Source organism: Stegodyphus dumicola, chromosome 5 (genome assembly GCF_044657685.1).
Source record: "Stegodyphus dumicola isolate Sdum_Otavi_A_Nest chromosome 5, ASM4465768v1".
In the NCBI taxonomy this organism is placed as follows: Eukaryota; Metazoa; Arthropoda; class Arachnida; order Araneae; family Eresidae; genus Stegodyphus; species Stegodyphus dumicola.
The window spans coordinates 158,805,565-159,958,997 of NC_140772.1; the positions used below are offsets into that span (position 1 = coordinate 158,805,565).

At 32.7% G+C, this 1,153,433-nt stretch overlaps 1 protein-coding gene across 4 annotated transcripts; it reads left to right on the forward strand.

The window, feature by feature from the left end:
- Positions 1 to 94,024: 94,024 nt before the first annotated feature.
- On the forward strand, positions 94,025 to 835,114 carry LOC118184990 (carboxypeptidase D-like). Of its 4 annotated transcripts, none has more exons than XM_085817300.1 (10): positions 94,025 to 94,215; positions 651,079 to 651,294; positions 787,210 to 787,307; positions 794,540 to 794,712; positions 802,331 to 802,518; positions 806,356 to 806,529; positions 811,186 to 811,338; positions 811,498 to 811,640; positions 812,994 to 813,089; positions 833,848 to 835,114. In XM_085817300.1, the coding sequence occupies exons 1-10, from the start codon at positions 94,206 to 94,208 to the stop codon at positions 833,983 to 833,985; spliced, it is 1,389 nt and encodes a 462-aa protein (XP_085673426.1). In that variant the 5' UTR covers positions 94,025 to 94,205; the 3' UTR covers positions 833,986 to 835,114. The 4 variants fall into 4 exon arrangements, with proteins under 4 accessions (XP_085673426.1, XP_085673423.1, XP_085673425.1 ...); XM_085817299.1 differs by lacking the exons at positions 94,025 to 94,215; positions 833,848 to 835,114 and adding exons at positions 389,417 to 389,522; positions 431,334 to 431,373 and having other exon boundaries at positions 812,994 to 822,000; XM_085817297.1 differs by lacking the exon at positions 833,848 to 835,114 and having other exon boundaries at positions 812,994 to 822,000.
- The last annotated feature ends 318,319 nt before the right edge of the window (positions 835,115 to 1,153,433 follow it).

Genomic DNA, 1,153,433 nt, shown 5'->3' on the forward strand with positions numbered 1-1,153,433 from the left:
TTGAAAAGCTTAGCCTTCCCGGCAACTGTAAGCATTCGCACAATTGTAGAACCCATCTTATGGCCTCTGAACTTGTATTGGGAAACATCACGGGGTCATACCTACCACCGAAGTAAAATCTATTACACAAATGAAACACTTTATATTAGAAGACTTCATACCTTGACAGTATGGATGATTTCAAAGCAAAAATTGACTAAATATAGTTAAACTATGAATAAATTTATTTATTAATAAGTCTGACTCGTTAAATATATTTGCAGAGTTATTAAATGCAATTTTTTTTCATTTCTCAGTTCATTCAAAGACGCTAAAAATTGTTTGCGGTATTATTGTACAGTTTTGGCCCGATAATCTGGTATAATTGAAGATTCGGCATCTCCAAAGGCCCAAATGCGCCAGATTATCGGACTTTTGTTGCATATCTTAACTGTTAAAATGTTAAATTTACAGTATACTATTAAGTTATAAAAATAAAGCTAAACTAAACACATAACTTGTTAAATATCTACATGTTTAATATGTTATGTATTAACTAGCAGCTACGCAGCCAGCCTTCGTCTGACTTTTAAATGTACCGAAAAAATGCCTGAAGAGAACATCAAACGTTAAATTGCGCAGAATTTTACTCTGCAAAACAACTTCATAAAAAAAAACACAAATTTAAAAAAATTGAATTTAACAAACATTCTCTATTCGTAAAAAGCAAATTTAAAGCTTATTTTAAATGAAATTGAATTACAAATAAAACAAATTAAATAAAACAAATCTTTTGAGACAAATTTTAAAAATGTATTACGTATAACAAAATTGCAATGAAATAAGCAATATCCCTTAATACAAATGTTAATTATCCTAATAAATAAATTAAAACTTCCCGTTGCCTTCTCTTGACAAGCGTCCAGCATCCAAGAGAAATATTAAATTTAAAACTGCACAGAAGGACAGCCCTCATTTTTTCTAAGTAGCAACAGTGCTGATTTTCAACAGTTAGCAGTTTAGTATACAACTGAATGAAAAACTGTTGCCCGAACCACATTTCTAAAAGAATGAAAGTATTCAAAATGATGCAATAAAATCGAAAAGATAAAATAAAAAAAAATCTGATTCGAATTTTGAAAAAATCGCTTCGAGGTGCACTGGCTCCTGTCTAGATGCACCTATACCAAATTTTGTAGCCCTGGGTCTATTAGCTTACGCGCAGCACGAACGAAAGACACACAGACCCTTTCTTTTATTATATGTAGAGATTACCTACTTATCTGAATTTAATTTTGTTTTCCTATTCAGAGATTTTATACTGCGACTGAGTATTCTTAAAACTGCTGCAAAATTAGAAGCAAACATGTATTTAAAATCACTATTAACTCCATTTTATTTATTTATTTATTTTTGTGGCTTGCGTTTGTCATGCGAATTTTATTGAAATAAGAAAAATACAATAAAATAAATAGTATTTAAGGAAAATTTTCTTCTTGGAAGCAATATGTCTTTTGAAAGAAGCTTGGAATAATTTGCACAGATTTGAAACAAAAATTGCACCTTTAGAGCATTTTATTTTAATTAGCAAAAATTTCATTCAGTTTTCTCTTTTATACTTTTAAACTTTAGAACACGGAACTGTTTGTTAGTTTGCTGTTGAAGGTGAATAACAAAGACTATTCCTTTAGTTTGATTCTTTGGTGCGTACTTTTCATGTCAGAGGCAGGTAAAGGGTAACCCTAACTTACATTTTTAAATGTAAGCCGCTGTTATACGCAGACTGCAAAATTTTATTAGTATATATATCGTTCTTACTAATCTATAGATCAAAATACGTACTGAATTTATGTCATGAACAACAATATTATAACAAAAACATAAATAAAAAAAAATCTGAAAGTTTCAGATTTTAAATTAAAAAAATTAGAGGAGTTTTTTTAACCTTTTATTTATTAAATATCATGTTCTTTGCATTTAAACATAAAATTCAGTTCAATAGCTATGTTGCAAAATAATTTTAAAATGAGCCTATCTTTAGAATTTCCGATACACAGTTCCGCGCGCTGGAGATAAAAAAAGGTTTCCCCCCCGTAGAGTGTTGCCATTGCTCGCTTTGAAATCCTTGAGTTTGTTAATCAAAAATGCGTTAAAGTTTTACAAAATATGAAATCGATAATAAAACAAATTCCAGATTCCAAATTTTGTCTTCCACATGCCCATATTCGTAGGAGGATTATGTCATTCAAAATTCTATGGCTCTATGTACCGTTGTTTTATCACAATGCGAGAAATATACATATATTTATGCAGATTTTTCATTATTTAATTTCTTCAAATATAATGCAGGACTCTAACATTTGGAGGCAACAGTTCGAAAAGTGAAACGGACATTTATAGTGATTCAACCATGGAGGTAGGAAGTAAGATGGAGTCGCCCTAAACAAGTTTCTCCCGTACCCTTCTCTGAAGCACTGACGATCCCTACGTGGTGACCAAAACATTGGGTCAATTACCATTGAGTTCTATGGGATTTGACGCGTTCGGATGTAAATATTTTGTAATTACGTCGTAAATATACATATAAATGTATATATTTTCTTTTTCTACAGCACTTCAGAGTCCTAAGTATGTGAAAACAACATATTTTTAAACAACATTTTATTCTGAACGGAATTAAATGCTATACTTTTCACAGGACAGTTTTCTCAGAATGGTTTAATTTGAATGAAATATTTTCACAAGTTTTCGTTAATTACATTAGAAAAAAAATTAAGGTAATTCGATTTTATTCGGTTAAGGTACAAAAATTAAGATCAAAGTTTATTGTATTATTAATATTAAAATTATGCATTATTTCTTTTCTATTTATAGAGCTTCTTCCTAAAATACTTTCTTAAATATGACATGATTTTTTGGCTTCTGAGGTATCTTTTAAATCGAAAAATGTAAGTCAATTTATAATTAATGCTCTATTCGGTTCATTTTAAATTAGAGAATTATTAGGAATTAACGAAATACTTTAAATAGTACTTGACTTTCTCTGAACATTTCTGAAAGGGAATAAAATAAGTTTTTTTTTAAAGTATTATTTAAAACTTGTAACTGAGTTATTATAAAATGTAAGGGGAATAATTCTTTTAATTATACTTATCAGATTTTTTTTTTACCCTTCATTTCAACAATACATTTTCCAAAACTCTTTATTACGTTCTTAAGTGCGCATCTCATAGCATTTGCTTTACAATACCTTTTAACAGATTGCTTTCCAATACGAATAATTCTTGCTTAAATAGTTTTATAACGTATTTGTCAACAGGATTTCAATTTATGTTTACAATGCAATATTAAGGTTATTATATATTTAGATAACATTTATAATCATTATAAATTAGATACATTTAATAATTAAATTTCTTCACAGTACTTTCACAGTTGTTTATAAGTGAATAAATTCTTCATTTCAAATACATTTATAAATAATTTAATGAATATTTAAGTATTTTGTCATAGGCAGATACATGCTTTTTGCAAGCACATGTATAAATACCCATACATATTTCCTATTTTTCATTTCCGGCATGTGCAAATCTTTAATTTCTGTGCATTCACTATATTTTTCGTATATTTTCGAAGTAATTTACACTAATTTAGCATACACCCGAAAGTTTTACATAAAAATATATATGAATATAATTTGAATGAAAATTATAAGTATTATTTTTAAATTATAAGTATTCTTTAAGCATAACATTTTTCTTAAAATCTATATTTTTGTAGTGCAACAGCTTAGAATTTTATAAAACAAATTCATAATCAAAATCGCTGTTGTTAGTTATCGAAAAATAACCAAGATGTGATTTTTGCGTAAATGTCACTAAACTATACAAATTGCTATTATCCATCACACTATAAATGTTTCTTTCATGCGAAAGTGTCCCTTTTTCGATTTCTATGGAACTTTCGTGTGTCGAAATACTATCAGAATCTTGTCAAGCGATCTTCTGAATGTAAACAAAGAACACCCCATCTGGTGACCCAAGCTTCAAAGCAGTGCTTCACTTTTAGCGCGGGTTGGCCCCTCCTGCCTTTCCTACCTCCATGGATTCAACGCAAAATCGCAAAACTAAACCTATAGTCCTTTAGGGAAAAATCCCCTTTGGACTAAAAATTTCAGGGCACGTTAAGCAGCAACTGACGAAAGAAACTAATTTTTGCTTTCTAAATAAGTATTATTATGAAATTTTTTAATGGAATGAAGATTATAAATCTAAGCACTAGAAAGCCAAATATAAATGGAGAAAATAATAATTAAGCGAATATGGATAATTAATTTTAATAAAAATATTTTGGGTAAGAACTATATATTCGGTAAATTAGGTATGTATTCAGTGACAATTTATTTTGAAAGTATGTATTAAAAGGAAATTTTTTTAATTCATACGTCATTCTCAAAAATGCTATGAACCTTTATTATTTTTCCTAAAATATTTCAAATGATTCAGTCAAATGTTCATGGTGTTTTCCTCTCCCATATTAAAAGGAGTTAGGTGAAATGAAAACGATAAGTACTTATGCTTATATTTAAGAATAATAAAACATTTAAATCAAACAAAAACGAGAATAAAGTATTCACGTTCAGTTACATACGTTTTTAAGTTACAGCTGATTGAGCACTGACGTTTGTGCCTTGACAAGGAAGAGAGTGAAAGTGCACGTTCGGAAGATTTCAAGGTCCGTGAAAGGTATTTCGCTTTTACTGCAATAGCTCTCTATTTTTAATTGCTATTATTAAACTCACATTGTTACGCTTAATTAAATTCACTTTAATTTCCTTATAAAATCGGGGGGGGGCGGAAAATGGCTATTAAAATAGTTTATGACACAAAAATGTTGAGCGTAAAGTGATTTTTGACTAGAACCACTAGAATTTCCAGCTCATGCAATTTGTATTTTTCAGACGATTTTTTCCAACAGTTCTAATCTTTTAGTATCCATGAACATTGGCAATCACACGGGAAAACTTCGCTTTCACAAATGAACTCATTCATAATAATTCAAAGTAATAATTCCTACAACGGGAATTCGGTATGTAAGGGGTCGAAAGGTAAAGTCGAAAGGTCAGGGGTCGAAAGGTAAAGTCGCTGAACGCTGGTAGTTCGGTGCGAGGCTCGAATCCCGGCGAACGGGACGGCTGCATAGGCTCGTTCATGATTTTTCCCATATGCTACGTGTATACGAGCCAGTTGCCCTTAAAAAGTCCTCCACGAAGGTATCCCTTCCCTTTAGATAGATAGCTCGCGTGTGCTTTGCCATACCCAAATAAATCAAACCAAACGTTATACAAGGTAATAATTATTAATTGAAATGTTGCCTTAGATGATGTTGCCTTGGCAGACGAATATTTTATATTAGGGGAAAAAGTTGTAAGATTTTACTTTTTCTTTAAACTAAATTTATTTTTTATTTTGGAAACACGAATCCGTAAGTTGGAGTCGGTAAAGTAGGAGTTTGTAAGGAAACTATGACTGTGCTTTCCCTACGTAAACTGAAACTGGAAATTGCGCGCTTTTGTTTCATCTCTAGTTTGATTTGAATGATTTGAGGAATATGAATTCTTTTTTATCACCATCGTTCAGTGTTCTTTTCTTCTCATAAACGTTTTCAGTCGGATCCAAAAAAACAACGAATTAATGTGAAATGAAAATTTAAAAGAATACTCAGTATTAACGTGCGGTAATAAAAAAGAACAGATAATAAAAACTAGCTGAATGGAAAGCTGCAGCTTCTAAAGCTCTTATTTCTGTGATGATCCGTGAATTTTGTCAGTACGCAGTTTCTCCTTTCTTAATATCTCGATAAAGCGCATGTCAGGCGCATGTGCAGAAAGATGAAGAATATCACAATTTGATTGAAGGGCAATGATCGACTAGCGTTTAATTTTTGAAATAAAAGAATACAAAATAAGATTTTTATTAAAATAGCAGAATATGAGTAAGAAGACGAAATTGTACTTTAATAAAAAAAGGAACATAAGATCAACTTCTGTTTCAAACTATGTTCAACTCTCTATTAAAAAAATCAGTTTTCCTTGTGCATTTTTTACTCTCCATCAAGCTCCTTCCATACAACGGCGAATCGTTTAAGAGATACATATTTAATATCTTCGTATTAAGCAGCTTCAGAAAGAATAATTTTCATGAGAATTTGGATTACCTTTTAATATGCTAAAATGTACAATACTGTACTATAAATTCTTCAACTATTTTGGGTATCGATGACAGCTTGATGACATTCAATGTTTCTTAGTTTTATTTCTTTTAATGAAAAAAAAAAATATTGATGGATAGTATCTAACGAAAACTTCTCGTTTATATTTTCTATAAACTAAATCATTCGTACTGTATATTTAGAAGAATATCATACTTTCACGTTACTAATAAGAAAGTAAAATATAATCATTCTTGCTTCAAGTACTAAATACGTACGGTGTTAACGCAATTTTAGAACGATTTCGGACCGTTTAATTAACATTTAAAACGTGAAGAGTATTTTTTAAATATTTGATTTGCTACATAAAAACTCCGAAGGTTTTGATTGCCATTCCTCTTCGACTACTTTCCAAAGGCCATCAATCATGGTTGGTTTACGCTTAGAAAGAGCTCTTTTCAAGAGATCAAAGGTATACTAATCCATAAGTTAAACGAAAGGGGACTTTATAGGAATATGCTGAAAAGGTATATACGCAATACCTATATTCATATATGCAGGCATGAATGTGCTGGAAAGGTATATATGCAGTACCTTTACTTTTTTTCAAGAAATGCAATGATACTTTTTTGAAGTGTGACTTGCCGCTTCTTGATCAAGTTTCACTCTTTGAAAGACACTGGAATAAATAAATGGAATTTCTTCGGTAAATATGGGACATAAAACGTTTTTTGATAGTACGTTGAGTTGATTTTAATATTTTTTTCTGCTCATCTTATTTTTAATTTCCCACTGAAGAGAATTCTACCATAATTGTAAAACCTTACTGAAACTTTCGTTGGAGGCAGGATTGTACACATTTTCTCTTCGTTTGCGATAATAAATAGACATTTTTTTTTTTTTTTTTTTTTTTTGTTGCAGTCGTTTAGGTAAATCTATATATATTTAGCTAAATATTTTGCAATCGATATCTTCGTCGGTGGATTTTCTTTTGTTACCAACGATTTAACTTTAGAAACATTAGAAACAGTACGTATCTTTTTCGAGTGTTCGTTTGCAGTTTTCTTTCCATATAAGTAATGACTGACAGTTTTTCTCTTTCAGATTAATAATTTTGCTTATTTTGCAATTAGAAGTTTTATTACCATGCACTTCACAACGTTTTTGAATTAAGGAGCCGGAATATTTCTCATCGGAAAGCGAAAAAACATATATTTCAATATACAGCCTGTTTCCTTGCGATATTTTCAAAGAATAAATTTAAAAGTAACAGATGATATTTCTCATGATAGTTGTTGCCAGAAATTTTTATACCGAAACATATGCTTTTTTAACAATACTTTTAAACTTTGCTTTTTTAAGTATACTTTTTAACTTTGCTTTTTAAACAATGTTTTTTAAAGGTTCTAAAAATGTATAAACACCCTCTGTATAAAATTCATTGTATGTTTTTTTAAGGGATTTTGAATAGTTGTTCTTATTACACAAATGACGGACAGTTGTAGTTGTAGGCCATTTGTAATCTGAGATATCACTTAAAAATTTAAGTGTTACCAAAAGGAAAAAAGCTTCTGTTTTTAATATTATTTGCTTAGTACGACTTTAGGCTATGGTATAAAACAGGATTTATATTTAATAAATAAGCTTTTCAATATTATAAACCTGCATTCTAGTTTCAGATATTTCATCATTTTTCTTGTTTAAAATTTAAATTTTAATTATGTTGAACAAAATTTTATTTCATTCCTACCATAAAAAGTGACTTACAACATTTTTCTCTGCAGTGATTTTTTGGAAACTTTCATCGACAGTTATAGTTTAAGCACGGCAATAACAGAAATATTCTAAAAAATTTCCTCACTTTCATTTCTGAACTGCAGATTTAATTTATTATATTTTTTCATATTCTTCAGAAAAGACCAAGGTATAGTAAACATAGTAAATCCCGTTGTAAAAAAAAGCTACGATTTCCTTTACGATATGAAATAATAATTCAGGGAACGTGTTTCTCCGTCCTTGACCTGACCCCATCATAAATACGGCTGCGAAAAGCGCGGGATCTTAAAAATGCCCCAAACATGTTTTCGTGACACGCAGAGGTGAGCTTATAGACGGCTCGCCATGAGGGTAACTTAAAATCTAAACTGGTGCTGAAAAATGCCATCTATTTTTAACATATTTCTTGTTAGATTTCAAACTGTCCAACATCAAGATGATGAAATGAAATTCTGTTACTTATTTCCGTAATAATGTATAAAATTAAAACATTTATTTAGAATAAGATATCTTTCTTTTATAAGACAAAATGCGAACTCTTTTTTAAATTTCCGTAGCGGCTTTTACGCACCCAAGATTTAAAAAAGACAATTTGAAAGATTCAATAATTATCAGTTAACGACGACTCATATTCGCGTTAGTACCTCAGTGTTTAAATATTAAATTAATATTGCCTGGTGAATGAATAGCTTTATAATTCTTTCAGAAGTTAATTTTGTTTTCCTTCTTTATTCGCCTGCAGTGAAATTTACTATTCATTAATCTTGGCCAAAAAGCTGAGAAAAAGAACGAAATCTATTATCATATAATTTCTGTCTTATCTATTATCACATCAGGGTTCTAAAAAAGTATTGAGTTTAGTATTATCTAGCTACAGTAATATTTAATGTGATCGCGTTAAATGTGAAACTTTTAAATATTTCAGAAATTTGCTGTGGTGACTTAAAGTATATCATTTAATTTTGAAGATTGTTCATGAACTAGTTTCTACTTCATTGTTTAATTTACAGTTAGTGTGAATACTGAATGTTGGTTTTCTTACATAAGGACAAGGAAGCGGATTTTAAATTCTCACTACACATTCCAAGAACTTTGTTATTATATATTAATTTTTATTAGTAAATATTTATTTATAATTATTAATTGTCCAGTATTACTTTATTACGAATAGTTTATTTAATCAATTATCAAGTAAAATTTACTTGAATTGCCTATTAATACAGCCAGCTAATATTCTAACAGTTTCGCCATTTAAGAAACTATTATTATTTCTATAACACTAAAACACTCGACAGAAAAATTAAAATGTTATAAAATAATAAAATAAAATTTAAGTATGGACGGCGGAATTAAGTGAATAGTAATTAAGAATCATGTGGAAAAATTATAGGAAAAATGATGGAATATAAGAGAAATTATAATGATGGAATATAAGAGAAATTATAAACATGTGAAAGAAGCTAAAAAGTCTGTGTAAAATTAAATAATGTAATACTATAGAGATAACCTTCCGATGGCTAGCCAAATGTGTTTTCCAGTTACACCACGAAAGCACGCAGTAAGGAAGGAGATTAAGTTATTTGAATACAGCATATACACCATGACTATCTACCTAACAGGAGGGATGTCTTCGTGGAGGATTTTCGGAGGAAAACTGGCTTGTATTCATGCTTCACATGAGGAAAGCCACAAAAACGCCCATGCAGCCAGCCTGTACGCCTGGTATCGAACCCAAATCAAATCGAACTACCAATATTCAGGTACTCATCGATCTTAACCACTCGACCACTACTAAAAAAAGACAATGACTTTACATTCTCCACCACTTAAAGGACGAGTGGGAAGAAGGAAAAAAATATCGCAAAATCCTGGTGGTAACGAATTATTGTCTACAACGTTTTAGTCCGGGTGCCACTTGTACAGAAATTAAGTTTGTTTAAGCAGGATACCTGAAAAAATTTCAATGCCCTTACCGGGATTCGAACTCTGGACGTTCCGATTGCTAGCTGAACATGTTTTCCATTTGCACCACGAAGGCATGCTGTAAAGAGGGAGAGAAACCTTACAATATAACAAAACTTAAATATGAAAAGTTTAGTAAAATGAATAAAGATGAACACATAAAATGAACAATTCAAGCAATAAACTATCAGATATAAATTCAAAATTATAAGTTACAACTATTAAAATCTATCAAAAGAAATTTTAAATTACGCTTAAAAATTAAGCAAAAATCTTGGGAATGAAATGACAAATTAGGACCAAGAACTGAAAGAAATAATTAAGAATGGGGGGGGGGGTATTATTAGCTAAATAAAGTGAGGCAATAAAATTAGATTAAGAATTAGCAATTAAAGATGAAAATAAATAGCTATGTTAAGTCGAAATGTGAATATATTTAGATTCAAAATACGAAATAACTTAAAAATTAATAGAGCTAATAATTTGGGGAATTATATTACATCCGAAAAAAAGCTCTAAATTTTTAATGACTAATCGTTTTCTAAATTGTGACTTCATCTTACCAATGAATTAGAAAATTAAAAATAACTCTTTTTTTTTATGCCTGCCTTATCTCGTTCCTCTGATTCTGCTAGCTCCTGCTGAGAATTTCTGCTGTGCATGTAAGTTTGCCATCCCCTGTTGATGAATCCCCCTTTTCATACAACTGTCGCGAGTACCTTAAAAGCTTCAAATTTCTACCCTTTGCGGAATGCGCTGCATTTTTGATTTAAAGTCGTTATTCTAGTGGTATGATTATTCTAGTCAATATTCTAGTGGTATTAATTTGGATCGAGATTATTTTCTGTATCTATCTCCATAATTTGCTACTCATTTGTAAAGTTTATAAAGATTTTAGGTCTCGTAGACTTCGAGAATTTCTGCACGGCGTTGGATATCGGAACTGACACTTAAATTTTGACGTTTAACAGAAAAAATAGAAAATTACAACTAAAAAGTTCCGTACAGATGCAAAATACTTTTCTTGAGAAAATAAAAAAATTCTCTTTCGGAATATTGGCGTGAGCTGCTATTATGTTATATAAATGATCTCGTTTTGCTGACTAGAAAATTTTTGATCTCAAGTATTTATTTTAAAAGCATTCTAAATCTTTTTTCCACCAGACGAAAAACATCCATCTTATTTCTGTAATAATTCTGTAAGAAAATAGTCTGTTCTTCTGATCTTTATTCTGAAATATAGTTATGTAATTCTGCAAACAAAAACATGGAAAACAAAAGGTACTTCATTTTCTGATGTAAAAAAACCCCATTACTTTGCTATACTATCTCGTATTTACCTAAACACGTTAAGTAAATGTATTAAGCTTTCTCCAAACTTGTGGCAAGATATATCCACCTGCGCATGAAATCCGGCACTTGAATTAGCTTTGCACTCTAATTCCTTCTAATCCGAGCATCGCGATGGATACTCTAATCTTCCAGAATGTCGCTTCCGAAATCAAACTCACGTGAAACATGGCGACATTAATTGGGCGAACGGCTTAAGTAAACGGGGAGAAGATTATTTTCCGAAAATTCTATTGCCATTCCTGATAACTGTTGCATTTGCACCAAGCCATGATACTTTAAGTATGTAACAGAAACGTTTGGGCTAATCATTGATTCGATGTATTTGATACTTATTTTAAAATGAATTAATTTAAAATTCGGTTTAAATTATACTGATTTGGAGGAATAAACTATGTAATGTATATATGAATAATTTGTTTATTCGATTGGTGCATCCAAATACACTATAAGATTTGAGGATTGGATATTTTAATACCCAAATTCCTCTTACCGGATCAAATCAGAAATCCGACGTATGTCTTTTGTATTTTCTCAATACAAAGCATAATTTTAACATTTAACAATGCTAGAATAGTTGCATTCCTAGTCTAGCATTGTCAAATGTAAAAATTTTCATTGTAAATGCTAAAAATGTCAAGCTAAAATTTTGCTAACATTTTCATTGTAATGGTCACAAATCTTTTTTGATTATAACCTATTGAAAACCTCAATTTAAATTGATATTGAGGTTTTACTTTGATTTGTTAAATATCTTCTGATGTTACTGTTTTGATTTAAATATTCTCTAGACTGCTTTTTTGAAACCTATAAGTACGTACAACGTTTTGTGTTATAAGCATATACATCATATTCAAGAATCTGCTTTTTCATTTTCTGTCATAAAGATTGAATTTGTTTAAGCTGATTTTCCTTTATTTGTGAGTGTATGATTTTGATTATGGCAAAGCACGCATGGGGTATGTACCGAAAAACAGTGCTGCCTTCGTGGAAGACTTTCTAAGAGAAAATGGCTCGTATCCCTATTACGTAAGGGGAAAATTACGTAAACGTCCATGCAGCCAGTCCGTGAAGTGAACTCTAATTTCTAATAATTCTTTACATTTATTTTTAATTCATTAAATTATAATGCTTCTGTTCTCTGTTCATTTAATTGCAATGCTTCTGTTCTCTGTTCTAAAAAAACTCTTTCAATAAATATTTTACTTTAGTGTCATTAACGTTAAGTAAATAACGTTAATGACACAATACTTACAAAACAACAAAATGAAAGTAAAATCTTTTACCCAATTGCAGTCAAACCGAAATTTTTGTGCACTAATAAAGTGATATAACGTCTCCTTGTTAAAAATTAAAGTAACTTCTACATTCGCAAACTAACGCCATCAAGGGAGTCTGACATTTTCGGCTAGCAAGCATGTAGTTGATTGTCTCTCTTCTAGACTATGACTATGACTTGCAGACTATGATAGTGGATGAGAATCCACTAGTCATACTGTTACGATATGGGGAACCCACACGTGTAATTGTGAAATCCAGATATGAACTCATTGCTGAATTTATATTAGTTGGCTGCGTCGCAAAAGTTCTTAACCTGTCTTGTTTTCCCAACCGTTGGGTACCTCCAGTAACAGAAATGTTTTAAGTTACGCAAAGCTTCATGCTTTTAGTATTTTTAAATAGAAAGGACCTAAATTTGGGCCCTATACTGATATTTAGGAACATTTTACACTATTAATAAAAAATAAAATAAAATAAGATTGATTTCCGTACGATAAAAGTGGGCAAAGTTATTTTATATTAAAACTTGGAATCATATTCAGGGTCTGTACGAGATTTGAAAAGCGAAATGTTTGCATTTGTACGCTGCTAAAAATAAGATATCATTTACAAAAAATGTCCTGATGATGTTAAGAGATTGCATGACGAATGTATTATTTCTATGCAGATTATTGTAAAAAATATGGATCTATCTATCTAACTAAATATTTATATATTTAATAGAGATACTGCGATACTGTGAAGAGTTGTACGACGGATTTTGTGGAAAGTGCCAGAAAGTGCCGAACTGTCTCTTTTGATAAAATAAATTTTATCAAGCTAGCATCGGTTCTGTGCTCATTCATTTTTTACGAACCCATACCCACTCAGCAATATAACTGCTCAGTAATCATATTACTAATAAATAGCAATATCTTTGAAAAACGTACAATTGTATTTAGCAAATTACCTGAAATGCAATTAATTTAATCTGTATGTCAGAATAAGAACATTCTAAATCTAGGAATGAATAATCATAGATAACACATTATAAATTTTCATCATTATCTTACAGAGGTTAATAAATTTGGTCAAACTAATGCAGAGTTGGAACATTTTCAACCGCATGACTTCAATAACATTAAAATTTCAATTTTGGATTTAGCTCCCACTTTAAAGGAGAGACTTTTCAGAAAATCAATCTATATTTTTTCAAAATAAAACACTCTTCCTATGGGCTAAATACTTGTGTACAAGGTTCTACAAATTCTAATAACTTTGCAACTTACAGCAAATTTAAGCCTTTCATTATTAAAACTGAAAGAGGTTTACATTTAACACAATGTTCAAACTAGCTTTGAACAAATTATCTAATTCTGCATTTTGCGCTCAAAATATTTTAAATCTGCTTCACACCTTTAATAAAAAATATTTCTTCAAATTCAAAATTTTGTGATTTTTTTTAAAGTCACAAAGGCGAAAAGTCTGCAATGATCTCGCCGTGAATCTTTCAATGCTGGCTGTAAGTGCCAGGCATTACACTCACAAGACATACGGTGAAGAGGCAGAAAATTCCTTATTTTATCTCCATTTAAAGGACGACCACATTTTAGTTGAGCACCACTGTAGATTTATATGTTCTTTTGGAGCGAGAAACGTGAGATATTCAGCCATGCCCTCCCGGAATTCGAACGTCGGTTCTTTGGATTGCCAGCCGGACATGCTACCCCTTATATTACGACTGCATGCAATGGGGAAGGTGAACGTTCTTTACAACTTTGATAATTTAAATATTAATTTAAAAAATATTTTTGATTTTAAATATTAAGGTATATATTGATATCGTTTTGAAATAAGAAACATACTTACTGTACTTCTGGAGTTTCAGGTGGATTAAGAAATTTAAAGACCCTATTTTCAGATATCAATAGTCATAAAAGTTTTCTTTCAAAATAGCCTCTCCTAAAACTTCCTTTTTAAAACTTTCAGAACTTCAGAATGCTTCCGTACTATAAACGATGTTTGCAATTTAAAATATCAAAATTCGTTAAAAAACTCATGAAATTTATTTAATATATTTTTAGCTTTAATATCGGATTAAAATGTGTTTATAAAAGAGTTGCGATTTCAGTTTAGTGAAACTAAAATGACTTTCTGTGATGAAATAATAAACGAATAAAAAAAAATAACGTTATAATACAAGTAAAATTACATAAAATGTCATCAGTAAAATACAAGTTCTGTAATTGGCAAAAAGTCATCAAGCTTAAATATTTTTTTTAAAGTGTGAAAAGAAGTATGGGTTGTTTCATTTATTATAAGCTCTTGCCTTTTTCAAGCATAGAAATTTCACGAATGCAGTATCTTTAAAAATGTAAAAATGATGCCATTCGTCCTGTAATTTTCACCAATGATCATTTCAAAACGTATGCAAGAGTTCAGCACTATACAACTAATAAGGTTTTGAGCAATTCTCACGCATCTGTGTTTGAGAAGGAAAGAATTAATAGCAAAGCAGGGGAATACTTGTAACTAAACTTTATTTCAAGTAATAATCCGCTAGGAAATGAAGCACGAATAGGAGAAAATAATGAGATAAAAATGATTCAGGGATGAAGACGACGAGAGAATGAGAACTGCAAGATCGATATTTTCGCCATTTTTGACCTAGTCACAAATGCAAGAAATTCCATTACGATTCTTTAACAAAAGCTAGTAGAAATGTACAAACAAAATTATTAAACTAATATTTGAGAAACTGTGATGAGATTAATATGTGAGAGAAGTTGTTTTGCAATGTAAAATTATATATATACACATCAGAAATTTTAATCGTTTTAATTATAATATAGTAGTATTGTAGGTTTTGTATATATTTTGCAAAATATCGTTTAATCTGTACTTAACATAGATCAGTGCTTCTTTATCTTTCAAAAGTTAAAAGCGCAATATTTCCTCACATTAAATTCGATGTTTATGCAGATATGAAAAGTATATGATATTTGTACACATGAGAGACCAATCCCACACAATTCAGAATTCCCATTTATTTAAGAAGAAATAAATAACTTTGCTAATCGTTACGTAAGAAGTAAAATCTCATCTAAGGGATTTTATTCGCTCCCTTAGTTTAGCTGATTGGACCCTTAGTTTAGCAATGCGTCTTTGCTATTTGGTAACACGTTCATATATCCATCGTGTTGAAATAGCTCTGCAGATATAACTGCTACAGGTCAGGCCATCGAACATTGTTTGCCTGATATGCAGAAATGCTAGGAAGAAGATACATATAAGCACAACTTAATACAATGTAGGATTCTCCACTGTGTAATTCTAAGTTACCGTTGAAAGTGAAGAATCTTAAGAACTGATAAGCGAATAATCGCTTGAGTTCGCGTGACAGGAAACAACAAGATAGAAGGGTAAAATAACCATTTATTATTCCAATTTATTTAGTTTAACAAAACTCCGTCTTGGAATTGTACAATAAAGCCGACACTCGGGCTTCAACTTAGGAAACTAAGAATTAAACTAAACTAATGTTAACTAAAGAGATATAGCCGAAGCTATCAAGATTCTAACAGAGTTGGCCCCTTAACTCTAATTGACTGCGAAGCTATCCAGGGCCTAAAGTACGGCCGAGCCTAATAATAGCTTACGAGAGAGTAGCCTAAAAAGGCGGACGCGTGCAGCCAGAATATCTGGTATCTCTCTCTCTAAGACAGTAGAACTCCGCGGTTAAATACCGCTCTTCCTCGTTAGCGTTCAGACGTGATTCTAAAACTACGTTCTGGCCGAAAGTGGTAATTTGAAATTAAGAATTGATAGCAAAGGAAGTTTAAATTTAACTGTTGATAAAATTAACATAATCCTTACACTATGAATGACAATAATCTGTTAGCCAAAGAAATGGTAAGCAGGAACTCACTCCTAAATGCATATTTTTTCATCACGAGCCTTTAGCTGGGACTGAAATTGAGCTGAGAAAGCTAATGAATGAAAAGTTAAGTAAGTTTTCTTAACTTTTTTCAAGTGGTGAATAATGTTCAAGTAAACCATAAAATAATTATTTCTTATCTCAGTTCGATCAGTACAGAATAATGCTATATTTGTTTTCAATAAAAGTGCCTTTTCGAATAATTATATTTCCTTAAAATTGAATAATATGCAGATATTGGCATAAATCAAAATACAGCCATGAATTTGCCAGGTTTTTAACATAATACTTTTGTTGATTTATATTCTCGTTTTTAATTCCTTGTGCGATGTAAAGAAAGTATTTTAATCGCGAGTGTTGTATTTCAGCGAAAATGTCCATTTTGAATTACATGCAATTTTTTTTTCCTTTGCGTGACATTTGTACCTACAAACAGAATAAAGGACTCTTTTTTTAAAAAAGGGATTATTAAATGGATTTAAAACGGAATCTTTACATTTGTCTGTACCTATGTATCTCGCTTAACGTATGCATGAAAAACGTAATGTATGCATCCAAAACGATTACGTACGTGTGCAAAAAAACATAACGTATGTGTCCAAAAACTATTGGTCTTAGAGCGTTGAAATTTTGTATATGGGACTGCTATAACATGCAGTTGTGCACATCCCATTTTTGTTGCAATAGGCAGTATATATATATGTATATATATATATATTAATTTATTTACTAAAGAAATATTGATTATATTATCTCCTAATATAAATTTAATCAATATTTCTTTAGCAAATAAATTATAATTATCTTACTTTGCAGCTATTGTGCAAGTATTAGAAAGCTTGTTTTCGAATTCAATGAATTTTAGATCATTCAATATATATTATATATATAAATTAAACTTAAAGGAGCCAACATTAAAATTAAATTGAAATCAAAACAAGGCATTTCCCTAACAATATTAATAACTGCAACTGTGGATAAAAGGTCTAACATTGTAGCTAAACGTAATCAAAATTAATATAAGAACTCATCAGCATAATAAACCCGAAAAAGTAAAAATGTAAATTGGCAAAAGAAATAAAATTAAAATTTCGGTTTTTTTTTTTTTTTTTTTTTTTTTTTTTTTTTTAAATTTTTGTTTTAGGTTTCACATAATTACAATTTTTAATGAAGATTTTTGAGTTTTTATATATTTTTGCCTTGCCGCAAAATGAGATCTGAAATAATTGAATGACAAATATATGTCTAATGAAATTCGAGGAAATAAGTTTATATTAAGTGCAACAAAAAGTCATGAGTGTCCACATTAGATTTTTTTTTTAAGTCCAAAGGGGTCTATTAGCCTCGAAATGGGATTTTACATCGAATAACTATAAATGCCTCGTTTCAATTTCGATTTGAGTCTGTTGGCATTTAGCAAAATGTGATATTTGTCTTTCGATTTGAATCTACTTATTGTCGATTAACAAACTAAGCTATTTGAAAGCAATATATGCAGCTTTTAAAAGTATTTGTTTCTTACTTTTGAATTAGATTGATTTAAATAGTAAACATGCATTTAATTCATTACCTATCTAATTAAAAATATTCAATTTTTTTATAGAATGACGTTATATAATTTGTAAAATTTTAATGAATTTTTTATTAACAAACTTAACAAATGGAAAGACAGCAGTGGCAACAGTGTACGGGATAAAAAAAATTATCTCAGCGGGAGAGACTGTCTATCAGAAATTTTAAAGATATGCTGTTTTTAAAAATTTTGTTATATTGTAGTTGAAACGAATTTTATGTGGCGTAAGTGCGAAGAACGTGATATTTAATCAATAAAGTTAACACACAAAACGTTAATAATAAAAAGACAAAATAAAGCCTTTTAACCCATCTTACTAAGAAAACTAATCACTGATATTATAAACTGAGGAACGACTGAAAATAATTGAAAAATGCATGCCAACACGTAATATTGCATAAGAAATTTTAAAAATATGTTGTTTTAAAATTTTTGTGATTTTGCTGTTGAATTGTATATGGCGTAAGTGCGAAGTAAACGATGCTTAATAATAAAGCTAAAAAGACTTTAAAATTACCAAGAATGAGTGCAATCACAGTCTAATAGACTGCTAGCTCAACGAGAGCGTAAAAACCTTAAACCTTTTTGGGCGACCATTAAAATCTGAAACCTTTCAGACCTTGTTTTCAAGAGATTCATTTTTTCTAAGAGATACTAGCAAAGGTTAATGAAATTAGTCAAAAAAATACAACCTTTATTTGGATTTGCTATTAATTTATTGATTTCGAAAAGAATCAAACAATGAAGATTTTTCTTTTACAAGAATAAAAGATGGTTTAGCTCTTTGAAGAAGTGGGATCTTTGTTGTTTGACTCACTTGAAATTGGAACATTTTCAATAAACCACCATCAATTTGAAGTTAGGCTTTTACCTAGTTTTATCTTGAAATGTTTTAAAACACTAAACATTTAGAGATAATTACGTAGATTACAGAACAATTTAAGTTATAATGTAATTTAAAATATGCAATAGTTACAGTATAAACATACATGATTTTTCTTTTATGATGTAATGCGTATTAGTTTTGTTTCATTTAAATATAATGTGATTAAAATAATTCTCTTCATAAGCCTGATTTCAGTTACTGTGATGCAATACGTACATAACCGTTTTTATTACACTATACATGGGCATTATCTATATATGTAATTCATCTGATATTTTAATTGTTAGTTTAAAGGTATTATTTTCCATAGTTTAACAAGCCAGAAATAATTAAAAGGTTTCAGTAGACTGATATTATTTAATATCTGGAAGAAGCTGTTATTGTTTCACTACTCGTGTCTTGCAGAAAATAAACTGTTGCCACCTTACTTACGGAAAATATATGTTGCTAGTCTTATGAGTAAGCGACGATCTTATGGGGGAAAAACGCATAGTTTACATCTTGCACAATTAATCCTTCTTTTTTTGCCACCTAAGTGCATACTATGGGGCATCAATTTTTGATGGAATATCAGCAAGCTGTTTTTTTTAATCTGCTACTCGACATTATTATTTGAATCACTGGAATTAATCATATTATTTTAAAGCCTCTATCTTGAATTTCTGAGAATTAAATCTTGAAGTAGTTAGATTATTCTGTTTACTTTAAAACAGTTCACTTCTTAAAATAGAATTTTAATACGGAGATTGGATTGTAATTTATGCATTAGGGCATTTTTTATTTGTTGTAAAACCAGAAAAACTGAGAAAATGATTATCGCATAGAATACCCAGGAATTCTCTACAGATGCCAAATTTGGAATTGTATAGAATAGCTTGGTTTTGAGTACCATATCGGCATAAAATACTCGATCCTCGCACAATACAAATAACACATTCAAAGATTACCTTATTTTAATCTAACGTGCACCATGTGAAACCAAAAATGGAGGATCGCTGAGTTGGTTTTCTAAGAGACGACTTGAGAGAGAAGTGAAAAAAACATTACAACAAAGAGCTCGTTATACGTAGTCATTTTTTAACCAAAATCTTTTCAATTCCTTTTGTCTTAGACATTGGATGAAGTAATTTGAAAGCAGAGAAGAAATAGGAATACTCTTTAGTTTTTTTTTTTTTTTTTTTTTTTTTTTTTGTCGTTTCAATTAAGTATTAATTGAAGGGCGATACTGAAATTAAATTTCGGGAAATTATTTTTCTATTCTTTGCAAATTTTTGTAAAACTGTGGTATCACGATCTGGCATCTATGATGTATGTTTTACTGACAGTTAGCTTTATATTAATTTCTTTCCTATATATTTTATCTTTTCACGTTCAGACCACAGGATTAGGAAAATTTCACGGTAGATGGCATATTTTAAATCTTGGATTTAATCTTAACAAGAAGTTCATCGGAATTCGTTCCGCAGTCTGTTATCCTACTGAAAGAAGTCGCTTGCATATTAGGACTTTAAAGACTAATTAAAAATTTAGCTGAGCTTGGCAAGTGTTAGAAAGCTAGCCAGTTTTCTTCCGAACCAAGAAATATTGTAGATCTGTAGATTTTGTCACTGTAATTACGGTGAAACTTTAGCTTACTAGCGATATGCTGCTGTTGGCAGTCGAAGAGACGTCACATAAAATTAATTTGTTATTATTTCTAGTTGTATTGTCAAAAGTCGTGGCTAAAAGCGTTTTTGTGTTAGTTTTGAATTTGAAGTTTATCTTGTCTCAATTATTAAACATAGCTCGTCAATTATAAATAAATAATAAATATAGCTTCGAGTCAGTCATTAGGTTAGAGGAAAAACAGTTTCCAGTTAGTTTAATTCCTCAGAAGTTATAATTATATCGAAAGCTATATTGCATCAGAAAAGGATCATGTTATCAATTTGGTGGGATTACAAAGGTATTGCGTATTTTGAGATGCTTCCAAGTAGCCATATGATCAGTTAATGTTTATTGCCAACAGCTTATGAAATTGGAGGAAGCAATCAAGGAGAAAAGGCCAGAATTGGCAAATCGTTAAGGAATCGTATTCCACCACCATCACAATGCGAGATCTCACACAATTTTAGCAACATGTATGAAATTATTGGAGCTTGGTTGGGACGTGATGTAACATTCCCCATATAAGCCCGACCTTGCACTATCGGATTATAATTTATTTTGAAGTTTAGAAACCTTCTTATATGGTAAAAATTTCAATATTAATGATGACCTGAAATCTCACTTAGTTGAGATTTTTGCCGATAAAGACCAGAAATTCTATAAGTGAGGAATCATGAATTTACTATAATATGTCAAAAAATCATCGACCAGAAAGGAAGATATTTGATTAATTAAAGTTCATTTTTTGTAAAGAAAAAATTAAGTTTTATTCTCCACAAAAAAATCAAAATTACTTTGTTGCCAACACGATAGTTTTATTATTCTGAAGCGATATAGATTAACAGCCTACAAGAGATTTATATCAATATCTCATATTTTAGGAGACTAAAATAAAAATATAATTTAGTTTCTAAAAAGAAACGAATCCGTGAAATAAATTATAAAGTTTCATGAATATTTAATTCTCAGAATTTAAATTTGCTAAATATCGCTTATTTAGAGCTTTAGTTTTGTAGAACAGTTTTGTTTGTCGCTGCACTTTGTTCTTTTTGGATAATAGAATCTAATAACATTATGGAAAATTTATAAAACTACCTTATTTGACATTCCCTAAGGAAAAGCAAAACTTTCTGGATATTAATGCAGCAAATGGAGTATAATAAGTCTCCCCTTGATGTAAGAAGAAGTAATATACTTAAAAGCTCTTGTTTTGTTTAAGGAAAGATGATATATTATAGTGTTTGTATTGCATTTAAGTGGAGTTAAGTGCTACTAAAATGATTCTAGGGTTCGATAACACAGAACATCGTTATCCTTTTAATTGCTTTTCTGTTTAAAGTCCTTCTGTTTTAAAAAAAAGTATATATAGAGATTTCAAGCTCATACTTAAGTGTAGATATCATTTTACTTACCGCTTAATTAATACGCTGATTGTCGGTAATATCGGTTCGGTTTTATTTGACAACTGAGATTTTGCGCTCTTAAATTTGCATCACTGGGCGTTATCATTATCAGCATTTATTTTATAGAATGAAAATTCAAATTTCTTTTAATTCTGAAATTAAACTGATTAAATACTCACAAACAGATACATTAAAACTGGTGAAATTAAATCGGAAAAGGTGCTAGGCTAAAATGGCATACAAACGAGCTTCCAAATTACTAAACGTTGATTAACAATGAGCTTCCTGACTCCCTTTATCTTAACAGACATGGTCAAAATGGTAGAACTGTGATTTACTTTCTTTACACCCTGCTGGCTTTAAAATTACAGCACTATGAAAGAAGTAGTCAATTGGCGTGAAATAATATTTGTATAACAGGTACAGGAGCATTGGAGGCCATATATATTATTGAACACTAAGGCCAGATGTACACCTTTGCAAAAGTAGAGTTAAGGAGGGAGGGAAATTCTGGCTAGTGCAGATTTTTAAAATTAGCGTAAGTGTTTTAAAATTAGCAGATTTTTAAAATTAGCGTAAGTGTTTTAAAATTAGCAGATTTTTAAAATTAACGTAGTGCAGATTTTTAAAATTAGCGTTTATTTAAGTTTTGCATAAAATCTACACCAAAATAATAATTTTCCTTTTTCCTTGAGTTTACGTATATAATTGATATAATGTGCTGTACATTTAATTTACAATATATCTGTTTCATAAGCTTTATGAGCATACATAACCTAAGTGGGATTAAAAATGATCTTTCTGACGCTACATGTTACATACCTGGGTACAGAATTGTTTGGTTTATAATTTAAATGCATTTTGAATTTTATCAATAAGAATACCCAAATGTTATTGATAAATAATTAAATATTTAATATACTACTAGAATTGCGTTTAAATCGCTCAGGTTTTTTAATGCTGATACTACTTATTCTGTTCAAGTACAGCTGAAGAAATAAATTCTATATTTAGATTGTTAAAGTTATGTTTAAGGAATACAATGCCTGAATAAATGGACTTGTTTTAATATCCGCTTTCGAATTACCTTCTATGTAAATGGCGAAGAAATTTTTGATGAATTTTCTAGTGTCCCGTGTTGCCTTGAATATGTTCTGTAAGGGGAAAAAAATCACTAACACAAATAAGTGAATAATGAAATAAATAGCGTATTTTCTCGTGTATTTTTCTCTCTAGCTACCCCTGCGTAGCTTCTTAATTCATTATCAATATTTTATTCATAAATACTTTCCTTTTATAAGTGCAGTAAGAAAATGACAAGTAAAATATATTTATAAATAAACTCTGGTTACTATCAAGCTAAGGGAGGGAAACCAGTAGGAAAAACGCGCGAAGAAAAACTGTAATTATTTCGAAAACAATAAACTGTTTTCAAGTGATCTAGTTTCAGAGCCTTAGTTCAATAAATTACTGATCAGTAATTTCCAGTTTATTTTACTTAATAGTTTAGTAAATTAAACTTCTTTGGAGCTTTGTAATTAATAATAATAAAAATAACGTAATAATAGTAAATAATAATTAACTATAATAAATCTAATAATAAGGTGAATTAATTAAAAAACTGAAAGCTTTTAGATTTTATATGTTTTTTTTTTTTTTTTTTTTTTTTTTTTTTTCATTTACGCATTATACGATTCGAGAATGTTTGGGTTGACGCCTCTTTGGTTTTAAAATATTTACAATCAACATATCTATAGAATTTTCGACAGACAGTATCGTGCTTTGGAGATAATTATTTTCTCCGTACAATGTTGCCATCGCTCGCTTTAAAACCGTTGTTAATAAACAAATTCGTTAACGTTTTACAAAATGTGAAATAGATAATAAAACAAATTCGAAATTCAAAATTCGACGTTCCAGGTGCCTCATATTCGGATGGAAGACTACGTTACTCAAAATTCGGAGCCTCTAACGTATCGTTGTTTTTTCACAGTGCTAGAAACATATATACATATATGCAGATTCTTCATCATTTAATTTTTTTAATATAATATAGGGTGATAATATTTGGTAACAATAATTTAAAAGTGATACAGCCGTGATACAGTTAAATTTTAACGATCGCCCAAAGAGATTTGCTAAGGTTTTTTACGTTCTCACTGAGCTCGCAGTCCACCAGCCTGTTGTCGCACTCACTCCTGCTAACGCACTTCCTTTTGTCTTTTTAGCTGTATTAACAAGTATCATTTTCTTCGCATTCATTCTATATAGACTTCAACAACAAAATTAAAAATATTTTAAAAGCAACATAGCAGCATATGTTTAGAATTTCCGATGAAATCAGTGTTAAATGTTGGCACACCTTTTTAAAAATTTTTTTTAGGTTTTCTTCAGTTGATCATATTAATATTTTGTTATTAAGATGCCTTGCAAAACTTTTTTTAGCCCAAAACGGACGTTATAACCAGTGCAGATTCTGGATAGTGTGGACACTGATGTAAATTCATTCTCACTTGGGGACTGGACAGCAAATTAAACTGGAAAAAGCACATTTCCTACATTTCTAATAAATGTGAGATGTGTGTAATTATTTCACATTTCTAATAATGTGAATGTGCATTTCTAATAATGTGAGATGATTCTAATAATGTGAGATTTATAATAATTTTCTACATTTCTAATAATGTGAGATGTGTCTAATAAATGTGCGTTTCTAATAATTGTGTTGTATACGGATGGTAATAGGACTGATGATAAAGTTGCTTTTGCTTATGTTATTTTTGAAGATAGTATTGAAATGAAGCGCCACCAATTTCGCATTAGAAATGAATGTACTGTATATATTTCTGAGCTTCTGTGTATTAATTTTGCAATTAAGTTGATAATTAGCCATGGCTCCAGCTACTTAATCTGAACGGATTCACTCTGTTCCCTGCAGTCCCTTAAAAATACCTATTTATGTAATGATATTATTGTTAATATACAGCAGTCTGTAGGAGATCTGGAGCAGAAGGGTATTTTAGTGTTTTTTAATTTGTCCGTGGTCATTCGGGTAATTATGGAAACGAGAGAGCTGATGGCTTGCTAAGAATACAAATAAAAATGATATTAATGTTAATGTAAATAATTCCAAAATCTTATTTAAAAAAAAAAACATTCAAATCTAAAATGATTGAACAGGGGAACTGGGATTATATCTCTTCTGATAAGGGATCTGTTACAAAAGCATTCTTCCGAACTATTTTTGAAAGACTGAATAGTAAGGACTTGCTGCTCAGTTTTAAAGTTACGCAATTTTTGTCTGAAAATGGTAAGTTTAATGCTTATCTTAAACGGTTTAAGCTGACGTCTTCCAATTTGTGTTATTGCAATCTTAGCATTCAGCAAAGTGTTTATCACATGCTTTTTGATTGCCCGTTGCTTGATAAAGCAACTATTGAATGAATTCAATAGATTCATTGGCATCCATTGGCTGCCGAAATGTTATGATTTTGTAGCTTCAGCTTCGGCCTACCGAGCTTTTAACGAATTTGTTGACTTTTATTTTAAACATTATAAATGATTTCTTTACACATTTTATACTTTTGTATTTACTTTTTGTTTTGTGTTTTTTTCCTTTGTGTATGATTTCATTGTATTATTGAAAACTGATGTAACGGTATTTTACGATTAAACACTTAAATGCGTCATATCAGTTATATCAGTTTTCAAATTGCTGCCACCAAAAAATATTGCCCTGTATTATTTTAAAAGAAATTAAATAACGAAGAAATTGCATCAATGTATGTATATTTCTCGCGCTGAGGAAAAACAATTGCCCCTAGAGCCATGAAATTTTGAATTACGCTATACTCCAGTCTATTGGGAATTCTAAAGTCATCTGTTTTTAAATATTTCGGGATTTTGCAGTTGAATTGAAATTTTATGTGGCGTAAACCAAGAAGGTAATATTTAATAAACGAAGTAAACGCCCAAACGTTAATAATAAAAAGACAAATAAATAAATAAATAAATAAATAAATAAAAATTGTGGAGCCATCTCAGTAAGAAAACTGAACATTGATATGTTATGCCAAACCTTAAAGCTGCATCGGGTATTTTAAGCGCATACTACTATGCTGCTTTTAAAATTTTTGTAAGTTTGCTGTTGAATTGTGTATGGCGTAAGTGCGAAGAAAATTATGCTTAAGTAAAGCTGAAAGAAAGGGGGGTAATAAGAATGAATGTAACAGCAATCTGGTAGACTTGAAGCTCAGCGAGAGCGTAAAAAACCTTAATAAACCCATCTGAGCGACCCTTAAAATCTGAAACTTTTTAAAAAATTTTTTGATCATTAACGTTTAAATATCAGGTTCCTGGCAGTTACCTACATAAATTTCAATTCATCAAGAAATAGAGAACCTCGCGCGCTGGAGATAAAAATGTTTTATTCCGTCCAGTGTTGCCACTGCTCGCTTTCAAATCGTTGATTTTATTAATAAAAATTATTAAAGTTTTACAAAATATGAAATATAAAATTTGAAATTCAAAATTCGGCCTTCCAAGTGCCCATGTTTAGGTGGAGGACTGCGTTATTCAGAAGTTGGCGGATCTAGATTCGTAGTTTTCTCACAGCGCGAGGAACATGCATACATATATGCAGATTTCATGGGAATAATTTGAAAAATGATTCGCCATTTATAGTAAACCAGCGCGAAATGGCAATTCCAGACTAGACCTTTTTGGGCTAATAATAAAACTCATTTTAAAAGTTAATTTAAAAAAATCATATTAATCAATTAAGCAGCATTACCACGCAAGTTTCTATCAAGCGTTCAAGGAGTATTTTATTTTTGATAATATGTGAATGCATATTAAAGTTTTATTCATATAATTTTAGTCAAACTCGCGCATCACCATCTGCGAGGTTTTTCATCGTTTCGTTTCCTTACCGGGAAAGAACCCTGTATCGATGAACGACACTTAGATAAGATATTAACTCTGTCCGATGTTAATATTTAAAGTAAAAATAAACATTTCATTTTTATGTATAAAATATGAAATTGTAAGGCATATTTATTATTATATGACATCTTAAATAAAATTCTCATATTATGAAACACATAACTAAAACGTAAAATATTATCTTCTAGCACTTAACCTTTAGTACTAGAAGACGACAATAGATGGCGACACACAAAATGCTTATCTGATTTTCTGGAGAAGCTTCAAAAACTGGGTCAAAGTAATATTTCAAGCTCGCACTTGAAGACAATGATTTCAACACTATTACAATTCTTTTTCTGTCGAGCTGTAAGACAAAGAACGTGCTATAAATTTCCCAATTTTTCTTTTCCTTTTTCTTTTCTAAAATTCGGCATTTTTCCAAGCCATGGCATTGAATTTTCTATGAGAAGAAAAAGAAATAAAAAAGGCATCCTCAGATAACTTCTCAAAAAATGGAAAACTGAGTAAATCTGTTAGGAAATAAAAGATATATTTTACGGGGATGGATTTTTGCGTACCCGGTAAATCATCGGGACATTTTTTTACGTTGAAGTTCTTACCTCGGTGTCAATTTACAGAGCTGTTTATTTTATGTTTTGTGATTTTTCTTCTTAAGTAGAATGTGCATTGGAGCTGGATTGCTGGATATATCTTACACTCGCACTTCACCATCTTATATCTAAAGACATTTTTATTTTTCATATCTTTTGCTTTTGGGTGATCAATCAGTATATATTATACTTCTACCTAGATGACAATTTTTCAGTTAACTGCTTCCTTAAGCAGCAGACACCAGTACGTTTGTAAGAAAAAAAACTAATAGAAGATCAAGTATATAAGTTTTAGCCGAAGAACATTTTAGAAAGAAAAAAAAAATATTCGTGATATTAAATAACATATAAACAACATATAATACGAAATATGAATAGATTATTTTTTAATCCACTATTTTAAGAAAAGAATTTTTCTTATTAGAAAGTGCAATTTCTTGTTAAACGACTGCAATAATTTTTTGATTAGAAAATTTATTATTAGTGGCAAAGTATTTAAACCACGTTGCAATTTAAGAACACTTAAAATAAAATTATAAATAAAATAACAATAAATAAAACTACAATGAGAAGCAGCATGAAAACAATATGGCATACTAAGTACATTCTATTTCGTTATGAAGAGCTAGAACTGTTAACTACTATTACATTCCTACATCTGTTTATGTAAATTACATCTATTTTAGGAAATATTCTGTTGAACAAAAACAGTGTGTATGGAAGAGAAAGAAATACTGCATTCGGTATAAAACCTGTATAAATTTCTGAATGAGTAAGTTGCACAAAGACATTAGATGGCTCTGGTCGACATTAGATGGCGCTGTGAGACTGCTTATGCATTTTTTAAAGATACTTTCATTTATGAATCGCTTGCAGAGGTTGTAGGATGACTGAGTTTATAAATGTGGAGATTGCTGATATGCACTCTACATACCGAGAAGCGGATTAAAGAGATGGGATTCTGTGACTGTACCAGGAACGGTATCCGGTGAGACATGCCAAGACAGCAGGCATTTTCACGACGGTACACGAGCGTCACTGACTGGCGTAAAGGGCCCGAGTTCGAAACCCGGAGAAGGCATGGATGTTTGTAAATGTATAGTGTCCGTGCGGCATGGGGACACTCTAAATATGCGGCGAGCCGAAAGTCCTTTCGAGAAACTGATAGTAGGAGAAGAGGGGTGGGAGACCCTCGGACCCTTCTCTTCCCAGGCTGCTCTCTATCAGAATTGGGGGTAGAACTGAGAAAAGTCGCAATGTCACCTGTATGATGCTCAAGGCTGTTGCCAACGACAAGCGGTATCCTGCGTTCCTTACTACGAGGAATTTCGTGGTCAGACAAGTGAGCATGAGTCAACAACAACTACAACGACAGTACAGGAGGTTATACGAAATACTGCTTAAGCAAAAGATAAAGAATGTGCATCATTTTAAGATAAGCATACCTTGTTATACGAAATACTAGCCTGGCAGGAGTCGGGAACAGTGGGCATGAACTAATTATATCGTATTAGAAATGCCGAAGAGGAAAAAAAAATATGTATGGCTCTAATGCACTTAGCTGATTCCCCGTGTTAGGATTGCAGCATGGTTTGGCGCATATGCACTTTGCTCCTTATGTCAACAAATCCCAAATTTTGTCAATTGGCGTTAACGGAAATATGACCTATCACATATTAGAAAAGGCGAAAAGGAAAAATGTATGCGGCGTGGACGCATTCAGCTGATCAGTGTTTACTAATGTTTAACAATATTCACGATATTTTTTACCCGAAATATTGTGTGCAGTGAAGTTTTTATTTTCATGGGTGAATTATTTTCGTCGGTTAATTTATTTTGATAACTTTACTGCTCATTGTTACGCAAAGTTTCAATTATGTTGTAAAATAAAGCAATAAAATAATTTATCCACCTTCGTTTAATCTTTACTCAATGTTATTTATTTATTAATTATTTTCGTTTAATTCTATCACCAAGTCTCAAAATGTACATACGACTTTAAAGTTGGATTTATTCTCTACTCTTTAGTTCTGCCATACTCTTCTGCGTACAATTCAGACCGTAGCGAGTTTAGGCGTTTGCTTATTCAATTCTTCAGAGACTAAGGAGTTTACTAGTATCGAAGAAAATGTACGCCATTTTGAACACTAATACATGAAGATGGTGTTTCTGATCCTGCATTGCAGTACAATTCCAGCTGGTCTTTATAATCTCCGCTCCTCCAAGAAGCTTGTACAGTCTTAATTGAACCATCGCGTATAATGAATGTGTTAGCGTAATTGTATTCAACGTTTACTGAAGTGAAAAGTGTGTTCCATTTTTATGAAAGGGATACATTAATATATCCAAACAAAAATCTATGTCGACATTTGTGATGCTCTTATACTTAGCTCTGTAAATGACAGAGTAGATAGAATACTTAAGCAATGATAGTTGATTCCAGATTCCTATTTCGGCTTTTGGACAGGCTGACTACACGAGACTTTCATGGATTTTTATCACGTACTTAGTGTAAATGTGAGCCAGTTTCTCTTAAAGATTCCATTACAAAGATATTCCTTCTAAAGCAGTATCGCTTTGCCCAAGAGTAAATTAAGAACTATAAAGGCCATTACGAGTTCTGCATGTCATAACAGTAGCAGCAGTAGTTATTATAATAACGAAAATACTCACAGTTCAGAAAGCACTCTCACTTCAGAATTTTCTCACAGCACTAAAATTACTGATTTGTCTTATATTAATTTAATTCTCATACAAAAATGTTTCAATGTTTAAAGAATGTAAAACTGTGAATCATTCGACCTGAAGTCATTACCTGCCGAAACATCATTTGCAGTACTTAAAACTAAGGTAATTTGAAAGTGGGTTTTATCACGCTATTTTTCAGATTATAGTTTATAAATTTTAGTTTTGAAACCGAACGTTCCTGAAATTACACTTAGGTCACAAACATTGAGTTAATATTCTCATTGCAATTTCAATTCTAAGAAATCAGTTTAAAGAAAGTGCGGCAAAAATGCGCATCATTTAATAGACCATACAAAGAAGTCGTGTGGTGTCCACATCAGATTTCTACTTCCTCGTACGAAGTAAAGGAAGCATCGTAATTGTGAAAAATTTCGGGTATCATATTTTAACGGGATCAATTTTGATCCATTTGGACGATTTTTTTTTTGTGTGACGTTTGTACGTTCGAGAAGAAAAAAGTATCCTTTTTCCAAAGTAGATTGTAAAATGGATTTTAAAGGGATTTTTTTCCTTGGCGTCTCTACGTACGGGCGTATATATATATGTATCTCACAAAACTCAAAAACGATTAGCCGTAGAACGTCGAAATTTTGAATTTTGTATAATGCTGTAGCATATAGTTATCCACCTTCTTTTTTATTGCAATCGGCAGTACCAAACGTGTTTATATATATATATATATATATATATATATAATGTTGTATGATCTTAAATCCATTTAGTGCGAATACAAGTTATTATACAATACAAGTACTTTAATTAAACTTAGGAGATAATATAATCAATTAATCAATACTGTTTAGGAAATAAATTATATATATATATATATATATATACACACACACATACACCTTTTTGCCCGGTTTGAAAGTCCTTATCCGGTCTTTAATTTTTCAATCGTTGGTCGTAGTCATATATTTCCGATTATAGAAGTGTTTTAAATGACGAAAATTTCATTGGCAATGTCAGATTTAAAACAAATTAATTTTCGACGAATAACGAAATATGACGACATGTATAATAACAGTTTATGTATGTAGTTAGTCTAACAATAACTGTTCAACAATATTTACTGTCGCTTTATTGTTGTTCAGAAAAGAATATTTAATAGGCCGTACAAGGAAGTCATGGGGTGTTTACGTGAGAATTTTTTTATTTATGCATTCATGTAGTGGATGTTATTAGCTTTACCCCTTTTTATCTTCCGTAGATTGTTTAAAGATTTTTAATAGTTATTAATAATGCTGAAGGGGGACAAGGAAATGCATTTTCCCTCAAAGCACCGATTGGCCTTCCTCTTCCGCACTGCTTGCGGAATACCGTACTCTGCTTTCACTTTCGAACCTATTTTTCACTTTAGCGCTAAAAAAGTTATTATCTAATTTATCTCAGCCGGTTATATTTGGGATACTCTAAAAAGCATCACGTATACAGAAGCGACTATTTGTTGTTTGTGAGCTCAATTAAAAGAGTCTGAGGGTGAAGGTGCAGCTTTCTAATGTTAGTTACCTAATGTCCATTGGAATATAGGGACGGATATGAAATATATGGAGTGATATATGGACTGCATAACAAGATCTTCGTGTCAACTTATGCATTGACAGTTCGGCTTGGTTTATTTCATTACGGCGAAGTACGCGCAAGCTATTTGCCTAAGGGAAAGGATACCTTCGTGGAGAACTTTCTAAGAGAAACTGGTCGTTTCCACGTTACATAGTGGGAAAACCACGAAAACCTCCAAGCAGCCAGACCATTCGCCTGGTATCGAACCCAGGTCTAACTATGTTCAACGACTATGTTCAGTGTTCAACGACTTTACCACTGTGCCACTGGTGGGATATACGTTAGCGGAAACCGAAACTATTTTTTTAAATTTCCTGTAGGAGTAATGTAAATTGCCGTTAAATAGCCTTGGAAACTGAAATCGGGAACTGAATCGGGACAAACCACAAATATTGTTTTGCATTAGCCTTCGCATACTGGGAAACAGGCTTGAGATAAGACGTTCATGAAATAACATGAGATAGTTTATTTTAATCATCTATATATCGTGCAAAGACAAATTTATTCTCCAAACAAAATTTTCTGCAGGCTTCAGATATTGGTCAAATATCCTCTATTGCAAATGAGCTTTCTTCGTAAATCTATTTTATTAGACATCCTCTTACACTGACCAAAACTAAGTAATTGTAGTAGTTATAGAATATTTAGAGGCAGGTTAGGCGGCTGCGGCCGCCAGGGGTCCCCATGATCTCACCTTCGTCTGGAAATGCAAGGTTTTTCTAATAAAGAATAATAATCAATTAAAATTAATTATTAAAAATTAGCTCAATAAAATAATACATACATTAATCCATTTTACAAAACAGATTGAAACAAAAGGGAATAAAATAAAAAACGATAGTGGCGTTTAAAATTTTCTCATATTTTCCTATCTATTTATCTTTTCGGGTTCTTAAAAATTATGTATTGAAACCTCCTGAAAACAGCCACCTCTGATTTCAACCAGTTTTGCCATATCGTAGAGGCGACTGCCTTAGGAAAATTACTACAATTGCTGAGCTTAATTTGTTCGTTTTTTAATAATTACTGGTTAGTTCTCGGATGCAGTAGGGAAGTGGCCGCTGTGAAGCGTATTTAAATGTTTTTTTGACAGCATCATCGAAAATCTTTTATTGACAGCTGTCGATGAGCCATTAAGCAGTATATCAGCTTCCTAATTAACTAAGTTTAGTGGCATTACGATTCAACGATTATTGTAAATCGTCCTACTTCATATTTTAGCACTTCTGTAGCATTTTAGACACGTTTGCTTTCTTCAGAATTCGGATCTACGGCTCCAAAAGAAGTAGAATGTGAGTCATATATGACTTTATTAATGTTTATTTTCTTTAAAATAGTTATACTGTTCCGCATTTGTTCGATTGGTAAGTATGAGCATTTATAATAAATAATGTTTGAACACATTTCTCGAATAAGATACAATTTGAATTTAGAAAAAAATTAAAATTTATTACTGCATAAAAATTAATTTTAATTTGAAAATTATTATATTTTTCAAGACAATAAATATTTTCCAATTCTTAAATCGAAACGTTTCTTCAGTTGGGTTCCAACTGATATTTCTCAACAATTCGTTATGGGATTAACAGTTTCATTTTGGATAAAATCCAGCCGCTAACACAAAAATGAAATTGTTGCCTAGTTATGCGGCATACCATCTTTTAGTTGGCTCTCATATTACAAAAGGGAGATCCTTGCCAAAGTGACACGCATGAAAACAATATCTATTTCTTCATAATATTTTGCAGTAAGTTTATTAACGTTTAAACCATTCATATAGTTAATAAAGTGTTTTGGAAAGGGATATATTACTTCCCTTCCCAAAACAGTATTTAATATAAAACTGCTACAAATTTCTTTTCCGTATGTACACTAACACTTGCATCAAAAATAAAATGTAACGATGACGATAAAATTAGATTTATTAAAGACTTTTCTTATTTTGAACAACATAACAGAGCACATTAAATGTTTTTAATATAGCATATAAAAGAAACTCATTGTACGGCAGAAATTCTTGTGGTTCCGTGTCAAACGGTATTTAAATTGGATATTTAATATTTTCGGAGAAAATTCAACTATCATTTTATCCTTTTTCATGCCACATATTAATACAATCGATTTGTATATCAAACTAAACAAATAATTTTATCACATTATAAAGTTGGAATTAGATTCTTTATTTCTTGTGTCCTTAAAAGGAATAGAAAAATCTAAGGCACACTTTAAGAAGCTGAGTGTAAGCCCACTCTCCTTTTTCTTCCATCTGATAAAACTCTAATCAATCACTTCGACGCGTCGTTTCATAGTACTTTGGGGAAGACAAGAATACTAATATATAGTTGGAATACAAGGCGTTTTAAATTCTGCAATATAAAGACATTTTAGTACACATGGCATGAATGTAGTAAAAGCATCTCTAGCGTAATATTGTTCTAGTCACTAGGTATGAACATAAGTATAAATATTTTAACTTTAATTTGTTAAAGGGTCTTCAAACCTGTGATATTAGTACAAAACTAAACTGGAATTTTCTAATTTATATACTTCTACTTCCTTGTACGAAGTAAAAAGGAAGTATTGTAATCGCGAAAAATTTCGAGTATCATATTGCAACGAAAAAATATATTTTGACAGCTATCGAATGCAATTTAACGATGTTTTTGCGTGACATCTGTACGTAAGAACAGTACGTAAGACTATTTTTTCCCAAACGAATTATAAAACTGATTTAAAATGGATTCAGAAGATATTTTTTGTGTATGTATGTATGTATCTCGCATAACTCAAAAACGAATAGCCTCAGAAAGTTGAAATCTTGTATGCAGGACTGCTATAACATGTAGATCTGCACCTCCCATTTTGATTACAATCGGCCTCAGAAAAGTATATAAATATATGTTTATATATATATATATATATCCACTCTGTTACTTGGTTCAGTGAGCTCAGTTTCTTTATTGTTATATGTTTGTATAAAAGAAAGTGTTTTATTAAAAATCTTTGGAAAATTTCATTGCAAGATTCCGCCAAACATAAAAAAGAAGGAAATGCTACGACATCTTTGAGACTTGAAAAGTGGAATTGCTGGTCACAAAAGGGGATTTTTTTAAATGAAAGTTAATAGAAACTCTCTAAATCGCTTTCAACGCTCAAATATTATTAATTCTTTTAACACTATGTATGACAATATAAAAGCAAATTTGTTCACAGAAATAAAGTGAATAAAATAATGCAGAACATTAAAAATTTTTAAATTTGTTTTTAATTTAGAAAAAAATAATTGTGTAGAAAAGTTGAAACAGATTAAGAAAAATCATATAGATATTATGTGTTTTGGTGTGAATGATGAAGATAAATTTAGTTCATAGACTAGACATAGTTTAGACATTTTGATGATCCCAAAATCATGAAGACGAATTTAGTTCTACCAAAAAATATCTTTTTTTAAAACCTACTCCTAATTTAGAAATTATTTAATTGTAACTGGAAACTAAATTTATATCCTGCCTTACTAGACCTTACTAGACAAGAAAGGGAGCTATCTCTACGTCTTAAATACTCACAAAGTACCGAAGAAGGTTTAAAATAACACTTTTTATTTTAATCTAAGTTGAACATAAAGGCACAACTTGTGCTACAGACAAAACTATCACCTGTGAGTATTTAAATTAAGTAGTAACAGACAATTAAATCAAAACTTTGATACATAATTTAAAACAACACACAAGATAGCATAAGAAATAAGCTGGCGCAAAGTATTTTGACGGCGTGCAAGTTTAAAGCATTGGCTACCAAGAATGCCAAAGCCGGAATATAACCTTTAAGCAGAGCTGGTGAAATTATTAATAGCTGATGTGACTGCCAGAAGATTTTTCAACTAGAGACTCAAAACCCTCAGCTTAAATACTAATAACTCAGCTCATCAAAGCTAATTTTCATTCTGGTGAGGAATACGGAAAAGAGAATTTGTAGAAAATATCAAAATCAAAATAACTGGTTCATTAATATAAAATACCTTATGAAGTATGATATCAAAAGAAATATTAAATTTTATGGTCTATTTATTATACAGAATGTACCAATAAAATGTATACACTCTTTAAATGACAATAACAACAATTATTATGATATAGAGAAGCTCAAAAAATGAAAATAAAATGAACAAATGTAGAAACCAGGCAATTATCGAAAGTGTTCAAACTGCTTGGCTATTGTGGTCCATGCCCGACTGATAACGCTCACAGATTGAACCCAAAACATTCCTAATAATTTCAGTTGGCATTTTGGCACATTCTCTTTCAATGGCTGCTCTCAACTCATTCATTGTAGCTGGTCTTGCGCTGTAACATTGTGTTTAATATGCCCCCAGAGGAAAAAATCCATGGGGGTCAAATCCGGCGAGTGTGGACGGTACTCGATGCTTCCTCTTCGTCCTACCCATCTGTTTGGCAGATGTCCGTCGAGATAGGCCAGTACGTCCCGATCATAGTAAGAAGGTGTTCCATCCTGCTGGAAGTACCATTCTTCATTCCTAAACATCTCTTGGATGCGTGGTATAGCGGATTCTAGTAGCAAGATGAGGTAATTTGCACCATTCACTGTAGCATCAAAAAAGAAAGGTCCAATTAAATCAAATGCTAACAAACCACAGCACAATGTAATCTCTGGTAAGTTCACATGATGTTCCACTCTCAAATGAGGATTATTAGGGGCCCAGTAAGTGCAATTGAGATGATTAACTGAATCATTCAACTTGAACGTAGTCTCATCACTCCGAATAATATTGTACAGTAATTGATTGTCCTCTGCATGTTTTTCTTGGTACCACTCGCAAAATTCAAGTCTTCTGTCAAAATCATCTTCATTGAGAGCATGTACTAATCTAGGAATAAAACTCATCCATTGAGCACGCTTCAAAATGCGATGGACGCTCGATTTTGGAATTCCTTTCTCACGAGCCGCTTGCCGAACAGATTGGCGATTACTGAAATCTTTCAATGACTTCTCTTTCTCTTGTGAGGCTCGTGGATGATCGTAGTCTTCCGGAGCGGTTCTTATGAACATCCTTAACAGTTCCTTCTTACTCAGACTTATCCCTCAAACGAGTGAGTCTTGTTGGTGCATCTAGTTGAATCTCCATTCTAAAGCGTCTTTGCACTTCACTTATATTCTCTGTCTTCCAGTAGCATTTCAGAATGAATTTTCTTTCCTCAAAGTTTAATCTGACTCCAACCATTACTTTAAGCAGTCACACCTGAAATAAGAACAAAAAATGTGGTTGTTATGAACTGCCAAAGAGTGTATACATTTTATTGGGACACTTCATACATGAAGCAAGAAAGGTTAAATAATTTCGATATTCGAAAATAATTGTTGAATTTGCTAGGAAAAAGTCAACGAAAAATTCATTAAATTTTCTACTTAAGAATTCCTCTAATTTAATAATAAATTGTGTTAATTTTAAAATATTTCACAAAATGCATATTAATTTGATGTTCTACTTTTCTTTCCCACATAATATTTAATTTTTTTGTTATATTTTAGTCTTGATGCGCAGAGAAAATAATATAAAAATTTTTAGAAATACAAATAATATAAGTCATAATTCTATTAAAATGTTTATAACATTAAGCAATTATGTGTATTTAATTATTTATTATACTTCCGCACTAATTGAGCTTCCAGCCTATAGGTATGAAAATATTTTCTTAGGGAAATAAAACATTTTACCGCCAGGGGCCTCTAACTAGTTTAACCTGTCTCAAGGAATACTGGAATAAAGCTAAGTACTTATTTTTTCATGTTTGACAGACACGTATGACAGAAATCAACGTCATTCTGAAATACTCGCGTTTCAGTTTAATATAAAATGAGGCGATTGACTGCAATGATCGGTAAGCCTCTCATGTATAAGTAATAGCTGAGTGAATCCAACAGTGTCACTTTATTTAAATTATTGCATAGTGACAACACTGAATACTTCGGAATTCTCTTAAAGAAAGAGTTTAAATTCTCAGCTCCCATTGTCTGTTTTTTTTCCCTTTGTGAAACAGTATAACTGACTAGAAAGAAACTGCATAAAAAACATTATATTTTACATTTTGTGCACTTGAATATTTTATGTATTTATTATAACAGTAAATTAACATCTCTCTTTCTCTTAAAAATATGCATTAAATATTAAAGGGCTTTTCCTAACTCTTCAAAAGTACTGTTCTAAATCAAATGAGCTCGATATTCACGCTTCATATTTTGAACACTGGAGGCAAAATATGTCTAAGTAAATCTGCTCTTTAAAATAAAAAATAGCGTAAGGTCTAAATGTATTTTTAATACTTTCAGTTTTACCAAAATTTTTATTTAAGCAGGTTTTGGTAAAATTTTCTCTGAATTTATATTATTTCAATAAAAAGGAAAATTTTTATATTTAAAAGAAATATAATAAATTAATTTTCTTCAAGCAATGAGCTTTCCTTCGATTTAAAGTTTTGGTTTATGAAACGAACGACCATGCTTTAGTAGATTAATTATGTCTACTACTAAAATTTTTTTTCTTGTTTTAATCTGGCTTTTAATGCATAGTGACAACAGTTATTTTAATATACATTTACTTGTAATTTATTTTAATTTGCGTTTTATGCATTAATTTGTTGCAATATTTATAAATTAAAGTTATTAGTTCTTTAGATGTATACATTGAAGTTATTAGTTCTTTAGATGAACGGGGAATATTTAATTTAATAGTACTTCATCGCTTTGTTAATGCTCATAAAATAAATTCAAAATAAATGAATCTTTAATTTATATTTCAACTCATGCATCCAAATTTCAGATGTCATCATCATTCTCAGGGCTATTAAAGTTTGACTAGGTCCATAAAAGGTTTTTAGGGTCCCAAGAATCACCCTATCATTTCTCATAATCATTTTTACTTCTCGTGAAAACAAGGAAAACGCACACGAAGCGTTTTCTTTGCTTATTTCCATAGACGATATTTTTTAACAAAGCACCTAGCCGTCCATTGTTTTATCCATAATCCATATAGATAAATATATACATTCCAACTACTATGCTGATTGCTGAAGCACTTGGAACTCTGTCATCAAAATTAATTTGAGCTCTCTCTTTTCTCATCCCCACATGACTCTCTGTTCATTCATCAGTGAGAAGATATGGTCTCCTCTTACAAAGTCGCTTTCTCAAACCAAGCTTGTAATGAAAAATAGAGTTAATGTTCTTTGATGTGGTCTTCAATATGTACACAAATGATTTATACACAGATGACATGACAGAGATGATCTGATAAATTTAGTGGCGAGATTTTCTACAATAGCAACTTACTTTATTGTGATTGAGGTGGATGACTGCCTTAGCATGTATCATCATCCTGAGATTTATTCTTCAGTTTAAAATAAGCGCAACATTTAAATACTCCGGCGCATAAGGGGGCGTTATCCTCGAAACATAATTTATTATTTATGCTACACCTCTCGATGTTAAAAATACGCAAAGCCTGAAAATTTTCCTATATCACATCTTTCTCGGGATTTTGAGTGTCCTTGGCACTAGTTGCGGCATCTGATTAAAACCGTTTTCGAGATAGGAGGTTCGATATATCGCGCAATGTATTTAATATGTTAAACTGAAAGAATATGGAAACATTAAATATTTAAATGTCAAAAGTACTGAGCATCTCAAAACATTTTAGAGTCTTAACGAAAAGTAAACTCATTACTCAGTTTTTTTTAAAAATAGGTTCGTTATATTTTTTTATGGAAATAATAATATTTTGCTTTCTTAAAACTGAATAATATGTTTTCATACAAAAAATTAAAGAAAAACTCCTCATTTGCATTAAAATGAATACATATTTAACCTCCAGAAAGGAAACAACTCAAATATCCGGACATTTTGGATATTCAAACGATTCCATTTAGTGTGACATATCTGAAGTTATACGGCATGTGAATTTTCCCCCTTTGATTTAATTTACACAGAACTGTTCTAAAATTTACAATAGCAAGAATTCTGCGGAAAAGTCTCATGCAAATTAATGACATTTCTAGAAAACACAGCTATAATTTTGCATAAGTTTTTGTAAACAAATACATTTTGACGTTTAAGAGAATTGTTTTGTTGATTCAGAAGTTATTATTGAAAATAGAAAGATATAAAGTAAAAGTTCTGTTTTTCTTGCTACTGCCATGCAAGCCTTTAATAAAATAAATTTAATTTTTTAAGAAATCTATTTTTTCGTCAAATGGAAAAAAAAATTATTTTCTAGTGCTTAATAAAATTCTGGTTTTAGCATTTTATTGCTTACGCCAAACATTTTATTGCTTATTCCAAATGTCAAGACAGTTAACGGAAAACGATGAAACTTTGGAAATTATTCATAAGAATTTTTAAGTGTTTAACATAATGTGCCACTGGAATCTTTATTTTGTGCAAAAGGCTGATAAGTCAACTAAATTATAAAATATGTTTGTCAAAAAATTAAATTTAATCAACCCTTACACTCGATTTTTAACTAAATGCATTAAACGGACTATTGAAGAACATGTAAATGAAGAACAGAATTCGATAAGGAAAAGAAAAAAAAATAATTAATCTATTCTCTAATAAAAAACTTTTATTCCTTTGTGTATTGAAGAAAAGAATTTCCGTTTTTTTTGCTCTGTTCTCAGATGGGTTTAAAAAATAAATAAAATTGTTTGTTTTCCCATAGAAAAGATAATTTTTTACATCTTATTGACACATCTAAGGAGAACTGAATTCGAAATTTTGCAAAATAGCTATCGCAATTTAAAAATTAATATTTGCTTTTATTGTTACACAGTATAACATTTTCTCGCACTTTGCGTTTTACTTTAAAAGAATTCTTATGTTGTGTTGTGGTATCTCACTGATCTGATAGTAAACATCAGAACAACCCTACGAAAAGCCTACGAATACGTGGCAAGGGGAGCAAGATTGCGCCTGTCGTTAGCTAGAGCCTTGAGCACCATACAGGCGACACTACGACCGTTCCGCCCCAATTTTGATACAGACCACCCCGGGGGAGGGACTCTTCCTCTACCACCAATCTTACGAGAGGATTTTCGGCTGGCCATGCCGTGCCTCCATGCCAGAAAGACATATTTACAAATATCCATGTCTTCTTGGGGATTCGAACCTGGGCCCTTCGGTCTCGCAGTAGGCTCCCTTAACCACTATACCGTCTGGCGAACTTCTGGTTAAGTTTAACAACTTATTGTTGAAATTTTTCTGCTAAATTTTACTATTATTATTACTAGTAATATAATCCGTGGTAAAATTTACGGATGTATTTTATTCGGTTAAACTCATGAACTGCACGATTAGTTTAGTTTGTCCTGCACTTTTATACATGTTTCCTGTATGCAATGGATTTTAATATTCTCCATTCATTAATTTTCATTAAATAATAAAATTTTTCATTTGTTCATTTCAAATGGAATAAATAAGGAATATTGTAATAAACTAATGTCTGTTCGAAATTCGATTCTAGAAAAAGATTCTTCTTGACCGTAACGACTTACACGATTCAGTTCCTAGAATATATCAAATAAAATCCTCATTTTCAATTGGATAGTCTTAATATGGATTAACCTTACGTCTTGGTTTGGATAGTTGAAAATGTTCATCTGATTTAAAAATTTTTATTTCTTAATTTGAAGGAACATATTGAAATTTTGGAATAACTCAGAAGGCTGGCTATAAATGTGTTATAAAATGATGCCACTAAAGCAATAAATCTAAATTAAATGTGAAAGAAAAATGCGGATACCTTGAAAACTTGCCATGCAGCACAAAGGTTCTGCAGAATTCATTTTAAGTATAGTTATTTACAGTAGCACTGTAAAACAGTTAAACGATTTCAGTCGAATTTGAGGATTTAATTTTGAACGAATGAAGAAGAATATTTGCCTCCAAAACTGATGCGCTTAGTTCAACGAAAAAAAATTTTGGATTTATCCAAAATTATCCAAAATCTTATATTCCAGCTGGAGAGGATTATCAGGTAAAAATAATGTGTATTTTATAAACAGAAACAGAAGATAAGATTAAGCGGTAATAATATATCGCTTAATTTTTTTAAGCGGTAATAATATATCCATATTAATCTGAAATACTTTGATTTACAAAAAACCTCACTTAGTGCGGTTTTGTTGACTCGATTCAGTGAAATGATACTCTTTCCCACTTTAGGGAATGGATTAATCAGTTAGTAGGATTTTTTTTCAGTGTTATATAATTTTTTTACTGACAAACTGCAGCAATGAATATATTTAAAATCCAGCAGGATTGCCAAATTGGAGAAAAAAGATAATTATTTCTCTGAGGGAACAGATATCATACCTTGATATTCATGATACAAGAATTATTCAGATTGAATAAAAATTTAATTAATTAAATAACTTGCATTTAAGGATTAATGCATTTTATTAGTAAGATCTGTTAAACATTTTATCAAATTTTAATAAACGGCAAAATTTTCTGTTTCCGAGATAGCTATAATTATAAACGGAAGTAAAAATATTAAATGAAATGTCTGGGAATTATCATTTGAAAGAAGTATTATTCTCATTTAAGTTTTCTGGTTTAGTTTCAAACCTGCATTTAGATCAGAGACTGAGAAGCTAAAACTACTTGAACAAGGTTTTTTAATCATCCTGAGTATGCTTTAGAAAATTCATGTTATTATTATTTATTTTTAATGGTAATTCAGCTGTAAAACGAAGATTAGGAATCCGCTGAAATCTTGATAAAGCTATCTCTGTTTGTAGTAAATTTTTAGACAAAATGAAAATGTCAAATATTTTTGCTTAATCTGTTTTTCTTAAAAATTAATTAACCGAATGTTTCGATACTAAGTAAAAATTAAAGCAATTTATTTTTATAATTGATAATTTCATCATCTATATAGCTCACAGTTTTTTTATACTTTACGTTAACTCGTGGATAAATTATTATTATTATTATTTATTATTTTTATTTAACGCCTATTAATTAATAGATTAATTGCACTGAAGAAGTTTTTTTTATATAGTTAAGCGATGAAGGTATTTCGTAATGATATACGGATGAAGATATACCATAATTCTTCACGGAAGAGTATTTTGACAACCATTTACATGTGGTCTATAAGAATGTAATAATTTGTCTCCGAAGATACTAGAATGGTAGGATTCTATGTACTAAAGATTACTTTTATCTATGTTACTAGATTTCTTTTCAATGCCTGCTGCTATGTTTTCCTCAATACAATTTTTAAAGGAATTTTGAACATTTAATACATTAGAGATTAATGCATATTAAGTAACTAGTAACTAGTGTTTATGATTTTTTGTGTCCTTAAAAGGAATAGAAAAATCTAAGGCACACTTTAAGAAGCTGAGTGTAAGCCCACTCTCCTTTTTCTTCCATCTGATAAAACTCTAATCAATCACTTCGACGCGTCGTTTCATAGTACTTTGGGGAAGACAAGAATACTAATATATAGTTGGAATACAAGGCGTGTTAAATTCTGCAATATAAAGACATTTTAGTACACATGGCATGAATGTAGTAAAAGCATCTCTAGCGTAATATTGTTCTAGTCACTAGGTATGAACATAAGTATAAATATTTTAACTTTAATTTGTTAAAGGGTCTTCAAACCTGTGATATTAGTACAAAACTAAACTGGAATTTTCTAATTTATATACTTCTACTTCCTTGTACGAAGTAAAAAGGAAGTATTGTAATCGCGAAAAATTTCGAGTATCATATTGCAACGAAAAAATATATTTTGACAGCTATCGAATGCAATTTAACGATGTTTTTGCGTGACATCTGTACGTAAGAACAGTACGTAAGACTATTTTTTCCCAAACGAATTATAAAACTGATTTAAAATGGATTCAGAAGATATTTTTTTGTGTATGTATGTATGTATCTCGCATAACTCAAAAACGAATAGCCTCAGAAAGTTGAAATCTTGTATGCAGGACTGCTATAACATGTAGATCTGCACCTCCCATTTTGATTACAATCGGCCTCAGAAAAGTATATAAATATATGTTTATATATATATATATATATCCACTCTGTTACTTGGTTCAGTGAGCTCAGTTTCTTTATTGTTATATGTTTGTTTAAAAGAAAGTGTTTTATTAAAAATCTTTGGAAAATTTCATTGTAAGATTCCGCCAAACATAAAAAAGAAGGAAATGCTACGACATCTTTGAGACTTGAAAAGTGGAATTGCTGGTCACAAAAGGGGATTTTTTAAAATGAAAGTTAATAGAAACTCTCTAAATCGCTTTCAACGCTCAAATATTATTAATTCTTTTAACACTATGTATGACAATATAAAAGCAAATTTGCTCACAGAAATAAAGTGAATAAAATAATGCAGAACATTAAAAATTTGCAAGTGCATTTCTTAGAGGTTTCAATCTAGCAAACAAAAGTTTTCTTCCTCATACGGTCAGAGTTACTGGTGATATCATTAATTAATTTTAGGAGGTTTATACAAATGAACAAAGGGAGTTATGGAAATAAGTATTGGAATGCAAAAATAAAAGATAATGCATCTTTGAAATCAGACAAGCGTGAAAATATAACTATAAATTTCAAAATTATTCTTAATTATTCGCAGTTACTAGCAATTATAAAATTTTACCTTACATTGCTTAATTTAGTTGCTTAGTTTTTAAACTGCTCTTTAAAATGGAAATTTGGAAATTCATTGCATTGTTTCCGTTAAAGGATTTAAATTATGTATTGTACAGGTCTGAAATTTTTTTCAGAGGTAAATTTGTTTATTATTAACGAAATTTTTTCAAGAAAATCTTTAATAAGATAAAGAACAAAATCCTGTAAAATTTCAAATCTGGTGTATTTTTTTTAACACTAAAAAGAATCATATGACTAAAATTATCGTAATTTGGAAGTCTGCCTTTTTGACGCATGCTTTAGACCGGCATCATTTGCTTAAAACCAACGTAAAGAGATACTCAGTCCTTCAGCTTTACGAGAAACCCTGCATACGCAAATATGTGTGATGTGTCTTTAAAATAGAAGTCTACATTTTCTTGATATCATTTCCTCCGCTTATGATGTAACTATATGTAAGCAAAAAGTTCAAAAATTGTTGCTTAGTAAATTGCAAATTAGGATCATTAATTATAACTTTTAAAGTTTTCTATTCAGGTTCTTAATTAATGACTGTCGCGAACGTGCATTTTTCTAACTAGTAATAAGATTATCATCGAACTGTTGAAGTAAGAATGATGCGTTAATTGATTGGGAACAACAACGGAAACTTTTTTGGACTTAAAACGTTTCTCTTGAAAAATTGAAAAAATTCTCTGTTATCGACTTCCAATAAAACCTGAAGAGCATTTTCTCTAACAAAACTTTGTTAACTAATAAATTTCTCTAATTACTCTGTTGCTCAAGAGGCAGCGTTATGCGCGTAGCGGTCGCTGTTTAACAAGCAATTAAAGTCAGGTCTTCCTACAGCAGACTGTAAAAGCCTTTTCGATGTCAAGTAACAGCATCAGCATTTGGTTAGTTCCAGCTACTAATGGCGTTCCTGAAAAGGAGTATTTAACTATGTTGTTAATGCGCGCTTCGTGTTTCTAGGTCACTTAATTATTTAGCAATGCGCTTTGCCTGCCAAAGTTTCCTTATTCAATTTTGTTGAGTGAAACGCTGGAGTGTGTAGTTTATTCCCCGCAAACAAGGACTTTTAGATAGGCAAAGATATGTTTTGAATAAAATCTCTAAATTATTTATATTCCAAATTTAAAGAAATAAATAAGACAAGCACAAAATATTCTCTATGTCAATTAAATTACTTTTATAATAAATCGAAGAATTAAATAAATAATATATATATGTATGCAACAGGATGACTCGGAGAAAGCTGCAACGGACTGGCAATGATTCTCTGCGTTAGGACGTTTTACTGCGTAGTTAGGAAAATGACCCTCGACGACAAACGTAGCCGTTAATTCCGCGCATAATTTTATTCCTGGATAATGAGTTCTGAGAACACATATTCTTTTTCATTTCACATCATCATTGTGGGTCCGCTATATGCATCCCACAATTTTATGCAAATTATATTTTTAGAATAATGCACAATAGCTGGCAGGAGCTAAGCGAGCGAAATGGCGTCTTAAAGAAAACAGGAAGCAGAAGCAAAAGTGCACAATTATCTAATATGGAGGCTCAACAAGAGAAAGTTTTAATTTCGGTTGATTACTAAGAGAAAAGTTTCAGTTTTCGAAGTTTTGAGTTCAGATTCCGAATTAGCTATGTCATCAGCGTTGTGCAAACCATATGATGTTGGCTGATCTAGAAATGACGCAGTCCAGAAAAGTTATGTCTATTTTTAGAATACAGTAGACAAGGGGAATTAAGAACTATTACTAGTTTAAACTGTACTTTTCAGACTTACTATGTTTTATTGAGATCTACATAATTTTTTTACCTTACATATGTATATATGTATATAATTTAAGAAAGGAGAACAAACTAAAAAAGACCTTTGTGGTCAAGAATTTTGCGCATTCAGCTGCAAAAATTAGAAAATAAGGTATAAAGAATATTTTTCATGCTTTTGCTTTAAAGCAGATTTGATATTGTGGTTCCGGTGAATAATTTTAACCCAAGTTAAAGCGAATTTAAAACTCAAATCAAATTGGAAGTAATATGTTGATTAAAGTTAAAACTATCTTAAAACATCTGAATAGAAATACAAAAGTTATATAACACATAAGCAAAAATACAAAAAGCGGTAAATGGTAAATTAGCCTAATTCGAATCTCATTATGGACTCTTCAGGGAAAATGCACAATGGTTTTCAAATCCAGCTAATTCCATATCGCGTTTCGTCAAAACAGAAGAATCGAGACTGTACACGATACTTTTGATTAATTAACTGATAAAATAACCTAGATAATAACTTTAGTCTCAAGTTTTCTGCTTCATTTCCCGACGCGTCCACTTATTAAAAGTAAATGATAAACACATTAATGGTGTAAGAAAAACTATACAAACTGGCCTAGTTAGGCAAATGTACAAAATAAAATAAATAGCGAATTGCTATTAGTCAATAATATAGGATTTTTAGGGAGGACCTACTATGTTGCTATATATAATCTAATGTTATACGCTCTGTTGCTTTTGATGTCTTAGAATGTCTTCTGTGACGCTTTCTTCTTTGAAGGCATATAGCGCTCACATGGTTTGATATAATCAGTCACGTAACCTGACCTAATCCTTTTTTATATAAAATTATTTTTTTGTATAAATTTCAGTCATTTACTTATATTTAAAATAGGCCTGAAATTGAGAGTATAGTAAGCCGATGTTAACATTAAGGATCGGACAATCCTTAATGTTAATTAAGGTTAATGTGATTAAGGTTATTAACATTAGGTATCGGAATGTGGCAAAGCACACAAGGGATTTTAGCTCATCTGCAACGAATGAGAAATATGGTAAAAATAAGAATTTTCTTTTTCTAAATAAGCTATGAAAACGAAATACATTTAATGACCTTGGAATGAATGCAGGGAGATTGCTAGAAGCAGGTGCAAATAAATTTTAATACAGAAGTGTGGATACGGAAAGAAGGATGAGTCAAATAATCTCTGATTACTGTTAAACAAGATCCTTTGCCATCAAACAGAGTATGAGTGAACCTGTAAGCTGAAAACGTACACATAATATTCCTCTTTGACAATTGTTATACCCATGTTTTTGTTATATTAGCCCAAAAACAGCCTGTAGCTGCTCGTGATCATAATTACTGTAGAAAACTGAAAAATAATATAAGTCACGTTTGAGTTGCTTGTTTTATTACGTTAAGCTCCCTTGTCAGTTAGTATGCATTTAGGAACTAAAGCAGCATTTTCCCTTCTCTATGGTTCCTTTGAAACGGGGTTTTCTACTGAGGTTGCTAATGACCCTCCGGGGATCGATGAAATTTTAAAAAGGATCAGTGATGATCAAGGCCCGATACTCAAATATGCACCTGTAACTGATTGTCGTGATCAAGATCCCAATGATTGGAAAAAAAAAATTATTGATAATTAATTGTTTATATCAAGCTATATTATAGTATAAATGAAGAAATAATATAAAATAAATATAAAGGGAAAATATATACAAAAATTACTTCATATACTTTAAAAATAAAAAAAGGCATTTAAAAATATATAACTTTTTTACGCAATAAATGCAATATAAAAATAGCAAAACTCAAGGCCACAGGAAAACACAAACGGAAAAATACGGAGAAGCAAATTTCCTTACAATATGCTGTTATATAAAAAAATAATATTATATTACACTAAAGAAATAAACGAGATTCTCGCATGAAGACGATGTTGTTCAAGTTTTTCTGATTTTAATTCATAACACATCTGATATATAGACATATTAGACTGAATTATAAACCAAGTATAATTAATCATGTAATCCGAGAAAAAGAATAAAGAATAAATTAAACCTAGTAAGCAAAAAATATGTACGTTACATTCAGAATTCTAAAGATTTTTACATAAACTTTTCTCGCAAGGCCTGCCGGGGAAAAGATATCAGACGTTTGAAAACGCACGATCGCCAAAGAATCACATGATCATTTTGTTTTCAACATAATGTCCAAGCCACTGCAATATTAAAAAGATGATTTTAATTATTTTTGCATTAAAGACGTTGAAAATTTGGATGATCAATCATGGCTCATTAGAATCGTCGAATTGCAATATGTCTGAGCTTGAAATTAAGATACAAGAAGAGTCGACTGCATTGAGAAAGGATATTCATGCGCATTACTCAAAATGCATGTGGGTGCTAAATTTTAGAATTTAAAATTCATTCTAAAGAATTATTTCAAAATAAAAGTTTTTACCAAGATTGAAGTTTTTTTCCTTTTTCTTAGCTTGCAGAAGTAGGCTTCAGCCATGTCAGTAACTATAGCTACGTAAAAGGCGAAACAGGCTGAATATCTTTGTACGAAGTGATTTCAGGATTAAGTTAAGCAATTTTATGCCAAATATTTAAAAACAGATGCACAAATACAACAAGCGCAACCATTACATTAATTAAAATGGAGTTTTTGTGCAAATTAGAGCTTGGGATTTTGCTTCTGAAAGCTTGTTCATGTTTGTAAAATTAAAAATAATAATAATACAAAAGTCTAATTATTATTTTTAAATTTATTTATGTGCAATTATTTTTATTATTATGATGTTGTATGCGGTTTATTACAATATTATGCAAAAAAAAATGTAAGAGGGTTGATGAAGAAACCGTACTTTTAAAAGAGGTCGATGCAAGAAAAGAGGTAGGAATCCCTGTTTTAAAATACTGTACTAGCAGGTACGGAGTCACAAACACTCTTTCCTCTTCTCTCTGTGTATATACATATCCATATAAACAGAAACAGATTAAAATACAGGAATTTAAATAATATTAAGTATTATTATCTTATTTTTTTCATTATTTTATAGAGTTTGGTTTGCTTTGGTTTATTGGATTATGACAAAGCACTCGAAATGCTATCTGCCTAAAAGGACGAATGCCTTCTTTGAGTATTTTCTAAGCGAAACTGGCTCTTATACACGTTACACATGGGGAAAACCATGTAAACGTTCATGCAGATAATCAGTTGACGGGATTCGAATCACAGACCGAATTGTATAGTTCAGCGACTTTACCAATCGGCCGCTAGTTGGCCGTTTTGTAGAGTCATTAGGTTAGTTTGAAGTAGGAGACATGAAAAATGAGCAATGCCCTCTCTGAGACTCGAACACTGCACCTCTCAAGTACGCGTCGAGTATGCATTCAATTACACCACGAAAGAAAAGAGTGAGAAAATACGTTATAATTTATTTATTTATTTGGCTTCTAGCCCATTCCACAATCGTTTCTTAGAATGAAAACTCACAGTTATGCAAGTTTTTACATTATTTTCTTAGAAAAATACGAAGATATTTAGACGATACTGAAGATCAGGTTTAGGAATAACATTAATTTAGTGTTACCTAATTGCAGTAGGGAACTTCACAAAAAAGAGGACCGTCATAGGAAATTTTAAACTCTGTTTTAAGTTTGTTTGCGGAATACATGCATTTAAATGTCATTAAACAATGGTTTAAAATATATCCGGGCCATAAATAAAATAATCCGCTGTTATTTTTCAATACCGCAAACAAGGGTTTTAATACTGTGTCTTGTAAAGAAAATTCTTCTACTCATTTTGTTTTTTATATTTTGAAGTCTCAAACGTATATTAATATCGATTGAACACTTGAAGAGGGAGAAAAAGTTCCCCGTAGTTTATAACTAATTTATTGGACAAATAATTTTACACCAAACATATTCGCAGCAAACATTCAATTTGCACAGCATATTTTCGCATGAGAAAATATATGTAGTGTTGAAAAAGCTTTCAACAAGTTTACACTAACTTCGGACTTTGTATCATTTTAAATGTTATTTCGTTGGTTTCAACGAAGAAATTGTTCGTACGAGAAAGCAAGAATTGTTCGTACTGAGAAACAATCTATTAAAAGGCGTTCTAAAACACTGTCTATGAGATGCATATTTAAGTAGTGAAGGAAAAAATTTAGAATGTGTATTGATGAAATCAAGGGTAAAAAAAATAAGTATTAAAAGCATTATTTCCTTAATAATTCAGTGACATGTTTTAAATAATATTAACAACCCTCCTTCCTTCTCAGAAATACACATAAGAAATTAAGTACATGGAAAGTAAAAATCAGCAACAATATTTAACGTATTTAACTATTAAAATAAAAGGTGCTGTAATTTAAAATAAACCAAAGAGAGCATTCATTATAGAGTGGCTATGACTTTTGATTTGATGACTCAGAAGTTGAAAGTCATCTCATATTTCATAAAGTATTTCAGGAAGAAACTTTGTAAATAGAAAGGAAACGTTGTGTGAATTTTAATATTAATGATTCATAAATTTTGATTTTAATTTTTGTAATCGTTAGACGAATAAAATCGAATTATCTTAAAATTTCTTTCTAATATAATTATCGAAAACTTGTGAAAACATTTTATTCAAATTAAAACTGTTCCGTGAAAAGTACAGAATTTAACTCCGTTCAGAATACTGTATACTCTGTTTCAGTTCTGCTGTACTATACTCAATTTTTTCATATACTTAGGACTCTGAAATATTGTAGAAAAGAAAAATATATTCATTTATACTTATGTTTACGACGTATTTGCCGGTCATTTTGAAACCCATTGATCATTAATGGCAAGTTATGAATGTTTTGGTCTCCATGAAAAGCGTCCCATTTCTTCAAGGGAGTGATTGGGAAAAACCATTTTAGAGGTGTCTTCTCTTTCCTTCCTCCACGACGATTCTTCCAAACAGTCAAGCGACAATCTGGTCTGATACATTTGTCACACAAGTTGGACGAATCTAGCTCATGGAAAACAGTTTTTTTCTAATTTTACTTCATTCTTTGTGGGTTTATATAAAATATTATTCACTATATGTAAAGGACTCCAATATCGATACCGCTGCACAACTCTTTAAATCAACTAACTACCCTTATGTACTCTTCAGAAGCGGGATTTTCTAAATGATATCCCAGACAGAATTTCAAATTCTGTAATCACTCAGTTTCTACGACAATAACGAATATGAAAAACCAAAATATATATGCGATTTGGGCAAGTGCATTTATTAAAGTTGAGTAGACCGCTATGAATTCTGCTGTATACTCTTTTATATTTTGGTTATAAACAAGTTTATACTTCCAAAGCCAGTCAAACTCCCTAACGTAACAAAAATAAAATTCATTTCTAGGGAAAATTTGAGAATGAGAGGCTTGATTGAACTTATTAATTTGGTTTTTAAAATTAAATATCTTGGTATTTAATCTCTGGTCTTGAAATCGGGCGTCTTGACAAAATTTATAGCATTTTATTTGTTCTTATAATTATGAGTACAAAATTAAATTCAGAATGGAAAATTTAAAATATGAATCGACCATTTTTAACTAACCACGAGTTAATTTTACAAAAAGGAATTGAAAAATTACCACATTTCATAATCGTTTGAGTACAAAGCTTAAACACCTGGCTTAAAAGATTATGCTACAAAATACTTTCTTATCTTCAAATTTACGTAAAAATGTTTCATTGTAACTATCCCAAGTTAACGCTTGCTAGTTGTAAGTTCTTACGGTAAATTTCTTTTAACGAAGAATTTCGAAAGAAAAATTCCTAAACTATCTAGATAAAAACTGAGGTATCTCTGTCTTTTTATAAGTAAAAAGGAGCCACAATAAGCTTGAAAGGAAAATTCGCTATCACCCCAATTAATCCTTCTTAATTTCAACGCAAAGAAATCTCCCGAAATTCCACAGTAAACAGTGTCTGTAACTGCCTTGCGCTGAGAACTTACACTGGAGGGTTAAAAATTCTTTGTAGGAAAACAAAGGCGGAGGTTTAATTGTTTGGAAGGGCTAAGAAGGCAAACGCAGTGTGGGTTACGGTTTCCGTTAACGAAGGTGATTTGAAGTTTTTATTTGTTTTAAAACTTTTAGGGCTTGTTCACTGCCATCCGAGAAGATAATATTGTGTTCTTATGTACACAAGGGGCTGTTTAATTAACAGTTGCTTCTTTGCATTGGACTATTAGGCTCATTTGAAAATCTTGCAGTTTATAGCTTAGTTTCCAAAATTATGTGAACTTCACAAAAGAAGGAAACTCAGTCTTTCAACTTTCGAGTTTTTACTAATAGATGCAGTCACTGTATTATAAGCTGGGAGTTTATCTGACATGAATTGGTAACTAACTATAAGACAACACTCCTTATGAATTTTGGAAAGTTAATTTAGTCAAAGTTATGTCCCTGTTTAGTTTATGCTAACAGAATAGGAATTCTGCAATTTAAAAATGTACTGAATAACTATGATGTTAATTGGAAACATGTCTGAAGAAGAATTGTTGGAAAAGTTGGTTAAATAGGGCGATTGTTCTCAAGAAACTAGAAACAATTCATATTTGCAAATAAGATGACAGTTTTCTAAAAGTTTAAACAGTGTAATTCTGGGATGAGGTTTCCTAAAAATAACAGAAGTTTTTGTAATTATTATTTAAATATTTTAATGTGCATGAGAAAACATCAGAGCAATAGAAGGAAACTTAAGTAACACTGCAGCATGAGAGTAAATAAATTTGCATGTCATGTCACAATTAAAAATCTAACATTTACATTACCTGAAATTAAATACTAGGTTTCCGCTTTACGAGAAAGATTAAATAATCAAGCTTAAAAAAAGTGACTCAATTATTATGCTAACAGTTTTGCCCTCTCTGTAGGTATATTAATTTACTTTACAAACTTTTCTTGCATGAAAACGTGCTTGGTATTAATATACTGTGTGCTTCGGTGGAACTCTGGGATTTTGCTGAAGTCTCATTGTCCTCTGGAATTACTGAAATTTCATGTCACATCATCACTAAATAGTCGATTTATGAAATTTCTTAAAAACTCATTCATTAGTTATAATTGCCTCTGCTTTAGTTGCCCAGTTAGAATAATGCCTTTATCTAGTTCATGACTTATCTCCCCAAATAAAAAATGTCACTGCAGCACTTACAGACTTTTTAGCTATCGACATTCATTGAAATATGTACCATTTTAGCACTTCGATTCCTCTGGTTATGCTCGCAGTTGTATATAATAACCTTTAATAATGAAAACTGCTAGGCATCTGAATACACTTTTTTTACGTTGATCCATTCGCTTTTGAGCAGTTTTAAAATTGCCGTGAAAAAATACCGATATAATAAATGCATTCTTATATCTAATATAATGTATATTAAAGCAAATGTTTTCGTACTGGAAAAGATTTCACCACTTTGTGTAGTTTCCTTATACTTTCTTTCATCATAAGAGTTATCAGGGGACAGCAAATTTTCATCCCAAATTTTTAAAGGATTTTTATTATTAATGTCTGATGACTGAACTTTGTCCTTCTATATAAAGTAATGTTAAATTTGAAGGATAAAAATATATAGCAGTTTTATTGTGATTCTGAATCTTGAAATTTGGTCTAAATGGTAAGTTGGTCTTAATTTAGATTAGGTTGTTCAGCCTAAGATTTTGTAACCTTGAGTAGAAGTACTTGTACTGTATCCAACTGAGTTTTAAGTTCCAGCTAATTGCTGCACCATCAAAGAGATTTATTTACTGTTTTGTATTATTTTAATTTAGCTCTCACAAGTTGTGAGACCGAATAATATTAAGTTAAGCTTTTACTTGCTTCTGTTTTCCAGCTAGTTTAAGCTACAGAAGCTAACTCACTTCATAGCTCACTACTGATAATACTGAGCAACTAGAGTCTGATTTATGTGAGTTAGAAATACCGCTCAAATGTTACAAATTCTGTGATGAATTTTTCAAACTATTGTGGATCAGCAATAGTGACAATCCTTCATTAACATATAAAAATAATATTAGCTTCTTTTCAGCTTTGTTTCTTATGCACAAGCATGTGACAGGTTTACCTATTTTGAAACCGAGTTGAAAGCAAAATCCCTAAAATATTTATCTCAGCAATAAACATAATCCTTCTTCTAGTCTAACGCAAGCTATATTTGGGCTTATACATATTGTCGGAATTAGAACTACCTTTTAGGTATTTTAGGTGTATGAATTCCTCAATTGCTCTCTCCAAAGATGCTAAACAGACATCACATCAAGCAAGATAGATAAAAGATAAGAAAATATACTAGATAAGATCGTTAGGTGCAATATAAGAATTAAGCGGTTAGATTTTAGCAAAGCGCAATCAGAAAAATACCAGTAAGCGCAAAAGTTAAGCTTTATAATTCTGATTAGATGATGCCTTTTATTGTAATTTTGCAAGAAAGTTTTGAGTTGGTTTAGCTTATGTGATTACCGTAAAGACTCGACGGCTATACGCCTAAGAGGAGGCATGCCTTCGTGGAGGACTCTATAAGGCAAACTGGCTCGTATACACATTACACATGAGGAAAACCACGAAACCGCCCATGCAGCCAGCCCGTTCGCGGAATTCGAACCTCGGACCGAACTACCAGTGTTCAGCGATTTTACCGCTCAGCCGCTGGTAGGTTCTTTTGCAAAAAAGCCAGTAAGAATAACAAGCGACTTCATTAATCCATTGTTGCTGCTTTGAATTTGCATTTCATTGAAATCCAATGCGTCGTAGTAATATTACTTCGTATGAGAATAAATTCAAAGAATTTGCCCATACGCTGTATTACAGTGCTGCAAAACTGAGCAGAAATGTTTAAGGAAGTTGAAGCACTTCTAAAACAAAAATTAAGATATTGTACTTTAAAACCATTTTTGCATTGCCAAAAATGGCTTTAGTGCTGAAAATATATTGTCATACAAAGAAGGTTTTGGATGCATAAAAAAGATTTTGTTTTCTAAAATAAGTATAATTTTGTGCCCAAATAAAATAAAGAAGCTACTATTAGTCCACGGCATACATGATCTTCCATTAATCTCCTACATTTTAACAACTCATTGCTTATAAGCATATATAATTTATTTAAAAACGATGTACTTTCAGCAATATTTTGTTTTTCAATGCCAGAGAGAACTACTGATGGATATTTGTTATATGGCTGCAAATTCTATGCATAAAACAAAGCTCATCAATCATCTTAATTTTTAAAAATAAGCCTCCCATGAAAACAAATGGAAAACTTTTACAAGGCGATAGGAAACAGCAAACTGGAAATGTCAGGAAACAAATCTGCTCATCCCAAAGTAAGTGATTCAGAAACGAAAGTTCCTAAGCAATGATTTTCTGAGCTGTGTACTCACTGCAATAATTATAAATGTCTCGTAACATGGCAATAAATATGATACAGTTAAAAACTACCAACCCTTGTTGAACGAATCAATTGATCATGATTCAATTTTTGCAACCTCTTACTCATGGTTGGAACTACTAAACTATACAGAACAGTATGAACATTCATATCATAGTTGCACGTCAAAGAATGGGAATAGATGTAAGTTACGCCAATTACAAAAGTGCATATCAATTCCAAAAGTTTCCATGGCAGAACGTAAAATGTAGCAGTAGTAAGTAAAAAACGTAGTTTGTCATGCTGAAAGTAGGTGAACAAATTTCCTTTTAGACAAGAATCTGAATAACTAGACACTGCAATTACTTTTTATCTGTTGCAAGAATTTTCTACAGAAACAGCATTTAACAGCTAAAAAGCAAAGAAATATGCATCGTAGAAGAAATCCCCGATGTCTAGCTATTAGGATTAATTGGATTCACATTATTATTAAATTAGTATCTTTTAAGCTCTTACGGATGTGAGATGATGCCAAACGTACCCACAAAAAATTTATTCGGACGGCTTTTACAAATTTCTTCATTTCATTTCTAAGCCCGCCGATCCCTTCATTGCTTTTTGCTCTTCTGCAAAAATCAATTAATGTATTTGAAAAGGAAGGAAATTCATCTGGTGCGTTTTAAAAATGATCAAATTTAATAGCGAACAAATTAAGCAAATTGCCTGGTTAAGGCAATTTTATGAAACGATTTTGCTGTACTCGTATACGTATTTATAACTTAAATTTAAAAATGTGATTGCCAAAGTAACTTGTTGCATCTCAGTGTGCAAGCGATGTTGCATAAACTTACATTGTAGTAATAAATATAATGCTTAATGTACATAAAACATGAATATAATTCTATAGTAAACAAAATCAAAAGTTTGCATAGATATAATCATTATCATCACAAAATTGTAGAAATACCCTCAATAATGGTTTTGGTTATAACCACTAATGAGGACACAATTAATACAGCTTTAATTAATTACACAATAATACAGATTTTAGAAATTAATTAATTTTTGTAAAGGCTTTATTACATAGTACCCAGAAAAGTGATTATATTATTTATTTCCATATGTATTGACCATAGTTAATTGACACATTTAATTATAAAAAATTAAATAACGTAAAGTGAAAAAATGAGTAAAAACACATCCAGTTTTTTTGAATCAAGAAAAATTCGTAAAAGAAAATAAAGCATTTTATATGGGTTCTAAAATGTTTTATTGTTATAAAATGTTTTATTTACTTAAGAATATATAAAAATTAATTTTTAATAACGATAATCTGAATTATTAAAATTACTATCTAGGGTAACTACTCAAATTAATAAACAATTATTATTAATTTAATAAATTAAGATTTAAATGTTTCTTCCTTTTACCTACAAAATTTGGGAGATATACATATAAAGAATTAAGCAAAATATAAATAAAACATCTAATGTTGTTCCCTTCAAGAAGAGTATTTAAGTGTCTTGGTTCTACCGTTACACAAACAATGGTCACTTTGGCACAAATAAGACAAATAGCTCCATTTAGCTAAATATGTAATCTTTATTTTCACATATCTTTGTAACATTCTGTAGTACTACAGCAGCCAATCACACCACCGTTAACTGCATTGTACCATAGTTTATGACTATGCTGTACTGTTCTCGTTTATTGCATCATACAAAAAATATTTACAATGCCCAAAGGGCGTTAGCCCAGAAAGGCTATTAATTTCGTTTCGGAATTTTCTTTGATTCACTTTCTGCATTGATTTACTTTTCAAACTGTTGCCACCAAATATTACGGACCTGTATTATATTTAAAGAAAAAAAAATAATGAAGAATCTGCATAAATATATCTATCTTTCTCGCATTGCGATAAAACAACGGTACCTAGAGCCATCAAATTTTGAATTGCGTAATCCTTCTTGGGCATCTGGAAGCCCTAATTTGGAATTTGGAATTTTTTTTATTATTTATTTCATATTTTGTTAGACATTAAAGAATTTTTGATAAACAAACTCAACGATTTCAAAGCGATAAATGGCAACACTGTAAAAAAAAAAAAAAAATTCCAGCGCGAGACTGTGTATCGGAAATTCTAAAGATATGATCAGTTTAAAATTATTTTGCGGTGTTGCTGTTGAATTGAATTTTATGGTTTAAGTGCGAAGAACATGATATTTAATAAATAAAAGTAACACACAAAACGTTAAAAAAAACCGGCCCTTTGGGCGTAATGTAAAATCTGAAAGCTTTCAGATTTTTATTTATTATTTTTCATCATTTCGTGATATCATCTCGCGCTAGGTTGAGACTGGCTCACGCAGTGTTACCAAGAACAATTTTATAAGCATTGCTAAATGGATATAGAACATCCTCCGCCGCGAAGAACGATAGTTCATACAAATCTGGTATGCCAAAAATAAAGTATGAAATTTTAAAATTAAACTGAGAATAATGCTCATTTAAAAAACAAAACTTTAAAAATGCTACGATCCTAAGGAATCCGACAAAAAATCTAAAATATGTAAATAAATACTATAGCTTGATTGCGATAAACAAAGAGCAATGGAGATAGTTTCGTAATAGAGAAAATATTTAGTCTCCAGTGAAAACTTTTAACTTTTCCACACGAACATTCCTATTGGCCACATGGATGGACATCAGTATTTCTCATATGTTCATTGCTGTCATTGTACACTGATTGAAATGACGTTCCCATTTGTAAAAGAAGGACTGTAATTCATTTTTACTTCCTTGTACGAAGTAAAGGAAGTATTGTGATAAGAAAAATTCCAAGTTCCATATTTCAACAAAAATATCCATTCTGACCTCTATCGAATGCAATTTAATGGTGTTTTTCGTGACATCTATACGTAAGGACAGAATAAGGAATTCTTTTTTCCAAAACGAATTATAAAACTGATCTAAAATGGATTCAAAAGAGATTTTTTCGTGGCATCTGTACGTACATATATATGTATCTCGCATAACTCAGAACAATAGCCTCAGAACCTTGAAATTTTTTATATAGGACTGCGGCCGTACCAAAAGTGCATATATATATTACATATGTATACCTACTCTGTTACTCGGCTCAGTGAGCTTAGTTTTCTTATTCTTATATGTTGTTAAATTGTGCATTTTTGGCTTTAAAAACGATTGATTTATGTTGTTCTTATCTTCTGGCTAAGGTTTTTATGCCTTTATTTAATCTGCATGCAATATTTGTAGAATTATCAACAATTTAAAGTTGTTTCAGTGCGGCTAAGCCTAATATTTGTTTACTATAGCAGCCATATTTGTTTACGTTCGAAACTTACCAGAATAGTGAATTAATTCTTTCTGCAACTTTAGTGTGTTTTTGCCGAGTGAAACTGAAAGGAAACTTTTAGTCTTGTTCACTGAAAAATCTGCCTTTTTGCCCGCTGGCTGAATTGCTTGTTTTTGCGTAGAAACTGTAATTTTAATTGTAAAAAGTGTTTTCTTAATTGTTTCAACTATATTTCGTGTTTTATGTTTTTCTATATTTTTCAATTTTTAATGAAAATATTTTGAGCTTTTATGTATTTGCCGCGAAGCGAAAACTGAATTAATTGAATGAGAAACATATCTCTAATGAAATTCGAGGAAATGAGTTTAAATGAAGTGCTGGAAAAAATATGTATAATTTAATATTCCGTACAAGGAAGTCATGTGGTGTACACATCGGCTTTTTGTAATGCTGTTGAGTACTTGTTTCGCATTTTGTTAAATATCATTTATCATCGTTCCTTCAACACACTTTAAAGTTGGGAGATAGTAAGAATAAGTAGGTTAAAGGACTCATGGATAGGAACACTTACATCGTCATGGATAGGAACACTTACATCGATGGTGTCACTAAACTCTTAAACGAAGGACCATATAATCCGATCCCTAAAGATCCTTCACCTTCGGACTTGTCAAAAATAAAAACTGCGATCAAATCTTCGCAAATCATTTCAGGCAAGTTAAAACATTCACTTATCCCATCTGTTGCGAATTGTGCCTGATTATATGCTCTTCCCAAAATTCATAAAAGTGGTATTCCTTTCCGCCCTATTGTATCAAATTTAGGTACTGCCTCGTATCCATTAGCTAAATATTTAGTTTCTAGATTTTCAACTCTATTAGACAATAACATTTACACCATAAAAAATTCAATAGAGTTTGTAAAAAAAGTTAAAAACATTTCTCCTAGTAATTTACTCATGGTTTCTTTTGATGTAAAATCATTATTCACCAATGTCCCAGTGGAAGGTGCATTAAGATGTCTAGAAACCAGACTTCACGAATTTCATTTCTCTTGCATCGAAATTGATGAGCTAATTTCTCTCACTCAACTCTGTTTGAAACAAATACATTTTGTTTTCCAAAATAAATGTTACAAGCAAACTGAGGGATTAGCCATGGGAAGCCCCCTCAGTCCCATCCTGGCTGATATCTACATGCATTATTTTGAATCAAATTGTTTGAAACTTTAAAGTTCCCGGCATGGTTCCGCTACGTAGACGATACTTTTACTCTGTTTGAAGGTAATAAACATGATTTAAATAAAGTTCTTTCAACAATGAATTCTATTGATCCTGCTATTCAGTTCACTTTTGAACTTGAGACTTGCAATTCTCTTCCGTTTCTCGACATTCTGGTCACACGTAACACATCCAACTTCAGTACTACGGTTTACCGTAAACCTTCATCGGTTTGCTTTCCACCACACTTTAAATCATGTCATCCGACTAAACAAAAGTTAGCTTCATTTTATTCCTATGTTTTCCGTGCTCTTCAAGTTTGCTCCTCCAAACTAGCCCTTGATGAAGAACTAAATTATTTAAAAGCAATAGCTATTGACAGGGGCTTTCCACCTAACATTATTAATCAAGCAGTTAAAAAAATTCTCATCTCAACACACTAAAAGGCACACTCTTGTTTTAGGAGATTATAAAAATTCTGTTGTCATTCCCTTCTTTCCATCAATTAGCTATAAAGTTGCACATATTTTGCAGAAATTTAACTTTCGGGTTCTTTATTCTCCCATCAATAAAATTCCGAGTTCCATACTCAAGGACCCCATTCCGGATATGAATTCCTGGGGTATTTATAGGATTCCTTGCCAGTGTGGTTTAATTTACATTGGCCAAACTAAGGGAGCCTTAAAATTTCGCGTCAAGGAACATGAGGCATATGTTAGAAAAAAGGAAACACAAAAGTCATCTGTTGCTCAACATTGTTGGTCCGAAAACCAAACTTTCAGTTTTTCTGCTACCAAAATTATTCAAAAAACATCTTCCATTGGAGAACTGGATTTTCTAGAGGCATTTCACATTCATAAAAAATCTTTCTGTTCTAGTTAACGATCCTAATTGCAATCCAAACTTGCCTTCGGCCTTTAAAGAAATTATGTTTTAGTTCTGGTTTCACCAACAGATGGCGCCACTTGCTTATTCTTGTCCAGGCTTTCTTATCTTATCTAATCATTATAACCTATCTGGTTCATTTGCAGTTTTGCAGCTGAGGATGGTGGTTCGGTAAAACCATCGAAACTAGTCCTGTGAAAATTTTGTAAATATAACGCTGATTTTTGTTGTTTGACTTCTGAATTAGGTTAAAGGAGTTGAAAAGGCAAAATGATCTAACTGAGTCTTTGCTATTTTAGCTGGATAGTCTCTCGCAAGGAACATACTGAAAGACTCAATCTTAGCAGAAATCTTTTATATACCAAGTGTCAGGACAAAATCAGTCTGCTTCTTTATTAACTTGAATTATTAGTTCTTACAATTAATCTCTTTTTGTACCGTGCCTAAGCTCGTATTCTGTGGATAATAACATTCCTCTCTGTTGCTTTTTGGCAGTCATCCATGGTATTCTTAGGCACATCACTGAATCTCAACTATTCAAACACATTTTACGTTTTTACGGCATCTTCATCATGAGCCATTTTCAATAATCCTAAAATTTCAATAGCACTTTTTTCAAATTTTGCGTAAAAGTTAATGTTAGTATGCGTTCTTAAAATTTGATTGCCCATTTTTTCAAATGAATCACACACACAGATATATGTTGTTTTCCCAATGTTTAAATAACACCTACCTCTAATAACTTGTTATTTATGTACATATCAGAGAGAAGATGTTTAAAAACAAAAACAAAAACAAAAAAAAAAAAAAAAAATCACATGATTTTGACAGAATTATGTACCGACGATGGTACGCTGTTATTTCGAGAATTAAATTATCACATCTGGTAATTTGTTCGCGTGATTTTTATTCAATATAAATTAAATTAAATTGAAGGAATAAATACTTTGTTATAAAGTTTGCCTTTATATTTCATTTTAGGTAACTGTCTTAACAAAATAATTCTTCATTTGATGCTTCTAACAGAAATTATAGTAACATTTTGCAACTTCCGCATATTTCAACTTCGTCTATTCAGTAAAAGATTAAGTAGGAAAAGAATATGAGCACGATTATTGAGGCGGACAACTTTAGTATGGAATATTTGGCTCCAATTCATGTCTTTGGCAGCTTTACAAAATGCCTCCTTCGCTCAGAGAAAAAGAAGTAGAATAGGATTATGTCATATCTTTCCGAAACAATTAATTATAGTGCTTCTAGACTAACTTTTTTGACAAAATATTAAGAATAACGAAAGATGAAAAGCTAAAATAAGTAAACAAATAAATCATTAACTTCAAAGTAAATCAAGAAGGCTCTAAATCCATAAGTTTGTATTTATATTTTCCAGAACTTCATTTTTGATACCGATCAAAAAAAAAGTCAGATTAAGATGATACGAAAAGCATTTGTAATAAAAATTTTGTAATCAGTTATTTTTCACTAAACTGAACTTTATTATACTTCGTATTCTTTATTAACATTTAAATCTTGTTGTGAAAGTAATACAGCTGCTTACTAATTATATATTTTAAGTTCCTCCTACATTTTTCTCTTTAATAGCTTTCTCAACATAGAATCCAAAGACACTTTGGGGATTCAGGAATGACTCTTAAGAGATCTTTAGGGGAGGATCTATAACAGCTTTGTTTATGAATGCAAGAAATAAAGTATTTTTTCGTCCAGTATTGTGCCATTTATTCTTTATTTATAAATTAATTTTTTTAAATTAAGTTTGAGGAATTTATTTTCCTTGATGATATATCAACTATTCTTTTTTGTTTAGAAAACACAGCTGAAAAATAAAATAATCTCAAACAGTTTAAGAAACTTATTGATTCAAGGATCAATAACTTGCCGAAAAAAGAGTAATTCAGAAGAATTCTGGTGCCCTTTGAGAGAAGACCATCTTTGATTACCGCTAAAAGACTAATGGAAAGTTTAATTTCATTGCAGCATTGCATTTTTATGAGCTAGGAAATTTAAACATTTGAAAAATAAAAAGGAAAAATGGGTCTAGATACCTTACGTAATTTACTTTTTATTTTAGTTGAAATATATTGTAACTGAAAGTGTTGATTGAATCTAAGAACAATTTTGGCATCTTAGCTGTGAATTCGTCTTATAAATAAATAAATATATGTATTGTATGTATATTATATTTTTATTTCAATATCGTTTTATCCATAGAGTTAATGTTCCTTATTATTAATAAATTTGTTTTATTTGTTATACTCCAGATTTTAAACATATTTCATTGCTTAGGTTTACGGGGTTTCCATGTTTCTCAGAAGCTTTAGAACAACTGAGGTTTTTATAAATACATTATCGATGGATAAATATGACAGAAAGTATATTTATTATACATTTTCACATATTATTGTAAATCCAATATATAATATACTTCAGGAACACATCAAGTTATGTAAGGACATGGGAAGCAATTTACTATGGGTGTAGAAGAGTTACAGATTTAGAATTAATGGGCTGTAATTACAGATAAGGTCGTAGCCGTATAGTTCCTTGATTTATAATTTTGAACAACTGTTCTCTTTATGATCAGCAACGCTGAAATATTTCTTGTTCAAAGGAAATAATACTTCAAAATTTTCCAGTTAATGATTTTCTGAGCTAGTTATATGCATTAGATATGACACTTGCAGGATGTACGCGCAAGGTCGCTGACAGACTACTACATGATACATCTGCTTGTTATAGAGAAATGAAAATCCAAAAGAGGAAACAAACTGTGCTATCGAAATTTGATGCATTCGTAATAGTTAAATATTGTGTTTTATTTGCAAATGTCGAGTTAGCAAGTGTCGATGTCTACTGCCTTCTGTGAATTCACGAAGCCCACCAGTGGCCGGGATTTAAAGTCGCTGAACACTGGTAGTTCGTGTAAGTTCGATTCCAGCCGAATGAGCTGGCTGCAAGGGTGTTTTGGAGGTCTGCTAGGCCCCTATGTAACATGGATACGAGACAGTTTCTCTTAAAACGTCCTTATTTGATTAGGCAATCCTTTTCCCTAATCAAATAGCTCTCTCTATTCCAATTAAATCTTATAAACAAAATCCTTTATCAAATCGTATAAACAAATGATCTACTTATGAATTTACGTGCCTAGCTAGAAGAAAGTAAAATTAATGATCTACCCTAGTGTACAAAATTAAGAAAATTTGCAAATTATATCTGATTTTACGAAAAGTATTGAACCAAAGATACTAATTATGAAGCCGAAGAATTATGCAAATATTTAGAAACGAATAAGAAAGCGTACACATGCGTGTCTGCAGAGCTGTGATTGTGGACAGGATATAATCGCACGAGGGGTTTTCGGCAATTTGTATACTCGTACTCATTAACGACATTAGCCGTGTTATTCGCAAGAGTTGGGAAAATTTAATAAGATGTCACGTCAAATGAGTAGCCACGGACGTATGAATAGATGGAACGACTTGGAGAATTGTTGGTAGACTGGAGGCAGGCCGATCGCAAGCGCAAGTGGCTGCAGAGCTCAGTGTAACGCACAGTGTCCTCTGCGGTTTTTGGAACAGTATTAGGACACTGAGTCTATATTGAGGAGGCCTGGACAAGGTCAACAGAGATATACAGTGACAAATGAAGGTCCTTATTTGGTACTTTCAGCGGCGATGCAAGATTGTTACAGCTTCACAGCTCTCACATAAACTGTAAGCTGCCACTGGAACCCTAGTTTCACTCTCTACAGTTCCCCGAAGACTTCATAAGATAGCTCTATCCCGGAAGACTCGTTGTTTGCGCCCCACTTAAGCACAGAAGAGAGCGCATTTAGCATGGTACAAACAACCTGCGCCTTGGGCCAGTCTTCAGTGGAGCATTCTGCTTCTTACAGATGAGTCCAGATTCAGCCTTGGCACTAATTCTTGGTGTACCTGTACCTGGAGAGAATCTGGAACACGATACCAGTCCTCCTTCATTAGAGAAAAGGATCATTACGATAGTGGAGGCTTGATCAGATATTGTGCTGGATGGCTGCACGTCTTTGACAAAGGTTCCTTGACTGCTATGAGGGTACAGAGAGAAGAGGCCTGTATTCTACTTGTCTTGTGTGCAGTTAGTCCTGACTTCCTGTTAATGGACGACAACGTTCGTCCACATAGTCCTCAGCTAGTCGACAATTACATGGAAAGGGAGAATATTCGCCGCATGGATTGGCCAGCCGAAATCTCCCGACCTTAATCCTATAGAACATGTTTGGAAAACTCTTTAGACGGCAATTTCAAGTCGTTTCACCTCCGAGAATCAGCCCGGAAATGAAAATACCTTGTTGCAGGAGTAGGGTAGAATAATATAAGGGCTCCTCAAATGCGTTCTGTCTAGAATACCATCACGCTGCACGATGTGTCTGGCTGTGAAAGGGGACTTTATCCCATATTAGACTAATTTTTAGACATATTAGACATCTATTTTGGACATGCCTGCACTATGAGCTTTACTGATAATAATGCAAATATAAAAAGACTTTTGAATGGTACATCTCGTTCTTTATTATTAATGTATGTTCATATCAAATTTCATTAAAATTTGTCCATTTAAGTTTTAGAAATTCGCCATACTGTGCAAATTCTCTTAATTTTGCGCACGAATGTAGTTTGCCACAGCATTCCACCATGGAACAATTGAATTCAATTCTTTAAGTTCGGTAGTCTTCAATTATGTACATTAATATTAAATTTCATTTTCGCTTTCAAATCTCTATCGTAAAATCGGTACTGAATGAAACAGTTTTGCCTATTTAAATATTCTGAGCATATTATAGTATAGTAGACAAAGTATGATGCTTGATTACTTAGGAGCTTCAGATACACATCAGGAGGTAACTCCATTGTAAATCGAGAAGCTCCTTACTTAGATTCACACTCTACACTTAGATTCATCATATTCTGTCTCAGGCTGCATATTTCATCAAACCAATTTTATAGAACTTGTAAGACTTGAATAGCAATGGCATTTTAATAATCAAAGACGATTTTATTGATCAATCATTTTTATTTATAACCCAAAGTTTAAAAACACAATGGAAGTAAATTTCACATCTGCTAACACTAACATAAAGTCTAAAGCAATTAAAAAAAATTCAGATTTTAAAAATTAAAGAATAATAAATGTTGGAATAAAAAATTTGAGATGAAAGCGTTTTTAATCGGAAATTTTGGGAATCAAGTGCTACGTTTGAAATTGACTTAAATCTATCTCCTAGCTACTTACACCTAAAAGATGAGAAGATAGGTAAAAGAGAAAATCCGGTGAACAATGTCTGAAAAACTACTACGTCCTTTGACTGCTTTTTATTTCTTCTGCTGAAGAAGAGTAAAAAAGCAAGATTTACTTCTTTTTCAGAAAAGGAACTTTAGTTCGGGTAACATCGATGACATGATAGTTGCAGTTTTTCAGAATTTTTTTAAATGTTCTACCTTAACTAATTTTTACCAGGAGCAGATAATTCCAGCAAGGCTACCATCAAGCAGTCATATACGAGTAGTATTTCTAGGCGATTTTTCTGATTTCATTTTTATTTCTTCATTTTTCATTTCTTTCTTTCATTTTTCTGACTTTCTAGCAAAGTTATTTATTTAACACTAGTTTGGAGTCTATTTAAAGAATTGCTATCACTTTGAAAGTATATTAGCAAACTAATTTTCAGTAAAATATTTGTTACTTGAAACAAATAGGTACCATTTTTCGAGCGAATTAATGTCTTTCCTACAGGTGTTTTCTATAAAGGATGTTATAAGATGATTTTTATTACTCAGATTTTTGAGTTTATTTAAATAATATCCTTTAGTTACTGCCAATTATGATTTGGTGCACCATTTCAGTGCGTAAGACCACTAAAAACGAATAGTTAGTACTAAGTTCTACTATGGGGCAAGTGAAATAGTGATTTTCGTTCTTTTTTTCATGAATACGGCTCAGTTTATCTTCGAAATTAATATCCATCAGCGACTGAATATATAAGACAACTAAATATTGGCAAATCGATCCGGACTCAAATCCCAGCGAAGAGACTGGTTGTTTGGAAATTTTAGTAGTTTTCTTCATGTATAATATAAAGGGAGATCCTTTATAAAATCCTCTATAAAAGTGTCTTCTCTTTAGGCAGATAGCTCTTACGCTTTTGCCTTAATCAACCTACTTAATCTAACTTTTTAACAACTGAAACGAAACCATCTCTAACGCTTATAGCCTTTGCGTATTTAATCGTACAGAATGGTTCGGTTGTGTTGTTTTTAGTATTTTACATAAAACACAATAATTTGTGTACGTATCTGATATACTACAAATATTTCAGTAAAATAAATTAGCACGAAAAATCTTTTGCAGAAGAAATATACTGGTTTTGAACTTTCTTAGGGTTATATTTTTATGAATATTTTTATTAGAAAACATCTTGGAAACGGAAATTCTTGTTTGAAGCCTTTAAACTCAGTAAGAGATTATTGAACTGAAAGACTGCGTTTGTAAAGGATGCCTTAAGAGACAATGATTTGTATTACATTACAAAGAAGAAATATTTTTGCTTAACATGAATCTACATAATGTTATCACTTACTTTTTATTTTGGGAACTGAAACTCGGACGAAAGTAAAGTTCAGAAGTTTTAGCTACTCGGGCCATAAATTTATGATTTCTAAAAGGAAATCTACATTTATACAAGGTAACTAAGAAAATCATAAATCAAGAGCATCCTTCGAGAATTATTATTTATTGTGGAGGGAACTTCTATGACACTAATACACAGTCAGTAAATTTTAGTGGTTTTATCCCCCTTTTAGTGTTTGAGGGACATTTCACTTCTTGTTAGATACAGAGAGGAAATTGTCAGTTGCACAATAGAAAGCTTTAAAGAGCTTTGAAAATTATGGTTAATCATTTTTGTTCTATGCCAAAAACTATAATTTAATTCTCCTAATCGAGGTTTTCAAAGTACGAGTTGCAACGCAATAAATGTCGCGAACTATTTTAAAGCGTTATTTGTTTTGTTATGTAATATATAAGTTAATTATATATACATTTATATTTTATTAGTTAATTATTGCATTACTTTAGTGAAAGCCATTTCTGTCATTTTTACGTACAATGACTCGTGCTAAACTGATATGACTTGTGCTAAACGGAATATGACTCGTGATAAACTGAAGCTAGCATGTGGGTTGCGATACTAAAATAAAAGAAAAAAAAACTGCTCTAAACAGGGATTTTAAATTGCAGCAGACTATTTTATTAATGTTTTAAGATATTTTCTCCCTCCTTTCTGCATGCTTCGTAGTGTAATTGGAAGCGTATTCGAGAGCTCCAGGTTCGAGTCCTGGCGAGGGAATTACATGTTTTTCATGTCTCCTGCTTCAAAATAACCTAATTAACTCTACAATGTGTTACATGATACGCATAATAGTAACACATTAATATTATTATATGTAACTTTATGTTCTTTTATTCTATTTTTAGGATGCTTTTCACATTTAATGATAGTTTCTTTTTATTTATCTCATCTTTTCTTACTACGTTCTTTAAATTCCTTCAGTTTTTAATCTGTATATCAGCATAATTTAAAATGTAATAAACATTATGTAAGACGACCACTCACGATTCCTGGTGACTTCAGTCGTCTTTGGACGTGGTCATATTAGGGAATGTTATTTATTACTGATGTTAATTAATGTTGTCAGAAATACTGATCATTTTCAGCGTAATCATCTTTAAAGGTACTTGTCGTAAAAGGGTTCACGAGTGAGCGGTAATTAACCACGAAACTTAGAATGGCATTCTATTGCCATTATAATGCATATATTTAAGTTGCGAAAACGTAGGGTTGGAATGAAATAACATTTACATTTTTCATTTTTCTGTACACAGTTTCAACTTTAAAGATGGGCGTTTTCATCAGTGCATTGAGATTTAATATTTAATTACAGAGATGCACCACATCTGTTTGGTATTCAGAGTAGCATCACGTAAATCATGTTATGATGAGTGAGTGCTTCACATTTCGCTACTGAGTTTTATTTCTTCTCATTAGGGAAAGAGAGGGTTAAAGAGAAATGTTAGGTCCTAATCTCATTGTTTAGCTTCACACGAAATTTTCATGCCCTTATAAAATATCAAAATAAATAAATAAGTAATCTGCATAATATTTCTCCAACTATTACTCTAATGCATTGCATTCCTTAATACTCTTTAAGTTATGTTTATAAGACTTTTTTCCCCTTCTTTTATAAGCTCTAAACTTTATGGGTTCCTTAAGTAAAGCTCATTTCCTAAACAAACCTATCTAATTGTCTTGAACTGAATCAACTTATCGTAATGAAGAACAACATTTTTCACAGTGAATTTCCTGTATTCAAATCCAGAACTGAAACAAAAAAATTGGTCTTTTGCTAAATGTATCGAGAATAAGAATAAGTTACGTCATACCTGAATACAGTTTTAAAACACAGTACTGAGTTATTTATTTTTTTTCAAACAGAAGGCCAAAGCTTGAAATATTCATGATTTCAACTATTAAATAAATCTACTGCTGAAATAACTTAAACTTCTTTCATGTTACTTTCGAGATCCAATAATTGTAAAGTATTAAAAAAAATTGAAACATTTCATACCCATTAAAACTACGTATTGCGTTTACGGAACAACCTTCGATTGAATTTTAGCACCAACATTATTCGATATTTAGATACTAATTTTTAAATCTTAGGAATCTTCTTTCAGTTTTGTTTATTTCTGAGGAGCAAAAGACGAAATGATAAAGTACATTTTAAGTATATATAATTATTATTCAAAATGCTCATTTAAAATGTCTTTACCTTTTATTTTTTATGCTACGTAATACTTGCGTGTTACGTTTGTTATTGATATAACATGCTCGAAAGCGTTGTGGTATGATATGGTTGAGTTAAATGGCTAAGCTGGATACAATGGTTTTAGCAAATGATTCTGCAAAATTGTAAAGGCAATGAGTATAGAAAAAAATAAAAAAGACTACGCGTAATTTAATTCAGGAACGGGGTTAAAAAAAAGAAACGGATTAAATCTCTTTAATTATTGATCATAGATACGTATTTCGAATTTAAATGAATTTCTTAAAATAAGGTATGCAGTTTTATGAAAATTCTCTGTATGGAAAAATCATATTTTAATTTTGATATGAATTATGCATTAAAAATTCTGAGTAAAAATTCCAAGTTATTCTTAAGTTGAATATTGTTTATGCTTTAATTAAAAACAAGACGTTCCACATTTTTACAAGCAAAAAAATTCTGAGATCCACTTATAACATTTTTCATAGGCCCACTACATATTTAAAACTCGATGCTCATTCTCAAACATGAAATAATTGTTAAAAGGAAATACGGTTTTCTGAGGAACTGTTCTTTAAATTTTTATGTCAAGATTCTGGAATTTTTTGGTAATAAGCATGCGAAAATAACATAAGTCAGAAAATTTATCCTGGAATGTTTTCGAAAATTTTGTATCGTTACAAAATTTCTACTTTTACTACGTAAAAGGAATATTTTGCTAACTATAGATTTTACCCTAGCATTTTAGTGAAAAGAATTTGTTTATTCAAATAAGTATTCTTCCACAGCTTTGAGATTAATTTTTTTAACATTTCCTAACATTTGTTTAAGATTCAAGATCTTTATATGTCTAAAACCAGTACTTGAGAAAATAAAACACATGCGTCTATCTTTTTATAATATAATGGATATATAGAATGAAGCCATGGTCCTGAAAAGTAGCATCCTAAATGTAAGCAGTAATTTTTTTCCTATATTTTTTAAATTGTTAACAGCATTTGGGGGAATTATAAATAATTTGTCTAGTTTACTCATAGAATATATTAGTTGCAATTTTGAGATATCTAAAGTAATTATTACGTGTCTCATATTATCTATACTGTTTCTTGAAAATTTAGAATTAAATTAATTTTATTAATAATATGAAATTAACAAATTGAAATAGTCGAATTTAACAGCTTTCTGTTTATTTCCTTATTAAATCCTTAAGTTCTAGTTCACGAGAGAAAGCACAGAATTAGATTACATTCTTTTATGTTGTATCCTTTAACTGATTATGATTTAAAATTGTTATTATTAGATGCTTGAGAATTACTTATAGGGTATTTTCTCCTTTCTTTCCGCATGCCTTCGTTTTTTAATTGGAAGCATACTCGACGCGTTTTCAAGAGCTCCAGGGTTCGAGTCTCGATGAAGGCACTGCACATTTTTCACGTCTCCTGCTTAAAAAATTAAATAAATAAACCTAATGACTTTACGCATTATCTGATAATCATAGGAAGCATTAGACAGTTTTAAAAGACAATGAAGTATTTGCTTCAGACGAGATTTGTTTCCAATTCTTCTGAAATCAGAGATAATACGTGTAAATGATATAAAGAAGGATTTCAGAGAACATCTCTTGAAAACCTGCAGTCAAAAAAGCATGTGATCGGAAATATAAACAGTAAAACTGACAAGTGATGGTACAGATAAAACTATAAAATTATTAAAATTACTCTTTTCGAATAAGTAAATGCTCTTTTAAAGGTAATTAATCACTTAAGAAAAAAATAATGTAACTTTGTTCAATTTTATTCCTCATGTACATAAAGAATAAATAGGACATATGGTGATGTATTAATCTAAAGTATATCAGACTGTTTTAATACCATTTCGGATGATGATGTTATTATAAATTATGCTAGCAATTTAAATTATTAATTCCGAAGTTGTAGTGATCTCTTAACCTTACAGAGCCATGCGTTATTGAAATGAACGTGATTAGTTTTTATAAGTACAAAGATACGATGTTCGGCAATTTATTAAGATAAATAAATAGCCGAAATGAGGGATGTTTAATGTAGGACGAAAGCTTAGACAGAAGGCTGTATAGCAGTCAAACCTTTTATTTTATATTTGTCAAACTATGAAATACGGATGCGCATTTTTCTTCCTTTCTTTTACGTTACTGAATTAATATCATCAAATTGTTCACTCATTAAACAATAACTTAACTGTTAATGGGATTAATTAGAAATATATTACAAGACTAACTGCAAATATCTAAGTTTTCGGTTGACAGAGAGCTTCTATTTTTATTCTCTCGTTGCAGTTGGGCAATTAAATCTTACAAACACTCGAGATGATTTAGAGAAGTTTTCAAAGATCGATTCGTCAGAGCCGCATAATAACCCTAAAAATCGATTTTTAGGACATCGATGTCAACCTTGGCAAAATGAAGTTTACAGTATCAGATATTTTTTTGTTCGAAGCTTCTTTTTTTTTCTCCTGTAATATGTCTTACATATATTTTATTTTTTTTAAATCTATTACCACGAAATGTTTTTGTATCTCACAAGTGTTTAAATTTGTATAGTTTTGTTTTAAAACATTCAAACTTTTAAATTGCTAGCCTTTACAATTATAAGTACGCTAAAATTTATTTTAAAGAGGAAGAAATTTTATAATTTCGTTTAAGAGATATTATTTTAAGTTAAAATGAAATTTTACTTTCGATTTGTTAAAATATTGTTTAGTTTCCTTTTAACAGAGGAAAATATTGGGACCATCATGAAGTAATTATTTAAAGAAAGAGGCACTGCTTTAAATATTTCTGTAGAAGCTGGGTGTGATACTGGAAGCAGTAATGTCATTGCAAAGGCATAAAATAAAAAGTTGATATTGTATGTATTCTATGTAATTCAAGGAAGAATGGTTGACAGAGCCTCAAGAAGGTTGGGCTTCTACTTCCACCCCAACGTTGAGGAAGAGTACCCCGGGGGGGGGGGTCCGAGGGCATCCTGTCCTTCTCCCCTAGCGCCAAGCCTCACGATAGGACTTTTGGCTCGCCATGTACCTATTTGGCCTCATGCCGCAAAAGCACTATACATTTACAAACATTCATGCTTTCTCTGGTATTCGACCCCGAGCCCTTCCGAGCCGAAGTAGGCTTCCCTAAGCACTATACTGTTTGGCCGGCAAAACAAAAGTAGATAAGTTAAATAAAATGTAATTAAATAGTAAGTTATCGCGAATATAATTTTTCATTTGCTTAATAGGACGTGACTGCGAGGCAAATTTCGTTAGAAAATCTTGAAGGCATCCCTACCCTATGGCCTTTGTGTGCTTTGCTGTATTTAAATTACTTAACCTATAACCTGTTTAAAAGTATTGAACATTATGACAAAATATCATTCATGTTTTTTAATTCTTTGAGAGAAAAAATTCTTGGAAATCTTACTTTGCTGGTTCCTTCAAGTTATGAATAAATACAAAAGGCATGAAAAGTTGTTGTTTTCTTTAAATCAATATACAGACAGTACTGGTGAATAAGGCAGTCTTTAAATAGAATGCAGAAAATGATGAGGGTATCTTTGATTATTTGCGACAGCACGCCATTTGAATGGATGCCCACCTGAAAAAAGCCTTCAAAGGGAATCTAGTGTCTCTAATGCGTAATTTTTTTTAACATTTAAGGAAAGTAAATATTTATATTAGCAAAAATTTAACAAAAGCTTTCGGAAATTTCATCCACGAATTTAATTGACCACGATTTTAGAGTCCAAAAGCATCTGCCTTTTTCGACATCTAGTACAGATATTTCTATGGAAATTGATTATGCTCTGCATTTTATCAGCTTCTCCTGGCATTTAAAGCAGGCTGCAGCAAATATTGACTTTTGTATGTCTTAATCACTGTTTACATAAGTTAAACACTCAAATTGCTCAGCTTTCGGAGCAAGTTAATCCATATGACACGAGAGCCATGCCTACTAGGAAAGATTCTCCATTACAGTTTAGGTTGGCATACGCTCCTTAATAGAACCGTGCAGTCTAATGGCTTGAATGGCTACACATCTTTCTATGTGAACATATTGCCAGAACTTATTTCCGAATTTCTTCCACTTATTCTTACATGAATATGTTGCAACACGGTGAAGCTCCAGCTCATTTTAATTGCAACATCAGAAATTAGCTCGACGCTACAAATGAATCTTACTGGACCAGAAGGGTGGTTACAGTTTCTTGGCCGAAACGGGAATTAAATTTGAAATGCATTGATTTTTCTTCCGGGAACACATTAGCAGCATGATCTACAAAAAGAATGAGTCCAAGGACCTAGTGGCCAAACTGTCTGCTGCTAGAAATATGCCTGTGAATGTTTGTTAATATGTTTACCAACCCATGCGCCGCTGCTGGGTACCTTGTATTTACTGTTGGTGGATTCACTTTACAGCACCTGAAGCTGAATTATTAAAATGCTTGCTTCTTTTTAATTTACCTGTTTTTCTACTTGTCTGTTACCCATATTTTCTTTACTTGCCAACACTTACACTACCACCAGCAAAATGGAAAACAGTGGTAGTTCGACCAGAGTTCGAATTCTGGTGAATGGCCTGGCTACAGAAAAAATTGTTTTATTGTTTTTCCACTTGCAAAGGGTATTAGAGCTATAAGTCCTTCATGAAGGCATTCCTTCCTTATGGAGATGATCGTCCCATGCTCTGCCATAATAAAATTAAGAAAGAGCGACTTATGCAGATTTGTACTGGAATGTTTCTGTGTTAATCGTGAAACAGCTATAAAATCAGTATGCGTATTTTAATCTCTCATACTATTTCCGCATACAATATTCTATTACCAAATCTGCTTATTTCATTCCTTTCTACTCGTTTTTACAGTTTTACAAAATGTTTTAGAATCAACCTGTACATTGTGGTAAGGATTCAAGGGGATACAGGTTTGATTTCTTAGGTTTGATTTCTAACAAACAACTTAGGTTCAGAGGAATTTCATTTTTTTCCTGAATGTAAAGTAAGTTCAAGCCAGTTTTCCATAGAATTAATTCCATTTGTTAGAAAGTTGTCTTTAAATTCAGCCCTCCTAAGGTGAATAGCCTTCGCTTGCATTCACTAATTTGTTAACCATTGCTGATCCAGAATATTTTAAAGAGGGATTTGATTCACAGTAACATAGAGAAAAGCATGAATATTTCAAGCAACCATCTCGTTCAGCTTACGGGACGAGTTATTAATGCTTCTTTGCTTTATCTTCACGGCTAATGTGCTGTTTAATAAATATTGGTACTAAAGAGATATTAAATAAAAACATTTTATGTAATGTTAAATGCTATTAAATGCATATTTTTATTCTTCTTTGTTTACACAATTTTTTAAAGAAATTATTTAGTGCTTTATGAAAAATGCAGAACGGATTTTTAAGAACTTCTCAAACTTTGAATAATTAGGAAGTCATTTAATTGGGACAAAACATTTCGATCCGGAATGTACCCATTAACAAAAATCGATTGCCTTACCAGTGTTCATTTCAAAAAAGAAAAAAAGATTAAATGCGTCTCGAGAGTTTTAAATGACTTTCTTTCTAAGTAGGAAAGGAAGGAAGCGATTTTTATTACAAATTCATTTAATGCTAGCTAATATATATATTAGGATTTTTCACTTTTTTCATATAAATTTTTGAGCTAAATTTGTTCACTAATTAATAAATCAGGTAAAAAGTATATTGCCTGCATCTTGAATTTTTATTTCTACAAGCTTAGAGCTGGCCATGCATTGCCTATAGATTCATCTAAGTATTAACTCATTAAAGAACCTGTTGCAAAAACACTGCTTTAACACTTTAAAAGTAATGAGTATAATTTCGGCAACAGTTTGTTATATGTAAGGGGAAGACTTCTGATGAACTTTTTACTTTACATGGAAGCAAATAAATCTAAAATAAATAAATGATAAAAAAAATCTGAAAGCTTTCAGATTTTATATTACGCCAAAAGGGGCTTTTTTTAAACATTTTGTGTGTTACATTTATTTATTAAATATCGTCATGCTCTTTGCACTTAAACCATAAAATTCAGTTCAACAGCGATATCGCAAAATAATTTTTAAATGAGCATATCTTTAGAATTTCTGATACACAGTCTCGCGCGCTGGAGATAAAAAAATTCCCCCCCCCCCCGAACAATTCTGCCATTGCTTGCTTTGAAATCTTTGATATTGTTAATGAAAAATTCATAACACTTTTACAAAATATGAAATAGGTAATAAAACAAATTCTAAATTCCAAAATTGGCTTCCAGATGCCCATATTCGAGTGGAGGACTATGTTATTCAAGATTTGATATCTCTAGGTACTGCTGTTTTTTCACAGCGCAGGAAACATACATACATTCATTCAGATTCTTCAGTAATTAATTTCTTTCATGCAGGGCTCTAATATTTGGTAGCAACAATTTGAAAAGTGAAACGCCGTTTATAGTCAACTAACGCAAAATGCCAAAATGAAATTAATAGCCCTTTCGGGTAAATTGCCTCTTTGGGCTAAAAATGATAATTCTCAGGTTTCAATAAATGGCATATTTCATGCAATATTAGGCAATCGAAGGAGACAAATTGTTTCTGTTCAAAAAAAAGTAATGCACTTTTTATTTGGCAGCAGTGCTTTAAACGAAACACAATTATTTTTGTAAAAACGTTTGAATGGGTGAAATATGACTAAAGAGAATATAATTCAGATTTAAATGACTTCAACGAGATTTTAGCTAAAATTTTTTTTTCACCTTCATAAATTATTTCAAATGAAACTTAATACAACAGATGGTTGAATGAACATATTTAGTAATTTAAGGAGTATATGTAGAATAAATAACTTTTGACTAGATTAGGAAAACTATAAAATATTCATCTGTTCATTCAAATAACATACTTAGAAAGTTGAGTCGTTCACTCATGCATTTTTGCTGCTGGTAAATTATTTTTCTAAAGACACTTTTTGTATATTAGGCACTAACATGCCATGAATAATTTCAGATTTTACCCATTTTTATCATAAAATTACCTGCATATGCCTTTTATTATTATATATAAGATAGACGTAGGAGTAAATCACAAATTTTAATTTGCAGTAGTCTCTTAACTCACAGTTTAAATTTGGTTAGTTCCTCCTTGTATCCTAAAAGTAGTAAGCTGCTTATAATAACTCTTTTTTAAACCGTGTCAGTTTGAAGCAAATTCAGGTCGTATGATTCTTACAAAATGCTAATGGCGCAGTACTTATATAACTTCTCAGTCAATTAGAATATTAAAATTAAACTTAAATAAACCAACAGTACTAAATTGAAACCATAACTGAAACATTCTTAGTCTGATTTTTGAGGTTTACTACGCATGTTAGTTATTATAGTCTGCTGTTGTCGCTTTTCTTGTTCACTTCAAAAATGTGAAAATTTGTTAAAGAATGGGAGCTCTTTTTGCGCTGATTTAGCAGTGCACATCTGGATCAAAAATGTTGATTTACAGTATAAGCATTCTTTTGTGAAGAGAAAAATGAATGAATTCTGTTACATCTTTATGTTTCATGTCATCAGTATCTAAATTATTACATATATATATAGTAATATATATATACTACTAACTTTAGTTTCGCAACAGTCCCTTTTATTCTTAATTTTAATTTGGGCACATACCCTTTTTGTCCTAAAAATAGAGCTATTCATAACATATAAGTTGCATCATTTCAAAATTAATCCTGAGATCTTACGTTAGGCGCAATGCAGACACCGCTTGTCCAATCACTCAATAAGATATTTTTAATACTTTCCTCAGTATACCGGCTTACAGGAGGAGATATTTTTCCCTGTTCTTACCAGGTCCTTAGAGATTCTCGTTTATAACCTGACCTTTGTGAAATCCGCAACTAAATATGTCCTCTAGGATAAGGTGACTTTGCCGGGGAAGAAGTTTGGAGCACTTTGTCTCTTGAAAGCAGACCGGAGGCTTGGGAGCTGGTCAGCTGGATTCCTTCGACGAATCCTGAGATGTGGGGAGTATTTGCAAACTATATACAACGACTACTCAAAATGTACAGAAAATTATACGTTCCATGGTTGGACCCAGTGAAGTCCTTATTTAAGGTGACCCCCAACTAATTAGCAGTACTAACTCTGGGAACCTGGGTTTCGAAGAGCTTCAATTCTTTACTAATAGCGTCCCTTTAGCGGAATTTTTTGATTAGGAGAATTTTTTATTTTTTAGGTTGGATGGCAATTTTCCACTTGCTGCACCAGCACTCGATGATAGGATTTTTTCTCTGAATTTTGACCCATGCATGATTTGGATTCCTGGACTTGGAAATTATCGCAGTATCATCAGCAAACCAGGCAATTAGCAAGTTGGTATCCTCATTAAAATTAGGTAAATCATTCACATAGAGGACACAAAATATTGGTCCCATGATTGACCCTTGGAGGATTCCTGCTAGGATATTTTTCACACTAGAAAGTGCTTTCTAGTCTAACCGTGAAGGTACGGTTATCCAAAAAAATTTGGTCATCAGTATCAAATGTCTACGTAGGTCCAATTTGATTAGCTTGTAGACAAGATCGGAATGCCAGACGCGGTCAAATGCCAATAAGATTTCTATTGAAATCGAAACTTCTGACTCGCATTCTTTCTGAAAGCATAGCCAACCTTTTCCGTTTCGCTTTGATCTGGCTATGAAGCGTCGTTCCTCATTTCTCTATATCACCACTGTCGGGAAATGTAAGCTTCCAAAAATGTGGGAGCATATTGCACCCATGATGATATGTGTATCAAATATTGCGTCTTTAGAATTGCTTTATCCAATAATAAAATTATGTTGAATTTAGCTATGTAGCAACATTTTAGAGCCGTCTACTATATCTATTACATATAGCTATCCATCTATCTATATCTACGTATATATCCACACACACGGTAGTGCAAAAGCGTTCTTTTATGAGCAACAAACTCATCATGAGATTTTTTCTGTTATAGGACACACGCCATCAACGGCCGAGCAATATAGTTGCTGAACGCTGATAGTTTGGTTTGAGGTACGAATGGCAGCAAACATGTTTGTTAACGCAAGAGCTATCTGCCTAAGAAGAGGAATACCTTCGCGGAGAACGTTCATGCAGTCAGCCCGTACGCGTAATGGCAAACCGCACATTGAGTCGACCAATGTTAACGAGTTTCGCTTACTGCGCGTGCTTAATGGTCTACCGTTGGCATGGGAGAAAATGCTGGTGACTAAGCATAAGCAACCTTACACAAGCCTGTTCATTATGTAGGTCTTATCGACTGTTTACAATCGCAATACTACCGAAATTTGTTTGTGCTCAATGCATTTGCTTCTGTTTCATTTCATTTTGGTTTATTTTGTTTATAAGCGTTATATTTGGTATCAGTTGTTTATAATAATTTCCTTGACTTTAATTTATAATTTTTCCATGACTTAATTTAAACTGAATTTATTCTTTAATTTGTTAAAGTATATACGAATGGAACATTTGGTAAATACGCAATTACTTTTATTCCTCAAAAGTATGATCAATAAAGATTCAACTAATTATACCCTATCATGTTTCCTATTTTGTAATCATTCTTAAACGAAAATTTGCTTATTTTACAATCGATATTTACACTCTAAGTAATGAAGCAACTTACAACCTAACAAGTTTTAAAACTCCGAACTGTTTACGCCCAGATAATAGAATATCAACTACACATCGTATTTGTAATTTTTTTTTTTAAATCGTACCAAAGCCATAATTGAGACAAATTCTCTTCTGGGCATGCGCAGTATGCGAAATTCGTTTAGCATTGATCAATGTGCAGTTTGCCATTACGCAGCCCGTACTCCTGGAGTTGAGCCCAGATCGGAACTACCAGTGTTCAGCGATGTTACCTCTCGGCCGCAAGTGGACCTTAATTGAATGAATAAAATTCTTTATTTGAAGCTCAGTACAGGGCTTTCATTATGCAGTTTGCTTTCCAGTCTCTCTCAGAAATATTTAATTCATATTCATCAATAAACATTATCGAATTCCAAAAATCTTGAGGCTTAATTCGCTTTGCAGAGAAATGATTTTCTTCTAATTATTTAGCTGTGAAATTTACACTTTGTTAAAATATTTCTAACAGTTTCTTCATTAGCAGACCTGCTGAATATTTATTGGGCTTCTAAAGTCATTTGACCTGACTAGTTTTATTATTACAAGTGATATTTCTAACGATCAACCTTTCTTCCAGTTTAATGATATGGTTTGGACGCCCCGTTCGTGATAAGTTATCAAAAAAATTTGTGTTGTGGTATTTAGAAATTATATTATGAATAGTAAATCTGCTTTCATTTAACAGTTCACTGATTTTTCTTTCAGGTTTTCCACAACTCTAGGGAACATCACAACTTTTCTCATGTCAGAGAATGGTAGAATGTTTTCCACCTTTGTTAACAAAGTATCAGTATCCCTTCAGCTTTCATATTTTTCAGGTCTAAAATTCTTCTTCCAGGGCGTTTTACAAAAAACATTTATCAGAATTATACCTTTATTTTATTATCGTATATTTATATCTTTATTACGTCAGTGACCCCCGTTTTTTAATTTAAATTTCGTATTTAAAGTCAAGATATTAAAAACATCCAATTTATATATTAGTCTAAGTTTATTCATTTAAATAGATTTAGTAGGCATTCAGACACAGGAACTAATGAAAAGTAATTTTCTGAAAATAACTGAGATTTTATCATTGAAAGTTTGAGAGTTTCTTTGGCCCAATAGGTTTTTGAATCACTACATAACTTTCTAGAGAAATTATTTGGCGCACGTTGACCAATAATCTATGAGACCAGAACCGGATTCACTATTAAGCAAAATAAGTGTGTGCTTAGGACATCAGGGAAAGGGGTCATCATGAAAGAACGTGTAGGGTTTCAAGGAAAGGGCGTACCACAAAACTTTCTCATTACTGATTTTACCATGGATTGCATGGTGATGCTAAACGAAGACAAAATAGATCAATGAGGAGGAATTGGAGAATAGGTTCGTATGTGTATGAAGAAACATCAAAATCTTATATGTACTTAGGGCTTCTAAAGGTTTCAATCTGGCCCTGAAAAAGACACTGAATATATCATATTCTGAATTTTGTATCCTTTTACACGATATTAGAATAATAAAATTGAAGGGTTTAAAGTTTTTTTTTTTTTTTTTTTTTTTTTTTGCCAATGTAGTAACAATTCTGTGATAAGTCGTTTGACGCAGTAACCCTCTAGGCTTTCGTTCAGATTTCTTTTAGAGTTGAACTTTATACTTATCATTTTTAAGCCAAATGTATTAAAATATTTGCTTTGTGTTTGGATTTACAAGGTCTTATATTCCGACCGTAGTCTGAAGACCTTCAGATCATGGCGCTCAGCTTATGAAACTCAGCTGCATGATGACCTTGGATTGCTTCAAACTCTGTGTTTAAATACTATTGTACTATCTAATATTTAAAATCATGTCATTTATGAAACAGATTTTATTTTAAAGGAAGCACCTGAAAATCAGTTTTCTACTAAATAGTGGCGGAATATTTTCGCCCTTTTTATTTGTTATAATCAAATTTATAATTAATTGCAGTAGTATCATTCATTGTAGTAGTGGGCACCCTTTATTTCTGGTACGCCCTTTATCCAGGAAATGAAATTTATATTTAATTTCATTTTCTGGATTTTTGTAATGATCCAAAAATATTTTTGTATTATATGATTAGTAACTGTGTAAATATTTTAAGTTGATTTGATTGTAAAAAAAATCTTGAAAGGCAGTTCTCTAATTACGCACATTAGCATAAGCACATATAGAGAGAGCTAATTAATATTATTAATTCAGCAGAAGGGGGGATAAGCCAATGATAGTAGCATTGTTCTTTTACTTATTTTGCTTTCTACCTCTAAAGAAATTCTATCGAGACTTTGTAAATAGGTATCTAATTTTTCTCAGATTTATTTCAACTTTATGCTCCTGCATTAAAATCATCTTTTTTGATTGGGTTAATAATGATAATTATATTCAAAGGAGTTATTAATTAAACTGATATAAAAATATTTGTTAAAGCAAGAAAACTAGTCAAAAAGTCAACTGACGCAGAGTTTCAACAAAACTCTATCGGTTTCGAAGGCAAGACTTGGCTCTCTTCTACGGAAAAGAAAATTATTTTTTTGCTTTAGATGAAATTTAATTCCGAAATAAAATATAAGCACATTTGAAAAATGAGTGAGTATACCTTGAAATGAGACTCGCCAGTAACCGAGCAGCCAAAAACCACTGAATACTGGTAGTTCGACCTGGGTTTGTACGCCGACGAACGGGCTGACTATATGGTTGTTGTTTGTGATTAACGCGAATGCGAACTAGTTTATCTTAGTCTTTTCAATATAAAAAAATGCGATAAATTCAGAAGTAGAAAATATGTTGAAAAAAAATGTGTAAGTTGATTATTTTTTAGTTTATAGCATTTATCCCTGTGTTAATTAATGTAGTAAACAAAGTTGCTAAAAGCAATTTGAGCTTAATAATAAAACACAATAATAATTATGGTTAGCAATAAAGCGAGCAAAAAGTAAAATAGATTACGGAAAAGTATTTTCGGTCATTTCTTTTATGTTTCATAAAGACATGAAAGCGTGCTTTTAAATATAATTAAAGAATGCTAAAAACAATATATAAATATAAAACAATGGAAAAATAAAAAATATGATGAAAACAGAGAGGAAGTATTTATTGGAAAGGTTTAGATTAGGTTTAAATAAGGCAAAGCCACGAGTATCTGCGTAGCAGAAGAAATGGCTTCGTAAAGATCTATATGAAGAAACTAGCCCAATTCATGTTACATAAGGAAAACCCAACCCGTTCCTTTGAGGTCCAACTATCATTATTCGGTGGTCTTAACTACTTGACCACTTCTGGGGCTAAATATCGGGAAGGGAGTACAGTAAGACCCCGCTTAACGCTGTTTCGTTTAGCGCTGTTTCGGTTTAGCGCTCTTTTATTTCAACCCGGGGATTCCACGAAATCGCTCGCAGCATAAGGGGATTCCCCGAAATATTATGCAGCGATAGGTTTCAAATACATATCCGAAAGAGTGTACTTGTATTTCTTGTTTGGTGCGGTATTGTACAGACATATTTTTATTATTGGAAACATTTGTTGACATTATTGTAAGTAGGTATTTATTTACATATTTAATACTATATTACAGTGTCAAATATTTTGATCTTTAGTTTTTTACTATGGGTGATAATGAAAAAGAAAAGAAAGCAACCAGAAAAAGGATTTCACTCAAAACTAAAATGGAAGTGATTAGAAGATTAGATTCTGGTGAACGTCAAACTCTAATTAGTGCTTCATTGAATTTGCCAACTTCAATAATAAGGACCATCATGAAGAATAAAGAAAAAATACTGTCATCGGCAACTGCAACTACGTCAAGCTCTGCAACTAGAATTACCCATTCTAGAAATAATATCATAGAGGAAATGGGAAAACGACTGTATATGGATTGACGACGAAATTGACCGCAATATGCCATTAAGCCAATCTATCATAATGGAAAAAGCTAGGAGAATTTTCAGTTACATTCAGGCTGAGACAATTGACAAAAGTGAAACTTTCGTTGCTAGTCGAGGATGGTTTAATAGATTTAAACATCGAAATAAGCTTCACAACATAAAGATTACAGGAGAAGCAGCAAGTGGTGATACAAAAGCGGCGGCTGAACGGCGGCTAGCCATCTTCCCCTAACCCCAATATTTACATGTAAAGATAGCCTCGTTTAGCGCTGTTTCGCATTACGCTCTACTTTGATGGAACGTATCCCCCGCGTTAAGTGGGGTCTTACTGTATAGTGAAACTATTGCTGCCTTTAAGAAGTTGGGTTTATCAAAATTTAGCAATATCTAAATTACTTGCGATAAATTTCCTCCTCTTTCGGTATTGAAAAAGCTACGGTTTGTCTGGTTATTAACTTAATAATCATTCTCAAATTTTATCAAATGTCACCAATTTCGTACCCCTAACTGAAGATTAATTAAGAATCCATATTTTCTACACTAAAAAAGTTATCTTCCTGTACATTTTTTCTGCATTTTAAGTTTAAATCTTTCAAGAAAATTGAAGAAGTGGCCAACAAAAGTTTCTCTTGGCCAATGTATTTTTACACAAAGGACTTGTGACTCAGCAAAAAACTGCTAGTCAGCAAAAAATGTCGGTTAATCTTTATTTCGGGTATGGAGGCAGGCTGCCATATTTTAGGAAATAATCGCTTTTGTAATTATTGTCAAATAAATATTTCGCTAAAAATAGCCAACTTCTTGCTCCATCGGAATGTTAAATAAAATAGCATTTTTGAAACATTTTAAATCTATCACAGTAATGCGTACTGGCATAAAGAATGACAATCAAAAAGAAAAACTTCGGAAAATTATGCCATAAAAACCTTCCGATAATTCAGTGTTTGCTGGCAATCAGAATCAATTTTAGAAGAATCTAAAGAAAAAGTTTTAAACTTCAACAAAAGAGAGGTAAATGAAAACATAATAATGAAGCAAGTGCTCGCTGTTTCTATTTTTTTTTCTGTCTTTGTCTTACATTGTAGTTAAAGTTAATGCGCTTTACTTTAGCAATCAAAATAGCGGGCTGAAATTTGGCTAACTCATTTCAAATGTGACTATTATCATAAATTAAGCTGCCCACCAGCGGCCGAGCGGTAAAATCGCTGAACACTGGTAGTTCGGTCCGAGGTTCGAATCCCCCGAACGGGCTGGCTGCATGAGCGTTTTCATGATTTTCCCCATGTGTAACGTGTATACGAGCCATTTTCCCTTAGAAAGTCCCCCACGAAAGGCATCCCTCCCCTTAGGCAGATAGCCCTAGTGTGCTTTGCCGTATTCTCAATACACCAACACCATAAATTAAGCTTTATTCTTTAGATTAGATGATTCTAATCTAAAGATTATTAGATTCTTCAGATTCTTAGAGGATGATTGCAGAAAAGCATTGGAATTAAAAATTAATTTATAAAACTAGGAGACTAGTTTTATAAACTTCAGGATGTTAAAAAAATCCTTTTTGTAGAACACTTTTAAAAGACTGTAATTTGGTAACGGCAGTTTTAAAAAGTGAACTTTTGCCAAATATGAACTTACGTTTCACATATAAATACGAATGATTAGAACGATATCTCTGCTGGGATACAAATTCTTAACTTCATTATTATAAAATTATCTTATCAACTTCGAAATCGAAGCATTCTTTTGAGTCCAATTATTTTAGAGGAAAACCTTTAATAAAACATTAAAGCTCTTTTCGGAACCAAGTCTGATTCTTAGCTGAGTGAGTTACTGTAATTAAGCTAGACGTATTCTGATTTAAATTGATTAAACAATTTTGAAAGAATGTAGTTATATTGTCTCGGCTTTAGTAACATTTGGAAGATCGCTTATGAAAAAAATCTTCGTCTGCTTACTTTAATTCAGAGTCAAAATAAAAGAGTTTTGAAGATACGGACTTAATTTATTAACTCACTTTCACCCTGAAAAACAAAATTCAACAAACTGTCTCTTTATAATAACTGTCTCTTTATAAATTTAAATTTAACTGTGTTACTTCCTTAAACAAAGGGGAAGTACAAAAGGTTATTGGAAAAATTTAAGACACGAAATGTCTTTTAAATTACTGCTGTGCTAAGTTTTACTTTATTGTATTAGAGTTTTAAGTTTAGGATATTTCGGAAATTAAATAATATTTATTAGTGCTAGAAATTAATAGTTATTTATGTTAGAGGGTTCATGGTTTCATAAAAATAAATTTTTATCATCAGCTTTCAAAGGTTTGTTTATAAAAATACAAAAGAACGGTACTATCCCTTCAATTCGATTTTTTAACTTTATTCAAAACTAAAATAAAAAGCAGAAAAATTAATAGCTTAATTAATATATGCAAAAGTTAATTATCTTGTTAGCTTTTCCAAGCTTTACTTTAAGTAACGGCGTTATTATTTTCTCAATGAAAAGTCGATTGTAATTTATCTTAATTTCATTTTTTATTTAAATGAGTTAAATTTTAACAGTTAACTTTGAAAGGAAGGTTTTTCTTTTGTTGTTATTGGGGAAAAAAGGTAATGCGTTGTTTTTTTTAAAGCAAAGTTGACATCTTATAACAAATTAATCCTCTAGGGGCAATAAACACCGTCTAGTTTCAGATTTCATAAATCTGATGAGATTATTTCTACTTAATAATTCAATTGAAAAGATATAAAACTGGGTGCATATTTACTTTACTCTGTCTTCAAAATACCATTTAAATTTTCCCTCAGCATAACGGTTTTTAATTACCATTAGTAACAGCCACTGTTTTGGTTTCATTTGTTAAAAGCGAATTATTGTTGCTCAGTAAAGGCTTCTTTTTTTTTTTCAAGGATTCTTTTTTTGGCGATACACTACTTCAGCCCTATTTAGTTTGCAACCTAAATCTATTAGTTAGCTCGTGATTTGGTCTCTTTTGGCTAGTTTGGACATTTTGTAAATTAAAGATAAGTTTCTTTTTACATTTTATTGTATTCTGTATGCATAAATTATGTTAGATAGCTTCCGAATGCATTTTTGAACAACATAAATATAGTCCGTTCTTTATTGAACTTTGGTTTACCAAAATACATTTCGAATCTAAAAGGTCTTGGCTAGCATTTCAATAATGTCTCGCTTTTGATAAATAATCCTTAACCTCTTCAATATTGCGAGACGCGTAATATTAAAAATTTTCATTCTGGAAAGTTAAAATATAATAAACGCAAATGAATTGAAAATAATCGATCTCGGAAAATGTGCGTAATTTTAAATGTTATAAGAGACTGATTTTCTCGAAATTTACTACTGTACAGCAATGAAAATCTTCTGCCGGCGATTATAAACATGCTCATTTAACTTTCACGGTGGTCAATCACAACACCCAATTCTGAAGTATTATATTTAAATACTAATTTCTTTTTAAAAGAAATTCATTTTACCAAGCAGTCTGTTATAGTTTCAGTTGTAGGATATTCAGTTCTTTTATTCCTGTTGGCGTCCACACACTTTCAAGAAGTTCATCCGTGGTATTCTTATGGCGCCTTTGGTACTTAATTAGGTACTGTCCTTAATGTTATTGGCGCTTTAGAGGCTTGAGAAAGTATCGCTTAAAGAATACAGTAGGCAATTTTACCTGTCGCTATTCAGTACCAACTGTGTATTTTCGGCGCTCTGTATTGAGCTGGACACCAGAGAAATGGTACTCTCTGGGGATTATTCTATTAAGAAATTCCCATAATGTTGTGACTCTTATATAACAGGTATAGACTCATTAACATGCTCCTAAGTAAAGTGTTTACTACTTTTAGAAGACGAAAGACAGATTACGTCCTTCAAAGAATGCCTTATCAGTTAACAACTTCCGAAACCAATGAGCCACGCATTGAAGGGAAAGGAGAAAGTTGTACAGAAATTCAAATCAGAGACTGAGGTGTCTAGTTATTTCCTAGCACAGGCCTTTAAAGCAATTTTAATATGAAACTGTTTAATAAGTATTTACGTATGCATGTTGATACAAAATTTCTAATTATTGTAACCATCTTGTCTATTTGGAGAATAAACAGGAAAAAATTGTTCCATCCTGTTGGAATAGAACCGGGAGAAAATATAACATTCTAAAACGATGGTACCGGGAAAGGGGAAAGGTTGTATGAGAACGTTGGATAAGTATTCCTCACAGTACTTTTCATCAAAACTGAAAAGTTGTTTATTGCATAAAAATTGCAGTTTATAGGTATTGGTACTTATTACCAAAAATATATAGAAAAAAACTTCAACATATGGGAATATTTTTCTTTTGTCTTCCTTCAGTTCAAGCCAATAAATACTGCCACTGAAAGTTCTAGTTCTTGAGAAGTTAATGATAGTTATTACCAAGGGTATGATGAAAGAAAATACAGTATTCATGTTATTGCAGAAAGTCTCGAATTCAAATAGGGCACATGCCACTAAACCTTGCTCTCCAGGTGAGTTCAACATATCAATCACCATGGCTAATTTGAATTTTGGGGCATAAATTAAAAGATTTTAGATTACATTTGGGTATTTTTGTAACAAAAAGATAATTTCTGTAAGACATTATCAAATATACAGAGCATGTTTAGAAAATTTTAGATCTGAGTTCATAAAATGCAGAAAACTCTCAAAGTTTAATTTTCTACATATGTTTCCCCTTTTGCTATATGTCTTTCGGCAAGTTCATGAGACTTCTGAATTATTTCATAGAAGTCAGTTCTCGGAACACTCTTTCGTCTCGTTGTTACGGAGTTTGGAGTTTTTGATGAATCACTGCATAACAATGATGTCGTTTTTATGAAACCAGCCACTTAGCCAGGTGTATAAGCCTCACAACAGTGCCTTATTAGAAAGGTTCCAGCACTACTATGAAAAGAAGTTTCATCCAATTAAACTTAGTGCAAATTACTGCACTCATATAACGGTGTCGGTATGCAAAACGAAAATCTGCACCTTTACTCTGCCGTCGACTTCTTTTTGAAAACATAATTTTACGTTTGGTTCCGGCACGGTTTTGCAAGGGAATGTTAAGCATAACACTACCGGCTGGCTCAAAGCAGATCAAAATTTAAGTTCCAATGTGCTTGAATAAGCTCAGTGTTTTCGTTTTCCTAATCGGTTCATTCTAGATACTTAGGGTTCATCTTCTGTCAGTCAAGCCCTCACTCGAATGGATAATATTGTCGAAAACTAATGGTACAAGTTCGGATGAAATCCCTGTCTGGCATTTCCATGAATTTCCCAATATATGTATATAAAGTAGATAGGAACCAGTTTCTTTCAGAATGTCCTCTACGAAGGTATCTCTCTTTCTTAGGAAAGTAGGCGTTGTGTGTTTTGTCTTATTTTATTAAAATCCACTTCTGTGAACATGGAAAGGCAATAATGTCTTTGAACTACAATCATGTCCATAAATTAAGGATAATTCGGAGTCACGCGGAAATCGAACTCTAAAATAAATATATCACCTGTAAAATCACTACACACATCTTCAAGAATCATATGCAAATTTCAGGAAGTAACCAGATGACACCGATGGTACGTCACAATGACGAGAGTGTAAGAGAGTGAAATATAAGGAATACAGGCAAAGAAGTAAAATTGTTCACAGGCTCTTTATAAGCATTTCAGTGCAATAACCGAATAGTTATGACACAAAGGACGCATATGGATGATTTTATACTTGGTAGAATTATCGGAAGTCTGGAATGTGGGCGTACCCAACTGGAAGTATCAGACGAACTTGGAATTGCCCAGAGTGTCATCTGCAGGCTTTGGCAACGATTCCAAGATGATGGTAATGTGAGTAAACGTTACAGCACATGTCGCCCCAGAGTTACAACGCCGAATGAGGACCAGTATTTGGCAGTTACTGCCAAAAGAAGCAGGCGGAGCACAGCCTCAGACCTGTCTCGTCAGCCCTCTTCAGCCACTGGTACGACGATTTCAAGGCAGACTGTGTACAGACGCTTAGGGCATATTGGTCTATATGCTCGTAGACCTGTCAGATGCGTTCCACTTACTGCAACTCACTGTCGCCTGCGGTTAGCCTGGAGTAGAGAGCATGCATTGTGGACACCGCAAAAGTGGGCTTGTGTGCTGTTTTCCGACAAGTCCAGGTTTAGCTTGCAGTCTGATTCTCGCCGGACTTTCATATAGAGAGCTCCAGGTACCCGTTACCACCAAGAAAACATCATTGAACGACACCGTTACGGTGGTGCAGGAGTGCTCGTTTGGGGTGGAATTATTCTGTGTTCCAGAACTGACCTGTATGTTCAAATTGGAACCATGACAAACCAAATCTATCGGGACGTCATTCTGGAACAACATGTACGTTTGTTTCGGGGCGCCATGGGCGCACAATTTGTGTTTATGGATGACAACGCCCGTCCTCACCGTGCAAACATCGTAAGCGAATGCCTTCAATCGGAGGATATCACCCGTATGGACTGGCCAGCATTCTCACCGGACTTGAATCCAGTAGAGCACGGGTGGGACATGCTTGGCCGACGAGTTGCAGCCCGTCAACTTTCTCCTACATGTCTACCGGAACTTCGGAGAGCATTGCTTTTTAAGTGGTGTAATATCCCCCAAGATTAGATCGATAATTTGATACTCAGCATGCCCAGGCGTTGTACGGACTGTATTGCATCGTCTGGGAGACATACAATGTATTAACAATCATACCAACCATGTAATATTGGTTTTTTGTAAATAGGTTTTTATTTGTAATTTGCTCCAGGGAGACAAAATCGCTAATTTTTTTAATAATATCAAACATATAGCATCTTTTTTTTTGCACTTTACCTTTTGTTTAATAAATAAGCTTTACAAATAAGTCAAATTTGTTTTGCTTCTAACTCTTCCTTTGCCTTATTTTGCATTATCCTTAATTTATGGACGTGAGTGTATTAGAATTTTTGAAACAACAAGTATTCTATGAATTCCCTTGCATTTCAGGCACTTTTTTGAAATGCAGACTGACAACTTCGCATTGATTTTGAAAAACGAAATTTTTAGTCCCTGAAAATAGGCACGAAGTAATAAGGTCCATTTACGGTTACAATAGATGTATCAAGCAAAATCTGTATTACGCATTTCGACTGAAAGCATTGTATTTGTTAGCTCAGTTATAAGTGTCTCATAAGTGGGACAAAAGAATTAATGCAACAATCATTAAATAAAATATGTCCTATAGATAAGCCACGGAGTGTAAAGGATAAATAGTTATCTTGCCAATGAAAAGGAGGAAAATATAATTTAAAATATATTGCTTTTAAGTAGCCATTTTTTCGAATGACTAGTATTTATAATATTGTAACTTAAAAGGTATGAAGCCATTATATTGTATGAATTACATTAGCAAGGCTTGTAGGCTCAAATAGCCCAATTAACATTTCTGAAAAGAGATTATTTTATTGGCAATAATGTAAAAAGCTTTGCCAATGAATAACATTTAACTAAAGAAGCATTAATGATATTATATTTGTTTTTAACTGATACTTACATTTATATATCAGTGAAATTATGGTAATATTGTCACATGAGACGTACGCCGTTGCATGAGATCAAGGTTTATGTTTAAATGTACCTTATTTTTAGGCTCTTCATTGCACTAGCATACCTTTTCTTGGTTAATCTTTGGATTATGGTAACGTGGCGATTTTTTGGCGAAAATCTGGCGACCAACTCTGCTACAGCAACCCTCTATTTTTTTTTTCGCTGCCATTTTGTCTTCACAAAGTAAAGACATGTTTCTTTTCTTTTTATTTACTGAACACTTTTTCCAACAATCTGCTATCCGAATTACACTTATGCTAGAAATTTTATGGAACAAAACTGCTTAATCATGACAAATATTAACTGCCAAATTGGGAAAAAGTGCAGAATCGCAAACTCCTTGCCGCGTTTTTCAAAATCCCATATACACATAAACCATGTACACGTCGGCTTATTTTTACTTAAAAAAACATCCCAGAATTGCACAACAATGGCATTGCACACACTCTTAACTTTATCCATCTACACTGCTATTTTCTCATAAATTACAAAAATTTGCACGAAAATGCAGGAAAATTTTGTGAATCTTTAAACTCGGTAAAAAGCACATATATGAAATTACCTGATCGCGAAAAAGTATATACCCTTTCCAAGGATGAACATTTCCACGTATAAAATAAATAAAATATCCAAAAACTTTTACCTCTAAATTATCTATTATATTATAAAAGTCACCAACGAATTTATACCGCAAACATTAAAAATGGTTACAAATACTTAGTGTCAAATATTTAAATTATTTCCATGCACGTTTACTTCAACTGAAACGTATACCAAATTGCTACAAACATAAAATTCACAAAATAACTATCATTTAATTAAAATATAACTAAACCATGTACACGTTGACTTATTTTTACTTAAAAAACATCCCAGAATTGTACAAAAATAGCATTGTGCACACTCTTCACTATATCCATGTACACTGCTTTTTTTCTCATAAATTAGAAAATTTCACGAAAATGCATGAAAATTTTGTGAATCTTTAAATCCGGTAACATAGAACCGGTAACATAGAATAGAACATATATAAAATTACCTGATCGCGAAAAAGTATATACCCTTTTCAAGGATGAACATTTGCACGTATAAAATAAATAAAATATCCAAAACATTTTACCTCTAAATTATTTATTATAAACGTCACCAACAAATTCATGACGCAAACATTAAAAATGGTTGCAAATACTTAGTGTCAAATACTTAAATTATTGCCATGCACGTTTACTTCCACTGAAACGTATACCAAATTCCTACAAACATATAATTCACAAAATAACTATCATTTAATTAAAATATAATTAAATTAAAAAACACTACTTAAAATATAAATAAGCACATACATTAAATTAATAAAAATTAACTTACAATCCTAATTACTTTAAACTAAATCATTGCTAATAACAATTTTTCAATAATACCATATTACTTTACTTACTCCTTACATTTAGAACAATGCATAAAAATAATATCCTCAAATAATTAAAAATACTAACTTACCTAATCTTCTTCAGAATCTTGATTACGGGGCGGATAAATTTTTCTTATAGATTAAATAATCCAGTAGTCAACTGGCATTCTATTCACCCACTAATAAGAAATTAATAAAATTTCCCCCATACTCAAATGACTTTCAGCAAATCACGTACCCTTCCTTACACTCCGTTTCACAAAATGTCCATTTTCACCAGATTTCTTGCACGGCCATTCAAACTTATCTGTAATATCTTTCCTTTCACACAATCTCATTTCATTCCCACATCATTCATAACTATCGGCAATAAATCCTACACTCATACACCATTCATAACTATCGGCAATTAATCCTACACTCATACACCATTCAACCAATTCTTTTGAATTATCAGATAAACGCATTAAAAATTTAGAATTCACTTTAGATAGCGCCATGCAATCCAAAAATTAATCAACACTCTTTCACACAACACACAATGAAGCTTAATACAAAATAATATAGTACTACAGATATTTTTCCAAATTTACCCCCTTTTCCGATTAAAGAACTGTAATTCGTCCATTAATGTCACATGACATATCTCATGATCTCTCATTTCCCTCACACAAAATAATGCGTAATCGGAACTGAGTACTTCCCACATTATTCCCAAAGTCCTAGGTAGTAACCATTATCGCCTCCAAAATGTCGCCAAACTAACTGTTACCATATTCCAAAGATTAGCCCTTTTTTTCTTTAGTGTCAGCTTTCCAGTGATCGAGACTGTAAAACTGCTAAACACTAGTAGTTCGACTCAGGTTTAGATCTTAACAAATGGACTTAACAAATGGTCTTAATGGAGTTATCACGTTGTTCTAGATAGATATGTAGCAATAATAGGAGTCAAGTTTCTCTTCAACAAATCCTTCATGGACGCATTCCTCCGTTAGCAAATAGCCTTCGCGTATAAGAGGAAGCCCAAAATTTATGAATTTATTTGATATTTGTTTTGAAAATTCTCCTTAAATTTTCGGAAATGATAGTAGAAATTCACGCCATGATAAAATGACTGTTCTAACCATAAAACATTTCTCGAACCTTTTGAGCATAAGGAATTTTTATGTTCGATACACGCACAAATTTAAAGTCCTTCTTCGTCTATATTTTTCATCATTCCTCTCAAAAGTTTCTTTTCTGCACTTCAAGCCGCATTTAGAATGGCCGGAAAGTTTCATCTGCTATAATATTGTTGGATGTAAGGTAGAAATGCGATTCCTTTCACCTTTTCTCTAAAGATGGCGCTCCGCTCGCAGGCCCGTCTCCACAGCTAACTGTGCGCCGTCAGTTGATGAAACCAGAGCGGCGTGGTCGGTGAAAAGTATCCGTCTCTGTTCGGAAAAGCGTTGAAAATTTTCCATTCAGCTGACTGCTTTGCGTTGAACCTGGATTTTTAGTTCGTTAAAAAAATTTCCTCTCCCCAAACTATTTTTTTTTCTCTTATACTTCCGAAACCTGCGACTGTCGACATGGCAAAAGGTAAGTTCTACATAAGATTAATAAAAAATATGAAATATAATTGTAGGGCGATTCGTGCATTGGAAGTTAAAAGCGCTTCTGTGCAAGTTTTTCTTTTTGAATTTACTTAAAAAAATTTAGTGCGATGAAAATTTCGTAATATTTTGAGAGTAAATACAAATCTTTGTTTCTTTTTGTTGTCATATACATAAAATATATCAGAATATGAGAATTAATTTTAATAATTCCACCTGTTACATCATAAAAGTTTCTTAGATTCGCGTTACGCGAGTTGGAAAAGTTTTGATTCTTTAAATTTTTCTTTATATGCATTTTGAAAAAAGTTCTCCGGCGTTTTGTATTTGAATGTCTTCCTAGTGTGCGTAGATGGCACAATAATTAATTACTGAAATCATTTTATAATAAGCATTCTGAAAATTTTTTGATGTAAAAAGTTTTTCCTTTATTAATTAATTAATTTTTTATACCGTGTAACTTAAAATGGTTTCTAAACTGTTTACTGCACACTAAAAAAGAAAGAAAAGGAATATTAAAATACCGATTTCTTTAATAAAAATAAGGAAATTAATGTTTATAATATTTTATGTTTTTAAACTCAAAATGATTGTAGATACTACAGAATATTAAATATTACAAAATGATCAGTTTTACTATGACACTGTAATTTTTCGAAAAAGCTTCTAGTTTAAACATATTGTTTGTTTATGTAAATTATATGTATTAAGCTTTTAATTTTCAGTCGCACAATCATACGTAAATTTTCTCTTACACGAAATGTATTTTCTTAAATTTTATTTAGAATTCGCATTTCGAATGACAAAGCTTCTAGAAGTTTCTTAAAGAAGAAAGCAAAGCACAATTGTAGAAACTTGAAAAACATTTTAAGCATTTGTTTTTTAAAAATATTTATGTGCAGTAGTAAAATATTGCTTGTTTTTATTGAAATAATAATAAAGTATGTCAAATAGAAGAGAAGCGCGCCAATGTAAAATTTAAAATCGGGCAAAAAAGCAATTTTAGTTTGGCTCAGATTTTGAGTGTAACGCTATCGATTTCCAGAACGCTCAGAGACAAGGAATCAGTCCGTCTTCCTCAGGAGAGAGAGAGAAAAAAATGTTCAAACATGTTTCCTTCTCCTGATGAAGAGGGACTTCTGACATAGTGCCCTCGAAATAGGTAGTTAAAAATTCTACGTGAAACTAAAGACAATTTTTTTGGGTTCAATTTTAAATAATAAAATATAATTAAGAATCAAAGGAAATATATGCAATTAGAATTGAATTAAAATAAAGGGTATTAAAAACTTTATATGCTGTGAAATATTCTGTGACTGATTTTACACTAAATGAGTATTTAATGTAAATTTTGAATACGTAAAGCAAATAAAAACAATACAAATTATTTACATAAGCAAACCGATTGAAAAAAAAAAAAAAGGAATATAAAACATAAATACATTTCGTAAACCCTAGAAGGCTGATATATTTTTAAAATTGAAATACGATACTGACCGAATTTAAAACAACCTGATATATGAGATGACATTATATTTTTGAAGGACTTTTACCAGAAAGGGCTATATATGACATAATCTCGGGCTGAGCTTGATAATTTGAAATTATTTTGCAAGAAAGATGGTTAAATGGTCTAAATATTTTGAGTAGAACTAAATATGTTTCATTTTTAGCGTATAATTTAAGAGGTAAGTAGTATTGCTCATATAATATGGGAACATTTTCAGAAGGTCATTTCAAGGGGGTAAATGCACAGTCTTTGTATTCGGTCAGTATAGTACAGTTTATGAAAAAAGCTTAACTCTTTGATGCGCTAAATCCAAATAATGCACTCATTTTCAAAACGCATTAATTAATGATGCGTTTATCAGTAAATATTTTAAATCATCTGTGAGCCTTAAGCGATAAGATTAATTCTGAATAATAAGCTGTTCTTTGCTTTGTCATATTTAGAGAATAAATCAGACTGAAAATTTCCAATACCCGGAGAGGCGTGTAATGTGTTTTTTAACGCTAAAGATATTCCCTTTCCATCATTTCCCGTAAAAATAATTTGCTGTGAGAATTGATGCAGTTTTTTTTGTTACCTTTGATAGTAAATGTATTTTTTAGATAACGAGAATGCTTGCCGTTTACAACAGAATAGACATGGTATAAAGATATTTCTTCGCATTTATTTATTCGATTTTTTGAAGTATTCAAAACATAATAGCTTAACTTAGTTAATAAGATCATATTTAATTACAGGATTTTTTACATTATGTGTCTAGTTTAGTATAATTTTATCAGAAAATAAACCCATGTTATAATTTAGTTCTTCCTTTGCTTAAATAAACTTTTTTCCTTTGAAAGCAACATTCATGCAGCCTTTCTTCACCATTATAGTTAGGAGATTTGCGCATTAAAAACCGCGTTAAATAAATCACAGTTGCTAATTTTTTTTTCATCCTTCTGTTCCTCGATCGAAGTCTTTAATCATGAATGTAAATTCCTCCTTTTATTTTTTATGTCCGTAAATAATATCTCAAAGCTAAGAGTTTTGAATCGAAAACTTTCAAAATGATATTCATGCAATTGAGATTAGTATAAAACTGCAAGTATGGGGCGGTAAGTTTTGTAATCTGAAAATTTTTGTGATTATCATACATTAGAAGTAAGTGAAAATGGAAAACTGTAAAATGCTAGTAGTAAATTTAGCACAGAAACCGGATAGCGCTTTTCTAGAAATCCCAGAAAGGTGTTGAATGATCTTAACTTGTACGATCTAGGGCATGAATATTTAAATAACTCGAAATAAGTAGCCGCTTCAAGAGCACGGAGCTCATTTATAATGAATAATAGGAGTTGGGGTTTCTTTCCATAAAGCATGGAGTTTCTTACTTTGACAATTCTTTATTGGGCGCGATAGTAACTCTTTACGTTAGTAGTAAAATGCATTAGGGACTTTTTGAAAAATAAATTATTTTCTGTCTGTGCACCTATTTCAGAAAAGAGAAATAATAATAAAAAAAAAAAAAATAGATTAAATTTGAATAACTCTCAGTTAATGAAGTTTTATTTGCCAATAATTTAATAATACAGTGAATAATAACAATAAAGAAAAAACAATAACTATCCAATGCAGAAAAATAGCGAAAGAAATTTTGAATTAGAATACATTAAACCCCCTGGGTTAATCTTTAGATTATGGTAACTTGGCGATTCTTTGGCGAAAATTTGGCGACCAACCCTGCTACAGCAGCCTGCTAGTTTTTGTTTGTACGCCATTTTGTTTTCACGAAGTAAAGGCATTTACTTCTAGAAAATTACTTCTAGTCGATTCTAGAAATTTTATGATGGAGACCATATCCACTTTTGTGATATTTCATGAATATTTATCGAGTAACAATATTAATTATCAAATTATGTATTTATAACTAATTAAACATTTCGGTAACTGTTTTTCCAACAATCTGCGAGCCGAATTACGCTTATGCTAGAACTTTTATGGAAAAAAATGTGCTTAATCATGACAAAGATTAGGTGCGAAAATGGGAGAAAGTGCAGAATCGCAAACTGCTTGCCGCGTTTTTAAGAATTACACATACACGGTATTCATGTACACGTCGACCTATTTTCACTTAAAAAAAATCCCAGAATTGCACAAAAATGGCATTGCGCACACTCTTGACTTTATCCATGTACACTGCTAAGTAACCTTTGTCGCCTTACCAAAATGTCGCCAAACTACCTGTTACCATATTCCAAAGATTAGCCCCACCCTGTACCAATTGTCTTTTATGTATAAATAAATAGGCCCAATACAGACAAACTTGTTTTAGAAAGTATCATGCAATCTAGAACCAAAGAACTACTGTAATTCGAAATTATGGAAGTAGAAGAGAATGCACAGGGCATGTTACATTCATAATATGCCGTAAATAAGCCTCTGTTGAGCACTGCTAGATTGTTCTGATGGAAAATACAATTGATTTAAGCAAATAATTAAAAATCTGAATCATGGTAGCCATACGACTTATTATTATAACAGCCATACGTCTTGGAAATCGTGGTAGTCATAAGACTTATTAGAAAAGTTTGAGATCAAAGTTTTTTCCTCGATTTCAGTCCTTTCTTTGAGAAAGGAAGCCACGATTTGACGGAATGGGTGGAGTAGCCTTGTCTTGTTAACTTTAGAAAAAAGTCTATTCTGTGTTGTACGAACTAAAAAAGGGGACGTGATTGGATGTATTTTAGTACTGCAGTGCGCTTATGATTTTATTGTTGGTGACAGGAGCAAAGTATTCCAAGACATTCTTCTAGAGCTCCATTCCACACATGTAACCCTTCCGAAAAGAGTACTGCTTAGAAGCAGGTAACTTTTAGAAAAGGTAAATATGTGGATGGAGACGATATGCTATTTTCGTTTAGCAAAATAATGCCCCATTGCGATATTGTTCGGACTGCTTGAGAAATCCCTTCAGTTGGCCATCTGTGGGATTGGCATCCATTAAATAAGACAAAAAATTTCGAAAATTATGATGCAGATCATGGAATGTGACAGAACAGAAATATGCCCAAACTAATGAAATATTCATGCATACAATCAACAGGATCCTCTATAAAACGAATAAAAAATACACATACGAAAAACGAAATATAAATACACACCCAAAGTATTATCAAAATATCAGTTGGTATTTCAAAATAAAACAATTAGAATTGTATATAAAGAAACACAAAATGCATGACGGAGACCGGAAATATGGAGGGGGCCACCCAGTAGGAGAAAGGTTGAGAACGCTGCACATTGTGCAGTTGATTCCTGGCCGAGCTGAATTCCGAGGCGAGCCGCAGTATAATCTGTGATGGATGTTATGGTAGAACAGTAGTGCAATGGAGCAAAACCTGCAAATCCACAGTCGAAGTTCCGGCGCTTCGTCCACTTTTTCTGTCCTTGTAATGTTTTATAAAATTAGATTACTGTAGGGCACATTTAAATACTACATTGCAGTTACCCTATTTTATCTCATAAAGCGTTCATTTGAGGTGCTGGGGAATGCGTTGAGTCATAAGACTTCTGCCGTTTCGATTCTAGAAATTTTATGATGGGGACCATATCCACTTTTGAGATATTTCATGAATATTTATCGGGTAACAGTATTAATTATCAAATTATGTATTTATAATTAATTAAACATTTCGGTAACTGTTTACAGAATAATTTATAACTCAGAAAAATAACTTTTCTTTTTAATTTTTAGAAATATTTTATATCTCGTGCAGGTTTACATCCTTTTTAGCAAAAGAAACAGTAATTGGTACTCCTCTGTTATCGGGATAGGTTTCAAAAATTCATGTATATGTGTGCGTCTATATTCATACATACGCACGTACGTATATATATGCATACAATTAAAATATATGATTTGGTATTAATTGCTGAAAATAAATTAATAATTAAAACAATCCGAACTCTATATGTAATGTATACATAACAAAAAAGGCAATGATGTATAATATGAGAAGTAATAATTGCACACTACTCATCTATTTACGCTAATATTTAAAGAGTTAATTATAATATCACTCATAGTTAATTATCATAGTACTCATAATTTACATAGGCAAGAAATGTAAAAAATAACACCCATTATTTCAACAGCAATCAGTGTCGAAAAATTCTATTGCTTGAGTAATACAATTTTAACGGTTTTTTTTTTTTTTTTTTTGTATAACTATAGCTTATTCGTGTATAATTTGAGCGCAGTGTTATTGAAATGAATTCACATATATGAATGCCTTTTGGGTAAACTTAAGTTATAATATATCTGTAATGCAAGAAATACGAATGTTTATGCCTGGTTCATATGATGGAAAGGTGAAAATATTTGAGCCTCATAGTGAAAGGGGCGTTTAGCCTGCTGTTTCTTATTATGATTTCTCTACAATATTACCTTTTATGTCAGTGCGCTTACGCATGGTGTACTATAGTGTTTACTATCTTATAGAATGATTTGACCTGACTCTTATGCCACTTATCATCGTCTGTTTGCAGTGATCCCTTGAAGTAAATTCTTCATAGAAATGAATTCTGTCTGGGAATTCGCTGAGTCGACACATTTGTTAATGAATATTATTAATAGATCATAGGTTGCACACGTTTGGTCGAGATATGCAAACATTCAGACACTATTTTCGCAGTAACACGACTCATTCGTGATCATATGTAGCATACTATAGATGTTTTTCATTTCTGTCCTCACTGGACGTTCTTCTCATAATTCATCCTAAATGCTTTCGTGTCCATGTCTAAATTCAGATACCCACAATTTAATAGTTCACGCCAATGCCAAGCACTTCGTTCATTTTGTACCTAAACTAAGCAGTGAAGAAACCAAGTGAATTTCGTATTATTTCGCTTAGTGCATCACAAACAATGTAACCTAAAATCCTACAAAATTTTAATTTCCTAGCACCACTTCTTTGTCTCTAAAGAAGTGGTGCTAGGAAATGTTCTAAATGTTTCACTCTCTTTTACGTATACTTTAAGAAGTTGATTACTTGGATTGTTTTCGAATTAAGGTACTCAGAATTTTCTGCTTCATAATATCAAAAACCAGTGCCAGATTAAGAGACATTACACTGCGGGTTGTCTAAAGTGCTAGACTCGGTGTCGGGAAAAGTTCGGGTTTTCTCACAAAAATTAATTTTCGCCAAGGAGTAAGTAGACTTTTTTTTTTTTGTTTTCATAATATTGAAACTCCCCGCCGATGTTTACGCTGTGAAAATATTTTTGTCAAGCTCTGTTAGGTACAAGACCCGAATAGTCTTAGTAAGCCGCACGGGTGTCCAGATTCTGCTCTCAACTCTGTTAGGTATACCTTCTGTTTAAGCGCAGGATCACTAGCGATCGAATTGTGAAGGCCATTTCAAGCTGGTAGTTCTTTCTGCTTTACATTTGGTTAGAAATCAAGAAAGCTACGTACGCACTCAATCTTTTTTTCCTTTGTACAACATACAGAAGACGTAGTTTATTATAATGAAGTCTTTTATGAGAGCTTCTCTTTAAGACAAAGTTGGCAAGTTAACTGAAGACAAATGTTTTGGAGGAAATCCAATAAAGGGTAGGAATACTTTATCGGGGAACTTTCTAAGGGAAACTTTCTCGTATTAAGCTTTAAATTTCACATGCACTTTTGATACACAAAGGAAATTGGCATTTGTAATATTGCTGTTTTTAAATATCTCCAAAAAAGGAATACGTACTTAATTTGTTACACTTGGCCATAAACTGAAATTAAATAGTTATTCTTTGTTGTTGACACATTAAAGGATACAGAAGATTTATAAATTGAACTCCCTGAAAAAAAAACTGGTTAAGAATTAACGTTACAGAATAAAAGAGTTATCAGAAAGAATACTCTTCTATTCTGAAACTAAGGAAGGAAGAAAGCTACGAAAACGAATGGAACCACATGGTCAGTTTTCGGAATTCAAAACGAAAGATGTTTAAGATTTTACCGGGGAAAAGATTTTAATTTATCGGGATATACAAAATAAAGAAATTCTTAATAGTACTTCTAACAAAATTTGTGAAGACTTAATATTTTCTTTTCTTTTGCTTCCAAGAAGTAAGAAATCAAAGTAGGTATTAATATAGTAGTAAATACGTAAAATGTAATTATTCAAGTATATAAGAATTTGCAAAACAATTATATATCAAAAAAAATTATTACCGCTCCCTTTCCCCCCCTTCCCAAAAAAAAAATATTCCGAACTCTGATAAGCAGTTCCACTCTAGATATGCTTTTTAAACAAATTCTTTTGAATTAAATAAAATAAAAACATGAAGTATTCGATTTGCTGTGGACGAATTTAGTACTTGTACATATTCAGTTTTTATTAACGTTACAAGGTTTAAAGTTAAAAAATACAGACAATTTTTATTACTTTTATGCAGCCTGTCAATGATAGAGTGAATAAGACTGTTAAACTCAAGTAGTTCGACCCGGATTTGAATCCTGGCGTATATACGGGCTGCATAGGTATTTTTGTGCTTTTTCCGTGGCTGGAAATCAATTACTTTTAAAACGTTCTCGATGAAAGCAACCCTTTTCTGAGGCAGATAGGGTGTTTTACCATATTAAAAAAAATCTGATGCAGACACTACATGACTTCCTTGTACGGCCTATTAAATTATACGCATTGTTTTGCACATTTCATTTAAACTTATTTCCTCGAATTTCATTAGCGATACATTTATCATTCAATTAATTCAGTTCTCGCTTTGCGGCAAGGTAAAAGTACATAAAACTTCAAAACATCTTCATTAAAAATTGAAAAAATATAGAAAAACATAAATACAGACAAAACAATTTTTACATTTAAAATTGAAGTTTCTACGCAAAAACAAGCAATTCGCGGAAAAGGCAGATTTTTCAGTGCATGAAACTAAAAGTTTATTATTTAGTCCTACTCGGGAAAAAGAGACTGAAGGTGCGGAAACTGTCTTAATTCACTATTCTGCTAAGTTTCAAATTTGAACAAATATGGCTGCTAAGTTAGGCTTAGCCGTACTTAAACAACATTTAAATTATTTATAATTCTACAACTATTGCATGCAGATTAATTAAAGGTATAAAAACCTTATTTGGAAGATAGAAACAAGATAATTGAATCATTTTTAACACAAAAAATGCACAATTTACTGATATATATAAGAATAAAAAACTGAGCTCATCGAGCTGAGTAACAGAGTGGTGATTCTAAATTGTTTTTATAAATTCAGAGGGGTGATAGTACTCATCCAGATGAGCAATAATTACCACAGAACATAGGTTCGCATTTCACTCTGAGAAGCAGAACAGAGGAATATTAGAATTCCAACCTGAACTTTCAACACTGTTGGGAGAGCGAATGAACGAGACCAAAAGTTGCACAATCAGTTTAGTGAAAAATTCACAAAGAGTAACAAAACAGATAAAACCGAAAACTAGGCATTCCCGTGTTAATTCGAGTTCAGACTTTGATGGCAAACACTCAGATGCACATCTTATGTTGGCAAGGTCTCAACCTCGCAAACGATTGCGACAAGTTAATTATCTAATCAAGGGCTGAATATTATCAACTAACTCCAACTTCCGTTGTATGCCGAGATTAGAATGAAAAGTTCATGCTGTGTTCCGGCTGTCAGAACTTCGTGTCCCATAGAAGGGCGCTCCAAGTAGAATGAGCGCAGCTCAGTAAGTCCAGGAGGACAGGATAGAATATGGCGAAGGGGGGAAAAACTGCTACCTTGATACTTGATATCAAGGTAGCAGTCCCCTCCTAATAATTTAGATAATTAACTTGTTGCAATTGTGTGCGAGGTTGAGGCCTTGCCAACCAAATATGTGCATTTCAGTATTTGCTATCAAAGTCTGAGCTCGAATTAACACTCGAACGCCAAGTTTTCTGTTTTATCTATTTTGTGCACTCTCTGTGAGTTTTTCACTAAACTGATTGTGCAACTTTTGGTCTCGTTCATTCGCTTTCCCAACACTAGTTCAAGTTGGAATTCTAATATTTCTCTTTTTTGCCTCTCAGAGTGGAATGTTCTATGCTAATTATTGCTCATCTGGATGAGTACTATCACCTCTCTTAATTTAGAAAAGGAATTTATAATCACCCTGCATATATACGTATATATGCACCCACTCTCCAAATGTTTAACTATATATATATATATGTACCTTTGGGGCCTTCGATTGCAATCAAAAAGAGAGGTGCTCAACTACATGTTATAGCAATCCTCTATACAAAATTTCAACGCTCTGAGGCTACTCCTTGTTGAGTTATGGGAGATACATACGTACGTGCAGATGTCATGAAAAAATTTCTTCTGTATCTATTTTAAATTCTCTGCAATCCGTCTTGGGAAAAAGAGTTCTTTATTCTGTCCTTACGTGTACAGACGTGAGGCAAAAACATCGTTAAATTGCATTCGATAGCGATCAAACTGAATACTTTCGTTGAAATGTAATACCTGAAATTTTTCGCAATTACATTATTTTCTTTACTTCGTAGATGGGAGCAAAACGTGATACACACATAATATTAAGACAGTCGAAAGTCAGTTTTGCTACAAATTTTATATTTGCTTTTTGTATAAAATTTCTTGTTATATGTAAGATTTTATATATATAAGTATGAAATATTGAAAAAATATGTATGTGTAACAGCAGTTTTTCATTTAAGTGATTAAAGGAGGACATGAAATCGATATCATCTCATTTAGTATTCATTTGCAAAAAAATCGAAATTCGGTTTAAATACATATACATTTCTATGGAATTTTGGAGAAATACAGAATAAACTTATTTTCTTGGTAAAGAGAAAAATTGAGCAATATTAACTGCTTAAAAACCATTCAGGATGAACTGAGAAGGATCTAGAAATTCAGCCTTTTCGCTGTTGATGAATCTCCTGCCCTTTTACCGTATCACAATAAATTATCTACTACTTGTCTTCTCTTTAATTTAATTCATGTACTTTTGGAGCATTCTTTAATCCGATGCATTTTCCCCACATGTTTTGGGGATTTACGTTAAATGTACCATTTCTGGATTCATCTGTTTATCTAGCATTCATTTATTTACAGTAAATGTGCTGATAATAAGAATCTGGTCTTGTGTTCATAATGTATGCACCACGAAAAAGCTATGCATTTTTCAATATTTGTTGTTTTACCGTATATGCTCATGTAATGTCTGCACCCCAACTTTACAGATCAAATTTACGTAAAAAAAGTGACCCGCACAATGTCCGCATCCCCAAAACTAAAGAATTTCTCATTTTAAAATATGTTTTTTTAACATCGCCCTTTCTCCCCTTAGTCAATAACATTAGTCAACAAACATCTTTAAAGAAAAAATATGCATTTGTTTCGTCTTTGGTTGGCGCCAGGATCGAAAGCAGATACTTTTCTTGCATTCTGGTGCAGCTGTTATTCAGTCATAGCCTCGGCGCAGGCAATCCACTCGGCAGACACGATAATAAGCGAAGGCAGTCCAAACAGGTTTTTCACCACACTGGCTTCCAGGAAGTGCAGTTTTGTAGTGAAATTACTTTTCCCTCCTTCCTCCTTGGAGCATTCGCATATTTCAAGTTTTCTCTTTTCATTCATAGTATCATTTGGTGGTAGTAAGCAATTAGCGTGCTCGAAACGGGAAAATACAGCGGCTTTTAAACTGAAAGTAGTAGAACTTGCGCAGGAAAATGGACAAAGAGCAGCAGAAAGAGTATATAAGGTGGACAAAAAGTGCGCGCGCAATTGGAGCAAATAGTGTGATTAGCTGGCGGCAACGAACAAAACAAGACGTGCGTTTCGTGGTTCGAAATGTTAAGTCTACAAACTTAGAAAAAAAGGAGTCACATCTGTTCGTGATATGCGCGCTCAAGGGTACGCAGTAACACGGAAAATGTGCCAAAATAAGAGCGCATGCTGCGGCACGAGAAAAAGACATTTCACTACATCGGAATTCAAGGCGAGTGAAGACTGGTTGCGGGACGAAACGAATCTGTATTTCATTCAGTGGGTCAGAACAGATTTTTTTAAAATAATATATGCAGGATATTAAAAGAACCAACTTTTATTTAATTTTTGTAAAAGTAAATATTAACATTGCAGGTGTTGGTTAATTTGGGCCTTTATATTTTGCTCCTGTGCGAACTAATACGAGCCGAGTGCTGATAACGTAAACGGGGTAATTTATGTTATATATGTGGATAGAAAGTGAGTTTGTAAATTTCAGGTAGCTATTAGACAACTTGAAATTTGATACTTTTATTACTTATGCCATTTTCTTACACCTAGAACTTAACTTGACTATTTGAAATGAAATTTACACCCAAAATTACTAGAAAAAGCACGACATTTGAACGACCGGTGTAATGTCCGCACCTGTATTTTAGTGATGTAATTTTAGTAAAAAAAGTGCGGACATTACGCTAGCGTATACAGTAACCTTTGTTTTTCTAGATTTTTACGCTCTAGCCAAGATTTATACGTAGCAAAGGGATGTAACGTTTTCTGTCCAAAAATTCAATAGGCAATTTTCAATGAACAAGCCCGAATCAGGGTCCTGTGGGTTTTTTTTCCCCTACAATAACTCTTGCATCAAACTTGAAAAAATTTCTCTTCTTCATATTTAAGCTTTTGCATACATATAAGGAGTTGACTAGGTTTTGGGTAAAATTAGACAACTAGAAGTGGGATTTTGCTTGAAGCTGGTAACAAGGCTATTTCTGTTACATCTAACCATGATACTAATTTATATCAAGTTATGGAAGATAATGCCTTTCGTAACAGCTCTTAACAATCTATTTCCATTACATCTAAATATGATACTTATTTATATCAAGTCATAGACGATAATGATTTTCGTAACAATGTTTCGTTTGCAGAACTTCAAATCCCGTGTAATATAGGCATGTTGCCAAAAATAACACTTCTTATTCTCTTGCATGGTTGATAAGAACAACGCAGTTGAGCAGATAGCTAATTCGAAAACGCCCCTTTCTTTACTTCTTACTGATCCCGGAACACACGGTATTCACTATTAAAAGCTGTAATAAAAAAATAATGAGCATTGTTTACCGATACCTAAATATCACGTGGATATTCCGTACAGAACCAAATGAATTTATATTTGTTGGTACTATAAGAGTAGAATAGAAGAAAATTAAATTATGATATTCGTTCGTAAAGCATTTATTTTAAATATAGTATAACTTTAGTTAACTTTCTTTAAATTAAAACTAGTTAATTCGTATGTTATTCAACTTCCCAATAAAATGCAATTTTTAATTAAAAATAAAAGGGCAGACATTTGATTACGTTGGCATAAATTTAGAAAAACCAGTTTACCATATGGTCAGTTCAGTTATACCTAATAAAATATAATGAAAACTTTCGTACGACTTTCTGTTTAATGAAACAAAAAAATTATATTTTGTTTACAAACAATCTACCGAAAAGCAATCTGAATGTCAAAGAAACAGATGTATATAAAAGAATTATGTAAAATGCAAGTTCAAGGTTTTCTAATTTAAATGCTTTTTCTCGAAGCATTGATCCCCGCGCTCTTTTGCATACAACCGACGATAGGTATCTGAATAATTATTTAAATTTCGGGTGCTTTTTAACATCTCAAAGGAGAATTATTTCTTTTAATATAGTTTCTCGCACATAATGATTGGAATTCGGTGCCAACTAACTACGCCTAAAATCTTTCGTTTATTTTTTATATTATAAAAGTGCTTCAATCTTTGGTTAAAAAAATGAGCAGCTTAAAAATTAATTTTATGTGCATTTCTTAATATTTTCTACCAACTGTTATTTTATTACATAAGAGTAGTGTAATGAATTTTATTCATTAAACTACTTATTGATTAGTTTCCGGGATTAAAACCTAAATAAAATTTAAAGCATGTGTGCAGTAGTAGTAGTATATATACATGCAATTAAATTGTTTCTTTCAATTATTAAGCCTCGTGATTTTGTTTTCTGTAAAAAACCGCTTAACTGCGCTAAGGTGGTTGCATTAACACGTTAAGTATCGAATAAAATAAATTTTAACCTGATATAATAGACTGAATGTAAAATTTATAGCTTCAGTAAGTTGTTTGCGTCATTCAAATAGGAATTTTTTAAAGCAGTAACATATTTTTTAACATACGGTATTTTCCTTTTCATGAAACATTTTACGCTAGGGTAAAAAGATCACAGAAAGAAATCCCTCATCTTTCACAGTTTAAATTCTTTGGATTTAATTTTATGTAACAATAACGATTTAGTTTTATCTGTTGGCAATAGTATGATTTATTAGTCCAAAGGGGCTTTGTCCCTGAAGGACTATTGTTTTCGTTTTGCGATTTTGTTTTGGTTCACTATAAATGTCCGTTTCACTTTTCAAACTGCTGTCACCAAATGTTCCTGCATTAAATTTGAAGAAATTAAATAATGAAAAATCTCCATTAAATGTATGTATATTTCTCGCATTGTGATAAAACAACGGTACATAGAACCATCGAATTTTGAATGACGTAATTGTTCTACGAATATGGGCATGTGGAAGTCCAAATTTGAAATTTGGAATTTGTTTTATTATCGCTTTCCTATTTTGTAAAACTTTAACGAATTTTTGATTAACAAACTCAAGGATTTCAAAGCGAGCAATGGCAACGTTGTACAGAAAAAAAATTTTTATCTCCAGCGCGCGAGACACTGTATCGGAAATTCTAAAGATATGCTCATTTTAAAATTAATTATCGACATTGCTATTGAATTGAATTTTATGGTTTAAGTGTGAAGAACGTGATATTTAATAAATATAGGTAAAAGACAAAATGTTAGAAAAACGCCCCTTTGGACGCAATTTAAAATCTGAATCCTTTCAGATTTTTATTTTTTATTCTTTTTTTTATATTTAATTTAATTAATAATAAAATGCCCACTGAGATGTTAGATTGCTTCAAGCTTTCAGAATGAGCTTTAGATTAAACATTTTAAAACGAATGTTTATTCTATATTTATCAAGAAAGGAGGCAGAATAAACTTATTTAATTTCATATTAATGATATAATAATGTGTATACACATAAGATGTTAATAAACTGCAAGCGGTGCTGAATCATAAACCAATGTCCTATGAAACGAAAGTAAATACATATATTTATATACCATGTTTATCCCGTTTGAAAGAAGAACTATTCATTTGAAGATGTAAATGAGAAAGATAAAATCAGAAGGATACGTGGAGTAATTAAGTTGTCTGTTAATTGCAACTCAGAAACTGTTGAGAAATCTTTCCAGGAATGTTGCTAACAGCATTACAATAGCAGATTTGGTATTCGTGTGAACGATTTAGTTCTCAAACCACTCAACATTTCCAGAGAGAAAACATTTATAATAATTCGGTAATTTTCTGTAATTGGTTGCCATTTGTGTTGTGCAGCGATTACTCCGATTGAATTAGTCGATACTGCAAGTTCTGCAAAGTGGCACATAAATTACTTTAATTACTGTTTGCCCGCCTTGGGGGGGATTTGCATTCTCCTATTTGTTATATATTCAGATATGCAGAATGTTGAACATTTAAAAAAATAATATTCTATTTACAATAGTTAGTTGTAAACGATGCTACTTACCTTTATTGATAAGGGTTATTGCTGTACTTTCTTTTATGATAATGACGTCAATTATAGTTTTAAATAAAACGTATTTAAGAGCATTTTCTATTATGAAGCAGGTGAAATATTTTTGTCGTTAAGCTGCTTTATTTAACATTCAAAAATAATAAACACGCAAATGAGTTTTAGAATAAGTTATTCATCGTTTAACGAAGAAATATTAAGATAGCTTAAAATATTCCAAAGCACAGTTGCTTCCGATTAAATTTTCTTCTTTTTGAATGTTATTCCTGCATTATTCTTTGACCGAATGAATCAGTAACTTTCAGTAAAAGATAAAACTATAGGTTATTTAAGTTCTTAACGCACGCTTAGCTCCCGATTAACTAAACTGTGTTTGATGGTTAAGTTTGTTTTTTGAGGAACGACGGAACAATTGCTGTCAGTGTAAAGCAAAACTATCTGCGAAAATCCTAATCATTACGTGAATTTTAACTCGATGAAATTGGTTTAGTTCCATTGCAAATATTTACAACTAACTTTCTTCATTCCTAATGATGTTCATTCTTCCGTTATTTACAGTACATTGTTTTTGTTATAAATACTGCTTTAGTGATTTTCAGAGCCAAAAGAACTTTTCTCCAGATTAAACTGCTTGAAAATACATGTAAATTGTTAACGGTATTTTTGTGTTAATTAGGATATTGTGTACTTTTCATTCTTGTATTTTAAATAAATTGCTTTCGGATTAACCGTGATTTAGAGTTAACTGTTGATGTATTCGCCGCAATTACCCGGTTACTGAGGAGTTAACTCTAGTATAATAATTATTTGAAAACTAAAAGTGCATTTGTACACATTTAGTGCAGTGATAATATTTGCAATTTATAGCGGGTAGCTGAATTAGATGAATGCATTTAGAATATGATTCCTGATTCAATTTACTGAATGACTAAAATTTCCATTTGTGAATGGTATATATTTTGAATTTATAATATTTAAGTATTTCACATAATAAAATGGCATTTATACGAATATGCTCTGTAGAATTTCGGGAATATTATTGTGGAATTTGAGATTTTCAACTATAGGCGAATTCGTGAAACTGAACGGGATGATAAAAGTTTTCTTAAAACTGATGCTTTCGAAATCATACACGAATGATTTCTTATTTGGAAAATTACAGATACTTATTTTCAAGTTGAAGAATGAAATAACTCATTAGCACGAATTTCATGTGTTAAAGGATCGACAGAAAGTACGATTGCAAATGAAATATATTAATGAAATTTAACTTTTATTTATTGCTGACGAAAGCTCACTGTATTTAAAATTCAAGCACATTAACATAAAAAATTCATACTGAAAGTATTTTATGCGAATAAATCAAATAAATATATTTCATACTGGAACTGTGCCTCATTGAAAGAAAATTTAACCCAGCTGTTTTAAAGAATGATGATGGAATTCCTTTCTATTAGGAGTGTAGACTTATTTTTAGACCTAGAATTTTATCTAGATTTGTTACTTTTAAATTTGAATATGAGAATCTAGAGTAATATATAAATTGATTTCGATTTGTATCTAGATTTATTTAAAAATTGAGGTAAAACTCAATATGATTGTTTAAAAATTATATTGTCTTAATTAAGATGCCGATAAAGAAAATTATATATTCTTTGCAGTATTTGCTACACATGTTTTAAGTGAATTTTATACTGCCAAAAACTTTAAAGGGCTTTACTTAAATAAAAAAGGGCAGCAAATTAATCGAGATAAACTGTAATATTGAATATGATCAAATTTCGTTTGTCTGTGACTACTTTTAATTAAAAAAACAAAACAAGTTATTTTTCGCAGATTTAAAGAAAAGAATAATAACAAAGATGTAATAAAGGAAATGGCTTTGTTTTGTTAATTTGTCAGAAAATTTAAATTTATTTAGCAAATCCTCCTATATTCGAGTCGGATCTTTATCAAGAGTGACTTTATCCAGAAATGCGCGGGATTTTCGTGATTTAAACAAAACCAAATTTACCTTTTAGAAGTCACCGCGAACCCATCTCTATCTTAAACAGACAGCCCTCGCTTTCCTTTGCTTTCATAAATTAATATCTTCCATTTCAAGGTATTGATTTTACGTGGCGTAAACGGTGTATCAGAATATTTGTTTGCATAGCAATTTCTTTTACAGGACATAAATGGGAAATTGTTCTTTACATACAGTTAGTCAATAAAGTCTGCGTACATCAAGAAAAGATTAACATCAAATCCAAATTTTAAGGAGCAACAAGGGTAGTTTCTTAAAGTTTTATTTTTAAATATTTAGTTTCAATAAAGGACTTTGAAATTATTTAACTGTAATATTTTCATATCTAACAATTTATGCACACTAATTTTTGAAGGATAAGTGGACAGAAATGAAAGCCAATAAAGTTTGCATACAACGCGAAGGAGGCGGGGGATTTCTTGTCAAACTTTAAAACTTCAAACTTGAGAATGCGAAGAAGGTTACACTTTCAAGGTCATTGACTTTCGAAGCAAATTTCACGTTAATTTAAAGTTGTTATTTCTATTTTCTTTGACGAAAATGACAACCAATAAAGAAATTCCTTTAGTTACGAGACAACTAATTATAAAATTGAGAAATGAAGGTAAAACTCTTCGTTATATTGGTAAAACCATTTTCTAGTGTGCAAAGAGTTATTCAAAACTATCTTGACACTGGTAGTCTTGCTGTAAAACCAAGATGTGGGAGACCGAAGAAACTAACGCAGAGAGAAGAAAGAAAAATTCTTTTACGAATTAAGCAAAATCCTAAACTTTCTGCTGCAAGCATTGCAAAAGACATTTTTTTAACTAGCAACAAGGAAATTTCTCTTGAAACTGTGCGAAAAGGGCTGCGAAAGGCCGATTATCATGGACGCAAACCTAGGTCTAAGCCATACATTTCCGAAACAAATAGAAGAAAAGAATTGCTTTTTCCAAAACATATTTAAACTCTTCGTAGGACTTCTGGAATAATGTAATTTGGTCATATGAAAGTAAATTTACAATATTTAAAGTTAATGGCCACTCTATTGTGGAGTGTGATAGAGTAAACCAGGGATGGAGAAAACCAGGAACAGAACTGAATCTGAGAAATTTAAATCCAACTGTCAAACATGGAGCTGGCGGTGTGATGGTATGGGGGTGTATGTCGTCGAAAGGAGTTGGAAATTTTCACAATTATTGATAAAGTCATGGATAAGTATGTTTATCTGGATATTCTGAAGAAAACTCTACGAGACAGTGCCCGAAATTTGAACCTTTCTAATACCTTTATTTTCCAACAAGACAACGACCCGGAACATACAACTAAAATTGTGAAGGAATATCTCCTCTATCACACTCCAAGACAGTTGCGTACTCCTCCACAGTCACCAGACATCAATCCAATCGAACTTTTGTGGGCAGAATTGGAAAAACGGATTCGAAAACGCAATATTACTAGCTAATGAGCTAATTAGTAAATTGCATTAAGAATGAGCGAAATTTACGTCGGATGACACTGAAAAACTAGTTCAGTCAATGCCCAGACGTCTGCAAGCTGTTTTGAAGAATAAAGGATATCCTACAAAGTATTGAAGTAATGTAAAAAACTTATATTTTGCTTTTTTTTTTTTTTTTTTTTTTTTTTTTTTGAAAATGTACGCAGACTTATTGGAGGGAATTTCTGAGTTTTTTTTGACAAAATATATTTTTGAAAAAATGTAAAAAGTATTACACTGATATTATTTACTTTTTATTTAAGCTTACAATTTTAGCTAATAGAAGGAAAAAATGCAATGATTAAAATACATTTTTCTATGCTTCAAGTGTTTTTTTTAATTTAAAATTTAGTCTGTACGCAGACTTTTGTGGCTAACTGTATGTGACAAAATTAGTAATAAAAAATCAAGACCTTTCAAGGTCATATTGTCATGTATGGTGGTCGGTAGATAAGGAAACCCAATTAAACGACTGCTTGAACCCAGCTGCGATTTATTTTCTTAATTGGCGGATTTCCTTACACAGCCAGATATCTTCCGGAAATTTACTGATAACTGAATCTGTAGCATTTTCCCAAATTGTGTGTACCATTTTTATTCTGATTTGCAACTTATCTGAATGCTATAAAACACTATGTATTGCTATAAAAGGATCACAGCATATATTGATGAAACTGATAGTATATTAGCTCTAGTATGTATTTAATGTACATAAATTTTTCGCTCACTAAATATTCGGTTAGTGAATGCGATTCCTGTGTATGAATTTCACAAGGTCATATTGTCATGTATGGTGGTCGGTAGATAAGGAAACCCAATTAAACGACTGCTTGAACCCAGCTGCGATTTATTTTCTTAATTGGCGGATTTCCTTACACAGCCAGATATCTTCCAGAAATTTACTGATAACTGAATCTGTAGCATTTTCCCAAATTGTGTGTACCATTTTTATTCTGATTTGCAACTTATCTGAATGCTATAAAACACTATGTATTGCTATAAAAGGATCACAGCATATATTGATGAAACTGATAGTATATTAGCTCTAGTATGTATTTAATGTACATAAATTTTTCGCTCACTAAATATTCGGTTAGTGAATGCGATTCCTGTGTATGAATTTCAGTAGATTTTCTATCCAAAGCAACCTAAGTTTCAGTTTTGTCTCGTATAATATTTCATGCCGTATACAATCATTCGGATATTGCATTTATAAGCGCTTATTTATCAAACGCATAATTTTTTGAAATATTAATTTCTAAAATTTGGAACTTTCTTACCAATATACCAAAATTAACAGAAATGATCAGTCAGTCAAAAAACTTAACTATTACACAATGACATGATTAAATTTATTTGATGTATATGAAACATTTTAGTATAATTTATTATTAGATTGCAGTTAACACTAAAAAGAAGAAAAATATTAACCGATGTAAATAGTTTAATGGAAGTATTCTTCATTAAAAGTATTCATAAATCTTTTTCATGCTATTATGTCAAAGAAATGATTATTTATCGTAGGAATTATTACTAGCAGAGAAACGTTGTTCCTTTTATGCTCATAATAGTTGAGTTCGACTGTAATTCTGTAATAAAAATATGATTATTTTTATATAGGGATGAAAAGCTGTGGGGAAAAGAGACAAAAAATATTGGTTAGTAGGAGGTGCATGGTACATTGATACCCGGGTACATTTTTAATGAGAACTGAAATGATGTGCTGAATGAACTCCCTCAAAAGGTGATATGCTCTCCCGTGGATAGGTTTACCTGTAGTTTTCACTGAAACCATACTAAGTACTTCCGGCTCACTATGGCGGTAAGAATTGGCCATTGTTACTTTGTGATGCATGCTCAGCAAGGTTCTGGCGAACTGGGATCCGCTTCGACTCGGTTAACGTGTGCTAGAGGTGCTTAAGGGGAGCAAAAGCACACTGAGAGCGTTTTGACAATACTGCCTCATTCCTTACCCCAATCGTTTAAATAAGAGAGTCTCAAGTTTGCTGGAATTAATTTATTACGGACCTTTATGGGATGGCACCCTTATGATTCCCTCGTCATTAGGATTCTTGGGAATTGCTTTGCTATTTTTGTCATGCATCTTTAGAATGAAACGGCAGCAGTGGTTACGGGTCTATAAAATTCAAGGTGATTGAAAATGACAGAATCGATTTCTAATGATTTTATTTATGCAGGAAATGGAAAAAGGAATCTGGGGATGAAAAGGGAAAAGACGAAATGACACTAACCCCAATCAAGAATTGGCTACTGATGAAGTGATGGGGGTTAACAGCGGATGAATTAGGGAAAATTTCATCGATAGGGGCTGGGAGGAATGGGAGATAGTAGCGGATGAATCGGCATCATTTTGGCTATAGAATGAAACAAGAAAAAAAGAATCTGGAAATGCACTATTTAATCTGACTTATATTAAATTAAAAAGGGAATTTTACATGTCATCAAAACGTTAGTAGTGTTTTCTGAACGAAGTGACTTCTGCTGCGTTGGAGTAACGCAGTAAAACCTGATGGTTAATTTTTCCTTATTAGAACTATTGGATTTTACATCATACAACTTATTCATTTAGAGATATCCCAAGATGTTATGTCCGTCTTTGCGAAAACTGCCAACAAACGTAATTGATCATACAACTCCAACTGCTGTTGCTACGGAAACGATAACAAGGATACAGTAGAACAAATATAGTAACAATATGATTATCTTTCTTTCTTTTATTTGTGTAACCAAACAAAATCACATAAGACAGATATAACCTTGAACTTTCATTTTCTGTATTACTTATCCCATCTGTATTCGTAAATTTCAATATAATGCAATTAAGAAAAGTTTTTTTTATATAGTTAGATTTTATTTACAATAGATGTGCTAATCAATGAACTGAAAACAGAAAAATAATTTATCATATACGTTTTATGGAACCAGAAATTTAAACAATTCTACAGAATTCACCTACAATTTTATGTCACGAATAATAACAACATGAGGCAGCCTTCATAATAACTCACAGATACTAATTACTTATTACAAATGCACTTAATTTATTTATTAATATCAAGGGCGACCTACTTTTTATTATTCGTGATATAAAACTGTAGATAAATTTTGTAAATAGAATTGTTTAATGTCCTGAATATGTCGGATAAGTTATTTTTCTAATTTGAGTTCATTAATTATCATAATCCATTTAAATAAAAGGTTATTGTAACCTTTCTTAATTCTATTTTATTTTCTGATTTTTAGTCTCAATTACACATCATCAATAAAAATTTAATTAATCTCTAATTAATATTTAAACTGTGTTGACTTTGAGATAGTGAATGCAAATATATCTGGATAAAAGTTAATAAGAACCCTTGAGAAGAATCATTATAAACTTTGACAGTAATATGTCTACAAAGCGATGCAATGGTCGGAAGAACCAATTTTCCCCTCTTCCCTTCTGTTTGAACCGCAACACATTTTTTTTAAATTTAAAAAATCGCTCAAATGATTTTTTTTACAATTTTTCTCTTAAAAGACGGTAAAGCGTTTGTTTTAAAATTTGTGCAGATTTTAAAACTTTATATCCAAAGCATTTTTAGATGTTAAAATTTTGAAATCATAGACGTTAAATAATAGAAAAAAGTTGAGCGATTTTCAAAACTTCTCCCAAAAGTCAGAAATTAAGTTACAATTTTTATGCAAGTTTCATTTAATAGATTTTTTCCTCTATTCGTTGATGTAAACAATAAAATTCTGATATTTTAGCTTGAATATATATACGGAAATTCATTTAAACATTAAATTAAAAAAATCTAAATCGAATTTTGAAAAACTCGATCTCGCTTCACCACATTCTATAGTAATCATCGATAAACTGTGTATGAAATCAAGTCGATAACTTATCAGGAAGTAAATTACACATCGATGACAAAAATCTGACCTGGGTTGGTCATTTTGAATCGATTATGTATTTCCATTGTCGTTATCAATTATTAGTTTCTCTACACACTGGCTCTTTAATATATAATAATACTCTTTGATATATCACAACCTTTAAAAAATGAAAATATTTTATTGTTTAAAAATTACTAAAAGCAAAACTTTAGCAAAAGTTTATGTAAAGTATTTAAAAAAATAATAGAAAATTATTTAAATTTTGTAAGCATGAATTTTAATTTAGGATGAAAAATAGAGAACAATTTTTTTCCTCCCTAGAGGATTTACTGTAACTAACAAATTTAATGATTCTGAACTAGTTGACACTCAGTTTACGTGCTCAAGAAGAAATTCCTTAAAGGGCGGGGCTATGGTAGATAGTAAGTGTTTAAAAAACTCTTTTTGCTGAAAATTCATAATTACGGATTTTTACCGACATAACCAGATCGAAGTGTAATAGTTAAGAGTAGTTAAGTGCTTGCGAGAATGTATAGTTTTATTCTCTTTTAGGTTTGAAAATTAAGAAGCCGTAATTACGACAGCATTAGAAGTTTTTTAAGGCTTTTGAAATTAAAGGGGAAAAACTAAAATCTTTTTGTAAAGGAAGGTGAATTATTGATTCGCCTATAAAATTAATTTTCTGTCTATCGTTTAAAAAAGAACTTTCATGTTTAAGCATCTGCATCTTTTTTTTTTTTCAAATTTATAGTTGAATTTAATATTGGTATTTTTGAGCATATGAGTTAAGTTCATTACATGTTTAAAGTTTGGCTTCTATGTTTTTATGAAATTGATATGATCACATTCAAGATGTGTTCAACAGAATTAATTTAGTGAGGTTTACTGCATAGTTAAAAAATAACGACAAAAACAAGTATTAAATATAAAATATGAAAACAAGCAATGTAATTCTTAGTTACTGAAAAGCCACACGTTGTTTTCTCTATTTTGTAATAATGAAGAACCTGAGAATTTGTAAACTCAATTTTTTGGTTGCTGATGCCAACAGTAGTACATCTTTTAATTATTACAAATTTTCATTTTTGCTGAAAGTACTTTTTTAACTCATGATTTTTTTAAAATCTAATATTTGTACAGATTTCATCTTTACATCTGTACTTGTATCTATACCCTGTCCTTATTATATATGTATGTCTAATATAAACCATAATAGAGAAAAAGCAATTTAAATATATACTGAATTAGTAGAAGTACGGTACCATGTTACCAGTTTGCAAAACTCTTGGTAATGTTGCATCCACAGCATCAATTTTTTATGTCTTTAATTTAATTGTGTAACTGTCAGTAAGCATTACAACTATGAACACATTGTACTCGATAGTAACATTTTACTTGCAAGCAACAGCAACCTTGCACTGCTTAAGATAATTGGTCGTCAGCATTTTCTACTTAGTCTCAACAGTCTCCACCACGCACTTTCTTTCCATATTCTGGTTTTTCTTTCAGTATTCCTCACTTAACGTAGTCAATTGCCGTAGGACACAGTACTAAGCTCAATTTTTTTAATCCAACTGACTAAAGAGCACCTAACCCAGTGGGTCATCTGTTCTATCGATAGAGAAAAGACAAAGAAATAATATGATAACTATATATCACGTAATGTAACGCAGTGTAACTTTTCAGTTTTTGGGAAAACATTACAAAGAGGTTCCTAATGTAAAAATCAACTTAGAGAAATAAGAGTTTAAAAATTATCATCGTTCCATGTATCCTTTTTTGTAATATTATTAACTTTAGTGATCTAAATTTCAAATTTTCTCATGGAAAGACAAACTTTATTTGGATGTACTACAAAAACGTTTATGTAATTTGTTAGAATTTTTGACATCTTCATTTTTTATGGCATAGCATTCTTAAGCAACTTACCTTGAAGCACATGAATTTTTTAATTTTATGCTATCATCAACGAATGCAAATATACTAAAGTATCTCCTGAACGCATATTTAAATGTTTCAGTTTTGGCATATAAGATATAGAGGCACTGTTTTAACTATAAAACATTCACTTAACTCCACGGAATGAATGATTAAAAATTACTTTTCTGCACCATTATTGTTAAATAGGGTTTTATTATATACATGATGTTCATAAAGTCGGGAAATATTGTCTACAAAAACTAACCATTTTCATGATACGTAGAAACCGAAATACTTTATAGGGTATTTTAGAAAATTAACAATAAAAAGGAGGCCTAACCGTTTCCATATTGGAGACATTATTAAATTTCTGCAGATTATTTAACTAATTATTTTCTTTTGTTCGTCTTTTCTGACTTTTTGACTTATATATTTTTGTTTACCTTACATACTGCTCTGTGTACTCATTTTCTTTCCTGTGACAACAGCATTCATTATTTTTCATGCAGATAATTTTCAGTATCTTTTTTAGAGAAAATATTTGTTGGGGAGGATCCGGCGAATTAATTTTTCCTTGAGGGGAAATGTTAAAGAAATATAGCTACAATTTTCTTTTGCATGGATTTTTGTTGATTAATTTCGTCTGGATCTTGATTAAATTTTCTGTGTCGTAAGAGCAAGTTTACTTTGATAACAAACTGCAGACATTTTTTTATAAAGCATAAAAAATTGTAAATTTATTTTTATTTGTTGTGTAACTATAATTGCTGCTATTAATTATTTATTTAGAAATATTACTGTTGGGAAACTTATTATTTTAAGAAGCTATGTGTTTTTACTATCTGTATTAGAAAGAGTATGAAACAAATACACCGAATTCGAGTTGCTGGATAGTCTAATTTCAATTTTATGCTTTAATGGTTTTAATATTCGTAAATGGGTTTACTAATAATTAATGAAAAATCATTAGATGGTGTTTGTGTTTCGTCTGGATCATAATGCTGTCTGAAACCAGACTTAAGTAAAGAATGAATATTGTAATTAACATGTTTAAGAGAAAGCATTTTCTATAAAATTACGCATTTTAAAAACTATACAATATTGTCGAAGTCAATGTAGTATTCGTTTTTGACAATGCTTGAATCTGATGTAGAAAAAGGGGAATTCTGAAAGCGATTACCTGTGTTGCAAATTATGCATATATCGTCTCCTCCCTCAAAATACGTTATAAATAATATGCCAAATTAATTTAAGGAACGCTACTCATTCTCTTCTCATTTATGAACTAGTGATTTTTTATGAGTGAAAGAGAGAGATGGGATGAATCTTTCTTTTTGGAATATTTTATGTAATAGATGGTTAAATATCATGTCACTCAACAATAAATATTCATTTGTGCATTGGGTGTTCAATTCCATATAGAGCATGTTTTCATGGAAATGGTGATAAGAGTATTACACTGATTTGAAGTGACAAATGTTGTACTGTGTGTACACTGATTTGAAGTGACAAATGTTGTACTGTCGTTTATAAATTTCATCTTAAACAGTTAATACAAGATGGACCCTCTTTACAGTTCGGAACTAAATTATCATGCGTATGAGCGCAGTGAGAGCAAAATAAAGAATTTGTACAATTTCGAATATGGTGGCCAAAAGCCTGGCAACTATAGCATCTTAAAATTCGAAAATATTTACGAACACTACAAAAATTGAATCCGACATAAACGCCACCCTTATGACCCATTTGTCACATTTCTAATTCTTATGCTTGCCCCCTTTTTAGAAAAGAGTTACGTTCTCAGTTAAAGGCTATGTCTTAAAATAGCAAACTAAATGTTATTGCTATATTATTTGTTTGTATTTATTTTCTTAGTTTTTGAAAATAATTGTAATTCAAACTGGAATATGTTACATAGGAGGGCATTTATTCTACAATTAAGATAAATTATTGCCTAGATAAGAATTGTTTTAGATAAAAATCATTATAAATAGATAATGTTCTTTGAATTAAATTTTACTGCTCTGTTTTTCGTACTAACTATGAATAATGAAATTTGATAATTTTTTTATTATTGTTTTGGTTTTTACACATGAGAATTTATGAAAAATGAATTTAAATATTGACTACATTTTTCATGTAATTATGATCTAATTGCCTTGACTGGGATTCAGTTGTGTGGCCGTTCCCAACTAGCTAAGAACAAAATAAGATTTGAAACAAAATATGAATTCAAGACTTCATGATTTTAAGAGGTTTCTAATAACTTTCAGACTTGTATTTTTTTTATAAATATGGTTGAAGGCAGCAGATGGAACTGCTTAGCTCTCGTACGCAAATTTTGATTATGTAATATATCATTTGCACATATGTCGCACAAAGTGCAAAGATGTCATTGATACATATTCTTTAATTTTTGTAACAATTTACTTTGGCTGATACAAAATAAGCATCGCTGATCTGGCAGTCCACTTAGTTATCGTGGCTGCTGGTTGTGCAAGTAGATTTTACCTCCGCTGATCAGGTATTAATTTCGATTGGTTTCTCCTTAGGACGGAATCCTGGTTGGCGGCGAATGAACATTGATTTGAAAATTTCTTTGAGTTGGGCGTTCAATCCGATATAGAGCATGTTTTCATGGAAATGCTGATAAGCGTGATATTTGGATTCGACGATTTCTTTGAGTAAAAAATCTGTCTAAGCTTGTTTATTGTTACTTCATTCATTAATTTAAATTCTTAAAATAATTTGTTTTATAGTGTATCGAGGTGTGTTCGTCTCATCCATTTTTCCCGTATAGTCCTGTGTATGAAGTAGGATAAATAATTGGGAGTTCGATGCTTTTCATTAAAATACATTTTAATGAGACATTGTGAAAAAAAATCTGAATTCTCCAACTTAACTCAGAGGAATAAATCTACGTTTATACCCCTTAGAATTTTTAAGGGGACTCATACACCTTAAACCCCTCCTGATCTTCGAATATGTGACTGTTGCAAGAATTGGGATATTTTATTTATTTTAAAAACAATTACTTCCAATTTTTTACAGCTGACTTCATGATATAGCTGCTTTGGAAACTAGTAACCAGAAAGTCTGTGTTGCCTCAAATATTTTTTTAATTTAATCCTCTTTGTGACAAAATATTTCGCCATGTTTCCACCTTGCGCGCATGATATTTTAAAAATGGCTAATGGTACATACTTGAAATTGGATGGAATTCTTTATATGGGCACTATTTTCTAACTGAACCAACAATCTGATGAATGTTTTACTATTGAAAAATTTTATGGACGAAAACATTAAAATTTTTTTAATAAAATACATTTTATAAAACCTCAAAATAAAATAAACATTTAACATGAAATTTTTAGAATTTTAGGTTCACAGTAGTTTCCAGACGTTATAGAAGCTATATATTAAATATGGAATTAAATTGGGAAACAGAATGTTTTAAACTGTGCGCGCAATGACGAAAAATGTTGTCACAAAGCGGATTAAATTATAAAAATATTTGTGGCAAAATAAACTTTCTGATGACTATTTCAGAAAGCAGCTATATTATGTAGTCAGCTGTAAAAAATGTTGGTAGTAATTGCTTTTAAAATAAGTTATCCCAATTCTTGCAACAGTCACCTATTCGAACATCTTATGGGTTTTAAGGTGTATGAGTCCCCTTAAGTTGGTTTGATTTATTTGATTACAGAAACGTACAGATGTTTTTACTAGAACTACTATGTTTAAAAAAAGATAAGAGTTACAGGTCTTGTTTTTGTTAATTTTAAAGCTTGTCATTACATTGAGCTTTTTTAGCGAAGAAACGAATATCACAGATTTTTATGAATGGCCGTAATAAAAAAATGTGTAAAGTAAATAAAAAAAATCCAATCCGAAAACTTTACAATACAATCTATGAATCTTACCTTTAAAGTTTTAAAAAGTTAAAAAAATATTAAAAAATTAAAAATATGAGAACCGCAGAAGATTTCAGTTTAATTCTCAGACACTTTTAATTAGTTAATCGTCCAGAAACTGGAAAAACATAAAAATCTTATATTTAAGACGAGTGTTTCAAAATTATAAGGCCAGATGTTGGGCAAAAAAGTTCGCTATAATGATATGCATTGTAAATTGACTCCATAGGGAGATTTTGTACATTTATTTAATGAAGATAAGAATTATTCAGAATGTAGTTATGTATATAGTTTGCTGAACCACTGACTCGCAATAAGCATTAATAAAACAATAAAGCAATAAACATTTTGTTTTAAGTTACAAAATTTATTTTGCCAGGATGCGAAATCTACAAGCTAAAGACAATAAACACCTCGAAGAGAAACACTTTGAAGAAATCCCTCCCTAAATCTTCCAGTTAAGCAACATTAATGGGCGAGAAGTTTAAACAAACCTTTTTATCAGTTCTTCGTTCTAACGAACTTAACACAGCTTACGTAAAAGCAGATCTCTGCTGTTTGTAAAATTAACAGAACATTAAAGTAAGAGACTGCTAAATCAAAATTAAGTATTTTTTAAATGTAAAACTTTACCATATAACCTGCACCTAAACCTAATGCTCTCCACGCTTGCAAACAAACACGGCTGGTAAAGATCGATTCAAGTGAATTTAGAAGCTGAGTGAAAATATTAGTGCCAAGGTGAACAGTTGCTGTCTAAAGCTCTCTGTTCAATTCAAGAAGACATTCTTATATACATTACTAATTAGCATCCTGGTGGGAGCTGACTAAAGCAGAAGTGATAGTACAGGCAAAATAATATGGTAATGTATTAATAAACACAAAACCCTACTCTACAGCACTACTTTCGTTCTGACAAAAAAGCACTGCTACTTTATCTCTTTACCTGTTTAATCAGATCGAGGTCATTAAAACTGTCATCATCAATAAAATTATGGATATTTTGAAACAGAGAAAAATAAATGATTGAAAAATTTATTTTATCTTGTAAGTCTGAATAATGTTTCGCAAACGATGCTATTCTGTTTCGCCGCATGCTCGATATGAAAGCAGCTGACGAGCCAGAACACGTTTCTCAACAAAATTTAAAAACCTTGTTAATAAAGCCAAAAATAATCAAACAGATAAATAAAATAAATATAAATTTTAATTTCCACTATTTGAACATTTATCACAACGTACATAAACAATTATAATGACCAATGAGAAAAAAGTTCAAATTTACATTTTACCTAAGTTTAAAGACTGGTGCTTGCGTGAAATTTCTACTGCTTGCATTTTGTAATTAAAAATACCTTGACAGTTAAATATTAAATAGGCCTTTATTCCATTATTCCAATATGTTGAATCCACCACTAAATAACTTACTTTTAACATGAACCGGCCAATCAAAAGTTTCTGAATGCTGAAGCACCATCAGCAGTGGGCTGGCAAATTAAATTAACTGATTGCACCAACGTGAGATATTCCCTCTTATTATCCTATCCTAGTCACGTGGTCTAACTTACATGTATCCAGTGACAAAGACAAAGCCGTATTGTATGTATTTATTTTCTTTTGTCCTTCAGTAGCCCTCGAGTGCATAAGCTCAGTCTTATCTTTATGTCCCTAAAACTATAAACACCATATGTGCAGGAGATACATAATTGAAATGCACTCGCGAACCTCGAGTTTGAGACCACTGACCTAAGCTACAGAAAAACTAATAGGGAATTTTAATACCTTAAGATTTTTTTTTCGTCTCAGAAGAAGGAGTAAGGGGAAGAAAGAAACTACCATTTCCTTCTAAGAAAGCAATAGACAGGTGTCCTTGTATAGATCCTGATTGAAGTAGCAACCTATTATTTAGCTTTTATTCTGTGATCTTTGCATTTTTACTAGTTCTAATCTTTCCTCTTTTCATGCCACATTACATCACCTCCCACATCATTTTCTACTTCTCCTCAGCTTACCTTCATTAACTATAAGCTGACAAATTGTCAAACAACAAAGGCAAGATGTACACTCTGCACAAAAAAAGCGGAGGGGGTAGTTCTATATCTCACTTTATACTGGGCAGATTGACGAAATTTAATATACGTTTTTCATGTCTCGAAAGCGCGACTTAAAATATATATTAAATTTATATATAGCGTTGTTCTAACATAGATATTTTGGCACAAAATCGGACCTTTTCTGAAATGGCATACCGATTGTTTTCCGCATTTCGATTTTACGACTCAAATTACTCCCAAATATTATATTTTTTAAAATGTCTTTGAAGACTTACCAAGAAATTTAAAAGTTTATCTTCGTACACTTTTTCTAGTTTGTGAAGACCAACTCACTAGGTGAAATTCCTAACTTAGTTACTTTTAACTGGTAACTTATTTACCTTTCCCTTTCATTGTACATAAGCGGGGGAAAAAGGTGCATCGTTCATTTTTTTCAAATAATTTTAACAAAATACGTAAAACCACATTTTGCGTTATTATCGTTTATAACAGGTATAATAAAATTCAAAATGCGCCGACATATAAATACACGTATATCTTGGAGAAATTTTGAATAAAGACCACTAATTTTTTGCTGGTTTGCATAGAAATACATCTATTTTAAGGAGATGGTAAACATTTAATAATTTATAATTCAAAAACGTTTTCTGTGCTTACGGAAAATCCCGTCAACCATTTTTGCCTATAAGTCTTCTTCAAACACGCTGGGTTTGGTGTAACCTTGATTACACGTGTTAGCTACTATTCTTGAGTAAAGACTCCTTTTTTTCCCTGTATCACGCATTTTCGAGGAAAAAAAAAAGATTAAATTTTGGGACCTGCCTACTACAGAAGAGCATGCTGTTGAATATTTCCAAAGCTACGGAATCTTACCGGCGATTAAATTAAAACCTAGCGAAAATAATTGCTTTTACAGTATATCTACTTAATAACAAATAATGGAAATTTTTAATGAAAAATTAAATATAAATAAATGATAGTATAATAAATTTGAAAGAAGAATAAGAATAGAGCGTTTTTTCTTGCATTTAGTAAATGTTTTGTTTTTTGTTTGGCGCGATTGGCGCCGTCTCTTGTGGTCGACGGGATTATCCGTAAGTACTACGTTTTCAAAAAATTTATAAAGGTTATTTAAAAATTAAATTTAAAAAATAAATCAGAAAAATAACTTCTAATTTTATTTGTATTGAACTTAAGTTTTAAACTGCGAAAGAAGGAATCAAGCAAGTTTGATTAAAAAAGAGATATTAGTAAATACACTCTTTTACAAAAAAAATCGAAGCACCAAGAAGGACGTTTGCGATCGTGACGAAATTTGGTATGCAAAAACATATTGATCGAACATGCAAGTTTCAAGACAAATGAAGAGGAATTGCGATTATAGAGCACATTTCTAGTGCGCAATTCTCAAAGTATAAAACCAGTAACAGGCGGAATTTTTTTTTTTTTTTTTTGTTGCTGCCATTGTAATTCAGTAAAGAAGCCATTACGACGATATCGAAGACCTTATATGCTGTATAAAAATCTAATATGTATCCTAAGTCGCGCTTTCGAGGCATGAAAAACGCAAGTTAAATTTCGTTAATCGGCCTACTAGAACGGAAGATATGTCTTTTTTTGTGTGTGTGCCGAATGTACTTCTTGACAGTATTTTGATACTTTTTGATAATAAGAAGCTCTTATTAACAGTAATATTATTAGTAGAACTAAGGCGAGGTGCCGGGCTATAGGATTTACATTTTTATTGTTGTATGCTTTCCCAGAATTTCTTAATATGGAATTGATGTAATTATGGAAAGACATCTAAGAATATAATCTCGTTTCTCGAACTGCGTGACTTGACTCACTGGGCCATATTTTTTCTGATAAACCGACGAACACGCTGAGAGTTTCACACCAGTTCAGAATGTAAAATACCGTATCCAACGAACCGGGAATATTCTGATTTTGAAACATGCAAGTCAAGAATTGAAAAAGCCACCCACCTTTTGACTGAATAGGGAGGAATTCCAATAAGAATCCGGTGTTTGAATTTCGAAGACTCATAAAAATCCATCCAGAGGAAGAAAAGGAATTCAAATAGTGTTACGTGTGAGGGTTGTGTATCCTCGGGTGTTTCTTTTTCTTCGTGCGTTTATTCATGAATCGTGACTTAATCAGGTTTTCATACTTCGAATGTGTCGGCAGCATATAAATTTAATACCACGTGCACAGAACTGATAAAATGTCATATTTTGGCAATACTGGTTTTCAGATAGAAAAGGCACTAATACTTTTATAAACTGAATAATAACTATTCCATGAAATATAACTTTCAGATATCTCAGACTTTTTTTTTATTGTGTTAGCTTCTTTATATTGCTCAGTCTTTTACTTTTTCTTAGATGTCATAGGATAAATATTAGAGTCATAATTTCCAAGACTTGTATAGTTTAAACCTATCAGAATTCGGTTTTACATCATTTTGGAGTATAAGTATAGATATTTATGGATGATGTTGCGTATGAATAGAAATAACCTGTTTTCTGTGCAGTTCTATTCAGCTTATATTATTTTGAATTACATCATTATCTGACTATTTCTTTTGTGAACATCTGAATATTTCTTTTGTGTTCTGTATTTTAAATCTCTGTTTACTGTACTTTAATCTCTGTATTCTCTACTTTAAGTTCTGTCTACCTTGCCGTTAAAATTTTTTAACCCTTTCCCGTGCCATTTACCTCGGCGAAACTTGGGCCCAAGTGTTATGGGTCAACGCATAGTAAATAAGCCAGACTGATGCTTGAGAACAGTCACAATAAGAGTCGATACGTAAATGCCTGTGTTACAGTCAGTTTTGCGTAATACTGCTGGCGTAGAAGTAAACTTTAATTCTTCTGACTTTCATAGATGTTATAAATATATTATATTTTGTAATAAATAACAGTTTAAAAATTATATTTCATAAATAAGCAACACTTCAAGTAAGTAAACTCTAATCCTTAGTGGAAGTAAATTTTAATCCTTCTGCATTTTGCAGATATTATAAATATATTATATTTTTAATACATAACTTTAATAAATATTATATAATTTATATGATAAAGAATCGTGACTAACTATTGTGGTGTACTGATAGGAACTAACGTTCGATTACGACCGTGAAATTAGGATGTTAATGTTTACGAGCCCGGCTCGTGATGTTTAGCTTTGGCCCAGCTTTCTTTTCACGAGCCTGGCTCGTGATGTTTGTTTGGGACAAAATCTTCATCACGAGTCATACTCGTTAAATCACGGGAAGGGGTTAAGTAGCTTCGGAAGAGCCGGGCATACCATTGACAAAAATATGTTGTGCTATATTAGTAATTAGTGAAATGTTTCCAAACTGAACTATATCTAGAAGGATTCAAATCGTCTAACTTTTAAATTTTGATTTAAGCTGGAGTGAGTTAAAATTCAGAAATCCCTTTTCCCTCCAAAGAGAAGATGTTAATATATAGTCATGGAGTTTGAAAAAATAGTACAGTTGTCAAGTTTTAGTGATAGCCTTTTGGCTTGTTTTTGCCAAAGTTGGATTGTCTGCCATTTTCAAAGCCAGCAGTTTCATAATTACCGTACACAGCGTTTACTCAAAACAGTATATTATAAGCAATTACACTGCTGACCACCGTAAATGCAACACGCTGAAGGAAGCATGCAAATAACATGAAATTTACAACATGCATTAGCGGAAGTGAGATATGCAAATGATTAGAATATCAGTGCAGACGCGCATCACGCGCGTCTGTGGCGTCACTTCAAAGCGCTATTTAATGCTCGGAATTTTCGACGATTTCAAGTTTGGTAATTGTGTTTTTCTTGTGTTTTTTTTCAAAAAAAAATCAATTATGCCTCGAAGTGAACAGCGATCATCGTTTGATCAAGTATCCGAGTTCGACAGAGGAAGGATAGTGGCTTATCGAGAGTGTGGATTATCTTTCAGGGACATTGGTAGTGTTAGACGAAACCAGACAACTGTAATGCGGATATGTGACCGTTGGATGCAGGAGGGTACGACGGACCGACGTGTTCGATCGCATCCACCTCAGTGCACCACTTCACGTGATGACAGGAACATTGTGCGCATGGCAGTGACGGATCGCTCAATCACAACACGAACCATGGCATAGCACATTCAATCTGTAACGCATCATCCAGTGTCTGCGCGTACCATTCGGCGCCGTTTACAGCAGAGTGGTCTGTCCACAAGACGTACATTGCTTCATCTACCCTTGACGCAGAACCACAGACGCCTCCGCGCCAATGGTGCAATGAAAGAAGGATGTGGACGGCAGAATGAAATGTCTTTGCTGACGAGTTACCCTTCTGACTTAAGTCTCTTTTAGTTTTAAGTTAGCTCTTATTTCTTATTTTGATTTCAAGCCGGAGTAGAGGCTTTGTTGTAAGCCCGAATAAGGGGTTAGCTGTTCATCTTATTTTGAATGAAATAAAAGGTAGTTAATCCTTCTTGAGTTTACGATTCCTGTTATTTGAACTAAGCGATACGTCACTTAACAGTTCACTAGGTTCCTCGGCATTTACTTGACCTTTTGCCTCGTGCGGTTGCTCAAAAGTGTCACAATAACTGGTAACATTTAAATTAGCTTATGCGGAAATCACAGCAGCGAGCCTTGACAATCGCATAATTTTTTTCATAGAGGGAACTGATTTGAATTCTGTAAGATGGAATAACGATGGGTATTTCCATGACATGGTTGCTTGGTTTATCTCAGGTGTCACATTCACCCGCGTTTCATCCCATGTAACAATACAGTGCAGGAATAGAATGCCTTCCTCATTAAACCATGCCAAGTGTACTAGGGACAATCCCATTCATTCGGCTTTGCTATGATCCTATCCATTCGGCTTTGCTTGTTATGAGTTGCTTAAGCATCTAACATCAGCATGTCTTCCAGTAGCGAAGTTACTCATGAACGATACTGTGCACACTGTCCGCTGAGATGTTGATTTCCTTGGCAATATTTATAATTCGAAGGCGAATACTGTCTTGAATCAGAAATTCAAAAAAGCAAACTTTTTCATTTGTGGCGGAATATCTTCATCGTTCCTGTTATTATCACAGTCGATGCACCAAAAAACATAACATTAACACCGTAGACTTCCACAAACTTATAACGAATTTTTGTTAGTGAGACCACTTGAGATGCATAAATCTTATAGAAATTTACCGTTAAATATTCTGCTACTTTTCCGTTTGTGGAGTCGCCTTAGAACTGAGATTCCGTCGCGCTGATACCATATCTGCATATGTACCCATGGCAGAATGCTGCGGCTGTTTGCTTCTTTCCAAGCAGAAAATGACAGGGAGATTATTACAGTTGTATGAGATGGCTCTTGTCTTTTTATTTTTGAATTGTCCTCCTTTAAAGAGTATTTTAATTTCATGAATCCTTCGTTGTTTAGAAAATGGAAGCTCAGAAATGCATATAGGAATAGTTTTAGGAAGGATAGAGGATGAAACCTTGTTTCCGATGAGAAGAAAAGGCCCGAGATTGGTCTATTTTATTTCAGCACCCAGAGTTCAGCCCATCAAGATTTTCCCGAGATTAAACTTTTACAACCTATTGATGTAGCTTTAATGTTTTTTTCCTTTGTGCGTTACTTGATTTCAGAGTTCCTAATTTTCACTAAATATTTTCCAACGTACCAGAGAGGATTTATCTCCACGACTGTTTGCCAATGATTACTTGCGATGTTTTCGACAACAGTGCAGTTTTAATCCATTGTATTTTGATGAGAATTAATAGGAGCCACAACCAGATATTTAGTTGTGAACAGTTTTTTACCTCCTTTAACCATGTTATATAGCAAAAGTAAAATACTTCCTGCTGTTTTACTCATCCAGTCCTGAAAAGTTTTATGGTAAATACAACATTAAGCTGTAAAATATAATTGGAATAGGTCACAAATTTCTGGTATTAAGTAGACTCATGTTTCATATTTATTAATATATATATACAAATAAAATTAATGCCTTTAAAGTGCTAAACTTAGCTCATTTCATTCACAACAGTCATGATGCATATATTATCTCTTTACTGTAGCTGCTGAAGATAAGAATAAGCGCATAAAGTATTTTAAATATACAATGTACAATAATTTGTTTCATTGACAGAGAAATGGCAAAAACACTTAGGACTACATTCCAAAAGAAAGCGATGCCTTCTTGGAGAACGTTTTAAAGGAAATTAGCTTATGTATACATTAAAACATGGAAAAGCAACGAAATGTCCATGCAGCTGTGATTTAAACTCAGATCGAAAAATCAGTATTTAGTAGTCTTATTCACTCAACCGCTAGCGAGCCTGATACACTGTAGAGAAAGCGAGCGTATAGATACATTCCTTAACACGTCTATATTTTTTCACATCGGAGGGAAAAAAGGAGATTTTTGAAGATTTTTGGTTCCTCGATGGCTTTCTTCAAAGAAAATTTCGTAAGCAAATAATACGTAAATATTTTTAAAAATTTGCTGAGTAACTAATGCAAAAAAGTGTTATGTTGCTTATTTTTGCTATGATCTACAATATATTTTCATTACTGTATCAGATAATTTTTGTTTTATTTATTTAGTTTGTTTAAAGTCAGTGTGTCTTGAATAACTTGATTGAACGCTTATGAATTTGTAAAGAATCCAGATAAAATTACAACCGAATGAGTTTTTATCTTCATTGTGCAGTCTTTGTCATAATTAGGTTTTAAAAAATACGCTTTTTTAAAACGCTTAAGTGTCGTATTATTGTTATTTTCCACTTCGAAGTCGAAAGCTATGCATTTCACCCTTCACGTTTTTTTTTTCTGTATACTACGTGTCGTCGGTGGATCTGACAAATGTAATTAATTGCTTGTAATTGGAAACATCTGTTTCATCAAATTACAATAGAAACTGCTTCTTCTGAACAATTTTTCAGTGTGTTCTTTAATTTTATTTTTAATATGTTCTTTGACGTCACTTTCTGGAAATGTAGAAACTTTTATTTTGGCTATCTGTCTTTATTTATGACAGATTTTTCCTCTTTAATCTCAGTAATGGAACAAATATTTACTTACCATTCCTATTTTCATTCGAAGTTGCCGTATTTTGCACTCAAGAATTTTATGCATTCTATACCAGAAGCGCAAATATTTTCATGTTTGTTTATTTTTTAATGAAATATTAACCAGTTTTTTAGAGTTTCGAAGTTCAGCGTTTTATGTTACGGTGTATGTTTTTAAAATACTTCGCAGTTTTTTCTTATAAATATATTTATATAAAGCTCTTAAAGATTATGCGAAATTATGAAGGGTGAGATAAAGAACACTTATAGGCTTATTCCGAGCTTTATTGTTAATATATTCTAAAATAACTGCATGCTTTATTTCCTTTTACTTTCGCATTTTCGATAACAACGTGGAACATTCTGCATGTTTTCGCATAAATGCTTTTCACATGGCTACGGTAAATCTAATTTATCGGTTTACCCAAGCCCATTTTTTACTTTCAGCGTAATAGACAGAGGATGTGCTTGCAATGGGGTCAGCAATATGATTTGTAACAATATAGTGATTACTTAAATAAAAAATTAAATGAAAACCCTTCCATTAAGACTTGCAATCAGATTTAAGGTTAACATTTAACATGAACACGAGACTGTTTTCCTTAAAAAGTCCTCCAAGGAGGCATATCTTCCTCCACTCAAAGTCTGAATTTGCTTTAATGCATTCGATTAAAATATTCGCGGTGCGAAAAAGAGAGTCAGTCAAAAGTCGTAAAGGTAAGTTGGTGCATGCCTCTCGTCCTCCACTATCCAGAGTTTATTGAAGAATTTAAGAACTGAGGTGCATTACAGGGGCTAGATAGCGATACAATGGCTACATTTCTAAAGACAAAGGATGCAAAAATTATACTTTAATGCCAGAATTGAAAAAGAGAATTTAAAATATAAAACACGTATGTAAATAAATATAATATAAATACATATAAAGCATATATAAAACGTAAATAGTAAAATATACACAAAACACTCTATATGAAATACATAAACAATACTAAGCAACTATGTACAGAAAACCAAAGTTTGTTCCTGAATTAAATTTCAACATACCTATAATATGTAAACGAAACAGGGACGATAAAATTTCCAATTTTACGGAAAGGAAAAAACGCAGCCTTATGTAGCCACAGGCCAAGATTAAGAACTTTGAAAATTGGTAATTCGATAGAAGTTGAAGTCTCGGCTAATGGGTTGGCAGCTTGAGAGATTTTCCCCATGTGCAATGTAATTACGAATTAGTCTTCCATAAAAGGTCCTCTTCGCAGGCACCTCTTTCCTTAGGTGAAGAGCCTTAATGTAATTCTTTGCTATTCTCGAATACATTAATAATTCAATCCTGTTTAATACAAGCCAACGAGAAATCGTACAAAAATTCCACTTCTCTTCTTACTTGTACGAAGTAAAGGAAGTGTTGTAATTGCGAAAAACTTCGGATATCATATTTCAACCGTCCTCGAAACCATTTGAATGACGTTTTTGCGTGACATCTGTACGTACGAACAGAATAACGAACTGTTTTTGCCATAAAAGTTGTAAAATGAATTTAAAATTGATTCAGAAAATATTTTTGTCTTGACATGCGTACGTAACTCAAGAACTAGCAGCCGTAGAAAGCTCAAATTTTGTATACGGGACTGCTGTAACATGTAGTTGTACACCTCCCATTTACGTGGCAATCGGCTGCACCAATCGTATATAAATGTATTGTGATAAGGTTACATAAAAGAAGAGACTGAAGATTTATATGGACAAGGATGTCTCGTGAGCATAAGCTGAAAATTATTATTTTTTTTAACTTACAAATACGTTTTCAATAGTTATTAAAATAAACTTTATTAAAATAATTAAATCGTTGGCAATGTTAAAAACGCAAGCTCGAGAGCCACGAATTGCTCTCGCACGTAAAATGTATAAAATTTGATTTTTGAAATAGATAGGTTTTCCTCTGTCGAATTGTACGTAGCCATTTTTTTTTTTTGCGTTCAATAAAATTTTTATGCTGTGTTTTGTTTTGAACCTGATGTCACAACCCAGGGTTTGCATAGCGGTTTCGGCCACTACACCACAGCAGTAAATATTAAAAGTTGGTGGCAGCTTTTAGGGATTGTTCCTGAGAGTAAATTTAGGAACGGACTTTAAAACGGAACAGTAAAGACTTTCTTCTCTTCAAGAACGATCTAATTTTGCGTGCAAGGACAGTTCGCGTGGTGAAGCCTCTTCAGTGACAAGTGACAGTGTGTCAGAAGGGAACGCCGGAGGAAGCGTGATCTAGTGCCGCAAAATAGTGAAATTTCCCGGAAAAATATCCAAGTAGTGTGCCAGGAGAGTCAATCGAAGGCGTCTTCAAAATTGGTGAGTACCATTTTTTGTTATTTTGGAGAGGTTATGCCAGTTATTCGAGACTAGGCTTATTTTGGATATAGAGCAGGAAAAGGTTGCCTCTTAATTAGCATTTTTTTATATACGCTTTGTTTGTAGGCATAGGTATTATCATTAAGTGTTGTAAGGCAATTTGTGTTCAAAATTGTTAGGGAATTATTCAATTTTGGAGAGATAGACCTGTTGTTGTTTTTGTGTTATTGTATTTCGGGGTAGGTTATTTTTCTTTAATTTTCCATTGTTACGCCATCCATTGCTCGCCGAAAGAACGCGCTTCCGATATTCATATAAAGCTAAAAAATGAATGAAGTTTTGTGTTTCAGAGATGTGGCAACACGCGATTATTTTTATTGTAATTGTGTTCTAGAGATATAAGTGAATTGTGTTTCAAGTTTGTACGTTGAGCAAGAGTAAAATATTTATGATATTTATTGTGTAGAGTTTTGACTTCCAGCCCATTCCACAAAGAGGTGAACATAACATTTTTGGTGTCAGGAAGTGGAGTTAGGTGACAATGTGATAGTAATAATGTGTTGATATGGGAATATGTGTTACAGGGAAATTAACAGTGAAGATGATGGTTTCCTTGATTATGGTGAGTAGTTATTTGGTTTGATGTAATAATGTTTAGCGTTAAATTCTGTTTATTAGTGTTGTGTATTGAGGTGTTCCTACTTAATAATTTGAGTTGATAGAGTCTGTGTTGCGTTTCATTGTGTTCGTTTTTGTACTCATTGTGTTCTTAGTTGTCAATTCAAGGTAGTATTTTTCTTTGAATTAAGATGAGTCTGAAGTCGCTTAAGTCATTAAAAAAAGACGAGTTGACGCTCGTCGCGGAGGAATTAGGATTAGTAATTCCGAGCGGGGCGAAAATTGTTACTTTGAAAACTTTAATAGAAAGTTCAGAAGTTTGTGCAAATGATGCTGAATTTGTGCAAAATGTTATTGATAATATTCTAGAGGAAAAGAAAATACAAATTGAGAAAGAAAAATCGGAAAACGAAATTAGATTAGAGTTAGAGAAAATAAAACTTTCTCAGTTAGAGGCGGAATTAGCTTTAGCTAACACTAGAAAAGACTTGCTACAAAATCCAAATGTTGAGACGGACAACTCAAATCGAAATATGGGAAATTTAATTAAAAGTATAAAAACATTAACAATTTCTGTACCTACTAAAGCTGAATCATTTAATCTCTTTTTTTCAATCAATTGAAAGGGCTTTTAGGACAAAACAAGTACCTGAAGATTTAAAAGCAGAAATCCTATTAAATATTTTTGGAGAGAAGGTCACTAATTTAATGGTATATGTGAAGGAAGAAGATATTAATAATTACGATAAACTAAAGTCCACGATTTTAAAGGAATTTCAACCAACCCCTCAAGAGTGCTTAAGCAAAAATTGTCATCTGAGAACTTTGTACAGTTTGCATCAAGGTTAAATGCAAATTTTGAATATTATTGTCAGTTGAGAAATGTAAATGATTTTAAATCGTTATGTGATCTTATGGTTTCGGATAAAATATTCAGTGAACTTGATCGTGAATTAAAAACCCATATAGCAGTTAAACAGGGAGAGATATGGTTCGAACCCCAAAGTTTAGGTCGTGAATGCGATATTTATTTGTCATCAAAAGGTAAACAAAAACCAGAATCCCTTTTTGCAAAATCATTTATAGGTAACGATAATAAAAGAGGCGATGGGAATAATGTTAATAAACTTCTTAATTATAATTACAAAAATATTTCTAATGTATATGTATCTGGAGCAAAAGATCAAACATGTATTTTGTGTAAAACTAATCAAAACCACCCGTTACAAAATTGTCCTAATTTTAAAAGGCTTTCAGTAAACGAGCGTGTTGAAATTACTAAGCAAAATAACCTTTGTTTTAAATGTTTTTCTTCCCAGTGTAATGCGAAAACGTGTAGAGCCAGATTTTGTTTCTGTGGGAAAGCTCATCATTCTATGATTCATTTTATAAACAAAATAAACCTCTTTCCAAAGTAGAGAACGGTGGCGCCGAACAAACTGAACAGTAGAGAATTAGAAAAATTGTGGGTAGAAAATGGACTTAGTGACAGTGAGATAGTGGGAGTTCGACAACTGAAAGTCCTAGGGTTGAATTGGAATCCTGATAGAGATGAGTTGTCGTTGGAGGTGAAGGGTTTGGTGGATTCGTGGAAAACGCTGCGACGCACTAAAAGATGTGTTTTACAAACAGCTGTAGACAGCTGAGATGTGGCAACACGCGATTATTTTTATTGTAATTGTGTTCTAAAGATATAAGTGAATTGTGTTTCAAGTTTGTACGTTGAGCAAGAGTAAAATATTTATGATATTTATTGTGTAGAGTTTTGATTTCCAGCCCATTCCACAAAGAGGTGAACATAACATCCATAATGGGTGAGTTTATGAGGAAATTTACTAAAGCTCTGCTATTGGAGTTAGTGGAGGAGTTTGAAACAAGTGTGTCTCAGGCAAATAGAGTAAGAGAAATTAGGCAGGCTATTCTAAATGCCGAGGACTATGAAGAAGAAGCTGCGAAAGAATATGCGGCAGGAATTTGGGCTGCGGCTGGCTTATTCATAAAGCCTACAGACCGTTTCTGCTGCTGTTTGCTCCGATTGGTTAAAACAGGAAACGTAGGGTTACAGAATCTAGTGCTTGGCTGGCGACTTTTGGTTCATCGCCTTTACAATTTGTATTTGAGCGTCGTGTACCAAAAAGGTGGGCATAATCCATCGGAGGAACCGCAGCTCAGCAGTAACGAGCGCGGGGAAAAAATCTCAGGCTTCTAGATTGCCTGTTCTATCCCTGCTCGTAGCTTTCATAAACTCTGCTTTGCACGGATTTATTTTTATTTTAACTTTATTGAATGACTTTGTCTTTTCGCCTTCGGGTGTGGTATTAAAAATTAAACACCTTTATTTTTTCTATTTTTGTTAATTTAAATTTTTCTTATTTTTATTTACTGGTTTGTACTGTGTAGTAAGTACCAGTAGCAAGATTACTATCCAAGATCCCGAAAAGCATTTCAATAGAAATAGCGCATAATAGAATAAAATATCCTTTTTGTTATAGTTACTCATAATTTAGGTAAAAAGAATAGGTATCCGACGTCTTTAAATGTTTACTGAATGTTTTCCTTTGGTTAATTTTTTAATATTCCTTTATTTGTATAAATTAATGCCTTATTGAAATTTACACAACAGAAAAGACGAAAAAGTGCTTATACTATCTCCATGTAAACACCTTTTTCTTGTAAAACAATTACGTACTTTTAAAAGTTTAAATTCAAATACAAATAAACTATTAATAAGATCAGTAGGTTATTTAAAATATATTCCACACAATTCCTCTAAGCTTTCATTCATAAATTAAAAAAATATCGAATGAAATAACGTTTGTAAATATTGTTTTGCGTTAATTACCACGCCTACAGGGCGATAACTCGCCATTCCAAATATGACCGCCAAGCAGATGTTTCCTCCAATGAGAGCAGCCCGTAGAGAAATGGTTTGTAGGCTTTGTGAATATGCCTGCGGCTGAGCAGAGAAAAGCAGAAGAAATAGCCGAACAAGAGAGAGCAGAATGGGAACGTGAACAAGAGAGAGCAGAACTGGAGCGGGAGCGAGTTTTTGAATTGGAAAGGTTAAAACTGATGAATGTGGTTCAGACTAATAGCCTAGCTTCCAAGGTTTCGAAAGTTGATCAATCTAGAGAAAAAAGGTTAATTTGAAAGATCTAGTACCGCGTTTTGAACCGAGTAATATAGATATTTCATTATTCTTTATGCTATTTGAGAAACAAGCTCAAAAAGAGAACGTTAATGAGATTGATTGGGTCTCACAATTAATTCCTTTATTACCTTACGATGTAGCCCAGTTAATAGTGAAAGAACCAGCGGATAAAGGGGATGATTATCAGCATGTTAAGAAATTACTCATGCAGAGGTTCAAGCTTAGTTCTTGGGCACTAAAAACAAAATTTGAAGCACATTCTAGAAAAAACGGAATGTTATGGGTGGATTTAGTGTATGAATTGAGAGTGTATTTAGAGAATTGGTTGGATTCAGTAGAAGTTCAAGATTTTGAAAGTCTTAAGGAACTTATGCTCACTGAGCAAATTAAGCGGCGAGTCCCTCTAGAAATAAGAGAGCACTACTTAGACAATTGGGAAGAATTTAAAACAGCTTCCATTTTAGCAGAGAAATGCTACAAGTATGAGGCTTTGCGAAGAGATAGGAAGAAGTTAGAACAGAGAGCGAGGTTAAAGAAAACATTTGAGAAAGATAGAGAGCGGTATGTAAATTCTAACTCTCGTTATAATCAGAAAAGTAGTGGTCATCAAAGAATTAAATCAGAGGAGCATAGAAAAGTGGAGGCTCCTAAAAAAAGCAAGTTTTCAATGAAGCAGGTTTCGAGAAACAGCGGAAAATAAGGTGTTACCAATGTGGAAAGGACGGACATATCCGACCTAACTGTCCATCGCTGGAAAAGAATAAGGCTAATCTGGTGAATAATCTAGGAACGGAGAGTTTAGGAAAATGTTTTGAGCCGTATTTCAAGAAAGCAGTAATTAATGGGATAGAGAGAGAATATCTGAGAGATACTGGAGCTGGTATAGATCTGTGTAATAGTACTTGGATTAATACTAGTGACTTATTAGGGGAAACTGTATGGGTGAAACAGCCTTTGGACACAGAATGTAAATGTTTACCTTTGGCGAAAATCACCATTGAAGGTGATTTTGGTGCGGTCATCACAAAGGCAGCGGTTACTCCGGTAGAGTTAAAGAGTACTATTTGTTAGGGAATAAAGCTGCACAGTTGATTGAGGAAATTAGGGAACGACCGGTTCTCTTGAATGTTGTGGAGACTCGTAGTCAGGTGCATGCGCGCAGGAGTTTAGAAAGAGTGTGTGCAGAAGACTTTGATTCCAGATTAGAAGAACAGAAAGAGATAGAAATTGAAAGGGCCGTCAATAATGAGCATTCGGAAGAAAGGAAGTTAGCCAGTAATACGGAGGAGAACATTAAAATTCCAGACATCACTTTAGAGGAAAGGGCTGTCCTTGCGGATGTTTCGCCAGCAGAATTCTCGGAAGCACAAGCAACAGAAACTCATGATAATGTTCAACACGAAACAAAATTTATTATATCGCATACTGAAGGAACACAAGATCTGCAGAATTCGATATTCGAAAAACCCACTTCTATCAAGACGTTTTCTTCTGAGAAATTGCTTCCAAATAACCTTGCTGTAAAAATGATGTTCAGTTATAATGCTGAATCAAATACATGTGCTATATGGCGTGCAATGTATAAGGAGACGTTACCAGCCGTTGGCGAGTTTTCTTTGGATGAACTGACAAATCATAAAGTCAGGAAAAAGAAATTGGGAAGTCCAAATATAGTTGTAAATGTTGAAGAGTGCCCTATCTCAGTGACTGATTATTCGAGATCAGATCTAAGGACAGCAGGAACTTTAGCATATGAAGTATATGGAGGAGCCAATCCTTTTTGTACTGTAAACTGTTGTTTGAAAAATGATTTTTGTAGCGTTTTGGAATTATATTTTTGTAGATTTAAATTTGTTTGCATAGTGTGTTTCATTTTCAAAATGGTTAGAATCAAATGTTTAAGTATTAACATTTTGTAAACTGAAAAGGTACTTTGTGTAGATTCAAAATTTAAATCTTTTTGTTGTATTTTTGCATTTATGTTATTAAGTGCAGGGTAATGTAACTGGCTTCTCTATTATCGCTTAAATGGTTACCACTTGTGTTTTGAAAGCAGTGAAATGTATTTAGAATTTTTCTTTCCATAGTCAAGAAAAATTTCTTTATGAGGGGAGGAGCTGTGATAAGGTTACATAAAAGAAGAAGAGACTGAAGATTTATATGGACAAGGATGTCTCGTGAGCATAAGCTGAAAATTATTATTTTTTTTAAACTTACAAATACGTTTTCAATAGTTATTAAAATAGTCTTTATTAAAATAATTAAATCGTTGGCAATGTTAAAAACGCAAGCTCGAGAGCCACGAATTGCTCTCGCACGTAAAATGTATAGAATTTGATTTTTGAAATAGATAGGTTTTTCTCTGTCGAATTGTATGTAGCCATTTTTTTTTTGCGTTCAATAAAATTTTTATGCTGTTTTGTTTTGAACCTGATGTCACAACCCAGGGTTTGCATAGCGGTTTTCGGCCACTACACCGCAGTATGTATATTCCCATTCAGTACCTGGCTCGGTGAGTTTAGCTTTTCTTTAATCTTATATGTTGCTAAATTGTGCATATTTTGCTTTGAAAGTGATTTAATTATGTGGTTTTTATGTTCTGGTTAAAGTTCTTATGCCTTTAGTTAATCTGCATGCAGCAGTTGTAGAATTATCAGCAATTTAAAAGTTTTAAGTAGTGAGTTAAGCCTAACGAACCGCCATTTGTTTACATTTGAAACTCTGGGACAGTGAATTAAGTCATTTTCTGCATTTTCAATTTCTTTAGAGTTGGACGAAGACTAAACTTTTAGTTTTGTGCACCGAAAACTCTGCCTTCTTGCCGCTGGCCGAATTACTTGTTTTTGTATGGAAACTGTAATTTTAATTGTAAAAGCTGTTTTATTTTTTTTTTTTTGTATCAATTTTTAATGAGGATGTTTTGACTTTTTATGTACTTTTACTTTGCCGCGAAGTGAGAACTGAATTCATTGAATGAGAAATATATCTCTAATGAAATTCAAGGAAATACGTTTAAATGAAATGCAGCAAAAATTGCGTATGATTTAATAGGAAACATCAGTGATTCGGTTCGAATTCTGTACCTGTGTTTGATGGATTCTAAGTGAAGTAATTCTGTACCTGTGTTTGATGGGGTTTGCTAAGTGAAGTAATTCTTTACCAGTGTAAAATGTTTCAGTGGCTAATTTTAATATGCCCTTTGAAATTACTTCTTTCGTTTCTGGAAATGTGAAGGTTTATAACTGGCAATCAATCCATATTTATGGTAGCATTTTGATCTTTAATCTCGGTAATGGAGCATATATTTGCTTACAATTCCTATTGTTATGCGAAGCTAGTGCATTTTGCGAGTAAGTATTTTCCCCATTCTGTAACATAATTTGTTATAGATTTAACTCATTTATATTCTAAACTCATAGGTACATTTTCTGACCTGAAAAATTTCAGAATGATTTAATAAATAACTTTAATACTGAACATAAATGCAATTCTAATTTTATTGCGTTCAAAATAGAAGCTTGGTGATTAACGCAACGATACCAGCATTGCTGCCACTTTTTGTAGCAGTGAAGAAGTTTTCGCTTGAGATGTTGTCAGTTTTCAGCTGTTCCCGAATCATGGTTTTTGAATTTGAGAAATAAAACTATCGCCTGGAGCCAAGTTAGAGCTGCATGGAAGTTGTAATAACCTTTAAATAATTTGAGCCATAAATTACCTTACGAGCACTTCGCCAAACCAATATGTGGGCATGACCTATGGTTTGGTGAAGAATTCGTGTACCTGCAAGTTTACGATAGCAAAAACACAACTGTTTTTCTTGAACGCTCGAATATCTAGGTACCCGTCAGTTTTTGAAACTAAAAGGACATCCTGTGCACATCTTTATACTTTCCCTTCCGTTTGTGAACTAGTGTCGCTTGAACTATACTGGATGGCAGACAAAATGGCATCCCTATAAGCTGTCTCTCACTGCAGTAGCATTTCAGAATTTTTGACTTTCACGCAGAATTTTATCGCGTAAGATTGCCCAAGACTCACCAACATTTTAACTTATGACAAGATATAAAATCATTTTTCTATCGTACAGATTGCTACAAGGTTTATATTAAACTGAAGAAAATCTAACTGTATTATATGGGTTCCCGCTTTTCATCTACCTCGACACTCACTTTTATTTCCCGCCCTTCTGTGCTGTTGAAGAAGTCATTCTTATTACTTTGGGGACAGACTATGTAGAAAGACCTGATATGTAAGCGGATATTTCTTATTTTAAGGATGTTCTATAAGAAAGATAGAAAGGTATTCATCAGAAGTTTCATTATTTTTTCGTCTTAAGAAATTGACGCCAAAATTCTAAATAGATAAAAATAATAAACAAATAGATTAGTAAAGCTTATATCTGTTCATTTTCCATAATTTCTTTATTAAATTTTAATTTAAAGCCATTTAATTACTTAAACTGATTCAGAAGCAGATAGGTTCCTGAAGCAAACCTAGAAACGCTTTTGCAGCATTTTTTGGCACATGTCTTAATCTTGATCCTTGGAGCACTTTTAGTCTAATTTTTTTAAAATCTGTTTGAAACTGAAACAAAGCATAACAACTTGGAACTAGTATGATGTGTATAGATCGCATTTATTTGTCTTTTACTCGTATACACAGAGGATAGAGGTAAGCGGTTATTATAAAGCAATGAAAAAAAATTGCTCTGGAAGTTATTCTCCGAAGTGATTAAAATAGCAATGAATGTCCAAATGTTCTACGTCGATTTTTAAAATAAATGCTTAGTCCAAAAAATACCTGAAGAGAAATGTAAAACGGTCGCTTGATCTCTCTTAATGTTCGCAAGTTACTGCATTTCGCCCGACTCTAGATTTGCTATATAATGCTCACCTGAACTTAAGCAAAGCATAAAACAATAGAAAACAGGTACTGTATATTTATTAATGAACTGACACCTCTGGAACTTACAAACTAACGACTGATAGTAGAAATGAGGAAATATTAACAAACTAGTATCAGAATAATTGCAATATTAATTCTTTATTTATTACAGTAGTCTGAATTTGATATTCAGTACGTATTAAGGAATTTCTTATTTTAAATTATATTTAATGCATGAGCTTATCATATCTCTTCCCTATTTTCGTAGACTATACCGCAAATCTGTGGCATTTAAAATATTAATAAACATCAGACAGTTTATTTATTTAGCAAATTTCTAACAAATTGCCTAGAACGAATTCAGTAATCTACAGAAACTTAAGAAATTGTGCACAAATAATTTTATTTTATAGCTTCCACTGAACATTTAGGAAATAGCCACATCCATGCCGATAGGTTTTAAGAATTGTCCAAAATTGTTCTTCCTAAACACCTTTCTCCCCATTTTCACATTACTATATAATTTACTGTATTTTAATTTTAAGTGAGGTTGCACTTCTGCTCGGCTTTGATTGCGCCTAGTATTTCATATAATGGCGATTTCTCCCTTTACTGATTAGATGCAAGATATTCAAATCATATTCATCAGAATAGCTTTTTCAATCTTTTTCCAATGACTAACGATTCTTAGCAAATAAAATACATTAATCTTGTTAGTAACGATGGGAACATGGAAATACTTAGTGGTATGTCCTTCAGGAAACTTCATTTAACGGTGTATCTTACGCCCATTCAAAGAATGATTGATGATCATGTAGTTACCATAGCGATAATTCGTGGAAATAATATCACTTAAGTAATTACTCTGCATATGCATAATTAGCAATTACCTCTGTACAATCACGGTAGCCACTGGGGAATCACTGGACAACCGCTATCTTCCAAATGCAGACTTGATGACGCAGCAGCCTCATCGGTGCGCGCTCAGCGGAACATATCCGAGTTAGTTTCTCTAAACGATGATTTACCTGCGAAAATTCTGTTTGTTTCAAATCACTGAGGTTTCGTTATTAACCAGTGTGTGGAAGTATAGGTTGATTACTGCTTAAGTGTGCCTTCGAAACATTATAAGGACTACTAAGATTTTTAAATTGTCCAGCGTATCGTTGCCATTTATTTGGTTAAAGTGTCTGTAAGCTGTCGATAAAGCAGTAAAACCAATTAGAGCATTAACGAACAAAACCCCTTTTTTAAGAGAGTGTTAACATTTTCAAAATAATAATGTTACAAATGATGATTTAGGTAGTTAATTGACTGATTAACTAATTTCGCGTTGGTTATTTAACTCAGAAGAGGTGCCATCGTAAAAGACTTATTTATCAAAGCACTTTTATTTACGATGAAAAGGGAATTAATAATTAATGTATGTAATACATGCCATGCTAATTAATGTATAAAAAACAGGATGGTATCTTAAGACTACACATGGGAAGATCATAGAAGCTCGATTTAACCAACCGAATTGCTCGGAACCGGATTCGGCGCAAAGTATCAGTGTTGAATAATCTTATCCCATCCACTACGCTGGTTATGATTTAAATTGTCGATAGGAAAATGTACACTCCTTGGGTTAGAAATGGATTTAATCCTAAAAGAGTTTTTTTGGAATGTTTTTTGGGAATGTTGAAAAATGCTTTCTTTATACTTATCTTTTTTCTATTTTGTAGTTTTCTTTTAATCTTTATGTATTTATCTAATACTTCATATGTATAAGATAACCATTTGTAGAATCATACTTCGTATGCGTTGATTGAGGTAAAGTCCTCTTCCAGAATTACTATTTTAAACCAGAAGAATAAATTATCTTAGCATATGAAAGAGACACAAGTCAACTTTGAAACTGGGCAAAATTCGCTCTTAGATTAATTTTGTAGGAACGCTTGCATGAATTTTGAGAGAATCAGACTAGGTATCTCTTAAGGCAGCAATATTCTGCATCACTTCGCAAGGTATATATATATTTATGTAAGAAAAATAAAGAATATGTAAAAGATTAAATTAGCAGCGTAAATTAATTTCCCTTCTCTATTCTAAAAATAGTAATCTCTCTCTGCATTGCGTCATTTCGAGAAAAATTTGTCATATGATTCTTACGTAATTCTGGTGATGACGTGGTGATGTAAATAGAACTAAAACTCAAGCAGCCAATGGTAATTTTACAGCAATATTAACTGTTCAATCAAAAATTCATTGAGAACCAAAACTAACTCAGTTTGACTTGAGATTTAATCCTGAACATTATGCACTTTCTTTCTACGTTTTGCCTTAGCTGCACTGCTGTCTCTGCTGCTGCTTTCTTGCTACAAAGTTATCAAAAATGTAAGCCGTTTGGAACAGTCAAATTTAATCTGCCGACTTGTATGTAGCCGTAACATGTTGCTGAAAATAAAACTGAAAATTTAATCTGCCTTCGCTTCCAATTTCCTAGTCATTACGGATCAACACTTCTACACTATCAAAATTCCTGCTCCTGAATATATTACAACTTAGAAGTGTTGATCCGTAATGACTAGGAAATTGGAGGCGAAGGCAGATTAAATCTTCAGTTTTATTTTCAGCAACATGTTACGGCTACACATAAGTCGGCAGATTAAATTTGACTGTTCCAAACGGCTTACATTTTTGATAACTTTGTAGCGAGAAAGCAGCAGCAGACAGACAGCAGTGCAGCTAAGGCAAAACGTAGAAAGAAAGTGCATAATATTCAGGATGAAATCTTAAGTCAAACTGAGTTAGTTTTTGTTCTCAAAGCATTTTGATTGGACAGTTAATATTGCTGTACAATTACCATTGGCTGCTTGAGTTTTAGTTCAATTTACATAACCAGAATTACGTAAGAATCATATGACATAAATTTTTCTCGAAATGACGCAGTGCAGAGAGAGATTACTATTTTTAGAATAGAGAAGGGAAATTAATTTACGCTGCTAATTTAATATTTTACATATTCCTTATTTTTCTTACATATATATATGAATTACTTAAATAGACAGAATTTCGTTTTCGTATCTAAGCCGTATTTCTGGCAAAATGACGCGTAATATTTTGGCGATTCTTGAAGAACAGGGACCTCTTAACTTAAAAGTGCTCGAACTTTTGTATAAAAGTTATATTATTATAAAGTTAAAGTTTGGGGAATTTAAAAAATAGTCTACTTAAACAAAATCATGTTTCTCGAGTCATTAAACAACTCTATTCTTTCTTTCAAAATCGTAGAATGCCTTAATTCTAGAGCTGATGAAATCGTTAAAGTGTCACCGATTTAGTCGAGGTCTTGGTTATGATGTTCTTTTATTTTATAACTGCCATAAATTTTGTTTATTTGACCTTCAAATAACCTTAGAAAGATGTTCAACAAATCGGTTTTATTCTCCGTTTGATAGCTGTTAGAAATATTTCGTTCTCCAGTGTTTTAAAGAATGGCTCAGAGCTTCGATCCAAGAATGTGTTTTCATTTATTCTTTTTATTGCAAAATATATAATCGTGCGAGCTTAAAATGTCTTTAACATAATTCTTCCCTGAACTAATAAAATTTGAACTCCAATCAGTGTAAAAAACATGAAAATAAACAACATTTCGGGGGAATATGACTCCGTTCACATTAAAAAGTATAACATCTCCGTCACAATCATGGCATTTATTTATGAGTTACTCACAAATTCTAGCTCAAACTCTAAATGAAGTTTTCAGCAATATTTTCTGTAAGCTTAAAATTAATGAAAAATAACATAAGCGTATAAAATGAGTGAAAATCTATCCGATTATTTTCTGTTTTTATACATATTTTATTGTCCTTTTAGTAAATAAACATATTTCTGCAATAGATCCTTATATATTAGTTTTCTGAGCATTGAAAGAATTGATGTAGTAGAAAAGTGACAAACTAGAACTGCGTAAGCAGAAAAAAATTTTAATATAGCGTATTGATGAAAAGGATTGAATACTTGTTTTAAAATTCAAATTCAGCTTTTCATCGCAAGTGTAAATACACTATTTCATTTTAATTTCCTTTTACCTGCAGAAAAATTTAATAATGAAGACTAATAACCATGCTTAGATAATAGCGGAATTTTGTTTGAAAAGTTCTGGGTTCTCTAGCTTAATGCAATAAGGTTAAAATATTAGGTAATTAAGAAGTATATTCAGATCAGTTATTTTACACTATAATAGATAAATTAAATACGATTATAAGGTGTTGAATCTGAAACGACTATACGAATAACCTCTTTTTCTGACATATACTATATAGTTAACTCTGCTGTTCTCAGAATTAGGCGTTTGTTATGAGAAATACTGTTTCAAGTAATTTGCTTTGAGAATAATTTTGATGCGTTCCCAAGGCCGATCCAAGTTTGCGAAACATATTTACGGAATGTTAAAAATTTAATGGCGACCTTATGTTGGCAATCATTGAATGTTAGAAATACAACCAATTTTTGAAGTACTAGGAATTTACTATTTATTAGTTATATAAATTATTCACGTACACTCTGTATGGACACAGTCTCGCAGTTTTTCAGTTTAGCTTGTGTTTTCTTTATAGACTAAGCTGTCTTTGTAATTCTCGTCTTTGGTTTTTTAGAAGTCTCGTTCAAAAAGTTGTCTGAGGCAGTTAAGCTTTTTCTCTTTTCTTCAGAGCGGTCTTGAAAGTACTTCGTGGCATTATATTGGAACATGTCTGCTACTCTGATGTGAGCTTGATTAGGATGCCACTACATGGATGTGACGTGGACCTCTTCCCACTTCTTTAGAACATTCTTTAATGGCTGCTCAGATGTGGACTCTATCTTCTTTTTTCATCAGAAGAAAATTTCCTCTGGGTTTCTTCGGGAAAGTTTGCAGTTCTTTAGACTAATATATGAATAAGAAATATGTACATTTGCCGCTCTCTTGCTCGTTGCCTAAAATTTTGTGCAAGTACTTTCTCTGCGTTTACAGGCAGCCGAAATAGAGAGTAAAATAAATTTAGCTGTAGATTTAATATGTTGGTAATCAACAGTATTTACTTGTTCGTAATATGGTACATATATTATGTCCTTGTTCATTAAGGGAGACAATCGCTGTGCAAAGCTTTGATTATGCGAGGCACCTTTGTACATTCACTTAGCAAATTACTACAATCTGTTATTTTCTTATAATACAGTGTTACTACAAACGTTTCATCCGGCTTTAAATGTCTTTCAGTAAACTGATCGTACTTCAACTTGCAAAATTTTCATGACTTCAAGACGCATTTAAATTTACTGAGAAAAGATAAGCGAGTGCGGACTGATGTATAAATTACGTATAAAGAACTTTTTTCATTAACATTGCAGAATTAAAACAATGGGTTTCGCAGACAAATTTAGTACACGCTCTCCATCGCTTCTGTGTACCAAATTTGTATTTTTCACGCTGTGTGCCATAACTATTCTTGTACCTGCGATTTAAAGAAATAGATCGCAGTTTGTGTATTTAGCGTGACTAAACACATTATTATGAAATATTGCTTTATAAGCTTGTCTTGATATAATATGAATATCGATCAAACCAAAATCTCTGGTTGACCCACGCATATTTTATAACATATTATAAGTTTATCAGTTTCATAATATAAATGTATTTCGACTCTTTTATTTATCCTCTTTCCCTCATAAAAGTGGTAAAATAATATACCATGTTAACAGAAGTCCTTATTTGACTTTTATTTTCATAACAGTTGGCCATATTTCCAGTTAGTAAAATGTTTTTAAAGGACACAAAGATTTGCGTTCTCGCATTTTTAAATTAGAAAACAATTTGTACAGAATACGAAACGTAATTCTGCAGACGTTCTTTCGGTCCCTATGCTTATATATTTAAGAAACTTTAGTACTCGTTATAAAAAATAAAACATTAAGCGTTTGACTAATTTACAAGACAAGCCATTCATTTAAAAATAATATTCTTATTCTTAAAACTGTTTTACATATTATTAGATCTATTATAATTGATCTGCCACAAAATTTAGGAAAATATGTATTTTCTTCATTTTAAAATAAAATTAATTTCATTTAACCCTTTGACTACGAATTAAAAAAATTATCCTGTTTTGGTAATGGTGGAATGTCCCACACATAGTGATCGACTTATTATAAGTAGACCTATTATTCTGGAAAACTTTATCATATGAAATAGATTTTACATCGTATGGTACAGGGTAAAGCATTCTCGGCATAACCCAACATTACACATTGGCCAACTCGTATTTGTTCTTTTCTCTATGTTCATTTGTGAACAGCGAGCACAGCGGCATCTTCATTTTCTAACTATTGGAAGATGATCCCCAGCATTCAGGAGATTCTAAGTACTTTTTAACCCAGCAATAATTTTTAAATTTTAATGGGACATATACTATGTATCGTTAGTAGTCAAAGGGTTAAATCTGGAGCCTAATGGTGGACAAAGGGATAAGATTCTTGAATTTTGCTGGTTCGTCCCGAGTTTAGTTTCTGGTGAACGGACTGTTGCGCGTGATATTCATGGTTTCCACTAATACAACATGAATGTGACTCAGATTCCTTCAGACAGTCCTCCACAGTGGTATTCCTTCTAAAGTAACAGATAGCCTTCACGTGTTTTGCTCTAATTAATTAACCAAGCAACCATTATAATATGAAAGGAGGCTTAAATTTTGACGAATATGTTTTACTCGAGGTATTTATAATCTTCAGTTTTGAGTTTTTAGTTTCATATACTATCCTATTAATTTCAACTACTTTAGATCAGAACACTATCTCCGCAGGCATCATTGCGCTTGCTAACGGTTTTACGTGTGCCCGCTGCTGTGCAACGATGGTAAAAAATATTTACGTTTTCAATAAAATGTTATGTAAGATGTTTATAGTTAGTAATAAATTAGGGGGTTTAATAAGAGTATTTGTTTAAAAAATTACTTGTATATAGTTGTGTTTATAATTTTAAATAGGCTTAGTTCGCCGTTTGATCGGGACTTAAGCCCATTTAAAATTTACTAAAGGTGCCGGTTTGATTGGGATTGCCACAATTTCAAGGTATGGTTCCAGCGTCTTAGCCAAGCTATCATTTTGACCAGGTTGTTAAAAATTCAAAAATGCCAAATATGCCAAATCTTCAGCAATGACTATCACAAAATCAAAGTACTGATCTCGATGTACAGATAAACATCTTGATGATTGTTCACGAGCAGGAATATCATTGTACTTTCTTAATCATAAACCAATGGCCTTTGAAATGCAATGCTAAGTATCATAAACTTTTGTTTTTACTGTTTATATTTGTATACATGGGAAATATAAAATATGAAATAAGATGATTAAATGTAATTGGAATCAACTGGCAGTAGACCTTTAAATTCATAATCTTTAATTAAATTCATCGCTCATCCTAGGATGCACAATTTTTCGCCAGTCTGAAGCATGTTACGACACACTTTCTCTGGAATTTTTCTGCACTTCGAAAACCTTTGTCCAATCGCTGCTCAGGATTAAAACAAAGACTTTTCCGAGCTTACAAATACTACTGCAGTATTACGTATCACTCGTTTGCCCACTTGCTCTGCCAAGGAAAGCCGCAGCTTCTTCGCAAATCTTTCTCTGTTATCTAAAATGTAAACTGCGTATATAGAAATTGTAGGGCGCGAGTAGCATCCTTCGGGTTGTACCATTTTAAAGAAAAATGTATCTCTGAAGAATTTTTCCTGTTAAAAATAAAAATGATGTTTTAAAAAAGACCAAGCCAATTGGGATTTTCCCTCCAGTCATATCTACGCAGCAGTTTTCTTTGCCATGACTAAAAACAGTGATAGGTTTCATCTTCTGTCAGCTTTGTGATAAATTCTATCAACATACCACGACTGAGAACCTCTCAAATATCACTCATTATATAGCAGCCGAGGAATATTAAATTTCATTTTTATTTCAATAACTCAGCAGCCGATCATTTTATTTCAACTGACATTTGCAGCCAGAATTTACTTAGCTCTCTAATTGTGCCCATCCGAGAATACATTTTTGATACTGCTGTGATAGGAAGAGAGCAGAGTGAGATAACTTCCAAGCGGCAACAGAGGTAGAAGCAAAAGTGCGCAATTAATCCAATATGGAGTTCTTCAAGAGTAGGGTTTGGTTTAAGTTGCTTATTAAGAGAAAAGTTTCAGTTCTCGAAATTTTGAGTTCAGTATCCGAATTAGTTACATCATGAGCGCTACGCAAGCCGTGTAACATAGATTGATCTATAAATGAAGAAGTCCAGAAAAGTTGTTACTATTTTTATAATGGACAGGAAACAGCCAAATTAAAAATAAGGATTAAAGAAGCTGTTATTGCTAAATTAAATTATATAATTTACATATTTTTTATTTTACATGTATAATGTCTGTACTATTTTGTATGTACTGTTTGTTTTACATAAGAATGCAACCAATAATTTTTATCTCTTAAAATTATAATTTTGGAATATACTTTAGTATATTATGTATGTTATTAACTATGTCAACCTATAATTTACCTTGAAAGAATAAGTGTGCTCGGCATCCCACCAATATTCTAAAATATGCTCTAGAATGCAAAAAGTTAGTATATCTGCCTTAGGTAATCGAGATTGAGCTTATTAGACCGATCACAACCAAAAATTAAGATAAAATCTAATGGCGAGATAAGTAATAAAGTTTCAGTATGAAATAAAGCCTTTGCTATGTTACAGAATAATGTGCTGGTAACTAATTAGCCAACTTGGCTTAAGCTTTAACAAACAAAAGTCCAGTTCAGTAATTATTAATTAAAGTAAATATTAAGCAATTGTTATCAATTCAATATAATAAATTATTCGAGAGCTAGGCCTGCCCCTTCAGGTTTAGAAAACCGAAAACTTAATGGGCCCCCTTTTCCTGGCCTTTTGATACTCGACTATTGAGGAGTGTTATGTGTTCTTCAAGAAAAGTCTTTTGATTATAGTAAAAATTATTAATTGTTGTGACTATACAGATTTTTAACAAATGGTAGTTAAAATTCTAAAAAAGTAAGTAAAAAACTTTGAATTTGGAAGAAAGAGAATAGTAATGAAAAGTAAAGTTTTTAAATTAATTAAAATATTTTGCTTAGCATTTGCTCAAGTATAGCATTAAATATAATACTACATTTCGTCAAATTACACCTGAAAATGCTTCCCACATTTGATACTTCCAATAGCTGCCAGTTGTGACACTCTTCATTTCAGGTGAAGGAGCCTGCAAGATAAAACATTTATTTAGCCATCCAATTGGAAATTATGAAAAAACGCTGAGGAATGTGCTAAAAATGCAGATGCAGGGGGAAAAAATCCCCTTTTTGCCTCGCTTTAAAAATTGATTTTCGACAAGGTGGTGGGGTTAAAAAAATCTTTACAACGCAAGGAACCAATCCTGGGGTTAAACCAAGCGTTCTAATAGGCCCATTTCAGCAAAGCAGTTCAGGCGAAAATCGGCCGCCGGCGAAGTGAATTTTCTGAAATATTTTCCTTAATTGGTTCTGCCTTCGCATTTGCTTTTTTTCGAGAATTTCCAAATTACATATGAACGGCTGTCAGATAGCCTCTCTTTGTACTTTTTACTCAAATTATTAAAAAAAACCTATCTATAGAAGAGGGAACCATTTCTTAGTAGCACTTGTCTGTTATTTCTCTGGAAATTGTTTTTCACTTCGAGATTAACATTCAGAAAGGAGAAGCAAAAGTGATTTCTGAAGTGCGTTTCTGGTACCGAATGAATCGCTCATTAAATCGGGATTCTCAACAGAGGAAATGACGAATGATAAGAGTAGTACTTTTAGGGAGCTATAAAGAGGGCATAGAAAATAAGCTGTTTTGAAGCGTCACGAATTTCAGTTGGTCCGCATAAAGTTGATTCTAGTTAATTGGGACACATAGGGATTATAACATTTTAGACTAACTAAACAATTTCTCGAATTGAGTTCTGTTCTGCAAGGTATTTGTATAATATTTTACATGCACTATTTTATACAAATTAATTATGCAACAAAGAAGAAAGCACAGAATAAGAAAGAAATATGGGTACATGTTTAATCGCATCGTATAATGTCAGATTACAGATCAGATGTCAGCGTATGGTTATAGAAAGTGTGATATAGCTGTTGAAAAACACGTCCGTAGAAAAATACACAGGCATATCACAATTGAACAATCATTATCTATGTAGTTGTACTACTGCGTGTCTTTCTATTATTCTGGATGTTTTCTGTTATTAAGCAATCATTTTATCCATTTTCCAGTAGGAGGCAACAAAAATGTTGTATATCTCACTAATCCTATGGCCTGATGATCATTTCAGTATGTTATCGTTCACGCTACCATTAGCTACTTCATGGTCATTACCATCTTGGTTAATAACATAAGTTTGAACATGTGATTTATATCCAAAATGAAATTTCAAATTTTAATATATACCATTTACCATTATCGTCTACAATATATAGTAGTAATATACTACATTTATATCGAATTGTGTAGACGTATTTCTGATTCGCCCCGTAAGTGCATAAAGCGAAAGTACGTCAGTTTTAAGAAATTGTTTTCTGTAGTAATGCCTCGAAACCGTATTTGTGTAGATTACTTTGAGTAGAGATACCTCGTTCGTTATTCCAGTTTAAAGCAGTAACGTGAATATCGTAATAAACAGAGATGTTTGGTTTCTCGACACATAGAAAATAATTTATGCGTTTACTACAAATATAGTCGATAAAGTATGTTTTTAAAGCAGTTTGATTTCTGATCATTTGTGTGTTCGTTGAAGTGGCACTTTCAAGTTTCTACAAGAACGTTTTTCCTCATTAGCAATCTCGTGGAGTCTGTCGATCGAAATCCAAACAGAAATAGTCCACGTACGCCTTGCAAAAATTAAGTAAGTTGATCGTTTGTTTTAGAAGTTTAATCAACTCTTTGGCGCCAGGAGGTCTGCTTTTTAAATGTTTAGTTGCCTGTCATGTGTTATTTATTCTCCACGATTAATTAATGCTACAGATAAGTTTTGCGAGATCCCTAAAAACTAAGAAATATTTCGAAACGGGGACGAGAAATTGAGAAGATGACCCGTTTTAACCGCACACAATGAAATAAAGGGCGTTTGAAGATCAAAATTTTGAAGGGCTAAATTATGATTATATTATAGAACAGGGGTGGCCAAAGTGCGGCTCGCGAGCCTGGTACGGCTCTCCTAGGCAATTTGTGCGGCTCATTATGCATATAAAATATATATATGAAATATGGTAAACTAAAACTATTCAGTGTCCAAAAAGAAGTAATTAATTAGTTTAGATTCTTTTTGCCAATTTATCAGGGATTTCTTTCTATTTAAAACCTCCTCTACTACTTCTATAATGATGTAAATATGAACTTGTGGCTTTTAGAAAGTCTAGATGGCGGCTATCGAACATTCCTGAATTCAAACGTGAGGCTCTTACTGACACGAAGTTTGGCCAACCCTGTTACAGAACACATAGAGGTCACCGTGCAGCTGTTATTTTCTGGATTAATTTTACAGATCTTTGAAACTTGTTTCAAACTTATACGCAATTAATAACAGTATTGCAGAAATACAAATAGAGCAATATGCTTATGAAATGACACTAATGAATTGGCTGAAAGTCTTAAATGCTACAACGTTCAGTGCATAAATAAACGCAAAAATCTGTGAATGAAATATTTAAAGTATGTCGCAAACACGTGTATACATATTTAAGTCGTTTTTAAGAATTCTTGTTGAAAGAATCTATGGGCATTAACTTCTGTGCCCTGTATTTCTGGCTGTATGTAATCGAATAGCGGGAATGAAATCTAATAAACAAGATAAATTGCCTTTTCACATGCAATATTGTCTAATTAGAATAACACAAGACTCTTCGGACTTCTGAAAGTAACCATTTGAGGAAAACTATTTAAGAGAATAAAAGTTCGAGAAATAATGTTTTTATTAGCTATTCTAGAAATGTTGATTGTTTTTTTTCTTTGATCTTCCTTTGATTTGTTTCCTTTGATCTATGGAAGACTATGAAATATCGAAGGCTTATTAAAAATGCCTTCGATATCTCTCTACCTAAGCAAGATCAGTAGAAAACAAGGTTGCTCTTTCCAACGCTCATTTCATCGATTTACTTTGTCTTTGTACGGTTAGTATTTAAATTAACGTGTTATTTATAATTTCAGGTTTTTCTAATCTCATCCTATCCGACGCCTTCCAGGAAGTAAATGAGTTTAGCTAGTATTTAAACTGAGGAAGACAGAGCGTTTATGCGAGCGTTAGTTAATGCCAGCTCTGATAAGCTGTAATTTGTGTTATATTGATGCTGACAGTTGAATGTGATACGCCTGAGCTTTGGCTACTATTCCACGTTTTAATTTTGAATTTCTCTGTTCCTTGATTTGCATCACCATGAGTTGTGGTTGATTTTGGTAGCACAAGAACATGCATTTTGTATGTTCCAAGTTCTGTTTTAAAATGTTTATTTAAATCTTCCCTAACTTTTTAGTTATTTTCAGACATAGCGATTATTCGCTTCACGTCTATTAGGTGTTTTAGACTAAATATCTTTTTACCAGATCAAGAAAAATCTCATAACTTGACGTATAAAAGTGGGAGAAACGAAGACACAAAGTGAGTAGGGAATAGTTAGCAGACTCAATGACGTCGCAGAAAAGCCAACCTTGTAGTATAGTAACCTTAATTAAAGGAATGATCTTTAAGAGATTATCGTCCCAAACAGATGACTGATTTATGGCTTTATCGTCCATTAATTTATGGCTTTATTAATTATAACTGAATGACTATGATACCAGACTTGTTCTCATTTTATGACCAATATATTTTACATAGTTTCTTGTATATTGGTCACACAGAAGTCAAGCATTACTTATTACTAAGCTTTTAGTATGTAGTCGGTTGCATTAAAACTGATTTTGTAGTTTTCGGTGAAACATTTTATGTAGTTCTGCTTATTATGCGTTGTTAATGGAAGTTTTGAAGTACTTCTGATTTCTGTTAAAATTCTTGGTGGGAAAACGAGAAAAATTTGGGTTAATTTGAAATTCAAAATAACATTACTCGTGTAATTTCTTAATGATACTACAGAGGCCTGCATAAACTCATTAATCGAAATTTTAAAGGAGAATCACATGCAGATATTGGAGCATGCTAATAAAAATTGTATAGAATATTTCTTCTCCGCAATAGTTACATTGCTAGTCCTATTGTCTGGTAGTATAATAAAATAAGTAATTGAGTTACACGGGGAAATAATAAAACTTTTTTTTAATTTTCTAATAGTTATTTTTATTTTGGAACAAGCCTTTCCTTTAATTTCTCATTTTCTATTTAGTCCCTCTATCAGAATGAGATTTCAGGATTATGTTTTATGTAAATGAGGTAGAAACAAGTATTTAAACTGAAGTCTAGGTCATTTCTCTAGAAGAGCTTAGTTAGAGAGTAAGGAGATTGTGCTTGCCTTTCGGCCCTGTTGTTGCTGCTAGTATAACTTGCTACTACTATTCGGCCGTATTGTTACGTGCCTGCTAGTATTCGCCAGTGATCTTAAATAAGAGCCATCTCTGTTATTAATTATGTGCAACTTCGGCTGGTTTTAGTTTAGTTAATATTATACTAGTTTCTTATTTTATACTTTGAGTTAAAGCCCAAGTGGAGGCTTCTAAGCCCGAGAAGGGGGTCATCAGTCATTCATTTTGAGTTAGAGTAAAGGGTAATTTAACCCTTTTTTTGTACTGTTTCCTGAACTGCGATAAGTCATTACACAGTTCTTAAGTATTCTAGCTAAGGACTACTAATTTAGTTAGGATATTACAAGCTTCTATTCATCAGCGACTGATGACATTATTTAATAAATATGTTACCTGAATGCGTATAATGTAACTAACATGCTTTTCTTCCTGTTACTGAAATGTAAGATTTAGATTTGACTATTATGAAAGCTATTTAGTATGCACATTATTGCTGGAATTCTTAAAAAGGTAATTTTCTAGAAGCTGTCAAAAAGTATATAAAAAATCGAGATGATTGAAATAAAACCAGCTATACATCTATCTTTCTTAAAAAAGACATTTTTTCACTAAAATTTCTGCTAATATACATATTAATAGTATATTAGAAGAAATTTTAGTGAAAAAATGCTTTACAGTCTAGACTAGGAAATCGAATCGTTCAATAAAAGGAAACGAATTATCAGTGATTCTGATATTTTTCTGAATATTATGAATTTATCTCATTAAATGATTTCTTTTTATAAATTTTTGCAGTAATTTAAATTTCATATTTAATATTTGCAGTTATTTAAAAATTTTTTCCCGTTACCAAGTCATCAAAACTGTCTGTTCCAGAAATTCATCTAAGTCAACAAACTAAGAGAGATTAAATTGAATTCGACAGCAATCCCGTTAATATATGGCATTAGACTGAATTAAAATAAACAAGCTCGCAAAAAAGTTTTTTTGAACAATTTTTCACCATTCTTGTTATTTTGTGAAATAATTAATGATGCTGTTAGTCGACGCTAAAAGCACTCGGTAACCATTAATTATTTAGTTGTTTGCATAAACAGATAGCAGAGTTGTATAATTGATAGTCCGGGATTTTTATCAAGAAAAATAAAAAAAAAATTAAATTAAGAAAAAGAGAAGCTCGAAGGATTTTAATACATATTCTTGTGAGTTTGTAATATATTACAATGACGACCATGGATTAGAATTAAACAGCTCGTAATTATTTATGTAAAGAGGACGTATCGAAAAATAACGCTCGCCGTTCTCCCTCCCTCCATAGAAAGTTTAATTGAAGTACAAAGGGAAGCAAACTCTGTAGATATATTTATCTGTTTTTTCACTATATAACCCGAGATTGTTGAGATATTTCTTCTATCAGTTGTACTAGTATTAGGATATTTTATTCATCCAGACGTCTGGTTTCGATTTAGCCTCTCAAAGGTAATCAGTCCAACACATGTAGTCAGTTCGCCTGAACCTAATTACTGTCTTCCCACGATTTTTTTCAGGATATCAAACGCATGAAATTTCATACATTTGTAGATTTCAATGGATTTCCTCGTTTAGCTGCAGAGGACTAATTGTTGCAATGCTCTTCAGTTGTTGAAGATATTAACAAAGCGCAATATATTTTTGCGCAGTTTTTTTAATTTACCGGAGAATTTTGTTTCATAGCAACGTGTTGATTCGTCTAAAGAAAGCTAGCTAATCAATTTTTTGCAAGCGGCAGTATGTTCAGAAAATGAATATTAACGACAAATGGGTACTGAAAATGATGCTACAATGGAAAAAAATTCTCAAACGGCATGGTTCTTGAAAAATACATTAAGGCGACTAAATCTATTTTGTACACACACACACACACACACACACACACACACACACACACACACACACATATATATATATATATATATATATAAAGTTCTGACGAAAAATAGCCTTTCTTACTTTCAATCCTCTCATACTTATGGCTTTCAGTAACATTTGGAATGTAGAGGTAAGTGCTTTTGAGATTTTCAAATCTTCTTGTACCCAATAGGATTAGGAAAGCCAAATAATCAGATTAAGATATTTTTAAAAGCAAATTCCAGTAATCTCTCTGTACGTAACATTTTTTAAAATTATGTTGGTTTAAAATTTCCTTTAGGTTTTTATGTAGGCTTTACCACATATTAAAATTACATGCATCTTTCCTTAAAAAATCAGTTTTTGCTTACTTCCAAATATAATTCATCCTTGCATCTAATACTCGTATAAATTATTGCGAATTCGTTATTTTTATTTCGCTATTTTTGCTCTTTATATCGTTAATTAAAAAAAAGAAGGGAAAAAAAAAAAGGGAAAAAGGTTAAACAAAAACAAACCTTGCCCCCCCCCAAAAAAAACTGAAAGGCTTCAGATTTTAATGGCCGCCAAAAAGGGTTTGTTAAGGTTTTTTTCCACGCTGTCGCTGAGATATCAGTCTGCTGTTGCACCGACTCCTGTCATTCATTTTTATTTGTCTCTTTAGCTTTATTATTAAGTATCGTTAATTATCGCACTTAAACGATATACAGTTGATCATCAAATTAAAAAAAATAAATAATTCAAGCAACTCTTTTTTAGAATCCCCGATGCAGTGTTAAGTGTTGGCATAAACTTCTCTACTTGTTTTCAGCCTTTTCTCACTTCATCAATTCAATGTTCAGCTTTTTTAAAAGATGGCTTACAGAATTATTTTTTTGTCTTTTAACGTTTTGTGTGTTAACTTAATTTAATAAATATCATATTCTTAGCGCTTACGCCGTATAAAATTCGATTCAACAGCAAAAATCATAAAATGTTTAAGAACAACATATCTATAATAATATCTTTAGAATTTCTGACAGGCACTCTCTCGCGCTGGAGATAAAAATGCTTTATTTTATACAAAAAAAAAAATGCTTTAATTTATTTTATACTTTGAAATCGATGAGTTTTTAATCAAAATTTCCTTAAAGTTTTACAAAAATGAAATAGATAATAAAAAAAACTCGAAATTCAAAATTCGGGCTTCCATGTGCCCATATTCGGGTGGAGGACTGTGTTATTCAAAATTTGATGGCTCTAGGCACCGTTGGGTTTTCACAATGCGAGAAACATACATACTTTCATGCATATTATTCATCATTTAATTTCTTTAAAGAGAATACAGGGCGATAATATTTGGTGGCAAAAATTTGCAAAGTGATTGCTGTTTATAGTGAACAAACGCACAATCGCATTTAGAGATAGTCCCTTTATTTGGGCTAAAAGAAAGTCAAAATTCAAGAGTTCGTACTTTTTTTCACTATAATTTGTGGCTACCTAGGTGCTAAGTATCTAATATAACGAAATCCTTTCCCTCCCTTCATTTTTAGCACGCGAAAATACTTTTAAAAGTGGAAGTCATGCATTCAGAAAACATTAATCGTCCGGATATATGCGCTTTCTCTGAAAACAGAACACCTAATAAAACACCGGTTCGAATATACCGGAATTTTCATAAGCGCATAAATTCTACGTAGTAGATTTCGACAGTAGTGCCATTTAAAAAATACTTTTTTCTGTGAATATTAAAACTGATTACCTCACCCATATCTGTTTAGAAATTTAGCCCTTCTTCCGGTACATTACATTCTGAAATTCTTAAATGCATAATACGTGTAGCCTCAATATATTGAAAACGTAGCATACATAAATTAACTCGATGTTCAGATTAAATTGGTAATCTGCCACGAAAGCGTTAATATGTGACACAATCAAACAGTTTTCTCATTACTTTAGCAGCATGGGCTTGTTATACCTTGGGTCACTAGAAGGCTTGAATGTTTCCAATGAAGCCCAAGTATGATACTACTCGATTTTTTACTTAAGAATAGCATAAAGATTTTGGTTTAGTCCAAGATTACACGTATAAAAACATTTAATAAAGCATTAAAGTTACAAGTACATTTTACAGCATTTTTCAAAATAAAATACGCCCTCAAAATCCACGCAGCTACAATTCGAAATCGAAATTTGGTCGTTACAGTCACAGTTACAGATGTAAGAGAAAGTTCGCGATAGTTTTAATACCTTTCGAGGCACTTAAACTAACTTATACGAAACATAATTTACAAATCCTTTCATATTTTGTGAATTTCATCGAAGAGTAGCAAAATTGTATTCAATTGTATTTCTGAATCAATATCTCTCATTAAATTAAATAAATAAATAAATTATTTTCTTACATTAGTGGCAATAGTCATACTAATGCAGCCTAAAAATTTGTTAAGACTGGGGTAGTTAAACACTTTTAAAACTTAGAAATTAAAAGCTGCTTAACATTTACTAAGGCTACTTCTTTAACATATTCATCTTAATTCTTTAATGCAAATTACTTTCTAACTTAACTGTAATTTTATCTCTGTCAGTAGCAGATTTTCATGACAAGTCTTCGAGAATATTATTCTGGAGACATTTTGTTTAACTTTCCATGCCAACAGATTATTTATCCCCCTTGGGGCATGGGAAGCAATCACAGGTGACGTATTAGGAAGCAAGTTTCATAGACACATAATATTATTATGAGATTATAACGTCTTAAAAGAAAAGGTAGAATTAATTTTACGTCAGCTGATTCTAAGCAAGAAGATGATAGAATAAGTGGATAATTTTAAACTTGAAGGAAAATGATTAATTGAATAAATGTTTAAAAATAATTAATGCGCTTTTAAGAATTTCATGTGATATAATAATAATGCATGACAAATTTATATATTTAGTGAAAGGATATTATTTAAAATTAATTTTTCTCTTGGTTAAATAATAGTAATAATTTAAATTTACTTTACGATGCGAACACATATAAGTTCATAGAAATTTACGTAATAGTAAATCCTTTTGCTGTTTGTTTGGATGGGCAGAAATATTTTCTTTCCTATTAGATACATTATTCTTATGTATATCAACTTACTGAGAGTTGAAAGAATTCATCTCCGTTACTTTTTAAATATTTTAATCTCCAGTTAAAAAAATTGGAACTACATAATTTAAGTTTTGGGAATATATAAAATTAAGTAATGTAATAAATTCAATAAAGTAGCCATCGTATGCTTTGCCGTAAACCAGTAACCTGGCCCTTATCCTAGTGTAAGCAACTCTTCAAAAGTAATAAATGTATAAAAATGTTTTGGAAAGATATCTTGAATTCACTATTAGGATGCTTCACTGTTTCAGTAACATCGCGGGACAATACCTATATTCCCATGTCGTATAAAGCCTTGGTGTTTCATATGTCTACTCGTGTCCTATTCTTCTTACAGTTTAACAATTATCCTTAAAAGCGGCTCCCATTTATTTAAGAGTGGAAGAGATTTTGTCGCTTTCGATCAAATCTCATGAAAAAGTTATCGCGCCCTGTTTTCGTTACGTGATTTCTCTGATGAGCTTCCCATTTTTCGCAGCCTAGGAGTTAATTTACATGACACTGCTAAAAGAGAAGAGTCCAATATGCGTTGATTGGTGGTGGTAATTCTCTTATTTTCTCTAAATACCAGTATATTAAAGATAGTTTTGAATGTCCGTAAATCGAATTTTGTTATTGCGTAAATAGGAAGTATACGGTGTGTGATTTATAAATATATGTTATGTGATCAATATACTATTGCTCGAATTTGCAAATATATATTCGAATTGTGTACGCTAATAGTATAATTACAGTATATATAATTAACTTTGGGACCCAAACTGAATGTGAGTGGATTATTTTTTAACAGCATAAAGTACGTTCTGTTGCTTGAAATGCAAGTGGATGACTTAAAATTTCCTTTAAGTCTGTTTCGATTCCATTCTGATCGTGAAAGGGATGTTTATATCGTTAGCTTTCCAACATTTTATTGCGAAAAAGATCTTAATCTTAATCTTAATCTTGTCTTTTATTTGTGAATATTGCCTTGCTTAATCATCAAGGCAATATTCACAAATAAAAGACAAGAATTATACCTAATACTGTATATGTACATAACGTGATATAATGCAAATACATTTAGATTGCTTTTTTTCAGTATGCGAAGCGTTGAAGTTCCCAGTGATGTAAAGTGATATTGCTTGCAATAGATTATATTTTTTCATTATACGAAGCGTTGAAGTTTTCAGTGATATAAAGTAAGTAATACTGCTTCAAAATTCTTAAAGAATTTTTTATTTAAACGAAAATGACAGAACGTTCGAGAGATATATGCCTAAGAAGAAGTATGCTATCGGGGAGGTATTGGTTCTAAGGAGAAATTCATGTTTTGCATTGCTATAGATTGAAGTCATAAAAGTAAATTTCGAGATCATGGTATATTTGCTTGCTTTGACGGTTTTTTTGTATGATTTATAAGAATTAACTTTCTTAAAAAAGTCCGACACGGAAGTGCACTATTAGGAATGTAGATATCAAATGTTTCATTACAAATATTTAGCCAATCTATCATCTTGTTAAAGTCATAATACAACTGCAATACCAAGTTATAGATACCATGTTCTAAATATCTCGATTTAATTTAAAAACCTGAACGTATGCATTGTACATACGAACTAACCGAAGACCTCAGCGCACTTATAAAATATTTAAAATGTGGATGAAATTACAAATAAAATCTAAAACATATTATGGTTTGTAACTTTTTTATTTTCGTGCAAGATTTATATCTGTTTTACGGAAAAAAAAATTAAATAACACTTTCATTAGTATCCGAGCAAAAATGTTATTTAAATATATATGAGTTCTTTCTAAACCGTAAACATTTAAAATGGATAAATATTATTTCTACATGTGCGTATCAGCTTATTTAAGACCTTTTATCCTAGTAATTCTTGCAATATATAGTAATATATAGTTTAGTATATTTTCGTGTGTACTACTATCTCTTGAAACAAGTTTAACTTTGTTTTAAGTAGATGCAGTCCAAATCTAGCCGTGGGACAGGCCTGAGAATAAGAACTTTCCTAGGAACCACTTTCTTCGTACTATTTGTTGGTAAAACAACAAACAGTGTCTCAGCTTTGTTTCCATTAGGAGGAAGTTAGGAGGGAGAGGCGAAGTGGGACTCTTGCCCCGAAAGAGTAATTACTTCCGGATGATAATTTCCAGAGGGGCAAGTCTGGGAATACTCTGGAAATCTTTCCGGGAAGTGCATCCCGTGAGTATCGGAAAAGGCCTTACAAATTTCGAGGATCCAACGTTAATGCGACACCGGAACGCTTCTTATTTATCACCCTCTGTTTCAGTAAGGAATAAGAGTACTGCACCTTACTGAACCTTATTGTGCCTTAGGATCTTTTATTTAAGCTAGGAAGTTAAGGAAGGTAGTGAACATTTAAAAGTGTTTGTAAAGGAAGAACATAATTGAAGTATCTCAGTGAGGGGGAAATGTAACGTCTTTTAATGAATGAAAAGGCTGTATTTGCGATTATGACATGACTGTTAAATTTCCATATTGCTGGAAAAGCTGACATAGTAGGAAACTGACCAAAACATTATGAATTTTTAATTTTCTTGAATTCTTGCTTCTTCAATTAAAGATGTTAGCATAGTATCTCGAGATAATGTTTTAAGTCTGTAGATAATATAAAAACTGCACTAATTATGCTATTGGGGAAGGAAATAAAAGGCCTTGTATTACAAAACATTTATTTCAGGAGTTAAGAAAAACTTTCAGAAACGAAATTATTTTACAGTAAAGAAAGAAGAGATAATAAATAAGAGTTATGTCTATCTCTCTGATAGTTGGAAGAATTTAAGTATTAACTCCCTACTTGCGACTGCTTTGGTTGTTATTTAATCGAATAAGGCGAAGCAGACTCTTACTATGTATAATACACATACCGTGTTGGGCCCATGTGAGCGGTCAGTCACATGTAGGCAACAATATATCTGGGTTTTAACATCAAATATATTTATATCGGTCACATTTCTCACGCACTATTGCATGAAAGATGACCGACGTTATATTAAATATGAATTGTCACATGCGATTAATGCTAGGTTGAGTGCATCGGCTATCTGGCAGTGACATTTTTTCACTCTTATTACTGTTTTTATGGACAGTATATAAAGCATTACAATAGCAGTTTCTAAGCGTTGACGATCATAACATCTAGTTTACATATTTTTAATGTTTTGCTATTATAGCCATATGTTAGTGTGTCAATATATGTGGTGAAAAGAGGAATGCATTTGCGGAGGACATTTTAAGAGAAACTAATCTACACATGGAGGAAACCATGAACACGCTTGTTGGTGCAATTCTGTTTTATTCGAAGTTTTTAACTTTACGCTAGTTTCCTTGAAGTTAAAATTAAAAAAAAAAATTATTATTATTATAGATAAATGTTTTCTTGTAAAAAAATAACGCTAGTCCTGTATTTTAGTCTGTGGGGGGCCATATTAAAAGCTAGACTTTACATTTAGGGAACCCTTCTACCCGTATTGTTGAAAACTGTTTTCATAAATTTGTTTGCGTTATTTTAAGAAACTTTCTATCTGGGTCTATTTGTGCATTTTCAGTATTTAAGGTATTAAAGCTACACTTTCTTTGAATCTTGTACATTTTCCTATATTATATATATATATACAGGATTTTAATTTAGGAAAAGAGAGGTGCAAGTGAAATGTATTTTTTTAACGAAATAAAACTAACTCTGATGGATGTTTGAAATTTTAGGCAGCGTTAATTGTAAAGTAATTGCCTGAAGTAACTGAATAAAAGTTTGAAAGAATTCCCGAAGAAAATACTTTCGTGCCTCCAATACTCTCGCTAACCAATGTGAATGTAAAAACTGTCATCGCAAATTTTCTGTTACAGTGTTTACTGGATTAGGAAACTTTGTACAACATTCCATGAGATTAATTAAAGCAGCCTGTTAAACAAACATCCCTGGTGTTTTGCTTCCCCTGGGCTATTCAGGGTGATCGATGGCGACATGAATACTTTGTCGTCGTCTTTGTATTTGAAGGTATGTATAATGAAGCTTCAAGGCAAATGTGATGTTATTTTTCATTAACATCGGAAAAATAAAAATGTGACCTTTTTTTCCACTATGCACAGCATAGCTTAAAAATATTCAGAAGAAATTTTAAGACATTACCCATTTTTAGTAAATTTTTAGCTCAGGAATATATTATGTAAGTCGACATCATAACAAGAGGACACGAAGTTAACATATGCGTTAAGTGTTATAAGTCTGCTGAGTTAGCTCTCTTCTTTTAAAGGAACACAAAAATTGAGAGTTTCTTTGCGGTTCATATATTAAATCATTCTGTAATAAAATTGCAGCTGAAAGTATTGCGTCCGAATTAAAGAAAAACATTTTAAAATCCAAAAAGCTTCATATTTGTCTACAATAATATTCCTAAGTTTCATAAAAATTCATTCCTAGGGCGAGAAATGAAATCAACCCGATTATTCAATTCACGCATTGTTATAATAAGAAAGGTCATATTGCGCTTTAAATTTTCATTAACAATTAAATTTATTTGTGTTTAATATTACACTTATTTAGTAATAATTACTATTATATTTATTTTGAACTTGAACAAAATTTGACAATTGTATGCAATTCAAAAGTTAGTAATATTCATAAAATCGCATAATTTGCACCGCAGTTATAGTATAGACTTCTACCTCTCTTAGAAACTCATTATAATAGGTGAGGCCCACCAGCGGTCGAGCGGTAAAGACGCTGAACACTGGTAGTTCGGTCTGAGGTTCGAATCCCGCGAACGGGCTGGCTGCATGGGCGTTTTCGTGGTTTTCCCCATGTGTAACGTGTATACGAGCCAGTTTCCCTTAGAAAGTCCTCCACGAAAGGCATCCCTCCCTTTAGGCAGATAGCCCTCGTGTGCTTTGCCATAATTAAATACACACACACACATACACACATTATAATAGGTGAGAATACTTTTATTCCTTCTTATTCTGGGGCCCACCAGCAGCCGAGCGGTAAAGTCGCTGAACACTGGTAGTTCGGTGCGAAGTTCGAATCCCGCGGACGGGCTGGCTGCATGGGTGTTTTCGTGGCTTTCCCCATGTGTAACGTGTATACGACCCATGTTTCCCTTAAAACCACCTCCACGAAAGCATCCCTCTCCTTAGGCAGATAGCTCTCGAGGCTTTGCCGTAATTAAATAACTTATCCTTCCTATTCTGTGCGCTGTTTTCGCTATTCGCCGCAATCAACGTCTTCAAGGATTTCCACATTTAATTTTCATTTAATATAAGAATCACCAAAGATAAATGCTGGGCATAGTATATTTTCTTTGTCTTTATTACCTTTTTATCCATGGATTGCAAAAGACTGGTAGTGTTCGAGGAACAATTTTCACTCATGGGTCAAAATGCAAAATTCCAGGTGTAGGATCAAGAAGAGTATTTTCTACGATTAACGCCATAAGATTTGAAACTACGAGTAACTATAGTGCACTTCTGCTGTAAACAATGATCAAGAACAGAAGCAGTACCAAAAATGCATTGCGAAAAATTTCCTCCAGGCATATCTAAACTTTATCCTGCAGTTTGGATCGGGTGACGTAAGTGCTAATGGTTAATCGATTGGCAAAGCACATGACTACCTAAGCATACCTAGCAAGAGTATGTATGTTGTGACAACTTAAGTAAGAGTTTTATTGTACTTCAGGCTCTAATTGCAAGTAAAACTAAAAGATAGATGTAGATAGAGCTAAAGATAGCAACGGAAAAGGATACATATATTATTCAAAAGAATTTACATGAATGTGTCTTGTGTGACTACGGATAAGACATGACTGTTGTTCATCTTGTATAGGTAAAAAGTAAGGGAGAACTCGTCGCTTAATGACCTGATGGTCAATAGCCTGGCATCTATTTAATAATAATTATTCAAACAATGTTTGCTTAATCCTATAAAAATGTGACTTTATTTTCCCTATAGTACTGTCGACTTAAACTATCAAATCTGATATTATTCGCTGTTAGTAAATCAGAATCTTTCATCCTTTTTATTTAGCTAACACGAAATGGTTATCTTTTTTTAAATGTAATTAACAATAAACTGAGTATGATTTTGAAATCCAAAACAGAACTTTGTTTTGGAATCAAAAGGACATTAACGTCCTTATTTTTCCTTGCTAGAGCTGTAACAATCTAGTAACCAAATAATTGTACTTGTATAAATTACGTTTCATAAGAGATGTTCTTATGGGATGCATTTATATAGGTGTCACATGATAAAAGTCCTGGAAACTTTTATGAAAGTCAATTATAACTGAAAATATTAACTTTCATGAGGGTATTGCGGCATCGACTGGCAAGTAAGCTTATAGTTTTTAACTCTGACCAATAAAACAAAACGAAAATAACGGTGGTCAGTACTAGTATATTCAATACTAGTGTAACAGAGTTGACGAGAGATGAGGAGTTACTGTCTTCAAGTTATAAATTGACATTTACTTTTGCTTTGGCGAAAAAGTCGTAGACCAGCATAAAGTTGTTCGCACGTTTATGACAAGGTACTACTATGCAGCAGTCTCTTTCTTATGTAGTTTTCTGGAAAAAAATAGTAATTTTCTTGCTGTTGATAACAAACCATAACCAACAGTAAATGTACCTAGACATGTTGGAGCTTTGGGTTTCCGGAAATCAAGGATTCGAAATAAGAACATTTATAACCGAAAATGGGCTTCAGAATAGTTAAATTTTTGAAGACATAATTTTCCCTGAACTTGTCAGGTGTATTTAACTTTGATATATGATAAAAATTTATACCTGCAGGCCTGTGATCCTTCCTGATCCAAATATACCATATCTCCTTCGCTGCTGGGCTTGATGTGAAAGATTCTAGCCATTTGGCACATTTTACCGGACTGATATGCGTTAACCTTTCTCTGACTCGACAGAATATATTGAACGAAGCTTGAAAAAAGCTCCCCGGAGAAAAATGCATCAGAAAATAGGTCTCGGGTGGAAAGAAAATGAATTAATTTGTCCTTTTCCTGAAACTCCTTTAAACCCGGATCTTGCCCAAAGTGCATTACTTCTTTAGGAATCATGTGAAACCAAAACTGTGGTTTGGAGTGAAAATATCTGTCTAAAATCATTCATTGAAAAAATTTCAAAAGATTCAGATTTTTAAGTGTTGCCCAAAGGGGCTCTTTTATAGTATGATTTAACAAAAGAAATTACCAATACAGACGGCCCATGGGAAACAGCGAAACATTTTGCAGGATAATAGATATACATTTAAAACTAATTTAGAAACGTTATATATCTTCTATATATTTATCTTCTGTATATTTAAAAGGTGAAAAAATATATAACGTAATTTTGTAAAAATATTTAATGTTTTTAATTAGGTAGGTGTTTTTATTGGTTATCAATCAGATTAAAAAGTAAAAAAAAATATTCTTAAGACTTGCATATATTTCTTTTAACTAACTTAATGAATAACAGACAGATTAAATTTGAACGATAAAATAGCAATAGACTCAAGTGAAAAGTGAAATAGCGCATTGACAGAGGGTACATTTAAAGTGAAACGCAAAATCCGGTTTCGAAATTAATATATAGCCCTTTGTGCTTAAAATATAAAAAATTAAATAATGCCACACGTTTCTTTCTACTAGAGTGTAACATGAGCATCTTTTAATGCCACACTTCTCTTTTTATTGTAGCATAAGTATCTTTTGATTTTTGTATGTTTAACAGCGAATACATGAGAAAATTATACTATAAAACTAACTACAAGAACTAGTAAACTAACTATGAAAGCCGCAGCATTCGTTTTCAAACACACAGTATTAAGTAGTGAACAGTACTCCTTCTAATTTTTGACAACTGATGAGCAGTTTTATTTTGATCTCTGGATTATTTTTTACTGAAAAGCAAGTTTGTGCGGCTTTTATTTTTTACTCTTTTATATATAAATAAAGTCTATTTTAATAACATTCATTATTTTCAAAAACACATGCATTTAAAAAATGTTTATGAATTGTAAAATTTAAAGCATTAATGTAGAAATTGAAAAAAATTAAATAATCGGCTTAGCAATAAATCAGATTAATATATATTTTTATTATATTTAGAGTTATTAAGAATACTTTCTTAGGGTTGGCTACAAGAAATAAAATTCAATACTATGTATAAGACGTCAGCCATTTTCTATTAATATCTTATATTTTTTGTGCCTTATGTGTATGTGGTGGACCTTTTGGTCAAATGAAATGTCTTTCTAAATCAAGAAGCCCCTTAGATTTAACTTCTACCGCCCACGTAGACCCTACATTAATATACATGTAAACATAACAAAACTGTTTACTAAAATATAGCTTAACTCTAATAGTAATTATGTTCAGATTTGCTACGTTTATACAAGTATGTATTAAATCCTTTCTCTTCTTTCTTTAGAATTTAACCATTCAACATATATGCTATTCAAACTTATATTGTTTCTATTACTTACTCGCATTAACATGCATAAGTGATCTTCTTTCAAACTATTTCTTTGTTCATTTTTCATTGAATTCATTAAACTGAAACCTCGTTCACCCTAGGCACCAAAAATGCTTCACCAATTTTGAAAGTTTAGAAAATCGTTATTAAAAATTACTATACCTGAAAAATTTATTAGCAATTTATCCTTCATTTTTTTTTTTTTTTACGTGGGACAAATTTAAAGCCCTTATATTTTTGTAGCGCAGGAATTTTATCTGTTAATATTGTTTGAAAACATATAAAAATTGTAATGTCTCTTGCTTAAGTAACATGAAAGCGTCAGAAAGCGAAACATACCTAAAAAACAGAGCTGCAGTGTTAAGTCAATTTAACACTGACATAAATGGCCATATCGCCAATGCCAAGCTGGTTATAGTTTAGCGACATTTTGGTCCGATCCCTGCGTAACTGTAATTTGTCTGATCCCTATCCTAACTGTATCAGGCCGTGTGTACCTGTGTATGCCCTCCAGCAATTTCGAGAAAATGAAGGTACTGGAAAAGAAATATAAAAATGTATAACGAGGCCACCATTTGTTTACATTTGAAACTCTTAGTCTCTTAGCCCAGTGTGACTAAAAGTTAACTTTCAGCTTTCTGCACCGACAATTAAGTCTTCTGGTACGCTAGCCTAATTGCTTGTTTTGGCGTAGGAACACTAATTTTAATTGTAAAGAAAAAATTAAAAACTATTTTAACTGTATTTGGTGTTTTAGAATTTTCTGTATTTTACAATTTTTAATGAAATTTGGGTTTCATGTGTTTTTGCCTTGTCGGGAAGTGAGAAGTGAATTTGTTGAAGTAGAGATATATCTCTAATGAAATTCGAGGAAGTAAGTTTAAATGAAGTGCAGAAAAATTTGTATAATTTAATAGGCCATACAAGATAGTCATGTGGTGTCCACATAAGATATTTTCATGCCCACCAGCTGCCGAGCGTAAAAGTCGCTGAACACTGGTAGTTTCGGTCCGAGGTTCGAATCTTGCGAACAGGCTGGCTGCATGGGCGTTTTCGTTATTTTCCCTATGTTTAACGTGTATACGAGCCAGTATGCCTTAGAAAGTCCTCCATGAAGGCGTCCCTCCCATTAGGCAGCTAGCCCCCGAGTGCTTTACCATAATCAAATAAACCAAACAAACCTAAACCCTCAGATATTTTCCATGGCCGTCATGGCAGTAAATACAAATAATTCCATTTTCTTCGTCGTATAAAAGTATTTCCCGTTATGGAATTCTATACACTTTATTGTTTGATGTCCGAGTTTTAGTTATTTCATTAACACTTTCATGTCGTCTTTTTGACTTACAAAAATTTTTACTTTTTTGAATTAAATAACAAAATGAAAATACAAATATGCAAGAAAATGTTTTAAATTTTTTTTGGATTTTACATTTTCAGAAAATTTGCATGGGGCATAAATGCCCTTTTGGTCCCCTTAGGTCTCGTCATCAACTTACGTTTCGATGTTTTCTTGATAATTACTTAAGCTTTCCGCTTTCTCCTGAAGAAAGCTACTTTTATCCATGTCGGATTCTGAAGTCATCTCTATGGTGGAAGGAGCATATTTGGAATCACTACCTTGAAACTGATCCGCATCATCTTCAGACTCATGCCAAAACCAATCCATAGGCTGTTGTAGCTTCCTCTTTCTGAAATATAAGATATAGATATTTTTGAGCACACAAGCAACAAAAACCAACTAAGAAGCATTTGTCCCCAATGAGAATTTGAGAAGGACGTATATATGTCCCATGTTGGAATTTTCAGCAAAACAGAGAATAAAAATAAATTGGCAATAACATAAAAGTATTTCGCACTTTTAGCCACCGAGTTACAGTGAAAAAAGCATAAAGAAACAAACGAATTCTCAGGTATAGGTTAGGATACGTTCGCTTTGTCGTTGGATGTAGACTGACAGAGGTCTACAGGATGTAGACTGACGTGACCAAATTGTCAGGAAACCTTTAGTCAAAAGTCCAATACTCGAGTGCGGCACAGACTCGCGCGTTTCTAATAGACTCGTTTCCCTTTCGAATTTTTTTATTTTGCTATGGGACATATATAACCAACCCATCAGACGCGAAAGGGTTAGGCCATTCGATTTAAAGTCACTTGCTGTTTTTATTCTTTTTTACAAAGTTTTCCATAGTTTACGTATAAATATTTGAACGTGCAATACAATCCATAAGCTATACTTGAGAAGAACGTACCTCGTGCTGGCCGCTGCTAAAAAGCGCACTTAACTTACCGCAAGCGCACCAGCACCATATCCTACGGTTGTATGGAAGAATACAAGCGTGTACATAAAACGAACGTATTTCATGTTATTTTTTAAAGTAATGTAAAAATGTAATTATAATTATTAATGTTATTTTAATTAGTGGCGTGTTTGTGTGCGCTAAATTTTTGAAAGACGTAAGGCCAGCTCACACCAACGCGATCGCGCGTTCTGGCGGAAATCGGTGACCGATCAGAAGCGAACTCAAAGGCGGTATTTTCCGGTCGACCGGAGAAGCTGATTTAACATTAACTTTTCGCCGCTTGCCGCGTCAGTTTCAGATATCTCGTTTCAAATATCGAGTTTATACCACAGTTTTTAAATGACTGTACTTGCAAAAATTCTTCTTGAGGAAAATGTTAAGTCATCTTAATAAAAATTTCGGATGATAATTCGCAATGAATAAGTTTAGTAAAAATATATTAATAAATTATTGTAATAAAAATTCTCTAGTAGGAATAATAAACTTCAATTATCAACCATGATAGATATAGAGTTGTACGAGAAAATAGTGATGGATTTTGAATTTTATTTAAAATTTACACCAATTTAAGACTGCTGTTGTTGCTTAATGGATAAAACGCTGATTTCCGGAGTCGAAGTTTGTGGATTCAAGTGTCACCAGGGGTAGCGGTGTAACAGAATTGGTATTTAAAAAAAGAGTATTCAAAAAATTTATCATCAGTTTCAGAGTAGCGCAGATGATTATTGTTTACTGAGTATGAAGTCAGAAAACAAACTCTGCCTGCAAGATACCTTAGCGCGGAAGTAACACTATGAATAGAAAATTCAGATGATATTAGATACTTGTATTGCGCGCTCGGGCCTTGCTTTTCTCGCCTTTGATGATTGTGTGAATATACGAAATTGCTTTATCTACCGCGATGTTTTTTATGCAAGGATGTTTGCATCCATTTTTCATTGAATTTAAACGTAATTTTCGCCTTCCAAGCGTCATTGTGAGCATTATCCTTCTTTTAACAACGGGCCTTTGGCACAGTTCATAAGATTATCTGACTGTTCTGATCCGATTCTGTATCGACTGACGCCAGAAGAGCAAAAGCGATACTGCTAATTAGTATAAAACTGCTGTTTCACGTAATTAAAAAAATAGTGAGTTCTTAATGTTAAAAGAGTGACGATGAGTAAACCATTTGTTAAAAAAAATAAGAAAAGTGCTATTTATACAGGAAGTAACCTTATCGGTACGTAGCTGATTTTATGGAATACGTCTAGGCATTTTAATCGCTTCATGTTTGTTTTCCTAAACACGCATGAGCATTTTTGCAGACAACTTATATATGAGCTTAGCCAGAGATTTAATCACGATGACAAATATTTATTAATTTAAAGAAGACTTGCATGAGCATTAGCAAATTTACTTATTGTGGAATGCAATTTTTAAATCAGAAAAAGAAATATTATATAAACTGCAGTTACTTCAATAAGTTTTAGACAAAAGTGACTCTGTAAAATAAAACTTTGGACAATTGCTCTTCATTAATATATGAATGACTAATTGAAGTAATTGCAGTTACATTTAAGGTAAAAAATATGTAGATAAGGCAGAAACTTTTTTTAAAACACTCTTTTTAAATTTTTACTGTTTATTAACTTTTCTTTAAATAAATGTTTCCTTTTTTCGATAGTATATATATATCTTAGTTATCTTATATATCCTACATATATTTAAACAAAATATAATTTTTTATTACATTAATTAAAGCAATTATATTAAGGGAAGTTCATATATCATGCAAAACATTTTATGGTGTTTCAACCCATGAAAAATTCACTCTCTAAAATCGAAATATGCAGTTAGGAATTTATAACTATCATTGAACAAAATTCATAAATAAAGTAAATTAAATATATACAACGATCCTTTTATGGGATATCATATTTTTATCTTCCAAAGAATTCTTTTCTGCGATGTTCTGACTAAAATGAGTGTTCTGCTTTTGGATAAATGATTCAACGAGGGTTGAAAATTCATCGAATTGATGAGGCGCATGTGCAAGTAATTAAAAGAAATTTCGATATCTTTCAAGAGCATTTCTTCAATTAAAAATTAAATTATTTGCATCTCTTTGCTGCAGTCATCTCTCGTACATTAATTTAACCACTGCTTTCTGCTTCTCTTACATAAAGGAAGATATAAAATAAGTTTTAATCTAGTAGAAATTGGGATCCACTTTAATTAAAAAAACCAGCCAAAGTACAACACAAAAATTCCCGTTTCCCCCGAAGTTTCCGATATGAAGCGCCATCTAGTGTGCGCATGTGACAACTTTCAAAGCGAAAGTTTCTGCCCCGGTGTGAATTGACGTACGCGAGCGTTTTTTCTGCATTGCCACTTTTCGCGCCAACGGACCAGTGTGAACGCAGCTGTACGTGCGCACGCGCGCAGCGCACAACTTGGAATTCTAGCTGTGAGTTTCCCCTTGAGTTTCAGTGTAGTTTATATATATTCATCATTTCTTCAGTATTGGTTTGGTTTATTTAATTATGGCAAAGCATTCGAGAGTTAGCTATTTAAGGGAGGGATGCTTTCGTGGAGGTATACACGTTACACAGGGAGAAAACCACGAAAACACCCGTGCAACCAACCCGTTCGCGGGATTCGAACCTTGGACCGAACTAGCAGCTTTCAGCGAATTTACCGCTCGGCCGCTGGTGAGCGTCTTCAGTACTGTCTGCTACAGATACGATATTTTATTTATCTTTCAGAAATTTTATATCGTTGTGGGAAAAAAGTTAAAGGAATTTTATGTTTTTGTACGTTAACAGAGATAATGCTGTATCCTACTGAGAAATATATTTCCAATCCATTTTACAGTAAGAAGTTCCGAGTCCAAGAACAAGAATCATGAGCGCTTATCTTAAACAGCGAACTACGTCACTAAGGACAGTTTCTGGGGAAGTATTTCCCTGAAAAGGCTGTAATTACTAAACATCGGCTTCTGCCATTTGCGATAACAAAAACAAATTAATACAACAGCCAGTGTAATGACGAGAGTGAAAAAGGCATTATGGACTTGCATTTCCGGCTTTAGAACTTCCGTTTTCTTTGCCACTTCAGCCCCGCGTTTGCCTTATCAGTGTCAAATATATATCGGAACTCCATTTCCCCGCGGAGTATTTGTGGATCGTAAAAGAAAGAGGCTACTTGCTGCCCTTACTTCAATTTAGACCCCTTTTTTTCTGTTGGTGTACTATTTTGGATAATCAAAGATATTGGTTATCTGTGTTATAAATATTTAAGAGCCTTAGATAAAGTAAATAATTTCTGTCGACACACGATTTTTTATTTATTTTTGGTTGGTATTCAGAAACATGAGTTGTCCATTAGGGTAGTTAATAATAGTTATAATAATAATGAATTTTGGATGTGATTTTTTAATAACTCAAAGAAAACTTCTTTTTACCATTTATTGTTTTCAGTAAGAGGACTTGGCTTCTTTTCAAAATAGAATGTACTGCTACTATAATTCGCGACTAACTGCTATAAACTTCACGCGCAAGCAATCCTACCAAAAAAAAAAAAAAAAAGCATAAGTCTTTATGTTGCATTTATTTATTATCAAATACTATGTCGTTGGAAAAATTTTCCCTTTACCATTCCGCTTCACTATTTTCATCAATTCATTTAAAATATTAGATTTTTGGTTCAATATTTTAAATTTTTTGGGTAAAATTATTCGGATAATGGCAAAGCACACCAAATCTTTCTGACTAAGGAGAAGGATGGCTTCTTGGAGAAGTTTTTAAGGAAAACTAAATTGTATTCATTTTCCACTTGGAGAAAACCAGGAACTCTCTGGTATTCGAAACCGGGTTAAAATTCCAGACCATTCAGTCATTGAGGGACAGTTTTAATTTCTGAAGGACCAGCCCTTAAATGCTTAGCTTAAAATTTTTCTAAGTGTTAAACTGAAAGCTGCATATCAAGAGTAGATAACAGTTTCTACTCGACGAGGTATTAGAATGTAATCAGTAATTTTCAGTTTGAAACTTATTTATTTTATAATTACTTTTATTTATTTTATAATTACTTTTTTAAAATCACAGTCAGTCAAGAATCAATGGTATTTTAGATTATCTTATTCTACGAAAGAGGGAGGGAAGGAGAATTGAGCATTCGCTGCAGAATGCATATAAATAAAGAATAATTTAAGCTCTTATTTAGATTTGAAAAAATAATAATGAAACTGGTTCTGTATTGTGTAATTTACAGTCCTACTTTAATAAATCTCTGTTTTCACTAAGTGTCCGTTTTCCACCCTAAACTCACTACATAAATTTTAAATCTGCTTTTATTGCAAACTGATTTAATTTTATAAACAGAAATGAAAAATATTGTTGGAAATAATTACAACGAGAAACAAATTCATAACTCAACGCATGACTGGATTCACTCATCAGCTACTCTTAAATTGTGGTCTGCGGATTCCCGAGGGCTTGAGAAATAATAGCCATTTTTCAAACTAAAGTTTTGATTTGGCATTTAGTTTCGTCAGAAGTGGCTTAATTGCCAAACTAAAACTTTGAATTATTTAGAATATGATCAGCTTGGGGAATTATAATAGGATGATTTCACGAAATTTGGGTTAAATAAATGTAGCCTTCCTAACTTTTCGTTGTGTATGAAGTATATATATACAATGGGGAGAGGAATAATATACGAAGGTCGAAAGGACTCTTATAACCATTTTCTAAGTAATGGTTTATACATAAAAACAGCTCTTTAGAATGTCTACGTTTAAAAGAAAAAAATTTAGGACCAGGAAAAACATGGAATGAATTTTAGTTCTTACAATGCTATTACAATTAATTAATTAATGAAGTTTAGTTCTTACAATGTGCAGCCGAACTACGACGTCTACACAGCTCCTGATGTACATTTTGTACAGCATTTCTATGGCTCACTGGCTAGAAGAGATTGCGTAGATGTAGATTAATTTGTATATTACTTAGCTTGAACTCCTGTCAACAGTACATACTGTAAAGAACGCTCCTGAACTCTACTAGAAAGACCTATGATGCTCTTGACTAGAGAGAACGTCGTTAGCAAACTCCTCACATTACGAGTACTGTAATTCATTTTAACGCCTATTTTAAAGAACTGTGAATGGCAACAACTTAACTGAGGAATACGCATGCGTAAAGAGATGAGATTTCTGTCAGACGTCTGTCAGAGAAGAGAGTTTGGGAAGCTCCGCCAGCGAGCTGAGGTGTGGAGACTAAGTTTGTCCAGTGATAACGAGTGCTATCTTCGTTAACGTCTCTGATCATGTCACCAACTCGGATATGTACTCAAGTTTTTCTAAATGTATTAATTAAATGTTGTATCTGTGTTACGTTGTGTGAATAAAAGTGATGGATCACCACTACCAGTGTTGATACTGAAGCATCCACGACGTCACAATACTTACGTTTACAGAATATGCGATGTAGTTTTGGTTACTCCTCGAAACGTAATAAAAATGTTCTCATTTTCAAATTAAACAAAACTCAATTTTTAAAGAAAATGGACAGAAGGATCTAGCAGAACGAAATTGACGGAAGAATATAAAGCTAGAATCTCAGCTTTGTTCGACATGAACAAACAAGATTGTGTCTGGAGATTTCACGCTGAAAAAAAATCTAACACGGCCCACGAGCGGTAGAGCCGCCGATCACTGGTATTTTTGTTTGGTGTTCGAATCTCAGCGATTGGGCTGGCTGTATTGTCGTTTTCGAGGTTTTCCCATGTGTAAAGAGTCCCTTAGAAACTCTTTCACAAAGGCATCCTTCCCCTTAGGCAGATAGCTCTCAACTACTTTACTATAATTAAATAAACCAATTAAAACCTAGCAGTCTTCAGAAAACCGGAAAAATGTATACCACTTTACGGTAAGAAGAATTAGATTATTTTATCATATAAACGATTTCTCTGAAACGATCAGAGGAAGCATGCATTTCTGCACTAATATTGTAAGAAAAAGTTGATTTCAATAGGGCAAAGTATGCGGAAACTGAAAAGGGATATTTTAGGAGAAAAACCTGCGAAGAAAAACTGATTTATTTTCATTCTGCACATGAAGGAAATCTTTAGAAACGCCTATGCATCTAGCTTTTTCGCTGATGAGAACAGGGTTGAAGTAAAGTGTTCAGCAGGCGGTTTTATTCATTCCGCTATCAATGGGGCTTGCAAGGAAAGGGCCAGAAGTTGCATGCAAAAATGGTTAAGTTATTCGAATATGGCAAAACAACCAATGGTTGAAATGAAGATGGACTGTGAATTTTTCATTTAAGTGGATTAAATTATTAAAAATTTATCGAAACCGTTTATGTATGTCTAGTAAGTAGAAAAATGCGGAAGAAGAGCCCGCGATCGAGTTTATAGAGTAATTTGAGAAAACTCTAGACAAAGACATGACTGCGGAGCCAATGTGCGATGCCAGTCGAACCCGAACCGTACTGATATAAAAATGTCTCTTCCCTTTGGATTGTGCGACGGATGCTTCGTCGAAGCGCTTGAAGATCGAATAATGATCGGATAACGGTTACATTAAGAGCAAATGTTGGTATGTATAAAATGGGATTATTATTCATGCGTTATCTCTTTCTTGGAACCATTTAAAGTGCAATATTTTACTTCGCCTTTGGCGTAAATTGTCGTATCTTTGAAAATGTAAATTCAAGTATCGAAGATTTTTCCTGATTTAATGCACGGCCTGTTTCCGACATCATAGATTTAGGTTGGTTTGGTTTAGTTGATTATGGCAAAGCACACTGGGGTTGTTTGCTTAGGGAAAGGGATGCCATCGTGGAGGGCGTTTTAAAGGAAATTGTTTTACATGCATGGAGGAAAACATGAAAACCCCCCTCCAGCCACTCTATTCACATGGAATCGAACCCAAGTCGAAACCACCAGTCTTCAGCAATTTTACCGCTCTGCCGAGCCTTTATCATTGATTTAGTAACACGTTTGGAAGTTTTTAGTGAAAAGGAGTAGCAGCCTTGAATGGATGTAGACAATTACGTCTCTATGACGTTCTCTCTCTCTTTTTCGATAAGTATGAATAACCGAACGTGTCCTGAAAAGGAGAATAATGATATGAATTACGGCATATAGATCAAGAAAATTACATGGAAGGAAACTGACTAATTGCAGACTTGGAAATGATTCGTCGAGATGTGCTTATTTACGCTGACACATAAGGTTATGAAACTTCATTGCATAAAATTTGATAACATAGTGAGCTGACGTAAGTAAAAAATAAAGTTTTCAGATAATCTTAAAGCAGACAAACATTTGAAATAATGTTTTGCCCCTATATTAAGAAATTCACAACTTTTGCGATAATACATATTGTAATTCATAACAACTTTCATGTGATAACAGGTACCATAGTTGTTTTAATACAATTTTGCGAAATAAAAAATTATACCTTCATATAGTATACTTAATCATAGTAGTACATAGTACAGGTACCATGGTTGTTCAATTTAATTTGCGAAATAAAAAATTATATCTACATATTTTTATTTTAAAAATTTCGCTTTACTTTTAACGCTGTTTAATTATTGCTTGCAGATGATAAAACAACAAAAGAAATTCGTAAAATTCAGTTTCTGCAGATGGCATCACAAAACATGAACAGGTAGAGGTTCTCTAAATCTTTATCCAATTATCCGCCTGTTCAATCTCGTGTCCCGGAATTGGCGAAACTCCTAGATTGCCAATTGAGAGAGATTCTCTTTTATTTGCTTAAAAATCTTTTCTGTCTTTTCATGTATAGACATAAATATCGCAGTTTGTTTTAGATCAAACCAGATTTAAACATACATACTTCAAACAATGAAATAAATCACCCAACATATTTTATGCAAAGAATGTAATAACTACAACCTTTTTATTTTTATGTTTTTTGTAAAGTTTAAAGTCTATTAGTCTGTATATTGAAGCACAAAGAGCTTGTATACAAGCAATACTTCTTCACCATGAAATAAGCAAAATTATAAATTTAGCAGTTAGCGGTATATGTGTGTATGTACGTTAACTGTTTATGTACGTACACCATATGAAACATGCTATCGAACTCAAAATTTAAGAATTGCTATTCAGATATTTATTTAAACATTTTTACTCGAGAGTTGCTTCTAGAAATCTGTTCAAACATACAATAGAAAGAATAATGTGATAAATTGTGTGAAAGATGAAAATTATTGCAGTTATAACACTGCGTTTGGAAATGAACATTGTTTTCACAACTCTAAACTAAATCTGAATTGCGAGTACAAAGATATTATTTAAATACGAGTTTAAATATTCATTTAAATTCCAGATTAAAGTATTTTATCTGTAGCATTTTGTGTATTAAAGTGATATGCTCGCAAAGCATACAATCATTCCAAATTTCGATGAGAATTTTACTCTACGAATATGAGACTAAAAATTTGCTACAAATAAAAACATTCTTTAGAAACATGCCTTTAACAATAATATTTAAAAAGCAACGTTTCGAAAAATGCTTAGCTTCACACTCTATATCACAACTATAAATGTACATGCATTTATAGTTGTGATATAGAGTATTTTCGTGTATGTTTGCTTTGGGGGGGGGAAGAGAAAAGAAAAATAAATAAATAATGAAATCAAAATATAGAAGAGAAACTAACCAGAGTGAAACATAAGATTAACAAAACAACAATCTTGTGTCTGGCATAGTTTTAATCAATAACTCAATCGATTTCGAGGTCGAACGGATACAGGTCCTTCTTCATCTGGAGCAAAGAAATCTATAAGATTAGAAAGCAGCTCCAACTTCCGCTGATCGTCGCGATTATCTTGCGTTCCGTCTGTCGAATGTAGTTGCCTATGCGGATGCTTAAAGGAGTTTGATTCGGAATATAAGTCCTGGTAGACAATATCAGAGAAGTAAAAGAAGGTGTGACCAGTCTGTCACTGTGCATGAGATGACATCTGATTGAGTAGATTTCAATGTAAATGCTAAGAAATATACGCGCAGAGGTCGTATTTATACCCTACGGCAGTAAAGCGAACAAAAAGGTAGTGCATTCTGTCGGAAAAAAATAGTAACAAATTGAAAAATATTCATTTAAATTCCAGATTAAAGTATTTTATCTGTAGCATTTTGTGTATTAAAGTGATATGCTTAAAAAATAAAGTGATATGCTTAAAAAAAAAAAGTGAATAGAAATTTAAAAGCCTTAGGAAGATTGGATTGGGCTTAAAATTATTAACTAAACAGCATAAATCTTTGTGAATTTGAAAAGCTTCAAGAAAATCCAATTCATCAATTGGAGAAGCTATTTTAATATTTTTTTAAAATATTTTTTGCAGAACCCCTTTTTTTTCTTCAGAACCTGTCCAAGTTTGCCCACGCAATGGGCTGCCACGACTGTTGTTTATCAGTTTTAGCAAATCATGTGTGATTTAAGTGCCTAAAGGGAGGGGTGCCTTGGAGGAGACTTTTTTTAAATTAAAATCGACTGAAATTGGCTCATGTTCACGTGTAATATGGAAATATGTAATCCTTTAATAGAAATCTTTTTTCTTTCTTTGTTTTTCGGGATAGGGTCTTTTTTAAACAGGTTTTGTATAGTACGAAATTTGGAACTGAATATATCTCGGAAGAAATTGTGCAATTTCTATTATTGCTGATGACAGAAAACTAGATCAATTACTGTCGCAATGTTTTACATCGCAGTTTTTTATTCCCGATATCTCGTGATCTGAATTTTCTTTCTTACAGTTAGTAAACGTCGTTATCCTCAAATTAGTCCGTCTTTAAGGTTGTCGACTTCATAAATATAGAAAGGTAACTAAAATAGCTAAATAAGAAGCGACAGTGCTCCCAACTGTTCGAAAGGATACGGGGAAAATCAGCCAGGAGGTAAAAAATGGATTCGAGCCAATTTTTGAGCTTCGCTTTTGCAGCTAATTAAAATGAGTCTTCTGATGACACTCAAGTAATAATTTCCGTCCTTTGCATATTCCTTTTTAAACTGAAATTTGAAACGCGTCTTTCAGTAAGAAAAATTAACTTCTTGCTCTCATTTTTAAGCTGAAATATTATCTCCTTCGACTTAAGATTCGGCTATGCTTGCAGAAAGGGAGTTGAACAAACCTTTTCCATTTAATGGGTACTTTTTTCGATTCGATCTTCAGATAGAAATTATGTAAATATTATGAAAAGACAGAGTAATAAAAAATTCATTCCTTTTAATGAAGTAGATTAAAAATTCAGTTCGTGAAATTTAATCTGTTTATATGCAAAAGATGAGTAGTATGCGAATGACTGCTAAATTTCAACTTGAGAATATTTTTCAGATCCATGCTCTTTTTTACTTTCTTTATTACGGTACCTGGATAAAATAAAAAAAGATTTGATTGTTTGATCAATATTATTGCTTGTTACGTTGTTAAATGGGTTGGGGGGTTAAATGGGTTGGGGGTGGGTGTTAAATGGGTTAAATGGGTTGTTAAATGGGTTTGGGATTGCTTGATTAAAGCAAAGCACACTGTAGCTACCTTCCTAAGGGGATTGCTGCTTAACGGAAAAACTGGCTTGTATCCCCGTTACACATGGGGAAAACTTCAAAAGCGGATATGCAGGCAGTCCGTTCGCCGAGGTTTGAATCCGAGTCTAACTAGTGATAAGCAACTTTACCACCACTGGTTATCACCGTTGTTAAATGGAACTAACTGATTGCGAGGGTACTGCATATTTTCCTGTTCATGTACTATTTGCGAAACTAACTTTGTGTATAAGAACTCTCATCCTAGTTGGTTCATCTCGGATATCTGTATACAGTTACTGCTTTTTATGTTTTCCCCGATATGTAATGCTAATTTGTGCTATTTGAACTATATTGTCCTTCACGAAGGAATGCATAAAATACAGGTAATTCTCAAGTGCTTTACGGCAATATATAACTTACCACAATGGAGAACAGTTTATACGTTTCTCTTTTATACGTTTTTTACATTAAATACGTCGTTTCATCTTGGTCCTGATTCAGTGCTATTTATCTAAATAGTAAAATATTTCTTTTTACGTCGCATGACTTCGATTGTACGTCGATTTTGAGTGATTTACAGCTTTGGTTTTATATTTCGCAATTCCATCGCAAGTACGTTTTTCATGTACTTTTCCCAGAAATGCAGATAGGGAAAGGAAACAAAGGCATGAGATATTACATTTTGGTACAGAAGTTGAAAACCAGTTTATGAATAGAGAGGATATTTGGAAGGAAAAATAGATATGTTCCCCCTTCTGAGCAGGGCGCCGTGTTAAGTAAATTAAGTGGAACAGAAGTAATAACGGAAGTTAAAAAAATTAAAATCTTGAGAATGTTGTTTGAGGAAAGCTTAGTTAGCAAAGAAACTGGATATGTTTGTGATTGTGGACAGTCTGTTCCAAAGACATTGCGTGAACAAGATGGAAAGTTTTCCTGTACTCGAAACCATTTTGCTAAATTTTTCACTCAGTGTCTTGCATCCAATATTCCAGACCCATGTTAATCGGGAAGTCATAAGAAATATCACTTTGTATACTCAATTGTATACTGGACTGCTGACTGTTGAAAATCAGCCCTGTTGCCACTTGAAAAAATGAGGGCGATAATTCTGTGCATTTTTTAAATTCAATGTTTCTCTTGGATACTGGACGTTTGTTGAGAGAAGGCAATGGGAATTTGGTTAATTTATTTATTAGGATAATTAATATTTGTATTAAGGGATATTGCTTATTTCATTGTAATTTTGTTATATGTAATACTTTTTTTTTTTTTTTTTGATGAAGTTGTTCTGCAGAGTACAATTCTCTGCAGTTTTTTAATTTAACGTTTGGTATTCCCGTCAGGCGTTTTCTAGGTACATTTAAAAGCCAGACAAAGACTGTCCGCGTAGCTGCTGGTCCTAAATAAACGAAAAGAATTTATCAAACTCAGCCGATTGATGATTATACATAATAATAAGTGACTGTGCATAACCAGCTGATTAATCATTAGTTTGTGGGCACGCAGGTGTTTTATTTAGTTGGCGCGTACAGTTAACTCGCGAAAGTCGTGCAGGCTTTAGTTTAGGCTTGAGCAAGGCTTTCTAAGGAATAAATCAAGTGTGACGAATTTTGTGGAATGAGTTAAATGCTTTAGTATTTCACGACTTATCTAACAAATAAACGAAACGCGGGACAATTATGCTAGAGAATGCATCTATTTAGCACAGCTGATAATTCAATACTTCCTTTTTTTCATAAACTACCAGTCACAAGTGATATATATTAAAATTACTGTCGATCCATTCACAAACGACGTATAAATCAGAAAGAAGTATATACAAAATTTTAATTTACAATGAGAAATAAATATATATATAAGCTGCAATTTTGATACTACTAACCTACTACTGATATTACACATTTTTTATCCCAAAGGGCGTTAGCTCGGAAGGGCTGTTAATTTCGTTTTGGTATTTTGCGTTGATTCACTTTTCAAATTATTGCTACCAAATATTATCGCCATGTATTATATTTAAAGAATGCCTGATTGCTTGAATGTTTCTCGCATTGTGAAAAAACAACTGTACCTAGAGCCATCAAATTGTGAATAATGTAATCCTCCACCGAATATGGGAATCTGGAAGCCCTAACTTGGAATTTGTTTTATTATCTATTTAATATTTTGTAAACCTTTAATGAATTTTTGATTAACAAACTCAACGATTTCAAAACGAGCAATGGCAACACTGTACGAAAAAACATTTTTACCTCCAGCGCGCTAGAATGTGTATCGGAAATTCTAAAAATATGCTAATTTTAAAATTATTTTGATTTATTGCTGTTGAATCGACATTTAGGGTTTAAGTGCAAAGAACATGATATTTAATAAATAAAGGTAACAGAGAAAACGTTAAAAAACGCCCGTTTGAGCGTAATGTAAAATCTGAAAATTTTAGATTTTATTTGTTTTTTATTACAATACTTTCAATTTGTTTAAAATATTAATGATGCTCAAACATATTTAAAATTGATATTTTAAATACATATTTAATTAGCATTAATATATTAAACAATTTAAACATTTTCAATAATTAATGTTTTAATAATGATATTAAAACAAATTTATTATTTTTAAAACCACAAGAATGCAAATTTCTACATGTAGTTACCTAATGTTGAAAAAAAAAAAAAAAAAAAAAAAAAAAAAGTCATACCTTTACTTGAATTACCATCTTAAATAAGTAACATTACTTTTCAAGAACATTTTAGAGCAAATTTTAAATTTTTTAAAGAAAAAGTCTGTAAGTGTCGTCTGACGTGTCTTTTGATTGATTCTCAAGCAAAACTCTACGAATCGAATTATTGTAATGGTTTCTCGCTTGTATTATTGCACACAAAGAAATTTCTGGGGGTGTCTATGAAGTAGATAACATTTTGAAGAAAAAAAAGGTGGGATTTTTTCTTCATTTTCCTCTTCATTCCCGCTACTTAAATTTCATCTCATTTATACATCTATTAAAATATTTCAATCAGTTCTTTCACAATGTTAACGTTAAAAACACATTAACTATATTAATTAGGGCTTCCAGATGCTTATATTCGGTGGTGGATTATATTATTAAAAATTTGATGGCTCTAGGTACAGTTGTATTTTTCATAATGCGAGAAACATTCATGCATTCAGGCAGATTTTTTAAATATAAATACGTGGCGATAATATTTCGTGGCAATAGTTTGAAAAGTGAATCAACGCAAAATACCAAAGTCTGACGTAATTGCATTGGCATCAGTGTTAACATAATCCTTGATTGTAATGTCTAATCCCAGTAGTTTCCAATTTTCTTCATCCACAGCACAGCTTCATCAATCATTTTCATCGTCAACACTTTCACTTGACTTTGGGTTCAAAAATCCCCCTTTAATGAAGCAACTGTGTATTGTTTATGGTTTTACTTGAGCCCAGGAAAATAAAATCATATTCGTAGCCTGAAGAATTATTAAATTTTTCTGTGTATTTCTTGTCGTTATGTTTTGAGAGGCTATTTGAATCAACTATTTCTTGTAGAACATTTTGAACTTCTTCGGATCTAAAGGTTATACTATACTACTGCGGTTTGCCGGGTAGAAAACAACTTTCACATTTCGCAAGAAATATTTCGTTTGAGGATAGGCGGTACACTGATCCATAAAAATAAAAATTTTGCGTTTTGGTCTCCTCATATTTTTATCTATGCGCCCATTCTGTAAAAATATCCGTAATCATCCACGGTTTCTTATTGATTTTATATTCTAATGGCAAAAGTGTTAACGTATTTGAAGCATCTTAGTTTTTGTTACTTTCCGATAACTAAAGGAGTCATTTCTTCCGTGTCATCAACATCTGCGCAAATTAAAACAATGAAATATTCTTTACTTTGTTTAGCTACATGACATTGGTCACCTTTGAAAGCTAGGATTCTTATAAGCATAAGTTTAAATAAAACAGCTGTTCCGTCCACATAAAAAGTGTCTTAATTCATATTCATCTATTTTGGTGACTAAATTCTTGAACCACTCTTCCACAAACTCAGTAGGAACACTTTTTGATTCTTCATTTATTATGCGACATTAGATTCCATACCTCAGTTTAAATTCATACAACCATCCACTTGGAAAACAAGCTTCCTTCACATTCATTCGAAGTGTTATTTCTTATGACTTCACGATTGGGTCTGGAATATTGGATGCAGGACACTGAATGAAAAAGTTAGCGAAATATTTTCGAGTACAGGAAAACTTTCCATCTTGTTCACGCAATGTCTTTGAAACATGTTGAATGAAAAACTGTTGCACCAAACCACATTTGTAAAAGAATGAAACTATTCAAAATGCTGCGATAAAATCAAAAAGATAAAATAAAAAAAAATCTGATTCGAATTTTGAAAAAAATCGCTTCGAGATGTACTGGCTCTTGTCTAGATGCACCTATATACCAAATTTCGTAGCCCTGGGTCTATTAGCTTACGCGCAGCACGAACGAAAGACACACAGACTCTTTCTTTTATTATATGTAGAGATTATTCACGTTTATAGGTGATACTCGCTATTTCATAGTGGTAAATATGTAAATCATATTTATCAAGTTTGTAGAAGTCCCATTAAAAGGGAAAAAGTTAGGGAGGGACCTTTATCATGCTTACCAAGATGATTGTTGATTGCGCATATTAACGGGCAATTGTGCAAAATACCGAGTTTTTCGCTTTGAGAAACAGTGTGCGCTTTTATCTTCTGTATTAATTTCACTGCAAAAGCATGCGAGTTAATAACACTATTCTGGAGAATAAAACGTTTAGATGAATTCGGCTGTGAGAGTTACCTACGTAAGAGGAAATATGCCTTCTGAGAACCTTTTATCCACGTTTACACATGAGGAAAACCACTAATTCACTACTGTATCCGACCCGTTCAGCAATATTCGAAAGCGAATTTAATTATTCGTACTCGGAGGTTGCGTTCATCCGTTTACTACAATGCTAGAAATAAATGGACTAGCAACTTAAAAGATATTTATTGACTCAAATTAAATTACTAGCTGATTAAATGCTTTCTATTAAGAAATCGCGCGAAAATTCATGTGAGTAGAATTAATTTTTGCCATGCTGTATTTGAAGAAATCAATATATTCCGTTACTTTAGCAAAACAGATTTTAAATAAATCCTAGCCCCAAGGAATTATTAAGAAAGTATTTTATTTATCCGCTGACGATATTCCTTACGGTATACTACGCAAAGGGAAGTTCTATGATTCTGAGGAAAATATTTATCGTGCTTTATATTCTTTTTTGGTTGCTAGCAAACTCAGCGATGTAACCTAGATCTGCTGTATTTGCAGAATTTTAAAACTGCTTAGCTTTTCTTGACTTGCAAATATGTAACTCGTTTTGCATCTGAATTTAGAAACATCTAGCAGTTCTACTGGAAGAAATGGAAATGAGCATCCAAGCACAAAAATTAGGGAAAATGTGTGTGTTTTTCTTCTCTTATTCACTAATATCGAACATTACTAAATAGATTCTTTCATAGTGTAAAATTTCAAAACCTGTAAGTTGGAAAAAGAAATTGTAGTAAACACATAGCATATTTTGGGCAGATAATTATCTTGACAGATAAAGATATTTCATTTACTTCCCTAAAAAGAGTGAAAAGGATTCATTATATATTATTATTTTTATTCATAATTAAAGATTATTCTGAGAAATGCGTATTGTTTTTAAATCTCTTTGGGGAAACTAATGAAACAAAACTCATGAAGTTATGAAGAATAAATTAAAAACCTTTGGAACTTGTTTAAAACTCGGAAATCTGCCAGTCTGCCTCATTAAAGATATTTCGCAGTTTTATGATGACAATTACTAACAATAGCAGTTTAACAGTCAGCATGCTTGGTTGATTTTGAGGTTGCATACGTAATCTCACCTAAAGCTACGTGAAAAACGGAAAGACTAAAGACGTTTATAATGTCAAAGTATGTATAAAAAAACCTTTTTAAATGGTGGATACTTGCCTATTAGTACTTATTAGGAAGCAGACGAATCACTCTGCCATTTTACCATATTTCCACCGAAAGCGATTCGGTCTTGAACCCATCGGCTAAGTAGCCAATTTCTGATCAGGGAAGACAGCGGCGCCTGTTTAGTACAAGTTATGTAACCATACAGTAGGTGAAATTATCTATTCATCTTAGCACACGTCATGTTGTTGCCTGTCTTATATTTCATTTAAAAAATCTGATGTGTACACCACATGACTTCCTTGTAAAGAATATTAAATTATACGCATTTTTTCTTGCATTTCATTTAAACTTATTGGATTGAATTCAATTTACTTCGTCGACAGCGTATTAACCACAATAAAATAAATGCACTCTTTGAAATTCACTGTATTTGTTTACCATAGCGACACTCTGGCCCTAGGTTTACTTAATGGCGTTACATTTCATTCATTTTTTTAAACTAAGAATGCAAAAAATTTATATCATCTGAAGAATTATCTAATCGTTGCCACATGTTCTATAAAAATTAATAAATTTAAAACGATGTGTAAAAGAAATTAACCAAACAATAACAAAAAAAAAAAAAAAAAAAGTTTTTCACAGACGATTTAGTATTTCTTATTCAATTAATTCGGTTTTCACTTCACAATGCAGGGCAATAATATTTGGTGGCAACAATTTGAAAACTGAAAAGGACATTTAAAGTTTTCAACGCAAAATGCCAAAAAGAAGTTAATAACTCCTTTGGGCTAACAAATTATAATATCGGCCCAAAATATCTTTTTTGTTTGTTTGTTTGTTTGTATGTATGTATGCTCGCGCTCAGTACGTTAAGATCAAAACTAGTTCATTTAATTTCCGAACAGTTTGGCTGCATGGGTATTTCTGTGGTTTTCCAAATATGTAGCGAGAGTACAAGGCAGTTTCCCGTTAAAAGTTCTCCACTAGACATTCTTTTTCGAGTGCATTCACAATATAAAAGTAAACCAATGCATCTAACTGAAATTAGAGCCTCACCAATGGCCGAATGGACGAACACAAATGAATATTGACTCGCAGCTGCCAAGCGGTAAAATCCTGAATTTTGATAGTTCGGTCTGTGTTCGTTTCCAGACGACTAGTTGGCTACATGCGTATTTTCGTGGTTTTCGTCAATGTGTAACGTGGATACGAGCCAGTTGCCCTAGAAAGTTCTCCACGAAAGCATCTCCGTTCTTCGACAAATAGGCCTCGAGTGCTTTGCCATAATCAAATAAACTTAATCAAAACCGCCAAATACTGTTAGTTCGACCAAATTCGAACAAGCTGGGCACATGGTTGTTTTCGTGGTTTTCATCATATGTTATGTGTATGAGAACAATTTCCCTTAGAAAGTCTTCCAAGAAGGCACACCTCCTCTTAGGTAGATAGGTTCGGGGGCTTTGCCATGTTCAAGTGATCAAACCTGTCTTGTCTGACATCAGATAATTAACAGTACGCAAAAAATGTCCTTGATGTCTTGGTGCACATAGTTATTATATTAGACTGCTGTTAAAAGTGCACTTTAGTGTAATTCAGTTGAATACTTTAAGAATCTGGTTATGAGAATGTCCTTTCTAAAATACATTTGGAGAGCTCGGATTTGAGGAGCTCAGAAGGAGGCTGGCCTTTGATGAATATATAGAGATTAACATAGATACTGCCCTATCTTAAAAGAATTATTTTATTGTTTTCGGCATCATTTTAGATTTTGTGACAAATTTTTAACTATCTGGTTCAGTTTTTACTTTTGAAAGTAATTTGAAAGAAGCTCTTAGGCGCTGTGAAATATGGTGTTGGAAATTCTTCTAATTAATTAATTATGATGATGTAAATGATTTTACATTTATAAATTATATGTTACATATCAAATGAATTACTTGCATTAGAAATCCCCTCGGTATTTAAAAACAAAACATGTATGTAATTTATTCAAACCATGCATATTAGTTTTTTAAACTGCTTAGTTAAAGCTTGAAAAAAAAGTTGTTTAGACCTTGTTTTTTAGACCAGCAGCACTTTGCATAATTTACATAATTTTTTTATATTATGTAGATACATAATTAAGATACATAATTTTAAGATACTTAATTTAAGATACATAATTTTTTATATTATGTATGTTGTTACATATATTTTATTATTTACTTCGACTCGAACACATTTTATAACTGGAACTAAATATGAATTAACAACAATTAATGTATCTTATGTATCTTCTGACTATTAGAAATGCGGAAAGCATTGATGAATTAGATGATTATTTCCCAGTGCGCTTTCATATTCTTGAGCACATTTTGCAGTTTTGACGAAATTAAGCATGAATAAATGGATGTATTTCATTTTGTTCAATGTTAATAACGCCGATTCCCTAAGAAAGTACTACTACTGCAATTACATATAAAACTTGATAAATTTTGGTAAAAGGTAATTTTTTGGTTAGATTATAACTTCTCGCCGCCTCATCCCCGGAATAAAATGTAAAAATAAAAGCAAAACGAAACATGTTACGAATTTCATGACCTGCGATGTAAATTAATTTATTAATTCATTTGCTTTTTTAAAAAAAGTTGCTGAATACCAAGTGCCCAACGCAATGCAATAAAAGACTGGTGCTGCCATCTGTGATATTCAATCTGAACTTGCTTCTGTATGCTTGAACTCGGCGCACTCCGGTAATCTAAGTACTGCATAGCTACCAACGCATGCGCATCCGCAAGCTAATATTTGTAAGTCTCCTCCCCTCAAAAGTCATTTTCATTCATCCTTCCCCGCCTATTACCAGACACTCAAATACCTCTAAAAAATAAAGCGGACAGCAGAAAAGCGGATAAAAAAGAAGTAAAAAAGAAATAGCACAGCCGCTTTAGTTACGGCATACCTCGACACAAGAACATTACTTTCCGAAAACTTTCAGCCTCTGTAACTTTTATTTATTTGTTAGACTTTTTTTTTTTTTAAGAAAGGCGGGAGGAGGGAATAATGAAAAAGACTTCCGAAATAGCTTCTCGTCTCTGCCTATCTTTATGTCAACCCCTATCTTTTGGTGAAGATTTTGTAGCACAATTTTTGTTGGAAAATGCGTGCACAAAGGGGTATACTTGTTGTCAGAACTTCTAAATATGTTTGAAGGATTAGTGGTATGAGCGCTGATACCTTAAAACCAGATTTTATTATTTCTGCAGATTAGAATGTTTAGAGATTGATAGCTGGTAAACAAATGTTTTCAATTGTTCACATGAAAGTTATCTGATTTGGGATTAAGGTTTTTTTTTTTTTTCTCTTTTAAAATTAAGTAACACCAGAGTTTTATAAAAGGAAGCAATTAAAAAATGTTTGGTTATTGCAGTTTGGATGCAGGTACTCAATTGAATTAATATGAGTACTTGCTATTGAATTAACTCATCAATGACTGTTAAATTAGCACAGAGAGCCACGAAGTTTTGTACGATTTTCATATAGTGAAGTTAGCACTGTTATATTTTGTGTTCGAATATCGTCATCCGATTGATGGCTGAAATAAGAACAATAACTTAATTTTATTCGATTAAAATAATAATTAAAAAAACTTTAAAATAAAAGCTGAAAACCTTTCAGATTTTATATTACGCCGAAAGGGTTTTTTTCCAACGCTTCGTATGTAACCTTTATTTATTAAATTTTTTTTCGTAATTAAACCATAAATTTCAATTCAGCAGCAATATCACAAAATAATTGAGAGCCTTCCTTTAGAATTTCTGGTACACAATCTCGCGCCCTAGTGATAAAAATGTTTTTCCCCCCTTCTCCGTACAACTGCTCGCTTTGAAACTGTTTAGTTTGTTAATCAAAAATTCGTGGCTTCCAGGTGTAACTCATATTCGAGTGGAGGACTGAGCTATTCAAAATTTGATGTCTCTAGGTATCGTTGTTTTTTCACATTGCGAGAAACATGCATAAATTCATGCAGATTCTTCATTATTTAATTTCTTTAAATATAATGCAGGGCTGTAATATTTGGTGGCAACAATTTGAAAAATGAAACGCCGTTTTATAGCGAACCAACGCAAAATGCCAAAACGAACTTAATAGTCCTTCTGGGCAAATTGCCCCTTTAAAAAATAAAACAACATTGTGATAGCACCGAAACAAAATGGTAATTAAAAGTTAGCAGTTGAAGTAATTGTGGTAGAATGGGCGAGATCTGTCTGCTTTCAAGGAGGTTTCACGAACAGAAACTGATCAGTATTTATGTAAAACCTATATCAGTCTTGCTAGTTTCATGCGGCTGCGCGTTTAAGTAAACATTTCTGGGAATCTTCGCTTTCGGGATTTCAGATTGATTTACTTTTCCGAAAACCTAAGTGAGACAAAGTTATAAGAGAAATATTTTTGCCAGCAAACTAAATTATCACACCGTCCAGCGAATCTGTTTCCGTTAGGAACCTTCTCGTTTGAAGCAGCACTGCGAGAAACTCCTTTTTGGAAAAGGTTCTTTCTAGTATCTTGCTTCGCTTCATATGATAGCCTCCTTTCATCCGGGAAAATCCCATACACATCTAGTTCATTAAATTTCAGAGGCCTAATTTATTGAAATCTATCACTGTCTGGTGAGAAATACGGCATACAACCCACACTAAAATAGAATTAATAATCTCTCTGCCGATAACGCAGGCCAAAAACGGGTTTTGACTCTGTCCTAGTGCCCATTTTGTCCCGGTGTCGATTCTATGACGTACCCTAAAAATATAATTTAATCAAATTCTCTCTTGATAATGTGATGTTGCAAATTGTAATCCTTTGATATGTTATGGAATTGCGTACGGTTTTCGTTACTATGACATGTCGGTACTATTACGGTGTCAGCCCTAAACAGTGTTGACCGGACCCATGTGAAAATTCTGTGAAGGTGACTAAATGTGCATTAATACTCTTATCCATTACTATATCTTTATTAAAGTTTCTATTTCATCATTTTGATTATGTGACGGTGTGGATTCCGTGCAGTGTCGGCTTTAAGCAGTGTCAGTCTTATCAATGTAATCCCTCTGCCATTTTTAGGAACTTTGCCAGTAGTATATATTTGCCACACATATTTCTGTGTCGTTGCTGCGATAACGATACATCAATATACGGGTGCACTTAAGACAGTGTTGCAAGCGATAAAGCATACTTGAGACGACATTACACGTCGAATAAAAGAAGGGGTTAGAAGGAACTTGACACTCTTTAACAGGTTTAGCTAATAGTGCCTCATATTGTTGAGGCGATGGAAACTACTCTGTTGCAGAGTGTAGTAGCTTAGTGCAGGCTTAGTGTAGTAGACCTAATAAAATAACTTGCTGTTGTGCCAGATTCTTTTGTCTTAGTTTTTGACATTTTATTTATTGTAAATAGACGCAAAACATTTATTTATATAATGTACTATGTACAGGCATTCTGCAGTATCTGTGATCAAGTCGATAGAGCCATTGATTGGATTCCATACATATACAGCTGCAAATGCATGTAAACATTTTAAGATCGCAATCAACTTTTAATTTTACACCGTTTCATATCGAACTGTTCTCAGGTTAATGAAGTACAAAAATGTGCTATTTATCATTAATTTTTATTCACTTAACCGTACAGTGTAACAATGCTAAAAGATGAATACTGGTATTTAGGCGAGTCATTGTCCGGAAGGTTGAGTGCAGAGGAAGAACGAAAGTATTTTGAGACATTGGAGAAACCCACACTCATAGTTCCTGATAAAAACAATGAATTTGAATTGGAACTCCAGTATTCAATATTTGGCAAATATGAATGAACTATTGAAGTAAAACTGTGAATTACTGACTAATATCAGTGTCATTAGTTTAAATCAGTAACAAGAGAATAAATACAATGATGGCGAACTTAATGAGGGAGAAAGGCTCCCAAAAGCAAAAAGGGAATTGTTTTAAAAATCAGTGTCTCTGCTAAAAAGTGTAATAGGGGAATCGATCCAAATTTGCCGCGTAAAATAATCCAAATTTGCCGCATAAAATAATGTGTTGAATTATTATGCAAGGAAAAAAATATCCGAAGAAAAGCAAAAATTAAAAATGCCCAAACATTCTTTAATGCACATTTTATATAATTTTCTGTGCCAAAGAAAAAATGTTATATACTAGAAATATTTAAAATTTGTAATGCTTTATTTTGCTTCCTTTCATTTTTTACCAATAGGCAATGAGCAATATAAAGAAAGTTTGACAAATAGTTGATGGATTATAATAAATAGTTTACAGGCATTCTTATCTCTTCTTTTTAAAATTTAACTTCGTATTTTAGCGGAATTAATTAACCGTGTTAAGCGAGAGATTAACCCGCTAAGGGTAAAGCGCTTGAGATTAATAAAGCTTTTTCATCATCAGAAATTAAGTTTTTGGAGGCCATAATCTTTCCCGTATGACTTTTATATATAAATATAGTCTTTCTAGCAGGATTAAAAGTTAAATCAAATGTAATGCGCAAACTAAATTTACTTTTATCATTTTATATAGTAATTTAGTTAAAATACATGGGTGTCATAGCAGTTATATAATTAATTTGCCATACTACTAAACGAGATTTTTAATTTTATTACAGATTCTGTCACAAATTCCCATGGGCAGCCTTATCGAATCAGATTTTAAAGTTTCATAAGGTACTTTCTCTCAGCTTTCCGCATGCCTTCGTGGTGTAATTGGAAGTATAATCAACGCGCATTCCAGGATTCCAGTAGTCCCGGCAATGGCACTGCACATTTTTCACATCTCCATTTAAAAAAAAAAAAAAAAAAAAAAAAAAAAATGCCAAGTGCAGTTCTCTTGCTCCTTACAATGCGTCTAAAAGTTTTTGATGACTCTTACGCGATTTTGCTTACGGTTAAGGTACTACATAAAAAATTATTTGGACGATATCTTCCTCTGTATTTCAGATTGAAAATTTATGATACGTGATTAGAGAGTACCATTCGACTAAGGCATTTCTAACAATAGGCATGTAATTTGCAGATGCACGATATATTACGCTATAAACGGAATCTAATTGCAAATCAGATGTAAACATAATTAGTAAGACGACAAGACTAGACAAAACTAGACAAGATATTAATATTTCAGCATAATCTTTCACATTTTTGTTTTTTGTTTTTTGTGTGACAGTTGAGTAAGTTAAAGCCATGAAACCCTAGCATTTCGAAACGAGCTGTTCCCTGTTGTATGAGTTTTCTTGCCTTTCCTTAATAGTAACGCAAATATAGGCCAATTTCTTTTGGATGGAATTTTTTTGTTCTTTCTTATGCCAATATTGTTAGTTTTCTCTGTCACAATTAAATAAATTAATTCAATTTTTGCAATCAACTCCAGAGCAAACCTTTATTGGCCTTAAGTGCACTCTTAAGATGTGGCAGTGTAGTATATTTAGTTGCATACAGCAGTGCCTTTAACTTACAATAACTGCTTTCTAGAAAAATATTGCACGAAATTAAAAAAATCACGTATATTGTTTTACTTATAATATACACCGTGTTTAGAGAAGTCCTTACCCGGTCTTTAATTCCGCAACCATTGATCGTAGACATATATTTCCAATTACAAAAATGCTTTAAATGAGGCAAACATGCATGTTTTGACATTTTTAAGTTAGAAAAATTTTTTTGTAAAAAATACGATATCTACCTTTTTATACCCTTCTTCGATCCCTATACTTGCATTTAGGAAAATATTATACTCATTAAAAAAATAAAACACAAAAGGTTAGACTCTCCTACGACAGAAATTGACAGCGATATTTAATTTCAAAATTAGTGATTTGAGACGTCATTTCAAACTCGCCCTGAAGTATCGGTTGATTAATAAATTAAAATAATTCGAGATTGATTTTTTCCCCTAAATTCATTTAGTGATATTCTTTTGTGATTTGCTAGTGCTTGCTAGTGATTTATAATTTTGTTAAATTTGGTATGCTGAACGATTTTTCGCACAAATAATTAGTTTTTTAAACCCTAAATATGTTATTAGTATTCTCATGCAATTTTATTACTTTAGAATCACAAACTAATAACTATGCAAAAAATTGAAAAATAATTTTATTCTTAATTAATACAAATAATGTTACTAGTTGGCTATGTGCCAATATTGAACCCTGCCAGTGCTTTCTAGAAGACGAATTCTATAAAATTCTGTGAATAAGATCAAAAACAAAAAAATGTATTGATCAATACTTTTCACAATAACCTTCGCATAAATGCTTGTCACTTAATCTATTTAAAACAGAAATTATATTATTTGATATATGAGATTTTAATTTTAGTTAACACATTAAAGGCGGGGGATCTTGACGAAAGTATTTTAGGTGACGCGGCGACCGCATCGCATCGTTTTTCGTCCTAGAGCGAGCGATATTTTGTGTAATCATAAAAAAATTTAGACTTAAAAAAGTTTATTTAAACTCTTGAAACTACAAGAAATATTAAAAAAGAACTAAACACTAATTAAAAAAATGTTTTAAAGTACCTATTTATGAGAAGAATCTAGTATTTTTTATGACTGTGATAATGTTGATAACACTCGCCACGGTGAAGAGGTGCATTGCAAAACTCGCATTTGAAGCAAGTCAGCTTTTATTTTATTTGCCGCACAAACTACGCAGTTTCGTTGGACATATAGCTTTTTGCCGTTATTTTCTATACGAATTAATTTGTGCTTTTTGATGTCTAGCGAAAGACATCTAGGCGGATCAATTTTATATCGTGGAGTCCGTGGTGCCGAGTTCGATGTACCAAGTTGTGGCTCTTCAATGTCCATCAAATCGTCATATATATCTTTATTTTCACGTGAAACCATATTGAAGGATTTGAAAATTTACTGTAAGTAGAATTTGAACAACCAAACAGCTTCAAACCAGAAAACATACTAAATACAAATGTAAAGTGGCGCATGGATTGCGCAATGTGGTTATGCGCTAGCTACAGTCGAGATAAATGCGCAAGCTACAGTCGAGATAAAACGTAGTGCTACTACTCCCGCCTTTAAGCTACAGTCGAGATAAATCGTAGTATTACGACTCCCGCCTTTAATGTGTTTAAGTACAAACGAAGACTTTTTTCCCATCGATCTGTGTGCAGCCTTTGAATACGATCTGCAACTTTAATATAAAGTGTCTCTATGAACATTTGTCGTACGGGAGTCCCCCGTTTTACATTTTATTTTATATAACGAGTAGAAAAGTTAGATTTCATAATTTTTACAAATTTAATGACCCAGCTAGAATGCTGCTTGCTGCATCTGTTCTTGCCGCAAGCTCTCAAAAATGTAACGGTTTTGAAACAGGCACGATTAGTGTGTCAAGTTACTTGTGGCTACAAATGTTAATTAAAATAAAAATGAATATTGAAATTCTGCCACGACTGCTTCTTATTAAACATGCCTTAGCTGCCAAGTTTGCTCTTCATTACGGATACTTCAATGTCTATCTGTGTGATTTTCTGCATATTATTACATATATATGCTTTGATAGTTTATACATAGAGAGAGAGAGAGAAATTTAATAAAAAACAGACAATCATTTATATATGATCGCCATTTTTATTTAGAAATCCATTTATATAAGCAATCTTTTTATAAAATGACATTATATATATATATATATATATATAATAAATATAAATATATTATATATATTTATAAAACCATATAAAAGTAATATCGTTACAAATAAAGTCTTATGTCCGTTTGTGCGATTATTTAATGCACTTATTTCTACATGCGTTTGTCAGCTTCTTTAGTATAAGATTTAAAATCTACTTTATTCGTTTATTGTACCATATTAAGATTTATGACCATTAATTAGGCGAAATGGGCTGCTATTATCGCTTACGGGAAGGAAGATTATAATGGAGTCTAAGTCCTTTAATGTCACATCTGGTTGAGTTTAGGAGGCCTCTAAATAATTCCCCGCAAGAGGACTTAATTATGTGCATAATATTCTATGTTAATGTTATATCGAAACTTGCAGATTTAAACGACAATGGGAGCATTGATGTCAATGAAAAGGATGAGTTAATGCCAATTTTATAAGATAGTAACTTAAAGATAAACTTGTGGAACTTGGGTTTAATTGCATCCTGGTAAGAACTAGTACTTGACACATCATTTCTAATTAAAATATGAGTATTTAATTAGTTACCACCTTCTGTGTATATAGCCTTTCATTTGAGAATCATTCGTTTCTACGGGCTTAGGCAATCGACTACCAGTCAAGAAGCTGTTCATAAAGTTAATTTTTGGTTTCCCGGGCGGGCGGTAATGTGGTTAATCGTGAATTAGGAACTCTTGTATTCGAGTCTAACTCACAGGCTAACTGTCTACAAAAGTGCTCGATTCAAGTAGAACATTCGTGACAATGTTCAAAAACGGCCAGTGGTATTAATCTTTGAAATCCCAAATAAAGTCTCCATTAACGGTAAATGTATAAGATTTTGTCTTTTTAAGTTATCGTGCAAAGTGTCGAGATCTCATTAGTTTAACCAGGCGACTTTTCGCATAGGCGTGTAGAGCACCGCATCAAGGAAAGGGTGTAAAAAGCCCCTTTTTATTTATCACAGCTGTTTAACAGAAATGGCTGGAACTTCGTGCTACAATAAGATATTGCAGTGAGAACGTAAACGTAAATCTAGAAATTAGTTCAAAAAGTTAGAAATAGTGCCAGACTTCACAATTTAATTTAATCTAACAGGTTGACTCGGCAATCTACACCGGAGTTTGACTAACTAAACAACCAGAATGCGTAGCCGCTACTAAGATTAACAGCTGCAGCAAACGTGCGCTACAATAGCGAGTTCACGCTCTGCCTAACCTACTCGTTTTACCCGTTTAAATACTCTAGTTCACCTACTTAATATGCATCCTGGCAAAGAAATGTGAGGGGAAATAGAGAATTCAGAAAAGATATCAAAATTAAAATAACTGATTAGTGAACTGAGGGAAACTCTACAAATTAGATTGGATTTCAAAGCAAAGTACGTATGAAGTTATGTTTCGTCCTAATTTTGACTGAAAGCATATCAAAGAATAAGAGTTTTTCACACTTTTTTCCCCTGTCATTATTCTATTAAGAAAATTTTTCGGATCAATAGATTTTAAGTGTTCCTTTTCCACAAAACTACTCTTCACAGGCATCTTGTTCTCGTTTAGTGTTCCAAAAACTAATTGACTACGCGGTTGTTTTCCAGTCATGCCTGACAGAACTGTAGCAAGTTCACTCGCAAAACCAATTTACTCACCAAAGTTCTTAATAAATGTTTTAAAATTATTTTTCAGCTTTTTGCATAAATTACTCAATTATTTCAGCTGTTACTCGAATGGAAATCTTTTCTTAAAATAATTTGTTTAAAAATAATATAATGAAGAGTTTATTTTAAATTTTCTGTTGGTATTATTTATATATAAATATTTCTTAACTAATTTCAGATTATACTTAAGTCATTTCTTCAGTCATTTGGGTTTTAAAATAATTTGTTTCAATAAATAAATATTGTAAAAGCGCATTCTGAAGCCTTAATGATTTTTAACGATATATTTCACTTTTAAAACACACGAATAAAGAAATAAAATAATGATATCGCTATGTGCTAGGCTCGCAGATTTCTTTTCATATATTCACTCTAGATAAGCAGAAAGAAAACTGTCAATTTGTTATAATTAATGATGATAATAATACACAGTGAAATAAATAGCTGTGAATAAATTAAGAAGCACCCAGATATGAGCAAATCCTCCTTAACAAATGAGAAATGTTGTAAATTACTAATATTACTCTCAGTATTAAATTCTAGAAGGCAGTTCAGCTAATTAATTCTCTTTGAACTGCATTCTCCGTAAAGTCGCTCGGAACTGACTATAGAACTGTATAAGTCAAAATCTATATATAGAACTCAGAACTGAGACACTGGCTCGCAGAATCATGTTTATGTTGTTGACAGGTCTTCAGGAAGCTTAGGGATAATCACTCCTAAAGCTTTAAAAATATGTTTTCTCTTCCGAAAACTTCCAGAGTGTTTAAACTTTCAGAAAGAAACTGCCAAATGTCTGCACTTTGGGGACAATTTTTGTCGGCAGGCCAGCCAGGTGTTTCTGCCCATGCCTAACGTTCTGCTTCAGTTATTTTCACAATTTAAAGGTCGCTGAATAGAAACACGCAAGATCTACCATTGTGTACAATAAATAGGCACATATATACAAAACACGGGGCCGCAAATTCAATAACACAAAAGTACAAGCTAAAATGATTTCCCTAAATGAAAAATTTTAAATAAATAAATATAACAGTACGCAATATTTCAGCAAAATTAATAAAATTCAATAGAATCACTTGATGATTTTCATGTATAACGTCATGTTTAAGTTTGGGTTATTTCCGTAGAAATTTCTCCGAAAGCTTCCCACATAATAAGCAAGTTGCCCTGATGTAGTACTTTGCTCGTAATGCAAATATTAACCCTTTGAAGGCAGAAACGCCCGAGATGGCTTTTAATTCAGAAGACTACAACCGCCCGAAACGGCCGATATTTCAATGTTGCTTTCTTCCCTCCCCCTAATCAATTTATTGTAGTAAACGAGTTTATTGCAGTTTGTCCTAAAAGGTTGATGGAAGTTTCATTGTTAGGAAGTAGAAAAAATGTCATTTGAAATCTTCACACCTCTTTGTGCTTTTATGGACGGAGAGGGGTGGAAACGAACACGGCGGGTAATGGCGGGATGAACGTTTCGTTATTTAAGCATACAGGTTATTTTAAGTATACAGGTTGCTTGCCTAATGGTTAATCACGTAATGAGATTCTAGAAGTTAGATTTATGAATGACTATTACAAGTCAGTTCATTAACCAAGGAATATGTTGAGTTCTAGATGTAAGTACTCTCTGGGAACATTAAAAAAATGTCAACTTTTTTTCACTGATGCTAGTTGCGTTTTTTCTCTAAATTGAAGGTGAAGTAATGGAAAGTGAAATTGAAGAAGACCTTAAAAACCGGAAGCTTCAGATTGCAGTCTAATACCTCGAAGAGTTTATTATTAAAGCTTCAAAATTTTTTTAATCTTAAGATTAAAAAGAAATGTATATGCAGATTTCGGTTTACATCTGAAACTATTTAAAGTTAAGCAATTACGACAGATCTTCCAAATTATGAACTAGTTCTCCAGAAATTAAAGATATAGAGCATATAATCTAACATTTGTTGTTGTTTATTGTCACTTGTCTGACGTAGTCAGCCCAAGCCCACGGAATTCCTCGTGGCAAGGAGTACTAGATTAGTCCTGATGTTGGCAATAGCCTTGAGCACCAGCAGCTGACAGTGCGATTTGGCTCAGTTCCGCTCCCAATTTTGATGGAGAGCACCCCGGGGAAACGGGTCTGAGGGTCTCCCACCCCTCTCCCCTTCCACCAAACCACACGAGAGCACTTCCGGCTCTCCGCATATTTAGAGTGCAGCCATGGCTCAACGATACTATACATTTACAAACATCCATACTTTCTCCGGGATTCGAGCCCGGGTCGTTTCGCACGATAGTCAGCGACGCTAACCACTATATGGGTTGGGATCGGCAATCTAACATTTAAAATGAGCTGTTTTAAAGGGCAAAGTCAAGTGGTAGGAAAAACAAATGCTATAATGTTATTTCATTTCAAATTAATGACATGTGGAGACTTGAGTACTAGTATAACAAAGAAAGCACTTTATTGTTCGAGACGTTGTTGCGCGTTTATATCACTGAATCGCTTGCTCAAGAAGCGTGCGGCAAATAGTGCCCTCAAATGGCAATACTTTTGGCGTCATTTGCAAGGGTACCAAATGCGTTTAACGAAAACGATAAATATCTCGAAGCGATTTCCCTTAAGTTTTCAAAGAAAGGGGAAAGGCTATTGTTGAATTCAGTATAAATAAATGGTTAATTTCTTCCTTATACGAGAATATTTGCAATTTTGCCGTAGCCGTTGAAAAACATATTGAAGCATGTTTATGTTTTTCAATGTTTTTTCATGGTTGTATTTATTCTCTTTTTTTATCACCTTTATTTTCAAATATTTATTACATTTAAAATACACATATAAAACTGATTCATCACAACGTTAGTACTCCGGTACATTTATTTTTTGAAAAAAATATTTGTGTACGTTCTTACATTTTTTATATAGTCCCTTTCATATTAGACCCTTGTCTCACCTTTTTTGATTTTGTTATTGTTATTAGCAGCATTACTTTCTTAATATATAGACAGATTACGGGACAAGTGTTTAGGAATGAAAGGGAAGATGACCAAGAATGAGAAGGAAAATAAAAGCAAAAATTGGAATTTTCCCCCCTTCCTTCTGACATTCTTGCCAAGAGGGGAAAAGAAGGGGTGTCACGTGTGTGGGATAGATTAAAGCTATCCATCCTCGACTCTCTGGGGAGTAAAAAATAATCATAAAAAATTTTCTTCAAAGGATGATGATTCCTTGAGTATTTCTTAGACAGCCTCTCTGTAGCCCCTGCGGACTTTCCCCACTCTGTTTCTTTTCCGAGAAATTGAAGTCTTCAAGATTTGGGTGACGAGATTTGAAGATTTCTCTGGAGCTCTCTTACCTGCATCTGGATGCGTGACACTAAAAAGGTATCATTTGGTTCACTGATACGAGAAACGTATTCTTCACTAGCACCGTGCTGCATTTTTATCGCATGTTTAATGTTTTTATTTGCTGGGAAAGAAAAGCCTTTGAATTTGGAATGGTAATTTCTCTTTTGGTAATCGTGCATTCAAGAGTAATTTATGTTCCCTGTTCGCTTTGCATTTTTGCATCGTATGAATTTTTATTTGCACTTTTGTGGAAAACTGTTTTGTTGAATGAGGATGCTAAGAGCATTCCGTTTACTTTCTTGGAGAAGTTCTATTCTGTGCAATAAGTTTTAAGGCCACATGACGTTATTAGCTGTTTTTAAATTAAGTTCGTTATTTAATTAATATAGTTTTTCAGCGTTTTGTCTGGATTTGTGGTGCATTTGTAGATTATCGTCTCCAGTCCGTAATATGCTATTAGTTGACATAGCAATCACAAACTTTGCAATAGCACGAGCCAGTGAAAGACAGCAACTGTTATCAAACATGAAATATTCTGTCATGTGAAGTAGATCTGCAAATTAACAGTCTGATGATAGTAATGCCCTGTTATAGCGCGTCTCATCTAACCACATTCTGGATATTATGCGAGTGTTACTTAACTGACTTGTACCTAATATGGTTTTGGAAATTACTTGCTGAGTAACAGAATATATGGCTATATTTATTTAGAAAAAAAAATGTACGGTCCGAGGTCTGTTAATTGAGGATGTAAACGATCACAAAGGGTGAACTAACTCAAAGGTGGAAGGAAGTTTACGTTAGAAGCTGCGTCTTGAAGCTGTCTATCGAGATAGTGAATTAAAACTTATAATGCCGATTGAATCCAAACTGCAAAATTATCTGGGAACGAGATAATTGTGCAATTCGGAATAACTTTGGAAAAAATATATAAAGTGTTGAAAATTTCAGAAATATTTCTTTAAAAAGGATTTTTTAAAACATATATGAAAATGCAATTTTGGTTTATATGTCTGTAAATAGGTTGTCATGTATATATAACGAAAAAAATAGAAAAGCGCGAAAGACAAGCAAACTGAGGATTGCAGAATATCATGATTGAAGAGGAAGAATTCTAATTGCGTAGAATGTTAAATCCTTAATGACTAGGAAACTTCGCAGCCGAGTAAAATTAAATATTCATTTTTATTTCAATTGAAATTTGTGGCCCCACAATTTATTTGTCACTCTAATCGTGCCTATTCAAGAATATTTGTATTTTTGACACTTGCGATAGGATGAAAAGCAGCACGCCAGTATCTCAACTAGAAACAAAGTGTGCACTTATCCAATATGCAAGCTCACCAAGAGAAAGTATTGGTTTAGGTTAGAAAGGTTTAAGTTCTCGAAATTTTGAGTTTAGGTTCCGAATCAGCTACGTCATCAACGTTACGCAAGTCATGCGACATAGATCGGTCTAGAAATGACACAGTCCAGAAATGTTATCAATTTTTTTAGAATAAAGAAGAAATTCCCAAATTAAAAAAGAGGAATTAAGAGGTTATTACTAAATTAAATTACAAAGCTGATTTATATATTTTTTATGTTATATATGTATAAACACCGAAGAGCCATTATATTATGACCACTCTGTTAATAACATGTAGGAACACCTTTAGCCTTCGAAACTGCCAGCACTCGGCGTGGCATTGACTCCACAAGGTGCTGATACGTAGTCTGAGGTATCTGGTACCAAGCGCTCACCAACTGGTCCAGCGACTCCCGCACATTGCGAAGGGTTAGGGTGGCAGCACGAATTTGGGTTTTCAGGTGGGACCACAAATGCTCTATTGGATTTATGCCAGGTGAATTTGGAGGCCAAGACATGACTGGAAAGAATCACTGGAATTTCCTCGAACCACTTCCCGACGATTCGACCCTTATAACACGGTGCGTTATCTTGTTGGTAAACACCGTTCGGCGCCGTAAATACTGTTGCTGCTATGAATGGCTGAACCTGGTCTGCAACGATGTTCGCGTAGCGCACAGACGTCAGGGATTGTTCTATGGGGATTACAGGTCCTAATGTGCTCCATGAAAACATTGCCCGCACCATAATGTCTCCGTCCAACTGTGCATTCGGGAGCCAGGGTTTCGTTTGGAAGTTTCGGTTTCGTATTAGTCCGCGCCCATCGATGTGATGGACCAGAAAACGTGATTTGTCGGACCATGCAACTTTCTTCCATTCTTCCAGTGTCCAATTCCGATGTTTCTTGGTCCATTGCAGACCCAGCTGGCGATGATGTGCCATCAATACAGTGACATGCTTCGGCCTCCGGTTGTGTAGGCCCATACGCAGCAATTTACACTGCACAATGTGTTGAGAAACACTGTCTGGGTCGGAACTATTGAAGCTGGTGGTAATTTCGGCTGTTATCGCGCTTCGATCACGGCGAACAATGCGTAGCAATCTCCGCTTTCACCTGGAATCAATGCGCCGTCGACCACACACTGCTGGCCGGCGACTTGTTTCATCAACCATACACCACTTTCGATGTGTGCTCACAACAACTGTACGGGAACAGCCCACTAACGCGCCGTTTCTGATATTGATGTTCCCAGTCGTCGAGCCATAAGGATTTGACCTCTGCCTTAGTCTGATAAATCAGTTGCTTTTCCCATTATGTGGCTAATCGCTCTATGTTTGGAAAGAACTCCTCCTCGCGTCGACTTAGACTCTATAATTGACCGGACGATGCGTAGCCGCTTTATATACTCCAACATCAGCCGCGCACGTACAGTGGTTTTGTTCCTAGGCGAGCCCATTTTTATAGATTGTGGTGGTCATACTGCAATGGCTCTTCAGTGTATACATATATTTGCTGCTGATTACATAGGTAGATGACGATTTTTCGAAGGGAACTGGAATCCCAACAATCACCAAAAATTCACAAGGATCGCGTTTCGTCTTTTCGCATTTCTGAACAAAATCGTTATTAAAATTGTAAAATTATAAGTCAGTATTATAAAATCAATTTAATTTATCAAATTAATTTATCTTTTGCCATTGCTTTAGCATCATTTATATATGATTTGATTTTAAAATACAGGATCTAATTTACTTGTGAAGCGTTTTTCAATTTATAATTAAAAAGTAAATATGTTATCGTTTTCTTGGAATTGTATTAAAGCAAATTCTATGTAAATCGTAACTTTTGCACACAAATTGTTTTGTAAAATTATTTTTTTTATGTTGGTTTTATTTTTGTAGTTTCATTTCTCATAGAATGTGAAAAATGTATTCTTAATATCTTTTCTTCTTTTACAGGTAAGAAGCAAGAATGTTATTTCTCTGTAAGATTTTTGCATTATTAAGAGTAAAGTATAAAAATTTATCTTTTGTCAGTGCTTTAGCAAAACGCATGTAGAAAGTAGATATAATTAATGCATTTTTAATTAAAAGAGACTGGTACTTAATGGTACTATTTATGATTAATACTGGTACTTATTTACTTTTTAAAGATACTGGTACATCACATAATGCTATTTTTAATGCAAGCTACTTAAGAGGTATTAGAACTTAATTATCAAATCAACTGTATCATTTATCCTGCTATTAATTAAGCAATATTAGTTGTGACTAACGATTTTATGAGCTTTCAATAGTCTCTTATGTTTTTTAACTTTAAGCAATACTATTAAATACATTTGTTTTTAAAACTATTTATTTAAAATCAGTGTTCAACTTTTGTTAAGGTTGATTTCAGTACATCAAAACGAGTTTTGAAATCTGGCGCTTAGATAAAAAATGGGAAACAAAGATTTTAAAACAATACGTTTCGATAATTTGACAAATCTGTAAGGAATTAAACTCTACAAATAAAGGTAAAAAAGGCTGTAATAGCTAACTTAATAATAAAATAAAAAACATTCTAGACAGCAAAGTAAAAAAATGCAGCTTAATAGGTAGAATTATGCATCTAAACTTACTTTGAGAAAAATTTAGAGTTCAAATGAAAAATGACGATTGTCTGCTGCAACGTTTTTATCAAAGGATTAAAAGATTTTCAAAGAATTCTCAAAGTGAAAAATATTGTCCAATTATAAAAAGTAACTAAATGAGCATTATATGAAATTCAACTTCGTATTCACAAACCTTTGATGAATATTCTCTGCAGAAAAAGACTTGAATCTTAACAAAATAAAATCAGTGGAATAAAACGGCAAAATACATTCAGTAAATATTTTTTTAATAATGAACTACAGTTTATTAATAATAATTATATTTCCATTTGAATTAGCAATTGAGGAAAATTATTGTTTTGAATTAATTAAGAATTTAGAAAAATCTGCGATTACTATATTACAAATTTTAAGTTAAAAATTTTCGATTATCTTTCAGATGCCTGTTTTTTATAAAAATTATGGTTGTGCAAGATTTTACTGAAAATAAATTTAGAAAAACACCATTATTTAAACAATATAAGAAAACAGGCCTACTTCTTTATTATACTGAAAGATTTTATTTCAACTTTAAAAGGTAACAAAAATGTTTTTTTAAAATGTACTTGTTTGTAATGTTAAGCATTTGGTCGATATGTTACTTTAAAGCTAATAATCGTTTTACGAAATTTTACTTTTCATGGCAATTTTAAATTTAATTCTAATATAAGTACTTTTTTGTCAATTTTTTATTTTATTAACAGCCTTTATTCCCGTATGAAATTTCATTATTTTATTAAAATGCTTGAATAATTTAATAACTAAATCCAAAACAACGTTTTAAAGTATATTTTTAATAAAAAAGAGAAAAATTTTGAAGCATTTTATCATTTATTATCAGCGTAATAAGAATTTAAAAATTTTGCAGCGATGAAAATTACGGAACTGAAAAAATGACGTTGAGAACTCTGATTTACTATTCATTTAAAAAGGAGAACAAAGCTTATAAAAATATTCTACAGTTCTAATTATAAATCTAACAAGTACCTTTATTAATATATAAAACAAGGGTCTCAAGTTTCTAAAATGGATATTTGTAAGAAATTTTTCCGAAATTCAACGATCTACTCGCTCAAAAGATCGTACTACATTTCCAAGAAAAATTTAATTTTCTCCGTTCAAGAACGGATACTTTTTGATACCAAATACTTTCTGAAAAGTTTTATGAATATACATGTTATATTTATGTAGTTAAGATTAACCACTGCAAAGTTTGGGTATTAGTTATATTATATGAGCACGCCGTGTAAATTTCCAAATTATTCTGGTCAGAAAGTAATACATTTCATGGAAATCATTTCACATTTCTTTTTCTTTAAATACATTAAAGAACTAAAAATGTATATTTTGCTACATTTTGGTCTTTAAAATTTGTTTTGCTGGATGCGAAAGAAAAAAAAATACATGATTCTTTATTAAAAACATGAAATAGGTTAACATTTAAAAAAATTAATTTTATGATAGTTTTTAGCTGATGTACTGTCTCAATTTTTAACTTCTAATGCCTTCTCAGAGTAGGCAGAATATTAATTGAAACCGAGAATGCAGTGTTTAAAACATGGAAAATTCTTTTAAGAAATTCGATGTTTACTATTTATGTTTAATCGTTAATTCTTTCAGATAAGTGCGAAGTGCATATATATATAACTCAAAATCTCAGAAATCGGAACGAGAAAGAAAATGCCGCATTAAATATTTGAAGGCTTAACCTATTCTAACCGTGAAACAAATTAAACTAGTAAAACACAAACTAGTAAAATACCAAATTGAAAACAAAAATTTTATTTCAAAGAGGAAAATTTGTGTGTGTTTTTGCATTTTATTAAACTTCTTGGTTACTGCTAGATTTAATTTAAATCGAGTTGACAAGGTACAAGCTCTTTAGAACATAATTAAAAAAAATTATTTTTAAGACATGCCACTTCGTAATTTAGTAAAGTAATGAAGATGAGTGAAAATTTTTTTTCCGCATTCGGTAAACAGTACTTTGTTGTTATTAGTAATTTTAAACTATTTCGTACTGGGTAATTGTTTTAAATTTTATATGCACATTTTTCACTTGCCTTATAATACATCATATGTGGTCATGCTACGAATGAATTTAATTTCGAATAAAAGTTGGCTGAAGTCAAAATCTGACATGCTTACTGTATATTATGCTTAGTATGAGGTATTAGTTGTTTCTAATCAGCTAATGTAAAATATGCTAGTACGAAGTTACAAAGTTAAAGTGCGGCTATTTAGTGATTTATACTGACGCTACTTAACCGCATTGCAATTATTGGATTATATGAAATGTTTCGTATACGGCATTAAATATTTCATGTAAACGAATTACGCTATTTTTGTGATTGCCTATGATATTATATACACATGTGTTTAAATTTTTTTTATATACACAAAAATAATAGTGTTTCATAAAATATCCAATCGATCTTATTTTTTCACATAATAAGTAAAAATCAAATCTCATTACCATTTTAAAATCAAATTTGATTAATCTGCTTCTGACATACTTGTGTAATGGCAGGGCAGGCGAGCGTTTTATTCTAAGTAATTTTCCCCCGTAGGCGGGCGATTCAAGATTGGAATATAGTGCTTACTCAGTCAATTTTACATTGCATTGAATTATTTGGGGGCATAATTAAGGCGAAGAGTCGTCGGCAATTTAGAAGTAGAACGAACAGTCACAGAAATGGCTAAATATTTCAAGACAAGCAAACTCTGTTATGATTTTGTTACCGTTTAGACAAAAATTTTAGTCTTGAAGCAATTTAGACCTTGAAACAGAAGCTGGGACAATGTTGTAGAAGATAAACTATGGCTGTCCTTAAATGTCTGTTACAATAACAACTTGACTATAAGATAACTAAATTTAAAGATTTTAGATGATACGGGAACTTATATCGTGTAGATCGTTTAATGAGAAATGTTTTTATTCCTAAAACCGGTTTTGTCTTTCACTCACCTCATAATAAAAGAAAGAGCTAGAAAGCATCCTAGAGATGGAGTTTACGGTCTAGTGCATTTGTTTCTTTAATGATGAATCGAGGTTTAGTTTGACGTCTGATGATACATGCATTTGTATCTGGAAAGAATTAGGAATATGAAATATTCTGATCTATACTATATGGTTGTTAGGAAATGCAGATGTATCGTGCATTTTATTTAGATATATTTTGTTATTTTTTATTTATTTGAGAATTAAGTATATTTCAATCTTTATCATTTCCGATGAAACTTTAATGTGTATTTTATGCACTTCTCTTTTCCTTTGGTAATATTATTTCTGTTTATAAATTGATTACATATTCGAAAAATTAGTTACTAGAAATATAATTTAATTATGTATATGTCTGTTCAACACCACCAGTAGCTGACCGTTTTAAGACTGCTGAATAATCACAATTCGAACCCAGGAAACGATATGGCTGCATGGATGGTTTTCCCCGCCTGGTAGCGTGATTATTTGCCAGTTTTACTTATAAAGCCATGTACGGAAGCATCTCTCTCCTTCATCAGATAACCTTGTGGTGCTTTGCCATATTAAAAAAAAAAAAAAAAAAAAAAAAAAATCAACCGTACGACTTTTGACAAATTTTTCCCCCTACCACTTAAAGGCTACGTTTAACTGTAAGATAAAGTAATCTTGGTTTTTCAAATGTATCGCTTTAATGAAAGTGTTATATTTAGTGATCATTCAAAATTTCCAAGAAAACGCAGGTTGTTCTTACAGCAGTTATATTAAATATCTTACTTTTGATTCAGGTTTACTTCAGGTTTTCTGTAATGTAAGAACTGCGATATTTTATAGATGACTATTCATATAGAGGATGTTTACACATTTTAAGAAAAATTTCGGTCAAGAATTAAAAAAAGAAATGTTTCGGAATAGAAAGGTTTGGCTCTAGCTTATTATTTGGAATGAGAAATATCGTTTGCCGCTTTTACTGTTTAGTTTTCTAGTATTAAAATTTATAAGTGCAAAATAAGACGCATTATAAATAAGAAAGAGAAAAGCATTGGCTATTACGGCTACATGGAAAAAAGACTCCAAACGAAGAGCCAATAAAGGTACGTACTGTTTCTAATGTTTCTAAAGTTAAATCGATGATAACAAGAGGAAATCTGCCGACGAAGGAATTAATTGCAAAGTCTTTAAATACATCTGTAGCAACAATAAATAAAATAATAAACTAAGATTTACAACTAAAAAAAGATAACATTCATCAGCTTTTCCCGACGCATTTGACTCAACGCACAACCCGTAGAACCTTGTGTGAAAACTAAATACATTGTAGCCCTTGATGAGGCATGGGTTTATCTAAATCACTGCAGCAAAAAAAGTCAATTTATAATCGAAAACGAAGAGAAAAAGAGTGTACATAAGCTGGTTACGTCAATGTAAAGAAAGTTTCAGTAAGCAGTTTATTATTGCTGCAGCATTCTCTTGCAATGGGAAATTAAAAATAAGAAGAGTGGGGGAAAATGCTCTGATCCAACTCCACGTACTATCGGCAGAAAGTTTTACGTCCGATATTTACAACAGAAATTCCCTTTCTTTATCCCAATGAGAAAGAAAAATTTAAACTTCGTCAAGACAAAGCAACAAGTAATATTTCGAAAAGTACCATTGCACTTCTCGAATAAATGAAGACCGATACATGTATTGCTTATATGCATTTTCAACGTTTTCAGGCGAAGTTCTCTGACGTTTCACCTATGAACTGTTATGCCTTTGGTCTCTCGAAGAAAAAAAAAGAGCTTTTTCTAAGAACAAACTCCCCACGGTTGATGTACTCTGAAATACATATAGGCCTTAATATCTCAGATCTATACATGTATTTTAATGTCGGGATTTTATGATTTCCGTTTGCATGTAGTTGAGATCTACATATAAAATATAGTCTTGAATATTTAAATTTTTTCTTCTTTTAAACTCTCGATACATAAAAATCAAATTCCTACTTTGTTTCTTCAGTACCAAATCATATTTGATTTCAAGATGTTCTGATAGTTTCCAAAATAAGAAGGGATTAAAACTGAATTTTAGAAATTATTGTGCATTATTTTGAAATTTAATATTTTTTTATGTTAGGAGTGGATTATAGTAACTTCTAATACAATTTGAGTTTTATTTTTTAAGTGACTAATATTGCTTTCTTGATGATGAAATGGCAATCTGTGTTATTTAAACGTACTATTAATTTTTTAATATTTTTTCCTCTTTTATTTGCTATGAGAAGGTATTACAAATACATTATTAATAAGTTTTTGCTTACTTTGAACTTGCTGGAAATCTATTTTAATAAATTAGGTCCTGTGTTTGAGAATTTTGTTGCTGTTTGCTACTTAGTCAAAATATTTTTTTTTTTTTTCCCATTACAATGTTTAGAAGGGGAAAAACATTCAGTTCAACTACATACTTATTAGATTCTATTAGATCATGGTTTTACGTTTCTTTCTTACGTATTTGAAGTTTATCTGGATTTCCTAAATTAAGATTCCCCCCCCCCCCGTTATTCCGTTGTTTAATTGTATGCTATAAGGAGTGAAACTCGGAACAGACTTTCTTGGTGTAAATGAAAGGAATGAATAGCTGCGTTGTTAATTGGGCTTCTAAAACGCCTCGTTAGAGAACGAGTATATGCAAACAATGCGGTATTTCAAAATTGAAAAAAAAAAAAAAAAAAAAAAAAAAAAATCATGTTTTGATGTTTTCGAATTTGCTTTGTTATCACAACACCAATATGTAAGGAATTTCTTAAATGCTACTCATGAATAAAGGTCTGAAATGCCAACTTTTCCGTCTCAGAATTTCCTATTATTAACCCGCGGGAAGGCGCGTGGGGTGTGTCATACCCCACCCCTACATAAAAGTGGAATATTCCTAACTTGTGAAACTGAAATTCTGTGCTGCATTGAGTAGCTGAGTTTCTAGTTAGTGCTGTAGAAGTAACGAGAAATTGGGTACCCGTAGTATATTAAAGAACCTTGACCCGTATGTATTCGTTACTCGGTGAACCAGTACTCGTTACTATCGTATCGTTACTCGTTACTTTCGGTAAAATCCATCGGTATCCGTATCCTGAGCCTATTTTATCGGTCTACGGCCCTAAAAAGGGCCTTGAAACGTCGCATCGCATTGAATCACGTGAGCTTTTCTACCCCGCGGGAACTGGGTAGTGCTGCGATAGGGAGTTTTGCGTCACATTTTTGAGTAGAAATAATTCACTTTATTTTGGCTATTATTTTTTGGTGCACTGGATATGATTCATTATTAAATTTTCTATTGCTGTCAGGGCTTAGTTTTTAAAGTCAGAAGCGCCTACGGAAGGCCGTCAGGAAAATAGGAAAAAATAAAGAAAGAAAGGAAATAAATATGACAATAATAACATTAATTAGTAATTAAAATAATAAATTAAAAAACTTCATAATTAAAATAATAAAAAATAGTGATTAAAATAATGAATAATTAAAGTAACATAATAATTAGCAACTGAAATATAAAATACTTATAAGTAAAATTTAATAAAAATGTAAAGACAAATAAAAATTTAAATAATTCTTAAACTTATGATGAATAGTTAAATAATAAAGTAAAATACCAGACCTTGTCTTATTGGCTTAGTACCGTTTCGTCCTTTCTCATTTCATCCAGAGCTCGAAAAAGTGTCATTTCGTTTGCTGCCTTCCCCCACCAATTCCTTCTTTCTCGTTTTATCCGCTGTTTGAAAAATAAGTGTTTACTTTACGATAAGACGAACGTCTGTTTACTTCAATTAAAATGGTTTAGAAGAGATGACTGTTTCTACTTCGACTTAGCTTTTGATTTCTGATACTATTTAATATTTTATGCAGACAAATTATGCTGAGCAGAATAATGAATTTCCGACGTGTTCAAAAGGTGTGTATCTGAATATAATAGGCTCACCAGCGGCCGAGCCGTAAAGACGCTAACACTGGTAGTTCGGTTCGAGGTTCGAATCCCTCGAATGGGCTGGCTGCATGGGCGTTTTCGTGGTTTTCCCCATGTGTAACGTGTATACGAGCCAGTTTCCCTTAGATTCCTCCACGAAGGCATCCCTCCCTTTAGGCAGATAGCCCTCGTGTGTTTAGCCATAATTGAATAATCCAATCCAATCCAATCCAATCTGAATATAATAACATTTTTGTTATATAGTATCCATATTTTTAATTTCACACATTTCTAAAGCAACAGAACCACGGTATCACTATTTTGGCACACACACCAAAAACATGTTTAATTAAGATTAAAGTTACATTCTTTATTAAAAGTAATGGGTCCTCTTTAAATGCAACCATTCATGCTTTTAGAGCATCTTACATGTGGTGGTCTTAAAAATGTGATGTTCACTACCAATGTTTGTTTATGTTCTCAAAAATACAGATTCCTTAGAAAGTGACCTCTTAGAGATGTCGTTTAAATAGATGATTTGCAATAATTATTTTCTAATAGATAATGGAATTAATGTAATTTTAAAAAAATGAGCGATTTATGGCTCTAATTTTTCTTTCGCAATTAGCTGTTATGCGAGTTTAATTCTTTTTTTATACTTTTTATTATACATAACTGAAATATTTACTTTGAGACAGGCACACACACACGTAATAATAGTAAATCCTACATATACAATAAACAAACACAAAAAAATATTCTCTATTAAATTTTTATTTCAGCACAGCAGATTTAAATTATTTGGAAATTAATATGATATCTCTTTTTGAAAAAATCTCTACATATAATAAAAGAAAGTGTCTGTGTGTGTGTCTTTCGTTCGCGCTGCGCATAAGCTAATAGACCCACGGCTACGAAATTTGGCACATAGTAAGTGCATCTAGTTAAGAGCCAGTGCACCTCGAAGCAGTTTTTTCGAAATTAGAATTAGAATTTATTTTATTTTATGTTTTGTGACGAAATCGCGTCATTTTGAGACATAATGGGCTATAGGAAAGCGAGATTTTACTCTACACACTCCATTTTCACATCGTCATGAAACGTAGGCACTTAGCTATTTTACGAACTTAAAATAAATTCGTCTTTCAATAAATCGATTCAGTACGAATTTATTTAACAAAGGGAGCTTAACACCATTTCAACCGGATTTTTTATAAAAAAAATTTTTTTTTTTTTTTTTTTTAAATGTACAGTTTATTTTTCTTTGATTTTTGGAAACATTAAACTTTCATCCTTGCAACTGCTTTTGCAAAAGAATTTTGGAAAAATAATAATATATTGTATTTTTAAATTTTTTTTTAAATGAAGCTTTCGAGTACACTTCTCAGATCTTTAAAAATGTGATTTTGGCAACAATTTTCCTGTCTTATTGTTGTTGATAGATTTTTGATGAAATCCCATCATTTTAAATTGTTTCATTTTTTTTAGAAATATGGGTTTGGCAACAATTTTTCATCGTATTTTTTATGGTATTTCATCGTTTTTAAGAGATTGGCATATTTCATTGTCATTTATATATATATATAATACATTTTTATTTTGCCCTGCAGAGTAAAATTCCGCGCGGATTTTTTTTTTTTTTTTTGTTTTTGTTTGTTTTTGTTTTTTTCATGTTATTTTTTTGTTTATTTCATTGTTTGTAAGATATTGAAACGTTCCGCATGATTTTTTCCCTTCAACGAAAAGTTGAATAATTTTTTATTAGGATAATTAATATTTTTATTAAGGGATATAGCTTATTTCATTGTAATTTTTTTCTCTTGAAAATATAAGATAAAATATCATTAATTATACTTTGATTTTCAGAATTTTTTGTTTTTTGTATTCTTTTATGTTATATATTGCTCATTTCACAGTTTTTAAGATATTGAAAAGTTTTGAGTGATTTTTTTAGGAAATAAAGTTCTTAACCTCCTTTATACCATTTGAGTTCTTAAGATTTTGCAAAGGGAAGTTGGTTAATTTATTTATTAGGATAATTAATATTTGTATTAAAGGATATTGTTTATTTCTTTGTAATTTTGTTATACGTAGTAACTTTTTTTTATGAAGATGTTCTGCAGAGTAAAATTCTACGCAGTTTTTAAATTTAACATTTGGTGTTCCCTTCAGCCATTTTTCCGGTACATTTAAAAGCCAGACGAAGGCTGGCAGCGAAGCTGCTAGTTAAAAATGAAAATTATTTTCTTCGAAATCTTTTCTCAACTTATATCCTTTCATACGTTGTTATAATAATAATTCATGTGCACACAATAAAGTTCGTTCGAATACAAAAAATTGTTTTTGATTACATTTTTATTTCGGCACAACAGATGTAAACGGTTAAAAAACGCAGTTCCTTTTTCAGAATATTTTTTTCAGCATAAATCATCTACTTTTTTCTTGTATGTGTGAGGGCCAATAAGGGCCCGAGCGATAAAGTCGCTGAACACTGGTAGTTTTGTGCGGGGCTCGAATCTCGGTGGACGGACTGGCTGCATGAACGTTTTCGTAGTTTTTTCCATGTGTAACGTGTATGCGAGCCAGTTTCCCTTAGAAAGTCCCTCCACGAAGGCACCCCTCCTCTTAAGACAGCTCTAGTGTGCTCTAGTGTGCTCCTTTTAAGACAGCTCTAGTGTAACAAACCAAACCAACTAGTATGTGTGTGCGCGCCGAACGCACATATGATGACTTTTTTTCAAGTGTTTTTAAGTTTAACAACAGTTTACACTGAGCAGCGAATTACAAAAATTTTCTTAAATGAATAAAACTGTGCTTATTGCATTATGAAATAGTACTGATTGACAAATTTTGAGCTTTCTGTTATCCCTAAAAAAAGGTAACACAAATATTTTCTTACCTTTTAAACATTTCTTTTTTTCTTGATTCCTACTTCATTTGTATATTTGCAAATGTGTGTATCGATGTTTGGTACATAGTTGACATTTGCTATGTAATGTTCCCTATGTCAAGAAATGTGCCTCTCAAGAACGACTTTTTGAAAGGGGGGTTGAATTGGGGGAAAGTCCCCCGTCCGTGAGTAGGGGTATTGATGAGGGGGTGTTGAAAAGCAGTGGACGAAATGGGAAATAAATTGTCAGTAGGGGTGTCTAAAGAGGGGATGAGGGATAGCAGCGAATAAACCGGTACGATTTTAATCACAGGAGGAAACCGGGAAATCTTCGTCTTAATTGGGGATGTGGATGAAATTACAATTTCGCAAGAACTAAAGCTCAGCCGAGCATTTGCTAAATTTAGGCTCTGAATGAGCAAATAATATAATGACTCAAAGGATGATAGAAACAAAGACCATGATTTTTACGGCATACCAATGAAGAAAGGAAAACAATCAAAGCTCCACTAATGAGAATATAGAGAATGCTGGAAATAGTACTAGTGTGTGGATGGAAATTTGGTTACGTAGTCCTTTCGTCCAATTCTCCCCCATTGTCCTAATCTCAGCCCATGTGCTAGATGGAGAGAGAGAGATGGAGGATTTTTTTTAACTCTATCTAAGTCTTCATTACTTCTGTTTTCTTATCTTTAACTTACTCTGATATCTACAGTTAGTAAACTATTTTTTTAAATGAGTTTCATTATTGTTAAAATACCTTGTTTAGATTCTTGTATTTTTTATTATCTTTTAATTTTAAATCAGTTATTGCTTAATTTACATATTTTGATGATTTATTTACATATGTAAGCGATTTTAGATCATAAGCGTTGATAAGAAACACAACAATTCTTACAATAAATAAGAATAGTAACATCCTTTTCATATATAAAATTTCCACATACATATAAAACAAAGTTAACTTTTATGCAATAACGAGGCATTATTTGTTTTTCATTCCCATATTCTCTCTATTCAATGTCAAACGCGATTACTGCAGAGTAATATTTCGAGAATGGTTATTATAGATACTTTTTGAGCTGGGGGAGAATTGAACTATTTGATTAGTGCAATGTAACATTTCCTGAATACCGAAAATTAGTCACTCACTGGGGAAAAAAATTACTAGACGAATATTATTTTGATTAAAGCCCTAAATAATAAGTTAGTATGCTAAAAATTTCTTTTCGTCTGCCTACATTTAAAGCAGAAATAGCTTAAAATTCCTTGCATCGAAAAAATTTGCATATTTTCATGCAAAGTAACTTAAGTAAAAGACTCGCAACTCGAGATTTTCCATATGCATAACGGGAAGATTATTCTCTTTCCGGTAAACAGCATTCTACGAATACAAATCTTCTGCTAGGCTGATAGTTTTCATGTATCCTGCAATTAAGCAAAATTCAATCTTCCTCAAAGGTAGACACTCCAGTCAAAACTATTTTGCGCTAGTTCCCAATCAGATCCGCATTCGTCTTCTCAATTTATTTACTGTTATATCTTTATTCTTGAAATAAACGTAAGAAAACTTGGTCTGTTCAGGTAGTCATATCTAGAACGAGGTCGATCGTGAGCTACTAGTACATCATAACAACACTCTTAATAACTCACAAATAAATATTTTTTTAAGGTAATATAAAAAATAATATAATAATGAATACATGATTATATACTAAATTCAAATCATAACTCGAAAGTCGTGAGATAAACACAGCAGTTATATGACTTAAATGAATACAGAGTCGGCATTGCGCGACTGTCTACTCTACCAGCGTTCTTCTGTCCACTTGATATCTTTGCTTTGGTCTATACAGCCGAAGATTAATTTATTTGCGGCAGTAGTTAGAATTTTGGGCTAGCTTGTTAGCTAATTAATTTAGATTTATTTGTTATTTACTTAAGTTCTGATTTTGCGTTATTAGCACATTGTGTGCGGATGAACTTGTGAGGCCAAGTAGGCGAGCTTTGTTAAATTCTTCTTGTAAGTGAAAGGTTGATTTATGGCTTGGCAAGATATACCTGCATGCAATGAGTTAAACTACCAGTGCTCTACAGTATTATCCATTCAACTGCTGATGAACACTAATTATGAAAAATGGTAACAATTTGTCGGAGTCTGAAAGCTGTTTGTCTGTTTTATAGAACGATTTCCACTTTACTTTGCAGCAATATCTTTGGATAAAGTTACGATTACATGATGTATCATCATTGGTATTTTTTCATTTCAAAACTGATTTGGCAGTTGCATTTTCTTTCCTTTAGAAGAATTATTCATAGTAGTAGAATAACTATATAAATATGATTCTTTATAATTGCTTTTTTTCAAGCAGACTTAATAAACTATCATCATTCAATTCATTATACTATCTACTTTATCACAAATAGGTGCGTATTTGAGAATAACTATGCACTTAGTTACATAATTAACATTAATTTACTGCTTTACAATGGTTACACTAATGTTATGTTTTCAGAATATATAATGTGTTAAATGGTCTAAAGTCTATTTTGCTTGGTTTAAGGTTGCTTTCTAAGAACCATTATAAAATTTAATTAATTTGTTAATAAATTGAGTGTGAAATATTAAATTAATACAAAACTACTTATTTGTACATAAGAAACAAATACTTGAAATATTCTTACTTCAGGTTGTATTTTGTGATTATACATATGACACCGTGTGCAAAATATAATATCTCTGCTGAAAATTTCTAAGAACAAACATAGAATACTATTATGAAAGTTGGTAAAGATAACATATGAAACCTTTATTCTCCTAAAAAGTACAGCAACAAATTTTTTAATAGAATGCTATATTATTTTACACACTGTAAATTTAGAAATAATTATATATAATGTTTAAAATATATAAAGAACATACATGACAGGCAATGTATTCATAGATTGGTTGTTATATAAAATAGTTAATGTGCATGTTACTTTGCTTATTTTAAATTTTATAAAATTATTTTAAAAAATCTTTTGCGGAGCCGGATTGATAGTCCTGAAAAAACATGCAATGAACATTTTTGTTTTGTTTTATTTTTTGAGATACAACACCGTAAACAACATACACTAATTTATTTACAAATGCATTTCTTTCTTTTGATCTCCAGAATTTTATTACCCATTTCACATGAGTATTCTACAGATTTTTTATTCACTTCGGTATCTTTTCTGAGAATAAAATCTAGAAAATTATTACAGAAAATTATACATTATTAAGTCATTTATTTCTAAATAAAAATAATAATATCAACTCAGATACATAAAGAGGCATTTGAGTGAGAGACGAATTAAAACCAACCCCTTAACTTGTTGATATAAAAAATTGCTCACCAAGAGTAGTCTCCGGCAGTGTCTTATTCTGACTGGGTCAGTTTCTTCAATTACCGGTTGGTTTTAGCAAACTTTGTACATATAAATATTACATATTATACATATTTTACACATTTCTGTATTTTGAACTATTCTTGTTTTGTTATTCTTATTCAGATCCCTTTTTATGTTGGCCTATTGATAAATCAATGATTATGATTATAATATGATATGTAAAGCATTATGTTTGTTCAGGTCGATCATAACAATTCCTAACATTGTTTTAAATGACATTCGATTCGACAACATTAGGAAAATTATATATACACATTAAAAATTAAAAAAACTATGAAACATTTTATGCACATTTTAAAAAACTTACAAAAATAATTAAATTAAGCATTACAGAAAGAACAATTTCATATTATTTTTAGCGAAGTAATCTTTTGTTCATGTTTAAAAATAAAACTTTTTCCATTCGTTTTGGTTGAATGAAACAACGTTTTTCACTTTGTATTTGCCCCGATTTCGAAAACGTTCTTTCGGATGGTCCCGAGGTAGCCATGATCGATAAATATTTCTCTGCTAAAATTGAAAGTTCGGGGTAGAGTAATGCCCGCGCCTGCCACCATTTTAATGGGCACTCATTCCTAGAAAGAATGCGTTCCTCAAAATATTGCCTCATAGTGACGATGCTGGATACAGTTGAGTTTGAGACCGAGTTTGATGTCACTCTTGCATCAAAGTCTTTCCATATTGAGTCCTCGTTAGTGTCAGTGAATATTGCTGGCGTGACTTTATTTGATTGCACTGTCTGCTGTTTGTCAACATTAAAATATTTTTCAAGTTCAGTTTTCAGCAGAGTTTTAGCACACTCATAATTTGATTCATCAGCTAGTCTGAATGCCAACTTCTTAAACCGCGGGTCTAATAGTGCTGCTTTAGATAATATTGGGTTTCTATAACAATTTTTGAACCTGTATTTGAATTCTGTTATTATTTTATTAGATAGATTTTTTCCAATTTCTGTATTAATATTTAAATTTAAATTTTCAAACATGCTAATTACACTTTCAGTCGCAGCTAAGACCATTGAAACAGTAACCTTATTTTCAGACGACATTTCTTCGGTTAGCTGCTTAAATGGTCTTAAAATTTTAATTACATCTGGAAGAGCCTGCCAGTCACTTTCTGACAGATTTGCAACTGGATTGTGTAGGAGTCCAAGGGCCGCTTCTAGAGGCTCCTGAAGGATACACATTCTTTCTAGCATATCCAGGGTGCTGTTCCATCTGGTCACTATGTCCATTTTTAATTTAAGAGGCTTTTCGCCAGGCCTCAGCTGCTTTTGCACCTCAGCAAATTTTTTCGTTGCCAACGGACTTCTGTTAAAATGCTCCACGATGGTTATTATTTTTTTTATGAGGCAATCTAGTTCAGCGCCCTGAAGTCCCGCACGCACAATTAAATTAAGCGTATGCGCGACACAAGGCAAATGTTCAAAATTGGCCAACCGTATGGCTGCTTTCATATTTGCTGCATTGTCTGTTACGCAGACAAATATTTTATTTTGTAAATTCCAATGGGACAGCAAGTTACATAATTCCTTCTTTATATATTCGGCTGTATGTCACTCATGACATTCAAAACAGCCCAATAGTGCATACTTCAGCTCCCAATTTAATATATAATGGGCAGTAACGGCCTGATGTGAAGTCGCTGCTCGCGAAGTCCAAGCATCGGTCGTAATTGATACAAAGTTTGCACTCTGCAATTCTTCTTTTAATCTGCTTTGGACTTCAAGGTACTGAGCGTCCAGGAAGGTATTACTAAATGTGTACCTTGAAGGTAATTTGTAACCAGGTTCTAAATAATTAATTAGCTCTTTAAAACCAGTATCTTCAACGACAGAAAAAGGCTGTAGGTCTTTGACTATCATATTAAAAATTAAGTCATTTATTTTTTTTTCCCGTACTACACTTACGGGGCGTTTAAGGAAAGTACTCAGCGTCGTTTGTTTTAAATTTGTTTGAGATATCAGTTCTATTGAATGATTAATATGTTCAGTACTTGCTGCTGATGGTGATGACACAGGAACTTCTTGAATTATTGTATCCGACATGGAGCATAGAATGACGTTTTCGTAAGTTGACCTGTGTTTTTTTATGAGGTGTTTTTTTTAATTTGTTGTTGAGCCACCTTTTACTGAATATAGCGAGTGGCAAATATCACATTTTGCCTTCTCATCGGTAGCCTGTGTAAAAAACCTCCATAGCCGACTTCTCTTCCTATCCATTATAGATTGCACTGTAACATAAAATAATAAAAGCTCGTTAAAAATGTTAGTAAAAATAAGTATCAAATATAAATAATAAATGCAGTCTATATAAGTTGAAATCAGTAAAATCTCATTCAGTCAGTCTTAAAATAAATTACTTATATTTGCATAATGAAACTCAGAATCGTAAGAAGTGAACGTGCGCCAAGCTAGAGACTGAAGGTCGTAAGATCGATCCTCAATTTGACTACCTGTATCTTGTATAGGCCTTACACCTACCTTGTACTTGAGCCAACGGTCTCCATCACTCAATATTTTCTCTTTCAGATACTGTATTAAATTATGTTCCTATTATTATTGCTAAAATAGGTAAGCCTGATGATATTTAGGCCTGATAACGAGTCTATGTAAGTTATTTTTTTAACACTTCGATTTGAAATGTCTGTGAAGATTATTAATTTAATCTTCGTTATACTTAAGCAAAATTTTTTTGAATAGTATTATTATTTATATTTTTAATTACGATTGTATATACTTTCTAACATCCCTTCAGGAAGCTATTAAAATTTTATTCAAAAATAGTCTATCTGATAATTACTGTTTAACTTAAATTAAAATCTTAAAATCTAGAATATTTCCTTACGTTGATACCGATATTTAATGACAACAGTATTACACTTAAGGAAATACATCTTATTGGCTGGTACTGCGTGAGTCAGTAATGAAAATATGAATAAGCATCTAATTTCTTCCATGTAATCTTTAAAGTAATTTTTAAGAGCAATAATATTACTAAACTAATCTTAATTTTCATTTTACACAATAGTTTTGGTTCTAGACACAACACAATAAAAACTTTAACATATAACGTAACAAATTACTTTTATATGCCATCAGAAATTCATAAACCCTAATTTTTATTGATTACACACGATATTGATCCTTAAGCGTTTGTTTATATTTTACTTTCCTTTCAGCCATCATAAACTTCTCATTAGTTCAAAAACCGCTCTATTTTCCTTGACCATAAAATTTTCGTTACCTTGAGAAAACATATAATGACGTTTTCATTAACTAAGCACAGTTCAGGACAATAAACAAAGGCCCCATTCAGATTCCACTCACTGATAAGGAGAGTTCCCCCTCCCCCCCCCCCGCAGTGCAAAACCCATCTAGGTAAGAAAGGAAGGAACTCTGCACTACAAGTGAAGCACTGCTCCGAGGCTTCTTTCTCCAGATCGGGGGGGGGGGGTGTTTACATTCAGAAGCTTCCTTGACAGCGCTTTGATAGTATTCGAGCTGTTGAAGTACAAAAATATAGATTTTAGCAAAAATGTTCTTCTTAAAGAATGTGTGTGTGCGATTATGGCAAAGCCTTTTTTTTTTTTTTTTTTTTTTTTTAAACAAGGCCGCCGTATCCGTTTACCTCCTCTTACGACGAGAGGCTATTTGACAATTTTACACATAAGAAGCTTTTTTCAAAGTACTCCTGCCCCCAAGAACAACCCTATGGTCAACTTCTCATTAACGGAGGAGCAAAGTTACTCTCTGTTGAAATACTCAGAAGAGAAAAGGGATATTTTTCTTTTATTCGCAATCTAATTGTTTAATTCTTACTGGCGCTCCCGCTCAGAAAAAAAACCCTTGAAACCAAATTCGCGACATATCAGGGTAGGTGAGGATAATTAGGATCATAGTACTCTAGTGATACGTACTGTTTGTTGTCTGTGAGATTTTTACTTTCTTTTCATTCATTAGATGGTAATACTAATCAATAATAGGTTTGTCTATTCTTCTGTTTGCTCTTAGAGCAATGTAATATCGAGACAGAGCAAGGTTCTATCGTCCAAGGTCCGATTAAACAATAACTGAAGACAGTGCTAAATCTTTTTTTTTTTTTTTTCTTTAACAAAGCCGTCGTATCCGTTTACCTCCTCTTAGGACGAAAGGCTTTCCGACAATTTCATACATAGAAAGCTTTTTTTCAAAGCGCTCCTACCCCTGAGGAAGAACCCCGTGGTTCATTTCTCATTAAGGAAAGAGAAAACTTACTCTCTATAACATACTCAGAAGAGAAAAAGGATCTTTTATTCCCAATTTAATGGTTTAATTTTTACTGGCGTCTCCAGCTCAAGCCCTTCCTTTGTCGGCCTTTCTTGTGGAGGAATCCACAACACTGAGGATAAACCTTGAAGCCAAAAGCGTGATATAACAGATCTTTTCCTCTTCTGAATTTAACAGGGTGGGTGAGGATAATTGAGATCATAGTATTCTATTATGATATATACTTTCTGAAACTTTCTTTCTATTCATTAGATAATAATACTAATAAATAATATTTTTTCATGTTGATTTTGCATTATCCACATGTTTTATTTTCATTCTCAAATACCCTTGCTCACTTGACATTTTTATTTCGATGTTTAGAAACATTTCATAGTTTATTTCATAGTTCTAGACTTTTATTTTATGTTTTAAAAACTTTATTGGAATTATATTAAATTGGGACAGCAAGCATTATTGAATTTTGAGGAGGAAACTGATAAGTGATGATAGTTTCTTATGAAAGAGACTAAAGTGATGATTCTAATGTGATTCATATCTTGCAAGTTTGGGGGAAAATATTAGCCCAAAAATGCTGTTAGTCTCGAAACATTAATTTTGCATTGTTTCACTTTTCATTCGAAAACCCCCAAGATATTATTCTGTCATATCTAATCTGTTACTAACTAACAAAGATCTGATGTAAACACCACACACGGCATCCTTGTAGAGCCTTTTAAATTGCACACATTTTTTGCTGCAGTTCATTTAAACGTTTTTCATTGAATGAATCTAATATAATAACTGATCTCACAAGGCAAGTTAAAAATGACATCAAAAGCTCCAAATCTTGAAATTAAATAACATGGTCAAATTTGCCGCACGGAAGTCAAATTTTTTGCATATTTGTTTCTTCATAACGGGTATCAAACTGTCTCAAAAATAAGTATAGGAATGAAAAGATCGCATTAAAAGTTAGATTTCGTTATTTTCCTAAAATATATTTATTTAAATTTCACATTACTAAATATACATATTTCCGTCATTTAAAATATTTCTGCATTTATTTTTTCTGCACTTCATTTGAACTTGTTTCCTCAAATTATTCTAACTTAATTAACCGATTCCTGAACGCAAGTTGTGAATGACATCAAAAACTGTAAACTTTAAAATTAAATATCCCGGTCGATTATTGTTGTACGGGAGTCAAATTTCTTGTATTTTTACTTTCTTATAAAGTAAAAAGGAAGTACTGTGATTGCGAAAAATTTTGGGTATCATATTTCAGCGAAAATCTCCACTTTGACCACTCCCGAATTCATTTAAATGATTTTTTTTTTTTTTTTGGTGTGTGTGTGTGTGTGTGTGACATGTGTACGTACGAACGTAATAAAGATTCTTTCTTCCAAAATGGTTGTTAGATGAATTGAAAAAGAATTTTTTTCATGACGTCTGTACGTACGTATTCATGTAAGCATAACTTAGAAACTATTAGTCGTAGAACGTTGAAATTTTGTATATAGGATTATTATAACATCTAGACGTGCACCTCCTTTTTTTTATTGCAATCAATAATACCAAACGTACACACACACACACAGAGTCGTAGCTAGGGTTTTCAGCGCCCAGGGACAACTGAAGATTTCGTGCCCCCTTCTGCTTGCAAGGATGGAAAACATTTAATTCTAAAATGTCGTAACATCAGTTTGGCGCCCTTTTGATTCTGCACCCGGGGACAGATGCCCCCTTGCCCCTCTTTAGCTACGCCCCTGCACACACACACACACACACACACACACACATATATAATGAAAGTAGAAAGATAACATGAACTATATATATATTCTCCCCTCCCTGACCTGGCTTTTATTTTCGCAATCGTTGGTCGTAGTCATACATTCCCAATTACAGAAGTGCTTTAACTCATGAAAATATTCATGATTTGCAATGTCAAATTAAAATAAAATAAATTCTGAGCAGATAACGAAATCTATCTTTTAATGCTGTCTCCCTATTCATATACTTATATTTGGGAAAATTTTATACTCGTTATGACAAAAAAAAAAAAAAAAAAAAGTTTGACTTCCATACGACAAAAATTGATCGGCATATTTTATTTAAAAATTTGCAGTTTTTGATGTAATTTTCAGCTTGCCTAGAGGGTCTGGTGAATTAATTAGAATAACTCGAGGAAACAAGTTTAAATACGGTGCAACAAAAATGCAGAAGTATGTTAAATGACAAAAATATTCATATTTTGTCAATGTCAAATTTTAAAAAGAATTAATTTTGGACAAATTATGAAATCTAAATTTTAATGTTGTCTTCTGGTTCCTATATTTATATCTGCCAAAGTTTATACTCATTATGAAAAAATAAAAATACAAGAAGTTTGAGTTCCGTAGGACAAAGATTGGCCGAGAAATTTAATTTCAAAATTTGCAATCTTTGATGCCATTTGTAACTTGCCTTCGGGTATCGCTTAATTAAGTTAGAATAATTCGAGGAAATAAGTTTAAATGAAGTGCAGCAAAAATAAGCATAATTTAAATAGTCGTAGAAGGAAGTCGTGGTATCCATATCAAATATTCACTTTTCATAATGACCATAAAACTTTCCCAAATACAATACAGAAACTGGGAGACTGCATTAAAGATTAGATTTTGTTATTTGTCCGTTATTCGTTGTTTTGGTCGCTGCTTCCCCCCATTTCTTTCATCAGAACCGCTAATGACGAAAATGTGAATTTTCCCCGATTTACCCCCTTTCCAAAAACTCTTTGTTGAGACAAGGAATGCTATATGATAAATGTCAAATTGCTTTTTACACTTAACAATATGATCGATAAACACATTTGCACATGTATAGGTTAAGTACGAATTAATAAAGAACGTAAAAGAAATTTAGAAAAGGTAGGAAAATTTTTATGTTACTTTATTAGAGATAATAGTGAAGCACTAAATATTTCAATCGGTGTTATTTCATAATATTATGAGTATAGCTTCATTCATTTAAGAAATGGCCCACCAGCGTTCGAGCGGTAAAATCGCTGAACACTGGCATTTCCGACCTGAGTTCGATCTCAGGCGAAAGGGCTGGCTTCATGGGCGTTTTCGTGGTTTTTTCCACGTACCTGATTACAAGCCAGCTTACCACGAACCATACGAGCCGGCTTTCCTTAGAAAGTTCTCTACGAAGGCATTTTTCCTTTTAGGCATATAGTGCCAGTGTGTTTTGTCATAATCAACTAAACCAAATCATTTAAGAAATATATCAGTTGATCACTGCTCAGTGTACATTTGCTGTTTGCTTACAAAACACTTTGTAAAGACATTTCCATTATTTTGCTAATAATTCTGGAAGGCTCATAAAATCCGAAATTATTTTACACTAGCTAACAGAGAACTTAAGACTTAAGTCTGCTTAATGCAACAAAAATTTGCTTAACTTGCTTTCATGTCTCTGGGAAACTTAAGTATATGCAGAAATAAATATTAAAATCTATCACGCATATTTGTAAGGATGTAAAGCATACTGTTTTGGTTCACGATAATGATAAATATGCATCATGTTACGACAGTTTTAAAAGATTACAAATAACTATACATATGCTAGACTTCTAACAAAATTTCTGTTACAATATGAATACGCATTTATTATTATATGAGCCGATAAATTCAGTATTCGTTATTTTTAGATTCTAGGTATACGACAAATTTTTTTTTTTTTTTTTTTTTTTTTTTTTTTAATTTTCGTCTTGTTTTTAAAAATTAATTCACTTCCTTTTCTTCAATTTATTATAAAGGAATAGGAGTTTAAAGTTTGATTTATATATAATATAATATAAATTCATCATTCATTAATAATATTATGTATAACAGAAAAATTATTATTAATGTTTCAAAATTTAATTTTTTAAATGATTTGTCTTACATTTGTTGTTTATTTGTTGAATGCGTAACTAAATATTTCAATTGTACACAATAAAGATTATACAGAAAACAATTCAGCTAGCATAACAGCTAATTGCGAAAGAAAAATTAGAGTCTTATTGCTCTTAATTCTTAGTACAAGCAGCCATTTTTAAATTGACGTTAAAATAAATTAATTCTATTATCTATTAGAAAATAATTATACTCTATCATTTATTGACGACTTCTAAGAGGTCGCTTTCTGAAAGAGACCCGTATTTCTTGAGAACGTAAACATACTTTGATAATTGAACATCGCTTTTTTAAGATGGCAGAGCAAATGCACAGAGCTCCCAAATCATTCTAAAAGCATAGACGGTCACGTTTAAAAAGGCTGACTACTTCTAATAAAGCATGTATATTAATGTTCATTATACATTTGTCACAATTTTACTTTCTTTCAAAACAGCGATACTATGGTTCAATTGCTTTAGAAATATGTGAAACTAATAAAATGGGCCCTATCTTTTAAAAATCTAATTATATTCAGATACACACCTTTTGAACATGTTTGAAATCCATTATTCTAATCAGAATACTTTGTCTACAGAAAATATTGAATCAATATTAGAAATCAAAAGCTAAGATTAAAGTAGTAAGAATCATATCGTCTAACCCATTTTAATTGAAGTAAACAGGTGCTTGCTTTACCGTAAAGTGAACACATGTTTTTCAAACAGCGAATGAAACGAAAAAGGAGCCCAGCAGCGCTCGAGTGGTAAAGCCGCTGAACACTAATAGTTCGGTCCAGGGTTCAATTTCCGGTTAACGGCTGGCTGCACGGGCGTTTTCGTGGTTTTCCGCATGTGTAATTTGCATATGAGCCAGTTTCCTTTAAAAAGTCCTCCACGAAGGCATCCCTCTCCGTAGGCAATAGCCCTAGTATGCTTTGCCGTAACCAAATAAACCCAAACCGAAAACAAAAGGGAATTGGTGGTGAAAGGCAGCGACGAAACATCGTTTTAGAAGAATGGGCTACATAACCAAATTTTTATCCATACTGTGTTAAACAGTACATTATATGCTGATCAAAAGCCTAAATTTAGCTAATGCTCGGCTTAGTTCTTAAATTGCAATTTCAGCTACAGCCCCCAAACAAGACGATGTCTGGTATTTTATTTCATTACTTAGTTATTCATCATTAATTTAAAAATTAATTAAATTTTCTTTGTCTTTAAATTTTTATTTATCTTTAAATTTTTATTTGTCTTTAAATTTTTATTGAATTATAATAATAATAATTTAATATTCTAGTTGCTAATTATTTTATTATTGTAATAGTTATTTTATTTATTTATTTATTCATCTTTACTGATGGTCTTCCATAGAGCTCCAACATTTCTAATTTTAAAAAATAAGTCCTGACTGCAACCAACGATTGCGGTTTTTATTTTCGCCTTACTTGGCTTTTATTTTATTATATATATATATATATATATATATATATGTACTTTACATTTAATTATAGCCCACCAGCGGCCGAGCGGTAAAGTCGCTGAACACTGGTAGTTCGGTCCGAGGTTCGAATCCCGCGAACGGGCAGGCTGCATGGGTGTTTTCGTGGTTTTCCCCATGTGTAACGTGTATACGAGCCAGTTTCCCTCAGAAAGTCCTCCACAAAGGCATCCCTCCCTTTAGGCAGATAGCCCTAGTGTGCTTTGCCATAATTAAAATACACCACACATTTAATTATAAGGACATATATATATGTACTTTACATTTAATTATAATTTATTTAATATATATATATACATATTTACGTTTGGTAGTATTACCGATTGCAATAAAAAGGAATGTGCACATTTAGATGTTATAACGGTCCCATATACAAAATTTCAACGTTCTACAACTAATCGTTTTTGAGTTATGCGAAATGCATACATAGGTACTTACACATCACGAAAAAATCCCTTTCAGGTATCAACTTAGAGTAAATGGGATTACATTTAACAATCCGTTTTTGGAGGGGAAAAAAAAAAAAAAAAAAAAGAGTCCTTCATTGTGTTCGTACGTACAGACGTCGCCCAAAAAAATAATTCACATGGATTCCGTAATAGTCAAAAATGGATATTTCCGTTGAAATATGATACCCAAAAGTTTCCTGGATTACAATACTTACTTCCTTTTTATTTCGTACAAGGAAGTAAAGAACCTATATTAACCTACATATTCTTATATAAACAATACCTCAGTACAGTATATAAATATTTCAAATCAATAAAATCTCACCATGGTACGCTCAAGAAAAAAAAAATCAATAATCATCTAAATTTTCAAATTACAAACATAATATGCACTATAAATCTTAATGTAAAAAGAAATACAAAATAACGCTTCACGCTATCAAAATTGCTCATCTTTTTAAATATCAACTAAATAATATTTCAACTAAAACACATAATGTAAACAAGAGTTTTCCCGATGCCCAAAAGAATTCAAAATTATCAATGAAAAATACGAGCGCATTGTGACGCAACTGTATCATTCGTATTCGAACAGCAACCGCATCATTCGTATTCGCACGATAACTGCATCATTCGTACTCGAATAAACCGCATCGTACGACAGATGCGAGTAACGAAAAGATGCGAGTAACGAAATGGATTTGTGAGTACCGAATCGGTACTTCGAGTCAACCGATGTACCCGTTACTCAGTAACGAATACATGCGGTTTGCTCCAGCTCTATTTCTAGTTGCGGTTGACTTTCAGAACAGCTTTTTCTTTGCCTGTGTGTTTCAGAAGTAGATTTATCGGTATTTTGTTGGAACTGGGGTATGACACACCCCACGCGCCTGTTCGCGTAAGTGTTTTTCTGACTGAATATTTAAACATAAATTTATTTCTGGAGTGTAACAATAAATATTTCTACTCGCAAGTGATTTTAAAATACGTGGCATTAAATTCTTGGAGGCATTAAATTCAGGCCCCTGTGATATTTATTAGAAATATTTGAAAGCGATGAAGATTGCATTTCGGAAACTGAAGATGAAACTAGGAATATTTTCTACACTGTTTGGTTTCGAAAAAGATAAAACATTAATTTCTAATGTTCGTAAAAAAGGAAAAACTGTTCTTATGCTTTCAACATTACATAACGATCAACATTACATACTATAGATAATACTATTGGAGAAAATAAAACGTCAGGAATTATATGTTTTTATAATATGACTAAAGAAGCAGTGGATATGGGGTCAGCCAATTATTCAATTACCAGAATAACAAGGAGGTGGCCAATGATAATTTTCTTTCCTGCACTGAATGTTGCTGTAATAAATGCTTGAATTATATTACATTCAACTGCTAATTCACCAACCAGAAACAAAAGTCTGTTTTTGAAGAACTTAGCATTACAATTAATGAAAACAAGTATTGAACAAAGATCAGAGATTAATACTTTACCAAGAAACTGACGTACTGCATACAAAACAAAAGCAGAAGTTTCGACGAAGAATTAAAACGAATACATGAAATTCGAAACAACTAAGTATGAAAGATGTGATAAATTGCCCTCGCGCCAAGGACAGAAAAACGTGAATGCAATGTTTAAAATGTGAAAACATTCTGTGCCAAGAACACATGAATGTATTTCGTTCAAAGTGTGAAGAAATAAAATAAGCATTGTTTATTAGAGATGCAATGAAACTTAGAGGCATGATGTTTATTTTTTAATTATTTTCATTTATCTTAATTTTAACTCTAAGATTATTTTGGAAATTAATTTTTTGAAACCCAATTATTATTCACTTATTTATAGTATTCGAGAACAAGAAAAACAGCTTTAAAACTAAATAAAACTATTTTTATCGTATTTTAAATATTGGGGCCACTCTAGTAACTTTTCTTGGTGCGACTTCCGCCGGGTTAATGCGTATAAAGGACCGGGAGGAAACCGTAATATTTAAAACATTTCGAAATAATAAGAAGAATGCTTAAGAATGAAGAGCATATAAATAATGCAATAAACCTTTTTTAATCAGCATTTTTAAAGCTCGAGAAATTTAAGTTGTAGTACATTAAATTAATACGACTCTTATTTAATAGATTTCTTAGTTGTAAGTTCTAAAACTATTTTCATAATTTTGAGGGCAGTAATTTTCAATGATTCTAGTTGATTCACGCTCCTGAAAGAATGCTAGCTGATGGATGTATCGCTTGTTGAGAGCTTGAACTGCATTCGTGATTTATGCGTGGAGAGCACAAAAAGTTATTTATATTTCACAAAAGTATTTTGCTTACTTGAATGATCAGCCTTTAAAAAAACTTTGTTATTCACTTTTTTATTAATGTAGTCATGGAAAACTCGATACATTTCTTCAGGCTCTTCGTAACATTCGAAATAGCTTCGTTACTCGGGCTGCGTGGTTTTTCCTATGTGTAACTTAGATACGCGCAAGTTTATTTCAGAAATTTCTCCACGAAAGAATTTATTCTTTCGTTGATAACTCGTGTGCTTTGCTGTGTTCATATAATTTATTTTTCTTTACACTCGCGAAAATTATCTTTTTTTCAATTATGAAGCAGTTCCTGGATTGTCCAGACAGTGCCCTCTTCTGAATAACTTTCCAATGATTAGCAATTTTAGGTTTCAAAAGTAACCAGTTATTGACTGATCACAAATCAGGCAGAGAGAACCGAGGTTAAACCAATTGATTCCAGACGCCTCGAGATGATATAATGTTTTTCATTATTACTATGCTTTCGTTAGCACTTGCTTGCCTTCATAAACTACAGAAACTATCACTGCATTAGCATTCATTAGCGCCAATTTCGTGCGAAGGAAAAATTAACTTAAATTTAATTAAAGGTGAAACTTTAAAAATTACTCAATGCAACATGTATCCAAATATGTCCGAATACATGAGCGTAATTTTGTACAGCGGGATAAATACTTTACAAATCATTACGGAATTTCTTTTTGGGCGCATACGTATGACTTCATTGGTAAATCTAGATCTTATGAATGATTAGAGAATTTTAATTACAAACTGCTCTGAAACGTTTTTCATTTATTTCTGTGACAAAGTTCACGACTTAATCATAATCGAACTCAAAACTCAAGGTACTTTGAAAGCATTTTACTTTACACGTACATTGGAAATATAAGCAATTAAAATTGAATAGTAGCAGCACTGTCTGTTATAATCTACGCGGCTTCTCAAACTATTTTAAATACTACCGTGGAAATTCGACTGTTATCAAAAGTCAGACCAAGGTCGGCCGGAAACGGAAATACGCCGTATTTCGAACAAGTAAACTCGGATGTCTTTTATCATCTACTCTCATATATTTAGTTGGTGATTAAAATTCAGCTCAATTTTAAAAATCGCAGCTCTTTGTAGACAATTTTGTACGTTCTGATTATCAGTCTCATTCCTCTTTTAACGATGGCAAATATTTGAAACAAAATATAACTCGAAGGATATTATGATGTTACACGATTTCTCTGTACACATTCTTATAACTCTTAAGAAACACCCTGAAGAAAAAGTAATTTCTTAATACATTCAGGAGGAGTAGTTCGTTTGTACATGATTCGAAATTACGCGTAAAGAGTATTAAAAAATTAATATTTAAAGCTCTGCTTACTTTGCTATGAAAACAAGTTATTTTAACAAATTTCTTAAGAAAATCATTTAAAATTCATTCTCACACACATCTGGGCATCTTTAGAAAGAGTTTGCCTCCAATACTGCTCTATTTTTATTACACCGATATTTTTGTTAGCAGGATTTTTTTCTTAAGAAACAAACTCAAAAAATAACTTTTTTTCCCTGCTGCATCTGATATATGTAACTTTCCTATTTTCAAGGATGTTTTTTCTGTCTTTTCTCTAAGGCAAAATCAAAAAGTTAATTTTTTAAATTACTTTTATGTCTTATTTGTCACTATTTGTAAATTTACATTCAATCAAAAGAGATCTGAAAAATCTGGAGATCATCGGGGGAAAAAGTAATGAAATTATTGCTTTAACTCCACAATTCTCTATATTTCTGAAACGTTACGTCAAAATATAAACTTTAACTATGCAGCCTGTATTTTTTTGCAGAATTTTGATTTTACAAACATCCATAACTTATTCTTTCCATTTCTCCCTATCGTTGCGTAACGCTGCAAGGGTTTTGCACCGTGGGTCCATCCTGGGAAAAGTTTCAATGCTTCCCAGGCTGAAGATTATATACAGCCCATTTACACGTAGTTTTGATACGCTGTCACTTTTAACTATTCGACATGACTAAGATTTTAATATTATTTCTCAATAAATTGTCTAACTGAGCACTTTAAAAGCAATGTATATATTTTGCTTGTAATCTAATTAATGTAAACGTAATTTTTAATATTCTTTTCTATGAAATTTTAAATATTTTATAATGTAAATTTGAAATATATGGGATTGATAATTTTTATAAACGTCAATGCATTTTTTAACCTTACATATTAGCGAAATACAGATTAAATGTTAACAGCGAACAAGATTTTTTAATGATGTATAATTTTTTATGATATTATTCTGTTTAAGTTGCATATATATGTTGCCGTCAAAGCATGAAATCCTTTATTTCAGAGAATACCTAGTTATTTCATGAAATAAATGTAAGTCTTTACATTTCATGTACTGTATTATATTATTACTGTAATCCATACTTCATTAATTTCATTGAATAAAATTAAGCAAATAAGTAAATTCAAAATAATAGACATGATTCATCATGTTAGTATTAGTTATTACATTGCGATATACAGGGTGATTTCAAATAAAGTTCCGAATTCAAAAGGCTATAAACTGAGAACTACTGGTCGAAAATAGCACACTATTTTCAGCGCATAAGAATAATAAATTCTGTGACTCATTTAAGAGTACAGAAAATACTCCTGTCATTTACGCCTAATTTTATTTTGTTATTAATCAAAATATTAGGTAGATTTCGTAGATTTTAAATCAGAACCTGATGGAAATTAAATTTAGTTTAGTTTAGAAAGACCATCTTATTAAGTTGGCTGTTTTAGGCCCTCTCCAAACAAAGAGAGCAGAAGAAGTTGTAGTACTGTTGCTTGATATGTTCCTGTTGTTTCGATAGCCAAATATATTAAGGGTCGAGAAGTGGAAAAGAATTTTAAGAGATATATTGATGACAAGATCGTGCACGTTTAACCAAGGTGTAGCCAAAGCAGAGTTGAATGAGAAGGACATTTACAGGGGCCTGAATTCAATTCTTTTTGATCTTACACGTTGGTAAATTGTGCATTTTTTGCTTTAAAAATGATTTAATTATATTGGACTTCTTCCGGTTAAGGTTTTTATGCCTTTAGTTAATCTGCATGCAATAGCTGTAGAATTATCAACAAGTTAAAAGCCGTTTAAGTGCGGCTAAGCCTAATTTTTTACCGAAGCAGCCATATTTATTTACATTTCAAACTTAGCAGAATAGTGAATTAAGTCAGTTTCGGCACCTTCAGCATCATTTTGCCGAATGGGACCAGAAGTAAACTTCTACTTTTGCGGACCGAAAAATCTACCTTCTTGCCCGCTGTCCGAACTGCTTGTTTTTGCGTAGAAACTCTTAATTGCAAAATTATTTTTTCAGTTGTTTTAACTGTATTTAGTGGTTTATATTTTTCTATATTTTTAATAACGATATTTTGACGTTTTATATATTTTTGCTCTGCCGCGAAGTGAGAACTAAATTAATTAAATAAGAAATTCATCTCTGATGAAATTCGGGGGAATAAATTTAAATGAAATACAGCAAAAAATGCGTATAATTTCATATTCTGTGTAAGGAAGTCATGTGGTGTACGCATCAGATTTTTTATTTCGTGAAACAACTATTAACTAACATTCATTTATTCTGTGAAATAACTAATTATGAAATTTTATAATTCTATGAAATAACTGAATAACGGAAACATATGCATTAAATATTATGACTTTTATTCTGGTAGTATTTTAGCCATTTACTTTGGGTTTTTTAGGGTCTACGCTTGTTAAAATTTTTATTTCCCTAGTTTTGAATCTTTATAGTTATAAATAACCTCTTTGGACTGTAGACTCAATTGTTAAACTTAGAAAAGGCTAATTCATGCCTTCACAGCAGTATTCTGAGTAACGACTAAGAATTATCGCTGAAGTTCAGAATATCAAATGTATTCTTTCTAACGCATGCTAATTTTCTGTACTGGAATATCGCTCATCATAGCTTTTAACCAGTGACCAAGAATAAAACCACTAAATGCCAGTTCATTTTTACTCGAGCGCAATTACGAATGGGTTCAGGTACCTGGACGTGTCGCCACAGATAATATTTTTATACCTGTAGGAAAGCTGTATAATCCGGTCAAATGAACGCATAATTTTACGGATTACGTATTGTGAGATTCGAAACCTTATTTCACACATTGTACCAGTTATGTATGATGCATAGAAGATTTTGCACCAATACCAATTTTCATTTCTTCTCACATACTCGTATACCCTGAAATTCCTAATTATCCTTTTGTAATAAAATAACATCTTTTAATGCTTTCAACTATCAGAGTGATATTAAGGTTTTACAGTTTTCTGCCTAGGAGGCAAAATTCTATGTTCAAAACTGTGTTTGAATAATATCGGATAGATTTATATCGTGCAGTAATTTCAGTTTACAAAATTTACTCTTTTTTAATACAAGAAACATATTTAAATTTCACCTATATGTATTATAAATAGTATGTTTGCAATAACTTTGACAAAAAAAGGAACTTTTTTTTTCAAATATTTTCGTTCTCTTATTTAGAAAAAATGACAAATTGTTTCAAGAAAATCAGTTCAGACGGTTTCCTAATTATGGAACCAACTTAAATATATCAGAAAAAATTTGCATTGAAATTATTCTGTCTGGTTTTATGCTTTATTTTGCGCTTAATTTATCGAAAAAAGTATTGACTGAAAACGAAAAATATTCGCTTAGATAAGATACTTTTCTTTAACGAATAGAAGGGTTTCTTGCTTAATGTTGCGGTAAGAAGAATCTTAATTTGTTGTGAACCGTAATTTAGAACGTGCTTGAAATATATATCTGTGTTTTAGTAACTGTAAAGTGAAGAGACGATTTCCATTTACAACTGTTCAATGGAAGTAAAAATAATTCTAACAAACTGTAAAAAACAACAGACTTGTAGAAAGAATTTTGTTTCAGTAAACGAAAAGAAGATTCATTGGAAATTCTAGGCCATTACAGACAAAAAGAAAGTAAGACAAAAATTAACTGAATTATAACCTAATCACATGTGATTGCTTAAGAAGCAAAGCGAAGGAAAGCCAGGTTGTGCTTCGTAATTATGCGACGATTCTAGACAACAAATTTAATTTCTTCATCCACCTGATGAAGAAAACGTGGAATAATAAATGCTTTCTCAATTAGTTAAATGGGAAAAATCAGCAAGAGTAAAGACGGTAATTTGCTTCTTGCGTGCTCTAAAATTTAAAATAAATTTAAATGCACTTTTCTTTTCATATACACTAGCGTGCAAATCTTAACAACTTTTCTGGTTTGGACCAAATTCCAAAAAATATCAACTGAGAAATATGAAATTCATATCACAGAGGCATAATATAGTACTTAAAGAATGATAAATGTATTGTAACAATAAAATAGGACACATACAGTACGGTACGAAATAAAAAGGCTTTATTGACAGAATGGCGTTGGTACAAAAACTGTCTGACCAAGAGGGAGAACAACAAACCAAAGAGCCTTAGTAAAGGATATGGCCTCCCTGACTGCAGTACTGTTTGTTAGTATGCAACACCAAATTATCTAACAGTTCTTGAGTTAAGACTTACCATTCTTTAAGAAGCATTTGTTTCAGTTGTTTAGTGACCTTGAAAGGGTAAGATTGCACTGCTAGACGTTTTCCTAAGCATCTAACAAATATTCAATGGGATTTAAATCAGGGAAGCATGTTGACCATTCCCTTCTGTGGATATCTTCACTTTCCAGGAGCTCTTCAACAGCAGGAGTACTGTGTGGCCGTGTATTGTTATCCATAAAAGTAAAGTTGGGGCTAATGGCAGCCTGAAAAAGACGCATGGGAAGAACTTCATCACAGTAACGATCTCCGATAAGTGAACTTCTACCGAAAATACGGAGCTCCGTCCTTGCTTTTGTCATAATTGCCTCCCCATACAAGCATGTCAGCACGATGGCCTCTTTCTCTAATGTTAGTGAGATGAAAGCATGACCCAACCTCTCTTCATATCAACTGGCGCCGAGAATCGTCTGTTAGACTGAAACGACTGTCATCGAGAACTGACTCATCTGAAAAGAGGACGTGACCCCATTAGTGAGGTGTCCAATCTGCGTTCTCTACACCATTGTAGTCGTTTGGAAGGCTTTCCAATCCCGTGAAATAATACTTTTATCATTTCCAAACTTTTGGACCACAGAGACGTCAAAGTACACCCTACCTCTGCTTGCTAATAATTTTTCCACGTCTAAAGGCGTTCTGATGTTTTCTTGAAGCCATATTGCACTTATGGTCTGGCTTTCACTCGTAGAAGAATGCCTGGAATTGCTCCTTCTTTTTATTTCTTTGTACAAAGTAAAAAAAGGAGTATTGTAATGATGAAAATTTTCGGGTATCGTATTTCAACGAAAATATCTATTTCGACAGCTATCCAATGCGGTTTAACGATGTTTTTGCTTAACATCTGTACGTGCCACCGAAAAATATATAAAACTGATTTAAAATGAATTCTGAACAGATTTTGTTTCGTGGCGTCTGTATCTCGCATAACTCAAAAACGAGTAGCCTCAGAACGTTGAAATTTTGTATATAGGACTTCTATAACATATAGATGTGCAACTTCCAGTTTGGTTGCAATCGGCCGCGCCAAAATTAGACAAATATATGTATATATATCTCCTCAGTTACTCGGCTGAGTCAGCTCAGTTTTTTTATTCTTATATGTTTGTAAATTGTGCATTTTTCGCTTTATAAATAATTGAATTATGTTATTTTTACCTTCCGCTTAAGGGTTTTATGACTTTAATTAACCTTCATGCAATAATTGTGGAATTATCAACAATTTAAAAGTTTTTTTTAAGTGCAGCTAAGCCTAATTTTTGTTTAGCACAGCAGCCACATTTGTTTACATTTGAAACTTAACAGAATAGTGGATTTGTTGCCAATCTAGAGAAACTGTGCTTCGCAACAACAAAGTAATGTCTTCTTCTATTGTTGCGAATTAAATTATGCATAATTCATTCTTGAATTATCATTTAAGTTTAGCTAGTTTTTGCATAGAAACTGCAATTTTAATTGAAAAAATGTTTAAATTGTTCTTCTTTGACTAATAAATTGTTTCTTCTTTTCTAATTTAAAATTCTTTCTTCGTCTTTGATTGTTACTTACCTTTGACATAATGGTTCTGATATTTGCATATGCATCACCTTTCTACTAAGTTGGCTTTCTATTGTACTAATCACAAAAAGCCAGTTTTTCCCAATTTCATGGTTTTATGTTGAAATATGAATTTGTTACTTGAGTTTTGCACACTAGTGTATTTAGGAAAAGATAGTTTGGGATTTTTGAACCAAGTTATTATGTAAATATAAGTCACTCAGAGGGAGTCTTAAATTCCCGTGATGTTGCATAGGACATAAACCGTTACTTAGATTTTCACAAGATCAAATAATCGTTATGAGTATAAACGTGAATAAGGAAAACTGCAGTTTTTCTTTATAGTACTATATACAGCTGTATGCGCAATATACAGTGCTATACAGCTATATGTGCTATATACAGCGAAACTGAGGAACGAAAAATCGGTGTTCGTCATAATTCAGTGGAAACAGCTTTAGGCATTTTAGAAATGCACATGCAAGTGGAAATTGCTGTAAGTTCATTTTGCGGTTACCTCATTTAACGTTTAGATGCTTCTACATAACAATCTTCACTGAAAATCTTTTGTTATTTCTTTGAATGCCCTTGAATTTTGATGAGCAGTATATATTCTTTCTGCCAATGCAAATTAACTAACTAAGGCTCAAAAGCTAGGAAAGAAATTTAATGTTTTTGTGACCACAGAGTTTATCAAATTTCTCGAAATTACACTCATGTACATAAATTAAGAATAATTCGGATTCACGCGGAAATCGAACTCTAAAATAAATATATCACCTGTAAAATCACTACACACATCTTCAAGAATCATATGCAAATTTCAGGAAGTAACCAGATGACACCGATGGTACGTCACAAAGAGAGTGTAAGAGAGTGAAATATAAGGGATACAGGCAAAGAAGTAAAATTGCAGGCGCTTTATAAGCATTTCAGTGCAATAACCGAATAGTTATGACACAAAGGACGCATTTGGATGATTTTTTTCGTGGTAGAATTATCGGCCGTCTGGTATGTGGGAGTACCCAACTGGAAGTATCAGACGAACGTGGAATTGCCCAGAGTGTCATCTCCAGGCTTTGGCAATGATTCCAAGATGCTGGTAATGTGAGTAGACGTTACAGCACAGGTCGCCCCAGAGTTACAACGCCGAATGAGAACCGGTATTTGGCAGTTACTGTCAAAAGAAACAGGCGGAGCACAGCCTCAGACCTGTCTCGTCAGCTCTCTTCAGCCACTGGTACGACAATTTCAAGGCAGACCGTATACAGACGCTTAGGGCAGATTGGTATATATGCTCGTAGACCTGTCAGATGCGTTCCACTTACTGCAACTCACTGTCGCCTGCGGTTAGCCTGGAGTAGAGAGCATGCATTGTGGGCACCGCAACAGTGGGCTTGTGTGATGTTTTCCGACGAGTCCAGGTTTAGCTTGCAGTCTGATTCTCGCCGGACTTTCATATGGAGAGCTCCAGGTACCCGTTACCACGAAGAAAACATCATTGAATGACACCGTTACGGTGGTGTAGGAGTGCTCGTTTGAAGTGGAATTATTCTGGGTTCCAGAACTGACCTGCATGTTCAAATTGGAACCATGACAAGCCAAATCTATCTTGACGTTATTCTGGAACAACATGTACGTTTGTTTCGGGGCGGCATGGGCGCAGAATTTGTGTTTATGGATGACAACGCCCGTCCTCACCGTGCAAACATCGTAAGCGAATGCCTTCAATCGGAGGATATCACCCGTATGGACTGCCCAGCATTTTCACCGGACTTGAATCCAGTAGAGCACATGTGGGACATGCTTGGCCAAAGAGTTGCAGCCCGTCAACCTCTTCCTACATGTCTACCGGAAATTCGGAGTGCATTGCTTTTTGAGTGGTGTAATATTCCCCAAGATCAGATCGATAATTTGATACTTAGCATGCCTAGGCGTTCTACGGACTCTATTGCATCGTCTGGGAGACATACAATGTATTAACATTCATACCAACCATGTAATATTGGTTTTTTGTAAATAGGTTTTTTTTTGTAATTTGCTCCAGGGAGAAAAAATCGCTAATTTTTTTAATAATATCAAACATATTATTCATAATATTTTACATAATATTATTAAATTATATCTTTTTTTGCTCTTTACCTTTTGTTTAATAAATAAGCTTTACAAATAAGTCAAATTTGGTTTGCTTCTAACTCTTTCTTTGCCTGATTTTGCATTATCCTTAATTTATGGACATGAGTGTATATCATTGTATGAAGATGCCTCATTTGCAGAATTACGCTGTGAAAACGTTATGTTTTCATATGAAAATCAGTATTTCGATTATAAACAAAATATACAGTATAGATAAAGTACAGTGTATAGTGAAGAAATAATCAAAAAAAGTCATAAATTTTACACAAGTTACATACATCGAACTGAATAAAAGTAACAAATTTAGAATTATAAAAATCTGAAATCTATAAATATGTGTACTAAGCGCAAATCAACTGCAACAAGAGTTTTCTTTTATATAAACATACATAAACAATGACTAATCTAAAAGAGGTTAATATTTGAATATGGAAAAGCACACAAAGGCTATCTGCCTGAGGGAAGGGATGCCTTCGTAGATAACGTGTTAGGGCAAAGTATCTCATTCATAATACTCATTGGAAAATCCATTCGTCTGGATTCCAGCACAGGAGGAGCTACCAGTATTGAATAGTTTTTAAACGCTCAGGCAACGGCGGAGTGAAATTGTATAAAAAGTTTCGATAAAGCAGTAGGATTGTTTACATCATAGAATACATAATAAGTCATTATATTATCTGGAATTATAAACTGAGTCAACGTATCAACTGCCAAAAAAAAAAAAAAAAAAAAAATCTGTCCTGCTAGATAAGTATTACGAAATCCTAAAAAACTAGCTGCGAATACGATCTAGATGGTAGAAAATATTTTCATATTTAACTGTACAGTATTGTTTTGGCGACTTACAGTTATACACTGTTTTGGTGACCGAAATTTCAAAATGCTGCCAAATTTTGTCAGAAAGTTATCAAAAACCTCATATTTATAATATTATTTAGATGTTAATTTTAAACTGATCTCTCTTTTCTTTTGAATGTACAGAAGAAGCTTTTATGTTTACAAACTTTAAACTTTAAACTTTAAAGTGTTGTTTGGACTCTTTTTCTCAGTAGGCACGTTCCAGAAACAGAAATTTAGTCGCTAAATGTGTTCGGTTATCCCTATAAATTTTGCTACAGACCAAGGTGTCCACTATTTGCTTTTACTCAACTCGTATGTTTAAAGCAATTATTTAGTAGATTTGTATAGCATTAAGTGTACGTAACTATACTAAAGTAAATTTCTAAATACAAAAATTATTAAAAATGTTTGATTGTATAAAATAGCCATCCATATAGATCAACTTTCGAAATCGCTTTAGTGAATTTCATTATTTTTAGAACTCTCTTCTTGTTCTTTTCCTTAACTCTAGTAGTCAAAACTTTGAAAAGTCAAATGAATAAATTGCTTTACTAAAGAAATTACAGAAATTAATTTCAAAGCTGTTATTATTAGAATCAGAATTAACGATATACTGCACGAAAACATAAATTACTATATTATTGGTTGACAAATGTTGCAACATGCAAATGAATTCTGAAAAGGATAAGATGAGTAAAAGGAAAAATTAATTTACCGCGTTTAACTATGATTGCTACGAATTGCTTTTGTTTTAATACAGAACATATTCTTTTCAGTTAATTTCCATGGCAGTTTTCGATAATTAATTACTGCCAGCTGGTTCTTTGTTCCCATAGTAAGGGAATAAGTTAGTGAAAAATAGATGTATTTAAAATGTAGCCAGATTTCAGGTCTTTGTCTTTCTAATCCATTTTTAACAGATACAATAGCTACACTTATTCATATGGTATGTAGTATTCATTTGTCTAAGTTTAATATTGTGTAAGTTTCCCAATATGAATAAAGTCCTATTTAATGTTGAAGTTTTTTTATGAATTTTTAAAGATCATATATATATATACAAGGTATATCCTAGCGACTTTTGAAACTTAAATATGTGAATTAGACCCATTCTAATAACGCTGAAAAACTATTTTTAAAGGATTATGTCAGGTTAGTTTAATTAGTTAAGGCATAGCAACTTTGAAGGCTGGCTGCTCGTGTTGCGAATGCGATCTTAGAAGCCGTTTTAAAAAGAATTGGCACATAATTCATTTTACGCGTGGGGAAAAACAAGACATCTCTCATGCAGTGTATAACCGTTAATGGAGATTTGAATCCGAGGGGAATTAGTAGTGCTCAGCGATCTTGTCACTCGGTTGCTGGTGGCTAGTATTAAAGGCTGTGCCTAAAATTATAATGATGTACCATCATTTGCATGCTTTCTAATATTTCGGAAGGAATTTTGATTTATAAAATATGGTTTTTTGGACAATCTTCCACACTTCCAGATAATTTTGGTGCTGTGTGAACGTGCTTTCTTAAAGATGAGGATTCTGACAGGGGCCCACCAGCGGCCGGGGGGCTGAATATTGGTAATTCGATCCGCGGTGTGAATCCCGCGTATGGGCTGCCTGCATGGGCGTTTTTATGATTTTTCCCATGTGTAACGTGTATGTACCAACTGTGTCAACTCAAAGTTCCTTCGAATGCCTACATCACCTTCCAACCTATTGCAATGAATGGTACACCGCACGTATACATCATGCACCAACTCCGACTATGCCTAAGCACTAGTGCACACATCAGTGAAGATCAGTACCTACACCGTACTTTGTTCACAGTCATAGTAACTGTGCAACCATTGTGACTGTGTACTGAAATTACTGTGCCTAACATAGTGTCTGCGCTGTAGTGACTGTACCAACCTATAGCAATTGCATTAAAACTTAGTGACTGTGCCAAACTCCAAATTTAGTGCTATTAGTACCACAGTGTACACTAAACTTTAGTGTAGCCTGAACTCTTGCAAATTTGAACTATAGTGCAGACTGTACTTTCAGCGAACTCTAACACTAACTCCTGGCACCATAACTCGACATCCGGTACTAATAGCTTCATCTCTGTGTTTAAGTGCTCACAGCACATTTGCAACCCCAAGGATACCAGCAATACACATATGACTCTATAAGTATTTATTACTCTTGTTTTTACTCTTGTATCTTACATATGTGTCTCTCTTCATATTTATCTTAATATCAATGCATCCTTATGTTCGTATCTGTTAGTATTTGTTTGTTTTTGCCTGTATATGTATCTATTCTTGTATTTGTTTTGTATATTTTTATGTATCTGTGTTATTCCAACAGCCATGCACACCCACAAAGTTATTGTCACGCAACCATTGTCAAACAATAATCCTCAGCCCCTGTTTGGCCATGTATTGATCTTTAGATCTGTGTTATAAACTCCCGAGGCAGCCTCACGGGGCCCCAGGGAGTTGTTATTCCTAGATAGGGGAGGGCGTGGGACACACGCCTGTTTACCTATGTTAAACACCAGGCGTCCCCGTCCTCCGTCACCTGTGTAACGTGTATACGAGACGGTTTACCTTAGAAAGTCCTCCACGAAAGCATCCCTTACTTAAACAGATATCCCTTGATTCTTTGCCGTAATTAAATAAACCAAACCAAATAAATATACGTGCTGACATAAACTAATTAGCCTAAATGGCTTTATCCTGTCCCTAAGCTTCTGGCCCTGAGGAAGAAAAAAAAAATTGTTGAAGTAGAAGTATGATATATGGGCTTATTAATAAATCTACGAGTAAAAAAAAATAAACTGTGAATTATGAAATAACGAAAGAAAACTAAGAGCAACTAAATCTTGCACTTAATTTTCTAAAATACTATAAGTGTTTTAAAATACTATAAGTGTTTTAAAATACGGAAAACAAACACATCTCATAGGTAGGAAAAAAATACATTATAAATGTTTTCAAATAGTTTCAGAAACACTGCTTTTTAAAATATTCATCCAGTGAAGTTAACCTGCTTGATTTTTGCATTTCATCATTTCCTGTTTTCTGAGAAAGGATAAAATTAATGATTTAGAAATAATTAACTGCTGTCTTCTATTAAAATAAAATTTTCTGTCATGTTAACAATTAAATGCGCGTACAAAGTATTTTAGTTTGATAGTTTAATCTTTTTATTATTCGTTTTGTTATGCGTTTAATGATCTCTGATGTATTAGGGATTTGTCATATTATAAATATCAATATCGTTGTTTATTTTTGCCTTGAAAAATGCTCCTCACTTTCAGATGTAGTTGCTTTGAGAAGGTTCACTTTATTTGAGAGGAATATATAATCAGACTCTTAGACTGAATTGTTGCAAAATTAGGAGGTTATTTTTCATCCAAGTTTTCTACTTTTTCAACAATTAGTTATGTAAAATGGTAAATGATTTTTTAATTTTGTTGGTTACACTGAAGTTGCTCACTCGTTAACAGTAGCCTGTTTCACAGATATAAGACATGATTCTTTGCAGAGTCATTAGTTTTTTTTTTTTTTTTTTTTTTTTTTTTTTTTTGAGGGGAAAGAGTAGCAGGAAACGTGAAAAATGTGCCGGCACTCGAACCCTGGACCTCTCGAATACGCTTTTATTATGCTTTTAATTACACCACGAAGGCGTGCGGAAAGGAGGGAAAAAATCCTTATAGCTTCTTTTCGCTGCTGCTTGGCATTTGTTGGTCATTAAAATTACAGCATGAAAGCAAAAAATTAGCAGAATCATATCATTAGTTATTTTAAAAATACATTATAACGAAAGGATGTAATGATTAAATTTCGCAAAGTTTTGAAATGAAGGACACTCAGAAATTTGTATTCCAAGCATCCATTTGTGTCAACACTAGTAGGTATCACATAGCTGGGCATCGAGTTGGACAGGGGTTTGGATGCTTCTTTTCGGGGGAAGGATATACTGTAGTCCACACAGCTTCAGTTCTGTGCCAGAGAGTTTATCTGTCCACTGCCCAACGGGTATTGTCGCGCCAGTGTCTCTACAGCCAATATCTAGACCTTTACAATTGGCGAAAGATCTGGAGAACGTGGCACACAAGTCTGAAAACAAACAGCCTGCTGGCCTAGTTTCTACCTATACCTGTGTGGGTAAAATGCGGTATCGAACTGTGCAACTGAAAGATGGAGCAATGGAGGTTCCGAAGATAGGGCACAATCGATAGCATTTAAGCCAATAGCATTTTAGTTGGTCAAAGCACAGGATACGTTAACTACAGGTAAATGCCATATATAACCCTTTGGTATCCTGTGCCATTAATCCAGGTGTTGGACCAGTATGATAACAAAAAATGTAAGTTTCCGATCTCCATTCTACTCGGTACAGCCACGCATGGATGTGACCTTCATGATATTGTAAGAAAAAGCGGGTTTCTTAGGAAAAAATTAATGTTACACTTTTGATGTAATTCTTTATGTTAATTTTGAATCTATGAAAGGGAAAACTTTCAGTATTATTTGAAACTAAAGTTCTTCCTTGTGTTATTTTTCAGAGGTATATGAAATTTTATAATGTAACCAAGTAATCTAAATACATTGCACGGAAAAATAATCAACTCCTACCTAAATCCTGTTTCTGGAGATATCTTAATTAATATATTATGTTAATTAAAACTTTCGTTATACTTACTATCCGAGTTCTGCTAAGCTCTTAAAACCAAAAATTTCAAACATTCCAAAGAACTATGAAAGCGTATTGCATTACATCTCAAGTGAATGTTTTGACGTTTTACGAAGATCATCACTGTTGCTGACCATTTTTTAGGTGTGGATTTCAAAACTGAATGATTATGGTTATTTATGGATTAATACGAATCTTTTTTTAAATCTTTTTTAATATGTATTATTAATTTTAATACACATTTTCAGTTTCATTAGCGGAATGTTGGTTTAGTAATTTAAAAGCGATAACTATAATAAAAATTAATAATTTTTTTTTCAGTCACTTATCCGTTTTATTTTCTTCATATGATTTAAATGAAAATAAAAAAAATTGAAAAAAAGAGACTTGAATTTTTTATATATTTTATGCAAAATATATTGGGACTATCGTTATTGTCAGAAAAATGAGTATAAAAATGAAACATTATGATGCTTTTATGAACACCATTTGATGCTAACCTGGCAGAACGCAATGGATGTTGTGTTTCGTATGCTAGGTGATATTGAAAAGCTATTAAAGAGCTACAAAATTGTCTTGAAAGAAAATTATTCATATAAAAAATTAAATAAGCAATATAAATACATTTTGATGGATATGCAAAGTGAAATTTTAATTTATAATAGACCCGGAATCTAACTTTTAATTCCGTATTTCTCTCGTCCTGTTCTAAAATTGATAACTTACTAAATAAATAATCTTTCTAACATCTTTGCTGAAGTAATGTTTGATTTGTATATTTATGTAAAATTCAGCTTCACTTGCGTTATACAATAGCAAAAATAACAGTAAAATGACAGTCATATCAAAATTTTCAATATCTAGTAATAATAAAGCACATTATACACGTCTATTGAGAAATAAAGTAACTTCGCCGTTCTAAATCGGTATCATGTATAATAATTCTTCTCGCTTTCCATTCTTCTGACTGCTAGAGAAATGTTAAGATTTTATGCTCTAGATTTTATTCTAGATCTAAATTTTCGAGGTGGTTGAAAGACACATATTTTGGTGTTTTATCACGAACTATTTTATTTCATGTAATGTATTCAAAGTGCTTTGTCAGGTATGCTATGAGAAGCTATGTCAGGAAATGAAGATAATGCTTTCAAGTGAAAATCTGTTTTTGGAGTTATTAAAGCATTATGCATATACACAAGGAAAAAACTTTAAGAAACTTCAAAATCTTTCTGTGGAATCAAAAATGTCTTGTTTCAATTTGCTTTTTATTAACTTAGCATTTAAATTTCAAATTTCAGTTTAATTACAAATTACAGTTTTTGATTTCCATTATAGTACACATTTAATATCCAAATTTTACTTCACATTTCCTATTAGATAATTTTTCATTTATATATTCTCTATTACATTTATCATGTATATATAAATTCATTGTAATACATACTTTTCATAGGTAATTATTTTTACCCACAATTGTTAAAAATGCGCACTTATTGTCAGGTATAACGAAAAATTTAATTCACTAAATTAATAGAGCCCGTTATCAATACGGTATATTATAAAATAATCAAATAGTTCTAAGCTAGAATCATGATTCATGGTGCTAGACACATCTTTTTGTCATTACAATAACGCTACAAGTATTTTAATTTATGCCGATTAGATAGATGTAACTAAAATGTGTAATAAACATAAAAATAATTGAGACATGTGTTTATTACCTGCCTGTTAAGCAGTTAAAGATTAATTAAATTCAAAAAGTAATGAAAAGTTTTACCTTTTATCAAATGGCAACACTCTGAAAACTGGTTATGCACGAGGCCATCTGGGAGATAAAGGTTTTATGTTTTGTACAACAGCAACACTTGCCAAACTTAACGTAACAGTCTAAAATAACATTTTGTAATGTATTCTCTGGCTTAAATTGTTTGTATATGGATTCTTATCATTTTCCCCTTTGTTTTCTATTTCCAGTCTATATCTATCAATTTAATTATCTTGATAATTTTGACATCTGTTAGCGGAAAGACGTATCAAATGAAACAAATGAACTGCTTTGATGAATTTTAGCTCCCAGGTTGCAGTAGTATTTTAATGATTTATTCTGCTAAACTTAAACGTCTAAAAATGCGTATTAATACTACTTTTTATTCCTCTACCAAAAAGTAACAACAAGAACATCAAAAAATAATCTCCATTCAAAATTGTGTTAAAAAATTTCCTTTGACTTGGAGTTAAAGAAACTCCGAAATGCTTAATATCGTGCCTTCTGATGCATAGACGAAATCTGAGAAGGTTAAGTTCTTGAAAGAAATAATACTTTTTTTTTCAGTAAAATTCACTCTTTCTTTTCTTTTTTTTTTTTTTTTTTTTTTGTTCCGCGCGGCCCCTGCAGTTAAACCTTAAGTTTATTTTATTTGCATATTTTTCTCTTTTTTCTTGTATTTTTAAAGAAACTCGGAAAAAGTAACATTTGGTGTACTGCGAAGACGTTTTCGTATAAAATTATTATTTATCTTTTTATTTTCTTGAGTTTGGCGTGATTTTGGATGGATTAAAAGTCTGAAAAGTTTTTATTTCACACAAAGAAAGCTCGCAGAAGAATTCGAATCTTTTCTGTGGTACTTCCTCCCTCTTTCCGCCACTTCTAGTCGTCTTCCGATTTCAGTGCGGCTGCAGGGTGTGGAAGCAGAGCGACATGGTGTGTGGGGGGTATTTCGGGGTGGTGGGAGGAAGTTGGATGCAGTCATTCGAAAGTTTTATCGTTCGCAGAGTATTTTATTTTATTAGTGTTTTGCTGTTACTGCAGATCTTTTTCCCCATTCTTTGTCGTGTTGCCCGAAATTCGTTGCATTCAGAGTTCTCTTAAATGAATTTCCAAATTGCGCAGGAAACAAAACTGCAGAACATGCAAACTTTCGAATTAATTAAATATTTTTTCCCCTCCTGTTTAACTATTATTTTCTACCTTTGTGAATATGATTGAGATGCAGATAATAACGTTTAATAAAATGTTTTCAACAAGCATAGGGAAAATTTATAGGAAGATTATTCACATGGATGTATCTGCAGATAGTAAATCACATCTTTTATGGGAATCACAATTAGCTTAACGCAGTGTTGAAAAATTTAATTCAAGTAGTGCCTTTTAAAAGTACACCTTTATATTCCTTGCTATTTTTAAGACTTTGGCATTTTTTATTATTGCCCTAAGATGTGCAAAATTAAATATTAAGGAAAATTATAAATGTACAAATTCTAAATGGGTGTAGAAAAAGTAAAAATACAATAAATGGTCATTCTGGATGTTCGCTAAAGAAACTGGCAAGTTTATTTGCTTTTGGAATAATGAGGTGGGGGCAATATTTAAATGTTGGGTTATCGATATTAAACATCCAAATAATTAAGACCAAACATCTTCAGAACGATTTATTGAATTTTGAAGTAGGGAACACGAAAGGGGAGGAATATTTTAAGAACAGAACAGAAACAAATCAGGGAATTAGGGTGTGAAACACAAACCAAAGTTTTTAAGAAAAGCTTTTTTTAGGTTCATATTATTTCCTCTTATCTGATTCTGAGGCTAGGACTTAAAAATAAGAACAAGAAAAGAAAATTACACACGTCTTCTGTTAGAGGCTAAATAAGGATAACGTGGGGAAACTTAAAAATAAATAAATAAATGAATAAAAATAAAAACTGTAGTAATAAAGTAGCATAATAATAGTTTTACAAAAATATAATTGTAGTATTTCGTTGAAAAATACGGTAGTTGAAAGAGCTGCGCTGCGTTGGGTTTTTCGATGTTTTCTCCAAGCATAATGCATGTGCTTTTCAAAAAACATTTTTCGTTAAAAAAGCATAAACGATGGCATTTTTTTCTAAATAGACAAGTCTTCTCAAGTATTTAGATTCACCCATAACGATTCATTGAAAAGCGAGAGTTGACCGAGTGACCTTAAAACGGTTTTTAAAGTTTTTGTAGCAAAATTTCGAATAAATTTATAATCGTTTCGATAAAATGTTTAAAAGAAAAATGATTTTAAATATTTTAATTAATTTTCACATATTTTGATACTTGAAGATGTGCAAATTAGTCTTTTCAGAGGAATTTCTCAGAAAAAGCAGGCACTAGATTGAACATAATAATAAAAACAATTAAATAAATGAAATAAATTTATACTATTTTATAATGACGCTAAAACGTAATATATGGCGTTAGAAGAATCTTTCATTAATGACGATAATGCTGCAGATATTTATAAAATTGGATGCATAATAAAATTAAATGTATTTTTATCAGACGGGTATATTAGAAATGAAGCAAAGATTTAAAGTATTCATAGGTGCGTTTCTTGCTTTTAAATCTCTCAGTTTTAAACAATACAGTTTTAATTAGGAAAATAAATTATTGATTTTGTATTGCACTAGATGATAATTCCGGAAACTGGAGAGGTCACGTGGTCAATTTCGTTAGCGCTTAAAATTTTAAGTTTTATGTAACTCCAAAATTTGCTAGACTGGGCAGAAGGTAAATTATAGCGTAATACTAATGCAACATGAGTCTCACAAAATTTAAGAAGTTTCCGCAATGTATGTTTCTAACGGAAAAAAGAAAGGGAGGAAGGAGGGAAAACGATTGTTGGGTATTAACGTACCTTCTATTATCAGAAATTGGCCTGAAGAAAATTAAGCCTCGCATGCTTCTTCTAACAAATGTGGTTAAGAATTTTAAGTTTGTATAGATTATAACAGAGCATTCGGAGGTATCTGCCTAAGGGAAGGGAACTTTTGTTGATGTCTTAGAGAGGGAAATTGACTTGTTTTCACGTTACACATGGCGAAAAATAATATTAAAAAAGCTGGACTGCATCAAAACAATTTAAACCCAATTTACCGTTTCATAAATTCTTTTCAAACTCTGTTCCATTTTACAGATATTAGATACAGATATTTCACAGGAATTTTTACATGCTGTAAGCAAGATCTTGGCTGCTTTTCTGGATAAAACAACAGGCAAAATGTTTTAAAAGATTAAATTTCTTGATCCGAAAAATAAATCTATATCGAGAAATCTCCATTACTACATGTGGGTGATCGTTTCTTAAATTTACATTAACATTGTTGAAGTAACTTGGTATGACATGCCCATAGATGGCTACAAAAGGAGCACTCGCGTTTTCTCCGCTCGAAATCAAATAATTAATTCTATTTTTGTATTCAAGCATGTGTAATATATCTGTAGCGTATGGGCTTCTTTTGCACTGATACAATATTGTATTCTGTAATCTGCTTGTAAACCTATGCGAATTAAATAATTTAATAAAAATTTATTGTTGTAATTATTTGCTTGCAATCTGTGTTCCCTCCTGAAAAATACCTGAGGACACCCATAGAAATACCAAATATCAGTTATGAGTCATATTTATATTACTGTGACAGTGGAATGCTTACAATATTCAACACTAAAGCTGCAGCAAGATGAAAAAAATTGTAAGATTATGCATTTTGAGAAGATTATATGTATACTTAAGATATGTAAATGATTAAATTTTTAAGCGCTTAGATTTAATCGATGAGATATGAGGACTTAAACTGACGTAATCAGGTTTTTATGCAATTAACTGCGATAGCCTACTTCAGATATTGAATTTAGTGTTATGGTTTGATAATGTAATACGTCGACGTGCCATTTATAATTATCTGTCGTAGATGGAGAAGGATAAAATCCTTGAATTCAGAGATATTGGCTTATCACATCGGCAAGTTTAGGTAAAAAATATCCAACGAGGTTTGATGCTGAGCCCTGGTTGCGAGAAGAGCTGCATCGGATGACAGCAAACTGTGGCCAGAAGCGAACTTCTGCCCTGTTGGATTGTCAGATTAGAAGAAGGCGTATACTGATCCTTAATGTACTTCGAGCAAACTTAGATGCAAAATACTGGGTTCAGGATGTCTACCAGTGTCTTACAAACCATCAGGTTGAGCGGAGCGATTACCGACAGGTTTTTTTTTTTTTTTTTTTTTTTTTTTTTTTTCCCTAGTGATCTCAAGCCAGAGATATCAAGCACCATTTCCAGAGGCTTTTTAACAATGGAGGTAATGATGGAGGCTAGAATGAAGGACCAGCTTGTTCAGCGATGAATCTCGTATCTGTTTTAGAAACATTGACGGTAGGCGATAGGTCGAGAAACTGTGAGGTCAACGCCATCAATAAACCTTCATTCATCTTCATTCATTCAAAACGTCATTCATCCAGTTGTTCGAATAATGATGTAAGATGGCATTTGGTCTTGGGGCCAGTCATATGGCAATTTATATAAAATATCACAGAAGTAGTTTTTCAACACGTTAACGCTAGATGTTCTATTGCTTGTGCTGTTGTAAATCAAGATGTGTGGATCTGACGTGTTACTGTGGCCTATTAACTTCAAACTTGTTTCCGTCGGACCCTTCTGGGACATCATTCGTCGGATATTGTGAAAGGAAGCACCAGTTGACAATCTTAATGCTCAAGGGGTTTTCAGAGCGGCATAGTAATGCTCTATGACCTTACTAATAGCAGACCAAGGTTGTATATTACTGCATATGACAGTTTTATTTCAGACTGAATAAACTGAGATTCTTTAAATACTTTATTTCCAGTGTTTGATCATTTGCATATTATTAATTCCTATATCCATCAATTCCATAAATTTCAAAACGCCTTTCCTTCTTGGTTTTGCAGTTTCAATGTTGAGCAATGTATAATAAATAATAAATGTACATTCTTATTTTTAATACCGGTAGCTTTGGAATCTTATAATTAATGCACATGTAGCCTTTCTATATAATTATCAAGTTATTTAAACCGAAATAGGAATCTTAATTACAGCCATTGATTCTTAACGATTACTGATTTTTTGAAAATCACTCAAATTCGTTTTCATTAACGGCAATTCAATAAATTTCTGCACGCTTTACAAATTTCATAAATAATTTTTTGTTGTGTTTTATTATCTAGCAGTTAGTTTTCATTTCGATTTTGTTTGTTTGTTTGTTCCTTAAGTCAAAGACCTTTCATAACAGTAACTCCTTATCAGCGACTTATTTTCTTTTAAGGATTTATTCATACATTTAAACATACTTTTTTATGAAACCCGTAGTTGAACAGATAAGAAGGCGCATGTGAGTTGTAACATTACTAGATAGATGTTTGATTCATATACTAGATGACTGAAAACGTCATGTGTTATACATACCGAGGGCTGTTGTCATCAAAAGTCACTTTAAAGTAGAAACCGGATGTTCGAGACAAACGGTTTCTTATAACTTATCCTGAAGAATTTCTCCCCTTCACATCTTTGTGTGTTTTTCCCCTTTCGTTTGTAAGAACTTTTTTAAACGGCTTTTGCAAAGGTAGTGAGACGTGTTTAGCAGTATTTTCTGTACCATTTCTCTAGAACCTAGTAGAGTGGAAAGAATTTGTATAAAAAGTAAAAGAAAAATTCTTCAGACTCCGAAATCTGAGAAATAACTTTTTTAAAAATTGTCTGATATAGACCTTCTGAAAAGGAATTGAACATCTGTATAAATTTTAATATCTACTTTATATAAAAATATTTTAATGCTTCATTATCGAAGTACGTCATTTAGTTAGAAGTAACTTAACTGATTTTTTTGCAATTTTCACATCAACGAAGCAACTTTTAATTAAAGAAAAAGGTTAGTTCTTTGAAAGCATTATCAAATCTTGTAAATTTAAGGAAATTTATCTTTAGTGAAAATTAGCTAACTTTATTACCATAACTTTTTATTTTTTTTTAAAATCTACCGTACTTTACAAATTTGTCAGTTCTAGTAAAACTGAGTACAAAAAAGCAAGGTAGTAATGTTTACAAGAACACTGAGATCAAATTTTTTAACACCTGAAGCAAGTTTTAAAATTTTACCAATTAAATATCATTTTTTTATCATTTTCCCATTAATAACGATTTATTACCTACGTCTATCACATTAATAATGATTTAGTACATTAATGTTTTAATTCTGTATCTTCTGTCACGTTTTAGCTCAACAAAAGTCTTACTTGTCCAACCACATCATTGCTGGTTGCTGAATGCATACACTGTCCTACGTAATCAGTATTATTATGCTTGAGGGATATATGCAGCATCCATTTGATGCAAAATTTATTGAAAGATCTTTTAAATAAACTTTAATGGGAAGATAAGCCAAAGAATTTCTGATGGCATAACCACTTCATAAAAATTCTGCCTATCTTATAGAGATATACAAGCTCTCTTATTACAAGCTCTAAGTGATACTATAGGCTTTGATTATTTCAATAATAATGCTGCGAATATACAATTCTCAAGGGGGAATTTCTTAATATCTTGTTAAGCATACCTGATCACCTCCTCAATCTTAGTTTTCGCCTGCTTATTGCCTCAGGTATTCTCCGCCTATTGCGGCCAGTATTCACTGCTTGATGTTTTTGAATGCAGTTTATCCGTGTGTGAGCAGTTGAAATCTGCATGACTTACCACAACACATCCACATAGTTCTGAGTCTGGTTTGCCGAATCTCTTAAGATAATGTTGGAAGGGACCATGGCATGTGTAGAAATGAGTTTGTGCGCCACTATATGTTTTAATTGTCCATGTACCTTTTGGAAAGAATTGTAGGTTCTCCTACCTGTGCTTTCTCTTTCTCATCTTTTATGCCATTCGTATACAAGGCTATTGAGCGTAATTTTTTAAAAATAAGACTGCGGCACACTTACTGGGTTTTTCAGTCTTCTGGAGTTATTGCCTGCAGATTTCGCAAGCAAGTCCGTCGCTTCGTTGCCAGTAATACCCGCATGAGCTGGAACCCAGATCAGATTGGGTCTGTCATCTGGTGGGATTCTTAGGAGAATTTTCAGGATTTCTTACTAAGTGGTTTATGGACATTTTTCACGTAGGAACTAAAACGTTGTAGAGTACCTCTAACATAAAATTTAAAAAAATATATTTTTCTTCTAGATAACTGAGCATGTTTCTAATCTGCTGAAAAACATATTTATAATAAAATTGTCTCAAATGGTGCAAAGCTAGTTTAAGAATTTTGGTCTTACTGTGTTAACACCAATTTTTATTAAAAAAAACTTAACTAGTGAAACAAATATTAAAAATGATACTTTTCTGTTACAACCTTAAAAGAAAGGCTTTGTTGACAACCGGGAAGAAAGCAAATAGTGCTGACAGTCGAAAGTAAAATTTGTCAAAATTAATTTAAATATTTCCCATCTGACCGAGGTTGGCACGATTTTGCGTTTTGATCTCTGGGTGTATTTCAGAGAGATGTACGATTATTTGAATATGTACATCAGCAAGTTGAAAATGCTTAAGTATAGGAAGCGCACGTGAGAAATAAATTTCGAATGCTGAAAATATTGTATGTATTTTCAGAAACAACTGTTTTAGTACAAAAATGAACATAATGTTACTTTTAAAATTCATAAGTGCATTAAAATGACTTGATTAATTTCGAACACAAAATTATTAAACGCTTCATTCTGAAAGTGCTACATACCTGTGTCTAAATGTGAGGTTGGTAATATTAAATATTCACTTTGGTAAATGTTAGTTAGAAATGTATGTGCAAAGTCTAATATTTTTCAGAGTTGCTATAGGAAAATCTTAAAAATCTCTTGCATCCCTCTGAAGTATGCATATCATGTTTTGAAAACCATTGCTGTATGTTATTCTGAAAGGCTACAGTAATACTCGATAAGACGAATGAACAGTTATCTTACAATTAATTGTCGAAATTTCAAACAGATATTGCTGTTATTAAGTTGTTACATACGATTGATCATTCAAAACAAAAGTGATGTAATTTATTCAGCAGTATACTTGCTTAAAACAGCTTTCATGCAAATAAGTGTAATTCGTATTCATTTTCCAATCTTTTCTGTAACTCATTGGAATTATTTGCTAGAAACATTCCTGTCTTAAGCGTGCCTTCAAGTGATAACGGGAACAAATTATACAGTACTAAGCCTTTAATGCATGTCCTGACGTGATATCTTCACCTTTATTGTTCCATACAAAAAAACTTAAATGGTGTCGGATTTTTTTTTTTTTTTTTTTTTTTTTTTTTTGCTTTGATTTAACTGTTATTTCGAAGAACTGGAAAAATTTTTCGGTATCAAAATGAAGTTACTACTTATTACTCAATAGGTGCCTTCAGTTGCCGAAAGTATGCATCTTTGACGTCTTTTGTTGAAGAATGCTGCATACATTTTTTATGTCCTTTTTCTATTGAAAGCATATATACTATTTTTATTGTAAAAACGTACGACTGATGTCTAGAATGCCCTTTTGTTGTTAAATTTGTAGAGGCATGTTATGACTTCTTTGTCAAATAAATACATGCTTTTTCTGGCGTTTCTGGCATATATTTGATTTATATATAGCATTGTTCTAACATGCGTATTTTGACACAAAATTGACTTTTTCTGAACTAGCATAGAAATTTTTTCCATATTTCGATTCTGTGACTCAAATTATGCCTAAATATTAATTTTGTAAAATTGGTGTGAAATTTACGGAGAAGTTTAAAAATTTAACTTTGCGCATTTTTTTTTTTTTTTTTTTTTTTTTTTTTTTTTTTTTTTCAGTTTGCGCCAAAAATAATTCTTTTGGCGAACTTCTTAATATATAGCAGCCTATTTTCCTTTCCCTTCCATTGTGCAGGAGCGGAAAAAATTCGCAGCCTTCCTAGCTTTTTACATTGTGCATGAGCGGAAAAAAGTCACAGCCTTCCTAGCTTTTTACATTGTGCATGAGCGGAAAAAAAGTCACATCTTTCAGATAATTTTAACAAAGTGCCTAAACCACATTTGATGTTGTTATCGCTTTCAACAAATATGCCAAATTTCTACTCCTGAGATAATCAAATACCATTTCGGCATTTTGAACTATTTCTTCTCTAATATATAATTAACCACTTAATTAGATGTAATTTCAGAATTTTCTCAGGTAAAAGACACTTTTTTATGGAAAAGCAGTGGCTATTTTGGAGAAAGACAGGCAAAAGGTAAACCTCATGCAAAACTTATACGAGTCAGTATGTATATAAATATTAAGATGTAGTTTTAAGTTTTGTATCATTTGTAAGTAATTGCTAAAATTACTGAAAAATGTGTGCAATTCAGTAGTTCTTATACAAAAAACTTAACTTTTATATAAGACTAGGTGACCATAAAAAATCTGCTTCTTAGGTAAAAAACTTACTACCAGCTGATTGTAAAAAGTCTACTTGCTATACTATATAGTCTACTTGCTTGATATATCATTTTTGATCTTCTTATGATTTTTAATTAACTTTTAATGTTCTAATATGTTTACTTCTGTTTTTGAATTTGAATTTTTTTATATGTCTTCTAAAGTAAGCATCTAGTTCAGATTAATTATGTTCTTAATAGAAACTTTTAATTTTAAGATTAATTGCTGTTTTGTTTAGCAAGATTCTATTGGCTTAAATGGGCTAATCTTTATTTGGATTGTGTATTAATTGTGACTTAATGGTTTGAATCTAGCAAATAATTTGATACTTACTTGAAAGTAAAACGAAACACTCACTTAATTTAGTTGTTAATTGATAGTAGATTGGTTATTTTCCCTTGATATGTCGATTAATCTGCGATCAATGACAATAACTACTTTTTCAATATTTAAAATTTACTTTTGGTTTTGGTATTTTTGCGATTAAAGATTTTTTTAGCACTTTTTAAACAAGAAGTTGAAATCGCTATTTAAAATACTAATTTAAAGTCTGACTAAAATTTTTTTCATTTATGGTTTTAAATTGAAATTGTGTTCCTTGGAGATGGTATATGGAAAGTTTTCTTATTATACGTTATTGGTTTATTACTTTGCAGCTTTAGCGCAAGTCATAGGCTTTTTAATTTACTTTTAATTACTTTATTTTGAATCTACTTGCTATATAAAATGTATTTCATATTTTATACAGAAAGTAAATCTTAAAAGCTCTATTTGCGAAGTTTTAGTTATCAGTCTCTTTGTGAGAAGAATAACATGTAATTTTTGCAAGGAATATAAATACTTTCTACGAGCCATAAATTGATAAATTGGGAAGATGCATGAATGTCTACACATGGTTTAGTAACTTTGAGATATGCAGATGAAATATAGCGAATACTGCTAAGCGATTATTTTGCCTCTCTTTCTTTTCGGTATACAAATTTGTAAATTTTGATGACGACGAAAATGTTTAATCATTCATTTATCTGAAAATAGTGAAAGCTTAGCTGTCGTTATGTCTAAAGAGAAAATTTATGATGTTAGGAATATGTTCCAAGTATCTGAAATCGTTAAAGTTTCTTCCAATGTTTTTATAAAAGTGATAATTAACGATTCTGATCTCTCAAGCGCGTAAACTAATATAGCAGTTCTATTTGCAAATGAATAATTCATTAAGTAACATATTAAGGATCTGAAAATGTTGCATTTATTGACTGGAATGTTTCGGTAGCAATATGCATAATTTTATCATTAATGCCAAAGGACTCTATTATTCCATCATTTAAAGCTCAAGTCCAAAATTATAAAAGGGTACACCGAACCAAAATAAATTAAAAAAGTACACATTTTGAGCTGGAGGGAAGTGTGTAATTTTTGTTATTTTTCTTTTCCTAATTTATTATCTACGTTCGTGATATTCAGATTGTAAAAATTAAATTGTAGAAATTTGAACATTATTGATGCAGACAATAAATTTTGTATCAAGTTTAAACATTCCATGAATCAAAAAAGGTGTTTCAAGAGCTTTCTACTCGATTGAATACTGTGCATGCGTGTGCATTAGAAGATATAGTAGTTATATATCTCTGACAAATCGATTTGAATAGTGTCATAAAATATTGAACGTTTTAGTTCTCTCGAATGACTGCTGTTTTATTTTCCTAACATTTTCGTTTCTTTAATTTATCATAATTTTATTTGTTTATGTCATTGTTTTGCTTTTTGCAATTAGGGCTTCAATTAAATTATATATTTTTCCTTATCCCGTTTTAGAGTTTGCGTGTACTCTTTGGGAGCATACACTCTTAAACCCTATGTGGAAGACTAAAAGCGAATCCTCGCTATGTCTTTAAGAACAAAATATTGCAGATGAAAGGTTTAAATAATCTTTTAAAAAGGTTTAAATAACCAAATTTAAAAAAAAAAGGTTCAAGTAACCTTTTTATTAAATCTAAATTAAAACAGATGCACAAACTTCGTGTTCACAAATCACCGCCACTTATGGATACGTAACGAAAAATAAGAATGTAACAAATCACTAAAAAATTAAGAATTCTAATGACTGGAACCTTAGCTTAAACTAACGCTAAATCTCCTGCATACAGCAAATCCGGGCCGAGGAATATCAGTATAAACTGAAAGGTGTCAAACACCGAACTAGAGAGCTAATTTTAATCTCGCAGCATAAATATCGGAACTAAGTCCGCTACTGGTACTTTTAAACTCCTGAAACGCAGCTTAAACACTGCATCTGAAACACGTTTAAAATTTAAATCTACGTCATACAAAATTAACGTTCCGGCAGGAAATTGAAATCAGGAGAAATGGGAAAGTCCAATAAAAAATAACTGGTTAGAATAAGGTGAAACCTTACCATATACTGAGTTTAAAAATATAAAAATTTTCTATCCAGCATAAATTGTAAAGAAGAAAATTTCATTGTCATTGGGCTGACTTCGATAGAGAAAAATGTCTAAAGCATCACTAATCAAAAATTAAATAAAATGTAAAAAAAAAAAAAAAAGAAAAATCTTTCTTTTGCGGACACACTATCTGTACTTCTGTAAATAAAATTATCTTTAAACTTATCTTTCAATTTCAAACGATTTTACTGTAACTCTAAAAACACAGAAGATGCTCCTGTGTCTTCTTAATTTAATTTCCATCATATTGTGTGTCATTATGTAAATAATTCGCATTTTAGATTAAATTTTACCTCACACGTGGCAACAAAGCAAGATTTTGCGTGTTTTCTTGAAATAAAAAATAAAAGTGAAAACTATATGCATATTTTATTTTAAAAAATGAAATACTAGAACAAAGGTTAGAACTGTAAAACTCAGGAACTTCTGTTACTTAATATTAGCATCTGTTTTTAAATTCTAACTGTGATATATTTTATTATATTATTGTAAGAACAATTATTTCATTGCAGAAACAGGTAAACTCTATATCAGTAGGACTTGCACATACAAAGCCATTCCTAAACTTTCAAAGAATTGCAACAGTATGTTTTAATTGCTTTGAGAGAAGCAAAACATTGAGAAAGTAGAGAAATGTGCAAGTGAATTAAGAAAGTTTTTGCCTTTTCGGGTTGTATGGTTATCTAGAAATATAAGTGAACAACGAATTTTGAAGCAAGAATAAAAGTATATTCCTATATTTTCATTTCTATATTTTATGTATGCAGTTCAAGAAAGTATCTTAAATCTGAATAAATTTCTTTTAGACGCCAAGGATATTTTTCTGATGTTCAAGTTTTGCCTTTGACTTAAATAATGGTACATTGGTTTCAGTAAGGGTATCTGAAATCAAAAGTGGAGTTAGTGTTTTGATATTCTGTTGATCTTAACCCATATCAATCCTGTGCGAAAATTGGCAACAAATTCGACAGTGCAGCGCCGTAACGTAGAAATTGCTATTAATGTATGAAAATTATTTCAAACTGAGGACTTACCAGAATTTTTGACCGAACTAATATAATGACCAAAAAATGAAGAGCAGAACTACCTTTAAATTGTTAAATTATCTCATTACATACGATGTGGATCATCAGATACATTTTATTTTAAAGTATGCAGCTATACATACTCCTCGTGTCTTGTGAGAAGATTTGAGCTGCTTCGTTGGTGCATCTGTAGTCGATGCAGTTGCCTTATTGAGTTGCTGTCACCTTAACCCTTACTTGCTCTAAAAGTAGTATCAACGGCACCGAATCATAGAAACTGAATTATTTTGTCTTTTATTTATTACTCTAATTAGTACACGCTTCACATTTTGGAATTATTATGAGCATAATGTGAATTAAAAGTTAATTAGTGATAGTTAAAAAAAAAAAAAAAAAAAAAAAAAAAAAAAAAAAAAACTACTCCACGGATATTTTCATAGTTTTCCCCTGTCTAATGCGAATATGAACCAATATGTAAGGCGTTTTCTCCTTCTTTGCCGCGTGTCTTCGTGCTGTAATTGGAACCACGTGCGACTAGCTGTCGGGAACTACGGAGTTTGAATCCCGGCAAGAGCATTTTTACGTTTTCTGCTTCGACAAACATAATGACTGTACAGAAGCAACACTGTTTTAGGGGAAAAGAAAGATAGGAGAAAATATCGTGTAAGTTTCCATTAAGAAATCTTCCACAAAATGATCCCTTTCCTTAGGGATATACCCATCTATGTTTTGCCATATTCAGTTAAACAAAACGTAACTTTTGCTTGATACAATCCGAAGAGCATTTAACAGACCATAGTCGTTGTTTGGCTATAGCTGGTATATAGCCAGTGAATGGTGTGTCTTAACAGAATAAATAAATTGTTGATGATTCAGAAAGAAATCGGATAAGTAGAAACTGAAAAGATCAGTTAATGATAAGTCTTAAATTTCAGCTTAAAGCTTTTCAGATAGTGAAATATATCACAGATTAGGTTAACAATATTTTATTAAAACGGTAGGCTGTCTAAATACCATTGCATTTCATATGAAGTGCATTACAAGAGGCATTATAGTAGTTTTATTATTCTTAGAACCTCTGAAAAGTGTTTTAAGCAGTCGGTATGTCTGAATTTAGAATTCAGCAGTGACATTCTGTTGTAAAAGAATAAAAATATACGGAGAAATAAATATTTGAATAACATCGTTGAGAGACCGTCTTACAAATTGAAGGGCTGAAAAACTACAGCAAGTTGAAAATTAAATGTCTGTTAAAGTAACACGATGTGGGGGAAGGTATTTGAATTACACTTTCAACGAGCCCAAAATGAAGGTGAAATACTTTCTTTTATTTTGTAGCTAAACCGCAAGAAATTATGCAGCACTGGGGAGGGGGAATATCTAATATAAAAAATAGATGCAAAAGTCTTATATTATGGAGTTAAAAAAATACCTACCTTTATTTTTAAAATTCAAATTATAAACTGTTGCTGAATTATTAAAATTTGAGTTGAAACAAAGAACGTTGAATTTAAGTACTTATTGTTTGTGACAAAAATAGATCTCTTTCGTTTTCCAATAATGCTGTTTAAAATACGGTAGTTTTTCTTATAATGCGATGGTCCCCCAGTGGCCAAGCGGTGAAGTCGAGTTCGGTCTGAGGTTCGAATCCGCGAACGCGCTGGCTGCATGTGTACCGTGTACAGGAGCCAGTTTCACTTAGAAAGTTCTCTACGAAGGCATCCTTTCCCTTTGGAAGATAACCCTCGAATGCTTTGTCTTAATCAAATAAACCAAACCATTTATAACAAGACGTATACACATTTATGTTTAGTTCCGTAATAAAGATTATTTACTATTATCACGAATTTATTACTTTAATGGGTTAAGGACTTCATGCATATTTTGCGTATACTACTTTCTGTATTTTCTACTCTTTAGCACTTCTTTTCATGATAGGAAAAATACTATGAGAAATGCTATGCGTTGTTAATAGCACTTTTAAGTTCTGAAGCGTATATTGTAAAATTCACATAAACGAACTCTTAACTGAATTCTGCAATGTAAATGTGTATGTTATTAAGATTGAATCGATGAGTTAAGAGACGATTTCTTTCCAGTGTTTTCTTTAATGAAACTTCGAAAATAAATGTAAAATGCGATCGAAGTACATTTGTATAAAAAACTGGCTGACGTTGAAATTTATGACCTGGAGATGATTTTTAAACAGCTAAGTTTATTTCTATATTTTGCCATTTAAAATTTGTGGTAAATTTCTCTGAAAGTGAATAAATTGAGAAGAAAAGAAACGTAAAAGCAGTACCCCTACCAGCGGCCGAGCGGTAAAAGTTGCTGAGCAGTGGTTGTTCGGTCCGAGGTTTGAATCCTGTGAACGGGCTGGCTGCATGGGCGTTTGTTTGCGATGTTTTTCGGATGCATAACATGTATACGAGCCAGTTTCTCTTAGAAAGTCCTCCACGAAGGCATTCCTTTCCTTAGGCAGATAGACCTCGCTGCTTTACCGTAATCACATAAAACTAAAATAACCTGGGGTATCTCCTTTAATTTTTGGCGTTCTGAATGGAGTTTCCTTTGCCATCCAAGGTAAAGGTACAGATATCGCCAAATGTTGCGTATCTGAGAACTGTCAGAAAAACTACTTTGTTTCCCTAACTACAGATATATATTTACTTCCTTTATGTGATTTTAAATAAAAAAAGTTTCAAACTGACATTTTAAGTTTAATGTATTCTTATATAAATGATATCTATAATAACGACATATTTTTACTTTTGTGAAAAGAAGCATGGCTCATTTCTGTTTAACTAGGGGGTAAAATGGATTTTCACTTAGATGATGTAATTTCCTTTGCATTAATATATACTCCCATTTCACATTCATATGTGGGATTTACACAAAATTCTTAAGTTTACCTAATAAATACCTGATGTTAAAAAAAGAGCATATTCCAGTTGTTTGAAAAATTATATTCATCATCACAAAAATATATCGTATGTCACATGATTTGGAGAAGATGGTAGTTTGTTTGAAACATTTGTAAGTGACCGGCAAAATAATTCGCACCAAAATAATAGTCAATCTCGTCGCTCTCTTTCTAGCTACAAAGCAGCTACCGAATGCTTGTGTATGTGTTTTCATATGCATGCACGTATATTTGTTTATGTAGGTATATATTCCATATACGTATGAGAAGGTGCATATTTATGTCCTAATTGGCACTTCTACAAATCTGATTTTTGTTTTTCAAACTTGAAGTTCTTCTGAACGTTGCATTCAAAATGTTAGATGTCTGATTCTCTTGATGATTTTTATATAATATAGTTTTTATATTTATCTTTATATATTTATATAATCCACAGAAATTTCCCTAATATCTCCAATTATTGTTTAAAAAGAGTTTTGTAAAATTTTGGCTCGAATAAATCGGCTGCGAAAAATAAACTTTTTTTTCTTCTTTTATTTTTAGACTGTTTATTTTGAATTTTTTATATTTTTACTACTAACATTTTTACTAAAATTTTACCTTCATCAAAACTGCGGTAACTAAAATTACCTTATTTAAACTCTCAATAGGGAGCGTTTGAATGTATCAAAGTTTAAAGACAATAGACTTGTTTTTATAACAGTGCACTGTTTAGATTAAAATATTACGATTGATAAAATGATTGGGAATAAAGAAAGACATGCTTTAGTTTTCACCTGTGATAGGATGCTAATTTTGTTAACTATTGCATACGAATCTCATGAGGAATCTGTTGTTAAATAATGATCCCTTAAAATACTGGCAATGAACAAGAATGTATTAACCGCATTGTGCGTATTATGTTATGCAAAGCATTTGCAAATTATCGATAGTTCCAAACACAGCATTTGTGTACTTCTAAATTATGAATAAACTACAAGTTATCTGTTATCGATATTATATTAGAAGAATAAGATTGTATGGAGTTGATGACTTAAGGAAAAAGAAAATATTAATACTGTTTTAGTTATAGGTGCTCCTCCTTGTAACTTCATCTCTTTTTAACAAAATAACTCTGACGAAATGGAAATGTTCTTACTTAAACTTTATTCGATTAAAAATAAATGAATGAAGTGAGTTAGATATAGGTATACTTTAGTAAATGGCATAGAATTTCAAAACGAGAACAAGTCTCATACATATTTATGGTACGAGAATTATTTCCTAGAGAAATGTGTATTCTTTTTCGTACTAAGATAAAAGTTTTTCGAATTTGAATATTTACTTTTACTTACATATAATACATGTTTGACTGCATTCAGTAGAAAAATGCCGTAACCCTCTTTATGCATTTCTAAATTTAGTACCCCAAGGGATGTCAAAAAATTCTGGCTCTGGTCTACCGACCAAGTAGAAAGTTTGAGTGCCTTTAAGATTTATGTAGTAATTTTAGATGGTATTCAATTTTATATATAATTTCTTTTGATAATCTGATGTCTATTTCAAACATTTTTTCTTTTTAAACATTGAAATGTCAAATTTTATTTATCTAAATTTTTAAAATCTTAAAATTATACTGGCCTTCATTATGTAAAGATGATTTGACAAAACATAAATTGAAACGATTATTAGCTAACATATTTCTATAAATAGTTATAAATTGTTATAAATTAAAAAAACGAATTTGATTGTTAACAAGCAGGTTGTATATATGAATTACTATAGTTGTATGCGTGGTATATTTCGGTATTTATTTGGTGAAGACGTAATTTTAATTCGCCTTGAAAACATATAGCTATATAAATCTGCTAGCTAGTAGAAAGCTCACTCAGCAATCAAAACAAATTGCATTTCAATGGGAAAAAATAGCTGCATTTTCCTAAATTTAACACAGAAAACGAATATATAATTCATTCCTGCTAAAACAATTCATTATTTTTCATTAGAATAATTATACGCAGTTATTACTTCTAGTTTATAGAAAAGATTAAGTAACTCAAATATCTGGATAATTTTCCTGTTTCTAGAAGCTTAGTTATTCAATACTTATCGTAACTGCCGCAGTCTTTTGGGATCAAAATTATTAAAAAACATATTGCTTAGATTTTCAATATATTTATTTATTTAAGTTGTAATCGCATTTATTATATTTATTTATTTTGTTGTCATAAAAGCCATGATGCGTTTTCAAACAGATTTGAAAACGAGTTGCCAAGTGAACCGCACTAATTCATTTTTGGAAGCTGTAGAATCATTCGCATCTAAGTTACTGTCATATTATTGAATAGCTGAGAGTTTCAGCTTCCTTCTTAAAAAATTGAGTGAATTGGTTGATTTTTGGAGATTTTATAATAAGAAGATAATGGATGGACAAACTGCGCATTTTATAGAAAAACGCGATTCAAACTCGTGAACAGTGCTCTATATGAATGTCAGTACAACGAGGGTTAACCAAATTCTGTGCTGGTGATTTTGATCTCAGTGACCTTTCCTGGTCGGCTAGGCTAATCGAAATTGACGATTAAAAATAAAGGTATTGATCGTGTGAAACTCGCGGTATACGCGTATACATATTAAGTGTTGGCATAAATTTTCCTATTTTTTTCAATCTTTTCTCATTTCATGGTATCAATGTTCAGTTTTCTTACTAAGATGGCTTTACAAAACAGTTTTTGGCCCTTATTAACATATTATGTGTTAACTTTGTTTATTAAATATCACGGTCTTCGCACTTATGTCACACAAAATTCAATTCAACAGCAAAATCACAAAATATTTAAAAACAGCCTATCTTTAGAATTTACGATAGACACTCTCGTCTCGCGCGCTGGAGATAAAAATGTTTTATTCCGTACAAAGTTCTCACTACTGGCTTTAAAAATCTTTGAGTTTATGAATCAAAAATTTATCAAGTTCTACAACATATGAAGAAGGTAGTAAAACAAATTCGAAATTCAAAATTTGGGCTTCCAGGTGCACATGTTCGTCTTGAGGACTACGTTACTCAAAATCTGGTGGCTCTAGGTACCGTTGTTTCCTCACAATGCGAGAAACGTATATAGTTTCATGCAGATTCTTCATTATTTAATTTCTTTAAAAATAATGCACGGCGATAGTATTTGGTGGCAACAATCTGAAAAGTGATATAGCCTTTTATAGTGATTCAACACAAAATCCATTTTCGAAAGTAATAGTCCATTTGGACTAACGCCCCTTTTGGGCTAGTAATGAAATATATTAAAAAGGTACGTTAAAAGCATTTTTGGTTATTTATTGATTACATATAAAGGAAGTACGATGATTTAATGCTTATATAATAATAAGCATTTGTAATTTTAATTGTACATCATAAGAAGCGTACAGTACTTTAGATTTTATTAAATTATATGAGTGAATGTATGTTGAACGAAAATAAGGTACTAGTTAGAAAGAATACGATTCAGTATTTCGAATAAAATAGTCCGTTCCTAGTTTCGCATACTTTTATTATCTTTGCGAATAATGTTATTTTTTATGTGCATTCATGAATTTTAAAAAGTTGCTTTTAGTTTCTAAAAAGTAAAATATTTGAAAAATGCTCTGTAGCAAAACATTTTATAAACGTTATTTCAACCGTATTTGCCGTACCTTAAAAACTACCATTGAATGGAAAACGCATAATGCATATGCGTTGAATGACAAACGCATAGCGTCCAGTGAGCATGACTAATGGAACCTCTCAAATGTTCTTTTTTTGACCCTACCATTGACATCCATAATATAGATTAGCATTAAAAATATATATAAATGTTATGTGGCGGGTACACGATTGGTCCAAAGACGCATACATGGTGTTGGAAATACATGTTATTAGTCACACTCATTGAATAGTAAACCAGAAGGTTAAGCAACCGTTCCGTTTTGAGCTATCAGCTTTTATTCTTATCTCGTGCAAAAGTAGATTACATAATACAGATACACAAATTATGTCAAACACAAAATCAGATTTAAATATACTTTTATAATTTCTTTTTCAAATTACTCGCTACAAATTTTTAATAGAATTTCTAAAAATATTTTAACAAAGTGAATGAACAGACCAGCAAGAAAGGTAAGATGTTGCAGACATTGCAGAGTTTCTTATTCAAATTGCACATTACAAATTACATTATTCGGTTTTTTACCATTTGTGAACAAGATGAAAAAAATACAGCAGCGATACAAATACTGTTAATTCTATTAATTCATACATGAATTGTTAATTAGAGACATTATAAATTGTATGAAAGATATGTGTTTAAAAAATAAAAGAATAAAATATAGGTAAAACGAATCGCTTGTATGGATTTTATGCGATTCATTAACGCAGAACATATTTGTAAAACTATTTTGCCAGATACGTTATTAATTTAATGCATTGTTCCGTTTTTCTTTTTTGACACCAGTTGTTACGTTATTTTTTTCCTTCATGTTCGTACAGGGTTTGTGTGGATTTGGAGTGAATAACGACGACACTTGATGAAGTATCGAAACACACTTTATTTACCAGTATTGTCAGGACAGCTCCAAAACCACTTTTTACAGTCGTCGAAGATCTACTATAAACACGCTCACAATCAGCGACACAGCTTTCTGGTTATCAAGCTATCACGGTGAAGACAGCTTCACTGCAAAGTACCAGACTACAGCTCCCGACTATGCTCGGTCTTTCTCGGAACACCACGTACTCTCGAGACTCTCCACGCTACAACTCGTGATGCACTCGACGACACACAGAACACAGCTCCTGACTCTTCGGTTTAGTCGTTCCAGGAGCTTAACATACTCTCTCGACGATGCACTAACCGCGATACACAAGAGACTCTTTCATCCACTCGACGACCCACTCGGCACGGCTGTCAACTCGATCGACTCCTCACAGACTAACTCGAGACACACACACTAACTGACTGCGGACCAGCATGGTTTATATAGCTTTCGGCTTGTGTTCGAGAACATTCTGGGCTCAACCGGTAAGAATTCGTTCCAGAAGGTTCTCCAACCGTCCATGGCATATCGCCAATTTTGTCACCGAACGAGCGATTTCTCGTCAAATGTGGCAACCCTGCCTTCACTTGCTTTTTTATGGCAACCGTACATCTGCTTTTCGGAAAAGCCATCTTACCGCGTTTGGACATTTCGTAACAGTATTAATAAGTGCTAAAGAAATTAAGATGTTATTAAAAATGTAAAGTAAATATATAAAGTAAAATACGTGTCTTGATTCCAAATTTTTCTTTTAACTTGAACGCTCATAAAAATTATCAGTTAGATATATTATATTGATTAGATGTATTGTTTAAAATAAACATAAAAAGTATTAAGAGAACAGAAAATTTTGTGAATGGTAAAATTTCTAGTCGCGTAATTTTATGGAACGTTTCAAAAACCTAGGAGGATTCTGGTCTAGACACTTTTAACGACAGTACGTAAAAATTACTTACTCCGTTAGAAATATGTAACTAGTTTATTTCGCTAAATATTTTATTTTTAATTGTAACCTATTAATCTGTTGAATAATGAGTTTGCGATTCCTTCCGATAGCGTTCGTTTCTTCAACAGGGCAAATACTAGGAGATAAAACTGTTGACAAATAGAATAAAATAGTTATTTTATTGCCTGAATGCAATATATATTGCTGCATGCGTATACGTTCGTAATAGATTGAAAGCACACAAAACCGATGATAGCATGATAAAATTTATTTTATTAAAAGAAACAATTCACAGTTCAGGAATTCTTCCATAAAAATTCTCGTGCAGCTATTGACAGTATCTCAGAGTACATCAGTAGTTACACTTCGAACTACTAAGAGTGTTAAACACAACGCAACGCAATGCAAAGCGCATCTAAAGAGCGAAGCTAAGTTATCTCAATACACTACTCCGAACTCAGAAACTGATACCCTCTCCGATCTTATATAGTTTCATCCCACCCGCCGGAAGATTTTTAGTACCTTGCACGTTTCGAAATTACTGGAAGGCATAAGTTTTGGCTCTTTTTGGAAATTTCTTGCCAAATTTGGCGACAAAAATTAATCTCCAAAACCATCGCCAGCTTGCCGATATCTCCCTAATTTAGCGAGATAGCCATTTAACCAATGTTAAAAGGCCTTGCCCCTGTATTGTTAGTTTTTCGGCAGAGCATAGTTTCTTTCAAGCATTTCATGTCACATTATACAAAAAATAATAATAATACTGCAATTTCTCATGTAATTTCACAAAAATTATTTACATATGTAAAAAATTCGTAGCAATATGATGATTTAATTTTAATTTACTAATATTACCTAAAAAGAGAATGTTTTCAGCGTGATTTTTGAGCTGAAATGGTGCAAGGTCTGGTTTTACTTTTCGATGGATTTTGCCAGTCTCATTTTGAAATTATTTGGTGCGATGTTTCATGTAATATTTTGATTTAAAAACTGCTAAATTTATTTTTTATAAGTACTGTTTTAGAAGTCTTTTATTTATTTTTTTATTGCTTTGTTCGACTTCTCTTGCCTTTTCAGCTGCTCTTAATCTAAAATCTTTTGGATATATTTTAAATGCTGTGTGTTTTACTTATAGTGCGTCAGGCATAAATACCCATTACAGTTCGAAGAACATAGCTTGTTGCTTTTAAAGTTATAAAATTTGTTACTCTTTATTTATGAATAAGTTTAAAACGGAAGGCTATACCAGAATTGATACTAGCTATTTTTTTAGTTTAATTATACATTTTAGAGAGAGACAAAGCGGGAAGTTTAAAGGAAAGAGAACAAAGAATTTTCTCATTTTTAAACATTTTAAAGTAATACAAACGAGAAGAAAGAAATTGTTCTGCTCGAGTACAGTAGTTTAATCACTCTAAACCATGCACATTAAATATATAAACGCTCTTGTGGAGAGATTCTGTAACTTTTTATGCTATAAAATGCGTGAAATCTTTTCATCCGAAATTAATGCGAAACACAAGATGAATTTTACATGTTATTAAAATTTGCTTGCTTTCTGCCTCTTCCAATAAAAATAAGTGTGATTTTGTATGTTTGCTATTTCTTCCATTTAGTGTTCAGGAATTTATTTCTATTCTGCTGTTTAAAACTTGTTCAAGTTTGTATTGGGCACTGTTCTGCCATTATTTGAATTATTTTAATATAGTCGAAAATTCTTTATTGTTGAACGAAGAGAGCTAAGATGCCACCGTTAATTTTGTTCTTATCTGATAAGAAATGCTTTATTAAAAGTTACACAATAACTAAACAGTTCATTTTGTTAAAGCGTTCTTTCAAGGCTGCGTAGATGAGCCATTAAAATCATTGGCTTTATGAACACAAACAGTTGAATATTTTCTTTGACAAGCGTTATTTCTTATATGAATGAATCTTTATATTGCTGTTTCTAAAATAATCGTCTATTTTGTGAAAAAATATGAATTACTTCCAAACTAAGAATATGTATATGAAAGAATATGCAGACGGTAGTTGGCACTTAGAAAGTATATCATCCATATCTTTACATATTTCCTTAAGCTATTTAGGCCATATATATTAATTCCAATCTCAAAATTATGATTTATAAGTAATCTGTGTAATTATGAGTTAACTAAATCTACTGATAAATATCTGACAAATATAAAATCAAAAGTTGTTAAAAATGTTTAAATCCATAATTTATTATTTTTAGGGACTACAAGAGACAATAGTTACGAAATTAAAGTAAGTATTACGTCTGGTAATTTGCGCAGAAATATTCAATTAAAGTTGAAATATTTGATTATGTTTCTTATATAGCATTTCTATATTAAATTCTGCGCACACTTTTGTAGGGTTTGGTAACAGGTAATAGACATAATAATGCGAAGAAGTGCGAAGAAATCGATGCTTAATAATAAAAGTTAAAAAAAAAACAGAGAAATGGGGGTTAGCAGGAGTAAGGACAACGGCCGACTGATAGACTGCGAACTTAACAAGATGATAAAAAATCTTAATCCTTTTGGGCGAACGTTAAAATCTAAAAGTTTTTAAATTTTTTTCTACGTACTGCAGTGTGATAGTTAAAAAAATCTAGATCAGTTTTTTTTTCTTTAGGACAAGAAATTATTTTACTTTTACAAGAAAACAAATTTAGAGTAAACTTACAAATAATGACTTTTAGCTTTTGTGTGTGACATTGTGGAACAGCTTTAACCCGTTCGTGACCAAGGTCGCGTGGACGCGACGCAGCGATTCCACTCTTATCAGCCCAGCATCGCTTCCACGCGAAGAGCTGCGATTGATATGGAGAGACCAGCGTCGCGTATGCGTAATCGGAAATCGGAACGTTTTATTTGAATTTTTAAATGCTACTAGATGGCGTTAAACGGCAACGGTTTTCACAACGGTCGACTCATATGGTATTTGACCTTCACGAACGGGCATTGGTTTCTGTTCTATGCTTCTGTATTTGATATATTTATTGATGTAAACAAAGTGAGAATCACGGCTCTTTAAAGGGCTGGGATTTATTGCTCGCTGTGTTTATATTTTGACAGATTGTGGAAATTTATGGAACGTTTATTAGTTGAAATGTTGGAGTAGAATTGCGTTTGTCTTTTGAGGTTTGACAGAGCGAGATTTCGAAATAGATGAATTAATCAAATAGTGAAATGGAAGAAAGAATTTCTTCTAGTTAATATAAACAACCTGGGAAACACGGGTGTTTGAAAGGGCACGTGTGAGTTCAAGTGACTTGTTTAATGACAAAAAGAAAAAAGTGCTGATGTTATCAACTAACTATACATGACGGCGTTATTGTGCCAATTGGTAAAAAAGACCGAAAGACTGGAAAGGACATTTTGAAGCCACTCTGCGTTGTGGAGTATAATCACAATATGGGGGGTGTTGACATTGGCGATTCTATTATTCATCACTATCCAGCATTTAGAAAAACCGTAAAATGGTACAAAAAGCTGTTTTTTGGTTTGTTAGATATGGCACTTCTAAATGCAAATGTAATATATTCGAAGGTAAAAGGCGAGAAAATATCTGCTTTGGAATTCAGATCCAGAGTTATTCATCAAATAATAGGAAAATTCGCTAAACCAAGGAGCTCAAAAACTTGTTCAAAATTACCGGGCATTCAGCCATTTCGTCTAACTGGTAAACATTTTCCAAAAATTTATATTGATGGGAAAGGAAATAAAAGTAGAAGAAGATGTGTCGTATGTGCTAAAAAAAATCGAAAACAAACATCATATTATGAGTGCAAAATATGCAATGTTGGACTCTGTGTGGATCCTTGTTTTGAACTATATCACACACAGCAGAATTTTTAAATTTCGATTTTATTCAGAATATATTATTATTCTTAATTTCCTCTTTTTTTATTTTGTGTTTGTAATATTTGCAGCTTTGTTTTATTGTGTATAGTATTTGTTTTCATGTGCATAGTAATAATTTTAGTTTTTTGCATATTTCATTCATTTGTATTAACGTTATATTTTTTATTTTAATACATATTAAATAGAAGTATAGTATATATATATAATTTATAAATTTGGAGTCTTTTTATTAAAATGCTGATTTTATACGAATTTTTTTGTAAACTTAGGCTTAACTGCTTAAAATGCGCGGGCCGGTAGTGACGCTCCGTTTCAGAGCGTTCGGTCCCGTGACTGAGTTTTATTTCCGGCGCGCTGGTCCTCAAGGGGTTAAAAATCGCAATCATAGTTTACAGAGGAAGAATAAAGCTTGGATGGAAAATAAATTACATATGTTATTAAAAAATAAATAAGCAAATTAAATTATTAAGAAATTAAAAGTTATTTAATTAATTAATAATTTTCTTAAATTATTAAGGAAAACTGCATTTATTACCAGAAAGTAAAAAAACAGAGTATAATTTTCTGTAATAATAAAAGCTAAACAATATGGCATTCAATCATCTCCAGAAAACTATAAAATAATTTCAAATTAGTATTTAGTTTAATTCAGGAGAAATTAAAGAATAGATTTCAAGATTTAAGAAATGTTAAGAATAAATGTTTGCTTGTAGAAACTCCCTGGAATGTAGAAACAGGTGCTATAACAAAACTAGCTGCATAGGGATACGCTTACACAACGCTGTTTGACGAATTCATCAATCTAAAAAATAAAACGAATTTGGGAGTTATTGCTAAATAAAAGAGAGGAAAAAAAGGAGTATACTGAATTTTGAATCTTCGTACCTAAATTTACAAGGCTCTTCAAAAAGAGTATCCAAAGTTACTCACAATTTTCGCATCAGCATTTCTTCGTAAATCAACCTCTTCTAAAACAGAACTTAACATAGAAATCGACTTAATGATTCTCACCTTGATGATGAGTTAAGAGCATCATGTAGCAGTCATAAACCTGATTTGTCGAAAATAGTATAAGGTTTATCTTAATATCAAAAATCAAATTATTTTTAAATAAACGTTTTTATGCATTAAGGTTTATTTTATTATCAATAAACTATGAGGCAATTTATACTATTTTTAATGGACCCAAACGTTGTGTAAAATACCTCAGAGTTTATTAATTATAAAATAAATGTTTCTATCCGTGTAACGAATCAAATTACATACACATGTATACAGGTGTTAGTATACAGCGAATACTCGGAATATTAAAGTAGTTCTGGAAATAACCGAGAACACCCGTAGGTATTCCTTTTTCTGAACACGTCGCATTTCGATGAGATAGATATTATTCGGATATCTAAAGTTTTCGGTTGCATTTCTTGCTTATCAAAGGAAGTGAGGTTTTTTTCATAACTAACTGCTAGTAAACAAATGTTGTTAATAACATGATAAGCAGTTAGTATTGGAATTTCGTTGCACAACAAAATACTCACAGTGCATTTTATTTTGGGGCTCTTTATACACGTTCCGGCTGAAATAACGATTTCGCTCAAAAAAAGTAGTGGGGCTGTACTCCGACTGAATATTAATTCTGTATTCTAGCTAATTAGACTTCGTTATTTATCTTCTCTGTACCATTATAATCATTTTGCAGAAATGGTAGGCATAATCGGACGTTTACTTCTTGTAACAAGACCAGCTAGAACACTGGATGAAGATTCTATACCGCATGAAAACAATACTGCTATAATTTTGGCTGAAGTGTATGTGTTTCTTCTTTCTCATCTTCCTTCGTGCTGATTTCCTTTATCGTGAAACAACAGAATGCTCATTTTCAGGTGTGATTATTATTATCGATGTCATTCATTTTATCAAGTTCACTAATTTTGCTGTTGCATTCAATGAAGCTCTTGCTAGATGGGTTCCAGTAATTATACCTTTGTCAGGCACTGTGAAAAAGAAAAACGAGTTGTTTACATTCGTTGTCATCATAACTGCTTTCTTCTTATTTCTGTACGTATGTTTGTATGGCCATGACACTGTGCTTTTATGGCCACGACACTGTGCTTTTATATACATATCTAGTTCATCATTATTTAATTGTTTATTTTATTTTATTTACAGCCTTTCTATTCGCTCCTTCGCTTTTTTAAATTGACGTTTCAGAGAGCTGCTCTCTATTCACTTATAACTTAGCATTATTTTTTGCTAATAGAAGTTTACGTAAGCATATGTACGAAAGCATTACTTTTGGCGAAAATGGTGTAAATGCAATGATTGAATTGGGTTATCTCCGAAAATGGCAATACGTATTTAACTATAGAATGGAAGAATAGTCTGTTATCCTTAAATTAACAAGATTCATTTCTGTTTTATTTCAAACACGATAGATATCTGACATTTATTTTGCTTTATATTAAAAAAATCATGATTGAAAAGGACAGACTTAAATCATTACCCTTCTAAAATTCTGTTACAACTGATTCCAACAAAACACAAAAAGAGCGAACTTAGCAGTTCAAACTAGAAATAAAAAGGAGGGAAAAAGATCTTTCCCCCCCTCCAAATACAACTGCTCTGTATTCGGTCCATAAATTATTCCCGTGTTGCAACGCTCCAAAGAAGTAGATTTTATTTTTCGAACTTCCACGCTTTAAAATGTCTGTGATACGATTTAGAATGCATGTACGACTTTTCCCCGCTCTTTTTTTATATGTATGTTGTATATGCATTACGAGCTAGCTGGATGTTGTGTAGCTGTATTCGACTCCTACATACTGTCATCTTGTTTCTGCAGCTGAATTTAAAGAGTGTAATAAGATCAAAATGTTTTTCTTGTTTATTTCAAGTTCTGTAGCTAGAATGCTTTCGTGCATGTTCAGAATTTATTAAAGGGAAAACTATTGCTATTTTTTTTTAGAGAACCTTGACTTCGGTGTTGAGACTTGGCAAAGACAAATCGATGCAGAATTGATACTTAGCTTCTCTTTTCATGGAAAAAAAACTTTATGGAAATTTTTATGTTATTTATCTGTAGCAAGATGATTATCAATGCAAAATTTGGAATTTTTAAGGTATTATCGTTCTTTTATACATCTTACCAATGATCTGATAAATTTATGAATGATGAGCATGCATGTTTAATCACTCTGATAATTCGAAAAGGGCTGTAATTTAAACAGAATATTTAATGCGATTTTTTATTGTTATAAACAAGATGAAAGGCACACTTTGTATCTTTCGAATAGCTGCATGGGAATTTAGCTTATTTCAGACTTCAACATTGTTTATTTTGGTGTTTATATTTTATATATTCTTGATTGGAAATGGAACACCAACGCCAAACATTTTGCTATTATTGAACTTCTCATACTTTAAGACTAATTTATTTTTTATGGTTGCAGAATATAACGAGTCTCTTGAAAACGTCAGTGTTTGGTGAAAAACATAGGGAATGTGGCTAAAATAGGTAGATTTATTGTATGCTTGCGAATAGTCGTAGAAACTTTATATTGGGAAAAACTTGTGATTTGGGAAAAGTATAGTAGGTTAGCTTTAATTAATTAAACTTTAAAATATCATAAAAGCATTTTTGAATATCATAGAAAGTTCGTATAATAAGACAAAGACTCAGTGTAGTATATGCAGTTGTGAAATATGACGGTAGTCATCATTCAAGTAAATAAAATTAAATAAAATGATATTGCATCCATACTGTCATTACTTGATGCAGAAAGATTTGGCCTGCATCTGACTTCTAGTATCAAATTATTCATTCGTACTCCTTATTTTTAAATTTGTAATTACAGTTTTCTTTTATGAGCAGTTAGTTAATCCTATGTAAATTAATTACATGTTTTTTGAAATTACAGATTGTGACAAAATGGAAGAAAAGTTGTTAGTGTTACTGGAAATCGATTAACTATATTTATTCATTTACGTTAATTAAAAATGGTAAACACTAAGGCAGTTATAAAACATCTCCTGTGGATAATGGTGTCTGGAAATTATCCTGAAACTTCAGTTTAATTCAATAATTTATTACGTCAATGTCGAACTTCTAGAGGCTTCAAGATAGAGTGTGCCAGTAATACACATAAAAAAGCAAAAAAAGTTATATTTAAAAAGTAACGAAGACTAATTGCCACACCATAAGTCCACATATCTCATACGTAGGGGCCTGGATTTTAAAAGCGGCAGTATAATTCTACAATTTATCAAAATTATGATTTACCTTCGAATGAATGGGGCTGTTAAGATTACTGAAAGAGCGCTGTACTTATCCTGTGTGGAGGTGTACGCTTGTTAAGGAATAAGCACAGCGGACTATAACTGAGGAATTTAAAGTGAGGCAATATTTCCCCAAGTAAAGCCCGCTTGTAGCTGGAGCTTCCTAACTTGAGCAAATATAAAATCATATCGACTCATTTTTGCCCTTAGAGGGCATATATAGACAAGTTGGTGAAGGCGTTAAGACATACATTACGTAACAGAGCCCCAAACCACGATCTGAGCAGTTCTTTAAATCTCTTCGAATTCTTAAATCTATCAAAATATTATTTGATTTAATATGAAGTAAATAGTATTTGAATGTTATAAATAACAACAACATTTTGTATCTAAATTTAACTACGACGAATTTACAAAAATTAATAGAAGCATTCTGAGACGTATCAGCTCACAGAAGAAGCTAAATGGAACAGCGAGAGATGATCACTATCGTATACAAAAATGTAAACAGGATGATGATGAAATTTTTTTAAAAAATGTTTGCAAGATTATATTCTACATTGGCATTTAACAATATAATTTAAAATGATAAAATGTATATAATTAGTTCGCATATATGAACTGCATTTGTTTTGGAATCAAGTTCGTCTTCTTTTTGACTGGACATATTTCCACAAATCTCCTTTTAAATCAACATCAATAATTATGCAGACCTGTAGCTGCGGGCTCAGTTTTTACTTTGAATTTGAGATGTTGTTAATGATTTAGATCTTTTTAATTATAATTGCTTCATCTAAGTATTTTCATGATAATGAATCCTATTAATGATTATTAACAGTTGTATCTGCCTAGGAATGTCTTTTTTGGAGTCCTGAAAATATGTATAAGTATGGAATATTCAATTAGTACTTCAATAACTGGATCTTGTAAAAAACTATATCACAACCGAAAAAAAGGAAGAAAGGAGTAAACAAGAAAGTGCGTTTTTAAAAATATTTTTATCAAGAAAATAATTATTATCACGTGTTAAAAGTAAACCTTTAGAATAATTTTTGGGTTAATTCGTCCCTGTATTTTCGGTATTGAAATGAAAGTACATACAAAATTCTATACTTAATAACGACCGAATTAAAGTACCGGAAAGGAGATCTACATATCGTACACGTATTAGAGATGTTGATTCGGAAGCTGGTTATATTAAAGATACAACCATAAAACGATTCGGTCACGCAAATTTAAATTATTAAGATTATATAATTTAATATTGTGCAGAAAATTTCATCAATGAATTACATCAGTAGTTAACGAACATGCACTTGAACAGTTTAAGTTTCATTTCCAGAATAAAATCAAGTTTCTTAATGACTCAGTTATATTTAAAACCTACTTAGCGGTGACATAGCTATTGTGATTACTTTATTAAAAATCCACAGATTCTGCATTTCGCTTCTCCTACTTACTGTTAATTAATGAAAAACTTTTCATTACCAGCACACAATTTACGAGGTCTACGATTTGATAATGCCAGTAATATCACAGATGACGTAAAAGATGTGCACCGATGAATTTGAAATAGTAATCTAAAGGCAATGAATATTATGTGCTCTGTTGTTTGTAACCATTTGAGTTTAGTAATGAATCTCAGTGTTATTAATTTGGATACTGTCGCATTTTTTGTGACGGTTTATATTTACCTTTTTTCGACTTGAATGGGTGATAGAAATACCTTAGAAGACGTATAAGTAATTTTACAACAAGAAATGGAAGAACCGTCCGCACCCCTTTAAATAAGCATCACCGGGAAAACCAAACGGCTAAGAAAATTTAGAACCTTTAAATTTTGAAATTTAAAGTAAAAATAAAATAATGATTTTATAAGAAGTACCTCTGTCTGGACAGATTTATTGACCTCGCTAAGCTCTTTAATGAAAGTTACAGTACAAAATTAACTACTGAATAGATGCATAATTTCAAAAATACATCTATAAAACTGATAAGCAGTATTAGATTATAATATGGTTATAATGCTATTAGAATCATAAAAATATAATGAATGCTAGAGACGAAATAAGAACATAGTAATAAAACACAAAATACAATGTAATAGAGAAATTAAGCAAGTATAATTTGAGAAATTATATAAATGTGATGCGTTTAATATACAAGATATAATCTGACGTATTTCCCTAATTAGGAAAACATATAAATTAGCTTCATTATCATTAATATATTTCATGAAATCAATTATTATTTGTCTTATCCTGTCTTATTTTTTAATAAAGTACGAAATGAATCAAGGGAGATTCCCTTTCGAAGAAACGCTTTGTTATCCTAGAAAGATCTTGCCATTTTATTAAAATACTAGGTTGTGTATCAGCTGATCGTAGTCCACAAATACATTTAACGTTCATAAGTTTGAAAATGTTGAGATATGATGGGAAAGTTCCGTGTTCTGTATAAACTTCTGGCAGGAAGAAATCAGATCATAGTCTGGCTGTGTTTACCTTGTGAAGTAGACTATGAGTATAAAGACTAATTTCGAGAAAGTCAAAATGACGTTGTCATTATTTTAATGCTTCTTGTTTAAAAATTGTTTTCACATAGACTTTTGGGCATCTTGATGTTCAGAGGAATTCTATGGTTGATAACCAACTTTTGCGTGCTTATCAGCGGACTCATTTCCGATGAAGCTTGCATTGCCTTTGTTCTATATTAAGTATAGAGCACTAAAACATAAGTTATTTACAACAGGCACTACTAAATATCATAACTGTGTAACTGAAAATTCATGTTTATGCCACTATTTATTTGGGAAAATGTGCAAAAATACTCCACATCAGTATTTCTCAACCAATACAGTATAACACATTCAATAATTTCGTGTAATCAAGCAACAATTTGTGAGTTGTAATACAATTTAAACCCAGTAAAAAAGAGTAATTTGCCCAGTGTCACAAATTAATTAAAATTAAAAACAATACAAATAAGTTAGAAAAGCAAACTAACGTTTATTTTGGTGACTTAATAGTACAAAGTTACAATTGGTAAGGTGGTGGCTGGTTATCAATATTAGCTGAAGAACAAATAAGAAAATAAAACATACCTTTAACATTGCTAACGTAACCATGAGCGGAGGGCCCTGCTCCTTTAATGTTGCAATAAACACAATATGAACTTTTAAGCAACTGTAAATAGCAAAAATAAGGGAAATTAATATAACAACAGCAAATGCATCTTTCAATACTGAAAAGGGTTATTCATGAAGGATAACACACAAAACAGGTTTACACCGGAAGTGAATATTTTGTTTAACAATTAATTTTAGGAAACATGACCAATTTACTGAAAACAGGCAAACTATAGTAGATGTTTTTCCTGCGCAGCAAATTTTATACCTGGCGAGATCTTGAAATAATTGGCGAAGTATGATGATCGGAAGAACGCCAAGCACCGGCAACCCCAAACTATGGAACAGAGAAATCTTCACGGGAAAGGGGTTTCCCGACTACCAGCATTTGGCGAACGACGCAGTTCAACAGTGCAGCCTTCAAGGCCACTCCGCTGGGTCAACCTCCTCTCTGCTGATGGAAGCGGGAGGGAAAGCACTAGCCTCGCCTCAGGGTGCCACTCCACTATGACGAGAACCCAGCCGACGAATCTTCACACCACGTAAACAATCTTCCAGTACAACATTTCTATGCTAGAGATGCCAGAGCAATCAGGCTTCCGATTATGCTAAACATCCAGATGGTAAAGAAATCAGCACCCCTTGCAGGGTACTTAGAACATGTGGCGAAGAGCTTGACCGAAAGAATTCGAGGCGTAGCAGATAAGAAATTCTGAGAAACGAATTCCCAGCCGACAACTTTGGATGTGAAAATTACAGAAGCAGTGAATAGTTTTTCAACAGAATAAACGAATTTATTACAGTAAAAATTAAAACTATTATATAACAATTAAGTTTATTAAAATGGCAACACAATATAAATTGTTTCTTCAGAAGAAATTAAGTATGCACACTCATTATCCAGATTGAGTTTCAATTACCATTGATTGACCTTACCACCAGTCAGAAAATATGAATTCGATTCACTTTAATAGAAAGAGGGGTAAAATTAAAGTTACCTCAAATAAAATTCAAATTAACGCACCAAAAGTGCAGCAGCAAAACTTTAAAATAATTAAAGTTAAACAACCTTAAGGGTCAAAAACCAAGTAAACTTAAGTCTCTAAACTCAAATTAAATAACTTAAGAAAACTTTTAAAGCAACCAAACCTAAATTTAAAGTTTACAAAAATTACAGTTTGAACTTACAACCAACTTGAAACAAACTAAAACAAAAATTAACAACTTCAACTACTGATCAAAACTGAATTAAGTAAGCAAATAACTTAAAGCTTGAAAATTATAACAATTAATACATAACACCTTTAATCCAGTGTAATGTAACTTTTGTCTTCAGTAAGTTTCGAATATTTAAAATAAAAGGTTATTCCGTTTTAAATTTGCCAAGAGATTTTAAAGCTGCTTGACTGTCTGAAAAGATGTGATAACTCCATCTTCTAATATTTGAGTGGATCCATATTAATGCTTGATATAATGCATTCATTTCCGTTTGCTTGAAGGATTTTTTAATTTATAGAATGCTTTAAAAATTTCTTTGCCATATTTGAAGACGCAAAAAGCCGCTACAACTCCATCTTGCATTTTAAAACCGTCAGTATGTATTTCGTAGCCTATATTTTGAGAAGGATAATTGATCTAGTGGAATAATTGAATCTCGGCTGGGTGTATTGTCCAGTTTGGCAAATCTCGTTCTAAATCTTCGTGGTAAATGGATAAGTTATAGAAATATATCTTTTTATCATCTTTTTTTATTTCCATACTTGTTGCCTATAAATCCAACTGTAGATCTATTGAGAAAATCCGGCATTCTTGTTGTAGGATTGCCCTACCATGCCTGACAACCATATGTCGCTATTCTTAACAAAGCCCTTTGATTACAAGTTTTGATAAATTTTTCACTAAATTGTTAACTATTTTACCGATTTTAGTTTTAAAATAATCGATATGTGGAAGCCATGACAGTGTTTCATCTAAGATAAGTTCTAAATATTTCATTTCTTTAACATGGTGAATATTATGGCCTTCTGTTGTAATTTTAATTTTAAGAGGGTGCAATTTTGGACTTCTATAAGGTAAGAATAATAAAGTAGATTTCTCTTTTGGCAATTCAAATTTGAATTCTCTTGTCCAGTTTAATGAAAGGGAAAGTGCCCATTGTCCTTTTTCTTCAAGAGCTTGAAATTAGGAGTAACAAATCATCCTCATAAGCTTGAGATTTGACTCCTTCTCCTCAGTCTAGTTGCTTAGCTATATTCATTATTATGTTCTTTTATAAGAGGCCACAGTTTGAGCCTTGAATACATCTTTTTTGAGACTGAATCACTTTCATATTATGGTATTCATAGATAATACTGTATTCTTTTTAGCATATCCTTTATTACATTATGTAAATATTGTGGGCATTTTAATCTCTCGAGTTTTGACAAGAGAGCAATCCACCATATATTGTTGAAACCACTTTTAATGTCTAATGATATTAGACAAGAATGTAATTTTTTATGTTTGTTATTTTCTGCAAAATTAATTATTTCTTGAGCAGCGTTAAAAGTACTCTTAACCGATATAAAACCATACTGGGTTGAGGTTAATTTGTCGTTAGAAAGTCGAGAGTCTTTCAATCTGTCATAACACTTTACTCCATATTATTAGTAAGCAGACTGGTCTGCAGGAATCCACTGTTCGTGGATCTTTACAGTCTTCACTGAAAAGGACTATTTTTCCTTTTTTTTTTCAGTATTTGGGAAAGATTCCTTCGTCCAGTAATTTACTAAAAAATGCAGTCATCAGTTCTGGATTAGCTAGAAAAAATTATTATTATTGTATTATTTCTTTGCCTCTCTTTCTAAGATCATCAATGCCTGAAGTTTTGCCTGGATTTAAAATTTTTATCACATTCACGATCTCTGAAATCGGGAAGAGTAAATCATTACCCGTATTGAAGGATTGTAAATTTGTTGCCTCCAAATTGTATGTATAGTTAAGTTATCATCTGTTGTATCTTGAAGAAAATTTTGTATACTCTTGAGTTTCTATCCAATCCAGTTTTCGGAAACCATTGAATTGGAAGAGATGCTTCAGGGTACCTTTTGCAATCTGGTAGTGAGTACTAAACGGGATGCCGGGGTGACAGGATTAAGATTCTTTCCCAAACATTGTATTTTTCTTTTTAAAAATTATCTTTAATATATGGCTAAGCTCTTTTATAAGAGATTTTGTATTGATCTCTTAAATTGTCATCCCAAATGCAACGTTGAAAGCGTTTTCTTTCTGCATTAACTTTCTTAAGTTCTATAGCTGCAAATTCCACCAAGATACTCCAACATGGGATGCACTTGGAATAACATGAGCAGCAGAATTTAATTCTGTACAAATATTTTGCACCCGTTCAGTCCTGTCCACGATCAAGGAGTTTAGATCCCCGTCTCTTTGAAGAAAGTCTATTGGAATATTTCCAATATTCCAATCAGTGAGTTTTAATTTAAGTTGTAGCCAATCCATTCTTGAAACACTTAATTTACTTCTCTTTTGTAGTTGCATTATAACTGGCTTGAATTTCAAATGAAATATGTATCGCTACTGGAAGTTTCGTCCAATATCATCCAATTTGAAATTAAAGGAGTTATCTGGCTATGCCTTGACGTGGTTAAACTTGACTGGCCCAGACTATACCAAGCCATTCGAGAGTAATGGGGAAGAAGTGAAAATCTACCAGCACAAGATAATGAAGAAAAAGCTCTATTTTAATAATGATCACTAAGCACATTTGACTAATATACCCATGCACAATTCACTTTTCACCATTCACTTGCCCTCGGGGGAAGTGGAAGTAATTTTTACCCAGACCAGTCTGATACACGAACTGATTAGAAATCGCTAAGATTTATTTTTTTTTGTGTTCGTGAAACATGGTAAGAAATATACCAAGCCGATAGTCTATATAGATTAAATGCAAATACCTTAAAATAAGAAGCAGACAGTTTTCTGAATAATTTAAAAAAGCTCAAATTTATAGTATTTTGAACGTTGTGAATTTTATTTGTTGAAATAAATTTGATGAGTGAACAGTTCCAAAATAAAAGCTGTAATATGAATGACGGTATAATTTCTATAAATGATACAAAATATTTTTTAATCGAAATTTAGAAAATGAGGAATTCGAATAAAAAAATAAATGAAGTAATAGATGTGGAAAGCATTTCTGAGGTCTTTGAAGTGCACGTAATTTGGAATAAGATACATCTCGACTTTTTCGGTTATTGGTACCGTAAACTGAACCATTATTCTGTCTATTAAAAATTCAAACGTATGTCTTATAAATCATGAAAGCTATATTAAAGTGACTATGGATGACAAAGACAAATACCGAAGAAAAGGGTTTAATGTTGAAAATAAAGGATGTCTCGTAAAGAAGTGGTACGGGGGGGGGACATATATCTGAAATTAATGTCTTTATTGCATTGTGCTTTATATAACTGGAGAGAAGAATTCAAAAAGGTATAATACAAAATTAAAGGTATACTAAAAATTTTTTGAGTATACAAAAAGGTATACTCAAAATTTTCGACTCAAAAGATAAAGGTTTGTCTAGGTGATATTTATTTCATCACTGGTGTGACCTCCACACTGCAATAAACACACTGATGTCGGACATGTACGTCATTCTTTTTCATCACTTTACCGGACACTCTGCAATTAAAAGTATTAAAAATTTCAGTCACTATGTCAGAGGTTACCTTATAAAGTATTTCTCCCGCCTTCTTCGCATGCCTTCGTGATGTGGTGGTCTGCACGCTGGGCGCGTATCCAGAGGTCCGCGGTTCGATTCCCGGCCAAGGCTGCTCATTTTTCATCTTGACTGCTTCTAAAATACCTAATGTCTCTACAACTTTATAACATCTTTGAAAATCATTTGTTGCCGACATGAGTGTTCCTAACTTGAATCATTGTTTGTTATCAAAGTTTTTTTTGTTTGTTTTTGTTTATATAATTTGTTTCGTAGCCGAATAGTTTGTAATAGGTTTTCGTGATCCGAAGTTTCACTGTGTTACTCTTTTTAAGACAAGAAAGAGAAGTTTTCAAATTTAAAGGATTACTTTTAGTTAAAAATAAAATGTAAATAACATTTTGTGTTAATTACTATCTTAAAATAAGTACATTAGATATTATTATAAATTGAAACGTTACCTTATAATATGCATATGGAAATGATGTTAAAGGGTGTCTAATTCATCTTTGCTTACAGGCGTCAAATAATTTATGGCTAACACTTTTTTTTTTCCGTGTGACTAAAACATAGTAGTTGTTTCATAAAAAATTTCATAAAATTGTTTAATAATAACATAAAATTGTTTTCATAAAAAATGACTAATTTACGTGCGTCAATTTTGATAATTGTTAATTCTGAATGTATTTAAAATAAACTTCCTAGGCCAAAATAAGCAGCATGTAGTGACTCTTCATCCGCCGTCTTTCCAGGAGGAAAAAACACACTATTGCTCACAGAGTGATATGCATTTGCTTGGAATGTCATGAAAGATCCTTTTACAGATTATTGAAATTTGTGTATAGGTATACTTATTATGCATGTACTACTTATGGTAGAGTTCTGTGCTCAACCCTTATATTAAACGTTTTAGTACTCAAGCACTTCTCGTTTCTCTTATTTTTTAAAAACATTTTTCTCAGCCTAGAGCAGTTAGAATTCCTACAACGATTTCGTTTTGCCTCATGGCTGTGCTTCGAATCAGTATACAAAGGCAGTCGCTCGGTTCCTGATTTCAGGAATGAAATCTCTAAATGCCTCATCAGAATTAAAGCAGAAGTTGCATGGCCTAGTAGCATGATAGAGATAAAAATATATAAGTAGTGGATTGGAAGAGAATTCGGAAATGGACAAAGAAATGAGATGATATCGGTGGAAGATAAAACATTTCATTTGTATGAAGTGGCGAACTACGCAGCTTCTTTTTGTCAGCACAGTATTGTAGCAATATATGCAATTTTTCGCTTTCTTGATGTGATGGTATCTTCTGTGCGGAAGACTTCATACGCTAACTTCTTAGTGACGAATTTTCTTGATTGTAAACTTTCGATATTTCAAGGTGCAACTGGGGCCACGAACGCGGTCATTGGTGTGAAGAATTAACAGCAGATCATATTGTCTGTGGAATCCAGCTTGTAGAATCCTGATTACAGTCTGTGGAATCCTGATTACAGTGATGTCTACATAAGTATTAATTGTTACTCTGGTCGATGCTTTGTTTCAGCAGGGATCTTAGAGCATATTACTGAACGAAAATAAGTATAACATTATATTTAAAACTGGTAAAATATTCTACCTTATTTGACATGAATTTTTGAACAAAACACTGTCGATATCCAGTGCGATTAACTACAAGCCCTTCAGAAAAAATAAATTCCTGAAGTGAATAATACTGTGTATGTTGTTAAGCTGAGATTTCATTTTGGCCTAACTTTATATATTACACTATCGTTTTTCTATTAAGTTTTAATCATATTATGTGGCATCATTGCTTACTGTAGGTGATCGCAGATGCTATGAATTACAGGTATTCTCCTCAGCAATCGCTAGATCAGGGTAGTTGTAGAGGCTGAAGACATATCTTTCCATGCTCCTAGCGACAAATTCCAAAGAGACCAGGTTTGACTACCTGTTGCTGGGAGCACCCAAATTTTAGTAGAGGCACAGCAAATACTGCTTATTCTCTAGTAGACTAGTTATGATGCCAGTTGGATATGTGTGGAATATGGACAATTAACGACTGGCCCATCACTGTTTTCTAGAGCTCAATACCAGTGAACTTCGGACACATATAGAAGTAGCCTGTCAAGCAGTTCCATAGAAATGTATGTAATTCTTCTTTAACATATAGTGTATAGATGTTCTCATTGTAGTTTCGGAAAATACTGATTTTGTGCTAGCAGCGTAATTATTTTAATGAAAAATTTTAATTATTTATTTGAAACGACCGTTAGCTATATATAGCCCAAATTTCTTTCTGATCTGATGATGATGATTCGTTCATAGCGTTGAAGTTTCAGAAATATGAATATATTACTTTTTATTGCGATTTCATTCTATTATTTTTTCTGATAAATATTGCAAAAGTAGCCTGTGTAATATTTTCATATTATTCAGCTTTGTTCGTCTTCAAATACTATTTATTATATATTCTGATGGAGCAGATTTCAATGTTGTTTTATTTACTCCTACGAAGAGGAAATTCGCTTTGCCTGAGACACAATACCAAGATTAAACCTGATGAAAGAGAATTTTCTCGCAAAGAAGTGAATAATTTATTCAGATCAGCATTTTATCGCCTTTGAAATTTAAAACTATGAAAATATGTAATGCGTATGAAGCTCTAATTACGAAACTATAATTATTAGGGAATAAAGTTTCCATCAAAGTTGAACTTAAAAGATGAGTATTTTAAAATCAAATGAACCATTGTTTTGCTGCAGTCTTTTGAATTGCTACTTGCTTTTAAAAAGGAATTTTTGATGTTTGATCTATTGTAAGTGTTATGGAAAATGCTGATGTGATTACAGTAATGAAGAATTTGAGGAAACCGTTATTAGCATTAAGATTTGAAATCATTCGTTATGAATTTTAAACCTAGCATGTTTTTTAATACCCGAAGCAATTCGAAAATACTTTTCGAGTTTTATTATTTGAAGAGAAATCCTCTTCATGGGCAAACAGTCATTTGATTACGTGAGTCTGATATCAATGAATTTGAATTTAGGCTGCCAGATAAGAATTACTGCTTTTAAAATAAACGTCTCCAAAAATGTAAAACAAGATTTCAGAGTGAAGTCTGCAGCATACTAGATAAATTAATGGTAGGTAAAATATCTGATAAATCATTTCTTAACTGTACAGTGAAATATGGCATAGAGTCGAAAATGATAATATTCATTGTTTGACTTGATGTAAATTTAAAGAGACGTGCTTTGGAAAGAATTTTAAATGAATACGTGGATATAAATTGCGATACAAGAGCTCTCTTGAATCACTTGATGCACAAATAATTCAAAACAAAAGATTTAGCATGCGTATTAATTTTTAGCTTTAAATAATTGCAGACAGCACATATTTTATTTTAGCTTAAAAAACTAGTGCATTTATGTAGAGTCAGTTTATATAATATCGAGAAACTACTTGAATGATAAATTTTAAAAAATTTCATTTTCCTTTATTACATTAGTTCTTCTATATATATTTTGGATTTTAAGAATTTTAAGAAACAAGCGCAGTGCGTTAAGCGTTTTTTGGAGATGAAACAAATTTTTGTGATTTTTCTGTTACACAGAGTTGAGTAAAACTGTTTATACTTTCATGTTGCTTTTCCGCCTTTCAGCTTTATACGACACCTTGGAATAGAACAAAATAGTTATATCTTTTTTTTTTTAATCTCGAAATAGCAGTAATTCTGCTATTTTAAACATTAAAAAAATTGTTTTAAATAAAAAATTTGAACAAAACAAAAATAAATAATAATAATAAAAATTCTGACAGCTTCCAGATTGTACATTACGCCTAAATTGGCGTTTTTTAACCTTTTTTTTTTCCCTTTTATTTATTAAATATCATGTTCTTCGCACTTAAAAAAATTCAGTTTAACGGTAATATCGTAAAATAAATTTAAAATGAACATATCCTTAAAATTTTCCGATGCACATTCTCGGGCGCGGGAGATAAAATTTTTTTTTCGTATAGTGTTGCCATTCCTCGCTTTGAAATCTTTGACTTTCTTAATAAAAACTCTTTAATGTCTGACGAAATATGAAATAGGTAATAAAACAAATTCCAAATTAGGGCTTCCAAATGCCCATATTTGCTAGAGGATTACGTTCTTCACAATTTGATGGCTTTAGGTTGTTTTATCATTTATGCAGATTCTTCATTATTTAATTTCCTTAAATATAGCACAGGGCAATAATATTTGGTGGCAATAATTTGAAAAGTGAACCTATATTTATAGTGAACCAACGCGAAATGCCAGAACAAAATTAATAGCCAGCCTGGGCCTTTTGGGCTAACAAAATAATCTGAAAGGGCTCAGATTTTAACAATCATCCAAATGGTTTTGTTGAGGTTTTTCTACGCTATCCCTTAGCCCATACGACTGCTTCCGATACCGCGAGTTTGAGACCACTGGCGTACACGAGGATTCGAATTATGTGCCATTCAGCCATAGTTTATTAACACAGGTGTAAAATTTTGAAATGGAACATTAGTTGCGATCATTGAAAAACACCTTTTAATTTGACTTTTAATTCCATGTTCAACTTCCTTTGCATTATACAGAAAGTGTAATAAAGTATAAACTGTCTTTGCAACAAAAGTATTATCCAAACTGTTGTGCTCCATATTATGGAAGAACTCATTTTAATCGATTTTATTTTATTTATTTTTAACTTTTTATTCACAGAATTATTCAAAAGCAGGTGCATTTGAGCTAAAATTCATACTTCTTACTTCAAATTCTCGGGAATACTACGGGGAGGGGGGAGATGCAAGTAATATCCAAAACTCCGTTTGTAACTTCTTGCATTAGACTTGGAATTTGCAATAGGAAACTGCAGTTTTTATTGGGGACTTTATTTTAAAAGAAATTTTCCTTCAGAGAAAAAGTGAAGCAAGAAACAGAAAAAACAGCTAACATACGCGGAAGATAAATTGATAATCGCATTTTGACAAAAATCTCATTTTTCGATGTTATTAAGCGGAATTTAGATTTTTGGTGGACGAAGTGAAATTAAAGAAATTTATTTTCGTTAAAAATGGTTTTTCTTAGGAATTCATGAATACGTAATTCCCCTGAAATTTATTCCATTTCCTATAATTTGTTTTTCTCAAATTTATTTCAGTCTTTTCTGAATGAATATTTGTTTCCATAAATTAGTATGGATTATCTTTGGGCGATTTCCATCAAATGGAATTGTTTTATTTTCAGTTTGTTTCTGATTGTTCTTTATATTGTTAACTAAATTGTGAACAACTAAATATGCTCTTTTAAATGCTGATATTAAATTGGGAAAGGGAAGATGTTATTACGCAAAAAAGACACAAACTAAAAAAATTAATTAAAATTATTGCGTAGTATTATTGTTTTACAAATTATTATTAGATTACTTTAGCATTAAATTAAACTGTCGTGCTATACACGAGAGAATTAAAAAAAACTGTCATACAAATAATTCATCTTTTAGTGAGTAATACCGGGGACTCTGTTTGCAGTAAATTCAACACTTAATCCAAGGGAAGGTTAAAAAAAAGCACAGAGAAATAACCCATATTAAAATTAATAGAATGAGTTCAGTTACTTAACTTAATCCTCTTTCAGTTGTAAGGTATTTCTCCCGCCTTCTTAGCATGCCTTCGTGGTGTATTGGTCAGCACAATCGGCGCGTATTCGAGAGGTCCGTTAATCGGGTCCCGGCGAGGGCATTCCTCATTTTTCAAGACTCCTGCTTAAAAAAAAAAAATATATATATATATATATATATATATTAATGAATCTACATTGGCACCCGAACTAAAAAGTTGGCGGATGATGATTGTCCACCACCAGGATTTGGCGATTGGCTCGCATAAAATCCCAGTCGCCCTTTAAAAAGGGAGATTACATAAGGTATTTCTCTCGCCTTCTTAGCGTGTCTTTGTGGTGTGGTGTTCTGCACGCTGGGCGCGTATTCCAGAAGTGCGTGGTTTGAGTACCGGCATGTCTCTACGCAGTTAATTAAGATTTGACTGTACCCAAAAATTGAATGATTTGACATGAAATATGAGAAACATGAAAGGAAACAAAAATTTTCTTTCAAGTTACTTACGTTTTCACATTATTTGTAGCATGACTGGCACACTATTAATAAAATTTAGTTAATTTTTAAATTTATATATAGGGTATATATTTATTTATTAATATAGGGTGTCTGTCCATAATTAAATTTCTTCTTTTCATCAGAAACGTGTGAATGAATTAAAGTCTGGGAATCGGGAAAGCCATATGTTAAGTCAGTGCCAGCTGATGATCTTTTCCTGTTAAATGTCTTTTGAGAAAATCCTTAACGTACCATGTAATTTGTGGAGTAACTACGTCTTGAATAAAGAGTGAGTGCATGCTATTGATCTAGTTGCAGTGCCAGAATGATATCATTCTCAAACAATGCAGTATATCGCTGCATGGTAATTGAGTATATATCATTGGACCTGTCGGAGTTAATTTCTTGAAGAAACTAGAATAGATGATGCAGTGCATCTACTCCATACCGTCACTTGTGGGGGATTCGAAGAAGCATCTAGGATCGTTTGTGGATATTTTTAATCTTTAATTGCCCAGATGTGAGTATTTACTGAATCGTCCAAATGAAAATGTGCATCGTTTGTCGAAAGGATGTTCCAAGACCATTCCGAATTATTCCCACAGTGAGAAAGAAACTGTAGTGAGAACTGGAGTCAAATCACATAGAAATAACTACTGCACAATTGAAATTTTGTGCGGATAATATCTGAGGATATTCCTCAGGATCTTTTAGAAATCTGAACATAACCTATTCAACGTCTGTGTTACACTATGCTGGACTTAAAGTTCGGAGCTCTGTCCTCCTCCACTTAAACCGTAACCTCGTTGGCTACTTATGAACTGATTATGTTTCTTTTGCAGAACTAATAACGAATAATCCTATTTTTAATAATTTTAAGAATTTTTTATCATTTTTTCTCAGATCCTTTTGCAATGATTGGATTTGTTCGAAATCCGAAATGTTCATAACGCAGATGATCCGTAATCGATGTTTGGATAAAAAAATTTAAATTAACAAAGTACGATCTTGCAAACTTCAAGCTCGTTGTGAAATGGCGATAACACTGAAAGGAAGTTCTCAGCGAATGTTTTCATGTTTTTAATCGCTACTGAGCGATGTTCCCTAGTTATAGGCGGTAGTTGGAATTACTTTTATTTTTTGTTAAATGCTTTTTCTATCCTTATATTACGTTTCACATACTTCTAACGAACTATTACAGCTGTAGGCAGCTCTGAACAGGAAAGGTTTAATCCTGTATATGTATGTTCTGTATATGTATGCTATTATTTCAATTTTGATGTTATCGTAGATGTTAAGGATGAGAGTCGATTCGTGAATCATTGGCAGTTTTATTATTTCTTTGATTGTTGATAAAACATTTTTGATTCAGACTCATCTAAATTAGCACAACCTGCTCATACCTTTTCAATAATTATGCTTAGACATTTTCACATCTTTATAACAATACACTTGCTGTAAGAAAGACAAGTGGCGACATGTTAGTTGAGCAGGAAGCCAGAGATAAGTTCACAGATTTCAGTTAGAAGGATAGGATAAGAATAACACAATTATGGTTTTACTTTATTACAGTTGGATAATTCATGTTTCAGTTTGCAAATTTTAATATTATTATTGAAAGAAGCGTTACGTAAGTATATGCGTCATAACCTTTATGTAAGAATAACATGAAAATGATTAATTTCAAATGATTCAGTTTAAAGAGATTTATTATAACCATGCTACCTTTTTTTTAGTATACAAAAGGGAAATAACCAAATTAAATTAAAGATTTAAAGGGTTGTTACAAACTAAAATAATGGTTTTATTTTACGTATTTCTTTCTTACTTTCTATTACATATACCTGAGCACTTAAAATTATGAAATCTTTATTTTGCATATTATTCAGGTGGATGGATATTAGCCATGTAGATGGGTAAAGATATAGTTGCAGCCGTAGAGCCTAATTATATAACTTATTCTTCAGAAGCATATTCTTGAGATACACAGTGGAGTGGGAACACTTTGATCTCTGCCAATAGGGGGAATATGCGCAGCTAATGTTTGATTATATTTGTGCATTTTTATCGTTTTGATAATCAATTTCAAAGGCGTAAAGGAAGTGCAGTTATGGAGAAGCAATTTGGCAGGATGGAAGCGGGAGAGAGAAAACAGCATGTTTAAGATGAAAGTATGATTCAGAATGATTTAGTTTCAGTTAAGCTTTATTCCTATTGGTTCATTATAAGTTTCGGTCCCAAAATGTGAAATTATTATTCATCGAAAGCTCAGGTAAACGCCTGCATCATTAGCGCTATGTAAGAATCATATTACAACCAGTAATTCTGAAATGACTCAGTTTACAGAGTTTGAAGCAGTTACTGTTTTTAGGAGAGAAAGGGGAAGTAACCAAATAAAAAAAGATGCTTAAGGGATTACTGTAAACTGAAATTAGTCTTTGGATTTACATATTTCATATCTCCCATATATATGTATGAAAAGGGTAATTTTTATTTATTTCTGTAAATTTAATCAACGTCTTATACTTCATACTAAATAACATAGTTTTTTTTCGAAAGGTATTTCAGACAGAAATTGTCAATAATGATTGAAGTCCCACATTAATAATTTATTTTCTAGCCCCCAAAAGGGCTGTTAATTTCGTTTTGGGATTTTGCATCAAAAATTTTAAATGTCCGTTTCACTTCTCAAATTGTTGCCACCAAGTATTATCACTCTGTGTAATATTTAAAGAAATTAAATAATGAAGAATCTGCGTAAATGTATGTATGTTTCTCGCATTGTGATAAAACGAAAGTACCAGAGCCATCGATTTTGAATAACGTAATCCTCCACCAAATATGGGCATCTGGAAGCCCTAATTTAGAATTTATTTTATTACCAATTTAGTATTTTGTGACACTTTAACGAATTTTTGATTATCAAACTCAACTATTTCTAAGCGAGCAACGGCTACACTGTACGGGAGAAGGAAAAAATTTGAAAGGTTTCAGATTTTAAATTACGTCCAAAGGGGCATTTTTTTAACATTTTGTCCGTTAACTTTATTTATTAAATATCACGTTCTTCGCACTGAAACGATAAAATTCAGTTCAAAAGCAATATCGCAAAATAGTTAAAATAGTTTCAAATTGAGCATATTTTTAGAATTTCCGATATGCAGTCTCACGCGCTGGAGATAAAAGTATTTTTTCTGTACAACGTTGCCATTCCTCGCTTTGAAATCCTTGAGTTTATTAATCAAAAATTCGTTTAAGATTTACAAAATAAATAGCCAGCAAATTTAAAATTTGGGCTTTCATATGCCGATATTGGGAGTAGGATAACGTCATTCAAAATTCGATCGCTCTATACACAATTGTTTTATCACAACGCGAGAAATATACCAGCATTTATGTAGATTTTTCATTATTTAATTTTTTCAAATATAATGCAGGACTCTAACATTTGGTGGCAACAGTTTGACAAGTGAAACGGACGTTTATAGTGAGCCAACGCAAAATCACAAAACGAAAACAAAAGCCCCTTTGGACTAAAAAAAAAAAAAAAAAATTGCGTGCGAGACTGTGTATCGGAAATTCTAAAGATACGCTCATTTTAAAATTATTTTGCGATATTGTTGTTGAATTGAATTTTATTATTTACGTGCTAAAAACATGATTTGTAACAAATAAAGGTAACACACAGAACTTTAAAAAACACCCTTTTGGGCGTAATGTAAAATCGGAAAGCTTTGAGATTTTTTTTATAACTATAATTTTTCTCTTATTCTTTAGAAAATATTTTAACGTTTAGCATTGCTGAATAATATGTCACCTTGTAGAGGCATGAAGTTTTCCGAAGCAGGAAACTTTAGAAATCAACTGTTCCCTCGTTGAGATTTCAACCACAGATCTTCCGATTACTAACCGAACGTACTACCACTTACACCGTGAGATATGCGGTGGAAAAACGACAATTCTTCATCTTGTATAGCTAAGTGTAATTTAATTATATCTCATTATCTGAATTAATCTCAGATTTGCTGAATATTCTTAATCTTATATCCCACCTTACATATTTAACCTTAATAGGACTTGAAATGCGTTTTTAAAGCATCTTACTCCTTTCAGTAATATGTAAACAGAATCTTCAACTGAAAGTAAAGGCAATTATCATAATTATATTTTTCATATTTATAACAATTTCTATCCATTTTGACAATGAGAATGTATGTGTAAAACGCATATATTTTGAATACATTTTTCGAAATATGCAGTATTTTGGGTTGAGGGTCTGTTAGAGTATTTATTTATTTTTTTATTGTAAAATAGATGTTTCAATTTCAATAAATTTAATATTCTGTTTGAAAAATTCGACTGTTAAAAGTAGCAATAATTTTTTGATCGAAAAATTCATTGAGATTAATGATATCAAATAGTACATACTTTCAAGAATTACTAAGAAAAGATGGTGAAAAAAGTTAGACAATAACAACGGAAAAAGTTTTCAAATTTATAATTTAACATATCTTTAAAGAAAAATTTTCGAAACAATTATAAGCAAAATTAATTACCCACAGATGAAAATAATATAAAACATCTTTATTGAATATAAATGAATATTTACTATAAATTGTAACAATAAATATGGCAGTACGTTTTATTATGTGAAAAAGATATAGTCAAACAGATAATTACAGTTTTCTGTTTTTATGCTATTCTATATTTCACTTTTACTCTTTTCTTGGAGTGTTAGCAATTCGAGTCGTTACAGTTGCACTGATTTATTTAGAATAAAAATTTTCGCGACTGAAAAAATTCACTATGCTGGAATTATTCAAATTATTTAATCGCTCTTATCGAAATGAATGGGAGAAAATATTATCAATCTATCATTTTTGACATTCTGCAACTTTTCCATTTTAGGCTTCTTGAGTTACTATATAATCGTCTTATATTTCGTATTGATTTGCCATCTTTGAATTTGTGAGAGCCTGGAAAATAAATTTTGGATGCGAATTTAATTCAAGTTCAGTTCTTATGCTCGTTTATTGCTGCGCTTTGGACCGCACTGCATTTTTACCAGGCGTTTCTACTGGCTTGTGTTCGCGTTTGCATTCCTAATCACATAGCGCTCAGCGAAGCACACGACATATCAAAGACGAGTTATGTGAAAGATTTGTAACGAATCTTGCGCTTTTTATTACTTTATTCAGGGTAAACTAAGCGTAACGCGAAGATGTGATGCGGACAAAAGACGCGAATTATGAGGCAAAAGAAAGAAACGCAGAATTCGGATGAAGGGAGGAGGGTCTGCGTCACTTCTGTTCGGTAATTGAAGCTACTCGTCAAACGTCATGTAAGCTCCGCGTCAATGTCGCGGAAAACAACGGTCGCAGTTAAGAGCTCGCTGTTGTTACTCTCGATTAGGCGTTCTGTCGCAAATGCGGTAGCGTGACGGAAGTGGCTTTTGTTCTCGATAGGACTTGGGTCATTAATTTTTTTTTTTCATTATTCGAAGAGTTCTTTTTCCTTCCCCGAGGAAAAAAAAATGGCTTACATGTATTGCTTTCGAATATGCTTCTTGAAAATGTTTATTGTGTTCTGTTGATTTACAACAAAAACTCTTTTTTAATGCAGCTGCCAATATAGCCTCAGTAATTCAATTAAAAATTCTGATTCCAAATTCAGAATTATTTCATAACTACTATCAGCTACATTTTTTTCTACCCCTTCTTTGATGATGCTTTAGGATCTGTCCGTTGCGAATTAAAGATGCTAAAAACTTTAAAAAAAAAAAAAAAAAAAAAAATGTTTGCTTTACTTGCACCTACAAGTAACTTTTAAAAGAACTGACGTGATGATGAAGACTTTTTTAAAATTTAATTTGGTAGCGGCAATATACTGTCTTATCAAAATTCAGCTTTCAGGAAACTACTATACTATGCCTGTAATAGTCACTTGCTGTAAGAAATTAAGCAAGGCCTGTCATTTACAGCAATTGAATGCAGATGTTTCACTGATTGGTCGTATGTTACAATCATATTGTGAATGGCATGAAATAAGGTTAAAAAATTCAACTGTGACAGTAGGTACTTTGAGAGATGCTAGCAAGAAATGCTAGAGTGCCTTCTCCTTTGGTCACCTCAGAAGCTGCAGTTCAAGATAGCTGTCTTAAGCTAATTGTCAACAACTATGGCTGTGCTATGTTTATTGTTTCCTGAAAGTATGATTGTTTTGTTAGCACAGTGCTATGTAACAGTCTATAGAAACTAAGGTCTAGAGAATTTAGCGATCTTCGAATTAATTAGTTATAACTGCAATAGGCTTCCTGAAATCATCAGTAAAAAGAGTCATTTGTTAAAAGACTAGAAACACAGTACTATTGATATGTTTTTAAGCAGCGGACGAAACTGAGTGGCAATGTCGTTGCTTGTAGTATAAGGTATTTCTCCCACCTGCTTGGCGTGACTTCATGGTGTAGCGGTCCGCATGCTGGGCGCGTATTCCAGAGGTCCGTGGTTGGATTCCCGGCGAAGGCGTTGCTCATTTTTCACTTCTCCTGCTTCCAAGTAACCTAATGTCTCTACATTGGAGCCCGAACTAAAAGGGTGGTGGATGATGATTCTGCACACCCAGGATTTGGCGATTGGGTCCCCCAAATAACCCCATTCGATCTTTAAAAGGGGGGAGTATATAAAATATTTTCCCCATTTTCTTAGCGTGCCTTCGTGGTGTAGTGGTCTGCATGCTGGGCGCGTATTCCAGAGGTCCGTGGTTCGATTCCTGGCGAAGGCGTTGCGCATTTTTCACTTTTTTTGCTTCCAAATACCTAATGTCTTTACAGTAGCACGCTGAGAAGACTTGCATTTGAGAAAGATCTATGATCATCTACTTAAGCAATCGCATTAGCTAAATTTGTGGATTGACATTTATTTCAAATAGTTCTAATATGTACAATTAACCATTAAAGGGTAACATAAACTACGGCTCGCAGTTTAATCTCTAAATTTAAAATCACATTTTTTTAATTTTATTTAGAACTTCAACAAGAAGAATATACGGGTAAAGTGCAGAATCGCCTACTTATTTGTGTGGCGCTTTTTACAAGAAGAATTGGATTGATGTCAATTTTCTTTGACATTTTAAGTGAAAATAGGTCGATTTGTACATGGATAAAGTCAAGGAAGTGCGCAATGCCATTTTTGTGCAATTCTGGGATATTTTTTTTTAAGTGAAAATAGGTTTGATGTGTACATGGATACTGAGTATGTGCAATTCTTAAAATCGCGTAAAGCAGTGGGTGATTCTGCACTTTCCCCGAATATTCATACGAAAACAATTCTAAAACGTTTGCACAGTTTCAAATTTTGGTATTGTATAAGCTAAATAGGAAGAAAAGGAAACTTTTCACCATACAAAGATCTTTTCTCCTGAACCTCTGCAAACCTAATTAATCTGTATCCATTCTCACTGGGATTCCTTCCCTTCATTTAATTGCGACGAAGGATTCAATAAAAGCCAAAGTACTCCAGTTGAAAGAAGATGCTTACCTTGCAATCATGCAAAGTTTATAATTTTTTCATTTAACTGACATCCTAAATCTATTTACTCTATTTCTCTTTCGAAGACATATCTATTGCGATAATCCATATGTCTATAACGTTGTTAACATTTATATTTTAAATTAGCATTTCCCAAGATGCAATGATTAATGTCCTTTTTTATTGGTTGTTATATGCGATACGCATATAATATATTTTTGCCTCTGTACCAGCTGTTGGCGAACTCTGTTGGAAGATAATGACTGCTGAAATGTCTGCTAGTGCTTTTCTGTTTTCTTCATAAACACCAGGTTCCAATTTACTGCGCAATGACTTTATACTATATAGAAATTTATAAGCCTTCTATTAAACCAAACACATAACTGAAATGTATTGGCAGGCCACATAAACTTATTTAGGGGACCGCATGCAGCCCGAGTGCCACCAGTTTGATACCATTGATTTAGGGTATTAACCTACGAGAGAAGACTTTTACGCACACTTTTAACAGTACTAGAGATGCCAGTTTTTACTCACTTCTACTAAATTATGGATGTGACAGAAATTCCTACGGTCTAATTACAAGCATTATTAATAAGGATTACTAATTAATGAATTCAGTTAAATATTACTGATAGCTATCCTCAAAGGCTCGCATCGCTGCAGACCTTTACCAAGACAGAAGCAAGTTATTTAACTGTTTTTTTAATTACCTGGTTTCCTATTTGAAGTAACGCTGCATACCTTAGAGGATATTAAGCATTTAGCCCATTAAATTATGCTTCTAAGTGTTACATAATCTAAGTGCTTGCTCATTAGATGGAGTTTATCTAATATTAGACTTGCGAGATTAGATGTTCTAGAGGTAGTTAAAACTTATGCTGTTAGAAGAGCCTCCGATCTCTTTGTCTACTACCTTGGCTTAATCCATCATATTTCGTAGTGAAGGAAAAGGACTCTGTATCAACAAGACCCATTCTGAAGGCTTCCCCTAGGACTACCCGAAGCAGTTATTCCCAGGGCCGTCTATATATGCTGGCAAAGGATCCCCAACAATCTAACGATAGATAAGTTTCTGTGAGCCAGGTTAATTTCGCTAAGCCATTAATCATCCAGTGACCAGATTTCGATGACAACCACTTGTCATCGAAGGAGGGTTCCGCTGCTTCGCGCTTAACTTTTCCAACCCCAATTACTGAGCAATGTCGAGTGGAAAAGATACAAGAGTTTCGGCTTGATGAGGAAGGAACTGTTCATTTCTCGGAAATTTATGGAGGTAATATGAATGGTTGTTGTTATGCGGACAGGAAAATAGCCACGTACATCTCTAACGTGTACACTGAGCTTTTAAACAGGGATAAATTGCATTACATACAAACATAACAAGTAAATTACGTAGGCATATGAATGTTTTTTTTTATCCTTTTACTCGTTTACTACTTGCAAAATTTTATAAAATACATCTTAAAATTAAAAGTTATTGAAAAAAAAATGTAATGAACTTTGCGTATGTAGGCAACGAAACGACTACATTTATTTAAAATTCAGAGCAGCTTAAAAAGACTTTTTCAGTTATTCGTGGTTTGTGAATTCGAATTACATTAAACTTTTTAATAATCTGTAATAAACATTTCTTATTTCATTAATTTAGAATATTAAGAATAATTTATCTGCGTTCTCAACAAGTGATCATTTTTTTGAAGGAGTAATTAAATATTTCATTTTGCATCATCAATATTTCAAAGTAAATGTCAGCATTGTAATTGTTTTAGTTTGAATGATTATACCTGATCTTTCATTGATGAGAAATCAGGTGTAACCATATAATAAATAATAATTTCTTTAAAATGAGCATCGGATGTAAAAAAAATGCAAAACATTAAATCCTTATTTTTTCGGACTGTAGATTATTTCTAAACCTTGCAGCATTTATTATCTCCAGAAAAGGAGTAAAATTATTCTAAAATATTCATTTGAAGGCAAATTTTATGGTTAGATAAAAGACAGCAGCCAACGTTAGGCGAATAGATGCAGAACACGTTTTCTATTTGATGCTTGCTTCTAAGCTAAAAACTTGAAATACAAGATAAAATGGTCAATTTAAAAGAAACTTTGTTATTTTTCTAAGTCGTAATAATTAATATACGAGTAGTAATAGATATCCTTTGCGTATAGCTAATAATCACAGTCTAGTTTAAAGTTGAGATGAAAATTCCCCACGTTTCCTTGATTAAAACTAACCAGTAATAACTATTTCAAGATAGCTTTTATTTAAAGATCGACATGTCTAAATTCTACATTCTGGAACTACAGAATCTGCTTGAAATATTTAAATGTATCATTTATCAGTTTTGTTTACCTTATTATTTTTCATGGGAAACATAATTCGATGAATGTATCGTAAGTGAAATTAATTGAATTTTATTCTGTGTTTTAATATATGTCTAAGCTACAAGTAATCGAGTTTGGTAGTATAAACTAAGTCCAAACTTCTAACAGATTTAGAGCAAATTATCAGTAAGTCCAAATTTCTAACAGACTTAGAGGAAATTATCAGTATACCTGAAAAGAACTGCTAAGTCTTAAGAAGGTTTAAAAACGAACTTTTTTTTATTAAATCAGAATTTGAACTAAAACTGCATGACTAATGCTTACAAATCAACCACAGCTTGTGCGATGTAACTTAAAATAGCAGTCAGTTTTAAACTAAGTCTAATAATCAAAGGCTAGGCAATGGATTTAGTTAAAAGTTGGGTAAAAAACTTCTCACCGGCAAACAATTTAATGACAGCATCAGTAAAGCAAAGCCGAATAATACAATCTTATCTAAGCTCACAGAAACCTTTTGGCCTCAAGAGGCAGAAACACGCTCTGTCTTTCAATCCGAAAAATCTCAGCCGAAGTTCTCTTAAACTTGATTTAAATTGTGGTAGGGAAACGGACGAAAAGTGACACCAAAAATCTAAATCATAATAAGTGCTTAGGTTAATATAATGGAACTGTACAATCTTTTGGGCAATATTTGCGACCCATATCTTTAAGTATATTTTTGAAACGTAGTCTAATACAAAGTCTAATACGGAATTCCGTATTACGTATTCGTTGTTAGAGGCAGTTAGAGATTTTCCCAATTGTCATATATCTGTAGGTTATTTTGTATGTTGTAGAATTCCAGCTATTTCAACTCCAGTTATTCGGAATTCTAGGTTCACGAAACTCTTATAATTTTTTGTTCATTCTAGACCAACAGAAATCAAGTTTGTTGTTAATTCATTTGACAACTTTTAAGACTTTGTTTTGTGTAACGAAAAGATAATACAGCCAAGAATATCTTTAAAAATGTTTGAAATTAATTTAGATTGGCCTTCTTCCTAATTTGTCGAGACGGAAAACCATAAAATTATATGCAGTATTTGTGCAATATTTGCCATATACATAAATATTAAAAATGCGAAGAAAATACATCAGTAAATATGGAAATAAAAGGAATTAAATAATTAGTTTAAAAGCGCTGTTTTGTGTGCCATATGACATTAAAAAATTCTTTCGAACACTGATTTTGACTTCTCGAACTTCCACGAAATATAATCTTAAGACCACTGATTTAGATGAATGTGTGCGATGTATAAGACTGTTTTACTTTCTTTAGTAAATAACTACCCTTCAAATATTAATTGGAAAAAACTTTAGAGGTTTTGGCTTTACTTTAATTTTACAAAAAATAATTTCATTATGTTAATCTAACTGAAATGGAAACAGGTGACATGCTTCAGTAAATAAAAAAATATATTGCTTAATTTCATTGGAAAAAAACTATATTTTGCATTTAATTTTAGCGAAATTAAAAATTCGTTACTTTAAACGATTAACTTGTTTAAATGAAATGTGATAACATAGTTAAAAAAATTCTCTCGTTTTCATGAAAATGAATATATTCTTAGATTACAGAAAATGATTGCCCATTATTCAGATTTTTTGAATATCCAGATGGGCTGAGGTAATAAATAATCCGAATAGTATTTGGAGTTCTGCGTTTTAGATCAATTTTTATAAGATGATGTATTTCTCCTATATACCTTAAAAGTTTTTTTTTTTTTCTCTTTACTTTGGCTAAGTAATAACTTTGTCCTATCTACTTCATAATTCTTCTGAATTCTTTCGTGTATATGGATATATAATATTTGCCCTTAGCTATGTGCTTGCCATTGCTGTTGAGGAAAAGGAAATAAAAGGTAGACACATTTACGAAAATCGCGTGAATATAAGAATCGAGTTGTATGTACAAAAGAGATAGTTCGCATTGGAATTTTCTATGCGAAGATAGAATATTAGAATCGAGTTATATGCACAAAGAGGATACTTGAAATTTTCTATGCGAAGGCACTCAAAAATGTGCCATTTGTATCGAAAATATAAAAGCAGACATATGGAAGCTTCCAAAATATACGAAGAAAATCCCTTTGTTGAATTCTTCTTCTATTTATGCACTTTCAAATTAAAAATAATAATAATTATTGCCGCAAAATGTTGTTTATATTGTCACGAATTTCGTATATATATGTAACTATTTTTAGTAAAATTATACGTAAAACTGTATTATTTCATGCATAATGTAACATGAAAGACCACAAGAAGCGAATCTCTTTCGGAAAAATAAGATCACAGGGGAAGGTCCATATAACATAGAGGCTATCTCGCCAACTTGGCGAAATTTAAGCTGGCTATGGTTTTAGCGACTAATTTCACTCGCCAAATTCGGCAAAGAACCTCCAAAAGTCGCCAGACTTGGCGACCATTTGGCGATATTTTGGTACGGTTTTTGTATAACTGTAATTGGTGTAATTCCGTGCTTAACTGTATTTCACCATATATAACTATACTATACTATAATTGTATATGTGTATACTTCCAGCAATTTGAGAAGTCGAAGTACTAGAAATTTCTCGGCGGCCGACGGAAAACTAAATATGATCGGAGAAAGCATGGACTTCGGAGGATTGAGACATCTCCCTGCCAGCTTCGCTCATTAGGTGCACTTTTGCAGTACGTTGTATGTAACGTACAAAAAATAGCAGTTTGAACTATTTTTTGTACTATGTCATACTGAGAAGAGCTCTACGATTACTTTTGTGGAAAGTTTCAGAACTATAAAGTATTCCTTTCGGGAAAATAAATTTTAACACGCTCTCATCAGTTCTGTGTACATTCAATCCATTACGAACCCATGCGTACACTGCGCGGAAAAAAAAAAAAAAAAAAAAAAAAAAAAAATTCTATATTTTCCGTTCTACTAAACGATTGGCAAAATTCAAATTGCGTTTTTCATGTCTCGAAAGCGCGACTTAAGATATATATAGCATTGTTATAAAATAAATATTTTGACAAAAAATCGGGCTTTTCTGAAATAACGTGCCAATTTTTTCCATCTTTCGAATCTACGTTTCAAATTATGCCTAGCTATTAAATTTTGTAAAATTTGGTGCGAAATTTACGGAAAAATTCAAAAATTTATTGTGGTGGAATTATTTTGGTTTGCGCCAAGAATAATTCACTTGGCGCGCACTTCTTAATATATAATATATAGAAACCAATTTTCCTTTCACTTCCATAATGCTGGCGCGGAAAAAAATGCACCTCGTTCCTACCTTTTTAACAGAGGGACCGGAAATTAATGTCGTTTCTGCGCATGTCGACAACAACATGCTAAGGGCAAAAGTGGAAGCAAATCCATGTCAAACTCTCTTAACCAACCTTGGTCGACCATTCAAGAACATTTAAAGCAGAGTGGAAAAATAAGCAAAGCGGGTGTTTGAGTCCCCCATAATCTGTCCGAAGAGAACAAAGCCGACCGATCCATCACATGCAACGTATTGCTTCAACGGCACCATAAAGAACCGTTTTTTTTATCATTTGATTATTGGAGACAAAAAATGGGTCCTATAACATAATCCAAAACCCAAAGGCAGTTTTAATAGGGGTTACAAAGGGTTTACATCCCAAAAAGGCGTTTCTGAGTGTTTGGTGGAGTATTCCCGGAATTGTTCACTTTGAGTAGCTGAAACCTGGTCAAACTGTTAATGCAGATCTTTATTGTGAACAATTGGATCGAGTGAACCAATCTTTAATCGAAAAATATCCGGCGATTGTCAATAGAAAAGGCATCATTCTGCAACACGACAATGCAAGACCGCACTGTGCAAGACGGACACTGGAAAAAATGAATGAATTGAGATGGGAGGTGCTGCATCACCCACCATACTCTAAAAATTTTTAATTTGTTTTTGAAAAATTTATAAAAATTATTTTAAAATACAAATTTTAGAAATATATCATAAAACATGGGCGAATTTTATTTGGAATGAACCTGAATTTCGAAATGTAAAAGGTAGAATCGACTAAGTTTTATTAAAAAAGAGAGATTAATGAATATATACCAAACTCAATTAACTTTGAGGAGCTAACATTTTGAGACTTAATTTTTTAAAAAATACTCGTAAGATTTTTACAAAACTTGGTAATTTGGCGTAATTTGAGTCGTAGAATTGAAATATGGAAAAAGAAAATGTTACGTTATTTCAGAGAAAGGTCCGATTTTGCGTCAAAATACCCATGTTGGAATAGTGCTATATACAAATCGAATACATACCCTAAGTCGCGCTTTCGAGACATGAAAAACGCAATTTGAATTTCATCAATCCGCCCAGTAGAACGGGAGATATAAGAACTGTCCCTTTTCTTTTTCGCAGTGTACTACTTAACGATATGTTTCTCATTTATGCTTCTTTTCATTTCTGTCCCATATGATAACGATATGTTTCACTTACATGACACATAACTTTAGTTATACATTCCCTTTTTGCGCGTCAGACAGTTTTCTGGAAATAATTAATTTCGGTAGGCTTTGAAAAATGTATCTAAAGATATAAGAGGGAACAAATAAGATGTAGAACGCCTCAAATTGGTATAGGGTTTGAAGTTTCGATTTGGTGAACTAGAATAGAAAACGGAATGCTTAACAGAGAATTTGCTATGGAAGATCTTTCATTCATGCTTAATTTGGTTAATACGTTTTAAATCAATTATTATTTGTGTTTAGCACTTTCTTGCAGTATGTCCTTTTTGCAATGTCTAGAAAGCGAAAACAGCTGTCAGAAAGAGTTTAACTTTTTAAAGATTTTGGTAAAAATATAGGATTAGTAAAACGAATTGTTGAAAAAACTAGATATATCTATGAAGCTGGAACTTATATAAACTCTGCTTCAAGGAATTTGCGTGTCCAAGGTTAAACTCGCAAGAATTTTGCTGAAGGTTTTTCAGTGAATGCCGTGCATCGAATGTGCTTGGAGCAATGCTAATGGAGATGATAAAAGAAAAAGCAATGCAAATGAATGTGAAGAATGCTTATTTGTGAATTTAATAGTTTCTTAAATTTAAATTGAACCTTGTTTTATGTAAGCGGAGAATCAAGGGTTATTCCAGTTGAATTGATTTAAGACTAGTTAAGAATTTAACCATCGATAAATGTCATCTGAAATTAATTTTTAAATGTTGATAAAAATGGTCTCATCATTAACCTCGTGGCTGCAAGATTTGTTTCTTTTAAGGTCTGTCAATGCGATGGAGTCGAGAAAAATAAAGATCGCCTCAATATTTTCTCTGTGCAAATGCTCACGGAAAGTAAACGACGTGCCTTTAGTTACATGAAAATTACAGAAATAATGGTGGTTTAAAAGTTTAAACTTTACCCTTATAAAAGTGAAGGAAATGCAGAAGTGTGAATAACCGCTAATACGTTTGTAGACTGGTACAAGAGAAGAGCTAAACAATGAAAACACAAAAATACAGTTTTGGTTTACATAGATCAGAGTATTGCCCATCTGCAACCCACTGCTTTTTAGAGATAAAAAAAAGGAGTTTTTTTAGTCAAATTGCATGAATGAACTTACAGCTTTTAAATTGGGACATAATTAATAAATTCAGAATTTTCTACAGGAAGAGGTTCAAGTCGCCTTTCAAAATGTCGCTGCAATAAACGCTTAGAGAAAGGTAAATGCATTTGAGACTATTTACTTCTTTGGCTTGAATTCAAGTAAAAGTGGAAACAATTAAAATGTTTCAGTAAAGAAAGATTCTATGTTCTAGAATCAGGCAAAACTGTTAACATCGAAAGTGATAATGAATTTCCTATTATAAATGAAAACAAATGGAAACTCCCGGAAGCGGACATTACATTTGAAAAAAAAATGTAAACTGTGATGGCAATCTAATGACTTCAACATTATGCAGAGTTGATGAATTACCTGAAAACGCATTTTCGAACGAATATTTAAATAGCATGGATGAAGGAGAAAATGAAGAATTAAACCCAGTATCGTTTCAAAATTCATTGCATGATTTTGACATATTCAGAAGTTTTGTTGTTTGTTAAAATTACTAGTATGAAAACTTTTCACGAATTTAAATTCGTTTTCAGGAACTTCGTAATGTTTTGCTAAAAGCTCGAAATTAAGCGACACTTCAGATGATGCAAAGAGTTTTTTTTTAAATGATTAAAACCAAAACGTAAAGCTATAACACTATATAAAATTCTTCATGGAAAAGAGTGTTATTTATTCAAGGTAGCAATTGAAATAATTTTACAATCGTGCGCATTTTTAGTTTAAAGCCTATGTAAACTGAAAGGCTTAAAATAAATATATTTAGATTATCGATTTACAGTCGTTATTTAACAGTAATGTTAAAATTTTCTATCTAAAATATTCGCATCACATTTTAAAACTAAAATTTCTATTATACGTCATCTTTAAATAATACCTCGAAAGATCTATAATCTACGTATTGCTGAATTTTAAAGTGTTTTATATATAATTATTGAAAGTATTTTTAGCCTAAAATGGGCGTTAGCCTAAGTAGTCTTATTAGTCTGGAAACGAGATTTTGCGTTGATTCTCCATAAAAGGTTATATCACTTTTCAGATTGTTGCCACCAAATGTTATCGCCTATATTATTTTAAAAGAAATTAAATGATGAAGAATTTGTATGAATATATGTATTTTTCTTGCATTACGAAAAAACGATGATACCTAAGAGGCAACAAAGTTTGAATAACGGTAGTCCTCTACCTGAACATATGCACCTGTAAGCCCGAATTTTGAATTCCGAATTTGTTTTATTATCTGTTTCATGTTTTTGTAAAACTTAAAGAAATTTTTAATTAACAAACTCAACGATTTCAAAGCGAGCAGTGGCAATAAATACTGTACGGAATAAAACATTCTTATCTTCAGCGCATGAGATTGTCTGCCGGAACTAAAGAGTCTAGAATAGATGGAGTAGACATGAATTCGCAAAAGTGAAGCCTAAAAAATGTCAACAAGAGGACGTAACGACTTATAGCCGCAATACAGTGTACGGATAAGTCTTCGAAACCTATTGTTAAATAAAATTACACTGACTTTGAAAGCAAATATAAACGTTCGCAGGCTCAGAAAAGTGTCTTTCTGCATAATTTGCGTAAAATACTATTGAAACTTTTACTGATCTTCCATGTTTTACCATGTATACATTTGTCTTATATAGTTACATTTATAATACATTTTCATGTACCCGGATTTTATTCAGTTTAAAGCAGTTATTTGCAATCCTTGAGATTTTTCTACATATTAAGTAGAAAATCAGTTATAGTAAGTATTAAAATTAAAACGAGAGACTTATAAATGTTCAGTGATGTATAGCTAACATGCAGACAACTATAATTAGAAAGTAAAGAAAACCTACCAGAAGTTCGCCTATGGCAGCGGCCGTGATATGTCGTGACGTGTCATGGCTTCATTTTCATAGCACGAGAAATACGGAGAAGGCTTACTCCTTTTATTCTAACCTTCTTGATTCGAACTTTTAAAGATATGCTGTTTTTAATATTTTGTGACTTTGCCGTTGAATCAAACTTTGTGTGGCATAAGTGCAAAGAACGTGATATTTGATAAATAAAGTTAACACACAAAAGATTAATAATAAAAACATAAAAAAGCCATCTCTGCTTAAGAAAAATGAACATTGATATGATGAGCTAAGAAGAGACAGAAAAAAATAGAAAGCTGCATGCCAGCTCTTAACACCGCATCCGGAAAACTAAACATATGCTGGTATGCAGCTTTCACAATTTTTTTGTAATTTTGCTGTTGAATTGTGTATGGCGTAAGTGCGAAGAAAATGATACTTATAATAAAGCTAAAATGCCAAATAGAAAGGGGGTTAATAGGAGTGAGATGAGTGCAGCACTGTCTTTATTTTTTATCACTTTTCTAACACCTTAATTTATTAATACTGCATTCTGTGCTTGCATGGTATATTAATAATATTTTGCAGCTGTGTATTGATAGTATCAAGTTGTTTTTAGAAAACTAATTTGGTAATTTCATTCTTTGAGGAGCAAGTTAATATGGAAATTCCTCTCTTTCCCTAAAGCTTGGGTATTATTGTTTATGCAGAAAATTCTCTATAGACGCTTCTGATCATCTACGCGTGAACTCTAATTTTAAAAGTCGTGTTTTGTGGATGGAGTTAAAGAAAAATTAAAATGGTCGAAACTTGGCGATAACTTGGCGAAGCTGCCAATGGAATTATTTATTGGTTGTGGATATATCTCAATGGGATATCTTAATAGGATTACCTCCAAAGAAAGTAATGATAATATTGTCAAGGATTCAGTAGTGCAAAAGAGACGAAAGCCTGATTGGATATTCCCAATAACATATCTAGAATTATTTTCTTAATTCATTAATTCGGCAGTCATTGCCTGAGAACAAACCTCACCGACAGAAAAATTGTTTTTTAATTTTTATGTCCGTTAATTTTATTATTATGTATGTCATAATTAAAACTGCTTTTACGCTGAATAAAAATAAATCTTTCTTCACGGATAACGCGAGTGGATTTAATACACCATAAACGTAAAATTATTGCGTTGCGTATTAGGTTTTAATATCTTATTATCTTGTAATAAAATAAAATTAAGTACAAATTCCGAAAACATTTATTTTTATTATCACTCTTGATTTATAATGGCGGATGGTTTTACTCAAACTAATGTAGCAGTTCTTTTATTTGACAAGTTTATTTCCAATTAGTAAATCTAAGAATTCGATTCAGAACGAGGTTATGCTGTAGAAATATTATTAATTCAATGTTTACGCGAAAAGATTTTTTATGAAATAGGGTTTATAAATCGCATCGACAGCTGTGTACTAACGTTCATTCTTAAAGCAAAGTTGTAGCTGTAGCAATATAATTAATCTAATCTTACCGTGAATAGATTCCCCTAGGAGCAGTTTATAAATAACCCTGACGGTTATTTATTAAAAAAAAGTTCCCCTTTAAAAATATATATTTCTGATTTCACTTTCAAACAGCTCAAGACCACTTTTACGTGACGCCATATTGGGTCACAGTAAAGCATCATTTTAGGTGATGTCCCTAACATGCAGCGTTACTTTTGTTTTGATATACAGGTTGGTGTGATAGTCAGCCTACATGTTCGAAAGTCAACATTTTGCGGAAAAGTAATCAAACGATATCAACACAAATAGAAACATGTAAATTAAACAGTAGCAGTTAATATCTACAAGTAGCTAAGTAATTCAGCAAAGAAAAAATTGTTTAAGCTGCTATGTTTTACATACTACATAAAAAGTTAAATCAAATTCTTTTACTTATTCAAAGCGGAGTTTCTACGAAAGATTATAAAAGCCCTGTTATATTAGGCATCATTTAGAGCAGCCGAATGACAGAAAAAATAAGCCAGTTGATAGGAATAGAATTTTATAATTAAATGCTGAATGACGTTATGAAAAGGCTAAATGTTTTTCAAACGACAATATTCTGCGTGTAACAACAAATCTGTTTCAGACGCTTTTGTGTTACCTTTTCAAAATTTTGCATATGTTAAGTGTTTTTTATTCATGCTCTTACTGACGCATTTACTTTTATTTATTTACTTATTTTTTTGCAGCGATTTTATTGCGAGTGTGCGATTTTCATGTTATCAAACATTTATAAATCATGTTATCAAACATTTATAAAGCTACTTATATTTTATTGTCTTAGCTTCCGTTTAAATGTATTAAAAATTCTGAAAAGCGGTAAAAGCGAAATATATTTATAAAAGCTGTAATCTACGGATGCTGATTCTAAAAGACGTTTTCTGTTTTCTAAAAATACACTTTCACATATTCATTCAAAAGCTTTTGTACCTCCTTATATTTCAAATGAGGCGAAAGAACATTTTAAACGGAGTTTATGTTCTATAATTTCGAATGTTCCGCCCCGAATGAAAAGCGACAAAGAAAAGATTTCCCTTTCTGAAAAGATATCTCTCGGTCTTTTCTACGTTATCGTTTGCAAATGGAGAAAACTTGTCATTGTGTTCGGTACCCTGTTTCCAAAAATGCTATAAGCGCCTACTTTGTCACATTTTCCACCTTTAGTTTGTCTTTTGTTTGCAAAATTTTGACAGCTAGAACATTTTCCGGCGTTTCGCATGATTCCGAATCCTTTTTATTTGTCATTTGGTACCTCGCGTTCAGATTTTGAAAATTCTTTTTTATTATTATTCTTTTTGCTTACACCAGTGGCTGAGTCGATAGTTTAAGTAATGGATTCTCTTCGCGGCATGCGATGCGTAAAATTTTTGCAGCGCTACCTATCGAATTTTTGGTGCGCAGGAAGACAATCTTTTTTCTTCTCTATTGGTTCAAAATTTTGATACGCTACATAAAATTGAAAATAATGCAGCCTTTTATGAAAGACAAATAGTTTTTTAGATCACGTATCCTTTGCAGACGTTTCTGCGCTTTGTAACCAGTGGTAGCAGAGCATAGACGATATGCGGAAATTCTGGTGGCTCCGCTGCAACCGAGGTCAAGTCGAACGTAATTGAATGGCCGTGTTTTTGACTCAAATCAAAAAAGGAAGAGAATGTTTTTCTTAGTTCTGTTACTTTTATTTCTATTCTTTAACCGTTCTGGTATTGGAAAGAATACTTATAAAAGAGGATTCCGTACCAAACGTATATTAAATAAGACCATTGAAGGAATTTCTATAGCATTGATCAAAGGCGATTATTTATTTAAAACTTTATTCTAAGAGGACTTTCATTGAAATTTATAACTTTTCTATTCATACAAAGCATTTTTCTATTTAGATTGACTTTTTGGATAAAAGAATTACTTTCAGGGTCTAGATATATTTATTTAAAAGCATTTCAAATAGTTTTTTTTATAGTATTTCAAATAGTGCTAGTATTGATTTAACTTCTAAAAGGCGTAATAAACCTAGAAATTTTAGTTTTTCTTAAAAATTCAAATAAGCTCCTGTATTTATACACAGTGTACCAATGTAATAGTTTATATTACATAAAGTGCTATTTTTAATTTCTAATTCTTTAAGTAATTTCATACAAATCTTGAAATAACGACTGTAGAAGTCATTTGTATATGTATAGAGACTTACTTTTTACTTCACTTCAACTTCCACTATTATGGAAATGAGATTATCATTTTATAAAGTATGAAATTTTTGATTCATTAACTGTAAAATAAGATTAGTAAGTGCTTTTTAAGAATTTTTCCCCTTTAAAATTCTTTAACGGCATTATTTGGTATTTAGTTTTAAGTTTTCGAAATGTTTTCCGTTGGTGCATTTTTAAAAGTCAATGAATGTGATTTTACTGATTACTAACTTCTTTTTCATTCTGTCTATTGTAGTTGTATATAGTACTAAAAATAGTCAAACTTCATTCCAGTGAGAGACACATACTGTGATTCAGAAATATTCTAAAACCGCAACTAAATTTTTCAAGAGCGCAAGTAGATTGATTACATTGCTTTAAAATCAATAAAACAGTATTGAATAACAATAAAAATTTCAAGTAAATTAATAAGAATTTCTCATTTTTCAATTTAATATTGTTATTTACGAACAAACAATTTTTTATTAAGCTTTTGAATTCAAAACAAGTATGTTTTTATAATAATAACCATCTTAAACTTTAACGTTTTTGGACTAAACATTTTATTTGAAATAGAAAACCAAGCATTTTCTTCTGATTTCTGTTCCTCTTTCCCAATTATAACTGTAAACTGATTTTAATGCGAGTAATCTTGGAAATCGAAAGAAGATGCAGATTTAATTAGAATAATGCACTGGTGTGCAAACATTAAGGACGAGACGGGTTTTTTTCAATATAACTTTGTACTAAAGCTTTCCAAATCAACACATTTAATACCGTAAGATCCCCAATACGTAAGGACATGAGTAATGTAAGTAACACTTACTGAAAGAGAAATCAGAGGGATAAAAAGAAGCTTTATTGAAAAAGTAGCATGGAGCGCAATGCGACTGAAGGCCGAAACATCCCTGTGATCGGTGTCCAGCAAGAAACATCCGGTCTTTAATAGGGGATATGATCTCCCCTGAATGCTAGGCAGGTTTCACAGCATCTGCCCATGCTGAGAATGAGGGTGTCAATGAGTTGTTGAGGCATTGCTGCCCATTCGTCTTGCAGCGCCAATCGAAGCTCCGGAATCGTTACTGGTGGTAAGGTACGAGCTGCCAAGCGTCTGCCTAGAAAATCCCATACATGCTCGATGAGATTGAGATCCGGAGATCGTGCCGGCCAATCCATACGTTCAATATCCTCACTCTCTAAGAGCTGTTCGGCAGCTACTGTGCGATGACATGGTGCATTATCGTCCATGAAAAGGAACTGCGGACTCATAGCGCCTCTAAAAAGACGCACATATGGAAGAAGAATCTCGTTACAATAACGGGTCCCGTTGACTGAACCTGCGTTGAAGATGTGAAGGTCTGTACGACTACCAAGCATGATGCCTTCCCAAACGAGAACACCGCCACCTCCATACCTGTCCCTTTAAATGATGTTCGAAGGATGATTGCGGCTTCCCCGCTCTCTCCAGATGAGTATGCGATGAGAATCGCTACTCAGACTGAATCTGCTCTCATCTGTAAAGAGTACTCGTCCCCATTCATTGTCTCTCCAATTTCGGTGCTCCCGGCACCACAGAGAACGCCTGAGGTACACACCGTACAGGGCGTCGTGCAAACAGACCACCACCGTGCAGTCTTCTGGCCACGGTAAAACGCGATATCGGTCGTCCAGTCGCCTGTGTCGTATGTCTAGCGATTTCTCCCGTTGTCTGCCGCCTGTTTCTTCTGGCCTGTAAGGCAATATACAGGTCATCTGCGGGTGTGGTTCCTCGTGGACGACCACTACTAAACCCCCGGATAGCTGTTCCTGTAGTTTGAAATTGTCTCCAAAGTCGTGAAACGATGCTGTGAGCAATTCCGAACTCTGCAGCCACACTTGTCACACTGCGGCCTTCCTCCAACTTCCCAATGATTCGACCTCGGGTAAAAGCATCCAGATGTCGTCTAACAGATTGATTATTGGCCATTTCTCGCTGAGGCAGGAACTCGGTGTGATTTTAACTGCTATACGGCGTGCAATCTCTTTGCCAGAAATACTGATCTTACACCGATAACATGCTTTATACTACTCAGACACTCTCCCATTACGTCTACCTGCATATCTGCGTATGTGTAATCTCCTGATTGGTCTTTCTGTCCGCTCTGCCTCTTCGTTCAGCTGATATGCTAATTTTTCGACTTCGTCCTTAATTTTTGCACACCAGTATACATAATAATGTTTCATTCAAATGAAGGATAATGCAGTAATTTAAGAAACGGAAAAACTGATTTTTTTTTAATTTTAATTCATATGTTTAGCTTTTTACACATTGATCACCTAAGGTCGATGTAATTCGGAGAACCTTTTTAACTTCAAATTCTTTACTTAGTATGTTATATACGAAGTGGATCATAATCTAGTTTTGTTTATTCTATTTCAAATTATAACCGTACATATTTATTTTGCCAGTTGATGGCATATGAGTTATATCGGTAGCGCAGTATGGTACTGATAACTATTTTTCTGTTATCTTTATAGCCGGTACTTGTTCTAAAAACAGCTTTACCCTGGCAATTTCATTACATCACCGAAACACAGTTTTTTTGTTATTTATTGATCTTAAGATTAGTGAATAAAATAAACGTTTTGAAATTATTATATGCATACGTAATCTAAAAACTAAATTGCTGATGTTTAAAGAGGGGAGTAAATGCGCGACGCAAACATTCCGAAATATAGTTAAATTTTAATTATATTTAAAATGTAGAGGAAATTTTAATTATATTACTTAAAAATATAGATTTGTTTGTTACAATGCGTGTTGCAGTTCACGGTCGGATGAACCATCGTTTTGTTTCACAATCATAGTTCGCGTGTTAGAATTTTGTGATATGTAGCTTACCATGCATACAAAATAAATAAATAAGTAAATGAAAACGTTTGATTTAAAAAACTCTTTTTTAACTTTCAGGCATCTATTGGAGGAAAAATTACTAAATAAACAAAAATGAGCATGGTAAATATAATTTTGAGTGGACGTAATTTAATGACTCTTTCTGTTTTAAAGAAAAACTGCGCAGATGAAAGATAAATAGATGATAGAATGATAAAAAGTAAGACAGGGAGGTTTCAAGAAAAGCAAGAAACTACATTTTTTGTATAACTTAAGCCTGACAGTAAAGTAATTAAAACAAATCTCTTTTAGTAAAATAAATATTATTATATGGCCTGGAGAAACTACTAGCATGCCAAAAATAAAATTAAACACATGTAGGGAAGGGAGTACATGTTCAATTTTCATTCGCTGTAACTTTGATTTTTCTCTGGTACGAGATGCTTTTGAAATTTTTGTAGAAGAATTAAGTTTAATGAAATCGAAGCATTTAAAATGATACTGAATCTGTATAAAATGAAAGTCCTTCGACTTAGCATCCGAAATATTGGAATAGAGGAAACCTGTAATCCATAGACGAATCCAAAAGCAATTAAAACATTTCTTTTACTAGGAAATAAATACTTGATTTACAATTCCAGGGATCAATATGCTTTTCATTCACATGTTAGCGTTAAGAGTTTAGCTTAAAACTGGGCCTGAGTAATGAGATTCACAGTATCAAAGATCTTGAAGTTTTTCTCGTATTTTCATTGGCCCCTCAAATAAAATTATCTTTTTTCAAGTATTACTTTGAGAATGTTCTTTTGGGAAACGATGCGCGGAGTAATTGGAATTTTAGTGTAATTAATATATTAAGTAATTCTTGATCAAATTTAAGTATAATGCTTTGGTATATTTTCAGTACCAGTTTTAAAAATGTGCATAGCTCGACTGCAGGATAAGACGTAGCCATAAATATTTCATACTATTTTAAGGTACTTTCGTACATATTTAATCGTTCTTTTCTCCAGCTTGAAACAAAATTCCTTAAATGATTCAGTTAGATATTTCACAACGAAATATTAAAGGAGTTACTCCATGTATGTACAGAGTGAGCACAGAAACAGTCCCTGATTTCAGGATATATACTTCAATAAGTTGATAAGACCCGCGGCTAAATTGATACACAATTTTTTCGTTTGTTTTCTTTCGAAAATTGCTAGACATAATACCGCTGCTAGAGGGCAGTGACATGGAAAATGGCATTTATGTAATAACAGCGAAGCTGGTGCATGTTACAGCTTTTAAAACTAAATAGTGTTATTAGTGTGCAGCGTTTTTTCAAACGATAATTTGAGATAGATGCGTGCATATCCAACTATTTCTGAAGGGGCATAAAATGTTTAACGAGACTGGCTGCATTTGAGGTTAAAGAAAAGAACATTCTGGCCAACATTTCACTTTGAAAAAAAAAATGTGAATCGAATAAATTGACCGTTTGTGACGTTTTCAAACGCCGAATGCAGTTGTTTGACCCGAGTTCTAACTCAGACGAACGGGCTGGTTGCACGGCTGATTTTACCCAATTTTTTATCTGTAACATAAATACGATCCGATGTTTAATAGAAAGTCCTCCACGAAGGCATACGTCTCCATAGGTAGATCGCCCTCGATTTGCTTTGCCTTTTTCGATTAGGGTCACCAACAATTGCCGAGCGGTAATATCACTGCATACAAATAGTTCAACTTCGGTTCAAATCACGGCGAACGTGCTGGCTTGGCTGTTTTAGTTTTTTATCTCGTGTGTAACAAAGATACGAGCTAGTGTGCCTTTATAAAAAGTCTTCTACGAAGGTATCGCTTTCTTTAAGCAGATAGACCTCGCGTTCTTTGCTATAATCAACTAAATTAAATCCAAATCTTAACCTAATTTACTGCCATTCGTCACACCATAAGATTTTTAATTTAACTTTCTTATTTTATCAGTTTGGCTTTTCTCAACAATGGAATGGCTTCATAGCAACAGACTGTTCTGAACAATTAATATAATTTAAAATATACGTTCATGAATATATCACTGCCAGGTCCCTAAGGATTCCCTGAGTTACGTTGCCATGCAATTTTTAACAGTAGTCTAGTAAAACAACTGTGTTTCAAGGTAAATTAGTACAATTAATTTATAATATATTCAGCTGAGAGTTGTAAATATTTTCGGTTCCATGTATTTAATAGCATATGTTATTAACGCCATACGTTAAGTTACTCGAAGCAGAACTGTCTGGCTTTACGACATTGTTCTCGAGAGAAGCTTCTTAGCGTAATATTTTTCTTTTATTCAAATTCTTTCACCTCTATTCTTTATTTCTTTTATTTTCTAACAATTTGGAGATTTTTTTCAAGATTAGGAAAAAATTCAGAATAAGCTTTATTCATCATTCTTGAAAACTAGAGTATAGGAAAACTTTTGCAGCAATAGGTTTTTTTTCACATCCATACTATTTTTTTAGCGAATGGAAAGCCGAGGAATCTCATTTTTTCTTTTTATTTTTGCTGTAACTCAAGGCGAAATGTTTATTACAGAAATATTCCTGCAAAGCGTTTTTTAACTGTACTAATCCTCGAGTGCCATTAAATTCTATCGGATTTTTTAAAATTTGTTTGTAACTTTACTTTTTTATTAAAACGCCGAATTAAGCAATAATTATTAAAATTAATTTGCTTTTTTATGTTGAGCAAATTAACTTTTAATTGGTTACTTTTTCAGTAAAGACTTCGCTTAAAAAATGCGTTTAAGTTGTTACAATCCTCTGAAGAGAAACCTTTCTCGTTAAATTAAAATAATGAAAAAAATCGTAATAAAAAATAGCTGTCATGCAATTTTTTGCCCGTTACATATGGAATTAAAAATGTTGAGTGCATTTACAAAAAGCAAGTTTTGATTCTGAACTTAGTATGTGAAACTGTAGATAAATATTTAATTAATTGAAATTTAATCCGAATTTATTTTTGTGCACAATTTTTTGCACAATTTGAAAGTTTCATCTTCCTTCAAACTTCTGAAATATGTATTTTTAACGGAAATTACCGCTTTAATGGTTAATTACATCTGGAAAATTAAAAGTAAACCACGGCTCTAACTCAGAGACATAAAAATTTTAAATTAAGAATTGAAAATTTTTAAACGAAATAGTATTTTTATTATATAATACTGGAACTGCCAATATTATAAAAAAACATATATTCGAATTGTGTACAGTTTTATTATAAATAAGAAATATTTCAATTTTTCAGGATATAAAATCTTGGATTTTTAATTTGTTACTTGTATAGTTTCTAGTAAATTACTTTGTTATTAATAGTATTGCGTGCTTACGGGTTCATAATAGATTGAACGCCCAAGTCCGATAATAGGTTAATAAAAAATTAATTTTATCAAAAGAAATATTTCGGAACTTTGGAACTTTCCACATAAATATTCGTGCAAATTTTCACAGTATCACATAGTATAACCAGTAGTTACACTGCAAACTACTAAGAACGTAAAACACAATGCAATGCAAAGCGTATCTAAAGAGAAAGCTAATCCGATCTCGGAATACGAGGGTTGAAATACGGTTACAGCTAACATAGTAGTCAATTACATTTATTCAGTTTTAATACAAATTACAAAGATACCCATTTACTCAATGTTAAATGCATGTGACCCCTTATTCTTACTTTGCCGGCATAGCTTTCTCTTAAAATTTGCCTCGCAGTAAATTACACAGAAAAATACAAGAGTTTTATCCTTATAATTCTAATAAAAATTACCTGTTTAAGTACAAAATTCGTTACAGTTCGTTTTTGACTATTAAAATATCTGTAACTCAGTTTTTTACCTTTAAGTGATTTCAGTGCATTATCCTGCATATCTCTATCCACAGTCTTTGTGGTTGCCAACTCACATCCTGTTCAATTTTTGAATCATCTTTCAAAATAAAACATTGTGGTGCTTAACGGTGTAACAAATCTAGAGAATAAAAAATAATATGTAAACTTCATTATTAAACTTCATCATACTAAATAATATATCTCTCAATTCCGTATATTATATGCATTATCGACAGAATTTTGGATGACTTAAATATACATTTTATTACAAATTTTAATATTGATCAATAAGAAAAAATAAAATATTAATTTGGAGTTATAAATTAATGTTTCAGTAGCAAAAGTTTAGCGTTTCTTTGGGAATAGCTTAAATTAGCTTAGAAGATAAAGAATAATTCACTTTGTTTTGACCTTAAGAATAAGGCATTGTTAAAAAGTTCTTTCACATAGGGAAAAAAACCCTTTGCTTTTTCAAAGCGTGAGATAACAAAGCAAAAAATTGTTTAATCTGATATGTTTTGAGTTTTTCCGTCGTATTATGTCTCACTTTTTAGAATCTCATTTTCCTTTCCCCTTTGCAAAAAATCCCCTTCCCCCCATCTTCATTATACTGAGTTTCATGAATAAAATGTGGCTTTATTAAACTAGAATCTTGCTCCTTAAGATGTTGCCAGTGATAACGTTTTATTTCCTGAAGTTTTTAATCCTTCTTTATGCAAATGTATTTTTTGTGCTGGAAACCGCAATTTATGACTAGACTTAAAGGCAGTGGAATGAAAACTCCTTCCCTTTTTTCGCATTGGAATATGTTACCAATCTCGCATAACATGTATGTTTTTCTCCAGAAAAAAAATTGCCTAATATTTTGCTACGCATTTTAGCTTTTGCTAGGGAAAGAATGCAAAAGAATATTAGCCACTGAAGTTTCCAAGAAAGATATTTTACCTTTTTTATCTTTCATCGCACTTTTAGGTTTAATTTTGAGAAACTTGTCATTTTTAGGCACATGTATTATGAATTGCGATTGTTTTGTTGAGAAAGGGAGGATGATAAGAAGATGACGAAAAGTTCTGTTAAGTTTGTATACTTTTTATCCGCAATTTTTGCAACACAAAATAATTTTAAAATATCGAACACTTGCTAAAAGTGAGATAAAAAGAGAGATGACTTTTATATCTAAATCGCACCTTCCAGCTGTTTAACTGCTGGTAGTTTCATGAGAGATTCAGCAACTAAAAATTTGACTTTTATATAATATACAATGCCTTTAATTAACGCATATCATGAAATAAAATCAGCGTTTCCAAATGCAGCATTAATAAAATATATATGCAGTTTTTTATTCACTTTTCAGTCATGGTCGAAACGGTAATAGATGCGACGCACAATGCAGATGGCGTAATAGATTCCGTGAACTCCTAGAAGAATCATAAAATCTTTGAATAAGCACAATACCTTGTAGAGACGGAGTGCGGTCGCCAGGATTCGAACTCCGGACCTTCCGAATACTCGTCCAGGATGCCTCCAATTTCACCCCGAAGGCATGCGGAAAGGAGGAAGAAAATAACCTTATAACTTTGTAGAGAAGTTAGGTATTTTTTGAAAGCAGGAGAGATAAAAAATGAGCAATGCCCTCCCAGGACTCGAACCACGGACTTCTCAAATACGCGTCGAGCGTGCTGACCACTATATCACGAAGGCATGCTAAGAAGGCGGGAGAAATACCTTATAACATATTTATTACTTAACGGTTACGCTGTACAAGTGAGCATTACAATGAGTAGCAGAGCATAATGGGGGCGATTTGCTCCCCAAAATATTTAAATACGTCTCAATTTTTTTTAACCATAGAGAAAGAAGGCGCAACGAGAGACGTGGTTTCTTCCAAGCAGCAGAGCAGGAAAACTTAATGCGTACTAACTGCGGTCGCACAGTGCAGAGGTATTACAAGGAAAGAAGTGTAACATGCTGCAGAGTGATGAAAAGTAACGCAAAGCGGTGATGCGTTTAATTAAAGTTTATAAATTTAAAGGTCTGTTTACAATTGTTTGCAACTAAGTTTAATAATTCTGCTTAATATGTTATATTTTACATATATATGTGTGTCTATTTAACCCCTGATTGAAATTAAAAGATATTTTCGGTGTTTATCTTTTGACAAGTAGGGAAATTTTGAATCAAATCTCTATCTTCAAATCTAATAAGGAATAAGTAATTTTTATCACTATGTTAATTAATAAGCTTCATTTGTAGATTTTTTTTGGAGCGTTACTCACATTCGTTTTTAATGGTGATAAAGATAGTGTAAAATTGATTCAAAATTATAAAAAGCTTAAACTTTTCTTTAAATTCTTGCCATAATCATTAATTCATAATAGTTAATTGAATTTACGGGAAATGTTTTCGCGGGCTGTATAAAATTACTTCGGAGGCTGCGTGTTTCAACCCACTCTACGTTTATTTTTATAAGAATTTTATTTATAAAAATCTCCTGGATTAGTTATTTATCACGTGATAAAAATATTTTCAAATTTTATTTATTTATTCTTCTTCCTCTTCAAGTGCGAAGCGGCAAAAACATAAAGCAATGAAACATGAAAATCCCTACGAAATTAACTTCACATGATTTTTATGTTCTGCGGAGATACTCACCTGAGAGGAACATAACATGTTCAATGTCGTTATTTAATATAATACTTGTTACTTTTAAGAAGTGCAGTTGTGATAGGTCTCAATGTACCTTTTTAAAATTTTGAATTGAGAATCTCATCTTTAAAAAAATAACCTTTAAGAGGAATATGGAAAAAAATCTAATTGTCTAATTGCTACTGTGTTCATAAAAATACTAAGTTTTATTTTCAGAGTATGGACAGTAATTTGTCTTTTTCTTTCTTTTTTTTTTTAATTTTGAGAAATTCTGCATTGTATATTAATACAAATTGAAAAAAAAAGTGTTTTCCTGTTCCGAGGTACTGAATGTTCTGATTCAGTTGATTGCAGTTACAATTAGATTCTGGGACGGATTATATTTAGCTATGTGAACGACAGTGTTCCACATTTGTTTAAAAGCTATTTATGTCTCCGCGCTGTTTTGTTATATTAAGTTGCTGGCGACTTAGTACTTTTCGTGCTACAATAAAAAGATAAGCTATTTTAAGTAACTAATAATTTATAGTGTACAGCTTTACCTTGCATTGCTATTGCTATATAGCTCATATTTTTATGGAATAATATCATTTAAAATATATTAATGCTTAATTTTATATTTTTTGCGCCTTAAATGAGGTTATTGAATTCTAAATAAAAAGACTTTGGTTATTGACGTTAGAAGGGAATTTAACAAAGTTTTTCATAAATTCTTTTGAGCTGTTTTATAATGATATATTACGCTACCGTGCCATTTATCATTAACATCACTTGACAAATGTTACCATAGCACATTTATTCATTAATGCGTTTTTCATTCTCTGCCATTCAATTTGACATCAGATTTTTAATTAATTTCTAAAATTATCATCTATATCAGTAATTTAAATATTTCTTAAACATTTGTGGGATTGATATAATTTAATACGTTTAATTTATGATATGTCAAATAATAATTTTCATTAACATTTGCCACATTGTTGTAAAATTTATACACACACACGCGCCCGTCCCCCCAAAAATGCCATATCACTTAACCAAATTTGCTCATTCTATTTGAAACCTGAAATGTATTTTCAACGGCGCTGTTTTGAAAGCATTTCAAATTTTTAGGGAAGTGTAATGAGGTAATTAAAGATATTTCAGCAGTTGACTTCTATGTAAGCATTCAGAAGGTTTAGTGACTCGCGGATAGAAGTAAGGCATTAGTAAAAATATATCTAGAAATTTCAGCAATGATCATGTTTTAGATTTCAGTTTTTCATACATTCAGTTTTAACGTCGTAGATATACCGTATAAACGAAATAATTTTATAGCAGAAAAGCTTACAAAATCCTTATTATAAAGATTTGTAAATATTTCACTATTTCGTTAAATAGGGTTGCGGAAATGATGCCTATGCCTGACATATACTATGTATTTAGTTAGCAGTTGTTCAGCTACGCTTCATCAGAACGACATACTACTTAAATACATCTCAATTTTGAGCCAAAAATAAGAAAGAATACATAAGCTGATTATATACAAGCTGATTATTATCAAATATTTTATTTATTATTATAAAATTCTGTAAATATGGGATACAAAAATATGAATAATTTTTTATATCAAACGGTTTTAGTAAAATGCTGTAAAAAGCGAAATTGCATTTTGAAGAATTTTTAGGTGAGAATTATTAAACATAGATTTAAATTTATATGAATTGAATGCTATTATTTTTATATAAAAATTGTTGCGAGCTGTAGATTCGTGAAGGTGTCTTTAATAATAACCTGGACAAGCAGAGAAAAAAGACACTATGAGCTAAATCTTTGAAATCATCTCGGCTACAAGGAACCTGTATTTATAGAGTTGTACAGTACTTCTGGAAGCTTCGACGAAAATGGCATTCCAAAACTTAAAAATACGTTTCTAGAAACTTGTAAAATAACGCCAGGTTGGCAAGAAATCGATAAATGGCAAAAAATATTGGTAAGGGTCGACACGGGAGTTTCCGCTTATGCTTTGGTTTCTAATTCAGCTGTTTTCATAATTTAAACTTTAATCGGTGGAGAATTATAGAATTTACAATATTATGTATGAAATAAACGCTTACAAATATAAAACTGAACACAGATTCTGTTAAATAAAAACAAGTAATAAATTGCGTAAGTTACAACAAATAAATAAAAACAATATGTAACATTATAATAAGGCACAAAAACCGAAATACAAATAAATAATTTACAATAATTCGGAAAACCTTTATTTCATTTATGTGTACTTTTGACCATAGGGACCATATTAAACTAAAATCATTGTTTCTGAAGCTAGGAAAATTAATTATCAATAATTAGAGTAACGGTGAAGAACGTGAAGTTATTTTACTTTCTGTGTGTGGTTTCCAAGTGATATTACGTTATCTTTATTGAAATAAAACACATTTCCACAGCTGTATTGAATCATAACATCATATACTAAAAGAAATAAAAAATTATCAAATGAATTTATTTTGACCATTCGGGCATTAAAGGAAAAAAGAGAGTTGATTTTATAACTTTTTAAAATTTGAAAGGTTTATTGAGGATTTTCTGATGTAGAAGTTAAAATATGCATGTGATCATGTAGTGATCTACATGTAGTGATCGAAAAAATTCGATCAATGTTGAAACAATTTACAGAATTTAATAAATTATTAGGAACTGGAATGAATTTAGTTTGGAAGATTATTTTTCGAGCTATCTGCTGATGCAAATACTGAAATTGAGCTTAATATCCTATATATGCTAAATATTTTGCATATATAGCTATGCTTATATATGCGAAAAATCAATAAAAATTAACTTCAGCATTAAATAATAAAATCTATTATGGAATTCTAAAATGTAAATAAAATTTTAAGGAAATGATTTGAAAATTAAATTTCTAGATTTGATTCTAAAATGGAATACCATCTTACATATGACCGTGCACTCAAAATATGCGGCGAGCCGAAATTCCTCTCGAGAGGTTGAAGTAAGAGCAGAGGGATTGACGGGAGATGGAGACACCATGATTCTGCCAAGAGGTTAGGTCGTATAGTCTCGCGTCCCGCATATCTAGCATTAGGAGATACATAAAATAACATTGTAAGATATTGTTGCCGTTGTGGTTCGAGACAAATTACATAATTTACATAAATATTACATTATTTTAGATACTCTAATTACTTTACAGCAGAACATACACTTACAATAGTGCACATTACAAATACACTTTTCAAAGACTACACTTTACAAACTTTATAAGAATTTGAAAACGTATTATTGAGACGTCCAAATATAGTAGTAGTAGAGATAGTTCCGAGCTATTGCCCTTCAAAATTGGGAAGACACTCGGCATAAAGGTCAGACTGTTAACCTATATGATGAAGCTCAAAGCTCTGGCCAATGACAGATACAATCTCGTGCTTCGTGCCACGATAATAATTCGTGAACTTGTTTTGATTATTTCAGACGAGTAACAACAACAGTGATGAAACAATATTTCTATTACAGAAGAATCCTCTAAAAATTTAGAAAATTAAGCAAATTACGTAGTAAACTGTCTACTTACAATTCTGTGCTGTGATGTTTTTAATATATATTTACATATATAAAATATATGAAATATGACGTTACAAGAATTATAAGAATTTCAATTGCATTGGGAGGGAACTTAAAGAAAATGTACAGACCCAAGTATCTGCTTTAAATAAACAACTTTTTCTTTCAAATGTGCCACAGTAGAAAATGTTTTTTGTTCCTTTATATTTTCATTAGCTTTGTGTTTGTGAAGCAAATTTGACAAGAACGAGGGAATTTTCCTGAGTAAACTTATGATATTACCTTCAAGATAATGAACTTCTTTTTAGCTTGCACAGATTCAGCCTACAAGTATGTATTACCTAATATTTGTGAAATAGACGTTGTAAAATTTAATCGTGTAGGGTATAAATATAAAATTTGATATGCGAAATTCTAATATTTATTGAAATTTGTATATATTTTGTGAGATAAAAATTTATTTTAAGAAACAACTAAAGAGAAAAAAAGAAATGTAGAAATACATCCAATCAGAATTTTTTTTTATGTAAAAGCTATTATGTATAGCCTAAAATATTATTTATTATACAAGTGTTATTAAAATTCTTTAAAATAGGAAAACTACGAATAAAAGGCATAAAAATATATAATATAAGAGGATTACTTCAAATGCTTTTCAATATAGCAATTATTTTCATATGCTACAGTAGCTCTTTTTTTTTCATGACTTAATAACAGCACAAATTTAAGATGATTTATTTATGATTTTAAGCATATAAAAGTACATTTTATAATCATTTGTTAACTGCGGGGAGTTTTTAAATGTTTTTATCTTTAATTCCGTTAATTTTTCTTTTCCTCTTTAATTTTAATTTTTATGCTTTGCACGTTTTTCTATCTTTCATGGATTTAATTTATAATATAATAAATACTAATTAGTTAGAATTTTTACTGAAGTAATTAAAGTAAATTTTATGCTTCAAAAATGTGCTCGTATTTTGGAACATAATATTATTAAAATTCTCAGTATGAAAAGAATAGCTTGGCTTATATTTTGTGAAATAAAACTATACATGAGGATTCTCATAAATAATTAATTTTTTTGCGAAAATTTTGTGAATAATGTGAAGATTACGATATGAAGTTCGTTGCTTTTAACTAAGTTTCGAATGAAATGTGTCTTTCAAAAATGCATTATTTTTAACTTGAATTCTAGCATTTTTTTAATGTCTTTGATATTTTTTTAATCTTTGACAGAATGTAAATAAAAGTGTATGCTCAGTTTCTGCCTTTTTCTTTTACAGGTAAGAAAAATATTTATGTTTTGGAGGATTATACGTGGACCATCTGCATCTTATTCACTATTCAAGTAATACGGCCATTGAAACTATATGGCATTTTGTAGTGATATAATTACACTCTGTTAACCAAAGAAGATGTAATATTTTCCCTAAAGAAATTAAATAGTATTGTTGATACTGTAATATTTTCAGGGGTCTACGACTATAATAGGTGAAGGAAAAAATAGTTAAGAAATATTTATTTTTAAGGATAAGAATTGAAAACTGTCTAAATTATTTTATGTTAAATGAAAATATTTATTTAAGCGATTGTTATATGTATTTCTTTCTGTTAATATACGTATCAAACATACGATGAGCATTGATCAACTTTTTTTCTGTCTCATAAATTTAATGTTCAGACACACTACTTTAAAATTTGTTAATATCATTCAGCTAAATCTTCTATTTGCTAAGCAATATTGTATTTCAAGCATTTTATTTTAAGAGTAAGTTGATAATTTTATTACATTATGCCATGATTCTGGTTTATGCAATTTAAATTACCATAAGCCTACCTATTTCAAATTCAAGTGAAATTCTTAAAATACTTACATGATTTAGGAAATATAATGTTTTATATAATTTATAGAATATTCCTATACATTTTTGATTATTTGACTTATTATAATATTACACAATTTTCTGTTTTACACTGGCGCCATTTTCCCCTATAAAATGGCTGCTTATGCTGTAAATGCTAATGCTTTAAAAGAGGTAGCTTTCAGACAAAATCTCATTCCATGAAAACTAAATTCAGTTTTTGAGATAGGAATGAAAAGCATATTATAAAAGTAAGCCTGCTTTAATCCTTAATTATTAAAAGAAAAAATATATACTGACCCTATAGAATCTACCGTTAAGAGAGTTTTACAGATTTTGGCATTACGATTTTCGCTCCCGAAGTTATAATGACCATGATAGTTTTTCTGTGCTATTAGAGACTCAAACTGCCGTACCGTAAAACTCGGATTCGAATCCTGGAGAAGGCATGTATGCTTGTAAGCGTATAGTATCTGTGCGGCAAGGGGCACTCAAATTACATGGTAAGTCGATATCTTCTCGAGAGGCTGGTGTTTGGGGAATAGAAGCGGGAGACCCTCGGATTTCACTTCGGGAGGGGGGGCTCTTCCTCGGAATTCGATCCGAGGTGAAGCTTGGGCAATAGCAAGGCCTGGCGATACCTGATATGCGTACTTGGATGCATAGGTGCCAGCATTGCTTCATCCTGTGCCTGTTTAAGAATTTTCTCCTTGATAGATATAGTAGTTAACGCCGTTGGGTATTGACTGCCGTACCAATGGACCAGGTTAGAATCCTGGAGAAATGCATGGATTCTTTTAAATGTCTTTGCCGCTTGGAGACAGTTAAAATGCTGGGGACTCGAAAATCTTATTGAGTGGTTTGGTAGTAGGGTAAAAAAAGTGGAAGACCCTAGGGGCGTCGCTTGAAGTATTCTGCATCAAAATTGGGACGAAGCTGCAAAGTTAGTGTGGTAGGACTATACCTGTGTGACCAGTAGTGTAATTCTGGTGTCCAAATCACTGTGTAGGGTTTCCCATAGTTCATTTAACCAATTATTCAAATTTTTGTTATATTTCCTCTCCAGGATGTTAATTTAAAGTTAAGTGAAATGAATATTTAAACGGGTGAATCTTGGAGTTTATTCAGAGCGTGTTTTCGCTACCCAGCGAACATTACGATTCTGTCTGCTAGTCTAGTTGTCGGCGTTATTGTAAAGCACGAAGTACGTGCCCTTCTGTTCATAGTGGATAATAATAAAGGGCTATTTTCACCCTTCTTCTGTGCTGGTATTATTTCACGTCTGTGCGAGAAGTGACCAGATTCCGTAGCACGATCTATTCGAGTTTATGTGGCCAACGATAGAAAGATCCTATAACTTGTGCCTGTATCCGTTGAGGAATTCGGAAGATACCTCTGAAGAGAGTATTCTTTTACCTGGACATTGCTATGGAAATCCGTAAACATTCATCACCTTCTGTATAGCAGCATATCAGTGCACAGCTAGTGTTAACATTTAATTCTTGTTTGAGTCATTTAGGTTCGTTGTAAATTGAAGATGTGCATTTTGGGGACCTATCTTACATAATAATTTACAACAGCTTAACTTTGACCTACTATGCTGTGCACTGAATTTCTAGAAATTCTGTGGCAAGAAAACTAAACTTCAGCGATTGCGTTCAGTTTTCTCATTTACATGTTAGACTAGATCTTGTACACTACTTGACAACTGCTGAGGAATTTTTACTGCATTACTCAACAGTTGCGAAAGCTCAGGAAAAGCACTGAACAAAATGAATTCGTGCAAATTTTATCATCTGAAATAAAAGGAATTACTTACAGATGTTGTGGACTTAACAGGTGACAGAACTGTTTAGTTTTGCAGCCATTTTTTATTAATTTTCACGTAAAAGTAAGCAAGATCTAAAAGGTGAGAAGCGATCCAACCATATCGTTCTCATCAGTTTTAGTATCTATTAACTTTCTCTTTTGAAACATGCGTGCAGGTTTATTGATTCGATGAAACACAGCGAACTACTTCATAATTTTAATTGGAGTATGTTAAATTTAATATGAAAATTATTATAGCGTTAACTAATCCATCTGGATCAAGTTGTTGTAAAATTTAAAAAAAAAATCGACATTATTTGAAAAATTTATGAAGAGGAAAGGGAAAAAATTATGAGAGTACGATAAAAAATGACACTGGGGTAGATTATATATTTGAAAGTTTAGTGAATACGAAAAAAAATTAAAAGCATAATGGAAAATAAACCAGAAGTGGATTAAATTCAAGGGATTAGTGATTAAAGGGCGCTCGAATTTCTTTTCAGTTACATTTTACATTGTTATTCATGCATGGATTTTGCAAAAAAGTTTTTTTTTTCAAAGTGGCTTAAGAACTTAATCAGTTTATTGTTATGCTTTATAAAGACGCCCAGCCTTCTACAACAAACAGAATTCAGGGGAAAATTGCCAAAGATTATAGTTCAGAGTTCAATACTCTTTCGAATCGATATACTCATTAAATTTAATCACTTTTATTTTCCGTGTTCAGCTGAATTTGTGAAATAATCAATCAATCATAAGTCATTATATTTTTCAAAACTATATCATACTTATTGATTTCTCTCATTTATTGTTTAGTTAAAGTGAAATTGTGAGCATTTATAATATGCTAGATTAAAATTTTGGCTTTTAACTAGGGTGGTGGGCATTAAGTCGATCGCGACTCATCGGTGGATCGACAAGACATTTTAGGGATGATCGTTTATAGCAAGGGTCCCCAACCCTATGCCCGCGGGCACCATGGCGCCCGCCGATTGTTTAACGTGTGCCCGCCGCTGTGCGATCACAATAAAAATGTTTTAGTTTTCAATAAAATTCTATGCGCAATTTTTCTCATTTTTAATGAAATAGAAATTGCATCCTACATAGATATCAGCACAAAGCGAAATGCGACTGATCTCTTTTTTTTATCTGCGTGTATTATTAACTCTGTCCAACTATAAATTCTCTTTAAAAAGTAAATGGTTCCCGCCGTCCAACAGATATTCTAGAATGTGCTCTTAGAGACAAAAAGATTGGGAAGCCCTGGTCTATAGTATGCCGCACATATTAAAAAAAACGTGATTACAACACAGACGTAATGTCTGCTAGACGGGGAATTGGCTTTTTACTGTCGAGGCGACTATGTTTAGTTTAGCACGGTGTTTCGATGAATGTCGACGAGACACACACCTTCATAGGAAGTGCACGATGATGCTTAAGTGCATACATCGAGTATACATTCATCGGTTCTAGTTAAGTTTGCTGCTTTGTGCACTGAATACGTAGATAGTTGCTTATAGTTGTTTCAAGACTCAGTGCGACACCGAAGAAATTAAGTGAATTGTAAACTGGCTAGAACGAATTGTGAACTGAACCATCATTCGCTGACGAATATAATGTACACAAAATGCGGTATGCCACTGCATTTATTTTTATGATATATAGAGATAAATAATCAATTTGACAATTTTATGTTGCTTGCGGTGTTGTAGGAAAAATAATAATTTGTCTTATTTTAAAAGTAGGTTACTGTGTCGAAAACAACTGCAAAGAAAGGAAAGAAGAACAATTTTAATGCAGAGAAGGACGAAGAATTCCCCTCCCCCACTAACACATTGGTAAATGTAAAATTATGTGATGTAACTGTGGCACTTCCAAAAAAGAAATTGTTGAAACACATTTCAAAAGCATGCGTGGAAATTTCGATACAGATTTTCTGTTAAAAATCGAATTCTGAAACCAAAGATTAGAGAAATATAAATCGCAATTAATTGGGAAAAATTATATTTTGTTAAACCGATTTCTATATCTAAAGCTGCAACATTTAGTTAGTCAAGTGTTAGCAAATCGTAAGAAACCTTTCACAGATGGAGAAATCATAAAAGAAGCGTTTCTGGAAATCAGCGATTCATTACTTAAGTTATTAAAAAAAAGTTTTTTTTCACAATTGAAGACGTCAAATTTTCGCGTTAAATGGAAATTATGAATCTGATGTTATGAAATCTGGTTGAACAAGTAGCCGAAGATATTACTGCATTTCGTTTTCTTGCAATTTAATCAAACTGCGAGCATGAGTGATTATTTCTTAGATTTACATTTTTATGAGAATAGTTCTAAAGTAAATGCGTGTGAAAGAAGAATTATTAACAATATTACGTCTAAAGAAGAAACCACAAAGTAAAGATATTTACTTCGCTTTCAAAAAATATAAACAGGAGAATAAAATTCCAGCTTGTGAAGTTGTATCGATGAAATCTGATGGGGGCTTCATCAGTGACCGAACCAATCTAAGGATTTTTGGATACGCGTATCAGAGACAACGGCCTCCCAAATTTCCTTTCTTATTGCACTCTTCACCACCAGGCCCTCTGTTGTAAAATTGTGAACTCAGTTCGAGGATGAAGTCTATAGAGAAGGTTTTGGGCTGAACTAGAAGAATACGAATCCGAATACGAGGAGTTATTATGCTCGTTTATGCAATTGTTAGCTTGTTAAGTTGAGATATATTTTACGAAGATTCAGTGAAATAATCCTAGATGCAAAAGATGTTTTAGGATCAAAAGTTGAAGTAACGTCTAAATGACGTTTGGTTGATGGATTTAACATTTGTTGGCGTAACGAATGAACTTACAGTTGCAAGGGGAAAATATTGGGTTTGTCAATATTTTCAAAAACTAGTTAAAGCTGATATCTTCTTAGGCGATTTTTGACGAGTTTTTTTTTTTTGGGGGGGGGGGAGGTTATCGAGTTCACAATGACGGACAATATTGGCTAATTACTTGCACGTTATTTCGTACGGAAACTCCTGTAGCCCAATCATCTCAGCGTTTCCAACGGAGTCACCGAGAAAAAGGGAAACGGAAATAATAGAAAGAAAAAAAAGGTAAAAGAGAGAAAATGAAATTTGAATCTTGTTAAATAATGTAACCAAACGTAGACAGAAAAAACAGCCAAATTCTCAATCATTCAATTTTTGAAAGCCATTTAAAATAAAGCATGATGTTAATTTAATTCTTTGATTTAAATAATGATACATAAAAGCATAACAGACATTGCAAAAATACGGCTTTTAACTGCTCATCGCTAGCGTCATGAGGCTCTTTTGACACTTAAATCTGATTCTTTTGCAACAAACATCAGTTTTAGTTTTGAAATAGAAATCATGCAATGACATACTTCTTTAATAGTTAATAATTTAATTTCTTAAATTATCTTATGTATATAATAATTTATTCAATTTCAAACAATCCAGCCGTCAGAGTTGCAAACACAGTAGTAAATAATTCGGTTTCTGCGAAGTATGCTGTAATGGCCATATTATTGTTCGAGCAATTAATCGCCATCGAGACAGCATGAAAAACAGATGTAAAGGTCTTTTAAAAGATAATGCGCTATAGGTTTTCCTCTCTATCAGTGTTTATTTTATTTCAAGCAGTTTCCCCTTAAAATTCTTTTAGTCCTCCGAATTCTCAATAATCGCAATTCAGTGTTTCGGGAGATTTACTACTTTTTGCAGAATATTGCTTTTTTTTCAGATTTAAATGGCTTTTTTCAGATTTAATGGCACTGAATAAATTTCTTTCAGGGAAGAAAAATGCAGTATATACAGTAGCTCTCAGACATACGTCTGTAATTGGAAGTGAGGAAGTCTTGTGGACTCAATCTCTAGACTTTATGATGGATGGAGTCAAGGCCGGCGCTAAGCATATATTGCCATCTGCTGGAGTCTCTGCGGGCCCTAAATTGTCATTCGTATTTGATTATAATCTTTCCATGTCTATCCCTAAACAAATCAGATGGTTTTGCGAATTTTTCTGCAACATTTTCTCAACGAATCTCAATAAATAATACGCTGCCGTTACACTTTTCCAACTGGAATTCTATCTTTCGCACTGACTGCTTAGTAATCCTAGGCAGAGATCATTATTTACTTCATCTATGATTGTGCATGTCAAAATTTTGAGGGTCATGGGAATGATGGACTTCTTCACTGGATTGCCAACAGTTTAAACTTTAGTCCGAAGTCATCGAACCATGTTTCAGCCGATTATTAATATTTTTGGTGTTCTTGGCCTTCGGTCTTCTTTAATATCTGATACGTTTGCGGTTAGTTGAGCGATTCCTACAGTTTACTGCCTGGTTAATATTCATGCAATGCACTGCAAAATTCTATTGGAATTTATGTAAACATTCAACTTTTAAATGCGATGCTTGATTTTTTACAATCACAATATCTCAGTCAAATATGTTTCAAATACTCATTACTTCAAAATATTTTACCCTAACGACCTCAAATGAACACTTATTTCCCTCTGCCATTAAGGATTACCGGAATTAATATAAGGTTCCTTATGGGGTATATCGAAACATATCTCTCAAAACTGATTCGAAGATCTGGTCCCTAAAGGTCTCTAGTATATTTCTCATTATTGTCTGCGTAATGGAACGCTCCAAACAAGTTTCTGCTGCAATTATCCAGACCGATTTCCTTGGATTTTGCTGAATAATTCGAGAAACAGTTGAGACATTTCCAGGAGCAGTTAGAGTTTGATTGAAACCAAAACTCCTTATCATATCATCATCCACGCCGCCTGTCCGTTGGACATTTAGCGAAGAGCTTGTGAATGGTTTTCACGTCGGGTATTTTGGGAACATACTGCCCAGGTGGTATAGTAGTTTAGCGAGCCGACTGCGATAGCAAAGGGCCCGGGTTCGAATTCCGGAGAAGGTAAGGTTGTATTTGTCCATCCCCTGGTAGGAGGTAAAGGGGGCCCACCTAATAGGTGCTTGCATAATAAAGTGACCATTTCTTCTGGCCTTAGTAGTGGCCAACTTCTGTGAACGGTTTGAGCCGGCCATTGGGAAAAGAAAAAACTTTTGGAACATTCAATTGAGTTTGAAAACTACGCCTTGTTGCCATAAGACTATGTTATTCCAGTACCAGAAACACACGTTGTTTAATAAAGTACATGATTTCTTTCTTCTATACGTTAACCTGTCTTCACATTTCAAGCGGGAAATTGATCACTCTTACCAACTGCAAATGCCGATGTACAACGCAATCATGGTGCTAAGTTGCACGACGTGTTCTGGCTGTTCTAAAATGGTTGCCTGTACGGGCTTTTGAAGTAGAATAATACTGTTTTATTTTACTTGCGATAGAAATAAGATGTGTGTTTAGACGAAAAAAAATCAGAATTCAAATTTTTTTCTGGTTAAGTGTGTTTTGCATTTTAGTTTAAGAGGAATAAAAATATTTCGTTCTTTCTAACTGTAAACAACAACACAACTACAAAAGATTCCTTGGCTTGAATTATTATAAATACATAATTGGCTAACACAAATAATACTTTAATTATCTGGGCTTTGATCATCTGGAAGGTTGTTGTTTATTTATGTTGGGACAGTTGCTGTGTTATAGTCCGCGACTTATACAGCATTTATATTTTACTGTTTGGGCAAAACAGTAAAATATAAATGTTGAGCAGAATAAAATCATAGTGGATAGAAAACATTTTTTATATTCCCAGAGATAATTTTAAATAATATATTTCTAAATTGTCGAGAAATACTGCTATTCTTCCTGTATTTTTAAAATAAGATCATGTTTCTTAGAACTGATGTCATTTCTTTAAACGGTCGTGTCGGAAGACAGCTGAAAAAGGTATTTAAGGAAAGTATGAAAATATTTGCTCAACAAAGTGCTTTAATCCTTTATTACTATTACATTCTTTTTAAGATTTACGGCAAAATTTAAAAGTTACGGCCTTAAAATAAAGTACTCTTTGTCTTAAGAGCATGTCTTCGTGATTAACTGATCTCTCTTATGTATGGATGCTAACCTAGAGTTTCACTGTAATGTACTGGATGGCTTTCATTCATTAGTTCATTACTGTAATCATGATCCAAACATGTGTTTCTTAAAACTCAAGTAATTTTTAAAAAAATCTCTGACTCATAACCTAAAATGATTTCGAATATTCTTAGATTATAAGGATCAGACGGACGGTGGTATTCTGTATGATTTGCCAGAAGCTGAAAGATAATTTTTAGCATGATTATAGTACTCATTTACTGATTACTTCAAATTTTACAAGATCATTGGCAATGTCTGAAAGAACTTGTGAATAATATTAATGAAGATGCTCGTGAGTTGCTGAGGAATTGTTTTTCCATAACCAATGAAATTTGAAGCTGTTTTTCTATTCTTAATCAGAGATATTTGATATGACTGCCTAAGCTTCTGTGCATAGTTTAAATGATGAAAAATGCATACCCTTATTTAATAAGGGAGTTTCTGTATATTTATTCGTCTCTGTAAGAAGTATTCAGTGTTAGATTGACTTCTATAACTTGGACAAGAAAGATAGAGTATTATAGAATAATTTGAGAGTTTTTAATGATAAGCAACCAAAATAAGCTGGCGTCAGTAACGTATATGTTATGTTTTGAGTTTTTAAATGTAGTCAGCCATTCAACTTAAATTAAAACAGATTTTTTATAGCGAATTCTTTCTTGTGGACTACATTTTTATATCGTTATTATTAAAAGAAACATTAGTTTTGTCATGCTTGTTTTGTGAGATATGTATATAATAAAAACGTTAAACAGAATCAGCAAAACTGTCCGTAATTACACTCTATAACAAAACAAAACAAAAAAAAATTATGCACCAAGAAGAAATTACTCGATTGCTTCGAAATTTTGTGCGCATAAATGTTTTGGCCAAATGATTAAAAAATAGCGCGATCTTCAGCGCATCGGAACTTCGCATCCAGCAGATGTATATAAGGAGCTGTTCTTGAACTGTTGTTAAAAATTTCTATAGCATTGTGATTTAGAATACCTTTCAATGACTGAAAAAAAATGCCTTGTCGCAGGATTCAAGCTCATTACGAGCAACTATCAGAGTTTTAAAGAGGTCGTATCATTGGACTGAAAGAGACAGGTTGGGCAAATCGGAGAATCGCCCGTCATACGAGTCGAAGCGATGCGGCGATAAGAAGATGCCAGCAAGAATGAGTGGACATTGGCAGATTTCAGCGTCATGATGGTAGCGGTCGACCTAGGGCACAGCAGATCGGGAGGACAGAATTTTTGTGCGATCAGCTGTTACAGAGCCTCATCGCTATCAACCGTCAGACGTGTGACCCGCACAGCACCATGACCATTCAGAGACAGCTGATAGAGCGAAATCTACGCTCATACCGAACGTTACGCCACCTGCCACTCACGCCTGCACACTGTAGAGCCAGATTACAGTGGTGCTTGGCTCGATCAGGTTGGGATGATGCTGACTGGGGACGTATAGTCTTTAGGTACGAATCCGCTTCCAACTGTGTCGTGAGGATCCCACCCCTCCATCTGAAAGCAAAAGAAGATGCAGACTTAGCCACGTTATTCCACCTCAAGAAAAACATAGAGGTAGAAGATCAATACCTGTGCCCCCTTGATTTTGAACAGCCACGAAATCCTTACCTAAGACACCCTGCAGTACATGCAAACCTCAGAATATCTACAAAAGAAGACACCCTCAGTGTACCTTCATTTCCAGTCGTGTACACAGATGGGTCAAAGTTAAACGAAGAAGTAGGATGCGCGTTCTTTGCACTCCTCTCAGAACAAGAAACTACAGAATGGAAAGGACGCCTAAGGAACAACAACAGCGTTTTCCAAGCTGAGCTTTCAGCCATAAAACACGCTATTCTATGGTCTCATCAAAAGCATCTAACATATGTTACCATCTACAGTGATAGCCAAGCGGCAATTAAAGCTGTCAGTGATGCAAGAAACAAATCATCAATAGTACAAGATATCTACGATTTAATATCACAGCACAACAGAACATCTATAAAAATAAAGTGGGTAAAAGCGCATGCTGGACAAGCCCAAAATGAAAGGGCAGATGCGCTTGCTAAGAATGCAGCTCAAGACACATCTCTACCTCCAGTAAATGTCCCATTCCCTAAATCGTATGCGAAACATATGTTGAAAAAAATTACATTAAAAAATGGCAAGCTGAATGGGAAAATGCAGAAGTAGGTAGAAGACTTTTTAAATTCTACAAGAAACCCACATATGATCCAATCTCACATAACTTCTTCATCAACATATTCTTATCTGGACATGGTCCTTTACCCACGTACTACTTTGCACGAAATTTGAGCGATTCAGACAAGTGCGTATGTGGGGAAAAGGGAGACCCAGAGCACTATATTGTGCCAGCTCACAAAAGAGCTACACTGCAAAGGAAGGTCACAAATTACGCCTGAGTACATTAAATGCATGCTAACGATCCCTCAATTACAACAAAAGGTTTCCTTGATTATGAAGAAACGTTTCGCATATAAAAGAGAAGACATATGTCAAGATGTTATCACATCTGTTTAAATACCTCTTATTCCATAACTTGCAATATTAATGCAAGATTTCAGAAATATTGCAAATGTCTGAAACAGGCTAAATATGGTATGAATAGTTTTTACAAAATAATTACATTAAGAATTTGAACTGTATTAGGACATGAGGGGGAAAAATCTTGTAATAATTAAATCATTAATTAAAAAAATAATATACGACTCTATTAGATATATTAGTGTAAATGTAAGTACTACACGATCTTCTAATATATATTTTCTGTGTTTATGATACATTAATATACAAAAATAATAATGTAAGACTTCAGTGCTGATGCAATTGTGTGTAACAAGTTAAAAAATGAAAGGAAATGTATTAATAAGACATTTCGCCTTAGTAATTCAACTAAGTATAATAAGATGCACAAAAAAAAAAAAAAAAAAATCCCCAATTAGTTTCTTAAAAAGATGTTTATTGTAATTCGATATAACTAGATATACTAATGTAAATATATTGTTTGTATGAAGTACAATGTAAAATGAAAGTTTGTATGTATGTTCGAAGCAATTATGTTATATTAATTTGCCATAATCCAACTTTTGTTAATAGGTCAATCTCTTTGTAATAATTGATAATTGTATACTGTGTATTTGTATATTCAATACGTAAGTCTAGTATTGATGTAAAATTACTATATAAATGTTTTGGTAGGCTAGCATCCGATGCGGACCAACTAAAAGCCCAGCGGGGTACAGTAGTGCGGCGGAGCAACACATGTAAAAGCACTGACGAAGTTCTGGTGCTCCGTCCACTTTTCCCTGTCCCTGTGTCGTGAGGATAATCGAAGACGTGTCTGGAGACGTTCAGAGCATCTACGAGGGAATGTTCATGACCTAGCTCCACAATTGGAGCAAATTTGGCAAGAAATACCGCAGGAGCCACACGGCGTAATATAGACTGATAAATCATCCGGCAGATTTATCAGTCTATATTACGCCGTGTGGCAGCTTACATCCAGGCTAAAGGTGGGTCAACACCTTATTGAGCTCGTTACTTTGTAACTATGCAACTCTGAAATAAATCATTCAATTGTCCTAAAATTTTAATCGTTTTCTATTCTGTACATAATCTTCCTACCCACCAATTTTTGTCTCCATCGGACAACTCCTTCTTAGTGCGTCGATTTTTTTTTTTTTTTGTTATAAAGTGTAATTTAAGTTTTGGTAGAAATATCTGAACTTAATCATCTATATTTCCTTAGGTTTCTTAGTAAACTGAAGGCATTCAGCCTTTGATCCATGAGTTCCACATGTTCCAAATCTGTCTGGGGGTAAACAAAGACGGTTCTGAGTTTATAACTATGAACATGCTGCATGCGTGTAGATCTCAGACACTTGCGGGCTGCAGTCAACAATTACAGAGCCATGCTTATCTTCTTGGCCTTTTCATACTCTGCTAGACTGTCGTTGGTGTGCTTTGCCTTCCACATATTTTTAATTAAAGTAATTATTTTATAGTAGGATTAAAAATAAATACGCAAATTATTGAATTGCAATCATTTGCCTTATCTTATTATACATTTTATTATAATTTTGTTGAATTTTTTATCTGTTGAGCTTTATTGTTTTCATTATTGGTAGCAACAAATATGTAAAATAATTTATGTGTAATAATTTTTGTTTTATTTTGTTATTAATGAGCTAATAAATAATAGTTTTTGATGGAAACCTCTTTTAGTAATTCTTTCCCAAGGTAACAATACTTAAACGCTTTTATTCGTGAAGAATATATCTGGAGCGCGAAATATGTTTGTGATAGAATTTTGCATATAAGAATAAACACGAAAGGAATTCTCTCAAAGAAAGTACACTTTTTTAAAACCTGATCGTTGCTTTCTCCAAAATTTTTACATCCTGGCAGCAGAAATTGTGAATACATAACCGAATTTTGAATTTTTACGTGTGCAGATGGATATTAACATGCTAAGCCTTTTATTTTTAAATATATTTTTCGATTCGTTTTAGGTTTCTTGACGATCTGGAAAAGTTTCCTGTTTATTATATCTCTTTAGAATTTCACTTAGTGTATAGAAACCGATGACAAATTGTCATCGTCAAGTGGACCATGGTAGTTAAACTTGCCGAAGAAATATATCTATCCATAACATAGAACATTATGCCAAATAAAAGAAAGTATTCAGAAGCGATATGTTCTTGTATCCGGTCATCGTTCTTATGTTCTGTACTCTATTCTTTTCTCAAATCGATAGCTTTTTGGGAAGCATTTGGAACCATTTCCGGAAGTGGGTTATGTGAAGTAATGCGTCACACGCGACTGCCGGAACCGCCATAGTCGAGAGAAGGAGGGGGGGTAAGAGTGGTACGTTACTCCAGGGGTATTTTCAGAGATACTCTAAGAGTAGTGAAATTGAAGCGGGTTTCCGCAGATTGAAATACAATACACGATAGCGAAATTGACATTATTTTCCGATCCATCTTCTGGGAAACTATTTTTCTTTTCCCTTTTTGTCGGTATAATTTTGAATTCTATGCGTGTGTGGAATGGTCAAAATTTTAAAAATGCCTTCTCAAAGAATGTAAAACTTCCTTTTCTTTAGATGCACGAACGTATAGAATCGATCCATTTACAGCGAAATGTGAATCAAAAATTGAAAAATGCCTTTTTAGTTATATCTTTGTGAATTTTACTTAAGAAAAATAAATTTATAGTCTTTGAATTATCTTGTCATCCGTTAAAAAATGCGGCAGTCTTTTTATTAAGATTAACTTTCAAACGACTTGCAAAATGAATGTATAAATCTAGTTAAATTATTTTTAAAAATTGCTCAGTGCATTTATAAGGCATAAGATGTTTTCGTAGTCTGATGGCGAATATTGTCTTGGTTACTCCAAGACGTTGGATGTCAAAAATTTAATTTTAAATCAAGAATATTTAACGAAAACAACAAAAGAAAAAAGCGCATTTAGTTTCATGCACATTAAAAATGTACGGAAGAAAAATGGCGATGTTCAGTTATCTTTAATGCGGCTAAGACCCTTGTATGACTAGTTATTGCATCTCCTGTAAAGTTGCTTTTTCTTCTTCCCTTCCCCTTTGGACGTATGGCCTATTATTGTAGCAAAGGTAATATGTTGTCTATATATATATATAATCCTTTGAAGTGATCTTTTAAAAAGAGCAGCGACCAAAATAATTGGAAAATATACAGCGAGAGCACACTCATTATTAAATCAGGTCTAACGATGACTGAAGAAATCTTATGCTCCTGAATGAGTTTTACTCCTGAATGTGATACATGTACTGGATGATTTCTGAATCACTTAAAATGTATAAATCTTAAATCATATATAGAAGAGATTTTTTCCAGTCCAGATACTCCACCACCTCCTCATTTCAAACCTCGACCATCTGAATCATATTCTAGTGTTAATAGCCTGGAGTTAGAGCAGGTTCAGAATGGAACTGACTTAAACACTGACTCTACATATAGCTCTGGTTTCGTACTGAATTTGTGACTTAAATGTATTAATATGTTAGCTGCCAACTTTGAGATAACTTGTTGTACAGGGCACCAATTACATGCTAACTTGTAATCAGTATATATGGTCAAATCAAATTAATTTCATGAGACTAGAATCCTAAAACTTGCTGTGACAATCAGCATGTTCAAATAATGACTGTTTTATGACTTCACATTTTTCGTGTTGTACAATTATCTAATAATTAAACTCAAATATATCCATTTCCTTTTAATATGTTATTTCTAAATTTCTAAGTGCAGATATTTGGTCCAAGCTAAATATGATTATTGGCAACATAATTATTCAAAATAAAAAGTATTACATTTGAAACCCACTATAACAAACCCTGCTTATCAAAAACAAATCTTTCATTTGTATCGACCTTCTTATACATTTTAATGTTATTTTTACTGCTATAGGTGTGAAAATTAGATGAAGTAAATCCCATGAATAGATTTATTTTTTTATACCATTTCTGCGAGACTTCACAAAAAAATTACTAACCCTTAATATGATCCACATTTAGGATGTTAGAAACAACATTCCATTTCTAAAGGAAGACACTTTGACACTTTCATGTTACTTTTCTTGGCTTTCGTCCCCACTTCTCTATGTGTTCTAAACAAAGGCTTTTCAGCAGTTATGAACTTAATCCTAGGAAAGCGATGATACATTAAGCATATCTTAGGATGCCTTATGATGATGTACATAGAAGAGATTTATAAATGAAAGTAGACCACAGAGCAAATAAAAGGAGGTTTCGCAACGGACATGAAACAGTTAGGATTAATAGATAATCGATAACTTATAAGAAATTGGGAAGTGTTTTCTTACATCAAATGTCTCCCTTCAGGTTTAAAATCCCATAATATCTATAGCTTGTGATTGTGCTGAAGAATCCTGTTGCGAGAAATCTCACTTTGAAAGGAAAGTAAAACAAAAAAGTAAATAAAAATTCCCCTATCCCTCAAATTATGATTTCCCGAATCCAAAAGTTTTTTTTTCTAACTCAATTGTGCAAATGAACTGCAATCCTTTGATAGGGGTAATAATTCAGTCATTTAAAATAATTCATCACAACAGCATCGAAATTTCAGAAATGAACTCGCGAATAATGACACGTAATCAAAGGATTTTCGATGCATTGAGTTTTGTCCGAGGTGCGTAGACTGAAATGTCATCAAAAAATGCGACTAGTATTTGCTAAGTAAGAAATTTATTGCAAGTTGTAATTGAACGTGATTTGATCTGTTCGTTTATACGCAGAAGTGTGTGTGAAGAAGATAATATTGAAGGCTTATATGAAATTTCAAACATAAAAATGTTCACATCACTCTACGCATCCGTCGATTTTACAGCCTGTGTATTACTGCATATTCTTTGGTTTTGGAATTTCTGCCGAATGTGCATCAATGTAGGTATGTTTTTCGCATTGTGAAAAAACGACGATACTTAATGCCATCAAATTTTGAATGATGTAATCCTCTAACGGAACACGGGCACCTGGAAGCCCGAATTCCGAATACGAATTTGTTTTGTTATCTATTTCACATTTTGTAAAACGTTAACGAAATTTTGATTAATAAACTCAACGATTTCAAAGCGAGCAATGGCAACACTACCGAAAAAAATTTACATTTTATCTCCACCGTGCGAGAAATTCTAAAGATATGCTGTTTATAGATAATTTGTGATACTCCTGTTGAATTGAATTTTATGTGGTTTAATTGCAAAGAACATGATATTTAATAAATAAAGGTAATACATAAAACGTTAAAAAACGACCATGTGGGCGTAAAAAACATTAAAAAAGGACCCTTTGGGAGTAATATAAAATCTGAAAGATTTCAGACTTTTGTGTTTATTTTTTAAAATTTTATGCAAAAGCTTCTGATTCACTAGTCGTAATTTTCTTAGCAAACTGGTCCCATCAATGAAAAGGACCGAAAAACTTTTATTTTAGCTGCTTTCCTGCTGATGAAAATTATTAGCTTAGTGGGTTTTCCTTGATTTGTCTGCAGAAGTTTCGCTTGGAAAAATGTAGTAATGCCCTTTCATAGGCACACAGTTTTGGAGTAATTTGTCATACTTAATTAATTAAGTTCAGCAGAATACGGTTGAATTCAATTTTTAGCAAACCTGGTTAGTAGACTACGTTTCAATAAAAAATTACCAAACTATATCTAGCAGACAATCCGACTTTCGGCAGAGGGGATGAAACATAATTTTTGGAGCGTTTTCGGGGAGTAAAAATATTTGACGCTTAGCGTGAGATATGATAAACCACATTAGCCATCAGACTCATTAGATCGAGAAAAATATTCTACTTCGAGCAATTTTTATAATCCAAATTCTACTGCTTTCAATTTAACAATTAAATAGAAAATACTGAGGCTGCGAAATTTAAAAGAATTTAAAACCATTCATAGTATTTGTTTGCTTTTCATGAATTTAATTCTTTCTTTCCGTTTTCATGAACTGTACGGCGATACCCTTACTCTGTTTTAGAATGAGGAACAAAAATGTTAAAATATGTAATTTTAGCAACAGCCTGAGCTATAGCTAGCAGAGAGCTTTCGTTATATTTACATTTATTTTTTAAAAAGAATAGCTCATGAATAGTCATACGGTACAAAATTTCTATTTTAGAAAACAATATACTCGTAGCAACAAATTTAAAAGTAGCAGGCAGAGGATGAAACGTGATATAAATATTACTTTTTTCTCTAATAAATAGATAGAGAGTATATATATTACATTTTCTGATATATATATATATATATGTAACATGTATGATAAGAAATACGTATGCTTTTGAAAAACTGAATATAGTACAGAAATCTTATTATATTAATGCATAGACTGCTAGCTTCTTCCGTTTATGACACACTTAAATGAATATTCCTTTTTTATAAATGTTATACTTTATTATGATGAATAAAATCGAAATATTTATACCTTGTAATTTAAATAAATCATTGTGTGTATATATTTAACGTATATATATACGCATTTATTATAATTATGTACACATTATTATTTAATATATATTCACATTGTATAATGTATATATCAATCTCTATATATAACTTCTGTGTATATGTGTGTGATCTATATTTGGAATTATAATTAATATCATGATTATAATAACACTTATCCATTTTTGTAAACTTTGTGCTTGGTGTACTCCACATAGTTCTTCAGGGTGTGGTTTATGGTTCACAGAAGATCATACACACTATTTTCAAGATGCATTAAACCTATTTGTATGTTTACATTTTTTAGTTTCATTGCAGAAATAATTGATTCTCAAAGTATAATGCTGAAAACTGAAGTAAAATTCTTATCTCCCTATTTGTTGTCGTTGGATATTGACATTGCTTTTAAGTCCTAAAGGACAGTGTTGTACTTGTGAATCTTTATGAAGATCCACAGGAATGGTATTGAGATACAGTATCTTCAGGATTCACTAGTCTCTCTGTTTAGATTTTGTTGTCATCGCAGAAGAAAATGTTAATGGTAATCGTTTGGCAAGTCCACCTCGAGTGATTTGACATAATCGAATAAACGAAACCAAACCTTGAAATGTACTTTATTTTATGACTTCTGCTTCTCAGATTCACCTAGGAGTTCGTTTATTTATTTATTGTTTAACGTTCATAGCGTCTTTATCATTCTTTTTAATTCTGAAGAAGCTGATTGTTCAGTTACTAGTTTTATGATCAACCAGAAGATTAAACTAAGCAAATGGAAAAAATAAAATGATCATAGTAAGCTTAGATAATTTCCTTTAACCTAGTCTTAAAATATCAGATATTATTGTTTCCATAGTAAACACACAACAGAGTACTTCTGAAGTTCGTAAATGTAAAAAGAACATTTTGTGGAATTTTTGTAACACAGAAATGTATCGCGTCTCATCGGCTGAAAAACGTTATTTCAGTACATGCCATCCATTTTTCTTTCTTTAAAGAAGAAGGAAGTACATAAATTTTACATTTCACATTTATGTCAATGAATTCTTGTTGACAAATTCGGTTTATAGACAGGTAACCTTAGATTACTTGTTATAATTAACCTATATGGGGGTATAGTACCACAAATCCAAAAGGGCAGGAGCTTGAAGATTATATTGCGGCAAACAATTTACAATTGCACAATACAACTAATGCACCACCTACATTCGATAATTAGTACAATCAAGGATGGCCAGACTTGACGATTTCAACTTATGATATTGCTAACAATATACATTCATGGCATGTCTCAGACTCTGAAAGTTGTTCAGATCATAAATACGTAGAATTTAGTATACAAACAGATACCACCATTTCTATAATTAAACGCTATAGACTACCAGGTAACAAGGTTAGGCAATTGACCCAGACCTTTACTCGCCTCTTGCAAGCAAAAGAATCGCAGCTAGAAGCTTGCAACAACTCAGAACATCTTGATTCCCTTGCACAAGTACTTCTAGAGGAACTTAATGAAATATGTCAACAAATTTTACCCCTCCGTACAACCAAGAAATTACGAGGAATCTCTTGGTGGACCGGCGAACTAAGGCAACAAAGACAAAAATGCAGAGCTTTGCGTCGCAGACTAAGAGTCAACGTGGACGGTGAAACCAAAGCTCAGATTCTGACTACATATCGGCAGGAGCGGGCTAAATATAAGAAGAATATTCTAGCTGCAAAAGTGACAAGCTGGCGTACCTTCTGTAACAACAATACGAATCCCTACGGGATTTTACATAAGATTGCCACACAGAAGGTATTCAAACCAGCACAAATTCATGCACTGGTTCCAACAGCTAGTCTTTCAACAAATCCAGCGGGGTTTACAGCTGCCACCCTTCTTGACGAAATTTTATCAAAGGACGATCCGCATGAAGATACACAGGAACAACGTGCAGTGCGAAACAATACAACTGTCCCAGATATGCCAGATGATTGTGCTTTCTCAGCAAAAGAAGTCGCTCATGTATTTCGCTACCTACCCCTGAAAAAAGCCCCAGGACCGGATGGCCTGGACTATTCAATAATTAAAGTTGCATATAAAGCCAATCCAGATTTCTTCACTAAATTCTTCAATAAATTACTTCAGGCAAAGCTCTTCCCAACCGTATTTAAGAAGGGACAGGTAGTCTTGTTCTTGAAAAAAATCAAAAATCCAGCTGAACACCGGTCTTACAGACCAATCTGCTTGTTGTCTGCACTGGGCAAAGTGTATGAAAAGCTGATTGTCGATCGACTTCGTCATCATCTGCACAAAACAAACTATCTAAGTATCAGACAATTTGGTTTCCGCATAGGATCTTCCACTGTTCAAGCCCTTTCAGCAATCAAGGATTGCATCCAGAAGAATAGAAATGATAACTTGCATACGGCTTTCATTTCTATTGACTTGGCCAGCGCATTTGATACTCTATGGTGGACAGCAATCAAACAAGCTTTACGCAATGCAAAATGCCCAAACAACCTTTATCTAACAATCACAAGCTGCTTACAAGACCGTATGTTAATAATGTCCCATGATGCAGGTGTTTCATCCAAAGCCCAAGTGAGAGGTTGCCCGCAAGGATCTTGCGCGGGGCCCCTCCTATGGAACATCACATTTAACGAAGTGCTCGCTGCAGATTGGCCCGCACACACGAGAGTTGTCGCCTACGCAGATGATGCTGCACTCCTGGTGCGAGGACGCACACGCAACGAACTGGAGAAAAACGGCACAGAAGTCTGCACACTTTTTGCTGACTACTGCACTCGACTTAAGCTTCAAATATTAACAGAAAAGTCAACAGCGTTGTTCATTCCAAGGCCACGAACAAATCCAACACGACGGCCCTGTATTAAATTAAACGGGAGAAATGTTAAGTTCGTTAAAAATCTTAAATATCTAGGAGTAACATGGGACTCCGGTTTAACCTGGATTCCTCATATACAAGAGCTTCGTGTTAAAACATCTCGAATAGCGAGAACAGAGCGCCAGTTTCAGGGCAGGAATTGGGGTCAGAGTCCCCATTTTCAGAAACTGTTATATCTCACAGTTGCAGAGAAAATCGCATTATATGCTGCCCCAATCTGGGCAAACCCAATGGGAGCCAGGAAAATCCGTCAACTATCAGACTTGCAAAGACCTTTTGCGATAAACCTATGCAAAGCATATCGAACTACACAAATGCAGCACAGATACTAGCTGGTATCATACCACTGCATATCAAAGCCTTAATGGAATCTGCGTATGCCCACCTGATCCACTTGCGCCGGAATGCGACATTTGGAAACACTACCTATAGCCCAGTCCAATATGAGCATCGGGGCGACGTATTGCGTACACATCCCTCAATAAAAGGGACAGGCATACGCACAGTTAAATCCAACTGCCCTCATCGAGACACCCTCACGAAGATATACACGGATGGCTCGAAGCATGAACTTGGAGTAGGTAGTGCCTTTATACACTATGACGGTTCCAACACCGAATACACATGGAAAGGACATCTGAATCCGGAAAACAGTGTCTTTCAGGCGGAAGTTACTGCTCTCACAGCAGTGGTACAGCATATACTCAAAACAATATACAGGCAGCTACCATATACACGGACAGCCTTTCAGCAATAAATGCAATAGAGAATCAACACCATGTATCGCAGAGCATCATTAACTTGCAAGACATCCTGCAGCATAATCGTCACACTAAAATTACCATGGTCTGGGTCAAAGCCCGCGATGGCAACCAGGGAAATGAAGCAGCTGACCGTTTGGCTAAGGATGCTGCTAGCAATTTCGAAGCACAGCAAATAAATATTCCTGCTCCACCATCCTATCTAAAGCGTCATTTGCAGGAACAAGCAATACGACAATGGCAAGAAGAATGGACTAATGCGGAAACAGGGAGGCGCACCTATGAGCGCATTTCAAAGGTATCAATTGACCGCCTTATCACCATTGCTCCTTTGGTAAACTACATAACAAGTCACGGGCCGTTTCCATCTTATTTTCATCGACATGTGATATCAAATACAGACATCTGTGTCTGTGGAGAAGACGGAACGCCAGACCACTACCTATTCAGGTGCCCTCTGACAGATACCATGCATCTTTTCGTGCCCACGAGCAACATAACTGCCTACCACCGACTGATAATTAAGCACAAAGGAAGCATTAATGCAATATGTAAAATTATAAAATTTATCGCGGCACTAGGTCAGGATATCTGCCAGCCCATTTATTCAACATAAGGTTTTCCACTGCATTTAGCCAGGAAACTACAATTTACACATGCATACCTTATAGGATATCTTATACCTAAACAGAACTTAAACTGATTTGAGAACTCTTGCACAATAGCAAATATTTAATGAACTTTAAAGTTGTCATGTGTCCTTATTAATTCTACACAAGCACTGTATTATGTGCTTTTGTCAGTATTATAACTACTCTGCAGCATGTCCTCCTATTAGCATCATATCAGCTCTCTGTATCATATGTTTCTATTAGCACTTATTACTCACATACTAACATATGTATCTTTGTCTACCCTAATATTTATTTGCACTATGTGTTTTATTCGTATTATATCTGATTTGCTACTAGTATCATATCAGCTCTGCACCATGTGTATTTATTGGCATCATATTTACTTTGTACCAAGTGTATTTACTCGTTCTTCACCTGTACTGCATCTGCTCAGCACAATGTCATTTAATTATATCTATATTTGTTCTGCATCATGTATATATATTAATATCATATTTGCACTGCATCATGTGTTCCAATCGTATGACAGCCTAAGTTCGTGCACTATGAGTTGTCTAATCATAAGTGTTTTTTATACATATACTATCATATGTATTATCTGAAACACCAACTGTTTACCCCAAATATTTATCTGCATTATATATTTCCATTTGTATTACATCTACTTTACATCATGCGTTCCTATTAGTACAACAAATGCTGTGTACCATGTGAGCCTATAAGCTATTTATCTGTTCTGCATCATGAATATTCATTAGTATCATATCTGTCCTGCATCAAATGATTTTAATAGTACTATACCTGCTCAGCGGCATGTGGCCTTTTTTTTTCTCATATCTGATCTGCATCATACGTGTTCATTAGAACTTAAACTGCACCGCATAATGCATTTTCATGTACCTTTATTAGTATCATATCTGCCCTGTGTCACGTTTCTTAATTAGCTCTATATTTGTTCTGCATCATGTGTATATATCAGCATCATACCTGCTCTGCATAAAGTGTTTCTATCATGTATTCGCCTAGGCTCGTGAACTATGAGTTGTCTCATTAAAATATTACAACACACATACTATCATATGTTCTAACTCCAACTGTTTACCCTAATATTTATTTGCATCATATGCTCCCATTTGCATTATATCTGCTTTGCATCATGCGTTTCTATTAGTATAACATATGCCCTGTACCATGTGTGCCAATAAGTTATTTATCTGTTCTGCATCATGCGTTTCTAATTAGTATTATCTCTATCCTGCATCATGTGCTTTTAAATAGCATCATATCTGCCCAAAATCATGTGTTTTTATCAGTATTATAGTTGTCCTGCATCATGTCTTTTAATTAGCTCTATATTTGCTCTGTATCATGTGTATATGCTATTAACTTATTTGCTCTGCATCATGTACTCCTATTGTGTGTTAGCCTAGGTCCATGCACTATGAGTTGTCTCCCCATAAGTATTATTACTCATATACTACCATCTGTTTCATATGTAACACCAAGAGTTCATTGCTAATAATTATTTACAACTTATGTTATTATTTGTCTTATAACTGCCCTGCATCATGTGTTTTAATTAGTATACACGCGTCCTTTATATCTCACAATGTTACACGCGTGCTTTATATCTGGCAGGCACCATGTGTTTTCACTAGTATCACAGCTTTATCTCTGCCTTGCATCCTGTGATCTTACCAGTATTATTTCACGTTTCTATATATATCACATATGCCCAACATTATATGTTTTAACAGCATCATATGAATGCATTATTAGTACTCTACTTAGTAGTCTGTGAGTATCTTCTGTGTATCTTAAGAGTTTGTATGTGTACTGTATGGTCTAAATGTTATAAGTGTTATGTGTTTCAGGTTATTCAATGTTTTATGTATTATGTCTTATATTGTTATGCCACCTTCCCCCCTTTTTTTAAATTTCCTGTAACCACTTTAATCCTAAAACTTTCAAATGTCATACACATCACTCGTAATGTAGACTATGTCAACCGCCCTTGTATGGCCACGCAACTTTCTCATTAAGATCCAAATAAACTCCCGAGGCATGCGACGGGGGACGTGGGCACCACCCCTTTACCGTCGGTTAATTGGTGTAGCGCCACGTCCACCAATATCTAGAGTTGAACCTTGAGTCTTTCAAAAGAGCAATTACATGGCCATACAAGGGCTGTTAATATTTAGTATTACATTCTTGTTTGCTGGTTAACATATTCTATGGATAACGTGATTTACAGAGTTACATACTGACTTTGTCTCTCATTTCCGGCATACAATGCATATGCATTACCTGAATTACATTAATCTTACATTGCGTTGGATTACTTTTGTGTACAGTTACAGTTTTTAGCTGTACATTTCAATAAATATACCTACATTACTTGTAGATTGCATATAAATACAGTTTGCATGTACAGTTACATATGCCAATATTACACGTGCCTTGCGTTACATTATTTTTATATAGACTCCCGAGGCAGCCTGATGAGGCTCCAGGGAGTTGTTGCCACTAGATAGTGGAGGACGCGGGGCATATGCCTGTTTACCTATGTTAAACATCAGGCGCCCTCGTCCTCCGTCACCTGTCACCTGTCATAATTAACCATTTAGGCACATAACAATTTCAACGAAGCTGCTGTTAATTTAATGGTTGCTAGGACTTTAGCGTACAATTTAGCTGATATATTTAACATAATCTTGAAAAAAATAAGTACCTCATTTTAACGGAAAGAAAAAAATAATTCGTATATATTTTTTATTGATACAGAAAAAGAATTAATGTATTCAAATTTATTCCTCATTTTATTAATATTTTTCTTTATACATAAACAAAATTTATCTACGCGTTTGAATTTCGGGGTTAAAAATTTGTTTTATTCGGTTGCGTTTGATATATTTATAATTGCACCATGAGAGAGAATTTTTACGAGAGCTGTTTTGTTCTTATCAAGTTTATTTAAAATAAATGAACTTCCTTTTAAACAGCTTTTTTTCAATGACTTGATCGTCTTCTATGGGTATAACGTTTGAAGAATTTGTTAGCTTAGTCAGTTTTTTGAACTGAATATTTTTTGCAGTTCTATTCTTCTCTCGATAAATTTCTATTGAAACTCTTAGATTTTTTTCATATTTAGATAATTTAAATAATCAGAGTTTTTGCAAAAAGCAGTATAATAATAATGAAATGTTAAAGTATCATCCGCATGGACGGAAGTTCTGTAACCACCAGATATAAATTTGATAAAAATAGATTTAATGTATTTTTCCTATGATATATTGCTTAAAATTTATGTGAAATGTTATTTTTGGGCATTCATATCCTCCAAAATAAGTAATCGTGTTTTTGAATTTTTTTTAATATTTCAACTATGCGGAAGAACCGCAATATCTAAATTATTTCCCATGCATATAATCCGAGTTAAGTGGCATCCTTTTTTGCTGAAAACAATTATCAGAAAATATTACTTTAATATTTTCATATATTGTATATGCATAGAAATTCATGTTTTTAAAAGTATTGGCATCAGATGATATTCTAAACTATTTAATAGTAAAAATTTGGGTTTCCGTTAGAGCAAATAAAATTTATTTCCTTTCAGAAGCAAGGTAGATTTTGCTCGAAACTGTTGTCTTATTTTGATTTATTGCTTTTTTAAAATGCCAGCCCTAGATTAAAATATGCAGGAATTCAATTTTTAAAACTCTTTATATCAGAAGAGATGAGAAAATAATGATACTCTCCTAGTCCATGAAACCTTTCTCCCATTTTTAATGGCTTTATTTTTATTTCTTTTAAATGTGAGTTATGCCATTTGTTAATTCCGATTTATTGATGCCCTCAATCACTTGAAAAGCATTTATTCTAAGATTCCAAATATTGCTCACCTTATCTTCTACTCAGACTTATTAGTATAACAGTTGCAACTCTTTCAAAATACGTTTAGCTTCTTAAGTCCTTCATAAGCTTTCACGGAGTTTATTGCAGATACCACGTATTGTTTTGGAATACGGAATCGCTACTGACTTTTGAAATGCAAGACTATCACCTCGCCATTTGTGATCACATTCGTTCTCATGTAAAGGATTTATTACTAAATTTCGGTTATTTTATAAAATTATGCCTAGAGGGAATAAATAGAAAATTAAAAAGTATATCGATAATTAATTCTATAGCTGCAATTAACTACGTAACCAGGTTGTAAACTTTCGGATTTGATTCTTATTTATTGTGTTACTTTAATTCTATCGTGTAACTTCAAAACTTGCAAATATGACTTCGAATCTATAATTTTGTAGAAAACGCGATATTTTTGAAAATAAAATTGCAAACATATTCTGATGTTTTCTACCACTACTGGTATGAAAACTGCATTTTGAGTCGTAACGCAGCAGAAACCCATAGAGGAGTTTTCTATGACGACCATCCCACGTGAATGTTTCAAATGGCATCTGATGCGTCGCACTTACCCGATATTCATAGCATAAAAATTAAGTCTGACTCAAAAGAGCATAAACAGATAATCTGCGTGTAGCGGTTTAAATTCCGAGTGTTGTCTAGAAGCCGGCGGGGCGATCTCGATTGGCCAAGTAGTCTACAATGCAGAAACCGCAGCCAGCCCAGTGGTGTCCGATTGAGTTCAACGAGCAGGCTATAAGATAGAGACCCCACCTAGACATTAGTTCCTTCTGTTATGTTTCTTAAAGATTCTGCTTAGTTTGAGAATAAAACCATGGTTAACTGAAACATGTGAAGTATTACATTTTAACAAAAAGGAAATTCAACTATAAGGTACGTAAATTTAAGAACTGAATTTCAACAATCGATTGTTGGAAAGAGTGTTGAAGAACTGTCTTGCTTTTTCTAAGTAAGACGGAGCTGGGCAAATTCTTACTGTCACTTATAAGGTCCCCCAAATCTTAATCAACAACAAGTGAAACCCTGCGTCTTTAACCGTGATAAATGTCTTGGACTTGAAATGATGGTAAGGGGGACAAGTATTTCTGTTATTTTTCCTTTTCCGCTCTTACCTCAGTCTTTCTCAAATGCATGTGAAGTGAAATCAGCAGAAAAACTTGGGATGAATCTTTTCAGTTAATTGCAAGCTTTCATATAAACAAATCAAATCAGATGATCGGAGCAGTAGACTAAATTAGTGCTGTTATATTTCTCATTAAAATATGTTAATGGTTCAGCGGATGATGAATGATACCTGTCGGTCATATAATGCTGTGGTCTCAGACTCAGCTTGGTGAGAGTGCTGAATGCATAATTCAATAATAGCTGACGAGCCAGATTTTTTCCCGTACAAAATGAAAATTTTCATTACAAAATACAAAGTATTTTAAATAATTTTAAAATTTTGCTTACGTATCAAAACACGCATAAAAATAATTTCTACATATAATAAAAGAAAGAGTCTGTGTGTCTTTCGTTCGTGCTGCGCGTAAGCTAATAGACCCAGGGCTACGAAATTTGGTATATAGGTGCATCTAGACAAGAGCCAGTGCACCTCGAAGCGATTTTTCCAAAATTCGAATCAGATTTTTTAAAATTTTATCTTTTCGATTTTATCGCATCATTTTGAATAGATTCATTCTTTTAGAAATGTGGTTTGGCAACAGTTTTTCTTTCAATTGTATACTGGACTGTTGACTGTTGAAAATCAGCACTGTTGCCACTTGGGAATATGAAGGCGACCATTCTGTGCAGTTTTAAAATTTAATGTTTCTCTTGGATGCTGAACATTTGTTGAGAGAAGGTAACTGGAAGTTGATTAATTTATTTATTAGTATAATTAATATTTGCATTAAGGAATATTCTTATTTCATTGTAATTTTGTTATATGTAATAGATTTATTTTATTTATTTATTTATTTATTGTTTTTTGAAGAAGTTGTTCTGCAGAGTAAAATTCTGCGCAGTTTTTAAATTTAACGTTTAGTGTTCCCTTCAGGCATTCTTCCGGTACATTTAAAAGCCAGACGAAGGCTGTAGTAATTAATATAGCAAAGAAAAAAAATCTCCTTGCTATTTCTTTCAAATAATTATAACATGTTTAATTAACCATTAATAACTTGCTTTTAATTTTAATTAAAAATAAACAAATTAGGAGTTTTAGAGAAAGTTCACCAAGTGGGGCAAAACTTGAAAATAAATAATGACAACCTAATATCTTTCACTTATTTATTTAAATCATTCTTCGATGCATAAAAAAATACATATGCTTGTATGTAAATAATTACAAAACTTTTAATTTCTTATGATAACTTGACAAGTGACGGCCTTATGTGTCTGTACGTAAATAAGGAAGTTTTATTATTTCTTATGACAGCTTAAATCTTAATGGCGTTTCGATACTGATAAAGTCTGTAGTCTTAGAGAAAAATTATAAGAAGTTATCTTCGTCGCGAATTGCAGATGCTTGTCCGTCAACCGGGTTCTTTTCTTTTTAATTTTCAAATGTGCAAAAAGCAGTTCACATTAAAATATTTTCCCAAGCAAAGAGATTTTTTGTAGTACAGAATTCGTAATTAAGCATATTTAGGTTTTTACAAGAAAAGGTATCAAATCTTTGAATAAGATTTATATCACATTTTAAATTAATTAGTTCCATTATGTATATTTTTTGATGCGTTGTTCGTGTTCCTTTTTAATGGAAATGAAAATAATGTATGCTTGAATTTCAAATTTCTAAAATTTTGAAATCTTTGCAGCAAATACATAATTGAAATGTCTTTGGGCCTTGCTTCGACGGCTTTCTATTTGACACCACTGATATAATGCCTATAGAGTATAAAATTCTACTGTTAGTAAATAATGATATGGAGATAATCTAAAATAAGTATCAAATTTAAATTCGAGTTATTCTTTTCATAAGAAAAGGAGTGTACAGCTTAAAAGATCAAATCAGTTAACCCATTTAGGCTGCAGAATTGGGAAATATAATAAATACAGTATACATTTTAAAAGCACAAAATAGAAGAGGCATCATTTTTAGAATTTCATAAAACTGAAAAAAATAGGTTGATACTTGAAGGATTTGCCGAAATTCTCAAGTAGATATTTAAAAGGATATATTTCCCAGAGAAAGGCCTTTAAATTCAATGATATTAAGAACATGAGAAGTATTTTCAATAGTAATCTTCCAATTAGATGAGCTATAAAGTCTCGCACAACTGAATAAATTCTAACAGTTTCATATCTTAACTTTTTTGATTTATTCTTTCATTAGTTTTATTATTGTAACTACCTTTTCATTGTCTGTCACATTCCTCAGGCTAATTTATATACATTTTCTCTTCTTTAACTGTTTGCCCCTTTCAATGAATTTTTATTTTCATTCAGCTTAAGATTCTACTGACACTGGGCTTTGGTTTTGGACGCTCATCAGTTTGTTTACCCTTGATAGAATAATGCAGTTCTTTAACAAGCATTGTGGAATTGGGCTTATGAATCTATATACCTGCTTGTATACAATTTTGAAGAGAATATAACAAAGTTCTAAGTTTTCATGGGCTCCAATCGAAATTGTAAGCTGGCTGTTTGGATATACGCCACAAGGTCGGAAAACACCCTGATTCCAATTATATGAATTTGACAGAGAATGCACAGTCATAGAAATCGAAAAAGGTGAGAGAGCCCTCATATAAATAAAATTCTAAATAGAGGCTCGGTAAATAATGAAATGGGTTTAACAGCACAGTTTAGAGGTATTCGTACCCCGGAGATATTTTTAATAATTGCCGTTGGAATTTTGTCTCCGCATTTTCATTCTTTCGCATCAAAGGAGATGTTAATTTGGAGAGATGCCTTCTAATACATGCTAAATACCGACATATGTAATACATGCTAATACATCTCGATACGTATGAGCAGCAATAGAACAGGACTGGAAAAAATTTTCTGCTTTCGTAAATTTGACTTCATCCATGAAATGAATGTTTTCGAAATGTTTCAGCAGGGTTTTAGCAGGCCGAGTTTGTGCTTTCCGATCAGCAAAAAGACAAATATTTTAAGTTAAACTCAATTGTAGCATTCAGAGTAATTCAGAGTAGATAGTAAACCTCAGCTGCATCTATCTATGTGGTTGCATTTATTATGGAAAAGGAAGGGTGCATATGTTATTGAAGAAATATATATAATCTTTGGATCATGAAATTCGTACCGTTTTTCAAACTTTTCCTATATTACTTATATAATAATCGAAAATAAATTCTTTAAATGTTCAATGATTTGTTGGATTTAATTCCATTCCAATAAGTACATTTATAAATTCTATTATAGAAATTATTCATAAGAAAGAAGATATTACTCTGTTTTTGTCGATGTAACTGAAGAATTTGGTAGTATTCACTTTTCTAACACCTGTACGTTTCTTAAGAGTTTTTCGCCTGTTATATAATATAAAATTCAGCAGATTGAATTCGATAAGTTTTATTACATTTTTTCATTAATTCACAGTTTTTCGTATTAAAACTTTGTAATACTATTTTTACTGAACTGTATCTAAGCGTTATATTTTTTGCGGATGTAAATGCAAAGAAGTGTGGCAAATTTTTTTTAACGATAAATTCGAGTTCTCATTTTTTTTGGCTTAACTGCGCTGAAAACCTTTACTAATGATTTTAAGAAACAGGTTACACATCAGTACCAAAATTCTGAAACAAGAATTTATTGAAACAAAAAAAAAAAAAGTTACTGACGATGTAAATTATTTTTATGAGGAGAGAAGCGTGTTAAATGCCTTACTGTGTAAATTTATTTACATAGTATATATTTTACACACTTACAAGCCTATTGTCAATATTTATCAGACTGTTGAACAAGAAATTACTATTAAATGTATAATAATTAGAATACTCTAATTTGAATATTGAATTTAAATTGAAGCAAATATGTACAGTTGAAGTTTATTATTGCAATTAAGAGCTTTTATGCTACATTTAAATGTTCTGAAATTTCCGAATTAGTATTTTCTGAAGACAAAGCATATTCATTCTGTAGTTGAACGAATTATACTAAATACGTCACATGAATTTTTAGAAACTATTTTATTAATGACATAAATTGATTCACTATTACTATCAATAAACTATGAAGTAGATAGGGACAGAACACCGCCATGGGATCGAACCTTCCGGGAATTGCGTCCGTACTCCGCAGACAATCCAGGGGGGGCGCGAGCCCCATCGGTCCCAGTTGGGCTTCCACGAAGCATGGGGCTAAAGAACGCTATGACGAACTATGAAGTATATTATGAATACGTTTTCCTAATTAAATATATTTACGATGACTAGACCATGAATTCGAGGTCATTTAAATTCACAATAGTCGTTTAATTCTACATACAAAGCTACTGAAGTTATCTCTGCTATTGCTGCTTATTATTTAATAGGTTTTATAACGTGCCTGGAGGCCTTTATAAAGGAAATAATTATTACAATAAATTATATTGCTAATTATTGCGATAATTGCAATCGTTAGTGAGTATGGCAAATGACAATAGCTAATCTAAATTCTGACTGAATAACTACAGGCGATAAACCGCTGCAGTTTCACCCTAACGCCTACTGATGAACTAATGTAGAAATATAATTAGGCAATAATTAGGTGCAATGCTGCATGGAATGAAGGTTGGACTATTCTGTTTGACTTACTAGATTAAGAGGAATGTTTTCGAATGTTTCACTCCTTAAGTGGTTGTAATTCACTGATTAAACATGAAGAGCAATATGCCAAGTAAGACTTGAATAACATTTAAAAATTTTTAAAAATGTAATTTTTCTGCTATAATTTGAAAAATGGTATTTAGTCTGTAGTATTAGGAAGCTAATTTCCTTGCAATTATATTTGCTTCATTGATGTTTATCTCTATAGCATTTAATTTTCCTAGGGATTATTTTCTTATGTGTGTTAAACATATAAGGGATGATTATAAAATGTGATGGATATTGAAGTTCGGCTTATAAAATCATTAATTATTTGGTGAACTAGCATAGGGGAACATCTCATTCTTTTTTATGTGGTTTTAAAGGATTAGATATTAAAGGGAATTAGCCCGAATTAGCTATTAATATCGAAGCTAGAGTTGAATCGTCCACTATAAGCGGCTGTATCACTTTTCAAATTGTTGCTACCAAATATTATCACCCTGCATTATTTTTAAAGAGACTCAATAATGAAGAATCTGATTTATATATATATATATATATGTACTGTGAAAAAATGACGGTACCTAGAGCGAATAAATTTCCCATAACCATCTTCCACCCGAACATGTGCATCTAGAAGCCCGAATCTTGAATTTCGAATTTTATGTTTCATATTTTGTAAAATTTTAATGAATTTTTGATTAACAAACTCAACGATTTGAAAGCGAGCAGTAGCAAAACTGTATGGAATAAAATAATTTTATCTTTAGTGCGCGAGACCGTCTGCGAGAAGTTCTAAAGACATATTGTTTTTTAATATTTTGCGATTTTGCTGTTGAACTGAAGTTTATATCACGCAAGTCATGTAAGTGCGAAGAACGTGATATCTAATAAATAAAATTAATACACAAAACGTTAATAACCAAAAGAAACAAAAAAAGTTTTGCAAGCCATCTTACTGAGAAAACTGAACGTCGGTATGATGAACTGAGAAAAGGCTGAAAAAATAGGAAAACGTATACACTGAAACACTGCTTCGGGATTCTAAACTATGCTGCTATGCTACTTTTAAAATGTTTATAAATTTTCTGTTATATTGTATATCATGTAAGTGCGAAGAAAATGATGCCTAATAATAAAGCTAAGAAAAAAGGAATGGGTTTGCAGAAGTGAGTGAAACAGTAGACTGATAAGCTGCAAACTCGGAGAGATCATAAAAAACATTCACAAATATATTTGGGCGATCGTTAATATCTGAACCCTTTCAGATTTTATTTATTATGTTTAAAAATTGTTTTAATTTTGCTAACAACGATCATTAACCACTTTTTTTTTAAACTGTTGTGTTTTATATTTGGCAATAGTTGTACGCATGCATTTATAGATAATTCAGAAGTGTGGAAAATGTCTACATTGAAAACAGCTGTGATAATTGAAGGAGTTACGTATGAGTGCTGGATAGAAAATAAACCTTCTTGGGGCAGAGGAAGAGTGACCATCGCCATCATAGAGGCTGCCTCCTTGCTTGACATTTTTAAGAAGGAAAAATGCGCATGATACAGAGCAAGAGTTTTCTAGGCTTATAAAATGCTGCTGTTAAGTTTTTGATATCCAATGGCAAATAGTCTTAAAGTTCATAATGGAATGTTGAAGGCCTGTTATTTGTTTCTGTGAGTTTTGTTTAGACAGGCACTGACACTACAGGAGAGGTTAGAAACCGTCGTCGTGAGTGGTAGGAAAAACTTCGCATTATGATTTAGTACCGTGATGGCTAATAAGGTTTGGTGGCATCAGTCCATGATGAGTTTAAATGACATCAACTATAATTTTCTGTTTAGTTTTACCATTTGTAAAAAGTTGTTACTGAACAGATTCATCGAGAAGTCCGCAAGATTTGCATTAACTTCTTGCCTAATCCTAACTTTTAAATGGAGGTTACTTTCACTATCATTTTCACTTTGCACGAGTTGATGTGAAGGCCATTTGTGTATGTGTTTTTTAATACATAAACAAGTGGCTTCTATGCTCTTGAACTTTCACTGACACCCGTTTCCAAGATCTGAATGGCTGACTTTGTTCCGCATTCCTAGACGACATTTATCACATCTAAAGCGTACGTAATTAAGGATAAGAATATTAAAAACGTTTCATAAATAGACTATCATCTTCAGTTCATCATCTTCTCTCACTAACCCAATTTTACAGAATTTTTAATAACTTAGCTACAAAACTATAATGTCAAATGATTTTGCAGAAGGTCTGTTCAACTCATCAATAATAACAAGAGAGCTTCTTCCGCTACCCAAATGAATGATCTTAGTTCATTACTTAACAATCAGTGACATACTGAGTCACTTAGAACTGAGAACTGGCCATTGATTATGCAAAATCCGTAGGCTGTTAAATCCTTTATTAGCAAATATATCAAAAATTTAATTGTGCTAGTATGCTTTTAAGAAAATTCTAGCTTAAATCCATGTACTACATATTTCCTTTCCCGTTCGGCAATTTCGTGTGAAGACGGCCGTCTTAAGAATTGCGGCCTTCATGTTCACCTTCCCCGCTCTCGCCACAGGCAATAGATAGCATTTTCTGCCCATCATTAAATATTTACCTATTACTTCTACGATTTACAATAAAAAGATGCTTTCAGAACTTTGAATGATCTTGTATAGATGCAATTAAAAATAATTTCGAAGTAAGGCTTATTGAAATGTCAATGTCAGAAGTTACTAGTGCTGACATGTACCGGACATTACGTAAATTTCCATCATCGTGTGGTACCGAGTAATTAAAATGCAATAAAGTTTTGAATAATCAGTTAAAAAGTATTATCAGTCAGAGAAAAATTATCTAACTTTGAATGATCAGAACTTTGAATGATCTTGTATAGATGCAATTAAAAATAATTTCGAAGTAAGGCTTATTGAAATGTCAATGTCAGAAGTTACTAGTGCTGACATGTACCGGACATTACGTAAATTTCCATCATCGTGTGGTACCGAGTAATTAAAATGCAATAAAGTTTTGAATAATCAGTTAAAAAGTATTATCAGTCAGAGAAAAATTATCTACTTGATAAAATTTCATTTGAAATTCACTTTGATTTCTTAAACTGACAGTGATCTGTGAAGTCACCGATTCCTTCACAATGAATTGATACAATTAATTATTTTATTTATTTTTTGAATTTCTGGAATTTGAAGTCGCTCATATTAACGTATGTTTAGCTAGTTGGTCACTTAGGTTCAGAAAGTTAAGACAGCGCGAATTATGCGATAGTTAACTTAAAGACAAGAAAACCATTGTTCTTTCGTTCAGTTTTAGTATTTCCCTGAATACGAATTATTTTACGAAAGATTTTAACTCTGTTGCAGTAATAAGTCTTTAAAACCTAAGCTTAAAATATTATTCTAAAACACAATTTTTAATTTTATTAGTGTATTATAATTACAAGCAGAAAATATTCATTTACAAGGTGATTGAAAATGCTGTATGCAATTTTACTTTTGAAAGAGCGTGAAGTAATGGATAAAATGAAATAAAAACTCGTCTAATGTTACTTAACAAGTATTACTGTTCTTAGGTACACAAACAGCATAAAGCCGATAACTTCATATTTTGCTGTTTCATGTTCCAGCACATCTGTTGTTACTGCCTCGTAATACTAACATACTTATTACGCTTTTGAGCTAGTGAGGTGTGCATCCATTACTTGACTTACTCTCAGAAGAAAACTTTTGGCTATGCTATACCTTCGGCGCCTTCAATCACCCCATCAGTCAACAGGGTAGTACAAGATCACATACTGCCTACGCTGCCCATGTTTCTTTGATACATAAGGATCGACTCCTAACTCTGGCAGTTCGTTCTCTAGATATCTCACAAGTTGAAAGTATCTGGTCATTGGCTGCAAAGAGATTGGTTTAAAACCATCTGCCAGCCCGTACGACAGATGAATTATGACACAGAACTAAAGCCATATTAACAGTAAAACTTCAAAACTCCATCTACTCCTTACTAATTTGTATAATATGGCTGTTGTTGCGAAAGACGGGTGCTCGGGATAATGACTACTGCATGGTTAGTGCTTCAAAACTGTCTGAAATTTTAATCACTTCATCCTTCCATTATAATGCTATTATAAAAAAGTACAATTCTGCTTACTCCTCTTCTTCATGGTGCAATGATTTTAATCGACAATAATGCAACAAATATTCGTAAGAATTATGATTATATAGTTTTATGGTAAAGTACTCGAGAACTATCTGTTTCAAGAGCCTCAAAAGGAGGGATACCTATGTAAAGAACATTTTAAGGGAAACTAGACTTCCATGCAGAAACCCGTTCACGGAATTTGAACCTGGATAGAACTACCAGTATTTAGCGACTTCCCTGCTTGGCTACTGGTGAGCTCTTTGTAAGGTGATAAAATTTTAAATGTTAAATATCAAATGATTATTTAAAACGTTATTTATACGTTTCGATAAGGTCCAACGCTAGACTAAACAGCATTAAAACCGCAAATAATGTGGATAAATAAAACAAAAAAATAGAATAAGAAAATATAGTTTTTTTGTTTATTTTGTTATATTTATTGTTAAATATTTTTATTACATTAATTATAGATATATGTACTGATAATATCGATTTTTATGCATAAAACATTCATGAAAATAACAAACAGTTTGGGTAAAAAAGTTATGCCTCTGATAAGGAAGATTCTTATTCATTTGACATTTTTTTTTTTTTTTTGAAGGTGCCATCTTAGTCTCGTTTGGCTTTCCCTGTTTCGTTCAGCATTAATTTCTCGATAGCAAGACATCGCATTAATGAACTCCAATGAAATTTCATTTAGTTTTTGAACTTCTATCAAAATTTAAATCATTTTGTATAAACTGATCCATAACTTTCGTTTCAGGAGCTAAACATTGTTTTAGAAAGTTCGTTCGTTTTGCTCCTCATCCTAAGAAACACTGATTCCGTCAACTCCTTGCACTTATTTTTCCACTGTATTTTTAAGATCATTGTTGGAAAGGCTTCACCAGTTGTAACTTGAAATAACATGCTATAGTTATAACTTGCTATATCCTGCATATTTATGTTATCCAGCCGTGTGTCATTAGCTAGTATTTCGTTTACACCAACAAAATATTCTCTTGTGTTAATAGTCTTGCTTAACTCCAGTTATACGTACTTCCACACTCCTTTCAAACATATATTTTTCACCTTATTTCAGGAAAGACTGACGTTGTCTTCAGTATGCATTCTGTAGTTTTTCAAAAATCTCTAATGGATGGTTTATGTTCCTCTTCGGTTTTATCCAATCATTTGTAAGAATGCCCGCCGCAGAAATAAAACTCTAAAATTTGAAACTACGCCTTGATCTATTTATAACGAAGTTTTGTTTGGCGGCAAGGAAGCCATTTTTACTGGAATGCATGCTGTTAAATCGGACAAATGCACTGGGTGCCTTGGATATAAAATTAAAATATATCATTAAAATTAAAATATAGCGTTATAAATTAAAAGTAAAGCTTTTGGATCTACTTTTTAAAGTCGCAGTAGCATTTAACAAACAGCCAAAATTATTCGGTAAACAATTCTCGAGAATTTTTATAGTGATTCAAGATTTTGTATTGGACTCCCAAATTACTGGTAAAGAAGATTTGAAATTCCTTTCAATGTTCGTGAAGTTTTGAAACGATGAGCATCTAGTGATTTTAATGTGAAGTCTCCTTTAGCGTTATCATTCAGAAGAAGTGTTAAACGATATTTTGCAGCTTTAAATCCTAAAACAACTTTGTAATACCGATCTCGCGAGCAATGTCAAGAATCCCTATTCTTATGTGTAATACTGGAATAGCGTTAAGCGGAGTCTTACTGTATTCTGCGTATTGACTTTTGCCGTAAAGAATTTGTATTTATGAAATTCATCAACTGCAACTAGGAATGACATATTGTACAAATGTCCAATGGAGTAGTTACGTACGTTCTTATGTACGAGTCCAAGCATTTGTTTTTTACTTTTTTCTATGAGACTTGGATTTAAAAAATTTCTTCAAAAAATGCCGTAATGATTGTATTTTAATAAAACATATGTTGGTTCAGAAATGATCATTTTAAAGCACAGACCAGGGTTTGGCTTTATTTGTTACAGCAAAGCACTCGAGGGCTATCTGTCCAAAGTAAGTGATGCTTTAGAAGAGCACTTTTTAACGAAAACTGGCTCGTATACATGTTTCAAATGGGGAAAAACCATCAAAACACTCATGCAGCTAGCCAGTTCGCAGGATTCGAACCTCCGACCGAAACTACCGGTATTTAGCGACTTTACCGCTCGACCGCTGGTAGGCCCAAGCGTAAGTAATAAACAGATCATGATACATGTTTGAAGTCTGAAACTGCCAGGTATTGCAGTTTCGAAAATTTATTATTATTATCGTTTGAAACCATCATTCTGGCAGTGTGCGTCAGAATTTTACAAATATGTTCCTTAAACTTTAATATACTGTTTGTTTTTGAGCCCATGGGACTTTTGTATTACTTAGGAATAAAGTTTAAATGCTTACAGCTCGTGGGTTAAAAGAATTTTTTGACGGTACATCGGAATAGTCAGTAATGTGCATGTTCTAAACAGAACCAATACCTGAGAATCCACCATTAATTTAAAACGTTGTTTTAAAAAAATAATTTGAACCTTCAACAACATTTTTATTATTTGAAGTTTAATGGCTTTTACGATCTATTAAATGTTTAGAAGTCATGTAATGATCACATATTTCTGTTTATCTAGAAATGAAAAAAAATAATAATAATGTTTTAGATAAACATGCATAAAATATTCTGTTTTATTGCTGAACTTTGCTCAGAATTATAAAACACCGTCTAAAATGTTTCTGAATGAATATTGACATAAAGTATACTAATATTTACTAATTTTTTGTAAGGTTTACTCTAAATACCTGATATTTTGATACATTTTAGCCAAAATAGGCTATAAATTTTACGCGTGATTTCATTGGTAATTGAAACATTTTTTATTTATTCCATTTTTAAAATAATTGTGACCAATAGTCTTGTTATTTTAAAATTTTGTTTTGTTCATTTATTTATTTTTTTGACTTTGCTGCTGACTTTCGAACTTTGTTTATTCGGCATGTACTTTTCAGCCAGTATGCATATGTTTTGTTCTCCGTAATTAAAATGCCCTTAATATTTTACGAATAGATGGACTTGGCAGGCCAATTCCAAATCCATTTTTCCATCACTAAAGCAAATTAGCGACAACTGCATCACGCAAAAGGTTACGTCTAATGAGTATAATGTGATATAAACCAATAATGCATACAATACAATAAGAGTATTGCTGCTTATGTTAGAATAATTTATATACAATGTAAGACGATCCCATTCTCGGAATACACTATATTATAATGAAGACCAAACATGGCGATCCAATCATAAGTTTGTAATTTCGTGAGCAATGAACGTTAAAAAGAGGCGACTTCGTGCCTTCGTATTAATTAAAGTGTCAGTAGCAGTCAAGAACGTTAATGCAAATTGTTTGTGCTTTTTAGCGATAGCGGTGAAATATTCCTCTCTCTTCCTCTGCACCCCCGTATACGTGGCCAATTTGCGTATAATTGTGGGCTGACGCAGTCCGCGCAACCATTTTTGGTTTTTAATGAAATTTGTTTGTGTTCTCATAGGGAGTGTTTTCTTTTCCACGCATTTGTTGTATTTTAAGACGGAGAAACATCGCCGGAGAAGCTGTTTATCGCTTCTGTTGATAAGCTTAATTGGAATATTGAAAAGAGCTGTGTCCTCCGAGTATAAATTTACATTGCGGCTTTGAATCGATTTTAATAGCTTTCACCGAGAAGCGCCGGTATAAATCCGAATTAATAATAAATCGTAAGAGTTAGAAATCTTGCGATGTTTGCAGTTTATGAATAATGGAATATTTTTGTTTTGATGTTTCTAAAACTTGCATTTGTGATTTATGCTCGTCCTTTTCGTATCAAGAAATATAATGCATTCTAAGTTCAGCAACAAAACTGATGCATTTCAAAATTTGGGAGAATTGACTCAATTCATATTTTATGCAGAATATATAAATTTGGCATTTCTTTAAAGATAAATAATTTATTACTGCATGCCTCTAAAGCGTAAAGTGTGCTATGATATAAAATAGAACATTGTTAGTTGTTGACTCGAATTTTAGAATTACATTAGCAATTTGATTCTAGAAAGGTTTCATAAAATCAGGCACATACACAATATTTACTCTATTGTAGGTTTTAAAATAGCGTTTTTCAGAATAATTAGTGAGCAATTAGATCATCTTTTATACCTATGCAAAAATTATACTTCCCGAAAATTTTTAAGTTGACTTTGTTTAGAATGAGAGTTTTATGTTTATAAATTTTACTAGCTGTAAGGGATTTCAGAGCGGAAATTCTTTATGCCACATGTCAAGCAATTTTGTATTATTGCTGAATTCGTGAAAATTAAGATATTTGTTATAAGTACTTTTTAATTGGATTTAATTTATTTAAAGTTCAGGTTATCTGAAGTTTATGAACTTGAATTTAACCTAAAATGTTGCATTTTCAGTAAATTAATAATTGATTTTAAATCGCGCTGAAAAGTATTTTACCATTTTAAGTTTACAGGTTTGACCCATTAGTCATATCTGTCAGTTTTTATAAGCATTCCTTGAAAAAAAAAACGCCTTATTCAGAATAAAATCTTTGAAACAAATATTCAGATAGATATTGAAATGCATTAATGATATGTGTGCATAAATGATACGTGCATTAATGATATGTGTGCATAAATGATACGTGCATTAATGATATGTGTGCTTTTTTAAAAACTTATTTTGCAGTAATCAGAAGAGGCTTAACAAAAGAGATTTTGGATGTTACAAAATGGTGCGAGTATGGAGATAAAGGAATTTTATAATTTTTCATAGGTACTGTAAATAAACTAAAATTCTATAAAATTTCAGTGATAATTTTATCTCGAGAAAAATGAACATTTGCTAGTTTGTCTCATTATCATGAAACTTCTCGAAATTAAATCTCAAATCATGAAATGTCTCAAAACGTTAAAGGTAGATAGAACTTATGCGCATTTTCATGTAAACATTACCAAACCAAACCATCTCGAAACTTTTGAGACCTTAAATTTTGAGCCTGAAAGCATCGCAGCAGTAGAATGATGGTTACAATAATCGTATTAGAGAGTTACTTTTGAAAACGTGCTTTGAAAGCACACTAGTATCCTTGGAGTTTCTTGATGCGTACTGTTCTATTTTTTATTTTTCACATTATATACATTAGATATGGTATTCAATCAATGAGGAAATTCTTTGAGCTTTTTGTCATCTAGCTACAGGCGCCTCCATCGTAGTTTCTATCTGTTCTTGGGCATTATAAGGCTTTTGACTATTTTACAAATACTAGGAATCTCCAGTTAGCGCCAAGACTTATAAATACTGAAAGTACGCAATGAGCTTTGCTCTCACATTCCTTTCTAGTCTCCTGCCTTGTGCCGCACTATCGACAAAAAAGTATTCTTTTGAACGTTCCGGCAATTATATGACAAAATTGTTTGTTATTTCGGCATTAAATGTTAGTATCCCTAGGCCAGGACTCCTTGGACCCTATAAATAATGTTTTCTCTGTTTTCGTTCTATTATTTTGTTATTCTATATTATATTTTTGGGTAACGAAATTAGTTTTCAGGTGTTGTAAGCCTCGGGAAGTAGAAGTTAGAGAATCTGCAGTATGAAGAAAATTGTATTCAACTTTCTTATGAAGCAAGTAACAAATTTCTCCTGACGTGCATCTTAACTTATTTCGGATATAATGATATAGGAATAACAGATTTAGCATCTTGTTGTCTTAAATATCTCATTAAAGAGTTACAAGGAAGGAAGGAATTCGCAGTTCTCATGCATGTTTGTATTAAATTTTTAAAGTTAAATTCTGACTATGAGAAACACAGCTGGATGTAACAATTTCGCAGATTTCCTTTATCTTAAATCCTTACCTATTATTTTAAATGAAAAATATAAAGAATAAAAAAAGCATTATTACGAAAAACATTTGAAGAAATATTTAAAGATTTTAATGAAAGGCCAATCCTATCGCATCTTTAACCCATTTCTGTTGTGAACGTTGCCCAGTTACTCGCTCATTAATTATGCTCGCACATACTGAATAAATTGAATAGATGTTTGATTATTCTGTCATTAGAAGCATTAAAGTTTATTTCTCCAAATCCCAGGTTTTTGATGTAAGCTAAATCCAGCGGCACATTAGAATTAAAAACAAAATCAGTCATTTTACACATGTTACGGCCAAGGCTCGATGTATTTCTTTGAGAACTTATAGTTCATATAATATTTACATAATAAAGGTGCCCGTAGATCGGCTGCTTGTCGAGGAGTCGTAGAACCTATTTAATTCTCATCATAAACTCGTAGTAAATTCATTTGGAAATAAACTCATAGATAGTTTTGACACCATTCATCATTTTTACCCCGCCCTTTTCTTTCCTTCTCCTGTCGGAGCTCCCACTCCTGTGTTTCGTCTCATCAAATCAGTTCTCGGGTTGCTACTACTTCATGCTTATTGTCTACAATACAACTATAAGAAATACCCAAGGGGTCACTAAGACTCACTATAACATTTATATTATTTTCTTTGCCATTAAAAACGAACGTAAATAACGCACCAGAAAATTTGCAAATACAAATGGAAATGGAGCTAACTAATTTACAGTATGATATAAATCTACTCAAAGTTTCAAGGCACACATTTGATTAAGTTTTATTCGTACCTGGTAAGAGCTAAAATGTTTTAAAAATTTGTACTTTAAAAAAGTACCTTACATATTATCCTGTTTGCCAAGAAACTTTCGTCAAATATCGCGATAGCATCGGTTATAGATTAGCGTGACATGCAAACATACTCATAACAAAAACGTTTTCATTTGATGTAACCCCGATTGATTCTTGATAAACCACCGTTTGTTTTTAGGAATAAAAATATAAATTAATTATTATTGCTGTATTTTTTATTTATTTACCTTATTTGTACAGAATAGCAAGCAGTGAATTATTATCAAACTTCCGACCGTTAAAAAAGTGTGTATTAATGGACACGATATGGTCAGCTAGCTGAATTTGGCTGACGAAATAGTAATAGATTGCAATAATTATCCTCGGGAAATTTGTATTCACAGCGTTCAAACAGAACTTCTCGTAAAATCGGTGGGCTTAATAAAATTGTAGAAATCGACAAAAGCCTTTTTGCAAAGAGCAGAAACTAAGCGACTTGAATACTGAGTGTTTATTGAATAAACAACTGTCAGTTCCTTCAGAATTCAGGAGGAATGTTTCGTGTAACTTTGGCGAGAACTCTACCAGGTTTCGTAGTTCAACGGTAGACAACAATCATGGCTAGCGGGATAATACGTGAGTACCAAAGGAAGACTGCTGCTTTCATATCATGCATTCGGCCTGCAAGCGATTTGAGTTTGAGTTACTGGTCTAGGTAACAATTATCTTGACGACAATGGCAGTTCCTTTGCAACAATCAGCTCGTACAGGATTCGAAAGAGAGGCTTTTTACAAACCATTTATAATCTAATCAAAAGCAGTAGTTAAAAATAACTGTATTTAAAATTGCAGATTTTCTTTCACAATTTTTCATTATTATCCATCATTATTTGTAATCCTTCAACATTCATTATGATTAATAAATCATAATTCACAAATATCAAGGTGTTAAGTAAACGTACACCAGTGTTACAAAATAATCAATGAACAGAAAAGCAGGGCACTAGGTCGTTTCTCACATTTTAATTTATTTATTGGGCCGAAAATCCATTTCTAATGCCAAGTACATTAATTATCGATTTTTATATTAGCTCTATACACCAGAGACAGCATCTCGCCTTTTCTGCCGTTTTTCCCTTTTTACTTTCGATCGCTACTTCCCAACTAACGCACAAAAACCGTAATTTTCCGAAATTGCTGCCTATCACTTAACGATGTCAATAATATGGAAATTAGGTGTGAAGTCCCTTAAATGAGTTAGAGGTCACTAATCACCATCAGCATGAGAGTCTCTACTCTGTCGGCAGCTTGCCTTAAGTATTGTTGCTGATAGGCCCACTTAGAGAGTGTTCTTTACCTGACTTATTAATTTCGAGTTGCTAAATGCAAACATGCGATAGGTTTAATAGGTGTCAAGGGGCTGATCTGATTTCGCGCCTTTTTACTCATGTGGGGAGGGGAAGAAAACGGGCATAATTAGTAAATTATATTACTTTTTGCCTATGCTAAGAACGAGGTTAACTGATGATCATGAGGGAATTGAAATTCTTGGGATAAACAAAGCAGTTTTTGGATGGGTTGTTATTCCTATCCATTAATCTGGAAATTTTTTTTAGTTTTTCTTTTTTGTGTACGTTCATTATTTATGTGATTTATTTTCGTCAAGTAAATGTGCTCCAGATTTCTTTAATTTGGTGTTTTCGTACGGAAGTACTTGGATTTCGACGAGAACTGAACATTAAAGTAATTAATTAGAAATATCGAATAAAAAGCTAAGCTTTTCATTTCTCGGCTATACTCATTAAACTTTAAAATCCATAATAAATAAAATGCGATAACTACAGGTATTTAAACTATTTTTTAGAATTAATACTAATAATTTAAATTGTCTTTCAGAATAATAGTGTGGTAATAGTTTTCCCATTTTTTACTGTACTATTTTTGTAATAATTTTCTTAGCCTTTTTTTTAGATAATTTTTCTAAACTACCTAAAAAAATTGAACGGCAAGATAAGAATTAAAGCCAAGATTCTTGATTTCTTGGCTTTAGTTGTTAACCATTTAAAATATCCTTTAGGAAAAATATAACTACTACTTTGAAGTCTCGATTACCCATACTTACTGGTGCATAGGAGGTCCAGAGATAGCCTTATAAATTTATAACCAATATAATGGTACCGTACAAAATGAATTCTTCTGATACTTAAATAAACACTATATTGTACAGTGTTTAAAATAAAATTTTATTAAAAAATAAATAATACAAGTTTTTAACGAGTTTTGGCTTTCTTTTGGAAAGCGGATTTTTGAAGTCCCATGTTTACACATTTTTGAGCGATATGAGAAACACCGGGTAAAGTTATGGATACATTCATTAAAATCTCACTCACTGTATTGATCTACATAGTCTAACAGCTTGTGCAAACACTTCAATATTTGATTTCTGCCGCATTTTACCTTTAATTCCTCATTATCCATTTTTGTAAAAGCTTTGCCGTGAGTTTTGTGAACATGGCCATTCTTACGATTGCAAAATGGCTATACATTCAGCAACAACAACAAATTAATATACCAAATAATGCCAAACCCTTGATACAGAATGTAAACATTATCACCTCTCGAATGTCGCCAAATTCCGTGTGTAGTGTAAAGATTAGGATTTTCTGGCTATAAATTAAGGACAGATGAAATCAAAAGTGTATCATAGGGTTTTGAATAGTCTTGTATTGGATCTAAATTTCGTATAGCGATATCGAGCTAATCATATAACGTTTTCAAACCTGGAACATTTGAAGAATTTTTAACACTTTTGCAAGTTTAAAATTTTCTTCATAAAAGAAGTAATGATGATATCTTTACGACCAAAGCGATCTTCAAGTAACGTACACAATCGTAATAATTTTTATCAGTTAACTGAAAACCATATACTGCATTTAACGCTCTTCCATATATTTTCGAATAGGAAAACTTTTGAATTTTCGAAAGTGAATCATTTCGATCGATAGTGCTTTTCAAAATTTTCCAATGTTTAGGGTTTCTTGAATACGGTTTCATTATTAACTTATGAAGTTTCATTGAAGAGGGTAAATCTAAGCTACTTCGAAGTATGTAATGTGTTCAGCTGTCGACGAGTTCGTGAAATTTTCTTTCTGTTTCAGTAAACGCTTAAATTTGTTACTGTATCTAAAAGATTTTTCTTCGTAATCAGTACTAGTGCTTACTTCTTCCTCAATTAAGTTTACATAGATTAAATGTTCAGTTTGAGTATGTAGGGATTTTAATTTATTCATTTTTTCAACTTAAACGTCTAGACGTTCCTCTAAAATATCACATGTAACATTTTCATCTGTTAAGGCAACACCAATTCTTGAAATTAGTTTAGCAGTATTGCTTCTTTCAACTGTGCATGTTCGTTTTAATTTTTGAAAATTTTCTTCAGAAGCTATGATTATACTTTAAAGAATGTTACATTCAAAGGGAAAGTTATAAATGTAAAACGTTTACTTTAAACCTTTTTTAAAATGTTGAACGTTACTAATCCAGATGCAATGGTAATAGGATTCCGATCCAGATCAATTCATAATAAGAAACCTACAGAATACATGAAAACGAAAGGAATTATGGGGCAGGGACTTTAATATCTCTGGCACCAAAATTTATATAGTAAAAACACCACTAATAAACATCGTTAATACTCAACGAGTTATTAAACTACGATTTATTTACATAAAATTAAAAATAAGTAACAGAGAGAACAGTTTATTACATTACGCGCCAACATTCGTCATCGTTAACTTCTCATCTGGGCGCTGCTCTAGATGGCTGTTTAGAATTAAATAAGTAAGTTACAGTAACAGGTACATATGGCGCATAATTTATATATATATGTAATGATTTTTAATGCGCATTCGAACTCTGGTACTCCTAACAGCTTTCGATGTCCGTCATGACTGTGGTTTAGGCAACAAAACTGAATTTCGACAAATCATCAGTCTTTATTTTTACGTATATACAATTACTTAGGCAGACACTTTTTCAATCATAATTAAATATTAAAAATTTCTATATACACTGCAAAAAAAAAAAAAAATAAATAAAAATAAAAAAAAAATGGAGCAGTTCTGTCTCCCGTTCTACTGGGCCGCTTGATGAAATTCAAATTGCGTTTTTCATGTCTCGAAAGTGCGACTTAGGATATATATTAGATTTGTATATAGCACTATTCAAATATATAGGTATTGTGACACGAAATCGGACTTTTTCTGAAATTATATGCCAATTTTTTACGTATTTCGATTCTACGACTGAAATTATGATTCCCAGTTTTTGTATTCATATATCTCCGTCAAACTTTGTTGTGCAAGAGCCAAACCTTTATAGATTTATTTTTTATAACGAGTAGAGACTTTTTATAAATATAAATGTAGAGATTGTAGGGAATCGAACCCAGGTCGTAACTACCAGTTTCCAGCGCTAAAATCTCTGAAAACTGGTAGACCTGGGTTCGATTTCAGGCGAACGGACTTGGCTGCACGGGCGTTATCGTGTTTTTTTCCTCCATGTGTGACTTGCATTTGAGCCAGTTCCCTTAGAAACGCCTCCACGAAGCCATCTCTTCTCTTAGGTACATAGCCCTCATGTACTTTCTCATAATCAGTTAAACCGAAACTGCGATTTGGAAGAATAGATTTTGTCACTTTTAGAAAACTAATTTTTTTAAACTTAAAAATGCAAAACACGAATCATTGCACCATTTGAAGTACTTTTTTCCCCAGAAAGTATATGTCTAAATAAATGTCCAAGCAAAACTCCTTGTCCGGAAATAAAGGCCGAACAAGGACTTTTGTGAACATTATATATATTGTTTAATTTAGATGCTTTATTAAGTTCTTTATTTATTTGAGAGTTCAGCATTGTCACAGTTTACAATTCCTAATTATTCAGTAATTCAATTTAATCTTCTGTGTCATTAAAGTAAGGAAAACTTTTGCAAGCATCCTTAAATCTTGTACGTTAAAATATTACTATAGTCAGAATGAGCTGACGATGAAAGCATGTTTTTTAACTTGAAATATAAAATTGATGCAAATATCTTTCTAGGTAAATTTGTTTTGTAGTGTGCCGTGCTATTTCGGAAAAGATACTCTTTTTTTTACGTGCTTATAAACTTATAGCAGTGGACTTAATCTGACAAATTAGAAATATTCGGATATTTAATTGTTGAAAAGAAATATTTATAACATGAGTAGTCTATATAAAAGTAGTCTGTATAAAGTGATAAAAGAAAGCTGTAAGGTACTTTTTCCCTCCTTTCAACATGCCTTCGTACTGTGATGATAGCACGCTTGGTGCGTGTTCGAGAGGTCTAGTTTCGAGTCCGGTGAGGCATTGCACATTTTTCATGTCTCCTGCTTTTAAAAAAAAAAAAAAAAAAATCTGAAAGCTTTTAGATTTTTATATTAAGCCCAAAGGGGCGTTTATTTAATTTATATACACATACACGTTTCGAGAGCATCTGGGCTAAAAATATTTAAAAACAACCTATCGTTACAATTTCCGATAGACAGTCTCGCGCGCTGGAGATAAAAATGTATTTTTCTGTACAGTGTTGCCATCGCTCACTTTGAAATCGTTGAGTTTGTTAATCAAAAATTCGTTAAAGGTTTACAAAATATGAAATACACTATAAAAAAATTCAAAATTTCTTGCTTCTAGTTGTCCGTATTCGGGTGGAGGACTACGTTATTCAGAATATGGTTAGGTAGCATTGTTTTTTCAAAATGCGAAAAACACGAATACTCTCATGCAAATTCATTATTTAGTTTGTTTAAGTATAATACAAGGTAATAATTTTGGAAGCGGGGTGCAGCACATCATCTGGGAGCGGAGAGATTGCGAGCAGTAAGTAAGCCATAAATTGCATTTTCCCCTTCTTTAACTTTTTACTATGATTTGATTGTGAAACACGAAGTGAGATGGAGTTTACTCGTCCCTGTTCAATTGTTTTAATTTAGTAGATCGATGCAAATTCTATTCTAGTGTTTCTAATGTTTCCAGTGCAAATTAATTTTATACATAAAATCAGTGGTTATGGCTGCATTTGCCTGCTAGTTTTTGTCTCTTTTATCTGCTTGACGGCGTTTTTATAAGCTGTAGTTCTATGAAATAACTTTTAGAGGAATTAACCGAAGAAAGAAAATTTTAATTCATTGCTTAGATGATAGTGAGAATGATAATAGAAAATTAATGCCTAGTGTAGTTTATTTATGATTATTTATCTAATTACTCACTCATATTAATTTTGCCTCTACTCTGCACTGCTGGCCATTAAAATTGCAACGCCACGAAGGAAAGCCAATACAAAAGAGATATTTATTGAACTTCACCAGTATGACAAGAAGACAAAATGTTTAAATTTTTAAGCAACTTGGGGATTTACAGGGGTGCGAAAATAGTAGAAACAGCCCTTACCCGGTTAGGCATGAAGTTGAACTGGGCTTGGATGACAGAAACGGGCAATTCATTCCATGTTGCTTTAAGCCTGCGCCACATTTCTTCAACTGTATTAGCTGGAGAGAGGTGGAAGGCTAGTCTCTCAGCAACTCATGACCAGATGTTTTCAATAGGGGACAGATCTGAAGACCGTGCAGGCCAGGGCAATCCAGCAGGAAAGCAGTCGAATACCCTGTGTATCGAGGAATATCAGAGCACGATGTGCAATATGTGGTCTTGCATTATCTTGTTGGAAGATGGCGTTTGCAGGCCTCGATGATAGGGCACAACCACTAGACGTACCGATCTGCATTGAAATTACCGTCGATCCGAACTAGAGATGTGTGTGTCGTGTACCCAATGGCTGCCCAAACCATCACACCAAGCGCAGGGCCCCTATACCGATATCAAATGCAAGCAGGCAACGTGCGGTCTCCTCGGAGCCTCCAAACACGTATACGGACATCAGTCAGAATACTGCACGCTGAACCGGGACTTGTCTGAAAGGACGACATTGTGCTACGCTTGTATCCAGCTTTGTCGTTCGGCGCACCAGAGCTACCGTCTCGCTCTTTCCTGCATTGTCAAGAGAAGCCGAAGTAATGGTCGCCGTGCTGATACTCCACGCTGCTGCAAACGTCGACGCACCGTACGAGCGGATACTGGGCGTGCTGCAAACATGTCTATTTCCTGACTAATGGTCTATGATGTGTTTATACGGTTTTGTAGGTCTGTCCTGTCACCCTTTAATCATGGGAGAGCGTTGAGATCCTGCATGCCGTTCAATATGACCCTCAGGAACCCATTGATTCCATGTTCGTATGACAGTCGTTGAATGTCGACCATTGCGACGGAGGATACTACGGAACGATAATCCAACCTCTCGATAGGCAGTGATCCTGCTTCTATCGAATTCCGACACTTGCCAGTAAGAATTGCTTATTATTCGAGGCATAACACGATATTCAGAATAAACTCCGACCTTACAAAGCTCTTTCCGAACGAGAATTTCACTGCACAGCTTTTCTTTTATGCGGTTCTTCAGATGTCGTTTCTCTCTCCTGTGTCGTCTAAATGGGCTGAAATTCTAATCATCTGCATATTCCAAACTCTTTTTCCTTTCGTGTGATTTTGACGTTCGTCCTATCATTCCTTTCTGGTGTTACAATTTTAATGACCAGCAGTAAATACATATATGTGTGTGGGTAGTAGGATGACTTGGAAAAAGCTGCAATGGACTGGCGATGGTCTTCTGCGTTATAAATTAAAGAGGCTTTATCGCGTAGTTAGAAAGACCACACTCGAAAACAGACGCAACCACAAATACCACACATAATTTTATTCCCGGATTCTGGAAACACATATTCTTTTTCATTCACCGTCATAATTATGGGTTCTCTATGCACCTCACAATGTCGTCCATTGTTCTAAAAATATAATCTGCATAAAATTATAGATTGATTATCTACCTAAAATGATATAGAATAGATTTTAAAACAATGGACAAATGCTGGCAAAGTCTTGAGATGAGATGAGAAGCAGAGAAGCAGCGTCCTAGTGGCATCGGATGGCAGTTGAATCTAAATTAAAATCGCCTCTAATGTCGTATATAGAAATCTTTGGTTTTTTATCAGTAATGTGAATATGAGCTATTTTCCGTAAAATTTCCTCCACAAGGGCATTCCTTCCTTTAAAGCAGATATTCCCTGATATGCTTTGGCTTAGTCCAGATCCCGCCAAATAAAGAGAAACAGCATTTGTTAGAAAAATTGTCTAGTAACTGTTGTTTATGAATTAATTGATTTCCATTGGTCCCCTTCCTTAAAGGCAGACTGCGAAGTAATTTGTCATGTTCAAACAACGCAAATTTAAATCCAGGAATTAAAGTTTTGACAAAGTAGTTGGAATGAAGAAAACAATTTAGTTTCGATTGGCAAAAGGGTAACGAAATGCTGAATTGCTTGATGATTGTTTTGCGAAGCTATTTATGCTTGCTAGTAGTGGATACATGTTTCTGGTTTTAGGAAACGAAAGTGATTCATTTTCAAATACAGAGAATATAAGAAAGGTAAGGAACATATAGCTTATTTTTATATTAACAAAGATGAGAAGAAAGAAGCTTTTATAATAATTTGATAATCAAAGTACGAAGTGGTCATTGCTGGGATGCGTCCTTTGGTGTTATTCATATATAATGAAGCTCTTTTAAAAACTTTTATACTTTTATAGTTGGGTGAAACAAATATGGATCATTATTTTTATCCTTTCCTTTTTCCCGATAATGCTTTCATGAAATTCCATCTTCCCCTCCCCATTTCTATCTAAATTACGAATAGTGAAATAAAGTTTATCTTGCAAAACTGTTTAATCATTTGTATTCTGCGAGTCTGTTTTGCTCAAAATTCTTTTTAAAAAGTTAAAAAGATAGTTTTAATTTTATTTTAGTCATGCAAATTACCCATACTTTTTTTATAGAAAATGGTATCTGAAATTACCGTTAACACCAGTTTCTATTTTGCGTCGAATGAAAAGTAGTAAAGTTAGTTAAAGATTAAAAGTCTTAATGTTTTGAAATCTAGCTGGCACAACCTTTTTTAGTGAAGGCGTACGTAAATTAGTTTTTAAGACCAATTAGTAATTCAGAAGACCAATTAGTAATTCAGAAATCACTTCTCAACTGCCTTGAGAGCTAATGAGACACATATTTAATATTAATTCTGCGGAGTTAATTAACCGTGACCAACAGCAGTAATTAACTGGTGAATACTAATTTGCCTATGAAAAATTTTGATGCGCTTGATGAATAGACGAAGCTTTTGAGAACAAAAGGGAAGTGATTAAAACGCCAAACAACTGTTGTTCTAATGATATTTTGAAGGCTAATTGCTTATAACTCAAAATCGATTTGTGATTTAAATGATATTGAGCAATTGTACATGAACCGCAAAGAATGACTAACAGAAGAAAAAAAAAATATTCGTATAAAATATTAGGGGAATAAGAATATTCTAGCGTTGATATGACGTGTTAAATATTTTTTGAAATGCATTAAAATTTTATATCCCAGTGATGATTAAGAATTATCTTGAAATTTTTAGCCGAAGTTATTTTCACATTTGTTTTGATTTTATTTTATCTAGCATTTGAAACAAATTATATGTTATACTCTGTTCTTATATAACATTTTAGGCAGCTAATCCTTATGTGCATATTGCCATATTCATGTAACCTAACCTAATCTAACTTACAGTTTTTAGCGATGATCAAAGGCATATTTTCCAATTAGAAGGAGATAATCTGATTTCAATTGAATGTTGTAATAGTTGTAAAAAATAAATTTGCATAAGCTCTTTCATAATTAATTCACTTAATAAAAACTAGGCCTCCCCTATTTTTGCAGAAAATAATTTTCAACTTGAATTTCATATTGTGATTGGTTACGGATTGGATAGTTTAATATAGACAAAACACATAAGGCTATTCTGTCTAAACTCCAAATCAATGTTAACCGAGGAGGTAGAATTCGAGAATGTATCCCTCCACCTTCTGTCACTAACATCCTAAAAAAGCTTTCAACTTCGAAACATTTTAAATGCTCTCGTACAATAAGGACGCTACTATAGTTCTAAACATCTATGTTTCACATTGAATTCGAAACCGGGACCAGTGACGTGGGAATGCATCAGCCTGAGCTAATTGTACCTTTTGGGTTGGTTTTATTGCGAATTTGAATGGTTTATTTGATTATTATAAAGCACTTGACGGCTATCTGCCCCCCCCCAATGGACAAGGATGCTTTTGTGGAGGATATTTTAAGGGAAACTGGCTCGTATCTACCATATAGGGAAAATCACGAAAACGCTCGTTCACTGCGGTTTGAACTGCGGTCAAACTACTAGTGTTTAGCGACTTTATCCTTTAGTCACTGGTGGGCTACTTCGACATTGATTTATCTGCATTAGAAAACGTATGCGGTGGGTAAGTAATGCAAAATCGTTTGGATTTCTAATGATTTGAATTTTTAGATTAATATCTAAAATTCGGCTGTAGTTTGATATTTGTATAAATGAATATGCTTGAATACATTTCGGAAGACAAGCTGGTATCATACCTCTACATGATTTTTTTTTCTTATTAACAGCAATATTAAGAAGAGTAGTACTTCTGATGCAAAGAGACAATGTCAAATTGTCTTTTAGATATTTGCTAAGATATCATAGTTAAAGTTGAATATTTAACATTTTTAATGTATTAATTAGACTGTATCTATTGCATTTTCTATTTTAAATTAGTTTGTTAAAGAAATTTCGAAGAAGTAGTGATTATGTACTTCTTCGAAACCGCTTAATGTAATCACCTTTGTGCAGGACCATTTTGAAAACATTAAGCTATGAGAAAAATATCTTTTAAAATGCCAATAGAATTTAACTAATTTAAACAAATATAACTAGAAACAAATGAATAGCTTTTATAGCATTTAATTAAAGAAACGTGTCATTAAAAGTGCTTTTTTACTATTGTATTGTTTACCGTTGTTATCCGAAAGTTCATTTATGTTTAAAATGTGTTCGTATCCATAATGTTTCTAGAAATGATTTGACCGATGCTGTAACCATATTCTGAGTGCTTGTAGAGCATAACTAATTTCAGCATACGTAAGAAGTTTACGGACTTTATCATTCTCTTCTTCAGAACGTTTATCACATGATATTCTTGGCTTTTTTTCAGAACGTGACTGGTAGTTATCATGCTACAACTTGAGGCCTTTCATCAATATCCAGCTAAGCATAATATTACTCACGAATATATGTTAGTTGGAGGCGCTGGTTTAGTTGTGCAACTTCCACCATTTCATTACTTATTAAAAGACTGGCAAGTTTAAAACAGTTTTTTAATGTCTTTTTTGAAACGTGGTTGCAGTAATGGTTCAGCAAATGCGATAGATTAAGAAGTCTAGTTTCCCTTTCTAATCAATCCATTTGCACTCAAAACATATCATCTTTGTTATAAATGAATCTAGCACTCATTTCACGGTGACAATAGCTTTAATAATTTCATTGCTTTAATAATGCGTTGATCAAATGGCTGAATTAAGACTGAGGAATTTGCTGGCAAGTGTGTGACATCAGAGTGTTTAAGATCAACATTTACCTTAAGCACTATGCAGCTCTCAATTAGAATATCATTCTGCATATTATTATTTTATTTCAGAAGCCATTCGTAAAAAATTACTGATATTATACACGCCTTTCATTTATACTTAAATCCTCTGGTAAACTCTTTATTGCTTTGAAGCATAGAGGATTTTGTCTTTTTTCCGATTACTAATAGGTTTCTTTTTTTTAGCCGCATATATTGACACAGCACAAAATGATCATACGATATCTTGCTATTTGTACATCCTTTTAAACTTTCAGTTTTAATAAATATGTATGTTGAAGCGATAGCATATTTTTTCGTTTGCGTTATGAAAGATAGCGCTTCGTACACGATTTAGACCATTCATTTCACAACCATGTTCTTGCGGTAAATAAATCAGCATCTGTTTTCTTGAAAATGATATTTTCCAGTTTTTCCAACTAGTTCCTCAGCGTTTTGCTGCGACATTGGCCTCCTGAATGTCATATCTTTTCAATGAACATTTGTTAATCTAATCTCTAATACTTTCTCAATACTGTATTATTGCTCGCTACGCATTCGATTCATATTTTCATTTCGATTTTGCTTTAAGTTTCGTACAATATCTTCAACATTCTGAAAAATCCTCATGAGAGTGGTTGAGAAATATTTAACTTAAAAGCAACATTCTGCTCACTCACTTTCGGAAGATGGCCATAGTGGTTTAACAAGTTGACTTGATGCTTAGACTGAGATAATTACGCTTTTTGGAAAACTCCATTATAAAAATGACTATGCAGGATAAAAAAATGAGTGTTTTCTCAGAACAGAGTATTCGTAAAAATTATTAAACTGAAAACAAGCAATGACATAATTTATCACGAAAAAACAAGGTCATCTAGAATTCGTTAATTCTGGTTAGCAAAACTTTTAAAACGGTTTTGAGTGTACATGGTTGCCTTTATTGAAAATCAAGCCGTTTGGCATTTAGTCCCTTATTTGGTGACATGTCTCTGTCATTTGGCAATTTTTTATATCTATTTCGATCTTATTCGGGTATTTTGTTTCAGTTTTATAAAAAAATCATTTTATACTATTTTGATAAAATTGTCCAACTTATCATTATAATAAGTGATTTATTTGCCCTTTTTTCATATATAGGAGGGACTTTATTGTTCTAAATGGGTACAGAACTGTTTTAACAAATTGAGCTAGAAAAGTAAGTAAGATGCGGCTATAAAACCCCGTTTTTCTCCTGTTATCCGAAACCTGGTAGCGGAATGACCTGGCCTGTCTGCAAGATTTATTCTTCTAATTCTTAAGCTTCGCGAGTATTTTATAGCTTTAGTTTTTGTTTTGCCCTAGGCCGTATTTATATTATTAGTGGTTAATTAAGGTCTCAACGGCTCAAGCCAATTCGTTATAGTTATTTTTACATGCATTTAAAATATTCGATATTTCTTTGTCTTTAAATTATACAGATGTTTTGATAATTAAAAAAAAAAAAAAAGTTTTGCTTATGCATGGCTATTAGTAACTCAAAAAGAATAATTTTTGTGGAAAACATTTGGGTTTGCCAATGTATCTAATTTGTACTCGGTAAAATATTTTGTTACTTAGATTCGTCATTAACTGATTGGAAAGTAAGTTTCAATCCTTTTTAATTTTCGTATTCATTTTAAATTGTAAAAAGAAATAGAATCATCAGAATGTTTTTAAAATTTCTCCTTCGTTTCGTAATTATTATTTTGGTATTAAGTTAGTAATTCACTAACATCCTTCTTACTGTATTGTTTACTTTGGTCCAGGATTTAATTCCATATTAAGGAACGTAAGCATGAGCTTGTAGGATCTGGTCTTCTAGGCAGCATAGAATTAGACCAGACATCTTCTTTGGCAGCTAGTGACTTTTTACTGTGTCTTATAAATATCACAGGGAAAGGATGTAAAAAACCCTTTTTTTAATTCAAATAAAATTTAACAGACGGCACCATCTCCTGCTTACAGAAGCCAACACTTTTCCTTTAAATCAAAGATATTGGACAAAGCTAAAAATTAATGAAGTTTAAGTGAAATTTAATGAAGCCTAACGCCTTCGCAGCTTAACTAGCGCTCAAGCTGGCTCTGATCGAAGTCAGCGTAAACAAACCTAAATGGCAAGAATAACTCAACGCCGCAGAATTCTAATTGAGAGAATCAGTGTTACCAACGTGACCTTCAAGTAGTCAGAGCACCGCCCTGATTTCACCCTCTAAAAACCTTTCTTCAAGTATTTCCTTCTTTCTACTTAATTCGAATATCGCGCTGGTTGGAAGTTTATAATCTGCCAGGGAAATGACACGAGGCTTGATAGAAAAGTAATCCAACTTAAATTAACGGGCTAGGAAATTAAACTGAACCTTACAAGCTTTCACAGCTCAGCGCATTTGATGATCAGAATGACGATGATCTGATTTTACTCATTATTTTCATCCATTGAGGAAATTCTTAAGATTTAGAAAAGAAATAAATATTAAAATGATTCACGAGAAAGAAGACGGCAGCGTATTGTTCCTTATTTATAATGCTTTTGACTTTATCTTATTTATAATTTATCTTTTATACTTTATCATTATCCTTTCATTTAAAATTTATCTTATATACTCTATATATTTATCTTTTATGCCTTACGTATTTATCTTTTATACTTTATCTTATATCATGCTTCTGTCTTGATCTTATCTTTTTTTGTGTTTTATATATATGTCACATATATAACTAAGATAAAAAATATAAAACAAATTTGTAATTTTAATTGGCAAAAAACCCATTTTATTCTTCATTTTATATAGTTATTTCCCCTTTCTACTCTCAAAATAGTAACTATTTATAATTTATCAATCTAAAACTGCGACTTTTCAATTTAATCAACATCGTACATACTTATGTAACGGTGCAAATCTGATACTTTTTACCCAATCACTAAATAAGATTTCAGTTGAAAAGGGAAACTTTTTTACTCTCTCCCAAGCTTTCTTCTGAATGCGTCACATTTCACTTTGTACCTGCTAAATTGCTGCTGCTGCTTGTTGTCTCTAAAGATATATTTTGCAGGTTTACCATGGCCGGCTTTATCCGGTCATGAGATTTTTTGTCACTTGTTATATATTAGTTTATTAGCTTATATTTTACGATATTTTGCTTTCTTACTTTCTTTAATAATATAAATGTAAGTTTATGAAAATAGAACCTAAAGTAAGTAAATATACAGATTTAGCTAATAAAGCCTCTTTGAATACAGGTCTTCATGACCAGATCCAAAAACCCGTGCCACTCAGAGGGTTAGTGCCAGAATACTGTAAGACACATTTTACTTTAATGAAAAATGTGTGTCAGCCATGAATAAAAGTAATTAAGTTTACACACGTCTGCAAAATTAATTTTCTGTATGCATCTGCTACGTCACTGAATTTGCCAAGTTATATATAATATATAGATCAAATAGTAAGAAATTTAAAAAAATTGCGAACCAGAATAATACATATATGTATGTAAGATAAAAAATATATAAATAAGCTTTACAATTAAATTTAGTAATAGTTTCTTAATTCCTCATTTTTAATTAGGGTATTTTGTTTCTCTATTCTAAAAATAACAACATTTCTGGACTGCGCCACTTCCAGATTAATCTGTGTCAGAGCTTACTGAACGCTAATGTCGTAGAAGATTCAGATTCTGAACTCAAAATTTTGAGAACTAAAACTTTTCTAACCTAAACCAAAACCTTCCTTTTGGAGAGCTTTCCTGCTAGATAATTGCATACTTTTAGCTTCACTCTCTGTGCTGTTTGGACGCCGTTGTGCTCTCTTTCTATCACAATAGTATGCAAAAAATACAAATGTTCTTGAGTAGGGACAGTTAGTGTCAAATGAGTTGTGATCACAAATGAGAATTTAAATAAAAATGGAATTTAATCCGGCTCGACTTCTTCCTCTTTAATATGGGTCGACGCACCAAGCATCTACGCCAAACAGCATTGCTACTCTTCTACGTCTCAGTGTTCCTACTACATCAGTACTTCTACATTTTGATTTCATTACACATACATATTCTGGTTTTCACTCAATTAGTTCAAAGACAGTTTTTTTTGTGGGTCTCTCGCCGAAGAATTTCTTCAGGGCGAGAAGGAACTGGAGCTTCCTGGAAAAAGCACAAGAGCACAGAAGCTTTTCTAGTCACAGGTGGTTGCCCATGGTGGAAAAGAAAATAAATTCACGAGGAAGTCCTAGTATGGAGGTAGCGACTTAACCGTCTGCCATTAACTCAGACGCTGCTCTTAATAGAGCTGCTAATATATTAGGTTTGGAGAGTCTCTCCACTCTACTTCTCTCGGAAATGCGTTCCGAGTTTCGTTCTAGAGTCTTGGGAAGTTCCGGAACACGCGCTGCTGTTGTGTTTCTGGGGCATAAACCTCAATGCAGCCTTGATCAATAAGTTCGAGCCTTTTTGGGGATATCTGCTGTGATGAGGCTGAGAAGTTTCTTTCCAAAGAACATTTCCATTTCCAAAGAACGGAAATGGAAATGCCGTTCGTCATCAGCTGCATAATATTGTAGTATGAGGTTACGAATATACAACAATAATTTCTCTACTTTTATGTGTGGAAATCTTGGATTTGAAGTTCTTCCTCCCACTAGAAGTTCCTTCCGAAACGCCCCCTTTAAAATTAAGATTTCCTTTCTGATTGCATTTGCATGACAGTTAATTTGCATGCTGGCCACCGTTTATAAACACATATAAGAACTTCGGACCTAAGAAATATCTCGAAGCATTATATTGCGCACTCAGCAGCTTAATTTGTAAGCTTTTTAATTATTTGCCTTTTCAGTTTTCCAATGTGAAATTACTAAATTGACGAATTAATCGGTTCAAATAGGAAAACATTATTCACTAGTGTAAGGAAGAAATGTAAACTCCATCTTGATTGATAGAAATAAATGTTAGTCTTATTGACTATGTAGAGAACAAATGTTACTTCTTTCAGTCACTGTTAAAAATACCACATGTGGTTGGAACTTATCGTCATTTACAACTTCAACTTACGATTGCCATATGTTCTTCACGGATACTTTTAGAATCAAAGAATTTTAAATTAGAAAGAAAAGTGGTATTATTTTTACTGGCGTTAGAATTTATAAATAAGATTTAGTTTTTACCAGTCTCACTGTTTGACAATGGTCAACCCAAGCCTACGACATTCATCGTGGCAAGGAGCCAAATGCACCTGTCGTTGCCAAGAGACTTGAGCACCTTATAGGTGATGCCCGATTTTAGCTCAGTTCTGCCCCAAATTTTGAGACAAAGCACCCCAGGGGGATGTGTCAGAGGTCTCCTACCCTTCTTTTCCTATCACCAACCTCTCGAGATCAGGTTTAGTAAAGCAGAAATAAATAGCCACTGGAAATTCATACTTGAAATCTGTGTATAGGAACTATCTATTTATTGCATAGAAAACTTAGTTTTATGAAAGGAAAAGCTAGAAAACAAAATAGCTTTTACTGCATCTGACTTAGCATCTTATGCAGAGCTTAATTTCCAAAATCGGAAGTGCCGGAACCCTATGGATGACCATCAGAGAAGAGAGAGGAAAGTAGATAAAAGGGCTAATAAAGCAGTAAAATAATTAACAATTAAAATAATGAATTAATTAAAATTAAATAAATGTAAAGAGGTAAATAAAAATGTAATGAATTTTGAAAACTAATGGTAAATAGTTGGATAATAAAATTAAACACTGGACTACACTGGACTAATCCCATTGAGCACATGTGGAATGGTCTCGGAAAGCATATTGCTGCCCCCAATCCCCTTTCAAACCTTAGGTGGGCTTAGAGCTGTTTTATGTGATCAATAGCCGTTACTACCCATGCAACTCATAGACAACATCATAAACAGCATAAGATATCGCTCTCAGGCCTTTTTGCTGTTCAAGGTGATCATACTCCACGATTGAGAATGTTTTTTTGTTTACTTTATATGCTTGAATTTAGAAGATTTTATGTGTCTGTTGATATTACAAACTCTGTATAACATTGGCTTGTGTTTTTAATTTAGTGGAAACAAAGTGGTTGAACACCAACTAACGCCAAGTTTCATCGAATTTGTTTGCATACTTATCAGTTTACCGTTCGTTGCTGAACGTTTTTAAATCAGTATAAGAATAGTATTTCTTGCTTCATCGTGCAAATATAAGAAGTTACTTTGCTAATATGAAACTCTGTAAACCTCTTAACATTTCTGTGATTCGAATCGTTTGGATATGTTCTACAGTTTTGGGATAGGGTAATTTTCAAAACCAGGCATTCAGTTTCGAGACTAAGTATTTATATATAATTGTGAATTCTTTCTCGTTTCGTTTGTTTTAAAAACTCTAAAAATTCTAATAATGATATATTTTTCATATCCTTACATTTTTACTATTTACCTTCTGAAACTTTTTAAACTGATAACCAATGCTTACATTTTTAAAATCAAGTTTTATTTATCAAGCATTTATTTTATCCAGTTAATTAGTTTTTGGGTTCTAATAGCGGGGAAAAGATTCAAATGCAATTGCAATACAGCACAAAGTGTTTTGGAAGTGAATTTTAAAAACGGTGAAATTACTCTCCTGAGACAATGAGAGTTAATAGCGAACGGAATACCTAAGGCTAGCACTAATAGAAAAAAAACCGGCAGATAGGTACGCAGCACAACTTTCCAACGCATGTACCAATCTCGAAACCATTAACCATTCCAAGACAAGATGGTGCCGCGCTGTGGCGAATGTCTTTTTAGGCACCCCGAGGCGTAAAATAGGCCGGAATAGCCACCTTGAGTAACAAAGACGTCGTATAAAAAAGCCCATAAATAAGAAAAAGAATCAAAGAAAGAGTACAATTGGCTCAAGGCCTAAAGCTATTCGTTTCCCACACTCCCGCATCGAACCACCCCACGCCTCCTATCGGGAAGGAGAGAAAAAAATAAATAAAAAAGGAAATAGCGAAAGTGATTTCTTTTATTATTTTTTTTCTTTTACGTGGAGTTTGGTCTTTTGCTTCATGTTCTTTAGACGAAGTTTCTCTCGTGGTATTGATCAGCGAAACGATCCTGAATGGTTTAACTTTGGTAGACGCTTTGTAGTGGTGAAAATGGAAAGTGAAGTGAAAGAGCAAACTCCAGAAACGAGTACGTGCTGCTGGAGTGAATCCTACTCTTTAGCAGATCAGAAACTGTGGCTTCTATTGTGCCATTCAAAAAGTGATGATACTTAATTTTCAAAGTATGTAGTTTCAAAATATTTTATTTCTAATTCATTATTGAGCGAGCTATGAAGTAAACCTAAGTGTTAAAGAAAGAATTCTCTTATTAGCAAAATGGGTGGCACGACGGTTAACAAATTTCGCCACTAAAAACTCTTTAAAGCATAATATTCTTTTAACTAGGCTTTCTGCTCTGTGAAAACCAATGGCGGATTTAAACACATTTATATGGACTTCTGTAAGCCCTTCATTTCATTGAAAAAAGTTATTTTTAAATACATTTTTTTCAGAATTAATTTGTTTTAAAGGTCTCTTGGTTAACGTTGTAACTAGTGATTGCAGTTTGCTCGATCCCATCAATTTGCGTTTAGTTAAAAAATTTTGTTATGTTCAAAACTGTGTTACTCTAAGTGCTGAAACATTTCATAAAGTTAACATAAAGTACTGAAACATTCTGATACAGAGTCGATCCTAGCGGGGGGGGGGGGAAGATGATGCACGAGAGCGGTCAGATTTAAGGGCGGTGTAATGATTATGAAACACGTTACATTTCTGTAAAAAAGGGGGGCCAGTTTTAATTTTGCATGTCGCCGCCCGACGGTCTAAGATCAGTACTGAATATATATATATATATATATATATATATATATATATATATATATACATATACATATACATATGTAGGATCATTAGTTAAGGAAATAAAGCCTGTATCATGAATACTCTGAAATAAAAAAAATAAACTTTGATCCCATGAAATGCATTCTGAAATAGCGATTGTAAAATATGTAATGTTATTTGCATCTGAAAAGAAAGTTAATGTTTTCTAACAAACCTATTTGGCGCAACTTAATAATTGCCCATTGCGTAACGAGTTAGTATAATCTGTAGCTCACTCTGTTATATACTTGATAGTAGCATAAGATCTGTTATTAGCTATTTTCTCCCTCCTTCCGTCATGCCTTCGTTGTGTAACGGTAAAACACTCGACGCGTATTCGATAGGTCCAGTTCAAGTCCCGGCGAGGGCATTGCTCATTTTTCATTTCTCATGCTAAAAAAATAACCTAATGACTGTACACTATAATATACAGCAAAAGAAGAATACGCACTTACTTTTTAAATTGTTTTACTCTTAAGCAAAATACGAATTTCTGTTGTATAAAAAAAAATTGATGTTGATCATTTCAAAAATTCGCATTTTGCGAAATTATATATATATTTTTTTTTGATTGCGCGTTTTTATTATTTCTTGTGTGAACGCTACAACTAATAAACTGTCTCTATAGTTTTTTAACTGCTTTGAATATTTATCTTCAATAAGGGAATGAAACGTAAATTGAATTTCGAGTTATTCCTTACATCCTGGTACGCATTTCTGCAATTGATAAAAGTATCTTTGTAAAAACGATAATATATATTGATTTTTATTGATAATTTTACCACTACATTTTTTTTATTAGCACTTGATATTAGAATCTTCACGGAGAGGACGACCTAAACATAGTTATACCCTCCCAGGATTCGCATCACGTATTCTCCACGGCTAGCTGGATATGCTACCACTTAACCGGACTAGCTCATGAAGCGGAAAAGCGATATTTCTTTATATTTTTAGTGGCTCACAATATAATTTCAATTTCGTATGTTTTTATTTTGGAAAGTATTAAAACAGTTAGAAAGCAAACGGTTTGGCCATTTGAATTTTGTAGATTTGGACTCGAGTAAGATTCTGAATCAACCGAGACAGAAGAAAAAAAAAAACACTTACGTGAAATTAACATAAGGGCGAGAAGATATTAAAATGATTTCATCTTAAAATGTATTTGTCTTGTTGATTTTCCATATACATAGCTTCTGAAGAATAAAACGTTCCTTAGTAAGACGGTGCGACAAAAGAATTGTTAGAGAGTTATGCACATTTCCATAATTACGAGAATAAAATCAATATCATTATTTTGAGAAGCGATGCTTTGCAAATATGCATCTGAGACTGTGATAGAAATGGATGCTATGTGCCGTGAAGTAACAAGTTTTATTACGATGCATAGATCATTTTTCATTTATCGGCTAGCTAAACAATCCATTTTGTTAAACAAATATTTGAATCGTAATTCTTTTGGTGAGATCGAGTTTAAAACAGGAGCCGCATGGTAGCTGGAAGATGTTCAAGCGCAATCTCTGTTTTTCCAACTTACATTTCCTAAGAAAAATAATCAATAATAATGTAATATAAACCTAATGTAAAAGAAGTCTGCAGCTTTATTTGAGAGCTTGAATGTGCCTATATGTCTTTTGAACTACGAACTTTCTTATTTAACGACATGATTTAACAACATTTTTACATGATTTCTGCTGTTTATTGAGAAAATTATCTGAATATCATGTATAATATCCCTTAGCGCAGTGCTTTTCACACTTTTAATTAACGCATCTGTATATAGTTCCAATTCAGCCGGCCATACGTGAGTACATTAGTTGTGGAAGGGAAGGGAAAAAGAAGGTAATAATGGAATAATGTATAAATAGAAAAAAATTAAAAGTAATTTCCGGAGTTAACACCAGCGAATCCATAGACAGGAATGGAATTCCTCTAATTTGTTTTTAAGACTTTGCTTTATTTTTGGTAAAAATGTTTTGTTGTCTATTAGTAATTTATCTGATTAATTATTTTTCAAGTATGCGTATTTTCTTGAAAATTAAAGTTGGATTATTTTGCTGACAAATTAATATTGATGAAAATTTATTTTATTGATATATAATTGATAATGCAGAGATATAAGACTCTGAAACGTTTCTTGATAATGTAAACGCTAGTAACAGAATTAATAAATGTATTTAAATTTTAATAAGATTTTACTTTATGCCTTTTCGCTCTTCTGAAAAGTTTCATATTTGCTTTATAGAATGATCCATCATTGTGCTAATATTAATGGCTTAGAAAGGGGGCTAAGATTTACGTTTATTGAATGTAACACTCAAACCTTTATGTTTAATCTTGTTAATACTAGTAACTGATTAGGAATGTTTCTAGGATATCTAAAAAACTGAAAAGAGGCGTCTTTTGTTCCGTTATGCTACGTTTTCATGTTATTTATTATCCACGTGTCTTAGCACGTGGATAATAAATAATATGATAAATAATAAAAATACCTTTAATATTAAAGGGAGAATACTGATATTCATTAAAATGACCAACCGTTAGGAATATAAGAAACCAAACAATTCTGTATTGAGGCAAGTAATACATGCTGTCAGAACACATGTCTCATTTATTGCAATATATATAGTGCTGCTACCGTATACAATTGTCTGCTTGTATACGATAAATTACATGTCATTTAAATTAGATCACTTAGTTATGTTATTTAAAAATTTTCTAAAAATATAACTATATTTATTAAGTTCATTAATTAATTAAAAAAATTTAATCTGTTAAAGAATTTCAAGCGGTTAAATCTGAAAGATAAATTAAAATTTTTATGTTTTATCAAACGGCAGCTCTTTAAGAACTAAAAACATGGGAGGATGTGTGGACATGGGAGGTATCTGTCCCGACTTCCTAGCGTGCCTTCGTGGTGTAGTGGTTCTGCACGCTGAGCAGGTATTCCAGAGGTCGGTGGTTCGATTCCCGGCGAAGGCGTTAGCTCATTTATCATCTTTCCGGCTTTTCCAATTAACCTAATGTCTACAAGATCTCATATCTTGTAGTATCTCAAAACTTGCTAAGACACGTGGATAATAAATAACATGAAAATGGGCATAACGGAACAAAAATTACGAGAAGCCGATGAAGAACGTTTCTAACGTCAAAATAAGTAAACACTGCCTTGAAAGAGTTTCATGAAAATGAGTCAACTTTTATAAATGTAAAATTTTATATTAAATTTAAATTACAATGCCTCTTAAAAATGTTTTAAACATTTATACATTTGTATATTTATTGTGATTTTTCATACCTTCTTATTAATGCTTATTCCATAAGGATATATATTTTTTTCCCATGCACATGCTTACAGTAGACAACAAATGAATTATCAATAGTACATTTCCACAAAAGGAGTCGCATGTGGAATAAAGCATAGGAATGGTACTTTACCGTAATACAAAACTCTCTAGTAGACATTCGTAGAAGCTGGAGAATTTTGTGCAGAAGAAACTATACTGCAGAATACTATTCCTAAAGCGATTTAGTGCGTGTTGGATTTAGGTCTAACAGATTACGTTGTTATAGCGTTAGCCAATTACTATTTTTTTGGCAAGGAAGCCATTTACCAGATGCGCCCTTTCTCAAAATACGTTATTACCAAAACACAGAGTGCCATAGAAGTTTTCCGAGAGAAGTTTTCTATCATAAAACTTAACTTATCACGTACAAAAGTTATTTCGAAGAACATTTGAAAACAGATACTTTTGCATTTTTAATGCGAAGCAATTTTGTGTCATGATATAAAGAAAGTTGTAGTTAGAATCTTTTTTGAATCGCAGAATTTCCCCTTATTTTTATTATTATATTACATTGAATTTTGGTAGCAAGATTGACGTATATAGAACATTGAAGCATTTAAATTTTGAATGTATTTGTGAACTTATTACGGAAAAACTTTGCTTAAATGTTTCATAATTGTGTAATTTTCATCAAAATAAAAGAAACACATTCCTGAAAACAGTTTAATGCACAATGCATCAATGTTAAGTTATTGGTTTTAATTTTTCCCATCTTCATTTTATTTATTTCCCCTTTCCTATGGCTTCTATGGATATATGAAACTCTCTTATAGTTATAACAGAGATATCATGCTTTAACTGTGTTAAACTCTATACCTCTGTTAAAAGCAAAATTACCTCCATCCATCTCTTCAGAATTGTACCTAGTATTCATTTCACCAGACAGAAATTACCGTCCTTCAACAAGAAGTTTAGATCCACTGGCTAATCGTCAGTAGATGTATGAAAAACTGTAACCAGAACATTATATAATGGTTTAATATTATACAACTTTTACTTCCGCATAGAAAGTATTGTGATCACGAAAAATTCCTGGTACCAAATTTCAACGAAAATATCCATTTTGACAGCTATCGAATGCAATTTAACGATGTTTTGGCGTGACATCTGTACGTATGGACAGAATAAAGAACTCTTTTTTGCAAAACGTATTATAAGTACTGGAAACTATTTTTTTCTTCTTTAACATTTGAAATTAGCTGTTAAGGTTTTCACTATCCGATAATGATTCATTTAAAAGTAATGCAATTTTAATAAAATTTTTAGCAACTGTTAATAATCCTAATACTCTTAATATAGCTAGTAATAAATGTTCCCAATATCATGCAAGTAAGTGTTTCGAATACGTTTTCTTACACACATTTATCACTGAGTCTAAAATAAAATTCATGGAAATGATAAAATTCTCTAGTAACATATTATGAAAAATTATAACAGTTCCCCGTGCATGTTGTTCTGCTGTAGTGTCGTAAGTCCAACTTGCAACTGAGACAATCGTGGATTAAAACCTCATCGAAGACGATTTTTCAAGTACTTTATCTCCTGAAATTCCAGAAATGTAATATCTCTATAATGTAGGTTGCAACTGTTTAGAGATTTTTGTTTTGTTAGTTTTATTCAAAATTTTTAATTAATACTCGGGAGTATTTTTATTTATGTTATTTTATATAAAAATGAATTGAAATAAAATTTTTGCGTTTCCTAAGAAATAAACAAGTTCGAGTTATTATAATTGAAATATTTAAGTTTAAACATTATTTATGGTATATAATTTTATATTTTTCTTGGTTTGTAGAATTTAAAATTTGCGAGAGTATGTTTGCACATAAAATGGATGCTAATCGGCAACGAATGATTTTTCAAACATGTTTTGAGGTGACATCTGATACAGAAGTCATTCGGTTGCTTAATTTTCACTAGCAAAATCTGTCACCAGGTAATTTACAGCACTATGATTTTTCCTGAAAGAAAATTACGCCCACATCGTGTTGCAGGCAGAGACTTTGAAGACTCTAACACTGAAGATAATTTTGTTAGCTTTGCTGTTGTGTGCCTAGACAAAAACCATGGGTTTGGAAGTTAGTAATGAAAACGTGAATGAGTTACTATAGACTCACAAAAATGTGTTCGCCGCGGTACAGTTTCAGCAGGTAAATGTGAGAATCAGCAATAAAAAATATCTTCAAGGAAATATTTTCAGATATAAATATTAAGAGAAAAGAAGGAAAAATGATTGTAGGAGTCTGAAACTTCGAGCAAAATAAGATAACGTACAAAAATTCATGGAACACCATCACTTTGATGGAAGCAATAGCAATCCAGATCATAAGCATTTTCAATAACAATGCCATGGTTTAATTTAGAAACATTTCAAGACTTTGACAAAAATAAATCACATTGGACCCATTTTTAGCGAGGCAAAGGCCCAATGATTCTCATGTGGAATCGAGTAGCACTAGAAGTGAAAATGAAATCAAAGAAAGACAGTTATTTGACGTTTTTATGAAAATAAAGCCCCTATTCACAAAATAGCTTCTCTTTTCTTTCTTTCCCTCACAATATTCTTCGTACAAGTGTAGCAAAGTTAAATTAAATTTTAATTGTTTTATCTGTTTAGTTTTCTGTTTATCTTTATTTGCCTTACATTTAAAACTTTCGATTAGTTTTGCATTATCAACTCAAGCATAAAATACTTGTATTGAGGCACAAGCTAATTGAACACGGAGAATAATTGTGCCTTTATTTAGAGTGTTCACTGACCACAAGTAATTCTTATTTGAACTTCTACTCGTAGGAGACTAATGACACATCGCCACCGATGATGGAGTGAGTTAATTTCAGTGTACATTAATGCCGGTGGGCATAATACCACTATTTTCTTGGAGGAAGGAAGTAAGTCTCAGTTTATGAAATTAAGAACGAATTACGTTTAAATCGAATTTTCACTAATCTTGCTTCTCCTTGTAAAAACTCGTGTATACGAGCCAGTTTCCCTTATAAAGTCCTCCACGAAGGCATTCCTTCCCTTAGGCAGATAGCCCTAGTGTGCTTTGTCATAATTAAATACACCACACCACACCTTGTAAAAACTCTAAATTCATTCTCCTTTTTTGATATCCGACTAAAGCAAGTTGTGTTTTTATATAAAAAGGCAATTTTTAGATTGACATGTGTGATTCACTGTGCAAAGTTACAGTTGTGCTTTGAAATATTAAGATGAAATCTAGTTTCCAATCGGATTGCAAACATTTTAATGCTAAAGCAAATAGAGAAATGAAGCTGACGACTGAATGATGTCGGTCAAAATTGAGGAATAAATTTGTTTGTTTGAAAATTTTACTTTATTTCAGAGGTGTTGTTCTGTTTTTGTTCTTGAGCTACACATTCAAATGCAAATAAAGCTGTAATCTGCTTTTATGTATTTCCTGTTAGATGTCATCCCCACAAAATGTACAACCATCTTTTAGGCTTGTCTAAATATATTTTCTTTATCTTTTTGAAAGAGATTTGTAGAAGAGCCTCGCAAACGTTTACCTACTCATCATGCTCCTGCTAATTAATTTGGGCACTGGCTGGTGTTTCATATAGTAGAGTATAAATAAGTGCGACTTTCGGCGCTATATGATAGTTGCTCTTAGATAATTACTAAAATAAGTGCAATTCAGAAGTCTCCGAACTGTTAGTGTAAATATTGTTTACTCAGACAATGGAAAATATTTGCGAGTATTTATGCTTGGGAAAAATATGATTAAACTTTAGTAAAACATTTATGGAAAAATGTGTTTGATCATCAGTATAGCATCTTATGATCTGGAATAACAAACACGCTAAACGGACGGCAGGAAGAAATTGCAGTAGGTATGTCATTAGTCTTACATAGAAATAGATAAATTCACACGAGAAACTGAAATATTTGCTGAATAAGAGCGTAAACGGCCATAAACGTTATCCTAGTCAGTACTCTGAATAAAGTGGCATGAAGCATATGTCGTCCTGTTCGTTTGATCACTCTCCTTGTAATTTAATAATACTACGGGTTACTACTGAATGCCACAAACATAACAGATCTGTAATGAAATTAAAGGTATGGTCTTTTTAGGTTAGTTTAAGAAATTTCACTGCATGTAATAACGTAAGAAATAAATTAATCGTGATGCAAATGCATACAGTATCAAGGCTTCATAAGGTGAATTAGGCAGATCTTTTTTCTTTAACCGTTTAACTGCTACGCGGCGCAAAAGCGCTGCATTCATCTGTCTCGAAAACCGCGACGCAGTTAGTTATTTTAGAATGCACTGGTGTTACAAAGTACGCATGAGGTCAGACTACGTACGTTCACACCCACGAAGCAACAAACACACACTGAAACTCGCAGCGCTTTGAGACAAATGAACGCAGCGCTTTTGTGCCGCATAGCAGCCCAAACGGTTAAATATTTTTCCCCTAGTGGGATAGACAGTTTATATATTTGCTTTCTCCGGGATTTGAACTCGGGCCCTTCCGTACGGCAGTCAGAATCACTAAACATATTCCCATATGGGAAGTTTTTTCTTTACGATCTAAGCGCAATTATTACTAGTTGTATGTTCTGGAAATTTCTAAAGTCTATTCTTTTTGTATCTATTTTCCTCAACTGAAATGAGCACATTCATTTGATTCCCTGTCAAAAGTTTTGCTAGTATCTTATCGTAAGAAAAGATGGCATCCTAGGAAAAACCATCATTGGAGTTGACGAATATATATTTAAAAAAAAAACTGAGCTGCTTCTGTGATATGAAATGAGGCGTATGACCTGATTTTAACCGGAAAATTACGTATTTGAGTTTTAAAGTGAAAGCAATACTTGTGAATGTATTGTTTTTATAATGTCAGGGCATTTCTTAATCGCATCCAGCTGGCCTGATTCTTAAATATCGGATATGGATTCGATTTCAGGGCAGTGAAACTCGTAGTGAATTTTATTTACGTATTATAATAAATTTTTGAAGAGTTTTCCTATACGATATTCCCTGTCTTACTTAGTTTTTAAAGGGGAGCAGCATGGAGTAAATGAATCCGAATCTGACACGTAACTATATAAATTTTGAAACCACCCGTAGTTAATGCAAATGTACGTTCATGCAACAATCATGAACCATTCTTGACACATAAAATCGTCCTTGAGTCTTGTAAAGTCATCCTTGAGTTTATTTAAGCAGAAATATTGGAGAATACCAACATTTTATTCACAATTTCATCTTTCATTTTATTCAGATGTCGTTCATTCTACGTTAAAATTGCAGTTTAGTCTTTTTTTGTTTACAAACATTCACGGCAGCAAATAAAATTTCTTTTATTTAATCCACTCATTTCTGTTTTTACATTCAAGGAATAAAACCTCTTGATCACACTGTTATGAAGTCATAATCCCTAGACCGTTTTATATTATCTTAAAAATTCAACTCTCGAGAGGCATAGTTTATAAAGAAGTCTGAAAATATATGTTCTTAAAGTCGGAATACCGGAGTACGTGCAATACGTTGATGTCGCAATTCTATCCTATCCTAAAATATATCGGCCTTCAGATTCAAGAATAAGAGCTGCCTGTGTTTCACATTAGACCCACATGTGTCTTTTTTTCTGCATTATTCTGTGTCCCCAACGCTTTTCCACAGAAATGTATCAGGATTCTTCTTCCGACATCTGAAGACAATGGAATGTGTATCACGACCTCAAACTTCATTCGTTGCTGACTTGAAATATTTATGAAGCTTCCATCACTTTTACGACCTCGCTGAAAAACGTTCCAGTGGATTCGGAACACGTTTCGAATAAAGCCTTTGCGACATTTCTTCTTTTTTTCCCGTTATTTTATCCATTTTCGAGTTCTAGTGTTCCGTAGATTTGATTTTTCTCTCAGGATGCGGTTTCGTTCCACGCATTCGGTTTTTGAAGACTTCCAGTTTTTTTTAGGTTTCCTAATCTAGTATCCACTGCAAGCCAAGTACTTCAGAATTTTAAATGCAGTCCAGATTATAAAAAGGAAATTATTTTCTTTTGCTGTGTGTAAAGTTTTCATGAATCTCATAATAGTATTATGAATTGGTTTTTTAAAAAGCATATTAAAAATAAATTATTTTCTTTTGCTGTGCTAAAACTTTTAATGATTCTCACAGCAATGATATGAAACCGATTTCAGTGTACACATTGAATGCTTTAAACATTTTATGCCATTGTGTATGTAATTCGTTTCTGTAAAATCTGGTATAATAGACTATTAAGCTAAACAAGCATTTAAGGCACCTTATACCTGAGCAACTAGTGCGCTTTGAGATGACAAATCATAAAAAAAGAGAAGATGGCGAAATCTTAAAGGTATAAAACAACGCTATGAGGATTCTGTATGTCAAAATGGACTTCTGGAGAGTTATAAAATCAATGTGTATTAAACTAAATGCTATTTTTAATTGAAACATTTTTTATAGAAACGAGTAAACATTTGTGCCAGAATAAATTGTTTTTACAACTTTGTAGAATCATTAGGTTATATCGATCTTTCAACGTGAAAAATACGGAGTGCCGTCGCCGGGATTCGAACTCCGGGCCTTCCGAATACGCGTCGAGTGTGCTTCCAATTACACCACGAAGGCATGCGGAGAGAGAAAGAAATTAGCTTATATAGTTCCCCTCTTAAAGGGCGGCTAGGAATTAGGGGATGCAGTCGACAAATCCTAGCGGTGACGAATTATCGTCCACCAGCTTTTAGTTCGGCACCACTGTAGAGTCATTAGGCTATATCGATCGTGGAACGTGAAAAATTATGTAATATTCTCCTCGGGATTCGAACTTTGGACCTTCTGAATACTCGTCGAGGATGTTTCCAATCACACCACGAAGACATGCGGAAAGAAGGGAAAAATACCTTATGACTTGAATGCTAATACCATGTAACAGTTATGCAAATTTATTTTTTAAAAGCTTGCTGTTTTTGATTGCTATAAATATTCACTAATTGCGATAGAGGCTGATTTAGGTGCGGTAGATGTCGGTAAACGTTAGTGCTCACTATGTTCCAACGGATCTAATGTCAATTTTATGGATCCCAAGCTGCTACCGATCAAATGACTAGTCAACTCATTTACCTTGCTATGCTTTGGATCGGTTTCCCATGATGCAAGGAAGCCAACGTGGTGAACGTTACCACCTGTCTCCTTCATGAAAGAGGTCACCTTCACATATCCACAGTCTTTTCAATACTCATGTGTGTCCATCCTACATCTTCAGTTGTAGAGAATTCCCCTTTTTTTGTTATGGCTAGTAAAGTAAACTTTATGTTCTCCACTTATCCCATGGATTCCATGCATTTATTCTGCAACGTTTTTTTATGTTTTCGTTAATGTTGATTTAACTGCATTTTTTTTTATATTTTCTGCTTTTATAAATTTGTATTGCTGTTTTATAATGTTTCACGATAGTTCAGGAACTTTTCTGCATACATATCACTGTTTTAGTTTGCAAATGAGCTCTGATGTAATAGGATACTAAATTCCAAAATGCGACTAATTTGACAAACCCTTTGGCTGAATATTACCGTCTTCATCTACTTTTAAAGGTTTTTGAAGTTTGATGTTAGAAATACCCATAGTCGAGTTTTTCATTTCTCATGTCGTTTCATATTCGATACGCTACGTTACACCGGTGACTGCAAAAAAGCCCACAGGAAAATCGCTCACAGGTATAAATACTCACAGAAAAAAGCCCGCACAGAAATATGTCCACATAGAAAAAAGCTCACATGTAAAAATGCTCACTTAAAAATATGCTCACTTAGAAATATGCTCACTTGGAAATAAGCCCTTTGATAAATAAAATACGTAGAAATATCCTTAGAATTATCAATCAATAATTAATCGATTTGAACATCGTACACCTACTTGAAATGTTCAAAGAAAAATTATTTGAATTATATGATATATATAGTATAATGATTAATATATATATATATAGTATAATGATTAATATATATATACACCAAGACATCTATGTTATATATATTTTTTTCCTTACATTATATATATATATATATATATATATATATATATATATATCTTATGCGTAGATTCAGTTCCTATACAAGATTAACAAATGAGCCGATTTGAATTAGGAAAAGGAGAGAAAGAAGGAAGAAAAATGAAACAGAATATACAGTGAGAAATTATTACAATTTTAATTCTTATAAAATAAAATAATAGTAAATATAAGTTACACATTTTATAATATAAACATTTAGAAGAATAAACAAACATAAATAATTATTTAAATTACGTAAAATACCTTATAATATATAAACCATAAATATATATTTCAAACAGTTATAAATACATAAATGTGCTGAATATTAGCTAATATATGTAAATATCTAATTTTATCATCGATTTCATTATACTTTCTTATGATTCGCGATTACCAAATGTAGGTTTTCATATTTTCTTTTTACTTCAATACGCCATGTATTTACAATAGCTAATAATAAACTTTGACAGGCTAAATCTTTTTTTAGTCCGTCAGATATAAAACCACATACTAGAATGGCTACAATTAAATAATGAATTTAGTACCTTATGAACGCTTTCGTTACAGTTTGTGGTTTTAGCAGATTTTTCGAAAGCTGCTTTATAATGATTCCACACTTCGATTGGAAACTGTGGTCTTCTAGAACTGTTTTGGCTCTAAACTTAAATAACTAGATTCAAACATCAATTTCTATAGATACACATAAAAAATATGCAAAACTAGAGTAAAAAAACGAAAATTTACTATTGGCAGTTACAGGAATAAAAATGTAGTATAGGGGCAGCAGTATAAAATATTATAGTACATGCAAAATTTTACTATAGTTTTCATTCCTCATATACCGTCCCTGAAAACGTTTATGTGACCATATGTCCAATAATTCTTTTAAATGATCAAATAATTTTTCTTTTAAAAATTAAGTATGTGAAAGATATTCAAATCGATTAAATATTGATTGTTTAATATAAGGATATTTCTACGTATTTTATTTATCAGTGGGTTTATTTCCATGTGAGCACATATCCATAAGAGCTTTTTTCTGTTTTTTCATATTTCTAAGTGAACATTTTTCCATGTCAGCTTTTTTCCATGTGGGCATATTTCTGTGTGGGCTTTTTTCTTGTGAGCATTTATACCTGTGAGTATTATTCTGTGAGCATTTTGCCTGTTGGCTTTTTTCCTGTGGATTTTTTTCCTAGAACCGTTACACCGCTGCAAAGTTAATGATCTACCTGACTGGCATACTGCAAATTCTTATAGCTATAAAGAGTTTTAAAAATCTCTTGCTCCAGTCTTGGGCAAAATGTTTTTAATTTATTTAGCAAAATATATAGAACATCCTTATATTAATGGAATATCAGCGTTTTATGAAGTACGTACTCCTGAATTTTTATTAAATTACATTTTTAATATTAGCTACTTGATAAAATTTGCAGTATATCTAATTGATACTTTTTACTACGTATTATTCCTATAGTGGCCAAGAGGCTGAAACTGTTCAATCATGATAATTCGACCTGAGTTTCGAACCGGAGAAACGGAGTGGCTACATGAATGCTTTAGTAGTTTTTTCCGTGTCCTGTTGTATTGTATTATATTCAACATGAATTTTTAAGAGCTTTCACCTTTAATATTCTAACGCATATATTTGTTTTGAGAACTTTAAGCGCAATATTTACGCGCTTAAATATTGCGCATAAATAAATATTTATACGTATGGAAAATTATTAGACAGTAACTCCAGCAATGCTGGAGCTATTTGTTTTCACTGATTATGTTGGGTACAGTCTTTTCAGAGCTTTAATAAAAGTATGCTTTTCTTTGTCACTTCCCGGGGAGTGGGTGAAACGAACGCAAAAATATACGTATAATAACGTCGGCACAGTAGTTACATTCTTTAGAAGAAACTGTATCATAGTAAATAAATGTGCGGAATTCTCTCATATTCATGGCGTTTATTTAGTGCAGCAGGTGAATGGTGCTGTCTAGCTGTCTGCTAATAAATCGAAATTTTTTTATGGAATGTAAGAAACAGCTTGTTATCAGTTTTGAGGTAAATGCTCACATCAGTTTCTATGGTGATTATATCAAATCAAGTAACATATTCTACGCGACTGAGCAAATTTGGTTGTTTTTATATAAATGTTGTTGAGTATAAATATAATGATTTAGAGGGGGAGCACACAGGTACTTTCAGTCAAGATCAATGTTTTAAGGAGTGAAAAATATTTATGAGTGATACATAATGGGATACTTTTAGGGCTTGTAGCTGCTTAATGCGTATTTGCAGTCAAATGCAGACATCGTGACGATTACACATATTCCATTTCTGAACAAAACAATTCTTGAGAAGCAGTTTCTTATTATGGATCATCATCGTAATGGCCGCAATCCACACCCATTCTTCAACACATTTTGTGCCTTTCTATTACGATCATAGTATTATGACTGATGGAATAAACAAGCGAGCGAAAACATGTTAACTCGATAGAAAGCAAAGAAAGAATGTGTTGCGTAAAAAAAAGAAAAGAAAAGCCTGGGAGAGAAATACAACTGTTATGATTCTTAAAATGGTATCGGTTTGCTTCATCATGGTTAGCTAAAGTCTTGATGTAAGTATCTGCATCAGCAGCGTTATAAAAGCATATACATCACGAATTGATTTAAAAGTGATGCAATTAGTTAGATTTATTATAAGCAGTTACTATTTTGAGACAGCAAGGAGAAATTAAAATGTAATGTTACAAGATTGTCGCAAATTAGAATTTTGATTTACATATTATCTTATTTATCTATTATTTTTAATCATCTTTGCATTATTTTACATATATATTTTTTGGATTGGATGCAATGCTTGCTGGCTTCATGCTTAAGTATTAGATAAAATGTGAAAGCCGTATCCTACCACATGATTCAGTTTAGAAGTTTAACTTTCTGGTTTAACATTAAAAAATCTTGAGTAATGAAAGTTTTACTATACGTGTGTTAAAATTGTACTGTATCATGAGCATGTAAGCTTGTGAATCACTAATTTCCATTGTTTCCCACAATACTATTCCCAGCTCACATAACAAATGCCTTTCCTTTAACGGGAAGAAAATGCGTAAGTGTACTACATTTTAATAACTATTTCGTAGAATTAAGAAATTCTCTCATTTCAGCATCAGCTGTCACCTGCTGATGTGCAAATCTGACCATATAGCATTTAAAGCAAGAAAGAGTTTGAAATTTCGTTCACCATCTCTCCAAATATTGGAGAGACATTAGGTATTTTTGGAAGCAGAAAAGTTGAAAAATTAGGAACCGCCTTCGCCGGGAATCGAACCACGGACCTCCGAAATACCGGCTCAGTATGCTGACCACTACACCACGAAGGCACGCTAGGAAGACGAGAGAAATACCTTATATAACCCCCCTTTTAAAATGCGACTGGGGATTTTAGGGGACCCCCTCGAACCACGGATCTCTGAAATACCGCCTCAGTGTGCTGACCACTACACCACGAAGGCACGCTAGGAAGGCGGGAGAAATACCTTATAATATGTATAATAATGCATATAAATTTGAGCAACAAAATCAAAAAGCATTACATTCGTTATTTTTTATAATTAAAGAACTGTAATTATAACGTATCGTATAGTTATTATAACTAATTATCAATTTTTATTGTGTATCAATATACATTGTAATTAGAATTTTTTATCGTCTGGTTATTATAACTAATAATTAAGAAAATTCTTCTTTTACTGTGTATTAATGTATCTACATTTAATGAAAAAATAAGAAAGATGTATATTAATTATTAATGAATATTAATTTTTTACAATTATTTTAATAAATTATAATAATTATTAGATTATAATTCATCGTAATGATCATATCATAATGAAAAGTATACAATAAAATATAATATTTAAATAGTCATAATAACAATTATTATACAATACTAGTTACTAATTATACTTTATCATAAAATTTTAGACATACAGCAAAATTAAGTTTTGAAAACGCTCATATTTTTACCAAAATATAAAAAAAATATTAATAATGCTCAAAACTAAACACAATGTAATCAAACAGATTATTTCAAATAATGATCAACATATTATCTTAGGTAACTTAAATGTAATTTTCTCCTTCCTTGAGTTTGTGCCCTTTGAACGCAATGAAAGTAAATAGGGGGAAAGTAAGAACGGAAAAAATCTCTGCTACATGATTGATTTTCATTCATACAATTTCGGGAGGGGGGAAATAAAATAAAAAAAAAAAGAGCTCCAAATGACGTATACGTGTTTTTGAATTAGTTCAACGCTGTTAATTTAAACTGAAATTTCAAAATGCTTACACTTCTGAAATAAAGAAGAATAAGGCATTATAATTCCAGCACCTATTGAATATGGTTTTAAAATCTCTAACTATTGACCAAATTTATTTTAAAAAATACAGTATCACTGAAGCGGTGGGGACTCTCGAAAATCCCCATTAAAAGCAAACATCGTAAGATTTTAAAGTAGTACTAAAATCGAAATATTTTTTACTTAGCTAAGCGCTATTTATGCTGACTCTTCAGACTCACTGTCGAATTATGTCAGACAGCCACGGGGCCATGAACCTATCAAAAAATCTTCAGAATTTAGTATCTCATTCGTATCATTTTGTTGCTGATTTAAGACTAACTGATGAGAAGTGAAATGTTAAAGCATCGCCAAATTTGGCGAGTGCCTTGAGAGTTATTGAGATAAACAAAAAATGATATTTATAATTTAATTAAATCAACTCAATTAATAATTTCCAAGAGAAATTTCTTCAAAAACTTTACCCTATAAGCTAAATGATTAAATGATGGATATAGAATATTTTTAATATCCTTCGAGTGTAGTATCAGTTTCATCAGATATAACCGATTTTAATGTATAGCTTTCTTGCTCATTTTTCGTTAAATATCCGAATGAAAAATAATAAAGACTTCAAAAAGTTCTTAAATTTCACAATGTTAAATAAAAAATAATACGTAAAAATAAAAAAGACAAAATTAAGAAAACCAGGCGCAGTCTGATATTTGGAGACAAAAATCTGGTTCTGCTGCAATTATTTTCAAGATTTTATGCGCTATGTGAAGATATTTTACAAACAAACTGAACGACAGTAGAGCAATAATTATCGTTAAAATACGCTATATTTATGTACCAGAAACAGGAAAAAAGTAAGAAAGAATACATAAATTTCTCGTAGTACAGGATATAAAATAAATATATATTAAAATAAAAGAAACATAATTACTGACAATAAACACAGACATGTACGTATATTGATTTCATTACATGAAATTTTACATTACTTATGCCAACAGAAATTTTGGCAAGAAATAAGAGACATTGAAATAATGAAATATAAAAGACTGAAATTACGAAATGCATAATTTAAATAGTAATTGCAATACAAGGATTTTTTAATCAGAAAAACAATTCAAAGGTAATATAGCAGTTATAAAAAGTAATTTTTCAAACAAATAAATGGAATAAATGAAGAGAAAGGGGGAACTCAAGTCACGACTGAATTTTTGTGTAATCGGAAGAAACGTTTGAAAAATAACTGTAAAAAGAAAACATCAAGATGTTTTGAAATTGATAAAAATAGTTATTGTTTGAATATTTTGTGACTGTATAATACAGCTGAAATAGCATGCTGTGCGAAACTAAGCTATTTCCAATATTTTTAAATTTACCTTACATAAATGCAAGTTTTTTAATGAAAAATATGAGTTTTGAGACGTAAATTAAATATCCATGCAAATATCAATCACTAATCACTAACTACAATTTTCTAAAGCTTTGAACTGTTTTAAAACAGGTATCTTTGTTTTTAAAATTAGTTATGATAAGTGTAAACAGGAAAATCATAAAAATTAGAGCGTTAAAAGAATGGCACATCATTTCATTTACGTGAATAGAATTTAATTCTTATAAATGTTGCATAATAATGAGAAAAATTTTGAAATCATCCAGTTTTTTCCCACTCTCTTCATTCGACCTTTTATACGTGATGAAATACATTACCTTTTTATACTTGATGAAATACATTACTTTGATGAAATACATTACCACTCAGTGTACTCAAGATACCGCCTGAAAAGGATATGAGCTTGGAAAATATTGCTTGGAATTAAATTCATCATGGAAAATTAAAAAAAATAAAGTGCTAAATTGCGATTGAATATAATATTGAATTTGAATTATAAAAATGTTGATTCCTCTGCTATTCATATTCTCTTAACAATTTTGTTTTCTGCGATAGAAAACACGAAGAAAACATTTACATTTATAATGCCATAAGAATAACTTTTAATAGTTTTGTTAATAAATTAATTTACGCGGCAAAAAATACGTTTGTTAGCTTTCTTTCACACAAAATGTTTTGCTATAAGTTGCGTATATGGAAAACATTTTTGGAATTGCGGGAATAAGAAGACATTTGCTTTTTATTTCAAAATTCAAAAGATATTATTCTTTTTACTATTTTTAAGAAGATTGAAAATCTTTCTAAATATAAATATGTACGTTTTTGTCATTTATCATATCTGATTCAATCGTGAGGCGATAAGTGAGAGAAATTAGCTCATATTGTGATAATATTCACTATAAACAGCACGGTGGCAAAATATCTTTTCTGAGAGAAAATTAAAAAGCTGTTCACAGAAAAAAAAAAAAAACACGAAGATTGGCAATTTAAAATTTTGTTGCTTTCATAATTCTTCTTATCCAGCAACAACACTTTCATACAAGACTGCCATGCTTGCGATTAACTATCGAAAAGTTATGGCCACTTAGATTTCTCAAATTAAGTTCTGAATAACAGAAGAAAAACAAGTCGATGCTGCTGTCAGTTTTTTCACTTGAAGTTATCAGTTATGATGATGAAATCTTGAGTCACTTATTACAGGCGAGAAAACATGGACATCTCCCTTGAATCCAGAATCTGAAATATCAATTCATGGAATGCAAACAATCCGACCATTCCCAGAATTTCAAAGTTTAATTTAACAGTTTCATCGAAGATCGCGGGCATGGAATTTCTGAGACCATCATGCGAGTTTGCATACGGCAAGCTTGCATTGATTTCAAGGCAAGCATTTCACAAGGAATTGCTTTTGTAATTGAAACCTGCTTAAGATCTCCCAAAGCTATCTGGTCTCTTTCTTAAATCAAATAATCTTAAATTCATTGATTTATTGTTGTTCAGTACCGGGGCATTTATTTCTATTCAAGAATTCGATTAAAAAAAGGAGGAGAATGCCTATAGAATTGTCTTATTTACGTCAACGCCAAGAAAAATTAGAAGAGAGGCAAAAAGCGCAATTGAGATTCCAAATTATAAACGAAGATGGATAAAAACGTTAAGAGTAAGAGACTAACTCTGATAAGATACCGGAATTCGAAGTGCAGAAGAGGGAAAGGTATTATGTCGTATGAATAGAATTTAGATAAAATGTTTTCAGGAAAACATCGCCGAAGTTTTTTATGCTGTTTTCTTATTGATGTGCTTGGATTATTTAATTTTTAATGACTTGGCGGAAGTACAGATTTAATTTATTTTTTATTTAATATCAAATTGACTTCATTTATATTATTTGATTTCTGAAATGATCAATACATCATCTGCGTCTTAGCGATATTCTCTGTTTAAAGATATGGTGAAGTGTTGGTTACGAAAAAGTACACGAATTCACGAAAAATGTTCAATTACTACAGTCTAAAAGAAATTAATTTTTCTAGACAATAAAAATATTCTTTTCATTCAGATTTGATATTTTCTTTATGAATCTGATTAACTGAAATCTACACATATTAAGCTCATAACATTAAATTTTGAACTGGAATTTAAGCCTTATATATACATGTTATATAAGTTAAAATATGTAAATATGTAAAGTTATAACTTGGGCTGGCAATAGCTTCTTAATTCTTTATTTTAATTTTGGGCATTCCCCCTTCTGTTCTAAAAATAGTAATAACGTAATAATAATCCTTTACTGCGTCATTTCTAGATTGATCCATATCGTATGACTTTTGCATAAGGATGGCGACGTAGCTAATTCGGATCTTAAATTTCTTGAACCGAAATCTTCCGCTTATTAAGCTGTCATATTGGGTAACTACGCACGTTGCATTTACCTCTGCTGCCACTAAGAGGCTGTTGTTCTGTTTTCTCCATATCGCAACAATATCAAAAATTAAACATTCTGTTAATAGGCACGATTAGAGTGCCAAGTGAATTGTTCCCACAAATGCCGATTGAAATAAAAACAAATATCTAATTTGGCTCAACTGCAGAGTTTGCTGTTTGTGGTGGAACAAACATCTAATTCTACGGAATGAGCTTTCCTACATCCTTACATCTAAATCACCATCATTATGCATATTTAAGAAAATGTGTATGTAATGAAGCAGAACTTAGGAATCATGATGTTATATAAATATTGATTGCACTGAATGCTAATCCATGATGAAGAGCAACATTTCAGCGGAGACAGATTTATTTCAGAAAACATGTCCCGGGCACCAGTATCTTGGCACGCTAATTCCTGCCTATTTCATGACGTTTACATTTGTTATAGCTTTGCGGTAAAGCGAAAAACTGCAAGCAGCAGTCCAGTTATACCGAGATACAGAAAGCAAGTAAGTTGTGTTTAGGATGAAATTTTAATTCAGAATGAGTTAGTTTCGGTTCTCAGTGCATAGTTTGAATAATTAATACTGCTGTAAAATTATTATTGCCTGTTTTAGTTTCATTTTACATCATCAATGTCATAAGTGCCATATGACATGGATATCAGTATAAAAATGATGCAATACAGAGATTACTTTAGACTAGAGAAGAAAAATAAATAAAAGTGGCGATTGCTTGTTTAAATTGTAATTTATGTTCATATGGTTTTTCTCTCTCTTTCTCACACACACACACACTCACTCGCATATATATGTGTGATGATAGTATAGTTCGTTGTAGTTAATTCGATGTTAGGCGAGTGTTTGACTAACGAAAGCAATTATTTTTCAGTCGCGAGTTGAGTGAAGTTAGAGGAGCGCTGAGATGTCGATTACGTAGTAGAAGATGACGGGAACTTTTGAAGAATCACAAATCACTTAATAATCCAAACATTTCTTTATAACTTAATGGCACTATATGGAAGGGTACATTATAATGGGGACAATTTGCACCCCACAGTTTCGATTATGACGTATTACATTTTTAACAATGAATAGAATCAGCTAAACAAGAGACTTCCTCAGGCTAGCAAGCGTAGAAAACGAAAGACGGTGCGTATATCGTGACCAGAGTATTTATAATTTTCAGAGTGCTTTGTTCTAATCATACACAGCAACTGAGAAAGTGTTTATAACAATGCGGATACTGCAAGGAAACTGCAGATACCTTGAATGGCTTGCGCTCCAATTGAAAGTTAATGATTTAAAGGTCTATTGGAAATTTGTTCTAATTAAATTTTACTTAATTAATAAATTTTTCTTCATATTTTTATACCTTACACACATACACACACACACACACACACACACACACACACACATATATATATATATATACATATATATATACATATGATGATTTTGTTGTGGATGAGAGAAGACATCCATTAACTTTTTACTCATGGCCGGAGTGGTAATACATGTGTCATATATGTAGAATGTGTCGTGAGTAGATGGAATTTTGGAAAGCAAACCACAAAAAACTAAATTATAACAAGAGAGATTTATTTATTGACGACTGATCTATTAGTACCTTTCTGTCTTGACTGGCATAACGCTATGGGTGCTTTGATACTTTGATACTTATGTGGGTTATACTGGGTTTCTACTGCACTGAGGCAGTACTTCCCAGTAACATGAAAGAAGTCCCGAAGGATTCTGGCGTTGTGGGGAAATCAAGTGGGTCCCACAGGCAGGAAGTCATCAAGGAGAAGCTGTAAAAGAAGAAAAGCAGTAGTTAGCTGACGTGTCGCCATCTGGTGGCGGTGATGGAAGCAAGGAGATGGTGGGAGTCCGGAGGTGGAAAGCCAAGATCAAGAGCTGACGAATCAGGAGGCTGCGTTGGTAGAGGAGAGCAAGTTTCGCTGATTTGTTCGGACTGGTCACGTGGATGGTCACCCTCTCGTAAGTTGTCCCTCGAAGTTGTCTGCTGCTTAAGTTTCAGTCACTTTTAGCTTTGAAAGATGAATATTTCTGAAGTTCATCGTAGGAATTAATTTTCTTCTGCAAATTTCATAAGATAAGTTGCTGCACGAAATCCTGCGGAGAATTTTTCTGAGGGGGTTTTAGCTTTGCGGATTCTGTCTAAATGTTCAACGATATTTTTCAGGAAGTTTCTGATTTTGGGATCCTGTAGCCACTATGGGTGCTATAAGCGAGCCACTGTTTTATACAAAGCACACAATTTTAGATGATAGATGAAAGTTGCAGAGAGGATGCCAATTGAGAACCTGGGGTTTCTATAAGCTCAGCTCCTTTGTTTCTGTTTTAAATGGTGATTGGATAAAAACCCACAGCATTGCAGATTACCGTAGAAGAATTTAATTATGTAAGTGATACAGTATAGGTTCTTTGAAGGGGATGTATTTAAATTAAATCAGAAATTATAAAGGCTTATTGTTAAATTGAGTTAGTAATTTGTTGGTAATTATGTTTCATATTTTTTATATTTCATATACAATATGTAAATATAAAGTGTAATTTCAATTGTACATTAAATACTTAATTGTAATTTGGGTATTTACCCTTTTTGTTCTAAATAGAGTAATAACTTTTCTGAACTGCGTCATTGTGATACTAATCCATGTCATGTGACCTAATTTCAGATAAAGCTGGTGACGTAAATGGAACTGAAACTAAAAAAAAAAAAAAAAAAAAAAAAAAAAAAACAATAATAATAATTTTATATCATTATTAATTGTCCAATCAAATTCATTGAAACCGAAACTTATTCTGAATAAAGATTTCATCCTAAACAAAAGGTACATGCTCCCCTGTCTTCATGCTGCCTAGATTCTGCTGCTTGTTTCTCTTCTTATGGCAAAGCTATCAGAAATGAATAGAGTACCATGTGAAATGTGGCAGCAAATGCCAATTGATATAAAAAGACATATTTAACTATTATATCATATAAAGTCTCGACTACAAATTTTGCTCTTCATTATGGATCAACATCTTCTCAATACCTACGCAATTAACATTCCTGCATCATTAAATTTAACTCTACAATATTATGAAGTTTTTACTAAGAATCCTAAATTATCTTTATCAGTTTTTAAAACTGATCAAAATTCGCTGTTCCGAAGAATCGTATAGTTTCTTTAAGTTCACATTAGTGTCACTGAAATATTTTCCATTGCTCTTAATTTTGAATTGTTCCGCGGTGTTTAAAATATTAAATAATGCTGGAACAAAACATAATTCAGAAGCAAATAGCTTCATAATACTGAAATTTTACTCAATATGATGAAACGCGTCTCTCATTGAAATACTTGTTTCAGTCTTCGTACTTATGATTTATGTTTATTTATGAATGATTTATGTTTTTCAAGTCTTATAGTTTGATTTATTTTAATTCTTAGAATTTAAGTGAGTTTTCTAAAAAAATAAGGCTCCCATCATTTACCATATCCCATACCTATGACAATGAAGTTTACTTCCGAATTTCGTATCACATGCTTGTAAGTTGGAAATTGTGGACGTTGCTTACTGATCCGAAACACATGTCTGAGTTATTCATAAAATTTATGAGTTCTTTATTCTAAATACTACATATTTTCTAATATGCCTTTCCATCTCAAAGTTTTTCGAAAGTCTGCAAAGTTTAAAGCGATTTTAAATTTTTTATGTTAAGCAAAAATTTCTGACATTACACACCGGGAATATTTATCTCTCTCTTCCAGATTCCCTTACGAGATCGAGAGCCATTCTCAGACGGAATTGTAACGGGAGATGAAGAATGGCTCCTTTAAATGGATGTCAAATGCAAAAGACTGTTTCAATAAAAAGGATGGAAGTCCAATGCCTTCTTTTAGGGGAATTTTTGCTTCCAACGCCAAGTCTTTTTCTTACGAAATTGCTGTGAATGTTTTTTGATTTCAGTAACTGAAAATTCTTCGAAGATTTCCATTTTATAAAATTATGAAAACTTAACCGAGTTTATGAACACAATTATTATATATCTCTAAAAAACAGGCAGCAGTATTGGATCGTGAAAAAGATATCTTAACAGCGACACATGTTTAAATTTTTGCCCTATCTTGAATCCATTTCTACTTAGTGAAGAAGCTAAGCATTAATGAAAGCACAATTTTACGGATAACGTTATTTAGCAGGATAAGGGGAAAATTGATTTTGGTAGTACACAGCTAAATCTACATTCCAAGTCTTTTCTCGAGTTCAAAATTAAGAAAAATTGCACATTTTAGCGACTTTCTCAGAAATTACTAAGCGGAAAGTAAAAATTATTTTTCGAGCTTCGTTCCTCTGCACTCCTTTCGTGGTTTTTTTTTTTTTTTTTTTTTTTTTTTTGGAAACTTTTAATTTCTTCCCAATATTTGTTGAATTTCAAAACCAGACAGTTAAAATCAGTAACCACCAACGGATGATGGATGGTGGAATGCGGCAGATAACCGTTGGGAGACTGGAAGCAAAGCAGTCTCAAATGCGGATTGCTATGAATTGAGACTTCAGCGCTCAGGTTTGCACGCGACTTACGAAAACGGATCAGTAAGCAATGTACACAATTTATAGATACAGGATGAGAATTCTGGAAGCCGAACATCAGGAAGCTGAATTTCAAGAGTTAGTGTCTGCAGAAGGCTATATGAACGAGTTGTGTTCGCAATAAAACTTGCTGTTTGCGTCCCGGTCCTTTTTTTTGCGTACAAAAGAGCCCGTTTGGCATGGTGTAGAGAACGTAGACTTTGGACCAAGTAATCATTTTGGGTTCGTTCTCTTCAAAGATGAAATACAATTCAGCCTAATCATCGATTCCCGACATATCGTCTTCTGGAGAGATCCGCTACTTGTCCTACATCATCCGAGAAAGTGATTTGTGCTGCAAAGAAATTTTTTTGATTTGGGCAGGCGTCATGCTCGACTTAAGTAGAATTTCTTGCTTTTGACAGAGTCATGGTCATTAGTTCATTTTTATGGGAAACAACATTTATCCGTATAAAGATTTTCTGATGCCTGATTTCCGAGAAAATAAGGGTATTAACCAAATGGATTGGCAAACCCCTCTAGAACATGTTTAGGATGCTCTCAATAGAGCAACTGTAACTCGTCGTTTACCTCTTAGGACATTCTAGGACTTGAAAACAACATGCTGAAGGAGTGGGGCTGACTGTCGTAGCATATCATAGATTCTATAATTTTCAATATGAAACCACGTTGTGAGGGCTGTATGACTCTTAGAAGGGGCTATGATCTTATTAAACACATTTTTTATCGCTTTTGTATCCTCTGTTTTAAACCTTTCTGCGCCGATGGGCCTTTCGCAGAATCGGGAATGTTTATCATAGCTGTTGTGTGATACTTTTTATATTGTATCAGCTTATAGTCATTCCATATTTTATTAAAAATCTATGCGTTAATTCTGGAGCCAATCGACCGAATGTAAAAATTCTTTTAAATTTGAGCATCAGTGCATCCTGTGTAAGGTAAATTCCCGTTGCAAAGGTAAGATGAAAACAGCACAAAACCTGGAGTGATCGATTTACTCCTAATTCCCACACATATGTTATCACTGATTTCGTTTTTAGGAACCTACGCAAATAAAAAATCATGTATGGATATTATTTCTACTTTATTCACTTAAGTACGAATTTCCGATTAACTCTAATAAATTCTATGTACTACTTTGTAAATAAGTGGCTCTTTTTTCCCATTTTCGAATGGTTGCTGTATTATTGGTTTTAGAAACTCATTAAAAATTAATAACATGTGTTAATAATAAGACCTTTTAAGAATACACGGCTTACAGGTAAGTTTGTATAATTAATAAGTTTTACTTTTAAGCCTTTACTTTATTTTCAAAAGAAATAAAAACAAAATTAGCAGTAGAAAGGGATGATTAGCAATAGAATACAGCTATAAAATTTTCCAAACATTAAGTTTCATATTAGTGCAAAAAAGTAAGTTGTATAAAATTTGCAGAAATATCTGAAGCTAGAAAAGTAAGAATTTTTGGAAGGAAAGAAATTTAATGTATCTTAGATTAATTTAGTTCTTTAATTTAATTTTTGCCATGGAAAATTATTTTAGCTATACAGTACGTATAAATATGCACGTATAAATGTATTAATGTTTAATTACCAGAAAAATTCTGCAACCTTTTTTTAAGAAATACAAATGAAGCAGTAAGGAAATATAAATTTTCATAATCATATAAGTAACATTTTATTCTATTCTTTTTCCATTTCTCAGTCAATTGGAAATTTCTTCTCTTTTCCTTCCTTCTTTTTTTAAGTCATTAGTTTTAAAGATGTTATTGTCGATGTGTTGATACCTAAACAGATAAAAGTCTGAAAGGGCAAAATCTGAGTATGGGTGGAGGGTATAAAACATCTCATCCATACGAAATATATCTTTGTCTAACATCATCGAAATGTACGGTATAACATTGACGTGAAGAAAGACATCCCGAGAATTGGTCAGTTCTGCGCTCTTTCCTTTGAATTTTGTTTTTAAAACTGCCATTTGGTAACAACATGTTTTTGAATTTGGTGGTACGAGTTACTTTTTAGTTCCATCATACGTAAAGTATTACTTTTTCGGGATGCAGCCTGCTTCTTAGTGTTACTAAAGGAGATTTTTTAAGTTACCCTTTTATTTTTTTGGTAACATTATTACATAGCATCCCCTACTCATCTCCAGTAATGAGTGTATTATAAACATGAATATGTGGCAATGGTGTTTCAAATGGCGAGTCAAGTTGGCGTTCTGCGGAAACGGTTGGAAACGCCTGCTCATTAGAGAGCAAATGTATTGTTATTGGAGACAGATCTGGTGATTGCATCGGCCAGGAAAATGTCTGAGAAGGACGGAGATAAGCAGTAGAAAAGCATACCATGTGCGGCCAAGCACTATCTTGTTGAAACGTAAGTCCAGGGGTCCGAATGGAAGAGCAACACTATGGGACTTAGAATCTCGTTGATGTACCGCCGTGCTGTAAAGCTGTCGCAGATGACAACCATAGGGGTTCGGCTGTCAAATGAAACGTACCCCATACCATAGCACTTTGTTGTCAGGCTGGTAGCGGATGATAGTCAGGTGAGTATCCCACCGCTATCATGGACGTCTCCAGGCACGTTTTTGTCGGAAATCGGGGATCAGTTCGAAGAGGGACTCATGGCTGAAAACAATTCTACTGCAGTCCGTGTGCCTTAGGTTGAATACCCCCGGAACCAATGCACGTGCCTGACGATGTGCAATGGTGGGGGTTAGTCTGTACATTGACCTCCGTGACTTCAGCCTCCGTTCATTGAGCCTCCTTTCAATGGCCATATCAGCCAGTGGTGTCCCGGTTACACGTCGGATCGCTGGTATGAACGCATCATATGTTGTGATCACCGATCGGACGATCACTCTACCCTCGCGTTCTGTCATCGCTATCGGTCGACCGCTACCTTTTCGACGCTCTGTAGCCATGGTTCGCCCTTTCCTGTCAACATCATCGAATGACAGCATCGCTCCGACTCAAATGCCTTAAGATCCTGCGATTTTACCTGTCTACTTCCTTTAGCTCAATTGCTCGGCTGTTCTCAAATGGTGATATCTCCACATATTATTCCCTAACTCGTCATCGAAGCATTGGTACAGTATACGTGGGTCGACGGAACCACATTTTCATGGAAGTTATGCCTTAACATTAGAATGTCCTCTGTTTTATACACCATCCGTATGTTCCTTTGCAATGCGCTGGAGCTCCAATTATTAAGTTAGAGGTCGCGCCAAAAGTTGATCATTTACATATTCTATCATAAGGTAACGGCATATGCAATTTCGTCTCATTCGGATAACTCCTCCTTGGTACGTCGCTTTTTATGTTACAGAATGTATTAAAGTACGAATAATTCGATATTATTTCAGTGTGAAAAATATAGATATGAATATGTTTCGTATCGTTAAAGCATAAAAAGTATGGACATTCTTGCTATTATGTTATTTTTCATCAACAATCCAAACTGTCATTAAATTTGAGATTTATCACTGGATTGCGTGTATTATCATGGTCACTGTTGTGTCAAAAAATTGCAAAAATAGAAACAAGGTTTTTTTATATTTATATACTTGAATAATCTAAATATGAACAGTGTATAAAAATAAAGTTTCTCGGAATTTATATTAGTGAATCAAGCGAAGGCCATTTAACAAATCCTCTCGAAATTCTCCACGTAGGTAGGTAACTGGTTTACTTTGTTCACAGACCATCAAATATTTATAATTTCAGAGCTGTTACCGAAGGAGGTCTGAAACGCTATATAAATAGTGCTATTAGAAACGAGAATTTTTTAAAACGACAGAAATTATCTCACGTTTTGCATATTTATTGCACATAATAGGGGCTAGTTGTAACTAGAGGTAAGTAGTAAAAGCACATTACTCAGCGGTTTTTAAAATATTTTTTCAGAATTTTCACTAAACATCTTTTTGTGACAGGTCCTATTACGTAATCACAGACAGCGCTCCGCCGAAAGGAGCAGTGAGGGGTTGCGTGCACGCACTCTCTCTTAGCTAGTTAGTAGGAAACATATTTCTTAAATTTTGATTTAAAGCAAGTAATTCATATTTTTTAAAAAATAGTTATACTTATTTATTTTGTCCATGTATTTATTTGTCCATTTATTTTGTCCTTTAAAATTTTTTACTAATCATATTTTTTATATATCAACAAAAGTGTCCGAAACCATACAATGGGGCAAGTTGTAATGCAACCTTAGTGTGTCTTATGAAATTTAAACCCAGTATAGCTTCTAACCAAATAGCCTAAGGATAAAATTTGCACAAACAATTAAATTACTTTTTAATATTGTTGCGTGCGCAATATTGCTCGTAATGGATTGAATGCACATGTGGATAAAAAGTTAATAAAATTAATTTTTATCCCAAGAAATAAAACAAAATGCTGAGATAATCTAAGATACTCGTACAATATCACAATATCTCACAGTAATATTTTAAATTACTAAAACGTTAAACAGTACACAATTCAAAGCAGAGAAAACTAATCCGATCTCAGCTTGAATTCGCTACAATCAACAACAAAAACCTAGTAAACAACTGAATTGAGATGTTTTCCTCCGGCTTTCATAAGCTTTTTAATCATGCGCGAGAACATTATGGTATTTTCTCGATTTTTCCGGAAAGCAAAAGAGTACAATTACGAGATATCTATTTATTAAATGTTAAATGAGCGTGCTCCTTTATTTTTACTTTTTCGGTACAGCTTTTTCTTAAAACTCGTCGCGCGCAGCATTGCACGGGGAAATTAAACAATTTAACTGCAATTCTACTAAAAATAGAAAACTAAATACAAAAAGCATAACAATATAATGCTTGCTTACCAGCGGTAGTGATGTAAAAGCCGCTGTGCACTTACTGCATGAGGGTTTTCGTGGTTTTCTCCTAGTCTAACAGGGATGCGATGTTTTCCTTAAAAAATCTTGCATGGGGTATACCTGCAAGCTTAAAAAATCTGCATGGGGTATAGTACCAGCACATAATAAACAAATGAAAAATTATCGGTGCTTTTCTTTGTTAGCCACGCGTTCTTCTTTAAAGCTACTACTTGATTAAGGAATATGATAGAAGAGTGAAATATATAATTTATTTTATGAAGCTTTTAAATATAATAGGTTCTGTTTATACTGGTACGGAATCTCTTAAATTGTTTGAAAATACGGATAGAACTGAGTAGTTGAATCTTCTATGAAACTAAAACTATTGAATATTTGACCTATCAAAATTTCCATCCGATGTATTGTCAGATTTTCATGTGCAGAATTTAGTATTCTGGTCGTCTCTATCACTACAGAATGTTGTTTCTGACTCGTAACGGAAAATATAAAACTGCATAATTTTCTCTCTAGATCCTAAAATGCTGAGATGTATAGATGCTACCTAAAAGACAAATGTGCCATAAAAACGGGACCTAAATCACATACTCGTATATGAATTACAAAGATTTAGAATGGGCAGCTATGTTTGAAAAATCTTATATTTTTTGTAATACCTATCGCCATTGTGCAGTTTTGATTTTTATTTAACCGTATGTTATTCAGTTATATTAAATATATTGTATTAAAATATTAAAAAAAGGATTTCCTGTGCATTATTCGCAAGACTGTAACGTTTCCATTTCCCTGAAGACCACTTGGCCTACACCCTAAAAGAAGGGCCAGAGAGCCCTCTTCTCGTCTCGGCCGGAAGAGGGTAGCGGACCTTTTCCCTGGTCGCAGGTGGGAGTAAAAAGAGATTGAAATGTGGAAGAAAAAAGAGCGGACGCCGGTTTCCGCGCTCTAACTGTAGTGAAAATGTATTTTAAAGTTTTTCTAAAATGTTATCTGTTAATAGTTGTGTATATAAGTAAATATTTAACATAGAACAGGTCTTGTTTATTTTTACGAAGTTACGTCGTTACAAGACAGTTATTTTAGAAAACTCCGTTAAATAAAAAAAGCAAAAAGCATTTAAAAGTATAGACATGCCTGTAAGTTTCTGAATATTAGATATACTGGAAGATTTGTGTTGAGAAGAATTTTATTTAACAAAAATAATTTAATGATCATAAATATACGGGCGAATATGCAATGTATTTTGAGCACTTTGAAAGATAAAGTAAAAATCTGTAAGACTGCTAGCAAGCTTAGAACGGACGGTTTATTGGAAAGATAAACTATAGTGTGTATTGATAAGTTGAACATTAAAAAAATATTTTCCAGAACAAAAAGAGGTATCGTGTTATAAGTCAGTTTCTGAAAATATTACTTAAAAAAAGCCGAAGTAGTTAATCAATCAATTATTGCATTTAAAAATTTAATTTGTATCGTAAGACTTGCATCTGTAAGGTTTCTCACCTGTATGGCTGTATATGTATATACATACAGATTGAGGACAGAATAATAGGAACATCTGTGAAATAATGGAAAATCTTTATTAACAGGGGGTTGTACCACCCTTTGATTGAAGTACAGATTGAATGCGACGTGGGATGGATGCATAAAGGTCATGGACAATATTTAAAGGAGTATTAAGCCATTCCTCTTGCAGAGCGGTCTCTAATTACGAAAGTCCGGATAGAGGTGGAAATGGGAACGAAGTTTGGACTCAAAATATGCCCATAAATGTTCAATAATATTCAGGTACGGAGACAGGGGGCGAAGCGAGATGTTCAATTGCATCGTCATGCTCTTCGAACCATTCTTGAATACATCTAGCAGTATGGATGGGGGCGTTGTCGTCTTGAAAAAGCAGTCGCTCCCTAGGGAATACAGTCTGGACAAAAGGATGCACATGATCCCCTAGAATGCTTAGATAGTGATTGGATGTGATCCTCACATGCAGAATAACAAATGGCCCAAGACCGCGCCAAGATATCACATCCTATACATAATGGCGCCAATTCCATGCTTCACAGTCGGAAAGAGGCAGTCAGGATGAAACGCTTCTTTGGGAGTTTTCCCGATATACGCGTCCAGGCGTCTGAAATAGGGTGAATGACAATTCATCTGACCATATTACCTGTTGCCACTGCTGTGGGGAACAGCCTTTCTGATCTGTGCACAATTAGTGTTGCTTGAAAGCATTAGTTGCTCTCAACGCGGGTTTACGGATTGCCACTTTGCCATAGATGTTCGCAACATGAAGTTCCCTTTTGACAGTTTTGTTGAAACGTGGTCCTGGAGATGACTGTTACTTTAGGGTGCTATCTCGGATAACGATTGCTTGTGCTTTCGGGCTACAATGCGCTTCAAGATCCGTCTATCCCTATCAGCCAGCTTTGACTTTCGGCCACTGTTGTGCTTTGAAGACTGTTGTGTCTTAACCTCTTTGGTGTACGCTGTCATAACGGCTGATACCCTACTCCTTGCACACCCCACAAGGTTTTCTATTTCTGTAACCAATGCTTCACTTAAACGCGCTGCAACTATCATTCTTCTTTGGAACTCTGACAGGTCTGACATTTCAACTTCTCACAGACAGTTCGATCGAAGCATGCAACGCAGGTGACTGCTGTTTAGAGACTGATACCTTCCTCGTCACGCTCAACTAGGTGGCAGACTTCTGTTGCAAGTGGCGTAGCTGTACTGCATGTGTGAAATACGCCATACTTTTTCACAGGTGTTCGCATTATTTTGTCCTCCATCTGTAAATACGTTTTCTTTAAAAAAGATTTATTACATACTTCACATACATGACGTTTGTCTCCTGTATAGTCGTGCATGTGTGTCACTAGCTGGTTTTTCTTAGCTGGTTTTGTATAAAAGCTTTATTACATGTATCACATACGTGAGATTTCTCATCAGTATGAATACGCTGACACAAATCCCACCTTCATATAAATGACATCTTAGATATTTCACAGAAATAAGGTTTGCAAATATCGTAAGACTCATGTTTGCATTTGTTGTAAAAAAATCTGATGTGTACACATCAGATTTTTTTTATTTTAACGAACTATTCTTGAACATAGAGAAAGAACTTTAACCGCATATATTTTTAATCACCGGCACAGTTATTAGATGCTAATCGGGAAGTAATCTGTCTCTCTTAAAAGAAATTAAAACAGATTTATTACAGCACCTTACAACAAATGCAAACATGAGTCTTACGATATTTGCAAACCTTATTTCTGTGAAATATCTAAGATGTCATTTATATGAAAGTGGGATTTGTGTCAGCGTATTCATACTGATGAGAAATCTCACGTAAGTGATACCTGTAATAAAGCTTTTATACAAGAAAAACCAGCTAGTGACACACATGCACGACTATACAGGAGACAAACGTCATGTATGTGAAGTATGTAATAAATCTTTGTTAAAGAAAGAATAAGAGTTAACTTATATAATAATTGTATAACGGAAACTAAGTTAACTGTTATATAATCCAATAATTATATAACAGTTGTTACGAAGTGAATAACGATATCTAATGCGTAGTTCGAAAGGCTAGTAATAACTTGACGATTCTTGTTCGAACGCTAATTTTGTTTAAACGAGTTTGCATCAGTGGTAAATTTGATCTTGATTTGGATACAAAATATTCATGACGATATCTTTTATATATTTAATGAAAGCACCAAAATATATCACAGCAATACACATACATCGCAATGGCGAACCACAGTTACATAATGTAAAAAACACAGAATTCTTTTGGCGCAACAGCGCCCTCTATACTATGAAAAGTTCCAACACACCCCACCTGTGCTCTTTTAAGAGCACATTAAATTTACATATCAATAATATATTTAGATATAATCAAAATCAATATGCACAAATTTATACTGAAAACTACATTGCAAATTAAATACAATACACGAAACAAACATATATATATAACTTTAAACTTCAAAAGGATAGATTAATTGGACGGGTCTTCGATAAAGTCCTTGAGAAGTACGAATCAAACATGAACGCACATACCCATCCCTACCTTTATAAACTTCTTCTATAATTCCAATAGGCCATAAAAATTTTGATTTCGTCGACCCCTCCAGCAATACAACCTCACCCTTTTTAAGATTCCTTTCAGGAGGTGGATTTAGAAAAGTATGCGCAGACCGTAATTCGAGGAGATAATTCTCCTTCCACTTTTTCCAAATTTGTTTCAAAAGATTAGTTTGATACAGTTTTGTCCTAGTCAAAATCTGCCTGTTCAATGGTTCATTCCTGAAAAGGTCGGCGAAATGTACAGGATAAGAAATATTTTCTTGCCCTGGAAACAAGAAATGGGCAGGTGTAAGAGCTTCTGGCTCTTTTATTTCATTATGGACATAAGTAAGAGGTCTATGATTTAAAACTAACTCAGTTTCTGATAGTCATCATTTCCTCAAAGTTAAGAAGAGCCCTTCCGAGAACCTTTCTCAAAGGATCTTTGATACTTTTCATAAGCCTTTCATAAAAACCACCCCACCAAGGCGCGTGAGGCGCAATATATTGCCAAGTTATGCCGTTTATTGATATGAAATCTTTCAATTTTGAATCTATTATAATTTTTGCAAATTCTTTAAGAATTTCATTAGTGGCTCTAAAGCTCTTAGCATTGTCGGAAATGATAACTTTACAATTTCCTCTCCTAGCTAAAAATCTCCTTAATGACAAAATAAAATTTTTTGTTGACATACTTGTGATTAATTCTATGTGCACAGCTCTAGTAACACTGCATGTAAATAATGTTATGTAAGCCTTTTGAGGCGTATCCTTTCCTGATTTTATTAAAACTGGGCCAGTGAAATCTATGCCAGTTACAGTAAAAGGAGGGTTTTCAGTAATTCTACATTTAGGTAGTTGACTAGTTATTTGTTTAGCTGGTTTCAACTTATACTTTCGACAAATTAGGCAGTTACCTAATACTCTTTTTATAATTTGTCTACCTCGTGGAATCCAAAATCTAGACCTAATTTTGGCTAGCGTAAATGTAACTCCACCATGAAAAATTTTATTATGTTCTCGAATAATAATTAACTCTGTAAATTTAGACTGCTTAGGAAGAAGTATAGGATGAGCTTCATCCTTTGTAAACGCTCCTTGTTCTAACCTTCCTTTTATGCGCAATACACCACAACTGTCGAGAAATGGGGCTAAATTCGAAAGTGGAGAGTTTTTAGGAATCGATTTACCATTTTTAAGGTTCTGCAATTCTAAGTTGAACTCTATGTTTTGCTCATGTTTTATCCAGTCTATTTCAGCATTTTGAAGTTCTTCTGCTGTGAGGGGACCTGCAACCGTTTGTCGTTTTTGAAATTTATTAACAAACCGTTTAACTAGTGCAGTTACTCTTAGTACCTTTAACAAACAACTATATTTCCTTAAATCTAAAATAAATTTCGAATTTTCTACCAAACAGTTATTTTGCACTGTACTTTCAAATTCTCTTTTTAGCTCTAAGTCTACGTCTGTAGATTTTAAGTTCTCTCTTTCAGTAGGCCAGTATTCAGGTGATTGGCTTAGCCAGGTGGACCGTGCCACCAAAGATGGTTTGTAGCTAAATTTGCTGCAGAAATTCCTCTGGACAAGATATCTGCAGAGTTATCCTTACCAGGGCAATGAGCCCAATTATTGGTATCTGATAAAGATTGAATTTCTTCTATTCTATTTTTTACGAAAGTTTTGTATTTACTAGCTTGTCCCTTAATCCAACATAATGTAATCATCGAGTCGGTCCAAAAATAACTAGAAGCATTAAATTTAAGACATTTACTTACTTGATGGACTAATCTTGCGGACAATAAAGCTCCCATTAATTCCAGTCTTGGTAATGTAAGACTTTTCAGAGGAGCTACACGACTTTTAGAACAAATAAAACTGATACTTATCCTCCCATATTCAGATATAGCTCTTAAATACAATACAGTTCCATAGGCTAAAAGAGATGAATCTGAAAAAGAATGAATTTCAAATGAAATAAATTTACAGTTCAAATTTGAAAAATAACATCTAGGAATTTGAAGATCTTCTAAGTGTTCGATTTCACTGCACCACAACTGCCACTTGTGATCCAGTGACGATGGAAGTTTATCATCCCAGTCTATGTCATGACTCCACAGTTCCTGTAGAATGCACTTCAGCTTTATGATGAAAGGCCCAAGAAATCCGATCGGATCATAAATACGATCCACTACTCGAAGAATAAACCTTTTCGAAGCAGTTCCGTTCTTGACAAACTTTGATAATTCTTTCACGTTAAAAGATATACTGTTCGCATCTGGATCCCAAACTAGACCCAACACCTTGGATGGTGAGTCAAGTCCTGTACTTGAGCTCTTTTCCTCATCGATGTCGAACTCAGCATCTTTCCACAGCTTACGCAGTTCCATGGAATTGGTTTTCCATTTTCGTAATATCATGCCACATCTTTTGAGAATTTCTACACTTTCAGTCGTAATTTCCAAAGCCGCTTGCAAGACTTCTTCACCTCCAATCAAATCGTCGACATAAAACCATTCTGACAGTAATTTGCAAGTATCAGGAAATTCTTGTTTACATTTATCAAAATGATATTTCAGAGTTGCAGCTAATAAATATGGACTTGGTTTTAGTCCAAATAAAACTCTACTAAAGTTCATTTTTTGATATGAATTAGAATCGATATCATCAGTCCAGAAGAATCTAGTAAATTTTCTATCACTAGGATCGATCAAAATTTGTAGATACGCTTTCTTTATATCCGCCGTGAAGGCGATTGTATTTTGTCGAAAATTTAAAATCATTTCAAATAGATTTGGATACAAGTTTAGTCCTTTAAATAAACAGTCATTAATTGAAAGTTGTCCTCCTTCATGAGAAGAACCATCAAACACGATTCGAAGTCGACTAGTAGATTTGTCCTCGCGAATGACAGCGTGGTGGGGTAAGTAGAATGACTGCTCAGAATATGACACTTCAGTATCTGACGACGAATTCTCAATGATACCTTCCCTACGATAATCATCAATTACCTTTTTATAATCCTCATAAAAAGCTGTATCATTTCTAAATCTCCTAACCAGACCATCGAAACGTTTCCGAGCCACTTCTCTATTATTTGCTAATTTCTCCTGCATACCTGGTTTCCACGGCAACTTTACACAATACCTTCCATCTACGAACCCAACAGAATTATTAAATTCATCAAGTATCTCCTGTTCCATTAAAGTCAAACACTCCGCTTCCTTGTTTTCAATACCTAAACTTTCCAGTTCCCAGAAACGCCTGAGTTCAGCTGATACAGTGCTTTGATCACCTAAAACTAAGTTTACAGCAGCCGTTTTACTCATATCACCACAATTTCCCTGCAAGGACCATCCAAGTTCTGTGTTTACAGCTACCAAAGACGTATTTAACCTTTCAAAACCTTTTGTCAACTTCCAATAAAAATCTATACCTATTAACAAGGAAATTTCATTATCATCTGACGCTTGATTATAACCCCACGTTAAAGTTAATCCCTTGGCTTCCATTTCAGCTCTTGTACGCTCATTCGGCAAATTAATCGCCGCCCTCGAAATTTCATCTGTTTCCAACGCCTGTATTACGACTTCATTTCCATCTAAAATATTTCGCAATCTCACTTCAACTCTGCGACATGTTTGCAACCTATGATCCTTTGCTCCAAATGAATAAATCTTTAATGTTTCTGACCCTAGACATTTTAATCCCAACTTCATAGATACATTTCTTTTAATAAAACTCTTCTCACTACCGTTATCAAACATTGCAATAACTGTACCTGACGATTTACGACCAACAATTTCTGTCCTAACGCACTGCAATAAAATCACATTCCTATCACTTACAACTGAATTCGAAATAGTAGGCAGAATTTCCAATTCCTTTGGTTTTTCTTCTTCCGGTTTTGAATTAGATTTACACTTGCTAGAATTTTCAAATTTAAAACAAATAGCTTTGGCGTGTCTACCAAAGCAGAATGAACACTGTTTAGCATTACATTTTTTCACATAACAGTTTGTGTTACAACATAACAGACATCTCCTTTCCTTAATTAATTTATCCCTTTTTTGCTGTACATTCATGTTCTCACATTCAGTCTTACAGTGACCTTGACCACAGAATAAACAAACTTCAGAAGTTTTCGCCATAAATTCTGTTACTGACACGTGTTGATTATTGCGACTCGGATGAAAGTTTCGTTTCTGATTTCGAAAATTGTTTTGTTTGTGTTGGTTAGAATGAAAATTATTATATGAAGATACATTATTAGAATTAATACGGAATGCCTTTTCTCTTGCACTAATAGCATTGTGTAAAAACTTCATCAATTCCTGTAAATCATGACAATTATTTATATTTTGCTTCCAAAATTCAAGAGTCAATTCTCCTGGCAGATTTTTTAGTATTATGTTAGTCAGTACTGTTGTGTATGTTTCCGATTTGACATTTAATTCCTCTAAACATCTAATTTGAGTTTGGGCTTCAAAATAAAGGTTACGAAGAGCCTGAATGTTAGAAGCATTTCTTACAGGTGCCAGATTTAATAAATTTGACAAGTGAGCATTTATTAAAATGTCTCTTTGGCCAAATGTTTCAGAAATTAATTTAACAGCCTGTTTATAATTCTCTGGAGTAATTGAGAATCCTTTAATGCTAGCTAAGGCTTTACCACCTAATAACGACTTTAAATAGCAAAATTTGTCAACCTCAGTTAAATTAGAATTATTATGTACAGAATTCTCAAACTGATTCCAAAAATCTAAATATTCTGAAGGCTCACCATAGAATCGAGGAAGCGAAAGTTTAGGAAGTTTAGTTCTGTTTCCTAAATGCAAATTTTTATTTTCTACGTGAACATTTTCTGGATTTACTGTTTGTTCACCTGACTGATATGGAACTTTTCCAATTGATTTAATTTTGTTTTGCAACTTTACTTTAACTGGTATTATTTTTTCGTTATATTCATCTACTGTGTTAATTTCATCCTTAATTTCTTGTTCTTCTTTCAACAATTCATCAATGTCACTATTTAGTATGTTAATAATTTCAATTTTATTATTCAACTGTTCTAAATATGAATCACATACATCTATGTCAATATCTGATTCATTCAAATATATGTTTATTTTTTCTACTAACTTTAATGTTTGTTCACGATGTGTGTCACGCCTAGTTCGAAGCTTTAACAATTTAGCCATTTTCACAGTTTCTAGCAACAAATTTTACTCCTCAAATACTTTAACAATAAATTCTAATTCTAGAATTCTAAGAAAACAAACCGTAATTTTCAACAACAAATCACACTTCAAGCATTAACAACAAATTCTAATTCTAAGAAAGCACAAAATTTTGTTACTTGCAAATACCAATGCAAATATTCAGTAAATGCGAAACCTAAAGTTGTAAATTTTTACCAAACAAGATCAACAACATCAAACAACCCTACTACTTCAACAATTACAAAATATTCTATTCAACCAAATTTTCAACAAAACTATTTACTCACCCCACCATTACGATAATTCCCGGCCGATGCACCACATGTTACGAAGTGAATAACGATATCTAATGCGTAGTTCGAAAGGCTAGTAATAACTTGACGATTCTTGTTCGAATGCTAATTTTGTTTAAACGAGTTTGCATCAGTGGTAAATTTGATCTTGATTTGGATACAAAATATTCATGACGATATCTTTTATATATTTAATGAAAGCACCAAAATATATCACAGCAATACACATACATCGCAATGGCGAACCACAGTTACATAATGTAAAAAACACAGAATTCTTTTGGCGCAACAGCGCCCTCTATAATATGAAAAGTTCCAACAACAGTTAACTTATATATTTCGTTCATATTATAACTCATAATGCACGAAATTTATATCATTTAATGAATAGAATTATCTAATCGTTGCCACATGTTCTATTCAAATACTATAATAAAGCAATGGTGTATAAAAGAAATTAAGCAAACAAAACAGAAAAGAAACAGTTTTTCACAGACGATTGAGTATTTCTCATTTAATTAATTCAGTTCTCACTTCGCGAGAAGGCAAAAATACATAAAATCTCAAAATAGCTATATTAAAAATGACGAAGTAAATCTGAAACACTTATTTCCTCGAAAAAATTCCAGAAAGAATTAAGCATGATTTAATTGGCAATAATAAATGAATGCGTTATCTTTGTTGTTGCGAAGCTAAGTTTCTCTAGATTGGCAACAAATCCACTAGTCTGCTGTTTCAAATGTAAACAAACAATGGCCGCTATCAAGAAAAGGTTTAGGCTTAGCGGCACTTAAATAACTTTAAAATTGTTGGTAATTCTAAAAATATTGCATAGAGATTTACCAAAGGCATAAAACCCTTAACCGGAAGATAAAAACAACATAATTCAATCATTTTTAAAGCAAAAAATGTACAATTTACAAACATATAAGAGTAAAGAAACTGAGATCACTGAGCCGGGTAACAGAGTGGATATATATATAAATATATTTATGTACGTTTGGTGCGGCCGATTGCAACCAAAATACGAGGTGCACATCTACATGTTATAGCAGTCCTATATACAAAATTTCAACGTTCTGAGGCTACTCGTTATTGAGTTATGCGAGATACGTACGCACAGACGCCACGAAAATTCTCTTCAGAATTCATTTTAAAGCAGTTTTATATTTTTTTTTTTTGGAGGGAAAGAGTTTTTTATTCTGTCCTTACGTACAGATATCACGCAAAAACATCGTTAAATTGCATTCGATAGCGGTCAAAATGGATATTTTCGTTTAAATATGCTGCCTGAAACTTTTCGCGATCACAATACTTCCTTTTTACTTCGTACAAGGAATTCAAAAGTAAAGATTAAAGTCATTATTTGTATGTGCTGTTAGGGTGTAAAGGCTACCACGTCGAGCATGTTACTCAGAATTCCTGTGTTCGATTTCGTGCTATTCGACTAGAATATCATATGTGATATTTTATTTCTTGTACAGAATTAATTATCATGATTATACGGGCAGGAATGTTGTTAAGTGTCTCTTGTAAGTATTATATTTTATTTTGTAAATACCTGAACGATTCAGGTGCTATTGTTTCCATGTAGCTTAAATCATGTCGTAATTGGATAAAAATTACCAAAAAAAAAAAAAAAGGGAGCTTTCGCAAATTTATGTGTATCAGATCTTTTATTTGCTTCTGTAATGTGTACATTGTTTTTCAACAGAAAAAAAAAAAACTGAATTACTTCAATCAAGCTGTACTTCTGCTTCTAGAAGCAATACTGTTTTCCAAATTTTATTAATGTTTATATGATTAATGTACTAAATAAAAGTCAATAACGTCATGAATTACACGCATTTTTTACAAAATTTCCTTCTAAATATTTTTCTCGTGCATCTTCTGCACTTTATATAAAATAATACGATAGTTATGAAATTATATGGCAACGTAAAGATTGTAATGGTTTAATATAATACACCCTATAATAACTGATATTATAACTTTTTTACTATTTCTAATGCATCCAATTGATGATTTTTATGAATATTTACAAAAATACAGGAACTAGCAAAAATGCATCTGTTTTTTCATATTTCGTATCATTTTGCATAATAATTATTTAATTATTATTTTTTGTTTTTATTAAATGATTTGAAAAGTATCGAGTAAAATATTTTCATAAAATATTTCATTAAATGGTTTTAAAAGTATGGAGTAAAAATTTTGTGTGAAAAGGTTTGCATCTTGCATTAAATTTATGTAGATTTGTATCGACTGAAAAAGGGTAAAACTTCTGAACATTAATTTTTGCACTTCTATTGTGTGATAGGAATCGTACATAGTTTTGTAATTTCGATTTTCGGAAAGAAATGTGTATTTAAAAAAAAATGTGGCATTCTTTCTTCAAGTAGTATCACTTCAGATTAAGTTTATTTTCGATGAGGAATATATGAAAGAAGTTATTGACTGTTATTTATAAGTAATACTAAATACTGAAATGTCTCAAATGTTCGATGAAAAAATTTTATAGTATTTTATATTGTTTTTTATTTCCTTTCTTTCTTAGGTAAGCTTCTTTTATTACCGGATAAATCTCTGTTGGCTTGGTAAGAAAACGTTTTGGCAGCTTTTAATTTTGAATAAAATGAGATTTTTAAAAAATTCGCATTTAATAAATTATTACTTCTTATTACTGTTATTAATAAATTATTGTTATATTGCTATTATTGAATAAATTGTTATTATATCCTATTTTTATTTACATGGGAAGATTTGAAGTAGAAAAGAAGCGCAAATTTATATCTGCTAGTAGTTTATGAAATTGGTTTCTGAAAATAAATACTGCATTATCAAATCATAATCAGATTTAATATTTTTAGCATTCGAAATTTCTATGACAAGGTGATTTTGGTTTGCATTGCATGGTACTTTAGTTTCAACGGCAGTTCAAAATCGAATGCCAAAGTGATTGCACGGCATCAGACGTATCTGCGCATAGTAACTAAACTAAAAGGTCGATAAAATTATTACAATATATAGTAATTAATAAAAGAAACTTGCATATTTGCTCCAGTAGCTGCTTTGAATTAAAAAATTTAGTTTCTTTCAGTTAATTTATTTAAATAAAGGACTTAAAAATTTAAGCTTAATTTAAAGAAATAGTCTAAAATGTATTTTTGATGACTAATAAACTATTTTATAAAGAGTTTTACCATTTCATAAATCACACACGAAGCATAATATAATTACTAAAAAGCGTTTATATTTCTACAATGATATATCTCACCCACATAAATGTTCAATAATCATTTTATGTCACTTAGTAGATAACTTATTAATTCATTGCTAGTAATTATACATAAAGATATGGAAAAGGTACTTACGTATTGGCGCAACCAAATTAGTAGAAGGTGGTATTTTCCAAAATGCTTCAAAGCGTGGCAACCATACGCATGATAGATTTTATTTTTTTTGTAGAGAGATTGTGATAGTTTCTTTTCTTTCTTAACTTGAGCTCTTTTTAAAATATACGCTTGTGAGATTTGCCTGAAATGGTAGAAATTGCAAACGAAATATAGTCAGAATCACTGCTATGAAATCACTAAAGAGAATATTTGTTTTGAATCTTTTCCATAAAGCCGCGAAAGTTTCACCAGAATAAAAGAATAAAATTTTAGCTCATATTAAGGTTTATTTATTGTTCAGAATAAACCAAATTAAAAACTAAATTATGCGTGTAATAACATATCTTTTAACAACAATTTAAAGAGGTGTAAATTTAAAACTTTCACCGAGAAAAATGTAGAGAAATGCGCTGACATTGATTGCATTTAATTTTTCAAAAATTAATAATTACACTCTCTAGGAAAGTGTAATAGGCTTTTGTAAAGGACTATTGCAAAAGTATTTAACAAATGAAATAAAAATTCAAATTCAGCAAAATAAAATAAATGGAAATTTTTCAAAATTCTTTTAAAATTAAGAATTAAAAAAATCTGCCCATAATACTTTATGATAAACTGTAAATTATTGATAACTTAATGTTTGAGATAGACTCATAACGAGGTATTTTATTTATATATAAGTATATAAACTTGAAGCATCTAATTTTATTATTAAATCGGAATAAAAGCAATGAAATCGACTTTTATGAAGCTTAATTCATTTTCTACTGATGATCCTGAATCGGACTTTCAGTAAAGGAAGATAAATTTTTATTTGTATAATTTTGCATATTTTCCCTTTCGCATTTTTATTTTTCTAATTTGTTCAACTAAATATTCTTTCTTTAATTGGATTTTTTTTTTGATATTGTGTTAAAACTCTTATGCACGGTTGCAATAATTATATTATAGAGGAATTACGTTGCTGTTATTCCAATTTATTAATACATTTAGATGCTTTAAATTTATTCTACTTTAATCCTGCAGCTATAGCACAGGCCGGTTTTTTAAAAAAATTTTATTCTAATTTTTCGCCTGTTTTTATATTTCTTTATATATATATGTGTGTGTGTGTATGTTATGAAAACAAAACTTTGCTGTAATAGTATTGCAGAAACATTAGCATAGATACGTAGAACTTTGAATACGTAGTGAACAGCACACTTAGCAGTCGAGGCAGATTTCTTGATTTTTTCATTCCATTTTAAATTTATTTTAGAGGAGTCATTTTTATTTCAATTGACATTTGCGGCCGCAATTTGGCATTCTAATCGTGAGCATATACATTTTTGATATTATTGCGACAGGAAGGGAGCAACGTGGCAGCGTCTTAGCGAGAACAGGCGAAACTGTCTCAGACGAAAACTGAACACTCAGCCGTCTTTTCGTTTTCATTGTACTAAACAAAGCGCATGACTCCTAAAATTAAACACGAGCATCAGCGGCCGAGCGGTAAGTTCGCTGAGTTTTGGTAGTTCGACCTGCTTTCAGTATCGGCGAACGGCCTGATTATATGGGCGGTTTTGTGCTTTTCCCCAAATTTAACGTAGATACCAACCAGTTTCCCTTAGAAAGTCTTTGCACGAAGGCATACCCCCTTGGACAGGTAGCCCTCGTGGGCTTTGCCTTAATCAAACAAACCAAACCTTATTAATATATGTTGATAATATTTACAAATTAATAATTAATATTCGTATCGATAAAATTACAGTGGAAAGATAAATACAAAAAAAAATATCGAAGAAAGGAACTTACTACTTAGAAGCTGAGGTGAAGAATAGCATTAGTAGTTGGCAAACTCAAAGGAGTGGAGAGACGTTTGATTTGATTTATTTGAGTACGAGAAAGCAATCGATGGTTGTCTGCTTAAGAAGCGAAGGATGCATTTACTTAAGGATGGGGATGGCTTCTTGGAGAAATTTCTAGAGGAACTTGGCTGGTTTTCTTGTTACGTATGAGAGAAATTAGCCACGCATCCATTTCTTCGGGTCTTCATCATTCGGGTCGTAGTCTCAACTGCTCGGCTTCTAGTGGGGTCTCCTAACCCCTCGAAAGTGTGCCTTCGAAAAACTTCTCATATATCGCACACGGATCCCTGTCGATTTTCACAACTTGTAGCTTAGCTTAATTTAACAACTTGTTAACTTTCTCCTGAGCTATTCCGAAATGAAATCGATTTTTTAAAATGACTAATACCAGGATTACTATACTGCAATATTTGCTCTTCTCTGACATCATTGACTCACGATCTGCTCGATAGCACTATTTCTTACTCCTTTTGTGTCTTCTTTGTCCCCTTTCTATTAAGTCAAGTGACTTCATTGAACGGAAAGAACCCAAGCTTGTTTGACCTTGACAAATACCACAAAATTACGACGCTGAAAGGTAATACTGAAACCAAAAAGTTAAATGCTACACAAAATATGCAGTAAATTAGTACAATATCACAGCAAAACAGCACATAAATAAATAAATACTATTATACAGTAAAATACAAAGAAACACAAGTAAAAACAAATATTTGCATAAATTACAGCATTATTTATTTAGTTGATTTATAGCATTTCTATTAATACCTTTCCTATGAGCATATTCTTTCTTGCATTAGATACAAGCTCTTCTTTTATTTTTCTTAACTCTGCGGGATTTTTAGAGATTATTTTTAATTCATAAAGCGGAATTAATTTAAAACGCTTCATTTATAGCGGAAAGCGTATTTGGCAATCTATCTTATGATGCATTTATTTAAACTCGAGCAAAGTTTCAGTATTTCTGAAATCTCTTAAAAAAATTCCTTACGTGAAAAAAGTATCATTCTAGCAAAATATTTTTTTCGCATTATTTACCAAGGAAGAAAAAAAATCTTTAAAATATTTTTTAATGCATTTTTGCTCGAAATTGCGAACGTGTAATGTGATGATGAGATATTTTCTTTCGCTGCTTTAAAAGTAAAAGAAGAGATGAAAATTTATTTCTTTGATTTTGAAGAATTTCCTTTTAAGTAATCTTTCCTCTTCGTGCATTCTAATAACAGAATTTTGAAATTTGTGAAATTTAAAAAAATTTTCCTACAATTCTGTTATTTATCAATAATTTTGGTACTTCTGAAAAGTAAATTCTATCAAAATTTGTTTTAAGGTGATTCTTTTAACGGTGCATTTTAAAAATCTAAGTATTGAGGATAATGATAACTGGAATGTGATTAGAATATGATGACTCCTTCATAATATGATAATATTGTATACAATATTATTTGTGTTGTATGCAGTATTATATTCCTTATTAGCATCTTCTGATTATAACGAAATATTATTAATTTTATTAAAAATTCATCGGCAGCATGTTATTATATTTAATTATCATTAAATGCTAATTTAAATTAAATAATAATTTAAAACTTAATTATATTTATTTATTAAAAAATCATTAAATATGGAATTTACGTTAGGGAATGCCTTAAATTTTAAAAAGGGTGCATGTTAAATATATGATTTTTGTTGTGTAATGTAACTATTTCGAAGGCATCAGCGTTTTACTTTGTGAAATACTTAATGTAAATGTTTTATTACATTACAACAGTAGTTATCATACAATAGTTTCTACTACTGAATACTAAATTTAAAACAACATAATCCGAATCGCATATTTTATTATCAAGCTGCTAAATTTAGTTTCACGTTTTTAATTTCTTGTACGAAATAAAGAAAGTAATGCAATTGCGAAAAATTTCTGGTATCGTATTTGAACGAAAATATCCATTTCGACCGATCTCAGTTCCATTTGAACGATTCTGTTGCGTAACATTTCTACGTATAAAGAATAAATAGGCAGAATAAAGGACTCTTTTTTCCAAACCGGATTTTGAAATGTATTTGAAATGAATTCAGAAGAGATTTTATTTTCATGACGTCTGTACGTACGTACGTATGCATGTATATCGCATAAGTCAAAAACGAATAGCCTCAGAAAGTAAAATTGTGTATATTGGGCTGTTATGACATGTAAATATGCGCCTCCCTTTTTGGTTGCCAATCAGCCGCACCAAAAGTATATAAATATACCCACTCTGTTACCCGGTTCGGTGAGCTAAGATTTTTTTTCTTATATGCTAGTAAATTGTGCATTTTTGCTTTAAAAGTGATTGAATAATAATCTTGTGTCCCGGTGAAGATTTTTATGTCTTTAGTTAATCTGCATGCAATAGGTGTAAAATTATCAACAATTTAAAACTTGTTTAAGTTACACCAAGCTTAACGACGCCGTTTGTTTAACTTTGAAACTTAGTATAGTAAATTAAGTCTGTTTCTGCACCAGCTTCAGTATCTTTTTGCAAAGTGGGGCCAAAAGTTTTATGCACCGAAAAATCTGTCTTCTTCCTAATTTTAATTAAATTAAACTCTAATATTAATTGTAAAAATTGCTTTTTTTACGGTTTTTAACTTTCTGGTGTTTTAGGTTTTTCTGTATTTTAGAATTTTTAATGAATATGTTTTGAGCTTTTATGTATTTTTGCGTAACTGCGAAGTGATAATTGAATTGATTGAATGAGAAATATATCTCTAATGAAATTCGGGGAAATAGGTTTAAATAAAATGCAGGAAAAAATGTGCATAATTTAATAGACTGTACAAGGAAATCTTGTGGTGTCTTTTGATTTTTTTTGAATCAGATTTTGTAAATCCGAGATTTATTCAGTAGTTTTCTGAGAACTTCAATAATACTCTAACACTTTTGCATGCAAGACTATCATTTTTAAATACAGTTTTCTCAAAATGTATTTTATTCTTCCATCCTATCAGCGGATAAGAACTTTAATAGCAATTCAAATAATAATTTGCTACATTTTTCTCAAGAAATTGAAACTTATAAAAAAATTTATGCAATGCATTTATATGATTTGCTGTTAAGGTATAGCTTGTTGGAAAACAAAATTTTAAAATGAAAGTATACTAATAGACAAATGGGAAACGAGCAAAACAAACAAGGGCTCAAAATGAAAGCCGTCGAATGTAATTTTAAAATATTAATTTATAATTATAAAATCCTCATTCGATATTTCTCCATTCTCTTTAGTCGTTTAATGAGACATTTGTTTCATAGGTAATTAAAACACGCAGTTAAAAAAATACGCGCGGGCAAAATACCCAAACAGCATCCCAATATCAACCCAACCACTTCTCAAGTTTGAAGGAATCTTTAGAATGGATAGGGAGTGTTAAAACTCCGTTCCCGATGTGTCGTTAAAATTAATTTTCCTGGGCCATACTTTAATATACTTCTCTAAATCATATCTAAACTGCGCTTACCAGTATGGCTGGATTGCATAATAAAATACTATCTTTTCCACTTTGCGATAACTAAACATACCCTTATGTTCCAAAACAGACTGCTTTTCTCTTCCTTCTAACTATATGGTATTCTTTGCGAAATAATTACACCAAACCTACTTATCTCTACGGTTTAATTCTTATCAATTCCTTGCCAAAACTCACTGGTAATTGTTAGAATTTAAACTATGAAAACAGCACTGAGCCATTTGCTTTCATTTCTCCTGCCTTAAAGGAATATGAGTTGACAAACGATCATGAAAAAACATCATATGTACCCGGTTAGAAAAAAACAGAAGGGAGGGAGTGGGGGAGAAATGGCAACTAATTGCAGCAGGAACCGCTGATAACATTTCCAAATTAATCGCTACAGCTGTGTTCTTATTTCCGCTTCAGGCTTTTCCATTTGTTGAGAGCGTTTCTGATATGTGCTTTCATTTAACTGCTGTTTTGCTTCGTTACGAATTACCCTTTTGCTTTGCTTAACCCCATAAAACTTGTTTCCTCAGTGCAGAGAATAATCATAAATGCTTGCCTTAAAGTTAGTTAACATTTTGTGTTATAAATATAATTTTATTCTGTTTATTGTTTTGTAATTCGATAAGAAAAAGATGTTAGAATTGATTTTGTCATTTCTTTCCGCACCGTATGATTTTCAGCCAATAGCTGGAAAAGAAATGCGTAAAATGTAAAATGCTGATTAAATGACAAAAGCTTTCATTTTAACGGGGAGGGGATGACATCGAGTTTTACTTTTTTATTATCGTAAGCGATATGAAATAATCGATAACTTTAGACGTTTATTGCTTCGCGAAAGAAGTAAATTATTTCTTTGAAATGTAACTGGCTTTCGAGACTTAAATTTTTATATTTTGAAAATCTTTATGTTCAATGTGTACTTTTTTATGCCGAAAATGTTTGGCGAAAGCTAGTAAAATGCATTACGTATGAGTTTTGACTTTTGAAATTGTGCTCGAAAAATTATGGTTTTACAACTAAAATATTTATAGATTATAAAAGGAAGAAGCTTATAGCACATGCATTGTAGCAGATGTAATTATTTGGCTTGGCCCTTCTTTTCAGATATTGTTTTAGTTACTCAGCTGAAATTTGTTACTATATTAATTTTTGCGGTTTCAATAATGTTAGTGCATTTGTAGTCATCTTAAAGCAAATCTTGAATAGATTTTACAAAACATTTGCACGAATCTGTGGTTCATCTATCTTGTTATCAATCAAAAACAATCCTAAATTTGCGCGAGATGATCAAGATTTCGGTTTAGCAAAATTAAAGATTCTCTTTTCATTTCTTCTGTCAAGAGTTTTCTCTTTAGTATCCACTGTAGTGAAAAAAAAAGACTTTTTAGTACACATAGTTCGATTTAACCTCTTTTTCTATCACTGCACATTTTATTACTGTTCGTTTCATTATCTTAATTAATTTACGGGATGCTGTTTTTTATTCCCTAGTAAAACGCTTATAATAAGCTTCTATAAGAATGTTTATTATCAGTACTAGTGTAGACGGCGAATTTCATTTACTCATAAAGTTTTCAGCAGAAAGTTCATTATTGCTTCTGACAATTTCTGTGCATATACCAGAAGTTTACAACGGGTCGGGTATTAATCATTTGGGGGTGGGTCGATGAAATTTTAAAGAAAGTGAAGATGATCAAAGATTCGATGGGGGAGGGGAGGTCGATAGCCTAATCTGCACCGCCAGTTGACATGCATAATCAAAACCCACTGATTACGAAAATATTTAAAAGTTATGTAAAACTGGAGGAAAAAAATCATATCAAATAAATATAAGGTAGAAATGTACCAAAGCTATTTAATATATCTTTAAATAAATAATACTTTTTAAACAAATATATTTTTTAAGCAAAATGTGCAATGTAAAAACGTAGGAACACAACAAAACACAAAATATTACGAAGAACTCAAAACTTCGTAATTATAATAAACGTATCCTTTAAAATTACTCTTGCTAAAATTCTGACCTCTTTTCAATTGACAAATTATTGCAAAGGTTTAAAATTTTTCCTGAGTGTACCTCTTTTATTTTATAAATACTGCATTTATGCGATCTTTGCCTTAAACTGTGAATTTAAAAAATTATATCAAAACCGAATAATTGTAATTTTCCCGATTTTTTTTAATCGAAAAAATGTCATCATAAAATAATTTCTTCTTTCCTTTGCCATCACTTAGTATATCTTCTAAAATTATTTAATCATTCTACTTTATAAAGATAATCATAAATTTTTCTCTCAAAGCGTTTGAAATAATTTTGATTTTTCATAATTTAAACATTTATCCTTAAGTGTTATAGCAAGTATAAAAAATATTATAACCCAGTGAATTCCACCTTTCTTCGTGCATCGACCCATTTTAAAAGGAATGGTTTTCTTTATCCACAGATTTACATATTTCTGTATAATATACAGCATAAAACGTAATCACAATACAAATAATTGCAGGTAAATGATTTTAAGGTAACTATTAGAATATGAACAAAAATGTGAAAAAATGGTTTATTAGATTTATTACTTTTTGAATTATTATTTTTTAAAAATTTTACACAAATAAACAGCTTTCAGGAGCAAAAGTACGTAGTCTAATTGCACAAGTTTGATTTTAAATAATGTAATGGCTGCGTTTGATGTTACTGATGCAGTATTTTTAATATTTGGTATAAAATTGATTAATGTTTTAGTTAATACCTTCATTAAAAATATTGAACATTTTTATTGTTTTCTTTTGCAAATTATTGACTTGACTAAAGTCTACTTCTACAAAGTAAGAAGAGAGAAAAGCCATTTGCTCGATAACAACTTTAATTCTCCGATATTTCTCTCAGATGACTTTTAAATTCCAAAGCACGTACGTGTTTCGAATAAGACTGGTGCTTGAACATCTTCCTTCGATGCAAGTAACTCTTCTCTTAACATCATTATATGAAGATCAGATATACCGTAGTTCGTAGGATCTATGATCCATGCTGGCGTATTCACATTCTCAATGTCTTGAAAGGTAACATTAAAAATCTTTATCTACATATTTCAAACGGCTAGTATGTGACAGTACATCTTCTGAGAAAGTTTTGTATTCTTCGTATTCTTTGGCATTTTGTTGTGTTCCTACGTTTAACTTTTTTACCCTGCACATTTTGCATTAAACATATATATATTTTGAAAAGTGTTAGCGATTTAAAAAATATATTAAATAACTTTGGTACACTTTTTCTGTTATATTTATTTTATGATTTCTCCCCCACTGTATCATATAGCGTGATATCAATAAACAATTAATCATCAGTTTTACATAATTAATAATTATTTTTGTGATAAGTGAGGTTTTAATTAGACAAATCAATTGGCGGTGCATATTCGGCTATCGACACCCAATCGAATCTTTTTTCCTTTTATTGCTTTTATTAAATAATATTTGTATGATCTTCCTATCCTATAAACTTTTATTAACGCTTTCAGTTTGTTTAACATCCGAAAATTGCCATTTGATTAATTTTTTGATTTATCTATTCTGTGTGTCAATTTTTGTAATATTCATGGTACTGAAATACTTTAACAAAGAATAATTAATTTATTTAAAATTAAAATTAATACTTTATTTCAATATATAAGAAATTTGATTCCCGTATCAACTGAAAAGTTACTAATTAAGTCGAATTCATCTTACTGGCCTATTTTAATATATTATTTTAACTTTATAATTATAGAATAGTTTATCAGTTTTAGAAATCTGTACACTATTTCTTATAAAATTATTCTTATTTGCGTTTTCTGTAGTCTTTTTAAGATTCATTTATGCTGCGTTTATTGCCATGTACATTTCGGTAGCCACCTTTAAAAGAAGAAAGATTGAATGTTGAAAAATATTTCGCCTCTACTACCAATCGATTATTTGATGATATGCTTAATCGCTAGTGCATGCATTGTATTCATGCACTTTTGAAAAGCCTAAAATGGCTTTTTTTTTACGGTTTACCTTTTACGGCAGGTACTGTTTAACGAAGCATTTCATGAAACTTTTATTGGAAAAGAAAATTCTTTTGAAGCTACTATCAATGTAAGGTAGTCATTAAAAGGACTTGCATTGGGGGTTGCAAGCAGTCTGTTTTTAAGTACTCTTGAAATCTATATTTCTGTACAGAAACAATGCAAATAATGTGTGGAACACTTTTCTCTTCTTTGCTTATATGCCTGATTATTAATATGATACTTACATCGGGTTATTTGTGTTTTCCCCATGAGTAATAATGTAAATATGATCCATACTGCATTGGAAGACTGCCCTCCCCATTTTAAAGAAAATATATTTTTATATTTTCGCCATAGTGACGAATATATCTACTGTTGCTATTCGAACTGAAAAGACGGTAATGAACTCTTTCTGTTCTCCATCAAATCCACGTAACACTAACAGCATACAAAAGCATGTACATACGCACATTTAGTAATAAAAGACATGAGTCTGTAACGATATTTCTGTAAATTATAGCTTTCACTTTAATAAATCCTACGGAAAAAGATTTATGCGAATTAAGGAAACTTTAAATGACCTTCCCCAATACACATATGTACAAATATATGTATAAAATTACAGACTATTTCTCCAAGTCTCTATACGGATAATTCCAGAATGTCCACAGTCGGTAAATCAGACTGTCCGGCAACTAAGTATAGGCTTAAGAGTTTCTAAGTTGATTATTTATTGAGAGATTACCAGTATGTTCCGTCAGCGTTATTTTTATGAACCTTATATTACTTTTTCTATTACTTGAATTTGTGCAGGGAAGTGGTCAGTAATGTATTATGGAGTATCTTGGTTTGATATACGTATCCATGTGGAAGAAAACCTCTAGTACAGGGACTTATTCATATCCGTTATTTTTTAGTTAAAGAGGAAAGCTGGCTCAAATTAAAAGAAAAAATGAAACACCTGAAAGTTAAAGCAAGGAAACAAATTAATTAAAAAACGTTGCTAGTTTAATAGTTCAAAGTTCAATTAGTAAATTAGAACATGTAATTTAATTTGTGTTTCCTTTGATTTTGTAACTCTAAACACAACATTCTGTTTGTATTTATCGTACTATCTTTTTTTTCATAATTTACTTCAACAAAGTTTGTAAGAAATTTTCTCTTTCCGTACTGCTTCCCCTCATGGCATAATTGGAAGAACGTCTAACTAGCAGTCGTGAATTTCAGAAATTGAGTCCCAGTGAGGGCATAGCTGACTTTTTATGCTTCCTTCTCCGAAATGAATCTATAATGACTCTACAATTTTATGCAATTAAAGGAAAGGGCTTTTAACCAAGCGCGCATCTTTTGATAAAATCAAACAATGGTATTATGTTTTGTTTGTATTAGCGTACACGTTGTTTAAATAAAGTGAAATAATGAAATTGTTCCTTTTTAACTAAGCCTTAAATGCATAGATTTGTTTGTATTCTAACCGCTCTGAAATAATAAACAAAATAATCTCTGAAATAATAAACAAATCTAAACAAAATAATTATTTGCATAAAACGGAACATATAATGTCTTTCTATTTAATTAAACTAAAACATAAATTTACTCTAGACGTACGCAGAATGAAGCTCTTACCTTGTAAATGCTTAAAGGTTACATATTTGTTGAACATTTATGGGCCAACCATATGCTGCACATGTTAATCTAAATTAATTTAATAGATCACTAAAAATGTACAGTGGACTGTGTTAATGAAAACAAATAAAACTCTTAATTAATAACGAGCTAAATTTATTTGGCCCAAGGGAAAGATTTTAATTTTCGGATAAAAAGAGCTGTTGTGTGTATTAGAGATATGTCTGAAATTCTAGAAATTCAGATTTTGATCACTGATAAAAAAAATCTTCATAGGAGTGCTTGACTGAAGTAAAAGTTTCGACAAAGTAAGTTGCAGTCCTGTACAGTATGATGTCCAAAAACTAAGGCCGGTCTTATTCCAGATCAGAAGTTAGGAAATACACGGACTCTGACGTGCTAGGATGAGAATTAGAACAAATACTTTGAGAGTTTAATTTATTAAAACATTTTCTGTATCACAAGAAACGAGTTCCAGCTTTGCTTTGTGCTCAAAACGGAATCCTACCGTCTGACTGATAGGGTCAACTGCGTACAGTATATCTTCTGCCATCTTGGATTTAAGTGTATTGGCGTCACTCTGCAGATAGGCTATGTAAAAAAATACAGTTTGATGCTAATCTTGCAAACACGCATTTTAAAGCTTTTCAGAAGTTATTGTACAATTTCGCTGTAATTCTACGCTTGTGTATTTCGAAGAAAGTCTTTGACAATGTTTTTGAACGCCAACCAAGCATTCTTTTGAAGTTCTGTCATTGTTCCGATGAAATGTTTATTTTTAAGAAGCTGCCGAATCTGTGGACCGTCAAATAAACCGGCCTCATCTTTTCAAATGAGAGGCTAGAAAATGCCGAAATTAGGTACTTGAAACAGTCTCCTTCAATTGGCAAAGCTTTAACAAATTACTACATGAGACCAAGTTTTATACGCAGAGGTGAAAGTATAATGTTCTTTCTGCCGACAAGTGGCTGATATGAAATGTTTGGATCACCAAGTTCCAGGTCAGATTTTAATGGCCAACTCGACTGCACTCAATGCTCACGAGCTATGCTGTCTCACATATACAAAAATAAGGATGCTTGGTATATTCGCTATGCTGGTCAAGGAGGAAGCAAGCCATTTAAGGTTAACGTAGGTGATCCATTGATGCATGTGATAAATCAACAAATCAGTGACTTTCTTCATGTCTTCATATTTTTCATAGAAACTGAATGGCTTATTGTTACTGCACCGTGGAGGAGGACCCCCTTCAAGCTCCTCTTTGTGCTATTGATGAACAATCGCCATTAAGTTATGTTATAATCTGAAATTCCCAAATCTTGAATTAAACCATGAACATTATAGCAATACAGAAATCCATCATCACTTCGAAAGTATTGATGAAACGAACTTTTCCTTGATTGAAAGAAGGTTAACTTAGCTCTTTTTTCAAGCAAGTTTTTCACTTGCTCTCTTGATGCTAACAGCTGTGAAGCTTTTTTGGATAGTTCCAAATCTCGTGCCAAACCATTCAGCTCATGCTGGTCAAATCCCGAATGAAGGGAATGATCTTCGGTTTAAAAATTCTCATGGTTGGGCTTAATTCGATATTCACCAGCATCGTATTCCTATTCCAAAGAGGGTAATTCTTTGAAATCTGGCATTGGGAGTTAAGCGGAGGGAGGCACTGAGCGTATAGCCCCTGATGGTAAACTAGGATACTCTATTTTATATTTGTTTTTCATGTTATATCCAGACGTTTTCATTATCCAAAAGTAACAATCACTCGAATTATCTTTGGTCTCTCACCAAATCATAGGCATAACCAAATGGAAATTTAGAACAAATGGAACATGTTTCCTATATAGACATCCGTAAACTCTAGACACATTGCTTCGACACTTTGTGAGGGGTGCATGATTTTCTTGATCACAAATTTTTCGCTTTAAAGTAGACAAAATAAACTTGTCTGTCAAAGGTACTGATGTTAGACATTTGATTAAGTAATGGCAAAACTGCCACATATAATAACAAAACGAATCGGGGCTGTTTCAACACTTACGACGCGAAATAGCAGAGGCAGACATAAGGAAAGGTTTCAGTTCATGTATAAATAAAAACCAAACACTGCTAACCTTTTACACAAAAAAGAACTCCGACTCCACGTTATAATGCGCTGTACCGTATCAGAGCGACGCACAACGTCTCACTACAGTATCTCAGGAGTAACTGAATTTTTCTAGACAAGTATGTACCTATCACTGGTTTTTCATTCACCAGCCACCAGTCGAAGGGTTTATGTCGGCGCCAATAGGAGAGAGGTAGTACTTCTAAGATCAACGGTCGATGACATAGAGAGTGGTCGAATTCACATAAGATGCAGAGAAAAACTTGCCGTGATAGAAGAAAACTAACTACAGTTATGAAATAAGCATGCCTGTTTAACTCTAAAACAGCTCAAAAACCGAGTACAGCACCACTTGTGTTACCCTAGTGTAATACACGGTTTACATCAGTAATTTCAAAACTTTAAGTTTGATTTACTTAGTTTAAAATGTAACGTAAAACGATATTTTGAAACGTTTTGATTGAAACCAAAGCTGAAGGCTGGATTTTGCTTTCTTTCTTTTCTTCTACTTTGCTTTAATTATTTCCCTAGTTTTACTCAATCCTCTTTGAGTTTGATAATTGCTTTACTACGTAGTTTCTTCTATAAACGGAACTACATCAAAATCATCATCAGTATCTTCTTTATCATAATAGATGTAATTTACCTAGAATTTTATAGACGAAAAAGCATTAAATTATAATTTCTCCTAAAACTTTTCTTTCATTTTCTAACAAATTATTGCGTTACACCTGGGACGGCTGAAACATTTTAGGAAACGTTAAGCTATTTATGCCGGAAGTGACTTCAGAGATAAAATGTTTAATTCAGTTTTGTGCTAAACAATGGAAATAATATTTTCGTACCTTTGTAACTGGGTTTTCTTTATCCGTATTCTTGCTTCTAATAGTTTTATCAAACAACAGCAGATGGAATTCGAACACCAGTTCTTCAAACTTATACCGTTATTGAAACCTCATTTGAAAGTTTTTCTCTTAAGGTCTGAACTTTATTCCTAAAACATTCTGATGTTCATAGCATTTTAAAATAATATTTATATTAAAGACTTAACTCAGTTGTTGTATGTTAATAAAAATATTACTAAGAGGTAAAAGAATTGATCTGCCACTGATCTACCGGAGCATGAAGTAAAATCAGTCAAAGGAGATGTTTTCTCTTATGTTTCTTACTGTTTCTGCTTCGCTTCCAAAACGCTAAGCTTGAATGGCGATAGACTAAAATTTCGCCATCGTAATTCTTTGACCACCATAAAACGGTGGCTTCTGTAATTAACCGGGTTCTTCCACCTGCAAACATTTCGCTACTGAATCCTGTTCTTTCTCGTTATTTCCTTTTATTTACAGAAGAGGCGCATTTCTTCGTGCTTTCTTTCCTTACTTCTGCCTTCCTGTCTGGATCCTTGTGTTTGACGGTTTTTTATTGACTGAAGTATCTCATGGGATACGAGATATTAAGCTGGTCATCAAAGAAATGGGATGAAGGAAACGTGGGAGAGGAAAATGGTCCTTCGATAGCAGTTGTATCCTTTAGTGTATTGTGAAGGGTTTGCAGTGTAAGCAATTCAACCCAGTTTATATTCCCGTTTACTCTGGAGAAATTCCTTACTCTATTATGCTTTTATTAAGGATGAGAATTAGTAAGGATGTGGTGCGGTATAACGCAATTAAGAATATGTGGAAGTGCCTTGTTTTATTCTAGGCATAACACAGTAATATTATAAGGTATTTTTTCCCTCCTTTCCTCATGCCTTCGTGGTGTAATTGGAAGCATACTCGGTGCATATTTTAGAGGTCCAGAGTTCGAGTCCCGGCGAGGGCAATGCATATTTTTGACGTCTACAGCATCAAAAAACTTTATGGCTCTACAGTATAAATTTTGTATAGTCTCAAAGCAGTTGTAATTACATTCACCAGCTCTTAAGAATACCACTGCAGGATGAAACGACATAAATCTAGTTTCGTAAGATTTTTAATATTAAGGACTAGTTTTGATCAAAATATTCGGTTAATATTTTATAAAATAAAATAATAAAACGTAAGTGTTTAGTTTTAGCACATTTAACTGTGAATTAATTATAAAGTCATTTATTTTCAATATATATGGTATATCTTATTGGTTTAAATTTTATAACTAATTGCACATTTATTTACGAAGTTTACTTTAATTAATTAGATACCATATTATTTTGGCTTTTCCTATACGTCTACCTTTCGTTAACGTTCAGCAGCATGCACATTATTTAAAGCCTACGTAATCTGCAAGGCTAGTTAAGTATTAAGTTGTTTGAAGAGTGACCAGCAGCTAAAGCTGGCAGTTTACTCTAACTTCGTATTTCTGCTGTTTGCACTAACTTCCTGGCAAAGATTTCCTTCTCCGCAGGTATATTGATTCTTCACAAGTAATTAGAGAAAGCTAATTGAATATGATTATGATGGCTCTATCTGGAGACACTTAAAATATGAAGAATGTTGTTTGTCAGAAACTCGGTGTAATGGCAAATAAAGATGTACAAGTTCAGCATATCTCTGATAAGGAACTGGCTTTCTTATCATTGGCAAGAAAAAAAGAAACATGCATCGCGAAAGCAACAGTAATTTTGTAATAACTTGAATGAAGGCAGATATCTGGCTGGCAATCAGACTAGAATAACTAGAGATTGAAAAAAATGAATAAGAAGAACAATGACTCAAATAACAAAAACTAGTCTAAGTCAAGGAGAACCATGTATCGCTGTGAAACTGGTAAGCAAAAATTTTAGAATCTTCAGATGATTATTTTTAGTGTAAGTAACTTCAAAACTCAATATGAAAAACATTTCCTAAGCGCAAGACTTTAGATGACTTGGAAAGCTTGAAAGTATATAAGTGAAATTTATTTAGAGGATATAATCTAAAGATTCAAATAACGATACCATTTTAGATGAATGAAATTTTAAATAAATGTATCGTTTCTTTCAGAAAACAATCAGGAAGAGAACCAAACTGAACACTTGCCATTTTGATTTAGTAATAACTGAAGAGCATTGAAAGTGTATTTTTATTTGTTCAGATGTTACAAAAAGGTAGAACAGTTTTTCAGAAACGTGTGATTCTAACGAATGAATTGTTAAATCTCGGCAGCAGAAAGAACGCTCCACTCATTTCGGTACTCACTGAATAAAGAATGTTTGCCCAAATAAATGTCGATACTGGTTGATCGATACAAAATATGCCAAAAAAGAAAAATATCATTACGAGTTTAATTTGATCTAATTATAGTCCGCTGTGCCTGTAACAGATATATATTCTGTATTTACATCGATGCTGTTTAGATGATAGTTGATTTAATTAAAGTAAACTCTTATAGGCTATTTTTAAAAGGACGGTGTAAAGATTCCAAACATTTGTGGAAATTTTTTTTAAAGAAAACTGTGTTGTAATCACGTTAGAAAACGGAAAAGTCATGAAAACCCACATATAAACCCATATATCTATTCCGAGGTCTTTTTTCACTGGAAAAAGACTGGATTATTAACGTTTAGCCACTATATCCAGGTGAGTACTCTTCGGATGATATTTAGTTACTCAGATTAGCAACAGAAATTTAGTCTAAGCAATGAAGCCCCTTTGTGATTCCTTTAACTGCCAGATTTGAAAATGGTTTGAAAAATACAAATTTGGAACCCAATTAACCATCCTCATATGATATGATATAGAACAATTCCATCGAGTGTCAAAGACAAAATTGAGATTCTTGTATTCTAAAGATCCTCCAGAATGGAAGAATAAATAACTGTTTTTAACGTTTTACTGAAAACAGCTACTTGTAAAAGTGAAGCTTACATTTTTTAGAAAACTAGTTCGTGAGAAAATCATAGACTATCTTGCATCGTTATACCCCCCCCCCAAAAAAAAAAAAAAAAAAAGCTGAAAAGAGTAAAATCCGCAATGGAATTATAAAAACCCTGCTTAAGTTTCCATCTAAATAGAAGATAATTAGCAGTAAGTAATATTAGAAACATATGCATTTGCTCTTTCTTACGTTGCATACATATGCAATACGTAAAGGTAGATAATGAAATAATTTAATTAATTAACATACACGCATATACATATTGTTGCGTTTCTACGGGTCTGTGGATTTGTAATGATTGACGGCAACAGTTGATGAAGAATGAAAACACATTTTATTGGCCAATATTACTCAGGACAGCTACAAAAACACATTTGCAGTCGTCGAAAATATACGACAAACACGCTGAAGCAATCAGCAACACAGTCTTCAGGCTTAAACGATGAAAACAGTTTTACGGCACTAGAGTACAGCTCCCGAGTCGTTTCGGTCGTTCTCGGAACTCGATGTACTCTCGAGATTCTCCACGCAACAACTCTCGGTGCACTCGACGATACACACTTTCGATGCACCAACTCGGATACACTGAGTAGACACCGGACTGACGATACTCTGCTAACCCGCGTACATGGAGTGTTTATATAGCTTTCGGCCTGCCTTCGAGAACATTCTGGGCCAAACCGGTAAGAATTCGCTCCGGAATGTTCACCACACGTGTATGGCATATCGCCAGTTTCGCGCCAAATATGGCAACTCTACCTTCACTTGCCATTTTCTGGCAACCCTAAACTCACTTATATCAAGTTATCTTACCGCAGCTGCACATTTCGTAACGATACATATGTATACGCACGCACAAAACTGAGCACAGACGTAACTGTTAAAAATTGTTTATATCCTTCTGAAAGATGTAACACGTAAATGTTTGCTTACACCGCTAAATCATTGCAGTGACACAGGAAAATTATAGTCATTCTGTACCTCTTAACTGCATGCTGGGTTTTTAAATATATGTAATTTGTAAATTACTTCTGTGGTGGGAAATTCTTTTTTTTTTTAAATTAAAAAGCACAAAACTTTTATTATTGTGAAATACAAAATTTGCATGATGATTTGTGGAAAATATCTTTTAAGTTCAACTGCGTTATTGAAATTTGTATATATAAAATATCGATTTTGCATATGAATAAATGGAAAAAAAGCTGAAAACGTATTTTATTTTCGAGCTTAAGATAATAAATTTACGCACATATAATAGTAACCCTCCTAGCAAAGTTTTGATCTTGGAAATATTCCAGAATTAAAATAAATGACATATAGAGAAAACATGCTAGCATAGTTTTAGATTTTTTATTAGTTATTTTGTTATTGTGCATGCATATATTACGTACAAAATTGCTAATTAATGACACTAGAAAATAAATCCGTTTAACACTGAAAAGATTTTAGCTTCTCCCTCTCTCTTATTTCAAATCAACTGCTCTCTTTGTTAAATATTTCATCCTCGTAGTTAACGAATCTTGGCATCGAATTTGGTTTGAATAAGTAATATCTGTTGGCATCGAATCGGAATCGTTTAAAAATCCATTTATCCTCTTTACTGTATTTTCTTACTCTCTATTTCTTATTAGTGTGAAAGTACCAAATATTTTTAGGTCTCTGGCGATGAAGAGCAAAAATGTATGCAATTATTGTTCTCCTTGAAGAGACCTAAGCATGTTTCTTCGTTTCTATAAAGCATTGCACAGATGTTTTCGAACTTTTGTGCAAGGCTCTGCAGTTAAGAATGTGGGACGTATCCAATATTTCGTCCTCTCCTCAAGAATATAGGCTAGGAGAAATAGCAATCATGAACGGTATATACAAATAAGTTAATTTAACCTTTGAAGATTAATTAACTCTTTAAAGTCTTTTCTGGAGCAGTGGTACCTTTTGAGCCGATAGACGTAGACTGCTATTTTAAGCACGTTTAGGTCAAACCTCTGGAAGGAAGAATACACTTTTAAAAATAGACAAATATATTTTTAATATAAATCAGTATTTTCTGATTTCGAATTCTCTGAACTTATTACGCAACTTCAACCATCGGTAAAAATAGACAAATATTTTTATTATAAATCAGTATTTTCTGATTTCAAATTCCCTGAATTTATTACGCGACTTCAAGTAGCGGTTAAAAACATGTGGATGATTAATTTTCTTTTCGACTGTTTGTTACCTAAACGTATGCATGTGTGTGAGAACATTGTTATCGTGATTGTATGTTCGATTATGCAACAATTACTTCTAGAAGAACTCAGTTTTATTTTATCCTACCGAAGCAAAACAATTCGTTTGGGTATAAATCTAAAACATTTTATGGCAATTCTTCAACAGTTTTAACAACCTCTGTTTGAAACGTGGACTTGCGCCAGTTACCTTCTGTTGAACACACAAATCCGTATAACGAGATGAAAGAAACAAGGGACTACATTATTAAAGAACACAGTCGTTAAATTTAATAGGTTTTCCAGAACCAATAAAATATCTGTGTCCCTTTCTTTTTTGGGTGCTTATTAATTCAGTGTCCTTGTTTTAGTCCAGATTCTTTTTTTTCATCTAGCTGTGATTAAAAAAAAGAAATAATAGAGTGGATTTTCGTTGGATGGTATTAAGGCGCTGAGGTGTGATTTCTTTTTTAATATCGAAAATGAGGTTTCTTATGCAACATTTAACGAAATTACGGAGCTAAATCATTTTTTATATTGTGTTTTATAAGATTTGTACGCAAAAACGTTCCTTTATTAGTGCGTTGATTGCTTTGGGAGAAGATTATGTGTTATAACTTTCATTTGCAAGACAGGCTATAATTCATTCTTTGAAAACTAGTATTTTCTAAGATTGAATTCTTTATTTAGTGCTTTTTTTTTAAAACCTTTGGTTTGATGAGGATTTGTTGGTAGGTGTTTTATGTTACATGTTATACGTATTTTTTAATTTGTTAGCCATTTATATCTGAATTCAATTTATGAAATTTGAATAGAATTAAATTAATTGTGAAATTATTTGCATTTATTCATATTATCAATTAGTTATTTAATTAATTGATTTTTGTTTTTCATTTTGGTAAACTTGCATTCTGTTTGTTTTCCTCTTACGATTACTTCTGAGACTCTGTGGCTGCGGATCCATCTGTGGCTGAGTAGTTAAGGCTGCTGAATACTGGTATTTCGACCTGGTTTGGATTCCAGCCCAGGCGAACGGCTGGGCTTGGGCTGACTGCATAGTTGGTTGTCGTGATTTTTCTCATGTGTAATGTGCATGCAAGCCAGTTTCATTCAGAAAGTTATCCACTAGCGCATCCCTCCTCTTAGGCAGCTGTACCTCTTGAGACTTTGCTGTATTTAAATAACCTAACCCAATCTAATCTAAAAATCAAAAAAATTTGAGTTACCAGTTGCTTCATTGCAGTCTGGATGACTGCAAGATAAATTTTTATTTTAATCTGCAATTAAAATTACCGAATGTTAGTAAAAATATATTTTAATGTTAAAAAATATGAAAATTATTATGATTTAAGTTTGAAAATACAGTAAAATTGTTACACTTCCAAATTTTTGTTTCTCTGGATGATACCCAACAACCATTGCTTTCGTTTCCAGTTACTGAATTATACACTGATTAATTTAGAGAGACAGTAAGTTTCATTGTTTCAGTGTAAATTTCGCATTTAACCTCTTTGCACTGCTTATTTTAAGCGCTTTAATGTATTATCAAGTAGTTTCGAAATTCGATTAAAATGCTTTTTAAATCTGTTATTCGATTGTATATGCTACACTGAACTCGATTAACCGAGGGTGGATTAACCAGGTCTTTCAGGTAACTGTGCTGTTTATTGTGGAATGATAGAAAATTGTTGCCACAAATGTACAGATTAAAGCAAAATTTCTGCAGGAAAGAAAATTAAAACGTGGGCGATAAAAGCACTGTTAGTAGATGATACTATAGTATTTAGGAATCGTTCTTATTCACAACAATAAATACTTTTATTGTTTATAATCTGGGATGTATAAAAACTCTACTAAATGTTGAAAATAAATTAAGAATGCAGCTAATAATGTTTTGTTTTCCATTGACTCATATCGAAACACAATACTAGAACAAAAACTTTCTTTTTCCTGTTTTAAGGTATGTTCGGTTCTCCAAATTAAACTACTTAAAATATGGCTAAAATATTAATATTCATTTTTTTCATAATTATAATATGCTTGTTTCTCTGCTGTGTGTTTTTTTTCAGTCGTTAGAGAATTTTAATCATGGACGTCGTCCCCTGTATTAACACATTTTCGGGAGTCATCTGTAATGAACTGTTTAACTCTGACTAAAGTCTCGGTACCTTTAGTATACACAGAAATTTCCAAAGATTTGATGTAACTATACCCAGTGCTAATAAGAACATATTAATAATATGTATGTATTTAATAGTGCTAATAAGAACATATTAATATTATGTATATATTAATAGTGCTAATAAGAACATATTAATAATATGTATATATTAATAGTGCTAATAAGAACATATTAATAATATGAATATATTAATAGTGCTAATAAGAACTATTTCATACACTATTGCAGAATAAAACTTGAGATCTTTAGTTTCAAAGTTGCATCTAATGCTTGGCTTAGTACTCTCGTAATGCATTAAATACGTAGTAAATTAATGAAAATATAACTGATATTCCTGTATATCGACGATTCTATATAAAACTTGTATATTACTTCCCAGTTTCTTTCTTTAATACTGTTTATAATTAATTTTAATTCTTTTAAAAGCTTCCGCAGATTGTAGTTAACAAGATGTTAGGATCAGAGTTAAATAGGCAATGTTTCTGGACTTCTCTTTACTTTTTATTATTTCTTAATATCTCAGCATTAATGTATGGTTGTTATCATCTTAAATTATTTTGGCTAGCAGATTATAAAGCTAATAATCATTTCTACAATCATTGATAACTTTTATTGGCATGCTTCGAAAAGGACATGTACGAAAATGCGCTACAAGACTGCGTGAAATATTTAATTTAAGAATGTACTTTTTTTTCCAACTTGTTCTTCAAATCATTATTCTACAATTATCATGCATAATTTTTAGGCATTTCTATTGATTCAAAAGATTGAATTAGTTTGGATAAATATTACAGCAGGATATGTATTTGTGCCGTTACATGCCTTGCTTGTTGTATTCTAGCATTTGCTTCCACTTGAATATACTCTGTTTTACTTTAACAGCTTTTCCTAACTGTGCAAAATCTAGAAATCTCAATGAAATTTGGTCTTTAAATGAATTCACAAAACAACGTAATTCCCATTGTTTCAGTTTGGTAATAAGATTTATCTGAGACATGTCTGAGATAATATAAATGTTCATTTAATGAGAAGGTTTCTGTTATTATTCATAAATATACATTAATTCTGGGAGAAAGGATTTTGCATAGTTATTATTCAAAACTCGTGTAACGGTAGTTAGGTTTAATGATTTAACTGCTGTTCTATTGTTTTAAACTTATTTTTAACTGAAAAAAAGTTAGAAACTAGTGATTTATCATTTCTTTCTCATTGAAATGAGAAATCCATTTGGCGACGAAAAATGTCAAACTAATGCTTAACATGCACCAACTCGTTAATCTTGAATTAATTAAGTTTCAAAACAAACGTCTGTAATTAGAGGGTGATTATTTTGTTGGCTAATGTACTTTGATTGGATCATTTCCGCATTTGAGGAAAAATTGTGAAAACTTTTACAGAAGTTTTGTTTAATGATAGTCTGGTTTATACGAGTTTTAATTTTTCCTTCCTTTCCTGGACATTTCATAACATGATAATTTTAAGATTAGTAAAGTGTCACAGTCTAGTTTTGTAATGATAAAATAATATGGTATCTTTCAGTTATTTAGAGGGAGGAATATTTTATCAAAATAATTTTTCTCAAAACTACTAGCATTAAATTCACAAGCAGAAAAATAATTTTCCAATGTTACATTCAATTATTAATATTTGAACATTACAATTGCTGACATTATAACACGTTAATGAGGCAATCTGAGGCTTGAATTACATAACTGATTTATATTTACATCATAGTTTATTATTATAAAAGATTTGATCACTAAAACTCTTCTTAAACATATCGCAACATATAATAAAGCAATCTTCTACCTACGGGCATTTGGCGTGTAAAAGTATTAGGTTTATCGACGCAGGAGATGTGAAAAATGCTCATTGCCCGTGCCGGGATTCGAATACCGGACCTCCCGACTGCTAACCGGACGAAGTGCCGTATGTCCTCCGTGACAACGCTGCAGCAGTGTGTTAGGAGCTCCTCGTTGAACGAGTTATAACCGCGGTAATATTTGTCGTGTGTCTACAAAGTTAGTAACATCGTAAAGGTCTCAACAAGCTACAAATTGTGATGCTTGATTTGTGTTCCTACGTCTTATAATTCCAGAGTTATTGAAATTTTTAAATTCTCATCCATTGTCAACGCATGAGCCTATGTTTTTGAATGAAGAACCGGAAAAAGAAAATGAAGTGCTGCTTTATGCTCTGTCGTTGTTAAGTGATTACTCGCGACCAAATTGCCTTCTGTTCTCAATACAGATATCTGGAGAAAGCTGGCGCATTCCGCTTTCTAACGGTGCAAGAATTGTGTTTGTGGTGTGTGTTTAAGCAGAGTTATAATTATTTTAATTAGAGTCCATAAAGTGTCATTTTTGCGGATTTCGTCTAGGATATCTTGGCTTCTATTTGGAATATCATCATCATTTATCCTCGGCAAAGTAGGTCTTCTTGTACTCTTTATTTCGGTACCCTTGCTTTGAATTTATGTTTATTAGTTCATCTGCTATGCACACTTTTGTGTTATTTTTATAATCCGTAACTCGTGTTCCCCCCTACTAACTTCTTCCAAGTCGAATTTTTCGACGCAGGGGTTGCAAGGTTGTTGTTTTCTCAAGAAGCCCCTCAGGGTTAGCATATTAACAACGACCTTTCCCCTCCACCTACAAAGCGCATGCGCGCTTGGCACAGAACCTGTTGACACCTGTGACCTTAGAACTTTTTTCCGCGCGGCTTTGTTTATGTTTCGAACTTCAACTTTGTCATTTATTCGCCCATTCATGTTTATGTTACAATCTTTTTATACTTTATAGATGTAAATTTATTGATTAATGAAATTTACTGATTGTATTATGTACAAATTACTGACTATTGATATAAATTTAATAATTTTGTGTTTGTACTTTCTAACTTTTTTTTTTTTTTCCCTCTCTCTCTCTCTCTCTCCTACTAAAATGTCTGTATTTTGTGGGTTAAGTTACAGGTAGTATAAGTTCTCAATCCAACATTAATTTTATTTCCTCTATGACTTTCTAGTTAAGCTGTCTTCAAGCCTTTTCCCCTCTCCTTTCCCCCTTTAACTGACTTCCCCTTCTTTTTATTTCTCTGATAACTTCGCTTCTATGTAACTTAGCGGCCTCAAACTCTTCTTTTCATCCCCTTGTTATCCTGTTATTCCCTTTTAATTTCTAAGTTTTCTCCTTAACTACATTAGATAGCGTCCTCTTTTCATTTTCCCCTCTTGACACTTTACCTTCTTTTTTTTTTCCTTTTGCTGACCCCCTCTTTCTTTCCACTCCACCCCCTCCTCACTTTTTTTTTTTTTTATATTTTAATTAATTCTTTTTTTTCCGAGCAATTTTTGCAACTATACACTTGTATTTTTAGAATTTTTTTTTAACAGTTTCCTCTAGTGGAAACACCTCCACATTCTTCCTGTTGTAAACCCGCAACCTCTTTAAGGTCCAGGCTCTCCTATTACTACTCTTTCTGCACTTGCAATTCTCCTTCTGTTCACGTTTCAGCTATTCCTTACATTCTCCCCCATTTTTCATCACTCTTCTCTTTGCTATCTTTGACTTATTAACATTCTTCGGGCCTCTGGCATACCACTACAACCTCTCGGTTTACGTGTTTATCACTTAAATATATGTGTATACCTACAAAATATCATGTGTACTGCTATTTATTGTGCTTACTGAAACTTTTGTGCATTAATAATTAATTATTTCCATCACACATTTGCTGTGTTGTGTACTGTAACTCTCACTACGTGCTCAGTTTCAAGTTCTGCGCAAGTGATAATTTGTGTGCACTTTACATTGTAATTCTTCCTGCGGGCTCAATTTTAAGCACTGCTCAAGTGAACTACAGTTACGCAGTGGCTTTGTGATTTAGTGTATTCAGTGAATTAGAGACTCAGTTCCTTAATATAGAGATCTCAACAGCTTCCTAATATAAGACTTCAACAGCAGTGCTTTAATATAGAGATTACAGTGCCTTAAGATAGTTCCTTGTTATAGTGCCACAATTTAGTGCTCAGTATAGTGCCTCTAATTGCCATAATATAGAGATTTCTACAGCATTCAGTGAGATAGTCTACACAGTGAAATTAGAGACTTAGTGCATAATTTTAAAGATTCCAATAGCAATTAGTGAATCTGCGGAATAGCAGAATATTTTTTTTTATTTATCATTAGTGATTTCATACAATAGACTCAATGCAGTATGTCTGAAATGCGTACCTCCACACACTGCAGTGATCTAGATTTGCCAAATCACTTAGTTTCAACTGACTTCTCATATAGAGAAAAAATAAAAGCGGTCTTCGACGAGAGCGTACAAATAGCCAATACAGTTCGAGGTAATAAAAATATATTACCACGCCTCATAGCCACTCTAGAGATATTTCGGGACATCGCATTACGTGGAACAGAGGTAGTCAACAAAGACGTGAACACTTCTGTAATCTCGCGCTGTACCACTAGCACTAACACCCCTTACCCAGAGGTGGTTACTTCAAGTACAAACACGGACCCCCTGCCAGTAACAGCAACTACGCAGGCTCCCAGGAACACCGGGGAAAGGCATAGCCACTTGAAGTCAGCGACAACACCATCAGTCATTGTGCCCCAGAAACCAACCTTTGCGGCAGTGCTTAAACAGTTCAGTAAACCCAGTCTGATCATCAACCCTTTAGGGAGTATCCATCCACGTGATCTAAGAACACAGTTACAGCAAAAGGTTCCACTTAGTGAGATCCCAGTTGTCGTCAACGCTATCAAACCGGCTCCAAAAGGCGGACTAGAAGTTTTTTGTAATACAAACGAGGAGGTACTCAAGTTACAGGAGCACATCAAAAAAGCTGAGGTCCAGGCAGAGGTTCGTCTCAGGCAAAAGAGGCAGCCGAGAATAGCCATCCATAATGTTCCAGAACATGTTAAACCAGAACAGCTCATCGCAGAGCTCAGCGCAACAGCAGGTCTATCAGCAAGAGTATACAAACCCCTGTTCCGACTTAAAGAGCGCCGAGCAAACAGAGTCAAATGGGTTCTCGAGTGTACCACGGAGAGCTTTGGAATCGCCATCAACATCAGACGTCTGTTCACAGCATGGCAGGCTCATACTATCACGGAGTTCTTGGGAATCCGTAGATGTTATAGATGCCAGCAATTCGGGCACTCCCAGGATCTCTGCCGCAGCAAGAAACAGTTCTGTGCCTTCTGCGCTGGGTCGCACAACACCAAAGTCTGTCAAGCAGAGTCACCAGCCTGTATCAATTGCGGGGACTGTAACTACCGCAACGGCACCTCCTACTACTTTGAACATCCGGCATACCACCCGGAATGCCCGATGTACCAGAGAGCCGTCTACAACACACGCTGCAACACACAATACTGAAGCTATAACATCTCAGCAGCCTACCAATGCCATGTTACTACCTAATGCGTCTGAAGATAGCAACACTATCTCACAAGAGATCCTACCGACAAATATCGACAACCCAGCCAACCTGATTCTAACTCATTCCTCAGCAGGCTCCATAAAATGCACGCAAATTAATCTCCAACGGGCAGAAGCAGCTAATACGCAGCTAGTGCAGCATGTCCTCGATCATGAGATAGATATCATCCTTCTCCAAGAGCCTTACTGCAGAAACGGCGCAATAGCCTGCCTACCACTCTCATGGAAGATCTTCCAGCGGAAAGCGCAACTTAACGAACTACCCCCGAGAGCGGCGATCATTTGTTGTAATCCACAATGGTCCCCACTCATTATCAAGCAGGCACGAGATCATGTTGCAATTCTTCTGAATTATAATAACTCCCAGATTATCCTATCATCCGTCTACAGCTCTCCACCAGAAGACATCAGCAATGCAGTAGATAGTATAGCAGAAATACACAGAAAACATACTACCATTCCTCACGTAATAAGTGGAGACCTAAATGCGCACAACGTCATTTGGGGATACCCAAATACCTCACCGAAAGGAACAGCGTTAGAAGAATTTATAATGACAGCCAATCTACAGTTAATAAATACTCAGAACGCCCCACCGACGTTCGACAACTCATACAACAAAGGATGGCCTGATTTAACAATAGCTACAAGTAACATAGCCAACAATATAACAGATTGGAGGGTCATAGACGACGAGAGTTGCTCTGATCATAAATATATCCACTTTGCAATTAATACCGACACAAGCATCACTATCCTTAAGCGCTACAAGATCCCAGGCAATAAACTGCGTGCATTAACAAAGGCTTTCTCGGATACCCTACAGAGTGAAGAAGAAGTAATAGACCAAATAAATAGCCCAGAGGGATTAGACACTTATACAGATCATCTCCTAAATACATTGCGATGTATTTGCGACAAGCTCCTGAAGACTCGCACTGCTAAACGCATACAAGGCATATGCTGGTGGACTAAAGAACTACGCCAATTACGGCAAAAGTGCAGAGCCCTAAGACGGCGTCTCTGAGGTGTAATGGACGAAGCCACCAAAATGGCATTGCTGACCACATTCCGCAGGGAAAGGGCGCATTATAAAAAATGCATACTACGAGCCAAAGTCAATAGCTGGCGGAAATTTTGCACAGCTAATACCAACGTCTATGGAATCCTGCATAAACTAGCTACAAATAAAGTTTACAAGCCTGACCAGCTTTATGCCCAAGCAGCCAATAACTCAGACACCACCAATCTTGCAGAAACCACAGCATCTGCTATCCTTAATGCAGTTTTCCCAGCAGATAACCCGGATGATGATTCAACAGAACAACAGAAGATACGGGACAACCATTCCATTCCTAACACACCAGACGACATTCCCTTCGACTCAGCTGAAATACAGCAAATCTTCCGTTTTCTTCCCATAAAAAAGGCTCCGGGACCAGACGGTCTAGACTATGCTATAATAAAGGTGGCTTACACATCCCGCCCTACCTTCTTCGAGAAATATTTCAGCAAGCTCTTAAAATACCAGATCTTCCCAACTGCTTTCAAAAAAGGAGAAGTGGTCCTGTTCCTGAAGAAGCAGAGATCCCCAGATGACCCAAGCTCGTTTCGGCCAATTTGCCTACTTTCGTCTCTGGGAAAAATTTATGAAAAATTACTGGTAAACAGACTTAAATTCCATCTCGAGCAGACCAACTTCCTCAGCCCACGGCAATACGGGTTCCGAACTGGCTTGTCAACCACGCATGCCCTGAGTCATCTTAAAGATAGCATAGAACAAAATAGAGGCAGAAATCTTCACACGGCATTCATATCCCTGGACCTGCAAAACGCCTTTGACACCCTCTAATGGCCTGCTATAAAGCAAGCACTTAGAGAGGCACAATGTCCCAAAAACATCTTTAACATCATCACGGACTATCTACATGCACGTAGCCTCATAGTAGCCAACAACAATGGCCTCACTATCAAGCGGCAGGAAAGAGGGTGTCCACAAGGCTCTTGCGCCGGTCCGTTGCTCTGGATAATCACCTTTAACTCCATACTACAACATGAATGGCCTTTGCACACAGATATTATAGCATACGCCGACGATGTAGCCCTTCTGGTGTCTGGCCGCACAAGAGATGAACTGGAACGGAATGCCACAGAAACCTGCTCGATATTCACGGACCTATGCAATAAACTTAAGTTAACCATCTCTCGGCAAAAGTCCGCAGCCATCGTAATTCCACGTCCTGGCACAAATCCCACAAGACGTCCATGTATAAAGCTACTGGGCAAGAACTTAAAAATAACGAAGACGATTAAATATCTAGGAGTCACTTGGGATCAAAGACTCACCTGGTTACCGCACCTCCAAGAAATACGTACAAAAACATCGACCATCGCAAGGAAAGCCAGGCAATTTCAAGGGAGAAATTGGGGACAAAACCCCCATATCAGGAAACTATTATATCTGACAGTGGCAGAGAGAATAATTCTCTACGCAGCAGTCATATGGGCACAACCAATGAACAGCCGAAAGACCAAGCTACTGACCACAATTCAACGGCCGTTTGCATTAAACATCTGCGGAGGTTATCGCACAACAGCGTCCAGCGCCGCCATGATACTTGCAGGCCTGCTGCCATTACACATAAAGGCAGAGGCAGAGGCTACCTATGTACGAATCACTCATCACAGACAAGAAGCCACATATGCAGGAATTACGTTCAGAACAACAGACTATGAACTCCCTGGCAGTGTGCAACACATCCACCCTGCCATCAAAGGTAGAGGGATCCATGTCAAAATCCAACATCAGCCATCGCACTCCAGACAACGCACTTCCTGTGCGATTACACAACTGTTCACTGATGGATCAAAACATGATCAGGGAGTGGGCTGCGCGTTTGCTCACTACGAACATGGCACACTAGTAAAGGAATGGAAAGGACATCTCACTAACAGCAATAGTATTTTCCAAGCAGAGGCACTAGCAATATTGAATGCGCTACGACATGCCCTCAACCTTTCCCTTACCAATGCGACTTTTTACACAGATAGCATGTCAGTGCTACACGCACTCAGGGATCATCACCACACTTCACCCATCATCATAGATATACAGCAACTTTTACGCAATAATCATCAAGCCCGCTTTAACATGGTATGGGTAAAAGGACACTCCGACAACGAAGGGAATGACGTCGCAGACCGACTGGCTAATGAGGCTGCCAACAACATCCACGCTCAAACTATAAGTGCCCCTACCCCCGTCTCACACCTCAAGAAAACTCTGCGTAACATCTGTAAAGAAAAGTGGCAAGAAGAATGGAATAGTGGTGACACAGGGAGAAGGACGTATAACTTCCTACCAAAGGTAGACACGGAACGTCTTATAACAATAGCCCCACTGACACAGTACATAACGGGTCATGGCCCATTTCTATCTTATTTTATGCGTCATGGCATCTCAGCATCTGACAATTGTGTCTGTGGCATGCTAGGTTCTCCCGAGCACTATCTATTTGACTGCAGTCTAACAACAAACCACCACTTACCACATCCAACGAATGATAGAACACTTTACTATCGTTTCATAATCAAACACCCGCCAGCTATAAGGAGCATCTGCGCAGTTGTACAGCAAATCAACGCCCTAGGGCAAGATATTTGCGAGCCACAGTAGCATGGTACTGCAGACAATGTACTCAACTATTAGATATTCGCAGTATGTGCACATTCTGTAATACACATTCCACATTCAATTTCGAGCCTCGTGTTAACATCTGCTTTCAATAGCCACCAACTTGCAGATATAATGTTACTGACATGTTTATCAGTGTGAAGCACTGGGCACCCAATGGAATGATGTGTTATCGTAAATCGAAATATATAATATCCGTACAATGCACGAATGTAGTGTATGCAACGAAATATGTAATTCATGCAACAGAAGCCCCTAATGAAAGTATGTACATTATGTATTATGGGAACTGAGCATATTTCCGCACAGCACTACTGCTTTACGCACACCTTACTACGTCTTATATGTTTCCTCCGAGTGTAATATTTGCATTTATGTGCTCTACGTGTTTCCATATGTATTCTATGTGTCATGATATGTATTTTCGTGTGTGTTTCTATGTCTTTATGTTACGTAATTACGAGTGTGTTTTTATGCTTTTACGTTTAATTTTGTATATCTATGTGTTTCAGCTTATATGAGTGTTTTAGTGTTTTAATGCTATCCTTTATATTCTTTCTAAGTTACTTTGTGTTATTAACAACGTCCTATGTAAAAACTACCCGACATCTAGCCCCTGTATGGCCATGTAAACTCCTGGTGCAGCCTCACGGGGCTTCAGCGAGTTGCTTCTTCGAGATAGTGGAGGACGTGGGACATATGCCTGTTTACCTATGTTATACGTCAGGCGTCCCCGTCCTCCGTCACCTGTCACCTGCTAACCGGACGTGTTATCTAGTTGCACCATGAATGTACACAGAAAGGAAAGAGAAAATACCTTATAAACTTCACCTTTGAAGGATGCCTGGAGAAAAGGGAACTCCGTGGACGAATTGTCTTTTGCTACCTTTTAGTTCGGGTGCCACTTGCAGAGACATTTTAGAAATGTTTGAAGTCAGGAAACTGAAGAAATCCACATTGCCCCCGCCGAGATTTGAACACGGGACCTTCTGACTACTAGCCAGACGTACTATGCAGTTATACCACGAAGGCATACGTAAAGGAGGGAGAAAATGCCTTATACGTACGTAGGTATTTGCCTATTGTTTAGACTTTTCCGTAACTGTAAATTTTCAGAGGCATCTTGGAATGATTTTTATCATCCGTATAAAGTATTCCTCCTGTCTTCTTAGCATGCCCTCGTGGTGTAGTAGTCAAGACACTCGGCGCGTTTTCGAGATGTCCGAGGTTCGAGTCCCGGCGAGGGCATTGCTCATTTTTCATCTCTTCTGCTTTCAAAAAGTACATAATGTCTCTGCATCATAAATATCAGATCTAACTTTAAATCACTCTAAAATTCCATTTAAATGTTCATCGATGGACAAAGCCACTCTAACTGGTATTGTGCGTAACCGAGCTTTTACATAAAAAAATAGCTTCTGAAGGTTACTTTTAATGCTTAAAATTACTCATTAAAAGTACGAACTTAAAATGAATTTTATTGTTTTCTAACTGTTAAAACCTGTGAGTTTAATTCTTCCCATATTCTATAGCTCTTGAAAAATCACAAAAAAAAAAAGGGAAATTAATGGCTGTGGAAATGTCATTAAATGACATAAATAAAGTATGAATTTCTTGGATAGATTACGACTGTCATTGACAACAACAGCCTTGAGCACCTAACAGGTGACAGTACCATTTGACTCAGTTCCGCCCCCAATTTCGATGGCGAGCACTCCGGAGGCGACTCCCATCCCTCTGCCTTTTCAGCAAACCACACGAGAGAACTTTCAGCGAGCCGCATATTTATATATAGTGTCGCAATGTCGCACCGACACTATACATTTCGGCATGGCAGTCAGAGACTTTAACCGCTAACCACTATACCGGTGTGGTGAAAATATTATTGTAGTATGTGGTAAAAAATATTATGGCACCATATGTGGTGAAAATATTAATTGGAAGAGGAGCTATATGTAGTGAAAATATTTGTGGCAGTAAAAATGTTTATATATTTTAATTTCTTATGTAATTATCAGCGAAGAAATTATAACAATGATTAAGAGTACATCACGTTGTTTCCGCAATAACCCGAATGACAGGGATAAAATATGTGACCCACAGAGGATAGCAAAATAAAGTACTTACCCCAGAGTATGACTACTGTATGTTACCAAATCAATTATATTTTATTCTTCATCTTTGATATTGAGATAAGCATTAATATAAATAATTTTATCAACCAGACAGACGAAAATATTTGAACATCAAGCACGAGTGATGCGCATCACCAGAATTAATGTTGCACTCAGAATAAAGTCAATCTTTCTTGATCCACTCAAAACAAAGTCTTGGTGTAAAAGGAACAATCAAAATTTAATGGCAGTCATTAAGCATACTTGATCAATCCTGGTATTTTTGCATTTTCTTCTTTAGATCAGGAAGTTTCAGGTTTCACAAACACGTGCTGCGAAGATTTCTCAAAAGGAGGAAGAAGCCGAACAAAATTTATTTTCTGCAGCAATGTACAGGAAACAGGAGTAATTATTTTCTTGAATCTTCATGTAAAAATCTCACTAAAAGGATTTTTCATCTATGGCAGATAGCATCGAAGGAACAGCAAAGCGAAGCAGGAAATTGTTTAATTTCCTCAATAACATCTGGTTGGACTAAAGATAAATTAGCACCAGTATCAAGAAGAGCTTCATAAGTCTGAGAACCAATTTTAAGTTTGATTATTGGCAGATAATTAGAATTTTCTGAGTTACAAGACATCAACAATTTGATTGAGTTTCTATTATTACATCTTTTATTTTTTGCAAACTTGTGTTGGACATTATTGCTGTTACTTTGGATCTTTCTTGGATTATGATGTCTATACAGGTGTTCTTTATAACCCCAGTCTCTGCGGATTCTTGCAAGGGGTCTAAAATTTTTGTTGTAATATATCTGGCAAGAATCCTTAGCTAGTTTAAATGCTTATTCTGACCTTTTTTGTATTGACTATTATTTCTGTAAGGATGATAGTTCCTCCGCCAAGTGTTTCGAAATTGTCTGTGTCCCCTGAATGTGTTGTTTCTAAAATTATGCTGGTCTTGCCTAGGAAAATACCAACAATCTGTTGTTAAGTGTCTTTTGCTACATATATGACAAGATACACTATTAAAGTTGCTAGAATTTTGAGATGTAGAAGCATTGTGATTTATTCTTGTATAAGATGTGTTTATAGGCTTATTTTGAGAAAGTTGATTTACTTTATCTGTTAGCTCCTGAATAATCTTATTCTGTTCAAGTCTTTCTTTGAGAAGATTATTAATCTCTAAATTTTGCTCAACATTTATACTGTTCAAATATGATTTCTCATCATTCAATGCATTTTCTATATTACTTGCCGATTCTACAGCCTTATCAAAGGAAGATGGACCCAATTTCTTAACTTCAATCCTAATGTCTGTTCTGAGGGCCTCAAGAAATTTAGTGAGCTTCATTTTCTCTTTTAATTTATGTAAACTAGAATCCTCAACCGAATCTTCATTTATGTATTTTGTCGCTGTTGTAGTAATCTCGTCAGCTAATTCCCTAACAGATTGGTTACACTTTTGAGAAATGTTTGAGAATTGCTGTAGAATGTCCTGAAAGGATTCAACTCGTGCAAATTTATTCTTTAATAATTTTTCTAAATTTTCAAATTTATTTTCCTTAGCCACTCTTGGATCATTAATTAGGAAATCTAGAGCTTTATCCCTACAGTTTATTTTCAGAATGATTATTTTCTTTTCCTCTGACCATTTTTCTAATTTAGCAACACTATTTATTTGATCAAGAAAGAAATTTACATTTTCAGATAAGTTGCCACTAAATGTGGGCAGAGCAGAAGCTAGAGAAGTTGCCATACCAATGTTAGATCTACCTTTAAGTTTTGACATGGATGAAGAAATATAGTTACTTATGTTGCATTACCTTACAATCTGCTATTTCTATTTTAATGTTATTGAGATCTACATTATTTTACACAAACACTTAGCACTCTCTCTGATAATGTACATATACATTTACCAAACATGCATATAAGAGTAGATAGCAAAGTTAAGGTAATTTTTTTTTATATTTTTTTTATTTTAGTAATTAATTAGGATCTCCTGTAACTTCAACCATGCATATATCAAATTAGTTATGCAATATAAGTACATTGATCATTAACACTTCTGGATTCTAATACTGCTGAACATTATTTTATCATTACATACCACAATCCAATGAAATTACTGAAATCAGCTTTTGATTCAAATATCTTAAAACTTTCTTTAAATATGCACATATATATAACAATACATATGAAATTGAATTTTTGAATTATCCAAAATAGAATTACTCTTTCATGGCATATTACCCATCATTTATCATAAATTTTCAACAATATAAATCATATGTGTAGCAAATATACTATAGGTCACACATTTTATTTGAATTCTCAACCTGAACTAAATGATTTTAAGTTATTTCTTTTGTCACGGCACCATATGTGGTGAAAATATTATTGTAGTATGTGGTAAAAAATATTATGGCACCATATGTGGTGAAAATATTAATTGGAAGAGGAGCTATATGTAGTGAAAATATTTGTGGCAGTAAAAATGTTTATATATTTTAATTTCTTATGTAATTATCAGCGAAGAAATTATAACAATGATTAAGAGTACATCACGTTGTTTCCGCAATAACCCGAATGACAGGGATAAAATATGTGACCCACAGAGGATAGCAAAATAAAGTACTTACCCCAGAGTATGACTACTGTATGTTACCAAATCAATTATATTTTATTCTTCATCTTTGATATTGAGATAAGCATTAATATAAATAATTTTATCAACCAGACAGACGAAAATATTTGAACATCAAGCACGAGTGATGCGCATCACCAGAATTAACGTTGCACTCAGAATAAAGTCAATCTTTCTTGATCCACTGAAAACAAAGTCTTAGTGTAAAAGGAACAATCAAAATTTGATGGCAGTCATTAAGCATACTTGATCAATCCTGGTATTTTTGCATTTTCTTCTTTAGATCAGGAAGTTTCAGGTTTCACAAACACGTGCTGCGAAGATTTCTCAAAAGGAGGAAGAAGCCGAACAAAATTTATTTTCTGCAGCAATGTACAGGAAACAGGAGTAATTATTTTCTTGAATCTTCATGTAAAAATCTCACTAAAAGGATTTTTCATCTATGGCAGATAGCATCGAAGGAACAGCAAAGCGAAGCAGGAAAATGGCACATCATATGGGCCAGGGAGAGAACAGACCGAAGCCCGTCTGTTGCATCAGGTTCTTCTATTTACAATAAAATTAATGTAAAATTCCTTACCTGCTGCATCTTCAGTGTTCTCGACGCCAGGCTTCTAATAATCACGTTTTCCAGTAAGAGTTTCTATTACAATTAGCAGGCCATCTTGTCTTTTAATTATTTATTCAAAGAAAACGCTAATATACACTATTTACAAGGTAAGGGATAATTATTTTAAGACAGTACATTTTTAACTCTGAGTCTTTACGCTCCTCAAAGCGGTTCCAATCTCGACTGCTTCTCGGAACTTAATTACAGCAAAAGTAAAGGAAGAGATGCCCGCCACCTAGTGGCAAGAATGTGACATCCTCCCACCTTTTGATTTTACCTCGATAAGATAGGAAAATCAAAACAAAATTTATCAATAATCAAACAAAAATTCAAGTACAACTTTCACAAATATGAAAAGTAACTAATGCTCTAAAATTAATACTTACAAAGAAGGATTACACATCTAAACATTTTCTGCATTACATTCATACCATATCCAGATAACATGTTCCAATTGACAACTGTTAGGACAATTAAATTTCTAAAATACTGAAAAGAAACAAAAATTAGTATAGCAATTTAAAAATATGTAAGAGGTTTTACAGTTTTACGTCCATATCTAGTTTGATAGTTCATATCACTGTAACACTTATCCGCAGAGTTTTTTATGTTCATGGTGAAGTCACTAAACAAGTTAGGTCTATCAAGTTCGAGAGGATAAATACGTTTCACAGGTCTTAGGAGTTCACCTGTTGCAGTTTTCACTTTGACAACACGTACTTCGTTGTCTTTCCCAGGATATAGTTCTACAACACGACCTATTGGCCAATCTATTCTCTTCTTGTTGTCGCTGCCGACAAACACCAAATCATTTTTGTTGATAGTCCAAGTAGATCGTTTAGATGGTTTTTGCACTAGGATAGCTAAATATTCATCACGAAATCTTTTGCGAAAATGTTCTCTTACGTTCTGCAAGAACTTGTATCTTTTTGTCAGATTGATGGTATCCAGGTAGTCTATGTCTGGTACTCCGATGTCGTGCACATCTTGTAGAAACATTGAAGGAGTTAGTGCCGTAAGATCATTTGGATCTTCTGAAAGGTACGTAAGGGGTCTTGAGTTGATTACTGATTCGATATCACAAAGTATAGTCAACATTTCCTCATAAGAGACACAGGACTTGCCGAGAACATTTCTCAACATCTTCTTCACTGTTTGTACCAACCTCTCCCACCAACCGCCCCACCATGAAGCAGTTGGGGGATTAAACTTCCACTGTATTCTCATACTAGTTGAATTACATTCTATTTCTTTCCAATCTATCGATCTTAAAAGATTTTCAGTTCCAACGAAATTAGTGCCATTGTCGCTGTAAATAATACTTGGACGACCTCTTCTGGCAATAAATCTCCTTAATCCCAAGATGAACGCATTTGTTGATAAACTTTCTATCAGTTCAAGATGTATCGCGCGATAGACCGCGCAAGTAAAGAGCAAGATCCATGCCTTTTTTCCTTTTCGTAAATAAAGAGGACCGGCTACATCGACTCCGGTCACTTCAAACACCAGAGCATCTCGAACTCGATCTTCAGGAAGAGGTGCTGGAACAGTCTCTATATTCTTTGCGCTATATCTTCTACAGCGAACACACTTCATAAGAACTTTATGTACTGTTTTTCTTCCTCTCAGGACCCAGAATTTCTGTCGAATATTGGCTAGTACGAACTGCACACCAGCGTGGGATAGTCGCAAATGGTAATCTAAAATTAACCTATGAACTAAGTCATGATTTGAGGGCAATACAATTGGACAGAGAAAATTTTCTTCTTCCTCTCTTCTAGTAATCTTGGTCTTTAACCGAATAAGGCCATCTGAGTCAAAAAAGGTACAAAGGTTGCTAACTTTAAGTTCTTTGCCAAATGCTTCTATTTGTATTATCTTGCATATTTTCTTTTCTACAGTTTCTATTTCCGGGACCGTGAGTTCTCCTGATTGTTTAGAATCTGGTCTTCTGCAGTTGTTGATAAATCTGCATATCCAAGCAGTTATTCTTAACATTTTATGGTAAGATGAATATTTCTCAAAAAAATGTTCTACCCTTTGCGTATTTAGTGCAGAAATGACTGATTTCCTTTTTTCTGAATTCACTATTTCCATATCCGGTATTTCCCTTTGTCTAGGCCATTCTTCCTGATTTTTCTTCAGCCAGTCGGGGCCCTCCCACCATCTAACTACTAAAAGTTGTTTAGCGGTGCAACCTCTTGATGGGAGGTCAGCTGGATTTTTTGTTCCAGCAATATGTTTCCACGTTTTTGGATCCGTCAGTTTCCTAATCTCCCTGACTCTGTTTTCCACAAAGACAACCCAGACAATCTCTTCCCTTTGAATCCATGTCAAAACTGTTGTAGAATCCGTCCAAAAATGCGTTTCCATATTTTGCCATTGCAAACCATTTAAAACAGAAGAGCATAGTCTGGCACCTATCGTGGCAGCTATCAATTCCAGACGAGGGATCGTAATAGATTTTACGGGAGCTACTCTAGACTTCGATGCTAACAGATGAACTTCAACTCCAGAATTCGTCACAGTTCTCAAGAAAACTGCAGCATCACAGAATGTGTGAATGCTGCAGAACTTCCTATTGTCCTTGCTGGAATGTATCCAACGTAGGAGGGATATTTCTTTTAAGAGAAAAAGGCTTTTATACCAATTCACAAAATTTTGTTTTGTACTCTCGTCGACTTCAGTATCCCAAGAAATTCCTGTTTTCCATAGGTTCTGCAACAATACTTTAGGATACAAGACAACAGGACTCACAATACCAATAGGATCAAATATTTTGTGTGTTACAGCGAGAATTGTTCTCTTCGTTATTATACCCATTTCAAAATCTTCTAGCCAATTCAGATTCAAAGTTAAATTATCTTTCTGATAGTTCCATAACAGACCCAATACGGGTAAAATAGTTTCATGTTTCAAGTTATCTCCGTTATGTAACCAACCTCGAAGATTAAACTTTCCTTCATACATTATTTCTCGAGATTTTTCGATGAACTGGATCATCTCGGATTTTTTGTCAAAGCTGGCAACAACGTTATCTACGTAGAAGCTACGCAAGAGTTTAGCTATTATCTCCGTATCATATAAAGAATTTTTCATGTACTTTTGTAGATGGAATTCTATAACAGCTGCCAAAAGGAAAGGACTACTCTTAACCCCAAATACTACCCTAGTATGACGAAATATTTTCGTTTTCCTTTCTTCCACATCATTCCACCAGAAAAACCGAAGCCAGTCTCTATCTTGAGGCCTTACACTGATCTGTAAGAAAGCCTTTTCAATGTCTGCTATAGCAGCAAACTTGCCTTCCCGAAATCTCAACAAAAGAGATGGAATTAGTTCTATCAAATTTGGTCCACACTCCAAACACTGATTTAGAGAAGGAGACGATTGTTTCCTCGCAGACGCATCAAACACCGGTCGAATTGGTGTTGAGCTATTTTCTTTGATCACCGGTCTATGCGGTAAATAATGCCCATAGTCAACCGCAATATTTTCTTTAACTTCTTCGATCACTCCTAAGTTACACCAGTCATTAAAAACTGCATTGTATGAAGAAAATAAATTTTGAGATAAAAGTTTCTGGGTGGTAGATTGTAGACGTTTCAACGCTAAATCCTTGTGGGTGGAGAATGGTACATGATTCTCCGCCCACGGAAGTGCGACTTCATAACGCCCTTCTTCGTTTAGAGATACAGAATTTTCGAATTGCAATTTTGCTTGCAAATCCCTTTCCTCTCTAGCCTTTTTTGTAACTGGATATGTTATTCCGATAACATCAAGCCTCCACAGTTCTGACAACGTGGCATCAGAAATATGTAAGGATAACGAAAGCGTGGAAAAGGAATTTTCTATTTCATAATTGTCAGTGTTCGCTTTCCCCATGACTGTCCACCCAAGTCTTGTACTTACAGCAACTAATCTTCCCCAAGGAAGAACTTCGATTTTACCTGTAAATAAATTTGCAGCAACATCTGCCCCTAACAACAAATGAATCTCTTGGGGGTTCTCCTGAAATAATCTGCAATTTCCATTTTCAAAAACATCACTGACGTAAATTCCTCTTCTTCTAAGTTCCCCAATCCAGTGTATATTTTTGATTTTAGGGACCGAAGAACATATTTTTCTTTCATCCAATACATTGATTTCGCAATTATACCGTTTATCTACGCTACCCAATTTTATTCTATAACGTTTATGTTTTTCCGAAACTTCTATGCCACCGAAAAGTCCGTGGGTTACACTTTGTTCACCTAAGCTTCTTAATTGTAACCTTTCTGCTGCATACCTGCTTATGTATGAGTTTTGACTTCCGGTGTCAATTATCGCTCAAACAAATTGGTTATTCCCTCTTCCATATATGCGAACAACTAAAGTTTGCAAATATACTTCTGAACATCCTGCTTGATTTGAAAGTACTTTATTTTCTATCTGTTTGTCTTTTTTAATTGCCGAAACTTCGACAGAAGGATTTTGTTTATTACACATAATAGTTGCATGTTGTTTTTTACAAATAGAACAAGTTATTTTTGTTCTGCAGTTTTGAGCCAAATGGTGTAATTTTAGGCATTTATAGCAAGCACATTTTCTTTTTAAAATGTCCCTTTTTTCTTGTAATGATAAGCCGGAAACGAAACTACAGTCATGAATCTTGTGGAATTGATTACAGAATACGCAGTTCATATCTTCCTCCCTGCATTCAGATTTTGTAAACAAATCTGTAGCGGTCGGAATCTTTGGTTTATTATGTGTATTTGAGAAACCATATGCGCTTTTCGTTGCAGGGGGGGAAGAAGACTGTCGCCGATCGGATACTTTTTGCTGTTGCGAAACCGTTGACCTCGTGCGTTCGCGGGATGAAAGTTCTGCGTGTAAAAATGACATTAAATCTTTTATGTTATAATCGGTGCCAACATTTTGTGTTCTATGAAATTCAAGCGTTAATTCTGAAGGCAATAACTTCAAAATCATCGGACACAGCAAAGCGCTGTAAGATTCCGATACAACATCTAACGCTTCGAGACATCTAATCTGCGTTTGTACTTTATCATACAAGTTACGAAATGTTTTTATGTCATTCGCATTTTTTAATGATTCAACATTCAGCAAATTATTCATGTGCGCATTAATAAGAATGTCTCTCCTTCCAAAACGGTCGTGTAAGATTTGAATTGCTGAATCATAATGCTTTGGCGATAACGGAAGTCCTTGAACGCAGCTAGCAGCTGTTCCTCCTAAATATGCTTTCAGGTAATTAAATTTGTCTACTTTGTTCAATGATTCGTTATTATGTATTGAGGACTCAAAACTATTCCAAAAAGTAAGCCATTGACTACTATTCCCATAAAACACAGGAATCGAAAGTTTTGGTAATTTAACATTAGGTGTGTCTTTTATATTTTGCTGAGTGTTAGGTGCATTTAAGTCATGATTAAGTTCCTTAATCCGTTTCTTAAGCCTGAATTTCCATAACGTTATCTTCTCGCGATATTGTTCTGTAATTTCGAATTCATTTTCGAATTCATCTACACTCAGAATTGGTTCAACTTCCACATCGGCATTAGATAGCGTTTCGGTTTTAGCATTAAGCTGTTCTAACAATTCTTCGAGCTCATTAATACTACATTCAGATTTATTTAATTCACTTTCGATTTTTTTAAATAGTTTTGTAACGGCAGTTCTTAAGATACTTCTTTTCTTTTTTAATTTATCTACTTCAGCCATTATCTTTCTTAGATTCAAACACTTACACAAAAAATATACGTCTCATGAAAAACAAATATTTAACTCTTACTTAGAAAACAAAATTATTCTTTTGCTGAATACTTCAAGAACAAGTATTAAAATCTTCAATTTTAATATTCAGCTTTTGAATTCACTTTATTAGAACTTTTCAAAAAACCTGGCGTCCCTGTTCGGGCGCCATAAAAATGTTGCATCAGGTTCTTCTATTTACAATAAAATTAATGTAAAATTCCTTACCTGCTGCATCTTCAGTGTTCTCGACGCCAGGCTTCTAATAATCACGTTTTCCAGTAAGAGTTTCTAAATAAATTAGCAGGCCATCTTGTCTTTTAATTATTTATTCAAAGAAAACGCTAATATACACTATTTACAAGGTAAGGGATAATTATTTTAAGACAGTACATTTTTAACTCTGAGTCTTTACGCTCCTCAAAGCGGTTCCAATCTCGACTGCTTCTCGGAACTTAATTACAGCAAAAGTAAAGGAAGAGATGCCCGCCAGTGTGACACCGTCCTAGTGAATAGTGGCAAGAATGTGACACCGTCCTACACCCCCGAACGCCAGCAGCAGAAGAGGAAAAAAACCGGTCCAACAACTGCCACCAAAGGCTTGGACGATACGATGACAATTCTTGAAGCGATATCGTCTGATGGTAGATGCCGGCTTGCTAGCACAACCGGTTGGGTGGTTTCATGTTAGTTATAAAGAAATACACGCAAATACCTTATGTAGCCAACTTTTTCGAACTCGAAGAAATGAACCCGAAGCAAACTACCAGGGCTCTGGGGTTTGATCACTGGGCCGCTGGTAGCCTGATGACCAAAGGAAAATTCAAGAGATTTCCTAAACCCGTTCCCTGCAATTCCAGATGAGGATGGATATGTAATATGCCTATAACGAAATCATCTTCGTCGACTACCAAACGACTTGAAAAAATGAGCTGTAAGCTTGAGAAGGGACGTATCGTGGGGAATGAGATATTGCATTATCATCTTAATTGGGGAAAACCACCTTATCTTTTGACATTCCGTTTTATTTTAACTGAATTTCACATCAAAAAAGTAATTCAGATTAATCCAGAACTTTCATTGATTCTTGTAAGCGAATTAGAGAGGAACTTTTATTTTCGTCACCCTAATTTGGCACATACGTAATTAAGCAAACTAAACGTTTCCAGAAAGTGAGAATATCAATCGAATGGCTAGGCCAGCTTAATGCCAGGATTTATATCCCATAGAGCGTAAGAGGCTTTGGGAAGGCGCATAATCATATTCGCTAATAAAATACCCACCAAGTGAAACAGTTACGCACCGAGGAATAGGCACACATACCTTAAGACCTATTTAGTCTTCTGGCATTGAGTATTGGAGAAACGGTGCCACACAACTATTCCAGTTTAAACAGATTTCATCTGTTACTAAGGGATATCTGCTTGTTTTCCATCTTCGATTTCTGTCATTTATATTTAGGCTTGTCCTTAAAGCATTTTGTTTTGTTTGATTCTATACTGTATGAGTCGTACTAATTCTTGCATCGGTCTATTTTTCTTCATCCTTTAAGCACAGAATATGTTGTCCGCATTCTGATTTTCATATCCTTGTGCGAGTAATTGCTGAGTATGATGAAAAAAGAACAGTCCGTACTTAGGTTTTCCATACTAGTATTATACATTATTTTTTTAATTAAGAGTCTGCTGGAGACGGAAGAGAATGAACACATAATTTACAGCCCACGAGCGACTGAATGATTATGATTACTGAAAGCTGAAATTTCCCTTCATAATTCGTTTACCGATGAAACAGCAAATTAGATATACGTATATTTTTGCGCTTTTCTTCATTTGTAATGTACGTTATTTCTAAACCCTGGTAGACAGCTATGGATTATTATGCTGCAATAAAGTACATTACGTAAATCATCGAACCTAAGTGGCTCGCGTTTTAAAGGTTGTCGTCGAAAGAAACGGTTCTTAGTCATTGCATGCTGGCAGCAAATAGCATGCTTCGTTCTCAATTTATATTTTTGCCATTTTTTCATTGGATATTATTATGTACTAGAAAATAAGTTTCCAAAGTTTAAAACTGCCGGAAAACTGCTTTCTGTGCATGGAAAACATATTCAAGTATAAGGTTAAAAAATATAAATCATTGTTTCTTTTAACGTTTTCTCTTTTTCCTTAAACATATTAACTAACATACTAAATTCTACAACTTTATGAAGAAATGCTTTGAATACTTCATAGAATTTTGAAATTAAGTGTCCGTGCTTAATTTGATTTTTAATTAATCTTTCATTTTTACTCGTATTTTTAATTACACTTAATACTTCTTTCTTTCATTCTTTTCTCTTTCAAGGTGAGTGTGTTAACAGTAATTTCTTCAAATCATAATATGTTTTCTTCCGTCTTGAAAAATGTAGAAAATAATTTAATTTCATTGCTTAAGGACGAAAGTGAAGAGCCTAGGCAATTATTTCTGCTTAGAATTCTTTTTGTGTTTTCTTAGACTTTTACTGAAATGCTCCTTTTTCTTTTATTGCATTTTTCTACTTTCCATGTGCATGGTGTTACTTGTAGCTCTTATTTATTAATTTTAAATCTATTTTCTTCTCATTCTGTTGTGAATTTAATATTCACTGGGGGATTTATGTGGAGTTTTAAAACATATTCTTGTTCTTTATTTCGAAGAGACTTTAAACATAAAGTAATAATTTTCACATATTTTTCCATTCCGGAAAAGAGACACCTCTCTTGTCGTAACGTCGTTTTCTAAATTTGTTTCAGACTAATTCAACAAAATGCATTTAAATCTTACGAAATACTATAAGTGTCCCATTATGCTGTTGAACTAAAGTTTGCCAATAGCTCTTCTGAACCGAAACTTCTAAATTGTAAAGAAAATATCGCGTTGCTGCGTTTGCGGGTTATTTGTACCAGTGTTCCTTTATTAGCATGTGTGCACAATTTTGATACAGCATTTGAAATTTTTGCTGCTAAGTTGATCTCGAATGTATACCCTGTCCACAAAAATCTTTACGAGGCTTTTCGCTTCGCAAACGTATGTTGTAAACATATACCTCTTAAAGAAAAATTTTAAAATGAAGCCAATATTCTTATTTTAGCATTTTTAAATTTTACGAAGATAGTTTTATAAAAATTTACGAAACCCAGCTTTACACAAGACCCTCTAGTCCTTGTACTTGGGAAATTTGTACTCACTACACAACCCGAGCCCTTCGGTACCGTAGTAGGCTCCCCTACTATACCGTCTGGGCGATTTAGCGATGGACGAAATTACTGATATAAATTATAGTATTCTAATAATATTATTTGTAAGAGATGTTGATGAGAACTTTGAAACTGCCGAGGAACCAACTGATATGCATGCCGTCGTTAAAGGAAACTACAGTGGGATGTGATATTTTTCGTGAATTTCTGTAACGGCTTTCAATTTTGAAAGCATGTAGAACAAACTTACGTAATATTACTATCAATGGAGCACCCGGTATGACAGGAAACATGTGAATCTCTTGGGCTGTTTAATCGAAACTCTCCCGGAAACAATGTTGTCTTTCTACATTGCACTGTACGTCAAGATGCCGTGTGTAAATCTGCGTTGACTGTGAAACACGTATTTGATGTAATGGTGAGGTTTATTAATAGTATCCGATCTCGTAGACTTAGCAAATTCGAGGTTTTCTTCATTTCAGGTAATCTGAATCCTTCATACATACAGTATTACTCCGATGTACAATATTACACGGAAGTAAGGTGGCTTCGTGCAGAATGTGTTTTCGAGCGAGTTTGGCAGCTGAAAGACAACTTTGTGCCATTCTTCCATAAAAAAAAAGTGTTCTGCGGAGTGGAAAATGTTGGAAGATATACCATGATCTTCGGGTTTTGCATTTTTCACAGATCTTCTTTGCCATAAGAACAATTTTAATGTCAAGATGCAAGGAAAAATCTATTTTTTAACAATATCTGGACCTAATTCAAATATTTCAAACTGAAACTTGATCTTTTTGCTCGGAAGTTAACTAAGAAAGACTTGTCTCATTTCCGGTGGTTAAATTCAATGCCCTCAGTAAATGAAGACAGCCTTACGAATTATGAAGATCGACTGAGTAAACTGCATTTTGAGATTGAACACAGATTTCAAGATTTCAGTGCTATTCAAGCAGAACTGAATAATTTCACCCCGCCTTTCAACGTGAATTGTGAAACAGTGAGGCTGGATTCGCAGCTTGAATTAACTGAGCTACAATCTAACAACCCTGTCAAACAATTGTTTCTCAATGTTCCAAAATCAAAGTTTTACAAATCATTATCAAAAACAAATTTCCCAAATTTAATATCTCACGCTTAGAAAATTAGTGCTATGTTTGCTTCATCTTATATATGTGAAAAATGTTTTCTACCATGAACCTTACAAATAATTCTATTAGAAATAGACTGAAAGATGAGCATTTAGCATCATTTCTCAGGATTAGAACATTGCAGTTCGAACCAGAATGTAAGGAACGTTTCAAAATTCAGTTGTAACGTTTATGTTCCGAAGCTAAATTTGCCATCTTTAGCTTACAGTAAAAATCTATACATCATGATACGTTGAGAATAAATCCACACACATGACGTGGGTGTCTTGAGCTTTACGTGACGTAAATGCGAAATGAAAGTAAAGTTATGGGAATTGTTAACTTTTAATTTATTGTTTTGTGTTAAAAAATACAATAGTCGTATTGGGCGAGTGAAATTATCTCAGTTGTTCAGCATTTAAAGCATTCGATAGAAAAGAAAAGAATCCATGGCTATATACATATCTAAATCTCGCGATATCACGCAGCCATGAGATTACGAGGAACAAAAACATAAACTAATCTCATTTTGTATAGTGGAAGAAATCGAATAGAGAGCTACACTTAGAATCGTTAGCAGCGAAACGTATGATTTGCGGTAAGAGTTCTAAATGGAAGTGCCATTAAGTATATTGCATTCTAAGTAAGTATGTCATGGAATGATGAAGACTCTAAGATGCTTGCCGATGGCTGTATTAACGTCTGCGTTCATGTGTTCACTTTTATTTTTCACATATCTAGAATGCAGAACACTTCACTCTCTGTTTTTGTCGAATATCACGAAACATGCAAGATGAGAGTATTTTTCAGTTCATCAGTCTGCAAAAGAATTCGTAAACATACGCTGAAAATGAAAAGAAAAGTTTATTCTTAACTGTCAGCACATATATATATATATATGATTTTGCTGGTGTTTTGTTAATGTTACTCATTCATATGTATGTCTAATTTCTGCATTGTAATGAAAATGTCTATAAATTAATTTTTATTTAGATGATATCAGTAAGGTCTTAAATCAGAAATATTTTTTAACAGTTATCAGTTTAAAATTTAAAGCTATTTAATTTATAATATATATATATATATATGTTTAAAATTAATTTAAGAATAAAAAATTATGTGATCTTTAACAAAATTCGTGCTTTTATTAGAAACGGTTTAACAGTGTAAAAACAACGAACTTGATTTAGTAATATACGTATTTCAAAATTATTTTGCGATATTGCTGTTGAATTAAATTTTATGGTTTAAGTGCGAAGAACATGAAATTTAATAAAAAAAGGTAACACATAAAACGTTAAAAAATAGTCTTTGGAGTCCATAAACGCCTTTGGGCGTAATGTAAAATCTGAAAGCTTTCAGATTTATTTAAAATTTTATTTTTGAGTTCGTTTAAAGTTTTTGAATTTTAATAGTATTGAGTAATTTCATGCACAGTACAAAGATAAAGAATATAAATGAAATCCTAAATTATCTGTCTCTGATGGTTTTTTTCATTTAATTTTTCACTGCTCGTAATATTAGATTAAATAACTAAAATTACGAATGCAACGTACAAGAATGGAAGCTGGGAATGGAATTTTTTGCTGAAATATGTTGTATGAGAGGTGTAGTTTTATCCATAACGAAAACAATTTCAAATCATGAAAACCTTAGAAGTAATATGATTCATGTTTTATGATTATTCGAATGTCTAATATTATTCGTGAACTACACGCTAATTGTATATGTGATAGACGAATAATTCTTTAATGATATCTTATTGCGTTCCCTACTAAAGAAATGCTTTCATTAAAACGCATGCAAATAAAATAATTAGTTGCAACTAAAGTTATGCACAACATTTGCTTGAAATTATGTTACAGGAAAAATCTACTTGGAATCGATAGAGTTGAAATAAACGTAATAACAAATAATAATGTAAAACAATAATGCTTTTCACGGCAGATTCTGTGCTTACTGTAAATGCCAATTATTGCGCAATTTGCGCTTATCCTGATCTTTTGCTTCCAAAAGGATCTAGTTCTTTAGTGACTGAGTGATATTTATGCCTTTTAACAAACACTAGAATTGATTTAGTAGAGTTTATGCTAATATGCCAGTTTGAGCACAAATTTTCAATTTTATTCATGCAATCCTTTATTCGGACTATCGTGAGTTCAGAGATTCTGGGAGAACGGTAATGTCATCTGTGTAACAGGCAACTAATAGGTCTGGGTCGTCGTTATAAAAGACGAAAGTCTAGCCTCTTACTATACTCCTTTAATTTTAGAGAATGGGTCTACAAGTAAACATCGGTTGGTATAAAAATGAAATGAATGTTGACTTTTCTTTTGTTAAATTTCTGACATTTTTTAATATTTATTTGCATATTTCACGTCTTTAAAAGACGTTATTCTGGTCATGTAATGACCATAATTCTGGTCATGTAAACATATTATGTTTTATTTATATTTTTGCAAAATGTGAGACTTGCAATGCATACACGATGATTCATTACTATAATATCTTACAAAAATCATCCCAACAAATGCTTTTGTGTCTTTGCATGTATTAAATGAAATCAGAAGTCACGTGAAATTTTGTTATTTTATGTTTCTATTGAAAGATAATATTTTAGTATAATTACTGTAACTAATGCATTGTTATGCAATCTATTTAAATTTTTATATATAAAGGAAAACAGCTTCAACTTGGGATAAAATGCTTAGTTATGTATACTTCCTATTGAAGCGGAGTCTCACGTCTATAGGAAATGACAAGGTAGGCGGTTGATTGCACCAAAATTAAAATAATGTTGACTACAAACGTAATTAAATGTTAATGAACTACGCGCTAGACTGAAAATTATGTTTGTAAAAATTGTTGCGCCAATAGGTCGATTACAATGGTCTTACTGATTATTTCTTTTAGGATATGCATTTTGTAAGATAATAAAATAATAATAATAAAAAAAAAAAAAAAAAAAAAGAAATAGACATATCGTCACATCCATAGAGTTTTACAATACAGTAGGTAAGAACCTATTTGTGGAACTGCTGTACGTTAGGCGGTAAAAGCTGGTTTGAAATGCACTATAGGGAATACATTGGCTAAAATTTCCGCACATTCCGAAGCATCAGGGGGCACTGTTTAGAACATAAGCGAACCGCGTAATGTCTGGGGCCCAGCAATCCAATGGCCCAGAAAATGGCAACGTTAAGAAAGGCGTAAGCCAATCGTTGTTCGCATTGGCCAGAAACTTAGGATTCGGTGTCTTCTTTCTTGAGGAAGATACTGGGCGTCCAAAGATTTTCTGCTGAGCCAGAAATAAAAATTGACTTTATTGGGAGAGAAGAGTTTTTCATTTTTCTGTATTATGTGATCCAGTGAAAATAACCATTTCGTTGGTGAAGAAAAGAAGTCAGCTTCACATTCAGACTTTTTTAATACTAAATTTGATGAAAGTGTAAAATTCAATAAAACTTTAATTCTTCATATATATCCTGGAAATTTTAATTATCTGTATAGATCAGTTCATAAGATAGTTCTGTCCTTATTTATATTATTTTTACTTTTCCCTTTGTTATATTTTAGTGCTGTTTGAAGGTACAGTTGTGAGATGTTCTATATATTTTTTAGTTCGTAGAAGTTCATTATGTAGAGTTAAAAATTACGTGACAAGTCATCAGCATACAATACAGCAACTTTAATTAAGGAGGTTTCTAAACAGCTTTCCCACTGCTTTACTCTAAGCAATGACTTGCTTTCTTGTAACAGCAACATATTCTGCTTCAGCTAAATAATCTTCTGTTTTATCGTAATGTTACTTAAGAAAACTAAAATAACAAGATACATGGTCTCGAAAACTCTGGAAATTTCGGGAACCCAGTTTTCTGTAACTCTGTTGTGCTAAATATTTCTGCATTTAAATGAACGGGTTTATTATAATTTAATTGGATTACTTCAGCAAATCTTAAATTACGTCTAGTTGGGGAATTTTAATTCAGAGAAATGAAAACAGTTGTTGTTATTTCTTAGATAACTGTGGCGTATCGGAGATTAATGAAATAATAAGAGGCATGAAAAAGAAAATTGATTCATTTTCTAAACTACATTCTATCTTTCAAAAGGGTAAGTATCTGTAAAATTAAATAAACAGGAAGGGAAGAAAAGGAACTAAAATAAGAACGTATCTGATTTAAAAACAGCAAAGAAAAAGATTAGATTTGATAGATCCTTTTTTAAATGTTAAAATATTGATTACATTTGTGATTTTATGAGAAACAAAGATTCAGATAAAACTTCTTCAATGCTACTAATTACGTTTTTAGCCATTTATCTTTTCTTTCCACGAATATTAAAGCTTACAATTTGCATTTAAGAAGTAATTCCTTTCATTTAACGCAAAAAATTATCGAAAATATGAAAAAGGCTAAAGGTACGATTCCAAATTAATTCGAATTCTGTTTTTGCAAAACTTTTATTTATATTTCTTATTTATTGTGTTACAAATTTATATTGAAATTACTTTAATTAGATGAAACTGACATTTTGTTTCCGTCGAAATTTTACTGGATATAATGCATCCTCATAATTACAGAACATAATTTGTAATTTTATTTAGATTTCCTGCATTAACATATTAACTCTTATTAAATATTTTACATGATAAATATATTTTGAACTGCAACAGAAAGCTCAGATTATTTGCGTAGTAAAGCAGTTTTAATTTGAAAATATTATTTTGATAATTTTAAATGCAAATATTTGTAAGATCTGTCTTTTCTATTCCACATAAACTAAACTAGATCTTATAATGAACCAGGAGAATTCTCGCACGGGCGTAAATGAAAATACCAGCACAGAAGAAGGATGAAAATAACTCCTTCTTAATTCAGCCCAGAACAGAAGGGCACGGACTTGGTGCTTTACACCGACCAGTTGCGGTGGAACGTTAACGTAGAATATAAATCAATTTAGATCTAAAATAGAATAGTGCTGGATTAGCATGTTAAGTCTGACTTAGGTTGACTCAAAAAAATCCTAACAGGGTGACGATAATCTGAAATAGCCAAGGGGCGTACTAGTGTAAGAGCAAGATAGCAATGAAACGTGCGCTGGCTAGCGAAAACATGCTCTGAAACAACTCAGAGATTCACCGGTTTAAATACTGACTTCACTTAACTTTAAATTTACATCCTGGCGAGGAAATGCGAGGTTATTAAGTTGAGTAGTTCAGGAAAGGTATCAAACTTAAAATAATTTGTTATGCCAAATAACAGAAACCCTACGTATTGGTTAGCATAGAATGAAATATTCAAAATTTAAAATCGATTATATGAGAGTAGTTTTATTGCTTGAATTTTTTTAAATCACAGACGTGCGGAAAGATACACTTGGAAAGTTATTTTAAAAAGGATCGTGAAGACAGTGGTTCTTAAAAAAACCAGTCTTGAACTGGACCCTTAAAATAGGAATAAATTTTCGTAACTTCACAAAATCATCGCAAAAGAAATATACATAATATATTGCTTTTTTCACCCAAGCGGATCCAGAAATATGATGTAATTGGTTAGATTATTTTGAGTATGGTAGAGCAACGAGGGCTATCTAACTACGAGACCTTTTTTGAATTTGTGTCTCCTAATAACTGTCTTTGGTATAATAGAGACCATGCAAGGAAACTTGTAGGCATATATGAGGCGTGATATTGTTCCCGGAATAGAACCTGAGGAACGTATACTTGGATAGGATTAAATATTATTTGCCATATCTATCCATAACGTTCGTTGGTGTGGAAGGAATAAATCATGAGAAAAATGTTGTCTAGTCTTACCTAAGTATACCATCTTAAAAAGAAATTCTCTCATGCAAGGCGCTGTGAAAAAGAGGAAAGTGCTCTCTTCGCAGCTGCTTTTATGCTTTATACCGTTGACAGCTGGTTAAAAGACTGCTTCATGGGAACGAAAATATACCAGATGTAAGTCAGCTATTTTTCTTTTAACTTATGGTATAACGAAAGCGCCTGTTTACTGACGCCCTAATGTTGGCAAGGATAGTTTCTTTGAATATCTCAACGATGTACTGGGCTCATCACATGAAGCGTTTAACGCTTTAAATTCGCACCAGCTTCGTTTTGAAAGTCTCAACACAGGTGTCATTCACAAGGTAGAAAGACTTTGTACATTTTTGTGTCCTGAGCCTTCAGACTAAGACTCAAGAGAGGCGAATTTTTAAAATGCATAGTGAGCTTTTTTAAGGAGAGTTTCTTCATTTATAAAATGCATACTAAAATTGTTGTTAAAATTTAAATTTGAAAATTTTTTCTGTTTGTTTGTTTACATTTGAAACTTGGCAGAATAGTGGATTAGAATAGAGAAGTCATGTGGTGAACACATCAGATTTTTTAGTTAGATTCTATGTTTAAATGAAACGGAGTTTATCTTCTTCAAATTCATTCTTCTTCAAATTCTTCTGTTTAAGAAGTGTCTTTGAAATTCTTAGCATTTTTGTCTTTCAATCTACAGGAAATCGACACAGTAATATACTTGTAGAAATTGCTAATATGTTTCAAAATATTTGATGTTTGACATTTATTACATAACTTTCCCGATTTAATGAAATTGCCGAAGATCATGTCTTCTCTCTATTGAATAACAACATATTCAGTTCTTAAACGTCTCGTGCAATGTTGCCTGATCTCTGCATCGCTAAGGCTTAATATAGTTCCTGTCAGTTAAAACGATACATGTTTTATGTCCGGCTATGCATCGGAAAAGAATTATTTCCCTTGCGTTGAGTAAATTCCCTTGAAGACCATTAAAAGAGCAGATGCTTATTCTCAGATCTGCACGAAAGCTTGAGATTAGAAACAAAAATATCGCAGGAGAAAGGCTTTTAATATAAAATTTTTCCCATCAAGTATCGAGCTTTCTTCCAACTCCTGCGGAACTGCCGCTCAATCACTGACACTATGCTCCCGAGCGCTCGACAGTTGCCTCTTTATAAAACGTCAATTTTAATATATGGCACGTCAGAAAATATCTCAGACTACTGAAAATCCATGGATATACCGTCGGACGCGGCCTTTCACTTGGAAATTTCCATCTGACAGGCTTTGATGTTTTAGTGCTCCAGTCCTAATGCATAGCGCGCGAACCGTTATCAAAAGAATTTCGTCCAAAAAAGTATTTGAATACGGTGTTGGGAAACATACGATGCGGGAAAAGCGTTTCAGTATTGCGCAATTCTGATCGTAAAATCCATAGTAAAATTCTAATGCCAATAATGGACAATTAAAGCAAAGATTTTGAAACATTATAGATTCATTTCTGATATTAAAAACACTTGAAAAAAGTCTTTCTGGTGAGGTTTTTTTTAGCATTAGAGTTATCTAAGACATAAGTATTTGTTGATTAACTAAGAAAAAATATTAACAAAAATATTCGAGGTTTATATATTTATTAACAAGAAAAAAATCTCTTTGAAAGCTTTCGGACTCTGTATTATGCTTAAAAGTTTTCTTTTCATTTGCAGACACGTATACGTTTCGAGGGCATTTTGGTCAACAGCACGTTCCGCTCAAAATGCATATATTTAGAATTTTCATTAGATAGTCTCACGCGCTGGAGATAAAAATGTTTTATTCCCTACAGTGTTGCCACTGCTAGCTTTGAAATTGTTGAGAATTTTAATCAAAAATTCGTTAAAGTTTTACAAAATATGAAACAGAGGAAAAAGCAAATTCCAAACTCAGGCTTCCATGTGCCCATGCTCGCGTGGAGGACTATGTTATTCAAAATTTGATGACTCTAGGTATCGTTGTTTTTTCACAATGCGAGAAACATACATACATTCATGCAGATTCTTCATTGCTTATGTACACGCAACGTATTAATTTTATTTAAAATGTATTTTCCCGATTGGCAACAACAGTTTTCTTTAGGACGGTAACGATTTGAACTGTAATGTTTTTTTGAGCAGTAATGTTGACTGTGATGTTTCTGAATAAAGCAAGTATCTAACAATTAATGTTTGAACGGTAATGTTTGACGGAATGTGTTTTTAATAAAGGAACTAATTAATTGCTAACATTTCAGAAGTGGGATGAACTAGAATTATCATCTAGGATTTAACAACGTATTGCCTTAATGTACGTTAAGCCTAAACTGAATGCGGAAGCTCGCCAAAACTGAAAGTAGAAAGATACGTCACATAGATGCATTGAGTCGATCGCCAGTTGATCAGCCAGAAGAAACTTTAGACTCTATAATTGAAAACAACTTGGAAGTTTGTTTAACACTAACGATAGATGAATAAATTCTCATGATTCAGCATTCAGATCCAGAATTACGCAAATTAATAGACATTTTAAAGAAAAAGATAAATGACAGAACGAATGCAGAGAAATATGTAACTGAAAATTACGTCTTGAAGAATAATCGATTGTTTCGTAAAGTAAAAGATCAGGAAAAGGAGAAATTGTTATATGTCATGCCTAAATCGATGAGAAAAAGTATTGTTAAAATTTCAGGATCTTTTGGGACACTTTTCAGCAGACAGAACTGTTGCCAAAATCAAGGAATCGTACTGGTTTAAAGGAATGAAACGATATGTTATGCGTCACATTTCGATGTGTTTCAAATGCCTAGTAAATAAAGTGCCTAGTGGTAAGAAACAAGGAGTACTGCATCCAATTAGACCTGGTAGAAGACCTTTTGCAATTATACATATAGATCATTCAGGACCATTCGTAAGATGTTCAAGAGGAAAGACAGAATTATTTGTAATAATTGATAATTTTAAGAGATTTACACGCTTATATCCTATGAAAAGTACTGCAACCAAGTATGTGTTAGTTGCATTGAAGAGTTTTGTAGATGAGTTTGGATTACCAGAACAAATTATCAGCGATAGAGGAACATGTTTACAGCGAAGGAATTTCGAGAGTACTGTCAAAATAATAGAATCAGTCATACACTCAATTCAACTCAACATCCAAGTGGTAATGGAATGGTGGAAAGAGCAAATCGAACAATTTTGGCTACGAATTAAAACGAATATGGAAAATCCGAATCAGAGAGACTGGGACAAAAAGATTAAGGAATGCGAAAGAAATCTAAACAATATGATAAATAAGACTACAAATAAAACTCCTTTCGAAATGCTTCACGGTTATTCACCAAAATTTAACGACAGATTGATGAGGATGATTACAGATGAAGGATGAGGATGATTCAAATGAATAGAAGAATCCAGTAATCTTACAGAATGAAGCTAGAAAGATAATTGAAGATGAAAATGAAAGCAAATTATGACAAGAAGAAAGTAATTCTTTAACATTCGAACGAGGAGAAATAGTAGTTATGAGAAGAGTACCTAAATCAACTGGAGAATCAACCAAAACACAACAAAAGTATCGAGGACCTTTGGTAGTTACAGAAGTTTTACCAAGTGATACCTATAGAGTAACTCAATTAGAAGAGTAGGTGAAAGGCCATTTCTTTAGTACGACGGCTCATGTGAGCCAATTAAAGTCATGGCAGTGTCAAGCTGAATCAGAAGAAGACGATGATGATGGTGATGACATTAGTGTTACTGGGGATAACGATAACAACACGCCGCATATTACTAAAACTAGGGCAAGGAAAAAGAATAGAAAACGACGGTGAATCTATATGACAGCTAAAGACTTTCGAACTGTAAACATTAATATTACAGATTTAAATTTTTAAATATAAGTTCTTAATGTTCCAAGGTCGTAACTAAGTCAGGATGCCCGAATGTAAACGCAACGTATTAATTTTATTTAAAATGTATTTTCCCGATTGGCAACAACAGTTTTTTTAGAACGTTAATGATTTGAACTGTAATGTTTTTTTTTGAGCAGTACTGTTGACGGTAATGTTTCTGAATATAGCAAGTATTTAACAATTAATGTTTGAACGGTAATGTTTGACGGAATGTGTTTTTAATAAAGGAACTAATTAATTGCTAACACTTAGTTTCTTTAAATGTAATACAGGGCAATAATATTTGGTGGCAGCAATTTAAAAATTAATACGTCACATTTAAGTAATTGAACGCAAAATGCCGTTTCGAGACTAACAGTCCTTCTGGGCTAACGTCCCTTTGGACTAAAAACTTGAAAATCAAAATAATGTATGCATTTTTATAACCTAATTTCTCGAAACGTCTTAAAAGGGATTGTAAAGAAATCTTTTAAATTGTCTTAAGTTCTTAACTTGTTTTAGTTTATTTAATTATGGCAAAACATGCAAAGGCTGTCTGCCTAAGAGAAGGGATGCCTTTATGAAAGACATTCTAGGGGTCCACATTACACTTGAGCCAAACTTCTGTTCTTAGATTGAATACAAAAATCTTCAATAAAACTTTACTTTTTGAAATGTTTTGATGAGTAAGGCGATTCAAACGTTTTTTGCAAGACCAAATTTATTCTTTTGAATGATTCATCTTTAATTTTTGATATGAAATAAAATTCTGGAATCATTTACTTTTTTAAAAGCCATATTACTGTGCAAAACAAATAAATTTCAGTTTTAGGTAGATCGAAAAATAAGACCATTTGTAATGCTGTTATTTGAACGGCCAACTTTCAGATACTAATGAATTTCAACACATTTGCTGCTCTGACTTCGCCAGGTCAATCACCATGCTGCGAACTATATTTGCATTTATTATCGCACTGTTATGTTTAATTTGATTAAAGGATAAATTGCCGAGAAGATATTTTGAAATTACAATGGAAAGTATATTTGTATGAGTGTCGATTTCTTGGTTTCATTCTCAAGTTCATAACAACATACTGAGCTTTTATTTCTAATCATTTAGAATTACTGAACGTTGCATAACAGAGTGTATATGAAGTAATTATACAAGCCAAAAATATGTGAGAAAACAGCGAAAGAGATATAAATGAAGGTTAAGCACACTATATTAGAAATCTTGTATTCTGATTTGTATCAAGGTTAATTTTAATAGTTTCAAAACATGAAGAAATGGATCAAAAGAACTGATTCTATAAAAAATAAATGAAGTTTTATTATGTATCTGAAAAAGCTTTCTAATCGCGCATCGTTGAAAAGTGAATAATCGGAAATTGTTTTTGTTTCTTATCAGATGATATAAAATTTCAGCTGTTGCAGAAGTAACGCTATGCAAAATGAATGTGTCGACATTGTTTTAAAAATTACTTTGCGGAAGATTAGTAGAGATTCTTCCGCTTCGGAACCTGTTCACTTTAGTGAACCAATGATCAGCGCTCCGGCGAAAACGAAACGGCAGTTCTTTAACAGTTCACCAAGAGCTGTCTTGATTCTTCTTAATGTAAACACTAGCATTCTTTCCTTTATTATTTACCGGAAACGTCTCTGACCTATTTTTTATGTGTGTATGTGTGTTATATATGTATATATATATATCTGCTTTTTATTTGCTTGTGTTCCATCTAGTATTTAAACATAAAAACGTTAAATAAACCGACGCATCTCGGCGAAACTGACCACCTCTGTTTGCAAATGGATGTACTTTTTTTCCCATCTGGCAGTGTGAGGATATGTTTAAACTACGTAGATTACAAGAAATAGTTCCTCGAATTTCCATCTGTCAGCGCTTCGCAGATCTGGGTCCTTCGGAGTCATGATTATTCGCATTTTTGCTTCCTCAGAGCTGTTCTTTTGAGTTTCATTTCGATTCTTTGAATACTGTGTCATAATATAGCTATGTATATTAGGTATTACTTTTTTATACAATAGTATTTTAATGTTTATGTAAAGTAATAAATTATATTTTTATTTATTTACTTAGTTTACTAACGTCTTGTAATCATAAGCTGTGAATTTCTCTTTAATCTTCTTTAAAATTAGTACATATTTATGAACATAAATTTTTTCATCTAATGTATTTTTTCAAGGTTGCAAAACAAAATATGGGTCCTACCGAATAGAAGAACCTCGAGCGATATTTGGCATCTTTTCGTGAAATTAGTTAAAAAAAGGAAAATGCCAGTATTTAGTCAGCAGACAATTTCCTGTTCTTCGGAAGCTCCCACCAATCTAAAAATTTATTTTTACACTATGCTTGGTAGTAGCAACAAAGTATCGATTATAGTAAAAAAATAAAAATAAATCTGAAAAGCTTTCTGATTTTACATAACGCCTAAATGGGTGATTTTTCACGGACGGCTCAAAATGGAATTTGAAAATTGATACAGACATCCAAAGTCATCCGACGCAAAATATCATTATTAGACATTGTAACGGCATTGCGTTGCTACGCTACCAACATGATACCAGTAAGAAATGTAAAGATACTTCGAGCATAAAATATCCGTACTTAAAGATGCACACGATGTTAATATTAATGAAACGTTTTGAAATCGTTGAGTTTGTTAAACAAAAATTCATTAAAGGTTTGCAGAATATGAAATAGATGATAAAACAATTTCCATATTCCAAATACTTAATTCCTTTAAATGTAATACACGGCTCTTAATATTTGGTGGCAATAATTTGAAAAGTGATTCAGAATTTTATAGTGAACCAATGCAAAATACCAAAACGAAATTAATACCCTTTATGGGCTAACGACCTTAGAGCTAATAACGTAATCTTTAACAAAAGTGAGTTTAGTTTTCATTATATTTTAACGTTTAGCATTTTTTTTAATTTCAGTGTTATAGTGTTGTTCTATGTTGAATTTTTTTTTTAGGGAATCTCAAAAGTACAGTTGAAAGAAATTAATCCAGTGAGCGGTTTGGTTGAACTGATTCCAGCGATCCCACTCCTTGTTAAATTCTTTCTGCTTTACTCCCGTCGTTGCACACCACTCGTGATCCACGCCTGTTCTGAGCGCATCAATCAAGGTCATTGTTAGTGAGCGTTGATTCTTTAAAAAGAACCGATGCACTTCAGTGAGCGAACGGTTCCGATCTGATCCCTTAAAGGAGCAGTTTTGCCCATCTTTGAGGATTAAACACCTCAGATTGTGTAATTATATTTTAGACTGACAATTTTCTTCGTTTCCATTAGACGGGTTTTCACGTAGTGAGCAATAATAATTTTTACTGTATATAGAATGGGATTGAAAAATCATGTTCGCCAGCATTTGAACCATGCATCTCCCAAATTTTAACTTCTAACAAAATAGCAGCACGAATGTGGAATGTTATAGTAACTGCATTTTTCTCTATTTAAAAGGCGACTAGAAGGAGACCAAGAACCAGTCTACCAAATTCAGGTAGCGACGAGGTATTCTGCTCCACATTTTAATACACGACCCATTAAAGAAAATATTAGTTTTTTTTTTTTTTTTTTTTTTTTTTCTCTGGTGGAGCACTGAATAATCAAGTTTATCTTTTCTGAAATTCATACGATGGCTATTTCAACTGATAGCTGGTGCTTCCAAGCATTTACACCACAAGAGCACACATGGGGAATGAGCTAATTTTTTACGGCTGTCTGGTTATTTATGCATCTTATTTAATAAATTTTCTGTACATTATAAATGGATAAAATTTACATTTTAACGATAGCCGATTGCTTTTGTATTGTAATGGCTTCGCTGTTTTGTTTTTAAATTTTCCATGTTATAATATATGTACATTTCCCGTCGAACACAAAACAAAACTGTCAAGTTATTTTCTTGTCTCATCTTTTAGCAGTGATTTACTGTTTTCGAAGTCGTCAGTTTGTAATATTTGTTTTCGAACTTTTGTGTATTCTTCAGCTTTTCGGCTCAATATTTTCTTGTCTAAAGCATACTTCTTCCTTGCTCAAAAAATGTTGTTTTATAATTTTACTTTGCTTTTTGTTGGTACGTTTGGGAATATATTGCAAAATTTTATTTTGTGTTCTGTGATTTTTAGGAAAAAGTAAAACATCTTTAATTTCCTTTAAAATTATGACAGTAAATATCTGAATGCTTTTCTCAAATTTAAAAAAAAAAAAAAAAAAAAAAAACTGACTTATTTAAATTACATATTTGTCTCCTAATTTCGATATAAATATTTTGGCATCATCCATGCTGAATTATAAAATAGCACATTAACTTAAAATGTTCCTACCATATAGTAACTTCAGCGCTATATTTAACTGGCATACAGTATTTCATAATAAATATTATTCATCGTCGCAATATCATATTATAATAATTAATATATATATTTCATTAATTCAGATAAAATAAGTAAGAATGTGTGTGTGGAGGGGGCCTATTTAGCGAAAACATTTACTTATTTAATACAAAATGAGAACAAATAAAAGATTTTTCGAAATAGATAAAATTCATTTGAACAAAGTAAAATATCAGACAATTCTTTCATGTGAAAATGAGACCAGTATTGTATCTACCTTCTGATTGTTTGATTTGAGATAAAAGTTAAATTATTTTATTAATTTGAATAAAGCTGATTTTTTCTGGATGTATGTGTATTTTGTTGCTTTGAGTATGATAAATATCTTGCTAGAAATATTATTTTCATCTCATTATTGCTTTGTATAGCAAATTATCAGGTTTCAGTAATTAAGAGCATACCATACTGAAACACATATTTATCATCTTGGGTCATCATACGAGGAATATAAATGATTTAATAATTTTCAGAAGTATTTCAGATTGTTTTGCAATTTCTGATTCTTATTAAGCTACTTTTATAAACAACATATTTTGTTTATTACATAGATGGTGAAAATTAAGTTTGTGGTTTTCTTGTTCAGTTTTTGTGCATCTGTTCATTACTATCACTAGCACAGCATATCTAAAATCCAAAATCAAATAATATCTACTATTAATAAATTAAAAAAAGTTAAATGCATGAAACGATGAAAATTACATTGTTAAAAAGTCGTAGTTTAAAAAAAGGAAAAAAACTAAATTCATGACGATCCCATTTTTTATCAACTCTGCTTTTCCTAAAAATGTATGCAGTATTATAAAAATGGTTTACCAGAACAACTTCTGCTCGGATCGTGGCTGTAAATTCATAATTTACAAGTTACCATGTTACGGGGAATTGCCGTACGACAAATTATAACTGTTCCTTAGAAACCCGTAAGTTAGTGTTCTAAGATAGATAATGTTTGCAGATTTATTTTAACTCTGTACGTTTCTGAACGGAACAATTAAAAATATTCCATGAATAATTCTATCAGAGTATTTTAAACCCATGTTTTTCAAGCCTTTTCAAGTGGGGTTCACTTTTATAAATTACAATGTTCTGCGGGCCTCCTTATTCTTGTCCCTTCGAAAGTAGTCTTTTTTAGCATATTGTTACCAAGTCTGTATAGATGTAAATAATTTTAGTAAAGTTATATGTGAAATTATATGTGTATCATTTGTATAATGTAACATGAAAATTCGAAAAGAGCGAAGTTTTCTGAAAAAAATAAGATTACAGGGGCAAACCAATTTAACATTGAAGTAAAGAGCTGTCTCGCTAAATTGGCGAGATATCGGAAAGCTGGTACGGTTTTGGCAACTAATTTGTGTCGCCAAATTGGCGGAAAAAAAGTCGCAATTTTGCGAAAAAAAAAGTCTCAATTTTGCGAAAAAAAAGGCGCAATTGGCTAAAAGTCGGCAATTTTGAGGACCATTTGGCAACATTTCGGTCCGGTCCGTGTATAACTGTAATTGATCCTTTAATGTAACTCTAACCGTATATGCCCTCCAGTCATTTCGAGAAATGGAAGGTACTAGAGATTCCTCGGCGGCCGAGGGATAATACATAAAACAGCAACAGTTATCAGTTTCCAGGCAGATTCCATGCATATTCCGTGACTTTCTTCCTGTGGCCTTCGGACCGCCCCCTGCCTCGGTCAAAATTCGCATCAAGTTCTAAGTTTTTAGTTCAGAGCCGACTTCGGAGTATTTGATAGATGAAAGTTTAGACGTAGAAGACGAAAGTTTTAACTCGATATGAGGGGAAATTATAATTTTTTATAACGCATGTTAAATAGAAAATCATAGTGAACTCCATTCTTTTTTCTTTTAGTCGTATTCTTATCGTAGATAGATTTAATTTCATCCTTTGTTGGAGTGAAGAGGAAGGTTCAGTTGTTTACGAAAATAACAACAGAAACTATATACCGAAACATTTACGACTATCACTTAAAAGTTACACGAATGAATTCTGTGATAAATTTTTAAATCATGTAAATTATATATAACTTTAACCACATTTCTGTAGTAATCAGTTATTTCGATATGGGTATTAAATCATGAATCCACAAATATTTTATTCTACATGGTATTGTTTAAAAATCTGTCTCAGAATTGATTTTTCTTCGAATCAATAACATTTACTATAATCGTACATTCTAGGAGACTTAGAGACATAATTAGTGATACAAAATATTAACTTATATATATATATATATATATATATTTGCATGGACAAACTGGAATTTGTTTGAAAAATGTTCTTAATGTACAGTCACATTTTAATGATTAATAATACACTTTCTAGTTCAATTGAAATGTCACTCTTTACAGCTAGAAAATGCTGATTGTATCTTAAAAATTGCATATGTCATGGTTTTTGTCTTTTTACGAGTTAAAAATTACTAATAAAGCATTGTTTTCTTAGAAAAGAGTATATACGAAATTTATCTGGAAACAGGTTTTCCAAATATTTGAACAAGTTTAGCTGTCGATTATCGATACTTTATGTAAAATCGATATTTTTCACTCTTTAAACTAGCGGAGTTTTATCCTCTGACATCTGCTCACGTGCCAAAGGCACCACCTGGTGATCCAGTAATTCCTGGCTGGTTCATGTTTATTTAAGAATCAGTATAAAATAAACTTTCCTCAGCCCGTTGTCGATATTTTGTGCATTCTTAAAAGAGGTAAAATACTACTATAATTTGGACCATGCGAAATACGAAGGAATCCAGTTTATAATAATAGAATAACCCTTAACTATAGGTTGTGTGACTTAAGATTAAAATACTGATTACTAAATATTTATGATAATCATTAAGATTGCTGTTTTATAAAGCCTAATATTGAAATGACAATTTATGAAATTTGAAAACTGAAATTTCGTTCGAATAAAGCAATGCAATTATATTTTTTAATTTTATAATTAAATACGATCGTTGCTATTAATTATGTATTCGAAACATTTTGTTTTAAAGCATAAATGAATTGAAATTAATTACAGGCTTTCTTCAAAGAAAATATTAAAAATGAATAATACTGCATTCTAAGAATAAGTTTTAAATTGTTTGTTATTTATTTTAGAGATAAGAATATATTATTATTAGTAGTATGAAAAGAGGTTTAAAAATGAAACCAATTTTTTTTTGTGGGGAAACTGATGATAAATAGCTAGAGAAGCAAGTGACAGAGGAAAAAAATCAATTTTGTTTATTTAAATTCATCCTAAGAATTTCGAAACATAAGGAAAAAAATCAATTTACATAAATGTTTATCAAGAAATTTTTGTAATTTGTAATAGTGAAAGACAGAGATGAATAAATTATCCGTAATATATCAAAAAAGGATTAAACTCTGCAAAATAAAACGGGAAGGTTAAATTATTCAGTAATGTACTTTTATACTACAAGTGTAAAATGAAATAAAAGTGGATACGAAACTGATAGTACTGATAAAATAACAGCCAAATAACACATAAAAAAACTTTTTAAATTTAAAGGTTGTAGCTAAATGCACAAAAAACAAAAAAATATTTCTTACGTATGATAATAGTCTTAGTCATATGTATTAAAAAAATCTGATGTGTACACCACATGACTTCCTTGTACGGAATATTAAATTAAACGCACTTTTTCTTGCATTTCATTTGAACTTATTGGATTGAATAACAGAATAAATGCATTCTTTGAAATTCACTCTACTATTTGTTTACCATAGCGATACTCTGGCGCTAGATTCACTTAACAGTATTATATTTCGTTCATATTATAACTCATAATGCACAAAATTTATATCATTTAAATAATAGAATTATCTAATCGTTGTCACGTGTTCTATTCAAATACTATAATAAAGCTAGAATGATGTATAAAAAAAATAAGCAAATAAAACAAAAAAGAAACAGTTTTCACAGACGATTGAGTATTTCTCATTCAATTAATTCAGTTCTCACTTCGCGAGAAGGCAAAAATACATAAAAACTCAATATCTGTATTAAAAATTACGAAGTAAATATTAAACACTTATTTCCTCGAAAAAATTCCAGAAAGGATTAAGCATGATTTAATGGGCAATAATAAATGAAGGCGTTATCTTTGTTGTTGCGAAGTTAAGTTTCTCTAGATTGGCAACAAATCCACTAGTCTGCTGTTTCAAATGTAAACAATCAATGGCCGCCATAAAAAAAGTCTTAACGGCATTTAAACCACATTAAAATTGTTGATAATTCTAAAAATATTGCATACAGATTTACTAAAGGTATAAAAACCTTAACCGGAAGATAAAAACAACATAATTCAATAATTTTTAAAGCAAAAAATGTACAATTTACAAACATATAAGAGTAAAGAAACTGAGATCACTGAGCCGGGTAACAGAGTGGATATATATTTTATCAATATATTTATATACGCTTGGTGAGGTCGATTGCAACCAAAATACGAGGTGCACATCTACATGTTATAGCAGTCCTATATACAAAATTTCAACGTTCTGAGGCTACTCGTTTTTGAGTTATACGTAGGTCAAATAATAGGTCACACTAATAGGTCACGCACGTACGTACATACGTTCGTACAGACGCCAAAAAGTTTTATAATTTTTTTTGAAGGGAACGAGTCCTTTATTCTGTCCTTACGTACAGATATAATGCAAAAACATCGTGAAATTGCATTCGATAGTGGTCAAAATGGATATTTTCGTTGAAATATGCTGTCTGAAACTTTTCGCGATTACAATACTTCCTTTTTACTTCGTACAAGGAAGTAATAAAATCATTTGAACTGCTAAAAATGGCGAAATTTCAATCAAAATGTCAAAGAGCAATTTAAATCAATTAAATGTAATAATGTTTAATATGTCATTTCTGTCTTATTATTTCTGTTGATCCTAATACCTATCGTATTAATCGTCCTATTATTTTATTTTTAGTTTCATATGCACAAACATCTAGTGAGAGATATTATATTTTAGATTTTAATGCTTGTAACTAAACCCACGTAACTTAAAAATTGTCATATATATATATATTGTAAATTTTAGTCTGCAGGATGTAGAAAAATAAAGGGAAAAAAAATAACTTCCTTTGACTGTACGGGGATTGTTTCTTCTAATTAACCATAGCAAGGAAGTACACATGATAGTCTCTTTTTTGAGCTTCCAATCCATTCCATAGTGTAAAGTCACACTAATATAATTTAAATTAATATTTTATTTACAAATACCATCTTATCTTCACTTAAAACTGTGAGGCTGCTAATAATAGAAGATTAAATATTTTGCTTTTTGAGTAACTGATCCCCAAGGCAAGTTTAAAATGAGATAAAAAATCGCAAGTTTTGAAATTAAATACCCTGGTCAGTTTTTGTTGTCAAACTTCTTATAATTTTATTTTTTCATAACGAGTATAAAATTTTCCCAAGTATAGGAACCGGAAGATCACATCATTAAAAATTAAGTTTCCTTATTTATTGGAATTTTTTATTATTGAATTAGCAATGAAAATTATTATTTTTTTTAAAGTTTAACATTGCCAAACATGAATATTTTTGCTATTTAAAATAATGCTGTAATTGAAAGTGTATGACTACGATCGACGATTGCGAAACTGAAGATTGGCTAAGGAGGTGTGTGTGTATATATGTATATATACGTATATATATGTGTGTGTAAGATAAAAATATGTAAATCAGCTTGATAATTTAATTTAGTAATAGTCTCTTAATTCCTCCTCATTATTAAATTAAATATTGCATCTGTGTATTCTAAAAGTTGCAATAACTTTCTTATACTGCGTCATTTTGAGATCAGTCTATGTCACATGGCTTGCGTAACGCTGATGACGTAGCTAATTCTCAAACTGAACTCAAAATTTTGAGAACTGAAAACTTTATAACTTAAACCAAAGTCTTCTCTTGATAAGCTTCTTTCACACTTTAGCTTTACGTCTGTTGCTTCTTGGGTGCTATTTCGTTGTGCTCTTTTCCTATCGCAACTGTACCAAAAAATTTTCTTAAGTAGATACGATTAGAGTGTTTAGTATATTGTGGCTACGAATGTCAATTGAAATAAAATTAAATGTTTAATGTTACTCAGCTGTCAAGTTTCCTAGTCATTACGGATTCAACATTTTAGCATTCTGTGCAATTAGAATTCTTCCTTTTCAATATGGATCTGCGTTCTATGTTATCTACGTGATACCCCATTAACATTACTAGATATTCCAAAAAACTCCATTTGGAAGATTTTTTTTTGTATCTGTGCGATTACGTGAAGACTGAAGCTCTCGGATGATTAGTCCGATTGTCAAAACAAGAACGTTTCAGAAAAATTTAACACTAAAAAGAAAATTAAATGCATTTTTTCTTGAAATTTGAAATAAGTAAGTAATTACTCAGTAAGTTTTTCAAATTTATCGAAATTTGAAAATTGAATTGAGTCTGTAGTGTTGTCATTTGCAAATACGTATGTCGGAAACATTTCTAAGATATTACATAGGAAGAGGAATATCAAAAATTAATTTCGCATGTTAACCCACAGAAGTGGACACAGAAACATAGGTAACAACTGAAATAAAACTGCGTAAAAATAAGAACGTTTTTCTGTGAGAAAAATTGCAGAAGGAAAATTGTGTGTTTTAGCTTTGTTATGAGGAGATCTACAAACAAATCAAACAAACCTTAAATTAGGATCCTTAAATTTGATCTATTAGCGAGAACATTGTATTGTGCCATACCTTAGCAACAAACTCATTTTTAACATAAAACAATGAAATTGTTGAAAATGGATTTTTGCGATCAGTGCAATGTAAAGCCAACTCAGCAGAAATGTGACGCATATGAAAATATCAGCACCATCACATCAGAGGCTACGTCAGGGTAAGCATAATGCGAGAAGCCAGCCCGCGCATTGCAAGCCAACATAAAAGAAGGAAAGGCGCATTTCCGGGGAATTATTCTGTAAGTGAAAGTGAGATTGTACGTGCAGATAACTACAAAAAAAATCAAGACGCGGGATAGAATGATGGGCAAGTTTAAGGAGGGACGTAGTTTCATGTTTGTTACCCAAGAGTTTGAAACTAATAAAAGTATTGTTTCACGAGCTTAGAAGGCCTCTCATACGACAGGTACGGCTGTAAGAAAGGTTGTTGATGTTCGGCCAAGAAATCTTACAGTGACTGGTGACCGATAAATATCCCAACATGCGAGGAGAGATCGAAATAAGATAGCGGACAACATTGCTCTGCAGTTGTACACGGCAACCAGACGACAGGTGTCCCGTTTTACTCTGGCCAGACTACTTCATAAAGGTGGTTTATTGGATTGCCGTCCTAAACTCCGCATACTATTGATAGCAGAAGCGTTTACAGTGATGTAGAAAAAAAAACAACTAGGTACTTCATTAATGGAGTCACGTCCTCTTTATCGGTAACATTCATTTCAGTTTGACAAACGACTCTCGGCGCCAGTTGATATGAAGAGAGATAGGGGCACGCTTTTATCCCACTAACATCATAGAAAGAGACCGTTGAGGTGATCCTGGCAAGCATATATGGGGATGCATTAGTATGAACGGACGGACAGAGCTCCACATTTTCCACAGAAGTTAACTTACCGGAGATCGTTACTGAGATGAAGTTATGCTTCTTTACATGCGTCTTTCCTAGAGCCCTGACTTAGTGCTTATAAATAGGCCACGCAGGACTCGTAATGTAGAGGAGCTCCTGGAAAGTGCAGATATCTACAAAATGGATTGGCCAGTATGCTTTCCTGATTTAAATCCCTTTGAGCAGGTATGGGATACTTTCGAGAGGCTCCTGAAAGCATGCCTTTTACTCTTCGGAGAACACCAGAGACAGCTGAAAAAGTTGCTCATTGAACAGTAGAAACTTTTGCCACAAGAACTGTTAGGTAATCTGGTGTTGATTATCGATACGCGGTGAAACGCAACCATTGCAATTAGATGAGCTCATAACCCTTACTAAGGTTCTTTGGTTTGTTGTTGTTTTTCTTGGCTAGACAGTTTTTTGTACTAACATCATTCTGGCAATAAAGCCATTTTTTGTTCGTTCCGTAGTCTATGCGTGGTATTAATGTTTTCGCTAATACACTTTCTACATATTTTAAGTACTATATTTCACCTCTTGGATATGAATTGCATATATCCCAGCTGATTTTTTACGGAATTAGTACCAAATGAGAAAATTATCTGAACTTTTCCACGCTAATGTAGTTTACGATTATTAAATTGAAATTAAGTTTGAGTTAGCATAGACAGTAAAAATCGTAGAATTTTTTGCTTCCTGCTGGATTAAAAAATAATGAACAAAGGGTTTATGCCTGGGTACTTACTTATGGTTATCTATTTGCGCAAGTAGACATCATAAATAAAAATTAATTTCATTAAGTTGTTAACGTTTATCAAGTCATTTAGGTTTCTGTTTTTGTTGGTACTTTAACTTATACAAGGGATATTTTTATTTTTTATGTGGTAGATGCGCAGTCTTCATCTGCTTTTGCATAATTAAATAATATAATATAATCCACGGTTATGGGTCTGGTAAAGCGGAGAGTATGATTGTGATCATAATTACCTCTTACTTGGTTCGTGCAATTTTATGCTGCTTTTATGTTAATTAAATTCTAATTCCACTTCAAGGATGCCAGCTTTGCTTAATTTGCAGACAAATCATGTTTATGGTTTCCGAATTGTTTAATTAATTGATGAACTTCTCTGAGGGAGGAGGTCCTTTTTTTATGTTTCTCTTATGTGCTTTGTTCTTATCAGGTCAGCCCACCAGCGGCCGAGCGGTAAAGTCGCTGAACACTGGTTCGGTCCGAGGTTCGAATCCCGCGAACGGGTTGGCTGCATGGGCGTTTTCGTGGTTTTTCCCATGCGTAACGTGTATACGAGCCAGTTTCCCTTAGAAAGTCCTCCACGAAGGCATCCCTCCCCTTAGGCAGATAATCCTCGAGGCTTTGCCATGATCACACACACACACAAAAGGAAAGAGACTTAATTTATTTGACGAATTCTATGGTCTCGAATAGAAATAGCCACTTATTAGTAGAAAACTTAGAGGGATTATTTACATATTTACATATTTGCAATTGTTACGCATCCAGTAAAAATCTGTTTTCAGATTTAAATGTTTCCTTTAATAAGTAACAAGAAAATTTTAAACGACCTAACGTGCAATTTTTTTAAGTTGTAAATTAAAAAAGTAAACAGAAATATTATAAATAATAAGGATAACTTTGAGAAGAATTTCTTGAAGTTTCATTGTTAGTGTTAATGTTTTAATTTTTAGATATTTTCAGTAAAACTCACGTTATTGAAATTGATGTCATCGATGTACCTGAAAATAAAGTTAATTTTTTTTTACTTTGCATGAAATTGAATTATTGTAAGAGACCGGATATTGAAGTGAAATAACAGGTGACCATGGGAATTCCATTAATCTGTCTGACTACAGTATTTTTAAATATAATGAAATTATTAAAAAATTGAGATCCACTTTTCAAATTTAAAGATGCTAGTGAGTTTTGAAAATATTTCATGCAGGGAAATAAGACTGTTATTGATTTAGTTTAAGGGAAAAGGTGTATAACTGCTTTCAAAATCATAACAGCTGATGTTATTAATGTAACTGCTTTTATTTTTTAACAACTTTTTTATTATTTATGCATTGTTGACAATGTCTATTACAAACTTTTTTTAACATTCTTTCAAAAATACAGCGAATATTCTTTTGTAATTTTTAGTACCATTGGCAATAAACATAGTCGATTTTTTTTAAATTTGAATTTCCTAGTGGCTTTTTATTTTATATTGATTTTATTTTATTTTTGAATTAGTTACTGACAAATGTTTGAATTAGTTTTGATTTCCATCCGATTTAATTTAGAGACATGGCGGTATTAAAAGTTCTTTCAGCTAGAAAAAAGCCAATTAATTTTCAGTTGTAATTTATTATTTAATATTTTATAAATATTGTTGTTTTTGATTTACTTTTGTTTCCGTTCCTGCTGATAAGTTTGGCACTATGAAAGATTTGATTTATATTCATTATTTTTTGATTATGTAATTAATATCGCACGACTTTAATAACTAATAATTAACTAGAATTTGATTTCAGAACCATAATATTTATAAAGGTTTTATTCTTTAAGCTAGCAGGACCAGCCAGTACGTTATTGTATAATTTGACTAATAGCAGACCGCTATTTATTTTATTTTTATTTTAATTTTGTTTTGCTCGGAGTTGCATTTACTTTTTCTTACACCTTAATGTGTTTTTCTGCTGACGCCTCGGGAAATTGGAACAGAGAATTGAAGCTCCAAAAGATTTTTTCGGGGCAATTCATATTAATTAAAAAATTTTTCGTCAAACAATAGCTTCAATTGTCTGTTTCGGCGAAACGCGTAATGGTGTTAGCTCAGTTCGACATTCAACTAAATTTCCCTTGAAAAGCCTAGCTGTAGGTCCAATTGGGCTAATTTACCTTTTTCTGCTTTATAATTTTTGCAATTTATGTTTTAATTATTATGTTTTAATTCTGTTTTAACTTGTTCCGTCGATCAGTTTTTTATGTGTGTTAACTTTTCACATATCACATCGATAGGTTTTGCCCTTTTTTTGTGCATTCACATGTTTCCAACAATAGTTTTTAACAGTTTTATGTTCTATATTTTATTTCGCGTGTAAGCTGTTTTTTCAAATTTCCATGTTAATATTTTAACAAATACTTCCATGTTAATATTTTTAAAAAATACTGCGTTGAACTATTTCTTGGAGCCACAGCTCCTGGTAACTTTTTAGCGAGCTCACTACAATATTCCTTCCTATTATTTTGCAGCATTTTGCGTAAAAAATTTTTAAGACCAAATAGGTCTTACTACACATTACTTGTTAGCTTTTCAATTATATATATATATATATATATATATATGTCTATCTATCTACTTGTCTCTCTCTCTGTATATACACATACATGACATGACATGTATGTGTAAGAAAAATAAAAAATAAGTAAATAAAAAAATTATAATTTAAATTACCAAATTTAATTAATAAGCTTAATTTCAGTATTTCTCCTCTTTATTCTAAAAATAGTAATATCTTTTTCTTCACTGCATCATTTCGAGACTAATTCATGTCATATGACTGTTGCATAACCCTGATGACGTAAATAGAACTTAAAGCTCAGACAGCCAATAATAATTTTTCAGCATTATCAATTATCATATCAAATACATTGCAAACCATAATTCACTCATTCTGAATTAAGATTTCATCCCGAAAGCAATACATTTGCTTTCTGCACTTCGGCCTGGTTTGACTGCTGCTTGCTTCATTACATGCATATATTACAAATGATATAATTAATTATAAATGTAATTTTTAAAAATATTAAAAATTTTCACTATATTGCATTTTTAAAGGACTTTAATAATTTTTTGTTTCGTAACTTTGTTTTGTTTCAAGAATTCATAGTTTTTCAAACGTAATTTTGAATCGCAACCCTGATGAAATTTCTTCGCCTAATTCTTTGGGAAAAAAAAAAAAAAAAAAAAAAAAAAAAAAAAAAAAAAAGAATATTCAACAACACTTTTTATTTAAATTTAATTGTGTTGTATTAATTATTATATTTTATTCAATTGTCTTTGTTTCATTTTTGAAATGTGTACTTTCGCAAAGGAGATTTACCACTGTCTTGATTGTGATTTAATTACTATCGATTTATTATTTAATTCAAGTTTTAGAATACTGCGCGACTTAAATAATTTATTAATTTTATTTCAAATTAAGCTTTTGCTTATTTTATATATTATTATTACACACGTTTGGTTACCTTGATTTAAATATTCTTTTTTTAGCTGACTTTTGCGGCCACATACAACTTGGCACACTAATGGTGCTTATTCCAGAAATTATACATTTTTAATTCCATCGCGGTAAGAAAATACATAAATAGCTGCAGTGCGTCTAAGTAGACACTGACGCAGAAAGCAAGTACAATGTGTTCGAGACAAAATGTTGGTTCATAATAATTTAGTTTAAATTTTCCGTTTCTCGTGCTAAGTTAGACCTGATAATGTCTACTCTCTTCAAAAATGTAAAAGATTCTAAAACAAACCCGCTAACTGAGGCTAATTTATTTCCCGTTGGATTTAAAAATGGATGTCAGAAATAAATAAAAGAGAACTATTTATTCAAATGCGGTTGCAAGTTTCTTTTTCTATGTGTGCTTCAATATTTATCTTCAAGTATCTAAATTAGTACATATGTTTATACTGCATAGTATATATATAGATAATGTAATAATTTATGTGTAATAAAATGGAAGAACGTTAATGGCAAAGATATTGCAGCATACAACAAAAAATGCATAAGGAAGAACAAGCTTGCAGTCGTATTTGAAAATTTTGTTTCAAATACGTCTGCGGTTGCGGTTATGGAATACGGTTATATACAACATCTTGAAAGATGCTAATAAATATTTCTTTCAAAAACTAAAATTAGTTTCTGCTTTATATTTAAATGATAAAAATCTTATTGGATAGTATGATTAGTACATTAAGAAACTACTAGTAATATGCTCAGATTTAAAAAAAAAGTGTTCTAAGGAGAATCCTTGTATATATATTAATTATCAAGATATAATGTTGCAAGACGATACTGCCCAATATCTTATTTGGCTCAAAATTTCGGTGTGGAGAAATATTCAGTCCCCGCTCTTGAGATATCCAAATTTACAACATCAAGGATTGAATTATAATTCACCTCCAGCTTATTGAAATCAAGCTTCATCTAAAAACGGCGATATTTAAAGTTAAATATTAAGGTAGGAAATAATAATTTTCCTGCTATTATCAGTACAGGTAGGTTAATGTAATTTATGAAAATAATTTAGGTTGTATTGACAGTTCTGAAATTCTCAAAAATGAGACTTCACAAAATTATTGCCTGTACCTAGAAGTTTTCTTGTCAGTAAATTATCATGTAAAACTAAAATATTAAGTAAAGGTGTTGTATTTTAGGCTCTAAATTCTTATTAAAGTTATTTATTGTTGTTTTCAGATTGAGTTCCTTTGTTTAATTTAGCTTGAAGTTTATTAATTATGAAGTATATCAGTTTAAGATAATTATAACTAAAAGTTTGCATATAAATAAGCCTTCTAAGAGTAATTCCTTATATTTAAGTGAAAGTATTGGAAATGGAAGGGCTGTTTATTTTATGCTGAAGTAAAGAATGAATGAAAATATTTACGTAAATGATCAGTTAAAAGTTATTAAATTATAAAGTCTTATTCTAATTTTCTGACCAGTTTCTTAAGGTACTTTTTTATCAAGCGTCGTTTGATTTCCCTGCTAGAATCTACCTAATTTGAATATCCCCAGTGCGCGCGATATTCAAATTAGGTAGATTGAAGGAAGTACTTATAGGAAGGTTCTGGAGGGGGAAATGAGAGCGTTTTCTGCCTGCTTGGGGACCACGTTGCTAACGTTGTTCTTTCGATTAGAATTCTACGGCACTGAGTTAATCTTGTCATTAGGATTGTGTAAGCCGACTTCGATCAGAGCCAGCTTGCACACTAGTTTAACTGTGAAGCTGTTAGGCTGTACGTAAACTTCATTAATTTTAGTTTGTCTGTTATATTTGAAGTCAAATGTTAATTTTATTTGGATTAATAAAAGGGTCTTTCACACCCTTTTTTCAACAAAGCGCATTTTCATATTCTCAGTCTAATTATTATTTTAAAGTTATTTATATGCAATTATTTGTATTGTGATTATGTTGTAGGCTGTGTTTTATAGAGAAAAGTATAATAGGCTCGATGAAGAAAACCATTCTTTTAAAAGAGGTTGTGCAAGAAAAGTTTTGGAATCTCTGATATAGAGTATCCCCTAAGGATATTAATGAAATTAGAAACGTGTACAGAAGAAATATTTACATGCAGGTATCTTAAACCATCATCTAACTAATATGCTACCTCTGTAACTTTAGTCTATAAAAGAGATGAAAATTCAAAAACTAGCTTATGTATTAATTACAAAAAACGTAACGAAATTATGAAACAGAATCCGAACCCGTGCCTATAATAGATGCATTACTAGACCAATTTACAAATGAAGTGGATGGTCGACATGATATTTATCATGTGACACTTCAGCGGAAAGTTCATGTATGCAGAATAAACCCTGCTTTTAAATATAGTTCATCTACAGAATAACTATGCTTATTCTCATAACTAGAATTATAAGCCTTAACTTTGTCAACGCAACTTCTGTATAATGTTTCACCCAGCTCTTCATAGTGATAAATTCAAATCAGTGCATGAGGGAAAAGAAGAAAACAACGAAATCTGCATGAATCAACAAAAAGATTTAATGAATGCTTTTCGGAGACCAGCATATAAAGTGAGATAGATTGAACAACATAAAAACATAATGGTGAAAACAACATAAATTTAAACATAAGATGTAAACAAGATAAAAACGTAGTGATCATATACAAACTTAAAATAATACAAAATAAAGGAATATGTATACAAATTTACGGTAGTACAAATTACAACATTACCTAAATATGTGCCACTCAATATGATATATTACAAATATGAATAAATGTGCGTAAAATGCAAACAACCGCTTTCATTGATTTACTACAATATTATATAATTAAATATATTATATCTTGCTTTAAGATATGCATTACTGATGTGCGATGAACTGTATTTATTAAACTAAATGATCCCATTTTTATTAAAATTTCATGCAATAATATTTTGTTAATCCTATCTTCATAGAACGACACCTAGACAAACTTAATAACTTCTGTATTTGAGATCATTCAATATATTTCATTTATGATTACGAGATAACGCACATATCTTTTGACTATCATATAATTATAATGAAAAATGCTATGTAAGTTCAATATGTAAAATAAATCCCCGATAACTACTTCACTGAATTCCATGGAATCAGAGAATGTGAAAAAAATCCCACCTTACTCCTCAATTTACATACAAATGATCACCACAGATTCTCGCATTAATCGTCCATAGATAAATCGAAAAAAGTTACCTCCGAGAATCGTAAATAATCCCAGAAATTACCATGCAGCGAGAATCAGTTCCCGGAAGAAAAATTCCGAGGCATCTTTTAATTTATTGAACTCTTAGTATTGGGAATGGTGAAAAATTTATCTGCAACATAATTTTTCCTGCCTCACTTTTCGGGTGCATATGGATTAAGGTGCCGGTGAGGGAACAGCAATAGAAAGTACTTACGCACTGTGTTCGGATTGAGGAAAGAAGTTTAAAAGGATTGGACAAATCTAAGGAAGAAAAGATATTTTCTTTCTTTATTGAGTGAGATGTATAGTGGTGTAAGGCTGTTGAAAGTTCGCGAATTTAATACTTAAACTGCAGAGGTAAATATTTTAAGCCATGTCATATTTAATACTTATTTATTGAAAAGTATATTTCTTTATATTTTTGCCTAATGTAAATTGTGCTTTTATGTAACTTACCTAAATTTTGTCGCAGTTTCAATTCTGTTATTAGGTGCTATTTTCTGTTACATATAATGGACATTTTTGAAAATAAACAGAAATTGTTTTCTTTAAGATGCGTGCAGTAATTCTGTACCTTCCGTCTTAGCAGATACTCTGTTACATCAGTCGATGTCTTATATATACAAAACTATTTAAGCGAGAATGTGTTAAAGTGACTTGATAGTTTTGGTTTTAATAGAGGTTACCTACCCGTTCATTAAAAAGGTCTGAAACAAAATCTTTTATCATCATAGTATGAATTCTGTTATTTTCGTTGTTAGCTTTAGAACACACTAATGTTTCATATATTTCAATTTATTGTCACATTATTTTATTGACACATTTTAGTCGCATGTAGGAGACCGAAGATACTACATGCACTTCACACTCTCACTCTTTTACTAACTCTGTGCCTTCTTATTGGCGTCTTTTTTTTACTGTGACTTTAGCTGACGGGTTATAACAGTTAGGACCATTCAAGAAAACAAATTACTTTTTCATTTAAAAATTTTATGTTTTAAACTGAATTTTTAAAAGTAGTTTAGTATTGTTTTTAAAGATACTTAACATTATTCACATAGAACACTCAAATTACATTTAAATATATTTTAAATTCAAATTACATTAATCATTTAAAATAAAAATTATTATTTTTGTTAAATATGAATGATTTGTATTACATAACGTATATCAAATGTCTCCTTCCTTATTTGATTCAATGACCCTTACTTAACTTTACATGAGAATATCGGCGAAAGTGGTATCTAGGCTCTTTACTATGCAGAAATTGCTGTTTGGATGCCATTTTAAACTATGCAAATATGAAAGTTTATACTAATTTTATGTGCACTTAAAATGTATTCGCGTCAAGATTTCTGCCTATTATAAGAAAAATAAATGTTATTTTAATCTGTGTGAATGTAAATTTACAATTAACGAACTCCGATTTCAAAGCGAGCAGGGGCAACACTGTATGGAATAAAACAGTTTTATCTCCAGCGCTCGAGACTGTCTGTCGATTATTCTGAAGATATGCTGTTTTTAAATATTTTTCCATTTTACTGTTGAATGTTTTATGTGGCTTAAGCTCCAAGAACGTGTTATTTAATAGATAAAATAAGCATGCAAAAGGTAAAAAAAAAAAAAAAAAAAAAAAAAAAAAAACTGAAAGGTTTTAGATTTTAAATTACATTCAAAGGGACTTTTTTTTAACATTTTGTGTGTTACCTTTATTTATTAAATATCATGTTCTTCGCATTTAAACCATAAAATTCAGTTCAAGAGCAAAATCATAAAATAATTTTTAAATTCAGGATATCTTTAGAATTTCCGATACACAGTCTCACGCGCGGGAGATAAAAATGTTTTTTCTGTATAACGTTGCCTTTGCTCGCTTTGAAATCCTTGAGTTTGTTAATAAAAAATTCTTTAAAGTTTTACAAAATATGAAATCGATAATAAAGCAAATTCCAAATTTCAAAATTGGGCTTCCACATGCCCATATTCCCAGTAGGATTACGTCATTCAAAATTGGATGGCTCTAGGCACCGTTGTTTTATCACAATGCGAGAAACACAGATACATTTATGCAGATTCTTCATTATTTAATTTTTTCTTATATAATACAGGGCGATAATTTTTGGTGGCAACAGTTTGAAAAGTGAAACGGGCATTCTGAGTGATTCGACGCTAAACGAAAACAACAATCCCTCAGGAAAGCCCCTTTAGACTAATAATAAAAAGACAAAAAAGTTTGTTAAAGCCATCTTAGTAAGAAGACTGAACATTGAATATGATGAACTGAGAACAGAAAAATGTATGCCAATACTTAACGCTGCATCGGAAATTCTAAGCAGTACTACCATACTGCTTTTAAAAACTTTTGTAATTTTGCTACTGAATTGCATATGTAATAAGGGCGAAGAAAACTATGCTTAATAATAAAGCTAAAAAGACAAAAAAAAATGGGTTAGTGTGGTAGACTGCTAGCTCAGCGAGAGCGTAAAAAATACTTAACAAACTCTTTTGGGCGACCGTTTAAATCTGGAACCTTTTAAATTTTTTTAAAGTATTTTTTGAGAAAATGCCCAATTAACGAAGCGCTTATTTTTTATTTAATCTTGATTCTTTCATAATTCGTCACCTTTTTTCGTTTTAATTTATGTATATTTTCTTCAACTCTTTGTTACACATTAGAAGAAAAAGCTCCTAATTTTATGTTTATTATGCTTTAATAACTTAACACAAATTGTACCATATTATACGTCAAAAATTGTGGAGATATTACAGAATGATTTTTTTAACTTGTATTATATTCCAGTGGCGTTTACTTGAAGGATTTGGTCACATTTTAGTAGAAACTGGATACAAAAGCTGCTTCCTTTGTGAATTAATAGTTCCGGGTTGGGTAAAATAATAATCGTTATCAATTTACAAATGGCTGCATGAAACGTTTCGTTATTAATATCTTCGCGAATATTGCGCGCAAAAGTTAGAAAATTTTTACATTTTCGTAGCGGAGCCAGAAAATTTATTATTATTATTATTATTGCAACATCATATTATGCGAATTTGTTTCCATAACATTTTATATGGTATTATGAGAGAATGTATGTTTAAGATGAATTACGTGTTTAAAATGAGTATTTAAAGAAATGGAGCCTTTTGCTAACATTTTTGAACATGCTGTAAAAACAGAAAAGATTTACAGGCATCATGCGTTTTTTAAAATTAATGTTCTCAAAGGCGTAATGTTATAATTCCTCAAAAGAAAATATTTTCCTAAATTCGGTTTTCGAATAAACTATTCATTCTTGCATAATAATAGTCCTTTATTATATCGCGAGTAAATATACATTTTGAAAGTCGTTATTTCGTATTCTTAATAATAGCAAAATAGGTTTTATTATTCTTTTTATGAATGACAAGAAATGAAAATATTTGAATTATTATTTTTGAAATTTAATTTCTCTGAGGTAAAAATGCAGGTTATTGTTATATGTATGCATTTTAAATTGTTGCGGATCGTTTCTGAAATCCAAGTTATCACAAATTGTGTGCTGTTTGGGATTTCATTTTTGATTTCTTTTCCTGTCTGTGCTACAGCTTAAAATGTGTCTGTATATTGAATTAAAAATTCTGTCTATTGCATTTTCATAGAGTTTTTAAAAATGAAATATAAATTATGTTTTGAATATTATTTATTACATTTTGGTGTGCATTTTTCTGTCATTGATGAAAAATGCTTAGAGAAAGGCTGATGTGACATTCCGTTGCTATTAAGTTTCTAATTTAGAAATACAAAATATTCTTTAACAGCAGTAAAAGTCACTGCGCTAAATAGGCTGTACAAAAATGTTGGTTAATTTATTTCATCTATCATTAAACTTAAAAATGCGCACTGACAACGTATTTGTAAGCATAGTTGTACAGAGAATAAAGTCATTGAACGTCAGTAGAGCATTTTTAGCCTATGCTTCGCAAGAAATATAGTACAGACATACAGTGGGAAACGTAATTTACGATTTGAGGGAGTTGGAACACCAGTGGCAAAGGGTACAGAATTAATGTACAGAATTAATGCTATTTTAATATACAGAACGCTCCAACGAAACATTGCCAAACATCAAAAATACCATTTCATGAGCAAAAATAAGCAAGAAATGTTTATAAACCCAAAATGCATTAACAACAACGAAATACGACATCAAAGAGAAATGGTTTCTGCTTGTTTCGTGTGACGTATTTGTGGATCAGCTGGACAACGTCCTCACGATGATGTCGCAACTGCTGTAAAAAGGCTGGGGAATATTAAGAAATGACAGAGTTCATCACAGGATATTTACTGAGGGCAAAAGCATGTGGAGGATATCCAGATACTACGTTCTTTTGTTATTGACCTTCAGCATCTGTAATTTGTGAATTACGTGTTTCCCGATAAATAGACAACGTCCTCAGGATGATGCCGCAGCTGTTGTAAAGGCTCGAGAATTTTAAGAAATGCCCGAGTACATCACAGGGTATTTACTAATCGCAAAAGTATGTGGAGGATAGCCAGCTACCACGTCCCTCTGTTATTGATCTTCAGCATCCATAACGTGATTACATGTTTAACGCTAAATGTTCTTACCGTATTTTTTTGTTTGCATATAATCACTAAATGCACTTCCTGTGTTGGGCAACTTTGTTTTCGATCACCGTGTATACAAAAAGCTAATTAATGCGTAGGTGACTTTCATGCAAAGACAAAATGTAGCATGTATTGGCAAGCTTAAGCTTCCTTATATCAATGATCTCAAACTCGCGGCCCGCATGCGTCCTTCGAAGCAAGTTTATGCGGTCCGCAATTACATTTTAATTATATATTTGTTGTAAATACGGTGCTAGAGATAAAACGATATGGATTAAGCTTATGTATAAGAATACTATTTTAGAAAAAAAAAGATGGAAGGGATAGCATAGGGCTTTACTGTATGCTTGCACGGCAAGCAACATGACTAGGTTAATGTGAAAGAATTTCCAGAGTCGGGACAGTCAGTAAATTTAATTCGCCAGTCGACAACTGTTTAGTGTTTAGAAATTTCCGATTTTTCAGTTATGTGATATTTAAGGTAACAGACAAAATGTTAAAAAACCCCGCTTTGGACGTAATTTAAAATCTGAAACCTTTCAGATTTTTATTTATTTATTTATTTATTTTTTGTTAAAAATGTTAAAATTTTTTGTTAAAAAAGTTGTTCGATACGTCAACTGCTTTCAGCTCGAGCATTCGGCCCGCATGCAAGTTGAGTTCGCTGGCTTATATGATTCAATGATGAACAGCAATTAATTAACAAAATGTGAAATTACTCTTCGAGTGTAATAAATGTGTCATTCATTCAACTGCCTCATTAAATATAAATGAATTTTTATATTTTTACTTACGAAGTTTCAAGAAGATTTATATAAAATGATAAAGAAACTAAATTGGATGGAGTTGGTTGCATTATTTTGCAGAGCGGGACTTTATTGTTGGTATACATTGCAAGTATTTATTTAAATCTCTTAAGCAACGAACGAGAAAGTATTCTCAAAACTTATTTCAGGATTTAACAATTTAAAACCTTCGTAATAGCTTCGATAGGGAACTTCCTTAAATGTGTCTTGGGGGGGGGAGAGAAGATATTACTGAATTGCTGAGATAATAATCTGAACCACAGACTGGAGTTATTTGAATGCTTTCACAGAAAACTAAATTGAGCAGCATTTCCGTAGAAGTGACTCAAAGCTCTGTAAAACGTGACCAGAATTAAAGTAGGTGTAGTAAAAATTTTTATCCTGTCTCTGCGTTGTTAATAATTTCTCCTTATTTGGAGGAAAGTCTCCCAGGAGTTATCATGTAAAAAGTTTCCTTTATCTAAATTATTAAATCGTTTTATTCAATTTAAAGTTAGTCTCACCGGAAGTATATTTTAGATTTATTTGTTTTTCTATTTTCATCCGAAAGAATGTGGAGAGAAAGTATAGATAAGTATAGAGAAAGATATTGCATCAAAAATCATTCGAAATTTAATTTGAAGAATTTTAGCTCTGTATGCAACGCTACAAAATTAAATATTTATTAGTAGGCAAATTTATTAATCAAATTGTAAAATATATATTTATTAGCGGATTTCTTATACTGATGAAATGAAAAAATTCAAAATTTTTATTAACGAATTTCAGTTTTCGTTCAACTTCTAAACCCACGCTGTTTTCTTCATCGAGAAAGCGCAGCTAAAATCATTTAAGGGAAGCTTTATTTTCAGTATCAGTTTCGTTTCTGACGATACCCCACCCATCTTCCATAAAAGATCTCCAGTAACGTAAAGAACAACTTAACAGCGCGAAAGGTTTTCATTAAAAAATCCCTATAAAATTTTAATCTCATATTACTGTTTTACTAACAGGCTTTACCTAAAATATCGTAGTTTAAATCCTATTTTTTTATTCATTTACCGTTGAAGAGATAGTGATGCAAGGTTTTGAAGCATCTTTTATTTGAATTTATTTCTCTGTGAATTAAACATTTAAAATTATTTTATGTATTTTGCAGTTTTTTCCGATGCAGAATTTAATTCATTATTCATCTAAAGAATGCTTAACAGGATGCTTTACAACTGCTTAAAATTTGTATTTGCAGTTCTTATAGGATTTTGAAATATTATCCCAAGTCCCTTGAGCTTCTACCTGCACAAACTGTTTGGTATCTTTCTGAAAATCCTAAGCTTAAATTACCCCAACCATTGACATGCAAATTTCACTTCTCTCAGCGAAACGGCGCGAGGTTCCATTTCCAGCTCAATTGGTTCCTACGGTCGGACTGCCCATTTCAATGAAACCTTTTTTCTCTGGAAAAGGATGAGCATTGTCGACTGAATATGGGTTATTTGCGCGGCCTGAAAGGAAGATTGATGAAGCTCTCTTCTTCCCTTACCCCTGGATTGCTCATTTTGATGGGACCGCGGGGAGGACCTCCATTTGGCAGTGATTGGCGATGACATAGAATTTAATTGGAGGTGCTCTGATGAGGGTTACTGGGTCTGCAGAAAAACATCCTAAGATTGGAACAAGAGAATCTCTGTGTCTGTCAGAACCGAAGCTCTGCGTAATTGCTTTTCCGTATCAAGATATCGTTCGCATTTATTGAGAACGGTGTATGTTATAGTTTTTAACGAAAATAAAATAGTAAGTAGTTTAGATATAGTTCAATGAACTTCATAATACAGATTTAGTCTTGGTAAAACGTAAAGTAACTTGATGTAGGGAAATTCAAGACTATATAGTATTAATCTACATTATAAAATGCATTTAGTTGTAATTATGTTTATATACGAAGCATTTGTAACTCTTTCTTGTTGTCCTGTATTACGTTGTAACTAATAAGCTGCATGTTGAGCACTCAATGATTTGCGCGTACACATACAGATGAAGAAAAATTGATGCTAAATCAATCCTGTTGACAGTCTTTTGCAGCATAAATGATGGAGTCGTGTGTAATATAAAAATTTTTTTATACTAGCTTTTTGGATACATCTGTTGCTGTTTTTTTTTAAAATTGAGCGTTATTCATCTTATAATTTGGGAGGATGCAAATTAGAAATATGAGTCCCTAAATTTATATTTTTATTAATCAGGATAGAAAATTAATGGGTTTAAAATTGGAAAATTAATAGCTTTCGTTTTACATTTGCAAAAGCAAAAAAACTGTTATAATGTTTTAGAGAAAATGATTATAATTACATTTGCATAGAAATTGATTTCTATTTTTGCTAGTAGAAATCATAGTTATATTTGCATTTTTTTAACGCCATTAAAGAAAAACTATCTTAGAAGGAGTCATTCCGAGTAGCAAAATGTAATAGAAATGGAAAAAGTTCCAGATAAAATTTAAAAATATAAAGTAATAAAATCAGTAGAAAGTTATTTAAATTAATTTGCTAATCTGGAAATGTAATTTCGTCATCTGAATTTTTTCAGGAATTTTATCTTAACGTCTTATCTTAAAAGGGTTCACTGTAATTCCATTAATGTAAGAAAGCAGTATATTAGATTTCAATGCATCTTCTGCAGTTTTATGGGAAATTATGGTTTTAAAACGCTTAAGGTATTCAATTAACTTGTTTTCTCCTGGATGGAATTTTTTCGGATTAATTAAAACTTCTTTATTACATGCAAAAAAATCCATTTTTACATGTTTCTTATAAATTATCTCAGGACTGTTTATCTATAACAGCTTATGTATTTTATTTTCTAAAATTTCTCTTATTATTGATTATGTAATTAAGTAGGAAAATTAGTTTTGTTTTATATATTCGGGGCAATAAGTAAGGCGATTATGTCTTTTATTTAATTTATTTTTAGTTATTGGAAAGAATTTTAATTTTTATAAATATCTAAATATCTTTTCAGATCACCTTCCCTTTCCAAATTTTAGTTATTTGGATACAGAGAAAGATTTGCATGCAAATTTTTAAATTTTTTATTTTCATTAGAGATATTTATTTCATTATAACACAGTTATGTAATTTGATTATTTAAACAATATCCTAAAGCTTTCAGTATTTGTGGTTGTTTAATATATTTCTAGGAATTACTTTTCCCCCAGTGGTGGGTACTAGCCATTATAAGCGTTGCCACTACTAAAGCCAGAAATGGTTGTCATTTTATTATAAAGACACCTAATAGGAGGGACAGCATTAATTTGCTATGAAAGTTCCTATGAAGGGACAGACAATTAACATCCATGCCTTCTACGGGATGTGAGCGTTTCGGTATGGCAGTCAGAATTGCTAGCAACTTTCCTGTCTGGGCGACTTATTTCTTGGAATATATACTTATGTATAATGTATGTATCACACTTAGTACGCCGTTTTACAAGATATAATAGTGATGTACATTAATATTTTAAAATCAATGTTAATAAATGTTCCATTCTTAAGCAAAGTGAAAGCATTTAAATGTGTCGATTTATTAAAAATCTTTCTTGCATGATATAAAGTTTGCCACTTTCTGAAGGAAAGAAAAGTATGTTTCCACGCTTACAGAGCAGAGGACCATGTAAATTGTGAAAGCGCAAAATTTGAAGTAAAATTTATTCTTAGACAAGGAACATTCTTTCTGAATACGCTTCGATCCTCGTAAAGAAAATGTTTTTCAGAATTTTAGAGAACATGCCTGCAGAATTTCAAGTCAAGCGTATCCTTACATTCCCTTCAGCAGTAATCTCGCAAAGTTCAGAAAATTCTTTAGAATCGGGCGAGAAAATTGCTTTCAGTTTTGAAAGTTTGTATCTAGAAACGTTATAGATATTTTTGCTCTTCCAATATCTTAACGCAAAAACAGCTTCACATTAGTTTATAAAAATATTTTAAAAAGGGAACAATCTTCAGAAACAGTTTTCATAATAAACTCTGAATTGAATACGATTAAACATTTTTCATTTTATTGATGAAAATAGGAAGCGAGAAATTCCGATAATACCTATGTGCTACTTTGCTTTTTTGAAAATATAATATAATGTAGTAATGTTAGTTTTTTAAAACCTTCATTGCTGTTTGCGTGAGATTCAGAATACGTTTAGTATTGTGTAAACAACATTGTGATCCTTTTCAGAGACGTTGTTTCGCAGCTGACTTTTTGTGGAACGTAATATAAATCGATACCTAATTTTTCGATCTATTAATTAATGATTCGTTTAATGAATTTGATATCAAACAATAGTTGTTTCTAGTGTCAAGATTGAAATGAAAATTTTTTTTACACTTATATGGGCCTAAAATGGTTTTATAATAGATATTCTATTTTAAGTAGAATAATTATTCACAGATATTTTTTATACGTATATAACAGTAGTTATAGAAGCTTAATATTTTTAAATCGCACTTCTTTTTTAATTCTTAATTCTTTTCAGTACCGTTAAATGGAATTGTATCCATTAATACACTGTGGAGCATCCATTAGCGAAAATCCCATATTTGTTATTTTAAGTTCTCTGTTTCATTATGGTGGCTACGATCAAATTTTTGTTTTAATGTCATGTTCTTTAATCATTTTTTTTTCAAATTTCATGCAATGCAATAATTAATTTGTTAGTTTTTAGACTATTATTAATATCTGTAGAATTATTAGCTAGCGTTACTATATATATTCTGCGTATGTTTGTGACATTTTGTAAGAGTAGTGAAAAGTAAAGCTGATAATTCAGATATATTTTTAATCGCTACACTAAATTTTTTCCTGATTTTTAACGATCACTTTCGGTTTGCATGAATGGGAGATCTTATGCTATCGGCCGCAGTAAGCTGGCCTTTTAGCAGCAGTGAAGAAGAGAACAGTGAAAATAAAAATATTTATATCCACAGAAAGCGAGAAAACTGAGAATATACCGCTGCAGGACACTCATAAAACAGGAAGGCTGGCAAATTCGTTCCATAAAACCGAACAACTTCTTCAAATTTTTGTGTAAATGAACTTTTCCCACTTGCCTTAAATTTATTTTTAACGCAATTTTACAGGCTTTTGCATTTTCACAATGATTTATCTTTTAATTTTTTTGTTACAAATTTCTTCTTTAAAAGATATCAAATGATGCAGTACGTTCAGAATTTATGTTACAGATAATACTGAGAAATTCGAAAAGTTTATCACTTTCTTTGAAGAAGGCGATCCTTCAATATTTCCTTGTTCTAAGAAATTGCATTTTCGAGTAAGTTCATTTAAAGCGATGGTTTTTCTGTTCTTCAGTAAAATATAATACAGCAAAAGCCGTTTCTTTCTTATAGGAGTACTCCATGAATTAACTTTAAGGGTCATTCAAGCCTTTGAAAAGAAATCGTTAACTGCGGATAATCCAAGAAATCCGAAGGGCAAATTACTCTTCAATAGAAGTAAATAATTGCCGAATTCTTTCAGGAAAACTTACCGAGAAATTTTTCTTCCTGAGATATCTTATTTACCAGGGAATTTAATGACTGAATTTCAACAATTGAAGAGTCTTCTTAAGGGAAAAAAAACTACTGATTGAATTAGAACTTAAGTGGGTTAAAGCTTCATTAAACTTTGAAGCTCATTTGGGAAAGAAGACTAACAATAGATTAAAATGACTGCAAAATGCATTTCCATTTTATATACCATTCTGAAAGAGAAAAATAAATCTATTAATAAATGTATTCTATAAAATGAGTGAATGTATTTTATCGCAAATATTGTTTAGAAATATATACGCATATTTTTTGTAAGCAAATGTTTTATTAAATTCATAGCATTTGGAATACATGAATATAAATTTCATATAATGAGAATAATAAAAGTTTAAATAAACTAAACTTTTAAAATAAAACTGTTTTAAACCACAAAATAATGGTTTTGAAAGACAGGAATTTAATCAAGGTAGATTACACGCGATGCAATAGATGCTATTCTAGACACATCCATTCGATGGCTACTACTTAATACGAATCAACACTTTTCTTAAAAATTTTGATAAAATTTTATAATTTCTTAAAATGCCATAAGGAAACTGCTCTTCCTTGATTCGAGCAGCCAGTGCATAATGATTTTCATGTAAGGGCTTGACTGCGTGCTTACTTGCGCAACTGTTATTACATCGCATTCTTAGCGCTTATTTGCGCAAATTTCAGGGTAGCTGTTCGTGCCATTGCCTCATGGTCAAAAAAGTAATTACAAATTGCAGATAAAGCAGATTTACTGAATATTTAGTCGAATGCAGCAGCCATGGAAAGATAGTCTTGCAATTTTTATATAGGAATTGTTGTATCATAAATTATTAATACGACGTTTAGCTTAAGAGAGCTTCTCCTGACGCATGCGCCGTTCGCGTTTATCCGCGCGGTGATGATGATGACGTAACTGTTTATTACGCATGTATGTATATGTATACCATTCTTCTTCTTCGCCTTTTTCTCTCTGCTGTACGCAACTATGTTTAAGTTAATTTCTGTCATTAAAAATGTTCATTGATATTACAATCTATTTAGGCTTATTTATTTCTTCAATGGTTATGGGCCCAGGAACGTTTCAACTGTGCCTAATTAGCAAAATACTTATTTTAAAATGAACATTTTGAAGTTTTCGAGCATTGAACTCTTAAGCCTAATTCAGTGCAAGAACTGTTACGTCTAATCAACGGTAAGAACTGATCAGCGTTCAGTTAAGCCTACTTTTATAGCGCTCAATCTTGTTTTTTGGCTGTGAGAGACTGTATTACATTATGTCGCATTTGCCTACTATAGAAAAGCTCGGAAAAGATAATTTTGACAGTTGGAAATTACAAATAGAAACAGTATTGATTAAAAACGACCATTGGGATTATGTGACCGGTAAAGCGCTAAAACCTGCTGAAGGAACCGAAGACGAAAAGAAATAGCTCCAAGCTGATCAAAAAGCTCGCGCAGATATAATTCTTGCTATTAATCCTAGTGAACTGTGTCATATAAAGCATTGTGTGACATCAAATGCTGTGTGGAATAAACTCAAAGCTGTATATGAATCGAAAGGACCTGCGAAGAAGGCTACATTATTAAAACAGCTTTTATTTAGAAAAATGGCGGAAAGCGAAACGATGTCTGAACATTTGAATAATTTCTTCGAACTAGTTGATAAGCTTAAACAAATGGAAATTGACATAGCTGATGATTTATTATCGATTCTTCTGCTCTATAATATTCCAGAAAATTTTGAAAATTTTAGATGCGCCATCGAATCAAGAGATCAGTTACCTAGTCCCGAATCTTTGAAAATCAAAATGTTAGAAGAATGGGAAGCAAGAAAAGGGGAATCGTCTCAAGATTCACAGAATACATACTATACTGATTATAAAAGAAGAAATCAAGAACAGAAGAAATATGAAAAATGGAAGGTAAATTTAAACAAAATTTTTCCAGCTGAAAGAAATTTTCGAAACTTGAAGTGTAATTACTGCTCGAAAATTGGGCACAAGGCATCTGAATGCAGAAAGAAAATAGCTGATAGAAAATATGCGCAATCAAATAAGGGAAATCAAGGTTCTATGATGGCTTCTAATTATGAAGAGCAGATTAGTTTAGCAGTAAACAATGCTTATGAAAAGACCTCCTCATGGTGCTTAGATAGTGGCTGTACATCTCACATGTGCAATGACAGAAGGTTATTTTCAGAATTTTGCCCTCGAACGAATTCAACCATAAAGTTAGCAGTTGACAAAACATCAAAAATTACAGGAATTGGAACTGTCCTTATAACAGTACCTAACGGAAATAAGACAATTAAACTTACGCTCAAAAATGTGTTATGTGTTCCGGAATTAAAATGTAATTTGCTGTCAACATCTAAAGTTACTGCAAATAATCGTTCAGTGATTTTTACAGAACGACATGCTAGAATAATAGAACCAAATGGATCTATACTAGTGCAGGCTATTCGTCATGGTGATCTTTATTATATACATCCAAGCACTGAAACAGCTGCAATAGCACAGGTAAGTGATTTTGTAAAGTGACATCTTAAATTAGGTCATTTAAATGAGTCTGATTTGAAAAGACTTAAGTCTGATAACATGGTTAGAAATTTAAATTTTAATAACACTGAATCTCTAAAAGACTGCAAAGTCTGTATCAGAGGTAAACAAACTGTGCAACCTTTTCAAAAAGAATCAAAATTTCAAAGTAATGAATTACTGAACTTGATTCACTCAGATTTGTGTGGACCTATGAGAGTCCCATCCCATGCTGGTTCGCGTTATTTTGTTACTTTCATAGACGACAAATCGCGTTATTCGAAGTCAGTTTTCTTAAAACTAAAGATGAAGTGAAAAATGCATTCATTAAATACAAAGCTGCGGTCGAAAATCGTCTAGGAAAGAAAATAAAAATCCTTCGAACTGATAACGGTCTCGAATATCGCGGAGAAGAATTTAAGAGCTGAACGCATGAACCGCACTTTAACTGAAATGGCCAGATGTTTGTTACTACAAAGTAATCTTCCCCAATCCTTTTGGGCTGAAGTGTTGAACTGTGCTGTTTATATTCGTAATCGTTGCCCAAATCGAAGCCTGGGAGTAAACAAAACACCTTATGAATTATTTTTTGGCATTAAGCCAACTGTATCTCACTTCAAAGTATTCGGACAGAAATGTTTTGTACTTAATAAAAGGTCTAAAGGGAAATTCGATCCTCGATCAGAAGAACATATATTTGTAGGATACTCAAATGAATCGAAAGCATACAGGCTGTGGAATAAAAATTCCAGAAAAATCGTTATAAGCCGAGATGTTAGATTCATTGATGAATTTGAAAACTGTACTAATTATGATAAAGATTTAGAAGTTTTATTTCTCGAAAATATTCCTGATAAAAAGAAGGAAAAACCTCTGAATGTAAATCAAATATCGGCTGATGAAATAACAGAAGACCCCTCAAATAAGGCAGAAGCATCTGCTGAATATCTGATAATGAAGATTCTGATTCCGAAGCACTACCTGAAATGCAGATTAAAAGGGGGCCAGGTCGTCCAAAGAAAGTCAAGACTGGGAAGCCAGGAAGACCAAAAAAGGAGTACCACAATATAAACATAGAAAAGGAAGAAGCACAAATTGCTGAAGAAGATACAAATCCGACATTAGAAGAAGCATTAAATGGAAGTTATGCTGAAGAATGGCATAAGGCTATGCAAAGTGAGTATGAAGCACTTGTTAAAAATGGTGCATGGAAATTAGTAAAGCGACCACAGAACAAAAAGGTAATAGGATGTCGCTGGGTTCTTAGAACGAAATATAATGCAGATGGAACAGTTCAAAAGAGAAAAGCTCGATTGGTTGCTAGAGGATTTGCACAGGAACCTGGAATTGATTTTAATGAAACCTTTGCTCCAGTAGCCAGAGCAAGTTCTATAAGAACTGTGATTGCATACAGTGCTGAACAAGACCTTATGTTATATCAACTAGATTTTGTTATGGCTTATGTTAACGGAGATTTAAAAGAAGAAATTTTCATGGAACAAGCTAAAGGTTTTGAAGACCAAAATAATCCTGATTATGTTTATGCTTTGCAAAAGTCTCTTTATGGTTTGAAACAAAGTGGACGACAGTGGTATGAAAAATTAGACAAAAAACTCAAAAACTTTGGATTACAACCATTACGATCAGATAAGTGTGTATACAGGATGAAAACATCTCAAGGTGAGTTAATTCTAATTTTATATGTTGATGACTTAATAATAGCAACAAATAGCTGTGATTTATATGCTGAACTTAAAGGTTATCTTTCTAAAGAATTTCATGTTAAAGATTTAGGCAAACTTCATTATTGTCTTGGAATAGAATTTAATCAAGATGTAAATAACAATTCTATTAGTTTATCTCAGCAGAAATATGTTGATAATATTCTACGAAGGTTCAATATGCAAGATGCAAAACCAGTAGCAACTCCTTTAGATCCTAGTGTAAAATTAAGTAAAGAAATGTGTCCTTCTGAAACTGAAAAGGAAGAAATGAACAATGTACCTTATCGCCGTCTAATTGGTTCGCTTATGTATCTTTCTGTGTTTTTTAGGCCGGATATTACATATGCCGTCAGTCACCTGAGCCAATTTAATAACAATCCTGGAAAATTACACTGGTTGGCTGCAAAGCGCGTTCTTCGATACTTAAAAGGAACTAAAAATTATTGTTTAAAATTTCGAAGGACTGGAAAAGCACTTATTGGATATACCGATGCCGACTGGGCGTCTGATGTTAATACTAGAAAATCGTATACAGGTTACCTATTCAAGCTTGCTGGAAATCCAATAACATGGGAATCACGAAAGCAACAAACTGTTGCATTATCAAGTACTGAAGCAGAGTACATCAGTCTTTCAGAAAGTGCCAAAGAAGCAGTTTATTTACGTCGTTTCCTTAAAGAATTAAATTTTACTGCTGATTATCCAACCATTATATATTGTGATAATCAAGGTGCACAGAAGCTTATGAAAAATGCTGTTTATCACTCACGCACTAAACACATAGATATTAGACATCATTTCATTCGTGAAATTTATGAAAGAAATGAAATAGACGTTAACTATGTGCCAACAGAGAAAATGCCTGCTGATGTACTGACAAAAACACTGACTGCTTCGAAACATTCTAAGTGCTGTAAGTTAATTGGAATAACTGTAAATGATTAATGTTTATTTTTTTTCAGCCGCCAAACGTCGAAAGGGGGATTGTTGTATCATAAATTATTAATACGACGTTTAGCTTAAGAGAGCTTCTCCTGACGCATGCGCCGTTCGCGTTTATCCGCGCGGTGATGATGATGACGTAACTGTTTATTACGCATGTATGTATATGTATACCATTCTTCTTCTTCGCCTTTTTTTCTCTGCGGTACGCAACTATGTTTAAGTTAATTTCTGTCATTAAAAATGTTCATTGATATTACAATCTATTTAGGCTTATTTATTTCTTCAGGAATTTCATTCAATCTTAACCCTGCTTCTAGTAGGTGCTGTTACATGACTTTGATCGGTCAAAACATTATGTCCACACTTATAGCATGAGAACACACTTACAATATCAGTTTGTTCGCCAGAATGACAGACGTGGACTGCGGCAAAATGAAAAATGCTGTTTAATTTTTATCATGCTACTGGGGATACCGAGGCGTTATTTTGATGACTACATGTGTGAAAAATGGGAAAGGCCGCTGATTATTAAGCGACTTTGATTATGATGGAATTAAGCTTAGAAACGAAATGATTTCCTCTTGAATTTTCTTTTTAATGTACAAAATGCTTTCTTTTTCCGATATTTAGTGCGTTCTCAAGAGAATCTGAGTACACAGCTCATGGGATCCTGCTAGATATGGGACTTTGCAGTAGACAGTTCTTTCACGTATTTCTGTTAATCCAGCACTATTAACATTTTCGATTGCGGTAGGTCTGTGAACATCCAGGTTAAAAAAAAAAGTTGTCTGGTTGAAAAATTGTGTTTTATTTTACATGTGTCGATGCTCATACACCTTCTGCTTGCAAATAGTTCATCGATGCATATAGCTTTCGATGTAAACATGCCAGTGTTGGAGGTGCTATGTTTTGAGAGACGTTCTAATTCACTTGGGACTGTTGTTGCTGTAACACACCATGATGGCTGCAGATTATGTAAGCATTATTGCCGAACAGTGACATCCTTTAATGACTTCTGTCATTCCCACCACGAAGGGACTCTTCTAGCAGAGCAATTCTTCTTGTTTCAAGATTGTAACTGTGCTATAGTGATTTGAAGAACATGCTGATGTCCTGGTCTCTTAAATTACACAATTATTTAATATTTGTCATATAGATTGCATCTGGGATGTCGTATATCGCCAGGTTTGAAGTCATATATATTTTACTCTTAGTTTATGGGATTTTGCATGACCTCTGCTTGCAGCTCTGGTACATATTCTTGGAGGACTTACCGAGAAAATTTTCAATCTATGTGATGATAAGCTGCTGTTGTTTCCTAGTATTAACGCAAACTTCTTGGTAAGATGCGACGATTTTTAGAGAAAATTAATAAATGAAAAAGATCTTTTATTACATGCATACGTAGGTTACATTTTGATTAGCTATTTATCTCAAAAAATCAATTTATAAACCTGTTAAAAGAGGTTTCTGTGTCCTTTGACCTGATAGAAATTTCATGGTGTTCAATCTGGGAATATATTCATTTATGGCAAAAAACTATTTTTCTGAAGAGTTTTACTGTAATTTTGTCCATAGCAGGCAAATCCCACAAGCACTTAACTGTTATCAAAGCAAAAAATAGACGGTATGTTTATTAAACAAATTTTTAGAACTTGAAATACAACAAAGAGAACGTTAATGACAGTAACAAAGTTGCTCGTTAAAACTGAGAAATTGATGATTAGTTTGGCGCATTTTGAAAATTTGAAGACTTATGTATTAATATGAAAGTACTCGTTTGTGTGCATAAAGAAGAGCATCTGTGTATTATGAGAGTGATCTTAATATTTTGAATGATTAGTGTAGCTTGTTTCACTGATCAGAAGTTTGAATTCTAACCATGACTGAATAGGTAAGTTAATTGTAATTATTTATCAGCTCTTGGTGAGAGGTATTTACCTAGTTGTTTCTGCCTCTTAGAGCCTAAAGCGCAAAAACAGTTAACAAGTGTTTGTTATAAAAACTTTAACTACACGAGGTGCAAAACTAAAAGCAATCGTACATTATGTGGGATTTCTGAAAAAGTAAGAGATCGATTTTAATGAAATTTTGTATGATAATGAAAGAGAGCACCATTCAAAGGTATTTCATATAAGTATGGTTAGGAGTAAAACTCATAAGTTAGTGGAGGAATGTTCAAAATCTGCTTCGTGATATTGAACTGAAAAGGAATCTAATATGGGATATCTTGCCCTCTCACAGCCAGACAGATCGCTCAGAGTGAGGGCTTGCTGAAGAGGAAGTTGAGGAGTCCTTGAGATAGTCGATACCATTCCTAGAGAAAGATTGTTTTCAACACTGGAATGGTTCTTGGAGGTGGATGGCTGCTTCCCAAGAGCCATGCAGACGTGCTCAATAGGATTAAGGTCAGGAGATTTCTCTGACCAATCCATGCGGTGCATTTTCTACTTTCCAAGTAATCTTCAGCCAATTCAAAACCCTATGTGGATGAGCGTTGTCGTCCGTTAATAGAAACCTAGCACTAACTGCTCCCCTGAAAAGTGTACATAGAACATAGGGCTCTAAGATCTCTGAAAACACCTCGCAGTAAAAACAACTGAAGTCGTAAGACTGTATGATCTCCGCCGTAAACCTCATAGCAGTCAAGAAGCCTTTGTCTTTTGTTAGCCCTATTTCATGAAGCCTTTATTCAGCTGTAGACCTTGAGGCTCAGATTCCAGTGGTAGCATACAACTTACGTGAGAGCTGTGAAGCTGCAGCAGTCCTATGTCGCCCCGCTAAAAGAGCCAAATAACGATCCTCATTCGTGGTTGTGGATTTTGGTCTCGAGCTTGTCCAGATCTTCTCGATATAGATCCAGCGTCATGAAAGTGTTTCCAAAAATTGCAAATGATGTTGGGCGTTACATTGAACTCTCTAACTGCCTGCGCTTGTGATTGGCCTGCCTCCAATTTACCATCTCATTCTGTCATCCATACGTTTGTGGTTACTCATTTTAGGCACACAAATCGCCGAGGACTCCTCGTGCGCTTATATAGCTTCCAGAATCACAGCTCTGCAGACACGCACGCGTACGTTTACATATTCGACTCTGATTATTTGCATAATTCTTCAGCGGCATAATTAGTATCTTTGGTTCAATACTTTTCATAAAAATAGGCATGATTTGCGAATTCTCTTAATTTTGCACAGGAATATAGTAGTCTATTTACCGCTGTACTCAAGAAAAATGTCAAGTTTTAATTCAGCTTTCTTTACTAATTTCTAAATATTTACTTGGTTTTTATATTTTGTAATTCAGTTTTCCTATCGTTCAAAATAAAATTTTTGTGGGTGGTAAGACTATATGGATTGTAGACTATGCTGAATTCGTGTAATTCGTACATGTCATCAGGTTAGTGTATACAACTCCAGATACACTAATATACATGCTTAAGAAAGTAATATCCAATTTGAAAACACATGGTAGTCGAAGTAACTATCTGAATGCAAAGTTTTGACAAGGCATAAGGGATAGAAAGCCAAAGAGTGATAACACTGGTGTTATAGCTGTTTATTTTAACCCGATTTGCTCAGCAAATACTGATTATGCTCGATTAAACACAACTGTTGGATGTAATATGAGGAAAAATAATTTTACGGTGCAAAGTTAGTCACCGCCTTTAAAATCTGGAACTATTAATGATCCACAGAATGTTGCCTCAGAATTGCAGGGAAATGTTTTCCGAGGGTAGATAGACTCCCAAGCTGTTCAGCACGTCGGAAAATGAAAATACTATCTGACCGTAATAGATAGTAGTCACAGATATGAAACATAAGTTCTTGCAAGAAACGTCTTTGCTGCATCAAATATTGTTACTTCAAGACAAACGGCGTACATGTCACAGAATGCAGGTAATATTTACATAAGGAAACTCATCTTAAGCACTGCTGTGATTAATGTTAATTATACAGCCTAACAGGACAGATCCACTGAGCATTGACATCGCAGCACATCCAAGTATGTAATATTTTATCCAGTTCAGAATTTCGGTTTAGTGTATCGACATTCACATGACATTCACAAAATAGCATTTTCAGTACATTCGGTGAGCATCAGGGATATATCACAAAGCTCAAAACATGGTAAACATGGTAACAGGAGGCTATCATTGAAAGTTATGGGCTTATGACTTGGAGGTTCATTTATGTTAAGTTCTGTGTGTCTTTTAACGTGTTTGATAATGATATTGTGAAGAGATGTTATCATATATCAATAAATAAATCTCTTCAGAAGAACATTTAAGTATTCTAATTTAAGATAATGTTTGCTTACATGAAGCCGCTCTTGTGGAAGTATACTCAAATCACAGGATATTGTAAGATTATTTTGATTAGCTAGTTCACTTGATCTAATTCCAACAGAACATATTGGAAATGTTCTCCATCGTCACATTTCAACTTCAGCATGAAGGACAACACGAAACTAAGATATGAAAATGTGATTACATATTGTGAAATCAGCATAAGGATCAAAAGCCAGAATATTCTCAATTTTACAAGGCTGAAAACTTCACATTGGTAACCCTTCTGTCTAATAGCACGTTTCTACTACTAGATCTATTTTAACAAAGTAAATATTTTCCTCTACAGTAACGAAATCCTGCACTGTGATTATCTAAGCATTACCTCCATCTTCTTCAGTTTTTAGTAGCTCCCCAATTCTTGTGAAAGTTCTTATATTATTTCATATAGCTTCCTGAAATTCGTTCGACATTTCAGGTAATTAGGTGAAAGCACTGAGTCCAGGATTCATTACGTTCTTCATTTTTTATTTTTAGATAAGCGCATAATTTAGTGAGGTCAGTGGAACTTAATGCACACATTAATGCAAAAGTGACATTAAATCTTCTTATAAAGCTGAGAAACGTTTCAAAATCGAAATTATTTTATGCAATGCTAATAATTATCTAGTTATTGAAACAGTAATCGAACAGATTAGTTATCGAACAGATTGAAAGGGAAAGAGAGGAAAATATTAAAGTAACAGTGACTAAATTACTGACAATTGCTTGATAGTAATAAATTAATTGAAAAAGAACCTGTTGAAGATATTTTAACAATTTCAGATAAATTCCGGAAATTCAAATGAAGCGTGAATTATGAAATTATGATATCCGTAAAGAATCCGACTATCTATGTTTGTAAAATAATAATATTCGTGATGATAATAATAATGATTTCAAATTATGTATTAATGTTTAATCTAAAGCATGATAAAATAATGACTATCATAAAAGTGGAACTGGCAGTATTCTAATAACTACATCATTCCTACTTTATGTATGAAAACATAATTATTATTGCATGGTACGGTCAGTTTACATTGCATGTTTCAGTTTAATATAAAGGGGAATGACAACTAAACACATACATATGTGTATACATATATATATATATGAAAGGAATCATGTATTTATAAGGCTTTTCTATTATCAGAGTATAATGCCGCTTTAATCTAGTGGTGGTAATAATTTGTATTAAAATTTAAGAGCATGCTCTCTTCATAATGTATGTATTGCGTATCTGAAATTCATCATTATATCTGGAGCATTTAGAAGTGCCTCTTACTGAATAAAGATACTGCAGTTATTATCTATGATAACAAATTAATTCCTAGATTGGGGAATTCAACTCGAAATAGATACTAACTCACCATTTCTAGTGAAAGCACTTCGTATTATTCTATCGGTGCATTGTGTTCGCAGTATGTTGTAACATTCAAACGCTTTATACTGTATTGTATGCTTCACTTCGTCCTTTTAAGAACTCACTGATTATCAGGCTCTGTGTAGACCCATCATTATCATGCTAATTACATTAATAATGAAATTCTTTTCATATGGCGATTGAAATGATGGCTCAATGAAAAGATATAGCATGCTACTGTTTTCGGATAATGTAAGGTATGCATAAATAGCATTTTCAAAGGAATTAATTAACTGTGTATGTATTTATGAAAAATATTATAAAGTCAAATCTACTTCTTAGCGTTAATCGTAAGTTTGGAATGTAATGATAATAATACTAATTTATGAAATCAAGCAATTAAGGAAATTTAATACATTATAAGGAAAAGTCGTAAATATAAGGAATCCTTCATTATCTTAGTTAACTATTGATTAATAAAATTAATTTTTCGATTGGAGAGCTTATACGTTAATTTTCCTGAAACTGATAATTATAGTTCAACATTATTTGACGTATTACTTAAGTTAGCTAGACTAATTAAACTTATAACGATTCTTTGTAATAATAATAAGGCATACGATGTACATCTTTGATGATAACAACTTTAAAACAGGTCACAAAGGCATAGCATCAGTTTACATAGGAATTTTTCATTCAGATTCGTACTTTGCTAATTATTTAAATTAGCTGCTATAAGTAAAATTTTGATATCCTAATTTAAAGTCTGTATCAATAGTAAATCAAGGTATACAGCCAAACATCCGAACTGTGAAATTAGCCGAACTAAACAGTTATTTGAACATTCGAACATTAAGGATTAATCACTGATCAAACTGGTTTAGAAATAAATTCAGAAGGTTTAGAAAACTGGATTAGAAATTAAGTTTGTTTTTCAGAAGAGAGATGCATATTGTTTTCATTAAAAAATATTTCTGAAACTACTCCATGTATTTCGCTCAAAAATTCCAAATAGTATAGGTAGTTTAAATTTGGTAGTTTTACGAATGATAGAACTGTCCTGCAAAATAGTATTATGTCTACTCATGTTGATAAAGGGTATTGATTTCGCAAAAACAAGCTATTGATCATTAAGGAAATTAATCGGAATTATTGATATCATCAAAAAACGTACTGATATATCTGTACTTGAAAGCACTGAAATACGAAAGCAAGTGGCAAGACATTTATCTAAATAAAAAACAATTTTCGTCTCAATAATTAAAAACATAATTAAGCTCAATTTTTTATAAAAAAATTATGTATTTTTAAAGGTGCCAGATTTTATTATTGTCCAGATTGCATTGTGGTGGTCTTGATTAAAATTTGTTGTCCATACAGTCATCCAAACTGGAGTGGCATTACAGGTTCAAAAAACCGACTTTTTATTGTATACTCTATGTAATATTTTGGCAGTCGAGCACATGAGTGACGAAGCTTGCCATCAGAGTCCGGGCATTATGTAACTGAGTGGAATACAGCAGTTTATTAAATTGGCGCATGATACAATGATCTTGACCCGAGTTAAGGTAGACGATGAATTTAGAAAAATAAATCCAGAGGAGTTCTTTCCCACACAGAATAAATCCTGGCGGATATTTAATAAACTGTGATATTTTGGCAGTCGAGCACATGAGTGAGGAAGCTTGCCATCAGAGTCCGGGCATTGTTTGGCTGAGTGGAATATAGCAGAAATGATGAGACAGAAGGATTTTACTTTTTACTATTCCATATCTTTATTTCAATTTTCACCGCAAATCATTTTTACTTTACATCAAATTCTCCAAATGGCATATTTAATAGTGATTTAAACTAAGTACCATTAAATTTAGACTTTCTGCGTCATAACTATTCTTAAAAAAAAAAAAAAAAAAAGATGGGTTAAACAGCAGCGAAGTGTTGTAGCGCAGGAGGAGAGAAGCGATCTGATGCAAAATGGCGCGACTTCGTTATTTATAGAAGCAGTTACGTAATAGGCTCGAATGTTCTTGAAGATACTGGTCTAGAGGGAAGATCCTGAAATTGTGGTAAGTTAATTGGAAGTTGCCTGTTCGCAATTGTTAAATTTAAAATTTAATACTTAGGCAATTTTTAGGATCATTATCTTAGGAAACAATAGTTAAAAGGTTAGTCATTGTATCTTAGTTACCATCAGGATATGGAATATTGAATTCAAAGGAATTATCACTTTTTCTTTATAGATTTCAGCTGAAATTTAACAGTAATTCAAATTAGGAATGAGTCGTTCGAATAATCAAACCCCACGAACTTAAAAAAGAATTCAAGTTTCGAAGAGTCAGATCGTCTAATTTTTTTACCGCAGATATTTCGAGTCCTACCTTGAAAAGCCATTTTTTAAACTAGACATTGGTAAGATTGGTTTTATTAACAACTATTAGAAACATTAAAAAAATAGAATTTTACTGTTGTAGTTTCGATGGACGGTTCACTAATATTGTTTAGTCGCGAGGTCTTGAGAGCAACATTCTTAATTCTCTGAAGACAGTTTATCTTTTCATTTTAGTTTTTATCTCTACTAACTCCTGTAATAATCCTTTTTCCTATATGCTTGTTTCGATTTTAAGTTGTTCAGAAGAAATATGAACCTCAGACTGTCACTCAAATAATTTTTATCTAATTCTGTTGAGGATGAGAATATCAAAGTTAAAGAATTTTAATTATGCACGTCGTTTACCAAATTTCATTTTAAAACTTTTAATAACTATAACTGTATTTTTGAAAAACTGCAATCTTAAATTTATCTCTGATGAAACGAAGATTTCGAATTTTGCTTTAAATTAAAAGTCTTAGTTAAAATATTTCTTATTATTTTCATTCTTATATGAAGAATTCGAGATGTTCAAGAAGATTTTAAGATTCAGAAAAGCTGAAAAATCATATAAAAAATAATTAAGTCTCGTAATTACTAGTATACGTTTTAGTTAGTTTATGCTTGGAAGAATATTTTCATATGAGCCTCAGAAATTTATTCACTCCTCGAGTACGGAAAAATATCTTGTCAAATCAGATTTAGAGATGCAGCAATTTCCAGGCTACTATTCGGAAATTTGCAATAATTTACATTGATGATTATAATTGGGTTTGCGTCATATTATTGTTAAATCCCACAGCGTCATTATAGACACTAATCTGCCGTTTAGAGAACCACTAGTTCTCGATTCACTAAAGCCACAGGGCGCCAGTAATTTGGTTCGTATTTGGTTCCAAGCAGCGTTAAGTAAATCGTTGTACAAATATACTCCAGATGTAAGTACTACAGGAAACAGAAAGAAAATTTTGTTTTCGCGACTGCATACTCTTTTCGATGACACCATTCCTCTTGTGTTAAGGAACTCCTAACGTTTTGGTTAGAAAGTACACTTTCCTACTTTTGGTTAAAATTTTAATTTCAGCTTTATATTACGATATTTAATGCATTATTGCTAATTAAATGCTTATCAGGGGCTCACCAGCGGCCGTACTGTAAAGTTACTGAACACTGGTAGTTCGGGCTCAGGTTCGAACTTGTGCGTTTTCGTAGATTTCCCCATGTGTAACCTGTATACGAGCCAGTTCTCCTTAGAATATCCTCCGTGAAGGCATCCCTTCCTTTAGACAGATAGCCGTCGAGACTTTGCCGTAATCACATAAAATTAACCAAACAGAAATGCGTGATATATATATGTTGTCATGAAATTGCATTTCTTATTGCACTCTTTCATGAGATTAATATGAACGAGCTGTATTTCCGGAAGCGAATGATTATAATAGTTTGTGTATGCTAATTCTGCTGATTCCATAATATATATATAACTGATAAATTCAACCAAAGCTCGTATTAAGAAAAGGCTTTCGATGAATCCATTCTTAAGGAATTAAAAACATTTTACGTAAAAGGTAGTGCCATTTCTATTTTATTATTTCATGTCCCTCATACTGTTGCGTTTTTCTTCCTTCACGTTCGTACGGGGTTCGTAGATTTGGAGTGAATAACGACGATACTTTATGAAGTATCGAAACACACTTCATTTAGCCAATATTAATCAGGACAGCTCCAAAGTCACTTTTTACAATCATCGAAGATCTACTATAAACACGAACGATCAGCGATACAGCCTTCACACTGTCGGGCAATAACGGTGGAGACAGCTTATTGCAAAGCACCCGACTCTGCTTTCCGGAGTACAGCTCCCGACTCTGCTTGGTCGTTCTCGGAACTCCATGTGCTCTCGAGACTCTCCACGATACAACTCGCGATGCACTCGACGACACACGGGCACAGCTCCCGATTCTTCGGTTCAGTCGTTCCCGGAGCTCAACACGCTCTCTCGACGATGCCCTAACCGCGATACACTACAAGACTCCTTCGGTGAACTCGACGACCCACTCGGCACTAGCTGTCCGGCTGTCAACTCGATCGACTCCGCAGGGATTGACTCGCTAGACGAGACACACTCTCAATGAGAGACACACACTGACTGACTGCGGACCAGCAGGGTTTATATAGCTTTCGGCTTGTGTTCGAGAACATTCTGGGCTAGTGTGACATTGTAGATAAATGGCGGACTCAATGGGAAAACTCTGCTAAAAATAATATGTTCATGAAGATTTTTGTTCCTAAGGAAAATATGAATATTAACAATGACATTGACTTGAATCAATTAATTACAGGTCATGGGAGATTTCCCTTTTATCTGAAAAGATTCCATGTTCAAGACAATGATTTATGTAAAGTATGTACAAAAGTAGAAGATAATGTCCACTTTATGACAGAATATAAGTTAACCAGATGCATTGATGGAGCGAACATAGATTTTATGAAAAATGGTTTACTTCGGCAAGAGGAATAGCGCATAAGATTATGAAGATTATTAACAACAATAAAGAAGCCATTGACATTGTGCAATTCGTGTATTTGTATAGTTGTGTGGTGATTTTTGTACTGGCGTAGCCCGTATAGGGTCATAGGTCAAACTTGTTTCGCAAGGTGGACCGGGCTGCGCCCTAACAAAAGAAAACAAAACATCCTAGGCTAAACCTGTAAGAATTCGTTTCAGAAAGTTCTTCATCCGTCCATGGTATATCACCAATTTAGTCTCCAAATGTGGCAACCCTGCGTTCCCTTGCCATTTTATGGCAACCCTAAAACTGCTTTGCCGGGAAGCCAACTTACCGCGCCTGTACATTTCGTAACAATATTTCCATGTTTTGCAATGGAACTTCGAAGGCATGAGATAAAATTAATTTTCCCAAATAAGCTATTGAATTTTAATAAAATATATATTAAACGTTCGCTATATGTGTAACTGAATGTATGTGCATTAAAAACGTTCGCATAAATAAATTGTGTATTTTGCTACATATTTTTTAAATGTATAAAAATTATTAAAAAAACTGTAATTACACCGAAAAAGTAAATTCTGTTCTGGTAGACGTTTATTGAATTCAGGGAAACATACTGGCATGTAGAGTCATTATGTTATATCGGAGCAAGAACGTGAAAAATGTGCAATGCCTTCGCCATAATTCAAACTAAAGGTCCTCCAGATGAGCGTCGAGCGTTCTTTCGATTATACTACGAATGCATGAAGAAAGGAGAGAGTATATATTTTATGTCCTACCACTTTTCAAGGGATTGGGGATAAGGAGACCCAGTTGCCAAATCGTGATGGTGACAAATTATAATCCACCACCTTTTTAGTTCGAGCTGACCTTGTAGTATTTTTATCCTTTTTTTTGGGGGGGGGAGGGGAGATTTTTCAAAGTCAGGTAACTGAACAAATCCGTAGTGCTTTAGCCGGGATTAAAACTTCGAACCTCCCTAATACGCATCGAGCGTGCTTCGATAAATACCAAGAAGGCATGCGGAAGGGAGAGAGAAAATATCTTATAGGTATGATGATAATATTGCGTATGCTTTCTCTAAACTTACGATAATAGAGTACTACGGAACAACTAAAGAGCTAATAATTAATAAATTTTTTTAATTATTTATTATTTGCTAGTCTAGCTTTATACGACAGGCAACTTTTATAACAGATAGATATTATTAACTGAATATTCAATATGTATTGTTTGCTTAAGACGTACTATAATAGTAAATGCCAGCAACGTCATGCAGAAATCATGTTTTCGTGCAAAAGCAGATGAGATAGTTCAAATGTTCTTATATGGTGTAAAGAATCTCATATTTTTGGTACTAGTAGAATTACTTTAGTATTATATAAATTACGATAAATCACTAGAAATAGGAGCTCTTCTGCATATATTCGAGATGAAAATACAAAAAATTCTTGCCATTTCTGATTATAGAATTCTTTCTTTTTTAAACATACAAAAGCGAACACTCAAAGCGCGTTAAAGGTTAAACTTGTTTTACTTAAATATCAGACTGACTTGATTGATTCCAGATTAAAATTATCCTAGCACTGTTACGTCTTATCCTATGTAACTACTGTGAGTCTAAAGTCAAACGTACTAGCATATACTGGTGCTATAGCAAATGTTGATGCTAAAGCTAACACTTATAGCATTTCATAACTGAATTAAAATAGACGATAAATGTAGCAGACATGAATAATACACTATGCAAACAAGTAGTAGCAAATGCATCTTCAACTGTCCGGTCTGTCAGTTTGGCCCTGGGCTAGGTTTCGGCAGAGAGTAGACATCCCGTTTGGGATGGTACGCAGTTCCATTTGGTTCACCTCAGTGGTCGAAAGCCATTTCAGTCATGCATTCCTTCACTTACTCATATTATTTGTATCACATAAAGAGAAAGGAAAAACGTTATGTGGTGGGCAGTAATTAAAAAAAAAAGTTATAAATGTTTAATAAAATGTCTTATGTCATTGGCGGGGCTCATTGGTGGTAGGTCATTAGGTTCTATGGGAAAATCATAGACTGTTACATTGGTAATTAGTTCTTGATTTGATTCTTCTCAAATGGGTGGGCATGGGTAACATAAACACCAGTTAATCTTCTAAAAATGTTATTCACAAAGGTCTTCCGCCTAATTCAAACATCCTTCACATGCTTTGCTATAACAAGTTGACTAATTGACTTATCTCTCATTATTCGTGTACTAAATTTCTATTTTAGAAATTAATTTCTAAACAAAATAATAATAATAAAAGTTGTTCAAGACTTTTCTTTTACTAATTTTGAGTAACTCAATGCATTAAAAATATTGCAAGGAAATACTGCGCTTTTTTATAGTATTCCTCTAGCTTGAATTATTCTTCTCTCTTTGAACATTAAGTTATTGTTGTATTAAATACTAATATACTTAACTGTAAACTGTTACACGGTAGTTTTATCTGATAGGAAGGAACAGAAGATTTTTTTACGTTTCCTGAAATGTTCGACTCTTGTGGAACGGTGTTTAAGAGGCCTGAGTGCCTGGGCGAACGTTGCTCCGAATAGAAAAATAAAGTTTCTAAGTAGTATCTCAACTAAAGATTGATTTTAATAAAATTATGTATATATATATATACATCTTTAAACCTTGAAAAATGTATATACATGTACAATATATATATATATATATATATATATATGTAATAATAAAATTCCATAGTCAAGAATACACTTAATATTCTAACTGTATGTTCTTTCCATTTTTTAATGGCGACGTTCTCTTATTTGAAAGTACGTGGAATTAAATCCACAGCCTCGCAGTCAAGTTGTTTTTCCCGCCTTTTCTACACGTACAGTTATAGTATGTTCTGGAAATATTTAAAGCGAACTGGATTGGCTGACGTCATTTCTTGGAAGCTCCGCCTTTCCAAAGGCTATAAAAGGACTCGCTAAAGAATATCGGTGCTTTTTCTTAAATGTCACGATGCAGTAAACTTCATACAAAAAGTTATTAGTAATTCTTTTTATTTACTCCGGATATCTGATTTTTGTAACTGCTATTTCTCCTGAATAATAATAAATGGATCCTGTTTTTAAAACTATCGTCTGATTATTTAAACTACGACTAAAGCTGATATATCATATATATATATATATATATATATATATATATACACAATTTTCAACATTCCGTTGAAAAATACGAAAAGGAGAAGTTGCAGTAAATCATAATAACTGGTTAATTAGTATATGGTACCTTAGCTAAAAGTAATGGAAAAATAGACATGAAATTAATACAGATTAAATGATAAGTAGATAAAAATAAATGTATGATAATAAGTAATCGATGAAAATTCAGTTGTAAATATTAGTTTACAACTGAATTGGGGACTTAAAATGTTCTGAAAATTTTGCTCTGAACTTTGCTTCGCTCAAAAGAGCGCGAATAAACGCATTTCTAAATTCTAATTTATATAAATAAATAAATATATAAAAATTTAAAAAAAATTAAATATTGCTAAATGTCTTGGCAAAATCTATCATCAAAGTCTGGTAGCTTTTGATACGTGATATCTTGGGTTATTTTCAAAATTCTGACTTTTACATGCACAAGATTTGTGCACTGCAGCACATGCACAGAAGCATAAGTTATTTAAGCCTTTAAAATACATTTATCACCACAAGTTTAAAGGATTGTTATTGTAACTGAAGACCAGAGTTACAGATCTGCAGACCTTTCTTAAACAACTCGCCAAAGTAAAAGAAGGTTTGAATAACATTTTTACTTGAGTCTTAAATTGAATATAAAAGCACAATTTGTGTTACACAAGAAATTTAAAAAATTTGTGGATATTTAACTTAACAAACAAACAATTATTTCAATTGTTGATATAGTCTAAGATCACGCATTAAATGAACTAGAAATAAGCTGGCTTTGATATTTTACAGGCTCGCATTTCTTTGAACTAAAGAATTAAAGCCCTCAACTTAAATACACAGAAAGCTAATTTACATTCTGTTGAGAAATGCGGAAAGGAGAAGTTGCATTAAATCATAATAACTGGTTAATTAACATAAGATACCTTACAAGCTAAAAGTATTGCAGAACACAACAAAAAATAGGTATGTAATTATAATACAAATTAAATAATAAGTAGATAAAAATAAATGTATGATAATAAATAATATATGAAAATTCAATTGCAAACATTAGTGTGCACAATTATTAATATAAATTGACCACTGCACCATCCTTATAAGTCCTGAGTAATGCGGTCTCCAAGGTCAGGGACATTTAATTTTCGTTACCATATATCAGATAATTTGCTGTACGATAGCGTAATATATTGCTAGAAAAATTGTATATTTCTTATAATCTCCTGAAGCTTCAGTTGTCACCTTAATTTTAGAGTATCATTTTAAAGATTTCCCAGCGTTTCATTGTAAATATATAAATCTCTCTCACACGACCGGAGGAAATTGGCTTCAAGAAACCTGTGTAAAAATGTGCACCTTAATAGTACATAAAGTATTTCCTCGCTAAAAGAAAACATACACACCCTTTAATGTGGGACCATATATGGTAAACATTGATAAAAACCAGGTATCGCCATTCATCTTCAGTTGAACTGAACTGAAAAATCTTCAGTCGATTTTGAAACTTGAAATACAACTCTGAAGTAAAGAAACCCATTTTCGCCACATTATAGCAAATCGGTGTCTTATTTTTTATTCATTTTTTTTTTAGAAAATCGCCGTGGCCTCTCAAATGAAACCGAGTAGAACGTCAGATGGGGTTTTGGATATTCTTTCTTCTGATGTTTGAAATAAAAAGCTTATTTTTCCTTACGAGGACGTCATAGTTGACAACTTTTCAGACATTTATACTTCTTCCCAAAGTGAAAAATAGAAAACAAAAAATTTTGGTGACATTTTGACTACTGCTTGAATACGAGTTTTCAACGGCGATTTTTTCTCATTCGGTTGGAGAGCTGAAATTTCTACTTGGGTATTAAATATAAACTTTCTTCCCTTTTATTTTTTAGAGGTATTTCTATTTAGATGATGGGTATATTATTTCGAAATCTAATATTTTCAAAGTTTATTTTCTTGTACCAACAAATTAGTTACATTTGATAAGTTCATCTTTAATAGTGAATAAAATTTGAAGGTAACAATATAAAATTTTTAACTGAATTTTCCTCTGAATACAAACCTTTCGAAATTAAAATATGATTTGTCATCACATGAGATCATATTTGAATTAACTAGCAACTCCAGTGTACCTAGTTCCATAGCATGGACTGTGTGCTGTCCAAAGACAAATATTTCTGTCACATATTATGCATGAGTACGATTAATATTTATAGTTATATTCGTAATTCAAATTTTATTAATATTAAATATAATATATTTATAAATTTATATTCTTAATTTGTTAATATTTATATTCGTAATTCAACCGTAACTGATATTACAAAAACTATTTTCATATTAACTTTCATGTGTTGCCTTACTCGACAGTTGTTACTAATTCCCAAGTAGCTTTGTAACATTTCAGGCAATTACTAAAATTAGAGCACATCTCTTGGAATTTACAAATAAAACATTAATTTGTTATACGTTTCTTGATGAATAATGAAGCATCACTCTAGTACTGCTTTGAGTACAGTCATCTGCGGTTATAGGTAATGGAGTTATTGCTCATAACATTAATTTATTGGCTGTTGACGCACAACTGGAGCACTGCCTGTTTACTTTAGATTACTTGGTTTTGCCACACGTCCGCCACTATCGAGTAGGAAAGCTCCCGCTAGGGAGGCAAACGTTCACGAGGCGAGCAAAGAGCACTGTAAATCCGCAATTGTATTTCCATTATCCATTTGGCAGCACGCAGGTAAAAGGTTACGTACTGCAGGTTATGTACTTACAACAGAGCGGTCTTAAGGTTATATACATAATAATATGCGAACGAATATAACAATGTACAGCAGGCCAGAACAGTAATGTAAATAGGCAATAAAATGCAATAGAATTCAATCAAAATCTAAAGTGCATAATGTGTATAGTATTAATACATAGATTTGTTAGTGAATTAACCAATTCGATTCTTGATCATGCATAAAATGCTAAATAAGTACGGGGCAAATGTAGAAAAGTTCATATTCAGGACATGAAATATTAGTTCATATGTCCATGAGTCAAGTCACATAAGTTCATATGTCTTTTAAGCTACATAGATTCTATGATACTATGTATGGTCCATTTCAATATTATCCGTTTAGGAAGTGCTATTATGCTATAATATAAACTCCGTAATAAATTGTTCCTCCCTGAGGTTATTTTATTACGCAGCGCAATACAGATCTTTTCCGTGCTGGGAGATCACACCCATTATCTTGCAGATTTTCAGTATTAAGTGATGTACCATAATTACATATCTCCTGAATGTGCGAAGATTGCTGTTTGGAAACTTTATATGCAGTCCTTCTGTTACTTGGCTGTTTCTTAAGTGGTAGTCTGGGGTGCTTTGCTCTCCACATGCAGCGGCCAGCGTCATAGATTTGTGGAAATATGGAGGGAAGGGTTCATGTCTACTAATAACACATGTAATTTTGATATGAAGATCTTTTGGTGTCTATTTGCTTTTGAAAATGATAATATGTGCATCTTCCTCGTTGTATGGTGTTCCATTCTTCTTGCCATAAGGCAGTGGTGGCGAACCTTTTTGGGGCCGCGTGCCCAAATTCAACCAAAACCCACTTATTTATAGCAAAATGCCAAAACTCCAGTTAAACCTGAAAATGGGGTATTGGCTTAGCAAAACAACACACACTTGTCTTAAAACTTAAAGAGAAAAAACAAGAAGAGTTTTTAACGATACAAAAAATTATATATTACAGAAAATAGATTGGTTTTGCGTAACTAATGGGATTTTGCTGTTGTATATATGCTGATAATACGTCAAACCTTAGCTCATACTTCGCTAATTTAAGCGTGGCACTCAGGTTATCTGTCAGTCTGTTTCTTGTGTCACATTTGATGTAATTCCAAGCTGAAAACAGCTGTTCACATGAATAAGGATGATCCAAACAAATTAAGAATAGCACCCCCAGGTGTTTTCATTAATTTAAACTTATTTGGCAGAGAATTCCACGCTTTAAATATTCATTTTCATAACTATCAGTTGCGCTGTCCTGTGTGATCTCTTTACACTCCATCTTCTCAAGTGTTGCACGCAGATCAGAAAATTTTCTTACTTAGAGTTTCAATTACTTAGAATTTCAAACTTAGAGTTATCTGCAAAAGTACACTCTTAGACCCCCCCCTCCAAAAAAAAAAAAAAGACGCAAAATGACGCACCGAGAAGATATAAAGCAAATTGGACACAAGTTGATATGATTACAGGTTTCGATAGAAAAAACAAAATTTTACATTTTGGCTGCCAATGAATGAACGGTTAGCGCTACAGCGCATCTTATCTGAGCAACTGGCAGGATATTTAAGAGGAGAAATTACGATTCCAAGTCATAAAACTCTTCAGTAATTTCATTCCGTGTACTCTGATAGACATTAACTATGCCTTGCATACAGGTGCGCGAACGATATGCACAGATGCCAGAATTTGAGAGAGGTCGTGTAGTTGGGTAAAGAAGCCGGTTGGTCTTATCGGCAAATAGCTCGACATTTGAGCAAGAGCGATGCCACTATTAGGCGATGTTGGCAGGCATGGGTGAACCATGGCCGCAGACAGCGTCAAGAAGGAAGCGGTAGGCTTAGAGAAACGACAGAACGTGAAGACCGAGTAATCGTCAGAGCAGAACTCACAGTACCAGATGCATCACTATCATCGATTGTACTTTCAACTAATGCTTCATTGACCGCAAGGACATAGGCGGCTCAAAGAGACGGGGCTGAGGTCACGGCGCTCCTTGCGCCGACTACCACTGACCTCTGTACAACGCCAAGCCCGTTTGCAGTGGTGTCGGGCTCATTCGCACTGGTCTGTCCCTGACTGGAGTAGAATAGTCTTCAATGATGAGTCCCGTTTTGAACTGAGCCTCGATGACCAGCGAAGGCAAGTCTGGAGACGCCTTAGATAGCGGTGTGATACCAACCTGACTGTCTTCCGGCCGACAGGCCGACAACCAGGAGTGATGATTTGGAGTGCCATTTCATTTCATTTCATAGTAGGACCCCTTTGGTTGTCATCCGTCGCAACCGTACAACACAACGGTACGTCGAAGAAGTTCTAAGGCCCGTTGCGTTGCCCTTCATGTCAGGCCACTCTGGGCTTACATTTCAGCAAAATAATACCCGCCCCCACACTGCACATGTTTTTACTGCTTGCCTTAGTTCTTGCCGAATATTATTTTGGCCAGAAAGGTCGCCGGATCTCTCTCCTATTCAGCACGTTTGGAACAATATGGGCAGGGCCCTCCAACCAGCTCGGGATGTTGACGATCTAACGCGTCAGTTGGACAGAATTTGGAACGATATCCTTCAGAAGGACATCCGCAAACTCTCTCAATCGATGCCAAGCCAAATAACTGCTTGCATAAGGGTTCGGATAACTTCTTCCTGGTGCGTCGTTTTTTTTTTTTTTTTTGTCTAAGAGTGTAAAAAAACACATTGTTGTTTCCATCTGACGGAACTGTAGAAATATGTCATTAAAATTCTCATTTGCAGCTGCTACGATGATGCTCGAAAATTTCTTGTAGATTTCTTCACTATTTGAAGGACTGTATGCAAATTGTGTAGAATTTTCTAGATGCATCTTTAAATTTGGAAAGTATTTCAGCTGCCCAATGCAAGATCTCTTTTCAAAAGCATGCAGTTTTCTTTAAAATGGTTTATATTGCAAAACATCTTTTCTGCCGTTTTTCCCAAGCCGTGCAGTTGCTTGTTCAGTACATTGGAGTGTTGTGTAAAATCTGTAAAAAACATAGCGTTGTTAAGCCAGACCATATCAGTGAGCTGTAGATAATCCTGCCCTTTTTAATTCAAAAATAGCTTAATTTCATCCAAACAGCTTACAGATCTCTCTTTAAAACCAGTCCTTTTCTCAAACATCTGGCATTACTGTACATAAGCAAAGTGTTATACTGTGCTCGAACCTCATCAAGAAGTGCTTGAAACTGTCGACAATTAAGAGTTCGAACCATTGATGTAATTCAACATTTTGGTGACATTTTTGAGAGCATTGTCTAATATTTTGCAGCTGTCCCTAGCACAAAGAGTTTGGTGAATGGGACAATGAAACTGAATAACTGGATGTTTTGGTTCTTTAACAAAGAATTGCATGATACCAGATGTTGTTCCCAACGTGCAAGGCGCACAATCTCTAGTAACTGAAACTACTTTTCCTGGCCTTATGTCTTGCAAAAAAGCTTCCATCACAGTTCTTTCAGAAAAAGATGCCAATTTAACCAGCTCTTTTCTCATCATATCACCAACAGCATAACGCAAAATTATTGCTAGCCTTGCATAGTTATTTACATATATACTTTTATCCAAGCACATTAACAGGCTATCTTTTGTAAGGCAGTGGTGAGCTAATGACACTTGCCATCCGCAGGAACTCTATCTTTAACAGTATTTCCGCTAAGTGACATTTCAGTGATGTGTTGTTTAATTTTGCCCTTATTTGGAAATTATTGAAAAGGGAGTTACTCCCAGGCAACAGGACCTGTTCAATTAAATCCCATCGGAGGGCGGTTTACCATGTTTTGCCAGGCACAATGAAATTTGAAAGCTGACCGTCGTTAGATGGTTTGTTTTAGAAGGATAATTGCAAAAACAGCGAAATGTATAAATATAATGTAGAAACATGGAATTTGAAGGGAAATTGAGGAATTATAATTACCAGCTGTTTCTAGTACAAAAACAACTTTCTGGTAATTATAATTCCTCAATTTCCCTTCAATAAATACCTTCGGTTCAGCTTCATCAAATTCGGCAACAATCTTGTGGTTGGTGTTAAAGTGCCGTCTGATACTAGATGTGCGATACAGAATACTTTCTTTGCACAGAATATATAATTCTTTCTTATTGTGTTCAATAACTCCAAAAGGTTATGTCCAGCTCTATTGAAATGGTCTTCCACTATCAATGTTTAATTTTGCGTTTTTTGCTAGAGTCTTTGAGGGTTAAGACCTGGAGTATAGAAAAGCACAAAAGTTTAAAATTAGGCGTTAAATATTAATCGATCATATAATAAAAAGAGTAATGAATTATAAGCCAATAGTAAGGAATTGGATTTTTACGAATCAACAGTTTATGCCTGCATATTCAAATATGAACAGGGGCAACAGTAACCGTTTACCCGGACGTCTCTTTGCTAAACTTCTAACTTTAAATTTCATATGCTCCTTTTCGGCTTAATTGGGCTTATTTTGGCTGAGCCCATGTGAATAAGCTTGGTTTCCCTACTAAGCTTTCGTTTTTGCTATATTATAAATTTGCATGTTTTTACATTATATTTGTACATTCCGTTTAAGGTATTAAGTTAGAATTATTCATAAGTTACCTCAAAACGCTTAAATCTGAAAACTGGAATCTATTTAATAATGAAAGTATTCAAACTCACCGGCAGTCTGCAATAAATTTGAATTCGTTTAGAAAACATTAGCAGATTCAACTTTAGCGTATTCTTTGCCATGTAACAAGTAATATGATTGGCCCAAATAATTGAAACATAAATTGGATCAATAAATACGTATATCCTTTCTATGGCGACATATGAAAATCTTATGTCTAAGCTTTAGGACCTATGCCAGTGGCATTATGTGATAATTAAGTAAGTGAAACGTCTAAGAACAGACTAAAACACTTATTTAAATTATACAATATCAATTTATTGTCATTATTGATCAAGGAAGTAATATTTTAGGCTCTACGTGCTGACTGTGGCACGCGTGCCATAGGTTCGCCATCACTGCCATAGGGTGTAGGCTTTACTCTCGAGGTGGTGGAATGTTTTGAGTGTTAGCATTTTATTATTGGCAGCCCTCTTTTGCGAGTCAGTCAGAGATTAATTAATTGAGTGATAGGTGATCAATTCATTGATTAATTATGAGCGATTAATTCGTTATTGTTCCTGAAACGAATGACATAAAATTGTTCACGTATTAATCAAAAAGCTAAGAAGCCCATATTTGGGCGCTCAGTTGATTCAGATATTCCAATTTCAATGCGTATTATAGCTTTAACACCTTTTGCAATCACATTTTACATATATGGGATTACAATCCTTTCTTTCATGAGTATGTCGAAGTCGCAAACCGATAGCTATGTAAAACCATTGTATGTAATTGAAACTATTTTGCATAAAACAACTCCTATCAAGATACATTTTAATGAATCTGCTTGGGCACTAAAATATGATTGCCGAAATAAAGAAAAAGTTTATTTACTGCATTCGAGACCTAATAGTTTTGTATACTAGCTTTTCAAGCGCAAGGTTTGTGAGAGAGTATAATTATAATAATAACCAGTTGTAGTGCAAATCACAGATAATGCTAACAAAAATTGCAGCTGTCATATTGATATTACAGATATGTTTTAACAGGAAGATCACTGATTTTCGAATCAGTCTGTCACATATTTATTTTAAATCCTTCTTACTGGATTTGCGGTCATATAAATGTTACTGATCAATATAAAAATAACTTTTTCGTGAACAGTCCATCAGAAGTTTTATCCAATAATATTTAACATTAAGATTTTATGGCGGAAACCCAATGTCCTTAAGGGGTGTTGTAACCCCAAAATCTTCAAAAATTGTGATTTCGGATTTTTGCATTTTCAAATTCTCTACACTTTTATCTTTCTAAAAATACCATTCTTTAATCTCTATGAAAATTAGAACTGTAAAAAAATTCTAGTTTTAATTTGTCATCTACTGCTTTGATCAATGAGGATTTTTACATAAAAACGCGTTTTTCTCCAAACGTGATTTTTTTATACTCGATATACCTTTTCTCAGGTACTACTGCTCACAGGTATCTAAACTTTTTATGGCTTATTTATTAAGTTTCCTAATATTTACTGAAATGAGCTTTTTGTAATAAACTTAGAAAAAAAATTAAATTTTTTTTTGTGTGAGAAAAATTTAAATTTTACTATGCCTAACAACATATTCTGTAATTTACTCTAAAATTCAAAATGCTTCAAAAGCTCATTTCAGTATAATCAGAGAGGTATACTTTAATTACAGAAAAAAAATCCAAGCTTGTATCTACAGCAGATTTTGAGAAAAGGTACATCGAAAATGGCCAATTTAACATTGTCGGTATAGGGGTTTCCGATACCCCTTAAAATAAATCTATTATTAGCCTTGGCAAAACCAATGAGCTCTAATATTTTAAATTTTATTAATCAATTATCTTATATACACTAATGTTCATAAATTAAGGATAATTCAAAATCAGGCAAAGGAAGAGTTAGAAGCAAAACAAATTTGACTTATTTGTAAAGCTTATTTATTAAACAAAAGGTAAAGAGCAAAAAAAAGATGCTATATGTTTGATATTATTAAAAAATTTAGCGATTTTTTCTACCTGGAGCAAATTAAAAAAAAAAAAAAAACCTTTTTACAAAAAAACCAATATTACATGGTTGGTATGATTGTTAATACATTGTATGTCTCCCAGACGATGCAATACAGTCCGTACAATGCCTAGGCATGCTGAGTATCAAATTATCGTTCTGATCTTGGGGGATATTACACCACTCAAAAAGCAATTCTCTCCGAAGTTCCGGTAGACATGTAGGAGGAGGTTGACGGGCTGCAACTCGTCGGCCAAGCATGTCCCACACGTGCTCTACTGGATTCAAGTCCGGTGAGAATGCTGGCCAGTCCATACGGGTGATATTCTGCGATTGACGGCATTGGCTTACGATGTTTGCACGGTGAGGACGGGCGTTGTCATCCATAAACACAAATTGTGCACCCATGGCGCCCCGAAACAAACGTACATGTTGTTTCAGAATGACATCCCGATAGATTTGGCTTGTCATGGTTTCAATTTGAACATGCAGGTCAGTTCTGGAACCCAGAATAATTCCACCCGAAACGAGCACTCCTGCACCACCGTAATGGTGTCGTTCAATGATGTTTTCTTGGTGGTAACGGGTACCTGGAGCTCTCCATATGAAAGTTCAGGGAGAATCAGTCTGCAAGCTAAACCTGGACTCGTCGGGAAACACCACACAAGGCCACTGTTGGCGGTGTCCACAATGCATGCTCTCTACTCCAGGCTAACCGCAGGCGAGTTGCAGTAAGTGGAACGCATATGACAGGTATACGAGCACATAGACCAATCTGCCCTAAGCGTCTGTACACGGTCTGCCTTGAAACTGTCCTACCAGTGGCTGAAGAGAGCTGACGAGACAGGTCTGAGGCTGTGGTCTAGCTGTTTCTTTTAGCAGTAACTGCCAAATACCGGTCCTCATTCGGCGTTGTAACTCTGGGGCGACCAGTGCTTTAACGTCTACTCACATTACCATCATCTTGGAATCGTTACCAAAGCCTGTAGATGACACTCTGTGCAATTCCAAGTTCGTCTGATACTTCCAGTTGGGTACGCCCACATTCCAGACGGCCGATAATTCTACCACGTAAAAAGTCATCCAAATGCGTCCTTTGTGTCATAACTATACGGTTATTGCACTAAAAAGCTTATAAAGCGCATGCGAACAATTTTACTTCTTTGCATATATTCCTTGTATATCACCCTTTTACACTCTCGTCATTGTGACGTACCATCGGTGTCATCCGGTTATTTCCTGAAATTTGCATAGGATTCTTGAAAATGTGTGTAGTGATTTTACAGGTGATATATTTATTTTAGAGTTCGTTTTCCACGTGACTTCGAATTACCCTTTATTTATGGACATGAGTGTATTTTCCATTCGCTTCAAACGTTTCGTCTTCGGATGTTTGTAGGTTTATGAAAGCACTATTTTCTGCTAATTTAGTTCCAGTAATAATTTCACTTAGCTTATTATTCATCTGTAATTTGTTAAGTCTGTAATTGATTAAATATAGTCATCTAAAGGGACAGGCGTTTCCAAATTTAAAATCTTTTTATTCCTAAGAAAATGCTTTTTCAGCAATCTTATAAGAACATAACACATGAATATGATGTTCAGTTAACGATATTTCAAGGCGTTTTTGTCCGTATCAATTCTCGTATGCATTTTGTAAATAGTACAGTGTGAATCCAACTAACTCCGGATTATCAATGTCCAGGTTTTGCGAATTGGGCATCGCCTAAATATTCTGCTCGAGACTGGAACCTTAAGGTTAGGGGAAACTTTGTAGAACTTTGTAGGAGAAACTTCCAAATTCCTAAAGATTTGTATTTTTTTGAAGGCTTCTTGAATGTGCTAGAAATATGCAAGCATGAAAGGAATAAATATTTGATGATGTAATTATTAATCAAATGTTGAAAAGGAGATCCGTAAGATAATCGAAAGTAGAACAGTAATGCGTAGCAATCATTCTAAATCAGGAATCGGCAACCGTTTTCGGCTTCGGGTCAAAATGAACCAAAATGCGAGTATTAAGAAGATTTCTTCTTGGGTCAGTGGTATTTTCATTTTAGAACAGTCGATTTAGTGAATAAAAAGATAAATAAAGTCGTCTTAGTGAATCTAAAAAGATAATCTTATAGATAGTTTGGATTTATATCAATGGCTTCCATGATATCGAAGAGAAAAATGATGACGGGGCCAATTTAATCAAGTCTGATTTACAGTTAGTCGTCTTAAGGCAAATTCAAGTATCTGAATTTGCGGCAGTTAAGCTGTTCCTGTTCTTTCTTAAAATAAACGTCATGTATAAAAATATTCGCTTACATTTATAAGTTGATCCGAATGCAGACAAAATGGCAAAGCCACATTTTGGGAATTATAGATTATGGATCGACGTTGTCAAACTTATCGATTCCCCCTTAAAATTATGTTACAGTTTTTAATTTTTTAAAATAGAAATTCATGTTCAGTACTACAGCTTTGTAATCCAATGAAAAGATTATGATTATTATTTATTTTCGTTTTATTTTTTATGTATTCTTCAAGTGCTCGTTTCGTATTCGTGTTCTGTATATGTAATTTATTTGAATATACTATATTTTATTTTCGGAACTCATGTTGGTCACTTGAAATTACGAAAGCGTCTCAGGTTTCCGAGGCTTATTCTGAAATCTTCACTTAAGCCAGAGAATGCCTGTTAGGATTATTCATTTTTGAAATGCATTCCAGCATTTGATAGGTAAATTTATAGTTTCCACTTCTTGAATTTATTACGCTGCATTTTAAGCCAGAAATGTTCATTATCTATTCAAAATCTGCGTATTTTACTCTTTATTTCATTAGTATACATTTGATAAAAGAAACATGCAAAAAATAGGTTTTAAAACCATTATTCTAGCACAAGTCTCGAATTCTTCAAAAGCGAATTCTCAGGTACTTCGACTGTCGTCAACTCTTAGTTGCAAACTGGAATTGATTAATCGTGTATTGAATTTTGTTATTACTTGTGCCATTTTTAAAAGGTTAAGAGGATTGTAAATTTTTTTATTTTATTTTTGAAAGGTTTAGGTCTAGCTGAGCTTGTGCGATGTGTTAAACGTAATAAATTTTGAAAGGTTTGGCGAATTTCTGCATCTGAGAGGCTCATCTTTAAATTTATCACTTGTCTTATTCTAAATAGATCGGTTAGATTCTATTTAAAGACTATATCACTCGTAAAATAAATTAGTAATTCATGAAATTTAAGGAAACTGATATAAAAACGTCAGAATCTATAAAACCGTGTAGAGGGAAACTTTTGTCGACGTAACGAAAGATACTGCAATCTCCAGTTATCTTAACAGATGTTAATTTAACGATATATAAAATACTATAAAACAGAATTAAACTTTTTTTTCTGAAAAATAAGTCAACTGGAATGCTAATTTTTGACGTTCAATATTTTTGGTGAGTTTTTGAATGTGTAAAAAGTCGCTTAATTATGTTATTTGCATTTTGCTACAAATTACATTATCTCCCAAATTTCATTTTTCTAGGCCTGAGTTAGCTGCAGTTTTATTGAAAATGATTTTTATGGTTCCGGAGTATAATTCTGCCGAAATTTATTGCTGATGAAGTATATTAATTTTTCAAAGGTTGTTATCCAAATGCTGGTACGGCATAGTATATGAACATTCTTATCAAATCTGAACATACCTGTAAACGCAGTCTGTAAGTATTGGAAAATTATGTGCCAAATCGTTGAAAAGAAATGGAAGCTAATTGTAGTTTCTTTGGAAGATGATCTATAATGGTACTTTGCTGCAGACTGACAATTTTCCAAATGTTAACTTTTCAGCTGCGACTGGAAACATCTGTATTAACAATGTTTGTAATTCGATTTCATAGCCTCAAATGATTTCATGAAAGCCATAGGATTTCATAAAACGCTTTTATCAAACCGTTATTTGTTTGTCTGTAAAACCAAATCAAATGAAAGCTCATCTGAATTTGTGCAGAAAATTATTATTGACATCAAGAGCAATGAACTCATGTGATGTGCAGTAATGAGCTGAAGTTTAATGTAAATATGGATTCCTGACGGTTATGGTTGTGTTTTTGAGAGAAATAAGAAAGAAAAATCTCCTCATTAACATTTGGCAATCTGATGATGGCATTAAACTAGATAACCGAGTATTTGGATTTTAACCAACAGTAAATCGTTATAACGTATATATAACGTTTTGAAAAACATCAACCTCCTACTGAAACACTTAAAAGACACTTAAAAGACTATAAGCTACTTTAGTGAAGGAGAAGTACTTACTTTTCAGTTTTTAATTTATATTTTAATTTCTAGTGTGACAATTTGACACTTAAGCTGGATTTAGAGCAAGCATATACTCTATTGAATTAAAAAATTCTGGTCTTATTTCAGGTAATTAATTTTTCCAGTTTTCAAAATTTATCTTGGTGTTATTTAATCATGGATTTATACATTTAAATACTGCGAGCATTTGTATCTAATTTCTAACCAAAAAAGTTATTGGTGAAGCGGTATTTATCATATAGTCAAATTTTATTTAATTTCACTGAACAGTTTTGAGAACTTACTTTCTCGTGAATATACAGTTATTTTAAATTTAGTCTAAATTTAAGTTAAGAAAAAAGCTGAAAAGCGGACGAAATGTAGTCACAAAATGTATATAGAGCATTTCGTGATACTTAAGCCTTAATGAAAGACTAAAGTTAGTGGAGACGCGAATGAATCAAATGCTTTATACCTGCTCGAAGTAGGTTGGAAATTCCGTAATTTAGTTTATCCACTGAGAAGATTGATTAGTTGATTGCGTTTGGGCTGTGGAGAGTTTGATTGTGTCCCTGAAACGGAGTGTCTCGTCATTAGTCTATGTCCCACGACGTTATAGCCTGTTGTCTGTCTTATTCCTCCTGAATGTTTGGAATGGGAATAAAGGCTTGAGTAGTAAATGTTGTAATTTATGATTATATTCTATTCAAAGTACAATTATTATGGAGCTGTTGTAGAGCTCTTTATTCAATGAAATGCTTACACGTTTTTTATGGCTTGAATATAGATGAAGACTTGAATTAGTATGTATCATTTGTGAATATATATTATTAGAATGCGATTATCATTAGAAATTTGTAGAATTCTCAATCCGCAACAACGGTCCTATTTCTTCATAATGAAAATGAAATATTTAGTAAACCATAATATTGCTGACTATAAGATTTAAAAGCATAACATTCGGTTTCCATATTCATTCCTTTCGAATTTAAATGTCAAACAGCATTGCTTTTAACGTGAATCTGAAGATTATTAGGACTGATTAAATTTCACCGATTATTTATAGTAAATAAAATTAGGATTAAAATATATGCCAAATAATTTTGTTAAAATTTCAAAGGCAAAATCTATTATAGCTATTTGATTTTCCTTCTGCCGATAGAAGTGTAAACACCCTTGCATTAATTAGACATTTTTCTTTTATATCTTCTTTTTTTAAGTTACTATATAAAACTTTAAATGGAATTTCGTACAGCCTCTTAAACAATTAATATAGAAGTAATATTACGATAGAACTAGTTATTTAGTTAGACTATAAGTTATTTGATATAATTTTATCTAATGATTTAAGTTTATAAATGTAACGATTACTTTTAAATTTATACTCCTTTCTCAGAACTATTGGTTTACTTCCGTTTTTGCTTTCATAACTGCATTTTGCGTTTTTCATGGTTCATGCCTCTGTCATTTAGTGAAATTGAGCGTATTATCAAAATCTAATAGAAATACAAATTTCTCGTTTAGAGAACTACAAATTTTCTAGAGAAATACAAATTTCTCGTTTAGAACAGCCAATAGAAAATTATCCAGTTGTTGTAAATTGTTACTTTTGTATATTACAGCTGATCGAAATTCAGGATATACTACACAAGGAAGAAAATTTGTCGTTAGAGAACACAAATCTTATATCGAAATGGACAAATTAATAAATATTTCATTGCTGATCATTGTTGGTCTCATATCCATTTTATCTTTTAATTCCCTCTAAAACTGTTCAAAAATATCACTAACTGGTGACTTCCGTGAAATTTATTGCATTCTGTTACTTTTGTCCTGATTTTAATTTTATTTCTTGCCATTAAAGAAGCTTTATATCTTATGCCATAAAGTCTTTTACTTTCGCTCCTCCGTTTTACTGAACAGGTGAAGATAAATGCCTCATGTATTTAAGGCCCATGCACTGAATATAATTTATTCCTGAAGAATCCAGATTTCTCACTAATCTTTCATAACTCATTGCATCTTATTATTTCGAATAAATGAAAAACAAAAGATAAATTTCGCGAATTATTTTTTAAATTAGGATGTTTGTTTTCGTTGTTTTTGAATGACGTGTTTTTTAATTACTTCATGTTAGAGTGGAATAATAATATTTTAAAAACCACTTTGAAACTCAGTATGAGTAAAAAAAAAGAGTTGCCCAGAATATTGACACTATGATAAATTTCATCGCTCGCATCTGCTAGTAGCGTTCGAAAATTTAAAGCGAATTCCTTTCTTATTGGGACGGGACGATCAATAACTACAAACAAGCCTAAACAGAATGTGATAACAAAACCCCTCAAAAAATAAAAACCTTTCAGGCATTAAAAGACCTCCAGAAAATCTTCGTGGCAACGTAAAAGGGTTCCAACAGAATAAAAAAATAAAGCGGAAAATGTAAGAGCTGATAGCGGAAAAGTGTCGCCAAAATGCGTAAACTTCGCTCACTATCTTATCAACAACACGCTGCCCTGATAAGAAAACTTTTTTTTGTTGTCACATCGCCAGAAATTCGTCATTTTTTTCACACCTTTTGGCGACCTTTTTATTTAGATCTTTTATTACAGTAACTGGTTGTAAAGATATCCTGAATACAATTTTCGCTGGGAGGAGCAGTTAGTTTTTATTTTCCACCTTTCCCCGACGTTTGGAGTTATTTATTATTTTTCTGCACTATTATACTTGCTTCGCAATCCAGTGCAGTTTCTTATCCACAAAAAGAAAATGCGTGATCGATATTAGCTATTTAATTCGACACGATATCAGTCAGAAAACAGCTTGCTATGAATCTGAGGCATTCCTATCGATTCATCATTTCGGATGCTTGCGTATTTACTCTTTATATATATATCTTTTAACAATGGAAAAATAATGCCTTACATTGAGTCTGCTCTCGCGATAACACATCATCTATCTTTTGATATTTTCTTGCTTATAACATTAGTTCTGAATGTCATAGATTAAAGGAGTAGATTCTCAGTTGTATATGATTAAGATCTGACATAATGTAACCATACTTTCAGATTATTAATATCATGGATTTATTTCTTTCAATAAAGGCAAGTCTTGCTAAATTATGAATAATTATAGCGAAATGTAACTTTCATAATTCTACACGTTAATTAGTTCTTGATTATCCTCTTGAATAAGCAGCCACATGAAGAAAGAATGTTTGCAGTTACGAAGTAGTAACATTTAATATAGACGAAGGTGCATCAGAGTAATCGAGTGGATAAAACCACTAAACACTAGTAATTCGATCGGAGCTCTTATGTTCTGGCAAATGGACGAGCTATGTAAGTGTAAAGTATGCAAGTTAATCAGTGAAATGAATATGAGGGGATTTTGTCTTAGATGGTCCTCTACGAAGGCTAACGCCTCTGTCAGGCCGATAGTCTTGGTGTGCATTTCTGTAATCAGATAATTCAATACAAACCAATATACAGGATTGGGGGCAAACAAAATCATTTTTTTCGTAATAGAATGTGAGTGCGAAAATAACACGTTCAAGCGGAAATAGAGAGCGAAAATTATAGCAATTCAAAGCAGAATCTGTTTGTAATATGATGGTACTCTTGCGCATTTTAGCATTGTTGTTAGAAATTACCTGGATAACATTTATGAAAGCCACTCTATAGTTCAAAGTGGACCTGTTTGTTGACCACCACGTTCACCATGTTTGAATTTCTTTTTGTGAAGGCAATTGAAAAACATTCTGTATGATATTTCCTTTAATTACTGTTAAAAGCTCGTCAGACAGTTTGTTGTTGCTGGAGATGAAAAGATGCCTGGCATCTTTGAAATGCATGGACATCCATGCGCTGACGATGTGAAACGTGCATTCGTGTTATATAAGCATCTGCTGTAAAGCAGCATTCATTAACATTTTGTTAAATTTCCTTTCTCCTGTTTTTCTTTCACGTTTTGTGGCCTCTCTCACTTAAATACGCGGTTTCTGGACACGCGTTTCGCGACAAAAATTCTTATTTTGGTCCTCTCTGCCATCTTTCAAAATTCTGCCACATATTTTCCCTAGTACCCTGTGTACAAGAAATTACGATAACACTTTAAAATACAAATCCAGTACTGTCAAACGTACAGTCTGAAATTTCTCGTTAAATTAGGTCGTGAATTGATTTTAAAAAGTAGTAGTTAGAGGACCATCAAGTACAGCTGTCGAAAATTGCTGCTGTAAATGCACAGCATGCATCTGACTTGAAATTTCGCAGTTACTTTAGCAGTCTCATACACTGATGAATAATGAAATCCCGAGACCAAAAAGCAGTTGTACTAGGTAAATGAAATAGAAAAGGCGCGTTTGCACATCTGACAGATGACGTCTGTTGAAATTTCGCGTTGGAAGAATAAGTATAGCGCCATGTTTGCTTTAAATACGCGATGTAGACTTAGGTTGCTTTATTTATCTTCCAGGCTGTAAGTTATGATTATGAATTAAGTCAAGAATGCCTTTAGACCAAGAAGATAGTATCAGCAGCTTACTGAGTTTGAAAAGGCCGTGTGATAGGGCAACGAGAAGGTGAATTTTCTTCTCGCGATATTGCAGAAATATTTGGCATGTATGTGTTTACTTGCTGCAGCGGTCACAGGAAGATACTATCTCAAGAAAGTCAGGATTCGGCCAGACAGGTGATACCACTCAAAGAGAAGCGTCGCTAGTTTATGGCGCATCGCACTGCATCTTCAGTAGATATTTGATCTTTTGTTGGAACCAGAATGATAGAATGAACTGTAATAAACTAATAACTAGAGTGATAACTCCAAGGCAAGACTTCCTGTAGCTGCCATACCACTAACTCCAAATCACCGCCATCTACCACTTCAGTCGTGTCAAACTAGAGCTTACTGGAAGGTGGAGGAGAGATGTGTTGTGTTCTCAGATAAAAACCAGTTCCGTCTTGATGAAAGTGGTGGTCGGTTGAGGATGATATTTCTGTCTTCCCGACAGATAATAAGAGCGCTTGAAATTAAGCTGTCTGCAACGCAGACATATTGGACCTACACTAGGAGTTATAATTAGGGAAGCAATTTCTTATGACAGCAGGAGAACCTTTGTTATTTCATACACCTTGATAGCAAATTTGTACATTAGACAGGGAACTGTAGCTATTGTACTACCATCCTTCAGAAACATTCCAGAGAGCATTTTCGAACAGGATAACGCTCTTCCAATACAGTTGCTATCACTGAATATGCTGTACTGAGTATCGAAATGATACCTTGACTTGTGAGATCATCTTATCTTTCCCTCATCGAGCAGGTTTTGGACGTGAATGGACGAAAAATTCAGCATCATCCCACAACCAGAACCGACCATTGCTAATTTGACTGACCAAGCGTGGAGTCTCACAGAATGACATACGCTACCTGTACGGCACAATGTATGCATGCTTGCCTAGAATATTGTGACGATTACAGCGGTTATCAATTACCAACATTTCACGTTTAAAATGGCTCTTTTCGCGCATGATTTAACCTGTGATCTTGAAATAGTAATCAAACAAGTATTTTACCTAGACAAATGCTTTGCCTACATCTCTTTCCTATTAACTTATTTCTTCTTTGTCCTGAGATCTAATTTTCTATTAATGTGTAATGAGCTTAGACACGTATATTCAGTACTCTTTCTAAGTTCACTATTGACCAGTGGCTCTTTTCAAAGCACTATCATTTTCCCGAGATGAACGGGAAGCTGGATCTGAGGTTATCTTGAAAAAGTCTTTTAAATAGTATCTGAACTTGCAAGGCGACTGTCCTCTCGCTTTTGAAGGAAGATATTATAGGAAATCTAAAAATGTTAGCAAATATTTTCATTTTTGCGTCAGCCTTTTATCATCGATCAGGCAGATTTTTAACAAGCGATCTACGCTTCTGTTAGGGCCATTTACAAAATTTCATCGACTCGGATTTTCATATGCAGAAATATGTTAGAATAGTTTTCTAAAAGAGAATAATTATGTGAAAATTTAAACAAATAAAACTGCGAAAGAAATGCATACACATTTAGCAAAGAAATATAGACAACGTGAAATAAGTACAAAACATTTGTACAAAGTAAAATCATGTATTTGTTTTAATTTATAGCGCTTTAAAATTTCGAGTAAGTTGTAAGATAAAGCAGTTTGACTTTATCTACGTACGTAAGTTCATGATGTGAACCTTAGAATGAGTTAATCATTATTTGTTAATAATTCATGAATAATATGCAAAATAATCTCTTTTAGCATAATTGAGTATTTAAGTATTTATACGGAGAATCGATTAAATTAAATTTGCATTAATTTATTCTTATGAATGATTTCCACAAAAAGCCTCCCTAGAGAATAAAAGCTTAAACGGAAATTCCTGTATTAGCTGCATTATATAATGAATTTTTTAAAAGATGCTGAATGAATAAGTATACTTAAGTAAACAGAAACATTCTTAAAAACATGTTCGAAAAGAATATTTTATCGGAATAATAATTAAGTTTATAATAATTATGCGCATTCCCTTATTTTACCGTAAAGAGCTTATCTTTGAATTCTTTTCTTGGTGCCACAAATGTTATAAAAACGTGAATAAATTAAAAGAAACAAGAGTAAATAAACACAAAATAAGGCTCATGGGTGATCTACTTCGCAGATCGTGGTCGATGAATATTCATTAATCTTACCCAGAACTGACAGAGCACATTCTTTGACTTTTCATCGTAAAGTTTTTGTTATGCCTGTACTTTATACTGAACATTGTCATGTTTTAGTAAAACGCATGTACAACGAAGAAAATGGCATGGCCTGTTGAAAACGTTACACTTTAAAGAACAGTGAGGAAATATATTTAAAATATTGATAGATTAAGTTATTCGAGTAGTTGTTACGACTTTAAAAATTCACGTCGTATGTATTTACCTTTCACGTACAGTTCAGTTACCATTCAGTTGTATTTACCTCTCACGTACTGTTACCTGAAACTTTTTCATCTGCACAGAAGAAAAAGTTTTGAACTTACGTGAAGTGTTTTGAACCAATGCTGACGTTTTAGGAACTTAGTTACTCGCACATACGATTCGACCAAGAAAACATACACCAGAAGAAAGTAGTTTCAATAACAGTCTAAATTTTTAGTATTGCGACTTAAAAGGTTTCTCTGTCAGAACTTACCGTATTTAATGTAAAATTATAAAATAAAATTTAATAACTTTCACGCAGTATATATACCATCAAAATTGCGTTAATGCTTTAAGTATTTTTTTCGAAAATATTTCATTGGAAGAAATTTATATTTGTCATATTGTAATATATTTACAAAAGTGAATTCTGGTGTTTTCCACGGTATGACAAAGTCAAATCCCAGATAGTTCCGTTCTAGAAGAGTTTCTTAAATTAAGAAAACCATATAAAACAATAGCTCGCTTTTGGAATTAAACAATATGATATAATAATTTGCATGTAATAATTGCTAGGTATGTTTATAACATGAAAAACCTGCTAAGAGAAGTATGGGAAGAACAGGAAGGGAAATATAGAAAGGACATAATTTCTGCCTTAAAGTAAATTTTATGTAGTCACAGGTTTTAATAAAACAACAATTAACCTTTTCCTTAAAAAGAAAAGTCTAAATAATACCTTGGAATTTTATGTTGTAATTAACAAAAAACCGCTTAATGTTGAAAAGAAAACTCAGAAAATTTATTACCTCAATCAAAATTTACATTTGTCACTACTGATTTACGGCTCAGTTACTGATAATTTTCAGCGAAAGTAATCTGCAAAGAATACTTGAGAGGAATATCTGAAAGTCCGGCATGCTTCATTCCTCTGCTCATCATTTACATGTGTGATTACTTACAGTTTTAATATACCGGTTTTTTTAAGCAGAGTGATAATATATTAAGAACGCCAGGACTATCTCCGATAAAATCCCACACTGAAGATAAAATTGAAAGGAGGAAATATAAGAACACAGAAGTTATCTATTTAAAGAAAGGATGCATTCATCATAAAGCATTTTTTATGAAGTGATTCTTGCTACTAATGGAAAAACAATGAAAATTTGAATGCAGACAGCCTATTGAACAGAACTGAATATAGCAAAACCTATGCTGAGAGGTCTCCTCGACCATTGTCGACACGCATTACTTTTAAAAGAATGACATATTTTATTTTCCTTTCGATTTAAGTAAGATGTTGGAACTGCCTTGTCTTCGATTAAGAATTTTTAATTACACTAGACATAATTTATTCTAATTATTAATTAATTTTATAAATCACCAAAAGTTTTTCCATTATTTTTTGTAAAACGTTTTCTGGAAACCCAATTCACAGGAAAATTTTTTAATATCTATAAGCCAGTAGAAAAGGGCATTTCAATTATTGAATAATTCAATTAATCTAATTTCATGATGCATATTCATATGTACTGATAACTACTATGGAAAAAAATGAATAAAGACGTACTTGCATCGGTAGGAGCCTTGTAGAACCCTTAAAATTACGCATGGGTTTTGTAAATTTTTATTTGATTAAGTACGTATAAATAAATAAAAACTATATTTACACGGTTTAGTTTTGATATTTTCGGACATCCGCTTTTGAGTTCACCAATGCATAAGTTCTTCAATTACTGAAACACCATACATGAGCGTTTTATTCCTATTTGGCACATTTTTCCTTCGAGCTTTTCATTTTATGCGATTTCGGAGAACCTCTCTTTGATTAGGTTTGCAATGAAAAGTGTAAATGCCTTGCAGTTTGTGGATGTTTGTTCAACTTCAAAGTTATTAAGAAACAATAAAATCTCATAGTCTCTTTTCACGTGATAAATACTAAAAATTTGTGTTTTTTAACAGAGATCATTAATCTGACGGTTTCTTTCTTTTAAATCACTACGCTGTAGATTTAAACAGGCATAATGTTTTTAATCCTCTAATATGGATTTGTGTTATTAAGTGCTGCAAGAAGAATCGTAGAGAGTAATCTTAATTTAGTTAAATTATTTCCATTTTACGATTCATAAGCCTATGGAAGGCTGAAATTCTTCCCCCATTAAGTTAGCTTCAAAATTAAATAAGAATTTTTAGGGTGTTACGCAGCTACAGAAAATGTGTATGATACTTAAAAAAATAATTTAGTCTTTATAACTTACGCATGTATAATTTTTTAAAATTACTTGTGTGTGTTATTCATTTTATGCGTTATTCTTTTTATGTTTCAAGTCACTGGAAATATTGCACAGAATAGTGTACCACAATTTTAGTTTACTTGCAAGTACAAAACAGGTTTAATTCTAGTATGAAATATTAAGCAGTGGATAAGTAAAGTTCAACTAAATTCCGAAGAACAAATTTAAATTAACATAACATTACCAGAGCACATTAAAACGTGACAAAATAACGTTTAAAAACTATGCGTGGATTATGTTTATGAAGTATTGAATAGTGTTGGTTAAACCCGGTCTTGAAAATGTTTTGTATTTATGACTTTCAACCAACCCTGTGCGCAGAGCTTCAAAAATAATTATAATGTTATATCAGGTTTTGCTTTGCTAGTGCAAGTCTTGACAGTCTGCATTTGAGCAGTCCATTATTATCCTTCTATGGAGCATCTGTTGTTCATTTTTAATGTGATGTTTACAAGAAAAAACTGTTCATTTCATAATGTTGCTCTAATATACATAATTTATTTCAGGGGGTATTTTATTATACTGACATAAAGTTCATTTCCTAACATAAAATACAGTAAGAACTTTATGGCATAGCTAAGGTCATATGTTGGTTATAGCAAGTCTTTTTGTTGTGCATGCTCATCGCAAATTTCTACATAAATCCAACAGCAAACTCAGATATTTTTCCAGCGTTATCTTCTTATCGTGAATCGTTGAAAGGAGAAATGATCGGATCACAAAGTTGGAGGGATTAAAGTTAGGGTCGGAATGCGAAAGATGCGAATGAAAGTTTCATAACGGTCTTTGTAAATAGCTGGAAGCTATGCTTATGGTTGGCTGAATCAGATTCAGGAAAATTCTTTTTCTGTTTGGAGCAAAGAGCAGAAAATTGTAGCTTAGCAATGCCATTGGCGCTTTCTGGAAGCACTTGAATGCAGTTTCTCTTTGGATGACAGGATTCATTTATGCTATTGCATTTTCAAATCTAGGACAACTAAACATTGTGACGTCATTGAAACTAATTGAAACAAAATGATGAGCGAGTCATATAAAATTTCATTTATTATGAAAGAGCCGTTAAAACGTTGATAAATATTTTAACTCCTCACATTAAAGCAAGTACCGGCATATTAAATAGAAGAGTAGTTAATCAATACTGGTTACCTAGGTTATCAAATTATGATCATGATGCAAAGAACAGGAAAAAGCCAGAAATGAGCCAAAGAAATTTAGAAATACAGAGTTATCAAAATGTTTTTCTCAGATTAAAAGAAATTGTTGAGAGGAAATGAATGTAATTAAACATGTATAGTTTGAAATGGTAAGTGCAGTAATGAAGTTTCTTAGAAAAATACTGAAATACAACGAGGGCCCATTTTGTAACTTGGAAAATGTCAAGTTGGTGTTGTAGTTCTCGTCACGCGTTTTTCACCATTTGACATGTAAAAGTTGACACAGGATCTGTTATTTGGGCCTTCAAAATATAACTATCACGAGCTGCTGTGACGAAGACTCGCTTCTTTATATGCCCACTGTCTTATTTCTTTTTCACAAACACTCGTCATTCGCAGAAGGCTTGCCACTTCTTACAAAGCCATTAATGCTGCCAGTTTCAGTAAAATATCTCGGAACAATTCATGATGATATTTTCTGGCTTATTGAATCAATACAAATTTCTAAGCCGGCGTTGTTAAACCATTTAGTTTCAAGATACCGCAAAAAAAACTTAGTCTTTTTTTTTCCTTGATATTTTTTAACCATGTAGCACCGTCTACTAGATGCTTAAAAAACTGTATAATGATATTCGTTTTCTGCGATTATTTCGCTTATAAGCTTATAAGATATTTTCTCCCTCCTTTTTTTATCCATGCGTGGTGTAACTGGAAGTGCACTCTACTCGTATTCGGGAGATCCGGAGTTCGATTCCCGGCGAGGACTATGCACCTTTTTACCGCCCTATATCTATAAAACGTGATTCTACAAGTTTTGTAATCCCGGAAAGACCTTTTTGCTCACATTGCAATTTTTATATTTTCGTGACTTTAAAAATTACAGCAGTAGATAATAGTTGTCATCCCTTCTGAAATAAAAAGTATTTGCATTACATATGTTAATAAAATGGAGGTATTTTATCCTTTGGAATTAATAATTCTTACAATATTCATTCGCCATAAGTATTTCTACCTAGATTTATAAAATGGCATCAATGTTTTGTTTTCCTTCCTTTCGTTTTCTTGGTGGTACAAGCGATAATATCCTTTCGATTAAGGTATTACAAATTCAGGATATTATAAAAGTAAAAACAAAATCTGTGAAAAGTATATTTCGTGGTCTAATCTATGTGATTACAAAATAGCCAAACATTCCGAAGACTAAATATATATTTCGAGTTGTAATTTTAGATGAAATGATTGATAAAAAATTTCAGCTGCTGCAAATGTGTAGAAGTTCAAAACTGGTACAAATGTAAAAAACAAAGCGTTCCTTATCCATTTGATTGAGTATTAATGTTTTATGCATTGAGTTTTAATGTGAAAGACATAGCAGTATGAAACTGTCTTATTCTTTTTTGAGATGCAACAGAGCTGTGTTTTCGTAAAGAGGCTAATTCAAAAATAAAAAGATTAAAAATAAATGAAGTCACAGTGGAAAAGAATTCGGATTCTGTTAATGGAAGAACATATTTTTAAAATTAAAGTAGACTGCATTCATGCCACAACTACCTTATTTGACAGATTTCTCGCTCTGTAATTCCACTCTTCTGTCTTATCAAATTGGATTTACGTATTCAGTGTATTTGAATAGAAATGCGGTATAAGAACTTTCAGTTATGAACATAGCAGTCTGAAATACTAATACAAGCTTGAAACAAACTGTAGCATGGTTATGAAAGATTATATATTTTAATTTATATATAATCGTTAATTTCTGCATTTAAAAAAATTTGCATTACATCCGACAGTTTCATAAATTTCTTTTGAAAACTGCGAATTTACTGTATTAAAGGATGCTTAGATAAAAAAATGCAATATTCTCAAAATACATTTCTTATCTATCATAAAAATATTCTTTATTAAAATGTAAAATGCATTAAGAAAATAATGGTATATTTTCTTTTAATATGCATATTAATTATGATCATCCTGTAACGCATTGTAAATGTCCTTTAATGTATTGTACCTTTAACTGAAGAGAAATGTTTTTCTTGGATGCAGCTCTTTCTTGTAAATAATATATATTTTTACTTAATGCAGCTTTTAAAAATAATATATTTATAAAAGGTAAGTTTAATAACTTTTTCTTAATATCTGTACTCTTTATTTAATTCATATAAAGAAAAAAATAAACAAACCTTATTTTCTAACATCGGCATGATATTTTGATTTTCATATAAAACGCTATGTTTCTTTTAACCAAGAAAAGATATAAAATCCGAAAGGAACGAGTGTCCATTTCTTTCTACTGTCATGTATCATAAAGTTGTAACGGTGAATGTTTCCATATCTGGTTAAAACAGAATGTATATTAAAATTGTATGATATAAAGAAAGGGGTTTGATTTCATGTTCTATTCTTCTTTTGTACACAAACATTCTTTATTTGAAAAAAAGCTTAAATGAATGGTGAATTATATTCAGTTATTCCAAACACTATAGTTAATTCTTTGTTACGTCTTTAGCTTCAATAATATTGGAGAGATTAAATTGTAAAAGTATCTCCATTTGAAATTTATTAGAACAGCCACAATTTGATAGGTAGAAAAGAAAAAGGCGAAATAAATGCAGTACATTTTTACGACATTATTTTTATTTTTAAACATAGGAAAAATTTTAATCGTAAAACAAGAGATGATTAGATCAAAGAATATTTTTTTAACGAAAATATATCGGATTTATTCATAAAAAAGGGATAAATTCGGAAAGGAAACATTACGTACGCCTCAGGAAGTCCTTGCAGAAAAAACTTAAATTTGACTAGAATTATTACTATCGTCAATATCGTCCTCGTACTTATTTATATATGTTTCCAAGATATAATTTTTGCTAAATTAAACATGTGCGTACCCAGATTCAAATCTTGAGCTCAGCGCTATGGGAGCGGTTTTTCCTAACAATAAGTTGACAGAACGATTCATTGGGAGTTAAAAATGTTGGGGCAGACTACGGAAGTACATAAATGTTTTTGCACGATATTAATAACTTGAATATATTTTATGTAACGTATTTCTAAAGGTGATCAGAATACAGTTTAGCTACACTAGAATCTACAATGAAATGAATATTTTCACACCTTAACAGCGTATATATGACATACATCATGTAACTTAATGGTAACTTACATGCAACTTATATGGTACTATTTATGATAACGGTTAAAAGTAAATACAGTTTTGTATGCATTACGTGAAACGATTAGTCGAATGGAATACTGTGATGTTACGTTTACTGCAATGCAACTCTCTTCGAGAGACATGAATGATTAACTGTTTGGTGCATAATGGACCATAATGCAACGTAGCGAGGCAAAATATTGGAACGATTCGGCTAAGATGTTGGTAATAAAAGAGGTAAATTAAAAAAATGGAGGAATTGTTTACTGAAAGTTAAACTGAAAACGGACCAGGAACTCTTCCCCCCCCCCGCAGTATTCAGAATAACATAAGTTAAACCCAACAGCTGAAGTTCGATTTCCTGTGCATTCTGGGTGGTTCAAGGAGTATTGGAAAGCTCAGGAAGGCTATTTGCCTTGATTGCTGTCCTACTTCCTTTCATGAAGGTTATTTGTTATACTACTTTCACGGAGAACTTTAAGGAAAACCCAGTTGTATTAACATCACACACTGCCGAAAAGCCCAAGCAAATAACTAATTTGTTTGAAATAGAACCTGGGACGGATTACCAACTTTCAGAGGTGTTAATTAAGTAGCGTTTGTGCCCATTTCGAGGAGTGATTAGAGGATACGTTGTTTTAAATTAGTTATTTTTTCTATAAATAATATTTCAGTAAATATATTTTTTATAATTAAATACGTAATTAGTCCGTGAGTATTTTTAATTATTCTTGTCTTATTACTAGTTCTCTATTTAATAATAAGAGAATTAAAAAAAATTATCAACCGTCGTATGCGACGTTAGCTATATGTCTTCTTATATTCCTAGCAATAAATTGCGCGCATATGCTTTAAGGCTCTAAGGCGTCCTATAGTTACTAAATTTACACATTCGACAGAAATGTTATATCTTTTGCAAAATTGAAGTCCTTTTATGGTATCTATTACGATCATTTCAGCCAGTCGTTAATTCCTTTCATTAAAGAACGATACTCACAATTCATCCAGTCTAACTCGTAATTTCAATTTATCTTTCAACGCCTTGCAGAGGAAAAATAAATGATCCCGCTTTACCGAATCCGTCCCTCCTCCATTGCGCAACAAAATTACACCCTTTCTCAATTAGCCTCTAGATTTATGGTCGTGTTCTCGATTAGGCTGAAAGGGAAACCAAAGCACATCTTGCGAAATCTTACACTCGAGAAAACTGCTTGCGCAGAGTAGAATCAAGTTTTCTCTCGAGTTAATTCAAGACACAGACTATTTCTAATAATCAAGTTTACTTTCTGCGAACAGACAGTTCTTAAGCCTATATAATACCACCCTCCTCATTTGTAACGCGCAACCCTGAAGATACTTTAATCTACTCCAATTCTAACAAACGAATGCCAGTTACAGAGCTGTCAGACTCGGATCTTTGAAACTTTCTAAATAAAGTTGATACGATTTAGGGCAAATAGGAATTAGTTTGGGGAGGGGGAATTGATTCTCGTCCTTCTCCAAGATAAATAGTGTCCAAATTGTTGTCCTGGGAAGGATGGTAACGTAGTCTGGGTGGAATTCATTTATCATTAATGGAACAACAGTTACTTTTATGGTACTGAACAATAGACTGGTTGTAAATTATGGGAATATGCCATAATTTCTGAAAGAAATATTAAGTTATTCACCATTTTTGCGAAGCGAAATTTATTTTGCCGTGAAATAAAATCATTAATAATTCAACAGGATTAGATTTCCTCATCATCCGCAAACTCTCTTTCTTGTGTTGGTTTGTGAAATTAATATTGAAATATAAAAGTTGGATATCCAGGAATGTCATGAAATGGTTATTGAGATATTAAGATTAATTTTTTTTGGCTTGCTGCTAATCTGTATTAATTTGCAGAGTTGAATAGTAAATTTGCTAGTTAGATAATTAGACGATATTAAATTTCTATAAGTGCATATTACTTTTGTACATTTGTGGTAAAAATGCAAGCCGCTTGTTTAAGAGTTCAAAGCTTAAAACTGTGCGGAAATCATAACTAATGTGCAACTGATGTAGTATGAATTCGTAGCAAGATAAAAGAGGAATGCTATGAAATTCTCAGAATAAAAATATCGGACATATATTTAAAATTAGTATTGTAATGTAATGTGTATTTTATTCTCTTTTAATATCATTATTTGATGTGCGATTAGATTATTTATGGTTATGAAATTCACCATTAAGTAAAGATTCTTAAATGAGAATTTTTTAGCCGTCTAACTTTAAACTCTATTTTAAGTAAACTGTATCATTTTTCACTGGCCTGAACTCTCTCATAATTGATATTCGGCGTGTTATTTTTACTTTAATTAAAACTATATCATATTTATGTATTTTTGAAGTCTATTTGAACTGAAACTCATTCTCAGCTGAATTCTATTTGAACTGAAATTTCGATAAATAATATTAAGAATTTTGCAATTGGACAAGCATCATTTTTAAATACTTACATTCTAGTTACCGTTTAAATTTGTTTGTTGCATTTGCTTTGATAATACAGAATTGAATGTGAAAATTGCGAAACCACAAAAAATAAAATTACAGTTCATATAATGTGATCTTTTTAAGTTGTTAGTTTTTGAGTATCAGCATTAACGTTTACTGTGCACTGCTTTCCTTTCAAAAGTTTCAGGTGAGGTTTAGAAAAGAGAGTTTATATATATATACACACACACGGATATATATATATATATATATATATAGTTTATATATATACACATATATATATATATGTGTGTGTGTGTGTGCGTAATTATTTCTTTAATTTTATTCTCGAAGGGAACATTTTTGTCACTTAACGTCTATATTACAGCTATGTCCAGAAAAATTCAAATACTTTTATCATCAAGAATTATTTTGACCCACATTAAACCTATTTTTTCACGTTTAGGATATTGCTTCATTACCTAGTCGATATTTATTAACCAAAACGTTATGAGAAAGTTAAATTTGATTAGATAAAACGAGTAGATATCTGAGTCCCGAGATAATTTTGGTGGTCGCGAAAAGTTTCAGCTTTCAGAATTAAATTTTAATTTTTAACATGTGAAAACTGAGTTCAAAACCCTGTATGCAGGTTGTAGTACATCTTTTCTAAACCAGTCCAATTTTTGCTGAAATAAGATAAGTTCTTTTCGAAATTGGCAGTAAGTTTCATTTGATCCAGTAAATTTCACTTTCTTTTTCCCCTCCGTCGGGCATTCATCAAGCTTACTAATCCTGTAACAGGATCCAAATTGTTCAATGTATTGTAATAGCTGCTTGAAATTTGCAATAATTTAAGCGTGAAATTGATTCCGCATTGTTAAATAGCCACTTTACTAACTTGGGTTCATTACTTTTATCTTTCAAAACCTGCTTTTGCTGTTCTAATACTTAACGAGGCAATAAAACTGACCATAAAACTGAATGTTACCTCCTTTAAAAGAAAAATTAGATAAACAAGCTTAGCTTGTTATTAACATGAAAGGGAAAATTTGGTGAAGAAAGTAAATGAAAGAGATTGTTTAGCCTGAATGTATTCTCCTGGGTCATGCATCTCTAGATAAATATTTTGAAAACTTGTGGAATTAAATAGGATACTCATTAAAACGTGTTAAATAGGATGCAGAACATCTCCCGAGGTATTTTCGTAGAAAGGTACTAGCAAACGAAGTAAGTACATTTTTTCTTTATCCGAGAGTGACTATAAAAGTTTTATTATAGTAAGAAGATACTCATGTTATGTAAATATATTTTAGCATTATAATCACAGGTTTTGCATAGTAAAATCGTTGACAGCAGATAATTTTATGAGCAACTTTTACTCTAATATTTTTGCAAGATATTTAGGTAGAAAATTCATTATCTATGTCTACACGCTTTATTATTACAAAAAAAAATGAGACATTGAGGAATGAAAGGCATAGTAAGAATGATTAAAAAAAGGAAATTTTTCTTCTAAACCAATGCAGTGGAGTAACATGGGTTATAAAGATATAATATGAAGGCCTTTCTTCATCACTACTACAAATATTTTGTTAGCAATGACGAGACATGCATTAATTATTTGTTTGAGTGCAAAATTTGTTTTGCAGCACTTTTGTTAAAACATAGAAGAGATTTTAATGTAAGCCTTGATAAGTAAACAACAGTGAGCATGAATTAATCATGAATATACTATTGGTATGATTACCTGGAATGTTCAAAATTTCAGTTCGAAAAAATATGAATTATATTCTGGGAAAATTAGCATGTTTAAATATCTGTCAAGGAGTCATCAGCAAGAATTCTTGTACCGCCCATAGAATTCTAGAGGTTTTTAAAAAATTAATAACTATGAATTTTCGTTGGTTGCTTAATTAACGAAATTTTAAGACGCTTATTTATGGAAACATTTAAAAAACCATAAAGAAAAAATTTTGAAATTTCAGCTCATTAAATTTTAACTGTCATGACCAAAGTGAATTACTGCTGCAGAAAGTTCATTTTTGAGTTGTAAATCTAAAACAAAATAAAATACATTTAGAAACAGTTAAATAACAGCTTGCATCCTTTAGTGACACTCTGAAATATGAACATTACTCTCGCAGCGAGAATTTATTTTAAAGGGAAGCAAGCAAAATATCATGAAATCAAAACACGCTGTTGGGATTTTATTTTCGTTTCTGAACATTTAAAGAAAATACACTGACAAGCTAAAACATTATCACCATTCCGACATTTTTCAATGAAGTCGTAGGATGACGTGAATAGCACGTGATTAAAATCTCCCAGGCAAAGGTATTTTACTGCTGCTGTAGAAGGTAAGGATTTTGCCTCACATGAAATCTACATCTCTTTTGCCATTGAAAAAGTGACTGGAATTACATGACATTCTTCTTTCGACATCTACACTTGATCTCGCAAGGAAAATGTGAATACAAAAATCCATTTTTCTTCCAATCCTCACCTACCCTTTCCCGGCTGGTGCATTGCTTCAAACATTGATTTTATGAAACTGCAGACCTTCCAGAATAATTTCCTTAGAAAAATTACGGGTTTCAATGGTTCATACGAAATTTTGACCTACATAAAGATTTACAAATAAAAGACTATAAAATATTCATCGGGACGCTCAGTAACAATTTCTTTAAAAAAGGGCAGCCACTAATGACACAGGTAATTACACTGACAACTTCAAATGTGACCTACTTGAGGAAAGTTTTACCTTACGTCTCTATGCAACACATTTTTTTACCTATGATATTTAACTATTCTGTCTCTCATTTTAATAATTATCTCAATTTTCTCTTCCTCTCTATTTTCATGCAACACTAGCGGCGGTCAGTACTTGGGAGATTGACCATCCACGTGACTAACGCCAGCCAATTACTATATCGCCTCCTCTGTCTCCCAGACTCGTCGGCTTCTGCCAATGTGATTTCATCAACTCACATCATATAGTACTTCCCATCGCACATTTTATCAGGTCAGGACCTGAAATATTACTATATACAATCATTTCTTAGGAACTGCATCTGAGGTTCCCCATGTGAGGTTTCCCCTATTCGGGGTAGCTGGGGTGCCTGTAATAACGGGATAAAGTTCCTGCTGACTTAAACCTACACAACAGTGTCAAAGCAAGGAATCATTCCTGCACTTACTTTTGTAAGTGATGGGAAATGTTGCTTATCTAAGCAAATTTGATAAAGGGCAGACTGTAATGGCCCGAAGACTCGGAATGAGTATCTCCGAAGCTGTACGACTTGTAGGTTATTCACGATCTGCCGTTGTTAGTATTAATACGAAGTGGATAAAGAACGGTGAAACCGGTAGTAAACGCCAAGGTGTTGGACGTCTAGGCGTCATAAAAAAGGACGTCGGAGACTATCCTGCTTGTACAACAAATTCAGCGCCAGACAGTGGCTCAGCTGTCAGCCCAATTCACTGCAGGTCCAAGTGCAAGTGTTTCGGAACACACTGATCAGCGGACACTGTTGGATATGGGACTGTGCAGCAGACGTCCCACTCATGTGCCTCTGTCGGCCAAGCGTCATGGTCAACTAAGCCTAAAGTGGGCCCGAAAACATCGAGACTGGATCATGGATATGTGAATGACAGTTTCCTGGAAGGATTAATCATGATTTATAATTCATCATTTCAATAGTCGTGCCAGGATATGCCATCTTCTAGGCGAACTTTTGCTCTCTCCCGCACAGCAAGTCATACGCAGGCTGGTGGTGGTGATATTATGCTTTGGGAATTGATCTCAAGCGCGGCCTTGGAACCATTAGTTTATGGAAGAAGAGACTATGAAAGCTGCAGATCATTTGAACGTAACTACTGATCAATTAATTGCAGCCTTATCTGACGTCTGTCTTCCCAAATGGAAATGGAATCTCGCTTTGACATTTGGCACAATTTGTCTAGAGTCGTCTACCAAAATCTTGTGGCATCCATACCAAGGTGAGTTGCTTGCAGTCCAAACGTTTGCGCAGCAACGCGTTATTGAATAGATGGTCATAATGTTTTGGCTCTTCAGTGTATGGCATACCCATGAATCATGAAATTATTAAATAATGGAAATAGTTTCAGGTATGTACAACGCTTATTAGATAATTACTGATAATGATCTGTGCATTTAAATAATCTTATAATTATTCTGAGGACGTAAGACCATCACAAAACGAAACAAAAAAAATGACAACTATATATTATTTTAATAAAGGCCAGATATATCAAATTTATATAAATTTGAAATCTAGACTATTCAAACTTTGAACATTTCAAATGTTTAATTTAAGTAAAAAAATAAATTGAAGTTTATGTGTTTTTAATTGTTCTAATAATATTTAAAATCGTCTTCTAATAAAAAGTTAATATTTCTAATAACATTTAAAAAGAACGAACTTCTTCTTGGGCAAGAAAACTAGAACTAGAAATGAAGTTCTGTTTAAAGAATGCTTAGGTGTTTGAAAGTAGAGTTCTTGTTAAGAACTGGACGATCTATTAACAAAGAAAATATTCGCCCGTCTTGCTGAAGACGTTAATATACCTATGGAACTTAGAACTGTAGGCCTTTGAAAATAGTGAGGAGCTCTCAATATTCCTTTTGTAATTTGGAAGGTAAACATTTGGTTTCAGAGGACCTGAACCACCACATCTAATTTTGGTAGAAGAAAATAGGATAGAACTGTCTTAGAACGTAGGATAAAGGACATTCGTGCTTCAGACCTAATGAAATTCCTTTTTTTGACGGCATTTGAATTTTGATAACATCTTGGGTAACTCACCCACTTAAAGCATCAGCACTAGCTACGTTATAAAAGTTAAATGGATTATATATAATGTATATAACCTTATAATATATATATCGTAGGGGGTATTATACGACGCAATCTATCTCTCTGCCCGTTGGCTGCTTTCAGTCATGCATTCAGCCTGCGTGCAGTTCGAGTTTGGGACCACTTGCTTAGGGTATCTGCTGCGGATAGAACCAGAAGCTATAGCTGTCTTTCAAGAAACTCCTCTGTTTGCTAAAAGGTGTTTTGTTTTCCAAAGTATTCATACCCCCTGAAAAAAAATATCGCCAAGAAAATGTGAGTCTAGTCTACTATTAAAGACTAGAATTCCGGAACCCAAATCAATGAAAGCGAATCAAGGAAATGACTGACTAACTTAAATAAATTTCCTTGTAATAAATGAAATGAAAAATTCAAAATTTGCAGGCGAATAAGAACCAGTTTTCTTTGAAAACTTTCAGACCTTATACCTTAACATCCCGAATATTAAAAATCCTAAGTAAAGGCATCCCTTCTTTTAGGCAGACATTTCTCGCTTTTGTACTTAAGCAAAGAAATAGTTTTCAGAGATCTGAAAGTTTTTAGGAGCAGTTCAGATAAATATGGGAGAGATAACTTAATAATTATTTATTTTTATCTGCTCAGATTACACAGAAACAATGCCTAGAATAACCTAGAGTAAAGTTTTAGTTTGGTGTTCGAAATCTTCAAGACTAATTAAATGTAGCTAAGTAACACTAATGAAAACAGCCTGACTTCAGAAACGGGAAGAATTATATCACTTAAATAAATTACCAGATGAGCATTAATTATAACAATTAAACAGATAATTTAAGCCATTTCAAAGTGCACAATTACATTAAGTTGGATAAAGTTGATAAATGCATTTATTTCAAGCTTTAGTTTACATAATAGGTTAAGTGAGTTATGAATAATTAAATCGAAAAAGCTTAAATATGGTTTAACAAAAACCAAATGATTTAAATCAACTAATTCCTGATTAATAAACGTCACCTGACTTCTATAACATATTTTAAATTACAATAAATTAACATTAATTGAAATTAACAATGCCACAATAATTCTTTAAAGCCTTTATTAAAAGAACTTGATGTTTTGAATGAAAAAAATCATACAATTTTACGAGAGTGGAAAATTTAAAGAACTGCGATAAATAAATTAGCGCCCTTATAAACAAATCTTTCTTATAGGATTTATTCTTTTAAAGTAATACTTTTAAGGCCCTCCAACACCCGAGCGGTAAAAGCTGCGGAACACTGGTAGTTCTGTCGAGGGTCCGATTAGCGGCAAACTGGCTGGCTGCATGGGCGTTTCCGTAGTTTTGCCCAAGGAGGTTAGAATAGATAAGTCTAAGCATGGCATCACAAAAAATAAGCTACGTAAATCTCAACAACGTGACGTTACGACTTATCATGGCCGCTTTACAGCGTACGGATAAGACTACGAAACATGCTATTAAATTAAATTACATTGAATTTCAGAGCAAATATCGATGTCCGGAAGCTCAGAAAAGTGTCTTTAGGCATAATTTGCCTAAAATGGCACCCAAATGATATAGCGGTTAGGGGAGCCTACAAAGATACCGAAGGGCCCGAGATCGAATTCCGGAGAAGGCATGGATGTTTGTAAAAGCATAATGTCTTTGGGGCACGGGGCATTCTAAATACATAGCGAACCGAAAGTCCTCTCGAGAGATTGTAGGTAGGGAAAGAGACTCTGGCACCCGTTTCCCCCCAGTGCTCTCCATCAAAACTGAGTTGGAACTGTGCGAAGTCGTACTGTCAACTGCAGTGGTTGCTCATAGTTAAAATTAGTGAGGGTGCAGTTCCAAAAAATTTTTAACCTTTGTTTTAAAATTGTGTAAAAGCAAACAAACAGTGCTTGTTTTCAATGTTGAAAAGCAGCGTTCTGCCTCTGATGTAGTTATGGGAACTGTCAAGAGAATTTTTATCAGTTTTGTAATTTCACTAAGAACATCGTCTAGATTATTTTCCAAGATAAATTTCAGTAGGTCAATTAATTTGTTGTACTCATGAATATCAGGCCTACAATAGAATACTTTTAGTTAAGTTTTAAGTTGTTCTTTGCAATCATTCGATATGCTTCAGTGGTCAGTACTATTTCTTTTGTAGGATATGCATTCCTAAAAGTAGCGAAGCATTTCTTGTTGAACAATGTAGCAACTGCTAAGTGTTTAGTGGAAGAATATCTGTCCATTATATCAATACATATAAAGCACATATTTCCTTCGCTTCTGCCATCAGTGTCTTTGAAGAATTCTCACAGTACTTTGAGTTTCTTAATTCTAAAATAGCAGTTTTGAAATTTGTTATATATTCAATAACTTTAAACACACTAATTTCTCTCGATTGCATTTGCTTGTATATTGTTTCAACATGAGGCATAATCTGATGGAAAAGCTCTGACCAAAACTTGAAATTATCATCATTTAGGTATTTTAAAATTCCTGTTGCTTCTGCAATAGTTTGATCTGCATTTGATGTTGACTGAATTTCAGTAAGGCAATTTTTTAAATTTTGCAGCAAATTTTCATTAGCTCTGTTTATGGTCCGTATGTTGAAGTTCCACATTGTGGAGAAAAACGTGGAATGGTAACGTTCATATGCTTCTTTAGAATGGATACACGTTGCGGTAATCTTGAGAAGAATGTTGGAATAGCCAGAATTTTAGAAAACAATATTTTTATGTCACGTGAAATACTTGCTGCATTTTTTATTATTAAATTAAGTTGATGTGCATAAAAGTGAATGAAATGTAAATTAGTATAAACTGCTTGAACTCCTGCTTTTTTGCCTTTCATGACATTTGCACCACCAAATGTATGAGGTATGAATTTTTGTTCATTTCCCTGAAAGATTAACCCAATTCTAAAATACATTTTGATATGCCATCTGCAATTTGATTTTCTGGAATAAAGAATACCCAGAAACGCTCAAATATTTCTCATTCCAATACATACCGTAGAACAAGGACCAACTGAGTGTGTTCCGAAACATCTGTTGTGTCATCAGCCATTAAAGCTACAAAAGAAGCTTTTCTAATTTCCGTCCTTATCTCCTCGTGGTATCTTTGAAACAGGCAGTCAAGTATCTCATTCTGAATGGTCTTCGAAACACCTTTGAAGACTGCACTTGTTTCTAAGTGATTCTTCAAATCTGAATCTAATTTAGATGCAAAATTTACTAATCCTCTAAATACCCCTGGATTTACTGAATCGTCTTTTTCATCATGTCCGCCTAAGGGAGTTTCAAAGTTTCCACAAAAGAAAATGCAGTCTATTATTTTGCACAAAATTTCACGGTATTTTTTAACCTTTATGTCATGCTCATTGACTGAAAGTCTGTATCCCTCACTAAGTTTGTCCTTAATACTAACGGTTCCTAAAAGTGACAGTGAAACTACATTATCAACGTGCTTCTTTGACTTCTCATGCTTTTCAGTTTATTTTTCATTTTGTTTATATTTCTGAAACCATCTTTTGTCCACGTTAATTCACCTCCAAACAGCAAGCACGGGAAGCAAAACAGATCATTTTTGAGTTCACAACCGCAAAGACTTTTCCGTTGGTACCATTCAGTATTGAAACTACGAATAGTATATTTCTTGTTGTTGCTTATGCCTGGCTGACATATTAGAACATCATGTGTTGAACGACTTCTTTTCTTAATTGTAACTTTTTCATGGAGAGACAGCTGTGAAAACGAAAGCTCTCGAAGTTTACTTACAGTCACAGAATTTATTACTTGAGGATGCAAGGACATGGTTAAAGTTTTCTGCAATATAAAAGAACCGAAAAAACGAATCGAATAGAATAGCTGAAAAATAATCTAATCAAGAATATGGTGTATGGTTTTTAAACACAGCATACGCTGAGTAATAGAGAACTACCTCCCAACGGCACGCCAGATTCGGCACTGCAAGAGTGACAGCGCTCTTTTTCTCTCTCTGGCTCGTGTGCTGCTTTCTGTGTAGGATTAAATATTGTAGTATAAAGAAATAATTAAAGAATAAAAGGCACATTATATTAAATATTAAAAAAATAATAAGGGGAAATAGGTGCTGCAGTTCAATGCTTATTACGAGCCGCCACTGGTCACCTGTATGGTGCTCAAGACTTTAGCCAACGGTAGGCACAACACAACATTTGCGTAAAATGCCATTAAAACGTCCACTGGTGTTTTAGGTTTCATCATGTCGTATGGTTAGCATAGTTACAATTTACATATTTTCATATTCCCAGATGTTATTGAATTTAAAACAGTTATTTGAAATCTTTGTGATTTTTCTACATACTAAGCAGAAAAATAACTTATGTTTAGAATTAAAATGAGTATGGGAGACTTATAAACATTCAATGATAAAAGCTAATATGTAGGCAACACCGGTTAGAATGTAAACAAAATCAAACTGAAGCTCGCATATGGCAGCGGTCATGATAAGTCTTGACGTCATACCGTGATGTTTGATGGTTTCATTTTCATTGCACTAGTCATACAGAGGAGGCGTATTCCATTTATTCTAACCTCCTTGTTTTTCTCGATGTTTAACTCGGATAGAAAAACCCCGGGGGTGCTTTTCCTCAAATTTGGGATGTAAAGTAGAAGTTCAACCTCCTTGAGGCTCTGGCGGACAAGACAACAACAACGTGGATAGGAAAGAGGTTTCTCAAAGCAGTCTTTAAAAGATCAGCCCTACTTTTCGTGTACTTTTCCGCGATTGTTTAATGGCGGAGTACATACACAATACCTTAATTTAAGTAAGCAGGGAAAAATAATCATCACAAAAACAAAAACAATGTACAGTCAGTCAAAAGTAATAAATGTTCTTTTTGCAGTATCTGTTGGTCCCTCACTCCCTCCCAAAAAGTGCATTAAATAAATATCGATCAGCGTGCACTATTGAAATTTTCAATTTTTGTTTTTAAGCTTCGAAATCCCTCTGACCGTATATATATGGCGTAGTACACTTTTGTGACGTCTGCATGAAAGTATATATACGTGCCCGTAGCATAAGTCCAAGAAGTTTGTACTTAATCTAATGTGAATTAGCCAGTTACTTATAATTTCACTCTTTACTGTAAATTCTCCTTTCCGTATTCTCCACCAGAATGCAAATTAGTAGTGAGTGTTTAATTCAGGTTTTTGAATTTCAGGCAAAGCGTGTATGGCATCAGGTGCACGCTGCGTGGTTAGATTTATGCCAGCCTCTAATAGTTGCGGTTTCATGCTGCTGATACTCTCGAGTAGAGTTAGTCTCTAGTATGAGGTAGTATTCAATGGTTTAGGTATTGACTAGCATTCAGTGTTTAAGTTGAATTGAATTGTTCTATTTATTTTTCATCCCTACGAGTCGTGGTCATTGTAGCACAACAGCGTGCGCTTATGTTCCTAATTCTGTTTATATAAAAAAGTTTAAGCTTCTCAATTCTTTGTCGTTTTTTCAGACTTAGCAATAATTCGCTTCAGGTGTGTTAGTGTTATAGGACTAAATGAGCATTAACAGATGAAGTGTAGCCCTGTAAATAAATTAAGGCGATATATTAAAAGTACATAAATTGAGATATAAAGTACCAGAGGTATTTCGGTATTAAAGCTAAGGAAAAAACCTCTTTCTCATAGCAGTTTTGGGAAATTAGAGGTTTCGTTGCGAAACCTTTCCCTCGTTGGAGGAAAGTAAAAATTCCAATCTTTTTCTTTTTAACAAAGTTAATCTATAAAGGATAAACTAAATCTAATAAAATCCTCTAAGCATTGAAACATTTTCTCTAAGGATTTCGTAAGCACTGAAAAAGGACATATGCTTTCTTTTCATCGTATATTATATCGTATCATAGCTTCTTTTCATCGTATGCAGTCATGTACTATTTGCAGTGAAATTAAAAATTAAAAATATTCTTCAATTTATTGAAGAAAAATGCAAATGCGTTCTGAATCACTCTTTGAACGGAACGCTGGAGCTCCAGATGCGGAAGACACTGAAACCGTTAAATCGGAAGACACCGAAACACTCTCTTAAATGGGCAATGGAACGTAGATATTAAAAATTTAATAAAGTTTTCATTATGAATAAATGAAATCATTTTAATATAATAAGCGCAATGATCTAGTTTTTAAAAACAGGTTTTGTGTGATCAGTATTTAGAAGTGAAATATGAATTTAAAGCCCAAGTTAGTTTCAGATTTGTTCTTCAAATCTTTTTAAAAATTTTAAATTTACACTTTTCTAATTCATATGTCGACAGGAATATTTTAGGTAATCCGTGAATATTATTCTCATTTTCCTTATTTTATTGACTACTATCTTCATCATCATATATGTTCAGACAATTGCTAAATGGTTGTCGATATGTAAATAGTCTGAAAATCGATATATTTGTGAATTTCATTCCATTCTTTGGCAACGCATATATTGCTTTCATTTGAACTTCGTAATAAAAATTCTTCTTGATAAATCTGTTACTGATTGTGGTTGAAGTTACTTCCTTCCATGAATTCTTGACAAAAATATTGCATAAGTATCGCAGTTTGCAGTTTCGTTTCGGAATCGCTCAATATTAATTTAATTGACAACTTTCAACCTTCATTTTAAACCATCGATTTATTATCTAATTCAGAGTGATTCATTCGTTTAGTATGAGGGGGAGAGGAAGAAAGAGAAAAGAAAATTTGCATTACATTGTTTGAAGCGAGGATAATTTCCACATGCATATGAAGAGGTTCTTCCTAAGTTTGAAGAAAACTGCTCATGCCTGTGTATCACGCTGATACAATGTGGACGGTACAGAGCAGTAAAAGGGGGTGGGTATGCCGTTACTTTTATATGCTAAAAGTTTTTAAGTGTAAGCTATGTGCCAACAGTTTGCAATGTAGCCGTAATAAACAACTCAAATATGTCCAACAACGCTTTTTCCACGTGTATGCATGTTTCTTGAGATAACTAATATAACGAGTAGAAATAGTCATTTACAGAACCTTAGGTATATCGATATGTTTCAGAACGCCGTTTAAATTCTGAGCTTACATTCTTATTTGATTATTATAAACATACTGGTAAGAAATCTCGGTTACGCAGTTGTGAGATGGTATTTATTTATTTATTGTTGTTTCCGCATCCATTTTTACTTTGTTTTTATACCTACCTCTACAATCGCTTCTAGCTTCCATTCTCTTCTAATTAGAAGCATGTTACCACAGCTCTCCTAACCTTAAATTCTTATTTGCTACTCTAAACGGCTCCAAGTTTAAAGACTAATATATGTTGCTAGTGCAAGAAAATGGATGACTCTTATTTCGATTATTTTTTGAAATAGTATATTAGTGTACAGCACAACAACTGCATTTTTTTATTAGTCACTCGTGTTGCGGATGTAGTTAAAAATACAGAATTCGTTACTGTGTCGGTACAACAGACATACATCAACTCCCACATGCATATACTATCACGTTGAAAGCATGCTTTAGTGTTTAAGATATTATTTTACATTACTTTTCAAAACAGAATTTATAATGTATTTGTTATTACAATCACTAATGTCTCATCGCTCTAAAATTCCATTCAGTCCTATTCGAAATTTGATTGTTATTATTTAAATATACTTGTCTAAATGTTACTTGCATAATTTATCACATAGCAATGCACGGTCAGAAATGCTTTCTTGGCGCGATAGTAACGACACAAAATCCAAAACAAGAAGGGCCCGAACAGTCTGACAAAACATGTTTCATTACGTGTAGTACAACAGAAACCGGCAAATAAGAATGAAAACAAACAAAATCATCATCAAAGAAGCTGTTCGAAATTACGACCCCGGACTCCCATCACATCTCTGGGCGCATGGCAAATCTGCATCACGCATGGAAGATGCCTGACGCACGGTTCTTGCAACACGGTGCGAGTCGTAACTTCGAACACCTTCTTTGATGACGATCGTCTGTTTTTGTTTGCATTTCTTGGTTCCGCTGCACTAAGCAAAACAAACATTATTCTCACCCTGTTCGTGGTCTTCCATTCTTTTGTTTAGTGTCGTCACTACCGGGTCAGGAAAGCGTTCCGACCATGTATTGCTATGCGTTTTTCCATCATCTAAGTGTACTCTATCTCTCCTGAAAGTTTATAACCAATTTGCAGAAAGACCCTGTATATATGTCGAACTTCCTGTTTTTATACGGTGTTCGTTTTATTGTTCAATTAAAATTTTATGAAAATATTAACCTCGGATATAAGGAATCTACTTCAGTTCGCTCACTCAAAAAATCTTTAAACAAATTAATTAAAGTTAAAAAATTCCTTAATTCCTGGCGATTTGTGAAAATATTGAAGATTTTTTTTGTTCAGCAAAGTACTCGTTAAATAACTTTCTTATTCTTTATTTTTCTTTTTTTTCGGAGGGGGGTAGGGTGGAGAAATGGAACAAAAGTGATGTTTAAATCACAACAATTTTTAGACCAGAATTTGAATGTGTTAACTCTCAAATACAGAATATTAAAAGCAGCTTTCATTAAAGAACCCAATGACATCTAATGTAAAAAATATTTTAGTGGCTCAGGTTGAAAATAAATATCGATTCTCGTAACTGGTGATAAATATGACGTACAATGCACATGAATCTTTGACTTTTATATCCTGGTTTTTAAAAAATGTCCTTCACATACATATACTGTCAGGGTGAAAGATGAATGATGGCTACTGAGTGAAGAAATCAGAACACCATAAGAAACTGAGCTGAATGAGAAATGCTGTAACATCACAAGCATTGCAATGTGATCGGTCACGAACTTCTCATCATTTCTTATTTTGCAGATAAAACAATGCAGTTTTCACTCTTTGAAAACATATTTAGATATCGGTCATAATTTACTGTCACCGAGTTGACAAGGAAGTATATTTTTAGGAAAACGAATAACAATCTTACGGCGACGATGATGAGTTGCACTATTTGTAAACTTCTGCTTTTGAACATATTTTTCAACAAATCTTGTTGAGAAAGAAAATGAAAATGTATACAATATATACAAAGCTACTGTTATTGCATGATTTGAATAATTATTTAATTCCTAGATTATACTTTACCGTTATTATGCTTTGTTAAATTTACTAATTCTATGATGAATGATAGAATTATATTTCACTGGTTTTGTTTCATTCTTTTCTTGAAGTTGACGATCTGCTTATTTAAATAATTGTTGTTTGGAAAAAATAATTTACAAATGACCCTTGGGTATATTCTGGAAAAGCACAACTTAACCTAAACCTGGACTGTCTCTGAGAAGAAGCATGAAATCTTCTATGTACGAAAGCAGAAACTGTATATTATCTATGAACTGTAATAACCATATTTTTAAAAGGAGCAATTGACAAACATTCCTCATTGTTTTACAACGAAACCGATTTAGTAAATGTGTAAAATTAGAATAAAAAAGAATTTTGTATAGTAATTTCAAACATTCAATTGTTGCAAGGACTTGGCTCACTTTTGCACCGAAATAACTTAATTTAAAATTAGTGAAACTGTTTGTTTAGTACTTGTTTATATCTTTGAAGAAGTTAGTAAAACCTTAATTTATTAATTTATTTCATTAAAAGATAAGCTCACGGAATATACAAAATTCAAAACTGATAGTTATCAGATGGCAACTTATGGTTCCAAATGAGAACATTTTGAAATTAATATCCGGAAATATTTCGTTAATTCTCTTGTTAATTTGCAATTTATCTCTGTAAAAATTGAAGCACCTCAGATTAAAGTACCGCTAATTTGAGTTGCTAATTTCCAATAAAAGTTAAACTGAAAACATATCTCTGGAGATATCATTTTCATAAGCGTTAATTAAGTCTATACGGCGCTTTAATTAAATTGAAAATTTCTAATTTGACAGTTCTTTAGAGGAAGGTAGGCTTTAGTCATTAAAAGCACACTGCATGCTCTTATACGAGCAACAATATTTTACTGCTTTTTAACTTCAATAAGAAATGTATTTTAAGTTAAAGGGTAGTACTAATTGACGCGTGAATAGTATTGCTTTAATACATTGAGTTAAATTTAAATTTATTCTTGGTTATTTAAGTAGAAATTGAATCATCGAATTTATTAAAATAAATGTTTCGACGCACTACGAAGGAAATAACTTACAAACTTTAAGATCTAATTAGTAGATTTCTGTTTTATTCTTCTCCTCTCTTACATTAATACATAACCGAGTTTTAAAGAATTTTCTCCAAAAAATAATTTATTTAATTTAATTTGAAATGTTTAGCCAACGATACCATATTTTAAATTAAATGTGGCTGTGAATTCAACGTAATTTGTGGCACAAACTGTCTGGAATAATATTAATTTGTTTTATGCCTGTAACCTAATTGAAACTGCATATTAAGGAATTGTTTTAGCGTATCTACAAATGATATTCAGTGTCTGAATTTCTTGTATTTTTTTAATCTGCCTTGCATGTATCTAATGTAATGTAATTTGCCTTGCATTATATATCTTTGAGCTGTTTTATAAGAAAATAAATTCCATTTATTTTTCTTTTCACACGAAAATTTGCTGCGCTTCCGAGATCAATTTTTGAGGCTAAAATACCATTATTCTTAAAGAATTTGAAACAAATACTTAAATTATTCCATATCAGGAATTATATTTGTTATATATTTCAAATAAAATATATGACAAACGTTTCAAATTATATGGCTTTAATTTAAATGCTCTAAAAAGTAAAAATAATTTGCCAAAATATTCTTTACTATATGCGAATAAAAATGAAATATCCCGCATCCATAACAAAACTTGTATTGGAACATTAATTGAATATCAAGGAACAATAAAAATGATGAGACAGAAATTAAATACATAAGAATGATTATATTCAATTCACTTAAGAGGACATGTGACATATCGACTGGCGAAATGCAACTATTTCGGGACAAAGGTTATTATGGTATAACGTTTTTCAAAATAAACGTATACTCTAAATTCTTTTTTTCATTTGAAATAAACAGCTTGTAGATTATATAAAACACACAAAGTGTACATTTAAAGCTTAATGTCTTTAAAACCCAGTTGTTTAATTTCTCTTACTTTTGACGAATCTTCTGTGATACTGTGCGAATTTGGCACACGTTTCTTAAAAAATACTGCGTCGAACTCCTTTCAAATTCTGCATGATGGTTAAAAACATATCGTTTAAGAATAATAAGCAATATTTTACATTTTACCTAAAAAGAAAAAATATTAAAACTAAATTAGTAAAATGTTTTGAAAATCATAGAAAAAAATAGTATTAAATTTTTAATATATCGAAAACTAATGATCATAAATTTCATAACCTACTTACTTCAAAGAAATAGTTAAGATAAACAACTGTGGACAATTTAAACCTTCTAGGCTGAATAGTTTTCAAGAAAAGTGTACCGAAAGTTAAAAGAAAACACGTTTCGAGAAGAATGAAAAAACAATTTAAACACTAATAATTATAAAAAAAGAAATCATTTTAATATTTTCCTGCACCATAATCATCTTGAATTAGCATTTCTGCATCTAGTTATTTTTGTTTTATTAACTTATATTTCTTTCTAGCCATTTTAGAAAGCTTTTGGTAAGCGAGATGGGCCTTACGAGTTCTATCGCAATCTATTTTCGCAAAAACTTTACCTTATAATACTCTGGTTGTATTCCCAATAATTCCATTATTTATTGCGAATTTCTACACTATCATTAAAACATATTACCGCATCTAATAAACCTAATTTTAATGTGATGACACTCACAAAAACAGTTTTTGGTATGCGTGTCCAGATACAATTATTAAAACTTTTAGTCGGGTTTTGAGTTGCTGTTGTTCAGTCTGGCGTATAACAGCACAAGGAGCACCTGTCGTTGGCAACAGCCTTGAGCATTTTACAGGTGACAGTGCGATTTAGCTCAGTTCCACCCCCAATTTTGATGGAGAGCACCCCAGGGGAAAGGGTCCGAAGTCTCCACCCTTCTTCCTTTACCACCACCTCTCGAACTTTCGGCTCGCCGCATATTTCTGGTGCTTCCATGCCGCACTGACACTGTACGTTTACAAACATTAATGCCTTCTCCGAGATTCGAACACGGTCTCTCTGGCACAGCAGCTTCTCTAACCACTATACCGGCTGAGCGGTGGGTTTTGACTTCCATGAATGCGATTTGACAGTAGTTTTTTGTCAGAGAGACTTCTTCTCAGCTAATGAATTAAGTTCTAACATAGAATGTTTATAAACATACTTTTTTACTAGCTGATATGATTTTATCATATCAACTGGTAAATTTATTTTTCCCACACCAGACATCTCTCTTGTCAACTGGTGGGCTTGCTAGTGCTTGTTTATATTTTTTAATGAAAGATTTTGGTCTTAGAATTTCTAAACGTGGATAAATTACATATTTTTGGATAAAGTATTTAGTTTTTAGCCCAAAATCGAAAACTTGAATATTCGAAATTTTTATGCCATTTCTTTCCGATTAAAATAATCGGAATTTAAAATACGCTATCAGTAGGGACACCACGATTTTATTTTTAGTCTCGAATGATCATAAATGTTATGACAGTCAAATGATTAATGTTTGTATTTTAATGAAATAAACTCGTTTAACTTAAAAACATTATTACTTCATTTGATACAGGAAACGGAAAAATAAATATTAAAAAAATATGAAAGGTTTTAGATTTTAACCGTCGTCCAAAAGTGTTCGTCAACGTTTTTTTTTGCGCTTTAAGCTCGCAGCCAACCAAACTCCTGTTACACTTACTCCTACAAACCCATTTTTTTATCCGTTTAGCTTTATAATTAAGTATCATTTTCTTTGCACTTACACCATACACAATTTAACAGCCAAATTACAAAAAAATTAAAACCATCATAGTATTAAAACCAGTATACGTTTAGAATTCCCGATGCAGCGTTAAGAGTTGCCATACATTTTCGTGTTTTTTTCCTCCAGTCTTTTCTCAGCTCAAACACCAATTAATTCAACACCGAGAGTTGAATTATTTAATTTTGAAAACATTTCTGTAGAATATTGTAGAATAGCTCTGGTCGATATAGTGGTTAGTGATGCGGTATCAGTTCATTCGAGTACGAATCCTTTAGAAGGCATAAATGTTCCTAACTATATGTATAATGCTTATTATACTAAATGTATAATGCCTATGCGATATGGGATCGCTTAAAATAATGGAGAATCCAAAAGTCCTGTGTAATGGTTTAGTGATAGGGAAAAAGGGAAGATCCCCTGAGTGCTCGCCATCAAAATTGGGCAGACCTGCACATTTAGTGCGGTGAGAGTATGTGATTAATGGCGAAATTCTGGTATTCCGCCTACTTCTACTTGCACCTGTGCAATCTTATATTACCATAGATAATACATATGTATAAAATATTTCAATAAAATTGGGTAAGAAGAAGGGAGGCAGAAGGAAATATATGGGGCAAAAAATCCACATAAATGGTGCCACAAGGCAGTTCCACGCTTGCGCTGACAGTCTTGGATACTATATTACTCCACGATGTTAGGCTAGCCAACTAGTGTTACTTCAAAATAGGCGTTATAATCATTAAAATATTATAAAAAAAATCATCAAAATAGGCGTTAAATCAGCATTATAATCTAAAGCTATCGCATAAAGTTTAATTCCAGGCTTTTGTGCAATATAGCGGTAAACAATAGTAATCAATAGTTTTTCGTAAACGGGAGTTTAATCTTTGCATTTATTATAGTTCCAAAATACAAATTTGAGTTTGGTATATAAGAAGCACAAGAAACTCACGTTCATTTTATACTTTACCTGCATTCTGTTCCCAGCAATAAACCTACTATAGAGGAATAAAATTCATAATTTTTATCTGTAAGGATATTTCCTACATAAATCTTTATCAACATAATTTGGTTTCGTACAAGAGAAGTATATTAAGCATATTATATTTGATGTTTTGTATGATTGTTATTTTTTTTTGTTTTTAATGAAGATAGTTATGTTGCTCTCTGAAATTTTGATCAGCTTTTTCATTCCATACAAGCACTGTAGTGAATTTTACTGAGCGTTAAAGCCTAGTGCGATTTTTGACACCAAAAAATTTCTTTCAGTTTACGTAAATATTGAAAGATTTTTTTTGAACTTCTTTGTTAAAGTGGCCACTATCTTAGTAATCTGGAAATCTGAAATATGTCAAACGCTTTGGCGACATTTGAAATTTTCGGATTACTGTATATGAGGTAGTCGCTTTATACCTTTTTGAATAGACAACTAATTTATTTTAAATATGATTTATAATTCATCGCATTTCTACAGTTAAATCGTTGTATTTTACTAGTTTTTAAATCTGCTCCTTTCATGTGTTTTTAAATGCGTTTCATATATAACAGAGTTTTACATTATGAGTATATTGGTCACTTATGTATTGTAAATTCTTTATTAGCTTTTAATCGTTATTTCTTTAGGTCTTAGATCTTATTTTGAATCTTTCTTTTTATTTTTGTTACATAAATTGTGAGATAAAGCGAAATAACTGAAATTAGCTATTCTGAGCTCAAATGATAATTTTATTTCTACTATCGAAGTTCGGTAAGATCTATCCAATACTTTTATCAAATGAGATCATGGGATTTGAAGATTTGATTTTAAATAACTTAGCATAGAATGATGAATCCATAATAAACAGCAAACGTGGAAGTCGAGGCATATTAAATATTCATCTATATTTCAATTGATGTTTACAGCCACAGTTCATTTGGCACTCTGAACATTTACATTTTTGATACTGTTGCGATAGGAAGAGAGCAGCGAGACAGCGTCTTAACTAGAACAGAGGTAGAGGCAAAAGTGCACAGTTATCCACACAGAAAAAGTATCGGTTGAATTTCCGAATTAGTAATTTCATCAGAGTTGTTATGTCATATCTAGAAATGACGCAGTCGAGATAAATTTTGATGCATTGCAGATGCTAAGAGAAGGTCATATAAAAATCTAAAGAAGAAATTTAATGAGCTATTATTAATTAAGTTAGTAATTTATTAGAGATTTATTTTCTTATTTTATATTTTACATATATATCCACAATCTTGCAAGATCGTGTATTGTGTATGTAAGAAAAGAAATGCAAATGCAGTCAGGATCGTTGAGTGGTTTCAAATGCTGAGTAGTTTCTTCCCCAAAGGAAATTAGAAACTTGCAAAGGAGACAAATGTGTAAATGGATGAGGATAAAAATCAAATAAGAATTTTTAATTTTGTTGAGATATTTTTAAGCTTCAGAAGCAAAGCTTATTTGTATTTCAAGACTTAGATGCCAAGACACCAGCTACTGTTTAAATTTATGCCAAATAAGCGTTATTTTAGAGTTTAGGTCATCATTCACAAAAATTACTGTCAACAGCCAAATTAAGAAATTCGAGAAACTTCTTTTCTCATACCATTTTCCTTTAGAAACAGTCTTCTGTAGTAAATATGGACCAAGAAAATAAGTGATAATTATGTTTAAGCTTACTTAAATTACTGTAGCTTTGCAATTATTTGGTAAATTATGGCATCTTATTTCAGATTTTTGTAGATGTAAATGTAATTTAACTCCTCAAGGTCGAAAGTGTTTGTCATGGATAGTTTTCTTCTTTTATATAAACTATACCGTTATAATAGTTTGATTTTAATTGAAAAGTATAACAAAGAGGGGTTAAATATATCATATTTTGAAGAGGCTAGACATAGAACTGAAAAATATTCTGGCGAAAGAGAGGATGAATAAAGGGGTGTATGATTATAACTATCCAAAGAGGTTATGATTGTGTCTCTACATGGTGTTTGGATAATCGTAGTTAAGAATACTTTTTCGTTTGAGTGGCTGAGGCAATAAAAATGAATGTTTTTTAAGCCATTTAACCGCTTTCTGTTGACTGCTAGCAATGCTATAAGGCTATATGCTAAGTTGATCCCACGCTAGAATCGTGTAGTCTCGTGCGAGAGGAATAGTAGTCTATAAACTAATTTAATAGTGTGCGCTGCATTATGTTTTGGGGACTATTTTAAAAAAACATGACGAATATCACCTGTGCCTAAATGAAAACGATGTTTAATGTCTTTCTGTCAAAAAAAAAAAAAAATAAATAAAATATTTGGCAATTGTTTGAGAACTCATACGATTCCGAAATGAAATTTTGTCTTACACTATTATTTTCTGTAGCTATGTCTTACTTTATGTAACTATAAAGTTGTTATTCAATTTGCTGTTTCATTGAAGTTGTTCTAACAGCTAGTGCTGTTACCATATCTACGGGTCATCTCCACTTCCTGAGATCAACTAATTGTGTGTGCACCATTTTAGGATACCTTTTTCTTTTGTTACTTCACTATTTCTATTTGAAAGTGTGTATTCGCACACAGAACTGTCAAAGTATTTATCTTAAATCCATTGTAATTTAGACGGATTTGGATTGGATTATTCAGTTATGGCAAAGCACACGAGGGCTATCTGCCTAATTTAGACGAATGAGGTGGAGAAAAACATATCACCATGCCAGTCCAATCGTTGCTCTGTTCGGTGACGTGCTGTTAAACGAATTGTATCATACAGCGGTACGTCCTGTCATGTACTGATTGCAGTTACCTTTGCTATTTACTTGAAATTCACCATTTTGAACAACATCGGACAATAAGCGATATATTCTCAGTTTTCTGCATTCTCTTGATGCTGTTATTTCTCTGTTTTTAGTTATATTGCAATAACCCGACAATTTTTAAGCGAATCTCTGGTTAAACTTTAGAAAGAACTACGTCGGAGAGATACGTAAGCTGCTACCATTACAGAAAGGTAAAAAGATTATATTACAGTTATGTAAATTTTTGCAAAGTTTTTCGAATAATCATAAGCGCATAAAATATGAAACTTAAATTTCAGGGAAATGCGCACTATTAGCCGTTATCGGAGAACCATAAATACTCTAAATGAATTCGTTTGAAATCAGTTTCTCTATAACAATTACTTCATTCTGACTTACAATATTAATGTGTACAAATCCGAAGTAAATTGTATAATTACATGAAAATTTAATATTCAATTTACATGCTCTAGGTTTTATTTAATGTAATTAACTTTCCATGATTCTGCACATTAACAAATACCAATATTTGGTTCCAAGACCTAGTTTTAGGTAAGTGACTGAGTTATTCTACAATTTCCTATTAGAATGATATATATATATATATGTGTGTGTGTGTGTGTGTCTAATATAAATTTTAAAAAACGTAGTCTGGTGTTTTGACATTCGAAAATTATCTTAAATGTCAGTTTATTGTTTCGAATAATGGCTGCTGCAAAGTTTGCTAAATATTTATTCCTCTCAATACCAGACTACAGTAAGGCATATTAAACGACTTTTCAATTTTGTGTTCATGTACATTAGAACATTCGAATATACACAATTTTTAACCTTATTTTTAAATAACTTCGCAGGTTTACTTTTTCTTCTTCTTTTACTTATTTGTTTTTAAGTTTCATATGGTAATTTGATATTTGTACAGTTTTTAAATTGTAGCTTATGTCAAGTTATAATGAATAACTTGTAGACATATGATATAGGAGCAATTAATATCTTAAAAACACAGTTTCAGTTTCTATGCGTTTTCAAGGTTAGAATGTTTTGCCGGCGATTTTGTATTCCAAATTGTAGAAGCAAATATTACTTGGATTTTAAATAATATTCAATATTTCTAGTTTTGAATTTAACTGAAATAACAGAACTTCGGTTTTCAATGCATTGATTTCTTATTACCAGGAGGCTATTTTCGGGATAGTACATTAATCTACTGCAACGAAAGTAAGCATTTGTTGCAACAAGAGTAATGATTTGAATGAAGATTAATGCTTAAGTAGCGTGGTTAATCCATGTTTGTCTCTTTGGAGTAATGTAGAAGGTGAAGTATGCGGTATTTCTGAAGAATAATGTTTCTGGTTTCATAATGAACACTATTCATTTTGTTGTTTTCGGTGATTTTTATTCTAGACTTTGATTACTAGACTAGGTTGCTAGACTTTTGATTACTGAAACTGATTTCAAGCATCTGGTATGCATGTCTATTGATAACCAGTTTCTAGAAAATTATTCGTTAAGTCATGGAAATCCCTCTACCTTATTCGTGCGAGTTTTTGTATTTATACTGTACGACAGGAAACTGTAAAAACATATAAATTTAGGTTTTGATGAATGTACAATCTCTAATTAGTTGACGAATATATTTTGAATGCTTTTCTTTCAGGTTTTAATTGAATTAGTAGCAATTCTAAGCTTTAACTTTATAGTAACACAGGTCTATTACTTTGTATAAATGTAAGTTATTTCAACTTACGGAGACAACAAGTAACAAAAATATATAAGCGTTGTTCGTTTTATGCTCTTCTTTTAATATTTACTACTAACCCTTACAAAAGCTTACTATAACAGAAAATAAGCATATTATTTTCCATCATTTTAAAAACCGACGTCAAATTAAAAGACTTAATCCACTTTTGTTGTTGTATAATTCTATGAGAGAGCGCCGTAAGGTTAATTAAACGAGAGAATCAAAAATTAAAATAGCTAATTTAAAATATTCGCCATTTCGTTTTTTATCGTTTCTCTCGCTACGATATGAAAAGCGGAAGTTTTAAGCGTCAACAGAGATTTGTCATCGCAGATAATTACATATTTTGTGAAAAGTATCTAAAAAAGCGAGCTTTCAGAAACCTTTATTCCTGCCAGACGCCATTACCGTTAGTAATTGTTGGAATTACTGGAGCATTTACGAAATATATTTTTCATGGATGCATTTATGGAATACAACGCCCGAGATTAAAGTTTAACGGATAAGAAAAATTGGCTTAGTTGAAAATATTAGATTTTTCCAGCTGTCAGTTGAATACGAGGTCGCATCTTTTGAAATGTGTCATGGCGTAATATCATCGTGCGCCAGAGAAATATTTCTTTGTTTATAATACTACTAGGCTGTGGTTTTCGAAGAGTATTCCTTTTGAATTTGGTATTAGGAGAAAAAAAGAGACTCACTTTATGCATTTGACAGATGGTATAAAGAACTGAAAGAATATAGTTTTGTTCTACTGCTCTACTTAGTAACTAAAATGCTACTCAATATTTTACTGTTTGATTTGTTATGATTTGGATTCGCATGCAGTGTTTATGAAAAACCTTGATTTTGCAATAATTAAATTCGGAATTCATTTTTACTTATCTTGAATTTAAAATCGAACTTCATTACGAAATAGATATCCTTAAAAAAAAAAAAAAAAAAAAAAAAAAAAAAAAAAGGATATTTTTTCCTGAAATACAGTTATTCGTTATGTAACATATTTTCTTTAATTTGCGCCTTTCCCACTATTTTAACATAATGAAGACGAACTAATGGAAATTCAGTTTACTTTACTCATCAATGAAAATGTAACTGCTTATCCTGCTGTCTTTTATTTTCTACTGAAATCTGTCAGGATAATTTCGCAAAACGTGCATATGCATTACAGTCATCTTTATTTTGCTTTACAGATTAGAGATAGTATACAAATATGTTATCTTCTTGAGCTTTATTATGTCATTTCACACCGCAAAATCGAATTAAATGTTATTTTAATCTAATTAAAATATTTCTTTAAACGTATTTTCTGTAATAAATGAAATAATTAAATTCGATTTCAGGTAAGCAAAATAATTTTTGTATTCAAAACTGCACCTGCGCTCACAGACCATATCATTTGCTATGTCCCATTTAACATATAGCTTACGTAAATTTGAAATATATGCTCTACTAGAAGATCTGTTAGAAGCCATAATTTACCTGCAATGGCATTTGATGGTGCACCAAAAGTATTAACTGCCTAATTTCTACAGAACAAAATTTTTAGTATTTATGCGATTTTTGTTTAACGAATCAAATTTTTCGCACAAAATTGTTCAAAATTTAAAGCTAAACAATTATACTTTTTTTTATAAAATAATTAAATGAATAAAACAACTTTAGAAATGCAAATAAAATATTGAACATTTGTTACAGCACTGACTTACTTTTAAATTACTAATCATCTGCAATTATAAATATAGAACAGTAATGAAATTCTGTCAGAAAAAACCATTTACCTTCCAAATACACTGCAACTTTTTTCTCTCCAAATATCATGAATAGAAGTATTCGATGTCATTAAACAAAATGAAAACATAACGTTAAATATTTATTACAACTTCTCACTAAAATCTGATAATTTGTTCCTGTTACATTGCTCGATAATAAAATGGGTAGGGGACTATAAGGATTTCGCTTTTTCTTCATGCACAGCATAAAAAAGAGCCAGTTTCTTTACAGTTAGCGAACTTAATAAATATAGTATGCTGTATACGAGCTCTACAGTAAGTAATAGCTCTCCGCTTCTGTTGCAAATGACTTAAAAATTAGATATTTCATTCAAGTGCCTGACCTAACCTAACCTAGAGGAAATTCGTAAAGCATTTAAACCATTTCTCCCAGGCATTCATGTAATGTTATCAGCAAATACAGCTAGCAGTTGGAAGACTCGGGTTCAATTTCCGCCGAAGGTACTTTTAATATTTCAAAATTCCTTACTCCAAATGTCTAATGATTCTGCATTCTAAAATTTTGGATGTTTAGCGTTTGCATGAAAACATTTTCTTCGTTTTGAAAACTTATCAAATGAAACGGCATTGTATTTAATTAGAAAATGTTGCAAAAATTCTACCTATTTCTATTCTAAAAGAAATATTATAAAATATTTAATTCTTTATATGTGAAATTTTATATTATTAAAAATGTTGTTATGGTTTTATTAGTAAACAATATTTATCAAAAACTATTTTTAATAAGTAATTTCAAAAAGAGCTGAAAAATCGCGCAAAATTTTATGAATAATATTTGCAAATCATTGCTTTATTGAACTAGTACTCTACAATAAAATAATAATGAAATTATATTAGTATGCCGCCTCTTCTTAAAAAAGAAATTCAACTGTCTAAAATCACGAATACTAATTGTGTTGGAAATAACATTCCTTACTTTCCTCGTAAACTCCTTCGTAAACCCAAACCCCACGAAACAATTTCTCTGGCGGAAAAGCAATTTTTGCTACCGTAATTAAAACACCGCAGCTTCGCATTTTGAATCATTTACCATAGTCTTAAACCTTATTGAAAACGTTGCGTGCTACGCTGCCTTTTAATGAAATGTGACTTTTCCGTAAATACCCGTTTCTTGTCCTATAAATGAAATAATCATCTAAGACTAATGAAATGTCTGCATTCTCCTTTCTCTTTCCGCCAAAAGCTCATTAAATGTATGAAAAAATTCAGTAACTTTCATTAAAAAAGTTTTTTGCCTTTGCTTTCATCTTTTTTTTAGCTTTTTTATGGGAAAATCAAAATGACGAGCCAGTGGGCTGTTACAATGTTTGAGCTGTCATTGTAATTCTAACTAACGATATATTATTCCCTCATTGGGTAATTATTCTGAGTTTTAGGTTACAGATTTAATGAGTGTATTCTGATGTTAAGCTGAATGAACGAAGAATATTATGAAAGAGCATTTAAGGTATATAACGGCGGTTTTATTTTTTAGTAGCTAACAGATTATTCTGTCTTGAAAGACTTGCGATAATTTGTTGGCATGTATATTGTCACGATGTAACATATTACGTATATTTTATTACTATTTACACTTTCAAAGTCTACTATTTTGAGTTAGCCTGGCAACATGAAACGCAGATAAGGAGGGATATATATAAATTTTTTAAAACTAAATTTTACTCAAGGCTTCATATCTTTTAGATACGTAATGAAAATAATGAATATAAGTCCTTATTTTAAACAAGAATATAAAATTATCGATGTCGTATAAATAATTTTCGCATTTGCGAAACATCTGAAAAAAACACCTACTTAACTACGTAAGCATAGGTCACCTTTTTACCTTGAAAGCCTAAGTTTTATAAATGTCTTTGGACGTCAGATTTCAAGTAATATAGTGTAGTTTATTATACGTAAAAATGAAAATTAGTTAGGATTTGAATCGGATTGTTTGACTGATTGTTAGATGGTAAAGTATTCTATATAGCGCTATCAGTGCTAAAGAATTATGTGATTGTACGAGGCATTATAACTGTGTTTTGCCTGTATTTCCATCACACAGGAGGAAAAACATAAAACCTTCAGCCATCTGGTTTAAGTTCACTGGAATAGAACTAGAAGAGAATTATCTGTAAACCGTAACGCACAATAAACCATTTAAGAACGTTTGAGTGAAACCATGGTTATGAAAATAAATATATTGACAACATTCTCTGCACATAAATTATGAAGACAGTTTTATGAGGAGCTATGAACCTTTTCTCAAGCAACAATAAAGCGTTTTGTATTTTATTGCTTATTAGGGAATGGAGTTCATAGTCATGTTTGCGAGTAGTTTTACTCCTGCAATATCGTCAGCATGTCTTAATCGATAAATAGGGAGGCTTGCTTGTTTTGTATCTTAATAACAGTATCATATGAGGCAGAGTCCCTCCCAAAGAATATGAAGATATCCTTTTCGGAGATTAGTTAAAGAAAGCGTTTACTTCAAAATTATTCGTGTGCAGAAAAAAAAAAAAATTTAATAAACTTATTTTGGCCATTTCAACAAACACCGTGAAAATCTATCATAGCCTTTGTTGAAAGTACATAATATTTATAAAATTTTCAAGCCCAGCAGCGATATACGTATATGTTCAGATTTCCAGCCAAAGTTACAATGTATTAAATTCATTTTAGGTAATTAAAATTAGGAATTTTTACTGCATTAAAAGTATTCATTATGAATAAATGTTCAGAAGCCATTTGCTTAAATATGTATCTGCAAATTTTATTCAGCTTTTATAGTAGTATAAATGTATAGTAGTATAAATAATTATTCTAAGTATTAATTTTTTTAAATAGTGTGGGTAGAAGTTTGAATTTTTTACGAAAAATAGGCAGTATCGATTTAGAACCTTTCAGTGGACCGAAAATAAATTGTTATAATGTAATAATGATGAAATATTCATAATAAGTTCAATAATAATAATTATTTTCCTCTGCTTCCATTTCTTTTACGCATTTTGTTAATATAATTGTGTATTTTCTTCTTATTCATTTTCAATTTTTTAATGTAACAATATCTGTCCTACCTTAGGTATCATTATTGGTTTTGAGACATTATTTAGAGAAACGTTTTTCAAAGCTCCATGTATTCTACTCCGGGAGTTGAAATTTTGACATGACCATTCTTTTAGTTTCGCGAAAACATAAAAAAGAAATCTGATGTGTACACCACATGACTTCCTTGTATTGGAATATTAAATTGGAATATTAAATTATACGCATTTTTTCTTGCATTTCATTTAAACCTATTGGATTGAATTAAATCTACTTCGCCGACAGCGCATAAACCGCAGTAGAATAAATGCATTCTCTAAAACTCACTCTAGTATTTGTTTACCATAGGGGCACTCTGGCGGTAGATTCACTTAACAGTATTAGTAATTATATAACAGTTAACTTATATAATAATTATATAACGGAAACTAAGTTAACTGTTATATAATCCAATAATTATATAACAGTTAACGTATATATTTCGTTCATATTATAACTCATAATGCACAAAATTTATATCATTTAAAGAATAGAATTATCTAATCGTTGCCACATGTTCTATTCAAATACTGTAATAAAGCTAGAATGATCTATAAAAGAAATTAAGCAAACAAAACAAAAAAGAACCAGTTTTTCACAGACGATTGAGTATTTCTCATTTAATTAATTCAGTTCTCACTTCGCGAGAAGGCAAAAATACATGAAAAAATTCCAGAAAGAATTAAGCATGATTTAATTGGCAATAATAAATGAATGCGTTATCTTTGTTGTTGCGAAGCTAAGTTTTTCTAGATTGGCAACAAATCCACTAGTCTCCTGTTTTAAATGTAAACATCAATGGCCGCCATTAAAAAAAGGCTTAGTGGCAATTAAACAACTTTAAAATTGCTGATAATTCTAAAAATATCGCACACAGATTTACTAAAGGCATAAATTCCTTAACCGGAAGATAAAAACAACATAATACAATCATTTTTAAAGCAAAAAATGTACAATTTACAAACATATAAGAGTAAAGAAACTGAGATCACTGAGCCGGGTAACAGAGTGGATATATATACAAATATATTTATATACGTTTGGTGCGGCCGATTGCAACCAAAATACGAGGTGCACATCTACATGTTATAGCAGTCCTATATACAAAATTTCAACGTTCTGAGGTTACTCGTTTTTGAGTTATGCGAGATACGTACAGACGCCATGAAAAATTCTCTTCGGAATTAATTTTAAAGCAGTTTTATAATTTTTTTGAAGGAAAAGAGTATTTTATTCTGTCCTTACGCACAGATATCACGCAAAAATATCGTTAAATTGCATTCGATAGCGGTCAAAATGGATATTTTCGTTTAAATATGCTGCCTGAAACTTTTCGCGATTACAATACTTCGTACAAGGAAGTAAAAACGAAATTACGAATTCTAATTCTTAATTAATCTTTATTAAAAAATTCTCTTTCCTTTAAATTTAAGAATTTCGGAGTACACTCTGCGATTGAGCTCTGATAGCATTCCGAACTTTTTTTTAATTTCACATATCTCTTAAGATCGTAATTATAGAGTATCCTTAATTTGGACCTACAGATTCTACGACCTCCTCCCCCCTCTCCAATATTCCTGCAGTATATCCTACTATTACTATATATATATATTGTATTATTTTAATACATTAAAATTAATAACTCGTAATAAATAAGGTTAGAAAAGTATAATCAATAAGATTTTCTTTCTCAGAGAATAATAATTTTGTCGCTGCTGCAAAGAAATCTTCATTGAAAGGATCTGAAATCCAATTGTTCTTCTCACTACTTAAAGTGAATTATTATTATGTGTGTGATTTCGTTTGTAAATGAATGTTCATTTATTGGAAAAAATGTTTTAAGTGTGTAAAATATTTCTGTTTTATTTTTTTTAATACATGATTCCTAAAAATATAAAATTTTGATCATGCAATAACAGACATTTTGAAAACAGTTACAGAATTATTTTGCATTCGAAATTGAGTTTATTTATGAAAAAGTATTGGATACTTTGCCAATTTTCAGTGTGAAAGTTCAAGTTTAACTGAAATGAGTTGTCTTCAAAAACGTGTCTCGACCAAACGCCAGATCAGAGATATTTTTCACACCAGTTGCAGTTCTCTGCGATATTCTGAATTTTAATTATTTAATTAATTTTCATGTATGAATGACTTTGCATTTAACAAATTGGAAAGAACACACTCTAACTTGAAATAAAACTTCACAATCAAAGTGATTTAAAAGGTGTATTTGTAAAGAAAAAGAACAACATAACAGACTTTATGATTCAATCAATACTGAAAATATGACTGAGTGTCAACCATATTGTACGATACACAGTGACACAAGGCGGTTGGTTTATTTAACTAAGGCACAACATTCGAGGGCTATCTTCCTAACGGGAGAGATGCTTTTGTATTAAAAGAAACTGGCCACATACACATTACGCATGGGGAAAAAGATGAAAACACCCATGCAGCAGGCTTTCGCCGGATTCTACCGCAGTTCGCCAGGATTCTACACCCGGAGCGAAATACCAGTGTTCAACTACCTTTCCCGCTCGGCCTCTGTTGACCCGTGACACAAAGGAAAAGGCAGCGTAAGGAATTGTGTAATATGACAGATATAGACGGAGGTTGTTACACCTAACTGCACCGAATTTGTACATATCTTGGTGAGTAATGGTAATATCCTCTATCCTCGTAATTGCTTTCCCTTTTATTCAACGACAAATTTAAACTTACTGAGTGTTTTGTTTTTTATTAGGTTATACTGTTTTGTATTCTTAGCGACATTGTATTCGACATTGTAGCGTTGTATTCTTAACTCTTAAGTACGACAAAGTCCAGAGAAAGGGTGTAAAGGACCCTTTATTAACTCAATATTATTTACAGATGGCACTGACTCATGCTTACAAAAAATCCAACACTTTTGGCTTAACACGAAAAGTAACAAATAAATTAAAAATAGGACAGAATTAAGTTAGTCTAACGGCTTTTCACAGGTTACTTAACGCACAGGCAAGCTCTGGCTTAAACAAGCCTAATGTCTAGAAGCGCTCAATGCCGCAGAAATCAATGTGATCGCTAGTAAGTCAAAGATAACAACGTGATCTTCAGGTAGGCAGAACACTCTCTAAAATCATCTTCGCATAACTAACTTCTTTTTACCTTATTTGAATACACACGTGCGAATTCATTCATAGTCTGGTAAGAATGCTGGTTTGAAAGCGAGATCAATAGGAACGATTGCTTCAAAATAAAATTAACTGTTAAGTATCTTAAATAAATCCTCACAAGCATTTATTATATAACTTTTTTATTTTCTACCATTACTTGTAATTTCTTTTTATTCATGGGAACCCGCTCATCCACGGTAATCACTGCTATAAACCTCCAAAAATGGAAAATAAGTTGTAAGCCACTTCAGTCATTATAATTTATTTTATTAATTATAACAGCTATTTTAAAAGTAGGGATCTCTTCATAAAATGCCTTCTGGAGAAAACTTTAATTTACATTCCACATCAAGAAAAGGATTGATCAAGAGCATTTTAAGGAATACTTTTTAAGGATATCTTATCGGTATTCTTAACCACCAATATCATACGTTGATTTTCGAATTCGCACATTAGGTACAGACAGGCTGCTGTTACTTAAGATTCGAATCCAGACCAAAGGCTTAATAGCCGCATATGCTAATGCCTGTCTTCACTTGGAATGTAATTAGAGTGCATTATAATGACTTATTTTGTGAAAGCGTGGCTGAATCTCAAACTTTAAACTGAATAACTTCTTTCAAGACTTCTGTTTCATTTTAATAGCCTTTGGAAACATTACTGAAGTCCTGAGTAGGAACAGGGAGTTTACTCAAAACTTATGTTTATGCGAGTGTAGAAGATAGAGTACAAATGTGAAATCACCCTTTATTTATCACAGCGTATATCCGATCCCGCCCTTCGGGATAAAGACAGTACTTATGGTCTGAAACGTAAAAAATAAGAAGTAAAACTAACGTAACTAAATAAGAACTAAACTTAGAAACTTTACAAAAGCTAGTAACGCGACGATCGGCCTTTTAAACTTTACGTATGCAGTGAGCAGAATGCGGGAAACTACAATACGTCTTCAAATATCAAAGAGAACTAAGTTCTGACCTTAAAGGCAGACAGGAACTGACTGAAAAGCGCGCGCGTAGTAAGGCAGCGAGTAGTATATTTGTAACTCTCTCTTGGCTAAAAGCCTAACTTAAATACTTAACAGTTTGCAAGCACTTTTGCATAACCAAATTTGTTCGCGTTTTTTCTGGCTGATACAAAATAAGTGAAGATAGCAAAGTTTTAAAATAAAATAAACGTTAGTAAAATTTAAAATTCTTACAGAACTAATTTTTGATGGTTAACTATGCATTATAGTCACTTTTGGTTTTAAATAAAAGGGCACAAGCTTTATATTTGTTAAATAAAAATACTGTTTCTGGTCGTCATCACTGAATCGTTTTGGAATGTTCATCCTGAGTAAGAGTTTCTTAGACATAAAGAATTTCTCTCTGCTAGATTAAGAATGTAAAATTGAACACCTGTCACTTTTTTGATTTGCGAATGGATATTACTCGTAAATTAAAATACTTAGATATTTAAAACCGTAATAAATCAAACATATAACATGAGAGTTTTTGAAATGATTTATATAAGCTTCATTTATTCTATCAAAGATGATTAATTTTTCATATGCAAGTATTTCTAATACTTACCTTTATGTCGATATTAAAGTTTGGTGAAGGAGCTCAGTTTATTGAATTTAAGAGCGCTTGAAGAAAAGATTTTAAAATTACTAAAGGTAAAACGAGATAAGATATTTTAAATTCAATTTAATTTTTAATCAAAATGTCTGAAAACTTCGATCACATCTTCTTGCATAATCCTTGCTCTAGGGGAAGAAAACATTTTGTATCTTGAATATGAAATCCTATATTACGTGTTCTTCATAGACACTTTGAAAGTTATAATACAATTATGAGAGAATTAAGTTGTAGATTATTATTATTTTTCAATATGATTATATGAAGATAAACGTAAGATATTTACAAATAAGGAAAAATTAAACAGTCAGTTATTTATTGCTTCAAAAACGATACTTTAATTTCAAATAGGAAATTTAGTAATGCACTTCTGTATGAAAAGACTTTGGGAATATCATCGTAGTTATTTTTCTTTGACATTTCGTGTATCTAATTTATGGAGGATTAGGAAATTTATATTTCTAAATTACGTATACATATTTCACTGCGATTTACACGTTATAAGATAAATATATGAAATAATATAAGGAAAACTAAAAAAGTAAGATAAAAATTTATTCAGTTATTTTATTTGTTATTGTAAATGCACCAGTTTTGTTTCCTCACTATTTATAAAACCATTAAAATATTTTTTGTGTAAGGTTCCTCACTAGTTTAAATGTTAGAATCGCAAAGGCCGAAAGACGATTTATTGTCCCGTTGTAAGGATCTTAAGTTTTACTAACGTTTATTTTATTTTAAATCTTTACTATCACTTCTTATTTTCTACTTCCGGCCAGAATTATAAGCCTTAAGGTTTTTATGCAAAGTTTGTCTGGCGAACGCCAAGTATTTAGGTTGTGGCTTTTTGCCAAGCGAGAGAGAGGAAGCAGTGAGTCGAAGCAGGCCGCTTACCTTAGAAGTTACGCAGTTGCTTGTTACCTTCCAGGCCAGAGGTTTTAATCCTCTTGATAAATTTTAAACGTATTGTAGTGTTCACAGTTCTCTGTACTACATACGCTTCCTGTTAACTCTTTCGCATCGAAGTCGCCCGTAGCGCCCGTTCATTCAGGCAACGGCAAACCGCCCGAACGCCTCGTTTATTTTCTACCTAGTTCTTTCCCCTCCACGTTAGTGTATGGCTCATTGGTTTCGCGAGTTGTTAAAAGATATGTCAATCGTTCTTTTGAAGCAAATAAAGGAGAAATACGGAAAGCTATTGACGTTCGCAGGTGCAATCCGGCCCTAAGGTGAAACTGCGCACAATGGATGAATGGATGAAACCGCAAAAGGGGGAAAGGAAAACTATTCCAAGACAAATTCGTAAACACGGGCGTTTTCGATGTTTGTTGAAAACAGATTTGGTCGTCTCTCGATGCGAAAGAGTTAATATAAGGCCAATCTTCCACGTTTATTATTTTAAAGTTAAATTAGAGTTTAGTTCTATTTTTATATTTTTACGTTAGACCCCAAGTAGCGGGTCTGTGTATTCCGAAGTACGGAAGTTACTGTAAATAGAGAAAATAAAGGGTTTTATATACCCTTCTTGTGTATCCTGTCTACTTCCCACAATTAGTGAACATAGCTTTAGTAAGCTCTCTGTTCCGAGTCAGGTCCTTGCATGTTCCCGAAGAAAGTAAGAAGGAACATTGACCCTGATAGTGGCGCCCAACGAAGAAGAATAACCATGGCCGAGTTTCAAGAAGAACCTGTGCTGCCTGCAGAAACGGCTCAGAATCCAGAAATGCCAGCTGCCGCCCTGGAAGGATTTGGTTACATCGTCCAGACCATGCGCGCTTCGATGAAACCAGAAGCAACATTTAATGGAAACTCACCGGTAACCAGTTTCTTGGAAAAATTGGATGACCACTTCATGCTCTACCCCGTGCACGAGTTTCGAAAAGTTACCTTAGCTACCAGCGCTTTGAGGGGCCAAGCGCTTAACTGGTTCAAATGTATAGGCAGAAGTCTCTTGGGTCAAGCAGGAAGTCCCACCTATACTTACGAGAATTTCAAGACTGCCCTACTAAAAGCCTTCCCTGTTGTAAGGGATCGTGCCAAATTAGAAACGGAACTTTTCAGTATATATCAGCAAAGAATCGAAAATCTCTCAAGCTTTATTTTAAGAAAAATTCACGTCTTCAAACTCTTGTATGGAAACCGTCCGGATCCTGAAATAATTCAAGTGATTTTGCCGAGGTTACTGCCCCAAGTGCAAGACTTTATTGAATTAAGAAATCCGACTACACTGGAAAAGTTATTTGAGCTAGCAATCCAGTTTGAAAGTAGAAGAACGGCGGACGTCGAAAGAAGACGCCAATATCAACAGCGAAACCAATTTGGTACGCCAAGACTACAGCAAACTCAAGCACACGGCTACGGAGGCAAAGCGAATCAGTGGGCAAGGAAACCCGAGCATTCAAAAACAGCCGGCGAACGTCGACAGTTCAATAGCAATCCAGGAAAAAAGTCTCAAGGCCAGGGGAAAAAGAAGGAAAGCACGGAAATGAAAAATAATTTAAACTAAAACGGATTTCTGCTGACGGGAGGGTGCGGAAATCCGAAGGCCACGAAAACCCCTCTTCCTACAAGTTAAATACAGTAATGGTGAAAAATTTGACTCTTCCAAAGATTGAAGTGTTGGTGAATAATATCCCAGCCACCGCACTCCTGGATACAGGCGCGCAGTGTTCCTGTGTGGCAGAAGATTTTTTTAGGAAGTATTTTCGCAAATACCGCATATATAATTCGGATAATACGATAGTGTTAGCGGCGCAAAGAGAAAAATGTAAGTGCATAGGTAAAGTACCGTTGTATATCCGTATCAAGGACGAACAAGTAAAGGTGATGTTTTTTATAGTAAAGAATCTGCAAGCACATATAATCTTAGGAATAGATTTTCTTTCAGACGCACCAGCAACACTGGATTTTAATGAAGCGTCCCCTAAGTTGACAATGAAACCAGTTCGTGCAGAAAAGGCTGAACCGCCAAGGTTAAATCTTGACCACCTGCCTAATGACGAGCAAGGAAGAATCCGACAAGTGGTAAGTGAATTTGCTTCGTTATTTAGTGATATTCCAGGATTTACTCAGGTTACTAACCATAGTATTGACACCGGAGATTAAATGCCAGTTCGTCAAAAACCATACCGGTATGATAAGAATAAGGAAAAAATTATAGAATGGCATATTACCGATATGCTACGTAAAGAGATCATAACGCCCATCTCAAGCAGTTATGCTAGCCCGGTGGTTTTATGTAAGAAAAATAATGACTATCCTTTGACACATCCGAAAAGGTGGAGATTCGCGATTGATTACCGTAAATTAAACTCCATAACTAAATATCCGGTATATCCGTTACCGATCATTGAAGAAATTCTAAGGAACATAACGTCTACCAAATATATGACGACTTTAGACTTAACGACTGGTTATTTTCAAATAGGGGTTTGACCTGAGGACGTGCCTAAGACTGCTTTTATAACCAAGTCTGGCACTTATGCATTTTTGCGTATGCCGTTTGGCCTTTCAGGGGCACCGGCAACATTTCAGCGATGTATGGACATTGTGTTAAGACCTGTTCTTGGAAAGTCCACATTTATCTATTTAGACGATATCATTATTACTAGTGATAATCTCGACCAACATGTACAGGATTTAAGACAGGTGTTTTCATTATTAAATGAGGCCGGTCTAAAAGTTAATGTCGAAAAGTGCAAATTTGCAGCCCCTGAATTAAAATATTTAGGTTACAAAATATCTCAAAAAGGAATCGAGACAGACGAATCAAAAATAATCGCTGTACAAAAGTATCCGACTCCAAACACGGCAAAGAAGCTCTCTTCTTTTCTAGGACTTTGTTCATATTATAGGTCCTTTATAAAAGATTTTGCAGCTATCGCTGAGCCATTGTTAAAGTTAAAAAGGAAAAAGGCAAGATTCTCGTGGACGGCCGAAGCCAATAGTGCTTTCGAAAAATTAAATCAAGCATTAACACGAGCCCCTGTGTTGAAATTTCCTGAAAAGGATGAGAATTTAGAAATTTCAGCGGATGCTTCGGATTATGCTGTAGGAGCGGTACTTTCGCAAAAACAGCAGCCCGTGGCATTTTTTACCCGAACTTTAAATCAACACAAAGAAACTATTCCGCGACCGAGAGAGAGGCACTTGCAGTTCTGTTAGCAGTGCAAAAGTTCCGAGTCTATTTTGGAAAGGCGCCAATAACAGTGTACTCTGATCATGCGGCGGTAACTAGATTGTACTCAGGGAAAAATTTATCCCCAAGGTTAATAAGATGGGTACTCAAGCTGCAAGAATATAATCTGGTAATCAAGCATACCCCCGGAAAGGAAAATATCGTAGCAGATGCCCTATCAAGAATTAAAATAGATGAACAAGGTAATACCGTAAAGGTGGCAATGCTCACAGCGTGTACAATAAATTCCCGAGAAACTGTAATAACCGAACTGGGTAAGGATCCTGAGTTTGGAAGCATTTATGAGTATTTAAAGGATCCTGAAAATTTTAGCCACCAAGATATTGTGGCGATAAGAAATAGGGCGGCCCATTACGAACTAATAGATGGTCTATTATTCTATACAAAAACTACGAATTCCAACAACGAATTTCGACCTGTTATCCCAGCTAGTCTTAGATTAAATATCCTGCAGGAGCTCCATGACAGCCCTTTAGCTTCTCATGCTGGTATTCGAAAAACTATCCAACGCGTACGCGAGGCAGTCTACTTTCCTGAACTGCAAAAGTTAACAAGGGCGTATGTCCAGTCCTGCCCAACATGTCAAGCAGTTAATTATATTAATTTCCGCCCGGCCGGATTTCTAAATAGTATTAAATCCGAATTTCCAAATGAAATAATTGGCATCGATTTATTGGGTCCTTTCCCGAAAAGTCAGTTAAATAAAAGTTGCTATCTCCTTGTTATGGTTGATCATTTTAGTAAATAGACCGAAATTGTTCCCTTAAAACGAGCCTCCGCGAAATTAGTTACTGATTCTATTTTAAATAAATATATTTTAAAATACGGGGCGCCCCTAAAAGTTATATCGGATAATGGTCCTCAATTTGTAAGTAATATATTTGAAGACATGTGCCAAAAACTGGGCATACGTCATTTAAAAATGATCCCGTATCGGCCGCAATCAAATATAGCGGAACGGGTCAATAGAAATATAGTGAAAATTATCCGTAGTTATGTTAAAAATTTTCATAAAAGCTTGGATAACTATGTCAATGAATTTGCTTTCGCCCTTAGGACTGCAAGACATGATACAACGGGCAAAACTCCTGCTGAGTTATTTCTAGGCAGAAAGATTATAACGCCGTTAGATAAATTATTTTATGTGCAACAAAGAGCCCCAGAATTTAAAATGGGTGATATAGAAAAACTAATTAAGGAAGCAAAGAAGAATACTGAAATAGCACAGAGAAAACAAAAATTATATTACGACTTGAAACGACGGGGAGTAACTTATAAAGTAGGGGATGAAGTTTTAAAAATTAAGCATTCACTTTCTTCAGCACCAGAAGATAAGACTGCCAAATTTTTTCCACGATTTGAAGGACCATATGTTATAGAAAAAATAACTCACGCTGTAGTAGTGTTAAAAGCCAGAAATGGTGAAACCTGTTCCGCAAACATTGATCAAATCAAACCCTACTTTGATCGTAATAAAATGCAAATATTTTCAGATCTTTTGCAGGATCCGGCACGGCAGACACCGCAGGCACAAGCTCCAAAGGTGGAAAAACGACAAATACAAGGGCAAGCCATTAAGAGGCAGGAGCAAGTGAAAAGAAAATTTCCCCGCGGAAAAATTGAAGGTAGCAGGAAAAAGAAGCCGTTCCACCGTCCAGAAAAGAGAGTTCACGAACACCCCCAGAATGAAGAAGGGAGAAGGACGACGTATGTGAAGAGAACCAGGAGAAATGACGGCAACTATAACCCGGCTCAAAAACGGAAGATCTACTCATCCGACAGGACTCTCCGCAGCAAAAGTCGCCGAACTGCGGAAGGGCCATCGGCGGAGGAAAAGTTATAAGGAAAATTTGAACGGCCAGCAACGAGGTCCAAGCAGGAACACGAAAGAAGTTTCCCGGTTCCGCCAAGACCAGCTGCCATCAAACGGCCAAGACCACAAGCAGAGGAGAAAAAGAAGGTATTCAAGGGTGACCGAACTGGTGAAAAAAGGAAGCTTCCAGAGGAAGGCACTGAAGGGCGAGCCCGTACAAGAAGGAGGATAAATCAAACAACTATCTGCAATACCTTTAAGGACTGGGCCCAGAAAAGGATGTCCGAATATCACAAAGATATGTAAAATTTTATGTTACTTTGCAAACTTAAGTTAATCTTTCATTCTTACTGCAAGTGGCAGATTTCAAGAAGTTTTACCTCATGCGAGGTTTATATACCCTTCTTGTGTATCCTGTCTACTTCCCACAATTAGTGAACATAGCTTTAGTAAGCTCTCTGTTCCGAGTCAGGTCCTTGCATGTTCCCGAAGAAGGTAAGAAGGAACATTGAACCTGATACCGTTTTGGTTCTAAAGTACAGTAAATAAAAATTCAGATGAAGGTTTAAGAAAAATCTGTATAACTTACTCGTCAGCCTAACAGTGGCACGACCTCGACAGCTTGCAGCAAAATCAGAAAAAAAAAAAAAAAAAAAAAAGTTTTCAAGCCAAGTTAAAATGTTAAGTGCAAAGTAGCACCCACTTACTAAGCTTTGGTTCAGCCTCAAGATTTCATGAAGCAAATATAACTAACGTAGCTGAATCCGATTAAACAATTTACTAGCACGAAAATCTTAGAGAGTGATTTGTCTACCATAGTTCCAACTCTTTCCGAACTTAACGGTTATATAAAATAATTTCATTCTGATGGGATATAACGACTGTAGAAGTGAAAGTAAAGACAAAATAATAATATAACTAAGGGGAATTAATGTAAAAATCTAATTATAATGTTACTCATTTTATCTGTACAAATTACTATTATCCGCGGACACTTGTATTCTCGACGTTGGCTATATCAAGAAGCCAACAGAAACCTTTTACACTTCAATCGTTTTTATTCACGTTTTTATATAATTTTTATTTCTTTTGCGTTATATCTAGCTAAGATTCAGTGGTGCCAACTTTCAGTTTGGGAAAAAAAAAAAAAAAAAAAAAAAAAAAGGCTCTGAATTTCGAGAGGTAGTCCAACGACGGGGGGTTTCACTTCTTTCCGATGATATGTTATTAATTTTTTCATTACTTTCATTTTTTAACTTTTAAAAAGTGTTTCACAGCTTTATCTCATAAGTCATCTTCAGATAATTTTATGTTTATGTTAATTCGTTACTTCCCAGGTTTCTACTTTGTCTTTCTTCAGTTAATTTTCTTCCTAGATTTGGCTCCATAGAAAGTGCGATATATTATCTATATCGCACTTTTATATATCTGGATCTTTTAACAGGTTTAAAAATAATGCAAAATGAGGAGGGTGGTCCTCATTTAGCTGGTTCTAGAAATACCGTTAACTTGCTTAAAGTTAACTCTAATTTAAAATTTAGTTCCTGCTGCTGATAAAATTAAAGGTAATATTTGGAAGAAATTATATAATGAAGTTCAATTAAACTTGCAATAAAGTATACAGAAATAAATGCGTAGAAAGAATTAAATGAAGACAGGTCTAAAACTTCGACAATCCGTTTAATTTTAAATAACAAACTAAATACAGTTTAAAACATTTGGCTAGTAGTTTCAAACAAATTAGCTTTTTTGGATAATGATAGAAACTTAATTATGAAGTTCCTGAGGCATGTTTTTTTAATGCGCGTGCATTTATTTATGCATATGCATGCACAAATTTATCATTAAATAATTAAAAAGATTTCTTTAGTTCAAAAATGTATATTTTGGAGTAAAATTAGAATTGTCTCTTTTTTACCATTCTTAGGCATTTTATTTTAAGCTGAAGAAAATCGTTTGATTAATTAAATATTTTAAATGAGAAATACTTGGGCTTTTTTTTTGCGGCAAGGAATGTTTGTTTACGAAAATTTCAATTAGTGAAAAATAATCACAAGAAAGGTAGTAATTAATTATTGACGCAGCTTTGTAAAAGCGTTGGAATTGCATACAAGCGAAACTCAAGTTGTGGCAGAACCACAAGAGTTAATAAGGCTCACAAATGATAATTCTTTATTTAAGTTGTTTTACGAAGATTTAGGGGAAAAAAGTAACTGGAATTTTCTCAAGGAGTTTGCTGCAGCATTAAGTAAGCAAGTTTGTTTATTAATTCATCTGCTATGCAGTTTTTAATTAGAAGCGTGGTCTGAGAAAAATATCAAAATAAACATCGAAACGTCGCAATTTGGAGGCAATTATGTATGTTTAGTTTTCTAAACTAGATTTGCACGCTACTTGTTGAATTTATTGTACTATTATTATTGCGTTTTACTTTTAAAATATATATAAGAAAAGGGATTCTAAAATGAAAATGGATTCTAAAATGTGAAATCAAAAGATATCTACTTTTGATTAATATCTTATTTTCCATTTTGAATGCAAAGTCTGAGTATGGCCATAATTTTAAAAATTAAAGCTGGGTGATTTTAATTTCGCTGACTACATGAGAAAAACATTTAATTATCTTCTATGTAGATATAATTTTTAATTAATGTTTGAATATAAATGAGATTAATAACTTAAAATTATTCTTTAAATTAGCAAATTTTTAAACTACGTGTAATGACTTTGACTGAGTACATTAAGTAAGTATAATGAGTAAATGTGAAGGTAGTAATAAAGAGCAATATTAAAAGTATACTTATTAATGTGACAGATTTAAAACAACATTTGAAATATATTATACTATTTTGCTGCTTTAGTACACATTTGACTTGATATAAAAGACTTATAAATTTCCAAATATTAAGCGAAATTCAACCTTTAGTTTGGTGTTAACTTTATAGAATAAGCATGCATTTCTTAGTTATTTGAAAGAGAATCCATTAAGAAATAAAACTATTTATTAAAAATTAACCATTTGTGTAACAGTTCCGTCAGCAATAAAATTTGTATAGCAGTTTGGTAAACAATATAATAAAAGGATATTTAAAATGTAAAATGTATGTTTCACTTACTTTTAATTCTAGGGGCTTAGTTTTCTCGTTGGAAACAAGCCGAAGTCTGATCAGTAAGACAATTGAGGACCAGTATTAGAACAATGTTATATATAAATCTAATACGTATCTTAAGTCGCGCATTCGAGACTTGAAAAACGCAAGTTGAATTTCGTCAATTGGCCCACTGGAACGGGAGATGTAGAGCTGCCCCCCTTTCTTTGGGGCAGTGTATATAATTATTACAATATAGTATAAAAAATTTTAAACTGCGCAAACAGATTAAGATTACCTTTCTATTTCTTTCAAACTCTTATTTAAGACTACTCAATCAAGGCATTTTGCATAAGCCAGTTTTAGGCAGAACTGTTTGTCGCTTCAGTCTATTGCAGCAAAGCGACTGAGCCTCTTGCGTATATCCCCCCCCCCCCCATTTACAAAATATTCTAGAGCTATATTCCGTTTGTTTGTTTCCTTACAGACATTTTAAAACAGTAAATTTTAAACGAATTTCATTTCCGTCAATTAACTTCCCAGATTATCTTCCCTAAAACAGCATCTTTGAGCCCGTGTTTTCTGATAGAGTACTCTTTTGCGGTATAATTTTATTACTTTTGCGAAATATAAAGACTAGTAAGTAATAATATGCAAATGTATTTTTGAATACATTTGCATATTATGGTGTTTAACTTCATATTCGTTAATTTTTCTTATTTCGGTAAATTTTTGCAATTTCAATAATTATTTCATTAATAAATATTAATAATTTTGGTAATTTTAAAACACAATCATAATTTGTGTATTAAATAATCCTAATTTTTATTAAATTATTGTAATTTATTTTATTTATGATTTTTAGAAGTATCAGCAAATGAATAATATAGTGTAGTCGGTACTACTTGCTTTCGTTCTACTCACATGTGCCGAATATAGCAATCGTTTTATATCCTTACTTTTTTCTTGTATTTTGGGGGGGGGGGGAAAGGAGGATTATCAATAAATCGTAGAATTGTTTTACGTAAATTAGCTAAGTTGGAAAATCTAGATCCCCAACTCCTTATAAACTTTATAAAGAGAAAAATAGAAAGTTACGAACTTTCTTTTTTCTGTTTATAAAGTTTAAAAAAAGAAGAGAAAACAATATATTAATATTAACGTGCAATAATTTGTGTGCACTATTTTTCTAAGACATGCCTCATGGATACTAACACATAAAGGTATTGAAAAGTGTATTATACTAAAAGTGTATTATACTAAGTGTATAAGTTATTGTATTTATACTAACACATAAAGTTATTGAAAAGTGTATTATACTAAAAGCGTATTATACTAAGCGTATAAGTTATTGTATTATACTAACACATAAAGTTATTGAAGCTGTCCTTGGTTCAAAAAGGATTTTTGAACTAATTACATACTAATTTTTTAAACTATGATTTTGACATTTAACAGAACAAATTTTGTTTTCTTAATTTATGACATGCAAACAAAAAGTTCCAATTCTATTGACTATGTATTGATACATAACCAAACGCATGTTTATGACTATACTAACAACTGAAACTGTATTCAAGATTTTTGAAAAACTGACTATTTTTTTGTTAATTTTTATTATATAACTATCATTTATTTTTTTGTTAGAAAGTTCTCAAAACTACATAACACCCTGGGTGTAGGGGCCCGGCAGGAAAAAAAATGTCTATGTCCCTAAAATAAGTTAATCTGTCCGTGCCTTGGTACAAGCATTTCTTACCATAACTGCGATTTCTTTCTAAAATAAAGAAATCGGAGCCGTAGTTAAAAGGTGTTCTTATTGGTGTAATTTAATTTATCAGTACCTGGAACATGAGGATGTAACACATCCGAGCAACCTCTTCTTGAACTTGAGTCAGAATTAATTATGTGTGGAATTTCTTATCTGTCGGGTTGCAAACTGAACCAAGTATCATTCACTAGCTCGCAAAAGAGCTTGAACAAGAATGCGATGCGCTGCTAGACTGATTTTTCAGCAGTATTCTAAGCCGCTGTACATTATAGTAATCATACGCCATGTTGAAATTTACCAAGGTGAGCAGGACAGCATTCGGGACCAAAATGGCTTCACTATGTACGCACCGTGTAGTGTTTTTCTATTGGGCCAATTGAATCGAAGCTTTTAATTTTTCTTTGTTTGTCTCTGAATAAAGTATTCATTTTCTTGGCTTATGTTTCCTAAGGCGAAGAAAAGTCATCTTGGACATCAGATTTCGAAATTTACGAGCAAGAGTCTATAAATTTCTCTCCTCATTGTGTAAAAAAGAAAAAATATTCAATTCAAAAAAATTTTGTAAATGTTTGCTCAAACACCTTGATCATTTCGAAATATTTCAAGAATCCGTATAGATTCAGAAGATTCTGGTTCAGAAACCAGAAGTTTAAATCCGTGACCAATCTTTATTCTGTTAACTAAACCGCGCTATAAATTATCTTTCATTGCTGCCCTGTCGCATACAGAAACTTAAGGATGTAGGAAGTTTCCTGTGCCCCTCCTTCCCCAAGAACAGCAACTCCTATCGTCACGACACGTGATGTCAACACGCCTACACACGGGTCGAAGGATACCTAACTTGATATCCCCTAAGGAATTATCGATAACAGAAGCGGAACGCGTCTCTTATCAAATATTTACTCCTGAGATGACAGGCCGATGGCGAGTTAGATACCCCGATGAGTTTCATACGGAGAAAGGGGAAAGTAATTTTTACCTCCTATTCTTAAAGGTACAACTGTTAAGAAGTTTATTTTCTAATAACTTCTCTCAATTGAAGTTATGAATTGTTTCGTCTATTCTGAGCTTTGAGGCTATTTTTAAAGTCTTCTGTTGATTGGGAAAGTTAACTCGTAGGACAGCAACTTTTGTACAGTTTTACTCTTAGCTTTCTGATAAAGCTGTTTCAGTTTTCTTCAGCTATAATTACATTCTATTATAACTAATACTTGTGAATTGGAATCTGTGCTAACGAAGGGAAGATAGACTGCTTTTAAGCAACCTAAAAAGTAATTGTGATAAAACACCAGAAAATATTGGATCATTGCATAGCAATGACATACATAGACATTATGGACTGTAAACATGAAGTAAAATATAATACCTCTGTTTAGAGGTATTTATTCAAATAGGAAATAAAGTGGAAAAAGCAAATTATGTGCAGGGCAGATATTGGAGTTTTGACTGTGAGGCATGAGAAGATATGAATATTAGTATGTTATTATGGATTCATATTAAGAGTATTATGCATAATCATTCCTCTTCAAAATAAGGTTGTTAGCAACTAAGAAACTTTTCACAGGTGTGAGTTTAAACGAACATTTGTTTGAGGACCTATTAATGGAACATTATTTGAGAGATGGATTCCAAAGTCCTGACACAATTATATGTGAATACGATTATATGTTCAAAAACGGTATTTTTTGTCGAATTAAGCGGGTGAGTGCTGAAAATTTCAGGGATTAATAAAAAAGTTGACAATATTTACTATTTAGAAAGACAATTACTTAAAACATAGTCATTACACGCAGTTATGTGCACGAAAAAAAAAAAAAACTAAGAAAACAGTAGTTGCTAGACAGACTTATTTGAATGATGTTCGTTTTTACTTTCGTCTACGTTTTACTATCTTTTTATCCCGTCCCCTCACTATGTAATAAGATATAAAATTGTTTTATCAAATTAACATAAAATTTTATTTTATAATATTACTCACATTAATAAACTGAGTAACCTTATTATAGGTAACTTCAAGAAAATAAATTATTGTGGAAGGTTTTTATACTAAACTAATCATGTGTTATGATTTTAGACTTTAATTTCTTTTTTCCCCCGTATTTCTCACCAAAATGGTAATTAGCTAGTTAAGCTAGAGGTTTTTGGATCGAGCGAGAGAGTTCCTGGCGCTCACATAGCGTTGGTAGAATTCTGCCAGCTCTAGCTAAATATAATTAAACTGGATTGCAGATATCTCGCAGCCGATTTATATTTTATAATCACGCACTGATAACTTAAGCCAGGCTATAGCTTAAGTTATCGTTTCTGTGTAGTGTTAGACTGCTTATCAAAGTTAAATTATATTTGACTTCTTTCGTTTAATTTATTTTGGCTCGAGTAGTGATTATTTGTAGCATAACTTCGTGCCTCTTATGTTTAATAAAAAGGGTTAAAACCAAGTGTTTATCATATTATTTCAGATATAGCGAAGCCTCGCTACCTCTCTGGTAATGTTTTAGGACTAAAATAAAATTCAGACCATGTAGAATCTTATAGTTCCTTCACTGATTTTGTTTTAAAATATGCTGCGTTTTTAAAGTTTGTAGAGATATTAGGTATTTTTTGGAAGCAGGAGAAGTGAAAAGAGAGCAACGCCTTCGCCGAGAATCGAACCACGGACCTATTGAATATGCGCATAGCATGCAGACCACTACACCACGAAGGAACGCTGAGAAGGCGGGAGAAACAGCTTATAAAGTTTTCAAAATGTCTTTCATTCCTTACCTAAGTAAGATTATGCACCTGAAGTCTATTGCTTAAAGGTACTTCTACGAAACCTTTTCTAAAATGTATTATTTAGGATGTAAATTAAGATTTTTTCTCAATAATAGTAATATGTAGACATTTAAATAATATATTTTAACTATGAATTTAAGTGGTATACAGACAGTTCTTTTTAATGAAAAATTCTATGCCTTTCATCGTAGAAATCTTCTTACTGCCCTTGGAAAACTGGGGGAAAATATATCACACTTGCTAAATTGAGCAAAATATAAAAAAATACATTTCGTTATTTGCAATCTGAATTAACGGATTTCAGCCACATACATTATAGAGTTCAACTGTGTAATGAAATATCAAAGTTCTTCAGACTCTGTTAGATTGTCAAGCGAGTTATGAACTCTTACGAAGGTTTTAAATAATCCTTTTATTTAAGCTTGAACTGAGCAGAAACTCTGGTGTTTTAAACACCATTATTTCGGAGCGTTTTCCTTTGAACAGAAGATACATCTTACGAGTACAATAAAAACTCTGACACTTGCGGATATTAAAATAACGCAAGATGAATTCATAGTTTAATAAAGGAATCGTAATCGCAGACTACAGAAATTCGGCCTAAGCTGCCTCAAACTTGAATGGCGCGTTTTAACTTTGGCTACTAAATGGATAATGAAGTACTATTTGGCAGAGTCGAAGGATTGAAAATAAAGTTGCAAAATAACTTACTATATACTGTTAACTGTAAGCAAATTAATAATTCTAAATGACACTGAAAGATTCTCATGGAAATGGTGCATTTGCCAAACGTGTTAAAATAATATTTTAGAATAATTACAACTTCTTTTACATTCAAAAATGAAAACATTTTTGAATTTAAAGGTATTTATAATAGATATCACTTACTAAATTATCTGCTAATAACTTGCTGCATAATTTCTTTACACAATTTAATCATTCTTAATTTTAAAGGCAGTTTGATGAGATTTTGACGGTGTATCTATCTAATATAGTCGGATGTTCTTTCTGATAGGTTATGTTAATTTTATGCTAATTTTTTCATATACATTGCTAATGTAGAGTGTAGAGAGACAATAGAGGAAAGTATAAATTCAGAAGTTATACAGAAGTCTGAAATATGTTTCTTTAAGATAGATGATGTATCATAGTAATAGCTTTAAAACTTTGTTCAAATGTGTTTCTTGCAACATAAAAACTTTCAACTTAATTTTGAGTTAGGGTTTTATTTTAAAGTTATTTTTGATCTCTTTGTGTTATGTATAGCGAACAACAAAATAAAATTGTGTTGGGTATAAAAGACACAAATTCTATTTGATAATTTGTTGTAATTTTGCTAACTGTTGTCGGAGAAGCTTAATTTTCTAAATTTGCATAATTTCATAAACTACACATTCAGGCTGTTTGAAACTTCATAAAGTTCATAAAGACACTGAGTGGATATTGAGTCATTTTGAAGTCACATAAAAATATGAGTTTTCGTAATTAGTACTGGACATTTTTTCGCATTTTCTATCGCATCTTGTCTTCGGTATAAATTTTTTCATGCCAAACGTAATCGTGGAGATGTTTCAGCAGTTTTTTTTTAGATAAGATTTTATGACTAGCACTTTCTTTTTAGGAAATATCTTTATTCGGATTAACAAATACCATAACAGCACTGTGTTTGTAAGGTTAATTTTGAAATTAAAATTCGAAAGGCAATTAGTTTCCTTTTTTGTCTATTCTTGACCCCTAGTGACCAAGACAATCAACTGTGAGGGCAAAACGTTTTTAGAAAGAAGAAACCTTTGGCGACATCTTGTCTTCCTTTTATCCTCAGAATCTGTAGAAAGTGGCACCACAGTTCCTGGCCTGCATCCGGTTACAATGAATGACCACGAGTTTGTTTTTAATCGATCGGCTACAAATCGGAAATTTCTTCAGGAAGAATATAATGGATAGGATGATTCCTAGAATCTGGTTAACCGGGATGTGTAGCTTGTTAAATGTCTCGAGTAGACTTTCTTTTTATTTTGATTGATTTCAAGGCACGTGCAAGAGGCAAGTAAAATTGTGGTATAATAACTAAACCAATATATACTATAAGCTCCATTACACTTATTTTTATGTTCTGCTATACTTAAGGAAATGCATTTCAAATTCTTAAATTCTCTCTCTACTCTGTACATTGTAATAGTGATTCGCAAACAAATTTCGTTTTCGATTACGTTAAAGATTGGGAGACGTCGTATTTCTACAGAGCTGTCATCTATTATTTTGCATTGGAAAATATTTCTTCTTCAACTTCTCCAAATCTAATTAAAACTGTGTACTACATGAAACTAATACGGATGGTGGTATTAACAATATAGTATCAATCGCACTATATAGTAAAGACAGATGTGGCGCTAGCTGAAAAATGGAGTTATTGCAACGGCGCTTCTTAGAACGATTTTCAGATAGTTGTTGCAGAAAAGCTCCGAATACTTTACCTTAAAATTCAGGCAAAAACCACATGTCCTGTTATTGCTTTGTATGTTTAGATAATTTCTTCGCGGAGACAAAAGATGGTTGACCAACAATGCAATAGCTGTCTTGTGATTGTGCTAACACACCAAAATGTAGACAAAGTGCGTCCTTCATATGTCTGAAAAGAAGAATCGAATGAAACAGGCTTAAAATTCGTGTGTTCTTGGGCATTGGTACGAACGAGTTCAAATGATTTTGAATAATCAGCCACTCTGAACATTCGTTTGACGGATCCATCACGACTTCAAGACCGCACAGAAGCATATATTTATTCATTTACTGCAAGAAAATACTTGGAAGTATTTCAGTAAGAGTATCCAATGCAGTATAAACATCGTAACAAATAAGGACACTCTGGGAAATTATTTTGAGCTCCAGAGCAAAATAAGGGCTAATGCAGCGAGTCTTTCGATAAATCTAATTAACCAAAATCAAACGAGGATTCATTGCCATCAAACAAATATTTAAATCACATTTTTTTATTTGGTAAGCCGTGTTCTGACAGCATCACTATTTTTGCCGAATGAATGCAACTGTTTAGTTCAGCTATGATCCTGTGGAATGTACAATAAAAAACGCCCGAATTGAAATCATTGCCATTTACAATAAGGTTGCGAGTCACTCTACTTTGCGAACAATGGAGTGTTTTCACAGCTCAGACATCAACGAAATGACGCATTTAGAATTATAGCTCAGCTACTGAGTAGTTTTATTTCATAAAAAATAATTAAGAATTGCGCAGAAAGCTGTATCTTAAGCGTATAATTGCGCGTATTATGAAACATTAACGTATTTCAAATGTACCATTTTTCTGTTTTTTTCGTCTAAAAACGTCCGGTGTTACCTATATAAATGTGTTTATCATGCATTTCTGAATTAGCATATTGCATTACTAAACATTCTGTTTGCTTTGACCAGGAAACGGAACTGTAGTACATCGAGAAATAATAAACCTGCTTACGATTTATTATATTTTCTAACTTCAGTAGCTACAAATAGCAATTACCATTGAAACAACAATAGCAAAAATATTGAAGATACTAAAAATTTAATCTGATGACACTGTCTTTTTCTCGAACAAATACAGTTTACGTGTCAGGTGAAGAGGTCACGCACTTGATATCATTTTGTTCCCCTTCTTTTCACCAGGAAAAGAACGGAAATAAAGCCTCCTGTCGAATGAAATAAGAGTTACGGCGATAAAAATCTCCTCTTCACTACCTTCTGATTCTCATTTTGAAAAGCTGTGACTGAAAGTCATTCTCTCAAAATAAATTGTTTGACGATCATTTCTGGTCAGGATTGGATTCCTGGCTGGATCTCGCTGAAAAATACGAACTGCTTCATTTGTGCGCGTATGTGCATTCACTTGCGTTAAAATTTATATAACCCGAATTTCGATTGCTTATGTCAGTAAGGTAAGAAATTTATTAAGCTGAGTAAATACCATATTGCCAGTGATGGTGGCATTAATAAGATAGTACCAATTGCAATTCTGCAGTACGTGCAGCTTGTGTTCGTTTTCCTTCATAACTATGGAACTGATTTCCGCTCTAACAACATTTTTGTACTGGTGCAGAACGAATACAACTACATCAAGCATTTGAATCTCTTAAAAATAAGTACATAGGCTTTAAGAAAGCTTGACAACTGAATATATCTTGAACAACTGGTCGTACACTTATGAATCTAATATAAACATGAATGAAATAATGCAGCCTTTCTAGACTGCACAAATCTTAAACTTTTAATAAAAATAGCTTTATGAAAAACTTACGTAACTTAAATTTCTGTTCGAAGCCTCTCCGAAGAAAGTGGAAATGACCAAGCTTTTTTTTTTCTTTTTTAATATTTTCTTTTAACAGTTCTACAAATGGGGATTTAAGACTTCTTTCTTAACATAAAAGTTATTTAATTGGATTGTTTAATTTGAAAACTTAGATGCCTAGTTGCCTGAAGCAAAACTGATGCAAGATGCTCGGAAAATTGATTAAAAATACCTCAGATGGTGCACCAGTGGGCAAGTGGATGAAACTTGTGAAATGTGTAGTTCAACGTATATTTAAATTGATTGGCTGCATGGGCTCTTACAGTTTTCCTTTTATGTAACATGTACGCAAGCCAGTGTCCAAAAAACAGCGGTCGAGCAGTTAAGGCCACTGAACACCGGTGTTTTAATCTGCGATCAGTTCCTGGCGGAAAGATCAACTTCATGGGTGTTTGGTGATTTTGTTTCGTGTGCAAAGTAAATACGGATCAGTTTCCCTTAGAACGTGCTCCACGAAGGCATTCAAGCCCTTAGGAAGGGTACCACTTTTGCGCTGTATTATAATAAAATAACCAAACCAAACAAAACCAAACCAACCCATTTTTCAGGCAGATAGCCATCTCGTTTTTTACATAAGTGGTTTGTTGGTTTATTAGATTATGGCAAAGCTCTCGAGGGCTATCTGCCTTAAGGGAGGGATGCCTTCGTGGAGGACTTTTTAAGGGAAACTGGCTCGTATACACGTTACACGTGGGGAAGACCACGAAAACACCCATGCAGCCAGCCCGTTCGCGGGATTCGAACCTCGGACCGAACTACCAGTGTTCAGCGACGTTACCTCTCGGCCGCTGGTGGGCCCTTTTACATAAGTGATTCAATAACATCAGTATGTGTGATAAATTTGATCATGTAAGGAAAAGCATTTTGTTCAGTTATTTCAGTTACTAAAAATATTTTGCAAATCGACATTTTTCTGCGAGGCTGTTAAAAATTCTAACTTCATGTATTTGTATTAAAAGTTAGTTATCCATGAAACGAATTATCGCGTCTCAAAGTCCCTCGTATTTTTTGTTCAATAAACACAAACTATATATACACGTTCAATAGACATTTAGTCGTGCAATAGTTGGTAATATTCTTAAGTTATAAATTTAGTAATATTCTAAAGTACTCTGAAATGCATTCACAGACTTTTAAAATATCAGCCATAAAAGGGGCATACTGTTTGAAATTTTAACTCTTTGCGATTGCTGCTCATCTTGGATCTTACTGATTTTATGATATAATATTCTAGATTTAGCTCTTGACATATTGCTTTAAATTTTTTTTGAAGCAACGGCGTTATGTGATTTTATCAGCTTCTAAAATCTCTCAGATGGATTAACCAAATAAAAATGCAATAAATAATATGCAATTATATATAAGCGTTGCACCGCTGTGAATGTTCTAAATATGAAATTTGCACGACATTTGCTCTTATAATTAAAGATTTATCAAAATTTATAGAATATTGTTTAAAAATGTTTGTTCGAAGTTTTTTTCATGCGTATTTTAATGGTTCATTTGGTAGACTCAGAGAGGACAGATGTAAATTTTAAACAAGTCCTTTCCAATAAAGCCTATCTTACCTTTAAAAAGCACGAATACTGGAATCTGTAGATTAGCATAATTCTTATCCGGAAGCCCCTGATAAGATTGAGGCCAAAATTTCAGTATCTGGGCTGGTTATCTGCAGAGATACATTTTATATATGTACAGCGCTTTCTGTCTCACATGTGATAGCTCTAATAATTGTCGATGGCTTTTGTTCTGCCCCTTAGCTGAATCTCGATTTCATTATCTACCTACCATATCTTTTTCTAGCAACATTTCTTTCTTTATCTTTATATTTACCAGCGCTTGAGTTTAGCATTATTTCTTGGATACTAATCAGTTCGTTGAAACTCAGCGTGAGCGCGTTGTCATCTGATGGAAGTTGTTCTGCAAATAATTAAGGAACAGCTGTGTGCCATCCCAGCAAACTCGTTCATGGACATTCGAAATGCATACTTGAAAGTTCAGATGTGGTGCGGACTTCCATGCTACGAGGTGGCTGTAGAATTACACAGTAACTATATCAAAGTTTTATGTCGTTTCCAGTGAAATAAAACATTCTGCTCAGATTATTTGAAGAAGCCATTTTATGTAAAAATACAGGTTAGTTCTAAAATAATTTTTTGATTATTTCAGTGGGATTTTAAAATTATTTTTGAATAAAAATATTTATCTGTTGGTAGTACAATACTATTAAGATCAAAATATATGGAGATTGAGTGCATAATATACAAGAATTCAGTTTATTGGTCAATATGTTTTACATCCCTTTCAAAATAGTACTCTCTGATCGCATTTAATAAATTGTTGTTCTTGATCCTCCAAACATGTTTTAAAGTCATTTTCGTGAAATCCTTTCAGGACTCGCTACGAATTCCCTTTTGTTTCATGAGTCGACTTAAAACGGTGACCATGAACCTGCAATTTGACTTGTGAATATAAGTCATATGGTGAGGTTTAAAGCAAATTCGGAGCTTGCAGATCTGTATTTGTTGTATATTTTAGTGAAGCTGTATGTCAAAAATTGTGAATAATTTTCTTATTGCTGTTAAATTTTATATTTTCTTTTAAACTTTGTAGCAATGGTTATTGAAATACTACGCAAATGTTAAATTAAATATTTTAATTTAGTTAAATTTGAGTTATTTTAGGCTTTGCCGTATTTCTGTTTCTTTAATTTCCGTCTATTTTATTTGTTAAGTGAAACTAGTTTTGTGAGTACGCTTTTATGCCCAAAAATTTATACTCTTATAAATTACTATGTCATACATTTTTTACATACTTAAAACAACAAGAATTCACAAATTTGCAGGACTAATATCGAAAGTTTAAAACTTTTGTATTTTTGTAAGATAATATTAAACTATTTTATAAATATATATTAAACTTTTGCATTTTTGTAGCCAAAAATAAAATTCTGTACGTGAACTTTCGTAAATAGTCCTACAAATTTATGATATTAAGCTGATTTTGGTTGCTTTAGTTCCTCCGGTGATCCTTATTCGGCGTGTTATTTTAATTCAAATATGTTTTAGCTACATTTATTAAAAAATTGAAATTGCTATCAATACAATATTGAATCCAAATTATGTAACTTTCCACTGGATAAAACAAGTTGACAAAAAATAAGTTTAAAACTGAAAGGATTTGTTCTGAAATAGTGCCAAAATTTGAACGATAAATGCAAATATACTTTCCTCGAATTGGCCCTTTCTCGTAATTGATTAACCATAAAAAATACAAAAAGTCATTTTAAATCGATATAACTTTGCACCATTTATTCAAGCAATTTAAACGTAGCAATAGCTAGTTTATTATTTAAACGCCAGTTGAAGTACTGGCGTTTAAATGTTCTCGTAATTAGCATGATTACATATGATCAAAAGTCTTTACAATATATTAGAGATATTTTATAATACATTTCAAATATCAATTGCATAAGAAAATAAAATAACCGTATAAATGACTGATAGCAAGAACTCTGGCATTCAAATTTGGAATGCTAGAAAAATATCTTGCGGTGCAAAATATTACATCATTTTTTGTTCTATGTGACGAGTTCTTAATTTTGTAATTAATACTTAATAAAATGTACTATAATATTACACTAGAAGTTTATATCTATAATGGTAAACTCAGTTTTAATATAATACTACAGCTTTCATATTTTTATGTATTTGTTTTCCTATTTTAATCATTCTTAGGTATTCGGTTGCTTATTAAAATTTGCTAATGATTCTCTCTTCTCTGTATTCAAAACGTAAATTACTGTTTAAGGCTTCTGCATCCGAATACCAAGTATGATCATAAATAAACTTTACAACTCATTAGAGAGAATTTACTTTAGTAATTAACTCATTGTGGACAGTTATGCAAAGGCTATTTGCATTAACAGCAACACCTTCGTAAAAGAAATTCAAAGATAAATTGCACCATTTCTCACCGTCTGCATGGAGAAAATACCATTCAATCAGCCCGTTTTGCCAAAAACGGAACCCAGAATAAACCTCCTGAGTTCAATGTAGGCATTGGTAGGAACCAATTTATTTCAAAAGTTATAAAATTGTTTTCGCTCGCTGTTGACTTCAGGAAGTTTTTCTAAAAAGTCTATCTGAATAAAGATCTAAAAATTCCAATATATTTTCCGAAAAAAAAAATACGAAACATATTAAAACATAAAAAGATACCTTTTGGAAGTAAGTTACACGCACACAAAGAATATAAAATTAAAAAATAGTTAATAAACTTTAAATATAAATGTCTAGCAAGAAAGCTACCTTAGTTTGGTTTAGATATTCAATTTCTCGATGTCGAAGGCGATCAGATACAGGTCCCTTTTCTTCAGGTGCAAAAATACTTTTACTCTTTAAGAAGAGAAAATATAGCAATAGCTTTTGCTGAAAATCATTTAATAACGCATTTTGAGTGTTCCTATAGAAGTGGGACCATTCCAGGAATTTAACAGTCGAGTCTAGGTTTGTTTACAAATCGTATTTTTATGAATACAAAAGTCTAAGCACTACCCCAGAGGAGTTAACTTACGTGGATACTTTTCTCAAGAAAGCTATCTCAAATAGGATTATTAATGAGGAATAGGAAACATCCATGCAACTAGTTTGTTCTGTGTTGAGTAGCCAGGAACATGACTCAAAACTCTCCGAATGAACAACCAGCGTACCATATCTTTAGTATCTTGTCCACTAGACTGTTCTTATATTTTAATTTATTTAAAAACGCATAATAAATTCTGTAACTTTACAGTTGGATTGCAAATTACTGGTAATATACAATTACTCATAACAAGTTCTTGGAACAAAGTAAGAACATCACATGCGATAACAGTGGAAATTCAGTTTGAGGATTAGTGATTAAGTTCGAAGATTTAATTAGAAAAGCCCCTTTTCAGTGCATTTTCATTTAATGGATTTAAAATGAATTATTTGTGTTTTATTGCATTAAAATGAAAATGATGATTGTCATCTGAACTTATTTAATTTGTTTTTAAAAGAAAACAGTATGTATGCTTGTTTATTTTTTTAATGAATCGTAGGAATTTCATTGACATTGTTTTGTCTTCCTTTTCTTCTCTTCTTCGTAATTGGAATTTTGAGTTTGCTTTAAAGAGAAAAGTTTTTTCTATTTCTTTTTTCCCTTCCCTAAGCAATTTAAGAAAGAAGTGGTTTGTTTTTATTTTTAAATGAGGAGAGTTTGTTTTCTATCAGAGAGTAAAATTATACTTCAGTTTTCTTTACCTTATTTTTCAGTTCTGTTCGAGGAAGAAATCGGAAAACTACTATTTGTTTAACATTCACTTCACATGTTATTTTTAATTAACCATAGCAGACATTTTAAGGGGTATGTGGTATCAATTTTAATTTTCTTCAGTGCGAATTTATTTGCAGATTTCAAATTATTAAGAGTTGAAAAGAAACATAATAAAAGGTTTAAAATTAAAAACAAAATTTTTATTCCCCTCCTGAGCTATACCTGTAGGACTGAAGTCAAATAAACTTAAATCATGTAAAGTTAAAAGTAAATTGGAGTCAAAGCAAGGCAATTCCTCAACAATATTAATAGTTGCAACCATGCTTAAGAGGTTTAACACAATATCTAAACGAAACAAAATTAAAATAAGAATTCATAGTAATAGTACAAACTCGAAAAACAAAAATACGAAAGGGAGAAAATATATACAAGGTAATAAAAGTTAATCTCCTTCTACTGAAACTCCAACTCAGAACTCATCAGGAAAAAATTATTTAAAGCTTCATAAAAGTCAGTTAATATGTTTCAAAAACGTGTTTCATTCTCCTGGTTCATTTGAGATCAATACCCGAAAAAATAATCAATTAAATGTTAAAACATTAAAATTCATATAAAACCGAAAAATCGAATCTCGAATGTACCAGAAATTTCCCTACACGCCTTCGAAACATTTGGAAAAAGGAGTAAAACGTAACCTTGTGCCAATCTGACTAATAAAAAAAAAAAAAAAAAAAAAAAAAAAAAAAAGAGGCAAATCTAAATTGAAAAAGCAAATACATGTAAAGATCAGAACAAATATACTATTACGTTTTTTTCTTATGACACCAGTTGTTATGTTATTTTCTTCGTTCACGTTCGTACGGGGTTCGTGTGGATTTGGAGTGAATAACGTCGACACTTGATGAAGTATCGAAACACACTTTATTGACCGATATTAATCAGGAGAACTCCAAAATCTCGTTTACAGTCGTCGAATTGTTACAACACGCTGACACGATCAGCTACACAGCTTTCAGGTTATCAAGCTATCACGGTGGAAACAGCTTCACTGCAAAGCACCAGAGTACAGCTTCCGACTCTGCTTGGTCGTTCTCGGAGCTTCACGCTACAACTCGCGATGCACTCGACGACACACAGAGCACGGCTCCCGACTCTTCGGGTCAGTCGTTCCCGGAGCTCAACACGCTCTCTCGACGATGCACTAACCGCGATACACTAAGAGACTCCTTCGGTGAACTCACCGACCCACTCAGCAGTCGCCGCCCGGCTGTCAACTCGATCGACTCCGCATGGACTAACTCGAGACTAACTATCTCGCACTCTCGAGGCACACACATGGACTGCGGACCAGCAGGGTTATATAGCTTTCGGCTTGTGTTTGAGAACATTCTGGGCTAAACCGGTAAGAATTCGTTCCAGAAGGTTCTCCTTCCGTCCAGGGTATGTCCCCAAATGGGCGATTTCTCGCCAAATGTGGCAACCCTGCCTTATCTTGCCATTTTAGGGCAACCCTAAAACCGCTTTGCCGGGAAGCCATCTTACCGCTCCTGTACATTTTGTAACAATACTTTAAACAAGATTATAATTCAAATAACAGTCAAAAAATGGGTGGTCCCCGATTATGCTAAACTAAACTTTTAATACCAAGAAAACGAAAAACGTTTCATAGATTTCTTTAAATAATAAAATGAAATCTGAGCCTTAATCATCTAAAAACTTATAAGAAACTAAAATTGAAAAAGAACACAAACTTGCTGAAATATTAAACGAAAATTTACTGAATTCTTCATACGCCCAAACTGTGTTCCTTGTAGATATATATTTGCGAAATATATTCCTACGTAAATTTGTTTCTATAAATTATTACTTAATAATTACTTAATTTTATCTAACCGAAAAAATATGAAGACGTTTTCAGTTTTCGGCATTTATTTTTTTCGCTTTGATGACAAGACAATATTACTAGAGTTTTCAAAAATACTAATGTTTAATGTTTAGTGCGGCAGGTTGTTTAGAGTGTGTATAAGGAACTTTGGATGCAGGGGACTGAAAAATATTTTTCGATGTGCATTTAAGTATAGTGGTCAACTTATCAGTGTGATATCTTGGCGGGTCGAGTTCGATTTCCGGCGAAGGAGCACACATTTCTCAAAAATGCTTCTGTCCAAATCTTCCGAGCCACCTGAAGTTGAGTATGATAGGTAATAGATGTTGCCTTTATTTGGGGCGAATGTAACAGACTAAATTCCGTCCTTTCACATGCTGCTGTGGTGTAATTTTTAGTGTATCAGATCGGTAATGTGAGCAACCAGGTTCAATTCCGATAGAAATATAACGAATTTATGAAGTTTATTTGATCAAAAAATCAGAAACCTCTAGCGCCTTCGCACTATACGAGAGAAGTTTTAGATTTAGAACTTGTCTTATTCAGAACCTTTCCAACTTCTCTCATCGCTGTCACGTTTCTAGCTTTCCTAATCAACCGCACGGGATTATTAACTTCACCATTCGATATCCAGGCAGGTAGACTTCGAATTTATCGACTTAAGTGCCATGCTTCCTTGACAAATTCAAGAGCAGATGAAAAGTATTAATAGATGTTCCTCCATATTTTCTTTATGGCCTCTAGTCTCCATTACCTTCCACTACTTTTAACCTCCGTTATTCTCAGCTAATGATGTCAGCTTTGAGCCTTCCAGCATGCTCGCTGCCTTCTCAATTTTTAGAAGCGAAACCGCACTGTACATACATTTTATATATGCCTTCTGTGCTGAACAAAATGATTTTGACGTTATAAATATTTTCATAGCTTAATAATTCTCTTCAAAATTGCTGGTTATTCATTTTGATTTGTATGAGTTTGATTTGTATGATTGATCAAACTGAGGCTGACTTTTATTGTATTAAATCTTGCTTAGAAAATAGCTTTCCTTTATAACTAATAATATAGTTTTACCTTTCTTTCTGATCATCACTAAATCGGACTAATCAATGATATTATTACCAAAGACAGCATCTAATCCCTTAAATGTATCATAGCAGAATGCATAGAATTGAATTTCATTCATTAATATGAGTTGGATTTTCTGGTTCCGAATTATTTAAAAAAATGTTACCACATTACTAGATATTTTCTTATCAATTTCTTCGTAAAACTATATTTGATGATAAGAATTTTCATGAATAGTTCTTCGATTGGCAGTATCCATTTTTACCACAGTTGGAGTTTCACCAATAATAACACGTTTTTGGCATTCTCATTCGAAGTGTCTGAAAAAGTGTCATTTACTAACGGAGAGTTGGGCTCTAGCCGGATATTCCATTACCATCTCCTCTTCCGCAATTAGTGCGAAACTGTAATCTTTGGAATAGTTTTGTGAGTAATACCCTTTTTCATAACAAATGAAGGAAATATTTTTATCTATAGGTTTACTTCAATTTGAGTCTATAGAAGAATTTTGAAGTAACTAGGATTCAAATTTGATATTGATGAGAGGTTTTGAAGGCTAATTTTGTTGAATGCAAAGTTTTATTTTCCAGTTTCTTTGCTATATTATGAAGTTTCTCTAAGCATCTAACATTTTGGTGAATCATTACATTTCTTAAATACAGAATACATATCAAACAAATGGTTTCTGAATGTTAAGAAAATTCTCTTATTTTCAATTTAATCAATTAAAAATAATTCTTTCAAATCCTTTCCATATAATACTTGAATATTTTAATGATCGAAAAATTTTTATCTGAACTGTTGGGACTTTATACTGGATATCTATTATGTATTTATATTTGTTTATCTGTTGAAGCAGAATAAAATTTTGTTTTAAGAGCTTATCCATTACACTGCCCTTTAATTTTCAAAGAAAATTATTAGTATAAAATAACCTAATTTTTAATACAACCGTTGACGGAATTCGCGCCTGGAGTAAATGCGTAGTTAAAATCAGCACAAAAATAATGGTTGACTAAAAAAAGTTTCTATAAAAATAACTGAATTATTTGCTAATGTGTTTAGGATTAATTTGAAAATTTAATAAAAATTTCAACAATATTACCACAGAAATAAATTTAAAGTTGTAACAGTAGGCAGTTGTAACAGTAGTTGAAAACAGTAGGCAGTGTCAACATTATTTATATTGTAATTGATGATTCTTAATATTGTAGCCAGTATAACATATGAATCAATGATATTAATATGTTAAATATAATTAAACACCATTACTATTGAAACATTAAATAGCAATTACTTTTCTATTTTCTATTTCCACTTCCGAAGAAAATACATTTTCTAAAATGTATAACTCAGTGTGTGTTTTGATGCAGTTTAAAGCCTGAAGAAAAATTCTGCTGTATCTTTTTTTCTCAAAGTACGGAATGTGGAAATGAAATTATTTAAAAAGTTAAATTTTATGTTTCGTTAAAACAGTGAAATGTATGTTTTTATACTAAGACATTTCATATATACACAATGATAGGGTATAGTATTCAATGATGAAATTAGTACAAGTTTTGAATTTTTGCCTTGTGTTTAAGATTATCTCATTCATTTAAATACACACAATGAGGAATTAGCTTATATGCTTCCTTAGGAAAATACTTTCATGGCCTATTAAATTTGTTTTTGGTTCTTATTTGCATAACAAAATTAAATTTCAGATTTATAAACTCTCTGCCCTCTGAAGGCCAAGAACGTAACTAAGATTCATTTAGGAGTTTCCTTGATAAACCTTAACTTTGAAAAGGTATTTCTCATGCGTAGTGTTGTAATTAACGTCTATTCTCATTCTTTGGCAGCGAGGGAATGCTTCTCTAAGAGCGATTACTCTGTGGACGAGGGAAGTCCTCTGACACAAGGCTAATAACATGTGTAAACTGTCTTTAGTATATTTTGTTTCGCAGACAATACTATGCATTTTCTTTAAAGGAAGAGTAAATTTCTAGGAAATTTCTACCTTAATCTCTCACTGTCAGGCCCATAAATATTCAAAGTCAAAATATTAGTAAGCTTTGAAATACATTGACACAAAAAATGTATCTTGAAAGTTTCGGTTTACTTTATTTATTCAACCTGCAATGTGCAAAATATTTTCCAAATGAGTTTAAAGAAATGCTTTTTTCATGCATATGATTTTTTTTCGCTGCTATTCATTTTTATTTTTATTTATTATATCGTATCATATACGGTGAGAATGAAATCGAATAATTCTATTCGAATTTTTCCCTATTAATATTTTAAAATTAAAAATAGCACTGTATCTCAGGTGGTTCAAATAACTATTTTAATATTCTAAGTATACTCTTTCTATATGATAGAATGTTGAACATTTATCTCCTTGCAGATCAGTTCTAAATGAATAAATGAAACATACTATTTTTAGATGCAATATTATATTCTATTTTTAGGAAATGTTCTACTGCCAGGCATCTTTTAATGCAGAAAGTGTATGTATTTAATTCTGAATGGTGTATTATGTTTCACTGAAATTTACAATAAAAAGTCAGAAGCTATGACTTTTTATTGTAAATTGTAACTAAGGGCTGAAATTAATGTATGTTCTGAGTGAATTCAGATTCCTTAAGTGTAAAATTTTATTTTAGTTCTGTATATCCTCCCCAGGTTTTTCTTTTGAACTTATACACTGGTTTCTATGACCAGTGATTTTCTGCAAAATCTGAATTACACGCTAAAGTAGTCTATACATCTGATTTTGATTTAAATTCTGTTACCATATTATGTATATAATAGGTCATTTGAATTACTGCCATTAATTGATTGCTTATTGTAGTATTCGAAATCAGTTAGGGACTACGCATAAATACGCATTTCTGAGACTATTTGTACACATAGAGTATTATACAGATTTTTAAAGATTAGAGATTATGTCCGTTGAGCAAACTTTCAAATGAGTTTAGAAAAAAGAATTAAAAAATAATCTGAAAGGTTTCAGATTTTAAATTACGTCCAAAGGGGCGTTTTTTTAACATTTTGTGCATTACCTTTATTTATTAAGTATCATGTTCTTCACACTTAAACCATAAAATTCAGTTCAAGGGAATTATCGCAAAATAATTTTACATTGAGCATATTTTTAGAATTTCCAATGCACAGACTCACGCGCGAAAAGTATAAATGTTTTTTCTGTGCAACGTTCCTCTTGCTCGCTTTGAAAACCTTGCGTTTTGTTAATCAAAAATTCGTTAAAGTTTTACAAAATATGAAATCGATAATAAAACAAATTCCAAATTTCAAATTTGGGCTTCCAGATGCCCATATTCGTAGTAGGATTACGTTATTCAAAATTTGATGGTTCTAGGTACCTTTGTTTTATCACATTGCGAGAAATATACATACATTTATGCAGATTCTTCATTATTTACTTCTTCAAATATAATACAGGGCGATAATAGTTGGTGGCAATAGTTTGAAATGTGAAACGGACATTCAGAGTGATTCGGCACAAAATCACAGAACGAAAACAATAGTCCCTCAGGAACAAAGCCCCTTTGGACTAAAAATATTTTTTCGGCTTATATTTACTGAAACAACGTTTAGAATAATAAATTTATAACTTTTCAAAGAATGAAGTTTTAATTTTCAATTACCTTTCTGGATTAAATTTCATGGAAAGCTTACTGTAGGAATCCTTTGCTTGCACAGTTAGGAATTTGACTTAATTTATTTAAAGTGAAAACTTCAGAAGTTTTAAATTAAAAACAACCTGTCAGTAAAAAAAAGTCATGCTTTTGTTTATAGAAGAACATTTTAGCCAGTAACAAAAATATGCACCAAGATTTAATGAGAAATATTCAAGATCCATTTTATAATAATTTACTAACAATATGCTTTGTAAAAACTGTGCAGTCATCGTTTTTTGTGGAAGCATTGACAGTTTTCAGAAATGGTCAAAACAGGCTTGAGAAAAATATTAGAAAATATTTCTACTTAAATAGAGAAACAATTTAAATATGAAGCAACTGTTATTGGGTTGATTGGTTATCTGAATATAACAAAACATGCGAGGAAAATCTGCTTAAGGAAAGGGATGATTTCGTAGAGGACTTTCTTGGATAAACAGGCTCCTATTCACGTTACACTTGAGAAAATCCACAAAAACCAACCATACAGTCAATCCGGTAAGCTTGAATTTGAAATCAGGACAAACTACTAGTATTTAGAAGTCTTTAACCGCTCAGCTAGTGGTGGGGACTAAATGTTCAAAGCCTAGTTGTTTATATGTAAGTATGGTAAGTAATCATATTTGCTATTAATATATTATACGTATTATGGCGTAAATTTATGTTAAATACATTTATGTTGCCTCTGATAAAGATTTAGATAAATTAAAGGGGATAAAACTAGTTGCAAGAATAATCAGACAATATTTTTCCTCCTATACTTCACTTCTTAGATCCTGTTCTGAAATCATGAATGAGATTTTGGTTTTTAATTAAATAAATGCTTTTTAAAACATCATGAAAAATGCCACTGATGTAGTGTTTAAATCTTACATAAATATTTGTTCCTCTTCTTAGGTGTATTTTATCATTTTTTACTTAAAAGTCGGTATACTTGCAAATTCACCCTGACATTCGGCCTTTTTCTTTTGCATGGTTGAAGTTAATGTTTTATTTAAAAGAAAGGTTTGGATTTTCCTTCGACCCTTGTTTGTGAGTGTGTGTGCTTTCAAATTCGTATGAGACTAATATACGTTTAAAAATGGAATAGAATACCATTACTTCTAACTATTTATGCTACATAAAACCTTAGAAAGAAGTATTTTTCTAAGAATAATGTGTACATTACTCTCGTCCAAATCTGTTTACTTTTCTATTTAGACTTATGCGTCTAATGTATTTGCGTTGCATTTCTCATGCAGAAACTGCTTAAATATCATTTCACCCCAAGAAATATTCCCTTTAGGAAAATAAGTGTGCGAAGTTACTTGTAGAAACATGGAATGTATATTAATAACAAATAAATATTGCACAAAACTATATCTGAGCATTAATTTGGATAAAAAATTTCTTTCTAAGAACATATTTCATCATATGCTGGAGACAAATCCCATTAAGTTATAATAACTTTGTGCTTTCCTTCGACAAATTGTTGATCGAAATTGGACGAACCTCTGATCCAAATTAAATGAATCAAATTGATTACTTTTTGAGAATTAGATCAATAATAACATGTATGACAACTGTTAATGTTTGAGACTTGATTCTTAATTTAATTTTGAAAAACTGTGTTTATCTTTTCGAAGCTTTAATTTTGTAGAAAACGCAAAAGTTTTGTAACCAAAATATGATGCTATTACTGAAACAAACTTAAACTAAAGAAACTTACACAGAAAGGCTAACAAAAACAGCATCGTAGGTAGAGTTGGGACAAGCCGTTAGTACAATCCCTCACTTCTTAAGAATCATCTAGAGTCCTTTCGGCTACTCTAGACTTGCTTTGAGCTTTGTGGTAGAATCCACAACCATATTGGATATGATCTCCTGCATATCCCTTCCACCATTGGACATGACCAGACCTCTTGTGTAAAATCCACTCGGCTACTAAATTTGACCGGAAGGTTTCAACCTCCCACGCGATACTGGCGACCTACTTACTCTGTTTGGAGCGGTTCTCCTTGAATTTGTACTGTGCTGCTGCAGCTGCAATATCCAGCTTTTGTTGATGTCTGTTACCTGAATGAGTTATGAAACTTCTAAGCTAAGTTAAGTTAATATAAGCTAAGTTTTAGCCAATATTTAACAACGACAATCCAGTAGCTGCTTCTGAAATCAATCGGCATAAAGTATCTTGCAGCAAATTACTCAGTGTCTGAGGATAATAATTTAGCTACTTGTGATATGGTCGTAATTCTAAAATTACTAGGTTCTCTTAACATATTTATATAATTCATATTGTTGTATTGAAATCTTATGAAAATTGATAGAATCAATTTTCCACTCTGAGTAATGTGTCTTGATTGAATGTGACTCAAACACTGAAAACATCATCTGACCCAAACATTGAAAACATCATCTTCATGAAGTCAGATGATTATTGAATTTTCTCAGGTGACAAAACTTCACCGATATACAACGTCTCGACTGAAATGTATGAAACACATATTAACTGAACTTCGCTTAACCAAAACAGTCGAAAGGAGAAGAAAATTTAGTGCTGTATCAAATTACCCCAATCATTTAAAGTAATTATTATTCATTCCTTAACCATAAATGCATTTTATAACAAAAACAAGCCCTCAGTATGTTCTATAAGCCAGTAAGCGGACATAAATTTAATTAATTTTCCTTATATTTACGCGTCTACATTCATTGATAGATTGCAGCATTGATAGATTGATTTTCGAAGCCGTCATTCGTCTGATTTTTATGAAATAATTTAAAAGTGATTACAATAGAACAAATAAAAAATATCAGAGAAGTATGCTCATTAACTGTTTTTAAAATATTTCATATAAAAAAAAGTGCACTAGATTTTATTTCATATTCACATAGTTGCTTGCATATGTATATTTTTTTAAAGGCGGTATTACCTGTTAACTAGCTATTGTAAGCGTTGGGAACACTGTTCTATTATGTAGCGCTTCGAAATGGGTAGCGTTTTAATATCCAGCTTCCAAATGCGAGATGCTATAATGAAATAATGTGTTATTTTTAGGTAGCAAAAGTATATAATATTTCAATAAATATTTCTGCGGTCGGTATTTTTAGACGAAAGTGAATTATTGAACGTGATTTGATCAAACTTCGGATCTTCGAAGCTCATACCCTTGGCAAACATTTGTGCAACAGAACTTAATTCGTTATCCTTACCTTTTCCGTGGATAAATCGTCATCTGCAGCTTTGCCAACAGAAATGGAGCATGCGGAATTATTTTTCAATTTCGTTTGAAAACTTTTTTAACCGAAACTACGAAACAAAGTAAAAGTCTGATGATATAAAGGAAAGCTGTAATGAAGATAATTTTTCGTTCAAGTATTTTTTTAAATCCGAAACAGTATTTTTACGTTATTTAAAGAAGAGATAGAACGTCTTCTAATCGTATAATTACGCATTTGACAGAACAAATTCTTTTCGCCTTGATGCCATTTAATTTCCTTTCTTTTACCACTGATAATGAATTGGGGATTTAATTCTTTTCCATCTAAGCGGGAAAAAATGTTGAAATGGACGTGAAACGTGCATGGGATAGGTAAAAACAGAACAAAACAATTGCTTTGCATTGCATTGGAAGTTTGCTTGAAACAATTCACTTTGTAAAAAATGGTTTTTCTTTAAATAAAACAAAAGATATTTTAACATTTTCTTTCTATATTGCATTTAAACCGGAAATGATGAACGATAAAATAGCATATGAGTTTAATTCAAAATTCTGACAGCTGCATTAATTAAAACGCGAGATGAATTCTCCACGAAATAAAATTAGATAGATAGAACAGACATAAATTTTCACGCCACCTGTCGGATTTAGCTGTACTTTGTTTGAAAATATTAAATTGTTTCGAATGTCTTCAACATATGTCATCTTTTTTATGTATATCTTTTATAATATAAAGCGAATTTTTTTATTGCTCTGCTGTCTGAAGAATACGACAAACTGATAATACTGTCAAAATAAAGTTGTGCATTTAAAGATTTGACTAACCGAAAAATGAATCATACTAAATGAATGGTATAATGAAAGAATAAACAAATGAATTCTAATTAAAAATATATTCTCATTTTGAATTTAAACTGTAAAGTTGAATAAATCGTAAATATCCATAGTATAACAATAATAGTCCTAAAATATGTAATAAATTTCATAAGCATAATGCTAGTAAAGTACGTCAAAAATTGATGTTGTTCGGAAAAGTTCAACAATTAAAAAAAAAAAACGCTTCAAGTGTGATTTTCACAGTCCGTGTTATCTGAAAGAGAAAATAATTCAGGATGTGTATTACAAATGTAAAATATTATTCTTTATAAAAGATTCTAAAACACTGATATAATTTAAAAGAAACGATGTTTGTTTGTTTTGGAAATTTTAAATGATTCTGAAATGTGTTTTATATATTTCAGATTCATTTAAATATATAATATTTTAAATTAGTTCATTAGTTAGTTAACATTTATTTTAAAAGTTTAATTTGAAGTTAAATTTTAAAATTTTACCTCAAATTAGTTAATTTTAACTCAGTAATGAATGGCAATAATTTTTGGTAATTAACATCTACAACATAATAATAATGAAAGTTAAAATTCTGCAGTAAAGTGTAATGTGATACTTTTAGTATACTGGTCATAAAAATGACAATTCGGTATTTTTTTATATAAACTCAGTGATTCAGAAAAGAGTTTCGTATACGAATTTGATAAACTGATATTCTTCAAGAAAGTTGTTTATTAATTTTTTGTTTGGTAGGAGGGAAAATTATCTGCTATAATAATAGTGATCATTAACTATACATATAAATATTTTCGCATACCATAAATACCATAGACAATATCAGCAACCAGTATTCTTTGGACTGAATTATGATGTTGGAAAATGCACGCAAGAGCTGTCTCAGAATAATAACGTTTTCTAGGGCACATTTTTAAAACGAAACTGAGATGTATTTACGTTACTTACAGAAAAAATTCCTACTGGTAGTCTGTTTAGCTGTCTCGAGTTAAAAAAAAAAAAAAAAAGACCATTCTAATTCTCGAGAGATTGGAGATCTCAGCCATCAAGAGGTCTATGCGAAAGCCGTTCCAAGCGTTAGTTAATAGGCCACTGGCGCATGGATATTCTTTCGAAAGGTGTAAATGATTCAAAAACGTATAACAAATACAAATTTAACAACTAATTTTAGCTTTTTTTAGGGGGATAGATGGGAATGAGGAAATATAATTGATTTAAAAGATGTTACAAATTTAAATAACAGTTTTTTAAAGGACATCTTTGCTTGATAATGATGATATTCACAACAATGAACGCCATAAGCCACAAATAGTTTTATTAATGAAAATTAATACACAAATATAAAAGTCTTTTTTAATTCTTATAAGCACCGTGAAATATGAAACATTTCGTTTCGTAATGAAATTCAATTTCTGGGAAAACTAATCCTGTGCTTCATTTAAGTTTTGGTAAGGGTATACATGAAAATAAATATTACTTGATTTAGTTGAATTTTGGCATTATATATTACTAATTTAAAAGATCATTGTAGAATAAAGTATTCCTTAAAAGTCAATAAGCAACTAATTCTGATAAGTAAGTTTTATATCAACATAATTTTATAAGAAAAATCTTTTAAACACCGAAATAACTTATAAGATATTTCCTAGCGTGCCTTCGTGGTGTAGTGGTTCTGCACGATGGGCCGGTATTCCAGAGGTCTGTGTTTCGATTCCCGGCGAAGGCGATTGCTTGTTTTTCATCTTGCATGATTCCAAAAAATATCTAATGTCTCTACAAACTTTTAAAGCATCGTCGACTATTCTTTGTTGTATCACTGCTGCTCATTTTTCACATTCATTTAATAACTTATGTATTTTTTTTTTCGAGAGTCTTAGCGCTACAGGTTGTTAGATGCCAAACAAGCAAAAATGTTAATGAAAATGGCAGTAAGGCTACGTATATAGAAGGCTTAGTTTCAAGCCTGTCAGAATGAATCAGTTTCTAGATATAAATAAACGTACTAAATGAACGCAACCATTAAATATATATGCATAGTTAAGCAGATTCTACAAAGAGATAAAAATATTTAAATTTCATAACAAAGTTAAAATTTGCTGTTACCAGGAATAAATGTAAAAAATAAAAATTTATTTTCACTGCGAAAACTGAATTATTTTTATTTAAAAAGGCAGTCTTCTTTTAACACATATTATTTTCTTTTCTGAGGCTCCATTCGGAGCTTTATATCAAAATTACCAGATGGGGATGTTAAAGAACAAAAGGTTTTATTCCCATTAGAATTTAGACAAACAAGCACGATATGATCCATCTTTATAATGAAAGTTTACTCCCACTGAATTTAGTTTTGTTTATTTGATTATGGGAAAGCACTCGAAGGCTATCTGCATAAGGGGAGAGAGGCCTTCATGTAGGGCTTTCTAAGGGAAACTGGCTCGTGTACATGTTACACATGGTGAAAACCACGATATCATTCTTATAGCCAGCCAGTTCAGCGAGTTTCGAACCCTGGGACGAATTACCAGCTTTCATGCAACTGGTGGGCGTTATTTCCTCTGAGAATTGCATTTGAACATCTTCACAGAAATTTTCTTCGTTACGCACCTTTCATGCTAACATTGTGCTCACATTCTCAAGTCTCGGCACTGTAAAAATTTCCTGTTTAGATAAGTAATAAAATATTCGGATACATCTTCAAGAATTTGCTTCAAAGTATGCATTTTTATGCATCAGTTTGCAGAATAAATTTGTGATTAGGTGCATGCAGATCGAGAACTTTGACAGCCGTTTGGTATGTATCAGAATAGCTTCTTTATAAAATTGATCCAATTTACTGTTTCCTTTCATGATTTCGCTTTCAATGCATTCGCTAAAGGAGTTCAAACTATAAAAAGCATGAGAGCGGAATGGCAGTATACTAATTTAATACCTGAATAGTCAGCAAACGCTTTGTTGTCTATCTTGAGTGCTGCTGAAGGATTTTTAATCTTTCCAAATTACAGTTCTGGAAATTTCTTGTAAGATTTTCGTACCGTATTTCCAAGGTGCTCATTTTAACTTTGTGTAAACTTGCCTTTCTATTATTAAATTATCAACATTTTTTAATTATTAAATTATCGAGATGTTTGAATAGATAGTGGGATAATGATAACATATTAGAGATGCTTCAGAAGATGAGTTTGAGGAAACAATGTGAAGTGAATGAAATCAAATGTAACCTTGATCACTACAAATTCGTCTCAGCTTTCTAAACAATAGCCCACCAACGGCCGAGCGGTAAAGTCGTTGAAGACTGGTAGTTCGGTCCGAGGTTCGAATCCCGCGAACGGGCTGGCTGCATGGGAGGTTTTTTTCCCCAAGTGTAACGTGTATACGAAACAGTTTCCCTTAGAATGTCCTCCACGAACCCTCCCATTAGGCAGATAGCCCTTGAGGCTTTGCCATAGTTACACACACACACATTTCCTAAACAGTATGACCAATTTACTAAATTCACAACAGATAATCTTTAGCCCAAAGGATAGGCTGAGTGATTTGCATATGTCATACTTTAGCAAAAGCATGGAACGTTTGTGCATTCTGACTCATTCTATGACTTAATGAAATTTCTAACTATTCTTTTAGTAGACATAACACGACGATTGACAAAACTATTTGTGTTCTCTCACTTAGGTTTGAGGAAGAAAAAAATTTGATCTAGGGATTTTACTTGATTTTCGATAACCCATATATAGTATTCGTCTTTTTTTAGAGCTTCTTATCATGTAATTATGTACAAACGTTTTGTATCGTTTCAATGATCTTTATTGATAACATCATGTAAATTTCATATTTCATAATGTCCGTCTGTATTACACCTGACGAAGTATAAAATGCTTCGAAACAACATGTTGATGAGTGGTAGCTCAGTGTAATGACTGACAATATCAGTTATCGCAGGAGTATTAGAAAGAACATTTATGATAATTTACAGAATATTTTTGCCATTGAAATAGTATGCGATCTACCACTTGTGTTAGAATCGTGCTAGTGGATTCTGATTCTAAAGCTTCTTCACAACATAATATATAACACACCGTAAATGCTTCCACGTTATCTCGAAGATGCGTGGTGGAGCCGTTAATAAAAGTAATGTCTATTTTTTGGCCATACGCGACATTCGTAGTGTATACGGCTGAATGGCTCATGAAAACGGCCTTGTTACGGACTATTCCTGCTTTTGTTTGATAAAACTGGAAAAATTTTACACTTAATAGAACAGTTTGAAACAGTTTCAAACTGTATCACTTAAAAAATCAATAGGTTGTAAATTAATGGAATCATTTTCATATATGTATTCTTAATTATTTGCTTTTACTATCAGGTTTTAAAATATAGCTTTTAATGTTATGAATATCAAAACTGAACATTTTAAGAATAAAGGTAAAAGGCCTACATTTTTAGAAGATCTTTTCTTTTCATTCTTCTTCAATATTTGTCAACATACATTGATTCACTTAATTTTCTAGCTACCTCTTGTTGGTGTTCCGGAACATTCTCGAGATTATAATTCAGTACGTCGGCGAAGAAAAAAAGACTGGCATTTACGCCAAACACTACGCGCTTTATGTGGATATATTTTCGGAATCTCCTTCCTCCCACCGCATTTATCTAAGAAAGTCCCTATCTCGAGGACAAACATCTATTTGCAAAAAAGCTAATCGAAATCTGTTTAAAATCCTTGGTATTAATTCCAAATAATTTGGAGCGTTTTCTAAACAATCATTTAAAAGGTTTTCGGTTTTCGTATCTTCAACAGATTCTATGATACCTTCTTTTTCCGGGACGTATATAATGCATATTTATTTGATTTGCTTTCATTTTAATAAATGCCAAAACCGAGTTCCTTTCTTAATACTCTTTAATGAGAGCTTTTTGGTATAAGTTTTATTATTATTAGTCCAAAGGAGCTTTGTCCCTGAAGTTTTGCGATTGTTTTCGTTTTGCGATTTTGCACTATAAATGTCCATTTCACTTTTCAAACATTTGCCACCAAATGTTATACTTCTGCATTATATTTCAAGAAATTAAAGTATGAAACATCTGCATAAATGTATGTATATTTCTCGCATTGTGATAAACAACGGTACATTGAGCCATCGAATTGCGAATGACGTAATTCTACTGCGAATATGTGCATGTGGAAGCCCAAATTTGAAATTTGGAATTTTTTTTATTATCGATTTCATATTTTGTATATCTTTAACGAATTTTTGATTAACAAACTCAAGGATTTGAAAGCGAGCAATGGCAACGTTGTACAGAAAAAACATTTTTATCTTCAGCGCGTGAGATTGCATATTGAAAATTCTAAAGATATGCTGAATTTAAAACTATTTTGCGATATTGCTCTTGAACTGAATTTTATGGTTTAAGTGCGAAGAACGTGATATTTAATAAATAAAAGTAACAAACAAAATGTTAAAAAAATGCCGCTTTGGACGTAATTTAAAATCTGCAACCTTTCAGATTTTTAATTTTTATTATTATTATTTGCTGTTTGGTAATTTTAATTCACATGATCTTCTTGAGACATTTATTTCTCATACAACTATGTCAAAAGTAGTCTCACTTTTATATTATGAATACAGTAGGGAGAGATGAATATTGTGCTCTCGTGATTCACCATTCTTGAGTGCAAATGAAGCTCGTTAAAGTGCCTGCTCGTAGTTCTGTTTAGCTTCAAGCCACAAGAAGTCAGAATTCTCAAGATTGTTCTATCAGTCGTTCGACATCACTGCTCTACGGATGATAAATGGAATTACCTTCTCTCTTCACATCTCAAGATAACTTGATGGGGATTCACTCACAGAACAGTGTTGTTGATCCAACTGAATGAACCTGGGAAAACACGCATCAGAGATTTAAACTGCCCATATAGAAATAATATCCTCGATAAGCATTGCATCAGAACATTCAGAATATACATGTCGGTGGTTATATAACGCTTCCCATTTGAAGTTACGAGAAAAATTTATTGCGACCACATTTATTTTAAAATTCTTCTGAAATTATGAGTATCGACTTCGTAAGGGCTTTTCTTCTTTTTTTTCGGAGGGGGGGGAGTTGACTTTCTGCCATTTATTGCAAGTTCTAACATATTCTTCGAGTATTTTATAGGGCGAAGGGAATACTTGAATAATATGATTTTGCCTTTCCTGACTTTAGATGACCTAGAAGTTGTTCCAGTATTCATAGGTATGACTATAAACTTTTAGTTAAAATTATTTTGTTGAAAACGGCATCACAACTAAATCTATAACACATTTTATTTCAACGTAAATACATCACGAACACTTTTTAAACACGAAAAAATATTCAAGTGGCGTCTATTACTTAACGGAACCTTAAATTATTTTTAGTCCCTTTACTCATTATTTTGGGAAATCTAGCATCTTTGGGTAAAAGTCATTAAGTTATACTCTATGCAATAGGAACGTATCAAATACCAGATATTGTAATGGTTTGAATGTACCCATTATAAATTGAAAAAAGTGTATCATTATTTATCTGAGTAAGTTTTAATGAAGTTAATATTTATATGTCATTTTATCGTGTGTGGATATTAGAATTTTGTAATACAGTAGTATTTCAAATAAGAAAGATTTTAAGAGTTCGAAAGGATGTCCGAAAGTATTTTCAACTTTTCTATAATCCCAGCGTCAATCTAAGACTGCAATTTCCTAATTTTAAATTATCTGTGGTCTTGTATTTTGAAATTTAGCGAATCCGTACACTTATTTTCCATCGGTTTCCGAAACAATTCATTTGCAATGTCTACAGATATGAAAAGTTTGTATGGTGGATACTGAATATCAGTTATATTTTTCGCTTCCTTTATTAAAAGAAAAAATGTAATTTTTAATCCTAAAATTCTAACTTCTTCATTTTACGAAATAATTCCCATTTACACTGATTACCATGATGATAATAACTTAGTCATCGTTTATTTCCTAACAAATCATAGCAATTATTCTTTGAACATAGCAAATCGTTGTTTGGATTGTGATTAAATCCTATGCTTCTTGACTTTGTGGAGGCAGAGTAATTAAACTGTTAAATTAGAGTTCGCTGCTTCTGTCATCAGCGTAAACACTAATCAGTTCCCGGAACATGACAATAGCATATTGCTTTACATCTGTATGTGGATATCCCAGCGTTTATTACCTTTGTTTTAGAATCGAAAATTGTTTGTTTTGTTTCCAAATTAAATTGGATTTTAGTGCGGCAGCTAAGGATTTGAATGATACCTCAGTTGCTAATAACTAGCTCCTCCGATAAAGGATTTAATATGCATTACTATCTAAATTTATTGTTAGAATCTTTCGCTTCGAATTCTATGCTTAGTAGTTAAATGGATTGTCTACAGTTGGTTTTCGTGGTTTTCCAAAATTCAAGTAAATTCGGGTAAATTTCATCCAAAACCTTCTTCTACGAAGATGTCTTCCTTTACATTGTAATGTACTTTGGTTCAGTTAAAAATTCTATTCTATTCCAAGCATATGTATTTTAAGAAGTCTAAAAATGGCATATCATATACTGCTACTTCATTTCATGAAGTAATGAATATACAAGATGATTTTTTTTAAAACTAACACTACACAGAGCCATCTATCACTCGATGTATCAGCTGGAATCCACCAAATTTGATAGAGGAACCGATGATAAAAAAAGATTCAGTAAAACGAATTAACACAAAGAGTTGCCGTTACGTAAACGACAACATTGTCAGTTATTCTGTCTGTTAATTTTACCTCAGAGCGCTTTACTTGTGTAGATTTTTTAAAAAATTTTTATCAATCGAATACAATCGCCGTGAAGTTAAAAGTCGTAACAACCTGCTAAAAGACCCTTTATCAATTACTGAATTGAAAGGCATGATTCAGAATTTTGAAGAAACCGGATCCTTAGTAGTTCGATTTCGTAGAGGGCAGAAACGGTGTCAGAATGGACAGTTACTATGTTGCGACTAACATATACTACTTCTAACATATTCTTCTAACATACTATATTACTTCTAACATATTCTTCGAGTATTTTATAGGGCGAAGGGAATACTTGAATAATAGGATTTTGCCTTTCCTGACTTTAGATGACCTAGAAGTTCTTTCATAGCGAAACGTTGTTCCAGTATTCATAGGTATGACTATAATCTTTTAGTTAAAATTATTTTGTTGAAAACGGAATTTCGGAAAAATGAAATTAATTCCGGAAAAATGAAAATAGCCTTTCATTTAATCAGAATCCATACAGTTTTAGCGTTGGGAAATTTTGAAATTAAAAAAAAAAGAGCTCGTTCGTCATACAATAAGAAAAGATATTTATATTTTATAAAACACTGCAGCTGGTTCTGATATGAAAACTGTGTTGCATAGTTTCGGGTTTCATCATGAAAGATGTGATTTTGAAATTGGAAAATGCAGTAAATGAGTTTGATTCCCTTGTATAGTTAGTTCTATTCATTTTTTCAGTCGTTAACGGTGCGAGTAAAGCATTGCTGTAGTAGCAGTGCCGAGGAATAGCGCGACAGCTGGATTTGAATCTTTCAACGGTATGGCAAATCTTGCGGAAAGTTCTCCACTTCTAGCCATAGAAGTTAAACTGCGTGCATGAATTAAAAGACAACGATTATGATAAACGAAAAAGGGCATTATTTTATTTTATTTTTTTATTTTTATTTTTATTTTTATTTTTTTTTTCCCAGGATGGAGGTCGACGATACTTGTCCGTGGAGAATTCTGTGGGGAAATGATGCCCATTTTCATCTAAATAGGATTGTTAACATTCACAATGTTTGAATTTGGGTATCCGAACACTTCCACGCAGCTCCAGAAATTCCATTACATTCACAAAAAGCCATTGCTTGGTGTGTCATCACAACAGATTTCATCAGCAGTCCATTCATTTTTGAGAACGTTACTCTAACAGGACCTCATTACTGTACTGTTACCACGCAGAGATATCAAGGCAAGCTAAATAGTTTTCTTTTAATTCCACAACTCTTAACAGAGGCAGTTGTTGTATCAGGTAACTTTTATGCAGGATGAAGCACCATCGCACATTGGTCTATTGGTACAGTTGGCTGTTGCACAATCACCCTTTTGGAAGAAAGGGACGTAAGTCGTTTTTTCCACTTTCATGGCTTTCTCGCTCCCTGGATCTAACCCCATGTGACTTTTCCTGTAGAGATTTTTGAAGGTCAAGGTCTAGCTTGGCGGGGTCGCAACCTCGACGACCTCTTATATGGCAATATGACAACATATTGCGGGCTATGCCAAGCATTTCTTGTGACATGTCACGTCACGTTATGTTTCGGCCGTCGAGAATGCTGATCCATGAAAAGGTAGTCGCATTGTAAAAGATCTATACCCTTGCGGAAGTAGTGCTTTTATTGAATATTGCTATAACGTTCTAAAATATCATCTTTTTAATCCTCTGTGCAGTTCATTAGTTGGATTAAAACAGTGGTGCACTGAAATTTCTTCTTTGTTATTTATATGTCTAGTTCTCAACTATGTAGACTACAACGCTGTCGCATTTTCCTGTAGTGGCACTTTTTGAAACTTTCTTTTCACTGAATCTTTTTCCCATGTCGTCACTAGTCCCCTTACCGAATTTGGTGTCATTCTAGCCGATAGATAGAATTTCGGATGGCTATGAGTAGTGTCAAATTGAAAAGAACTGCGCTATATATTGAACTCAAAATTATGACACCTTTTATCCAGTATGTGATGTTTAATTTGAATATGTCAATGATAGTTCGGTCAATTCCGGAAAAATGAAAATAGCCTTTCATTTAATCAGAATCCTTGCAGTTTTAGCGTTGGGAAATTTTGAAATTAAAAAAAAGAGCTCATTCGTCATACAATAAGAAAAGATATTTATATCTTATAAAACACTGCAGCTGGTTCTGATATGAAAACTGTGTTGCATATTTTCGGGTTTCATCATGAAAGATGTAATTTTGGAATTGGAAAATGCAGTAAATAAGTTTGATTCCCTTGTATAGTTAGTTCTATTCATTTTTCACAAACGTTTTTCCGTCCCGATATACTTTTCAATATTTATGAGTTGCTCTGCATGGAAACCAGACAGTACTTATATTTCTGCTAGCTGTGTCCCAGGAACTGTTCTCATCTCATGTTATTCGACTTTCTGATCGTAAAATGATGCATGTCCCGTTTTTAATTGTATTAAACGTGGATAATTCGTCAATACCCATCAGACTTATGTAAAAGACTTCTAGTTTCGTTTCATGTCATTCTATTATTTAATATCGATGCACGTGTTAATGGTTTTATAGCTTTTTAATGGCTTTTAATTCACAGTGGCAATATTTATTGAAATTAAGCAGGTAATTGTGCATGTAGATAGGATATTATTTATAATCATCTTATATACACAATAAAATTCACTTTTCGTATAACATATGTCATTGTTGCTCACAGTATACGGTATTTCTCCCGCCTTCCTAGCATGCCTTCGTAGTGTGGTATTTGCACGCAGGGCGCGCATTCCAGAAGTCCGTGGTTCGATTCTTGGCAAAGATGTTGCTCATTTTTCAATCTCTCTTGCTTCCAAAAAATGCCTAATGCCTCTACAGTGGCGCCCGAACTAAAAGGGTGGTGGATCATGATGATTCTCCACACCCAGGATGTGGCGAGTGGGCCCCCTAAAAACCCCAGTCGCCCTTTAAGGGGAAGTATATAAGGTATTTCTCCCGCCTTCCTAGCATGCCTTCGTAGGGTGGTGGTCTGCACGCTGGGCGCGTATTCCAAAGGTCCGTGGTTCGATTCCCGGAAAAGGCGTTGCTCATTTTTCTATCTCTCTTACTTACAAAAAATATCTAATGTCTCTACAACAGGTCCTGACATTGTTGGCATACTGAAGACGTTAGGAAGCCGATTATTTTATTTATGATGCATTAATAGTAAATCAAGTTCTGCGAAAAAATAAACCTAATTACGGAAACATTTTATTGATTATTTTGTTTCATTTTATCAAACACTAAAATACACAGTATGGAAACATTTGCAAATTGCTAATAATAGAAAAGTAAAAGAAAGACCTTGACAAGTTGTGCTACAGCTTTTATAACAAATTTTTATTTGTTATTGTTTTACATGTTATTTTTATTTTTCTTTATTTACTTACTTTGGGATAATTGCGGTTTGCGTGCAATTAATTATATAAAACTATTTGCAAATTAGTCATAAAAGTCGGCGTTTGGGATTTGAATGCATCATGGGAAAAATCTGACTGATTACAGATTCTTAGAGTGCGTAACATTTCTTTTTTCCTATTGGCTATATACCGTGGCTCACATTTATTTTCGAACACTTTTTGTTTCAATTTTATTTACAAATATCAGCTATTAAATATTAGCCAAATTACTTTATTTTTATTTCACACCATATGATTGATCAAACTTTTTAAAACCTAATTGTTTCGAAAAAACATTTTAAAATTATTTTTGACAAATGAAATAATATGCAAGAAGTTTTGACAATGAATTCAGATAAGTATTCGGACATTTTATACAAGTAATTTGTACATTTAATAAATCATGAAAAATAGCGTTACATTGAGCATTTCTTTGGATATCTTACTAAAATTAAACATTTTATGTGATTTGATTTAGATTTAACGAATATGCGCATGTAAGATTCCTCCATTTTATTTTATTTTCCCTAAAAATACGAACTTCGAAAGAAATAGCATGTTTCCTTATTCTTTTCTCGACTCACATACATGTTCGAAAGGATTTACGTCCAGAGAATATAGAGGAATTTCGATAATTTCAAGATAATTGTATAATAACTAAAAAAAAAAAAAAAAAAAAAAAAAAAAAAAAAATTAGGGGTTTAGTTTAATCTGAAACCATGAACCATGTTTAATCTCCATGAAAGTTGTAATTTTGGAAACGCAAAAGGCGGCAAATGTTTACCATCATATATGTTCAAAAAGATTTACTTCCGGAGAATATGTAGCAATTTTGATAATTTCAGAACAGTTGTATTATAGCCACAAAGAATAATTTAAGACTTTATGTTTAGGATCATTTTCCTGATGGAACGCGAATGTATTTTGAATGCTAAATTTTGTTGCAGATGGTTTTATGTTTTCATTAAAAATATTTATATATTTATTCTGATCTATATTATTTTTTCTAAAAACTAAACTTCATATTTCAGAGGCAGCGAAACTTCTCGAAACCATTATGCTTTTATCCCCGTGTTTAGAATGCTTGGATTCAGTACCTTATTGAGATTTCACCGCACAATAAATCGTCCATCTGACCCAAATATATTAAATTTCGACTTTTTGCAAAAATAACATAATTTCCTATGTTATAAATCTTTGCATATGTTGGATTTTGTAAACGCTAGGCGTATTTTTGTTGTTTTCTTGTTGACAAAGAATTTCGTTCTTGCTGATCGCCCATTGTATGTATTTATATACCCAACTGACTCCTCTGATAGTCGCAGAGATAATTTTTGTTGCAAACTATTCTTTTAAATGCAAGTTTTTCAATATTTAGTTTTGTGTCTTACAATGAAGGCGCTTCACACTTCATTTACATAATTAATATAATTATTTTTTGTGCAGAATTGTAAATATCGAATTACAAATAAAATGGAAATGCAAGAAACTAAGGTACAATGGAAATATTATACACAATATACATAACAAAATATACACAACATGCGCAATGCAGCAGAAATGATGAAATTTACTGTGATTTTAGAAAGGTATACTTCAGGCATAATATGTTTGTATTTTAACAATTATCTTATATTTTTCTGCAACTAATTTTATAAATTCTTTTACTTTAACAATGGTCTTATATTTTTTCCTCCAACTAATTTTATGAATTCTTTAAGCTCTTTCATACAAGGGCTTCATATGTAGGCTTAAACTTCTCAGTGGCCTATGAAAGAATATTCATTTCCTTTCTTCTAAAAAGCAGTTATATATATATATATATATATGACTGCTTTTTTAGAAGAAAAAATTAAACTTTTTTAGTCTGATATATATATATATATATATATAACAGACAGTATCTGCTTCAAAAGCAGTCTTTTTCATGTAATCTACTGCTTAGTTTAAAAATCTTGACGGGGTGGAAAAAAATGCTGCTCAAACTGAATTGAAATTTAAATTTCTTTCCGTTACTGCCATTAGTATTTAAAATGTGGTTCTATGCAGCAGTTTGAAATAAAATAGAGATGTATTTCTTTGCAAAATATCAAGCTAAGTTTGTGGCATTTCAGAATTTTCAAGTCTCATATTTATGCACCTACTTTTACGCGTTCTTCTTTTCTGACGTCCTCTCGTCACTTCATTTCCTCATCCTATTTGCCATCATCATCGTTACAATACCGTACAGTTTCACTAGCACAGAAGCGTTAACGATATTAACACTAAATTAACTCCTCTACCACTCACATTATATGAAGCTAAGATCATTTTCAGGTGTTATCATGTTCCCATCATTCTAATATCGCCATCCTTTCGATTTCATTAAGCAGGAGCTTCCCACAAATTGAATGGCGGCTGCTAAATGGGATCTTATCGGCACTCTGATTAAAGCATTAAATTGACCTTAGACCTTACTTAAAGACTTCGCAAATGGATTGTATTTCTTCCGTTTTCTGAATGTACCTTAGATTCAGACCTCTTTAAAGGCTAAAAAATTCACTGAATTTTTATGACTATTAAAAAATTAAAAAAAGATTTGAGTAATGTTTTTCTTACTGCATCAGTTTCCAGTTGTCTGAAAATACAGGGTAGCGAGTTCATGGAGTACATGAATATCATATTATATGTATTCAAGACCACGAAAGTCGTGTATTCTTAAATGCATTTAAGCAATTCGTATATTATTCTTTGACTTCAACGGGCTCTTAATAACCCAAAGTATAGTCCTGTTTGAATCTTAGACAGATATTTAAATCTTAGTCTTTCTGAATATCTTAGTCATTCCGCTTTGTTACGTTGTGTTAAATTACGCCTCCGTAGATGTATCAGCGATTTGTTTTATCAAGTGCCGCCACTGTGCGATACATAGCTTGTTTAATTTATTTATCGTAGGCCTCGCGCATAATCAATGATTATGCTTTCACAGAGGTATCATGCATCTCTATTTTCGTAGCTTACCTTGGATTTGTTTCGTAAGAAGATCATTTAATGAACTTGTGACGTACTCAGATCTCTACCATGGAATTCTCTTAGGTTGTTAGAAAGCGCTATTTAATAACAGATATATAACTGATAAGAAACATCGTACTGAAATATTGAAGCAAATGCAATCACTCCTGAGTATTGCTGTTTGGCAAAACGTAAGATTTTTATTTTTCGAATTAGATCCATGTAACTGCTTAAGAAGTAGATCTATTTATAAGCAATAAAGTCACCCTTTAAAAGTCCTCATATTGTAATAATTTACTGAAGTATTATAAATTAAAATATATTTTTGTAACGTCATATATTACGTAATACCTCATACAGAATTCTTATTTTACATCTAAGAATGACAGGCATATTATTCAATATTAAGTTGCCTATAATTTGTACATTTTTTACTTTTAATAAAATAACAAAAATATTATAATTATTATGTATATTACTGCATTTTTGGTTTTAGTATATGTCGAATAAATGGAACACTTGGCGCAGACACTTTGATTTCATTTAAGTTTATTAAAAAAGTTAAAAATGAAGTAACGAACAGCACTTTCAGGTATTTTGACTATTCGGAATGATATCGTAGATGGTCCTGTAGATGAGAAACAAAAGTATTTTTTTTCTCTGGAAATAAGCGGTAAGAAAATTTCTATCAATATTGAACCGACATCAAGTCATGCCTCTGTAATGCTTCAGACTTGCAAAAACTTTTCAAAATGCCAAGAAACTGTAGTCAGATTGTGCCCATTTGTATCGAAACCGAGTTTTTAAACGCTGTTTCTGTTTGCAAACAGAAAATTGTAATTTATCTGAGATTTTCTCTTGTTTAGTAATCGGCGGGTGTCACTCACTAGTTATAAAAAGTGATCAATATTTATCACTTTTCATTAATTTACATATTAAGACATTTATTATGCAATGTATTATATATTACTGAGATTTATTTTAAAATTTCATAACTTATTCTTTAGAATCTGTTACAAAATGAAATGTAAAAGTACTAAAGACAACGCCAAGCTAACATCATAATAAAATTCGAACTTTTCTTTAGATATTTATTTATTCGTTTTTACATAAATATAGATGCACATGTACATTTGAAACAATTCTTTTCAAAACTGATCTAAACGCTAAGGTCATTCTTGTGCTCGAAATGCATATTTAGTCCGAAAATCTTGTACAGAAAAACGATTAACATTGTCAGCCTTTAAAAGATTTTAATTTAATCGAGGAAAATACTCCCACTTCAGTGGAGAATATATACAATATTGCATCAGTCGCCACACATATATCTATTATTTACTTCTTGCATTGTAGCATTCAAACTGCAGCCATGAATTCTTTATTAAAGGCTCAGACACTAACAAGTACTTAGTAATGTTTGTACCCGCCTATGGTTGTTATTAATAATTCGCTGTAGTCCTAAATCCTATTGGGATGATACGCTTTTACGCATGGTTTACTTTCCTCTTGACATTAATGTATAGCTTTTCCGATATTGCGTTCCTTTCCTGCAATGCACTTAACTGCAACCGTGGCATTTAATACTGGTGTCAATCTCCTTGTAATTTATCGCAACTGTATATCCAGGAGATCTTTCTAGGAAATTAAAGAATGTATTAAGTGCAATTATGTAAAGCCTTTCTCATCTTCAAGTTTTTTCTTTAAAATAAATTCCTGTAAATCCATGCATTTTTTATAAAAACATTTTAAGCATCTTTTGAATTATGAGAGATTTTGCTACATGTGAGAGAAATACGAAAATAGAATAAAATTTTAGAATTTAGGGAATGATGGCCCATGAGAATGTTTGAAAATTCCAGGTAATGATTTAAAATGCCTTAAATTAGATCTTATTATCTTTAAAACAAATTTTTTCTCGTGCATGCCGTGATCGCATAGTAGTGTCGAGGATCTGTGCTTTCGTTCCCGTAAAGTCAGATTTAATTTTTCGCGTTTCTTCTAAGAAAATTTAAGTGTCGACAGATTTATCTTAATTAAAATGTTTCATTGAATAGCAATACATTACCATCGATTACATTTCTGTACGCTACGTGAAAATGATAGCGTACTCCTGACAGCATACTGCTACTTAGAAAGCACATATCTGGAAACTAGCAACTTCTCCTTATAAACAAAGACTGATCATTAGCCGAGTGGTAAAGTAGCTGGACGTTGGGTTGGCTTCATGGATACTTTTTATGGTTATCTCCATATGTAATGTGGATACGAGCCAGTTTTCGTTAGAAAGTCGTCCATGAAGATAGTCTCTCCCCAAGATAAATAGCCTTCCTGTGCGTTGTCTTAATTAAAAAATCCAAGACAAAACGCATAAATAGAAAATTTCAAGTTTAGCAGAGATGATGTAATTCTGGGTGTATTTTTAAGCAGGATAGTGCTCATCTTAAAGCTAAGCATTGAATCGGTAAGTCGTGTTATTACTCGAAAAACGATGCTACTCTGGTTTCGAGTCTCTTGCCAATGTAGCCAGTCGTGTCCCTCGTATTCATTTGACATTGGAACATTCTGTCTCTTTTCTGAATTCACGTTTTAACTGTAGCGCTAATAGGTACACAAGAGAGCAGAAAAATGAACATTTGGTTAAATAATCTGTGACACATCATTGAATACACTACAGAAGTGCTTCAAAAAGTCTACAAGTTCAAAAAAAAACTGTTTCGTTATTTCCCTTTTTAAGAGTTTTATTTTAAAAGTCGATGCACTTCGGTATTATAATTTAAGACTTTAAAGCATATAACCTAGTTTTCAAATTTTATCTCCTATGTATGTTCTTTACCAATGATAAAAATACTTGTTAAAATTACAAGATTGCCTAAGCTTTTGAAACATTGGATCACTTATAGTCAATAGTGTTAAATTAAATGATTAGTAAAATGATGAAAATACATAAGACAGAAAGGACTTATTCGGATCATTCATCTTCTATTTGTTTTAAAAATTATCCTCTAGTTAGTGCAGTTTGTAAGATAACAACTGTTATTCAGTCCGTCTCGAACTGCATCTCTGAACTTGCGAACAGCAGATTTCAAAACGTATTTGGTCTTCCACTGTATCTAATACAATTCTTTTTCTTGCAGTGAAACATCAAGGTGAGATGAAACCGGCTGTTTGGTACCTGTCGGCCTTCGTTATAATACTCTTCTACCTTTACCTTTCTGCTGTTCAGTATGTTCGCGGAGTACAAATAGACTACACCTACCACAACTATGAACAGATGACTAAATTATTGCAGGACATTAGTAGAGAGCATCCCGACTTTGCGCTGCTCTATTCTATTGGGAAATCTGTTCAAGGTAAGTTCTTGTATTATTATGACAGATATAGAACTGAGTTGCTTTCCTTGTTCTAGACAATATGTACATTTAATTAAACTAAATTATTTTTAAAGTAGTAGATCATTGTTCCTTATGAAGGGTATGCAACGAGAATAAGTTCATCTATAAGATGCAATATGAGCATTATACGATTAAAATTAAAATGGCAATTTACTATTGCCATTTTAATATTTCGGGCATACCGAATCATCATACTTAATAGTCATTAAAAGGAGTAGGAAGCAAGTTAGCATCTCTAGACTGAACAGTAAATATTTAAGTTCTCGAGAAATAAAATGCATCAGATTTCTCTGTTGTACATCCATTCTTGTTACCTTCAACTCCTCAATCAACTTTCAAAGGCCTCGAAATTCGAAGACTGACGAACTGAGCATTTAGCTCAAGGAACAATAGTAGAAAGAACATCCACGTTGTTCCATATATTGCTGATGTACTCAGAGAGCCGTTAAAGTATATCAACAGAAATTTTCTTGCTACTATCTTGTAAACAGGTCAATGAAATCAATATCTAGTCGGACAAATCTATATGTGTTTGAATTTGTGATGATAATGATAGTTTCTCTTTATCGATTAGTTGTAATCAATATGTTGGAGCAGCGGTTCAAATCATTATGGTACAGTGAATCGTCGTTAGATAACTGAGTAATGAATATCTCAGATTTTTCGAGATTTAAAATTCAGTTTGGAGCTGAGCGTTTCTCTGTCTAAAGTATAGGATTGCTGCAAGGCTTTTAAAGGACCTATAAGATCCCAAAATGCACTACATGCTTGTAAATTTCAACTTGATAAAAGAAAGCGGATTACTGTTGATGCAGTAATTCGGAATAATCGAATGATCATCATCGTAAAAATTACTAAGAAACCTTAAATATTTGTAGTAGTGTGGATAGATTAGTTAAAGATCATCGTGTTAGCTAAGTTGAGCGCCAAGTAGTTTCCCTTTTTCTTCATGCTTGGACACAAAGGAAGAATTGTTATAGCCGTACGACTTCTGCAGCGATATGCAAAGATTAAATACACATTTTTAGACTTAGTAGAATATATGATCCAATCTAGAATCAAAACTAGCAAAAATGCAATGACAAAGAAATTCAAGTCTTAAGTTATTGCGCTGTGCGAGAATGAATCAACATGTAAGGAAAATATTTTTATTTTACTGGAATTGAGAAATTTTCTGTGTGCTAGAAAAGTATATTACGATGGCAGGTCAGTGCATAGAAAAATAAATGTAAATTGATTTATTGTATTCGGTACATAAAGTTTAGCTTAGAAATTTCTGTTTATATGTGGACGGCTCTTGCACCTTTAAATAAACATCCAATTATATTCTTATGGTAAATAAAGATGCATATGATTATATCGCCAAACTATTTACTTCAACAGGTTTTAGACATGTAAATAATTGAATTTGATTGATATGTGAAATCATTCGGCAAAAGGCATTTATGTCACTTTTCTTGGATATATTGAGCTTGAATCTATAATGGTACTGCTTACCTTAAAAAATATTCTCTACATCGAATTTAAAAGAACGTCATAGTGTTTTGTATAGAATATAATTAAAATAATAATATAAGAGAATAGAAATTTGATCTCTATCCCCTGAAGAAAGTTTGTTAGAGTTCTTTGGGAGAGCAGTTTTGTCAGACATGGGCTATTTTTTCAGACGCAGCGAATGTGTAGCAAAGCTTACGAGACATAAAATTTTAACCCATATAGTCTAACAGTTTATCTACAGATTCCAAATAACAAAAGTAGCTAATATTTGCTCCTTTATTCTCAGATTCATGTTTTTCTTTATGCTTTATTATTTATTTATTATCGACTATTGCGGTGCTTGATCCAAAATATTTATGTCATATAATCCTAACTCTTTATTTTTTCATCGTTTTCCCATGTTTCCTTTCCTTGTATTTTGAAAATGCCGAACACCAAGAGTGACTTCAACAAGATTCAGCAATATTTTTTCTTCTCCGGTATTTTTACTAAACGATATGAAGGATTAAATTTTTTTTGGCGGGGATGAATTGCATTTACTTCAAAAATCAGCAGTAAAATTCACGCCACCCCCCCAAAAAAAAGCTTTTTTTCTAAACTGACAAGTTTCCCCTAACCTTAAGGTTCCAGTCTCGAGCAGAATTTTTAGGCGATGCCCTATTCGCAAAACCTGGACATTCATAATCCGGAGTTAGTTGGATTCACACTGTACTATTTACAAAATGCATACGAGAATTGATACGGATCAAAACGCCTTGAAATATCGTTAACTGAACATCATATTCATGTGTCATGTTCTTATAAGATTGCTGAAAAAGCATTTTCTTAGGAATAAAAAGATTTTAAATTTGGAAACGCCTGTCCCTTCAGATGACTATATTTAATCAATTACAGACTTAACAAATTACAGGTGACAGGTGACGGAGGACGGGGACGCCTGACGTATAACATAGGTAAACAGGCATATGTCCCACGTCCTCCACTATCTCGAAGAAGCAACTCGCTGGAGCCCCGTGAGGCTGCACCAGGAGTTTACATGGCCATACAGGGGCTAGATGTCGGGTAGTTTTTACATAGGACGTTGTTAATAACACAAAGTAACTTAGAAAGAATATAAAGGATAGCATTAAAACACTAAAACACTCATATAAGCTGAAACACATAGATATACAAAATTAAACGTAAAAGCATAAAAACACACTCGTAATTACGTAACATAAAGACATAGAAACACACACGAAAATACATATCATGACACATAGAATACATATGGAAACACGTAGAGCACATAAATGCAAATATTACACTCAGAGGAAACATATAAGACATAGTAAGGTGTGCGTAAAGCAGTAGTGCTGTGCGGAAATATGCTCAGGTCCCATAATACATAATGTACATACTTTCATTAGGGGCTTCTGTTGCATGAATTACATATTTCGTTGCATACACTACATTCGTGCATTGTACGGATATTATATATTTCGATTTACGATAACACATCATTCCATTGGGTGCCCAGTGCTTCACACTGATAAACATGTCAGTAACATTATATCTGCAAGTTGGTGGCTATTGAAAGCAGATGTTAACACGAGGCTCGAAATTGAATGTGGAATGTGTATTACAGAATGTGTACATACTGCGAATATCTAATAGTTGAGTACATTGTCTGCAGTACCATGCTACTGTGGCTCGCAAATGTCTTGCCCTAGGGCGTTGATTTGCTGTACAACTGCGCAGATGCTCCTTATAGCTGGCGGGTGTTTGATTATGAAACGATAGTAAAGTGTTCTATCATTCGTTGGATGTGGTAAGTGGTGGTTTGTTGTTAGACTGCAGTCAAATAGATAGTGCTCGGGAGAACCTAGCATGCCACAGACACAATTGTCAGATGCTAAGATGCCATGACGCATAAAATAAGATGGAAATGGGCCATGACCCGTCATGTACTGTGTCAGTGGGGCTATTTTTATAAGACGTTCCGTGTCTACCTTTGGTAGGAAGTTATACGTCCTTCTTCCTGTGTCGCCACTATTCCATTCTTCTTGCCACTTTTCTTTACAGATGTTACGCAGAGTTTTCTTGAGGTGTGAGACGGGGGTAGGGGCACTTATAGTTTGAGCGTGGATGTTGTTGGCAGCCTCATTAGCCAGTCGGTCTGCGACGTCATTCCCTTCGTTGTCGGAGTGTCCTTTTACCCATACCATGTTAAAGCGGGCTTGATGATTATTGCGTAAAAGTTGCTGTATGAATAATAAGCTAAGTGAACTAAATTAGCAGAAAATAGTGCTTTCATAAACCTACAAACATCCGAAGACGAAACGTTTGAAGCGAATGGAAAATACACTCATGTCCATAAATTAAGGGAAATTCGGAGTCACGCGGAAATCGAAATCTAAAATAAATATATCACCTGTAAAATCACTACACACATTTTCAAGAATCCTATGCAAATTTCAGGAAATAACCAGATGACACCGATGGTACGTCACAATGACGAGAGTGTAAAAGAGTGATATATAAGGAATATATGCAAAGAACTAAAATTGTTCGCATGCGCTTTGTAAGCTTTTTAGTGCGATAACCGTATAGTTATGACACAAAGGACGCATTTGGATGATTTTTTACGTGGTAGAACTATCGGCCGTCTGGAATGTGGGCGTACCCAACTGGAAGTATCAGACGAACTTGGAATTGGCCAGAGTGTCATCTCCAGGCTTTGGAAACGATTCCAAGATGATGGTAATGTGAGTAGACGTTACAGCACAGGTCGCCCCAGAGTTACAACGCCGAATGAGAACCGGTATTTGGCAGTTACTGCCAAAAAAAAAAGAAAAAAAAACAGGCGGAGCACAGCCTCAGACCTGTCTCGTCATCTCTCTTCAGCCACTGGTACAACAATTTCAAGGCAGACCGTGTACAGACGCTTAGAGCAGATTGGTCTATTCGTAGACCTGCCAGATGCGTTCCACTTACTGCAACTCACTGCCGCCTGCGGTTAGGCTGGAGTAGAGAGCATGCATTGTGGACACCGCAACATTGGGCTTGTGTGATGTTTTCCGACGAGTCCAGGTTTAGCTTGCAGTCTGATTCTCGCCGGACTTTCATATGGAGAGCTCCAGGTACCCGTTACCACCAAGAAAACATCATTGAACGACACCGTTACGGTGGTGCAGGAGTGCTCGTTTGGGGTGGAATTATTCTGGGTTCCAGAACTGACCTGCATTTTCAATGCATGTTCTGGAACAACATGTGCGTTTGTTTCGCGGCGGCATGGGCGCAGAATTTGTGTTTATGGATGACAACGCCCGTCCTCACCGTGCAAACATCGTAAGCGCATGCCTTCAATCGGAGGATATCACCCGTATGGACTGGCCAGCATTCTCACCGGACTTGAATCCAGTAGAGCACGTGTGGGACATGCTTGGCCGACGAGTTGCAGGCCGTCAACCTCCTCCTACATGTCTTCCGGAACTTCGGAGAGCATTGCTTTTTGAGTGGTGTAATATCCCTAAGATCAGATCGATAATTTGATACTCAGTATGCCTAGGCGTTGTACGGACTGTATTGCATCGTCTGGGAGACATGCAATGTATTAACAATCATACCAACCATGTAATATTGTTTTTTTTTTTGTAAATAGGTTTTTTTGTAATTTGCTCCAGGGAGAAAAAATCGCTAATTTTTTTAATAATATCAAACATATAGCATCCTTTTTTTTTTTTTTTTTTTTTTTTTTGCTCTTTATCTCTTGTTTAATAAATAAGCTTTACAAATAAGTCAAATTTGTTTTGTTTCTAACTCTTCCTTTGCCTGATTTTGCATTATCCTTAATTTATGGACATGAGTGTATTTTTTAAGATTTTGAAACTAATTTTATAAATGTTACAAATTATATTCTTAATTTATGCATATGTAGAAATTTATTTTCATGCATTTATCTGTAATTTAAATACACATGGCATGTAAATGCGCATGGAGTTTATACTGCTTAAATTATATGTATCTGAAGATGATCTCAGAAGTTTTTTCCATGGAAAAATTTGCAAAATCTGAGACGTGCAAGGTTTTTTGTGTTTTCGAAATAAATTTTTGCTTTTCTTTCAAAGGTAGTACGATATTTTCATACATACATGTATATCTTATTTTTAAAATAGTTTTGTCAGATTTTCGAAATTATTCTGTGACTGTTAAAAATTTATTTATGCTTATAAAATTTATTTGAATGCTATCAGTTGATATCCGTATATTGTACATTATATATATTTAGTTTACAATGTAATTTATATTCTTCAGAAAATTTTTTCTCTAATGAATCGTACAGGATACGTATCTCTTTACGATTGGCGTTATTTTCTTAAAAATGGCATTAGATTTAACAATTATGAAACGTTTTCCGGAAGCTTAGAAATTATTCTGCAGTTCTTTTGGAAAGTCACAAAAAAGTTTAAATTTGAATAATAATTTTAATATAAACGTTCAAATTTACTGGAGCTAGTCACGAAAATTTCTATGCTTCAAAAGAATCAAGCACATTTAGTGAAGTAATGTAAGAGACAAAACAAAGAATAGGGGTAAACTGGTTAGTTATTGTTCAGAAGCTATGTGTGTGTTTTTAACATAGTATAATTCCTTTATAAATAAAGTGTATTCTTTAAAGAATAATGAAGCGATACGTTTATATATTTCCATTAGTTTAATGCTAGCATAATACACAATAATGAAGTCCCGTGCTTTCTGAAGACTAAAGGGAATTTCACACACTCTGCAGCAAGAGATGTTCGCATTTAATTACTTCTCTTTAATGTTATAATTTAAACGCATTTAATTCATTACATTTCACAGACCGCATTGAAATCGAAGTTTTGCAAAGTCAATTTTCACGGAGTCTTCGTTTCGTTTATTCAGAAAGGTATTCGTTAGAATCACAACATTCTTTATTTGTCTTTATTTTGTAATTTTTAAAACTATGGGAGGAGGAAAGTTTACATTTGCGACGGTTTCGTACAGTTACCCTATACTAAATATTTATTAGTTTATTGGATGGTCTGTTTTTCTGACCATTATGTATCCACTTTAGAAATTTTAAGCATTATTTTGTGACGTTAGGCTTGGAATAAAGTCGTTTCTTTTATATTATCAGATAAACCTATGAATCTAGTGATTAATGGTTGTTTGCTTTCTTTAGATTTCGTTTTATCTCTAGTATGCTGAAAACATAAATTTAAATTCATATCCGAAGCCATTTAAAAAATATATATTAATAATTAACATGCTTTATGCTAAACGTTCTACTGTAATCTTTGTAAGTTTACTTCTTAAATTACACTCTATTTTACATATTTGGTTCACAACTTTCTAGTAACGTTGAACGAATATGGATTTCAAATTTCAAAAATCGTAGTCTGTCACTGATTGTGCTCTCTGGTAATACTGCTTTATATAGCCTTGATAGTCATTAGATTAACGGTGCGTTTTAAATGTGACTTCTTTAGTAAACGTAAAGCCTTGAGCAATGTTTTAAATGACTTTATACTTATATATATGACTTCACTGGAAGCCGTCTAGTTAGAAAATTGCAGCGGGCCATACGTATCTAGAGTTACATTTCATTTCTTATCAACTTATTTCCTACTGATTTTCATTTCTTCATCTTCTTTCCATTTTTTATTCTTTCATTTCTTATTTTTTTCTATCTATCGGCTCTATCAGATCCCTGCACCGATTATTTATTTTTATTTAGTGTTTGTAATTTGAAGTACATTTATTAATTACATGTATAGATTGTATAGATTATTTAATTTTGTTCATAAAAAGCGAATGATTTATTAAAATTATTGGGTCATCGTAAGATGTCCACAGGTATTTAAATGTTTTAAATAAAAATGAGGATAACCGAAATATAAAATTTCATTGAAGTTTTGTTTTATGACATTTTGCCATCTGTCCCGCAGTTGGAAAATTCCTTTTGTTGAAACGGTTTTAGATTTATTCTTAAAGAAGTTATCTAGGTGCTGTTTTGAAGTCTACAAAGAAGTGAACTTCAGGCCGTTCAGTGAACTTTGAAGTGACCTGAAGAGGTAAAAATCCTAGGGGACTGAGTTTGGGGATGTAACACAAGACATGCCAATCATACTCAGTAAGTGTTTGCGTGCATTCATCGAAATGTGGGGTAAGCATTTTCATGATTGTCATGATGAAAGACAATACCTAAACGACTGGACAGTTCTTTGTACTTTATTTCGACTTTTGGTTTTAAAGCTGGCATTTAGAAAGAGAATTTTTAATTTATTGTCATATTTGGCGGCAGCAGTTCATAGTATACAGTTCTTTTGTAGTCTTGCCATACATAAAATATTACGTCTTTGGGATGCAGCGCCCTTTCAATGTCAGTAAAGGAGGTTCTTTTGGCTTATCCCATAATAATGTTTTTGTGACGTTATGGCGTAGTACCCATTTCTCATCTTCAGTAATGATTCATTTAAAAAAAGAGCTTCTTTATTTCTTTTCAAGAATCATACATATGCCGGAACTCGAGCAAGCATATTCTCTCTGTTAAAGCATGAGATAACCACACATCTATTCAATGTCATGTCAATAACATGACATTGAATAGAAGTTATTGTTACATAAAGTCTCAAACCCTATTATATAAAAATGCCAGTAAACATTTCAAAAGCCATCACAAACGGAAGAGAAGTGTGGCATTTTGAAATTGAGGTTAGGTATAAAGTTATACGTTGCTATATAAAAGTAGGTTTTAAGTGCATAACATTTTAGTCAATCAAGGATTTTAGATTGACTAAATTTATGCCTTGAGAGATTTCAGTCTTGCTATCGCATCAGACATGTTCCGTTTGTACATAATATAAATTTGTAAGCAATTTACATTGATTATATTTCAAATACAGTTTCATATGCATTACAGTGGTGGCCAAAATTGTGGATACTTCGAAATTTTTATGTTTTTGAACTTTGTATGCTTATAGAAAATGTTACGTTTCACAAAATGCAAACTTGTATATATCATTTTAAAGAGAATTTATTACTGAATTCAATACAAAACACAAAATTCAATTATTTGCAATACAAAAAATGTTAAACGATAATAGTTATCGATATACATTAGATAGTGATGATTGCAGTGAGTTATCAGTACTTAGTAGGGTACCCTTTATTTTTGATTACAGCTTCACATCGACGTTTCATTGAGCTTACAAGAGTTTTAAGTTCTTATTTCGTTATTACGTGATGCCAGGAAACAATTATAGCCTCAATTAGTTCCCTTTTTTTGATGGGCGCCTCATTCGGACAAGAGTTTTCAAACGGTGCCACAAATTTTCGATAGGATTGAGGTCAGGACTGTTTCCTGGCCTTGACAACAATTTAATGCTCTTTGTACGCAACCACTCTTTTGATATTTTGGCCGTGTGGCAAGGAGCAGAATCCTGCTGAAAAATAAACGAAGCATTGTTGGGAAAGAGATCTCTGATGGAAGGTAGAAGTTTTGGTTCTAGAATAGTGTCAATGTATTTTTTGGCATTCAGTGTCCCATGGATGACATGAAGGCGAACAATACCATCTTCTGACATGCATGACCAAATCATAACACTAACTGGGTTCTTCACAGTTGCTTGAATGCAGTCAGGATGTAGCTCTTCTCCTATTCTACGTCTTGCATATTTTCGCCCATCACTACCGAATAACGATATCTTTGTTTCATCACTCCATATAACTTGTGACCACTGATCATCTGTCCAATTAATGTGTTCCTTTGCCCACTGTAGTCTTTTTTTTTTTTTTTTTTTTTTTTTTTTTTGTTGCTGAAAATTAAGATAAGGCTTTTTTCGTAGAATTCTACCTCTCAGTCCAACATCTGTTAATCTTCTCCTGATTGTTCTTGAACTGACAGAAACACCAGCATAATTCAGATCACTTCTGATGGCCGCTGATGACATTTTTCTATCTTGGAGACATAGTCTTTTTATTCTTCTATCATCAATAGATGTGGTGCACCTTTTCCGGCCTTTTCCTTCTTTGTTTTTTGTTGAATTTGTCTCCTGATATCGTAAACAAAACTTTCGGACTCCAGATGTAGTCACTGAACCACCCACCTGTCTTGCAATTTCAGCATAGGAAAGACCACTTTCTCGTAACACAATAATATTACATCTATTACATCTCTTTCTAGGTGTCCAATCTACTCTTTTATTTGATGTTATTGCTTCTTGACTAAATATTAAAAATTTTTACAAAAATTCCTACTTGTAATTGCAGTGTATAAGAAACTGGTCCTCCTTCTACAGAACAAAGCAAAATAATGAATTGTTTCAAGTGTAAACATGATGTCAGCTTCTACTGGCAGTTACTAACATTTTATTGGTTCTCAGAACAAGAACAGTGATTGGCCAGGAAAGCTAGACATTACAAACCACTTCATAACTGTGTTTTTTTATTTATATTAAAGTACATATAGCTTTTTTGTATTGTAAATAATTGAATTTTGTGTTTTGTATTGAATTCAGTAATAAATTCTCTTTAAAATGATATATACAAGTTTGCATTTTGCGAAACGTAGCATTTTCTATAAGCATGCAAAGTTCAAAAACATAAAAATTTCCAAAAGTGTCCACAATTTTGGCCACCACTGTATAGTTTGAAAATTTCTAACCCTCTTGTTGATTTAGAGCTGCCTGTCATTGACTTATCACTAGAGCAAAATGAGCTATTTCAAGCATACGAATAACTCCAGCCGTAGAAAGAATTTATGACAACCAAAGTATCAATTTATATGTTAGACAAACATTGCTGTTGTTGTGAAATTCACTTATTGTGTCACACGTCAAATTATCAGTAGCATTTTGGGGTTAATGTATGCAATTTCACATGTCAAATAAAGTATGGTAAATTTTTTTAATCAAATATAAATATTTGATTAAAAGATTTTGAAGCAGTTATTGAATGAAATGTTTAAATATTCCCTGGATGAATTATTATTATATTAGCTAAGGTTTGTTTCGAGTTTTTTAAAATGTTCGTTCCCCTGTTTCATTATAAAAAGATATTAAGGAACAAAGAAAAGATATGTTTATATCAGCAAAACGAAAGACTCTAAATTGATTTTTCGGAAGGAAGCTTAAACAATTTGCCGTCTTTAATCATGCCTACAATACCAAGGACCACAGTGCATTCTTAACAAGTTACTAAAAATTGACTACTAAAAATTGTTAAACAAATTTACTAACAAACATACGGATTCAGATGTTTTAGAAACTGAAGTATTCCAAACATATTTTGTGAAAATAGGTAAGTGCAATTACATTCAGAGCAGTAGAATAAAACTGAGTTAAATATTATTTATGAAATAAATTTCATACTTTGTTAAATATATAATTACAAAATATTATGGATGTATTTGATTTACACAACAATATTTCATCTGCTAAAAACGATTTTGATACCGTACTTAAAATTTTGAATGAAATTCACGGGAAAAAAATGTTAAACGATTTTACAACACTATTTTATTTCAAAGCATGCCTAAATGAAGGATCTAATATTACCTAATTCTCATTCCCTAGGTGAAATAATTCAGTAGCCTGCGAAACAAATATTTACGTGACTTTGAGAGTGTGTTAGAGTTTATTATTTTGTTCGCTAATTTATGTGGAAAATAGTAAAAGCAAAACGGCTGCATTTATTTACCCTGCAAAGTTGTTTTTGTAGCTGTGATGACTAATTACTTTCTTTTATGCTGCATTTTTGAGTCAATTGGGAATAAGTGGGAAAATATGTAAACATTACCTTAAATTAATATTTGCATATTGATAGAATCATACTGAGATAAGTTGAGGAACTGTTAAGAGTTTTGGATCTTCACGAGGTATAGGAAGGAGTAAATCTGAAAATAATTACAAATGCATATTATATAAATAAAATCAAAACGACTTTATCGTTCTTAGCTAAAAACTTCACCTTAAAATTGGGGGGGGGGGCATAAAGTAGTCACATACGCATAATTTTCCATTCAATTCAACAGCGATGCACGTAAAAGGGGGGAGGAAGTATGAGGAATAGAAATTGTTAGCAGTTAATTCTAGTAAAGTTATTTTTTACTTCTCTTTTGTTTTCATTTAGAAGTTTCTATTGAAATTTTCTTCTAATTTCTAATTTTCTCACTGCATTTCTAAAGGTACGTAAATGCACTGAAAGCTTTGGTTTCGTGTTCTGCTCATTATTACTCCACTTTTCTTTCAAGCAAATATATTTATGTGAATATAATAAATTACATGAATTCTTTATACTTAAAGAACGAGTTGCCTTCCTTGAGGATTCTTTAAAAACCTGGCTCATATTTTCGATAAACAGGAGAAAAAACCCACGAAAACACTCATGCAGCCAGGTCTTTTAGGCAAAATTTTAAATGTCAGTGCTCAGTATTCTTATCCACCTGGCCACTGCGTGGGCTTCACTTGAATAAAAACCGAAGAAAAGTGAAAACCAACTGATTACATTATTCTGATGTGTGGAATTTAAAATAAATAGATGTTTTAAACAAGTAGTTGTAGACATCGTTCAAAGTTAAGCAAAAGTAATATGAACTTAACCATTTATATTTTGAAGCGTTCAAAGTTAAGCACAAGTAATATGAACTTAACCATTTATATCAGGTGCGAAAGCTTATAATAAGATGCGGGACGAAAATATCATTATATCGTGATGTTTTTAGCCATTTGGCAAATTGTGGTTTAGATTCAAATCAACGTTGTATTTATTACGTTCATAATTAATACAACGAGTTTGTTTTACACATTTTATATGTATATGCTTCCATAGAAGTATAATATATGTATATTCGTATAGGAACCTGAAAAGTAGACAGAAGGGTTTTTTTTTTTTTTTTTTAAATTTATCATGTCACATGAGAACAGTATTATTCTAAATAATTGCCTGTTCAATAAACTAATGTTTGTTGAATCTAAATCTACATCCATAAATGAAAAATATCTGATATGTACACCACATGACTTCCTTGTACGGAATATTAAATTATAAGCGTTTTTTCATGCATTTCTTTACACTTATTTTTTGAATTTCATTAGAGATATATTTCTCATTCAAGTAATTCAGTTCTCTCTTTGCGATAAGGCAAAAATACATAAGACCTCAAAATATCTTTATTAAAAATTCAAAAATACTAAAAAATATAAAACATAGAGTTAAAACAATTAAAGACTAAGTTTTACGATTAAAATAAGTGTTTCTCCGCAAAAACAAGCAATTCGGCCAGCAGAAAAGAAGGCAGATTTTTTGATGCGCAAAACTAAAAGCTTACTTTTGGTCTCACCCCGTAAAAAGACACTGAAGGCATCGAAACTGACTGAATTTGTTGCGGACGTTATGCTGAGTCCATTTTAACAACTTAAATGATAATTCCAGAATGCATGATTTAATTCGCAAAAGTAAAAGAAAACGTTATCTTTCTTGATGCCAAGTTGGCAACAAATCCACTATTCTGATAAGTTTTAAATGTAAACAAATATAGCTGTTATGGTAAAAATTTAGGCTTAACTGCACTTAAATAACTTTTAAATAATTCTACAACTATTGCGTGGAAGTTAACTGAAGGCATAAAAAACCTTAACCAGAAGATTAGAACAACATAATTCAATCATCTTTTAAAGCAAAAAATGCACAATGTACCAACATATAAGAATAAAAAAACTGAGCTCAATGAGCCGAGTAATATATATATATTAATTGGCTCATATATATATATACTATATAGTCTATATATATACACTATATTTATATACTTTGGTGCGTCGATTACCACCAAAAAGGAAAGCGCACAACTACAAGTTATAGCAGTCTTATATAAAACATTTCAACGTTCTAAGGCTACTCGTTTTTGAGTTATACGAAACACATACATAAGCCTCGAAAAAATCTCTTCTGAATCCATTTTAAATTAGTTTTATAATTCATTTTGGGAAAAAAAAGAGTCCTTTATTCTGTGCTTACGTACAGATGTAACGCAAAAACAACGTTAAATTGCATTCAATATCAGCCAAAATGATTATTTTCGTTGAAATAGGTACCCGGAATTTTTCATGATTACAATACGTCCTTTACTTCATACAAGGAAGTAGAAATATGGTACCCGGAATTTTTCGGGAATTACCATACTTCCTTTACTTCATACAAGGAAATAAAAAGGGCAAAAATGTATTATTATTATATATATAAAAACGTATTTAAAACGTATTTGTTCAGCGACTTTACCACTCGGCCACCAGCGGCCGAGCGGTAAAGTCGCTGAACACTGGTAGTTCAGTCCGAGGTTCGAATCCCGTGAACGGGCTGGCTGCATGGGCGTTTTCGTGGTTTTCCCCATGCGTAACGTGTATACGAGCCAGTTTGCTTTAGAAAGTTCTCCACGAAGGCATCCCTCCCCTTAGGCAGATAGTCCTCGAGGCTTTGGCATAATCACTCACACACACACCTGGAAAGATGATCATTATTTATAAATATAATTTTCTTCGCATAAAAATAAAAAAAATATTAATTAAAATGACTGCTATATGTTTATAAGGTATTTTCTCCCTCCTTCCAGCATGCCTTCGTGGTATAAAGGTAGCACACTCGACGCGTATTCAAAAGGCCGAGGTTCGGCTCCCGGCGAGACACATTTTACGTCTTCTGCTTCAAAATGGAAAAAAAAAAAATGACAATACACAGTTCTACAAACAAGATAATTGCTTTCTGTTACAATTTGCTGCTATGTAGAATGTTGTAGCAGAAAGGAATACAGTAAAGCTGTTTTTTTACCCTACTCCATCTCGGTTTAAATGTGATTCGATGTAATGCGGTTTTTATTATTGAATCAGACACAAAGATAAACGTTTCTTTCGATAATTAAGGCAAAATGTTGCAAGATTCTTTTCAATATCCCCCCTGTGTTAACATAGACCACCTCAAGGAATAGAGTTTAAGGTTTCGTATCCATTTGCTTAACATTGTCTCCTGTGAGAAAGTTTGGACTGACAAATTGTATGTGCCCCCATTTCATAAAGACATACGTTTAAGAACAGAAATCTCGAGCCAAACGCCATGTGCAATCAACTTTCGTTAATCAGCATACCATTTGGTTCGATAAGCAAGCTTTCAAGCAGTTGTGGAAAAATAATAACGTCATGAGCGTCGTATTGACATCGATCTCACTTGGAATGAAATTATTAAAATTACTGAAAAATGCATGCATGGAGTTTGGCTGGAGTTACATGAGAAATTTGCGCTTACAGACCTTTGTTGGTCAAACGTTGTGAGCTTTATGCCTAACAGCAGGCTGATCGATAAACGAGAACGAAAATTATAGATAAAAGTAGATAATATCCTTATTGAAAATTAGCGTTTTCAGAAAAGTCAGCATCTTTGACTGAAAATTTGTAGAGCAGAATCTTTTTTCTCAAATTTATTTATGTATGTTATATATACGTGATTATTCCTAAATATGAAAAATGATTACATAAACCTTGTTTATTCCTTAAAAAAGATTTTTATATCATTTATTAAACATTAAAATGACCTAATTAATGTTGTTTCGATTAGCGTCGTATTACTAAAAGCGCATCTTGAGCATTAATTTGCATGTTATTACGTTATTGAATTAAGAAAGAAATATAGAATTGCATAAATAATTATTATTATATCAATTTCATGGATCTTATAACTGCGTCAAATCTTCGCAGCCTAAAATTCAATTAAAAAAAATATTTTATAAATTATTTACTACTATTTCTATTATTCTACTATTTTATAAATTATTTTTAAGATTTATGAAGATTTTAAAATTTGACAGTTCTGAGAGCGATAACATGTTTAATATTTGAATAAAAAGTGTTTTTATTATCACAGTTTTAATAAATACCCGCGATGTTTCATTTATTACTTACTTATTTAAGAAATTAATTTTCGCAAGCTTTAAATGATCATTTACGTCAACTTTCGTTTTGAGCAAAACGTCCCGAAGCAATTTTAAACCGGATTTTTTTTTCCTACATTCTCACTAGTACATGTTAGGAAAAGAGGAGAGAAACTTCCCCATCACAGCTGCATAATCATCAGCGCCAGAGGAATGATTGAGAAGGGCTGTCATAGTATTGCTTGCTGATAATCAATCTTAATCATAAAATACATTTTTTTTCTTTATGAGCACCTGATATATAAGGAGAGAAGGGGAATGAGAAATCTGCTTCTGTAACGGCTGCATTTGAAATGGTCACTTTATTGAGCCACAAATATAGTTACTTAGTGATATAAGAAATATGTGTTGATGGGGTTCATGTTTCATTCCCTTGGTTATTTATTTTACCAAAGGTTTTTTATATTGTATTTGCAACTGCCATGTAAAATTTCAAGCCACGCAAAGTTTTAAAAATTGTTATTGTAAAACTCGATTTGTAATATTATTTCTATATTTGTTTGAATTTCCGGAATAAAAATTAACTGTGTTTTTCCAGTCTAGAAGAAATTTTGTGGAGTTATCTTTTATGTTCCAATTGAAAGTTCAACTAATTAATTTGCGGACATTAATAACGCCAATTAAGGTTTTGAGCAAAATTTTTCAGTGGAAGTTTGTTTGTAGTTCAATTATGCAACTCTAAAATTAATGCGCCGATTTGAAATTTTTCTTGTTTAAAGAAAAAGAGGGTATTATATACTACTTTTAGACAGGAGTTTTAAAAAATGCATAAACAAAAACAATTTAAACTTTACTAATAAAATAATAAAATTAATTAAAAATAATTTATAAAATAGTTACTCAGTTTTAACAATTGCTTCGCAATAATGGCGCGGTGACGCTTGTTGGGAATATGCTCTGTGGAACTTCTTTCACACTGCTAGTTTTTTTACATAATACTATTTTTTTAATGCGTAAAAACAACTGTTTGATGAATTTTTTATTAACATTTGTTTATAGATTTTAATAATTATTTTGTATGATTTAAAATATCGAATGTAATTCTGTGGTAAATAATATTAAAAGATAAAACTTTAACACAAAATAGGATATAAATAATTTAACGTTCACTCGACTAAAAGAAGTCCATTTAACAAAAAAGAGAGAGAAAAAAATCAGACAGTCCTGTTTGACATTTATTTCAAGGTCTGTGTTTCTGAGTTTAAAAATCTCATGTGTACACCACATGACTTTTTGTACGGAATATTAAATTATACGCATTTTTTCTTGCATTTCATTTAAACTTATTGGATTGAATTAAATCTACTTCCCCGACAGCGCATAAACCACAATAGAATAAATGCATTGTTTAAAATTCACTCTATTTATTTACCATAGCGACACTCTGGCGCTAGGTTCACTTAACAGTATTTAATATTTCGTTCATATTATAACTCATAATACACAAAACTGATATCATTTAAAGAATTATCTAATCGTTGCCACATGTTCTATTCAAATACTAGCTAGACGATGCAAATAAGGCAGGAACGATGTATAAAAGAAATTAAGCAAACTAAAAGGAAACAGTTTTTCACAGACTATTGAGTATTTCTCATTCAATTAATTCAGTTCTCACTTCGCGACAAGGCAAAAATACATAAAAACTCAAAATATCTGTATTAAAAATTACGAAGTAAATCTTAAACACTCATTTCCTCGAAAAAATTCCAGAAAGGATTAAGCATGATTTAATTCGCAATAATAAATGAAGGCGCTATCTTTGTTGTTGCAAAGCTTAGTTTCTCTATATTGGCAACAAATCCACTATCCTGTTGTTTCAAATGTAAACAAACAATGGCCGCCATCAAGAAAAGGATTAGGCTTAGCGGCACTTAAACAACTTTAAAACGGAAGATAAGAACAACATAATTCAATCATTTTTAAAGCGAAAAATGTACAATTTACAAGTATATAGAGTAAAGAACCTGAGATCACTGAGCCGGGTAACAGAGTGGATATATATATATATATATATATAAGTATATTTATATACATTTGGTGCGGCCGATTGCAACCAAAATACAAGGTGCACATCTACATGTTATAGCAGTCCTATATATAAAATTTCAACGTTATGAGGCTACTCGTTTTTGAGTTGTGCGAGATACGTACGTACGTACATACGTTCGTACAGACGCCACGAAAAATTCTCTTCAGAACTCATTTTAAAGCAGTTTTATAATTTTTTTTTGCAGGAAAAGAGTATTTTATTCCTTCCTTACGTACAGATATCACGCAAAAACATCGCTAAATTGCATTCGATAGCGGTCAAAATGGATATTTTCGTTGAAATAAGCTGCCTGAAACTTTTCGCGATTACAATACTTCCTTTTTACTTCGTACAAGGAAGTAAAAAACGTAATTCTCATTAGGATATATACTTAAAAAGGAGTAGTACATAGGCAGTGTATTATACATCTTTCATTATCTGATGCTTTGTACTAATTAATACTGTAATTAGAGTTTAATTATTTTCCATGTACTTATAGTACACATAAACCGAATATATTAGAACCAGCGTATGGTTTGCAAATTTGTCAAACTCCAAAATGGTTCAGGATCATACGAATGTCATTTTTTTAGAAAATGAATTATTGACTGTCATTTGCATTGCTCTTTGATGGCTGTACAGTTTTTGAAAATATTTCGCAAAGTCAGTTTTCGGTACCAAATAAATAATCCTCATTACATGGCTTTGAATACCTTTACTTACTTTAAAGATTATTTTCACAATGTAAATATATATGCGAATATTTTAAGATGAATTAAACTCATTTATGATATGAAAGAGATAGCTTTACAATTTAGCTTGTTTTAATTTAAAGTATATAAATATTTTTTAAATGCTGTAAATCAAGTACGAACGAACCGATCTATCGATCTGATTTTTCCAGCGATAACTACTGAATTCCTTTCCCCCTTCTTCTTTTCTAATTAAGATATTATTTACTTTTATATGTTGAGCAACTTTAAGGAATTTATATTTCCTGCTGAGAATAAATGTCCCATACATGCGATAGAGAAGCCTTTGAGTCTGGTTAAAGCCCCAGTCACGCGTCAGTAGAATTATGATTTCTGGCATATTTGATTTTATAATATTTATATCTTAATTTCAAATATAGCACAATAAAATCGGCTTTAGTCTGTTTGATGCTGATTACTATAATTGTTTTATATAACATTGTTTTATAGAACTAAAATAAGCAGAAGAGAGTAACCTAGGTGGAATTAGAAGTATATTTCTTTGTTGAAAAAAAGAGTACATTGTACATTTAAAATTGGTTTGTTAAAGACATCATAAAAACACTCACTAGCCTGCCTCATTAAAAAAAAAGAATTTTTTAATGATAGCAATATATCAAATTCAGTTATTTTGAAGAATTTTGAAAATGAAGGAAATTAAAATGAACACATATAAAAATTGATAGATACTAAATTTAATTTGTAATGAAAGGCGACCAGATTATTAGTATATCAGCTATTGTATAATGATTTTAAAGTGTATCAACTGCTATATTTAAAAGGCGAAAGGAATTTTCGAAATCTCTGAAACTAAACACAATAGAAACCACTAATAAATTTTCTTAAAATAAAAATGCAAATGTACGGAATTTTTTCCTGTAATCCTTTTATTTAAAATTTTCTTTTCTTTTATTTTTTGCATTTTAGCATGCTTTTTGTAATTTCTGGCTAATCGTAAGAGAGTCGTATATCAATGCGTTTAGAATTATAATTACTTTTATCTTATATAATCGTACAGGGCGGGTTACCTTGTTTTTCTTTAATACTTGTACATCAAGCTTCTTATTTTCTTTGAAATAGCAAGAAAAACTTTTTTCCCTTACTCATCAAGTGAAAATCAAATTTTCTGTCTTGAGCGTCGTAACATATCGAAGAAAGATATTTATTGAAAACCGCTTGATCACCTTTCCTTATATAAATATATGCAGCTATGATTGCAGCAATTCTAAAGAACACAGCGTCTTAAATTTTTATTTCGCGAAAAATTCGTACGTAAAAAGAATTCCCAAGCGCGCATACATCGTTGGTATCTTACGTCATCCGAGGTTAAGAAACTGAGTATTTTTATGATCGTGTGATAACTATCATTTTCCTTGGTCCCAAACGCGGAATTCCCGGTTACCGAAACTATAGCAATATATAAAAAATGATCCACCAAAAATGGTCCTGTCACATTTCATTTTAGTTTTTTGTTTTCCCGAGAAAAATATTACCTCCCGTTTTTCATTGATCTTAGTATATCTATACATTACCTTGTAAAACTTTGCGAGTTTTTAAAAAGCGCCTTATATATCATTGTGTGTATCCCCGCTGGCTGTTTTTTATGAGAATGTTTAAAATATGATTGAAATTCTCTTTCTACTTTAAGGCGAGTTTGAAATATGGATATGTATGTTATAATGGTTGAGTGTATCTAAGAAAATCCCTATTGGTAGATAAAATGAAAAGAATTTCTACGTTTTACTTGTCCTCTTTTCTATTTTTTTTATATATATGTGTCTTTTCGAAAGAGGTAAACATTTCTTTAAATATTTGCATTTATCTTAAGATATGACAAAATTCAAACTTATATGGACTTTCATAAAAATTCTCTCTGCATTTCGAAATAAATCTGATACTCATCCATCTTCTACAAACAGGAAGAGTTTCTAACGCCATTTTGCAGTCAAATATAATAATATACAAAGATATGCTCATTCCAAATAAATCTTCTTACAATATTGCAATCCTTTCTGTTAGTTGTCAAACTGCATTGTTTAACTTAAGTTCAACGTTCAAACTATTTTATCCGCTATATAGTTCCTTATCGTCTTTTGAAGCCATTTTTAGATTTTAATTCTTGAGAAATGTATAGTATTGTTTGCTAATTAAATTTAATATATTACAGTCTAAGCTAACAGAACAGTGAAAGGGAAATTATACTTGGTAAGACAAAAAAGCGACGCACCACGACGCAAATTGTACACAAATAATGACATATAAAATTATTAAGTTCGCCAGATCTCTGTTCTATTGCGCACGTTTGGAGTATTATGGGCATTACCCTCCAACCAGCTCGGGATGTTGACGATCTAACGCGCCAGTTGGACAGAATTTGGCACAATATCCCTCAGGAGATCATCCGCAATCTCTATCAATCGATGTCAAGCCAAATAACTGCTTGCATAAAGGCCATAGGTGGACAAACGCGTTACTGACTTTTTCACTTTGTGAACCTCTATCACTTCAATAAATCATTCAATTTTTCTCAAACTGTAATCATTTGTTTTTCTGTACATGTGGCAGGAATGGATGAACCATGGCCGTACACAGCGTCAAGATGGAAGCGGTAGGCCTAGAGAAACGACAGAACGTGAAAACAGAGCAATAGTCAGAGCGTCACTCGCAGCCCCAAATGCATCATTACCATCGATTGTACATGCAACTAGTGCTTCAGTGACCACAAGGACCATTCATAGACTGCTCACAGAAAGAGGGCTGACGTCTCGGCGCCTCTTGCGCCGACTATCATTGGCCTCTGTACAATGTCAAGCGCTTTTGCAGTGGTGTCGGGCTCATTCGCACTGGAATGTAGCTGACGGGAGTAGATGTGATCAGTCTGGAGTAGATGTCTTCAGTGATGTGTCCCGCTTTGAACTGAGCCCCGATGACCAGCGAAGGCGAGTCTGGAGACGCCCGGACAGCGGTGTGATACCAACCTGACTGTCTTCCGGCAGACAGGCCGATAACCAGGAGTGCTGGTATGGGGTGCCATTTAATTTCATAATAGGACCCCTTTGGTAGTCATCCGTCGGAACCTTACAGCACAGCGGTACGTGAACGAAGTTCTAAGGCCCGTTGTGTTGCTCTTCATGTCACGCCACCATGGACTTACATTTCAGCAAGATAATGCCCGCCCCCACACTGCAAATGATTTTACTGCAAGCATTCGTGCTTACCGAACATTACCTTGGCCAGCAAGGTCGCCAGATCTCTGTTCTATTGCGCGCGTTTGGAGTATTATGGGCATTGCCCTCCAACCAGCTCGGATGTTGACGATCTAACGCGAAAGTTGGATAGAATTTGGCACGATATCCCTCAGGAGATCATCCGCAATCTCTATCAATCGATGTCAAACCGAATAACTGCTTGCATAAAGGCCAGAGGTGGACAAACGCGTTACTGACTTTTTCACTTTGTGAACCTCTATCACTTCAATGAATGATTCAATTTTTCTCAAACTGTAATCATTTGTTTTTCTGTACATGTACATCACTTCTACCGATTTTCGTCCCATTCGAATAACTCCTTCTTGGTTCGTTTTTGTTTTTTGTTGTCTAGAAAAAAATATATATTAAAGTATATAGAAAATGAAAATTTCAAGAAATTTTTCATTTGAATCATTTTTATTCTCACAATAATTCTTCTAACTTTACCTGTGCTAAATTTATTTGAAAATGTTTTTTGAGCTCACGAATTGTTTATTTCGATTCTTCTAAAATTTTAATATTTGAACTTTAACGGGATTAATACCAATCCAGTTTCCTCCCTAACACATTTAAAGCATTTTCTGATAATTTTCTTATACTTTCGTTTCTAATTTCTTCAGTAAATTCCGCATTAGTCTCTGTCTATTCTTTCATTTAACTTCTTCATTTTTGTTTTGTCTATGTAAGTATGTTCTGGTGATGTTCCTTAAAATGTTTTTTCTCATTGCGCAAAGCAATTAGCAGTCAGACGTTTCTGAAATGCACAGAACGTTATGTAAATCAGACTTCAATCTAAGTTTGAAATTTTGTTCAAATCAAACTTCAAATAAAAAATAATATAATATTGACATGCCCATATTATATTATTACGGAGTTGAATTAAATTAGCCTTTAAGATTAATAGGTCTTGGTTAATACTACAACCAGGTAAAAATGTACATCAGATACGATTGAATTCTGTGAAAAACTGTTTGATATCTCAGATTTTATAATTCTTTTTACTTCCTTGTAAAAAGCAAAGGATGTATTGTAATCGCGGAAAATTTCGGGTATGATATTTCAACGAAAATTTATATTTTGCCCGCTATCGAATGTGATTTAATGATGTTTTTGAGTCATATCTGTATGCAAGGATAGAATAAAGAACTCTTTTTTCCAAAACGAAGTATAAAATGGATTTAAAATGAATTCAGAAAGGATTTTTTTCGGTGATATCTGTACCTACATGTGTATGTGTCTCGCGTAACTCAAAAACGAGTAGTCGCAGAACTTTGAAATTTCGTATATAGGACTGCTATAACATGAAGCTATAAAACTCACTTTTTTGGTTATAATTTGCCGTGCCAAATGTATATATGTAATTATAATTATAATTAAAGTCCCATAATTCTTTTAAAATTTTTATATTTCAAATTTAATTAAGAAATCTAAGAAAGTAAAAGAATTGCAATTTGAGGTTTAAAGAAATTCCAATGTATATTCGTAATTTTTAAGTAATAATAAACAGTTTTTTAATTTTAAATAGTTTAGAAAAATTTTACTTTAACTTGCTGTGCCGATATATATATATACTCGTATATAATTACAAAACAATTCTTTTGAAAACATAATTTAAACATGCCTAGTATTTTCGCGCATTAATCTGCAGAAAAATTATCATTAAAGACATGAAGTAAGAAATTTAGAACATAATTTTTAAAAACCCCAAAATTAACATGCATAATTAATAAATTTTAAATAATGTTATAAATGCAACAAAGAATTTTAAAAAGTTTAAGCCAAAACTTTTCAAACAAGGTAAAACTCCCTTTAAAAGAATTAATGAAATTTAAAGAAAAATGAACAAAAGCAGAAGAGGAATTGAATCAACTTCAATGCTACTGCGTCAGGGGGGAGGAACATTGAAATCGATTGAAATCTCTCTTCTACAAAAATCCTTGCTTTTCTATATCCAGAATTAGTGGATGAAACATTTCAGTGTATTTTAATTATAATATTTCATCCGAAAATTCTGGCCCTTCCCCAAAGCAAGGAAAAAACAAATTAAATTCTAATTAGAATAACCTTAAATAAAGAGAATCCTGTTTTATTAAAAGAATTGAAAACGAAAGTGAAGAAACAAAATACTTCAATGAAATAATTCAAGGATAAGAAATTGAATTATATTGATGTATTATTGGAATAAATTTTAAGAAGAAATTATAAAAAGAAAAATTTGTTACTCGGCTCGGTTAACTTGGTTTTTATATTCTTATATGTTGGTAATATGTGCATTTTTTAGTTTAAAATGATTGAATTATATTGCTCTTATGTTACAATTAATGGTTTATGCCTTTAGTTAATCTGCATTCAATAGTTGTAGAACTATCAAGAATTTAAAAACTGTTTAAGTGCGGCTAAGCCTGACGGAACAGCCATATTTGTTTACATTTGAAACTTATCAGAACAGTGAATTAAGTCTGTTTCTGCACCTTCTGTGTCTTTTTGGCAAAGGGCCCAAAAGTAAACTTTCAGTTTTGTGCACTGTAAAATCTGCCTTCTTGGCCCTCTGGCTAAATTTCTTGTTTTTGCGCAGAAACTTTAAGCTTAATTATAAAAATTGTTTTAACTGTTTGTAGTGTTTTTATGTTTTTCCACATTTTTCAATTTGTATGGAGATATTTTGAATTTTTATGTATTTTTGCCTTGTCACGAAGTGAGAACTGAATTAATTGAATGGGAAATAGATCTCCAATTAAATTCGAGGAAGTAAGTTTAAATGAAATGCAGCAAGCAATGTGTATAATTTAATAGGCCGTAGAAGGGAGGCATATGATGTCCACATCGGATTTTTTATTTGTCAAGTCGTATCATCTATGTTTGAAATTCCATTTTAATCTAAGGATTGCTGGACAGAAATCAATGATATCTAGTCTCCTGCAAAGCGTTTCATGTGGCAGGAAAGTTTAGAGTGAGTAAATGTCATGTACGTTAGAAATCCCTTATAAATCTTTTCTGTTTTCTGCTTCATCTGGCCAGTTCCTTTTTGATTCATTGCTTATTACAGTGGCAAAGACAATAAGTGTTATATACATAAATTCAGAACTGAGTTAAATATTTTACATGATGTGTGTGGAAATTGTACTTTGATTGTAAAGATTAAATATCTAATTACATCAGTACAGAAGAAGCATTTTCACGCGATTAATTTTGCTTACTTTCATCCATTTGTGAACAAGTTTGATGCATTCGTGAACAAATGTGCACAACTAAATATGCGCAATATGCTCCGATGTGTTTACAGGATGAACTAATGCATTGTTATTTAACAATGAAAAAAATAAAAATTATTAGTTACGATGACATAAAACATCACCATAATACTGTCTTTAACATTTCACCTAGCAGAACCAGCTATTGAAATTGCATTCTAAGATGAACTCAGATGCTTTTCGTTTTATACAACTGCTGAATGGATATAAATATTTTAGAAACGTGTTTAGTGAAGTTCACAGAATCAAATTTCTCTGGTTTTAAAATAATAATTAATGGTATGCATAAAAATTTCGAGTTTGCAAATGTAATATTTTTAATCGTTAACAAATTCAGAAAGAGTGAAAGAAGCATCAGGCAAAGTTACTATGAAGAAGCTTGTAAGAAGCCCTTAATTACTTATATTAAATGGGTATCTTTTTAATTTTAATTTATTTATTGTTATTTATGATATTTAGCAATTAATTTCTTTGCTAAATTTTTTTTATTATCTTAATGCACATGCTGAAAATTCCCAGAACATTGCGAATACGTAAAGGTTGAAAACTCCGCGTTTTACAATATTCTGTTCAGGCTTAGCATCGCGATAAAAGAAAGCAAATGGTAAATCATAAAATGATTAGTAGCCATAATGGTTAGTGTTAATTTAAGTTTAGGGATAAAAATAATCGATTTCAAATGAGGGCTTTGTATTAAATGTAATGTCTTTTTCTCTTACGATACATTTCACCCGAAAATTATAAGCTACTTAAATGAAACTCTGACACATCTATGAAAAAAAAAAATACTTTGCAAAATTTCCGCCAAAGTTTCCGATGAAGCTTCTCAGCAACAATGAATACTGACACAATGGATGAGATACTTCCAGAGTATTGCCTCATCTATCAAATATTGTCAAGACTTTGGTTCAACCTTTCATATCATTTTCGAGTTTTTGCTATTACATAGAAGAGGGCCGTTTTAATCCTGATTAATTACGATATCTAACAATGGCTGGCACGGATGTTACAGGTTACATATCATTATCCTTGAAAGGAAATGACTGGGCTAATACTTTGGTTTCGTGTAATGCTATAGCTACAAGTATTAATAAAGCGGTAGCTGATTTTTTTTTATATTTATTTCTGTTGGTTGATTTTATTCAAATAAATCTTGAGGTGTGACTAAGATTTTGAAATCTAAATTGAAAGTAGAGTGATAATAGTACCCTTAGTATCTTGCAGAAATCGAACTATGATGAAATCAAAGTTTTCTTGGTATATCCCAATACGATGGATATCATTGGGGTAACACATACTCAGAAATGTAAATGTTTTGTATGTGGTAACACATACATGTAATACAATACAATGTACATGTAAATGAACGGTTTATCGAAAGCACCTTTAACTGATTAAAATTTATAGTAGTAACTGTTAATTTTTAGTTAAATATTCTTTTTAATATCAGAAAGTCTCATGTGTTATTGTTTTAAAAAATTCAGAAATATTTGAGATAATGAATTTGATCAAGACCAGCTGTTAGTCATTAAATATCTTTCATTTGTTTTCTATACTGTGAAAATACATTTTAATCAGCGTAATACATTGATAAAATATTAGTTGAAAATAATTCTCTGTACTTTCTTTGAGCAATTGTTCCATTTAATTCACAGTCCATTAGGTAAAATAGTACATGCTGTAATCAAAATCTTAAAAAGAACCTTGTATTTAGCGTAAGCATATTGAAACACTCAATCGATTTCGAGGGCAGCTAAAGGTCCCTCCTCATCAGGAGAAAGAAATACCTAGAAAGAAGAAAAATAAAGGGGGAAGGAGTCTCAGAAACACGTGGTCTTTATCAGCACTGCACGTGGTTATAACCGGAATTTTAATCAGAGTTACACTGGCCGCCTACTTTTACTGAGCCAGGCTATCTGATCAAACATGTAACACAAAGGACAAGAAAAATTAGCAAAGTTAAAAATAGGGAGCGAGGGGCAACTGCACCTTCACGCTCAAAATCTGAACTTCGAATACTGGAAAACAACCACTGAACGGATTTTTATACCCTCTGGTAGTACCAAACGCGAGGAGGTAACGCCATCTATTGGCAAAAATAACTGAATTAAGATAGTAGAATTTTAGAGGCATTAGGAAGGACTGGATTGGACTTCAAATCATTAACTAAACATGCTAAATATTTGTGAATATGAAAAGCCTCAAGAAAATCCAATTCACCTATGGAAGAAGCCTTTTGGGTAATTTTTGCAGACCCAAAGTCAAAAGTATGGTTAAATGTCCAACCATGATACCCTAATTTCGCCTTTTCTGACATAAGATTCATGTTCCTTGATACGAAACTTCAACGCTCTTTTTGTTTGGCCAGTATATCTTAAACCACACTGACACGATATACTATAAATTCCCCAAGAATTCAAGACAGAAACGCAATCTTTTAGAATCGAAGGATGAATTTTATTAATAGGGGAGAAACCGACTTGAAAATTGAATTTCTGGAGAATCCGTGCAATTTTATAGCTAACAGAAGGATAAAATGGAAGCACGACAATGTCATTAATATTATTTCTAACAGTGGAATGTCTTCTTTGATGGGAATCTGAAAAATTTTTAACGGCTTTATCAATAATTAATCCACGGAGAAAATCCACGGTCAATCGCAACTTCTCTCAAATAATTAAGTTCATTGGTAAGCAAAGATTCAGAGGAACAAACTTTAAGCGCGCGAAATACATAATAGTAAAAAGAAGCCATTTTTTGCTTAACCGGGTGGCATGACTTGGCATGACTTAGCATGGGGTGGTAAACAAACTGCAAAGGGCTTACGGTACACAGTAGTGCTAAAATCAGTTTCATTGCGGATTATAAGAATATCAAGAAAGGGGAGGGAATTGTTGGACATAGCGTATCATAGTTGGACATTTAACCATAATTTTGACTTTGGGTCTGCAAAAATTACCCAAAAGGCTTCTTCCATAGGTGAATTGGATTTTCTTGAGGCTTTTCATATTCACAAAGATTTAGCATGTTTAGTTAATGATTTGAAGTCCAATCCAGTTCTTCCTGATACCTTTAAAATTCTACTATCTTAATTCAGTTATTTTTGCCGATAGATGGCGTTACCTCCTCGCGTTTGGTACTACCAGAGGGTATAAAAATCCGTTCAGTGGTTGCTTTCCATTATTCGAAGTTCAGATTTTGAGCGTGAAGGTGCAGTTGCCCCTCACTCCCTATTTTTAACTTTGCTAATTTTTCTTGTCCTTTGTGTTACATGTTTGATCAGATAGCCTGGCTCAGTAAAAGTAGGCGGCCAGTGTAACTCTGCTCAAAATTCCAGTTATAACCACGTGCAGTGCTGATAAGGACCACGTGTTTCTGAGACTCCTTCCCCCTTTATTTTTCTTCTTTCTAGGTATTTCTTTCTCCTGATGAGGAGGGATCTTTAGCTGCCCTCGAAATCGATTGAGTGTTTCGATATACTTACGCTAAATACAACGTTGTTTTTACGATTTTGATTGTCACATTAGCGTGTTTCTCTTCTAGTCTAGTACATGCTGTATTAAGTTCCGCCTTCGTGTATTGATGCACACATCTCTAGATCATTACGGAGAATACAAATTGACGTCATCAGAACGCTTTTACTTACCACTCAACAGCAGTGTGCACCACCTCTCTTATTGTACAAATAATACGAGAGAAACTGACATCACTGAAGTGAATTTGAAGTAATACAGGAGAGCACCTTAATGCTTATGTAATTTACTGTATTTGTCAACTAGCAATTTAACTTAATTGGGGATATTTTTTTAAATAGAATCACATTTAACACTTTCTTATTACTCAGCTGATTGGTGTTAGAATAAAGTCAAAGTTGTTATTGTCAGTTGTGTCTATCTTATGGAAAATGTGCTGGTCTGGCTCTTGTTTGTGAAATCTTGCTAGATTGTAGTATTAAGAACATGTCCTCATATGAATTTCGTTAATAGTGAACTACAACTTAATAAGATTCTAGAAATCATCGGAAGTATTCTTGAGTTATTATATTTACATTGTTTCATTTAGCTAGCTGTTTCAGAGTTGTCTTTCAGAGTTTGTGACTTCTTGAGAAAAAGAACGGATATAAAAAACTCAGTGAATCAGCGAGATTCTTGATCACATGTATCAAGAAAGAATTGCACCTAATACCTGCAACTGCTTTGTTGCAGTTTGAATAATCGGAGACGTCAAAACATCTGCTGCCATAATACCTTGATGCATGGTTATGGCTTCTTTCTTTTCAAGGATTGTGTACATACTAACCTGTAAAGAAAGCAAAGAAGGCAAATTGTTTATTCTTTCTATCCTTGATCTATCTGTGTATGGAGAATGAAATTCTTTTAGAAAACTTCTGCAGAAATTTAAAAGAGATACCAGTTGCTGGGTCAAGACTAAATTGTTTTAGTAAATATTTCATCGCTCAACAAACGGCAATAGTGTTTTGTTTAATATTTTAACTCCAAATTCTTTTTGGAAGGGCTGAAACCCTAAGTAAAAATATTATTAAAATTAACAGAAAAGCCCTTCAGTTTTTAAAATAGAATATCAAGAAACGGATTGGAAATTTTGACTTCAGGATGTGTAATGGAGTGTGTTTCCGAATTTGAGCCATTGTGTTAAGTTTTCTTATGAGGGCATTTATTATCACATTGCCTGGAATGCATTCCCGTTTGTGGCTGGTATAAGATCAATTTAAATTCCATTGGGCTGATAGTCAATTCTTAGAGTGCTATTATTCAAAATTTTCATAAGATCTTTAATTTATCTTAAAATTATGTTTGCACTTTAAAAACAGTGATTTAAAAGCAATCAATGCAGTTCTTAAATATTTATTATTATTTTAAATAATTCGTATAATCTATGTAATTGAAAAGCATTTAATTAATATAATAAGTTGATAGTTTTTATAACTGTTTGGGCCAATTTTGGGCAAAAATGAGAAATTGGATTAATTTAAAAAGCTTTTATAATGGATTACAAATTAATTTATATATGTTTAAATTTCATTGAAGCAAATAAAATGCCACAAATGTCTCTGTGCGAGATTTAAAATTTATATGTCGATTGGTTAGGCTGTCTGTTTATTTTACAATCATGAAATTCTAAAAATTCTTTTTAAGCCATAAATTTAAAATAAAATTCCCATTAATTCCTGAACGTTATATTGTCTTAAATTTACATTTGATTTTTGTAATGCCCATTTAAATAACTAAGATTAAATTTCATTTTCATTTCTGGCAATCTGGTTATCTTAAGTATAGAAAAGAAAATATCATATGAATCAAAATTAGAATGGAGAGAAGATAATTAATTTTGGCTTACTACTGAATTAATTAACCGTTAATATCATTCTCTTTGCTACACAGAAAAAATCAGCTTCTAGTATCTAAGGTGTACCTATAGTGTTTCTGTGAAAAGAAAGCTTAAATTCTCTTTCTTTCAAAATACGTATGGGCAGTTTTTTTTTTCCATAAAAATTTTCCGGCTCTGTGCCAACCTAAGTATCGTAATTAACACACATATTAATCGATTACAGATACTTTCACTAATCGATTTGTTCACCTAACAATGCAACGCCATCAACTTAATGTTCATTGCAATTAGTAAGCCATTCTATCGCACCAGATGAATCTATCCTCACATATTGACAATGTCACCCGGAAGTGCTAACCATTAATCGTTCGCTCTTAATTTTTCATCGTTTTAACTTGTTTCATGCATTTTCGCGCTATGTTTCACACCATTACATTTGCAATTGTTCTTTGGTTAACATTGTAAAGGATTCGATACGTTTATTGTGTGTTGGGGACATTCGTTGCTGTTTTACACACTGTTGTTGGTTTCAACACGTCTTTAACAGAATAGATAAACACAAAATGATATGTCGAAAGAAATTTTTTAATGCATTTCAGTATGCGTGATATTCTTTCAACTTATTATCACAGCTTGGAAACCGCATTAATGTTTTCCATTCTAAATGATCTTTTAAAGAAGCAACAATTACTCATTTATGTCAGATGCATTCGTGTTTGCTATTTGCAAATGCTTAATTATGTCTTCGCGAAATGGTACTTTATTTAATATGTTTACAGCGTCCGTCCTTAATAAATATCTAATTTTTAAAGAAGCTAAACAAGATCAACTTATAGAGCAAATTTCTTTATTACTTAATTAATACACATATCAAAATTTTGATGTTCTGTAACTCTCCCTGATAAAGAGGTCATTCATAAATTTAAAATATTATAGCATATGTATCACTGATGATTACGTGTAATTATTTGGATTTTGTTTATACCGAAGACATTTCTGATTTATGTTTAACATACACACAGATTCCCTCCCCCCCAAAAAAAACGATATTCGTGTCCGAACAAAATAAAGGAATGCCGCAGTGGAAAGTTTTTTTTTTTAATCTTCGGAACTGTCTCAATAAATCAGTTCTTATTACAGCAAAATCACAGGGTAATGCCTCACACCTTTTGTTACTATGCAGAAGCCTTTCGAATGTTGCACATTCAATTACATAATGCAGCACAATCCAGTTATCTCGAACCAACAACAAGTCTACATTGCGGGAATCTGTTCATAACTGAGTGGAGCCGCTTATGTCTTTGTCCTAGATTTTCCAAAAAGTACAAGTAATAGTTCTGATCTTGGCTGAAATAATGACCTTATTAATTAGAAATTAAAAGATATAAAAGAGTAAAAATCTGAAACCTTTCAGATTTTAATTTACGTCCAAAAGGGCGTTTTGTGTGTTACCTTTATTTATTAAATATTACGTTCTACCGACTCAAACCATAAAATTCAGTTCAAGAGCAATTTCGCAAAATAATTTTAAAATGAGCATTTCTTTAGAATTTCTGATATACAGTTTCGCGCGCTGGAGATATTTTTTTTCCGTATAGTGTTGCCATTGCTCACTTTCAAATCGTTTATTTTGTCAATCAAAAATTCTATGGAGTGTTTGAAATCGATAATGAAACAAACTGAAAATTCAAATTGGGACTTTCACATGCCCATATTCTATGGAGATTACGTTATTCAAATTTTGATGGCTCTAGGTACCGTTGTTTTTATCACAGTGCCAGAAACATACATACATTCATGCAGATTCTTCATTATTTAATTTCCTTAAGTACAATACAGATCTATAATATTTGATGGTAACAATCGGAAAAGGGAAACAACGCTTAACGTGAACGCAAAATGCTAAAACGAAATTAATAATCCTTCTGGGCAAATTCCCCCTTTGTACTAATAATAAAAAATCTGCATGAATTGTATGTATGATTCTCGCTCTGTGAAAAAACAACGGTACTGAGAGACATCGAATTTTTAACTACGTAATCCTCCACTCGAATATGGGCATCTGAAAGCTCAAATTTGGAATTTGTTTTATTATCTATTTCATATTTTGTCAAACTCTAATGAATTTTTTATTAACAAACTCAACTATTTCAAAGCGAGTAATGGCAACAATGCACTGAAAAAAATAAACGACAATTTTTATCGCCAGAGCTCGAGTCTGTGTGTCGGAAATTCTGAAGATATCCTCTTTTAAACGTGAAGAACGTGATAAAGGTAACGCACAAAACGTTAAGGTATGTGCCTGTGTTAAGGTATTCGTCGTTTTGGTGAAAATTGTCGAAAATTGTTTTATTTATTCATTTTATAGGCCATACATTTAGGTTTCCAAAAATGCTTTATTTTTGTTTTTACGATAACTGAAAGAAAAGTTATAGTATAAAATTTTTGGATGCCGGACGTTGGCATTTAAATGGTCGTAAAAATGTAAACAATAAGTTTAAACAACTATTTTCTAATTATTAAACAATATAAAAGCTGTAAAAGCAGCACGTCTTTCACTGTGTGACACTTTGCTGATAAAATGCCTACATGGGAAGACTCAAAACAATAATGTGTGTTTTAATAACCTTTTGAGGACTATTTTACCTAAAGAAACTTTTGTCCAACTGAAAAGATTACTTTTAGGTGCACATATTGCTGTATTATTATTTAATTCAAGATATTTAGGACTTTTACCTATTTTCAGGTATATAGAAATAGAAATTAATCCCATTATGTTTGAAAGCTACATGGGAATAGAAAAACAGTGAATTTAGAAACCGAAACGCCAATCTCTACAAGCAACAAAGTTATCCAGAAAAATGCTAAAAGAAAGTCAAAATTAGTTAAGAATGAAGTAAAAGAGGGCCGGCCTAACATACAAATACGGCGAGTGTTAAAGGTCTAAAGTGGTTACAAAACTTTTTGTGCTTTATTAAAATCTTTAAATGCATTTTCTGAGAAATTGTGTTTTTCGTTACTTTTGATTGAGATTACGTTAATTTCTCAAACTGTATTTAAAATATTGAAATGAAATTTTGCCAAAATATTTTATTCATCTTTAGCTGTGTTCTATAGCAAAATCTGACCTCTTTGTATTTATTTATTGATTTTATTGACAGTATTTCGAAGAAAAGAGAATTATTTTTTGTTTTAATTTTGAGTTTTTGTACTAAGTTTTGAATATTTCAAAACATTTTATAAGTGCAGCAAATCTTTTGCTACAGAACACAGGTAAGTATGTTATTTATAAACTGTGCAAAGATTATTGAAGTATATTCATTAGAATCTATTATAGGAGATCTGGAGTAAATGAAAATTTTCACTAAAATTTTACTAAATATTGCCTATATATAAAAAAAATGATGAAACTTTTTAAAAAATCCCATTTAAATCCATAGTTTTATATCCCATCTTACTCAAAAACATATGTGTTTATTTAAAATTTTATGCATTTTAAAAAAAAAGTGCTTCGTATGTAGTCACATACCTTATATAAAACCCCTTTGGGCGTAATATAAAATCTAAAAGCTTTCACATTTTTTTAATTATGAATTAATTTTTTTAATAATGTTTGCTTTTGAAGGAAACAACTATACTTCTGCTGTAGATATGTACTAAGTATTTAAAATAATTCTGTAAGGAAAATTAAAATTTAGTAATGAATTGTATAGGTGTATAATTGAATAGCATTTTATTGCATTTGCGTTTTCAAGCTGAGCATCTGAGGAAAAAAAACAATGAAGAAGGAATCCTACCACTATTATAACAAAGTTTTTTATGCAATATGCAAGAAATAAGACGAAAATATGACGTGCGCTTCTGTCATACCCATCATTTCTTATTACTATAACAGTTTCGTTCAATAACTTTTTCCACATTTTCCTATACTTTCACTTGCACTTTTCAGCGAAGCTTGTACTTTCGAAAATTCAATTTTAAATTAGGGTTTCCGCCGAAATTTTTTGCTCGTATCGTTTCTGCCAAGAATATTTGGCATGCGTTCAAAAAATGATTGAGTGCCTTAAATCATTTTTTTATTTTTCTACTTAAACATGGCTGAGCTTTCATTGTCGTCGCCTGAAGTAACATTTCAGGATTTATATTCCAGATCTGAAAAATAAATTAAATTCCACAGTCTGATGTTTAAATTTAGTTCAGTCACATGAATAAAAATTGCATTGAACTTCCGATAACGACAGGCAGATCTTTCGAGTAACTCAAAATCTAAAACATGCTACTATTCTGCTGAAAAGATTCCTTTATGTTAATTTGTTAGCTATCTATCTGTTTATGCATTGATGTCTCTGACTGTGTATTTATCTTCCTATTCTAAAGAGGGTTCTCCGCCATAGAATAATGAAGGCTTTGTCATCTGCCGAACTGATTTCTTTTACTTTTTGATATAAAAGAACTGAGAAACAGTACATAGAATTGCATGTATGATTAAACTGAAATGACTTTATAAGTTTTCTATGCTATTGAAATTTATAAATAACTGTTGCATTAAGGAAATTGTTTAAAGTTGATTGCTGCAGATATTTTGTTAGCAAATTTAGTAGTGCTGAACATTATAAGAAATTGACAAACGAATCATTTTGATTAATATTATTACTGAAGAAAATAATATATTATTACAATTCGAAAAGAAAACTGCATTACAAATGCCGCCTAGATGACCATGATCCATCAACACTAGGCGCTGACGCTCTATATTTATGTTTAATTTGTTCCGGAGACGTCCTCCACGATTTTTACTTGAATATTTTATAGATATAACTGATGGTACATCAACGGAAATAATGCTTGTGTTTCAGTTAAAAAAATACCTGATAATAAGTCAGAGTTTGTGAAAGCAATTTCAGCGGGTGAGTTGTATGCATAAAATATTTTATATTTTTCTTGTAGATAAGGATATCCAATTAATAAACAATTAGTAAAATGTTCGTTAGGCATTAATAATGTTTATCTATTAGAAAGCGAGAAACTTTGGGCTCGATTCTCAGTCTTAAAAAAATTTGTAATGACAAATATAAACAAAGTAAACTACTGATCATTCATTTTAACTATTCCTGAATAAAATATTGCCCTGAGATAAATTTTGAATACGAAATTTGTGTGGTTTCGTCGTCCCTAAGTTAACCTGTGAATTCCATATCAGTAGTTCTCCAACTATTTTAGTTATTTCGGACCCTAGTAGGAGCAATATTCTTTTGAAAATAATGAAAGTGATTAGTTCAGTAAACATTTGTAGTTTGCCCTCCAAAAGCATGAGAGTATTTCCTTTCTCCTGAATAATTAAGCCTCATTAGAAGTTTGAAATGTTTTCGTAATCTCTTATATGCACCCTAATGCCTACTTTCATTATTCTGGCCCCCGGAATAACGCCCGAAGTAAAGCTGATTGATGTTGAAAAGCGCATAGCAATTATGCCAAATAAACATATTCCTTACTTTGGAAAAGGAATCGAGGATTGTTTTCGTTTTATTCCCCATATAAAATAGCTATCTTCAGTTATACTCCTCTCGAAGTTTCGCATCATTTTGATAAATATTTCAAGCGTGAAACAACACACTCTCCCGTTACGTTAGTAAATCAAATTTCCATTTATCTCCTAAACCTCGCATATTGTAATTTAAATAACTTATATCTTATCCCAACTTCATATCTGCGAACATACATATTAATATGAGATAATGCTTGATAATTATGTTCCCATCTTGTTACTTTATAAATACTCTCGCATTCATCAATTTTGCTACTTCTTTGGGATACTTTTTTGCCATCCTCGTTATCAAAATGATTAACAAATAAGGTTCTTAAAATGTTATCTTGAAGGATGAAAATATTTATCATTCAACAGCAGCAGTAGCAACAAAATATGAGCATTTGCAATGATGATACCTTTGGCTTTTTTAATTTATATTATTTTAGTGTAAACCAAAGACCATCACTCAGTAGCATGACAGCCATAGAAGAGGGCTTTGTATTAGGCTTCAGATGGGTCTTTGTTTAATTAATGCTATACGTTTGTGAATTGAAATGTATGGATTAATTATCAAGTTAGTGACAAGCCATGAATAATTCAGAGCTAGAGCGTAACTTGTGATTTGATCATCTTAATGAGGTAACATGTATTTACTCTATGTAATCTGCGTATCACCTCTTTTGTTTCAGTGTCTATCGAAATGTTTATCCTTTTAGTTGTAAACAGTTCATCTAAATATCAGACGACAATGTACAGTTTTGTGTAGAGCACGTGCATTATGGTTGCCTATCAGATTCACACGAATCGTATTAAATATTTCAATAAATCCTGGGGAAAGTTTCCGATATTCTTTTGGCATATATTTGTTAATTTATTTTATTTAGATATGTCTAATGAAGTTACAACTCGTTAAGTGCAAAATGTTTTTTAATAATTCTTCATGCTATATTTCATGGCACTAATTTTGTCAATTAGTTTGAAATTGATTGAATAATTTGTGTTTTTAAATTAAAAGGTCAATCCTGTCAAATAATAAAATTTATAAGGTGCCGCACAGACGAGAAAGTGGTTAGTGACTCTGACTGTTGTATTGAAGGTCACGGATTCGAATTACGCAGAAGGCACAGATGTAAATTGTCTGTCCCTTCATAGGAGGCAATGGGGGCCATACTTTGTCTCCATAATGAAATATTTGTCTCCATAATGATGTCTCCATAATGAAATGATCACCGCTTCTGGTCCTAGTATTGGCCAAAGCCAAAAATTGTAATGTAATCTGTAAGCCTATATCTTTCGAAATTTATTTCATCCATTTTGTATCTAATCCAATTCATCAAAAAAATATCCTTCCCTTGTATTTGCTTGTGAGATCTTTATTATTATTTACACTTTAGAAATATAATTGTTGTATTAACAATCTCTTGGAAATATAATTGCCTGTTAAAAATAAACAGTGTAATGTAGAAGTAACCACGCTGTGTGATGACGTCATACTTTATAATAAATGCCTTTTAAAAAAAAATACTATGTTCTGCGGTGGTGCTGTAGTTTAATTTTTCTAACTTTACAGCTCTTTTTAAAAAACCATACCCACGTTTTCATATTGTTTTCCGCATGTGATTCTTTCATTTGGTTCACAATAATAGAAACATAAACAAACTTTATAAAATACACTGACTACCAATAAGTATTTGGACGCCTGTGATAGAAAAGAAAAACTAACTTTATTCAAAATCATGAGTTGGTAGAGCCTCCACGAGAGGTAATTACAGCGTGGACCCTCCGGGGCATACTTTCCACAAGTCTTTGTATGACAGCTAGTGGTATTTTCTTCCACTCGGCTTGGAGAAGACATAGAAGTTCATTCACCGATTTTGCACGGGTAGTGCACCCCTGAATTCGGCGATGCAACTCGTCCCAAAGGTTCTCGATAGGGTTCAGGTCTGGATTCTGGGCAGGTCAGTCCATTCGATGAACTCCATTGGCCACATACCAAGCCTTGGTTAACGTCGAAATATGACAACTGGCATTGTCGTCCTGAAAGTAACAGAAGTCCAACCGGTAAAACTGCCACAACGTAGGAAGCACATTGTCATCCAAAATAGTGTAGTAGGCATACCAGGAGAAACACCCCATACCAGGAGAAACACCCCCAGACCATAATTCCACCTCCGCCGAACTTGACTGTTGGCACAATGCCTTCTGGCAGGAGACATTCTCCAGGTAGACGCCAGACCCTGCCATCTCAACGGTAAAGGGTGAACCTTGATTCGTCACTCCAAAGAACCCGTTTCCACTGATCTCTACGGTCCAATTTCGATGTGCTTTGCACCACATTAACCGAGCAGCGCGGTTGGACTTTGTGATCAAAGGCTTATGGGCAGCAGCACGACCATGAGAACCAAGCAGATGTGCTTCTTTACGGGTGGTATTCATTGAAACAATACACCCGGATGCCTGTTGAAGCTCCTCGCGGATGAGGATCATCGGTTGGGTGTGGTTCTTCCGAATTTCTCTGGACAGCACTCGTCGGTCTCTATCTCCCAGTTTCTTTGGTCTGCCGACTCGGGGCACATTCCGACAATCACCGCTCACCTACCACTTCTTAATCACATAGGCCACTGTCGATTTTGGGTACTTCAGATCGCTAGATATGTCCCTTAAGGATCGGCCACATTTTTAATACCTGATAATTATACCTTTCTCGAAATCAGAAAGCTCCGTACTGCGAGGCATCTTGCATGCGACTAAAGCCGATGCTATTTCCTACACGACATATATCGGCGGAGACCATGACGTACCTTAGGACCGCAGGTATCGTCATTTGCATAGGTGTCCAAATACTTATTAATAGTCAGTGTATGAGGCTTTTAAATATATAAGAAAATTTTTAGTGAATACATAAAATTGTTTTATTTATTAATGCAGAAAATTGATCGGTAACTTAATTTGCTAAGAAGTTCAAAATGTTTAGTCAGGAAAGTGGTTGAGTTCTGCCTTGAAATTTCCGGGAAACTGAAGTCGAATTTCAGAGAAAGCCTCACTAAATAGAAGGTCTACCAGTATCAGAGTGTAACACCACTAAATACTAGTATTTCGACCCGGGTTCGAATTACAACGAAAGGACTGGTTGCTTAAAAGTTTCATGGTTTTCCCTGTGTATAATGCAAATGCATGAGAAATCCTACGCAGAGGAATACTTTATTTAGGCATATAGTCTTGTGTTTGCCCATAGTTAATTAAGAAACCTTATTTTTTCACCTGTTGCTTGTATACGGATGTGTGGTGTTGAGGTAAACTAATACTATGCTAGACACTCTTATGTGTCAAAGGTAATGTTACATGTGCCCAATAGTTGCTGGCCTACTCTAAAAACTAAGTACATTGCGCGTGTTAACCCTAGAAATGGAATGAATAATACAGTGCCTTTCAGAGAATACACATATTTATTTCAATCAAATTAGTTTATTTAATTATGAATATATTTAATTCCATTTCTTGTCTAATTAAACAGTAATGAATATTAGGACATCATCAATTGGTTGCGCAATCACCACGTGTATAAAAATGGATCTGAAAATAATCTGTTGACATCGTTCATATTTTTAGCCGGAATCACATCACGTACATGAATTTTCGATGTTATACTGATCACATTTAGTCGTTTATTTCTTATAGTAGGATCCTTTGAGCTGAGAAATTACCATCCGTCAATTTCTAGTTTTTGATCTCCTTAGCCGCTCGCTGTTTGCTCACATACGCGTCGTGCACTCCCGTTAACATGATGGAATGCACAAAAATTGCAGCAGAATCAAATTCAGAAAAATTTCGGAAAACTGCAACTTGAATCTTTTTCTTCGTCTGAATAATCCCTGCTTTCGTTAAGCGTCAGCTACGACCTTCTACATTTCATTGTGTGAAGAGCAGGGGCCGAAACCCCACTCGCTCTTCGGCGTCGTCGTCAGAAAGAGAGCAAAAAAACCAGTTTGGCGAGAATTTATTCCTGACGTGCAGCTCTTCGATTACGATTTAATTTACGATTGGATAAGTGACGATTAACTTTATGGTGTGAGAAACTTGCGTTCTCACAGGATGTTCACGTAGTAATATCAATTTTCATTTGTCCTGTCGCAAAAGTCGTTAGTATAAGCACAAAAGTGCTCCACATCCAGTAAAGTGACAGCACAAGAAGAATTATTGAAACAATGTGCATTTTCTAATAAATGAAAAAATAAGGTAATGAAGAGAATAAATTGCATTTAGTAAATGTATTGTTCTTGTAAACGTGTGAAAGTGAACACTATGTAACAGCGAAAAAACTGTCTTCTGTTTGTTTCAAAAAGCATGCATGTATCTCCATGATCAAATATTTGACATCGCTGTTAGTTAAATAGAAATTGGGATGGTAAAAGCAGGAGTAGTTGGAAATTGTAGAGGGATTTGTTTCAACTAGTTGCCTGGCAGTTTAGTACCTGTTGAAGATTTGTTGTTAAACATATGCTGCATTACAATGCCAAGAGATATAAAAACAAAGAAGCTAAGAGAGAAAGCAATGAAGAATGGAACTTCATAAGGAAGTTACTAAGTTAATTCTGTGACATATTAGTTCTATGCAAAAGACAATTAAATAATAATTATAAAATTGTAACAAAAATTAAACAATTACAAGGAAATCCATGCGTAATAAAAGTAATAAATATTCCATATAAAGTATCAACAAAAATTGTGTTGATGAATTACCAACAAAGCAGATTGCTCCCTCTACGATTGAAAAGATACTCAAAAAAGTAGGTGTAAATACTTTAAATACATGCGTTGAAATGAATGTATTTGCTGATAGAGAAATATTAAGCTAGCGCAGAAGCTCCAGTCATATGGTCAGATAAATGGTAAACGCGTTTTTACTTTTCTGGAAAGTGCAAAAATTTAATATGTAGGGTCCCGAAATTCTACTTTGCAATGAACTGCATCAAAAAGTCATAAGATGTTTCGGCAGGTAATTTAGAAGAGGTAGAAGGATGATACGAACTGCTCTTAATTAGGTGAAAAATTTTCCATAATCAAAGGATGGCATTATTTGATCACCATTCCCTGCTCTGCAAACATTTCATTTCTTTTAAAACGTTATTAGTTATTTCTTTTAAAACGTTATTAGTTGACAACAGGTAATTTTCAGCAAGATAACTTTTATGCCACGCTCGACAAAACAATAAAAATGATGCAACTGATATCATTGATATAAAAATTTCAAGATTAAAATTCCAACTGATATCAATTCCAAGATTTTGGAATCCGATTTAAATATATAGTAATACTGAGAAATATTCTGATTCAAATTGATATACAGATACAGTTCACTTTAGATTAAAATTTATGATATTGCGTATGTTTAAAATATATGAAAGCGTCGCAAATATGCACCTAACACCTGTAGATTTTAATCTCTCATTCTACGCATATTTAGAGTGCATTCCAATAGAAATTTATGCAGTTGTCTGTATGTATGTAAACACATTTATGTATAGCTAAAGGCTTTAATTTGATGGGATTTATGTTTCCGGATGTCCACAGAAATTTTCGTCTCCTCAGTATATATCTTTTCTCTCATGTATGCAATTAGAAATTTAAATGTATCTGTTTCCAGTAATTTATAATATTCAAATGCCTACCGAGAAACGCATTAGCTTTTGGATTGCAAGTAAGAGATTCTATTAAGAATTAAGAGATGAGGAACTAAAAGAATCGATACGCGAGATTCTATTAAGAATGCTTTCGAACATCTGGGTGGAGATTAAAAAAGGTGTAATTATTATAAATAATGAAATTGCTTTGCAAATTTATTTTTGCTGGTTTTCAGCGTTTCTTATTCACCCCAACGGCACCTTCCATTGACTTTGCACTTCTCGTACTAACTGAGAAGGCGCAGTAATTAAAGTTGAGATTTTTAATTAAAGTGGTTAACATTCTACTGCTTTTTGTCACTGTCAGAAATTTAATTAACGTTGTGTTCGGTGAAAGTGGCTCGGCTTGACAGTAACTGCACGACATTAAACGAAGTCGGTTTAGCGCTAGTGGTCTAAATGCAGTTTTAGTACCTGTTGAAGATCTTGAGAAATATCGAATTAGAGAGCTTACCGAGAACGGAAATTGCGACATTAATTTAGTTATTAATAACTTTAAAAGCTGAAATTAGAAAATTTTCTCTTCTAATGCAGCTGGTAAAGTATTCTGAAGAAGAAACAGTTTTAATTTATTTTCGGAAGTTTATTTAATTTACATGTTTTTTTATCAGCGGTAGCAATTTTTTTTATAAAATTCACCTTTTAAAATAATAACTTATTCATATTATAATAGCTCAAATATAAAATGCTTTAGGCTATAAAAGCGGCTGTCATTTTGCATATAAGTGAATCTCACATTACCAGTTCTTTATTTATGTAAATATATGCCTGAAATTATTGTAAACAGAGTTGTTTATTTACTTTATTAGTCCAAAGGGGCAATTTGCCTTGAAAGAATATTGATTTAGGTTTGGCATTTTTCGTTGGTTCACTATAAATTCGGTTCATTTTTCAAATTGTTGCCACCATATTTTCTAATATTTCTCATTAAATCTTGGTGCATATTTTTGTTACAGGCTAAAATGTTCTTCTATAAACAAAAGCATGACTTTTTTTTTACTGACAGGTTGTTTTTAATTTAAGACTTCTGAAGTTTTCACTTTAAATAAATTAAGTCAAATTCCTAACTGTGCAAGCAAAGGATTCCTACAGTAAGCTTTCCATGAAATTTAATCCAGAAAGGTAATTGAAAATTAAAACTTCATTCCTTGAAAAGTTATAAGTTTATTATTCTAAACGTTGTTTCAGTAAATATAAACCGAAAAAATATTTTTAGTCCAAAGGGGCTTTGTTCCTGAGGGACTATTGTTTTCGTTCTGTGATTTTGCATCGAATCACTCTGAATGTCCGTTTCACATTTCAAACTATTGCCACCAACTATTATCGCCCTGTATTATATTTAAAGAACTTAAATAATGAAGAATCTCCATAAATATATGTATATTTATCATACTGGGATAAAACAACGACACCTAGAGCCATCAGATTTTGAATAATGTAATCTTCTACGAATATGGTAATCTGGAAGCCCAAATTTAAAATTTGTTTTATTATCGATTTCATATTTTGTAATACTTTAACGAATTTTTGATTAACAAACTCAAAGATTTCAAAACGAGCAATGGCAACTCCGTACCAAAATAAAAATTAAAAAAAAAATCACCAGCGCGCGAGACTGGGTATCGGAAAACACGTATGAATTAATAAAACAGTTAAAAACGAAATAAATTGATATAGGGAATATTTTAACAAACAATAATGTATCAAATTTATTCTTAAATAGCATTTTAGAATGCGCGATAAGCCTAGTGCAACCTAGTGTCATGAATAAGCTGTGGAATCGTTACCAAAGGGATCAAAACCCTTGTAGAAGGGGGTCTGGACGCCGGAGGACTACCACAACAGCAAACGATTGCTTCCAGTCGCTATGTGCAAGATTACGTAGATCACTAACAGCACGACTGCTGGCGCCACATCTCTCTGTTGCTGCAGGTCAGTCCATTTCTCGCCAAACGACTGCATAAAGGTGAACTAAAAGGTGTCGCAACGGCTGCATAAAGGTGGACTGTAAGTCCGGCAACCTATGGTTCGTGTTCCGTTTTTCCCATCGCATGTCAGAGCGCGGTTGAATTCGGTAAGTTAACATCGCAGTTGGACACCAAAGCAATGGGACCTTGTTCTCTTTACGGATGCGTCTCGATTTAACATCCAGAACGATTCCCAAAAGGCAGTGATATGGCGAGAGCCAGGGATACGCTATCAGCTGCCATACATCGTTGAAAGAGACCATTCGAGACGAAGAGGCTTACTTGTATGGGTTGGGATGGCAACGAACGGCCGAACCTACTTCTATGTTATATCTGGTAGTTCCGTCACAGCCGACCAATATCGAGAGGAAATTCTACACCCTCTTTTTTTACAAGATTTTTTTTAACTTGGTAAAGAATTTATAAAACTTAAAAAACTGTATAGTAATGGTTATACACATATAAAGACATCAAGAGGGGACATCTTGCGTTCTTTCCTATAATACATATCATTCGCTGGATATATATTTCTTTCGCTTGGGGAAGGATTTATTACAGTTAAACCGAAATGCCCGTATTCAATCATTTTACGCAAAATTATGTCAGAAATTTTGCATGAACATCCATGTAATCTTCTTGATTAATGAGTTACAGTTTGTAGGAATTATTTAAACTTCCTAACAGTTATTTTTAATTTTTGAAACCATTTCCTTTAAATTCTTGTTTCCCACCTACAACTGCGTGTCAGAATGAGTTTTCTGTATCGCGTGTTATGTAAATGAGGTAGAACCAGTATTTAATTGGAAGTTCAATCACTTCTGTAGAAGAGCTCTGAAGTTCTCGGTAGAGTGTGTTCGGCCTTCGGGCCACTATTTTGCTTTGAGCCTATCTTACTACGTTTTGCCGTAATCTTACGTGCCTGTTATTATTCGCTAATGAGGTATAATTAAGGCCAACCCGGTTAGTTATTTCTGTACAGCTTCGGCTAAATTTTAATTAGTTAAAATTAGTTTAGTGTCCTATTTTCTATCTTAAGATAAAGCCCAAGCGGATGCTCTCCTGTAACCTCGAGAGAGGCCAACTGTCGAATATTTCTTTGAGTGAATAAAAGGGTATTTTAACCCGTTCCTTGGACTTAGCTTCTGTAGCTGAAAGACCAATGAATAGTCACTATACTCTTCTCCAAGGTTGAAGTTGGCAAGGGCAGACAATTTAACTAGAACTTTGTAAGTTTATGATTTGAACTAATCCGAATGGTATGTCTATGGCAGTGAACTTAAAACTAGTAAATCATTATAATACTGCAACTGTAAAAAATTAATATTAATAATAAAATTGTATTAATCAGCGTTTCTACTGTGCGCGATAAATACATGCGTACAAATATTAGAATGAGAAGGAAGAAATGTTTCTTCACTTTGGTTGGAAATATTCGCATAAATTAGCCTGTCTTTGTATTACTTGTTCTATACGTGGGACTTAATGATGCATAGGAAAGATAGCTTTAGTTAGGTACCTTCATTGGAAGTTTAAAAAAAAAAAAGAAAAGAAAAAAAAAAAAAGAAAAAAAAAAAAAAAAGAAAAGAAAAGAAACTTTTAATTACAGGAAATAAAAGAAAAATAGTATATAATTATTAACTGCTGTTAGAAATGGAATTTATAACTACAAAAACTAGAAAAGTAAATTCGACACACAAAAAAAAAAAAAAAAAAAAAAATATATATATATATTTCATCCAGTACCTGGGAGAATTCACCCGGGAGAAATACATCGCCCGTTCACCGCCAGATGGCGCTCAAGATGGGATCTTGGTATTGGAGCAGACGATATTTACTTTGCGTTAATTGGTTAGATGCCACTGGATAAATCACTCCATTTATCACGAGGATTAAAACCTGGCTTTCTACTCCACTTGCAAATATAAGCTTTTGCTAAGGTAGAAAAAATAGTTAGCCCTCTAACATTTTTCCTGTTTTTATTTTCCCCTAAGGCTTGTTTTGTAAGATCAAAGATAAATGTTCCAGACCTTTTATAAAACGAGATCTTGTTTAACTTGAAGAACGTTTTTAGCTATATGAATATGACGATACGTAATAGCTTTCAGTTTTTTCGGAAAATATTGTTCCTTTCTATAAATTTAAATAAATAAGTCTTTGATTCATTCGAACTTTTAGTCGTAATTGATAAATCAGTACACCACGCCAGAAGCGCTTTCTAAAATGTACAGAATTTTAAAACTTCACTTTATTTGAAGTAAATAAATTGAAACTTTTTATATTAGACTGGAAAAAATAAAGTTGTATTTGCTTGTATCGAAATCTTTTCATTATGGAAGTCTAACTTATTTTTTTCCGAAAATCAATCAAACTAGCACATAATCATTTTTATAACATAATGTGTATAATGATATGAAGGTTGAACTCGATCAGGAGATGAAGATGAATATCTAAATAATTTCATCACAGACAAGTGAAATACCTCCAAGTTAATTGCAATCTTTATGTTTTTGTAAAAGTAATTCGTGGCATTGGTATCCATACTTCACTCCATAATTCGAAATTTTGCTCCTAGAGTCGATTTGTTCAACCCAAAACACCAGATCACCAACCAAAAAACCAATTCAAACTTCTAACCTAATTCTAGGTCGCAGCTAAAGGTGATGATTTTATTGTGGCGTGTAAATAATAAAACTAAAATTTCTGTTTCAGCATAAGTATTTAGCTTTTTTTTTTTTCATGTGCTATATTTAATTAAAATATACTTGTTTGTGAATGTTTTATTGCATTTCTCTAAAATTTCTTAAAGATTGCAGATAACCTTCACGTGCTTTATACATTAAATACAATCTACGAATATTACATGAGTATGTTGAAATCATAAAACTGCTGCAAAAGAAATAAAATTAGATAATGAAAGAAAAATAAAAAATTTGTAACGCTGGAAATCAGTCGGTCGTTGTCAACTACAAACTTCTTAATATATCGTCCGAACTGTAAACCTGCACGTATGATTTCTTGACGCAACAAAGAGAGACTTATAAACAAAATTTTGACATTCCTAATGCATCAAGCTTGTATTAAGCAATTGTACGTTTAAATAGCACCCTCCAACTACTAATTTTGTTGCCTTTGATATATATATATATATATATATATATATATATATTAGTGTTTTACTTATTTACATTCCTGATGGGTTATTTTTTTCTTTTAATAAAAATGGAAAAGAAACGAAATCATAATTTATATGATGATAAGGCTGCAACAGCCTCTTAACTCGGAAAATTTAATAATCTGGTTGTCTAAAAACCTATATCAGTACATATTTCATTCATGAAGCTTTTTCTATCTATGAAAATGCTAGCTTAAAAAATACAAGTAATATTTTTTAACATCGAATGCCTTATTCAAAAGATATCATTGCAGTTAGGAACAAACGAGCACGTGTCTAATTATCTAATTCAAGTATGACCAATTCAAATAGTCTTTTGTTTTGGAATTTGAGATAACATTTGAACATAAAAATTTCTCTGGCCACATACTATATAAAGCAATGTATAAAAATTAAATAGTTATTAAAAGTTTCAGTTTTTTTTAACTGTTTATTTTTTAAAGAAGCTTAATATTTGAACTATATCCCTTGTTGTAAGAGGACATGTAAAATAAAACAAGGCAAAAAAGAAGTAATCTTAATAGATATTTTCATCGATTCTTTTTTTTTTTAACTGTTTATTTTTTAAAGAAGCTTAATATTTGAACTATATCCCTTGTTGTAAGAGGACATGTAAAATAAAACAAGGCAAAAAAGAAGTAATCTTAATAGATATTTTCATCGATTCTTTTTTTTTTTAACCAGGAAAAAGGTGGAGAAAGCTACATTATTTTTTTCTATTGCTCCTGAAAAAGTGATCTGAGCCAAACGGATATTAAAATCGATAGAGTTATTGAAAATCTACGTGTATAATCGTAATAATTTCTTAGAAAATAAGAGGTAAAAAGACTTACCTTTTAATCGATCTTCTTTCTAATCCATAGGCATATCCGGCAGTATTTTATTTTCATTCATCGATGCACTACTCACAGAAAGAAAGATGCTTCTAAGATAATAAGGTATTTAATTTACAATCACATCACTAAACTAAAAAGTATATATAACACAGAAGATAAGGATTACATGTTTCACTCAAACGTCCATCACGAGTTGTTAAAAAAGTTCTGTTTTAGTTTTTCCTGCGCGCATGCGCAAATCACGTGGTTGTCGGTGAGAGTTTCAACACTACGCCAGTTTAAGAATCATTTTTTGCTTAATTTGAAATAGTTGATTAAAATCAAAATTATCCAAGTTATTTGTTGACTTAATCTTTTACTTAACGACATTTTTCTGTCACTTACCAATTTTAAAATTTACTTGAAATTTATTTGGGGACCGTTTTCCAGTGTTAAGAATGTTCTATAATATTTTAATCGTATTAACCGAATTATTTACCAAAATAAGCGGAGTATTTTCCAGGTTTCCGCGTACTAGGGCGCAATTCGGTAAAAATATCCAAATACAACATTAATAGCAATCTCATTAAGCGCCGTATGCCGTACAAAATTATAAGTTCATGTCACTTCTCAAGTATTAAAAACGAATCTGAAAAAAAAAAAGATAAGGTTTTTCTTTTTCCGATTTTCCTTTTGTACTTTGATTCTAAACTAATATGTGGACTGTATAGCAAAAGAACTAACTAATTTATTTACAGTAATTAACTATTCAGATCTAATACATGCTCTGGCATGTTGCTTAGCCGAATCCAGATGGCCAAGTGAGAGTTTCTCTCCCTATCCAATAGGTGGCGCTATATTCTAACTTAACATGCCGCCGCCCGTTGAAATTACAAATTTCAACATGTAAATTACAAACAAACATACAATTTAACAAATCAAGAACAACTAATTCTACAATACAATATGAAAGCTAATAGATAATCTTTCATCATGAATATAATATAAAATAATGTAACATTTTAAGAACATAAACATTCACTATGCTACAATCGAACTTATTCTTTAAACAATTCCATTTTAATGTAAAGCACAATTTTCAATAAGAACATAATAATGTAAACTAAGCATTATTATCCTGGATAGGTAATAAACAAATTTTACTAATGCATCGAATATACACACCATTTGATGTTTTCACTTTAACAACTCTGGCCTTATTATCTTTACCAGGTAAAACTTCTAGAATTCTTGCTAAAGACCATTTAAATGGCGGAAGATTATCTTCCTTTAACACAACTAACATACCTGCCTTTAAATTTTCTTTATTAATAAACCATTTGGTGCGTTGTTGTAGATGATTTAAATAATCAGTTTGCCAACGTTTCCAAATAACTTGAATGAACTTGGTAATAACTTGCCATTTAGACAGTCTATTATCTGTAAGATGAGACAAATCTGGTTCAGGATATGAAGTAATGGAACGTCCAATTAAGAAATGACCCGGCGTTAAGGCTTCAAAGTCATTTGCATCTGTTGATAAGGGTAAAATTGGACGAGAATTGAGAATACCTTCAATCTGTGTGACAACAGTCCAAAATTCTTCTAAAGTTAATTTATAACTGCTGATTGTACGCTGAAGATGGTATTTAAATGACTTAATACCTGCTTCCCATAAACCACCGAAATTTGGTGCTCTAGGTGGAATTAGTTTCCAATTTATACCTTCAGATGTTAAGAAATCTGCTATATCAGAATTAGATTTAAGGACTAAACTATGCAATTTTTTCAGTTCTGATTTTGCACCAACCATATTAGTACCGTTATCTGACATTATGGTATTACATTTTCCACGTCTAGCAATAAATCTTTTAATAGTAGCAAGTAATGAATCTGTGGTTAAATCAGTTACTACCTCTAAATGTATTGCTTTAGTAGCTAAACAAATGAATATAGCAACGTACACCTTTGCATAATTACCCTTTCTCTGATTTTTATACTTGATGAGGAATGGACCAAAAAAGTCAAGTCCACACGTATTAAATACAAACCCTGGATTAACTCTCTCACTAGGTAAATTTCCCATAAGTTGTTCACATACAATTGGTTTAATCTTAAAACATGTTACACATTCATGTACAACCTTTCGAGCTACATCTCGACCATTAATAACCCAAAATTTACTACGAACCTGATGCAATAGTGCTTGAGCACCAAGATGTAAATATTTAACATGGTAATACTGAAAAATTAATCTAGTAAACACATGATCTTTTGGCATTACATAAGGAAACTTTTGGTTGTAATTAAGATTACTATTGGCAAGTCTGCCTCCTACTCTCAGAAGAGAATCATTATCTAGAAATGGACATAAAAATTTTAACTTACTTTTGGAAGAAACACAATTCTTAATTTTTAAAGACAGAATATTCTTGCTAAAATGCTGTAACTGTACATACCTGATAATGATTTTCTCAGCGTCATCCAATTCTTTAACAGTTAGAGAACCTATTAAATGTTTTCCCTTACAATTGGCTATAAATCTACAAACAAAACTTAATACACGAATAATACGAATATAGTTATTACTAATGTTAAGAATATGATCTAAAACAAGGGAATTAGAGTTCACATTTAGATTAACTAAGTCATTATCCTTAAGTTTGAGTTCTTTGACGTATTCCACATCATCCATATCAGATGAAATTAATTTACAAGGATTAGTCAAAAACCTCTCCTTAGTCAAGAAAGTTGGTCCATACCACCATAAATCATTATGAAGAAGATCTTTAGGTTCAACTCCACGTAATATCAAATCAGCTGGATTATTGTGAGTGTTAACATGGTACCACTCATGAACCGCAGTCATGCTTCGAATAACAGATACTCTATTAGCAACAAATGTCTTTAGTTGATAAGGTTCCTTCTTAATCCATGCTAATACTATTGACGAATCAGTGAAGTAATACACCTTGACAATAGGTAGCTGAATGGCCTCTAATATTCTTTTCATTAGTTTTACCAACAGAACTGCACCACAAAGTTCCAAACGAGGAATGGTAATTGACTTCAGAGGTGACACACGAGACTTGCTGCACAGAAGTCTTGATGAACATTCATTTGAAGATGACATACATTTCACATAAATTGCAGCACCATAGGCTTTCTGACTAGCATCACAGAATCCTATAATTTCTATTTGTTGTAATCCATTGGTTAGAACAAATCTAGGGATGCGATAATCGTTGACTATTTTTAGACTATGTAGAAATTCCTTCCATTCTTCAAAGTAATTTTTAGGAAGAGGTGTATTCCAATTTAATTTTAGAAGCCAAAGGTTTTGTAGAAATATTTTAGCTTTTGTCGTAACAGGTCCAATTAAACCTAACGGATCAAAGAGGCGACCTATCGTTGATAAGACATCTCTTTTCGTGCCTGTTTCTTCAAAGTCAAGTATCTTTAAATCGTAAGAAAAACAGTCTGTAGACGTATTCCATGACATTCCTAAGGCCTTTGTAATCTGAGGCTTATCCGTAACTTGAAAGGAGTAATCCTGAGTAGCACTTTCTTTATTCTTCAATAATTCTGGATTGTTTGAACACCATTTGTGTAACTGCATTCCACCACGTTCTAGAAGACAGGTTATCTGTGTCTGCAACTCCTTGGCTTCTTGCATGGTATTAGCTCCAGTAATAATGTCGTCCACGTAACAGTCCTTCAGTATGGCTCTTGAGGCATGAGGAAAGTCTGTCGCTTCATCCATTGCTAACTGCTTCAGGACCCTTGTTGCAAGGAATGGTGCACTTGCTGTTCCGTATGTTACAGTCCTTAGACGGTAAGTCTGCACAGGACTACCAACTGATTCCTTCCACAAGATCAACTGCAGGTTTCGTTGAGATGGTTCAATAAGTATTTGTCTGTACATCTTCTGAACATCAGCTCCTAATGCATAGTTGTACTTTCGAAATCTAATAATAATAGAAAATAAATCTTCTTGAGGTATTCGCCCTTTCATTAATATTGAGTTCAGTGACTTTCCATTGCTAGTAGCCGCGGATGCATTAAACACAACGCGAAGCTTGGTAGAGGCTTTCTCTGGCCGATAAACTCCATGATGACTAAGATAATTGCAAGTCAATGTTTCAATTTCTTGAACTTCTTCCATGTGATTTAGATCCTTATATTCTTTAATAAAATTCTTATATAATGTTTTCATATTCGAATCACTTTCTAGTCGATTCCACACTTGATGCAATCTTTTCTCAGCCAGCGTTTTCGATTCTCCTAATTCTATACCTTCCCTTATGGGTAACTGAACTACGTATCTTCCATCATTTTGTCTATAGTGAGTACGCTTGAAATGTTCTTCACAGTATTTTTCTTCTTCACTCAAAGCATCCTCGATATTTTCAATGGATTCAACTTCCCAAAATCTTTGCAAAATTTCTTCAACTCTTTCTTCACTATTTAGAACTAAACCACAATAATTTACTTCTGAGTCACTCTTGCATGCACCAGACGCGATATATCCCAAAACTGTTTCTTTAAATATCAACGGTTGATTTTCTAATTGAAATTTTCCTTCTTTTAAAATCTCAAAGAACAATTCGGCCCCTAGTAACATATCTATTTTGTTAGGTGTTCCAAATTGCGGATCCGCTAATTCAATATCAATGGGAATATTTAATGACTTCACATCTAAACACCTTGATGGAGTTACATTGGTTATTTTAGAAATAACTAAGCAATTAACTGATCTTACATATGTTAAATCTTTATTCGAAATCTGTACATCTAGTTGATAATTAATATTTATAACGTTCTCATTAATTCCGGATACAGATGCATAAATTCTTTCTTTCTTTAAATTTAACAAATTAGCAACTCCTTCACACAAGAAACAACTCATGCTGCCGTTATCAAGTATTGCGCGAACTGGGATTCTTTTTCCTTCGGAATTGCAAATATATATTATTGCAGTCGCCAATAAGACGTTTTTTCTGCGTGTCAAAAGACAACTTAATTGATTTTTATTAGAGACATCTGCGTTCTTGTTTATAATTTCGTCACTCGTTGCTTCCGTTTTTGTTTTGTCTAACTTATGTTGAATGGCGCCATTTCTGAGCAGGCGATGTATTAATGAATGGTGTTTTTTATGGCATTCCGAACATCTGAACTTAGAATTGCATTTTGCGATTAAATGCTCGTTACTGAGACAATTTAGACACAATTTATGGGTTTTAACTATTTCATATCTTTGATTTGGATTTAATTTCAAAAATGAATCACATTTATGCAGTGGATGATTATTATTTTTGCATATAACACAAATCGAAACACTATCGGTTTTAACCATCAGAGCCTTTGATTTCGAACTTTTTTCTAACGGATATTTCATTTTATTAATACTACGGTTAATGTTATCCAATAACTGACATCTTTTCTCTAAAAACGAAATTAATTCATCAAACGTAGGAACTTCCGTAGCATTAATGCTTAGTTCAAATTGTTTGCGCGTTTCTAAATCTAGTTTCTGAAGTACGATATTTAATAACAGAATATCCAATAAATTATTTTTCTCATATTTTAAAACATTCAAAGCCCTAACGTTTTTAGTAACATTATCTATTACATATCTTATTCCTTTAGACGATTCGAATGTTAAAGTACGTAAATCCATTATTGACTTTATATGCGTCTCAATTAATATTCTTTTATTTTCATACCTATCTTGAAGAGCTTTATATAGAGAACTAAAAGTATCATCAACAGTTTCAAGATTTTTTGCTTCATCAGTTAATGCAGCCTTTAAATAGTAGAGTTTCTGAACTTCTGTTAATTGCGTGTTATTCGCTATGATGTTTTCGAATTGAATCTTAAAATTATTCCATTCGGTATATTTACCAGAAAACTTAGGAATTGGTAATTCTGGCAAACGTATTTGTACTTTAGGATCAAATTTACTACAATCATTTTCATTTTCAGAATGTGCTATAGATGATAGAATTTCCATAATTCTTACCTCTAGAACTTCCGTTCTTTCTTCCATTTCGGCGATTTCTTCATCGATGTCTGTGACATCTTTTTCATCAACGCTTTCGAAATATCTAATCCTCAAGTTTCTTATATCCATTTGAATGCTTTGTAGCGATCTATACTTTATTTGAATTTCATTCTTATTCGAACTATCATCATATTCCTTCACTACATTTTCTAACCTAGTTAGTTTCGCTTTTAACGAAGTTTTGTTTCTATCTAATGTCAGCATTTTGTTCACTTCTCCGGCTCTGCTGACCATGTACTTTGATTCTAAACTAATATGTGGACTGTATAGCAAAAGAACTAACTAATTTATTTACAGTAATTAACTATTCAGATCTAATACATGCTCTGGCATGTTGCTTAGCCGAATCCAGATGGCCAAGTGAGAGTTTCTCTCCCTATCCAATAGGTGGCGCTATATTCTAACTTAACACCTTTTTATTGTTATTTATGCGTTTGTCTGTTACATAAAATTAAAATAAATGTTGTATTCTCGGGAAAGATAATTGCTTATAATATTAAGGTGAAAAAATTATTTCAATATACTGAAATATTCTAGTAATAAATTAATCTCTTCAGACAAATATTAAAAAAACAAGGAGCTGTGTTTGGATTCGGTATCTAAACGTTGCGCAAGATTTCTATCTGCAAAAATAACAGCCAAGAAAGCTCAAAATTTTGCAGTTTTAAATGAAAGTAGCTGAGGTCTACAGAAATATAGTTTCTTCATAAATAGTTTTCTGCCATATGGATAAAACGTAACATTATGTGTTTGTACACATGTGAATAGTATGAGGTGATGCATATCATTAAATATGTATGCAGAGCTTTTAACCAAACAGAAAATCAAGTTTATCATAAAAATGATGTAATGCATCTTAAACATGGAGTATTCTAGTTTTGTAAGTCAAGTAATGTTGAAAGATATCAGTGTTCAGTTTTAAAGACAAACAGTGTCTCAAAATATCTTCAGCTGCGAACTGCATCTGAATAAACTGACACGTTTCCATTTATATTATATAGACATGGAGTTCACAAAAGGTAGCAACAGGTATTATTTCCTTAAATAGTGATCTTAGATACAGAAGGTGTTCACACATCTTTGTAAGGATCAAATTAGAATGTTTAGTTATTGTCTGCAGCATTAAAAATATCTTTTTCCTTAAAATGTCGCTGAAAAATAAACAATGAATGAAAGACTATATTTTTGCGCTGTCCAAAGAGAAATACTCTTATTCAGTTACTAAAAATAGATGTAAAAAGCATGGTTTTTAGTATTTCTGACACGTAAAATAAGGAACATAATTAATATGAATGAAAAGAAAGGTCAAAGTTTGCATCTGAATGGAAAAAAGGCAAAAATACGTACCCAACGAAGGTATATAAAGTTCTTATTAAATCTAAACTTGCATCTCATGTTTAACAGGAAAATTCAGCCCCCTCCCAAAGAGCTATTGCAAAATCTCTAAATGTCTCTGTAGGAACTGTGAGCAAAAATTATAAAATCTGATTTAAAGCTAGTCAAAACAAGTACAGAATAAAATGTAATAGGAGCACCCAATATTTTGTATAAGTAAATGGGTATAGCAGTATTACACTTTCATTTTTATTAATTTAGAATGTAATAAATAAATCAATGTTAACAGTCGATGCGTTTGCACTTGCAAACTTTGGAGTCATTTCTAGAGTTGTGGTAATACAAATTTGTTACAAATACATTTTTTTAGTTTGCAGAATTTTATCATAGTATATAGTTAATCATATGAGATCCTTAGCATCAGACTTATAATAGATCATATTTTTCATAGTTCATCATATGTAGTATATGTTCATAGTTCATCATATGTAGTATATGTTCATAGTTCATCATATGTAGTATATGTTCATAGTTCATCATATGTAGTATATGTTCATAGTTCATCATATGTAGTTATATGTTCATAGTTCATCATATGTAGTATATGTAGTATTGTAGCTAATCAAAACAGAGAAACATTATGTTCTTGTCTAACGCCGCAGCATGTTTCTCAGCGTAAGACTATGTGCAGATTGCTGCATAAAAATTATTTGGCAGGTGAAGAATGGAGATACGTACAATCGATGAGGCTTGGATAATTTTAGCTGATTGCAATAGAAAAAGATCTATTTACTACCGAAAAATGGGAGAAAAAGACTTTCTCCCATTTTTCGGTATTTTTCACAGAAAACATTTTTCGATATATTTCACAGAAAACAAGGTTTATCGTTATTACTGGATTCTCTTATAACGGTAAACTTAAAATAATTAAAATGGAAAAAAATGCAAAACTTAATTCGGATTATATCAGAAATATGTTTTAACACCTATTTTTAAAGACGAAATTCTATCTTTTTCGCAAAACAATCTTCACTATGTTAAGTTCCATCAGGATAAGGCTCCAAGCCATACCTCTAAATATACTGCTCTATTTTCTTGAAAAAATGAGAAATGAAATCGGAATTGAAGCTATTCCCTTTAAATGCATGTAATTGGGCAACACAAGCATCCCACATACGTTCCCTGATGTGTCACCTATGGATTAGTGTGCATTCGGACTTTTAAAACAAGCTCTTTATAAGCGGCATCCCAAAATATTGGATGGACTCTGGAAGATTATGAAGGGGGAGTGGGATAAATTCAACCTTGATGTTTTAAGAAAAGGACTTTTTATCTTCGAAATCAAGATGTATCAACGATAGTTCAGAAGTGTTTACTTGTTAGATTTCTGATAGCAATTTCCTAACTACTGAAATTTATAGTCGTAATTGTTATATCGATAATAAACATTTAAATGCATTAAAAAGCTACTTTTTCTAGAAGATTTTTGGTCTGGTTCATTTGATTATGGCAAAGCATATTAAGGTTATCTGTCTAAGGGATGGTATGCTTTGTTAGAGGACATTTTAAGGGAAACTGGCTCGTATACGTGTTACATATAGGAAAAACCACAAAAAAGACCATGCAGTCAGCCCGTTCCTCTGGAATCGTACTCAGGTCAGAACTGCCAGTGATAAGCGATTTTACCACTCGACCGCTCGCGGACACTAGAAGGTTTTCAATAGCGCTATAATTATTCGATTCCTATTTTATACTCAATTTAGAGATTTCCTTGCATTATTTTCATTGCATAAATTTCTGGAAAGCTTTTAAGTACATTATTGTTAAGTAATAATTCGTAATAATTAAGAAAAATTCTTACCTTTGCAAAGTACAACAAAACAAAGTAAAAATGTATTCTGTGTTATAATTTTAATTTGTGCAGGAAAAAATATTTAAGGTAATGTAAGCAAGAAAATGCAGATTAGGATTTTTCTTATCAATTAAACTGTTCTGCTAACCTTTCTTGAAAAATGGTGACAAAGTTTGTAATTCCCTTCCAATTGAGGAAAAAGACGTCGTAAAAGAAGGAATTCGCTATCATTTGCTTTTGCGTTAAAGCTGTGGGTACTTTTTCTATTGCATAGAAATCCTAACGTGTAACAAAATAAACGAATATTATTTAGATTTGTAGGACCCGCATTAGGAAAATATACAAACATGTTAGCAGCAGCTTTGGCAAATGTCGATCTACAAAGAAGCAGAACTAGGGAAATCGCCATATTTGATCCGGATTCTGGGGTTATCGATATAATAAGAAAGTAATGTATTGAACAATGCTTTTCCTTTTTCTTATTTAATCTTTTACAGCTTGAGAGGCAGGTAAGTAAAATGAAAGTGTTACTTGCAACTTTTGGTAAGTCTTATCTTTAAAAGTCTTATCTTTAAAAGTTATTTAGACAAAAGCATAAATATTTAAATGAAAAACTTCATGTAATTTTTTCATTGCATCTTATATATTTTGAAAATTTAAGAATGGGATAATCACTTTGCAAAGTTACGTAACTGCTTCTATGTATTTTACGAGTCGTGTTTGAAGTAACTGCTTATATAATAGAACTTTGTTTAAGTAGTTAATCTCCATAGAAATAATTACTTCTTAAATTACAGTAGTACATGAGGTGAATTATATCTGATTAAAAGAAGGCATAAATTATAATACCAATGATTGTTATAATAAAATTATAATATTGTTTTTTGCCCATTCTGTGGGAAATTTTCTGTTTAGGAATCACTAAAGTCAGCTTATTTTTTATTCGTAGCTTATTTTATTCATCCCTGTTTTTATTCGCGATGCGCTATTTTAAATTTCCTCACTGCAATAAAAGTATTTTTATTTCCCTTGTGACACATACTTTTTAGAGTCTTTGCTTTTTAAGGCTCATTTATTGAAGTTTATTCTGAGAGTCTTATTATATTGTGTCTGGATCATTCAATGATGACTTTTGTAACTTGCTTGTTACGCTTCTTTATTCAGCTTTTATAATGACCTTTCAAACTATAGATAGTATTCGAAATAATTTCAAACAGTTTTATGATGTGCTACAGTGATTTAAAATTGAATGACTTTAAACCAAAATAATTTGAGATGATAAGTTTCTTCTTTTATGTTATTAATCGTCTCAGTTGAACAATTACAAAAGAATATCTTCCCTTTACTAAGGTTACAGGCGAAAACATCGCGGACAAAACAACGCAAGGCGAAAACATTATCGTACAAAAGATCCCTGGGAGAAAAGAAAGCAAGGAGAAAACATCGTGGTATAAAACATCTTCGTCAAAAATAAAACTAATAAAAAAGTCGCAAATTTTAAAACGTCGTCATAGAATAAAGCGTAGTAAAAATTAATGCACCTACGAATCATCGCATGATGATGACATCGCAGACATAGGTTTTCAGGCTTTAAAAGCCGTAAATGTGTATTCGTATAATGATTTGTGAGCGCCAGAAAAAATTAGAAACATTTTTGCTTAATAGCTCATATTTTTTACTTAAATAATAAAATTTTGCGAAAAAGCAAGAAGGAAACTTAAGCATGCAAAAACTGAAAATTAATGCAACGCATAACAATTAATAGAGTTTTAAATTTATTAAAAAAATAAATGTTATTATTTAATTAATCTCTTTTATCAAGATGCGTTGAATTTTTCCTAAAAAATATAGTCTAAAAAGGAATATCATTCAAGCAAATTGAATTATATTAATATTGAAAGAAAATTATTGTACAGTTTGATAAGTAATTAAACAATTTTTATATAGATAACCTCATGCAGTTACTCATCCTCTCTTTTCTAATCATTTTTAAACTAAATTTTTTATGCAAAACTGTAAGATAGCTTTAGTGAAGAGATTTATTGAATAATGAACTTTAATATTGAACTACATAAGTTTGAAATTCCTTTAAATGTTACGCGTAGTATTAATTTTCTACTCATTTTGTTTAAGTTCAATGCTTAAGTTTTCTTCTTGCTTGTTAGCAAAAATTTATAATTGTTTTCAAAAATAATTGTAGGTCAAAATATTCCTTATATAAATATTCCTTAAAAGTAATATATAGGTAAAAATATTCCTTATTATTTCTAGTGCTCGCAAATCACTATGAAAATACGTTTACAACTTTTAAAATCTTGAAAAAACATGTCTGTCATCAAGCGATGAATTGTAGGTGCTTTATTTTTTACCACGATATTTTCTATATTAACGATATTTTTCGATGTTTCAAAACTTCAATGTTCTTGAACCGCTTTATTTTCCACGGCCATGCTTTATGCAACGATGTTTTAAATCTGCCATATTTTCTCCATGGTTTCTTATCTCCAACTATATTTTTTTATGACCATGTTTTCTCCTTGCATTGTTTTCGGCGGATATCCTTTACGAAATGTTACATACTAATAGAGTGCAGGTTTTTTTAACTTGAATCAGGTTTTTTTTTTAATATAAAAATTCCTAGCCTACTTAATCTATTCAATTTTTATCATAATTGCCAAATCAGAAACTGATCAAATGTTACTGAGGATGGCGAATTTTTCACCTGTAAATTAATTATTCGCCAGTTTATAAAATCAATGTCAGATTTAGCTAAAATCTAGCTTATTTTATTACTTTGGAACTTGTATTTTGACCAAATCAAAATATAAACTCCTTTTAGTAAAACAATAGCAAAATTATGGACTTAAGATACTGCTGGAATTTTAAATCAACTCATTAACGTCTGTAACTGTTTAGGAATAAATAACACTTAAATACCAATTCTTTTCACCTATATTACAAATTATCAAAATATAATTATATACTTCTAAGCTCTGTTCGAATCAAGAAAAACAAGAATTCTCTCAGGCGGAGGTATGGGAATGCATGAATATTAATAGGCGGATATCAATCAGTCGAATCATAATTATTCAGCTACGTGGTTGCTTAGTACTTGTCCGCAACTCCTCTAGTTTCTTCAGCTGATTATATTATATTTTTTCTAGAATAAGTGCTTATGCATTTTAAATTAGAAGGGCCAGAATACATTTAAATTTATCACAGTCAGTTGATAATGTTATAAGGTATTTCTCCCGCCTTCGAGGTGTAGTGATTCTGCACGTTGGGGTGGTACTCCAGAGGTCCGTGGTTCGATTCCCGGTGAAGGCGTTTGCTCATTTTTCATCTTGCCTACTTCCAAGAAATACCTAAATGTCTCTACAGTGGCGCCCAAACTAAAAGGGTGTTAGATGATGATTCTTCTCACCTAGGATTTGGTGATTGGGTCCCCTAAAACCGCAATCGTTCTTTAAAGGGGGAGTATATAAGGTATTTCTCTCACCTTCCTAGGGTGCCTACGTGGTGTTGTGATTCTTCACGCTGGGCCGGTATTCCAGAGGTTCGTGGTTCGATTCCCGGTTCCACAGTATTACAAGGAATCTTTTTTTTCTCTAACATAACGCCTGTTATTTGTAATTTTTCTTGCGCATTGTGTTTGCAAAGAAACGTTATGGAATTTCATTTCAGTAGCAAATATTTTCATGCTATTGATATATTATACATCAGATATGTAGAATACTTCCATAGCATGATAACAGTATTTTAACTATTTTTTTTATTTCACTGTAACGTATTCTGTAATTTTGTAATTAGAAGGACCATTCCTATGAAATGTTACTTAATGTGCAATTATTGTCGATTGCAAATGTTAAATATGTTATAAAAATGATTATTGTTGCGTTAGCTACCTACTATTAAGAATATGAACCCAGTTTAATAATGGATAACTGTTAATGAGTTGAACTTAAAAACCAAGGTCTCAATTATTTCATTTAAATAAAATGTAATCAAAACTCAGTTTAAGTAACGATGAGATTAAGAATGTTCAAAATAAGAAATTCGCTAGAGATTCCCATTGTAACTTATTATGAGAAAACATTGCTTACTCCTAATGTGATAAATCGGATCCCTCATCATTCGGTACAAAGATTCCCACAGATATTTCCAGACACAGTCTTGCTGTATGCATCAAAATGATAGCGACTGCACCCCAGACCATAAATTCCCAGGCATATAACTTTACCAATAATTTCTGGGAAGTCTTTTGTCTTTGATCAATAGGCTGTACATAAAAACAAGAGGAATCGGGTCACAGAAGATAAATTACTGTCAAGAAATTGGCCATTACTAATAACATAGCACGGGACTTGACCCAAGCTGCCAGAGAAGCTCATCTCGCGAAGTACGAATTTGGGCAATTTTTTCCACTCGTCGATTTTCTCTGGAGGAAATGAAATGGTGGCTAAGTACCAGTTACGGAGCTACATTTATCAAAACTGTTTCTTACGGGTTAGAGTAAGAGAAAACATATCTGATTCTTTCATGTATTTCCTTTAAAACTACTTAAAAATATCTTGAGGATTATATTTTATTTAAGAATGCTCTGATAATACTAATTATTTTTTATCTATGAGAATATTCCTAACGCAAGTCTTAGTTTCGTATTTCAAGATGTTAATTTGTTAAACGTTCTGCGTGTAGGATAATTAAGGGAACTAGTACTTGTCTGTTTCTATAAGCTGCTTTTCCACTGATCAGTTAAAAACAAATTCTGTCTTTTTAAAACCCAATATGTTTTACTGAATTTTAAGCATTATACATAAGGGTTAAGAATAAAATGAGGCCCTTGAGAATAACTTTACATTATTTTTTCAAGAAATGTTAATATTTTATAGTTAATAGCTTTTCATAGATTTCAAACTGTAATATATTCTTAGAATACGCATTTCATACTGCAGACTTTTATATGAGAATTTTATTTTGCAGAAATTTCATTATTTAATAAAATAAGTAAATGGTTCAAATATGAACCTTTTGTTTTTAAAAATAAATTTAATTTTATTATTGAAATTAGATGTACGCATATTTAAATAAGTATGAAATGTTGTTTGATTTGTCAGAGTAATTATTAAAGTAAAACGTTGTAATAATAAATAAAATATATTGAAATAACGTTTAGGTAAATACATTTTTATGGTAACATACGTTTAAAAGAAATTTGAAAAACTGTTCAAATTTATTATTTAATCTGGTATTCATTCAAACGTTCAGTGTAATTTCTCTCCTACTTTTTTTCCAAATGGGCTATTAAATGGAATTTTGCGTAGAATAGCTATAAATACGTTCACATTTTCATTCGAGTCTGTTGCCATTCGGAAAAATGCAAGATCTTTCAACGCGAATCTTTCTGTTGTGGATTAACAAACTAAGCTATTTGAAAGCAATAGATGCAGTTCTTAAAAATATTCGTTTCTTTTAAATCGGAAGGATTTAAATAATCAAAATTCATTTAATTCATGATCGATTTATTTAATTAAAAGTATTCCGTAATTTCAAAGAATAACTATATATTATTATTATTATTTATTTCATATTTTGTAAATCTTTAACGAATTTTTAATTAACACGCTTAATGATTTCAAAGAGAGTGGTGGCAGCACTCCACGTAATAAAATCTTTTTAATCCCTAACACGCGAGACTGTTTGTCGGAAATTCTAAAGGTATACTGTTTTTAATTATTTTGTGATTTGATTGTTAAATCGAATTTTATGTGGCGGAATTGCGAAAAACATGATATTTAATAAATAAAGTTATCACACAAAACGTTAATAATAAAAAGACAAAAAAAGTTTTATAAGCAATCTGACTAAGGAAACTGAACATTGACTGAACTGCCAAAAGACTGGGGAGGGAATTAAGAAAGTCTGACAGCCTTCAGATTTTATATTAGGCCCAAAACAGCGTTTTTTTTTTTTTCCATTCTATGTTATACCTTTATTTATTAAATAACATTTCTTCGCACCTACACCACAAAAAATTTAATTCAACAGCAAAATATTTAAAAACAGCAAAGCAGCAAATCTTTAGAATTTCTGACACACAGTCTAGCATACCGGAGATAAAAATGTTTTCATCTGTGCAGTATTGCCATGGTCGGCTTTGAAATCGTTCAGTTTGTTAATCACAAATTCATTAAAATTTTACAAAATTTGAAAGAGGTAATAAAATATATTCGAAATTCTAAATTCGGCCTTCCAAGTGCCCATTTTTGGTTGGAGGTCTATGTTGTTTAAAATTTGTTGGCTGTAGATACCGTTGTTTTTTTTTTTTTTTTGACAATGCGAGAGACATTCATGGGATTCTTCATTATTTAGTTTCTTTAAACATAATTCATGGCAACAATATTTGATGGCAACAGTTTGAAAAATGAGTCAACGTAGAAATTGAGACGACGCAAAATGCCGTTTTGAGTCCTTTGAGTTTAAGTCCCTTTTTTGGCAAAAAAATAGTCATGAAGAAAGAAAAGTTTGGGTGAAACACTTTCTTATTCTTAATCAAGTATTATTACGTACATATAAGTTTTAATAAATGTAACACATTGCTATTGTCATTTTATTAGACTTTGTGGGAACACGTCATTTAAGATCAGAGCTCCGATCGCAGTTCTCCGGAAATATATTTCCATCCTCAGAATTTTTAGCTTTATTTTCGAAGTTGTTTTGTATTGTTCTCGTATTTTATTTTTCAAACTTTTTCACTTGGAACCATTTTTTTTAATTTTTTATCCCTTTTTCGCTCCTTTCACTTTTGTACGAAGTACAGGAGGTATTGTAATCACGAAAAATTTTGGTTCTCATATTTCAACGGAAATACCTATTTTGACTGTTTCCGAATCCAGTTTGATTGTTTTTTGCTTGACATCTATACTTGTAGTTCTCTCTAAAAGACACTTTGTTCCAAAACGAGTTGTAAAGTGGGTTCAAAATGGATGTTTTCGTGACAGCTGTCGTTAGTGTATTTTTACATACGTATCTGTGTATCTCTCGCATAACTCAAATGATTAAAATGAAGTTGAAAAACACTTTTTGGCTAAATGACGAAATTTAATTTTTAATGCTGTCTTCCGGTTCCTATACTTACTTTACTACTTTACTATACTACTTGGGAAAAATTTTATTCTTACTCTGAAAAAATAAAAATATAAAAAAGTATGATTTCCGTACGAGATTGACGGGGAAAATTAATTTCAAGATTTTCAACTTTTGCTGCCATTTTCAATTTACTTTGAGCTATATTTCGAGGAATATTACTATTTCGTTGAAAACAGTTCAAATAAGCGCAGTAATATGACTTTATATGACTTACTCGTGCAGCCTGTTAAACGCCATATAAAGCCGCATCAGATTTTGCTAACTAATTTTATTTAGAATAGAAAAATTAAGGCGAATAGATACTTGTATAAAAATCAGTATAATTAACTGTGCCTTAAAGTCGTATAAAATACATCTATGTTTTTGATGAGCAAAGCTTTGCTTTGGTTAGTGATCTAAAATTTCGTAGCCATCAAAATCTGTTACATTACTAGTTTTTATTAAACCTCCATGAATGATACGCACAATTGCGCTTATACAAATCAAATATTTTTCGTATTTTTTTTCCGATATTAAAATAAAGGTAAATAAAGAATGAAATTAGAGTTGCCTTTGTATAATGTCATGCATGAAATATACCTTTCTAAGTACTGTATTGTACAGAAGTTATAGCATAAAAAGTTTACTTCTGTTACATAGAAATTGGTATATACTAGTTTCTATATTAATATAAGTTGTTTTTCCTTAGAAAAAGAAGTGTATAAATCTTTTGCTGTAGAAAAACCCGATTTGTTCCTCTTTGCTTTTACAGAAGACTTCAATTAGTATCATTCATATTGTAAATTAATCAAGCATTTTGAAAAACATCTTTTACCACTCACTTCTTCTAGTAACCCTAGCAACGCCAAGGCGCGAGCCAACCACAGAAAAAAAAATATTACATGATTCTTTTGTTTTATTCGTTGCTTTTTTTATTATTAGTCTCTCCTGAGTTCTTGTAGTATGTATCTTTAATGTATCCGTCGCTTCTTATTAGTTTAATTAAAACTGAATAAATGAAAATTCTGCATGTTTATTCATTGGTATTATTGATGGATACACCATGAAACATTTCTCACAACAAGTTTTATTTCGGAGATTTAACCGGCGCTTCTAGACACGTGAATAAAAGGTAAGCAAAATTTGCTATCTTTATCTTTAGCTGTTTAGTTTAAAATTAATTATGGCATTTACAAAAGAACTCTAAAAGCCAAAACAGTGTTTGTATTTCCTTTTTACTCTGTTTAAAAGAAACTACGGCTCTATTCTGAGAAAGCATACTGTTTTGAAGGTAGAGTTTTGTGACGTTTTGTTTGCCTATGAAGAAATGTACTACAGAAAACAAATGCCAATGCTAAAAATCAAGGCTATTGCCTAATTTAAAATCATTCACATCAACCGTTGCACACAGAGAAAGTTGGCTTTTGACCCTGGAGGCGAAAGATAAAGAATCTGCAGCCTCAAGGTCTTTAATTAAACATTTACCTTGTCCTTACCTTAACTGCTAATTTAATCTACCACAAATGTATTGGCAAATTATTGGCTTCATTACAAAAAATTCGTTCTTTTCATTACTCAGGTAAACATCGAGATTATTAAGTCGAAAGCTTCCGTTGCACACCAAAATGTAACGTACAAATCAACTCTCTGCTTCCGGCGACGCTAAATTTAAAAATAGGCTAACTATTCTCTTCAAAGTTGAATTTTTGGTTGGACTGAAAACACATTTGGATTATATATACTAGTAATAAGTCTTTAATGTTATTTACTCAGTGCCCAGAATCTCAAACTCTGTGATGAGAACAACGTTCTAAGACAATCTCACTTTAAAACCGAGCGCTTTGGCAAGACAGGCAAAATCTGATTCTGCAGCAGCATCATTCGCAGTTACAAATCTCCCACTGTTAAATTCTTCTACACGTAATTTCAAATGCTTAAACTTCCAGTTTGAGCAAATATTTGTAACGGAAGTCAAAATACGAGAAGATAGTAAGAAATTTAGAGCTTAAATTTCAACCGAATTTAAAACTGTTGTTATATTTAACAAATACAAGTGGTTATCTTTTTTTGATTTTCTCCTTAGCTCCTCCCGCCAGCTGCGGAATAAATTAAAACCTCTGAATACTTGTAATTAGATCCGGGTTTGAAGCAAACGGGCTGGATGTAAGGTTTAGTTTTCGTGGTTTTCCCATGTGTAATATGAATATAAGTAGTGTGGTTATTTAACGTTATGTATTTTGATATGTTTCAATATCTTAACTTTACCCATCCTTCTCAGTCTTCTTATGTCCCTGTGCAATATACCGATGACACATTTTAATATACAAATTATCTTAGCTATATGTAAGCCGACCATTGCCACGTGTTCTTCAAATTTTGGTAACTGAAACTATGCTACATAAATTATTTCTATTTCGTCTGCACACATATTTTATCCTAATTATTTAATTCATTTAGTACCTAACATGATATTAGATATGTTAATGCAATTCTCTTAGTTCAGCACTCATTTAATACATTTGTAATTACTATTAGTGCATAATATAAATGTATCAGTCTGCAATATTGTCAGTATAACTTGCCATTTGTGTTTGCATACGTAACATGTATACATGAACAATTTTATTAATCTAATTTTTAATTTGCTTTTCTTCATTATTTGAAATGTATAAGTGTTTGTACAGATTTCGTCTTTACATTTGTACCTGTATCTATTCCCTGTCCTTATTATATTTGTACGCTTAACACATATCCTAATAGTGAAAAGTAACTGAAATATGTATTGAGTTAGCAGAAGTACATACCATATTACCAATCTGCAAAGCTCTTGGTTATGTAGGATCAATTTGTTTTTAATTTAGTTGTGTAACTGTCAGTACGCATTACAACAATGAGGACCTTGTACCGACAATGTGAGTACCTCCTTGCAAGCAACAGAAAATTTGCAGTGCGTAAGATAAGTGATCAGCAGCATTTCCCCCTTAGTCTGAATAGCCCCGCCATGCACTTTTTGTGGTCCTTCTTTCGGCATTCCTCACTTAACGTAGTCAATTCCCGGAGGACATATCACCCAGCACTAGGTTTTTTTTTTTAAATTCTCTCAGCGGAATCCAACGGGCTGAAGAGCACTTAACCCACTGGGCCAGCTGTTCTGTCGATGGCGAAAAGAAAGGAAGTTATTTCTATTTATGCGAGTTAGAAATATATTCATACCACCTTTTTAATTTTAAATTTTGTTTTATGCCCTATTTGGTAAGATTCAGAGGCTGTCCGTTTTTCTTTCCTTTTTTCAAAGACTTCTGAGCATTTAACTTTCTCCTTATAATTGCTTCTTTATGCCTTTTCAGCTTACGAAAAATACTGCGCAAGGATTCTAATTTAGTAAACCTAGGGAAACTGTAGCTCATCGCAAATGAAAATTAACGGTCTTAACGGTGAATAGCTCGACAGCTGAGCAGAAGCGATGTCACTATTAGACGATGTTGGCAGGAATGGGTGAACCATGGCCGTACAAAGCGTCAAGATGTAAGCGGTAGGCCTAGAGAAACGACAGAACGTAAAGACCGAGCAATCGTCAGAGCGCCACTCGCAGCACCAGATGCATCATTATCATAGATTGTACGTGCAACTAGTGCTTCAGTGACCATAAGGATCATTCATAGACGGCTCACAGAAAGGGGGCTGAGGTCACAGCGCCCTTTGCGCAGACTACCATTGACATCCGTACAACGTCAAGCCCGTTTGCAGTGTCGGGCTCATTCGCACTGGAATGTCGCTGACTGGAGTAGATGTGATCAGTCTGGAGTAGATGTCTTCAGTGATGAGTCCCGCATTGAACTGAGCCCCGATGAGCAGCGAAGGCGAGTCTGGAGACGTCCCGGACAGCAGTGTGATACCAACCTGACTGCCTTCCGGCAGACAGGCCGACACCCAGAAGTGATGGTCTGGGGTGCCATTTCATTTCATAGAAGGACCCCTTTGGTTGTCATCCGTCGCAACCTTACAGTACAGCGGTACGTCGGGGAAGTTCTAAGGCCCATTGTGTTGCCCTCCATGTCACGCCACACTGGGCTAACATTTGAGCAAGATAATGCCCGCCCCCACATTGCACATGTTTCTACTGCTTGGCAAACATTACCTTGGCCAGCAAGGACGCCGGATCTCTGTCCTATTGAGCACGTTTGGAGCATTATGGGCAGGGCCCTCCAACCAGCTCGGGATGTTGATGATCTAACGCGTCAGTTGGACAGAATTTGGCACGATATTCCTCAGGAGGATATCCGTAACCTCTATCAATCGATTGCTAAGCCGAATAACTGCTTGCATAAGGGCCAGAGGTGGAGAAACGCGTTACTGACTTTTTCACCTTGTGAAACTCTATCACTTCAATAAATCATCCAATTTTTCTCAAACTGTAATCATTTGCTTTTTCTGTACTACATCACTTTTACCAATTTTCGTCCCATTCGGATAGCTCGTTCTTTCTGCATCTTTTTTATTTTTATTTATTAGTCCAAAGGGATTTGAATTCCGAAGGACTATTAGTTTCGTTTTGGCATTTTGCGTCGGACTCATAAATGTCGGTTCACTTTTCAAACTGTTGCCACAAAATGTTAGAGTCCTGCATTATATTTGAAGAAAATGAAAAATCTGCATAAATGTATGTATATTTCTCGTATTGTGATAAAACAACGGTACATAGAGTCATCGAATTTTGAATAACGTAATCCTCCAACGAATATGAGCATGTGGAAGACCAAATTTGAAATTTGAAATTTGTTTTATGATCGATTTCCTATTTTTTAAAACTTTGACGAATTTTTGATTAACAAACTTGAGGATTTCAAAGCGAGCAATGGCAACGTTGTGCAGAAAAAACATTTTTATCTCCAGCGCGTGAGTCTCTGTATCGGAAATTCTAAAGATATGCTCGTTTTAAAACTATTTTGCGATATTGCTGTTGCACTGGATCTTATGGTTTAAGTGCGAGGAACATGATATTTAATAAAGAAAGGTAACACACAAAATGTTAAAAAAACGCCCCTTTGGACGTAATTTAAAATCTGAAACATTTCAGATTTTTTTTTTTTTTAAATTTTTATTTTTTTGTCTAAGAGTGTATTTATGCGTTTAATATTTCTTATTGTCTTTTACTATTACATATATTGCATTTTATGAAATAATGTATGTTTTCTTTTTGTTTTTATTGTTGTTTTTAAAGAAACTAAGAGCTACTATTTTTATACACATCCTCCATTCATACATTTTATTTCTTATTTCTGTGCCTGACTGTAAATGTTAAATGCATCAAAAAATAACATTGCCTTGAGTTGTCAGATTTACTAAGGAACGAAATGAGAGAGATTGGATGTGTTTCAAGTATTCCGATTATTTCCTTATGTAAGCAGAAGAGAATGCATGTCATAAGATTTTAACCAAACTAGTTAAGTGATTTTCCTTCAAGTTCTCATATTTCTTATTTGTTTGCTCGAACTCATTTCGAATAGTTAAGTAAGGAATAATTTATTCCGAAGACATAGATTTGTAATGATAGTTCTTCAAAATGGATATTTATGTTATATATCCTTTTTAGCTTAGAAATATGCATTTAATAAATCTTACCTTTGGGGAAAGTATTCATTTCTTTGGAGAAATAAGGGAATAAATAATTCACAGGCAAACTATTCTTGACAAGGGAATTTAAATTTATCTTTGATTTAATAAAACATTGAAGGTAAAAGACTTTGAAGTAAATATATAATTCACATTCTTATTATAGATTCATTTGTCTCATTTTTCTACGTTTATTCATGAAATTTACTTTTTTCCACATTTTTAAGTTAAATTAAGTGATTTTCCAATCAACTCTTCAATTTTTCTATTTTAAAAGGGTAAATAAGCTACTAAAATGTTTCGTAAAAAATTAACATTTTCGTTAAAAATCGGCAGCTGGATGGATTAGAGAATCCGTCAATAATTAATACAAAAGTACCAGTTATCGGTGGTTTGAGAGTTTGGTCACATGTTTAGAACCTCTCTTAGTTTCTTCTATGTCTATCAATTTTCTTTCCGCTTCCTCGCCCAAATGTTAATAAAAAACGAAGACTCTTTCGTCATATTCATTTCCTAGAAGCTTATTAATATTTCGTATTCTTAAAAGTAATGTAAACAACATAGATATCTGATATTTGTGAATTTATATTCGGTTTTCATTCCATATTAAATGGATGTGCATTTTCTGTAAAATATATTTCGTCTTATGTGAATGATTTTATTGAATGTTGAGATACCGAATATCCTGAACTAACTGGCAGCAACTAGCGAATTATTGTGTTTGCAAAGTTAAAATTCCGAAATTCCATTAAAAGTAAAATTTCAAATCAGTTTCTCTTTCTACTTATTTGTAGAAAGTAAAGGGAGTATTGTAATTACGAAAAAATTAGAGTATATATTTCATTGAAAATATGTATTTTTACCGTTCCCAAATGCATTTTGACTATGTTTTTGCGTGACATATCTGCGAACGGACAGAATGAAGTACTCGTTATTCAAAAAAAAAAAAAAAAAAAATGTAAAATATGTCTAAAATGGTTTTTTTCGTGACACCTGTAAGTACGTTCGTGTGTATGCATATATGCATCTTGCATAAGTCAAAAACGATAAGCCATAGATACAGGTTACATACATACACCCACTCTCTTACTTGGTTAATCATTGGTCGTAGGTTTAAAAGTTTCGCAATCATTGGTCGTAGGTATATACTACTTCCAGTTACAGAAGTGTTTTAAATGACGAAAATATTCATGTTTCAGCATTCACAACTAAGAAGACACTAAGAAAATAAAATTTTTAATGCGGTTTCCTGGTTCCTATACTTATATTTGGGGAAGTTATAAACTCTTTATGAAAAACGAATACAAGAAGTTTGACTTCGTATGAAATTGGCCGGGGTATTTAACTTCAAAATTTGCAGTTTTTGATCGCATTTTCAGTTTGGCTTGCGGGATCGATTAATTAAGTTTGAATTCTACGAAAAAAAAATTAAATGAAGTGAAGAAAAAAATTTTGTAATTTAATAGGCTGTATGAAAAAGTCATGCGATGTCCACAATATATTTTTTTGAAGCTCAACTTCTGTGAGACAGTTTAAGACTCACGCAAAAGAATAAAAGAAAAGAAGTTCATATTTACTGTAGAGCATCAGAGGTTCCTTTTGTTTCAAAATTTTTTAAAAGTATATAAACTAGCCATTTAAGCACCTGCTACCGATTGGTTGATTGGTCGCTAGATAGAGCTTTCTTAACAGTCATTTGAAGTCTTCAAAATTTTCAGGTAGTTATTTTTACTTTACCGTGATAGAGAGTTTACGTGAATATTGCCTTACCTGAGCAATTTAAGAAGGGTGCTTGCTGACCTGGTTCTAATTTTCTTACCAACTTAACGTACTTAGGGAAAATCCTCGCAAAATATTTCGTGTTATTCACACACATTTTTAATAATAGCTGAAATAATCTGCTCTAAATAAAACTTGTCCAGTTATACAGTTTGCTATAATCGAACGCTGTATATGGCAAGGGAGGGACTGCACGACAGGGGTGGGATGCCCCGTAGAAGGCATTTTACGTGAAACTGGTTCGTATTCACGTTACACATTTGGTAAACTACAAAAAGCCCATGGAACAGCCTGTTCTCCGAAACTCGAACTACCGGTGTGCAGCGGCTTTTACCGCTCCACCGCTGGTGGGCCATAGAAGATTGTAAAGGTAAGAAACTGCTGACATGCTATGAAATGTATGAATGTTTTGCGCATTGCTTCTAGTTAAAATATAATTTTTAATTGCTGCAATTATATATAAAGTAATGAATGACAAGTGATTTAAATTTAGAAAAAGCAAAGTGAATCTGTTCAAAATATTTAATAAAGAATTTCAAGTATGAGTAGAAATGCTGTTATAAGTTACTGCCACCCAAAATTCAGCATTCAGATTTCGTTCTGTTCCTAAGATCAAGCGCCCACATCTATAACCATATCTCTTGGCAAAGCAGTCAGTGTTATGCATGTTTTGATGAGATTGCAGCATCCGTAAAATCAGTAATTTATAGAAAGAACCACTACCAATGAGGTTTTAGTTTTTTCTTATAAATAGAAGAGATGGCGGGAGAAGGCCACATACAATTTAAGATGATTTCCTGATGATGGGAAGATCTTCATAGATCAATGCTTATGGAGGTAAACTATTATTTCAGTTGTATTTTGCAAGTAACATTAGATATATATCTCATTCTCGGATATTGCTGAAGTTAAGAGTAAGTGGAAGAACCTAATGCACAGAACCGAAACAAAATGGCGTTGTTAAGAAATTTAAAAGAAGGGTAAGCTAAGAATATCTCGTACTGGTTGAAAATAAGAAAGATTTCTCCGAAATGAATGCAAATAGATTTTGCTCTAGAAAAATCAGGAAACTGGTTTTCGGCTGGAGGGACATTGTTGTGTGTGGGAAGAGTGCAAATAGATTTTGTGCTTGAGAAATCAGAAAACTGGTTTTATCTGGGGAACGTTGTTGTTTGTGAAAAACTTCTTTCAGCAGATTTTAATATTTTTTCTGAATATTGTTTCACAAGAAACAGGGTTTCCAGATCAACTTTGTGAAATCCAAATTAAAAAAATTGGTCATTCTAAGTCCGAAAGTTGGCAAAGAATTTCTTTGGCTTTTAGCGGCATTTGTTCATAGTAAAATTATTTTTCACTGAAACCGAAAGTTTTTTATTGCTTTTAAAGCTTTTTTTAAAAGATTATTGTTTTGCTTAGTTTTGTGCAGAAACTTTACTTATGAAGCACTTAAAACTTTTGTTGCAACAAATTGCAAGGTTGTGATCGTTTGTTACTGTGCAAAGTAGTTTGCAGCTTCTGTATTGTCTATGGAATATATTTTCTGACTATCCATTGCAAGTCATAATTATTTCCTAAAAGTTTCTCTTGTCTTATCTAACGAATGACAGTGCTGGGAACTTTTTTCTAGTAATTTTAAAATGTTTTTACCAAGGAATGGGGACCTGGCGGCCAAGCTGTAATTTTCACTGAACGTTGGTAGTTAGACCGTGTTTTAAATCCTAGAGAACGGGTTGTCTCGAAAAGATGTTTTATCATTTTCTCAATATGCAACATGAATACGAGCCAAATTCTTTTAAAAAGTTCTCCAATTTTTTTTAGCCAGATAACCTTCTTGGCATTTTATAAGATCCAAATTACGCTTATCCCAGCATGGACCTATCCCAGGTTGGCTGCATGGACGTTTTGACCTTGTGCGAGTAAATACAATCTGGGTTTTCCCCATAGAATGTGCCATAAAGGTACCTCTTCCTCGGAAAATCTTTCATGCGCTTTGCTTTGATTAAGTTCAACTCAGCAGTCCAGAGTGCCACTACTTTAAGTCATTAAGCTAAAGTCTTTTCTGAAAAGAAAATAGCAGAAGTTATAACTTATTATAATTTTGTAAAATTATTTTTTAAACTCGCACTAAAAACGTTATAAGTTAGTTCATGAAAGGAGAGGAATCATGGTGTCTGCTTAGATTTATCCATTTTATAGCATTGATATCTAACAGAAAATGTGGTTTTTGGTGTATTAATTTTATCACATTGTCTACTACTAATATCATTAGTAATCTTCAATAAAAAATTATTAGTGTTCCATGAAGATTCTGTATTTTCTTCATCATATATGTAGAACTTAGTAGTTTCTTTATAATCGTGATTTACGAATAAAGGTTAAATGTAGAGAGTGATAAACTTCCGTGGATCAGATTTTTGTTGCGTTTAAATTGTGCTGCTATTTACAAAGTAGGTGCGTTTAAAACTGAGTTCAGTTTTGGGAAAGTAAGATCGTAAACTCTCAGCGATTGACCATGATATGAAACAAATTCTAATATTGAAAGATGATTATTGGCTTCTTTTCTCTTGTAAGATAAGCTTTGAGATTTGAAGCATAATAATTAAGAAAATTTATTTTGATTTAATACGCGTTTTTGAATAAATGCGGAAACCGTCCCAAAATTTAAACTATCTAAGATTACTGTTTAAGGAAATGAAAGCCTTTAATAATTCTTTTTTAAAAACTCGTCTTTTATATGATTATATTTATAACTGATATATAATCGATGATTATCTCTTACTATCACATGACAAATAAGGAGTTTTATTGGAAATTGTCGTCTGGTATATATTAAATATCCACTATCATATTAGGGACCCAATAAGTTTATAAAACATGTTGTCCAACTTTATCGATTTTTATTCTATGAAAAATTTATTTCGTAATTATTGAAAGTAAGTTCAGATTCTGCATACAGTAATCACGTAAAGCATTTATTTTCATGTAAATGGAAAATTACTATTTTCACTTAATTATGGAAATAAAGAACAGACATAAACTCCCAATAAATGCATAGTTTTGATTCTTCGATGTAAAGCTGCGAAATATTTTACGTTTGAGTTCAGTGGATTACAATATTTAAAATCCCAGGCGCTTTAAATACTCCAAATAATAACATCAGTGGCATCAAGGATAATGCCAGTTAATGAAAAGACTTTTTAAGTGAAGCTTTAAAACTTACTTGGAATAAATATATTTGAAATTCGAAAAACCACCGAACTGCTGATTACGAAAAAAAGACGCTGAATGGAAAAAAAAAATTATTATTTTTTCTGACGTCTTTATATTCAGCTATGCAAAAATATAAAAAAAGCTCAAATTAATTTATTCTTGAATACAAAAAGACTAAAAAATTCATCTTTGGTATCCGGATTTATTGGAGAAACTACTTATTGGACACGTTGTGGAATTGATGAAGTACTGAAGAAATTTCAACAGAAGTGATGGATGAAAGCTAAATCAATTTAGACGACAGCGTTTTGAATGGAATCCTATCACAGCTTGTGCTTGAATAAATTTGCTTCTCATGACAAGATTAAGATTGCCCAGAATTTTCTTTTTCTAGTTTAAATTTCACATGTATTATAGAAGACAGAAGAAGTAGAAATCAAAGAATAATATTGCAATGACTTTATTGGCATGTAGTTCAGTATTCATATACGTTTACAGAAAATTCTATGACTAAATTTTATTGCAAGTATATCTCTTTTAAACAATAAATTGACTTTTATTAATATTTTTCACTTTCCGATGGTAAAAGATCGTTCAAACGACGAGGATTTTGTAGCTAAAATATCTTTTTTGTCACGCTTCAGTCAAGCGAGGCATGTTAGCTTGAAAAAAACATCTCAAAATGTGAGATATTTATACAAATTCAGATCTCAAATGTAATCGAATTGCAACATTTCGATGTCTTTCTGTAACAGTATCCTCTACAAACATTGACTCAAATGGTTCATTACTCCAACTGATATTTTTAAGAATGTCTCTCATTACAAAAACAACAACAGCAAAAAATAGCTTATGAACTGTAAAAGGAAAACATTTGAAGGCGGAGGTTTCTCTTAAGAAACTAAACTTTAGAAGTAAAAGCTGAAATTATTTTCTGCGATGAAAATAAGGACTTGTAAATTTTTAATGTCACTTTGAAGAGAGTAGTTTTATGCAGTTTTAGCTGTAAAAATAAATACATTTAAATTAAAAATGAAAAATTAGCATAATTGAACATAAAATGTATTATTGATTACAGTTTTCTTGGATCGTATTCCAAGGCCTAGATAGGGCAGGACTTGATTCTAATGAAATTGTTTCCAGTGGATATGAGATTTGTTTTGCAAAACGGTGCTGAATGCCTTTATTCATTTACTTTATCGTTTATTATTTATAATATGTTTGAAGCAAATGTTAGTGAAATTTATTGATGTTCTATATTTAAAAATATTACATTTTAAATAACCCGCTAATGTAATCGGTTGTTAATGCGTAACCCGCTAATGGTTCGTCATAAAAAATGGAAATGTGAAAAATAATAACAAACTTTAAACTTTTAAAAATATTTGAAACTCTGAAAATTTTGCAAAATACTTATGCATTTGTACATTCCTATTGTATATGGGACAATTCATTATAGTACAGAATATAACATAAAAGAACTCATTTACAAATTTAAATATAGTAGAAATCCAATTATATAAACTAAGCTCAGCCACGAGTGTTACTGGAATTATTGGGAAAATACCATATATTTAGACTTTGATCCATATAATAAGGCCACATAATCTAGGTTACTGGAGATATAATTAAACTGTCTACATTCTATAGGACAAATACGTATATTTATTTTAATGCAAGTGAAATGATTTTATTTTTTACTTTTAAAAATTTCAATTCAATTATATTTATTTTTCATTTCTATTTTATTTCAACACAGATTTTACAATTAAATTAAGTTCGCAGGCAGAAATCCGCTAACTGCGCAGTGTGCCTACAAAACGTTTTTCATGCCGTCCAGGAAACGTTATGAAAAAACATCTTGTGACAACATCTCACTTTGCTTCCACTAGAACATCGGGAAATTGTGGAGAGATATTTGAATGTAATTATCTGGTTTTATGTAAGCAATTTACTGAAGCGAGCGTAGCAAGGCAATTTTGCGTCTACTAGAGTACTTTCTACTTTTTGAACTGAACTTTCACTTTCTTTCATCTTAAAGAACACCATTTTAAGCACAATTTCGAAATAGCCAAAATTTTAACCACAGGACCAAATGGGATTCCAGACAGAATCCATTATTTTATGGGTCAAGACAAAAGATATGTAGCGTCGAAAATGTACGTAGAAGTTTAAATAATGGATAAATTGTTTTCTTCGTTGCTCGAAATTTTATGCATTCATTTCTAAAATACTGTTGACACACTAAGCTCAAAGTTCAAATAGAAACTGATTACTATTATAATCTTATATCAAAGGTACATTATAATACAAAAAATAAAATGAAATGAAATCATGAATGGTAAAATTAATTTCCCCCTTATTGAAACATCTAAAGGCAAAATATTACAATCCAGAACTTTTATACGTGTGCATGCGAAATTCTATAAATATAGAATTATGCATATTTAGAAGCTTTAATTTATAAGTACAAATTTATGTTTCTTTATTAAGAAAATAATAGCATTTACAAAATCTTTAATCTACGATTTCTCATACTTATACCTTACTTGCTTGCATGTATCACTTCTCGGAAACCATTTGTTAGAATTAAAAAAATGACCAGCTGTGTAAAACCTAAGTGAATCTTGCTTGTAATGTGTGCATGCCGGGAAATTGTGATTTTTTGCATCTTCCAAAATAATGTATTTATCATGAAAATTTCATATTTTTGTGACCTTCCTTCATAATGAAGCAGTGTTATGACTGGCAGTGTAAAAACGTAGTTCCTGCTTTCTAGAACAAAATTTCCAGATTTGTAACCAATAGCTTTAAAGTCCTAAAATTGCATTCTGTGTGAAAATTATGTATGGTCTCATTTGGGGTACTCAAACTTTTGCTGTTTGTTAAAAAATGGGTTAAAATTCTTGTGAAAATTTATTGTTGAAGGGGTTGTTTATGGTACATGTAATCACAGTTGTATACGTAAGACAATATTACTTTCTGCTTCTACCAGGAGGGATTTAATTAGGATGTTTAAGAGAAACACGTCTTTGTGTAATTTAATTTTTTAAAAGACATTCTCTGGTTTGTAAATGTTTGTTTGAAATGAAATTCTTTCTTACTCTGAAATAGTACTCACGTTTTCTTATATTTACCTTCGTTTCAAGTTTCACGTTCCTTTTCATAGCTCTGCCCCAACGTGTGTTTTCATACATATCATTTTTGGTAATGTATGGGCGTTGTAGCTGTGCTGATATCCACAAGAAAACATCACACCCAGGTAAACTATGATACGCTTTTGTTTAGCCACAGTAGTTGATACAAGGAGCAAACTATGTTTGAGTCATTACATTTGGTTTGAAATCTCACAGTTGACCAACGAGGCATGTATCTGCTGTATGGATATATTTAGGTAATTCCTGGAGTTTACTTCTGCTTCACTACGCTTTCTCTGCACTTTCTCTCTGACTTGTCTCATATCACCAATAGAGTGAAATGCTGTGACATGACTAACGACTTGACTGGCTATAATTAGATTCTTGTCATAATAAACTATGTCAAAAGAAATCCTGTTATATGATTTGCATTTTGTTTCCTAGCTTGTTCTATAAGGTATTTCTCCCGCCTTATTAGCGTGCCTTCGTTGTGTAGTGGTTCTGCACGCTGGGCCGGTATTCCAGAGGTCCGTAGTTCGATTTTTGACGAAGGCGAGTGCTAATTTTTCATCTCTTCTGCTTCCAAAAATTACCTAACGTCTCTACAGTGGCGCCCGAACTAAAAGGGTGTTGGATGAGGATTCTCCACACCTAGGATTTGGCGATTGGGTCTCGTAAAAACACCAGTTGCCCTTTAAAAAGGGGAGTATATAAGGTATTTCTCCCACTTTCCTAGCGTGTCTTCGTGGTGTAGTGGTCAGCTCACTGAGCCGGTATTTCAGAGGTTCGTGGTTCGATTCCTGGCGAAGGCGATGCTCATTTTTTATTTTTCCTGCTCCTAAAAATACCTAATGTCTCTACGCTTCAAGTACTCTATTACTAATGAATAGTTACTAATATAATAGAGAAGTCTCTCTATTACTAATGAAAAGTCACTTACCGTAACTAATGCTTATCTCTTAAATTCCTTGTGTAGAAATTGACGTATTTATTAAGTAGCACCTTTCAGCAAAATCACTTGAAAACTACAAAGACACTTTTACATTACAGTATTTTTGAACAGCCATCTCCCTAGTTGAAAGAATTTTGTTACAATGCCGGTTTTCCTTCTCCACCACCACTAAAAAACATTTTGACGGCATCGAACGGCCGGAAAGACGGTTGAAGTGCCTGAGCTTTGCTTTCCACTCATCCCATACTGTTTAGCAGGAAGAAAGAAAAGCGTAAACAGTAGTCATCGGAAGTTGCCTTCGTAAGCATGCATTAACGTCCGTTGCTAATGTCCGCCTAATATAGTTGCTAACATGTAATGATTTTATAGACATTTTTTTCGTAAACTTCAGTTTTAAAATTTGAAATAAAATGTTTACAAAATGCCACTTTTATTAATTTTTCGGGTAGGAGTTACCAATTTAACAAATTCATGCTACGAACTTATATCGGAAAATTAACCAGTTGGAATTTATATCTAGAAAACGTTTAGATTAAGTGTTGGTAAAGAATTAGCATAAAGAAAATATTTCAGAAATAGAATGAGGTACGTTTTGAATAGAACACAAAGAAAATTTTTGTAAACTGTAAAATTGCTTTAGAAATAAAACTGAACACAAGATTGTTTACTTCCGAATTTTGAATTCCCTATTATATTCAACAATTTTATACGAAAACGTAAAATAGCAGTGCTTCCTTAAAAGAGATATTTATTCAATATAGCTCGAAAGGAACTTTCTAACACTGTCTTTAGAACCTTGGATTATACCATAGCACAATTACACACAAAACGCACAATATGCTTTCATGCATTAAAAATAAAATACACATTTCGTTCTTTTTAAAATTCAGTCTGGGAATTTTGCGTTACTTTCAAGAATCCTTTATTTCTCTTTATAAACAAACCATTAACTTCTCTTTGAAATATGACTCGGAGAATAGAAGAAGCCATCAGAAAGCTGCCATTCTTTCGCGAGGTTGCTCCATCGTAATCGTCTTAAAATGCAATACTTCTTTTCTGTAATCAATGGAGAGTTTAAGGACATGATGGTATGCTCGCAAAACTGTCTTTCTCGGAAGGTATTAATATTAGGAATGTCAGTCCTTAATTAACTTCTCCGTAAGATCATGTATGCATGTCATAAGCCGATTTCTTTAAGCTTAGAATATGCGATATGACATAGTATGTGATGTTTTTGTATTATAAGTGGCAGAGCAGAGAAGGACCTTCTACGGTGTATTTTTGTTATACTTAAGACTACTCACTTTTTCTTTTTTTATGCAAAGTTAAGTAGAATAGAATATTCATATTTGAAGAAAAATAGTGTTATGTGCCACTTGATTTTGCAAAAAAAAAAAAAAAAAAAAAAATGTGTGGCTTGACTAGCATTCCACTAAAATTTTATTTCTGAATTTTTTCAGCAATGATAAGCAAATGTTAAACATTTTATTTGTAACAATTCTTTGGTGACAGGTACTTTAAGCAACTGCTATTACTCAAAACGTAAAATGAGAAACAATATGCATATCTTCAAAGCCAATTTCCTGCTAAATTAGATATTTTCCTTAAAAAATGAGAAGGAAATAAATTTAAAACGTGGCTTTTAGCTAAATGATTAAATTAATACGGCAAAAACGCATCTGGGACCTATAAACATTCTCATCGTTTGCATTTAAGAATTATCTGTTAATAAAATACAACTGGTCATAGGGGTAGGAAAGATTTTGTAGCTTATTATTTGCGTTCATACTTAAACTTTAATTACATGCACAAATTTCTTATAAAAGCAGAAGACAGGAACGAAAGTGTGGTAGTTTTGGATGATCGCAAAACAGCCGTAGACTGCTAATGATGGGAGATTTCCAATTAAATATTCATAAGAATCTTAATTTAGCATTGATAGAAATATTTGAACATAGTCCAGTTCTGCAAATTAATATGCGTATTTTGTGGAATAGATTGTATATATTTTAAAACTGTAAATTATTACCAATTATTTTAAAAATGATTACAAATAATGTTTTGATTTAAGCGCTAATATATATTTTCGAAATAAAATTTAATTATCTACTTAAATATATCCATTTTAGTTGCTATTTTCAAATTATGAAATAATTAGTACTTCAAATTTAGGTAAGCGTATTTAAAGACGTTTTTACTTCGAGAAACTGCAGCAAAAAATGGGATATAACAAAAAATTAGTTTTTCATTTTTAGAAATAATTTTATTTACAGTTTCTTTGCTCCGTGAGTTAAAGTTTTCCTTATGATGAACCTGATAAATGTAATTCCAAAGTAATGTAGGTTAAGTATCATATCCTTAATACGTAAATTTTGTAAAACTTCTAGGCAGTTTTAATGTTCTTAAATCAATCACAAAGTTCAATGTACCCTACTGCCTGCTTAAAAAATATCATAAAATATTTCGGTACTATTCGGTTTTGAGGGCCGTAAAAAAATTGCAGCGAAAATGTATGCGCAAAAGCGCCAAATCTAGCAAACGCGCCCATTTAACAGCGCGCTAAATCTAGCGTACGCGTTGATTTCAGATTGCGTAAGTTTATATAGTTCTATATTTCTTAAGACGACATTGACATACTAGTTTAATTTTTAAATCCTTTTTTGATATCATATGGATTTAACAATTTGGGAATTGCCCATGACGAAAAGTCGGCAATAGAATTTTGGGTAAAGTGCAGAATCACCCACTGCTTGACGCGTTTTTAAGAATTGCACATACTCGGTATCCATGTGCACATCGACCTATTTTCACTTAAAAAAAATCCTAGAATTGCGTAAAAATGGCACTGCGCATACCCTTTATCTATGTGCACATCGACCTATTTTCACGTAAAAAGTAAAAGAAAATTGACAAAAATTCAATTGTTTTTACCCTTGTAAAAAGCGGCAAACAAAGAAGCGAGCGATTCTGCACTTTACCGAGAATATTTTCAAAAAGGCATCATTCATTATAGTAAATTACGTTTGATACGATGCAGGCATCCATTCAGTTATTTTTAGCAATTTTTATATGAATTATAAATAAAAAAGTATTATATGAAATTAACCTTTCATCTAAATTAAAACATCAATCTTAGATAGTTATTTACTATTATACTTCCTTTCTTGCCGCAATTATTAGGGTTGCCACAATTATTTTTGGCAGCATTGGCATCAACAATAGTTTGGCGATTTTTTACGGCCCTCAAAACCGAATAGTACCAATATTTCTTCTAATTGTTATAGAAAGCGAAAAGAAATCACGTGTGGAGAAAGGAACTTCTCAGAAAAGCAGGTCTGCTATCACCAATTCCCGATCAACAGATTTTAATATTTTATGTTGGTCATAGCCTTTAAAGCTAACTTTCGAATTTATTTTCTCCTTTCACACTGTTTGTAATCTCTGTTGGAAAGAAAAAGAATGAATACGTGGTAGCACGAGAAGGAATAATTCTGTATTCAGGAGAAGAGATTGCTCCAATTCCTTTTTAGGCAACGGAAGAATAAAACATACTTATAATGTAAATTTTTCGTTTTATCCCGAACAGCTTTTAGTAAATATTTTGAAGTTTTATACATAAGCTCTTTACACCGTTGCTTATCGTTTGATGCATGGCGTTTTTTACTTCCTTGTACGAAGTAAAAAGGAAGTATTGTAATCGCGAAAAGTTTCAGGCAGCATATTTCAACGAAAATATCCCATTTTGACCTCTTTCAAATGCAATTTAACGATGTATTTCCGTGATATCTGTATGTAAAGACAGAATAAAACATTCTTTTCCTCCAAAAAAATTATAAAACTGCTTTAAAATGAATTCTGAAGAGAATTTTTCGTGGCGTCTGTACGTACGTACGTATCTCGCATAACTCAAAAACGAGTAGCCTCAGAACGTTGAAATTTTGTATATAGGACTGCTATAACATGTAGATGTGCACCTCATATTTTGGTTGCAATCGGCCGCACCAAACGTATATAAATATATTTATATATATATATCCACTCTGTTACGCGGCTCAGTGATCTCAGTTTCTTTACTCTTATATGTTTGTAAATTGTACATTGTTTGCTTTCAGAATGATTGAATTATGTTGTTCTTATCTTCCGGTTAAGGTTTTTATGCCTTTAGTAAATCTGTCTGCAATATTTTTAAAATTATCAACAATTTTAAAATTGTTTAAGTGCCGCTAAGCCTAATAATGTTTTTGATGGCGGCCATTGCTCTTGTTTACATTTGAAACAGCAGGATAGCGGATTTGTTGCCAATCTAGAGAAACTTAGCTTCGCAACAATAAAGATAACGCCTTCATTTATTATTGCGAATCACGCTTAATTCTTTCTGGAATTTTTTCGTGGAAATAAGCGTTTAAGATTTACTTCGTAATTTTTAATACAGATATTTTGAGTTTTTATGTATTTTTGCCTTGTCGCGAAGTGAAAACGGAATTAATTGAATGAGAAATACTCAATCGTCTGTGAAAAACTATTTTTGTTTTGTTTTGTTTGCTTAATTTCTTTTATACTCGTACATCGTTCTGGCTTTATTATAGTATTTGAATAGAACATGTGGCAACGATTAGATAATTTTTGAATAAATTGAAAATGATATAAATTTTGTGCATTCTGAGTTATAATATGAATAGCTGGAGACTTCAACTGCAAAAATACCATCTGGAACTCCAGAACTAATAACTCGGACGGCATTACTCTATATAATTATTGCCAATTTAAGGATATGAACATTCATGCACCTGATGATCCTACTTTTATCTCTTCAGCTTATGGCTGCAAAGACACACTGGATATTCTTATTACCGCCAATATTAACCAGCAACCGTATCCTTTCACCGATAATGTTTTATCCTCTGATTACTTTCTTGTACGTTTTACCCTTTACGGGTTAAGCTACGGACTATCACCTGTAAATAGCAAGATCAACTGGGAAGACTTCAGTTATATTATGCAAGAGAACACAGTTATTAATCGAAATCTAAACTCTCACCAAGATATCGAAGATACAATTAACAAATTCAACCATAGCATGCACGAAGCACTCAATAAATCTAAATCGGCCATTCATCCAGAAAAATTCACTCTCCCTGTGTACATCCTTAACAAGATTAATGAAAAGAACAGGCTTCGAAAAATTTATCATAGAACTTTAGACCCCATCTATAAACGAAATTTCAATCAAGCAAACAAAACAGTTAAAAAACTCATCAAAAAATATAAAGACGACAGCTGTAACAACTTCGTTAACAGTCTATCACATATCAATTACTCTGCGTGGAAAATTTCTAAAGCTATTAGAAGAAATAAAGATGAAATAAAACCTATTAATTACAATAATAAAGTTATAATTAATCCAAAAGATATTGCAAACGCTTTTGCCAAATCTTATGAAAATCAATTCAGGGTCAATCATTTTGTTAACGCTAATGATTCGGCAGTCATTGATCACGTGACTCAGCAGTTAGAAAGTTTCAAGAATCAGACCAACCCACTTACCACACCCAGAGAAATTATAGAATTAATTCGAAAATTAAAACCAAGAAAAGCTCCCGGTTATGACCAAATTACTAATAAAACCCTGCAAAATTTACCAAGAAAAGCCATCCTGCAACTATATTACATCTTTAATGCTTGCCTGCGTATAGGATTTCTTCCTAAACAATGGAAGCATGCGATAATCATTGTCTTCAAGAAACCTGGGAAAAATGGATCTTCCACTTCAGATTACAGACCCATCAGTTTACTTTCAGCTGTTGGCAAGCTCTTTGAAAGATTAGTCATCAATAGGCTCACAAAATTCGCTGAAGACAATAATATTATTAAGGAACATCAATTTGGATTTAGATACCACTCAACAAGTTACAAGAATTACTGAAATCATCGGAGAAGCCTTTAATAAGAAAGAAACTGTTGCTGGCATCTTCATTGATATTGAAAAAGCGTTTGATAAGGTTTGGCACCCAGGCCTCCTTATGAAACTTATCGGAAACAAATTTCCACCTGGATTAATCCTCCTAATTTCAAGTTTTTTGGAAAACAGAACTTTTCAAGTTCGTATTAAGAACGAGCTATCTAATATCAGTGTAATGAAAGCAGGTGTTCCTCAGGGCTCGAATTTTTCACCTTTTCTTTTTAACATCTACATAAATGATCTTCCCAGCCACAAAGATGCCATTATCGCCTGCTATGCATACGATACTGCAATTCTCAGCAAATCCATCAATCCGCAAAGAGCCATCCAAAACCTCCAAAATGCAATAGACTATATCTTCCCATGGTTTAACATTTGGAAAATTAAAATCAATGAAAGCAAATCCACTTCAATTTATTTCCAAAAGAACCCTTCCAGAAGACATCTCAACAATATCACAATTAATAATATCTCCATCCCAAATGAAAAATGTGTTAAATATTTAGGCGTTTATCTCGATCAAAAACTAACCTTCAAAAACCATATCGAAAATATCTGTAAAAAAGCCAACCAAGCAATAGGCAGTATCTATGCACTCATAGGAAGAAATTCTTAGTCTCGCTACAAAAAGAGTTATCTGTCTACAAGCTATCCGCCCGATTTTACTGTATGGCTTCCCCAGGGTGGGCTGCAACTGCAAGAACTCATCGCGAAAAAATACAAAGAATTGAAAACAAGGCCATCCGAATAATTACAAATGCGCCTTGGTTCGTACGAAACAGCATTATTCACACTGATTTAAAAATTAAACCTACGGATTCTGAAATTCTAAAACTTCTCATAACTTTTTTATGAAATGTGACAGTCATCCTAAGAATATCATCAAAAAACTAGGAAATTATGATTTCACAATTGAACAACGCCACAAGAGGCCCCGCACTATTCAACAAAATAGTCGGTGGTAATGTATATATTTTCGTTTTCTTCTTAGTTAGCCAAGATTTTACTTCATTTTCTTTACTTATCAAATTACAAAGCGCTATGGACATTGTTCCTGTCAAAGCAGGTAGACTTTGTGTGTAAATAGTTTTTACTCTTGTGAAACGTTTCAATGTACCGCAAATTGTGTTTTTCATCATTTTACTTGTCAATTATTGCTTATCAAAAGAATAATTTTTATGAAATTTTAAAAATGCCTTACAATACATCCTGCAAGAGATGGCGCAACCAGAGCTCCAGTCAACTAAAATGCTTTTGTTAACTACTACTAAATGGCGCCACACGAGCACCTCATTTGTTCAAAGTTTACTTATTCTTTGTTCTACGGACGGCGGCACAGGAAACTCCGTCGCTAGTAATCTCTGAGTTCTAGCACAGCATGTGTACATGTACTTCCATATTATTGGATACAACTTACTCGGTTCTTCAAGCATTTAAAAGTCAAGTATCATATATTGGTAAAGGTCGTTAATGGTCGATTGCCTCTTACTAAGTGATAAGACATAGACATAGACATAGACATAGTTATAATATGAACGAAATATAATACTGTTAAGTAAGCCTAGCGCCAGAGTGTCGGTATGGTAAACAAAGTGAATTTTAAAGAATGCATTTATTCTATTGTGGTTTATGCGCTTTCGGCGAAGTAGGTTTAATTCAAACTAATAAGTTTAAATGAAATGCAAGAAAAAGTGCGTATAATTTAATATTCCGTACAAGGAAGTCATGTGGTGTACACATCAGATTTTTTATTATTAGTGTCTACTTTGAAGTTTTAATGACTTTTGAGTAACGGAATTTTATGTCGGGAGATTTCTTGAATTACTTTTTCTTTAAAACGTTCTGTCTAATTCTAAATTTGATCTTCAGGATTAAATGTGACTGGGTCTTATTCACTCTAGAATTTCTAATGCATTTCAACATGTCACAGATGAAATTTTAATTTCTCTAAAAGCATTCTTATGAAGCGGTCTTACGAAGCAGCTTATTTAAAAGTATTCGTGTGTGTAATATTATACTGTAACGAATATACATCATTCAAAAATGCAGAAAGCGTAGTGCCGGACTAAACTCCCGTTCAAAACATAAGCAACAATACAAAACACGGAATAAAACAAAAATTATTGAGTGTATATGCATGAATTTGATCCAAGACTTTAAAGAGTCATTACTAGAATGCAAAGCAAACAATAAAGCCAAAACGTACTAAATGACATGTATTACGACCATCGCTAATAACGGCTATGATATCCTTTAGCTGAAAGGCATTCTTAATAACGGCAAGGCAAGCTGGCGATAGTGTCGTTGATCGCTTGTTGTGGCAGTAGCATCCAGTCCTGTAGTAAAGTATGTTGGAGCTCGAGGAGGGTGCCTGGGGGCACACTTCAACCTGCTATTCGTTGTCCCAATATGCCCAATATGTGACCCCAGATGGTCTATGGAATTCAGGTCCAGTAATCTAGCAGGCCACGGCAGATGTGGAATAGCTTCACTTTCCATACAACTCCGCACCACCTGAGCTGTATGCGGGCGAGCATTATCGCCCATAAATATCTCGTCGGTACACATTGCAGTGATAAAAGGACGCTCATTTGGGTGTAGAATTTCATCGCGATATCGGATGACTGTGGCGGAATCACCAGGAATCATGTAGAGGTGGGTACAGCTGTTCGTTGCTATCCTAGCCTATAAAAGTAAGCCTTCTCCTTTGTAATGGCCTCTTTCAACGACATCTGGCATCCGATAGCGTGTCCCTGGCCATTGGTCGCACTGCTCTAGTCCAACTGCGATGCTTACGGGCCCAGTGCAACCCCGCCCTGACATGCGATACAGACAAAGAAACACAAACAGTAGGTCATCGGGCGTATAGCTCACCTTCATGCAGTCTATTCGATACAGTTTGGCGGCATGTGGGCCGTCCCAGCAGCAAAGAGGTGGCGCTAGTTGTCGTACTTTAAGCGCTGTACGGCGTCTTGCACATAGCAACAGGAGGCGATCATCTGCCTCTGTGGTAATCCTCTGGCGTCCAGACCCACACCTTTTACACAATTTCTTTTATCCCTTTGATGACGATTCCATAGCCTAGTAATGACAATACGATGCACAATCAGCTCTTTCGCAACAGCGGATTGTCTTGCACCAACTTGCAATATCCTGACAGTCCTTTAACGAATTTCATCGTGCAAATAGAGTCTTCATGCTTTGCCTATCTCCGATTACAACATAATTATAGCTGTTTGCAAACTGACGCATAAGTCCCACATGCTCCTTTTTGAGGTGTTCGGGTGTGGCTGTGGGATTGCGCGTTATGCTAATTTCGGTTGCCTGTTTACATTCGGCGATGAAACCTCTACCTCGTATTTAAATTGTATGTTTTATTTTCCATTTTTATATTCGTACCTAGCGTTTGTTATTTATTTTCTGAGCACGAGTGTATTATGCGTGTTATTTTTATTTTGTAAAAGTTTCTAATGCCATTAAGTGTTTAATAAATCAAAATAGTAAGTTATTATCAAATGCTCAGGCATTTTTTTATTTTTACATTCTAAAAACTGATAATCTTGTATGTTTATAGAGCTTTACTAGAGCAAAAATTAATTTTTTTTCAACAGATCGTTTATCAAAAGAGGTAAAAAATATAAGTCGCTATTATGTAACTTTAGATGGCAGCAGTACTTACTTTCCATGCTCGTTAAGAAAGCACAAGGTCCTTACAATATCGATTAATCACTTATTTTACATTTTATTTAACTTCGAGGACAGTACTATGCGAAAGCGAAGGCACATATTTTAACTCATATTTATGCCGTCGGGAAATTATGGTTTCAAACTACTTCCGACATAAAATATAATCTCAGTTGCGCATGCGCCTTCTCTTGACACGATGCTTCGCCGAGCGTTAGCCTGGAACTCAGGGGAGTAATATGATTAACGAACTACAATTAATTGGAGCGTTGAAAATTTTTCCACCCCTTGCGTGATAATTAATTCCTCACGGTCGCATTAATCACGGGAACAGAGCTTCCTGCGCGTGAGTGGCGCAGCAAAATGTTTACGCGTGTTTAGCCGGGCGTGAAATGTTAAAATCTTCTCATTGTGCAAGCAAGAGTGGGAAAAGCCCTGCTTGCTTCTAAAGCCAGCGATCCGCTTTCATTGATTATGTTTGACGAAAGCGGATTCGTAAAGACTTTATGGGTGATTCTGAGGGCTATTAATAATAATTTTAACTAACGGAGCCGGCTGGCCTCGCCACCCGAATTCAAAGGCTAATTATTCAACTGTATTTAAAAGGAATGTTTAGAAACTATTACAGGTTCAAAACAAGACGAAAAAAAATTTAACTGTTACTAACTGAGCTACTAATTTATGAAAATCCTACTTAAGGATATAGTATGCCACTGGAAAGTTGTTGCTGAGTTTCCCTCGTTAATATTTTGCATATTCATTCATATATTCAGCGAAAGAAAATGAAATTGCAACAGATTATGCATGGATATGTCTAACATAACTAAGTAAAATCCGTAGAATTTATAGAAAAATTTAAAATTAAAAGTAAGAAAAGTGTATCTATTCGCGAATATAATTGTAGAAAAAATTCAATTATTAAATTAGAGTTAATCAGTTTCAAGCTTGCTTTGAAAGCAAGAGTACTTTCTATCTTTTCCATTAAGAAAGCACAAGACGTGATCAAGAGAAAAATGCTTGAAATTGTTGCAAAACGAAAAGTGTTGCAAGTGCGAATCCGATTTTCAGATATTAGTCTAAATGTTTTTTTTAGGAATCTAAACGTCTAAATGGCTCCTAAAATGGTCTTTTAGGAGCTCCAAAGTCTTTGCACATCCACAAAAATTTATTTAGAAAGCTGATTTGATTTGATTTGGTTTATTTGATCATGCCAAAGTAGGTGAGGGCTATATTTCTAAGGGGAGGTATGCCTTATTGGAAAACTTTCTGTTAGAACTTCGTTCGTATGCACGCGGCACATGGGGGGGGGGGAGAAAGCACGAAAACGTCCATGCAGCCTGTAAAGACCTTAATTTTGTGCTAATCAATTATTTTTATTTTAACTTTCCTTTCCCATCTGATTTCAATTTCGTTCGAGGATACAAATTTAAATGACGTACATGCAAAATCTCAGTAACTTCGGAATATTTAAGTAGCAGAACTGAAGAGTTCGCAGTAGAAGAGTTAGTTACGTGTGGAGTGGGTTAACCGCAAGCCAGATTTACGCCACGTGTTTGCAAGTAGCTCTGCAACTGAATATTTGTGCTAGCCACTTGTTTTTAGATTATATTAATATTGTAGACACGGCTTTGCTGTGCGCATCCAATAAATGTGATTTAGGTTAAAGCAGAAGCAATTCGTGTAGTTAAAGTTTGCTTCATTCTGATTGTACGTACTATTTTGTGTTTTAGTTACTTATCCACAAATAGTGGTTAGTCTGTGAGCATCAAGTGTGTGCGTGTTCTGTTCAGTTTAGTTAAAATAAAAAGTTTGTTATAACTTTTGTGGGCATTCATCTATTTTTCAAGACATAACGAGAATTCGCTATCTCGTCTTCATTAGCTTCTACATTTTATGCTTCCAAAAAGAACAAGGCTCTAGAAACCAATTTGTTCTAAAGCATTTGAACCCGTGCCGAACTACCCGTCGTTAACGACTTTAGCAGTCTGCCGCTGCTAAATCTTTTAAGGAACTCTTTTCACAAATAAAAATCTCAGTGAATCGCAGTAGGTTGGATTACACCTTCTCAAGGAATACGTTTAAGTATTTAATTACGCATTGTTATTTATGTGCTCCTCTGCAATGTCCTCTTATCTACATTTCCTGGATTCATACTGTCAGAAAGCACTGAACTAAGAAGGCTATTAGAAGTTGGTCTCCATTCTTGGCATCTTCCGAGATGTTTGCCATTGACCTCCGGAAGTCGACAACAGACTGTCGTATGTGGCTGCGGAGAGTGGAATCTTTTAGTTTGAAATATTGTATTCAACGATTAAATTAAACTTTTGTTGGGCTGGAATGACTGGATAATTCGTATGTAGAGGAGACCTTGTCAAATGTTTATCCTACGTTAATTGTAGACTGGAGTATGTCCAATATACCTGCATTACCGTTTAGGAAAACTATGATACATACTCACTTTCAAAGATTTTTCACGTCATTCCAGTTACTGAGTGATAGATCAGTAACATCCTTCGCCATACTGCAATTACAGCCCTGTCACGTCTGCCTATATCCATCTTTCAGCTAGATATTGCCTCTTGCACGCTAAGAACCTCTGTAGAGAATGTCTGTGTAGTGTCACGAATATCCTTTAACCTTTTAAGTCTTCAAGATTTTCCTACTCGAACGCATGTGAAATAAATTTGGTCGCGGTCATAGCATTATACGTGATTTGACAAACTGGCAAATTTTGCTAGACGGCGTTAAATGTCGGTATGAGTGAACACCACACCAAATATCCCCAGTCAGTGCTGCTAGAGGGTGCTATGTATAGTTTTAGTACATAACTGTTTTGAACTAATGTTTGTACATTTTGACTCATTTGATTTTATATAGAACATATTAACAATAGATGAGGACTTTAATTTATAACAGCTTTATTTTGTATGCCATTCAGAAGTAGAGAATTTTATTCAAATGCTGTTGGTTTTATTTTTATCAAATGCTGTTGGGTTATTTAGCTTCAGAACCTATTCAATATTTATCTTTTACTTAACAAAGGAAGGAAAAGTGAACATCTATGCATATTTCATGAGTGGTTCGATGAGCTGTTGTTGTATGTCTTCACTTTTGTTTCAATAGATGTCGATTTACCGCAATAACTAAAACCTTTACGATTACTAGAAGCACAAATGAATTAATAAAATATTATAGATTATATTAGCCACTTTATAAAAGTTATTGGTAATGTGATCGTATCTCTGAGTATAATATCTATATCATCAGGAAAACACCGTGTTTTCGCTTAATCTCAGCTAGCACTTAAGTCTATATCTCATTCAGCACATATGCGATGAATTTTGTTAGAAGTGTAAACTTAATGTTATGTAGTTTTAGATAACTATGCTGGCTATAATACTGTTATTAATTGCCTATTTTCACTATTCCTCTTGAGGAATGAAATTTTATTACGATATTCAAAGCATTTTGTTAGGTAAATATCAAAAAAAAATAATAATAATTAGGAATATACGTTTGAAACGACCTTAAAGGCTTTTATTTCTTCCGAAACTTCTGGAATATAACAAATTGATTTAGCTTGTCTGAAATTTAGTTTTTCTTGCACAGCTCAAATTGAGGCCTAACTTAATAAACTTCGCATCTAGTTGCTTAGCTACAAAGCTGGAAGGGATTATTTCAAAGCGGAAACGTATTGGGGATATATGGAAGTAAACAACGTTTCTTCGATCAGGTTTTGAAAGAAAAAGAAAGAAATCCGATTTCTTACAGCTTCTTCCTTTATATAGTAAACTTCAAACTTGCTTTAAATCTCTTACGGTTTCTTTTTTTTTACGTAACATATAAATTACGTTATGGACCTAATTTTGAATTTCAATGAATTTTGATCTTCTTTGCGGAAGAATAAATTACCTGAAGTTTTGGAAATCAAGTTTGAATGTGGATTAGAAATGCTATTTTTGTGATAAAATAAAGCAATGAAATGTATTCATCTTCTATCTCTGTACTTTATGTTGGATAATATAACTGATGTATTACTAAGAACCAGATTTATCTGTATAGTGTGTGTGTGTGTGTATGTTTCCTCCATCTTTAATGTGAAGGCGAGACATTTTCCCTCAGGAAGTCCATCACGGAAGCATTCCTTCCTATGGGGAGAAATTATGGCTCTCTGTCTCGCTGAATCATGTTTGTAATAAAATGTTTTAATCAGTGGATATATTTTAGTAGCCGCTATTCAATATTTATGCGTTTTCATATAATATCATGCGTTTATTCAATATTTATGCGCTATTCAATATTTATGCGTATTCAAAATTTATGCGTTTTCATGACTTTTGGGCTATTCATTCACCACGTTCGCTTTAATATTGGATATTCGTAACTATCTATATGCAGATGACCAGGAGTGGAGATTTAAAATAGTTCCAAGAATATTCCACGAAAGGCTCTTAAAAATTAGAGGAAATTTCTGTAGATAGAAAACAGAGGTAGCAGATGTATTTGTCATTTCTGTTGAGTATATAATTTTTTTTATTAATTTTGCCGCTGTGTTACGAACTAAATTTTTACGATATTAATTAAATAATGATAGGTATTTAATGGAGAATCTGACCGATTTTAAAATGATTTTATTTCAGTTTTTATATAAAAAATAAAAATAGCAAAGAAAGATTTGAAAGGATTTAATATTTTCTAGAGTTACACTAGTATCAAATTAAAGTGAACAGAGTTAATTTTTAGGTGTTTAAGTTAAAACATCAAACATTAGTACAATATTGTTACATTTATTACGAAATGTGGCTAGTTCTGGCTTGTATGACTTGCTTGACATGCTTGGTACAGATTTTATCAGGTTTTGACACATTACCTTTACTTCATCATCGCGAAACCATATCTGAATTAAAGAAGAAATCATCCTTTCATCACTTATACCGTACTTATACATTACTTACTTATACATTTCCCGGATACCTTCCTTAAGAACTGCCCACAAGTTTCTGACTGGATTGAGATCGGGCGAATTTGCTGCCAATCTGAAAGCTTAACATCTTCTTTTTCAATAATTTTTTTCACTGTTTTAGACGTGTGGCTAGGAGCGAGGTCTTTTTTAAAAACTCTGTCTCGTGCCGAGTTCTTTCAGCTTAGGAATTATTTTTCTCTTAATCACTTCAATATATTTGTCAAAATTCATCATTCCATCAATTGACAATAGTGACCCTGGCCCATGAATGGAAAAGCACTTCCAAAACATTTTCTAAACAGGGTATTTTACACTGGTCGATAGCTTAGGAGACAGTTTCCGGCTGTCTCCTAAGCTATCGACAAACAATTTTTAGAGTGTTGCTAGAGACGCTCATTTTTAAGCCTTAACACAGTCGCAACCGACTCGTAAAAGAACATCTCTTGTGGCGGTGATGGTGTCGTCTACATAAGAATCCAAATCCGAGAAAGGACCATGTGTAGACCAGATGCAGCCAGTTATCTCAGTGATGTTCCTAGAATAAAGCCGCTCAGAATAAAAAGGACGCTCTGATAGAAGAATCAAGGATTTTATAATTGCGAAACAGTAAAAATATGGCCAGGCCTTAATGCCATTTGATTACAGTTATTGCGGGGATGGTAGAATCTTGTGTCATATATTTCTATCTTTATTCCCCGAAAGGTAATTCCCATCGAAGAAATGATTGCCTGAACCTGAAAGAGGATGGAATTCTTGCCGGTTGGCCCACAGAAGGTATTTTATTTCCCTTTCTACCACCCAAAGGAAACCAATGAAGGCATTCCCCAATTCGCCACCCGGAAATGCGTTCCGTAGGGGTTTTAAAAAGAGCATTTCTCAAAGACCGATAATATACCCGTATTTTGGTATAGTAATGCCCAAAGGTACTTCAATATGAGTATTGAAGGCTATTTTAATCAAAAGTATGGTTTTAATATTCTGTTAGCAATTTTAATATGTAATATTTTTAATATAATTTAAACAATGAGAACCTGGACCAGATCACAAATAGTATAGCTCACAAGTCATAGCTTTTATAGACCATTACTTAATGTGAGTGCAATGGCTATGGCTTCACCGAGAAATTACGTATAAAGGTACTAAACCTCTACCAGGAACCTCATATGAGTCACTGGTAGTTTTTTAAACAAAAACATGTTTCATATATGAGCCGCTTGGTAGCGATTGTGTTAAGAATGTGAAAGATGAAACTAAATTTGCCCCTTACAAGAGAGTCGCAGGATCTGAACTAACCAATTTTTTTCGGACTTTACGTAATCATGGAAGACCTTTAAATGCATATATTATGTGAAGGAAGGCGGTTAGCTTTTCAAGAATAAGCAAGAAGGTGAGCCATGTAATATTCATGTTATTTAAATTCATTCTTTTGCTGCACTCATTGATAGCGTAACTTTTAACATACGGCATATAAATGAGGAGTCAGTTCGCAGCTGGCACCAGGACACTTTTTTATGTGTGTTACGTTTTTAAATAACTTCTTAATTTATCATTTTTAATATAACTTTATTTTAAGAGAATATAATAATTATCCATGAAATATGTTAGAAAATAGCATATTACAAAAGTTTTGTGCAAAATGCGATTGTTCATTTATTTTACTCTCACTTGTCCTGTTCTAGAAATGTATTTGCAAATTGTCGATATATTTATCCTATAAACTTTCATAATGTAAACTGGCACCCTGCACATTGAGTAAATAATGTTTTATAAACTGTTTGATGATACGTACTTCATAAACATTTTGTATTTTTCTCAAAGCATTCTTAACGTTTACTTATCAGACAACATTTCTTACTGAAATCATGTAAAATATTAAATTTTATAATTTAAAAATTCTTCTGTTTCAGTGCTGAAAATGTTCTGATAATATTTGTGCTTTATTTTGAGAAAGCTTTTATTTGAATGTAAATATTTAGGATCAATCCTCAAAGATAAAAAAGCTTAAAATCTCTTTTTGAACTCTTCCTATAGAACCAAGTACTTAGTTTGCTTTTTGGTACATTTAATTATAAGTATTTGTAACTGTAATGGGAAACATGGAAGTGAGAATACATAATCTTTGTATTTTCACCCCACTTACTTACTCTTAGATAAAAATATAAGTTTTTTTTTAAAATTTTATAAGTATTTGATATTTGGTGTATAGTTCTTCAATTTTTTTAATTTGAAGTAATATTTATAAATATGTGTTACCATATCCTATAATTTCTAAGATAAGGCCAGAACATGTCAGGTTATCCTCCTGTAAATAACTCCTGTTTTAATATTTCGTAAAAATAAAAAACAATTGTTAAATACCATGAAAATGCTTTTCTTATCACAGTAAGAAAATAAATTTTCTAAAAAAAAGTATTTTTTTCCTGTACTTACGAACAACATCGTAATTTTTTCGTAATTAATGCAATTAATAAAATGCATTTCTAACTCTCTTTATTTTGCCGATGACAAAAAGTTTTGGTTCTTTCTCCTCAATGCTGTATCGTCTGATCATAAATAAAATCTAATATTAATGATGGAATAGGTTAATGGCATAGAACTGTACTTTTCTCTCTAGGTTTCTTTTTAAATTTATTCAAATGGTAATCTTCTTTTTGTTAAATAGTAATGCCTCAATATTTTCCTATTTATACTTTTGACACTTAAGAAAGGAATGAAAAAAATTATCTGAACTTTCACAACAACATTCTGAGTTTAAATGTTACTGAACAGTAACTATGTATAGTTTTATCAACTGAATGCATTCTTTTTACTTGTAAAATACCTTTTAAATAAAATAAAAATTTTATATAAAATAAAATACCTTTTGAGTTGTTGAATTCTATTCTAAAGGTTTTTAGATTGAAATTTTATACTAAAATTTAGGTGAAATTGTATTTTAATACAATCCGAGAGGGCAAAATTTTTATTTTGTTTTGCCAAGCAATTTATTGTATTGCATCAGATAGGCAATTCAGTTGAATGCTTGTAAATGAAGAAATTCAGTCTTTGCTTTCATTGAAAATATAGCAGTTCAATGATTTTCGAAAGATAAAGAACAGTCTTTTCTTTCTTCAGAAGCAGTTATTTTTGCAAAATAATTAATGCTACATTCTTCGTGTTTAAATAAAGAGTTTCTTCAAAAGCATTCAGTTTCTTTTTACCGGCATTTCATCGCTTTTTATTCAGTTAGATATAATAATTGAGTCATATTCAGTCGTTATTATATGCATTCTTTAAATTTTTATACTAATTTCGTGATGCAAATGTGAAACGTTGTGTGAAGCAAAGATAAAAAGTTAATGTGTTTCACATTTCCCTTTCCCTCTACGAGAAAACAGCGTACGAAATTTGAATAGTAGCCTGCGTTTAAAAGCGATATATAATTCTTACACTTTTTGAAATTGAAAAATGTATAAATAAAAAGGGAAGTAATTTTTAATATGAACTGGTAATTTATAATACGAACCAAAATTATTCAGTGATCTACGTTCGAGAGAGAAAAATATTCTATCCATTATCATTTTATAACTAATTTTTAAACAATTCATCTAAAAAGTCGCTTTTTAAGTATTTTACTTTACTGCCAAATATTCTGCGTAAAAGCATAAGCGGTTCCCTTAGAAGCTTTAAACTAAACAAAATAAAGACATCACTGTCAAAAACTATTTATTTTCAAATAAAATATCTTTCATATTATGCAAATTACGCGTTCTTCTAGTTACACACTTGGGAAACGTTTTCTTTCATACGAAAGTTTTTGAAAAACTTCTTTCCCGTCATCACTGAAACACGTTTTTAATTCAAAATAATATTTGTAAGCTTTAGAAAGATAAATTTAAATTAATGGCTGGAAGAAGAATGAATAACGATCTCGAGATTAAAATGTGTTGCCAACGAAAAAAATGTAAATGTTAAACTTTGAACTAATGGAAGATGTTAGAAGCGTCTGTATCTTAAGTGGCGCTATTTTGACAATTTTCTGGGCAAACGTGACGTATTTTAATACATTTTGAGTTAAAATTTTGTTACGTAATGTAAGATAAGTAAAAATTGTTTTATGCAGATTTGTTGGAGAATGGGAGTGCAAACATTTTTGAAGATGTGATTCAATTATACCGGTTTAAGTGTAATAAGAAATTCCAGGCCGTGTGTTCATATTGTAAACGTTTTCTCTTATTTGTGGGGTTACAAAGCCATTTTTGATTTATACTAGTAAGAGAGCTGAAATTTCGCTTCAGATATTTTTCTCTAAGCTTTTCTGTGTTACAAAATTATTTTAGTTAATGAGCACTAGGAAATTTTCAGAATGATAAGAGGAGTGAAATAGATATGACAGAACTAATATTTTATTTTTGAATTTACAACTTTTGAAGAAAATACTTAAGGCAACGTTCTTTCATGTTTGCAGTTCTTTACATAAAGCGGCTTTCTTCAAACTGCTCCACAATACCCGTTTAATGGCTTCCTCATTTGACAAAAATCTGTTTTTAGTCAAAAAAATCTCTTTCAGCTTTAGGAATATGTAAAAGCTTGAGGGAGCCAAATCGAGTGATTACTGTTTTTTTCTTTACGTCAATCAATGAGTACTATTAGTTTAGTTGTCCAAGTAAACTAATATCATCACTTTTTGGCTGTCTAAGTGTTCTTAGTCTTTTTTTGAGCCATCTAGAATCCATGCTTGCTGAAACTGCTATACATGTTGAAATTAAATTAGAAAATTAGATTTCAAATTTGCTTTCAGTTCAAATAAAAAAATGATCATGAATAAAACATAAAGAACAAAATATAAAGAAAATATTTTAAATAATTAATAGTATTACATGGCGATTCCGCAAATTATTTAATCCAATTCGGAATTTTTTACCTAAAACATTTCATTTAACTCATATAAGAGAACTGATATTAAATTAAAACTTACTATTAACAAAAATTAACTTGGTTCTTTTTAGTCAAAATTAATCTTTGAGGCTATTGTAGTTTATACATTAAAAATCGACAAAATATGCTGCTGTATTTTTAAAGAATTTGTGGTCTTGCTAAATTTCACAATAATAACTATAAAAATAGCAATAAATTTCATTTAAAATCAATATAAATTGCGAATATATATATTTTTTTCAATGACATACAAAATCATTGTACTTTTTTCTAACGTTTTTGGTTATGTTGATGTTTTACAGAAGAAAGTAACGTTTTAATTCAGTTTGGCATATTTTTAATTTTTTTTCAAATGCATCCTACTTTTATATCATAGCCCTACAATTTCAAAGTGATTTAAGCAAGTAACCGATTTTTACAGAACAAGCTTATTCAGCATTTCTAATGTTACTAGGAAATTTATATTAGTCAACAGATCTTGGCAGTAATCTATAGTAGTATATCATGGCTATTAGGTATTAGATCGTGTGTCTGCTCTAAAGTGCAGTATTTAGTTTCGATTATTAAAAGAACTTCATCTCCCCAAGTCAGAAACGTGAATATCATTTTAACTTTACGATTGTTAACAGATTTCATTGGAAGAAACCCCTCGCATCAACCTTATACGATTTTTAAAAGACATCTCTTTTTACCATATAATTTGAAGTTTTTCCTTTTATTCTGCTCTAGCTGTTGCTAGAGCATTTCTCAGAGTCATTTCTTCATGTCTTCGTTAGCATTACGGGTTCATTTCAACAATTCATCTCATACAGTTTGTTGCGCATTTTGGATTTTATTCACCATTCGTCTGGCGCATAGTAACCTTTAAGGTTTTGTGCCATTACCAACCAACCAACTCCCCAATAGTTAAATTATTTCTATGCAGACTATCAATACCAAATCCTTCAATTGGTCTAATATCTTTGAGAACACTGCCTAGGATGCGGCACTGAGGCTAAATCCGCTGTAGTTTCATGAAGAGCAGGGGTAAAGACTTCTTGGTCTCTTGATTTGGGGCTACCAATCAGTCTCCTTTAATCATTATGTCATACAAGGCATAACAGGTTCCCAACCCTTTTTTAGCTTACCGTTCCTTTAAGAAAATAGTAATTATTACTCAGCGCCTCCTTTTAGAGAGGAAAAAATTCGGCTCCTGTTCTTGAAATCAATAACCGATACTTTTCCACTTTCTGGGACCGTAGCCGACTTTCAAATGATGCTACTATGACTATTTAGGTAAAACACACTATATTCGATATTGAAAAACAGGGACGGGTTTCTAAAACTGCTTTATAAGAAGGTTTAACATACCGGTGTATTGCTCAATATCTTATTAAGAAATATGCATTATGAAAAAGAATATCATAATGAGTTAGTGAGATAATAGTGAATTAGTGAATTAGCTTGCTCTAATGACGCTACGTTTTTGATATTATGTGTGATATTTATCATCAGCGTTCTTAAATCGCCGTGTTCCGCTATTGACACTATTGATTTGTACAAACGTGTAAATATAAGCTTTGGTGATCGAGCTGGAACTTGTCTATGCATACTGTGGTGTTTCGTGTGGTGCACTGCTCATGCTACGACTTGTTCATGTACTATAGTTTGTTTCTTTAAAATACACACTTTAGTCGTTGCTATCAGCCGTCACATTTGCGGTCGTAACTCCTGTCGTCATCTCTACACATCATTTATTTTCTCCATGTCGTACAAGACTGTAGTTCAAATCAGCCCTCATCCGCGTGGTTTTCATGCAGCGCGGAATTCACTAACCGGAAATGAAATGGTAGTGGTTGTAGGGAAATGAGCGAGACGGCTTTTTCCCCCCACAACTACTGTTCCCATGGTTACGAATCAAATCGGGCGGCTGAAAATAGCCTTGAAGATTCTACTCTAACCGAAGAATTAGAATCTCATTACAGCTGGCGAAACCTAGTAATGTGGCTTCGATAGGATAACTCTCTGTCTTACAATCCAAAACCCTCCACTTATATATTCTCTAACTCATTTATATTTCTGGTGAGAAAATCGAAAAGAAGAAGTGATAGTAAATATTGAAATAATAAATTAATTATTAAAATAATAATTTAATATTAATTAAAATAATAATTAAAAAGAACTTTAAAGTTTTCAGATTTTACACTACGCCCAAGGGGGTGTTTTATAACGTTTTGTGGGTTACCTTTAGTTATTAAATAGCAAGTTCTTCGCACTTAAACCATAAAATTCAGTTCAACAACAGTATCGCAAAATAATTTTCATATGAGCATATCTTTGGAATTTCCGATACACGGTCTCGTGCGTTGGAGATAAAAACCTTTTTTTTTCATGCTATGTTGCCATTGCTCGCTTTGAAATCGTTGAGTTTGTTAATCGAAAATTCTTTAAAATTTTACAAAATATGAAAACGATAATAAAACAAAAACCAAATTCCAGATTTGGGCTTCCAGATGTCCGTATTCAGTGGAAGATTACATTATTCAAAATTTGATGGTTCTAGGTACCTTCGTTTTATCACTAAGCGAGAAACGTACATACATTCATGCGACTTTTCATTATTTAATTTCTTTAAATATAATACAAGGTTGTAATATTTGGTGGCAACAGTTTGAAAAGTGAATCGACATTTATAGTGAACCAACGAAAAATGTCAAAACGAAATTAATAGCCCTTCTGGGTTGACGCCCTTTGGGATAAAAACTCCACAAAATGAAAACATGAAAAAGAGAACCTTACGCTTTATTGTAGTTGTGGGAGATAGTATATTAATGCAAATGAAAGAAAATGCTGAAATATACTCACCTAGTACCCTTGATACTTTTGTAATTCGATTTGATACAAAATAAAAAATATTGAAATTTTTACAGTCATAAAAATAAATTATCTCTTGCTCTCAAAGTCCACAAAATCAGATCTGAAAAGGCGTGGTTACTTCTCTAAACTTTTTAATTAAATGGAGAGGACGGAACTAAAAACACCGAATACCTGGACTTATTGCTGAATTCTGTGCAGAGTAAATTCTCGGCTTCTGTTGCTGCTGTTACGTTATTTCGCTGAATGGAAGACTATAGATAAAACTGATTACTAGAAACTTCTACTAAAATCGTTCGCAGCACTTCGACGATCACTTCATGTCTTTTTCTAAAACACTTCAGAGTGCTGTCAAAGTAAATGAGATATAACCAACTGGGAGCAAACTCGAAATTACCGAGATCGGCGTAAGGAACGAATAACCATTCACTAATTTTTTTAATCGCATTATTTTGTGGTACAGATTATTCTTACAAAAAATTTTCGAAATCAACATTGATGTAAATTAAAAAAAAAGTTTTGTTATAATTAGGAGTAACGTGATATGGTTAGTTGGCCAATTCATGTTATCAAATTTAAGTTCTTGAGAAAGTTATCGAAAATGCCATATATTCAATTTAATTAATCCATATTTGAATTATCTGTTTGTGTTTTGATTGATTATTACTATTTTTAGTCATAAAGTCATTTATTCTGTTACATTATGCTGCTATTGTGTTCGTGTGTGTTTTTCAATCTTTTTGAAAACTATATTTAAGGACCTAATGATATCTTAATTAAATCGAAACGCTTTCTTGTAAAAAATGCACACTGCCTAATGGAAGCTTAATTAAATAAAATACAGTCTCTTAATTCTTTAATTATATTTCAATCCTGCAAAATCTATGAATAAAAGTTCATTTCTTTTCTTCCCTAATTAAATGGCACTCTTATTAAAAAAGAATAATCATCGCATCAGCTCACTATTCAAACGTTACAAAACACTTATGTATAAGTGCTCAAAAGTGTTTCCACATAATTGAGTATAAAAAATTGCATTTTATGCACAAATAATCAATTTCTTTGTTTCTTCATTTAGCATTAGGATAAATTAGCAGTTAAATATATATTTGATTATATTTTGCGTAATAAATAATTAGTTTTTGAATTTATGCATTCATCGCAAGTAGTGATTCTTATTACTCACTGAAAGAAGAGACATCGATTTCTAAGGAGCTTAATTAAAGCTAATCTTTTAATTAATTTTAATTTGAACTGCAGCGTGTGCGCAATTATGCGTAGAAATGTTTTAAGCATTTCCCCGAAATTTAATTGCGGTTTCCTTTCCCTTGAAACCTAATTACCGGAATTTAAAATATTGACTAATTAAATATTCTTTTCTAAACTGTAATAAATATTAACTTCAACCTTATTAATAGTAATTTCTCTGAATAATGCTAATGAAGCACATGTTAAGATTAGCATAAAAAATTAATGCTACCCTTGGTCTTTTTGAAACTATAAAATTTTACACAAACTTTTATTGAAATCACTAGTATGAAGTGACAATGTGGCAATTTTTAACAAGTGTTTATTCGCTGTGATTCTTTCCCCTTCATTAAAAAATAATTTCTTTTTAATTTGTTAAAATTTATTGAGAATGACTCATTTGATTTGTATTTATGAATTATTTATTTTTATTTAGTTTTCAATTACTCTTGATTTGGTTGTCTTTTTTATCACAATCATTCATCGATAATAATAAAAACTACAACGATAATAATAAATTTACGCGAGAACACTTGAAAAGCTAGAGCGATTGGTGTATTTCTGGCTTTCTTGCGAATTTCTTAAGAGTTCAGCATGACTTGCGATACTTATGTACCATATTTGGATTGTTCCTGCTGTTTTAAAGATTTCTGCTCTCCGCGGAAACCCTCTTTCAGTTATGTACGAGCATCTGTTTCTTTGGGTGAGAGCTTTACGAAACAAATTGTAAGAGAAACAGAAACTGTAATATTTTATTAATAACTGTAATATTTAATTATATAATTAGGGAAAAGTAGCATTTGTTTGGCGTAAATTTAGAATGAAATTCTGTCGATTTCGAAGGGGCTCTAATACAGGTAGGTCCCTCTTCTTCAGGAGCAAAACAAATTTTTGCTTTCTGCCATATTATGTTTACTCCTGAAAGGAGAGAAAATTTTATTCAAAATTTATGCTAAAAAAGTTTGCTTTATTGTTTAATTTTGGATTTACGATTTTGTTTCCTGAGAAATTTATAAAAACGTTGAAATAAAAACGTTTTTATTCTTCTAATTCTGAGAGATTCTTCTAATTCAGGTTGACCTTTACTGTTTCTTGTATTGGTTTCATATGCCGTTCTAATTCATAGTACTGACAGTATGGTATTTTAAATTTATTAAGAAAATATATTAGACAGATGTTGAAGTGTAGATTATCATAAAAATGTTTCAAAGATTTCAATTCCAATTCTTGAAGGAAGAAGTACACACAATATCCGCTTAAATCCTTGCCAAGGCTTTATTTTGAAATTTTTTTTTTGTCAACATATACTTCTAATTATAAAATGTTTCAAATGACAGAAATATTCATGTTTTGGCATTCTTAATAAACACAAGTCAATATTGTAAACAATTGCGAAGTGTAACGTTTCATACTTCCTTCCAGTCCCCGTATTCGTACACAGGAAAGCCTCATACTCATTATAAAAAGCATATATAAAATATGTGATTTCCGTGTGACGAAAATTGGCCGAAATGTTTAGTTTTAAAACTCTACATTATTGAGGGGCCGTGCACAATTTGAATAGCGAATTGTTTCCATTTATACTAAAAATAAAATAAACTAAAGATACCAATTTAGGAAACGCTTTCTGATGTCAACAAATTACACGGAGAGCATTTTTATGCACTTTATAGGAAAGATTATTATTGATCAATATAATTTTTTAAAACAAGACACCTTATTTACAGATCTGACAGAAACCTAGTTCCGAAGATACTGGCAGCTTCAGTACAGTTATATTACCAATCCGTAACCTTTTTTCATAAATTAAAACTATTTTTAGTTGAAATTAAATATCTCGTTCAATTTTTGTAATACAGGTGTGAAATGTTTTTTATTTCACTTTATATATAATAATTTTCTTAAATATGAGTGTAGGGACCGGGAGAATGTTTAAAAATTTAGTTTTGTATTTTGTACAAAATAATGATTTTCTTTTTAAATTTGAAAATACCGAAAACATGAAACTTCTCGTTGTTTAAAATATTTTTGTAGCTGGAGGTATAAGCTTACGAAAAACAGTTTCGAAAATAAAAGCCGAGCAAGGCCTTTTGTAGACGAGACATGTATTCATCACGGATTGCTTGCAGATGGCCAATTTTATCGACAGTTAGCTACTGTCGATCGTACATTACTACTAAGTAAATCGCGAGTTATCGGTCTATTATATTATCGATTCATGCATCGACGGATAGCGACGTCGCTGGAAGGAAAGAAAGCAACTCACATTTTTGAAATACTGAGTGGGTCCATTATGAAGAGTTATTTTCTAAATGAATCATTAAATTAATTAGATAGATGTATTCTGACGTCAAAATACAAGTTAATTGATAAATTGTGTAAAACTGAAAAAGTATGAATTTCAAACTATTCAGTAAATTTATTGCGTTCATCTACTAACAGTTTTTTTCCAAAGATTTTAAGTAAACTGAAGTTTTTCTACTAAAATATTTTTATATAATATAGAATGTTATGACGTACCTCTCTTCTTTGATAGTAATATCGGCTCACCAGCCGAGCGGTAAATCCGAGCGGCAAGTCGCTAAACACTGGTAGTTCGACTCGAGTTCATATCCTCGCCGAATGCCCCACCTGCATGGAGAGTTTTGTGTTTTTCTCTTTGTATAATGTACATACGAGCCATTAGAAAGTCATCCACGAAGACATTGCCCGCCATTGGGAAATAGCCCTCGAGTTGCTTTGCCTTAACCCTTCAGTGGTTGCGAATCAGCAATTTTTTCTCCAAATACGCGCGATATCTGTGAATCGTAATTTGTAATGTCAGCTGTGTTCGTATTCTTGCGCTCACTACGGTGCGTAACTGGAATGGGAGCTGAGGTTAATCGGTTAAAGTAGCCTGATAGTAATATCAGATCATGTTCGCGAAGTTTATCGTGGCAAAACGACAAGGGTTCTGCTGGCTTTCATGTCACACGATTTTTAAGTGATACTATGAATTTGTACAGCTCTGTTCCAGTCTTTAAGAACAATCCCTTAAGAGAGAGATTCAAACATCTCTTACCCTGCTTTCTATTCCACTATCTGTGGAGACTCTCATCTCTACAAATTTTAAATTCTCTCATGCCATAAAAACTCTATACATCAGTGCAGTTTTCATGATTCGATTTATATATTTGTTTCAAAGCACGTTAGAGTTATCTGCTTAAAGGGTGGGATGCTTTCATGGATAACCTTCAAAGGGAAACTTGCCCATGTCTACGTTACACATGGGAAAACCATGAAAACGCCCATACAGCCAGCCTGTTCGTCTGGAAAGGATGTGCCATGTTTAGCGCACAGGCGCTAGTGGCCCTTCAGGATACAAAACCGCTGTGAAGGAAAACTGGTCCCCTTAAACTTTTCCAACAACGTAGCACAGACTATAAAAAATCGATCTGTACTGGTTGTAGTCTAGCGTGGACTTTCATATTACCTATCCATTAACTTATGTAAACTGTGTGCCTGCAATATAAAGCAATGCTCATTTGTTCTGAGCTTTTGTTCATAAATAATGCCGAAAAATTAAAATATATAAAATAGGATACTAAATCCAAAGATATATTTTTAATATGTTTAATTTATTTTATTATTAGAGGTACTAAGGAAATGCAGCATTACTTTAAAATATATTTTATCCTAGGAGCGATACTTTGTATAAATTGGAGCTGGAAAAGAGTTATTAAAGGGTTACTCCTTTTAAATAACCGCTGTCTTTATTCTGCTAAAGGTAGATAGAATCTAGTCTAGTTCAAAAACGTGCCTTTCTTTCCGATTTTCTAAACTGCATCATCATTTAATGGAGAAAATATAGTTAACCAGCTTTTCTGGGGCACATAAAGAAGCCTAATTTCGTACAGCCTCGGAGGAAATGTTGGTCTCTTGTATTGTCACCATCTATGCTATTACTTTTTTTCTTAGCTGCCTTTATGTATTCTTGGTAAAATATACTGCTTAGTTTTATAAGTTATAAATGTTAAAATATTTAGGTAATATTTTGAGGAAGATAATTGGAGATGTGAAAATTCAAATGCGTAAAATATTTAGCCTAAATAAGTAATAGGAATGTATTCCTTATTATTGTTCCTAATTTTAAAAATTCGCGCTTTATAGTATTTAGTAATAAGAGCAAACAGAAAATATCCACATATAATTTTAAATACTAGTAAGAATTTAGAAATCATTAAATTTAAAACTTAGATTTTGTTGTTAAATATGTTTATTAAAATTAAGTTATGTAATGGCAATATGTTATGATTTTTATTTACTTTTTCACCGTCAATTTAATATTACTTTAGGAAAATTGCATCACAAGGTCTGTATGAGGAGTTATTTCTTATCCGTGATGTAATCTGACCTAGTTTTAAAAAACTGTTTTATCTCCTCAAGCGAAATAGAAAAGAGAAAAATGAGTTTGCCATCTTAGGATCCAAATGGCTAAAGATACCATTATTTCGAATTTTTAGGTAACTTATACAAGTCTCATTAACTTTTAAAGAACTTTTTGTTCTGTTATTTCTCATTCACGTCTCCATCAGTAAATGATGTTAGGTATTTTATGACTTTTCCATGAAACAAACACTTTGTTGTATAATCTTCTCGAATATTTTCTACTGTGTTATATCACAGCTTCTGGGATAAATATTTTGCTGATAGTAATGTACAATGTGAATGATAGTCAATTTCTCTCAGAAAGTTTTCTTAGAAGGCATTCAGGATAGGAAGCTTTTATAAATATAAGTCCGAATTTTTATGTGTTTAAGGTATTAGAAATCAATTTACAATCTCAATTTCTGATCGAAATTTGGCATTTTTCTACTAGTTTAAGAGAACAGCGGCTAAATATACATTGCTTGTTTGGGAGTCTTACTGTTTCGTATTGAGTACAGCGTTACAGTTCTTAACTTTACAGTTAGATCCAAGGAGCTATTAACTACAGATATCTTGCACTTGAATGTGTTAAGTTTTTATACTACATGCATAGTTTGTAAAAACATAATTAACATTTATTAATTAGAAGTTTTGCACAAAAAGTTAAAATTTGGTTTTTCAGAATAGTTTTATCGTCAGTACTAAAATTGTTTTCACCAAATATTTTACAGACTGATTCAAACATTAGATTATATTTTGAATCGTATCATGTGATGGCAGTATTACGGCTAAGGCAACTGAGATAGCACCATTGGAAAAGTGAAGTCTTTGGACAATTGCACTGTAATACCAAACAGATTTACTTTTTACTAAAGAAATGATACCGAGATTTTCTTTTCTGAATTTTTCGCTCTGTAAGCAGTTGTTTTCTGCTCTTCTTTAAAGCTGATGGCTACAATGTTGTATTAAAATCATGATTCTTCACGTGTTACGATCATTCTGGACTCGGATCAGTTTTGAGCCAAACCACTGACGCGAAATATCTGGGTAATAATCAGTTGCAAATTGCAGATGAAAACGCCCAATGTAGCATCTAGAACTAGCTAGTTCTAGATGTTTTAGCTGTTTAGCTCCATTTTGGTTAATGATATAATATCGGGTATGTAACTCTCATTTGAAATGAAAAAATGAAGTTCCCATTAAATATGTTATTCAGAGTTTCTATCTAAAATTTTAAGTTTATTTAATTCATGCATGTGGCCGTATTTATGATTCACCCTGGTCAGACACTTGACTAACAGTATATATCTGAAATTAATACTACAGCCAAATTTATCCACATGCGTGCAAATGGGCGGGCACCATGATTTTTCCCATGTCTAACGTGAATACGAGCTAAGTTTCCTTTAAAATGTCTTCCCCTAAAGCATCTCTCTTCTTGACTAATAATACCTTACGGTAACCCAAATTAATAAATTGTTATGATCTTTTATAGGTATTATTTTCGTTATTGTTTCTTATGTCATGATAAATAAATTTCACTTAAATACTCTGCAGTGATATTCATAATTAAATAATTTTTGGAGGAATGATATTTTTTAGGTTATTTATATAATTTCTTCCGTCAAGTTATATATTTCTCTATTCATTTCAATATCTGTGTTTTATTTTCTAATAATTAGATATGTTCCTTAGATAAAAAAAAGTTAGAAACTCTTATTAAAATAAAAAGTCATTGTATACTAATTAATTGTTCTAAGAAATCCCTTTTACCCTGCCATAGCAATAGTGATAGCCTAGGCATTTTAGCAATTCTTTTGACTGCACTGAACAAAGTAAATTTTTATACATTCTTGCAATATAATGCATTGTAATATATATAGGTAAAACTTTGATACAGTGCAATGTAATGCATTGTATTACTGTTATGCCTTTAGATGATAGCTATCCATCCTTAAATTATAGATGAATTTCTTAAGAAATTATATTAAGAATATAAGTGAATTATGACAAGAAATAAAGTATTATAACAGATTTGCTAGTCGATTTACATTTAATCATCTATCTGCGAAATGGTCTTTAAAGAGCATTTTAAAGTGAATCTATGAAATTTATAAACTTAATTTTTACTTTTTTTAGTTCTAATGCTGAGTTTATTGTCGAGATAAATATAATTAAAATAAAAATCTTTAGGCATAAATATTTCGACTTTAATTCAGAAACTGCATCTCAGACTGCTGCGCAGTTTTATATATTTATTTTATTTTATTAAAAATTGCATATTAAAATGAAATTTTGGAGTAAAAAACTAGGTGTCTCTTAAATTCTTACGATTTTCGTTTAAAAGAAATAACGAAACTTAAATTTCATTCTAGTTATTCGCACATGAATATATTTTGGGCCAACATTTAAAAAGTGATATATTTTAGGTAAACTTAGTAATGCAGTAAAAAGTGTCTGGATGCTATAGCTTACAGCACGAAAAACAAAACTATGTTTATATATTTCTGAGAAATCGCGGAATAATTTGTTTCCTATCGCAGGTATACTTAATTTTATTTCTTTTCTTTGGTATTAAGCTTTATTTAACTATTCTAAGGATCTGCAAAGATGAAATAATTGTTGATTCTTGACGTTTAGTTATATAATCATATTCGGCTTTCTAAAATGGAGGTACTTTTCGAATTTTTGTCATAATTGAAAAAGAATTTAGTTTGCGTAATAATTTTTCATCTATATGTTTTTTTTTTTTGTTGGGAGATTAGCAACATGATTTTAGAGGAAATTGAAAGTTATAAGGTATTTCTCCCGCCTTCCTTGCATGCCGTCTTGGTGTAGTGGTTCTGCACGCTGGGCAGTATAAAATGAAGCATAAAACTGCAATATTGTCAATTAAAATCAGAAGTATCGGAAGTTTGCTTTACATATTTTTATGTTACGTGTACAGCTTATTTACTCGTGTATTCTCTCCTTTTTCCACAAATATTACCACCTGAAATCCAGCAAGGAAAAAATACGCCGAGCATACTGTTTCGAAAGAGGCGTCTTAATTGATAAACATACCGCTTTAAAAGGGCACATGTAAAGTCACGTTAATATTGTTACGGATTTGGTATTTACGTAGATAGTAGTATAGTAGAATTATAAATAAAATTGTTTTATTCTCTGTGCAAATTAGCGCGTGACGAATATTAAAAGAAAGCCGGAAAATTAAAAATACAAGAGCATGTGCATTTAACATTTAATAAATAAATATCTCTTTTTGATTTCAAGAAATTGCTAGAACATTCTCGCGCGTGATTTAAAAGCTTATAAAAAGAAGAAAAACCTCTCAGTTCAATTATACCTCTTCAATTCTACTTCGTATAGAGAACTCTCATCTTGGGAATTCATTATATGTCAATCTCAATCGGGATTCGCTGAGGATGCTGGCAAGAGCAGGAACTAATCATCCTGCTGAATGCCAGGAAAAACACCAAAGTATTAAATTATCAATTCAATTAGTTGTTTCAAGAGTTTGTTTAGAAACCTGCTCTTGTTGACTGTAGAGAATTCGCGGATTAACTCTCTTTAGCTGTTTTGAATTCAGTTCTGCTGAACGTTTGAGTAGTTACAAAATATCTCACAGTAGTTATCTTTTAATACTGAACGAATATCTGAGGAAAATTTAAGCATTTTGTTTTATTTGTTGTGATAAAAATAAATTTTTGTTCATTTTTTATTGAACTTGTGCATTTAATTCATAACCAATATCATTGTATTATGTATTCAATTAATTTCAATAATATTATCAATGATTTTTTTTTACTTAGCAAAAATAATTTCCATTTAGTGCATATATTTTACATAGTTACCATAAATCAGAAATTTCTAAATCACATCCTGCAATTACTGGGAAATATGCAAGTAAATGTGATGTATATCATTATTACCGCACCAAAACAATTAACATTGTGGAGATATTAGGTATTTTTGGAAGCAGGAGAGATGAAAAATAAGCACCGCCGGGAATCGTACCACGGACCTCTGGATTACGTGCCCAGCATGCAGACCGCTACAGCACGAAGACACGCTAATAAGGTGGGAGAAATACCTTATAACCTCTAAAATCGTTGATTTAAGGAGGGGAGGATGATACATTTGTAATGCTTCGCAGATCTTTGGCTTAGTGAAACGTCGAGTTACTACGTCTGTATAAGAATCAATTACATTTGTATCTTATAACATGGTTTAAAACACTGATAAAAGCCTGAAAGTAATGTAAGTAAAACAGTAAAAAATACAGATTTGTAGATTTCGGATGCTGCCAACGAAATGTTAATCATCTTTGAATGCTCATTTCTTTTAGATATTTAAAATGCATATTTTGTTCAATAGCGAGTTCATATTTTTACTACAGGTACAGTTAATTCTAATACAGGATATTACAGTACGGGCCAGTTGAACTGACAAGTTATCGAAAAGTTATTTTACTTTTTATTAACTGCAATTCATAAATTTTATTGAAACATTAAATTTTATTAAAATGCTAAAAATTTTGTAAATAGAACAGATTAGTTCTTAGTTGAGCTATCCAATTATATGCGAGACACAGTAGATTTAAACAGTCCCTCTTTACTTAATGATCCTTATAAACATTCTTTAAGTTTGTTTTTCGGTTTCTATAATATTCAATATACATAGATCCACAAATATCTCTCCATTTAATTCGATTTAAGCGGCAGAATACAAAAATATGTTGAAACTTCGATTCCTTTCAGCAATACTTCGCTATGATAAATATTTATAGGACCACTTCTTTGCAATTTTTTCTTTGTCGTTATTTTATATTTATCAACTTTATTTTTTCCCGAAAAAAATCAATGCAGCGTTTATCCTGAAAATGCAGACGACTGTGTAGAAAGTATTTCGTAAGTCTTTATCCCGTGTGAGGCATTATGGGGAAAAAAAGAGGTTGAAAAAGTGGCAGAGACGAGCTGTATCATTAAATCGATTTTTTTACTGCTTCTTATTTTTTTTAGTTCATTTTCCAACGAAGTACTGGAAAATGTTCGAAGACAAAGAGTGGGAGAAGGGCTATTTAAAGGACCTACTTCAAGGCTGTTTGCTTTGTTGGCAGTGGAGGTGGAAGGCAGAAAGGTGACGAAGCATTCAGATAAATATAGTAGATTTTTTATCATAACTCCAAATTAATAATCAAGTTTGAATTCTTTAAAGGACTATATCTGTTCACCATCTGAGGCTTAACATTAGTATATATATATATATATTATATATATTATATATAAAATTAAGAAGACTGAGATTTCTACCAGTGGCCGAGTGTTAAACATGTCTGTAAACTAGGAGTTCGATCTGGGTTCGATTCCAGGCAAACAGACTGGCTGCATAGCTGCTTTTCATTGTTTTCCGTAATTGAAACATGAATGGGAACCGAAGATCAAATTCAGTTCAGGGCAATGATATGCGGTGTTCCTGTCCGTTGCTTGACACTGGAAGGACATAGGACATAAGACTAAGAGATGTAAAATCTCTTTCGTTGTTGCTGTTGCTTATTTTCACTTGTCTGAAGTAGTCAGCCCAAGCGCACGAAATTCTTCGAGGCAAGGAGCGCAACATTACGCCTGTCGTTGGCAACAGCTTTGCACACCTTACAGGTGACAGTGCGATTTGGCTCAGTTACGCCCCCAATTTTAATGGAGGGTATGAGTCCGATAGTCTCCCACCCCTCTCTCCTTTCACCAAACCACACGAGAGGACTTTCATTTCGCCGCATTTCATTTCATTACACTTATAAACATCTATGCCTTCTGCGGGATTCGAGCCCGGGCCCTTCGGCACGGCAATCAGCGACGCTATCCACTATACCGGTTGGGCGGCAAAATTTATTTTTACTTAATGGAATAAATTCTGATTAAGAATAATGCATTTTAACTTACTTCTGAATTGTTAGATTTAGATAGCTCATGGAGCCACCAAAGATGGCAATAATCACTCCTACGTAGCTTTCGATGGAGAAGACAAGACACATTATGACGAGATGCATTTAAATACGCATTATGGACACATACCCAGCATGTTAGTCCATGTTGGATGTGATGCTAAATGGTGTAGTAGCACATTCCGAACATAATATTCTTCTGAAGTAGACGTGTTCTGCTGGAGATTGCGGTTAACAATGGCATATGATAATAGATATTCGGTGTTATTGGATTCCTGAGTGCCTTATGTAGATCTCCAGCAATGTCTTAACGAAATGATATACTGTATTATTAGTTAAACACTCCAGCGATTTCCTGAAGGTTTAATCCTACAGACTTAAACCATTCAATAATATAGAATGGTTGTTCGAAGCCTAAGTGTGTAAAGTGCATATGGCTCCAACGATGGCTGAATCTTATGTTTTATGCTTCGTATCGTAACATATCCGTGAAATGCAACAGCGCCACTGTCACATATGATTTGTGTATATGTTACCCTGTATTTAATTTAGGTATTCTCCTATTGTCATGGAAATTCTGATCTTGCATAATTTATGGTCATTACTATATATGAAGGTCATGCTCTTTTTACTTCCTGATTTCATCTGTGGGATAGTTTATATTGTATCAGGTATTTTGCTTATTTGATTGTTGTTTCTTAGGTCTCCAAGTGTTCTAGTTTCGATTTTAAAGAGTCAGATTCAAATTTGCCCTTCGTCACAGATAATTTTGTTTCGTAGTGTTCTGGTTGAGCCAATTTCGGTATCGAGCTAAATACATGCTCTTGCGGCATAATTTCCGATATTTTATCTGACGAGTGAAAAGTAATTAATGCTGATCTAATCAATTTACTTAATTTTATGTCTTTTCTTCTTTTTTCGCAAGAATTAGCGTACATCACTATTAATTGTTACACTTTAATTCAGATGAATAATGATACTACTATTTAGTTTAAAGTGCTTAACATACATTATTTTAAAAGGATTCTAAAAGGATTATAAAAGGATGGTCTTTCTATTTGTGCCAAATTTTTGTCACGGTACTGCTCCAAATATTTCCGAAAATGATCTGTGGGATACTCAGCCGTATATGTTTTCGAATGCTCTAATCATCGCTGATTTCATATAATTTGGGTATCAGACAGTTTTCTAGTTCCTTACCATTAAACATTTCTCGTATGAGCATTGGTGGACAGAGTAAGAGTTCCTAAAATATATAGAAACATAGCCTAAGTGTTTGTTTAGGTTTTTTAAAAATTTAAAAACTCTTTCAAGGTTTTATGAATAATTGTGTATTAAAATCATTCTGCTTTTCGGTCTTCATTTGATTGTAGACAAAATATCTTTTACTTTTGCAGATAGCATTCAAATACGATTTTAGTACATAGCATTTAATACTTAAGATTAATGATCTAGCTTTCCAATATTTTTGAACACTTCAGTTAAAATCATTAAGCAAAGGATTTGTTTCAAGTTACTTACCGTCTCCAGAAATACAAAAAGAATGCGATCAATGTAATTACATCTAATCAGTAAACAAAACAGAATAACGACAGCAGTACAAGGACAGTTGAATTTAAGATTTTAGTTGAAGGACAGTTGAATTTAAGATTTTAGTTGAAGGACAGTTGAATTTAAGATTGATAACATTTCTTTAGGCTTACCTGCCATGTCAGATTTGTGCTGTTTTTGAAACTCTAAATGTCCTCAAATGACAAGTGGTTATGACCGCTGAATGCTGGTAGTTCAATTTGGGTTCAAAAGAATGGGCTTGGATTTCGTACTGAATAAAATTTATAAATTGAGTGTGAGGTTGCCTTAGAAAATCCTTCACACGAAGGCATCCCTTTCCTTTAGCAGGTAACCCTTGTGTGCTTTGTATTGTCAAATAACCTAATTTACATAATAAAACGTTCTTTGGAATTCCATTTTTTCTTGTCCTCATATTATTCCGCGTAATATATAACTGGAAAGTCTATGCTATTCTATTCGCGTTCTGTGCTTACCGTATGAACATTCATTGTGAGCAATTTTCTGATTTTCTTTTTTAATGTATTTTGAAAGTCTGAAATAAATAATGGCATAAAAGTTGTAAATTTGTCAAAGATAGTGAAATAGATTTCCCATGTTTCTGCATTTTTATTGCACGTGTGCAATATTATATATATTTCTTATGAGTTGAGTGCTTTTCTTTCAAATACCGAGAGTTATCGTTTTTGTAATATCTTGTAACTGAGTTGACTATGCCGAATATTAACTACTTTTAATCTACTAAAATTGACTTCGGAGAACTTCAAACCGGATATGAAAAACTTATAGCTTTAATGCACGTGTATGAAATAAATTTGTAGCTAAAATCGTAATATATCCTGTCTGAGCTTATCACTTTTATTATAGTATGCCTTAGGTAAAGAATATTTCCTAAAGATAAGGAACATTTTTCAACATTTTTTCCAAAGAAGATACTAATTCTAAGGAATTATAAGGATAATTGTAACTTACAGATATTTGCGCATGCTGGCACTCACTGTCTGACTGTTCTGCCGCACATCACATTCTGAAGGAGGCTAGATATCATTATTTTCTATTTATTGATGCTTTTAGTTAAAAAGGAAGTTATTTTTTTGTATAATTCCTGTAGCAACACCAAACACCTTCCACTCGATTACGTTCAATTTCAACAACTGTGTGAAATGTATTTAACTGTAAAGAAATTTCTCATAAAACAATATGAGTAAAAATAGTAGCATGCCATTTAACAGCTCCTCTAATTCTGATTACACAGAGTAATTCAAAACTAGAGAAACAAAAATCTAAGACTGGTAGGGTACACTTAGACGACTTGGAATCACATAGCAACATAGAGTCGGAAATGCGATCCTAACAAGTTAGGGGTTGAATGGTCGGAACATTGAACACTTGATGTGAAATTGAAAGTTAACATGTAGTGTAACTATCGTTAAATAAAGAGATTTTTCACCCATTACTGGATTGCCATTCATGCATTGTTGTTTATCTCGGATGTTTTGAAATCCACTCAGGGTTTTGAAATGGCGCATTCTCATGGCTACCGCGAACGTCGGACGTATTTCAAAACGTCCGAGATTCAATGTAGTGTTCACGTTACGAAATTTCGGGCAAGACATCACTTCTTTTATGCTTATGGTCTTTAAATATCAATTTGCAATTACGGTGTTTGCATATTTTCTGTCTTAACACCTCTGCGAGTGGCTGTCGATGCTTTCCTAAGACAGCTCTTATATCACCTTTATCTCTTTAGGATTGCTTTTCCAACCCTGCATTGCGATGAGATTCTGAGTTGTCTAAGTGTGCCCTACCCCTCCTAGAAGTTTGTTCTTGTAGTTTGAAATCTTTCCTTATATTAAGATTCGTTATACAGTTTGTAAGAAATAAAAAGATTTCATATATGTGCTCTTGCTGTGTAACGGTATTATGACAACAATACCATATGGTATTGGTATTCAAGAAGAAGGTATCGACCTTCTTCTTGAATTGCAAGTTCTGAGTTTGACCCGGAAAGGAAGTACTATAAATTTTAACACTCTTTTTCTTCCATATCCTCTCTTCTCCAACACCATTGCTTGATCTAAAACAATTTGACGGTAATTTCTCATCTGAACGGATTGAATAACCCAATGGTCGAACATCCTTTCTGCTACTCACCTTTATGCAGGTGAGGGATATAAGAAATTAAGTCTTTCCTGTCTTTCGCTCTTATAATATAACAACCAACACATTTAGCTGGTTATAAAAACTATCATTTGTGTCCTTGCTTGTGATCGATTCCAGACAAGAGCAACGTGAAGTTCTCAAGATTCTTTATTACAAAAGTTATGTCTTCTTTATGAGCTAAATGAATGAAATCTAAATGTTTCGTTGATTACATTAATGCTGTATGTTTTATTTTCGCTTATTTACTTAATTTACCCTATTCTTATTTAACTTAACTATTTCTTACTTTTATATATGTAAGGGGCTGTCAGAAAAATTTTATACACTCTTAACATATCGTATATCCGTATTTATTTCGAAGTTAAATTGAATCATCCGTGCAACATATATAGTACGGTATTCGTTCAACATATTCAGTTGTATTTCAGTTTTGGATCAGACTTAAAAACTATGTTAAGCGACTCGGTTCGAGAAAATGACGTTGAAGACACTAATTAAAAATCACAAATTAAAAGTGTATGTGAAGATATAAGTTGTCTTTTCAGGACACTGTTCTCATAATTAGGCAATAGTTGATTATTGATAGACTTGTTCAGAGAAAAAAACACAAGAAGATGGGTAATATACTAAGCCTAGATGTATCAAACTACTTTTTAGGACTGCATTTAATTTTAAAATAAATAAATTTAAATTTTAAAATAAAACGAAATTTTTGTTATAATAAAATGAATCGCACATACAAACAAACCTGGCGGGGGTAAACTTTTAAAAATATGAAAAATCTACTTATAGCAACAGACCTTTTAGAAGAGAAGCAACCAAGGAAACAAATATGTGAAATTAAAAATTATGTTCAGATTTGCATAATTTCTGATCGCTTATGAAACAGTAAACTCATAAAACTCTTGGCCTTCTTCTTCAAATAAGCTTAAGGAATTTTTCAGTGTTCGCATTAATAAAATTAAACATTTGTTTCTGAGTCTTTAATAAAAAAAGTTACTAATATAAAAAGAAAAAATTAATTTTTGACTAAACTGAAGGAGGGAAATTGGATTAAGTATATTAAAGACAGTGGTTTTGAATGGTATTCAAACTAAAAAAAAATTAGACTGATATATGAAATAGAGGGAAAGAATTAATTTTTTATAGATTTGTTAAAAAGTGCATTTCTTCCTTTTGAATCATATTTCAAAGAAAATAGTTATTCTTCAAACTTTTGTTTCCTAACTTTGTAGTGAAAATGAGATTATACTGTCGAATAACTGTAAGTGAAAAACCTCACGTATGTAATATTTTTAAAGGAAATCGCATTTTTGAGAACACCTGCGGCCTGATATTTCTTTTCCTTTTACTCAAAACTAAAACTTCTTCTTTTGAAATCTTTCTTTTCACGTATTTTTACAAACGTGCAGTAAATTGTTGCATTTATTGGCGACATCTTCTGGAACAAGTGAATTTCCTTAACAGTTGTAATGCAAGGAGGCACACTGGATGTAAATATTCTCTATCTTTTAAATACTGAGTGAAATTTGAAAAATTTAAACCTGTAATAGATAAGAAAATTTTTCAGTCAATATCAATATACAATTTTTATGCTGAAAACATTTATAGTCTAATGTTTCTATTTTTTTGTTTTAAGTTACGACCTTCTTCTTGAATTCTATGTTTCATTAATTTCAAATTACACATTTTCCATCTTCAATCAAATGGATAAGAAAATTGCTTGAAAAACGTGCTTTAGTAACTGATTTGCTTAGTTCTTGTAATTATTTGGTTATATTTATAGTTTCTGAATGATGTTTGTTTATATGATATATTATGATGGTATGATTTATATTGTTTTCACATTTACATATTGTTTTGATGTTATCGTTATGATGCATATTTTATGTTCTTATGATGTATTGTTTGTTGCTGTTTATTTGTTGCATATAATCAATGGCCTTTGTGTATATTTTTGTTTAGTCATACCATATATTGTGTTTGCAAGTGTTTATTTCGAGTTTTACATTATGTGGTTCTGTATCGATCTCTATTTAAACTGTGAAACAGTTGTTACAAGTCAAGGTATAAAGGTACTATATTTATTGGCCTTCACGATATTTGGCGATTTCTCGTTACTTGGTGACTTTCTTGATATTTCCGGAAAACATTTTATCGAAGTGCCTGGAGAGATTTTTTTCGAAGCTTTATGAAGGTCCGCAATTCTGTGCATGACAAATATGCCTCCGATAGCTAGTCAGTCAGTTACTTCAGGGACTGAATTCAGGCCAAAATGTTTTGCGTTTCAGAATTTACTGTAGGAGCGATGTCAGTAAGAACGATATTCCTCATTCTTTAACAAGAATTTGTTTTTTTTCTGTTCTCTTTCAGCTATTTTACAGCCGTTTATTTTGCTAGATGCTGGAATATTGCAATAAATTATCAGTTTTCACTGACCATTTAATGTAATTTTTGAACCCTTAGCATGCGACTATTGTTGATACGATGATTTATGTAAATGTTGATAACGAAATTTATGTTAAGGTATAATCAGTTAAACAGAAAATTAAAGTGATAAAAGAGAATCTTATCCATGGACCTATTTCTAAAGTAAACGGATCATTATCTGTTAATTAATCATAGTTTTCAAACTGACAGTTAAAATACTGTTAAATCTAATATTCAGATCAAAAAGACATAAGACGATAAAAAATACTGTAACATAACAAGTTTAAAACCTAAAACTATTCAGCTTTTTACAAATTTTGTTTAAGTAAATTGTAACGTAGACATTTCTGAAAGCAGTTGTCTAACCAAATGTGAGAACGAAAAAAGCAATTATTGCAAACTCAGATTTGAATGCACTAAATAAAATGAAAACTATTAGAAATCTGAAGTTTACAAAGGAAACTTAACTTTTGTTCAAAGTAATATTTCTAAACAGAATCTCAGGGCTGAAGGCGGAATTTGAAAAGAACTGAAATAAATGAAATGTAGTGCGAGCGATGGCTTTCACAAAAATAGAAGAAAATTATGTTATTTGAAAAAAAAAAAGGTTTAGTTAACATGTTGATATTTAATTTGTACGCAGAATATTTCTAAATAAATAAATAATAAAAGTAATTTTCTCCGAAAATTAATTATGGCTGTTGAAAATAAAAGTGGAACCCTGATTGCTTTCATCGTTTATGAAAATACTTTTCCAGAATTCATAAGGAGTTAAAAGATGCTTTAGTTCAAACTTTTCCAAAACAGCATTTCTAATAGCTTCGGGTAAATGAATAAATAATTCAGTCTTTTTCAGTTTGAATTCTAATTTAAGTGTCCTTGCAAATCATAACACTTCCAGTTAAATTTTATATTGTACTTAATATTTCCTCTAATTCCTAAAATTTGAGTTACTTTATCTGGAGTTTTACGGAAAGTATTCATGTAAATGCTTAGTTAAAACGTAGAATATTGCTTTTTATTTCTTTGTGTAATTAATTCCTTAATCTTTTTATTATTTTATACATTAAAGATATATTTTTGTTGCCACAATTATTATAAATTATGTCTAATAACATATATCTGTTGTATATAGTACTTTGCATTTACTGTTCATAACGAAAGATTTAGAAAATTTATGATTATTTAATGTGTTATGGATGTTAGAAGTCAGCTTTATGGAAATGGATATAACTGTGGCTAGAAATGTCTGCTAATATAATGTTATACATAAATTAATGATCTTATCATTAATTCATGTATTTTGCATATAGTATGTCTGCTGTTTATATTATTGTTTCGAAAACTCATTTTTATAAAACAGTAGATCTTAGGACAATACATAAAAATGAATGTGCTGTGGACATTTAAATCTGTTCTTGTGAAACGAAGAAATCTTCCCAGAATACAAGATGTGCTAATAAAGTAATCGGCTAATTTCTTATAAATAAGAAAAAAATTACTAACCATCAAATAAATTTATCTCTTTGAAATAATCGCCAGAAGAATCTGCATAATTTTCCCACTTTTCATCATGTCATCGAAATACTGTTGATAAACGTTGGAATTAACCGTTCCCAAAATGCGCGTAATATTTGATATGATATCTGAGATATTTCCAAACTAATGTTTCTTTATGGCCATCTTAAGCTTCGGAAAAATTGGCTAGCCGTAAGTTGTGAGATTAGAGTGGGTAATTTACTATTGGTGGTGTGGTGTGGTGTATTTAATTATGGCAAAGCACACGAGGGCTATCTGCCTAAAGGGAGGGATGCCTTTCGTGGAGGACTTTCTAAGGGAAACTGGCTCGTATACACGTTACACATGGGGAAAACCACGAAAACGCCCATGCAGCCAGCCCGTTCGCGGGATTCGAACCTCAGACCGAACTACCAGTGTTCAGCGTCTTTACCGCTCGGCCGCTGGTGGGCAATTTACTATTGGAATTGAATCCTTAGCAAGATATTATTGTACAGACAATGCTATACAGGAAATAGCATTATCAAGTAAAATAAACCATTTGCCCAGAATTAAAAATTTCCTTCCTAATTTGTCTTATACAGTTTCTTAATCGAAAAAGCACTGCGTCTAAAATTACTGATTGATTTTCAGGCATAAATTCATAGTGAATAAGTCCTTTGTAATAAACAAAAGGCAACCAGCATCACCTTAGTCTTTGAGTTTGACATGCGTGATTTTTTACGAGAGAAGATGATACTTTCTACTGTGTACTTTGTCGTTTTGTTTCTGGGTGTATTGTAGACTCATCTCTTGCTATGATACACTTAAAGAAATTGTTGCTCTGTCTTGAAGGAATTATAAAATCTTCGCAGCAATCTTTCCTGTCTTTGATTTGCAGTTTTGTCACAATCCGAGGCACAAAAAGAGCATAAAACTTACTGATTTTTGTATTTTAGATTAAAATTAACCTGAAACTTTCTTTGCTTAGCCCAAGTATGTCTTGCTGAGTTAAATGGATATCAACGTTTACCGAAGAATGAATTTTTTCCACATTTTCCTCATTCTTCGAAGTTGACGGGCGCTGTAACTTTGCTTCAACACTTTCACGTCCATATTTGAAGTAGCTGTAGCACTTACGCACTTGCGTTCTTGATAACGATGCCTCAGCGTATATTGTTCGAATCATCGCTAACGTTTCGGTAGCAGATTTATCAAATTTATAACGCAATGCAATGTTATAGCATTATTCAATTCTCGAAGTGAATTTCTTGTACACTGTCTTCTCAGTAAATGAAAATGATTCCGCCGTTTTGATATGCATACAACAAAATAACCAGTTTAAACTGCCTTTTACAAGAATTGAGATGTCAGTTCTAAACATACATACATTCGTTCCCCTTTTTCATTTCATTGCTTTTGTTTTAATTTGCTCGGTTACTTTATAGGCACGGCTCACCAGCGGCCGAGCGGTAAAGTCGTTGAACACTGGTAGTTTGTTCCGAGGTTCAAATCCCGCGAACAGGCTGGTTGCATGGGCGTTTTCGTAGTTTTTCCCATGTGTAACGTGTATACGAGCCAGTTTCCCTTAGAAAGTCCTCCACAAAGGCACCCCTCTCCTTAGGCAGATAGCCCTCGTGTGCTTTGCCATAACTCAACACACCAATACTTTATAGGCGCACCTTCTTTTAAGAATTCTGTAAATATTTATACAGCGAATGAGCTTATTTAAAATGAATTAATCTTGACCATATATCATCTAGTGTTCAAAATTGATAATATCTGTAAAAATGGTATTTAAATTATTTAATTTGATAAATGTGCGTAATAATATGTTTTTTTATTTCTATATTTACTAGTTTATAATACAGATTACTGGACTGATTACTGAAAATTTATTGCTTTATTATAATTTAAATACTTTTAACCAATATGTGTTACTTAAATCTCGGATTATTGTTAATTATTTTCTTCTAGCTGCTTTTGTTTGCTACAGATAAATATCAACGATGGTGCCAATTCGTGAACCTCAGACCTTCTATATACGATTTATGTTAGGAACATTCTAATCAATAATGTAAAATAATTTTATTTGCTTCTCTAAATAAGAGGTTTAAAAAAAATCTGAAATTTTCATATTTTACATTACGCCCAAAGAGCCGTTTTTTTAATGTTTTCTATGTTGCCCGTTTTTTAAATGTTTTCTATGTTACCTTTATTTATTAAATATCATGTTCTTCGCACTTAAACTATGAAATTAAATTCAACAGCAATATCGGAAAATAATTTTAAAATGAGCATACCTTTAGAACTCCCGATACACAGTCTCGCGCGCTGGAGATAAAAATGTTTTTTCGTACAGTTTTGCCATTGTTCGCTTTGAAATTGTTGAGTTTGTTAATCAAAATTAGGTTAAAGTGTTAAAAAATATGAAATCGGTACTAAAACAAATTTCAAGTTCCAAATTTTGGCTTCCAGATGCCCATATTCAGTGGAAGATTACGCTATTCAAAATTGCATGGCTCTAGGTACCTTTGTTTTATCACAATGCGAGAAACATACATACATTTATGCAGATTCTTCATTATTTAATTTCTTTAAATATAACACAGGGTGATAATATTTGGTGGCAACAGTTTGAAAAGTTATACAGACATTTACAGTGAATCGACGCAAAATGACAAAAACTAATAGCCTTTCTGAGGTAACGCTTCTTTGGGCTAATAATAAAACATAAAAGCAATTTATACTGTTACTATAATAAATAAATTAGATTCGCGTATCTGTCATCCAGTGTATAAAGTTTAACTCGTTTTAATGCCGATATAGTAGTTCAGTTTATATTTATTATTGAAGTTTTTGAGTATACTACCTTTCGTATGAAAAATAAAATTTATTCTCAATCTTAAACTACTGGAGGTGCATTACAGATACCGATCCACTGTCTGCATTTTTTAAATCTTATTCAAACAATAAGCCTTTGTATTTTGGGCACTAATGGATTTATTAATGTTTTGATATTTTCCTATTTATAATAGTTTACCTTTCAAAGAAAGAAAGGTATAGAAGCAAGCGCTAGATTTCACACCGAGTTCCTATTTTTTCTTTTGTTAACGCGAGTTTTAATTTTATTTAAAAAGAATAATTTAATTATATCATTTGGTAACAAATTTGCCTTATTTAATGGTAAAATCCCTTCTCAGAAATTAGATGGGATCTGTAAAATCTGTAATTGTAACGTATGCACATTTAAAAAATTAAAGGTTATATTTTTAATTTATTACTTTTCTAAATATATGTCTGGGTCACTTTTCGTTCCCTTAAAATTTTCTTAAGTATAAACTGTATAAAAATTCTGCAGATTTAAAATTCAAAATAGATTAGACATTTACTTAATATCATTGTAAAAATTAGTTTCATAGAAGTGCAGTTTAAATGAATAGTTTATGAATGAATATTCTTGAGCTAGATCAAAGAGTTTCGAGACGGAATGGTGAAAGAATACCACTATGAAGTTTTTTTCTTTCCCAGTATTTTTCTTTGTACAAGTGGTTGATAATGAAATAGAAAATTCGATAAAAATTATCAAAATTATGAATATAAGTAAATTCTGCTTGTAAATAGCTAATAATAACCTAGAATGATAAAATAATGTTACAATGCTCCTTTCCTACTACACGTACTTTGAGCAAATTTGTTTTGATATTTTGGAACAAATTTGTTAAATCTTTACCTGTAGATAATCTCTTAATAAAATATACCACGTTATTCAGCCATCATTATATGGTTCTTCGAAATTGCGCATAATACAGAAGAGAAAAGATACGGGCATACTTTACTAAACTACTCTGATCAGCAAATTACATTTATGTATTAAAAAAAAAAAAGAGAGCAAGTCGTTTACAGAAAATTTATTAATTTAATTTTGTTTAACATATGAATTGTATTAAATGTAAGAAAAGGAATATCTGAAAATTGCAGAACCGAAAGAAATGTTAAAAATGATTTCAGTTAATTTCACTTGCATAAAACTCATAAACCTATGGTTCTTTAAATTAATAAACGGGCTTTCAGATCCGCAAAACCCTTAGGAGAAATAGGAAACTTATGAAGGAAAATTTGCTTAAAATCTCAGTTTACAGATGTGTATTTGAAACATTTTAATTTAAATTAATGATATTAATCATAAAATAAAAAATATGATATAAATTTATAAAATTAAATAGGAGGATAAATTTATATGTAGTAGATAATAAAAGTTTCCATATTCGTATCATACAAATTGCTGTTATAAATATTATAAATGATAATGAAAATAAAACAAAAAAAAAAAAAAAAAAAAAAAAAAACCTCTAAAGTTTGTAAAAAACCATTGATGTCGTTGATGGTATTTAACTGTTATCCTGTGGCACTTTGATGCTTACGCTTAAATAAGTGTTTGCGAAATTGTAATCCTTATATTCTGAATTCTAAAATATTTTATGACGAATGAAGCTTTATGTAAACTACCTAATGGAAATTTTTCTTATTAAATCAAAATATATTTATGTTTTTGATATAATTGTGATGCTCTGAAGTAAGCGTTATTCGTATATTGGATAGTAATGTTAAAATTTCGAGTTATTAAATCCGTATACAGGAACAACAAACATCAAATGGAGGATTACTAGAATTGCAGTAATGTACCGTAAACAGTAAACATTTTGTTATTCATTATATGTGTAAAAAGAAGTTTTTTAAGCTTTTGTTAGCATGCAATTTTTGATGAACTGGTGATTTACAATGAATGTTGATTTGATCTGCGATTGTGTTTATAAATTTGTAGTTTCAACTTAAAATTTTGAACTCGAGTGTACAAAATCTCTTGTTCAAAAGAATTGGCTAAATAAAACATAATTTCTAATCCTTGGAATAATGAATTATTGCAAAATTTGAATTTATATTTCAATGTGTGTGTGTGTGATTATGGCAAAGCCTCGAGGGCTATCTGCCTAAGGGGAGGGATGTCTTCGTGGAGGACTTTCTAAGGGAAACTGGCTCGTATACACGTTACACATGGGGAAAACCACGAAAACGCCCATGCAGCCAGCCCGTTCGCGGGATTCGAACCTCGGACCGAACTACCAGTGTTCAGCGACTTTACCACTCGGCCGCTGGTGGGCCTATATTTCAATGATTAAGTGCATCAAACCTTCTTCATTAAGCAGAATACGGACTTAATGCATTAAGCCCTCTATAAAATTTCTAAGCTAGTAAGCAGTTTTGTAAAAAATCTGCGTAATTTCTGCGGTGTCGAAAATATCATAAGAATACGTTTAATGAGAACAAATGGGAGACTTAAACATTTAAATTTTAAACATACAAGTTCTAATATTTCGTACTGAATGGCATTTACAATGAAATTCAATTAGAGTTTGGCTACAAGTATCTACTTAACGGATTCCGAATTGTAAGCAGCTCATTTTTCATATCTTATGCATTATTTTAAAATTGTGAAGGGAAATTTCATTAAAATAATAAAATTCCTTAAAAGCTTAAAATATGACTGCTAATTGTAATATTTATCTCGATTATGAGCTATCGCTTCAAACTCCAGGCATATATTCTTTTTAATTCAGTCTTTAATAACTTAATTATGTTATTAATATCCAACTTACATGTTTATATCACTTTTATTTACTTTGTATATTGATTTTGTCTCGTAAATTTTCAAACCAAATTTCAACTATCATATAGATTTGAATTAGGAACCTGTTTTTTATTTGATATTTGACCCTTCGAAGGTAGCAAAATGTTGGTTCAATGATTGCGACATTTTCTTAATTACAACATAAATCTCTTAAGCCTAAATCAACTCGAATTGTAAAAAAAAAACAAAGTTTTATAAATAATAGCTCATTTTTGAAATTTTAATTACAAAAATACCTAACTGTCTAGCTCTGAAATAAATCAGTTTATGTAAAATTAATGAATTTGTTAAAAACTTTCTTTTTTAATCCATATTGTTTTTAGTTTGCAGTAGTTATAATATTCTTTCAAAGTAGGAATTGCAATGCATGTTTCTTTGAACTTTGAAAGGCTGTATTATAAATACAATTAGTTGCCGGGAATTAAGTATCACTTTACACTACAAACAGGCAATACTACTCTCTTCTAAGATTTTTCTAATCGCATAGCTTAATTCAAACCTTTATTCGTGATCTTATGTATTACACATGTTAGCAATATATTTTGCACCATTGAAAATTATTTTTATATAAATTGTTTCCCTGTAAATATAACCGTCTTGTAGCGAAAACACATTTACAGGTTTATCACAGACGTACGCAAGCATTTCATTCGCTCGTTGAAGCGAACATGCATTTTGTCATCCGATAAATTCTGATAGCTTTTAAGTATCATATATAAACGGTTTTGGAAGAAATAACTCCAGAGGAATATCCGCATTCATATATGATGCACTCTCAATGTAAAATTTTAATTTTCAAGAAATAAAAAAAGGAACTAACTCAGTTTTATAACTCACATCATAAGCTTAATTAACACAATATAATTAGACATTATCCCTCCTTACACTTCAGAAGTATACGTAGGCCAGTCAGAAAGTTAGCTGCAGCTTTCGTAAAAATTTTCTGTCAAAGGCTATTTTGATGAAACTGGCAACATTTCAGACATTTAGCTGTATCGTGTGACGTAGCGGTTTTCACGAGGCAATTTTAGTTTGATAATCAGTCATAAACATATCTCGACAGCTACAAGTTGCGTTCAAATTGGAAATGCGTGCACTGATTCGATTTTGTCGGCGAAAAGGTCTAACTGTTGTGATATTTATCGGCAGTTGCATAAAGTTTATGTGAAAATATAATGTCACGTCAAGCTATCGCGAAATAGTGCGGCATGTTTGAGAACGGACGTACAGATAAACAACGCTCAGCGTGAGGTTAGACCATCAACTCACTTGAATAAATGCATTCTTGCAAACAGACGCATAACATTAGATGAGATCTCAAATGAACAGGATATTTCTCATGGAAGTGTGCATAAAATTATTGCCGATCATCTTCAATTTCATAAAGTTTGTGCTCTGTGGGTGTCTCGTTTACTGATATAGCAACATAAAGGGAAGTGTTCTGAAAGTGCATTCAAATTTATGCAGTATTACCATTGTGACCGTAGATGAGACTTGGATTTACCACTTCTTACCTGAAACGAAACGTAGCTCCCTCGAGTGGAAACATTCCACTTCTCCGACTCGAAAACGTGTCAAGCTGTTTCATCATCGGGAAGGTGATGCTGACGCTGTTTCTCGACAGAGAAGGTTTGGTGCGTACAGAGTTCATGCCGAAGGGTATCACAATTAATGCATCTTCTTGTTGTGAAATATTAAAACGATTGCGACAATCACTTGAAATTCAACGGTCAGGTAAACTGTTGAAAGGCATTGTGCGCCTTCATGACAATGACCTCATACAACAAAACAGACGTGCTATCTTTTGAAAAGATTTACGTTTGATGTATGGGATCGCCGTCCTTATAGCCCAGACCTTGCACCGCGTGACTTCCATGTTTTTGGTCCCATGAAAGTAGAACTTTCAAAGCTACGATACCACTCGGATGACGAGGTTAAAGCTGCAACCCAAGAATCGTTATCGGGCATTGGTTATTGTTACATTTTTGAGATTATTTTGTTTCATGCATTATTCCTAAATTTAATACTTTCTGTCGTAAAGAAATTGAGGAGTTATAATAATTCTAATTATTTTAGATATTTGTTTTAAGTTTTAATTCATTTTTAGACGTAGTATTATTTTTAAGCCCTTTAAGGTTCAGTTGTTAACGTAGGTAACTGTTAACCCAAAGCTAAAGATTTGATTCCTGAGTAAGAGTTGGCTCTTTGGATGCTGTCCGTTTCTCTTCTTCTATGGATGTAACATAGGTCGCTCATAACGCTCTAGACAACGTTCTTGGTGACGAGATGGTTAAATTACTGATGTATTGGGCTGTTCTTGACAGTTGAGTAAGAAACAAATGTCTAGACATTAGAAAGGAACATCTTTTCTAAAATATTTTCAATCAGAAAACATAGTTAATAATATACATGCCAAAACAGTAAATGCCGTATTGAGTATTCCGTATTTTAGAAACCAATAACATTGATGTTGTTGCTGTAATATTTACGTTATGTGCAATTGCTGCCTTTTCATTCATACTGTTATTTCTTCCATCTATGAATCTATGTTAAAATTTTAGGGGAATATCTCTTCTCATTCTCTAACTCAAGCTTTAACATTCAACTAATTTCAGAAATCTTCTTTTTTTATTAAGAATTAGATCATAATTAAACTCAAACGTCTAGGTAATCAGGTAAATATACGTATAGCTAGACTTATTAGTGGTGAAAAGAAAACTGTGTTTCAGTTTATGGGACAGACAGAAACATAATTTGAATTCTGTACGATACATACAACGTTTTTGATCTGCTTAAATAATTTGTTAGGTATTTAGTTTTAATTTAAACCAAAGTTTTAATGCTGGAGATGGGAAAAATCTGCATTGCTTTCGACGGAGCTCTAATCCTGAACTTCTTGAAAACGCGACGAATATATTCCCAGTTACACAACAAAGGCATCGGAAATAAAAGAGAAGATGTCTTATAAATTTTTATTTTAGTTAATCAAGAAGCTAGATAGCTAGATTTTCTCCGTAGACAGATGAGCTCCTTTTAAAAGGTAATTATTGAAAGTACATTTGGTTTCCTTAAAAAATCCAATATCGTTTTAGTAAATGAAAATAGATTATCTTAAAATATTTGCTTATTTAGTAACTAGTCTGTATATTAGTTCGTATTACGGAAGAAGTCAATGCGTTAACCAATCGTAGAAGATGTCTCACCAAAGCGAGACCGCCTATAGCAATAATGTAACAAAATAGGAACCTTATTTCTTACGTGATGTGCAGTGAATATAAAGAAGACGTAAAGCTGTCACTCCACTTTATAGGGCAACACAAAGTTGTCAGGGAGCTTGATAATCAGCAAACTCAGAGCAAAGACCTATTCGCTGACGCATTTCAAAGACCTCGGCATCAGTACTGAAGGTACGTTATGTTTTCGTAGGCCACTAGATATTAATGATCATTTTTGAATTATTATTTGTTCACTTACAGACGTGCATATTTTCAAGTTTCAGTGGAAAGTAATTTTCGGGGCATTTACAAGAAATAATAAAATGTGAATTTACAAAAGAAAGAAACCCAGGTTAGTTAAAATGTATCGTGGTACTTCAGCATACGTCATTGCTCACTTCCAGATCCTTGGTGACATACCAAACTGGTTGTATATCAAACGAAATGTTCCAGTAAGAAATAAAGGAGGAATAAATTAATCGGTTCTAATAAAAATCGTTTTCTTCTTATTATAATATTGTATAAAACTAAAGTACCAAAGCACTGAATGGAATATGTACTGTACCTGACCGTTTTTCTACTGTTCAGGTTAAAAGCAATTTCTCAACAAGCTTTGAAGTCTCTGATATTTGTTTGATAATCGATTTGTCGCTCTTCACAACGTTAGACATTTTAATAGTGTCTTTGCCTTTTTACAATCGTAAACACCATCCTACCTGACATACGGTATGCAGTAGTCAAGTTTCGGATGCATTTGGCATCTTCATACTTTTCAACAATCTCCTTTTGTCACCTCATTATGATATTAACAATTTTCTTTGTTACTTGACTCTTCTCATTAACTTTCCAAATATTTGTTGTTAACGGCTTTACAAAGTATGTACTCGAAAACACACTTGAAACATGGTTTGAAAATTCAGAGTTATAGCATGGTTTGTTTACTGAATAATAGCAAAAGACACACTGACACTCATGGGCAGTCATAACTTTGGCTTGAAATAAGTGAGCAAGTGTAGTGCACGCAATCGTGACTCGTTGAACTCGAGTCGTGTGCCAAGCACATATTGTGTACCAAACAAAACCTTTCGTGTCCAAACCGAATACCAAGTTAGAGTATCTCAAAGCGGACGAATACCAGTATCACTGTATCTATTATTCGGTTTGATAAAGCTTATAATTTCGTAAAAAAGTTAATTTTTTCTGCCTTCTAAAATGTTATAAATTTTTGAAGGAGAAAATTAGTATTTAATTTGCATCATCAAAGTTTCAAAATAAAATGTCAGCATTGTATTTTTTTGTTTTGGGAAGTTGTTTAAAAACATGAAGAATTTAATAACATTTCCTCTGTAACTATGTATTTAATAGATCTGGGTGAAACAATGTAAAAAATATCGAAAGGAATTAGACTAAAGTGTCTATCATACTGGATAAAAAATAAATATTTCTTATCTTCTAATTCCTTGTGTAGAATTTATTGAAAGTTTTGTGCAAAAGGAAAAAAAAATCATTGATGAATTTTAGATGAATTATTAATGAAATATGGTTGCATAAATGATAATTGTTTTCACAGTAAATTATTCTCGCAAAACGTACGTCAAAACGTATTCAGCGCTTTTTGTAATTACTTAATTCTAAGAGATCTCATATGCATGTTTAAAAAATGGTGTTAGCAGCATTCCGTCGAACTATGTAACAGCTGTTAATTTAACTAAACTCTGCTTTTATATTTAGAAAACAATGCAATTTTTATACAAATCTGCTCCAAAACGCAAATTGTTTGCATTTAATAACCTTTCATTATTTGGAAGTCAGAAAGAATATAATTCACCAGATGTGAAGGAATTAATTGTTTGCATTTAATAACCTTTCCTTATTTGGAAGTCAGAAAGAATATATGAGGGCAATCCCAAAAAAAAGTTCTCCTATTTTTGGGGGACGTAGAGAAAGTTTTAATACGGTTGTTGGCAACACTGTTGTGAGTGGTGCCTTCTCCGCCACCACATAAGCACGAAGGCGCTTCGTTCGGATGCTGTCTTGGCTTGGCAGCCATTCGAAATGGAGCTCCCGATAAACGTTACCGCCAAGGGCTAAATGCGCGCAGTTATTAGATTTTGAACGCAAAAGGCGTTAAACCGGTTGAAATTCACCGCCTATTGACGGAAGTGTATGGACAGTCGTGCATGGATGTCAAAAGCGTTCGCAAGTGGTGTAGAGAGTTTACAGCCGGTCGTACTGAAATTCATGACGAAGAAAGGAGCGGGAGGCCGTCAATTGCCGACGAGATCCTCAACTTTCGCGATTGTTGAGTTCGTATTCATTGAGTTTCGCGATTGTTGCGTTCGTAAAATGCGTAAAGATCGGAGGATCATCTGGATGCTCCTGAAGCTCCTCAACACTTTCTGAAGGGCATGGCGGCAAGCTGGTATGACATGGGAATTGTAAAACTGCCACAGCGTCTACAAAAATGCATCGACCGAAATGGCGATTATGTTGAAAAATAAAGCATTCTTCAATCTTTAAAGTGATGTAGCAATTATAGAAAATAAACGGTTCTTTGTATATCTAAAAATATAGACTTTTTTTTTTTTTTTTTTTTTTTTTTTTTGGATTGTCCTCGTAATTCACCAGATGTGAAGGAAAAATAACATTTGACAATAATATAAAGTTATTTTATATTCTTTCGAAATTTCAAAAATTTAATGTAATTTTTTTGTAAGATATGTCAGCCATACTATGAATCCACTATCTTCTGCTTTTGTTCTAGTTTCAAAATTGTATCAAGTTATTACATTAAGCCCCTTACTTTCATTTCATTTTTAATTTTACAACGTAAATATGTCACTGAAGTTTAGCGCTTGTACGTAATTTAATAAATACATAAAAAGTAATTTAATTTTTGTTTCGCATTAAAAAAAGAATAAAAATGTTTGTTTTTGAAGTGGTATATATCATCAGATTTTATGTCTGTCTCATAAAAAATTAAATAAAGTCACCAGAGAAAAGTATGCTACATTTCTTTCAGAATTAAACAAAATTTTATTTTTTTTACTTTCTGCCAAGTTCAGCAGCTTAACTAGGCCGTATAGTCGCCTTACTCGGTTTTTCGAAAAACATGAATAAAACAAGGGATTACTTTATCTTACCACATTTGAATTGGTCTAAAGGAAGACATGTTTTAAAACACAATTTATATGCATGAGGATAAAATTGGATTTATTTCTTTAAATTTTGTGTTGGCTTGTGTTCTCTTCAGATCAAAGAATTGGTAGCTAGAAGATTCGCTGATTTAGATTTCTGGTTTATGTTAAGGGAAAAAATCGTTGCGGAGAACTGCGCATTTTCTCTCTACGGGCTATGGTCAATGCTATTTAATCAGTTTGAGGGTTATTTTTCCCTTGATAATGAGGTAAAATAGTATGAAGAAATATAAATCTGCTGTCAATTGTGTTCTCGTAAATCTTATTTTTATTCCTTAATTCTATAATGATTCTATTTAAAAAGTATTTGCTAATTCTACATCGATTTCATATTTAGGGAAAGTACTTCTAAAGAAAATATTTATTGATGTGAGAAAACGCTTTATGCCTTCATTTGGATTTGGTTTCTTTGAAGTGGAACTTATAACGGAACACGAAACGAGGAACATCACATTCAGGATCTACATATGGCAGATATGTTATGATAACAATCTTTCGCATCCATCTTTTTCTAATATATTTCTGGGATGTTAAGTTATAAGTTTATCTTTAAGAAACTCGTGTTATAATATTCAGTTTGTTTTGAGTAGAAAAAAATAACTTATATTTAAATTATAAATCAACTAAATATAAAAGCAATTAATTATAGTAACCTAATTAATTATAATGATTTTAACATTTCAAATAATGACAGATGAGTAATTTAATATTCAAAATTAACGTAGTATAGTTTATCTACCTATAGTTGATCGAATGTGTATTAAATAATCTAACTAAACAAAATTAATTAATTTCATGTTATTTTTTCGTATGGTAGTTCATTTGAGATTTTATGCATACACACACACATATACATACATACATACATACATACATATATATATTTAATTTATTTTTCAACATTTATTTGTCACTAATACCTGTAAATGCATTAAACACTGATACACCTGCAGGGTATTTTATCAGTTACTTCGAAAAGAATGATTCATGCGATTTTAAAATAACCTTCTTTCTTATTTCCTAAACTCTAATAGTAAAATAAATTTATTAAATATTATAGTACAGAAAATTCCAATGTATACTGAGCAGCATTATTCATATACGCGAATTTATTTATCCATTGTTCTTGAAGAATTCTGTAAACGTGTAGTGATGTTTAGTATTGCCAATTTGCTTTCAAATGTAATATATTCAAAACTTGAAACGTTTTTGAAAACAAAAGTGAGAAAAAATCTTGTGAACTTTCGTTTTAGAACAAAAAAAAAGTGTATTCTTATTAAGAGCCAAAAAGATATATAGAAAAATAACTTACTTAAAAGAAAATTATTTTAGGGAAAACTGAAAAAGCATTTTATTGAAAAATCTGTTCTAGAGTAAAATGAAATACAGTATCTTTTAAGTAAAGCTGCTTTGATGCGTAATACGTTAAAATATCAGTCACAAATGTGACCTTTCTTCCGTATGTCATTTAATTATTTTTGATAATTAGTTATTTTTTGATATATTAATATATTAAGAGTTGCTAATTTTGTCCCTTTCTTAATATTAAAAACCTGATGTGGACACCATATATGAATTTCTTTTTTCTGCATTTCATTTAATCATATTTTCTCGAATTTCATTAGAGATAAATTTCTCAATCAGTTAATTCAGTTCTTACTTCGGTACAAAGCAAAAAATGCATGAAAGCTCGCAGAAACTGACTTAATTCACTATTCTACTAAACCCTTCAAACGTAAACAAATGGCGGATGACTTAGGGTTAGCTGCACCACCTAAACTTTTAAATTATCCATTATTCTACAACTATTGCACACAGATTAATTAAAGGCGGAACCCGAACATAAGAACAGCTTAAATCAATCACTGTTAAAGCAACAAACTCGCAGTTTATAAGCATAATGAGAATAAAAAAACTGAGCTGACCGTGACGGTAACATTTGTAGGTGTATATGTATATATAGTACGTATTTATGTACTTTTGGTGCGGCCGATTGCAACCAAAAAGGGAATTTCCACGTTATGAAGCTACTCGTTTTTGAGTTATGTCAGATACATACATATTCGACATACAGAGATACATACAATTGTCACGAAAATATCTCTTCTGAATCCATTTTACAATCCGTTTAAAAAAAAACCTCCTTTATTCTGTCCGTACGTACAGATTTCTCCCAAAAACGTCGTTCAAATGCATTCAAGTGCGGACAAAATAGATATTTTCGTTGAAATATGACACCCGAACTGTTTCGCGAGTACAATGATTCCTTTACTTTGTACAAGGAAGTTAAAATCGGGAAACCGGTAGCAGTTAAATCGGTAAAATAAATTCGAAAATTAAACGCCTAAAAAAACTAAATTCCTGTTTGGTAATCTCAACAAAGCAAATTTTATTTAATATAAAATTTCTGTATTTTATGTTTTTTACAACTAGTAGTTTGAAATCATTACTATTGAATTAAGGGTCTTCTAATCTAAATGGTATCTTTTAGAAATTCGCATACAAAAGTATCCACAGCCTATCTATGGCAGTGTTTATCTAAGAAAGCCAGAAGATTTTGTTAATGTATCCTGAGTCATATTGACCCACTGACAACTGATTTTTTTCTTTTTATTCTAATGATGATTTTGTAGGAAGCGATGTTTCGCATTGCCTTTTTTTACGTAGCCGTATAAAAGATTTTAATAATTTTCTTCAATAATTTTTAATAAAAAGCATCACATTGCTAAACAAATCTTAGTTTAGAGGCTTGCTTTCATTATTTCATAAAATTATAAGAGTGGATCTATGCTCAGTCATTCAAGAAATATTTATGTAAACGTTTGGAAAAATTCTGTGTGTAATCAATTAATGTTTTACACTGTAAATACAAAAAGGAAATATATTCAAAACCTGTTCAGGAGAAAATAAGTTTTAGTAATATTTATATTTCTTTTATATATTTTTTTAATTTACGAGAGCATCTGTTCCGTCCCTAAGTATCACAAAAAATAATATCAATAAGTTTATATTATAATAAATAGGATCTGTTAATTTTTGTTGCAGAAAAAAAAGGGAAATACAATAAAAAAAATTTCAGCGTACAAAGATATATATTCTATAGCGATTCTATAGCGTACAGAGAAAATGTATTGATTTTTAGGTTTTGCGTTATAAAGAGAAAAAGTTATTTTATTCCTGTCTATAGCTTCTTTCCCTAAAATCCATAAATGTTTTTATTTTTTTTATTTTTGTAGTTTAGGTTTTTGATTTTTTTAAATTTATGTTTTTTATCAACTAAAGTTAAATATTGAATAAACTCAAATACAGGAGGGGGAAGCAAACGATAGCTTCGAAATAAGGCAAAGTGTAGTTATTGAAATGCAGTATTTACATAATTTTTTTACATGTTGAGACTGGCAGGAAGGGGCGGGGGAAGAATTGAAATGGAAATCTAAAATGCGTAGGAAATTTCACAAAGTAAATGCTCTAGAAAATTTTAATAATGACAGCAATGCACGCATTAAAATAAAAAAAAAAAAAATAACTTTTACTGACTTTCGGACTATTAAGCGCATTAAGTGTAGAAATTTGAACTATAAATGCATCCATTAAAAATCAACAGCAATCATCTAAATAATAAATAATCGTAACTAGCGTGCTTAATTGCCTCTGCCCTTAAACTGTGGCATTAAAATCGCTCCTAATAGGAAAATAGGTTTTTTTTTATTGTTTTTCTCTTTTATTGTGTTTAATATTTTTTATTTCACTAGCAAATTGATAGTAATTAATATTTATTTTGCTTCATCTTTTACAGGCAGGGAATTATGGGTAATGGTCGTATCTCGTTACCCGAACGAAGAACCACTTCTTAAGCCTAATGTGAAATACGTAGCTAATATGCATGGCAATGAAGTAAGTATACATAAATTACTTTTCAAATTATATTTTCCGTTTACTTCTGGTAGCAAAGGAAAAAATATGGGTATTTTTTACAGTTCAAATATGCATATATATTCAAATCTGTTCGCATTTTGTAATTTCTGTACTTATCTTAAAAATGCATTTGAATATAATTGGTGAGAATTATCTTGCATGGTTAAATTACCATTAGTCAATAAAACCTGATTATCCAAATGCGACTTAGTGTTAAGGACATCTTGCCATTTTTGAGCAGCTACGTTTATATTCGTAGAATGTATTCATGCAAAGATGCCTTCTGAGGGAAGACATAGGTTATCTTACGCGAATTAAAAATTCAGTATTAATAAATGGGTAGATAATATAATCAAAAGATTTTTATGATTTCAGTATTATTTTTGAATCACGTTAATTTCAAAAATGACAAAAACAATACTTTTATATTTGCGATCGTTTTTAAAACAAACTTCCACAAACAAGCTGGTTTCTCTTCATGCTCGGCATATGTAATGCGTTTATCCGCGTCTTTAGCGTAGGTAACAAATTCACTATTTATTGTGTTGTTCGGAAAGTTCGTGCCGAGTTTTGGTTGGCGGCGCAAGGACAGGTCTTGAATATATCAGAACGATTGAAAACAAATGACATGCGCACATATCGTAAAAGACGGTACTTCAAGCGTATGTGGAAAACACGATACTTCAAGCGATGCTAATTTTTATTAGTTTTATATGCTTTTGAATATGGAAGAAAACCAAGTGCATTTTAGGCATCTAATACTTTTATTTTACCGGAAAAGCAAAAATGCCACCTAAGTGGCAAACTAGATATACGCTAAAATTTAGGTAAGCTGGTTGAGCTTACCTAAATTTTAGCTAAATTTTGTTTAACTTCTAAATTAAAAAGATATATACTGTTTATGATGAAGGTAGCTGAAAGAACTGTGTGAAAGTGGTTTGCTAGGTTGAAAGCCGGTGGTTTCAAACTTAAAGATCAATTTCGCCTAGGTGGACCCTCTATCGCAGATGGAGATCAGATTGAAACACTGATCGAGAATAACCCAAGCTATACGACCCGTAAATTAGCAAAAAATGTTAAATATATCAAAACCCACAATTTATGAGCATCATTTCCATTTGCGATTCGCTCTACAAATAAAGCAAGGAGACATCATTTTTCAAGAGCACGTAACGACGGGGGATGAAACGCGAAACTTGGGGAAAAAAAAGCGGAATGAACCACCTTTACCCATGCCAAAAGCCGGTCTTCGTCCGAAGAAGGTCGTGCTCCACGTAGAAGGCATGCTGTGCGTAAAGCGAAGCGATAAATTCAGAGAAGTGTTGCTCGCAATTAGACGAACTAAAGACAGCAATTGAACAAAAACGAACAGAAACGGCGAATCGAAAGGCCGCCGTGTTTTATCAGAACAATGCGGGGACTCATGTGTCTTTGATTACTCGACAAAAGTTGGAGTTCGGTTGCGATGTTCTACTTCATCCACCAAACCTCGCGCCCTCTGATTTCCACCTATTTGATCATTACAAAATACCTTTAATGGGAAAAACTTTAACTCTTTGGTCGGGATAAAAAAAATCAGGTATAAACGTTTTTTTGCTGGAAAACCGGACCCATAAAGAACGATTCTGGAAGGACGAAATTTTCAAGCTGTCTGAAAGATAGAGAACGGTTATAGAACAAAATGGCACATACACATATATAATTTAATAAATACGTAATAAAATTTAAATCTCTTGCGTTTCAGTTTCCCTTCAAAATTGGCATGAACATTCCGGGCAACCCAACACTTTATTTAGAGGGAAGGGCATACCTTGGAAATAATGGAACTTTTCTAATTTATTTTTTAAAATTTTATTAACATCTTAATTCTACTATAGTCATAACTTTGAATAATACAGGGTGCGTCAGAAAAGTTTATGCTCACTTCGAACTCTGATAGATTTTTTTTCTTACCTACAAGGTTAAATTTGTAAGAAAACGTAAATGTTTACTCAAATTGTGGCAGGCAGAGCCGTCGATCTAGTTGCGCAACCTAGTTAGTGCCAAGAGAATAACATAGACATATAGATGTGTGTTTGAGCTTTCAAGGGTGGAAGCAGGTTATTATGTGGTACTGAAAGTTTGAGAATATTGCTGCGGTTCAGAGAAAGAGGAAATGTGAATATGGGATTCATCTTTAATGGTTAAAAATTACATGTCTTCGAGGAAACTTCGAGGTTCGTAGAACAATGTGTGATGTGCAGAAATTCCGATTAGGGCGACCTCTCGCAGCTTCATGTCATGAATCCTCAGTTCTAGTGCTGGAAGTGTTTCAGTGTTCCTCGCAAAAATCTTCAAGGGTAGCATAATAGTGGTTAAGTTTTAGTGATGAGTGATAATATACCAGGCTAATGAATAGGAGCATTGGAGCAATCGAGTTTCCTGCACGATTTCCAGACTTTACGCCGCTCGATTTTTTTTGGGGGGCGCAGTAAGAGATGAGGTGTACCGTCGTAAGCCACGTAACCGTGAAATTCTTTAGGATGAGATTCAGGCTGTGTGCGCAGAAATCCCATCAGACATTTTAGTGTGAAGTAAGAAATCACTTCTGACTCGTATTCAGAAACGTTTTGATGCTGAAGTCCACAATTTTAACACTTATTTTAAACACCATTTGAAACATTCAGTTAGACTAGAAAGTATACTTATTTTTTCAAACTGGACTGAAGCTTTACCGTTTTTAGAAATTTGACCTTGTAGGTCGGGAAATAAATTTCCTGAGACGGTGCAAAGTGTGTATACATTTTTCTGACGCACCCTTTATAAATGATTAAATGAAATTGGTTTCTGAAACTTAAATTCTCAAACTTGTTATGGCAGTCAAGTAATGTTTAATCTTATTACAAAACAATACAATATTTAATACTAAATTATGATGCTTTTCTGCGCGTGTTTATGAAAATATTAAAGGAATTTTCACCGAAATGTATTCTTGATGTTCGTCATTTTACGTTTAGACATAAAAATGCGTTCTGTATAATGGGGAGTATTTTAATAACAGCAATACTGCAGAATGTAGTTCGTTACGTATTTCAATTTCATATTTCTTGACAAAGAAAAACGTTATTATTTTTCAAAATATTGCTAACCTCCAAATAACAGTTTCGTGCATTATCAGAGTAAAAATAATCAAAGCAATGAAGAAACAAATAGACAGAATTTTCATATGAACACCAGTGCTAAAATTAAATTTATTGGCGTGTTACTAAAATGTCAGAGAAAGGAATTGAATTGCGAATATCAGTTTCAAGAAAGAAAATAGAGATTGTATCAATGGCATGCTCAATAGATAAAACGAGAAAATATTTTAAAGCCATTTTCCTAACCGTTAGAGAATAATTATTTTGATGTTTGTTTCTTTTATTTCAGTCAGAAAACTGAGAACGGGGAAACATTCATAAATATTTGGAGTGCATAATATCAAAATAGCGCATAATCATTGTGTATACTTATCTCTTGCAACATTATTTTCTTAATTTTTCCTTTCGTACTGCAACTAAATCTTTTTAATAAACTCTCATTTACAGTAAATAAAGGAAACTGATAATCTGAGTTATGTTAAGGTAAAGTCTGCAGAATATTTTATCAATTTTTGTTCGAAATAAATTAAAAGTATCAAAATTAAAAAGTGTTATTTTTATGATATCACAAACAGCAAAATATATTTAAAACCGCTTTTAAAATCAAGTGATTAAATTTTGAATTTTTATCTTTCTTTAATCTTATTCTGATATAAAGTAAAATGAGTTGCTTATCTAAATGGTGCGTAACCACAGGAAAGGAAGAATAAACCCATAATTTTTGCACATTATATATCTTTGTACGTATACGTATTTGTTTATAAATTGGTTCTTATTCATTTTTGCAGAAGTGTGTGTTGTTTCTATGTTGTACATTTCGTACGGTGATGATATGCGCGTATATTATGTATTTCATTAAATCGTTAATTTATAGCCATTTGCTGTGTTTTATGTGTTTAATTCGCATACCGTTTTTCCGAATGTTTACCTCTGAGCCGACTGATATTCAAATTGAAAGGATAACGCTGAATCAAAACCAGAGAATTGAACAGAAAGCTTTCTATGCGGCCGAAGAACATTTTTTTTTTATAAAATGCTCACCGTTTATTGATCGATATCTTGCCAAATCGGTAACACGCTTAAATTTTCAAGCTATTAGAAGGGTTTGTTTTGGAAGTGCTTACTCTTTCGTTCGAGGAAAATTATATAAAAATATCTGAAAGGTTTCAGATTTTAACAGCCGCCCAAAAGTGTTAAACTTTTGTACGCTCTCACTGAGCTCGCAGTCGACCACTCTGCAGTCTGCTGTTACTCACTCCTACTAACCCATATTTTTTGTCTTTTTAGCTTTATAATTAAACATCATTTTCTGCGCATTTACGCCATACATAATGCAACTGAAAAACTACAAAAAAAAAATTAAAAGCACCATAGCAGTATATGCTTAGAATTCCCGATGCAGGGTTATGTTGACATAATTTATCTGTTTTTTTTTTTTTTTTTTTTTTTTTTTTTTTTTTTTTTTTCAGTCTTTAGGTCATTATATGAATGTTCCGTTATCTTACTAAGATGGTTTTACAAAGCTTTTTTTGTCTTTTTATTATTAACGTTTTGTGTGTTTACTTTATTTATTACATATCACGTTTTTGGCTCTTATATCACAACAGCACATCTTGGAATATTTGAAAAGAGTATATCTTTTAAGATTTCCGATAGACACTCTCAAGCGCTGGAGATAAAAATGTTTTTTTTTCATATGGTTTTGATACTGCTTTATTTGAAATTGTTGAATTTGTTAATAAAAATTCATTAAAGTTTTATAAATATGAAGTAGATAATAAAACAAATTCGAAATTCAGAATTCGGGCTTCCAAGTGCCCATGTTCGGTTGGAAGTGTGCGTTATTCAAAATTTTATGCCTCCGGCTAAAGTTGTTTTCATCAGTACGAGAAACATGCATACATTTATGCAGATTCTTCATTATTTTATTTCTTTAAATGTAATACAGGGCGATAATATTTGGTGGCAACAATGTGAAAAGGTGATACGCCATTTATAAGCGATTCAGCGTAAAGTGCCTTTTCGAGACTAAGATCCCCTACGGGACAAACGTCCTTTTTGGGCTATTAAGACAATGTTGTAATATAGGATTAGTTCAGAGCACTAAGTCATTTCAGACCTGTTAATTCGGTAATAGTTGTGCTACTAATTGAGCTTCTTCCTTGACGATCACTACTTTAGACTGTACTCTGCAAGAGAGTGTGATGATCTGCGATATTTCTCACACCTGAAAATAAATTTCGCCTCATCTTTGTATACATCAATGGACTAATTATAACTATTTATTTTGCATGTAAGAGCTACTACTTGCCTTAATAAGGTTTTAAGTCTTCCTGTTTGTTTAATTTTGCTTATTGATGAAATTTCATAATATTCCCAAAGCACAATAGTGTATCGTTTGACATCTGCTTTTGGTTACTTCGAATGCTTTTCCTACAGAATTTAGTGCGTATTATGTAATTACCGTGCGTTCTGCTGCTCTTTTTACATCTTTTAAGAGAGTTAGATTGTATTATCAGCTGGAACGTCCGGTTTAGAAATATGACCGATCGAAAGCGAAATATTTTTAGTTAAAACTTGAATACATTTATTTTAGAAACCCAGCATAATTTACATATATCATTTTCTGATATAACAATGTGAGTATTGTTTTTATCAATATTATGTCGCTTTTCTCAGGGCTGAGAGTTTCTGCGATTTTTGATTTAGGCGTATTTAGAAGGAGTGCGTATTTAGCAACTTCCATCTGATTGTTATATATCATAGCTCAATGTAAAAATTATCACCTAAAGAGGAATGTAGAAAAATCAGTGGTGTGCTTATGAAGACATTGCAAGACTATCTTATTCTTTAAGGACATAAAACACTTTTAGAGTTCATCTGAGAAAACCTTGGCGTGGAGTTGAACTAGCTACTTTTCTTATATAGAAGGAGGTATTTTAGAGTCGGAGTAGATTTTGATTTCATTTTTTATTAATATTGCTTCTTTAGTAAGAAACGATTCTCTAAACTAAATTTAGATTAATTTTATAGAGTCCAACTAAAGTAATTTACAGTAATTGAACAAAAAATGTCGAAATATTTATATGCCTAAAAATACTGTAAATATTTTTTAAAACTAAATTTATTAGGAATTTTCAAGAGAACTCCTTTGATCTTAGGAACCTTAGTTAACCCTTTCAGTGGTTTGCACTCTGTTTTTGAATTTCAATAGATGTGTATCTTCCTACTGAATTTTAATTTGAATGAATATATGGTGTGTATACAAATATAAAAAGTATTAAATTTGGAAAATAGAAACAAATACTGTTAAATTAAAGTTTACCTTTTACAAAACATACATATATGGTTGAACAAAATATGTACTTGGGCGTAAAACAAGCAAATAAATGAGTAGTGAGAGGACGTTAATATTTGATTACACTTGGATTTAATGTTTAGGAAACAAAACATAACTTGAATATGTAATTTTGAAAATAAAAAATATAGTTAAGACCATTTTAAACATTTTTATTTCCTAAACATGTAACCATTTTAGACATATTTAGGAAACAAAAGTGTCTGAAAGGATCTTACATCTTTTATTTTCAAAATTACATATTCATATTCTTAAGAGGAAGTATCAGGAAGTTTATTGTTAATTGAAATCACTTTAAGAGACTGATCATATATTTATTTATTTCTTCAATATTACTCTTCGGAGAATCTGAAAGGTAAGATATTCTTAGAATATACATACATATATGTTTTTTTTTTAATCCGAAAAGCTAAAATTAAAACTTCTTCTCTTTATGAAGAATTCGGTGTGGGAAGCTTTTCCTTAAATATTTGTTCCTATGTCATGATAATCTTTACTATGTTGATAGTTGCGTGAATTGATATTTTTATAGGAAAATATGTGTAAATTTCTTCGATGATATTTATGTACTGCCAGTAAATGAAGAGCTAATTTTGCTTGAAAATGCGGTGAAAGAGGCAGACTGTTAATATTACAGGTCTTTTTTCATTGTCATCCATTTCTTGAAATATTCCCATAAAGTGTGACCTTAAACATCTCCTACCTTTCCTAAAATGCACTTTTTATTTTTTCAGGCTGTTGGCAGAGAACTTATGCTCCACTTAATCACTTACCTCATTAACAACTACTATACTGACAACTATGTCAGATGGTTAGTAGATACCACACGTATTCATATCATGCCTTCAATGAACCCGGATGGGTTCGAATCTGCCATAGAGGGTCAATGTTCTGGGGGCCAGGGAAGGTAAGCATTTTTGTTTATTTATCATACTTTCGCTGCCTGAACTTTTCTTTTTTTTAAAGAAAATAGGAAGCAGCTGCAATTATTATTTAGATATTCTATAAAAGCGAGCAGAGGATTTATTTCGAGCTTGTAATATAGTTTTATTATCTTATAAATGCGAAAAAATAAATTTGATAGAGAATTTTAGCCATACTGTGCAGAATTGAAGATCAGTGTAATTTATGCGTGAACACATAGAGCGGCTCACATTTTTTTCCGGATACTTGTCTACTTGATTTTATGGACTTCATACTCAGTATTGAAACACAGATTCCAAATTTACTTCTACGAGTAATATTTTTGTTCTCTATTTGAGCTGGCGATTTATTATTGGGGGCAGAGGCAATTTTTTGTTTTAAATTAAATTATATCACAAGAATTATATCCTACGTTTAGAAATTATTAATTTTTCTGCGAAATATGTTAAATTCTATATCTGAAGTGAACAGTTCAAGACGTTACAAAATGACACGTTCTGTTACAAATTTAACTTTTCATCATTTTATAGGTGGTCAAAATAATAAAAATATCCAGAAAATCCTTGATGTAAAGCATTCAACAATATTTGACTTGTTAATAACGGAAACTGCGTGCAGCAGTTCAAATTGCACTGACATATGGATAACATTCCAAGCTAAGAATACGGAATTTGAATTTTCACCTTATGAAAAATCAAACAAAATCCAAACATTAATTCTATAAAACTTGAAGCGGATTTATATGAGTGGTTTTCAATGAAGGTAACCGTGAAATTAACTCAGAAGAGTCATTAGAGAGGATATAACTACAGTTTGGGCGATCAGCAAGAAGGAAATCTTTTTTTTTTTTTTTTTTTTTTTACTGAAGAGTAAATAAAAACATTATTTCTGGTGTTTGGAAAAACCCAAGGTAAATTTTGCATATTGAAACAATATTATATTTTCAGAGGATTCAATATTTAGTATATTTCCGGCTCGTGGATGAATTTCTGTGTGACGAAAGCGGAATGAAGAATTTAATCCGAAAAATCGACTGCTTATACTTAACCACGAGGGTGAACGCATGGTCGTTTGGGGTTGCATCGTTGCCTCTGAGTCTCAAATTTAATTTTTATATAAAATAGTGAAAATCAGTCGGAATATATAAATATTTGTGATGAAAACTTGAAAAAGTATCTACAAGAAAACTTGGAATGCAAAATTCATTCACGAATAATGAAAGCGCATCTGCAAAATACTTTTAAGTTCTACCAGGATAACGATCTAAACACACAGCTCCAAGTATTAGCTTGTGATTGTTATATAATTGTCCTGAAGTTACACAAATTACTCTATGTACCTCGGACTTCATTCCATGGAAGATATATGAAATTAGTTAGTGAAAAGAATAAGTAAAATGATATTTCTTCAAATGCTCCCCTAAAAATAATCATTATAAAGACGGGGAACAAAATGGAACATTCTTACACGAAAATATTAGTTAAATTCATTCCAAATCGAATGAAAATTGTAATGTTGGTTAAAGCATACGTCGCGTTATTTTCCCGTTTTACTATATATAAACTGTTGGTTAAAGTGTCCGAATACTTTACGTGTGTTCAGTTTCAGAACGTTTTGAATAAACTCCTCTTTTTTACCAAAGCAATTTGAAACACCGTTTTTCAAAACAAGCGCATGTTTAAGAAACAGTGAGTATTAGTATAAGGGGAAAAATAAAGTCGTTTCGTCCATATTTAATAACTGATATTTGAAAATAAAGTTGAAAAACAAAAGTGTCAGAAAACAAGTTTAGGCCAATTTGTACGTATTTTCAATTACTTCTAAAAATAATTTAGAATAGAGAATGCGCTATGATATCTCAGATATTATAGAAATGCAAACTCCGCATGTGACAACACCTCTATGGCATGGAAAGCCATGTCTTTGAGCAGTTACGTCAAACCTATATCAACTATTTTCATGAATGATTACAACTGGTAAGGTAATGGCTGCTGTCTGCTACGATACCTGGATATAGCCGGAAGATGCATTCCTCTCTCAGAATCCTATTAGCCACACATGCCTCTATCGACCTCTTGAACGTTATTGGAGAACACCACGATTAATTACATTGTATAACCTTAGTATTCTACGGAATTTTATTGAACATGTATGGCATACGTATGCCGAACAGGATAGATCCTTGATTCCAGACTCCACACCCAGCAATGATGATCAGTTTAACAAGCAGCATATGGTATTTCTTGGTAGATCATAGACAGCGTTTCTGAGTGTCTACTTACTGCATTCATTTTATTTGAAAATCTCTTGTATATATTTTGTTCATTTTATTTCGTTTAATTTAATTTATTCCAAATTTATTTCATTTATTTATTATATTAACTTTATTTCATTTATTCCCGTGTAAAATATAGAGTAGAACATTGGAAAAATTTTTAGTGTTTTTTTTCACAAAATTACCCGCTTTAAATATTTCCAAATAAATATTTTTGAATGTATTTTAAGTGTAATTAAATTTTAGTGCATTTGTCTAAATTACCAGCTAGGTATGCTAGAAAGCAGAGTTACTGATCTAGCCATATGCGCTGAGTGATCGAACTAGATTTCACGTGATAGTTTATTTGTGATATTTTGAAATCCACTTGAAGGAAGTTCCTGTTAAGTATGATATACAAGACCATCTTCTGCGTTTTAGAGATAGATAACATTGGAGAGATTAAACAATCATTAATTTACTTAACTAATATTTTTTTAATATTTGGCCGAAATCTGTTGAAAACATAAATGAAAAGGATTTATGAGGTTTGAAACTTGACTGCACGAAATAAATGCTTTAAATGGAAAATTTCTTAGAATTCATTGCGGCGCTGTTATTAAAAACATATTTTTTTGCTCTTCGAATGGAAGATTTTAATACTTGAACAACAATATAGTCTGACAGTGAACATGGTTGCATTGCTAGAAATCTAAGATGTGCAAAATCTTAGCTTAGAAAATCATAAACTAAGTAATTGGTACTGTTAATTGAACAATAATGAATTGTGTATTATGTTCATTATTAATGAAAGTTTTAACCTTGTATTCACTCCACAATATATAATTTATATCTGCTCGCTTATTTTATTATATTTAATTAACTTTAACTCTGTACAGTTTGAACTATACCATTCAGATGCAAGAATGTAGGATAATACTTCCATTAGTAATGAAGTCGGATAAAGAACAAAGAAAAATTGAAATTTATGTTTGATCAATAATTTGCTAATTTTTGTCAAAGGGCTAAGAAAGGCTAAAACCATTAAAACATACAAGATTATTATATTTTAAATACTTGTAATTTAGATTTATTTCCAGAATTAGCATTATTATTAAAGACCTTTTCCTTTATGATTATTAAAGCTAGAAATTTATTAAGGCTGTTTGCATATTTTTTAGACTATTTTCATTGTCTTTACAGAAATATTTTACATAAAAATTTTCCGTTTTAAATGTTCCATTTAATAGCTTTTATTCTTTATTATCTTCCTACACCGTAATTTCCAAAACAATAAATCTTTCTTAGTAGCGGAAGAGATATTCTGTTCCTTTCCTCTTGAGCATCTTTCCAATGTCCAAAGAGGGTTGTAGCTCGACATCTGAATAATCCGCTTTTTAAAAGTCAGAAGCGCGAAAATCCGTGGATTGTACATCAGGAGATTTAATGGGAATATAAGCGCAGGGTATGGCTTTGACACACGTTTCTTGTTTCATTTTTATTAAGGAAATTAGCAATGGGTTTGACGTGCGGCTGTGTTATGTAGTGACGACATCAGTGTTGAGTAAGAGAAACGTATGTTCTGTTTCTATACTTTGCCGAAAAATCATGGACACCAATGCTGTGTTACAACTTCCTCTGAGGGAGGAAACTAATGCAGAGACAGACAGGTGAAACCGTAACTAACTTAATATCAACTGAGAAACTAAATTCTTAAGATTTTGCTAATTACCACACTTTTAGTGATCGTATAGGTAAAACGGTAATGCATTGTGTTGTGAAAATGCATCCGGGATCGCGCCGTGAGAGAATCGAATATTTAACATGTAAAATCAATATATATATATAAGAAAAAACACATAAAGGATATAAAGAAAACATAAGTAATAGGTTTCCAGATTAAATACCAGTTTATTCAAATTCCTCACAATTAAAAATTAATCTTATCCTAATCAGAGAGTCAAACTTCTTATTTTTGTTACAGTTTCAATTTACTTATTTTAGACACAGGTGAATTCTTCAATTTGTCATTTTTTTTCAGTTACATTTAAATTCATGATTTGCAAATCTATTACACGACCCTTTTAATTTAACGGATACTCGTTCTGTAATTTCTAAGAGGTTAAAAAAACATATCGTCTGAAATTTAACATCTGTTCTAAGGAAGATTATACAAACAAATTACACTATTACATACTAATTCATATGAAGACCTTAAAGTTTGCCTCGGTCAATTAAGAAGGGGAAAAAGGAAGCAATTCAGTTTCTGTAGACTTAATTTAAGCTGTTAGGAGTCAATTTAAGGTAAAGTTCCAATTTCCAAAAGTTCTAAGGAAAATGATAACAAAGCACTTATCTGAGGTTTTGACGACTTGGTGTTGGGCTGGCCTTGCATTCTGGGAAAATTCAAGGGATTATAAGTCCACCATAATTCCTGAAAAATTTCGTTCCGTAAGGGGAAAACGGGCGTCTAAGGAGTCTCACGCTTTTCGGTGTCACTGGCCGCAATTCCGGATAACACCGACTCCAGGATTTTTCAGCAACACAATCCGCTCGCTCAGCATCGCAGAAAACAAGCCCTAGAAACATCACTCGAGCAGAATCTTCAAGCTCGCAGTCAGGATGTCGAGTATCAAATCTCACGTTGCCCGGGTTGGAACATGGCCAATAATTTTGAAAATTATACTCGCTGGAGAGAAAAAAAAAAACTTCATACTCGCTGGATCTTTTTTTTTTCGACAGCAAGGCGACGGCCGGATAGTGTCCGCCGTGATCCGCCTGACTCACCACATATTCATCCACAGAAACTTAACAAATCCTTCAGCCTTGGAAGTCCGGCAAAAAGTCTTAATCCTGAAAGTCTTAAATCCTTCAACAAAACTAGTCCAAAGTCGGGCAAAAAGTAACGTCCAAAAGTCTTTAAATCTCTCAGCAGAACTCGTACACTTATCAATTTCGCCTCTTAGCCAAAACTCGGCCGGGGAGCATATTTGCCGCTCCCCGCCGGGAAACACCTCTCTTCGTAAATTACATGGTTTCTATTGCTCAACCCAAGAGCAAGTTTCAAAAGTATCATCCACACAGTAAGTCTCGCACGAAAAAGTGATTCAAACTCGAATTTTCTTCCTCTCTTTCACAAACGCGGGCTCCCACTATGGCTTCAATTATCGCCCCCTTAATTTGGGCAAATTTTGTGTTTCAACCCCTGAATGAGGAAATAAGGGTGAACGCGCATGCGCGCCCCTCTTCAATTAGCCAACAACCGGACCTTCCGATCGCCAAAACCTGAATGACTTCCACGGAGGTTAAGTGACAACCTCTGACCCTTCTGTCACGTACTACCTGTCCTAAGGTCAACTGCACAATGAAATTTTTTCTAGAACATTCTAAAGGACAAAGCGCGCGAAATCATGACTTAGCAAATCGCCTCCCTTTCCCTGCTTCTTTTCACAATGAATCATAGCTTGTACAAAAATTGCAAATAAAAGAAAAATAAATAATATTCTTTTAAACTAAATAATATTCCCAGAAGCATCTATTTTTCTCCAAAATTAAAGCATTAAAATAAATAATTCAGAATCAAATAAAATTAAGATTTCCATAAATCAAAAAATCATTTACCTAGTTTTTATAACGCGATCAGACAAATTCTCTACACAACAGCTGCTTGCTTTTTCTTGACGAATTTTTACTGATTGAGGGCAATATGGGTGAAGACGAAGTATTTCCTATTTGAAAATTGATTATAAAATATGTTTCTGATAATATGTTAAATTGACCCTAGCAGATTTCTGCAATCTCTTTAAATTTTAGTTTTTGTTATATCGAAAACCAACAATAATCATAAATCCCTTTAAAAAACTTTCTTTAGATTCTTTGAACCATGTTTTAAGATTTTTTCCTCCTCACTAAAAATAATAAACGGATTTCGGTTATTGCGGTTATTCGAATTTACCTAAAAATCATCTATTGTAATAACATTTTTGCATTTTTGTCCAAATAATTATTTCTCATAGAGAGTTCTGCAGCGTGTTCTGCTTTTGGCGATATGCAGTGGAGAAAGACTAGGCACATTACATTTTTTTTGCCTTTTTAAGATTTAAATCAGCATTAATCAGTTGTTTACAACTGAATAACTGATTAATGGCATTCTAATAATTATGCAACTGTCTTACTGAAAAATCATGGCTTTTACAGCAATTTTCGTAACGAAATACGAGTAATTTTCTTCGGAAAGAGCATAAACATCGCCTTCCGTCTATTATTTCTTTAAAAATGCCATTTTGTGTGAAAAAAAATTGTCAAATAGCAGACAATAATGTACACTTTCATAAATATAGCTGCAGTTAAAATAAAATTTCCATGCAGGCGATTTTTTATAGCAAAGTAGGTCGTCTGAAAAGTGGGCGAACAGCCACTGTATATTCAACATTTAGATATGCGTTTCTAGAGATTTAAATCAATCTTTTTACCAACAAAATGCATTAAAACTACGGGATAAAAATTAAAAGTTTTACTTTTGAATACATCAACTAACTAGAATTTGTTGCTCAACTGATGCAAGTATACAAATGAAGCATCATCATTTAGTTTTTCCTGTGTAAGATAATGAATGTAAAATTGTTACGGAACAGAAAATTCATAATGCCAAATATTTACTAGCAAAGGTCTATTTATTTATTTAAAGACAGTGTACTCCCAAACACTCCTAGATTATCATGCATTGCTAGAAATAGTAAAATGCAATAAGAATGGTGATATGCTTTGACGTTAATTTGATTTTAATAAGAAAATAAAAGATGCTGTTAAATTATTAATTAATAATTTAAATGAACGTACTTTTCGAATTTTGAATTTTTTTAATATCATTTGCAGAATTAGATGAAAAGACACTGCAATTTATAATTTTATGATATAAGTTCAGAAACAAATTATAGGCATGAAGAGATAAGTTTAAACTGATAATTATCTTTATTGCACATTGGTATCATCTTAGTTTGCCGTAAGGGTTACATTAAAATCATTCAGTAATATATTACTATACTAATGAATTTAGTTCTTGGTGCCAGTATGAAATGGAGGATTTGAGAGATTTATTTGTAGTTAGATAGATATTTCAAACTCTTTGGAATACACAAAATAGATGGACATAAAGTTAAAGTTCAGAAAACAGTTCATGGGATGGAAGACAACAGAAAGAGAAAGCATAAGGGAAATGATAAATCTTTCAACTATTTTCATCTTTAAATAAAAACATCGAATTTTAGAAACGTTAAAAATAATTTAAATTTTAAAAACATAAAGTATATCGTATTTTAATATGCATTTTTCTTTTCATTCTTACCAGGTATAATGCAAGAGGTTTTGACCTGAATCGCAACTTTCCAGATTTCTTCAAGAGCAACAATAAACAACAGCAACCTGAAACAAAAGCTATGAGAGACTGGCTTGAAAGCACTCAGTTTGTGTTATCAGGAAATCTTCACGGCGGCGCTCTTGTCGCCAGTTATCCTTTCGACAACGAAGCTACCAGTAGTAAGTTTAGCTATAGCAGTGATTACAACTCATTTGGGAAGATAGTAAATAAATTTAAATGCATCTGAAGGCACATTATACTGACGAATAATGAAGTATGCTGCGCTTTCACTTGATCTTCCCTCCCTATAAAAGAAAAGATTTGAAACTGATAAATTTTGATGGAACTGATCTAGCTACGAGTCAGATTTCAAATATATTACAAATAATTTTATTCCATATTAAACAATGAATATTTTACACTTATTAGTCTCTAAAATGAAATTTTAACTCAGAGTGTAGAAATGTTCAGGGTTTTATTCTAACGGAGGACACGAGCAAAATTAACTATGCTGTCACCTGAAGCAGAACCACGAGTTTTACAGTTGCTAACTGGATGTACTACACTACTCTACCGGTGAAATACAACAGAAATTATTTAAAACATAGGATGCTGAGAGGCTAGTGTATTATGATTACGGAACCATTTTATAAAGATTAGCTAATATCATCTTATTACTGCAAGAGATCAACATAAGTAGAAGCAGTGGGTATGAAGACGCAGTTTAGCTGATTTTGAACGAAGTATGATTGTAGGTATTCGTAGGAGTAAAATTATTTAAAACATAGGATGCTGAGAGGCTAGTGTATTATAATTACGGAACCATTTTATAAAGATTAGCTAATATCATCTTATTACTGCAAGAGATCAACATAAGTAGAAGCAATGGGTATGAAGACGCAGTTTAGCTGATTTTGAACGAAGTATGATTGTAGGTATTCGAAGCAGTAAAATAATTTGCTAAACGTTTGCGCATGTGAAGTTCTTGAGAACAAACCGCTTGGTTTGTGTTCGTCGTCGCTTGCTAGACATAGATCTTATAAGAAATTTGTGTTACAAAGTCCATAGTTAGGATCTTGTAAGAAACTTGTATTACATGGTCCATGCTGCGGAAGGCTCGAGCTTAGGGACTAAATCTGTGCAAATGGATAAAACTAGTTTAGTGCAGGACAAGAGAGGGTTAAATAGATATATAAAAGTTGAATTGCATCTAGATACAGACAACGACCTAATCAGAAGGTCGCTGAATGCAGTATGTTTCCATCAGCTTATCGTTAATAGCAGCAGAATATCTATTTGAAAACCTTTGCGCAAAAACTGTTTTGCGCGAGAACCAACACAATTAAACTGATCCACTTTGTATGTGACCTCAAGAGTTAGACAACTGATGGAAAGTAAAAGATCATATGGTGCGATTTAAGCAGGGTAAAAATATGCAAAAGGCAGCCCAAGAGCATTATTCTAAATACATTGTTCCAACATTTTAATCTTGGGGAGGCTGTGGTATTGGCCTGAAGATATTTTAATTTTGTAATCTAACTAATTATTCTCACTCATTTAAATATTTTATAAGGCATTTCTCACGCCTTCTTAGCATGCCTTCGTAGTGTAGTGGTCAGCACGCTCGGCGCGTATTCGAGAGGCTCGTGGTTGGAGTCTCGGCTAAGGCGTTGCTCATTTTTCATCTCTCCGGCTTCGAAATATCATAATGTCTCTACAGTGGCGCCCGAACTAAAAGGGCGGTGGATGATGATTCTCCACCCCCCAGGATTCGTCATAGTCCCCTAATCCTCAGACGCCATTTAAAAGGGGGATGGCGGTAGACGCGTATTCAAGAGGCCCATGGTTCGAGTCTTGGCGAAGGCGTTGCTGATTTTTCATCTCTCCTGCTTTTCAAAAAATATCTAATGTCTCCACAAGTTTACTTCGTTAAAATGGATATTTGCAACCGGAAATTTCCAGAAGTGCTCCATACTACTAAACACATACAGTTAGTTCACTGATGGCTGGAAAAATAGAACGACGAGTTCATTTTGATGAGTTGGCATATGTAATCACGGATTTTAATGCATTTGACAAATTGTGGGAAACGGTCAAGAGGGGCACCTGACAACTGACTACTTAACCTTCAAATCATAGTGAAATGGAATGTACAGTTATGGAATATGGTCCCAGATTTCTCAAGCCACCTTCCAATAATATCATAGAATACTAGCTTTGGAAAATAAAAGAAATCCTGAGAACAAAATATAATGTACTGAATTCGTGGTCAATATACATTAACGTGTATGTTCCCAGTTATTGATTTTCGGGCGTGAACGCTCAGCTGGCGAGACACTTAGTCGACAGCAATTAGCCGACAGGACATCTAGTCGACAAGACACTGGCCGACAGCACGTTTAGATGATAGCGCAAACATATAGCCGAAAATCATGCGACAACGTTCTAATAAAATTTGTTCATATTCATCTGAAAGAAAGGGCTATATCCAGGTACCTTACGAGGAAGTTTATGAATAAGTATCATATTTTTGACCTTATTCTATGTTAAAGAAATTATGAATTTTAAAATTAGACTAAAAAAATATTTTGGCTTTGATTTTGAAATCAGTTTCAAAAGCAATGAGACATAGGTCTCTATATTTCGTAAGTGGAAAAGAAAATTTCAGCATCCATAATCAAATAAACCACACCAAACCGAAATAAGAGATGCATGGCTGATTACTCTTGAAATTGATTTCAAAATTTACGCCAAAATACGGTTGCCTTTCTATTTAATTTTAAAATGCATAGTTTCTTTAACGTTAAATAAAATAAAAGATTTATTAAGTATTTTATTTAATTAGTTTATGAACTATAATTCACAAACTTCCTCGATGGAAGTCACATTTTTTTAGATAAATGTGTACAAATTTTACTAAAACATTGCCGTATGTGTTCTGTCGGCTAAATGTCCTGTAGGCTGAATGTCTGTGTCGGTTGAATGTCCTGTCGGTTGAATGTTCTGCCGCTTAAATGCCTTATCGGCTAACTGTCCGTATCAGCTTTAAATGTGCGCATCGGCTAAATGTGAGTGTTGATTACATGTCCTGCCGGCTGTACGTCGGTATCGATTATATGTCCTTTCGCCTAAATGTCCTGTGGGCTAACAGTCCATGTCAGCTAAATGTCCTGTCGTCTAGATGGTTGTCGTCTAAGTGTCATAGACCTGTTGTTTGTATCTAATGGGTAAATGAATTATTAAATGAAGTTTAAAAATTGTTTAATTTTTAATTTCTCATTTTTGTGTATCTGTCCATCTCCATCATTTTTTATCATTATGCATGTAAGCATATATTTGTATGAAGATGGCCTATCATTACCGCTATAAACCCGAATTTTTGATGTGGCGGGAATAAATTTAATCCTCATATTTACTTTTATATTTCATCAGTGAAATGCCCAGCTTTGAGGTTATACTGGACTGTGTACATTTTAGGGAAAAGATCTATTCTGTTTTTAGTTAGCTAGAAATTTTTAGATAGCTTTCTATATTACGTGTTTGCGACTCATTCTGTGTATTATAAATGGTGAGGGCTGTATTATATTAGCAGGTTTCATAACAGAGTTATTAGTAAAATTATTGCTAAGAGAGGAGGTAGTAATAAGTAGTGTTATGAAATTATTAGAATATTGTTTACATATCACAATAATTTCCTAACAATTATTTCTGCATCAAATCATCTGCTACATGTATAACACTTACACAAAAAATAACCTAATACGTGGAAAATATTAAAGTTTTCAAGAAAGAGCTAAAAATATTATTTTAATATAAAATACTTCAAAATGTGTTTAATTGTGGTGTAACATAGTGTATGGAGTTTGTGTCGGTTAAGCTATAATTTAATAAATTATCGATTTATATAAATATTATGAATGATTTTTATTTATGTATCGTGTTTGATTGCTGATTTTAGTTTTATGTACACTATTGATAACCGTTATTATTTCAGTTTTATGTATTTTTCCTTTTAGTGTTTTCGACTTTTAGTTCACCTTCCTTGACGCCAGATGACGACGTTTTCCGACACTTGGCTGCCGTTTATTCCTTTAATCACGAAAATATGCACCTTGGAATTCCCTGTAGAGATGGTACCCCCGGTTTTCCCAACGGCACCACAAATGGTGCTGCTTGGTACCCTTTAACGGGTGAGTAACAAATAATAGAATTATTTTGTTTCCCAAACTTAATTCTAAAGCAAAACCTTTCTTTAGATCAGGCTGATTAAAAGCAGACTGCAGGATGAATGAATGCCTGACAGAATCTTTAAAGACACTCAATTCAAATTATGAATAGATCCGTTTCTTATATTTGAAAAAAAAAAAAAAAAAAATTGAGAATGAAACTGACTAAGAAAATGTATTCTTTGTGAACGTGGAATGTAGATTTTTCCTTTTTATTTGTTATCATTGTTCCAGGTCCTCAATAATTCAGTTACCGCATTAACGATTTTTCGGAAATTAATTTATCTCTGCATTCCGATTTTATGCTTGACATGTATTCTGATTTGTTTTATTTTTGTTTTTCCAATTTATTTCATTTCACGATCCTTTATCAAAGGACAAACAAAAGAATTTTGATTCTAATATTTAGGAAAACAATAAATTTATAAATTTGAGAAATAAATACAATTTTTGCATTTATTTTAAATAAAAATAGTTTGAGTATTTGAATTAATATAAAAGTTTTTCAGAGTTAATTTGATGACGGGCTCAATATTTTCCTTCTTCAAACATTTTGATATTACTTTAAAAGTAACCTTTTGTACGTGAATGATTGTAATGATATTTATCTGTGGCAGACACTTTCTATTATCAGTAAACTTTTTAGATACTTTTATTGAGTTTTCCTATTTATGCTGTCATTCAAGGAAGATTTCATTAGAAATATCTACCCTATGCGTGAGAAACGTAATTATTATTTTGGAGGTAACGTTTTAGAAACATATTAGATGGAAATGTTTTAATAGAATACATTGTCATGATCTTTTGAAAAAAATATTTTCTAAGGTGTATTTCATAGTTTTATCATGAAAATATAAAATCTTTTGCGTTATGCTGCTGGTTTGTTGTACTTCTACGAGCCAATGAAGAATAATGAATGAGAGAAAGGGTGGATACTGACTTTTTTAGAACCTATGTTGACAGTTCACTTGCCCAACGCCAAACCATTTCGAATAAAAACATTTGAAAAAACGAAGTATGAGCTAATTCAGAAGTCAAACAACAAAAATCAGCATTATATTTACAAAATTTTCATAGGACTAGTTTCGATGGTTTTACCGAACCACCATCTTCAGCTGCAAAACCGCAAATGAAAGAGATAGGAAATAATGATTAAATAAGATAAGAAAGCCTGGACAAGAATAAGCAAGTGGCGCCATCTGTTGGTGAAACCAGAACTAAAACATAATTTTTTTAAAGGCCGAAGGCAAATTTGGATTGGAATTAGGATCGTTAACTAGAACAGAAAGATTTTTATGAATGTGAAATGCCTCTAAAAAATCCACTTCTCCAATGGAAGATGTTTTTTGAATAATTTTGGCAGCAGTCTTAATTACATGAAGTATGAGCTACTTTCTCTCCGTGAGCGAACTTCGCACAAAAATTATTTCTAATGGTGTCGTAATTAAATTCGTAACTAGAGAGAGTATTTGCATTTGAGCCTATTCTAAAGTACAATCTTCCGAATTAATTTGTGCGTGTGGGATACTGGTGCCCGAAAGTTTACTTTAAACATTGGCCTTATTTGCTTGTAAACATAGGATAAATTAATAAATATTCCAATAAATACCGAAGCAATGACAAAAGAGTACTGTGATGTACCTGTATTTTAAACACTAATGAATATTATACTTCATGTAATAATATAAAAAGAGATTAATGGAAGTGAATTCAACACTATCTAATGATGCCATGTGAATACACTTTGTCTGTTATTTATTTTCTATTAATTTACTTTTGATTCATTTTCAGATTGTTTTTAAATTAATTTTCAACTTCTTTAATTCTATAAAAGAATTAATTTATTTTTTCAAGCAAATCTATATAGTGTAGCCATATTTGAAAGATATATGTATAGTGTAGCCCTATTTCTATAAAGTATTTTTTAATTCCAAATTGTCCCTTGATTTTATTAATCGTAAAGTGTTTCTAGATATCTACATTTTTAACATACACTGAATTATGAGGAAGAAAAATTCCCCAAATTTGTCTCAAGTCTTTCGTTTAATATCGAAAGGCATTTGCAAGTTCTCTAAAAATCTTCCATCATTTTCTATATTCTTGAGATCACCTTTTAGAATCACCTTTTGTCACCTCTTATAACGGCGTAAACGTGTTCGATTATGTGTTATCGACCAGATGGTACATGTTGTATAGCAGACTGGCGGCATACAAACAGTTTCAGTATGCAGTTGGGTAGTATGCACTGAGGGACATGAAGCCCCCGAAATAATTTTATGCAGCCCTCGAATGTATTTTATTTAAGTAATTGTTACAAAGAGATTTTAGTTAGTTGAAGTCCGTGTTCACATTATTTTCATTACTATTAAAAACAAACGTGAATAACACCTTAAAATTTATAAATTGTTCTGATATCCCATATATAATGTAATTCTTTTTTAAAGATCTGAAGATACACATTTGATTAACATTATTTATTAGTAATTATCCAAAAATGAGTACTCAGTTACGAATTTTTACACACAGAATTTGAAATACATTTATATGTGAACGTCAATTTTTCACAACTGAATATTTATAAAAGCCTATAGGTTACTATGAACATCTACAATCTGATGAAGATAATTTCTAGTAAATTTGTTCACAGCACGGACACTATACAAACAGACTTTGTATTTACGTGAAAAATGTTTAATTATTTACATACAGATATAAGTATCATAATTTATACGTCGTAGAAAAATTCAGTAAATAAGAGAAAGAGACTAAGTTGTCAATATATATTCTCTTGTCCAAATTGGAAAGTTTTCATAATTTTTTTAATTTAAATTTAAATTAAAGCAAGTTATTTAGTGAATAATTAAACATATTAGAATTCATTTGAAGTATAAGATGGTCGTAAAAAACTTCTCCGATATACGAACCCTCAGAGGCTTATCCACTCAACCAATCGAAATGAAATTTCATATATTGTTATTTGTAGGTTGTGTTGATTTAAAACAATAGACCTCTCACGGTTACGATGACAATGAAAAAAATTAAAATTTTTTCATTGGCATCATCCACGTTTTCCCTGCAAAAATTAATAAGCGCATTGAAAAAAGCACAAATGACGCTGAAACATACGACGAAAATTGCCGGCGTGAAAAACTTGCAAAAAGAGCATTGTAAAAGGCCAATGACAACACAAGAGATGAGAGGGATAAAAAACTTTCATTGGAGTTAATTTTTAAACATGTTCACTGTTTCAAGATAAAGTCATCTCTCGTAACTCTGAAATGTTTTGGCCATCCCGATTTTCCGACCTCACTCCGATGGATTTCTGATTCTGGGCTTATCTGAAATGTAAGTTGTACATATCAAATCCACGAGATTTATCATAATTGTAAGATGCCTTTACCCGTGAAGTTATACAGATTCCTCCTGCGATGTTATTTTCGTCATTGTTATCACTTATCTCCTTACTTTTAAATTACCTTCATAGGATCCACTCCTGTATAGAAACGACATCGGCATAGAGTCGAAATTGTTTTCTGGTCAGCCTTACCGATACTGTATTGATAGAGAGACACTTGATTCTATGCAATATCGGTTTTGTGCAACATTCCCTTATTTGGGTATTCAGCTTCAACTGCCAGCATGAAACCACACATCATCAATTTCTCCTTAATTGCCAAACGGACAAATATTATTATTTCTACACATTTTGTTTTTCATGATGCATCACTTGAGCCTCAGAAAGATTTCGAAGTAAGAAAAAGCATTTTAGCTTTGTTGTGTTTTTGATATCTGAGAATGTTTTTAGCTAATTTAAATCACGAATTATTAAGTGAAATAAAAGTTGCTATAAGTTGAAAAAAAAAAAAAAACCTTCATATTTTAAGTTTCCTATCTAACTGGTTTATAGAATTTGCAGTAAATTTGATGTTTAAACATATTTAAGTAAAATAATTTCAGTTCATTAGAGGCAAACTAGTTCGAATGAGGCAGCCGATGAAACAAACTGAAAATCTGGAAAAATTATATATGTGCTTTATTAACAATTCGACATGCGCCAATGACAAGTAGCCATTGTCTCAGAATTTTTAGTACATTTATGTTATAGTATAGGTGTAATAGCGAATATCTATAATTATTTCTATATTTACTTCACCTACAGTTAATTAGTAAAATAAATTTGATTTGTCAGTGAGGTTAAAAGAGTTTTAGGTTTTTAGCGAATGTGCCTGAGTACTAATTTGTTCTCAAAATAAAGGAATATTTTTTAAATAAAGAAATATTTTTAAAATAAAGAAATATTTCTAACAAAACAAAATATAAAAATTTAATCCAAATAATGACACATTGCTCCAAACTTAAACTGAAAAATGTGGTTGCTAGTAAGTTTTTGTTTTCGGATTTAAATTCGGACTTAGCTTTCGGGTATCAATTCGATTCAAACTCTTTTATTCTCAAAGTGTCATGTCTTTCCAAACCCTAAATCTAGTAAAGTTGAGAAGAAAAATTTAGCTGTAATTGTTGATAAACTTGAACTTTGAAAGAAAATTCGAAAAGAACAGTTTCCTCCGAAATAAATTATTTTTAAAAATTCCTTTTACTGAAATCACCTTTTCTGAACAGGTGGCATGCAAGACTACAATTACGTCTGGGGCGGCACGATGGAGGTGACTTTCGAGATATCTTGTTGCAAGTTCCCGCGAAGCACCGAAATCCCTCGGTATTGGCAGGAAAACAGGAAGGGCTTGCTTCACTTCCTAGGGGAAGTGCACAAAGGTAAATGTATTTCTGTCTTAAATATGATGGTATGTCTAATATTGAAGGTTAATTTTTCTGAAGTTAGTTGCAAAAATGCTGTTTACTCTTCTTGAATGTGTAATTTAAAGGACATTAAAACCACATGTTTAAATGTAAATTTTTTCTTCTCTTCCTCAGGCGTGAAAGGATTTGTGAAAGATTCGAGTAATAACCCCATTCCGAAAGCTGCCCTGAAGATTCGAGGTAGGGACATGACGTTTTATTCTACTAAAAGAGGAGAATTTTGGAGAATTCTGTTACCTGGATCGTATATAATAGAGGTAACTTTCCCATCAAATTTTCATAATCCTACTTATTGAAGGAGCTTATGATGTTCAGAATCCCTTACGTCAGTATTACCAAATACATGAAATGAACACTTTATTACATAAGATAAATCCGCGTAACTTGTAATTTCTTTCTATCATAATTGTTCTGGTAATGTGTCGCAAATTTTTCTCTCATTTTTCATAAATTTTATAACACTTTTAAATTAATATTATTCTTAAACACTTGAAATAATGTTTAGAATATGACTGAGCTGTTTCAGATTTACATAGAAGTGGACTTACATCGGATATTACATTCTGGACTTACATAAAAATCAAATTTATGTTCTGAAATGCTGAAACCTTTGTCTGAATTGAATTATCTCTTAGAGTTATATGTGCTTAGTTATTTCTTTCATCTTCACTGTCTATCGCTGAAAGATAAACCTATTCCTCAGATTTACTCGCATGGCTACCACGTCTATTGATGTTGCTTTTGTTTTTTGTGTTAAATCGTTAGTTTCTTAATTTAAAGTTTTTTATTTTTATTTATTTATTTTTTTATTTTATTTATTTATTTTTTTTCTCTGTTTTGTGTCATTTTATGTTCTATTTATTGTTATTAGTTTATTGTGTCATTTTATGTTCTATTTATTGTTATTAGTTTATTGTGTCTTATAATTCTGATTCATAGTAAGAACTATGAAATCTACTTAATTGTATTACAATGAAAGAAGGATAAGGGTGATTCTCAATCACAAAGGTTAATCAGTGGAGGAATATCTGTCTCCTCTTTTAAAATATCTTTATTCTTGCATAATCTTCAAGGGAGTCTAAAATAATATTAACTGTTAAATGTGACTCCCATTTTTGGAAATTTTCTAATTATTGTTATTCTTACATCTTTATCAAGCAAACATTTACATGTTTAGAAAACGGCCGAGTGGTAAAGACGCTGAGCACTGGTAGTTCGGTCCGAGGTGCGAATCCCGCGAACGGGCTGGCTGCATGGGCGTTTTCGTGGTTTTTTCCATGTATAACGTGTATACGAGCCAGTTTCCCTTAGAATGTCCTCCACGAAGGCATCCCTCCCTTTAGGCAGATAGCCCTTGTGTGATTTGCCATAATTGAATAATCCAATCCAATCCATGTTTAGAAAAGCTTGCTAATTCTTTCACGAATACGTGCTCCGTTTTCTTGTTGGAGAACGGTAATACAATCATATTTTTAAATACATTTGTACAAAGGTTAAGAATTAAACAAATAAAAGAAACTTTGAAACGATACTTGCTGAAGCCACATAATTAATATTCTAATTAGTTATCAAAATTTCATTCTTAATATTTTTTTTAATAATTTTTTCAGGCAAGAGCGGAAGGATACAAACAGTCTGAGGCGGAATTCATTGTCACTTCTCAGGAAGTTACCATCCAGAACATCACTATGTATCCGACTAGAGTGGTAAGTGACCAGTCACAAGTATCTTCTGAAGGTCCTTGGGATAAACTTCTAGATAACGGGCAGGAAGTTATTGCAACGGCAGGACCAACTGTCAATGGTGACAGCAGTACTGACGTGAATCATTTAGATACTAATGAAAAATACGACGAGTCAGTTGAGAAATTACCTGCTGCATCCGAGCTTGATGAAGATGAGTACGCATCTGGTATAGGAAGTTCGAAAGAAGAGGAGAAATTCAAGTTCAATTTGACTGATTTAGCTTTTCCACCAACAGCTGATGCTGTCTCTGCTGCTAGTATCATAGATGGCCATATCTGTTTGATTTGGTTATGTAGTTATTGTGCAGTATTGATAACATTATCTCTGAGCTGGCGATTCTATCTTTAATCGAGGGAGACGGCTATTTGCTGGACTGTTACTCGAGAATGAAATGCACATAAAACGAAAGTTTTAATCAATGAATTCAGTGTTAAAGCTCATAAAAATGGCGGAAAGAAAATTCAAAAAGTACTGATAGAATTCAGACGCGTCATTACGTTTAACAACCATCTCTTCCAGATACTTTTACACTTCATTAACCTCATTTTTGTATATTTATTGCCATTGACTGCAAATGATAACGATCGTTTTTCGGTTATTACCTTGAGTCATGTTTCTAAATCAGTTACTTGTTTACATATGGAAAGGACATTTAAAAATTTAAAAGATAGCGTCTAAATGCGAGTGTAAGAATGTCAGTACATTGTGTGTACTGTTAATGCTGTAAATACTATACAAAATCGATCTTCCATATATATTCATAACCACTTTGTGTACAGAACGAAATATTTGTAGGTATATTAAACGCAGAAGATTATATAAAAGAGCGAACATCTATACTATAGTGTTGCAAACAATTTCTTATACGTATTTAAACTTGTAATTTTGCTAAATAATAGATGAAAATTAATGATCACGTGTTTATAACAGAAATGCGATGTTTGCCATATTAAGTGACGTACTTCTTAATGGTAACTTACCTTTGACAAGTATTCTGTTTTCAGTTAAGAAAGCATAGCAAAATTTGTTTTTTAAATTTCAGCTATGCTGTATTACACTTTCTATACTGTTTTATTATATTTTATGAACTTCATGATAAAGTTCTAGTATCTATTGCACGTATTTTCATTCGTTTTTAATGAAAATATTCATTTCTGTATCATATTATGAATTTAAACCATGTTAATATAATGACCTTAAAAATCATGTTGAAATTGGCATTATTATTTTTTATCTGTTAGATACAGCAAATTTGTTTAGTATTCTGTTATAGGAAGCGTGAGGCACACGCCAATACGCGAGCGATTTCTCTGATTAGAAAATTTACGGTTCCCAACTTCTAAAAATTTCGATTCGGTCAGGGAAAAACAAAAGTCTTTCTTAAATAATTGACGATTCTAATTTAGATAAAATATTTTAAATGCAAAATACTTGTGGAAAACTTTGAAGTTAAAACACATATTTTGACGCATGGCCTCTTTTTTTTTTCACTGAGCTTTTCGTTACAATTATATTTCAGCAATGTGCTTTCTATAACGTTTAAGCAATGAAAACCTTTTCTTTGAATGACAGACACATTTTGCGATGATTTTATTATTAGGTGCTTTTAGTTATTTTAATTTTCCTAAATTTGAATATGAATCTTTCAGAAAATTTTTCCTTATCGGAATTTATAAATACATGCAGTAATAATAAATTATAAATATTATCTTTTATTTTCTTTAACCACTGCATGTTGGTTTTGATGCCAACGTTTTATTTCGGGATTAGGGCAGAGCAATACGGACTTTCGCTCAAAAATAAGTAAAATTACGGTATGCTTAATTAAATCATAATTGCTGGGTTTAGCACATCAAATATGTGAATTCAGAACATCTGAATGATTTAAAATCATAATTTAGATGTATTGCATGTTTAATTTATGATTATCAAATCTAATTATTTACTTTTTGTGCAATCGTTTTTCCAGTCAATTTTAAATTCTGACATATATTGTACTTCACTTAATAATGTTCAAAGAGTATTTACAAAAGAGGAATTCAACTTCTAGTATGGGTCAGCTTCTGAAAAAATAATATATGTTTTTCAAAGACTATTGTGAACGTTATTTTCATAACAAATTTAGTTTTGTACTTTTATTTCATCAATGTTTTTAATGTTAAAAATTTCTTTTAAAATGGAAAATCACCAGTCTAGTAAACTCACACTTTTTCAATCGTGCAATTTCTTTCCGAATAATATTGTAATTGGTGTTAAAATGAGACAAGTCTAGTAAAGATAATAATATGATGAAACACGTATCTTATACTAAAAAAATGTGAATATTGTAAAATACTTGTATATATTAAAATATCTTGGCAACATTGATGCTAAAGATAAAAAAAATATCTGATATCTGAGAATAGTAAGGAGGAATATTAATATGTAATAATTAAATGTTTAATGTGCATAAAAGTGTACAATCTCTTTTCTGCAGTTTGATGTTGTTGCTTTACCTTTTTCAACCTCTGTGCCTTCGCCTGGGTGGTTTACTCCTCTTGACACTCAGGGTGTCCCGTATGACAGGAGACTAGAACTGGTTTGTTGGACTTGGCGAGGTATCAACAATTTCATTTCTTGTGCTTGGCAGGAAAGTTTCCGAAAATTAGCTTAACACTAATTTTTTCAGAAAAGGAATATTTGACTACACGAAATATTTGACTGACTAAGAGACTGCAGAAAATAAGCTGCATTTTGGACTCATTGTGGACACTTCAGATGTTTTGTTTTTGACATGTGGATGCCATCTACTTGTAGTTATATTGTTTTCAAACTTGTTAAGTGTTAGCTTTGTAAGTCATTTATTCTTACGCATTTACAAGTCATAGTATAACCTTTGTGTGTTTTGGTATATAGCTACTGCTGAATTCTTTTCACTCGTATGCCAACTCGTATTCACTCTTTATTATATCAACTCATTGACTAGCACATAACTCAATCCATAAACTGTTACAATATGCCGAGCCAATAACCACAAAACAAGCTCGACACATCATAAAAGCTCCATACTGATTCACTGAGGGGCATATTAGTTCAGCTCTTTACCTATCTAGCAGTTTAGATGCAATCGTTAAATTGCTTACTCCAATAATTAACCATTACATTCTTTAGATACGTTTAAATACCATACTCCCTAGATCCATTAATCAAAACCATTCCTTCATCAGAGATTATGTTTTATGTTTCGAAACACGTATATTAGTTTTGATATATGTTATATTTCTTCCTGAAATGACTCCCATGTAACAGGAATTAAGTATACCAATTTTGATAGACATTGCATTTCTTTCGGAAATGATTTCCATATAGCAGTATTGTTATATGTCGTGACAGCTTTCACTGTTGCACGAAGAGTGTTTAAGAAAGCATCCATTACTAAATATCTCTGTAATTATTCGTCATGAACTAATGGTCTCTGTCTAACGAATGAATCAAATGAAAAAGACATTTAGACAATGATATGTTTTATTATTTAACACCTTTTAGTAATTTATTTATTATAATTTACAACTTTCATCGAATAAAACCTTTTACACTTCTTCTTTTATGAAAGTTGAAGTAAGATTTTTCTGATCTTACAAAGCATCTGTTATTAAAAACAAAACGTTGCAATATATGAAAAATAGGTCTTTGAAAGAAATCAGAAATGGAAAAAAGTGGCATTTGAAGAATCATAAAAACTATGTTTAATTTAATGCAAAAATCTGAATTTTAACTTTTGTACTAATAGGAATTTTAGGTAAAAATTTTAAATTAGTGTGTTTCTTACGTAAAGTATCTTTTTAAAATTTTTGTTTCGAAAGTCTAACATACGTAACCGTCTTCAGCAATCTTTGTATGCGGTCTTTCTAAACATTTTGGGTATGTTTTATCATAAGAATATAACTTTTTCTCCTTTAGTATTATTGTATGAGTATGGTCTTCCCCCCTCTATCCTGTAGCTCTATTACATGATTATGGTCTTTTGACCCCTTCTCCAGTGGAAATAATTTATTTTTACTAATACGCATCGTTTGAAAAAGGTTTTCGAATACCGGAAACTGTTATATTAATCTCATACACTACAACTCTCGCACACATTATTTGATTCATTTCCTTAACTAGAAATTTGATCCACGACTAAACATTTCAATAGTCGTGCAATCTTTTTAAACATATTGCATGTAAATTAAAGATTATATAATTAAACTATAAAATTGGCTTTATTGATATAGTATTTGAGCATCTGACGATAGACATTTTAGAGGTATTTTGATTAATTTTATTATTCATTTTTTAATTTTAATTATGTGTTTACATTACTTTAAACATCATTCATTATCATTTCAGTTAAAAAACTTTCATTCGTTTTTATTTAAATTTTAATGTCTGGATTTATTTTAGCCATTAAAAATGTATGCATATTATAAAATTTTTATTTTGTTAATAATTGTTATGACTAATTAGTAATTACAACTATAATCAATAACATCGCTTTAAAAAAAGTGCTAATATCAGTATTTTAGATTCTAGTGATTTTTTGGAATTGCTCTGAATTTAAATGAACTATTTATATCGTGTATTTTACTACCACTGATATAATTATTTTCCTTAGTTTAAATTAATGGAAGAATAGTTCTGTTGATAAAATAACTCTTCAAATGCATTTTTTCCATTCTAAAATGTAATTTGAAGTCAAAGTTATATAGTGTCACATCAGCAATATTACGAGAGATAATATTTAACGATGTTATTTTTAATTCTCACAGTTTAATATTCCAGCATCTTATAAAGCACCATACTTCATTTATTCGGGTTATTATAAACTTTAAACAAATATTTTTAGAAGAATGTTATTCACTTATACGTCAGAATTTTAAATTACGAAAGGAATATTTTTGCATTCTTTTCCAAACTTAACTTTAGCATTAACTTGTCAAAGTTTCCGGATCTACCATTATTCCAAAAATGTAATGCAATAATTATTAATAATTATAAATTATCAAATTAATTTTCTCCAAACTCGAAACGTAAAACTCGACAAAATGGCTGAATATCTTCCTTTTTGAAGTGATTAACTTTTATGATGGAGAAGAGTTACTATTTTGTGGATGCAGTTTTACGGATATGGTCGATCTGATATATCTGTTACATTCTCATAAAAAATTTTAAATATATCATTATAGCCTATATAGCCCTATTTTGTACATAGGAATTACCACACTGAAAGATATGAACCATACATTACAAATTATACTTTCGACGATGCACATAGCAGCTGAAGCACGAATTTTGATTTTCATGTATATTAATAGTCCGAATCTCGATATAATTAGAGCATTTATCAATGTTTATGTGTGATACATTTTGCTTGTAAATATATGAAATTATCATAAAAAAATTAATTTTCGTAATATAATCATGCTTTGTTTTAAATATTCATGGATTAAAAAGCATTTATTACGCTGTTTGTGGATAAATATTAATACTAAATAACCCAGGTCAAAAAGACATATCTAGACTAATTGAAAGTGAACATTTAAGTATTTGTTATTGAATACTATTAAATATCCTTGCTGAGAAAATCTCCTGAGGTAAAATACTGCCGGTGTATTTTCCTCATTTTTACTTTTAATACAAGTTTGGAAATAACTTTATTAAGAATAAAGACTAACGAAATTTTATCCTGTACTAATCAGTAATTAATTTTTATATCTCTATATAAATTTGAAATTCAATTGAGCATTTCTTAAAATTATTAATTTAGCGAGATTTAAAAGCTTTTTTAAAATTTGTAAGCTTTTTAACTGCTTCATCTTTAAAAAAAACGATTTTACAGACATAGCTAAATTTAATTTAATAACTATACTGCTACTATATAAAATTTCATTAAGAATACTACTTCGTGTATTATTGCTTTTTACTAAGTATTCATCAACCAAATTATGCAGATAAAATGTTTGTTTGAAATAGTATCTGCTAGCGGAAATTGAGAATAGTAAATCAATGTTTTAGAATAAAATAAAGATTTGCTATTCGTGAACTGTGCTTTTGTATTTATTGCTTTTCAAATAGAAAACTTTTTGTCACTTTATTTTAAAATAATTTTGTTGTAATATAAAATTATAATATTACGATATATTCATTTCAGAAATCATGTAACGTTAATATATATAGGAGGAAGTTGAGTGCAGAATCCTTCATTTTGAGCATTATACACATTCTTAAGTGTAACGTTTACAGCATAGTGGGCCACCGCAATCCACATAACGATTATCGATTTCAATCCGGAATAAGGCATGGGCGTTTGCACTTGTAGTGCCTTTTGGATATATTGGAGCAATCAAAATCTAGTAGAAAATCTGTCGAGAATCTGATGATAGAAAAAAGAAAGTCTGAGTCACTCGAATTCAGTCTTCATGGATACTTGCGGCAAATACTGGGATGGAATTTTCGAAAATGAAGGGTTTTGCTCTTGTGATCCTAATATTTTAGTTTACCAATATGATCTTCCATTTACAGCTGCTATTTTCCTGTGAATCAGAATAATGAATATTTCGATTATCACCATACTGAAATCTTTTTAAGCCTCCCTTCACTAACGCTAAAACATTTATTAAAACATCCTAATATTCGCTATTAATTTGCACTATATCCCAAGTGCATTTTTGATAGAAATTACAAATACACGTGCATTTTGGATAGAAATCTGTAGATGCGCATATTTGTTTTTGGTATGCTAAAGCAATATTTAAATAATTTTGGTGCGAAGCCTCATGTAAATACTTTTTCCTTATTGGAATACACTAATTAAAAGCCATAATTCCCAGCGTCAAATGAAGTTTATGGTATTTTTGTGCTGTTTTATGCATGAAAGGGAAGTTCATATAATACCCAAAAATATACCAGTTGATGTGTAAAAACTTAGTAAGACAAAATAACGGTAAGAGTATAAATAAACGGAAAATGCTCAGCTATAAATCCTTTCGAAATCTGCACTGAGAATTTTTATTCAGCAATAAAACCAAAGTTTCCAGTTCTGTGGAGCAGTGATTTTAGTATTCGGGGTACATAATATATTTGAATAAATCTCTGTCACCCGCAAAGTGTATTACTCACTATTTCAAACTTCTTTTCAGCACCGAGAGCTGTAAAATAGGAGAGAAATAGGCAAAAACACTTCGTCAGGTTCAAGACAAAAATGTACTTCAAGAATCGATAAATGCGGTTTTTCATTCAGCAACGGAGTTTCTGAGTAGGAGATTAAAAAATATTTTATTTTCTCTATAACTCATGTGCTCGTTTTCTGTTCTTCCTCGTTTGTTTATAAAATAACAAGAGAGTTTAATCTATTCTCCATAACGTTAAACTTCCTTACATAAAAAGGGTTTTCTTATATTCATAAAACTGAAAATAAGTTTAAACAAATATTTTTTCGATAAAAAGAATTTATAAAACATTAAATTATTATTTCTTCGAAATTTGAACTCTGAAACTATATTCCAAAAACAAAGGTGCTTTTGTATTGCAGGGACTACGCCAAAAGCACAAAACTATCGTTTGTGCGTTCTTTGATAGTTTTTAATATTCAAACACACTAAAAATCATTTAGATAAAAATTTGATTTGCGTTTCAAAGAAATATATTTTCTAATTTTTTATGATGCTTTACATTGTACGAAAAGAATAAAAAATAATATTTTTCGAAAACAAAAAGATTATATAATTTCTTAGCGAAAAGAAATTGCGTAGTTACTTAGGAAATTGCGTCATGATCCAATTCACATGACAAGCCTTGAAACTCATTTTCGAAACAACAGTTTTGTAAATTTGTGTTTTTGATGTCGACAGTATGTATTTTCTTATATTTGCCATTATTTGGAGAAATTTACCTTTAAATAAGTTTATTACGTTAAAGTTATTCTCTAAAACGATAAATGATATTGCAAGTTTAGCATATACATATAGGAATTTCCTGCGACAATACTAATTTGCAGAAATTCCTTACGAAATAACATGTGTCAGTAAACATACATAAAAACATTATTCTAAGCACATAACACAATCCACCTGCGAGCAAAAAAGGAATTATTTCACTAACTACTAAGTAAGGGAAGTAAATATTTTTTTAGTTTTTCAGCTAAATTTGTTCCTGATGAAAGCAGATCGTGATGTCTCTCAAAATGCACTGAATCACTTTATGCGAAATTAAAGAAAAGATTATGTTTTGGTAATTACAGATATTCAGATATAGTTCAGCATTACAGATATAGTTCAGCAAGCAGTAATTCACTGTATGCTGCTTATAAAATGCTGTTAATAATAACTGCCTATGTTGATTAAATATTTACCATTTAGACATGCATTAGTTTGCGGGTAAATTATTTACAAGTCAATACAAAAAATGTTTGCGCATTATACATTGAGATTACGATATATGTTACAGATTGCAAATTAATGATTCATATTTATGAAGTGTCATTCACAACTGCGACATTCCATACTATTTACCGTCTCTACCTAGATAAGACTAGATTATATATTCATTTTTTTGTAATACACTCTTCTCATTTTATGATTTTTGAAAGTCTGGGGTGAACGTTTTCCGTAGTTTTCCAAGCTCCTACTAACATATTTATTAAAACCATTAATATTATAGCTCTAGTAACTTCTGAAAACTTTCAAAATACTTTATGATGTATGTGTTTGGATGAAATCATCTAGCCCTCTCTCTCAAAAGAAAAAAGAAATTTTTAAATTTCCTTGTGATGGAAAATTCAGTGGAGTGATATTCTCCTGTAAGAAACAGTCTTCCAATTTGTCTTACTAATAAACTGTTGAATTTTTATACTAAAGCCTGGTGTCTCTTCTTTGGGTTCTTTTTGTTTCTCTTACTGCTTAATACATTAATCTAATAATAATTTGTATCACAACATGTTTTATTATAAATAAAAAATAATTTTGTGTTTTATATTGTTTATGTTTCAGAAGGAACGTATTTTATTTTTCTATTTTTTTAACAAATGCTCTAGAATATGACAATGCAGTGTTAAGGTTGAAGAAGTAATCCTACTGATATGTACTAAAATCAGTTTTGTATAATATGACCCTTACGATATATTTTATATCCAGTCCAGTATAAATATATTAAAATGTGTTCAGACGTTTTAATATGTCATTATGCGAATATGAAACAACACAAAACAAAATAAAACAAGAAATAAAATTTAGGGCAAAATAAAGTTCTTTTAACAATTGTTTATATAAATGAGAAAATTACAAAATTAAGTGACAAAACTGCAGTTCTTCTAATTACTGTAGCAAAGTTTTAGTTTAGTTTATAATTTATATTAAGCATATGCCCAATTCATCAGGTAATTTTTTTAAATGTACAAAGTTTTTCGTGTGTCCAAATAATTTCCTTAAATTAAAATAAATCCATTAGTGATATCAAAATATATTTTGTAAAAGCTTTATAAGATCGGAAACGGAACAAAATGATGAATTATTATTATTAAACTATTATTGGTAGTTATTATATTATTTGAGGTAGATAAAAAATATTGAATAATTTTGGGTTGCTCTTTAAACGATGTCTTAACAAATTATGTAACATATACCATTATTACAGAAAATTAAATTTTTAATATCATTCTGGATATGTTGATATTACATACTTTAATAACATAGCGCAATTTAAATTATAAAGAATGCACAAAAGTGAATGCATTAAAGTCTTAAAGCGGTCCTTTGGCATAATGAATGTAAATACACTTTTTAATGCTTGACCCTTCTATTTATCTGTAAAAAATACGAAAAATTAGAAATCAGTCTCACGCATCAATATTTAGTCATTGTGAATGATAAGGGATAGAAGCGATTTTAAAATATTGGTCCCGCTTCTTGGTCAGCAAACTAGTTACTATAGCAAGTTCTTGTGCTACATACATGAGTGACATAAAAGGGAAAAAAAACTGCTTGTTATACAAACACTAATAAAAACTCTCTAACATTCTATAACATTTTATATAAAGGCTTCGTTAACCAACAAAAAAAAAAAAAAAAAAAAAAAAAAAACTACTAAAATCAGTTTTTGAAGACAAATATGAGAAGCTATAATTATTCTAAACGTCTTAGCGCTGAGTTCTTCCCATTAGAACCCAAGCCGAATGAAGGTTTTATTTCAGTACGACTTAGGAAAAAATTAATGTTTGAAAAATTCGGATTACTCTAAAAAATGTCATTAGGCAAATTTATTTGCTTAACACTAGGCACCTATCTGTGTGACTATAGGTGATATATATAGTAAAAATTAAAATCTTTGGGCTGCTACGCAATGAATTTCACTTTTACGCATAAACCACGTTCTTTAAATATCAAGTGCGTGTAAGTGAGACACATGGAAATCATTTGCATTATGACATTAAACATATAGAAAAATGATACAACGTTCGTTGATATATTAATGTTGTTGCAAAGTATAGTTGCTTATTGTGCCTGAAAAATTCAACTACAGTATATAAAGAGAAAAACTAATTATCTCTTCTTTACTAACAAAAGCAGTCTATCGTCGTATGTGAAAAACTGTATTTTAATGTCCTGTATAAAAATATTTGCTATTTTCTACTCCATAAAATACTTTTGTCGAGAGTATACGAGGTGTGTCTATGAGAAATATTTTTACTTAGATTTTTTTAGTTTACTGTTTGTTCATTTTCTCAAACTAAATACTACGTATGTATAAACATGAATCAACGAAGCATTAACCTGAATTGTAATAAAAAAGGCATCATAAAAAATATTAAGGCTGTTTTACGTTCAGCTTTCTCCAAAATTACGAAGTCGGTATACGTTTTAAGAAAGGATTTACAGAAAATTAAATCTCGAAAGCCTTTTTCACTAAAGTTCTGTACGAAAAGCACAACTCAAGTGAGTTACTAGAAGAAACCTAAATGTAAAAGACTGATTTAGGTTTTTATATTATACCTGAATACCAACTATTTCGTGAGGAATTTATCATTAATTCTTTCAGATTCTTTAAGCATAATTTTGCTAAACTACGAAATTCTTGCTTTTGGATGCTTAGATTTTAAAGAGCGGCGTAGTCAGATTCTTGTTTATTTCGTTAACACTGCGAGAACATCGACTTATGGACATTAAATAATTATTTTATTGTCGTAGTGAATAACAAAAACCTAATTTTTATGAGTCTATTAAGGATAAATAAGACTAATAAAATAAATGTAATAAAATAAAATGTGTTATTTTAGCTAACTTTAACTTTTGTGAATTTTATTAATGTATTGCAATATTAGCCTAGAGTAGTTAGGTGTACTAACACTCATGGCAGAATCACCAAGTATCAAACAAAAGCTATTTGTGCACTTAAAACAGTTTCACAGTAGTTCTCAAAAAGAGAATTTCTTCGGAGCGGTTTGTTTCACTTTTTTTTGAACCAAATAGTCAAATTATCCAAGGTACACTCAAATTAAGGCAGTCTTTTACATAACAGTATTTCTAATGTTGACTCTAACCTCAAGAATTTACAAGCAATTTCTTCTAGTCATTATGTAAGAAAATAGTTTTCTTTACTAATTTAGGTATTAGACTTTACTAATCTAGGTGTTTATCCTGGTTGTGGAACTTCTTTGCTTTCCTTTCTCTTGGAATAACAGAAATCTACATGAAGTTTCGTACTAACACTGGTGCTGGGAAAATATGTTAACGCATAGTAAGTATCCACTTTCTTTTATTGTAAGACTAATGTTTCTGTTTATTATGTAAAGTACTTATATATAATGTAAAGTTTTCCGAATGACAATGTGAAAGTTAAAATAGCATTATGATGTTAGAAAAAGACAACTTTTATTTTGTTACTGCAAAAACGAAAAATAAGTATATATTATAATTTTTCATGATTGGGTAGCTTTATTTTTTCACAATCACAATATTTCAACCTAGTATTAGAAGGTATTTTCTCCCTCTTTTCCGCATGCATTCGTGGTGTAACTGGAAACATACTCGACGCGTATTCAAGAAGTCCAGGGTTTAGTCTCTGCGAGGGCACTGCACATTTTTCATCTGTCCTTTCTTCGAAAGCAGCTTAATGATTCTACAGTATTATTAATAACTTGGATGGAATTAATTTCATAACGAAACACGTTTAGCCGTTATTCAAGCTTTACAGCTCGAAAATACAATTTAACTCCACTTTCGCTGAATTTATAGGCATATATTTAACATGTTTTACTAATAATAACGCTATATTTAATTTGTATGGAACGCATTCAGTATTTTCAAATAATAATTTAATTATTGTAAATAATTTAATTTTATATAATGGTATTCAGTGAATGACTAGAAATTTTGTTTGCTGAAAATTTATTGTAAACACTGAAATTATTACAATATAGATGTTAATTATAAGTTTGTGGCGGAAAGCGCGATTGCAGTGAGTGGCCAAATTCCTCTTCGCTGCGCAAGAGCATATATGCTCGACATATTACGAGGATAAAAACAAAATTTTCGCCGCGACTTATACCTTATTTTGCCTCTGAAGTTTTTGTGATTCTTAGGCCTTTTCGAATGACCTTCTGATGGAGTCTAATGGCGACAAAACATCACCGTAAGTCTTACTCCAGTACTTGACAAGTAGATAGATATCGTAGCAAATGATTCTTTTTTCTTTTTGTTCGTGATGAATGCTCAGTCATTCATGCAATGCCGATCGAATCTCATCGTCATCCCGGAATTTCGCTCCAATCCGTTGTGCACCTATCTCTCATGCCCAGTGACGGTACGATACAGAAACGCTTGACCATTAGCCACGTAAAGAAAGAGAAGCTCTTAGCAAATACAGGTCCTTTTTTCTTTTATTTCAGGGCGATTTAATTTATTTATTTATTGATCTCAAATTATCTGCCGGCAGATATATTTTCCATAAATTAATTAGCATTGTTCTGACATTAGTTATTATAACAAAAATTGAAGAAAGATTTTTATGATTTTAATCAAATGGTGTGCAATTTTACATTATTTTCTTACCATTGAAAACCATCGTAAGTAACGCCCTAGAAAATCTGGAAATAGAGCTAATTAATTTAAAACGTTGATTGTTGAACAAAACGTTGATTGTTGTTCGCTAACATTTGATCTAGGTATTTAATTTCAAATTTCGATAATTTTAATATCTTTTTCGGTGTTTGTTAAAGTATTAAAAAAATTAGACTAATTCTAGGTCATTATTTTGTCTTGTGAGATCTTTTTATGATTTATTAATGTTCAACATTCATTAAAGTATAATTTTGTTTGTTTAATTTAAAACATAACATATAATGAATTCATCAAACTGGAAGTACTTTTAGTTTTTATAAGCAAAGTGTTACAAAACAACTTTATGGCATTACTGAAGAGTGTCACTGGCTTCTACAGCACGAATTCTATAAGATATTTGGCCAATAAGGATATCAAAAAATATTTATCAATACATAGATATTGATGAGTACGGCAATATGCATAGGAATGCTGCTCAGAAACCCTTTTCTAAATCAATATATCAATTTTTGATATTTACAGATATAAGAATTTAGCTCTTTGATTTTTGTGCGACCGCGGAATATAATCTCAAAATTTATTAATTAAAATATAAAAACTATTATTTTTTCATTAAATATCTCGGTTAATTTTTGTCGTACGGGAGTCGAACATTTATGTTTTATTTTTTAGAGTACAAAACTTTAGAGTACAAACAAAAAGGCTCATTAATCAATCTGGTTCTCTTTTTAGATTCATTAATTTTTAACACACAAAGAAGCTGTTCACATATAAATGTACTCTTAATATAACTCTATGAATCAGGCGCTCGTATAAAATGTTAGATTTCGGATTTAAAAAAATTGATTTTGTTAAATTTAAAAATGCAGTAACAAGGATAATTCCCTTATTTAAAACAATTTTGTGATTGGAAGTAAATGCCTACAACACCAGATGACAAATGAAGGCAGCATAAGGAATTTTATGGGTGCGGTTTCTCACTTCAAATGCGTGTCTGTTCTTATAACAAGAAAAATGCTTCATCTGAAGGCGTTTAAGAATGATGATGACTTAAAAATACTAATGCAAATCCGATTTCTCAAAATATTCAGTTTATTTATTTTCAGTACAATTTAAGAATTTCACAGCGAATCTGAAATCTACATTATTTTTTTTGGACTTAACAGAAATTTGAGACTCAATTTCAGAAGACATTGTAGATAATTTATTTTTAATATGAATTTGTTATGAATCCTGTTTATCAGTTCTGCAATTCTACTAATCAGTTATGTTTATTAATGTATAATTAATGCATTTGCTCATTTTATAGATCATATTTTAAAATTTGATTTTAAATGTTTTAGTTTTAGATGAAATATTCTTTCTAATTCTCCTTGTTTAATAATGAATTCATTTCGAAGCGCGTTAAAACATTTAAAAACCTAGTAATTAAATCAAGGCGTCAATGAAAGTATTTTGATGTCCATTGATAACGTTATTATTAACTATTAGGAACATTTTATAAAGTACTCAACGAATTATGAAAATTATTTTTGTTTTTTTACCGCTAAGCGTAGCCGTATATGTTGCATACTAAACCTGAGCACTTAAATCGAATAAGAAGGTTTGCAGCATTCAGTTTGTAATCGATATTGATTTTAAAACACACTAAAATTGTTTTGTAACCATGGAATTTCAACTAAAGAAAGAAGCAATATATTCCGTAGCAATTGAGCATCCTTTATTCCCTTTTTAGTTTTTAGTGCCATATAACTAAAGTATTTTTATTTTCTTGCAAGAAATAAGACGGTACTGAAATCGCGAAAAGTTTCGGGATTCAGATTTCAACAGAAATATCCATTTTGCAGGTTGCCGAATCCCTTTTCACTATTTTTTACATGACGTCTATATGTAGACTAAAGAACATTTTATTCCAAAACGGATAGTAAAATCAATTCCAATGAATTTAAAATTAGATTTTTTGTGACGTCTGTACGTTTATATGAACGTTATGTGCCTCGCATAACTCAAAAGCGATTAGCTGTAACATGTTGAAATTTCATATGGAACTTAATGGAACTACTCTAACATCTAGTTGTGTACATTACTATTATATATAATCAGAAATGCTAAACTCATAGATATATATACACATACACACACACACCATCACACACACACACACACACACACTTCCCATACCCGGGTTAAAATTTCTTACCTAACCTTTAATTTCGCAGTCGCTAGTCGTAGACATATACTTCCAATTTCAGAAGTATTTTAAATAGCGAAAAAAATCCTATTTTGCAATTTGGCAATTACATTTTTTAATTATATTACATTACTATTTTGGCAATAGCAAAGTATTTACATTACTGTTTTGGCAATTACAGTTAAAAAAATTAATTTTGAATAACTAACGACGCAAGCTGTAACTGAGATTCCTGTAGTAATGTCGGAGCTTGAGAAGGGTGCCTGGTAGCACACTGCGACCTGCTGTCCGTCATTCCAACATGTCCCACACATGCTTTATGGGACTGAGGTCCGTTAATCTAACAGGCCACGGTAGATGTGGAACGGTTTCAATTTCCAGATAACTCCGTATCACTCGAGTAATGTGCAGGCGGGCGTTATGGTTCTACTGGACGGCTGTGACGCAACCGCGATTAATCTCGTAGAGATCGTTGCGTCCGTTCGTTGCTATCCCATCCCATACAGCCTCTTCCTCTGTAATGGTCTCTTTCAATGACTTCTGGTGCTCATAGCACGTCCCTGGATCTAGCCATATCAGTGCCCTTCGGGAATCGTTCTGGATGTTAAATGGAGACTCATCTGTAAACGGTACTTGGCCCAACTGCAATGGAGTCGAATTTACGGTTTCCAGTTAAACACGTGATCTGACATGCGATGGGGACAAAGGAACACAAACCACAGCTCGTAGGGCGTACAGTCCAATTCATGCAGTCGACGCGATACAGTTTTGCGGGATATGGATCGTCCTGCAGCAGCAGACAGATGAGGCACCAGAAGTAGTGCTGTTAATGATCTCCGATGTTTTGCACATAGCAATAGAAAATTATCGTCCGCCGTTGTGGTAATCCTCTGGCGTCTACACCGACGTCTTCTGAAGGGTTTCAGATCCCTTTGGCAACACTATCACAGCCAGATTACACTAGGATGCACATTCAGCTCTCTCGCAACAGCGAATTGTCTTGCACCAGCTTGCAACATCCCCAAAGCCCTCCAACGCATTTCGTGGTGGAAACGGTGTCTTCGTCCCATGCTTTCCGCTTTGGATATCGCGCATTACAAATAACTGTAGCAGTTTGCAACGCATAAGCCCGGCAACCCCGTTTTTAAAGTGCTATGGTGGGACTGGGGTATTACTTTTGATACTAATTTTGGTTGCCTATTTGCATTTGACGACGCAGCCTCTACCTTATACGTAAATTCTATGGTTTAATTATTCTTTCTCTATTCTTACGTTTTTGTTTTAATGTTTGTTGCTTATTTTTTTGAGCAGTGTATATATATATATATTACGTTGAAAATATGAAAAAAGTATTTAAGTCCAATACATATTCAAACAAGTGTATTCTAGTATAAAAATAAAAAATTAAAAATAAAACTGTTTTCTTAGGCAATAAACTACTGTGAATATGATATTTGTTTCTTATATTAAAATGCATCATTCTGAATACGTATTGAATTTAAACATTTTTTATGTTTTCATATTTTCAGTACTATCACTAGTTACTGCAGATTACACCTCATAAATGGACATTGCTTTTAGGTTTACTACTTCAGTCTTGTATTTTTATTTATTATCTCTCTCTCTGTACATATATATATATATATATATAAGCACAAAAAAGAGAAAAAGTAATTTATTGTTTTTTTAAATAATTATATATGTATGCTACTTTGTAAGTTATTTCAATAATTTTTGAGCGACTAATTTATGTATTTTTCGAAAGATGTAGGCTGCAATTAATGTTTCCAATTTAATATCAGTACTTTAGCTTCAAAAGATTCAAGTTCAAGCAACTTATTTCCAATTAAAAGTTAATTGCCTTTAAGCAACTTTTAGAATGTTGTTTTATTTTTAAATAAAAAATATTACATGTAGTGCTTTTTTTTCAGCAAATATTTCATTAATTTCTGTTTATTTAGTTGGCATCCTTAGTTATTCGCTGCACCAATAAAATACTTCGTATAAAGTTTATTAATAATGGTAATCATTCGAGAGCAATTCCGCCCTATTATACTGAAAATCTAATTTATTTGAGCAGGTATAAAATTTCCTCGGAGAATTGTATCTCCAATGATATACTGGTTTAATTATCTTTATAATTGTATATGCAGTATTTTAATAAACAACGAAACGTAAGACGGATTCTGTGTAGAGAATTAATCGATTTATTATTATACTTCGACGAATAATGTAATTTTAATATCACATTCTTCCTAATAATTTAAAGGATTTAGTAAGATTAGTTGAAGAATGGAATAGTGTTCATAGGATAATACAAAAACAGCTAACCAGCCTTCAAATTCAGTACGTGAATTATGTTTATATATTATTAAGAAGCATATCCAAATATATTTGGATGAAAGCGCTATTTGCGTTCAAATATCGGATTGTCCATGCACTGCATGTTATATATTCCATTTGAATTTACAATCATATCATATGGAACATGATGAAAATGTTGCAATTAAATAAATCTTTTAATACGATTTTTTTAGCTTGAAAGATGATTCATAAAAATCATCTCGAGGCTTTGCCGTAATTAAATAACCTAACCTAACCTAATCTAATCAAGAAATATTTTAATCAAAACTTGTTTTGAAACGAAATGTAATCAGCTATTGATAAATTAAATTTGTTTTGATGTCATCTTGGTCATGCCTTAAAAGTTGTGAAAAAATTGAATTGATGAAAGATGATTTATAAAAATCAGCTTACTTTTTAAAATTTTTAGTACTTTTTAAAATTAATTAATTTTTTAAACATAAATATATGCTAAATGATTAAAATCTTCCAAATAATTTATCCGTAAATAGGAAGGGCATAAAAATTAAGAACATGAAAAGATGGTCATATTATAGACGTTTTTATTATGCAATTATGAAATTCTTAATTCATTTTTACTAAATTTCCTGTAAAATATTTTAAAACTTTGTCTGACCTTATGTATTTAAAGTAATAAATTGTTCAAGAAATAACGGCCCACCAGCGGCCAAGCGGTTAAACTCGCTGAACACTGGTAGTTCCGTCCGAGGTTCGAATCCCTCGAACGGGCTAGCTGCATGGGTGCTTTCGTGGTTTTCCCCATGTGTAACGTGTATACGAGCCAGTTTCCATTAGAAAGTCATCCACGAAGCCATCCCTCCCTTAGGCAGATAGCCCTCGAGGCTTTGCCGTAATTAAATAACCTAACCTTTTCAAGAAATATTTTAATCGAAATTTGTTTTGAGACGAAATGTAATCAGCAATTGATAAATTAAATTTGTTTTGATGACATCTTGGATGCATTAAAAGTTGTGAAAAAATTAAATTGATGACTGTATTAACGAAACGTTCCTTTCCTGTTTTCATTTATAATTTTCTAACTTGGCATTTATTTTATCATGCAAAATCGTGTTAATTCATAATTTTATGATTTAGCATGTTTTCAGCAGTATTTTACAATTGCGTTGTTGAAATTGGGTTTTTGATATTGACCCAACCAATAAATGTTTTTCGCTTTATTGCAAATTTTCTTTCCTCTAATTTAAAAGTTGGAATCCTCTTCACTGAGGAATGAAATATGCTGATTATTTTGCTTATTTCAAGCTCTGTTATTTAAAGTTATCATGATATTAAAAATACTTCTTCTCCTTTCTTTCTCGCTTAAACTTTAATTTCTCATCCGAGAAAATATTTGAAATATATACACCAAATATTATTTTTTGTGGAAATTGGCAACATTTGCATTACAATTCGATATTTTATTATCAAAATAATTTTATTTAAATAACATAACCACTCTTAATAAATACTTGAAGTTATTACAAACAGCAAATGCAGTATTCGGAAACCTGATAAAGAACGAGTTAACATATGCGTTAATTAAACGATTAAGTCATACGATAGTGGTCCTGTGTTTGCAGAAGCAATTATTATGAACTGACATTAAAGCGATTCGCAAGTTTAGTGTGTTGGCTTCTTATCTGCAACTAGATAGGAAACGATAACCACAAATAAAAAGAATTTAACAAATATTTCAGGACTTCCTTCTATAGCGGTGCCCTTTACAATAAAAATTTACAGAAGAAAACTAAGTATACAGTGTCACCTATAAATATAAACAGAAATCAAATCAAATATTATTTACATCGAAAAAAAATATGTGTTAGAGTTTAAATCGGTGATTGAAATAAAGATATTTGAATAGATATGCACACTTTTAAGGGAATGGGATTCACCATTTAGGATCTTTATTTGGATGATTTTGGCAGAAGCAAAATGAAATATTTTGTTTACAAAATTGCTAAATTTCTGTGATGCACATTCGATCTGACTAATGTACAAGTCACACTGGTAAGGAATTTCCTAAATTTCCTGAAACCTCATCTTTGGAGTAGGGTTTTTAAAGACTGCATCTCATACCTTACGAAAAGAAAAAAAAATTGAATTACTTTTTTCTAAAATACAAGAATTTTTGTCGTTAAGCGAGAGAAGAAAAAGATGCAATTAAATTATGTCTGCTTCGATCAGTCATAGTGATTAAACTATATGCATTAAATAAATGTAATTCATTCATATCAGAAGTCGGGAATACCTTAGCCGCTTGGTCATTAATATGCAAATTTGTTAATAATATTTATTTGAAAATTTCCATAGATATCGTTTTTTCAATCAAAATTTAATTTCTGAGACTTATTTCCATTTGACATAAAACTTGATAAATAATTTATCTGATTCATTTTACAAGCATAGATGTCACTGCGCCTGAGTACGTGCGTATGTTTGTCCGTTTCCCCACTGTTACTTATTTTCTACTTAACCGTCATTATAGAGAGCAAGCATCATTGCAATAATTAAAAGGTTCGTCGATTACAATCTATTTTTGGTATCATATTTCATTTAGTTGCAGCGGAAGAAGGAAGGACTGTGAAACTGTCAAAATCGCTTCCACTTTAATTTACTCATATGCCAAATTAATTTTTTCATTGGGTTCTATTAAGTTTTCTTTGGCAGATCATTTTTTATAAAAATAGCTAAACTAGTTCCTTATGTAATATACTATTATTCTATTTATAATTATCTACTCGTGTGCATTCATAAACACAAATATACTGTACAGCGCGTAGTATACAGAGAAAGTAACAACGCTTACTATGCTTATTACGGAGTAAGTTCTGGCACATACTATTAATCTACGTAATAAATTATAATTGAGAGTGTTTCTTCCACTAGTATTATTTAGACAGGAAAATGTAAGCTTCTATTTAATTAATTATGAAAAAAATCTACACTATTTATTTGCGGATGGTAGGTTCCTTTTAGTCTATGCATCATGCGCATACACATTGATCCAGGATATCGAAACTAATATTTATATATTATTTTCATGTTAAATCTGTTTACATTGCTGCTTTCTAATTGCTTTATTTTCTTACAGATACCCAACAACACTATTGAACAGCAGGTCAGTTCAACTAATATTGTCCATCCTGCTTTTCCAGTACAGAGGCCTACTGCGTTTACTACGTTGATGGCTGTCATTACCAATCGTATTGCCAACTGGATAAGAGGTTAATTAGTTAATGACTCTCTGAAAGGAATTGATTAGCGTAATCGTGATTTCTAATTTATTCTCCGCAAATCACTTCTTCACATTCTTTGTTTAATTACTTTTATCGTAATATAATTTGATCTGGATTTAGTTGTCTCACTGAACTTTAAAAATTGTATTATCAAAAGTGTCTTAATTCAGATGGTGCAGACAGATTCAGTAATGAATCCTTTTTAATCAAACTGCATTGAAGCTGGTATTCAGTGCTTTTTTATGTGTGGGATAGGAAGATGATGGCATTTAAAATATGCTACGACCCTTATTATGTATGTCACGGTAGTATAATGTTTAAACTTAGATGACGGTCTAATATTACGTTTACATATAATTTATTATATTGCTTTCATTATAACATTATTAGAGTTATGTATATCTCATGTATGTCAATTGTAAAAATGACTCAGAATTGTCCATTATGAATGGTGAAAAATACTAACCCATATATAATTTATTTTGCATTTACATATTAGTAATTTTATTTTTAATATGATTTATTTAAAGCTTTAGCCACTTTGAGTAAATAAATATTTAGCGATTTTTATAAGATTAATAAATTTTGACAAATAAAACTTAAACCGAAACTTCCTTTTATTTATTGAATGATATATTTTACTAACTCTTAAGCAATATGGATTTCTGAAGCAAAAAAGTTAAATGGAAAAATTAAATATTTTATTATTTGCATGATCAGAAATAAGATGCTTTTAACGTATAGTTTAATTTGCTTTAGAAAGAAAATATCTATTGTTTATTTATTTTGGTAAATAAATATAATGTACATTATGGTAAATCTACATTTTATAAATTATAATGCTAATTTCTACAGAGGAGTTGCCATTTTGATACTTTCTGTTAATTTGAAATTCCAAAATAATAATGAAATTCACTAATGAAAAATAATGCGACCTATGTATCTTCAAATGTTTTTTGCATCGATATATGTAATTAAAATAATTTCTCATTATTTTGATCTTTAACTGTTCTTATGTTAACCATAAAATGTGATGCGTCGTTTTGTGTATGTCAGTTGTACAGAATTCCTTTTGTGGAAAATTTTAATTTTTATGTGATTTTAATAAAATCTTGTTTTGTAAAAGAATTTCATCACATTTCATTTCATTTCATTAACACACTGCGTTTCTTCATACGAAATGAAAGTCCGATTTAGAATTTTTTATTTTTACCTTTATTTAAAAGTGCACATATTTTGTTAGCTTTTGGAAAGTGCAGTAAGAAAATAATGAGCGACGGGGCAACACATTTTTGTTTACTGGACATCCTAATGAGGATCCTCCTTATTATGGGCATTATTTCGTAAATGAATCTTAGTTGCTTAAGAGAAATACGATAATGTAAAAATACTTTCCTCAAAAATTAATGAGCAGATTTTTAAAATGAAATGTTTTGTATGTGTATAGAAGATAGCGTTATTGTCCGTAACACAGTTTAAGCCCGATTCATTAGCAGTTTGGAAAACGAGAATTGTTTTTGGAACGGCTATGTTCTAATTAAAATTATTTTGTGCAAAATATGAAAAATTCTGTAAAATCTTTGTAATATTTCGCATCTACCTGCGTTCTCTAAAAGGAATTACCTATAATGAGAACAAAAACGAATAAAAGGAATTATCTTTGTCATTTCTAATTACCATAATTAAGTATAAAAGTAATTGACAAGAAAGGGAAAACTACTTTGATATTTGCTTCATACTAATCTCGTCTACTTTGATGTAAACTTCTTATACATATTTTCTTATTTTGTCACGTATTTGCATAAGAGTATTGTAAGTATCTTTGCATAAACGCAAAATTACTATTTTGTATCTGAGTAAAGTAACGGAAATATCAAATGATTCTGATAAGCTTTTGAGGTTTTATAACAAAAAGTAAAAATACCACATTTTATTGAAAGAGGGAAATAGTTCTTATCCTTTTGTTATTTATTTATTAAATAATCAAAATTGAGTAACTCTTAAAACTTTTCGGGAAAACAGGTTTTAAATGAAGTAAAGAAAATTGTATTAATGTTGAAACACATTTCTTGCAAATTCTTTATCGCAAATAAGAAACTGCCCTATTTTTAAATCTCCTAACTGATTGCTATTTTAAAACTTGAGTAAAATAATTTACATATGCCATTCTACGAACTAGAAACTTAATTAAACAGAAAAAGTGTTTAAGATAACATTGAATTAATGAACCCCCTCAGAAGTCAAATGTAACGCTTTAATTTTATTTTTCTTCTTTTTTAATCTTTCGATTTTTGATTTTTCGGAAATAACTTTAGAAGCTGTTTCTATAATTCGAAACCAGTTTGGTGAAAAAGCAATTATTTTCCAGTTTTGTTTTAAGTATCGCAACGGTTTATTTACTGATAATATGGGAAATACTACCTGTTCCATTGGCACTCTTAGTAAAGTAACATACAAAAAATTTGTCGTACCAAATTTGAGAGTATATTATATACAGACGCACAAACATATGTAAGATATAGGAAAATACGATAACTGCTTTAAAAATAATTGGCGACTTTATAATTAACTATTTTGGATTTGATGCTAACCCCCTAAATTCATCTGTTCTCCCAAATTCGAGTATAACAATCTCAAATTAACCAATCATAGCTTGTCTCTACAATTGCGTCTACTTTGATATCTATGCTGCTATGCCCTCCTTTGTTCTTATTCTAAGATGATATATCGTGCATATAAAATACTGTTAATTGCTTATGACCTAGAAATATCGTATCTACTAAGAAATAATGTGATATGCTTGAAAATAAAGATTAGTAATTTGTCGGAATTCAATTCGTTATCTTTCATCTATGTGCCTAAACTAGAAGTCATGACTGCTACCGAAAGCTGCTAAGAGTTCTAGTGTTTTCTTCTGCGTATTAAAAATATGACAGCTTTAAAGTCGTCCAGAATATGTACCTGATGCCGCAACCCCAGTGTGCTTTAGTTCAAAATGATTAACTCTGCTATAAAGTGACTAGTGCTGTTTTTCTTTTTCTCCATTTTCGCTAAAATGTGCTTATCTACTAGATGAAAATGGTGCCTTCTACGTCGTATAGTTCAAGGTTATCGATCAAACGAGTGAGTGATGTGTTAAGTGTCTTAGCGATTTTGTGTATTTGCGCGTAGTAAAAAATGTTACAAGTCAAATGATGGGATTGCCAGAGCTGGGAGTGTACCTCCAAGTTTTCACCAGTTTAGATATAGGTATTCGAGACCATTTTTCAATCCTAGGTATAATGTTCCACATAATCAGTCATGGAGAAATTTCCATCTAAGGCATCTGGTTTATCCATATCGATCATTTCCTTCTGTAAGTTATTACAATCCAAATTCTAAACAAACTGAGCCAAAAAAGAAGTGATATTTTAAGGTAAATGTTCGAATTAATCAAAAAGAAATCCCGGGAATTATCGATACAGGATCCCAGGTAAATGTAATATCGGAAAATATTTTAAATTCTATTGCTGCAAAAATTGAACTTATTCAAAATCATCCTAATACTAAATTATACTCATTATCTGGAGGTCTTGTTGTAACTCAAGTAATTAAATTACTATGCAAAATTGGTACAATTAGTAATACTATAGTATTTTATGTTGTGAAATCTAATTAAACTTATTTATTATTATCATCATCATCTTATGTTACCTTATTTAAATTGCGATTGAACTTTAATTCCTATGAATTGTATCAATTCAATCATATCATAAGTAAAGGTATTCTATTAAATAAACTTGTTCAAAATAATTTTGTATGTACTAAAAAATTTGATAATTATGATGAAAATAGTGAAATTAATGATGATCATTTGCAAAAATTATTAAGTAACTATAATCATATATTTGCAAAAAACAAATATGGTGTGGGTTGTATCACTATAGAACCTCCACGAATAATTTTAACTTCGGAATAACCCATAGCCTCTCGACCCTATAGAGCTCTCCTAAAAATAATAGTGGAAATAAAAAGGAAATAGATGAATTATTTAAATGCTGGTATCATTAAAAATTTCCTTTAGTCCTTATGCTGCACCTGTAACTTTAGCTTATATGAGAGATGAACAGGGAAAAACTAGACATGCAATTATTATCGGAAACTTAACCAAATTACCAAAACAGACCGTGGACCCATTCCTAGAATTGATGCTGTGTTAAAACAATTAACGAATGCAAAAATGTTTTCCACATTGAACCTAGCACCTGGCCTTTGGCACATAAAATTAAATGAAGAAGATACTGAAAAATTGGCATTTACTACGAATTTTGGTCTTCATGAATTTAATAGATTACCTTTTGGTTGGAAAAATTCCCCTACTGTTTTTCAAAGAGCTCTTAGACAAATTTTAAACAAATATCAGCTTCAATTTGCTTTAAATTATTTTGATGACATCGTAGTATTTTCTCCAAATTTTGATGAACATCTCAAAATGATATTCGATATATGTGAAAACAGCATTTAAAATTAAAGCAATCTAAGTTAATTTAGTTTCGATGCAAACAAGATAGCAAACGAAAATGGCTACGGAGAAAAGTGAAATCGCGACTGTTACCGTCGATAAATTTCAGTGTGCAGTGTTTGATGGACAAAATTCAGACATACCAATAGATAAATATTTTTTATTATTTGAAAAATATGCCAAAACAAAAATATCGCATATGAAGATAACAACAAAGACTGCTAAAAGACCAATGGAAAGAGATCAGATGTGTCCCAGACAGTGGTAGGGGATTATACGCTTTTATATCCGAAAATCAGTGAAGTTGCGTTTTCGTAGGTCATGATCCATACGTAAGCGGTCTACAGAATTGGGAAATAGAAGGGCTGTTTTTTACCACCAAACCCTGATGGAAAAGGGGGATGTTTACTGTGCTGCTTGGGCTGTGGGGGTTCTTACCTACCACTGCACCAGTTGCCGGTCGTCTTCAAGCCTTCACGGAGTGATATGAATATGTTTAAACGGATCGAGTTTAAGGTGAACCCTTTTGAAGGTGCCGTTTCATCTCCACAATGAATCGTTTGTTAGAGCAGCGCTGCGTGATGAAGTTTTGCGTCAAACTATATAAAAGTGCGATTGAGCACCATGATATGATCAAGACTGCTTATGAGACTGATGCCATGGGTTCATCAAGTGTTTTTAAATGGCACAAATTGTTTTGGGAGGAACGAGAGCAAGTTCAATATGAGAAATGGTCAGGATTCTCTTTAACGGTAAAATATGCGAAATCTTTCGAAATCTGACCGCAGATTGAAAGTGCGAATGGTATCAGAACGATTAACAAACGAATCTTCCGCATCCGTTCAGCAGTCGCTGGAACATGGGATCTCCATCACGACAATGCGCCGAGCCACATTGACTTTGCTGTCATGGATTTCGTGACCAAACATAGCATCACACAGCTTCCTCAGCCACCCTACAGCTCAGATGTCACTCCTTCAGATTTCTTCCTCTTCCCCCGACTAAAAAGGGTCATGAAAGAACGGCACCACGGCTCAGTCTAGGTCATGGGTTCTCAATCGGTGGTACGCAAAGAAGCAAAGTATTTTTAACTATTAAATTAAAAAATTAAAAGCGCAACATCCTGATTGAGTTTTTGCTCTAACAATCGTAAATTTTTTATGCGATCGTATCTAAATTTTCTTCAAAAGTATTTGTGGTAGTAGTACTTTATAGTGGTGGTACTAAAGATTTTCAATTTTTGTTTAGATGGTACGCGTCTGTCAAAAGGTTGAGAACCGTTGGTCTAGGTCATTCAAGAGGCGGTAACGATGGAGCTAAAGAGAATTCCAAATTCTGCATTCCAGGGAGCCTTCAGTGATTGGCAGAATCACTGAAAACACTGTGTTGATGCAGAAGGGTCAGACTTTTAAAACTATTAAGCCGATGTGCTAAAACTATGAATTATGTTTTTTGAAACATTCAGCCGTACTGCTTACCCGACGAACCCTATATATCGTTTTGGGTTTCGAAAGAGTAATAAATGAACGTGTGATAGGAGTCGCCATCCTCACCATTATTTATTCGAATACCTTGAAAACGACAAGTTAGAAAACTGTTCTAAGAGAAGTAACATGCATAGGCTAAAATACCTATGTCAACTAATTTGCAATTAAAAATTTTCAGAGCTGCACACGTAGCCCTCTCAATTTCTAACATTTTTCAGGACAAGTACAAGCTTACCGTGTAATTCGTAATACTACTAAGCGTAGCTGCCACAATGCCCGACAAGCGCGCATATGCATTTCAGACGGTGTAGCATAAACAAACTTATTTTTATTCTTATCACTATGCAATATGCATATTTTTCAAGACAGTGGTATTATGCACAGACAGCTTTAGAAGTTCTTTCTAATCTATATATACGTTGTAATTTGGCATAACAATATGATTATAGGCTCGAAAGTATTGTAACGCCAGTGCAGGGGCATTGCAATGTAGTATTATTGTACAATATTCATCTTAACATTATATATATATATTTGCAGGTACATTGCGCAAAAAAGGGGGGACTTTGACACAAAATCGGACTTTTTCTGAAATGGCATGCCAGATGTTTACCATATTTCAATTCTACGACTCAAATGATGTCAAACTGCCAAGTTTTGTAAAAATTGCACCAGTACTTTTTACAAAATTAGCTTTCAAAAAATTTAGCTCCTCAATCTTAATTGAATTTGATATATATTTATTAATATCTCTGTTTTTATTAAAATTACTTGATTCCTTTCTACTTTCTGACATTTATACCTGAAAATGAACAGTACTATAATAGTATTTATGTCTTTTTTATAACGAAATAGGATGAGCGAAGTAAAAACGGAATTTATATCCCTCAATTCATTATAAAACGTAGATGCTTAAATCGCATATATTTAAAAAAACACCTCGCTGCCAGTTGAGGTAAGTATTTCTGGAACATTAATGAATAACACGTCTAAAAGCTAAAATCAGTTTCCGGTGGCATTTTCTGCCTTCTGTTTCCCCATCAGAAAAATCTGACATGATGTTCATAAGTTTATTACAAATACATTGAACTGGATAGGACTGCAAAAGCAAATTCAAACTGCTAGCTTCTCAGCTTAATTTAAACGAGAAACATACATCAGGTAAGGCAAAAAGAACGAAAATCTTTTATTAAATATAAGAAGGTAATGAAAATAACATTTTAAATAAATATTCTGTATATTTAATAATCAACGAAGTAACAAAATGAAGGGTAAATACGTTCGCATACAAATGGCGTCAGAAACAATATATTTTAACCCTCTGAGCGGCCAGATTTTTCTTTAAGAAAGCACAAATTTCCCAAAACTACTATGAGAACGAATTATGTTTTTGATTTTAATGTAAAAACTCTCCTGTTATTTTATACCTGGATTTGTGTACTTTTGATATATTGCCTTAATTTCTTTGACATATTTTAATATGCACGTATATATACGTTCTTATAGATATCACACACACAAAAAAAAAAAAAAAAAAAAAAAAAAAAAATATTCTAGGCCGTGTAAATACGACCTTGCCGCTTAGAGGGTTTTAATACTAGTATTCTTAGTTCTCCGGATGCATTCATAAGTGATATAATATTTTTTTGGTTTATCGGCAAAAGGCGTTAGACGGATGTCGTCGCTTATTACAAATAGATCGACATTGCGAAAGCGTTGATATCAGCGATTTCTTTTATGGTGCGGAACACATGCACATGGCTGTTGCATTGATTGCATGCCATTGATTTTCCATGTGTGCCATTGATTTCAAACACATGTGATCAAGCAATACGAGTAACATATTAGTTCCTTTGTTTTTAGTGAAACAGAAATAGTTTAATTACGACATATTTGGATGAAGTTCTCAATTAATAAAACTTTTGAAACGAATTGCTTAAGAACTGATTTCGAATCTAGCAAATCGAGAACAAAATTATGAAGAAATTTTAATTTGTTGCTTAATTTAAAACGCCATATTTAAATAAATTATCTTTCTACATAGTTAAACACTGTTTGGGATTCTATATATCACGTGAAAATACGGTGTTTGAGAAATGTTTCGATAATTTGTGCACAAATGAGCAGTCACTGTGGTCAAAACTGTTGTTAACATGTATTTCAATTCTTATGTTAATATTTAGATTCTGAAAATTTCAGTATAAATGTCATTTAATTATCAAATGTATTTATTTCTTAATGTAAAACATATACATTTCATACATTTACTGTATACATCAGAATGAAATGATGTAAGATTGCCCACCTCCAAACAAATTACAAATAATTATCTGAGAATACTGAAAATTGCTGCACGTAATGTGTAAATTTATGGAAATACGTAGTACATTAAGTTGAACAATAAGATAAAGTTGTAAAATCACTTCCGCATTATCACTACATTTGAGAGAATTTATGTAAAACTTCGAAATCTTCGGATGCGATGTATATTCTCAAAACGTATCACATAATGTGTTTGAATTTCACATGTAGCATGTTCTTAAAAAATTGAAGAGTCATCTTCAGTTTTCACTGACTTTGTGTAGTCGCCTGCATAATGCGTTACTGGGAAGTCATATTAGCACCCTATTGGCTGATAGACGTAGCGGCGAAATTATTTGGATTGTTTGTTATCTGTGGAATTTGAATGATTGATTATATTGGTGATATACTTGTTCTCGGCAAAAACCCGCTTGCATGTAAATCTTGTACTAATTAATGTTAATTAGAACCTGATATAAAAATAAAGAGATGGAATGGGGGATAAAAATGACGAGGAAAAGAAGAGAGATAGCTTCTTGCTGTAATACGCACTGCATGTCTTGAAATCAAAAGATGATACCTGAGCGAAAACAGCAGGTGAATTAAGTCAGATTAAAATATGTTACTTTTGAGGACTGAGAGTATATATATAAACTGAATAATTTATCCTTTTGCGATATATCATAAGTAGACTTATTAGAATAATTAGCTGTAATGCCATTATTGGCTTTACGAAGGAATATATTGTTTATTTTCATACGAAAATCAGCAGTTGCATCAATTTAGAGATCCCTAAGCAAGGATTTCGTTTTAGTAAATTTCAGCTCATTAGTAATATTCCTGAGATACTTATTTTTTTTTAAACTTGCAATTTATATAGATCCTTCTGGGTTGCATTTGCCTGTGTCGTAAAACAGAGACTGAATACCTGCCATAAAAACACGCATCTCGTGCTGAAGATCAAAATTTGACATTCTGATGGTAATTGGTCTATATTAATCGGGATTTATTTTGGTGTTCCGTTTTTATCATCTATCCTACTTTGCCAGAATGTTATTTTGTAGTTCCCTATATGACATATTTATCATGACGAGATTCGGCTAAAAGAACGGTATCCGCATAATAACCTAATAAGCTCTGAACTCGAGTTTTGGTAAGAGCCTAAGCTTATATTTGTGTATAGACCTTGGCAAAAGTATTTTGCATCGCAGTGAAAAGAACGGTATTATTACTTAAAATTAAAGAAAACCTGTCAATATTTAATAAAATTCGTCGAATGTATGAAGGTAATACTTAAAAATTCCTATTGCATACCTTCTTTCGATGACCCATCAGTGGTCGAACGGTAAAACCACTGAACACTGGGAGTTTGGTAAGGGATTCGAGTCCCGTCGAACGGGTTGCCTGCATGGGGGTTTTCCTGATTTCACCCATGTGTAAGGTGTATACGAGCCAGGTTTCTTAGAAATTCATCCATGAAGACATCCCTCCCCTTAGGCAGAAAGCCCTCGAGTGCTTTGTTATATTTATAAATATAAATCGATCTTCCTTGGGTATGAAAGTAGGAAGCATTTCTGAAAGAAAAGTTCTGGAGCTATGATGAAGATCGATCGGTGCTACATAACAGGACACGCGACCGTTGGAAAAAATTCTCTCTCAGGGTCTCCCATGTGATTTTAAAATGTTGGCATAACCGCATTCAACTAGCTCTGAACAATGTTAAATAAGACTATTGTAGTTATTTTAATGTTAGCAATAAATATTCTGTAAAAAATTACGATTCCTATTGAACTTAATAATATACTACTGGCCAAAATCGCAACACCGTGAACGAAAGAAATGAAAAAAAGATATTTATTGTACGTAAACAGTATGGCATGAAGACAAAATGATTAAATTTTTGAACATTTTGGGGGTTAACACGGGTGCGAAATTAGTAGAAACAGCTGCTACCCCTGGCAGCTAAAACAGCTCTTACCCGGTTAGGCATGAAGTCGAACTTTGCTTGGATCACAGAAACGGGCAACTCATTCCATGCTGTTTCAAGAGTCTATGCTACACTTCATCAACCGTATTAGCTGCAGAGGGGGGAGAAGCCAGTTTCTCAGCAAACCATGACCATATGTTTTCAGTGGGTGACAGATTTGGAGACCCTGCAGTCCGGGGCAGCAATCCAGAATGTTCTTGGTCTAGGGGAAAGATCCTGAAATTGTGTAAAGTTAATTAGAGGTTGCTTGTTCGCGTAGAGCAGAGCCATGGTATTTTTTATATTTTACATACACACTCATGTCCATAAATTAAGGATAATGTAAAATCAGGCAAAGGAAGAGTTAGAAGCAATACAAATCTGACTTATTTGTAAAGCTTATTTATTAAACAAAAGGTAAAGAACAAAAAAAGATGCCATATGTTTGATATTATTAAAAAAATTAGCGATTTTTTCTCCCTGGAGCAAATTAAAAAAAAAAACCTATTTACAAAAAACCAATATTACATGGTTGGTATGATTGTTAATACATTGTATGTCTCCCAGACGATGCAATACAGTCCGTACAACGCTTACGCATGCTGAGTATCAAATTATCGATCTGATCTTGGGGATATTACACCACTCAAAAAGCAATGCTCTCCGAAGTTCCGGAAGACATGTAGGAGGAGGTTGACGGCCTGCAACTCGTCGGCCAAGCATGTCCCACACGTGCTCTACTGGATTCAAATCCGGTAAGAATGCTGGCCAGTCCATACGGGTGATATCCTCCGATTGAAGGCATTCGCTTACGATGTTTGCATGGTGAGGACGGGCGTTGTCATCCATAAACACAAGTTGTGCGCCAATGTCGCCCCGAAACAAACGTACATTTTGTTCCAGAATGACGTCCCGATAGATTTTGCTTGTCATGGTTCCAATTTGAACATGCAGGTCAGTTCTGGAACCCAGAATAACACCACTCCAAACGAGCACTCCTGCACCACCGTAATGGTGTCGTTCAATGATGTTTTCTTGGTGGTAACGGGTACCTGGAGCACTCCATATGAAAGTTCGACGAGAATCAGACTGCAAGCTAAACCTGGATTCGTCGGAAAACATCACACAAGCCCACTGTTGCGGTGTCCACAATGAATGCTCTCGACTCCAGGCTAACCGGAGGCGACAGTGAGTTGCAGTAAGTGGAGCGCATCTGACAGGTCTATGAGCATATAGACCTAGTCTGCCCTAAGCGTCTGTACACGGTCTGCCTTGAAATTGTTGTACCAGTGGCTGAAGAGAGCTGACGAGACAGGTCTGAGGCTGTGGTCTGGCTGTTTCTTTTAGCAGTAACTTCCAAATACCGGTCCTCATTCGGCGTTGTAACTCTGGGGCGACCAGTGCTGTAACGTCTACTCACATTACCATCATCTTGGAATCGTTGCCAAAGCCTGGAGATGACACTCTGGGCAATTCTAAGTTCGTCTGATACATCCAGTTGGGTACGCCCAGATTCCAGACGGTCGATAATTCTACCACGTAAAAAATCATCCAAATGCCTCCTTTGTGTCATAACTATTCGGTTATTGCACTGAATTGATTATAAAGCGCCTGCGAACAATTTTACTTCTTTGCCTGTATTCCTTATATTTCACTCTCTTACACTCTCGTCATTGTGACGTACCATCGGTGTCATCTGGTTACTTCCTGAAATTTGCATGTGATTCTTGAAGATGTGTGTAGTGATTGTACAGGTGATATATTTATTTTAGAGTTCGATTTCCGCGTGACTCCGAATTATCCTTAATTTATGGACATGAGTGTATATATTATTACGTTTTTTCTTTGTACTTACCGGGTTCGTGGATTTGGAGTGGATGACGACGACACTTGATGAAGTATCGAAACACAATTTATTAGCCAGTGTTACTCAGAACAGCTCCAAAATCACGTTTACAGTTGTCGAAGGACTACTATAAGCAGGTTATCAGACTATAACTGTGAAGACAGCTTCTTGGCAAAGCACCAGGGTACAGTGTTGGCTTCCCCAAACTTTCTAACTTTCCCTTCTAGAAATCGGTATTTAAACCTTTTCACTTCAAGGTAGAATTTGCATTGTTTCACGCGTGCTACCAAATTTAAATATTCTGGCATTGGCAATTAGTGGAATGAAGGCCTATAGGAAAGTACGTAAACTTAAACTAAATTGGTTATTTAAAATAAATATAAATCTTTACAAACTGAATAATTTAAATTGCTACCATGAATATGCAATCTTTTAAAATATTTAGATACCCTGTCAGACGGGAGAAAGAGAAATAAATAAAAATGGAAGCTCAGTTGATTTAATTGATGCACTTTTAGGGAAAGTTTGATAACCGAACACATACGGCTTATCTTAACGATAAAATTCTGAAATTGTGCAAAACTTACGAAATAGCAAAAGAAACTGGGAAACAACAAAAGTATAAAGGCAAATATTATTACGTGGAAAATCCGTACGAACTGAATCCCGAAAACCTAAAAAAAGCGAAACATAAAAATTTGAAAGAATTAATGTAGTAGAAACTAGAATTGGACAGCGATTCCTCAGTACGATGACAATATATTAAGGTTTAATGGATTTTATATTAAATTTGAAGTAGCTGTCCACAAAAAGTGGAGACTCAGTAACGTAAAGAAGTTTAGTTATTTAAAATACAGACTAACAAATTAAGTTAAAGTAGCTTGACACGGTAAATTTAAAAGCTCCTAAAGGCTATAAAAGTACTAAAACGCTTCGACATACTAAAAGAAAGATTTTGTCGAAACGCTATTTTTATAGACGCGCGTGTGTTAAAATTTAAACTTAAGTTCAATATGAAACTCGTATGACATTATATTGATGTGTAAACCTTATTCAGAATGTCAATCGAAGTGTATTATTCGAGGATAAGAAAATGACTGAATAAATTCGAACATTTACAGTTGCCTGTTATATCTAGTCTTGTTAAAATTGATCCCAGAGATTTGCTATTAGAATTTTCTCACAGAATTCTTTCGAAAGATTCGAAAATCGAATTATCTGATTTTCTGAATTTTCGAAAATTGGAATTAAGCGTCGTGAATGAAATGAGTACTTAATTAGAGAATTCAATTAAAATGCTTCAGACGCGTATTTGGAAACTAAATTTAATTATTTACAGAAACCTGCTCAAACATTCAAGATTAATTAAAATAAAACTTGATTGGGAAACATAAATTTAATTTGTACATTCCTGATACTTCTACATCTGTTACTGATGTTAAAAATATATACTTGCACAAAATCTGAAAATGATAGCAATTTTGTTTCTTCTTCCTTATCAATCGCGCAGCGAAAATTATCCCTTAGAAAAAATGGCATGCATTATTTCTGCTTTTCTAAAGTACGCATTTAATAAACAATGTAAGGCGAAAAATGTATGTTGTATTTGTAAAAGGGTGTTTTATAGCGAACTAAAAAAACGCGCGATAAACCCAACGTTTCTTTTTCCACTGCATCTGGAGTCTGGTCACAGCAGCGCTGTAAAACACCAAGATGTAACGACTTCGGTAGCAAGTACGAAAGAAAATGAGTGCGAAATCCCACATGAAACAATGTTCAACAGTTATAATGGTAGCACTCAAAATAAAATGATTAACAGTTTGTTAGATAATGCGTCAGAGAGATGCTTCTTGAATAAAGAAATAGCTGTAGAAATAAAACTGTCCTTCATTAGTCAAGAAAGTTTAGAAGTTTTATACTTTCAGTTCGAGAGTAACAATATAGAAAACGTATGAAGTAAGGCAAACTCTTTGCGATTCAAGAGGTCTTAAAAATAAAATGACAGCTAAAGCTCTTTTAACTGAATTTAATTCCGGCACCTAATTTAAAATACCACATAATAACCAGTGCAGGTGCTTAAGATAAAGAACATTCAGCTGTTTAACGTAAAAAAAAATCATTATGGAATAAATGTGTCTCATAATTGGAGCTCAATATTTTGGGATATTTGCACAGAACAAAAGAAACCATTAAATAAATCTCTGTTTTTGATCGATACCCAGCTCGCAAAGTTTGTTCAAGGTTGAATTCGCCCCTCCAATGGATTTAAATTCTAAACAGAAAACTGCAAAAATCGAATATTACGCAACATTAAAAGAAAAAAATAATATCATTTTGGGAATTAGATTTAATGGGGGTAAATGATACTTACAACTGTAGTTGACATTAATGAGTAGTTTAATTCGCAATTTGAAAGTAATTTAAAATTTGAAAACGGAATGTATACAACTAAAGGATTCCGGTAAGGGAAACTAGACAGTTTAATTGATAACATTGCCGTAATGAAACAAAGATTTCTTGACTTGAGTCTCAAAATGAAAGAAAACATTTGGGTGTATAATGAATATAAGAAAATTTTTAGGAGCAATAAAATTTGAATGTTGAGGAGAGCTCTTTAGGCTTCGAAAGAATTCTTATTCTATGTCTCATTCGGCTGTTCTAAGATCGGATGAACGAAAGTCTCTTAATGAATGTATGAAGTTTGGACTATTATTGAATCCCAGAAATTTAGACGTGGTCTTACGATTTTCCTAACAAAAATATGCATTCAGCAACAATATTCAGTTAGCGTTTTTGATTATAGGAATATCTCAAGAAGGTACTTTGTCTGTATACTGGTTTGCAGCAAGAGAATGTATTTCCTATTCTTACCAATTCCGTAGAGGATCCCTTGTGGGGCCTGACGATTGTAGAATCCTAAGTGATACTTTCTCTAAATGAGGTAGATATTAGGTGGGAAGAGAAATTGAAGCACTTAGCTTCGGTGATGAAAATGCCCAAACTCGGATTGCCGGAGAAAAGAGGTGAGGTGATATACTGCGACGAATTCGAAACGTGTGGTAAAGCTTGCCAATCACTTCATGTAATATTGTCACAATATGCAAAATAGAGAAATGCAGAAATTCTGAGCTTAACTTTAACTTCTTCTTCCCGTAGAATGTAAATTCTTTGCGAAAATGCAAATTACCTTTAAGTGAATATTACTAGTTTTGTCTAAATTTAATTATCTCGGTTTAAAAGTTAAGTATTTTATGCTATCGCAGCCGATTACTTAAGAGCCGGTAAAAGTTAGTGGCGTTAGCTTACAGTTTATTTATTTCACTATGTAGTCTTGGACCATTTGGAAACTTTGATAAAAGTTTAAATTTAACTACCTGTTATTGATTAATTTAGATCGCCACAAGAAGTGGTTTATTTATAATATGAGTCGTGACATATATAGTTTATCGCCTCAAAAAGTAGTTTATTTGTAACACAATTCATGACATTTTCTGATATAGTTTAATAAAAAGGTGCCTTAACCTTTGCAAGTTTCTGACATTCAAGTTTCGGACATAGCGATAACTAGTTACTTGTCTAGTAGGGTCGCAGGACTCAAAGCAGCAGATAAAGTACAACCTTACAGATTATTAAATTTCTTGTTTTCAAATAAAAATGATTCGGAAGCTTACAAAATGTTGTGAATGAATCACATGCTTTTTGGATGTAACATAGAACCCATTTAAACATGAAATCTCTGCAACGAATATTAAATATCACATTCTAAATGTAAACATATGCAACACAACACTTTTCAAATGCTTAATTCGGCAACTTAAATAGAAAAGGTTTTGGGGGTGCAGATGCAATAGATAGAGCTTTAGAACCTTCTCAGAGCGTTTTAGAAATTCTTAAAGAGGGGAACAATTTTTAAAGACCCTAATTTAGGAACGTTTAAAACGAATTCCGAATAGTTCCGAAATTTATGGAGCTAACGAGGTATGTTAGAGGTGAGGAAGACTAAAGAACGTCCTTTAAAGGTGTTAGGAATAATATGGGATCCTGGAGAAGAGACGTTTAAAGTAGTTGTAAAATCCTTTCTTGATTTGATCAATGATTTGAAGAATTGAAAACGTAACGTCCTTCAAACGGCATCGAAAATATTTGACCCAGTTGAAACTGCTTCACCTTTTACTGTTCTCATAAAATTATTGATGCAAAAAGAAAACTGGATAATTAAAGGAAGATAAACTGTTAAGAACATCCTAAGAAAATACATTTATTGCAGGACTCAGCGGTCTTAAGCACTTGGTCATTGGGGCGCAAGTGTTTGTAAAATTGCTCAGAATATGCTTTACACTTCGCAGTTCCATGCAAAAGAATTCTTATATTGAAAGTTCATAAAAAGTATGCATTTTGAATTTAAGATCCTAACTGTAACTCACAAATATATTTTAGTTTGATGAAATGTAAGAAATCGCATATCTGGGGAGATTTTCCATTAATATTCTGTCTAATGTACTTGTACTATATCATCTTCAATCGTAGGCCCAAGATGATATAGTAACAAAAATGAAATAGGCAGTTTATTAATTCCAGCACTTGGCGATGCCTTCTTCTATCTAAAGAAGTACTAGTTTCCACGAGGAATTTTATACACTTATATCACTCTAAGCATAAGAAGACAATAATTATTGATTGTAGATTTCTACCAATGTTATGCACATTTAGTTGAAAGACAGTGATTGTTTTAATTATTTTTCTCGCTTCTAATTTAAGCAAGAATTCTGTTTAAAGAGCTAGAAGAAATCTTAAAGTGCTGTTATTTACACTAAATTAAAAAGACTATTAATCATGCTGAAATATAATACAGATAAATAATTATAAAAATTTCAATTTCCATGATTTTAAAATGAAATATATTTCTTAAATGATTCCTTTAAAGAATATATAAGTTTGAATTGGAATCTGGATTAATTGACTTATACGTTTATTGATTTAACTTGGTTGTAGATCAACCACACTTTTCTTCAACACAGTATAAGAGTTTTCAGCTTTTAGGCTTGATACATTATTTCCTTGTTTTGTCAAGCACCAGCGAGAAAGAAATAAGTTAGTTTTAAATCAATAAAAATTTCTGTATATAACAATATGATATCAACTAGTTGAAGCTCGAATTATGTGTGTGCTCTGCATCATGTTATATTGGTATCCAAAAGTCAAACGACAATTTGATAATTCCCGATAAATAGGCTAAAAGTTGTTCGAAATTCTTGAAACTTGTATATGTGTATATGTTATAAATAAAAGAAAGTTGTATCAAGGAACATTGTACAAACGAGTACCGTTGTCGCCGCTTTATGTAGACACGATGCAACTCAAAACCAACTATTTAAAAGGGAATCGCTATTTGCTGAACGACAGTTTATTAAACAGTTTGAAAGTTTAAAAACGAGTTCTAGGATACATTTGCCAGCAGAATTGCGTTATACATCCATACGCTGATTAGAAAAAGATCAATGACTGACACTGTAACATGGCTAAATATCGACCGTTTCTTGGTAAGTCGGCCGTGGAACCAATTTCCACTTACTTGTTCAGCCTCTCGAAGACCTACTTAAAGTACGCTAAGAGTCACCACTTCTGCGGATGACTGGCTATTCGCGACATAGTGCATGTCGTGGCAGGACTGCAGCTCCATCTCAGCTTATATCTGCGTTTATTTTTGCTATAGTAAAGACAGTATCACAGGAAAGTACAGAAAAGATTACACAGGTTTTACGCAGAAGTACTTCTGTGTACATAGAAAGCTGCATAAAAGAGATCTGTATACTAGGCGATTGACATGGGGGGGGTTCCACTTACTTCCTGTCACCGGAAGGAGTGTTTGAATTCGGCAGTAGTGATGTAAATTGGATGGCAATTAGTGAGGGTTGGTTCTGTTCACTGATGAGTCCCACTTTGTTTAACAGAATGATTCTCGATGTGTTTACATATGGAGAGAGACAAACACTCGATATCCTCTGTCTAAAATGCGGTAAAAGGAAACCTGTGCAAGAAGTAGTGTTCTTGAATGGAAGGAGTTAGCGTCAATTAGGTGCACAGACCTGCATGTGTTGCCCCACAGACTTCTTAGTACTCAAACGTACGCATATGAGGTACTGGATCCTATTGTTCGTCCGCATGCTGCCGCAATTGGCGATTAGAATTGATTTACGGGATCAATGAGAAAGGTACTTAGGCAGTTTATTGAGAATATCATGAACAATATGAGACATAACCGCCAGACCTGTATTGCTGTTCGGGTGATCATACTCCCTATGGGAAATGTTTTTTGTATTTAATCTGTATGTCCATAATTAGAAGGTTTTATTTTATGTTCCTGTTGATGTCACGAATTGTAAATGCTTTGCAAAATATATCTTGTGTTTCTACGTTGTTAGTGCTATAATAACCATTATCAGTAAGTTTCGTTCAGTTTGTTTGCATACGTTTTGAGCTGTCATCAGTTTTCCGTTTGCTGCGTAATTTTTAGAAAATAGTGTATTTTAACCTTTCGAGGCTTGATTGTACCATTCGCTTGCAATAATGCGATTTTGAAAAATGAGAAAGAAATGACATGCATAACAAAGAAGTATTTCTATTTGTCCTGATTTTATATTGCGTGAAAAAGACAGAAATGTTAGATAACCTATGTTCTAATCAAAACTATTGATGACATATATACAAAATTCCGTGAGGATCCCTCAAGTGCTATTTATGTGATTGAAACATAAGCATACAGGCAAGGTTTCGTTTTTATATCGTACTGGCAAAAGATGCATGTAAAAAGCGATTTTAACAGTATTTCTCTTTTAAAAAAATCTTATTTTTTTTCTTTTTTGCTTTAATTCATACCTAAAGATTACAAGTTTTAATTAATATTTAATTTTTAAAACAAAGGGAGAGAAAAAATAAAGCGCTCTTGAATGAAAAATGGGAAAATTATCTACATAAAAGAAATTTCAGTATGTTATTTTTATTTTAAAGATACGCAAAGTAGCGCTGGAAAGTTTATAATCATTTTAAATTCAAAACAGGTAGTGCTTAAGTTTGAGAATTCTGAAATCAAGCTCCCTAGTTAACTCCTACAGCAATGTTACGTTTAACGTTTTGTAAAATGTCACTGTGGGAGCTTGTGAGCGAAAATTACTCACTTCTCATATCCCTTTTGACACCTACTTCGTTAAGATAGCATATTACCTTCAATAATTCAAAGCTAATAGAGAAACTCTAGGATTGTTTCAATGAAATTCCTGTCTAGGTGTTTGACACGACCGCATCGAATTAATAAACAGACTCATTTATAAGAGAGTTGCTTTCAAAGCAGAATACGTACCAAATGTACCCGGAATGGTTAAAATGAAGATGATTAAGTTGAAATTCTGAACTTTGATATAGTACCTGTAGGATTACTAGGACTGCCATAACGTGCCCTTAATAATGTTGCGTAGAATAATAGCTCTCATAATGAGTTCTGATTTATGGAACAGTAGAAAATTAGAAGAGGACAATACTAGAACCTGCTACTTAGTATATCTATTATAAATACATCTTTGAGAAGTACGGAAAAATAGAAAAATTCCTTTCATTAGGCTACGCAAAAGCAATTACTCAGTTACGATAATTCTAGGGACTGGTTACTAAATATAATGCTTAACAAATGATATAGGGTTATACTGATAGTATAAATATTATAAATGATAACTTTCATGAAAACGCATATGTGCAATTTTCATATGTATTTCCTTGTTATTAATAATAGATTCTAAGATTATTAAGGATTAGCTGGAAATATTACATAATTACATACAATAATATTTGAAGCACAGATATCTTTTGAAAGATTTTCTTCTTAGGTGAAGCGATAAATCACTTAGTGATAATTTTATAACAAAACAACATGCTACAAGACGTAAAACGTCTTTCAAATAGACGGACACTTTTTTGAAGGTATTCGTCCAGAAATACCGACACCTTTCATAATTTTGCTATTTCAGCCCCTAAAATAATGACTCAGGACGCATCTTAAATCATGGTATTACTAACGAGATGGGTGAGAGGAAGTACAGTTAAGCCTTACTCAGGTGACGGATCTGGTTTCGGGTTAGCAATCAGCATCTGTTAACTGATATCCACAAGACGTTAAAGTTGTCTTCTAGGCAATGCCTTAATAGTATTAATACAAATTATTAATTGTCATTAAAGCATATGTCTTCAGTTTCCCTAAAATATTACTTTACTTACACTAGTACTTTTTTATTATTCTATTTAGTTAATAGATTTGATAAGTTTATCTCTTGCGGAAAATAAAAAAAAAGTGAGTAACATAACTGCTTTATTAAGTAGCTTTTGAGTAAGACCTTTTTAAAGAGTAAGAACTATTCACGTTACTATGATCTATTACATTAAAAAAGACTCCTTATGGTATTTGTGACCCTTTCCTCATTTACAATCATAACGTGTGTCTTCAACACCACACTGAGGAAATTAGAAACTTTTAGGAAATCTGAAGGTCTGGCCTTTATTCTGCAGCAGTCGTTACTATGTTGGTAAATGGTTGGGAGAAAACGTGGCTTTGTAATGCCTATTATATAGCTACTGTCTGCAGCAGAAGGAGAACTATGCAGCTAGTCGAGACGAAGTACTGGTGTTTCATGTTTTGTTTATTGGGCCACTAGATCTTTTTATATATTTATAACCCCTTCCAAATTAACTACCTATATGACGAATATATTGCATAGTTAGCAAAAGTTATAATCTTATTAATATTTTTTCAGTGTTAAAACTGAAAAGAAATCATAATGTTTTCCGTGCGAAGTATTTAATAATTAATTTTGCATAATTTATCTACCAAAAGATAATATCAAATAATAACTTCTGTGAAAGTTAATAACAGTATAACTGATTTGATATATGAGTGCTGTAAAGAACAAGTACGTTTTCATGCTTGTGTTTATCTAACGGAAGTTTACCAATACAATAATCAAATCTTATCTTGTTATTAAATCATTTTAGAAAGCATAAGTGCTTAATGTTACTCTTTACAAAATTACAAAATACCGTGTCATGTTCACTACTTATTCGTAGTGAAAGAACATGTAAAACAAGCAAAGTTTTTTAAACATCTTACGGATTTATCCCTCCTTCATTTTAAAAATGGATGGATGTCAAAGATGTATACCCTAACTCTTTGAAATGTACGAGTTCGCTAACAATTTGAAATCAGTATTTTTATATAATGAGAAAATATTTACTGATACGCATGCATGATATATGAATCAAAAAGATTTATCTTAGAAAGCAAAGTTTATTAAACGTTAGCCCTTGGATAAAAACCGACATTTTTTCTTCTCTTTTCAAACAAAACAATACAAAAGGCAACATACATATAGAAATATGCAGATAAAAATGCATGAATATTTTGCTAAATAAATTCATGATTATCATTTTGACATTTTATAGTTGAAGCAGATTATAGTGTGCAGATGCTAGCAGGAAGCAAAATTTGATATTAAAAGTAAAATTCATACTGCTTCAATAATACTTTGGAAACTTGAGATGTCCCGTATAAAATCGCAACCGGTTCAAATATTTAGTTAAACAAAATATGAACTAACTGGTAAATTTTTGAAAATGGACTTTTAACTCAGTTTTAGTTCTGCTTTCGAATAATTGGTTGAATACATATTATACTTTTGTTTCAAAATATGGTATAAATAATAATATAAATAAGACCACATGGCTAAAACAATACTCCCCAGAAGCCATACAATTCGTTTTAATTTCGATGAATGCCTTCTAAAATCACGAAAATCAAATCATGTTTCATGGCAGTAGAATTTAATAGATACAATAGCTACATTTAAAAAATTTAAGGTGTCCTATTCTTTTGTCATAAATAGGAAAGTATTTCATTTAAAAGTACATGAAAATGTTCTTCGAAAAAATAGATAAATAAAAACGTAAACAAATACAGCATTTTCATGCAAAAGATAAAATACCTGGAATTTCAGTTTTTCTAAAAAATATTCAATCAAATTATTAGCATGAAATAAAATATTCACAGATTGTAATGTTACCAACAACATGAGAAATTTCTTCTGCTGATTTATATATCTGTACATTTAACAAAATTTATTCCGAAAAAGAAAAAAGTATAGATATAAACGTATCTCAAAATTTCAAGAAGTGAACAAGCTGATTTGCATTCCATTTGATTTTACAGAGCTTACTTACTCGGGTTTCATAACAGTAGCTCCAGACGCGATAATAAAAGTGGCGTAAGACTTACGTCAGATGCCTGTATATTTTGCACAGTGCATTTACCTTTTTTCTTCATTCAGTGCTTGTGCTCGAAATGTTTTGTGTGTTCATTCTGAGGAGATGCAGCTGTTTTTTTTTATTCATCTTTATGCGTTCCGTAATTGCCAAAGACTCGGAAATCTTTTCTGCCCGATTTGACGCGAAATCTTTCGTAAGATTGCGTTTCTTTGAGATTAAGATAAAAATGTCGGGCAGTCTTCGTTCGTGCATAAGTCAGGATTTTGTATCTATTGGATTAGTTTCCGAAGTTTTTTTTTTTCTTTTTTCGATAAAAGCACTTGGGGCTGATTGCGAATCGGATTTAATGGCAAAATGCTACGGAGTATACATTAGTTTAGTGGTTTAGACCACAAATTCTGTGTTACTATTATTACGTTTTTCACTTTAATGCTCCCAGTATTATTTTAGATGGATGGTAATTTTATAGCGTTGCAATAAAACTGATTATATTTGTACATAAATTGATCTATAGTATCTATCAAATGTTTAAGTTAAAAAGCATAGATGGCTATGATATTTACATCGGGAAAAGAGACCAAAAGTAAACAAAAGTTTTCAGGAATTTTTATTAAGGCTGACGAATTTACCACATTTTCCCAATATTAGCGATTTTGAGCAAAATTATTGTTATAATTTGGGTTTAGCAGTTGCTTTAACAGAAGAAAGGAATATGGCGTTTGCATAAATGCCAAAACTTTGTAAGGATTATGTTAATTTATGTTAATTTTATTAACAGCTAAACTTCCTTTCCTATCGATACTTAATTTCAACTTACCACTTCCGGCCAGAACGTAGTTTTAGACTCACGTCTGAATGCTAATGAGGAAGAGCGGTATATAACCGCGAAGTTCTACAGTCTCAGTGAGAGAGATACCAGATATTCTGGCTGCTGGTTTAATTGCTTCATGAAGCGTCCGCCTTCAAATTAATAGTTCTTGAGGTTTTTCACTTTCAACTGTAACTTAGAAATGCACAGTGGAGAATCCTACAACATAATAAATCAAACACACAAGATTAAGAAAATTGCTTATTTTAGACGTTTCCTTTAACGAAATTACAGCAGCTGTAACTTAAAGTAATAGGTAATGATACTTATCTTTTTTTTTTTTTATTTTAACGTTTTTCTTTAAAATATTAAATATTTATAAAATAAAATAATTTTAATACTAAATATGTGTGAGACGATTTCGTTTAAAAACATTGATAAAGGGTTTATATTTCAAATAAAACGATCCGCGATCGTCTCCATAGCGTTTAATTGCTTCATGAAGCCACTGTTTTCTTTCTTTTTAGCCCAAATAGGTGTTAGCTCAAAAGGGCTTTTAGTATCGAAACGGCATTTTTCGTCGAATCACTAAAACCGCTGAATCATTTTCCAAACTGTTGCCACCAAATATTGCAGCCTTGTATTATATGTAAAGAAATTAAATAATAAGAATAATGTACATGAATGTACGTATTTTTCTCGCACTGTGAAAAACAATGGTGCCTAGATCCATCAAATTTTAAATAACATAGTCCTGCACTCGAATATGGGTACTTAGAAGCCTAACTTTTGTATTTCGAATTTGTTTTATTACCTATATCATATTCTGTAAGACATTAACGAATTTTTGTTAAAAATCTCAAGAATTTCAAAGCGCGCAGTGACAACACAGTACAGAATAAAATGTTTGCATCTCCAAGGCGCGTGAATGTCTATCGGAAATTCTAAAAATATCCTGTTTTCAAACAGTTTTAGCACAATATAGCGTTAGCTCAAATGGTTTCGAAACGTGTATGTGTTTATAAATGAAAAACAAAGGCCCGGTTAGGCGTAATTTAAAATCCGAAAGGTTTATTTTTTAATAATTAATATTTAATCTGGGCCTATAAGTGGAAGATCTCTGTTCAGTTTTTTTCATCATTGACACATATTTTGTCAAATAGACAAGCAAAACATTTCTGACCTCTTCTCGTTGATTTTCCTCACATATCCTCGACAATTTCTCAGCTATGCAACATTTGCCCAAAAGAAACAGTATATCGTTATACGATTCTATAGCAACAGATACATAATTTCAGAGTTCATAAAATATATTCCAATCCGTCATAAATCATTTCGAGAGAGAACGCAAATTCTGGAAATATATTTTGAATCACTTAATTCGAAACATTTTGGACATACATATTTCATTGAAATGATCCTGTATACTAAATCTTGAGTTGAATCCTTTAATACGTTTTGTGTTGTTATTGGGCAGTTACCTTAGAATTCTCTACCAACTATCACATATTTTAAAATATAATCATCTTCATCTATCTATTTAAATTAGATTTTCTGTTGCAATCACTAATGTCTTCATCAAATGCGTTTAAATTAGCTTTCAGAAAATTAAATTTCCATTATTTTGTAAGACATTTATAATTTCACAATATCAGATAATAACATTATTTTTCATTCAGTTTTGAAATCTGAAACCGATTTGATATAAAAAAATTAATAATGTTTTGATAGATATATTTACTTTACATTTCTAAAGGCTCATCCATCTAGTTAGCTTCTATCACATTCTATATTTCAAGAACTAGATTTAAGAAATTTGTATTAAAACTTTCAGTTTAGATATCGCATTTCATATAGCGGCAGCTTCTACTGTATTACCATCATAAATTTACGCAAGAGAAATTTCTTACCACTCGACATCTCTTTCGTGTTTAATAAAAATCCAGTTATAACAATCACATGAAGAATTAGAATCTTATGCGAACAGTCCACATTACCACCTCTTTAGCGAATTTCCAATTTGTCTTCTAATCACTCAGTCAATATTTTTAAATCAGTAAATTCGTAAAAGACAGAGCAATCTTTCTGAAATTCTCTAAAATGTGTTTTCTGAAAGCAAGGGTGTTCAAACCATCCGTTCAATATAGATATTCTGTAACCCTTACAATCTGGAAAAAATAATCATTTAAGCTATGTGAATCATCCTTTCAGTATGATTTCTTTATATGCATGGAAAACTTTTAATAGTTCCAAGTCAGAAATGGACCATTCAAAAAGAAGATACAAAAATGAAGCAGTAAATGGTATTTATTTTCTGTGAAGCAAAGTACGATTCTAAAGATGTTTTATTTTGAAATGTGTATCCAGAAATTTCAAGTTCAAAGTACTAAATGACAGAAAAATATTAAAAAAACGTATGTATAGTGTTTTGGTTCCTGAAGTATATTTTCGAAATACAGAACTAGAACGTTTCTAAAAGCAAACATTCACCTATTTTGGAAACATTTCTTAGAGTGCTTTCTCCTTTTCGTACTTGCATTTTCGATTCAAAATCTAACGGAATTCCTTCTGAACAAAGAACTGGAATCTATGCATAAATTTGTTCTGCTTTTGTTTGGAAGGTACTTTGTTGCGTTAAGAAAGAGAAAACATATGCATAGATATCGAGTACGATAGTGAGAAGTTCTATTTTCTCTCGCGTAGTACGTAAGGAAATACTGATAAAAGATTTTAAGCATATTACAGTCTTCTCAATGCAAACATCGATACAGGAAAACATTTGTTTAGTTTTAGGAACGCATACGCCGTTATAAACACCTACTAGTTCTGCGCCTTAAGGATACTGTATTACCATTTGAAGCAATACCCTTTGTATGGGACAAAACAAAATTTCTCTCACCTGACTGAATTTTATAAAAATGTAAACTTTAATTTTACTTACTCATTCTCCACATAAAGAGTTTAATATCGCTACTCAACTCAAGCTTCTTTTAATCAAAGAACACACAGTGAGTTTAAACTTTAAAGCTCAGCGGGTAGAGACTTTATCTCCTACCGCAAGACTTGTGAGTTCGGACATCGAATTCATTGATTTCATTTTAAAACTTGTGTAGCTACCCAAGGTGTTTACTTTTCAATATTGTAGGACCTTTTGAACTTTTTAATACTAAAATAATTTTACCTGTTTTTTTTGGAACAATAACTGATATAATGAGCCTTAATAGGGCATATACATAGAAATGGATTGCGTGATCTTTGGAAACAAGCAATATTACTACTGGCAGGATTAAATACTTACCTTTTTTTTAGTTCATGAAACTTTAGAACTGAACGCAACTCGAATCCGCTAATGATAGCGCATATCTTGGAAACGCGCTTGGAACCACTTTTTTAGGACGGCCTCCTCAGTTATTTCACATGAATGAAATCTTAGTTCGTGCTTTCAGTAGCGGTTCAAAACTTACTACTTCCTCCAAGACATCAGTGCCAAGGAGTGAACCTTCGTAGGTATCGAGAAACCTTACCGTGTGGGTCGAGGATGCAAAAGAACATGTGTTACAATTTTTATTACCCTTCTGCAGAGCGCAGCATCGGCACGGAGTCCGAACTACTCTCAGGTATACTGAGGAAGTCTTCTATTTATCCTCGCCATGAGAAGACGAATAGGGGCTAGGCACAAGCGAATTGATACCCACGGTCCGCAGAAAGGAAGAAGCAGTTTACTGTATTCTCTCAGCAAATAACTTAATTACTTCTACGTATAATTGATAAAGGAAGCAGATGAGGGCACCAGTGTTTTACCTGGGAGCTAACAAGTGCTGCCCTCCGATACTAATTTCCTGTGAGTTAAATGTTTTTTCGAGATATTATGCTTTTGCAACATTCATGCTTGAGCAGATTTGTGAGAACAAATTCGTAGTATATGTATATCATTCGTAATGTATGTGGAAGCTTTGAATTTATGACGTTACAATGCTTATGATGACTTGCTTTGATGAATACTTTCCTGGAATGTAGTTTATAACAGAACTTGTAAAGTGAAAGCTAATGACTTAGTGTGAATTATGCTTGCAAAAGAGTCAATATTTTTTTAAACGTTTGGCATAATGTTGCTTCAGATGGAAAAATATCATCAAGAGTGACATAATTTGATGCTTATATATGTTAATATATTCCTTATTTTGATGATGTTTCTTCTGAGTGTTTTTCCTTTTATGAGAAAGATTATATATTTTGGAGTTATTTGTGATGAATGATGAATGCAAAAATCTGTTGTTTCTGGACATTTGAATAGATAATACGTATATCCTAAAATTGCCGTAAATGCAGCTATACTTCTGGAACACGTATGCAGAAAACGGACCATGGCTTGATTTAATCCAATTTATTTGTGGTGTAACTACAAGTCTATTGGTATCACACTTTCGGAATATATTGAATGTCGTCGTTTTCTTCTTTGGAACTTCTATTAGTCTAGTAGTTAGAATTTCTTGGCCATCTGTCTTGTCAAGCTTCTTTTGCAAATTTATGTTTATTTTCATCATTTATTTTCGTGTCTTTTGATCCACAAAAAGCTGCAATGTATATCTGCTTAATATTAGTTAAATTCTATTCTCTATGACATAATATTTGTTCATTCCTCTACACCCAAGCATTATTATGTTGAATGCCTCAATTAGACGTTAGAAAATCAATTAGATTAAAAGTCCAATGCATTCTATTCATTTTTCGGTTACTGCAGTAGTTTGCATGGCCTTTAATTTTCACAGAAGAAGGAGATGTAACGTAATTTTTAAACTTAATCTTCTAGATGTAAACATTTAAAAATGTGTTACGTGTTTGCACTTCTCATGTGGTATTTATGTGATACTGATTAGCTTGTACAGACATTAGGATTATTTTTGAAGCAAGAAAGATGAAAAATTAACAAAGCTTTCGCCGGGAATCCAATCGCGGAACTCTGAAATACGCGCCCAGGGTGCAGAGCACCACACCACGAAAGTATGTCAAGAAGGTCGGAGAAATACATTATAAGCTATAATCTTCGGTATATAGGGTATTCGATAACGGAGGCGTCAATTATTTCTTTAAATCCTCATTTATAATACTAATTCTAATTTGAAGTTCTTGTAAGTAAAACATAAACATTTAAATCCAAAATGTCACATGTCTTTGATTTTTTTCACAATCAGCAGGAATCAAAAGATTCTGTAAAAAAAAATTTAAACATAATTAATATAGTTACTGAACAAATATAAGAAAGTTGCAGAAATACAACAAATATTATTTACAATTTAAATTAAAAATGATATAAAAACTAAACAAAGAGATTCAAATTTTTTAGTATTATTAAAATAAAGATATTGAAGAATATTTGATTACAAAATTATTTCAATGAACGAAATGATTTTGAATTAAAAAATGAAGTGTTATTATATAATGAAATAAAGATCAGCTAATATTTATAATGAGTGTTTCACAAATGCACTGAATGTGTTAAGAAATTTTTTTAACTTACCTGTCATATCAAAAAAGCAGAAAGTTCTTTTAATAAATTTATTTCTGATTCAGAATTTCTGTATCAATTTTTGTACTGCAAAATCAAAAATAAGGGAGACAGGCACTTTAAACTAGAAGTAATAATATATAACTCAGAAATAAATTTTTAAACTATATATGAACGTTTTTTAGACTAAATGTAAGGTACTCTTTACTCGGAATAAAAAAAGAACTGTGGAGGAATATTTCGCAGTGAGAATTCGCTGTTTTGCTTTCAAGAGAAATGTAACGCTGTATGGTTTCCGGATGACAAGAGTAGCAGAATCCTTACAAGTTTAAATATTATGTGAAAATCGAGCTTTTAGTGCGAATAAAAACAAAATTTTCGTCTTATTTGCCAGAATGATAATTGCATTGCAAAATTCAAAAATACTGTTATTATTATTATTATTGTTTAGAAAAAACGATTTATAACATCTTTTCTATTTTTATATTTGAATTTTGAATGTGCTTGCAAGTTCTCATAATACTGAATAAAAAGATTCAGACTACAATATGCTTACAAATTAAGCTTATAAGAAACACTTTTCTATACTTCGAAAACTTATGAAAATTTTCACATATAATATAATTTCTTTCATCATTTCGAGGGAAAATGGAATTTTAACAGTGTTCATCCGATAAAGGTTTCGTTTAATAAATATATATTTTTGGCCGGAAAATTAATTTTCCGTTTTTTGATGGAACTGCCGACTGCAGAAATTTTATTCTAAATGCTGTAGGTAAAGCTATTTTGCATTTTTAAAGCCTGAAAAATTAGTTAAAATGACTAATACTTTTAGATCTTTCACAGCGAAGTCCCCGTAACGCCCGTGCATTCGTTTACATGGGCAGGTCGCCCGAACGCCTGCTTCCATTTTCTACCTAGTGGTTTTCCCCATCACATTAGTGCACGGCTCATTTGTTATGGAAGTTATTAAAGATATGCCAATAATTTTTAATCGACTAAAGTAGCTCTCATATTTGAATGCAACTTTTCTCTGTTCTCTGCTTAACGTCAGTCCTTAGCATTGATGCTCGTACTTGGAATCCTTTCTTAAGAGAAGACCGCCCTAAAATCCCCAAAAGCGAAATAATTACTTCAACTTAAATAGATCATTGTTCACGATGCAGTCGTCTACTTGGGGATAGAAATCTCATTCCAAGGAAAACTCGTATACACTGGTGCTTCAAATGTTTGAAAGGAACAGATTTTGGCCTGTCTCGATGCGAACGAGACAAAATCTATCCAATATTCAATTCAGAATAAATTATATACAAAAATCAAAAACTGACATGCACAATGGCAAACCACATGAAAGGGGCAAAAAATGTCAAAACGAAAACAAAACAAAACAAAACAAAAAAAAAGGTGATAAACCGAAAAAGAAATTTACATCTTTTAATGCATCTTCTTCAGGGGGTTGGTGCAACGAAAGAAATAAAAATATCAGTCTGTTTTGAACGAACAAACACATAAATTGAATTTATTACTTGAAATAATCTCAAAACATTAATCAAAGAGATCTATGTTTTTATCAACCTAACCCCTACAGGCGGTACCAATTAGTTAAAATATGCAAACCTATTATATCAAAATCATAACAAAAATTCCAAATATTAAAAAAAAATATTTTTATTTTGAGCAGCTCGAATCTGAAAAACAAAATCTGCAATTACTAGCAATTCAACACATTAAAAAAATAACATATTAAAATTTGAAACTATACAGGGAAGAGTAAAATTTTGTCAAAATTATAGCATCAAAATGATACGCATGCAAATTAAGCTTAAAAATCTAATAATAACTATTTTCAGTTTAAGCGTACCCAATCTAAAAAAACAAAAGATGAAAACAGAAGCAATCCAAAGTAGGAAAACTTGTTAACAAACGAAACTTTGATCCAAAAACATAGAACAAAAATAAAAATTAAAGGGCATAGTTTGTTCTTAAAATCCGTAACATTAGAACAGCAAATGTTTTCAAATGAAAAGTATTAATTCGACATGCTCTGTCGCAAAAGATTGTTGGTAAGCCTAACATGTGCTAAGGTAATGAAATTAGATTAACTAGGAATTTTCAACATGTAGGAGTTGGCTTGCTTTCAAAGCATAAACTAATTCCAAATTAATAGCAGACATAACGTTGTGCCTGAAATGAACTACAAAGTATTGGAAAGCTTCAAAACAATTCATTTTAAACACAAACTTTGAACAGAAATGCACTTCTCATGCTTACAGATTCAACCACAACTTGTCGCGATAAGTCAGATACAGTCAGTTTCAAATTTAAAACGTAGACTAGTAGTCAAAGACTACGCAATTAAATTTTAAACTAAGCTGTCTCAAAAACTCTGACCGGCGTAACTAATTTAAATATCGGCAGTAACAACGCGAAACCGAATAATTACTAATTTATTAGAGTTAGCATGAACTATATAACGTGGCCATGAGGGACAGAAATGCAATCTGTCTTACACAGTAGCTTTTCTGAAGATATTGGACTTCCAATTAATTAATTTAATTGTTTTCAAAATCTTCTTTTATCAAATGAAGTACTATTGTTGAAATTGTAAATTTGTAGGTCAAGATAATCTGCTTCGGTGTCATCTTTATTAGTTTCATTAAGTTTACGGCATTTAGAACAGCTTATCAGGACTGCTTGATCTTCTGATCTGTTTAGGGAACATCTTATGTCCTGAATGGGATGTTCGTGTATCTGCAGAATAGACAACATAAATAGGAAGAGTTAACTTTATCCTTCATTTTCCCCACTTTACAGGTGCTCCCGCACTTCGGGATACAAAGACTAGCCACTTGTGGTCTGAACGTAAGAAAATAAGAACTATTAGCTAATTAAATTTAAGTAAGAGCTAACTTGGAATACTTTACACATATGCCTAACGCTAAGGCTGGCCTTTCAGATTATTACGTATGTAGAACGCAAACTGCGGAAAATTACAATACGCCTTAGATTTCAAGAGGACTAATCCTCTGGCCTTAAAGGCGGAGAGCAGTTGATTGAAAGCTCGCGTGAAATGCAGTGGCAAGAAGGCTCACTCTCACTCCATCTAACTTTGTTCTTGGCGCAACTTAAATAATTTAAGCGTTAACAAGTACAATTTGCATAAAACAGATTAACGCGTTTATTCGGGAAGTGGAAAATAAGAGACGAAAGCAAAATTTTAAAACAAAATAAACGTTAGTCAAACTTAAGATCCTTACTAGCTATCTGGTTTTGCAGTTTCATTGCAATTATTAATGGCAGCGATGCCATCCATATACCTGTAGGCAAATTTAAAAAGTTTTGGCTTATGGTAAGTGTCAATAAAATTATATTCCTTAACGAGTACAAACAGCTCAAAGATGGCAGTTGAATAATTGGTACTCATAAAAATACTGTTATTTTGTAGTTTTTATACATTGTATTTTATATAATGTAGTTTGATATTTAACAAAATTGTTAAAAATTGTGAATTTAAAGCAAGAGCCTATTTATCAAAATCAGTTAAGTTTTAATAATGGAAATAAGTGACAAAGCTCAAATAATATATTGTAAATTTCATTAAGTAGCAATGTGATGTGTACGTTCCCAAAACCATAAGAGCTAATATTGTAAATTTGTTCTTTGTTGATGGGGTATAACATCTTTCTCATTATTGTTCACAATCTAGTTGCTACGTAATCCAATATTAGTTTGCTTCTGGACCTCAATACAAAAATTTGTGAGAATTTTGGTCAAATTAATATCGATCGCTTTTTTGTACTTCTTTACCCCTTTGGATATAAAAATAAATTTCATTAGATGCTTATGAAATTTTAGAAGTGCATGCAAATTGGGTAATTTATTACAGTGAGGTTGACTTGTGATTTTAAGGTTTTTTGTCAAATGCTTTAAATCTATTAATAAACGTTTTTTTTTTTTTTTTTTTTTTTTTTTTTTTTTTTTTTTTTTTACATTTACAGATGTAGTAAGCAATATTATAATTAAGTTCATTTCTAGTAACTTCTTCTCAGAATTTTTGAATTGGATCATCAACAATAATCAGAAAGTTATTAAAACCATTAACAAAGAACAAGTTTATATTGTTACGGCTGTGATTTTGAGATCTTATACAGCAACTTGCAACTAAACGAAATTTACCGTATTTTAATTGAGCTCTATCACCTATTTCCCAGCATTCAAAATTTAATTGATTTCGAGAACTCTGACTCTTATCTTAAATGTACACTTTTACGCAATTTTGTTATAATAAAAATAACATTTTTCTATAAATTAACGTTAGTCCTATGGTTATCAATATAACTTTTTTAATTATACCTACAGATATATGAATGACATCATTGCCATTAATAATCGAAACTAAAAGTGGGATATTTATCACAAATTCCTTAAACTTAATAAAACTAACAAAGATGAAACTGAAGCACATTATCTTGACCTACAAATTTACAATAAAAGATTATTTTACAATTTTTGAATTTCAAAACATTTAAACTAATTAATTAGAAATCTAATATCACCAGATAAATTATTGCTAGCACTGTTATTAATCAAATCAAAAAGAATAAAAATATTTGTAATAGCAATAATGATTTTACAAGAGAACTCAGTTTAATTAAAGTGCTAAAAGCTAAAGTAATTCCACTTAATTTCATCTGTACCATAATCGTATCTCCGTCAAAGAAACAAGACCTGTTCTAGGCTAAATATTTATCTTTATATACAACAACAACATGTACAGATTACAATTTAGAAAAACTTTAAAATACATTTTCACTACTTTAGAACGCGCAAACCTGCGTCTGCTCTCTTCTCTTTCACATCTCAATCTCCTCGTACTCCCACCTGCGACCAGGGTAGAGTCCGCTCCCCTCTTCCGGCCGAGGCGAGCAGAGGATTCTCTGTCCCTTCTTTTAGGGCGGGTGACCAAGTGGTCTTCAGAGAAGGGAAATGTTACACATAAAACCCAGCTAGCTAAACTACAGTTTCTCAATCTAAAAATTGTTTTCACCTCTACACTGCAGTTGTTCAGGATAAACTACACTTACAACATTATGGCAGTATAGTCTTACCACAGTTGAATTATGCATTCTAGTCAAAACTCTGGCATTAGTTTTAATTTACATTAGACTGTATATTAATTATTTAGTTCTATTAACAAAATGGGCCTGTTTTAGCTTCTAACTCAAAACATCGTAACCGACTGAGGTATATTTTGTAACATTAGAGAACTTGTTTCGTTTTTTCTTTTACCTAAAATTAGTAAACATTTTGCCAATTTCCTCATTTGCATTCTCTACGATTGTTCACAACTTTGCTCACGGTTTACTAGCCTCTGCTCTAACTTCATAAAATTTTTAATATGACACGCTGTTTTTATCACTACAATTATATATTTAACTTTTTCGAATTTTTTCATTTATTCTTCCCAATTTATTACAACATATTTACACTAAGCACTAAAACGTTTTGGGTCTATGAATTCGGAAAATAATAATAATTGTTATTTTAGTACTAAACATTGCAACTTTTTTCATTCGTTTAAGTAAAGGGAAATAAAACGTCACCTGTCGTAATGTTACCTGACGCCCAAGCCAAAGACAGGCGCAATCTTGCCTCTTTACCGTATTGAATTTCGTGGGCTTTTTTCTGCTTTAAGAGAAGCGATGTTAGTCACAACAATAAAAAAAATATCATAATCTCTGGACGAGTTAACACTAGAAGCGCCTAGTTTTCTCCCTAACTAGAAGTGCCAACGGCAGTCAAATTGACTGCTCAACGAATTAATGTATATATTCAAATGTAAATGCTTTATAATGCTTTTAAGAATATTAATTACAGTTGTTGAAGAACTTTAAAGAATAACAGATTATTTTAATAAAAAATAGAGTATATTTTATTATAAATTTCAGCCTACCCTTAATAAAACACATTTTACAGCTTTTCGCAATTTTTACAAAACACAACTTTTTCAATATTGGAAGTGCATTTTCCACACACATAATATGAACATCTTTTACACACATCACTTGTTTTGTTGTTGTTACAAAGTCCAATCTGGCATTGATGTCTTTTCTTCGAGAGTTTATGGCTAGATTTGGAAATTTCCTGGGGCAATTTTGCGGTTTTTCTTCTGTTTAAATAAAGCTGTCTTAATTCCTCTGCTAATTGAAATAGGAAGTCGTGCCTTGTAATATTTTTATCACTCAATTTATGGTAGATAATGTATGCATTCGTCCCTGCTAAATCCAGCATATTATAGAAAACATGCACAGGCCTTCTACGTGAAGCAGCCCGAACAGAATATTTGTCATCTTGTCAACGATATCAACTCCACATTTGGTTTTGTTGTAGGCCTCGACTGTTTCTGGAAGCTTTTTCTTATTTTGTGAGTCTATATTTAAACTTTTGGATGTAAGATACTTAGTATTAGGACAATTTTATTCCTTTTTCTCTGATAGACAGTGAGCGCAGTTTCACCATTCTTTAGCAAAACTGTTTCAAATAGCTGGGTTTTTGATTTCCTTACTTCAAGCGGAATTTCTTGTCGATGTTTTCTTACTGTGCCGACAAAACTTGTGTTTTTCATTTTAAGTCTTCTAGCTAATGATAGTGAGGATGAATGATAGTTCGACATGAATTCAGATAATGGCTTAGAAGACGCATTACTACATTTTCAGGAAGACTTTCAGTTTCACTTCTCGATGTATTTTTTCCAAGATATGGGAAAGCATTGCACATATACTTCGAGTCTACATCGACTAACATCCAAAATTTGATACCGAATTTATCAGGTTTATTCGGCATATACTGTATAAACTTACACCTGGCTTTGGATGGAAATAACTGCTCATCCACAACTAGATTTTCTCCTGGTTTATAGGAAATCGCACAGTTCTGTATAAATTTATTCCAAATATCGGAAAAATGTGCAATCTTATCACTTTCTAAACACTGAATCCTAGTTGACTTCAAGTCAAATCTTAAATATTTCATAATGTCTCGAAAACGATTGCGAGACATTGTTTCTCGGAAAAAAGGAGGACCCCATGTAGTATTCCACAAAAAATCATAATCAATATCATTGCAACCATACGCTCCTCTTGCATAAATAACAGCAATAAAAGCATCAAGCTCTTATAAAGATATTGCCCAGTTATCTTCATTGTTCAAAACTGCCTCTGCTTCCGTGCACTTTTTAATAAGTCCTAACATCGATTCATCCACAAACAACCTCCAAGCACTCAACACATTGTCCCCAACATTTCGTTTTGCATAAGATGTTGGACCCAGCATTTCTTTTAGCATATTTTGAGCTCCATAGTTCCCAGCTGTAGTTTGTGAAGTAGATGTTACAGTCCACGAGGTTCCATCTTTTGAGACATATATAGAGCCTTCTTCGTGGTTTTGGAAAAGACATCCTCTTCCTCGTGCGTATCCTGAGTTAGGTAAATCATGTTTTCGCTTTGATCCTATACCTTGTGCATTAGGGGAACCTAAAAAAATAATATATATATATATATTTTACAATAAATGACTCATCACATTTTAAAAAAATTCGAGTACATCCGGCCCAATGATTGCTCTTCCGTGCTATCTTCAAATTCACTAGAACTATTATTTCTCTCAAAGTTTTGTGGAGGCTCATAATCCATATCATCATCAATATTATGTTCGTCAACATCAGATTCATTTTCAGATAAATCCTGTAAAAGTTGTACAATTTCTTCTGGACTCAAATATCGCGATACTCAGATATTCGAGCTGCCATTACCATGCGCTTGAAAGAATGAAATGTCATGAAACAAACTGACTGAACTACTGCAAACTAAGGACTATATCATTTCGCCAAAAAGGGGTGGACCGTTGACAAGGAGGTGGGGAAGTATTTGATGTCGTAAATAAAGAGAGTGAACAGGAATGTGTAGGCCAGATGTTTTTCCAACAAAAGGGATTTTCTGAACGGAAGGGAAGTATACCCTTCTGTAAATAATCAGTGAATGAAAGAATGTATATGCACGCCAGATGTTTTTCCAAGAAAAATATTTTCTGAGCGAGAATACCATATAAATCTACCCAGTATTACTAGCAGTCATTATGACTGTTCGTGGCGCTTTTAGGTATAACTAAAAATATCTCCGTTAATTTTAATTTCATTCGATTTATATTTGGTACCAATAATTTTCGACATATTTTAGGAAAATACCAAAATTTGTGACTTCTTAAGATAAAGGGTTTTTAAGGAATCCAAGGTCAAATGACGAAAGCAGTCAAAATGACTGCTCTGGCGCTTCTAGTGTTAACAGCTAGAATTCTTTTCGGATTAAATTTCCAGGTAATTTGACATTTTTTTCGTTTTACAAATTATTCACTTCTACTACACTATATTTAATGTCCCAATTGAAGATTTTTCTAGTTATTTTTATTATTATTATTAATTAGTTCCACCGCTTAAACTGTTCCTAAACACAGAATTTTGTAAAATATTCCACGGAAGGTTTTTCATTGATTTACATGTTATCCATCTAAGCCACCATAATAAGTTCATATAGTACATGAAACCTGATTTTTTAAAATGTCTCATAATGATCAATGGTAATTTTATCCGAGCTTTAAAGATCAGCTTATTAATTTACCATTTTAGTCTCAATTTATTTTCTTCTCAAAAAATTCTAATTTTTTGTATTAATTATAAAATTTAAACTAGAATAAAAATATTTACAGCTTTTTATTAAAAAATCCTTTAAAATTCGATTCATTGCAGAATAAAATTTTGTTTTGGATTACCTTCTGTGATAAAGAACATATGAAATAGATATTAAAGATAAAGCATTTTAATTTAATATCTGAAGAGTTCGTATCAATAGAAGGTAATCATGAAAAACTGTGCTAATGTGCTAAGGTAGCTCTCAAATAAGTTTGAAGACTGCAAAAATTTAAAAACGGTTTTCCTTTAATACTTCTTTTTGAAGTTTTATTAAGTATATAATTAACAAAAGAATTTGTTTTTTGTTTGATTCAGGATTTTAACACTAAAAGTAAAGCAAGTTTAAATATAAAATAAGTGATAGGGTATATATCACTAATTTGTTCAATATATTCGAATAATTAATTCTCGTATTCATTTAAAATTATTTAAAATTTCTTCAAACTTTCTAATAAAAGTTTTCTAAAAATATTTTTCAAAAAATGTTGCCTGTCTGTTTGCATCTCACTTGGTCATAAAATTTAATAGTTTCTCTGTTTTTTAAATTCAGGTAAAGAATTTTTCCAGTGTGGTATAACATTTTCTTTTTATTTATAAATTTGGATGTTTTGTTAAATTAAAACTTAAGCAGCTTTAATGCTTTATTTTAAATTTCTTTGGTCCCCTTCTAGAACTAAGTTCTTGAATTTTAAATTCTAGTTTCGATTCATTAAGTTGAACCTTATATGGCATCTTTCTAAAGTAGACCACTTCTTCAAGATTATTACTGCCTATGAAAGAGGATTTAGTTTTTCCTTATTAAATATAACTATGAAGCTAACCTCATTGCAGATGATATAATACGGATTAGTTATATTTTACACACGTATTTATATAATTAAAGGGGAGTATCCTATAAAAATTTCTATACTTCAATGTAAGATTAAGAAAGCCAGTAAAGTAAAAGAATTACAATTTGAAGTATAAATAAATTCCAATTTACAAATACGAGTAATTTTTAAGTAATATTTAATCTTTTTTAATTTAAAAAAGGTTTCAGAAACATTTTTCTGGAAAAAAAAAAAAAACTGTGTGACAGTCTGGAAACTTTCAATTTCAATCTACCATTTAAAAGAAAATGTTATCTTTGAAAAAGAATTTTGAATTAAAAACATTTTATATATGCGAAATCGTGCATTACCTTCTCAAGCAAAAATAAAGTAATGTAATGATGTCAACTCTTAAAATTAATTTAATTTTTATGATATCTGGATAAAATTAAAACTCAAACAAAATGAACGTCAGTTTTAAAAGCTTCGGGGTTTGTGTAGTCATTTTTCTTACGAAATAAGGAATGCAAAAATATTGAGAAAAAATTATGTATCTGTCAATAAATTTGAGAAAAGTAGTACATATAGAGAGAACGGCTTGTAGTCTGTGTATTTCGACTCAATTTTAATTATTACCGTTTGAGCTTTTCTGAACGTAAAACATTCTGCGCAGTTATGGCTTCAAATATTTTTTTTTTGTGGATATGACTGCTTTAGAGATGTGATTCCGAATTCTTAAGTATTTTACGTTTATAAAAGTACTGGTCTTTTAGAGATGGCCGTGTATGGAGGTGATTATCATGCACTTTATTAAATATGCTATTGCACCTTTCACGTTATTTTCATAAATTAATCTATTTTATTTTAATATAGTTTATTGTTCTAATTAAACTGAGAGCTGTAAAAGAAAATGATTTTGAAAGTGTTCCCCATTTATTTGATAAAAACTGGGTTCTGTTACTTAGTATATGATTCTATACATTTACAGGTTTCGCACTGTTTCGCATTTTTACTAATTTATCAAGAAAGCTGAGATTTGATATTATTTACAAAGATAAAAGTATTTTTCATTGTTTTGTAATGAATGTCCATGTCCATTTTTTTAATTAGTAACTATTTTGTATTTACATTGAATTTATAGTGCAATTTCAAACTAATTGCTAGTAACATAATCTCCTAGGTTCTAAATATTTAAATGTTTTGTTGGTAATAAAAAGATTAGAAATTTTCGATATTAAGGTAATGGATAAGTGTTTGATATTAATTTTTCCTTTACGCTACGAACCCTGAGTCATTGATATTTTTGTTTAATTCCTTCTCCCCTTCTTTGCGATAGAGCTCCAGTTATCCGAGACAAAGTGGAATTTTAGTTACTATGTTTATTAGAAAAATCAGGATAACTGCGCGGTTTTTCGTCTATAAGCCATATATATGTAACTGTTATGGAAAAGAAGGGAATTTTGTTTATTTATTTTTACATTAATTGCATTTTACTGCAACAAAAAATAACGAAGCTGAAACAAGCTAATATCAGCTAAAAATGTATCAGAGTTCATCCTTAAAATACGTAAAAATTACATTTTATTTTAAACTACATAGCAAAAAATAGTCGTCATGAATCAAAATGCTAGTACAAAGCCGGGAAAGCAAAGACAGTACGTGTGGCTTGCGACAATAATTGATGTAGTATTTACTTTCAAAAAACATGGTAGAGCACATTTAACGCATAATTACTGCTTTATTTTACTAATATTAAATAAATGAAAAGTAAGATAAAGATAGTTAAAGTTAATATTGCAAGCGATCTCATTATGATAGTATCAGGTTCAATGTTCCGTCTAACCGTCTTCGGGAACATGCAAGGACCTGACTCGGAACAGAGAGCTTACTAAAGCTATGTTCAACAATTGTGGGAAGTAGACAGGATACACAAGAAGGGTATACAAAACCCTTTATTTTTCTCTATTTACAATAACTTCCGTACTTCGGAAATACACAGACCCGCTACTTGGGGTCAAAACGTAAAAGTATAAAAATAAAACTAAACTCTAATTTAACTTTAAAATAATAAACGTGGAAGATTGGCATTATATTAACAGGAAGCCGTATGTAGTACAGAGAACTGTGAACACTACAATTCGTTTAAAAATTATCAAGAGGATTAAAACCTCTAGCCTGGAAGGCAACCAGCAACTGAGTAAACTTCTAAGGTAAGCGGCCTGCTTCGACTAACTGCTTCCTCTCTCTCGCTTGGCAAAAAGCCACATCTTAAATACTTGGCGTTCGCCAGACAAACTTTGCATAAATACTTTAACGCTTATAATTCTGGCCGGAAGTAGAAAATAAGAAGTGATAGTAAAGATTTAAAATAAAATAAACGTTAGTAAAACTTAAGATCCTTACAATAGTAATTCCAAATATTTTAGAGTTGTTCACAGGATTTACGTAATGAGGCACATTTCTCACACACTATCAGTTCCACAGGGACGTAGGCTCATGCCTTGAGAAAATACGTTTATTCTCGTAGCATCCACGACTAACTATAGATAACATGAGAAGCTTGGCTACAAGGAATTTGACCATCGAAGGAAACCGTCTGTTTCCACCAACTCTTGGAGGATCTGCAAGACGTTTGCTTGCCTCCGTTCCTTTCCATGTCTGGAAGCTATCTGGCGTTTTCTCGATTGCTCCGCACTGTGCTAAGCTGTGATGACGTGAACTCGCTAGGTATTCGCTAATTCAACATCGGTCGTCAATGATCTCCACAGGTCCGGCCATTCCGCAGGACATCATCCTCGATGTCTGTTGAGTGAACATCACCATCATCATGAGGTACCTGCAAAGAGAATTAAAAAAAAGAGTATCAGGTTAGATTTGAGCTGATACAATCATCAATCAATTTGACCATGGCTTCATATGGTTAGCCGCAAATGTCTAATACGGTCCTTCATGGCATCCTACGTTTTCGACTTCATATCTGTCATTCGATCTAACAGCTATGATCTTATACGGTCCATGAAACTTACGTCGCAGTTTCAAACCAGCTCTATGCTGAGTTCTCTGAATGGCTACCAAGTCGCTAATCTTGTACAGTTTCGGTTTCTTTCGTCTTTTGTTAAATTGTTTACAATTCCCTTTTTGTAACTTCAAAATATTGTTTTTCGCATCTTCTCTCATTTCATCACATTCTTGCATCAACTACTTTAGATATTCTTCATTTAATATTTCACTAATTCTTAAATCTTCCTTGTTCTTCATTTTCGTGCCTATGAGAAACTCAAACGGTGAATACTTTGTACTTCTCGTAATTGTACTGTTGATTATTCTTTGGACATCCTAAACATATTTAAACCATTTTGTTGAATCCTCATGTGATAATTTTGACAAAACAGAAATTAAAATTTTATCGATTTGCTCAATCTGTCCGTTGTCTCTTGGAATACCAGTAGTAATTTTAATATGTTCTATGCCTTCTTTTGTACAATAAGCTGAAAATTCTTTCGATGTAAAGGCACTACCTCGATCAGGAATGATTCTGGCTGAATTCTCAAATACAGTCTGTTGTTGCCTCAATTATGAAATGCTTTCTAGCGTAGTTGGCGATTTCACTGGATAGAACCAAGTAAATTTCGTAAAAGCGTCGACCACAGTTAGAATGTGTTGGTGTACAATAAAGTCGACATGGTATGTCCTCAAGGGAACGTTTTCTTTCGGTAGAGGATGGAAAAATCCTTCTGCTTTTCCTTGCTTCTTTGTTGGACAGTATGCATTCTTTGCAGTTAGTGATTACTTTTTCAACTTTGAATTTTAGTCTAGGAATATAGAATTCTTGCTCTACAGCATTCACGGTTTTCTCTACAGCAAAGTGACCCTTTTATGTACTTCTGCATGATTTCGTTTTGTAATGGCTCTGGCACTACTAGCAGATCTTTGCCATTTTCCAATTTATACAAAATACCATTTCTCAGGAAGAATCCATTTTCTTAGGAAGAATCCATTTTCTCCTTTCTCGACTAAAATCTTGATCAATTTCACATGTTCATATTCATTCTGTTGTTGTTCTAACCGAATCTTTTCAGTTACATCGGATGTGTATGATGTTAAAATTAAAGCATTCCTACTTAAGCATCAGCATGCTTCATTTGGCTTCCTGAACGATGTACAATTTTGTAATCGATTTCTTCAATATAGATTGCCCATCTTGCAATCTTGGGAGCGAAATCTTTTCTAACGAAAGTTTTCTGAAAAGCTTTACAACTGGTTACAATTTTGAATTTAGACCCTAACAAATAGTTTCTAAACTTCTTAAGAGCTTCTATAACTGCAAAAGGGCTTCTAATTCGTAACTACAGAGTTTCTCTTGCTGCTGTGAAGTCTTCTTTCTCATACACTGCTCAAGGTATTTCTCCCGCCTTTCTAGTGTGCCTTCGTGGTTAGTGGTCAGTACACTGAGTCGGTATTTCTGAGGTCCGTTGTTCGATTCCCGGCGAAAGCGTTGCTAATTTTTCATTTCTCTGGCTTTTCCAATTAACCTAATGTCTCTACAACTGGATTGGGTGATAAGTACCATTATCAGACAATTGGAGTAGTACCGCACCAAAGCATCAGTATGAAGTTCTAATAGATATCCTTGCCTAAATATATGTTGAACGGGAGCTTGAGAGAGAATTTCTTTTAATCTGCAAAAGGCTATCTGTTGTTTGGAATCGAACTTAAAACCAATACATTTTCTAAGTACTAAGTCTATAAGATGTTTAGCTATTTTAGCATAATGTGGCATGAATTTACAAAAATATCCCTTTAGTCCTAAAAAGTTTTGTCGTAGTTTACAATTACGCGGTTGTGGAAAGTTTTGAATAGCAACAGCTTTGGAAACTGACGGTCCAATAGTTCCGTTTTCAATTACATGTCCCAAAAATTAAATTTTTCGCTTTAAGAATTGGCTCTTTTTGAAATTTATTTGTAATCCATATTTCGAAGCAGTTTTGAATACTCTTTCTAATTTCTCTAAACATTCAACTTCTTCTCAAGCTGGTACGACTATATCGTCCGTATAAATACGAGTAATTAGTATACCCTCATTTAGTCACGAAATACTGAGCAAATATACCTTTGAAAAACATTTGGAAAAGTACATAAACCAAACGGAGCTTTAAAAATTTCATAAATACCATTATGTGTTACGAACGCGGTGTATTTTGAGCATTTTTCATCTATGTCTACATGGAAAAAAAATTTCAAATCTAGTGCCGTAAAGACCTTTGATTGTTCTAACCGATCAAGTATTTCTGGTATTAAAGTGAAAGTTTGTCTTTAATAATCTTCTTATTTAATTTCCGATAATCTATGCATAATCTTTTGGAGTTATCTCGTTTCTTAGACAAAATTATAGGCGCCGAATAATTAGAATTGCTGGGCTTTATTATACCCTCGTTCAACCATTCTTTAATTTGCTCGTCAACAATTTTTTGTTCCGCGAAAGACATGTATCTTCTATTTTGTCATCGCGTAAATTTATTTGCATCTTGAAGTCAGATTGCCTATTTTTCCGAGGCTGATACGAATTAATTAATTTACACAGCCTTTCTTTATGTTTCACATTCGAAATATGCGATAAATCAATCTCGTTGACATAGCATTTACCAGATGTGAAAAGTAATTAAATTTCAAGTCACTTCGGCTTTCGGGATTTTTGATTACATTAACAGAGACGCCATGCGATTGCGAGAGGTCATAAACATTCTTCAATGACACAGCAATATTCAAATTTCCCATAATGCAACGAACGTTAGCATTTCAATATGACTCTGCAGTTATTAAGTTTACATTACTTTTATTCCAATGAGAAATTATTTGAAGGCGATTCTCGGTAAAGGAAAAGTTAAACTGATTCATTTCATCTAAACCTATTACAATTTGATTACATAATGACTTGACCGCATAAATTTTCGTACGAAGTGAAAACCCATCAATTAAAATATCAGAAATAAAAAAGCCAATGGGATACGTTTGCTTTGATTCAATTCCTTTTAATGTGATATCGCTAAAATTTAAACTTGGAGAACCAATTTGCTTATGTAATTCTACACTGCATATTGTAACATCTCAACCAGTGTCAACTAGACTATCAAATAAATGATTATTTATTTCTCTAGTCTTCATAATTCTACTATCATCCGAAATACGCTCTACTAAAGATGCTTGCTTTTCGGGGTTCTGGTTTTGACAGCCAGTTGATTTATGTTCAAACTTTTTGCATTTAAAACATTGTATCCCACTCGATTTGTTTTTAGACTGAGACGATTTATGACCCAGTTCGTTGCAACTAAAACACTTCACTTTATTTACGTTAGACTGATTTCGGTTTAATATTGCAAGCTTACTTCTATCTTTAATTCGAGTGTTTACTTTCGGTTTCAAGTTTTTAAACTTATCATTGTTCGCTCTCATTCTATCATAAATTTTTAGCCTTTGTTTAAATTCAGATATTGTTTCGCAGTATAGTTTCCCTCACCACAGAATCGGGAATACCATCTATGACATATTTAATTAATGAAGCATCTTCAATGTTACCTCGCTAACACATTTCTTTCATTTTCAAAAAATACTCATCTAAAGATTCATCAGGCATTAATTTACGCTTGCATAACATTTCATGCAATTCAGCAGAGCTTTACCAAATTTAGATTTCAAAAGCTATTTTTCCTTACACAGTCATTAACTTTTGGTTCACTCTGAATAAATAGTTTCGCTTTACCTTTTAATGATCTTTTAGCAAAAACTAATTTATGCAAATCACTCAATTTCAAAGAATTTATAACATCTTCAAATTCATCAATCCATTTATGAACATTTTCATATGCATTACCAGAAAAAGATTAACATTACTTTCAATATCCGAAAAACTAAGATGAGGTTTAGGATGATCTTGAATCGGAAGCTGCATACTGTTATTTACTTGACACTCATTAAAACCAGGATTGTCTTTTTGATTAATATCAAGCATTACTTCAGAAAATTTAGTAATAGTTTCATCTTCTGTATCATTATTTTATTCGTGCAAAGTATTTTCAAATAATACAGATAAATTACATAGAAAAGAAACAATTCGTGTTACTACTTCCGTTTTCGAACCCTTTGGATATATGCATAATACATTACACACTTTAATTAACTCGTTCAAAGGAAAATTATTCTGCACTGTATCTATTTTCTTATTAAATTGTTCAGAATCTGGTTTAAATGTAAAGCCAGAAAATTCCCGTAATCTTTTCCGGTTATTTTGGTCTCCATCCGTATTAAAAATAAGCTTATGCAAACTTTTAATTTCAAAACTTTTACTATTCTTTAAAGCTGCTTCCTATTCTGGAATTTCTACTCACTTCATATTGGAAAGAAAGTTTTGTACTCACCCGACAGATGAGCGTCTTCAATTGGTAATGCAATAAATCCAACAACTTGTAAGAACAGTCCACTAAATTCACAGTAGGTCAATACACAATTCAACACTTAAGAATAGAGTTTTACCTAACCAAACAGTTGTCACAGTTCTACTTGTTTACCTAACGAAGCATTGATTCGAATACTTTTCAGTTCATCGAGATCGAGCCACGGTTGTGCACCAAATTTTGTAGTATTTACTTTCAACAAACATTGTAGAGCACATTTAAAGCATAATTACAGCTTTATTTTATTAATATTAAATAAATGAAAAGTAAGATAAATAAAAGATATTGTGGGATGACATCGTTCATTATAATCGGATGTCGCGACAAGCTGTGAGAATAAATCTTTTACTTTTCCGATTATAGAAGTCAAACGATTCCGCCATTAAGACGATGATGCGACTGAAAGATGTTTACATGTAAAAGATGGTCAATTCTCTTTATCTGTAAATATCATCTATGTAAATTCATCCTTCTACTCATGTAATCATTTTGTAGTTTGTAGCAACTATTCATGTTTCCATTAAATATTCAAGTTATTTGTAAATTGGGCTAGTTTATTAGCCCCTAGGCAGCCACACAAGGAATAAGTTTACAGACATCATATTCCTAGACATAAAAGTATCGATTCTACAGATTTGGGCGCTCAGGCCGTGATGAGCCTAGGAAGAATCATGATGAATATTAAAAAAGAAAAGAAGTAAGTTTTCTTTCGATTATTTCCACATTGTTACTTCTAAGAATAGCGTTCTACGATACTGTGAATTAAGATGAATACCTTAAATTCTATTCCTAGACTTTCAAATTCTTTAGGGCCTACTAAGTCAATTAAACTTTTGGTACTACTTTGGTAGACGGTTGCACGGATTTTTGGCGATTTACATTGGCGTGATTGTTGGTGCGGTTTTTACGGTCGTCAGCCATCTTGAAAAATGCTGTTTTTACGTATTTTACGCATTAAGTATTCGAAACTTTAAAAAAATAAATATCGTTAAAAATAATGGATTAATTTTTTGTTGAAAACGTTGTTTCTTAAGATGGCTGGCAAATGTAAATAAATACATTTACTAAGACTATAAAATGCTAAAATAAGGTTAAATTATTACTTTCATATAATAGAATAAAAACACCGCTATAAAAACATTGCGCAACATTTAATTGGATTAAAATATTACTTAAATTGAATATCGAATTAAAAACATCATACCAATGTTTAAAGAATTAAAATATTACTTAAATACTTTAAAATAAGTTTTATAGGATTTAATTATTTAACATTAAAACATATGCGGCAATAAATATCTCAGGAATTTTTTAAAACATTGTATTAATTTTTTAATAAATATTGAAGCATACAATTATGAAGTAAAAGAAAATTATGTACTTACATTTTTTAACCTGTCTTATATTGATAAGTTCCTCAAAAAAAAAAAAAAAAAAAAGACCGGTCCGCTAACGATCTTTATCTGTATGATTCACATCTCTCACACTTCATTGAAGAAGCAATTAGCGAGGTTTCCTCCAAAAATTTAAAATAAATTCGTCTGACGCTATTAACAATTTATAAATAAATCTTTGATTAGGAAAGCCAGGTTGGCGAAAATAAGGCCTCAAACGGCAATTTTTTTATTCCGATACCAATAATTCTTGGTAATTACCATTAACAACATTCATATTCGAAACGGACAGATCCATTCGCTTTGAAATCTGAGGAATTCGAAGAGATGAATAATAAAATTTTAAAATGGCGCGGTAATGCACAAATATTTAGTAACCAATCAGGGAGCTGATTACATCACGCATAGAATTAAAATTATTTAAATAATCATTCATAATAAAATCATATTTAAAAAATGCAAAATTAAATTGTATTTTAATATTTAACAGCCATAAATAATGTTTAAAACATTAGATTAAATTTATAGATATTAAAACCAATTACTTTTAAAATAATGTGACGTCATTCATTACATCATTCACAACATAAAATTCCATAAAATATCATAAACAATAAAATTTGTATTTTTTACCAAAGTAGCACCGTCTACCAAAGTAGCACCAAACTTTTACATCAAATTATGTTTGGAACTTTGGATGATCGAAAAAATAGAGTGAGATTGCGTAACTTTTGTGATATTGTATCTGATTTTAATATTGAAGAAACAAAACAAAAATTAACTAAAACTCTTACTGCAAATGATTTTATTTCTGTGTGTAATTTGTTACATCTTAATTATGATTCAAATCCTGATAAAAACTGTGATTTACTATTGAATAGTCTTTGTGATTTTAAGCTTCTAAAATCCGAAAGTGATGACGATGATGAGTTATCTGAAAACGAAAGTTTTTATGATTCTGATAAAAATGATGTTAATTCTGTTCGGTCAGAATCACTCCCATAAATAACTCAGTGGATGAAAACATTATAATGCCTATCAATATTTCCTACATTTTCGTAATATCTTAGAAACTGTTTCTGGAAATAATGGCACGGATACATATCCAGTTGAATCCTTCATTGGTGATTTAGAAGAATCTGCTAAATTATTTAAGTAATCGGAATTACAGAAAACTGTGTTTGCTAAAAAATTGCTTACTGGTTTTGCTAAAGTATTTATTAGATCATTGAAAGGTATTATATCATGGGACAAATTAAAAGAAAATTCTTTATCTGAATTTCGTTCTACAATAAACAGTGCACAAGTTCCTAATTTATTACAGAAACGACACTTAAAACCTAGTGAATCACTTTCCGAATATTTAAGTGCCATGTGTGAAATAGCCAGTCGCAGTTCTGTTGATGATTCATCAATTCTTGATTATGAAATCAATGGGATACCAGATCAGAGTAGTAACAAAATTGTTTTGTATGGGTGTAAAACTATTTCTGAATTCAAAGAGAAATTAAAAATCTATGAGAAAATTCGCGTTCCAGATACGAAAAATAAGGGTTATTCAAGTACTAACACACAAAATAAAATACCCGCTATACCTAGTAAGATTAAAGAGCCAAGGTTTTATAATTGTGGAAGTTTAGGTCATAAATCTAATTCGTGTAACAATAAGAGTAAAGGATTTAAGTGTTTTAAATGCGATTTGTTTGGACACAAAGCCGTAGATTGTTCGAAAACATCATCTAAAAATATCCAAGATGCCAAAGCTGTTACTCCAATAACTCAGACTTGTCAGAAAGAAATGCATAAAACTGTTAATTTGGGTAATTTGCAAATTGATGCTTTAATAGATACTGGTAGTCAAGTAACGCTAATCCGAGAAGATATACATAAGAAGATAGGTTCTCCTGAACGTAAGTCGGCAGATCTACAGTTAACGGAGTTTAGTAATAGGAAAACTACGCCTATAGGAAGTTTTGAAGGTGAATTCGAAACTGATGGTTCGTCATTTCGATCCAATATTTGTGTTGTCGCAGGAAACAAGAAATCTGAGAATGATTCTGAAGAGCAGAAAAATGCTGATTGCAAAGGAAATAGTTCTGAAGAAGGATTTGAAAAAGCTGTGAATTATGTTTTTTTACTTCCAAAATCAGAAACTGATCCTGTTAGTATAGTTCCTGTTACAGTACATAATGTCATCAAACTGGATACTTCATCTGCAATCAAAGTTAGTGGCAATGATTCCATGATTTTGAATTCTGATGACGTCCCGAGTGATGCAGATTCTGCTGTAAATGAAAATGATGCTATAAAGATGAATTAGTGCAAAAAAGAAACTCAAGCACAATACAAATAGCTCTGAAGCCAACGAAGAGAAACGCCACTGTAGAAGGAGATTCTGAAGATAAGCATTTTCCCGAAGAGTCGTTTGCTAAAGATGATGAATCAAATGCGAATTCTACTAGAACAATTTCTGTAAAATACCTTGCAACAAAGAAGCAAAAGAAGCCACTGGGGAGGAAGAAACTATAGAGACCACCGAAGAAGAAGAGAAGATTGAAAAGCAGAAGTCAGTCAGAAAACCTGATCACAACGACGCTGATACGGGAAGCAAAGACGGAACAAAAGAAAGTAAAGAAGATGAGAAAAAACAAGCGAAAAGCAGATTCAGAAGATCCAGGAAGAAAATTGAAAATCTTTGATAATGAAATATCAATTTTGATGATGATGATTCTTGATTTAGACGTTTTTCCGGACTAGACAAATTTCTGTCGGTTTGACTAATGGACTATTGTTTTAAAGACGTGAACTAATTTAAGAAGACTGAAGAAGATGTTTAAGGATGAAATGTATGAAGGAAGACGGCTTAAAGAACATGATTTTGAGAAGACGCATTCGAATGACGGATCTTGAAGATATCTAAGGCGCATTCAGAAGATGTATTCAGACGATATTTAAAAAGACGTAAATACGAAGACGAATCCAGACGAATTGTTCCAGACAACATAAAAGGAAGATGTGTTTGGAAAATGCATGTATTCAGATAGATTGCTAAAGATGAACGAACACTGAAAGAGCATTGAAGAAAAGATAAAGCCGTTATTTCTGGAGATGTTAAGATGATGAGAGAAGATGGCTGAAATAAACCATTTCAGTCCACTTTTCCCTCAATATTAACTAAAAATCTTTTTTCTTTTTTTTTCTTTTTCAGATCCCTAGATGTTGATGGTCTTACTACGAGAAGGCGAGGCCGCATTCCATCAGGATGGACGAGCAGTTGTGGGATGGCATCGTTTATTATAATCGGATGACGCGACAAGCTGTGAGAATAAATCTTTTACTTTTCCGATGATAGAAGTCAGACGATTCCGCCATTAAGACGATGATGCGACAGAAAGATGTTTACATGTAAAAGACGGTCAATTCTCTTCATCTGTAAATATCATCTATGTAAATTCATCCTTCTACACATGTAATCATTTTGTAGTTTGTAGCAACTATTCATGTTTGAATTAAATATTCAAGTTATTTGTAAATTGGACTAGTTTATTAGGTCCTAGACAGCCACAAAAGGAGTAAGTTTACAGACATCATATTCCTAGACAGTAAGTATCGATTCTACAATATTTAAAGTTAATATTACAAGCGATCTCATTATGATAGCAATTCCAAACATTTTAGAGCTGTTCACCGGATTTACGTAATGAGGAGCATTTCTCACACACTATCAGTTCCACAGGCACGTAGGCTCATACCTTGAGAGAATACGTTTATTATCGTAACATCCACGGCTAACTATAGATAATATGAGCAGCTTGGCTACAAGGAATTTGACCATCGAAGGAAACAGTCTGTTTCCACCAAGTCTTCGAGGATCTGCAAGCCGTCTGCTTGCCTCCGTTCTTTTCCATCTCTGGAAGCTATCTGGCGTTGTCTCGATTGCTTCGCACTGTGCTAAACTGTGATGACGTCACCTTGCTAGGTATCGCTGATTTAGCATCGGTCGTCGATGATGTCCACATTGATATCTGTAAGTATTTTATACTTTTAATTCGGATATATTCTGCAAAATTTTAGAATTTTGCTAGAAAAATCGTGACGGATCTTGTGACGGAAATCGTGACGGAAATATTTCTCATTACGAGTCTCAGTTAAGAACCTATTGCAATCAAGCATCATTTTTGATCTTTTACAAGATGTTTTAAGAAACTCATTTATAAAATAAGCATCTAAATTTTAAAAAAATCAGGAAAAACTGTGTTCGTCTCATGAAAACATTTGGCTGTAAGAAATTTTCGAGTTTTACTTTAGAACTCATTTTCTCTGATAACCGGTGCAGGTAGAAGCAAGACGGCATCTCACAGGTACGACCGGGAACTGTTAATTGCTCCAGTTAGAATTCCTAGGGACAACATCTCGGAGAGGCGTTCACGGGTGAGAATTTCGCTGGCCGTGTATTCGGAGTGCTCTATTGCCACGCACACCCTAACACTTACAAACATTCACGCTTTCTCCTTGATTCGAACTCCGAAATATCGGTACTTGTTAGCGTCACAAACTACTCTTTAGTTTCAGAGGAATTTTCTGATTAAAAACAATTTATATCTAACAATTTAATAATAATAAAAAATGCTGTTATATTTCTGATCTTCCGTCTTTAGCCAAAAGATTTGACCAGGTCTGAGCTAACAGGAAGTTTTTGTTTTGTCGTATCTTATTTGCTTGACCAAATCAGAACCAATTCAGAAGTATTTTCGTGGCAAAGAGCTTAGTATTGCGTCTGTCGAGCTCACAAATAACTTTGCCCAGTTCCTTCCCAACTTCGATGGAGATTACTCTGAGGGTCTGCCATCTATCTTCTTCTACTATTAAACTACTAGAGGGAACTTTGGGCACTCCAATCATACATTTTAAGTGCCCCTATGCCACACAGTTCCTACACGACTACAAATGCCACAACTTCTCCGAAATTCGATTCCGAACCCTTTGAACGATTCAGCAGCGAGAGCACTAACCTTTGTACTGATTAAGACAGCGTTAAGAGGAAGCAACAGTGATTAAAGACATGCTGTATATTTTAAGGCGATTTGCTTGGACGGGTAATTGTGATAAAGCATACTTAGTCTATCGACAGAAATAACCACTTGAAAATGAAGAAGCAATGCCTCGTGGAATAAGCAACATATAATAGGGTGCTACTATGGCAGTGCACTCCACTGTTCAAAACGTTGGCGGGAAAGCAACATCACATGGAATGGATGGTACTTGGAATACAGTTAAATATTGTTCTTTTATTTTTATAAGGAATACTTATGACAGTTTGAAGAGTCTCTAGCAAGAAAATTGTTAATCAAATTCAACGTGACTTCATAATTATTTCTCTGAAGTTTTTGCGTGTTTTAAAACTGAATAGAATTTGCAAATACTCAGATCATTTACGAAAGGAGACACGGAAATAATAATAAACAACTTACTTAAAATTATTGAAGTTGGTTGAGAGGTTAAAATAATTTTACCATCAAGTCACTTATAGTCGTGTTAAAAGTATTAAATAATGTATCACTTAAAATTATGAGAATAAAATTCGAATTCCGTTGTCGAGAAATATAGTTAAAAGGAAAATATAAATCTTTTAAAATTTAACAAATTTAATTTAATAAATAGGAGACTACTGTTATATTTACTTGGTTTGGTGCTACATAAACGAATTTAAATTAACAAATTTCTTATTTAAAAGTAATGTTTCTTATTAAATAGTTTATTCTAACGATCTTTGCTTGCTACTTTAAAACTTCAAATAAATTGATTTCAATTTAATTTTAAGTGCTGGTGTTCTAGACGATTTCCGTAACATATTTTTAAATAATGAATACAAAGTGAGAGGAGAATCCTATAAATTCTGAAATTAAAACAAAATATCAGTAATATTTCTTTATAACTGGGATCATTTCGAATTTAGTAGATTTTACGTAAAAGAAAGTTTAATTTAAAATAATATATTATAACACGTATGTAAATGTGAAACTTATTTTGAGATTATCTTTGCGTATATTTTATCTGCTTCAACCGAGAAACTAAACTCACTAATAGACTACATAAAATTTCGAAGTATATGTTAAGAGAGACTTCTCTTCCGTATTAATTAAACGCATTGCATTCATTCATGCTGTAATTACAAGAGTAGGAATAAAGTAAATAGAAGTTGTATGGTTGAAAATTAATTAGACGCAGGGAAGTAATGAAACAGTGGCATTGCAATTGTTACGTTTAAGCATTATAAAATTAATGAAGCCACTTGAAACTGTCTCAAGCATTCGAAATATTTGCATTGTTAAAACAAGTTGCTTCCTTCTATTTTATACACGATATGTATGGCAGATAAAACATTCTTGAGGAGAGAATAGGGAAATACTATTAAAGTAACATTGCAAAAATGCTTTATATTGATTGAAAAAAAATTTAAATGGAAATTACAACGTAAAAAATAATCCTAAATATTTCCTGCAGTGATAATGATGTCTTAGAAACATAAATTTAGAGAAAAATTATCCGGAGATACAACAGCTTCCATTCCAAAGCCAAAATTTTTTACTATAGATATTCGCATGATATTTAAAGTATCAGAAATATAACTGACTGGAGATTATTACCATGATTCATCCTGATGTCTTTTGCATGTAAGAATATATAAAGCATGCTATATGTATTAAGCAATACAAAGAGCAGATTAATATATGTAGATATATATATATATATATGTGTGTGTGTGTGTGTGTAATAATAAAATTCCATAGTCAAGAATACACTTAAAATTCTAACTGTATGTTCTTTTCATTTTTAATGGCGACGGTCTCTTATTTGAAAGTACGTGGAATTAAATCCACAGCCCCGTAGTCAAGTTGTTTTTCCCGCCTTTTCTACACGTACAGTTATAGAATGTTCTGGAAATATTTAAAGCGAACTGGATTGGCTGACGAGGCTGACGTCATTTCTTGGAAACTCCGCCTTTCCAGAGGCTATAAAAGGACTCGCAAAAGAATATCGGGAGCTTTACCTTAAATGTCACGATGCATTAAACATTATACAAAATGTTATTAGTAGTTCTTTTTTATTTGCTCCGGATATCTGATTTTGTAACTGCTATTTCTCCTGACCAATAATAAATGGATCCTGTTTTTTAAACTTATCGTCTGATAATTTAAGCTACGACTACATTTATGATTCTGCAACAATCTATTTATTCCTGACAAAAGCTGGTACATCACATATATATATGTATGTATATATACTTGCACAGAAGAAGAAAGTAAAAATAGCTAATGCCTTAAAGCATATTTGATACTGCAGTTCCAGAGTAAAGAAGTTACACCAAGTATAAACAAGAATACTGTATTAAAGCAGTAAAGGTTAACGCGAAAAAACCTACTGTAATAATTACAACAATATACATTCAAAAACAAAAATGGATTAAGTAAAGACTAAAAAAAATTTATAATCAAACATTTCTAAAATGTGCGCAAACAAAAACATTTAAAACCCAAAGAAATTATATATAAAGAATTGCAAAAAATGGTAAATTAGCCCAATTCGAGGTTTCCTCCGGACTTATTAGGTGAAAATCGCAAGAAAATTCCAATTTAGCTAATTTCCTTGACGCGTTTCGACAAACGAAAGCAATTGAGACAGAAAGCGGAATTCATTAATAAATTCATCAAGTTAAATTATCTTAATACATTTATCAAATTAAATTAGCCGAACATAGTTAAGTCTCAATGGCTTCGTTTCTTTTCCTGACGCGCCTGCAATTGAAATTAAATTGTACATAAAGAACAAAATAGAATACAAGAACAACGTTTTGGTTAACAAATTATTTAAAACTTGCAAGTGAAACACAAAAAAACTATACTAGGTAGCCTTGGTTGGCAAATGTACGATTTAAAATAAATAGCTTAAAAACTATTAGTCGATAAAATACACAATTTCAAGGGTTTCTCTATAAATGTGCAGAATAAAAACCTTTTTTAAAAGGAAGTAAAATTAAAAATAAAAATAGCAAAAACAGAAAACTTAAATTTGGGTCTTGCCTAAGATCAAAGGCAAAGAAAATTGAAGAAAGACTAACACACCTGCGTCCTATGTTTTTGCTATTTCAAATAAAAATGAGCAAATATCGCTAAAAAAGGTTGCCAGAATTAGATGAATTCCAAAAACATGCTTCCAGAATAGAAAAGCAGTCAAAATTCACCAATTAGGTGAGACGCTGTGGAAGGTGGAAACAAACGTCGAAAGGCAGTAGCCAATAGTACTAAACGGTACGTGAGTAAAAAACACACCGTCCAAAAGGGGTTTTTTCGAAGGTGGGAGATGGGTGAAACTCTTACAAAATGGCGTCTTGTTCAAGACTAAGTCGTCTAAAATGTAAAGACGATAATAAAATGGCGAAAATCAAAGAAAGTGCTAATCTGGCCAAAAGCAGGTAGAAATTGGAAAATATCAGAAATTTGTTAGTGAAAAGTCGTAATTCTTCGCGCTAGAAAGCTGACAAGGGTGTTCGAAATGAAATTGGCCCTTAAAATTAATGAAAGGATAGGTCTGGCCAGAAAATAGTAAATTTAATCAATTAACTGATGTTCTAGGCAATTTAAGAGAGAAAACATTGATGCAGAATTCAGAAACTATGTTGCATTTTTACATAAGATCACTTGAATTAGCCATCCAACATCTACCTTCCCATGGGATTTGGGTAAAACATTTTATATCTCTAATCCAATTAATCTAAAATAAAAGCCAGCATTTTTTAAGGAAATTTAATAATTGTTTTTGAAATAAGATTGCTTTGTAAGATTTTAATGAAGTAGAGGGATTCTTCTTGGAGAAGGTCGGAGTTATTTCAGATTCTTTTAATTCTAAGACGTTGTGAATTAATAGTATTAATAACGACCCTTTTAGAAATGTTAGAATTCCAGTTAATGAGTTTGAGTATATGAAAAATTGAAATATCTGCCTTTGTCAAACATTTTAATAAGATTGTAATTAAAAATTTGAAGATCTAGGTAAACTATATCATCTCGTATTGCATTTGCCGTATTTACTTTGAATACAGTAGGATAAAATTTTAGCATTTTCTAGTTTGTTGAATTTTTTAAAGGCAATAACATCATAAATATAACGAAAGATGTGTTGGTAATACTTGTGTTTTTCATCATTAACCCAAATCCCATGGGAAGGTAGATGCTGGATGATGAAAAGTTTCCATTTTTCTGGAGTAACTATTGTAAGGATCTGTGGAGAGAAATTAGGGAGAGTAAGTAGGTTACTTTGAATTTCTTCTGAAAGTAAAGTTGTATAGAGGTTTTCGAGGTCGTAGCATTGAATGTGTTCAATTTTAAGTATATTTAATGTCTCGAGAATTTTTTCGTTGTTATTAATCACCCAATTGCAGTGTTGATCTTGAAAATCGAAATTATTAACTATATCCAGAATTAGTTTAAGTTTCTGGGCAAAGAGATAATCAATTTCCTTTAAATAGCTTTTGGTACTATTAGCAATGTATTTGAATTTGACAGGAGTTTTATGAAATTTAGGAAGCGTATAGAGATTGGCAAACTTATCATTCAAATGTGTTGGGACGAATTTTGAGCCTTCTATGTAAGGTGGTTCTATGTAAGGTATTTCTTTAAAAGAGTTTTAACGCTGGTAGAAACTTGTTCATAAGTGCTGGTGCTGAGCAACTCCTTTTGAGTAAGGTCAAAATAGAATTTTCTTCAAATGACACTGTAATTATTACTAGCCTTGTCTACTTTGGTGATGATAAAACGTTCTTGTAGAAGCTTAATTTGAGATTCTAGATGTTTCTTATCGTGCATTTGAGAAAAACTGGGAAGACTATAGTGTATATGTTCAAAATCTTTAAAAACAGGAGCTTTCCATTCAAGAAAGGTAGTCGTAGGTTAGTTCGATTGCTAGCTAAAATAATAAAATTTATTTAAATCATTACCGAACTGCTTCAAGCAAAAGTTCTTATTTAGATAGAAAGTGGGACGAAATTTGGAACCATGTTGCTTGAGCTGTCGTAAGTTACTATCTTGAGTGATGTTAAGATCACCTGTGACTATGTGTTTGTGATAAGGATCCACATATTTATTGTAATCAAGAAGCTGGCAATCACATTTGCTGTTAGCTAATACATCGTGGTGATTAACGATGATAATTCCGAAAGTTTTTTCAAACTTAAAACAAAGTGTCACTTGGAGCTGTTGGCTCGGGAGTAGACTGTGATGTGTTTTTAAAAATTTGACGAATTTAAAGCTGATCATACAAATCGTGCTTGAATTGTACCGTACAGAATATTCTTTTATGGAAAAACGTACTTTTCTTCAATTTATAATTACAAAAGTCGATAATTAAATCTTTAACAATTTGGTAACCTTGAAATTGTTTTTTAACTTGACAAAGAAGTTTCCATAGTGTGACATCTTTAAAAGCATGTAGGAAGTTAATGGAATTTTTTGCGAAGGTATGTTTTTTTTTTAAAAAGAAGGAACTTATTTTTTTAATTACTTTATCCAAATCCTGAGCGGAAATTTTTTTATTGTTGGAATTTCCTCCTCTGGCAGTTTCTGTACTAAAAAATCTAAACTGTCCGTAAATAGAATCTTCTGCTTGTCTGTTAGTAGTGTTGTTGAGATGCGTGTTGAATCCATATGGATAAAGTGTCCTTTTTTTGAAGGATATAGATTGACTCTGTAAAGAGCCTCTATTTTGTGTCAGGTACTATATCAAGAATACTAATATCTATGTTGTCAAAACTATGTACTTGAAAATGCTCAATTGCAGTGGGGTTATTTTCATGTAAATTTACTTTATTGACATCTTTAAACTTTTTTATATGCGACCTATTGTTATTGATTCTAAGATTGAGAGAGTTTTTAGTTTGTCCAATATAGATGAGGGAACATATATATATATATTGATTCTTTGTATTATAAATAGGAATTGAGGTCAACAGCATGTTATTAGCAATCTAGATTTTTAAGAGGCACAAATTATACGCAGATTTAAAGTTACGGGGCTACTGAAGCTATAGCCCTCACGCAAATCAAGTATCAGGTGCATAGTCTGTTATACTTTTGCAGCACAACATTCATATTTTAAGCAAAACATCAGCGTTATTTCTTGATGTATTAATAACTAAACATACTAACAAACAAAATTATAACATTTTCCGTGATTCAAGTTCGTAGTTTGATCTGGATTTGATACTAAGCGAAAGGACTTCATTGCATGATCGTTTTCGTGCTTTTCTACATATGTAACGTGGATACGAGAGACTTTTCCTTAGATATTCCTCCACGCAAGCATTCCTGCTCTAGGTGGATTGCCTTTCTGTGCTTTTCCATAACCAAATAAACCAAAACAAACGAAACTAATAAGTTATCTTGATCTAATCCGGTTAAGACAATTTTTAAAAACAGTTTTTTTTTTTTTTTTTTACTAGAAATGAAAGAACTTAAAATTGAACATAGGAAGGAATCTAGCAATTTAAAATTCATTACACAGAATGCATTGACAACTATGTAATGAAGATCTTTATCGATGAGATATTATAGTTTATTATTCCATCGAAAATTATATCTTAAAGCCACAATATTGGAAAAGTGCATGAGTATTTACTTGACTAGGCGTTTATGTTATTTTGTATTCCATTCATGCAATGCATGATTTCTTTCTGGAACCTCTCTGTCTTAAGCTCTTGGAGAATTTAAAACACATGCTAAAGAGTTTATCATATTTCGATCAATAAGCATATGCTTTGAAATGTCGTTTTAAAGAACAGGAGTGTTAGCCATTAAAGTGGAAATGATTATACTTTTTGTTGCTGATTTATTGAGTATCTTTTTCGGTTACTATCTTCCTAAAATTGCCTTCATAAATGTTTTTTCAAATGAATTAGTTTTCTTAGCATCTGCCAACTTCGATAATTATCAGATAATAGAGATTCAAATTATAAAAGTCACTTTCTGATACTTTTTAAGCCGTTCATCTCACAGACAGGCTTTTCTTTCGTTTTGGTTAAAAATGTGGTTAGAATTGTGAAAGATTATTCTCCTTCCTTGCCGTGTACCTTCATGGTGTAATTGCAAGCACATCCGCTAGCATCGGGAATCTGGAGTTAAAGAGTCTCAGCGAGGAAATAATGGATCTTTCTTGTTTCTTATCTCTATGACAGATTATCTAAAAGTTGCTTGATCAAGGTATACTACCTAGTTTTGCCTTCCAAAAAGGTATTGGACTTCCCTAGCTTTATCTTATAGTATCGAAATTTATAACTTTAATTAAAACCAGGCTAATATTTTTCCTCACATTAATTTCCTAACTATGGTTCATTTTTACTTAGGTTTAAATAGACATGAAATGATAAACATAATTATTCAATGACTTTGCAGGTACCAATTCTAAACTTATGTATGATATATTTTATGCCATATATTTTTAACATATATTTTTAAAAATCTGTATTTTACAAAACATTTCTGTTTACATAAATACAATAAATAGTTCAAAGGTGAACTATTAGCTCAGCACTGTCAGTCTAATGACTATAGGCTGACTATAGTATTTTAAAAAGGAATTAAATATCTGGCCGAAAGTTTTTAAGCTTCATCTTTTCTTATATCCAGATCAAAGACAAAATACAGATCTAAAATTGACTAGCATGTTTCCTACACTAAAAGTAATTAATTTCGCATTATTGAACAATAGATCAACTTCTAGAAAGAAGAAAAGGGTGCCTGCTCTTAACTGTTTTCAATAATTTGTCAATATTCAAAAGACGTTCTCTTTCTTGAATAGTGCCAAAAATATGTGTTTATAAAGAGAACTTGCACAGCAATTAGTGGACAAAAATATCCCTAAATCTTTTCTGACGCTTCTGGAAAACCTGCTGGTCAAAGATAAGGAGAAATCTGTCCTATCTTCAGAAACCGTTTGGATAAAAAGCAATTCAGACCAATGGTGCTGAGTTAATAACATAAATAAGTTTAACTTCTTAATAGCGCTTAGCTGTCTTATCCTTATTAATGGGAAAGTTAGCTTATTGGGTCTACAGAACAGTAAACACATGCATTTAGGCCTATTTTATTAACTATATGTTTACAAAATGATGACATTAAATACAAATTCCTGAACATTTTAAAGATATTAAGATGGCTTAGGTATATTTTGTTGAAATCTTACTGCTGAATTTATAATTTTCTATAAAGTAAATTTTAACAAATTTGTTACATTTTTCTATTTATTCTCTGGGGTTTCTTTCGTATTGATACTTTAAGGAAATGTATTTTCTCTGTATTACTGTGAGCTTTTCATGGTTAACACTTTATGTAATTTTCATATAGATTTGATATTTTTGTAATGTTTTCAGCGCAGATGATGCGATAAATAAGAAATCTTCTTCTTATCTCTATTTATTTTATAATATTGAAATTTTGGATTAAAATATGTATGGTGTTTGTAAAATGAAACTACAAACTTTATTCCTATAACTATTAATCTTAAACATAAGCATCCATCATATCATTCAACGTAGGTTTTTTTGACATTTTCAAGTAGAAGATTATATGAAAGCACTTTCAGCTTTCTGGCGGGAATATTCTTTAAAGGTAAATTTTATTTTTTTAGATCAAGGTCGAAAATTTCTTTGTATAAAACTTTTGTTTTGTTTTGATAAATAAAAATCAAAATCGTTTTTACCACTTAATGCAGCTGCTTTAGGCAACAATATAATGATTAGTGAATTTGACTTACCGTCAGACTTAGATTTGGATTCTTGAGAACGTATGAATATTTGTGACTGCAACATCCTTTTTGGTATGGGGACACTCAACATTTGAAAGTGATAAAATAATCATAAAAAAAACTTTAAAAAATAAATAATTTTATGTGATCAATAAAAAAGTAGCAAAATATCATGTTTCATTCAAGCGGAGACAATGATTGCTCAAATTAACAACATTTATAGTTAGTTTCTAAGTGTGGTACGATGTCTTTAATTTCGATGGGAAATAAATCTTAATACGTGATGTAAATTAGTAAATTTATTCTTAAATATCTTCATAGATTTCGTGCGGCAAAATCGGAACGTTTTGTAATCAGTTCATTCATCGCTAAAGATTATGGTAGATAGATAATTTCAAAATGAGAAAATGGAAATAAAGTCTGTCTTTCGCTGAAATATTTGCGATAAAGAGAGAGACCATATGACAACAGACTTATTCTTGCTGTTTTTGGTGAAACTGTGCAACAGATAGAACCTAATCTTCTGGGTAATTTTAATGTATTACAAATGCGCAAATACCGGCCATTCAACACTAGATGGCTTAGGGACTAAAACAAAAGATTTAAATTAATTAGCAAGGTAAATTTAAAATGCTTAATGACAATATATTTGCGTTATATATTATACTTATATATTTGAGTTACATAATACATAACTCAAATACATTTAGTGAACTGATATTCCTTTATATATATATATTTTAACAAACATGTATATGCAAAAAAGCAAATTTAAAGTTAAAATAATGTGCAAATATATTAAAGATTTAATTTTCGAACTAATCTACAATATCATTTAAATTCAAATAGCATAAGTAAACAAGTGCAGAACCAAAACATGAAAATAAATTCACCAATTTAGCAAAATAAAATTAATCTAAAAATTTTTTAAAAATGCATAAGTGAATGACTGTTGAACAAGCAGGAGACATAATATAAGGAATATTAATTGATTTATGTAATACATGTGTAAGACATAAATATTATATTGGGTCATTTGGAAAGTTCTATTGTTATTCGATCGAAACACATTTTCTTCTAATTATTTTGTCACTGGTGAAGTGAATTTTTAAATGCGATCTCTTTTGCTGATGTAGTATAACTTTATCTTGGGTCATACATTTTGATTCAGTTTAGTATTAAGTATGGAAAACCAAGAAGTTCATATTATGTTAATTTATTTTTAAAAAAGAAAAAAAATGCTAGACAAAATTCTCTTAAAATTGTGTTATATATAAACACTGTTTCTGAAAACGGATTAACACTTTGACGCGCGAGATATTATTTTTATAATTTTTTTTAACTAAAAACTCTAGAAGTTGAATATTATGATCCTAGAGACAAATAATATATGAATTAATAAAAATCTACTCATGCCCATTGTTTCGTGGGTGGTGGTCGCACTGTGAAACCACCGCGCGTCTAGGACTTTGAAACTTATCTAGGTAGTAGTAAAAAAAAACTTGACTTTCTCCGTGCGCGTTTGCAATAAATGACGAAATTTACGAATTAAAAAAAATGCATGTAAGAATTGCATAATATATATATTTTTTACATTATTTTATAAACTAAATCGTCAGAAAAAATTAAAAAATAAACATTTATGTAATTTTTCTATAGCAGTGAAAGTATAAGTACCTACATAATAAGGACGTTTGGCTACATGGATTAAAAAACTCAGTAAAATAAGGATAAAAAAAAGACTCTGTTTTTTTTTAATTTCAAAGAACAAATATTTTTTGTGACACTGTTCAAAGCATGTTTTGTCTTTTTGGTACATGCATACACCCACATTGCATGTTTCGCACATGTATCTTCTTCTATTTATATATTTTTGTTATTTAGAGGTAAAAGATCAGTAATCAATTGATTTTTACTCAAAAATTTCAGAAGGAAGAGGAGAAAACAATTCGAAAATTGGTGGTTTGAGGGCACGACCACCGCGCGTCAAAGGGTTTTCAAGGGAGTCTGAGAAATATAAGCGCGGATCTTGCAACCTCGAAGATGATGTCTTCTCTAATAGACCATACTCTGTAAAGAAGGACTTGTTTAAAACGTTCTAGCTGAAAATTCACTTTATACAATGCAGAAACTATCAGACAGACTAAATACACTAAAAATGCAATATTTGATCATTTGAAGAGATAGGATAAGTAAACTATTGCAAGGTATGTGTACCCCTTACTTTAACAGAGCAGAATATGCTTGCTCGAGTTTCTTCATACAATTCTTTGCTGAAAGAAAAAAAAAAAAAAAAAAAAAAACTCATTTTCTTAAATAGCTTATTACTGAAGATGAGAAATGGAACTTGCACAATAACGTAATAAGAAAAAGACCATGGGTTAATCCAAAAAAAAAAAAAAAAGTTACCTGGGTAACATCAAGTTCGGCTTCCGTCCTCAAAAATTAATGCTTTGTGTTTGTTGAGACTACAGAAGAATTGTAAGCTAATTGTTGGTACAAAATCAGGCAATAAATTCGAAACAATGCTGCTCCCACACTTGTATTAAAAACAGAAATCGAAACAAAGAGCTCAGAACTGACGAGTTGTGAACGTGTTGTCTTCCATCGTGACAATTATCAGCCTCACATTTGAATAAATGCTAAATGTAGACTTCATGGCTGACATATTTTGTGTCACTCCCCACTTTCATTAGCCCTTGCTCTTTCGAATTTTCATCTTCCAAGGTGACTTCAGAATTCTTCGTACGATCTGGAGTTCACTTCTATGGAGACTTAAACAGTACGTCGATAACTGTTTTACCGACAAAATGACCTTTAAAAAAACATAGAATTTCCCAACTGGGAGAGTTAACAAAATGTCATAGAGCAACAGGTATGTAATTCATTTAATTTTCGTATGTTTAATATTGCTCCATTTGTATTTATCAGTAAAAATCGTAGAACTTTCTGGGTCACCCAATATGTAAATTAGATAACTGAGTTACTTAGCTCAAACATATAAGCCGTTTTATTCATACTTACGTAGTTATTTGATTAAAATAGCTTATATGTTTCAGAAATTCTATCTAAATGTTATATTTTAGTAGAGAACATAGCAATAGTAGTACCAAACTTTGTAATGCAGATGTTCATTTAAAAGGTAAGCAATAAATTGAAGCTAGGTTTACTAGATAACTCTTATACTTACGTAAAACGGATCTCAGCTTTCAGAAAAATAGTTATTAAAACCAAAGCCACATTAAAAAAGCATAAAATTTACTAAATTATGCCTTGCATTTACATCAAATTACACTAACCTAGTTATAAACCTGCCAACCAGCGGCCGAGCGGTAACGTCGCTGAACACTGGTAGTTCGGTCCGAGGTTCGAATCCCGAGAACGGGCTGGCTGCATGGGTGTTTTCGTGGTTTTCCCCATGCGTAACGTGTATACGAGCCAGTTTCCTTAAAAAGTCCTCCACGAAGACATCCCTCCCTTAAGGCAGATAGCCCTCGAGTACTTTGCCGTAATCTATTAAACCAAACCAAAACCAAACAGGTTATAAACCAACAATTAAAGATGCTATGTTTGGAACATAAATGAACATTGGATTTTCTAGCTAAAAACACATACTTCTGCAACATTTTCCAGTAGTAATCAAATGTTATTGTAATACATGATCAACTATAATGCAAAATATTTATTTGAATAATAATAATAATACTTCAGGGTTATCAGGCATTGAATACATATTCCAGAAAACCATGAAGGAAAATTATATACAATATGCTTTCAGCCTTTTTTATTATTTACAAGGAATAAATAGTCTAATTTTAGATCCCTTTTAGTACAAAATTCGATAGGAAAAAATATTGTTTCAAAACTTCGAATACCAATATATATACATATATATACAGACTGAGGGTAGTAATAATGTTGCCTTGCATTAGCATTAGAGTCAAACATGCTTTAAAAGATGTGCATTTTAGGGTTGAACGTCTTTTATACGAACTCATAATTATGAAATTATTTACAATTTTTTGTCAAAAAAATATTCCTCAAGCATCCATAAATTATCAAATTTTTAGATAAAGAAGCCAATATGAAATTTATAATTATGTAAAAAAATTAACCGTAATTTGGCGTAGATGTTTCATAAAATTACCTGTTTTGAGGACGACTATCCACAGGTCCTTCTTTGGTCCCTCTTTTGTTCTGATCATCCTCAAAACAAATATAATTTTATTCAAAATCCAAGCCATGCTGAATAAAGGCTGCTTTTTTTGCACAATTTTATATCGTTAAATCATGTTTATATATTATAACTTTTATGCTAGGATTCATTTATATAATTAAATAAATATATCTATGTGAAAAAAGTATGAGATGTTTGATTAATGTATTCATTAAAATCGATTAGTATGGTTATGATATAAATTTTATTTTTTCAAAGTACTTAGTGCTTTCATTACATTTAAAAATGAAATCAGCAATGCAAGAAGAAAAGCAAATTCTACCTGAATGCGTTCAAGACAATTACAAATCGCCTTTTCACAGTTAAGGAGGAATAGGAAACGAATTGGGAATGCGGTTGAACTTCGTCAATAGTCAACCGCATCTGTATTATTTAAGAATACGGAGAGTTCTCTTTCTTGAAAGCATAATAGAAATTCACCCGCCTGAAAAGAAGATGGCAAATGAAGAAAAAAAATACAGCAAACTTTCGATTGTTATATGACAAAGGCAGGTCACCTTGTGGCGGGCATTTATTATTGTTTTTCTTTTCTATAATAAAAGAAATCATTTGGGAGATTTCATTCCAGAGGAAGCTTCTTTAAAAACAGATTTCATAAAGCATTTAAACGTGAATTTTCTCTTACAGAATTGCTTGGTTTTGATGCAGACCTTTCTTAACTGCTTTAGCAAGTCATGCTTAACTTATAGGCATTTTTTATGTATATGTTGAATATTGAAATTATTTCTTGGAATTTATGAAATCAAATAAATAGATCTTTTTTGGCCATTCATCAAGTGAAGAAAATTTTAAGAGAATGATAGGCTAACTGATCAAGGCAAACCAATTTGAGGGCTATCTATTGCTATCAGAAGGGATGCCTTCGTGGAGGACGTTTCAAGTGAAACTGACTGGTATTAATTTTACAAATGGGAAAATCATAAAAATTTCTATGCAGCCAAACGTTCATCATTATTCGAACTCGGGTCAAGGTGCTAAGGATTTACGGCTTTATCGGGCAGATGCTTTAACCCGGCGGAAGTCGCACCAAGAAAAGTTACTAGAGTAGGCGCGTGGGGTATCACATACCCCAATATTTAAAATATGATAAAAATAGTATTATTTAGTTTTAAAACTGTTTTTTTTTGTTCTCGTGTATTATAAATAAGTGAATAATAATTGGGTTTCAAAAAATTAATTTCCGAAATAATCTTAGAGTTAAAATTAAGATAAATGAAAATAATAAAAAAATAAACATCATGCCTCTAAGTTTCATTACATCTCTAATACACCATGCTTATTTTATTTCTTCACACTTTGAACGAAATACATTCATGTGTCCTTGGCGCAGAATGTTTTCACATTTTAAAACATTGCATTCACGTTCTTCTGTTCTAGGGCAAAAAATTTATCACATCTTTCATATTTAGTTGTTTCGAATTTCATGTATTCGTTTTAATTCTTCGTCGAAATTTCTGCTTTTGTTTTGCATGCAGTAAGTCAATTTCTTGGAAAAGTATTAATCTCTGATTCTTTGTTCAGTACTTTTTTTCATTAATTGTAATGCTAAGTCCTTCAAAAACAGATTTCTGTTTCTGGTTGGTGGATTAGCAGTTGAATGTAATATAATTCAAGCATTTATTACAGCAACATTCAGTGCAGGAAAGAAAATTACCATTGGCCACCTCCTTGTTATTCTGGCAATTGAATAATTGGCTGACATTTCATCCCCTATATCCACTGCTCCTTTAGTCATATTATTAAAACATATAATTCCTGGCATTTTATTTTCTCCAATAGTATCATCCATAGCATGATCGTTATATAATGTTGAAAGCATAAGAACAGTTTTTCCTTTTTTAGGAACACCAGGAATTAATGTTTTATCTTTTTCGAAACCAAAACATTGTAGAAAATATTCTTAGTTTCATCTTCAGTTTCCGAAATGCAATCTTCATCGCTTTTAAATATTTCTAATAAATCTCACATGCGTTGCATCTCCAGTTCATAGGGACTCATTCTTTTTACCATAATGCAGTTAGAAATTTTTAAGAATTTTATGTCAAGTACTTTAAAATCACTTGCGAGTAGAAATATTTACTGTTACACTCTAGAAATAAATTTCTGAACTAAATATTCAGTCAGAAAAGCACTTACACGGGCAGGCGCGTGGGGTGTGTCATACCCCAGTTCCAACAAAATACCGATAAATCTTTTTCTGAAACACACAGGCAAAGAAAAAGCGGTTCTGAAAGTCAACCACAACTAGAAATTCAGCTACTGAAAGCAGCACAGAATTTCAGTTTCACAAGTTAGGAATATTCCACTTTTATGTAGGGTTGGGGTATGATATACCCCACGCGCTTTCTCGCGGGTTAAGAGAGCTGAAGAGTTATGTTATTACATTAAGTTACACAATTACGTTATTAATCAAAATTTGCGGTCTTTTAAAGCTAACTTTACTGGGATTCCTTACGAAATAACATATTAAATGTACGCAAAAAAATCATAGCTAAATGGCCTAATAAGTGACAAAGATTCATTGCAATCTGGAACTATTAAACTATTTAGTAACAAGTACGATATTGCAGTTCTAACTAACTAGATGCGATTTAAGAGCAGTTTAAATTTGTTTCCGTATAGATAGTAGTGATGGAATGCGCAGTAACAAACTATTTCTTATTTTTGAAACTAAAAAATTATGTACGTATCACGTGTAAATAATTATGTAAATGTCATAACAACTATTAAATGTTTTTGTAAACAGGAAATCGTCAAAACATGAACCCAGTTTATCTTTTAGCTATAATAGCTCCCTGTATATCATTTATGTACAAACCCTAATTAATTTATTTTTTGCTCATGATCATACACTGTTATTAACAAAAAGCTTGACTAAACAAGAAAAGATCAGACTAAATTATACTGAAGTCATTATTTCAGTGTAATGATTTCAGCCTAGAATTGTACATCTGATAATACGAAAATCAGCAGTTTTTGAGATAAGCCGTGTCCTAAGCTTGCTAGAAATAACACTTTTCTTATAACAAACTGGGGTATCTGTTTGAACTTAACTGATAAACCGGACCACTTGTTACTTGTCTTGTCAGCAAGTGCATGAGTCAAGACTAAGATATTTCTTATCTCAAAATTAGTTAAAAAATTACAGAAATTAAAACAGAGCAATATTTTAAAATGGTAATTAAGATAATGGTATAATTCATTGAACTGTAACCTTCATACACAACCTTAGGCAACTCTGAATATTCGATTTTTGGCAAGCCCGTCAGATGAGCGGGCTGCGGCCAAAGCAAAATGTATAAGTTCTATGCACACCTCAAAGGAAAATGTATAAACAAATTTCAATATGAAGTGTTTCAGCTTTATGCTGGCTTGGCTACTTCAGTTTTATCTTTGTCTTGACTCTTTCTTTTTTGAAGAACCTTTCTGTAAACAATATTTTGTATGAATATTTGAACATCTTGAAAGCTCTTGAAAGTTCATCTTGAAACATGAACATCTTGAAAAAGCTACATATAGCATTCGGTAACTAAAAACTGATTGCGGTAAATAAATTCCAATTTTCTTCAATCTTTGTGACTTTTAACAGTCATACAGAAAGAAAGCCTGATAGGAAACTGTCATCTCTTAAGCGGAAAGGGGCGGTTTGAATCTGAAAGAGAAAGTTAAATACTTGGAAAGAAAACTCTTGAACAAAGAAGAAGAAGCATTTTGAAAGAACAAGAGACAAATAACCATTCTGTCTAGAGATGATTTCACAATTTAAAATGCTTCGCATATTTCTCTTGGCAATAAGCCTTGTTCCAATGCATAGTCCCACAGATGGATTTAGATTTCGTAGAAGGATAACTGTAACTGCCAATTTCAAATTCAGACAATGAGGCGGCATTCCAGAGAGCGTCAAGCTGTGGGCAAAATCCAGCTGATGCGTCTCTTATTCTTCTTCATCCTCACAAATAACCGAATACACGTGAAAATTTGACCTGAAAATCTGGAAAGAATTTCGTCCTTAAGTTTCAGAGCTTCTTAATTTTTTAGCATAAAATTGCTTTAATGGCCAAGTCTTGTAAGTCCAAATCATTACTGCAGCCAAAAGAGTTTTATGCTATCGATCTGTTGACTACACATAAAGATGGAATTCCAATAATCTCTTCTTACAAAGCACAGTCATTTTTAAGACGACCGTTTACCAATTGCAGAAGCCATTCTGAAAATTCTTGTTCTTCTGCCGGAATCGCAAAGTCGTTGCACTGCCTGAAATTTGGCCACGAAAAGCTCCTGAGGGAGCTCTCAATTGAAGATATTCGGCTTCCGTGCGTAACTACAAAACACCAATGTTTGTCCTCAGGTACTTCCTCAAAGTAATGTTTTACTGCGAAAATGAACATCCTGCCCAGTCAAGTCTCTTAGTAATCTGCCAACAGCTTCCACAGCATAGTGAGATTTCATCCTATATAAAATGTTTTGTAGTCTTCAAGTGTCTTCCTTGGGCACTATCTTGTCTAACACGGCATTAAGAATTTTACAAAAGTGGAACAGGTACTTGAAAGTTGAATGTACGGTTCTTCCAGCAGTCAACAGCACAGCAGCAATATCGGTCCAGATAATGGCAACAACGACATGGTTCATTCCCCGAAGAGCATGAAGAATAGTCTTGAAAAGGAAGCAGCTTCAGTAATCGCATTACCACAATATATCTTCGGTGTCTTAGGATTTTCACCTTGCACGGCTTCCAAAACTGAGTCGTAAACGAATTTCACTTCAGGATTCAACAAATGTTTCAGCACTTGGGCTTGTTCATTTTCTTATTGCAAATCGAACATTGTCACATCTGGAGAAACGGCATCATTCAGTGGTGGCTGAGAGTGACCGAGAGCAAATAGCGAAACGTTATGTACTTGTAACTGATTTTTTATACTTCCGAGTGCAATACTGAAACTGTCTTCTAAGGAGTAAGTTCTTGCAAATTCTTCAGACAGGTAATTTTTGAATTCATTCCACAGAACGATGGGTTCTGTAGAGTTGCAAAAAAGGATGAAGCAGAAGAACTGTCTTAAGTGAGATGGCATTCCGAAAGCTAATGCTTCCCCGAGAGAATTTTTTCCTTGATCATTGTTTTGTGTAGGCGTGGAGTATTCATCATTTAAGGAAGCCTTGCACGACAGGCTTCCTTAAATGATGAATACTCCACACCTTCATATGTTCCTAAGTCATCAAAATTCATTGCTCCTTTAACGTGGCACAGCACCAATTTCATATGAAAACGCTCAACATCTTTTGGATTAACAGAATACATTCTTGAAAGAATGCAATATCCAAACTAAGTCGTCTCATCCGTGTAAAATGTTTTCAGCATACAGATCATGATTTGCTTCAGGAATTTTCCTTTTGGGTTCAATCCATCCGGTAAGCATACTACTCTAAGCAGCCCTCTGCAAAGCGGTCCTTTGTTCTGATTCAGCAAAGTAAACAGTTTGCAGGTTTTCCAAATTAACTGGTAGTCGTATGATGAAATGTGACTTTGAATGTATTCTCTTTTCAAACAGCCTCCACATTGCTTCAGCGGCAGACATATATATTCCATTTAAGAAGCACTACTTGATCTCATTCCACATTATAGTTCTATCTCCAGATTGTTAGACAATAACATTAGCTGCATTGTGGCCTTTATTTGATAAATGCGAAGTGTAAGGAACGACCCGTCCGTTATCAATGACATTATCTTTGATAACAATAAATTTTACATCCCCTCTTCTTTTGAACCATCTACATTCTCTTTAGGTTTAGCCTGTAGCAATTTCGGGAATCGTTTTCAGCATACACCATCAATTACGAAAGGAGAGTTTCGATTCAATTCACCGCAGGTTCCATAAATCATCGATAATTTCTTAATATTGTGCAGATAGAATATTATGTAGCATCTGCAAGTTCAGCACATACCAGTGAATCAATGCTCTCTGAATCTCTTATTTTATTTTCTTCCGCTAAAATACAAAAGCTATATATCAGGCAAACCTCCCTTCTGAAATTCCATGACGTGCATATCTGCAGCTGTTGCACTCAAAATGTGATTCATTGTTATATCGGGCAACAAAGCTGTTCTCTTCAGGTCAAATACACTTCACACAATGTCCGGACGATCATGAGACCTCTCATGAAATTGAGTTTTTTGCTATTTCTTTTCATTCAGAGTTGCATGTGGAAGTCAAAAATAATTTCTTTTTACCAAAGTCCTGATAGTGGTGCTACATACAGTGGGAGCTTCCTATAAATGCAATTGAAATTATAACTGCTATTTCAAGGGGGAACACCTGTTGCTTGACTAACTCTGCGATTGGCGAGACCCATGTACGATTCCACCCTGAGATTCGTTTGAAGGCTCCTGAGGAATGCAATTCTGCTGTATACCTCAGGATTGTATAATTCTATATGCAAGTCTTCAACTTTTATGCATGCGGCTACAAGATACTGCTAAAACAATATTCGGCCACATAAAACCGGGTTGTAGCAACCCTGTCGTACAGACACTCTGGGGCTATGAAACTGCAACTCTGCGTACTGCTATCCAACTCTGAATCCTGATCACCATGAGGAAAAAATTACATACGTCATCGGTTCTAAGTTAGGATTTAAAGCACTGCTATTAATGAAACCATCACCTTTTGTATGTAACACAATATCTCTATTTGATGGAGGAACACGATCTGCACTCTTGAAAAACAACTGCAACTTCATTTTCTTTTAGAGTGTTGTAACGTCCGCTATGCTCTCCTGTAACAACACATTTGCACTTGATATACATACGGATATCAACAGCATTTCAGCATTTTACTTTTGCAGAGTTTCTTTTTTAAATTCTTTCAGCATTTTGTAGGCTTCTGAATATTTATTCCCATTCCTTAAAATTGTATCCAATTATATCAGCAACTCGGCAATCAAAGCAAATTTTGAGGATAATATGCCGGGACATAGGTCCAAATGTCTCGTACTCAATGCCCTACCACCAAACCACTTGTTAGGATTTTCGGCTTGCCGTGTATTTTAAGTGCCCCTCCGCCGCAAAGAAATTACACACTAACAACTAATTAAGTCTTCTCCGGGATTCGAGCCCAACAGTACCGCACTAATGATCCCCACCACTCTACAGTCAGGGGGAATAAAATTAATGAAAATTTTTATTATTTTGCAAAACATCGGAATATTATATCCAAACATGTATGGAAAATCTTACTAAGCATTCACATTCAGGTTAAAATTTTGTTTCCCGTTCACATAATAAACTTTGTATCCTAAAATGCTAATGACAATTTTACATCATTCTATTTTGGTTTATTCTATCAACAAATTGAATTTTTTTTAGTTGAGCACATTTTAGGCCTTCGTAAGAAGGACGTTACGGAATTTTGCATTATTAAGAACCTGTTTACATTAAAAAAAAGTCAGAAGCATGAAATCATTTAGCACCCCTTTTCGCGTTAAAGTCCAGGTGACAAAATTTTGTTTACTCATAGATTACAGATAACTGTTGAATTTAGCTGATAATAGCTCTGATGAATAGAATAATTTTCAGTTTTTTAATGCTTCATTTATTTTTTTTATTTTCTTAAAAACATACGTTTTCTTAGACATTTATGTAAATTTCCCTTCCAATAAATAATTTTTTTAATCTTTCCTTGTTTTCCCCAACTTCCATCTATCGATAAAGCAGTAAACGAATTTTTTGCTTAATTATTAAAACATAAATCCCAGCTTTTTTAAAATAATATATTCGGAGATGAAAAATAGCATTTGAATTCTTTACGCGAAAGATGAGAATCATGCCTCTCGTCACATAGTTTCACGGCTACTAATTGCCCAGTTTACTGTTTGCTCATTAAATAAAGAAATTAAGCTACGAAAAACAGAATTATAAGTACTGCTTACAAAACTATAGAAGAAATCTCATTTGCCAGACTCTTTCTGCTATCAAGAACGCATGTAGTTTCAACCCTAATTTATAACTATTCGGTTATTTTCTTTACTCTGCCATGCGTTGTGCTTAAATAAAATCTTGTGGGGAAAGTGAAGCCAGAACAAATAATATCAATATGCATACTAAACAGAAATTGCACTTGATATCTTCCTTCTATAATATCTGCAAATAAGAGAAAATTTTAGTCAGTTATAATTCCAATTATTTAAGTTGAGGGTAATTTGAAGCTAATACTTTTTAAGATTTCTAGTGTAAAGGTCTATGAAATTCAGGTTTTGCCTCAAAAATTTTTATTTTATCTCATATATATATTTCAAGATCAAAATTAAGTTTTCTGTAGCTATCCATATTTTAGATCGCGCTGTTTCGAACTTAACAGGAAGAGGGAAAGTAAGAACGGATATATGCCGAGATGAATGAAACTTCTTGATAAACGATGGCAGATTGCATAGAAATCACATCACAGGGTCATGATAAGGGCATAAACTACATCTCAACCTGACGAAAGGTTGATGAGAGATCACTTTGTTCGTTCTTACTAACGGAATACCGTCATAGTTACGGACAGCCAGAAAAAGAGTTATATCAACGAATGGGATGAAATATAAGTAACTGGAAACATTTACTAAGTACGGCATATTCACAATATTCCATTTCATTTCCTGGGCAGTAAATTACGTAATTTTTAAATATCTTTCATCGAATATCGGTTTTATAATGCAATTTTCCTACGTTTACTTTGTTTTTTTATTTTAAATTTGGTGAATGTGCATTTAAAAAATTCATAAAGATAACAACAAATATTCGCAAGTATTACAATTACTAATAAAAAGTTTTAATTTTTACTTTTAATAATAATGATAACAATAATGATGTTTTATTGTTATTACACTACTATTATCACTAAAAATAATGATAATTATTTATTACCTAATAACATGAATTTTATTATTATTATTATTTAAAAAAATATTTTTTGTTTGAATGCTTTATCCTTACATTTTATTCATCAAAATGTTCAATCGGAGTAATGCATTTTTAATACTTGAAGAAATTGCATTATCAGTTATTTAAATCATACTTTATGCTACACATAACCTATTAATATTACATAACAACTCATAACAAAAATTACTTTCATTTCTATCACCGTAACTACTACTCCAAATACTAATAACATTATTAATATTGTTATTAAATATATTCCTTTCTTTTCGCTTGTTTGTTTTTGTTATTATTGTTATTATAATATGTTCCTTAAAGATTGGAATCGTCTTATAATTTTGAATTTAGTAACGTCTTTAGTGAAATCGCGAAATCTTCGGATGCCAGGCAGTGTTGCGTTACAACAGCATTTATCTTGCTATCGTGCAAGAATCACATTGGTATCTTACAACGTATCAGTTGCAACAACAAACAGTGCAATTTAAAAGTAATGCAATGTTTCTTGCTAATTTATTTCCTTTTCTACTTAATTTCTTTAATTTAATAACGCCCGTAATTGTTAAGATTTATAACAGTTTTATTTGCAATATTTTCAGTTTACTGTATTTACGAATATTCATAGTATTATCTTAATTAAAGAAAGATGTTTCTAACATCATATATTACACCCTTGGGAACCGAATCAAATTTTTATAATTGTTTACATACTAAGGTTAACAAATAATGGCATTTTAACATTATATATTTTTTAAGTATAAAATTATGTGTAATTGCTCTTTGAAATATTAAAGCTTCTTCTGAATCAAATAAATATAATTAAAAATTCTCTTGCATTTATAAAATATAATTAGTTCAGACGACGGATCGAAAAAATAGAGGGGGGGGGGGAGGAAAAATATTAATTTCAATAAAATATATTTTGGCTTGCCGCAATGTAAAATGCTTATTCAGCCATCATTTATTTTAATGCTTGCAAATTAAATTAATTCAAATCCATTTACTCGGAAGACATGGAAAACGCATATATATTATTTTATTAGACATTTCGAAAAATTCTTTATTACTGCTAACTGTGTTCCTTTTCAAATTCAGTACAATTCATTCAAGGAATGGATCAAGTATGCTTTCACGTAATGACTGCCTGTTATTTAAAACAAGAGATAGAAAATATTTGAATTTGTTGATTTAAAATCAAATCTAAAGGAGGCATCAAATTTGAATGTAGGAGTAATTCATATTAATTATAACTTCAAGTATTCTCTGAAACTTTATGCTCAAACATTTTTGCGGTATAGTTTTACCTAAATCCTTCTATAACAACGCAAAAATGCTTTTAATGTAAGTCAAAGTTTAATATTGAAAAGAAATGTTCCGAATGATTGTTAATCTGGATTTCAACTCTATAACCTTTTAAATAAGCGCGGAGCTACTAAATGAAGATAAAGTTATGAAAACAAATAAAATTTTAATTTGGAATCTTGACCAGAAATTTTGACGAGCGAAATAATAACATTAAAGCTAGTTTACCAATTGTTTTGAGAATTCATGTTTAGTTCAATCACAAGAAATTCACAATTACGTTCGAATAATTTGTTCCTATACATTCAATAGTAATTGCCATTATTATATTGTTAATGGAACTTCTCACAGATTTATCACAAATGTGGTTTTAGTTCGATACGCAGTTAGTAATACGCAAATAAAACGAAACGCAAATCAGTCAATTACCCATCCTTATATGGAGTCGTTTGCTCTACAACGATTAAATTTGATATTGAAAGTATTGCTGCGTACGTACGGGTTTGTAATATATTGAATGCACATACAATCTACGATAGCTTGATAAAATTTATTTTACCAAGAAAATTTTAAAATTGCATTTAGATTAAAAAAAACGGTTTTGAAACGCAAATGCAAGGTTCGAGCATAGTTTAGCTTCAAATTTGAAATAAAATATCCGCTGCAGTTAGCAAGGTACAATACGACGCTATCCTATGTTATGTTATTTAAATATGGCCAAGCACTTAAAGGTTGTCTGCCTAAGAAGAGATATGCCTCCGTGGAGGATTTTATAAGGAAAACTGGCATTTATCTATGTTACATACAAGAAAAAACGAAAAAAATGCATTGATCTCTTTCGCAGTGGTTTGAACCTCGGTAGAACAACAGAGTTCAGATGCAGTCTGATAAATGTTTCGACTTATGAGAAGCAAGTATTCTGCTTCGAAATGAATAATAAAAATCTGATGTATACACCACATGACTTCCTTGTATTGGAATATTAAATTGGAATATTAAATTATACGCATTTTTTCTTGCATTTCATTTAAACTTATTGGATTGAATTAAATCTACTTCGCCGACAGCGCATAAACCACAATAGAATAAATGCATTCTTTAAAATTCACTCTAGTATTTGCTTACCATAGCGACACTGTGGCGCTAGTATTAATAATTATATAACAGTTAACTTATATAATAATTATATAACGGAAACTATGTTAACTGTTATATAATCCATTAATTATATAAGAGTTAACGTATATATTTCGTTCATATTATAACTCATAATGCACAAAATTTATATCATTTAAAGAATTGAATTATCTAATCGTTGCCACATGTTCTATTCAAATACTATAAAATGATGTATAAAAGAGATTTAACAAAATAAATAAATAAATAAATAAATAAATAAACAGTTTTTCACAGACGATTGAGTATTTCTCATTTAATTAATTCAGCTCTCACTTCGCGAGAAGGCAAAAATACATAAAAAATTAAAATATCTATATTAAAAATTACGAAGTAAATCTTAAACACTTATTTCCTCGAAAAATTCCAGAAAGAATTAAGCATGATTTAATTGGCAATAATAAGTGAATGCGTTATATTTGTTGTTGCGAAGCTAAGTTTCTCTAGATTCGCAACAAATCCACTAGTCTCCTGTTTCAAATGTAAACATCAATTGCCGCTATCAAGAGACGTATTAGGCTTAGCGGCACTTAAACAACTTTAAAATTATTGATAATTCTAAAAATATTGCGTACAGATTTACTAAAGACATAAAAACCTTAACCGAAAGATAATAACAACATAATTCAATCATTTTTAATGCAAAAAATGTACAATTTACAAACACATACGAGTAAAGAAACTGAGATTACTGAGCCGGGTAAAAGAGTGGATATATATATAAATACATTTATATACGTTTGGTGCGGCCGATTGCAACCAAAATATGAGGTGCACATCTACATGTTATAGCAGTCCTATATACAAAATTTCAACGTTCTGAGACTACTCGTTTTTGAGTTATGCGAGATACGTACGTACGTACATACGTTAGTACAGACGCCACGAAAAATTCTCTTCAGAATTAATTTTAAAGCAGTTTTATAATTTTTTTGAAGGAAAGAGTATTTTATTCTGTCCTTACTTACAGATATCACGCAAAAATATCGTTAAATTGCATTCGATAGCGGTCAAAATGGATATTTCGTTGAAATATGCTGCCTGAAACTTTTCGCGATTACAATACTTCCTTTTTATTTCGTACAAGGAAGTAAAAAGAAATACAAAACACTGTTAAATGTCTGTTGGTAAATAAAATAAGTTTTTAAGGTAATTTTTATAATTTATGGATTCTTATATTGCAGCTGAAGTTTGTACCTACTTGGTTATTGTTCCCACTACTTTTTTTATTTTTCATCAATGTCTTTTTAAAACTATGAAGTCATTATATCGTATTTATTTTTATAGCATTTAAAAGTGAATTAATGATTCTTTCCCTCTTAACATCATAGTACTTTTGCTTCGAAAGTCCTATGATTTTCATGAAAATGTTTGATTACGTAAATGTTCTGAAACAGTGAAAATATCCATTTAATTTGTTCTTTAAAAAAAATTTAATTAAAATAAAGGAACGTTTTTCTTCAGCTTGAAAAGGAAGAACTTAAGGCTTAAAGTAGAAGTTAATAAGGTGTACTGAAATTAAATAAGTATTTAGATTTTAACTTTATTGAACTTCATTTATTCTAAATTATTATAAATTCTTGGTATTTAAATTTAGTTACTCTCAATAATTACTGAAAAGTATAACTAATCGTAATTAAATTTGAGTACATCCTTAATTTTACTCAAAAACAAGAACTTGCATGTATTTACACATTTTTGTCATGTAGACAATTACTGGAAATGAGTCAAAAAATAAAGGAATGTTTCCTTTTAAAATAATTAGCCTTATCTCTCTCATAAGTAATTGAGATCATTAAATGCAGAATATTTAAACTTGAGATTATAGCGAAAATTGTAGTGCTAATAACTAAAACTGATTAAAGAAAGAAGATGAAAGTCGGATTAGTGCAGAAAACATAAAAATTAAGACAGTTGTGATAAGCTAGAGATCTAGAGAAAGTAAATTGGAAGAAATTTACTTTATTAGAAGAAATAATGTAAAATTGCTGTTACAAATTGTTGTTTTTTGAAAGAGTAAATTTCCTTTGATAAATTACTGGACTCGACGACAATCTTGATCGCCTTGTTTAATGAATAGGAATCAAAATTACCCATATAATGTAATATTGTAAATACCTACGAAAATACTATGTACGATTGCTTGTAAATATTTGTTTAGATAATAAGAAGCTTAATTTGAAAGCTTAAATAAGAAATATATGTACTGGGAAATTATACAAAAAGGTCATTTATAGTTCGTTTCATAGTGTATTTTAAGGTGTTTTATGATATTAAATAAAATATCTTAAGCTCTAAATAAGTCGAAATAACTATTTCTTTTACTTAGTTTTTTTCCCTGTAGGGTTTACATTTATTTTAACTAACATTTATTATAAGTTTAAACTATCTTTCCTGTCAAGCCTTACTTTCCCCTGGAATTGCCAATGCCAGAGTATGTAAATTTTAGTAGAACGCGCAAGGATTCAAATTGTCAGCGGAAGTAATCTGAGTTAAATAGAAGGGAAACGGGTTCGAAAGTGTGCTTCCTTGCTTCACGAGCGTGGAGGTGGCTAGTTAGAAATTGAAGAACCACGCGTTTCGGCTTGTGTTCTTGCCTCGGCAGATTGTTAATCTTCCAACGTAATATTCAGAAGTTTGCTGAATTATCAGCGGTATCTTAGAACGCGGTGAGGTTAGTTACGTTTAGACAGCCTCGTAGTTAGTCACTTGTTACTATTCTTTTTTATAGTTTCTTATTTTTATTTTACCGCCGGGTCGGCGTAGTTTGTGAGCGTCAAGAGCACGCATTTGTAATTTCTAAAGTTGAATAAAAAGGGATTTAAGCCCTTCTCAAGACTTTGTCTACTTTCCAGTTCTCAGCAGTCACCACTATTGTTGCGTGCAGGTTGGAAGCGCGCAACATTACATTGGCGCCCAAACACTTGTCGAACTGAGATGGCCGAAAATTGGATGGAAGCTGCTAGACAACAAGAAATGGCAAGCCAATTGGAAGGATTTGGATACCTGGTACAGACGATGTGAGCGGCAATCAAGCCAAACGTCAATTTCGACGGAAACATTCGGTGGCGATATTTCTAGAAGGCCTAGAAAATCACTTCCAGCTCTACCCTGTGCCTGAAAGACAAAAAGTTGCCATCGCCACATCTGCACTAAGAGGACAGGCCGCGCTATGGTGGAAGAATATAGGCAAATTTTTATTAGGGGAATTCGGAGGCCAGACATATACATTTGAAAATTTCAAAAAATCATTATTAAAGCCTTCCCCATAGTGAAAGATCAAGCAAGGCTAGAAGCCGAACTGTATAGTTTTTATCAACGGAATATAGAAGAGTTGACGGACTTTATTCTGCGAAAAATTAAGCTGACGGATATGCTGTATGGGAAGAAACCCGACGCGGAGATTATTGAAATAATCTTACCAAGATTGTTACCTGCTGTTCAAGACTACTTCGAAATTAGAAACCCAAGCACATTGCAGGAGCTCTTCGAATTGGCGGTCAAGTTCCAAAATCGCAGAATAGCGGAAAAAGCCAGAGGGGCATCGTATTCTCAAAGTATCCGAAGGCAATCTTCAAATGAGCAGACCAGAAATGCAAACCGCTCTTATGGGGGAAAGAGCTATCAAGCTAACTCATCGAAGCTCGAAGGTCAAGGAAATTTGAAAACAACCGTCCGCGTACCCAGAAGGCAGAAGTTGAAAGGAAAGCTTTAAACGAGTAGAGGGGCCTGTGAAAGCGAGGGTCCAGACCCCGGAAGTTTTGAAAAAAACCCTCAAGAAGACACTTAAATACGGTCATCGTAAAGAACTCACAGTTACCAATTATACAAGTCCTGGTTGGCGATGTACCAGTAGAAGACCTCATCGATACAGGAGCAGAAGGTAATTTTATGAGTGATAATTTTTCAAGAACTTTAATAGGTTACGATTATTTAAAAATAAAAACACAGAAATCATAGCAGCACAAGGACAAACTTGTCAATGTATCGGAAAACTATCTTTAAAGATACAGGTTCAAAATGAAAGCCTTAAAGTATTAATTTTTGTAGTAAAAAATTTGCAAAGTCCACTTATTTTAGGTATGGAGTTTTTAAAAGCCGCGAAGGCCAAACTGAATTTTCAGTAAAGTTCTATCGTGCTGGAGATGGATCGGAGGGTGGTGGAACGAGTGGAACAACCGCAAGTCGACCTTAGCCATTTGAATGACCATGAAAGCCAAGCCATCCAGCAAGTGGTGAGTACTTTTTCAAACTTGTTTTCAGAACGGCCTGGTAGCTGTCATAATAGTTACGCATGAGATACAGTTAACTGCCGACAAACCCTGTAGGACTAAACCTTATCGCTATGACAAACAGAAAGAGCAAATCATCGAAGAACATATTCAGGAAATGTTAAAGAACAAAATAATAACGCCCATAAATAGTGAGTACGCGAGTTCAGTCGTACTATGTAGGAAAAAGAATGAGTTTCCTCCTTCGGATAAAAGGGCTTGGAGGTTTGCTATCGATTACAGAAAACTTAATAGTATTACTAAATTCCCAGTTTACCCTTTGCCGGTTATAGAGGAAATTATTAGAAAGATTAAATCTACAAGATACATGACTACTTTGGACTTAACGTCTGGTTACTATCAAATAGCTATGAGACCCGAAGACATATATAAAACCGCATTTATAACAAAATCGGGCACTTATGCATTTTTACGCATGCCCTTTGGGTTGTGTGGGGCCCCGTCAACATTCCAGAGAGCTATGGACATTGTTCTAAAGCCTGTCCTAGGAAAATCGACTTTAATCTATCTAGATGATATGATTATAACGAGTAGTACGTTGGAACAACATATTAAAGATCTAGAAGAAGTTTTTAAATTATTAAAAGTGGCCGGTCTTACAATTAAGCCTCAAAATGCAAGTTCGCAACTAAAGAACTTAAATATCTGGGTTACAAAATTTCGAAAAAGAGTATACAAACTCAAGATTCAAAAATAAAAGCAATCAAGAATTTCCCACCTCCCAACACCGCCAAGAAACTTTCTTCTTTCCTTGGGTTATGTTCTTATTATCGGTCATTCATAAAAGACTTTGCTAATGTTGTTGAACCACTGTTAGTAATTAAAAGAAAGAAAAGTAAATTCACGTGGACAGCAGAAGCAAATACCGCATTTGAAAGGTTAAAAGAAGCGCTCATCAATGCCCCTGTTTTGAAATTCCCGGAGGGGGACGAAAATATGGAAATTGCAGCAGATGCGTCGGACTATGCTGTGGGTGCGGTTCTTATGCAAAATGGCCATCCTTTGGCATTTTTTAGTAAAACGTTGAATCCGACACAAAGAAATTATACAGCTACAGAGAGAGAAACATTAGCCGTATTAATGGCTGTACACAAATTTCGAGTTTATTTGGGCAAAGCGCCAGTAACAGTCTTTTCGGATCATGCGGCTGTTGGTAGACTTTACTCGGGGAAACACCTAACGCCCAGGTTAATAAGATGGGCTTTAAAAATTTCATGAATATAATCTCATAATTAAATATAAGCCGGGTAAGGAAAACTATGTAGCTGACGCACTTTTTCGTATAAAACTGGACGATGAAGGAAATGAACTGAAATGCGCTGTGTTGACTTCAAAATTTTAGATTCTAGAGATACAATTATTGCTGAATTGAAAGCTGATCCTGAATTTGGAAGTATCTATGCATATTTGAAAGACCCCGAAAGCTTTGAGCACACAGATATCGATGCGATAAGAAATAGAGCAGAAAATTATGAAATAATAGATAATTTATTATTTTATACGAAAACAACAAACGAAAATCTCGAGTACAAACCAGCCATCCCAGCCTCGCTTCGATTAAGCATTTTGAAAGAATTACACGACGCGAAAAGAGCGGGTCATTTAGGGGCGAGAAAGACTTTAAAAAGGGTACGCGAGGCGGTATATTTCCCGCAATTATACAAAATAGTAACTGCGTATGTCAGGTCCTGCAATCAATGTCAGTTAATAAATGATATTAATTACAGCCCGGCCGGTACTTAAATAGCATTCGCTCTACATTTCCGAATGGAATTTTCAGCATAGATCTTCTTTGTCCTTTCCCCCAGAGTGAGTTAAATAAAAATCGTTTTCTTTAGTAATTGTAGATCATTTTTCAAAATGGACAGAAATTGTTCCACTTAAACGCGCGTCAGCCAAAACAGTCGCAGATGCATTCTTACACGGATACATTTTAAAATACGGTGCTCCGATAAAAGTCATTAGCGATAACGGTAAACAATTCGTTAGCCAAATATTTGAAAATATTTGCACTGGACTTGGCATACGCCATATCAAAATGGTTCCGTATAGACCACAGGCAAACATAGCAGAAAGAGTTAATAAAACTATTGTAAAAATAATTCGAAGTTATGTTAGCACACATCACAAGCGCTGGGATGGCTGCATAAATGCGTTTGCTTATGCTTTAAGAACGGCAAATCACGATACTACGGGAAAAACTCCAGCAGAATTATTTTTAGAACGGAAGTTAATTACGCCGTTAGATAAATTATTCTTTGTGCAACAAAGAGAGCAAGAATTTAAACAAAAAGATGTGCAAAAATTCATTGACCAGGCGGTTAAAAGCTCGGTACGGCAAGAAATAGACAAAAATTATACTATGATAGAACTTAGAACGCGGTGAGGTTAGTTACGTTTAGAGAGCCTCGTAGTTAGTCACTTGTTACTATTCTTTTTTTTAGTTTCTTATTTTTATTTTACCGCTGGGTCGGCGTAGTTTGTGAGCGTCAAGAGCACGCATTTGTAATTTCTAAAGTTGAATAAAAAGGGATTTAAGGTATTTAAAGTAGGTAATTTAAGGTATTTAAGGTAGCCCTTTTTTTTAAAAACATAGAATTCTGATGAAATATCTATTTATTTAGTCAAAATATGATATCAAATCATGAAAATAGGTAAATTTTTAGGAATATTTTTATAAATTTTTGAAATATATGCAATTTTATGCAAATTTTTAGGAGAATTTAACACTTACGTTAAATGCCGTATATTTTTTCTCACAGCATATATTTCAATTTTTTTTATACTGTATACTACTACAACACTTATCTGTGTTATGAACTAAAATGTATATGATATTTCTAAAATTTACTAAAATATGTGTAATTACATGAAAAAAACACAGTTTTTTGTAAAATATTTCTTATCGTTTTATAAAGAAATACTTATAAAACAATCAAATTAATAAATATTATTTCGATTGTAGCTTAAAACCTAATAAATAATATAGAAAACATTTTAGTGAAATTTAATAGAGATATCTTTAGAACATTTTGAGTAATTACATTTCTTGTATGTAAAACACTAGAAAATTAGTTTTTCAGAAAACGCCTTTAAAGATTTCACATTAACAGAAAAACTGTTCTGTTGTATTTACACACTTAAAATTCTCCACATTTGTACATCACACCCTCCATATCTTTATACTTAAGTAATTTTGATTTCCTATTTGATTTTAATTTTTTTCTGGCTATTTTCGAAATGAGCGACGAATGAATTTTCGAGTTCTTTATTCTTTCGTTATCAATTCCAAAGTAATTTTTAATCATTTCTGGTTCAATTGATATGCCTAAATGTTCAAACACAGGAAGTAATCCAAGATACCCTGAATTAAAAATTAAAACGGCTATATATGCACCCAGCAACATAGTCTTTATACCTAATCGCAATGTTGCCAAACCCAGTTAAAAAAACCGCAATGTTGCCAGTCCCAGTTCAAAGAATTAAGGCAAATAATTATTGCCAGAAATAAAAAAAAAGTACCCAGAATTAAAATGAAATGTTTTAGCACAATTTTACACACAAACAGTTAAAAAAAAAACACGGATAACAACATTGTTTACCTTTAAGTTGAGCCTTTTAAATGGCACTTCCGGTGTTTCTGCTTTCACTTGCAGTGCAGTTAATTGGCTATACCTTCTCTTCTAATTATCACAAACGTGAAAATGAACCATTTTCAGAATCCTACAAAATTGACCTTTCAAATTGGGCAATAAAAAAATCGAAATTTTTCGCCGAAATCATTTTTTTAACGTAGGCAGATACCTTAAGCCCTTCTCAAGACTTTGTCTACTTTCCAGTTCTCACTATTGTTTCAGTCACCACTATTGTTGCGTGTAGGTTGGAAGCGCGCAACGTTACATCCCTAAAGAGTCAAAACAGTTCAACTGTTTCCTATTGTAATGTTTGGTAGTTTCAACCTGAGGTCGATTTCAGACAAACGGGTAGACTAGACTGCATGGGCGGTTTAGTGGTTTTCCCTTATGTAACGGGCATAAGAGCAAGTTTCCTTTATAAAGTCCTCTACGAAGGCATCCCTTCGCTTACCCAGATAACCCTCGCAAGCTTTGTCATAATTAAATAAGCCAAAACCTTCTGTAACCTATCTGATGAAGTTTGTCAATGAAGCTGCGTTTAAATATTGACGTACACAAGAAGCAAAAATAATTTTGAAAGCTAATTAGTACGCTTCTTTCTAAATTTTCAGGTCTCAAAATGATAATATCTGAATCATGACTTTGAAACTTATTATTATTTTGCACTTTCACACTCCCCACTGAGCTTCAGTGTTATCATAGGCAAGACAGAAAGAAGATATGAAGATATTGTATAGTAGCTTTAAAAAATTAAGCTAAAGAGCACCCTTAGTTTTTTTAGTGTTTTATGCAAAATTGATACCACACTACGGTTGCTTTTTTTTTGTCTAGTTTTAAGCTTACATAAACTTGTGCGTCTTTTAATTCGACTGCAAAAGCTGCATGAAAGATCATTTATTTAACTTCGAAGAAACAGCTTAAATTAGATACTGAAAAGCAAAATCACTTCTTGAACATTTTCAGTTTAAAACAAGTAAGTTCACTGCAGGCTTATGTAATAAAGAATGAAGATAATGTTCAGCATCAAACAATAAATATGATAAAGATTTATTTGTTTAAAACAGACAAAAATTTATCGCAATGAAGGAATTTGGGAAATTTTCTTCGAAAATTAGTTGGTGAAAATCTTTTCTACTTACGATGGTAAATTATAACAACAATGTTTCCATTTTTGGAAACTGATAGAAGTTTTATTTGAAAATCGATTCCTGCTTTCGGTCGTTTGATGCATAAACAATCTCAGAAATTTATTTAAAACCTCTCTTATGTGCTTTTAATTTACAGTAAATTGAGACGTAGATGAATTATTTTAAAAATTAAACTAGAAATCAGAAAATATTTCAGAGCTTCTTGATTTTAACTGGAAATTTAACCTTTCGAGGGTAACTTTAATTAATTTTCGCAACTGGCGAGCTATATCAAACTACAAATGATAGGGGAAAGTTTTGATTGATCAAATATGTAATCAGGTGTGAGACTTTGAAACAATGGCCTTACAGCATTTTGTTTTTGATTGATGTGAACTTTATATATCATCTGCCAAATGCTACAAACAAAAATAAGTAATGGAACTAAATATTTAATGAAAGAGTTGACATTACAGATTTCGGATGAACAAAAATAGCTCTCTTTTTTTGGTGTTTCCAACACCGCCAACCCATTAAGCATGTTAAAGAGCTATGTTTATTAGTTCTTGATAATGGACAAGTCTCACTTAAAAGCGAGAATATTCTATGTAACTTTGTGGGTAGTTAAAGGCCCAATTTGGCTAGATTACCAAATAGATTACGAGGTTTTCAAAATTGCCGTTCCATGGCTGAACTGGAACAATTAATGACCGCTTCATATTTTCGAATAGCACAATTAAAGCGAGAGAACAAGCTTCGGTCGATGTCTTTTACACCCTCCTGAAAAACAAAATCGTTCCTAACACGGGCCAAGTCTTTCATTAAGTGTGAGGAACGCCGCATAATTCCTGGCGGCATTAACGGCCGTCTGCAAACGACTCAGTCCGTTTCACGCATTTACACAAAGCGATGCAGGAAGGCTCGTCATTATTAATATCATTATGCCCCTAGACTGCATTCATTCTGACTCGGAACGACGAAAGTGGCGTATGTCGATTTCTAATAAGAATCTGGAGCTTAGGCTGCGCTTTCGACTATTTACTAGAAGGATAATCTTTTCCCCAGCTATGTATGTAAACCAAAGGAAAAATGGAGATTTTTATTATCAGCCGAGGAGTAACCCAGTTTACTGTTATGAGAATCAATGAGAAATAGCAAGCCGAAATTCTAAGTTACGAATATTTTACATTACTTTAATTATAAACATTAAAGAAATAATGCGTATTAAAATATGTAATGGATCATTATACTTAATGCGCCCCTACGCCATGTAATCCACCAGCTTCATATTTTTTTATGCAATTAATGTATATTCCTGATTTACAGGCGGTTGCTTCTTTTTTATTTTTAAGTTTTCACAAGAAAATATACTATTAAGCAAGCTTTTAATAACATCAGTGTGATTTTAATTTGAATCATTGCAATGTTGATGCAGTGATTATGCGTCTGTGCAAAAAGAACATGCAAAAGAATACGAAATAACTGGGGTGCAGCCGTTCGTCTGTGTTAAGCATCATATATATGCTTTGTCTATATTGCTTTATAAACAGAAATTATTCTTTTCTTGCACATACAGATTACATATAGAATATTATTCTTGATTACGTTTAAAGACGCAATAAATTTCCAAATTTGTATTTTATTATTTAAAGCACATAATGGAGGTAATATGTATCCATAACAGAAATATACCAATGATTCGACTTCTGATGACTGAAGGTGTTGCCTGCTTTCCTGACATCCCTATACAATATATAAGTTTTTCTTTTTACAACTTGCTTTAGAGCGGGAAGCTTGAAATATTTCGCCGCAATAAATTAACCAACTTGCTAACATAAACAAATGTATCCGTGGGATTTAAATGTTAAATTGTTAGTAAACGTAAAATAGTAATCGAAAGTTGGATAATTTTTTTATAAATAATTACATTAATTAAGGAATGAAAAATTATTATAAATTTCTCCAGATGTTTTTCTAAGAAAAATAATTATGTTTAATTAAATTAAAGTTTTTACCAAAAGTATTATCATTAAATTAAAATTCGTACCAAAAGTACTTAACAAATTTTCATTTAATGAAGAAAAGATTTAAAAGTGATAATATAATAGTTTATTGATTTGCTCATCTATATTTATATTTATATATCTATACGAATACACATATCTTTCTTTTTTTCTGTGCATATATATATATATATATATATATATATATGTAGATTGTCGCGTGCGTACGAATTCGTAGTAGATTGAATGCACACAGAACTGATTGTAGCTCGATGAAATTCATTTTACGCAAAGAGTAGTTCTTAAACATTCCACTAAAATTCTTCTGCAGCTTTTCTCTGCATTACATAGCACAATCAGTAGCTATACTTCAAACTATTAAGAACGTTAAACACAACGCAATGCAAAATGCATCTATAAAGGCGAAGTTCTATGGAGATCTCAGTACTCCGAATTTAGCTCTGAACTAACAAATAATACTTCGAAACTGTTCTCTCCGGTCTTATGTAGTTTTCCCCCGGCCGCTGAGAAATCTCTAGTACTTCTCGAAATTGCTGCAAGGCATATGAGGACCGGATATAGTTACAGGCACATATAGCAACAATTGCAGTTATTAAATTGCAATACTCATTCAACCATACACAGATCGGACAAAAATGTCACTACGTTTGGAGACTTTTGGCGATTTTTCGCCAACTTTGGCGACAAAAATTAGTTACTGAAACCATATATTCTGTTACACACAAAAAATGTAACAATCACATAAAATTTCACTAAAACTATTTATAAACGTATGAAATCTGTAACAATACATACACACACATATTTATGTATATATACTGATGCATATATACTTATATAACCAGAGGGCCATGTAAACTTTACATTTAACAAAGTAAATTTAATTAAAATAAAAACACTACATAGAAGAATTACATGTCAAACGTAAAAAATGTAACATAAGGCAATTTACTCTTCGATAAGAGGAAAAGTTAAGTTCATGCAAAAATCTGTCGATATCTCTAATTAACGATTGAGATGTTAGATGTTTCAAAACTTTTTTGACTGCTGCCATGAGGCGTAAAACAGGAATGTTTTGATGACGAGTTTAAAGGCTTCTTCTATGTATTAATTATACATTAAAACTTGCATCTTGATAACTCTCATAATATCCTTCATACAACTTCTCTTTGCCCCACTTGACCACTTGAATAATGATTCAAAATAATTCGTAATAGTAGAAGTAAGTATCATTTAGTTCAGCGTTACCAGTGTCCATTTTGTTGAAGATAAAAGAAAAATGCCGCTATTCATTTTATAACCAAGTACTTCGGTTTCAAATAACCAAGTACTTAGGTACAAACTTCAGCTGCAATATAAGAATCCATAAATTATAAAAATTACCTTAAAAACTTATTTTATTTACCAACAGACATTTAACAGTGTTTTGTATTTCTTTTTACTTCCTTGTACGAAGTAAAAAGGAAGTATTGTAATCGCGAAAAGTTTCAGGCAGCATATTTCAAAGAAAATATCCATTTTGACCGCTATAGAATGCAATTTAACGATGTTTTTGCGTGATATCTGTAGGTAAGAACACAATAAAATACTCTTTTCCTTCAAAAAAATTATAAAACTGCTTTAAAATTAATTCTGAAGAGAATTGTTCGTGGCGTCTGTACGAACGTATCTCGCATAACTCAAAAACGAGTAGCCTCAGAACGTTGAAATTTTGTATATAGGACTGCTGAACGCTGCTCAAGTGGACTGCCGCTCTTAACTATAGTAAGCCTTACGTTATTTGTTTCCACTTGGCAGATGCTGTCTAATCATGACTCGCTGATCCGACAGCATTTATTATTTCAAAATCTTAGGTTTTATAATCACTCATTATTTTACATAGGTTTTTAGTATCTATAACTGCTTGGTTGTTAACTCAAGTTCTATTTTAACTACTACGCTGCTTACTATACTACACTACTTTAACATGGGCAATGTTGCTATAATTCCTTTACACTACAATACTACTTCAATGTTTTACACTAGACCACACTACATTTTACACTGAGTACTATACATTGTAACAATATCATATATAAATGCAAGACATAGAAGAATATATTAATGCAAGACGTAGAATATCCTATATAAATGCAAGACATAGTAAACATGGTTATAAATATAATACGATAATATTAGATCATTTTTCTATCGCACAATTTCGAGTACAATACAATGCCTACGAAACGTTACACTCTAGTACTATAAGCTACAAAAGTACAAACTCGGCTAGAATTGCATTTTACATTGGGTACAATACATTGTGATTCTATTATATATATGTACAAAATTTACAAAATATATAAGCATTAAAGTCGCATAACCTCATACTACTACTTATACAGATATACTGAACAATTACTGTAAATACAGTAGCTCTATATCTTGATTACAATTCACACTGTACTAGTTAGCCATATTATTGCAAAATTAAGAAATAATATACAATGTTAATCAAACCATACACTGTTATTCATTACTGATGCAGGTACCCAAAGATAATACTATAAATGAAAAATGCTTAGGTTACAATACACTTTTCAAAACCATTCCTAATTAGCAAATACAGTGGAACTACCAACAACATGATTTAAACATTGATATTTCAAGCATAAAGCATAACCCAATTTATATTCTGTACTCTAACTTAAAAAAAAGAAAAGTCACAATAGATATAGGACTGCTATAACATGCAGATGTGCACCTCGTATTTTGGTTGCAATCGGCCGCACCAAACGTATATAAATATATTTATATATATATCCACTCTTTTACCCGGCTCAGTAATCTCAGTTTCTTTACTCTTTCTTATATGTTTGTAAATTGTACATTTTTTGCATTAAAAATGATTGAATTATGTTGTTCTTATCTTCCGGTTAAGGTTTTTATGCCTTTAGTAAATCTCTATGCAATATTTTTAGTATTATCAACAATTTTAAAGTTGTTTAAGTGCCGCTAAGCCTAATACTTCTCTTGATAGCAGCAATCGATGTTTACATTTGAAACAGGAGACTAGTGGATTTGTTGCAAATCTAGAGAAACTTAGCTTCGCAACAACAAATATAACGCATTCACTTATTATTGCCAGTTAAATCATGCTTAATTATTTCTGGAATTTTTAGAGGAAATAAGTGTTTAAGATTTATTTCGTAATTTTTAATATAGATTGTAAAGATCGTGACTTGTAAAGATCATGACTTGTGAAGATCGTGACTTAAAGAGAACGTGAAATATAAATAATTGGACAAGAACTTGCATTTTACGGTGTGGCAACAAGAAGAGGATTCGGAAGATTTGGATATTTTTTGTTTAGAGAGTTTAAGATTTTAATATTAATATAGTTGTAAGAGTTTTAACTGTAGTAGTTAAGAGTTTAAAAATTTTAATAGTTAAGAGCTGATGCATTTATTTTTTTAGTTCTGTTCTAAAATTCGAATAAAAGTATTTTGTTCATTCTGAAAATTTAGCTTTGTTCTTCCTACAAGGTTCAATATCCGTTATATTGAAAGAAGGAAAGGATTTTTACTGGCGCTGCCGGCAGGATCGGTGTTTCCCCGCATATAATTACGAACCAAAATAACTCAGGTGAGAGTTCAATTTACCTTGTAAACGTAAAATAATTAATTAATATTATGAAAAGTTAATTATTGTTTCCGTCATGGAATCTTAGTTTATTTACTTGTCAAAATAATTAATACGCCAGTGTTCAAATGTAATTTCGTTTGACTAGCCAGAGTAGGTGAACAACACATTAAGTATTGATTCCACTGATTGATTTTCGTGCCGAATAAAATTAAATTCATTGTGAATTATATTTAAATAGAAAAAGAAAAGAGAAAAAAATTGCTTTTTATAAAACTAAGAGTCTATTAACTGAATAAAATCGAGACATGGCTTTTATGGGACGTGGGAAAAAAGAGGATTTGCTGGTTTTAGCTGCTGAATTAGAAATTCAAGTAGATCCAAGTATGAAAATCGTGGCGATAAGAAATGAAATAAATCAAAGTGATACATATGATGAAGCATTTGCTAAAGAAGTGTTTTTAACAATTATTGAAGAGAGGAAAAGAAAAGAAGAGGAACAGCGAAGAAAGGAGAAAGAAAAGATTGAGGAACAGCGAAGGAAAGAAGAGATTGAGGAACAGCGAAGGAAAGAAGAGAAAGAAGAGATTGAGGAACAGCGAAGGAAAGAAGAGATTGAGGAACAGCGAAGAAAAGAAGAGCTTGAGGAAAGGCGAAGGAAAGAAGAGCTTGAGGAAAGGCGAAGGAAAGAAGAGCTTGAGGAACAGCGAAGGAAAGAAGAGATTGAGGAACAACGAAGGAAAGAAGAATTAGAAGCACAGCAGAAAAGAGAGCAAATGGAGTTTGAATTGAGGAAACTCGAAATTGAATCTCGTGTTCGACTACCACAAACTCTACCAACAAATGAAAATGGACATCATAATTTTGATTTAATTAAGATTATTCCCAAATTCAATTTAAGACACGATGATATTGTGATTTATTTATCCTTATTTGAAAGACAAGCTAAAAGGACAAAGATTGATCCAAAGATTGGGTTTCATGTTTATTGACTTTAATGCCATCTGAAATCATTCAATTAACTGGTAGGGAATCTGAAGAAAATTTTGAAGATTATGAGTACATTAAGGCCATTATATTGAAGAGATTTAAATTAAATCCTGAAAGCTTTAGAAAAAAATTTGTGATGCACCAAAAGAGCGCTGAAAAATCATGGAGAGATTTTTGCTACGAAATTACAAGTTATTTTGAAGAATGGATCAATGGTCTTGAAATCACAAATTTTGCCGCGTTAAAAGACTTGATTATTACTGACCAAATTAAGAAAAGAGTACCCTATGAAGTAAGAGATCATCTTCTTGACGACTGGGCGAATTTCGTTTCTCCAGCCAAATTAGCTGATAAACTTGACGAATATGACAGTGTTCGTAATATCTCAAAACGGACTGGTGGTAATCCATCAGCAGACAGAACTAATAAAAATGGCAACCTCATTCTCCACTTCTAGAAAGAACTTTCAGAAATAAATCGCTGTCCGCTGAAAACACGCCAAGAGTGTACCCATCCCGTAAGAGTGACGAACCACAAAAGCTTAGTTTCAAACTAACTTGCTATAATTGTGGAAAAGAAGGTCATACATCTAAGTTATGTACCAAAAATCGGATACCAAGAAGTGCAACAGCACAAAACAACTTAATACAAACACAAGCACCCCTTGCAGAAAAAGAAAAACCAGAAGTGCTAACTGCCAAGATCTCTATTCCTGTCTCAAAATCAGTGGACGTGTCTAGAAACATAGATGAATTAAAACTTTTCAAAGTTAAATGTGGAGATATTATTCTAAATGGAATCGTAGACACGGGAGCACAAATTTCAGTGGTCCGGGAGAAATTGGTTGACAACATACCTTGCGAAGGAGAAAGTAAAATAGAGATATCTTCTGCTTTTGGTGAAAACAAAATTACTCCACTAAAGATTTTCCAGATGAAAATTGACGATGATTTTCACGGTAGAGTGTCCATTACGTGTGCTGTTTCAAAAAAGCTAGTTACCGACTTGCTATTGAGTTCTTCAGCTTATGAAACACTCTGTGGAAATATCGAACTGTGGAACTGTGATCGTCATTGGGATGTATCCCCCTTAGAGTACAAAGAGACTGATGATAAATCCTCACCAGATGAAGACAGTACTACAAATTTGGCTGTTGTTAATCAGATTTCTCAAGAAAACATAGAGTCTCTGAAAACAACGAACAGGGTAAGACTAGAATTCAAGACACATCAAGAACAAGACGAAACTCTGAAAAAATGCTTTGAATGGGCAAATAAAAATCAAAATTCATATACTTTCGATGATGGCATATTACTTCATTCCGAATATATCTGTGGTGAAAACATTAAGCAAGTTGTATTACCTTTAGAAAAAAGAAGGGAAGTCCTAAGAATGGCACAGGAAATCCCTCTTGCCGGCCACCTCGGTGAGAAAAAGACAATTCAACGAATCAAGTACTCATTCTTTTGACCTACTATTAAGCAAGATGTTAAAAAATTCTGTGAAAGTTGTAAAGAATGTCAATTGAGGAGAACAGTTACGTACAAAGAGAGAATCCCAATTCAACCTATTGTTAGGCCGGAAACACACTTTGAAGTATGGAGCGTGGATTGTATCGGGCCATTAGAACCTCCATCCAGGAGAGGTCATCGGTTTGTGATATGTGCAGTTGACCTATGCACCAGATGGGCAGAAGCCACCCCCGTCAAAGACATAAGTGCGATAAACAACATGCAACGTTTTGATGATGCATTTTACTCAAACTGGATTTCCAAAAGTGATTTGTTCCAACCAGGGAACTAATTTCACAGCCAAACTCACCCGAGCCTTTGAGAACTTACTTGGTGTGTCTCCACGATTCTCCACTATGGGTGCTGTCGAGCGTTGGAATAGAACCTTAAAAGAGATGAAGAACAAAAATATCCAAGAACATGGCAGAAACTGGGATTTGAATCTTCCCTATCTCCTGTTTGCCTACAGAGAAGTGCCACATAGCACCACTGGTTTGTCCCTCTTCCAGATGGTATATGGAAGAATACCACCAGGACCATTATCCTTGCTGAAAGAGATATGGACAGGTGAACGTAGCATTCCAGTTACAGCTTCCCGTTCAATTGAAATTATCTACAAGACCTTTTAGAAAAATTAAGAAAAGCTCATGACATTGCATCAGCAAATTTCAAAATATCGCAAGAAGAGTACACTTCAAGATACAATTTACGTTCTCAAGAAAAGACTTTCAATGTTGGGGACAAAGTTCTCGTGTTAATGCCGTCATCATCACATAAATTGCTCAACACGTGGCAAGGACCAGCTACCGTGATCAAACTTACCAGGCCACACTCTGCCGAAATCGAAATGGAAAACGGAAGTATTAGAGAACTCCATATAAATAAGTTAAGGCCTTATATTGCTCGTGTAGATCACGTTGGTATCATTTTTGACCAAGATGAAGAGTTGGAGATATCCACTATGCACCAGCAGATCTTATGAATAAATCTGCTGATGATATCTGGACCCATTTACAAAATTTGAAAGGCGACTTAAAATATTACCAACGGGAAGGACTATTTAAAGTACTAAAATCTTATGTAGATGTTTTCAGTAGCAAACCTGGTCAAGCCAATGTTGATGGTCATGACATCAAGGTTACAGAAGAGTGTAATCCGAAAAGATTGAGGCCCTACCGTGTTCCTGTTTCACTTCAAGAGGAAGTCGATCGTCAAGTTAAAGAACTGTTAGAATGGTATCTTATAGAGCCCAGTGACAGTGACTGGGCACATCCTATAGTATGTGTTGCAAAAAAGAATGGCGGCGTTAGACTGTGCATAGACTTCAGGCTTTTAAATAGCTTCACAATTCCGGACGCCTATCCGATGAAGATTGCTAAAGATTTACTATTCGAAATAGGGAAAGCCAAATTCATAACAGTTCTCGATTCAACCAAGGGATATTGGCAAATTCCTATGAAAGAAGAAGCTAAACCTTACACAGCATTTATCACTCATTCCGGCCATTACCAATGGCCAATCTCCCTTTCGGTTTGAAAAATGCTGGAAGTACCTTCCAAAAATCGATGGATAAGGTTCTTGCAAACCATGAGAACTACTGCTGTTCATAGATTGATGATGCGACAATATTTTCTGAAACTTGGGATGGCCACCTCTATCACATCGACCAAGTGTTTCAGACACTGAGAAACGTAGGTCTAACCGCAAATCTAGAAAAGTGTGATTTCGGAAAGAGTCACGTGAAGTTTCTAGGACATGTAATAGGTTCTGGCACTCACTCTCCAGATCCTGAGAAGGTAGAAGTCATCAGAAATCTGTCTAAGCCTACCACTAAAAAAGAAGTCAGGAGTCTTTTAGGGCTAGCAAGCTACTATAGGGATTATATCCCAAATTTTTCTGAGATTGTTTTACCTCTAACAAACCTTACAAAGAAGAGTGTTCCAAATAATATTCCATGGGACTCTGAAAAAGAAGCAGCTTTCAACAAACTTAAAGAAGAGTTGATTAAAATGCCATCTCTGCATACTCCGGACATCAGCAAGCCCTTTCAACTCTATACGGATGCATCTGCTTTCGCAATTGGAGCGTGTTTAGCTCAAAACGACGAACATGGCAAAGAAATGTCCATAGCATTTTTCAGCAAGAAATTAACGCCCTGTCAACAACGATGGTCAACCATCGAACGAGAAGCATTTTGTGTCATTGAAGCCTTGAAAAAATTTGATACATGGATTTTCGGTGCCAAAGTGCAGATTGTGTCTGATCACAATCCCCTCACCTACTTGACCCAAAGCGCCCCTCATGGTGCTAAACTGTCTCGTTGGGCCTTAGCGTTATAACGGTATAACATGACTGTGACATACCGCAAAGGAAGTTCACATGGGAATGCTGATGCTTTGTCAAGGTTAGCTGTTAACTCTTTCTCTCTCAATGAACTCTGAGCAACATTGTCACTACGGTGACGAATGTGCTTCTTGTGGGGGGACTTGTAAAGATCGTGACTTGTAAAGATCATGACTTGTGAAGATTGTGACTTAAAGACAACGTGAAATATAAATAATAGGACAAGAACTTGCATTTTACGGTGTGGCAACAAGAAGAGGATTCGGAAGATTTGGATATTTTTTTGTTTAGAGAGTTTAAGATTTTAACATTAATATAGTTGTAAGAGTTTTAACTGTAGTAGTTAAGAGTTTAAAAATTTTAATAGTTAAGAGCTGCTGCATTTATTTTTTTGGTTCTGTTCTAAAATTCAAATAAAAGTATTTTGTTCATTCTGAAAATTTAGCTTTGTTCTTCCTACAAGGTTCAATATCCGTTATACTGAAAGAAGGAAAGGATTTTTACTTAGATATTTTAATTTTTTATGTATTTTTGCCTTCTCGCGAAGTGAGAGCTGAATTAATTAAATGAGAATTACTCAATCGTCTGTGAAAAACTGTTTCTTTCTTTTTTTTTTTTTTTTTTTGTTTGCTTAATTTCTTTTATACATCATTTTAGCTTTATTATACTATTTGAATAGAACATGTGGCAACGATTAGATAATTCTATTCTTTAAATGATATAAATTTTGTGCATTATGAGTTATAATATGAACGAAATATATAAGTTAACTGTTATATAATTATTGGATTATATAACAGTTAACTTAGTTTCCGTTATATAATTATTATATAAGTTAACTGTTTAATTATTAATACTGTTAAGTGAATCTAGCGCCAGAGTGTCGCTATGTTAAACAAATACTAGAGTGAATTTTAAAGAATGCATTTATTCTATTGTGGTTTATGCGCTGTCGGCGAAGTAGATTTAATTCAATACAATAAGTTTGAATGAAATGCAAGAAAAAATGCTTATAACTGAATATTCCGTACAAGGAAGTCATGTGGTGTACACATCAGATTTTTTTCAGGTTTTTCAAATAGATTTTCAGTTTTATTTTTAACAGACGATAAATAATAATAAGCCTAATAAGATTGAATTTAGGATCTGGAGAATTTCCACATTTATTCTTTGGTTCATCCGTTGCAGTAGCTTTGAGTTTTAATGACATATTTTCAATCATTTCCTTCCGTTGATTCATTTCTTTTTGATTCATACATATTATTTCGTTTTATTTGCAAAATTAAAATGCTTTCACTCTATGTTAGACTATCCTAACCAATTTAACTTTGTATATAATACAATTCCTACTTACTGCATGATTACTTTACAATAAACCCAAGGACATTCACTGCCAGGGTGGCTGTTTATTGCCAGGTTGACAAAAATCAAAATTTTCCATATCATCAGGGTGGTGATTTTCTTCCTTTAACGAAAGGAAAGCTCGAAGAAAGAAGTTGCGCTCGGCTTTCGGTAATAATTTTTAAATTTTCGTGGCTTCGAAGCCCACTGTTGGGCAGACAAATTTATAACCATACGGCCATGTAAACTTTATATTTAACAAAGTAAATTTAATTAAAATTAAAATGCTACATAGAAGAATTACATGTCAAAATTAATAAAAATTAGCATAAGGCAATTTACTCTTAGAAAAGAGGAAAAGTTATGCCCATGCAAAAATTTGTCAAAATTTCTAACTAACGGTTGAGATATTAGATATCTCAATGTTTTTTTTTTGAATGTTACCATTTACCGTTAGGTTATATATACACATGTAGAGATATTAAACTAATTTTACTTGGAACCACATTTTAAAATTCAGAAATGTTCGATAAATACAGCAAATTTTTTAAATAATGTTTAAATAAAAAATCAATCTATCAATCAATAAAAAGTTTCAAATCAATCTATAAGCATTCGCATATTTTAGTTAATATGGAATTATTCATAAATAAACGAACTAAGTCCTGTCGAACGTGAGCTGTGCGAAGAAATACCTAAAACTACACATTCACATTTTAAAATTGAATGCATCGCTATATGGAACAATTATTTTCACCTCCTGGAAAGGTCTCCTTCTGAGTTGTAGTTATTGTGTTTTGATTGCATTTGTTGAATAAGTTTAATCGAAACAAATTTGAATTGAATGAAGGATATAGAGTCTTTTTTACAACTAAGTAAAATACATTTCATTAAGTGCAACATTTCCCAAACTAAAATTAGCAGTCTTTTTGTACCTTCAACCCAAAAAAAAAAAAAAAAAAAAAAAAAAAAAAAAAAATTTTTGGAAAAATTTAAAACAAGGGCAATACAGCGCATTCTGGAAATATATTGAAATCAAAATTAAAAAATATATATATGAATTGTCATCTTGCCTTGGATATGAATAAAAGCCAATGTTAATCATTTTTCATTACCAATTAACGTGAAAGTGAACTCACGGCTTTCAATCATTTAACACTTTGCACTCGAGAGGTGGCTCTAGGTCACCACTTGATTTGAATCGGTAGCTCAAGAGGGGATTATCGATTACCACTCGTTTTGACGTGGTGATTCGAAAGGTAACCATGCTTAATAAGCTTTGATTTGGGCAATAACGCTTCATATGTATATGCATAGCAATTTTGATGTATACTTGTAAGATAATAGGAAATATATGCCTTAAAATGTAAATGTACACTTTGAAGTGAATTGTAGGCTTTAAATGATTTAAACATATGCTTTAAAAATGAATGTTAACATTATTATATTTACATTTAACTCCATTTTTATCTAGATGCATATATTTGTCTACAATAGTTTGCCTCCACCTTATGTAACAGTACTCTGTTTAATTGTAAAAATACCACAATGATTTTTCTACATGTATTCTCTTCAAGAGCTTTGTATGCTCATGTTATTACACTATTGGTATCAATTCATTCTTAACTTCAATATGCATTTTGTGTAACCTAGAAATACATCGAGAAGTGAATTATGCATTTATATTGTCTACAAGTGTGTATTTATATTACATAGCACATACGCTGTCTTTACTTTATGTATTGCATTACTCTGTTTATTAGTAAAACAACACCTTAATCGTTCATTTTCGCTGAAAAATTGTACCTTTTTCAAGAGCTTTGTTTGCTCATGTTATTATTATTATTACTTTTAGAAATACAATAATGCTCTCTGTACTGTCCTTGGCTGAGGTTTCGCCGGAAGAAGATCAACTTTGATGAGTAGGTATAAATCCCGTATGGAGAATATTCTGGTCGGAGTATTCTTTGGAGTGGCGAGTAGTAGTAGTAGTACATGCATATACAGTAACTGTCAGTCTTTAATCTTAAATGCAATTTTAAGATTTATTATTATACATGCGGCTTCGACATTAGTTCGAACTCGACAGTCGTGGGAATAGAAATAGTATTTTCCGTAAGTTACGGAGACCAATAAGCATAAAATACAATGAAAGAATCAGTTCAAATGAAGATGAGTTTGATTTTTCGTTGATGAAAAATGAAATTACATCTATGCATAGAATCTTTGATGATAGACAGGGGGAGAACAATGATTAAGATAAAGATGACTTAAGAAGTGTAAGAATACGAACAATTAGGGTAATACAGGTAGCGAAAATCTGAAAACGACAGAAGAGAGAAAAAATTCAGAATAGATTTAAGAAACCGTGTCCAAAGAAATACCACAAATAATAACGTTTATATACGGCGAAAGAACAGCAAGACCGTCTTCAGACATAAAAGAACCACCAGATTTTTAAATTTGTGTGTGAAGTAATTTCAACTTAGTTGTACGAAATTCACCAAATATGTGAAAACTTGTTCTCGAGTTGCTGGTTCGCCCGAGCAAAAAAGGTTTAGAATGAAAAATATTATTTAGCTTGCTATAAATTTAAGGTTTTTTTCTGTTATGATGCACTTATATATTTTCAAAGTATTGTCGGCGATTATGCTATGATGCAGTTATTATATTTTCAAAGTATTGACGGCGATATTGGGGCATGCTAGTAAAGCTATGAATTGCCGTTGTATTTGTTTTGTCTACTAAGGCAACAACCATTCACTTGTTTTGAAACTCGCACCAGTGTCACAATCAGCCACAATGGAAATATTTGTCTTTGTGAACTGTTTTGAAAATCAGCACTTGGAGCACAATTTAAAATGACAATATAATGATAGTTTAGTAAAATTAAATTAGTGTTTCTTAAACAAATCACACAGTCGCGTAGTCTTTATTTCAAGCTGTAACTCTACATTAAAAAATAAAATTGCCACCTTCTGCAGCGCGAATCATGTTTAATTATATAAAGAGGTTCATTTCGATCTAATGTGAAACACATAATTTGTTTCACTTTTTAAATAAATTCACACAGGTTTTGTAAGCCTTTTTGCTCACTTAAAATATTTAATATACTGGGATAGAATCTGTATTATGCCGCTGGAAATCTGATTCAACATTTAAAAACTTTCTTAGATTTGTTCTTAATCTTTTCATGAGAACTAATTCTGTAACTCAAAAATAATACCTCCGGATACTGAAATTTGAACTGAGATACAGCTAAATGTTTTTCTCAAGCAACATGTAGATGTATCATATTTCATTATTGCAGTCTAAAAAATAATAACGGTTGTGGTCCTGGAAATAATCCGAATAAGGCATGTAGCTTTGGTACTAAAACTATTCATTCATTATATTGTCTTCATAAATGAAGCTGTCTATTATTTAAAGAAAATACTTTCTTCTTTTTTTAAATTACAATTTAAATCCGTATTTTGAACGGTAATTACTTGAATTATTGAATTTTTTCCCTTTAGTTTAATTTTTCATGAATTTTCAGATACTGCAATTAAAGCTCTAAGTTTTCTCCTTTAAAGTTAGTTTTCTGGCTTTCATTCTTGCTTAGATTATGCAAAATTAGCATCTGGTTAAGAATTGTTCATAGGCAATTAATTAAACATTTTCTGAATCTCATGTTTAATTATCTTTGAAGTGAATTATTCATAAATTCCAAAGAAAGGTTAATAACATTTTAAATTTGCGTGGACGAGCATTCTGTTGCTTATAATATGCTTTTTTATGAGAATTTCCATATACTATAATAACAAGTGTTTCTCTGACCATTTAAAATGATTTCTCTGATCATTTATTTGATTAAGCGAGCTCCAATTCGCCCTCCATCACTTACCTTTTATTGAAATTTAGTTTAATAATTAAAATAAAAATTTACTTCTAGTTCTTTTTTAATTTACTGTAAGAGGTAAGTTATTTATTATTTAGTAAATTGAAATTAAAACAACTTTATTGTTATGAAACTATGATTTAGCAAATTTATTAGTATTTTGTAACTACGTAGGGATCCTCACATTTATCTGTTTACAAGGGTTGAGGAACCTAGTGAACAGCTAAGCGAAGAATTGCTTACGTTCAAGAAAGGAATCGTAAACTCAAGAAGGGCTAATTACTCTTTATTTCTCAAAATAAAAATTCACAGTCGGCCCTTTCTCAGGACGTACAATAAAGTCTCCACTTCGGATTAAACTCAAAAATTTGAAAAGCAAGAACTAAGTAATGACTAACTAAAGAGACTTAGCCAAAGCTAACACAATTTCTAAACTAGTTGGCCTGTAATATTAAATTAGCTAAGGAAGCTATCAAGGGCACGTAAGACGGAGGAGAGTAGTAACAGCTTAGAAAGACGTAGCCAAAAGGCAAACTCGCGCTATCCAGGAAGTCTCATTCTCTGTCGAAGACAATGGAACTTCGACTTAAATACTATTTACTACTCATTTGCATTTAACCCGATACTAAAACTTCATTCTGGTAAGGAATTGTAAGCTGAAGCTAGAAGAGACAAAAAAGGAGCTTTAAACTTAAAACAACTGTAAACTTAGGATGTACCTTACAAGGTCGTTGAACTCCAACGAAATGCTGTTTAATTATTTAATTTTATCAAGCAATCTATAATAAAGCCTCTGCATATGAATAGCTAAAATTTTAATAAACATAATTTCGCAGCTGTGCTTTACTAGATAAAGTTGTAGTTCATTCCATAAGCATTAAAAATTAACGTCATTCAATAATTATTAAATTATTAATAATAGTCTTTAAATGTAGATAATTATAAATAAATTTCTAAAACATTTACATTAAGATTCAGACACTTGCGCAGTAGTTGTTTACATTCTTCATTTCCATATATGAAGTGATTACAACACTTAAATGTTGTAGCAAAAACGAGGAAAAAAAGCGTTCGTCTAGTTTACACTCGTTAATAATGGTTTGTGCAAATTTTCTTTTTTATAGTTGTTTCTCTTCTAATAAATAGTTACAGAAATAATGTAAATTTTTCGTTAATTTTATAAAACGCTTGCCCTGATCTGAAACATCTATGTACCTAATTCGAATTTATGCACATTCGGTTATTTTTGATGAAGTTGTTTTAGACAGAAAAGTTTTTCGTTACCCTGAGATATGTGCTATTCTGCGTATATATGCTCAGTATGTCTGCAGTAACAGACACAGAGTCTGCTATTTCCATAAAGCATTCATTCATTGTAAGAATCTTAAGTTATACTAAGGTTTATTTTATTTTAAAACTTTATTATCCTCTCTTACTTTCCACTTCCGGCCAGATTTAAACGCGTTAACTTGTTTATGAAAATGTTACCCCCAAGTATTTGAGTTGTGGCTTTTTGCCAAGAGTTAGTTAGAGAGAGGGGGGAAGTGAGCTGCCTTGCCATTGCATTACACGCGAGTTTTCAATCAGCTGCTGTCCGCCTTTAAGGCCAGAGGTTTAGTTCTCTTGATATTTAAAACTCATTGTAGTTCTCGGCAGTTTGCGTATTACATACGCAGTATTTTAAAAGGCCAGTCTTAGTATTTGTGTAAACTATTCAAAGTCAGCTGTTATTTATTTAAAATTTTACTTAATAGTCTTATATTTTAACGTTCAGATCACAAGCGGTTGTTCTCCGCATTCCGAAGTGCGGGAGCATCTGTAATATTAGAGAAAATAAAAGGAAAACCCTTCCTGCTTGTGTTGTTCATTCCACACCTATTTGAACATAGCTTGAGTAAGCTCCCTGTTCCTATTCAGGACACGTCATGTTCCCAGAACAGATTAATAAGAATACAATTCATGATAACATCATATGCGTAAAAGCATTATTTTGCTTTCTAATTTTCATTTTTTAATACTCTAGCAAAAAAAGCTCTTACAACTTAACTCCCAATTTTACAAAGCTCCCAATTAACAGTTAACTCCCCATTTTCATCAAAAGAATGCGCATTAATCTACTCATCAAGAAAGACATAACAGTAAAAGAATTAGCTGCTAATATTCTACAAAGTATCCAGAAAGAAAATTTTAAATGTGGAATGAAAAATTATACATAATTGATGAAAACGTATTCTTTGAAAAATTAGGTAAGACTACAAGAAATTGAGGAAATCATTTTATTGTGAAATAAAGACGTCTCATACTGTAGTTATTTTAGTGCAATACGCGTTGTACACAATTTATGTGATGATAAATAGACTGACTACAGATACAATGTATACACTGGTACAGTGCATAACAATGAAATAATATATTTTATACAAGATTGAGTCAGCAAAATAAATAGGATTGCAAGTTTGAAAAGTGCAAGGTCACGGCGGCCGAGTGGGAAAACTTGTAGTCAAAATAGTTTGAAAGAACGTTGTAGTCCAATCGCTAAATGGTTCAGATTGGTGTACGCTTTGGTTAGATTTTTGCAATTTCAAATTCCTTTTCATGGTGATCTAAACCTAATATTTTTAATACTATAAGCTTCTAATTGCAAAAGGCATTTGTAGCTGTTTTTTGCATTGATTTTTTGCAATAATAAGAAAGTTTTACAGAAAACGCTTAGCCAGGTTTTCAGTAAAACTTCAATCTGAACTCACCTGAACTTTAAACGGATTTGGGGAAAAGAATATAGTGGATTCCACACATTCAACAAGAAAGCAACTAAATTAAAATTAAGGACTGAATTCCTGTAAATAAAACAAAATAAAGGAATAAAGTATTTTTAACTATCAAAAGTAAACATTTTATCGGGATTTGTCAAGCTTTACGAATTACTATTTTCTTCTAATAGACTTAGATCAAGAAACTTTTTCTCCCTTGCAAAGCATCGCAATCGGTCCTTTGTAGTTAAGTTTTCATTCCTTGCTGATTTTTTATACATATATTTACGTTTTACCAAATGTAAACTGCTGCCACTATTTTACATACATTTTGTGCTTTTGCAAGTTGCAAGTGAGTATAATTTAACTTCTAGTGAAGTTGATTACCAAAATAAAAAATCTGATGTGTACACCACATGACTTCCTTGTTCGGAATATTAAATTATATGCATTTTTTTCCTGCATTTCATTTAAACTTATTGGATTGAATTAAATCTACTTCGCAGACAGTGCATAAACCTCAATAAAATAAATACATTTTATAAAATTCACTCTATTTGTTTACCATAGCGACACTCTGGCGCTAGATTCACTTAACAGTATTAATAATTAAAGAGTTAACTTATATAATAATTATATAACGGAAACTAAGTTAACTGTTATATAATCCAATAATTATATAACAGTTAACTTATATATTTCGTTCATATTATAACTCATAATGTACAAAATTTATATCATTTAAAGAATAGAATTATCTAATCGTTGCCACATGTTCTATTCAAATACTATAATAAAGCTAAAATGATGTATAAAAGAGATTAAGCAAAAAAAAAAAAAAAAAAAAAAAAAGTTTTTCACAGACGATTGAGTAATTCTCATTTAATTAATTCAGCTCTCAATTCGCGAGAAGGCAAAAATACATAAAAACTCAAAATATCTGTGGGATGAGGTTAGGATTCAAATAGAGGAAGGCAGTGGCATTTTAAGGATATTTAATAATGAAAGAATAAACATGATTATGGTATGTACAGAGTGAAAGGAAGTACGATAAAAAGTTCTATTTATCATGAAACGGAATTATATCATCAAGCAACATCGTCGAGCAGCATAGTTCAGTTACATCCAACGCCACGTCATAACCTCATCGCAATGCAAGTCTGTCCATTTCCTCACGCAGCTTGAAGAAGTATCTCGCTGCTGTAGCTGTTGCCAGATTTAGGAAAAGGCGGTTTACTTGTAGGAGCGAATGTCCACACGGCAATTCTGCCTTGCCGGGCGTCCTAGCCTGGGATTGATCTGAAAAGAAAGGAAAAAAAAAAACAAAAAGCAGAGAAAGTGAAAAAAAATCAATGTCCAGGTGGCGAATGTTAGCTTTGTACCCCACCGGTTCATCTTATCAGCACAGGTTGATATCATAATGGAGTTTTTCATAAATCTTTGGAGTATTTTGCTTCAAATTTTTTGAATTGTTAAAGAGTTTTTCATAAATCTTCAGTTTTTATTTAAATTCAGGAATGGATTTACAACCGTATAGAATTATTTTATTGTTTGATGAATCAGGAATACCATTTATAACATACTCAAACAAAGAAGAATCATCCATAGAACCTTTGCGTGCGAGGTCTCTCATAGCTAAAAAATATTCGTGTAAGGTTTCAAATTGTTTCATGCGACGAGATTCCATTATTTGATGTAATTGAAGGCTATTAATTTTTTCCGAAAATTCATCTAATAAATGGTTCTAATAAATGGTGTTATAGATATTCCAGAAAGAATTAAGCATGATTTAATTGGCAATAATAAATGAATGCGTTATCTTTGTTGTTGCGAAGCTAAGTCTCTCTAGATTGGCAACAAATCCACTAGTCTGCTGTTTCAAATGTAAACAATCAATGGCCGCCGTCAAAAGAAAAGGCTTAGCGGCACTTAAACAACTTTAAAATTGTTGATAATTCTAAAAATATTGCATACAGATTTACTAAAAGCATAAAAACCTTAACCGAAGATAAGAACAATATAAGTCAATCATTTTTAAAGCAAAAAATTTACAATTTACACACATATAAGAGTAAAGAAACTGAGATCACTTAGCCGGGTAGCAGAGTGGATATATATATATATATTTATATATGTTTGGTTCGGCCGATTGCAACCAAAATAAATCTATATGTTATAGCAGTCCTATATACAAAATTTCAACGCTCTGAGGCTACTCGTTTTTGAGTTATGCGAGATACGGACGTACATACGCTCGCCACGAAAAATTCTCTTCAGAATTCATTTTAAAGCAGTTTTATAATTTTTTTGGAGGAAAAGAGTCTTTTATTCTGTTCTTACGTACAGATACCACGCAAAAACATCGTTAAATTGAATTCGATAGCTGTCAAAATGGATATTTTCGTTGAAATATGCTGCCTGAAACTTTTCGCGATTACAATACTTTCTTTTTACTTCGTACAAGGAAGTAAAAACATTTAAAAAGCAGTAACTTGAACGTTTCTAAACTATATCTTTATTTGAAAAAGTAATTTCTTACAATGCTGTCTGGTTATTGCTTCAAGGGTATGCAGCCAGCTGGCTGAAATTAATATATTTCACAAAAGAAGATATTTAAATGCAATTTCTAATTTCTGATCTTTTAAAGAATATGAAAGTTACGGTTGATACAGTAACTTTCATAGTAATAAAAAAATACTTGCTTCATTAATTATTAGAAAGAAATAGATAATACACATGCAAATGATTTCGCAGATGTTCGACAAATGATGGATCTGGGGATAAAGATTCGCCTCAGCTATACACTGGATTACAAGAACAAAATAAAATTCCATAGTATAAGAGAAAAATTATTCAGCTTCCAATCCGTTTAAAAGAAATTTAGGCGGGTGAAAAATTTGTAGCATTTTTGTTATTTCGAGAAACAACACCAAACGCCTGATAATGGCAGTAAAATGTAAGATAAATGGGTGATTGTTTTTAACGTAATGGCTTTGCCATTATTACAACTCACTTAAAACTACCTGTGACTAACAGTTTTATAACGTCGTCGTCGTGGTCTTCCATTTCTGAAGCTTTCAATTCCATCTATTTTGCTAACTGTACTTTATGTGAAATCCATTATTCCTTTGACAATTTTGGGCCCACCAACGGCCTATCGGTAAAGTCGCTGAACACTGATGTTGGTGTATTTAATTATGGCAAAGCACACTAGGGCTATCTGCCTAAGAGGAGGGATGCCTTTCGTGGAGGACTTTCTAAGGGAAACTGGCTCGTATACACGTTACACATAGGGAAAACCACGAAAACGCCCATGCAGCCAGCCCGTTCGCGGGATTCGAACCTCGGACCGAACTACCAGTGTTCAGCGACTTTACCGCTCGGCCGCTGGTGGGCCCGCTGAACACTGGTATTTCGGCCTTAGGCTCGAATCCCGCGAGCTGGCCGGCAGGATGGTTTTATAATTTTTATAACACCGTTCATAAGATCCAGCTTTCCCTAGAAAGCCTCCACGAAGGATTCCCTTCCCTTAGGTAGGAAGCCGTCGAGGCTTTACCGTAATCACATAAACCAAACCAAATCCTTTGATATCTTTTGTTGCACTTCATCACTGCTACACGTCTTATCTGTAGTCCGCGTATTTATCAACACGTTAAGTGTGCACAACCTATGTTGCACTAAAATAACTACAGTATGATACACTTTTTAACGGTAAAATTACTTCCAGAATTTTTTGTATTCTTACCTATTGTACCCTGCCTGGACAAATGGCCATGTAAGATTAAATTTTCATCAGTTACGTGTAACCTTTAATTTTAAGTTACTTAATGTATCAAGAACATATATATATATACACATTTGCAAGAATGGCTCAGCTTTGCACGTTTCCAAATTTTCAAAAGTTCAATTTTGAAAATTTTAAAAGTTGCCAAATATTGCAATTTTTTATAATTTCTTAACTTATCCAGAGAATATTAGCAGCTAATTTCTTTTACTACTATGCGTTTCTAGATGAGTAGATTCATTTTTTCGCAATGTTGGAATAATTATCGATTTCTAATAGTACCAAAAGACACTGTTTTAAATATTAAACCAAAATAATATTTTCCTATTAAGATAATATATAATGAAGCTAATATTTTCCTAAATCTTTGATGTTTCATTCAAAGAAAATATACATACCCTTAGAGGGTTTTTGATTTCAATTTGTAAGTGCAGACTCCGCTGATAAGATCAAATATAAATGATTAAAGTAGATTTGGTGATAATTTTTAGAGTAAATTTATATTTGATTCTGCGTTTCAGTAATTCTATACAGAATGTTAAACGCTTATTTGCTTTATTGGGCTTTCCAGCAGAAACTAACGTTGGAAAAAGCCCAGGTCCGATATAAAGTGAAAACATAAATGACGTATATTTGAAATGAGTGTATTTCTCATAAAAATCATAAAAAATATTGGGAAAAACCTGAACTCTAGATAAATATTTTGAATTTACTCCTTCCAATGAGAACCGTATTCATCAAACCAAGTACAAATCAACTGATTTTCGAAAACAACTGCTCAATAATTTTAATAAAATAATGTTCTGAATTTAATAAAATAATGTTTGAAAGGAAACTTTGCTTGCAAACATTCTTTCCATTATGCATATTTTAGAGATAATCACCTTATTTGACGGCATATAAGACGCACCCTTATTTAGACAGCCACACACAAGGAAAAAAAGTTTCAATAGCGTGATTTCTTTTAGTTCTCACGTTTATTAAAAGCCTAATGAACAATTATTGAATGCAATTACCTTTACGTATAAGACGCAGGTAACTTTTTTGAGACCAAATTTAGGAAAAAAAGTGCGTCAAATACGGTATTTCAAATATTTATATGTCGTCAAATACGGTATTTCAAATAGAAAGATTGCTGAAGCTTTCAGTAAATACTGTGCTGTCAACATAAAATATAGATTATCTGGTAAGGTACAATGAAATGAAATAGGACGTCCACGCATTAGTTTAATGTCTGAAATAAATGATATATTTGATTCTTTTTTTTTTGCCAACTCCTAAGTGAACTTGAAGGTTTATAGGAGGGCAACAGCCTCCTTCTGTTAAAATTTTATCCATGATGAATCTTACTAAAATATCAATGGAAATGTTTATAAAAGCACTACCTTGCTGTTCAAATGGTCTTTACTTAGAAAGGCGAAAAGGTGACCGAATACGAAAAGACGATCTTGGAGAGAAAACCTTCTTAAGAAAGAACATCACTTGTGAATATGTGGAAATATGTATAGTTTGTTAGGTATATAGAGAGGTATGTTTGTATTAAATTATTCTTCGATCAGTGATTTATTATAGCCAGATTCCATAACACAGTATCTCCTTTCGGATAAAGAAATCGGAAGCTACCTCACGGCCCAGTATTAATTTCGATCCTATTCAGCATTATGATCAGCGATGTGTGTTCCGAGAATTGTTATGAAATAATGTAGTGAAGGCTTTTCTGTTCGCCTACGATTTGGTGCTAGTTCCATTGATAGGAATATAAAAAGTATCCAGGACTCCCTTGATGAGGCCTTGACAATCTTTAATTGAACATTTTCTTAACATTATTCTATTATTTCTTGACAGTTATTTGAAACAATCGGAAACGCGATAATTTTTAACCAAAATATATACCTACTCAACTTAGATTAAAAACTTAGGAAACATTACTAAGTTTTTACTGATCTGGATTCATCAAAACTTTAGCCATCCAATTTGATGTATCTGAGTATAAAAGAAGTTCTCAGTTTAAATCCAACATCTGTCGGAGATATAACAATACAGTCACCTATAATCTGAACGCGATTCTTCGCATAAGCAAGAAAGTTTAAAGATCTACAGATACAAAAACCTAAGGTTGCTACTTTTGCTGTAACTGACAGAGGATACCCTCTTGCAAATTAATTGCATACATACTAGGATAATACATTGTGAATGCCATTAAAATCGCTGGAACTGGGGTACATTCAAACACTTTTACCTCAAATGAGCTTTTAGTAAATTCCGCAATAATTTTAATGGAGAACTAAGTTTTGTCCTTTTAGCTCCTGAGGAAATTGGCGGGAGAATAAAGTGAAATGCTGTTACCATTATTGACTTCCGTTAAGGCACTTCTTCTGTTTCGTTTTGTGGTAAAAAATCGCTTTATGAATGTCAGATGTTTCTTGGCTCTCTTTCGGAAAAGACACGACACATTATTTTGCAACAGGTCCTCAGACATCGTGGCATTACTGGTAATGGTATGTCAGAGGGCTTGGCCAAGGCTGATTCTGAATAACATCACAATCTTTGTTGGTTTTTCTGGTATTAAGAGGCTCATTAAAGTTAGCATAAATCAGTATCGGACAAACCATTTTAATCAACCGGCTTGGGGGGCGAGTCCTGGAGTTCCTTATTGAAAACTCCATTCCTTATAACTTTTTCACAGTTGTAGATCCGCCAAATATCACTCTCAGAACTATCAATTATTTGCAAAACCTTCTTGATGATATTGGTCTGGTAAACTCACCAGTGTGTCTGTTATGTGATCTATAATAGGTATCATTACTATAACCATCCTGAACGTAATTCCGTTGCAATCAGTAATTCTATAGAGAATGTTAAACGCTTCTTTGCTTTATTGAGCTTTCCAGCAGAAACTAATGTTGGAAAAAGCCCAGGTCCGATATAAAGTGAAAACATAAATGACGTAAACACAAATACAAATGAAAACACAAATACAAATCAACTGATATTCGGAAACAACTGCTCAATAATTTTGAAGTCAAATATAAAATATCTTACGCTCGTTTATTTTTCTTAGTTTATAACACAGGTTTAAGTAATAAGTGCATTCTTAGAAATGAATTCTTTGTCATACGTTTGAAGGGAGGCATTACCCATGATACGTATTTGGTCGGCCAAGAACTACGAACTATTCCTTGCAAATAGAACCATATCCATCAAACCAAGTACAAATCAACTCATATTCATAAAAGGAAATGTTCAGTAATTTTCAAATTAAATATGTTACGCTCGTTTATTTTTGTTAGTATATAACACTGGTTTAAATAATAAGTGCATTCTTAGAAATAAATTTTTTGCTATAATTTTGAAGGGGGTGATATATCTTTGCTCGGCCAAGAACTACGAAAGCAACGATACATATTATCTGGTCTTCAGAAGTCTAGAGCAATCATTAAATCAGTTCAACGAGAGAACTAATGAAATTAAAAAGAGAATATTTAAAACAGCGAAACAAACATAAGAAAAAAATGCGAACTTAAAAAAACATTTATTTTAAACTATACTACACACCATAAATGCCAATGATCGATTAAAAAATTAACAGTTGAAAATGCAAATATGTTTATTCAATTCTTAATAACCTTAATATCAATTTAAACTAAATAATATAAAATATTCAATGTTGCAAGTATTTTAAAATCTGAAAGTCATTTTCTAATTATTAGATTAAATTTAGTAAATTAAATTTACTAAATTAATTAAATTTAGTAAAATGTTTAAAATAATAATGCTTCGACATTTTTCTTCAGAGTTTTAAAATACCTAATCGTAATATTCTTTAATAAATAGTGAAATTCAGAGTAATTATTGACAAGAATTTTGAAAGCTTGAATAAACTTTGGCTAGTTAATTGAACGGAAAATATTTCGTAAATTTTGATTCAAGATACGTTATTTGATCTTTTCAAAAATGGTTTTACCTGTTTATAATGTTTAACTAATCCATTTTAAAACAATGCTTCAATTTTTTACAAGCAAGATCTGTTTTACAGATCGACAAAACTATCCGATTCCATATGATGGGTCAAGCTGTAACATGTTACAAATTGCTCCGAGATTTTGTTTCATGTAGTTATATTTTCGGCTTTAACGTTAACAGGCAAATTATATTCTATCTAGTTTTCTTTTCAAAAACAGAAAAATCAATTTTTCACGCTTAAAGATTATACCTCTTTATACCTCGGAAACAATCTAACTGACGCCGATGCAAAAGAAAACAGGAAGGTAAAGGAAAGAGTAAGCGAAAGGGGAAAATTAAAGGGTGAAAAGTCCAAAAAGAAAGCAAAAAGATAAAATGATGAAAAAGAGAATTTGGAACTCAGATACAATTCCTGAAACATTGAAATGAGTTTGCTTCACTTGCGGAGATACTTACAGCAAATCTGATGAACAAAAATGGGTGCAATGCTTAATTTGCAAAATATGTGCACACGGTAAATGGATGGGGAGAAAAGAAATTTTCGTTTTAATTGCAGTTCTAATGAAGATTGATTTTTCGTACATTGATTACATAATTTTATCTTTATTATTCTAGAAAGCATTTGATGTCATTCATTGTCACTATAAAAAGTTATAATAAGTACCAAATCTTCTTCTCTACTTTAATTAGTAAAAGAATAATATCAAAACTCTTAAAAAATATTTTTATTGTTACTGTTTCCCTCACGACGAATAGTTTTGAAGAGATACATTTTGTGTTAAAATCCACAAAATCACCGTTTTTTTAATACAATGAATGAATATTAATGCCATAAACTCCATTATAATCAAGAAATCGTAAACACATTTATAAATATAAGCAATGTTCCGAAATTCTTACAACTAGTCTCCAGTTGCTCCACTTGAAATAAATCTGAATTATTTGTTAATAGACTCTTATGATTTTTATAATATAGCTATTAAAAATTTCATCATAAAATGAAGTTATAGAAGCTTGCCAGATTTCAGTTTAAGCAAAGTTTGGCGAAAATTTAAAAACGTTTCTTACATAAAATATTTTGTAATTCAAACAGCTATTTATTCTTTTCAAATCAAATCAGAAAATTGTAATGAATGAAAAAAATAGAATGTAATTTAAATTTTCTAAATCAATTCCGTTCACCAGAATATAATTTCAAACCTGTATATATTCGAAGAGGTTGAGAAAAGTTAATGGAAATTGTAATTTTCCCGAGTACAGTTTCTAAAACTTTTAAGCTATTCTAAAATGTTAGCTGCACACAGTAACATAAATTCCGTTAGAAAATTGTTTACACCCAAAGTCTTTAAATACCTAACGTTCATTTAAATGCATAAAAATTATTGTCCCTAATATTGTATGAATAACTGAAAATTACCTTCCAAATATCAGTTGCAAATAATTATGATTAAAGAAATGTACATCCATATCTCAGGTAAAACACTTAAAATCATTTTGTCTGTGAGTCGCTGGCGCTTAAAATTTCTGAATATCCTTTGATACTTTGTTGTTATTTCAGTCTCAGAGCAGACTTTTAATCGCTATTATTAGCATCATATCGAAGCCCCAGGCTGAAAACCATGCGTACAGAATCCTAAACGAAAATCCAGAGTTGAAGAAATGCAGGAAGAAATATAAATGAAATGAGGCCCGGAGCTTCGTGAATGCAATGGAATCTCGCTAGTGAGAAGCAGAAATGTTCTTCACAGAGAACTGATATTCTCCAGAAATGTAGGATTGAAAGCGGCAAACAGGCGACGTATGCACCATAATCCGGATCCGGAAGAGAGCTGAGAAAGTTCTCCAACCAATCAGAATTGTGAGCGGCTGTTAAGCTATGACTGTTTAATTACGGATGTAGGAGAAAACTGAAAAGATTCGTTAGTCACCGAAAATTATGAAACTAGAGTATGTTACTTTGAGTAAAGTGGAACGTTTCATGATTTTAGAAGTGTAAGTTTTCTGAGAAGAAATATCCTAACATATAAATGCCGTTGAAATTGCAGTTGCTCAATTATCATGTAGATAAAAATCGGTATCATTACGTAAGTCTTGCTTGGTTTATTTAGCGCAAGAACAAAATTGACGCATCGTATTAAAATTTATATGTATGTCGTCTAACGTATGTATCTAAATTTTTGCTTTTAAATCCAGAAAGAGAAAACCTTTCAGAAGCTATACATTCACTTTCATGTATATGATTCACAAAGAAGTAACTCAAATACTTAAATACAGAAATTTATACAGCAAACAATTATGAAAATAGTAATTAAAATAATAGATAATGGAACGAAGTATAATAAATAAGGTTGCACGATTTTAGTTTACTATTTCACACACATTACCACTAATGGATTTTCTCTTTTAATTCTAGGAAATGCTATTAGGAAACAAAGACTAAACAGTCGGGAATTTATCTTTGAAGTCCCTTGAAAATTCTTTTGGTCACCCACTGCATCATAGAATTAAGATGAGTTAATGAAAAAACAAAAAAAAAAAAAAAAAAAAAAAAAAAAAACAAAAAACAAAAAACAAAAAAAAAAAAATGTGATATCAATTTCTTTATAATTTTACGTTTAAGAGTATGGCACAGAAAGAATAATTTCGGTATTCTTGGGGTATTTTCGTTTGTTTTACGTCCATATATTGTTATAATTCCATAATAGCTATCGAAGACATTTTAGATGAAATAAATTTATTTTCATAATGTGTAGTTGCATGCTGACGGTACTTCTATCATTGCATTTTCCTTATTTTTCTTTTCCTTTTAATGATTTCATTTCTAGATCAAGCCATATCATATGACTTGCACAACGCTGATGACGTAGCTGATTCGGAACTTAAAATTTCCAGAACTGAAACCTTTCTCTTGGTGAGCATCCATACTGGACCACTGCGCAATTTGCATCTATTCTCGCGCTCACACTACCTCGCTACTCTCTACCTATCGAATAGAATCAAATATATAAATATTCTTGAATGGGCACGATTGGAGTGCCAAATGAATTGTAGTCACAAATGCAGATTGAAATGAAGATGAATATTTAATCTGTCTCGGCTGTTAAGTTTGCTATTCGGTATCGATCAACATTCTGCGGTACCAGTATTCCTGCTGTTCATTACTTCTAAAGCACAGTAATATATGTATTTCTTTGTATGTTATCAGGTTCAATGTTCCGTCTAACCTTCTTCGGGAACATGCAAGGACCTGACTCGGAACAGAGAGCTTACTAAAGCTATGTTCAAAACTGTGGGAAGTAGACAGGATACACAAGAAGGGTATACAAAACCCTTTATTTTTCTCTATTTACAATAACTTCCGTACTTCGGAAATACACAGACCCGCTACTTGGGGTGAAAACGTAAAAGTATAAAAATAATACTAAATTCTAATTTAACTTTAAAATAATAAACGTAGAAGATTGGCCTTAGGAACAGGAAGCGTATGTAGTACAGAGAACTGTTAACACTACAATACGTTTAAAAATTATCAAGAGGATTAAAACCTCTGGCCTGGACGGCAACCAGCAACTGAGTAAACTTCTAAGGTAAGCGGCCTGCTTCGACTAACTGCTTCCTCTCTCTCTCGCTTGGCAAAAAGCCACAACTTAAGTACTTGGCGTTCGCCAGACAAACTTTGCATAAATACATTAACGCTTATAATTCTGGCCGGAAGTAGAAAATAAGAAGTGATAGTAAAGATTTAAAATAAAATAAACGTTAGTAAAACTTAAGATCCTTACATACTTCCCGCCAGAGTTAATTAGTTTGAAACTGAGGTCTAAAACGACCTTGTTGAAAACTTTTAGCTCTAGAATCTAACGCGAGACCAATCTTTTACAAACATTTTTCGCTAGAAACTAGAAATTTAAAAGAAAGAAATTTGTTTTTACAATAGCAGCTCCCAGAATACGCAATTTTTTTCATCTGTACTGCATCTCCACAGGAGCTTTTATTCAAATCTGGTTCCTTCCAGAGATCTGGAAGGAAAACTAGTTTAATGAAATGTTACACAATGAAATGGCAAGTAACATGTATAATTATATTTCTCTTAACATTCTTATTTCGTTCATAACTATTTTAGTTATCTCTCCCCGTGCTCTCTGACATGTGTTGTAAAAGAACACCAAACACGAATGTTCAACACTTCCTCCTACAATCAAAACACTAACGTGTTAAAATTCAACATACCAAGACCTCGTAACACACACTAATTTCAACTCTAAACCCTGAGGTACTATTCTGAAAGTGGCTAACTCTGAAGTGTAGCGTCAGAGAGCCTAACTACATCATTCAACCTTTAACACATATTCACCATGATTTAGTCTTTTTACAGTCACACGAATAAAAAAAAATTTTAACATTACTTTCACTTTTACCATATCGCGGTTTTCCTTAACATTTAAAATAAGAGTTCACATTGTATATAAGAACATATTAACATGCCGTTAATTTTACACATTTGAAAACATACATTAGTAGTACATTGTTAACTTCTATTCTTTTCAAAGCAAGTACCAATTCTTTCTACATTGAAATAATACATTTCAAAAAGTCTTTCAGACTAAAACTTCTTTCTTGCCAGAATGTTTTAAATAATATTTATACAATAACTTTTTACAATATTTAAGTCTTTACACAACGCTATTATACATCAACTTTAGTTTTACGCGCGAGTAATTGAAAAACATAATACAAAATCGGTAACAACTCATTTCTCGCCCTTTTGGCGATAAAGGTAGACCTCGCATGAGGTAAAACATCTTGAAATCTGCCACTTGCAGTAAGAATGAAAGATTAACTTGAGTTTGCAAAGTAACATAAAATTTTACTTATCTTTGTGATATTCGGACATTCTTTTCCGGGCCCAGTCCTTAAAGGTAGTACAGATAGTTGTTTGATTTATCCTCCTTCTTGTACAGGCTCGCCCTTCAGTGCCTTCCTCTAGATCCTTTCTTTTTTCTCCATTTCGGTCACCCTTGAATACCTTATTTTTCGCTTCTGCCTGTGGTCTTGGTCGTTTGCTGGCAGCTGGTCTTGGCGGAACCGTTAAACTTCTTTCGTGTTCCTGCTTGGACCTCGTTGCTGGCTGTTCAAATTTTCCTTGTAACTTTTCCTCCGCCGCTGATGGCCCTTCCGCAGTTCGGCGACATTTGCTGCGGAGAGTTCAGTCGGATGAGTAGATCTTCCGTTTTAGAGCCGGGTTATAGTTGCCGTCATTTCTCGTGGTTCTCTTTGCATACGTCGTCGTTCTCCCTTCTTCATTCTGGGGGTGATCGTGAGCTCTCTTTTCTGGACGGTGGAACGGCTCTTTTTCTTGCCACCTTCAATTTTTCCGCGGGGAAACTTTCTTTTCACTTGCTCCTGCCTCTTAATGGCTTGCCCTTGTACTTGTCGTTTTTCCAACTCTGAAGCTTGTGCCTGCGGTGTCTGCCGTGCCGGATTCTGCAAAAGATCTTTAAAAATTTTCATTTTATTATGATCATAGTAGGGTTTGATTTGATCAATGTTTGCGGAGCAGGTTTCACCATTTCTAGCTTTTAACACTACTACAGCGTGAGTTATTTTCTCTATAACATATGGTCCTTCAAATCGTGGAAAAAATTTGGCAGTTTTATCTTCTAGTGCTGAAGAAAGTGAATGCTTAATTTTTAAAACTTCATCCCCTACTTTATAAGTTACTCCCCGTCGTTTCAAGTCATAATATAATTTTTGTTTTCTCTGTGCTACTTCAGTATTCTTCTTTGCGTCCTTAATTAGTTTTTCTATATCACCCATTTTAAATTCTGGGGCTCTTTGTTGCACATAAAATAATTTATTTAACAGCGTTATAATCTTTCTGTCTAAAAATAACTCAGCAGGAGTTTTGCCCGTTGTATCATGTTTTGCGGTCCTAAGGGCGAAAGCAAATTCATTGACATAGTTATCCCAGCTTTTATGAAAATTTTTAACATAACTACGGATAATTTTCACTATATTTCTATTGACCCGTTCCGCTATATTTGATTGCGGCCGATACGGGACCATTTTTAAATGACGTATGCCCAGTTTTTGGCACATGTCTTGAAATATATTACTTACAAATTGAGGACCATTATCCGATATAACTTTTAGGGGCGCCCCGTATTTTAAAATATATTTATTTAAAATAGAAACACTAACTAATTTCGCGGAGGCTCGTTTTGAGGGAACAATTTCGGTCCATTTACTAAAATGATCAACCATAACAAGGAGATAGCGACTTTTATTTAACTGACTTTTTGGGAAAGGGCCCAATAAATCGATGTCAATTATTTCATTTGGAAATTCGGATTTAATACTATTTAGAAACCCGGCCGGGCGGAAATTAATATAATTAACTGCTTGACATGTTGGGCAGGACTGGACATGCCCTTGTTGACTTTTGCAGTTCAGGAAAATAGACTGCCTCGCGTACGCGTTGGATAGTTTTTCGAATACCAGCATGAGAAGCTAAAGGGCTGTCATGGAGCTCCTGCAGGATATTTAATCTAAGACTAGCTGGGATAACAGGTCGAAATTCGTTGTTGGAATTCGTAGTTTTTGTATAAAATAATAGACCATCTATTAGTTCGTAATGGGTCGCCCTATTTCTTATCGCCACAATATCTTGGTGGCTAAAATTTTCAGGATCCTTTAAATACTCATAAATGCTTCCAAACTCAGGATCTTTACCCAGTTCGGTTATTACAGTTTCTCGGGAATTTATTGTACATGCTGTGAGTATTGCCACCTTTACAGTATTACCTTGTTCATCTATTTTAATTCTTGATAGGGCATTTGCTACGATATTTTCCTTTCCGGAGGTATGCTTGATTACCAGATTATATTCTTGTAGCTTGAGTGCCCATCTTATTAACCTTGGGGATAAGTTTTTCCCTGAGTACAATCTAGTTACCGCCGCATGATCAGAGTACACTGTTATTGGCGCCTTTCCAAAATAGACTCGGAACTTTTGCACTGCTAACAGAACTGCAAGTGCCTCTCTCTCGGTCGCGGAATAGTTTCTTTCTGTTTGATTTAAAGTTCGGCTAAAAAATGCCACGGGCTGCTGAATTTGCGAAAGTACCGCTCCTACCGCATAATCCGAAGCATCCGCTGATATTTCTAAATTCTCATCCTTTTCAGGAAATTTCAACACAGGGGCTTGCGTTAATGCTTGTTTTAATTTTTCGAAAGCACTATTGGCTTCGGCCGTCCACGAGAATCTTGCCGTTTTCCTTTTTAATTTTAACAATGGCTCAGCAATAGCTGCAAAATTTTTTATAAACGACCTATAATATGAACAAAGTGCTAGAAAAGAAGAGAGCTTCTTCGCCGTGTTTGGAGTCGGATACTTTTGTACAGCGATTATTTTTGATTCGTCTGTCTCTATTCCTTTCTGAGATATCTTGTAAACTAAATATTTTAATTAAGGGGCTGCAAATTTGCACTTTTCGACATTAACTTTTAGACCGGCCTCATTTAATAAAGAAAACACCTGTCTTAAATCCTGTACATGTTGGTCTAAATTATCACTAGTAATAATGATATCGTCTAAATATATAAATGTGGACTTTCCAAGAACAGGTCTTAACACAATGTCCATACATCGCTGAAATGTTGCCGGGGCCCCTGAAAGGCCGAACGGCATACGCAAAAATGCATAAGTGCCAGACTTGGTTATAAAAGCAGTCTTAGGCACGTCCTCAGGCCTAACCCCTATTTGAAAATAACCAGTCGTTAAGTCTAAAGTCGTCGTATATTTGGTGGATGTTATGTTCCTTAGAATTTCTTCAATTATAGGTAACGGATATACCGGATATTTAGTTATGGAGTTTAATTTACGGTAATCGATTGCGAATCTCCACCTTTTTGGATGCGTCAAAGGATAGTCATTATTTTTCTTATATAAAACCACCGGGCTAGCATAACTACTTGAGATGGGCGTTATGATCTTTTTACGTAGCATATCGGTGATATGCCATTCTATAATTTTTTCCTCATTCTTATCATACCGGTATGCTTTTTGGCGAACTGGCATTGAATCTCCGGTGTCAATACTATGGTTAGTAACCTGAGTAAATCCTGGAATATCACTAAATAACGAAGCAAATTCACTTACCACTTGTCGGATTCTTCCTTGCTCGTCATTAGGCGGGTGGTCAAGATTTAACGTCGGCGGTTCAGCCTTTTCTGCACGAACTGGTTTCATTGTCAGCTTAAGGGACGCTTCATTAAAACCCAGCGTTGCTTGTGCGTCTGAAAGAAAATCTATTCCTAAGATTATATGTGCTTGCAGATTCTTTACTATAAAAAACATCACCTTTACTTGTTCGTCCTTGATACGGATATATAGCGGTACTTTACCTATACACTTACATAGTTCTCCTTGCGCCGCTAACACTGTCGTATTATCCGAATTATATATGCGGTATTTCCGAAAATACTTCCTAAAAAAATCTTCTGCCACACAGGAACACTGCGCGCCTGTATCCAGGAGTGCGGTGGCTGGGATATTATACACCAACACTTCAATCTTCGGAAGAGTCAAATTTTTCACCATTACTGTATTTAACTTGAAGGAAGAGGGGTTTTCTTGGCCTTCGGATTTCCGCACCCTCTCGTCAGCAGAAATCCGTTTTAGTTTAAATCCTTTTTCGTTTCCATGCTTTCCTTCTTTTTCCACTGGCCTTGAGACTTTTTTCCTGGATTGCTATTGAACTGTCGACGTTCGCCGGCTGTTTTTGAATGCTCGGGTTTCCTTGCCCACTGCTTCGCTTTGCTTCCGTAACCGTGTGCTTGAGTTTGCTGTAGTCTTGGCGCACCAAATTGGTTTCCCTGTAGATATTGGCGTCTTCTTTCAACGTCCGCCGTTCTTCTACTTTCAAACTGGATTGCTAGCTCAAATAACTTTTCCAGTGTAGTCGGATTTCTTAATTCAATAAAGTCTTGCACTTGGGGCAGTAACCTCGGCAAAATCACTTGAATTATCTCAGGATCCGGACGGTTTCCATACAAGAGCTTGAAGACGTGAATTTTTCTTAAAATAAAGCTTGAGAGGTTTTCGATTCTTTGTTGATATATACTAAAAAGTTCCGTTTCTAATTTCGCACGATCCCTTACAACAAGGAAGGCTTATACTAGGGCAGTCTTGAAATTCTCGTAAGTATAGGTGGGACTTCCTGCTTGACCCAAGAGACTTCTGCCTATACATTTGAACCAGTTAAGCGTTTGGCCCCTCAAAGCGCTGGTAGCTAAGGTAACTTTTTGAAGTTCGTGCACGGGGTAGAGCATGAAGTGGTCATCCAATTTTTCCAAAAAACTGGTTACCTGTGAGTTTCCATTAAATGTTGCTTCTGGTTTCATCGAAGCGCGCATGGTCTGGACGATGTAACCAAATCCTTCCAGGGCGGCAGCTGGCATTTCTGGATTCTGAGCCGCTTCTGCAGGCAGCACAGGTTCTTCTTGAAACTCGGCCATGGTTATTTTTCTTCGTTGGGCGCCACTATCAGGTTCAATGTTCCGTCTAACCTTCTTCGGGAACATGCAAGGACCTGACTCGGAACAGAGAGCTTACTAAAGCTATGTTCAAAACTGTGGGAAGTAGACAGGATACACATAAAGGGTATACAAAACCCTTTATTTTTTTCTATTTACAATAACTTCCGTACTTCGGAAATACACAGACCCGCTACTTGGGGTCAAAACGTAAAAGTATAAAAATAAACTAAATTCTAATTTAACTTTAAAATAATAAACGTGGAAGATTGGCCTTATATTAACAGGAAGCGTATGTAGTACAGAGAACTGTTAACACTACAATACGTTTAAAAATTATCAAGAGGATTAAAACCTCTGGTCTGGACGGCAACCAGCAACTGAGTAAACTTCTAAGGTAAGCGGCCTGCTTCGACTAACTGCTTCCTCTCTCTCTCGCTTGGCAAAAAGCCACAACTTAAGTACTTGGCGTTCGCCAGACAAACTTTGCATAAATACATTAACGCTTATAATTCTGGCCGGAAGTAGAAAATAAGAAGTGATAGTAAAGATTTAAAATAAAATAAACGTTAGTAAAACTTAAGATCTTTACAATGTGTAGAAAAGGTACTGAAGTGATAAGCCTGTAAAATGTACTTTATTTTTCTAATCTAAATTTCTTTAATAATAATAAATTTAGATATCTTAAGTTTGTGTTCAAAATAGTGAATAATTCTTAGAAAGTTCTGTTTTGCAAAAAGAAGTGTTACACTTGAAATATGTCATGATCTAAGTGTTTTACCCTATCATACAATTTTATGTTTGCTAACTGATGGGACCATTCCCAGACTTATTACTTCCAAGAACTGTGAAGAAAATAGTTCATGCGCTTGAAAGGTCGTTCGTTAAACTCGAATGTTAACATGCAAATGCGTTTCAGATATGGACATGAAAATGCATCTCAGTTTATAGATAAGACACAACTAATGAATGAACCTGAAGTATCGAAAGAGTACGGCTTTATATATTGCACTACATGGATGTCGTACCCTCTCAAACTATTTATGCGTGGTAAATCTGTTTTCAACAACTGTCTGAAAGCCCCTTGGTGACGATGGAAAGTGTCTCAAAGTCCGATGGTGGTCCAAACTAGCGAGTTTAACAGAAGCTGCAGCTGTGGCTTTAAAGTTATGGCCCTAGAAAATATGATACTTCAATGAAATGTCGCACTAATTCAACCAAGTTCGCAGCGATGACGCAGTCGTATGATGCTGTTACTAGTGATTCCTTCAAGGCCCCCATAGCTATCATAAAAACGACAACAAGCTGGGATGGCAATATACTGAAGGAGTTGCTGCATTGGCATTTGCGAGTTCATCTTATAATTTCACTGACAGCTTTACTATCTGTTTTTTGGAACTACTTATCCAGGTTGCTTTGTTGCATTTGAAATGTAACAAACCAACCTATCAAGTTATTCAGTAGAATCTAGACTATTGCTGAGATTCCTGGCCATTCACCATAATACATAATCTTGTACTGGGGCTGCGAAATTGAAAGTGTAGCTTTGTTTTCGATGTAGTTTTTACACCAGATTGGATTGGAAGTGTACCACGTTCAACTACGAATTGCGGTATTTTGTAGATTTAGATTGTTATTCCCGTGCAGAAGCAAAATATTGGATTGTTAGTCCCGTGCAGAACAGACCTAGCCAATGCAGATCACCTCACATTATTGTGAAATGGATAACATCCATTATACTAAACGTATTATTTGGTAAGTTAATTTCTTTTAAACTTGGATAGCTTTAGAGATCCTCTGCAGCTCTAAAAAAACTTGACAATTCTTTGAAAATATATCCTACTTTTTCAATGCTCTTGGGTCTGAAAGAAATCATCTTTTACCAAAATGATGATTAATTGCAGAGGAGATGCGGGGGATGTAACGAATAATATGGGTTAACGACAAATAAATCTTAGATGTTTTGCATTCATATTACGAGCAAATAATCTTAATGTTGAAATTCAATTCTGAATTTTGAAACAATACTGTACATTTAAAAATACAAGTACTTTTTTTCTTTCTGCTTCTCAGTGGTGGAATAGATGAAATAGCTGAACACTTTTGGTTTTGATCCGCTTTCAAATCCCATTTCATGGTTTTGTAGTTTTCACCAGGTATGATTATAACATAAGTACAGGTCACATAAGTATGATTTAGAAAGCCTTGTATTTTTTCGCAAGGAATATTTCCTTTGTGTTAATCCAAGCTCTCCAAGTTTAAAAGAAATTAACTTACCAAATAATACGTTTAGTATAATGGATGTTATCTATTTCACAATAATGTGAGGTGATTTTGCTTTAATCATTTAACCAACCAAAGAAGTTACCGTTTACTTTCACGAAATAACAGTTTTATGAAATTAACAGCTATTTATAGAAATATTTGCGTTCGTTTGTATGGCTTTATATATACTCAAAGACATTTTGACCGCAATATCGCAATGTTTGAAATAAACACAACAATAAATATAGAATCTATACTTACCACTAGTATCTATGAGTGATCCACTACTATCTATAAGGTGAATACTGCATAGTATTAAACTGCAATGCTCAATATACCCACAATTTTACATTTTTCAAAATATCACTTTTCAATCAAAGAAACTACAAAAATAACTGCAATTGTATCCGTTATAAATAAACCATTAAATTATAACCAGAATATCAAATTGCATTTTTTGAAAACTAAGATTCGTTTTCGTAAAAGTATCATTTTTTCTGGGAGACACAATATTTAGAAATTAACTACAGCAAATTTATGAGACATGTATTTTTAATTCTGAAATTTATAATTAACTCGAAACATAAAGAATTATTGGTGAATTATTGTAAAGATTACAGTTTAAAATTCCTATATTTGAGGTAACACTATTCAGGTGCATAATAATACATACATCCAGAGATTATAATGGCAAAGTAACTATAATAATGGAATGATTTTATCCAAATTATTAAAATCTAATAGTAGTTATTAAAAAATATTTTGATTTTATTTACATTTACTTCTTATTTTGAACTGTGTGAATTTTAAGATATTTTTTTTTTATTTGCATTAACATTTCTTTTAAAATCAGATTTCCTTCTCCTCATTTTTCCTTTATCCACCAACACTTAGCATAAGAAAACGGACGCCTAGTCTTGAGTTAAAAGATGTTCCAGATTAATTTGAATGTTAAAAGAGGATTTCATTGTTGCTTTCAGACTGAGCTAAAACCAACTTTATTTCAGGAAGTTGAAGATTTTATCAAATACGGGTTAAACTGTAACTAAGCAGGAAAAAATTGCCGCGCGAAGAAACGAGTTAACCACCCAAAATTTAAATATGACATACAAAATTTTAAGCTGAATTAAATGAGTTTTATTTTCATGTAAATATGCTAATATAAAAATTGGGATCTAATTTTATAGTCTTTACTTTACTCATTCCAGCAAACTTCACAAGTATATGTAATATTTACATTTGTATAAAACTGTGTGTCATTTTTTTGAAGAAATTATTGAGTCATTATTATTAACTTTCCTTTCAAAGCTTAGTGTAGGTCTTTTAGTTCAAAGGGGCTTTGTCCCTGAGGGACTTTCGTTTTGCGATTTTGCGTCGAATCATTCTGAATATCCGTTTCACTTTTCAAACTGTTGCCACCAAATATAATTGCCCTGTGTTATATTTGAAGAAAGTAAATAATGAAGAATCCGCATAAATACATATATGTTTCTCACATTGTGATAAAACAACGGAACCTAGAGCCATCAAATTTTGAATGACGTAACCCTGCTGCGAATGTGGGCATCTGGAAGACAAATTTGAAATTTGGAATTTGTTTTAGGATAAATTTCATATTTTGTAAAACGAATTTTTTATTAAACTCAAGAATTTTAAAGCGAAAAATATCAACGCTGTATAGAAAGAAAATTTTTATCTATAGCGCGTGAGGCTGTGTATCGGGAATTCTAAGGATATGCTCAATTAAATATTATTTTGCGATATTGCTCTTGAACTGAATTTTATGGTTCAGGTGCGAAAAGCATGATATTTAATAATAATAAAAATGAAAAAAATGAAAAAATAGTTTTTTTGTTGTTTTCTCAATTTTATATATATATATATAAATGTTGTTCAGTATATTAATCCTTTGGCCCAAATAAAAATCTTTAAGTTGTCCGTTCACTGTTCTTTTGAAACAAATAACAGAGATAATAAAACATAAGATATTAGATAATAGATATAACTAAAACAATAGAGATGAATAATTCTTATTTTACTAAACATAATCAGCCCATGATACTAATGAGAAACGGCAGCATTATAATTTAACAGGAGGAAAAAGAAAGAAGCTGAAATTTAGGGTTCAAGCAATAAATAAATTATATCTTTATTAATGTGAAATATCAATATAATGTTAATGCCAGAGAATTTAAGCTCTCACTCCTTAAATGCACTTCCAGGAATTTTGAATAGCGCAATTAAAATTTCTAAATTTAAAAAAAATTAATCATGGTCACGTTTTCCCAATTCTTGTTTCTGAAAGAATTATACAACCATCTGTACTTTTTAATAACTTTAAACAAGTAATAGGTTTTTTAAAAATCCGAATAGTATTATGTTACCATATTATTATATATCATTCCTATGTCTAAACATTATAAGCATAAAGGGAAAATTTGCCCAGAAGGGCTATTAATTTCGTTTTGGCATTTCGGGTTGGTTCGCTTATAAAGTATTTTCTATCCCCTTTCTGTAGGCCTTCGTGGTGTAACGGTAGCACACTCGGCGCTTATTTGAGAGGTTCAAGTTCGAGTACCGGCGAGAGCATTCCACATATTTTCCTTTTTCTGTTTCAAAATAACCTAATGTCTGTGCAGTGGCGCTTTAACCAAAAGATGGTGGATGATGATTCTTCACCACCATGATTTAGAGAATAACTTCCCTATTACCCAGTCGCCCTTTAAAAGGGGGAGTATATAAGTTATTTTCTCCTTCTTTTGTCGTGGGGTAACGGTAGCACACTCGATGTGTATTCGTGTAGGTTCGAGTCCTGGCGAGAGCATTGCTCATTTTTTATGTCTCCTGCTTCAAAATAACCTAATATCTCTACATACCATAAACAGCGTTTCACTTTTCAAATTGTTGCCACCAAATATTAGAGCCCTACATTATATTTAAAGAAATTAAATAATGAAGAATCTGCATGAATGTATGTGTGTTTCTCGCATTGTGAAAAAATAACGGTACCCAGAAACATCAAATTTTGAATAACATAATCCTCCGCACGAATAGGGACACCTAGAAGCCCAAATTTGGAATTTGTTTTATTGTCTATTTCTTATTTTGTAAAAGTTTAAGGAATTTATTTTTGATTAACAAACTCAAGGATTTCAAAGCAAGCGTACGGTGGGCATTTTTGTCTCCAGCGCGCGATACTGTATATCGAAAATTCTAAAGATATGATCTTTTAAAATTATTTTTTGATTTTGCTGTTGAATTGGATTTTATGGTTTAAGTGCGAAGAACATGATATTTAATAAATAAAGAAACACACAAAAACGTTAAAAAAACGCCCCTTTGGGATGAGGAATATAAAATCTGAAAGCTTTCCGATTTTTTTTTCATTACTTTATATTTTCATACAATTATAATTATCCCGGGAAATTCAAAATTTCCCTCACGTAATTATTATTAACTTTAAATTCGTGATAAACAATGCAAATCATATTTTTGAATTTTCAGAAATAATAAAATTTGGCTTTTCTAAAAAATTATTTTGCCCCATAGAATTGTATTTGTAAAACATTTGATTTCGTATTTCAGTTATCTGCCCAGATTTATTTTCGGTTCCACGAACTTGAAATGGTGAATATATTGCTTTAATATGAAATCGTGTATATCGTATAAAAATATGTGTATGATATTAAATGGTAAATACATACACGTGATATGTAAATTATTTTGCATATTCGCACAAATGAGTTATAATCCTCAATGCTGACAAAAAAGAGCTATTATGTAAAGAACAGAGCACGGAAGCGCTTATTACAAACTTTATCTTTCAATAAACGTATTCGAAAAGGATAATCAATGTCATACATGCAAAAGCATCAATACACGAACTATATATGTTCCGCATTACACACATTTAGACATAAAGCATGTGTACATAAAATAATGCGTTAGAAATCTTCATTTTAAGTATGTATGTGAAATCCAGTTACAGAAACTGGACGTTTACTTCGCATTCAAAATTACCAAATTCTTCTTTTTGTAAGTTCCGTGCTTTATTTGTAGTAGGAAGCAATTTTAAAAAACCATAACGAGAAGAATTTGAATATTTTCTATTTTTTTCCATTTGGATCATTATTTAAATGCGGAAATGTTAACACGTGGAATATCAGATTCCAAATCAAATACACTATCCAAGCATTTACTCGTAGACTTATGCCATTTACCTCCCTTGTGAAAGTTGCGTCCTTCCTGATGATTAAAGCGCTGATGATAGGGCTATGGAAAATTAGGGAACAACATTCTTTTGTTATAAATATGACAAATGATCTCGTGCTTAGAAGTGCAGATTTCTCGGTTACGTGCCGGGGATTCTTTTTCCGTTTGCCTAGTGTTAATTCCGCTTTCCTGGGGAAGTATGCCTAGTTCTATAGTTTTGTAAATTATTGTTTTTAGCCTTCGTCCTATCTAGAAGACGCATTTCAGTACTTTTTTCTCTTTGATATACCCATAGATATGCTTGAAATGGGAAATTCACATTAATTGAAATATAAAAAAATAATTAACGGGAAAAATATTTGCAAAACACTTTCCCTGAAAAATTTTGGATACACGCAAATGAAATAAAATTTATCGGAACTGTGATTGCAGTATTTGTTTTAAAGATAAAACAAAATACTAGACAATAGTGCTACAGATTTCATTTTTATGAAAATATTTTACATATGTTTCCTTCCTAACATGTTCCACTTCATAAAGAAATCTGTGATCGAAAATGATTGATGATAATTACAGGTGTAAATTATTCTAAAAGCTAAATTTTCCGAACGTGTATGGTTTTCTTTGCTTAGGGTACATGTAATTAAAGATATCTTAACAAAATCAAACTCTCTTTCAATATATATATTAATATATGTATATTGGCATATATATCCTCAATACAAATATATATATATATATATTGGTATTTGTTTAACTGATATGTTAATTAGTTTACTACTTTATATGATTTAATTTATATGGTTAAGGTACGAAAAAATACTTTAATAAACTAATAATTTCTGAACGTAAATACAGGGGAAAAACTCTCTTTTAAATTTGTTTTTTCTGCACTAGGACCATTCTGCTTCAATACATGATGCTAGTTCCGCAGAGAGGAAATTAAGAAATAGAAGTGAACCGTTCAAATGCATAATTTTTAGGTTTGAAACACTAAATGATATATTTGCCTATGTTAAATGTTTCATACTAACAGAGCCACGTTTCTTTTCTTCAAAGGCAAGATTTAAAATATATCTTTTAAATAACTTTTAACTGATCAATATTTTTACTAATTTTAATGCTCGATTTAAGTGAACGGTATTGCATAAACATTACCTTTCAGAATAAGATAACTTAGAAACAAAGATCTTTTTCAGAGTGGGAAATAAAAATTTAAATATATATATATATATAGAAAAATAGATAAATAGATTTATGCACTGGCTTGAAATTCTTTAAAGTACCTTTGTTAGTATAAGTAGAGGTGCATTTAATTATATGCTTTAATGAAGATGTTTCTTGTCGAACACAAATGTAGAAAGCTTCAGAGAATAATCCAGGCAATGTTCCGAGAGAGAAGATTCAAACCCTAGACAAAATCCATTCTATAAACTTAAACAATGAGTTAAAATAATCCTGGAAGTTATAATTCTTAAAAAACAAACCGAAAGTAAATGTTATGGTACACAACATGATTATGGCTCAGAAAAGTTAAAAAAGAAGAAAAATGTAGTAATTGATTGATTAACTTATGTGCTTTATTATGTTTTTCTCAAAACGCGTTTTTGCCCTATTTAGGTATATTTTTATGAAATTCAACGCAACAAGTAACTTGAAAGTTTATTTTATAGCATTATATATCAAACGAATAGAGGAACAGGTTTAATTGCTTTTTCAATAAGAATTGATTTATTGAGTCACAGATTTTATTTAAATATGTACTGCATTTTTAAAGTTTTCAAATTACCTTGAGTTCAAAACTCTTTAAAACATTTTATGTTATAGGTAAATGGTGTCCAACTGGTTGAGGCTTAACGGCTACGTTCAAATTTCTGCCGCGCCGATGTCTCATGTTTGGAAAGTAAATCCCTTAAAAATGCGTGATTTTACCGGATGATTTTTTGTTTCCAATTAATAAGAAAAATTAATACCAACTTATGAAAAATTCAAGAAATTCCATTAATAAAACACGAATGTAGTGTAGGTTCAAACTAAAGTTATTTCAAATTAGAAAAAAAAGAAAAACACATACCAATAAACTAAATACTAATAAAATACAATGCAAGTGTTAAATTGCCAAATATCTTATTAAGTCATTAACTTGCTATTAATGAGAAATGTGATTTTTAATAGTCTCTGACAAATTATTAAAATTTGGCTTATATTTTATGACACACCTACTTTCACACTACAGCACATATTCTAATAATTTTTCTAACTTCCCAGATTTCCTCAGTTGCACGAAATTCTGAACGTGAGATAGCAATCGCTACATAGTAATCGCTGCAAGACTTCACTATCCATTTCTTCTCCGTACAATAGCTTCAGAAGTTGAATTTTCCTTAATACGAACAGTGTAAGCTCTTCCCTTACCATCTGATAATTTCCAACTTCAGCCAGGTCCTGTTTTATAATGGTGGAATGTGTTAAACTAGTATGGGTCTCAAAATATCAAATCCAAGCATCCGTCTCACTACTAGGTTCTCCAAATAGACACTTCCGATGCCTTTAATCGAGTGTCCATACTATTTTAAATATTAATTTCTAGACTCATAAATACCGTCAGAAGACTCCTCGCCCTGATTCAATCTCTAATTTAAAATCAGGTAAACACAATTAGATGTAATTTAAACTAAACCTTTCAATTTTCTCGGCAGCCTGATTGTCAAGCTAAGTACTGGCCGCCCTGCCAGTATAGTGGCTAACGACGCTGATTGCCGTACCGAGGGGCCCAGGTTCGAGCCCAGTGAAGGCATGGTTGTTTGTGAGCATATAGTGTCTGCTCGGTAAGGGGGCAGTAAGAATACACGGTGAGCAGTAAAAGAGATTATGGTAAGAGACGAATGGTGGGAGACACTCGAATAGCCTTTCGGAGTGTCTCTTTTAAAACTGTGGCGGAATTGTGCAGTTAGTGTGAAGTTACTATACCTGTACAAGAAATGTCAAATTCTAGTGTCTCGTTTACTTCAACCTGTTCCAGTTAAGGTGCAGGCAAGCCTCCACATTTAAAACTATCGAAACTAGTCCTGTGAAAATTTGAAAATATAACGCTGATTTTTGTTGTTTTGACTTCTAAATCAGTCTTCGCAATTTATGGGCATTTCAAGGATAAATGTTAAAATAAAACTGATGTAGAAGATGAAACGTGCCTCTAAACTTTGGGTTCGGCCCTCGTTCTTTCACAAGCAAAAACGATTAGCAGATCTAAAGCTGAATTGCAAGGATAATGCATTTGCAAGGAGAGATAATAATGTGATGATTAGGCGGTGATGTCAGAAGTTCTCTTTCGAGCTAAAGAATTCTGTACTTGACTACATTAATTAATACATTTGCGTCCTGATGAGAGCAGACGAAAGTAGGAGTGAAAATTCAGAGAAAAAAATTACAACTATTTAATTAGCATGAAACCTTGCAGCATGCGGTATTTTCTTCATAGGTTCGCAGGACGCAAAAACGTCCTAATTTAAAACGCTTCTAACTGCCACAATTATACAGATTTCTGGTGTCACAATATTAATAAAAATTTTACATCATTTAATAAAGAATTCACTTTTTTGTCAAAACCTTAACACTAAAATATAGAAAAATATATTCACTGTCATTTAATAATTGCAAATGAGTATTACCAATATCAGAAAGTATTTAAAGCAGAATACATTTCTAAGCGATAATAAGGCAACTATGAGAAATTTGCGTTACCATCGAAAGTCAAACTTGCTACGAAGTAATTTCAAATCTGTATACTACAGTGTTAGATATAATTAATAAGCACATCCATTGGGAATACAAAGCATTCTCCATTGAACAGTGTACAAGTTCACTGAACAGAATTATTAGACATGCGAAAATGTTGCACCCGAAGAGATTAATTCAGAATGGATGTGTCAATGGCTGTAATTCCCAAATATTCGAACAAACGTAAGCATGCATTATACTCGAAACTTCAGCGGTACTTCGATAAAAGCATATATGAGCATCTGCACTTACTTATGAGAAATACAATATATAGAATGGCTTGGTATAATTCTGTTCAAATTTTTATGATTGGGTTTTGGAAGATAGACTAGGTTGTATTTCGACAAATTTCAGGGTAAATTATTTTCCACGTAAAATATAAAAAGGTTTGGTTAATAGTGAAGTGTTATTTAAAATTGTTTGACCAGAAGAGAAATAAACATGACATTTCTATAAATATTCATAGCATATATAATACAAATTAAAGCACGACACCGGTTCAGTAGTGCAATGCATGGCGTTGAGTAAGTAAAATTTCCTTACTTCCTAAATTGAGTATTTGTCACATACGAAATGCATAGGGAAAGAGAAAATTAGTAATGCGTTAACATCGAACTAGGAATGAAATTTCGTGTACAAGCAAATGGTATGCTAATAAATCAAAAATCAAAACATGTATAAATGTTCTTGGTAATATGTTATGATTTTTTTTTCTTTTTAGTAGAATGTAATCAGAAGATACAAATTTGGTAAAGAAACACTCTTTATTCAGGCTTTCTGGTTATACAAAAAATGCAATAAAGACATCTGTGTGCCAGTAAAATTCAAATTAAAAATGAGAAGACAAGGAAAAAGCTAACACTAGTTTACAAGTACAATACACAATACTTATGTCTGATTAATTGTTCCTATTGAATATGATAAAGAAATAAGTTTTGAATCAAAGAGAAATATTTTTGGAAAACAATGGTTCTTATTCTCCAAGTAATTTAAATCAAAGAGTTCTAAAAGCTGATGAAAGTTTGTCATGAAGATTAGATGTTGATATTTTCTTAGACATGCTTCTTATGAAATTAGTACAAAATATTTAAAATATTTCTTAAAGTCAGTGGCAATGCAGGTCAGTGCCCGTGATTACTTAGAGAAAATATGTTGTTGTGATTTATGTCACTTATTTATTGATTTATGTCACTATGTGTCTTAGTAACATCAGAAGTCCGTGGCAAGGAGTGCAAGATTGCGCCTGTTGTTGGCAAGAGGCTTGAGTACTATACAGGTGAGAGTACGTACTGCATTGGGAAAAATAAAATTAGTAATATGTGAGCACTGTACTAGGAATCAAATTTCCTAGGTAAGCAAATGGCTCCATTCTGCCCCCAATTTTGATGGAGAACACCTTGGAGGGAACGGGTCCGAGGATCTCATATCCCTCTTCCTTTATCACCAACTTTTTTAGAGGACTTTCGGCTTGCCATGTATTTGGAGTGCCCTATGCCGCATAGACATTATACACTTGACATAATCCATGCCTTCTCCAGTATTCGAACCCGGGCCCTTCAGAGTGAGAGTCGCTAACCACTATCCCGGTTGGACGACAGAGAAAATATTCAACTTCCATATGAACTGAATTAAAAATTTCGTTATCTACATACCAAGTAACACATGACGCAGCAAGGACATTGTAAACTGGTTTGAGAAGTTGGGGTAGTGGTGACTTTCATGATGTATTCATAGGGCAAATAAGATTCAAAATATTTGCCGTTGCTTCTTCAGTATTTTCTGCATCGGCATAACGTCGTAGCTGGATCGCGTTTAAACATGAACTTTCTAGCATTTCTTCACTGATTATTCGCATTAGTTTAAGAATGCCAAGAGATTAAATTCTCCTCTTTCAAGAATTTGAAGTCTGCAAAAGATTCATTTTGTAATTCTTCATTTCTTTATTTCATCTAAGTATATTAATTTAAAGTAAATGCATCTAACAAAATAAAAATTTAAAATAAATACTTTTGAAATGTTTAATTTAATGTAAATTTAATTAATATTAAAAAACACGAGCTAAATTGTTTAAAATGTTGTTAAAAATAATTAATACTTAATTATTAATTTTTAAAAATATTACAACAAAATATTTAAAAATCGAAATAAATTTTCTTGTCCTAAAGCTTTTAACTTAAAACTGAAATGGAAGAACCTATTACAATGTTCATGAGTATAGGATTGGATTATTCAATTATGGCAAAGCACACGAGGGCTATATGCCTAAGGGAAGGGATGCCTTCGTGGAGGACTTTCTAAGGGTGTGTGTGTGTGATTATGGCAAAGCCTCGAGGGCTATCTGCCTAAGAGGAGGGATGCTTTCGTGGAGGACTTTCTAAGGGAAACTGGCTCGTATACACGTTACACATGGGGAAAACCACGAAAACGCCCATGCAGCCAGCCCGTTCGCGGGATTCGAACCTCAGACCGAACTATCAGTGTTCAGCGATTTTACCGCTCGGCCGCTGGTGAGCTGGACTTTCTAAGGGAAACTGGCTCCTATACACGTTACACATGGGGAAAACCACGAAAACGCCCATGCAGCCAGCCCGTTCGCGGGATTCGAACCTCGGACTGAACTACCAGTGTTCAGCGTCTTTACCGCTCGGCCGCTGGTGAGCCTTATGAGTATAGATCTTCGGCAGAAACTGATGCATACTTTCATTCAAATTTAAGTCTTAACGTCAGAGAATGCCTCTCAGTTTATGAGCGATGATAGTAAAATTTCATGAATTTTTTTCGAAGTTCCGAACAGTGACCAAGATGTTCAATGAGCTACATTCCCTGTTGCAGACAATGAAATTCGAAAAAGAATTTAAGAATACTATATGGCACTAAATGTGAGTTTCACTGGTTTAAAAAAAATATAAATAAATAAATAAATAAAACTCAGAAATCGCAGGAAGGAAAATGAAGTGTATTGTTCTTGTATTGACTCTAGCATCCTATTTCAGCATAGTCGGTTTTCTGAGATAGAAGTATAGATTTTCGAAGAAGCAATAAAACTCATCGATGACAAATAATGTTTAGTTTTGGCTGTATTTTAATCTTCCAGGCCAAGACAGATTGTCATTAGGCAACGGAAGCAACTGAAGATACACATAGCAATCCGCGCTAGATATCACTGTTCATTGTGCCCAAATAGGAGGAAACAGCCCAACAAAGGAAACAGTTCTGCTCAGCAGCAAGTGGACTATGTCCCTTTAACGCCTAACTTTTGCCGTCATCTCTTACGCTGGTTAAAAAAGCATAAGAGCTGGATAAAAACTGAAAGGGGTAAGCTACTATTATTGATCATAGTAGACTTAGTTCCACCAGAGATAACGATTATCAACTAGATTATTATAGAGTCGGTGCGTTCTTTTTGGAAGCATACAACGTGAACTCTACTTAGAAGATGAAGTAGCGAATACTAGCTATCTCTTGAACAATAAATACTGAAGAAGAAGGTTTTAAATAACTTTTTTATTTAAGCTAAATTAAACAGATGCACGCACTTGGTGCTTACAATTCACCCCCACTTGCGTCTAACTAAATTAAGAGAAAACAATAATGTAAAATACACATTATATTAAGATAGCTAACGACTGGCTACTTAGTTTAATTAAATGCTATATCGCCTGCACAAAGTCAAGTCGAGTCAAAAATGCAAAGCCGAGTCTTAAAATATCAGTATAAAATAAGAAGTACACTGCGTTTTAATGCTAGAACAGTGAGCTCTCGTATGCTTTACAAGCATAAAATGGTAAATAGACCTGGCATGAATGGTACTTGGCGACTTCTCGTACAGGCGCGAAGATGAACACAACGAGAAAAATGTGTAAAAGTTTCTTATTTATCACAAAATGTATAACAGAAGGCGGAGACGTACGTGCTTACATAGAAAGCACTGCCCACTTGCGGTGAGAACTTAAACGATAACAATAAATTAAAAAGGGAAAAGATACAGTACTAGACCAATTTATTTTAATGTAACAGACTGTTTCAGAAATCTACACCAGCGAAATACTAAGTTATCTCCAGCTGTTAATCTTAGCAAAGGGTGCCAGAATGCCCACCCGATGCTAAAATTAACAGCTGGAGGACAAAATAGCAAACATGCGCTAGACAAGTAACATCGCAGTCTAACTTTATCGTTTCAACAACCTCGTTCACCTACTTAATTTGCATCCTGACGAGAAATGAAAAGGGAGATAAAGAGAATTGAGGAAGGCTCAAAAATGAAAATAACTGCTAGTAAAGCTAAACAGAACTATATAATAACGTAAAGTAGTCTACAGAATAACTGATGGAATCTCGTACTTTAAAAAAACCGGTAAATGATACTGTAGAAAAAAATGTTCTGCTTTGTTTTTGAAGGATTTGAGTTTATGAACGATAACGTGGCATTCCACTGCAGTGGTTGATATTCTATTGGAAAATCAGAATATTGTTAGAAAGTTCGCTTTCTCTCTATCTAAATCTCAGCTTACAGCACATTTACTTCTACCAATAATTAGTCAATAACTGAAAATAATGAAGAAAAACTGAATGATGGCCACTGAATAGTATAGGAAGCATCCACCTATAGCATAATGGGAAACATGTACCTTTGCCATTCGATGAGATCATATTCTAAAAAAAAAAAAATTATCTTTATTTAATCTCTTAATATAATGCATGCATACAGGGCAGTAAAGCCATTTATTACGATACCTCTGTACAGACACTATATATTATTTTTGCTAAATTACTTTCCTTATCACTTTGATATCACTTGATATATTGTTAAATATATGTTTATGAATGTTTGTCCTTAGATTGTTAATTACCAAATAAAAAGATGTGTTTTGAAAGCCACTTTAAAAATTTTTGATCCTGTTGGGTTTCTTGCTCCATATTTATTCAAGCAAAAGTTCTGTTTCAAGATTTATGGCTGAAATATATAGAAGATTAGGATGAAATTATCCGACCAGAATTGCAAGACAAGTGGAACAAATGGTATCTACAACGATGTGATCTACCTAATATCTAGATACCTCGGTGGTATTTTCGTGATGTTGATGAAACGCCTAAAACACTGGAACTACATTGTTTTGTGATTCATCTCAAAGTGCTTACGGAGCAGCAATGTAGTGAAATTCTGCAGCTTACAATATTCTGGAGGAAGTTTAGTGATAGCCAAGATCAGCGTCGCTCCCCTGCAAAAATTATCTTTACCAAGACTCGAGCTCATGGCAGCAGTGTTAGGTGCAAGACATGTAACTACCGTCCGTGTGTATTTTCCTCAAACTAAGATTCATTTATGGACAGATTCTCTTATTGTGCTTCACTGGTGAAACTCACAACGGCGATGGGAAACATTAGTACAAAATCGATCATTGTCCAAGATCTCACAATCCTGCCGACAAAATCACACGTGGTGTTAAAGTGAGTGAGCTTGTAGTAGATCAAGTGTTGTGACATGGACCACCATGGCTTCATCAAGATGAAATAAATTGGCCTAAAGTGAACGAGCATTGTAACATAGTAGATAGTGCTGAAGAAAGAGTTGTGACTCAAGTTACCAGCAGTTTTCAACTTTTACAACCTGTGTTAAAAATAGAGAACTTTGGTGACTTAGCTAAACTTTTAAGAGTCACGTCATATATATTTAGATTCATTAATAATTTGAAGTCACAGAATAGAGTGATTGTTTCTATGACCAAAAGTGAAATATGTAAATTATTGGATTAACTTATCACAAGGTGAATATTTTTTTGCAGAACTGACTGATGTTAAATGTAAAAAGCCATTGTCTCAAAATTACAAATTGTTTGGGTTAAATCCAGTAATGGATGAAAAAGGTTGTTTAAGAGTTGGAAGTAGATTAGTAAAATCATCATTAGATGTTGATGAAATTCAGCCTATAATATTACCAATTAATTATTTTGAACTGTCATGAAAAGTTACATCATAGTGGTGTAAATGAAAGTTTAGTGCAAGTAAGAGGGCAATTTTGGATTTTAAAAGCTAGACGTTTTCTAAAATCTGTGTTACATGATTGTAACACAGATGTATGTATGCTGATCAGATGTATGAATCAGATGTATGATTGTAACACAGATGTATGTATGCTGATCAGATGTATGAATCAGATGTATGATTGTAACACAGATGTCTGTATGTATGCTAATCATCTGTTTTAATCGAGTTATACAAAATATTACTTTTTTAAATGGAGTTACCACAAATGCGAAAAATCATGATACCTGAGCGGGATAAAGGTGGGGCAAGCGCACTTGCCTCAGGTGAATCAGAGGGCCAGGAGAAACGTGAAATTTTAGAAATACCCTACCTTGTAACAATTTCCAAATGAAATTAAAAACTTAATTAACTGTTAGCGATTAAGTAATTTAAGAGAGAAAGAAAAATTCATTAACATGTATTTTATATAATTTTCAGCTCGCCATTATTAATTTATATAAAATTCAAGTTTGTGTGCAGTATCAAATAATAGATCATTGCAGTTTGGGAAACTGATAATGTCTCTCAAGAAATCAATTTTAAATTTTAGATATGCCTTCGCTGAAATTTATACTGTAATAAAAATAAAAGATAAACAAAGGCTTGCAATCTTGCAATCAAATATTTTAATCATACAAAAATTACAACCTATAGATTGATTAATCAAATATCAGATTTCGGTGAACAGGTTGGTTGTATAGATATTTTTGCCCTTCCCCATCTTTAACCTAAACATAAGCCAATTTCCATTACAAAATCCTTTCGGAAGGCATTTTAATTCTTAGACTGATAGTCCTTGTAAGCTTTGGAAATTAAACTAGCAAGTATAACAGTCACAGCAGAAAGGAAAGAAATGATAGATATTTTAATCTTACAACTAATGTAGAGATATCAAAATTTAAGAATAATAGCTTTCTGTTTCCAGTTTCTAGCTGGTGAAAAATCAGTGTAATTAGATTTAAGTATTTTAAAAAGAAGAAATTTTTAAATTAAACACCCAAATGATTTAGATGATCTAGACATTTCATCAGGAATATCTAGTTTCAAAAACCCCGCTGTTTTAATAATTTTGGTCATTAAAGCAAATTCAGATCTTTTAAATATAATTCAAGAGGACTGCGTTTTAGTTAAGTCATATTTGAATTAGGAAATTGCATCAAGAATATTTTTAATATTACCAATTAGTAATTAGTATGAAAGGAGCTTCAAAAATCTTAAACTATAAAAAACAGTTCATGTGTCAGTTTTAAATCAGAGTCTTGTAATACCTGAACAGGAATTTTAAATATCACTGTCACCTCGTGCCCTCTCAACCTCGAGGTAGGTTCGCTATTTCTCATGCACTCATCATAATAGGGAATAAATCTCCAGCTTTTTATCCAGTAATTTATTACACATAATATTTATTTTATCCAGTAATTTATTACACATAAAGGTTCACAATGCACAATAAAACAACTTACATTATTATCCATTCAAAAAAAAAAAAAAAAAAAAAAAAAAAACCTATTTACAATATAAAGCGCGCACAACTTGTTTAAGTTAGCTCTTTCCACATGGCATGGCTGTCGATCCAACCGCCAAAAGTCCCAAGTTCCTATTCACCCCCACTAGCCTACCTGGAAGACTTAGGTGCAAGCATATGAAAACAGGCGCCTGGATGTCAGCCTCATCCTAAGTGTAACGACTTATCCTTGCGCAAAACTTTCTTTAGTGGCATAACGTTGAGAAATTCATAGCTGAGGGCATAGCATATTCTCATATTCTCAGTACTGCAGGTAGGTACGTCTTCGCATATCAAATCTTCAAAGTTACTCCGCTAAGCATGTAAGGATCTTAAGTTTTACTAACGTTTATTTTATTTTAAATCTTTACTATCACTTCTTATTTTCTACTTCCGGCCAGAATTATAAGCGTGAAGGAGTTTATGCAAAGTTGTCTGGCGAACGCCAAGTATTTAAGTGTGGCCTTTTTGCCAAGCAGGAGAGAGGAAGCCGTGAGTTCGAAGCAGGCCGCTTACCTTAGAAGTTACGCAGTTGCTACTTTGCCTTCCAGGCCAGAGGTTTTAATCCTCTTGATAAATTAAACGTATTGTAGTGTTCACAGTCTCTGTGCTACATACGCTTCCTGTTATTATAAGGCCAATCTTATTCTAAAGTTAAATTAGAGTTTAGTTTTATTTTGATATCTTTTAAGTTAGACCTCGAGTGGAGGGTCATTGTATTCCGAAGTACGGAAGTCATTGTATATAAAGAAAAAAATAAAAGGTTTTGTATACCCTTCGTCTGTATCCTGTCTACTTACTACAATTAGTGAACATAGCTTTAGTAAGCTCTCTGTTCTAGTCAGGTCATTGTATGTTTCCGAAGAAGGTTAGAAGAAACATTGAACCTGATAGTGGCGCCCGACGAAGAATAACCATGGCCGAGTTTCAAGAAGAACCTGTGCTGCCTGCAGAAACAGCTCAGAATCCAGAAATGCCAGCTGCCGCCCTGGAAGGATTTGGGTATATTGTCCAGACCATGCGCGCTTCGATGAAACCAGAAGCAACGTTTAATGGAAACTCACAGGTAACCAGTTTTTTGGAAAAATTGGATGACCACTTCGTGCTCTACCCCGTGCACGAGTTTCAAAAAGTTACCTTAGCTACCAGCGCTTTGAGGGGCCAAGCGCTTAACTGGTTCAAATGTATCGGCAGAAGTCTCTTGGGTCAAGCAGGAAGTCACACCTATACCTACGAAAATTTCAAGACTGCCCTACTAAAAGCCTTCCCTGTTGTAAGGGATCGTGCGAAATTAGAAACAGAACTTTTCAGTATATATCAACAAAGAATGGAAAACCCCTCGAGTTTTATTTTAAGAAAAATTCACGTTTTCAAGCTCTTGTATGGAAACCGTCCGGATCCTGAAATAATTCAAGTGATTTTGCCGAGGTTACTACCCCAAGTGCAAGACTTTATTGAATTGAGAAATCCGACTACACTGGAAAAATTATTTGAGCTAGCAATCCAGTTTGAAAGTAGAAGAACGGCGGACGTCGAAAGAAGACGCCAATATCAACAGCGAAACCAATTTGGTACGCCAAGACTACAGCAAACTCAAGCACATGGCTACGGAGAAAAAGCGAATCAGTGGGCAAGGAAACCCGAGCATTCAAAAACAGCCGGCGAACGTCGACAGTTCAATAGCAACCCAGGAAAAAAGTCTCAAGGCCAGTGGAGAAAGAAGGAAAGCACCGAAAGAAAAAATAATTTAAACTAAAACGGATTTCTGCTGACGAGAGGGTGCGGAAATCCGAAGGCCACGAAAACCCCTCTTCCTACAAGTTAAATACAGTAATGGTGAAAAATTTAACTCTTCCGAAGATTGAAGTCTTGGTAAATAATATCCCAGCCACCGCACTCCTGGATACCGGCGCGCAGTGTTCCTGTGTGGCAGAAGTCTTTTTTAGAAAGTATTTTCGCAAATACCGCATATATAATGCGGATAATACAACAGTATTAGCGGCGCAAGGAGAACAATGTAAGTGCGTAGGTAAAGTACCTTTGTACATCCGTATCAAGGACGAACAAGTAAAGGTGATGTTTTTTATAGTAAAGAATTTGCAAGCACACTTAATACTAGGAATAGACTTTCTTTCAGACGCACAAGCTACACTGGATTTTAATGAAGCGTCTCTTAAGCTGACGATGAAACCAGTGCGTGTAGAAAAGGTTGAACCGCCGAGGTTAAATCTTGACCACCTGCCTAATGACGAGCAAGATAGAATCCGACAAGTGGTAAGTGAATTTGCTTCGTTATTTAGTGATATTCCAGGATTTACCCAGGTTACTAACCATAGTATTGACACCGGAGATGCATTGCCGGTTCGTCAAAAACCATACCGGTATGATAAGAATAAGGAAAAAATTATAGAATGGCATATTACCGATATGCTACGTAAAAAGATCGTAACGCCTATCTCAAGTAGTTATGCTAGTCCGGTGGTTTTATGTAAGAAAAATAATGATTATCCTTTGGAGCATCCAAAAAGGTGGAGATTCGCTATTGATTACCGTAAATTAAATTCCATAACGAAATATTCGGTATATCCGTTACCGATTATAGAAGAAATTTTAAGGAACATAAAATCAACCAAATTTAAGACAACTTTAGACTCAACGAATGGTTATTTTCAAATAGGGATCAGGCCTGAGGACGTGCCTAAGACTGCTTTTATAACCAAGTCTGGCACTTCTGCATTTTTGCGAATGCCGTTTGGCCTTTCAGGCGCCCCAGCAACATTTCAGCGATGCATGGACATTGTGTTAAGACCTGTTCTCGGAAAGTCCACATTTATCTATTTAGACGATATCATTATTACTAGTGATAATCTAGACCAACATGTACAGGATTTAAGACAGGTGTTTTCTTTATTAAATGAGGCCGGTCTAAAAGTTAATGTCGAAAAATGCAAATTTGCAGCCCCTGAATTAAAATATTTAGGTTACAAAATATCGCAAAAAGGGATCGAGACAGATGAATCAAAATTAATCGCTGTACAAAAGTATCCGACTCCAAACACGGCAAAGAAGCTCTCTTCTTTTCTAGGACTTTGTTCATATTATAGGTCCTTTATAAAAGATTTTGCGGCTATCGCTGAGCCATTGTTAAAATTAAAAAGGAAAAAGGCAAGATTCTCGTGGACGGCCGAAGCCAATAGTGCTTTCGAAAAATTAAAACAAGCATTAACGCAAGCCCCTGTGTTGAAATTTCCTGAAAAGGATGAAAATTTAGAAATTTCAGCGGATGCTTCGGATTATGCGGTAGGAGCGGTACTTTCCCAAAATCACCAGCCAGTGGCATTTTTTAGCCGAACTTTAAATCAAACACAAAGAAACTATTCCGCGACCGAGAGAGAGGCACTTGCAGTTCTGTTAGCAGTGCAAAAGTTCCGAGTCTATTTTGGAAAGGCGCCGATAACAGTATATTCTGATCATGCGGCGGTAACTAGATTATACTCTGGGAAAATTTTATCCCCAAGGTTAATAAGATGGGCACTCAAGCTGCAAGAATATAATCTGGTAATCAAGCATACCCCCGGAAAGGAAAATATCGTAGCAGATGCCCTGTCACGAATTAAATTAGACGAACAGGGTAATACCGTAAAAGTTGCAATGCTGACAGCGTGTACAATAAATTCCCGAGAAACTGTAATAACCGAACTGGGTAAGGATCCTGAGTTTGGAAGTATTTATGAGTATTTGAAGGATCCTGAAAATTTTAGCCACCAAGATATTGTGGCGATAAGAAATAGGGCGGCCCATTACGAACTAATAGATGGTCTATTATTTTATACAAAAACTACGAATTCCAACAACGAATTTCGACCTGTTATCCCAGCTAGTCTTAGATTAAATATCCTGCAAGAGCTCCATGACAGCCCTTTAGCTTCTCATGCTGGTATTCGAAAAACTACTGAACGCGTACGCGAGGCAGTCTACTTTCCTGAACTGCAAAAGTTAACAAGGGCGTATGTCCAGTCCTGCCCAACATGTCAAGCCGTTAATTATATTAATTTCCGCCCGGCCGGGTTTCTAAATAGTATTAAATCCGAATTTCCAAATGAAATAATCGGCATCGATTTATTGGGCCCTTTCCCAAAAAATCAGTTAAACAAAAGTCGCTATCTCCTTGTTATAGTTGATCATTTTAGTAAATGGACCGAAATTGTTCCCTTAAAACGAGCCTCCGCGAAATTACTTACCGATTCTATTTTAAATAAATATATTTTTAAATACGGGGCGCCCCTAAAAGTTATATCGGATAATGGTCCTCAATTTGTAAGTAATATATTTGAAGACATGTGCCAAAAACTGGGCATACGTCATTTAAAAATGGTCCCGTATCGGCCGCAATCAAATATAGCGGAACGGGTCAACAGAAATATAGTGAAAATTATCCGTAGTTATGTTAAAAATTTTCATAAAAGCTGGGATAACTATGTCAATGAATTTGCTTTCGCCCTTAGGACCGCAAAACATGATACAACGGGCAAAGCTCCTGCTGAGTTATTTCTAGGCAGAAAGGTTATAACACCGTTAGATAAACTATTTTATGTGCAACAAAGAGCCCCAGAATTTAAAATGGGTGATATAGAAAAACTAATAAAAGAAGCAAAAAAGAATACGGAAGTAGCACAAAGAAAACAAAAATTGTATTATGACTTGAAACGACGGGGAGTAACTTATAAAGTAGGGGATGAAGTACTAAAAATTAAGCATTCACTTTCTTCAGCACCAGAAGATAAAACTGCCAAATTTTTTCCACGCTTTGAAGGACCATATGTTATAGAAAAAATAACTCACGCTGTTGTAGTGTTAAAGGCAAGAAATGGTGAAACCTGTTCCGCAAATATGGATCAAATCAAGCCCTACTTCGATCGTAATAAAATGCAAATCTTTTCAGATCTTTTGCAGGATCCGGTACGGCAGACACCGCAGGTACAAGTTCCAGAGGTGGGAAAACGACAAGTACAAGGGCAAGCCAATGAGAGACAGAAGCAAGTGAAAAGAAAATTGCCCCGCGGAAAAACTGAAGGTAAAAAGAAAAAGAAGCCGTTCCACCGTCCAAAAAACAGAGTTCACGAACACCCCCAGAATGAAGAAGGGAGAAGGACGACGTATGTGGAAAAGACCGGGAGAAAGGACGGCAACTATAACCCGGCTGTGAAACGGAAGATTGACTCATCCGACAGAACTCTCCGCAGCAAAAGTCGCCGAACTGCGGAAGGGCCATCAGCGGCGGAGGAAAAAGTACAAGAAAAATTTGAACGGCAAACAACGAGGTCCAAGCAGGATCACGACAGAAGTTTCCCGGTTCCACCAAGACCAGCTGCCTTCAAACGGCCAAGACCACAAGCAGAGCACAAAAGGAAGATGTTCAAGGGTGGCCGTAGTGGTGAAAAACGGAAGCTTCCAGAGGAAAGCACTGAAGGGCGAGCCCGTACAAGAAGGAGGATCAACCAAGCTACGGTCTGCAGCACCTTTAAAGACTGGGCCCAGAAAAGGATGTCTGAATATTACAAAGATAAGTAAAATTTTATGTTACTTTACAAATTTAAGTTAATCTTTCATTCTTACTGCAAGTGGCAGATTTCAAGAAGTTTTACCTCATGCGAGGTCTACCTTTATCGCCAAAAGGGCGAGAAATGAGTTGTGACCGATTTTCTTATTATGTTTTTCAATTACTCGCGCGTAAAACTAAAGTTGATGTATAATAGCGTTGTATAAAGACTTAAATATTGTAAAAAGTTATTGTATAAATTTTATTTAAAACATTCTAACAAGAAAGAAGTTTTAGTCTGAAAGACTTTTTGAAATGTAGTATTATTTCAATGTAGAAATAATTGGCACTTGCTTTGAAAAGAATAGAAGTTAACAATGTACTATTAATGTATGTTTTCAAATGTGTAAAATTAACGGCATCTTGATATGTTCTTGTATACATGTGAACTGTTATTTTGAATGTTTAGAAATACCGTGATATGGTAAAAGTGAACGTAATGTTACAAAATTTGTTATTCGTGTGACTGTAAAGATTAAATCATGGTGAATATGTGTTAAAGGTTGAATGATGTAGTTAGGCTCTCTGACGCTACACTTTAGAGTTAGCCACTTTCAGAATAGTACCTCAGGGTCTAGAGTTGAAATTAGGGTGTGTTAAGAGGTCTCGTATGTTGAATTTTAACACGTTAGTGTTTTGATTGTAGGAGGAAGTGTTGAACACATAGACAGAAACACATTCGTGTTTGGTGTTTTTACAACACATGTCAGAGAGCACGGGGAGAGATAATTAAAATAGTCATGAATGAAATAAGAATGTTAAGAAAAGTATATTCTATATGTTATTTGCAATGTCATTCTGTAACATTTCATTAAACTAGTTTTCCTTCCAGATCTCTGGAAGGAACCAGAATTGAATAAAGCTCCTGTTTTGATGCAGTACAGATGAAAAAGAAAAAAGATTGTTGTATATTCCGGGAGCTGCTATTGTAACAAATTTCTTTCTTTTAAAATTTTCTAGTTTATAGCTAAGTTATGATTGTAAAAGGTTGGCCTCGCGTTAGTTTCTAGAGCTAAAAGTTTTCAACAAGGTCGTTTTAGACCTCAGTTTCAAACTAATTAACTCTGGCGGGAAGTATGTAAGGATCTTAAGTTTTACTAACGTTTATTTTATTTTAAATCTTTACTATCACTTCTTATTTTCTACTTCCGGCCAGAATTATAAGCGTGAAGGAGTTTATGCAAAGTTGTCTGGCGAACGCCAAGTATTTAAGTGTGGCCTTTTTGCCAAGCAGAAGAGAGGAAGCCGTGAGTTCGAAGCAGGCCGCTTACCTTAGAAGTTACGCAGTTGCTACTTTGCCTTCCAGGCCAGAGGTTTTAATCCTCTTGATAAATTAAACGTATTGTAGTGTTCACAGTCTCTGTGCTACATACGCTTCCTATTATTATAAGGCCAATCTTATTCTAAAGTTAAATTAGAGTTTAGTTTTATTTTGATATCTTTTAAGTTAGACCCCGAGTGGAGGGTCATTGTATTCCGAAGTACGGAAGTCATTGTATATAAAGAAAAAAATAAAAGGTTTTGTATACCCTTCGTCTGTATCCTGTCTACTTACTACAATTAGTGAACATAGCTTTAGTAAGCTCTCTGTTCTAGTCAGGTCATTGTATGTTTCCGAAGAAGGTTAGAAGAAACATTGAACCTGATAAGCAAAGTTAATTGGTGTAATGCATAAGGAATCGGCAATTAAAGCTTTTGTTGTAGAGAGCGGGCAAGCAGCTTGGCCTCCGAAGTCCAAATGGTGGTAAGGTGAAAGGAACCTGTGCATCAGGTCAGGAGGGTGCAGATAACTGGTTCAGACATCTGACATCCAATGGAGAACCTGGAAGGCAAGTACAATTCATAGCAAGTCAGGCACTGATGAAGGGGCGGAGCTTAGTTAGTCGAGATAGTTTAGCTGGAAATTAAGGTTTGAATTACTATCACTAGATGGCGACTCAGTAGTTAGATTTCTACGCTGGAGCCAAGTTATACTCAGTATAAGTTGGCCTTGGTGGAGCAAAAAGAGTTTATATTTTTCATACTAGATGGCGACACAGTTGCACCTTTTAAGGGAGTGGAATACATCAGATAGAAAAAATTGGATATTCTGAGCAAAAAGATCATGAAATGAGAGAATTTTGGGCCTAAACAATTATTGTATAATTTATAAAATTTGAAAGGAAATTTTGACTATATTATTTGAGAAAAATAAGTCGTCTTAGCTATACATTCAGATGAAGCAACGTCTTTTTCTGTTGGAACTATCCTGAATGTAGTAGTTCATGATTGGAATTGAAAGATTATTAACTTTTTCGATGTTTCTGAAGAATGTTTTAGCTATTTTGGTAATATATACGCTGAATTTATTAACATCAAGTTCTCTATGTATTGTCTCATTTCGTATATACCATCGACAGTTTGCCATTGGTCTCAAAGTGACGACAGTTTGCCATTGGTCTCAAAGTGCCATTGGTTTTGCATTTGCTGGATTTTCAGCATTCTAGTATCACATAGATAACCCCAAGACGTATGTAATGATGGGACGCAAAATGGATTTATACACAAAAACTTTCTTTTCTATAGATAAACCTGAATTTCGGGAGATTAAGGAGTTGAGTAGAGCTTTAGTACCCCAAAATGTGTTTAGAATATATGTAACGCGTGAGCCCTAAGTGAGTTTTTGGTTTAAAATAACGCTTGGTCCAGAAAATATTTTGAGTATACATTTTCAGAGTGATGTTCAAGTCCATACTGAACTTTTTAGTGAAGTACACAGCTGAATTTTCGACGTTGGTTTGAATTTTCCATTTAGCCATACAGGATTCTAGCGCATGGATGTGTTCTTGTAATGCTTGTATTACTGCGGCTATAGACGCGTTTTGATGGAGGATTGCAGTGTCGTCTGCGTATAATGCTAGTATGGTGAGGGTGTTGTGTGGAATGCCGTTCGTATAGATTGAAAATAGGGTAGGTGAGAGTAAGCGCCTTTGAGGCAAGCCTGCAAGGGTTCCTCTGAGTGTAGAGTATGCTTGTTTACAACGAACGACAAAGTTTCTATCGTACAGATAGGAATTAATTATGTTTATAATGTAATCTGGGAAACTCAGAGTGATTACCTTAGATGTAGGATCCTGTAACCATACACAGTCGAAAGCTTTCGAAATATCAAGAAAGAGGGCGCCATTTATGCGTCTGTTATTAAGTCCGTCAGCGATTAGTTCTCTGACTCACTAAAGTTGATGAATCGTTGAGTGTTTTTGCCGAAAACCAAATTGTTGAGGAATTAGGATGTTATTTTCTCTGATGAAATCTTGGATGATGCGTTTTAATATCACAGCTTCGGCTATCTTGCTTAGTGTGGATAACAGGCTAATCAGCTGATATGAGGTGGCACTGGATGGATCTATCCCCAGATTCAATATCGGCGCAATCACTGCTGTTTTACAATTGGTCGGGAAGTGTTGAATTTTAATCTTTGCGTTGATTAACTTCGTAAATTTGCATAGCATCTTGGGGCTCATCTCCTTGATCATCTTATTGCTTCATCATCTTACTGCTTGATCATCTTATTGAAAATCCTATTTAAAAAAATAGCTTTTAGTGCAGAAATTGCATAACAATGCAATCAAAGCCTTCCTTTTGTTATTACCGAATTAGTAGTTAGAATTTGGTGCATTTTTATTTTTTCTTTCCTCTGGCTCTTTGTTAATCATACATGAATAGTTTGCCTTTGTTAATTATACATGAATTTGAGATTCTGACAATCTCATAGTAAAGAAAATAATTTAGGAAAGAACTAGTAATGCATTAACTGAGTGCTGTAAATGTCAAAACTTCTTTGGACTCAACAAAATATATGTCAGCTTTTATATGTACTTAACTGAATATTGGTTAAAATATTACAAAAGATAAAACGCTGCGGATCCTTGCATCATAGTTCGTTATATTTATTAAAACTAGAATAAACGCAGCATAGTTTTCTAGCAAAGCAAACGGTCAAATGTTCATGAATTCAATAAAATCAGCAATTATATCTTAGCTCATTCATGGCAAAATAACTACTTTTATTTGTGCTTGGATATTTTAACATTTTAAAAATCTGCCTTTTTGATACATTTATAGTGTGTATTTCATTAAAGAACTTTAATAATAGTGCACTATTACTTTATTTAAAGTTATATTCACATGTATTGCAATGCAGATAAAAAGGAAAAAATCTCACTTTACTTAAGATATAAATCATATCCTAATATAGACTAAAAAATCCTATTTAGGATGTATCCTAAAAATCCTATTTAGGCTGTAAATCATTTATCTAGGATATAGACCGGTATTTATCATCGACCACAATTAAATTAAAATTTTATCAACAAAGATATTTCTAAACATATTTAATGAGATTCAAGGTAATTAATGTGAATGCTCTGTTTGGAGGGAATAGAAAGTACTTAGTAACAAGTTTTTAAGCCAGTTAAAATGTTAATTTTGTAAGAGTGTATTCGTTAGCATAAGTAAATTAAAAACAAATGTAATTTATATATTTAATGGGAAAGTCGAATATTTTAATTAAAAGTTTTCCAACCCAAAAATACGAGACTTGACTATATTTGAAATGCAATGCAATTAAAGGTAATAAATCACTAAAACATTCTAACAAACAAGAGTAAAATATTTTTCAGTGAAAAGTATTCACATTGTAAAAGAATAGGGAATGAAAAAAAATAAAATCGCATAATTGCTCTTTAATATAAGTTGTAGAGACATTAAGTTATTTTGATACTGGAGACATGAAAAATGAGCAGTGTCCTCGCTGGGACTCGAAAATCGGACCCCTCGAATACGCACCGAGTGTGCAACCGTTACACCACGAATGCTTGCTAAGAAGGCGGGAGAAATGCTTTATAAAGTAAAAATGTTTCAAAAGCGAAAAATTAATTTTTTATATTTAAAATAACTTAATTATTTTCTACTTAACCCATTAACTGCCAAATTTTTATTTCATCAATTTTTATTTTATTTCTGTTAGTTTACATCTAAATAATAAGAAAAACATGTTTTTCTCATAAATGCGTCAATTTGTTTTCAGAAATTTTAAATTTAAGTCCGATCGCCAAATTGGGATCATGGCTAATACTATCTACTTTTAATGTCAGCGTTCAAAACAGTCTAAGTGTAATCCAACATTCCATTTTCCACATTGTTGTCTTGCACACTGAACATTTTCTTTGTTTACCATTTTCGGTCCGTTCAATATAATGGTTACCAGATGTTCTGATAACAGTAGAAACACAATTAATTGATGCTTTAGTGAAAGAACTCCTTCCACCCTTTTTTGCATCTGAGAGTTATGAAGATAAAGCAAGATATCCTCTGTTATCTATTCTGAAGATAAGCAACCATCCTCCTAAAATCTAGCAATGGAATTTTATCATTTGAAATACAATACAGTGTGTGGGCGTTAACCAGTGCTACGTCGATGGCATTAGTAAGCAAAGGAAAATAACCATTTCCCCCCCTTATTCTGATTCTGTATTTTTGAACATTCCGATCCATCTTGTCTACTCCACCCACGTATTTGTTATATTCTGATATCAGTTTGGGTTGTGGTACTTGAATATCTTTCTTCTCTGTTCTACTCCATCGCTTCACCTCTAATATTGTTTCGATAGTTTCATGATTAGACAGAAGCTTTACACAAACGTTGTCATTCCACGTGACAGCTAAAATTTCGTTATGGAAACCAAATCTGTAGTCATATGCCCCGCGTTCGTTTTTTCCTTATCTCTTTGTCTGTTGCAATAGGGCATTTGTTCATTCTGTTGAATCGAACAGTTCCTGTTGCTCTAACGTCAATGTCCTGAAAATGTTTCATCAGAAAAAATCTTGTAAAAAAATTGTCGAAGTAAACTTTATCAGCATTTGGTATCTGACGAATAGATACATCTGAAGGACAAGGACAGGGAAAAGTGGACGGAGCACCAGAACTTCGTCAGTGACTTTTACAGGTGTTGCTCCGCCGCACTACTGTACCCCGCTGGGCTTTTAGTTGGCCCGCATCGGATGCTAGCCTACCAAGACATTTACATAGTAATTTTACATTAACATTAGACTTACGTATTGAATATACAATTACAAAGACACAGTATACAATTATTACAAAGAGATTGACCTATTAACAAAAGTTGGATTATGGCAGATTAATATAACATAATTACTTCGAACATACAAACTTTCATTTTACATTGTACTTCATACAAACAATATATTTACATTAGTATATCTAGTTACATCGAATTAAAATAAACATCGTTTTAAGGAGCTAATTGAAGATTTTTTTTTTTTTTTTTTTTTTTGTGCATTTTATCATACTTAGTTGAATTACTGAGGCGAATTCTCTTATTAATACATTTCCTTTCATTTTTTTAACTTGTTACACACAAATGCATCAGCACTGAAGTCTTACATTATTATTTTTGTAAATTAATGTATCATAAATACAGAAAATATACATTAGAATATCACATAATACTTACATTTACACTAATATATCTAATAGAGTCGTATATTATTTACATTATTTTTTAATTTAATTATTACACTAATACAGTCCAAATTCTTAATGTAACTATTTTATAAAAACTATTTATACCATATTTAGCCTGTTTCAGACACTTGTAATATTTCTGAAATCTTGCATTATTTTTGCAAGTTGTAGAATAAGAGGTATTTATACAGATGCGATAGCATCTTGACATATGTCTTCTCTTTTATATGCAAAAAGTTTCTTCATAATCAAGGAAACCTTTTGTTGTAAATGAGGTATCGTTAGCCTGCATTTAATGTACTCAGGCGTAATTTGTGACCTTCCTTTGCAGTGTAGCTCTTTTGTGAGCTGGCACTTGAAAATATAGTGCTCTGGGTCTCCCTTTTCCCCACATATGCACTTGTCTGATTCGCTCAAATTTCGTGCAAAGTAGTACGTGGGGAAAGGACCATGTCCAGATAAGAATATGTTGATGAAGAAGTTATAAGAGATTGGATCATATGTGGGTTTCTTGTAGAAGTTGAAAAGCCTTCTACCTACTTCTGCATTTTCCCATTCAGTTTGCCATTTTTTTAATGTAATTTTTTTCAACATATGTTTCACATACGATTTAGGGAATGGGACATTGATTGGAGGTAGAGATGGGTCTTGAACTGCATTTTTAGCAACCGCATCTGCCCTTTCATTTTGGGCTTGTCCATCATGCGCTTTTACCCACTTTATTTTTATAGATGTTCTCTTGCACTGTGATAATAAATCGTAGATATCTTGCACTATTGATGATTTGTTTGTTGCAACATTGACAGCTTTAATTGCCGCTTGGCTATCACTGTAGATGGTAACATATGTTAGATGCTTTTGATGAGACCATAGAATAGCGTGTTTTATGGCTGAAAGCTCAGCTTGGAAAACGCTGTTGTTGTTCCTTAGGTGTCCTTTCCATTCTGTTGTTTCTTGTTGTGAGAGGAGTGCAAAGAACGCGCATCCTACTTCTTCGTTTAACTTTGACCCATCTGTGTACACGACTGGAAATGAAGGTACACTGAGGGTGTCTTCTTTTGTAGATATTCTGAGTTTTGCATGTACTGCAGGGTGTCTTAGGTAAGGATTTCGTGGCTGTTCAAAATCAAGGGGGCACAGGTTTTGATCTTCTACCTCTATGTTTTTCTTGAGGTGGAATAACGTGGCTAAGTCTGCATCTTCTTTTGCTTTCAGGTGGAGGGGTGGGATTCCTGTTAATACACAGAGAGCTGCCGTTGAGGTAGTTTTGTATGCTTTTGCTATTTGTAAGAGGAAGGGGCGTTGGATCGAAGCTAAGAGTCTTTTCTTTTTCACTGTCATAGGGTGAGTCCATGCTGATGCCCCGTAGAGGATTATTTTTTCGATCACGGTATTATAGAGAATGTTTTGCATCCTCGACTTGAGGCCCCACGTTGTGCCTTGCATCCTTGCGAGGGCTCTAGAAATAGTTTGGGTCTTCTTCCGAATTTCCATGAGGTGTGGGATCCAAGAAAACTTTTGGTCAATTTTCAATCCGAGGAATTTGATTTCTTTTGAGATCTTGATTCTTCTATTATTGATTTTAATGCAAGGTAGCCTTTGTAGCGATTTGCCCGGTTTTGGAAATAAAATAATATGTGATTTGGGCTCTGAAATTATTAGTTTTTGATTGACGCAGAGGGAATGGAATATGGAGAGAGTCTCGTTACTATTCTTTTCTAGTATGTCTCTTGAATGCCCATTTGTTACAAAGGCCACATCGTCGGCAAAGGCGATGAGCTTTGTATGGTCCGGCCACTTGTAGGAGGTGATATAATTGAAGGTGATGTTCCACAGGTCTGCACTTAGACAAGAGCCCTGTGGACAGCCCCTCGTTATTCTTCTTTCTACTATACAGTTGTTGCTGATGATTATCGTTGCTCTGTTTGTTAGGAAACTATTCATTAGCTTGAATATGTTCCGAGGGCATTTAATGTTGCGCAAGGCTTCAAGGATACCAGGCCACCACACGGAATCAAACGCATTTTTGAGATCCATGCAGAGTATTGCTGTATGGAGAGCTGAAGATTTATTCCTACGGATCTGCTCTTGAAGTTCTACTATCGCATGTGATGTAGATTTGAGAGGTCTGAAGCCGTATTGGTTGGGGCTTATGGTTTCGTTTTTCTCTAAGTGGTGGCGTAATCTGCCCGCGATTGCACGTTCCAAAAGTTTACCTATTGCATGTAAGAGGTTGATTGGTCTGAAGGCTTCCGGATCCGAAGGATCTTTATTATTTTTCTTGAATAGTATTGTTTGTCCCTGTTTGAGACAATTCGGGAAGACATAAAATTTGAGGCAGAGGTTTAGTAGTTTGTGGAACAGAAAAGGCATTGCGTGGTGAATTATCTTAATAATCCTGTTGTCTAATCCGTCAGGTCCCGGAGCTTTATTATTCGGAAGATACTTAATAATTTTTGAAATTTCTTGTGAGTGGAATTTCACATCGTCTGGAGTATTTGGAGCGGTATTATTGTATCTAATGTCGGAATGTGAGTGGCCATCGTCTTCTGCATTATCTTTTAGGAAAACAACATCTAGAATATTGTTGAGAATCTTTTCAGTGACATTACCAAGCTGGCTGTTACGTGAGAGTTGATCTCTCGAAAGACCGATATGTGCGGGACTAAAAACTTTACTTGTAGCCATTTTATACAGCTGGCCGTATGTATCTTTATTACTACAGCAGTAATTCTTCCAGCTGCGTAATTTTGCTTCAGTTATTTTCTTTTTGTAATTTGCTAATTGTTGCTTGTATTTTATCCATATTTCCATTTTCAACCCTTCCGGAGCGCTTTTCATTTTTCTACGAAGGGCCCTTGTATGTTGCTTTTCACGTCTTAATTCCTTTGTTCACCAGTTAGTCTTCGTAATCTTGTTGATGTTACGGAGTTTAAATGTGTTGGTCGCTGTCTCCTGTATTGTTTTGATAATTGTTTCCATTAAATCATGGACTGCATCGGGTGATGTGCATTTAACTATAAGTTTCTCCGCATACTGAAGACATGTGGAGATTTTTCTTCCAAATTGCCTTGCTTTTTGCTTTGAGATTGAAAATCTTCTTAATTTGAGGTCGGGGATTTCTTCTGATAATTCAAATGAGATGTAGTTATGATCTGAGTGGCTTGGATCATCAAGAACTTTCCATTCTTGTATTTTATTGGAGATACTCAATGTTGACAGTGTCAAGTCCGGCCATCCTTTACCATTTGTTGTATCAAATGTAGGAGTGTCTGAAGAGAGGTTATGTATATACAGATTGTGTGTAGCAATAAAGTCAGCTAGTGTATGTCCTCTATTATCTGTATTATTGTAATGCCACATTTGATGGTGAGCATTGAAGTCACCTGTAATCACGTGCTGTGATCTTCTGAGATTACTAAAGATATTTTCTAATGTGTGGAGATTCGGCCCCATATCCTCTCGTGGTGAGCAGTAAATGGAAGTAATTAATAGCTGTTCTGATTTACAGTTAATACTTATCGTCATCACATCTCTATGGCTTAATATAATTGTAGGGGACCATTTGGTATTGGTGACTATAATACTGGCACGTGGGTTAACTAGAGGATTCTTTTCGGTAGATTGAAATATTTGCCAGTGAAAGGGAAGGCATCTAACTTCACTTTTTACGCAATACGGCTCAGTAATGCAAATTACATCATGATTGTTATTTCCAATTACTTCACTAAGTTGTTCTGACGCCTTTTTTCCTCTGCCTAAGTTTATTTGAAGGATTCTAAGCTTGTCCTGTGGAGGCGAATTATTGTGTAAAATTGTCGTAAACAGTTGAGATTGGGGAACTGAAGGGGCGGCGATAGTACTTGATGGATTCATGTACAGAAAGGGAAGTTTAAATTAACTTAAAAGAAACTAGGTAGTAAGCTAACTATTCTTCTTGCTTTGATGTGTAAACTGCAGCAGCTTTAATTTTTGAGATTTCCCTCTGATATAATGGGCATTTGGGGGGAGAATGCGGCATGTGAAGTATTGATGTAGGTTCCATATGTGCAGTTGAACAGTTTACAGTTGATACAATCCGGTACGTCTTCTTTGCAATTTCTTATGGAGTGAGGTCCGCCACAGAAAGCGCAATAAGTCCTAAATTTGCATGCACTACCAGAATGTGAGAAATCTTGGCATCTGTAGCATCTCCTCACTCCGTAGAATTCTGCGATTGGGAGAATGCTCCAATTAATTATAATTTTCCTACGTTCAATACATTTTGATAGAGTACGAGGGGAGAATTGGAGAACCCGCTTAATGGTGTTGGGGTTTTTGCCTTTTGTGTAAAAGAGAGGTGAAATCTCCTCTTTATCAATCATTAGTTGGTCAACTAGTTCTTCGAGAACTAATTTTGGTGGTAACGTATTCGGGATATTATTGATTGAGATTTTCGGTTTTTTAACCCTTGGTGTTTTTATTTCTATTAAGTTATTTGCTTCTTCGGAAACGTTTATGGCGTTAGTAATCTTGTTGAGTTCTTCCTTTGAAGTGCTGCTGATCGCGATGCCTCCATTCTTAATATTTGCTATATAATCAATATTGGCATTTATTTCTTTGAGGGGAAGGATCTGATTTAGTTTCTCTGTAATATGGCATTTTAGCTCTTGCTTTGGGTATAGCAAAATAGTTCGGTTATTTTTTCTTGGTACCTTTGCTACAGCATTAGCATATGAAATTTTAGGAACATTATTATCCTCTAATAATGACGGCATTGTTTCTGTATTAATTAAGTCTGTGGTGGAATCATCGCACTGACATGTGACGGCGTGGGAGGGATGCGGAATACCTATCGGAAACGGAACGTCGCTTACGTTACTGATTCCATTACTTGTAGCAATATCTCTGAGCTCATCAAGCATCTTTTTAAGCTTTGTGAACATTCCTGGTGGGATGATGCGTTTTCCGCCTCGTCTAGTACTGGCTAGATCTAGACATGCATGATAAAGATTTACGGCTCTTATATGCGTTTCTTGGCGTACTGTTGCTGCTTTTTCCGGTGGTAAAAGCATACTTTCCGAGTTGACGGACACTGGGCTCGAAGGACGTGTAGTTTGAGCCATGCTGGAAGCTGACTATGAGGGAATTAATATTATAAATTGTGAACAGTTATACTGTGATAAGTTGCACACACTCCTGAGAAATGTCGTAGTACAGAGATAATTGAATGGAAATGCTTTCTATACGTAGAGAGCCAATTTTTTTTTTTTTTTTTTTTTTTTTTTTTTTAGGATGAATAATACCAGTATTAGTTACTAATCAGATTAGATGAGTTAAATATAAAATATATAACAAAAAACAAGTACAAACATAATAATAGAATGTTAAGAACAAATAGATTCTATTCAGTGCAATGAATGAAAAAAGTAACTAATATAAGAATGTAACTTATTAAAAACATTGGTAAAATGAAATGAAAAATGTTAGGTCGAATATATATTAAGTCAACTGCGTTATTCAGCACTTAAGAAAATAAGGAATATTAGGCACCTTAATTCATCTCTTTAAACACTAAGCAATTAACTCTGTTTTTTATTAAACTATGCAATGCATGTGGTATAATTAATCAATTACAAAAGCAAGGAGAATGAGAAGCGGGGACGAAAGAGTAAAACGTCCTACCTTGGTAGCAGTATTTCTTCCGTAAGTTAGACTATCTCCAAGAGAGAAAATTCTCAATTCTTGTTAAGAAAAGAGTGCGAAAACAATGAAACACTAATCTTATCACACAATATAGAGTCTGTACAAGCTGTTACTAAAATCAAAATTTCACCAAAAGCACTAAAATTGAAGTAGATGACCGATAGAAATGTAAAGTTCACTTTAAAATACTCTGGAAGACTTGAGAGGGAATTTCTCTGTCCTGTTTCCGTTTTCTAATTGAAAAAAGAGTGACTGCACAATTGAGGAATATCCACTGTCATAAAAACCGCAAACGTAGTGGGAGAGGCTCTTTGTTCGTAAGAGTCCTGGGGGGAAAAGGGGAACGTTGTAGATTCCTTCCTTGTGGGGATTGCTGCGGTGGGTAGAAAGGAGAAAATAAGCCAAATTTTATATTTTCTGAACTATTTGACGGAGAATCTTTTAATTTAGAAATCCTTAATCGTCATTTTCCGCTGATTGTTGTCATCTTTTTTCATGAAAAAAGGGCTGTAAAAACTGGAGAAACTGCCTGATGAAGAAACCGCTAGTACCTTTTGTTATCACTAGCTTTTCTTATCTCTTTGGAGCTCTTTGTCATAGTTAGCAATACGTTCAGGGATGAAACCGTACTTTTTCCTGCAATTTCACAGATGACTCATCACACCACGTGCTAGCTAAATAATCTTACGTAATTAACGTAATAATAATCTGATCACTACGAAAATAGTTCCAAGGAAAACCTGACACGATTGCGCGTCCGGTGATATAAATCTTGAGAGTAAATGATGGACTAAAAAGCGATGTTGTTCTTCCCTTGCATGAACAATAGCGGACACAAAGGACTCCCACGAGTAAACTAGAAATTAATTAATAACTTTTTACGTATGGATGATACAGGCTTAATCCATATATCAAAACGCATGTCTTGGCATCCTCAATAGTATGGTAGGATTTACTCAACCTATTTATGAGGACTTACGCGAAAAATGGCGAATATTGAGGAGCGTGAAAACAGCGACGCACGGCACTGGTAACCGACAGCTACAAAAATCTACATCTGAAGGACAACAGATGTCCGAAGCCCACTGATGATTTCATCATCTCCTAATTTCTTTGATTTGCCTTCATACAATTGAGTCTGATAACAATATCGCGTTGTTTAATTTCGATTTCTTGTGGGGGCAATAGATTCGCCTCAGTGTTCCCTTTTATGTATTTATGATGAGTTTAATAGAATTTTTGGCAATAAAGAAGGTCCTAAAAACCCAATTAACTAAGTAAAAACAGAAGTTTGTATGTCATGCTTGTTTCGAAGATACTGAATTTGTTTTAATTGAAGAAAAGCTTAAAAGTTTAGAATCAAAGTCTAAAGCTTTTTCAAAACAATGTATAGTGTTTGTAATAAAAGGGAAATTGATACCTATCTTAGTGAACACGAAGAAGTTATTGAAGTATTTTATAATATTAAATTTGAGTTGAAAAGAAATCTGTCTAATACAAAATCCTTGGTTGTTACTTCAGGTCGATCTTTAAATATGAAATTTTAAAAAAATGTCCTTACCAATTTTATCTTGCTCGGTAAATCTTCAATATTAAAAATTCTCTTTAAAAGAAGATGGTCCTCGAATTATACAATCTATTTCTACTATTGGTGCAAGTTTCAATCTTATTTAGTCATTGTTAGAGAGATGTTGCTCTAAAAGCGAACAAATATATGCGCATCTGATTTTTTAATTTTATTTTTAATAGAGAATTTTTAATGCATCGAATATGCAAAATGAGTCATCATCTAACATATTAAATTTTATAGATGGCACGAGTGAATGTTTTCGAGGGTTAGTCGAAGGTTAGATGCTAACATGAAACCTTTATAGGAAGGCTACATTAAAAAAAGAGTGTTCAGTTTAAGTGAGTTGTTATAATTTCTTAGGAAGCCTGCTAGGACAAGTAGCTCGTCCAAACCAGCTGTTAATGAAAAAACAAATTCTTTAAAAATTACTGCGATGGTCTCTGGAGTGAGCATAAATAGTTCAAAATGTATTTTGTGTACTGAGTTTTATTCGTTAATTAAATGTCCTCAACTTGACATGCTGTCCTTAGATGAAAGGTTAGAAATACTGAAAACACATAATCTTTATTTTAACTGTCTTTCTTCTAAACACAGTGCTAAGAACTGTAAGTGAAAGGTCTCCTGCTTTGAGTGCAATATAAGACACCACCAAAGCTTGCATTTTTTACCGGAAAAAAATAAAACCAATTCCTCCGCTTTAATGTATGGAGAGCAATTTCAACGCAACGGTCGAAGATTGATGAACTGCCTCTTTGAATCAAAATGCGAAGAACTCCATTGCAGCGACGAATTCTATGAATAACAAACTACGAACCGTTTTGCGTACAACTTTTTGTTTAGCGAAGGATAAATTAGGCCGTTTTCAAAAGAGGCGAGATCTTCTGCATATAGGTTTAAAAACTAATAATATCGTAGTTTCTTGTCTGAATGACTTATCTGTGATGATTAAGTAATATACAAAATCTGCAACCATAAACAAAGATCAAAATTTTGAAAAGGAACTAAATTTTCTTATTGTGCACAAAATAACTCATTTCACGGCATTTAAAATATTTTATGTTTGTGTAGAGAGATTAAGAAATATAAAACTGGAGTACTTTTAATACCCAGTGATATTGATATAATTTTATGGACGGAAGTTTTTTATAAGCTGTTAAGACCGGAACAATTGCATCCACAATGTTCCCATTAATTTTACAAGGTATTACTCTACCGCTTACTAAATATCCTAATACTGCCTGATACTAAATTGCATTGCAGATTAGTTATAGATAAATATTTGAACAAAAACTATGAAAACATTATGGGAAATAGTGAACATTAAAACTTATAAAAGAAAAATAAACTTTAATTCGTGAGAAACATTTTGCAGAAAATTATATACGAGAAGCAATCGGTAAGCATGTTGTTAAAATGTCTTTAACAGAGGATCCAACTACTTTAGGGTGTTCCAAATAAATTGCTATGAATGAGTAAATTCGATACCTTATGGAAAAGCTTTGTGAAATATCCCGAGCATTAAAAAATTGTGTTCAGAGTTTTTAAAAGACTATCAAATGGTTGAGATCAGTGATAGCGAGGAAAACCACGGATCATTTACATGCCTCATATTGGGGTATATAGAGAGAAGAGAAATCTTAGTCAACTCCCATGAGAGTAGTATTTAACACTTCTTACTTCTTCCTTAACTACCAAAGGAAATTACCTTAATTCTGTACAATATAATAGCGGTGTAATACAAGAAGATTTACGCTCAACTATGGTGTTGGAAATATATTTTTGCTTTCACTGCAGACATACAAATGACATATCGAGCTATTTCGGTTCATCCATAAAAGAGGCAGTTACAATAATTGTATGGAAAGAAAGCATTTAAAGGCCTATTAAAAATTTTGAGTTAACTTTCGTTACCAAGGGTACTGCGAGGGCACCATTTTAGCCAGTCAGACACTTCTACAGCTGCCCAAGACGAAGGAGATAAGTTTTCTTTAGGAATACTTGTACTTAGAGAAGACATGTACGATATATTGTCCAAAGCTGAAACGCTAAGTTCTGCATTAAAACTCTAAACTCAGTAAGCATTTTGTAGAGTGGAGATATGGTACTGCATAAGGGGTATAGAAAAGCTACTAAACTGTGGTAAACAAACGACAAAATATATCTGTTAGGTGTTTCAGAAAATTTTAAGGCGTTAGGTAATTTTTAGAAGTTGAAAGTAGATTGCTTGGGTTTCAATGTTAACCCGCGTCTAATAAAATTGTATTTTAAAACAATTTTAAGACTGAAATTATTTATCATTAACAGCAAAAATTAAACTGATTTCTTTTTGAGCGCAAATCAGATTTAGTACTAATTTATGCAATATTAAATTTTTACAGCAATAATTTCAAAATAAAACTTTCATTTCACATTTTTTTTGCAAGTAATCGTGCTGTGTTTACCGCAAATAATTTTCTCGCACATAGCGCAGCAAAGTTGTGATTTTCGGTTCGTTACGCCAAGACTGTAAACTTTTTTGCAATTTTCAACGAACTTTTTAAAGGCATATCTTATCGAAGCCAGTTTATTTATTTCCCTTCTAGAAAAGCGATCTCTTATGTCATCAAATCTCAAACATCTCATCAGAAATAAAAAAAAGTTTGTTAGACATTGTTCGATGAAAAATGTCAAGCACTGTTTCTTCTGTCACCCAAAGGTCGAGAACATTTACCTGAGAAGCCTTGTGGAGTCTTCCAAAATAAAGAAGTCCGATAAATGTTCTGATTTCTGTAATATTTGTGTGGCGAGCATCTATCTTCCAAATTTGGCGGTAATGAATTCGATATAAATGTTTGCACAATCTACTAGAAGTTTTATTATTATTTTATCCATAAGCAGTTGCCAAAAATTCATAAGGGAGGACATAAATTTTGCTTCACAAACATTCCCGAGTAATTTCCTCACAATGTTGTGAGCAAGAGGTCTCACAGCAAGTCTTGTTTTTTTTTTTATTCCATTTTGTCACATTATATTTGGCAAGATAACAATTCGCTGACGGGCACAAAATTACTTAATTCATTACAGATTCATCGCTTGAGTCTAATGCCTCTTCAGAATTCCATTGGGGATCACTAAACTGTTCTTCACCAAATATTTCTTCGTCCTCTTCATTAATTGTATCTTTATCGGTCGACACTTCGGATAATAGTTTTGTAGTCTTTCCAATTCATCGTCATAGCTCAAATAGCAAGACCTTTTTGCAACTGCCTGATCTCTTTCACACCTTTCACAATTTTAAATGACAATGGGAGTTCGCGCCTCGGGCCTGGTTAGCCCGGTTACTCAGTTTCTGAGAAAAGATGAAGGGTTAAGTTCCGGAAATGCTTTTGAATTACAAGTACATGACCTTAAACGCAGCTACTGAGAAGGTTGAAAAATTTCGACCTTCTCAATAGCTGCTTTTAAGGGAAAAATTTTTGTATTACCTTTTTGTAGCGATTGGGCCTCACAGGCCCGACGCGTGTTCTCGCGGGTTAAAATCGATAACAACTTGAATGTCACTAAATGGCAAGTGCTATCTGTCAAGTTTCGCATTTTTGATCTCGCGCGTTTAGTAGCTTACAATAAAAATATTCATGCAAGAAATTATGGTAATTAAAATCAACTGGAATGATGTTCTGCCAGAAAAAGAGTCTATATGGGATGATATTTTTCAACACTTGGAGGTAATTAACAACACTGTAGTCGAATGATGTTTTTTATTACCAGATACTATCAAGGTAGAATTGCATGGTTTCTCGAATGCCTCAGAAGCAGTCTGTGGAGCAATTATCTACTGTAAAATCACATCAGCATCAAACAGTACATCATTATGGTTGGTAAGCATTAAATCTTATATCTCCTCTCAGAGTAAGACTACAATCCCAACACCTGAACTCCGAGCATCAGTTCTGTTAGTTAATTTAATGCATAAGTAATGGAGCTTCCCGATATGTAGTGATTCTATGATTGCGTTGTCTTGGATTAAGAAAGAACCTCATCTTCCCAAGACGTTTGTTGGAAACATGATTTCAAAGGTATTCATTGAAATTGAACAGTGACATCACATTGCTTCTGAAGAAAAACCATCTGATCTTATATCTAGAGCTATGAATGCCAAAAAAACTGTAACCTAAGTCAACTGTTGCTGAATGGGCCTGACTTCTCGAAGTTTGAGTACCATAACAGTATATGAAGCAGTAATGGAAAGAGACAGTGCAGAAATTAAGAACTATGCTGACTTTGAACTATTAACACACTTAAATATAAATGGGAATAACTTTAATTTATTGATTTATAGCAATAAGTATTTAAAATTAATTAGCATTATAAGTTTTACTTCAGACTTGTCAGCAAGTAGAAATGAATGCAGATAATTGAAAAGTGGGAGAATTGTAAACAGCTGAAGAAATTTTGTTACTTACTATCAGTGCAAGGTGAGCATTCTAAAGAGGAGATAAATGCTCTTAGAAAATTAGGCATGGTTCCACGGTAGCTTTGTTAAGAATCGTAACCCCTTTATTGAGGACTTATTGACTATTAGTTACTTAGAGGAGGAGATAGATTAAATAGCAATTTAACTTACAAAAAAAATTTCTTATTATTCTGCCATCTAAACATAAATAAACAGAATTAATAGTTATTTACTATAAATATCTGGTTATGTTCTCAATCCATGTTATACCGTATCAGAAAATACATTTTTGGATTGTAAATAGTAGAAAGGTTACAAAAAATATATAACATGTTTCAATGCTAACCCCACAAAAGCTCATCAACTATAGGTGATCTACCCAAGGAAAGGATTTTAGGTTGTAAGGTTTCATTTATCATTTATTTCAAGTTTTTACTTTCCTATCCTTCTCTCTGCCCATTTTCCTGCCAAAATGTAAATTTCTAGCTGAGGTGCATTCGAATAAACTAGAAAGAAGACAGTATTTAAAGGAAGGTTTTAGAGGGCATAATCACAGTGTGTTTACCTGCTGAAGGCAACGTTACTAATTTGACTCTTTGGGGAGTAGTATTCTGCGGCGTTGCGTTATTTTAGCCATCAGGCTTGCCATGCCCGCTTTAGGTCAGAGCCAACTTGCGTGTTCTCTAATTGTGTAGCCCTTAGGTTAAATTATATTTACTTAGTTAAGCTGATATCCTTATTTTTATTTAAGTCATAAGTGTTGGCTTCTGTAAGCACGAGTGGTACCTTCTGTTAACTTTTATTTGAATTAAGGGGTACTTAAGACCCTTTTTCAGTCTCTGTGATACTTTGTAAAACATAGTTATAATTCTCTTAAGTTCTTCAGATGCTTCGTTAATTGATGCTACCAAAGAAAACGGAACTTCATAATCTGATCTTGCATTTAATTGTACCAGAGTTGATATCCCCGTTGATATATAGAGTTGATATATATCCAATCTTAATTAAATATAAAAAGCAGATAAAAAGGTATTTATCAGAAGTTTTGTGTATGTATATTCATTTGCATGGTCATTAAGGCTATTCATTTGGAAATGCTAATAGCTCTAACGTCTGAGATCACACCTGATTTCGAACGTTAGATCTGCCGCTACCTTGAATCATTAATTACTACCTTGAAACGCTGCTTTGTCAGAAGAGGTATGTGTTTGATTTTGTGATAATGCCATTAATTCTGTAGTCGAATATGTACAATTTAAAAAGTTAAACAAATTAGTAAATGAAGAGGATGAACATTTGGCTGCCTAGTTGAGTCAAAACAATATCGAATGGAAATTTGTCCCTCCAAGAGTACCCATCTGGAAGATAGAGTTAAGTATATAACCCGGCATTACTTGCTAATGCTTAGGCCTCATGCCTACACTGGTGTGCAAAAATTAAGGACGAAGTCGAAAAATTAGCATATCAGCTGAACGAAGAGGCAGAGCGGACAGAAAGACCAATCAGGAGATTAAGTAAGGTGATGTACGGTATTCAAGTAATCATTAATTACTACCTTGAAACGCTGCTTTGTCAGAAGAGGTATGTGTTTGATTTTGTGATAATGCCATTAATTCTGTAGTCGAATATGTACAATTTAAAAAGTTAAACAAATTAGTAAATGAAGAGGATGAACATTTGGCTGCCTAGTTGAGTTAAAACAATATCGAATGGAAATTTGTCCCTCCAAGAGTACCCATCTGGAAGATAGAGTTAAGTATATAACCCGGCATTACTTGCTAATGCTTAGGCCTCATGCCTACACTGGTGTGCAAAAATTAAGGACGAAGTCGAAAAATTAGCATATCAGCTGAACGAAGAGGCAGAGCGGACAGAAAGACCAATCAGGAGATTAAGTAAGGTGATGTACGGTAGCACATGCGCAGATATGCAGGTAGACGTAATAGGCTCGTGTCTGAGTAGTATAAAGCATGTTGTCGGTGTAAGATCAGTATTTCTGGCAAAGAGATTGCACGCCGTATAGCAGTTAAAATCACGCCGAGTTGCTGCCTCAGCGAGAAATGGCGAATAATCAATCTGTTAGACGACATCTGGATTCTTTTACCCGAGGTTGAATCATTGGGAAGTTGGAGGAAGGCCGCAGGGTGACAAGTGTGACTGCAGAGTTCGGAATTGCTCACAGCATCGTTTCACGACTTTGGAGACAATTTCAAACTACAGGAACAGCTATCCGGGGGTTTAGTAGTGGTCGTCCACGAGGAACCACACCTGCAGCTGACCGGTATATTGCCTTACAGGCCAGAAGAAACAGGCGGCAGACAGCGGGGAAATCGCTAGACACACGAAACAGGCGACTGGACGACCGATATCGCGTTTTACCGTGACCAGAAGACTGCACGGTGGTGGTCTGTTTGAACGACGCCCTGTACGGTGTGTACCTGTAACGCCTGCCCATCGGAGAAGGCGTTCTCTGTGGTGCCGGGAACACCGGAATTGGAGAGACAATGAAGGGGGACGAGTACTCTTTACAGATGAGAGCAAATTCTGTCTGAGTAGAGATTCTCATCGCATATTCATCTGGAGAGAGCGGGGAAGCCGCAATCATCCCTCGAACATCATTGAAAGGGACAGGTATGGAGGTGGCGGTGTTCTCGTTTGGGGAGGCATCATGCTTGGTAGTCGTACAGACCTTCACATCTTCGACGCAGGTTCAGTCAACGGGACCCGTTATTGTAACGAGATTCTTCTTCCATATGTGCGTCTTTTTAGAGGCGCTATGGGTCCGCAGTTTCTTTTCATGTACGACAATGCACCATGTCATCGCACAGTAGCTGCCGAGCAGCTCTTAGAGAGTGAGGATATTGAATGTATGGATTGGCCGTCACGATCTCCGGATCTCAATCCCATCGAGCATGTATGGGATTTTCTAGGCAGACGCTTGGCAGCTCGTACCTTACCACCAGTAACGATTCCGAAGCTTCGCTTCGGAATTGCGCTGCAAGACGAATGGGCAGCAATGCCTCAACAACTCATTGACACCCTCATTCTCAGCATGGGCAGACGCTGTGAAACCTGCCTAGCAGTCAGGGCAGATCATATCCCCTATTAAAGACCGGATGTTTGTTGCTGGACACCCATCACAGGTATGTTTCGCCCTTCAGTCGCATTGCGCTCCATGCTACTTTTTCAACAAAGCTTCTTTTTATCCCTCTGATTTATCTTTTAGTAAGTGTTTCTTACATTACTCATGTCCTTACGTATTGGGGATCTTACGGTATTAAATGTGTTGATTTGGAAAGCTTTTGTACAAAGTTATATTGAAAAAACCGTCTCGTCCTTAATTTTTGCACACCAGTGTAGATTATGAGATTACCACTATACCGATTTTTTTAATTTTCCTTCCTAACCTTTTTTGAGAAATAAATGCGTTCTCATATAGCTGACTGTATAGGTCACAAACCTTGAAGAAGAGGAAACATGGGGCCGAATTCTAAAAAATAGAGTTCTTCGGATATCACCTCCACGGGTGTATTTATACACTGCACGTGTATTTGTTTCACAGATCTGAGTATACGTGCAAGCTTTCAAATTGTTATTCCAATATGATGAGTTATCACAGTTACCTGTATGATGAAAAAACATGAATGTTTCGGACATTTGAAAATTATTGGATACTATATCTTCAGATGAAGAAAGTTTCAGCGAAGACGATGGAGAACATAACAGTAATCATGATTCATCTACTCAAATATACTCAGATATAGAAAAGGAGGATGTACAGTCTGAGGAAAATAATTATTTTACGGGAAAAGATAATAAAACAGTCTGGAAAAAAGGAGAAATTCCGCACCATGTTAGATTTTCTGCCAATGTATATATATATATATATATATATATATATATATATAATCTAACGAAAAACACTGGAAATACATGTTTTTCTACTTTGGAATCTTGGTATCGCTCTTGAGCTTATTCAAACTTTAGCAGAATGTACGAATACTTTTATCCAATAAATAAAAGAACAGTTTTACTTAGAAAGGGATGCAAAAGAGACAAATGAAACTGAAATTAAAGCTTTTATTGGACTGTTATACATTTATGGTGTAAATCATGCCATGTACAAGATCTCTGGGCAACAGACGGAAACCAAATAGAAATATTTCGGACAACTTTGTCAGCAAACAGTTTCAGTTTTCTGATGTGATGTCTACACTATGACAATATTAGAACGCGTCAAATTAGGAAAGATTTGGATTAAGTTGGCTCTAATACGAGGATTGTTTGAAACATTTGTGGAAAATTGTAAAAAATCATATAATATCGGAGAATATGCCAATATAGATGAGAAACTCGAATCATTTAGAGGACGATGTCCATTTTGGAAATACATGCCGAGAAAACGATCAATATATGGTACAAAATTTTCGTCCTTTTCGATTAGAGAATTTATTACACATGGAATATGTATGTATACACTGGCCAACAGACAAAAGCGCAATTTAAAGTAGATAACCGTCCACGTAATGTGAAAAGGTTGATGGAACGTCTCTGGAATTAGGGGCTTCATATACACCCAAGAAAAATAGGAATGTTCTTCTACTTTTAGCTATGTAGTATAATGATGATGCAATAGACTCATCTACAGGCGAATCGAAAAGAACCTGAAATAATAACTTTTTACAATTTATCTAAAGAAGTGAAGAAACAGGCTTCCAATTGGAAGCCAGCAAAGAACAAAACAAAAGGCAAAATCGTGTCGCTAACCGCCTCGATGATGAAATATTTTAAACCTTCGGCATCAACATCAAGTGTGGAAGAAGACTCTGCAACATTATCTTAATCCGAGAGTAAAGTTGGAGTTAACCAAACACCTGATAGAATTCACGAAATTGAACAAATTAGGGAGGACAATTCAGAAGAAACTGAACAGTTCAAAGAAAATGATAGCTTCAGAGATAATCGCAATGAAGAAGAAAATAAATTAGAAGACAGCACATCATACATAGAGTCAGAAAGAGGAGGATAAAAACAAAAATCAGATGAAGAAGAACTTACTAGCAATATTTCGTTTAATGGCATCTCTAATTTTCCTTTCTCAGTTCCAGATGATCTAAGAGTTCAGCTAATTAAAAAAATAAGTGAAACATCTCAAAACAAAGATGGATCATTTGTTTCAGATAAGAGACAAGGAAATAAGACTAAGGCAAATGGTGCGAAGACAGTTGACGACTGATTGGTTCTATATCAGTAAGCCAAATGATGTGAAAATTCTGGGTATACTCGACTAAAAATCATAATTTGTACTGTTTTTGTTGTAGGCTCTCTGACACAGATGCTGCTTTGCGCAATGCATCTAAATATGTAACTGGTTTTCAAGCTTGGTGGATACTTAGTCCGAAAGTTTATAACCATGAGTCCTCAGAACAACATGAAGCTTGTTTTGAAAACTGGAAAATTTTAAGAACGATTATAATTGCCAATAAAACAACTAATAAATTAGCCAGATAGCTTCTGAAACAGCAAAGAGGAAATAGAGAGATCTTTTAAATGTTCTAGATATTACATTGTTTTTGTCTAAACAAAATCTTCCATTCCGCAGCCACAGCGAGCTTATGTTGTTGGAAAACAAAGGAAATTTCTTCAGCTGATTTAACTTCTATCAAAATATCATCCTGTCACAAAAGAGCACTTAATGATGCTAGAATAGTCAACTCAATCACCTTCGAATAAAATATTAACATGCTATTGGTTTCCCACCATACAAAGTGAGTTTATTTCACTTCTGGGTGGAATTGTTAAGTAACAGTTTTATTCGATATTATAAACGCAATGTATTTTAGATAGATTTAAATGGGAATAAAGCCAGTGACATTACGGAAGGTATTTAAAAGGTTATTGAATGTTATGTTCTAGATAACAGTGTGCCCAGGACAAGGATACGACAATGCTTCTACAATGGCTCGAGTGCATTCAAGAGTTCAAGCAAGGATTTTTGAAGTCATTCCTAAAGCATCGCTTGTAACCTGTACAAACCTCTCTCTCAAATCTGTAGAGTATACTTTTTTGCACCAATTCCCTTAGATTTGTCTTTTTGGGGATCTTAGAACGTTTGAACGCGGTTTTTCAGCTTCTATGCACAGATGGAGAATTTTCTGATAAATTTTGATATTACAGTTAAGAGATTTTCAGAAACAAGATCCGAAGATTTTATTCCTGTGTTTAAATGGTTTAAGATGATTGTCGATGTCATTGAGTAACTTCGGAAACGATCGAAACCAGAGGATCAACACAAACCCTGTTACCTGACATGGGTCGAGAAATCTATTATCAAAACGAAAAGTCTAAAGGTCTTTTTAAAATAAAAAAATAAATGACCTTGTTGAGGAAGCACTGCAATTTTCAAAAGATGCATGTAAAGAGATGAGCATTTCTGTAGTCAAACTGTCGAAACTGACATCGGACCAATAACTGAAAAGGTGAATGTTAGTATATTGACAGGTTTCAACGAGAAACACGTCTAACAGGTTTCAACTGTACACGCAGCGGAGGCATGTAATGATTATCAGATTAATTTGCGGTCTTAGAGCCTAGCAATGCGATTGAAACCTCGGAAAACTAGTTTGTGCAAAATTTAATTGAAAATTACGATTAGATTTCTGGAGATTCATAAGAGAAATTCCATATCTGAGACGATTTTTAAAAGCCGCCAAAGCTTCAAAAAATAGTCTCTTCGTTGGATTTCCTTAATATTCTAAGAGTTTATGATTAAATATGAACATTTCGACTCTGTTTCCGGTCTTACTTCAAAATTAAGATTATTCTTAACTTTTTATGTTTCTCTTGCATCACGTGAGAAGCGTTTTTCGAAATTCAAACTAATTCATAATTTTCTCAGATCGTTAAGAGCCTAACAAAACTCTGTAGCTTAGCCATTTTATCAATTAAAAATAGTGTAGCTAAAGATATCGATTTTGATGACCCGATTTCAAACTTTATTGAACAAAAAGTTAGAAAGAAGAGATTATATTGAAGCACAGTTTGTTGGATTACAGCCTAGAGAACGAAACTTGTAAAAAATTTAGTTTTCATTAAATTGTATTGTAACAACAATAATAAAGTTATTAACTAGATACTATCAGTATAGGAAAAGTTCTTACAGTGTACATTAAACTAATGAATAAAAAGGCATTTTACTTGAAATGTTGTTTGTTTATAAAACCTTTCTTGGCAAAATAATTAACATTAAGCTCTCTTTACCTATTCAAGTGAATACAAAAAATTACCTTAGGAAAATACATAAAAAGATGACTGGAGGCCTTCGAAGAAACATTAATGTTTGTTTATTATGTTTGGGTTCCTAATTTCCTTAAGCGGGTTTCGATTGCAGTCAAATACGATCACATATTCTGTGATTTAAGTTACAGCTCTGTGGTTACAATGGTATAGAAATATTTATTCCTTAGATATTTTCCTTGCTTTCTAAGTATTTTTAACATTATTGCTTCACTTGCTGCAAAACAAGTATGCGATTTAAGGTTTCCTTTATCGAAAAATCTCTTAGAGAATGCTTTTAATTTTACCCTACAAGTGGTATTGGGAATAAACCTGACAGAATGTGAAAGCCATATCTGCAAATGCGTACGTTAAATGACTGTTCAAAATTGGTAAATGTTTAATTATGTTTCTCAAGGTGGTATCATCGTCTTTGAATAGCGTGGCAGTGTTACATTCTTTTTATCAAATCACTACTACATATTTGCAACTACACAAATATGCATGTGTATCTAATGGTGAGTAATAAGTTTATACACTTAAAACTCATATTTAAAAAATCATATATGAAAGCAAAGTAATTTCATTTTTAATTTCCCAACATTTTTACAGAATAAGACTTCTAGAAAGAAAAAGACATTAATTTTGTCATCAATTTATCACAACAAATTATTACTAATTTTATAGACTATAATAAGTTAAACATATTAATAGTTTCAACCCTACCTGTTTGGAATAATTTTAACTCATTGCCCGTGTTCTGATTTAAAACACTTAAGTATCTGAAAATATGTGAAGTTCTTTTATGTTTATTAACCACTTATTTCATGCTATGGATCTCTACTGTCATATTTCCCTTCCGTTTTCTTGCCAGAATACAAATTTAGCTCGTCTGTATTTAAAGTAAGGTTTTTAGATTGTAAGAGAGAATGTGTTCTGCCTCTAGTGTCCACATTAGGGGTTGCTATATTAGATAACAGGTCTTCGGCCTTGCATTATTATTGCCTATAATGAATTCCATGCTGGTTAAGGTTTAAGCCAGTTAAGGTTTACATTACACTGATTCTGTAACCTTCATCTACCAGCTTATTTGAATTAAAATTTTAGTTTTAACTTATTGTTAACTTAAGTTATCCCCCCACAAGTGCTTGCCTGAGTTGTAAGCACAAGGTGTGCCTTTTCTTTATGTTATTTTCAATAAAGAGGCTTTTACACCTTTCCCAAGAAGTTTCAGTTGTTACTTAGGAATAATTCGTTTAACGTCTGCCAAGAATTTAGGCACTCTGGATAACAGATAAACACGTTAAACTCTACAAATATTAAAATTGGAAACTTTTGTGTTTGTGCTAGAATTCCGATGTTGAAATATTTTTATCCGTTTACATTTCTATTACCATGCGTATATTTACTTTCTACTAGTCGAATGGTGAAAGATAAAGCGATTTTATTTTATTCGAAATGGTATTAAGGCTTATATAGTTTTCAGGACAATTAATATAGATAATAATCTTATAGCAAAGAAAATACTATTGGGATTACACAAACTATTTATAGTGCAACCATAAATTCTCTCAAATGCTAAATATACTGATGAAATCAAAACGTTTTAGACTGTTTACACAAGCTAGTTTTTCAAAAAGATTCCAACTTTCAGTTTTATCGTTAGAATTGCAAACAATTCCTTGGGGTATTGTGTGTGTGGCGTATATACCTTTGTGCGTGACCGGACTGCTCATACGTGACCATTTCAAGTGCTCTTGAAAGGTCTCTTCAACATTGTTGTTTGTTTGAAGGATCTTTTCGTGTGGAAACCCTTGGTCTAAAAAGCGATTTAGGTTTCGATTTGAGGAGGAAACTGTTTGCTTTGTATATTGATCTTTCTTTCCACTGAAACTCATTGTTTTTTAAGGAAGTTAGTATATAACATTAAATAAAAGTTCTTAATTCATTTAACTTGGAAACTGAAGTAATAAATAAAATCCAATATTAATGAAGCCAAAGAAAGCTGTACTATAAATTACGAATTAAATAAATAAAGTATTCCGCTTTTTTATTTTAACAGGTGCTATTTACCACACAGTAATGAATAAAAATGAATTGCAGATTTTCCAAATACATGGGTTGTGGATTTAAGTTTATGGACATTTAGGTGAGCATATTTACTAAATTTTAAATATTTTAGTTTTGTCTATCTTTCAAGCATGTTATACTTTTTATTTTTGCTAAAAGAATGAGATATTTCATGCAGGTTTTCATGTTTCTAAAATTTATTTTATCATCTGCAATTTATTACTGTGTTTAGCAACGCAAGAGTTTAATTCATTCATGTTCAAATTAAATTTATTATTAAATCTTCGAAGTTAAAAATAATGAAGTTAAAAATAAAATTAAAATAAGTTAATAATATTATTAACTCTTCGAAGTTAAAAATCTTGAAATGTGATGCATTTCAGAGGCTCGTTCTCGAAATATGTTACCGCAAAATTAGAAAATGTTTTGAAAAATGCAAATACTTCATTTTTAGTGCTTTTATCGACTCATCGATAATAACATTCTTAAATTTAATTTATTTGAGCACACTGGATATAATTTTAAAAATTAGACGTATGACAATTCCTTCTAAATAATACAACAATTCCTTGCCATTGTCCATTTCCTTATATAACTAATGCAACAAAGCCTTTAATTAAAATTTTATTCAAAGCGAACAAATGAACGAACAAAAGAAGAGAGATTATTCTAAAATTTGTTTTTGTAAATATATTTAAATGTTCTAAAAATACATCTCTAAAAAACAGTTAAAAACACAAACTTCTGAAATCTTTCACATTTTACATTACGCTTAAAGGTACTTTTTGTAACGTTTTGTGTGCTACTTTTATTTATTAAATATCATGTTCTTCCCACGTAAACCATAAAATTCAGTTCAACAGCAATATCTCAAAGTAATTTTAAAATGAGTATATCTTTAGAATTTCCGATACACAGTTTCGCACGCTGGAGATAAAAATGTTTTTCTTTCCTTACAGTTTTGCCATTGCTCGCTTTCAAATCGTTGAGTTTGTTAATAAAAAATTCGTTAAATTTTCAAAGAAATATGAAATAGATAATAAAAAAATTTCTAAATTCAAAATTTTTGCTTCCAGTGCCCATATTCAGGTGGAAACATACGTTATTCAAAATTGGATGACTCTAACCTACAACATCGGATGACTCCAACAGTACCTATATAGTTACTGTTGTTTTATCACAATTGCGAGAAACATGCATACATTTATGAAGTTTCTTTATTATTTAATTTCTTTAAATATAATAGAGCGATAACATTTGGTGGAAGCAATTTGAATAGTGTGTAAGGATGATGTTAATTTTATTAACAGTTAAATTTTAAGTTAAAGTTCCTTTCCTGTCAAATTCTTAACTTCAACTTACTACTTCCGGGCAGAACGCAGTTTTGAAATCTTGCTGAATATTTAATGAGGAGGAGCAGTATTTAAACCACGAAGTTACTTACTGAGGCAGAGAGAATCAGAGTTTCTGATTTACGCGCGTCTGCCTTTTTGACCACTCTCTCTCTCTCTCAGCTGTTATTACGCTCGGCTGTACTCAGGCCCTTGCTAAGCTTCGTAGTCAAATAAGCTAAGGGGCTAACTCGATTTGAACCTTTATAGCTTCGGCTATATTTCTTTAGTTAATTTTAGATTTAGTTTAATTCTTAGTCTTTTAAGTTCAAGCCTAAGCGAGGGCTTTGTTTGTACACTCCCAGGCGGAGTTTTGTTAAATCTTATTGAAATAATAAAGGGTTAGTTACCCTTCTATCTTGTTGTTTCTTGTCACCGAACTTAGGTGATTATTCGCTTATCAGTTCTTAGATTCTTCACTTCCAACATTAACTTAGAATTACAAAGTGAGGAACTGTACAAGTGAATCGACATTTATAGTGAACCAACGCAAAATGCCGAAACGAAATTAACTACCCTTCTGGGAAAATTGCCCCTTTGGACTAATAAAAGAAATAGTAATTCTAAATAATACACTTAATATCGTTTTACATGGTACAGCAAACTTCTAAATGTAGACAATCGGATATAACGAACTTCACAGTTATCTTCGACAAAAGCTTTTATGCATTATTCAGAATTTCTGCAAATTTTAACTAAACAATTATTAACATTTAAAATCATCTATATTTAGGATATTAGATTCCATATTCTATGTTAGATTTGCGTAATATATTTTTATATTACTGCTCTGTTATCTTATGCAAGGTAAGCGTAACACCTAGTTCACTCGAATAGGTTGTGAGTTTTATCTATTTATTTTTAACTAAGAGTTAATTTTGAGTTAGCACTTGCCTATTACTCTCTTTTCACCCAGGAATGTATATGAAAAGCGAGCATTTATTCAAATTAAGGTAGGAAGACGTGCGTTTTAAGCAAGAGTTTCAGAAGTTAGTTTTAGAGCGTGTCTGCCTATTCCAGGTCACATTGTGCCGTTGATTTTTAGTGACTTGATTTAGTGGCGTTGAGTGCTTCTAGCCATTTAGCTTTATCCCGGCGGTTTTCTGCAAACCAGAGCTTTGCCTGCACTTTAAATTGTCCTGTCAGCCGTTAGACTAATCTACTACATTTTGATTTCATCGTTATGTATATCTGTTAAGCCAGAAGTGCTCGGCTTGCGTAAACCCAAGTAGGGCAACTGTTGTGTTCGAATAAAAGAGTCTTCTACACCCTTCTTCTATTTTTGCTTTGTTTTATAAGGCTAGAAGATAATTCTTCAACAGGCCTTTTAAAATCTATAGTGTATGCTCCCGAAGAGAACTAAACTTTATTAGGTTATTTAATTCCATTCAAGTTCTTTGTTTGAGCACTCATATAACGGTCTGTTCACAGTTGATATTATGATAGAAATTTTGAAACTTTTATTATTCATGAAAATAAGAAGTAGGGAATGCGTTATCATTAGACATTAAATGGAATGAATTACTGATGAATATATCTCAATTTTTCACATTTTTCAGAAGTGCGGAATTTCATATTAATTGTTTACTTAATTCTCTTTATACAGTTTCTGAAAACTTTCTGCTCCAAACTTTCGTCCATTCGCTGAGTTATAAACATGTAACATTTTGTATTAAAATAAATGTTATTTAGAAAATACAGAATGCAGGTAGCCAAATATATATACAACAGAGAATGTATAAATGAAAATTATCTCCTAGGAGATGTGAAGTGAAATTTAGATAGTAAAGTGTTCAATTGTTGTAGAAATAAAAAATTGGAATTTGTAATTAATGAAAATGGAAGTCATTATTAAAATGCTTAAGTAGTGAATTAAAACAAGAGAATCGGTGTTAGTTTCATAGAAAGATCCAGACTTATCAAGGGGAACCGGAATCTTTCCACACAATGCCCAGGAATTCATGAGGATCGCGTTTCTTCATTTCGCATTTCTGAACAAAATCCCCAATTCAATTTTAAATTCTATAATCAAATTTATAAAATATGAATTTAAATCTTAAAGCAGTTTGGAAATATGAACTAATTGCCCTACTCAATGATAGTCAATAAATTACAACTAATTTCGATGGTCTGCATTTATTTATTATATAAATATATTATAAAAATATCATCTATTTTACTTATTATACAAAAATTATAGTATTTATACAGAACAATAAGTAAAAATAAGAATAAAAAAAATGTATAAAAAATGAAATAGAAATTAAAATGAAAATTAAATGAAAGATATATGATATAAAAGTCTAAGAAACATTGTGCTTTTTTACATATCAAATTATTTGAAAATTTTACTTCAATTTTACTCTAAAGCAAAAATGCTCTGGAATTTTTTATAACCAAAATACTCAGTTTTCTCATGTTACAAAACACTGTGAGCAATTATCTAATTATTTGTGAGTTTTTTTCTATTTAAGCATATTTTAGCTGATCCAAAATATTTCTTCTCATTTTAGCATTTTACTTTGGAAATGTTTTTTTTTTTTTCGGGGGAGGGAGAATTAATATTTTCCATTCCGGTCAAGTTGTCTCTTACTTAAAGTAATCAGTTACAACAATTAGCCCGCATTCTAAAACACAGAAGGAATTATTCTTGCATTTTTTGTGAATACGTAGTAATTCTTTGACTTTAATTTCTTTATATTTTAAATATCTCTGCATATATTTAGATGCTATTGATTTCTTAAAGGACGAACAGAAATAATTTTTAATTTAAAACGGAGGTATCAACAGATAGTTTCATTGAAAGTACACTTTAGGAAATGAACTATTTCATTTGTATTTTAATGCTGATAGCACTGTCATTAAAATTATTTGTTTTCTTGCTGAAAATCTCTTTTGAGATACATCACACAATGGCACATCAAAATGTGGTTTTTGATACCTTTGTCCTCTATTTTATTTATTCACTTTAAAAATGTTTTAATGAATGAATTTAACATTCCAAATAAAATAATTTAAATTGTCTGTCGCGGACGAAATTTAATTCGGCAAGCTTCCAAAAACACTTTTGATCTTGAAGAATTTCTCATTAATATGCGTTCAAACGTAAAATTACTTTTCTTGTTGTTTAATTAAGATTTATAAAAAATAAATATCGAAGAACTTTTAACTTCTCCGTCAATATGGATTTTTTACATTTTTGGAAACTAAATGCAATTTATCTTTTATACTATTTGAAATAAGTTAAACAATTTAGTGCGACTGCTTTATTTATTATTTTTCAAAAGTTCATGAAGTTTTATTGCACTTTGATATTAAATGAAATATTATTTTCTAAGTTAAAATTTTTAAAGGTTAAACACGTCTTATTTCTTACGTAGGAAAACAAAAGTAAATGTGAAATTGTTTAATAAGATTAAGCATTTGAAATCTAATATACATTTGGGGAAGAAAACTGTAACTTTTAAAGCTCGGAGCAAACATCACAAAAAGTATTTTTAAATCTAGTAGTTGTCAAAAAGAATGAATTATTGTAGCAAAAAATATGGAACTGTTTCTCTTCGTACATGAATTTGATTGCAAAGTTACAGCTATTAATAACATGAAAATGTCGCCCCCCCCTTTGGAATCCTTTGACACATAAAAATGTTTCGCGCTCTGTTAAACTAATGTGATGAATGATGCATAGTCTTCCATTCATTCAAAAGTATTAAAAATGAATTAGAATTCATATGACTTCAAGAACAATTTGGAAAATGATATAAAACCTTTCAAGTGTGCGTTCTTTTAAGCATATAGTTTTACATTTTAGGAATTCTAGTATTATTTTTTTATAACTGATTTTAAGTTTTATTGACCTTTTGCAAAATATCATGAAAATTTTAATTTCGTAAATAGTCTTCCAGTTATCTTCAAATAATCTAAAGAAACTCCTTTAAAACTCTTTAAAACAATGGTATCATAATTAAATAATTAAATCAGAGAAATTTAGTTCAATATTATTTGTGTCAGTTTTTTAATCAAAACCTTAGTTTTTCAGAAGCAACAGAAGAGTCCTTACGGCATGTTTCGGCAAAATGTTTTTTTTAAAGTTATCTTTGTTTAGAAATCAATACAATGTTAATAAATTAAAAGATAGCTATAATTTTAAGTATTTATACTTTAGTATTTATACTTTAAATTTAAGTATTTATACTTTAAAAATGCAGTGATATGTAACTATACTAACGCAAAACACTGACAGTTGCCAGGGAAACATTGAAAATGAAAGAAATAGTTACCAAATTCATTATTACTTTTGCTTCAAAATTATTGATACTCTCAGTATAACCTAGCTATTCTTAAAGTATACAATTTAAGAAGTCTCAATCTGAAATATTAGTTATAAAGCACAAAAACTCTAAAAACGGCTATTAAATTGTAGAGACATTAGGATTTTTGAAAGCTGATGGCAAGATGAAAAATTAGTAATCGCCTTCGCTGGGAATCGAGCCACGGACCTCTGGAATAGCGGCCCAGCGTGCAGAACCGCTACACCACGAAAGCACGCTATGAAGGCGGGAGAAATACCCCAAAAATAACAAAATTTTGCACCAAGTCTATCAAATAATACAAACTTTTGCTTCTGAGTGATACTGAGTTTACTTCTGAGTTTACGGTAATGTGATTGTATACTGTCGGGAAAGTTATGTATTTTTCACTAAAAATATTCCTACAAATATGATTTTAAAGCTTTAAGTAAATTTGCTTAAATATTGTTCTTTATTTAAGTATGTTACAAAAATAAGATTTACTGCTGTATATTCCAATAAGTACGCAGAATAATTAAGTGCGTGAATTTACGTGCACATCTAATACCGTATAAGACGCACTTTTTTCTTTGAAAATAGGTCTGAAAAATGGTGTTCGTCTTATACGTCGATACTCAACTTTCGATTAAATTAATTTCTGGAAATTTCCTCTATTCGGAGTTATGAGATATTTTTTCTTGTTTCCTTGCAGAATATGGGGATATTACAGTTACGTAGAGTTCACTGAATGCGCATGCGCTGTCATCGACGATCATAGCTGGGTTCGTTTAAACTTTTCAATTTTTATGAATGACTTTCAAATGCGTGAAATTCCTACTAATCAATTATCTTAAATTTGTTGGCAAGTTATATCTCAAAAATATCTTTGCTATAACATAGCATACAAATGTGTAATTACGTTAAGCTAAAAACAGGGCTGCAGAGAGGCATTTCGGGCCACCCCCAACTGAGAAAATGATAGGAACTTGGCGGAATCAGCAAGCGGATCTAAAAAAAGCAACACAGTTAACATAACCTACGAAGGGGAACTCCACAATGGCCTGAATTTGAGACAGGGCGGGCTGAATAGTACTTGGATTTTAGACCACAGAAAAGCGTGACTTTCAGGCTCTACATAAATGATTATTCATCAAGCGAAATTGATAGCGACTGACAGAGAGATTGCCGATTTTATTGAATCAGCATCATGGCGTTCAAGATTCATGAAGAGAAACCAGCTATGTATGCGGACTGAAACAAAAATATCGCAAAAGATGCCAGACGAATATGAAGAAAAAATTATTGAATTTCACCGATTCGTCATTAATGCGCGAAAACGAGAAAATTTTGAATTTGTAGCAATAAGAAACATGGAAGAAGTTCCTCTAACTTTTGATGTGCCGTCAAACGAAACTGTAGATTCTATCTGGTTTGTGACAAAGAAGATTAAGGTGTTCTTTCCCGGATAGATTGGGTATTTGCAAAAAGTATTACTTTGTATTTAAAATACTGTAAAATTTTTATAATTATCAGGAATAAAGTTTTATCCTTCAAAAATGTTTATAAAAAAGGGAGTGCGTCTTATACGCCGGCAAATACGGTAATTAAGACGTTTTATTTTCGTCTTATTTTAGTTCAGTTAATGTTCCCCCATCCTTTCCAAAACTCTAAACATGTATATATATTTTAGCTAGATTTTGGTGATGTTTTAACTTGTTTTATAATTAAAGCAGCAAAATTTTAGGAAACTTTGATACGTACGAAAACTTGAATAAAAGTCGCTTTTTATATTTATAAAACAAAACTAAATACTTAAGAGATAACTAAAGGGCTGACCGCATTCCCCTCCTGAAAGTATGAAATTCCCCCAGGGGGAGGAATCCTCTCTGGTTGAGAACCTCAGCTTTAGATGATAGAATTATATTAAAATCAAAGTTCTAGAGGAAAATTTGCATTTATTTTAAGAAGTTGTTTATGTGAGTATCGTTTGCTTCATTTTATTGTTGCAAACAGCGTAAATTCCTTTTGTTTTTCTTCCTTTAGTTTTCAACTTTATGTGTGGCAACAAGATTATTGATTGATAGAATTGTGTTTGTGACAGCCATGTAGAATGGCTCGCTTATTTTGTATCAATTATTTCGCATCGCTGACAAGTGTAATAAATTAAAAGTGTAGGAATACAGTCCATTTGTTGATTGATTATTGTATGTGAAACATATTAAGTTTAAGAACATTTATTGTTGGTCAAAAGTCTAGCCGGAGAGCTAGTGAAGATAGTGACTGTTCTAAGTGTATTCTAACAACGCAAATATGCATATGGTTGGTGAAAATTATCCACTTTGTGAGGTAAGTGGATTTTGAACAAAAATTCGTTTAATTTGTTGTTAAATTTTAAGAACAATGTTGTAATACAGCATAGAATTCGATTTCATTTTAATAATAGTATTAAGTGATTTAAGAAAAATTTCTGTTTTTGAATTGATCAATTATGAGTGAACTTATAACTTTTAAAACAAAAAGAGCGGTCTTACGCAGGAGTGTTACTAATTATGTAAAGAAAATTGAATCTATTTTAACTGCAGATGAAATTAATTTAATAGAACTAGAGGAATGTGTTGAATTATTGACACAAAAAGAAACTGTGTTAAGGAAGCTTGATTCTGAAATCGAAAGTTTAATTACAGATACTAAAGAATTAGAAAACGGAATAGATAATGTCCAGGAGTACACAGATAAAATTTATATGTGGAAATTTAAAGGTGAAAAAATATTAAAAAATCAAAATAATAAAAATAATTCTAATAGTGTAATTTCAGAACAGGTTCTTGACAATATTAAATTACCCAAGTTAACATTACCGACTTTTGGTGGTAATATTACAGAATGGATAGCTTTTAAAGATCTTTTCAGTGCTTGTGTAAGAAATAATACAAATTTATCTAATGCTCAAAAATTGCAGTATTTGAAGGCTTCGTTGAAAGGTGAAGCATATCGCATTATTCAAACCATTCAAATTTCGGATTGTAATTTTGAAATAGCATGGAAACTGTTAGACGAAAGATATTCAAATAAGAGAGAACAAATTTTTGCATATATTAAACGTTTTTTTTTTAAATGTACCAACTATTCAAAATGAATCAGCATTTGCTATAAATTTAGTTGACAATATTAATGAAGTAATTCGTTCTTTAGAAGTATTGAATCAAACCATTGCTAATTTTGGTGACACTTTAATGACTTATTTAATTTTGCAAAAATTAGACCCTGCTACAAAATTATGGTGGGAACGTCAGTTAAAATCTAATGAAATTCCAAAACTTACGACTTTAATTGAATTCCTAAAAAACTATGCAAGAACACTTCAAAATAGCAAATCAACAAGTAATAAGGTACCTAAATCTGTGTTTCAAAATAAGAATAATGTTTTGGTTGCTACTTTGGGTTGTGGTTATTGTAAAGAAGATCATAGTTTAGCCAACTGTTCGAAATTTCTAAATTTATCGGTTCAGCAAAGGATGGAATTTGTAAAATCTAATCGTTACTGTTTTAATTGTTTATCTAATATGCACTTGCTCAAAAAATGCAAGAGTTTAAATACATGTCAACATTGCTTTAAGAAGCATCACAGTATTTTGCACATTGTAAATAATTCAAAGAATAAAACTCAGCTAAACAGTATATCTCCGCCTACGCAATATATCCCTAAAAGAGATGAATTAACGAGTCCTAAGGACGTTTCAGCCACAGTTGTTTGTGCCTCTCATTATGATTCGAATGCAAAAGGTAATCAAACCAGTCACATTTTATTGTGTACTGCTTTAATAAAAGTTCAAAATTCTAAGCAACAGTTTGTGAAGTGTAGATGTTTATGTGACACTGGATCTCAGAGATCATTTATTTCAAGGAATTGTGTGAAGAAATTAGGATTACGAGTGAAAGATAATTCCATTTCTGTACCATGTCTACGAGAATTTAATACTATAAGTAATGGGGAAGTCGATTTAGTATTCACTTCTCATTTTAAAAGTGATATTCGTGTATCAACATCAGCGTTTGTACTGGACAAGGTGACAGATAACATTCCCTATGTATCTTTGCCATCAATCATCTTCGATAACTTCAGTGATTTACAATTAGCTGATCCATTATTTTACAAGTCACAACCAGTTGACATTTTATTTGGAGTAAATGTATTTCTGCATTTAATGACGGGAGAAATTGTCAAACGTGGTCCTGATCTACCATTTGCTCTAAATTCGAGGTTGGGATGGATAATTTCGGGTACTACAAATTTTGAATCTACAAATTTTGAGCCAGTATATGTAAATCATTTGAATACAAACACAGACGAGTTAGTAAATTCTTTCTGTGAGTTAGAAAAGTTTCCAAATGTACAACCTTTAACAAATGAAGAAAAACTTTGTGAAGAACATTTTAAAAACTCGCATTTTAGAGACACATCAGGTCGTTATTCAGTTGCATTACCATTCAAACATAATAGAGATATTCTAGGTGACTCCCGTGAAATGACGTACAGAAGATTTCAGTACTTGGAGAAGAGACTGTTATCTATGAAAGAAATTTACAACCAGTATATTCAGTTTATGAAAGAGTACTTTTCACTAGAACACGTAGAATTAGTGCCAGACACAGATTATGAATTAGAGAATAAACAGTATTATATCCCACATCACTTCGTGTTAAAAACCTCTAGCTTAACAACAAAATTGAGAGTTGTTTTCGATGCGAGCGCTAAAACAACCACAGGTGTTTCTTTAAATGATACACTAATGATAGGCCCAAAAATACAAGATGACTTAATTTGTATTTTACTAAGATTTAGACTTCATAACATTGCAATAACCGCTGATATTAAAATGATGTACAGACAGATAAAGGTTCATGAAAAAGATAGAGATTTTCAGAGAATATTATGGAGAGATAGCCCGTATAAGCAAATACAAGTTTGTCGTTTGAAAACAGTTACATATGAAACTGCAGCTGCTCCATATCTTGCAACCAAAGTTTTGAGTCAGTTAGCGATTGATGAAGGAATGAACTTTCGAAAGGCAAAGAATATAGTTTTAAGAGATTTTTATGTTGATGATATGTTAACTGGTGTAAAAGATAGTTCGGAAGGTATTGCATTGATAGACGAATTGCAACATCTGCTAAAAAGTGGTGGCTTTGAGCTTCACAAATGGTCGACAAGTGAACCGTCGTTGTTAAAAACCTCTGGCTTAACAAACACAGATAGTGACAATATTCATCGTGTAATAGAAGACAAACCATTGAAAGTTCTGGGATTGGAATGGCATCCGGACAATGATGAATTCAAATGTAATGTCGGTGTAATAGAGTATCAAAGTGTTCCGACTAAAAGAATTATTTTGTCATTCGTAGCAAAACTATTCGATCCATTGGGGTGGATAGCTCCGTTTGTAATTCTCGCTAAAATGATCCTTCAGCAATTGTGGAAATTACAGTTATCATGGGATGATCCTGTAACAGAAGAGATTGATCGAAATTGGAGAAATCTATGTAGAGAAGTTAAACTTTTGAATTCTATAAATATACCTAGGAAAATTCTGCTACCCGATTATTTTCGATGTGAACTTCACGGATTTTGTGATGCGTCTGAAAGAGGTTATGCAGCAGTTATTTATATCAAAACTTGCAATAACTCTGACATTAATGTTAAACTCGTAACAGCTAAAACTCGTGTAGCACCATTAAAATCTATTACGATTCCAAGACTGGAATTATGTGCAGCAGTGTTATTGGCACGCTTGATTCAGTCTGTAAAAGCTGCATTAGTTATAAATTTTGATTTAGTGCTAGCTTGGAGTGATTCAAAAATCGTGTTGTCATGGCTAAGGTCAGATCCTAAAAAATGGCAAGTATTCGTATCCAATAGAGTTTCTGAAATACAATCCATCTTACCACCTGAGAACTGGAGTCATGTTGATGGAAAGGAAAATCCAGCTGATTGTGCTTCACGTGGATTATTTCCTGCAGAACTATTATCTCATCAATTGTGGTGGAATGGTCCTTCTTGCTTAAAGTGCAGTGAGATTGCCTTGTCTAAAAATATTCTTATAGATGAAGAAGCATTACCAGATGCACGTAAAACAGTCTCATTTGTAGTTTCTGAACCTGTACAGGAACTTGCTATTATATCAAATATATCTACATTTCCAAAGTTACAACGCATATTTGCTTGGATATTAAGATTCATATCAAATTCTAAAGTAGCATATCTAGAAAGAAATACGTCTTTTTTGTCTAGTAATGAAATTCGAGCTGCAACTTTCTGTATTGTCCGAATAATACAGCGATTTCACTTTTTTAAAGAAATTCAACGTTTGAAGTTGGGAAAGGACTTACCTACAAACAGCAAACTCCTTAGCTTGTGTCCAATTTTAGATGACAAGAAAGTGTTACGTGTAGGAGGAAGACTGAAAAATGCGCAACTGTCAGAAAATGAAAAACATCCAATCTTGTTACCTTCAAAACACAATCTGACAGAAATCATAATTAGACACTTTCATGACAAATATCTGCATGCCGCACCGGAACTTCTTCTATCTTTAATTAGACAGCAATTTTGGATCATAGCTGCTAGATCTGCTATCCGAAAAGTAGTAAGATCTTGTATCACGTGTTGCAAACTTAGAGCTAAAACTGCAAGTCAAATAATGGCTGATCTACCGGAATCTAGAGTAACACAATCGCGACCATTTCATCGAACTGGAATAGATTTTTCTGGACCGTTCATGATTAAACATCGTGCAGGACGTGGACAAAAATCTTTTATATATTACGTATGCTTATTTGTGTGTTTTGTAATCAAGGCAGTACATCTTGAAGTGGCAGAAGATTTGTCAACAAAGGCATTTTTAAGTGCATTGAAACGATTTATTGCAAGAAGAGGGAAACCATTTGAGATTTATAGTGACTGCGGTACTAACTTTAAAGGTGCAGACAAAGAAATCAGAAAATGTTTTTTGCAATGTAAGCAAAATCAAGAAATTCACAAATTTTTGTCTTTAGAGGAAATAAAATGGATATTCAACCCGCCATCATCTCCCCATTTTGGTGGACTATGGGAATCGGCAGTAAAGTCAATGAAATTACATATAAAAAGGACTGTTGGTGATACTGTGCTGACCTATCCGGAATTTCAGACCTTGATAGCGCAGGTTGAGGCTTGTCTCAACTCTAGGCCATTTTGTCCAACATCGGCTGATCCAAATGATTTAACTGCATTAACACCTGGTCATTTCCTACTAGGAACGTCTTTAACTGCCATACCTGAACCCGACCTAAATTATAGTTCCTTAAATCACATTGACAGATGGCATGTGAGACAGTTTATTTTTCAGCACTTCTGGAAAAGATGGAGTCGAGAATACCTGTCTCAGCTTCAACAAAGACCTAAATGGCAAAAATGTCAAAACAATTTAGAAGTCAATGACTTAGTCCTCATCAAAGAAGACAACCTTCCGCCTCTTAAATGGAGGTTAGGGAGAATAATTGCTGCTCATCCGGGCTCAGATCAAAGAGTCAGAGTTGCTAGTATTAAAACTGGTCATGGTGTCATTAAACGACCAGTCGTGAAATTGTGTCATCTTCCTATTCAGACTAAAAACTATGAACTGCTTCGCATATAATATTTTGTATTATTTTTCTTATGTTTATCTTTATTACAGACTAAGAAGTTTCAAAATGCTCCATCTGTTGAAATCCCCTGGGATTTCAACGAGGGCCAGGATGTTTATGTGAGTATCGTTTGCTTCATTTTATTGTTGCAAACAGCGTAAATTCCTTTTGTTTTTCTTCCTTTAGTTTTGAACTTTATGTGTGGCAACAAGATTATTGATTGATAGAATTGTGTTTGTGACAGCCATGTAGAATGGCTCGCTTATTTTGTATCAATTATTTCGCATCGCTGACAAGTGTAATAAATTAAAATTTTAGGAATACAGTCCATTTGTTGATTGATTATTGTTTGTGAAACATATTAAGTTTAAGAACAGAAGTGTTTGCTATCATACAAAAGAGAGTACGCAAGCAAAAATGCAATTACATCTAAATAATTTTTATAAGAATATTCAGAAACTAAATTGAAAATTAATGGCGCATAATTACCGAAATATTCAAGTTATATTTCCTCCAAATTTGTTTATAAAATGCTGTTATTTATTTCCTGCTTCCCTTAAAATAATTTCCTGTTTTTGATGCATCCTGTTTGCAGAAACGTTTGTTTACTTCTTTTCTCTCTAGCAAAATGACACATGTTAATGATTTCTTCGCAGAAAATGACTTTTTGTTCCGATGTATCAACTAACATTAATAAATCAAATTCTCATTCAGCAATAGGAGCATTAAATGTTCTCCTTTCAGCAAAATAATGCAGCTGCCTGAAAGTAAAGTCGTTTTATATTTGCATACCTAAAGAGTGCCATATGAAAAGTCATTTCAAGGGAAAATATAGACTAAAAAATAAAAATATTGCAAGTAAAGTCATAAACAGTCAATTATTTTTATCTTAGTATTTAGTAGTACAAAGTCCAAAATTAAAATTGCCCACCAGCGGCCGAGCGGTAAAGTCGCTGAACACTGGTAGTTTGGTCCGAGGTTCGAATCCTGTGAACGGGGGCTGGCTGCATGGGTGTTTTCGTGGTTTTCTCCATGTGTAACGTGTATAGGAGCCAGTTTCCATTAGAAAGTTCTCCACGAAGGCATCCCTCCCCTTAGGCAGATAGCCATAAGTGTGCTTTGCCATACTTAAATACACCCCACCACACCACTAAAATTAAAAGATTCATTGTGAAATAAACGTATATGTTTCCAAGGCAACAGACTAAAAATTTTCTTGACTAATTAATGTTAATAATGTTCTACTTTTATAAGCATAGTTAATAAATTTCTAAAAAAGTGTTGTCCAGATTGAATACTTCAAAAACGACAATATCTAAAAATGCGAGTCTTAAAACTTTAGATCAACTGTACTTTGGTATTAATATTATTTAAAAATTAAGTATCCCTAAGCATTTGAAAATACTATAAATTGAATTCATTTTTAACTGAAGTATTCTTTCGACTACGAATGAGACCATAGAATCCCCGAAACCTCAAATTCAATGAATCTCGAATGAAACCTGAATTTTAAGAACCCGAAGTTTTCAAATCTTAATTTAGAAAACAAAATAAACATTTCAATTAAAAAGGTTTGCAAACAGACTTGTATTTACATCCATTAAAAGCGTTCTATAAGAAAACAAAGAGAATTTTTTTTAAATAATTGAATCTGAGTCTCCAGTATTACTGGTCAAAGGCAATACTCTCAATACACGCAATCTTCTTTCTTCAAATAATCATTCCCGTTCTGCATTCGTTTTGATGAAAAAAAAAAAAAAAAAAGAAAAAAAAAAAAAAGAAATATTTAAAATAAAAATAAAAATAAATAAAAATAAATAAATTTAAAATAAATAAAAATATTTGAATAATTGTTAAAGTACTTAACAATTATTCAAATATTTTTATCGTATTGAGAAAAGTGAGTCACAAGACGCAAAAGAGTTAAATATCTATTTCAGTTACTAAATTTCATTTTTATCTTCTTTATAAATTTTCTTTATAAATGTATTTAAAAACTGTATTTAAAATTTTTATCATTAAACCCAAATCTGAAATTTTGTTTTAATTTATAAACTTTTAATACTAAATGAAAACATTTACGCCTCTTATTATTGTTCCTATCTTAAAAAGTTTAATTTCCATTGACTTTCGCTAAACATAAACAATGGAATCCTTATTCAACGAATCTTCGGAACTCAATGATAAAACTCTTTAATCAAAGATTATTCATTAAATGAGGGTGTTTTAATATATGCAATTAAACGCGACAATTATTATGTGATTAGTCAGCATGAAGATCTCAATAAAGGGTACTTAAAAACACTTCTTTATGTAACGTATGATTAAGTTTAAAAAATATTGTTTCATATAGGTTTTTATTTAAACAATGGTTGATAAAATGCGACTTTTAGTGTTCCAGATTTCTTTATTAATATTTTGGCAAAAAATATTTTTCCTTCTGTTTCATTCTTTCATAGGAACATTTCTACAATCTTTCAACAAAAAAGACAAACAGCAAAGATGATATCTAGTATTTTTCTTTTCACTGTCAACATAGGACAGATTGTTTGCTAACTTGTCATCATACGTTTCACAAAATATATATAAATCAGCGTCAGTAGCTATATTATCTAAAGACTGACATATCTATAAAACTTCTTTCTGCTATTCTGTAGGATCTTCTTTCCAGATTTGCCTGCGAAAGCGGATAATTTATGTTCCATCGCTTGTCACAGTGAAAATTTAGAATTTTTAAATGAGTTACTGCTGGCATTGTTGAAGGAGGCCAGTCCAAAAATCTCATAGAAAATATGTTATTGCCTCTACATGGAAAGAAGAATCCAAACGCATGTCCGAAAAGGTAAGTACTGTTTCTAATATTTCTAAAGTTAAATCGTTAGTAAAAAGAGAGAGCTGTCGACGCAGGAATCAATTACAAAGCCTTTATATACATCTCTAGTAACAATAAATGAAATAATAGACCAAGATTTATAATAAAAAAGCTAAAAAAACATAATGTTCACTTGGTTTTGCCGATGTGTATGGCTCAACGTAGGACAATTCTTAGAACCTTGTATGAATGCTAAATAGCAAAAAATAAATGGGAATACACCGTGAGCCCTTAATGAACATGGATTTACCACTGATGGCTAAAAAAACGGTCTACTTGTTATCGAAAATGAAGAGAAAAAATGGACGAACCTGGTTCCATCAATGCAAAGAAAGTTTCGATAAGTGGTTTATTTTTTTCAGGAGAATTCTCTTACAATAAGAAAAAATAATGTTAAAATCGACTTAATGTTGTAGAGCTCTTTCACTTTGTATTTCTAAGTTACTGTTGAACGTGAAGAATCTTAAGAACTGATAAGCGAATAATCGCTGGAGTTCGTGTGACAGCCCTTTATTATTCCAAATAAAGTTTAACAAACTCCGTCTTGGAGTGTACAATAGAGCCGACGCTTGGGGTTTTAAACTAATCTAAACTAAAGAGATATAGCCGAAGCTATCAAGGTTCTAACTGAGTTGGCCCCTTAATGCTAATAGACTGCGAAGCTATCAAAGGCCTAAAATACGGCCGAGCTTAATAATAGCTTGCGCGAGAGTAGCCTAAAAAGGCGGACACGTGCATACAGAATACCTGGCATCTCTCTCTCACTAAGACCGAAGAATTTCGCGGTTAAATACCGCTCTTCCTCATTATGTATTCAGACGTGGTTCTAAAACTACGTTCTGGCCGGAAGTTGGAGTTAAGAATCGACAGGAAAGGAACTTAAAATTTAACTGTTAATAGGATTAACATAATCCTCACAATGTACTATTAAACAAAACTTTTATGACCGATATTTTGCAGAAGAAATTATGTTTCTTTACCCGAATGACTTTCAAATTGTGAAACTTCATCATGTTAAAGCAACAGGACATACTTCAAAAAGAACCACTGAATTCTTTGAAAAATGAAGACTGATACAGATATTGCATGCACACCTTTTCAATGTATTCCTGCAAAGCCTCCTGACTAATTATTGTGTCCCTGGTATCTTGCAAAGAGTTTCTTCTAAGAGTACCCCCCCTACGATTGGTGACCTTTGTAGAAACGCAGTGGCAAAGGAATGGAAAACAATACCCCTAGATACTTTATGAACAGCTGTGAAATTCGTGATGTAGATTTATAGTTAAGAAAACGCGCTATCAGTTCAAGCATTTAAAAAAGTACTCTTTTTATTTTAAGGGGTATCAGCAACCCCTATATCGGCAATGTTAAATTGGCCATTTTCGATGAACCTTTTCTCCAAATCTGCTGGAGATACACGCTTGAAAATTTTGTGTAATTAAAGTATACCTATTTGATTATACTGAAATGAGCGTTTTAAACATTTTGAATTTTAGAGTAATTTACATAATATTTTGTTAGGCATAGTAAAATTTAGCACTTTTCTCACACAAAACAATTTAAAATATTTTTTTCCCTTGGTTTATCACAAAAAGCTTATTTCAGTAAATATTAGGAAACCTAATAAATAAGCCATAAAAATTATAGATACCTGTGAGTAGTTTCTGAGAAAAGGTACATCGAGTATAAAAAAAAACACGTTTGGAGAAAAACTCGTTTTTATGTCAAAATCCTCATTGATCAAAGCAGTCGATGACAAATTAAAACTAGATTTTTCACAATTCTAATTTTCATAGAGATTAAAGGGTGGTATTTTTAGAAAGATAAAAGCGTAGAGAATTTGAAAATGCAAAAATCCGAAATAAAAATTTTGTGAAGATTTTGGGGTTCCAACACCCCTTAAACATCAAATAAACGGTGCCGAAACCGTCCTAAAAATGTGTAAATACCCTTTGTATATATCAGCGCGAAATTTAGGTATCGGCAAAAAATGCTTGTTAATTTTTGTAATTAAAACAGAATAGTGAGTACTGTGCGTTTCGGGATCAATCAAAAGTAAAGCAATAGGTGTTTTTCAATTTATTGTTTGATCCTGTGTCTTTTCATCATCAACAGTATAGGAGAATAACAAATGCATTTCTTAGTAATATACTTGCATTACAGAGTTTTGAAGTTCTTCAAATGAAACTTATAAAATCCATTCTCTTCTATGGCTTGATAGAAATACATAGATACGTCTCGGTATAATAGAAATATCCTTAACTTGCACTGCATTATTACTGACTGAACTCTTATTACAGTGATTCTATATTTTCTCAAGAAAATCTGTTGAGAATTCCAAGTAAAGTTCTACTAACAGTTTATCATATGTTGCTAAACCCTAATGTAGTTCTCAAGCATGATCTTATATTTATCGTATATGCATTAGAAAAGAGGCAATGAGTTTTATGAGTTTTAAATACATTTAAGACATTTATGAGTATGGAATACTAAATCTGAGAAATTTTCGATTATCTCAAATTTTGCACAAAAAACGTGTTTAGAAAATCCAGATAATATACTACTTCCGTTTTTTTCAGTTTTAACCGAAATCTAATGTGTTGTTGTCGTTCATATAATAGTCTTAAATACTAAAATTGGAAATTTTGGGGTAGCTTTCAGTAGAATCTCTTATGGGTTTCATGTACCACTTCCGTGTCTCAATTAGAAACTGTTTAACGCTTCAAGTAAAGTATCAGTTCCGGTTGCTCAGTTTTACTAAAATATCTAATTAATTCTTTGTATGAATACAGAAAGTTGAAACCCGGAAGACAGACATTTTTGGAAGTTATCGTGAACGAAACATGAGCATCATTGAACAACATTATTGAAACATTATTATTATATTATAACAACATTATTGAAATTAATAAAAGATGTTTCTAACGCCATGCATCGCGTACTTTAGTACGTAATGACTGCATGTACGCCATGTAGTCTTTTTTTAAACATTTGCATTATGAAGTAGATAATGCTATAATATGCGGTTTAAAATAACGTATTTAATCCGAATGTGTCTACATTCGGTTCTAATATGTTTTTCTAATTAAGGCAATGCATGCAGCATTTTATTAATTTTATTGTTTATTTAAATGAACTTATTGATGTCAGAAATTTATTTATTTAATTAAAATTCTTCATTTAGAAATAAAGAGAACATGAAGTATATACCAATTTGTATAGTAGATATTATTTTCCTTTCATAACTTCCTTATCATTATTTTTTTCATCTATTCGGCATAAAATGATAAACAGTCATGTTACACATATGTTTTCATTATGGATTGTATTAAGCCAAAGCCAGCAAGGTGTGTCTGTCGAAGATGAAGAAAAACTTCAAGAAGGATTTTGTAAATGTAATGTTACACATGGAGAAAAGCTGCAAAACGTCTCATATAACCAGTCCATTCGCAGAGGTTTGAACTGCTAGTGTCCTCCTCTATTTTTTTCTTAATATCAGTGTCCATTTATTTTAGGGCTCGGCCATGAAGAGCCCTCTTACATGGTAAAAATGTGTGAAAATAAAATTACGACTTTACAAATTGTTTCAACGCATCCTAAATTATATTTATTCATTTCTTCTATATATTAATACAACTTCTTGATAGTCGTAATGTCCTTCCTTTTCTCAAGTTTACTTGTTGCTTTCGAAGACAAAAGTATATTTCAGAGAACGTTTAAGCAGTCGCCATAAAAATCCTGAAATTCGAGAGAAACAAATTCTAACGAGGATTTCGAAACGATTTAACCCCTTAATGATGTCATATCCACGTTTATAAGCATTTAATTCTACGACCATTAACCATTTTCTAAAAATCTCAGCAATACGGCCATGGCTCTGATGGTGGAAATGAAAAAAAAATGAAACATAGGATCATTAATTACTGCTTTTTTCTCTCGTTGTATTTCTTTTTCACACTGGAAATGAGAAAAAAAGAAAGACAATCTATTATGTCTGAGATCAAAATTAACATTTAATGTGTTTTAGATCCATTGTGATATCTTTGCGCTAGCCTTTCTTTATCTTTTTAAAACTTTATATTGATTCAGCTTTAAATATTATAGGTTAAATGATAGCTACATATCGCCTATGAAGCTCATCTTCTAATACACTCTATATCATACTGTAGGTAGGAATAAATCTAGTCTGCCCACATAGAGTTGTTCCATGTGACACTTCTGTTAAAAACTCAATCATATGCGCTAAAAACTAAATCATATGGGCTAAAAAAATAAAAGAGTAGTCACTTTTGTCGAAATATATTCGTTTAATACCTATTTTTAAAAAAGAAATTCTACCTCTTTATTCAAACAATCTTCATTGTGTAAAATTCCAGCAGGATAAGGCCTTCAAGCCACACCTCTAAATCTACTGCTGTATTTTTTGAAAAAATGAGAAATGAAACCAAAGCTATTGAAGCTATTCCCTTTAAATGATTCTCACTGAAGTCCTCTGATGTGTCTCCTACGGATTACTATGCATTTGGACTTTTAAAACAAGATATTTATAAGCGGCATCCCAAAACATTGAATGGACTCTGTAAGAATGTGAGGAATAAAATCAGCCTTGATGTTTTAAGGAAAGGACTTTTATCTTGGAAATCAAGATCTAATAAGGGCTATCAGACTGAATACCTTAGAAATTAAAATTTTAATGCTTATTTACATATAAATCGTTATAAAATTGTTACAAAATTGTGTGAGCAACCACTGTATAATTACCTCTGAGAAAAGCTATTTCAAGCACCAGCTCTTAAGATTTATTATGGGAGTTAAATGGTATTATGCTTAGCTGGTCGCAAGCCCCTGGATTCTGCTTAAACATATCATTCGTCATGGATTTTTTATTTTAGATGTTAGACTATAAGGCATTTCTCCCGCCTTCTTAGCATGCTTGCGTGATGTAATAGTCAGCGCGCTCGGGGCGTATTCGAGAGGTTCAAGGTTCGAGTCCCGGAGAGGGCACTGCTCATTTTTCAAGTCTCCCGCATTAAAGATACCTAATGTCTCTAAAAGGCTTTAACTATATGGCTTATGTAAACTATATTTCAATATATCAGTAATATATTTTTGATATATTTAAAAAATGAATCCTGTTCTCTGCAAATTAGTGGGTTATTCAGCAAGAGTAAATTTAATTATATGGAAGACAGAAAGGTTGCATTCATGTACTCTTCAAAAATGTTCTTCAAGATCTGAATTTAAAACCAGTAACATATATTACTAGGTTTTCAATTTTATGAACTAATTTGTTTTTAATTTGTTACCACCGCTACAGCTTTCAAGATTTCACATGAACAAACACTCCAGTGACTATGAGAAGTACAAAAAAAAAAAAAAAAATATTGCAATTTACATATTGGGGCATGAAATCTAGAAATTAATATATAAAACATTTTACAATATTTTACATAAATACATCACATTTTACAAAATTTTGTTTGACTTTGATACTATTTTAGACAATTTACTTAAGCCTGACAAAGCGTATGGTTAAACTGAAATTAATCTAATAATTGGCTACAAAAAGGGCCTGAATCTACATATTATTTCTTTGCTTATATAAAAACAGGCCTGAGATTCATTTTGGAGAAAATAATGTAATCAATTCTAATGCCATATTTAGGAAATAGATACATATATTTCGCAAAGTATAAAGTATGCTACATTATATTTAAATTTTAAAAAAAAAAATCATAAACGTTACACAAAAACAAGGAAGGAAAGAAACAAACAAAACAGATGAAATGTCAGCAAATACGAAAAAAATTAAAAAAAAAAAAAAAATAAATAAAAATAAAAAAAAAAAAAACCTAAAAACCCTAAAAGTTAATGCTTTATATAATATATTATATAATGATCTTCCAAATCAGTTGACCTTAAAGTAATAAAATTTGAATCTTTCGATAAATTACAGTAGTCATCTCAAATACAGCCTGCAAGTGCGCCGAATGAACAGTCTGATTTGCGTCCATTGAACTAGAGTACGTGTGAAAAAAACGCTGTAGTTTCTCAGGATCATATTACAGTGTTTAATACTGCATTTCGATAAGATGAAAGAATGTATAATCTCAAGTACCTCATTTATGAGAATTAGTTGTCTTATATTTAGGGAATTGCTCCCTAAGTTATATGACTTATCCCAATGTAAGATTATATTCCTGAATTATTTTTATTAAGGAGACTATTCTGCAGGAGCAGAGGTTGCCAAAAGGTGGTACGTGAAAACGTTTTGATGATCCGCAGGAAAAATGGGACATTATTTATATTTTTATGAAGATTCAGTTGAAAGAAGAAAGTATAATCCATATTACGTAACAAAACCTGTTCCGTAATATGGATTATACTTTTTAAAAATTTTAGCTACTACTTTTAGCGAAATTCCTTCTGAATTTAGTGATTTTTCAGATATTTTTACAGGTGTATTGACATATGAAAGTGAGAGTTGGCATCCATGGATATGCTGCTGTGATCAATAATAGCGTGAACTGGAATTCTCTTTTCTTTTGAATTACAAACACATGCTATTCTAGTCGTTAATAACACAGTTTTTCCTCCTTGACAATAGGCAACTTGATGAATTTTTATGAGAACCATCTATCTGCATTCTTGTTTATAATTACATCTCTGGAAGTTTCCGCCTTTGTTTTATCTAACTATTGATCGATGGCGCCACTGCAGAATACGCGATGATTATTATGTTTACAATAATTAAAAATTGGCGGCATAACACTTTCAGTTTATTGATATTGCTTTGCGTTTGCCGGCTTGTTCTTGCTTTACATGAAGTTCCTTTCAAGTGGTATGGAAATGGGAAGGTTTCTGTACAAGAAGGTATACCTTCTTGTACAGAAATCTGATAAGAATCTCATAAGATTTTTGTACTTTTCATATAATTTTTCAATGTGAAAGAAATATGTATATCAGTGAGCTGTTAATACTGTTTTAATTGTTACTCATAATGAGGGGCGTAGCCTGAATTTCCATAAAGGCATGCTGCTGAAACCAAATGTTTTGAAAATTATATTAACAAATGAAAATTAGAATTATATGTATTGGAAAGTTGAATATTGTTCTTGCGCATTAATATGTTGTTTTTAAGGTCTGATTTAAAGTTTTTAAAAATAATTCATGTTAGTGGTCCGCCAAATATAAAATTACATAGGCAGTTGTCCGTGAAGTTCTAAGGGTTGACGACAGCTGCTTCAGATGATATCAACGTAACCTTAACAACGACCTTACGTAATTGAATATGTAGACCCTATTTGAAAAGTGTCTCACTTTTAAGCTGATTTTTGCTTTAAGTATCCAGTATAAAATATACATAAAATGTATATAAGGAAGTCCAATTATTGGTATAAAGTGTATGATGGATAAAATAAATATATCTAACATGCCTGAAACCGGATATCCTTATTATAAGCTTTTAGTTAATTCATTCATGGTGTTTGTCTCTGTGATGAAAAGATTTTCATCCATTTTTAAATTTCTTCCTGATAAGCTATCAAGTTCAAAACTTGCAGACACGCTATTTGTGGATGATGTGATGAAGAAACGTTTCCAAAATGTCATTTAGATTTTTCTAAAAAACCTAAAAATGTTAAAAAAAGATTTCTCACAAACATGTTTGTTTAAACAACACATTAAAATATCATAATTTTTCTGCTTGCACCATTGGATAGACCGAAAAAAATATTTTTAAGTAAATCTGTATGAAAGTTTTGACTTGATTCTGAATTTTGGGTCAATTTTCGAAAATATATCGATTTGTTTCACTGTTTGACGTTTGTTATTTTAAAATGACAACTGAAAATGTAAAAGATAAAATGTTTCTCACATTTTTCACATGAAACTTTTACGTATTATAAATGAAACTTGTTGTCCTCTTTTAAAGAAAAAATGATTAAAAGATATTAAATGAGCGATTTTGTACAGAAGAGGAGAAAATCGCTTCTTTCTGCCATTGTTTGGAAATATACTTTCAAGATTATAATGGCATTACGTTACACTATTTTTATTGCTTCTGTTCAGATTTTGTAGTACTATTGATTTCGTTTTATTAATGACAGCATTTAAAACAGCAGTGTTTAAAGATTTATTAACGGTCAAAATTATTTGCTATGAAATCTACCTTGTCGTTACTAATTATTTTTCATTTCATAAGTTTGCACAATTTTCAGATAATTCTTTTATAGTTGATTTCCTTAATTTCTTTGTTAGACACTATTCTTTTATGGAACTTTAAAATTCTAACATCAATAAATATATTCGTTATAAAGAACTGAAATTTTCATCAATATATTGGCAAATGTATCAATATATATCATCAATATAATGGCAAAAATTTTAAAAAGATTGACAAATCTTTTAGTTGACATTCTTTTAAAATTTTTCAACTAGTCAGCTTTTTTTTTTTTTGTTTGTTTTTAATTCGCTTATGATATCTGTCGTTGCAGAAATAACTCTGGCAATGATTTTTAAACTATTCTCTAATGAGCTATTCGCTCACATTTTGCAGAAAAAATCATTGTGGAGGACAATAAAAGGTACTTTTATATGTATTTTTAAATTATATTTAGACTTTTTAAAATTTTTAACAGTGAAATGATTTTTCGCACATGCCTTCATTTAGCGAACAAAGTCTCAGACTTTTCTCCCTGATATAGAGTGTGAAAAATCTTTTAAAAGAAGTTTATGTAAAATTTTAAAGTAATTTCTGATTTTTTCGCAAATATTCGGAGAGTGCTTATTTTTTTTCGGTCATTTCGCATAACAGAATTGTTGGAAGTAAAAAAGTGATTAGTCATTGTTGAAAAATAACTTTTCAGCTGAGTAATTTAATACGCATGGTCACATTCAGACTAAAAATGATGAATATAAAATAAAATAAAAACGTTTTCTATAAACTAAGCTTTTATTTAAAACTAGTAAAATAAGTAATGTGCTAAGAGAAGGAAAACTTTTTATTACATTGTTTCAGCGGAATAAAAATACATAATGTTGTTTTGAAGGTTATTATATTTGTAAAATTTGTTTAAACAAATTTGTTATTTGTTTGTATTTTAATCCCTCATCCTCATTGAAACTATATGACAAACTATTTTTCTTCTTCTACTTCATCCGTTATTTTACGTGCTTTAAATAAAAGCTTATTTTATGAATTTTTTACCTTGATTTATTTAATGTATATGACTTGCTACCGTACATGTAATTTGACTGAACACAAGGCGACAGTTTTCTTTTTATATATAAAATACATACATGCATAACACGTTATGCATTTTAAAATTTAAATATGGTATATGCATGTATAGGTATACGTATGATGTGTTTACATCACATGCAAGGTGTTTATATATTAATGGGGCGGTTTTAAAAATTAATAATAAAACGATGAATTTCTTTATATGAGCAAACCTTACAGCATAAACAGCGGAAACTGTCCAAGGTTTTGATGCATAAATCATAATCCTTCAGTATGTGCTCGCTTAGTCACACGACACACATCTACACTGTGATCAAGTTCTTCCCATACTCGGTGTAGCATGTCTGCCGTACGTGCTTTATTCAAACACAAACTTTCTCAAGGGACACGGGCATTGGCGGTACATAAACTCGGTCTTTAACAAACCCCCCAAAAAAGAAATCGCATGATGTTAAATCCGGCGAACGGGGTGGCCAAAGGAGAAGGTTGTTGTCTGCTATTACAGCACGCCCAGTCCAGGGCTGGGGAAGAACACGGTTAAGAAGCTGTCGTACATTGCTATAAAAACGGGGCGGAGCACGGTCCAGTTGCAAAATGTAATCATCATGAATTGTGTTCAACTAGAGTAACAACCAAGTTTCCAATCTGTTTAGAAATGAATCACCGGTCACAGTTTCTTGTTCGAATAAAAACGGATTGTGCACTTTCTCGCGGGACAGAAAACGTGCACGAAACTCACGCTGCCACTGAAACCACAGATCTGGACACTTCAAAACGGAGCACACAGAAAGACGTTTCCTGTTGCTGCGCTATCGTAGAAACAGATGCACTGTAAACATGACAAGCAAACAGCGGGAAGTGCATGAGAAACGTTGACAGTTGCCAATGCTTGCAGTGTAGGTTTTACCACGAGTAAAAGGTAGTACATCGATTTATTACTAATTTTTAGAACCGCACTATTCGTTTATAAGCACACTGCATTACGTAATGTGAATACATACATATTATATAACTCATTCTGTATGAATTGCGTGTTTGAAATTATAATACCTGTTGTTTTTGATGAAATATTATTAGTAAGACCTGTTACGTCGTATCATTATAGATGTTGCTGCCACTGGCCAATTAAATAAATTCAGGTGAAATGCGACATTTTTAGGGAAAATTTATGAAGAGACAGAGTATTTGTATCGCCATAAATATTACCAAGACTTCAAATTTATTGTCGGCATTTCCTTTGCTAAACTTTTAACTCATATCTGTGACATGAAGGTTTCGAAATTGAATATATGTTTGTTAAAGTAGTGTGGATTAAAATATCGACTTTTCGGATTTATAAATATTCCTTTAATAAACACAATTTGTGTTTAGAAATTCAAATAATAAATTCAATACCATTATGTTATTTATATCATAATTCACAGTTTCACCATTATCTGCAGGAGAATTAAGCTAGCACAGATCATCGTTTGAATATTTAGACAAAACTTATGAGCACTGAAATAGATATTCTATATATATTCATTTTTCCAAATTAGGTCTTTTTTTTTCATTTCTCATTTTAATCATATTTTACAAAACTTAATGTTTTTGAAATTAGAGTAATGAAATTTAATGAATACAACACTTAGTTTTAAAAGGCTGATGCTGTTTATAAATTAATTTGAGAGGAAGATAAACTGAATATTGTGGATTAAATGCACACTTACAAAATCACACGGGGAACTGTTATAATTCCCATACTATTATTTTAAATACATACTTGTGGAAATAAATAATTTCCAGTTATAAAACTGTTTTTCCCTTTTAAAGAATGAATAGATGTATTATTAAAATTAGATTAGGAATAGTTTTGAAAGTGTGTGAAATGTAAACACTAGCATTGCAAAATCGTTCTAAAATTTATTTTTCAAAATTTTCTCTACATATTTTGTGATGACTGTTTTTCAAACATTTGCAAAAAAAAAAAAAAAAAAAAACGCTCTGTGCTGGCTCCGGCTCTGTGTTGGGGATTGAGCATTCTCACAGAATTCAGGAACTTTGTAACCGCAACTACGGAACAGTTAAAAAATTGAAACACGTTTGAAATAAACCAGTGAGGTACACAAAATGGTGAGTAGTACAGTAGCTCTGAAACTACATTTTTTATTTCAAATAAAAATCACGTACCCGAGCTTATATCGTTAACCTATAAGGTATTTCTCCCGCCTTCTTGGCATGCCTTCGTGGTGTGGTGGTCTGCACGCTCAGCGCGTAATTGAGAGTTACGTGGCTCGATTCCCAGTGAATGCGTTGCATATTTTCATCTTGCCTGCTTCCAAAAATACTTAATGTCTCTACAGTGGCGCCCGAACTAAAAGGATGTTGGATGATGATTCTCCTCACGCAGGATTTGGCGACTGGGTCTTCTTAAAACCACAGTCGCCCTTTAAAAGGGGGAGTATATGAGGTATTTACCCCGCTTTCTTGGCATACCTTCGTAGTGTGGTGGACTGTACGCTCAGCGCGTGATTGAGACGTCCGTGGTTCGATTCCCGGCGAAGGAGTTGCATATTTGTCATCTTGCCTGCTACCAAAAATTACCTAATGTCTCTATAAACGAAGATGGCACGCTAAATGGGCATTTACATCGTTTAAATTACATTTGCATCGTGGGCAGTGTTGTTTGATACCCTCCCATAGTAGAACTGAGGCGTTGGTAAGGCTGATAATTGATCCTTACCCAGAATAATCATATGGCTGTGAAGTTGGACAGAGATGGGTTTAATATGGCATTGCTGCCGTAGACTGCGGTGCCGTAGGTGAAGAAAACGATGACTTGCAACAGGTTCAGAAAAGGATCAAAAACGACCAGTAAAGAAAGTTTCCGGTACTCGCAGTTGCTCTGATGAAGCCGATAAATATTGGAGACTTTCGAATTAGGCTAGTCTAGTTGGTGTGTGCTGTAAGTTCAAAGACTGATTTTACAATTGGCTACCTAATTTTTTTTAGCCATAACACTTGTCATCACACGATGCGATAAAATACGTAGAGATTTTCTGCGATTATGTATTAAAATAAATGGGCTTAAGTACTCATTCTCTGCGTTGCGAAAAATACATCTTAATACATAAATCTTAAGCAACGATAAATCGTTGTGTTTGAATACAAAAATCAGAAATTTTTTATAGTTTCTATATTGGTCTCTGACTATAATTGTTAATTGATTATAGTAGGAGTAGACTGAAAACGAAAAGTTACAGATTATGATCTTTACAGAAATATAACATTTTTCATTTGAATGGGAAATGATGTAGCAACTTAAAATAGAATTAGCAATTTATTACTTTTAAAGTATAGATTCTATTTTAGAAAGAATAAAATAAGTGAAATGACATGGCATAATAGATTGCCATTATTGGTTCGGCAGTAAATTTAGACACAGCTCTATTAAAAATTAAAATGGAAAATACTGGCGCCTTCAGAAATCTTGTTCAGTGATCTGTGGTTTGACGTTCACAAGAGATTAGCCCAGCTTCATCAGTGTGAGGCACGAAAGTTCAAGAGAAGGTCATCGATACCCCTCAAATGTTCGATGGCCCACGATGGTCATCAATGATTTATGCTTACTGGCGGCCAACTCATAAGATCACTGGTGAGTAATAGTGGCGTAAATTAAAATAATTAGTTTGCGTGCGTAAAAGGAAACCGATAGACACCTTTAACTTAAACCAAAGTACACTAGTGATCGTCAAGCCCTTAATTTTCAGTCACCATCGTAGGATAATGCAATGTTGTTACTGTGGCAACATTTAACCAAAATGTTGCCATATCCAGGTTTTATGAATAACATAAGAAGTTGGTAGCACAACGTCACGTACTGCTGCTCCAAATAGTTTGCAAGGAGTCTGCTAAAAATGTGTCAAATTTCAAAAGAATTCCACATCAATTTTTGTAAAAGTTAATGTGAAAAATTATATTTTCATAGCTAATATTTATGTCCGAATATTTCAAAAATTTTGGGTCAGCAGAACGAAGTCCAGCATTAATTTCAAGATTCCTTCCTGGCAAACATAATAAAATGTTTTAAAATATCTTTTCGTAAAGGCGAATAATCTTATGAAAACAGGGTTTCAATAACCTGCTAAGAATTTAATCAATATTTTCACTTTGAAATCTGCCGAAATGAAGGAAATCTTACCTGTCCAAATTTTAATTAACTGTCATTAGAGGAGCTTTATCGGAGGATTAAAATATTGCAAGAGTAAACCTTTACACGGAATTCTTTTCATTACAGTAATGTGTAAAACTTCTTAAGACATAGACTTATAATACAAAATTCTGCAGTAAGCTACTTCCAGATTACCCAAGATCGATATTAAATGATGTTTTCGAGTGTCTATTTTTTTCTTTTTTTCTTGATGCATTTTCGCGAAAGTTTTGGCACGGTTTCAAATCGCTTCAAAATGCTCCTTCGAGAGTCATTGCAAGATTTCTCCGAGGTCCACTTGAAGGCTAAGGAAACTTGCGGCCTCGTGTGCAGCATATTGCCTTTTATGGAAGCTCTTTGCGAGACAGAAATGATGAACAGCTTAATGTTCTGAAATGCCTTTTCTGCGAATGGTTAGTTGTGATTGGGCACATACGAATAAGACCCCATCTGCCTCACTTTGCTTGAAATATTTGATGGCACTTGCTTACGATAGGAGAGCAGTTTTTTTTTTTTTTGCTTTCCAGTAACTATTTGTGTCAATGTATTCCGAAATAAATCACTGAAATCCTTTAAATATTTTTTTTTTATTTCACCAATAAAGTAACTGTAGTTTTTCTCTATTCCCTTCTGTCTGGCAAATACTTACATGTATAAAACCATGCTAACGATGTGTTTTTAGGGCTCTATAGGTGAATATTCTTCTTTTTATTGGTTTGAATTCAATACTCTTGACGGATGCCAATAATTTACAAAAATAATTAAATTCATGAAAATCAGCGCAGTTTAATTAAAAATTAGTAAATTTTTAGATTTATCTACAGAGATTTACAAGTGTTGTAGTAACTAAAGCAAAGCACGCGAAGGCTATTTGTCAAGAAAAGATACCTTCGCGCAACACATTTTAAAAGAAGCTTTTTCATATTCACGGTACACAAGAGCAAAATCGACGTAAACCATTTGTCAGAATTCGTACATAGGTCGAACGTTTTTATTCATTCGGCTGCTGTTAACACCAAGACTTTAAAATTCCAATGCTCAAACTAATATTTACATTAAAAATTTGGGGAAAGTTTCAGGCTCAAAGAATTACATTCATATTTTTAAAAGAATTTAACAAATGTGAAATGACAGTGTAATTAACTGTACAGGGTGACCCATCACAACTGCAACTACTCTGCGAGAAGATACTTCTTGGTTTGAAAACTGAAAAAAAAAAAAAAAAAAAAAAAAAAACTAAAAATTAATTTAAAAAATAAAAAACTCATAACTAAGTATCTCATAAAAAGTAACTCAAGAATTATGCCTCTGCGATCGATAGATTTTCAGAAAAATAGAAGATTAAATTTATGTCAGATGCTTGAAAAATAAGCTAAATTAGAAACATGAGCATGGGTAATTAATGTTTGCAATGAGATGCTCAAAATGACCATCGCGTATATGGACACCAACGCGCGTATACCGCAGAATGTCTGGCTGAAGACGATGAAGCAGCGTGGTGATTACAAAATTTAACGCAACAAGCAGATGGGCCACAAAATCTGTGTAGCAAGAGTATTCGATGGATAATTTTTTTCAGATGACCTCGTAACACAAAGTCCAGATATGTGAGATCTGGTTACTGAGGTAATTGCATGAACGGATCGCCCCTCTGCAATCAAAAGACCTGGTATTCAGTGTCTAACCACTGCGCACAAGCGATGTGAAATGTACCAATACTATGCCATGGTGGAACCACAACTCTTCCGCCGTGATCAGTGTAATAGTTATTGCTCCTGGCTATTGTATCGTTGAGTTCGAATTCGGATCCTGGAGAAGGCGGGGAGAAGGGGAAGCACATAGTGTCTCTGTGACATGGTCGTGTCTTCTCATGTTGTTTGATTGTAGAGGAAGAGAAATGAGAGCCCTTAATACCTTCCGCCGCGGTATTCTCTATCAAAATTAGGACAAAGCTTAACAGCTGGAGCGCCGAATCTACACCTCTATGATTAACGGCCAATTTCTAGTGTCCCACCACATTTATACTTGTACCTATACCTGAGGGCATAGCCCACATAGTACCGAAGAGGATTTACGTTTCTGGAAACTAATGAAAATATATCTCGACGAAATTACAAGGCCCGGTAAGTTATTGAAGGTTCAATAATGCGACTACCTATGATGCTGAATCACATTTGTACAGATCTTTGACACGCAGAATGCATAAGGACTGGACTGTGACCATACATAGGTATTGCAACTGTATCCCGTGCATCTGAAAATTACTTCATCCGTTTACAAAATGTATACACTGAAAATGTTATCTTCTTCATATTGTTGCAATAGCCGTTTGCAAAACGTCTTGCGCTGTTGAAAGTTATCTCGTTGCTAAACAAACACAGGCAGCGAGATTTGTAAAAGTTTCTTACCTCTTATTATCCTAAGCAGAATATTTCTATTCGCAATAAACAAACCAGTATAAATGTGCTCAAGCCGGAGCTTCTTCAACTTCGTTTTGGTTTGCAGTATCTCAAGAGATACTTTCTAATTCCTGTAGCAGGAGAAATACCGCTGTGGATTCTATAGCCAACGTTGTGAAAATTTTCGGCCCTAAAACACTTCCAGTATTTCTCAGTTTGTCACTTACCCTGCGAACGACACTGGTACCGGAATGATTGTGTAATAAAGACGCGCATAACTCTCTTGTTGTTTGTAAAATATTAAGACTGCGTTACTAAAAGGTGAAAATTATGTTATATTACTGACGAAGGAAGTACATTATCAAGCTGATTCTTTCTAAAAGCTTTCGGACGCCATTTTTATATGAAACTAAATGCTACTCATTTTTATAAGTATATTTCCGAATTTTAAATTGTTCATTATGAAAGTTTTGCCTTTTCGAATGTATAATGATGGACAAAATACGTGCTCATGTTAATCGCATCCTTTATGCAGTTTTATGTTTCCAGTAAATTTTATTTTTCATATATTAGATCATTTATATATTTTCAAATTTTTCTCGAAAAATATGGACCGTAGAGTTATAAATCGTAGTTCAGTCTTTATGTACACTGAGCGAAACATCTCTTACTACAGAGTTCATGCGCTTTTGGGATACTTGTACATTTGTCTACATAACCAGTCAAGTTTGGGTAATGTTATTTATACTATTACACGAAATGAAGATATTTATTTAAATGGACGGTTTTTACATCAGTCACACTACACATATCGAGATTTTCTATTTTGAAGCAGTATCTGCTAACTTGTAATCTGCTTTTAAATTTAGATAAAGGTAGTTTGTCATCGGTTCTGCTTAGAATCTGAGCATTCGATTAAAGATATTGTATAGCTTAGGGAATTGGCCATTTTTTTACTCTAGAAGGTAGAAAAACCTTTTCCAGTAATTCTTTTACGCTTTATTTATGTGAAGGATTATTTGCATATACACTTTAAAAACACATAATTTGGATACAAATAAACAAATGTTCATCGTCGTCTAAAACACACAAGGATTCAAATTGATCAAATTAAAAATAAACCCGAATGCTTTAAAGTTATTTGCGATTTTCTGACAATAGCGGCGATTTTATTTTTGATGCAAAATGTTTAGTGTTTTTTCCATAAGAAGAAGACACAGTTCATTTAGCAATTCGAGAAAATTCTGTTTGATTTTTGATTACGAATATTTTGCTGTATACGTTTACTTAAGTTCGATAGCGATATCACAGTACTAATTAAGAAATGTATTGAAATAATTAAATTATATAAAATAACACAACAATCTATAATAGAAATTAGAAAATGGTAAGCGAAACGCGTACAATTCGATTTTTGTTTCTAATCATGTAAGTATTTGGTATTTGGGAGATTTCAATAAAATCCCTTAAATTCACAGTAATTTGCTTATCGATTGGACAGTTACCCAACCTACATCAGGAAACCTTTACAGCATCAGCTACTCTTGCATATTTTACAAAAACAGTTATATTTTCATTATATTGAAAATATGTGTAAAAAATTAATCTTAGAATTAAAAAAAATGTACTAAATGTCGTACACCAGTGCAAATCTTTCTCCATTCCATTGCTTCACAGGGGATGAATAAAAGCTAGCGAATATTCACTGTTTAGTAAAGTCGAAATAGGATATAAGTGGCAGGTTATTGTATGGCAGAATTTTCTTTTATTTAAAAACACATAATTGTTTTCTTTTTCTGTTTAGGTCTTTGCCTTTTTAATTTTACAAACTGTTTCAGGATTTTATATATATTTATTTTACTAAGTATCGATATGTATATTCAGAATGATTTATGGAATTTATTTACGAGTACTGAATACGTGAAGCTGGAAAAAGATAGATGATATTTGTTTTTTCATACCATTATGAAGGTTCTCAAAATGTGGTTATTATTTGTATATTTTTAAATATTTAAATTTTACTAATACTTTCATTTGCAAAGTTTCTTTTTCAAAATATTGCACTTAATTGTGAAAAAAAGGGTGTTTATTTCAATAATATGTTTACGAAAATGACTTTTTGTATTACTGCAGTGCTACAGAATTTTGATTAGATATACATTCATTGCGTTCTAATAAATTAAATACTAAAAGTTCCATATTTTGACATACGGAATCAAAGCGGATATTCGATTGTGAATTTAGATCACATTTCAGTTCATACTTCCAATCGAAATGCAAGATTCTTTCGTCCAAATTTGAGGAATTTGAACATAAAAGTTACTTATTTAATAAATAATAGTTATTTATTAAATAAAATAGCCATTGCTGTTAAATTTATAACGCGTTTGATAAAAATATCATTCCTTATTTAGAGGCAAAGTAATTAGTATCTAACGATCCATTTCATTTATAAGTCTACGCAAAGGTATTTGAACTTGAAGATTATACACTGCTGGCTACCCAAATTGCAATTTCAAGAAAGACAAGATATATCGCTACAAAATTTATTTAGTATATAACATGTTGATCAAGTATCAAATGATTAAATTTATAGACTCCTGTGAAGTGTGGTTCCTTCTAGAATCAGTAGCCAGAGTGGCAGCCAGTTTTGGAGATCACCGCGGCCACACGCCTCGGCATTGATTCAAAGAGACTTTGTATGTGTTCTTGGGGTACGGCAGACCAAGCAACTTCCACGCGTTGCCAAAGTTGATCTGGTGTGGCAGCTTGGGATGTAATCTGGGTCAATCAATGTACCACATGCTTTCTATCGGCGAAATATCCAAAGAGCGAGCCGACCAGGGAAGCAATTCAATCTGGTGATTGACGAAGAACCCTTGGACAATGCGTGCCGCGTGTGGTCGCGCATCATCCTGTTGAAATATGGCTGTGGGCAAGCCCTGAAGGTAAGGAAGGACAACTGGTTCTAACACCTCTGAGATGTAGCGCTGGCTGTTTAAAGGACCGGCAATGCGTATTAGAAGAGTGCGAGAGTGATATCCAATAGCGCCCCATACCATAATACCTGGTGTAGGACCAGTGTGGCGGTGCATAACGCAGCTGTTAAGCATCTTTCTCCACGGTGTCTCCAGACTCGAATCTGAACATCGTGGTGTTGCAGACAGAAGCGTGACTCGTCAGTAAAGACAATTTCATTCCATTCTGCCGTCCACATCCTTCTTTCATCGCACCATTGGCGGCGAAGATGTCTGTGGTTCTGCGTCAAGAGTAGACGAAGCAATGGATGTCTTGCGGGCAGACCACTCTGCTGTAAACGGCATCGAATGGTACGCGCAGACACTGGATGATGTCTTAGACTGAATGTGCTGTGCTATAGTTCGTGATGTGATTGAGCGATCCGCCACTGCCATGCACACAATGTTCCTGTCATCACGTGAAGCGGTGCACTGAGTTGGATGCGATAGAAAATGTCGGTCCGTCGTACCCTCCTGCATCCAACGCTCACATGTCCGCATTATAGTTGTTTGGTCTCGTCCAACACGACTACCGATTTTCCTGAAAGATAATCTACACTCTCGGTAGGCCACTATCCTTCCTCTGTCGAACTCGGATACTTGATCAAACGATGATCGCTGTTTACTACGAGGCATAATTGATCGTTTTTTTTTTTTTTTGAAAAAAACACGAGAAAAACACAATTGCCGAACTTGAAATCGTCGAAAACTCCAAGACTTAAATAACGCTTTGAAGTGGAGCCACAGGCGCGCGTGATGTGCGTTTTCTGCGCTGAAATTCTAATCATTCGCACATCTCACCTCTGCTAATGCATGTTGTAAATTTCATGTTATTTGCATGCTTCCTTCAGGTTGTTGCATTTACGTTGGAGTGTATTTGAAATCGTTAATTTTATTTAAAATAATAAATTTTATTGCAAGAAATAAAATATGCACATTAATTGTAGGTTTTTCTTGAACAGAATTTGTTGAATTCCTGATTTAAATTCACTACAGAACAGTGCTACGAAAGTCGTGGTAAATGCAGAAAATGCAAAGTTCTACGTTTAAAAAAATTTAATGCTTTATTGCCCTGAAAATAGTGGAATTATTTTCCTCCTAATAATTCCACCTTTAGATTACTTTTTTGAGTTGAGTCAACAAAGATAACTAAACAATTTTTAAGTCTCTGTACGAATCAAAGAAATTGTGTAAAACTTGTTCCAGAAATATTACTATCTTTTTCTCTGTCAGAACAAATATAAAAACTTTCTTTCTCTGAAACATTTTGAGGTATCTTATTTTTTGAAAAAGAATAACAGAAAGTGATATTCACTGCAGAAAATTCTAGAACGCATGAAGTAAATAGAAGTGTAAAAATGCACTTGAAAAGAAATACCAGAGGAATGCGAACAAAATAATCTCGATGTTTTTCCCTGCGTATCTATGGCGGCACTGAAAATATTCCCTAGGAACTACATTTAACGTAAACAACTTACTGTAAAAGTAAGTTAATAAGCAAATATTGGTCACATCATAGAATAAACTGGATATTTTTCTTGCCGAAGTATAAAAAACAGGCAGTGATGAGAGAAAATATATAAAATGCATACCTAAATTTAAAGGCTCAGTAAATACCTCGTATTATAACCTTACTCTGCACTAAATATGAAATAGTCTATTAGTTCTCAAATGATGAAAAACCAGGAACTCTGGTAGTTCATTCTATTTTTGGTTTCCTTTAGCTCACTGGACAGGCTTTCCTTAAAATATCTTTCAGAAATACGCCGCTTTCATTATGCAACAAGATTTCGGGTGGCATTCGTAGTTAGTTAAATAAACCAAAACGTTGCAGCTAAAAACTTGAAATGCTATGTAGAGACATTAGGTATTTTTTAGAAGCAGGTAAGATGAAAAATGAGCAACCGCCTTCGCCGGGAATCGAACCACGGACCTCTGGAATACCGGCCCAGCGTGCAGAACCACTACACCACGAAGGCACGCTAGAAAGGCGGGAGAAATACCTTATAGCTATAGGAATTGAAATAAACGTAAAATAATATATTCTTGATTAAAAATGTGATAAAAACCTTTAAACGTAACAAATATATGAAACCTTACCTTTTGCACGTTGGTCTGCAAACGAAAATTAATATTTTTCCATTTCTGGTAATTACCTACAACTAAATGAAAAATCTTCGTTCAAAAGCTGGTTGTTAACGCTAACTTGTAATGAATTAAAAGCAGGCATATTGAAGATTTGACTGTTATGTGACTAAATTTTTGCTCTGGGAAATAATAATGCAAAAGACGAATCTTGAGAAAACTCATTAACTTTTCGATGTCTTAATTAGTTAGGTAATTGTTAACCAACTGGCCCGTTAAATTTAATTACAAGAAATAGATGTTTAGCTCTTGTGACATTTTTTATGGTGGAAGAGACTAAAATTAGGCAGAAATATTGACTCCTGAAATATTATTATATGAATAGAAATTTAAGAAACGGTGATTTCCTGGTATTTTGGAAGTAAGTATATTTCATTATTCATTTATTATTAATACATAATTTGCAGAATTTATTCTTCATTAAAATCGCCTTTTTTACTACGCTATGAGATGTTTAAAAAAGAATTCTATGAGATGCTTTAAGAAAATTTCGTATATTTTTGCATTTAGATTTCTTTTATAGAAAACTTTCCTTTGTAGGAGATGTCTTTCTGTGGGGGAAGATAGGAGCTAAACGTATGTAAACCTAAAAAGATTGTCGGAATATTTAACTGATAAGAGAGAAACGTTATCATACAGTTCATGACTATTTTATAATAGTTATGAAGATCTTATTTTACAGCTTTCTATATTAGGAGGGGATTCCTATATCATGATCGAATATAGTTTTGCTACTTTATAATTGTTAATACATAAAACTAACTTTTAACGTTAAAAGTAGTATTAATTGTAGGAAAAAGTTATAAATACAAAAATATGGTATTTTTTAAAGTAGTTTTTCTCACATACATGTAATAAATTCATAGTTCAGTTAACTTAAACACGTCAAGAAATTCACCTTCAAGGTAGATATCGTAAAGCACACCGAACAGGTTCAAAATTCCATGAACCCCACTGTTTGATTTTAACACTGCATTACAAGTTAAGCTGTTGAATAGCAGAAGTATTGTCTATTTGTTCACATGCTTATGCCCGGTTTTTAATATATATATCATCTGTAATGTTTCATGATCTAATAATATTGAGTTTTTGCTGGAGCTCAGTTAAGCGTTATCGGAGTTAGTAGTACGAGAACACAGAGAAAACTGCAGTGCGTACGAAACGATTAGAACTAGTTTACGCCTATAACAACAGGAGAAAGGCAGATAAGTCATTAATACGATTCCTATGTTGAAAACGTTTGGAGATTTTAAGAAATCCTAAGTGAGGAACAAATTACTTTAAGCTGTAATTTCGGTCGCTGAAAAATGGAAATTCTGTTTCGTATCCCAAAATTGAGATGCTATTGAAAACCTTTTTATTTTCTCCTGTTTGATGTCCTGTAGGTCCATTTTGGGGTTAAACGTTTACAACATTTTGTTTCACATTGGCGGTAGTTTAACCTTTTGAGGCCGGGGCTTTGGTATCAGAAAAAGCTACCAAAGGACGGGGAATCTAGAACCGAATGCTTTCCCCCTTTAAGTAATCACCTCCTATTTGCAACAAAGATTCTTGTGTGTAGTTTAATGGATTCTCAGAGGAGTGCATCTATGTCGCAAAAGGAAAATCTTTGAAAATGATAAGTGGTTAAAACCCCAGGGACGTAAAATTTGACATTTCACCCTACGTTTCAGCCTAGAAAATGGGGGAAAAAGACATGGCCACTAAAGTGGACAACCCCGTCTTTTCAAAGAGAGGACTCTATGGCCACTATAATGGCCATCCCGTCTTCAAAAGGTTAAGCAGAGCATATAACATTTAAAAAACAATATTAATAGGAATGACAGTAAACAGCAGGTAGAAGTGAATTCTGGCGTATTTCATTTCTATTATTAAAGATTAAATCAACTGTTTTTGAAACAGTTTCGCTCTAACAGTAGCAGTGTTTTCTTTCAGCTCATGCCATTGAATAACTATTTCTGTTGCTTGCTTATCTTAAGAAAGTGTCCAATAAAGAAAAAAAATGTTTTCATTACAAGCAGTTACTTAAAAAGTACATATAATTAGTAAATCATCAAAGAAACAAATATTCTGTTTTGTTTAAAACAGAACACATATAAACAGCAATTTAAAGAAGTGAACACATATAAATAGCAATTTAAAGAAGTAATTATTTTGTTTCATTTTTCTTTAAAAAAGTATGTGAAGCATACTTCATTTTAGCTAAAATTAAAATAAAATATTCGTTTGTTTGTTGACAGTTTCACTAGTTTCATTTATCAACGTATATTGCTAATACCTATGCCACAAATACTTCGTTAATACTCTAATCATTCTCTCCCGTCAGCACTATTATGATCTAAAGCGAATGTTATTAATATTTAAAGAACTGCCTCTATATAACATTGTAGTAATGCAAATGGTATAAGTATAACGTGGGTTTCTTTAATGTTTAAGCTGTACAACATTTTAATTCATTTCCTACTCAACGTCTACTTTTCTCAAATTAATTTTAGATATTCAACTTTAAGAAAAATACTTTCAATGACACTCGCCTTTGTTATCAAACAAATAATTAAAGCAAACTTAAATTGAGAATTTATTTTTTATAAATAAGACGCAGTGACTCATAAAAGTGATCTGAACTTTTTTTAACACATTTATTTATTTAATTTCATTTCAGAATTTTATAGAAATAAAACATTGAGCCTAAAAATTAATATTTTTCATTTTAATAAGTTAAATAATATCAGAAAACTTCTTTGACACCACTGAAGTTCCAAAAGAAAACCATCTGCAATAAATATATTATTTAAATTTATTTTACTTGATTCTGAAATGAAGCAGCAAAATATATCAAGTAATGTACATGAAGTTTTAAAAAAACTTTTCTTAGAATTTAAGTTATTTTTAATTTTTGCTATCACGACTACTACGCTTTACTTCAGAAAGCTCTATTTCGTATCAAAACAAAAAATCTCGAAACTTTGACTGTATCCTTGCCGGAAATCAAATCCTAAACTTTCCAATTGTTAATGACTTATCATTTTTCAAGAGGTGAAGAGAGCTGAATATTGTTAATTTGACCTGAGTTTTAATGGTAGAAAATTAATGGGCTGCATGTGTCGCCTTGTGGAATTTTTTTCCTAATCTATAATATGAATAATGGAAGTAAGACAAGTTCCATTCGAAAACTCTCCATAAAGAAATTGATCCAACTAAACAGATGGTCTTTGTAAGATTTAGTATAACAAATAAACCAAACAGTCTATGTCAATTGCTAGTCGAATTTACTGACCACTGCACCACAACATATATAAGGGATGCTTTTAATTCTTTACACCGCAAATTCATAGAATTCAGACCTCTCTTGAATGTAAGATGCAACCCCAAAGTGATTTTCTTCACATGTTTAGAATTTACTAAATTTTATATCAAACTACCAATCGCTTTCTAAAATTTAAAAAAAAATTTCTTGAGGCAGATATTTAATTTCACTTAGAAATAAAAATCTAGCATGCAACGTGGAAGAATTTATATTTATAAATAGATTAGGTACACATTATGAAAATTTTTTTCCATAAAATATACTGTCCATCGTGACGTTTCAAAAGAGTAGGCCTTTCGCACAAAATTGGATGCAATAATGTAAAAAGTTGAAAATTTAATCCTTATCTTTTTTTCATACCTACTTATTAAACAAATATTGAAATTATGAATAAGACATTTTAGGTTTAAAACATTGGAAAAGAACCATTAAGAGGAAAATAAGAATATATTTGTAGTGAATTACTAAATTAAAAAACCCTACTAACAAAATGCATGATGTTTTGTTAGGAGATTACTTAGATTTAAAATTAATTCCAGACTTTCTTTAATGCCGTTAAACAATCTCATTAAAATTTTAACGCAAGTACTTTAATCACAATTCTAGTTTGAGTAAATACTCATTTTATGCCTTTGAAGTTAAATGACTGTAAGAAATTGGAGAGGAATAAGAAACTGTAAGAAATTGGATGAAGAATCATGTTTTATTTACTTACAAATACATTCAGTTCTTTTGTGTTTCCGTTTGAATATTTTAAATAATAAATGAATTACATGGTCTTTTATACCCTGACGAAGATTATTTTATAATGAAGATTTTCTCACATTAATTATGCAATTTCTAGTGACCGTCTATTCAGTTGTTCTTTAATCTCAGAATGCCACTTAGCAAAATCTTTATGTTTTTTTTTTTTTTTTTTTTAAATCACGTTTTTAAGTGCTGAAGAAATAGAGCAATATTTAATAACAGTGCTGGTAAAAGATAACGATAAGGATAAGGATAAGAAACGGTGGGACGTGGACACTATGCCTCTGCCATACGGTTAATTAGTATAGCACCACGTCCACCATGATCTAGAGAACCCTTAGGACAACACTAATTAAAATACGTGAGTGCATAATTGAAAATGAATGATTGATTACAAACAATTGGGGTATACCTTGGCAGTAAAATTGTTGCATTTGTGTAAATAACAGGTTACGGTACATTTAACATAATACGATGTAGTTAAGAAATGATATGTGTTATTGCATAAGACTTGTATGTTCTCAGGAAACATTCTGCATTGGCCTCACTTTCAGCATATACAGATATCTAATGTGGACACCACGTGATTTCCTTATACGGCCTATTAAATTATACATATTTTTTCCTGCATTTCCTTTAAACTTATTTTCCCTAATTTCATTAGAGATACATTTCTCGTTTTATTAATTCAGTTCTCCCTTCGACATACATACATATTGTTACTGATTTTGTATTTAATTTGCTATTTTTAGTAGAATTATAATTAAAATTGTTTTATTTTCCTGTGTAAAGCAGCGCGTGACGAGTTTTAAGAGAAAGCTATGCCGAAAAAGTAAAACTAGAGGAGTACGCGCATTTAATAAATAGATATCTCGTAATTTTACTCTTTTTTTTTCCAGAAACGCCGAGAAAATACCAGAATGTTCTCGCGCATGAGTAAAAAGCTTATAAAAGCCGGAGGAAATCATATCAATTAAGTGTTTTACGTAGTTCTTGTTATTGATTGTGGCGAATTAGCGGTGAGAGGGGATTAGCTTTCTCTGAGCGTTGGATTGCGTTCTATTTGGCGTTATAGTGGTTCAAAATATAACTACTGTGAGATATTGTGTTATTGTACGAATATCGCTGAGGAAATACTTCAGCATTTTGTTTTATTTCTTGTGATAATAATAAATTTTATTAACATTTTATCGGACTTGTGCATTTAATTTATTACGAAGCCTTACGCACTCTACAGTATATATGTATATATATACTAGAGATCGATATATATATATTGATCTCCAAAACAGGTTCTAGTTTTCCTCACCAAAAAACTAACTGTAAAGTAGTTTAGCTTCCTTTTTTCTTTTAAATTAGAGCTCAGTTAAAAAGTATTAAGATTATAGAATGAAGCAATTCGGTTTGAAAATCATGAAGGCTTCATGCCACTCTTTTACCACTCAAGAAAAACAACAGCAAACATTTTGAAAAACCTTTAATTGTATTTACTAAATCATAGGAAAAGAATGTAATCTAATTTATATAGATCAAACAAAAAATAACTTCAGTCTAAGAATTAATAACCATAGTTGTCACATAAAAAATATAGGAATATCTATGCTGACAATAACAATGAATACAACAACACAGCCATTCAGGAACATTTTCAGTACTATAATTTTGACAATATTGAAATCGCTATTTTGGATATTATCCCTAATACAAAATGAAGGCTGTTTAGAGAATCGAATTTCATTCTGCAGAACAGTTCACTGTACCCTGCTGGGCTCAATTCGTTTTTAAACAAAACTGCTAATCGTAACAAAGAAGATTCTATCTACAGCCAATTTAGTATATTTACTAAAAAACCTACACGAGGAAAAAGAGAAGAAGAGTCAGGTGTAAGGTACTACTTTTTCACGAAGGAACTTGATAATATCGTAAAACGTTTTAAAAATTAACAAAAGAAAAAAATCTGAAAAGTTTCAGATTTTAAATTACGTCCAAAGTGGCGTTTTCTTAACATTTTGCGTGTTACCTTTATTTATTAAAAATCATGTTCTTCTCACTCAAAACATAACAATCAGTTCAAGAGCAATATCGCAAAATAATTTTAAAATAAGCATATCTTTAGAATTTCCGATGCACAGTTTCGCGCGCTGGAGATAAAAAATGTTTTGTTTTCCTCGCTTTGAAATTCTTGAGTTTGTTAATCAAAAATTCGTTAAAGTCTTACAAAATATGAAATCGATAATAAAACAAATTTCAAGTTCCAAATTAGGGCTACCAGATGCCCATATTCGGTGAAAGGATACGTTATTCAAAATTGGATGGCTCTAAGTAGCAATGTTTTATCATAATGTAGGAAACATATATACATTTATGCAGATTCTTCGTTATTTAATTCCTTAAAAAGGGCGATAATATTTAGTGGCAACAATTTGAAAAGTGCAACAAAGGGAATCGACGCAAAATGCCAAAACGAAATTAATAGTCCTTCTGGGCAAATTGCCCCTTTGAACTAATAAATACACTAATGAAAATTTTTTCAAGAAAATATTATTAAATTGCTCCACACTTTCAAAAATAATACGTTATGGAAAATACTCAAGTTTTTTAAGGAGAAGACGCAGGCTGCCAAATTATTAAAGATCCAGTATTCGACTTTTGCATTTATAAATTGCGTAATAATAAATTTATCCACAAAAACGATTTTTGTACATTTCATTTGAAACACCCATTCTATGACAGAATCAAAATTAATCAGATTTTTAAAAAGACATCAAAATTTATTGTCTATTAAACACTTTAAAGCAACCCCTAACTTCAAATTCATTAATACTATTTATTGGAAATATGACCACCAACGACCATGAAATAGAAAATCCAGAAGCCTAAGAATGCAAACTACCAGAAAATAGTATTTTTATGGATCCTTTTCACAAGCATATCATCACGCGAAATTTAAAGATTCTTCGAGACAAATATTTAAGAAATTTGATGCAGCTAGGTACCAAGTTTCGTCCCACCTTCCATGTGAGCAAAAATTATAGCATACAACGATTCAATAATAATTTAAATACTTTCATTGTCAATGCAAGTTACCGAACAAACTTACCAACTCCTAATTTTCTCGAAAGGAAAGATGCTTTGCTTAAAGATTTTATCAGAAGAATATACAGCTTACCCACGTTTCAACAAATTCACAATAAGAAGGCTTTAGAAATTAAAATTCAGCAGTTACGGAAAACGTTCATTAGCATTAAAATGGACAAAGCGAGCAACAACAGTATAATTTAATTAGACAAGAACGCCTTTGTACTACTATTTATCAGCATATAAGGTATTTCGTCGTGGTGTAATGGTTCTGTACGCTAGGCTGGTATTCCAGAGGTCCGTGGTTCGATTTTCAGCGAAGGCGATTGTTCATTTTTATCTCTCTTGCTTCCAAAGAACCTAATGTCTCTACAAAAAATCAATACAAATTCTAAAATTCTTTAGAAGAAGATCAAAGCTTTACGTAGAAGACATAAAATTAAATCCAGCAACTACTTTAATAAATTCGGTAATATTTACACTCTTCCAAAATTTCACAAAACAGCAGTAAATTTCAGATTCATTGCTAATGGTAGAAGAAAGTTTTTGAAAGAAACTGACTTTCTTTTGGCTAAAAAACAAACAAATTCTTGGCATTATCAAGAATATAAATTTTCAGGACCACCACTTAAATTGGATTATTTACAGCAGTGTTTCCCAAACTTTTGACAAACTTTATGTATACCCATTCTATAATTTTCGTAACGCTGAGTAAACCTCTTCAAAAAGATAGATGTATATTTCAATAACAATTAAAATATATTTTGTGTGACACACTCAAAATAATAAAGAAAAGAGAAATAAAATTATTCATAATATAAAATGTAAATAAAAGTTATATCATAAATAGCACTGATTTGTATTAATGAGAAGGATGAAACTGTTTGTGCTGAGATGACAGATCGTCATAATTTGGTTCCCTGGTTGCTAATTTTAATCTGAGGTCCTGTTCCACGTCCAATTGTCTGTTCCGTTTTTTCGACTTGATGTCTTTAAATGCTGAAAAAGCAACTTCACATAGATATGAAGTTAGAAAAGGCAAAATGTATTTCAGAACTTTTCCTGACGAAGTCGAAAATTTAGCATATCAGCTGAACGAAGAGGCAGAGCGGACAGAAAGACCAGTCAGGAGATTAAGTAAGGTGATGTACGGTAGCACATGCGCAGATATGCAGGTAGACGTAATGGGGAGTGTCTGAGTAGTATAAAGCATGTTGTCGGTGTAAGATCAGTATTTCTGGCAAAGAGATTGCACGCCGTGTAGCAGTTAAAATTACACCGAGTTGCTGCCTCAGCGAGAAATGGCGAATAATCAATCTGTTAGATTGATGCAGAGCACACACATAATTCGAGCTTCAACTGGTTGATATCATATTGTTATATACAGAAATTTTTATTCTTTTAAAACTAACTTATTTCTCTCTCGCTGGTGCTTCATACAACAAGGAAATAATGTATCAAGCCTAAAAGCTGAAAACTGTTATATTGTGTTGAAGAAAAGTGTGGTTGATCTACAACCAAGTTAAATCAATAAACGTATAAGTCAATTAATCTAGATTCCAATTCAAACTTATATATTCTTTAAAGGAATTATTTAAGAAATATATTTCATTTTAAAATCATGGAAATTGAAATTTTTATAATTATTTATCTGTATTATATTTCAGCATGATTAATAGTCTTTTTAATTTAGTGTAAATAACAGCACTTTAAGATTTCTTCTAGTTCTTTAAACAGAATTCTTGCTTAAATTAGAAGCGAGAAAAATAATTAAAACAATCACTGTCTTTCAACTAAATGTGCATAACTTTGGTAGAAATCTACAATCAATAATTATTGTCTTCTTCAGCTTAGAGTGATATAAATGTATAGAATTCCTCGTGGAAACTAGTACTTCTTTAGATAGAAGAAGGCATCGCCAAGTGCTGGAATTAATAAGCTGCCTATTTCATTTTTGTTACTGTATCATCTTGGGCCTACGATTGAAGATGATATAGTACAAGTACATTAGACAGAATATTAATGGAAAATCTCCCCAGATATGCGATTTCTTACATTTCATCAAACTAAAATATATTTGTGAGTTACAGTTAGGATCTTAAATGCAAAATGCGGACTTTTTATGAACTTTCAATATAAGAAGTCTTTTGCATGGAATTGCGCTGTGTAAAGCATATTCTGAGCAATTTTACAAACACTTGCGCCCCTATGTCCAAGTGCTTAAGACCGCTGAGTCCTGCAATAAATGTATTTTCTTAGGATGTTCTTAACCGTTTATCTTCCTTTAATTATCCAGTATCCTTCGCTTATTTCTCTGCACACTAAAAAATTCACGAAAGAATGCTTTGCAGGTACGATATTCGGATATTTTAGTAGGTTTGTAACGGAAAGAAGAAATATTTTCTTTCGATTGTCAAATTTTGAAAAGAGAAATCTAAGAGCACCGCTTTTCCCATTTTTCTTCAGTCAATACATAGTTCAACGTCCTATCCTATTACATTTTCTCATATTTTTGCATCAATAATTTTATGAGAACAGTAAAAGGTGAAGCAGTTTCAACTGGGTCAAATACATAGTCTTCGAAAATTTGCGAATATAACCGTAATTTTTGTCGTTTCACTTCTAAATTAATATTGCATGCCTGTTATTCTGTTCTAGGCAAATGCTCTGGGAAGTTTATAATGTTTATTATGTTTATAAATTCACGGTTAGTCATATTAAATTTTCCCGATGTCTTGTCTCATTCTAAATTTGTATGATCTTCAGATTTTATTAAATAAGTTAATATTAATAAGCTATTGTTAAATATGTTCATAAAATTGTGAGATGTTTCACAGTTTCCCAACAACATATAAATTTTAAGAAAATGTCGAATCAATTAAGAGAAGAGTAATGTCAAATTAAGTGATACGCAAGATTAGCTGTATTATTGCCAGCATTCATACTCCGTATTTTCAAATGTTAGACAGATGTGCTACCACTTGTGCTAGGAGAAATGTATATAGGGAGAAAATTTCTAATATTATTTCCCACTCGTAAGGTGGAAGGCCATCCATGGTAATTTTTTGTTGGACAAAAATCTAAGTTACTTCGAATTATCATCCAACACATTTTAGTCAGGCACCAGACTAAAGCTATCGGTCTTATCAATCTTGATGAGTTCAAATCTTCTACGATCGTAAAGATCGTAGAAGATTTGAACTCATCAAGATTGATAAGACCGGGCTTGCCAACATTTGAATACCTATTGCTCCGATAGTTGGCCGAATTTATACTGCACACGGTAAAAATAGGCGAACATTTCTTATAAAATTTTCGAATTAATGAATAATAATTATAACATATGCATAACTCTTGGTATCAATTTTATGCAGGCATAACTATAATCATTAATATATTAGTCAGAAAATAGGTAGTGAATGTAAAAAGGTGATAAGTTTAATGCAAGAGCATAACATATTGCACTTTGCTTATTAGGAACTTGGGTAATACATAAAAAAGGTAATTAACCACAGTCTTGCCACCTGTCAATGAATCTGTTATCAGGATTTTCATTAATGGACGGTTTATCTATTGGTTGCATGGCTTTATGGATTTTTTGTAGTATAGGAGACGTCGTAAAGAAAAAACGTGCTTGTCTTTGTGCGTATTGAGCTACTGAAAGATCCGTAGTTCAAATTCTGAGTGCACAGTGGATTTGTTATGTTTCTGGCTACGTAAGAAATTAACAGTCCGTACAATGTGAGTATTTTGAAGTTTCTCTTAGAAAACCTCTGCATAGACACATTCGTTTTAAGGTGGATAGCCTCAGAGGGTTTTGTTGTTTAATGTACCATATTTGCCGGCGTATAAAGACGCACTTTGTTTCTTTGAAAATAGGTCTGAAAAACAAGGTGCGTCATTTTGTTGTATGGGAACTCAGATGCCAATTTAGAAGAGGTTTCAAGTCACTCATAACTTAGCTCTGGAGATGAGTGTCTGAATTTTGACGAAGAAGATTTAAAAGATGTTCTTTCCCAGATAGATTGGTGATTTGTAGAAAATATTACTTCGTATTTGTATTACTTTATATTTAAATACTGTAAATTCACTATAATTATCAGTAATAAAGTTTTATCCTTTAAAGTGTTTATTAAAAAGTCGGTGCGTCTTATATGCCGGCAAATACGGTAATTTAATCACACTACATTAATTTCTGGAACGCTTGTCATTACACTAATCATATTATTATTGTTCCTTTCCTCAAAAGGAGTGCGTTTTTTGAAAATGAAAGGAAAATTTATTCAAAGGCTGAATAACAGGAAGCTCATATTTAACTAATAACGCTAAGAGCTGAATTGAAGTGAAGTGTAACTGGAGGATTGGGAGAAGGCGCCATTAAGTCCCAGATGCCGCATATTTGAGGGTGGTATTTTTCTCGTGAGACGTAGGTTGGCAGAACGAAGAAACTAATTATAGGAGAATGTTTATGAAGTGCTAAATTGTCACGGAAAGTCAATTGTAAACAGAAATTATTTTTAAGCTGGAAGCAGAGTTAAAAATAATAATAATAATATTTTACTAGATTCTTATTCTTGCTGTGCTTTTCGTGCTCATTCTGAGATTTGGAATGAAAAATTCAATTAAATTATGATGACCATAATTTTAATATGATATTAATTTTTAAAAAATTCTTTATCATCAGAGAAATACTTCAGAGTTGTATTTTTGATAAGATGAAAAAGAAACGGACTAAGACGAAAAAGACTGACTAAGGAAAAATAGAAATCCTCTTGAGCTTTTGCATTTTATTCTTAAACGTCTTCACAATGCACTTCCTCAACTATACCACTGGGACTACCTATGCCGACACAGCCTCGAATTTTTCTCACAAAGACTGTGCATATTGATAGATGTTTATCTAAATAAAATCGGTTAAGAAGTGCGCTCACTAATAAATGGTTATGTCTTCAAGAAAGCTTTCTATACTGTCACTAGAACAGCAACTGGAATAATGAGTTAAAGTGTATAATGCGACCGTAGATTTTGCTAATAGGAAGCAAGCAAAATAACGTTTTAGTATGTGGGAATGAATTTTTATTTAAAAATTAAAACACATTATTTAATTTCTTCCCTAATATGCCTTTTGGACATTTTTTATCTATGTGTGTAACTGAGAAAGGCAAATTTAGAAACAAGTTGAAGTTCTGACTACGTTTTGAAACTCATGCACTGTGAAGAATAAATCGCATCGCTTATGCTACTGTTTGTTCTAATTCTTACAAAATTTATGAAATTTCAAATTTTACTTTCAACTTAAGTTGTAAAATAATATCATATACTTTCATTGTTTGTTTATTATTAAGTCATTTAACAAATTACTAGAACGTATGCAGAAAATTTCTAATGAAATACATTAAATATATTTTGTTTAATAAAATATAAAGATGAAATTAAAGTATTCGCAATCAAGCATTTACGATATTTCTTAGATAAATATTACGCTTAGCTTTATCTCTCATCTTTGTATGAGAGATAAAGCTAAGCGTGTTTGTTTTATATCTCAACTAGAGAAGCTGCTCAAGGTAAATTCTACTTTTACAAACAACAGATCATCTAAATTCAAAGTTACAAATTGAATGTAGCGCTTAATTTTTTTCAGAAAGTTGAATCACATTTAAAATTGAAACATTAGTATATCGCAGAATTACATAGACCAAAACGAGAGCAGTAAAAAAATATCACAAATATCCCAAGAAAAATGTCCCTCATTTTCGAAATCAGGATGACTTTTGATAGTCCAGAGAAGTTAAAGAAAAGATTTTTGTTTGAACATGAATTATAATTCAGAAAATACATAAGGCTGCATAAAAACATCTGTAAATCTTACTCTTTTCCAAGTCTGAAGAGGTATCTTGATGGCGAAAGAAAAATAAATTACTAACCATTAATTCCAATAAAAATCAACACTTCCATTCATTAAGTGAGAAGTTCAGAATAGAATCATTTTAACCTACTTCCTAGCGTCGAACTAACTAAGTGAAAAGGAAACGAAAAGTACAAGAGAATAAAAATACGAAACAGCTCACCTAGTTCTTACAAAACAGTTGGCCAAAGGAGAACTCGGAAGAATAAAAGAAAAATACCAAATGCCGTAACAACCGGTGAAGGAGAGGCAGAACAAGAACTGTCTCGTATTCGTGAATAATCCCAAGACATTGACGAATGATAAAGTGACAAACGATGTACTTTATGGACAGATGACAATGGAAAATGTCGTCTTAAGGGACATATTCATCATTCGAACAGTAAAATTCTCCTTTGTCTTTTTAGTTGCGGTGAGAAGAAAAAAAATTGAAGTCATTTGTAGAAAAAATGTCGACTTGGTTTCCTTCGTATCTTTTATCGTAAGCTTTTCCTTCGTATCTTGGCTACTATTTATTTCACTATGATTCAAATAAAAGAAAATAGTCAGTAATACGATATGCTAAATATTTTAGAATTATGATTTACCACGTTAACTTTCGATTGATTCAAACTCATTTATCAGTACAAGTCCAAAAAAACAGAAACACCTTTTTTTATATATTTGAGAAAGTCTGTTTAAAGTTTTTAATGCATTGTTAATGTTCAGATCTTAGTGATTTAATTTATCCATGATTCTACCAATAATCAGAGATGATACTTAGTTTTCGTGTCATATTTGTTTCCTCTAAACCAGGGATGGGCAAACTTTTTCGATCGCGGGCCAAAAATCGAAAAACTAAAGTTTGGTGGGCCAAGATGAATTTTTCTAAAATTTTAAAAACAATATACAAGTATTACAATTTAATATATTAATGAGATGAAGGAAATTGCGATTTCATTTTTAAAAGTTCCTTATATTGAGGTTCGAAGTGAGATGTACTGATTCTAAGGAACGAGGCTAAATGCTCATCTGTCAGTCTACTTCTGAAATAATTCTTTCTAAGGTTCATAGTTGAAAACACTTGTTCACATATATAAGATGAAGCAAACATAGCACTGATTTTTTTCTATTAAATTTGGGAAACTTACTTTCGATAATGATTTGTAAAACTCTAACTTTGGCATATTTAGAAACAATTGCTTGAGATGATTTTTAGATTGCAACTCAATTAATCCAAGCTGCAAATCTGACCTCACTGCTTCACAATTTACGTTGAATGGCATGGTAAAAATATCCAATTCTGCTTGAATGGCACCGAAATCTTGAAATCTGCGTTCGAACTTAAAATGCAGTTTTTTCAAGCTATCTTCATAATTCTTAAGGTTCTCTTCATTTACTGAGGGTATTGAATTTAACCTCGGAAAATCGTTCTTACCTAGCTGCCCAGCAAACATATTAAGATTTAGTTTAAAAGCTTTGAGATGTGACCAAATATCGTCGATAAATTGATTTTTCCCTTGCATCTTGACATTCAAGTTGTTCATATGACAAAAAAGATCTGTGAAAAATGCAAAGTCTGAAAGCCATTTTGTATCTTCTAACATTTCGCTCTCTGCAGAACACTGTTTCTCATGGAAGAAAGACACAATGTCGTCTCTCAGCTGCCAAACCCGCTCGAAAACACATCCTGCACTAAGCCACCTTACTTTCGTGTAATACAGTACATCAGAGTATTCAGATTGCACTGAGTGAAGAAAATCTCGAAATTGCCTGTGAGTAAGCCCACGAGATCGAATAGTATTTATACGCTTCACGACTGTATCAAGCACGGGTTTCATATTCAATGCAGATTTACACAGAGCAACTTGATGTATAACACAATGTAGAAAAACAACATTGTTCCTGGGATAGGTTTGATTAAAGAGTCCAAGAAATCCAGATTTTTTTCCTATCATATTTGGTGCTCCATCGGTCGTAATATTACATACATTTGTTATAGGCACTTTCAAAGTTAAAAGCCCTTCCTGACATTCACGAAAAATATCATATCCCGTTGTAGTTCCCTTTAAAGAACGCATGCACGCCAGTTCCTCAATAATTTCAAAGTTCTCATCAACACCTCTTATAAATAATACTAATTGAGCAGTATCATTTATATCAGTGCTTTCATAAATAGCTATGGAACAAAATTTAAACTGGCCAATCTTTGACTCTAATTGTGATGCCAAATTTTTATCGATGGCTTACATTCTAGAAGTCACCGTTTTTCGAGATAAGCTTACAGTCTCAAAATTATTTTTCTTGTCTGGACATAAAACATCACAAACTTGGAGCATGCATTGTTTAACGAACTCCCCATCACTGAGAGCTTTATTACTTTTAGCAATATTGTATGCTACACTGTAACTTGCATGTGTAGCTGCTTCTTGAATACTGTTTACCTTCTTGAAAAAATTTTGCCGGCCTGATAATTTTTTACAAAGACTTTCTGCATTTTGTTTTTTTTTCATATTCGGACATTGCTTCGTAATTGGAATTCTTATGCTTAGATGTGAAATGACGGGAAATGTTATATTCTTTGAAGACTACTAGAGCTTCATTGCAGATAAGACACACTGGTTTATCTTTTACAACTGAAAAAAAATATTTACATGTTCATTCATCATTAAAAGCGCGGCACTCTGAATCAACTTTACGTTTCTTAGTAGCCATTTTGGGGTTGAAATATTTTACGAATAACCCAAACAAGCACTAGCTACGCTAAACTTTTAATAATTTCACCACTATTCACAATGACGCTATATGTCCACAATCTTTCAACACGCAATCAATAATATTAGAACTCGCGCCAAAAGAAAAAGCCGCTAGATGGAGCTTAAAAAATGCGCAATCTGCCACATGTGAGGTCTAATTCACCCATATTGAATTCCCATATGTTTGCTCCACAAAAAAAAGATAACGCTTGTTGGCGCCAATCTACAGCTATAACTAACAAATAACTTCCGCTTTTAACACTTTACCGATTGAAAACTGCCTGTGTTTGCTATTTCCTTCGATTTGTGTTTTGTAGAACAAAAATAGAGAATGTAAACAGATTACCAGCTCTCTGAAAAAAAGGAAGAAAAAATATCATATTTAAACAAAGTAGAAAAGGAGATGGATATATAATATATGAATATTTCTTTTAATTTGCCTCTGACCGGTACGAAGAAAATGATGTTTAATAAGTACAGCTAAGAGGAGAAATAAAAACGTTGCTCATATTATTCAGAAAACTAAACAGTGATATCATAAACTGAAAAGAGACTGAAATATACATGTATAGCAACACTTAATATTCTATCGGGAATTTTAGAGGTATGCTGTTTTTAAAAACAAAATTTTAATTGTAAGGTCATCGATTTGTGAACCCGAAATACTATATGATCGGATTATAAAATACGGCTGATGCGATATTTTCAAATCAAAATATAAGAATTGATGCCCACATAAGTATGTTTAGTTATTATTGTCTGTTGTACGGGAGAATAGAATAATTAAAAATGGGTAATGTTTATAATTAGCAATGACCCATAAAGTTTATTAAAAAATTAGAGTTTATTTACAAACGGTCAACCAGGTGTGACAGTTTATTAAAAGCTCGTTACCTCCATTTCCACATCTTGGAATTTGCGAAAGATCTTGTGCCGGCCACATCAGGCGTTTTGTTCATTCTATATGTTTTCAGTTGGATTTAGGTCTGATGACACAGATGGCCATGGCAGAATATCAGAATTGTTCTTGTTTGAACCAATATTTAGTCAGCATTGCTGAATTCTTATCATTATCTTGTTGATAGCGGCATTTCAATGATAGATTCTTATCTGTTCTGTGGTAAGATATCTACATATTTCTCTTCGGTCATAATATCGTCTGAACGGAAACCTGAGACTACGCCATACTACGGAAGGCAATTCCACGGCATTAGACTTCAGCCAACACCTTTCATAGTTTTTCACATATATTTTCAAAAATATTCCTGACTTTGAAGTCAGCGAATAAACTGTTTCTCATCCATTCGAAATGAAGTTTAGTTTCACTGTTCCACAGTCCATATCTCTATTCTTTCTCAATTTTTCACGGTCATTTCCATCCAATACAATTTGGCAGAATGCATACGTTGGTGGGTATTTTGTTTAAAAAATGGAGCAAAAATAATATTCATATATTATTTTGGACTCCGAAAATACAATTTTACATTCACCAGTGGTCATCAAATTCTTCTATCATTTACATTGGAACCACTTTCAATTTGAAGCTTTTTTGAGGACAAAAATATTTTCTATCTTGATTTAAGAAGAAGCATTTGTTTTCCTATTACAGTAATTTTAGACAGTCTGCCCTTGCGTTCTGGCACATAATTTGCATTGTCATAAAACGTTCTTTGGAGAACATTTAACCAAACTCGCAATTTTTCTGACTGGTAATCTATTATTATGCACCCTTAAAATAGTTTTTTAGCTCCGCGCTATTCCTGCACCCACCTTTTTCCCTGCAAGATCCAAATACATGTTACTCGTATTTCTTTTCAAAATATTTCTGTTTTTTGTCTAATGCATTTATTGGTTAGATTAGAAAAATGTATTACAATAAGTAAACAGGGAGATGATACTTGTAAATTATATTCCTAGGGACTGAAGACACACTAGCATAAATTTGAAAGGTTAATATACGTTATTCTTAAATTATCAAAAGTAAAATTAAAATGTCTATATTTTTCTACCACATGTGTATATTTCTAAAAATACGAAACATCTAAGTGATTAACTACACAAAAATACAAAATTTATTTTAGAGATATATCGAAAGCAAAATAAATTCGGTAATCTAAGTATACAATATACGATGCTATATGTTTAGATTACTGAATTTAGTTACATAAGACTTTTAATTATTATAAAATTAAAAAAATAGTTACATATGAATCATGTATTTTACTATATATGATAATTTTATAGGTGTCAACAGAAGATGTTATTTCTGAAAAAGAACTCAATGCAGGTTATTCTTACGCAGCTGACTGTTTTGTTTGTCTCTTAATCTGTATGAATGTGGGAAAAGAATAATTTGGATCTAAGACTATTGAAGAATTGACCAAGAAGTCTAAAGACGAACAAAATACTTTTTAATATTCAATAAAACCGGAAATTTGAATAATAATGCAGATAACATTTCTACGAGAATACATTACACGAGTATTTTTATGTCACGTGGATGTAGATCCTTCCACTTAATAGTGACTGGGAGATGGTTTACCGAACTAGGGATGATTAAACATATTCCACGAGCACCAGGTGAGAAAAATAGAGCTTGAAGCGAAGATTTATAGGAACTTTGATCTTGTTCACGCTCACGCTGTCACAGAAAACCTTGAAGTAACCCTTTTGATGGATTCTGAAAATGTAAACCCATATGAAAAAAATATCTTAAATTTTCCTTGTTATAACAAGCATACATATTCTTTCGAACATGAGAAAACAAATCAAAGCACTACAGAAATAATATGCATTGGGCATTAATTTTTGAATACAACGCTTATTCGAAATTGCAATTAATTGTGCTAGCGTTCAAGTAAAAGACTGAAATGTAATGTGTTACTCTGTTTATTATGTATGGGAAGTGCTATAAATGCAACTTTCATTTGTGCTAGTTTTAATATAACATTAGACTGACTGTATCTATAAACTGCAATAACAGATACAGTTGCTTATTACTTCAATAGGAAAAAAACATTTCTGTTATCAGAGGAGCAAAAATGCCATGTGTTTTGTACCTGTGAATCTTTGATTTTTTCCAATAATGCAAAAAATATCTAATACTTTTGTTCTAAGATATATTATTTATAAATAGGCAAAGTTCAAAAAGCTACGTTCTGTCCAAACATGTGGAAAGAAAGGAAGCAAAACAGAAGCTTAAAGCGGTCCCCTAAAAAATTCTTGATAATTCTTCGTATTCAAAACTCAACTAAAGATCAAAGTTAGCGCAAGCAGAAAAAAAAAGGCTTAATATTTCAAAGAAGTATAAAAAACGCTTTACATCTTACTTATGCTCCAGCAAACTTGAAAATGATTTTAGAATTTATCTCCATTCATTTCCAGATCAGTGCTCCTCGAAAATTCTTTGTTTTTGAATGCTTCGGAGGGTATTTAAAGTTACCCCAGCCAAATATCGGAACCAAACCTTCAAGAGATTTTAGTAAATAATACATTATTCTTTTCCTAATCTTAGCATTGAATATTTATGATATTTGTCATGAGCAAAATTCATTTTTAAATTGAAGAACTCACATAAATTGTATATTTAATGCTTTAAGCAGTATATAATCTTTAAGATTTTGTATGTAATAAATATTACATATTTATAAGTAAACTGAAATGTATACATATGTAATATGTGTGACTGTGGAATTATATTTTTCATACAGTAAGCGGCTGAGCTATGCCTACGTATTTTTTCACATGAGAAAAAGAGATGAGTTCAAGCTCCTACACATATATATGCAAGATAAAATATATATGAACCAAAATTATAATTTACGATAGCAATAATCCGTTAAAATTTCCCCTCTCTGTTCCAAAAATAGTAATGCCTTTTTCTATACTGCGTCTCTAGATTCATCTATATCATATTACTTGCATAATGTTGCAAGTAATATGATATAGATCAATCATATAACTTGCATATTACGTGCATAACGCTGAAAACATTGCTAATTCGGAATTTCACCGAACTTTTTCTCTAAGCTGCCATATTGGGCAACTGCTTCCTTTTGCTTCTACTCCTGCTATCGCTAAGCCGCTACGTCTCTGTTCTCTTCCTATCGCAACAGGATCAGAAATGTAAATGTTCTTGAAAAGGCACGATTGGATTGTCAAATGAACTGTGGGCGCAAGTGTCGGCTGAAATAAAAATGAATATTTAATCTTTCTAGGTTGCCAAGTATGCTTTTCAGTCTGGATCAATAGTCTACGTCACCAGCATTGCTAAAATTGCTTTATTACATGTATGTACAAATAACTATATCTGTGTACTGTTATATTGTAAGGCATATTTTAATTTTATTACAGTTAGTTTAATTTAATTGTGCTTTCCCACCTTTTTTCGTTTCAACATATAACTCCCTATCAGAATGAGTCTTTAAAATCGCATTGAATACAAATGAGTAAGAAGTAGTATTAAAGGATGGTTCAACTTACTTCGAGAGAGAGAGAGCTAGGAATCTTGAGTAGTGCGTGTTTGCCTTCGGGCCAAGTCTCTAGAAGGTGTTACGCTCTAGGGCTAAGCTCTCTAGAAGCTGTTACGTTATATTACGTGCTATTTAGATAGTTTAAATTTAAGAGCCAACAGCCTTAGATCTGTGTTAGCTTCGACTAAATCTCTTAGTTAGGTATAGTTAGTTCTTTTTCCTTAAGTTTTGAGTTTAAGCCCAAGCGGAGGCTTTGTTGTAAGCCCAAAGAAAAGGAGGCCGACTGTCTATCTTATTTTGTGTGAAATAAAGAATAGTTAACCATTCTTGAGTTTAAAATTTCTGTTGGTTGAACTCAGAGAAAATTCGCTTAACAGTTTACTAGGTTCCTCGACATTAGTAGAATACGAGTGAGGAACTCTACAATATTCATTAAGGGTAACGATTTTAAACCATAATATAACAGCTCTTAAAATTCTTTAAATCATTATTGTGTGATCAGAAAAACTATGTTAGTTTCTAAATAAAAACAGTTAAAAAAAAAAAGCTTTTTAGTAAATAGTAAATAATACTCAAACAGATAAAAATGAATATAATTGATGTCTAAAATGCAAGCATTTACTTTAATTTTCTAGCTTTAAACTGAGCAAAATAATCAGAAATTGCTTTCTTCAAAATCGACTTGCTTCCTTCATTGATGTGTAAAGATTCTATAATGTGTATCTTAAGTTACAGTTGAATGTGAAGAATCTTAACTAGAAAGCGAATCGCTTGAGTTCCTGAGACATTAAACAAACATGGAAAGGCTTAAAAGACCCTTTATTATTCAAATAAGATTTAACAGAACTCCTCTTTGGGGTTGTAAAATAAAGCCGACACTCGGGATTACAGTTAGGAAACTAAGAATTAAAACTTAATTAATCTTAACTAAAAGGATATAGCCGAAGTTATCAAGATTCTAACGGAGTTGGCCCCTTAACGATAATTGACTGCGACTCTATTAAGGGCCTTAAGTACGGCCGTGCGTAGTAATAGCTTAAGAGAGAATTGAAATAACACAACATAGTTCTTTACCTATCTTACCTCGTTATAATCTTCCTGGCAGGAAAATTAATCAGTTTAGTCGAAAAGTTCGTGGAACTCTTAATCGTCTTCGTCACCAAATCAACTCTTTAACCATATCTGAAGATATTGAACGTTTTTCAGAGTCCTTAATGCAAAATCTTCAAGATATTTGTCACGAAATACTTCCAAAGCGAACTACCAAGCAGCTCCATACTTTACATTGGTGGAACTCTGATCTTCGCATACAGCAGCGGAAGTGTCGTGCGCTTAGGCGACGATTAAAATCTGAACGACGCAATGGAATAACATCTAATACTCTTCAAGTTTTTCAAAGAGAGCGTGCTCTGTATAAACGGATGATTATGCAGAGCAAAATAGAAGCTTGGAGAAAATACTGCACATCAAATAGAGAAATATTTGGCTTACCCTATAAGATCGCTCGAGATAAGCTTTTCCAGCCTGCATCAACGTATCTTTCAGAATCATCACTTGCTGGGTCTAGCCCAATAGAAAATACTATTAATGATATTCTAGCATCAGTTCTTCCTCAGGATGATATTACAGATGACTCCCCAGAGCACTTGTCAATTAGGCAGCAAACTTCTATTCCTAACACAGAGGATGATCCACAGATTACAATTACAGAAATTAAAACCACTCTTCGAAGTATTCCAAAAAAACGGGCCCCAGGCCCCGACGGGATTGACTATTCTATAATTCGTGTAATCATTAATTCCCACATCTTCTTTTTCTGTGATTATTTTAATAAGTTATTTCTTAATGGTGTATTTCCTCGTATCTTCAAAGCTGGAAGAGTGGTTCTTTTTCTCAAAAAAGGCAAAGATCCGCAATTATCCACATCTTATCGACCTATATGTCTATTATCTGCTCTGGGGAAAGTTTATGAAAGAATAATTGTCTACCGTTTAAAACATTATCTTCACAAAATTCACTTTTTAAGTGATCACCAATATGGCTTTGGACCAGGTAGGTCTACCCTACAAGTATTATCAAAAATTACAGAAGATATACATCGTAATCGCAACAATGGTCACCACAGTGCTTTCATCAGTATAGATCTTAAGAATGCTTTTGACTCACTGTGGTGGCCTGCAATACTGGAGGCACTTCGACAAGCTGATTGTCCTCAGAATTTATTTCTTGCATTTCAAAGTTACTTGTCGGAAAGAAAAATTATCTACTCCACTAATCATGGCATTATTACAAGACAACAAAACAGAGGCTGTCCGCAGGGTTCTTGTGCTGGCCCTGATTTATGGAATATAACATTTAATTCTGTTATTGCCGCAAACTGGCCAGCACATACCCGGGCATATGCGTATGCAGATGATACAGTTTTTATCATTCAAGGACGAACTCGAGAAGAGTTGTAAAGAAATGCTATTGAAACCTGTGATCTCTTTTATAACTTATGTTCTAGAATTAAATTAACAATTTCCGAACCAAAATCGCAAATTTTATTAATCCCTAAAAAAGGAGGATCTTTGGTTCGACGGCCTCGAATCACCATTCATGGTACACGTATACCTATCAAACCGCAGCTCAAATTTCTCGGCGTTATCTTTGACGAGAAACTGAACTGGATGCCGCATGTTTTGGAACTAAAGAGACGAACTGTTATAATTGCATGTAAATTGCGTCAAATGCAGGGTCGTGGATGGGGAATTAGTCCCTATATACAAAAGGTTCTTTATCTCACCGTTATCGAGAGAATGGTCACCTATGCGGCTGCTATATGGGCTGAACCCATGCAGGGTCGCAAAGTGCGCCACTTGCAAAGTCTCCAGCGTCAATTTGCCTTACAGATAACTAGGGCGTTTCGTACTACCTCATCCAGTGCATTAAATGTCATGGCGGGACTGATACCTCTTCATCTACGTATTCTGCAGGAAGCAGCAATACAATCCGTCAAGGTTTTGAAAAAACCTTTCATCCTATTTGATGAACTTTTCACACCATTGCACTATGAACAACCCTCACAACATTTGGATGTGCATCCAGTCCTTCAAGGAACAGGACTTCGGATTTTCCTTAAGGACGTAACACTGCCACCTATCCCAAGCATTCAATATTACACTGATGGATCTAAAATAGATCAACAGACAGGCTGTGCCCTTGTAGCCTTTCATAATGGTCAGTCAATTTATCAGTGGCTGGGTCATCTCCATGGAAATAATAGTGTATTTCAAGCGGAGGCTCTAGCCATCCTCAAAGCAGTTCAACACTGTAAAACAAGTGGTGCTATGGAGGCAATAATTATCACTGATAGTCTTTCGTCGCTTCAAGCGATTCAAAACCCCAGACATTCTTCTTCGCTTATCTCGGACATCCAATGTGAACTTCGTAATCAAGTGGGAAATAACATCACGCTAGCTTGGACTAAGGGCCATGCTGGGGATCACGGTAATACTTTGGCAGATAAGTTAGCCAAATCAGCTGCCGAAAATACCGATGCCGAGGCTGAAGAAGTGATTCTTAAGTGGCCAACATCTCACTTAAAACGAGCTCTTCTTTTAAAAGTTATATCCCAATGGCAACTAGAATGGGATACTGATGAAACTGGTCGACGAACGTACAATCATATTACGTATGTGGATCAATGTCGTCAGATAACAAATCATCAACTAGTAAGATATATCTCGGGGCATGGTCCATTTCTAAGCTACTTTTACAAGCATGGAATTGCAAATAGTGAATATTGTGTCTGCGGAACTCTAGGCATACCTGAACATTATATTACTACATGCCCGTTAACGGAGGAATTTCACATTCCTTTCCCTGTGGATAATCAACTAGCATTTAGTAAATTTTTAATTAAGCAGAAGTACCTTATTAGAAAACTCTCAAAAATTATGGACATTCTCCACAGTTATGGATCTGATCTATGTCAGGTTGTCTAATGTTAATGGTTTTTTCCTGTTTTCATAATACAACTGTATTCTTGTACACTCCAGTTGCATTCTTGTCTGTTTACATAGTGTTTTCATAATACAATTGTATTTTTATACACTCCAGTTGCATTCTTGTCTATTTACATATTATAACTATATTCTTTCTTTTTAATAGTCCCAGTATTGTTACAAATATTATTAAAAATTGTATTGTATTTTAAATGCACTATAAGATATTGCACAATAAGTATTATACTCACAACCTCAAACTATACATATGGTATTACTATCTTACTGAATTACAAGCTACATATTAAGTATTCTAATCTGGTTATATATCAAAAATATTGTATCGGGCATTGTAATAACTATTGTATCAAACTATTAGCATTGTATCATATTTCATTATAATTACAATATACAATATTTGCACTCTAAGTACTGCATTATATTCTAACTAGTCTATTAACTTAATTTAATTATTATTTTAATTCTTGCATTAATTATTGTATTAAGTTGGTAGTTATGTAATATTATGTTGAGTTACAAGCTCTACCCTAAGAATATGTGATGCAACATATTGAAATTATGAACATCGTATCGCTATGTATGCTTTAGTATGGAACTGTAAATTAAATTCTTTGCAATACAGAAACTGGATTATTAGCATAACGTTATAAGTAGTCTTGATTCAACTTGGCATTAACTATTTTATTGAATTACATGCAGAATTTTAGACTTTAGATTTCAGATTTAGTTTATTGATTATATTGAATTATATGTCGTGTTTTGCATATTGCACAGAATTATTAATATTGAATTGATCATAAGTATTTTTTATACATTATATTGGTATAACTATATTGTTGCATTGTATCGCATATTGCACAGAATTAATAATATTGAATTGATCATAGGTATTTTTATACATTGCATTTGTATATATATATACTGTTGCAAAATACGTCTTTTTATCCTCAGTATTGTACTGAAGTGTTGCTTTTGTGTATTGTATACAAAGTATTGCATTTAATTCGCTTTAGTTATTAAGAACATTGTCTTATAGGCATCATACTATTAAGAATATATATATTGTACTTCTTTTTATACCCTGAGATACGTATTGAATTAAATATTGTATTAATTATTTTACTGAACTAGCAATTGTGTTAAAATACTGTATGAAAGTTAAAGTAGTATTTTGGTCTCTTTTTGCTTTAAATATTCCATTAAATTATAAATAGTATCATAGACGTAGCTTATCGATTTTATACTGTATCATATGTCTTGTATTGCATATTGCATAGAATTATTACCAATTACTTGACAATATGTATTTTTCTACATTGCATTTGTCTACATACTGCCACATACTCTTTTTATTTACTCTTAGTATTGTATTGTACCTATTGTTGTGTCTTGTATGCTAACCCTGTAAGCATGTTAATTTACCTATTGTATCACATATCTTACGTATTTGCAGTACATTATATTATATCGTATAACCGTATTGTATAATATATATATTAAATTGTGAGCTATGTATGGATGTGTATCATCTTATATGAAATTGCAATGTTGTGAGCATCGTATACATAATAAAATTGCACTATAAGTCCCCTGCAATACAGGAAATGTGTAGTTGGTATCGTAATATAAATAATTTTGCATTAACTTTTGTAATTGAATGATATAGCATCCATTATCTTACGTATTAGTTGTAAATCATATTGTACTGTATAATGTATTATATAATATATACATTAAATTGTGAGCATAGTATAGATATGTATCATCTTGTATAAAATTGAATTATAAGTTCCCTGCAATACAGTACTGTGTAATATATATTAAATTGTGAGCATCGTATAGATATGCGTCGTATAAAATTGCACTAATATAGGAAATATACAGTTGGTATAGTAATATAAATAGTGTTTTATTAACTTTGCATTAACTATTGTATTGAACAATATGGCTTATTGATCTTATTTTGAATTATCTATCTTGTCTTGCATCTCGTACAGAATCATTAGTATCGTTTTACCTTGTATTAGTATATATCTGTATATGTGTATGTATGTATATTTGTATGCGTGTATATATAGTTGTATAATGTATCCTCTTTACCTTGCATTGGTATTTATATAGTTGCATAATGTATTTATGTATTGTATCCTTGCTTTGTACACTAACTATTGTATTGAACTTACCATCAGTATTAAGATCATTACATCATCGATATCATGCTATCAGCATTATTATCAGCCTAGTATGTAGCAGCAGTAGCAGTTTTGTAATATTTAGCATTGTATCAGTTTGTAGTACTGTTTGTAAGTATTCTAGTAGTAGTTTTGCAGTATTGTAGTATGTAGCAGTAGTAGTTTTGTAATGGTGTTTACTCCTTTGGTTTTCTATTGTTATCGCTATCTGTATGTGTTTTGTTCTAATTATGTCTATGTGATTCTAGTATTTATTCAAAACTGGCACTTGCACCTTTGTAATCTTATGCTTTGTCAAAACTTCAAATGTACCCTTTATTTATCTATTTATTTATTTTTTTTTTGAGCCCTTGTCTGGCCATGTATTTGTTGAACTTTGACTCAATAAATACTAGGCCCGGGCGGTTGGTGTGAACATGCTTATGGGGGCTTCTTTGGTCTTTTGGACTGCCACCTGGATGGCCTGGTCGCTGGGTTTCGGTGTATGGTGCGAGGCGCCTGTGTGGTCCATCTGGCTCAAGATAGAGGTGGACGTGTTGCATATGCCAATTAACCATTACGGTAAAGGGATGGTGCACACGTCCCCCGTCAACTATCAACTATCAACTAAGACAGTAGAACTTCTCGGTTAAGTACCGATCTTCCTTTATTTGCATCCAAACGTAATTCTAAAACTACGTTCTGGTCGGAAGTGATAAGTTGAAATTAAGAAGCGATAGGAAAGGAAGTTTAACTCAAAATTTATCTGTTAATAAAATTAACATAATCCTTACAGATGTTTTATTCAAGCAATAAACATGTTCGAAAGTTTTCCTCGATCAAACGAAGATATTACGTAACATTAATAACTTTAATTGTATTGAAAATTTTCAGCCTGCTATCATCAGTAACTGACGGCACTGAAATATTCTTAATACAGGTTCCAAATCCCTTTACGATTGAACTAAGTTGTATTCGTAAATTCTTTATGAAAAACGTTAAACTGTTCTAATACCTAGAAAAAACATGTTTTTAGAACTAGATATTTCTAATGAAATTTTTGTGGCATTTTTATCATTTAAATATTTAAATGATAAGTTATAAGCCTGCTCTTTTGATTTTTTCAGGTCTAATGATATCAGATTTTCACCAGTTAGATGGAAATCCAAAGCTATTGTGTTGAATTTTTCGAATCCGCATTTTATTCCACAGATTAAAATATGTACCACTTCTTAAAACGTCTTTCACTTCATTAAAACATATTTCACTTTTCAGTTGATTCTAAACAACCTTTCTTTTTAGTCCCTTTAACAAAAATAGTAATGCCTTTTTCTGTACTGCGTCTCTAGATTCATCTATATCATATTACTTGCATAATGTTGCAAGTAATATGATATAGATCAATCATATAACTTGCATAGTTGATATACTCGCATTTAAAGCTTTTTTTATTTCTAGATTGTTTTTAGAAAGTTCTAAGAACTGCCTCGTATTTATTTTACACATGTGAAAGAAATGGAAAGGCAAGTTGCCGGCGCATTCACACAGATTAGTGATTCTACATAGTACAAGTGTAGAGTTACAGTTCCGGCTTTTTGGGTTCCAGCTCATGTGGGTATTACTGGCAACGAAGCGGCGGACGTGCTTGCGAAATCTGCAGCCAATGACTCCAGTTGACTGGAAAACAAAGTAAGTGTTCCGCAGTCCTTTTTTAAAAAATTCACGCTCAATAGCCTTTTGCGAGAATGGCAGAAAAGATGGGAAAGGGAAAGCACAGGAAGGAGAACCTTAAAGTTTTTTCCGAAAGTTACATACTCAATTAATACATGCAGCGAAGCGCAAACTCAGTTCTACACTGGCCATGGTCCCTTCCCACATTATCTTAAGAGATTCGGCAAACGAGCATCAGAATTGTGTGAATGTGGTGTTGTAGGTGATGCAGGCACTTCCTCTTCAACTGCCCACAAACTGATAATCTGCATTTAAAAATGCCAAGCAGTGAATACTGGCCGCAATGGGCGGAGAATACCTGTGGCAATAAGCAGACGAAAACTAAAATAGAGGAGGTAATCATGCTATGCTCAGCAAGGTACTAAGAAATTCTCCCCCTTCCTTGAGAATTGTATTTTCGCACCATAATTTTAATAGCAATTCAAAATACTACAACAACTGAAAATCAACACTAGAAAAATTCACCCCGTAGAATAGTAGCAGAACTGTAAGAGCAAAACTATTGTAATATAAGCATCCAGTTTGTATATACTTGATAAAAATAATATTGTAAAGCAGTTTAAATGATATTGAAAATCCAGTCAATGAGTAAATGAATTATAAGTTTACTTTGATTATCTTAGTAAAAGCATTGTAAATATGAATTCAGATAATGTTTAAATGTACACATAACTGTCATAATTTTATGTGACTAACATATGTAACTTGTACAAGACAATGTTTGTAATCAACATATCTATGCTTATACACAGGCTTTGTATGCCTATGTAATATTTATATTTATATTTTTACACGGAGAAAATATTCCCTTCTGCCAGGATGGCTATTAACACTGTTAAGACTTTTACAACAAAGTCAGGTCAGTGGTTATCTCAGGCGGCGCTCAGTTACGACTTTTGACTGCAAAGCTCATTTACCTCTTTTGCTTCTTGCAGTATTAAATTCAATATAGGTTTTTTATTTTATTTTTTTAAGTTCTGAATTGATTTGCATCAGGACGATATCATTTGAAGCCAATAGTAATGATTTATTGTTGCCGTTGAATGTCTTATGTGAATACGATGCATTTTTATGAATAGAAATAAGTAATACTGATGAGCGGAAAATTATAAAAAATACGCCGTACGGATTTCTTTTATTCCGTATGAATACTAAATATTATAGCTAATAATATTATAAGTTTATGATTTGGGTTTGCTTAGCTGACGAGGGGAATGTGCTTAAAGGGAGAGTCTTCGTGGGTCTTTTTTAAGTAAACTGGATTGTATTCAAGTTACCTAGGGCAACAAGACGATAGATTGCTTGGGGCCCGCTGGAATTTTAGCCAGGCTAGAATTACCAATAGTCTCCGGGCTTTCTCTATTCACCCATTAATGGAAAAATAAGTTTCTGATTACAATAAGTTTCTAAATAAATAAGTTTTTGATTACCTAAGAACCTTAGTCATTAATGATATTTTATAGTCTAGTTAGAATTTTAATAAAAATGCAGCTTAAAACATTTTTTCATTATATTTACTATAATATTACAATATCTGTATATGTATGTATGTGACCTTTATTACAGGTGTTGGAAATTGATTTTCCCCTGTATTATTGATATATTAGCAGAAACTGGTGAATTTGCTCTTTTAGCGTTACTTTCCTCTGAATCAGTTTGCTAAAACTCTTTCCCCCAAAATTTCAAATTTTTAATTTCCTTATTTCGTTGATACTAAGCAATTTGTTTTATTTTCATTACAAATGATAGAATAATTCAGGAAAAAAGAAGTGCTAAGAGCACTAAGTAAGGTAAAAGCCATGAAAGCTATATTTCAGATTATATGGAGACCAAAGAATAATTACTGATGTCGGCTGCATGATATATCTGTTATGTTAAGTTTCTGTCACGGCACCAATGTTATATTGAGAAGTTTCGACACCAAGGTTAAATAGCTTTACTTCAAGGTACCATGTTATATCTGAAATTCCTATATGTTAAATGTTAAATATGAAACTACTTGCCGTGAAAAGTTTCTACTTCCTCTTAGGGAGGAAAACTAAACTCTTAAGAATTTGCCAACTAACAAAATTTTAGTGATCGTATAGTGAAACGTGTACAGCATTTTTGCGTTGTGAAAATAAATACATCCCGGGACCGCGCCGTGAGAGGATCGAAAACATAAGAAAAACATATATCAGAATTATAGGAAAAAACATATTAAATATATAAAGAAAACATACTGTAAGAGGTTCCAGATTAAATATCAGTTTATTCAATTACATCACAATAAGAAAAATCTTAACCTCATCTGAGAGTCTTCTCATTTAAATTCATAAAAAAAACTTAAGGTTTGTCTGGTAATTTAAAAAAAAAAGGAAAGGGAAACAATTTAAGGCATGAGAGTTAAATTTTAGATTCGACGTTGTTTTTACTGCTAAGGACGTTTTTAAACAGCTTGCCTAAAGTTCAAACACACCAAAAAAAAATAAAACTTATCTTGAGGGGACATCTTGAAGTGGAGGACTCGTATCTTATCAAGCGTTGATGTCGGCCGGGCTCATCTTGACACTGGTTCTAAAAATGTCGGCGCCAATTCCCACTGTAGAACAGAAACAGGAGCTCTGCTGCCCAGGACGGCTATCCGCTTGGTCCTGAAAGTCCTATGTCAACACGCAGGTAACTCGTTCAAATTTCGCCTCTTTACCAGCACGCCGCAAGGAAGAGGGTTTTCAGCTTCAGGCCAGAAAGTTTTTTCTAGGCAATTACGGCTCGCCTGTTCTTACTCATCCCAAGAGCAAGCTTCACGAGTAACGTCCCAAGTAAGTTCCACCCGCCAGTCAGTAAGAGAGAGAATCCAACTCGAATTTCCTTCAAGCCAGTTTTCAAGAGCAACGTCCACAAGTCCAGCAAGCCCGAAAGTCAGCGAGTCCAAGAGTAAGTGAGTCTCGCCTCTTAACCAAACGCGGCCGGGGAGCATATTTGCCGCTCCCCGCCGGAAAACATCTCTCTTCGTAATTACATTTTGTCCAGCAAGCCCGTAAGTCCAGCAAGCCCGAAAGTCAGCGAGTCCAAGCCAGTAAGAGAGTCTCGCCTCTTAACCAAAACGCGGCCGGGGAGCATATTTGCCGCTCCCCGCCGGAAAACATCTCTCTTCGTAATTACATTTTTGTCCAGCAAGCCCGAAAATCAGCCAGTCAGTCAGAGAGTGAGCCAAAAAAGTGAATCCAACTCGAATTTCCTTCGTCTCCTTCACAAACGCGGGCTCCCACTATGGCTTCACTTATCGCCCCCTTAATTATGGCAAAATCTTCGTTTTCAACTCCAGAATGCGGAAATAAGGGTGATCGCGCATGCGCGCCCTTCTTCACTTAGCCAACAACCGGACCCTCAATCGCCAAAAACCTGAATGACTTACATTGAAAGACAAGTAGCAACCTTTGACCTTTCTGTCACGTACTTTCCTCTCTTAAGGTCAACTAACAATGAAAATTCTTTCTCGAACATTCTAAAGGACAAAGCGCGCGAAATCATGACTTGGCAAAAATTGCCTCCCTTTCCCTGCTTCTTTCACAATGAATAAAAGTTTGTACAAGATTTGCAAATAAAAGAAAATAAATAATATTCATTTAAACTAAATAATATTTCCAGAAGCATCTGTTTTTCCCCAGAATTAAAGCCTTAAAATAAATAATTCATAATCAAATAAAAATTAAGATTTCCATAAATCATAAAATCATTCACATAGTTTTTACAACGCTATCAGATAATTTCTCTACATAACATTCCTTTCCCCTAAGGAATTAAATTTTGGTTTACCAAAATTTAGCAGACAGACACTTCTTGAAATACCATGACTCATACTGTGCAATAAGGCTAAAGGATAACATAATGTAACAATATTTCATACGACTCCTTGGTAACAGTGTCGTTACTGACACATTAAATTTCAAGTCCCAAAATGTGCAAGTAAAACAACAAGATTAATCAAAGCAATTACTAATTAAAATACTCAAGGAAGATCATCAAAAACAATTAATCAAAAACATCAATTTAATCACTTAAGTAATTAACCCTAGAAATACTCAGAACACATACAAAAATAAAAATAAAAATAAGGCGCTAATCACAAACAAAATATGTCTAAGATCAATCAATAATGACAAAAAGAATTTCTCTTTTCTTTTTTTTTCAGTTCATTGCATCACATTAGTGTTGCAGTCTCTGTGTGGCCACATTTCTGAACGTTTATTTATCTATTCATTCCTTTTCAGTCCATTAATGTAAACAATTTCACCTGAGGTCGAGCACATTCTACCATTGTGACAATTTCTGCTGAGCACAATCATGGAGTACATTAAATGAGTACGGAGTTGTCAATGCAAGCGAGGAAGAACCCTGTAGTTAGAAATCATTGTGTTAGCAACTTCCCCCTGCAGCCTTCAACGCGAGAAACTGAAAGCAACAAAAAGAAACCAGATTTCACCCTCCTACGTCTCACCTTCGAGCAAGGAAGAACAATCACTCTTTCAAAGTTGAAGAAGACTTTATCTGTCAATTTTCCCCTTACGATAGATAAGCCACTGAATGTGTTCGGATACTCACACCCGAAGAAAGAAATAATCTAATCCAATTGTTCACACCAAAAAAAAATGAAATAAATAAAAATAAGATAATTAACGCGCCGCAGATACATAAAATACATTCCTGAGAAAATAAACACACTAATAATTCAAACAATTCCAAATAAAATATGTCACATGAACGTATTCAAATAAGGAGTAAAGACCCCTAAGTACTACGAAATTGAATAACTTCCAGGAATGAATCCCAAACAATCACGTCTAAGAACAGAAGCGGCCTGATCAGGGCCAAGCATTAGAAAAGAAAAGAACGTTACAACACAAAGGAACCTCGGAACCAGCCGAAAATACCCCACACAAAAATCAGAAAAAAGAAAACGTGATTGTCCAAAAATTCAATCCAACCAAAATCAATTCCGAAAATAGCATCCAGAATACGCTGTGCAAATGCCAATTAGAATTTTATCCAAGACACACACAAAATAATAATAATAATACAACCTAATGCATGTACAAAATAACGTTTGGCCAAAAATTTACAAATACTACCAAGATACACATATACACATAAAATGAAAATACAATTAAACTGTAAAAATTTCGTACATAATTCAAATGAGCAATGAGATCAGTGATACTTAAAAAAAATTTTTAAACTGCAATACCTAAACAAATACACACATAAGCATTATGTTAAACCATATCAAGTCAAAAATATTTCACTGTAATTCAAATCAAGCCAAAAAAAAAATCGACCAGCAAGAGTGAAGTGTCGCTAAAAACTTTCAAACCTCAAAGTAAACACTAGTGAGTAACAACACCAAACTTAAGTCCCCTTAGTAAGACAACACCAAAAAAAAATTCAGTAATTCTAAAAATCCATTAGGTCCACAAAAAAAAATTTCAACTAGTCAAAGAAATCAATCAAAGCTGGACTGAAGCACGTTACTAGAACACTAAATAAAATAACACAAATCAAGAAAGCGTTCAAAACAAACCCCCCAATTTTAGGCAAAAACTGAGATCCATTCTGCATCAGACTTCCAAAACGTTGTATAGTAACCTAAGTAGCAGCTTTCAACAACACCTCCACCCAAACAAAAGAAACAAAGTAACTCTTTACCGCGTCCATGTAAGCTCAGAAAAGCGCTGTATTATAAATGACAGACTCAAACTTTTACGTATCAAGCAAACCTCCAGACACGTTGAAAGAGAACATAAGATCTCTAATCTCGGAAAGAAAAGTGCGCTGACTGAAACGTTACAATTCTGAACCAACACAATGAAAGAGATACAACAATAGATTTCTCAGATAACAAGTTCCTGTTTGCCCCGGTGTAAGAGGTCAAGTGCCACCATGAAGTGCAAGTATTTACAAGAAAACGAGCTTTCAGGACATTACAACTTCACGCAAGACCTAACTGCAAGCAACAAATGCAAAGTTCTCAAAAGTGCTAAACTAAAAAAAATACTCATAACTCGTAACTCAAAAATCCCTAAAAATCACACAAATGAAATCCATAACTCAAATTCTACTATTTTCCTATGACCACAGAAATCTCAATTCTTCCACAGAAACTAAACATCAGAGAACTTACATTTTACGGACCTTGGCAGAAACCACTAAAACAAAACAAAAACCTGATACAACTATCTTGATACTACCAATTCAAATACAAAACTTAAGCCAAAACAAGAATTAACCCCAAATTCAGCAACAAGTCCAACAAGAAAGAAAATTCAATAACTCAAATCAAATCTATTACGATTCACTAGCAAATTCAAGACAAACTACTTGTAATCAACAGAAAATTCCCACACATGAGTACAGAGCAAAAGTAACTAATCTTCTCAAACTTATTTCAAACATTTTCACAAAACAAATTCCCGTTGTCACAAAATTCTCATTAAAATTCACTTTCTACAATTCACAAGACTAACTCAATTTCTACTGTTTAAACAATTCTCACATGACAACTCTTCACAAACTTAAAACTCAGAAGATAACTAATCTCAATTACTCTGACTCATTAAACTAATTAGAACCTCACTCAAGCTGATGAATTCAATCAAACAAATTAAATATGCAAACATCACTATTGCTGATCTCAGGCAAAAATTCAAATCTAACCCATGTTCACTTTAAAACAGAATTTTGCAATTGAAAAATAACCTTCAATTTTTTTAACTCATTCATTTGTATCATTATGCCTTCAGAACTTATAAAATTCATTGCTCAATACTAAATTAAATTTTCTAACACATTACACAATGTACTGGAATCATAACAAAACATTGTAAATCAAAAAGCAATAATATACTACGCTAGAGAATCATGAAAACATTACATACATTTCACAAAATATTATTCAATCAAGTCAAAAAAAATCAAAATTTCTCTAACGTTACCCCTCACAATTACACATTTCACAAGATTCTAGGTTAAATAATTAGCAAAAACACACACAAAAAAAATTTCTAGCTACGCATAGCTATGGCTTGTCTCATTCAGTAAAATAATTAGAGTCTTTAATCTCTTTCTCTTAGAAGTGCTCAAAAAATGAGTCCAGTTTTTAAAGACAAGCACTCGAAACTTTATACAAGGATACACAAATAGCAGAGGATTATCGTGAAATAATTCATTTTCCATCTTGTATCAGAAATCAGAAATCAAAAATATACATCCAGAAAACACTCAAGGATTTTCAACAGTAAAATATACAGTATCTATTCTCCTACATTAAAAATATATATTTTTCCTAACTTTAAAGTTCAATTCTGTGTGCCTAACGTTAAAGTCCAAAATTCCTGAAATTCACACACATTTTCAAACTTTATCACTCTCGTATTAACAAATAAGCAAACACAAATCAAAAACTCTAATTAATCCTAGCACATAAAATTTAACTCCTTCCTTAAAAAGTAAATTACACAAAATAGGTAAATTCAAAATCCAAATTCAATTCTCGATCCGATCCCCCACTAAGCAGAAGTCACGGCACCAATGTTATGTTAAGTTTCTGTCACGGCACCAATGTTATATTGAGAAGTTTCGACACCAAGGTTAAATAGCTTTACTTCAAGGTACCATGTTATATCTGAAATTCCTATATGTTAAATGTTAAATATGAAACTACTTGCCGTGAAAAGTTTCTACTTCCTCTTAGGGAGGAAAACTAAACTCTTAAGAATTTGCCAACTAACAAAATTTTAGTGATCGTATAGTGAAACGTGTACAGCATTTTTGCGTTGTGAAAAAAATGCATCCCGGGACCGCGCCGTGAGAGGATCGAAAACATAAGAAAAACATATACCAGAATTATAGAAAAAAACATATTAAATATATAAAGAAAACATACTGTAAGAGGTACCAGATTAAATATCAGTTTATTCAATTACATCACAATAAGAAAAATCTTAACCTCATCTGAGAGTCTTCTCATTTAAATTCATAAAAAAAACTTAAGGTTTGTCTGGTAATTTAAAAAAAAAGGAAAGGGAAACAATTTAAGGCATGAGAGTTAAATTTTAGATTCGACGTTGTTTTTACTGCTAAGGACGTTTTTAAACAGCTTGCCTAAAGTTCAAACACACCAAAAAAAAAAAAAAGAAAATAAAACTTATCTTGAGGGGACATCTTGAAGTGGAGGACTCGTATCTTATCAAGCGTTGATGTCGGCCGGGCTCATCTTGACACTGGTTCTAAAAATGTCGGCGCCAATTCCACTGTAGAACAGAAACAGGAGCTCTGCTGCCCAGGACGGCTATCCGCTTGGTCCTGAAAGTCCTATGTCAACACGCAGGTAACTCGTTCAAATTTCGCCTCTTTACCAGCACGCCGCAAGGAAGAGGGTTTTCAGCTTCAGGCCAGAAACGTTTTTTCTAGGCAATTACGGCTCGCCTGTTCTTACTCATCCCAAGAGCAAGCTTCACGAGTAACGTCCCAAGTAAGTTCCACCCGCCAGTCAGTAAGAGAGAGAATCCAACTCGAATTTCCTTCAAGCCAGTTTTCAAGAGCAACGTCCACAAGTCCAGCAAGCCCGAAAGTCAGCGAGTCCAAGAGTAAGTGAGTCTCGCCTCTTAACCAAACGCGGCCGGGGAGCATATTTGCCGCTCCCCGCCGGAAAACATCTCTCTTCGTAATTACATTTTGTCCAGCAAGCGCGTAAGTCCAGCAAGCCCGAAAGTCAGCGAGTCCAAGCCAGTAAGAGAGTCTCGCCTCTTAACCAAAACGCGGCCGGGGAGCATATTTGCCGCTCCCCGCCGGAAAACATCTCTCTTCGTAATTACATTTTTGTCCAGCAAGCCCGAAAATCAGCCAGTCAGTCAGAGAGTGAGCCAAAAAAGTGAATCCAACTCGAATTTCCTTCGTCTCCTTCACAAACGCGGGCTCCCACTATGGCTTCATTTATCGCCCCCTTAATTATGGCAAAATCTTCGTTTTCAACTCCAGAATGCGGAAATAAGAGAGATCGCGCATGCGCGCCCTTCTTCACTTAGCCAACAACCGGACCCTCAATCGCCAAAAACCTGAATGACTTACATTGAAAGACAAGTAGCAACCTTTGTCCTTTCTGTCACGTACTTTCCTCTCTTAAGGTCAACTAACAATGAAAATTCTTTCTCGAACATTCTAAAGGACAAAGCGCGCGAAATCATGACTTGGCAAAAATTGCCTCCCTTTCCCTGCTTCTTTCACAATGAATAAAAGTTTGTACAAGATTTGCAAATAAAAGAAAATAAATAATATTCATTTAAACTAAATAATATTTCCAGAAGCATCTGTTTTTCCCCAGAATTAAAGCCTTAAAATAAATAATTCATAATCAAATAAAAATTAAGATTTCCATAAATCATAAAATCATTCACATAGTTTTTACAACGCTATCAGATAATTTCTCTACATAACATTCCTTTCCCCTAAGGAATTAAATTTTGGTTTACCAAAATTTAGCAGACAGACACTTCTTGAAATACCATGACTCATACTGTGCAATAAGGCTAAAGGATAACATAATGTAACAATATTTCATACGACTCCTTGGTAACAGTGTCGTTACTGACACATTAAATTTCAAGTCCCAAAATGTGCAAGTAAAACAACAAGATTAATCAAAGCAATTACTAATTAAAATACTCAAGGAAGATCATCAAAAACAATTAATCAAAAACATCAATTTAATCACTTAAGTAATTAACCCTAGAAATACTCAGAACACATACAAAAATAAAAATAAAAATAAGGCGCTAATCACAAACAAAATATGTCTAAGATCAATCAATAATGACAAAAAGAATTTCTCTTTTCTTTTTTTTTCAGTTCATTGCATCACATTAGTGTTGCAGTCTCTGTGTGGCCACATTTCTGAACGTTTATTTATCTATTCATTCCTTTTCAGTCCATTAATGTAAACAATTTCACCTGAGGTCGAGCACATTCTACCATTGTGACAATTTCTGCTGAGCACAATCATGGAGTACATTAAATGAGTACGGAGTTGTCAATGCAAGCGAGGAAGAACCCTGTAGTTAGAAATCATTGTGTTAGCAACTTCCCCCTGCAGCCTTCAACGCGAGAAACTGAAAGCAACAAAAAGAAACCAGATTTCACCCTCCTACGTCTCACCTTCGAGCAAGGAAGAACAATCACTCTTTCAAAGTTGAAGAAGACTTTATCTGTCAATTTTCCCCTTACGATAGATAAGCCACTGAATGTGTTCGGATACTCACACCCGAAGAAAGAAATAATCTAATCCAATTGTTCACACCAAAAAAAAATGAAATAAATAAAAATAAGATAATTAACGCGCCGCAGATACATAAAATACATTCCTGAGAAAATAAACACACTAATAATTCAAACAATTCCAAATAAAATATGTCACATGAACGTATTCAAATAAGGAGTAAAGACCCCTAAGTACTACGAAATTGAATAACTTCCAGGAATGAATCCCAAACAATCACGTCTAAGAACAGAAGCGGCCTGATCAGGGCCAAGCATTAGAAAAGAAAAGAACGTTACAACACAAAGGAACCTCGGAACCAGCCGAAAATACCCCACACAAAAATCAGAAAAAAGAAAACGTGATTGTCCAAAAATTCAATCCAACCAAAATCAATTCCGAAAATAGCATCCAGAATACGCTGTGCAAATGCCAATTAGAATTTTATCCAAGACACACACAAAATAATAATAATAATACAACCTAATGCATGTACAAAATAACGTTTGGCCAAAAATTTACAAATACTACCAAGATACACATATACACATAAAATGAAAATACAATTAAACTGTAAAAATTTCGTACATAATTCAAATGAGCAATGAGATCAGTGATACTTAAAAAAAATTTTTAAACTGCAATACCTAAACAAATACACACATAAGCATTATGTTAAACCATATCAAGTCAAAAATATTTCACTGTAATTCAAATCAAGCCAAAAAAAAAATCGACCAGCAAGAGTGAAGTGTCGCTAAAAACTTTCAAACCTCAAAGTAAACACTAGTGAGTAACAACACCAAACTTAAGTCCCCTTAGTAAGACAACACCAAAAAAAAATTCAGTAATTCTAAAAATCCATTAGGTCCACAAAAAAAAATTTCAACTAGTCAAAGAAATCAATCAAAGCTGGACTGAAGCACGTTACTAGAACACTAAATAAAATAACACAAATCAAGAAAGCGTTCAAAACAAACCCCCCAATTTTAGGCAAAAACTGAGATCCATTCTGCATCAGACTTCCAAAACGTTGTATAGTAACCTAAGTAGCAGCTTTCAACAACACCTCCACCCAAACAAAAGAAACAAAGTAACTCTTTACCGCGTCCATGTAAGCTCAGAAAAGCGCTGTATTATAAATGACAGACTCAAACTTTTACGTATCAAGCAAACCTCCAGACACGTTGAAAGAGAACATAAGATCTCTAATCTCGGAAAGAAAAGTGCGCTGACTGAAACGTTACAATTCTGAACCAACACAATGAAAGAGATACAACAATAGATTTCTCAGATAACAAGTTCCTGTTTGCCCCGGTGTAAGAGGTCAAGTGCCACCATGAAGTGCAAGTATTTACAAGAAAACGAGCTTTCAGGACATTACAACTTCACGCAAGACCTAACTGCAAGCAACAAATGCAAAGTTCTCAAAAGTGCTAAACTAAAAAAAATACTCATAACTCGTAACTCAAAAATCCCTAAAAATCACACAAATGAAATCCATAACTCAAATTCTACTATTTTCCTATGACCACAGAAATCTCAATTCTTCCACAGAAACTAAACATCAGAGAACTTACATTTTACGGACCTTGGCAGAAACCACTAAAACAAAACAAAAACCTGATACAACTATCTTGATACTACCAATTCAAATACAAAACTTAAGCCAAAACAAGAATTAACCCCAAATTCAGCAACAAGTCCAACAAGAAAGAAAATTCAATAACTCAAATCAAATCTATTACGATTCACTAGCAAATTCAAGACAAACTACTTGTAATCAACAGAAAATTCCCACACATGAGTACAGAGCAAAAGTAACTAATCTTCTCAAACTTATTTCAAACATTTTCACAAAACAAATTCCCGTTGTCACAAAATTCTCATTAAAATTCACTTTCTACAATTCACAAGACTAACTCAATTTCTACTGTTTAAACAATTCTCACATGACAACTCTTCACAAACTTAAAACTCAGAAGATAACTAATCTCAATTACTCTGACTCATTAAACTAATTAGAACCTCACTCAAGCTGATGAATTCAATCAAACAAATTAAATATGCAAACATCACTATTGCTGATCTCAGGCAAAAATTCAAATCTAACCCATGTTCACTTTAAAACAGAATTTTGCAATTGAAAAATAACCTTCAATTTTTTTAACTCATTCATTTGTATCATTATGCCTTCAGAACTTATAAAATTCATTGCTCAATACTAAATTAAATTTTCTAACACATTACACAATGTACTGGAATCATAACAAAACATTGTAAATCAAAAAGCAATAATATACTACGCTAGAGAATCATGAAAACATTACATACATTTCACAAAATATTATTCAATCAAGTCAAAAAAAATCAAAATTTCTCTAACGTTACCCCTCACAATTACACATTTCACAAGATTCTAGGTTAAATAATTAGCAAAAACACACACAAAAAAAATTTCTAGCTACGCATAGCTATGGCTTGTCTCATTCAGTAAAATAATTAGAGTCTTTAATCTCTTTCTCTTAGAAGTGCTCAAAAAATGAGTCCAGTTTTTAAAGACAAGCACTCGAAACTTTATACAAGGATACACAAATAGCAGAGGATTATCGTGAAATAATTCATTTTCCATCTTGTATCAGAAATCAGAAATCAAAAATATACATCCAGAAAACACTCAAGGATTTTCAACAGTAAAATATACAGTATCTATTCTCCTACATTAAAAATATATATTTTTCCTAACTTTAAAGTTCAATTCTGTGTGCCTAACGTTAAAGTCCAAAATTCCTGAAATTCACACACATTTTCAAACTTTATCACTCTCGTATTAACAAATAAGCAAACACAAATCAAAAACTCTAATTAATCCTAGCACATAAAATTTAACTCCTTCCTTAAAAAGTAAATTACACAAAATAGGTAAATTCAAAATCCAAATTCAATTCTCGATCCGATCCCCCACTAAGCAGAAGTCACGGCACCAATGTTATGTTAAGTTTCTGTCACGGCACCAATGTTATATTGAGAAGTTTCGACACCAAGGTTAAATAGCTTTACTTCAAGGTACCATGTTATATCTGAAATTCCTATATGTTAAATGTTAAATATGAAACTACTTGCCGTGAAAAGTTTCTACTTCCTCTTAGGGAGGAAAACTAAACTCTTAAGAATTTGCCAACTAACAAAATTTTAGTGATCGTATAGTGAAACGTGTACAGCATTTTTGCGTTGTGAAAAAAATGCATCCCGGGACCGCGCCGTGAGAGGATCGAAAACATAAGAAAAACATATACCAGAATTATAGAAAAAAACATATTAAATATATAAAGAAAACATACTGTAAGAGGTACCAGATTAAATATCAGTTTATTCAATTACATCACAATAAGAAAAATCTTAACCTCATCTGAGAGTCTTCTCATTTAAATTCATAAAAAAAACTTAAGGTTTGTCTGGTAATTTAAAAAAAAAGGAAAGGGAAACAATTTAAGGCATGAGAGTTAAATTTTAGATTCGACGTTGTTTTTACTGCTAAGGACGTTTTTAAACAGCTTGCCTAAAGTTCAAACACACCAAAAAAAAAAAAAAGAAAATAAAACTTATCTTGAGGGGACATCTTGAAGTGGAGGACTCGTATCTTATCAAGCGTTGATGTCGGCCGGGCTCATCTTGACACTGGTTCTAAAAATGTCGGCGCCAATTCCACTGTAGAACAGAAACAGGAGCTCTGCTGCCCAGGACGGCTATCCGCTTGGTCCTGAAAGTCCTATGTCAACACGCAGGTAACTCGTTCAAATTTCGCCTCTTTACCAGCACGCCGCAAGGAAGAGGGTTTTCAGCTTCAGGCCAGAAACGTTTTTTCTAGGCAATTACGGCTCGCCTGTTCTTACTCATCCCAAGAGCAAGCTTCACGAGTAACGTCCCAAGTAAGTTCCACCCGCCAGTCAGTAAGAGAGAGAATCCAACTCGAATTTCCTTCAAGCCAGTTTTCAAGAGCAACGTCCACAAGTCCAGCAAGCCCGAAAGTCAGCGAGTCCAAGAGTAAGTGAGTCTCGCCTCTTAACCAAACGCGGCCGGGGAGCATATTTGCCGCTCCCCGCCGGAAAACATCTCTCTTCGTAATTACATTTTGTCCAGCAAGCCCGTAAGTCCAGCAAGCCCGAAAGTCAGCGAGTCCAAGCCAGTAAGAGAGTCTCGCCTCTTAACCAAAACGCGGCCGGGGAGCATATTTGCCGCTCCCCGCCGGAAAACATCTCTCTTCGTAATTACATTTTTGTCCAGCAAGCCCGAAAATCAGCCAGTCAGTCAGAGAGTGAGCCAAAAAAGTGAATCCAACTCGAATTTCCTTCGTCTCCTTCACAAACGCGGGCTCCCACTATGGCTTCATTTATCGCCCCCTTAATTATGGCAAAATCTTCGTTTTCAACTCCAGAATGCGGAAATAAGAGAGATCGCGCATGCGCGCCCTTCTTCACTTAGCCAACAACCGGACCCTCAATCGCCAAAAACCTGAATGACTTACATTGAAAGACAAGTAGCAACCTTTGTCCTTTCTGTCACGTACTTTCCTCTCTTAAGGTCAACTAACAATGAAAATTCTTTCTCGAACATTCTAAAGGACAAAGCGCGCGAAATCATGACTTGGCAAAAATTGCCTCCCTTTCCCTGCTTCTTTCACAATGAATAAAAGTTTGTACAAGATTTGCAAATAAAAGAAAATAAATAATATTCATTTAAACTAAATAATATTTCCAGAAGCATCTGTTTTTCCCCAGAATTAAAGCCTTAAAATAAATAATTCATAATCAAATAAAAATTAAGATTTCCATAAATCATAAAATCATTCACATAGTTTTTACAACGCTATCAGATAATTTCTCTACATAACATTCCTTTCCCCTAAGGAATTAAATTTTGGTTTACCAAAATTTAGCAGACAGACACTTCTTGAAATACCATGACTCATACTGTGCAATAAGGCTAAAGGATAACATAATGTAACAATATTTCATACGACTCCTTGGTAACAGTGTCGTTACTGACACATTAAATTTCAAGTCCCAAAATGTGCAAGTAAAACAACAAGATTAATCAAAGCAATTACTAATTAAAATACTCAAGGAAGATCATCAAAAACAATTAATCAAAAACATCAATTTAATCACTTAAGTAATTAACCCTAGAAATACTCAGAACACATACAAAAATAAAAATAAAAATAAGGCGCTAATCACAAACAAAATATGTCTAAGATCAATCAATAATGACAAAAAGAATTTCTCTTTTCTTTTTTTTTCAGTTCATTGCATCACATTAGTGTTGCAGTCTCTGTGTGGCCACATTTCTGAACGTTTATTTATCTATTCATTCCTTTTCAGTCCATTAATGTAAACAATTTCACCTGAGGTCGAGCACATTCTACCATTGTGACAATTTCTGCTGAGCACAATCATGGAGTACATTAAATGAGTACGGAGTTGTCAATGCAAGCGAGGAAGAACCCTGTAGTTAGAAATCATTGTGTTAGCAACTTCCCCCTGCAGCCTTCAACGCGAGAAACTGAAAGCAACAAAAAGAAACCAGATTTCACCCTCCTACGTCTCACCTTCGAGCAAGGAAGAACAATCACTCTTTCAAAGTTGAAGAAGACTTTATCTGTCAATTTTCCCCTTACGATAGATAAGCCACTGAATGTGTTCGGATACTCACACCCGAAGAAAGAAATAATCTAATCCAATTGTTCACACCAAAAAAAAATGAAATAAATAAAAATAAGATAATTAACGCGCCGCAGATACATAAAATACATTCCTGAGAAAATAAACACACTAATAATTCAAACAATTCCAAATAAAATATGTCACATGAACGTATTCAAATAAGGAGTAAAGACCCCTAAGTACTACGAAATTGAATAACTTCCAGGAATGAATCCCAAACAATCACGTCTAAGAACAGAAGCGGCCTGATCAGGGCCAAGCATTAGAAAAGAAAAGAACGTTACAACACAAAGGAACCTCGGAACCAGCCGAAAATACCCCACACAAAAATCAGAAAAAAGAAAACGTGATTGTCCAAAAATTCAATCCAACCAAAATCAATTCCGAAAATAGCATCCAGAATACGCTGTGCAAATGCCAATTAGAATTTTATCCAAGACACACACAAAATAATAATAATAATACAACCTAATGCATGTACAAAATAACGTTTGGCCAAAAATTTACAAATACTACCAAGATACACATATACACATAAAATGAAAATACAATTAAACTGTAAAAATTTCGTACATAATTCAAATGAGCAATGAGATCAGTGATACTTAAAAAAAATTTTTAAACTGCAATACCTAAACAAATACACACATAAGCATTATGTTAAACCATATCAAGTCAAAAATATTTCACTGTAATTCAAATCAAGCCAAAAAAAAAATCGACCAGCAAGAGTGAAGTGTCGCTAAAAACTTTCAAACCTCAAAGTAAACACTAGTGAGTAACAACACCAAACTTAAGTCCCCTTAGTAAGACAACACCAAAAAAAAATTCAGTAATTCTAAAAATCCATTAGGTCCACAAAAAAAAATTTCAACTAGTCAAAGAAATCAATCAAAGCTGGACTGAAGCACGTTACTAGAACACTAAATAAAATAACACAAATCAAGAAAGCGTTCAAAACAAACCCCCCAATTTTAGGCAAAAACTGAGATCCATTCTGCATCAGACTTCCAAAACGTTGTATAGTAACCTAAGTAGCAGCTTTCAACAACATCTCCACCCAAACAAAAGAAACAAAGTAACTCTTTACCGCGTCCATGTAAGCTCAGAAAAGCGCTGTATTATAAATGACAGACTCAAACTTTTACGTATCAAGCAAACCTCCAGACACGTTGAAAGAGAACATAAGATCTCTAATCTCGGAAAGAAAAGTGCGCTGACTGAAACGTTACAATTCTGAACCAACACAATGAAAGAGATACAACAATAGATTTCTCAGGTAACAAGTTCCTGTTTGCCCCGGTGTAAGAGGTCAAGTGCCACCATGAAGTGCAAGTATTTACAAGAAAACGAGCTTTCAGGACATTACAACTTCACGCAAGACCTAACTGCAAGCAACAAATGCAAAGTTCTCAAAAGTGCTAAACTAAAAAAAATACTCATAACTCGTAACTCAAAAATCCCTAAAAATCACACAAATGAAATCCATAACTCAAATTCTACTATTTTCCTATGACCACAGAAATCTCAATTCTTCCACAGAAACTAAACATCAGAGAACTTACATTTTACGGACCTTGGCAGAAACCACTAAAACAAAACAAAAACCTGATACAACTATCTTGATACTACCAATTCAAATACAAAACTTAAGCCAAAACAAGAATTAACCCCAAATTCAGCAACAAGTCCAACAAGAAAGAAAATTCAATAACTCAAATCAAATCTATTACGATTCACTAGCAAATTCAAGACAAACTACTTGTAATCAACAGAAAATTCCCACACATGAGTACAGAGCAAAAGTAACTAATCTTCTCAAACTTATTTCAAACATTTTCACAAAACAAATTCCCGTTGTCACAAAATTCTCATTAAAATTCACTTTCTACAATTCACAAGACTAACTCAATTTCTACTGTTTAAACAATTCTCACATGACAACTCTTCACAAACTTAAAACTCAGAAGATAACTAATCTCAATTACTCTGACTCATTAAACTAATTAGAACCTCACTCAAGCTGATGAATTCAATCAAACAAATTAAATATGCAAACATCACTATTGCTGATCTCAGGCAAAAATTCAAATCTAACCCATGTTCACTTTAAAACAGAATTTTGCAATTGAAAAATAACCTTCAATTTTTTTAACTCATTCATTTGTATCATTATGCCTTCAGAACTTATAAAATTCATTGCTCAATACTAAATTAAATTTTCTAACACATTACACAATGTACTGGAATCATAACAAAACATTGTAAATCAAAAAGCAATAATATACTACGCTAGAGAATCATGAAAACATTACATACATTTCACAAAATATTATTCAATCAAGTCAAAAAAAATCAAAATTTCTCTAACGTTACCCCTCACAATTACACATTTCACAAGATTCTAGGTTAAATAATTAGCAAAAACACACACAAAAAAAATTTCTAGCTACGCATAGCTATGGCTTGTCTCATTCAGTAAAATAATTAGAGTCTTTAATCTCTTTCTCTTAGAAGTGCTCAAAAAATGAGTCCAGTTTTTAAAGACAAGCACTCGAAACTTTATACAAGGATACACAAATAGCAGAGGATTATCGTGAAATAATTCATTTTCCATCTTGTATCAGAAATCAGAAATCAAAAATATACATCCAGAAAACACTCAAGGATTTTCAACAGTAAAATATACAGTATCTATTCTCCTACATTAAAAATATATATTTTTCCTAACTTTAAAGTTCAATTCTGTGTGCCTAACGTTAAAGTCCAAAATTCCTGAAATTCACACACATTTTCAAACTTTATCACTCTCGTATTAACAAATAAGCAAACACAAATCAAAAACTCTAATTAATCCTAGCACATAAAATTTAACTCCTTCCTTAAAAAGTAAATTACACAAAATAGGTAAATTCAAAATCCAAATTCAATTCTCGATCCGATCCCCCACTAAGCAGAAGTCACGGCACCAATGTTATGTTAAGTTTCTGTCACGGCACCAATGTTATATTGAGAAGTTTCGACACCAAGGTTAAATAGCTTTACTTCAAGGTACCATGTTATATCTGAAATTCCTATATGTTAAATGTTAAATATGAAACTACTTGCCGTGAAAAGTTTCTACTTCCTCTTAGGGAGGAAAACTAAACTCTTAAGAATTTGCCAACTAACAAAATTTTAGTGATCGTATAGTGAAACGTGTACAGCATTTTTGCGTTGTGAAAAAAATGCATCCCGGGACCGCGCCGTGAGAGGATCGAAAACATAAGAAAAACATATACCAGAATTATAGAAAAAAACATATTAAATATATAAAGAAAACATACTGTAAGAGGTACCAGATTAAATATCAGTTTATTCAATTACATCACAATAAGAAAAATCTTAACCTCATCTGAGAGTCTTCTCATTTAAATTCATAAAAAAAACTTAAGGTTTGTCTGGTAATTTAAAAAAAAAGGAAAGGGAAACAATTTAAGGCATGAGAGTTAAATTTTAGATTCGACGTTGTTTTTACTGCTAAGGACGTTTTTAAACAGCTTGCCTAAAGTTCAAACACACCAAAAAAAAAAAAGAAAATAAAACTTATCTTGAGGGGACATCTTGAAGTGGAGGACTCGTATCTTATCAAGCGTTGATGTCGGCCGGGCTCATCTTGACACTGGTTCTAAAAATGTCGGCGCCAATTCCACTGTAGAACAGAAACAGGAGCTCTGCTGCCCAGGACGGCTATCCGCTTGGTCCTGAAAGTCCTATGTCAACACGCAGGTAACTCGTTCAAATTTCGCCTCTTTACCAGCACGCCGCAAGGAAGAGGGTTTTCAGCTTCAGGCCAGAAACGTTTTTTCTAGGCAATTACGGCTCGCCTGTTCTTACTCATCCCAAGAGCAAGCTTCACGAGTAACGTCCCAAGTAAGTTCCACCCGCCAGTCAGTAAGAGAGAGAATCCAACTCGAATTTCCTTCAAGCCAGTTTTCAAGAGCAACGTCCACAAGTCCAGCAAGCCCGAAAGTCAGCGAGTCCAAGAGTAAGTGAGTCTCGCCTCTTAACCAAACGCGGCCGGGGAGCATATTTGCCGCTCCCCGCCGGAAAACATCTCTCTTCGTAATTACATTTTGTCCAGCAAGCCCGTAAGTCCAGCAAGCCCGAAAGTCAGCGAGTCCAAGCCAGTAAGAGAGTCTCGCCTCTTAACCAAAACGCGGCCGGGGAGCATATTTGCCGCTCCCCGCCGGAAAACATCTCTCTTCGTAATTACATTTTTGTCCAGCAAGCCCGAAAATCAGCCAGTCAGTCAGAGAGTGAGCCAAAAAAGTGAATCCAACTCGAATTTCCTTCGTCTCCTTCACAAACGCGGGCTCCCACTATGGCTTCATTTATCGCCCCCTTAATTATGGCAAAATCTTCGTTTTCAACTCCAGAATGCGGAAATAAGAGAGATCGCGCATGCGCGCCCTTCTTCACTTAGCCAACAACCGGACCCTCAATCGCCAAAAACCTGAATGACTTACATTGAAAGACAAGTAGCAACCTTTGTCCTTTCTGTCACGTACTTTCCTCTCTTAAGGTCAACTAACAATGAAAATTCTTTCTCGAACATTCTAAAGGACAAAGCGCGCGAAATCATGACTTGGCAAAAATTGCCTCCCTTTCCCTGCTTCTTTCACAATGAATAAAAGTTTGTACAAGATTTGCAAATAAAAGAAAATAAATAATATTCATTTAAACTAAATAATATTTCCAGAAGCATCTGTTTTTCCCCAGAATTAAAGCCTTAAAATAAATAATTCATAATCAAATAAAAATTAAGATTTCCATAAATCATAAAATCATTCACATAGTTTTTACAACGCTATCAGATAATTTCTCTGCATAACATTCCTTTCCCCTAAGGAATTAAATTTTGGTTTACCAAAATTTAGCAGACAGACACTTCTTGAAATACCATGACTCATACTGTGCAATAAGGCTAAAGGATAACATAATGTAACAATATTTCATACGACTCCTTGGTAACAGTGTCGTTACTGACACATTAAATTTCAAGTCCCAAAATGTGCAAGTAAAACAACAAGATTAATCAAAGCAATTACTAATTAAAATACTCAAGGAAGATCATCAAAAACAATTAATCAAAAACATCAATTTAATCACTTAAGTAATTAACCCTAGAAATACTCAGAACACATACAAAAATAAAAATAAAAATAAGGCGCTAATCACAAACAAAATATGTCTAAGATCAATCAATAATGACAAAAAGAATTTCTCTTTTCTTTTTTTTTCAGTTCATTGCATCACATTAGTGTTGCAGTCTCTGTGTGGCCACATTTCTGAACGTTTATTTATCTATTCATTCCTTTTCAGTCCATTAATGTAAACAATTTCACCTGAGGTCGAGCACATTCTACCATTGTGACAATTTCTGCTGAGCACAATCATGGAGTACATTAAATGAGTACGGAGTTGTCAATGCAAGCGAGGAAGAACCCTGTAGTTAGAAATCATTGTGTTAGCAACTTCCCCCTGCAGCCTTCAACGCGAGAAACTGAAAGCAACAAAAAGAAACCAGATTTCACCCTCCTACGTCTCACCTTCGAGCAAGGAAGAACAATCACTCTTTCAAAGTTGAAGAAGACTTTATCTGTCAATTTTCCCCTTACGATAGATAAGCCACTGAATGTGTTCGGATACTCACACCCGAAGAAAGAAATAATCTAATCCAATTGTTCACACCAAAAAAAAATGAAATAAATAAAAATAAGATAATTAACGCGCCGCAGATACATAAAATACATTCCTGAGAAAATAAACACACTAATAATTCAAACAATTCCAAATAAAATATGTCACATGAACGTATTCAAATAAGGAGTAAAGACCCCTAAGTACTACGAAATTGAATAACTTCCAGGAATGAATCCCAAACAATCACGTCTAAGAACAGAAGCGGCCTGATCAGGGCCAAGCATTAGAAAAGAAAAGAACGTTACAACACAAAGGAACCTCGGAACCAGCCGAAAATACCCCACACAAAAATCAGAAAAAAGAAAACGTGATTGTCCAAAAATTCAATCCAACCAAAATCAATTCCGAAAATAGCATCCAGAATACGCTGTGCAAATGCCAATTAGAATTTTATCCAAGACACACACAAAATAATAATAATAATACAACCTAATGCATGTACAAAATAACGTTTGGCCAAAAATTTACAAATACTACCAAGATACACATATACACATAAAATGAAAATACAATTAAACTGTAAAAATTTCGTACATAATTCAAATGAGCAATGAGATCAGTGATACTTAAAAAAAATTTTTAAACTGCAATACCTAAACAAATACACACATAAGCATTATGTTAAACCATATCAAGTCAAAAATATTTCACTGTAATTCAAATCAAGCCAAAAAAAAAATCGACCAGCAAGAGTGAAGTGTCGCTAAAAACTTTCAAACCTCAAAGTAAACACTAGTGAGTAACAACACCAAACTTAAGTCCCCTTAGTAAGACAACACCAAAAAAAAATTCAGTAATTCTAAAAATCCATTAGGTCCACAAAAAAAAATTTCAACTAGTCAAAGAAATCAATCAAAGCTGGACTGAAGCACGTTACTAGAACACTAAATAAAATAACACAAATCAAGAAAGCGTTCAAAACAAACCCCCCAATTTTAGGCAAAAACTGAGATCCATTCTGCATCAGACTTCCAAAACGTTGTATAGTAACCTAAGTAGCAGCTTTCAACAACACCTCCACCCAAACAAAAGAAACAAAGTAACTCTTTACCGCGTCCATGTAAGCTCAGAAAAGCGCTGTATTATAAATGACAGACTCAAACTTTTACGTATCAAGCAAACCTCCAGACACGTTGAAAGAGAACATAAGATCTCTAATCTCGGAAAGAAAAGTGCGCTGACTGAAACGTTACAATTCTGAACCAACACAATGAAAGAGATACAACAATAGATTTCTCAGATAACAAGTTCCTGTTTGCCCCGGTGTAAGAGGTCAAGTGCCACCATGAAGTGCAAGTATTTACAAGAAAACGAGCTTTCAGGACATTACAACTTCACGCAAGACCTAACTGCAAGCAACAAATGCAAAGTTCTCAAAAGTGCTAAACTAAAAAAAATACTCATAACTCGTAACTCAAAAATCCCTAAAAATCACACAAATGAAATCCATAACTCAAATTCTACTATTTTCCTATGACCACAGAAATCTCAATTCTTCCACAGAAACTAAACATCAGAGAACTTACATTTTACGGACCTTGGCAGAAACCACTAAAACAAAACAAAAACCTGATACAACTATCTTGATACTACCAATTCAAATACAAAACTTAAGCCAAAACAAGAATTAACCCCAAATTCAGCAACAAGTCCAACAAGAAAGAAAATTCAATAACTCAAATCAAATCTATTACGATTCACTAGCAAATTCAAGACAAACTACTTGTAATCAACAGAAAATTCCCACACATGAGTACAGAGCAAAAGTAACTAATCTTCTCAAACTTATTTCAAACATTTTCACAAAACAAATTCCCGTTGTCACAAAATTCTCATTAAAATTCACTTTCTACAATTCACAAGACTAACTCAATTTCTACTGTTTAAACAATTCTCACATGACAACTCTTCACAAACTTAAAACTCAGAAGATAACTAATCTCAATTACTCTGACTCATTAAACTAATTAGAACCTCACTCAAGCTGATGAATTCAATCAAACAAATTAAATATGCAAACATCACTATTGCTGATCTCAGGCAAAAATTCAAATCTAACCCATGTTCACTTTAAAACAGAATTTTGCAATTGAAAAATAACCTTCAATTTTTTTAACTCATTCATTTGTATCATTATGCCTTCAGAACTTATAAAATTCATTGCTCAATACTAAATTAAATTTTCTAACACATTACACAATGTACTGGAATCATAACAAAACATTGTAAATCAAAAAGCAATAATATACTACGCTAGAGAATCATGAAAACATTACATACATTTCACAAAATATTATTCAATCAAGTCAAAAAAAATCAAAATTTCTCTAACGTTACCCCTCACAATTACACATTTCACAAGATTCTAGGTTAAATAATTAGCAAAAACACACACAAAAAAAATTTCTAGCTACGCATAGCTATGGCTTGTCTCATTCAGTAAAATAATTAGAGTCTTTAATCTCTTTCTCTTAGAAGTGCTCAAAAAATGAGTCCAGTTTTTAAAGACAAGCACTCGAAACTTTATACAAGGATACACAAATAGCAGAGGATTATCGTGAAATAATTCATTTTCCATCTTGTATCAGAAATCAGAAATCAAAAATATACATCCAGAAAACACTCAAGGATTTTCAACAGTAAAATATACAGTATCTATTCTCCTACATTAAAAATATATATTTTTCCTAACTTTAAAGTTCAATTCTGTGTGCCTAACGTTAAAGTCCAAAATTCCTGAAATTCACACACATTTTCAAACTTTATCACTCTCGTATTAACAAATAAGCAAACACAAATCAAAAACTCTAATTAATCCTAGCACATAAAATTTAACTCCTTCCTTAAAAAGTAAATTACACAAAATAGGTAAATTCAAAATCCAAATTCAATTCTCGATCCGATCCCCCACTAAGCAGAAGTCACGGCACCAATGTTATGTTAAGTTTCTGTCACGGCACCAATGTTATATTGAGAAGTTTCGACACCAAGGTTAAATAGCTTTACTTCAAGGTACCATGTTATATCTGAAATTCCTATATGTTAAATGTTAAATATGAAACTACTTGCCGTGAAAAGTTTCTACTTCCTCTTAGGGAGGAAAACTAAACTCTTAAGAATTTGCCAACTAACAAAATTTTAGTGATCGTATAGTGAAACGTGTACAGCATTTTTGCGTTGTGAAAAAAATGCATCCCGGGACCGCGCCGTGAGAGGATCGAAAACATAAGAAAAACATATACCAGAATTATAGAAAAAAACATATTAAATATATAAAGAAAACATACTGTAAGAGGTACCAGATTAAATATCAGTTTATTCAATTACATCACAATAAGAAAAATCTTAACCTCATCTGAGAGTCTTCTCATTTAAATTCATAAAAAAAACTTAAGGTTTGTCTGGTAATTTAAAAAAAAAAGGAAAGGGAAACAATTTAAGGCATGAGAGTTAAATTTTAGATTCGACGTTGTTTTTACTGCTAAGGACGTTTTTAAACAGCTTGCCTAAAGTTCAAACACACCAAAAAAAAAAAAAAAAGAAAATAAAACTTATCTTGAGGGGACATCTTGAAGTGGAGGACTCGTATCTTATCAAGCGTTGATGTCGGCCGGGCTCATCTTGACACTGGTTCTAAAAATGTCGGCGCCAATTCCACTGTAGAACAGAAACAGGAGCTCTGCTGCCCAGGACGGCTATCCGCTTGGTCCTGAAAGTCCTATGTCAACACGCAGGTAACTCGTTCAAATTTCGCCTCTTTACCAGCACGCCGCAAGGAAGAGGGTTTTCAGCTTCAGGCCAGAAACGTTTTTTCTAGGCAATTACGGCTCGCCTGTTCTTACTCATCCCAAGAGCAAGCTTCACGAGTAACGTCCCAAGTAAGTTCCACCCGCCAGTCAGTAAGAGAGAGAATCCAACTCGAATTTCCTTCAAGCCAGTTTTCAAGAGCAACGTCCACAAGTCCAGCAAGCCCGAAAGTCAGCGAGTCCAAGAGTAAGTGAGTCTCGCCTCTTAACCAAACGCGGCCGGGGAGCATATTTGCCGCTCCCCGCCGGAAAACATCTCTCTTCGTAATTACATTTTGTCCAGCAAGCCCGAAAGTCAGCGAGTCCAAGCCAGTAAGAGAGTCTCGCCTCTTAACCAAAACGCGGCCGGGGAGCATATTTGCCGCTCCCCGCCGGAAAACATCTCTCTTCGTAATTACATTTTTGTCCAGCAAGCCCGAAAATCAGCCAGTCAGTCAGAGAGTGAGCCAAAAAAGTGAATCCAACTCGAATTTCCTTCGTCTCCTTCACAAACGCGGGCTCCCACTATGGCTTCATTTATCGCCCCCTTAATTATGGCAAAATCTTCGTTTTCAACTCCAGAATGCGGAAATAAGAGAGATCGCGCATGCGCGCCCTTCTTCACTTAGCCAACAACCGGACCCTCAATCGCCAAAAACCTGAATGACTTACATTGAAAGACAAGTAGCAACCTTTGTCCTTTCTGTCACGTACTTTCCTCTCTTAAGGTCAACTAACAATGAAAATTCTTTCTCGAACATTCTAAAGGACAAAGCGCGCGAAATCATGACTTGGCAAAAATTGCCTCCCTTTCCCTGCTTCTTTCACAATGAATAAAAGTTTGTACAAGATTTGCAAATAAAAGAAAATAAATAATATTCATTTAAACTAAATAATATTTCCAGAAGCATCTGTTTTTCCCCAAAATTAAAGCCTTAAAATAAATAATTCATAGTCAAATAAAAATTAAGATTTCCATAAATCATAAAATCATTCACATAGTTTTTACAACGCTATCAGATAATTTCTCTACATAACATATCCTAGGAAAATTAATAAATGAAATTTACTGAAAACATTTTTCAGTTCTCTAATTTCAACAATAAATTTTAGTGTTAGAAAATAATGAAATCAAAGCAAGTTTGAAAGCATTACAGCTGGATTGTTTAGAATACAAAATACACCTTAACTCCTTTCAAAGAATTAATGGAAACCATGAATAAAAGGTATATATCGAAGAAATATAGTGGCATTAATGTGATATACTATACTATGTTAATGTGATTCATACTTAACTTTGCTGCTTATCATTTTAACTTGCGCTGTGTCAATCGTAAACAGAGAACCCCATCTTGTCCAAGAAGATTATTACGAAAAATAGTAGAAATAAGACAGTCGAAAATATAGTACAGAGAATGAACGAAGTTTGAAATTATCATCAAATGTGTTAATAATATAAATACATAATTTACTTTAACAACGATGTTTTTAAAATAGCATTCCTTGATGCGTTTCAAAGATAAAAATTAACAATTGTTGCCTCAGCTTTAAAAATAATTTCTAAACTTCTGTAGTTAATTTGGAGCCCCTTTTAATTATTTACCAGAAGCAATGAACACCTCAGACAAGGATGAAACTGTTTCACTAGCCTCATCTTAGTCCCGGCTTTCGTAGGCTGTATTACAATAATGAACATGTATATAACAATCGCAATTATTTTACTTCGCACGATAAATTAGGGCATGTTTAATCTTTATGCTCATATACCGTATTCGCTCGACAGTAAGACTTTCTCGAATATAAGGATCTCCTTAGATTTTAGGATAAATGGTTAGATATATTTGATGCGAATATTATTCTGATAAGAATTCATTTGATTCTGAATAGAATGGGAGATAAGATACGTAATAAAATGTAATAAGTTTTTATAATATAGGAAAAACAATCTCATGTGGACGTCACGTGGCGTTTTTGTAAGGCCTATTAAATTATACACATTTTTACTGCACTTTATTTAAACTTATTTTCTCGAATTTCATCAGAGCTATGTTTCTCATTTAATCAAATCAGTTACAAGCCAAAAATACATAAAAACTCAAAACATTTTCATTAAAAAATTACAAAATTCTGAAAAACCTAAAACACGAAATACATTTAAAAACAGTTAAAATATTTTTATTTGCAATTAAAATTAGAGTTTCTACGCAAAATAAGCAATTCGGCTAGTAGGCAGGACGGCAAAATTTCCATGCACAAAGCTGAAAGTTGACTTATGGCCGCACTATGCATTGTTTGACTATCACTGAAGACTCCTATGGATACGTTACATATGAATCATATTCATAAACTTTCCTAAAGTCATTTAAAAATTATATTTTTACTTAATTGCTATGAAAAGTTTTAGAAATTACAAATTTATGGTGTTGTTATCTTCAAAGATAAATATAATGTAAATATTAAATGTTTACCGAAGAATAATATTTAAATAAAAGGGATGAACATTTAAAATACTGAATTTTTTCCTTTAATTTTGGATGCATTAGAATATTTTTGAAAAAAAGGGCATTTTTTGGAAAGCTTTTCCTCACAAGTCTATTACGAACGATGAAAAAGAAAATTATTTTTCGTCCAACAATTTCAAAAATGCCATTTTTCATTTAGATCAATCGCTGTTTCCTTATTCTTATCTATCGAGGAAAATGCGTAAGTGGTCGAGTATTATTATTGCACTAAAGATAGCATTTCCTATCTTTAAATCTAAAGGAATTCTTTATTCAGTCGCATACTAATCTTCTTTCAAATCGAAGAAAGATAATTGTATTTGTTTTGCCATACATAGATGAAATATTCTAAAGGTATAGGGCGTTTCTAAGAAGTCAAAAACTGGAATATTCTTCTTCTTAGCATTTTTAAATAAGTCAAAGAAAGTATATAAAAATTATTTGCAGTATATTATTTCCAAACTGCTTGCATAGCAACAATAACGAGCGAAACAGAATGTTTACCTTTTTATATTACTCTGAAAATGGGCTACACTCTTATGTTTGAAGACTTAACGTTAAACAGAAATACTTAGATTAAAATTATCCAACAAGCATTTGTATTATTTAAACTGCGTAAATCGTACATAATAAAAACATTTTCAGTGTGACGTTAAATTTTGTAAGTAAATGCATATTACCTACAAAATCAATAGGTGTTCATATAGGTAAAATAGGTGTTCATGAATTACATGTTTCATGACATACCGCAACTAAGTGACGCTGCGAATGACGATAAATGATATAATAAGTTATCATTCCTGGAATATGTAAATAACAAAAATATGTAGGGTTAATTTTAATTAAAAATTGAGTATCGTAAGTCAACCTCCGCATTAAATAAAAACATATAATATACGGTACTCTGTGCAGTACACATACAGAATTGCATTCTCTCTCGTATAGTTCTGTTACTTAAACTTGATCCTCAAGATTTAGAGCAATCAGAAGATGATGTTCCTGTAATGTACGGTTTCAAAGGATAGCAAAAATATAAAAATAATGCTTGCCATCAAAATACTGCATGGCAATGTAACAGAAATTTGAATTGCACATGTATATTTGTTTTCGAAGTCAAAATTACCGAGGAAAGATTACTATCTTTATCTATTTAATTTTTTATTAAGTAATTTTGACTGAAAAAGATAGTAATTTTCCTGAGTAATTTTGACTTTCCGAACTATTGGAAGACATCTTGTTACGATGTTTTCCTGTTAAGAGCATGTTATATGATTGAAAAAAGAACTTTTACCCCTTAAAATTTTAGAATTTGTGTTTGTGCCATGAAATCTGTGGGTAAATGAATTCGATTAGATTATTTTATTGCTAGAAAGACTACATCTACATTTCATTCTACATCAGATGCAAAAATGGAATACAAAGAATAAAATTTCCTCCACCACTAATCTTTCAAAATTATATGCTATGAATGTATATGCTGCAGCTATGAATTTTAACATGACAGTTCGATACGAAAGTTGTTTGAGTTCGTATTATTATTTTGCTCTACGAGTGTGATTCTAAAATTTAGGAACTGAAGGAAATTTATTTATAAATAGTAAGTGTTTTTCGTTGGTCCCTTTCGAGAGGTGTACTTGTAGTAGCTCATCTGGACAAGTTCGTGAGTATATTTTTGATTTCTACGCTTTCATTATGGACATTGTCTTGTATATCGATAGGATAGCTTGACTTGGTAAATATGGATGAGATAAATGATTTAGCAGTCCTTAATAAGCGCGATATTGTTGAGAATATTCTTAAACATGGCACGATTGAGAGTTGTAAGCAGATTATGGCTGAGTTTAACTTAGCGTTTAACACGCTTAGAAATGGCTTACGGAAAATCACCCCAGAAATGGAGCAATGGCTCCAAAAATCCTATGCAGAGATTGAGAAGTGTGTAGCGATTAAACAAGCTGCAGGAGATTCAGTGCAAAATATCTGCGGTAGCATCCCGTTAGTTAATACTAGCAATGATTCGACATCTAATCAAACTACAAAGCAACCCAAACCAGTTTCAAATGCTATTCAGGAAATAAGCAAAATAAATAGTTGTGGGATGGCACCGTTCATTATAATCAGATGACGCGACAAGCTGTGAGAATAAATCTTTGACTTTTCCGATGATAGAAGGCAGACGATTCCGCCATTAAGACGATGACGCGATTCAAAGATGTTTGCTTATAAAATACGATTCCTTCTCTTTCATCTGTAAATAATCTCATCTGTTTCCTTCTACGTATGTAATTACCTTGTAGTTTGTAGCAACTATTCATGTTTCATTAAATATTCAAGTTTTACATAAATCGGACTAGTTTATTAGCCCTTAGACAGCCACATCGGAAGTAAGTTTACAAACATCATATTCCTAGACAGTAAGTACCGATTCTACAGATTTATAATGAAAAATGGATTACACCCAAAAAATACCACAACCGCACACTTAGTGAAAGCAGTAAAGCTTCAATGACGTCAACCAAAAATAAATGCGCTTCACTAAAAATAGATGATAAAATGGACACTACAAATGTTAGTTCGCTAAACTCACAAAAAGGCAGTACTAATAATGAAGGTGATTTCATTACGCCCAACAAAAAGGCTAACAGAATTCCGCCGATTATCATTTCAGATGTCACGGACTGGAAAGCCCTCAGAGATAACATTAAGCAATTTACCATATCCATGGAATGTGTACAGAAAGGTGGTGATATCCACATTAAAGTAAAATCGGACACTGAGTATCGTGAAGTAACGAGATACTTAGACGAAAAGGAAATTCCTTACCATACCTTCCCTCTCCCTCAGAATAAACCGATAAGAGTTGTAATCAAAAAATTATCTGTTCACATCAAACCCGAGGACATTATGGAAGAACTAATAGATAATAACATCCCGGTTAAAACAGTAAGACAAGTTACCAAGAAAATAGACAATGAAATTGTCAAACTACCCACTTTCATGGTTGAAGTCAAACGCAGCATAGAAGGCATGAAAATATACAACATAACGCATATTCTAGATTTGGCCGTTAACATTACTCCCTGCAGACCCACTTCAGGCCACAAACAGTGTCACCACTGTCAGGGGTATGGCCATAGTCGTGCTCACTGTAAGCACAAGCCCAGGTGTTTAAAATGGTGTATATTACTACTACATGCACAAAAGACAGAAACTTATCCGGCAAATGTTGCCTCTGCGGAGGCACCCACATTAGTTCGTACCGTGGTTGCGAAATGCATCCGGATAACTTGAAAAGAAAAATTGCAGAAAAAGAATTCCAAAAAGAAGCGAGAAAAACTTCAAAAAATAATCCCCCTGATATCAACTTAGAAAATTTCCCACCTCTGCCAAGAAGAAACATAACCCAAAATAGCAATTAAAATGTTAATGAGCAGAATGCTTCATCCACCAATCAGAACGCAGCTGTCGAAAGTGAGAACTTAGGCTCCGTTTCCGATTTCAAAATTTGGCTGAAGAAATTATTTCTGCAAGGAAAAAATCTCTTCGAGCGGTTCTTAAGATCTAAATCAATATTGGAAAAAATCCAAGTCGGCTGGGAAGCCTTTGAACTTTTATCAAGCATCAATTATGAATTTTAACCACATTAACAGTAACTCAAGAACTCACCTCACCGCCCCCAGCAGTTGAAACCTCGCATTTTTTAACGCCAACGGTATTCGCCACAAGAACGTTGAAGTAGCAAACTTCCTTAATCACCATAATATTGATGTGTTTCTAGTGAATGAAACTTGGCTCAGACCTAATGATAAGTTCAAGATCAATGGTTACAACGCATTCAGGACGGACAGAGACCATAACAGGGAAGGCGGTACTATGATATTAATTAAAAGCCATCTGCACGCCAACGAGTTTAATATTCCCAATAGCAGCAGCATTGAAACCACTGCGATCGTTGTGCATTCGCGCACAAATGAGCCGATTGTCATCATCTCGGCTTATAATCCCCCCAGAAACATTCTCAACAACAAGGACTTGCAAATTTTTAACAATATCACTCACCCTGTTATTATAGCAGGGGACCTGAATTCTCAACATCATAGCTGGAATTCTCAAAGAAATAACACAAATGGCAACAAACTTTATAGCTATGCTCTTACGAATGACCTTAGAATTTTTGGACCAACGGAACCTACCAGGTATCATCATACAGGCAGCTCGGATGTTCTCGACATTATTATTACAAAAAATATCCAGCAAATCCCTTTTCTACAGGTGATTAATCAATTAACCTCATCTCCCTGTTAAATTTACTTACCATGGCTTTGAGAAGACCTTGCCTTTAAAGAAAATTATAAACTGGCAGAAATTCAATAATTCTCTGGAACAATTACCTGCACACCCGGCTCTTGCCGATATTGTAGACATTGAGTACAATATCACTAAGATCAATAGTAAAATTAAGAAAGCCCTTGATGATTCCACCAAATTCAAAGATTATAAGATTCAAATTCAAAGACAATCTCCCCGACCACATCATTGAGAAAATAAAAGACAAAAACCGCACAGCAAAAGGTCTGGCGAAGAACAGGCGATCCCACTGTTAAAAGAAATCTGAACAGAAAAATTAGGAACATCAAGACCCTCCTCCTAGAGTACAGATCAAATTGGGACGATTTGGACGAAGTTGGGACGATTTCTTAGACTCCATGGATTTCTCTCCGAATACAGTCTGGCGTATTGGAAATTCCTTAAGGAATACTAATAACAGAAATATTGGTCCTCTCTACACCAGTAGTGGAACTGCTTATTCTGAACATGACATGGTTGAAGCCGTTGCGCAGCATCTAGAAAAGACTTTCACCAATCATGCCTCTAATAATGAAACAGATGAAGAAGTCAATAATTTCATTAACCACCTAGCTGACAGAAATTGTAATAATCATTTCAACCCAACTTCTCCAACAGAAATAAGTAATAGAATTAGCAACTTAAAGTCCAGGAAAGCTCCCGGCTACGATAGCATCACCAATACGGTTCTCAAAGCTCTCCCAAGAACTTACATAGTCCTCATTACAAACATAGTCAATGCTTGTATGAGGCTCAATTACTTTCCGCAACAGTGGAAGCACGCGCAGATAATTACGTTTGTCAAGCCGGGGAAAAACCCAAAGGACTTAAACGCATCTGAGTGGAACGCATCTGACAGGTCTACGAGCATATAGACCAATCTGCCCTAAGCGTCTGTATACGGTCTGCCTTGAAATTGTCGTACCAGTGGCTGAAGAGAGCTGACGAGACAGGTCTGAGGCTGTGCTCCGCCTGTTTCTTTTGGCAGTAACTGCCAAATACCGGTCCTCATTCGGCGTTGTAACTCTGGGCGACCTGTGCTGTAACGTCTACTCACATTACCATCATCTTGGAATCGTTGCCAAAGCCTGGAGATGACACTCTGGGCAATTCCAAGTTCGTCTGATACCTCCATTTGGGTACGCCCACATTCCAGACGGCGATAATTGTACCACGTAAAAAATCATCCAAAGGCGTCCTTTGTGTCATAAAGTTTCGGTTATTGCACCGAAATGCTTATAAAGCGCCTGCGAACAATTTTACTTCTTTGCCTGTTTTCCTTATTTATCACTCTCTTACACTGTCGTCATTGTGACGTACCATCGGTGTCGTCTGGTTACTTCCTGAAATTTGCATATGATTCTTGAAGATGTGTGTAGTGATTTTACATGTGATATATTTATTTTAGAGTTCGATTTCCGCATGATTCCGAATTATCCTTAATTTATGGACATGAGTGTATATATATATATATATATATATATATACATAGTTCTAGTGACATTATATGTGAAAATGAAGTATCTGTTGTATAATGTAATATAGAATGCTTGAAAGAGAAGATGCTCTGTTGAAAAATAAAAAAAAAAGCAGAGGCAACTCTATTTAACAGTGAGTAAATGGATGGTTATCTCGCTAAATTAGCGATATCTCGCTAAGCTAGAGATGGTTTTGGCGAGAAATCGCCCCAAATTGCCAAACTTGGTGACCATTTGGCGACATTTTGTTAGGGTCCTCGTATAACCCTAATTACTGTTGTGGTTGAATAATTGTAATTGAAGCTATATGCAGCTGTAACCGTATCCGGCTCTCACACGCCTTCCAGTTGTTTTTGTTGTTGTTGTCATGTATATATTACATGGAAGAATATTTCTTCTTTATGTAAGGCCATTTTACAGACTTGCCTCTCGCCGTCTTCAACCGTGGGATATTCAGTAGTGTTTCGTTTTCTCGTAGACAGTCTCGGATTGTTTTCTGAGCTGGGGGAGGGGCAAACATCACTTTCATTCACTTCTGCAAACTGGATCACTATTAGCATGAATTCAGCGATTTACGATAATCTTTTCTTTTGCCGTTATGGTCAAAATATAACACTTTATAACATGTTAAAGACTCGATAGCAGATTTTATGCACACTCAGCGTATGCGTCTCCAAAAATCTTTCAGTTTTGATTTTTTTTTGCTGTATTGCAAACGGTACGCCACCGTTGGCGCTTTCGTTGGAAGTGTCATCACAATTGTACAAGACACACTCAGCTTTTAGAAACGAAATTTTAAAAGAAAAAATTCGTCTTACACATGGGGAAGGAAGGTATTGTATCTTACAAAAGTAAGTTCGAAATATGAAAAAGACACAAATATCAGCAAACAATATATATTAAATCAATGATATATATTTCTATAAAATATACTATATTACAGAATGATTCAAATATAATCAATTGGATATTGATATGTTCAAAATCTAGTATAAAATTTTATTATTTAATGTATAGCTTAAATTATAAATCTGGCAAAACAAAAATTTATTGTAATAAAAATTAAAAAAAAAAGTTTTTATAAAAAACATTATTTAAAACTTATAAAATAGTCAATAAACTTAAAGGAGAAAAGTATTTTATCATGTAATTTAAGGCAAACGAGGCATTAAATTACTGTACAGTTTTATAGCAGGAATAATAAAAGCGCGGGCACCTAATAACGAAACATATTAATTAAATTACCTTGCCAAATGTTTAAGCTATTATCTATAACAATTTATAAAAACAAGTCCCATTCTTTTATTATTCATGATATAAAAATTCTAGACGAATTTTATGAAGAGAATTATGTAACTCTTGTTCCACTTAAGCTATGTGATAACGTTTATTAATTACATTATAAGTTTTAAATAAAGTTTTGTTTTATAAAAAGATTTTTTAATTTTTGCAAAATCCTTTTTCAACAATGAGTAATCACTCCTTTACTTACAATAATCCTGTTAAGACAAATAGTAGAAACAATTTAGAATTAACCAATAAAATCAAAATTATATTGCAAATCTCATCTGAATTCATTTAAAATATTTTTTCATCTCTATCCAAAACTGCAGAAAGTACAGTCCTAACGAATGGTTTTAGTTTGTTCATTAAATAAAGATACATGTAGAAAATAGTTTCAGCATTAAATTTTAAAAATTATATATCAAATTATGAAAACATTGGCTTCATCGCATTGTAATATGATTCACAATGAGTGCGTGTGCAGTGAAATATGAGCCTATAAGCAAATGGTTGATAAACCGTTGGCAAAGTTTTGATCATCGGTTTAAACATCATAAGTGAGTTATATAAAAGCATACAAAAGCAAAACTAGTTTAAAAAAGTATTAGAAATCATCGATTTAATATTTTTATCATTCTTTCTTTAAAATTTAAGAATAATTTTAAAATAAAAATTTCGTTTAGAAAACTTCCCCCCCCCTGCTCCTATCGATAGAGCAAATAGTAAAATTCTGAGATTTTTATAGTTTGTTAAAATATGTTCTAAAAATTTGTTCGACTTTAAATTAAAAAATCAAATCGAATGTCGAAAAGCGTCGATTGGCCACATTACTATATTGTCATTTAAAAGTAGTGTGTATTTCAAAATTTGAGCTCGATAACATATCAGCAAATAGTTTAAAAATCAATGACAGACCATAGCGAAAAACACATTAACTGAAGTAAATAAAAGCTTAAATAATGGAAATACATGTCTTAATAGATATCATATTATTTTATTAAAAATGCATATCGTAATTAAACTTCAATGGAATGGAATTAAATTGTTTATGATTTGACTTCCATTCGATCGCGCATTATTTATGATTTCAAAATTTATTCAAAAGATTTATTGAAATGTGAATAAAAAAGGCTATTTTATTCTTCGTTAGATAATAACATTTAGTTTAATTCCTGGTTCATGAAATTAAACAAAACCCTTCATTACATTAGTTTGCTTGAACTAGAAAATATGTATTCCGATTTAATTCATACAAAGAAAGATTAAAGGTATGGAAAATTCGAATTAAATATTTCTTATTAATAACCTTTAAATAAAAACGGTGATACATGTAATAAACTGAATATATTTTATGATCTTTTTAAAAACATTTCTATCACACTTAAAAGCATATACTGGCTTTTTGATTCTTAAAATTCTTCCTAAATAATTTAATCTAAAGTTAATTTGCGTAGGAAATAAAGCTCAAATTGTTTACTGTGTAAAGAAATGAATAAGTTCAAATTCAAATTTATCGGATAACAATTAAAATTTGAATTAATAAATTTGTGGAAACCTTTATAATATGAAATTCCCATTAAAGCTGAATACTAAAGTTAAGCCTTCATTTTTTTTCCTACAAATACAGATAGAATGATTAGATTATATTTATAAAATGAATAAATTAGTTAAGCAATGTTTGACTTTTTAGTTTAATTAAGGTATGGACTATCATGTCCTTTATTAATTAAAATAAAAAAGGGGAATATATTAGACCATTAATGTAAATGTTTTTAAAAAAAATTTCAAAATTTTTCTGTGTAACTGAACATATTTATTGCTAGATCGAATACAAATGTGAGTTACGTCAAATTTTAATTTAAAACAAATATTAATTTTTTTGGATTAAACATGAGAAATGTACTTTTTATGGTATCTGAGAATTTACTAATTTACTTTCAGACTCTTCCCCGCAAATATGCTGAATGAAATCTTACTGAAACGTGATGTACTATACAAGAAAGACAAGAAGACTTGTAATTACATACGTTACATCTTAAAAAAATTATACGACCCCAGGCCCACCAGCGGCAAAGCGGTAACGTCGCTGAACGCTGGTAGTTCGGTCCGAGGTTCGAATCCCGCAAACGGGCTGGCTGCATGGGCGTTTCCGTGGTTTTCCCCATGTGTAACGTGTATACGAGCCAGTTTCCCTTAGAAAGTCCTCCACGAAGGCATCCCTCCCTTAAGGCAGATAGCCCTCGAGTGTTTTGCCGTAATATAATAAAATAAAAAAATATACGAAACCAGTTTTATACATTATCAAAGCGTAATGCATCATAAAAATTATAGGAGTTGCTGTTGAATAAATTAAATCCAAATGAATAAGTAAATGTATAAAATTTCATATTGTATTAAAAACGTGTGAAACTTGAGGAAATTCGGAAGATAAAAATCAGGGTTAAAATGTGAAAAGAGGTGCAGAAAAGCAATATTGAAAAGCCAAATAAATCTGTTGAATAAATAAAATCCAAATGAATAAGGAAATTAAAAAAAATTGTTTCTGAGAAAAATGTGATTAGGAATTGGTTAGTCATAATAACATTTTATAAAATCATGTAAATAATTATTTCTAATATTTTTTGTGCGTGCATATGCGTTAACTTTATATCACATTTTAAGTATAAAAAGTGTGTACTTGTATATAGCCAAATACTGCGATATTGTAGTTTGGGTTCTACACAAGAAAATCTAGTCTTTACAAAGAAATGACTAAAGTATCGTCTTTACTCTTATAAGATTTAGGGCCCACCAGCGGCCGAGCAGTAAAGTCGCTGAACACTGGTAGTTCGGTCCGAGGTTCGAATCCCGCGAACGGGCTGGCTGCATGGGCGTTTTCGTGGTTTTCCCCATCTGTAACGTGTATACGAGCCAGTTTCCCTTAGAATGTCCTCCCCGATCGCATCCCTCCCCTTAGGCAGATAGCCCTCGTGTGCTTTGCCGTAATTAAGTAAACTAAACCAAACCTTATAAGATTTAGCTCCTGCAATTTTGTGCAGAGAGGAAATCTCAAAAAATGAAAATCAGAAACTTTGGCAAATAACGAATAGTAATATTGCGTATTTATACACCATTATAATAATTTCTGCTCAGGTGACTGAAATAGATGCAGACACTTGAACTGGTAATTGCGTTTGAGAAGAAAAATTAATTCAAAAAAATAGATCACTATTTAGGTCATGAACAACGTCATGACTGTTACAGTAATATGTTCTATCTTTATTTTTCAAGATACGTACGTAATTCTTCATACGTCGCTAATAAAGTTTCAGCGTCTCTTTTAAGTTTCAGTCCTTCTGTAAGGATCCTAAGTTTTACTAACGTTTATTTTATTTTAAATCTTTACTATCATTTCTTATTTTCTACTTCCGGCCAGAATTAAAAGCTTATTTATGGAAATTTGTCTTGCTAACGCCATGTACTTAAGTTGTGGCTTTTTGCCAAGCAAGAGAGAGAAAAGAGTTATTGCAAGCCGCTTGCCATAATAGTTTTACTCGGTTGCTGGTTGCCTTCAAGGCCAGAGGTTTAGTCCTCTTGATAATTTTAAACGTATCGTAGTTTTAGCAGCTCTCAGTACTACATACGGATTTTGTTAAATAACGGCCAATCTTAAAGCTAGGCACTTGTATATTAATCCACATTTAGTTTTAGTTAGAGTTTTAGTTAGTAGTTTTATATTCTTACGTTCAGACCACAAGTGGTTGGTCTCTGTATTCCGAAATTCCGGAAATATCTGTAAATATAGAAAAATAAAGGGTTTCGTATACCTTTCCTGTGTGTATTGTCTACTTCACAATTTATTGAACATAGTTTGAGTAAGCTCCCTGTTCCGAGTCAGGACAGTTCATATTTCCAAAGCAAGTGAAGAGGATTGCAAGTCCTGATAGTGGCGCCCGACGAAGAAGAATAACCATGGCCGAGTTTTAAGAAGAACCTGTGGTGCCTGCAGAAGCGGCTCAGAATCCAGAAATGCCAGCTGCCGCCCTGGAAGGATTTGGGTACATCGTCCAGACCATGCGCGCATCGATGAAACCAGAAGCAACATTCAATGGAAACTCACCGGTAACCAGTTTTTTGGAAAAATTGGATAACCACCTCATGCTGTATCCAGTCCATGAATTCCAGAAAGTCACCTTAGCTACCAGCGCTTTGAGGGGCCAAGCGCTTAATTGGTTCAAATGTATAGGCAGAAACCTCTTGGGTCAAGCGGGAAGTCCCACCTATACTTACGAAAATTTTAAGACTGCCTTAGTAAAAGCCTTCGCTGTCGTAAGAAATCGTTCAAAATTAGAAGCGGAACTCTTCAGCATATACCAGCAACGAATTGAAAATCTCTCAAGCTTTATTTTAAGAAAAATTCACGTCTTTAAACGCTTGTATGGAAGCCGTCCGGATCCTGAGATAATCCAAGTGATCTTGCCGAGGTTACTTCCCCAAGTACAAGAATTTATTGAATTATTATTGAACTCCTTGTTATAGTTGATCATTTTAGTAAGTGGACCGAAATTGTTCCCTTAAAACGAGCCTCCGCGAAATTAGTTACTGATTCTATTTTAAATAAATATATTTTAAAATACGGGACGCCCCTAAAAGTGATATCGGATAATGGTCCCCAATTTGTAAGTAATATATTTGAAGACATGTGCCAAAAACTGGGCATACGTCATTTAAAAATGGTTCCGTATCGGCCGCAATCAAATATAGCGGAACGGGTCAATAGAAATATAGTGAAAATTATCCGTAGTTATGTTAAAAATTTTCATAAAAGCTGGCATAACTATGTCAATGAATTAACTTTCGTCCTTAGGACCGCAAAACATGATACAACGGGCAAAACTCCTGCTGAGTTATTTTTAGGCAGAAAGATTATAACGCCGTTAGATAAATTATTTTATGTTCAACAAAGAGCCCCAGAATTTCAAATGGGCGATATAGAAAAATTAATTAAAGAAGCAAAAAAGACTGAAGTAGCACAAAGGAAACAAAAGCTGTATTATGATATGAAACGACGGGGAGTAACTTATAAAGTAGGGGATGAAGTGTTAAAAATTAAGCATTCACTTTCTTCAGCACCAGAAGATAAAACTGCCAAATTTTATCCACGATTTGAAGGACCATATGTCATAGAAAAAGTAACTCAGGCTGTAGTGGTGTTAAAAGCCAGGAATGGTGAAATATGCACCGCAAACGTTGACCAGATAAAATCAATTTATAATCGTAATAAAATGCCAATATTTCAAGATCTTTTGCAGGATCCGGCACGGCAGGCACAATCTACAGAGGTGGAACAATGGCAATCACAAGGCAAGCCATTACTAGACAGGAGCAAGTGAAAAGAAAGTTCCCCCGTTGGAAAACTGAAGGTAACAAGAAAAAGACGCCGTTCCACCGACCAGAAAAGAGAGGGCACGACCACCCCCAGAATGAAGAAGGGAGAAGTTCGACTAATACAAAGAAAGCCAGGAGAAATGGCAGCAACTATAACACGGCTCCAAAACGGAAGATCTACCCATCGGATAGGAGACTACGCAGCAAATGTCGACGAATTGATGAAGGAAGACCAGCTGCAGATGCAAAGAAGCAAGAAAAGTTTGAACAGCCAGCAACGAGATCCAGGCAACAACGAGAGAGAGTTGTCCCGGTTCCGCCAAGACCAGCTGCCATCAAACGACCGAGACCACAAGCAGATGCTAAAAAGAAGGTCTTCAAGGGTGAGCGAACTGGAAGAAAAAGGAAAGCTCATGGAGAAAGGAACCGAAGGGCGAACCCGCACAAGACGGAAGATCAACCAGACTGTAGTTTTCGCTACTTTCCAGGACTGGGCAGAAAAAAGGATGTCTGAATATCACAAAGATAAGTAAAACTTTATGTTACTTTGAAACTTTTAAGTTAATTTTTCATTCTTACTGCAAGTGGCAGAATTCAAGAAGTTTTACCTCATGTGAGGCCTACCTTTATCGCCAAAAAGGCGAGAAATGAGTTGTTACCTATTTTGGTATTATGTTTTTCAATTACTCGCGAGTAAAACTAAAATTAATGTATAATAGGAATGTGTAAATACTTGAATATTGTAAAAGCATTGATAATCTTTGAGAAAGGTACCTTAAGAAAATTGTAAAAATTATTGTATAAAATTTTATTTAAAAGATTCTGGCAAGAAAGAAGTTTTAATCTGAAAGACTTTTGAAATGTAGTAGAAGAATTGGCCCTTGCTTAGAAAGGAATAGAAGTTAACAAACAATGCACTCCTAATGTATGTTTTAAAATGCGTAAAATTAACGGCGTGTTAATATGTCCTTATATATAATGTGAACTGTTATCTTAAAAGTTAAGAAATACTGTGATATGTTAAAAGTGAAAATATTAGAGTAATGCCAAAAATTTTAACTTATTGGTGTGACTGTAAAAAGAGCAAATTATTGTGAATATGTGTTAAAATTTGAATGAATGTAGTTAGGCTCTCTGACGCTACACTTCAGAGTTAGCCACTTTTCAGAATAGTACCTCAGGGTTTAGAGATGAATATAAGGTGTGTTCTGAGGTCTTGTTATGTTGAATTTTAACACTTTAGTGTTTTGATTGCAGGCGGTAGTGTTGAACACTTGTACATAGACACGCACGTCTTTGGTGTTTTTCTTTACAACACATGTCAGAGAGCACGGGGAGATAATTAAATAACGTCGTGAATGAAATAAGAATTTTAAAAGAAAAATATAAATATTCATGTTACTTGCCATTTGATTGTGTAACATTTCATTAAACTAGTTTTCCTTCCAAATCTCTGGAAGGAACCAGATTCCACTAAGAAACTCCTGTTTATAGGTGCAGTACAGATGAAAATTATTTGTCCATGGAGTTGATAATGTAAAAACGACTTTTTTAATTTGTAGATTAGATAATTTCTAGAGAGAAATGTTTGTAAAATATTGGCCTCGCGTTAGATTCTAGAGCCAAAATTTTTCAACAAAGTCGTTTCAGACCTCACTTTCAAACTAATTAACTCTGGCGGGAAGTATGTAGGGATCCTAAGTTTTACTAACGTTTATTTTATTTTAAATCTTTACTATCACTTCTTATTTTCTTCTTCCGGCCAGAATTAAAAGCTTTAACTTATTTTTGCAAATTTGTCTTGCTAACGCCAAGTACTTAAGTTGTGGCTTTTTGCCAAGCAAGAGAGAGGAAAGAGTTATTGCAAGCCGCTTGCCATAGTAGTTTTACTCGGTTGCTGGTTGCCTTCAAGGCCAGAGGTTTAGTCCTCTTGATAATTTTAAACGTATCGTAGTTTTAGCAGCTCTCTGTACTACATACGGATTTTGTTAAATAAAAGCCAATCTTAAAGCTAGGCACTTGTATATTAATCCAAAGTTAGTTTTAGTTAGAGTTTTAGTTAGTAGTTTTATATTCTTACGTTCAGACCACAAGTGGTTGGTCTCTGTATTCCGAAGTTCCGGAAATCTCTGTAAAGATAGAAAAATAAAGGGTTTCGTATACCCTTCCTGTGTGTATTGTCTACTTCACAATTTTTGAACATAGCTTGAGTAAGCTCCCTGTTCCAAGTCAGGACAGTTCATGTTTCCAAAGCAAGTGAAGAGGAATACAAGTCCTGATACTTCTTCCACAAGGGGACTCAACTCGATGTGATCATTTAGCCGACCTGCTGAAGAGAAAATCTCATTTTGTGTTTTTATAGGTAAATCTGGCTTAACAACTTTTACACCCGCTTCATCTTATAACATTCCCATTCATTATAAATTACGATAATTCTTCTATTTTTATGTTAATTCTTGTTAGAATTAGCTTCTGTTTACAGGAGGATTTCTTCTAAGCATATTCGTTTCGTTTACTCCCTGAAACTCTCCTCCTTTTGTTTTCATGCTATATTACAGTCTCAGCTATCTTGGCAATAATATCCAGATTTAGGCCGTCAATTTATACCTTTTATTATAATTTGATTCATCAGGAATTTGGCCATGGAAATTTTAATCTCTTCTGTCCATAAACATTTGTTCTATAATGATAAGGTAATCTACGATGTCATAATTGTTTTAATTCTTATGCCGCTATTGATCGTACAATGTTTCTTATTAAGACTCTGAAATTTCTGTATACATAGCAGTCTTAAAATTTCCTACTGCTTCTAGATCTAATGGCTATAGTAGTAAAGGTAGTATTTGATATCTGTAACTGCAGCACTTGGGAAACGGGATTTCAAAAACTGGGTGAGGCTTAGAACACTACACTGGAATTTTAAATAAAGCACTACATTGGAAGTAATGTGCTGGAAACGTGCACAAATGCTTTGTAAGCCATGCATTTTGTTACTCCTGTAATATGTGTGCAAGTTGTTTCCATTCAAAAGTCATAATTACAATGATTTATAATCTAGGAAAAACTCGCCATCTAGGAAGTGCGTTCATACAAACAAATCAATTTTCCTAATTTATTTCAGTTGTTGTTTCACCGTAGAGGGAAGGACTTGGATGATAATGAAATATCACTGCATTGCAGTAGAACAAGCGCTTTTTCATAATTTTTTTTTTCTAAAGTAACGCATTAAATTTTCTTTAAACATTTTCAATGGGATTCAGGTTATGACTATTGGGTCTACACAAGGGACCTAGTTTGAACTTGTCTTGATGTTTATCGCGTTTTCACCTCCAAAATTAATCATTTTTGGTTTTTGTTATACAAAATAAATACATGAGAAGTTTTCTGTTGCTCAACCATGTATTGGTTTTATATGGCTTCGAAAAGTGTTTTAATACTGTGATAATTAATAACTGGAATAAAGTTTATAAACTTTAAAGGAATGATATTTTGTTATATCTGCTAAAGTAATAATTTTAAATATAATAAAGCATAATAATAAAATAATAAAATTAAACGACAGTCATTTGAAGAATTTCATAAATGTAGCATTAATAACTGAAATCCTAGAAGACTAGTAGTTTGGTCTATTGTAATTTATAACTGTAATAATAGAACATTTTGAAATATTATGGCAGTTTTCAGAGTGTATTAAAGGCATGAAGCGAGCACATGCGGTAGGAAGAATATCCGAAGGAAGAAACCGAATGATATATGGTCTGACTGGAATTTTTCGCATATACATAGTCTCGTATGAAGACTGGAACTATCGTATTTAGAGAAATAATGACGATATTTCACCAAACTACTCCAAAATGAAAATATTTTAAAGATTTCTGGAGTATCGAAATTTTGTTAAGTAATAAAAGTAACCGTGATCAAGAATGTGTTTAATCTCTCCTCCCCTAACATGTCAAAAGAAATAAAATTCTAGTTCATAGTCCGGCTTATAATTAACGGTGAATTTAGCTTAACATCTACTCAGATTTAAAAACTTTATTCTTCCTTTTCGACTGTAATTTATTCTTCGTTTCCCGCGCATTCTAAATCTGTTCCTCTTGATGAGGAACTCAACTATTTAGGAATAGTTTCTGATCTTATATTATAGATTAAACGGTTAAAATTGTACATCTAAACACAAAGAAAAACGTTCTTTGATTTCACTGATTACTATAATTCAGTAATTATTTCATTTTTCCGTTACTTAGTTGTAAAGCTGAAAGCAATTATATAAATTTCTTGTCATTTTTTGTTACTAATAAAATTCGTAGCTTACTATTCCTTAAAGGGGTTGTTTAATAGGCATTGATCAGGGAAGAATAGCTCTGAAATTCTGGGTGGCTGAGGAGCATGAGATATAAGCAGAAATCATAAATATTCCATTGTCCATTACAACTAGTCAAAACATAGCATTTGGTTATCTTCTGTAAGCAAAATTACTCAAAATTGTATTCCATTAATTATTATGAATTGCATTTCCTGAAGGCTCTTGATAATTATAAAATCCTTTAGTTATAATGAATGACTTTAATTCTAATTCTAATTTACCATCAGTTCTTTGAAGAACTTATTTACTTGTTTTAGTTTATTTTCTGATTTCGCTAAGGACTTATATTTCTACCAGTTAGCTAGAATATCGACTCTGTTGCTGTGTACCCTCCTCTGTATCTACTCTCTTTGAATTTTATTCTCTTGTTATTAGGTAGTCAAATATTCCGTTTTGTCATTTTCACTTCCGCAGCTAAGGAGGTGAGTGGTATTTAAATTTCAAAAACTCACTCCTGCAAATTTACTGATGCTACAACAATTCCTATCGCTTATTATTAAATAAGCGTTTATTTTTAACTTACCTTAAAATCAACATTGAGCTGACTTTATATTTTATTCATTTTTTATTTATGTTTAGCTGGTTATTACAGGGAACCTTTCAAAAGGTCAATTTAACTTGATAGCACTCATTACCTTTTCAGAAGGTTACCAGAGTCATATAAATGTATCAGTAAAAAAATGTACAATTATTGAAATTTAATAAAATTAAAGCTTTTCCTGCACAGTCTTTTATTTAGAAAATTCGCATTTATTTTTCAGATTTGTTATTTTAATCCTGAAAAAATATCACTAGAAGAACTTCGGATTTCAAATGAATTGTGATAAACATAAAGAACGGTGATTGTGCTAAGTAAAACTCACTTAAAATATTATTAATAAAATATATAAGGCAAATTTTGAGTACATTGAATTTTGAATAAAATGTTGCAGGATAAAACGAGCAAAAGATTAATGTTAGCCAATTATGACTGCCTCTTGCCTTGCGCATGAAAATTTCAAGTGGAATTGTTCGTTATACGCAGATGTAGCATTTCCCTTAAGACACTTAGACAGTATTCATTCACAGCAAAAATGTTTACTGTTAATTATAAATCTACGCAGAAAGAAACAAAATGCGTTCGTCAGGTAATTTCTTATTATTATATTCTTGCATCTAAAATTATCATGTTCGAATTTGCTTTTAAACTGTACTTAATCTTCTGGAATACTCTAGAGTCACGAGAATAAAATATCGGAATTCTCCGTTGCATCGTGAAATAGACTGTGGCATTTACAGATTAAGCTTCAGTTACGTAAAATCACTTAAATGAATGCCTTTCAAATGTTAAGAGTAAATGACATGCGTCTAATGCTCTCAAGAATCTATTTCCAAACATCTCCCTTTGATGACTTCCATTTAAGGCTTAAATGCCAAAGAATAAGTGAGAAGGATGTCTCACTTACATAATTAAAAGTGTCCAAGTATCGAAATACCTTCTCGTATTGGATTAAAATGAATTTTCATAAAACATTGAATGGGGTACTAAAATAAAGGGCACGATAAAATGGCTGATTTTGAACATTGGAAGGGTTCTTCTAAAACAGTCATTAACAGTCTAAATCAGTTACATAATAAAATGTGTTATTACATAGCCTCGAGTTTCGTCATGTAAAATTCCTATCAAGATTTTGGTTTTGAGTATACTTAATTAACATGAAAGAACACGTGAAATCTGACTACTTGAAACTGTTTCAGTCAGTTTTAATTGATAGTTGCGTCTCCAGCAGGCATGTCAAATTCAGTCCTAAAAAATGTCAAACAATCATCAGTATACCAATCATCAGTACCGCAAGGAAAAGAAATGATGAAGAGTTATCTGTTCCAAGTGACCGCTGGAGTTTGATGCTTGCTGTTTGTTTCGAGTCGGGATTTATTTTTTCGAAAAATAATTTCTGTTACAAAATGTAAATAATAGTTTTTTACGATTGTACACAAATTCTATTCGTAACTATTTTATGCATAATAGGAAGTTGATATCAAAAATAACAAGCATAGTTCAACAATTGTCTAGTAATATTTAGTGTGACTGTAAGATCTATAAGTGATTTGCCAAGTGTACTTGGATAATTAAATGGTTCCATGTTTAGATTAAAATGTTGTTGTAGAAAATCGAATAAGGTTTCATTTCTTTCCGCGTCTACATTAAAATCTCTCATTATAATAATCGATAACGTCTGTATCTATATCGAACTCTTCATCTCTTGAGTATCCTCATAATCACACTACAGAGAAACAATTTCAAATCGGCTGAATTAACTTACTTGACTCTTGAGTATCCTCATAATCACACTAAAGAGAAACAATTTCAAATCGGCTGAATTAACTTACGGATGAAAGTATCCACATTCCAATACAAAACGCAACAATCCGCTTATTGTAATATCGATCATACATATTTCACCGGGCACTCTTTCTTCTGTTCTTCTTCAGTTTAAAGTAAACTCAACTAGATTATATTATTTACCCACACTACATTCCTATAAATACCCGCACCACTGGCTTTTCGTTGACTTGCTTCAGAATGATTTATTTAGTGTTAATAAATGTTTTCATTTCGAAATCCTACACCTGAAAAGGTTCATCTTCAAACATTCGGGTTTCAGATGTCACAATAAAATTGTACTTCATATTGTTGCGTGCGTACGGGTTCGTAATAACTTGAATTCACAAGTCCAGTAAAAGGTTAAAAAAAATTATTCTTATCAAAAGAAATATAACAGAACGTTAGATTTTTCCCCTCAGAAATATTCGTACAATACTACGATATCACGCAATATATGTAAGTAGCTATACTTTAAACTAATCAGACCAAAAGCGATACTAATAGCCATTCCTATGTTTCATTCGCCATACTGGGAGACAAAATATCCCGATGTCTCCCAGTATGGCCAGAAATTTGTCTCCATTGTTGCAAAGCGCCTGGTTAGCATTATGGCTGTTATTCCTTTCATACTCCGTACAAATGTTTGTTCTAGATTCCTCACAAACATTCTAACATCTGAAGGTTGGCACCACTAGTAGAATCAACAAAACTCATCTGATGATTGGTATATTCATATTTGTCTACAGCTCCGTAAGCTTGCCACTCATCATTGTAAAACTTTTCGCTCTATCGATAATGCATACTGATAAACAATATTAACCTTAAAAGAGCCCTTTCGTGCGATCGTTGAAATCTGAACCTTTTCAGATTTTTTTTAATCTGTCCTCTTCAAAAAATTATATTTTTAAAATAATGGAAATATCGTCGATTACCGAGTAGTGTATTTATTTACATCTTCAAAAATCTTTCGACATAGAACAGATATTATGACTCTAAAACCTTTAATCGCTTCAGATAAGATACATAAACCGAGTAAAATGTTCAACATTGTCTCCTTAAGCCTCTATTTCCTCAAATGGATTTCTTAAGTAATCAATATTATAAATAAGAAGCCTATATCTTAATCACAGTTGCCGTTCTTAATATATACTAGTTGGGCCCACCAGCGGCCGAGCGGTAACGTCGCTGAACACTGGTGATTTGGTCCGAGGTTCGAATCCTGCGAACGGGCTGGCTGCATGGGTGTTTTCATAGTTTTCCCCATTGTAACATGTATACGAGCCAGTTTCTCTTAAAACGTCCTCCACGAAGGCATCCCTCCCTTAAGGCAGATAGCCCTCGAGTGCTTTGACGTAATCTAATAAACCAAAACTAATATATACTATTTGGTTCCTCTAGCACCTATACTGGGGTAGATAAGGAAAAATATAGTACTGCATTGTAGCATACGATAGGCTCCAGATGGGCAGATAAATGAATTACAGGCAATCCGGACAAACGTACAAACTAGTACCTAGATATAGTAATTAATAAGGTTTATAATGTGTATATGTTGCATATCGATATTATTTATTCATTTAGATAAGAAAATAGTAGTTTTGTTTTATTTTTAATTTATTTTCCTTATGGTTTTTTATCTCATTTCTTGTTTTGAAGCAAAATTATGTCACCTTTGTGATTATATAAATCACAATATTAATGGTATGCTGTAATTTTGTTTTATCGCATTTTTTTAAATACTTCTTTATATTTTTTAGTTTTTATTTAAAAAGATACATTTTCTTTCCGCAAAAATAGTATCAGAGTTAGATGATTTTATTTACTCTTTAATGCACTTGTAGAGCCCATTTCAGTTTGTTTGATTTCAACATTTTAAATTCATTTAAAAAAATAACAAGAACATAACACGAAACAACAATATACAAAATGTGTAGACAGCAACAACTAACTGAAATAATATGTTGATAGCTTTCGAAACTATGAATGACAGAGCTCCTGTTTAAATTTACTTTACTGATGAAGTTATACGCTACTTCTCAATGCAAAAAATTTGCCATAAATCCAGAGAATTATCAGTTTAAATCTGGCTAGTCGATATACAGAACTTGACAAAATTATAGCCTGTCAAAACGAGACCAGGTGCAAAGAAGTGTTTTATTACTCAGAACTCTATGCCTTCTAAAACTAAATTTTCGTTCTTTTTCGATAAGCAAAGTATGCGAATTCATTATTTAGTTTCCTTATGTTTTCTGCATATTTATTTGTGCATATTTCCGTTAAATAAAAGTGAAAAATTAAATGAAAATGTGTACAGCTTCAAGGTTTAGAATATTGTCTTTTACTATAAGTAACAAATTATCGACTAAAGAATTATGTCATAGGCCAATTGTTCTAACTGCTTTTGCAGTGAAAAAGAGTGAGTCTAATTGGCTACATGAAATCTAACATGCAAAGAATTTTAGAGGAATTACATGTAAATTGTATTGTCTTTGTATAATATAAGAAGAAATTCCTCAAGAACACGAAGCTTCGCCGAAAAAATAAGGTTACAGGAGCAAGTCTATTTAACATTAAGGTAAAAGGCTAAAGAAATTTGCTGATAGCATGTCACTATCGGCAAACCTCATTAATGACTAATTTTTGCGGCCAAATTTGGAGAAAAATTCCAACACTTGGCGATATTTTGGTCTGGTTCCTGTATAACTGTAACTGGTCAGACACCTGTCTAATTGTAATTTTATCCGACCCTATATAACTAACTGTATATGACTTCCAGCAATTTTGAGAAATCGAACGTACTGGAAATTTCTTAGTGAACGGGGAAAACTATATAATAACGAAGAGAGCATTAGTTGTACTGAAAAGTCACTATGCGAGCTTACGCATTTAAAGCTTTTTGTATTTTTCAAAAGTAGTTTGAAGTGGAAACTACTGATTGTACTCTGAAGTACTGAGAAGAGCTATACGAGTACTTTTGTGTGAAAAGTTCCAAAACTGCAGACTGTGTTTAGAAAAGGAAGTTTTAACAAGCTATCGTCAGTCCTCTGTGCATTAATTCTAATTATATGAGCTCTTTAATGTCAAATTTTAAAAATATGATTTTCATAGTTTATATTGCATTAATCATTACTGTAATGTATGTATTTGTAAAATTCTCTGATTTTGCTCATTATGATGAAGGTAAGTAGCAATCTTTATTTATGAAAAACTGATTTCTCTGTAAAATGAAAGTCGGTTAGATGAAAGCCTAATGTTTGCAGATCTTATTATTGATCTTATGTCTGTTTGTGTATATTTGTCTGTAGAAGAGCAGTGATTTCCATAAACTGTTAATAAATCATTTTAATGCTTTGGATTTTATGTTTTAAGAGAGCCTGTATGTTTTGTGGGATTCCAAATTAAACACCTGCTAGAGCATAAGGAATATCTGATTACTTTATACAGAGAAAAAGTAACTGCACTTTTAGAAATACATGTACAACCAACAGAAGAAATATCATTCTATCAAATCAGTGTATCACACAACTAATTTTAAAGTTTAATTGAATTAATATTGTATTTTGTAGCCTAATAATCATACATTGTAACCAAATACACTGGTTATCATTAATTAAGGAAAAATCATAAAAATGACGATTACTCAGAAAGTTACATGTAGAATTAAATGAAACTGACCCACAGTACACAAAACATAGTAAGGTATAAAATACCATGTAAAGAAATTACCAGTAAATTATTGTGTTATAGAAATTAGTATAAAATGAACAATTCAGACATTATAGTTTGATTTAGGAAAATTAACTTCAATATGGAATATAATCTCCCCTAGAAGTAGTGCAGCACATACAGCAATGTGTGATACTGTCAGTTATGTGGTCTCTGAGTCCTGTATGACGTGGGAGCCATTGCTGTTACGAACCTATATGCACATATAGATCAACTCTTTTAGAGCTGGTTTTTACCTCTTTGTTAAAATGTAAAAGTTCATGTATTCTTAACACAAAAGAAAAATGAAAGCTATGAAAGAATGAATTATTTTGTATTCATAGACTTATCAAAGTACAGTTTTATCAGCAATTTTTTAATTCTTTAACTTCGGACTTAACTCTTTAATTTCGGACTCTGTGTCAAAATTACTTTGAATTTACACGCATAACATTTACGCACAATAATCCAATACCTAACAAAGCCCAAAGTAAGAACTCTGAGTGAAAGCAAGTTCGATTACACCTATCGTTAGTCCCGGAGTTTCGCCGTGTGATGATACCAGTGTGAAGCGCGGAATCATCAAATATTTCAAAAGGAATTTTACTTTTCGTGAATTTTTAGCTTGCTGCTTGGCCATTAAGTTCGCATTAAAGGCTTGCATGTACCGCGGGCTTTAATTGCAAATTCAATAGATAGTTATCAGGAACTCTGGTGGCTTTACAAACCAGAGAAACCCCAGATTACAGCATCGTAGCTCTTGGAGATCTTAGGCTGATTTTGTCTGACATTTCACAGCAAATTTTTAAATGAATGTGCTGATTGAATAAATTAATTTTTGAAGATGAGTCATTGATTTATTACTAGCAAGTAGTTGTAACATTATTATTGAAAACCTAGACAAATGGCCTTAAATAAAATTTCGTTTTCTCTGTCAGAAAATTCTTCATTTCTGATTAAGAATTTGTGTACTTTGTAACTCACTAGTGATTAAGAATTTGTGAGCTTAGTAAAACATTTAGGCATTTAGGCAATTTAAGCATATGAGATTTGAAATGCTACACAAATTTAATTATTAGCCTATAACATGTGATTATTAATTCAAAGTACACTACTGTTATCTGCCAGTGAGGGGGTTACTATCATGGAATAATTTCAAAGGAAGACACGTTCATGTTTGCGCTACTTATAAGGAAATCCAAAAAATATTCACGCATGTCCAACTGGTACCACTGACTGAAAAAAAAAAGGCTGAGGCAAACTTTTAATGTTCAGCGGCTTTAGTCACTCGGACGCTAGTCGGTGAAAAATTCCTTTGCTTTACATAATTAGCAAAGAGAGTTATTGTTTATCGTGTGATATAAAGAAAAAAATAATTGAAAAATTCTAATATATTTCAAATATGTACATGCTCTTAACGTTGATTATAACGTTTCATTTTTAAAATCCTAATTAGTAAAGAAAAAGAATCTTTTATTAAGAAACAGCGGTTTTTATTTCTAATTATTAATGCATTTCTAACGCAACCATTCATGCATAATTTTTTTTAAAAATAAATTTCTCGAAAAATAGCTACTGCATGTATTGAAACAGGTATATTTAATAGACGTTTCACTTTATCACTTAGAATTTAGTCAATTTAATTCACTATATATTAATAAATACAAGCGACAAAACTGAAAGGGAAATATTGATAAATATTTTTATGGGAATATATCTAGTAATCCTAAACTCCGACACCCTTTTAACCCAAAATGTAAGAATGAATATACTTTTATAATATCTTTAGCACCTATCTCTATCATTTTAAGTAATACTACGCTAAATAACACTAATCATAGATTTATTTGTACTATTTTAATATTTGAGTGTAGAATGCAATCAGATCCCTTAATCAAAATCCGAGGCATTTAAAATAAATGTGTTGTTCCTGCCCGAATTAAAATACTCTTATTTTTCCAGCATCTGTGTGTTGTAGTATTAATTAACATATTTAATTTTTTTTCAAATTTATTTTGTCATTAAATAACAAACTAAACGATTTAAAATGAATAAGTTCAGATTAATTCTATTATTAATTAAATTAATTCTAAACTATTATTAATTACCAATTGCTCCTGTGAAATTTCACTAGTTAGATTCATTAAAATAATACACATACGTAAAGTGTCTATTTGTTTGTTTCGCGTGAATAATTCATGCAATTCTATAGTTTTCTTACATGCAAGCTTAGCCTTCAAAATAAGAGAAAGGTTACTCTCTACATAAGATTTCGACAAGCCAAAGGGGTCCCCACTCTGGGCATTTATATTAAAAAGCTGTTCTGACGACACTCATCTTGAGTAGACGTCAAGCGTCATCTTAAGCCCACATTGCCGTTATTGCGTTCTCGCTATCAATGAAATTCATACATGCTAAGCAAAGAATTTATGACCTTTTCTGCAGAAAATAAATATTAATACTTTTACACAATTTCAATTCTGAAATTGTAGGGTTTTCTTTATTTTGCACAAACAAATTACTTTAAGTTGATACCTTTATCTGAACTTCTCAACTTCTCCTCACATTCTCTCGCCAGGATATAAATTTAAAGTTAAGTGAAGTGCATATTTAAACGGGCGAATGTCTGAGTTTATTCAGACCTTTTTTTTTTTTTGCTAGCCAGCGCACGTTTCGTTGTTGTGTTCGCTGTTACGCTATTCAGCCTCTTAGCCATTTCGGATTAGCATTACGCCTGTTAGGTTTTTGTGAGTTCACCTGTTAGGCGAAACTTGCGTGCTATTTCAGCACTACTTATTTTAGATCTTGACTTGAATTATATTCTACGTTTTAGTTATACCGCAAGTTTGACGGTGCCTTTGTAACGCACGAAGAGCGTGCCTTTTCTGTTACTATTTTGAATTAATAAAGGGATCATAGATAATAATTTCTACCTTCTTCTGTGCTGGTAGTTATTCATATCTGTGAAAGAATTCTCCAGGTTTATTGTAGTATATAATTTAGTTTGCGCGGAAAAAGAGAGAACGACCCTACAAAATCACGTCATCCATCTTAGGTCCCTGTCGTAGCTGTTGCGTTCTCATTTTCAGTTTTTATTAAAATCGTTAGATGATGCCGTCTTCATTTACTATTTAGAAGAGTGAAGCAACTATTTACAGCAAGATTTAAGTGATCTGTCCACCAGGAAAAAATTTGCCCAACGTGGATGTGAGTTTTTCGAAAACTCATTTCAGAAAAATGAGGAACCGATAGCAAAGGAAATATCAGTTCTTACTAAAATCGTTACATGGTGCTTTGGTAGCGATACACTGTTCAACAGTTTTATTAGAGCTTTCTAAAATTTTGCAGTATTCCATTTAAATCAAAATAAAAAGTAAACCACTGTCTACCTAAAGTTTAGAAAAATTACATAAAATCCTTTTAAATGAATGCTCTTCATTCTGCGTAAAGCCAGGGCAACGCTAGGTGCTCCAATTAGTTGGAAAACAACAATAAATAGAATGGTGGATAAGAGATCGTGATTATAACAATGGAAATTAATATAAATACAATTGTCTGTCATGGCTCCATTTGGTGTCAAAATAATACTGTTGAAATAATTTGTGTGTTCTCAAGGGGAATAAGATCCTTGTTCTTATATTGTAAGGATCTTAAGTTTTACTAACGTTTATTTTATTTTAAATCTTTACTATCACTTCTTATTTTCTACTTCCGGCCAGAATTATAAGCGTTAACGTATTTATGCAAAGTTTGTCTGGCGAGCGCCAAGTATTTAAGTTGTGGCTTTTTGCCAAGCGAGAGAGAGGAAGGAGTAGCCGAAGCAGGCCGCTTACCTTAGAAGTTTTACTCAGCTGCTGGTTGCCTTCCAGGCCAGAGGTTTAATCCTCTTGATAATTTTAAACGTATTGTAGTGTTAACAGTTCTCTGTACTACATACGGCTTCCTGTTAATATAAGGCCAATCTTCCACGTTTATTATTTCAAAGTTAAGTTAGCGTTTAGTTATATTTTTATATTCTTACGTTTAGACCACAAGTAGTGGGTCTTTGTATTCCGAAGTACGGAAATTATTGTAAATAGAGAAAAATAAAGGGTTTTGTATACCCTTCTTGTGTATCCTGTCTACTTCCCACAGTTATTGAACATAGCTTTAGTAAGCTCTCTGTTCCGAGTCAGGTCCTTGCACGTTCCCGAAGAAAGTAAGACGGAACATTGAACCTGAAAGTGGCGCCCAACGAAGAAGAATAACCATGGCCGAGTTTCAAGAAGAACCTGTGCTGCCTGCAAAAGCGGCTCAGAATCCAGAAATGCCAGCTGCCGCCCTGGAAGGATTTGGTTACATCGTCCAGACCATGCGCGCTTCAATGAAACCAGAAGCAACATTTAATGGAAACTCACCGGTAACCAGTTTTTGGAAAAATTGGATGACCACTTCATGCTCTACCCCGTGCACGAATTTCAAAAAGTTACCTTAGCTACCAGCGCTTTGAGGGGCCAAGCGCTTAACTGGTTCAAATGTATAGGCAGAAGTCTCTTGGGTCAAGCAGGAAGTCCCACCTATACTTACGAGAATTTCAAGACTGCCCTAGTAAAAGCCTTCCCTGTTGTAAGGGATCGTGCGAAATTAGAAACGGAACTCTTCAGTATATATCAGCAAAGAATCGAAAATCTCTCAAGCTCTATTTTAAGAAAAATTCACGTCTTCAAACTCTTGTATGGAAACCGTCCGGATCCTGAGATAATTCAAGTGATTTTGCCGAGGTTACTGCCCCAAGTGCAAGACTTTATTGAATTAAGAAATCCGACTACACTGGAAAAGTTATTTGAGCTAGCAATCCAGTTTGAAAGTAGAAGAACGGCGGACATTGAAAGAAGACGCCAATATCAACAGCGAAACGAATTTGGTGCGCCAAGACTACAGCAAACTCAAGCACACGGCTAGGGAAGCAAAGCGAATCAGTGGGCAAGGAAACCCGAGCATTCAAAAACAGCCGGCGAACGTCGACAGTTCAATAGCAATCCAGGAAAAAAGTCTCAAGGCCAGTGGAAAAAGAAGGAAAGCACGGAAATGAAAAATAATTTAAACTAAAACGGATTTCTGCTGACGGGAGGGTGCGGAAATCCGAAGGCCACGAAAACCCCTCTTCCTTCAAGTTAAATACAGTAATGGTGAAAAATTTGACTCTTCCGAAGATTGAAGTGTTGGTGAATAATATCCCAGCCACCGCACTCCTGGATACAGGCGCGCAGTGTTCCTGTGTGGCAGAAGATTTTTTTAGGAAGTATTTTCGGAAACACCGCATATATAATTCGGATAATACGACAGTGTTAGCGGCGCAAGGAGAAAAATGTAAGTGTATAGGTAAATTACCGCTGTATGTCCGTATCAAGGACGAACAAGTAAAGGTTATGTTTTTCATAGTAAAGAATCTGCAAGCACATATTATTTTAGGAATAGATTTTCTTTCAGAGGCACAAGCAACGCTGGATTTTAATGAAGGGTCCCTTAAGCTGACGATGAAACCAGTTCGTGGAGAAAAGGCTGAACCGCCGATGTTAAATCTTGACCACCTGCCTAATGACGGGCAACGAAGAATCCGACAAGTGGTAAGTGAATTTGCTTCGTTATTTAATGATATTCCAGGATTTACTCAGGTTACTAACCATAGTATTGACACCGGAGTTTCAATGCCAGTTCGCCACAAAGCATACCGGTATGATAAGAATAAGGAAAAAAATTATAGAATGGCATATCACCGATATGCTACGTAAAAAGATCATAACGCCCATCTCAAGTAGTTTTGCTAGCCCGGTGGTTTTATGTAAGAAAAATAATGACTATCCTTTGACACACCCAAAAAGGTGGAGATTCGCAATTGACTACCGTAAATTAAACTCCATAACTAAATATCCCGTATATCCGTTACCTATTATTGAAGAAATTCTAAGGAACATAACATCCACCAAATATAGGACGACTTTAGACTTAACGACTGGTTATTTTCAAATAGGGGTTAGGCCTGAGGACGTGCCTAAGACTGCTTTTATAACCAAGTCGGGCACTTATGCATTTTTGCGTATGCCGTTTGGCCTTTCAGGGACACCGGCAATATTTCAGCGATGTATGGACATTGTGTTAAGGCCTGTTCTTGGAAAGTCCACATTTATCTATTTAGATGATATCATTATTACTAGTGATAATCTCGACCAACATGTACAGGATTTAAGACAGGTGTTTGCTTTATTAAATGAGCCCGGTCTAAAAGTTAATGTCGAAAAGTGCAAATTTGCAGCCCCTGAATTAAAATATTTAGGTTACAAAATATCTCAGAAAGGAATCGAGACAGAGGAATCAAAAATAATTTCTCTACAAAAGTATCCGATTCCGAACACGGCAAAGAAGCTCTCTTGTTTTCTAGGACTTTGTTCATATTATAGGTCCTTTATAAAATAGCTATGCAGCTATTGCTGAGCCATTGTTAAAATTAAAAAGGAATAAGGCAAGATTCTCGTGGACGGCCGAAGCCAATAGTGCTTTCGAAAAATTAAAACAAGCATTAACGCAAGCCCCTGTGTTGAAATTTCCTGAAAAGGATGAGAATTTAGAAATTTCAGCGGATGCTTCGGATTATGCGGTAGGAGCGGCACTTTCGCAAAATCAACAGCCCATGGCATTTTTTAGCCGAACTTTAAATCAAACACAAAGAAACTATTCCGCGACCGAGAGAGAGGCACTTGCAGTTCTGTTAGCAGTGCAAAAGTTCCGAGTCTATTTTGGAAAGGCGCAAATAATAGTGTACTCTGATCATGCGGCGGTAACTAGATTGTACTTAGGGAAAAACTTATCCCCAAGGTTAATAAGATGGGCACTCAAGCTACAAGAATATAATCTGGTAATCAAGCATACCCCCGGAAAGGAAAATATCGTAGCAGATGCCCTATCCAGAATTAAAATAGATGAAGAAGGTAATACCGTAAAGGTGGCAATGCTCACAGCATGTACAATAAATTCCCGAGAAACTGTAATAACCGAACTGGGTAAGGATCCTGAGTTTGGAAGCATTTATGAGTATTTAAAGGATCCTGAAAATTTTAGCCACCAAGATATTGTGGCGATAAGAAATAGGGCGACCCATTACGAACTAATAGATGGTCTATTATTTTATACAAAAACTACGAATTCCAACAACGAATTTCGACCTGTTATCCCAGCTAGTCTTAGATTAAATATCCTGCAGGAGCTCCATGACAGCCCTTTAGCTTCTCATGCTGGTATTCGAAAAACTATCCAACGCGTACGCGAGGCAGTCTATTTTCCTGAACTGCAAAAGTTAACAAGGGCGTATGTCCAGTCCTGCCCAACATGTCAAGCAGTTAATTATATTAATTTCCGCCCGGCCGGGTTTCTAAATAGTATTAAATCCGAATTTCCAAATGAAATATTTGGCATCGATTTATTGGGCCCTTTCCCAAAAAGTCAGTTAAATAAAAGTCGTTATCTCCTTGTTATGGTTGATCATTTTAGTATGTGGACCGAAATTGTTCCCTTAAAACGAGCCTCCGCGAAATTAGTTACTGATTCTATTTTAAATAAATATATTTTAAAATACGGGGCGCCCCTAAAAGTTATATCGGATAATGGTCCTCAATTGTAAGTAATGTATTTGAAGACATGTGCAAAAAACTGGGCATACGTCATTTAAAAATGGTCCCGTATCGGCAGCAATCAAATATAGCAGAAGGGGTCAATAGAAATATAGTGAAAATTATCCGTAGTTATGTTAAAAATTTTCATAAAAGCTGGGATAACTATGTCTATGAATTTGCTTTCGCCCTTAGAACCGCAAAACATGATACAACGGGCAAAACTCCTGCTGAGTTATTTTTAGGCAGAAAGATTATAACGCCGTTAGATAAATTATCTTATGTGCAACAAAGAGCCCCAGAATTTAAAATGGGTGATATAGAAAAACTAATTAAAGAAGCAAAAAAAAGAATACGGAAGTAGCACAGAGAAAACAAAAGCGGTATTACGACTTGAAACGACGGGGAGTAACTTATAAAGTAGGGGATTAAGTATTAAAAATTAAGCATTCACTTTCTTCAGCACCAAAAGATAAAACTGCCAAATTTTTTCCACGATTTGAAGGACCATATGTCATAGAAAAAATAACTCACGCTGTAGTAGTGTTAAAAGCCAGGAATGGGGAAACCTGCTCCGCAAACATTGATCAAATCAAACCCTACTATGATCGTAATAAAATGCAAATTTTCAAAGATCTTTTGCAGGATCTGGTACGGCAGACACGGCAGGCACAAGCTCCAGAGGTTGAACAACGACAAGGGCAAGGGCAAGCCATTAAGAGGCAGGAGCAAGTGAAAAGAAAGTTTCCCCGCGTAAAAATTGAAGGTAATAAGAAAAAGAAGCCGTTCCACCGTCCAGAAAAGAGAGCTCACGAACACCCCCTCACAGCTCACGAACGAGTGAAGAAGGAAGAAGGATGACGTATGAAAAGAGAGCCAGGAGAAATGACGGCAACTATAACCCGGCTCTAAAACGGAAGATCTACTCATCCGACAGGACTCTCCGCAGCAAATGTCGCCGAACTGCGGAAGGGCCACCAGCGGCGGAGGAAAAGTTACAAGGGAATTTTGAACGTCCAGCAACGAGGTCCAAGCAGGAACGCGAAAGAAGACTCCCGGGTCCGCCAAGACCAGCTGCCATCAAACGGCCAAGACCACAGGCAGAGGCGAAAAAGACGGTATTCAAGGGTGACCGAACTGGAGGGAAAACAAAGCTCCTAGATTAAGGGACTGAAGGGCGAGCCCGCACAAGAAGGAGGATAAATCAAACGAAAATCTGTGCTAACTTCCAAGACTGGGCTCAGAAAAGAATGTCCGAATATCACAAAGATAAGTAAAAATTTTATGTTACTTTGCAAACTTAAGTTAATCTTTCATTCTTACTGCAAGTGGCAGATTTCAAGAAGTTTTACCTCATGTGAGGTCTACCTTTATCGCCAAAAGGGCGAGAAATGAGTTGTTACCGATTTTGGTATTATGTTTTTCAATTACTCACGCGTAAAACTAAAGTTCATGTATAATAAATAGCGATGTGTAAATACTTAAATATTGTAAAAGTTATTGTATAAATTTTATTTAAAACTTTCTGGCAAGAAAGAAGTTTTAGTCTGAAAGACTTTTTGAAATGTAGTATTTCAATGTAGAAAGAATTGGCACTTGCTTTTAAAAGAATAGAAGTTAACAATGTACTACTAATGTATGTTGTCAAATGCGTAAAATTAACGGCATGTTAATATGTTCTTATATACAATGTGAACTGTTATTTCAAATGTTAAGAAATACCGTGATATGGTAAAAGTGAAAGTAATGTTAAAAATTTGTTATTCGTGTGACTGTAAAAAGACCAAATCATGGTGAATATGTGTTAAAGGTTGAATGAATGTAGTTAGGCTCTCTGACGCTACACTTCAGAGTTAGCCACTTTCAGAATAGTACCTCAGGGTTTAGAGTTGAAGTTAGGGTGTGTTACGAGGTCTTGGTATGTTGAATTTTTAATACGTTAGTGCTTTGATTGTAGGAGGAAGTCTTGAACACGTAGACATAAACACATTCGTGTTTGGTGTTCTTTTACAACACATGTCAGAGAGCACGGGGAGAGATAATTAAAATAGTCATGAATGAAATAAGAATGTTAAGAGAAATATAATTATACATGTTACTTGCCATTTCATTGTGTAACATTTCATTAAACTAGTTTTCCTTCCAGATCTCTGGAAGGAACCAGATTTGAATAAAAGCTCCTGTTTAGATGCAGTACAGATGAAAAAATTGCGTGTCCTGGGAGCTGCTATTGTAAAATCAAATTTTTTTCTTTTAAATTTCTAGTTTCTAGCGAAAAATGTTTGTAAAAGATTGGCCTCGCGTTAGATTCTAGAGCTAAAAGTTTTCAACAAGGTCGTTTTTGACCTCAGTTTCAAACTAATTAATTCTGGCGGGAAGTATGTAAGGGATCTTAAGTTTTACTAACGTTTATTCTATTTTAAATCTTTACTATCACTTCTTATTTTCTACTTCCGGCCAGAATTATAAGCGTTAACGTATTTATGCAAAGTTTGTCTTGCGAGCGCCAAGTATTTAAGTTGTGGCTTTTTGCCAAGCGAGAGAGAGGAAGGAGTAGCCGAAGCAGGGCGCTTACCTTAGAAGTTTTACTCAACTGCTGGTTGCCTTCCAGGCCAGAGGTTTAATCCTTTTGATAATTTTAAACGTATTGTAGTGTTAACAGTTCTCTGTACTACATACGGCTTCCTGTTAATATAAGGCCAATCTTCCACGTTTATTATTTCAAAGTTAAGTTAGCGTTTAGTTATGTTTTTATATTCTTACGTTTAGACCACAAGTAGTGGGTCTTTGTATTCCGAAGTTCGGAAATTATTGTAAATAGAGAAAAATAAAGGGTTTTTGTATACCCTTCTTGTGTATCCTGTCTACTTCCCACAGTTATTGAACATAGCTTTAGTAAGCTCTCTGTTCCGAGTCAGGTCCTTGCATGTTCCCGAAGAAAGTAAGACGGAACATTGAACCTGATAATATAAATCCCTCCCTTTAATTTTCTGAAGCTGTATTACAAACCTCAAGGCTCTTGATAGGATTGTGTTTAAGAATAATCAGTGTGGTGTACGGACGAAATGAATAATGTCGGTATACATGTATGGAGATTCTTGTATTGCACAACATACTAAGTGGTATGTAAAGAAAATATTCTATTCTATTGTGGGGAGAGATCTTCTAATAATCCTTCTTTTGACGATGTTTTTCGTCGCAATAGCGAAGAACTGCCGAATAATAAGAGAGGTACTCGCAGTGAATCTTGCTTTATGCGATATGTGAGTAATTCACTATCCTACCGGATGTGAGAGATCTACAGTGATGCTCGTTTTGTTGAATGAGTTAACGACTGACAAATAATAAGGAAGTGAAAGAACACCCGAAACAGCGAAGTCTTCTATTTATAAAGTTAGAGAAGTCGACTTCACACTTTTCGTTCCAAAGGAATCTTCAGCAACTTATCCCTTATACAAGGTCTTCGCTTGGCAAAATTATGATTTATTCACGAGTTACCATTCGGTGTAAGAATGAAATTCACAAGCATTTTTTTCTTTTATATAAAAGTATACTATTTAAAAGATGAAAGCTTATGATTAGAGAAGTTGTAAGTATTTTTGGTCGTACTGGAGTCCATGTAATCAGAAATCAATCACTTTTGACATTAATATATAGACCATAGAAACTGTGAACTTTTTGTTATAACTGATGTTGTTGCAATCGAAAATGTTTTTGTTATTGTGGAAGAAAATACTCATTTTCAGAAAGCATCATTAATTAGAGGTAAGCTAAAAGATGATACTTTAAAAGCAGAAGCTAACCGTCATGTAAACTTTACTTGTGCATGATAACATGATGAGAAAGCGTGACGTGATGCAAAAGAGCAGTGGTGGCCTTTAGTTATATCCAGAAAATGGTTTTGAGGTATAACATGCTCTTTAACACAGCTCATCAACAATACCTCATAGATAATCTCATTTTACTATAAAATTCAGGTATACTACGACTATATCTATATATATGATGATATATGATGATATACGATATATATATGTTATATATATATCTATATATATGATGTATCTTGCGAATAAAATTTTTTATTTATTATTTTCTGGTATATTAGTTTTTTTTTTCCTTATTTTTTTTTTTTTTTTTTTTTGTCTATCTAGTTTTACAGTAAATTTAACTTGTCAGTTTAAAAATATAAAAATAGCAAATAATTTTAAATATTTTTTAAAAATTTTCTTTGTTTTTCGTTTCTTTTTCTCTATTTTTTTTTATTTGTTAAATATCCCATATCATGATAGAACTTTATGAAACCAGTTGGTGTAAAACCTGTAGGTTAAATATCAAATTTTGTTACATTTCTCATCAACTATAATTTTACTGAACAGTATGCATAAACGTAAATTCACTAATCCATTTTACTTATTCATAATTTTATTCCTTATATTTAAATTTTTGTTTAGGATGTATTGAATGCCGAAGAGATATCTAAGCCTTATTTCTTTTGTTTCCATTTTTTCCTCCGCTGCAACCGCTGTATGTGTACACGTAGGATCATTTTTGCACCTTTTTATGTTACTTATCGCATTTTGTTCCTCTTATTTCTGAAGAGCCTTTTTTCTGGCAGTGATAGTTTATTTTCCCTCAAACGTTTCTTATCAGTTAAAAGCAGTGGGCATTTATCACAAGAAAGGTTTCTATTCAGAACTTTTAAGAAAAAATATTTCATAAAGATAGAAAAGAAAAGCTGAAACTAATGACTTTGAATACAACAGGGTAAGAACTTTGGAATAAAAATAAAAATAAATGATATCTAAAGAAAATATTAAAGAATTTTCAAGTAACATAAGTATGAAACATTTGAAACGAAAAAAATCATCTACGTCCATACAACTCTTTGGTTACTTTTGGAGATAAATTGCAAGGAACTAAAATTTTACATTAAACATTTGATGGAAAAAATAAACTGTTGACACATTGCTCTCAGAATGTTACAAATGACAGCAAACCCATTATCACGTTCATCATATTTATGCTCCTTCTTCATTTGAATAAGGTATATAAGATGTGAAATATATATTTAACCACTATATTAAAAAAATCCTAAATTCAAATTTATTTGTGATATATCCCTCCTATAACTCAGTTCTGTTTTACATCTTAGTGAAATCAATTGTATTGCTATATCCTGCTACTGAACAAACACAAAATCTTCTCCCTTTAACATTCATAAATTCTTTGCAAGATACTGTGGTATTCCCCCGCCGTGTTCCTCTAACGTAAGTGGTTAGCAGGTTCATCTAGCTCTTGAAAGATCAATAGTTTGAAGCTCAGGCAAACATAATTAATTGTTTTTGCGTTTGTTTCTTTGAAATAGTAATTAATTGCCACTAAAATAAAGCTGAAGTGTAATGCCGAGGATGATGACTCATCACTACTTGTATTGGGTCGATTGTTTCTTGTGCCATTACCTAGTGTTGTGTAGTATAATTCAGGTTTTATGAATTAAATAATTTCTTATTCGGTTGAATTAATTAGATATTAAGTTAATTTTTTTGTGTCTCTAGAAAGAAGCATTTATTCGTGTATATTTATTTTAAAGAGACTATTCTTTTTATTTTTTCACTTAATTCTTAATATATTGGTATACAGTCTGTGAACCAGTGCTCAAGTAACATTTAAGTAAAAATGTAAAGTGAAAAAGAAGTATCTAACTAACTGTAATGGTTTAATTGTGAAATGTTAAGTTTGATTTAAGGTGTTAATGTAAAAGAGCAGGGGTCGCCTGATATTCGTTTCCTTTCCGCCATTTCGTTCTCTTGTCTTCTTTCATTCAAGGAATGTTCTACAAGATTGTAGAAGCTGAGTCTTTTGTTCAGGGTTTAGTTGAAGACAGAGGTACGGGATTAGTTTTTCTGGTAAACAGGTAGATTGATGGAAAAGGTCGAGAAGAGGTCAGGCTCTTGCGAGCCGGTTTTGAAGAGAATTGGCGAATTTTTGTAAGCAGCGGATTTGCTCAGTAGTGACTGGACGGGTTGTGGAAAAAAAGGATTGGTACTTTGGTAACTTTGAGGGGCGAGTTTTGCCAAGTCTGGGATACCGTGCTTGTCAGTATTTTTTGAGTGAAATCTGAGGGTTCAGTCTCGTACTGCTTCTGCTTCTCTCTTGTGCGGGTCTGAGGAATTGAAAATCTGACCTCGGAATGTCGGCAGGGACACGCTGCTGAAGCTGTCTGATGTTTCCCGTACTTACTCTGGATTTGGGTAACTCTCGAAAAGATTCTTAGGGAGCGGCTACTCTGTCACCTGCCCGCTTATTGCAGATCTTCAAGAAATGCGCGTTTCTCATGACTTGTATGTAGAAGTGAAATCTTTTACTTAACTTTATCCGATGCACAGCCGCTACGGAGTACTACAAGTGTCCACAACGACATTTTCTGAATTGAAAACCCCAGGTGAGGCCAACGAGAGCTACGCGTTCCATGGTGACGAACTTGTGAAAACCAGACAAGGAATTTTCCGGAGTTCGAGCGATCCCTGGACGTTCTTTCAGCAAAGCCTGAAATGAAAGGACGAAAGTGTGTATTCATCAGTGATTATTCTGAGGCGTGCGAACCATTCCTGGACTTGTCGTTTTCAGCTAAGTGTTTACTTTTAGTTCTTTTCTGTCACCTAAGAAGTTGTTTTCATTCCTTATTCTTTCCTTATTCTAATGACTTACAGGAACCTGTTGCTCTTACATTTTTGCTTGAGAATTTTATGTTCCATGAAATAGGGATTCAGTAAAAATTATGTTCGAAGGACTCCCTATATTAATATAGAAAGCATTTTCATATCAAGTCTATATTAGTCAAGAAATAATAATAATAAAAATATATATGTAAATCTGAAATACTTTCCTTAAATTTGTGTGCTTAATTTTTCTTTTAACCTCCGGAGGATTAAACCTAAAAATAATATGAAATATCATTTGATCGAAATATAATTAATAAATATGCATGCGGTATAATCGATTATTGTGTGATTTGTGTTAATTAAATGGGTAGGTTAAGTTGGTTATAAAATTTTTGTTTCTATTATGAATTAAGATTTTTTATGACAATTAAGGGGAACCTGATAATTAACAAAGTTATTTCCAGCGACAGTTCCTGGGTGCGAATACACAACGTGAACCTAAGGGTTATATTATACTACCACTATACGAAGATTTATAAGAAAATTCTTATGATATATGAAATTGATTTATTTAAATTTTAAGATTAGTTTTTTTTTGTCCAGCACCACAGTTAAGTCAAAGTAAAAGTGAAAAAAGTATAAAACACGTAATTTTCAGTTTCGTAACACTAGTCACCGTTTAAGAGGAGCCTGAACCCCCTATACCGACAATGTTAAATTGACCATTTTCAATGCACCTTTTCTCAGAATCTACTGTAGACACACGTTTGAATTTTTTTGTGTAAGTGCCCTTATATGATTGTACTGAAATGAACATTTGAAATATTTTACGTTTTAGAGTAATTTATAGAATATTATATTAGGCATAATAAAATTTAGCACTTTTCTCACAACAATAAAATGTGAATTTTTATTCTTAGTTTATCACAAAAAGCTCATTTTAGTAAATATTAGGAAACATAATAAATAAACCATAAAAAATGTGCGTTACTGTGAACAGTAGTAGAACAGTTGCATTTTTATGTAAAAATCCTCATTTTTCAAAGTATTTGATTATGAATTAAAACTGCATTTTTTTACAGTTCTAATTTTCATAGAAATTAAAGTGTAGAAAGCTAAAAGTGTAGAGAATTTGAGAATGCAAAAATCTTAAATCATCCGTTTTTGAAGATTTTTGGTATTCCAACACCCCTTAAAGGGCCCTTCCCACTGGGGCTTATTTGAGCTAATGGAGTCAGTTCCATGTGTCGACTAGCTCCGCTATGCATGCAGTTCAGATTTTTCAACTTGCTGCATGGGAAACAACTAGTTATGGAGATGAGTCGGTTGCATTATTTGTGTTCATTAGCTCAGATAAACCTCAGCGGGAACGGTCCTTAAGAGTGGAAGAATGTAAAACATTACCATACTTCTCTTTGCGTGCTCTTATGATGTAAATGAGTAGCATATCTTGTCAACAACGGAAAAATCCGGGAATCAAATATCGGCGAGAGTTCACTCAGTTTTTCGTGTTTTTAGATCGGAAAATCTAAAGGATTTCTGCTGTTGCTTCCGATCTAAAATGTGGTGGTGCTTCTCATCACCTGTACTTGGTCGAGAAGGACTCATGCTTCTCCACAGTAGCAGTTAAAAGTAAAAGAGAATGCATTGCGTTATCTCATTCACCGTACGTGCTGTCATGGTATAAGTGGTTATCACTTCTCAGCTAACAACTGAAAAAACGTGGCTCGAATCCTGTTGCAGGTAGTGTTTTCCTATTGCAGGTAGCATTTTAAATCCTATTGCAGGTAGCATTTTAAATTTCTTTCTTAAGAAGGCCTAATGGTCTGTACATTATTACCATGCGTTTAAGCATTTTCATGTAATTTAGGAAGTAATAATTATACTAACGTAACTGGTAATGAACTGTTTAAACGTTCGCCAAGTTTCATTTTACATAGCTGCAAGTTTAGGCTCTACTGAACTGTTTCCAAAATATTCAAGAATGATAAGAAAGAAACATTCTCTTGTATGCATTACATAAGCTTGTGCTATGGCGTGTTGTAAGCTCAGTGGTCTTCGTAGAGCTTTCATTGAATTTTTGGAACACCTGAAGTAATGGAGGTTTATTGGTAAGATTTTACGCTTATAATCTTCCTCACCTGAACCTGCAGCCGGATCAGGTGCAGGAATTGTATCATGGTCAAGAAAAAATGGCTTCACTTATCGTTAGCTTAAGTCCATTATAGGTTCATTTTAGGTGATAGTCCCAATTTGTCCAGTTTGATGGCAGTTTTGAAGGAGAATTTCCTGCAGGCCTGATCCTAGGATTTCGCATTCATTTTTCTGTATCCTTAGCCTCTGGAAAGGACACCATCCTGCAGGGATACTATATGCTTACAGGCATCTATGCCTTCTCCTGTATTTGAAACAGGGTTAACCCTTTAACTGTCATGCCCGAGATAATCTCGGGCACAGCACTGGTGTTCGAAAATGTCACGCCCGAGTATTACTCGGGGTAATTTTTTTTTGAGTGCATCGTATTGTTATACCCGAATATATATCGGGAGACGTTTATTTCGGATTCATCTCTTTGTCAAACCCGACTGTATCTCGGTAAAAGTTAATGTGCGCTCAGTTCAATAGATGACAGCACTTTACTGAAGATTTGAAAGGTTAGAGGTTATAAGTTCTTTGGGTCAAAGTGCATGGGATGTTTTTGTTGTAAAATGGCGTCCAGTTCTTTGAAACGTTATATAGATGATTTAGATTCTTCAACCGAAGATGAAGAATGTGTGTTTGATGAGCAGTATTCATGATGCATCCATGGTCAGCCTCAGAAATAAAAAAAATGGAGATATACTCAAGCCGAAGATTGTTTCTAATTACAGTCTAACTATGGATGGTGTAGATCGCTGTGATTAGGAAATATCCTTTCATCCAACAATCCGAAAACGTCAGAAAAAATATTATAAAAAGATATTTTTACATTTACTAGACAAGGTACTCTGGAACTCACATTTGCTCTATAAAAATGTAGTTGAGAAACGTATTACATTTTTAGAATTTCGAATCCAAGTTGTAGAAGAGCTTTTACATAAATATGATGACGCAGCTTCTGGACAAAAGAATGTTGGCAGACGACCTACAATAGATAACCCTGCCCGTCTTACCGAACGACATTTTATATCCCATATTCCTCCTACTCCTGCGAAACGTGAGCCTACAAGACAGTGCAAAGTTCGACAGTGCAAAGTTGTTCGAAAAAGGATAAAAATGGGGAAAAGATAAGAAAGGAATCACGATTCTGGTGTAGTGATTGTGGAGTTGGTTTGTGCTTGGAAAAGTGTTTCCAGTTGTACCACACAAGACTAAATTACTGAACTACTAATAGGTATTCACTTATATTTATTTATTTTTTAGAAAATAATGCTCCACTAGAAGCGAACTTTACAACTGCCATGTTCAGTGGCAGCCGCTTCAAGCAAATATACATTTTCTACAAAACTTTAAAAATTTTACTTATGTATTTCAAAATATCAATTTTTAACTACTTAAGTATATTTTATTTTGTACTAAACATTTGATTTTTGCAATAAAAAATTTGATATTTTGTGTACCCAAATCATCAAAATAACTTGACAGTTAAAGGGTTAAAAGCTACGGCAGCCCGCAACCTTATTACCATGCCAGAAGGGCTCTGTAGAATTCATTCTTAGTCTCAGGTCAATTGTTCTGACTAGTTTGAATGCGCTATGAAATGAGAATCTTGAAGCAGTGTAGAACTGTTATGCATGTAGAAGATATATTGGTGAGATCTGTGAAATAATTTGTTGCTCACTGTGTACATTTGCCTTCATTGCACTAAACATAGTTTTATCTACGAAACTGGAGATCATATATGATCTTTAATCATGTGTCTCACCACAGTTCGCCTGCAACAGAGAACTTGTTCGCGAATACACAACCTAATTCATAGCGTTTGAAACAGTAAATCCCAAGGATGTTATTCATTGTTCTTAATATTAGTTATATCTGAGACCAGCATTTTCATGATGTTCAAAATTGCACCTATAAGCAAATATGCTGAGCATTCCATGCTTCATATTTATATGAGAATTTACTTCTCCCTTTAATTGCTGTTTTTTGAAATGTGAAGTGCCTGAATGTATTCCTTCATTATCAAGACAAGAACTTATAATGCAGTCTTAGACTACTTTATCTTCATTTTGCTATATAGTATTGTCCACGCTAATTATGCATCTTTGAAGAATAAGTTCTTCAGTATTTCTGCCTTCACATCATATTTCAGCGTAATAATACTTTCAGTTCTTTTATAGGAGTAATTTGTAAAAGTTTAGTTCTATTGCTTTTGGCTTGAGGATGCTGCAAAGATGAACTCACATCTGCTTCGGTTTCTTTTTTGTGTCTTTGACTTCAAAATATGTGAATGTTTTCATCCGTTGATGCAGGAGCTTGAAATGCTTCATTGAAAGTGTTCCTAAGAGATTGTACCGTTCTAAAAAAGGTGCTTGAAGATTAGTTGCTCAGATCATTATGAAGATATTGTTTCTTATCATGCAGGAAGAACCCTTTTTTCTTCTTCTCAAGGCTTATGAGTATTGAAATGTAATTCTGCCTCTTTCAGTAGGTACTATATAATGCTACTTAATTTTTAATCTTTGAGTTATACCCAGTATGCTTAGCTTAATTTAGTTTTATCTCGCTAGACTTTCTGAAGGATTTGGTCTGGTTACAAGATGTTTTATTCCTAGAATTATAATTCAGAATGTTAAATCCAGTACCTGTTTTATTGATTATGCTGCTATTATCATGGTATTGTTTAAACTCGTTTCCCTCCAAAATGTAATGTTATTGGTTACAATGTTTTCCCCTACATATGCAATTGGATAACTTTTAACGTAGAGATAAATATATTAATCTGTGGAAATGCCGAGAGAAATTTGCAATAATTAGTGCTCAAACGCTACAAGGTCTGTTACCTAGTTTCACTGCTGAATCAGCGTTGCTAAAAAGAAAACACATTTACAGGAAATGACGAAAATGCAATAAGGAGAGTAACTGGAAAGAAGTTTTAAGAGAACTTCGAAAAATCTTACTTTAAGCTACCTTCTTATTTTAAGGTATCTAGAAACATAAAAATACTAAATGAGATCTTGCATGCTTTGAATCTAAAGTAAGACATAAAATAATAAGTAATCTTATGGGGCTTATAAGATAAAAAATATATCTTTTCGTACCCGAAGGAAATAATGCCTAAGAGATGCATAACTTGGTGTTTATAACGAACCATCGGATGGAAACCAGAAAGTTTTTCCAAGAATGTTTTTACCACGGCTTTCAATGAGATTTTGGGTAAAAATATAGGCAAGTACATGCTCGATTTAAAAAAGCTCCCGACCTAGACTTGCCTGAGAGTTTCGCAAGGCCAGCCACCACGATCAGAATAGAAAGGGCCAACCAAGCCAACCAAGCAGAGGAGAAGCGTGGACGAGGGACTGCGGCATGCACGTCGTGATGAGGGAGAATTTTTTTTTTAACTGAAATGCAGTCGATCTATTAAAGACGTGTGTTGAGTGTTTTGTAATAACACAACTTGAGTGTCTTGAGAAAAAAATGAAAGCTGCTTTTAAGAATATAGAAGTGTTTCAGTAGACCCAGCAAAAAAAAAAAAAAAAAAAAAAAAAAAAAAGCTATGCACTGTATATAAAAGTACAAAATACATATTTTGCTTGTTACTTCGGAATAAGTGTGTTGCTTCTTTAATCATGTCGATAATATATACATATCACAAGTTGACAGGCGAGCATAATACTCAAAGATGTGGAGACTGCAGAACATTGCATCTACGTTCCTGTTTCAAATTTTGCATTTCAGAAATATTTTTTCAATCATATAAACTGCTTTTACCAAGCAATATGCTAAGAGTGATTTTCTGGAAATTCTAGGGTATCTTAAAAGAGTGTCCCCCCAGTAAAAATTATTTCGTACCAGCTTCTGTAGGTAAATGAATTAAATATATAATAAAAGGTTGTAAGTTTTTACTTAACATTGTTTCAATCTATTTCGGCATTCCATGATAATATTCTCTCATTATACATTATGAACTAACTCATGATACAAACGTAAATTTAGCACGCGTGAGACAAACACGAAAAAAAAATGTCACACTTCCCTCTTACCAAGAAATTCAAGAAGTGCAATAAGCAGTTAAAGATACATGATCTCATATGCTCAGTTTAATGGGGGATTATTTTATTGTTGCAAGGTTCGTAATGTGTTAAATTCACACAGAACCAATGATGACTTGATAATTATAATTCTCCCAAAAGAAACACTTTACAGTTCTGACACTTTGCACAAAAGTATTCGTATGCCCTGTCTCAGTAAGAAAGAGAACTATCAGCAGCTATCACATCAAACTACTATGAAAAGCAGAGAGAAATTTCCAGTACCTTCGATTTCTCGAAATTACTGAAATGCATATACAGTTACCCTTGCATAAAGGGCCGGATACGGTTACAGTTACTTAGGAATTAAACAAATTAAAGCTGTATGGAGAATAAGCCAAAGTTCGCCAAATGGTCGCCCTCTTTGGCCACTTTTCCTCGAAATTTGACGAAAAAATAAATCGTCAAAAACATCGCCACCGTGGCGCTATCTCTGCGCCAATCAGGCGATAATGTATAATAATTAAACTTAATGTTAAATAGGCTTGCACCTCTTTTCTTATGTTGCCTAACGAGTTTTGTTTTCTTGAGGCCGTTATTATATTATACAAATTTGCTATATTATTATACATTTTTCAGTTCGATATTATTGTAGTTTTCCCAAGACATTTAATATGTTTCTTTATATAGTCATATATGCAAGAAACGTATAGGATATACTTGTTTATTACTTCATTATTTATGTTTATTACTTTAGCAAATTCTGCAAATTTAATAATTATTTTTAGAAATATTAAACTTTGTAACGGATAACTATTTCAGTTTTCTTTATTTGGAAGAAGTTCATTGGCCTAGGAAGTGTGTTGTTACTTTCTTATTTTATTTTTCTTAATTTTCGCTGCGGTAAATGTTCATTAAATTTGCTCCTGATAATAAGGGTGTGAAGTTCCTTCCCCTGATGAAAGACGAAGAACGGAAGTGACTTACCCCGGAAAAACCGGTCGAGGCAGGCTGGTGGGGGGAAGAAAGACTGGACGGAGAGGGTACTGGGAGTTGGACCGGCGAGCATGCCGTGTGAGAACGTAGAGAAAAGAAATATGTTTTAATTTCTTTTGCGCGCCTTGTATATATATATTGTATATAGTTTATTTTACAGTGTACTCGTTGTATGGTGTATCCATAGTGCAGTTTGTGTAATAAATTAGTGAAGAAAATGTCAAAGCGGACAAGTGTTATTTTCCCACTATGGTAAGCTTACACAGAAGAACCCACCTCGTGTTTGAACGAGCGCGAGGCATGACAAATGTCGCAGTCGTATAGGATAGTGGGAAAAAAGAAATCACCAAAAATACGAAGGAAGTAAGATCGTAAAAAGTGATTTGAGTGAACGTGGTTTAAATGAAGGAAATAATTCACGAAAGCAAGGAAGATGACAAAAGATGGTCATGAAAGACGGAAAGTGGCGCGCGTAAGCCTAGACGTGCAAATAAACGAAAGGGTGTAGGAAACCTCGTCGTGTGAAAAGTGATCATCAGTATTACCGTGGTGATATTATTAAGTGAAATGTTCGTGCAGTGTTGAAACAGTGGCTGGTAAAAGTGATCATCCGTATTACCGTGGTGATATTATTAATTGAAATGTTTGTGCAGTGTTGAAACAGTGGATGGTAAAAGTGATCATCAATATTACCGTGGTGATATTATTAAGTGAAGTGTTATGCAGCGCGATGAGGAAATTGTACAGAATTGAGCACAACTCGTCATTTTCTACTATCGGGATCAAAGGTAAGTCCCTCTTAATTTCTTGGGAAGCACAATATTTAAATGAAGAGAGCTCCCTCCCTATAATTACTATAGTAACGGAGAAAATTAAAATTGTGTTAATGTCGGTTAATAACATGATGAGAATGCCAGGCGTTAAAGCCAGTAGACACTTAGAAAGTATATTTTATATGCAAATAAGGAATTATGATTAATTTTGTTATTAAGGAGATAATGTATGCTAAATGAATGTTAAAATAATTCAAAAATATGTCAGCAGTAATTTCGAAACATTTAATGGTGTGCTCATGTTACTAATTAAGGTAGAAATTATCTATTTTTGTTGTTGCCGTGTTTTGGCAAAATATTTTAGTCATTAAAGTTAATAGGTTGATTAAAAATTAATTAGTTTAATGATTTGAGAACAATAAGTAAATGTTTGTTTCATGTCCAGAATATGTAAGGTATTACGGCGTAAGGCCAAAGTATTCAGAACTATTTTTTTGTACTAATTCAAAAGCTAATATAATTTTTGGCATTTATGTGTTAACAATATATGGTGAAATATATGTTAATAGTAATATATGTTAATAGTAATATGAGAAAGGTATTCATGATTGTGTTCACTAATGATAATGTTTGCTAAATGAATAATGGTAGTATTCAGTAGTAGTGAAATATGTATGTTTGCCTGTAAAATTAAGTGTTATTTATGTGTTGTATGGGTAAAGCTGTAAAAAGAAATACCAGAAGTTAATATGGGTCCTAAAAGGAGAAAAAGGGTGTCAGAAGAATCTGATGAAATTATTAAGAACATGCAAGCTCAAATTAAGTTAAAGGAAATGGAGCTGCAGCTAGAAAAGTGTAAGTTAGAGGCAGATGCGGCTAAAGACCGATTAAAAGAGATGGAATTTCGGGAAAGACAATTAGAAAGAGAACACGAGATAAAAATTAAAGAATTAGAAATTCAGAGTAGGAAAATAGATAAAGGAGGAAATAAATCGGGTTCAGAGGATGAAGTGGTTTCAGATGCTGAGAGCAAGGGAAATGATTTCTTGAAACATTTAAAAATAATGAAAGGAGTTATGATTGACCCGCCATCTAAAGCTGAGGAATGGCCGTTCTTTTTCCATCATGCGGAAATGATGTTTAATCTCTATAAAATTCCTGAAGAACATAAGGGAAAAATTATTTTGCAGAGTTTAAAAACTAAAGTTAAAAGTTTGATTTCAACTCTGGGTGAAAAGGATTTGGATAGTTATATTAAGATTAAAGATACAGTATTAAAAGAATTCCAGATTACACCATTGCAACATAAAAAGAATTTAGAAAAATGTGTAAAAAGATATGAGGAAACGTATACTCAGCGCATAGCGAGGGTTGAGGCAGCACTTGATTTCTACTTAGAATCCGAAAAGTTAAGACTTTTGATAAATTAAGAGAACTATTGATTGTCGATCAAGTAAAAGATCAATTACCCGCAAATGTTAAGGCGCATATACTGTTAAAAGAGGTAGAAAACTGGTTATCTCCGGCAGAGCTTGCAAATGATTTGGATAATTACGTTGCAGCAATGCCTAGAAATTACAATACGAGTGCTCAGGAAGTAAATAAAGTGGGAACAAAACAGGAACCGATAAGACAAGGGGAAAAATTAGGACGACCAAATAAGAGTAAGAGGAATTTCAGTTCTGATTACAGGGTTGATAAGGAGAAGTACAAAGGGGTAAAAACTTTAGAACCTCAAGGAATGATGCAGGCAAATAAGAAAGTTCTAAAATGTTTTCAGTGTCAGGATGAAGGACACATAAAGCGTTTTTGTCCAGCGATAAACCTGATAGCGAAACCCAGAGAGGAAGCGAAAAAGAGGATACGGATGAGGTGGAAGCAAAGGGATTAAATAAAATATGCGTAGGGTTGAAGTTAGCTAACTATGCAGAAGAAATTCCGTTAACTAGGGCAAGTGGGGAATTACCTAGGATAGAACTGCAGATAGGCAACGCTAGATTCAAAGGAGTGATTGATAGCGGAGCAGAAGTTACTGTAATCCGGAAATCGGTAGTCCCACAGAAATATTTGGAGTCTGGAGGGAAGATATGGTTACAACCCGCCGTGGGACCCCAGGTAGAAGCCCAATTAGTTACAGTACCTATCAGTATCTGGTCAGGAGAAGAGGAGGTACAGCCTTATGTAAACGTTCATGCAGCAGTAGTGCATAATTTGAACGAGGAGGCGCTGGTGACACCTCGAGATTTTAGACTTCTCAGGGAACAAGGAGATATTTATTGGGGAGAAAATAAGGAAGAAAAACTAGTATTGGGAGTTGGTCAGGTATCGAGTAACTTGGACGGAAAGGAATCGACAGAAAAAGCCAGTCACGAGGTCGAAGGTGAAACGGAAATAGCTCGTACTACACCGTTGGTAAGGAGTAAAGATGAGGGGGAAGTAAAAGTGGGAGGCAGTGAGCAAGTGTCAACTGATAACCCACCCTTATCGCAAACTCAACGTTTTAGACAGGAGCAAGCGGAATGTATTTCGCTGGAAAGCGCGTTCATGGATGCACGTAATAACAAGAATGGGTATTGGCTGGAGTCAGGAATTTTGTACCATACGGGAAGTGTCAATGGGCAGCGATGTAGTCAGTTAGTTGTTCCTCAAAGCCGCAGGAAAGAAATTGTGAAGTTGGCTCACGAAAGCTTACAAGGGGGGCACTTTGCAGCAAAGAAGACGGCGGAAAGGATTAAAATGTCGTTTTGGTGGGAAGGATTGTCAAAGGAGGTGCGGAAGTGGTGTGAAGCTTGCAAGGAATGCCAGCTACGAAGGAAAGTTAAAGTGAAGGATAGGGCTCCAATTACAGCAGTAGGGAGGCCAGAACTTCCATTTCAAGTGGTTAATGCGGACGTTTTAGGGCCGATTGAGCCGAAATCTTCAAGAGGGCACCAGTATGTGTTATGTGTTGTTGATCAACATAGCAGATGGCCGGAGGCAATTCCACTAAAGGCGATAACAGCGAAAGCTACATGTGACGCTTTCATTGATATTTTCATGCGAACAGGAGTTCCGAGAATGATAGCCATGGATAACGGAACGAACTTTAAGGCTAAGCTAACACAAGAATTTTTAACTAGGTTAGGGGCCTCGCCAAAATTTTCTACGCCAGGGTATCCGCAGTCAAACGGGCTAGTGGAAAGGTGGATAGGAACAATGAAGTCAATGTTGCATCACGCGATAAATACTCAAGGAAGAAACTGGGATAAGCAGCTACCATATTTGTTATGGGCTTATAGGGAGATACCGAATTCAACTACCGGAGTCTCACCATTTTTGCTGATGTATGGTCGGGTGCCAGTGGGGCCACTGGCGATACTTAAATCAAGTTGGGTAGATGAGACGGTATTACCACAAGGAGTTGGGGAATCAGTTACTGAATATTTAATTTCTCTTCGAAATAGGTTACAGGAGGCAGAGAAATTCGCTAAAGAAAATTCGGAAGCTAAACAGCAGAATTATGTTCATCATCATAATTTGAGGTCTAAGGAAAATGAATTCGAGATAGGAGATGAGGTAGTAGTACTGATACCAACGTCAACAAATAAACTTTGCTCGAAATGGACAGGACCTGGAGAAATAGTTGCGAAAAAGTCTCCACATTCATATTTGGTAAAATTGCCAGATGAATCGGTTAGACATTTGCATCAAAATAAGTTACGGAAATATATACAGCCTATAAATGCAGTAGGGATAATCTATGAGGCTGACACAGAATTTGGGGAGGTGCAGCACGCGCCTATTCAAAGAAACCCTAAAGTAGACAAACTTTTAGATAGGATCTGTGTTTCAGAGGAATGGAAACATTTAGATAGGTCACAAAGGAATCAGTTGAGCAGATTAATCAAATCTTTCCATGTAGTGTTTGACGGGGAGATTAAATGTGCGAAGGTAGGATCCCACAGTATCAGGTTAAAAACGGGAGTTGAAAGAAAGCAACCTCATGTTTATAAGGTACCTGAGGCGTTGAAGCCACAGGTGGAAAAGCAAATTGCTGATTTGTTAGAAAGAGGTTTAATTGAACCTTCCACAGCAGAGATTGCTTACCCTATTGTGTGTGTAGCGAAACGGGACGGAAGCGTACCTTTATGTTGTGATTATCGAGGGCTTAATGCGGAAAGTCAGATTGTCCCATTTCCTATGCAAAACGCAGAAGAGCTTCGATATAAGGCAGGGGCAGCACGTTATTTGTCTACGCTAGATATTCTTAAGGGGTATTGGGAAATCCCTATGGAGAAGGAAAGTAGACATCTGACGAGTTTTGTTTCTCCGAAGGGTCAGTATCAGTGGAAAGTGATGCCGTTCGGTTTGTCAGGTGCTGCCGCAACTTTCCAAAGAGTTATGGATCAAGCTCTTAGACCACATAGTGATTATGCTGAAAGTTTCATCGATGATATAATTGTCTATTCGTCAACGTGGGAAGAACATCTTAAACATTTAAGAGCCGTACTCAGTACTTTACAGACATTGAACTTTACGGCTAATTTAGAGAAATGCTCTTTTGGCAAGTCGGAGGTAAAGTATTTAGGTCACATAGTAGGCTCAGGCAGACATGGCCCAGATCCAGAGAAATTGCAGGTCATTAAAAATTTGAAGCCACCTAGAACCAAAAAGGCATTAAGATCAGTTTTGGGGTTATATAATTACTATCGAGAGTATGTTCCGAATTATGCAAAAATAGCTAGGCCGTTAACTGAGCTCACGAGAAAATCTATACCTAATGATATACCTTGGGGGTCTGAAGCCGAGAAGGCATTCAAAGAATTAAAGGATGCTTTGTGCACGGCATCGTCTTTATATACGCCGGATATACGAAAACCTTTTGAAATTAACACAGACGCCTCACTAATAGGTATTGGAGCGTGTTTACTTCAACGAGATGAGTATGGGAAAGCTAGACCGATAACATTTGCTAGCCAGAAATTAACTAGCGCTCAGTCTAAATGGAGCACTATAGAAAGAGAGGCGTATGCAATTATTTGGGCTCTCGACAAGTTCGAAACTTGGACATACGGAAATAAAATTTTGTTGCATACAGACCATAACCCATTAAAGTACTTAACCGAAGGGATACCCCGGAATGCTAGATTACAGAGATGGGCATTAGCTCTATCCCGCTTCTAAGTCACTGTAATGCATAAACCAGGAGCTAAAAACTCCGATGCAGACGCATTGTCGAGGATCCCTCACGAATGTATAAGTGACCAATAATCTGAACTAAATTGGAAAAAAAACAAAGAAACTTATGTTGGTATCATATATATATATTTTTTTTGTGTGTGTTTGTTTATTATTGTAACACTAGAAAGGATAATGTTCAATGCTAGTATGGCAAAAAGTATATAGATATTGTAATTTTCATTTATTATTTTTTTTGTATTATTGTGGTTACTCTAGAAAAGATTGTGTTATTAGGGTATATTAGTAAACGAATTATTCCTTAAAGAAGTGTCAGTGAGTTGATATTGCAATGTTTTGTTTGTATCGCTGTAGAAATTTGGACATGTGCAGTTTTTATGTTTATGTGTTTTAAGTGTTCTTTTTTGTGTTAGTGTTTATAACTGTAGCATGACCCTTTTTTTTTTTTTGCTCTCTGATTTTACTGTGATTCCGTGTGCTGTGTCCCGGAAAAGAGGGACTACCTGGTAAGTGCCAAAATAATATGGGTTTCAAATTTTTCGACTCAGTCGTAAATATTTACAAACCAGAGGGGAGGTGTGAAGTTCCTTCCCCTGATGAAAGACGAAGAACGGAAGTGACTTACCCCGAAAAAACCGGTCGAGGCAGGCTGGTGGGGGGAAGAAAGACTGGACGGAGAGGGTACTGGGAGTTGGACCGGTGAGCATGCCGTGTGAGAACGTAGAGAAAAGAAATATGTTTTAATTTCTTTTGCGCGCCTTGTATATATATATTGTATATAGTTTATTTTACAGTGTACTCGTTGTATGGTGTATCCATAGTGCAGTTTGTGTAATAAATTAGTGAAGAAAATGTCAAAGCGGACAAGTGTTATTTTCCAACTATGGTAAGCTTACACAGAAGAACCCACCTCGTGTTTGAACGAGCGCGAGGCATGACAAAGGGAAACATCACATAGTTTTTAACTAATATTGTTAAATTAAAAGACACTTTTCTGTTGCAGTATTTTATCCGTTACAAAAACTATTTTGGAAGACTATGAATTCTTAAACATTTTTCATTTTTCCCGCAGTTCTTAACAGCTATTAATCTCTTTATGATTATGTTGTAGAGCCATTATGGATTTTTAAAAGCAGAAGGCGTGAAAATTGTGCGATGCCCTCGCCGGGATGCAAACCTGAGACCTCTCGAACACGTGCCGAGTGTTACCCAATGCAGACATGCTGGAAGGTGGGAGAAAATACCTTTTAAAGGGCTACCGGATTTACGGAAGCCAATCTTCAAATTCTGACGGTGATTTTTTTCCGCCACCTTTTAAAGCGGGCGCCACTGTAGTGTCACTAGTTTTTTTTTTGTTTTTTTTTTAAGCTAAAGACGTGAAAAATGTGCATTGCTCTCGCCGAGACTCGAACCTGGGATCTCTCGAATACGCGTCGAGCGTGCCGCCGTTATACCACGAAGGCATACCAGAAGGAGTGAGAAAATACCTTGTAATTTCCTTTAGTAATATTTGGAAAATTGAAAACAATTAAAAGTATATTTTAATAAAATTTGTAGATATTAGGATCACTGTGGAATTGACATGTACAATTTTAGAGGGCGAAATGTCTCATTAGAGTCTATTATATGAATAACATAGAATTTTTTAAAAGACCTTTGAAATTCATTTCAGTAAATACATGAAAACACAATTCCATATATACACAAACAAAAACAAACAAACAAACATTTCACTATACAACGTATTACAGTTCATTCAGGATAGTGCTGTACATAAATTCATTTTAAAAAGGGTTAATACATGACGGTTACTGCCCAGATTTATCTTTTTAGATGGTTCATTTTATTGATAACTTTTATTTGAGCATTTGTAACTTAGAACTTGCATAAAATATTTCGAATATTTTTTTTTTTTTATGTTTAGTGGTTAAATGAAAGTGATATTCATTGTCTTGGTAACTTAATTTTAGATTCTTTACTAAGATACTTTGCAATCAGTTAAAACTATCTTATTAAATAATTTTTCTATTGTTCTAAGTATAAGAAATGAATTCATGCAGCTGAGTTTGACTGTTCTCATGGATGTAAAGAATTATCGCAACCTCCCTGCACGCTCATTTTGAGCACTTTTTTCTTTTCAGCTTCCCCCGAGAATTTTGAAGAATGATTCAAAGGTTTGGAAGATCTTACGATAACTGATCAAAAGGAGCGTCGAGTAAATTTTAGAATGCGTCGGCATTTTATAGATGAATGATCAAAGATAACATCTGCAAATAAATTAACAGAAATATCAGAAAACTGCGAAAACGTAAATACCGAGAAAAGGTCCCTCCAATTTATAGTTCGGAGTCAGAAAAAGGATAATAAAAATCAGGCAAGTTCCAAATGATCAAAAATGTAATTAGGAAGAAAGGCTAAATATGTCTCTGAAAAATAAATCCTTCCGCAAACCAGAATGAACGTCATGTTGGTAGACGTAAACTTCTCAAGTGTTATACTTAGGGCCCAAATGATCACTTGCTGTGTGACCCCACTGTCCTAAGACAGAGGTGGAGAATATTTCTACCATGACAAGCCACATTTAAATTAGGCAGTGATAAAGTTTAAGTTTATCACTTATAAATCGCGTAAGTTGATATACTTATAAATGCGACTATTGTGAAAATGATTATAGTTTTCGTACACTTTTATCACTTTATTAGCATTATATAGAAATAATGCGGAAAACATGAAGTCATATACTAAAATAAAAATTTACAGTATAAAATAGTTTTGTATTCACATAAGACTAATAATCTCTACATATAATAAAAGAAAGAGCCTGAATGTGTGTGTGTGTGTGTGTGCCTTTCGTTCGCGCTGCGCTTAAGCTAATAGACACACGGCTACGAAATTTGGTACGCAAGTGCATCTAGACAAGAGCCAGTGCACCTCGAAGCGATTTTTTCGAAATTCGAATTAGATTTTTTTATTTTATGTTTTGTGACGAAATCGAGTCATTTTGAGACATAATGGGCTATAGGAAAGCGAGATTTTACTCTACACACTCCATTTTCACATTGTCATCAAACGTAGACAGTTAGCTATTTTACGAACTTAAAATAAATTTCGTGTTTCAATAAATCGATTAAATACGAATTTATTTAACAAAGGGAGCTTAACACCTTTTCACCGGGATTTTTTCCTAAAAAGGTTTATTTTAAAAAATGTACAGTTTATTTTTCTTTGATTTTTGGACACGTTAAACTTTTATCCTTGCGACTGCTTTTACAAAAAGAATTTTGGAAAAAATGATAATATTTTGTATATTAACAAATTTTTTTTAATGAAGCTTCCGAGTGCACTTCTCACATCTTTAAAAATGTGATTTTGGCAACAATTTTCCTGTCTTATTGTTGTTGATAGATTTTTGATGAAATCGCATCATTTT

What these genes read in the sequence shown, in the direction of transcription:
- LOC118184990 (XM_085817297.1), top strand. An exon ending in CCTAGGGGAAGTGCACAAAG is followed by an intron (nt 811,339 to 811,497) that starts GTAAATGTATTT and finishes TCTCTTCCTCAG; the next exon opens with GCGTGAAAGGATTTGTGAAA. An exon ending in CTGGATCGTATATAATAGAG is followed by an intron (nt 811,641 to 812,993) that starts GTAACTTTCCCA and finishes TAATTTTTTCAG; the next exon opens with GCAAGAGCGGAAGGATACAA.